General features: G+C 42.1%; 100 protein-coding genes, 6 long non-coding RNA genes and 3 other non-coding genes across 290 annotated transcripts; 55 read left to right on the top strand and 54 right to left on the bottom strand.

Moving 5' to 3' along the window:
- The first annotated feature begins 58,857 nt into the window (after positions 1-58,857).
- On the top strand, positions 58,858-72,732 carry LOC100120079. 4 transcript variants are annotated; one of them, XM_031921399.2, is made up of 4 exons: positions 58,858-59,218; positions 63,894-63,964; positions 64,231-68,856; positions 68,948-72,732. In XM_031921399.2, the coding sequence occupies exons 1-4, from the start codon at positions 59,200-59,202 to the stop codon at positions 69,497-69,499; spliced, it is 5,268 nt and encodes a 1,755-aa protein (XP_031777259.1). In that variant the 5' UTR covers positions 58,858-59,199; the 3' UTR covers positions 69,500-72,732. The 4 variants fall into 4 exon arrangements, with proteins under 4 accessions (XP_031777259.1, XP_031777260.1, XP_031777258.1 ...); XM_031921400.2 differs by having other exon boundaries at positions 58,869-59,226; XM_031921398.2 differs by having other exon boundaries at positions 58,869-59,226; positions 64,210-68,856.
- Positions 72,508-75,029, top strand: LOC100120046 (dual specificity protein phosphatase CDC14A-like). Of its 4 annotated transcripts, none has more exons than XM_001603678.5 (9): positions 72,508-72,732; positions 72,857-73,004; positions 73,086-73,296; positions 73,393-73,640; positions 73,710-73,971; positions 74,036-74,165; positions 74,246-74,424; positions 74,515-74,648; positions 74,712-75,029. In XM_001603678.5, exons 2-9 carry the CDS (start codon positions 72,935-72,937, stop codon positions 74,957-74,959), a joined length of 1,482 nt encoding a protein of 493 aa, XP_001603728.2. In that variant the 5' UTR covers positions 72,508-72,732; positions 72,857-72,934; the 3' UTR covers positions 74,960-75,029. The 4 variants fall into 4 exon arrangements, with proteins under 4 accessions (XP_001603728.2, XP_008215192.1, XP_032455248.1 ...); XM_008216970.3 differs by having other exon boundaries at positions 72,514-72,732; positions 72,878-73,004; XM_032599357.1 differs by having other exon boundaries at positions 72,522-72,732; positions 73,369-73,640.
- Positions 75,030-75,169: 140 nt separating this feature from the next.
- Positions 75,170-79,940, top strand: LOC100120014 (histone-lysine N-methyltransferase SETDB1). Its single transcript, XM_001603648.6, has 13 exons — positions 75,170-75,323; positions 75,410-75,660; positions 75,743-75,863; positions 75,942-76,085; positions 76,162-76,529; positions 76,598-76,827; positions 76,901-77,309; positions 77,391-77,657; positions 77,731-78,075; positions 78,158-78,465; positions 78,544-79,002; positions 79,197-79,464; positions 79,581-79,940. Exons 2-13 carry the CDS (start codon positions 75,421-75,423, stop codon positions 79,785-79,787), a joined length of 3,366 nt encoding a protein of 1,121 aa, XP_001603698.1. The 5' UTR covers positions 75,170-75,323; positions 75,410-75,420; the 3' UTR covers positions 79,788-79,940.
- Positions 79,941-79,947: 7 nt separating this feature from the next.
- Positions 79,948-82,171, bottom strand: LOC100119979 (myotrophin). Its single transcript, XM_001603617.6, has 3 exons — positions 81,828-82,171; positions 81,211-81,321; positions 79,948-81,139 (listed from the first exon to the last, which is right to left on the bottom strand). Exons 1-3 carry the CDS (start codon positions 81,903-81,905, stop codon positions 80,963-80,965), a joined length of 366 nt encoding a protein of 121 aa, XP_001603667.1. The 5' UTR covers positions 81,906-82,171; the 3' UTR covers positions 79,948-80,962.
- A 2,306-nt stretch (positions 82,172-84,477) lies between these two features.
- LOC100113619 lies at positions 84,478-89,567 on the bottom strand. The gene is made up of 2 exons (XM_001604021.4): positions 89,326-89,567; positions 84,478-85,495 (listed from the first exon to the last, which is right to left on the bottom strand). Exons 1-2 carry the CDS (start codon positions 89,450-89,452, stop codon positions 85,146-85,148), a joined length of 477 nt encoding a protein of 158 aa, XP_001604071.1. The 5' UTR covers positions 89,453-89,567; the 3' UTR covers positions 84,478-85,145.
- Positions 89,568-94,351: 4,784 nt separating this feature from the next.
- On the top strand, positions 94,352-96,665 carry LOC100113588 (serine--tRNA synthetase-like protein Slimp). The gene is made up of 3 exons (XM_003423849.5): positions 94,352-94,585; positions 94,673-94,773; positions 94,851-96,665. Exon 3 carries the CDS (start codon positions 95,140-95,142, stop codon positions 96,571-96,573), a length of 1,434 nt encoding a protein of 477 aa, XP_003423897.1. The 5' UTR covers positions 94,352-94,585; positions 94,673-94,773; positions 94,851-95,139; the 3' UTR covers positions 96,574-96,665.
- LOC103317865 (zinc finger protein 593 homolog) lies at positions 94,496-95,079 on the top strand. Its single transcript, XM_008217809.1, has 3 exons — positions 94,496-94,585; positions 94,673-94,773; positions 94,851-95,079. The coding sequence occupies exons 1-3, from the start codon at positions 94,496-94,498 to the stop codon at positions 95,077-95,079; spliced, it is 420 nt and encodes a 139-aa protein (XP_008216031.1).
- Positions 96,666-98,781: 2,116 nt separating the features above from the next.
- Positions 98,782-106,588, bottom strand: LOC100679548. Of its 2 annotated transcripts, none has more exons than XM_031933657.2 (5): positions 106,146-106,588; positions 103,466-103,737; positions 101,958-102,556; positions 100,985-101,877; positions 98,782-100,382 (listed from the first exon to the last, which is right to left on the bottom strand). In XM_031933657.2, exons 2-5 carry the CDS (start codon positions 103,657-103,659, stop codon positions 100,179-100,181), a joined length of 1,890 nt encoding a protein of 629 aa, XP_031789517.1. In that variant the 5' UTR covers positions 103,660-103,737; positions 106,146-106,588; the 3' UTR covers positions 98,782-100,178. The 2 variants fall into 2 exon arrangements, with proteins under 2 accessions (XP_031789517.1, XP_008215188.1); XM_008216966.3 differs by having other exon boundaries at positions 101,958-102,553; positions 106,146-106,579.
- Positions 106,589-110,862: 4,274 nt separating this feature from the next.
- On the bottom strand, positions 110,863-115,160 carry LOC100119887 (sorting and assembly machinery component 50 homolog). Of its 2 annotated transcripts, none has more exons than XM_001603541.6 (8): positions 115,017-115,160; positions 113,951-114,037; positions 113,793-113,870; positions 113,488-113,706; positions 113,184-113,398; positions 112,716-113,094; positions 112,277-112,571; positions 110,863-112,191 (listed from the first exon to the last, which is right to left on the bottom strand). In XM_001603541.6, exons 2-8 carry the CDS (start codon positions 113,987-113,989, stop codon positions 112,007-112,009), a joined length of 1,410 nt encoding a protein of 469 aa, XP_001603591.2. In that variant the 5' UTR covers positions 113,990-114,037; positions 115,017-115,160; the 3' UTR covers positions 110,863-112,006. The 2 variants fall into 2 exon arrangements, with proteins under 2 accessions (XP_001603591.2, XP_003423895.1); XM_003423847.5 differs by lacking the exon at positions 115,017-115,160 and adding an exon at positions 114,698-114,896.
- Positions 114,931-120,873, top strand: LOC100119855 (26S proteasome non-ATPase regulatory subunit 13). 2 transcript variants are annotated; one of them, XM_032599317.1, is made up of 6 exons: positions 114,931-115,184; positions 118,904-119,102; positions 119,189-119,302; positions 119,526-119,852; positions 119,929-120,261; positions 120,343-120,873. In XM_032599317.1, exons 2-6 carry the CDS (start codon positions 118,987-118,989, stop codon positions 120,608-120,610), a joined length of 1,158 nt encoding a protein of 385 aa, XP_032455208.1. In that variant the 5' UTR covers positions 114,931-115,184; positions 118,904-118,986; the 3' UTR covers positions 120,611-120,873. The 2 variants fall into 2 exon arrangements, with proteins under 2 accessions (XP_032455208.1, XP_031789529.1); XM_031933669.2 differs by lacking the exon at positions 114,931-115,184 and having other exon boundaries at positions 118,895-119,102.
- LOC116418379 lies at positions 116,278-116,994 on the bottom strand. Its single transcript, XM_031933675.1, has 3 exons — positions 116,878-116,994; positions 116,695-116,784; positions 116,278-116,606 (listed from the first exon to the last, which is right to left on the bottom strand). The coding sequence occupies exons 1-3, from the start codon at positions 116,923-116,925 to the stop codon at positions 116,412-116,414; spliced, it is 333 nt and encodes a 110-aa protein (XP_031789535.1). The 5' UTR covers positions 116,926-116,994; the 3' UTR covers positions 116,278-116,411.
- On the bottom strand, positions 120,652-124,521 carry LOC100119817 (zinc transporter ZIP9-B). Its single transcript, XM_001603483.6, has 5 exons — positions 123,925-124,521; positions 122,924-123,071; positions 122,561-122,787; positions 122,339-122,473; positions 120,652-122,247 (listed from the first exon to the last, which is right to left on the bottom strand). Exons 1-5 carry the CDS (start codon positions 124,018-124,020, stop codon positions 121,996-121,998), a joined length of 858 nt encoding a protein of 285 aa, XP_001603533.1. The 5' UTR covers positions 124,021-124,521; the 3' UTR covers positions 120,652-121,995.
- Positions 124,522-124,769: 248 nt separating this feature from the next.
- Positions 124,770-130,295, bottom strand: LOC100119779 (transcriptional repressor protein YY1). Of its 2 annotated transcripts, none has more exons than XM_031933663.2 (4): positions 129,525-130,295; positions 127,279-127,573; positions 126,932-127,195; positions 124,770-126,853 (listed from the first exon to the last, which is right to left on the bottom strand). In XM_031933663.2, exons 1-4 carry the CDS (start codon positions 130,090-130,092, stop codon positions 126,739-126,741), a joined length of 1,242 nt encoding a protein of 413 aa, XP_031789523.1. In that variant the 5' UTR covers positions 130,093-130,295; the 3' UTR covers positions 124,770-126,738. The 2 variants fall into 2 exon arrangements, with proteins under 2 accessions (XP_031789523.1, XP_031789522.1); XM_031933662.2 differs by having other exon boundaries at positions 127,279-127,612; positions 129,525-130,259.
- Positions 128,887-132,828, top strand: LOC103317864 (E3 ubiquitin-protein ligase FANCL). Of its 4 annotated transcripts, none has more exons than XM_031933666.2 (8): positions 128,887-129,237; positions 130,984-131,062; positions 131,144-131,274; positions 131,343-131,453; positions 131,522-131,775; positions 131,851-132,046; positions 132,132-132,359; positions 132,446-132,814. In XM_031933666.2, exons 1-8 carry the CDS (start codon positions 129,184-129,186, stop codon positions 132,545-132,547), a joined length of 1,155 nt encoding a protein of 384 aa, XP_031789526.1. In that variant the 5' UTR covers positions 128,887-129,183; the 3' UTR covers positions 132,548-132,814. The 4 variants fall into 4 exon arrangements, with proteins under 4 accessions (XP_031789526.1, XP_031789524.1, XP_031789525.1 ...); XM_031933668.2 differs by lacking the exon at positions 128,887-129,237 and adding an exon at positions 130,773-130,916 and having other exon boundaries at positions 132,446-132,828; XM_031933664.2 differs by having other exon boundaries at positions 130,984-131,274; positions 132,446-132,828.
- A 131-nt stretch (positions 132,829-132,959) lies between these two features.
- On the top strand, positions 132,960-136,623 carry LOC100119721 (proton-coupled folate transporter). Its single transcript, XM_031933661.2, has 6 exons — positions 132,960-133,639; positions 133,835-134,098; positions 134,170-134,519; positions 134,591-134,867; positions 135,112-135,294; positions 135,411-136,623. The coding sequence occupies exons 1-6, from the start codon at positions 133,555-133,557 to the stop codon at positions 135,629-135,631; spliced, it is 1,380 nt and encodes a 459-aa protein (XP_031789521.1). The 5' UTR covers positions 132,960-133,554; the 3' UTR covers positions 135,632-136,623.
- LOC100119658 (proton-coupled folate transporter-like) lies at positions 135,572-141,886 on the top strand. 2 transcript variants are annotated; one of them, XM_031933660.1, is made up of 6 exons: positions 135,572-135,681; positions 139,159-139,419; positions 139,489-139,838; positions 139,921-140,200; positions 140,274-140,456; positions 140,536-141,886. In XM_031933660.1, the coding sequence occupies exons 2-6, from the start codon at positions 139,167-139,169 to the stop codon at positions 140,760-140,762; spliced, it is 1,293 nt and encodes a 430-aa protein (XP_031789520.1). In that variant the 5' UTR covers positions 135,572-135,681; positions 139,159-139,166; the 3' UTR covers positions 140,763-141,886. The 2 variants fall into 2 exon arrangements, with proteins under 2 accessions (XP_031789520.1, XP_031789519.1); XM_031933659.2 differs by lacking the exon at positions 135,572-135,681 and adding an exon at positions 138,119-138,722.
- LOC100119693 (NADH-cytochrome b5 reductase-like) lies at positions 136,076-138,099 on the bottom strand. Of its 4 annotated transcripts, none has more exons than XM_001603373.6 (5): positions 137,916-138,099; positions 136,974-137,248; positions 136,660-136,885; positions 136,368-136,576; positions 136,076-136,298 (listed from the first exon to the last, which is right to left on the bottom strand). In XM_001603373.6, the coding sequence occupies exons 2-5, from the start codon at positions 137,236-137,238 to the stop codon at positions 136,111-136,113; spliced, it is 888 nt and encodes a 295-aa protein (XP_001603423.1). In that variant the 5' UTR covers positions 137,239-137,248; positions 137,916-138,099; the 3' UTR covers positions 136,076-136,110. The 4 variants fall into 4 exon arrangements, with proteins under 4 accessions (XP_001603423.1, XP_031789531.1, XP_016842523.1 ...); XM_031933671.2 differs by having other exon boundaries at positions 136,974-137,258; positions 137,916-138,027; XM_016987034.3 differs by lacking the exon at positions 137,916-138,099 and adding an exon at positions 137,789-137,889.
- On the bottom strand, positions 141,350-143,861 carry LOC100119578 (sepiapterin reductase). 2 transcript variants are annotated; one of them, XM_003423846.4, is made up of 5 exons: positions 143,498-143,861; positions 142,810-142,988; positions 142,321-142,720; positions 141,926-142,236; positions 141,350-141,663 (listed from the first exon to the last, which is right to left on the bottom strand). In XM_003423846.4, exons 3-5 carry the CDS (start codon positions 142,553-142,555, stop codon positions 141,421-141,423), a joined length of 789 nt encoding a protein of 262 aa, XP_003423894.1. In that variant the 5' UTR covers positions 142,556-142,720; positions 142,810-142,988; positions 143,498-143,861; the 3' UTR covers positions 141,350-141,420. The 2 variants fall into 2 exon arrangements, with proteins under 2 accessions (XP_003423894.1, XP_032455227.1); XM_032599336.1 differs by lacking the exon at positions 143,498-143,861 and adding an exon at positions 143,429-143,479.
- A 78-nt stretch (positions 143,862-143,939) lies between these two features.
- LOC100680145 (sepiapterin reductase) lies at positions 143,940-145,789 on the bottom strand. Of its 3 annotated transcripts, none has more exons than XM_031933673.2 (4): positions 145,424-145,789; positions 145,093-145,328; positions 144,370-144,677; positions 143,940-144,290 (listed from the first exon to the last, which is right to left on the bottom strand). In XM_031933673.2, the coding sequence occupies exons 2-4, from the start codon at positions 145,322-145,324 to the stop codon at positions 144,045-144,047; spliced, it is 786 nt and encodes a 261-aa protein (XP_031789533.1). In that variant the 5' UTR covers positions 145,325-145,328; positions 145,424-145,789; the 3' UTR covers positions 143,940-144,044. The 3 variants fall into 3 exon arrangements, with proteins under 3 accessions (XP_031789533.1, XP_031789534.1, XP_016836639.1); XM_031933674.2 differs by having other exon boundaries at positions 145,632-145,789; XM_016981150.2 differs by having other exon boundaries at positions 145,621-145,786.
- Positions 145,790-146,972: 1,183 nt separating this feature from the next.
- Positions 146,973-149,407, top strand: LOC100113560 (chromobox protein homolog 1). Of its 2 annotated transcripts, none has more exons than XM_001603242.6 (4): positions 146,973-147,286; positions 147,771-147,901; positions 148,112-148,346; positions 148,505-149,407. In XM_001603242.6, the coding sequence occupies exons 2-4, from the start codon at positions 147,806-147,808 to the stop codon at positions 148,729-148,731; spliced, it is 558 nt and encodes a 185-aa protein (XP_001603292.1). In that variant the 5' UTR covers positions 146,973-147,286; positions 147,771-147,805; the 3' UTR covers positions 148,732-149,407. The 2 variants fall into 2 exon arrangements, with proteins under 2 accessions (XP_001603292.1, XP_003423893.1); XM_003423845.5 differs by lacking the exon at positions 146,973-147,286 and adding an exon at positions 147,416-147,582.
- LOC100119480 (CCAAT/enhancer-binding protein zeta) lies at positions 149,392-153,225 on the bottom strand. The gene is made up of 5 exons (XM_001603201.6): positions 153,035-153,225; positions 151,618-152,748; positions 150,958-151,543; positions 150,424-150,873; positions 149,392-150,320 (listed from the first exon to the last, which is right to left on the bottom strand). The coding sequence occupies exons 2-5, from the start codon at positions 152,746-152,748 to the stop codon at positions 149,773-149,775; spliced, it is 2,715 nt and encodes a 904-aa protein (XP_001603251.1). The 5' UTR covers positions 153,035-153,225; the 3' UTR covers positions 149,392-149,772.
- A 330-nt stretch (positions 153,226-153,555) lies between these two features.
- LOC100119447 (myb-binding protein 1A) lies at positions 153,556-158,567 on the bottom strand. The gene is made up of 9 exons (XM_001603175.6): positions 158,178-158,567; positions 157,676-157,873; positions 157,197-157,595; positions 156,534-157,117; positions 156,342-156,454; positions 155,087-156,249; positions 154,746-154,994; positions 154,250-154,665; positions 153,556-154,164 (listed from the first exon to the last, which is right to left on the bottom strand). Exons 1-9 carry the CDS (start codon positions 158,283-158,285, stop codon positions 153,732-153,734), a joined length of 3,663 nt encoding a protein of 1,220 aa, XP_001603225.1. The 5' UTR covers positions 158,286-158,567; the 3' UTR covers positions 153,556-153,731.
- A 655-nt stretch (positions 158,568-159,222) lies between these two features.
- Positions 159,223-165,307, top strand: LOC100119408 (importin-13). Of its 2 annotated transcripts, none has more exons than XM_031933656.2 (11): positions 159,223-159,512; positions 159,660-159,863; positions 160,063-160,227; positions 160,311-160,457; positions 160,727-160,980; positions 161,043-161,612; positions 161,711-161,951; positions 162,027-162,527; positions 162,613-163,027; positions 164,475-164,621; positions 164,714-165,169. In XM_031933656.2, the coding sequence occupies exons 2-11, from the start codon at positions 159,723-159,725 to the stop codon at positions 164,965-164,967; spliced, it is 2,835 nt and encodes a 944-aa protein (XP_031789516.1). In that variant the 5' UTR covers positions 159,223-159,512; positions 159,660-159,722; the 3' UTR covers positions 164,968-165,169. The 2 variants fall into 2 exon arrangements, with proteins under 2 accessions (XP_031789516.1, XP_003423892.1); XM_003423844.5 differs by having other exon boundaries at positions 159,224-159,512; positions 160,311-160,484; positions 164,714-165,307.
- On the bottom strand, positions 165,304-175,072 carry LOC100119339 (5'-3' exoribonuclease 1). Of its 3 annotated transcripts, XM_016990060.3 has the most exons (20): positions 174,900-175,072; positions 174,605-174,777; positions 173,447-173,887; positions 172,919-173,366; positions 172,602-172,843; positions 172,403-172,527; positions 171,951-172,333; positions 171,587-171,879; positions 171,097-171,392; positions 170,604-170,880; positions 170,231-170,509; positions 169,982-170,151; positions 169,507-169,895; positions 168,823-169,388; positions 168,592-168,681; positions 168,291-168,314; positions 167,630-167,800; positions 167,017-167,244; positions 166,284-166,859; positions 165,304-166,207 (listed from the first exon to the last, which is right to left on the bottom strand). In XM_016990060.3, exons 2-20 carry the CDS (start codon positions 174,677-174,679, stop codon positions 166,037-166,039), a joined length of 5,244 nt encoding a protein of 1,747 aa, XP_016845549.1. In that variant the 5' UTR covers positions 174,680-174,777; positions 174,900-175,072; the 3' UTR covers positions 165,304-166,036. The 3 variants fall into 3 exon arrangements, with proteins under 3 accessions (XP_016845549.1, XP_003423891.1, XP_001603129.1); XM_001603079.6 differs by lacking the exons at positions 168,291-168,314; positions 174,900-175,072 and having other exon boundaries at positions 165,333-166,207; positions 174,605-174,679; XM_003423843.4 differs by lacking the exons at positions 167,630-167,800; positions 168,291-168,314; positions 174,900-175,072 and having other exon boundaries at positions 174,605-174,679.
- Positions 175,073-175,231: 159 nt separating this feature from the next.
- LOC103317789 lies at positions 175,232-178,403 on the top strand. The gene is made up of 8 exons (XR_004228392.2): positions 175,232-175,802; positions 176,416-176,612; positions 176,877-176,967; positions 177,164-177,283; positions 177,466-177,542; positions 177,740-177,797; positions 177,985-178,080; positions 178,245-178,403. It is a non-coding gene; the product is annotated as an uncharacterized LOC103317789 (long non-coding RNA).
- LOC116415875 lies at positions 176,744-176,811 on the top strand. Its single transcript, XR_004226428.1, has one exon. It is a non-coding gene; the product is annotated as a small nucleolar RNA SNORD31 (small nucleolar RNA).
- An 11,938-nt stretch (positions 178,404-190,341) lies between the features above and the next one.
- On the bottom strand, positions 190,342-201,862 carry LOC100116691 (carbohydrate sulfotransferase 4). 8 transcript variants are annotated; one of them, XM_031921272.2, is made up of 10 exons: positions 199,234-199,826; positions 198,267-198,572; positions 198,131-198,183; positions 197,590-197,718; positions 196,228-196,314; positions 194,423-194,565; positions 192,869-193,104; positions 192,490-192,691; positions 192,215-192,394; positions 190,342-191,851 (listed from the first exon to the last, which is right to left on the bottom strand). In XM_031921272.2, exons 4-10 carry the CDS (start codon positions 197,707-197,709, stop codon positions 191,521-191,523), a joined length of 1,299 nt encoding a protein of 432 aa, XP_031777132.1. In that variant the 5' UTR covers positions 197,710-197,718; positions 198,131-198,183; positions 198,267-198,572; positions 199,234-199,826; the 3' UTR covers positions 190,342-191,520. The 8 variants fall into 8 exon arrangements, with proteins under 8 accessions (XP_031777132.1, XP_032455152.1, XP_032455164.1 ...); XM_032599261.1 differs by having other exon boundaries at positions 199,714-199,795; XM_032599273.1 differs by lacking the exon at positions 196,228-196,314.
- Positions 201,863-202,454: 592 nt separating this feature from the next.
- LOC100119277 (beta-1,4-glucuronyltransferase 1) lies at positions 202,455-243,490 on the top strand. 2 transcript variants are annotated; one of them, XM_008216950.4, is made up of 8 exons: positions 202,455-203,166; positions 228,190-228,477; positions 229,382-229,848; positions 231,286-231,420; positions 231,782-232,018; positions 237,338-237,673; positions 238,589-238,831; positions 239,414-243,490. In XM_008216950.4, exons 3-8 carry the CDS (start codon positions 229,432-229,434, stop codon positions 239,609-239,611), a joined length of 1,566 nt encoding a protein of 521 aa, XP_008215172.1. In that variant the 5' UTR covers positions 202,455-203,166; positions 228,190-228,477; positions 229,382-229,431; the 3' UTR covers positions 239,612-243,490. The 2 variants fall into 2 exon arrangements, with proteins under 2 accessions (XP_008215172.1, XP_001603075.2); XM_001603025.6 differs by having other exon boundaries at positions 202,460-203,166; positions 231,283-231,420.
- A 360-nt stretch (positions 243,491-243,850) lies between these two features.
- Positions 243,851-250,975, bottom strand: LOC100119234 (apyrase). 7 transcript variants are annotated; one of them, XM_016990117.3, is made up of 12 exons: positions 247,018-247,337; positions 246,276-246,433; positions 245,979-246,201; positions 245,784-245,900; positions 245,620-245,703; positions 245,331-245,535; positions 245,147-245,252; positions 244,973-245,067; positions 244,745-244,899; positions 244,511-244,663; positions 244,212-244,345; positions 243,851-244,132 (listed from the first exon to the last, which is right to left on the bottom strand). In XM_016990117.3, the coding sequence occupies exons 2-12, from the start codon at positions 246,410-246,412 to the stop codon at positions 243,913-243,915; spliced, it is 1,629 nt and encodes a 542-aa protein (XP_016845606.1). In that variant the 5' UTR covers positions 246,413-246,433; positions 247,018-247,337; the 3' UTR covers positions 243,851-243,912. The 7 variants fall into 7 exon arrangements, with proteins under 7 accessions (XP_016845606.1, XP_001603046.2, XP_031777124.1 ...); XM_001602996.5 differs by having other exon boundaries at positions 247,099-247,337; XM_031921264.2 differs by lacking the exons at positions 245,784-245,900; positions 245,979-246,201; positions 246,276-246,433; positions 247,018-247,337 and adding exons at positions 249,762-249,878; positions 249,958-250,177; positions 250,252-250,951.
- A 30-nt stretch (positions 250,976-251,005) lies between these two features.
- Positions 251,006-251,839, top strand: LOC116415830. Its single transcript, XR_004226385.1, has 2 exons — positions 251,006-251,128; positions 251,278-251,839. It is a non-coding gene; the product is annotated as an uncharacterized LOC116415830 (long non-coding RNA).
- On the bottom strand, positions 251,602-258,813 carry LOC100119158 (mucin-17). The gene is made up of 7 exons (XM_008216945.4): positions 258,147-258,813; positions 257,057-257,407; positions 256,719-256,939; positions 256,465-256,608; positions 255,113-256,373; positions 254,247-254,771; positions 251,602-254,137 (listed from the first exon to the last, which is right to left on the bottom strand). Exons 1-7 carry the CDS (start codon positions 258,448-258,450, stop codon positions 253,884-253,886), a joined length of 3,060 nt encoding a protein of 1,019 aa, XP_008215167.1. The 5' UTR covers positions 258,451-258,813; the 3' UTR covers positions 251,602-253,883.
- Positions 258,814-258,943: 130 nt separating this feature from the next.
- Positions 258,944-290,398, top strand: LOC100119126 (cytospin-A). Of its 16 annotated transcripts, none has more exons than XM_016990137.2 (14): positions 258,944-259,025; positions 273,088-273,316; positions 273,863-274,326; positions 274,742-274,981; positions 282,180-282,539; positions 282,910-283,119; positions 283,202-283,657; positions 284,166-284,604; positions 284,884-286,156; positions 286,494-286,732; positions 287,599-287,790; positions 287,885-288,058; positions 288,142-288,527; positions 288,609-290,398. In XM_016990137.2, the coding sequence occupies exons 3-14, from the start codon at positions 274,051-274,053 to the stop codon at positions 288,696-288,698; spliced, it is 4,335 nt and encodes a 1,444-aa protein (XP_016845626.1). In that variant the 5' UTR covers positions 258,944-259,025; positions 273,088-273,316; positions 273,863-274,050; the 3' UTR covers positions 288,699-290,398. The 16 variants fall into 16 exon arrangements, with proteins under 16 accessions (XP_016845626.1, XP_008215161.1, XP_003423890.1 ...); XM_008216939.4 differs by lacking the exon at positions 258,944-259,025 and adding an exon at positions 268,039-268,444 and having other exon boundaries at positions 286,497-286,732; XM_003423842.5 differs by lacking the exon at positions 258,944-259,025 and adding an exon at positions 268,039-268,444.
- TRNAK-CUU lies at positions 262,927-262,999 on the top strand. The gene has a single exon. It is a non-coding gene; the product is annotated as a tRNA-Lys (tRNA).
- LOC100119089 (histone deacetylase 3) lies at positions 290,394-293,587 on the bottom strand. The gene is made up of 3 exons (XM_001602880.6): positions 293,315-293,587; positions 292,777-293,142; positions 290,394-292,475 (listed from the first exon to the last, which is right to left on the bottom strand). The coding sequence occupies exons 2-3, from the start codon at positions 293,123-293,125 to the stop codon at positions 291,520-291,522; spliced, it is 1,305 nt and encodes a 434-aa protein (XP_001602930.1). The 5' UTR covers positions 293,126-293,142; positions 293,315-293,587; the 3' UTR covers positions 290,394-291,519.
- LOC100113539 lies at positions 293,587-297,473 on the top strand. 5 transcript variants are annotated; one of them, XM_003423841.5, is made up of 3 exons: positions 293,587-294,200; positions 295,599-295,936; positions 296,339-297,473. In XM_003423841.5, exons 2-3 carry the CDS (start codon positions 295,634-295,636, stop codon positions 296,618-296,620), a joined length of 585 nt encoding a protein of 194 aa, XP_003423889.1. In that variant the 5' UTR covers positions 293,587-294,200; positions 295,599-295,633; the 3' UTR covers positions 296,621-297,473. The 5 variants fall into 5 exon arrangements, with proteins under 5 accessions (XP_003423889.1, XP_001602594.1, XP_003423888.1 ...); XM_001602544.6 differs by having other exon boundaries at positions 293,587-294,456; XM_003423840.5 differs by lacking the exon at positions 293,587-294,200 and adding an exon at positions 294,209-294,551.
- A 193-nt stretch (positions 297,474-297,666) lies between these two features.
- On the top strand, positions 297,667-311,730 carry LOC100119055 (sex-lethal homolog). Of its 12 annotated transcripts, none has more exons than XM_008216923.3 (7): positions 297,667-297,831; positions 302,874-303,204; positions 303,412-303,587; positions 303,673-303,786; positions 304,455-304,615; positions 310,494-310,890; positions 311,108-311,730. In XM_008216923.3, the coding sequence occupies exons 1-6, from the start codon at positions 297,803-297,805 to the stop codon at positions 310,817-310,819; spliced, it is 1,137 nt and encodes a 378-aa protein (XP_008215145.1). In that variant the 5' UTR covers positions 297,667-297,802; the 3' UTR covers positions 310,820-310,890; positions 311,108-311,730. The 12 variants fall into 12 exon arrangements, with proteins under 12 accessions (XP_008215145.1, XP_008215152.1, XP_016836643.1 ...); XM_008216930.3 differs by lacking the exon at positions 297,667-297,831 and adding an exon at positions 298,989-299,100; XM_016981154.2 differs by lacking the exon at positions 297,667-297,831 and adding an exon at positions 299,017-299,100 and having other exon boundaries at positions 302,691-303,204.
- Positions 311,731-319,556: 7,826 nt separating this feature from the next.
- LOC100119020 (cytosolic 10-formyltetrahydrofolate dehydrogenase) lies at positions 319,557-328,474 on the bottom strand. Of its 2 annotated transcripts, none has more exons than XM_001602821.6 (9): positions 328,101-328,474; positions 327,233-327,374; positions 326,635-326,869; positions 325,875-326,272; positions 325,194-325,481; positions 321,664-322,078; positions 321,208-321,596; positions 320,723-320,992; positions 319,557-320,634 (listed from the first exon to the last, which is right to left on the bottom strand). In XM_001602821.6, the coding sequence occupies exons 2-9, from the start codon at positions 327,366-327,368 to the stop codon at positions 320,057-320,059; spliced, it is 2,709 nt and encodes a 902-aa protein (XP_001602871.1). In that variant the 5' UTR covers positions 327,369-327,374; positions 328,101-328,474; the 3' UTR covers positions 319,557-320,056. The 2 variants fall into 2 exon arrangements, with proteins under 2 accessions (XP_001602871.1, XP_031777021.1); XM_031921161.2 differs by lacking the exon at positions 328,101-328,474 and adding an exon at positions 327,972-327,992.
- Positions 322,595-325,101, top strand: LOC100678772. Its single transcript, XM_003423836.5, has 3 exons — positions 322,595-323,011; positions 323,558-323,632; positions 323,719-325,101. The coding sequence occupies exons 1-3, from the start codon at positions 322,960-322,962 to the stop codon at positions 324,372-324,374; spliced, it is 783 nt and encodes a 260-aa protein (XP_003423884.1). The 5' UTR covers positions 322,595-322,959; the 3' UTR covers positions 324,375-325,101.
- Positions 328,475-329,342: 868 nt separating the features above from the next.
- On the top strand, positions 329,343-333,197 carry LOC100118983 (vanin-like protein 2). Its single transcript, XM_031921163.1, has 7 exons — positions 329,343-329,579; positions 331,099-331,164; positions 331,245-331,382; positions 331,453-331,617; positions 331,683-332,154; positions 332,254-332,611; positions 332,694-333,197. Exons 2-7 carry the CDS (start codon positions 331,105-331,107, stop codon positions 333,100-333,102), a joined length of 1,602 nt encoding a protein of 533 aa, XP_031777023.1. The 5' UTR covers positions 329,343-329,579; positions 331,099-331,104; the 3' UTR covers positions 333,103-333,197.
- A 3,025-nt stretch (positions 333,198-336,222) lies between these two features.
- LOC100118876 (kynurenine--oxoglutarate transaminase 3-like) lies at positions 336,223-340,268 on the top strand. Of its 2 annotated transcripts, XM_016990113.3 has the most exons (9): positions 336,223-337,756; positions 337,868-337,928; positions 338,008-338,087; positions 338,172-338,322; positions 338,392-338,628; positions 338,769-339,006; positions 339,245-339,411; positions 339,532-339,873; positions 339,958-340,268. In XM_016990113.3, exons 2-9 carry the CDS (start codon positions 337,881-337,883, stop codon positions 340,015-340,017), a joined length of 1,323 nt encoding a protein of 440 aa, XP_016845602.1. In that variant the 5' UTR covers positions 336,223-337,756; positions 337,868-337,880; the 3' UTR covers positions 340,018-340,268. The 2 variants fall into 2 exon arrangements, with proteins under 2 accessions (XP_016845602.1, XP_001602749.2); XM_001602699.6 differs by having other exon boundaries at positions 336,223-337,928.
- On the bottom strand, positions 338,998-344,654 carry LOC116738661. The gene is made up of 3 exons (XR_004345252.1): positions 344,428-344,654; positions 339,512-339,729; positions 338,998-339,420 (listed from the first exon to the last, which is right to left on the bottom strand). It is a non-coding gene; the product is annotated as an uncharacterized LOC116738661 (long non-coding RNA).
- LOC100118836 (splicing factor 3A subunit 2-like) lies at positions 340,912-342,675 on the bottom strand. The gene is made up of 2 exons (XM_031921164.2): positions 341,545-342,675; positions 340,912-341,454 (listed from the first exon to the last, which is right to left on the bottom strand). Exons 1-2 carry the CDS (start codon positions 342,598-342,600, stop codon positions 341,182-341,184), a joined length of 1,329 nt encoding a protein of 442 aa, XP_031777024.1. The 5' UTR covers positions 342,601-342,675; the 3' UTR covers positions 340,912-341,181.
- Positions 343,927-347,150, top strand: LOC100118805 (T-complex protein 1 subunit delta). The gene is made up of 7 exons (XM_001602641.4): positions 343,927-344,304; positions 344,896-345,038; positions 345,115-345,462; positions 345,546-345,707; positions 345,788-346,132; positions 346,209-346,460; positions 346,538-347,150. The coding sequence occupies exons 1-7, from the start codon at positions 344,208-344,210 to the stop codon at positions 346,781-346,783; spliced, it is 1,593 nt and encodes a 530-aa protein (XP_001602691.1). The 5' UTR covers positions 343,927-344,207; the 3' UTR covers positions 346,784-347,150.
- LOC100118765 (N-acetylgalactosaminyltransferase 7) lies at positions 347,143-351,268 on the bottom strand. The gene is made up of 11 exons (XM_001602609.6): positions 351,054-351,268; positions 350,577-350,756; positions 350,297-350,505; positions 350,058-350,224; positions 349,768-349,975; positions 349,502-349,678; positions 349,004-349,247; positions 348,705-348,926; positions 348,530-348,628; positions 348,333-348,458; positions 347,143-348,241 (listed from the first exon to the last, which is right to left on the bottom strand). Exons 2-11 carry the CDS (start codon positions 350,733-350,735, stop codon positions 348,101-348,103), a joined length of 1,752 nt encoding a protein of 583 aa, XP_001602659.1. The 5' UTR covers positions 350,736-350,756; positions 351,054-351,268; the 3' UTR covers positions 347,143-348,100.
- A 104-nt stretch (positions 351,269-351,372) lies between these two features.
- Positions 351,373-354,464, top strand: LOC100118730 (rRNA-processing protein FCF1 homolog). Of its 2 annotated transcripts, none has more exons than XM_032601825.1 (6): positions 351,373-351,473; positions 351,568-352,263; positions 352,373-352,455; positions 352,540-352,611; positions 352,686-352,995; positions 353,276-354,458. In XM_032601825.1, the coding sequence occupies exons 2-6, from the start codon at positions 352,261-352,263 to the stop codon at positions 353,417-353,419; spliced, it is 612 nt and encodes a 203-aa protein (XP_032457716.1). In that variant the 5' UTR covers positions 351,373-351,473; positions 351,568-352,260; the 3' UTR covers positions 353,420-354,458. The 2 variants fall into 2 exon arrangements, with proteins under 2 accessions (XP_032457716.1, XP_016837497.2); XM_016982008.3 differs by lacking the exon at positions 351,373-351,473 and having other exon boundaries at positions 351,685-351,797; positions 351,961-352,263; positions 353,276-354,464.
- Positions 354,465-359,982: 5,518 nt separating this feature from the next.
- On the top strand, positions 359,983-433,026 carry LOC100118688 (cadherin-related tumor suppressor). Its single transcript, XM_008216920.4, has 20 exons — positions 359,983-366,857; positions 406,556-406,767; positions 407,412-407,556; positions 411,020-411,256; positions 413,664-414,053; positions 415,324-415,743; positions 416,231-416,563; positions 416,696-416,873; positions 422,779-422,959; positions 423,253-423,506; positions 423,589-424,022; positions 424,115-424,459; positions 424,538-426,423; positions 426,506-427,181; positions 427,324-427,603; positions 428,056-428,642; positions 428,729-428,994; positions 429,075-429,518; positions 429,596-429,965; positions 430,055-433,026. Exons 1-20 carry the CDS (start codon positions 361,542-361,544, stop codon positions 432,302-432,304), a joined length of 15,204 nt encoding a protein of 5,067 aa, XP_008215142.2. The 5' UTR covers positions 359,983-361,541; the 3' UTR covers positions 432,305-433,026.
- Positions 433,027-433,174: 148 nt separating this feature from the next.
- LOC100118651 (uncharacterized protein C1orf198 homolog) lies at positions 433,175-435,434 on the bottom strand. The gene is made up of 2 exons (XM_001602517.6): positions 434,830-435,434; positions 433,175-434,757 (listed from the first exon to the last, which is right to left on the bottom strand). Exons 1-2 carry the CDS (start codon positions 435,121-435,123, stop codon positions 434,161-434,163), a joined length of 891 nt encoding a protein of 296 aa, XP_001602567.1. The 5' UTR covers positions 435,124-435,434; the 3' UTR covers positions 433,175-434,160.
- A 381-nt stretch (positions 435,435-435,815) lies between these two features.
- LOC100678529 (PE-PGRS family protein PE_PGRS18-like) lies at positions 435,816-437,127 on the bottom strand. Its single transcript, XM_003423835.5, has 2 exons — positions 436,868-437,127; positions 435,816-436,691 (listed from the first exon to the last, which is right to left on the bottom strand). The coding sequence occupies exons 1-2, from the start codon at positions 437,008-437,010 to the stop codon at positions 435,929-435,931; spliced, it is 906 nt and encodes a 301-aa protein (XP_003423883.1). The 5' UTR covers positions 437,011-437,127; the 3' UTR covers positions 435,816-435,928.
- A 2,916-nt stretch (positions 437,128-440,043) lies between these two features.
- On the top strand, positions 440,044-441,375 carry LOC116415816. The gene is made up of 2 exons (XM_031921177.2): positions 440,044-440,551; positions 440,692-441,375. The coding sequence occupies exons 1-2, from the start codon at positions 440,209-440,211 to the stop codon at positions 441,261-441,263; spliced, it is 915 nt and encodes a 304-aa protein (XP_031777037.1). The 5' UTR covers positions 440,044-440,208; the 3' UTR covers positions 441,264-441,375.
- Positions 441,376-441,663: 288 nt separating this feature from the next.
- Positions 441,664-445,372, top strand: LOC100678494 (facilitated trehalose transporter Tret1). Of its 4 annotated transcripts, none has more exons than XM_003423834.5 (4): positions 441,664-441,885; positions 443,031-443,230; positions 443,327-443,737; positions 443,833-445,359. In XM_003423834.5, exons 1-4 carry the CDS (start codon positions 441,851-441,853, stop codon positions 444,675-444,677), a joined length of 1,491 nt encoding a protein of 496 aa, XP_003423882.1. In that variant the 5' UTR covers positions 441,664-441,850; the 3' UTR covers positions 444,678-445,359. The 4 variants fall into 4 exon arrangements, with proteins under 4 accessions (XP_003423882.1, XP_032457690.1, XP_032457689.1 ...); XM_032601799.1 differs by lacking the exon at positions 441,664-441,885 and adding an exon at positions 441,973-442,190; XM_032601798.1 differs by lacking the exon at positions 441,664-441,885 and adding an exon at positions 442,261-442,423.
- A 169-nt stretch (positions 445,373-445,541) lies between these two features.
- Positions 445,542-448,877, top strand: LOC103317863 (probable inositol transporter 2). The gene is made up of 4 exons (XM_016981217.3): positions 445,542-446,018; positions 446,353-446,552; positions 446,645-447,055; positions 447,117-448,877. Exons 1-4 carry the CDS (start codon positions 445,984-445,986, stop codon positions 447,953-447,955), a joined length of 1,485 nt encoding a protein of 494 aa, XP_016836706.1. The 5' UTR covers positions 445,542-445,983; the 3' UTR covers positions 447,956-448,877.
- Positions 448,878-454,363: 5,486 nt separating this feature from the next.
- On the top strand, positions 454,364-456,207 carry LOC103317862 (probable inositol transporter 2). Its single transcript, XM_031921176.1, has 3 exons — positions 454,364-454,596; positions 454,689-455,099; positions 455,198-456,207. Exons 1-3 carry the CDS (start codon positions 454,434-454,436, stop codon positions 456,016-456,018), a joined length of 1,395 nt encoding a protein of 464 aa, XP_031777036.1. The 5' UTR covers positions 454,364-454,433; the 3' UTR covers positions 456,019-456,207.
- LOC100118544 (vanin-like protein 2) lies at positions 456,076-460,653 on the bottom strand. The gene is made up of 6 exons (XM_031921174.2): positions 460,312-460,653; positions 458,503-458,640; positions 458,240-458,416; positions 457,689-458,160; positions 457,182-457,551; positions 456,076-457,103 (listed from the first exon to the last, which is right to left on the bottom strand). Exons 1-6 carry the CDS (start codon positions 460,375-460,377, stop codon positions 456,587-456,589), a joined length of 1,740 nt encoding a protein of 579 aa, XP_031777034.1. The 5' UTR covers positions 460,378-460,653; the 3' UTR covers positions 456,076-456,586.
- On the top strand, positions 460,520-469,901 carry LOC100118508 (ATP-binding cassette sub-family G member 1). Of its 4 annotated transcripts, none has more exons than XM_032601785.1 (11): positions 460,520-460,628; positions 465,045-465,282; positions 465,914-466,251; positions 466,771-466,944; positions 467,175-467,385; positions 467,460-467,674; positions 467,858-468,026; positions 468,141-468,241; positions 468,318-468,473; positions 468,543-468,661; positions 468,722-469,877. In XM_032601785.1, exons 2-11 carry the CDS (start codon positions 465,126-465,128, stop codon positions 468,948-468,950), a joined length of 1,869 nt encoding a protein of 622 aa, XP_032457676.1. In that variant the 5' UTR covers positions 460,520-460,628; positions 465,045-465,125; the 3' UTR covers positions 468,951-469,877. The 4 variants fall into 4 exon arrangements, with proteins under 4 accessions (XP_032457676.1, XP_008215140.1, XP_001602459.1 ...); XM_008216918.4 differs by lacking the exon at positions 460,520-460,628 and adding an exon at positions 461,385-461,633 and having other exon boundaries at positions 468,722-469,901; XM_001602409.6 differs by lacking the exon at positions 460,520-460,628 and adding an exon at positions 461,669-463,410 and having other exon boundaries at positions 468,722-469,901.
- Positions 469,635-485,986, bottom strand: LOC100118468 (ATP-binding cassette sub-family G member 4). Of its 2 annotated transcripts, XM_016989823.3 has the most exons (13): positions 485,774-485,979; positions 475,575-475,906; positions 474,912-475,095; positions 474,454-474,577; positions 473,752-473,897; positions 473,092-473,215; positions 472,650-472,764; positions 472,439-472,567; positions 472,233-472,351; positions 471,972-472,140; positions 471,624-471,880; positions 471,219-471,352; positions 469,635-471,140 (listed from the first exon to the last, which is right to left on the bottom strand). In XM_016989823.3, exons 2-13 carry the CDS (start codon positions 475,837-475,839, stop codon positions 470,906-470,908), a joined length of 2,001 nt encoding a protein of 666 aa, XP_016845312.1. In that variant the 5' UTR covers positions 475,840-475,906; positions 485,774-485,979; the 3' UTR covers positions 469,635-470,905. The 2 variants fall into 2 exon arrangements, with proteins under 2 accessions (XP_016845312.1, XP_031777033.1); XM_031921173.2 differs by having other exon boundaries at positions 472,233-472,567; positions 485,774-485,986.
- On the top strand, positions 475,591-493,804 carry LOC116415817. 2 transcript variants are annotated; one of them, XR_004226374.2, is made up of 4 exons: positions 475,591-475,927; positions 476,020-476,210; positions 490,579-490,787; positions 493,147-493,804. It is a non-coding gene; the product is annotated as an uncharacterized LOC116415817 (long non-coding RNA). The 2 variants fall into 2 exon arrangements; XR_004226373.2 differs by lacking the exons at positions 475,591-475,927; positions 476,020-476,210 and having other exon boundaries at positions 488,149-490,787.
- Positions 492,722-496,418, bottom strand: LOC100118430 (tRNA pseudouridine(38/39) synthase). Its single transcript, XM_001602346.6, has 6 exons — positions 496,246-496,418; positions 496,031-496,164; positions 495,379-495,947; positions 495,011-495,302; positions 494,792-494,934; positions 492,722-494,432 (listed from the first exon to the last, which is right to left on the bottom strand). The coding sequence occupies exons 1-6, from the start codon at positions 496,309-496,311 to the stop codon at positions 494,371-494,373; spliced, it is 1,266 nt and encodes a 421-aa protein (XP_001602396.1). The 5' UTR covers positions 496,312-496,418; the 3' UTR covers positions 492,722-494,370.
- A 35-nt stretch (positions 496,419-496,453) lies between these two features.
- Positions 496,454-497,772, top strand: LOC100118393 (dnaJ homolog subfamily C member 24). Its single transcript, XM_016989844.3, has 3 exons — positions 496,454-496,620; positions 496,715-496,777; positions 496,855-497,772. Exons 2-3 carry the CDS (start codon positions 496,771-496,773, stop codon positions 497,283-497,285), a joined length of 438 nt encoding a protein of 145 aa, XP_016845333.1. The 5' UTR covers positions 496,454-496,620; positions 496,715-496,770; the 3' UTR covers positions 497,286-497,772.
- LOC100118356 (F-box/WD repeat-containing protein 7) lies at positions 497,435-505,846 on the bottom strand. 6 transcript variants are annotated; one of them, XM_031921168.2, is made up of 8 exons: positions 505,501-505,846; positions 503,822-504,034; positions 503,483-503,712; positions 503,161-503,263; positions 502,306-502,851; positions 501,579-501,986; positions 501,015-501,330; positions 497,435-500,607 (listed from the first exon to the last, which is right to left on the bottom strand). In XM_031921168.2, exons 2-8 carry the CDS (start codon positions 504,020-504,022, stop codon positions 500,444-500,446), a joined length of 1,968 nt encoding a protein of 655 aa, XP_031777028.1. In that variant the 5' UTR covers positions 504,023-504,034; positions 505,501-505,846; the 3' UTR covers positions 497,435-500,443. The 6 variants fall into 6 exon arrangements, with proteins under 6 accessions (XP_031777028.1, XP_031777026.1, XP_003423881.1 ...); XM_031921166.2 differs by lacking the exon at positions 505,501-505,846 and adding an exon at positions 504,841-505,032 and having other exon boundaries at positions 503,161-503,260; XM_003423833.5 differs by lacking the exon at positions 505,501-505,846 and adding an exon at positions 504,324-505,031.
- Positions 504,419-510,459, top strand: LOC100118321. 4 transcript variants are annotated; one of them, XM_031921171.1, is made up of 7 exons: positions 504,419-504,526; positions 506,601-506,829; positions 506,899-507,068; positions 507,160-507,408; positions 507,483-507,643; positions 507,726-507,815; positions 507,906-510,459. In XM_031921171.1, the coding sequence occupies exons 2-7, from the start codon at positions 506,612-506,614 to the stop codon at positions 508,884-508,886; spliced, it is 1,869 nt and encodes a 622-aa protein (XP_031777031.1). In that variant the 5' UTR covers positions 504,419-504,526; positions 506,601-506,611; the 3' UTR covers positions 508,887-510,459. The 4 variants fall into 4 exon arrangements, with proteins under 4 accessions (XP_031777031.1, XP_016845278.2, XP_031777032.1 ...); XM_016989789.2 differs by lacking the exon at positions 504,419-504,526 and adding an exon at positions 505,553-505,838; XM_031921172.2 differs by lacking the exon at positions 504,419-504,526 and adding an exon at positions 506,210-506,443 and having other exon boundaries at positions 506,598-506,829.
- A 1,221-nt stretch (positions 510,460-511,680) lies between these two features.
- Positions 511,681-543,040, top strand: LOC100118280 (chitin synthase chs-2). Of its 2 annotated transcripts, XM_031933531.1 has the most exons (20): positions 511,681-511,941; positions 531,174-531,310; positions 531,669-531,913; positions 532,759-533,052; positions 533,136-533,345; positions 533,421-533,765; positions 533,864-534,255; positions 534,550-534,817; positions 535,011-535,273; positions 535,354-535,812; positions 535,890-536,082; positions 536,162-536,316; positions 536,389-536,694; positions 536,859-537,106; positions 537,186-537,498; positions 538,700-538,876; positions 539,126-539,302; positions 540,798-540,959; positions 541,053-541,284; positions 541,464-543,040. In XM_031933531.1, the coding sequence occupies exons 2-20, from the start codon at positions 531,195-531,197 to the stop codon at positions 541,790-541,792; spliced, it is 4,884 nt and encodes a 1,627-aa protein (XP_031789391.1). In that variant the 5' UTR covers positions 511,681-511,941; positions 531,174-531,194; the 3' UTR covers positions 541,793-543,040. The 2 variants fall into 2 exon arrangements, with proteins under 2 accessions (XP_031789391.1, XP_008215129.1); XM_008216907.3 differs by lacking the exon at positions 539,126-539,302.
- On the bottom strand, positions 540,156-544,175 carry LOC100679889. 3 transcript variants are annotated; one of them, XR_512979.2, is made up of 7 exons: positions 543,816-544,171; positions 543,367-543,637; positions 543,092-543,283; positions 541,882-542,034; positions 541,364-541,800; positions 541,046-541,272; positions 540,156-540,966 (listed from the first exon to the last, which is right to left on the bottom strand). XR_512979.2 is itself a non-coding variant. In XM_008216910.1 (4 exons), exons 1-3 carry the CDS (start codon positions 544,018-544,020, stop codon positions 543,100-543,102), a joined length of 660 nt encoding a protein of 219 aa, XP_008215132.1. In that variant the 5' UTR covers positions 544,021-544,171; the 3' UTR covers positions 541,996-542,011; positions 543,092-543,099. The 3 variants fall into 3 exon arrangements, 2 of the variants coding, with proteins under 2 accessions (XP_008215132.1, XP_003423841.1); XM_008216910.1 differs by lacking the exons at positions 540,156-540,966; positions 541,046-541,272; positions 541,364-541,800 and having other exon boundaries at positions 541,996-542,011; XM_003423793.3 differs by lacking the exons at positions 540,156-540,966; positions 541,046-541,272; positions 541,364-541,800; positions 541,882-542,034 and having other exon boundaries at positions 543,012-543,283; positions 543,816-544,175.
- Positions 544,176-544,764: 589 nt separating this feature from the next.
- On the bottom strand, positions 544,765-546,904 carry LOC103317861 (ankyrin-3-like). The gene has a single exon (XM_008217800.4). It carries the CDS (start codon positions 545,959-545,961, stop codon positions 544,876-544,878), a length of 1,086 nt encoding a protein of 361 aa, XP_008216022.1. The 5' UTR covers positions 545,962-546,904; the 3' UTR covers positions 544,765-544,875.
- A 3,178-nt stretch (positions 546,905-550,082) lies between these two features.
- On the bottom strand, positions 550,083-555,757 carry LOC100678259 (putative ankyrin repeat protein RF_0381). Its single transcript, XM_008216901.4, has 3 exons — positions 555,399-555,757; positions 554,307-554,694; positions 550,083-554,205 (listed from the first exon to the last, which is right to left on the bottom strand). The coding sequence occupies exon 3, from the start codon at positions 551,501-551,503 to the stop codon at positions 550,568-550,570; it is 936 nt and encodes a 311-aa protein (XP_008215123.2). The 5' UTR covers positions 551,504-554,205; positions 554,307-554,694; positions 555,399-555,757; the 3' UTR covers positions 550,083-550,567.
- On the bottom strand, positions 553,775-554,475 carry LOC116738453. Its single transcript, XM_032602135.1, has 2 exons — positions 554,307-554,475; positions 553,775-554,205 (listed from the first exon to the last, which is right to left on the bottom strand). The coding sequence occupies exons 1-2, from the start codon at positions 554,473-554,475 to the stop codon at positions 553,775-553,777; spliced, it is 600 nt and encodes a 199-aa protein (XP_032458026.1).
- Positions 555,758-556,305: 548 nt separating the features above from the next.
- LOC100118176 (tRNA-dihydrouridine(20) synthase [NAD(P)+]-like) lies at positions 556,306-560,385 on the top strand. The gene is made up of 5 exons (XM_001602164.6): positions 556,306-556,605; positions 557,475-557,959; positions 558,081-558,355; positions 558,981-559,322; positions 559,606-560,385. Exons 1-5 carry the CDS (start codon positions 556,419-556,421, stop codon positions 559,712-559,714), a joined length of 1,398 nt encoding a protein of 465 aa, XP_001602214.2. The 5' UTR covers positions 556,306-556,418; the 3' UTR covers positions 559,715-560,385.
- A 183-nt stretch (positions 560,386-560,568) lies between these two features.
- Positions 560,569-569,777, top strand: LOC100118136 (chitin synthase chs-2). Its single transcript, XM_008216900.4, has 19 exons — positions 560,569-560,748; positions 562,519-562,754; positions 563,085-563,390; positions 563,458-563,679; positions 564,244-564,576; positions 564,750-565,147; positions 565,564-565,789; positions 565,871-566,145; positions 566,269-566,479; positions 566,555-566,802; positions 566,887-567,079; positions 567,147-567,301; positions 567,384-567,689; positions 567,780-567,979; positions 568,063-568,423; positions 568,488-568,664; positions 568,751-568,918; positions 569,007-569,235; positions 569,312-569,777. Exons 1-19 carry the CDS (start codon positions 560,639-560,641, stop codon positions 569,590-569,592), a joined length of 4,635 nt encoding a protein of 1,544 aa, XP_008215122.2. The 5' UTR covers positions 560,569-560,638; the 3' UTR covers positions 569,593-569,777.
- Positions 569,778-570,244: 467 nt separating this feature from the next.
- On the top strand, positions 570,245-582,067 carry LOC100678140 (rho guanine nucleotide exchange factor 7). 13 transcript variants are annotated; one of them, XR_004345225.1, is made up of 14 exons: positions 570,245-571,118; positions 571,266-571,500; positions 571,705-571,785; positions 572,545-572,707; positions 573,121-573,298; positions 573,368-573,583; positions 573,767-573,965; positions 574,039-574,266; positions 574,348-574,426; positions 574,742-576,145; positions 577,860-578,031; positions 578,228-578,317; positions 578,887-578,977; positions 579,991-582,067. XR_004345225.1 is itself a non-coding variant. In XM_031921308.2 (13 exons), exons 2-13 carry the CDS (start codon positions 571,717-571,719, stop codon positions 580,154-580,156), a joined length of 1,782 nt encoding a protein of 593 aa, XP_031777168.1. In that variant the 5' UTR covers positions 570,293-571,500; positions 571,705-571,716; the 3' UTR covers positions 580,157-582,067. The 13 variants fall into 13 exon arrangements, 8 of the variants coding, with proteins under 8 accessions (XP_031777172.1, XP_031777171.1, XP_032457612.1 ...); XR_004345229.1 differs by having other exon boundaries at positions 571,262-571,500; positions 572,545-572,671; XR_004345224.1 differs by having other exon boundaries at positions 571,262-571,500.
- Positions 579,417-583,791, bottom strand: LOC100118021 (mediator of RNA polymerase II transcription subunit 11). 14 transcript variants are annotated; one of them, XM_031921314.2, is made up of 5 exons: positions 583,311-583,791; positions 582,323-582,414; positions 582,087-582,227; positions 580,830-581,101; positions 579,417-580,112 (listed from the first exon to the last, which is right to left on the bottom strand). In XM_031921314.2, the coding sequence occupies exons 1-4, from the start codon at positions 583,466-583,468 to the stop codon at positions 580,839-580,841; spliced, it is 654 nt and encodes a 217-aa protein (XP_031777174.1). In that variant the 5' UTR covers positions 583,469-583,791; the 3' UTR covers positions 579,417-580,112; positions 580,830-580,838. The 14 variants fall into 14 exon arrangements, with proteins under 14 accessions (XP_031777174.1, XP_032457625.1, XP_016845859.1 ...); XM_032601734.1 differs by having other exon boundaries at positions 583,389-583,791; XM_016990370.3 differs by having other exon boundaries at positions 583,201-583,462.
- Positions 583,792-583,857: 66 nt separating this feature from the next.
- Positions 583,858-590,377, top strand: LOC100117985 (PC4 and SFRS1-interacting protein). Of its 3 annotated transcripts, none has more exons than XM_008216889.4 (12): positions 583,858-584,341; positions 584,556-584,626; positions 584,933-585,084; positions 585,162-585,340; positions 585,613-585,814; positions 586,545-586,643; positions 587,181-587,232; positions 587,315-587,489; positions 587,559-587,612; positions 587,708-587,773; positions 588,158-588,284; positions 588,371-590,377. In XM_008216889.4, the coding sequence occupies exons 1-12, from the start codon at positions 584,261-584,263 to the stop codon at positions 588,496-588,498; spliced, it is 1,386 nt and encodes a 461-aa protein (XP_008215111.1). In that variant the 5' UTR covers positions 583,858-584,260; the 3' UTR covers positions 588,499-590,377. The 3 variants fall into 3 exon arrangements, with proteins under 3 accessions (XP_008215111.1, XP_001602080.2, XP_032457614.1); XM_001602030.6 differs by having other exon boundaries at positions 587,178-587,232; XM_032601723.1 differs by having other exon boundaries at positions 586,884-587,232; positions 588,371-590,353.
- A 1,059-nt stretch (positions 590,378-591,436) lies between these two features.
- On the top strand, positions 591,437-593,176 carry LOC103317860 (putative ankyrin repeat protein RF_0381). The gene has a single exon (XM_031921000.1). The coding sequence runs from the start codon at positions 591,437-591,439 to the stop codon at positions 593,174-593,176; it is 1,740 nt and encodes a 579-aa protein (XP_031776860.1).
- Positions 593,177-594,317: 1,141 nt separating this feature from the next.
- On the bottom strand, positions 594,318-604,067 carry LOC100187598 (uncharacterized). 4 transcript variants are annotated; one of them, XM_031933499.2, is made up of 2 exons: positions 602,129-604,067; positions 594,318-595,013 (listed from the first exon to the last, which is right to left on the bottom strand). In XM_031933499.2, exon 2 carries the CDS (start codon positions 594,985-594,987, stop codon positions 594,715-594,717), a length of 273 nt encoding a protein of 90 aa, XP_031789359.1. In that variant the 5' UTR covers positions 594,988-595,013; positions 602,129-604,067; the 3' UTR covers positions 594,318-594,714. The 4 variants fall into 4 exon arrangements, with proteins under 4 accessions (XP_031789359.1, XP_031789358.1, XP_016844710.1 ...); XM_031933498.2 differs by lacking the exon at positions 602,129-604,067 and adding an exon at positions 595,779-598,061; XM_016989221.3 differs by lacking the exon at positions 602,129-604,067 and adding an exon at positions 595,526-595,733.
- On the top strand, positions 599,212-617,271 carry LOC100117874 (abhydrolase domain-containing protein 2). The gene is made up of 7 exons (XM_008216888.4): positions 599,212-599,988; positions 613,062-613,234; positions 613,398-613,565; positions 613,892-614,078; positions 614,172-614,370; positions 614,451-614,601; positions 614,686-617,271. The coding sequence occupies exons 1-7, from the start codon at positions 599,834-599,836 to the stop codon at positions 614,853-614,855; spliced, it is 1,203 nt and encodes a 400-aa protein (XP_008215110.1). The 5' UTR covers positions 599,212-599,833; the 3' UTR covers positions 614,856-617,271.
- A 317-nt stretch (positions 617,272-617,588) lies between these two features.
- Positions 617,589-621,682, top strand: LOC103317859 (adenosine deaminase 2-like). The gene is made up of 7 exons (XM_008217798.4): positions 617,589-618,234; positions 618,575-618,881; positions 618,968-619,075; positions 619,171-619,332; positions 619,590-619,910; positions 620,046-620,462; positions 621,580-621,682. Exons 1-7 carry the CDS (start codon positions 618,009-618,011, stop codon positions 621,587-621,589), a joined length of 1,551 nt encoding a protein of 516 aa, XP_008216020.3. The 5' UTR covers positions 617,589-618,008; the 3' UTR covers positions 621,590-621,682.
- On the top strand, positions 621,547-623,477 carry LOC100679821 (adenosine deaminase 2-like). The gene is made up of 5 exons (XM_003423792.5): positions 621,547-621,821; positions 621,902-622,310; positions 622,393-622,554; positions 622,636-622,956; positions 623,036-623,477. The coding sequence occupies exons 1-5, from the start codon at positions 621,602-621,604 to the stop codon at positions 623,421-623,423; spliced, it is 1,500 nt and encodes a 499-aa protein (XP_003423840.3). The 5' UTR covers positions 621,547-621,601; the 3' UTR covers positions 623,424-623,477.
- A 1,546-nt stretch (positions 623,478-625,023) lies between these two features.
- On the top strand, positions 625,024-627,659 carry LOC100117798 (adenosine deaminase 2-like). Its single transcript, XM_008217797.3, has 4 exons — positions 625,024-626,219; positions 626,285-626,446; positions 626,523-626,843; positions 627,127-627,659. Exons 1-4 carry the CDS (start codon positions 625,975-625,977, stop codon positions 627,431-627,433), a joined length of 1,035 nt encoding a protein of 344 aa, XP_008216019.1. The 5' UTR covers positions 625,024-625,974; the 3' UTR covers positions 627,434-627,659.
- Positions 627,660-628,004: 345 nt separating this feature from the next.
- Positions 628,005-631,286, top strand: LOC100117756 (adenosine deaminase 2-like). Its single transcript, XM_001601858.5, has 5 exons — positions 628,005-628,428; positions 628,788-629,223; positions 629,445-629,606; positions 629,776-630,096; positions 630,378-631,286. Exons 1-5 carry the CDS (start codon positions 628,215-628,217, stop codon positions 630,760-630,762), a joined length of 1,518 nt encoding a protein of 505 aa, XP_001601908.2. The 5' UTR covers positions 628,005-628,214; the 3' UTR covers positions 630,763-631,286.
- Positions 631,287-631,769: 483 nt separating this feature from the next.
- LOC116415729 lies at positions 631,770-632,406 on the bottom strand. Its single transcript, XR_004226310.1, has 2 exons — positions 632,304-632,406; positions 631,770-632,224 (listed from the first exon to the last, which is right to left on the bottom strand). It is a non-coding gene; the product is annotated as an uncharacterized LOC116415729 (long non-coding RNA).
- Positions 632,407-632,489: 83 nt separating this feature from the next.
- LOC100117722 (adenosine deaminase 2) lies at positions 632,490-636,573 on the top strand. The gene is made up of 5 exons (XM_016981990.3): positions 632,490-632,883; positions 634,608-635,034; positions 635,102-635,263; positions 635,328-635,648; positions 636,065-636,573. The coding sequence occupies exons 1-5, from the start codon at positions 632,667-632,669 to the stop codon at positions 636,447-636,449; spliced, it is 1,512 nt and encodes a 503-aa protein (XP_016837479.1). The 5' UTR covers positions 632,490-632,666; the 3' UTR covers positions 636,450-636,573.
- A 1,813-nt stretch (positions 636,574-638,386) lies between these two features.
- Positions 638,387-640,461, bottom strand: LOC100113512. Of its 3 annotated transcripts, none has more exons than XM_001600332.2 (4): positions 640,306-640,461; positions 638,962-639,098; positions 638,655-638,883; positions 638,387-638,570 (listed from the first exon to the last, which is right to left on the bottom strand). In XM_001600332.2, the coding sequence occupies exons 2-4, from the start codon at positions 639,041-639,043 to the stop codon at positions 638,519-638,521; spliced, it is 363 nt and encodes a 120-aa protein (XP_001600382.1). In that variant the 5' UTR covers positions 639,044-639,098; positions 640,306-640,461; the 3' UTR covers positions 638,387-638,518. The 3 variants fall into 3 exon arrangements, with proteins under 3 accessions (XP_001600382.1, XP_008215107.1, XP_016836856.1); XM_008216885.4 differs by lacking the exon at positions 640,306-640,461 and adding an exon at positions 639,186-639,949; XM_016981367.2 differs by lacking the exon at positions 640,306-640,461 and adding an exon at positions 639,182-639,311.
- A 3,016-nt stretch (positions 640,462-643,477) lies between these two features.
- LOC100679755 (cold shock protein 2-like) lies at positions 643,478-651,822 on the bottom strand. Its single transcript, XM_003423790.5, has 4 exons — positions 650,946-651,822; positions 649,665-649,947; positions 648,754-648,963; positions 643,478-644,017 (listed from the first exon to the last, which is right to left on the bottom strand). The coding sequence occupies exons 1-3, from the start codon at positions 651,121-651,123 to the stop codon at positions 648,771-648,773; spliced, it is 654 nt and encodes a 217-aa protein (XP_003423838.3). The 5' UTR covers positions 651,124-651,822; the 3' UTR covers positions 643,478-644,017; positions 648,754-648,770.
- A 1,124-nt stretch (positions 651,823-652,946) lies between these two features.
- LOC116418373 (ankyrin repeat, PH and SEC7 domain containing protein secG) lies at positions 652,947-656,669 on the bottom strand. 3 transcript variants are annotated; one of them, XR_004228386.2, is made up of 3 exons: positions 655,031-656,669; positions 653,567-654,629; positions 652,947-653,473 (listed from the first exon to the last, which is right to left on the bottom strand). XR_004228386.2 is itself a non-coding variant. In XM_031933572.2 (3 exons), the coding sequence occupies exon 3, from the start codon at positions 654,156-654,158 to the stop codon at positions 653,733-653,735; it is 426 nt and encodes a 141-aa protein (XP_031789432.1). In that variant the 5' UTR covers positions 654,159-654,629; positions 655,031-655,103; positions 655,475-656,669; the 3' UTR covers positions 652,947-653,732. The 3 variants fall into 3 exon arrangements, 2 of the variants coding, with proteins under 2 accessions (XP_031789432.1, XP_031789433.1); XM_031933572.2 differs by having other exon boundaries at positions 652,947-654,629; positions 655,031-655,103; positions 655,475-656,669; XM_031933573.2 differs by lacking the exon at positions 653,567-654,629 and having other exon boundaries at positions 655,031-655,103; positions 655,475-656,669.
- A 762-nt stretch (positions 656,670-657,431) lies between these two features.
- On the bottom strand, positions 657,432-662,135 carry LOC100117475 (fibroin heavy chain). Of its 2 annotated transcripts, XM_008216882.4 has the most exons (5): positions 661,960-662,135; positions 660,904-661,368; positions 659,776-660,234; positions 658,247-659,308; positions 657,432-658,166 (listed from the first exon to the last, which is right to left on the bottom strand). In XM_008216882.4, exons 1-5 carry the CDS (start codon positions 662,027-662,029, stop codon positions 657,913-657,915), a joined length of 2,310 nt encoding a protein of 769 aa, XP_008215104.2. In that variant the 5' UTR covers positions 662,030-662,135; the 3' UTR covers positions 657,432-657,912. The 2 variants fall into 2 exon arrangements, with proteins under 2 accessions (XP_008215104.2, XP_031789431.1); XM_031933571.2 differs by lacking the exon at positions 659,776-660,234.
- A 6,981-nt stretch (positions 662,136-669,116) lies between these two features.
- LOC100117430 (glutaminase kidney isoform, mitochondrial) lies at positions 669,117-678,949 on the bottom strand. 8 transcript variants are annotated; one of them, XM_016981320.3, is made up of 12 exons: positions 678,648-678,948; positions 676,752-676,849; positions 675,373-675,408; positions 674,880-674,979; positions 674,661-674,803; positions 674,224-674,597; positions 673,822-674,102; positions 673,566-673,742; positions 672,928-673,214; positions 672,680-672,700; positions 671,872-672,012; positions 669,117-671,100 (listed from the first exon to the last, which is right to left on the bottom strand). In XM_016981320.3, exons 1-12 carry the CDS (start codon positions 678,744-678,746, stop codon positions 670,854-670,856), a joined length of 2,004 nt encoding a protein of 667 aa, XP_016836809.1. In that variant the 5' UTR covers positions 678,747-678,948; the 3' UTR covers positions 669,117-670,853. The 8 variants fall into 8 exon arrangements, with proteins under 8 accessions (XP_016836809.1, XP_016836810.1, XP_001601673.2 ...); XM_016981321.3 differs by lacking the exon at positions 675,373-675,408 and having other exon boundaries at positions 678,648-678,949; XM_001601623.6 differs by lacking the exon at positions 672,680-672,700 and having other exon boundaries at positions 678,648-678,937.
- A 172-nt stretch (positions 678,950-679,121) lies between these two features.
- On the bottom strand, positions 679,122-691,716 carry LOC100117394. Its single transcript, XM_008216874.4, has 8 exons — positions 691,395-691,716; positions 689,640-689,777; positions 688,732-688,812; positions 688,190-688,390; positions 688,044-688,104; positions 685,774-686,678; positions 682,308-682,881; positions 679,122-682,179 (listed from the first exon to the last, which is right to left on the bottom strand). Exons 1-8 carry the CDS (start codon positions 691,446-691,448, stop codon positions 681,728-681,730), a joined length of 2,466 nt encoding a protein of 821 aa, XP_008215096.2. The 5' UTR covers positions 691,449-691,716; the 3' UTR covers positions 679,122-681,727.
- A 2,678-nt stretch (positions 691,717-694,394) lies between these two features.
- Positions 694,395-695,847, top strand: LOC116415698. The gene is made up of 3 exons (XM_031933553.1): positions 694,395-694,516; positions 694,970-695,151; positions 695,456-695,847. Exons 2-3 carry the CDS (start codon positions 694,993-694,995, stop codon positions 695,768-695,770), a joined length of 474 nt encoding a protein of 157 aa, XP_031789413.1. The 5' UTR covers positions 694,395-694,516; positions 694,970-694,992; the 3' UTR covers positions 695,771-695,847.
- Positions 695,848-695,888: 41 nt separating this feature from the next.
- LOC100117332 (retinol dehydrogenase 10) lies at positions 695,889-709,451 on the bottom strand. Its single transcript, XM_008216881.4, has 7 exons — positions 709,035-709,451; positions 697,375-697,569; positions 696,929-697,294; positions 696,660-696,774; positions 696,497-696,581; positions 696,311-696,421; positions 695,889-696,237 (listed from the first exon to the last, which is right to left on the bottom strand). The coding sequence occupies exons 2-7, from the start codon at positions 697,561-697,563 to the stop codon at positions 696,186-696,188; spliced, it is 918 nt and encodes a 305-aa protein (XP_008215103.1). The 5' UTR covers positions 697,564-697,569; positions 709,035-709,451; the 3' UTR covers positions 695,889-696,185.
- A 6,327-nt stretch (positions 709,452-715,778) lies between these two features.
- Positions 715,779-717,997, bottom strand: LOC100117288 (estradiol 17-beta-dehydrogenase 11-like). Its single transcript, XM_001601525.5, has 7 exons — positions 717,618-717,997; positions 717,113-717,250; positions 716,673-716,867; positions 716,462-716,591; positions 716,266-716,383; positions 716,062-716,187; positions 715,779-715,982 (listed from the first exon to the last, which is right to left on the bottom strand). Exons 1-7 carry the CDS (start codon positions 717,861-717,863, stop codon positions 715,922-715,924), a joined length of 1,014 nt encoding a protein of 337 aa, XP_001601575.1. The 5' UTR covers positions 717,864-717,997; the 3' UTR covers positions 715,779-715,921.
- Positions 717,998-719,574: 1,577 nt separating this feature from the next.
- On the top strand, positions 719,575-740,147 carry LOC100117251 (band 7 protein AGAP004871). Of its 5 annotated transcripts, none has more exons than XM_031921330.2 (10): positions 719,575-719,754; positions 722,608-722,734; positions 735,224-735,339; positions 735,602-735,674; positions 736,028-736,110; positions 736,220-736,423; positions 736,505-736,560; positions 736,627-736,705; positions 736,793-736,894; positions 737,186-740,147. In XM_031921330.2, the coding sequence occupies exons 2-10, from the start codon at positions 722,644-722,646 to the stop codon at positions 737,282-737,284; spliced, it is 903 nt and encodes a 300-aa protein (XP_031777190.1). In that variant the 5' UTR covers positions 719,575-719,754; positions 722,608-722,643; the 3' UTR covers positions 737,285-740,147. The 5 variants fall into 5 exon arrangements, with proteins under 5 accessions (XP_031777190.1, XP_016845599.1, XP_008215092.1 ...); XM_016990110.3 differs by having other exon boundaries at positions 722,599-722,734; XM_008216870.4 differs by having other exon boundaries at positions 719,576-719,992.
- Positions 739,362-751,326, bottom strand: LOC100117213 (cyclin-Q). 5 transcript variants are annotated; one of them, XM_032601675.1, is made up of 7 exons: positions 751,150-751,326; positions 741,904-742,126; positions 740,999-741,132; positions 740,813-740,910; positions 740,516-740,734; positions 740,207-740,437; positions 739,362-739,995 (listed from the first exon to the last, which is right to left on the bottom strand). In XM_032601675.1, exons 2-7 carry the CDS (start codon positions 741,912-741,914, stop codon positions 739,900-739,902), a joined length of 789 nt encoding a protein of 262 aa, XP_032457566.1. In that variant the 5' UTR covers positions 741,915-742,126; positions 751,150-751,326; the 3' UTR covers positions 739,362-739,899. The 5 variants fall into 5 exon arrangements, with proteins under 5 accessions (XP_032457566.1, XP_032457568.1, XP_001601517.1 ...); XM_032601677.1 differs by having other exon boundaries at positions 751,161-751,306; XM_001601467.6 differs by lacking the exon at positions 751,150-751,326 and adding an exon at positions 741,527-741,794 and having other exon boundaries at positions 739,709-739,995; positions 741,904-742,136.
- Positions 751,327-751,416: 90 nt separating this feature from the next.
- Positions 751,417-757,776, top strand: LOC100117139 (fizzy-related protein homolog). Of its 3 annotated transcripts, none has more exons than XM_001601413.6 (5): positions 751,417-751,839; positions 753,027-753,413; positions 753,539-754,014; positions 754,934-755,347; positions 755,666-757,776. In XM_001601413.6, the coding sequence occupies exons 2-5, from the start codon at positions 753,113-753,115 to the stop codon at positions 755,942-755,944; spliced, it is 1,470 nt and encodes a 489-aa protein (XP_001601463.1). In that variant the 5' UTR covers positions 751,417-751,839; positions 753,027-753,112; the 3' UTR covers positions 755,945-757,776. The 3 variants fall into 3 exon arrangements, with proteins under 3 accessions (XP_001601463.1, XP_008215090.1, XP_008215089.1); XM_008216868.4 differs by lacking the exon at positions 751,417-751,839 and adding an exon at positions 752,064-752,174; XM_008216867.4 differs by lacking the exon at positions 751,417-751,839 and adding an exon at positions 752,327-752,772.
- Positions 757,174-762,074, bottom strand: LOC100117102 (nucleolar protein 58). The gene is made up of 7 exons (XM_001601386.6): positions 761,869-762,074; positions 761,604-761,680; positions 761,061-761,495; positions 760,760-760,982; positions 760,407-760,673; positions 759,785-760,298; positions 757,174-759,523 (listed from the first exon to the last, which is right to left on the bottom strand). Exons 1-7 carry the CDS (start codon positions 761,911-761,913, stop codon positions 759,366-759,368), a joined length of 1,719 nt encoding a protein of 572 aa, XP_001601436.1. The 5' UTR covers positions 761,914-762,074; the 3' UTR covers positions 757,174-759,365.
- Positions 762,075-763,002: 928 nt separating this feature from the next.
- Positions 763,003-768,412, bottom strand: LOC100294644 (REC8 homolog). Its single transcript, XM_008216866.4, has 16 exons — positions 768,202-768,412; positions 767,453-767,595; positions 767,252-767,373; positions 767,132-767,183; positions 766,862-767,045; positions 766,722-766,768; positions 766,559-766,635; positions 766,249-766,460; positions 766,030-766,180; positions 765,718-765,964; positions 765,452-765,638; positions 765,197-765,374; positions 764,901-765,126; positions 764,317-764,661; positions 763,985-764,169; positions 763,003-763,871 (listed from the first exon to the last, which is right to left on the bottom strand). Exons 2-16 carry the CDS (start codon positions 767,593-767,595, stop codon positions 763,777-763,779), a joined length of 2,451 nt encoding a protein of 816 aa, XP_008215088.1. The 5' UTR covers positions 768,202-768,412; the 3' UTR covers positions 763,003-763,776.
- A 438-nt stretch (positions 768,413-768,850) lies between these two features.
- On the bottom strand, positions 768,851-794,183 carry LOC100117022 (uncharacterized protein). Of its 6 annotated transcripts, none has more exons than XR_001728858.3 (10): positions 793,662-794,183; positions 788,370-788,559; positions 775,909-776,157; positions 773,843-773,955; positions 773,167-773,276; positions 772,687-772,765; positions 772,473-772,612; positions 772,116-772,259; positions 771,182-771,504; positions 768,851-770,515 (listed from the first exon to the last, which is right to left on the bottom strand). XR_001728858.3 is itself a non-coding variant. In XM_008216805.4 (10 exons), the coding sequence occupies exons 2-10, from the start codon at positions 788,499-788,501 to the stop codon at positions 770,314-770,316; spliced, it is 1,392 nt and encodes a 463-aa protein (XP_008215027.1). In that variant the 5' UTR covers positions 788,502-788,559; positions 793,662-794,181; the 3' UTR covers positions 768,851-770,313. The 6 variants fall into 6 exon arrangements, 5 of the variants coding, with proteins under 5 accessions (XP_008215027.1, XP_016837890.1, NP_001153349.1 ...); XM_008216805.4 differs by having other exon boundaries at positions 771,282-771,504; positions 793,662-794,181; XM_016982401.3 differs by lacking the exon at positions 793,662-794,183 and adding an exon at positions 792,240-792,407 and having other exon boundaries at positions 771,282-771,504.
- On the top strand, positions 777,141-779,291 carry LOC100116986 (roadkill-like). 3 transcript variants are annotated; one of them, XM_031933485.2, is made up of 3 exons: positions 777,141-777,442; positions 777,542-777,862; positions 777,952-779,291. In XM_031933485.2, exon 3 carries the CDS (start codon positions 778,004-778,006, stop codon positions 779,021-779,023), a length of 1,020 nt encoding a protein of 339 aa, XP_031789345.1. In that variant the 5' UTR covers positions 777,141-777,442; positions 777,542-777,862; positions 777,952-778,003; the 3' UTR covers positions 779,024-779,291. The 3 variants fall into 3 exon arrangements, with proteins under 3 accessions (XP_031789345.1, XP_031789344.1, NP_001153347.1); XM_031933484.2 differs by having other exon boundaries at positions 777,141-777,465; NM_001159875.1 differs by lacking the exon at positions 777,141-777,442 and having other exon boundaries at positions 777,716-777,862; positions 777,952-779,290.
- On the top strand, positions 779,683-781,378 carry LOC100116949 (roadkill-like). The gene is given in 1 exon segment (NM_001159876.1): positions 779,683-781,378. A coding segment is annotated over 1 exon segment (1,005 nt). The 5' UTR covers positions 779,683-780,105; the 3' UTR covers positions 781,111-781,378.
- Positions 794,184-795,823: 1,640 nt separating the features above from the next.
- LOC100116906 (tRNA (adenine(58)-N(1))-methyltransferase non-catalytic subunit TRM6) lies at positions 795,824-797,814 on the top strand. The gene has a single exon (XM_008216861.4). It carries the CDS (start codon positions 796,127-796,129, stop codon positions 797,510-797,512), a length of 1,386 nt encoding a protein of 461 aa, XP_008215083.1. The 5' UTR covers positions 795,824-796,126; the 3' UTR covers positions 797,513-797,814.
- LOC100116870 (excitatory amino acid transporter 3) lies at positions 797,545-802,690 on the bottom strand. Of its 2 annotated transcripts, none has more exons than XM_032601645.1 (10): positions 801,780-802,690; positions 800,957-801,251; positions 800,389-800,575; positions 800,160-800,202; positions 800,022-800,079; positions 799,687-799,876; positions 798,953-799,192; positions 798,645-798,836; positions 798,074-798,208; positions 797,545-797,969 (listed from the first exon to the last, which is right to left on the bottom strand). In XM_032601645.1, the coding sequence occupies exons 2-10, from the start codon at positions 801,174-801,176 to the stop codon at positions 797,819-797,821; spliced, it is 1,416 nt and encodes a 471-aa protein (XP_032457536.1). In that variant the 5' UTR covers positions 801,177-801,251; positions 801,780-802,690; the 3' UTR covers positions 797,545-797,818. The 2 variants fall into 2 exon arrangements, with proteins under 2 accessions (XP_032457536.1, XP_032457530.1); XM_032601639.1 differs by having other exon boundaries at positions 800,957-801,218.
- Positions 802,691-802,859: 169 nt separating this feature from the next.
- On the bottom strand, positions 802,860-805,970 carry LOC100680313 (nucleoside diphosphate kinase). The gene is made up of 3 exons (XM_003423826.5): positions 804,374-805,970; positions 803,827-803,928; positions 802,860-803,293 (listed from the first exon to the last, which is right to left on the bottom strand). Exons 1-3 carry the CDS (start codon positions 804,740-804,742, stop codon positions 803,048-803,050), a joined length of 717 nt encoding a protein of 238 aa, XP_003423874.4. The 5' UTR covers positions 804,743-805,970; the 3' UTR covers positions 802,860-803,047.
- Positions 805,055-810,045, top strand: LOC100113486 (ribonucleoside-diphosphate reductase large subunit). The gene is made up of 9 exons (XM_031921038.2): positions 805,055-805,284; positions 806,682-806,770; positions 806,937-807,114; positions 807,200-807,563; positions 807,637-808,104; positions 808,179-808,567; positions 808,649-808,836; positions 808,912-809,409; positions 809,489-810,045. The coding sequence occupies exons 1-9, from the start codon at positions 805,248-805,250 to the stop codon at positions 809,696-809,698; spliced, it is 2,421 nt and encodes an 806-aa protein (XP_031776898.1). The 5' UTR covers positions 805,055-805,247; the 3' UTR covers positions 809,699-810,045.
- Positions 809,851-810,376, bottom strand: LOC116415800. The gene is made up of 2 exons (XR_004226359.2): positions 810,270-810,376; positions 809,851-810,211 (listed from the first exon to the last, which is right to left on the bottom strand). It is a non-coding gene; the product is annotated as an uncharacterized LOC116415800 (long non-coding RNA).
- Positions 810,377-811,068: 692 nt separating this feature from the next.
- Positions 811,069-864,856, top strand: Ogt (O-glycosyltransferase). 5 transcript variants are annotated; one of them, NM_001159869.1, is made up of 12 exons: positions 811,069-811,554; positions 822,747-822,897; positions 823,063-823,306; positions 823,610-823,678; positions 828,741-828,937; positions 859,049-859,138; positions 859,701-859,881; positions 860,322-860,924; positions 861,874-862,388; positions 862,509-862,968; positions 863,060-863,436; positions 863,708-864,856. In NM_001159869.1, exons 1-12 carry the CDS (start codon positions 811,446-811,448, stop codon positions 863,895-863,897), a joined length of 3,186 nt encoding a protein of 1,061 aa, NP_001153341.1. In that variant the 5' UTR covers positions 811,069-811,445; the 3' UTR covers positions 863,898-864,856. The 5 variants fall into 5 exon arrangements, with proteins under 5 accessions (NP_001153341.1, XP_016837679.1, XP_008215026.1 ...); XM_016982190.3 differs by lacking the exon at positions 811,069-811,554 and adding an exon at positions 811,896-812,517; XM_008216804.4 differs by lacking the exon at positions 811,069-811,554 and adding an exon at positions 818,004-822,002.
- A 33,060-nt stretch (positions 864,857-897,916) lies between these two features.
- On the bottom strand, positions 897,917-913,554 carry LOC107980539 (putative uncharacterized protein DDB_G0271982). Of its 5 annotated transcripts, none has more exons than XM_031920897.2 (2): positions 913,190-913,554; positions 897,917-898,969 (listed from the first exon to the last, which is right to left on the bottom strand). In XM_031920897.2, the coding sequence occupies exon 2, from the start codon at positions 898,897-898,899 to the stop codon at positions 898,465-898,467; it is 435 nt and encodes a 144-aa protein (XP_031776757.1). In that variant the 5' UTR covers positions 898,900-898,969; positions 913,190-913,554; the 3' UTR covers positions 897,917-898,464. The 5 variants fall into 5 exon arrangements, with proteins under 5 accessions (XP_031776757.1, XP_032457516.1, XP_031776756.1 ...); XM_032601625.1 differs by lacking the exon at positions 913,190-913,554 and adding an exon at positions 909,080-909,162; XM_031920896.2 differs by lacking the exon at positions 913,190-913,554 and adding an exon at positions 906,718-907,286.
- Positions 902,407-906,710, bottom strand: LOC116415753. The gene has a single exon (XM_031920894.2). It carries the CDS (start codon positions 904,099-904,101, stop codon positions 903,133-903,135), a length of 969 nt encoding a protein of 322 aa, XP_031776754.1. The 5' UTR covers positions 904,102-906,710; the 3' UTR covers positions 902,407-903,132.
- Positions 905,861-905,963, bottom strand: Mir14 (microRNA mir-14). The gene has a single exon (NR_038999.1). It is a non-coding gene; the product is annotated as a microRNA mir-14 (primary transcript).
- Positions 913,555-953,538: 39,984 nt separating the features above from the next.
- LOC100116702 (heat shock protein 83) lies at positions 953,539-957,236 on the bottom strand. The gene is made up of 3 exons (XM_016990284.3): positions 956,760-957,236; positions 956,207-956,325; positions 953,539-955,935 (listed from the first exon to the last, which is right to left on the bottom strand). Exons 1-3 carry the CDS (start codon positions 956,907-956,909, stop codon positions 954,039-954,041), a joined length of 2,166 nt encoding a protein of 721 aa, XP_016845773.1. The 5' UTR covers positions 956,910-957,236; the 3' UTR covers positions 953,539-954,038.
- A 13,011-nt stretch (positions 957,237-970,247) lies between these two features.
- LOC100116668 (GABA-gated chloride channel Rdl) lies at positions 970,248-1,124,367 on the bottom strand. Of its 24 annotated transcripts, none has more exons than XM_016990286.3 (13): positions 1,123,719-1,124,364; positions 1,122,512-1,123,228; positions 1,058,033-1,058,127; positions 1,039,760-1,039,827; positions 1,023,266-1,023,492; positions 1,014,284-1,014,366; positions 1,002,058-1,002,195; positions 999,661-999,798; positions 993,571-993,855; positions 980,540-980,688; positions 976,139-976,301; positions 973,435-973,497; positions 970,248-973,039 (listed from the first exon to the last, which is right to left on the bottom strand). In XM_016990286.3, the coding sequence occupies exons 2-13, from the start codon at positions 1,122,607-1,122,609 to the stop codon at positions 972,894-972,896; spliced, it is 1,653 nt and encodes a 550-aa protein (XP_016845775.2). In that variant the 5' UTR covers positions 1,122,610-1,123,228; positions 1,123,719-1,124,364; the 3' UTR covers positions 970,248-972,893. The 24 variants fall into 24 exon arrangements, with proteins under 24 accessions (XP_016845775.2, XP_016845774.2, XP_016845777.2 ...); XM_016990285.3 differs by lacking the exon at positions 1,039,760-1,039,827 and adding an exon at positions 1,047,325-1,047,392 and having other exon boundaries at positions 1,123,719-1,124,363; XM_016990288.3 differs by having other exon boundaries at positions 976,139-976,283; positions 1,123,719-1,124,363.
- On the top strand, positions 986,130-987,416 carry LOC107982221 (peptidoglycan-recognition protein LF). Its single transcript, XM_031921231.1, has 2 exons — positions 986,130-986,467; positions 986,542-987,416. The coding sequence occupies exons 1-2, from the start codon at positions 986,308-986,310 to the stop codon at positions 987,093-987,095; spliced, it is 714 nt and encodes a 237-aa protein (XP_031777091.1). The 5' UTR covers positions 986,130-986,307; the 3' UTR covers positions 987,096-987,416.
- Positions 1,062,974-1,064,785, top strand: LOC103317782. Its single transcript, XM_008216859.4, has 2 exons — positions 1,062,974-1,063,152; positions 1,063,246-1,064,785. The coding sequence occupies exon 2, from the start codon at positions 1,063,254-1,063,256 to the stop codon at positions 1,064,376-1,064,378; it is 1,125 nt and encodes a 374-aa protein (XP_008215081.1). The 5' UTR covers positions 1,062,974-1,063,152; positions 1,063,246-1,063,253; the 3' UTR covers positions 1,064,379-1,064,785.
- Positions 1,124,368-1,129,241: the final 4,874 nt, after the last annotated feature.

The following is a 1,129,241-nucleotide window of genomic DNA, read 5'->3' as shown; positions in this document are numbered from 1 at the left end:
GCAGACACAGACAGGGAGGGACGTCGGCGCAGTCGCATCAGCGACGGAGAGTAGGGAAACCGTAGAAGGTGGGAAACCTCAGCGAGTCCCGGCTAGGAATTACCACCGACTCTCTTCCTCTCCTCTTTGTCTCTCTGCTTCGGAGCGTTTTATCTCGTCGTCGTAACTTTTTCGGCTGATGTTTTTTTTTTATTATTTTTTTTTTTCCCCTCTATACGTGTGTTCCACCAAGACGGATGATGACGTTTTGAGGGGTATTAGAGCGCGAGCTGCCTCGGTTTTTAGGATGGGAATCTCATTGTTCGGCAGGATTGGGTCATTAGTGCTGGGATATTGCTTCGTTTTGTCGCTATACTCGCTGCGGATGTTGGCTTTATTGGCGATTACGTCCGACGCTTAGACGGCCGTGTGTGAAAGTGTTAACGTAATCGAGCTTACGTTATACATCGAAAATATATCTTCTAAATAGAAAATAAGGCGCCTCCGCATACACGTCCATCACAGAGCGATCTGCTCATCCGATTACACGGCGGCGCCGCGCCTTTTCCCTTCGATCTCCTTCGAGTCTCTCCATCTCTTCACCTCACGCATACTATGCAGTTCTGCAATTCTTTTCCCTCCCGGCCTTGTGCTTTTCTATATGTTCTTTACTTTATTCTTTCCTCCTCCTCCTCCTCCTGCTCTTCGCTCTCGCTATACCTATATATACTAGCTTTGCTTTCTAGGAGAACATGGAATAATGCACACAGGGAGTTTCACGCTGCAGACGAGGGGGAGAGTTAAACGATTCTCGCTGCTCTTGCAGACGTTCTCTGCTATTATGGCTCTGTATGCATATATAGAGAGAGAGAGAGAGCGATGCAGCGTCGTTGGTAAGAAATATACCGCCTTGGCGTGTGCACGGTTAAATAATTCATGCTGAACAAACTTTCGGAAACTATAAGCTCCGATGACGCTTATTATTCGAATTTCGAAGAATCACAAGCCCGATAAGTGTAAGTACTCGTTTCATCTCGTGAAAAAAATGTTAAACTCGTGCTCGACACTTGGACTGTACTCGCGCGCCCTCTACACCCGCCGCCGCTGTACTTTCGCATATTGTGTGCTGCGCATCGTCCGCCGCCGCCGCCGCCGCCGCCACAGCAGCGGGAGGAGTAATTGCGAACGGCGCCGCGCGCGTCCGCTATCGCCTCGTTCGGATCTTTACGCCGGGGCTTTGATTAATTTTTCATTCGCGCCGCGGAGAAAGAGAGAGAGAGAGAGAGAGCGTGCGCGCAGCCCTTGAATAGCTTTATTAATTTGCCGCGCTGTGTACGGCTTTACTGTTTTTTTTTTTTCTTCTCTTCATTTTTTGAGCGGGAGATACGTGTTATGCGTATGTGGTATGGGAGGAGAGGAGGTTTAATGCAAAGCAGCTGAGATAAGCTCGCGACAGTTGAGGAGCTTGCGAAACGCGCAGGATGTGTTGTGCGCGGGATTATTATGAGCGGAGGTGTTTGTTTATTAATTTTAATTGCGGAGTTAATTATGCCGCGATAACGCGTGTGCGCATAGGTGTTGGTGTTTGGAGATGGGTTGATAGTTTTTGAGGATATTTATGAAGGTGAGCTTGTATAGCCTCTGATGGAGAATAGATTCGAGGAAAAATTAGCGCTTGCAAAGCGAGTACTGGACGAATGTAGGGAAGAGAGTACTAATTTCGTGTTCTCACGCATCGACGCTTTAATATTTCCCTCGTCGTTATCTGCGAGCCCAGTGCATAAGTGGAAAAGACTCGCTTTACACTTATAGGCCGCTCGTGCTATATGAAATTCGCAGCTTTTTTTCGCAAAACATCAAAAGCCTACAAGAGAGTTCGCGATGATCGACGCCGCGCGAGAACAATAGGCAGCTCGCTTTTACGTAAACAAATTCTCGAGGACTCTTGTCGTCGTCGTCGTCGTCTGCCTCGATTAACGATAATTATTGCAGCTCACCTGCCGTACACAAACGCGCACGCAGTATAGCCGAGCTCACCTTTTTTTTTTTTTTTTCTTTATCAGCAGAAGCGACCAATTTTCCCGAGCAGCTCGCGCGAGCGCATTATAAATATTCAACGCGGCTGACCGCACGCGCGCGCGCAACAGCGGCGACGACGACACGCTGCTCTAAATTCTTATCAACCGGACTCTTCGAGGAAAACCGAATAATTAACGAGCGCTCGCACGGCTGTTATGCTTTTTTTTTCTCTTTCTGATCATTCGCTGTTTTTTAACGCGAAATTATTTTAGAGATGACTTGATGGTTAATTTTTTTTTGTTTTTTATGCAAAAGAACGTTATTATGAAATAACCCTTCACAAATCACGATAGACCATCGTCTTCCACTGCTTGTAGCCGGAAAATCCCGCCTCTCCATCCCAGGGGGTCTCTCTCTCTCTCCCACAATATAAACACGTTAACTTCTCCCATCCTCGCGATACGCAGCAGCAGCAGCAGCAGCAGCGCTTTGTACAACCGACACATGAAACACACCGGCAGATGAGAAATTTCCCGCCTTTTCGAGCCGCAACGTACGGCTGTCCCGCAGCAGGTGGTACACACCACTGCGGCACAGGTGATGTGTGATACCCCGAGAACTGCTCGGCTTATAATTACGTTACACGCTGTGCTGTACTGCCGGGCTTTTAATTCTCGGTTAGGAGGAAAAAAAAAAATAGTTTTCCGATTACGCTCAGAGTATAATACCATTCCGCGAAACTATTGCCCGAATCTTGAGCTCTGATAATTTGACTTTTCCTTAAAAGGAAGCGCACAGTGCAGTAATTGCGCGAAGGGGAATACGATATGAAGTTTTGAGCTGGCTCTATATCGCCGTTGTTGGATTCCAAGAGCTGCTGCTGTGAACGGGGCAAATGGGTAGAGAGAGAGAGAGAGAGAGAGAGAGAGAGAGGACTTAATAGCGAGCCAGATTTATTTAGCGTATAAGTACAGTCGCGGTGAACAAGCGTTGGACGAAATCGCGATTAATCAGCGATGCGTTATCCTTCGGGAAATCGCGAAGAGACGCTATTCTCCCGATACAGAAGTAAGCTCTCCACCATCGTCGTCCTCCTCCCAGGCGTAGATGGACGCGCGAAGGAAGAAAAAACGAAAATAAAAAAGATCCCTCAGGTAAAAGCCAGACACGCTTCCTCCGCCCCCTTTTTCTCTCTTTCTCGCTCGCCCTTTCGCCTATATGTATACTCTCCCAACGGCCGGCTATCTCTCGCTCTTTATCTCCCTCGCACCGTAATTCTCTCTCCCGCCCTCTCCTCTCTTTCTCTCCTACCCACACACGCATACACGTACGGACAGACGGCTACCTGTATATAGAACACAGACTATATACGAGGGGACAGACCGACAGAGATAAACAGCACTTCCGGACTTGGAGGGAGAGAACGAGGGGAAGAGCAGCAGCAGCAGCGCTACTCGCGAGTTGGTAATAATAAAAGAAACGCGCGCCGAGTGGGGAGCTAAAAAAATACAGAAAAAGAAGGAAGAGCCAAGCGAGGGAGAGAGAGAGAAACGCCGAGTTTCAGTGTCTGTGTGTGCGCGTGTATCTGCGAAGAGCAGAGAGCCCACAGGAGAGAGTCACACCCGAGCGCTCACGCTTCCTCTATATCTCGCTCTCGGTTGTACGGCCAGACGTGCGCGTTGTCTGGTATATACCTACACGTGTGGACGAGTATTGCCGAGAAAGAGGTGATGGACGGGCAACGCTTTTTTTCACGACCCGACGCCGAATGCAACCTTGGGAATTGCGTTTCGAAGGCCTGAGCTCGCTCTACCGACCCAGGTTATACCCTAGGTTTGGACCGCTGAAAAGTATACCGCATCTAATCTCTCCGGGCATAAAAATGCAACCAGAGTTACTTGAACGCGTCGAGCTGCGATTACGATCTCCCTATACAAGCCTAGAGAGAGAGAGAGAGAGACGTAGATTATAATGCGCCGCAAGAGAGAAAAAGTTCGTCCGCCTCTTTCTCTCCGCAGCGTAACTACTTGCACCAGATGCTGCGCTCGCGGCTCTGAAAGAAGCCAGCCGCCATTATAACGCGATTTATCCCACGCGACTTTGTAATCCGCGCGGTCATAAGAGAGAGAGAGAGAGATATGCTCGTTGTTGCCGCAACGTGCCGTGAGACGAGATTCGCTCCGCGGAGGAAGGGATGCTATTAAATGTGTATATGAAAATCCCTGCGGAGCTTTATACTCTTCTCTCCAGTGCGCGTCTTTTGTGCGATACTTTTCGAGGTCCCTCATTGTGTATACCTTGCGTCGTTGCACGCGAGCTTGTACAATGGGCGAATTTTTCTGCCGAGAATGTTATGCGTAAGGTTTGAATGTAGAAAACTTGTGTAACTGTTTCTACGCGTCTATTTGATAAGGTAATGGTCCTTCGCTTAACCGATCAAGGCATGTCATCGTCGCATAAGCAAGTATGAGAGCGATATGAATTTTACGCTCAAGTCGTCCCGGTAATAATGGTACCCAGAGGTCCTCTGAAAATCGTCTCGGCGTTACATTCCATAAACTCCGGGAGCGTTGAAGAAAGAAAAGAGGAAAAAAAAAAGAAAATAATAACCGAGCTGATGCTAAACGGAGCGTCGCATCTTCTCCGCGACGATACACGGCCTAGCGATAAATTCGTCTCTTTCTCTCTGCGCACGGGTATAGAGCAGTGTGTTCACTGGGAAAGTGGACCGGTAAAATTTCGAAATATCGTGTAACGGATCGAAACTACAGTGTAATTTGCTTCTATGTGATGATGTAGTTGCGCTGGAATGATAATATATCGAGCAATATTGAAACCTGGCAATCTTCAACTTGAAGAAGGATTTGAAGAATTTCAGTTGTAGTTATTTTTAATTTATTAATAAATTCACATCAACCAAAAAATAAAGATCTCAAGCACACGCCCCTCGCGATCTCTATAACGATTTCCTCCGCTCTCCAAGCTACCAATTAAAAGCCATCTCGTCCAGCGAAGCGCAGGAGCAATAATACACTATACCGAAAAAAAAAAAAAAATCTGGCCCAAGTGCACGCTTGGTCGCGGAAGAGGACGTCACTTCCTGCGAAGCACGTACTCCCTCCGGATTTTCGCCGATGCTCCACATATTTCGGAATCGCGTGCAGCGCGACTTGTTCCCTCCAGGAAGAATATACAGAGTTTTGTAAATCGATTAATATTAATGCCACCGGAGGATGCGCGCAGAGTTAACGGTGCTGCGATCTGGAAGATAGCGCGGATGCTGTGCGGAGATTAATAGACAGTTTTTTTTTCTATTAAGCGGGAGAAAATTAACCGATTGTTCTCGGGTTTCTTTTAATGAAAGTTTATCGCAAGAGGAGGCATGAATGAGGCAATTTAACGCGGTGGATTAATTGCCGGCGATTTTAATGATTCATTAAATCTCAGCGAGATTTGAATCTGGTATTTTCTTATATTTAAGAAAATTGAATTCGGCTCCCAGTTTAATTGCTCATTAACTATAGACTCGCGCAAAAACTGCTCGAGATAGCAATTCCAAATACAGACGGACACACACACACATCCGCAGATGAAGCGACAATTAACGAGAGCAGCGAGGTAAGGGATCAGCGTCTAAAGGAATAATCCCCTGTTCAGCCTAGCGTAGAGAGAGGAGAGAAAAATAGCAGCGGAAGAAGACGTATACGTACACAGACGCGTGTATGTGTGTGTGTGTATGCAGCAGTGTCTATACCTCTATATCCCTGCCCCTTATAGTCCGGAGGTAATTCTCTTTAATCTAAGGAGGATGTGGAGTCGGTTAAACCGAAGTCCAGTCAGTCAGTCTCGAGAGAGGGAGAGAGCGAGTGAGAGAGAACGTCAGCTGCCCGGATGTCTCCCCCATCTCTCAGCTCCCTTCCTTTTAGTACACAGCCCGTAAGTACGAGCTGCTGCTGTTGCTGCTGCTCAGACTCGTGTTGCGCGTATTATATGTATACGCAGAGCAGAGGCAGAGGAGGCAGCCATGTGAGACAGACTCTCCTCCTCCTTCTTTCTTACGGCTCGCCTTCGTGCGGCTCAGGTGGACCCGCACTACGTGTGTGTGTGTGTGTGTGTGTGTGTGTGTGTGTGTGTGTGTGTGGATGTACGCGAAGTGGGTGTATAAGGGCAGACACGGAGGGGATACGCGATGTAGCCCTTTCTCGGCTCTTCTCTACTTGGCGTTTCTCGCTTTTTCACCGACTTCGACCCAAGTTCGCTCAACTCTTTACTGTAAGAAGATCATCCGCAGATATCATCGAATCGAGGGAGAACAACGAGGTTTCCAGGAGCCTCTTACCTTATCCTTATACGTACGCAGTATACACAGGAGGAGGGAAGAGGACGATGATGATCTCGGAGAGTCGAGAGCGCGCAGGGTTTCAATTTTTCCCGCTCCGCGAGAGGATTCACGCTTCTCTTACCTTATATAGCCGCAAGGATGTATGCTGTATCCGGCGACTGATCTGATATTTTTTTTTTTTCTTTTTCACTTTGTCATCGTGATATCCTAGCATCATTTGAAAGTGTAATTTTTGCAGCGAGAGCTTGAGAAAAAATTTTTTTTCTTCCTCCTCTCGCGGCAAAAATTATACATGATCCTAAAGTGTGAAAATGGCTCAAGGCGACGGAGAGACGCGTAAAAACGCGGTGTAATAAGGCAGCGTCCTTCGGATCTCCCGATACAACAATTCACGACCGTATAGGCGATGTAAATACATACACTGTATGGCTATATTGAAGTTCGCATCTATGCGTGCCCTCGCATGTAATAACAATAAGTACACGCGCACGCGCGAGTTGAAAAGTGTGTATACCGATCGTACGAGTGTAATTTTGGAGTTATTAATGAAATCGTTATCGGATGCGCCCTTTATTCATCCGTGTACATGCGGTATTTATGTTTGGTTCGGCATTGTGTACGAGCAGGTATAGCTTCGGACCGATGTTTCCGACGATCGAATATAGGTGGCGCATATGCACTTTTCAACCTCCCCCATCAGAATCTGCGAGCCGAGTCTAGATAAAGCAGTGTGCCTTGTTGGCCCTTTATAACTTTGTAGCCGCTCATGCTGTAACTGCAATGATGCGCATTCGGAATCATCAACTTTACATGTCTGATCCATAGCTGATTCAGCTAAATTCTGATCGCTATTAATAAGGCTATCATAATCAAGAATAACATAATCCAGAACGCGACCTTATAAACCGCTCGTTCTCCGCAGTCCACGCGATGAGGGACGAACACATCGTATTTCACCTGTGCACATACGTGTGCGTCATTGTCCGCACGTAAGCTCTCGAGAGACTATATACACTGCTCTTCTTCATCGTCAAAGATCGAATTACACCTACTCGCGTATAAGCACCTCAATTCGGAGTTATTCGCGTATAACGCTGCAGTCGGTGACAAAAATCAAGGCGCACGCAGTCGAAAGTAAAAAAAAAAAATAAAAAAAGTATCTCTCAACTCTCTCGGTGCGCGGGGCATTCCTGGGCGTGCGACGCTCTCGATTGTTCTCGTGCCAAGGCGCAGGTATTACGGAGCGCTAGATCAGCAAAGAGAGAAAGAGAGGATCGTCCGGGCAAGATGATGAGGCAACCCGCGCCATTGCGTGCCGAGCATTTTAAAGTGTATATAATGCGAGTTTATAAGCGTATGTGGATATAGCTGTGGTTAGGAGAGGATCACGCGGGGACCGATGCGTATGCGGCTACCGGGCTTTTTTCGCTGCGGTCGGTCGTCGGAGAGGATCGGATATGTGAGCTCGATTTACCGATCGATACGAGCTGATGATTCGGGAGACGTTTTTGTGTTACATAAATGAAAAAATAACAAGTTTCGCAGCAGCGCGCAAATAAGTCGTCCGCATCAAGAGAGACAAAGGAGAAAGTGTCGCCATCAGCCAAGAAGAAAAGAGAGACGAAAGCAGATTATAATACATACGCACCGTTCATGCCGCATATATCCTGCCCGGAGTGTAATAATATACAGCCGCAGCAGCACTTTTCGAGTTCAACGATCTCGGATGCGGAACACACGACGACGACGTGTGTGTGTGCTCGCGCGCGATATGTCCCAACCGAGCCGAATTAGCGATTCGACCGAATGCTCTCTCCGTCGCGGGGAAAATTCCTGCTGATACGCCCGGCATTCGCTGACTCGCGATATTTCGTTTATCTGATGCTTCTTCGCCGGAGAGAATCATCGTTCCGAAGTAGCGACGAGTTAGAAACATAATATAATATTCTAAAAACGTCGTTGCTGAAATCGCGCAATAAAACGAGAAACAGACGTTTCCCATCATCAGCGGAGAGTAACGGATAACGATCGGCTCATTATCGTCGAACGACAAAAGTTCGACTCTGTGTTAAGCGAAGGGCAATTTGCATCGTCGTCGTCGTCTCAAATTGCCTCCATTAACGAGAATCATCGAGTATATCTCAAGGGGAATGCTAAACGCTCTCTCTCTCAACGTATCGGTTATTCCGCCGCAGAAGAAGAAGAAACCGATTTATCTCGCGACTTAACGATTTTACTTTCCGCGCGCAGGAGTAAGTCGCGGATGAGTAATAGCTTCTATGATACATACGCTGAAATTCCAAGCTCTCGGGAGAAAGTCGTCAGGAAAAGTCCCAACGACGACGACGATGATGATGCGGTGCAGCGTAGGATAATTGCCTGATGCCCCGAATAATTGATGCCGTTTTTCTGCCTCAAGAAAGTTCTCTCTCTCTCTCTCTCGCACGCGCGCGAGTATCGGCAGGAATTCATTACACCGGTGCTGAATATAACGATTTTCCGCGATATCAAATATACATCCGAGTCACGAGAGAGAGAGAGAGCTGAGTTTATTAATTATTGCAGAAACGTAAGCGCGTAATGATTATATCACGCGCTAAATAAAACTGGGTGTATTGCTGAATAATGCAGTGCGGATAGATAGCCTCAGCTCTCTCTCTTATCTGCGACGACACTTAATTCTCGGGACTTTATGTGCGAATAACCTAATTAGGTGGCATTATGCGTCGGACGCTTTTGAGTGACTGTATATAAAGTCGAGATGCTATTACACGTACCGAGGATTGATCGATTGCAAATTGCGGAGGGTGACATATCGCCGAGCCTGTATACGTGTACGTGTTTATTACGTTGAAAATAAAGACCGGTTGTCTAAGCTCGACGATTTAGTTGTCGGAATGGCTGCCGCCGAGTGATTTCAGCCGTTTACGAATCAATCCAAAGCGCGGAGATCATCTAGCTTTCAACGATTTTAATCGATTCTTATACGTTATACGGTGTTATTACATCTCTCTTTATCTCGACGCGAAATATTAAACGGCTACAAAAGAGCGCAGCCGTACGATGAACATCGGAGATACGGGCCTAATGGTGTATCCTGTTAGCTCGAGCAAGAAATAGAGAAATATTCAAATATTCCTCGTACGCACGAGAGAGGCTCGACGTCAGGTGAGAGCCGCCGACGTCGACGCCCGCGCGCGCGCGTGCGTGTGTGTGTGTAAAGGTGTACGTGTTGGGGGAAGGGAGAAGGAGACCAAGAGAGAAGCATAGGGGCTTTGGTGGAGAGCGAAAGAAGCGTGTATACGAGATAAAAAAAAAAAACAGTCGGAGAGGAAGGTAAAAGCCGCGGCGTTAACGACCAGTGGTATTCGGAGGGGAACGAGCTCGTATGAGCGAATTTCTAGTAGAATATCATCGATAGCTATAGTCATACATCTCAGCTCAGAAGCGAACCATAAAAATCATCGAAAACCGAACAAAAACTCGACGTACACGCGTCGTACGAGAAAAGATCCGGGTGGAAGGAGAAGTTCGAGCGAGAAGGGAGAGCGAACAAGGGGCGGGTGGAGTAAGAGAGACAAGTGGGGATCGGAGCGAGTCAGCGAAGCAGCCACCCCCGGGACACGTCAGGGGCGGCTCGAGCTTTCAGCCTCCATTTTGCTGAATCATCCATACTCTAGCTGCTGCTGCTGCTGCTGCTGCGGAGAAAAGCTCTTTTCGGCCTTTCATCGCATATATGGGAGGTGTTTTCTTCCGATTTGTATATAACGGGATGACGTGGTGCGCGCGAGCGAGATTTCATTGGCTTTTTATCGATTCAACTTTGGAGCTTGCGAGACTTTCATGTTGTCTGCTGAAAAAGATGAGGAGAGTAAAAAATAAGCGTCGCTCGGACGAGAGGAAAAAGAAAGCAGCGCCGGCTGGCTCTCTCCCCACAGAGTACACAGTGGGCTGTGGAGAGAGGAGAAGTCAATTTCCGCGCTCGCCAGGACTCACGCACGCACACACACACACACACAAACGTGTAACAGACTGCAGGAACCGTCGCCGTGTAAAGCTTCCGGCGGACATGTTCCCGAGCGAGCCCTCGTACTACTACGCGCGTTACCAGGAAACGCGTCCAGGGGAGCTATATATGCTACATACACGATGAAATGGAAGCGGGAGAACTATTGCTGCTGCTGGAGGCGAAAACGGCTCTCCGGACGAGTGGTTCCGCTAATGCGGCAGGGGTTGCGAGCCTCAGCTCTTACTCCCCCTGTTGTCTCTCCTCTGTTCCGGAGGTTTGCTATCGGGGGAGGCTTTTTTTATCGCGCTACTTTTCTCTCCAGATCGATGACTTCAGCCGTTCCAGTTTCATCCCGTCCAATGGGGGATCCACCCACCCACCCACCCACGCCTTATCGCTCCCCCGAAAAAGCAGCGTTATCTCTTCACCTCGTCTCCTCTGCGCACAAAAGCTTCAAGTCAGGGCTGCTGCTGCTGCTGCTGCTGCTGCTGGCGTCCGGAGTGAGAGAATCGAGGGGAAAGCCAGAGGAGGGGAAACGGAACGAGAGGAGAAAGAGAGAGAAGCTCAGCTCCGGTGACGACGAGAGAGGAGTAGCAGAGCAGCGCAGATATTGACCCGTCGAGCTGCGAGCGAGCTTCCCCGGGACTGTGTGCTCTGTTACCAGGCAACGCTTCGAAGCCCAACACACCTATATGTGGAACCTTGGAGATCTGACTTTAGCCGCCGCTGCTGCTGCTGCTACTCTCTCTCTCTCTCTCTCTCTCTCTCTTGATGCGCTTCGCTGATGACGAGGAGTTATATGTACAGTGTCGACTGCCCAGGCGAGACTCTACAGACATGCGAGATCTCTCCCCGAAAAAAAAAAACCATTAAGCTTTCCTCGTCGCTGATGCGCAGAGAGAGAGAGAGAGAGAGAGAGAGCGTCATCGATTTCACCTAAAAGCCCGTGTGCCATGATCTACGCCCTCAGATAGCATCTCCCGACTAACACGAAAAAAGAGAGCTCGAGCGTATATAGGTATAAACACACATCAGAGGAAGGAAGCGACGACGAAGAAAATTGTCGCGCACGCGTGCGCAGGTCGTTCGGGGGGGTGATTCGTCATCATTAAGCGCGGGAAACGTCGATTTTCACGCTGCTACGGCTTCCTCTTTCGAGTTTCGTGTGACACCTGCGCCTTGGGCGAGCTTTCGTCGACCTTATATAAGTTAGAGATAAAGACGATTTTTCTGTATAATCTTGAATAATTCCAAACTCCCATACCCGATCAATAAGAATCATCACGATTAACCCGAATCCCCACCCTCATTATCCACCCCAAGCCCGCACGCGTCACACTCGATATTCAATTAACCCAACGACGAGCATCTGAATTTTGCATCACATATCCGCGCGCACCTGTCCCCCAGCAGCTCTCAATCATCATCAGCAGAGCAGCCTTTGCCCAGCGGACGGTCGGAAAAAAAGCATGTCACCCATTTCCCCGCATGTACACCGCCGCGCGACCCAATCCAATCGAACAAAGAGGACTCCCAGACATCAGAGCGTGTGCACCCTTCCTCCTCCTCCTCCTCCTCCTCCGACCTCGCTCCGGGGCGATTATTATATGAATAATAAATCGGCATCCACACGTACACACACACACACACAGGTCCGCAGAGCACACAGGGTGCGGCGCGCCGGCATCGCGTTGCCCTGGACTACCACAGGCCTCCCTCCTCCACCTCCTCCTCATCCTATAGATAGGTGTATACCTGCGCAGCGGTCTGCTGCAGCGCATACGGTCCTCCTCTGTCGCGATCAATAACTCGGAACTGCCGCCGCTGTTCGCTTCGCCTCGTCTGTGCTCCTCCGTTCATCTCGCAGGGGCTTATCGGGTTATCGCAGCGACGTGTATATATATATATATATATATATATATATATAAACCCGTTTAGCGGTATAGTCCGTTGAAGATGAGACGGATAATTGCGACGGTAGTTACGGGATAAGTTGGGCTCGCGCAAAGGAGGCAAATGACGCCGGCTCGATAATGAGTTAGGCCGCAATCATTATCTCATTATTTCTATTCTAGTTCTCCGCGCGCGGCCGGTATGCGCATATATATATATATATATGCAGCGGACAATTTGCCTGCGCTAATCATAAGTGGGCTACGCGTATCTACACTCGTAAACGACTTGTTTACGCGCCGGCTCTTCTTTTCGGCGCCCGACAATAGCGCGCAAAATTACGCTCCGGCGAAATTCGGAATTTCCAAGCGCCGATCGATACTGCCAACCGTGGAAAAAAGGAAGCCCGGGGAATCCCCGAGTATACATGTAGTATACCTGTATAACGAATCCATCAAACTCCACGCCTCTGTATAACCGATAATACATACAGCCGCGTGCGGTTAATTCGCTTTCCTCGAAATCGTCGAGCAGGGATACCAACCGCGCGATCGTCTCCGGCGCCATCATGCCGCGCACATCCATCTCTCTCTCTCTCTCTCTCTCTGTCTCGGTACACACAAGAAGAGAAACGCGAAGGGGGCGGCGCTGCGAGAGGGAAAAAGAGAAGAAGAAGACGGAGCGAGAGAGCGGAGATTGCGAGAGCGTGGGTAGGTTGGTGGAAATGCTCTCCAGATGGGTGGGTCGTGTGCTGACTGGAGGGGAAGCGGGGAATTACCGAGGGGAATTTCTCTCTCTCTCTCTCTGCGGGGATTTCGTTCGAGCGTCTGATGCTTGAATTATTGAGGATTATATTACGGGTTGTAGTTGGAAAGTTGGAAAAGGGTCAATTCGGCAAATCACGCCATCTCGTGTCCCATTTCGCTGGGCCGAGCCGAGCATCGATGTGGGAGAGCGAAAATATAAAGAGAACAAGAGGAGAGAGAGAGAGAGAGAGAGAGAGAGAGAGAGAGAGAGACGTCTATTAGGGCCAGAAGCGGAAGTGCCGCTCACGCATGTGAGCTCGCGCCGCTGAATTATGATTATTGCTCGATGATAATGAGCCCGCGCGACGGCAATCTCCCGCGAGTATACGCGTATGTTTATTTTACAAACAGATGTCCCTGAATGCTTGGCTGCATTTTATTGGGCAGAGCCGAGTGTGTAATAATCGAAGGTGCGGGGAATCGTGGATCGAAGAGCCGGCTGATCCATTGTCCGCGTCATTTTTTTTGTTTTTGTTTTTTTGTTTTTCTTAAACAACTATACACCTCCAGTGCAGGTTACGCAACGGAAGAAAAAAAAACCTCGAGAGATGAGTTCCGCAACAAAAGCGAGCATAGTCTCTCGCGCTCAGCCTCGCGTCACGCACTGGAGCAAAGCGTCTCTCTGCCGGGGACAACACCTTAGCAACAACAACAGCAGCTTCTCGACGTCTCTCACCTTGAGAGATTCTCCCGCGGCGCGTATCTCCAGCCTTGCGGAACGCGAAACGCTGACAGTCCGCGGCATTGTTCTCCCCCCCCCCCCCCCCAGCGACTCGAGAGGATAAGTACTAATCCTGCTAACCCACGCTCTCACTCGCTCGCCGGTATATATATAGAGAGAGAGAGAGAGAAGTGCGTTGCCTCTGGTAGACCAGTTCCCACGCGTGCGGGATGGAAGCCGATGTACCGGTTTCGCGATTATTGCCGCCGCGAGTTTTCTCTCTCCTCTGCGTGTGGACGTTAGCGCAATCTTATCTCACTGCGATGATGTGCGCTAGCGAGGTCTCGATTCTCTTGTGCCCGAATGTATAGCAGTAGAGCGCGATGAGGTTACGTCGTGTGTGCTCGTTTAATGCGCGAGACAAGTTTCTCTTTCGAGGCTGCTTTTGGGAGTTTCCGGGGCGTATTTCGGTGATTCTTTTCTTTTCTTTTCGTTTGGAAAGTACTCTTGGCCGAGGTTGTAATTTTGGAAAAAAAAAAAATAATAATAATAATAAATTACCACTTTTCCAGCGTAATCTAAAAAAATCCTCAACGCTGAAACTCAATCGCGCACTTATTCGACTCGTTACTCCGCACATCTCCGCAGACTCAGCAGCAGCAGCCCCAGAGATATCCAATCTCTCCTCCGCAATGATTTAAGGAAGCGAATAGCAGCTCTCGACCTTGACTAAAAGCAGCGATGAAAAACGGCGATCCGTGCAGTATAGTAGCGCGCGCGGCTCACGTCTCAAATTATAGACCTCTTTCTCCGCACTCCGCAGCTCGAGCAAGACGATACATCACGTATATATACCTACGCGTATATATAACACAGCTACGAGTGTGAGGCCGGGCTGCGCGCGAAATTCGAATTGCGAGAACGAGAGCTACCGCGTCTCGCGTAACATACACTCCGGGAATCTACGTGGGGGGTTGTGTATTATGTACGCGCGTCACCGGCGAAGAATAGTTTTATCAATTATTTCGGACTCGCGGCGCGTACTCTGTAATCGTTCGTTTATTAATGTTTCTTCGATGCATTATGCATGGAAAGTGGAAAAACGTCGGTAAATATTTATCAGGCAGGTCTGCAAAGTTTTCTTGTTTACGTTCCCCGAACTAAATATATCCTTCGTAAGAAAGTTCCGGTCGATCGGAGAAACGTTGTGTGTGTGTGTGTGTGTGTGTGTGTGGGTAATTTTTCGAAAAGGAGAAGCTCTATGTATAGCTACTCTGGCTGCAGCGCAGTGTGCTGCACTGCTCGCGACTCATTAGCGACATTCCGGCATCGCTCGGCTGACTCATCACTCGCGTACCACCTCAGAACAGCAGCAGTAGCGGCTACTTCTCCTTCTATTCTTGTACTCTCGGCTTGCAGAACGATATATGCGCGGGTGCATACGTGCATGTATGTGTCTTATGTTCGGATTTCGATTCTGAGGTTCCATTTTTTTTTTTTTTTTTATAAGCTTTGTGTGAATTTTTGTTGCAAAAAAAAACCACAAATGCCGAATACGCGGTATCGGTATCGTGATATATATATATATATAGAACGAGCAGTATATATATAGCTGTTGATATACCTATAGAAAAAGACTGATGAGCGGTTTAGCTGTGCGTTCGGCGAGTCGGCTATATGGAACAAGAAGACTTGGATCGCTCTTATGGTCAAGATTAACTATTGAATAAACAGTGTCACGTATGGAACTGGGCTTATACGTAATACAAGAAACATTGTATATACCGACACGCATTATGAACTATTTTAGCTACGGTCTGAAGTTAATCGGCTGAAATTACAGACACGCGGGGCTTTTATTTATTTTTGGCTTATGGATTTTTCTCAAGGAGCCACTCTCGCGTGACTGCGAAATCTGAAAAATCTGAAAACTTGATTCTCTACAAATCCAAAGTTAATCTATCATCAAGTATACCTATATGTACTTTAAATTTTCAGGGACGGTATAAAATTTTTCAGAAAAAAATAATAACTATCTCGCACCAGCTCTCCCGCGTCAGCCTACACCTACGCACACGGCGCTCGATCGACCGCGAAAGAAAAGGCGGATGCGCTTTTCAAAACGAAAGCCGAGCGGCAGCGTCCACGCAACAGCGGAGAGAGACGCGCAGTTATCACATACGCCTATAGACCCGCAGGTTTGAAAAAAGGAAGCAGCCGTGCACTCTCTCGCTGTTATGATTTTCTTCGTCTGTGTCTCTCTTTCCAGGCCTGTTATTCGCTCGCTTGCTCTCTCTCTCTCTCTCTCTCTCTCTCTCCAGTAGGACGAATAACAGGATATACGGTGTCCGATGAGCATATCCCAGTCCGTCTGCGCACTTCTCTCTCTCTCTCTCAGTCCGTTATCGACCGACGCGCGCATGCATGTGTGTAAGTACACCGCTGTCCAGCAGTGTGTGTGTGTGTCTATGCGAACCGCAGAAGCGCGGAAGTCGCGACGACCGATACGTGTGTGTGGTGGAGGTGAGCGAGTTTGTATCCTCTAGCGGTGGGAACGCTTCCGAGAGAGGCTTTTCTGCGCAAGCTTGATTAGGATGATGAGAGCTGGCGCGTTTTTTTTTTTCGTTTATACCTTCAGATTCTCGGAAAATAATGTCCGGAATTCCAGCGAACCGCATCAATATTGAACAGTGTGCATCGATCTCCCCGTCGGTTCACTAGAAACTATATGCAGCATTAATGAGCAATCCCCCATAACCGCGTCCTTTTAATCTGAAATCGATAGGAAATAAACAAGCCGACCGCGCGCGCATCTCATTTACCCCATCTCTCTAGATCGCCTGAAAAAAAAAAAAAAAAAAAAACGAAGACAATAAAATTCCCGAGTTCATACACAATGCATATTCCGTATCCGCGATGCTTATCCGGCCTAATGACGCCCGTTTGGATTCACGGTGAATTTATAAAGGTCCCGCTCTCTCGTATAATTTAAAATGCGCGCGGGACTACGCGATTTCATTATAGTCGCCAAGTAAAATCACTTATATGAGAGAGCCGATCGTTAATCAGATCCTCGGGAGATAAAATTCGCGGGACGATTCCCGGGCGGGCGATAAAGGGACTTTGGGCGGGAAATTCGAAACCGATGGCGACGATTAGGAGGGCGTGATGATTCGAGGTAAATCACTTGGGAGAAGCGAGCCGAACGTTTAGCGCCAGTTGGATGCTGATGACGAGCCTAAACGATCTCTGCTCGGGGAAGAGAGTGGTGAGGATGACTGCTGTTATCCCTTGTGCGATGCCGAGTATATAGGTGTGTATACGCTTCTGTCGATGCGTTCGGAGCGTGACCGAATGTATTATTCGTTGGGGTGGCTGGATTGGATTGGGGTTACGCTTTGAAGGGGGGACTATATATACCGCGGCTGTAATGCTTTTCCTTCGGATTAAACTTTTGATAGGACTATTAGGAATTTTTTTATGGATTTTAGTTCTCAGAAGCGAGTTCGTGAAGATCGATAGACAAAAAAATATAAACCCGGCGATAAAAGTAAAAATAGAAGACGCACTCGTCAACAACGAGTTATCCAATTTTAAATTTGGCTACCCGAGATAAGATAATGAGAGTCTCCAGCGGATCTTTCCATCGACTCATCATCATCATCATCATCGTCATAATCGTTCAGAACAGCAAACCACCGAAAGATCGCACATCATCACTCAAGCTATAAACACACACCCCGATTCCCATCAGCCATACATACTCCCCTCGTCTCATCTCCTTTGCATCGGAGACATGCGCGTGTAACATCCCCGCCGTCAATTTCCGCAGCGGCTCTTTTACCAGCTCCGATCACAATAGCCCATACGAACACATCTCTCGCCTTTCCGGATGACATAATAGCCGAGAGGCTCGTGTCGCATCCCGCCCGAGGGTCTCTGTTAGCTCTTCCCACACTATATAAAAACGTGAGCTCGACTTCTCGACTCTCTCTCTCTCTCTCTCTCTCTCTCTCTCTTTGCGGGGGTGTAGTGTTGCAGCCCCCGTCTCTTTTTAGCGTCAATATTTGTCACGGGATATGTATAGGTGGATGATGTGGGAGAACATCGTGGAAATTGGTTGGATCGTTGCGACCGGTTCCACGATTAGCTGCTGCGATTCTGGAGTGCTCGTAGCTCGTGGTACATATCGGGGACGGAGGATTACACGTGTATCGAATTGTCGCTGTTTTTCTCGGCAAATTACTCGCGGCGTCGTTTCTCCAGTTGATCCATTACGTAAATTCCCGCGAAACGGTATAACAAAGGCCAGCATCCTCCCGCGTCATGTGCGCACCATCTCATTACTCCTAGCTCTCCCACAAAGGCACAAACAATAAAAGCGAGGAGCAACAACGGCCAGAGGGACACGCGCGCGCTTAAACATCTCCCATAATACCATAATCCTCGCGCGATAAAAAACTTTCGCTATGCGACTCGCGAAAATGTATAAAAATAAATATATACAACCAAGCGCATCTCTCGTCAGCTGTATAAGTATATAGGTATACGATACGTTCACCTCTAATAAATATCCATTAAATTCCTTGACCGCAGCGCACTGCAGCGCGTCGAGGAAAAAAGGTACAAGAGAGAGAGAGAGAGAGAGAGAGAGAAGAGGGGGATGTTTATCACGTCACGCACACGGCACGCGCCCAGAGCAGATGACTCGAAGGAGAAGGAGAGAGACGATCCAGCTGCCTTCGATGAGTCGACGATAGCGGAGGAAGTAGAGAGAGAAAGAGCTCGGACAGATCAGCCGCTACAGATGTTCGCGCGATGTCGGGAGAGGAATTAATTGAGCGGGCACGCGAGCCGCCGGCAATTAACTAATGGGGAGAGAAGCGAAGGTTGATGCTTGGAGAGGCTGATTAATTGGAGACTGACAAATGCACTGCATATGTCTTCGAGAATACGAAATTTAGGTCGATGATTCCGGTGTTCTCGAGATTTTCGATAAATCCATCTTCAATTATCGATACATCTTTATCCAATTGCACAACTACTATCCACCACACACGCACAAAGGAAACCTTTTAACAAAAACAACGACGATCCTCAGCGCGAGCAATGCTGTCGGTGAGTCGGTCGAGAGCAGCATCCTTTCGCTTTCATCTGCGCGTTTTAGCGGCGGAGTGTGTATACCGCGCTCTGTGCTCTTGCAAGTCGAGACGGTGGGCCCGTGCGAGGCTGTTTTACGCTTTTTTCGAGCGATGAATGATTATGTTGGGATTAACACTTAATTACTTGCTGCAGTTGACTCGTAGCATGAGCAGCCCAAGTAGAGCCAACAAATGGCAGTTTGGTCACGGGTGACAGACCGCTATATATCCACTTCGATTCGTTCCAAATATCGCGAAATCGTCGTTGCATCAAGCTTGGAAATCCAAACAACGAGCATTAAGCAGACCCAAGCGTAAAACAGCCTCACCGAAGCCGGCGAAACAACTCGGAAAGAGCATCAGGCCCCTCTTGTGTACCAAAAAAAAAAAAAAAAAATAAAGGAATTAACCCACACCAGCCGAGACATATTCCCTCTCGCTCGCTCTCCTCTCTTATATTCTTATATAGGTTCACCTCAACCCGCTGCGAGATCAGACACAGCAGCAGCCGCAGAAGCGAAGAGGGAGTGAGAGATGATCGGTTTGGCTCGTGCCGCCGGTTCGAGTTACGAGCTACGGTAGCAGGTGCCGCGTGTCCTGGCGTGTGCCGGGCCCCCTTTTTTTTCTTCCTTTAAATACTCTGCCGCTCTCTCTCTCTCTCTCTCTCTCTCTCGCGCGCGCGCGCGAGCTATATACGAGAAACAGGTATTTTTCAGGCGCCCCAAGAGAGAGAGAGAGAGAGAGCGATCGAGGCATTCGCAAGATGTTGCGCGGCTGCGCTGGGCCTTTTTTTGTTTTCTGGTCATCCGCTCGGTTATATCTAGCTGGTGCAGTGGAGTTCATCGCCGCGATTGAGTTTGGTTAAGTGGAAATTTGAGTTTTCCAAGGAAATTGACAAAAAAGACGCGCAACGATGCATCGATCAAGACGAGCCGCATTATACACGTCTCTCGAAAATTCCGAGTGACAGCGCACGCGACTTTCTGAAATATATGCTGTGCACAACAGCGGCAGTTCTCCTTCGAGAAATAAGTAAAAAAAAGGGAGGAGGAGGAGGAGGAGGAGGAGAAGGGAAGAGAGACGGTTGCGCTCGGGAATATTCATAACGACCAATTTCAGAGAGCCGGAGATTCAGCTCGATACGGCCTCTGCGTTATATATATATACATATACAGACACGCGCCAGCAGCAGCTCATCTGCGGCAAGGTGTTCCTCTCACTTACGTTGCGCCTCTCCTCTGTCTGTAGTCAGCACCTTTACGCTTTTCTCTCTCTCTCTCTCTCTCTGTCCCTTTTTTCCGAGACTGTCGGCTGACGGCCTTATCTGTTAATCGCCATCTACGTGGATTCTCTTAGTGGGATAGGTTGGGGGATATGGCTTTTTATGGATGTGATTATTTATCGCTGGCTTTTATGGAGCTGATTTAGGGGTTTATTAGGGTCTGCTTACGAGATCCCGTGTCGATGCGTCTGAATTATAATCGTTTAACATAAAAAAAAAAAAAGAAAAGAAAACACGTAAATTGCGGCATTCGTTTGAAAATATGAAATAAACAAGAGTAAATAGCGAAAAAAATAACGACCACGACGTCTCCCAACTTTCACCAACTCCTCTCCTCCCCTACGAGTATAATTTTCCTCGCAGTAGTCCGCACCACACCTTATCTCCTCTTTGTCTTCTCCCTCTTCCGTCGGCCCAGAGCACAGAAGAAGAAGACGGCGACTGACTCCTCGCCCTCTTCGCTTCCTCCCCTGCACGCACATCCCGCTCGCGCGCACCGGCACGCGTCCGTTTTCTCTCTGCGGCTAACTATCGAGCAGCTGTTGTCGGCGGCGCGTGCCACCAGGTTGCAGCCTCACTCTCTCTCTCTATATATATATATACACACACACACATATATATATATAGACTGCACACACAATAAAAAAAGCGGCAGGAGATAATGTCGGGGTAGAGAGAGAGAAGGTCGACGCTCTCCTCGGAAATAAGAGAGCAGCTATTGATCGCTGGACACTTATTTTGTTTTTTTCGAGAGGGGCCAGCTGACCGTCAGGCTGTATAATGGGACGAAAATTCGCGAGTGATTGCCGCCGGAGGATGCTGCGGTGGGACGGAGCTTTGATTTAATATTTTGTGCTGGAGGATTATGTTTGGAGAGTGTGTCTGTCTGTGTGTGTGTGTGTGTATATACGGAGCTGAGATTTAATCGAACCGACAGATGCGTCGAGGAGTCGATTGTGCGTATAACAGGGTCGGTGACCGGATTTCGCATTAGTAGAGGTGTTCTAATCAAAGCTATAACAAAGAGAATCTCCGGGATAAGCCAAAGGGCCAGTAGACTGCAGAAATTCAACGTCGTCCCATTGAAAAGTCACGAAGCAGTATATACACCCAACAGGCGGTAATTGGAGGCGAGCTATAGCTATAAGCTTTCCCTCTTCTCCTTCGGGGGCTGTATACGGCAGCAGCAGCGACATCGTAAAAAGTCGCTGCGCTATATTAGTATATAGCAGTAATAATCTCCGCCATTCGATCCATTCCTCACCCCCCCCCCCACCCCTGCGGCTCGACTCTACGGATTAATTATCTAATGCCGCGGCAACATCTGTCTGACCTTATACACACGGGGTAGATTATACGTACATCTCTCGCGCCTTATTGGATCGATTTTCTTGAATCTGTCATTTTTGCTATTCGAGTGTTCGACTCGTAATCGTATATTGATTCAGACTTACGAATATATTGACGATCTCGCATCGCTGCTTTTTCGGTGACACATCGTCGAGGATAATGTTCTTTTTCCACGAAAACACGTGCGCGACTGCGTCTGGTCCATATATACCTCCACCCGAAAGCAGTTGGAGTAAACGTTTTTCATGAATTTCGCAATGTAATTACATAAGAAAAGAGCTTGGAATAATCTCTAGACCGAAATTACGCAATGCGCACACAATCCGATCACATACCTATATATATATATATATATACATACGACTGTCAACAAACTCGCGCACACCCACAAAAGCGACGTCAAGGCACCGGTACAATGTCTCGTGTATGTATAAACAGTTGCTCTATCGCGACACTTAATCTATATTTTTCTCTCTCCTTTCTCTCGGCATCAGCCGCGCTCGAAAAGATAAGCCACCTACACACACGCTTTCGCACAATCGTCACGCGCATCCTGTGCATGTCTCTCGCCTCTTATTGTCGCTTACGTGTGCGTAGTATAGCTGCGCTTGGCTTCGTTTCCGGCACCTATATCGGCGACGAGGAAAATCTGAGTTCAATTAAAAAAAATCGTATATTCCGAATATCGGCTCTTGGGAGTCGGAGAGAAGAGACTCGGAAAAATGACTCGAACGAAATCGGCCTTTAAATCGGCCGTTAGCTTTTTCGTATAATAAACTCACTTTAGCCGGGACGGCGCACCGACTGCTAAAAGGACACGTGCCAAGCGTCTCTTATATGCGGGTACATAGGTGTATCCAGTGAATAGCAATAAGAGCGAATTTTCGTTTATACTCGCTTAGTTACGCGCGCATTTGCATCCGCACGCGATCGCCGAGAAGAGAAATCGAGAGTTTTTTTTTTTTTGTTTTTTTTCTCGACTTTCTTCCAACAACCTGCGCCTCTGAATCGAGCGTATAACGCACTGCCCTCTTACGATGCAATGAATTCGTCTGGAAACGAGAGCAGAGCAGAGCAGAGCAGAGGCTCGTGTACATAGGGTAGAGAGAAAGAGAGAAAACCGCCGTCGCCGTTACCGCGTCGAGGCATAAGGTGGTGCGAGGCAGGTGCGCTTCAAACAGCTGTCGCGAGACCAGCACGCGCCAACCGCACCCACATTTACGTTATATATACACGCGCCGGGCTGCAGCAAACTGAGTCGAGGAGCGCGCAGTCCTTTTTCTCTGTCTATGTGTGCGATCCTTGCGGAGTTGGGGCTCTTTATCGCGCGTTTTTTCAGGGATTTTGGGATTGCGGCTTGGTAGCGCGAGTTGCCTGTATGCAGCGTGTGCATATCGTGCTCCAAAAGGATCTCTAATACTTTAGTACGCTCAGCAACTTCAGTCCACCGCAGACTCGACTGATAATAATTCTGGACTCTCGTCAGTTTGTCATTTATAAAACAACAATATATACTCTGAAATAATCCCCGGTTATACCAAAATTGGGGAAATTGATTCCTCGCGCGCGCGCAAATGGTCAGCCCGCACAGGTCTACAGTTCTCTCTCTCTCTTTCACTCTCCTCACAGAGCGTCGTGTGTGTGTATGTGTGTGTGTTGTGCCAAGCGGATCGCGATGGCAACGGCGCTGGTGCCCATGGAAACACCTCCCTCGCAGCTTTCCCCGGGCAGCCGGCGCTGCCGCGACTACGTTTCTGTTTAATTCACCAGGTTGCCTCGGGATAGATACCACGCGTCCGTCTCTCTATCCAGTCCTCCGAACTTCCCCCCCCCCTCTATACTATGTATATATACATGCCTATCGCGTATGCTTTATACTCGGCAAGCTGTGCAGCGTATGGATAGACTGGCTCTCTCGCGACCGGTAAGCGAAAATCAGTCGCGCATATATCGCCGGAATAATCTCATCACCATCAGCGAGAGCCCGATAATTACAATGTTCCCGTAAGCCACGATAAAGCGGGGGTCTCCATAAAGCACTGTTCGGCCGAACTATCCGCGCGATAAGCAAAGCGTACGCACACGGTTTGTCGCCTCCGTATATACAGTTCGTTGTACCCACACGTGTGTACGGCTCTCCCCCGCAGGAAAACGAAAAGTATAAAGCCGAAGGGTGAACTGCACCGGCCAGGTGGACGCGTGGGAGATCGAGGGGGAGAGCTCGACTATGATAAAAAATGGAAGAGTTTTGCTCGACTCTTGAGAATTATACGCGCATTCGTGCGATTATTGAGCAATTTACCGGCGATCGGCTATAGCTAGCGCAGCGTTTTCTTTATAATTAGACACCCACGCGCACATCTATATATCTTCATTTATATATACAAGTGGAGCAAACTTTTCAACGATCGGCCCAATATATAGACTAAAAGGAAGAATAGCGTCGGCGCGTTTCGAGAAGCGAATAGCGAAAGAAACGCGACTATTACGCTTGATAAAATATTGACCAAGACATAGTGTCTAGAGCAAATCGGATTATAACATTACGTATTCATCGTTGCATCGGTGTACAACGCGGAAAGCGAGCAATAATAATAATTTCAATTACACAAATATCGATTTTCACTTATACACGATAACGCGGAGCCTCAGATCGATGCGCGCGTGTGTGTGTGTGTGTGACATACGCGCGTGAATGTTTATAGCTATATACACACGTGTGTGCATTAAAACAGTGTATATTATAAACACAGGCTGTGCGGCGGCGAGAAAATTGTGCGCTATATCCGGAAACAAAGTACGTCGATTAGTTCCCACCAGATAGTCTATTGAGATTGAAATAGCTCCTTTATTATATCGACGTTGCAATCAACGATACGTGTTCTCCACGCTCTGATGTGTATTTCGAACGAGTCCGCGCCGAGGTGACACGCAGAAACAGTCGTGGCACAGAGGAGATGGATAAAAAAAAAGTCTCTCACACTACTCTAGGGGGGAAGGGGTGGACACGACGTGTGTTTCTCCACGTGTCTCCATGGCGACTCGACCAACACACACACACACACACACACACAGAGAGTCCTCTCTCGCTCTCACGTATGCCGGACTCGACGTTCGTTACGGTAATGGGCGTCAGCGCAAACACACAGACGTACACGAGTCTCTCTCTCTCACCCACGTGCGTGTGTGTGTGTGTGTGTATATCGGGGACAGAACACCTGCGCGAGAGAAAGAGAGATGATGGACAGTCGCGAGCGACGTCACTCCCCCCCTGCGTGGGGGGTCTTCTCTTTTTTCATTTTTTACCACGAGCAGTTCGCTGATGTGTATCATACTGCGGCCGGAAATGAAGTTGCCGAGATCGATCGCGTCTCCTCGGCCTTGATGAGGAGACAGTTTTGACGGGAGCTTAGAGATATTAATTTTAATCGATATATGCGACTGCTATTTTTAGAAAAATACACGGAAAATTATTTTGTCCGAGGTAGATTTTTCTGCGGCGAGCAGAAGAGCAATCAATCGTTCGTGCGACGTTCGTAAATTATTACGAGGTGCTTGGGAATGTGGCACGTGGAGCAGCGAGTCCGTCTCTCTTTCTCTCGAGCGCACGCCGGACTCGATTCTCAAAGGTCACTTCTCTCTAACTCTGCCGGAGCTTATATGGCGGTGTTTTTGTTTTTTCGGCTTTTAACACTCGAACTTTGTATATAAACTAGCTCTTTTGGACATTTTCTATGTGCACCAGTTATATTATAGCCAGAAAGTGACAAATTCTCGCAGACACGTGCGAAGATCATCGGCATTCACTCGACGTTTACGAAACGTTCTATTTTCGGAACAATTGTTCCAAACTGATGATAAAAAAGCACTCGCTATACCAAAAAAAAAAAATAATAATAATAATAATCGTTCGTCGTTACATCGCACAGCTATACAGCCATCTTCCTCCGAGCCGATCTCAGAAAAAAATCATCGACGCCGATAACGAATACACTCCCTTATCGCTATTCGCGCACACGTCAGCGCGCGAAAAAGAATCTCGAAGAATCGCGTCATCTCACACCCACACCCACACCCACACACACGCGCGCGCGCATATAAGACATCGGAGAAAGAGGAAAACAAAACGTCTCTCGGAACTTGCTTTTCGTCGGCTGCATCTCGTATGCATGTATACGCGGCCTTTCCCACGTGGGGCCAATTGTTTGCAGTGACCTCTACGCGTATAGCGATCTGATGATCGCATCAGCGGCGCATCGAGAATAACATCAGCGCCGGCAGACGAGCAGAGAAGAACGTATTATCCCCTTGTCGTCGTTCGTTTGGTTTTTTTTTTGCGCTGCCCTCTGTGTGTATACGCTTGTATACCTGAGACTATCCGCGCGCTTTTTTCCACACGGGACTGCCCCGAGTCGTATGGATGAATATGGATACAAAGGCTGATGCTATATATATATATACATACATAGGGGTCATGAGGCTGATCGCGTGACCGCGCGGATGCGAGTCGGATGATGCGTTCTTTTTTTGGGGATTACGGGATTGTTTGAATTATTTTTGTTTATCAAGTTGCGAAACGCGATTTCGGAGCAGAAATTAGAAACGCGCCGATCTACTGGCAACTCGGCGCGTGAATGCGAGCTAGTTAGCAGCGCATATTGGCATCAATTTTTCCGACGTCCTGCTGACCTGAGGTGCAGACGTCTGCGCTTGATTTTCGATCCGAATACACACAAAGCGATATGAATTTCAAGGCTCGGAGAGGCTATTTTGTAATTCTCTTTCTCAAAAAATCATTCCATAAGCTCCAAACGGACAGTACAGAAATAACCGCAATGATAGACCATTCGTTTGCAGTACGGCGCGCATACAATCCCCCATATAACGCAATCAACATACAAATTACTCGTCGACGGCGGCCGGTTCATCGGCACCGAAAAATCCTTTCCTTCCGAGCACAATATCAACGTTCCACGATATATTCCGTCCGTGTCTGCGCGCGAAGATGACGGCGCCTCTTCCGCTCGCTGAGAAGCTCTTTTCCATTATCTCGCTTAGACACAAAACCACGTCGTCGTCGGCTTTTCAACGCCACTCGTCAATGGAGTTGAACGACCTTTTCTTCTTCTTCTTCTCTCTTTTTCACGATTATATACTTCGGTCTATGCTCTTGCGTCTTGTTGTCTCTTTCCTGAGGCGCCGCGAGTGTGTGTGTGTGTGTGTGTGTGTGGTTTTCGGGCTACGATATTTGATTTTGTTTTTTACGGATAAAGAGCCGATATGAATATGGAGAAGCCGCTGATGGCGATAGACGCTATAACGAAGGAAATTCGGAAGCGAGAGTCGTCGCGGGTTGGGTTTGAATTTTAAACGGTCTTCAACTTTTCGTAAATCGATTCCAGCGCCGACGACGAGATGTTATACGCCGTTTTGCATATCGCACGATAACAAACTTTGAATTACGTATACGCGTATAGGTGTATATAGGCGAGCATCGCGACAGGAAAAGGAAGTTTCGCCGAAATCTCCCGTGTTCTCGTTTTTTTCTCTTTTTTTTCGGCGAGAACGATAAGTTCGTCTCTGTCTGTCTCTCGTGTGTGGCGCGACGAAATCACGCGCTGCGGCTGTGTACGTCGACTCCCGGGGATCAAGCGTATAATGCTAATGAGCCGGAGGTTACGCACACCTGACGTCTCGCTAAATTTATGCTAAGCGAAATGTATCAGCTATATACAGCTTACGCCAGCCGCAGTCGAGCCGTTGACTCTCTTATACTTTTTTTCCGATTCGCACGCAGCTCTTTGCGAGGTGAAAACGATTTTTTGTTTTGTTTTGTTTTTTGACTGTTGGAAAGGAGCTTTGCAAGGCTTTGGAAGCAGTTGTATCAGTGGATGGCTTAAAAATGCTATAAATTTTCTATAAAGAAAAAACTCTCCACCGGCCGAAAGCCAATCGTTCGCGCGATGTATCAGTAAAAAGTGAGATACACGACAAAAGCCGGGAAACAGAAAACAAAACATACACAGACCGCAAAGGAGACGCTCCGCTGATTCCCCGCAGCGCATACCCACACAGTCGTACTTACGTGACTGACCGATAAGCCGCGACGAGAGGGGCATCAACAGCCGGAGTAGCAGAGCAGCAACAGCGTCCGCAGAGCCGAATCCGTGAGAAAGTGACTTATCGGCTCTCGTCGCGACGGGCTTATCGTAGTCGAGCGACTCGCTTTGAATTTTCGGACGCGATTGCGCGATGTATGGTAGTCGCGGGAAGCGGATCTTTGCTCCGAGGATTTTTCCAGGTTCGGATGGGTTCTTTTATCTTTGCTGGAATTAGGCCGTTTTCGCGATTATAGTCCGTCTATATTTTAGAGCGATAAGGCGCATTTGAATATCGAAAATATTTATCGGCTGGTTATCCGATCGAACCGTCGATCGCACTCGAAGATTCAGTTCAAAGTCTAATAATCGTTCATCGAGTCCGTGCAGAGGTGCAGAGATTAAATAACTGCAGCACGTATACCTAATCTAATAATTGCTCAATTAGCCAAGAATAATTATTTCGCAGCTGTCGCACATCGGCGGTCCACGTTCCCATGCACACTGTATGGCTGACCATCTCAAAGTCTCTCTCACTCTCTCTCTCTCTCTCTCTCTCTCTCTCTCTCTCTCTCTCTCTCTCTCTCTCTCTCTTCTCGCGGAACAATCGCGAAACCCTACGAGACCCCCCTATATCCTCTCGCGGCTCCGAAAAGGTCAGCCAAGTGAGATGCAGTCCTCCGACCCATACGGATACATATAGTAGCCAGCGGCCAGCCGGAAGACAATTTCCCATGGCCGAGCGCATTGTATACCTACCTGCGCGCGCGGACCGAGTTTTGCGCGATTTTTTTGCACCTTCGAGGAGCATTTTTACCTGGACACTGTCCGTCGCGTCCGGTCATTGCGGGACCTATTTAAATGAGGTCGGAAAAAATACGTTGCCCGCGCGAAGGTGGGAAAGGGCCGGAAGGTATATGTCTGCTGTGCGTTTTATCGGAGGTATTTTCGCGAGTTTGTTATAGTAGAGGCTGCTGACCGTTGATGGCTTTTGGGGTGTCTCATGGGAACGCGCTGGGGGTATACGTGTGTATACGCGGGTCTCTTGGGGTGCAGTGTATCTGGAGCGGATTTTTCGTTTATGGGATGCGGTGTAATCAGATGCGAGGATCGCGATTTTAGTGTAAATAAATTGCGGGCAAGGGAGTTTTTCATTTGGGTCTTGTTAGCCATGAAAATCGGATACTTTGAAGAAACGACGAAATTGAACGATCAACCCCCTCCTATCATCCATACGACCAACGGTATCATACACCTCACACAATCTCAAACATCACCTGGCCATTACTCACATGCACGATCGGCTTATAGCGCCGTAAAACGCCTGGACACACGAGGGACGACGCACGTACCTCTCCCTCGATCCCACTTCGCTGCCATTTTGTTTAAACTGGAGCAACGAATTTCCCCCCCCCCCCCCCACTACACGACTTACATACTCCCTTACCGAGAAGAGAAAGAAAAAATTAGAACCAGAGCAGCGACAGAAAACCGTTTTCTCGGACGAAGGGACTGCCCATTCGAGCGTCTCGACCAATGACTGACCCCGGCCCGAGACTACGACGTGGACTTTTTGGCCTGGCACGAGTTTCTCTCGGCCTTTTTCCAGAAAGCTTTCCGTTGGCGACGTACGCTTACGGCGAAAAAAAGGCAATCAGGTCCTGTGAACTACTGCTATAACGGTTATTTCTTTTTAAGCCGAGAGCCGATCCTCGTATGTGTGCGAGTGTGTGTGGGTATTTGCGTTGGACGTTATTATTTTTGATCTAGTTTCCTTTGGAGAGTCGTTGTGTCTTTCGCGGCCGTTGACAGAAAACGAACCTCCTTAGCTTTATCGGGTTACTGGTATTATTACTGGTTTCGGATCGTTTTATTCGAGGATTTCGCAGTTTTGCGTGATGAAATACTTACGGAAACGATTTTCCTTATGTATACAGTGTTTGAGTTGAATAACTCGACGCTTGCGATAGGCTAACGGAAGATGTGCAAAAAGTCACGTAAAAGCTTCCAAATTAGCTTGAACGAAAAGAAAAAAAAAACTAATACCCCATAAAACAATCCCCTTTGCAACAGTTTACCCGCTCCCTTATTTTATATTACTATCAAATTCGGCCAATAAAAACCGTAGCACGTCCTTCCGCAAAATTCCCTCTCCTCGTGCAAAATCCCCCACAAGGGCGTGTGCTGAGCGCAGCTCACCTTTTGGGAACGATACATCATATCCTTCGCTCCTAAGAAAACGGTCAACGGTCTCAGCGCAATAACGCGCATTATGTACTCGCAAAAAAAAAAGGTCAAAACGGATGACCGTAAAGAAAATGGTCAAAAGCGCGCATCTTATGCCTGCGCGCGTACGCGCACGGGCATTTAAATGGGCCGCGTATAGGTTCTACCTGCGAGAGACCCTTCGCACCTTGCGCCACGATTTTTTTTTTTTCCTTGAGCGCGTGTACGTGTCGAGGGTCGTATATGCGCTACTATAGATATAGAAGGGACGATGGTGTTAACGGGGGGAATCCGGTTTTTCGAATTTGCATAGCGTCAAATTTGCGGGGATGGACGCGAGCACGACGGGGTTAGGGTGAGGCTATATATGTGAGGAAGTAGGGGATTACACGCGTTTGCGCGTGCGTCGGGTTTCCGGAGTTTGAGCGACTTGTGACTGGGATTATTTTGTTCAGATATTATAACGCTTTGTTTTATGTGGAGATTGTTGTTGAGGGTGAGGAGTAACTGGATTTTCTGTGATCATGGTGCGTTGAAGGGGACAAGGTAATTCTAGAATATTTGGAAGAAAACAAGCGAATGACGAATTAGAGACCAATTCAAAACGTTAATTCGAAGCAATTCAATCGAGCCTACTTCTGGGCAGAATTTCTGGCCAACGCGAGGTTAACATCTGAAATTACCGAATAACTTCATAAATTGCTCCAATCATCCAATTACCTCCAGCAGCAGGCGGCAATCCAGTCCCCAGTCTCCTATGGCGAAGCCAAAAGCCAAACGAGATCAAAGAAATCGCAACCGCCTCAATCTCGCAATCCATATAACAGGTAGCACTACTTATCAACTCGACCGATCTAGATCCACCCCGCGATGTCCCTTGAAGCCGCGCTTACCGTGTCTGCCTCGTGACCATACACACACATAATATATGAGCCCAGTGCCGGAAAAACCGGACATCAGAGATCTGCGGGCGGTCAGTCAAAGGGACGAACTCACAGCACTCGTAGTGTCCAGTTTCGCAGGACCGGGTGTGGCGCTCTCAGGTAAAGGACCTCCGGAAAGGTTTGCGGGTAGAGAGAGATATGAGCTGCAGGTACCTGCGCGCGACGACCAGTCACCCCGCGAAAAGATGCGGAAGGATCTTTTGCTTCTCGGCACTATACTGTGGGAGCTGCGGAAGGATATGGGAGTGCGGTGTTACTTTTCGAGGGTTGATGCGGGTATGATTGGGATACAATGTTGCTGGATTAGGTGCGATTTGGAAATTAACATTTATCTTCGGGTTTTTCAAAATTGACAAGCTTACATGTAAACTCTGCTGATGAAATATCATATTTTTATCTCTCAAGCTCAACCTTTCTCAAAAAAACTCTTCCACCTCCGGACGCGCGGTCTATCCCGGTGTCCGGCCTCCTGCACCTTCTTTTCCCCTCTATCCCCCGTTTTTACACCGATTTCCGGACGCCTCTAACGCACACATACAATCACCACCTCGTCTACATCCTCTTCTCCCGAAGATGCGAACCGTCCCGATCATGAGACGTCGACTTTTTCGGGATGACGAGCTCTCGTTGTTTCCCGCTGAATCACCCGCAGACAATGGGATCCGCGTCTCTCTATACATACAACGGTTTTGCCTCCTCTTTTTTTCCTTCTTCCTCCTCCATACGCCTCTTTTTACTCTTTTCGCGGCCGTTTATCGCGCCGGGAGCAGCTCCGCGCAGTATAACGATTTAATTCGCGATCGTGTAATGAGATACTGGTCTGGATTAAGGTATTCGCGAGAGTTCGGCGCTTGATTAGCATGCCATTTGCATGGAATTAGATTAACGCCAGCGTGTGTGTGTGTTTGCGGTGATCTCTCGGAAAAATTTGAATTTTCAAAGAAGACGGCATATCCTGCTCGCTCGTTATTTTTCGGCTTGTAAATACAGGAGGGGAGTCTGATGACCTCACGTTTGCATTTGCATTTGCTTATCTCGACGAGGTGAAAATATATCGCTGGATCATTAATTATAGTTATATTCTTAATTTTAAAACTTTCGAAACGTTGACTAAAATTATTTCGTATTTAGCATTTCGTTAAAAACTGCGCACCCACCATAAATCCCCCCCCCAAAAAAAAACAAATCTCTTATCTTCAAAACTCGATCTCGTCTTCTCCGAGTGCTACGCTGCCAAGCGCGTAGACAGCATCGGAGGCTGCGCGCGTCCCCCATTGGTCGGCGTCGTCGAGCCAATCGCGGCGCTGCTTTCCCCCCACCACTTTCCCATTCATCTCCGGCTGGTCCAGCCTCTTCTCGCCTCTCGCTGATCCGCTCGACGCAGCATCGCGATCTCCCTGCCGAGTCATAACTCTTCGCTCGTCGCGAGAGCAGACAAGTGCCTCTGAACTGTTGATCCGTTGCCTGGAAACCAAACTTTTAATTACTCTTTATTTGCAAAGTTCAAAGTGTGTTAACGAACGAAGCTAGAACTTGAACGAAAAGTCAAATATTTGCCAAACAACTATATATATATATATATATATTAGCGTGTGCTTTTCTCGTCCGCGGCAAGAAAACACGATCAGCTAAATTTTTTTTATACTCGCGCCGCGATAGAGATAAAGGAGACGAGCCTTGAAGACTCGTCGCATTAAACGACACTCGCGCGCGGGGTAGATAAATGTAGGGCAGGGGCCTGTGTGTAGGATAAAGAAAAAAATTTATCTTCCGTCTTTTACGTAAAAGGCCGTCTCCGGTTGATGTGTGTGTGTGTGTGTGCGCGCGCGTGTGTACAATAATTGCGCCGCTCGAGTTGCTGCTGCGCGAAATAACGTTAATGGAGTCGTTCGGTTTATCGCTTCTCCGGCTCCGATGACGCGTTCGTACGTGTATTATATACGCGCGAATGTGCAATTTACTTTCCAGAGAGAAATGAACACCCGGAAAAGCGTCAGGTGAATAATTGGCGAGTATAGATAAGGTCTCATTGATTGATTCTCCGACGGTTCGGGACTTTTCGTTGGGAGATTCTATTATATCCGTTGCATCGCATAGTCTCCATAATAGATCGATAAACGCAATTTCTCCTTACCGACGCGAACTAGAAAGTGTAATTTCGCGTGAGAGATAACGGCCGAAAGACGGCGTCAAGAGCAGAACAGGTTGCGGATCGAGAAGGAAAAAAAAAATACGCGACTCTCCTTGGTCGGCGATAAATTGCATTAGCTCTGCGGCGGCGGTGGCAAAGCACTATTTTTAGCCGCATTATCGCTCGACTCGGCAAATACGTTTCTATTATCGGGACGACTCCGAGCTGCGCCGCTGACTGGCGAAAATCGCGAGCGAGAGATTTCGATTCACCGGATGTTCGGATTCCGATGTATCGGTGTGGATTGTTTTTCGTTTTTTCTTGTCTGGAGTGTCGTCGCAATATATCTCTTGTTTTCGTCCTGGTATTCGTTATGCTTACGCGTATAGGTTATGCTAAATCGGTTGGAGAACAAATTTGAATTTTTCGTTCACCCCTTCGCCAGTCCGTCATCCCTTAAATCCTTAGAGGAGAGGGTAGCGACTAGTCGAGCGAAGAAGAAAAGTAGTCCGCGAATTGGAAGGGTTGGGCCTTACCCGATTGGTCGATAAACTGGAGCGTTTGGCTACTCTCGGGCTCTGTCGGTTGAGCCGCGCGACTTCAGTCACGGAGAAGCCGTGGATGCAGCATCTCCCCGTCTTACATGGCTGATTGAGGATTGAGATTTCAGAGGATTTCTTTGGACGAGAGCGGAGCTCGAGGCGCTGATTACTACAGGCTGATGGGGTATTCGGCGAGTGCGAAGAGTGAGTATATTTAGATGGTTATAATTTTAAATATTTCGATTTGATTTCGTTACGGTTAAATTTATTGTTTATTATTCGCCTGACAATAAAAGCTGTCCATGCAACGTCACGCTTCGTTTCGATCGAATACGATTATTACATCCTCGCGAGAGGTTGTCCGGCCGAAGATTGACGTTGTGAAAGATAGGCATCAAGAAGAGATAAAGCAAGATATTCCTGGGGTCCCCCTATCCGCAACGTCTATTTAAGATCTTGCGCAAAACTTGAAGCATTCGGTCGAAGCTTTTAAGAGTAATCACATGAAAAAAGAAAGACTTTCCAGCTATTTACACTGCCTGTTGGCGCAGAAAATCAGAGAGAATCAAACGCCTCTATGGGTGTAGGCAGCGCACACACGTAGGCGCAGTAGGGTAACGTTAACAGTTTTATGGTATAATAGCCTAGCTAATTGAGATAAACGCGGAGCGAGCATCGAGTTTGATGCACGGTCAAGAATCGATTTACTCAGCCGCGCGCGTGCGCTTCTATATCCGAGTCAATAAAGGTATAGATGTATAGAAATATTGGTTTTTCTGTAATGCTCCAACCGCGATAATTCGGAACTGTTATACAAAGTGTAGAAGAGATACAAGTTATTACTTTTATTTTATAATTTGGAATTAGGTGCAACAGCGATATTCACATCCGAACTGACGGATAAAAGCCAAGCCGACTAATTCCCCATCGAAGCCCACGCCCAAATTTTCCAGCGACTCGCCCAAACTCTCAATTCTCTCTGTCTCCCTCGCAAAGGCGAAGGGTATAACCGAGCCCACCTCGCCGTAACATTACGCGAGCCTCTTTCTCTCTCTCTCTCGAATCGCCAGACAGAAGAGAGATTTCGTACCATCCCCCCCGTTCCATCAGCAGACACATTTGAAATTATGACCGATCGTGAGTCACGCATAGAGAGAGAGACTCTACCTATAGCTACACGTCTGCTGTTCCGCCGAGAGGAAGAGAGAGAGAAACGCGAGCTGCACCCACTATACACGTCGCCGTCGTCCAGGTACTGATGTGCGTGCGGACACGCAGTCCGGAAGGCGCACGTGATTCATCCGCCGCAGCACAGACGCCAGACGAGAGAAAGAGAGAGAGAGAGAGAGAGAGAGAGAGTTGCGTGCGCCGTGTACCGGCGGCGGCTTGTGCTCGTATGCTCGGATGCTTTTTGTGTTAATACGGCGCTATTTTCGGGGCTGGACGTTGTACGCTTTTTACACTACTCTTGTATAATTTCGCTTCGTGGAAAGTGTACGCGCGCATCTGCAGAGTCGATCGAGTGGAAATTCGAAAAATTCAAGATAAGCCTTCGACCATAAGCGAGTTATAAATCTCGAATTATCGGCCTTAGCAAACCGATGTCGTCGACGATTGTGTACGCATTTTCCTCGTTGTTTTCCAAAAAATACGAGCTCGCGAATTTGCTCAACTGCCGAGTCTCCTGACCCTCGCGCGCGCGCGCGCGCGCATAGAGCACACGTGACGCGAAGCTAAACACATATCGGGCCGAAATTTCGCTCGGATCATTAGAGCCTTATCTCTCCCGCGCATCTCTACTCGCTCGTGTCGCACATACCACGTGTAATATGTAGGTGTGTGTGTGTGTGTGACGCGATATTATTTCTCTCTCGGTACACCGCCCGGGACGGGCACGTGCCGCGCTGGTGTATGATGCTTGCTTTTCTCTCGCTACTCCTGTTTCCTCCCTATACTTTTTTTCGGGCTCTGGTTTCCTTAGGCCGACGGTCGGAGCTCAACGCGCCTGTCGAGAGTTTTTCACGCGGGTTCGACGTTAATGTTCATTTCCACTAAAGAAACGATTTTTATTTTCCCGCAAAAAGTCGCATGTCAGCTCCTCTCTCGTCGCTCGCTTAAGTTAAATGTTTATGCTTCTGCGCTTGTACCCGCGTGTTGTTTTCGTTCCGCTTATCTGTACCCCGTCTCCCTCTCTCTCTCTCTCTCTCTCTTTAAAAACTCGATGCAGTCGCAGTAGATTATACACACACATGTGTGTAGATGCAGCGTGTAATGTATCCACCGGAGAGATGATATTAATCCGTCGAACAATAAGCGCGCGCTGCACTTCTCGGATAGTCACGACGCGTCAACACGAGACTCCTTTATTTCCTTTCGCGTGTCTCTCCCCCGTTCCATTTAGTATATAATATACTCGCGACGCAAAAAGAAAAAATTCACCGCAAAGCATCGAAGCATCTCGACAAAAGAGCGACGGCTAATCTCCAGATCGTTACGCAAACCGCGATAATTACACAGCTCAGAGAGCTGAGCTGAGGAGGACAAAAAAAAAAGGAGAAGCGGCGGCTCGCGCTCTTGCACCGAATTAAAAAGGCAGACGCGTGCGCGCCGCGCTTATTCTGGGAAAAGGTAACGAAAAGTGCTACATGCGCCGAGCGAGAGGTAGAGACAATGCGCGATGGGGCAACAATCGCGCTCTTATTCTCTCTCTCTCTCTCTCTCTCTCTCTCTCTCTCTCTCTCTCTCTCTCTCTCTCTCTGTGGCAACGACGACGAGGACTCGTTTTAATGGGACTAGTCCCTTTTTTCGGATGACCAGCGGCGAGTTGCAGCTCAGCCTTTCGTAAGACGTCTTCGCGTGACGTGAGATTCGGTCGAGGATAAGCCGTTTGCTTTTAGGATTTCGGAACGCGTGTAATGTCCTGCGCGTGATTTTCGAATTTGAAGTAAACTCTCTGCTCATGATGGATCGCAACGGGACAGTACAAGATTCTCGGAAGATTCGTTCGCTATAGATAAGGATCGACTGTAGCGTGTGCAGTGTGTTTTGAAGGAGTTATAGTCACAATCCCTCACGGCCCGACTACTTGGCGAAATAAAATATCCTTCGACGTATTATGCACGTGTAGAATTTCCGAGGAGATCCTTAAGATTCGAACTCGCTGACTCATATGCCGGAGCTCTTTCGAAAGATTCCGAGAAATCCTCGCGAGAATCGCGTCGGCCCATCCAATCGTCGCGCATATTACATGCAGATGTAAAAAAAGAAACAAACTCCGCAATAATATCCGCTTATCAGAGAGAGAGAGAGAGAGAGAGAGAGCAAAGGAGCGAGTCTGATGTGCAAAACGACACGAGTAGTCACATGTCGATCGCAAGTCTAGACGCGAGCGAGGGCTTATCTCGAGCTCGCTATCTCCAACATCGCTGTAGACGCGCTTAAATTACCCCAGACGCAAAGCGATATCCCGAAAATTTCGGAACCGCTGACCTACCGTCTACCGACGCGGAAGAGATCTCGCCGTTCCTCATCTCCGGGTTGTTCCGGGTAATTGATACGTCCCTCTTATATATAGGGTTACAGCACGCGTCCAGACGCTCTGGTATGATGTGGAAATGAGAGTAAGCGTGTACGGTATTAGAATCTGCTGATTCCAAGTCTGGATGAGACACGCGGAAGCGAGATAAAGACTCCGAGGAGATATATAGAGGCTGATTCACCCGGCGAGAGTCCGCCAACGGTCTGAAATTTAGTCTACTAAGTCATCGTGAAACGACTCGATACTCGCTTTAATACACATCTGTCAAAGAGTAAAGATCCGGAGAATCCTCTGAAGCGCACAATGCCTCTTCCGAAAGGATGTGGTCGTCGCAGACCGGATGATCATTATGCTCAGCTTTTCGGCGCATATTCTCGCACCTCACACACACACGCGGATACGTGTATTGTAATACTCTGTGCGCTATACACTCGAGAGCCGAGATTAGATCGTATTATATGCGCGGCACGAGCCCGCGGCCGTTTAAAGAGCCGCTATACACGTCGGTTTAAATCAAGTGGAATAAAGCGCGCACTACTTTCGACGGGCGACAATGGGATTTTTTATTAAATATTTTTTGTGTTTCTCGATAAATCGATCGACAAACATTCCCGCAATAAGCAAAAAAAAGCTCCCAGATGCCCCGCCTGGTGGTTGAGAGAAAAAAAAACGAATCATCAGAAGAAAAGATCTCCGATAACACGCATACACCCGCGCACGGTCTCGTTCGCGTTATCTCGCTCTATACAGCTCTCCGCGCGCAGCTGATAAAATCGGCGAAAAAGTCGCTCGCGCGCACGCCTTCGATCGTCGCTGAAAACAGATCGAAGATCGGCAAGTTCGATCGCGAGTCACCGTGGAGCAGATGACACTGCTATACGCGAGAAGCAGCGATGTGACTACTGTTTGAAGAATTTCTCTTATCGATTCCCCGTATATAATACACACGGCGGATGTGCCTCTGTGAGTTATTCGCGCTACAGTGACCGCGGCGGCGAAATTAAATCGATTTTTCCGAGGAACTACGTCGATATTTGACTACTATACACGTCTGCGGCGAATCAGGAAAATCTCTGATGTCTGACCTTCGGGCGATAATGCAAATTTCTCGGGCTGTCTGCTCTTCGGAGGAAGTTTTTACATGACCGTCGATGATCGCGTATGCATAATCGCTTGGGTTAATTACTTATCGTTAATTTGCATCGAATCGTGCCGAGCAGCGGCGAATCGCGAGAGCGAGGCAAAGAAGAAGTCGTTTCAAACTTGCAAAAATTAAAAACTCCTCCCTTCCGCGTCCAGCTCTCGAATCTAAAATTGCACAACTCACACCTTCTCCGGAATCTAATCCAAGCTCGAGAGCATCCGCGTGCCAATCCGCGATAAAGCTCCTACGTGTGTTCACATATACGTGTCGAGAGCTGCGCGGCTCACGGAAACGTCTGCAAAATCAGCGGCGCGCAAGATGAGGCTGTAACGCGATCGCGAACGCGCAATCGACGTAATTCCAAGAGCTGCACCGTGTTCGTGTGCGCCTCACACACGGCTACGCTGATGATGATGATGTGGATGCAATAAATTAGAAAGCGAGGACTCTTTTGGTGCGGCTCGCGCGATGGAAATAATTTCTTAGATAAAAAACAGCGCCGCGGTTTCCCTTTCGCGTCTCTCTGCGCGCTCTGATTGCCGATGCACTTTCGATTGCGCGCGCGCGCGCGCTTGCACGATTTTTTTTCTTTTTTTTTTAGATACGGAGAATCTACAGCGACTAAATGACATTTAATACGCCGGAGATCCGAGTTTGATGCGTAAAACGCGTGAATATGTGTAGCAGACGTAATAGCGCTTGTTATTTCGTTCACGCGGGCATTTGCATATTGGCCGTCAGGCCGGTGTCCTCCATAATTTCACCAATGTTTACTGCACGGCTCGTTTAACGATATGGCTTAATGCCGTCGTAACTTTCGCTGCGTGTACACGCGCCAAATCGAGAACGAAGTCTTGTCAAAAACGTTCAAAAACCATAAGCATTGCATCATTAAAAACAAAAATTACGTCGTCCATGATCGCACTAAAAAAAAATCCAATCCAAACACCATCGAGAAAGCGTCCGCTCTGTAAATCTCGGTAATCCCAATTTCATCAGTACAGACACGAGGCCGCGCTGACGTTGCAGCTCGCTAATATACGACGTGCGCCGGGTAGCTAACAATGCGCGCGAAGGCGAAAAAAGAAATGCTCGCGCTGACCGGCTCTATGCGCGTTACGTAAAGCGCGAGAGTTGCACGAGAGAGACGTAGAGGAGAGCTTGGCTAATTAGCGCGAATATAACCGTCGGCGGAGAGAAAACGCGGATTTGTATCTGCGGACGGTCTCGAGCTTCTGGAGAGGAAAGCCGGAAGGAACTGGAGTAGAGATGAGCTTCTTTTTACTTTTGAGTGTATTGGAGATATTTTCGTCGATGCGAGATTAATCGCAGGCATAGCTCGATGTTGATTCTGGGATCGAATGCTCTAATTCCGTGCAAAGTTTCCCTGTACGATAAAACGCCAAATCTCAGGCCGTTTCAAAAACGCAACATTCCAGCATACGTAACCGGGGTCGAAAAATTAGAAAACTCGCCGCTCGTTACACATGTATGTGCAGGCCCAGCTGCGCTCACATCGGGAAAAAGTGAGAGGATCCACGCAGCGGCTCGTCGAAGCGTTAATATACACGCGGCTCCGCACGTCGTTGCTCAGGAAAGTCCGAGCATCTCGCGCTTGATAAGCCTCTGCTCGGATTTTCACGCTTCCTGACGAGCTGTTGTATTATTGTATGATACCTACACCTCGGAATCTAGAGATAGTTCGGGGAGTTTGTTTCCTTATTTACGCGCTTCTTGGAAACTGCTGTTTGACGATTACCGAACGTTCGATATGGTAATTCTTGGAATAATTTCTTTTCTCTCGCGTGTGAGCGTCGAGAGCAGAGTGAAAAAGAAAACAAGAAAAAAATGAAGGAAAGAGAATACGCGATTTTGATTTCCGCTGATGAACCGCCTTCGTCAAACAAAAGGCTCTCCGAGCCGCCTATAGCCGGTGTTTGCCGATCGATATGCCATGTACATCCCGATTATAAATGAGCTCGCGGGCGTAAGATTTCTCGTTAACCGAGCGACGCTGTGATGTGCGTTGAGTCTATTGTTATTAGTGTATTAATCAGTTTTGTTTAATTTACGATCGTTGCTGATGATGCCAGAATTAACAAAAAAAATAAAAAAAATTTACTCATATACGTAGATTGTTGCTACAGAGAATGAATTAAAAACCAATTAGATATACACTGCTCACCCAATAACCCAATACTCTAATGAACAGTGTCTACACGCGAGTCCGTGTTAACACACTCGATAACAGTTCAGCCATAGTTTTTATCTCGTCGGTCGCACACACCTCTATACTCTCTGCTCTCGATCGCGGAAGATTTGGCTGCAGATTCGCGCGATCGGAAATTTTTTCTCTCCCGCGCGCGTTTTAAAAACTCGGGGAAATTTTCAGCGATAAAATGTTAACGCTGCGCATCTTTTATTAATGAGCCGACACGTCGTGCCGCGACGGGGGTTGCACGTGTTTTCACTGTCTGTGTGTATGTTTGCGCTCGATTCGCTGCTGTTTGCTGGGGAGTATAATATGATGGGCGAGCTGAGCGTTACAGATTGGTTTATTTCGACGATGTGACATTGAATTATGGTTTACTCTTTGGGGTATCGAGTACTTTGAGTATTCATTTTTTGATAGATCTATGAGACTATTATATAGATGTAGAGCCGAGGATTTTGAGAATTTTAAATCTGCACCAGACGTGAATTTTGTTGTAATGAAATAACTAAATCCAAATCGATACACGCAGTTTCGCATTTATCAGCTGCAACAAAAGCCCTATTTCCGCTCTCATTACTTGACAAAGATCGTCCTCTCCTTTTACTTATATCGTTTAAACAGCTGCACTCGTACAAAAAAAAAAGCTCGACGCTTACGTGTCCCGGCTCTTCTTAAAAAATACACATTATTCGCAACCTACTCCGCAGATCAACATTAAAAATTTTCTCAAAACTCCTCCGAAACTTTCCTTCCTCGTCCGCGCGAGCACAATCTACTGCGAGCAAACAAAAGGCATAATTCCTTCCGAGAATCGTCTCTCTCTCTCTCTCTCTCTCTCTCTCTCTCTCTCTCTCTCTCTCTCTCTCTGCCGCCTGCGATTATATGGACCGCCGCGTGTGCAGCAGCTGATGCTATCGCTCGGCGTCGTCGGCGACAATCTCTCTCTCTCTCTCTCTCTCTCTCTCTCTCTCTCTCTCTCTCTCTCTCTCTCTCTCTCTCTCTCTCTCTCTCTCTCTCTCTCTCTCTCTCTCCTCTCTCTCTCTCTCTCTCTCTCTCTCTCTCTCTCTCTCCTCTCTCTCTCTCTCTCTCTCTCTCTCTCTCTCTCTCTCTCTCTCTCTCTCTCTCTCTCTCTCTCTCTCTCTCTCTCTCTCTCTCTCTCTCTCTCTCTCTCTCTCTCTCTCTCTCTCTCTCTCTCTCTCTCTCGATGTGGAGCGACGGGAGATTACACGCGAGCTTATCAGGTGCGAGAGCTTCGCTATCGATTTATCTCCGAGATGTCCCGCGTGTGGGGGTTTACGAGGACGAACACGATTTGGCTATTAGAGACGCTGTTTGGAATTGGATTTGGATCTTATTTTTGGAAAAATTTCGTAGTTTTTGCTGAAATTGGCAGAGTTTATCACGTGGATGAGATAAGGCGTACTAAAAATAGGGCAACGCGCGTCACCCTTGGATACTTTCCTCGAGAGACCAATAGATAAATGAGCGAACGAAAAACAGCGAGCATCGCGTCTGATCACACACGAGCGATCCGTCTTAATCGTTGATTTATACAGAAAGAGAATCCTTATCTCGACGAGTCACACATAGTCACATACTCGCAATCTTCGAGCGAGATCGAACGATTTCTTTTCGATGATTTATGTTTCCGCGGATCTTTCATCATTGCGTGTACTCTGTAACTTCTCTGTTTACTCAATTCGTCTATCATCCTCGTGTCCGCTCGAACCTACTTCTAGTACCCGCCGATTAAACAATTAACACCCGATCGATTACCCTCAAAATAATTCACTTTTCCGCGCGTAGACTCGGTTCCGTATCTCTTTTTTGTTTTCGCGCGCGAGCATTTACACGAGTACGTGAGCTCACACCGGCGCTCATTGTCCCACGCTCCAGAATTTGACACTGTATGCGCGCGGACAGAGCGAGACGAGACAGGTATAATAATAAGCGCAGATACGCCCTGCGAGATATGTTCGCGGCTTTTTTTCGGAGAGACAACGGTACGGGCTACTCGCGCGCGCGAGAGAGAGAGAGAGAGAGAGAGAGAGAGACTCTGCGCACTTGGATAAGGACGAGTTTGGTGTGAGAGCGATGCTATGCGAGTAGTTGATGTGTTTTTTGGGAAGATTTTTTAATAATATCGGCGCGTGATTCAATGAAAAAGAAATCATTTAACATTTAGTTGTGAGGGGGTTTGAATAATGCATCGGACCAGGTGCATTACGGTTTTATTAGCCGTCGATTAGAGGCCTGGACTAGTGCACCGAGTAATTGATGAGGGAAACAATGTTTCCATATACGCTGCAATTGCGGCGAAAAGAGCCTCGTGCCTTATTCACCGCAAGATAAATAAAAGTATAGTCGCAGAAAAGAAAACGCACGCGATTAATCATCTAGACCGCAAAGGATAAGCCAAATTATAAGGCGATTAACCATCTGCATATCCGAATCACCCAACAGAAGCGCATAATCCCGCAGCAATTACCCCTGCGAAAAAAAAGGTGTAATCCACGTCGCCACCGAATCCGCAATTAGTCGCGAACGAAATAATAAAGAAAAAAAAAACTCTCCGCAGTGCGAAACGAGCTGCGAAGAACGAGTATACTCTGTGCTCTCTCGGACACGTAATAAAAAAATTAAGCGAGAGATGACAGATGACGAGGATAAAATACAAGGAACGTGAGGTGCTACGTATACTCGCGACACACAGCAGCAGCTCGTTTTCGGCGACGATACACAGAAGCCGAGCGCTTCGAGGAAGTCAGATCCTATCGCACGTGTGTGCCACCTTCCTTTATATTTCATTTTTTTTTTGTCCTCTTCTTCTTCTTTTCTCGTCGTATTTGGAGACGCAGCAGCAGTGCAGGTTACGCAAGGAATGTGTCCTGCTACCGAGGATTGGCAGGGTCAATTAAACGCTTTTGCGAAGAAAAGAATCTTCTGCGCAGATTGCGGTTTTGCCGACAACGTCGCGTGTCACGAGCTCTCTATCTCTCTCTCTCTCTCTCTCTCGGGTTTCGTCACGCTGTACACGATGCATTTTCGAACTTGATCTTCTCATTCGTCATCTACGTTCTATATAAGATTGTGCTTTAGACTCGATTTAAAGATAATTCAAAACTGAGCCAAACGTCGCCAAACCAGAAACGGCTGTAAATGAGGGTCCCGAAAGACAGGCTCACTCCTCGCTGCACATTAGACGCGCACTTCGGAAAGAAGAAAGTCCGTGGAAAAAGGGTGTCCTGCAACGGTAATAGCGCCGCACGCGCCGACCAGTAGTGGACCATAGCTCGGCGCGTGCCCTTTATTCTTCGTAATGTGCCAGCCAAATCCAGTTTGTGATATATCACTTGATTCATTATACTCGTCGCTGCTTTTCCACGCGTCTCCGGTCCCGTTTCTATATATACTCTTCCGGAGACGTGAGACCACGTGGACGAGACGAAGCGGGAAGTGATAGGGGCTGAATAATAAGAAATTCATCGATATATTGTAAGATCGTCGAAAAAATCAACAGGTGCGACAACCTGCTGTAAGAGCTCCGAGTCGCTTTAAAAAAGACGTAAACAAAAACAAGCGCGTCGTAGTGAGTCGTCAACGACAACTAATTTCGATGAGCCACGCGAGCGAGTTTTATGAATGAAAGCGTTATCGTATGTAGCGCATTACTATTCCGGGAGCCCTTCTCGGATCGGTATTTTATTATAGCCGCACGTGTTTACGTTATGCAGAGAACATACATATATATACACACACACACATATAGTCGGCTCGAGGAAACGAGCTTTCGACACGTGTGTCTCTGGTTTTACTTCCGAGGATGAGTCGCTATCGGCTCGGGTGTCTTTCGCCGAGAGATTAAGCCAGCTTCATACAGGTGTACTCGACTCGTTTATCCGGAAGTATCGACGACTGTCCGTTTATGTAATCTCCTTTCGTAGGCGATAGTCGAACGTCGGGAAATTAAGCCTAATCATGCGTATCTAGAATCGCGTTAATCCAGACCGCGATAAAACACATCCGACCACCTTCGAAAGTGTGAACAACCCCTAAACGGAAGTACGTTACACCCACCACCGACGTACACCAGTCGTATACACACTCCCTTATCAGCAAGCCAACACCGGAGGCTCGTCATCTTCTCAGCGTCGTGTACAGCGAGTTTCGTCTGCCTACGACACTCGGCCACACGTAGGCGATCGCGAACTTCCGATCGCGCTTTTATCGCTCGCGATAACGTCGGGTCGCGTGTGTGTGTGTGTTGACGATCTTGCATTGTAATTCCTGCGGAGAAGGAGGAGGAGGAGGAGGAGGAGGAATGTACTCGATGATCTTGTAACCAAGAGGTGTATGCGTGGGGGGGGGGGGGGAGCGGGGATTTACAACTCTGATTTGATGATATTGTTGTGTAAATATTTTTCTTGGACAAAGTTCGCCGAGGAGAGCGGCTTTTGTACTATGCGCCGCCGTCGCGTACGAGAGTGAGAGAGAGAGAGATGATTGTTTGAGGAGAGATTAGCGCGTTGAGGTGGAAATTTATTGTATATAGATTATTCTTTTGGCTTGTTTTGTTTATCGAGTGTGCTGTAACTTGTTACTCAATAAGTTGTAAGCTTCAGACTCTCGCGTTCTCGAAACAAACGTCACTCATCTCTATAAGCCCATACAACAACAATCATACATTATTACAACAACAACAACAACAACAAAAAATCAACACTATGTAACACACGGCCAAGAGGAATAATAACGTCGACGGTTTCGCCTGCTGGCTTTCTGGTTTCCTCGTCTGCGGACTTTCCTCGCGCTCGAAAGTATTTCGAGATTGCGCAACAGTCCGGCGATTAAAGCGCGCGCTTCGACATCGGAATCGCTAATTTCGCTGCTTCTCCGTCCGCCTCTGTGCGTGTATATGCCGGGGAAAATGCATCCGTCGCGCGGCGTGAACGCCCGCGAGATTTTCCTTTTTTCTCCTTTACGTAACGCCGATGCATCGTTATGTACAAGCATGTGTGGGTGGATAGTTTACGCGAGCGACGCACGCGCGGCTGTTCTCGGGTGACTCTTTTGCTCGAATTTAGCGAAAATTTTGGATACTAGTCGGGAGGAAGGAAAGTCGCTTTTGTTTTCCGCAGCGACCGTTTAAAAGCGCGACTCGGAACTTAACGAACCGCGTCGCGCGCGACAATACAGCTATCTTGCTCTCCTGCGCCTTTCGAGCTGAAAGTGACATCCACTACTTTTATATATTCTCTTCTTCTTCTTCTTCTTCTTCTGTTAGAAATCTTATTCCTAATCGCGCTTATTTCCTCGGCCGGTCGAAAGAAAGACGCGCCGGAAGTAGCGTATAAAACGCGCGCACGAGGATATATCTCGGAAGAGCGCGTCGCTCGCTAATTCGCGGAAAGAATTACGCCGACGACCAAGGAGAGTACACACGTAAGTATACACGCCTCTACGGCGTTACGCGAGAGTGTGGGGGTAATTTATACGCTTAATGCGTGCGCCCGCGCAGATGGACTCTCGATTTTCATCCGCTTATACGGGCTTACGTAAATCGAGAGAACTTTTACTTCAAGTGTATAGAAACAAATATTATTATCGTTGTTAAACGCCAGATCTCTCTCGAATCTCGCTGTTATCAATTTTCCGCGAAAGAAAATTCAGGAAACACACTCCTCTGCCACATCTTCATGCTCAGCCGGACGAACTATGCTTCGGGAGAAATGTGTGTGTGTGTGTGTGTATTTCACTTTCAAATTCGCCCGAGGCTGGCGTAAATGCACACACACACACACACACACATAGAAGTCGAGCGCAAGATAAGCGGAACGCGAGGCTCACGCGCGCACGTAAGAAAGAATCGAGCAGTCATTAAGATAAGGAACTAAGGCGCGCGAACGAGAGAGCTGAATCGCCCGCGCGCTTGAAGATTCCCGGCTTAGTTTCGTGCGGCGTGAGCGAGAATATAGGGATTTGAAAAATCATAACATATATACAGCAGCCGCAACACATGAGGGATCACCTCGAAGAAGCAGGAAAAAAAAAGTATCTCTCCGGCACGCGGCCTTAGCAACATCCATAAAACTCGCTCTCCACGCACCTGAAAGATCAGAGCGAGCGACTATGCGCGGCGCGAAGGGGGGAAAAGGGAAGGGAGCAGCGCGTGGCGCAATTTCGAGGCTGCTGCAGCATCTGCGCTCGAGCAGCTGTGTACACGGACCACATTATCTCTCTTTCTCTCTCTCTCTCTCTGCCTCTCAGCTCTTTCTCTCCCTCGCCGCTTTGTCATCCGATCGACACACTTCCAGAGACAGAGAGGACGTGTAACTGATAATTCGTAATCTCTCGCGGCTCTCGATGGCGCGGTGACGAGAGCTATTCGGCTATAGCTAAGGAATTTTGAAATTTCGGTCGCTTGTCTTTCTCGTCCGTCAGGCATCTGCTCTTTGAAATCGTTCTTTGCGATCGTATACGTGTCTTATCTGCGTTTCCGATTCTCCGGCTTTATCTCCGGTGCCATTCTGATCCGGAGTCGAGCGAAAGTCGAAATACTCCCACCTTCTATACAGTCCCATGTATTATCTCGGATGATGCGCCCTTTTCTCCGAAGGAAAGAGAGTGGAGCATGTGTCGGCTGCGTGACTCTTCCCTCATCCGCGTATATAACACGATAATTCATCCAAGTTTATAATTGACTTAAATATTGAAAAAATTCAATACATACCGCGTCTCGGCTCAATTAACACGACACGCGATACATCACACGCGCAGAGCGACAGTCGAATAATAAAAAAAAAAATTATCGCTCTCTCGCATCGTCCGCAGAGAGAGAGGAGAGCACACTCCCACACGTCGCGCAAATATTTGCCGACGATATATTTATAGAAGCGCCGCGGCTTCATTATATGTGCCCGTCCTCGCTCGTGCGCGGAAAAGATCTCTATTTGTTTATCATCTCACGAGCGGCGAATTTTATCGGCCGCGAGAGATAGAGAAAAGAACGACGTCGTCGCGATCGAACTCTCTAATGTACTTTATTGTATCGCGCGCGCGTGTGTGTGTGTGTATATAGGTGCAAGAGAGAGAGAGAGAGAGAGAGAGAGAGAGAGAGAAAGGAGGAGAAGGTGTTTCTTCGGAGTAGGCACTTTTTTTCGCGACACGTGCACCCGCGGCAATATATATATGTATACATAGTGTATATATACACCTGAGGACTAGCTCGCGCTGATACGTGCGCGATTCGATGCAGTATGTGCCGCGTAATCATCAGCGACGACGAGGCCTGTATACGATGCGTGCGACGGCGAAAAATGAGATTTATTCTCTTCGCGCTCTCGAGTTTCGACATTTTTATATATATATATGTGTGCGATGGACTTTTTTTGTGAAATCGCCGCGCGCGCGCACGTGTGCTATAGGATTCGGCGACCCGAGAACGTAACGTATATACACAGACGTGGACTTCTCCGATCCATTAATATCTTTATAATTAAACGTAAAGCCGTTGCAATTGCCGTTCGAATAAGGAAGCCCGGCAGAATAAAAGAAAAAAAGCCAGAACCAATTAAAAGAGCGAATAGCAGCTGAAAAGCCGAGAAAATACTGAAGAAGCCTATACTCGGCTGACACAAAAGCCGAGACATATAGAGAGTGTGGCGGAGAAGAAACTGACACTGCAGCGCACCGCGGAGAGGAAGCAGGTGGTGCAGGATGCCCGCGTCTTGACTGCCGCAGGTTGCTTGCGCCTCTCTCTCTCTCTCTCTCTCTCTCTCTACATATATATATATATACATATAGCAGAGCGAGGTTCACGGCCTCCTCCGCGGCCGAGGGGAGAATTGTCGGAGCTGGAAAAGTTCTCCGAGAGAGATGTTGCCGGCAGATAAGCCGCGAGTTTTCTTTTCGAGTCTTATTTCGAATATAACTTTACGATATAAAAGCCAACGTTGCGTATGCTCTGCATATACCAAAATCTCTCGGAGCTTATCGGTGTTTATTTTCTCTTCAGCCTTTCTATACTCGCGAAACTGTTCTCGAGAGAAGATACAGCAGAGGAAGACCTTACGACCGGAATCCCCGCAAGTCTTGCCCTCATACCCGCGAAGAACCAATCGATAAGAGTATACAGGGTGTAAGCTGCTCTCATATTCGAGCGGATGCTGAGATTCGGCTGCTGCACTTCCGAGGCTTCGTCTTATCCTCTTCTCGGACGATGACATGCTACAGCAGACGCACAGGAAGAGTCGCGAGTTAAAGGGGGCCGCGACATATGTCGGATTCGTTCAACCTGCTCTCAGCGCGCATGTGTAATCGCTAGAGAGTCAGGTATTCCGGAGATGCGGAGGATACTCACAAAAGAGACGGCCGCCCTGTTCTCTTCTCTTCTCAAGCTCTCTTCCTTTATGTGGCTGCGCGGCTCAGCTTACGGGGTTGAGCGAAGGGACGGGATCGTATATATGAAGATGTAAATTCGCTCTGTATAACGTGGGTGGTTGATTTCGTATTCCGGGGACGTACAGTGGAGAATGAAGATTTTTATTCCAACGCTTATGCGTCTGTGTACAGCTCGTAATGGACTTTTCCTTCGTCGTCGCTGCTCCCATTCGAACACACATCGCTGGGGGAAAAGGGCTATTTGATTCCCAGACGCGCGTCTATATACGTATATAACTAACTCTCTCTCTCTCTCTCTTTCTCTCTCGTAACTGCACAAAAAGCCAAACATTTTCTCCTCTCTACATAACAATACGCGAGCGGCTCTCCGGCTCTCGTCATTCCGCAGCAGCAGCAGCAGCAGCAGCAATGACTGTACACACGAGCGCGAGTCGCCGCACAATGGAGGCCGGAAGCTCGAGCTACCTGTCTCCCACGATTGATGCAGCAGCAGCCTCATCCCAGCGCCGGCTATCCTCTCTCGCGTGTGCGCGAGCTGAGAGGGAGAGAGGCGAGAGAAAAAGTCAGCAGAGGATGCGTATGCGCGTTATGAGCGGATGAAACTATGCGATGAGAATGACGATGAGCTGTGTGGGCTGCGATGTTGTACAGAGTTGTCGCTGATATTTTTAATTCGATGGTTAGTCTGTATCGTGTTAATGACAGAGACAAAGAATAGCTCTCGGATCGCAGCAGGAATCCGGTGAATCGAGGAAAAGAGGCGCGGAGACAGGAGATTACAGATCGTCGTCGGTGTTTTTATGCGCAGCTTTCTATGCCCTTCGTGTCCTCTCGAGTCTGTCTCCCTTTCATCTCCGAACGCGCGGACGCGACGGAATTACGAATGAGCTCGAGAGACTCTGTATGGAAAACAGGTGGAGAATGGAGAGAGCCGATCGCGTGGACCAGAGAGAGCCGAGGAATCTTTCCTTTTTTTTTTTCGTTGGACCGCTGTATATAATAAGCGAGAATTTTTTGGGGTGGATGAAAGGATTTTTTCGGAATAAATCGGTGTGACCTGTACGACTTTCAAAGTTCGTCGACCCCTCATAGCTATAGAAAAATCTAATGTACATTATCAAAAAAGTTCCTGTCCTCGACGAACTAACACGATCGCCGCGGCGTTTTACGCTACTCCAACGTAAAAAACAAAAAAAAACAATCGGTTCCAGAGCGCAGCTGACCTCTCCGAATCGCTCTCTCTCTCTCTCTCTCTCTTCCACCGCAGCAGCAGCAGCAGCGCACCGGCCCTTTAAAAAACCTCTCTCACTCTGCCTGTGCACCTGATCTCCGCGGAACCGCAGCATCTGCATCTTGTCTCTCCCTCCCTAGAAATAACCTCTCGTCGCACTCGTAACGATCTTTTTTTTAAAAAAAAGTCGAACCTGCCGGAAAAGCCGTGCGGCAGCAGGTCCGCAACAACCTCCGGCTGGCGGCACGCGTCGCTATATGGAACTGGTCGAACGCTCGCTTATTACACACGACAGACGGAAAATCGCGTTATAATGGCAGAGGACATCACTAAAGTATATAAGGTAGCACACACACACACACACACACACAGGTATATTTACACGCGGCCGACAGCTGTCACGGGGCGAAAAGGTCTTTGCTACACTTGTCTCTCTCTCTCTCTGTCTCTATCCCTTGTATAACGTGTGTCGCCGCGACTTTACGTCCGTGTATACGTGTTTTCTTGTTCTCGCCCTGCGATGTGGGTATATGTATATTGTTAGAGTCGTTAGTGGAAATTGGGGGTCTCTGTTTATTCGCGCGTCTGCGACTCGTATATCTCGTTAGTGTGCGTTTGAATTTTTTCGATATACGGCTCGCGTTTGAAAAATTCGTATGAATATTGAAGGAAAAAAAATAATAATACGGCATTCTATTAACACAGCGATAATTGAAAGGTACATCCTCTCGCTCTCTCGAACAAACTTCCTCTCAACTAGAGCCGCGCGAGCCGCGTGAATAATTCAGCTCATCAATCGTGCAAGGCATCGATCTGCTCGTAAAAAAAATAATGGAAAACACTACTAGCTGGCATATAGTTCTCTCTCAAACTTTCAAAACTACCTCCGTCATTATCCGCACTGCTCTAAATTATCGATTTTCCAATCAGCCATGATAAAACACACGTTTATGACACACACGCGGCAATAAAACAAGCCCATTACCTACATACAGGCTCATCATCAGAACAAGAGTATATTACAGCGTAAGAAAAGACAAACACGAAAGTTCGGACGTCGCGGCTATTTTCCACGTGGACGGCGAAATTAGCGCCGAGTCTCGTGCGCTGCCTCGTGCCGCAATTCCGGCCTCGTCCTGCTCTGCTGTTTAGGTATATTAGTGTTTTCGAATCGACTGTGTAAAGGGGTTGGAGAAACGAGAATCTAACATTTTATACACAGGCTCAGTTTCGAATCGTAGTCGAGCGAGTTTTTGAATTACGAGCTAATGCGCGCTTCGAAAACGATCAAATCTCGCGACGGACGAAAATTCCCGGTGTAAGTGTACACAGCTCCGTATAATCGCTGAAAATTCCCCCGAAGCTCGTTTTTTTTTTCGAGGCTATCACACGCAGCGTCTTTCCTCCCTATTAACGGATAACCTACATTTCTACCCGGCCCGACGATAGCCACCTGAATTGCACGTGTCACGCGTTTACACACACACACACGCGCGCGCGGGCCTCATTGAGCATTCGAGACGACGTCGTGTCTTCCGAGTCCTTCCTCTGTGTTGTCGTTTTATGCGGCGATATGTGGCTCGAGGATAATTATATCTTGACTGAAAATTCACTGAAATCGATGCATCACAGCACAATGTATAAATATACACATTAGGACAGCGTGTGTTCTTTCGCCTACTTTTATGGATTAGACGAAAATACGACTATACGCGGCGAGGGAAGCATACGACTCGCTCGAGTATATGCATCGATGAATACTATAACGAGCGCGCAATGGAAAAGTTGATTGTTTGCTCGCATGAACTTTTCTCTGCATGTGCAGGCTTATAACTGTGTAACGTTTGTTGGTATTTCGTTGTTGTTCGACTGTAATTTTCTTTTTCGCGACGCTATTATTAGCCATATAAAAGCACACTTTTATTACTGCATTAAAAAAAAAAAAAAAAATTCAACCGCTCAGCGGGCATCAGCAAAGGTGATGCTGCGCGTCACGCGCACCCACGACGCGATTAGATTAGAGACTTATATGCGTCTCTCTCTCTCTCTCTTTCTCTCGGCATCGATGTGTTTGCTCGTGTCTCTCCTCTTCGCGTATACGTCCTCGCCTATGTGTTTGACGAGTGACTCGTCGCCTGTGGTCCATCCGGTGCATAAGATAAGCTCCTCTTCTTCTTCGGCTGATTTTTTTCCTCAGCTCCGCCATGTATATAGGGCTGTTGTTATTGCGCCCGATGACGATGAGTCAAGCGGCTGCTGCGTGTGCTCGAGAGAGTATGTATTACGAGATATATCATAGATTGCACGCGATTGCTCATACTCGCGCCTTATCTCGCGGACATTGATAAACAAAGGAGAGAGAAGGTATGTCGAGAATCAGGTGTATACTCGGAAATTCGAGCGCTCGCCGATGAGAGATTAAGCGTGAAAATATACAGAGGCTCGCGAAAAAAAAAAAAATTGTACACGTATGACGTGCAGGGCTTATCGAAATTTCGCTGATCGTCGAGCTTATCGATGACATATTTTTCCGATCTGCGTATGTGCAGTGCTGCGATAGATCTTAGCTCGAAAAATTCAATACAGTATCTCGAGATTTTGACACTCGTGTGTAGTCGAAAAATCGAAACGAAAAAAAAAAAAAGATCCACCGAATTCCATCATCCCGTATCTCGGCTCGGCACACACGCGTGTGCGTCGCGCAGGTATATGCATCACGTATGAGCAAACAACAGACGCTCGATTCCCCGAAGATTTTTTTTCTCCGCGCGCTCTGCGCTGCAGATAAGAATTTTTTTCCTCCTCCGTCGAATCGCCCTCGATAATCGAATCTCTCGCGACGCTCCGGCACACACGCACACACACGGCAGATCTGTTTGCTCGTCTCTTACGTAAGAGAGAGAGAGAGAGAGAGAGAGACGCGGCGGGGCTTTTTCGATCTCTTCCCCGTCTTTCTGTGCATAGGAGAGTGAGAGGAAAAGGTTAGTTTGTCATAAATTTTACAACTGCTAAAAGTTCGATAATATTTCATGAATATCTGGAAAATCCGGCGCGCGCAGGTATACGGTACTGCACGCGAAAATACTCGAATTCGCAGCATACGCTCTCGAAGACCAGAACATTTTTCCCCGAAACGGTCGAGCTGTATACTCGGCTATTAGACGCGCGCAAATTTATGGCTCTTCCAAGCCGAGAGATCATCGCGTAGCCCGGCGGTACCCGGTGTCCACGTTTACTCTCGCGCTTATACCCTATACGCACCCACCGCCATAAGCATTCCTTTGCGCTGTCCGATTCACTTCTAACGAGAAGGGCGGAGGGGAGGGGGGGGCAGTATCTCCGTACAAGCAAACATCAGACTCCCTGGCTTCGCTTCGTTCTACACCGTGTCTGTACTTTCACGGATTGCTCGAGGCTTTAAAAGCAGTAAAAGTGACATCCATCTCGCAGCTATAAGTGCGCCTCAAAGCTGGCAATTGTACCTCAGCTATTAGAAGCGCGTCTCGCCGTCGCCAAATTTTCTCGCTGCTCAGACACGCGCCGCGTGAGATCTGCGCGCATGCTCGAGATTTTACAGCCCCTGCCGTCTCAATATATTATGGTATACAGGCCGACTCTTGCGCCCGACGTCCTAATCTCTTTCGGTTTTATTGGGGCTTATTTGGAGAAGCGGTCTATTGTGCATACGGTAAAAGTGGGTGGGTACTTACTCTCGAGATGCTCGGGGGGGGGGAAAGGTCCAGTGCTTCGGGTTTCAGCTCCTCGTCGCTGAGAAGAGGACAATGAGAATCCGAGGAATTTTCGGCTCTGCGGATATGGATGAGCTAGTTTTACCTACCGTCTTCGCTCTATATTATATACGACGCTTGAGATGAGAAGGGGGAGGAGTTGTTTGTTCCCGAGAGGATCGGGAAAGTTCGCGCGTATAGCGTTTTTTTTTTTTGTCTTTTTGTTTTCATTTTGCGAATGGCATATACGATATATAGAGTGTAAAAACGAGCAACAATATTAACAAAGTCGATTCGGGGCACGCATATATAACACACGAGAGCTATACTGCACGTGTAAACTCAATAGCCTACATCAATTAGCCGCAGCTTAAATACACACAAACTGAGCAGTCCGATGAATCATTAGCTTTCCAGAGTTTTATGGGGCAACGCGCGCGACTGTAGGAAATTTTCTAAATAACGCTGCGCATCTCTCTCTCTCACGTATATGGATCTCGTACATTTCCGACGAGAAAAGCTATATCCTCCGCAATTAGGAGAAAGAAATCTCCGGCGCGTCTCGTCGACTCTTGCCTAATTACGAAGCGGCGCACCGCGAAAAGTCGAGACAGTAGCTGCGCTACGCGTCTATAGCCATAGGTTAATTGCCTGCCTCTAACGACGCCGCCGATCGATAGACAGAGTGAGAGAGAGAGAGAGAGCACTTAAGATCCGTCTCGACGATCGGTATGACGCGACTAGAAACATCTTAAATACGCGTCATACAGTCGTTTTCAGCATCAGCGCGAGATGCTATCGGCGCGCGGCGTTTTCTCGTTTTGCTTTCAATAACATGTAATGATTCTCGCTCGCTACCTCGAACTGTTTTCTAACGATTCTCCGAAGGAAGCCCGCAATAACGATCTCTCATCTCCTCTCGACAACAGAGCGAGGCATAAGGTTGAAAAGAACGTTTGCAAACTGTCCATTATTCGCGGAAGGGCGCGCGTATGTGACCCTCAGGAGACGTAGAGGAAAAAAGGGTTGACCTGTGCAGCGGTGCAGAGCGTCTTTTCGCGTGATTCATCTAAGCGTGCTGTGTACACACACACGCACACATTGTGCTGTAGGAAACCGTCGGACGGTCCATACCTGGCGAAAAACCCAAACACATTTTCGCCCCGCGTATACGCGAGGGACAATGGCCGAGTATAGCGAGAGGCTACGGCTGGTAATTGCAGAAATTGAATGACAAAACCTGTGCCCGCGTACATGTATATCGTATAGCCTGTGTGGATCATCCCTTTCGGGCTTTTTGTCCAGGCTATTGTGCTTAATGGGCTTTTGGCACTTCCTCTTTGGGACTGCGCTGTTTTACATTTTGTTATAGAGGAGATGCAGAGAGGCCGCGATGTGACTGACGGATATGGGTAGGGTACAGAGGCTCGCTGCGCCGATGCGCATTTCTCTTCGGCTTCTTAATTCGTCTATAGAAATTTTAAATTTTCATGGAGAATTTCTTTTATTCGTGCGCGCGTAGTATACATTTTTCAGGACGACAAACTTAAGAAAAAGAAGCGACTCAAACACTGCAGCACTGGCCCGTCATCGCGTCTCGTCTCAGTTTTGCGCACAACTGCACAACGATTATACAATTATACTTCCTCTGGACAATCGGCCACTATTCCCAAGCATCATCTCTTCCTCTCTCTGTCTTACTCGAAGACCCCTGTCCATCCTTCCTGCAATGACACCCCTCGGCTACTTTTAAAAAATCTACCTGCGACCCCCTCGTCCCTTTGGCCATTTATTTCCGCACCTTATTGTGCCTGTCCAACTGTATACCGGCATGTATAGGTGTATCGTATAATACGCACGAGTGTGTGTGTGTATCATACAATGCGCGGCAACCTGTGCGAAACGAAAGGGTGCATATACTTGATGCGCGATTCGTGCGATGCTGCTCATTGTGTGCGTTATGTAAGAGGACATCTGCCTCCCGCTGATTCGCCGGAATTCGCGAGGGAATTGGCTTGTATACATTGGATCGCGTTTATATGTGCAAATCCAGAAAACTTATTTTTTTGCCGTGCACTTTAAATTCTCTTATAGGAATTTGACATGGAGAAAATGAGCGAAAATAAGCCATGGTTCCAATTCATCTACTTAATATCCGAAGGCGCAATCCAAAAATGTGTATTACTAGGATCGAAGTATTAAGAGAGAGCTTCAACTTAAGAGCTGGTGAGTTAAAAATAATTGCCTAGGTAAAAAGTTGTCTAGGCTTGAAAATAGCGAAAAATCATGAAAACTTGGATTTTCTACAAAAATCAGCCATTTTTCTCACTTTTAAAATTCTTATAACTTTTGATCCTAGCGGTCAATTTTAACCACTCGGCCCTCAAATTAAAGCTCTTTTCTTCTAATTTCGCTTTCAAGAATCAGATTAAACATTTTACCGGTTTCATCAGCTATGTATATGACATCGAAAAATATCAAAAAATAGCTACAATTGATGGGCATATATATATATAACTGATCAAACAACTAAAAGGTTGATCTAAATTTCTAAAACAAAAGTAGAAGTAATAAGCTTCAATTTGAGCCCCGGATGGTTGATATTGACGGCTGGGATCAAAAGTTATAAGGATTTTAAAAATGGGAGTTTTTACGATTTTTCGCTATTTTCAAGCCTAGGCAATTTTTTATCCAGACAATTATTCTTAACTCACCAGGCCTTAAATTAAAGCTCTCTCTCTCTCTTAATACTTCGGTCCTATAGTAATACCCATTTTTTAATTGCGCCTTCGGACACTAAGTGGCTAAAGTTGAAACATGGCTAATTTGCGTTTATTTTTCCCATGTTAAATTCCCATAAGAGAATTTAAAGTGCCCGGCAAAAAAAATAAGTATTTCGTAATCGCGGGAACCCAAAGTTTTTCGGGTTCTGGGTGGCCTAAGGAACCCAAAAAAGTTGGTCTGAAAGGTGTGCCCTCAAATTTCAATTTCGTTCACTCAGACCCCGAAAAGTGTCCGTTTTTTTCTGGATTTGCACATATGCTTACTTCTGTATGTGTGTGTCTTTATTTGGCGCTGCGGGTGGCGATGTCGACGCCCATCAATTGGAGCGATTAAATGGGCAGATATACGAGGATTGGGAAGACTGTTTATGTTTGACGTGATTCTGCGGGGTTGTGTGCCGAGATTCATTTTTTTTTTTATGCATGTTATATACTGTGTTATTTTGAAAATTAATACTATCAAACATCGATCATTGTCGATGGCATCTCAACGTTCGTAAAAAAACTCAAAAATCGATATTCGAATCAACGCCGCACATCTCGACCAAAACGTCCCTCTCAGCTCGCTCTCAAGACGTCGCTCACACACATCAACCTCCCTCTATATCGATCCTCCTAAACTAAGCCACATATAGCACACACGTATCCGCAAACTCGTGCACTGCAGGTGTCCTGCAGAGTCTACGTATATAGGTATACATACGTACAAACACACACACACATGGAAAAAAGAGCAGCTAATACTCCTCTGCGACAAGGTGAGCTGAATCTCTCTTCTTGGCTCGGCGCACGACGACGCTCCGGCACACAGCTCACCTCGAGGCCTTGGCCCGCGTCGACGAGTCCGTGATGGCGAGCTCTTATCGATCGCCTCACTCGCGCGCGCGCGCGTCTCTCACTATATATATATATATATATATATATATATATATATACATAACACTGTCCATATCTCAGTGCGTCTCTCCCGATGCGAGTCTCGGAATAAGCAGCTAAAGTCAGCGCCGCAAAAAATTGGCGGGAAGGTCAAGTCGTCGCGGCTGGACCCTTTAATGTCCCGTTTTTTGCCGTAGTCGTAAACAGCGCACGCAGCGATCGACTTATCGCAGGTCAGCGAGCAACCGTCGAGAAGTCAACCGCACAGATAAAGCCCCGCGGACAATGAGATCTCGCGTAATGACGGCCAACAGAGAGCCCTCTAATCTTCCTCTCTCTCTCTCTCTCTGGAGAGCTATGTGGACAAAAAATATGGTCCATCTCGCATACAGTATATACCGCGTCTCAACCCTCGATCTTTTCTCTCTCGCAGGTATAGGCGCATCGGATTTGCATAAGGTCAGTCTCTGCAGTGAAAAAACACGAGAGAGAGAGAGAGAGAGAGAGAGAGAGAGAGAGAGAGAGAGAGAATGAACAACGGTCGCCGCGCTATTACAGATCGGATTCTCAGATTTTTCACGCGTGTACCTATAACGTAAATATCCACGAGCTTTTCTCGTGTACGACACAGCGCGCTGCTGCCACGAATGGTAAAATTCGAGAAAATATTAGACAAGAGCTCTCGCGGGAGATGTTTTTTCGGGCTATGGTAATTCACGGGGGCTGCGGGATACTGGCACTGGAATCGGATTAGCATACGCGATTGGCTGTGCAGCGCGTAAATATTTCCGAGCGCCGGCGATTATATGTTAATCGCGTGTATATAATGCATCGGTGGATAAACAATCGGTCGTAGAGAGAGAGAGAGAGAGAGAGAGTTTATAAATCGGCTATTATTCAAAGCGAGCGTGAAAATTCATTTCGAAAACAGAAGCATAAGTGTAGAGCAGATGCAGAGCGTCGGTATCATGGACGTGCGCGCCTCGGAGTCAGACGCCGGCGGCGGCGACGTCGATGCGGGTATGCAGCCGTCGACGCGACACTGTCCGGTGTTGGTTTCCGTTTTCGAAGATATGCCCACCGCACACACGTATACATACAAAGTTCTCCGCTCGTGCGGAATTCGAAGCTTAAGCAGAGAATAATTTCGAAGAAAAGCGCCAGGAAAAAAACTCTCTCGCGCGTACGTATATAAGTATGATGTGCGGGAGGACAGCGCAGTACCGTCCAGAGAGAGAGAGAGAGAGAGAGAGAGAGGCCAGCGCGGTGGGGGAAAGCTCGAGGGGAAACACGCTGTAGCCATCGGGGGCTGCTCTCTCTCTCTCCCCTCTCACCTTACACACTCACACGCGCGCAGGTAAAAGAAGAGCAGCCGCAGCAGCCGAGTAGAGTAGTGGGGGTTACAGGCGCTCCGCACAGCAGCCGCAGAAAGAGAGCCGAGAGAGAGAGAGAGAGAGAGAGGGGAGTGGGAGAAGATGTGCGCTGCTGCCGCCGCCGCCGCCGCCGCCGCTGCTGCTGCTGCCGGTCGAGCGCAGGAGAGAAATCGTCGGGATAGTCACTTCTCCTCGGCGAGTCGGCGCCGCCGGAGTGTTTGTCTTCTCTCGCGAGAGATAGAGAACGAGTCTCAGTCGCGCGCGCACCAAGTGCATCTTCTAGCTCAGTGAGGTGCGGTGAAGGACGGAGAGTGATTTTTTTTTCTGTGAAATATACTCGAGTATAACAACAAATAACAGAGAGAGAGAGAGAGAGAGAGAGGCAGTGAGATTCCGGCATGTTCGCGTGTGCATACCGCAGGACCGGGACATCGTCGGCGCAGTGCAGCTGAGAGTCTATCCGATACACACAGTCGTCCCAGTGCGGCATGGATTTCTCCGTGAAAGGTGAGCGAGTGCGTGCGTTTTTCTTATCTCGTACAAGTATTCGGGTAAATGTGTTACGCGGGAAGATGATGAATTTTTTTTTCGATTTTCCGCAAAAGCGTCCGTGTTCCGAAGCGTTACGTAAGTTTCTTTTGTTTTTGTAAGAGCTGCCGAGGAGATATTTGTGCGACAAAGAAGCTTACAACCTATTTTTTTCTCCTCTCGCTGCCGCGTCATAGAGCATCGAAAAATCGGCCGACTAATTCCACCTGTTAGGACGATGCAACACCGCGTACGTCTCATCTCCCCGCTTTTCCGTGACGCGGCATGCAAACTCTGAATTATCCGGTCCACCTCGTGTATACTCGATACGAAATATATCGCGTATAGAGAGCCTTGAGTCTCTCTCATCATCGTGTCGCAATGTGTCGCGCGCGCTAATCACAAGTCTCTCCAGCTCAGCGCTAATTTTTCTCCAACAATACACCTCCACCTCTCCGCTCTCTTCCATACGCGTATACACAGACACAGAAACGGAGAGGGACACTGCATACATATACAAGCTGCCTATGATTAACGGCCGGAAACTGCGACGCGCGAAGGCGAGACGCGCCGATGATAATCCAGATGAGGCGGCGGCGGTAGAGAGACAAAAGTCCGCGGAATGTTTTTTCACGCGCGGTTGAGGATGTGCGTAATGACAGATTTTTAGCTTTTTGTTGTGTCTCCCGAAAAGAAGAAAAATAAGAGATTCGAATGCCAGTGGCGGGAAAATGGCGCGACGTGCGGGGGAGTCGAGGGAGTCGAGGGCGTGGCAGAATCATCCCCCTCGGGAATTTCGGCAGCGCCGTCTGTTCTCGTCTCCCCTTTGAAAATCCAGCCGTACGATTGATCCAACCGCGCCCTGTATGATATACTCGGGGAGAGTAGCTCATCTCTAAGTATCCATATCTCTCTCTCTCTCTCTCTCTCTCTTGACAACAACACACGTCGGTGTGTACGACATCTCTTCCGAGAATCCTCTCGTCGTGTGCAGCTAGTCGGCCTTTCGTCAGATCTTTCTCTCTTTCGCTGTACAGCCTGTTTACAAACACACACGTCAGAGAGGCGATCGTGTCGGGGACACTCGAGAGATGAATGTGCTGATGGATGATGCGCGGCGATGATTTCGACACCTGCGCCTTTTGTCTCTCTCGATTCTTTTGCGAAATCGAGAAAAAGCTCGATCAACCTGTTGCGAGATAATGAAGCTTCTCCATATGGGTCGCGCCTATACACCCCCCCCCCTCCCCCCCCCCCGATGACGAAATTGCGCGTACGCGAATTATGTACGCGGAAAAGTTAAAAGCGTCCTAGAAAAAGAAAATACCGACCTCGATAAGACACTTATACTGCTAGCGCAAGCTCTAAGCTCTCTTACTCTCTGAGCGCGCGTCCGCCCCAAGCTCTAGAGCCTCTCGCTTATAAACGGCCGATGCGGACTCACTCGGTTGGGCCACGTAAGCTCGGGGTGAAAAGATAGTTTTTGTTAGAGAGGACACGAGCCCCCGCCGACGCGTATAAGTACAGCTCTGACGACGCGTCTTATAGCTTTATCGTATAGATTCTCGCTCTCGGTCTGACCTTTGTCGCGCATACTGCTCCATGTGTGTGTGTGTGTGTGTGTGTGTGTGTTTGTGACTTCTTCTGACATTAATTTTTCTTTTCCCGCACACTTACGTGCTTCTTCATAGACACTCACACGATGATGTGGCTCTTGCGGATTTGCCATTATGCATCTATATACATACAGTCGTGCAGCACGACGGCTCTTCGATCTTTTTACGAGTCGGCTTTTAACTCGGAAAATTTTCGCCGCGCGGGCGTCTAATAAACTCCTGAAAGATGCATACGGAGCTTCGACACGTGCCCTCCGAGCTTGTATACTGCATTACGTGTGTGTGTGTGTGGGTGTAGAGTTTGTTTTTCCCTCCTTTAGCCGCTTGATTGTCGGTTAGGGCGCGATTATGGCATTACACATCTATAAGAGCGCAGTTTAAATACTTAAAAGCCGATCGATGCGCACGCGCGATGTTATATACTCTCGCGTGCGCCTCTCGATGACCGTATTGAAAAGTCGCGCGTGTATACGTGAAAATTTAATCATCCCGGCGGAATTATTCCCAGTCGTGAGAGAGAGAGAGAGAGAGAGAGGGGGGGAGAGAGGAAAAATGCCGAAAGGAGGGTGTTCCGGCTGGCTGAAGCCCAAGGTTGTCAGGGTTACGGAGCTCTCGAAACATACTAACCGAGCGCCATCTTCTCTCTCTTACACTCTCTGGTGTGGGTGTGTTTCCGGTCGGTTTTATCCCTATACACACGCAACCCGAGGGGGATTACTCCCCGGCGTTGCCTCTGGCAACGTGTAATTGCGCTCCGCGCAACACATCAGGGTAAAAAACGAGGAGAGAAAGGTCACTCCTCTCGCTTGTAACGCAGAGCGCTGCAGGAGAACGAAGAGATAGAAGTAGAGAGAGAGAGAGAGAGAGAGAGGAGAAAGGGAAGAGACTGTGCGCCGGCGCTCGACGGAAGCTGATTGGTCGGGGCGGTGGATTCCTGCCAATGGCCGGCAGTCGAGGCTACGCCCCCGCTTCTCTCTCTCTCTGGGTATTGTACTAGCGGTTCTCCAAAGCGCAGCATCCGAGAGTCTGCGCAGACTCTCTCTCTCTCTCGCTGCTGTGTTTTCTCTCGCTCTTGCTCTGCTCCGCGCGGGGGTGGAGAGCTCAGCCAATGGCGGAGGCGCCATCTTGCGGGGTATTGATTTTTTTCTGCTCTCGCGGGTGTGGATTGGTTTTTTTTGGGGGGGGGGGGGGGAAGGGACCGAATTTAATTCGGAGTTGAAAGAGAGGAAACGCGTGGGCTTATGCAAATGTCTCTTTCTCTATATCCTTTGCATAAACATTACATGCGCGTCAGAGAAATCGGTAATCTGAAATGCGGATCTGGCGCGACATAAGTATACGTAAAACGATAATGAAGCAGGAGAGATGCTTTTGTTTACGCGGGGACAGATCGATAATGAGCGCGCGAACGGCCCGAGAACGTGGCCATTGTGTGTGTCTCTCTCTCAGCGCTATATAACACTCTCTCTCGCACAATACGTACTATACGAGCGCGCAGGAATCTGTAAGCGGAAATTTTCCGATTATTCGGGCGCGCGAGCTGAATTTCATTCGAGGAAGATCGTATCTGTGTGTGTGTGTGTGTGTGTGTGTGTCAGTGACCTCGAGAATCGGAATATTTTCTCTCGTATATACACTTTCTTCGTAATAATACCGATACCGATCGCTTACCGATCTTCCTATACCCACATCTCCCTCGACGCGAGGGAAAATAAGTGTAACGATCGAGTACAGAGCGTACAGGTATATACACACATATATAGAACACGAGATCGACCTGGAAACCCCGGCGCATCTCTGTTTCCCGGAAACTCGCTCGATCGATCTTTCCTTATCGAGGCGGCCGTGAACCGTCTGCGTCGGCGCGAAAACCGCGTTATAGCTGTATAATACGATGATAAAGCTGCCGTGCATACACACACACACACACACACACGCACACACACGCATAGGAGGGTGACACCGGGTTTCCGGCTTATGGTTTGGAAAAGTCGGCACTGCGGTTTTCCTCGATGTTTTTTTATTCGTTCTAGCTGTTATTGTTTTCATATACTATAGCTCCAAAATTTTCACAAGCTAGCCCGAAGGCCGTGTGCGCGGATGCGTCATCAGCGGGAGAGATTTCGCGCGTGTCAGCTCTCGCACAAAAGGGTTCCCTGCCCCCACCACTCGATGTGTATATAGGTACATATCCGCGCGAGGCTCAATGTTACATTACGACAGAGAGCTGCTGGCTTGGGCAATGTGTGTCGCGTGACGAGAGAGAGAGAGAGAGAGAGAGAGAGAGAGAGAGAGAGAGAGAGAGAGAGAGAGAGAGAGAGCCGTCGCTGGGACTTCCCCTGACGCGGAGAGAAATCACGATGTGGCGGATGGTAACGACGTATCGTATCGGCGAACGAGAAAAATCTCGCGTCTATACGAGCTGGAACAATACGCGAGAGGCTATAAATAGCTCGGAAAATAAGCGCAATCCGAGCGCAAGTTCAACACAGAGAGAAAGAGAGAGAGAGAGAGAGAGAAAAGAAAGCGTCATCCGCGCGAAGGCGATCGATACAAGAGTAGCGCTGAACATCCTATATACGTGTATTACTATACATTCCTCGTGTTTCTTCCTCCGATAACGCGCAGTTCGCGCGCAGCTCTCTCTCTCGCTTTCTTGTCTTATCGCGATGATTCGATACCTCTTTTTTTATATATATATATTTATATATATATATATATATATATATATATATATATATATATATATATGCACGCACATGAGTAGATACGACATACCCTCGTTTCCGCGATTTCTCGCTCTTTTGTGCAGCCCGAGAAACCCGAGGTGGCCGCAAACATCCGGGATCGGATGCTGGCTGCGGTGAGCTCTGCTCTGCTCTCTCGAATTTTTATCCCACACAGTAGCAGTACCGCGACGAGATCGTCGCTGGGATGTGCTCCGTTGGCGTTAATTATTTCACAGTATTAATTGTAATTTTGTGATCGATAAGTGTAAGATAAAATGTTTAACCGATCGCCTTTTCTTCTGCTTGCAGTGACAGCCGAGACTGGACCTGATCATCACCGCGACGGCGATAGGCAAACGGATGTTGCATCATCGGCACTGGTAAGTGTCAAGCGTCGTCATTTTTCCTTTACCTCGCTCCTCGAGAGCCTTGAGGATGATCTGCAGCTTGTTTGCTTCTTTGTCGTGCGGACATAGATATAATAACGCCAATCTCTCACAAGAGCGAGAGATAACGCATCTCTTGGGATCGCGCGTGCTTATCTCGCTAAAAATTCGCGTTTGCGCAATTTTCCTCAACACTGAGACAGGCGCATCTAAAGCTCAGCGCTTGCTCTCTTTTACAGTGCAACCTTTTCATTTCCAAGGTCGAGTCAGAGCAGCAGCAGCAGCAGCAGCAGCAGCAGCAGCAGCAGCAAAGCCCCACACAGCAGTCAGGAGCAGAAGGAAGCCACCCGTGTCCAGCCTGTCCGACGGTGCTGTCGAGTTCTCGGGAGCTGACGCACCACCTGCGCGGCCACAACTCGCCCCGAAGCACGACCGACTGCAGCGGCGAGGAGGTCGACTACGCCTGCGGCGTCTGCCACAAGGTCCTCAGCTCGGCCAGCTCCCTCGACCGACACGTACTCGTGCACTCCGGCGAGCGGCCCTTCAAGTGCAAGTACTGTGAAATGGCCTTCACGACCAACGGCAACATGAACAGGCACCTGAGGACGGCCCACAGGACGGCCTCGCCGTCCCACAGCTGCACCGACTCCGAGGCCAGCAGCGACTCCGAGCGACCGCTCAACAAGCGCAGACTCGTGCAGGACGAGTACAACAACAACGACGTCGCCAAGCGCAACTCGCCCGAGCTCCTCGTCTCCTCCCAGGCGAAGCGCCGCTGCCCGGACTACGCCGACGAGGCCGACAGCCAGCGCAGGCACAAGATCCTGCTGGGCAACGCCAGGAGCGAGATCCGCGGCGGCTACTCTGACTCTACCGCGCCGCCCGACGGGCTCCTCGGCTGCGCCGTCTGCGGCCTCCATGACTTCGCCGCGGCCGAACAGCTCGAGGCCCACATGGAGCGCCAGCACCCGGACGTGCCGGCCAGGTGCGAGAGCTGCAGCCTTGGCTTCAAGAACAATAGGGCGCTCATCCTCCACCGCTTCATGCTCCACTTGGGCGAGGGTGCCCGCAAGCGCCTGCGCAACTCCGTCGTCGGATTCAACGACCTCACATTCGTCGACTTCTCTTCCGATAAGTTCCCCACCATCGCCCGGGCCGTCTGCGAGCAGTCGCTGCACCGGCCAGCCACCGGCAAGGCCTACCAGTGCTCCAAGTGCCTGCGGGCCTTCCCCTGCCGCTCGGCCCTCGACGCCCACGAGACCGACTGCGGCAGGGCCGGCGAGCAGCAGCCGCTGCTGCAGGACCAGTCGGGCCGCGACGACTTCTTCGCCGGGCTGGACCTGCAGAACAATGCCATCCCCGAGACCAAGGAACAGGGCAAGGACCTCGCCGACATCCAGAGCATCATCAACAACACCGCCGGACCGATCCTCCAGACCCTCAACCGCGACGACGCCTGCACGCCCGACAACTGCAAGATCAAGCTGAGCTTCGGCTCGTCCGGCTCCTCGGGCACGCCCTGCTCCGAGTCCTACCACGAGGAGGAGGCCCAGGACGCATTTGCCGCCGAATTTCGCAAGATGAAGATGAAGGGCGAGTTCCCGTGCCGGCTCTGCAGCGCCGTGTTCCCCAATCTGCGCGCCCTCAAGGGCCACAACCGCGCCCACATGGGCGTGGGACCGGGCATGCCCTATCCCTGCAACATGTGTCCCTACAGCAGTACCGATAAGCAGACCCTTACAAGGCACCTCAGGTCGCACAACGGCGACCGGCCCTACGAATGCTCGCTCTGCAACTACGCCTTCACCACCAAGGCCAACTGCGAGCGGCACGTGAGGAACCGGCACGGCAAGCTCTCACGCGAGGAGATCAAGAGCGTGCTCATCTACCACCCCAGCGAGGACTCCACCAACGACGGCAGCCTCGAGCGAGCCTCGCCCCGGGGACCCTCGCACGTGCGCGACGAGGTGCGCAAGACCCTGGTCTACCCCAGCGAGCGAGACGAGCTGCCGATCAGCCAGTATCCCCAGGCCGGCGAGCTGAGGATCAAGGACGAGGCCAAGCTCAGGCAGCCAGGACTGCCGGGACTCCACGCCATCGGCAGCCACGAGCTCTTCCCCAGGCCACCCCAGCAGCCCCTCGAGCTGACCTACCGCGGCGACGAGCGGCAGCTAGCCGAGAGCGAGGTCAAGGAGGAGGACCTCGACTCGAGGTCGTCGGACGGCAGCGTGTCTCTAGTCAGCGAAGCCAAAACGGACGCCGCACACCAAAGAATTCAGGCCAGTCCCATGGACCTGAAGAAGTCGAGCAACCCTGTCTCCCAGGCCGAAGATGCGCCGCTCGACCTCAGCATGGACGTGCTGGACCTCAGCCGCAAGGCCAAGGCTGCCGCAGCCGCCGCCGCGGCTCTCAAGGCCGAAGGAGCCAACGGCGAGAATTTGAAAACGCAGGAGGGCAAGGACCTCTACAACACGACCAATCAGCTACTGCTGACCCAAGCTCTGCTCAAGGCCGGACAGACCCAGCAGCCCTCCTCGCTCGAAGCATTCTACGCCAATGCTCAAATGCTCTACCGGAACTTTGGAACGTTCCCCGCGGCGGCCGCCGGTATCCTCCAGCCGTACCTCTTCAACCCGCACCTCTTCGGCCAGGACTACGCCATGAAGGACAGGATGCAGAAGGAGCTGATCCGCGGACTCCAGACCAGCGGGGGTAGCCTCGTGGAGCCCCAGGCTCCGAGCTACGGCGCCGCTGCCTTCCCCCAGCAGAGCGGCCGTCAGCCGGACCAGAACAACTCCGGCTACGCCAATCTCATGTCCTCCGCCAAGCTCATCAGCAAGAGCTTGACGCCGTCGTCCAGGGACAAGAACCTGGACGGCAACTCGCAGTCGTCCAACTCCGTGAAGATGGTGATCAAGAACGGCGTGCTCATGCCCAAGCAGAAGCAGCGACGCTACAGAACCGAGCGTCCCTTCACCTGCGAGCACTGCTCGGCCAGGTTCACCCTGCGTAGCAACATGGAGCGACACATTAAGCAGCAGCACCCTCAGCACTGGAGCCAGAGACCCAGGGGCGGACACTCGACCCGAGGCAGACCGCCGGCGAATCCGCCGACGCTTCTACAGAACCTCCAGGGCAGCTCGCACCATCACGCCCAGCAGCAGTCCCAGTCCTACAGTGGACTAATGCCGAAGCTCGGACAGCAAGTCCCTCCCGGTGACTACGGCAAGCACGCCATATCCGACCAGGTCAAGTACGCCATCTTGGCCTCGCAGCTGAAGGGCGGCAGCAAGCCCGAGGAGAACGACTCCGACGAGGAGCTCGTCATCGATGAAGAGAATGAGAAGGAGCACAGAGAACCCACCGAGAGGACGCTCAGTCTGCTCCGGGGCAAACTCGAGGCCAACATCGAGAGCAAGGGCAGCGAGGACGTGGACACGAAGGAGGTCAGGGTCAAGGAGAAGATCAAGCAGGAGATCGACAGCCACATCGAGCACAAGAACGACGAGCACGACGTGCTCAACACCAAAGAGCGGGACGACGAGTCCGATGAGGAGGAGGATGACGACGAGGTCACCTCAATCGTACCCGAGGCCATGGTCAAGACCGAGCTGCGCGATCTCAAGGAGGACCAGGAGGATCTGGCCAGCGTGTCCGAGATCCTGGACAACGCTTCCCAGCACTACCAGCACTTCCAGTCGCAGTACATGAGCGACGAGGAGGGCCTGGTTGCCTCGACGAGCGACTGCAACCAGTCGGGCAGCGACGAGAAGTCCGACTCGGTCAACTCGGCCAACTCCGGACACTCGTCCTGCTCGAAGAAGAAGAAGAAGAAGATGAAGAAAAAGAAGAAGAAGAAGTCCGCTTACTCGATGGCCCCCAACCGAGTGATCTGCCCGTACTGCGAGCGTCCTTTCCCCTGGACCTCCTCGCTGCGCCGTCACATTCTCACGCATACGGGCCAGAAGCCCTTCCAGTGCATGCACTGTTCCCTTCTCTTTACCACTAAGTCCAACTGCGATCGTCACCTGCTGCGCAAGCACAAGAACAAGATCGAGAAGCTGCGCAGAACCCGCAGCACCTCGTCGCCGGAGCTCCAGGAGCCACCGAGCATCAACAACAACAGCAGCCAGTTCGCCATGAGGAACGTGCCCGAGCGGCCCTACAAGTGCAACCAGTGCCCCAGCTCGACCTTCTCAACCCTCGGCAATCTCAAGAAACACAAGTCCTCGAAGCACCAGTACCAGCAGCGCCATACAGGCCCGAAATCGCGTCCGGACTCGCCCTGCAGCGAACCCCAGCACAGTCCCCAGGACTGCAGTCCAGCTCAGAACGAGGCTCAAGTCCAGGACGAGTCCGTCCACCCGACCCAGCAGTGCAACGTCCAGGAGTGCGCCGAGCCTCAGGACTGCCATAAACAGCAGCAGCAAGGTACCGACCAGAGCGGCTACGAGAGCCAGTCGTCCGGGGTCTCTGATAACATGGCCGAGAACCTGGCCGACCGCCTCGAGGGTATGAGCTCCACGCCGATCGCCGATCCAGCCAAGAACGGCATCAACAACAACAACAACAACAACAACGCATCCAGGAAGAACTCGCCTACTTCGTCGCCGGGACCCAACAACAGCGGCAACAGCAGCGCCAACAACTCCGAAGCTGCGCCTTTCAAGTGCCACCTCTGCGACAGCGGCTTCTCCGAGAGGAACGACTGCCTCGAGCACATCAAGGACAACCACGAGCGCTCCTACGAGATGCTCGTCGCCAAGGGTGCCCTGGAAATGGACTTTGACGGTGCCGACGAGCCCATGCCACCGCAGCCACCACCGCCACCCCAGAACCCTAGCGATGGCGAGGGCAGGCGGTTCCCCGACTACAGCAACAGAAAGGTAATTTGAAACCTCCACAACGCGATCTAACAACTCTTTTTTTTCAAAATCGACAATCAAACTAACTCTCGACTCATTCGCTCGTTCACAGGTCGTCTGCGCCTTCTGCATGCGTCGCTTCTGGTCGGCCGAGGACCTCCGTCGCCACATGCGCACCCACACGGGCGAACGCCCGTTCTCATGCGACATCTGCTGCCGGCGCTTCACCCTGAAGCACAGCATGCTTCGCCACCGCAAGAAATGCGAGTCGTGCGTCGACTCCAGCATGTACGTGGGCACGAGCGGCGACGAGGACACGGGCATGAGCCAACCGCCCACGATAACGCCTCGCTCTCAGCAACACTCGTCCCAGATGGCGCAGCAACAGCAGCGCACCTCACTACCCCAGGTCGCGAGCGTCGCCACTGCCGACGCTGCGCCCAGTGGACTCATGCGCTTCAATCCTTACGAGAAGCTGACCACCCTCACGGGTAAACTCACCGCCGGTGTTTCTCCAAGCGTCGACGCCGGCGACAACAGCGACAACAGCGATCTCATCTCCAACCTACTCGGCATCGGGGACAAGAACTTGATCGACCGGGTACTTCAATCCTCGGTGGACGACGCCGCCAAGCTTCTGGGTGTCAAGGCACACCACGAATGAGGTCTGAGGAGTAGAGCTGGGCGCTCGAGGACTAAGCCCGCGGTGTAAGTGTCGTTGGCACGGCATTCGCTGATAAAATTATATAGGTAAAGCTTTTTGGAGATGATTGCATCGAGGCTGTATACTGATTTATACATATAACACTTGTACATAATAAATGAGGCTTCGATGCGATGTGCTATGAGACTCCAAAAGGCTTCGAATCGCGTGTTAAGTGCGTCGGGATAAGGCTGAATCGTGTATACTGACTGTAGAGTAATTTAATGCGATCGACGCGATGAGGTTCGACCTGGACTCGCCCTTTTGTTGTAACCGAGCGAGTCCACGTCGATGCCTGATATATATTAACATAAATATGCGTATTTGAGTTTAAAACGAGAGAGAAGGTAATAAGAGAGCGATGCCGTCCAATGATTTACATCACACGCGAAACTACTTTAACGATTGTATAAACTCGGTAGAGACACACAAAGGTGCACATTACGCATGTATCAGGTGCGAAACGAAGAAAGCATTCCTTGCTTTCTTTTTTTTAATTCTACTATTAGTGTAAACATAGTATCTCGTAAAGTAAACAATTTTCTCTCCAAATATTACGTATAGTATCTCATCGTGTGTGTGTGTGTGTGTAACCGAGTCGCTCGTATATCGGTTCTTCTCTTACTTTTGGTGCGCACCGCGGAGTCGCGATGTTTTTCCTCTTTCCTCGAGCACCGGAAGCGCGACGAAAAAAAAAAACAATTACAGTATAGAAAAAAATAAAATAAAAACAATGATGCTGAATTACGCTTGTCGACCGAGCGAAACTTGTACTCGCTCTATCGACAATGCAATTTCATATGTATAGATTGTGCCTACAACCTTATATGCATATAGGTATAGGGTGACTCTTTCTCTTACATATCTATGTGTGTCACGACGAATGCCGCGGAATGAATTTGCATGGAAGTGTATACGTGCGCGCGAGTGAGAGCAAAAAAGAGCTCACCCTATATAAGGTACTTGTAATGGCGATTCTACATAATTATTCTCTCTGTGAGTGTGTAATACTGCTGTGTTTACGTGTAAATACGAGACGACTGACTTCGTCTAGCGATGTTATACTGTACATCTACGACTTATAGCAATTATACATACATGCGCTCTCACTATGCTAGCTCGTTAAGTTGTAATTAAATAAGTAACAAAGAGTAAAAAGTAAAAACAAAAAATCTCGTCGAATCTGCGAAGGCGATTATGATTTAGAAAGAGAGAGTGTTATTATCAGCAGACGAGTATAGAGGCAGCCCAAAGGGGCCTTATTAATGTTTAGGTAAAAAATAAACAATGAAGATAAAACGAAAGATGTGTAATTTATATACGATACATAAATATATATATATATGATATGATAACGAGTAAAACGGCGATCGACGAGCTGTGCGTCGCGATTGACACGCGTACCAGGCTCGTCGCTCGTGTTCGAATCCAAAGAGAGGTTTTGCGCTCAGCAAACCCACACTTATTAATTATTGTAATTCTTTATTATGAGCATGATTTTTATTATTATTATTATTATCATTATTAGGAGAAAACTTTTAAGATGATCGATGCTGAGAGTGACAACGAATTAAGGATAGCCATATATAAATATATATATATTATGTATATCGACGAATTAGAGAAAGGAAAAATATAGAATTCTTATATATGTGTACATTATATATGCGAAGATGAACTTTTTAGGTTTCTTTATTATTTATTTCTATGATGTTGCATTGCGTCGATAACATTGATTATGAAAAAATACGAAAAGAAAATTATGCAAAAAAAAAAGCGAATTGAGGTGAACTATGCGTATAAGGATGTTAAATATAGCATTGTTTTCTCTTCTGTAAACTCTCTTCGCCTCGATTTTAAGTATACAAAAGGTCTATAATTTGTAAATTTGACATGTATAATGATGAGTCATTAATCGAATCGTACAAAGCGAAGTATCAATAAAAGTATGTCCCTCTATGAGAAATTTTGAGTTATTTTTTCTTGCGTCCAAAACTTTACTATACTTGTCTGTACACATATAGTCCGCAGTTGTATACTTATACGAGAGACCATAATGTCGCAATGCCACTTTGCGACGAAATATACGAAGAAATAAATATAATGAGCAATATATAAGCGAGAGAGAAAAAGTTTGAAGTGTATATCCATCACTTGTGTATGTATAGCTAGGACAATTAAAAGCGCGAATACTTATTCAAACGCTGCAAACTATGCCAAATGACGGCCAGGTGTGTTCGATCGGTTTGACGATCGGAATTATATAAAGCTATAATTACAAATATATTACATACAATATGTATCGTGTATTTTAGATAGAGATGTTCTCAGTAGCGCAGTGTTTGTCATTTAACTTTTTTCTTTTCTTCGAAAAAAATTAATAATAAACTCAATAATCGAAGCTTTGAAGAAAAAATCTATGGACTTGATATTTCTCTCTCTATTGTTCTTATACTATGTAGAAATATTTTTTTCGGTTGTTCTTCTTACATACGATATTATATTTACAAATTGTTTTTCTTATACTAGACGCGCACCGAAAGACGGCTATGAAGTTTTTTCATGTTTCTATAACGTTTTCGTTATTATATTTTTTTATGTTCAAAGTAATAGCGAATCGCATGACGAGAGCGTGCAAAACGATTTCTAGATATATTTATATGCAAGATTATTTTTTTAAGCGAAGCATGTAAAGCAGACAATTTTCGTTCCGATAATGTTCATCCTATCTCTACTATATTCTTCTGGTACTTGTGAATTTTTATAGAAAAAAAGAGATGCATTGTAATCGAATAAATATACCGACGACATTCTGTACTTGTATAGTGACTTGTATTGATAACACTTTGAGGTTACAAGTTTGAACTTTGAAAATTATAATATAACAATACATAATGTATTAACATGACATATACTGTGTTCTCTTTCACGAATACCCTACTCCTATTTATCAAATTTAGAATGTAAATAAAGCAAAAAATTCGCGCCGTAAAAAAATGAAGGCTGCACAAACGTATTAAAAATGTGACGCAAAAAATAAAAAAAAAATTAATCGAAATAACACAAAATTATAAGTAATACCTATAAACATTTAATATATTTGGCCATGAATTCAAAATTTTAAGTTCAAACCGATACCACCAGGCAAGTCCACGGACGAAACGCGCTGACCTTCTCAAGCTCAATGATTCGAGGTTATTTTTCCACTTCAAACATTTAACATAATTTTACTTACGAATATACGATTAGATAACGTTGCAGAAGCAAAATTCAACTAAAATGTCAAATTTTTATCCCAACATTATGTCACCACTCAAGACAATTTTCGTATTCGTTAAGAAAATTAAAAAATGCACGGAATATGACCTGAAGAAGAAGACGACCGCAAAATCAACTATGTCCGGACAGTCGCCAAAATCCTCATCGCGTTTCAGTGATTATCACAATCCGGTGTACAGCCAGCAAAGTATACATTCCCCTTTTTCTCATTTCGCGTAAAGTTAAAAAAAAAAATAAATAAATAAATAATTCTCGGATCGATTCGTAGATTCAAATACATCGATCAGTATTTTCGCGCATCCCGACCTCACGGCCGTTTCCGAGCTCATAAAAAACAAATTTTACTTCGCCACTTTGGCTCCTGGCAAGAGAGTACCAAAAACAGCACCGAACGTTTACTTGTTCGACGTCGACGAGGAACTGGTGTACAACAACTTTTACAGCGATTTCGGACCCCTCAATATTGCCTGCCTTCACAAGTTTGAACAATTCGATTTGTTAAATTTGATAAAAAAAAAAAAAAAAAAAAAAAAATGATCGTTATTTCAAAGCATCGGGCTTTTACACATCATAAGGTACTGTCACGGCGTCAACCAAATTTTGAATAACCCAGACTACAAGCTCGACAAAATCGTGCACTTCGCGTCCGCGAATGCAGAGAAACGAGCGAACGCCGCTTATCTCGCTGCCTCTTACTCGGTTCTCTACTTGGACAAGTCACCCGATGAAGCTTACGATTTGATCGCGTCGAAAGGCTCACCGCCTCTCAAGCCTTTTAGAGACGTGTCCATTGGCGTGGCCCACTACACTATCGATTTGATCGGTAAACGACAATAAATTTTCAAAAAGCAACACTTTTTAAAATCCATTAACTTAAGTTACTTTTCAACAGACTGCCTAAACGCCCTGAGCAAAGCGTCGTCCCTCGGCTTCTTTAATCTCGAAGATTTCGACGCGAGGGAGTACGAGAAGTACGAGCAGATAAAGAACGGCGACCTAAATTGGATAGTACCTCGTAAATTCCTAGCCTTCCTGGGTCCCAACACCGAACAGGGCACCACGTCGCACTACCCGGAAAAGTACCTGAACTACTTTATGAAAAATGAAGTCGCAGCTGTCGTCAGACTCAATCGCAAGACTTACGAGTCCTTCAGGCATGTACACGTGATATTTGCATTTTTTTTTCTAAGACTAAGCATCAAAATCATTCTCGCTCAGGTTTACGAACGCCGGTATACTGCACTACGACATCTTCTTCCCGGACGGTACGGTTCCGCCGAAAAAAGTCCTCAAGCAATTTTTACACATAGCCGAGAGCACAAGGGGCGCTATCGCCGTACACTGCAAAGTATAGAGCGTGTAGAAAATTTTATCATTTTAATCGTTAAATGCAAAATGGATGAGTAAAATAATCGATTTTGGGTACAGGCTGGTCTGGGGAGGACGGGGACGCTGATAGCCGCGTATGTCATGAAACATTATCGGATGACGGCCAGAGAGGCGATCGCTTGGCTGAGGATATGCAGGCCTGGGTCAATCATAGGACACCAGCAGTCCTGGCTCGAGGAGATGGAGTCAAGCCTGTGGCGCGAAGGCCGTCGGTACAGGTGCGACAATTTCATTTTTTTTTTATCATTATCAACCATCTCTTTCACTGTAATATTAAAAAATTAAATATTGCATCGTCCTAATTTCAGGATGAAGTACCACGGAGACGAGAACCTGATACTGCACCACAAGCGTGGAGTATACTCTGTGGCTGCCAAGTTCGACAGAAAAGTTCGTTTCAGAGAGTACTTGAGCAAGGAAACCTTGAACAGAACTAAAAGTGGTGAGCATATGCTAAAAAAACTTATAGAAAAACACGCGACAGAGAAAAAAATCGACCTTTCAGAGAAACTGAAGCTTCAAAAAGAAAGAATCGAACGTCCGGCAAATTTGAATCTCCGCTGCTCTTCCGCCCGAGAAAGTTCGGGAATCGGCACTCCTAAGCCCCAAAACACGGTGGACGAGGGGGAGAACAGTAGGGCGATGACACAAGGCGACAAGTTGAACGAGATAAAGATGAGGAGAACGAGGGCGAATAACGTCGAACAATTGTTCGATCCGAGAATACCGTTCGTTCGCCAGAATTTCCGTTAAAAACCAAGCACTGCTGTAATCCTGACGTACTGAAAATGTTAAAAAATAAAAAAAAAGTGTAAATCAATAATTGCGCGCTTTGGTTCGAATTTCGTAAACATTGCTACCAACCCATAGCTACGAAAATTGCGTTTTCAATTTTCGCGGTTAAATCAGTGCGACCAACCGTATAAGCCGTTTCGAGCCCCGACGCTCGACACTTCATAACCTACTCGCACTGCTAATGAAAAATACTTCAACAACAACAAACGCCGAGAATGAGTTTTTGGTCAGCTCGAGACGTTCGGTGTATAGTAATTTGTATAGTAATCAAACCATCCTTAGTGATTTAGTTTAATACTCGTTTAGTCACATTACAATACCTGTAAGTAAATTTGCATACATAAATCGTCAAACGTAGCATAGCGAGTATGTCGAAAATTGTTTTTACAACGATCATTTTGTCTGCAGAATTTTAAGCAATGGCGAAAGAAGCAGAAGTTATAGACTTGGACTCGGACGAAGATGTGAAAGACGTGAAAGACGTGAAGGAGAGGAGAAAACCGGGCAATGTCAATTGTATCAATTTTAAATGTACCTCGGGCGAGAGTATGAAACCCGCGCCGTCGTTTGCCTGTTCGTTTTATTCTGTTAACATGACGAAGAAGAAGAAACGTTTCATCTGTCAAGTTTGTCTGGACGATGCCTTGGATCACCAGGATGTAATTGAACGATCTCATATGTATACAATGTCTCTGCTACTTTTTTGCAGATGTTAATGTTTGCCTATTGTTTGAATTATAGATACTCGTTACCGCTGTGTTGGAGCACAAACCACTGCTCCAATGCGAATTTCCAGATCATACAATGGAAGTTGAGATTTCCGACAGCGATGAGTCTGATAATGAAACAAAGAACGACCAGGGTAGGTTTTTTAGAATCATTCGAACGCACGTGTGATCTATGAATCTTTATTGTCTAACTTACTTATTGATGCTTTTAGATAACTATGTATTAGAAGATGTCTTGGCTGAATTTGAGAGAAAAGTCGATATTTCCTTAGGAGATGTGATGAAAAAGTATGACATAAATTATCAGGTAGAAGAGGCTACTAAAGCACTGAAAGCTGAATGGGATGGTGTTGACGGTGAGAGTCATTTCACAAAATGAAATAATGCATTTCCCCTTTTCAACAGTAGGATTACATTTTCATATTTATACAGCAAGCCACAAAGAATTGGATGCAACCATCAATCAGACCATGCTTAAATTGGATAAAATACGTTCCACACTCTATTATGAATTCAAGCCAAATATCCAAATGCTTGAAGAATTGAAAATAGAAGATTCTATAGGGCATATCAACTATCCTGCAGTAGCAACAAAGAAAGTCACTCAAGTTCGACCACCAGTTAACAAAACACAGCCACAAGACAATCAACCAGAAATCTTGCAAGAAGTGGAAAGAGACAATCGTTTAATTCAATCTATGGACCTACCACCTTCAGGACATTTGATTAAACCAGTTCCAGAAGTAGATGACTATGTGTTCACAATGAAACATCCTCTGTTTCCATGGATCAAAGGAAAAGTAAGCCTTGCCCATTATTAAAATACATACTTTAGGATTTCTCTCACAGTGCATTTCTGTTCAAATAGGTTCAAAGTATCATTTCCAAAAATCCAATGCAATATCGTGTTAAACTATTGCAAAAGAAGTATGCTGGTCAGGTAAAAACACTGACCGGCAAACAAATGGCTTCCAGCACCCCCAGTCCAGTAATCATTCCAGTTACCACGCGAGTGGTTGCTATTTTCCAAGATAGCTATTCCAGCAACTACTACAGTGGTGTAATCGCTGAGCCTCCGAAATCCACAAACAAATATAGGTACAATTTAATTCAAACTTCTCTTTTCGACGAGTTCAAAACTGTGCAATTTGCCGATCTTGCATCTTTGCAGATATCTCGTTTTCTTCGACGACGGTTACGCGCAGTACGTCAAGCACAAGCACATATTCCTAGTCTGTGAAAGTTCACCCCGCGTGTGGGAGGACATACCCATGGAGTCTCGTGACTTTGTCAAAAAATACATGGATTCCTATCCAGAGAGACCTATGGTGAAGCTGCAACGTGGTCAGGTCGTCAAGACCGAGTGGAACGGAAAGTGGTGGATAGCGCGAGTCAGGGAAGTTGACGCCAGTTTAGTCCAGATGCATTTCGATGCGGATAACAGGACAGAGTGGATTTACAGAGGTTCAGCGAGGCTGGGTCCGCTGTACCTGGAGTTGATGAAAGCCAATTTGAGACAGCAAGGTTGTCATTCGTCTATCAATACGCCGAGTCGCCACCGTGGTGTTTCAGCGATGAACGTAAGCTTCTGTCATCCGAATACAACTTATTTTTTTTTAGTAACGGTAAAGTATATAATTAAGGAATATTTTGATTTCTAGAAAAATGGTCCATACGTCGAATACACGTCGACCGCCACAGACGAAAGAGATGCGATACTATCCAAGGACAAGCAGTCAGTCATAGTACCTGATACTCCTCAGACAGGAACTATAGCTCCTCCAACGCAAAGCAGAGCCGTAGCCAAAAAAAGTACTGTCAAGAGACCCGTTGTGCCCGAATCGTCGACGATACCGACGACGTCGACGACTTCCTCCTATCACGGCATGCCAACTGCTATGGAGACCAAGTCTTCCCACAGTATCGTCGTAAGTTTCGTACCTCTAAATATAACTCCACTAAATTACGCGACATTAACATTAATCGGCCAATTTTTTGCAGTACTACCAAACCCAAAACAAAATCCAGACAAAGAAGTTCGTGCCTCACAAATGTGGTCCCAAGTGCGTGGAAAGTATCTCCTTTACACCAGATGATCTTCGTGGCTACTCGCCGCTATCTATCCCGCTGCTCTGCGGGTGGAACCGGCAGCTTTGCAAATTTCCAAAAGCCAAGAAAGTCATCCTGTACCAGGCACCCTGTGGAGTGCGTCTTCGAAATATGGAGGAGCTGCATCGCTATCTTCGTATGACCAACTGTCCCATGTCTGTCGACCTCTTCGAGTTCGACTTCTGGGTCCATTGTCTGGCAGAGTTTGTCCTCGACAAGTGTTTTGTTAATATCAAGGTAGGATACTGACTTTTTAAATGCTACCGTTATTCGACCGTCACATTAAAAATTGCAATCATGTGAATTATTGCGATTTTAGGACTTGAGTTACGGAGTGGAGAACGTACCGATACCCTGCGTGAACGAAATAGATCACGCTTATCCAGATACCATAAAGTATACAACGCAACGCGAACCGACGGAGGACGTTTATATGAACTTGGATCCAGATTTCCTTTGCAGCTGTGATTGCGAAGATGACTGCCAAGACAAAAACAAATGTCAGTGTTGGCAGTTGACGATCCAAGGCGCGACTCTCGGTGGCCGAGTTCCAAATGCCGCTGTCGGATACGTGTACAAGAGATTGCCTGAGGCTGTGACCACTGGAATCTACGAGTGCAATTCCAGGTGGGTTTCTTTGATTTATCATTGATCAAAATTTTTTAATGCATCTTTTAAATAACAATAATTTAAATATTAATATAGGTGCAAGTGTTCGGTAAAGACATGTCTGAACCGAGTTGTACAACACCCCTTGAATCTCAAACTTCAAGTCTTCAAAACAGCCCCTCGAGGCTGGGGTATCAGGTGCCTGAACGATATTCCCCTAGGCTCGTTTATCTGCATCTATGCAGGTCGTCTTCTCACCGAACAAGGTGCCAACGAAGGTGGTAAAAACTACGGAGACGAGTACTTGGCAGAACTCGACTACGTCGAGGTCGTCGAGGGCATCAAAGAGGGCTACGAAAGTGACGTCCTCGAGCCCGAAATAGAACCACCAGAGGATGAGAACAACGAGAAGGAGAAATCCGACAAGAAATTGGAAGACAAGACGTATGTGCCCACACCTGGATCGAATGATTCCGATGACGATTATAACGTCAGTAAGAAGCTGCAGAAAAATTTGAATATTGAAGAGGATGAGGATTCTACGTCGTCTATAAGGTAATCTTTTTTTTTAATTATTGAGTTGGGTAGTTATTGTTGGGGGAACGACCGTTTGAGAGTTGCTAAATCACGGGACAACAATACAGTATTGTATGCGCTTTACGTCATAATAACTATTGCAAGAAAATGTAATGAGTATTACAGCTTGTTTCAAACTCTAAAGCTCGTTGTAATTATAATAATTATTGTAGGAGTCGGCTAAGAAAGCGAACCAAAGGAGGTGAAAATCAGGGCTCTGACAAAGGATCTGAGGACGGCAGCGTATCGAAAGACGGACAGGATAAGGCTGGCAGCGATGACGAGGAGGCAATACGCCAGCCACAAAAGTTCGATCTAACGGTTGATACAACGCAAATCGGAAGGGAGAAATTCAAATCCGTCAGAGACTTTTTCGGCGAAGATGAGGCGGTGTACATTATGGACGCCAAGACGACGGGAAATATCGGACGCTATCTGAATGTAATTATTTTCAATTTATACCGAATGTTCAGTTTTAATCTGTTTAATAATTCAAAAATGAAGCGCGCGTTAACATACATATCGAGCTTAAAAATACGAATCGACTTTCCTTTCAGCACTCCTGTGACCCGAATGTATTCGTCCAGAACGTATTTGTGGACACTCACGACGTTCGATTTCCCTGGGTGGCATTCTTTGCATTGAGCTATATTAGAGCGGGACAAGAATTAACTTGGAACTATAGCTACGACGTTGGAAGTATTCCCGGAAAGGTGATCATTTGCAAATGTGGAGCAAGTAACTGCAGAGGCCGTTTGTTGTAATGTTGGAAATATTTTTTAAATGTAATAGGCATATATACGATCAAGCGATTGAATTTAGTTATTTTTTAAATCGCCGACCAAAACTTGTTCGACTGTAAATATTTTTTTCAAAATAAAACGATAAGTGGAGAACGATGGTGTTTACAATTAAAACAAGAAGTTTCGATTTTACAAAAATTAGCAAATAATCCTTTATTCATGCTTCTAACAAATACGTTATCATATAATTTGTATACTCTGTTATTTTACAACTGTCTGTCATTCTTTTTTAAGTTAAATAATTTATTATTACTATAATTTAAATAATATATAGTAAAAAGTAAAGGGGACTTTTTCTCGAGAGTTGGTATAGTAGATGACATATTGCAATAAGTCGTACATTTTTCTTGCTCGTTTTTTTGCTTTTTGTTCCGTGCCGTTCGCATATCAATTAAATGCATACTTGCAAGCTGACTCGTTCATTTTGATTTCTTATCCTAATGTCGACAAAATGTGCGGACAACATCGCAATCACCGACATAGGTGCAACCTTTCACTGATGTGTACACATAAAAATATATAAGTTCACAACATATAACATATATGGATTACAAAAGAAACATTTAAAAAACGTTTGTAGAAATTTGGAGCAGTCTACAATAGTAATAGTAATAATAATAATAATAATAATAATGTATATGGAAGAGTAAAAGCAATGCTTATTAAGACATGGAAAGTACAAGTATTATATGTTATTTGAATCACATGTTATTTGTATGGTGCTTATGAGCACTCGATATTTCTCAGAAACCTTTGGAATTCTGACAAATAAGAGACCAGTAAATAAATCTTGACACATGATAAGAGATATTGCAGGTTACAAAATCTTTAAAAAATTATAATGCTAATATTTAAAAATGTCTAAAAAGATCTTTTTATCTCACTGCTATATAATATGAAAACCTTCTTTTGATCGTATACTCAATTGAAATTCTAGTTTCTCTTGATTTTCTCAATATTTTTTCTTACAAAACTACAATCAGCGCACTAGTCGTTATGTAAATGTACATAAGTCAAGTGGCTCTACTCATACACGCAGAAAATTAATAACGAAGCAGCTGCAAATATCCTATAAGGAACATGAAAGTTCTTAAATAACAAAATCAATATATCTCTTTGCGTCGTTTGGTTTAGTGCTAGTGAAGCTTTAGCAGCTCCTTGATTTCGTCCTTCTCGGCAGCATCTAAGTAGCTTTTGCCATCTGGAGTCAAGCCATTTGGTTTTGCTCCCTTTTCCAGTAATAGCTTTACACAGCTGGTGTGTCCCTCCCAGATAGCTGCCAGTAATGTTGTTATTCCGTGCTTATCGGTCGCCTGATAAAAGTTTCAGAGTAATATAAAAATCACTCAAACAAGATGCTTTTCTTGATTTCAGAACAACTTACATTAATATCCGCTCCCTTGTCCAGAAGGTACCTAACCACCTCGCACTGGCCATAATCCGCTGCGTAGTGCAGTGGCATCCTGCCGTCAATCATTTGATTGACATCCAAATTCTGGAAAATGTATGCAATACGTCATGATTTCTGCCTTAAACTCCAGCACTCAACATCCGTGTTAGCGTTAGTTTAGCATTCTCTCGCAAACAGTCTTCTCTTATCACAGCGCGCAAAAAAAAATTGATAAACTTCTCCAAAAAGTGCAAAAACAAATGATAACCAGTCTTGCAGAGAGAAAGGTGCACCACAGCAACAAAAACCAAAACAATGCAAACCCCATAACAGGGAATCATGGGAAATTAATCCAGGACCCCTCTCTCTCATACTCATCACATAATGCCTAAGCCGAGCCAATCACCCAAATAGTCACAAAGCAATCAGCTCGAATGACTCATACTCAGGAAGCAAAATCAGTCACGATAAACAAACGATAAACCACGAAGAACAAAGAAAAAACAAAATAATCCTTCGCATAAAGAGGTTATAAAACAGGGGGAGGCACACAGCGTAACGTTCGCGCAAAACGTCAATTCGAATATCGTACATACAGTAGAAGGACTCACCTTGTTCTCGAGGTGGTCGCGAACCTGGTCCAGGTCGCCGTTCTTGATCGACCAGACGAGCTTCTGATGTTCGCTCATCCTTGCAGCGGTTCTCGGTATATAAGCCGACGACGAGCCTCTGACAATACACGTAAGTATACTGTGCGAATTTTTTTTCACGACGCGGAGTGCGGACACGGCGACGGCGGCACTGCGACTGTCTCCGTCTCACTCTTGGACTAATCGTCGGGTTTCCCCCCTCTACTACAACTGTACAGCTATATCTCGTGTGCAGTGCGTCTACTGAATCGGATATTAGGACTGAAAATGGAAGTAGGGGATGCGCTAGACGTTGAGAAGAAGTGCAAAATGAGGAAGAAAGGATAAGTAAAGCTGCGGTGTGTGTGTGTGTGTGCGTAAGTCCGCGGTGATGATTCGAGTGGGTGAGTAGATCGATGTATTATAGGAGGAAGAATCCATGAGAGACGGCTTGATTGCTTTTCGTTATTGCGGCGTTGATTGGGAGCGGTATTCGTGAATGTGACTAATTGGAATTAAGCGAGACAAAGGATTTTAATTGGGAGAATAATGGGAAAAGAGTTTTTAACAGATATATATGGCCGGGGCGAGGCTGCTATGCGTGTCGTGACGCATGTTAAAAACAAACCGGTGTCGGAAGGGCGGGAAATTCGAATGCGATTTTTATTGCAGTGCGTGAAAGAATTATGTTTAAGTGTAGTAAACGATCTCAGCCCAAAAATATCCTTCTATTTTGATTGAATTAAATCTTTAATTTGCAACAAACGTCATCGTATAATTTTTGATACTCCTCTCATTCTCGATATAGTTCAATAGTATATACCCACTAGTCCGCAACGAATAACGTGCTAATTACTCGTCCCATACAAATTCACAGCCGATATTGTCTTCGCGTGGGAGGCATCTCCCTGCACAATAAGCGTACACCTTTAGCACATCCAATTTCGCGTAAGCGTTTCGCAGAAATAAACTCATATTATTACGTGCTTCAGAGGCATCATCACAATGGACGCATCTGCCTCTCATGGGAACTGAAAAAAAGTGTCAGTTCTATCGGTAACAAGGCTACGAAGCAAATTAAACGTGACTCACCTCGCGATAATCTTATGTGTTATTATTTGAAAAAAAAATGCTCCTGTCGAACACCAGAGAGAATATAAAAAGGAAAATAAAGGAAACGTGCTGTCCTTATTATAAAAGTGCATGTTATCGTGCGAATCTCTATTTCGCAATCGGTAAGAAATCGGCGAATAAACATTGTTATATATATATATGGGAGGCGCGTATAGCGTATCGGAAAAAGCTGTAAACGAATTAGGCGTTCCGGGTTGCAGAGAAGGGGCTGATTGGAATTAAGGAAAACGAGTGCGAGAATCAAATCACCTTGGCGCCACCAAATAAAGGATCGGCCTGATCGGCGTGGTTGACTGCATCGTTTATACAGCCGGTATATTATGTGTCTGCGGCTTTTTTTCGATCGAGGCGTGGCGCAAGTGATCAAGCGGTTCGAGAGACTTCTTTTCAGCTATACTACTATAACGGACTGTAAAAATAACGAGATACACTATTATCACGCGAATCAACGAAACGTATTATTTTTCAACAGATCTGAAAGTGGAAATCGGTTTACGCAACGCGCTTTGAATTGAGCTTGTGAAAATTTACAATTCGAGTCGAATTACAACAATAAAACGACAGCTCCTTTTATGCAACCCACACGCGACATCGCAGCTTTCCAGAGATTGTAAAAGCAGCTTTGCAAATTCGAAATAGTAAAAATGAATTTTACAGCGCAGCTCTCCAATACCAGTTTTGCATGTATCGCGGCCTACAGCTGCAATCGCGAAAGAAAGCGAAATGCATATGCACAATGTGGCACATGTAGAGGTATATACAGGTCATGAAATTAGCATAAGACGGTCTGTGAGTGTGTTTGAGAAGAAAAATCTCGCCCGATGGAATATTCCTTTTACACTTGATCGAAGGCGATTTCACTTGGATGTATAAGCGTCCATGGATCCGCTCTATATGCTTGAAGACAGTGACGGATGTATATAGTGAATGATTTCTCAAGAGCTTATCGCGTGAAACGTTTTGGAAACCTTTTGAAGTCGAGTGAAAGAGTATAGGTGATCTTTGGTTGGAAATTGATTTGGACCACATGTTCGATTGCTTGATGATAATTTCTCCTTGATACGTATAATCAATTTTCTAATCTTAATTAACTTTGTATGATTTTGTTACGATTGCAATATTTGCACGTTTGGTATACCAAAATCGTTGACCGATTTTACTGACAGTAAAGTTGAGCAATTTAAAAAGAGAAATGATGCAAGATAATGAATAAATTGACTTATTCGCAAACATACTGTAAAATATTTCATTTTGGAATGCGAGTATAAAAAGACCAAGTTCTTTTACATCGGACCGGAAGAAATGTGAATCCTTTGCTGCGCCAGAATAAAAAGGCGCCACATATGAACTTTTCTACTTATTATCCTTACGCGAATCATTTTGGTTGCACAAACAAGTTGAGAACAAAATATTCCCCCGTCACGAGACTTTGTTTTAATGAAAATGGATGATGGGATATTGGCGAGAAGTAGGTGCGTACGCGATAAGAACAACAAAATTTTTTAATGAAATTAAATACGTACTTTTAATTCAATCACATTAAAATTACAATCACACGTGGTTTTCCTTTTGTATAATAGGTGTACAATAATGCGTAGAAATTCTAACAAAAATTTCTTTCGTCATACACAGAATAAGCGCTTCGTATCGGACACAATTTATCAACGATTCATTTGTATAAAACATTACAAAGTGTGCGTGTGTGTGTGCATCGTGTACTTATTTCGGTATACAAACATTTATTATAGCTTCGCATTTTCGTCGTGTCCAAAACAGTGATGTTCACAGCTGAATATGATCATTTATACTCGCGGGTATAGTAATACACGTATAGTAAAACAATAATAAGTAATAAAAATAATAATAATAAAAAAAAAAGGTCGTCGCTCGCGCACGAGCGACCGAGGTTTTATTTTTTACTTCTTTTTTTTTTCGCACATAGCTTGTAAGAAAGTGTATATGCTTCGTTCCGCGGCCCTCTCTCACGAGGCCGGGATTAAGTATGCGTATTCATTTTTCCCTTCCATCCCGTCTTCCCTCCCGACTTATTCCCATCCCATCGTCTTTTCTCAGACTTGCCGTCGGGGCGTTACCACTCGATAAAGGATCACAGTTGCGTAATACGTAATCGAGAGGAAAGACAGGCCAAAGCCGAGATCAGCGATCTTAAGCGGCGGGTTTGCCGGCAGCGGCGGCCTTGGCGATAGCCTCGGCTTCCTCAGCGGTTGGTGGGGGGAGGGTTGGGATCTCGGGGTACTCGAGCTTGGCGCCGTCCTCGCACTCGAAGACTGGGCAGCAGTCGGGGAAGGGGGCGGTCTTGTTGGTCTTTTCGCTGAGCTTGCACTTGGGGTTGGCCTTGGGCAGGGGTCCGCAGTCCTCGACGAGCTCGAAGAGACGGCCGCTGTTGTCGTCGGCTGGGACACAGGTCGAACGACCGCAGAAGGGGGCCAGGTCCCAGGACTGCTTGGGCTCGATCGTCGCGCACTTGGTCGAGGCGAAGCACATGCCGGGGAAGTCTGGAATGGTAAAGTCGGACGTTAGTTTTGTTTTTAGTGAAATGGGCTTGAAACTACTGTTTTATCGACGAACCATGTTTTGTCGATAAAACAGTGTAGGGACCCCTTAACGGTAATTATAATGTTTAACTATTGAGTAAACAAACGAATATCCGGAAGACAGCGTGTAATTTCAAAAGTGAAAAGCGTACACAACAATCATCTCACAGTCGAGCGCAACTAGACTGGAAAGAAAGAACAATCCCCTTACATCCTATTTTTTTTTTCAATTTCGTCATCCGAGAGAAAGAAAAAAGAAGTTAAACGAACACTAGCCTCTTTTGTCGCGCAACGCACGCAGCCTGTCAACGAAGCACATAATTATACACAGTCATTAACCGCGTCCAACATCTAAGCGTGTATAACATAAAAAAAAAATCGAGAAACTCTTCGAACGCATTAAGGTATCCGTCATACTTTTACCTGACCATCAAACTCGGCGAGACCATTATTCAGATAAAGCGCGTCGAGCGTGTACAATTCAATTGTTCCATTGTCTCTCTCCGTCGGCGGAGATCCAGTGGAACGATCGTCAATATAGTCTGCGGCATGTGCGTATATTCGAGAGGGTACACTGACACGCGACGTGATTTGCTCTCTATTAACGCGAGCGTGTTTGGATTCCGCTCGTTATTCAGTGTCACGAGAGAAATTTTCGCGTGGACGGTTTCTGGAGGCGGTGAATGAATATCCGAGGGCACATTAGATACATGTCTATAGAAGTTCGCGTGACTTGTGATAAATTAATCATTTAAATTCAGAAGATAAAAAAATAGAAAACGGGTCGAAAGTCCAGTGTGCATTGTATAACGAGCGTTAAATAAAAAGCGTAAATCGAGATCGAAACAGGGTCTGCAGCGCGAGACGAGTCAAGGCAATCGACACTTTCACTGTCACGAGTCGAGCCTCCGCTACACGCTTGTGCAAGCCGATCTGCAGCGGATGGTTTTTCAAAACGAGAGAAAAAAATCGTTATCGTAGACGCATGCAGCACCTTGTATCCGTAAGCTAATTGTCCGAATCGGCTAATTGCAAAGAAGCGACACGACGGCGACGTTTCAAAAGCATTACCTTCGCTTATACGCAATGCAATAAGGCATCGTGATCGTTATGAAATAATATCGTTAATTTCATATGTCGTCGGTGTATAATCGTTACATCAACGACGACCTGATACAGCTTATAAGTATATACACATCGGCAGTTCATTCCACCTCAGCGTCGATTTAAAATTCAACGCGTGTCACGCTCGCCTCGCGATTTCATTAATCACCGATCATCCGTCGTGTCGCATGCCGATTTCGATCGATCGAAAAAAATAGCCGTAAACGGACACGAGCGATGCGTACCGTTAAAAAAGGGAGATCGGGTTATCGATCGGTATGTTTTTTTTTTTTTTTTGTGTCTCGACTTGATTTTAATTGTCCCGAATCGATGTTTACGCTTGAAAATTGAAAAGAAATTCACGCGCAGCGGAAGCACAGATATTTAGTCACGTTGAAAGAACGATAACATCGAGGAGAAACTCTCATCCTTGGAGACTTCAATGCAAACGTGTCGCTTGTATACGCGAGGTTGCTACGGTTTCACTCCCTCGCGATCGGCAGTATGAATAATCCGCGTGTGTCATTCGATTTTAATTTATTACCAAGTCTATTCTTGTATGAAAATCGATCGTCCACATCGCGCCTATTTCGCGCAAATTCCACGAATCCAGCGATCTAGATCGGTATATACATAAACACACTCCCTCCTCTCTCAGCTCATTACAAGTAGGCCAGGGCGATCGGTACGTGCCGAGGAGACGCCAAGAATGACAAGGATGTGTATAATACACCTCGAGTGCAGGTCTCGTTCCAATAGCTATACGTGTATTTTCGATACAAGCCCATAACGCCTTTTTTTACGATTCGCGACGCGAGAAAGCGCTCCGAGCTCAATGCTAAGCAGCCGTGAAGTCCAAGAGTGACATTGGCAGGAGTGGCCTGATTCTCTTTTTTTTTTTTTTTGGGACTAATGCTCGGCGGGGTTGTCTCTTTGTTGCTGCCGAGAATCGACCTTCGAAATCGGCGACGTGTGCCTTTTCTTATCCAAGATAACGACTTGATTTACGGAGTAGCTTTTATATGGATAATCCCGTGGTATAAAGTGCATAAAAACTGCGGAACTTTATTTTTTATTCTGTTACGAGATAATGTGTAGGCTCTCACTCCGTTAATGCACCGATGCGAATGAGTCGAGTTGTAATAACGATTCAAAGCGTGTGATCTAACGGTATAACGAGAATATATAGTTGATCGCGGCAGTGCGCGCGATGATAATGTTCATTAGAAATTCCGATTTCGAGCTGGATCGGTTTCAGCGCGCGTGAGATGAACATTGGTCTTAATTAATGGAATCGGTTCATTTTCATCGGCTGAATCGTCGTCGGAGGCTGCGTTGTAAAAGTGAAAAGGAGATTAACTTTACAAGCGAAGTTTCTCTCGTGTATATATAAATTCAATTACAGTTAGTACGATAGGATTATCCTATACACGTATCCATTAGCAGCTGTATAACAAATTGGCTCGAAAGTTTTCGATTTCACTGATATGACATAGAAACTGCAGCGCTGAAATCAAATTTCCCTCTTCTCGTGCTGCTATTCTCACACTGTGTATATTATCGCGTAATTGAATCAAACGGGATGGACGTGCATCGCAGGCAGAAAAACAAGAGCATAACGGCAAAAAAAACATCCTCCGCTGCGATCGCGATCTCTCCCTGCCCGTACCGCAATTACACGCTTGCATAATAGTGGTCCAAGGTGAGAACTCTGAATCATTGACTTGGAGCTAGGCGTTTCGTCGCTGGTTATTGACAGAAGGAGTTGCGCGGGTGAGACCCCGCTAATTGACCGGTATTGCGACGTTCGATCTTTTTTTTTTTTTTCGGTTAAAGCTATTGGTCAACCGGACTGGTGTGTTATAGTCGTTTGCTGCTTCGATGTTGCAAATTTATCGTTCAAAGTCTGCGCATATCGGTTTATGGTGTTGATACCGATCTTCGATCTTTATGATAATGAGGAAGCTTCCAGGGAACATTCGTCCGATTTGCACGATCGAATCATTACCGATATCACGTATATTCAATACTGACGAAGATTTATGCAAAATCATCGCGCAACTCGTCGAGGTTCATCAAACTCGACGACTGCGGCACTCCCCGCCCAGAATTATGCGATAATGTGCACAGACTCAGCGATTTTATGATTGATTCGTCTATCAATAGCTCGAAGCAGACCAGAAAAAATCGGCAAGCGAACAAAACCGAGGCTTTCGAACGGCCGATAGTACGAATCATCGAAAATCTCCGACGTCCCAATTCCTCGACTTTCCTGTCCAACTTTCCTACGGGGCCGAAGAAAACCGAGCCGTCGAACAGAATATTCTCGGGAATGGAAAGCGCTAAACAATATACAAAGCGTTATACATACATACGATGCATTAGTGTATACTCGTGTCGCGAAAATCTTCCGGCTCTTTGTCTTCCTCGTGATGTGTGTGTGTGTGCGTGTGTGTCTTGCCGGCGAAAGCGATCGACAGCGGCTTTTTTGCGGAAAGAACGCGGAATTACACGCGGCTTTCGATTTCTACATCCCGTTCTACCGATCGATTCTATTTGTCTCGCGTTTTTAATTCAGCAACAGACCGCGCGGAGGTGTTTGCTTTTTCGATGATGGGTTGGGTTTTAAAAAGTATCACTTGAAAAATTGGCGAAAAAAATATAAACCGCTAAAACTGAAATCTTACCCCTGAGCACATCAGCGGGGATGAGCCTTCGGTAAGTCTTGGGCCTGTCCTCGTCCTTCTTCTCCTCGGCCGCGTGTACGGCGACGACGGCGACGATCGCGACTAAAGCCAGGCTGAACTTCAACATCGTTATTCTTTATGTAAGTACTTTCACGTACTGTCTACAGGGAGAAGAATCAAGAGGGTCTGTCCGCGTGTGCGTCGGAAACACCGCTAATTTCAGGACTGTCTGGGCCCGAGTTACGGGCCCGGCTTTTATAGCCGCTACGAGGCTGCTGCTCTCCTCCCCACACGCGCGTCTCTCTCTCTCTCTCTCTCTCTCTCTCTCTCTTTGCAGTGCTTCTCCGCGATGTGGCGAGCGGTTTTTTCTTACTGCTGCGCGATGTGTGTATGGATTGTTGAGTGATTTTAGAGAGAATGATTTCGTCAACTTTTTGAAAATTCTCAACGATGTTGCTCATTTTATGGTCGATACTCTATATATATATGGATCAGTAGTAAGGTTCGTGCTCTAATCAGACGCGGCGAAACTTTTTATCGTTGCTTAAAAGTGGCCTATGAAATTAAGTATATCAATTTTAAATAAAACGACCGTTTATTGAGATCCATAAATCGTATGTCTATGTGCAAAAAAAAGAAATGATTGATTCATAAAATACGCTGAAATTCATTTGCATCGTACGAGTTTTCTGCATAGGAAAGACAATGCCTGCGGCATATGCATATGCGCTCATAGCTGATTTCCGTTTCGAGATAATACGTAGGCCTATTAACATTAAAAGATATAATGTATAGAGAAATCAAATACATATTGTTTTATTCTTGAATGCATAAGTGTGACAGTCGTGTCGCGCTATTGCGATGCGTCGTCATTGGAGCTACAATTATGGAATAAGGCAAAATTGTTGTGCGAAAACTATCTTTACATCCTTCTTTTTTTTTTTCAAGAAATCATTATGCTATCCGCATTAAAATATATACACATACGTCAGTGCTCAGATGACTTTCCCCCATACGTGTGATAAATATTACTAGTCTTTCAAGATTACTCCAACTTTTTCGTTCATAAGACATGTCACAAGCTGCTCCGCTCAAAATCTCAAGAGCACACCCACGGCTCAATCCTTTTGTTACTGAGCTCTGCTGCAATATACATACAATTTTTAAAATATTCAATACGCTCTCGACTCAACGGAAACCCACGATCCATCGCAGATCAACGGCAAACGTAAGCGCTGATGTGGAACGGAAAATCGTTGGCATAAAATCAGACACAAGGAAGACAGTATATATATATATATATAGTTTCTCCCGGCGTCAAGTACAACAACCACGTCCACACCCAGGCGAGATCTGTTTTATTTTACTGCGACGCGACCTTGAAGTACATTATCGGCTTATTCCTCACATTTGCAAAACCGTCGGTGGATTTCGCACTTCCAGCCTGTACATATTTATTTGTTGTTTTCGCGTGTACGCTTCCTTCCGCGTCTCGGGTGAACTTGGCGGAAGAGAATTTGTATTCCGAGAGGGAATCGAGGATAGGCGCGCTTTGAGTTTTAGTATTATACGAGCTCAAGGATTCGATTCCCTTGTGTGTAAGCGATGCAGGATTTTTGGGTGAAAATTACGAATAAAGGATGAATATATGGTTCGCCTCTACTCGAGCTAATTGCCTTGTTATTGTGCGTCAAGGTGATGGAGTAGGTCAGTGACTTATCGCGCATTTTGATTTTTGGTATGATCCTTTTATTCTTATTTCCATTTGGATAGTTTTGCGACTACGTCACTGTACGTGCGTTTTTATTTTAATTGGCAAATTTAATGCATGGCAGTAATTGAATGAAATAACACGCTGGAATTTCTTTTCGCGTGCAAACGATCTTCTTTCATTTTTCTCTGATTACTGAAAATCGTTTATCAACGAGAGCGAAATTTATGATAACTAATAAACGTCTAATCAGAATTTAATTTATATCCGAATTCGCAAAAATCGTTCCGACCGCGTCGGCTTCAAACGAAAGCGAACTGTTACAAGTAATAAGCCGCAATAAAAATTGCGATATACCTCTAGCGCATATTTATCGACTTGACCCTAAACTCGCGTGAAATTTATACGCGAAGCTTCTGTAGAAGAAAAATTTAATTTTCAATTATTTGGATCTCATATCGACAAATTGCACAAGAACTGCACCTAATACACTTGCTGCAAGGTTTGGCAACAACGAGAACAACTGCTTTCTCGAATCGATCCGTCTACTTTTGTCCCCACAACCCTTTTGCATAATCCTCGTAAAATGTCCAGTCATACAGACTCATTTCATAAACTGATCTCCACACGCATCCAAAATCGTCTCTCCATCACACGATATATAAATATCGCGCGAGATGATCATCATAATACGGTTCAAAAAATCAGGCCAATGATACATAGACAGAGTTGACCCGAAAACAAAGTATAGGATCCATACCGAGTCAGCAGCAGCTTTTGTGTCGAAACGATACGACGCCTTGGTACATATAGGAAGAAATTTATGCGAAACACACACACACACACACACAGAGAGAGAGACTAGACGGCAAGCGAGACGCGTTTTATGAAAGGGTCAGCCGGTGTAAATCGAGAAAGAGAAGAACGTTCGAGAAGCCGTCTCTCTCCAGCACGGAACTCAGCGTGGCAACGCACAAGCTGCTTTTGTTTTTTCTCCAACGCCACGCGAATGCGCGCGCGCGTGTGTGTATATTTTTATAGTCGCGTTTTCGCGCGCCTCGCTGTTTTCCGGTTCTCCTCGTTATTGCTTATATCGGCGCGGTGTGACTCACCGTCTTTGGTAGGATGAATGAACTTTTTCGCAAACGTCGCATACTTGGATCGGTTATTTTTTCAGCTCAGGATTTTCAAAAGATTCGGTATACGCTTATGCAGCATCGCCAAAACCGGCAAAGTCCTCCCCCCCCCCCCCCCCCCCCCCCGCGTGACGATACACCCACGCCTGCCCAGTCGAGGTGATCGAGAGACACTCTGTATACAGATATATCTGCCCTCTTTTTGTTCGTCTCCTCCTATATACACAAGGAGAAGCTTCGCGCTTTCGTCATCGCGCGAGAGAAACTGGTTCAGAGAGTAAAGAAAAAACGACGACGTTCAGATGTTACAGTAGCTTTTGATCTTTCAGCCCGAAGGTGAAAGCAGCGGCGCCGCGATCTTGATACTTACTTCACCTGGTCTCTCCTGTACATATAGGTACTGCGTTTCTGCGCGCTCTCGATCCGTTACTGCATGTATATATGCGTGTCTCTTCTCTTTGTTCGTAATTTTTCGTTTGTCTAAGACGGTATAGAGGATAATTGAGGGGGAAGAAAGCGTTTCGACGGTATAGCCGTGATTTTTATAATAAGATCGCGAGAGGATAACGCGTCGGCGTGAAATTATTTTTTCTATTTTTTTTTTTTTTTTTTCAGCTATATTATACCGAAAAACGCGAAAGAAAGCAAGTTATCTTCCACGGCTAGTTTGAGTGTTATGCTTGCTTCTAGGAATCGCGTTGCGGCACGGTTTTATGTAATTTTGGTTTATTTTATCGTTCTTACTCTGCAAAAATAATTTTGCGTCGGTTCCAAGTTATCTTTTGTTAATTAAAAAATCTTTTCGCATCCATCCGGATCGTTTATCTCTGGAGATGAAGAACGCGGATAGTCGTGTATATGATTGCATAAATCTCCTCCTTCATCTTTTTTCTACAAACTTGTATTTCTCTCTCAGAAATTTAAATGCCAGACGCCCGAAGTGAGGCAGTAAACTAGTGGAAAAAGCGTCTTTTTTATAGACGAGCGTAGAAAGCATAAGGAAAAAGAGAGCAGATGACGCACATTATCGGTCCTGAAGATCAAAGTCTGATGATCTTCCAAGTGTGTTTTTTTAGGTGAATTTAGAGTCTTTGTCTTATTCTGTCTCGCCGTTATCGTTTGGCATATAATATGTCACCTTTTTTCGGTACACGTTTATAAATAAACTAACTATATATATATATATATATATATATATATATATATATATATATATATATATATATATATATATATATATATATATATATAAGTTCATACTTTCAGACTCTTGAGACGAGCTACTCGTTATTATTCAAAGTCGATACAACGTCGCGTCAGTTCTGGATTTCAATAAAAGCGCGTATTATATTCTACGAACTTTTTTCGTCACGTGCGCAAACACATCTTGAGGCCACTTTCACTCAGCGTCGCGCTTCCAGAAACTCATCTTTGTTTGTTCTGCAACGTGCTTTTTAGCCTTTTCCCGCTAATTTCGATCCTGTAATAATATGCCACATACGATATCAGTATCGAGCAATAGCACTAGTAGCTACCATATTATATGAGCCGAAAGGTGTAAAGATCGAGACGTAATAATGTGAAAATAAAAAAAGGCTTATCATATTTTCTCACCATTCATACTGTGGTCTTGTGAAAAAAGAATATAATTTTGTTCGAATTTCAGAGTTAAATAACGATTCGACGAAAAAAAATAATGTCTATCTGACACATGACGAACATACAATAAATCATATGCTCACACGGCGTTAAAATCGCGAACCGCAGATGACGGGAATTCCCTGCACTTACAGTTTCAACAAAATGCGTCATTGTATGTTTTCGCTTACAAGGAACATCTCTGTTCTTTTAGTGAATATGTTATATATTTACTCGGAAGCCTGACCAAAAATGATTTTACGTTCAAGTATTATGCTTCGATATGTTTATAAAACCTCAAACTATACCTATAGCAGGTGTAACAAATATTGATCTTTAATAAAAAGTTGCTATTAATTTGGCTTTTAGTATGAATAAAAAACGCAAATTTTCATATTGGTACAGAGGCGTTGCAAAAATATAAAAAAAATAATATTTAAACGTTTACAGAAGACAAATAAATATCTACATTATTTTTAATTAAGTAGATTTAATTCATCTTGGCGTCTGCTGAGCTCTCGGCTGTAGCAGAACACAAAAATCACCTGGCACATGGCACGTCATATGGTCGTACATAACCTATTATCTCGCTCTCCCACGTCTCAATACACGCGTATATTTCGTCGTATACTTGTAGAACAATAACATTTATAGAATCGCTGCTTTCGATTGATGTGACAGTGAAATGGTTTACAGACGCAAGAAGCATCACAAAGAAAACCTACACATAAAGAAGGCTCACAGGACAAAAAGACGCACGAAGGATCTCGATGAGGTAAGCGATTTCTAACCTATATTACAAGCGCAGTTATACCGCGTGGTCGATTGTTGTTGAGTTAAACCGACTGTTTTTTGCCCCAAGATCGACGCGGATTTGAAGGAGGAAAATGCGATAAAGTTAATAAACCAAGAGGTGGACTTCGACAAGCCAGGAGCGGCCCAGAATTACTGCATTCATTGCGCGTAAGTGATACGCTTTTTTGACAATTGTAAGGCATTCCGTGAGAAAAGGTTTTAACGCGGTTATTGAATTGTTTTAGACGGTATTTCGTCGATCAAAAAGCTCTGCACGACCATTTTAAAACGAAAGTGCACAAGCGACGACTAAAAGCACTGGAGGAAGAGCCGTACACTGTCGAAGATTCAGAGAGAGCTGCGGGAAAAGGTAACTTTGTGCAACCGAAGAAACGCAAGATTGAAACCATAGCCAGTGAAGAGGACATCAACAAAGAAGCTAAAGTTATGAAAGTTGACGATGAGGCTGAATAGATGTTTATGAATATAAGTTATTGATAAATATATATTGTATTTATTTTTGATAAGTGCAAAATGGCAAGTTTTGCAGTGAAACACTTTTGGGCTAGAAATCAGTTGGGCTTGAAAGTATTGAAGCCTGTTATTTTGCCAAAGACTCTGGCAAATCAAAGATCTTACACGTCTGCCTTGTATGTTCCTGGCAACAAAGCTTACAAGAGTTTTGCGTACTTGTTGCCTGAAATAGACTTTGACAATCGTGTTGCTGATATAGAAAAACTTCAGAGGGAACTCAGTCTGCGAGGCTCAGCAATCGATGCAAAGGATTTGCAAAAATCATGGGAGTACTACCAATATGTTCATTCAAACAAGGAGACACTAGAGCAAAAGCACGCCGAACTAACTAATCGTATAAAAGAAATCTATCAAAAGAAAGATCTCTCTGCTGAAGATAAAAATGAAATAGAAGCTCTCATAACTAAAATTAGACTCATAAAGCAAGATATAAAGGTAGTTAGAGAAGCTATTTGGGATCTTCAGGAAACTGTCATCCCAGAGGTTTTAAAATTGCCTAATGAAATTGATCCGCACACTCCATCTGATGCTGCAATTGTTGTTAAAAGCATAGGTGAAAAACGAGATGTACCCGAGGACAAAAGACAGAGTCATCTAGACATTGGAAGACACTTAGGTTTATTGGAGTACAAGAATCCAATTCAATGTTATCTGTGCAACGAGGCAGTAGTCTTTGAACTAGGAGCCTCAGCTGTAGCAAGTAGAATCCTCAACGAAAGTGGTGCTACACGAGTAGCCGGTCCAGATTTTGCTAGGAGTCTCGTTGTTGAAGGAGCTGGCATGGATCACGAAAGTCCCATGGAAACTTTCATCCTGCAAAATATGGATGACATTGAGAAAGACTATTTAATAAACAGATTGCATTTGGTCGGTGGTGCAAGTCTTCCAGCACTGCTTGCCATGTACACAAAACAAGCCATAAAACTGAATAGCTTCCCACTTAAAGTTTTCACCACCGGAAGACAGTACACACCCTTTCCAAGCAGTCCAGCATCTTACGGACTGTTCTCAGTCTGTCAATCGTCAGCCATACAAGCGCTTACACTCGTTCCCAAAAAAGACAACGATAACCACAAAAGCGAGTTGGAAAACCTGGTGGAAACAGCTTCGAAGATTTACGACGAGCTAGACTGCCATTACAGAATCGTGCTCAGATCCGCCAAAGAACTGCGCACAGCGGAGAGCATGAGAGTTTCCTTCGAAATGTGGTCTGCCCACTCGAACCAGTACATAGAAGTTGGACACGTTTCAGCCTGCGGTGACTACTTCAGCAAGAGACTGTCGTTCGCTTATCAGACATCCAAAAGCCACGTGGGCTTCCCAGCCACCATCACGGGAACTCTGCTGTCGGTCCCAAGAGTACTGGGCTGCCTACTAGAGGAGAATCCAGATAAGTTCGTTCTACCAGACAAAGCTGCAGAGTTCTTACACTGAACGTAAAAAAAAATCTCTTTAGTTACATCGACAAAATGTAAATATACGCCACTGTTTTACAATAAAAGGAAAGAAAAATATCTCATACCAAACGCGCGCCAATTATGAATTCCAAGCTCATCGGCCGTATCACAACTATATAGAATATAATAAATCATCGCTATATATTAAGGTAACCGGCGTGCCTATATATTGGATATATTACATAAAAATGCTTTACATAACGTTTCGCCTCGCGCGAGCAAACAATGAACTTATTCCGAAACAACTCGGCGACTTGGCACAATGGGAAATATTCGAAACGCGCATTATAGACGCGCGGCCAAATGAAGGAAAGAGTGACGGATACACCGCAAAGGGGCCAATGAGCCAGTCAACGGCCCATAACGCGCGCCCTATAAACGGTCGTCAATTGCGACATCTGAGCCCATCCTCTTCCGCTGTCTTCACGCAGGTGCAAACGACCTTTTTTTCAATGAAGCGTTATACGCGCGCCTCCCCTTTTTTTACAGTCCTCCTTTGGGAAATACGCTGATTTTTCGGTTGCGCCTATATACTTTGTAGTAGAAAAAAAAAAAAAGAATTTTTTTCCAGGAACCAAAAGTTTCGATTTTACGTAACGATCGAAGTGTGTTGCGAAAATAAAGGCTCGTTAATAAACACACGCGCAGGGAAAAAAAATGATATGAGGCTCTCCCGCTTTCCAAGTTTTTCCCCACGCCTTCATCGCCCGGTATTAGCCTCGTCCTCGCTGGTGTATGCGTTTTCTTTTCTGCGTCGACGACCGTCATCGTCGTTGTCCTGGTTGCAATCGTTTCTTTTTTTCTTCTTTCTTTCATAATCACTTAATTTTCGAGACTTTCGCAAGCGAGACGCGTTGCAGCTTTTGTTAGATTGCGTGCGCTATACTCGCGGATCGAAAGTCTTCCTGTTAACTTCTACGTGACAAAGAGATTTAGAAAGAAAAAAAGGTATCCTCGGTGTAACGGTTATTCAGTGGGTAATCTTTTGTCCGTATCGACAGGATTTCGATTTGTGGAACGATCTTGATGCCATGACCCAATTTCCGTGTTCCTCGTGAGTAGCTGCTCTTTTGACAGGTCTCGCTTGTAATATCGAAAGTTCAACGCCTTCGATTATTTTTACCATTTAAGCTCGTCATACCGACGTTCGTACCCAATACTCACGGGGAATCCCCTAAATCGGTCGCGATTCCACATTCCTCCAAAAGCATAGCATACCGCATTAAAAGTAAGCCACAGAACCTCCTCCAGAATCGAAACTCACTCGAGCGGACGTTTACCTCGTCCCACCCGTGTAAACCGTGCAAAATCTCAGTCACGTAACGACGACGCACCGAGCATCCCGACCGACAACAATGAAAAAAAAGAGGCAGTCGCTCCGCAGCGCACCTATAACCGAAGAAAGAAAAAAAAAGGAGACGGCAGCGACGCCGATGCCCTTGACACGATTTCGAACACGTCATTAAGCGCATTGTCGGATTACGAAAATACGTGGTATATAGCCGCGATCGAGGCATAAGTAAGTAGGCAAGTACACGCGCGCGGGTATAAGTATGTGTAATATATAACGAGTAAAGGAGAGATGCGATGTAATTGCCCTGCAATTTTTTTCTTACGAGAGAGACGCATGACTCCGATATGGATGTTCCCACGCGAAAAGATGCATCGCACGCGTGAATGCACATTATACCAACTCTTCAGGTTTGTTACGTATTACGGGCGCATACGCGTATGAACGGGCGATGTTTTTATTGCTACCGATTACACAATAGATAAATTCGACTTGAAAAACGTTTCACTGATTTTACGCTGGTCGAGAAATTTAAGATAAAGCGAAAGTATGCATCGGTTATATCTTATGTCCTACTCTCCTTTCGATATGAGGACTCAACTTATAGATCGCCGAGTAAACTTATGCCAAGTTACTTTCTCGGTATCTTGGCAGCCACAAATCATCCGAGCGCAGACCTTGTCTTAGCCATCTCTCTAACGCATTCTACTGCAAGCAGATACTTGTACCCAAGACTGACCGGACATCGTATCTATGTGGAAGGAGAGAGAGAGAGAGAGAGAGAGAGAGGCATTGTACATAAGTAACGCAAACTTTGCTTCTGTGTGTTGTAGATAGTTCTTATCGTAAATATTACTGATATTTCAGGCATTGGGTGAATGAACAATCATTGAATTCATGTATAATTGCAATATTTATTCATTTTCTATAGACATAAACAGTATTTAATCAATACTTGACGTTAACTGAGAAACTCGCGCGAGAGCATGTAAAATTAAACAAAAAGATTATTCTTTACGAGTTCATTATAGATTGAAAAAACAAAAACTAAATCGAAATATATTCAGAATTTCAAATATTCTCTTACTTCAAATTTGTAAAACGATTAAAATCGCATCGTCGCGAGTTTCAAAATAGCCGTCGAAGTTATGTTTCATACGTAAATACATGGTATTAATTTGTTACTTATATACTTATATACATATAGTAATAGTCAATATTTCATTTTTTTTCTAAATTACAGCTGTATTTTTACATTATACAATGTGAAATGAAGCGTCGTTGAGACATCTTAAATCGCTGACGACGAACAGAAACAGATAGCTTATATGCTTTTCAGACAACAGACGCCGAAATATATATACTTTTTTTAATATTAAAAACTCACTTTTCCTTACTTTGCCTTATTCGTATATAGCAATGAGATTTAAAAATAATCATCCAGCACACAAAATTGCAACGCTGACAATATAATTGTTAATTTTCTTTAGATATATAAGACACTTTGGTCATTTCCTTTTGTTTTACAATCAAACGTAAAAATCTGTAGCAATTTACTAACTTTTCAATAATCTGCGATATTTCACATCTCTTATATATATGTACATGATCGATTATACTCGAATTTGAAGACACTAATAATTTTATTTCTCTGCTGTGAAACTATTGCGGCTTTGTGAATTTACAAGCAGTGGAAAAACAAAGCTGTGACTTTACATACCAACTTTTGGGAATGATATTCCACGCGTACAGCAATCGCGCGCGGTGAAAGAGGAAACGAAAATCAACCGCATAAAATATGCATAAAACAAAACAATGACGGTCGAGGGAACTTAAAAAAAGGAAAAATGATGCACACTACGCGTCGTTAAATAAGCACTTCGTGCAGAGAACGAGATAGGGGTGAGTTACAATAGAGGTGTCCTGGATCGTCTCCTTTCAAACAACCATGAAAATGTAAAAAAACCACGCTAGTGTCTAAAAAAGTGCTTACTTAAGGAACTGCTCATTTTCGCTTCTACAACAAACGTCGCCTCTACTTTAACTGCTTTTTTCCTTTTTATACATATTTATCGACATAACGCCTTTATATTACATCCTACCGTGTCTATTTCATTTTGCAGTCTTCTCTCTTGCAATTAATTATGCAACTCTCTGTGTACTTAAATTGTAATTTTGTCTCGTTCGATTTGTACTAAAGAAGCCAACAATGTTTAATTTTATAAAATCCATTATAACGCACTCATGATTCACAGCGTTGAAGATACGATTGATTTCTTTTTTCAATAAAATTACTCGGCGAATCTTTCATTATAAACAAGATCCCGATGATCCTTGGCAAGTACAGGATTGAGAACACGGCCTATGCATTTGATACGACTATTGAAACGCTCCCGATCACGCGCTATCTGTTCCCAGGGTCCAGGACGAGCTGCTCTGTATGCAAAGTTCCACTTAATCATCCGATGAACGGTAGGGTTCAGATCAAACTTCACCTGTAATAGACAAAATAAAAAAAGTTTTTATTAACAAATGATTCGAGCATCATAAGATACTTTATTTACCGCGTTAAAGGTTATTCTCGTCGTTTCAACAAAAGCATAGGTATTTAGGAGCGGAATTTAATAGTCTCACAGTGTCCGTTGATTTGATATGCGCAACGACGTGATAAACCCGCAGTATCTAAACAGTTTTATCGGAATTCTTTTTTTAGCATGCGATATTTACACAAATGCTACTGTTCACTGACTTGGGGGAATCACTGAAACGCGTCAATTATTTTCAGCGAATTGAATACATTGCACTGGTCAAACACATACAGGTGGCTCTTATTCGGCTGGCATATAGAATTCTTTGTAAGTAGCACGAAATTTCTTATCTCGAAAGCATGAAGTGTCTAACAGTTTTCAAGGAAAGCTCAAAGCTGTGATGATTCCTATCTTATCGACGTCAGATATAAGTATCGATTGCTGTCATAATCTACAAAGATTTGATATATACTGTGCTTCTCTTTTGACAGTGAAATACTGCATCGGAACAGTATGCAAGTCAATTTGTCGCGACTATTCGGCATGAATTTAAAAATGACGTTAATTACCTTTGTGGGCTGAATGGAATGCACCTCGATATCCGTATCATCTTCGTCTTCCGACTCGCTTTCGGTATCCGTAGCTGTACAACTTTCCTCATCAGTCTCCAAATCTGATTCCGTATTATCCCCATCGCCCTCGAAGACAATGCAGTAACTATCCTCCGAGTCGACAGAGCTCTCGGACATCAACCTAGGTCTGAAGCCTACATCGAAACTGGGATCAATCCCCCCATCTTCATCCAAACAAGGTACCGTAAAGGCAACGCTGACGTTCGTCCAGCCGTGTTTCTTCGAATTCTCAGGCTTCCTCTTCTTGGGCTTGATATCCGCCAAAGTAAAACTGTTCGACGTGCGTCTGTACTGTGTATCCTCGTCTGCGTTATCGAACTGCCCTGGTGAACCAGCAAAATCGCAGACGTCTTGGCCACCGTCGTCGTCGGTGCTCTGGGAGTACTCGAGCTCTTCCCAGTTGTCGATGTCATTCTTGATGTCCTCGCTGCAGTCGTATCTGCTACGCTCCTTTCGATGTCGCTTTTGGCTAACGCCTGAGCGACGCAGCTGCGACTTGGCTCGACCTCGACCTCGACCGTTCGAAACGATATGAACCCGTTTAGGTCGGGGTTTCGGCGAACAGGCGCGCTTCGTAAAAAGCGACGACGGCATCGACTCAGAGGAATCACCTAACTGCAGTATGTCCGTCATGCCGTTGACAACTTTGTTGTAGGCCTGGGTTAGCATCGTACCGACGACAGCTGATTGTTGCGAGCCAGGAGCCTCTTGGGATTGTGATTGTGGAATTTGCTGTTCAGTTTCTTCTGGCGTGGTTTCAGGCTTTTCTAACATGACCGGCTCATCGTCTACTTTTAGCGTGTTACCGAAATTTGTTGCTTTATCTAATTCTGAAAACGAAAGACAATATTACAAATTAGACTTTTTTCTTTGAACTCACTTACTAATGCACCAAGTCTGTGCAAAGTACCTTTTGTATCACTGATTACTGTATAAAAATGCGATTCTAAATCTTCGTCGTTGTAATCGCTCTTATTTACACTATTAACAATTTTTTCGTTCGTAACCGAGTCCGTTTCCACTTTATCAACTTTCTCCAATCCCATCACTTTTTCTTTCATCCCCTCTTTACCTTGAGTCTCATTACAATTCACATACATGCACTTGTACTGTTTCCACCTCTCGTCACTATCGCTGGGATCACTACAACTTAGCTTGACACTATCACCCAGGATTTCGTTAGCGTATAAAATATTTGGCATTGAAATCTCGTCGCTACTGTGCGGCGAGTCCTTGGTCCAGCCGCGGGTGTAGAAACCCAAGGAAGGATCGACCAGTTGGTGATCCTTGCTGCGCTGCCAGGATTTGTAGAAGTCGGTCGACACAACCGTCACAGACAGGGGTGTGTTCATGCTCGACCATTTAGTCAAAAAAGACAATGGGCCACGGTTCAGCAGATGATCGCTCACCAAGCTTGACATGCTGCGGAACATGCTCTGCCAGACCGTCTTTTTCGGTTGGTTTGCCATGTTGTCCACACTCAGCGACTGCTTCGTCGAGTACATTCTGCTATAATTACAAGAAACAATTACTTTTTTACTTTGGCTCTTGTCTTACTTTGACGTTTTAAGCTTCATTGCTTATTGTTCTTATAATAATTTCAAAAGATCAAGCTAACTTTTGCATTTAGTCAATTCTTAGAAGTTGGTAGAAAAAAAAGAAACTACAACTCAAAAAATGTTCTTAATTTCGGTATGTCTTTATCAAAAATTTGAAATTATGTTCATGTTTTTGCAATAAAATACTAAATTTTTCGCATAAAATTTTTATAGTGCAGTAAATCATGTAACAATGAAAAGCTATAAGTTTTGTGAAACAATTTCATATAAATATTCATACGTTTTGGTAAGCATTTGCTTAATCAATATTTTAACTGGTAATTCTGTTGTGTATTGATTTTTTTTTCCAAACAGTTATAGAATAAGAGTTGAAAATAAGTTAAAAATTTCAGTTTAAAAATTAGTCTGATATATTATCAATGAACTTTCACAAGAAAATACTGGCTCAGCAATAATGTTTCAGCAATTTCCTTCTAAATCTCATCATAATGATAATTGTATGTATCAATGTTTGAGACCGAAGACATCGTTATTCCTGGCCAATAAAAGTGTGATAATCTCTGCATGAATAAAGTGATAAATTGAATATTGCAATGGCAAGTTTGTTGAACTGTTTAGATTTAAGAGTATTTCTTATCAAAAGACATTGGTTGATATTTAAATTAGAAAATCATTTCAATATTTTACTCTCAATCTCACGACTTGATATAAAAAATGTGTTCTAGATATTACATCAGCTGCTTATATATGATTCATAACGATATTCCTTAGTTACGTTGTAGTAACTCTATAGCAGGATTGACTCATGATTCTGGTACTGACACAGAATTGAATCCAACAAAAAAATACCTCAACTCACCTATTGTTAAAATTGAAATTTTTTGTATTTTCGTTGAGACTCTCCTTCATGAGCTTGCTCGGAGAATTGAGGTTCTGTGCCGAATACATATTGTTGTACCAGTGAGCCTTAAAGTCTTGTTCACATTCAGGAGAACTGGCGTACATAGCCGTCGAGGACTCCGAGCTTGAACGTGCTGGATGCCTGAAGTCCATCTCTGGAGGACTATACTACTCAGCAGCTTGGTATACTCCCACCACCGTTTCGAAACTTGACTCCACTGCAGTGTGGCACTGCAAGATACAATACAAGTACTTATATTTTTTGCTTACTCAAGATCTTTCTGTCTTATGATAAGAATTTTGTAAGAATGCTGACTGTTCATAGCTAATTGCGATGTAATTTTGAGATTTTGTATAATAAGTCTTAAGTGGTTCCTCATAAATTCTAAATTCCTCATCTGTCAACCATATTTTACTATGATTACATAAATTTATGTGTCTTATCTTAAGTGGCAAACAGAAAATCCGTGCATCGATATTGTCGAATTTTACAAACATAAAGCCAACTGAAGTAAGACACGGTTTGAGGTAATTGTTTTAACTTGTCATGTGTTAAAAGTAAAAAAACTATCCGAATCCAAATGAAATTTATTAAAAAATCTCAACCGCCACCAATTAAAAAACAGTGCCATGACTAAGTATAAAGAAGCAAGTGCAAAGATAAAAAAAAAATGATCTAATGAAAAGTCAACTAATGCACTATCGGTCAACAAGAGCTTCCTCACCGCATCGAATCATGTTCTTTCAAAACAATGCATTCCACTCGTCACGACTTTCTATTGAAACTCCCCAGCAAGAGAGATAACAACGTATTTCCTCCCACTCGCGCTTATCGACTGCATAACCGATCACGTAGTTTAAAAATTAATTTAGATACACATCGAAGCGCTGCGGAGCCGCGTTATGTAACCCTTTCAGCGCGCAACAGCGGCAAAAATCAAAGCGCGTTCGAATTTTCAATTCGGCTGCAGTATATATAGCTATACAAGTCATAATCGAGAGGCGGCGCTGCTATAGGCGTGAAAAGCAATGTACAGCTTAAAATTTCCAGCGAAAATTTCCGTGATGATAAGTGGCGTCTCGGTGCATCTCATTATATGTGTCGAGCGTAAACTCGATCCGCGCGACCGTCTACTATTAATTAACTATCCTAAACGAGATAAGAAGAAGAAAAATGAAATTGAGAAGTTGAAACGTTGTTGGAGGAAAAATTAAAAGTGTACTTCGTGAACAAAAATTCTCGAAAAATAAAAAAATTCAAGTTTGAGTATCTGAATAAAAGAATTGCAAGAATGTGCATCATAATCAGGACGTGAGGCAAAGGACAGTCCGAATCGCGAAACAGAAAACCCCGCGTGAATCAGTGCAATGTTACAATACACGGCATACTCTGTAGTAAAGTGTACAACAGTATATGCGCTTCGGGCGTCTGCTATGGGTGGAGGTATATATACATACGTGCCTGCAAGCAGACGCAACACGTTGACCACCACCGCATCGTTTTCCAACGTCGCATCGTTTTGTTTTCGATCGCCGTTTCTCGCCGCGTCAGTAGCATTTAATATTTGCGTTCTATATAGGTATCAATTAGATGATAGAAGGAGACGATTGCTTGCGGTTAAGACATGTTGCCTGATGGAGCAGTCATACTGCGTTGTTTATGTTGAATGCAATCGGAGAACTGGCTTATTTTATAATGAAAACTCAGGTTTCATCGTTAGGCAATAGATTTAACCCTTTTTGTTTATTACTTGCGATTATAATAATATTGTTTGTTTTTAGAACGATATATTATTTTTAGTTTATTTATTATTGCCAGTTCCTTGCGAAATTAGTTCGGATGAGTTTTTCGAAAAAAAAGGTGATAACCTATTACGATTCGCATAGCTACGCCTGTTTAGAAAGTAAACTCTGATGTAACCAAATTATGAATTTTCGAACAGCTTGAAAATTTTGAAGCTACAAGGAAATCCAGAAGAAACTGCTTAATCACAAAGCAATTATATTCGTTCGCGCGACTCGCATATATAACAACGTCCGCTCATTTTCGTAAACTACACAAACGACGAATTCTCCCAAATCTAATCAACATTCCTCGAAACAAAACAAAAATCGAGCGAACTTGAATTCACAGCAGTTCCAAACAAAAGAAGAATGCGCAAGAGGCGCCAAGCACGTGCAAAAAAAATATCTCTCTTTTACGTAAACAAAGCAGCTATAGGTATACTCATGAGCTGTATAAGTACTAGGTAGCACACTTTCCAGCCGATCTGCCTTAAACCAGACCAGCCTATAAACCAAAAATCCCAACGAAACCAATGGATAATCTATGTTTACAGGACGTCCGCGTATCCTAGCAGAAGCGTCCGCTACTCGCACACCTGATCCGAGAGAAGCAAAAAAACCGTGGAGGGGAATTCCACGGCTCCATCATCTCTAAAACGTGCAACGTGATTCATTTTAGCGCGAAAACGAGCGTGCGAGCATGGCTGCTAGAGAGAGAGAGAGAGGGAGAGAGAGAGAGGGAGAGAGAGAGAGAGAGACAGAGAGACTCCCAGTGTTCAGCTGCTGTCTTACGAAAAGCCCCTCCACGCTCGATATCTATCTATACACAGGCACGAAAAAAGATAGAAACTTACGACAAGGACGGCCTTTGCGTGCGTGACGATGTCTTCTAAAACCGCAATGCTGCTGAGCTCTGGCTTGGATAAAGGCACGGGACAATTTGGCTGTAATTGTGCAGCTAGACTTTCTCGTCGTTGTCGAGGCGTTGTTCCAGCAGGCGAGCAAAATAACTTGGTTCTTGGATGAAATTTTCTTAGCTTCGTCGTTCAACAGAGCAATTGTAGATTTCTTATTTCCAGCTGATAATCCGTAAGATTCCATTGTAGCAGTGCGCATTATACTGAGTTAAACTTTCGGCGGTTAGCACGAGAAACAGACGTAACACTTTTGTGACTTCGTTGTTCTTTCAAGCGGCCATTTTCAGAGAATGAGGGGATCGTTCGCTCCACTCCGCAGTCCGCGCCACTGCTCTCCCCACCTCTGCTCTGCGCCAACGATACAATCTCTCCGTCTTTCTCGCACTATAGTGTCGACTGCGTCTGAGTGACGTCGTTCTCGATGAATCGAGAAATACAGCGTTGCCGGATCTACGGCATCGTTAGCGCGTTTGTTTACAGCTACGAAGGGGATCTATTTTTAAGCTCGATACTTTCGTCAATTTTCATTATTTTCACGCCTCGACGAGCTATTAGCGGCGATCGGCTCTGGCTTATATATATATATATTTAAATATATTTAATTTGCGGCCTAATTTTGGACGTGGGTGAGGGTATTTTTGAATTTGGCGCGCTTTGTTGCAGGGGCTCTTCGATTGAAGAAATAGGTACTTTCTTCTGGAAAATATGGGAAAATTTTGTAATAATGCGTCTATTGTTGATGGCTTATCGTGCAAACGTCATTTCCTTTGCAGATGCGTTCTGAATGGGAGCTTTGTGAATGCTTTGCTCGACTGAATAGAGCCAATTTTATCTGTAAAACAAGCATAAGAGATCATGGAATAGCTTGTACGAATTTCAGTAGGAATTTTAACGACTATATAAGTAATATGGGAGTAAAAACAAGTTAAAAAATCTTGATTCTGAGCTTGCAACCTACACATTATACGATCAACTTCACAAACTTGTGACACAGTTCCAAATGATACCTATATGTATTAATACAACCCTGACCTTACACTTATTGAAATTAGCGGTATTTACAGATAAAAAATTTCGCTCGAAATAAGCTATTTTTTATATTTCACGATGCGTTTCAAGTTTCAGCTCAATTTTACGTCACTTAACTTCCCATCACTGTATCTCTAATTGACATATGAGTCAGCAGAGATTATTGCTATTAATCATCACAAATTCGGAAGTAGCGTCATCGGCAGCTTGTTTTGAGAATCCTATAAGATACTATGATTATTATATTATTTCTTCAATTATTTTAACATGATTCCCATAATCTACAAAATATAATATAACTTTTTTTATGGTCAACCGGTTCAGCAAGGGTGTTATTTTGGGATGGGACATAAGTATATATATATATATGCGATAAGCTAAAATCATACGTTTTCTCAGGTATATAGACGTGCACGAATATGAGAATACGGAAAAGAAAAAATACCAAATGATAAGAAGCTTATGATAATCTTTAAAATACAATATATCATAGTTTCTTATCATATATAGGTAATGAGCACAATGATGACGATAAATTAAACTCTTACATTAAACAGTAAAATATAAAAAAACACAGTCCAGTGTCGTCTCTACTATGCGTTAGTAATTTACCTATAAGATACAAATCGCTAGCTGTCAATATTGTGATATCAAAAATAATATGAGTTATGAGCTGCAAAAATGTTTAACATATCGTAGGCGGAGAAAGCTGATGGTGCATTCGTGCCCGATAACGATACGATAAATCGCATTATAGACGAAGATAATGTTGTTTCGTAATTACTAAGTTGATAAGTAAACGTTTCCATGGCAAGTAAAACCATAAAGCATAAAAAAAATTCGACAAAAAATGTTAACTGCGTGTAACAAGTTTACCGGTTTCATTAGTATACAGATCAACCCGATCGAAGCATGTCAACGAGAAAAATTTATTTTAAATTAGCGCGCCACGCGCGGCCTTGCATCCCCAATAAACACTGGCGGATTTTTGGACATCTAAAAACTCATCTTTCTTGAGAGCTCTCTAAGAATTTCTAAAAGACATTAAAAAGATGCCTTTTAGTTAGCTCAATGAAATTTGGAATATCTTATTACCCATCTTTCGGAAGACTACTTTAAGATTTTCCAAAAGTTTTCAAATTGATAGCTTTTAGATAATATAAAAGTGTCAACGAGCTTTTTAGATATCTTATAAATTACCTTTTTAAAAATTACTTTGAGAATTTCTTAAAGTTATCAACTTGACGTCTTTTTTAAAGATACGTATTGCTGGACTAAAATAGTATTCATTAAAGATCACTTTTAGAATACTTTTTGACATTTATCGTTTAAGACTTCTTACGTAGAAAAAAATTTCAGAAATATCATAGTTTTCTAAACGTTGACTTCTAGTTGACTTCTTTTTTCTACCATGTTTCCTGTCTTAGAGACGACAAAGTTATTCTAAAAAATGATACCTTAAAGAGCGCCTAAACAAGATGACTGTAAGTCTCACGAAAAGCTGTCAAAAAGCTGTATGCTAATATACCTAAAATTTGTATACAAAATCTCTTCTGAAAGTGTACAAAAAGTGTGCAGAAAGATATCTCCGGGTGAAAAAAGTGACTATTGTAGACCTGCTGGTAAGAATCTAGTTAGTATATAAGACCGTACAAGTTATAATTTATTATAAAATACGTGTGCATGATAAGTATAGGCGTATGCGTTTAAGATTCGGCATTGCGAATGCGTAAAGTTATAAAGTGTAAATGTAAATTAAATAAATAATCCAGTAAATAACAAGTTTTCTAAAAGCGCCCTTAAAGTTAACTTTCTCTATAGGTAAACATATGCTTACAAGAAATTCTGAAAGGAATCGTTTAAGATGGCTTATAGGTTGCGGAGTGTCCAGCCGAAAGATTATCTTTATGCAGTCGCAAAGCTCTTAAAGTGATCTTTGCGATGGCTACAAGATTACATTTATAATTTTTGGAAGAGATCTTTGCCTGCACTGCATAAAGATACCTTTCGGCTGGACACTCCTCAATCTTTAGGTGTTTCAAAGGTTACCTTTTAGAATTTCTTTAAGTTCTCTCCTTACCTCCAGAAAGTCATACAAAAGAGCACTTTAAGAAAACTTATTGTTTATTGGGAAGGCACCGCACCGCTGACGCTCGCGCTTCGCGTTCGTAATGCCTGTCGGTGCTTATAGAGTATTATCCTGTTTTTTTTTCAATATTGTTGTAAAAGTTTTGATTGGTATTCTTCTGACGGTCATCAACACTATCATCAAAACTACTGGAAAATTAGTAACTTATTTGTATTTGTATCAATTATTTAATTTTGTTTGTAGATATTCTTAAAATATATCTTATTTTAATTTTATTTTATTGCAATTTCATATAAATAATACAACACTTTTTTATCGCAGCTTTCAAGAGGAAGTAAACAAAAGGATGATATTTCGTTTGTAGGATTTCAATTAAAATATTAGAAAATTGATTCTTTAGATATTTAGCATAGTTTAGAGGGATGTAGTAGGCTACTTAGAGCTTTTCTTCAATCTCAGTAATTTTCTTTATTGAGTTTAGATTTTTCTAGTTCAGTATATACACTTGAATTTTGAAAGTGAATTGTACTGATTCAGCTTAAAAGATTTAATTAATATAGCGTACGTCGTTATATGATGCCAAGTTACACGGATTGTATTCGATTACGTATTTCCTAAATTATGCATTTTTTATAATTTAATTAAAAGTTTGGTTTAATTTTGTATATATGTATGAGATAAAGGCCAAAATATAAATTTCAGCTTTTAATAATATAGGAAAATTGCTGAAAATAATTGGGTTGGATGGGGCATGTTACACCGAAGTTATTATTGAATTTATGTATCAAAAAATCGCTTTTAGGGTTGTGTATGTCAAAAAGTGTTTTAAAAAAATGTTTGCCACGGTAAAAAGTTGTATTTTGAAAATGTTTACAACTTTTACATTTAACATTTTCATGTAAAACGTAAATCCGCAATGTTTTATGGCAAATAATTGGTGTTTAGCTGTGAAAAGTCGATTTTGGGCTGTAAACTCGAGTTATAAGTATTTTCATGATTTGATGTCAATAGAAAAAAGTTGTATTGTTCAAAGATCTACAACTTTTCCCTTTAACTTTTTTTTGTAGAATGGTTGGATTTAAAGTTACAGCCCAAAAACCGTTTTTAGCGATTTTTGAAGGTGGCCGCATTTTGTATATATGTTAGGAATCAGGCCCAAAATAGGACCGTCAGCATACTATTATGAGACGAGTTGCCAAAAAAATTTTGAGCCCGATTGACTAAAGTATCTCAGAGATAATCGCATCACAGGAAAATTTTTATTAAAAAAACGTTTAAAAATCGAACAAATTGTGCCCGCATTTCAAAACGACGTAGAGTATCGGGATAAAAAAAATAGGTTTTTAGCTTTTGCAAAAGGAGACTTCTAAAATTTCAGCCTGATCGGTCGAAAATTGCGTGAGATATCGCATCTCACACATTTTTCGCACACGAAACTATAAGGCACTTCCGTGTCGCGGTCGTACCTAAAAAGCGGATAAAATTACTGAGAAGCTATGAACGAAAACAGTAAGCTCATTATCACAAGAAGCTTGGTTATATTTTGAACAATTTTTTATTCACAAATATATTATATTTTCTAGATAACAACTTCAGAAAATCAAATTTCCCGCTCTTTTTCATCTGACACACTATGGCGATTTGGCAACACTGTATAGAACACAAGCAGCTCGAAAAATTTGAAAACCTTGACGACTTTTCTCAAGGAAAGAGAAGCGAAAAATGTGAATGCCATTCTAGATGAATAAAGAAACAATTCAACAGATACCTATGAGCAGAAACGGGTTTGCTGCCCTCAACGACGGCGCGACATCCGAGACCCGCGAATATAAAATGTAGGAGAATGTAACAAGGTGTAATGCGCGCTCCGCATTGGACAATCGCTTTTTACAACTGAGCACGTCACGCTCGTATAGCTTACACGCGCCGTACTGCCGTACAGCATGATGCAATAGAGGCAGTCGAATTCGTGATGCGATTTTTTTTGTTTGTTGTATGTAAGCCGTTCCCGGAGAAAGATAATAACTAGAGAACTTTTAAAATATAGCATGTATTTTAAATTCTGTACACGTTATTTCTGTTCAACGGGCATTGCAATAAAACGCTTCATTGAAGTCGTCTATAATTGGAACACAATTTTCATATTCTAACAATGCATGTATCTCCATAGAACAGTAAATTTGTACTGCGACATTCACTGTTTTAACAGTTGTGCAACAACTTAAAATAAAATCATTTCTCGTTCAATTCGGCACCAGGAATTTTTCGTATAGCTTCTTTATACAGTATATAAGTATCAGCGTATATCCTCTCGAAATTCTTAGTGACCGGGCGCCATTGTTGATAATTCAATCACAAAAGCGATCTTTATGTCGTTGTGAATTATTTAGTACACAAGAACTTTTTAGGATGACCTCAATAGACTTATAAATAAATGCATATCTTGTAACACCATTAGTCAGATTTTTAAAACGAATGAAAGAAAAACCTCTAGGTCTACATAATCTAGTGACTATTGATGTTGAATTCTAACAAAAAAGATAGAAACTAAGACCGGATTTTGATGGTTTAACGAATAATCTGTTTTACTTAAATTTATCCTAGTTAACTCCTGTAAATTTGAGTCAAGTAGGAAACAAAATGCGACGAATCTTCGTTCCATTTAGGCGAGAGCTCCACTTTACAAGTATTGAACACCCAATCCTAATTGAATCTGTTGCTGTACATCAGATCGTAAGTACTTGAAAGGCAGGCAAAAGTTTAACTCTACTCTAGCTATGTTTCCTAGTTTCATTGCAATTCCACAACCAGCTGTACAACGAACGTTTTCCGTCAGAACCCTCAAATTTTCTTCATAGCTACCTCCTATTAAATGAATAAAATTATAAAATTATAATATGATTAATCAAGGCTTACTATGTCAAGAAAAACTAAATTCACAATAACTTACCTAATTTCAACGCGGCATTGTTCACATTACCCCCGTTTATAAAACCGTGCAACCTGAATAGATCACCGAAACTGTTTTTGCCGGGCCTGAATGGAAGCGGACTGTAAAAATGAAATGCAGCTGCCCAGTAGGTGTTTCCTCCTAGAGCATGACCTTCTTCTCTAGGTCCCACACCCCTCATTTCAAAACCTCTGAGATTTAGAGGACCGCCTAAGAAAAAGTTATCCGCAATACTGATCTGCATGTCGTTGTTGATTCCTCTCAGAAAACCGGTTTGAGCAGCTACTTGGAACGTCTGCAAAAATTTGTAGTTTTATTTATAATTACTTTTGCAAAGTCAAGATAATCTACTATTGTAAATAACGTCAAAAATTGAACATGCTTTATCTTTTCCGTATTCTTACTTAAAAGAAGTATATAATTTACGAAATAAACTTACAAGACATTCATGAGGTGACCAATTGCTTTGTATAGCTAATTCGTTTTTAATGAAGCCAATATTGCCTCCAAGACCTGCTATTTCAGTTGTGCACTGAACTAGAGTCCCAGAAGATGGGAAAATTTTTTCGTCTCTTTTGTCTACTTTGCAGATGTGCCTAAGAGAAGATTTAAGAGTCGGTCCACATTGTTCTCGAACGCGAAAAGTGGCCTGTTTCGTTGCTGTCAATTCTCTGACAACGGCTTCGTATTGAAGATGATGTTTGAATGTGCCAGATTCATTTGAATCAAATGCAAAATCTACTAAAAGACCTTTATCGTTTTCTTTATAACCAGACCATGGGAACTCTGATGTTGTAGTATAGACACTTGTTGTTAATCTACAACAAAATAAAATAAATTGAATTTTAAAATAATTTGAATTGTTTTCTCCTAGAGCTTTTTAATTCTTTAATATATTTCAACCTACACTTTACTTAGTCGACCAGTAAAAAAAGGCTTTATGGCAGCAATATTTATATTAGAAGAGTTTTTATGGCCATATGAATAGTCGACTTGAAGCTTCTCGCCTCTGCCAAATAAATTTGGAGTTTTAGCTCCAATGAGAAGGGATGCTTCATTATTTCCAACCATAGTATTTATATTGCCCATTATTCGCTTTAATTCATGAACTGTGAATGTGACCTGAGGATATAAATTGATTAATTTATTTTTGTCAGAATCAGCTACAGAAGTAAAACTTATCTTGAAAATAATCAATTTCAAAATTTTACCTCAACTCCCTCTGGTGTAGCACCAGGTCCATGACTAGTATCAATATACACTCCTATATTTTTGAAGCAGCCCAATGATTCCAATTTTCCTCTTACTGTGTAGGCATTTATTATAACATCTTGGAAATCTTTAGCTTTGAACAGTTCATTTACTTGTGCTTTAATAATATCATGCTTTGTACGACACAGTCCATCGATATGTATTTTATCAACTCTTGCCTGAAAGAGAAGTGATTATCATAGTATATTTGTAATTGCTTTACATGAACAAAAAAAGTATAAAGCAATCATATAGAAAAGCTTACCCTAACACTTTTCAAATCCAATGGTTTAGTTCTTTTATTTTGATCTCCCGTAAGTGTTCTGTCTTGGCCAAATGGAGACTGAAAATAATTTTGAATGTATGTTGAGGATTCTTAAAAGATAATCAGTCAATTTTTGTACAACTTGGAGTGTTTCTTACATGATCACCATCTTTTGGAAATTTTGTTTTGTCCCTCATTGTCTTATCTTGTTGTGCAACACCAAAATTGTTCAACGTTTCAGGCTCCTGAACATAATAATAAAGTATGAAATAGTAATGAATGAACATTTGGCTATACGCATAATATACAAAAATTGACGAAATATGAATAAAGGTCATTCAATAATTTAATTTATATAAAATAGAATAAACCTATTGTAAGATCTTTGACATACAAAAATAAAACGCATTCAACCTTGAAATGAATTACCAGAATTACAGGTGACTAATACTCTCTAAACTCCTAAACTCAACATTATACAATCTGAATAAAAAAGTACCCCTAAAGCTAACAAACTTAACTGAAAGGAATCTTATTACTAGATACGGAGCATACAAAAAAATCAATTTCTAACTAATCATCACATTTGTTTTCTGAAAAATTCTTTTGCATATCAGACTGGACACTCAAGTAAGATCTACTAGGTATCAGAGACACAAACTTCTGCTGAATGACGAAATAAACGAAACACAGAAATAAAAGCCAAAATGGCCCTCAATTCGCAAAAGCTAACGGCTTCCACGAAAACCGCACTAATATTAGGCGATTACGTTATTCACGTGCTAAATGCATAAGCGGGCCAAAGCATTGAACATAATCGCTTAGGTTATACAATACACTCCAGAACAAGAACAGCAGTACCACATCTGCACTGCTTATATACATGTATAGACAGACAGACACACCTTCGCGTGAACCGTCCCCATGCTCCCGTGTCAATCAAATTACACTCTCCAATAGTGTCTTCTTTCAAAACTCCGTAATTTATCACTTTATAACTCGAAAATGTATCACACGTCGTCCGAAAAAGAGCCGAATCAATGCCTCCACATGACTGCAGCTCCGAAAAGAAGAGACGACCGCCAGCGCGCGCGCGACTGACTGACACTGATCTCGAGAGTGCACATATATATATATATAAATATAACCCTCTTTAAACTGCACTGACCCTTTACAACTCAAGGATATAGATATCTATTATGAACTAGCACAAGTATTCTTTACCTGTCGTCGTCGCGACGCCGCCTATAATTATTCTAAACGTGATGTGAACTGCAAAAGTAAGTGGAGATCGGGCAGCACAGACACCGGCGCATGCTGTCGGAGACGTCGTCGACGGAGGGGCCTCAGCCCAGCAGCATCCAAGCCGGGAATATCAGAAGACGGGCATAGGTATATATATATCGAAAAAGTAACCTAACCTTACTTTACATTCGCGCGCGCGTGCAGCAAAATTTTGATATATACTAGAGTACATTTGATTTAATCAGTAAAACTGGTTGAGGATGCGATTTTATCGACTGAGTTGACATGTGCACCAAAACTGCTACTTAAGTGCAGGCTTTTTTCGTCCAACTCCTTAATGCTCTTTCTAATTGGAACTCAATATATAAATATCACAGAACATAGCACGTTTTCTTGGTATTCAAACCTTTATATGCACGAGGATAACAAAAAAAAATATGCAAAACAATATGAGTCCCATCGAAGCAGATCCTGCCGCTCATGCTATGTTGCTGCTAAGGTACGTAGCATCTGCTCGAACCAGAGGCTGTAAATCGGGTGTTTCTTGAGGTCCACTCATCGGTCTTTTACGATACCTTTGCACGTTTTTTCGCTAATCTAGTCTACATAGGCTTGAAGAAGACCGAAAAATACGCAAAATCAGCTAGGTCTGTACCACCGCCTGTAAATCGGGTGGTTTTGATCTTTTGTAAATCTAGCCTATACATAGGACATGAATACGCAAAAAAAGGTAGGGTAGATATTTGGCAGTGACTATGTAAATGGCGTATTTCTACCTTGGCACGTTTTTCTGCGAATTTAACCACCGTATAGATCCTTAAAGAGGATGAAAAAACACCAGGAAATACGCAGGTTTGGGCATCGTCTGCTATGAGATTTACGTATAGTCATGTAAATCTTGTATTATTGGACCTTTGAAAACAAGTAAGTAGTGGAGAAGTTCTTCATGAACACTTTGCTTTTTTACGAATAAGTCGCGAGTAATTAGAATGTTTGTTGATACTACTCCCGTTCCCTTGGCTAAAACAACCAATGCTACGACGACTGAGAATATAAGTTGATTTTTGGACATCTGACTGGTACAAATACTGTGTCCGCCGTATTAGTATGTACGCGTACATTTACTCTCACACTAAAGCCCTATCCAAATTTTTTCGGAAAGTATTTTCTAATGAATTTTTTAAATACCTTTCAATTTTTACGAACTAGCATGTAAAAAAATACTTTTAACACACATATATATTCTTCAAAAGCATTTGTTATATATTTCTTTATTATTATTGAATCAAACAAATCGAATTTTAAATTTTGCACGATTAAAATACGAGCCACAATATATTATTATAGGCTTTATAGGCTTTATAGGCTTTTTAATTAACAACTTAGTCTCATAACATTAGCGGACAACTGACGACTAACAATTTCGCAACGCTGGTTAGCATCACGTTCGTTGGCAGCCGATGCTATGGCCTGATCGAGTTCCTGGTTGAAAGTTCGCAGCAAGTTCGTGAGTTGAGAGTTCGACGAGTTGACGCAAGACGCAAGGCCCGGATTCATCATTGATTTGCTCTGAAAACAAAAATTCAGTTAAAGAATTCAGCAAACGTTATAATTGATCAAATATCAGCAACGGGTGAAAGAGATCGTTTATTTTTACCAGATTCGATTTTATCACTGTCGTGATCAAATTGGACCCACTCTTCCAGTGCGTATGTTTGACGTCGTTCTTCCAGTCTGCAGAGGCGTTCTGTTTTTTTTTTTTTTTTTTTTATAAAAATAAGACAATTTTAATAGGCTCTGTTATTTCTTGACGTGATAAATAAATCAGGCGATTACTTACATGCATTGCGACAAGCAAAAGCAGAGCAACGACGGCGTAGAACTTCATGACCCGTGTTTGATGAGTGAATAAGCCGTGCAGTAAACGGTTCTCTATTTATACGTATTTAGAGGTCTGTAAAAATCGAAAACTCCGCGGGGATTCCCATATCTTCCGTTATCGATTGAGAAAGTGATTTAACGCAACTGTGCTTGATAACGAAAGATATGTTGTATGAGCAATTTTATTATAAATATACACGCAAAATCAATAGGCGCACTTAGCATAGTCTATTTATTCGTTTATTCAATATTATTTATTTGTTTAATATATTTTATTTATTTATACAGCAAAATTTAAAAAGCCCTTTACGATATTGAAATTTGGTCAAAAGATAACGTAAAATTTTTACCTCGCTACCTAAGTGCCTTATAGTTTTGCCAGCGAAAACTATGCGTGAGATGCGATATCTCACGCAATTTTCGACTGGTCGGTCCGAAATTTTATGACTTTCCTTTCGCACAAACTGAAAAACTATTTTTGCATCCCGATCTTCTATGTTTTTTTTTAACATACGAGCACAATTTGTTTTGCGTGTATATTAGAATAAAAACATTGGTGTTATACGATCATCTCTGAGAGACTTAGAGTCGATCGGGCTAAAAATTTGTGTGCGAACTCCTCTCAGAATACTAAGCTGACAGATTCATTTTGTGCTTGATCCTGCACATATACGCAGAATGCGGTTACCTCCAAAAATCGCTAAAAATGTTTTTTTGTCTCTAAGTTGAATCCTACCCTGTTGAAAATAATAACGTCATTATATGACGTCATTTGACGCTACAAATTGCAACCTTTTATGACGTCATTACTTTCAACAGGTTGTACTTCTAAATAATGTCCAAAAAATTAATAATTTTTAATTATTTTATTAAACAAAAAATATTTTAAAAAACGATATCTCTTTGGCGTTAGCCCCCATTTTCCGTACTATCATTCGGATGGTAGCACCTATATATAGGCAACCATTTTAGCAATTTTGAAGTATTTAGAAGTACAACCTGTTGAAAATTGAAAATAATGACGTCATAAAAGGTTCCAATTTGTAGCGTCAAATGACGTCATTTAACGTTATTATTTTCAACAGGGTAAGCATTCTACAAAAAAAAAAGTTAAAGAAAGAAGTTGTAGATTTTTGAAAAATACAACTTTTTTCTGTTGACATGAACGAAGCGATGCAATAAATATAAGAGGACTAGTCTATATTCTAGAACATCCGCCGATTTGAATTCTTATTTTTCATATAAAGTTTTATTGACTCTTTGGTAAATCGTCTTTAATACATTGGTTCAAGATAGGTAAAAGTGGATAAAACGCTTTTAGAAGTTCGCTCATCCAAGTTGATAAGAAATCTTATCAGTCGAGTTTCATCGACTTGCATTGAATTTGTTTAGCATTAGAGTTATTATTAAATTTGCTTGACATTCGTGCAGAAGCGAGTAAAAATGAATAAATAGGATCTAGTATAATAAAAGTCCTTATGCGTTGGTTTGATAGAATCTGGCAATGCCATAGACAAATCTAGTCTAGCAGAACAATTAAACATGCTTCCATTTCCGGTTCTCCGGAACGAAGGGTTTGGGCTGACCAAGAAGTCTAAATCTATATAATATATAGTTGCAGCTAATTTATTCCATTTTATATTTGCGAACGACGAAGATAAACCGTTAGTTGCACATTTTTTTTTTCATTTTCATAATATTTTGGTATATTATGTTGGATTTTTTAAAATTTAATTCAAAACTTTGACAATTGTTTTTTTTTTTTTTAATTTAAAAACATTATTTCAATGATCCTGTGTACTATGAATCCATCACTACCGAATTCTTGTAAGTACAGAGCCTTAATATCCGTTTAATTTACAAAGCTGAAAGGGCACGTAAAGTACCACATAACACAACCCACAACCGCTGAAAAGAGGATCGTGTGACGTTACAATACTGTATAAAGCAGAGACTGTACAGTTTACTCATGCATATATACTTAGGTACCTAACTATACTGCTTCTCGGCACTCGCTGATCGCTCACATCGCTGCGTCGGCTGTTGTGTGTAGTTTATTCCCTAAAAAATGGCGACATCCAGCGCACCGAAGGACGTAAGCGCGTATCTCCTGCAAAAGCGCAACAATCCCGACCGGGCAATCGCTGAAGAATGGAGCAAACTCGACGAGCTTTACCAGAAAAAGTAAGTGGTGAAAAAAATCCAGCGAAAATCGCCTACGATTAGCTGTAAAACTTGAATTAACGATCTCATCACCCGGTGACTTGCAGACTTTGGCATCAACTCACCCTCAAATTGGAGACGTTCGTGCTGCATCCGGCACTGCAGAAGGACGAGAACTTGGTCGATCTGTACAACAACTTTCTGTCCACCTTCGAGAGCAAGTGAGTTGAAAATGCCAAGCTTTTGCTGAACAAACGTCAACATAACCTCACTCTCTGTATATGGAATGTTATTACATGCCAACATGTTTTGATTCTTACCTTCTTTGGCAGATACTTATTTTTTATTTTCGTAATATTCACTTTTACAAGTGTATTGAGATAGGAGGGATTATTAATGTTTTAAGCTAGTCAGCTATATTATTCAAATGAACCTTTGTCTTAGGATCAATCCATTGTCGTTAGTGGAAATCTTAGCTCACGTGATCAAGCAGTTCAAGGATAAGCGTGGTGCTATTAACTTCCTGGAAAAGACTGAGCCAAAGGTTAAGAGTAGCAAAGAAGCAGTTGCACTATGCAAAGTTCTTGCAGGACAGATACTGTTAGACGAACTGAATATCCAGGATGAGACTAAGAAAATTATAGAGGATGTAGAGTCTATGCTTGAAACCAGCGATGGCATTACTTCTGTACATGGCAGGTTTTACCTTTTGGCTAGTCGTTTGTATAGACTGCAAGGGAAACACGCTGATTATTACAGAACAGCACTCAGGTAAGCATTGATCCTTGTAAAATCAAAGACTTAATTCAAATAAGAAAAAACTAATTTTTCTGTTCAAATTCAACAGATACTTAGGTTGCATTGATATAGACACTTTATCAAAGGCTGAACAAGAACAGCATGCCTTTTTCTTGGGCTTGGCAGCCCTTTTGGGAGAAGGTGTGTACAACCTTGGAGAGCTTTTGGCTCACCCAGTCCTAGAATCACTCAAGGGTACGCCAAACTCTTGGCTGATTGATTTATTACAAGCATTCAATGCTGGTGATATAGCCAGTTTAGAGAAATTGAAGACACAGTGGAGCAAAGTAGCTGATCTGGCTGCCCAAGAGCTGAAACTCCGACAGAAAATTTCTCTCCTTTGCCTCATGGAGATGACTTTCAAACGTCAAGCAAATAACAGGTATATTTTTAGGAAACAAAAAGTTAAGTAAGTGTGACTTGTATTGTACCTATTATTTAATGTTACAATTTTTTACTGCAGACAACTGACGTTCGCCGAAATATCTCAAGAAACTCATTTACCAATCGGAGAAGTTGAACTTCTGGTAATGAAAGCTCTTGCTCAAGGTCTGGTGCGCGGAGCGATTGATCAAGTAGCGGGTACAGTTAACATGACGTGGGTACAACCACGAGTACTAGATCGCACACAAATCTCAGGAATGATTCAACGTCTGGAAGGCTGGTGCAAAGATGTCAATTCGATGGAGAGTCTTCTGGAAAATCGGGCTACAGAAATACTGACGCTTTAATCTGTTAAGTTATTTACAACGAGTGTGTTTCGTTTGAATCATTTATTATTTTTTTTCTTTAAATTTTCTTTATTTCCATGTACGAATACACGAGAAATTTCTATGGACAATTTTTAACAAATATGGTACAAAATTTGCAATAACTAAACGTATGTTTTCACTCACTCGTTGACTAAATTTCAAAATACAAAATACATTTTTTACTTATACATCTGTTAGTCATTAACTATTATTAATAAATTATCTCTATATAAATTCTTAAATATTGCTATATTTATTTCGAATATTGCAATTCAATCTTAATTTTTGTTAAAAATATAGAAACTAATCCATCAAACTAAATTACAATGAAGATGTGCTTGGCTATTGAAAATTATAAAGAGTAAATTAAAAGTTTTAAGATATCCGCTAATACAAACATCTGTGCCTGATTAAAAAGCTAAAATTTTCGAGAATGCTTATACACAGCTTCTTTAAAATTTGCTTATGCCCAACAGTGATCTAATCCACATACCTCTCTATATTTATAGAAAAGGGGTGATCCTATTGTGGTATTTGATCCAGCCCAAAATACAGAGAATTGCTAGAATACAATAATAACAGTACCATAACATTTCTTTACTTTTTGAGTGTAATCTGACTGGACACGGTACGCAAGGAAAGTTAAGTGAAAACTAAAATAATTCTTAAAAACAATGGTTTTATTATAAAAAAAAATTAGGTATATTTCCTTTCGAAAAAAATTTTAATTTTCAGATAATAAGCATTAAAAAATCATTATTACCCTGCATTCTTGGATAAAAGAAAATTTTTAAAGTTTAAAAAATGGCAATAAATTGCTGGACTAAACAAGAATAAAAATTCGTTGTAACAAAAAAAAACATGAATAATTATCAACATTTTCTCATAGAAATTTTTATAGACACACAATTATTATAAATTCTTACTTTTATACAAATAGGAGCACTATTGTACTGGTTTCGACGCATTTCTTGATCTAAAAAACGTACATTCATGATTTCTTAAAATTAAAAAAAAATCATCTTGAAATAACATTTTTGGATTTACAAATAGTACAATTTAGTTAGATCTATGTACAAATGCAAATATTATGCATTCAGTCCACCTCTTTTACAATGAACACTTAATTAATTATCTAATATAATCGCGTTATCCCGCAATTCCAAATGTGGAAAATACAATCTTTATGGAATAACGCATTTGATTAAAATCTAGCTACACAAATGGATTCTTCACCACAAATAAATTTTTAATGAGAGTTCACCAACCAATTCGCGTTCATTGCAAATGATAATTGGTAAATGAAAATAACGGAGATTAAACATTTTGAGCTTTACAAGAAAACCAAGTACAGATCCAAGAGATTAGTGATGATGCCCTGTCGTGAGAATGGCAGGTAAAAAGGAACCTATAACCAGAGCCACAATTTCTTTGAACTTCAAACCGAAAGAAGGCGCTGACGACACAGTATCAGTTGGTAAATGTGAGTAATTTGTACTATTCCTAGTCATCAGTTCGGGGAGAACGTGTACAGTTGCTACGTATAAAAATGTTCCAGCACTGAACAACATTGCTATGCCAGTCGCGTTCACATTATTAAGAGTCTCTTTACCTTCCTGAAATGAATATTCAATTTTAGTTTTCATTCATGTAGCTCATGCTATATCAATAAAGAATAAAACGAAACTAAACAAGAGCAGCACTTACTTTTCCAATTCCAAAGTATGTGATCAGAGCCAAACATGGGGCTGACAGTGAAAATATCAACAGGTGCCTCTGGATTCTCCTCCTTTCAACATTTTCGTGAAGCAGAAAGGACACAAGACCAAAAGCTGCTGGAGCCTAAAAATCATTTAAAGTTTTTCATTACAAAACATAATTTCAAAGAGTCGTCAAATTCAACGATCGATAACAAAATGAATATCTTACTTTGTGCAACATAATAGCCAGAAACACAATGGCTTCGACGTCAGCCTGCGACGTCGTCGCAGCAGCTCCAAGAGCCACTCCGTCGGCCGCGGCATGGACAACGAGGCCGAGTGTTGCGGTCATGCTTCGTTCTTTGCCTCCGCTTCTTTTCGTCGAGCACTGGTCAATAAGCAGCATGAACACAAAACCTAGTACCAGACTCAATCCTATCAAGCTGTGAAGATCAGCTGTAAAAGAAAATACGTGAAATGCGACGTACATTACTACAATAATTTTTTGGCTGAAATACTTAGTAAAAATCTTTTTAATGATTTATTTTTTTGTGCTGGGTTTCAAAGGTGAAAGTTTGAATTCTGTATTTACCATGATGAGCTTCACTAGCATCATGTGCAGTAGTTGCTGTGCTCGAAGCTCCATTAAAGAGGGCTCGAACTCCTTCAGGAATGATCACAGCCAATGCAGTTCCTACAAGTAGTCCAGCACCCAGAACTGATACTAATTGTAGTTTATCCTGTAAGGAAAAAAAAAATTTATTTTTAATATATTTTTTAACAGCTTTGAAAATTTTCTTCCAACTTGAAAAAAAAGCGTTATCTTTATTGTTAATGCTTGTTATCTAAATACGGGTAAAAAGACATTCAAATTAAAATCAAGGAAAGAAACTGTTACGAAAACTGGTTCTGATAATTTTTTTGTTACTCATTCGCAATACCATCAAAGCAGCTTGCATCACATGATTTTTACATGACTTTTATAATTATAGATACTAAACATTTATGACTGCTGTACAAATAATAGTAAATCATCACTTACAGTAAAGAAAGGAATTGATTGCATTATTCAAACAGTCATATTTCATGGATTTATAGTTTGACAGCTTATTGCTGTTATAACATATACAACGAATAATTTTCAATTATTAAATTTAAAAATGAAAAAATGGTAAATTGAAACAAAAGAAAATCTTTCTCCAAGTACAAGGTAAAACAACTGTTACGTTTATACGATTCACTGAATACAAGCAGCAAATCCGCGCAATATGATACATAAAGCCTATATTTCACTCGAGTAATAAACAAACAAAAATTTCAAAACCGCAACATCTGTACGCGAATTATGCAACGCCAATAGCATCAAAAAACCAGCTGAAAATATCAAACATTACCAAAATTCATTGTTTACATCGCGCCGATATCAACAAACCCGTTCGATATTATCTGGGTTGCACCTCTTCGCGCGAACACATGCACAAAACACAAGACACCCACGTCGAACAGGTTATGTCGATCAGCCACAACAATCGCGAATCGATCCAAGAAAAAGACATAAAAATAAGAGAAATCGTATAGAATAAAAAAAACCACCTCGGACAGATTCATCACTAGCGGTAGCGAGCCGGCCAGGTAGGACCCTCCCAGCATCACCAGAGACAGGACCCACAGTACCGTCGTCTCGTCCATGTTGATTACGATTTCAGCTCAATTCCCGGTGACAACTGGCCCCTGAATTTCTAATCACAGGCCGGAAGCGCGCAGCTCTCTCAGCGGGCGCACTTTCTCTCTTGGTGAGCGTCGAAAAAAAACTTTACGAGAGAGAGGCTACGACGTTTACACCACTACCTCGGCACGATCAGGGCCGCCCGGGATTGCCCGGACCTCCAGCTCATGTCCTCGAAAAACTGCTCCGAAAAGATATGTAAGTATTTATGGGTATTGAAGGGTCGCGACAACAACAGCTGTTCGCTCCGCGGACTGACACTGTTGCTCCCCGAGAGGAGCGCGAGACTGAATGCCAATGTGGCAGTTGAGGGACCTTTTACATGTGCACTTGCTGTTGCTGGTGCTCTCGGACGTATTGTATAGATATATATGTGAGAGTCTGGTCGACTTCGGCTCGCAGTTGTAGACTTGTAGTATACCTATATATAGCACAATTTCACGCGCAGGCTCGGTGGTCACTGCGAGGTATAAGTACGCGAAATATAATATATAATATTAGTTGTCCGGCAAATAGCGGGCTTTAATACAGCTGTCAATTTCTTTTTACTTACAGACTTTTAATTTGAAAAAGGATCTTTTTAAAAATTATTGAAACTCTATGACAAATTATGAGTATATATATGAACAATGTGTGTTATAACATAAAATTGGCAAGTAAAAAAATTAATAAATAAGTATACGGAGGGTATTTGAAGGAAAAATCACCGAAATATAGAATATTTGTATTTACTTCATCCTTCAGTTTTTTCTCTTATAAATTGACTAATTTAACTTTACCATTCAGCTTTGACAGTAGTATAAGTTCAATATACTAAATAATAAAAGGTCGTTCGCGCGACTTTTTTTCGTTACTTTTTCATCATTTTCTTCTCGTAAATGGTCGCAATTGGAGATGACAAGAGTGTTATAATTATGAGAAATCTTGAATTTGCCCATTCGCTCAATAGTTCAGCGATTCTTGTAGCCGATATTATATTAATGAAAAGTAATAAATGCAAGGCGAGGAGATACAATAATTAAGAATTATTATTAATTTATACTTCGTAAACGAGAATATAAATGATAAGAAATATCATGATGATGTACAAAAAGCGTCCTCCTATCAATTTATTAAGTTCTAGAAATATTCCGTACCGCTATAACAATAGGCCAAGTTTGCCACATACTTCCGACTTTTTTCACATTTTTTTTTTAAATAACCCCTCGACGCGTCAACAAAACCACTTTATCTTTGTAAGACATTTACTGCTCTTAAACGGGCGTAGTCGTCTTTAATTGTCGAAAAATTAATGACGTTCCAGACATCAGTCGTCTGAATATTCATTAATCGTAGTAAAAACTAAAAATTAAATTTATTATCCATTTATGTTAATTGTTGTTTCCCCAATATTTCTTTGCTATTTTTCATCTTTCAAACTCGAGCTTTAACTATTCTCTTTATCGGACGTAACGTGGTATTGCTTTGTGTGAGAAAGCTTTATTTTAAATCATTGGTCGGCTCTGACATATATCTTGAACGATTTTTATTTTTCGTTTTCTAAAGAAATATATATTCAATATTAAATCTAACGCGCTCTCCGATTGAAACTGATTAAAACCTACCTTAAACACAAAAGATCTCTATTACGATCATTAGGAAAATATGGCTTTAAGCAATTTTTTGGTGATACAAACTTCAGCATGTCTTGGTAATTTTTTGTTTTTCTTTTTATAATAAACTAGAAAAAAATTTCAATAAACACAGAAAGTATTGAAGATATGCACAAATTAAGATTAGTTAGTATGTGCATCTCTCAATTTACAATGAAACTCTTAATTAGTAAGAATCGAATTGTAAAACTTACAAAACAAAATACACAGTCGAGATCCTCACAATTTTTTCCTCGTAGGCTTGATACACTCAAGTTATAATAATCATCACTCATTTCTTTCCGCGATAGCGAACTCGAAGTCATCTAAGCAAATCGGTGGAAAACCGTAAAATATTGTACGATATCTTAGCTTTACGTACGTGTGTTTACGTGATACATGAGTGGAGTGTATGTGTGTTGTGTGTTTGTGTGGAGACAAAAAATGTATCCAAGTTCAAGTCATCATCTGAATTTCTCTCGAAAATATACCGTATACAATATTTTACTTCACTTATAAATATATACAGTCGTGAATAACGAATCACGCACTAGGACACATCTTAAAATTCGACATGAAAAACTGAGCAGTGCGCGAAAATGGTCTGCCATTGTTAATGGATAATAGATCTTCGGCGTTTAGATAAAAAGTTTAGTTTTAAAAATTCAACACTCCTAATAATCTAAATGTGAATTTTAAATATCAAATTTTTAAATCTTAACTTTTCACGTACATACATCCCATATTTTTTCTTTCTTTTATAACTCGCGCAAAGAAGTCCATTTGTTATTGGCGTCATGTTACGTGCAAATCTTTCAAGTCCGGTTTTCGCTGCCTTGATTCACTGTCCTGTATCCAAGCGTACAGAGATTGGTACCCGAGTAAACTAGCGAATCATTTCAAGTTACATCAAGTTTTTTTTCAATATTCTCCTGTCCTTATTTAGTCACTTGCTATCGTTTGTAAATATGTACACTGTTCGGGACGATAATCAAAGGTTTCCAAATTTGATGATGGGGCACATTAGGGAAATCGATCCGGCGATGGGGGCTAATCGGCGTAAACGATGAATTGCTGATTATCCACATCAGCCACTTCAACTTGGACAAATTGCGGCTGCTGCAGCTGTATCTGTTGTACTTGGCGGCCAATCGCGTTCCGTGTTCTGAAACGAACCATACAGATATTAGAATCATTATTTTAGTTACAAGAATTCACTAGGTTGAAACTAATCAAAACATACTTGGCCTTTGCATGTGTTAATATGTGTGATTTCAAATTTGTAGACTGAGCAAACTTTTTGCTGCATCCATCAAAAGGACAGACATAGGGCCTGTCACCAGTGTGAATCCTTACATGAGTACGTAAGTTGAAGTCCAAACTGAATCGTTTGCCACAACCCTCAAATGTGCACTGGAATGGTTTTTCTCCAGTGTGTACAAGCTGGTGCCTCTTCAATTTAGAACTTTCCACAAAAGCTTTACCACATTCAGCACATACGTGAACCCTAAATAAATATATTGTATTTAGACAACTATATATTTCGTTAAATTGGAATATAGTAACAATACAAATGTAAGAGCTACTAACCTTGGACCATGAGTGTGCAAGTGTTTGCGCATTGCACTATTGTCCCGGAACATTTTTGTACATCCTTTGTGTGGACAGGCAATAGTGCGCTCTACCCCATCAATGATGGGTGGTTTACGTACTTTCAGTTTGTGACCGGGTCTAGCGAATTCCGCCAGCTGTTTGGGATCAGACAGATCCAAGCCTGGCATGCCATCAGAGACTGAGCTGCCTGAATGATTCACCATTGAGACTGATGATTTAGTACTCATGTATTCTGCATAGTCTGGATCAGGCTCAGGATTAGAGCCCTCATCTGGAACATCCACCAGGTGAGACGCTAATAGGACACTCCCTTTAACAGCAACAAACAAGCAAACCAAAACAAATACTACCGCAGTTTCATTTGTTCAAACCTATTTTTGTAACTGTTAATGTTGATTACTTATGCATTCAAGCATTTTCTTTATTTTCTTGAATGATGAGCAAGCTTCTGTTTTAAGGTAGTTTGGTCCTTTGATTTTCCAAATGTATAAATGATTCGAATACTTGATCATGACTGAAAAATTATCGTGATTCTATCTCTACGAATGATCAATCTACCTTAACTTTTACTTATCATTGCATCTAAGTGTTAGTGGTTGAATCTTCTAAATCTTGAGTGTGGACAAGTTTTGAAAGTCCAAAATGCAAATAGTTGAAATAAAAAAATTTCACAGAATTTTAGTACAGAACATAAAATAATAAAAAGACATTTTGAATTTTCCAAACTTGAAATCACAAGTGCTTTGTTCCTTTTCCTTTTGGTCTCCTTTGCAATGTTGCCAAAATATGAGTGAAAAAAGGACACAGTGATTAAGTATACATTAGCATTGACGCATTATATGAAAATTGCTTATCTTTTAAACATTTATTTTCAAAAATCATAGCTGTATAATAAAGATGCATTCATTTACTTTTCAACTTTATTTCAAGGATATTTTTTAAACCATTCAACAATTTCCTTTTGAATTATTCTTTCTGCTTTCAACATCTTTGTTGCTTAACTTTACGTATACACGACAAAATACAAATCAGGTGAGCAAAAGGAGATAACAAAAGCTCTCGATATGTGCTAAACGTCAAATAAAGTGAGAAATAAAAATTTCGGAGCATTGGGAAACGGGAAAGGGAACCATCATAATATAACGGCAAAAGCAGCAGCCTCGGATATTAAAAATTCCAATGTAAATTCCACCCCATTCTAGGCTCAATATCTGTAGGTATACGAAAGCCGCAAATACTTTCGAAAGAAAGAAAAAACAAAATCTCCAATCTGACAACGTCGCATATATCTATATACTCGACTCGTCGCTGCAACAGTTCACGTGCCCCTTTTACACTAAATATAGTCATCGGAATGAAGCTCTTTTTTGACGCTGAAAATCCTGCAAATCATTTGAAATCGCTAATCATGGTTGAATCTCTAGCATTTCTCGATCAACGTCCCAATGACGTATCGCTAAAAAATAAATATTGAAACGACAAGCGTAAACCGGCCGTAAAACACATCGCTCGCAACGACGCCATGACAGCTCGGCTACCCCCTTTCGGCAGCTCTCCGCGGCGCCGAACCAAGATGGACACCACGGCGGCGAGGAGGCCATCTTCGTAACATGGCTGCCCCCGCGAGTGCCCTGGCTGCGCCGCGCGCGCGCCGATCAAAACAAACAAACCGCCGCCAACTGTCAAACTGCCATCCGGACGAGCTCGTCTGTCCCAGAGCCCAGGAACTCGTGCTGGCTCTGGACGACGGAGCCGTGTGTGTCCGATCGATGCCCTGCCCGGAAGTGCGCGATCGCGGTGGATTTCCGCCTCTCTACGCGTCGTGCTACTGCCTTTTGTATATTAGGATTGCTGCTACTGCTAGAAAATCTTGGGACGAGGATGCGAGGTGTAGCCTCGGAGAAGACGACAACGAGACTTTTGACAGACGCTAAAGTAGGTGTGGTGCACGACACGCACTCGGCGTATATAGGATTATTTCGAGGCGGGGGAGAGAAAATAAAAGAACGGAGAGACAAGCTGCGCTTTTGCACACGCATAGGCTCTCTCTCTCTCTCTCTCTCTCTCTCTCTCTCCCCGATGCAACAATGCGCGTAAACAGTGGCTGCTCTGAAATCGTATAGATCGTATACGTAGTACCGAGTAGAGATAGAGAGGAAATAAAAGACCAGAGGAGAAAGGAAATTTGAATTCTCTGTTGCCAAAGAGAGGGAGAGACTCACCATCGTCGGTGCCCGATGCCCACATGGTGACGGAGAATTCGCCTTCGAGCGTCTTAATCTGAACCTGCTTCTGCTCCCACTTTCTGGCTTTGCTCTCGCCTGGCATCTCGGTGTAGATCGCGTGTTCCTGCGGCCTGAATCGCTGCTGTCCTCCACCAGCAGCACTCTTTCTCGCCTTCTTCTTGCCGGTCGCAGGTCTGGAGGACGGCCCGGGACTGGCCTCGACGTAGATGTCGGCTGCGCCCTGCTCGGGCACGGGTATTTGGTCGTAGACGCTCAGCGGGTCCGTACCGCCGACGATCTCCTCCTGGGTCTGCAGGAGTATCTCCTCTTCGCGGCCCGTGTCCGGCAGGGACTGCAAAGTGATCATCTGCTGCTGGTGCTGATCGTCGACCTCTTCCTCCTCTTCCTCCTCCTCCTCGTCCGTGTCGACGATCGTTGTCTCGACTGTCTCGCAAGGCATGTCCACGGGGATGGACTCGATCTCTACCTCCTGGATGTCCGGCTGGATCTCGACCTCGGCAATCATGTCCGAGGACGCCATATTAATGTCGCCTGCCGACGCCATGTTTTTTCTCGACCGAAGGCGCGAGAGCCTCTCGCGGATAACTAATATGGCCGACGACTGGCTCTCTCTGATGCAGAGTTGCTGCTGCTCTCTCGGGCTTTCTCGCACTCGACGATGGATATAGATATACACTGAGCAGCAGCCTATCCAAAATAACACCGAGCTCTTTGTACGGGAATACAGGAGGGGGAGGCTCGGCGAGAGGGAGGGAGAAACACACGAACGATGCACTCGGCGCGTGCGCAGTTTGGACTGGATGACCGAGCGGATTAGCGGAAGGTTTTCTGACCGTCCTATGTACGTTTTATTTGCAGGTGGCTACTTGTTGCCGGTGTGGAAGATGATTTTGTTTTGTTATCTTTCGATGATCAAAATATACGTTTTCTGGGTGGACTTTTCGAGCTTCTACAGGTCATTCGGAAGCTGCTGGAGATTTGACGAAATTTTTAAATCCAACTAATTTCAGCAAGTCCAAAATAAAAGTTGTTTTTTGACATAGCGAGACGAAACTTAGAATATTACATGTGTCTTTTTAGTATTTACACACATGCAAATACACACGTCGGATGATTTTCGGATGATTTTCGTCATGCAAAATAGTTATCATTTTAAATTATAACCGCTGATTGGACGATCGTAGCGACATCTGTAGCAAATATTTTTTCAAATTCTGTCACTGTCTTGAACCCGCTGAAAAAAATGTCAGCTGTTACGGGAAATTTAGTGCACAGATAAACTGTCTTCATTTCCAATCTTGGCATGAGGCTGTGTTTACGTCCAGTATTTCATTTTGCTGCTTGAATAATTCTTTAACTTATGGGCTTGTACAGCATTTAATTTTTTTATTTAACAATATCTTGAGTATCATTCTTATTCGGTTAATTATTATAGATTATGGGGGACTTTGATGAAATGTTCCAACTTTTTCCCGAAATGGTCCTTCTTTCAAAATCTCCACCAACTTGGAAAGGTGTGATAACAGTTAGGAACTCCAACAATTGCAAAATAAAAGTCAAAGTCAAACTAACTGTTCCGTCTTTTCCACGATTAGATGATGCGATAGTACATTTTGGTAGCAGTATAGCATCTCTATTTGGAAACAGCTTTACAAAACAAATAAACTCAATACTAAAAAGATCAGAGTCAGTGCCTGCTCTTTTTGTGGATTTAATAAAGCTTATCGCAAGTAATTTTTTATTCAAAACTTTTATTTAAATTAAATTGTTACTTATTTTGAATTATATACACAGGAGACATTGTTGTCAGAAAATCAAGAACAAAAAATGGTTATTGATCCCGTGGAAACAAATGCCAGAGATAAACTGTTGAAAGAACTTGACAATGTTTTATCAGAAAATGCGGTACAAAACTTGAATCGGCATCTTAGTTTTTCATGTTATAATATATCTAACAATTTATTTTCTTTCAGGATGTAACATTTTCATCTACAAAAGATCTTAGTGCAATAAAGCTCACAATGAATGATATTTCAATAGTTGTGCAGCCAATACTTAATAACTCAGGGCAACATTCTTGGAAAATTATTAATACAGACTTACCTGATTTGCCAGGCTATACTGGCAATGAAAGAAAACCTTTTTCCTTGAAAGAAATTCGAAATATCTTTCAAAGGCAAGTTGACACCATGGAAGATGTATGGGACCAGTTAAGAAGAATCGATAAGTATGTTTTAGCAGTACATCTATGTAGATATATATAAAACTTATTATCATGCTAAATACAACTGCAATTTTCTAGTTTCTGTTGGGTAATAGATCCAATCCAACCAAAACCCTATCATCTGTATCGCAGGGTTTATCTATCTCCATTACTTTCCTTTTTGATCACGCTGAATCCCACGGATCCCACAGGATACCCGAAAATTAAATTCCTTGGCGCCAAGAATGAAGTTGAAAAGTATAGAGACATGATACAAGATGAAGATGCTATTGAAGTATGATCGTCAAATCAAAAAAAAAAAATAAAAAATCCAGTAGAAAGAAATTTAGTTCAAAACAAATTTGAATTTTATGTTTTAGAATTGGGATTTAGAATACTCTGTTTACGAAAATCTGCTAACATTACTGAATATCGACGAATTTCCTCAAGCACCAATAGTTGATGAACCAATGGAACAGGAAGGAATAGTTGGTGATGAAGAATGTTGCATTTGTTTTTCAATGGATGACGAAAGTGGTAATCTACCTGATGAAATATGTAACAATCAAAAATGCAAGCGACGTTTTCATTCCGCTTGTTTATTCCAAGTACATATATGTTTATACAACTTGTATATCATAATAATAGTTATACAAATTGACGATTAACAAGCAATTGTTTAAAACCTTTTTAGTGGCTGCAAGAGTTGGCAACAAATAAAATAGTCTTCAACAAAATTTTTGGACCATGTCCTAATTGTGGAGACGAGGTATCCTGTAATGTATCCTCTAGCTGATTTGGTGAGTCTTTATTAGTATCATGTAAATAACAATGATAAATGTCAAATGAAGTGAGCAACTTTTCCTGTTATGTATATAAATGACATGGTCGCAGGTACGACTGTTTTGTACTCAATCATTATTATTAAAAGATGTAAATTTGTTAGTTATTCAATCATCTAAAAAAGCGAATGACGTTGTAATAATTTGTTATAAAATCATCTGTTGTACAAATTATATTTTTATACCAGAAAAAAAACTTACTCAATAAATTTATTTCTTACAAAATAAAAGCATTTTTTGCATGTAAAGAAAAGAAAATTTTAAATATACCTTTTAAAATGTTCCGCGAGTTGCACAAACGCTTACCAACTTAAGAAATTAATTTAACGTTAGTAGAATGTACAGTAGGATGCCACGACAACACATACAAATATTTGAGATAAGTTGGCAATGGTATTGCAAAAGTCGTGTGGATTGATTAAATAAAAAGTGACACACACACACACAAGCATATGAGGCTTTATCGACATTTAAAAAAAATTGTATGACAATAGGCAAAACGTAACTATTAGAAAAGCAACGATAATCAATTATCTAGCTTCATCGATTCGAACATTATTTACAAATATTAGACCTCGGAACGTTATCTTTTATAAACACACTTAGCGCGCGAGTCAAGCGAGCGACTGGACTCGGCATTCGGAAAAGCCTCGCTAAAGTATGACGTTTCATCTATACGTGTGTAACAAATTTGTCATAACATCCACAGATTTCATAGAAAAATCGAGTTTTCTATTTTACTCCCATAATTGATAACTTTACCGAGAAGTGTCGACGAAAAGGAAACAGTAATGCACGCTTGAATCATCGTTATTTTATCAACATAGACAAAGCGTGCTTAACTTGTCAGTATCAAGTTGGAGTTCCCGCATTTCACTCTAGCCGATCTCGAGTTTTTATCAGGATTTCATTGAGTTGGTGCTTTGAAAACTTAGACATCGTCCAACAAATAACACGAAAAATGGATCCACCTATTCCCTCGTGGAGGCGATTGACCTTTATTGAGCCGGTAACGTTTTTCATCATGTTCTCGTTCAGTATTTCTGGTAAGTGTAATTTGATCGTCTATTTATTCAATATTTATTTAATATCTGTATTTTATAAGTAAATTACGTGCATCGACATTCCGTCTTGCGATACTTAGTGCCATTCAAATTTTATTTCGTTTGCGTTTTTTTGAAGTGTCACTTGACACCAGGTATATAATATTTCTGACAAAAGATCATCATTTTTTTTTTCAGACAGCGTCATTACGGACATGATAGTATTCAAGACGTGCAGAAAAATAATGCAAGGAGATGAGAAAAACAACTGTACCATCCTTTACGAGAACAGCAGCAGCGACGCGGCGAAAGCTCTGCAGGAAATCGTCCAGCCTCACACGGCTACGCTTTTGGTTTTGAAATCGTCAATAGAAACTTTATTTCCGACGATTCTTATTCTGTTTCTTGGGCCGTGGAGCGATACCAATGGTCGAAAACCGCTCCTCACGTTTCCATTCATAGGTAAGTACAGATATAACTCAGACAAAGTATATCATTATGTCTATATTTCTAATTAAAATAACGATTTTCAGGTTCTATAATCTACTATTCTCTGTTCGCCATTCAGAGCAGCTTTGAAATCGATACCTACTGGTTTCTCATACCATGTCTCATCTCGTCTCTCATGGGCGGCTTCCCTACGATTTTGCTGACCTGTTTCTGTTACATCACCGACGTGACCGATAGTCAGAACCGATCGTGGCGTCTGGGATTCCTGGACTTCGTCCTCTTCGGAGGACAGCTAGTTGGATATCTCGTCAGTCCTGTGCTGTTCAAGGAATTTGGCTATTGCGTGGTTTTTGCTGCATCGGCTGTTAGCTGCGCGTTAGGGTTTGCGTATTCGTACTTTTTTCTGAGGGAGACCATCTATACCGGTCTGGGGGTAAGTGTTTCTAGATTTTATTGATTAATAGATTGAGCAACGAATCTGATATTATTATTTCGATTGTGCAGAGATCTGTAAAAAGCGTCTTCGAACTCACGCAGATCAAGGATTTATTTGTGACTGCCACTAAAAAGCGCAGTGGTTTCGACAGGGGCATATTCTTGTGCTGTCTTCTGATGATCGCTTTCCACGACGACATGATGCAAGGAACGGCGACTATTGTTTATCTCTTCACGAAAAGATTCGGATGGAGTATCATGGACTTTTCGACTTATTCGGTCGTACATCTGTCTGTTAATATGATTGGAATGATGTTACTCATCAAAATTATCGCACCGTATTTAAGTAAGTATATAAGTCCTAATTATAAACGTCAGTTTTATTTAAGATAACTCTTATGATTTTTTAAAGGCAATGTGAAAGTATTGAAGTTAAATGAATTACCGATTGCGAAATCGGCTGTATGTATTTTTCACATTCATACGAATATTCTTCTTACACGCACTGTTTATGTACATATCTGCGTAGAATGCTCATTTTAATTTCAATTTTAAAGCAGTTATAGTTGAACAATTTCAATAATTTTCAGAACTTCCGGAAACCGTGAGCATTATCATTGCGAGTCTATCAAATAATGGAAACGCGCTGGCGAAAGCTTTCGCACGGCAATCTTGGCACATGTATCTGGCTACAGGGATCGGAATTTTCAGCTTGGCTCCTGCCTCCCTGGTTCGAAGTATCATCTCGAAAACTATCGCCAAACATGATGTTGGTTAGTTGAATTTTTAAAATAATTCTAACGTATAGTAGAATACTTTTCAAGCTCGTAAAGATCACGCGAATGTAAAAATGTTACTTTTGCTAAATACTTTTTTCTTACACAAATAGGTAAAGCTTTTGCAATAACAACGACGGTGGAAAAAATAGGACCCTTCATCACTACTCCACTGTTTGTCCTGTTGCACACAAACTTCATAAAGACGTATCCTTGTCCAGTATGGTTTTTACCAGCAGTATTGACTTGGGTCAATATAATACTTGCAATCATTGTTCATTACCGGTGGAGAAGACTGAGAATTAAGAGATTAACCCGCGAGACGGATGAATAACCTTGTATCCTGATTCCTACGATAAACGATTGACTGATAAGCAATTACAGGTAAAACGCAAACCAGTAATCAGTATTTTAAGAATAAAACATATCAGGAGATCCTGATCTGACTGTATAGACGCGTGCATGTTTTATTTTTTGAAAAGAGATTTTATTTGAATAGATTTTAATCAAGTTATGTTGAAAGTATTGTGAATTAAAGAGATTTGTGCAACAATAAGCTACTAGCATATAATACAAAACGTAAATGCATTTATGTAAACAACATTATACAATAATCATTGTCCACCTATAAAAATCGCGTAAATTATAAATTATCAATGCATAAAGTTCAACATAACAAATAATTTAAATATCGTGTTTTAAATAACTTACATTATTTTCGAAAGTTACAAGAAAGCCATTTTCTCAACTCAACAATGAATAATTAAAATCAGCAAAATTGAATAATAAAAATGATAAATATTTATTAAAGTGTCACCGAAATACATGGCAATGCGGAAATTCTTTCTCTTTTACGATTCGCTCCAAATTCTCATTAAATTCTGGAGTTCCACAAATTAATACAAGAGATGATTCAGGGGTATAAGTGCTGAATATTTTATCAATTAAGTCTTTGTTAATCCGGCTATTTACAACATTTACACCCGTAATGTTTGCAGTACCTAAAAGAATTAACATTAAATTTTCGTATGTATAATTTTAAAAGTGATCTAAAAATTCTTAAAAATTACTTTTATGGCACAAGCATAGTGTACACTCAAAATTCCAATAATCTGACAAACGCCTAAGTTCATTTTTCAATGGCACATGAGAGAAGGAGTGGAATCCCGAAATCATGTTGATTTTTGTATCTTCTAATTCGTTCTCTACTATAGAGACAGCTATTGGATAGATAGCGGCAATTCCAGAGCCAATGCTCAACATGATGATATTTTTGTAACTGAAAATTTTATGCAATAAAGCAATTTGTAATATTTTAAAATTTTACACATGATTTGCATACTTGTTAAACAAAAAAGATACCTGTTTGGCTGGTATTCAAAGTCTCCATATGGTCCTCTGATAAAGACTTGATCATCTTTCTTTAGCTGTCTTATACAACCACTAGCCTTACCACTGGGGTATAATTTGATCAGTAACTTCAAACTTTTTTGAGTCCAAGCTATAGGAGTGTATGGTTTTGATGCAGATGATAATTTTAATATGACATGTTGCCCAGGATTTAAAAAAAGAACACTATCTTTGCTTTCTAAAAAGAATTAGAGTAAAACTGATTGATGATAAGCAATTTTCAATACCATAGATTTTCTCGTGATAAGATAAAACAGTAATTATACCAGATACACAATGCAGGGAGATAAAAATACTGTCTTCTGATGACTCTGCTATATCCCTGATAATGAATTTACTATACTGAGTAAGATGTAGAAGATTCTTATGAGGAATTTCTTTTAATTTTTTAAGTTTTTTGTTTTCCCATTCTTTCAATAATTTCTTATGAACATCAAAAATGCATGGGTTACAAGCATTTCTACAACAATCCTCTTCTGTTGGTGTTGGGGGACGATCATTGTCTGTCTCTGTGTCATTTGATGAAGTCATAATTTGAGAGCTAAAAAAGTCTCAAATTAATTTTAAAATAAAAAATCTTATCTATCAACATTTTACAGAATTTTAGCTAACGAAACTATATTAGCATTAAAAACAACATCTGTAAGTTGATCTGTAGATTTTACTCCAAGATCAGGCTAGCATTAATTATATGTCTATAAAAAAATGATGTAACTAATTATCAATTACAAAGTTTTACGAAAATTACATAAGAAAAAGAAATCTTGATAAAATTTTGCATGTAATTTTGTTCATCAATTGTACACTTTTTGGAAAGTATATACAAATTTATCTTAAGAAATTTTCTTTCAATGGAAATTCACTTGAACATTTAAATGCATCATTGTTGAAACTGAGTCAAACTAATGTGTGATAAATTTTACTCATGACACAGCACTTATACAATCTATATTTCTTATAGCATAGAGATTAATTAATTTTTTTATTCTGTTAATACTACCAAAAAGGCCTTATATTTACTGTACCATTTCAATTAAAAATCTGTATGACTAGAGTTATTAAAGATCTTATAGTCTTATACCATCAACAATAATTTAATCTATGCTAGATTTTAATCTAACAGTGATACACATGCCCGCTTCAAAATTCTTTGAATTCCACTGTATAACCTACTACGACTAGACTTTTCACAAAAAAATTACACATACTTATATCACGTGTATGTTATTATTTACGATTATCCAGTAGCGTTTCTGCTGTAGTAACATGACAACGTTTAGACTGTTCTGCAAAGCACAGCATTACTTAGTAGAATAGCAGACAGTGTTGCACGCGCCGTTCTGTTTTTATTATGGCTTGATCTGATGCTTCTGATGCCCGCTTATAAGTATATCTATATCTATATTCACACAGTCATGTATATAGTACTATAAAACAGCTGGTCTGTCTGTCTGATGTCAGTGTAGCGCGCATCCGAAAGGAAAAGTGTAAACTTATAAGTAAAATCGGCTATCTAATCGCGGCTACACGTGAGTATTCATTACGATCGCAAGACAAATAAACAAAAAAGTGAAACATTCGCAAATTCTCGATGACGCAAGAGCCTCAAGCGAACAAAGCCGCCTCCGGCGCTGCAATTATGGCCAGAAAATTATTTCTCAGTTCCAAAGCGCCGCGTAAGGCTGTCTGACGATCGCGCGACAGGACGTCGCATTCGTGCGTGTATAAACTCTGATCGCGTGTGTTTTTTTTTATCGGTATCGAAAATGCGCAGCGACTGATAATTATAGCTGCCGCTGTCCCGATGATTTTCTCGCAGCTGGTGAACATTTTGCTTTTTAACACTGGCGGATCCGGATTGTTGAGGATTATTTTCATGGAGAACTGGCAGATGAAATAGTGGCGGTTCCTTTGTGCCTTACCTTCGACAATGGCTGATACTATCACAGGATGGAGACGCTTTGCAGCAATGGAGCCTTTGGCATTTGCCCTACTGTTTGCCTTCTCTGTGTCCGGTTTGTATACCTATACAGTTTTGTTTTAATTATTTTCGTTGAAACGTGGAAAAATACCAGCACACAAAGCATGTTGGTGAAACAATTATTCTAGCAAGTGTAAGTGTGCTAATTGCAATTGAATTGCGGTAAACTATTTACCCGTATTTTCCACATATTTCTGCAAAGTAATGCATGTTTAATATTGTCATTTCGTGTACTACATTTTCTTCTACACCCAAGCACTCTGAACAGTCAGTCAGAAATTATATAAATGTTAGAATGTCCAATCGTAGTTAATTATTTGCATATAATTTTGAGATACTAATAACTTGAGCATTTCGCCATTTTTTATATACAAGCATTTGATACATATAATTTTATGATAAAAAAATATTCAAATTAATGATTACAATCCAAACATTTTTCATTTTGTTAATATTTTTTTTCTTTGCAGACAATGTCATGTCAGACTTGTTTGTTTATCAGACATGCAAATCAACGGCAGCATTAAATATCAGTGATTGTGACATTTTACACACCAACAGCAGTAGTGATAGGGCTAAGGATATCGAAAAATTAGTCCAGCCACACACAACTATTGTTCTGATCTTCAAGTCATGTATTGACACAATATTCCCAACAATCATGTCACTCTTTCTTGGTCCTTGGAGTGACAAAAATGGAAGGAAGCCACTACTAGTTATCCCATTCACTGGTAAAATGTTTTTATCCAATTTAAAATTTGAAATAAATGTACGATGATATTAAAATTATTCTTTTTCAGGTTTTTTGCTCAGTTACTTCTCATTGGCGATTCTGAGCAATTTCAATGCCAACCCTTATTGGTTCCTGCTATCCTCTATACCTTCATCACTGCTGGGTGGATTTCCAGCAATATTATTGACATTTTTCTGCTACATCACTGATATAACAGACAATCAGAACAGAGCTTGGCACTTGGCATGCATCCAAACAATGATACTTATTGGAATGCTTTTGGGATTGTTTGTGGGGCCTGCTGTATTCAGCCACTTTGGATATGCTGCAGTTTTCTGCATATCCGGAATAACATGCTTGATTGCTGTATTGCATTCTATCTTCTTTGTAAAGGAAACAGTTCAATCTGACAGTCCAGTAAGTAAAACGTTTTATTGAAAAAATGCTGCTAATTTAATTTTATAATTTTATTTAATAACTCGTGAACTCTGTTTTTCAGCAAACATTAAAAAGCGTTTTTGACAAGACTTTGGTGAAAGAGCTATTTTGTGCTGTTACTAAAAAGAGAGAGGGTTTTGACAGATGTTTGGTATGGAGCTGTATTTTAGCTATTGCTTTGCATGTTGTTATATTGGAAGGAAATGGAGCAGTTGGATTCTATTTTGTAAGCTCAAAATTAGGGTGGAATGTTTCACAATATTCTGCATATTCTGCAGCCCAGATGGTTATGTCTATAGGTGGAATGCTACTAATTATCAGAGTTGTTGGATCACTCTTAAGTAATTGATTAAACTAATTCAATTTATTCTTTTGATTCTATTACTAGTCAAAATTAATTTATAACGTTTTCAGAACTCCCTGAGACTGTGATTATTATCTTATCATGTCTATCAACAAGTGTTACTGGACTCGCTAAAGCTTTTGTTTATAAACCATGGCACATGTATTTCTCTGCGAGTATTGGAATGTTTTCTTCATCTGCTACTCCAGTAATTAGATCAATTGTATCCAAGTCAGTTCCACCACAAGATTTAGGTAAATATTGCTGAAGATTACTTTTTTAAATGTTCAATTTTAACTTACGATGATTCAAAAATGATATTTTTAAATTAAGGTAAAACATTTTCACTGATAACAACAATGGAAATGACAATACCATTTGCAACGACTCCACTATACATATACGTTTATACACATACATTGAAATACTATCCATGTCCAGTTTGGTTTTTATCTGCGGCATTACCAGTATTTATTATAATACTTGCAGTTATTATTGATAGAAGATGGAGAAGACTTAAAGAGTCCCAGTACACACCTTTTGAAGCAGACATAAATTAATAAGTACTAAAATTATAATACTTTAATTATTAGTAATTATTTTATTATTTCAAAATTGCAATACTATAATTTACTAAAATTTTATATCAAGAATAATACATATCATTTGTAGATTTTTCTTTCACAAGTTTGCGTTTCGTTTAAGTTTTTATTTATAGCATAATAGTATAGTATAATCGCGCATAATTTTAGATTATAATATTTTGACTAAGTTATTAACTTAATTAACAGGAAATAAAATAATGTTGAGCGTAAATCTAGTTATGTAACGTTGAATAGATGGTTTTCGATGCTGATGGCGTAATATACGCTTTTAACGTCTTGTATACTGATTTCATGCCATTCAGCATCGGAAAAAACGTTCACACTTCGGGCATCGCAAAGTTTACACCCTTGTGTGTATAATATCTCAAAATGACGACGTCGACCCTCGGGTTCCAGGGTCATACGTGGGTATAAATATGTCGCAAGTACAAAAAGTACTATTTGTATTTACCAAGTCTGTGATAAAGACAAATCTAAAATTATATATAACTGTGATTCTGGAAATTTGGTGCTGATCTTTAAATATATTAAGTACACTAAAATGTATGCAAAGCGCAAAAGATGATTTATTGAGATATAAATTTTGGAATGCGTTAATTACAAATTAAAATTTTTACAGATTGTCGTAATAATCTACATGATCGCCTGATTTATACTTTCTTTTAGAAAGAACTTCAGAGAGACGCGTTACCGTTTGATCTGTAGTCAAAGCCTTTTTGTTTTGTCTCATATCCTGAAAACTAGCCTTAACTTCTTTATCACCAACGTTGTTAGATATTGTTTGTAACATTTCTGTCTCCACTGGTCCAGGTGAATAATTTAAGACATTAACATTAGGGTTTTCTTCTGCAAAGACCTATGAACACGAAGCAAAATTAGTACGTTTCAGAGGCAATAAAAGCAGTTAAAACGTGTTATTAATACTAAAAATAACTGCTTTCAAAGCAATAAAATGTTTGGTACTGGTATAAATTTATAAAAATTTACATAACATATTGTTGGTAGGTTACAATTTTTGCTATAATTGTTAAACTTATTTTTATAAGACACAAGAATTAATAAAAATATACTAAATAATATTTCATTATAAAAACTTTGTTTAAGTAAGTACAACCCACCTTGAAAAACATCTCCCTTGCTGCTTTTCCAGTACAATAATATCCAATAGATTTCATTGCCTGAATTCCACACAAAGAAGTAATATTTATCACGTGCTTCTTAATACTTGGATCCTTAAATAATTCCATAAAAACACCATTCAAAACAGCTGGGGAAAATACATTTAAATCATAATATTTTCTCCAAATGTCAAAGTCAATCATATTAACTGTGGGTTGTGATACATCTCCAACTGATCCTACATTATGTACAACTACCGCTTCATCAAATTGGCTTGTTCCATTTACACCGATAGATTTAATGATAATATCTAAAAAATTAAATTATTTACAAACAGATTAATTAATTTTCAAAGCACTTAATAATTATCATGTATGTTTATTTTTAAAATTACCTTTAAGTTCATCTGCTGTAGCTTTACTCAAGTCAACACTTTCATATTTTACAATTACGTGCTTTGGTAATTTGTCTGCAGTTCCTTTCAGATTTTCAGTGTTTCTAGCTAATAACAAAACCTGTGAGCCCTGCTGTAGGGATGAACCAAGGATTTCAGCAATTTTTCTACCAATGCCTTGGCTAGCTCCAGTTACTAGCAGAAAGACTTTTCCCGAAAATATTTTGTCAGTCATTTTGATGAATTACAAGCCGTTACAATCTTGATTTTGAATGTCTGGTTGACTGTCTGTTGATTTGCTTTCAGTGTCTTCGTTTTCAGACTGATTGTTCTGTTCGTCTACAACTTTTTGAAGTACATCAGCTTTCAGCAAATGTACTAGTTCATTTGCAGTAAGAGCCTGTAAAGACATTATCATAGTTTAATAAAGTACCAATATTGTCAGTATTAAAAAAAAGAAATCCCACAAAAAATATCAGAGTATCTTACTTGCAAATGCGGAGCAATATGCCTAATAACAGGATTAGCAGCAAGTTCTCTTTCTTCTGCAGTCTCTAGATTTTGACCAGCAGTGATTAATCTGGCGATGCAATCTTCCTTTGCTTCTGATAGTGAATTTATAAGGTCACGCTTAGAAGTTCCACCTTGTATAGCTTTTAGTCTTGACTCTGGAATAAATATGTTTAACCGCTATTATAAACTTGCTGTACCAACCTAGTAATACTGAATCAATCGAGTTCAATGCCAGCTTGAATTCCAGATTCAATGTTTCCAAGATCCTTTGAATAAATTACATACAACTTATGTGTGTTGCATGCAACAAGCTCAAAGACTATAGTTACTATTTACATTTTCATGTAAACTCTCATATAGTTGTTTTATTATTAGAACTTTCAGGGAATTCTTTGAGAAAACCTTTTCACTCTCATCATTAAAAAGAAAGTAAAATTTTGAATTGAACCACAGAATTGAAAAAAAAATTCAATACGATTTCATAATATCCACCAAGATATCAGATACAACATGTTACACGCCCACTATATGATCAAAAACCAGGCTACTCCCTTCAAATCTACATATAAAAACAAATCACTACATCATGACATACATCTCTTCTAATCCAAACTCTGGAATCACGTCTCATCAAAACCATAAACGAAAAAAAAAAAACACTCACGAAGTCGAGCCAAGTACTGCTCGGAATCGGGCAGTTTTTGCAGATCCTCACTGGCTGCCGCAGAAGAATCAACGAACGAGTCCTCGAAGCTCTTTTGTACAGTGGCTGCTGACGAACTAGCCTCGGATAAGTCGCTATTGCCAGCGTCGCCGTTCCCACACGAGTCAACGCTCGACCACGGATCGGCAGCGCTAGTCTTCATGTTTCCCCCGCAATCTCGGATTACCTAAGTACTTGCTTTCTATATACTTGCGAGCCGGTGAGCGAGGAATGATAATTTTTTTATTGCGCGCAAGCGACAGATGAGATGCTCGATGTTTTCTTTTTGCGAGAGACTGCGTCGTCGGCTCTCGAGGACACGCAAGTGTCAATATATATATACTATATATATATATATATATATATATATTGATGTAGAGTGGGGGAGTGATGTGGCGGGAGATTTGAATGTTTCTTTGGCCTTTACCAATTTGTATTCTTGACGAGATCAAGTTTTTTTCAATCACTTTTACATAATATAGTATAAACGATATCTATAAACTTATATCTAATTCTTCTTATTATAGTAGTCAACATGATCACCAGATTTGTACTCTTGTTTCTTCAGCACCTCGACGAGGTACTGGACAGTCTGCTCCGGAGTAACGAACGATTTGTCCGCCACCATTTGACTAATCTTCTTTTTCAGCTCCTCGTTCTTGCTCACTTTCAACACGTCGTGGAACATGTCCGTCCCAACAAATCCCGGCAAGTAGTTCAGCACTTGGACGTCGGGATTTTCCAGAGCGAACACCTAACAGACCAACGAATTTGTCATTGCAAAAATCGAGCTCAATGATATAATTAAAATATCTCGTATAAGTACTACGAACTTTGAAGAACATGTCCTTTGCAGCCTTGGCAGCGCAGTAAGAGCCAACGTAGACGTCAGGCTTCAGTCCCCAGTACGAGCTGATGTTGACGACGTACTTCTTGGTGGCCTGATTCTTGAAAACGTCCATGAAGATCCCGTTGAGTACTGCCGGCGAGAACATGTTCAGATTGAAGGACTTGTGCCACTCGTCCAAGTCGGTCATCTCGTTCGTCAGTTGGTTGAAATTGGCCATAGCCGCGCTGTGCACCACGATGGCCCTTTCGAAGCTCTCCGGCTTCTCATTCTTCAGGGAATCCAGTAGGACATCTGGGAAATATGAATTAATCTTATATTTATGCGATCGGATGAAATTTGGCGCTTCGAGATGGGCAAACTATCGCGAAGACAATTTTAATGTCAATTATATATAGAGACGATCGAGTGAAGAGTGCGAATTTCCTGCGCCGGTGGCGAGAAGAGCGCCACGTTACCTATGAAGGCCGACGCTCTTGTTATGCTCCATTTATCTCATTTGATCTTGCTGTGATAGAGTGAAATTACATTCTTAATAACTGAAGATGAGCTGCTGCATGCGAATGAAATTCGCACTCTGATGCTGCACTTATTTTATATACGCTGAACGAGTTTAAAGCTATGATCGTATAACATGCAGTAATAGTTGTGAAAAAACAATGTTTTTTTTTTCAACTTTACCACTTTATGAAATATAGTAAATACAAACCTTTCAATTCACGAGTAGAGGTTTGACTGAAATCGATGCTCTTGTATGACGCAACAACTCCCTCGGGCATGTCATCGACGCTTTTCTTCAGCAGCTCCGAATTCCTGGATAGAAGTAGGACGTGCGATTTGCCCTCCAGAAGTGCTCCAAATGTCTGGGCGATCTGTTTTCCGATTCCGCGACTCGCACCGGTCACCAGGAGGAAAACCTTTCCCGTGAATATGTTTGTCATATTTCTAAAATTTTTTTGAAAAAAAAAATCGATATTTCGGTACGATCTAATGTTACGAAGCTTTATGTCAAAGAGTGTATATATAAAGGCCGATCATACATTGCTTGGGAAGTGATTGATTTGTTGTGTACATTAGCTAAAGTAGATAACGCACTCTAGACAATATGTTGACTTTACGTGCGTTGTGTGAGTTTATAGTGTATAGCCGTTCAATTTTCATAAAAACGTCGTTTTACACAACTACTACAGTAAGTAAACCGAGTTTAATATTGTCAAATAAGAAAATAACAACGTACGGGTTATTCACCTCCGACCTGATCAGCAGTGTCCGAGTAATTAGCGCACGTTAGGCAAGCGAATCAACTCAACCAACTCGTCGATCGAGAGTCGAAAGTGAGAGCAGCATATGTAACGAACTGATAATCACGTGACCGACGAGATAAAATAGAAGAATGAAAAAGTACGTTCTTTCAGCATGTCAACATCAATACAACGTTTTTTTTTTTTCACCGGAGTGTAATATAAAAAGTTATCCCTAGGATCGTTATATTTGTACAAAGTAAATAGGGTTTATTATTGAAAGCATTTATCGCATGTGTGTATACCGCCGCATGTGTGCATTTTGCTGATACTGGGCCCCGCACGTGTGTAGTTTGGCTCCAGATAATGTTCAGTGGACTATACATCGATAAACGCCAATTTTTCGATCGATTTATTTAAATTTCTCCCGTATGCGTACAATTGTGTCGATTTGAGATAAAATACAACATATCCATATTATTCGGTTATTTTCAATTCCACCGAAAAAAAAGAAAACGTTAAAAAGAAAATTGGCGAAACATTTGCATCCACACCGCAAAACGCAATTCCCGCACCCTCCTGAAAATCGTATATGACATATCTCCCAAACAACCCGATCAATATCTCTCTCCGGTTGTATCCTTCGCCTTATTAACGACCCCCCCAAACAATAAGAGCAAGTGTATCCTCCTCCCGCGCGCTCGTAGCATCACCCGTATATATACATATATACATTATAAGTATATAGCCATATCCGCGCGCAAGCAAAAAGAAAACGCTCCTTCTCTCTCCAACTCCGCAACTGTCCGCATAAGTCTCTACTGTACTTTTCGCGGCATAATAATAATTTCGTCGCGTGCGCGCGCATACCGAGCGGAAATAACACAAAAAACGCGCGCGCACACATGGAAAGCAATATATGTAATCATCGCCGCATCTCATCTGTGTATATATATGTAAATCAACGGTCCTCTCATTCGTGGTTGCGAAAGCGACTCGCCTCGAGAGTTTTTCCGTTAAAATTGAAATTCCGTTGACATTCATATGGGACGCTGCGTTAAACTATTCCGACCCCCTATGCAATATAAAATTTTTTTCCCCGAAGAGTACAAGACGCGGGAGTCGGACAGCTCTCCCCGCGCGGACGGTAGGTATACTCGCTGGGTATCGGAAACAATGGAAGGTCGAAGTAAAAAAGGTCCACGCTATATACATATTCGTCGTAGGAGCGTATACCTATATGTATACAACACGTACACGAGGCTGACGAGGCCCATTAGCCCCGCTAGCTACACATACATTTCTGCATACATGAGGCGAACAGTCAGGGGAGAGCCGCATCTATACTAGTCCAATCGAAAAGGGAGGAAAGAGGTGGTGGGGGTAGAAGCGGCGGCGCTGGCGTATGGCAACACTGCATTTAGAGCGAAATTTTCGAGCGACCGGCGCGCGCGGGCAGTATTTTTCAGCAGCGACGCGCGCGCATTGTGTCTCTCGCGTCCGAGCTGACTGGAAGGTCTTCTCCTACCTCTCTCTCTCTCTCTCTCGCTCGCTTACTCGCTGATTTGGATGCAGCTGAATTACGCGATAAAAGTCTAGGCGACAACGCAGAGGAGATAAGCCCGCAACGTATCTCCAGCAGCAGTACTAGCTTACGTGGAGGTGAGTGTCTCTAAAAGCAACCTGGCGAATCGATTCTTCTCGCCGACGAGTTTTCCCTTACCGACGACAAGGATTACGGACCGAGCGAGAGAGAAGCCGGCGGCGCGAGCGGCTTTGCCGCCATTTTACCTCTCCCTATTGAAAGCACGCGCCGGCCGGGCCGTATAGCTGGGCAAGCGTGCACGACGGCGTCAGTCTTGTAAATTCGTTTGTCTCGCAAGTGCTCGCACAAGCTTCTCCTTCTTCTTGGCTTGCTCGTGTTCCGCTTCTATACGCTTGGAGTTCGGCTGTTGTGTGTGAGTGTGTGCATTTGTTCGTCGGTGGTCACGCGGCGTTTTCCCGCTCGCAAGCGGCTCCTCTTCCTTTTTGTTCCCCACGCCGCCGCGCCGTCCATGAGGCCGGAGACGCCGCCGTCGCCGCCGCCTCGATAAATTTGCTTCTTTGTTTTCTAACGGCTTTTTTCACCGCCACTCTCGTGTTGCAGTTTTCGCTTCTTGAGGATCTGAGCATCTGAGCATCATGAGCAAAAGCAAAGATTCGCCGTCGACCGAGGGAGAAACGGAGGAGGAATACTCGGTGGAGAAGGTGTTGGACAGGAGAGTCGTCAAGGGCAAGGTAATGTATTAATTACACTCTCAGCGCTTTCAATATAGTCGTGTGCATCGCTTTGACGTTTGCGTATTGCTTGTTCATTGAATTAGTCGGGCGGGAAGGGGGCCTTTGAGTCGGCTTCCTTTGAGCGATTAACATCGCAAGCTGAAACTTCAGTTTTCCGAGGCTGACTGTTCAATGAGAAGTGTGACTGATTCTTGTGTGGATTTGCAGGTTGAGTACTTCCTCAAGTGGAAGGGTTACTCCAACGAGGAGAACACTTGGGAGCCCGAGGAAAACCTCGATTGTCCAGACCTGATCGCCCAGTTCGAGGAGGCAAGGAAGAAGAAAGAGGCTGCTGCTGCCAGCAAGAGAACCGAAGAGAAGGAACAGAAAAAGAGGAAGAGCTCCAGCACGCCCACTCCTACCCAGTCCAAGAAAAAGGCAACAGAAGAGAAGAAAGCTGAAGGTAAATATTTGGATGCCGATGCACCAACAAACTGTTGATCATACTGGCTTTGAGAGAGAAAGCATTGGCTTGATCGTGACTGCACATAAGACTAGATTTTATTTGGAAAATAGTTAATGAAGTTTATTTTAACACCACAATGCTTTTGCGATTTTCAGGCTTTGACAGGAATTTGGATCCAGAGCGCATCATAGGTGCGACTGACTCCAGTGGAGAACTCATGTTCCTGATGAAGTGGAAGGGAACTGACGACGCGGACCTCGTGCCAGCTCGAATTGCCAACGAGAAGTGTCCGCAAATAGTCATAAGATTTTATGAGGAAAGATTAACGTGGCACAACCCCGTTCACGACGATGAAGGCGGTCACAAACCAGATCCAGAGTAGCCTCGTGTCCTTCGACATAACTACACAGTCTTTTTCACATTATGTCACGTTTAAAATTGTATTTTCGCGTACATATTTTTTTCCCTTCTACTATTAACATAACATAACTTGCTGTGCCACTGACCCAATATTTTTTTAATAAACGGTCTGAGAAAAACGAAAAAAATTATGCTAACCTACTTATACAAAACATAACTTCAGTGTCACTTGAGTTATGATAACGCAAGCTTTTTTGTTGAGAATTTTTCGGATGTGAAAGCATGTTTACATACACATCAAGTGTTTGAATGTATGGCATTTTTAGTTATGTTAGGTAAATAGGTAATTTGGTGGTAATATTTTAATGTAATGCAACATTTAATGTATAATGTAGTTTTTGAAGTAATTGTCGAAGATGCACAAGGGTACTTGGAAGAATGAACATGTGATCTGCAAGTGAAACTTTTTTCATTTACGGGACAAATATTTCTGGTGCATAAAAGTATTTTAATTTTGTAAGTTATGACTGCGATGAAACTCTGTGAAAGAATATGTGTAACTGCCAGCAATGTTGCAGCAAAAAAAGTGTAGATAAACATTGTTCGCTCCACTATTTAAGGTTCGATTATATAATGCACTGCACTGTAAAATGAACAGTAGTACATATATACTATTAAAGTGTCTCGTCGCCCTAAAACCGTTTATTTTTTTTTTCGTTCAAGACAACTTTAGTTCAGATTTTTTTTCAGCTTTGGCTTTATTCTAGTGTTTCCGTTCTAACGTTGTATATCTTATAATTATAACCTTTTTTTAAAAAAGAAAATGATCAAAAAATTTTTGATTGTATGAATATAAATTTAATATTTCTACACAAATCTCCTATTTTTTTTATAGAATGATTAGAAATAAAATAAATAAATAAAAAAAGTAAAACAGATTTGGCTTATTTGTCTACAGGAATTTATTCCAATAAAATAATCAACTTGTTTGTCAAATTATATTATATATATATATATATATTTATTTATTAAAAAAAAATCTTTATAAACTGTACAAAATTAATTACTTTCGTCGCTTCATCGGTTTCTGGTGTTTCGAGAAGTTCTTTTTATTCTTAAAGTTCTTGTTAAACGGCTTCTTGCCTTTCTTTCCACCTCGGAAACCGGAGATTCGTTGATTGCGCTCGGTCTCCCAATCTAATTGTTTCGCGTTCGCGCCGTCACGATCACTCATATTGCGACTCGCTCCGTGTTTGAATTTGTTTTGTCCCTGTTTCTCCAGCATTTCAGCAAATTCTTCCGCAGACACAAATGTATTTTCGTCAATGCCTTTGCTCTTTTTGGCTTTGCCGCCACCTGGTTTACTGTGTTTGCGTTTCTTGGATGAGTTACTTTCGAGTTCTTCATCGTCATCGTCGTCGTTGAATTCCATATCGCTCAGATCATCGTCGAGATCGTCCAAGTCCATGTCATCCAAATCTTCGAACTCTTCGTCATCACCTTCTCCGTCAAGCTCACCTGCTTCCATTTCACTATCTTCACCAACGTCAGAAATGTCATCGTCTTCATCATCCGCATCTTCATCTTCCTCTCCGAGGTCGTCTTGGTCGTCTATTAGAAAAGAGATAAAAGTTCATTGATTAAAATAATATTCTAGTAAACGATAGTGAACATATAATTGAATCTGTCCAAGACAGAAAAAGTTTATATTTACCTTCCGATTTGCCTTTCTTGGCCTTCTTCGACGCAGCACTAAAATCACCTGCTATGTCCAATTCTTCAATATCCTCCAAGTCTTTACCCTTACTCAACTGGTCCATCATCGCGTTGAAATCTTCACTATTGACACTTTCGTTATCGTCTTCGTCATCTGCATCGTCAGCATCTTTGACACCTCTGACTTCCTTACGCTTAGTTAAGTATTTGTAGAGGAAGAGCTCATCAACAGGTATTCTTTCTTCCCTTTCATTAAGATACGCTGAACTGTCGACTGGGATTGAGCGAATTCCTTTTGGAGTGTAAGCGGCTCTCTGAGCTAGTGGATCGTTCTTCTTAATGACACGTTTACTTTCGAGTTTCTTTGGATTTTTGAAGACATAACGATCCAGGAAACGAATTAGACTCAAGTCTTCAAGGGGGTCTCCAGTATAATCAATGGGTTTTCCTGTTCAAGAAAATTTCATTTTTTCTGTTATCTTGGACATCTTTAAAGTGATTATTTATGTTATAAAAGATAAAAAAAGCAAACCTTGTATAATATTATGAGCGAATAAAGAAACACTGGGATGGAAATGCCTTACAAGAGCTGCCAATTCAGAGTAGAAGCTCAGATTTGCTCCAGAGTGCAACGGGTTGCGGTGAAAAGGATCATAGAAGGTTGCTTTAAATTCATTTTTCACCTCAACTACTTCATCAGTTTCCCCTGCGTCTTTACTTTTATCTTCGGGATGATCAACCACAACATTAGACAGTACCATTGTGCTTTCTTTCTTTTTGGGCTTATCTTTCTGCTGAACACTTTCAACCACTTGATCATCCATGACATTTGGAGCAAATCGGGTCAAAGCTTTGTTGGTAAGCTTTTTGGATTGTAGTACTTGAGATATAACATACAACGTGGCACAAGCCATATTAGCAGGGTAATAACAGCAGACTTGTAGAATCCTCTTTATAAAAGCGTGCGTTCGCAGTATACTTTGGTCGTTGCGTAAAACTCTATACAGCAAGTTCAAGAAAATTGCCCTTTTGTTTGCAGTCCCAATTCGCGGATCAAACAGTTTGCGGTAAAAAGCGGAGTAAAATCTATTCGATTGCTTGGGATCCTTACCAACGACCTGAAAATGATTAAATACAATTAGAAATCAGTAAAAATTGCTTTGGAATTTAAAGAGTGTTCATTGGTACTTACTTGAAACAATAAGCTGAGAGCATTCAGAGAGACATTGAAAGATCCAATATGTACAACTTTATATACAGAGTCTATATGCTCATTTAATTTGATTGAACTTATATCTGAAAAGGGATAAGCTCTATTCACACCGGTCAATATTGCAGCCATCATTCTACTGTCTGGTTCTCCTTTTTTCAAACATGCTTTGAAGAATGCAAAATATACATCAATGAGAGTTGTGGCAACTTGAGTATCTTCCTTTGACAGAACAAACTGGGTTAATAAGCATATGGCAAAGTACTGGGCTCTCTGAGCAATATTTGTTCTGAACAATAATTTCTCCACTTCTTTTAAAACAATTATTTTCATATTGGGATGTTCGTGCAAAAGTTTAGTAAGTGAGAAAACAGCCTTTGAAGCTACTTTGCTGCCAGGATCACCAATTTTATTAACAAGAAAATCAAGAAGTTTGTGCTCTTGTTCAGCATTGCCCATAAGCAAGTCATTTATTACTGCTACAGCTTTTTCACGGTTGGTATCTACAGTGTCGTTAGCTATAGTTGACAGTGCAGTAACAAAGCGCTCATAAGTCTCTTTCAACTGATCTTCAAAATACCAGATAGCCAACAATTTGTTCCTCGACAAAGTTGGCCTTTTCTGTGCATTGAAATCATCATCTGGTTTAAAAGTTTGATTAAAACTGTCCAATTGATCGAGATTCTGCTCTTCAAACTTCAAAAGTTTGTATTCTGGGTGAAGGAGATCGTTCAAAAATAAATCTCTTATAGCAGTGATAACCATACCACATTGATTATGTTTGGCAACCTTAACTTGAGATACCAATGTGGTGAGGTGATTTAGGTTGTGTTTTGGACTATTCTGGACCAAAACTATACCAGCAGCTACCCTATCATCTAGCGTACCCTTTGATATAGCAGTTTTCAGCCAAGAATAATCAGAGCTCCTAGATTTTGACTGCCTGAGGTGATAAGCATTACTTTCTGAATCAAGACATTTCTTTGCTTCAGACTTCAATTCTATTACTTCCATTTCACTTTTGCCATGTTTGCTTGGTCCTTCTGCCTTTGGATACTCCTCATACCATTTTTTAACAACGGCAGACATGCCGTCATCAAGTCCTTTCCTCATCTGTAATGTTTGTTCATTAAGTTTAATACAATGTTGAACAATAAACTTGAATATCAAAGCATATTTTTATAAAATAATTTGAAGCAATAACACAAATGATTCAAATGTAAACGTAGTAAATCAAATTTGTTTACTTCTCAAAAAAGTAAATATCTTTAATATACAAAAATTATATCAGTATTTGTTAATTCTATATATTTTGATTACGATAATAACTGTTCTTATACAATGAACGTGTAAAATAATAAATATTTAACTAAAATGCTTGCTTAGGTTAGTTACTTACCGCTTCGAATTTCCTCGATTAAAAATCCCGAACTTGATGTATTAAGTTGAATAAACAAGTTTTATACAATATTAAACTAATTAGAAAATATTTCACTTGTAATTATCATTATCAAGTTATTTTACTTGATAATTGAAAATAACATGTTGGATAGTTTTTGTCAAGCAGAAATGGGAAATATATATATCATCACGTGGTCGCGCGGAAACATGCGTAGGAATATTGGGAATTGACTAGTAGCTCCATCTTTGTTGAATTTTTTTTTTATTAATGTATACCATATTTATCTATAAATAAGAAAAATTAAAAATAAACTAAAATATATACTTAATAGAGTAAAGAAATGTTTTTGAAAATTCAGATAAAACTTTAACAACTAACATGAAAAATATTTGATTGTATATTTGTATACGCAATTCAGTGGACATGTAAAACAAATCGAAAATCTTTTCCAAGATTCTTAACAGTAAGTATCTAATTTAATATTTTTCAAATAGAAAAACGTAAAAAAAACCATGTAATTTTCCAAGTGACACATTTCATTATATTACTAAATATAATAGCGATTGTTGTTTATTCGTATGTGTTATGTACAGATATACTTCATACATAAATGTATATAAAAAATAACAATCAAGGCTTTTTCACTTCCAGTTCGTCTGTATCAATATAAACTTTGTAAAAATTTTATATTGACCTAATCACCACTTTTCACAGCTTTTTTTTTCTTTTTGCTAGGAACATCCGACGTGTTCAAGTTGGGCCTCTTAGCTTTCTTAGCTTTATCGGGCGTCTTCTCTTCCTCCGCGACCTCTGCATTTCCGTTTTCCATCGGCTCGTCAGTTACACCGTTGGGTATACTGACAGTGCTGAAATCTATGGATTCTAAACCCTCTGACATGGCTTTCGCCCTTAATTCACGAGCTTCTTTCTTTAGTTTCTGTTTTTCCTTCTTCATGCTGCTATTCTTTTTCCTCTTCTTGTCATTTTTTTTTGATTTTTTGTCAGGCGATTCCGAGTCACCGTTTGTTGCTACCTCGTTTTCATCGTCTGAACTGTCTTCTTCCGATTCTGAGTCTAGATTTCCATTGCTCAGTCTAGTTTTCTCGACAGTCTGTTTCTTTTGAACTCTGTGGGATTGGAAAATGATTAAATATTTTAAATACTCTACTTCTGTTATTTGAAAAATGCAAAAATAATCAAATCGAAACTTACACAACAGGAGCACCGATTCGGTTAGCCAACCTATTATAAGCACTTTTGGCATCCTTAGCTAACGTGATTGTGGACCTGTAATTAGCCATACTTTCTCCTATTTTCTTCCAGTCCCATGCTTCAGGTATGTGGTGTGCATGTACCGTAAACAAAAGTGTAAAGAGGTGACAAACGTATTTTTGTTTAATTTCCTTTCCTACATTAGAAACCGTTTTCCCGTTTTCAGTTCCCTGTACAGCGCTTAACTCAAGAAGTACATTTATGCTCGATTTACACAGTTTCTTTTCCATTGTGAGCCTCTTGTCTTTGTGATCGTCGGAGGTGATCGTCCTGATGTTATTGTAAAAAACTTTGAGTAACTCCAAAGCTTGTCCTCTTCTGTAAGACCTGATGGATTCGTCAAAGGCAAAATTCACCTGCAGCAAAAAAATAAGAGTTACCAGAGATATATTAAATATTGTATCTACTACCTACAGATATCGTCGTTGAAACGTACCAAAAGAGGAGCAAGATGCCAATTTCCAACCCAACAAAGCTGTAATAAACTTTTGAATAAAATTGCCGGAAGGATGCAGTCGCGTTTTTTGAAAAATGCGGTCAAGTTTTCACCGAATATCTGAACAAACGCGTCAGTGGAAATATTCGTCTGCTGCGAGCACCTGACGAGGAATACGCAGCATTCGGCCAGTTTGTCGCCCATTTCTTGGCAGATTGATGCCGATCTCTCTCCTTTCTCAATTAGCGCCTGTTAAACACGCCACGGTATTAAAATAAAAATCACTGAATGATAAATAAATATTTCATTCGTCAAATATTAACTCTCAAAGCCTAGCCTACCTTAAGAACAGTAGTCAAAAGTTCCTCGTCAACATCCTCAACGCTCTTGAATTTCTTTACACCTGCCAGTTTCTTCAAACAGGTCCTCACCCTGTTCTCCAAAGGCTTCTGATGTGGATCTTTGATAGCAAACTCCAATAGCGAAAACAGTGGCACCAGCATATCCAATGCCAGAGCCATGGATGGTCCAGTCTCTATATAGGTCTCCAGCAGATCGATCGCCCTGACCCTGAAATGCGTGAGGGCTTGAGCACTCTTTTCTTGCTTCTTAGTCTGACTCTTACGGTTTTCCTTCAGAATTCTAAAAGCCGCGGCAAGAGACTCATCCAGACGTTTGCCTTCTTCCTCGTTGATGTTATCGACGTCAATGTCCTCGTCGTCAGTTTGCATTGTTGCGTTACCCAGAGCTTGTCTTACGGCGAGCCTCAACCTATCTGTGACAGTCTCGTCTTCTTCGAACTCCGACTCATCGACATCCGAATCGCTTTCTTCTTCGATTTCCTCAGCATTTTCTTCGTCGCTGTTCTCCTCATCCTCGTCCTCGTTCTCCTCATCGGCCGATTCATCATCCGATTCGGACTCATCGCCGTCCTTGGATGTGCTCAGCGGATTCTTGCCGCTCTTGACGTCTAGGATCGCAAGGATTTGATGGATAGCGCTGGGTGTTAGATGAGGACAGATGTGTGGGAACACACAGCCTACTAGCGAGCGAAGTAGATGACTCTTCCTCGAGAGGAGGGACAGAAGCAGATCTACTACAACTTCCACCCATTCGGGCTCATCATCCGACACGACGCTGTTATTTTTTTTCTGCGATTTCTTTTTGGCCTTGAGATGCTCGTGGCAACTGTGCAATTCGTTGACAGAGGAGACGGCCATCTCTGGGTCAGAGAAGAGCTGAAGACCCATGTGTAAGTTCATCGTGTGGAAGACAGCACTAATCTTGTTCGTATCAGAATCCTTTTCCAACTTTTTTACATGCTTCATCATCTTTTTCCACGCTTCCGTCGCTGCTTCGTCCAGGGGCGATCTCAATGTGAGAGAAGAGTTTTTGAATAGCGATTCGTCAATATGGACGATCAGTGAGCTAAGCACCATTCGCACATCGTCTAACTTTGGCAGCTTGTGGTCGAGGGCTCGGTAGAAACTTTCTCTTGCGTGAGCTAAAATGGCGAGGTTTTTTGTTACCGCGATTATTTTTATGGTAATAAGAAATTTATCTGATGAGAATTTTTTAAATTAATAATATACTCACGAGCCAATTCAACTCCAACATTGGATACTTCGCATAGACCAAGATTGAACAAGAATTTTAGCTGCTCAATTCTCCATTCGTGATCAGAAGCAATTTCTGAATGGCTCAAAAGTCTGTAAAAAGTTTTTGTAAATTAAAAAATACACGAAATATTTTGCAAAGTAAAGAATTTTTAAATTGATTCAAACTTACTTGACACTCAGCATTTGTATGGCATAAGTTCTTTCGGCATTCGTCCAAGGTTCAGGTTCAGAATTTGGCTTCTCTTTGAATTTCGTATTCGCCGCTATCTCTCGGTACAAATTGGACAGTTTTCTAACGCCGTCAGCGTTCAGGTTATTTGTTAACATTTGAAGGACTTTAGTGCTGGTTATTTTTTCAATTAACAAATCGCCAGGATAAAGGATTAATTTCTTAATGACTGATAGATGTAATTTTGCCTTAACATCTTTGCCAAGTACTGTTACCAATTGGGTGAGAGCTTTTCTGAATCCTACTGCAACCTCGTCAATTTTGTGTTTTGCATTATTTGAGAACCTCTTGAGCATGTACTTTAAAAAGTTTGGAGATAGCAAGACAGGAATAGTGGACTTATTTGTTATTACTTCAAGCAACAAGTTAAAAAGTTCTACACCTAGGTACTCGTCTGTTTTTGATGGTTTTATGAAACACTCATCAATACCATTCCAAAACTGTTCAACAAGTTCAGTTGCTATTAACTTCTCACAAAATATTTTGTAAACTGGATGCTTATAGCTAATAACTCTAGGTATATCCTGAAAAATAAATGATAAATTTTAAAGATCTCTGCATAATTGAAAAAAAAAAATCAACTTATTTTATTGTACTACATACTGTTAGTATTTTTAATATATCTTTCATGGACTCTTCATTTATAATATTTTCACTACCAAAGGTCTTCTTCAGAACCTTTTTAGAGAGGACTCCAGGAAACTTATCTTGCACTACCAGAAGTGCATAAAATGTATCCAAAGTTTGTTCTTTAAATGGTTTGCAAATTCCTTGCTCAAGAACTGGCCAAACTGCCTTCAGTGACTCATCATCTTCAAGTTGATTCAAAAATTCGATTATAAAAGATACAGACTCGAAACCCAAATAACTTCTCTGTTTTCCAGCATGTATCAGACATTCCAAGACTTTTTGCTGCTCTTCAACAGAGCATGTCTTGATCATTTTGGAGCGAATAATAGCTCCACAAGCTAAAATACGTCCATTGCTGATATCAGCAAATTCCTGGAAGAAAGCACAAAATATATAGCTGACAGTTTATACGTAATGAACAAAAATATAATTCCTGTATTAAATATTCTTACGCCTTTGCTGTTGCTGGAACTAGTTTTTAGTTCATTATCCATGATACCAAATATTCTTTCTAATGTTACATCAGGATTGAGAGCTAAGTAAACTGTCAGGGTCGAGTAAAATCCCTTTCTCGAAGAGACTTTGGAAGACCCGAGGCCTCTGACCAATCTGTTGAGCACATGATTGAGCTCTTTGCTCTCTCCATTTTCCTGAACATTGAGAACATCAAAATTAATATAAATAAAATTAATAATAAAACATTCTTTACAAATTAAGGCAATTATTCATAAGATTCTATTCATACGAGAATTCACGTCGTTTGCAAAATCTATCATAAAATCAATATTTATTTGTTTATTCGAACTCTATTCCTTGGAAACCCTGGGTCTGGCAATTTTGCGAAAAAAAATAAAATTATTCCAAAATAAACGAGCCGATAGACGAAAATAACCCCTCGCGTGCTGGTGAAAATGTGTTCTTTGGAGGTTAAACGTGTCCTACGAATATAATCACCTGGGCTTCTCGGGACAGATGCTGGATCAGCTTGAAAGCTCCGTCCAGTCGTTCGCCGGCGTTATCACGGAGCAGCTTCGGGAAGCACTCGAGCACCGTCGAGCCCATTTTTACGTAAATAAACAATGATTTTCACTAGTTTCAAGACACTTGGCCGTGTGTTTTTTTAAAAGCCACGCGAGTCCGGGCTCATGTGCTCACACAAGCGGCCGCCATGGGCCTGTCAATGAGGCGCTGCTTTGACTCTTTCCGTTCGATTGCTTATTTACTACGTTAGTCGGGCTGAAAGTTGGTTTCAAAGCACGTCGCGCACGTGAATAAGATTATTATATATACTTATATGTATATCTATAACGTAAAAATTATCAGCTGTTGGAATAATAAAATTGTAGTATGTATGGAATAGTATAGCCATCATCAGATCTGACCATCATAACCTTAAAAGCTGACAAAGCGCCCTCTGCGACAGCGAGTGCGGGAAACCGACAAAAATCAAAAACATATAAACCGCGAATTGTGCACGGCCTCTGTTAACTTGGCCTCCGAAGTATTTTTAATTTCAATGCAAGTACTTAAGTATTAGAATAATATTTCGGAGGCCAATTTCACGCTGGTGCCGTGCATATAGTGGCATAGCGGAGTAACCGAACTTGTGGGATTATTATCATAAGACTGCCACGTACATATATCTCTAAAATGAAATTCGAGAGGGTCATTCGGACTTGCACGCACTGTCAAATTGCTGCAATGCCGCGCTTATGCAAAATTCCAACTTCAAAGCCAAGTTTCGGCTATACGATCTCAACAGCTTTGTAACTACTAGACATTTTCCAAACATTCGAGCGTGTGAGAAATTATAATCTCGGGACGACCCGCCAAGGCTTCCTATTCTGGCCAAACCAGTCCGATTAATGAGTAGATTCGGTCAATCCACGATATTCGAAAAATTTCTGTCATCAATAAAGGTTCCCTATTCCAACCACTCAAAGATCCCGCTTCGTGTCGCCATATTTGCGTTCGCAAAGACGTCAACCTCTGTATATATATAGTACATTATGTGGAATCGGCGACATCGCTGTGTGGACAATTTATTTATAAATTTTTTTTTTAATTTTCTGTCTTCCGGCCGTAGTATTATTGCACTTTTGTGCCGGGAATCCGTCTATATACATTTCGAGCTTGGTGTGGGTGTTATTTAAAGGTTATGTGCTATGTTTTCGTAATTTTCCACAGATTTCATCCCTATACAGCTGTTCGAGGATATGTTCTCGACCTTGTAGTGCACAAAAATTGAAAATGCTCTACGAAAATCGCATAAAATTCGCCTAATTTCCGGTAATGTGTGTTATTTATCCACTCCAAATATATATAATCAGTTTATTGCTATTTTGTCGATTAGAATAATTACAAATTTTACTTTTATTGCTAAGTACTGTTTCCAATGTTCTAAAACTTATAATAAACATATATTTTGTATTTCAGATAATATAGGTAATTAGGGAAAGACAATAATTAAGTCTAAGAGGTTCAAAAGAACAACGGGGGATGGATCATGCAACAGCCGTTGAAAATGCAGTGAAAAGATTTTATGCCTCGGGTGACAATGATACTCATGCATGGCTTTTGCAAGCCCAGGCATCACCGGAAGCCTGGACTTTTGTATGGCAGTTATTGGACCCATCGAAGGTATAATTTTAAATGCAGTTAATAATTGAAGCTGCTTGTCTTGCATTTGAGTAGCTTTTATAATTTTTTTTTGTGACATCTAATGACAGCTATAAGATGTCATCAGAATAATTAATTTATAGTCTTTTAAAGAATTACAGAATGAGGTTTGATCTACAGGTATTGTTCCTTACATTCCTTTTTTGTGTATTTTTTTAAGCCGGGAGAAGTGCAATTCTTTGCTGCGACAACACTGCATGCAAAAATCTCAAAACAATGGGAAGAAGTGCCAAATTCAGAATACTTAGGTTTACAAGTGCGTGTACTCGAAGTCCTCAAGCATCCGGGAACTTCAAAGATTGTATTAACAAGGCTGTGCCAAGCGGTAAATAAAATTAACTGAAATTTAAAAGGCTTCTGGAATTTGAAATAAATTTTAAAATACAATTTTAATTTTCTGAATTTCAGTTAGCTGCTTTTATGGCTAATTCTAGTATGTCTCAGTTGGAAAATAGTGAAAAATGTATGGTAGAAGAATTGATAGAAATATTACCATACAACTCACCGGCAACAGTGGGTTTGTTTTTGAGAGTTCTTGAAGCAATTCCAAGAGAAGTAAATTTCCATATATTTCCGTTCCTAGTAACTAACTGAAAAATAGTATTTTTAATTTAAGTGTAAAAATTTTTTTTAAAGCATTCTCGTGCCAAGTAATTATTTGCATTTGCCTGTATTTTGATGATTTTGCCTTGAATACCAACTGCAAATTCTTTAGTTAAAACTGCATTATAATTATTGCGAGATTTTTTCTGAAAATCGACATTACACCTAAATTAAAATGTCCCTTGTGTTGAAATTTTATGATTAATCATTGATTTTCCCAGTTTGATAGGCGACAAGGTGTAAAGCAATTAAAACAACGAGAAAGCATTCTAAATAATTGGTGCAAGGCTGCATGGATTCTACAACAGATATTTTCCTCTTGCACCCAGACAAATGATAACAATAGTGATGCCTTATTTCTTTCGGGTATAGAATGCACACTTTCATGGTTGAAACTTGGTCAATTACCCCTAGACACAATAGGGCAGATATACCCTCACCTACTGCTTGCAGCAGCCCGTTACATACCCAACAGGTAATAAAATGTTAACTCGAATCTCAAAAAATTTTTTAATAATATTAAAATTATCACACAAGGGACAACGAGGAAGACGATAATGCGCGCGGCTGGGAAGTAGTCCAAGAGTGCCTAACGATGGTGGTGACCCACACAGAGCTGTACAAGCGGCCACAGCTCTTCTGGGAATGGGCCAAGAGCTTCATTTGCATGGTGAAGGAGCACGGTGCCAAGTACTACTATGAGATCCTGACGACTTTCGGCGAGGCCCACAGCCGCACTTTTCTCTTGTCTTTGGCGAACATTGGACCTAACACCGAGGGGCAGAAGTGGACAGCCGAGCAGATAAAGTGGACAAAGGATCAGCAAAAGTTGATAGCGGAGCAGCTGATCGAATTCTTACTCGAGTGTTCCGAACAAGAGGGTAGATATCCCGTCGACGAAAAACGTAGTTGTGTACCCTTTGGCTTCTGGTATGCACTGCAGGACGATTTAAACACGCTGGACGTGGCTCATGAACAGCAAGCCATCTTAGCTCTCAAGCCTATTTATTCGAGGTTGGCTAGGGCTCTGCTGAAAAAGACGACGCTTCCTGCATCTCCTAGCGAAGCAGGTACACCTGACGAGATAGAACTGCTCAGGTGTTATAGGTACGCAAAGTGAAATACTTTTGCACTTTTTCGATTATTTTAACGTAAGATATACAAGAAATTATGTTTAAATCCAAATACTTTTTTTTTATTAACAGACAAGATGCCGCAGATACCTTAATTTACTGTTATAACGTCATCGGGCATGATCTGCTTATACTGCTAGGTCAGAGACTGAGTCAATCGCACGATAACGTTTCTAAGTGGACAGAAGTTGAATCGACGATTCACGCTTTTAAAGCGTTATCTGATAATCTAAATCGTAAAGATTTTCATTATTTGACTGCGATAATGGATCTGATGCTGTCGCATATTCCTTATGGGATGTATCCCAGAGAAGTGAGTTTTCACTTGTGATAAATCTCTATCGTTAAATTCACATAAATTTCTTAATAAAAATGTATTTTCCTCCAGGTGCTTTGCTGTGCCTGCTCGGCCGTAGGTGCTTACGCTGAGTGGATCGGAGAATGTCCCGAGCCTTGGCTGGAGCGTTCTCTTCAGTTGGTGGTTCTCGGCCTAACTCATGGACCCATAACGTCGCCAGCGGCGAGTATGGCCCTGAAGGACATAGTTCGCGAATGCAGTGCACACCTGGCGCCCCTCGCGCCTTCGATTCTCGAAACCATCGGTCGAACTCTGCCTAATGTGACACCCGGCGGTGGCGAAGGACTCAGGCTTATGTACGCAGCGGGTGAGCTATTGAAATCGCTTAGGACAACCGAAGAACAAATGTCGCATCTCGAATCGACGTTGGGATTGTGTGTCATGAGACTGAGGGAGTTGCTGCAGCTCCCAGTAAACGAAGCTCGGGTTGCTGTGTCGAATCAACTGAAAATGATCTCAATGTTCTTCACAACTCTCGAGGGGGCTATTTGCAGTCCTGTGCTTGAAGCACTTTTGCCTATTTTCGAAGGGGTACGTAATCTTTGAGGATCGCTCTCGTCTGAATCCGACGTGTTTTTCAATTAATACTTTCAATTCTTTATGTCTACTATAATAGATAGTGAACCATCCCGACTGGAGCAGAGACGACTCAACACTAGATGCGATGTACAACTGTGCGCAAAAGTCTGTATCCTCGCTATTTTATCCAGAACGCGAGGCAGTATCTCTTCTCCATCTCCTGGACACCTCGTACAAGATTCGTCCTCACCCTGCAGCCTTAGTCTTCCTAAAACAGTTGGTGCTGGTGGGTGGTCGCAATCCTGCCATCAGCGACGAGCTCATCCGCGTTTTCGGCGAGATCAGCGGCCTGACGCTTGGTGGGATTGCCTCTTGTCGACAGGCAAACGGCAATTTATCTGAGTTGTCTGACCTGCTCGAAGCCTACCTACTGCTGCTCGCCCAGGTGTGCAAAAAGAACGCCAGGCTACTGTTGCAAATACCAGATCAAGTGCCTGAGATGCTGCGCTGTGGTGAGTGTGATGTTTATTCTTTATCAAGATTAAAATCGTACAATTCAAGTAGAAAACATTTTTGCTTTATTTTATTTTTCTTAAGTTTTCGTCTATCCTTCTGAAATTTCATTTATAAGAAGCAATATACTTGTCTGTAGATTGCTTCGAACTTTAATCGCCGGTTTCTCCCACCATATAACTGTTGTTCAGGGTATTCCAATAGAACTGGTAAATTTGTTGATTCTGTAACCAAGCAACTCCGCCGCGTGCTTTGTGCCGGTTGATGATTCGATAAATTAGTCGCATCAGTATAGCGTCAAAATCATAGTAACTCAGAAGTATAACTCTATCTGAAAGATAAAAAAAAAATCCAAAATGCCGAGCAAACCGGGAGGAAATGCGGGTAACTCGCAGAACATCATCGACATCTCAAAAATGAGTAAAGAGCAGTTAGAGGTCTACTCTGCAAAACTACTGGAGGAAATGGAACGAGAAAGAGAAGAAAGAAATTTCTTCCAAATTGAAAGAGACAACATTCAAACCTTCTGGGACATAACGAGGCAACAGCTACACGAATCTAGAACAACGAACCGAGTCCTGCGTAAAGAACAGCAGGATTTCGCCAAAAAGTCCGAGGAGGAAACCCTTCAGAGTCGTAAAAAGCTGACTCACCTGGTGCATACCTATCAAAATGAAGCAGCCAACATCAACATTGATCATCTGGTCGCTCTCAAGAAATTTCAGAACCAGTTTGTTCAGAAGAAAACCGAGATTATCACCAACAACAATAACAACTTGAAAATCGAAAACGAGGTAAACTTAGCGAATCTCAATCAGAGCCACGCGCTAAAATTAGAACACAGAAAGGTCGTAGAGAATATGAAGAACGAATTCAAGCAAGACTGCATCGAAATTCAGAACAAGTATGACGACAAGATCACGGTTTATCACAAGCAGTTCTCTTTAAAACACAACATCGAGATGATGGAAGTCGAGGAGAGAAAGAACGAGCATGCAAGCAAGTTGATAAAAGAACATGCTGAGGCCTTCGGAGAGCTCAAGTCATTTTATAACAATATTTTGTTGAATAACCTGTCGGTTATTGATAATCTAAAGAAAAAGTTTAGCCAAGTCAAGAAAAATGAGATGAAGATGATGGGTCAGCTTAAGGATTTGAAAATTGTTGAGAATAGTTAATTGCAGAAACAATAATAGAGTAGTTATGAACATGTACATATTTTTAATACTAGAGTAACGCATAATATAGGAATAAATAGTCAATAATTTATCAATTTATAATAAATAAGAATAATACAAACGATATCTATAAAAAATCAAAGGTAATCTCATAGCTACTTATGAACTGAGTCATCGTTATTGTAATTTATTATAGTGCACACACTATTTACTTAGCAGTATTCACCGGTTATTACAATTTTTAATATAATTGTGAATTTTGTTTTAGGAATCGCCTGCTTGCTTTTACCCGAAACTGCTACGGTGAAAGCAGCCGGATGTTTTTTAACTAACGCGATAAGACAAAGTCCACATATGCAAACGTTCATCCAACCTATCGGCCAAGAATTAGTCTGTGTTATTCTACAGTGTGTAGGTGAGTCAGTTGAAAATAATGTTAACTAAAGTCATTTTAAAGTTTGAAACAATATAATTTAGAAAACTAATTTTTTAAACGCGATTTTACAGGAGGAGTTGTGCCACGAAATAGTTTAGAACCTCACGCTGAAGTTTTACTGGTCCTGAACAAGGCCTGCCCGGAGTGGACGGCCCAATGGCTGAGACTAGCTCTGGCAGACAGAAGTGCTCCGGTTGTACCCCAGCCTCAAAAGGAGAGCTTTATACAAGCGGTGTTACGTGAGCGCACCAACAAGCGTCGGCTTTGTGACAAGCTCAGTGAGTTTAGTCTTTTGTGCCGGCAAACTGCGACAGTTGGCTTATAAATTAGCTTCCTCTCGATTACCAGCCCAGATTTGTACAGATATTATTATGATTATTATTATTATTATTGATATCATTATTATCATCATTAATTTTATGATTATGACAGAAGCGAGAATAAAATACATGCTACTTTTGAGATAAACAATTGTATGGAAAGCAATTATACAACATTTTAAATAGATCATTTTTACAAAAATAAAATTCGTTTTTTTCTCACTTTCTTTTTAGATCTTATTACGATTAAAAATGAAGGATGCGTACATTAGAATTGCCTTGCAAAATTAAAATTTTTCTGTAAGAACTACATGTAGATGGCAATAAATAAAAATGTGTGGTTTTTAATTATTTATTCGTATTTAAGAAATTTATCTTGCAAATTTACAGAAGCAATTTATTGTATTCATTTTTTGTCGTCATTCCTAAACATAGCTTCAAAACTGGCAATAATTCATGCCAAAGAGGCAACAACCATTTCAGATCGAAACTATCTAAAAATTACCTTGTATACAATACTTATATAAATTGAAAACATTGATATCCGAGTGCATTGTATAAACATTCTGCCATAAAAATTTGGTAAGTTTCCATCATAAAAGTATGCTTGTAAATCGTATGTGATCGAATTATTTAACAAAAAAAATTTTTACAGATCATATTAAAATTAATTAAACGTTATAAATTGAATATCTGCTGTACAAACGATCACTTTCACATTCTCTGTATAAAAAGCACTCAATGATTTACAATATTTTGAATAGATTATTCTTTACAAAAATAAAATTCATTTTTTCTCGCTTTTTTTCAAATCTTATTACATTCATTGAAAACACGTACGCTCTACTAAAATTATTAATCTCAGTTGACAGTTGCGTCGTACATTAAAAAAAAAGAAAAACTACCTAAATATTATTTATGCACTATCGAACTAAAGCGATATTAACAAATTTATCTTTCTCCTCGGAGGGGTTAAAAAGAAGATGTCTTTAATGTATCACTTTTGTTGGAAATACATCTTTCTTTCATGTAGGCTATGCACGAGCCGTTAATCCATTTTAAATGATTGATTGCTCACTGTCGGTCGCCGCCATTAGCCATTGGATCTGACTGAAATTTGGCGGCGACTCTCGATCGTCTCTGTTTTACGGATCTCTGTCCCTTTTGTGCATTTTGCCCTTGATTGTTTTGTACAGTATTTTCCGAAGTTTTATTATTACTGCAAACATTTTCCTGCTTAACATCCTGAAAGTAATCGTCATTTTAAATAATACTTTTATATTAATTTCCTCAAAAATAATGTCGTAAAACAAAACAATACCTCCGCACTATTTTCTTTAGGCTTCTGATCCACCTTATTTTCGTAGACTTCCTTCTTTTCTTTCTTATCGTGCTGCTGCTGTTGCTGTTTTTGCTGTTTATTATCTTCATTGCTCGGCTGTTTATTGACCACATTTCTCGTCTTCTTCTGTGCTTGCAACGGCACGAATGGAGTCACTTTCTTTTGCTGATCCTGTCTGTTTGACCGGCTATGGGCATTATCAACAAGCTGTGGTTGTGGAAATCTGCCCTGCTGATGATGTTGCTGTTGCTGCGGCCTATTGTGTTGTGGTGGTTGTTGAAGCTGTTGTTGCTGAATAGGATGAGGTTGACCAGGATGCATCATGTTCGCGAAGCCAGGATTCTGCTGAACCATCGGGTTCCACTTAGGCATCGGAAGCTGCATCATCGGTACCTGAGGGAAAGCTGCTGGTAGCATCGGTTTAACATTTGGCTGTGGAGGCATTGGTGGTCGCACATTGTTCATGCGGTTGTCAAACCATTGCTGCGGTGGAGGACGCAAGGGATTCGGCCGAGCGTTGCTGACTGCAGGTGGCATTTTGCTAAGTTTTAGTTCCTACAATTGCAAAATGAATTTAATAATTATATAACTTTTCCTTAAGATAGATTTGATGGTCTTTCGATTTTCTGATTGAATCAAAGTATGTTTCTAGCCTCGGAGAAATATCATTTAGATGAAACAATTTGCTTCGCGTGATATAAAACGGACATACCTCATAAACCTTCTTGGCAGTGTTCTCAGCAGCTTCAGATTCCGTGCGACAGAATTCACCGCAGAAAACCCTCATGTCTGGCAGCGTCACTTGGGCACATACCAGATTATCTTTGTTCTTGTGGTATGCATATCGAGGAAAGCCGGTACCAAGCAACTGGAAGTACGACAGCAGTTGCGCGCAGTACCAGATACTCTTGCCGCTTTTCATCTCCGTCTGTCGCGCGTGCTGCAATCGAAATTCAAAGTTAATTCCATCATTGATATTACTTTGTTCGGTGAAATCGAAATCTGGCTAACAAGCGGTAATGAATGAACATATAATTGCTAGAATCTTCGTAGTCACCTTAATAACAAATAGATTTACTATTTTTTTAACAACAATTATTAATTTTACCCGAAAATTTTAGCAGCATTATGTACAATGAAGCAAAAGCTAATGTTTCGGGGCGAAATTGATCTTTTAATACGATCAAGTATGCGAATCCCACATTAACAAAGCAAGAATAAAGTATAGGCGGACGAACGATTTCATAAAAGTCGTTGCTATAAACTACATAGAAAGATAAATGTGAAAAGTGCTTAGAAAGTCGAGAATGACATTTACAACGTACATCGAACAATTGCTGCACCAAAGCCGGAGTCTCGGTCGTTTTTGGCATTTGCGGAAATGCTAAAGGTTTGTTTGCCGGCGGCGCCGCAGTTGAGGAGGACGGTATCTGGCATTGCGTGTTTTCGTCGGAAATTTTCAACATTGCTTTCAAAAAAGCACTCGGGTCTTGAGGCTGCGAGAAGGTCAAATTTATGGTTTCTTTACGTTAAAAAATTCATATTCTAGTATATCAATTCTATAATAAATATCTAAGATCTACGTAAAAAGAAGAGAAAAAAATGAAGTAACCTCCAAGTTTGCTCTTTTAGATAGCAGTTTAGTAATGCTGAACAGATTGGAAATAGTGGATAAAAATTATGAAAAATAATTTGAAAAATACAATTATGTCGATCAGAGTTCTTAAAAAGTCTCTTGATCTCCAACATGCATAATCTTACTGAATATCATATTGTGGTATGTATGTACAACAACAACAGATTATACAATAAAAAAGCGCCTACTAATTACAGGGTAAATAAACAAATCATCTGATAAACCTACATAATATTAAAAAATTGCGGTATGGATCTAAATATCATGTAAACTCCAAATGATCAAAGGTAAAGGTACTAAATTACTACAGAAAAAGTCTACATGCTATACGTCAATCATTTTTCGTTTACCCAAGCTTGATTTTTCCATGATTGCTTAAATGAAAAAAGAAGTGATTTGTTAGTGTTACACGTTCGATCCAAATATTATATTTACGTGAAACATTTTTTGTCATATAATCTTCACGCATTAATGATGATTATTATCAAATAATATTGACGATTACTTATAATAGGTCTGTGCTGTATTTCTCGTACTGTCAATGATTAATATAAATTTTGTCTACGAAATACTCGAAAATCGATCGAATGTTAGATTAACCGACCTAATGTGATGTAAATGAAAATGACAAAAAACGCTTAAAAAACTTACCGATTCTGTAACGGCATTCATCGCTGGGCTTGGCTTCTCTTTCTCTGGAGCTGGGGCCGGTGCTTGTCTTTTCGGTGAATCCATAGGTTTCTGCAATAAAAGCAAAGCACATAAAGACTTTTACAAATTTGTTTGTAATTTGAATATTCTGCGTATCCACATCGCTGTATCTACACTGTTCGCCACTTTCATACACAAATAAATAAAAACCAAATAGATATAATAGTTAACCTGTATCTTATGCAATTCATTCCATAAAGCCTGAAACTCGGAAGGTCCTTGGCCTTTAGGATGCTGATGCTGTTGTGGCTGAATATTCTGTATTGGTGGTAGCGTCTTCTTTCCTGGTTCTTGGGAACGCTGTAGCAAAATCGGTGGCTGCGGGAACTGCGATTGCTGATCCAAATTCTGCTTTCTACCGTGACTCGGCGAGTCGTTGAAACCGGCCTTGTTACCACTTTGATGCCTTCCTTGACCCTGTTGTTTCTGCTGCTGAGAACCTTGCTGTCGTTTGTTATTGCTCTGACCATTTTTTGTAAATGCCGGGTAGAAACTGTTGAGGATGGTAGGGTCAGGCGGGTGAGGTGACTGATGCTGCTGAGGTTGGCTCTGACGCCAAGAATCTGGACCACGAGAAGAAGCATTTTGCTGCGACTGCTGTTGACGCCAATTCGACGTGGCTATGTTGACCTTTGAGTTTTTGTTCTCGATTTGTAGTCCGTAGCTTATGTTGATGAAGTCCGTAGCTGCCAGTCTGTAGCTTCGGTTTGAAGAACAACCATGCATTACAAGACCACCTAGAATTGGTCGATAATCAATTAAAAATTAAAATAACGTTCATACGAAGTCTTTATGAATCTAAGCAACACTCTTAATTACTGAACTGATTAACTAGAATTATAATAACTGACTTACCCGCAAAAGCTATGTCAAAGAGAACTTCGTACATGGTGAGTAACGGATTTTCATTTTTCTGCACTCCGATTATAGTACCCTTATATCCTAGCGGTACCGTAAAACTATCCCTGACACAGACAATGCGGTCAAAGAACCGATGTTGTGCCTTGGGATCGGGTGGCACGCTTCCCGAATTCAGACCTGGCTTGTAGAGCAAATGCGGCTTAACCTGCATAAGAACGCTTTTGCCAGCCTGACGCTGGGCCTCAAGACTTGCATCAACGTCTTTTTCGATGGCCTGAACAACTTCGGTCTCTAGTTCTTCAGTACCGCAAGTACGAGTCGTTGTGCCACGGGCTTTTTGCTGTTCTTTTAGCCAGGAAACCGTTGCGTCAACACCTTCAGCTCTAAAGAAAAAAACAATGATACGATTACTTTGACTTTCTATTCGAGTTTTAAAATTCAACAAGTTGTGTGCAGTAAAAATAATTACCCTGTATTTGGGAAAAGATGTTCCCTCAGGAACATATCGGACGATACGAGATTCATCTCCAAACGCTCAAATAGTTCGGGAAACTTTTGTATATAACTTTTTACAAAATCAACAGCTTTAACGCTGTATAGCCACGTTCCATTGATGTCCTTTTTCGTGTATCCAGGTACCTATGATATACAAATTTTTGAATGCCAAACTATTCAAAATTGCACCATATCTTGAACGTTTTCAAATTCGTTTACTTACTTCCTCGTTCTTTTTGTTGAACTTTAAATTCAATCCCAAGTTATACTTGCTAGCATGCGCGGGATCAACTCCTTCTCCATTTATCACAAAAACAGTTCCTGTTATCCGACTAAGAAGATGACTGCTTATACCTAGACGCTGGGCAGCTATATTGCCAGGCATGTATCTCATTCTTGTATCTGCTTGTAACTGTCTAACTCTATCAAAGTTGGGTTCTGATGTTACTCTCATTGCCACTTTGACTCTGCTTGATTTTAAATCTACTCCACCTTCTGTGACCTGTAATATAAAAGATAATATTGCATATCAAAACACTTTTGAAATGATATATAGTTTGAAATTCATGATAGTTTAAAAAGAAAAAACTACCAACCTCACCCATCGCACCATAATGCGGGTGGCCCAGCATGAAGCAGACGGATTTCGGTTTGAATACATCGGTTATCGATGTAAATTGAATAAAATCGTGGTTATGTATCGAAATGTCTTTAAGAACGACCTGATACGCATATGCTTGCGGTACGTCACTCCATTGTTTTTCGAGTGTCATTTTGCCTTGTGCACTGTACACATATTGCCTCCCCATGATCGGGGCAGCGTGAATTAGTATTTCAATATTGCCCACATCAATACCTAGCCGGGTTTTGTAGCTAAAAATAAAATAAAAGTTCAATGTTGTATATTTAAATTTTTATAAATTTTCATTCCTACAAAAATGTTTTAACCGATTTCAGGATCAAGAATATTTTTCTATTCAAACATAAATAGAAGAAAATTTGTTCAAATTTATTTGATGTACACGTTAAAAGCTTTTAAAGTAACGCGAAAACGTTTTAATAATATTTATTGAAAGCCAAATGCCTTACTTTTCTGTTATCGATTTTCTTTGTACGTTGAATGTCGATAGAAGCATGTCGTTCATTGATTCTGTGTTGAAATTATGGTTTCCATCAGTTGCATGTTTCGGTTGAGGATACGTGATGCTGATTTTGGTCTTTGAATTAGCTACTTCTACGACTAATGCTTCGACCAAATGCGGCCAAGCGATAAAAACTGTTTTGCCAAGCCACTTTCGAGCTAAATCGTCAATTGGCGGCAGTTCTTTTGGCAGTACAGTGAGAATCATGTTCTCGCGCCTTGAAGGCTGTTCAAACACTTTTACCTGCAAAGGAAAAATAATTAAATATATGATACTCGTGAACTAAGCAGCCCACCAGTGCACGGCGTTTTATCACCCTCGCTGCGCTCGGGCGCTAATACACGCCGTACAATAATCGGTTATTTAAGTCACGCGTATCGTAATATACTATTAATTGTCCTTTTAAATTAAAAACGGAATATATAAACAAAACTTACCTTGGCTTTTGCCAAACATGCTGTGTGTGGAATGTGTTGTAATGTGGGGAATCCAGGATAGTAAACGCTTAGTTGGACTCCTTTGCATAAACCTTTTACTAGTCTCTCTAGCGGCACTAAAATATCGTCTCGATTCACTAGCATCATTTGTGCATAACTTCGTATACTGGGGAAGTATTCGGGAGCCTCGTAAATTCCTTGCTCTTTTTCAATGAAAGTAAATATTGACATTGGTCCATGAGAATTCCGTTTTCTTTCCTCAGGTGTTAACTTTGCATTACATGGCTTCATAGCTTTAAGAGATAAAATTAATTTTAGATATGAATATTAACCAATGATGTAGTCTAGCTTCTGAACTACCAACCTTTTAAAAGACTTTTTTCGTCGATTAAAGGAATCAAAACAACTGCCTCCCACTCTTGCTTCTTTCCATTTAAGTCTGTTTTAAAATCTAAGGGATAATACTTAATAATTGGGGATTTTTCTTCAGTCATAAGTCCATGATAAGCTGTAGGTAACAAGCTTTTACTGGCTGCTGGAAGAACTGCTAACAATTGTTCAAATGGTTTGAAAGGTTCTCCCAAGTCAAATTCTAGTTTTAAGTCTTTGAAATTTTTTATGTCTGAGATGAAGGGCGCGTAATGGTGTGGATAGTACCAAGACCAACTACAACATCCATTGTAATAATAGTGCAGGTTCCATTGTATGGCTCTAATATAACCTTCTGCTTGTGAACGCATTGTTTCCCTGAAATATCAGAATATCATGTAAGATACATTTGTGTTCTTTTTAGGGAAAATTCGTTACCAAACTTACGCATCAACATTTGCATATTCCATTTTATTCATGTAATAATCACGCTTATGTTGTACAAATTCAAGCTGCATTTCAGTATCCGAATCACTCTCACCTTCGAGATCTTCATCAGAATCTGCTCCCAACTTAATATATAAAAAGTATATCAAAAAGTAATATTTTGCTAGAAGAATTGTTTTGAGAGTAAGCAGTTGTTTACCTCGTTTTCCGTTGCCATTATTAAAGCATTCAAAGCTTTATTAGTTTTCTTTGGAGATGCATTTTCATCTGGAGAATTTTTACTATTTCTTTCACTCTCATTTAGTCGTCGACCTGTTTTTGCTTCAAAAAATTTAAGGTCGGCGTAGATTTCATCAAACTGTTCCAAGTCATATTTACCCAATTTTTCCATAAATTTCTCAAAGCGTTCGAGATTCAAAGTACCAGCTTCGTTAATGTATCCTGTAACGAAATCGACATGAAATAAAAGCAGGTCTGATTAGGAATAAAAATTTGAAAAATATTTATTGTTTATACCATCTAAGGTCGGTAATACGTCCATATAAGCATTATATAAAAGTGGCAGTGCACCATTTTCAATGTGTAAATTTGGTAAATGTGGGATAAAATCGTTTCCTACTAGAAAACCCATTAAAACCCAGTCGTCGATTATTTTTTCAATATCAAACTTGAAAGTTAATTTGTCTTTAACAGGAGAAAACTCATGCTCCAGATATTCTCTCATCAGAGACAGATGTAAAAGACAAAAATTTGTCTCCTCAGGAGTCAAAATTTTCTTTTGAGTTTTACCAAACTTGACTTCTTCACGAAGTAAGGAAAAATGAGGTTCATGTGAACACAAACCCAGCATTATGAGATCTGCATCTAAACCATACAAACAATGGCGAGTATTTCCTTCATAGTCTGGCTGGGCTTTCATATACCTAATGTAATCCATTATTTTGTGTTCACCCTCACCAGGTACCTGCACAGACATTAAAGCATTTTAGTTTGTCATTTCACGATGATTTGTATAATATAAACTGATAGGATGCATATGCTTACCTCAGATCCACTAAGAATAATTTTACACTTTTGCCACAACTTATCAGTGGATATTTTATATGTAATAAAATACTTTAATTGTTCATTAAGTTTTGACATAAATACTGTTCCTGGTGTAATGCAATTAGAGTCAAATCTTGCTTCCTTAGGAATTTCTTGACCCTTAGCTCGTGCTTTTGCCTCTAGTACTTCAGCCTCTTTTGCAGCTCTGAAACGGCGTCCCCTCTGTTGATTAATTTTGGCACGTGGTGCCACACCATCCACAGCCATAAAAAACAGCTTCTGGGGCTGTATAATGCGGAACAATATTTCTATATAATGAAATATGTTTTTAAATATAGTTTCCTCTGTGATACGAAACGTAGCATCTGCATCGTTGGGATGAGAGCAGTTATGTATAATGCCATTCATATCCAAATACAAGTTATCAAACTCAGGAATCTGAAAACAATAATATTTTTGTTAAGTATTTTAGAAAACTGAGTGGAAGTACAATGTGGAGATAAAATACACTAATAACTCAAATCCAGATTATTTATACAAATATGAGCATAATGCAGATAAGATTATAAATTGACCTTGGACAATCATTGTTGCAATTTCAGCAAGAGGGTTTTGAAAAAAAAAGTATGGCAGAGTATAAAAAATATAAGATGTCTTCGGACATCCCCCTTTATGTAAGTAATTAATTAAGAGAATACAGGTGTCACTGAACAAGAGGTGTGTAAAAATATGTTTATCTCTCAATGAAAACTATTTCAAAATAAAATGCAGTTGATGAAAGTAGACAATAAAAGCAAGCATGAATGCCTCGATCCTCTGTTGATGTCTAAAGCCCTAGAGAACATCGGGCTCCATTGAGAGGAAAAGAAAGACGAGCATTAGAAGTAAAATATGTTGACTGAAAAGAAGGTATAAACAAGCATACAAACATAGTAGGTTATGTCATGACCTGAGTGATTAAAAAAAAACACAAGATTCAACCTTGGTCTCTCAAAGAACCAAAGCTGAACAAAGGACGAGTCCTGATTGTTCCGAAACCAAAAAAGCTGAATCAACGCGATCATATGATGCCGCTGTTCTTGCGTTTACCCCCTCAAACTCTTCTCCCGTCAAGATTATCAATCTCGTGGTAAAAAAAGAACAGCACAAGCTTACCTGATATTCTTTGAGTTTCTCGCTGAGGCATGGGTACCTTTCGCTAATGTATCTAAAAAACTTTGGTACTCCCATTGTGTCTCTATATTCCGTTTGCCTCGGTACACAAGTTATATATGTATATATGATACACTCGCTCGCAGCGGAGTCTCTCTTACCCTCGCTCGACTAAACTATAAAAGAAACGTATAAATAAAACTAGCTGCGGAATCGTCTGTTATTATTAAAATAAAAATTCCGCGGCATAACCACTTGCTCGGAATATAACAACGACGTCTGTCCGTATTGTACGCACTACTGGCTCTCCTTCGCAGCTGCTGCTGCTAATGCAGCCTGATGGGGATAAGTAGTAGGTTTGATTTGATCTCTGTTTAGCTGAGTCGTGATGTATGTACACGACTGCGTGAAAGATAGAGAGAGAGAGAGAGAGAGAGAGAAAGAGTTAAGTACTTATTCGCAATCGCGAAGTTGATAGCGGATTTGGTCGGGGGTTGATGATGCGTCAGCTGACTGTCGCGGAAGATTCGATTGCGGAGATTTTAAACGATCGGTGGATTTCTGACCGAGTTTTCTTACAGAAAAGTGACCGAGAATTCTCAACTGATTCGATTGCGATTTGCGCAGTTGTGCGGCAATGTCGCCATCCTGCTGTTACTTATTTTTTGAGGCCCCGTCCCCGAGGGTGAGTATTATAGGTATTTAATAGGTATGGTTAAATTTGGGTAGGTGGTTGTTTACAACAATCTACTGTAGTACATTCTACTATGTGTAACAGATGAATTTTCAGGATTATGTCTAATGCGCGATTAAGTACTGTTGTAACTGTAAGGCTGGCGTCATTTTGCTCTTTTTTTGCCTGAGTCGATTTAGCAGTTCACGAATGAAAGCATCTCACGTAAAAATCCCGTAAAACAATGGAAAATCTTATTTCAAATATAAGATTCTTCAATTTAATAAAACTATAATTCAAAAAATAAATAAATTAATACACAATTATCAAACAATGTGCATAAATTCAAAATTTAAATCGTGACAAGTGTTTTCCGGTTGTTGGCAGCAGTTACACCGATTGTAGCTCCACCTATACATTTAGTATGCTCTCTGAAATTCACCGACGCTCCTTCCATTTTCCTGCCGGCTCCCGAACAGACCAGACGTTCTTCAGCTGCGGTCCCGCAGCCCACTTGTATCAATTCCGGTAAGAGTTCGACACGTTATTTTTGTTAACGGAATCCGACTGCATCCGTTTGTTTAACATTTCCATACACTAGAGTTGCTTTGATTCTTGTTTATTAGAGTACAGAGAGTTAGTTGCTGCTTTTATTTTTCTAATATTCCGTTTTTGTAACATTCAATTTGTTCTTTGTTGCAAGTTGATCGCGTCCTTCGGCTATTAACGATTTTCTATATAATTAGCGTAGTTTTGCAATTTTATAATTGTTATAACGCGAAAGTATTTCCGTTCGTGCTTTATTCTTTAATAAAATATACATAGAGAGTATTTTTCGAAAAAGCGTAAGCACGTGTTTGGGACATCGAATATAATCGTGCGCACTACTGCGACAATCTTACTCTAATCTTCAATAAAACACATACATTCTTTGAAATTTGTCAATTGAAACGTCGATTAAACTAGTAAATGCTAAAATAAATATTTATGCGAAAAAAGAATTTCTAATGATGATACCAATAGTCTCGTTCGTATGACTTCATGATTATAACTATCAATACAACTGAATGTAGAACAATAATAAGATATTTGTTAATTTAGCTTGTGTATAAAAATTGCAAAATTTACGTTTCTGTTACAGAGAGGAAAATGGATTCAACAATAAATGTAAGATGCATGAGGCGTGACCTTTTGGAAAATGCATCTTCTAAACACGGATAAAACGTACTACTTCTAAGTACGTTATGAGTTGAACAATTTTTAAAACATGGTCCTATAAGACCATGATGGACCTACATGATTCAACACGACTACACTTGCTCTGAAGCGAGGAGTTAGGTAAATATCTTAAAATTTTATTTTTTTAAAACACGTGGCGCATTTCAAATTGAAATCTCACAATCTTTCTGCTCTACCCACGTGTTTTCGCGTGAAAATAATTTGGTGCGATACACCGCAACGTAAATTATATTTATAATGATGACATCCATACCGCCCCAGTCTGAGTTCTGTGACTGATTCGGATTACTGATAAAAAACGTTAAAAAAAGTATTTAATTCTAGTATTTTTGCAAGAACTTTACCAGAATTTTTTATTTACAGTTACCTCTGGAGTCTATACGGAATAATCTGCAGGAACCTGTTGATGCAGATTCATTAATTTGCTGTTAGCATTCTACCATCATCAACAAAAGTGAGTTTCATTCTATACAATTTTCTTGTTATAGTCATTAAAACATCATATAATCATTGCATGATGAGTACAATCAACGCTCCAGTCAAACAGAATGATCAGTGACGACTGTTGTTTCTGATAATGCTTATTTTATAGACCATTTATTACTTTACACTTTTTTTTATGTTTATTAATTTTATTGTTATTGTTTCAGTTGTTGACAATTGTGGCTCAAGGTCTAAAAGTTGAACTAAAAACTGCTTTCGACAATGTGATTCCTATGTGATCCAGGATTAATTAATGACCTAGATTCAGACTGCTGAAAACATAAAAGGTAATTTTTACATAGATTTATTATTAATAACTAGAAAAAAGAATATTTCAATGATGAGTTATTAGTTATCCCTGTCTTACAAAAACGTGGTGAGAACACTATGCTGAAAATTAGGAAAAAAAAACATAATTTCGAAAAGAAAATGTATTTTTGCTAAATTAAAATTTTTTTTATTGTTACAGAATATGTCTGGCAAGCTAACACACTTTGCACAAGGCATCTTTATCCTACTGATTATGGACTCGAAATTGTTCAAATGGTGAGTTATAAGTAAAATTAAATAATTAATAAATAGTTTAATGTTGTAAAATAAAAAATTTAATGATGCATTTAATTGACAAGCATATGACTGATTATTTTTGATGTCATTTTTTAACTGATTAAACAAAAAAAAAAATAGTGTGTGTCGAATTGTCTTCAATCATTTTCAATAATAAAAAATTAATTATTTTACAGATTTCGCAAAACATATCCTGACTCCGGTAGTGTGGGAGCAGTTGCAACTTACCAATATGTAAGTTTCTTTCTATTCAATAATCTTAATTAATTGATTGAATTTAACGATGATGATAAAAATATATACGCTATTATGATAAAATTTAAATGATTAGCACTTGCCCTCACTGAGAATATATTTCTAATTAAGAATTGAATCAAATTATTTAAAAACTATTATTCATAAATGACTTTTTATGTTTCAGATCAATCAACTATAAGAATTTTTTAAGGCCGAGAACAATTAATTCTGCTGAAAAAGTCTTGGATTGGCAAACTGGAATAAGGCTTTTCAATAAGATGTAAGTTTTTCATTAAGAATATTTAATTTTTGGAAGATACTGTAATGATGCCTTAATATACGCTACGATATACAATGAAATCAAACTATTACTGAACAGTATCTTTTAAATATATTTTAAGTCGTTATTTAAAATGTTATTTATAATGCATTGTTCCTTTTCAGATAACATTGGTTTTTGTCAAAACCATCAAAAAACAGTTCAAAGGACTTTACGCTTGATCAATTTCTCTACATTGTCAACATATTACTTTAAAATTTGTCTTCAACTATTTTTGAGTCAAACAAAAGAAAATAATGAAATAAAACATTCTTTAAACATAACTGATAATCTTCGCAATAATTTATTTCACGTTTCCCCACTAATAATTGTATTAACTGTAAAAGGCTTTAGGAAGTGTGATGCAAAGTAATTATAATATATTTTGCGTTAACTAGGAGTATAAATGAACATCGGGTTCCAGTCACACGAAAGCTCGTTAACTTGAACAAAGGATGAATCTTTTTTTACTGATTATTAAGTGTAACGGGATCAATAGTCTCTATTCAATTCAAATTTTAATAAAGTGGCGTAGATACCAAATTGAAGTTAATTACTGCATAATAAAGTTTCCATATCAATATATGATAGCACATATAAATGACAAAGTAAATTTTTATTCTATAATTGTAAAATTGAGACGGCCCCGGGATAAGAGAGCGACAACCGATAATTTACCGACAGCGGTCGGTTACCAAGCGAGCGATTAAGTAGTACAGCATTGACACAGATGGCGATCGCGCATAAAGCATTGCGTAGAGGGGCTGACCCAGGTATAAAAGGAGCTCCGCGAGCAGCAGCGAGATCACTTCTTCTCTAGTCGTCTCACTGGCTCTTACTCCATATCGTACCTGGCTTACTATATGACTTAGCCAAGCACGCCCGACTACCTTTGCATTTAGTATGAAATGAAATCAAATGAATCTACCTTGTTAATCTCTACCACTCCTCTCCATACTAGGGGTAACCTCTAGTAACACAGGCCAGCAGAATCCTGTAATACACTAAGGGAGCCCTCCATCCGGCCAACCACACGAAGGAACCCTAGTACACCTTCAGTATTCGCTGGGCTGCACGGCTCCTAGCGAGCCAAGTGTGCGGACAGTAGGGGAATATTCCTTCCCCACTGATAGTCCTGTGGGCACACTACGCAGCACACTTATCACGGATACATTGCTCTCGTAGTCGGGTAAGGGCAGGGAAATCCCAAATCAACGCAACTTGCTACACGTTGATAACGGATATAAAACCGACTACTGGTGCATACACCGACCTCGCGCATAACTCGTGTTCAATAATCTCACACGGTCTCACGGTTTCACCTGGAGTCACCTGGCACGTTTCATAATATATACAAAACTAAAATCTATTCGTTTGCTATTTTTAATACTGTTTCAGTCTTATTTCTTCTCTCCAAATTGATTAGGTCATCATCGTCGTTGCCATACCTGAAAAAAAAATTATTAACATTTTCATTGTCCATACCATGAAGTAAATTTGGATGATAGGAAAACTAGTAACAATCTTTAGGCCATTTTTCATTTTACGAAGGACCACTCTAATACCTGTAAACTTGCGGGTCTCGATATCCGCATTGACACATGAATATTCTGTGAAGGGATCCATGTCCCGTAGATCAAACTTATCTTTGGTCTTTAATTTTATTTTGCTATCGTTTTGGAAATTAACAACATCACCGTTTCGTTTAACGAAGTTGAAAAGTTTGTTCGATTCCTGATCAATCAAGCGCCGTGCCAGTTCCTTTTTGGAACGACGAGAGGTTTCGCGCTCCTTGATTCGGGATCTGAAGGCACCGCAGCAGGTTGTAGCAATGAATAGACTCGTGTCTAGGTTAAAATGCGATTTATTGAAGTATAAAATAGATTCTCTCTCTTCTCGAGCGTGTTGCGCGAACGAACGCTCGATGCTCTCTGTCTGTCTGATAACGATGGCGGGCCAGCTCGAGCGCGTCGCCGGATCGCCACGCATCGTGGTGGCTCGGAGGTGGCGCCGCGGGAAGCCGGTGGCCGGATGGTCAACTGAAGTCTGGTCGAGGGACGAGACGCTGCTTGCGTCTGTGACTCCGGGGGTGACCAGGATGGGTCCCCACAGCTACTCCCCCGCCAGTGACGAACGGCTTGAGGAGGAACGAGACTCGGGTAGGTTGCCTGTTGAGGGAGTTGTCTCGGCTCGCTCGTGCTAACGAAGGTGGCAGGCCCGGTGGTGTTGGAGAGGCCTGCGCCTGGAGCGGCTGCGAGGCGTGCTGGTGTGGAGACTGGGCCTCCGGAGCGGGCGCTGCCAGCTGTGCTGGTTCCGTCGAGGCCTGCGTCGGGGCAGGCTGGGGCGCTGGCTGTGAGTTGGAAGCTGCCGGGGCTGGCGCCTGTACAGGCCGCGCGCTCGGCGAAGCTGGCTGCGGAGAGGCCGACGGAGGGGGCCCTGGATCCGCCGACGCAGGTGCAGCCTGACTAGGAGAGGCCAACGGAGAGTCCTCTTGGTCCGTTGGCTTCGGCGAAGCGGCGCTCGGTGAGGCCGGCGGAGAGCGGACTCGGTCCGCCCGCGGCGGTAGTGGAGCGGGCAGCGGAGAGTCCTCTCGATCCGCCGACTCGATGAAGGCCGGCTTCAGCGAAGCCGTGGAGATGGCCTTGGACTGGCCGTTGATCTCGATGCGGTAGACCCTGTCGTTGAGGCGCTCCAGTACCTTGTAAGGGCCAGAGTACGGGGGCTCGAGAGTCCTCCTTACGGTCTCGACTCGCCTGAAAACATACTTGCAGGTACGTAGGTCTGGGTGGAAGAAGGGCGCTTGCGGTGCGGCGTGCCTGGAGCCGGGAACCGCGCGCAGCTTCTGCATTAGAGTCCTGAGCTCGACGACGAAGGCAGAAGCGTTGACTCCTGGATGTGATGACGGGACGAAGAAGTCGCCTGGCAGTCGCAGCGTCGTCCCGAACAGCATCTCTGCTGGCGAGGCCTGTAGATCCTCCTTGAAGGTGGAGCGCAAACCGAGCAGCACTGCTGGGAGCGCGGTGGGCCAAGGCGTCGGGGCGCAGCACATCAGGGCGCCTTTAAGCGTGCGGTGGAGCCTCTCGACCATGCCGTTTGATTGCGGGTGATGGGGGGTGGTGCGCACCCTGTCGGCTCCGATGATGCGCGCCAGCTCTGCGAAGAGCGCAGCCTCGAACTGCGCGCCCTGGTCTGTCGTGATGGTTAGCGGTGTGTCGTAGACGCTGATCCATCGGTCGAAAAAGGCTCGTGCGGTGGTAGAGGCCTGCTGATCTGGCATCGGGATGGCCTCTGGCCACCTGGAGAAACGATCGATGATCGTCAGGCAGTACTGCATGCCCGAGTGGAGAGGCAGTTTGACGATGTCCAGGTGGAGATGGTTGAAGCGCGCATCCGGGGCGTCGAAATCTCCCAGGGCTGCGCGGTTGTGGCGGCTCACCTTCGATTGTTGGCAAGGCACGCATGAGCGAGCCCAGCGCGCGATGTCCTTGCGCATGCTGGGCCAGACGTATTTGGCGCTGATCTGTAGGATGGTTGCCCGGATGCTCGGATGCGAAAGACCGTGCGTGACGTCGAACACGGTCTTCCGGAGCTTCCGGGGGATGTAAGGACGTACCAGATTGTTGTCGGTGGCGCAGTGCAGCACGTCGTTGCCGAAGGTGAGAGGCCGGAGCGTGAGCGATGGTGCTGGTGAGCCGAGGATGTGCGGGAGGTCCGCGTCTGTTGCCTGATGTTTCGCCAGGGTCGCCAGGTCCAGGCTGGCCGGCATGTCGATTGCTTCGACCCTGGAGAGCGCATCTGCTGCGACGTTGTCAGGGCCCTTGGTGTACGCCAATGAGACCTGGAATTGTAGAATGTAGTCGAGCTGTCGTGCTTGTCGTGGCGAGGCTCTTTCTGTCGGCTGCTGAGCTGCGTACGTGAGCGGCTTATGGTCGGTCAGAAGGGTGAAGGGTCCTCCCTCCAGGATGCCCTTGAAATGCTTTACTGCTGCGAAGGCTGCGAGGAGCTCCCGGTCGTAGGTGCTGTAGTTCCGTTCTGCGCTGGAGAGCTTCCTCGAGAAGAAGCCGAGGGGCCTCCAGGAGCCGTCGATTTCCTGCTGCTCGAGCGCTGCGCCTATGGCGTGATCCGAAGCGTCGGTGAGCAACCTCCTGGGTGCGTTGTCTCGCAGGAAAGTGGTTCTGGCTGCCTGGGCGAGCGCGCTCTTGCACGCGACGAAGGCGTCCTTTGCAGCTGGCGTCCAGGTAATCGGGTAGGCCTTTTTCTTCTTCGGTGGTAGGTGCTGCAGAAGGTCGTTGAGCGGTGCAAGGAGGCGCGCTGCGCCCGGAATGCACCGTCGGTAATAATTGATGAGCCCAAGAAACCGTCGGAGTTGCGAGGTGTTGCTGGGCTTCGGGAAAGCCTGGATGGCGTCGATTCGGTTTTGTGGCGGCCTGGAGCCCTCGGCGGAGACCTCGTATCCTAGGTACGTCACCTGCTTCTTTCCTAATATGCACTTGTCGGGGTTGACCTTCATACTGGCCGCTCGTAGTACGTCGAACAGTTTCTTGAGGTGCTCGGCGTGCTCTTCAGCGCTCGTCCGGGGGTGACCAGGATGGGTCCCCACACCTTCTCTGGATTGTCATTATCGTTCCCTACTGAAAAAGGTCGCGCGAGTAATCGCGCGAGATCTCACGCAATGCATCGCGCGAATAATCGCGGGAGCTTATCGATGTAGATACGACGCGATTACTCGCGCGATATATAAATTTTGTTTTTTTAATCAAATTATTATACTGAAATATATTTCGGTAGAAGGGAATCGTAAATAATTTGTATTTGAATGTACTTTTACTAATTTTTTTTTACTTCGCTTTTCTTATCACTGTCAATCTATATAATACCTCCTGAAAAGGAATCAATCGGAATGCATTTATATTGTGTGTTTTATTATTGTTTTTATTTATTTTATTTACATAAAAATATTAAACAAAATTATACATCACTTTATAAATAAAGAAATTGAATACGTATTGAAATATATATATATATATATATATATATATATATATATATATATATATATATATATATATATATATATATATATATATATATATGGTAATAATGAACGGGCTTTCTGCTATTTAATGATAACCAAAATCATTTATTTATTTTTTTATTAAGATTCACTAGTCAAAGATTAACTAGTAAATTTTATTCTTTATTTTAAAAATGCACTAGTCGAAGGAAAGCTAGTAAAATATTAATTTTTTTAAATAAAAATGCATTAGTCGAAGAAACGCTAGTACAAAAAAATGTTTTGTTTGACATTATAATAACATAATGTTTAAAGAATTTATGATTTAGTTGTATTGAATTAATAAAGTTGTATACGTTCTTTAAAATACATTCAAATATAATTTATTTATGATTCCCTTCTATTAAAATATATTTAATAAATAAATTTATAATATTTCAATATATTTATAAATTAAATTAAAAAGTATCCTAATTTAATTGTACAATTATTTTATTTTAAAAAAATCACAAAATTTATATATCGCGCGATCCATCGCCCGAGTAATCGCGCCGTACCTGCATCGATAAACTCCCTCAATTATTCGCGCGACTTTTTTCAGTAGGGTACTCACCCTCCCTCTCATCAGTTTATTGAGCGTTCGCATTGCACATTTCCGTCACTTAGTTAATCACTGCACTCGCGGCACTATAACAAGCGTCCGCGAATTTCACACACGCACAGAGACTATGCAGCGAGTGGACATGGAGATAGAAGACGGTATATCGGTTTTCCTCGGATCTCGGCGGTTCTTCCGGACGCGCGCGTCGAGAGGAATCGATTCCGTTACCCAGCGTTACCCACCGCCTGCGAGGTCATGTAACGAGTAATCGGTTAAAAGTGCTCTAAACCATCTAAAGCGGTTCTCCTCCGCGAGATTTAGCGTTTCAGCTACCCAGTTTTATGCGATATCGGTATATAACCCAAAATGGGTTATTGGGACATCGGGTAATTTACGTGCATGTGTGTGTGCAAACTAAACTTTATCGTCTACCTCTTCGGGTAGGATCATTTTTCCTCCTAAGGTAGCTCCCATATGCCGCATCATAAAAGGCTTGGGCTTCCCCTACAGACAGACCGTAGAGGGAAAACTTAAGAGCCCTCTATCTCGCAAACATGCTTATCTACGGTGTGTAGACACGCATGGTAGGATTTTTGGAAACGGTCTGTCCGACGAGGAAACCGCCCGCCCGTCAACCTGAAAAAATTGGCTGCTACATATAGTGCTTTACGCACATGTGTAGCAGTAAAAAATTTCAGGTTGCCAACCGGGTAGCCTTCCAGATCCGGCATCGGTTCTAGCTCCCTTATGAAGTCGCCATTGTGGGCGAACTTTCCCCTAGACCTCCTCTGCGGTCCATGAAAGCGATTCGCTACCGTGTACAATACAACATATTTTGTACATATTTTTATCACCGAATCCCATCTCTTCCTTCCGTGTTTCGATTTTAATTATAAAATGTTTGACGATAACTCGAAAGATCTCAACGATCTCAACAACTTAAAAGCAAACGGTCGATCATTAAACGTAGGATATCGCAATTAGAATCGGTGCTTGCGTCGGCAACCGCTGACGATTGTGATGACATTCAATTTAGGCTCAATTCCGTAAAGCCCATTTTAGATCAATTTGATGAAATTTACGTCGATATGCAAATCATAAAAAATACGCCGGATCTCACGGCTTGTCGGGATGATTTTCAGAAAAAATATTACTCGGCCGTAAAAAACGCGCGAAAATTTATAAAGGATAATAAACCTCCTAGAACTGACAGCGTTCCTCTTGCCAATCCAAATAGCTCAGAATCAAAACACGTAAAATGCCAATAATTAATTTGCCTTCATTCGCTGGGAATTATGAACGTGGAGAAACTTTCACGATTCTTTTAAGTCAATGGTGCATGAAAAAACATACATCGCAACGGTCGAAAAATTCCACTACTTAAAATCGTGTCTAAAGGAAGAGGCCGCAACCGTCATTGAGTCTTTGAAATTACAGAGGCCAACTATGATATCGTGTGGTCACTCTTGGTCGAGCGCTATGATAACAAAAGCGTCATCGCGTACAATCATCTAAAACATCTTTTAGAATTGCCAGCGTCCACTAGGGAAAATCATCTATACTTGAGGCAAATGTTGAATAATATCAACACTCACATGCGAGCGCTAAAATCATTAGGTCTTAAAGTCGATAGTTGGGACTCTATCATTATCTATAGCATGACGAGCAAGTTAGATAGAATAACTCAAGACTGGGATAAAAGCAACGCAGGCAGTGACTTGCCAACATTAGCGAGTTTCATTGAATTCTTGAAAAGTCGCTGTCAAATATTAGAAGCCACTAGCATGACACAAAGTCATTCGAGTCCGAATGCAAGCAATTCCAGAGACGTGATTAGCGCGTGATAAACGCAATGTCTTTGCGGTCACAACAAGATCCGATTATTGCCATTTTTGCAAGGGCGAGCATAGACTCTACACATGCGAGGACTTCGCTAAATTAACACAATCTGAAAAATACGAATTCGTCAAGAGAGAGCGACTATGCTTTAACTGTTTGCGAAAGAATCATATGACAGAAAACTGCACCTGCAGACCGTGCAAAAAATGCGACAAGAAACATCATACGATCTTACACTTTGAACGTCAAAGCCCTAATGATAGCATAACAAATCCTACCTCTATAAATCTTAACATGCAGATAAGTTCTCCAGCTTAAGTGCTGCTCGCAATAGCAAAAATTAATTTCCTTCATAGACATCACAACCAGCACACGGCGCGCGTTCTATTAGATAGCGGTGCCCAAGTCCACTTCATCACTGAGCGATTTGCTAATTTATTAAAGTTATCACGCAGCAAGGTGAATGTGCCAGTCAGCACATTGAATCAGTCACGAACGTCATCCACAGTGTCACAATCACAACTAAGATCTCATCTAGATTAAATAATTATGAAAAGGATATCTCACTATTAGTCGTGCCAAATATCACAAGTCAATTGCCATCACACACCATCAATATAATTGAGTTGGACATACCGCAAAACCTACCTCTTGATGACCCAACATTTCATCAATCTTCGGAGATCGAAGCTCTTATCGGTGCCGAGGTGTATTTTAAAATCGACTGCGTGGAAAAAATTAATATTTAATAATACTGACGCAGTTTTATTAAAAACTTGAATGGATGAAAATTTGAATGGATAGTAGGCGGTAGTATCAACAATCGCGAGCAACCGAGAGGTATTTCCTGCAATCATGCAATTAAAATTGATCCACAAGACATCTAAGTTCTGGGAACTCGAAGAGACTACTGAAGTCAAGATACTGTCGCAAGAAGAACTCGAAGTAGAAGAGCATTTCTTAAATAACTTCAGGCGCAACAGCAACGGCAGATGTATAGTCAAGATTCCATTCAACGACAAAATTTCTCAGCTCGAAAATAATTATTCGATGGCCCTAAAGCTATTTTACAATACCCAACGCAAGCATAGAAAAAATCCCAAACTTAAGGAGCAATACAGTGGTTTTATGAACGAGTATGAGAATCTTGGGCACATGTCCATTTCGACACACGAGGAAATCGAAAACTGCATCCCGCATCACGCAGTTTTCAAGGATGAGGACATTCGCGTAGTTTTTAACGCATCACTCGAAAAAAAACGGATTATCTTTCAATAAAGCTCAAAAGGTTGGCCCAACCTTGCAAGATGACATATTTTCCATTTTAACGAGATCCCGCATTCACAACTAGTCGCGGACGAAGAAAGAAATGAATATCCTATGGCAGCCGAAATCGATAGACGATAGACCCATTGCCATCCGAAATCACAAATGTGAAATTATTCAACGATCCTAGCAATTCTATAAAGACTTTGGGCATAAGATGGAATCCTACGCGCGACCAGTTATTCTATGCCGTAAAGCCCGATGCTAACACCAAAGAACGCGTAACGAACCGAATCATTCTTTCGAAAATAGCTCAATTATTTGACCCAGTTGGATTACTAGGCCCAGTCATTGTCAAGGCTAAACTTATCATGCAAGCAATATGGAAAAACCAACTTGATTGGGACGCGTCGGTCCCTCTTGAAATTTACACTCATTGACGAATCTTATGACGTGCAGTTGCATGGATTTTGTGACAGTAGCGAGGTCGCTTATGGAGCATGCATATACTTACGATCGACTGACAAGCATGATAATTGCAACGTCAGACCATTATGAGCAAAATCTAAAGTCGCTCCGCTTGCCTCTAAGCTAACCCCGGCTGAAAATAATCATATGATAATCATATGATACTTCCAACCGAATCCTCATATGAGAATCATATGAGTGTCGTATAATATATCGTAAATTCTCATAAAAATAAATAATTATTCTACCCCTATTCGATACTTATTAGTTATATCTTTCTTTGTACTGTTGATTTGTAAGTTGCATCGAGAATTTATTTTTTCATAGATATTACATTGAAAAAAATCCGGACTTGTAGAGAATTGAAGCCTGAACTTCAAGATTATGAAGTAATCGTTTTACCACCGAGCCATCGTGATCTTTGATGTCGATCACTTTAGTAAAATGAAATAGTCATTATATTATCTAACACGTCCTTGTATGCTTTATTTATTATTAATTAATTATAATGAGTTTATTTTATTAAAACACACTAATAGTAATTGAGTAATAATAAATAAACATACAAGGGCGCGTAAGTTATAATAACTATTTCATTCTACTAAAGTAATCGACAATATCAAAGATCACGATGGCTCGGTGGTAAAACGCTTGCTTCATAATCTTGAAGTTCAGGCTTCAATTCTCTACAAGTCCGGATTTTTTTCAATGTAATATCTATGAAAAAATAAATTCTCGATGCAACTTACAAATCAACAGTACAAAGAAAGATATAATTAATAAGTATCGAATAGGGGTAGAATAATTATTTATTTTTATGAGAATTTACGATATATTATACGATTCTCATATGAGGATTCGGTCGGAAGTATCATATGATTATCATATGATTATTTTCAGCCGGGACCATTCTCAAACTCGAACTCTGCTCTGCTGTAGTGTTAGCTAAGCTATATAAATGCATTTTAAAAATTTTACCTATAACATTTAACAATGCATATTTTTGGTCCGACTCGACAACTGCACTAAACTGGATAAATGCGCAACCTAGCATGTTAAAAACCTTCGTAGCCAATAGTGTCTCGGAGATTAGATATACCACCGAGCATACTCAATGGAGGCACGTTCCTACTGAAGACAATCCAGCGGATTGCATATCCAGAGGACAAACCGTTCACGATTTTATAAAAAATGAGGCCTGGAGATATAATGGCCCTTGCTGGTTATCCACCGATGACAAAAACTGGCCACTAGAAGTTCGAAAAACAGTTTGAAATTGATCCGCATAGTAGCTTATTGTATAGCGTACTGCAAATCCAAGCTTTCACACAAGATTATAATGATTTATACAAAAACAAAAATGTTTTCAATAAAAGTTCTCTTAAAACATTAAATCCTTTCATTGATGATAAAAAAAACTGATTAGAGTAGGCGGGCGCCTAAAAAACGCGCACCTAACCTACGACGAAAAATATTCAATCGTTCTGCCAAAGGGTAACTGGCTTACCAACCTAATTATAAGACACGCGCATGATACATCGAAGCACGCTGGCACTCAGGGCACACTTTATCAGCTCAGAACGCAGTATTGGCCGATAGACGGCAAAAACGCAACGAGACCAGTGATTCATGCGTGCATAAGATGCGCTCGATTCCGACCAGAAACTGCAACCTATTTAATGGGCGATCTGCCAGAAAATCGACTAATTCAAGCAAGACCGTTTCTGAATACCGGAGTAGACTACTGCGGCCCCTTCATTATCAAAGAAAAAAAAATTGAGGAATCGCAACAAGGTCAAGGTGTATGTCGCAATATTCGTATGCTTCTCCACCAAGGCAGTTCATTTGGAGGTAGTTAGTGATCTGACTACCGATGCCTTTTTAGCAAGCCTAAAGAGATTCTTCGCGCGCTGAGGCAAGAGTAAAAATATTTACTCGGACAATGGTACGAACTTTGTTGGCGCGAACAACGAATTAAAAAAGCTACGCTCATTCTTTCAAAACGATGATGCCAATCGCGCTATATTTGAAACATAAGCGAATGGCGCTATAAATTGGCACTATAGATCGCCTTATTTCGGCGGTTTATGGGAATCCGCCGTAAAATCTTTTAAATCGCATTTTTTGCGCACCGTCGGAAACGCATTGCTAACCTTCGAAGAGCTTAACACGCATGTAATCGAGATCGAAGCTATCTTAAACTCAAAAGACCTCTTACACCCATATCCTCAGATCGTAATGATCTCACCGTCCTGACTCCTGGCCATCGCTTGATCGGTGACAAATTGATGAGCATACCAGATGTAGATTTTACTTATAGTACTTCCACAAACAGGTTTTCTAATTGGCAGTACTTGCAACTGCTAAAACAGCATTTTTGGAGCCGATGGCACAAGGAGTACCTGAACCAATTGAATGTGCGCAACAAATGGACGGCAACTAGTACCGGTTATGCGAATAGCTGTAACGGATTAATTTTCGGTAAGAAACTTCGACGATTCGCCACTTACTAATATAGAACATTTTTTTAAACATGATTGATTGAAAACGAATTGCAATACCATGTAAATAGAGTTTAATGTAAACAAGTTTCATTGGCGAAAATTCACTGCGATGAAGGTTTGATATCTCGGATCTTCCGATCGGAAGGCAGAGATCTTATCCATTACGCTAACGTAGCTGTTAAAACGAGGCTCGTTCTTTGCGGGCATAAAAGTTGCATTGGCGCAGATTTATGCGCTTGCGGTTTTTCGAGGTCGACATGCAGCCTCCTAGAGTGCGATATATAAGATATACTAATCAACTGTCGATTGACGATAAAGTAGCAAACCGCTTTGTCGCTCCACTTTTACAAATGCTTTGAAGCTTTTATCATGAGTTTTCATGTCAGCAAAAATTGGACGATATGGTATAAATAAAAGTGCGAACTAGTTCTTATAATAATAACAAACGCTGCTAAGTTATAAATTTTCACATTAACTAGAAACTGAAAAGAATCTTGAGGCGTGTATGTAAAAATAAAAATGATATTGAGTTCAATATAGTATGTAAAATTTATTAATTAAGCTTTATATTACAACTTTTACTAAAACGTTTTAGAACTCATTTTTACACTGAATAAAAATTGAAACAGATATCCTTTCGAAATGTAAAAACGCACATATAAATATTAGAATTGTTTAAAATGAACATATTCATGCATTACAGGTTTTAAATAATGTGCATGACGGTCACTTACAATTTTGATTTTACAATGTACACTTCTCTTCTCAGTGTAATAATTGGATAAGTTTTTTATTTTGAAACTTTACGCTATATAAAATTTGAGAGAGCCTTGGGATGTAAAAGGGTGCTTGATCAAAATTTGATTTACATTTACATGCGCTTCGCTATATATGATAAAAATCTTGTGCCGAGTACATGTTCGTATGAGATTCGCATTTTTGCATAGAAACTGTGTTGTTTCCATCACAGGTAGTACGTAATAAAATTATCCTACAGTATATATTTACAAATACGTACGTGAGTCGACATTTATATAATATGCTTTTCTCCTAAAGCGCGTGTCCACACGTATACTTATATATTCAATTATCAGTTATTCCTTGCTTCCATAAATTACCACAAATCACGAATATACATCGATACAATAAAAAATATTCACGCGTCTGATACAGAAGCGTTATGATTCACCGTGATTCGTTCAATATTATATAGAAAAAATGCGCCTAAGAAATCGTCGTTCGTTCGTCCAGCTCGCGAGGCAATTCTTTAAAGTGCTATCTAAATTCTATGTACAATTTATTTATTAGCAGCGTCCATCCCTCTTCGGGAAAGTGAGGATATGAGGCCAGTTTCACCTTGAATCGCGAGCGGAGGCACGCGCGAGTCAGGTATAGTAAGTAATATGGCAGCTCAGAAGGTTTTTGTACTATACACAATTACAGAAAAGTATAATCTGATGAGTTCCGACCTGTATTATCAATAGCGTTGAGAGTGAATAAAGATTTACCTGACTAAAAGTCATGCGCGAGTAAAAGATTTTAATAAAAATCGGGCAATAAGAGATTCGTCGTTTTGATATGTGTTTATGTACAGTATCGGTTTAAAAGCAAGTATACGATATCGTATATATCATATTGTATGTAAATTACATACAGTCCAAAAAGCTCGATCCACGAAACAACAAGTAACCGGAGGACGAAAGCACCGGTCATAGCTCGTTGCTGCGCAGACTGTAATTCGTGACGGGATCAAAGTATCTCTGGTGGGTCGCGTTCGCAGCGAAATTGTAGCCCCAGAGGCGCATCGCGATATTGCACTCTTGCTGGATCTCATCGACCTCTTCGAAGTCGAGGTCGTTGCGCCAGTGAAACGGCGCTGCTTTGGAGTTGCGGAAAGTGCTCGACAAACCGCCGATGTCAGTCTTGGTGTGGGTGTCAAGGAAGCGCTGCACGTCCTCGTGGAAGTGTAGACCGTAGAATTTGAAGAGCTTTTCCGTGTGGCCGTACGGGTCGAGCGACAGGTCTTCGTAGCGAATTACTCTGCAAGAGGAAAGTTGAATTTTTAGCGCTAACTTTTAACGATTAAAGCACTCAAAGTGAAATACGTGACTCGAACTTGAAAATAAGAGGCTTTTCCTTTTTAATCCTTTCACCTTTTCCAGCTTTAAACGAGTTTGCGTGAAATAAGACCAAACCGTTTTTGTGAAATATATTCATACAGAAAATAAATATTGTTTATCTCGCAAAATTTCTGAACGATTGCATCGGCCTCTCGATAAATTTATCAAGATAATAAAATTCTTTCATATTTTTCCACACTTCACCGCAATGTTTCGTCACCGGCAAACATCACTCAACGAAAGAATTTTTATCATCAAGTATAGCTCCTTTATCGATACCTACTTGAAAGTGTTAGGATACCGCTTGGAAAATCTAACGGCGGCATTGTAATCCGAGATCATGTCGTTACACAGAGTAGTCGGATCGAAGCAGTCGGGTTCGCTGGGACACCACTCGCGGTGCTTACGCGATTGCAAAACTCCTCGTGGGTCTCGAATCAGCAGCACTATTCTTATGCCTAATCTGTTGGCAGACGATGATTATCTCATTATTTGGCATTAAAAAGTCCCGCAGTATTAATCGATAACGATAGGCAGATCGTGTTACGGGAAACGTACTCGTTCTGTTGCAAAAACTTCTCCATGGGCTGCAACCTAAGCCTGACGATTTTCATGGACTGAAAGGGGAACAGCTTGCAGAATTTAGTGACGAAGCGATGATCCCAGCATATCCTCTTGTGAAGCAGACACTGTTTCCACAGATGGGTGTTGTGATTGAACACCCAGGGATGCGCACTTTTTCCGAAGCTCAGGTACCGCTCTGCCGTATAAACAAGCGTATAAATCATCAATCGCGATAACGAAACTATGCATATACTACACGAGGATCATTGAATTATTCAATACCGTCTATAACCCGCACAAACGGATACGCTCGAATCGATACAGACACACTGCAGAGTATTAAGTGCAGATAAAATTTTAACGGGCGATATACCTAGGGTAGAGTAGTCGCACTTGAACATCGAGTCTAAATTTGCTAAGGCCTCGTCGGAAAGGGGCGGCTCACGGATCTGGACGATGCCGAAGTGCAGTAGCGGCTCGTAGTGGTAGAAGTTGGCTGGGTGTGAATTTAGAATGTCTCCGAGGAAGGTGCTCCCACTGCGCCACGTCGTCAGTATGACGCTTCGCACCGGGTTGCCCTCCTTCTCCATCACCAGCTCATCGAGTTTGCTATCGGAGAAAATTGTTCGATTAGTTGTTGAGGATATGCTTATTTTTTATAATCTCGTTTGATTCGCGATAAACATAACGGCGAACGAAGCTTTTTTTTTTTTTTTTTATTGACTGAAAGTTTTTTTACTTTTGCAAGCAATCGAAATGACGACATTGAATTTAATAACTGATTCGGAATAACGTGTGGTCTTGTAATACGTGTACCACATATTTATTAGTGCCAGGAAAAAAACGCGTAGTTTTTCTCGTTTATACTGGAATCTAATGAAAAGTTAACTTTTCGCTTCCAGCTACCGTTGATGGAATCTCATGATTTATTTAACTTTCTGATTCCTATCTATAAAGTATACTCACGTCAACCAAGTCTTTTTCTTTATAAATGGAAAGCGTCTCATTTCATACGATAAACATTCATTTTGTAGTATTTTAAAGTCGATTTCGCTTAACATACCGTTCGAAGAATCGATAAACAATTTTTTTAAACGTTAATTACTAGTTGCCGAACGTGTTATCAGTTCATAACTGTAAAAAATGCTTCTTTTACGCGATTCACGGTAATTTCGCATTTTTTCGCACGCGTGGAGCGCAAAAAAGCCTCATTGGATAATAGTCAACACTCCGTAAAGGTTCGAAATTCAAGTCACGGTTTCTCATGAATTTTTTCAGCTCAAGGCTGTTATTACGCTCCAAAAATTGTACAGTTTTGTTTTAATTCCAAAGAATATCAAATATATAAAATAAATAGCAAGCTTGAGTAGAAGACTACAAACTATTCTGCATAAACAGTTAAACGATACAGCTTTTTACCATCAAATTTTATTTTATTCAAATGCTAGATTGTTGAATCAATGATACATTCTCCAGGAAGTCGCCATGTAAAAAAATAATTCGAATGATTGATCACTTAATCATCGAAGCGAATGAGAAATAAGTTTTAAAAGTGAAGCTCATTCTTTCAAAATATACGACTATATTCCTGCTGTTTTTAAGCTTATAAGTAGATGCAAATTTTCGCCAATGCCGATATTACCAACCGTTCAAAGCTTCAATTTGAGGAGGAACCATCGCACTTGAAGGAAAAAAAAAACAATGAAAGTTGCTAGTTCGTCCTGATCTAAATTTTAAAAATCTGCAGTAAATTGTTCAAAACTGTTAAATCAATAAATTCCATTCGCATTCTACGAAACCCTCGCCGAACCCCGTCCACATCACCGCATCGCAAAACCTTTCCCCGCGCCAATAAAGCCCCAATACCCCCCCATTCATAAATCCGCGACGAAACCGCGAAACAAGCCAGCACAAAAGAGTCTCTCACTTGGCATAGACTCCGTACTTCCCGTCCGGATAGACGTAATCCTCCATTTCCTTGTCTATGATACGCCTCTGCAGCTCGACCACCTCGGCGATCTCCGTCAGCGTCAGATTCTCCAGGCTGTACATTCCGGCCCTCATGTAGTTCTGCAAGAAACGTCACTTCTGTTTTCTCAAGATTGTTCTCTATACTTGTGTGCTTATAAGACTTTCGATCGATGCGCGAAATACATATGTATATAGGCTCTCGAGTCGCGGCGTGACTCCCTTTTCAAACATTCATGCGGGGCTGTTGTTCTTTTTCTCTCTTTCCTCGCCTCGACGTTCCGCTGCTTGACATTGATTTCTTCGACTTGTGCCACATTCGCGCATCGGCGAAAGAGTATTATAAAGTATAGAGAGAATGGAAGAAATGAGCCGCGAGGGAGAGTCACGCGCGCGAGTTAGCAGTGGAAGAGATGCTATCGAGAATTATTTTCTTTTCTATTCGCCTCTGTTGTGTGTGTGTTTTTTTTTTAATATCAGAGAGTGATATTATAAAAATTTAATGGCAAAAACCGCACTGCAGATTTCATTACACGACCAATTATACTCGTTAATTTTATGCAAACATCTCTTGCACGTCAGCTCTCGTCAACCGTCATCAGAATACACAAGTATGACTACAATAAAAATTGTAAAAAAAAAAAAAAAAATTAATGCAAGCACCAACTCTACTTATAGCCTCCGCAGCAAAGTCTTGTCGCTGCTAGATCAAGATGCATCATGCAACGTGTTACATATATACACGAGTGACCGTCCATGATATAGCTCGCGTGTCCTCATCCTGCAGTCAATCCAAGCATTATCCGACCTCAAGATCGAAGCCAATCCTGAGACCGTTTTAGGAAGACGTGAAAATTAGTATACGCCTCTACTATATATGCACCTATGCGATCGAAGCCTATATACTTTGACGTATATGCATCAGCTTTGATGGAAGAGCTATAATTTGAGTGAATTTATTGGTGTATAGTGAGGAGATCAAGGCTTTTCAGAGATAGACGTCGTGTGCATAAATTACTTGTAAAGTAAAACACGAAGAAAATACCTCTCTCTCTCTCTCTCTCCGATGTAAACAAGCCTCGTCGATCTCAGAGAAAATAAATTGTATTAGAGTTTCCAACATTCATCATAAACAAGCCTCTCGAATCGCGGTCGTATTAAATGTGCAACGCAAGCGATTATAAATTATTTTGATTAATCGAGGCATTTCACAAAAGTTCATCGGAGAACTCGAGGAAAAGATATAAAATTATGATAATAACAGTAGTAGCCCGCGTACGTCCCTCCATCAAAATCTTGCGTTATCGCGATGTGATGCATGAAATCGGTTAATCGGAGATTTATTACACACTCGTATAGCGCAAGCATCATTACTTAAAACGAGCTATCGAAAGCTTTCTTTATGTACGAGACGCGTAAAATATAAATTTCGCTTTACTGCAAGCCGTACAAATGCAAAAGAAGCGAGTAATACATTGTGCATCTAATTCTACACAACAATATAGCTACTCTACAAAGCTCCAAACAGTGCTACCTTAAACCCTTGAAAAAAAAAAAAAAAAACAAGACAGGAAAAAAAATCGATCCGTCAAATTCAAAACCAACTCATCGCGCGATAAAACTCTCTCGAGCCGATTGCAATAAGCATGCGTTAAATATAACAAGTAAGAATTTCATCGAAGCATGCCACATATAAGAGCCGTCGAAGTAGCGACATATTGTATGCAAATAGCGACTCTCTGCACACGCGCACACACGACTTACCATGAAAGGATCGTCGTATTTGACCGTCGGTACCGCAAACGGCTCTGGAGCCTCTTGGTACTTCATTCGGGATCTTAATTCCGCTTCCTAATCGAGGAACACAAAATATGATGACAAACGAAACGTATAGATATTATTTGTAGAATCGCGGCCGTCACACAATATTTAGATCCTATAAATTAAATACAGAGCCGCATATATATTTTCGCCATTCGATCCGCGCAATATAAATTTCCCGATAGCGCGCGACCCGTTAAACGTTTACAGCCGGCGTCGCGTAATGGGCTGATTGCTTTTTTTATTAGCGGCCATTATCGCCGGGAGAGCGACTTGCACTTTAGCACCGTCTCGACTGACGCGTCACGAATTATTTTAAAATAGCTACTCCCGCCTTGCATATCGTTCTCCAAATCGATAACAAAGAGCGCACGAGTCTAGTTTAAAAGTTCCACGCGCATATATAGCATATACGTTGAAAACGAGCGGTCGTGGCTCGAAGGAAGAAAAAAAAATTCGCTCCAGCGATGCGGCTCGCTCGCTCATGTTATACACAGATATACTTTCTCTATGGAAATGTCCTATTTATGTCTATCTTCGCTGATAAAAAGAAACGGTACCCGCATATCTCTCTCTGTTCTCTTTTTTTTTTCTTTCGGTTTCCCCGTCGAAGGAGCTGTCACATCGGAATTGAATTTCGGGGGGGGGGGGTCAACGCTTTTTGCGGCATACACGCCGAATAAAATTTCAATTCCTGGTTTGTCATACTCATTGTGTTATAAACATTTTTGTGTCCGTCGCGAAAGGACAACAAAGCCGCGCGCGTGTAACGAGCTTTAAAACGTCGCGTTTACAGAACTCATCGGATTACACAACCTCGCGGACAATCCTTTTTACGCAATCGGGAATAAATGCGCCGCCGCTGGCTTTTTGTGCGAACAATCCACAGCTTGACTAAAAACTAGACAAAGAAAAATACATAAAGGAATAATCGACTCTGTTTCTCTTGTCTATATAGGTAATAGCGGTGCTCGTTTGCTCGCAATAATATACAGTACAAAATTGACCGCCTGTGCGGCGGCTGCATTGGGAGAAGCGTGTCTCTAGAGTCGAGTACGTCGAGCTACTGAATTCTCGTCTCTATACTTAACAGAGAAGCCACAGAGTGTACGCGCAGAGCGTGAGTATATGCGTATGGCTACATGCGAGACTGTGCGCGTTATGTGATCTCTTTTGGGGACGAATCTAATCGCGGCTAACGCAATTCGCGCTACCGATGCGCCCACGTACGGACGCGAGGGAGAGCAATTTTCCACTTTCTCCTATAGTGCTCTGCGCAAGCAAACTGCAGGCTTCTATACTGACCGAAATAATTGGCTGGAGACGATGCTCGATGTAGTTGCTGTAGCGCTGGTTCAACGCCAAGATGAATATGCAGATGGTCGCCAGCAGGATGAGACAGTAGAAGCTTAGTCTTCTCGACATTTTGGGGACCTGAAACGAGATAAACGAGGTTATTTCCGTTGCTTGCGCTCGCTCTGCTTATTTCGTTTTGATGTCGCGCTGATGAAAATATACCAACAGGATGACAGCCGCGAGTGAAACGTGATTTTACTCCGAATTATTATTCGTCACTTCGGGCAAGAGCAACGTTATACGCTGTATTCGAAAAGACTTATCGTGTCTGATGTGTACGCGTAGAACTGATAAGGAAGCCCAGTGCTCAACGGAACTAGAGAATTTGTGGAGAGAAAAAAGTGTAAATCAAGAAGCTGATATGCTAATTTAGCTGTTTGAATAGATAAGGAGGGTAAACAGCTGTCAAATTATGTGCGAGCATATCTTACTTTTTTTAGAGATTAAACTACACGTGAGAGCTGAGATAGGTAGGATGAAGAGTACTCACGGTTCTAGTCAAATATAGAGATTCGCACTTTTATAACACTGCCAGTCTGGCATCTGTATTGAGCAATGTTGAGAATGCATTGTTAATGAACGTTAACATGTTTTAATTTACCAATCATATCTAATTCATGTCTTACTTTAAAAACTACCATATGCTTATTGAAATTTTCCTCGAGATCTACTTCCACTTGAGTATACGTGAATCAGATCCATTATTTCAGATCTATAAATTGCTTATCGATTATTTTCTGTCTCTTTACATCCTTAAAATTGTAGTGCCATTGTCATGGTTGAACTCATTATTTAAAACAACTCAAGAGTATGTCAATTCACATTTGCCTTTTTATTTTCCAGTCATATTTCATTCGTCGCTACCAGTGAATTCTCTTCACGCAGTAATCTTTCCGGTGAGAACGCGCAGTGGAGTGCATTTTCACTGCAATCTGCACATAAATATGAAATAGCCCAATTACAATTAACTTATAACTAGTTTGAAATTATTATCTCCGGATAGTCTGCAGTAATTTTATAACATACGCAGGCAGCACAAGAAACATATTAAATTTAATGCGTTGCCAGTAAAGATAAGGCGAAATCTCGGGAATAAAATAAAAGCGAGCCGGCCAGTCACACACAGCGAAAATATAATTATTAAAAGTTTACAACCAATATGTATAGCTATGCGCAGAGAGTATCCAATTGACCCCCAAGACTAATGAACGAGAGGCTAATCAAAAGCAATGAATTCGCTCTCGTGTGGCCGTGAAAGAAAATCCCAGACGACGTTCATTATTCCGAGTCGTTAACAAAGGTTAATCCAATTACTCAGTCCGCGACTAAATAATCAACGGAAAACAGCTTGACTGTCAACAAACGCGTCTCTTTCCTCTCATACGACCCGGAAAGAAGTAAATATATCCGTATGAAGCATATCGCGACGGCATCTAGCAGACGAAAAAACGTCACACATACTCGTCGTCTGCAGTCCCGTTCCCACGCGCGCACACACATCAACAATGCGTTCAGCCCATATACATGTATAACACACCGCAAAAAAAAATTGCGTATATATGCCAGTCTACTTATAACTCGCGATCGACGAACCTTGCAGTACAAGCAGCAGCTTTAAGGTTAACCTCCAGCAATGCGGGCGGCTGATGGAGCACATGTGCGTGTCCGCACAAAACTCAATCGCTTCCCCGAATTCACGGAGATGGGCTGATTCGCGGAAGGGCCGGAAGGTCACCTCCGAGACTCGTAAAACATGCCACTTCCGTGCGTGCGACCACTGTGCTCTATTCGGCAGCAGCCGCTTTCTATATATACAGAGGGAAAGTAGAATCGCAGCTCTCTTCGATTTTTCTCGCGGCCGTGTTGATTATTGTATTCGAGGATGTGCAGCGAGCGCCCCGAAGGAAAATTTAGCCAGACGACACTCCCGCGGATCGATGTTACGATGATGCAGTGTGTAAGCGCAGGCAACTATCTGCGGAGAGATTCCCTATCGTTCGACTGTCAGAACGCAGCGGCCGTAAGCGTATTATTGTAAGCAATAGCACACCGCGTTTGTTGATACACACTCACGCATGCAGCCGCGACTTTTTCCGACCGTGGCATCAGTCCGAGCTCGATAGCGCGCACACATGGACTGCAGCTGGTCGACACTCAGTCACTGACTCGTGCGCGACGATGTGTAGAGCGGGAGTGGTGGGGGGGGGGGAAGGAGGGTGTGCTTTTCGACGTTGGTTCAGTGACGGACTTTCCGCGGATTTATTATAGTGGGGGAAGCGAGGAATGTATACCGTCAGCTTTCGGAGAGGAGATGTAGTTGCAGAGAGAGTGAGAGAGAAACGGGTTTTACGACGATAGGGGGAATGCCTACATTGTCGGCCTTCGCTGGTAATGTAAAGGACTGGTGGATAATTTGTTTATTATTGATCGTTTTCGATTGATTTGCTACTGCTTTATCCGTTGCGGAGTTGCAGGTAATTGAGAGATCCGATTGTCGGTTTATCATGCTTTTGTAATATTGTACTCATTAGTGCCATGATTCGAGAGAAAACTTGTTTGGGATAGAAAATAGTCTTCGAGGCATTTCGTCGCTGCGAGTTTTTTTAAAATTGTGTTTTAGAATTACTGAATGTTTTGATAGAAAAAACTGTGAGTTATAAAAATATGTAATTGATATACCCATATAGGTATATGCGCGAACTGACGCAACGAGTAGTTTTTTTTTGTACGCTTTAATCGTCGAGAGACTTGCGAAAAACAATTAGGTATTACATGCGCGTACGTGGCGGTGAAATCATCACCTTTTCACGCTCATAACGATTTATTTCAGATTGCATCGAGTTTAGTCTGTACCGATACGAGATTATAGATATACACACGCGTGTATATTATAAGTACCAATCGTTTATCAAATTCATCGGAGTGTATATAATTTTTAGCCGCGCGATCGATTCTAACAATAATAGGTAATTGATTAAGCTTCGAAAGGCTTTGAAAGTGTATATTTAGAACTCGAAATTATGGATTTTTCGAGTAATACGAAGAAAAAACTGCAGTTGTTGAACTTAGGTGTACCGCAAGTTATGACACCAGACCAATGTTGCGCATATAGAGTCTCCATATCGATCTCGTCATTATATATTTACCAACCAAGACGTGTATATAGCCAATTTGCGGAATCAATTTTCGCTCCGCATAAAAAAGAAAAACAAATTTTACATGTATTCTTATAGAGGATCGTTTTTTGTATTACTTACTTTCAAGAATCAAGCAGCCGCTTGAGAATAAGGCACATATTACAAACACATTGTACACAAGAGAGAAAAACGTCGACGATTGCAAAACGCGCATATGCAGGAGCAGTGTGAATCATAGGCCGGCGCTGCACATGTGTGCATAAGCTATTTTTTTCGTTCTTCTCATTTCTTCCAAGTATGTATAACTTTTTTACTGTACTCAACGCACAGGATCGTCAGACGTAATCTCGAACGATCGAATAGAACCTCCCGTTGAATTCCGATGGTGTCCGGCTCGCATATGCTACAATATTCCCTGAGCCTCGGCATCGGTGAATATTGTGTATCGTTGTCTTCTATATCGGCGATCAGTGGAATTTACTGAACTTCTTTATCTGCCCGCTCGGCTATATACTCGCGCACACGAAACTCTGATTAATATTCCTGACGATGATATGCACCGTTACGTGATTTCGATTGTATTTTATTAATGTAATATAATATTTATATAGACCGGGGAAACCCACATCGGCTGCATTTTCAAGTGGTCTGATTAACGATTTTTTTTTTTTTTTCACTGAATAACGGATGCTCAAAACTTGCAAATACGTAACGCAGTGCACGATTACGAGAACCTTCGATAATAACAAAAAGCACCAACAGCAGCGAATATGTTTATATTGTTTGCAGCAGCGCGCACGAACACGGCGCCCGGAAATTCGCGTCGATATAGCTATATACACATATAACACGAGCACAACAATACGCGGCTTATCCATCGCCGATGTCTACAGCATCGCGAAAAACTCACGCGCGCAAACTCAAACACACTAGCCACGCACACAGATATAAGAGCGCACGCATACATCAGCTGATGCTGCAGATGGGCCGCCGCGAGATGAGAACCGCTTTCGAGAGCTGCATCGGGGAATAGAACGATAAAGTCTCCTATGCGGGGATGTTTGACAATTGGAAAGCGCGGGAGTTGGATAAGTTAGCGCCGATGTGGCGGGATTGTTCGAACCGTCGATGTTTGCAGTAAACTATATAGCGGTAATTCGTTAGGGGTGGGGGGGGGGGTGTGTTTGAGTTCGAGGCTGAACTATCGTTAGTAGGGTTAGCGAGCTTATACGTAGGTACTCATTCTATATCAACCTGTACGTGTCTAATTTTGTAGGAGAAAAAAACGTAAAACACAGCGAGAAACCGGAATTCCCCGCTATGAAGCATACAGCCCCGAAAACTAATTAAAAAAGCCTTAATTACCCCGCAGGTCTATCCAGTATATAGTGTACGTATACACCGCGTGTGTCCTGCTGCTCACCAACACATCCGCGCAGCGAGACGCGCGCGCAGGCACGTCCAGAGCCCAACTATATACATATGTGTATATACTTTCAAGAATACCCACAGTTCGGTATATATATACACAGATATACACTTATACACTTACAGCAGAGCGGCAGCAGCAGCGAGAAACGAACCCGCGCACTGGCAGCAGGTATATACATATATATATATATATATATATGCATATATACATGCACACAGACAGCAAGGGAGGGAGAAGCAGAGCAGCAGGCCAGCAGCACTGAGCGCGAACGAACGAACGAACGCACTCGCGGCGGCCAGTCTCGCCGCTGACGGCAGCCGACCGAGATCTCGTGTCGCTCGCGCGCGATTTTATCCTCTACTAAGTACTGCTCCTGTATACAATTCCTCTTCGACGAACTCACTTACGCACAATCGCGTGTGCGCTCGTACACACTTGGCTGTGCTGTGTACGAGCTCTGCTATAACACATATAGGTATATAGGTTATAATCAACGCATGATCATCGCACTGCAGTGTGCAGAGGGAGAGGAGTGCGCGAGGAAGACAACATAACCGTGTTCTCCGAGCGAGAGCCGTATACGCATGTGTGTCGGAGGGACGGTATATAGTGGAACAACCGCCGCCGATACTGTAACCGCCCCCGGAGAGGATGTCCTCGAGGCCGTCGCCGCCGGTAGCAGTATCCCGGCCGAGCTAACGGGATACCGACGACATAGCGAGAGTGCGACTGTATACTCTGTCCGATAGTCGTGTTATATATATATATATATACATATATCTGTCCTCGGCGAATCATCCGGAGTGTCACGCAGTCAGCGGAAGAAGCTGTGAGGATCTGCAGAGCCAGCTGGTGCAGCCGGAGTAGACAGGAAAAGTGTCTTCAGCCACGAGGAAGGAGCGGCGCCGAGAGGCGGATCGATCCGACCCAGCATACTACTGTACTCAGCTCTCCGAGGTATGTACCACGAGTGGGAGGGAGACGGAGACAGAGCGAGAGAGGGTATAGATATGCAGCTCGTCTGGCTCTCTCTCTCTCTCTCTCTCTCTCTCTCTCTCTCTCTCTCTCTCTCTCTCTCTCTCTCTCTCTCTCTATCTCTATCTCTGTTCGTATGGCTCTGTGCGGTGTTTACACGCGGCCCTTTGACGCTGTTCACTGGAGTACCTCACAGCCCTTCGGACGATCGCAGCGGCTTCCGATTGAAAAAGTGCTGATTTTTATTTCAAGAAGAGAGAGGGTGCGGTGTGTGGGGTGTCGAATGAATTTGCCCAAGTCCACGGGGACAATTACTCTTCTCTCTCTCTCTCGTACGCGCTGTTTCGTTAGCTTGATTTTCCGGGTACTTAAGATATACGAGTGCGTGATCGCTAGAGATTAAACTGACTTACTGACGATGCAGGTATAGATATCGTTCCGGGAAGCGGCGTCGACGATGGAATCCCGCTGTTTATTAATTCGTGCGAAGCTTTCCATCGGAGCGAGCGTTGTATAAAAGTTGGCGTTTCCGAGCAGATTTTACTTCTCTTCGGAAATAAAGTCGCAGCGAGTTTGCCGATATCCAAACGTGCGGGACGCGGGTGTATGGGTATACGTGATCGATGCCGGAAAAACGCGGAATTTCAAAGGTTTAACTTTGTACACCGCTGATATGTGCTTCCAATTCAGAGAAAGAGAAAAATTCTCTCGCGCGTGGAATACGTTCGAATTTCGAGCCGCGCTGTATGAATGCCCAGCTGTATAGCTATATATACAGCTACACTACGACAGTTGATTGTTCCACTCGAATTTTCTTCCCTCGAGAGAATATAAAAACCCATCTCTCTAACACTCACGTGTCGGGGAGATGTATAAATGAATCAATTTCTCCGTCTCTTTCTCTCTTTTTGAATAGTATTCCCCTTTTCTCTCTCTTTCTCGGTCTCCTAAAATTACAATATTCCAATATCACCAAACTATACCCGCTGTTTCCGAAAATAACGTCGAATTTCACACGTAGCATCGTTATTTCGCTCGCCAATTTTCGCATTCTCTTTTTCATACGAGACATTTCTGAACGTCATGCACAGGATTACGCGCTGAAAACGCAATAATGTTTTTTTCAACAGTTCCCGAGCTTATATATACACGCTATTTTCCCCGGGATTTTCAAATATGACACACACACACACCGGTTCGGCTGTAGTCCCGCGTACAGATATAGAATGCATATCAATTTATGAATATACAGAGCCAATTTTTCCACCGCTATTTCGCGGGGAGGGGGGGGGGATTTCTCGTTCTTGCTTGCAGTTTTTCCATTTTACGCTTTTCAATCGAATTTCCCCTCCGATGTGGATGTATACGGGATAGGATGCAGGTGTATACTCGAGAAAACGCAAATCAAATTTGCCGCTGTTTTTTTTTAATGCACAGCAATTCGTTATACTTTGTATCAAATTACGCGCGAAAGAGAAAATACCATCGCGCTTCCGAGTCCACAGCGGCTCTTTTAATATCCGCTAGGAGCGTGAAATATTAGTTTTTCTCCCCGAGGGTCGGAGCAAAAAATTTATTAACCCCTTTTTTGCAATTTATTAAGCGGTGCCGACGTAACATCAGTTCAGCGCATGAATTGATTTACGTATATAATGCCTTTGGTAAAAACGCGCTCTTCTCTCCCTCTCTCTCTCTCTCTCTGTGTACAGCTTGTTTTAAATAAGGAGAAAAACTTCAAAGGCGTCTTCTTTAGCTTTCCTCAAAAGGGGGCCTTTGTTTCACTCTTCTAGCGAGATCAAGTGCTGGGCAGCCAAGATTACTTTGGTGAAAACCCCTGATGGCTCCCGATGGCTCCGAGGGTTTGCGCCGTGTTTTCGTAACGACTCTGATGTTTCCGAGGCAGAAAGCGCCGTTAATTTATTGTCTACAAGATCGTTGCGTCAAAGGACGATGATTATTGGAACGAGTGAAGTATGACGAGGGGAGAGAGAGAGAGAGAGAGAGAGAGAGAGAGAGAGAGAGAGAGAGAGAGAGAGAGAGAGAGAGAGAGAGAGAGAGAGAGGATTGTTGTACACGAAGCATCGCGAAACGAAATTGCCGTCTCGTATACGAATCCGTAACTTCGTTAGCCTTAGCCTATTTCAGAAGTGAAGTAAAAAAAACGCGTTACATTGAAATTAACGCGAGACATTGATCTATTGCACCAATTCTAGAGGAGGAAAAGTTATGAGGTTTTATACGAAGACATAAATATCTTCAATGTGAAAGGAAGACCTCTAAACGTGAGATGGTAGCTTCTATTTTTGTAAATAATGTACTAGCTTTCTGATAGTCGATCGAAAAAAAAACAAAGATTTGGCTGCTACTGTACTATCTCAATTCTGATTTAGAAGGTAACATTTCATTCGAGTCTCGGTGTACGTCATCGATCACTCATATGAGTTTCCACGAAACAATGACAGGTTTCGCATGAGAAAATACGGTACACGTTACTGTAAACGTGGTCAAGTCATATCTGCGTAAAAATGAAAAGAATTTCTTGATCGTTTAATCAGTACAATCTGACATTCCTATAATCTTCAAATACGATATATGTATGTGCTTTCTTTAATCGATCGCCCGATGCACCGCGTGATATACCATCATTATTATTATTATTTTCATAAAAGTGTCAAAAGCAATCTATTAAAATGCTCTCCTAATATATTATATTCACTAAATTTCAGAAATTCAGATCGTTACACGCATTGTATACGTTTAGACTCGAGTAGTGCTGCCTAAATTGGAAAAAACTCCTCCACAATTCGCAGTTGGCTTAATGCTGATTGCTCTGTTCGCGAGTCTAAATTGTTGTCTACACTTAGCATTTCCATTTTCAGTCAGAAATAAATGAATAAAGCCTGGGTAGAAGCATTCTTTTGGAATTTACAATTGCAAAGGGATTACAAAAATCCCGAGGAAGCGGCCGTGGTAAAAACGACGAATGTTTTATTCAACTTCTGTTTTTTTTTTCCCGCAACAATCGGTAATTCCCAGCGTAAACTTACAAAAACTTTTCCTTCAACAAAGATTTGCGCTGATGAATACATGAAATCTTAATGCCGAGCGCAAGGTACACAAGCGTATATACTCGACCTTCGTGCGTTCGAAGAAAAAGTGTATCTAATCAATTTTAAAATTTCATTAATATTTATAACAGGATTATGTGGATTAAAAAAAAATTGAATCATATTTAAGTTTTTAGCGAGAAATCAGATGCTTCGATCGTAACATGATTACATATTACCGAACTTACATGCGTATCTTAGAAGAGTGGTTCTCTAAGAAATTTTAAGTCCGTAAAAGCTGCGCGAGTATACGACCTTCACCTGAAAAAGTAAAAATCCTTTCGGTGAGCGAGCGTGTGGAATTAGCAGTAGTAGTGGTAAGCAAAGGTAGCCATATAAAACAAAACAGTTTTGGACTGGCCCTATATCTCGTGCCGCTTGAACTTTTCGGCTTCCTACTTTCTGCGAGCGAAGACAGGTGGCGCATAGGCACTTTTCTGTTTTCCCCATATCAATATATGCATCGAAACTAGATATAGGGTTGTGCCACCTATGCCAAAACTGCCTTGTTAAGCTCACTGCTTCAGTCGTTCATGCAGTAACTGCCTTTTTTTTTTAGTAAGTCATATTTCCAGGTTTATCTTAAATGAGTTGGTAATAGTGGGTACATATACATTCGTTTCTACGTGTTACAGCAGAGCTCAAACAATCTGCTTAAGTATATCAACGTAATTTATGCGGAAAAAGTATAGAATGCTCAAACGTCATCAATATGTTGTTAAATAAAAATTAGGTATAGAAACATGCAGTCGTTCAAACAGTCCGGCGAAGAAGCCATCTCTGTTTATTTGAAATCGAGCTAGATCGTGTTTATGAATGAGTGATTATTTTAGCTGCGGAATTCCTCCCTCACCCTGCGAAAATCAATATTGTACCAAAATGTTTGCTCGCGGAATTTCGCTTCCGGTGCTTCAATCAATTCCCCGATCAATTATGCGCCAAAGAAATTCTTACCTCCCTGAATTCGAAACTTAATTAAAATTTCCTAATAATTGGCAATAGAGAGAAATGGCTTTTTTCCGCCGCACAACGATGTAAAATTCGATACTCCGATATTTTTCATACCGAGAGTGACTCAGCGCGAAAGAATCGCCGAGTACGTATACCTCGTCGTAGCATCGACGAAAAGAAGGTAAAGAAGGTGGACCGCGTATACTCCCAAAATCTCCGGGAGAGAGAGTTCAGCAGCCTCGCTTCACCCGAACGAGCGCCGAGAGAGAAAAAAAGAGCAGAGCTGAAGGAAGAGAAAGAGAGAGAGAGAGAGAGAGAGAGAGAGAGAGAGAGAGAGAGAGAGAGAGAGAGAGAGAGACGCTTCCACAAAGGAGCATTTTTACAATATCTCTCTGCTCTGCTCTTCTGCTGCCAGTACACGTGGATGATATTAGGCGATTCGTCTGTCGGCTTCGAGGATTTTATCTTCCGAGTTTGGGATATGTAAGTGGCGTGGGTCTGTCGGAAATATATTTGAAGTGTAGGATTTTTTTTTATTTTCGGTTTGTTCGCGAGAATGTTCTGTGTTTCTGGTCTGCTTATGAATTTGTACGGATAAGCTTCGTTGAATTCGTGATGAACCAGCACTCGGTCTCTTCCTAATTCTTATCTCAATAATTCACCCTGAATACCTCTTTATTTAATTATAAATTACAATCTAAAGCAAACTGTATACAAAATATAGTTAAATGTATTTTTTATGTAGTTATTTTAACATCTTTTGTTATTTATTATTATACTTTAACACACACATATATATTATTAAAAATACAGTTAACCTAGATCACATTTTTTGGCTTGTCAAATATTTATGCATTGAAAAAATCTTCCCAAAATATTGTTCTAAAACTCAGCCCAATAACAATGTAGAGCCACAATCGAGCATAAACTAGAGCTACATTTTAAATACCACAAGTAATATATGCTTTTAGCCAATTTTTTTTTTTTCAAAATTTCAAATATAATCTCTTAACCATCGTAACGAAACGAAGCTTTCCCCTCAAAATAAAGACATCCTCGTGCTCTCCAGAAGAAGAAAATTAGAGCCGCATCGTCGATCAAAAACACGCGCTCGCGGAACTTGTAATTTCGAATTAGCGAGTATCCCCTAATTGAGGTGAAATTTCGCTAATTGATCTTTAGAGAGTGGAACGCGTATACAGCGATGCCACTCGGCGCATCGAAATTAGCGATGCTAATGCAGATCCAGCTCAGCGAGGCGAAAAAAATAACGATCAACCTTATTTTCGCAACGTTGCAGCCCATATTATCATCAGGCAGCAATTCCACCCAATTAGCCTCTGATCGACCGATGTGTATCCCAAAAAAACAGCTGAGAAAAATATGACACTCTTGTACAGCTTGTAAACTTGCGTGCGCATGTACTACCCGATCTTGATTTATTTTATACAAATTTGACTTTGCAACGACGATGCAGTGGAGCAGAAAACATCGTCACTGCTGCATGCAAACCCGTTTGAGCGCGCTTACGTTTTGTATAAGTATAACACATACACGGGTGTAGAAGAGAAAGAGGGAAAAAATGAGCGAAATCAGAGAGCGACTTCTGCATCGCGCGTTCGTCAAACGATTCCCAGCTTTATGGCCGGTTGATTTCGGCTTTTTGGTCTTTCCTTTTCAGTGTACGACAGGGATTTTCGGGCAAGAGGTTTATGCTGCCTTTTTTTCGAATGCTACGATCCTGAGGTTTTATTGCCGTGTACGTTTGTACAGTATTTTCTTTTTCTCGTCGCTTCGGCTTGCTGCAAATAAAGCTTTCAGTTTTCGCAACTCCTGATGGCGGAGATTTATCGGGCTTTTTCGAACGTGCGTTTGAGGCTTTCGGCGAACCTTTCGACAGAAACAAAAAAATCTCGCTTTCCACTCGTTTTCCTGTTTGCTCTTTCATCGCCAAAACACGCGTCGACGCGTGCCAGAAGAGAAAAATCGATGCGCGGAAGCGCATCTTCGCGTGCGCCAGCAGAGGATTCCTTATACCTAAGGAGTTCTATTTGTCGTCTGATTGGTTTGTTAAAAAAGGCTGCTCGTGCGCTATAACACTGCGGGTGACTCGTAATTCGCGTAAAATCGACGGAAACGTACAAAGAAAAACAGCCGCAAGCTGCGCACTTACGAAGATCGCGTGGTCGATGACAATGATGCGAAGAAATTCGATACCGCGTGTACGAGTGTGTGCTGGATATGATGATGGGAGGACGCCTGCGGCTCTGCGCGATGCTCTAAAGCATCAGGTTGGTTCTGCAATGGGTCTGATGGATTTGCGGAAATTTTTAAGGGGATTATTCCAGCGCGCGGAGCTTGAGGGATAGCCCGAGAGTTCTGTCTTTTATCTCTCTGTGGGATGAGACTTCTTCTGCGTCATCAATTATTTCGTGTGGGTAGGGGAATCGCGTTGTGGGCGTCTTACGTTAAGTGGTATACGGTTGTGTATTTTTCTTAGAAACTGGCGGGGATTAGTTTGTGGAGGAGCTTATTGTACCGATGCTGTAAATATAAGCGCCAGTTTTGCGTCTGCTTGTGTGTCTACGAGATTATAAGATGATGGAGTGCCTGATCACCGCTGGCTTAATTAATTTACTCTAACACACGGAATACCTTTTTATCGCCGTTATGAATATACTGATTCACCGAGTATACACACTCGGTTCTCATTATACTCCTTCTGCTGTGTACATTCTTTTACATCCGAGCACCTACTTAGTTCGCTTGTATAAATACGTAGCCTTCGTTAAGAATGAAAAAAGTCATAGCCCGAAAACCTTCAAACTCCAGAGCTCCGTTACCAGAGAGCCTTAGAACTTGGAAACTCGCGCTTTAAAATTCAAACTTCTTGCTGCCGTCCTTTGTTAAAAAATTAACCCATCAGAGCCCACCTGAGAACACACGGCTGTTCCCTCAAGACTCTCTGCTCTTGCACAAAAGCAGTGCGGTATATAGTAGCAGCAGCGACGTTTAGAGCAGCGTGTGTATAGCTAACGGCTTAAACCTCAAATATTTCACTTGGTCTAATTAAACAGTAGGCAGAGGGAGAGCGAACACTCCGACTTTGCTCGAATTTCCCTCTCTCCGCTTCCTCCTCCTCGAAAAAATACGCCTAATGGCTTCGCTTGAACTCGTTCTCATATTCCCGCTTCCGTCGGCTATATACTCCAGAACGAGCCACGCTATCATCTCTATATCCCTTTCTCTCTCACCCAGAGAGATATGACGCACACACGCGTGCGCACTTTCATTTTTGTTCGTAGAAGCGACGAGATGATGATGATGACGACGGGATTCCTCCTGTGCATAGGTCTAGCGCTTATGCCCGTGTGTGTGTGTGTGTGTACTGGGGAAAAAAGATTACAGGCTCCGCTTTCGCAGCTTCTATTATTATCGGATGAAGATTGTTTTAGATCGACGCGCACGAAGCACGCGTGTGTTCGTAGGACAATAATTTATGGGGATGTTGCTGCGCAACTGCGGAGAGATTTTCTTCGAGAAGAGAGGAGCTTTTTGCGCTGCCCTCGGTGGGGTTTATTTATGGAAATTGGAGGATGTTGCGAGTGAGAGAGAAAGAGAAGAGGAGGTATCTTGTAATCGGCTTCAATTACGCTTGATGTAAGCAGGTTTTCGTTGCGATGCTCTATTCATGCGGATTTATGAAAAGGCGCGCGGTATATAGAACCAGTGTCTGGTATTCGCATGATGTATGGCGATGTTTGTTGATTTGATTCCTCGTAATTTGTCAAATTTCAATGACGAAAATTTTTACTCTATCTTCTGAATCTTCGTAAAATTCTTATTGAATTTTCTTACAAAAGCACTCGAAAGTGCGAGGATATCACGTTATGCTCTCTTGGTCTCTGGGTTTTAACAATTCCATGTGTATATATTTATAGCTGTATATGTGCACGCGCGCAGTCTGGAAAGTATTAATGGGAGGTGTACGCGCTCTCGCGATTATAGGGTCTGTAATCTATATATGGGAAGCCCGTAGTTAGATATCCATTTTATGCGGCGTTAAAAACTTTTATGACACGCGCGCGTGCGCACCCCCTATACTCGGTATATATATATATATATATAACAACAAGAAAATCCGCGAACTGCACAGGGCCAAATCTATTCAGAATTTACGTCAGTATTTAAATTTTAACGAAAAAAGGGTAGACGTCGGTATATTATATAGCACCGGCTGAATGCATCGAGGCAAATGTGCGAGTGTGACAGGAATAACGCGCGAGACTTGGATATAATAAATATTTTAGTGCAATCCTTTTGTCATTCGCGTCGTAACAATAACATGCTAAAAGCATAAAAAAGCTCGTATAAAGCAAGCGGTGTGCTTACACGTGGAGAGCGGTTACAGCGGTGTGGCGGAATTAGTCGGATTAGCGAATCGTTTTCGCGACTGGCATCTCCTCCACCACCGTTTAAACTATCCAAGCTTCTTTATAGTCTCTGGCGGTGTTCGGCCTATGCTAAAACTGCCCTTTTAGGCCTGCAGTTTGGGCCGCTCACGCGCTATATAACCGCTCGAACTTTTCTCTCATAAGCATTAGCGAACTGCTTGGTAAATCATTTGGAAACGAGAAACAAAAAATACGAGCAAACAGCCAGCAGCAGATACGATATTTTAAAAGTGAAAATAACAAAAAGTGTACTCCGAAGCGGAAGCGAAGCCTCGCCGCTCTCTGGCTTCGATTTCCTGGGCGTCGCTACATGTATAACGCGCGCGCACACACACACAGACACAGACACAGACGCATACAATGCATCGTGTATTCGTGTGTCGCCCAGCCCAATACATTCACGTAACCGACTACTACACATTCATATAGCTATGACGTCTGGTCGTCTGCTGGTGAATCCGCACGAGGTGCAATGTCACTCGTCGTCCGCGACGGCCTATACGAGAGAGAGAGAGAGAGAGAGAGAGAGAGAGAGAGAGAGAGAGACTACTGTATAACTATAATACGTCCCTGAAAAGCCGGCGGCAGCAGCCTTTATCGCATTACGAATTCAAGACGCAAGAGCCACCCCGCAGCAGTATACGGCGCCGCTTAGCCCGACGCGTCCTTTATACGTATGCCTGTATTTAACGTGTGCTATATATCCACTCTCTCTCTCTCTCTCTCTCTCTCTCTCTCTCTCTCTCACACACAAACGTTTGTCTGCGTGTGCGTTGAGTTGGGTCGTATAGGCGCTTGCGAAAGAGATGATTTTCCGGTTACGGCGCCGAGATGCTCTTTTTCTTTTTGTCGTTGCCTGTATACGCGTCTTGAATGCCACGGGAACGTCGTTAATGCCGCGCGAGGTTGTCTCTCTCTCTCTCTCTCTCTCTCTTTCTCGACACTACGGGCTTCCGAGGTGTCGCGCGTTTATGCAAGCCTGTGCGCGAGCTGATAAGATTAGCCTTTACGGCTTTTGTGCGCATGGTTTAACCGCCTTTCGTGGATGTGTCTTATTTCATTCGCTTTTCTCTTCGAGGCTGTGTTTAATAATAGTTCGAGCTAAAAGTAGCGCAGCACGTCGGGCGAATCTTATCGAAAGTTAAAATAATACTCTCTTTATTAGCCGATCCTCTCGGGGACCACGATGGCCTATGCATATACCGTGACGACCAAAGTAAATTCCGCGAACCAACAGAGCTCGGTCCGCAAAAGTTCAAACCGACGCGAGAGAGGGGGCAGAGCGGTAGACTTCTCTTCTCTCTCGCATTTGCAATTCCCGGAGCTTTCAGGCTAATCAAACTGCCGCACACGACACGGCGCGTAATGATTCAAAGCGTTTTCCTTGTCGATATAAATGACTTATTCATTATGCTGCAGAGAGAGAGAGAGAGAGAGAGAGAGAGAGAGAGTACTAGTTTCTAGGTTACACTTGCTGTCAAACCTTCGGGGCGCCTATTTCGATCCCGGCACTTGTTAAAAGTCGCTATCTCGCTGCGGCGAGGCTACAAACGCGATGTACCAGTGAGTCATTTCGTATTCCATTTATGCCCTTGCGTTTACAAGGTGTACCTCTCAATTTTCCTCCCTCTCTCTCTCCTATACACCTGCGATGCATGTCGATTAAACGCTGTAGTAACGACCAGAGAGCTTTGCATATTTCCTCGTGACTATAGCGTATATACATTTTTTGTTCTTTCTAAAAGACATACAGAGTATCTCGTGTTCAATTTTTCATCACAGCCCTGCGTACGTACTATAGCTCTCCTACACAACGTTTACAGCTGTCAAAACATGGGCGGCGAAAAATTCAAAAGCTCATTCATGAGTCTGTGTGTTTGCGTGAGCTGCTGGCGCTGCGCGACTCGAAAGAGCCGCCTATACATAAAGCTGACAAATTTAACTTTACAATTGGGCAACGTGTCTCGCGCGGAGAAACCGAGAAACACAGCGAGAGAGTGAGAGAGATAGAGCCTATTGAATAAAATATTAAGAGACTATATTCCTACAGACCGCTGGCGTCGTAGTCGCGCTGCTGCAGGATCTCCATAAAATATGTAACAGTAGACCAGTGTGTCTCTGTCTCTCCTATTAAAATGGCTGTACACTTGGAGTTTTCCAGCGTACTCGCATCAATTTTATTTTCGCGCTCGATTCGGAATACCTTACACTATAGCTGAGAAAAAAGACATAATACACGCTTGATGCTCATCTCCCTCACTCGCTCCGCCGCAGGTGTGTGAGTCATTAATCGCGCGCGAATAGAGAGAGAGAGAGCGACGACGAGTGGATTTGTAAAAGCACGTGTTCTCTAAATAGCCTCTAATTATCGCGTCCAATTATAATAGCCAAGACTGGTATAAATATACCGGTTCTCATCGTCAAGCGCGCACGCGATCACCTCAGCTGCTATAAAGAGTTAACGAATAATTCGCGATGCAGCCTATAGCGAGTAGTAAGTATAGTATAGTAATCCTGAAGAAGCCGCGCGCGTTCGGCTTATATTATAACCGCGCGCGTAAATAAAGCAGCGTCTCTATGGAGACTAATACACTCGCGTGCATATGCACGGCCCTTAATTCGAGAGAGCTGGCTCACGAGGTGAGAGGCTCGCTGGGAGTATACTGTACATCGGCGGACCCATCGATTACATTGCGCTTCGCTTGGCACTTTGACCGGGGAGTCTAAATATATATGTGTGTGTGTGTGTGTGTGCGTATGTGCGTGTGTACGTGCATCTGCTGCTGCTGCTGCTGCTGCTGTTGCAGAGGTGCGAGAAGTTTTCGCGCGAGAGGGTGAGGTGTTCAAGTTGGCGAGAATATTGTCGTCGGACTTGAATAGTTTGGTTCGAGAGAGTGAGATGTGTGTGTACTTTCGACGGGACGGTGTTATGGAAAACGGAATCTTCGGGGGATGATGTTTACCACAGCTGCGGAGTTTGGATTGGAGTTTATGGGGATTTCCTTTTTAAAGTTTGACTTTATATTATAGAAGCTTCTTGGGGGGAGTTTGTGTGAGCTTTTGCGACATAGTCGCGCTCTTTATGCCTGCAGGCTTTCTTATGACGTTATGGTATAGTTTGGGGCTGGCCTTTCTGGCTTTCCTTCTTATCTGTGCCAAAACTGTCTCTTTTGTTGAGCCTCTTCAGTTACGTCATATTTTTTAATTTCGATATCGACGAATAGCAATTTAAAAGTTTGCGCAGTTCTTAATTCTACATCACGTTCACGCGATATGCAATGAATTAAAAAAAAAAATCACTAGTCGATTAAAAGCTTCGTAACAGAAACGACGTCGACCTACACACAGCAGCAGCAGCAGCAGCAATGATAAACGAAAACTAGAACTAATCCATCACTCAGCCCCGCAAACAACTTTTTTTTTTGCTCATCGCCCGCCAGTCGATTATCCCCCTATAACAAAGCTCAGAGCAAAAAAACTTTTCCCTGATGTAACCCACTCTTGTACCGGCTTCTCCCTATATCTATATACGTACATACATATAGCATGTATTTCAATTTGCGTCTTCGCGTCAGAGCGGACTATGCCGAAGCTTCGTAGCCGCGCGCGTCTCGGAGAGTTTTGTAGAGCGGATATGCAGCCCTGAATTGGCTGCCGAGCTTTTGAAAGGCGGATATGTTGAATGTGCGATGATGATCGATGCGCCCACGCTTCCTCCTCTCTCTCTCTCTCTCTCTCTCTCTGTGTGCGCGCACAGGTGAATGGAGTCGTATAGGTGAATAGAGTTGTTTTTGTTACGTTATATGTGTACACGTATATAGATGCGAGAGGAAATTGGGTTCGTCGAAATTACTGTTTCCAGCCCTCTGCGGAGATAGAGAGAAATTAATGGGAAACTCGCTGGTTTTTGCCTCTGACGCGGTATATGGCGTATAAACAGCCAAAGTTCGATGGGCAGATTTGAAATTCAGAGCCGGCTTTATTAATGCTGTTAAATATTAACAAACCGTGAGTAATCTCGTTAAAATCTCACAATTTGTTTTTCTCTCACACACATCCTCACAAAGTTCAATTCACTCGAGGAGATAAAGAGAAAACAACGCTCGCACACAAATCGCCACATGGTCGTACATGCGTCGTAAAGAGTCTTGCTCGGCAATTACACGAGCACGACACACACACACACACCAGCGCTCGATAATAATTCACGCGGATCATTCTCCTCGTCGTCGTTGCAATCTCCGTCGTAAAGCATTTTTTTTATTATGCCGCCGCAATCGTAAAAAACAATCCCTCTCTACGTACATACACACACACACACACGCGCCCGAAAGGCTTATCTCGATCGTAAATCCTCGATCTATCAGTTTTCGATGCCAAGAGGGCGCATGTGTGCGCGAGAGAGTCGCTCTCGGGCCTGTAATTCGATACACACACGACGTCACGTTCCCGTCAAAGATTTTCGTCGCTGCTGCTGACGCTGACGAGGAATTGATTGGTTACGTTTTCCTTTTCAAGCTGTTCGAACGTTCTGATTAAATAATGTAAATCTACAGGAGGAAGTTCCACACTTTCACGCGTTAATTATCCACGTAACTCTGTATTGGACGCTTCGCCAACGTCTTTATTACAGAAATTATACACCGGCTTTTGCTTCGCGCTTATAATTATTATTATTATTTCCACGTCTCTGCAGAGTCTCGTGCCACTAGACGCACGTGTGTCTTCCCCGCGGCGAAACTTTTTTAACGACACCAGCTCTCCCCGCGAGAACACAGTGTTTTCCATAAACATAATACTCGAAAAAGCGCGAGGCGTGTAATCCCAAAGACGCTCTTTTGCACCTTCCACTAAAAAAAAAACAAAAAAATTTGCTTAAAAAGTCGCGTAGCTGAGTATAACAATGTGTGCAGACTACTTCGCCCGCGTCTGCTTTCTAAAAAGAAAGAGAGAGGGAAAAAAATCGTTTTAGCTCTTCGCGCGCGCGCGCGCGCGCCGAGAGCAATTACGCTGATAGCCGTATACGCGACGACGACTTTATACATGCCACGGCAAAGGGACTTTTGGGAGAATCACTGTGTATATAGGCTCTTGTATGGCCGAGTTCGGGTTGAATAATTCTTTTTACAATAATGCTTAATTAGTTGGCCAAATCGCGTAATGGGCTTTGGGTAACTAGTTTTCTTTCACTGATGAATAATGCGGAGGAACGTATTGTACCGCTGCTGCTGCTGAGAGGAGGCTTTTGCGCGTTTTAATTGTTTCGCGGAGCCGGGATGATGCTGCTGTGCGCGCGGCGCACGTGACGAAAATTCAGCGCTCTTCTGCAGCGCCAGTTGAATTAACCTTCGCAGAGCGCGTTCTTCTCTGGGCTGTGCTAGATGTGCTAATGTGGTTTATTTTTTTTTGATGATTTTCTCTCTGGGCGCTTCGTTATTCTCATCCTGTTTGTGTCTCTTGAAGTTGATTTACTCGAATTTATTGTAAATTCCCAAATTTTATAAAGCTGATATGAACTAACGTCAAAAATACTTACAACCTATATACCCTTAATTAGGTGAAATTCAAATAACGGCTTATCAAGCATATTAACGTGAGCTCGATTCTATACCCATCCGTTTTATAATTTTAAACCTGACATTGAGTATTCATTTTAAAAATCTCCAGAATATCTGGAAAATTGACCAACCTCGCAAATTGAATTATCTCCACAGAAAATTGTCAATCTACTCGAATCCTCTCTATCTCTCTCGACGACGGCATTAGCGATTAATCTAGCGGCGAAGCAATTTGTCTAACTTAATTCAAACAATTCCGGCGCGACAACTTCGCTGCCGCCATCACAACAAACCATCCGCTTCCCCGCAAATGGCCCGCACTCCAATTGAGCTCCGAAATCATCAATCACCACGTATGCGCTCCCTACTTCCAAAAAAGAAACCCGACGCGCACAAAGCATTCTCTCCATATAACACAATCAACCGCACATCATCTTCAATGATATCCCCGTCCGTACATTCCAACCGCAGAATCCGTCTGATCAGCTATTTTCGAATGTAGGCCACGTACGAGAGAGTTCAAAATTTCTTCCGCAAATACACGCGCACACAAACCTCGCGCACGCGCAGCTCTATCGACGTCGCAAAAAAAACACAAGAATGAATACGTATATGGAAGGGATTAAGCGAAATTAGAACGCACACGATGTGCGTATGCGCTAAGACGCTTTGACCTCGCGTCTCGTTTTTTTTTATTTTTGCAATTTTTTTTTCACTTTTTTGGTTGCCTCAAGCGAAGCTGTATCTGACTGTTGCTTCCGTATTTTTTTTCAGTGGAACTTTGTTGGCGACCCCAGAGGGACTGAGACTTTTTTCCGGGCTATATTGTTAAAAGCTCTGTGCGTGGATTCGGATGATTTGGGTATTGTAATTTGGCAAATGCCTGGCGTGCGCGCGGTTCAATGGGTTTGGCGTTTTTTTTTTTTTGGTCGAGGCTTTGAGCTCGAGAGAGGTTTCTTTGGGTAGTTTGGGCTTTCAAAGCTATGGAAACAGTGTGGTGATCCAGGCGTGTAATTTCGTCGGTGCTCTCGTGGATTTTAATTTGTTCCTAAGTTCGTTGGATTTTTATTAATTAAAGTACAGTCAATACGGGTATTGATTGTAATAACTATCGCAAAATCAGGGTATGCCGTTTGAACATATTCTAAAAATAAGACACCTTTTTGATGACATTTCTCGTCTGCTTCGATTACACTCTACTCTTCCAAAACCACGGCAACTGCATACACAACATTAGAGTACAGCGCAGTTCCGCAAAAGTGTGACAGTCGAAAAAATTCTCACTTCCACTCGCGCACAAAAGGACGTACTCAGGGCAAACGAGTCCGGTGAGTGCGAACAAAAAATAGTCCGCAGCAAAAGACAAAAGCCAGCATTGTCCCCTCCACCCGCACTGTATGCTGCTCATCCAGCGCTTAATAGCCAGTCGTTGTCACAGCGATAGTCTCTCGCATTAAAATCAACAACGTACAACCACGCGAGCTCAGCTCAGCTCTGTCTCTCGCGTCAGAGAATTTTCGCGCTTTAGCTATAATGACTTTTGCAGCAACTACGACTTCTCACCTCAGAGAACCTCATTTGCGACGTGACTCACACACACACACGCACACTCGCGTGTATACATCATCGTATAAGTATCTCTCATCTCGTATAGTCGAGTAATAGCGACGGCGTTTTCTTTTTTAATCCGCTGAGTCTTAACGCGCCGCTGCTCTCGTCGTCGCGCTGTGGATAATAGGCTGCGCTTTGTTGTTTTTATCGCGCGAGATTGCGGGATTCGACCTGTCAATTTTTTTCTCCGCCTCTTCTTCTTCTTGATCAATTATCGACGCTTTAGGGGCGACTCTGGGAAAGGAGCGTCTTTCCTTTGTAAAAGGATGAGTTTTTCTTTTTTTGCTATAAAGTGTGTAATAGCGTGCGGTTTGCTCGATTAAGACGCTCGTTAGAAATGGTTGGGAAATTACGCGGTTTACTTTGAAGAGAAGCGAATGTCGTTGAAGGTGTTCAAGAGTATATACAGATAGTTAGTGCTACGGAGCTGATACTTCATATCCTCTGACGTTTGCCACTTTAATATGCAGTGATGTGCTAGTGTCAATGACAGAGATGGGGCTGTGAAAAATGTCTGGTCATTCGCTTCGAATACATTTCAATTGCGAAGAGCCGACTGTTTCTAGTATTCATATGCGGTTTTGGGTATCTCTTTATTTTCAAAAGTGATACCTGTAATATTACATTACTCGTTTATAACCAGATTGGAATAAGTTTTTTATGTCATGGAAGAATATTTTTGCGAATCATATGATACCTTTTTTTCCTACCCTCGTAAAAACAATATTTATCCAAGTTTTAGCTCGCGTAAGCTTCTTTTATAACATCATACTGTCTCCATAAAGTAGACTTCAAAGGCATGCATATAGAAGATCCGGCAAAAAGCCTCGCGCGCAATGTGATGTGTTTTTGTGACTGAAAATCGAGGCTACCTTTTATTTCGTTCCACATTACACGAATATAGAGCTTACAACCCTTGTGTCTGATCCATCCAATAAAAGTTAATTACCCCAGCTTTCGCATCGAATAAAGCTCCCCGCGCACTGACCATCGATACCTCTGTATCCAACCCTATCACATCTTATCAGTTCACTCACGCATCGAACGCACCATCATCAGCGACCCTCGCAACATAGCACGTCAAAGCCGATCCTCCTTATCTCCATCTCTGTCTCCCTCAATAGGCACGACACCTCCGCACACGTGCTCGTATACGTTTCATCAGCCCCGACACAAAACATCCGTCTTCTTCGTATCATCTCGGCCTTTTTCCGTGTCATACCTGCGACGGTCGATCATCAGCGAGAACAAATATACCAGCGCGTGTAATCATCGTGAACGTCAGTAGAACAAGAACAACGACGTCGCGCGGCTGCACCGAAACGGCAAACAGCACAATGCGCCGGCAAGTTTATCGTATACACGCCAGATTTTCGATCGCCGCATCCAGTGTAGGTGTATATGCGAGGCGTCCATTAACGTCAGCGATAAACGCGAGCTGCTGCACCTGCAGTAGCTCTTCGACTGGGGATATGCCATTGGAGCCGGGCGAGTGTGTTTGTATGGAAATAGCAGCGGTTCTCGTCGATGCTCTCTCAGTCCTTAGTGTATACGCTATACCTGTGCATCAACGCTGCGTACAGAGCTAACGCAAATGACGCTGTAGGCTTTGTGCCGAAAGCTCGCACGCGCTGTGCTTTGCCCCGTGTCATACGACGCTGCAGCTTTCTTTGCACATCAGAGGTATAGATTTGCATCGGGAGAGTATGTAGTATAGCCGCGTCGTCGCATCGATCGCCTTGTGGCTAGAACTTTTTTTTTCTCTTCCTTTGTATATATATATATACTCAAGAGCCGTTTCGCGATCTGACGGTTCCATCCCCTCGAGATGAGCTTGTTAACGAATCTAATGCAATCGGGAGAGGAAGGCTCTTGAACGAGGTTTTACGAGCGCGCGGAGCGGCGTTTCGTTTGACAATAATCGTCGGGCTTGTTTACTAACAGTCGAGGCGATAGCTGTTCGCTAATGGTTCTCCGCTGATTTCCAAGAGTAAGCCGTAAAACTGCGCGAGCTGTGAAAACACTTGCTTTTCATATCGCTTGTAGTTTGCACTGACGCGGCTAATTTGTTGAGATAAAGAGTGCCGGGGTGTGTGCGCGCGCGCGCGCGTGTGTGTGTGTGTATATATATATATATATTCGTTGATTGAAATAACACGCGTCTTCTGCTTTTTTCCGCAGTAGCGTGTTATCGAGCGTGTGTTAGGAGAGTATGTTGAGACTTTGTAATGGATGTTTGGAGAAGCTTTGACAAAAATTTGAAGATCGAGATAGCCATATAACGAGATGTAATCAATCTGTTTTCAATTACAGAGTGTTTATCGAAAGTTTTTATCGACTTTGTATATGATCCAAATTAAGTTTTGACTTGCATTCTGGTATCGACCAATCAGCTTTGGACTCTTCGAGTCTTCGGCCGCCGACGCTAGGTGGCGCATAGCCGCTTTTTCATTTCCCTCGTCTCGATCCGCGAAAGCAGGGCATAAGTAAGAGCTCGTCAGCCAACTTTTGTTAAGCCGCTCATGCTATAACTGCATTGAGTATTTTTCAATTTGTTTAGTGCCCATCTACGTAAAAACCGATACTGTAGCGATAGCGTTACTGTTATATTTGACCGATACGCACGATTCCGATTCACTTCTATACAGAGTCGTACTGCATACGATGAAATGCAGCATAGCACTCGTCATCCATTTGTCAAGTGCAGAATATAATACTCAAAAATAAAAACATTCCATTGCATCGTCCAGGACAGTTGAGCAGTAGCTTCGGATTCGATACAGCAGCTTTACAACACAATAAGGCTTTTGTTCCGGCATCCATGGCATATACGCTGAGTGAAAAGAGAACAACAGCGCTCAGAGCGTCGATGTAAAATCCGAAACACACTTCGCCACTTTCCACAAGAATCTCACCTCGTGCGCATGAACAAAAGGAGTGTATAGAGAGACGAGAACCAGCTCTCCGATATTCCTGGCGACCGTAAAACCTCCTCTCTCTCTCTCTCTCTCTCTCTTTTACTCTCGCAATCACAATCAGAGGATGATGAGCGTGTCTGCATCGGTCGTCATCTCCGATGATATCGACGGCGGTATGGCGCACGACGACACGAATCCATTTGCTTCGCCGCTTTAATTGACTCTCGTTCTTCTTATGCTGCGCGAGCGAGAGCTAGTCTAAGTCCTAACTACCTGTCGAGCGGCTCTTTACGACGGGATTTTCTCTTTCGCGAGAATAATCAAAGCCTTTTACTTCCTATTCTTTTTTTTTCGCTTCTCGCTTTATACACGACACGCGACGGCGACGAAAGCTTCCCGTGCTCTGTTCAATTAATTCTTGCGACGTCGCTGTCGCTGATGATGATGGCGGCGGCGCTGGCTCTCTTTCAGCTCTTGGGAAAATTGCGCTTTTCTCCCGCGCTATACCAGCGCTTCTGCTGGAAGGACGAGTGCACTGCTGTCGTATTGAATCTTTATGGTGGCAAGTGATAACTTTCCGGATGAGTTTCGCTCGGGATTTGGGGGGAGCTTGATGGGAAACAGGTCGCTGCAGTTGTGCACGAGTAACGTTTATTTAAAGCTGTCGTGCGAGTGAAACGTAGACTTATAGCAAACATTCTCGATGTCGTTATAGATCAAACTTGTCAGTTGTTCACTTTTCGAAACTTTCCAAACGAACTCTCGCGGCCGCCGATAATGGAATACAGTTCCCGATTTTTGAGCGCCGGCCAACTTCAAATTAAAGAGATTCTCTCCGCTATAGTCAAGAGAACTTCTTCGAGAAAGCAAATTTCTTCGATAAACAGAGTTCCAATTAAGCTGAAGCCTCTCCGTCCATCGCGACATGCAAATTCTCTTATCAATGCAACCGCTTCTCTGTCTCTTCCACACCGCGACAATAAAGGCCCGAGTGCGCGATTCTCCGATTCTTTAATTTCCTCCCCCCTTCTCGATGGGTATGTATACATAAAGCCATCGACAAATGCTACCGGTAGCCGCCGTCGACGTCATTTCATCTCTCTCTCGCACAATCAGAACCCTTTTCCTTCCTCCTTTTTTTTCCACGGCCGAATTGCCATTCGATTTAGCATCTATCGTGAGGCTGCTGCTGCTCTTTCACTATGATATTCCAGCGGCTCTTTAATTAACGTGAAAATCCCGGCTTGCCTTGAGTGCGTCTATTATGCTTCCCTTTTTCGAAGGGAAAATGCACTACTAGAGCGAGAGAGAGAGAGAGAGAGAGAGAGAGAGAGAGAGAGAGAGAGAGAGAGAGAGAGAGTCGATGTAAAACGGCGCGCGATGAAAGGCTATTGTTGATTAATGCGAGCGCGTTTTGATAATATTTTAGTCTCTGACCCAGTTACGCTCCGGGACATTTCGAGAACTTCACGTTCGTATAATAGTATATAGCCTTTTATTGTCTCCGCCGAAAACAGGCGAGAAAATTGAACGATAATATAACAATGGTATAACGCACCTGCTCTTCTGTTTTAGCAGATTCGCGTGTGTAACGCGTGTAATGTAGTATATGCAACGATTAAACGCGCTCCGATACATATAATAGACGCTGTACACACAACGGCCGCTTTCAATGAACGGTTTCATTAAACTCGCCAGACTGTTTCAAAACTGACAAATTTATTTCCCGTTATATAGACGCAGCGGCTCTTATCACACTCCGCGGGCAGTTAATATTTATATATAGTCGTAGGCGATCCAAGCGTATAAAAAACGAGAGAGAAAAAAGAAGAGAAAAAAAGGTAGCGAGTTGTTAATTCCGATGATATTTGACGAAGAAGAAAAAAAAGGGGCTCATCGTATCCCAAGAGAGCGGCGGAAGTATATACAGGGGATGTGCTGTCGGGGACGAGAGCACATACGTGACCGACTAACCGAAGCCTTATCCTTTTTTTTTCTGTCGAGCGCGACGCGCTATGTGTGTGAGTGATAAGGAGGATAAAAAGAACACCTCCCACGGTCAACGACCGTCGAATACACGAAGTATATATAGCCGGTGTGTCTCACGTGAGGACCACTACGCTCGCATTTGCATAGTTTCAGTAGGTTTTTTTTTGAGATAAAAGTACAGTCGAACGCGATGTAAACCAGATTCGTTCAAACACGCGGAGTAGCGTGTACAAACACTCGCGAGTATATGTGTAAGTGATCAAATATTGACTAATATGTCATCGGTCGCTGTGCTCTTCTCCGCGCGCGCATTGAGTAAAGCTTTGCTTCTTGGACGACCTATATCTCAAAAGGAGTGTGTAATTTGTACATTCAACAATACAATTCAAACACACGCAGCATCGATCCTCCCAAAGAACTAGTTCCCGGCCGCTAATTGTAACTTACGACGTCGGCCTCTAGCACACACACACACACACACACACACACACACACACACGTCCACTGAATAAAACGACAGCTCAGCCCAAACCCTGATTAACTCGCGCGCGATCCTGTGCCGCTTTGTATAACGGTATAACTTACTACCCGTCTTTGGTATAACACATAGAACCTGGAAAAACAGCTAAACTCCAAACTGTAATCCCTCCCTCCCGTCGCGAGCAGACATGCACGTGGTTAGCCTTTTCGTCGCAGGTGTGTGTGTGTGTACGCGAAAGAGACACGTGTATATACGTATACAGTAAACAGTAGTTCTATAGATAAACACACTGCGAGAGAGAAACGCAATTAAGAGCGTAGACGAGTCCGCACGAGCTGCTACTCGGATAAGGGAACCGAGTAGCCGCCTACGCTTCCGGACGCTATACGTACTGATTCCGTGCGGAAGTCGGCTGCTATTGCCGGAAGGACAGCCGCGTGTATCCGCTGCTCTCTCTCTCTCTCTCTCTCTCTCTCTCTCTCTGCGTGAGATGCTCTCCTGCTGGGCTACTACTGGAGAAGAGACTTTTTTCCATGCCAATTGATGGATCAGGGGTGTGAATTTGGGCCGAGGGGAGTTGATTGTTCTCGAGGATGTGGGAATTGTCTGCGTGTGTACTATTATTGTGTTTTATTTAATTTCGTTTATTTTTTTTCTTCTGTTTAGGGAGAATGAATTCTTTCAATTTCAGTCCTTTCAAAGCTTGCTCTAATTCCGCCAAAGCGATACGGCGGAAGATCAATTTCGAAATGGTTTGTCAATCCGTCAAAATCAATTCAACGCATATCAGTAGTGCCACACTGCACATACGTATATGTATATATATATCAATGCGCTAACTATCGATCGATTTTGGGATTTGGTAAGCTCGAGCGAGTATATCTATTTACCACAAAGGTATCGCTTGCTACTGTGTGTGCTTGTGTAGGAGGTTCGATATGTCTTGATTTACCGTTAATGGAATCCGATATACCCGCGTACGCGAATTTTTTCTCGATTATATTGTATACAGAGCCGTTTAATTTTGCAAACTCGTCTGATATTGCATATACAGTATATAGTGATGCTTCCATAACCGGCGTATAGAGCGACGTCCACTTCAGATAAAGAATGTAATCTAATCTCGTATATTGGGGACGTTGCAATATGATGTAATTTCTTTTCTCCACAACAGGTATAACATTTAAACGCTGCAGACTTATTATTATCGATAAAACTTTCCAAAGCCAGTAGTAGTTACACATACCTATAAAACGTCTAATAACACTACGTCAACACTTTCGTCGTATTCACTCATGGTGAAAGCGAAATTCCTCGTTATTATCGTCCAGAAGAAAATAGCCTCTTGCACTTCACCCCCCGCGTCCATATCTAAATTGAATAAACAGTCGTATAAACCCAGCAAAGAAGCCACTCGAGATATATCGGTAATTTGACCGTCGCCGACGACCATACACGATCGCGAATACATCGGGATACGAATCGACTCGATTCGATTTTATTATTTCACTGCAGGACGTGCTATATACACGTCGTTGTAGATCAGGCCGGCCTTTTTTTCTTCTCTCTCCGAGGGCTCGTATCGACGGGCTATTATTCGCCGAGGGTGAACACGACGTGTGTGTGTGTATTTGTTGTTATAGGTGGTATTATTGCTTGTTCCTTTGTCGTGCGCGCCGATTAGACAGATGTGGCGGATAGGTTAACTCTCTAGCAAATTCTTATACGTTCGAGACGTTCGAGAATCGATGAGGGGGCCGGGAGATATCGAGTGTGTTTGTGCTAACGATTCGTTTGAGCTGATTTTTTGTTCTCTCTTTCACATCAAATCTGATCAGTGTCTTCCTCTGTTTATTCTCTGTGCTGTATATGCGCACTCGTGAATATTTCATTTTAAAGAATCCAGGCTTCGATATACTGCCTGCTGCATAATGATCGATGCATAATAATACAGGAGCCAATATGCGAACGTGCGTTTTTCTTTTTCAAAATATTATCCGGATACAATATAGCCTATAACGAAATGAAAACGAAGAGTGGCTGAATGAATAATCATTCGAGAGAGCTGATCTAATCAACGAGTAAATCGATATGCGCACGCGAAAATCCGATAACGTTCGTGAAATGATTGAATAGCTGGTCTTCGAATATCAATGCATATTGTATACATCAGCAGCATAATAAGGATTATTAATCAGATTTATAACAGACTCGAGAGAATCGCTGCCGACACTTGTATACGAGAGAAGCTTTACGGGTGCAACCTGAGCTTTCGTGACGTCTGAGCTGCGCTTCTTTTTTTTCTTCTTCTACACTATAAAGTCGAGTTTCCATGTAATGCAGTAGTCTATTTATAAGTAGGCGAAGCGCTTATTGGTTTAAATTTTTTTTTGCAACGACGAAGGAAGTGACTTCATTACGGATGACGTGCGAGAGGAATTTAACGTTCTTTTTCTTCAACTTGGAGTCCTGGGAAAGGGTGTCGGTTGCATGCTGCACGACTCCTGAATCGCCTGATCGTTTTCTCTCGGTACAAAAGGCCGTACGAGAGCATGATATTTTTGAATAAATCAAGTTCTTATCGTGAATCTAGAAAACAGACTATGTAAAAGTCGAGCGTATATTAGTATAAATCGATCATTAAGTCGGCGCTAAAAAAGAATTGAATTAGTTAAAACTGATCGTCCTTGCGGTGCATCAGCAGTAGCAGCAAAAATATATGCCAGCAGACAACTCAGCTACCCTTAACTTGTGCTCCATTTCACTCCGCCGGGAATAGTCTTATACATACGCGCGGAGGTTTTTTCTTGAACCGGAGAGATATCGACGCGGCTATTATTTGCCGAGAGGGTTTTGGCTTAACGTCGGACTCTTGTATCGAAACATGTATACATTTATACATGTTTCCATACAAGAGTTTCGATAAAAAGTATATATTTATTAAATCGCCGGGAGCAAAGACTATATGCAAGCTCGAAAATAAACCCATAACATAAGATTTGTTATGGTATGGCGTGTAATTGCGTATACACACGCCCCGAAAATACATATCTTAATCAAGGGTGTGTGCCGGACACGAATTACCCTCCTCTCTGATATGCCGCACCTCGACAGCCGAGAGGAGAGCGCGCCGAAAAGGCCTTCGTAGGTCAATCGATATAGAGGCTAATGTGCGACTGACGCGCGATTAATTTTTTTTCCCCCTTTTCACACGCGGCTCGCCTTGTGCTTTTCGGTGACCTATGTACAACGAAACTCGTAGTTCGATCGCGACACTTTTAACGAGCTGTTTCCACATCCGAGTTTCGCAAATATTAGAGACTCTAATCGGACGAGGACAAGTTTATCGGAGTCGTAAAAGGCTGCAGTGTGTGCAGCAGATAATATTAATACCCGAGAGAGTGAGAGCTTCGCGGAAGAAACGACGCCGGTGTCTCTGCCGCGCGGTTTATTACGCTCTTTATGACTAAGCATTTAACTCTTCTTTGTGGGATTAGAAATTCTTCTGGTTCTTTTTTTGCCCGACGCGCCGATGGCGGGAGATTCGAGTGATCGGTCGTTGCGCAAGTGCGACAAGTCATGTAAGAGCTTCTCGAGGCGATGCTTCCGTGATGGAGAGAGGGAACAAGAGAAAAGGTCACATTATTTCTGCTTTTCGACGATGATGGTACTTTCGAATTCCTCCGACGGTTCTAGCCGCCGATGATTGCGGAAACGCGGCGAGTGGGATGGCTTTGAGAGGGGAAAAAAAAAATTGAAGATGCCTTCTCGATGAATGGGTTTTTCTAGCCTTAGCGCTGACGCAACGAGATAAAACCTCGACGATATAAATGGATAATTAATTTTAGATGGATTTATATAGCCTTATCTAAATTACGCTACTTATTACATAGTAGAAGTTGAACAAAAAAAAAAAACTTTTTCCCTGTGTTACAGATCTTGAGAAATCAAGAGATCGAGAAAACCTTTCGTCAACGCGGCGATGATCGACTCGTGATCGGGTCGATGAAAGGTGCCATCAGCATCGGCTTAAAGTAGAAGTGGCGAGAGGCGATTCGTAGGACGAAGGTGGAGGCCTGCGGGGCCGCGTCGACGAAGACGCAGGAGTCGTGGACAGCTTGGGGACCGGAGCCGTCGCCGCGAGGCCCCGGCGCACCGCCACCCCAAAGACCACGCGCTGGTGGCGGAGGAAACGACGGAGGCGACGCCTCGACAACGATTTCGGTTTGTGTATATATAATTTATAATAATCGCGAAGATAAAATTAACGAGTGTGCCGGATGAATTATATTAGCGAGTTGATAAAGTTAACCTTCGCTCTTATGTATAAAGACAGGGTGGAATGCACGATATACACGGGGATATAAATAGACGACGATACGCGATAGACCGGTTTTTATATCACGGCTCTCTCCTATCCGTGTATACTGTAAAGTATATGGCGATATATTCATTGGGATAAAGCGTACACTGTGCGTAAAAACTCGCTTTTCTTCTTTTGTCCATTATGTTTCAACTATACAGCGGGTCTAAATTTGAAATATAGTATTTCGAATTGTTGGGTCGAGTACATCAACATCGTGATACTGTTTTCAATTATAGTAACATTTTCGTTATTAACTTTTATGCTTCTGCGAATAATTATATTCCAAAGTTAAACTCGATAGGAATACAATATTTATTATAAAATATTTTGAAACGAAAGGCAAAATATATGCGTACAGTGGGTTTTGTTTACTCATTGCGTTATTCGATTCGAGTATAGAAAGAATCCGTACAACCCGAGAATTCTAATAACCAAGCAACAATGGATGTGCCACGCGCAGATGCACTTGGAAACCTCGAGAGCTCGCATTAGATCGGTAATAGAGTGGGAAATGAACAAAGGGCTATACGGAGAGAAGATGGTACATAAAGCCGCGACACAAGCTCTCGGCCGTCCAACTCGAACTAAGGACGACTGTACCTGGAATCGAGATTATAGATTCTCTCCGCTTTCCCGCTCTTCTCTCCCTATATTCTCTTCGGCAAGTCCTTTGATCTCGATCCCGCGTGTTTCGTCCTTGCTTCGACAGCCCTTTCCATAATTTTATCGTTATAGCCTTAACGTCATAATTCTCTCCAACAGGGCGGCGTTCGTGACGAGGAGGCGAGGTAGTGCGCGGCTGCAGCAGCAGGATGTTCGGCGTGATCTGCCGGCGCAACTGGGCCCTCAGGCTCTCGATCGTGCTGAACGTCTGCGTGCTGCTCTACGTGTGCGCGCACTTCGGGGCCGTCTCGGGGCCCTGGATCGAAGAGGGCGCCGCTGCCGGGGCGAGCAACTGGGCCGCCAATCCGAACTCCATCGGCGCTTCCTCGGTCCAGGATGCCCAGATATTGCAGCAGGAGGGCACCCAGCCGAGAGCCAATGCCACGGCAGCGTCGACCTCGACTGCCGCAGCTTCTGGAGAAGTCAAGACTGCGGCTGCTCAGCTCGATGGAAAGCTCGAGGCTGGGAAGCTCGAGAAGACGGGCAGCAACGCTGTTGACTTTAAGGGGAACGAGACGAAGCTCGTCGAGTCGAATGCCGTCGAGGAGAAGAAGGTCAATCAAACGGTTGGTGGATTTTGTCTCGCAGATAAAAATTGCTTGATGTAGGACTTACGAGTGTAATAAGTATAGCTGTTGGTATCGTTGGAGCACAGTTACAGGAAGAGATAATATAATTAGGTCGTACGTATGTCTTATCTTGCGTGAATTAGGGACACTTATACGTAAAAAGCAGAACTAGTTCTCTAAGCTTCGTTAACGACCGACAGAAATTACCAGTGTTCCGAACGAATTTGATCTGTAAAGCATTACTTCTGTGGAATAAATTAACTCGCGACAATATTGTACTCGCGCAACGATTAATCATCGGCCGGAATCAAAAATAATCCAGACGTATAAAGCACACAACTCGACTCTCCAGTAGTAGTATAGCATTTCCTCTGTGACAGAATTTCCTCCGACAGTCGAGAGAGAGAGAGCAAGCGGCAAACCGATAAATATTGAAAGTGCAATCAGCATCGCATAATTAGAACGTAACCGGCTAACACGTTTGGAATTGGCCTATATGCGTATATAGCAACGTGTGTTCGGGCTATCATTGCAAGTTGCTCGCATGAACGCCTGGATTTCCCTCTGGTATAGCGCGAAATTAAATTTTCCTCGCGCTGCTAAGTTGATAACACAACAGTTTAGTCACTGTCGGCTCTATTAGTTTGCTGATGCCGTTGCTGCTGCTGCTGCGGTAGGAAACTCAGTTATACCGAATTGCCTTGTTTTTGTTTATTTATTCAGTCCGCGGTTGCAGCCAAGGTCTGTACGTCGTAATTTTTAGCTCGTGGCAGATTCTGGCATTGAATTTTATACGACGAAATTTTCGCAATTGAGAGCAATTTGAAAAAAGTGCTCTCCTATAGTATAACTGATTTCCGCGGTGAAATCGGATCGGTGCGCGTTTATGAAATATATAGAAGTAAAAAGCCGGCGGCGATGTGTATAAAGTTAAAATTGAGTTTTCCGCACTGTGGCGCGGTTTAATCCCTTGATTATGTTGCGACGGAGAAATGAAAAGTCAATAAACGAAGGCAAAGCCATAGGGATCAAGCCGCGGATCAACTTGCAGCGTACACACACTTCGATATAACAATAAAAATTAAAGTGGACGTGCGTCGACGTCGGCAAATAAGCGTCGATCCCCCTCCCCCCCCCCCCTATCCCAAAAACAAACAGGTGCGTGCCCAAAACACACGCGCACAGTCGAATTCTCTCTAGTAAACACACGATAACGACGGAGGTTAGTGAACCGAGTCGTGTGTGTAGCGCGTGTATGCTCCCCCCCCCTCAGACAGCGGGTCATTCATTTTAATTGAACGGCTCATTCGCATATATTCAAATCGATGCTTTCGCGTATAAGGTTGCCGCGATGTATTATTAGAGTCTGACGGCGCTTCGACGCGCTAGCTGAGATTCCGATGAGAGGATTAATCGTACGTTTATTCACAGCAGGTGAATCAGAACAAGGCGAAGAAAGAACTGACGCTGCAGGAAGCGGTACTCTGCAACGACAAGTCCTCCGAGCCGAAAACTGCGCAACGCGGTGACTACTGGGTGCTTTATAATTACGTGCCGATGAGCATGAAGGTGAGTGAATTTTTTTCTTTGTTTGTTGTGCCGGCGTTTGGGAATGTTAATTTTAGCGGAATTCCAGAACGAGTTTTTTCAGCCGGCATACTTTGCTCGATTATGTAAGATCAGAGTGTGTATGCGATGAGGTCAAAAAAGTTGGTTATACTCGATGATTAAATACACTCTCGGTTACACATTTCTGTTTTACTTGCAAATAGTGCGGATTGTCGATCAAATAAATATCGCCGTTAAAAGCATTAGCGCAGTTAATCATTGAAACGATAAGTTGTTGATAAAATAAACGTCGCCATTAAAAGCATTAACACACAGTAATAAAAAATAACACTAACCAACCTCTAACGAACCGAACACACAGGTGCACTGTTGGGAGAGCGTGACGTACACGACGCACGCGGACTACACGTTCCTGGACAATCTGGAGCCGCTGCTGGACAGATGGAGGGCTCCGATATCAATAGCCCTGCACGCGCCCGGAGCCGATTTTCCGCCCACGATTGAAGCCATCAAGTACGCGCGTAGCTGTGGCAGTCCCCTAGTCGCCCAGCTCGTCACCTTCCACGTCTACTTCAGCAGCAAGCACGTGCCAAAAATGGTAGGTTTGCCTCATCTTCCAAGCCCTATTACAGTCTTTTGACTTACAGCTGTTATACACTTCATCAGTGAGATCGAGGCTCTTGTGCTCGAGCGGACATTGCTCGACGGGGGCTTTCGCTTTGGCTTGAGGTTAGAGAGAGAGAGAGATAGTGTTTTTTTTTCCTCGTTTCCACGAGCAACGAGATCGACTTTATACGCATCATTACGGGGTATAATTGCTCGTTAGCACTAGATTATGCGCGCGTGCAGGTGTGTATATGCGTGTGCATTGTGGTGGAAATCGTACAATGATTAATTAGAGACTCGCGCTCCGCACGCGCTTCTTCGAAGTAGAAATGAGCAGGCTCAAATCAGACGCCCACATCTGATCCGATATACGCCCACCATCTGACTTTCATTGAATTATGAATTTCCATCGCACTTCTGCAGCTTAATTAAGGGGCTTATTTAATCGACTTAACCTGTGCGCTTATATCCACCCCGGCGTTAAAGTCGTCACTCGCAAATTATATCAAGTATATTCGCGCGCATCCATACGAGAGCGATTACTTTGGGGGGGGGGATAGTGTTAAATTAATAACGAGAGAGAAAATTAGAGCCACAAGCCGCGCGTTCATTAAATTTTATACCCATTATATCCGGCAGCTTGGGTACACGATACTCGAGCTCTCTCTCTCTCTCTCTCTCTCTCTCTCTCTCTCTCTCTCACACCGTGGGATTTGATCCAGATATCAGTCGTCGACCGAGAAGTGGATGTCTGATTGCTCGCGATTAATGCGATCATCGCGTATATCTCTTAAACCGATGCATCAACCACAAAGCGGTGATCAGCCTCGCGTAATTCTGTTTTCTCGACGCGAAGGTACTTTGAGAGTATTACAAGAGAGATCGTTCGATGGAAGCGTTTAGCAGCGAGGATAGAGGAATAAAACAGGAGTCCTTTCTGACTTCCGTGTCTGAACGTCCGCGTAATTTTCAGCCGCGCGCGCGAGCGTATAATTTTTCGATTCAATCAGCGACGAGGACCTGCGCGCGCTCGTGACATCGCTGCTGTGGGAGAGAAAACGAGGGACCGGAGGTTTGCCTTTTTTGTGTGTTTAGAGAGAAAAATTGCGATGGGGTCGTTTGATACCTTTGAATTCAGACTTTATAAGAAAAGTAAAAGTGTATTGCGTTACATAAATCGATCAAAGAAAGTTACTCGCAAAACAAGATTTACACTTCCGACGACAGCGAAAAGCCATCATTCAAATTCATCTGATCGAATTCCAGCAAAGCAAGCATCCATTGAACAACGACGACGACGACGACGACGACACTTGGAATCCTATCGACGAATTCCACGAACGCCTCTGTACAATACACTCGCGCAAAACAAGAATCCTCCTTATTTCCAGTCGTCGCAGCCGCACATACACATACCTCTCTCGTCGACGATGTCAAGCCCGTAAGAGCGTGAAGAAGAAAAAAAAAGAAGACTCCGGTGCGCGCAAAATTTGTGCCGCGATTTCCATGACCTCGATCGATCACACACAGACAGAGAGGAGCTGCTGCAGCAGTCGGAGAAAGAGATGGAAAAACAGCATCAGCGACTTTTATCTCACGTGCGTGCGTCATCGTTTGCGCTGGGATAGCTCATCGTTTGCCGCGTGTACCTATACCTACTGCAGAGAAGATGATCTCGTTTCTCCATTCCCGATATGCGAGTGAGAGAGATCGTAATTAGGAGGGGCTTGGTTGCTTGGGACGATTGAGGTGTACGAGTTGTACGTTATAGGTAGTGGTCGTGCCTTTTAAAGGCTGAGCGATCGGGGTTTCGAGGATTGTACATTACGCGTTGGATAGTTGTTGTTCAAGTCAACGCTTGACAAATCTGAGGCGTAGAGCGAAGGAAAAAGACAAAATTGTATCGCCGGACTTAACCGACGAATTGATCGTCTCCGTGCGTCAATGCGCATTGTTCAAATACCTCCTGACAAGATTGTCCCATCCAACGCGACGATTAGCACGTGCGGCTATAAAACTGTTTCCACGAATGGCTAATTTTTTTCCAATTTCCTCGGCTCTCTTTCAACGCCTTAAGTGTGTCGCGCTCGATTGTTCCAAAGGCTTCTGGTGCGTGGAAATTACGCGATAACGAAAGCCTGTCATCTCGAGTGTGTATACGCCATATTCCAAAGTTAACTTTTGCTATGTATACGGAATGCGGCCGACAAGCGGATGTTGAAATGGAAGTTTTGGCTCATTGCTAATTACGCACGCAGCCGCGTCGCAGCGTTACTCTCACTTTTGCGAAATCCGCGCTTCTCTTATTGAAACTACCCGACGAGAGCGTGTAGTCATTTTTCTGCATACCGGAATAGCATTTTGTGCACTCTCTGGTGGAAAGTTGTCGAACCTGCTCGAAGATCTCGGCTAATGCTTCTTTTACCGCACTAATAGGATGTCACTAACCGTATTCATCAACGAATCGCTGAGAAAAGGTGCCGGAAGAAAGCGAATTTAATTTGCTTATTGGACGAGTGTACACTCATCGAAATTGGAAGAATATATCGTCGGAGAATTTCCGCAAAAATAAATAAAAGCTTGATCAATTATTCATATGAGCACTCACTTTTTCAGATTTTAAATGCACGCGAACTTTTCCACCATCAAACGAACTTGCAGAATTCATCAATATCAGAGCGAGCTATACATCGTATATCGACTGATCAAACAGAGTAATTAATACACAATTTCAATCTGCGATTCAACTAATCCAATTCACCTGCAGTCGCAAAATCGAATCTCTGCCTCCGCAGCGAAAGCTCATCAAAAAGAAAGATTAAACCTCATAGCTTTTCTCGTTCTCGTGCGGAACGTGAATACTTCGCGAACAACAGCGCATCTGTTTCCCAACCGAAGAAGTGTAATAATATACATACACAACAACTAGCGAAACAGAAGTAATAAAGTACGGCCCAGAGAGAGAGAGAGAGAGAGAGAGAGAGATAGAGATAGTCAATTATTAAATTGCATCAACGAAATCAGCCAACGAAACGCAAATGGTCTACAGTCGCTGCTGCTGCGGCAATTCTCTCGGCGAAAATCGACCTACTCCAGCTGCGTGTAGCAAACGACACAACGACGACGAGAACGGTTTCCGTATAGTCATTATTGTCCATTGAGAAACGTCGATAATAATGTAATAAATGAATGGACTTCAAATCAAAATGACGTTATTATATAACGCAATATCGCTATACCTGACAATCTCCGATACGTATACACCGCTCACGAAAGCTGTGCGCGCGCGTTATCTGTGCACGCATACTATAGCAAATGGAAATTATTCGTTTCTACTTCGCTTTTGCTGCAAAGGGAACTGCGCTACGCGCGCACTCGTCGAAATTAAATAAAATACAAGAGCGAGGCCATTATCTTTAATAATCGCTGGATTGATTCAACCTTAGGCTTTACGACTTCCTATTGTCATGTATAAAGCTCTGCGTAATCGACTATCAAACGGAATTATTACTGCTCCATGCCTTTAATATTAATAAAAGTTTAATACTCGCGCATGTACATGGCTTCGAGTTTTAAAAGCTCCCGCACCGATTTTTCATTCGAAAATAAAAGAAATGCGCAGTTCAGTCGGCTAACGTTTCTTGCATTCTACGCGCGCGCAGTCTTTTATCCAGTTTATTTTTAAAGGAGTAGGTGAAGCGCAGGTCAGAACTTATAGCTCGAGAAGGAACAGCGAATAACAAGTTTAAAAATTAAGTGATTGACGGACGTATGCGCGGCTTTGGCCTACACTGTATCCAGCGAAAACAATCGGTTTGAAAATCGACTGATTTGCGCGAGCGTATAATGGAAAACAGAGGGTCGTCTTATTGTTATCAGACCTTATCTGCTTAGTGGCGCTATGAGCTTCGAATGACGTCAAGTATAACGTTTATAAAAAATGCACGATGCCGCGGCTCGCCAGCATTGAGAATCGTGTCAATCGAAGCTATTTTCATACACCGTCGATTTAGCTGTGTACAAAAAGAGCTGTTTATTTTTGTCGCGGTTCGATTTAATAATGTGGTGCACTTTGCTCTAGTCGAAGCTCCGATGTGTTGTCGAGATTCGTTCGTCGATTATTGATGATTCTATGAGCTTATTTCGATGCGGGTGAAATTTAATAATGTAGCTTTCGAAAAAGCTCTTTGTCAACAGATCTCAGTTTCCAGCCATATGTCGTCAGTGTGCTCGACAGGCATAAAATTTTTGTTGCCGCGAGATAGCTCGATCCATTAGATTACATCCTAGTCGCTTGATTCATAAAATGTATCCTCGCTTTTATCTTGTTTAACCGAAATACAAGCGATAAAGACGTGAGTTTGTGGAAAATCTTTTAATCCTGGCGAAATACATCGATCAGCGAATTATGCGAGGATATGACACGTTTCGCTACACTATTGTACATTTCTAAGTTTTATATCTAAGAATAGCATATTCCTCATTTTGTGAAAAGTGGAGTAACGTTCGAAGAAAAAAGTAAAACAAGCTTCTATTTTTATTTTTGAACCTTTGCTTTTCAAGTCTTTTATTTTGGAAGTGCTTGATGTTTACTTCGTCTCGCGTATTTTTATAAAATTTCTCTGGATAACGCAAGCCTTCGAGCGAAAGAAAACATAGCAATACGTACGTGACGCAGTTGGATTGAAGGTGAAATAAAAACAAAATGGTCGAAAAGTTTTCCGACGCGCGATACAGAAAAGCTCGTATCCTTCAAAATACCTTGACAAAGAAAGGGCTAAACACATTGAAAGTTCTAAGCATTACTATAAAAGCCAAAATTAGCCGAGTTTTCGAAATAGTTGGGATAACGGCAATTTTCTCTTATCCTCTTCTTATTTCACGTCATTAAGGAAAGTTCAAGCTATCACAAAGTATCCTGTGCAGCTTTGAGAAACTTCTATTAATAAAAGAAAATTATTTTATCGATCGCTAGATGATCTTCTGTATCTTTGTTCATTTTCTTTTGTCAAGAACAGACTGTTCTGAAATACTTTTGCCGATGGAGACAATATTCGTATATAGATATATAATTTCTGATGCATCATGCTCCTCTAATTTGCAAATGAATGTTTGATAGTAATTTAGCATACTATGTTAGTAGATGAATAATTAGCTACATGTATTCGAAACGACACGATAATTTGATTCTGGAAATATTAGTTCGAACTTCTGATTTTAAAACACTATTAATAAGTTTTTAATTCGAACAAAAGTCAAAATATTTTATATATGTTTTAAAGAAAATCAATTCATTTTTAAAACTCCACAGATCCCATCGGGTGAAAAGGTTGCCTCGGAACGAGCAAACTGCAGCAAGCCAGCACCCTGGGTGAACGTCAACGCCGCCAGTATGTACAAAAACTACCGCAAGCTCCTGTACCCGGTGAACGTCGGACGCAATGTGGCTCGTGAGTCTGCACCTACGAGGTACGTTCTGGCCAGCGACATCGAGCTCTATCCCAGCCCTGATCTGCCGGCCAAGTTTCTCGAAATGATCCGGCGCAACGATCAGCCAGCTCTGCTCAAGCCTAATCCCAAGGTCTTCGTTCTGTCGATATTCGAGGTCGACGAGAAGAGTCAGCCGCCCGCCAATAAGACGAGACTGGTAAGTTGTTTATAATTTGTTATTTGATGAATTTGATACTGTGAAAACGGTTGTTACTACTATGTTTGATTTTATGCACACGTATCATTCAGTTGCTAGCACTTTCTGCCAATTTACTAACTGTATGAATGAGCATGACCTAATCGTTCATTAATTGAAAATAAATAACTAAAGATCGTAAAATTTAACTTCTGGTTCTATTAAATATATCGTTATTTGTCTGTACGTCTGTAATTTTTAATACCACAATTATAATAAGTAGTGCTGCAGTTAAAGTATTACTCAACACAACGGAACAAAACTATAGTTGAAATCTATAATTAACAAGGCATAGCTCATTTATACAATAATATAAATTCAGCTCCAATAACTCTTGTTTACTTTTAAAACTATATTGCATCATTCGAAGATTGCATGGCGAAGCTATGACTGAGGTATTAAATTATTACTCGCAACTTTTAATGGCTTCAACACTGCGGAGTGACAAAAGTTTTCGATGAAAAACGTACAAATTGCTGCAACTTTTTAGTGGCCGTAAACCCAAATTCGCTTTTTAACTAGTTTTAATGAACCGTTAAATGACTTTAAGGAATGTCCCATTGTATAAAGCCATTATATAAAGTAATGCTCGCGCAATGACAGCTCACAGTTGCTAAACTTGTCATTAGAATAATTTTCAAAATTTATGTACACCTCCTTTTTGTCATGCTGAAGTTAATATAGCGTGTAACTGTACAAATCTCCAGTAACAAACTTTTTCATAGATGACAAAAAGTGCTTTGAACGATAAATGACATAACGAATTACACCATCGTTTGTGCAAAGCTTGAGCAATCGAGTGACTCCAATACTTGAGTACTGGAAAAAAGGGAAATGTCATACTAGATCCTAATGTACCTAAATTCAAATTTCTAGATGCAAATGCTGAAGGCAGGAACAGCTATACCGTTCCACAAGAAGCTGTGCGCCGGTTGCCACAACGTGCCGCGTAGCAAGGAGTGGCAGGAAGCCCCAGAGACGTCGGGTTTACACATATTCCACACCGGCAAACGTACCGGCAGCTTTATACACTGGGAGCCGATCTACATCGGCACCAACGACGACCCGCTCTATGATGAGCGGCTAAGCTGGGAGGGCAAAAGCGACAAGATGACACAGGTATAATAGTGTACTTTCGCCGTTTCTTCGTATTCGTTCTCCTTTCGTTTATGGAATCGTAATAGGGTATTATTTGTTGAATGTAGGCGTATCGTCAAACTATGCGTGCACGCCGTATGATTAGAATAGAGAACGCTTATTAGAAATCGCTATAATTGTAGTTTCTTAAAAAATCCAGTCTTATGAACCGTTAGAGAAGGTGGATTCAAAGAGAGCAAAAAGTGTACTTTAGTTCGATTAGTGGAACTTGAGAGTATCTTGTCGAAAAACCCTACTTTTGAAACTCATTAATTAACAGAAGCACAAGATCAGAAGATCTTATACAGAACTTAACTGCAAAATCGATTTGAGTCATTCGTTTAACACGGCGAAATACGACCGCGTCCTTCTACCAGATTAGCATAACTGAATTAAGCATAAAGAGAAGGATGAAAACTTTACTTGATCGTTTTATGTAAAATATCTAGTATAATGTACACGTATTAAAAATGTTACAAACTTTGTCTTTACTAAACTTTAAGTATCAGTGGAATTCGCCATATTGCATAAATCTTCACATTCATCTTATTTTTCCTATTTCAGGGCTACGCGCTATGCGTGCTGGACTACGACTTCCTGATAGTGGACAACGCATTCTTGGTGCATCGGCCAGGAATCAAGGTCTTCAAAAAGGACAACTATCGAGATACGCTCACGGCCAAAACCAACGTTCTCATTAAGAAGATCATCGTTCCGGAGCTGAAAGTGCTCTACGGTACAAGGAAGGGTTGTGCCGTCTAGTGCTACGCGGCCGCGCCGGCCCGTCCGCCGCGGGGCCTCAAAGTGCCAAAAACCGTATCAACTCGTCGCTGTGTCTTTCTCTAACGACCAGCGGATTCTCCACCCGCGACGAAGAATAGTTATTTTTTAAGAAACCACACAGCGGTACAAGGTGCTTAATCGTTTGCGCGATGACGTGCGGTGGAGAGAGGACGATGAGTTCAGTGACTTAGACAGATGCTCTAATAGACGCCGGTGCGAGAAGAAAATATTTTTCTATCCACGACAGGTAGGAGAGGTTCGGTTGAACGAGCAGACGCTATGCATGATGCCATTCGATTCTCGTTTCGATGACGAGAGTCGCGCGCTGGCGCTGCGCATAGACAAAACTGTGTGTATGTGAGAGAGATGAAGAAAACGTGTGCGGCTTGCGGTACAGTGGGCCGAGCGCGAGTCAGACGAATTTTTCCCAGGAGACCGCTTCTCCTGACACTTTCCACTTTCAGCGTTATACATATATACATAGATAGAGATAGAGACGCATATACATATATTAAGTCGTCGCATTGTATACTACGTAGATTACAGTTAAGTAGCTCTATTACTCCTCTAGTTGGATTTATTCGATCACGCGCTGGCAATTTGACTTTCGCGTGAATCGCGTGATTTTCCGCAAAACCCTCGGGAAACATTGCGACTCTCAATATGTCGATATAGATAGTATATAAAGTAAAAACATTTGCTAGGGAATCTATATAGCGTGTCATTCCAACCGGTGAGAAAAGCTTACAGTCTTTCTCGAAGAATGTATACGTTGCCGTAGCATCGTAAGGCTTGTAATTCGCTTTATTTGACCCATCGACACTCACGTCGTTTCTTTTACGATCAACCAATTGCCAGAGCTATGTCGAATTATCAAAGTTCAGGACGTTTGCCTGCAGTATGAACAATAGGACACGTAGTCGTTCATTGTAAAAAAGTTTTTTAAAAAGTGATCAAGCATATACCGAACTCATGGTAGCAAACAAAGAGAAAAAAGTGATAAATAAAATTAAAAATCGCGCGCATTGAAAATGCGCTTCAGGTTGTAATTAACAAAAAAGTGCGCGTCCGTGACGCAGGAATAGTCATAGCATTGTATCATATAAACCTATAAATATTTTTTTATATCAGCGTGTGGCAAGGAAACTCAAAGTGGCGATGCGATTATTTAAAAAACAAAAATTAATTGTTGTACGTGGGAGAGAGTCTTGCAGAATCGTGCAGATTGCCAGAAGGAGGTCGCCTTTTCTCCTTTGGTGTGGTTTTTCATCATTGGATCTACCTGTGTTACTATGGTGGATAAGATTCAATTTTAATCACTGGTTATCTAAAAAAATCCGAGCGATTGACTTTTCTATGAATAAATTAAGCTCATTTGAGCTTTATGTTTTAATGGTGCGTTTGTTAGAAATTTTAATTTGACGAATTATAGTTTAATTTTTTTTTTTCTATGATAAAACTTATTCTTTGATCGCATTGTTACAAAACGTGTTGACCCGACGAGCAATGGTAGTTCATTAAGGTGGTTATGAACTCTAGTGGAGAAATATAATTAAAGTCGGCCAACTAAACTGTTACTTTCATCATCTAATTTGGTTATAAACTAAACAAAAATGACTAAACTTAGTATTCCTATGGTATTGGATGAAGTTTCGTTTGATATATTTTGCCACTAGAAAAATCTGAACGTTTCGTAACCATCGACGTGATTGCATTGCAAGTTCCTAGTGCATTTTCTTGTTTGTTAATTTACCAATGGGCTGTGCAATTATTTCGCGCGAGCTACATGAACTACAGCAGGTCTAAGAGACAGTTGTGTATAAATGCAGAAAGAGAAATAAGAGATAACACGAGCGACGTGTCTCATGTGTAAATACCCCGTGCCTTACAAGAGAACAAATTTCAGCTTCCGAGACATTTTCTACGTCGTGGAGACGCTCGAGGTAGTTGAAAGTATGTGTGTTGTCAATTTCTATTATTATTTTTAAACGGTTACTCGTATTTTGCAAATATTCAGGACAGATTTGATTTAGACAAGTTTTTAAAAATATCAAAGGAAATAAGAATTTTAATTAATGTGAATTTATTTGTCCTTTTAACTTTACACTTATATTTATAGATGTCGTATACACCTTCAAGAATAAATTTTAATCATTTTTAATGGATTATTATACATTCCTACTTTCTGAAATGTCTCTGTACGTCAATATTGGAGGCAAGACTATATTATCTTTGGATAAATCAAAGGTTTATCATAAAATTATTACCTTCGTTTAACTTGTCATTATATCAATAGCTAATTTTTATAGATACTTGTAGCCTTTCTTTATCATTATTGACATTTTATTGCAAAATTAAGTCAACAAATTCTAAAATTGTAGTAAAAAATGGTAAAGCTGGGGCGGTATTATTCTTAAAAAAAGAATTGAATGCATAATATTGTTATCTGTACTTCGGAAAAATATTATTTACGATAATATCAACAAAACTACATAAAAATCCCCCTTTTAATAAATACATATATTTTTCAGTATATATCTCTAAGTAAAGAAGTGCAGGAATCGCATTTATAATCGTATGACTTGAATTTCCCTTATAGAGCATTACTAGATTTGTAAGCAATACGAAATGTAAATATATAAATATATACAACTAATAATTACTTGCAAAACTCATTGCCGAAAAATGCGAACACATACGTTAACTTATATTTAAACAATGCTTTGAACATGTGTACGCATCGCGTTACTTAACTCAATTTGTTTACAATTTTCATTGTTTTTTATGATGCTTTTACTAAGGTCAACAAATTACAACTATACCGACGAAAGTTATTAATTTGATCTTATTTTACGTTGAAAGTTTTTTCAAGGAAACACTGATAATTTAAACAATCTTTTATTGTATATTTCACTCGTTAATTATTGCGTGATGTTAATAATTAGTTTTACAAGTGAAAATAATTTTTTTTTCTCTGTTATTTATATCAGTATATACCTATTTGTCAAGTATTTTTGCATAATTTGCCATTTACTATACCTCAAACAAAGATTTCTCCGAAAGTAAATTAAAAGATTTGTTAAAAATAATTGCAAAGGTTGGCGGGATAAATACACATTTGAAATGTTCTAACTATGAATCTTATTAATCAGATTTTCGAGAAATCTTTTTGCCAAAGTAGTCAACCATTCATTTTTTATGGTTTTAAGCTATGTAATAAAATATGAACTTAAGAGAAAACAATCAGGATGCAATAATTTTGCCAAACTACTGTTAAAATAAATCTAATATATATATATTTAAAGACCTAGTGTAATCGAAGTCCGAGTTGTTTCACTGTGTAATTTAGACTTCGATCATAGCGATTATTACTTATTGCAAAATGATCGAACAAGTTACAACTTTTTTCGATCATCATCGCGTAATTAAAACGCAGTCAAACAATAATGTTAAAATATTTGTATTAACACGTATGCCAAACAAAGTATAATTATTCTCAAGCAACTATTCTTAATAAAATGATTGAATCCTGACTGTTTTCATCGTCTACTGTAATATATACGTATGTAAGCTCTGTAAATGTCTATCGACTGACCAGTATATACATAAAAAAAGTAAAAGGAATACCGCGATGGAAGACGAGTAAAAAGCATATAGCATAGGGTTGAACTCACTGCGCGTTGTGGTAGACTTAATTTTTTTATTGTATACGTGCTCTTATCGATGTGCCACACACGAGAATCTCGTCGACACGGCAGAAACGATCCCCTTATGTATGAATACGCTTGTACAAATGTATAAGTATTTTCGAAAAAAGAAGAATGAATAAATAAAATAAAATAAAGAGTAAAAAGAAAACATTGTGTCACTGTCTTTTCTCTGATATGTACATACACTACATAAACAATAAATTTATTTATTACTTTTACAAATATGACACGGGCTTCGCAAGTATATAAACATATTTATGAGCAATGAATTTCGAGTGATTGCAATCCATTAAACATGAAAAATATAATGGTAAAATTTAACTTGTTCATTTGGTGTAGGCGTGCATGCTCAACGCGAATAACAAAAGCACAGTAGCCGTTATTAATGAGTTACTAAAGTAGTTTGTTAGTCAATAATCGACCATATGTATTAAAAACTCTAAGATTTGTTTGATGAATCAAACCATCAATTATGAGAAATAGGTGCGTGGCTTGCATAATCATGTAATAAGTACACAACTTGTTTTATTAGAATTATTATTCATCTGCAGTTTATAGAATAACACATGATTAAACGAAGGTCATCCTTCCTTCGGTTTTTATGGCGACAGTCTTAATTTTCTCAACGTAATTACTCAGAATATCGGCGATGTTGGTGTGCCCAGGAACATGATTTCGGTGCTTTTCTTTAATGATCTTAAAAGCACCTGAGATCAGATACGAATCGACGACGATACGGTACCATTTGTTGACATCTATATCTTCAAACTTGTCTTTGGACTCAAAGCATCTTGCGTAACATAAAAATGCAATAATATAAGTACGTCGTATAATTGACCGTTTATAGTCATACTCATTACAATACTTACCTGGCTTTAGCGCTGACGATCTTCGAGAGTGGACTGCTCAGATTATACGTGACTTTTAGACCAGACCATTGTAGCAACTTATTGTTTCTAAAACTTGAACTGCTTAAGTTAACAACTACGTTGTTTTCGAGTACCTAAAAATATATTCAGAGTTGATTTACGTTTAGCCAAGATCATTGGTACTAATCGATTATCTAAGATTTTTTAGGATGACATTTTTTACGAATATTGCTTTGAAAATTAAATATAATTGCAAACGAAATATGTTTTACATATTTCAATATAATAAAATAAAATACCTGTAGCAGATCCTTTCCTTGAAGTTCAATCAAATCCCCAGTGTTATTGTAAGGATATGTCATGTATAGATCTTCATATAAAATCCGACCAACGGGAATGCTATTCTGTATACTAATAGCAGAAACCATAGCGATTGTCGAGTTAGCGGCATACTATTGAAAAGAGTAAGAATATCGTTTTATACTTAAAAGCTTAAGAAATTTTCGTACAAAAAAATGATAAGTGAACAATACCATGTCAACATAGGCATCCGTAATTAAATTAGCTAGATTACATTCACCCGAGAAGCAACTGCCATTTAAAAATACCCTAGTTTTTCCTAAGTGTCTTTTACCAATTTTGTCAACCGCCACCGACCACGGTTGCAGTTCGTTGAGAATCGATTGATCTAAGGAAAAATTTGCTTTTAAATATTAACTTAAAACCGTCATTTATACAATTCCATGTAACGACGTATTTACCTTGTTTGATATATTTGTCCAAATAAATTGGATTTCCTTTCCAATATGCTACTTCGTCATTATGGTCAAAAACGATTCTGATGTCACCCATGTACCTAAAGATCATTAGGAATACAAATTTAATAAAATTCAGTTTTACCTCTGGTATATTTGTAAAGAGCCATATAATCTTACTTTGTGAATGCACTTGCATGCACAATCAGAACTTTTCTGTTGCTGCCTTTCTGAGATACCACTATTGGATAGTTATCGTAAACGATATCATTTGACGGTGCTACACCTGATATGTTATACATGAAAAAAAAAGTTATTGGACAAAGATACGTCAGAAAGTATTATCTATAATTAATATGCGTACCATTGTAAAGTAAAATGTGGGAATGTCCACCGACGATTACATCCACATCAGGACAATTGTTGGCTATGATTTTATCGTGATTAATACCACAGTGGCTCAAGACGATGATAATGTTGACACCTTTAGCTTTCAGTTTCTTGGCTTCCAAGTTTATGGTTTCGACTTCGTTCAAGAATTTGAGCTTTCCAGTAAACGGTGATATTTTCTAAATTTAAATTGGTGGTTTGCATTACCAAAATTCATATCGAAAGGTTACATTAAAATAAAGTTGTGTTTTTCCATATCTTACACGATCAGTTTCGGAGAAAATAGCACCGATGATACCGATATCTTTGTCGCCTTTTCGAATTATTGTACTATTAGTATATAGATTCTGGAATAACAAAAGTTTCAAATTCAGTCTGTTGGATTTCAATTGTAATGATTCAGTATTAATGATACAGATAGACCAACCCTTAATGAAGGCTCGGCGCCCTGATCAATATTGGTGACCACAACTGGAGCTTGCAGCTGTTTCACGTACGAAGTTAAACCAGATATCTCGTCATCAAAGTCATGATTTCCTATAGTCTAGAGAACAAAGTTTATTTTTATACTTATATAGTAGTTCGCGTTTAAAAATGCCGCAAATCACATATGGATACGTACGATTGCATCGTGCGGCAATTTATTCATAAAATAAGCAGTGATATTGCCGCGATGGACATCGTAGTACAGAGTCCCTTGGAAACAGTCTCCGGCGTTTAGAAATATTGCGTTTGGTCGAATCTGCTTGAGATGATTAACTATACTCGCAACTCTTGCAATGCCACCGACGCATTTCTCATTTTCGTAGCAAAGACCGCCGGAGGGAGGAGAAACTGGAAGGAATCTTAAGAAGTTCAATGTAGAAAATCAAAGATAATAAGTATATTAATGAAATTTACTAGCAATTATTCTCATCACCTTGCATGGAAATCGCTAAAATGAATGATCGAGAGTTCAAAGGTTTCACTGGCTTCTCTCAATGGCAACGAATTGCAGATAGAAGCATAAACCAAACATGTTAATGTTATCAAGTTTAGTTTGCTCAATGAGTCCATCTTTGCGTAACAGCTTTTCTCCTACCGAGAGACAAAACAACTCAAGAAAATGGAAATTTAGATGAGCGGCAAGCTCATTCGACGTTTAATAACGTTCGATTCTTTTGTAGATACGTAATTTCTGCCAAAATGAAGCAAATGATTAAAACTTAGGTTTCACTAACATCGAACTTAAAACAGCACTGTCAATTTTATGCGTTACGACTTAAAATTAAGACGATAACATATCGATAATATTAACTTTTAGACAGCTGTATACATACACTAGGTAAACTGATAGAAAAAGTTTTATTATCTTTAAGCAGCATAGATCACTCAAAAACCAATACTAGCTATCGTACTCGGTTTATAAGCTTATTATTATAGATACAACTAAGACCTAGCGGTCAAAATTTTTCTTGAGGAACACTACAAAATAATCTGTTTCGTTATAATTGTTGTTAACGTAGTCCAATAAGATATTGGCAACCGAGTACACAGTTCTATGCGCAGACACCTGAACGTCTGACGTGCCTTGATGATAACCCTAACAATTAAGCCTCTTTGAACATTTGAACAATTTGCCTTTGCCAGAAAAAAGTAGCAACAAGATAACGTATACTCACAATTTCAACACCAACAATGAGCTTGTTAACAAATCTTAATACCACTTATAAAAAGCAAATCGGAAGGTTTTTAATACACACATATGGAAGAACACTGCTGAGCATTCAATGATCAAGACGTTCGCTCGTAAAGAGAGGCCACGGGCAGCTGAGTAAATTTCTGTCGTTGTTTTAAAAAAACAAGGTAATTTAAAAATTTTAATATATTTTTTTTATGTCTTTCAGCAGTGATAACAGCGCAAATAAAAGAGGCTGACGTTCAAAACACGACTGCTTTTTTCAATTATTATGTTTCACTAAAATATGAACACTGCTCCATGGATACATACATATGTAGTGCAAATGATTCGTTATTAATTTCGGAAATTGTACGCTTATAGAAAAACACATATGATTAAACGAAGATCATCCTTCCTTCGGTTTTTATGTCGACGGTCTTAATTTTCTCAACGTAATTACTCAGATTATCGGCGCCGTAGGTGCGCCCAGGTACATGGTTTCGGTGTTTTTCTTTAATGATTTCAAAAGTATCTGTTACTAGATACGAATCGACGACGATACGGTACCACTTGTTGGCATCTATATCTTCAAAATTGTCTTTGGACTCGAAGCATCTTGCGTAACATAAAAATGCAATAATATAAGTACGTCGTATAATTGACCGTTTATAGTCATACTCATTACAATACTTACCTAGCTTTAGCGCTGACGATCTTCGAGAGTGGACTGCTCAGATTATACGTGACCTTTAGACCAGACCATTGTAGCAATTTTTGGTTTCTAAAACTTGAACTGCTTAAGTTAACAACTACGTTGTTTTCGAGTACCTGAAAATATATTCAGAGTTGATTTACGTTTGGCCGAGATCAAGTCCAGTTGATTCCATGCGAATTTGAATAGTGATGATATTATAATTCAATAGTCATAAACTCGGTCATAACTTTGTAGGTCTAGCCCATAGTCTCAACTAGTTTACCGTGAATATAAATTAATTTGTTTGTAATCCCGCATTCGGTTTTTCAAAAATTAAACATGAACGCCAACGAAATATGTTTTACATATTTAAATATAATAAAATAAAATACCTGTAGCAGATCCTTTCCTTGGAGTTCGATCAAATCCCAAGTGTTATTATAAGGCAATGTCATGTATAGATCTTCATATAAAATCCGACCAACAGGAATGCTATTCTGTATACTAATGGCAGCAGTCAAAGCGATTGTCGATTTAGCGGCGTACTTTTGAAATAGAGTAATTTTATTGTTTTACATACTCAAAAGCTTGAAAAAAAAATGTTCGTACAAAAAGAAAAAATGATAAGTGAACAATACCATGTCAACATAGGCATCCGTAATTAAATTAGCTAGATTACATTCACCCGAGAGGCAACTGCCATTTAAAAATACCCCAGTTTTTCCGATGAGTCTTTTACCAATTTTGTCAACCGCCACCGACCACGGTTGTAGTTCGTTGATAATCGATTGATCTGGAAAAAAAACTTGCTTTTAAATCGTCGGTTCCTACGAAGAGTAGTACGGTTCAGATTTGCTACGAAGACTAGTACGATTTAGATTTGCCGCAAAGACTAGTACATTTCAGATCGTTCCCACATGAAAAAATCTAATTGTTTTGGAGAAAAACAAATAGTTATTTTGGTTAAAACTAATAGAATTGCAATATTTTTAAAGTTGCCAAAAATTTCGAAATTTTTCAAAAGGTTTTTGGCAACTTTGAAAATATTGCAATTTTATTAATTTTAACCAAAATAACTATTTGTTTATCTCAATTATACAATTGAATTTTTCATGTGGGAAAGATCTGAAATGTACTAGTCTTCGCGGTAAATATGAACCGTACCACTCTTCGTAGGGACGGACGAAATATTAACTTAAAACCGTCATTTATACAATTCCATGTAACGACGTATTTACCTTGTTTGATATATTTGTCCAAATAAATTGGATTTCCCTTCCAATATGCTACTTCGTCATTATGGTCAAAAACGATTCTGATATCACCCATGTACCTAAAGATCATTAGGAATACAAATTTAATAAAATTCAGTTTTACTTCTGGTATATTTGTAAAGAGCCATATAATCTTACTTTGTGAATGCACTTGCATGCACAATCAGAACTTTTCTGTTGCTGCCTTTCTGAGATACCACTATTGGATACTTATCGTAAACGATATCATTTGACGGTGCTACACCTGATATGTTATACATGAAAAAAAAAGTTATTGGACAAAGATACGCCAGAAAGTATTATCTATAATTAATATGCGTACCATTGTAAAGTAAAATGTGGGAATGTCCACCGACGATTACATCCACGTCAGGACAATTGTAAGCTATGATTTTATCGTGATCAATCCCACAGTGGCTCAAGACGATGATAATGTTGACACCTTTAGCTTTCAGTTTCTTGGCTTCCAAGTTTATGGTTTCGACTTCGTTCAAGAATTTGAGCTTTCCAGTGTACGATGATATTTTCTAAAATTAATTGTTAGTTTGCATTACCAAAATTCATACCGAAAGGTGACATTAAAAAGTTGTGTTTTTCAATATCTTACATCAGTTTCGGAGAAAATAACGCCGATGATACCGATATCTTTGTCGCCTTTTCGAATTATTGTACTATTAGTGTATAGATTCTGGAATAACGGACGTTTCAAATTCAGTCTGTTGAATTTCAATTGTAAATGGAAGAATCATTATTAATGATATAAGATATAAGACCAACCCTTAATGAAGGCTCGTCGCTCTGATCAATATTGGTGACCACAACTGGAGCTTGCAGCTGTTTCACGTACGAAGCTAAACCTGGTATCTCGTCATCAAAGTCATGATTTCCTATGGTCTAGAGAACAAAGCTTATTTTTGTTATACTTATAGCAGTTCGCGTTTAAAAATGCCGCAAATCACATATGGATACGTACGATTGCATCGTGCGGCAATTTATTCATAAAATAAGCAGTGATATTGCCGCGATGGACATCGTAGTACAGAGTCCCTTGGAAACAGTCTCCGGCGTTTAGAAATATTGCGTTTGGTCGAATCTGCTTGAGACGATTAACTATACTCACTACTCTTGCAATGCCACCGACGCATTTCTCATGTTCATAGCAAAGACCGCCGGAGGGAGAAACTGGAAGGAATCTGAAGAAGTTCAATGTAGAAAATCAAAGATAATAAGTATATTAATGAAATTTACTAGCAATTATTCTCATCACCTCGCATGGAAATCGCTAAAATGAATTATCGAGAGTTCAAAGGCTCTACTAGCTTCATTCAATGGCAACGAATTGCAGATAGAAGCGTAAACCAAACATGTCAATGCTATCAAGCTCAATTTACTTATCGTGTCCATCTTCTCGTACCAACAGCTTGTCTCCTACCGAGAGACAAGACTACCCAAATAAAACAAATGATTAAAAATTATAGATTTCACATAAATCGAAATCAAAACTGCACTGTAAATTTTAAGTTACGACTCAGAATTAAGATGATAACATGTATAGATAAGATTAACTGAATACTAGATAAACTGATCGAAACAGTTTTATTATCTTCCAACAGCATAGATCACTTACAAACCAATAATACTAGCTATCGTACTCGGTTTATAAGTTTATTATATGTACAATACAACTAAGACCTAGCCGTCAAAATCTTTCTCGGGAAACACTACAAAATGATCCGTCTGACGTGCCTCGATGAAAACCCTAAAAATTATGCCTCTTTGAATAATTTGCCCTTGCCAAAAAAAAAACAGCAACAGGATAACGTATAATCACAATTCAAACACAAACAATGAGCTACTTAAGAAAGCTTAATATCACTTATAAACAGCAAATCGGAAGGTTTTTCATACACACATATGAAATAACGCTTCTGAGCATTCAACGCTCAAGCGTACACTGCTGACCGGTCATTCACTCGTAAACAGAGGCCACGGAGTGGTCAGAATATATATACCGTGTAGCGATAATCGATGGAATTCGGTGCGCCATCCACTCTTATATCGGGGCTCTATCTTATGCTTCAAGTTTGAGAAACTGTCGAATGGCAGCTGAGCGATTTTCTGCCGTTGTTTTGAAGAAAAACAATGTAAGTTAAATATTTTAGTTTTTTTATGTCGTTCAGCAATGAGACATAATAGTGCAAATTAAAGAAGCTGACTTATGAATACGACTACCTTTTTCAATTATTGTGTTCCACCGAAATATGACCACTGCTCCATATGGATACATACGTAGTGCAAATGGTTCGTTATTAAATCCAATGTCAGCAGAATAAAAGGATTAGAGAAGACTGCGTGATGGAAATTCTAGAAAACGCTGATTAAAAAAGTAAACTGAGGAAGTTTGACAGTTTCATTTTACAATATGGTTTTAAAATAGATTTTGTTTCTATATATGGAGAAATTATACGAAGGAAATGAACGTATGTTCATCTGTAAGTATCAACGAAAAAATTCAAGGAAAAAGAAAACTGACAACTGTAGTAATTAATCCAGTATTAACGAAATTAAAGAATTTAGAGAAACGATTATAAAAAATAATATAGGGTGAAAAAGTTCCTTTTCCTTGTTTCTCGATGTAGTTTATTATTTTTTATTAAAATATACAGTATGTAGGTTAAACAGTTGATCACACATTTTCATTTTGTGTTCGCCACTGCAAACCCATTCAATTTGTTGCTTTACTTTTTACCTATATAACACACTTCTCTCTCGCTTCTGTTTCTCGTAGCTATCGCTCTACTTATAATTACCATTATCTTTATATACGATCAATTCGCGCGGTTAAACTAAGCTTTCTTTAAAAAAATACTCTTATTACGACCCTTGCTTTAAATATAATGTTTTTTTTCCCCATGGCGATCGCCACTTACAATATTTCTTACTCCACGATTTTTTACAGGAATAAACTATATATGGAGCTTTGTTGCTCCTCACAATAAGAACTTCCAACAGCTCATTATATGTATTAATCAAGATTTAAGACATATGAAATTTTTATTTATCCTTAACTTAAGTCGCTATTATATAATATTTATATATATATAATATATCTTTTCTGTATTCCTTTGTTTTCATAATGCACGAAAAAACATTTTTTACGTACGCATCGGATATATATATCTTTGTAAGGAAATATTATGTGTATCACATGCTTGCGCGAAGGTTCACATGAGCTAAGATACAATCGTTTTATATCGAAATATAAATGCTCCTTTATTACTCAAATAGCTTTCGGCCTCGCTGGCGATCGCATTATTCACTTTTTCACCAAAAAGTACTGGTGTACCTTATCACACGGATAGAGAAGTTGTGTTTCTAGACTTCGCTGTCAGCTTTACTGGAAACAAAATTATAGAATACCTAAAATTAAAACTAGCGCTTAAAGTAAAGAAGATATCCCGTTTCTTTATTTTCTTCGCCACGCATGCATTAATAAGTATATGTATATATTTGTGCATATATACGTTAACATTTAAGTAAGAATATCGTGGCCCGTCTCAAGGTATTATAGATAGCTTCTTTACTTAGAAAATTGGTTATCGTTTTTAAGATACTTTTAGTGAGGCAGTCTTTTCAAACCTTAGAAAGTCATTTTCTTTTTTTTTCGAAGGTAAATTTGTCACTTACTTGATTTATAATTACAAAATGTCAGATATGTGAACTAAAAAATATAAGATTCTTTGTCAGTTTGAAAAGATTCACTTAAAAGTATACGCCAATCATTTTACTCTACTGGAAAATTAAAGTGACTCCAACTCATGAAGTTACTTTATTGACAAGTAAGTGTATCAGTTAATAGCGTTAAAAAATATAAAAATGTAAGTTCCTATAACTATAGCCGCATTAGCGTACATATTCAAATCAGATGAATTCGATAATGGTACAGAATTTAATTTTATCAAAAGTCGTATAAATCAAGTTTTCAAATAGTTAAAAAAGATTAGATTTTTCGTAAAGTCTCTAAAAGGTTTAGGTCTTTCACGTTAGATCTGTAAATTGTCAAAAGATTATTACAAACTTAATCGATAATAGTTTCATTGAAAAATATTTCAAAATTATAGGAATCATGTTTAACGACAAAACTTTATGAAATAATAGTGAAAGCATTGCTTTTACTCATATAAAAGATCTAGCAATGTAAATAATCTAAAAAATTTCTGAATGTTAGAGCTTTGATAGAAAATAAGTAATGTAAAAACGATATCAGTTCTAACGCGAAAGAGAATTTGGAAAACTTTACGAAATTTCCGAATCGACTAGTTGTTTATGAAATTTAAACTATTTAAAGGATATACAAAAATACACGACCACTAATAGAAAAAAGGCCATTGGACTCATATTGTTATACACTACAAAATCCTAATAAATCATTGAGATAGAATTCAAGAATTTAAAATCCTTTAAATAAGGATAAAACTGTCTGTCCGATGCGTACAAATCAAAGTGAGATAAGAAAGGAAAGCTAGCCGAGCGATCAATGGTGTGTTTCCGCGCGAAATGAAATAATATACTGAAAGGATAGCGTATTAAATTCAAATAAACATCAATTTCGATATTTTTGGACGCTTAATCAATTAAAAAGTAACGAACGCTCGTCGATTCAAGTCCATCAAAGTCAAATAAATAGTTACATTTCACACCCATTAACATACGTTATGACTTTCAAACAGATTTGTGACCAAAAATATTCTATGAAAATTGTACGTTCGAATTTAATACGCCATTTTTCAATGCGATACAATATAATCTGACTATAAACTCCGCAAATCCCTAATTAAGTTGTTCTATCTACAAAAGTATATGTCAGCCGACGCTTGCGTAGGAATCACTGAGCGTTATTCACTTGCTGAAACGCTTGATACGCGATCTTGTTGAAAGCGAAATTGCGCTTGGATTGTATGGCGTCTTAGCACGTTTCGATATTAGCACTGTGGATGTCGTCGCACTCGGCGTCGTAGAAGTGCCTCCTGTGCTTGCGCACGAGGTGGAAGTGCCTCCGACGGGCGATACACTACAGCTCTGTTTCGTCCTGTTAGGCGTAGCTATCGACACGGGCGTTGACGCGCAATTTGTAGACTTCACTTTTGCTACAGCTGTAACATAAAAAAAGATCAAATTAAATTTTAACAATCGTATAATAATGCGCATAATGGCCTAAAGCTTCAACTCTTCAAATTTTGTAGATATAAGAATAACACTGACCTGGAGTTTGTGGAGTCACCGGAGATCCTGCGGCGCCTGTCGTCGACGCTGGTGTTGTTGTCTGTTTTAATTTGGTCGCGTGTTCAATAATCCTGTTGGTCTTGACGGCACCATGCTGGTGAGCAACTTGGGCCGATACCGTATGACCTGCGATATCAACGTTTCTCGACCTGAGTGTCTTGATCGGCGTGGCGGCAATTGTATCCGACCTGAGCCAGCGTTTTGGCGCTGAGGAAGACGATGAGTTAGATGTCGAAGCAGATACGGATTCAGCAATCGAGCTAATTATGCCAACGACTGTCTGCCGACGATTCGACGAGCAGCTGGCTCCCGTGCGACTGGCACGTCCTTGCTGCTCCCAGAAGCTGTCCCGCATCTGGATACGATTCGTCGATCGGTTGATCGATGGCCTGCGGATTGTCTTTACCGGTGTCACTTTCTTTTCTAAATTCCGGCGCTTGAACGAGTTCGGCGAAGAAAGCCGCCTCTCTTGAATACTTCCCGTACTCGAGTTCAACACTCCATCTGCAAATTTTTATTACTTTTAGATAATAATTTAAAAATATAATTCGATTTCGTATGCTACGTAATATAATCATTCGGATAAATGCTTATTTATTTTTTATTTTGAACGAATTCACTTTTGCACACGTCTAGGGATCCGTACTAGTAGATTGAAAAATTGAAAATGTTTAGTGGTGAACTTTAAATTCCGATTCAATCGTCGGTTGATTTAGTACTTTATTTATTTTTCACGACTATTAATTGAACTGTACGTTTTTTCTTTTATACTGATACTTTTATGTTTTTCCATTCGATATTCAAGCTCATCAATTGAATTTTATAAAGTATAAATATAAACTTACTCGTTCTCGAAATCGACGACTCATTACCAGGCCATCTGAGCCTGCTGTGCTGTTGGTCGACCTTCTGGTTTGCTGGATCGTTTTCGTCTTGCATCTTTCTAACATCTTCCGATCTTGTTCTTCTTTTCAGGCACGGTTCCCCACTATCACTGTTACCACTGTTATCTTTGGCCTCATATTTGCACTCGGTAGTGTTCCTCGTACCGACACCAACTCTTGGTTCGTCGAATCCACTTTCACCAATCAATAGCACCTTTGAGCCTCTTTTTAGGCTGTTGCTGCTAGCACTGGCCGACGAGGCGAGATACGTCGTCGCTGCAGACGATGACTTTGGTGTCAGAGATCTCCTTTGCCTCTGCTGTTGCCGTTGATTGTTAGGTGGTGCACCTGTACTATGACGTCTCCTGCTGTTCAGCGTCTGGCGGATGACGATGCCACTAATCGGTGCTACACTTCCCATACGTCTCGTGGTCAGAGCAGGTCCATTCGTAGGTGTGGTGGCGGTGGTCGTGCTCTTGGTGCTATTACCACTGGGCTCGTGGACGCCTCGTCTGAGCCGCGGTCCTGACGGGGGCTCGCTAAATTTGATTGGCTGCAAGTCTGTGTTCTCAACCTCATCCGTGAACTTTTCAGCTTCAGGGACCTTTTGCAACCAGCTCTCTTTTTCGAGCAAAAACTTCGTCTCCGCCATCTCTAAGGTCACGTCAATATCTCCTGCAGCGACGGACTCCACTGTCGTTCGCGTTTCTTCCGTGCACAAAGTACTTTCCACAATCGTTCCTTCTGTCTCCGAAACTAACATGGTCGTTTCTTCTACACTGACGGTGACGGTTGTAGTAGTACTGTGCTCATCGGAAAAATTGCTGGAAGATATTTCAGCTACCTGGATGCTTTCTTCTAACTGCGGCGGCTCCACGAAGCTTTGGTTTGGAATAATGTTACTAGTGCTAGCCTCCTCTTTGGATAGATAGGCTGCATATTTACTGCAACCACTACTCGTGCTTTCGAGATTTGTGAGATTTGTGCTTGCAGTGCTGTTTTCAAACAAGTGATTCGAAGAGTCGGGGTGCTTCTGAAGCTCAGAGTAGCTTGGCAGCTTAGTCGCGGTCACGGGAGACCTTGGGAACGGATTATAGATCTCTGGTTCTGGTTTGGCAAAAGGTGGCCTGATCTGAGGCGACGGGAACGAGTTATGAACCATCTCAGGCTCTACTACCGGAGCCGGTGGTCGAACTCCATCGCGTTTTTGACTTAGGAGAATCTGGAAATAAATGAACAAGATAAAGAATCAATTATGATGAATTTAAATTCTGTGAGTAATTTAAATGAACAAAATTTTCGTAATACTTTACCTCACTGTGTGTAGGTCCAGGGGGATCAAGCATCAATGTCACTACACTGGTATTATCTGCTCTCAAACGTGTTGAAGACCACCTGTCGAGTGCTCGGTCAACTAAACTTTTTGAGGGGTTAATCCACATTTGTGCATCATTTTGCTGTAAATTAAATTATTTCATTAATTAGCAACTTACATATGTAATTTAAACGTGATGTAATTTTTTAGTCAAGAATAATTTTAACCAAAAAAGTCGCATAATCAACATACCCCATTTCCAGTTTGCTGCGAAGCAATCAGATGTTTTTCATTGTGCTTTTCAGCAGCTTGAACTATAGCTACTGCAGCTTGTGGACTAAGCATATTCCATAAACCATCAGTTCCAAAAATAAGACACCTATGTGATTTAACATCAATCTTTACTACTTTAACATCTGGTTCCGGTGACACAACAAATGTGTCCAACTCTGAATTGTAACTCCATAGATCACCTGATTAAAAAAACCATTAATTATTATACATAAAATTATAATCTTAGTAAGCCAGATACTCCATAATTATAAACATAAAATGAAAAAGTATGCATAGTTAAAAGCTGTTTTATTCACCTAGAGATCTAGCAACAGCCAAAAAGGGAATTTCATCTATGTGCGTTGACCTACGAACTGGACCCTTATGGCCTAATCTTGGCCTATTCCACACGACTCTAGGAACTCCGGATTTACTGACAACCTTACCACCTGATTCTTGAATTCTTGTCATCTCCGTACAACATTCGGGCTTATGATCTCTAGTCAAGGCCTTTGATTTCCATAAAGGATCTCCCTTCTCTTGATAACCCAAAATTATGCCGGAATCTCCAACATGACCAATATAAATCTTTCCCTTGCGAATAAAGGCAATACTAGCAGTTGTACCAGCTGTTGATGGTAAACCGGACGCTGTTCTAGGCCATTTATCTATACAAAATATAGAGAAAATTTTATTAGAATTATGAGAAATAATTCATCTATCATTTTTAAGTCAGCAGTTCAAGAACACTTTTACAATAGAAATGCTAGAAAGGCAGTATTAATAATAAATAGTGTTTTTAAATTTTGCTATCTCTATATAAAATTATAACAAGTCTATAATCTGCAAAGTTCGGCACCCATATCTCAAAACTATGCATCCCCACCATTGTCCAATAGAAACAAAAGATTTTTCTCACAAAAATCGCGATAAACAATCAAGTACAGCAAATCGAACATTCAAATCTCCCGCGCAGCTCAACGCGCGAGAGCGCCAGTAGAGATCCCGCTCGGTCATGTCGGGCGTTACATAACCTAAATATTCCTAACCTCGGCCTTTCTCTCTCTCTCTCCGTAGCTCCGCGCTTCCTGTCTCTCTCGCTCCTACTGGTCGCGTACAATAGCCCCAGTCAGCAACGAAGACAGAGCCACGCGCAACACGTTGACCAGACAGAGACAGAAACAGTCTCGCACCAACACACACACACACATACTCGTCATCCTCGCTGATGGTGGGGATGGAGAGAGAGAGGAGAAAATACGCGGGACCCGTCCGTTTTTCCCTCTAGCCCTTGCATTTTCGCGTCGAGACACAACAATAACATCAACAATGACACGAGAGAAACAAGGATGATCGAACGCACAGTGCTGAGACAGGTAGAGACCTAAAAGAAGGACGTCTACCCACCGAGTTCGCGCCACATCGCGTAATGCGTGTTGACGTATCCGTCGCGAATGGCTTTGAGCACGTCCTCGTCGTTGTCGCTCCAGAAGTTCTTCTGCTTGACGATAATGTCCATAAGGTTCTCCTTGGCGAAGGTCGCGGCTTCACCGCCTCCGTGACCGTCGAATATCCCGAAGAAGGCGTATTCCAATTCGCGATCGTTCGAGGACTGCTGGTACGCCACACTGAACATGTCCTCCATGTACTTGCGGCCGCCCTGGTTACAGTGGCCCGTAACCCGCAGGTTCACCCCGATGCTCAGCGGCATCTTCGATTCGTCTCTTGCTCTCTTGCTCGTCTAAATGTACACACGAACACACAGAGACGCACACGGCACACGAACGCACGCTAGACCGCGCAGAGAGCGATGTGTGTATCGCGCGCTCTAAAACCAGCAGCGATATCCGCTGTTGCTCGGCGTTGGATTATAAGACACAGACGACGAGAACTCGCCGTCCTCTGCTTCGCTATACTTGATCTCGCGAGTTTTTCCCTCCTGCTCCCGTCGACGTGCATAGATCGCGCAGCTCGCACACAGAGACATATGCAGCAGTAGCGCCAACGACGGCAGCACCAACGCCCTGTACGTATATACTCGACGGAAGCCTCGCGTTAACTGGCGCCGCGACGGCAGCAGCGCCCACTGAAAATCCGTATATTCTCCGCTCTCCTGTGCGCGCGCGCATCGCTGCGCGGCGCGGGGTGGATGGGGGGGGGGGAGAGGCCGTAAAGTGCGGGATCCTCGCTGATGCCGTCACGGCTTTTCATTGTTCTCCACCGAGTCGGACGGGGGCTTCGGATTTTGGCGATGATGAAGATTTACGACCCGGCGACGATTATCCGGTAAGTGTTGGCGCTACCATTGCGTAGGGCAGGTACTCGGCTCTCGTTCGAGTGTGAAATCACGGGGCGTTTCACAAAGAAATGGCGAGATAATTCGCGGCGAGCGCCGAAGGTGACGAGGCGCTCGGCGAGTGTGTGAGCGAGGCATAACGCGAGATTTGCTCTCGGGACAACATGGCGGATATCGCGAGTAAGAGGGAGCAAGGACAAAACGCGCGAGTTGGAAAGAGACGCATAGAGAGAATCCTGCTGCTATGCCTGGCGCTGCGTTTGAAAAGCCAACTCCCCCGCGAAGGTTTTCTCGGAAGCCCTTAATCGACACCCTCGGAAACTCCTCGCGCCTTCGGGGCTTTGTTTCGCGTGACAAAGGGACCGTTTTCTGGGTTTTCGAAAAATTCAAAAGCGAACGTTACGGGAGAGCGAGAGAGACGGCACTGCAGGAAGGAGGTCAGCGCCTCCGCTCTTCTTTTTACGACTTCTCTCTTTCTCTCTCTCTCTCTCTCGCTGACTTGCAGGCTCTGCGAATCTCGAGCTGGTGCCGCATTGTGTATATATTTTCGGCGGCGCGGAACAGGTGGATTTTCGGCGCGCAGCGCTCTCCCGCGCGTTTTGTGTTGTCTGCTCTTTTTCTCTCGGGGAAGGATTTCTTGTTGTCGCATCTCGCTCTTTTTTCAACCATGCGGTGAAACTTTGCCGATTTAGCGAAATACACTTGACGTGTTTGTATCCGAATAGTATAATATGAAGAGAGTTATTTGGTTTTCGGGTTTTGGCAATGCAACCGTAAAAAACACAAACATCGATTGACAAATCAAGTCACAGGTGTCACTCGCGCCATAATGCCTGTGCGATAATTTTTTTTTCGCTGATGGGTCATTTGGGAGAAAAGAAAAAGTTGGCGGATACGTTGCTCATCAGTACAAGTGCAGGACAATAGCGGGATCGTACGCCGATTACGGGTTGAATCCGCGTTTCGAACATGAATTTCCTTTCTCCCTTCTTATCACCAACCACGTGCTTCCTTTTCGCGCGCGCGCGCGAGATCTAATGTCACGCGGAGAGACAGCACCGTTGACCGCCTTTTTGTTGTGTATCGTTATTAACCGCATCGAGCGCGCGGGTGTTTCCCTTCTATCTTTCTTTTTACACGTCGTTCGCCAAAGGAAAGTACAGGAAATTCCAAGATCAATTGAACTCGGCATTAGTCACGCCGCGAAGCCGGAGAAAACAGCGTATGTATACAAAAACATGTCTCGAAAAAGGAGCAAGACGATGGGGCGTACCGGTAATCACGTCCGATAAACCAGAGAGTGGGAGGTCGAGAAAAAACGAGGGAATTTCGATTTGAAAATTTTACGGACGTTCTCAGTAGTCTGCTGACGCAGTATATGAAGACTCAGCAGTGTGTGTATGTCTATATAGATGAAATACGACTGGCTCGTGACGCAAAAGAGTGGGGAGAACTCTAGTGCGCAAGCGCAGTGCGAGTTGGCGCGCGCACAGCGTAGTCGAATATATATGTATAGCGTATACCGACCGCGGTAACGAGAAACGGTAACGTCCGCTGCTTTCCCCTCAGGGACCCCCCTACTGTTGACCCCCTTCTCATGCGCTCCCTCCCTCGATCGTGTGCGTTTCGCTTCTGCTGCTACAGCAGCGAGCTACGGCGGAAACTTTCACGAGAGCCTCGCGCTTGTGTAGGAATCCTCTCGTCAAAAAACCCCCGGAGTTATTCCTGGTTTTATTCGTTACGCAAACGCCGCTCTCGAAAGTCTTTCTCCTGGTGGATCCTTTTACCACAGTCGCCTACAGTCGCGATCTTGCAAATGTTATCAATTGTTTAATTTGTTATAAATGTGCTTGGATGTTATTCATAGGTTGTTTGTGATTATGTTGCATTGAGAAACGGTAAACAGAGAAATACATGGAATTAAAAAATAGTGGGATGCCATATCGTCGAATGTCAATGAACAACAATGTTATCCTGTGGATTAACAACAACTTGTCTGCTTTGAATCGCGAGTTATGCTTTCAATATTTCACAAAATCACTGATAAGCTATAAAAACTTTACAGCCGCTGTTATTAGAGGATGTTTATATTCGCGCGAATTTCCGTGGGAGAGGCATGGCGGGTTAAGGAAATCGTAAATGCGGTTTTCATTGGCGGAGACATGAAGTTGGACGGCTCTCCGTGTCGATTCAGGCGCTGCGCCGCCTGCGCTCGTGGAAAATTCCCAGCTCTTGATATATCTCGCGTTGTCCATATGGAACGAGGGAGCGGACGTTGGAGTGGGAGTAAATGCAGAAGAAATGCCGTTTCTCCACTTACGCCTTAGGGCGACTATCACAATGCTCGGAAAACATTAAAATGATGAGATTTATGTTTTTCTGACTTGGGATAATGGCAGGTTTCAAGCTAACGGTTTGCAGATGCATAAGTAAAATTTTAGCTATTAATACACTATTCAAAACAATGACTGCTATGGAAGGTAGAAATCGCACAAAAAATAATGTAGTCCCTGATAGGAATTGTGTATACAGCTTTACAGTTAGGTCGCATATACAACACATTATGAGCATGGCTGGTAAATTTGATTTCTCAAACTACAAATAAAGGGATGTTTTTTTTTAAATTATCTGTTATTATCATTGTAAATTCACCATATTTAGAATGATTTGAAAAAAACTTGCTTGCTCATTATGGTATACAGATACACAAAAGCGATTCGTGTTTTATTTATGTTTATTAGAGTTGAATATAACGTTCTTATTTAAATATAGTGAACTCAAAATTAGACCTCTCAATACAAAAAAGTCAAAGTCCAAAATTTGAAATAGCTAAAATAATTCACGAGAAAGAAAGTTTTTCGAACTAGAAAGCCGGGTTGGCTGAAAAATATTAAAGAAAAATGCATTAACTTGAAGCGACGCCATATTTGAAGCGTATAGACGAGGCAAAGAGAGAAGTGCATGACGTGGCAGCCATTTTGGAACATCCCGTTTCTCTTTCGCGTTTGCGCATTAGAGCCTGCGAGAAAAAACGAACGATCGATAAAGTCGGGCGTGCTATTTCTACGCAGTTAAGGATATTATTACCAAAATTCTATGAATTTTCTATAATGTAGATAAATAATTTATTAAGAATTGAACAAAAACGTATCATGTGTATAGCATGCGTATACATATATGTGACTATAATATATAATTTAAAAAATATACATATCAAGTATGCTCAAGCATGTATAGATGGCACTAGTTGCTTGACTGCGGAAGTAATACATGCTCTGCAGGTATTGGACTTAACATTTGAGGGAGCCGAGTTAAGAATAACTGAATATTTATAATGTATTGTACTCTAACGTTTTAATAATCTTTTATATTTTAAATCCAACACAAATTAAAATATTTTAAAATATAAGGTGGGTAAATGCATAAGCATTAAGTGAAATTCAGATTGCTTCAATTATGGAAACGCCCTATACCATTCGATCATTTATAACATTTTAAAAAACTGGTATTAAATTAGAGTTTAATACGGTTGAAACTTTGTAATTTGTTTGCTTCAAATATTTCTTTTACCATACAAATAGGTCATTTTATTAAAGGTCTCTTTACATTCACTCTTTCTGGTTCATGAACGTTCTTGATTTTTAAAACTCTTATCTAAAGCCCTATTTGTTTTGTGATGAGTTTTATTCAATGATTCAATTTAATTATAGTTAGACAGCTAGTCATAGTGTGTTTAAAGGCTGAGCCAAAACATTTCTTCTATTTATTTATTTATTGAATTTATTAAAAATATTGTAAAATTTTATATAATTTTTTTTTTCAATTTATTTGGTACTCTATTTTAGCGCAGCATAATAGAACGTGTTGGAGCTAAAATAAAAGTACTGCCATGCCCGGCTAGCTCAGTCGGTAGAGCATGAGACTCTTAATCTCAGGGTCGTGGGTTCGAGCCCCACGTTGGGCGTTTTTTTTATTTTTTTCCCAATTTTCAGTATTTTAACAATATAATGCTATATTTCTGGAATTTCCATTGATTTTTTTCAAAAAATTGAAATATTTTTCCATTAACAAAAAAGCATGAGATGTAGAAATTGATCCTTGAAACGAAATTATAACTTTATTAGTGAGTGAAACTAAATTAAATTCTAAGTATATCTTAGTCAAAAATAACATCAAATATTAAACTATCTTTTTCTTGAACTTACCAAATAACAGCACCTCAGAGACTAAGGCCATTAAAATTAATTGCAACAATAATAATAACCTTATAATTGTGAGTGTATATGCAGCTGGTCACAACAACATTAGCATAATAAACGATCTAAACAATCTCTTCACGCAGAACAACTGAAGGTAGTTAGTTAGGAAAAGAGTTAGTTTTAGAATTTGGAATTTTTAAATACTACATATTAGAAAAGTAACGTAAGAGCAAGAATATTTAAAAATTATCTAGAAAAGAAGAGTAACCATGTTTTCTCAAACAAACTCAAGTATTTATTGCTCCGATGTTAATTACGGAAAAAAGCATCAATAATTATTCTTTTTTATTTTTTGTCCGATCTTAACGAAACAAGGCTCATTTTGTTTGTTGAGAAATTTCAGGAGGAGTAACGGTACGAAAATTTATGATACGTTTTACCAGAACGGTGCTAGATCAATTTGTTAAAGAAAATCACTCAAATTCTTATGGACAAACTACATTATCAGCGATGAACCCACAATGCTCGATATCACTTCGAAAAAATGAACGCTAGAACCCCCGAAATCCCCAACTACAGACTCTCCGAACTTGCCAACAGAGAATACAAAATTCTCTCGGAGGAGATCAATATGAGAAAACAGCAAACTTTAACGCTAACCACGTACAAATCCCGTCAAGGAAAAAAACAATAAGTAGTAAGAACAGCTACATGAAGGCAATTGGAAAAATAACAATTTACCTAATGATTCTAAGAATCTGAAAAACAAATAAGAAAAGTAAGTTAAAGATATGGGTAATTGAAAATATCTAGTAATTTAAATCAAGTTTATAATCATATAAGCTTATTATTTTATAAGTATTCAATGTATAGTCACAAGTCACATAATACCAATGACATGAAACTAATATATCTCGCTATAAGCATTTAGTTTATTAGTAAATTAAACAATAATGTACAAAAATGCGAAACATTACTCAATAGACTACCAATCAATAATATTACGATCTACACTCAGTCTGTGTCCGAACGTCCAATCTAGACTATGTGACAACAAGCCCTTATTGTCGCAAAGGAGCACGACTCTCATCGTCATTTATAGGAGCCTTTTATACACAGACAAGTTTCTTTCTACCGAATTGTGATGAATTCCACCTCGTCGTCGTGTGTAAAGTGTGTCTCCGTGTCTACTAGGCCGCGCGCGGCGCGACAACGATGAGGATAAAACGGCCGCGTCTGTCTGCGCTCTCACCAACGCACGTCCCATCTACAGAGAAGAGGCTATACGCGAGATACATATAGAATGAGAAAGAAAGAGATGGATAAACGCTAATATGGAAGTAGCCTCATGTCAATGGGTCGACGACGAGCCTTCCTTCGTTCCTTTTCATTTGCTCTGTATAATAGCCTTACATAACCGAACGACGAAAGGGATTAACTTTTATTGTTTTTCCTTACAACGTTTACAGCTACAGAGTTTTATAATTATTTAAATTGCTATTTTTTTTTCAGAAAAAAATCGTTTTTTCAAAACACTCCTCTAAGGCCTTTCAATTTCATACTTTTCAACTCAATCCTTAACATCCAATATATCACGTCACACGCAGCTTTCCAGAGCGCAGTCCGCGGCCGTATATGCCCGCTATAAAGAAACGATTACACGGAAAGACCGTAAAAAAGCCCTCCTCTCTCTCTCTCTCTCTCTTTTTGTGTAATCGAAAAATGTTCGCTCGCCCCCTCTCATCTCAAGCCGGTCACCGGCGTGGCGGCAGCGTTTGCTCCCATAAAAACCATCGTAAAGAGAGTATCGGGATCTCGTGCTCGTCCCCCCCTTTTGGCCGAGTGCGCGGAGCTTCCTCGCAGCTCTCGTCTTTCAGTCTGATCCTCTTCGGTCTCTCGTGCGCTTATCCGATGGGCTTTTTTACACTCCTTGTTTTTGCGGACAACTTTTTATTTATTTATTTATTTATTTAACCAGAAAATTTACACTAGTGAATTACAATAGTGACTTACACTCCGCAATGCACCAGTAAATCCCGCAGAGGTACTCGCAGGTACCTGTTGGCAGGACTGGCCACTCTTATCTACTAAAACTTAATACTAATTACAATTCCTTTATTATAACACATTTCCCCTTACAAGAGATCCTCTTACAATTTAATTTTTAAATAGAACCTAAATATTCATCCCTAGTATTTTAGCATATCATACATTCATCCTAATCCATTCCTTTATTTTACTTTTCGCTGTTTCATATTTGTTTAAAGTCTTTAGCTCGTTCGGAAGATCATTGAATACACCAACAGCCTTTATATAGCTGTTTTTTTGGCTTACAGTTTTAGTTCTTTGTGGTATCTGTATCAACTTTTTCCTTGTTACGCTATTCGATGTCAAGAACCTGTTTTTCATATCATTATAGTGGAACACTATGGATTCAAACGCAAACAATTGTCTTAAGTTTAGAGGTTTGTTATGAGTCATGAATTTGTTGTTACTTATTATTTTTAGCAACTGTTGTGTAATGTTTAAAAGCTTTTAAATGGAAATGCTTAGAGCAAAAAATAGGGTTGATTTGACTTAATTTTCTGTCACTTATATAGGTGAATTAGAATTAATGTAGGATTTTTAGTATGTATATAATAGATCATCTGTAGTTTATTTATTATTGATAATCGTGAACAATGTATTCTCCTGCATCGTTAAAGTGACTTAAGAAGTTAACCTACTTAGTTATAAATAAATCGCGTGCACACAGAGACCTATTGTCTAATAGAATAGATATTGTAATCGTTTATTGCTCTTGGTGTGTGCTGAGTACTTATCACCGTCGATCTTTTCTCGCGTACGCGCTAATATAATGCGAAACATTGATACGCGAAGAATTCGGTTCACACCTCGGTACAATATTATTTCAACCTTCGCAGATTGATGCATTTTTACGTAGACGTAAGGCGCGCTTTGTGTTCGCAGGAAGTAGTTTGCAGTATAAGTTCAGTTGTAAAGTTTTTGTCCGACGAGCATAATAAAGTATAAGATAGCGTGTAATGAGTTGAGTCAGTTTGCTCTTCTACTCTGTCAAGGAACATGTTTTCTTGGGCCAACGCGTGTTGTCGTAACAAAAAGCTTGCTCGCACCGAAGGTTTTTACAATGCAGTTTGATAAATAAGTATCATAATTTTTCAGTTATATACAATGACTGATTTATCGATTACAAAATATATAACAACGTGTGTATTCCTTTTCGCTCTGCACTCATCTCGGTTACTCTAGATGGGACATACCGTATAGAATTACTTCTTACTCATCTAATTACACGCCTTTCTCCCTCTGTGTAAATTCGACACTTTTAGCATTTTTTTCGTCTTTCCGTGTTTCTTCAGCGCCTATATTATTATCTCTTCAATGCAAACTCTGTGGGCAATTTACTTTGAACATTTTTTGCAACGCTTCATCAGGCGCCAGTCTCAGCTCTTTATCTAAGATAACAATCTATACTGGCATGTGCATTTGTTCGCCTTCGAGTTTTATCAGTTCTTCGTTATCTTTTCAATTCTAAAATGCGGCAACATAACGCTTAGCGGGAACTCCGTGCTATTTAAAACGATGAAAAAGTCTCGCAAACTCCTTAAAAATGTCTACTTGTAGATTGACATTTTGTGACGGATCGTATTAGTATGTACTAAAAAAAAAAAATCCCACTCGTGGCTCAAGCTGAAATTACCTACTAAAAATACCCGGACACTTTTCTTCCACTAAAAATATATATTCCAAGACCCTTGAGCGAAGGCGCATTTGTCTTGTAGCTTCTTACGAAACCTGTGCGGAGAAAAATATCCGTCACCCCGTAAAGCCAACAGTTTTGAACTGGCTGACAATTGTCTGGCAAGGTAGGTGGCGCTTAGGCACTTTTTCTAGTCCCTCATCTAAATCTGCTCGACAACGAGTGCAGATATAGAGGTATGCGAGCTATGCCAAAACAGCCTTGACGAGCTTGCTATTACAGACTGTCCTGCTTAATAGTTTACATCGTAAATCGTAATTCGAAACACCAGTCTCGTGTTCTATTCGCGAAACTTTTGAAGAATTTTTATGTAACTAGACTGGCTAGCCATTACGTGGAGTGTTTGCGTTCCAACGGATGAACAATAGAGCGTTATCTTTTGTCATCGCAGCTCTTCTGATTCCAGCGCGTGTGTATGAAAAACAAGGCGTTCCGCGTTATAAGGCGTTAAAATTTCTTGTCAAAAAGAAAAAAAAATCATCATCGCCAGATCCAAAGCAGCAATAAAAATCGAACGTTCTACAAGTTGATTCCCCGAAGCAATCTCAATCAGACGGTTTCAAAAAGAATAAAGTGGCTGTTCGCGCGACTCTCTTCGAATCCAAAAACTCGATCAACGACCTCCTCGTCCACTCGAAAAAGCCAATCGGCTCGTCTCTGCGAGCAAACAATCCGTAAAAGCTACGAGAATTGCTAAATCATCGTCCCTCCTCGCACTCGTCATCCATCTCTCCCTCGCGGTGTACAGAGAGAGAGAGAGAGAGAGAGAGAGAGAGAGAGAGAGAGAGAGAGAGAGAGAGAGAGAGAGCCATATCGTGTCGCGTTGGTCTCTCCGATATAAGGGATAGCTCGGTCTCTTATGCTCGTATGTACGAGACTATAGCAGAGCCGCACGGGCGTGCAGGAGAAAGACACTACAGACACACGGAGTAGTCGCGAGAGGTGCCGTAGTAGGGGATTCCCGCGAGTACGAGCCTCGCCTCGACGGTCCTCCTTTCGCGCAGCGAGCATTTTCGGCGCTCAGTCGCCGATGCACCGTCGCGATAGTCGCCGTGGCCGATTATCGCGAGCTTCGTGTGCTCTCGTTTTTATCTGTCTCTCGCTCGCTTATACTCCTCGAGTGTATACCGTGGCATACGAGTACACGTATATACGTACACTCGTACATAACGCGCGCGCGCGTGTGTGCCTACGTGTCTTCGGAGGAGCTTAGAGACTGCGCCTTTCACTCCGTCGTTGCCGCGGCTGCTGCAGTCTCTCATAGAGCCTCTTCTGAGACGTACGTCTATGTATACCTACACTTGGATGTACACTCGATATTTCTCAGGCTCGAGTCTTCGGGGTGCGTGATTTCGTGTACAGTGCATTGTTGTGAGTCGCGCGGGTGCTGTGTTGCGGCATCACCAGGAGGCGATGCTCGACGAAGAAAGTGAGTGTCCTTACTCTCCTCTTCGGTATTTTTTATTTCATGCCTCTGCGGGGGAGGGCCGATTGCGAAACCAGACGTATAATACAACAACCCAGCCCGCGTTCTGACAAAGGTGTCCCTATTGGCTAATGGCAAAAATATATCCTAATGCTTTGTTAGGTAGGCGGGACGCGTTATTTGTGTACACAATGCAAGCGCTGCATCGCTATACCGCGAGAGAGACTTATTATAGAAGGATAATTACGCTGACTAATGCTCGCGGCGTCCGTGGAGGTGGAGAGACTGCATAGATCGCGACCATTTCGAGTACGTAGATCGGTTATACGTGCGCAGTGATCCAGAAAAGTTAATAGATCGATCGCCTCTGTGTCCTTATTCGTCGAATAGCTCGGAGGAAAATACGGAATCGGCGCATGCTTTTCTCGTCTCGCGAGAGGGATGAGCGCACGGGACGGAAATTCCTGCCCTGCCTGAATAATTCCACGGCATTGTTTGTAAATAAGCGCGGTGACATTGGGCGGTTGATACGTAAAAACGTACGCGCGCGGAAAATACAGAAAAGAAACTATATGAAATTGAGCGCGATTGTGCTGGAGCGAGAGCGCGCCAAAGTTGGGAAAGATCGTGGGAGAGAGGTCGTGCGCGAGATACGATCGGAAAACGCTATTAATAATGAAGAAACCCCAAGGAAAACTTATTATACACACACACACACACATATGTATAGGATCGGCGCAAAGCGAGCGCTCGTGACTCCGGCGTTTTCTCGCGTTGTGAAAGTCCCGCCGCGCGTGTTGTACACCGGCAGTATAAGAGGAATATATTTGGCGGGATTTTCCTTTGTCTACTTGGCTCCTCTCGATTTCAAGCATAATACACGATGTGTATAACGCAAGAAGTTGAAAACGCCGGTGAATTTTCCCGCGCGGAAAAAGTGACGACAATCGCTCGCTCTCACGACGATTCTCCTACGGATAAACCACGCGTATAAAAGTGCTGCTTCGCGGAGAGCTGAAAAATCGAAATCGCTACCTCGAAAAATTTATCGTTAACCATTACAAGCTTGCCCTTTGTGCCCTGGACTGAGAGAGAGTGAGAGAGAGAGAGAGAGAGAGAGCAGCACTCGGGAGAGCAAAAAGCGAAAGAGTACAAGAGGGAGAAGAGCTGTGTATACGTAAACGCGCAAAGAAGTGATTTTACACCGTGATTCTCGGGACTTTACGAGGGGCCGTTAAAGAGAGGAGAACGAGAAACGCCGCGTTAATTAAGCCCATACGGCCCGTATAGGGTCGAGAGATGCTGCGCGCACGCAGGGGGATAAATGCGCGGTGGTGCTAAAAGTCGAAAAATCGAGGAGGAAGAAGAAGAAGAACTACCTGACTGTTGCGCGCGAAGATAAGCGCGTGTGTTATCGCGGTCGAGTGTTGTATTTCGATGAGGCCGCGGCGCATCGATTTCGACACCGATATACAATGTGTTATCATCGATGAGACGTTTCCTGTGCAGAAGTTTTTGTTATTCCGGAGCTGAACGAAATTCGTTCGTTACTATTAGCTGGTGGATTAAGAAGAAGATATTTTGAAAATTTGGAGCAAGATCGTATACGCGCATACTATAAACGATAAGCGGCAGAGCGAGGCTCGCGAGTTGACACTTGCGTTACGTCAGCGCCTTGCGTTTTTTTTCGAGTAAATATAGCTTCCTTCAAGCATAAGAAGCAGGCGGAGGAGAAAAAAGAAAAATTACACGCCAGTCACATATTTTTAGATTCTTTCCGGCACACACACACACACACACACGCGCGAGAATATTTTATATTATACCCCTCGCTCTGTTTGACGAGCGTATAATATCTCTTTGCATCACGCGTGTGTGTCACGCCTGAAGAGCCGCTAAAACAGCGCAAACACATCACGCCTGATAATTATTCCAGTCCTTCTCTCGCATTAGCGCGGCTTATAATTAAAAGGCGAAAAGCTCGTTAAAATATCGACTTTCATCGCGTCATCTCCTCGCGTAAGGACACTCTTGCGGCCAAGTATACGGATATAAATTTTCTGCCCTTCAAGGCGACGACGATTTGAATACTCGATGTGTGTGTGTATATATATCGTCATTATGATGCTAATGACGCGCAGCGGCGTGCAACACATACGCGGCTATATAAAGAGCGCTTGCCCGCGAAAGGAGTTAGTGCAATTAGAAAATTACTCGTGCGACACGTAAGTCGGCGAATATTTTCTAATTGTTTGCGCAACGCTGTGAAGCTTCGCGGCGATTTATTGGCACAGTGGGTGTGTGTGTGTGTGTGTGTGTGTCTGAGGATAGGAGGAGGATTAATTTATGACGGTTGCACACAGTAGCTTTTGTCGAGTCTGATCACGGAGCGATGCGTCGCGTGTGCGGTAAAAGTGACTTTAAAGTGTGCGAAAGTTGCGGATTCTTCGGGATTTTGTGCATGCTGCTTGCGAAATCTTCATTAGCCTTTTTTTCTCTTGTCGCGTGGATGTAGGATTATGCGGAGGAATGGGATGAATTTTAGTTTGGTGTGCGCAGGGCGTTTTTTGCTAGCGTTTTATACTTGTTGCTTTTACTCTCATTTACTTGAAATTTCAAGCATTTTAGATGTAATGATTAATTAAATAATTCATTGTGTGAAATGTATAACTATAAAAATATTAAATACGATGCCATAATCGAATAGAACGAAATTTCACTATATAATTTAACGAATGATTCAGTTAGCTTATTCTATTACTGTCGACATTGGTCAGCGTTGCGTGTTCGAGCCGAGTCGTTACAAGTATTTTTCTCAGAAAATTCGTCGAGAATGTCCGCTCCTTCCTTGGGGCGTGGATAACCAGACTTTGTATTGTATATAACAAACAACGCTGCGGTTACGCTTGAAAAGGGCGTATTATGTAGCTTCATTTCTAAAGGCTGGAAAAGAAAACGTATTTTTTGATGGTATAAGACCGAGGCTGCTCAAATCTTTGAATTCCATTAGTATACGCGTTTTGTGCTTAAATATCTGCTTCTTACACAGGCTGCTCATGCTATAGTTTAAGATCTTTAGTTGTTTTGTTTGGAAACTCATCATCTCGAGAAACGTAACTTACAACGTTTTATCTTATACGATCCAACGCGTCTGCTTATTCGACAATGACAACTACAAGCCCCGACCGTTACAAAACTTCTCCAGACCGTATATACACATACACACCACCGCAAAAACCAAAGGGTCAATCCCCTCCCCCGAAACTTTCAACTGTCTCAATAAATTCTCTCTCTCTCTCTCTCTCCTCCTTTCGCATCAACCGAATCATTGTACCTCTAGCAACTCCTCCGGATCAGAAAGAACCAATCGAATCGAAGTAAAGCAACGTACAAAGCAACTCGGTGCTGCTCGATGCACTTCCTCGTCTCTCGAAGCAGCAGCAGCAGCAGCAGCAGCGGCAACAAGTGGCAACAGCAGCAACAGCCTCCGTCGCGCGAGTGGAGTATATAGCCTATACCTATACACACACTTTCGGAGCTCACTACACGCAGAGAGCGAAGAAGTAGGGGAGAGAGAGAGAGAGAGAGAGAGAGAAAGACCGCATTCGTATATATATATATATACCTATAGCGTTCACCTACAGAGGAGAGGCGACCGGTTGCACATGGGGCGCGCGCGCGCGCGCGAGACTTTCACGGCGGCGCAAAGTAACGGCGATGCTGCGCTGCTAAGCGTCGTCTTCTTCTTCTCTTCAGTCTGCTCTCGATCGCGCGCGGCGTTAAAAAGGCCACGTTTTTCGCACTGTGGACACCTATACCGCGGCTACTATATACTCGACTGTATCTCTATGCGGTATATGGACTCTTGTGACCGCGTCGTGGAGAAAAGTGCGCGTGTTCTATTTTTCTTCGTTTGAAAAGTGCGTCGAAGCACTGCGGTGTCGACGAATCGAGATAAGGATTGATCAGTGTGCTGAAAACCTGTGTGCACTGCTCAGGATGCGGGATATAGCTTCATAGTCTATGCGCATAACGGAAAAATCGCTCGGAGGATTTAACCTAGAAAGGGCCCCGAGAGTGCAGCAGCAGGTAAAACACACGCACACACTGCGCTCCTTTCTCCCGAATCGCAGCACGTCCTCGGCTCGTCGTCTCTTTGCGTACACAGCCCTCCTATGTTTGGTGTCATAAGTATGCGAGCGAGTGAAAGAAAAATCGAGTCCAACTGCTAAGTAGAGGAGCGAATTAAAGAAAGACTATGAATACCGTTACCGAACTATATTTTATAATTCACGGCGAAAATGTGCCAGGTCAGAGCGTCCGTTACGCCGCCGCCGCCGCTGTCGATCGCTCGATAATGCATCCCCTCGTACGATAAAAAAAAACAAACGCATACGTGGATATCTCGTGTACGAGTATCGTAATTTGCCGAGTTTTTCGTGTGTATAATACGTACAATGCGATTCCCCATTCTCGAATAATTTGGCAGACTTTAAACACGCGTTCGAATATTTATATACAGGCCGGAGTGTCGGTTGGAAAGAAAGAGGCTCTTTTTTGTATGTACACGCGAGGGGGGGCCTCGTTTCGCTCGCGCATATACTTCATAAGCATTACGCTACATGTATCGGTTCTTTTTTGTGCAGCGGCAGCAGCTGTGAGGGCAGCAACGCTTGGAGCAGTCCCGAGGGCGGCCAGATACCATGAACAGTTTTAATCGGGCCTCGATTCCAAGACGACGACAAGTAGCAATAAGGAGTAGTGCGGAGCTGCTGATCGATGGTTTTGGGACTCACGACGGCGTTGATGGAATGTGAACTTGACCCTGGAGCGATTGAACACGTTGTGCTATTTTTCGATTTTTCGGTGGACGAGGTACACTATAGTACTTAAGTTCTTTTTATTAAAAGATTTCCTTTGGTATACTCCGTTTGTAAATGTTATTAGGAGCAATTCTCTTAATTTATGCGTTTTTAGAATGAAAAAATTTGATCAACCGTTTGTGATATAAAATACTTAATTGTTACAAAAGAATAAGAAATTGCAATTTCACTTCATCATACTTATTTCTATAATCATATTTAGTAGAATGTGTTGTTCAAAACACAATTAAAGTATTTTTTACAAGTGACTGAATAGAGAGGCAGCGTGATTTGAATATGTAATTATCAGCTATAAAGCCATTCATTCGGTTTTCAAATCTATTGATTTTCTGAATGACGAGGCATAAGAAAAAATCATCACTTCTGATCATAAACTTACTTTGTATGTGCCATAAAAAATGATGCTTCACATCACTCACAATATTTGCTTGTCTTAATAGACTTATATTACAAAATATCATCCCTCGAGTAATAAAGAATCTCGTTAACAAATTGCATAAATGGTGGAGCAGATTTAACATTGCATTTCTATTTATAGAAGCAGCAGCAGTTGCGGCAAGCCATTGGAAGTAATCACCAAGCAAACGAGGATAAAAAGAAGCACAAGTCGTGGAGGCAGTGTGTGCATGTGTGTGAAGAGAGAAACAGAGAAAGATAGAAACTAACTCTTGGAGTTAATGAACTCATTGTCTGTTCGACGCAAGAATTACATCATCGTGAGTGACCATGATGAAGTTCAAATCCCTGTTCCGAAGAGGACAGCAGAGCCATTCGTCCCACCAGAAGCAGCATCGCCAGCGGACCAGTCAACAGCAGCAGCAGCAGCAACAGGTGGCAGCTCCTCAACATCAAAGCCAGCAGCAGGCTTCTGCCTCAGAAGGCAAGAATAGGAGATCTAGCAACGACTGGCTCACGTCCTCTTCCACTTCTCTGGGGTATTGTGATACCAAAAGCAACGGCCCACAAGGCCCAGTACCACATAAAAACAGGGAAAATATCCAGGTAATGAAAATACTTGTTTGCTTTAGTGTATAGACTTGTCAATTCGATAAGTTTTCTTACGTTGTTAAAACATGTGGCAAAATACCGTCTTATTAATAAACTTGAACAATTTCTTCATTATTTTATCAGCTTCAAACAACATTATCATACCAATTACTCTTCTTTCATTCTTGTACAAATATTTATGTTGCTCACAGAGGATTTACGTTTTTTATCCAGTCATATTAATGAGCACTGAATTCATTTATAAATCAATCAATAATAAAGTGACGAGAATTCTCACAAGCATAATTGGGTCTGTGATAAAAACGTTAAAGTTAATTAAATCTGTACATGTTTAATTAAGAATCAAGCGATACCAATCTAGCTAATAAATAACGAACCCAGAGAATTAAACCTTTATATCAATTTACAGAGTTTAAACTCGTCTGGCGCTGCAACGACTAACGCGACGACGACCTCGTCGTCCAGGGTCTCGACTGGTTCGAGACCGTCGGTAACGCCTGTGATACCGCCCGAGTGCATCGCCCGGATGCAGGAGCTCGAACGAGAGAACGAGATCCTCAGGATGGAACGAGTCCGACTCGAGGCTAGTTACAGGAACGCGGACAGCAGGCGCTACGACGAGCAACACGCGGAAATCGCTCATATCAAGGTAAGCCTTTTTTACCTACACGCTTTTTCCGCTCACTTTACTGTTATTTAATTACAGTTGTGCAGAGAGTTTTGTTGATTATAGCACGGAGAAGATACAAACTATAGCCCGTTCATATCGACACACGACTGTATGAATTTTAAGCAACTTAGCGATTTCGCTGTACACCTTTCGACATTACGATTATCATACTAATGTCCAGAAACGTGTTAAACATTGCTGTAGAGACTCGTTTTACAACAAGCTCATAACTCAATTATGCCGATTTTTTGCTCTCAAGCCGACGAAAAGATTTGAATATGCAAATGCACAGTTATATATACAGCCCTACAGTCGCTGTAAATCACGCACGTTTTACAATGATTCTGTTTGCATTCGTTCGGTGCGCAGCGTCTCGTAAAACCGCGAAATTCGCACAAAAAATACCGCCCTGGCAGCAACAAATCTTCGTTTCGACACACGACGTCTTTCGTGCAGCCTAAAACGAGCGGTGCACTTCCAGCCGGTTGTGCGCTTATATTCGACTCTCTACACTTTACGGGGCAATTTGAAAACAGCTCCGCGAAAAACGGTACCCTCACGCCGCTGCGGATAGAATCGTCCATTATCATCGCCAGCTTGTTTAACGACGTAATGACTATTTTCAAACGGCGCGACACGACACCTCGTGCAGCAGCGTCTATCTATAACTCGTCGCTCTGGCTGTTTATCTCCTCGTCGCCGAGCACTATAGGCTCGCTTATATTGTCCTTCTCTCCTTCTCTTCTCTTCCTGTGTGCAGCGAGCGTTATGATTGCGGTGCACGCGGCGGCGCATCGTGCAACGGGAAAAAAACGCGTGGAATACTTTTGGATTCGCGTGCAGCGCCGTAAGTACGTATCCGACTGTACGGTATAAACGGTTACTCAAATTATGGATGGGAGAGGCATCAATGAGGCCTATTTTTACGGTATTTAGCAAACATTTTAATTCCGCGATAACTGTACACCCGTGCCGCGTTCGAAATTCCTCGTAACTTTGTGATAAACGTTCGGTTAAAATATGCAAAATCGACGATTCGAAAATCGTAACGATCCGCTGTATTTTTCTCGGGTCAGCGTGTATAAAAAGCGCGCACTATAAACATGAGCAAGCTCAGCATCGTCGATCACGCCTCTATGCGTATACACACGCGATTTCCAAAAGCAAGATAAAGACAGAAGAGCTGTATATATACATGCATAGGGAAGGGGAGAAAGAGAGTCTATATCACGCGCGAAGCCGTAAAAAGGCGCGCTCGAGCACAAAGTCGAGTAGCTCGCGCGCGCACGCGAAACCTTACACATCGCAGCCGCGCGACCGGGAGAGTATAGTGCATAAGGAGGGGAAGCTCTCCTCTCGCTGTTATATATATGCATGTATAACGATAATCGGAGGGAAAACGGTTCTTCTGCCGGCGCAGTGCAGAGCCAAGCGCTTATTATTATTGTAACGTTCGTCGCGAGCGGCGGTGCGTGCGAATTCTGAAAAAGTGAAATCCATCGCCGCGCAGTGTATGCACATAACCGCGCGAGTGTGTGTACCGAAGCAAAGAGTGGGAGGAGGAAAATTGTTATTTATTGCCGGGATAACGAGCCGTTCGTTCGTTTGTTTTGTAAGCGACGCCTCTACTTCACTGACTGTATATGTGTACGTACGTATAAACGATTGTGTATGTGTATTTTTATATATAGAATAGCGAGCTTGTAATGTCGTAGATGTGCTGTGTGCCAGCGGAATTAGAAATCGCTAATTGCTTCTTGTGGTTGATTTTTCACTCGATGCGCCGTTCGAATTTTCGACGCTGATTGTATGCGCGGTGTATACGCGTGTGCGTATAGTTGCAGCAATTAACATACCGACCTTAACGTCCATAATATACGCAAATTGTAATAATCTTCTCCGACTGCACTGTAGTAAAATATATCGAGGCGGTTTTTTTTTCATCATCACCGCATATGAGCGATCACAGCGCGACTTTTTTCTTATTATTTCGAATTACACGCACGCACTATAATACGTATAGCTTTATTAAAAAGCCGTGTGTACAAAGTAAAAGTAGGTTAAATCTTCGTGTATCTCACAGAGGCATCGGCATATACCTCAATTTCCGCAAAGCTCGCGCCTATTACCGCGCGGCTACTAACAGGCTCAGTCGAGAGCCTGCTCCGAATCAATTTCATTCGATTACAACGCGAAATTCCATCAAAAGCCTATGTGCTACAACCGCAAGACAAGCTCTCGAGACAACGGCCGCGCAGCAAAAACAGCTGGATTTTTTCCCTGCTCCAATGTCCTCATCTCGATTTTTCCGCGCCGCAGCCTTTTCCCCTTTTTCATGTGTAAATACAGTACGCGTACTGCAGAGCTGCGTGTATGTGCATAGTATATAAGCGCGTCCGTCAGCCTCGTTACGCTCTCGCGTTCTCCTCCTTCTCGCTCTTATTAGCGCGAGCGAGCGAGCGTCGAAGAGAGCATAATATTCTAGAATGAGGTCGATTTTAAGCGCGACGTTTGTATTTGTAATGAGCGATTCGAAATTCGCGCGAGCTATGTGTGTCTGTGTGCGTGCGCTATGTAATGCCTGCCCGGAGAATCGCTGTACGGCTGTGTTATTTTAGTTGCGCCTCCCCGTCTAACTGTATTTTAGATTTTCGCTGTGCGTTTTGTTACATGCGCGTAAATGGAATTAGCTCCGACAATGTCGAACGGCATACCGATGCGCGAGATTTAAATATCCCCTTCGCCTTTAATTTTCGCATGTGGAGAACGTGAATGCAGTAGATAATTTAAGAAGCGATAAAAGTTATTACTCTTATCTCTCCGCCGTGTATCTTCGGATAATAACGAAACTGCATTATAACTCGTGCGCGCGCGAGAGAGAGAGAGATATGCGCTCTGAAAATAGCTTTGCGGCGAAATAACCCCGGAGGATTTTTTGCGCTCCACTCCGTCAAAACGTCAGCGCAGCGATCCACGATCAGCGGGACGACATCGCGCGCAAATTCTCACACCCCTACAGTCTCTGGGTAAAGAAAAAAAAAAGAGAAAAACAGTTACACCGCAGCAGGGCAAAACCAGCGTCAGCCGTTGTCTCTCTTCACGCACGTGCATTAGATTCGGAGCAGAAAAGAAAAAGCAGCAGCAGCCGCAGTCGAGCGCGAGAATCCGGGGAAAAACACGTGGCGCATCTGCTGCGCGAAAAAGCCCGCGCTCTTCTCTCCTCTCTCTCTCTCTCTCACACACACTCAGAGAGGGAGTAATGGGAGGCAGAGTAGTATAGAGCGCGAACGACTAGTGCGTGGCTGAAGCCGAGGGCCACTCGAGAGCAGCCTATGGCGTGGCTGTTGCTGCTGCTGCAGTAGCCGTCGTGCACTTGAGCTGCTACCTACACGTCGAGAGAGTGCGTGCAGCTCTCTGTGTATAACATCGCTCTTCTCGTTGTTGCTTGCTTTTATTGTGCGTCTATTGAGTTTCGAGTGTGCGGGCCTCGACGATCATGCGGGGGATACCGGCGTGACTCTCGCGAGGGTGTCGTTACTCTCCTGATGGATCGTACGGGGGATCATATTCTGTAGGCTTCGAGTGCGCGAGCGGTGTTTGATTATTTGTCGAAAAATTTTATCGAAAGCTCGAATTTTTAATAAACGGATGAAAGTCGCGAGTTAAAAGTGCGTTCAACGTGGATTGTTTTCAAGTCTATTTCTGATCAAAAGTGCTCCGGCTCTCCATCGCTATACTCAGAAGAGAAATAAACAGGTTTAAGAGCACTTTGAGGAGACTTTTACGGTGTATTCGCTTAGCGCTCGATGCTCTCTCTCTCTCTCTCCCGGTTTTATTAAAATTCTATTGTGGGAATCGCGACTCTTCGATTTTCGACTATTTTCAACGATCGTGCGAGAGACGGCTACTTATAGAGAAAAAATTCGCCGATTTCGCGACAAAAATTTGCTAGGTGAAAGTCGCGCGTAAAAATTAACTTTCTTCAGAAAATAGTTCCCAGCAGAAGAAGAAGAAGAAAAAACGTTCGCTAGAGGAAAAAAAATTTAATATACCGGACGATCGAGTGGGGGTGATCGCGAGATCCGCGGTTTTATTGACCGCGTGTATAAATAAGGCGTTAATTTGCAATTAAAAAAAAAATTAATCGTTCGCCGAACTAATAAATCCTTAATGGAAGCTAATTTCCAAGTGACTTTCAGCTGCTGCTGCTGCTATGCTGGCTCGTGAAATTATAATGCGACGAGTCTGTTACGATGGTAAATATTTTACTTGGCAAAATAATTATAATTAGTTCGCACTTAAAAAAAATGCACTGAAGAGATAGCATTTAGAAAACTTACATTTATTCTCGACGCAATTATTTAGTTCACTGGGCTAAGAAGCTCGCCTTTTTCCAATTACTTTCGTACACTAGTATACAACGCCGTCTACGGCAATTAGATTTTAACCTTGAAATTCTAATTCCTTAATTGCGAATAAATTGCGTGCTCGATATAATCAGGCGCTTTTATCTTTTGCATTAAGTTTCATGAGAGTGCATGTAAAATCTGGAGAGATTGGATTGAAAAAGAAAATAGCGTTATGCTCGTGGAAAAGATGTGTACGAGATACAAAAATCATTACTTTTCATCGATCGAGTCCGCACACGCGTCATTCAAAATCGCAAGGTTTTACCAGCGCCGCCCACAAAAATAAATTGACATTCAGCTCCAATAATCCTCTATAGCCGCGAGAGAAACAATAACAAGTCACGCGGCATCAATAATAATCGCATAATTAAGCGTAACTCAATTAAAACTCGCGCACGCGCGCGACGTGCGTTGCGCAAGATCGATCGTCAATAATAAAAGAAAAATTGCGCCTGGCGCCAACAATTACGCGCCGATAAGCGTCAATCAGTCCCCCTCCTCTCATAGATAAGCTCGTGCATACGCGGATATTTGTTTACGTTTATCCAAGCTTTCTTCGCACTCCTCGATCGAGTATATATACATATATGTGTGTATTCTAAAGAAAAACATCACCGAACTGAAAAAGCTCCCGATATGATTTATTTAAAGAGCAGCAGCGCTTTCGCAACGCCCGATTCCGTGGCGGGCTTTTTGAACAAATAGAGAAAACAGAGGGAGAAGTCCGGGAGCTCGTGCGCTCGAAGCTAATAGTGGACTAATAAAAGACAGGAAGGAAGAGCAAGAGTCGAAAATTCTAAAATAAAGGAGGACCTATAAATAGAGCCGCGAGTCGACCGCTCGTCCGTATGTCTCCGCAGTTTTGTTCTCCGACTGGAGTAGCGCGAGAGACATATAGCCGATAGGTATTCGACCTGTCTGCATAGCTCTCTTCCGATTATTTCGGGACCAAAGCGTTTCCTCCCCGATCGAACTCAAAATACACCATAGCGCAGGTGTCACTCGAGATCAGCGTCCGTCCGATACCCATATTTTCTCTCCAAGCACAACACCTGGGCATCGAAGCGAGCATATCGCATCTCTCCCGATGCGCTGCACACATAGCTCGCGCGCGTCCGGCTAATAAAAGACAGGAAGAAAAATAAAAGGCCGTCAGCTCGCGGCTGCAGCGGCAGAAGCAAATAGTGAAAATAAAAAAAGTGAGAGAGTGAGAGAGGGGGTGGGTGGGGGGAAAGAGACAGTCGTCGAGCTCGCTGCAACAGCGAGGAATGAAAGTAGAGAGAGAGAGAGAGAGAAAGACGACGATAGGCATCGAAGCGCCGCGGCGGCATGAAATTCCCCCGACGTGCACACATACATACACACACACACACAGCCCGAGAGAGTCGACGTATCCTATGCTATGCGTCTATATATATACCTACGCGCGCAGGACACGGCGGCGGCGGCGCGTAGAACGCCGCTTGCGCGCGTGCGAGAGAAATAGGAGAGAGAGAGAGAGAGAGAGAGAGAGAGAGAGATCAGTGCGAAGGAGAGGAGCGTCCCGATATGATTAAGCAACCTCTGCTGTCTCCGACAACGGTACATACTAACGCATACTTTACCTGCCTGTATACACGCGTATGTCCTTATCGGGGTGTATCGTAAGTAAATAAACAACGCGAGAGAGAGAGCTTCGGTTCGCGAAAAGCCAAGCGTGCTTGTTTACGCGCGCGGGGCGATATCTGCCTCCTCGCTTCTCTCCTCTCCCGTGTGTGTATATATGTATATAATAGCATCGTATACGCGGAATACCTGCCGTAGTACATATAGTAGAGTAGAGGGAGGGAAAGAGAGTGAGGGGGCCCTCTCGGCGTTACATAACCTTGAAGACGGTCGGCGGCGCGCGATACTCGCGCCTTGAACTAAACCCGCTTTTTTCTCCCCGTCGAAGTGCCTCCACGTATACACGCAGACGGAAAGAGAGAGAGAGAGAGAGAGTGAACGAAGGAGCGAGCATAGAGACTGCAGCGGAGTGTGTATACGGTAGTAGTGCGTGGCGGCTCGCCCCGGGCTCTCTCGCTATATTGATTTACATGGATAATTCCGAGGCCGCGGCTGCTGCTGCTGCAACGCTGCTGCAGCGACGCTCGCAGGAGAGCGTAATTATATAAGGATTCCGCGTGCCATTGGCTGCGCCGAGCGAGAGATTATTCGCTGCACTGCATCGCGGACGAGCGTCCGGACTCTCTCTCTCTCTCTCTCTCTCTCGGCGTAAACACGAGAGCGTTTTCTTCTCTCTACAGTGTGCGTGTGTAGGAGTGCTTTGCTGCTACCAAGTTCTTGGATACACAGAGGGTAATGCCAGTGGAGACGTTTGTTTTGGAGCTGGAGGTCGATGCCTGCTATACTCTCTAACTTTCTGTGGCTGTTGGAATGCAGGGTGTATGTGTCTGTGTGTGAACCGGTGCATTTTGGAGCAGCTTAGGTGTCGCAGGCTGTGGGAACTGAGAGTTTGGAGCAGCGCAGGACTCCAACTAACCTCTTTGCATTTTTTACATATTCATTGATCCTTGTACCAATGTGCTATTGCACTGTATTGATTCTTGTTGCGTCTGCCAAAGTGGACGAATGTTCCTTATCGTTTTCGGTTGCATAAATTTCATGGTGTTGCAACGCTCCTATGTCAGTGGATTTAAACAAGCATAGATTGCCAGTGAATGAATGTTCTTCTTTAGTATTACTTTCACACAAAGCTAACGCATCTCTTACTCTTCCTCTCATTGCAGGAACAGCATAGCTTAGAACTGGAGCGTCTTGCCAAAGAGAATGAGGCTCTGCGTAGCAGACTGCGCGATGTTGTCCACTCGCCGCTCTCGGACTCCGAAAAGCAGCAGCTCCTAGATGCATCACGACTGCACAATTCGGCGCCAGCTTCCATTGCAGTACTGCAAGAGGATAGCTGCGCCGGAACTGGTAATATGACACAAGAAAATGCTAGAAGCGCTACGCCTGAGTGGGACAAGCGATCCTCCAGTTCAGAAGTGTCAGTTGCCTGTTTGCAGGACAGAATTTTACAGATGGAGGAGACACATTACTCCACTAATGAAGAGCTGCAAGCCACTATACAAGAACTCAGTGACTTACAGGTGATTATCCAACTTTAAATTGATGGGATAATGTTTGCAAAAGCTTGAACTTACGTGTTTTTGCCAAGATCTAAATTTAGCTCGTTTTTTGCACTGCCTTTCTATCATATTAGGAAATTCAACTCTGGCTTATCTACTTGCAAAGTTAATTGTATATTTCGTGCATACGTAATTGCCAGCTATCCTCTCTTCATTATCAAGCTCATTATTCGAAAGGCTATTAAATATAATTATAGATTACATAGAAATAGATATAGGCAGAGCGTTTCCTTATTTGCTATAGTGAAACACGCACTGTGCGGAACAATGTTCTTTAAAAACAAAAACGGGATTAAACGTTAGGCACCAAGTAAATAAACGTTTTTTTTAGGCGCAACTTACAGAACTGCAAGCTGATAATGATAGGCTTGCAGAAGAAAAAGGAGTACTGCTAGAATCTCTTTGTAGGCAAACAGAAAAACTGGAAGACTCTAGATCTAAAGTTGATACTTTGCAAGGACTGCTTCTGAGAGACGAGCAACCGCAAGAATCGAAAGGTTACAATACCGAGAGAGAGCAGAAACTTGTCGATTTATTAAAGGTACGTTACGCACCCTTATATCGACCAATATAATAGCGATACTAATGTATGTGTAAATGAACGTAACCGATCTCTTTAAAAGAGCGCACAGGAAGAGCGCGAGAGCCTGCTCCAAAAGCAGGAAGAGTTGACCTCCGAGCTGAAATCGCTTCGCGCGACGGCGGATGCAAGCACAGCCGAGGTGGAGCGACTGACGAAACGCGTGCAATTCCTGGAGTCGACGATCGACACGGCCAATGTCGACCGCAAACTCCTTGATCTGGAGCTCACCGAGTCGAAGCAGGAAGGCGCGAACCGCAGTATCGAAATTAGCCGGCTGGCTACACTGCTGGATAACGCGCGCGCCAAAATCGAGGAGCTCGAGCAGTCCAGGCAGCTGGAAACCAAGAGCGAGGCCGACGAGATGCTCGACGCCGCGAGGCGTGAAAAGGACACCCTCGAGACACAAGCTGCCGCGCTTCAGGAGCAGTTAGCAAGGTCACACTGCGATCACGACCGGCTGAGGGATCAGTACTCGCAGCTCCAGGAAGAATTCAAGGTTGGCACCGTATTTTGAGTTATATTTACTTGCAATAAATTTCGTACATATTTTTAGTACGAATTCTTTTGCCAACTAGCTGTTATCGTTGTTTTATTTTGCAAAGAATGAATCCATATTTCATTATTCTGCCCTGGGTATTTTTAAGAGTGAATATTACATTTGGCAACGCTCTGGTTTTTTGCGACGTTGCGTTGCGCAGTAAACTTTTGATTCCATGCAGAAGGCAGTAGGATGATTCTGAGAATTGCCGATTGCTTCGCATGCCAAAAATCTAAATGCTGATTCTGCTAATTTGCTTTGAAACCAAACCTTTTACAAAGTCTGCGAACTAAAGAATACGCTCATATTTGTAAATCAAGTAGGTTTATATAAAGACGGTTATTTCCAAATGTTCTAAGAATAAAAACTATAGTTAGAAATGGTGAATAAATTTATTTTCAAAAGTATGCAAAGAGGTTTCATCATCTAATTTTAGTTTCTAAATTCATTATCCTTACGACTGCAGGTTGCTCGTAACAATGCGAAATCGGCGATAGAAGACCTGGAGTACCGGCTAGGCCAGCTGAAGGAGGAGCGCGTCTCGGTCAACGCGGAGCTTACTTTGGTGCGTGACTCGCTCTCCGAGTTACAGTCTCAGTGTCAGCGTCACCTCGAAGACAAGCGCGAAATGAAGGCCGTTTTAAGCGAGATGCAACGCCGTGAGCGCGAGGCCCAGAACCGCACGTACGAGCTCGAGTGCGCCTTAGCCGAAGAGCGCAAGCTCAGGCAAGAGGAAAGCGCCGAGTGGCAGCAGTTCCAGACGGATCTTCTCATGACTGTACGCGTCGCTAACGACTTCAAGACCGAGGCCCAGAGCGAACTCGAAAGGGTCGTACTCGAGAATAAGGCACAGCGCGACAAGCTCAGGGCGCTGGAGGCTCAGCTCGACAAGCTGAACAACATGAGTAAGTGCTTGTAAATTTTTTCTTTTAGTTAGCTGTTGTAGAATCGTAATTGTTGTCAATGTAGTTGGCTGATTACTTCGAAATATCGACGATTCCGTGTAAATCTTGTGTTTGCCTATAATGTCTTTTGTCTTTAAAAAAGTTATGCTGTTTATATATGAGATCTTCAATATTTCGAAAAGCTCTCGTATGTCGCAAGTAAATAATTTCTGTTGTAAAAATTATCATGTCGCATGGCAAATAATTTTTTTTATTTTGTTAATTTTAATTGCACATCAGGCGACGACGTCCATAAACCAAGGAGTACAATATTAAAGCGTGGTCGTACAATTATTAAGAAACGTTTTGAACCAAAGAAATCTATAGTGAAAAGTGACTTACCAAGGACAAAGGGTATATTAAAAAATCAAGTGCCTAGAATCAAAAGTATTCTAAAAACTCGTGTAAATAATGAACAAGGAAATAGTGTTTGGTTTGATTTGAGTGAACCTGTAGATTTTAGCTTTAAATCTATCTCCAAAGATAAAGTTGATCCCAAGCATAATATCAGTAAAGAATCGGAGTCTAGTAATGATTCTATCGACAATAAACGTTCAAGCATTACTTCTCATTCATCTAAAGAAGAACCTGTACCAATGATCATCGATTCAACTCCTAAACTCGATATTGATCAGGTAGATGCTGTAAATAATTCTAATCCGAATTCAACTTCTGATGAAATCTTAAATAAACGTTCAAACTCGAGTTCACTATCACCCAAAGAAAAACACGTACCAAAGATTATCGATTCAACGCTTAAAATTCATAATGGGCAAGCAGATAAATCATCAGTAAATAATCCATCAACCCCTAATTCGAAATTCCATGTTAGCAAAGAAGAAACGTGCAAGCCTATCAATTCAAATCTCAAAGAAATTTCACAAAACGATTTGTCAGAAAAGATTACGGGTATTCAAAGTGCCGGGCGAGATGTTTACAGCATCAATGTGTCAAACAGTCGATTTTTTGTGCCTAATAATTACGTTTACACAAACTATGAAAACTCTATGGACGACTTAAGTTTTAAAGTGGATCCCGAAATAACCAAAGCATTGCGCAAAAGTTTAGAAGAAAAGGCTAGAAGTACAACTGATATCAGTGAAGCTCTGAAAAAATCAGTGGCTAATGAAAATTTATCTAAATATGATAAAAAGTTAAATAAGAGTACAGATATTCCAAATGCAAAAGTAGAACCTAAAATTGTACAAGAAGTAGGAAAGAAAAACTTTCAGAATGAAGATAATCAGAATAAAGAATTTTGTACAGTTACATTAAGAAAACCTTTGCAAAGTGAAGTAGTTGTAAAAGACATACCATTGAAAGATAAAGTGGCTGATAGTTCATATGTTAGTAAAGTCGAATTAAGAAGACCTTTAAAAAATGAGCCACTAACAAAAGACACAACATCAAGTGGAATTAAAAGACCATTGACTGAGAACTTACAATTGTCAAGATCAAATTTCCTGAGAAATTCTATACATGAAACACAGTCAACAAGTTTATCATTTAAAAGGTATTAGAAACTTGTAACAATTGATTTTCAACAAATTTTATTTGATAATTTTTATGCTTTAAAATTTGGAAGATTCAAATTATGATTTGGTGTAATTTTTTATAGGCTTACTCTGTACTTGATTTTCGATTCATTATAATGTATACGCTCCTTTCTATGCAAATATCTTCAAACTTGAATGGATTCTCCTAATTCTTCATTTCTAATTTACAAAATCACACCAGTTCGCAATTTGTAATGTTTCATTTGCTATACAAACGAAAATATTGATGAAAAAGTAAAATAGCATAAAAATTTTCAAATAAAATTCGAGAATCAATAATAAATGCCAAAACAGTAGGAATACGTTTTCACGGAATTCGCTGGAGATCACTCCCACTGCCGCATCAAGATTTCCTACGGCGCCGAAATTGGTTTCCACGATACGTCAAAAGTTCGAAGATTTGCCATCTTTGAGGCTCAAAGACGAGAACACATTTTTGAGGCAAAATAGCGTCAATCGTCGACGATACGCCGGAAATTTTGAGGACGCCGTCAGCGTGAAACCCAAACCTCTGCCTCGACGCTTGATCGGCAGTAAGTCGCAACAGAATCAAAATAGACAAAAATGCATAAAATCAGCGTGGATTACCAAAACGGAATTTGTAACCTGTGACTGTCCATGCTACAAAGATCCTGAAATTGGGGCTTTTTGTGTGTTTTTTCTATTTCTGTGTTACCTTTTTTAATATTGGGTCACTAGTGAACTGGCATTTCAAAGTGGTGTGATGAACCCATGTAACTTGTGTGTGCCAATCCTGTTGTTATATATCTTTTGAATTTTACAATTAATCCAAATAATCAGTGTTCGACCTTTGAGTGAATTATCGCTATCAACTTTCCAGCTGAAATCAACTTATGAAGCTTACTCTTCTCATGTATTAAATGGGGAAATAATTGGCAGTATTTATTGTGGATCGCTTTATGTGTGTTACCTTAAATTTGGTACAGTGTGTATTTACCCTCAAACAGACATAGGCAGACAGGTTTTATATCATTCCATTTGTTGCTTTATCATATATTTCTCTAATATGAACTCCAATGAATGTTATCATGAAATCAGAAATAAATTTGTTATACAAACGTAGAAAAACATACGTTTTATGCCTATAGATATGATAAAGCAAATCGTAACGTCCATGTCTGGTTTAAGATTATTTCATTTTCATTAATTAAGCACCATTATACGTAAAAAAACAAAACCATAAAAACTTTTATAAAAATAAATTCAAAAAGCTAAAAATTTTATTACTTTAACAGTAGTTATTTTTATAAAGTTTTTTTTTAATCATTCTCTTTTTGTGTTTTATTTAATATATTTTTTGCTTTTTGCTTCTTTGAATTCTTTCTTTAAGAAATTATTAAACATTGCGGTAATGCTTTAAATTTGTTTTCCATTTCAGCAACGCAAAAAACTATGCCGCCAACGTCTAGGATAGCGACGACGCCGACAGAAACGCAACAGTCCGTTATAAACAGTGTTCAGAATGAGATGGCTGCACGGCGCAAAGCGAATATCACACGACAAGACTCGAGACTTTCCGTCAAATGTCTTATAGAGAGCATCGAAAACGCAACGAAACAGGCTAAAGCTGGTAAAATTTTGTTAATTTGTTTTTGTTTTTTTTTTCGTTGAAAAAAGACATCGAATTAATTAAATTTTTTACGATCAATTTTAATTTTTTGTAGGACCTGGAAGTCGCAGTAGCTCTACTTCATCTCTCAACTCTATTGGTACCAATGATGTGATTTCTCTGAAAGCCCCTCTCAGAGATCAGCAGATCAACAATCTTATATGTACGACGAATACCACCAACAATAACAACAAGACACAAACTGCTAATACGAAGAAAACTTACTCAGGTAAAAATTAACACTTCTTTTATTTATTTTATTATTTTTAGAACACTTGAAAATTTCTAATAACAATGATTGTTCATGTCTAGAAACTAAGAATACCGTCCCGAACGTGCTAAGCTCAGGCCAACTACTGGATACGGCAGCGCTAAATGCTAAAACCATCGACTTCGTGAGGCGCAACAGTGTAACCGATCTATCGGATCGCAAAGATCCGCTTTGTGGCCTAGTAAAGAACGGCGGCTCTCGTCGAAACGCCCTACTGAAGTGGTGCCAAAATAAAACAATTGGCTACCGAAATATCGACATCACAAACTTCAGCAGTTCATGGAACGATGGTCTGGCTTTATGCGCGATACTTCACACATACCTGCCTGATAAGATACCCTACGACTCGCTTACGCCCACGGAGAAAAGGCGCAACTTCTCGTTAGCTTTCTCTGCTGCTGAAAGCGTCGGCATACCGACGACTCTGGTAGGGATTTTTTTTATTGATTGTTTTATAAATTTGTATTAAAGAATGGATAATAATGAACCTTTCTCTCTTAACTTACAGAATATTGGCGATATGTGTCAGCTCGAGCGACCTGATTGGCAGCAAGTTATGACCTATGTGACGAGTATCTACAAGCACTTCGAGACCTGATTTGAAACATCCAAGAATACGAAAATTGATTTTGCTTACGAAGCTTGCTGTTTATCGTTACTTTACTTATCTTTCTTTTGTTCTAACAAACTTGACAACGAGGAAAAGCAACGTCATCTAGTCAACTAAATACCAGAGGGAGATAATCTTACTTCTGAGAGAAACTAAGAGCAGTTTCCTCGAAAGTCCTCGAAAAAAGAAAGTAGTACATAATAATTGTTTGCGCAGAGTAAAATAGACACAGGGCTCGTATATATTTATATTTTCATCCGACGGAAAAGAAATCTGGGAATATCGCCTACCGAGCCCTTTATTTTTTATAATATTTGCATTAGCAGAAAAAAAACTTCCCTTGATGCTTGAAGAAATATGTCAGTGAATTTAGGGCGTGGCGACGTATTATTCCTTCAATTAACATTATGAGACTGAAAAATATTCATACAGTATATGTTTTTATATATAAATGTTGTGAAGATTAAAAAAAGTAACTGCAAGATGTGTGACCGATTACATTAATGTAGTTAAGAGATTAAGCATAGTTTGCGCGTCATCGTATATATATATATATGAATTGAAAAAAGCTCTTTCTATAAAATTGCTGAACATAGCATTAACTGCTAGCAAATGAATTGATATGATGGTGAATCGTGAGTTGTGTCGCATGTTTCTCAGCATACCATAAGTATTTTCTTGTATTATTACTTTTTTTTTTTTGAAGTGTTTTTTTCTTTTATTTTTAAAGTTTCACTCACGCTATATTTGTACAGGCGAGAAAGGCGATTGCGTGAACCTGAGAGAATGTGTGAGAAGCGCATTTAATTGTAAGAAATCCTAATTTATTGTATTGATCGTGCAGATTATTCTAATAAGGAAAAGTAAGCAATGGCTTAAGCTAAGTTCTCTGTGATATAGCATTGATAGTCCCAAAAGCAGAGATACACGCGTTTACGATTATTATTCGCATTGATTAATTTTTTTCACTCACTGTACGTGCGTTTAGCATCTCTCACTCTTGTTGCTGCTTCGCCCTGGTGGCGTAGAAATAAAAAAAGTCCATCATGCTCTCCAAAATAAACTAAAATTTTTAACAATTAAATATATACCTCCGACTGATTGCACGGCAATGTACTGCTGTCAAAACGTTCCGTTTTTTGCTTTCAAAATATCACGCAAATATTTGTTTTCTTTTTAATTAGGACACTGTCGCCTTAAGATTTTGAAAAAGTAATTTTGTTTTATTGTAAAAAAAATGTTTCTAAAAAGTAGTAACTTTTAAATTTGAGTATAAGAATCGTTTGCGTAAGCACTTACTTTTTTTAGTTATTTGGCTAATCCCAACAATTGTTGAGTTTATATTACTCCGTATTTAAGAGAAATTAATTTTTTTAAATTTTAAGGTGCTGTTTTTATATGCATATCTGTTAATCACAGTATGTAACTCGCAAATAAATTTTTAACGATGCGAAGTTTTTTAAACAAGAATGTTTTATAACGTCAGATATTTTTTACGAAAGATCAATATAACAATTTTTACTACTTGTGACGTCTGAAAGTATGTTTTACCATTGGTTATATATTGATATTAAGAAGGCGAGAGTACGCTAGAAATGCGCTTTCATATATCTGTATTTTCATATAAATATCTACAAAGATCTATGTGGGAATCGTGACTTTGACAATGAATTGAAGTTGTAATAGAATGTGTACAAATCTTTATTTTACCACTTGCAAATATCTCTCCATTCCAGTTCCTATTTACAATTCATTAAGTTTTATTAACTTGCGCATTTATTATATAATCTATGTGAGGATCAAATTAAGTCAGTTCCTCGCGCCTTGGCATATTCACCATCATTGTGTTGTTAAATTTTTATCCATTTTCACAAATTTGTTAAATAAATAAAATTATAAGTCATAAATCAACTAAAAGGTAGTTCGTTCTACACTGAAAAAAAAACAGCCATTTTAACTGAACTCGCACCTGTAATCCGTCATTGTACGAAAACTCGCCAAGATTACCGTAGAGTTCAGCAGTTTTAAAGAATCAGTTTGGTTGTTTTTGCTGGTGTCCCGCGTAAGCGACCAATTTTACGAGTCGCGACTCGTTAAAACTACCAGTGGCACACCGTTGTTGTTACTGAACAGTAGTTACGGTGGCAGAACGGTTAAAACTACCGGACTTTACAGCAGAAACGACTGTTTTTTTTCAGTGTATACAATACACGTTGAATGCTTTAAAAACAAAATATAAACTAACTAAAATATGTATTTTTTAGATTTTTATGTACAGACTAATTCAAGGAAACCATCCAATTTATAAACTCAATTTTCTCGTCATAATTGCATGTATACCAATAGTTGGAGTAAAAAAGTAGTCGAAGATTTATACAGGAGATTTATAAACGTTCGGTAAAGACTAATTTGAAAAATAATTTTCATTTTTTGCGCGACCATTACTACGGTACTTTCACAAAAGAAAGTAAATTAAAAATTCTTACCAAAGCAAGTTTTAATATTTACTTGATTCGTAAGAAATGGTTTTTCAAAGTAAGTGAGACGTCAATTTGCACGGCCGACTTCAAAATTATCATCGTACATCCACAACTACGAAAATAAGTGTCAGATTCCAAATTGTTTCCTTGTTTAAGGAAATAAATCGAAACACAGTTTTTCAATGAAATAAAACCGAAATAGATAAAAATTTGTAACACAACGCTGCTGATACCTCGTTCAAATTCTCTTCAACGCTCTCACTCTGTTTAACGCTTAAAAAAAAATCATTTATACAACACTGAACGCACAGAAGGAAAGTTCCAGCAAGTTATGAATCTCCAGTGTCCATTTTGTCCTGGTCCTTGTCTCCCGAGTAGTACTCGTTGGCTGGCTCGACTATCTTGTCCATATCTTGAGGATTCTGCCTAGAGTCTGGGTCTGGGTCGGGATGCCTCTCATCTTCCGGAGGTAAAGCATCGCAGGGAACGTCGTGCATCTGCACGCTGGGCGAGCTTGCGATCATCTTTAGGTTGTCGTAGACATGTCGCGTTATGGTATCTAGGTACTGCTTACTATTGGCATTGTCCTGCCTGGTGACGACCTCCGGATGCAAGGTGAAGTCTGGCCCGAAGTATTCGATGTACTCGGTGAGAGGCAGTTCGTTGCTGATCGGTTCGTCGACGAGAAGCGAGGTCTCGTAGGTCCAACATCGCGCGACGTTTCGTAAGGTGTAACCGCCGCCGCCTACCGTAAGCAGCGGTATGTTCAGGTCGCGGACGTACTTGACACATTCACCGTGGCCCTTGGTACTGAGACTAAAGCAACCAAGTCTGTCGTTCGCAAGAGAGTCGGCACCACACTGCAAAACTATCGCCGTGGGCCGGAAGTACTCCATCACGTTGGAGATGCAGGGCTTGAATACCTGGACATAGGAGGCGTCGTCGATGCCTTCTTTGAGGGGAACGTTGACGGAGTAATACCTGCCACTCTCGGCGCCGATCTCGTACATGTCACCGGTGCCAGGGAAAAAGTAGTTGCCGTATTTGTGGAAAGAGACCGTCATCACACGATCAGTCAAGTAAAAAGCTTCCTGGACACCATCGCCGTGGTGCACGTCAATGTCGATGTAGAGCACGCGCGCGTGATATTTGAGTAGCTCTAGGATCGCGATAACAATGTCATTGATATAGCAGAAGCCAGAGGCCTCAAACTTCTTCGCGTGATGCAGACCACCACTCCAGTTTATCGCTATGTCGCAGCTTTTATTATTTAGCTTTGTAGCACCTTAAATTAATACATTTTTGATTAGATATTATTAAATAATAAAAACAATGATAATAGATAATATTATAATATAGACATGATGAATGGAATGAAAATGTCTAACATTTGCAGTAAATTATTATTTATGCATCTTTTGAAGAGAAGTATCAGAAATAATAAGAAATCAGTTAATTTTGATAAGTGTGATTATCAACGAATAATGTCTTTATTAGATGAGCGTTTTGTTAGTAATCTAGTGATATACTAGTGATGAAATAGCTAGATCCCTACTGCAAAAAAAACATTAAAGTGATGCTTATACCTTCCAATGATGCTCCCGTGTACATGGAACAAAAGTCAAAGAGGCCATCAAAAACTGGACAGTCATCACCCACATTGAAATGGCTCAAGTACTTTGTATAACCTTGCAAATTCTGTGGGGTCACCCTTTGCAAAAATTCAACATATTCATCAGAGTGGAAGCGACACATATCATGCCTACTCGCTCTGTACGGTCGATAGATTTGCATTTTCTTATGGAGTCCATAGTTCAGCACCAGACTGTGAATGACCGACAATCTGTGTGGTTTCATCGGGTGTCCAGGCCCATAATGAAAATTTCCCACATCAGGATTGTAAAAGTACGACACTTTTCTGTTGCTGCTAAGCATATTGACATCACCTTATTCTGAAAATAAATGAAACAATGCTGCAGATTTACTTTTAATTTGTTTAAGTAAGAACAGCCGCAAAGTATTAAATAAGGAGTTTTTTGTATAAAACAAATGTTTCAATTATCACTGACATTTATCCACTTAAAGCGAACAAGTAAAGGCCTGTAATAATAAAGCAGTACTTACCTCCTTTTATATTGAAATTAAAATTAAAAACAGTTCGTAGGGCCCAGTACAGTTTCAAAGTTCTTGCCTTAGTCGAGATTTCCAGCGAATCATGGCAATTTTCCGGATTCAAAAAAACAGTTTGTCAACATCTCGAACGGGTAAATGAGGTTATGGATTCTAGTTGATTCTAGGGACGATGCTCCTATGGATGATTCGAGCGACGTTGCCACGTTCCCTGTGACGCTCTGCAGGACGCGCTTTTTTCAAAAGCACGTGCCAATTGTTGAATTATTTTATTTATGCGTTTTTCCAAAATGCTAAATTAATCTTATTGAGAATATGTGAATTTAAAATAGTCAGTGAGTGAATGGATTAGTCAAAACTTCTTAATCGAAAATAAGCGTTTTAACACTTCAACTAATGGGCCGTGAAACAAGAAATAATACATTTATAAATATGAACTTGTTTAATCAAATCCGCGAGAAACAACAATCAATATAAGCAAACTTAATGGACACATGTTTACAATAAAACAATCGGCAACGTCGCAAACTCGCGGAAAAACGCCGCCGACGCGAGAAGAATATCCTCTACTCTATACACATGTGTATATTCCATGCCTACATCCATACATATATATACATATATATGTATAGAGCAAACAGACAGCAGCGCATACACCCCCTCTGACGTCAGACTGCCTAGAGCAAATGATCATCAATCAACGGTCGGTCGGTCGCGCGCGCGTAACGTTCATTCGTTTCGAAAAACCGCCTCGTCAAAAGCCGCAGCTGGAGAGAAAACGTATAAGTATCTCCGAAGGTAGTCCGTCCACCTTGAAAACCACCTACGTCAGCGAGTTTGAGAAAAGAGAGAGGCCGAGAGAGCAACTGCGTATATATAGGTATATATATATATATAAAACATCGGAAAAGAAAAAAGGAGAGGAGGAATTCGCCGGGACGCGAGCGGCAGGGGGGAAAGTCGTTGGAACTGCCGCCGCCGCCGCTGCAGAGGAGTTTGAAATTTCTCGAGAGTGCGCGGTCGTTGGCGCGAGACTGGGCGTCCCTCGCGCGGCGAGAAGCTATAGCTAGCTCTCCTGTACTTTTTCGGGGCGCTAAGAAGAAGAAAAGAGAGGAGAGAGACAGAGAGAAAGGCAGGTGCGTAGCCGTTGGCCTCTGGACGCCGCTATACTACAGTTGGCTCCGAAACACCTCTGACGGACGTTCGTTTTTCTCGGCGATATTATTCGGACGTGAGTATCGTCGCGTTTAATCGTGTGCCTATGTGTGCGTGTGTGGTGGCTATGGTATAATTTCGAGGGGTATAACTCGCGCCAACGGAATTTGGGTTAATCGATCCTCAAGGATTCCTCTCCGCAGCTTCTTCTCTTCCGCCTCGATTGCATGTATTTTACATTATACATATATGTGTTAACGAGGTCGCGCCGCCGCATCAGCAGCTCTTGGCTTTAATTTTTACTCGGAGGATATACATGTATAAGGGGACACATCCTGTTGCGTCGTGTATAGTCGAAGGCTTCATTCATTTGCCGCTGTTTGTAAATAAAGCGATTTAAATAGCTTGACGCAGAAGTATAGGTATATGTAGTTTTTGTGTACTGCGTGCGTGATTGTGTGGTGCTGAAGGGTTCACGTTATATTATGCTGAGGTAGCAGACTCGGGAAGTATGTGTACTTTAGAAGCGCGAGAAAGAATTGGGATTAACTCGTCGCGAAGTGCGGAATATATTGTGTAACATCGCGGGAGTCGCCGTTGTCTCGTAGCTTGCAGTTTCCGTTGCAGTATGGTTGTTTAGTAGGTTGACGCTTGATCTTCGACGATTGATTTTTTTTATTCACTTCTTTTGCGAATTAAACGGCGTCTTTTATACACATCTCATAAATTATTGACTTATTGATCCAACATCACTTCGTGGGCTCCTATTGCTAGCTTCAATTGTCAATCTAGTTTACAACTTTTATGCAAATAAAGTATTGAGATTAATTTCCACTATACTATACAATCAATTAGTGTAATGATAGATACTGTTTCATCGTGCTTTCCCTACATTAAATGATCAAGAAATTTTTTTAAGTTTACCAGCTGTTACTGCTCACCCTACTTTTCTTATTCATAAATCTTTTCTTTGCTCTCAAATTTCTCATGAATTTTTACTTCTTTCTTTTCATAAATCTGAAGATATAATACTTGTGTGCAATCTTCAAAGATATTATAGAATATTATAAATTCTCTACACAATTTGTAATTTGTGTAACATAAAATTTGTTTTGTTTATCAGGTAACACCAAAAAAGCAAACTAAAAGACTGACAACATGCCTCCAGATTCAAGAAGTGTATCGTTTGTCTTTCACCGAGACAGCATTAACGCAAGGAGTACCCCTGAAGATGGTAGAGGCTCCAAAAACTTTAGGCAAAGGTTACAGGACAAATTTGACAAGGAGCAAGTGAACAGATCTAGAGACAATCCTGGAAACAAGGAAGGCTCCGAAAGACCATGGCTCAATCTAAGTCTTGGGCAGGTTTCCACAGACTCCAAAAGGGCCTTGCGAAACGGAGCAGATAAAATCTCCAAAACCATCTCATCTGTTAGAACAACATTTGGCTCTATATCACAGGTAATATTAATTGCTCAATTTACTGCTTGTAAACACGCGTATCAAACTTAAAATAAGATGATAAATTGTCTGTTGCAAGTAGCACGATTTAATCTACTTCTTGGCTGACTTTGATATTTGCTTGCAACATCTTGTAATTAAAAGTTAATGTAAAGGAAACTAAATGTTTCAAGCAGTGTTGAAATTCGCCCTGTAAACATTTTATTCAAAAAGCCAAAGTTTCAGAGAGACAAGAAAGATAAATTGCAACTATTCAAACGCATTTGAAACCCCGACGTATAGTCGTTAACAAGTCACCACCTGCAATAAATGGCTTCAAAGTCCGCCTCTATTCCCCGGAAAAGCCACTATTTCAAATCCCGTCGCATTCTCTAACGCTATTGTCTTCGTCTCTAATTATAGAAATTCAAAAGCTCGACTCGGCGACGCCAGCGTCTCGAGGAGCAGCAGTCGCCTACGAGCAGTGCTTGTAAGACTCAAACGCCGCAATCGAGATCGCGCAACTTGCTCGGGCGTACGCCGACCAAGCTCTACAGTCCATTTGGTATTGAATCACCGAGGACCGCCTGGGACAAGGAGAACGAATTCACGCCCTCGAGCACTGCCTCCAAAGACATGTACGAGCAAAAGCGTCACCGTCTCTTTCGTTTCTCCAAAGTCAACGGATTCTGCGCTCTGAGATAGGCAGACTGATCCTTCTGTACTTTTTACTTACTCTTTATTTAATGTAATTATATGTAGAAATTGCGAATGGCTGCTTACTTAAGACGGGAGGCTCATTACGTTGATCGTCGAAATTCGAAGCGCCAATCAATTTGTAATTATGGAGCTTGAAATTTTTTTGCGCTACAGGGGAGTAATGATTGAGCTATTACGAGACTGTTTTAATCAAGTTTCCAGCTTCGATCATCGTTCAGGCAACGAATCTCATTAGAATTTAGACGGCTGATTTCTTATTTATTTTTTCCTCTTTTTCGTATTGACTCGCAGTCATATTCTAAGAGCTTATAAGACTGTTTTCTTTTGTTTTGATAGAATATTTATAAGATTTCTACTTAAGTTTTTTTTTTATGTTATCGTCTTCCCGCATGAGTTTTTTCATACCTTCGTTGTTCTTCGTCTATGTCGAACAAGAGATATCCCGCAAACATTTTGTCTATACGAAATACAAAGCATTCTATTGTGCTTTTCGAACAACGATGAAGCCATGTGCTAATCAAAATCTCATATCAATAAAACGTATTCTAAATATTATGTAGTGGTGCGAACGTGACACTACATATCAATGGATTTGAGAAATTAATATAAAGTAGTCAAATGAAAGATTTATAGCTACGTTATATCATATATAAAGAATCCCGATGGATCGGGTGATTCTAGCTTTTTATACCAGTGCGCGATTTTTCTTCGAACTTGCCTTTTCTACTTTTGTACTTTTATAGTATATAGCATGGTTTTTTGAGCGATATGTATCTGCACGAGTACTCTGAATAAAGTACTGAATAAATTGAAAATGTTGATTTCTCTTTTACAAATATACTATACCTTGGATTTTTCATAAACCTTAAAATATCCTTACTCCCCTTTATTATTCTAAACTTCAAAGTATTATATGATAAAATTATGTTTTATAATATTCCGTGCCACTTGGCGCGTTGGAGAAAAAAAACAAAGGAAACACTTAGCATAATCGTCATTTGTTTACTAACCAATTTTCGTTAGCAGGAAAAGTGTCAAAGTCATTCTGAGTCTTCTTGAAATTTTTTTACTTCGTAAACATAAGTATTTACATCAGTTCGAGGTTCTGCGAAAAGGTTGTTTTTCCTATGTGATTCGCAATTTCCGAGTGAACCGATTTCACGAATTATGTTTTTGGTTTGGAGTTCCGAGTGTAGGTATGTATATTACCTTGAATATTTTGATGTTCGACATTGATACGAATTCAAGGTTAAAAGGTCCGCATAATCAATGTCATTTTCAGTTCTTGTAGACGATGTGTGTCGTGAAAAAAATGATTCAGATATTTTATTAGAAGGCTGTAGATACAAACGCTAACGTAAGCAATAAAATAATAGAAGTTGATAATTATACGACTCGTATTATAAAAAAAAGCTTACAAATGAGCTCTTTTCGTGGTGAACAATTGTTCACTTCTTTTCACGTGAAACTCCACAATTACGCGGGCCACACAAAGTCAAACTTTTAGCATCTTTAATAAACTTTTTAATCAAGTGCCCCGTGAATCTTTCACCGAAACTTTCAGCAATTGCACAGCTTTCGTTCAAAGCACACAATACGAAAGCTCATTTTTTTTTTCAAATAACATCCAAACCGCACGAAAGCTCATATTGACACAGCTTTTAATGAACTTCGATATAAAACCGCAACCAATGGGAAGCGAGGGAAAAGGAAACCGCAAGAGAATTTATGAAGCTTCCGTGCTTTTGCGAAATTTTTCATTGATCTAGCGACGCTGTTCTAAAAGTTTTTTTTTCGCCCTCGCGTGATAATTGCAAAGCGAACAAAAGAATTCGCGTGAAATTCAGCCAAAAAGCCGGCCGAATTTTGCCTTTGTTTGCGACGCTTTCCCAGACTAGACTTTTCTCTGTAACGTCAAACGCTCGGCTAGACTTCTTATTTTAGATATAGAAGGTGGTCCGAGTGGAAAATATTTAAGAAAATTTGAATTTTCATTCTTGGACTTTTATACAAATAAATAAAAGTAGGTCCATATAATCTGAATATTCTGTTCGCGCCAAACGTGTGTTTTATGTTTTTGCACTCGCAGCAAAAAAAAAAAAAAATTTTAGTCAACATTCCTTATGTGCAACGGAGACCATTAATTTATCTAAAAAAACAATCCCTCATCAGTGATCCTTCTAAAAAACAAAGAAAACAAAGAAATTCAAAAATCCCGCTAAAAACGAGCGCATGCGCCCGAACAGTCTCATATTCATAGGGCAGGTCAGTAATCGCCAGAGTAGTGGGGGTATATATCGCAAACACACCGACTACACTACACAGGCAGCTAACACATAGCGACTGCGCGTTGCTGCACGAATACACCGCGAGAGGTACTTACTTCACTTTACGAGGGAAGCCGTCGCGCGCGCGCGCATAGCGTAGCCTCGACGCATTCCGTCATTGGCGCTCGTCGTGGCCAGGTACTTAGTTAACCGCTCTCCGTTTCGTTCATTTTCTTTAGAGACGCGTATATATACACGTAAAACAATACACGGCGTTGTGTGTATGGGTATACTTAAACCTAGACCTTCTCTACGTCTGATTATATATTCCCGCGAGTGTTTGTCCGATCGACAAGTGTGAGTGTGATATACTGTGCTCTAAGTATAACCAATAATAATAGGACCGTATAGGCATATAAAAACGTGCTGTGTGTGCTACGACCGGCAGCAGCGGCGGTGCGCGCTTTTTTTCTCTCACGAGCGTTCCCGTGTGCGTGCGTGCCTCTGTGCGTGTATACATGCGCGAAAAAACCAGCGCTGCCGTGGCTTTCCCTCCGCCTCGACTCCATCTTTCGTGTGCACTGTGCACATACACATGTATATATATATGTATATAGACACACATACACACACACACACACACATCCTCTCGTTTTCCAAGCAGGAGAGCGCGAAAAGCAGCGAACGGTGAGTGAGAGAGAGAGAGGGAGGGAGGGAAGGAGAAGGCTATAGCTGCATCAACGCGCAAGAGGGAAAAAATCTAAGCCACCGACGCCGTCGCGTCGTTCGGTATACTTATATATGCAGCGGCAACGCTGACTAATCGCTCGATCCACGCGAGTGTATGCCAGGTGCATGATATAGAATAAGAGAGGAGCTACGTAGATTCGCTCTTTCTCCCTCTCGGTGTGTGCCTTACATAACAACGCGCGCAGCTTTTGGCTGCACACACACACACACACACACACACATCGTGTGCCCAGCCACTGCAGCAGTAGCAGCTATCTCCCTCTCACTCTTTCCCTCTTGGCTGCTGCGTCTCCCCGCAGCCAGATCCGCTGCTATGCTCTCCGCAGTGTAGTGACGCGCGTGGGCTCTGCGAGAGAGCTGCCTACCTCTATCGCATATCGCGAAACTTTGTAGTTCTCTGACAGACTGGCGGTAATGAGGTATATTCCCGTTTTTTCTCTCTCTGTCTCTCTCTCTCTCTCTCTCTCTCTCTCTCTCTCTCTCTCTCTCTTTCTCTCTTTGAGCGATTTGTTGCAAATTTTTGTTTGTTGTCGTTCTGGTGGAGGTGTTCTTGAGAGGGTACCTCTGCGCGCAGGTTTTATACACTCGCCCGCAGGGGGACTTTATCGGCTTGCTGGAGCTGCTGTTGTAGGTATATTACTTTTTGCAAGGTTGTGGAAAGATAACGAAATTTTTTTTTCGTTATAAATTTTCATATTTTTTAGAGATCCAAGTTCGCGGTAATTTACTTTTTAAACTTCTGTGATTAATAGAATGTTTTGAATTGGTTGGTTTTAAGTCATGCATTTGATTATAGTTGACTTCTTCTGAAACAAAACATAGGAAACCACTCGTTAAAATACATTGTTCTAGTTGCATTGCTAATGCAAACAAATGTCTCTTGTGTTGTCACTTTGAACTTCTCTAATTTATGGTCCCTTGACCATTTTTTCCACAAGCTTTTGTTTTTTAAATTCAACAATAATCTCTTATTATTTCATCGATATATAGAATAAGCAATCTTGTTACGTCTTGTCTTGTATCTTTATCAAACTGGAATGCAATGTTTGCATACCAAAAGTATGCAAATCTATCATAGTATTCACCTATCATGATTCATTATTCTGTATATTTAGAACTGACTGCGCCAAAGTTGATTCATGCAAGAATGTCTTGACTTATTTTGAAAAAAAATTTGAAACTTTTATCCTTATAAAATAAGAAAAATCAAAATTTCTCCTGTTAAAGGTCAATGACGCTGTTGAACCTCTGAAGTATAGCTCGAATGCCCTCTAATTTAGAACAAACCGTTTATAGATTAGTCCATTATTCAAATACCTCAGAACAATGTAGCTTATAATAGAACGTACAATGTAGCTGCCCACACTGTATAAGTTTCATTAGTTAGTTTAGCAACATCCAACCATTTGGTACAGTGTATTTATAAACCATTACATCCAAGGTAAAAAAAATTCCTTTGTCCGGACAAGGAAAAAATTAATATCAGAGCTTTTGCACTCCACATTGAAATCAAAGCCAGGCACTCCAGCAGCCGCATAATTCCAGCTTCTGACATTCAGCCAACCGTTGGTTGCAATGCATTCTAAAGCAAAAAGAATTTCTAAAAGTATTCTATTCTACATTCCATTGTAGAGTCCAGAGCCAGCTTTCTTTTTTCATCGACACTTCACTCGCAGCTGCTTGAAAAAAAAAAGTAAAACAAACCCAAAGTAAGAGAGAACTAGTGTTAGATTCCTATTAAATGCCCTAAAATTAGCAAGATCCATTCGCGCGCGCGCAAGAGAGAAATGCTTACTCAGGCGCAAGTGTAAAAGCAGCCTTTCAATGCCCCTCCCTCTCTCTCCCATCCCTCTTCTTCTGTTTTTGCCTCTCTTCTATATAGCTCCGCTGTGCATCGCGTGCATACACCATCTCCCCCGGGCACTCGTATATAGGTATACATATGTGCATATACATATCGCAAAGTCTCTGCATCAGCGCCGCTTTCCCGGATTTTTCCCTTTCAAAAACTTGCCGCCCGTTCGTAGGTTGGCCCCGTTTTTCCTTCGTATATTGTGTACAGTGTGCACTTGGGTACGCTAAATTTCGTCTCTCAAGTGAGCCTCGCACATCTGGCACATAAGTATCAGGTGATCCTATTTGACCTTCCGCAGAGGCATTTGTTTTTATTTACTCAAAGAGTCGTATGAATTTTCTTTTCATTCATATATCCTTGGGTTCTCTTTGATTCTCTGTAGGTTACAACTCGTGTGTGTGTGTGTGTGCGCGATCGACTCCGATCCGATCATCGGTGCGTCCGTGCGAATTTGACGTGCAGCGGCGCTTGTGTTGTGAAGCACCCACTTCGGCTTTATTTTCTCCTGTTACTCGCTCCTAACCTAGTTTCTTTTTTTTCCCTCGCAAAAGCAGGTATTGTTATTACGTCGCTCGCGTGCTTTTTTTCTCTCTCTCTTTCGCGTAATATAACTTCGTCAGCGTTTTCGCGTTATCCGACTGCGTGCGCTTTTTTCGCGGTTCGCAGGCTTTATTGCGCGTTTATCTGCAGTGTGTAGTGCGACTTGATTGGCAAAAAAGTTAGCCGTACAGCATGTTCGCGATCCTTGACTTATCGCAACTTACGCGAGCGAATGAACCTCTTCGATCGGACTCCTGTAGGCTATAGTGTTAGTTTTGATAAGTCAAATATGCGAGCAGTCAGAGTATTGGAGACTTGCTGTGAAGCTAATTAGACGGTGCAATTGTTTGGCATTCAAGATGCAATTAGAACAAACCTATTGAAATCAAACTTGGCTCTCTCGCTCTCTGAAGTTTTGACTGTACGCATGCAGTAGTTTAACTGGATAAGTTTTATCCTATTAAGCTGCTGAGAGTTGGTACAATTTTGGCATGATAAGTTCTCGTTGATTTTCATGCAATTACATACATTTGTTTACATCTATGAGAAGTTGTACCAACGATTCATGTTTTATTATTACATGCAAATATTCTTACCCAGCTTGATCCTCACGCACTTTTGTTTGTTTGTTTCTGATAAACAGGTCTGACAACGCGTATTTTATTATCACATTTATTTTCTATTTTATTTTTTTTAATATTTCGTTTGATAAAACCAAACTAGAAAGAAAGCTGCCTGGATAATCATGGCCGTGTCCGTAGTAATGCATTTGTTTATATTTTTTGTATTTGCCGACCATACGGATGGTTATTGTCAATGGAAACAGTGGAAGCTCACAAGTTCACCAGACCTTGCCGGTGAATACATCAGAGAACGCCACTTCGACACCAAGTTTCCAACAAGACGAAGAAAAAAGTATCCAGGAAGATAGCAAAATGAACGACCAACAACAGCAGCAGCAGCAGCAGCAGCAGCAGCAACAACAACAGCAGCAGCAGCCGCAGCTGCAACAGCAGCAAGTGCAACAAAGTAGGAATGACGATCGAACAAATTTGATCATAAACTACTTGCCACAGAGTATGACTGAGAAGGAACTCTACAGTATGTTTGTGACAATTGGTCCAGTTGAGTCATGTCGAGTTATGAAGGATTATAAGGTAAGATTTATTTATCCTGAAGCTAGGTTTTGTATTAATCTCTATATATTATTTTATTTAATGTCAATATTTAAGTTAATGCTAATGTAAATTTGATCATGATATGTCGTGTTGAATATGGACACTATCAAACATGAACACTTCTGTCAAATTCCATTGTTAATGTGAATACTCTTTTTTACTAACAATTTTCTATTTCTATTGTAGACTGGTTACAGTTATGGATTTGGCTTTGTTAACTACACAAAAGCTGAAGATGCTTTAACGGCTATTAACACATTAAATGGTCTTCAAGTCCAAAATAAGAGATTAAAGGTTTCCTTTGCTCGACCCTCCGGAGAAGAGATCAAAGAAACAAATCTTTATGTCACAAATTTACCGAGGTCAGTGATTTTACTCCAATGTTTTCATTGAATTTCTTGAGTTATTGAACTTTTTATCAATATTAACACTATTTATAATTTTTAGAAATATTACGGAAAAACAGGTGGAGGAAATTTTCAGCAAATTTGGTCAGATCGTTCAGAAGAACATACTAAAGGACAAACTTACTGGATTGCCACGAGGAGTAGCCTTTGTGAGGTAATCTCGTTTTCCAGAGCTTCCTTATTTTAAGTAATGCAGCTGCTCAGTTCATTCAAACAATGCATGCTAATAATCGCTAGTTAGCGCGTTAAAATAACGAGCAAATTCCTGGATGCTCATTAAAATTTCAAATAACCACTTCATCTTTCACAAGCAGCATAAAGTTGGAACGTATTCAACCTGCAGCCGGCAGGTGTTAGGTGCAAGAATTGAAGAAAATATTATGCAACTACAATGTCGCGCTATTTCGCTTATATTTACGCATTTGCTAGCTGCCAGAGTGTATTTCTATCCTTTTACCAGGCGCTTTAATCTGGCCCGTTTTAAATATAAAATTTATAGCTCACCCTATAGATTTTGTATGCCATTTAATAGCTTCAAAAATGGTTTCGACCTTATTTTATAAATAACAGTTTATTCATTGCAGCTAACGTTCGATGTTTATAATATTTATATTAATAAATACAAGCGCGAACTGTGTATACATATTTTTATTAGTTGCACAAAGTATATTTTCAGATTTTTCGAGTCATTACAAAATCTTCTAAATTTTGCTTCGCGTCATTTATATATGCCATAAGGGCTCAGTAATTAATATTAATATTATAAATACAAGCATAAGACCCGTTTTTAGTTGGCGTACTAATGGTTGATATTCTCGTTAGGTACGACAAACGAGAAGAAGCTCAGGATGCAATAAACCAACTTCATGGTACGATACCGGAAGGAGGCTCTGAGCCTCTCAGTGTCAAAATTGCCGAGGAGCACGGCAAACAAAAGGCAGCTTACTATGCTGGATGGCAGGCCGGTTACAACCAGAGTCGTGGTAAGGAGCAATCTTTCCTCTATCGGTTAACCTAATCTCTTGATTCTCCCATAATTATTTGCATTTATTTGTATTTGAAGTTAAATTTTGACTTGTACCGATATCGATTAGAATGTGAATTGATTTCTCTTTTTACATGGCACATTCTGCTTTACGTTTTACTAGTCAAAGAACACGCACGAAAGCCTTCACTAAATTAAGTTGAATCTTTCGATTGAGAATTTTCTTTTCAACTTTCGTAGTTTAAACTTTTAGTAGATTTTAGTAGTTTTTCTTAATATTACTCATTTAATTGTTTAAGTTACTCTAATATAAATAATAGTGGGAAGGTCATAGTTTAAGAGCGACCAAAATTCATTAGTGTCTTCCAGTATATAATATAAACACATGCAATTTATACTTCGTAAGATAAATGAATTCTGGACGTTCTCAGATCGAGGCCTCCCCTGAAAAACATTTCTAGTCCAAACAAAATTTCCTATTCTTGTACTTCTGATTCATAATCTAAAATTCTTTCTTGCTTTGCTTTGCTAAACAAAATAAATGATAATACGCTGTGATCCAACGGCTAGCGTTGCTCGAAAAGAAAATTAACATAGCAATGCTCGAGGACGAGTTAGGAGATCTCAGGTTGTCCGAGCCGATGAAGCACCCTGTCAATAAACCGCATAGGAGGAGTAGTGAGTTCTTATTTTTTTGAACAGTAAAAAGATTGTTGATTAATATTTCTGACAATCTTTTTCACGACAGATCACTTTGCCGGCTCCTCCTCAAAGTCGTCGTTCCACGATATCTGGCACTGAGATTATCGCGCTAGCCCTATAAATCGCAAGGGTACACTCTTATATTATTGAACGATATTTTTGTAATTTTTTTTTATTCACAAAAACTTTCTAAAATTGTTTAAATTCGGTGCAAAATATATTTATTATGACCGCAGACTCTTTTCGCGACGAGCTTGCTTGTTAGGGATCAATGTAAATTGTTAATTTTTTTTTTTCATTATTCAGTTAGGTAGAGCATAGAGAATTGTTTGTGTTTTTTTTTCAGTGAAATCTATGTACAGTGTACTAAATTATTATATTTATAGATAACGTCTATTTATTGAAATCTAAAAGTATAGGATACGCGAGCTTAGATTTGTGAATCGATTTGTATACCAGTGAAAGAGAGTTAAGTCTAAAGTTTATTGTTTCTATCCGCGTTCGGCCGACACTGGTCGTTTTATTCTTCGCGGCGCGTTTCACATTTTTTGTACTAAGCTACGATTGAGAGAAAGAAGAATTTCATCAAGTTCAACGAATATTTTCGGTCGATCTGCCCAAAACAGCTGTCCATTGTCTCAAATATTCTTTTTCATTCTTCAATCGAGTTATTTTTTTTCTTTGAATTTTCTTTAAGTTTTTTCTACGTCAGTCAAAGCAAAAGCTTTTGCGCATATCGAAAAATATTTATTGGATTAGAAAAGGATTTTGCTCAACGTAGCGAGAATTTTTTTTTGCCGACCGACTGTAACTCTCCATGCGACGGTCTTGTATTTGTACCTTTTTGTACTATTTTTTTTCTCTGTAAACGATATTGTAGCGGAGAAATATAATTTCTACTTTCTTGTTTCTAATGCTTTACTTTCCTTTCGTTTCCTCTGAATTTATTTTTTTTTCCTTTATTTTCACACTTTAATTTTCTATTTTATTTTGCACTGCATTTTTTTCATTGCTTTTGCCTCCTACAGCGATTTGACTTTTATTTTATTTTTTAAAACTACGAGCAATATTTTCTCTTACATCTTGCAGGTAATTATTGCTACTACTTTTTTTTTTACTAATTTTTCTAACACTATACTTACATACTTGTATCGCAACTACTTAACAAGCTAATTTATGGTGATAACTCAAAAGCATAAATTAAAACACATTAGAACTGAAAGTTTAAACAATTCATATTAAGAAAATACGAAATAGAATATACTGTGTCTACCAGTCATCTAAAAATAAAATACATACAGTGAACTCGGTTGGAATAGCTTAAACGTGAGATAATTGACACGAGATGCGCATCAATTATGATTTTCTCCTTCGTTTATTTAAACCACATTGGCTGCGACTGCATAGTGCGATCCGCGCTTCGCTGATTGACAAATGCATGGCTGTGACGTTCTCTCCCGCAGATTTTCTTTTCTTGTTTTACTCTCGTTGTGTTTCTATTTCGTTGGTTGTTATAAAGCCGTATTCTCCGATTTCTGATACTTATTTTTAAATTCTACATTCTAGATTGCGCTTAGACTCGAGTTCGTCTGCTTTTAAAAAAGTAAAGCGTTAGATTAATTTTATCATTATTAATTTTATAACAACCAGCGATTAACATTTTCATACTCGTTTATATCTTTTTTCTTACTTTTTAAGGATTAAGGTAGTCCAAACGCGAAATTCGTAATGAGAAAAATCGACGTTACACAGCACAAAGTTAGCGAGAAATCGTAAATCTATTTTCAGAACAATAAATCTTTCTCAATATTCCTTAACAAGCAGTGTAACTCTTTCAATGACGCGTTGTCAAGTCCGCTTGAACTCAATTGTTGTTTTATTGCAAGATTCCTGTACAATAAACGTCTTAAGCAATTTAACGATACGCCTGTGGAGGATAAGTGTAAACTGCATATCCGAATAACATCGACCGTTAGGACTACCTTAAAGCCTTTCTCTCTCTCTTTCTCATTAGTGTTTCTAAAAAGCAAAATTCTCGAGTTTAACTGTCTCTTTCTCTTTCTGACTCTGTTAATGCCTACCAATCAACGAAGGAGAGTGTCTGTACGCGACCAGAAAAAAGTTCCATAACTACCCGGGTTTCACTAACCAATAAGCGAATACATTCTAGCAGACAGTGAGCAACTGAGCGAGTTTCAGTTACCTCCTTCTATATATATATATATATCGGAAAATGGACGAATGCGCATGTATACCAAGGAGATTTTCCCCGTTAATGAGACGTTGTAACACGTTCTAACAGGGCGCGGGTATACATAAATTGTATCTATACAGCTGAGGCGAACATCTTGCGGTCAATCCAATAATTCAATGGCTATTTGGATATGCATTTATTCCGTGCTCCGTATATCGATTTATTGCTTCGATGCGCTGATCGGCGCATCTATCAAGCTTATTTTAATATCGACATTTTACTGTGAATTTTGCAATTCGATTGGATATTAGTTTAACTAAACCTTTCGAGTTTAAGGGGTCAAGCCTGGGTTAAATCCTGCAAGAAAACAAAAAGATATTCTTCTTACCAAAAAATTTTTGATTTGATGTAATTTGAAAAAAAATTCTATTGAAAATATATAAAATATACACTATTTTTATCGAAAAAAAACATGTATATACCTTGTAAAATCATTGACCAAAATTCATGACATTACACTATATAAATAAGTGTTTTCAGTCACTTGCCACGGCTTTTTGAACGATCCGGACCGTCTTCTTTACTCTATCCGGGCTTAAAATGTACCTTAAACATGCCCCCTCGGACCGATCGAGAGACATTTCTAAAAAATATGAATTAAATATAGTTAGCAACAAATTTTGTTATCTAAAAAATATCAATTAAACATTGCTAGCAATTTTAATTGATAAATTACATCAAATCAAAAATTTTTTGGTAAGAATAATATCTTTTTGTTTTTTGCAGGATTTAACCCAGGCTTGACCCCTTAAGCTAGCGTAATATGACGATTGTTTTTCGAACGTTATTGATTAGTTTAAAAAAATATGATCAGGACAGATAGACCTATAAAGTTTCACTAGTTTAACTATGAGAAGATACAGATAAACGTTTCTTGAAAGTGTCCCGCGAAACTATTCTTGAGACACTTTTTTCTCTTAACTTGAAAATCTTCTTAATCGAATCATCGTGCTGATCGCGATATACAGTTGACAATCTCAGTCCGGAACAATTGACGCGAACTCGTCCCTCAATCCTGGACTTTAAAATCCATAGTCGAGTGTTATAGAGCCACGTAGCTGCGTTCATATTCGCCTTTCAAAGGCCTAATGTACCTTAATTCCTCGAATGAATCATTGCGTAAGGAAATAGTTAGTCGTCGATGTTGTAGCTAAATGTACACGTTGTATTTACGAAAATTTAATCAGGAAACTTTTGGTTTCGGATTATAACCGGGAAATTTATTCCGCAGAGATTATTTTGATATTGTGCCCTTGTTGAGGTTACCTCCGCCGATTTCTCAAAATTGACTTTGGTATTAGTGTACAAACGGACAATACTTGTACTTGTAGAAAGCTGTAGGCTTACTTTGAATTCACATAGTGCATTATTATGAATTTGCTAAAATGGCGTAAAAATAAGAACTTTGATTGCCCATTAAATCTCTTTGTTTTGAAAAAAGTATACCTGTTATGTGTCAAATTGTTCGTTAATATTAAGCTTGTAAAGCTTTCCTATTTAACATTTTTCAATCGATTGCATTTAACAATACCTTTATGTAAGAAACGTTAAGAAATTCAATCTGTGATTCAACGACTCCAATTTTACAAAGCAATATACGTATGTAAAATTATAGATATATTTATATGATCCGCTGATAGTCTAATCAAAAGCAATATCATCAAAATCTCTCTTATAAGTAACATAGATATAACAGCAATTGTTAAACTGTGCATCATTTATATATATATATATATATATATATATATATATATATATATATATATATATATATATATATATATATATATATATATATATATATATATATATATATATATATATATATATATATATATATATATATATATTTATAATTAACAAGTTTATCACTAGAAAGCCATTTGTTAAAATCATTTATTAAATCCAAGATTAGAACAATCGTGCATTTTAAACGTCTTATTAAGACACGAAAATTTTATAAATATAATAATAGATTTATCAAAGTTAACTACTTTTAGATAAACTATAAAATTAAGATATTTTAAATTTTGAATAAAATTAATAGTTATAATAATAGTGCAGTTTTTATTGTATGAGACGAAGTAAACTATATATTTGTTATACCGTTATGCAATTATGCCATATAATAACTATAAACGTGTCATCAATTAAAAAATGTCGAATGTTAAATTTCTTCCTCTGATGAATTTTTTTCGTCTTTACCGTCATAATCGTCAAACTGTTATTATATATAGCAGTAATTTCAAATGTAATTGTTAATCAGATATTTTCGAATCTAAATAATAATTATATATTTCCGATATACTAGATATTTAATTAAAGTGATAATAAAAGCAAAGCTTGAAAATGTCTTCTCAATTTCACTGCTCGCAGCCGTTGGTTCTAAAACTGATAATAACTTATTAAAATTTATTTTGTTTCCGAAGATTAAGCAAAGCGTTTGAGGTATGTCACCTTAAAAATCAGTTCAACATTCTGCGTAATATACTGAAAAGTATGCTCAAAAGGTCATATCAATGCCAAGGGTATTTCAATTTCAGTATCTTACGCAAGCTAATTTTCCATTGTTATCCTTGCTCTTATTCTCTTTCCAATACTCATATTTTAAACCAAATGCAAGTACATAAGACCCGTGAAAATTCGGAAAAAAATGTATTTTTAATTGCATTAGAGCACTGGTATTGTAAAACTAAGCAAACGATTTCTCTCTATATAGAGGAATCCATTTCTTTCTAAAAATGAATCAGACTCTATTGTTTTCTAAATCTCAATACTCTCCCAGCTTTCCCTCCAAATCCCAAAGCTATTCCTTACATAAACATGTACACCAGCGAGAGAGAGAGAGAGAGAGAGAGAGAGAGAGAGAGAGAGAGAGAAAAAGGACGTCGCGCTTGCACGTATCAAGGACGAGTTACAGGTGGCGGTGGCGGTGGAGTCGTTGGTCGCGGTCGAGGAGGCGGTGGCGGCGGCGGCGGCTACGGCGGAGTACCACCTCCTGGTGGACCTCTCGGCATGGGCTTGGGCGGCGTAGCCGCAGGTGGACCGATACTGGCAGGTCGGGGCGGCTTCGGTGGTCCCCGAGGCGGAGGCGCTGGTGCTGGACATCACGGATTCGGCGGCGGACCTGGTGCTGTGCGCATGGAGAAACTCCATCCGCATCGTTTCAATCCATTGGGCGCGACGGCGGGCGCTGCCGCGGGGGCGAACGCACCCGGTGGATACGCGCAACCACACTTCTGGTGACCGGCTGGCGGACTGCAGCAGCGGCAGCGGGCCTTTGCCGCTGTGCCGCTTTGAGATACTAATTTAGAGATGTGAGTATGTCAGATTTTGTATCGTTAAGGTGGAGTTTTAGGGTAATTTTAGCTCTGCGTTCCTAATTATTTTTGACGTATAGCTGTGTATTTTTTGTTTATAAACTTTGAATAATCAAGTTCTTTATCTGTACTTAATGGATTCTTGCGTTCGCGGTGAAACTCAAATTACGTTTTGCGTGGTCGATTCATAACTGGAGTATACATTGATTCACAGAAATTCCGAGAATGTGGCAATGAGGTCCGGTGCGAGCAGCGACGTGGAGGAGTCAGCGTGGATTCATCACACATCATCCTCACCCTTCGCGCCGTGACACTTTCGGCATTTTCCTCTTGGCTGCAGCCTGCGTCCGTCCGTCGAACCGTAAGGAATTTATCGCAAAGAGCAACAGAATCACCGGGAGGTGGATACGTATTTAGGATAATGTGCAAAATTTCAGCGACCATACCTTTCATTTCGCCCTAATATCTTTCTTTTTTTCAACTTTTTTTTTTTAATTTCATAGAGTTGTTCTACGCATTGTTGTACATTTATCCTCTTACTCTTAGTCGACTGAGCTTTGAATGATCGAGGCGCGCGATTCTCGTCTTCTATAGTGAAACTTTTTACCGTAAAATTAGGACGCTTGTTCTACTATGATCCCTTTTTTCTAATCTTTCTCAAGTTAAAAAATTGAAAAAAGAAGAGTTGGAAAAAAGCGATTGCGCGAGCTTGGAATATTCCGTAATGAAAGGCGATAAGATTTTGGCAATTTTTACTTTCTAGATTCTTACTGTATTTGTATATGATTGATTGATTGATATTTCATGTTGAATTTATCAACGTATTTAATAAGTAGAGTGTCGTTGAAAAGTTACTTTTTAACGTCAACAATATATTACGCGACGTCTGACAGTTTGTTGGACGTTTGAAAGTTTAAAATTAATTTTACTCTGTAAAAAATTTACTTGACATGAGGAAAATATCGTTAGCGTTATCTAAATGATAATAATTTCTTTTAATTTGAATTCTTACTATACCGACTTGCGATTTAAATAAGGCATACGTGCATACTGAGAGAAAATTTTATATATATATATATATATATATATATATATATATATATATATATATATATATAAATATATCTAAAAAGGCAGTACCATATTCTTTTTTTTGTTATTTTAATACTACGTTGCAATATCATAGATGTAATCACACTGTTTCAGAGCTATTGAATGTAATGTTTAGATTCTTTGTCGACCGACTTGGTGAAAAATGCGCATCAAGTATATTATACGCAGATTAATTTTGTCTCAGTGTGTCTTATAGTAGATGCACTAGCAGTTTTCCCACTAGTGGATAACAAGCATGAAATAAAAAAAGACGAACGCAAAAAATATAGTTTAGAAGAAATTCAAAATTGTTCCATTAAATAGCGTAATAATTTTATTCAATTGGCTTGAGAAACTTTGAGAATTCCTAAGTCGAAGCGAAGACGTGCTCCGCTCTTTTTTAAATATCGCGTCGTTATTTAGGAAACGTAAGACTGACTTTTTATATAAGAATTAAAGGTAAGTGACATTTGTATGCGTGCACCACTGCCTCGATTATTCGGAGATAAGCACTGCGTTAATCACTTCAAATAATTTTATATATGTATATCAGTCGCTGCGACTTTATATTGTAAATGAATGAATTAGCGAAAATTTAAAGACAATTTAAAAAGTAATTCAGCGAGTGTTCGGTACGAGACTTGCTTAGGTAGAAAGTGAACAAAAAAAACATGAAAATTACAAAGATTGTTATAAAGGCGCAATGCGGCGACTGTCAACGCCCTCTCGAAAAAGGAAAATTAGGTATTGTAATGCTACACTGTTGTTACTGTAGTATAGTTGAATATAATGGTATAAAGTCGGTATCACTTGGCAGTGTATCACTATAGTTTGAAATATAGTTTGAATTTTATATCTACAGTACTCTCGTCCGACTAATAGTACTTAAGTACTAAAAAATTGTACATTTCATATAATATGCTGCAAACTATAGTGCTACAGTACAGTTTCGTAAATACTGCTGTCTTTCTATGTCGCACTACAATGCTGCAATAACTTACATTAAAGTATTACTAGAGTGTAGTTAGTGCGGCAGCACCAAATTCTTTTTCGTTGGGGCCTTGACACATAGTCCCAAATAATTAAGAAGTGCCCATTCCTTGTTCTACTTTTGGTGAGTCATGTAAACGCTTTAATGTGTGCATATCGGGCGCAGCGTCGTGCAGAGTGTACTTTGTTTCATATATCCTTTGGAGCGAAGACATGGCATAGCATGCTTGATCCAAATAAATCATGAGTTTTAGCTACACGTTGGACATCTATAATTATTTGGACAAAGATCTTTGGTCGTTTGTTACTAAAATATAGTCCCGTTTTTAAAAGTGCAAAATATAACGTAAACGAATTTGTTCATTTCCAAATATTACTGCTATAAGAGTCAGTTTTCATTTTCCATAATTAACTAGATGCATGTTTGATTTATTAAAAGTTTTAGGAATGATGGATGAAAAAATCACTCAGTACTATTTAGTTTTGTGTATTTATTTATTTTACAAGTTCTCTTGTTTTTACAATGAATTATGATTGTCTATATAAGTGAGATTTTTAAAAAACTTGTTTGATTGTTCAAAATCTATAAATCATACATTTTTAAAGATACAGGCCAAGTAGTTAATAAATTTAATATATTTATTGGCAATCATCATGCTATATTATTGCATGTTGTTCAAATATGAATTAGTATTAGGTACACAGTTGCATGTGGCTAGTCCGTAAAACTGTTCAGCTTTATATTGTCATTGATCAAATAATTGACCGATGAGTGATTGAATTTTTAGAGCAAAAGTTTTTTTTTTAATTAATGGTTGACTTAATTCCATTTTTATTAAATACATTGACACACTTGCATTAATTTTGCATTTTAAATGTTAAAGAATCTAAAATTATCGAGTTTTCAAAGGCATCTTTCTGTCTAGTAGTAATATAAGTAAATGAGAATAAATTGTATGAAATTGATTAAACCAAAATTTAGAGCGTAAACGATCATTTTTTGAAATCAAATAAAAGCTGTTTAAAGTACAAGAGACTAGTCGATAATGAGTAATTAAAATTTTAGCACAGCAATTTACTGTGAAAAAGTAGTTTTATCCCCCAACATTGATTAATGCAAAAAAATGTTGATTGTATACAAAAAATTTATTACTGGATATCTTTCTCTAATAAATTTAAGATGTCCAACTGTAATTTAGTAATAGGAATTTAAGAAGTATCGTTAAATCTCAAATTTTCTCATCACGCTTTACCGTAGGAAATATTATCACACAGAGACACAAGGTAGCCGAATCATCCGTTCCTAGTTAAACCTTACTTCTTTCGAGACGCATATAACAATGTTATAGGTCCTTATTGTAATTCTCAACCGATGCAGCTTTTACTATTTGATGTACGAGCTTTATTATATTTCTACCGCAAGAGAAAAAAAGAAAAATTGATTGGGTTACCATTGCGAGAGTATCAACATCGTTATTGTAAATACCAAATAACGTAATCTGATGTCGTTCGTGTTCATTTTACGTTTCGAACATTTTTTACTCTAGGACACTAATTTTTCGATATCCTCACATCCGTTTTATCAACTTGTTTATTGATGAAATATGCGGCGAATCGTAGAGATTCTGCGAAATCGATCTCCGGTTTTGCAAAGTCGCTGCTATCGCTGCTATATTTTGTACATATAATGACAATTATTCTAATAACAATAATAACAACAATAAGAATAATGTCGAAGAATCGAAAATATTACTGCCCGAAAGATGGGAGAAACTTTTTTACCGACACGAGTACGAGACTACATTGCAAATTCTATTGATGAAAATAATTGCGTTAATTGCTTATGAAGTCTCTATACGTTTCTAACGATGTAATGAATGTTTGAATGCAGATGTTATAAATTATGACTTTAGAATAAAGAAGACATTACTATTGTTACATAAATTAAATTGATTAAGAATATGTGTAGATTAAAGCAAAAAAAAAAACATTTTATTAAGCATAAGAATGTAAAATTGATTATGGGTAAATTTTATAAAGTTCAATTTCAAACTAAATTATTGGCGTTTTGTTTATTTTTATTTTTTTTTATTATATACATAACTATATGAACATCTTATTAGTTTACATTTCTGGAGAAGGAAACAAAAATTCAATACAACGACGTTTGCATATATGTTGATAAAATAACTTTTTTTCTCATCTCGAAGGCTGTCAGTTGTCGGACCGTTGATTTATTTCGTTCACGGCGATGCCCATCAGGGGGCAGCTTGCAATTAGAATAAGGTAAGCAAAGTTGCCCTGTGACGAGCCGCGCCGTAACCGTATATAAATCTGCTGTCGCCTTTGTAAGTCTCTTGGAGAAAAATCGAATTCGTTAGTTTTAATTTAAAAACGAACGTGATTTTGGTTTAGCGACCTGAAAATCAAAAAGTGTTCAATGCAAAGCATAAGTGACATATAAGAGTATACGTAAGCTAGAGAGGCACAATCAAATGACTGTATATGGTGATGTTTCAAACGTTGGACAATATTTATTTAAACAATCGTGTAAATAACGAGTCATGAGGATATTCTGACTCAACATTTTTATTAATGTTGCATAGATGTTTGATATGTGGAAATACTGAATGCAGTCTAAAATTTTTACTGTAGTACGAGATAATGTACTAGGAAAAATAAATAAAAATTAGGATCTGTTAATTTTGAATGTGCTCATTCCTTTCTAAGCGACTCTTTTCACCTCCAAGCTTTTGTTTGCACAAATAAGCAAAGCAATTGCTGTCTATCGCACTTCAATCAACCAGCAAGTAAATAGAAACATCAGCCCTATGCTACGAGGGCGACAAACCTTTTTCCATCGAGCAGTGAACGACGTCGACGCAAACAGATGACAGGGTCAAGTTTGGAGCTAAAAATCAGTGGGAGAAATAAGAGAAAGAGAGATTGGTTTTCCGCTCTATCCACCCACAGGATACTGGCCCGCAGAGCGCCAGAGATTAGCCGAAGGAAACAGGAAAGGGGCTGGGCGTATACTAGCAGCCCGAGACCGGTAGAAATGGCTACGTCGGTGATGCTGCTGTTCATGTAGGCAACTATTATAATATATTTGAGAAAGTATATTTTTTTCTATCTCGATTTTAATTTGTTATTTACGAACTCTTGTTATATTTCAAGACGACTTTTTCTTTTTTTACGAATGCTATTCATTAAGTCAGAAATGAATAAAATTTTGTAGTCAGTTATTTCGACATATTTTTAATTTCCGCTTGTCAATTATTTACAGCACCAATTCGATGTAAACGACGTTCTCCGACTTTTTGAAAATTTCCAAGATGAGCAGTAACTCACTATATTCTACGAGTAGCACCGAATCATATTTATAAAGAAGACCGCACAAATTCACGAAATGAACACTCACGAGTGACACCGTCGACTTGCCGAACCAAACTGACCCGTCACGATTGCTATCCGACTCTTTCAGCATATTTTCTATCTCACTCTTTGCCTATCTATTTCCCTTTCGCGCTATCTCTGAATACTTTAGTTTCTGTGTCTCGCGTTCGTAGCATCCTTTTCGATTTATCTCGTTTCCAAAGTTTTTAGACAAATTTTTATGTCTAATACAGAATTTCTGAAAATTCACTGATTCACCTCCGAAAGTTAGAGTAGTGTTTCAGATTGTCATTTTCCATTATCTGACTCGCGAAAGAAAATCGAAACTCGAGCGAAAAACACTCACACGCTCAGCTCTCCATAGCATACATACGCAATTTATTTTCTTTCGCAGGCTCTTTTCTCTCAGTTTGTTACCCTCTCACTTACACGTACGCACATACGCCTATACATCATCCTTTTCTCACTGTGCCGCTGCCTGTTTACGAGGGTGAGGACGTTGGCAAACACACACGTGGTTCCCATACGACCGGTTCGCTCATGCTCCAACTACCCCCGACGCTGCAGTTCCGCTGCATCGGTTATGCACTTACCCTCTTCTGCTCTCTGTGTGTGTACAGTCTTTTCTTCTTCTTTTTCTGCATAGTTAGCTTCTCCGCTCTGTACACGGCTCGTTTTCTTTTCGAGAATGAGTGAGAGAGAGAGCGACGCATCGATTAGAGCTTAATCTCACTTTGAAATTTATACTCGGCGGCGACGTGACGCGCTCGCTCCGTTTTGAATAATGGAATCGCGCGCGCGAGCTGTTTTGCTCTCTCTCTCTCTCTGCAGCGCGCACGGATTGTGTGTTTTTCTTTTATTGTTCGCGCGTATACGGACGTTTCATTTTGAAATTTTATTACGCAAATGATTCTGTTTACTCGCGTACCTATACCGTAAAAACTTTGCAATATTAATAAATTACACAATACGATGCATCCATGGCAATAACATCGATGCGCACACTGTACGAAATATCCCTAAACTCTTGGGCTTCAGCCGGAAAACCACTCGAGAACTCAATTTTCATCTCGCGCGCGCGCGCGCGCGTTCCCACTGAAGTTTCGAGACCGACTCACGGATTTCCAAAGCGAAATGCAGCAGCAGCTCTGTATGCCACCACCGCCACTGCGTTTTTCGTCTCTGTGGTGTACATTACCCCCTCCTATCTCTCTCGCTCACTCGACGGCCCGCAAGATGCGATACGAAAAAGGCCGGCATCTGCAGCTTCTTCTTCCCTCCCTCTTCTCACACGTGTGTATGTGTGTGTGTGTGTCGCGAACCTTTGTTATCGACCTCCATCCCCGCACACGTATGCGTGTGTGTGCATAATAATACGCTATTTTACTTCCTCCCTCCTTACACACACACACACACACACTTATACGCGCATCGTTGTTTGCGACGGCGAAGTTGGCCGGGTGCATGAGCTTTATACTTCAAAAACCGCGTCGAGGTGCGAGAGGCAACGGAATTTTTCGGCCCTTGCGAGCACGTGAGAGGTATGTGGATATAATATACGTGAATTACGAGGCGGCTTTGTGCAGAGGCGCTGATCCTTTTTTATTGTGAAACGAGAGATCGCCTTTGAAAATCGACACTTGCGCGCGCGAGTAAACTACTCGCGTGAATCCTTTTAAAGATGCTGCAGGGGTGATTTTCTAGTGGTTCTGCGATCGTTATTATTGTAACGAAGAAGTGAGCTAAATTTTACTATAGACAATATGGAATGAATCGATGATTCGAATATGAAAATGTTGTAGGATGAGAGCCATACGCGCGCGAAACGGATTGTTTACGAGCTGAAGACGAAAGAGTCGAGAGTATGAATACAAGAGGCAGAACACGTGCGAACATCACCATGTGTGTGCGAAACGGCGCAGGAATGAATGATCGCGCGTTGCATATAGTACTCACTGTATGTATACTCTTCTGTTTTGAAGATTTCCTTTAATATTATAAAAAAAAAAGAATCATTCAAATTCAAATTTCAAATAGAAGAACAATAACAGACTCGGTACATACAACACGAAAACATCCAAACTGCAGCTATACTGTCTCGTTCCATCAGGCCCCGGTGTCTCCCCAATACACCTCGTATTTCTCGATGATACAGTGCAAGCATGTATACATATACATATACGAACGTCGAAGGGGTCAAAGGACAGTGCCCGAAAGCGGCGTACGTATGGTACATGCATATACGTGCGACGCGCCTCTATGCCAGGGCCAACCGCCGGTGAGATTTGCATTTCCACGCCGCCGTTGTGACGATAAATATGCTAAGTCGTCACAGTAGAGCTGCGCGTATAGGTTTGAATACATATGTATGCCGCGTGTGTGTATGAAAAGAATTTGTTTTCCTCGTACCAGCAGTAGTTGGCTACGTATATACGATTTTATTAAAGTTAGCGCGATAGATATAATGATTGATTATCGATACAAAATGAGAATCTTTGATGGGTGTGTGCTGTGGGAACATTAAATGGAAAAGTGAACGAGTTGAACTCGGTGAAAAGTACATATACGAGGAGCTATGCAGAATCGACTGTCGGTGTACACTACAGCATCTGGGCTGATGATGATGCTCTCTCTCTCTCTCTCTCTCTCTCTCTCTCTCTCTCGTTATTGCATCAAGTTCTGTGCAGCCAAGTGGCACACGTGCTTTAGATGTTTCAACTTTAATTTTGCGAATGCAGAAACAAGTTTTATTATATTTATATTTTCTTAAACGATTTTAATATCTATTGTGTTAAAAAAACATACATAGTATATTATATTGAATATTGATCGTACAAAAAAGTGTTTGAAGTGTCTTAATACAAATCATTGTGTCTATATTATATTACTATCAATATGCGATATTGAGTTAAGTTGTTTTTTAATGGTATGCTGTGCGTATTTTACTGTAAAATAAGCTACAATTTTCTAGGTTTAATGCGAAGTTTACGTTCAGCTGAGAATTTGTAAACCGCTATCAACGCTTTCGATAAAGTAGCTGAACGATTAAAATTTGCACATCCGGTCTTTCACAGACCAGCAAACTAAATGAGGACATTAATGGAGTCTTTATTAATCTTGAAGTGCGTTGCATAACAGTTTCTAGTTTCTAATAAAATATAATAATATATCCATAATAATTTTGCTTTATTATTAATAGAATTTTTCAGATCTTTATTTAATACGCTTTTACACTTTTAATATGGTAACGAAAATAATATGAATGAGTTCTCAACCAATTATCTATGATAACGTATAGATGAGATTTCGGTATAAACAACCGACCTATATTTCACATTTTTATATAAAAATTGACCGCTTTTCCTGCTGTATGTTTAATGAATATAGTACACGTGAATTTCAGCAACATACGAATTAACTACACGAACACTGAGGCATATATACAATACATAGAATGAAGAAATCCTATCTTCACCTTCTTTTACGATGATTTCGACTCTATTTTATGCCCGATTCTCCGCACATTTATAACATAATGATTGTAAGGTAAAATTTATTAATATAAAAATATACATTCCAATCAACTATTCAATAGCTGCCAGAACTTTTTTAAAAATATTAAATCCCACCAACAGACCGCTTTCCTCGAATAAATCTATCATCACGTTGTAAAACCCAATATCGTTCAGTACTCGATAGTGATAGTCTTGGTCTTCAGATACTCGTTAAGCGCCTCCTGTCCCAGATCCTTTCCGAATCCAGACCTCTTGAACCCTCCAAACGGCGCAGCCACGTCGGTCTTATTGTAAGTGTTAACGAACACCGTACCGGCGTCGATCTTCTCCGCGAACCTCAACGCTCGGCTGATGTCCTTGGTCAGAACTCCAGAAGCAAGTCCGTACTCGGTCGCGTTAGCCCTGGCGATTACCTTGTCCAGGTCGTTGGAGCTGAAGCTCGAGACGATCATGATGGGTCCGAAGGACTCCTCGGTCGCTAGGAAGCCGCCGTCGCGAACGTCGGCGAAGATCGTGGGCTCGAAGTAGAAACCGGGCCTGTCGAGTCTGCGGCCACCGTACACCAGACGCGCGCCTTCCTTCACTCCCTTCTCGACGAATTCCAGGAGTTTGTCGAGGTGGGCCTTGTGGTTCTGGGGTCCGTGGGAGGTGCCACGGTTCAAGGGGTCGCCGATCGCGATCTTCTTCGTCTCGGCGACCACGCGATCCAGGAACTCGTCGAGGATGCGCTCTTCCACGAAGATTCGACCTGTGTGAGAATGAGCGATTGATTAAGAGAGCTAATTTCAATCGGAGTCAGGTGTATATCGGTGATCGGTAGGGGAAGGGACTCTCACCGGCAGCAATGCAGTTCTCTCCTTTATTGAAGAAGACACTGCTCATTGCAAGTCTGACGGCTTGTTGCATGTCGGCGTCTTCGAATATCACCAGTGGACTCTTTCCGCCGAGTTCGAGCGAGACTTTCTTCAGATTACTGTCGGCGCACGATCGCATTATCATCTGGCCGATTTCCGTCGATCCTGTGAATCCGAGCTTTCTCACGAGGTGGTGATTGACGATGGCGTTCCCGGTGATCGAACCGCTTCCGGGAACGATGTTTATCACACCTGCAAAGGAATAACATTGTTTTTCAGCGATAATGATTACACAGACTATAATTAATTTTTTATCGGTTTAATCAACTCGAGCTATATATAAATCAGCCTCGAGTAATGTGGAACGAAGAGACAGTGGACAGGCTTCCACGTAATAATAATAAACAAGTTATGCTTCTATGCCTGCATGATAAAGCAGCCAATTTATCCAGTATATAGTACGATACCTGGTGGAATGCCGGCCTTGGCGGACAGCTCGGCAAACTTGAGCGCCGTCAGTGCTGAGGTCTGAGCAGGTTTCATGACAACAGTGTTTCCAGCCGCCAGACAAGCAGCCATCTTCCAGGAGAGCATCATCAGCGGGTAGTTCCAGGGCGTGACAAGGCCGCAGACTCCGATCGGTTCCTTCCGCGTCATCGTCAGGTTCCGATTCGGCCGGGCGTGAGAGATCGGTACGGTAGCCCCTTGAATCTTGTCGCACCAGCCGGCGAAGTAGCGCCATGTCTCGATCGACATGCCCACGTGGGTTTTCAAGGCCAGGGTGTACACCGCGCCGGAGTCGAGACTCTCCAGGGTGGCTAGCTCCTCCTTGTGCTGCTCCATCAGGTCGGCTAGCCTGGAGACAAGAAAGATCGTTGTTAAAAATCGGCGTAAAAATACATCTTGCCCAATTAGAAACTCACTTGAAAAGCAGAGCGCCTCGTTCTCTCGCGCTGATCTTGCTCCACTCTCCCTCCTCGAAAGCCTTCTTGGCCGCCTTGACCGCCTCGTCGACATCCTCGATCGAGGCGCTTTCCACCGAGCAGATGACGCTCTCGTCGTGCGGGTTAACCGAGACGATCGGCTTTCCACGACCGTTGACGAACTTGCCGTTGACGAACAGCTGTCTCGGGAAGCTCAGGTCCATGTTGTTCGCTTGGAGCACGACCGCCTCGTAGGCGATGTTCTGGCTGGCGCTTGCTCCGCGTTTGGCCAGTATCGCCGAGTTTACCAGTTCCATGAAAACCGGCGCCATGAACACGTCGGTGTTCTGCAAGTGAATGTCCAGGCTGTCCTTCATCTCCTCGACCAGACGGACGACGTCCATGCTGCCGGCACCTGTGGATTGTTATATCGATTCGATTTTGTTGATTTTGTAAAAATCTATATGTACAGAAAAGTAATGCGAGTAAAAAATGTGCCACAGTCATATTTCTCAGTTTTACGAGAATACCTCTATAGGAAGTTAAGTGCATCTCGTATTCGCTTAAAAATTATATACCGCGCGCAGTCGTCTCAACTGGGTCACGCGTCGGAGGAGCTAATAACGACAGAAAAAAAAAAAAAAAAAAAAAATAATCACGCCGAGTTCCATTTGAGAGTGCGCGCCGGTCACGCATGAGCTTATCGCTGATTAAAAAACCTCCTAATCGTAGTCGCGCATCGTAATATATAAAAGTCTACAGCCGAAAGAAGTTCAAGTTCGTTAACCTCCCACCTGCGCGATAATTTCACGAGCGCGATTCACGAAATCGGCCGATATAACCAAGCCCCCCCGCGATTCGCGTCACACGCAGACATCCTCATACATATACAGAACGTCGAGCTCATTAACGAACTCGCGCATGTATTACTAGTCCGAGCTTACGTGTGTGTATACACTCGCTATGTACACGATACGCCGAGAAAACACCGTCAGATAAGCGGGAAGCCCGCTATCTCCCTGTCGAAAAACTCAATTTTTTTTTACACCAGCCGCGCGTTGTTACATCGTCTCTTATACGCGAGAGAAGATTCCGTAACGCTGCTCGTCCGTACGTAGACGAGGAATAATACAAGTATAATGCGGTAAGCGAACGACAGGGGGGCTCGGCTTTCTTTCGAGCAACGCGACGAGTCAGTCAGTCGTGCGCCGACCTTCCGAGGGTGTGTACGTGTCGAAGAATCGTTTCCTATGACACACGCATAGGTGCGCGAACGATTGTTTTGTTGTTGACGGGATGAGGATGGTTGATAAATTGGGGGCGTTGGTCCAGTTGCTCTTCGAAGACGGTGAGTTTTTTTTTTTGAAATAGTTTTGGTACGGCTTGCGTAACTATGTATTATATGGACTGTGTGGTTTTATCGGTGGAGGTACGGAGATAATCCAGAGGATTTATCGCGTTTTTTTTTTTGGCCTAGACTCCAGTGAAATTGGACGATTGTGAAGTCAGTTAGGTCGTTGGTCTCACGCGGTAAAGCGTGCTGTTTTGTGGTTTTCCAGTGAAATGTGCAAGTATACGTGGAGTATATATTGTTTTGGGCGTTATGAATAAATTATAAATTAGCGTGATCTGATGGAAATAATTTCATCATAATTTTCTTTCTATACTAATGATTCGTGTGATTTACCGATGTGTTTTCGGCTGTATAATCATGAATTTTAATGACCTACATATGAATATTCAGAAATCTTACTTTTTCCCTGAAAGTTTCTGTTGCTCGTGTATAACGTCACAGACGGGCCCCCCTATTCATGCTTGGAAATTTCGATAGATAGATGTATAATTTGCTGTTGTACTGTTCAGTGGCATAAATAACTTGTTTCGTTTTTCGCAGATGAAAACTTGCTAGGAGAAGCCGAGGCCGAGTGCGAGAATTGGTTTCTTTCGGAAGGACTGACGTTCAATGATGGTAAATAATCACGAATTCACGATAATCCTTGCTTGATTCGACATCGCAAATTCATTCCTATCTTATACGAACACGCAATCTAATAGTGATTCTAGAAACGGAGCTTCCCGTCATCGATCTCCCAACGCTCGACGACTATCTACCGATCGACCAAAGCTGGTCATCCGATTCCCTGGAAACCGCGATCGCCGACAACGACGACGCTAACATCAACAAGTCATCGAGCGACGCGCCACTAGCTGGACGAAGAAAACGACGACCCAAGGCCGGTCTGACCTTGAAGAAGAAAGTCCACGCGGCGAAACAAGCCCGTAACCGCGGCGAAGCCTACAACACGTTCTCCGGTCGTTTGGTACCGGCTCGTACTCTGCGTCAACCCTGTACAGCGCTCTGTCGCCTCCAGTGCAGCGCGAGATTCTCCCCTCAAGAGCGAAAGTCCCTGTTCCAGGAGTTTTGGAGCATAGCCGATCACAAGGGCCAGTGGGAGTTCATCGCGAAGAATCTCGACATACTGCCCAAGGGCACGTGCACCAGTGACAAGGGCGACGAGTCGAGGAGATCGGCGAGTAGGAGGTATTACTTCTGGGTGGGCCAGGACAAGAGACAGGTCTGCAAGACCTATTTTTTGAACACGCTCGCGATATCCAACGCGTGGATCGGCACTGTGTGCAAGAAACTGGCGGATCACGGCTGTGTTAACGAGGATGGCAGGGGCAGGATCGGTAACAGGAAGAAGGCGTGAGTGCTGGTTTTTGCTTTTTAAGGATTTTGTTTGATACAGGACGCTTGTTTGGACGATGATTATCGAGATGTGTGTTGTTCGAGATTTCGTTTTAACACTCGTTATTTAAGCTGTTTTGTTAATAGTTAATGCCTAAATGCTTGTTCATTGAAATATTGCAACGACTATAAGTCTTGATGGTTGTAACTTCATTTTATGTCTCGTCCATCGGAAGATTTTCGATGTAATAAGTGTGGATCGAGTATGGAAGAATGAAAGTCGTGAAAATCGACGGTACTAATATAACGTCTGAAAACGAGAGAGAAAAAATTTGGAACAAAAAACTGTGCGTCCACGCATACACTAGCTATCGTAAAATGAAGTTCTGTAAATATTTATGTGAGCCTGCTTCATTGTAAAAACTGGCAAGACGTGCGAAAAACATGATGAAAATTCACAGTGGTTTGCAGAAATATGAATATAAAACATCATCTCTCAGAACCAACAACCGAACAAATCTTTCAATAGAACTTGAATATAGTTTGAACAGTTTTTTTTTTTCAAGTTAACAATTGATGAATTATCATAAATGTATGTTCTTATTTATACAAGTTGCATGTATTTTGTGAAAGATTAAATGTAACCTTGCAAAGTTTGGCAATTTTCCAATTATCGCAACCGATATATCGGTATAGGTTCACATAAAAAAAATCATTCAAGAAATAAATCATCGATATAAAAGTGAAAATTCTTCGTTAGAACAATACTTTTATCTATATCCTGTTTCCATTATTTCCCGGAATTAGCCCAACAGATAAAAGCAAAAACGCGAAAACTCACCACAAGCGAAGAAATCGGTATCGTCGTCGATATCCCGGCGCAGTATGCTTTGCCAGATTTTACGGATGGTCTCGACAGCTTGTCGCTCCTCCTCCGTGAACTCGAGACAGGTGCCGTTGCTCTGAGCCTGGCCGTACTTGCTTGCGCTTATCGTACGCGTACCGATTTTCAGAACCTCGACGTTCAGCCAGTTTCCGTCCTCTGCCTGCATCAGCAGACCCGTCTCGTGAACCACAGCTGGCCGGCCGTCGATGTCCACTGCTGTTCCCGAGGGTATTGTCTCGTTTCCTGCAAATGAGATATTTATTTAGTCAGGAGAATTATAGTTAGAAAGTTAAATTTTATTGAATTGTTTTACGTCAAAACGTTCAACTATTTATTTCAGAGGAATGCAACTTATAGCGTTCAGATTATCATATCATAAGGACGCATTATTAAAACAGCAAGCCAAGTACATATGCGGCAAAAGATTCAACTAGGGTAAGAGCTTCAGTGGGCTATCCTCTTGCACAAACTCTACGAGTAATTCTTCTACTGCCCAAAAGTGCTCGGCCATTATTTAAAATTTATGTTACAAATATGTTAGGATTCGTTTAAAAATCAAGAAAAAATTTCAATAATTTCAATCGACCTTTTCAGACTCGAATTATGAATATTCAAAAAATCTCCCCCTCGGCTGACCTTTCCACAAACTGCTGCCGTACAACCTCGCCTCCTCGCCGTCGATAAGCGTCCAAGCACCTGGTGTCGAGTCCAAAGCCCTGATAAAATCGTGCGCCTGCTTGGCACTTTTTCCCTTCCAGTCGAGCCTCTGCAGTTCCTTTTTGTTCAGCATAGCGTCGTAGGTCGCGCCTTCCTCGGTCTGAGGTACGCACGGCGCTGTACCCTTAGCCACGAGGTTCACTGCCTCGGCCATCGCCTTGATACCCTCCGGGTACATGAACCCGTTGTACAGACTGTCCAGAGTATCGTTGGGCTTCACGGGACAGCTGCGTTGGAGGAGGATCGGTCCGGTGTCCAGGCCGTCGTCAGCCCAGAAGACCGAGAAACCGGCCACCTCGTCGCCTTCGATCAGAGTCCTGGGAATAACGAAACGCTCGTTTAGAAATAATTTGCATTGTGGTTCGGTCAAATTACACGGAACCGGTAAGTAATTGCTTCTGTACGGAAAGAAAGTGGAACGTTATGCAATGAATTTTTATTTTTCTATAACGCCTGCGTCTTGTGGTTTTACCGGTTTCGAGCTATTTGAAAATTCTCAACTTTTAAGCCAGGTTCGAAGCGCATGTAAAAATTTTTAATCCAGTCGGAGAGTGAAGGTGATCTATTTTGAAAACTCGAGCGTCTCGTATTCACGTGCTGACGCTCGCTCGTCTCCGCTTTTTAATCGATTACGTAGTTTCGTATCAGCGCTGGCTATCACTTCTAATTCGTAACGTACCAGCTGATGGCACTCGCGCCACGATGCCTTGGCAGAATCGACGGATGGTAGCAGATGCTCCGATGCTTGGGATGGTTGATCACTTCCATGGGTATGAATTGGGTGCAAAAGGGCAACACGTTCAGGTCGACCTCGATGCTCTTGTAGAGGTCGAGGACCTCCGGCAGAGGTAGACCCTTGCTGCGCCAGGCCTTGATCTTGAAGACCGGAGTGCCATCGGCCTTCGCTGTTATCGCTGCAATTTGCGCGAGTCATCCTCGTCGTTATTAGAGATCATTGACGCTTCGGTATAATATCGAGTGATGCGGAAATGCAGTTTGATAATGTGATTGAATTTAGGATAGTTAGTGTTAGGTAGCATATTAGGACTTTTAATCAGGTTGCAGATGCTGATTGATTTTTACGATTTTTCCTAAATAAACCGTTAAGTTTCATAAAAGCGAGATAACGTTAAGTAGTAACAATAAGAGCGTAAAAAATCCTTATACACTCAGTCTTTTAAAGGAAAGCTCTTATCTTTATCAGAATATTATGCAAGTTACAACATAATTGTACAATGTTATTCAAAAAGTGCAAAATCACTGCCATCGCTACTCACCCAGTGGATCCTCGCGATTGACCTTGTCCGGTATCGTGAAAACTCCGGTGACCTCGTGTCCGTCCCTTTTCAATGACTTGTAGACCTCAGCCGCGAAGTTGCTTTGGCCGATAATGGCAACCTTTAACTTCCTCATTGTCGGCTGAAAGTTTCGATTTATCGATAACGCGCGGCGCTTATAAATCTGGTTACATATCGGGGAGAATGAATGCACTTGGCTGAGCGCCGAAGATAATTGTTTGGGCGATAATGACGCTGGTTATATCGGCTATCGGATGATGCAAAATTTGCTTTCTCGCGAAGGTTTAAAATAATTTTTATTATGCATAATGTTAATAATTAACGTTGAAAAAGTACTAAGCAATTTTTACACTTTGAAACTTTTACATACATATTCTATGATTAAAACTATTGTTGACCCAACCTTGCAATTACATTGCTTCTTCAATTCGGTAAAAATATAATATGATTCTCCTTTCACTAAAGTTCCAATAAAAAATTACTTTCACTCGAAGAAGTCGATCTCGACTTGAGAGTGTATCGAAAATTATTTTGTGCAGGCACTTATTCTGCATATAGGTAAACCTGATCGATTCCGTTATTTTGAACATTCTACGAATATCACAACTAACACGCGCTGCGCTTGCAAATAATAAATATTTACTCGAAATCTCGGGAAAGCGATTATCCCAAAAACTGTCTGTCATTTCGACAAATGCAGCAAACTCTTAGTCTATACCTTTACGCCGATTCCAATATGGGATCAGCTAAATGAACCCACACCGCTTCGCTCAACTCCATATTGCCAGGGCGCATTAGACGAGTTTCTAATCCAGCGAAAATTCCAATGGACCGCAAGTAAAATTACCTTTTCACAAGACGAATCCTCGAAGCTGGAAAATCCAAAAGATCAGCTCTCTCTCTCTCCCTGTGATCGGGGCAGAATATATACTTCCGGAGCTCCGTACGATAACCCGCGCAACGTCGCACTGGAGGAGAAACTCGCGTTTGAAGTTTGAAAGGAATTTGAGCGGCGCAGTGTGTGCATCGGGGGGCCGGCGAAAGCAGCGGTTGTCGGCGTCGTCGTCGTCGCCGCCGTTGAGAGCACTCTACTATCCGTTGTATGCGTTATATGCGCATGTATATATACATGTGTGTATACAAAACGGCAGCTGAGCGTATGATCGACGGGGAGAGAAGAAACCGGCTCTTCGGGTTTACTGACACTACTAGCCTTTCTTGCCAGCCCTCCTCGAGCTTATATAATGCCGCACGAATTATCGCACTTCTCTCTTTCCCTCGTGTATGTGTGTACAATGCGTGTGACGTTTATACATACGTCCAGGAGCATAGATGGACATCGACACACGCAGACGATCGGCTACCGATTTGATGCGGCGATCGGTATACTTACGCTCACGCGCGTGTGTGTGTGTGTGTGCGTCGAAACGATTTTTTGTTTTGGCGAGAATTGATGTATTCAGAATTGTGCTCTACTTTGTATATGAAAGTGCACGCGGAATCTGGAGAAATTGATGGATGGGATGTATTATGCGAGAGGGAACGTTCTATATTTGTATACCGATGTTACGCTATTGCGCTGTACGCGAGTTGCCGATTGATATTACATAGCTTCGAGGAATTTCATTCCGTGCTTTGTTTATAACTGCGAATAGCTGAATGAAAACTTGGCGCCGATTTATTTTACAAACGCGTTACCGGTCAATTTCATATAGAAGTCGTTCACAGATCGAGGAAAGTTTTGGATGGACCTTTTGACTAAACATCTCATCTTAATTAGTTAAATTAGTAGATATGATAAATCCCTAAAAGTACAGGAATACAGCTACAAGAAAATAAGTGTGATTCATGTTGCTGCTGCTTTGCAATATTTCACCATTAGTACAATTATCCTATGTACATGAAGTAAGATAAATTAGCATTCTTCATAGCACACGTTTCAGCACTCATTATTTTTACGTACAAAACTTAACGATCCCGACAGCGGTATATTCAGGTGCAGTATTGTCTCTGACTCATTCAAACAGTGAAATAAGTTTCAATTCGAAACACATAATCTGCACCTACCAAAGTCAAACATCAGGTAGGCATACAGGCGTATAGGTATCTTTCCTATCCTCAAACCAAAGCACCAACCTCCACGTTTATATTCGTCAGAGTCACTCGTACTGTTTGTTCAGTCCCTCTCTATCATCTAACGGTGTGCGCGGGGTATCACCTGCACGCGCCGCACGAATTTTTATCATCGAGTTTGCACGACGTCGACGAGAGCTTTGGCGTCAGTTTGTTTCGCGATTTCGTCTCGATCTTATCGATTTTCCTGACAGTAAGTGCAGATCGGCAGCTCTTTTCTCGCCAATCCTAACCGATTTTTTCGGACTACATTTTTTCTCGAGGTCGACTTTGCAAATAATTATTCCGATCGCGCGATCTGATACACTCCGTGTATTATGCAGACTAGACGCTTCTGTTGGGATTCGCAAGTCATTGCAGCGGAAGATGCGCTTTGAAATAGATAAGAATTGTCGTGGGAGTGTTAATGGACGCATGGAGGGATTTGCTTTGCTAAATGAATTGTACACTTTTGCATCATCCATTATAGCCGTACTCTTCGTCAAAATATCATAGACTCTATATCTGCATTATGCAGACTCGTAAGTATTCTCAGAATCGACTGCGTTTCTTGTCCTCTTTATAATCGAGAATTTTCGTAAACAAACATATACACAACCTGATGCAAGTCCGCGTAAGCAAAAGCATATTCATTCGCGCGCATGTAAAATCCCCAGAGAACGAGGATGTTCAGATGCAAGTAATAGCCAATGGACATTAGTAGAAGGGAAAATCATCCGATCCGCCGCTAACCGGCTCGAGAGACTTTTTATCTAAAACGACGATGTCTGACCCCGCGATAACCGCATCCAGGCGTACGCCTCGTGCTTGCATCTTCCGTTTCGTTCCGGTGCGGAGAAAAATTCGCGTCGCGTCCAATCATCAAAGGCGATAACTTATAGGCGCGAAACTGTGCGGATATATTATACGTATGCGTTCGATCTTGCGACTTTGTTTTGTGCGTATACGTCAGAGCCGCACGCGAACGCCGTATTTAGTTATGCGATTAATTAAGCTCGAGAAGAGCGGGAACGAGAGTTTGTTGTGACGCGTTGAGATTGCGGTATACGTCATATACGGTTAATACGCGTGGTCTAGCTATTTTACGTCTGTTAATAAAGTCGAGTTATGATAAATTTGACGTACTTTTTTTTATGAAAAAAAAAAAAATAATAATAATAATAATAATAATTAACAAAAAATGGTATTTTACTTTGATTTTATGAGCGCTCGTATCGCACGCCTCATACATGCCTTTCGTCCCTACGGTATAAGTAACTTTTTAATGCGTGTTTCTGACTCTAATACACGCAACAAAAATATTTTTACGGAATAATTTTAACTATATCGATTTCAAAAAGCGACTACAACTTATTAATTGTTAAATAATATTGATGTATTTATTACCTGTATCATTCATTCACAAATTGATTATAAAATATATTATGTAATAATAACTTGTACAAAGTCATCACTACTTGACCTGTATTACAAAGAACAACCACTTAGATAAGTAATAATATGTACATTCAAATTATGTTCGACGACTGTTTCACGTTTAATCGCTCACAAGGAAAATATAGTCGTGTCGCATTCTTGCGTAATTTTTCTCAAAACTTAATTTCGTTATTTAGAGGGTACTACAAAATGAGCAATGAACACTCATATCTGCCAAACTAAGTTAAGAAAACAAAAACGTTAAAGAATAATAACATACATTGTTCTGTTGACAGATACCTATGATAATGCAAGATTTATTACCTGGTATATTGCTGCTTTTTGCGCTTTTTATAATACACGTAAGTTGGTCAGTTTTGGATTACCTCTATTGTTATTGAAAAATTCTTCGTTGATAAACAAGAATCATTTCACACAAAAGTCATCGACTTCCTCATCCCCGAGTTACATCGGCGCAGTTGTGGAGTATCGTCCGGTGACGGAAGGCGAGGATGGTCGAAAGGTGGCCGAACTGAATGCCGCACACGTTAAGAGGATCGTCAAAAAAGCTTCCGAATACGTGAGCTTATACATTTAGCTAGATGACACGAGCCGATAACAAAAAATAAATGAATTTTACTTTGCTTCAGAATGTAGATATTATAGTGTTCCCTGAAATCGGTTTGACCAGTCTTCCGGAGAATCGAAGCTGGACTATTGACAAAATCAGAGCCCACCATCGTTTCGCCGCCTCGTACATACCGGAACCAGAAGAAAACGTCGTTCTTTGTCATTCGAGCGATCGGTACTCCAAGGTAAAAGTTTTCATCGCAATAATTATTTTGCGACCATAAGAACTAATCCAAAACTCATTCCGCAGTCCCTAAAAAGCGTCTCCTGCACAGCCAAAGAGCAGAGAATCTACGTCGTAGTGAACCACCACGAGAGGGTCGATTGCGACCCCGATTCAGCCGACTGCGCTTCCGACGACGCTTTCCTACTCTACAACACCAACGTCGTCTTCGATCGCGAAGGTCGTCTGATCGCTCGTTACCGCAAGTACAACCTGTTCAGCGAACCGGGCGTCAACATAACGAAGCGACCGGAAATTTCGATCTTCCACACGGACTTTGGGGTGAAGTTCGGTCAGATCATCTGCAACGATATTCTCTATGTTAACCCAGCGCGACAACTGCTACACCAGTACAACGTTACGGACGTCGTTTATTCGGCCGAGTGGTTCTCCGAACTTCCGTTTCTCACGTCTGTGCAGACGCACTCGGCCTGGGCTTTCGACAACGATGTCAACCTGCTCAGTTCTGGGTTCAACGAGCCGGCTATTACCAATGGGGGTGAGTTTGAAGATATAGTGCAATGAATTAAACATATATCTCATTATATATAAGCGGCGATATGATGTACGGAAAATCTGTCGAACGTTTAATTTTCAGGCAGTGGAATCTACTTGGGAAAGGATGGCATAGTCAAGTCCACAATCCCAAACGAGTCTGCGAACTTACTCGTCGTGGCAGAAATTCCGAAGATCGTTAACGGCCGTCGACAGCGGCTTGTTAACCCGGCTCCTCCGAAAGTTTACAGGTTTTCTCAAGCCGAAGTTCCCACGACGTGGGATACCACGGAACATTTCATGTACAAGGACGACTTTAGCGTTTACACCACGGAAATCGTCGATCCGAAACTCGGATCATACAGCAAAAAGCTCTGCAATCGTGGACTTTGTTGTGACTTTGAGCTTGAGATGGATTTCGATAAAAACGTCGCTCGAGGAACTGGAGTGGATTATTATAGGTATGTTGACGTTGCAAAATATATTTACAAAAATACGCAGACACACAATAATTATGTAGAAATTGTTTTAAAAAATTTGCAGATACAGAATAGGCGTTTTCAACGGCACGAGACTGTTCGCCGGTCTGTTCACGGTTGGAATCGAAGTGTGCGGCTTATTCTTCTGTAGCGACGACACCCTCGCAAGCTGTGGTAGTCGGTTTACCGGCAACAGTCGCATCGTTCAACCGACGACTTTCCGTTCAGTCGCCATCGAAAGAGAGATCGACCAGAATAAGCAAAAATTTTATCTGCCCATGACATTGACGCCGAGCTTGGTATCGATACGTGCTTCCAAAATTTCGTTCGAAACTTCTCCTAGTAGTAGAGATGAAACGTCGAAAAATTTGAAAATGAAACTGAAGAAGCCCGAAACGAATCTTATGACCTTTGCCATCTACGGCAGAGATTTGGCGAAGGATGGATCCGAATTGACCCGATCTTCTGAATAATGGAATAATGTTATATTGATTATCTACTTATTGAAAGACTTACACATTAAATACAAGATTATAGATAATAAATTTACCTTATGAAACTAGCAATACTCACTCAATTCGCTAAATTTTATTTTTTATAAATTTTGTAAAAGTTTTGCCTTACACAAACATCTTCAACTTTTTCAATAATAATTAATCCAATTGTTGCATGCGAACCACGAAGAAATTATTAAAGTAAAAGTAATAACCCTTGAGCAATATCGATCGTGATACAGTCGTTACGCTCGTTGGGCTTTTATTGGTTGAGATTGTTTATCCGCAAAGTAATTTTGTATTTCAATCAACGTTTTCCCTTCGGTCTCAGGCACTATAAGATAAAACGTCACAAGTGCGATGATACAGTTAATACCAAAAAACAAGAAAACTCCTTGTATTGTCATGGCATCGACCATGTATAGAAATACTTTATGCAACACCGCTTATAGTACAATTTCAGATAGTATTCCGCATATCCCCACGCCTACGTCTCGAAATCCGTTTGGCAATAATTCGCTGGTCAGCATATACGAAACCTTATCCGATACCCATCGAAAGTATAAAAGATGCAAATATTAGCATTACAGGAGGAATCCAATACAGGTATCCGGAAGTGTTGCCTATCTCGAGTTTGATCAAATGCACAACTATCGCGATTACTAGGTAAGCAGATCCAGCTCCGATGTGAGATGTGAACAGAAGCTTCCTTTTTCCAAGTGTGTTGATGCTGAACATGCAAGCGATCGCTCCAGCGATGCAGCCGATTTTACAAATTGCTCCGGCTATGTAAATATCAAACGGTGTCTCGTTCATTCGAAATATAACGACGTTATAAGTTTCGATGACTTCGCTGCCACTTAGCTTGAACATTATCGAGATGTAAAAGATGATACACATTGGTATCCACAACGATTTTTCCATGCAAGGTTTGAGTAAAGCTATCAGTGACTGCTTCTCACTTTTGTTATCTTTGCTCGTTTCCTTTGCATTCGCTTCTTTTAAAGTTAGAAATTCATGTCTTATACTTGCAAGCCAATACGGGCTATCAGACACAAAAAGCATTCCCAAAAATCCCATTGTGCAAAAAATTGCAATGATAAAAGCGATGATTTTCCACTTGCAAAATTGGCTCATCAACATTGTGGAGATCAGTGCTCCGAATGATATGCACAGATAGATACTAGTAGTGAGTGGACTTCTCAAATGTGGTTAAGCGATTTCTGTAATGTACATTGTGCCGTATAGAATAGTCGATGGTATCATGAAAACTATGAAAGCCTGAGCAACTAAAATCATCATGGCATTCGTTGCATAATAGAATATTATATGCACGAGGTACTATAGACAATGGAAGCGACCAATAATACCATTCGACTACCTATAATGTGGCTTAGTAAACTAATTAATAAAGTACCAACTGGATTTATGAAAATATAACTTGCTGCAAAGTAAATAATTCGGATTATTCACTCAACTTAATGATTTTTATTGATAACATTTTAAATACGATTGAAAATATACCAAACCATGACAGTTCATCTTTTGTTATCTCTATTTTTGATTTTTTTTTTGTGACAGTTCTGCAAGCAGTAGTGTAGTAAATCCAGTTAAACAACCATACGAGAACGCGATTAAATTGCTTAGTATAGTAACAGTTATTTAAGATCCTACATTTCGGATCTTCAAACTTTTCTTATTTGGTATGTATGAAACTTCATTGTTTCTGTAAATAAAGACATGTTATTTATTTTGTTATTTATTTACGACATGTAGGTGCATTTTATAATATATACAATATGTAAATTCAAAGCTTTTTTGAAAGTAGATGATAATATTTATCTATCTGCAAAATAACTTTTTAAAAAAGTTTAAGCTGCTTGAATTGAATAAAAAAATGGCTTTTCCTATGGATTTATTACAAGTTTAATATTAAAAGACAGCTTTGTACTCACCTTTTTTCTACTTGATTAACATTAGTACCTAATTGCATTGCTTCAAATTAACAAATGAAATAGTCTTTCCATTGTGTGTTTTTATTAATGTCATAATCACAGATTCGGCCATAATTATTTTTATTATTTATAGATTAGTAAATCGTAATGTCTCGCACGTTACGCGATAACAGTTATAAAAAATATTAGAATAAATTCTAAAAAGTATTAGTACTTTTTCCCGCTGCTCCTTTTTCTTATAAAGATGGAAAATATTTTGAAAATGATAGTTTTAAAAATTTTGAAGATAATTGAAAAATCTACTAAAAATGATTTTATATGTACAATATATACGATTGTTTATAAAATATATTTATAGATGATTACATATAATAGGGAGGTGGCAAGGAGGTCGTTGTGCTTATCGATTTTCGGTTCAACTTTTTGGTGGAAAAGGAGTTGTCCGCTCTTTTTTGCGGGCCTTCAGAATATATGATTGTAAAGGCAATCGATAAAAAAAATAACTCGGAAATATTGGAGTGGATTTTATCGATAACGAATCCAGTGCAACAAAAATCGTTAACCGAGAATACCTGAAATTGTCTAAGGATCCAAAATGACTGATCAATGCTATTTAATATTTTTTATTTTATTATTACATTAAAAATGCTCTACTGTGAAAGTTTAAGAGAATTTTAGTTACTCACTATAATGATTTCGTTATAAACTTTACAAATGATGGTTATATTTAAGTTACTTTTGGCAAATATGAACAAAACTATAATTCTTACTCTGGCAGTTAATTAGCTTGAAGTCTTTCCTTTTTACTGTATCTTATTGAAGTAGTCAGTTTTGTTTGGCTCATACACCATTTGTTATTTTATTAATACAAGCCTGCTAGTAATGATTTTCCAATTCTAACCTCGAATCGCCATTAACCACGTGCACCTGTGTCGTATTATTTCACCAACTATCTTCGGAAGAAAATAGTTAAGAATACTCAACCTAAAAACTGCCAAAGAACTAGGATAAAAAGCGTTACATCTTGTAACAAAAACTGACAAAGAAAACTACCAAGTTCTGAGATTGACAACCTCAGAACTTCCAAATAACTTGGATACCGTTTCTACCAGGGTGGGGACGACTGTTACACCTTCTATTCTAGACTTCGACGTACAGCTGTGGAAAGCCTCGAAAGGGATTCTCCAGAATGATAAGGTGCAAAATTTGATTGAGGAAAACGATGACGAATTAATCGTCGTGCGCTTGTGTGTGATAAGGAACTCGATATAGTGTCGTGCAATTTGTGACTGAGGCACGACAGCGAGAAGATGAATCAGGTTCGCGTTCGGTACTGTTTTTAAAATGCAGCATATAGAGCAGATAGATATTCGATAAAACGTTAAATGACATCATGTGCTTCTGATGATTTTAGAGAATTCGCAATTTCACCACAATTAAAACAAAAGAATATATCGATTCGAAATTCGAATGAAATAAAGTGATTTTGGTATTTTCAAAAAAGTGTTAGTGCAGTGTAAACAAATGGGCGTGTATGTGCATGCGTATACAGCGTGTGTCGTATGAGTGCATCTGTGCGCATGTGAAGAAGCCCAAGGTCAAAAAACGCACGACATTCTAGAAGCCCGCACCAGTGTTTTCAGTGTACCAGTTTTATAGTCTATTTAGAGACTTATCCAAAGTTGTTAGGAATTATTTATAAATAATAATCATTGATTTCAAGACAAAATTTATATTTATCTATAGCAAATATCTTTTACTTAAAGCATTCGACATTTTCTTGACTTATACGCGAGATTGGCGCTTTAACATACGAGACAAACAAAGATATTGTGAATCTTTGAACAAGAGATTTTCATCAAAATTTTTCCTCGAGTATTGAAAAAAGTAGGTGCTCGTGTTACTTTTTCGTATTTGCTAATCTGATTACACCACCAGCGAAGCCTATACATTATATTGTATAGTACCTACTTCCCCAAACGCTTATCTACCGAGAACAATACGTACGATAAGGGGATTCACACAAAACATATGTTTCTTTTTTTTCATACTTGGAAGAGGATAAAATCACATATTTGCAAATTACTATTTAGCATTTCGTTTATTCGTGTCAATCGTATTATTTAAAAATAAGTTTAAACATATGAATAGTCAAATTTTGAGGTTTATACTATAAATGCATCGCAATAAAATCGAATAAACAGAAAGATAATAGAAAAATACTCGGCATTATTATTACGAGTACCGTAAACTTCGTTGCTTAAATAATCATTTACACTTCGTGTACGACCTAAAGCTTCTTATTTTTTATTATTGGTCTTCATACTTAGAATCTCAGTTCTCTTCAATTTACTCCTTTTCAAAATATTGGATTTTGCTATCTAATGGTATAATTATTATTATTATAATTATACGTTTGACAGTTTTAATTGAACAACGTTTCGCACTGTAACTGCCGTAATACATGTATAGTTATATATACCCGGAAAAATGTAGGTGGTCGAGTCAAGGTGGAGCACAACAGCCGAGCAGCGGTATAGAAGCGCTCGGTATAAGTATAAAAGCTTCTGAGTTCGATCAGATCGATATCACTTGACGCTTAATCTCGTGCAGTCAACGGATGCGCGGCTGCCGTGAGAATCGGTGTAATAACAACAGACGAGTGATCGAGACTTGAGGTAATTAAAGCGAGCGCGCGTTATCGGGCAACGAACGATTTTTTTTCCGCGCATCGATTTGCACGGCATTTTCCTCTCGGTGAAATTCGAACGCGTGATTTATTGCTGCAGGTTTATTCCCGCGATGTGTCAGAAAACGGGTAGGATGCTAGCGTACGCCTTTTTAATATTGGTAAGTTGTGCAGAAGTTCAATCCTGCAGTATGATGGTTGAATATTTTTGAAATTAATGAAAGCTCGATCACCGTTTAGATGGTGACTTGGATCTCCGAGTCCCATGCCAACAAGTTTGACTTTCCCGCTCACCTCGTCGGTACGAACTCTTCTGTCACGTAAGTTTCTGATATTTCGTTTTCGACACAATCAACATTTTTCCGTAACAGCTTTAATGCTTAATTTAATCTTTTAAAATCAAGGGATGGCTTGGAGTCTTTCATCGAACAATACAACCCAGTCGATCTTGGAGTAGACATGCTGGACGAAGAGGCTCCGATGCACATAAAAGAAGCTCTGGTCAACGCGACGCTATCCCACGATCCTATTATCAATCAGATGATACCCTATAAGGTGAGTTGAAATTTTTAGCGAATTTTTTCAAAACCGCCGATATGACAATTTTAAAACTGTTGGGCACAGCCTCTGCCGAGATTCGCGAGAGCCTTAGCCAAGTTCTACTCGCCACTGCTTGGTCGCGAGGTGATAGCAGAGGAAGAGATGATCGCGACGGTAGGTGCGACCGGTGGAGTCTTCGACGCGATCCAAGGTCACACGTCGCCCGGAGACGAATGGATCATCATCCAGCCAGCCTACACCATGTACGTGCCCATGATTAAAATGGCTCACGGTGTGTCCAGGTACACCAACCTCATATTGGTGAGCATTTGAATCGCCCTACATTATCTATATCCATTAAAATTTCAAAAAATTAGAATTTTTTCAATGAGCCCGCATGTTTTCGAGTTTCCTCGTACAGTGATGACTTTTCACGTTGAAATTGCTGGATCTGCTTCTAGAGGAAAAAGAGCGGCAAGATCTCGAGTCAGGATTGGGTACTCGATCGAGAGCAAATGGAGAGTCTGTTCAACAACAAGACGAAGGGAATCATATTGAATAACCCTTTGAACCCTTTGGGTAAAGTCTACACGCTCGAAGAGCTTATGTTCATTGCAGGACTCGCCAAAAAGTACGACACCCTCGTCGTGTCCGACGAGGCACACGAGTTCATCACTCACAAGCCGCACATTAGAATTGGTAAGTTAATTTTTATTAAGTTCATCGAAACTTTCTAATTATATACACGCTCTCGCCTGATAACAGTTGGAGATTGAAATGGTTTAATTAATCGATTTAAATCAGTGATGTAATGCTTCGTTTCAATCATCGTAATCAGCTCTAATTTCCGAGTAGTGTAGCAAGGCTGATTTCACAAAATAGGTTGAAATTTTGGAAAATTTATCCGATTACTTGATCGACTATATTTTTATTGCAGCGTCTTTACCTGGAATGTGGGAGCGAACCATTGGTATCGGATCCTCGAGCAAATCCTTCAACGTAGCTGGTTTCAGAGTCGGTTGGGCCTACGGTTCGGCCAACATCCTCAATAATCTCAAGGCTGTTCACGCGAGAGCTGCCGACTGTGCTCCGTTCCCGCAACAGGTGTGTAAGCTGTTGAATATTAATTTGAAAATTAAAAATATCTCTTTTACCTGAGAATAAAAATATTAAATATTAAATAACTCATATTCAAGAGACTAACCAACGATTTACTAATTACAGCAAGCATTAGCCGTTGCTTTCGAGCAAGAATTACGTGACATCGGCAACCCCAACTCGTTCTTCGAAAATCACCGTCGCGACATTCTCATCAAGCGTAACATGATGGTTGAGGCTTTCGAGAAGGCTGGCATGAGACCGATCGTACCCGACGGCAGTTTCTGTCTCATCGCTGATTGGACCACGCTGAAAAGTAAACCGCTGTGGAAGACAAAAGACGCAGGGTTGGATTTCGTCAAGTGGCTCGTCAAGAACGTTGGGGTATTCGGCCTGCCTGTGTCGTCTTTCTATTCTGAGGGACACGAGTATCTCGGGGAGAACTTTGTAAGATACTGCTACCAAAAGGTACGAATTTTTTACCTTTCTCAAAGAGATACAAAAGTAATATTTATTTTTAAAAATGTATCCATGGCGCGTTTTACATTTCAGAGTTACAAAACGATCAATACTGCTGTGGAGAAGTTACGGAAATTGCAAAAGTACCGGTAAATCTTAGGATTCAATTAAATATAGAAAAATATTGAATGACTCGTTTCTATGCTGATGTTGATTTTACAATCGAGTACCTTTACGTTAACCTACCTTTGTAGTTAAGGAGTCATTCGGTTGTATATACGTATTTATTAATTCATGTTGAATATATATATGTAATGTATAAAATGTACCGAGGAAGAAAAAATATATAATAGATTAATTGTAAATAAATATAATAAAAATAAATACAAGATAAAGTAAAAAAATGGTTTTGACCCGAGTGCGGGATCTCTCACCAGCAGTGAAGCAGCCGACAATTCGCCACCCATCGATGCCGCTACCGCTCCTGGCTGCTGGTGGCGATGCCGAATAGCGGATTTTCGTTCCAAAAGACATATGAAGGAATCAGTTGACTTCTTCCTCGGCCCTCTTGAGCTTAGCGTATCCCAATTACACTGTTACATTAATCGCTCACGAAAACTTATCCTACAATCTGCATCTGCATTGATGCTTTCACGGCTTATACGGAACATACCGTTGTTTTATTATAGCTATTTTTGTACGCGTTGATTTGCCGACCCCGAGATCTGCAGCTATGCGTCTGGTCGGATTTTGTAAATCGTATTGTAAACGAAAGCACAAATTTGAATTTGTTTTTCTTCTGGCAATTGTTTTGTTGGAAACGAACACTTAGTATGACAGACAACAGCGAAATCAGTTTCTTAAATTTGCGGTCTATATTAAGTCTCCACAGAGCTGAAAACTTTCCTATGGAAGCTTACTTTTCAACGAGGATGCGAAATCCTCGTTTTTATATAGTATTTGTGAGTGATTGCGGTGAGAAGGAAAGGTGCGAGTGAAAGTGATCAATATTCGTTATTGCCATTCAGGAAATGAAGGTTCACAAAATAGAATTAAAATTGATTAATTTTATTCATAAGGCATGCGGTGATATAAAAAGTATAAAAAAAGAGGTTTGTAACACTAACAACAGTTGTACAAAAATCACTCAAGGACTGCCAGCCCTTGTCTTACTTCTCATCGAGTACGACGTTCTCGACATTCTTCTCCAATGCTCTAATTCTTCTCTTCATTGTTTCCCTCCTTGCTCTGTTTCTTCATGGCTTCGAAAAAGTCGCTCCTGGACAGAGGTCCCTCGTGGGGCTTTTCTTCAGCCGTCTACTCCGGTTGACCAGAAGCTTCGGCTTCCTGCTCGCGACTGAGCCTCAGACCCTGTGGCATAATCTGTGCCGAGTTACCGAAGCTGTCCTGCAGACAGTCGGCATTGCTGCGAAGCATACCAGGGTATATGCCTCTGTGCATCGGATAGCCGCGTATCGGGTAACCGTGCATACCACCCATTCCATGCATTCCCATCGCTTGTTGCTGGTAAATGACTTGATGGTGGTTGACGTTCGACAGCGGGCGAACAAGTGGCACGTAGCGCATATCCTGCAATCCAGGTGGGATCCAAGATTGTTTTAGTGTATTGTGTGAACTAGTAATGATTTATTAATAAACAAAATGTGATAATCATCTAACCATCGATTTGCCTGCCATGGATGGGCTGCCCGAGTCAGAGGATACCATCATCATTGGACTGCCTGGTTGTTCAGACATGATCATTGGGCTACTTGGCTGACCAGACATCGCGATCATCGGGCTCCCTGGTTGTTCGGGCTGGGCATTTCTCTGAGAGGATCCGTCGGTGGACTTGGCTAAACTGCTGGTGCACGTGCATTCAATTCCATTTAGGTGATGAGTTCCGTGGAGACCTTCAGGTCCGTAAAGTGGCACAGCTCCGTGATGGATTCCGTGATGCTGGAGTGGCGATGGACGAATGACGTGGACGAGGGACGGTGTGTGTGCTGGAGCGATCCCAGCTCCACTATTGGTGTGCAGTGGGATAACCGTTGGGTTGATGCCACCTGCCCCAGAAAACGGGCTGACGTGGACGGTGGGAGTGACTCCGTGTCCGGTGCTCGGAAGGGATCCACTAGGCAGGTGAAGAACGTTGATGGACGGGGCAGCAGAAGATTCAGCGTTCGTATGGACGGTGTAAATTGGGTTGCTGGATGGCACGTGGAGGAGTGCTGGCGCTTGTGGAGCACAGTTACCAGTCGGAACGTAGACGATCTCACGGGGTGGTTGAACGTAGAATGCAGCCATCTCAGGCTCGCATGGCACTTGGAACTTGTATTCCTCGGGCTGTTGCTGCGGGACAGGCGCTGGAGCTGGTGGTGGTGGTGGTGGTGGAACCGGCTCCTGAGGTTCCGATGGTATTGATGCCGGTGGTGGCAGCGGGATCGGCCTGTTGTTGAGCTCGTCGCAGTCTACCTGCGTCGGCTTGTCCTGGTGAAATTCTACGCAGAACTTCGTGGTTTGCTTCTTGGCCCGGTCAACACTTTCACCAGCTATCTCCGCTAAGGCCGCATCGCTGAGTTTGGTCGGTTCGTCGAGTCTCTGCTCGACGGGCTCGATGGCTTTAGGTGCCAGACTGTCGGAGATGGACTTCTTCTCAAGCTTCCTCTTGGCAGGGACCGCCAGGGCAACGCCCACGAGGACCAGGAGTAGCGTGGTTGAACTTAGCAGACGCATGGCGAACTGTGTGTCACTGATACCGGCTCTCGACGCTGCAGGAGAACACTGACAGACACCGTTTGCTACCGGACGCTATTTAAAGTTGTATCGAAAGCGAGCAGATTTTTCGGCTGACGCGGGCCAATTTGTTGCAATACATGTTCCTGGTAATCATCCAACGCATCATGAGCTTTGCTTATACGTCGATTGTTTTGGCGTGAGACGGTAGGGGACATCGGGTTACGCGAATTTCGCAAGTTACGCATCGTCGAGAGGGCAGGCTGTGTTTAGAAAAATTCGATTTCGAGAGCGATTTATTTGTTTTCCGATCTTGTTGTTTCTTTCGTAATCGAAAATACCTGCACGGTTTCTCAAGATGTTCGATCGTTTCAGATTGATTCAATTGGTTTCATCGCGTGATGACATAACTGCATTGTTCTAAAACTTGCGCTCAGCAAAATGGCTTCGGTTCTTGCATGAAATAATATGTGAAAATATATTTTTTGGGAAGTCATGATACTTGTATTGTTTGCGTTTGTAAGATGTATTCCAGTTTTAAAATAAAGTCCGTATCACCACTATAGCATAATTTTGAATAATTTTAACGCCATTGTTTTTTGAAATAATTTATCAAATTTTTGCTTGAGTCCCCATCACTAAAAGTTTGCAATGTTTCACTTACATAGTGACCCAGTAAACGCTAAAGCTAATTTCCTTCACCAATTAAATGCTGAGACATTGCATTCCAAAAATATTCGTGGTGTTGCGCAATTCACTATTTATACAGCTCTTAAGTTATTCCAATTGACTTATTTCTGCTTATTAATTTCTATGTTACATAAGAGTATTTTAAAATTTTGTTCTGATTCACATGAATACGAAACAAATAAATTATTCGGACAACGATTGTTATAGGAGAAATACATGTTAATGGTTTCATTTTTATATTTCCTATGTATTTTTATTGCCTGGAAGAACGTAAAAGTTTTTGTCATCCCTTACAATATCTAAAAATCGCGCATTGACATACAACAATAATAAAGCCCTACAATAAATCGCATGCGATCGCACGTCGATCGAAAGTCTATACTTATTTAGGAAAACCGGGTAATAATTCCGGAATTTTCACTGATCATCAAAATTGACGTAAGTCTCTCGAGTGCTTCATCCGAAGAGCTAAAATTCTATTCCATACTCCAAAATCAACATTTATACAAGCATAATCCATGACACACCCTAATGCAATCAAAATATTCGAATCTCCCGCGCTTTATAGAGATGTCGCGACTCTCGCCGTTCAAAATCCACACCAACCGCGACGACTCTCTAACATCTCGCTAGTCTACGTCAAAATACCCTGACTTTTTTCCAGCCTAGTTCCAGCACGACTTTTTCCCATCTACACCTATCGCGTGCACCGTGTTCCCCAAAAATACAGGAGAGAGAATCTACCTCGTGCTGCGCGCGTGTGTGATATCTGCAAGGAGAAACTCCCTTTTCGACGAATTTTCACAACGATTGCACGTCCCTTCCTCGAAAACAGCAAACTCAGCCGTTAAGTTCGTCGACTCGATCAACCGATAATCTCAACGCGAGAAAAATCAAGCTTCCAGAGCAGAGATAAAATGACGGGAATGGACGGAAGACGCGGCAATCGCCAAGCTTACAAGGATAAGAGCAAGCCCACGGATATTCGTTTCAGCAACATCAATGCGGCTAAAGGTTCGTATTTTCGTCTAGAATTTGTCTCTTCGTGGTTTATTTTATTCTCGCGTTAAACCTGGTGTCTTTCGCGAGACTGTCGGTTCAGCCGCGACGGCTTTCGGGGTGCGACCGTTTACTTACGATGTGTGTTTCCAAGAGAGCCAATGCCGGACCTTTTATGGGCATGAGAGTGTTGCCGGTGTGGGTGATGAAAAAAGATGCTGCGGATGAGTGTTTTAGTGTTTGGCTGGAGAAAATTGTTGATTTTCGTTCCCGAGGGAGGCTGATTCGAGCCGTACTCGCGCTTGTTTTGAAACTTGAAAAAGTAATTTTAGGTTATACAGAGTTGGTGATTCATAGGTTATTCTGCTGTGTTGGTTCATTAAACGCTTGTCAATTTGTTCTTTATCGATCGTCAAATCGTTGTAAAACTTCAAGTATCGTAACTTTTATGTTGTGCTTCAACACTAAGTTTCTCTGTGTTTAATGACATCCAAAATTTATGTACTTCGTACATCGCTTGTAAGTTGCACAAAGAAACTCTTTGATAAGTCAGTAAATGCTCGTTGATTTGATGTGCAACATTGAGTTTTTATTTTCATTTGTTAGCTGTCAGCTATGCCATCAGAACCAGTTTGGGACCCAGGGGAATGGACAAAATGATCCAGGCTGGCAATGGCGAGGTCACGATCACAAATGATGGAGCAACTATCCTGAAGGAGATGAATGTTATCCACCCAGCTGCAAAAATGGTATCATTCACTCTACTATTAGAAAATATTCTCAATCTCTGTATACTTCTGTGGCTAATTCAATTTTGTCTTTTAGTTGGTAGAGTTGTCCAGAGCACAGGATATTGAAGCTGGTGATGGAACCACTAGTGTTGTCGTTATTGCTGGAGCACTTTTGGAAGCCGTGGAACGTCTGCTCCAGAAGGATATCCATCCTACTTTGATCAGCGATGCTTTCCAGAAGGCCTCTGCAAAAGCTGTCGAAGTTTTGATTTCTATGTCCAAAGCTATTGACATGACAAACAGAAGTGTACTAGTCATGACAGCGGCCACTTCTCTCAATTCTAAGGTTGTCTCACAGCACTCCAGTCTTCTTGCTCCAATTGCTGTGGATGCTGTTCTGAAAGTGACTGAGCCTGGCAAAGAACAAGCTGTTGATCTGAAGGTTTGTACTTGTATAGTAAGATTTCTTAAGTATAATTTTATGAAAAAATAATTGTTAATCATATGCCTTTTCACTTATCATAGGACATCAAGGTAATCAGGAAGTTGGGTGGCACAGTCGAAGACACAGAACTTATTGATGGAATAGTATTCACACAGAAGTCCTGCAACATTAACGGACCAAAACGTATTGAGAAGGCGAAAATCGGTCTCATTCAGTTCTGCATTTCTCCGCCAAAAACTGACGTAAGTGACCAATGGTTTCCGAGTATAAAATGCAAATACTATTTTATGATATTTTAAACAATATTTCATCAATTTATCAGATGGACCACAATGTCATTGTCTCTGACTACGCGGCCATGGACCGTGTACTGAAAGAAGAGAGGGCCTACATCCTCAATATCGTGAAACAAATCAAAAAGGCTGGCTGCAACGTTCTCCTTGTGCAGAAGTCGATCCTCCGTGACGCTGTTAGTGATTTGGCAATTCATTTCCTAGACAAAATCAAGTGCATGGTCATCAAGGACATTGAGAGGGAAGATATCCCCTTTATCTGCAAATCTCTCGGCTGCCGTCCAATTGCTTCTCTAGATCACTTCGTGGCTGAAAATCTTGTCAATGCTGAACTTTGCGAAGAAATCCAAACCGGAAGCTCCAAATTCGTTAAGGTATAAAGGAAATCATTGAATTTTTAATAAGTTATTCATTGAAGATTACCGCTACGAATACTATTAAATCTTGTAGATCACGGGAGCGCAGAACCAAGGAAAGACAGTAACTATCGTTGTGCGTGGTAGCAACAAACTCGTCCTCGAAGAGGCTGAGAGATCTCTTCACGATGCGCTGTGCGTCATTCGTTGTCTGGTTAAACAAAATGCCATTCTGTCCGGTGGCGGTGCTCCGGAAATCCAGATGTCCATGCAGCTTGGAGCTTACTCGAGAACTTTGACGGGTGTAGACTCGTACTGTATGAGGGCGTATGCTAATGCTCTTGAGGTCAGTTTGATGAATATTTCTCAACAATTATAATTTTTGATAACAACTTATATTAAGCTAGACCATTTTTATTGTAGGTGATTCCATCTACGTTGGCTGAGAACGCAGGGCTGAACCCGATCGCCACGGTGACAGAGCTTAGGAAGCGTCACGCTAATGGTGAGACCGGTACCGGTATCAATGTACGTAAAGGTACGATCACACGGATGTTTGAGGAGGACGTCGTGCAACCGCTGCTAGTATCAGTGAGCGCGATTACTCTTGCCACTGAAACCGTGCGCAGTATCCTCAAAATCGACGACATCGTCAACACGATGCAGTAGACGAGCGGATACTCAATTTTTGTATGATGAGAGAAAACTGAGAAGTATTTACGACACATGCTTTTTCAAGTCAGACACATGTAACTTTTTTTAACGAGAAATCGCTTAAGAAATCCCAAGTCGGAGATGTTTAAAGAGCAGTCGAATTTGCTGAGAGTGAAGCAAAAGGTTTTCGTCAAATTTCATTTGGGATTTTTATAGATGCAGTACACATTACACACACATACGCGCCCGTCATTTTTTTAAAGAACAAAATATGTATGCCGCAGCAATGATGAGACCATTGAGGTGAGATCGTTGAATTTTTGTATTGAGCCTTGTACGGTGAGATTGAAGAATTAAATAATCGAAAATCTATATCACAAAACTGTTTTTTTATTTCGCTTTTCCTATTATAAAAAATATCTCTTGTTTACAATCTCTTTCGCTTTCGGTAATTCACAACGGGTATTCCTTTTTACATTCTCATACTATGTATAACACACACTGTGGGAGAAAAGAGGTTTTTTACTATTTAAATAATTATAAAAAAATAATAATCTTTTAAAGTTTTCATGCTTAAAAATTGAAAAGCTATTTTTTAAAGTACATAGTATGAAGTATAAGATTATGCACTATGAATCACTTGATTCTAACATTGTGTATTACAAACATTTTATCTTAGTAAGTACCTATGTGACTTCTTAACTATCAGTTTGTAAAAATGGTACATATTGGAATGGTAATAAATTATACTTCCAAGCATTATTTTCGCCGATGGTTTCATAATTTTACAATCACCGATAATCTAACAATAAATTTTGATCTTTGATTTCCTACTTCCCTATCTACTTATAATTTTCAATTGCTAATCACACGACATGTATCATTTTTAATGATATATCTCAAATGCACAAGAATTTTAGATTTACTGGAGCTACATCATCAGAAATTCGTGTAAACTGTGTTTCAAGTTGTAAGGAACGATTATTTAAATGCATTTGATGTGGGAAATGCTTTATAGCACGCATTCTGTATTAAAATGAAAAAAGTTTATCTACACACAGTCTGTAAAAACCTTATTATCGAACAATCACCTCAGTCATTAAGAAGTACTATAAAAACTTGGTGTTTTATCAAGTTTTAAATAGTTTCAATGGCCCAATTATTATAAATATCTTAGTATTGCGATTTGCAAATTTTAAATAACTTTAGTGCTGACTGTAATTTCTCACACCGTGACATCCGTGTTTTAAGTATAATCGTACATGCAATCGTAAATGTATCCAAAGTTCTTTTTCTTAGTTTGACTGAGAAAAAGCCGCCAATTTTCATAATTTACCAGTTTGGACTGATTTGAACAAAAGTCCATTGCTGATATGCATTATTCATGTCACAAGGCATCAATGACAAATGGTGTGTCTGCGGGTGAAGAGCCATACATTTTTTATGCACTCTATGCAGAAGTGTTTTTGATTTCTGAAAGATACAAAATGAATTTGTAAGTGTTGTTTGATTTACTTTTTATATATCTCTTTTTATCATACAAATAAAGGAAAAAGGTACTTACTTCGTCATACTGCCAGGGTCCATCTACAGTTCCTAATCTACAGAAAGCCAATTTGACGCCTTGGCCATCAGCTTCTACACATCGCTCACCAACTCCTAGTTGTCCTTTTGCGTTTAACCGGATCAACTATAAGCAAATATTATGAAATCAATATTATTCTAAAAAAGTAAGAAATCGTTAAAAAATGTTTACGTTACCTGATTATTTCCAAACCCATGGCAGTGAGATGTGGCCATAAGATTAGGTGGAGCATGTCCCATGGTATCAAGGCACATTTGCGTGGCTACATTTTTCATCTACAGAAAAACGATAAAGTGCTTAATTTAAAACTATTACTAAAAATCCATACCAAAGTATATCTTAAGATTTTACCTCGCCCCAATGAATATTTGGTGGTAACTCTGGGAATTTGTCAAGAACGTCGTATGCAATATTATCCATAAACCATTGGAAGCTTTTGCATCCTTTTCTTCTTTTGAATTCCAACTGTTCTGTTATGTCTCCATGGTCTAACAATCGAGCAAGAGGTTCTCTTGTATAAAAGAATTCTTTATGCTTCTCATCAAACCACGTTTCAATAACACGCTTGTAATTCTAAAATTCGGATTTTAAAAATGAACAGAATGCTAAAATATCTTATATAGAATAAAATATAGAAAATTGTATCTTACTATTGTTATTAGAGGTCCCTTTTTCTTTTGGGCGAGTTTTCCGAAGTTGTAAGGCATAAAACCACGGTAAACGTGTCCTACATGGGAACAGGGCACCCACAGAATGCTGCCTCCACATTGCCAAATTTTAAATGATAATTCGAAATTTTCACCACCCCAAACGAGCAAGCCTTCATCATATCCTCCGAGAGACAAGAAGTATTCTCGGTTTATAGCGAATAAACCACCGGCATGCGTTGGAGATCTAAAAAACGTAGAATTTTTATCAAGCAGGGACAATCTTATCAATAGACATACTTATATTTTTTATATAATCTGAAGAAATGAAGTCTTCAAAATTGTGTCTCGTTTTAATTATCATTATGAAATATTAGCGATAAGATAAGAAAATTTAGATTATGTAGATAACTTAACATGAATTTTGAAAAAAAGAAGAAAATTTGACTTTTTGCATCATGACTATCTTATTAGAATTTGTTATTTAATGCATATGCATACCTATATGGTTCGCTGTTATGTTTCCTCGTTTTGGCTTCTCTCTGTGGTAACTCATTTTCCTTGTAAAGCATACCCCATTCAAAAATACCTCGATATAAGTGACCTTCTTGATAAACTGGTCTATATTCAAAAGTTTTGTGATCAATTCCATCAATTATAGGAACTGTCATTACTTTGCTGTAGAAAATTATGAAATATTGGTATTAGTGTTTACTTTATTTCAATCTTAACATGACAATATTTATAAAATACAGTGAATGCCTTACTTGTCTTCAGCTATTGGAGAAAGTAATGGTGGAAGCCAGTTGACATTTACTTCACAGTGAGCATCTAAGAAGACAATAACTTCTCCCTTGGCTTCTCTAGCACCACGAGATCTTGTACGAATTAAGCCTTCTCTTTCTTTATTTCTCAATAATCTTACTTTTGGACCCCACTGTTCAATATAAGATTCCAACTCACCCTTTAAGTTTTCTGAAAGAAAAAAAAATTAATCTAGATTAGAAACATAATAGATTTATTTTAAATTATATTTAATATGCAAAATTCAACTGACCTTTATCCGAAAAATCATCAACCAAAAGAATCTCTTCAAGGTATTGCGGTGGAGTCCTGTTAAGAACACTGTGAACAGTTCTCATCAGAACCGACCAACCCTCATTGTGGAAAACTATGATTACACTTGTTTTGGGCAAATTTTTAGAGTAATTCCAATGCTTGCATCTGTAACAACATTAACGTAACAAGTTAGTTTATTATCTAAGAATCAACTAAACTGCACTTTAAAAAACTCACTCATCTGGCCGTGTATCCGGTACTGATCGATCTAAGGATATTTCATCAGAGCACACAATATTCATGCCATACGCTGTCTCTGATTCTTGCACATCATTCTGTTGATCATCCCGTAATATATGAGGTTTTCCCTCTTCTCCTGGACCAGTCCTATGCTGAATTTCTGGCTCAAAATTACCTAAACCGCTTGTAAACTCAGGAGCATGGACCTAAAACATTGATTTACAAGTTTAAATTTGATGTCAATCAAAATAAGTTTTTAAGATACACAAATACCAACCTTTTGTTCTTTTATAAAACCTTTTAAGTATGAATGTATACCACCGCTATCTCCTGATCCGCTACGATTTGCCAATAAAAGATAGAAAATGAAAATTGTAGCTACAGCAGCCAAAATAAACTGGGTCAATCGACTTCTTCTTAATTGTACAATCCGCATCTTGCTGCCTTTAAGTACAAACTGAAAGAAGCACATTTACAATTACTACCAGGAATATAGCAATCTAACACAGAGAACCTACGTAGTTCAATCAAGCCTTGATTAGCCAATTAAAACAAAACTAGACTTAAAAATCAATTGGCATTAATCAGCTATAATCGAATCTTCAAAGTACAATTAAGTTCCACTGAATACATATTCTAACAATTGCGCAGTTTTACAAGAAAAAAATAATACAATGCAGCAGCTCTTGAAACCCCTTCACTCGATAAAGTGCAGCAACAACAAGAAAGCTATAGGTAAATAAACCAGACTCACCCGATTCTAAAAATAATTTGACTCTACAGTAGGTTACAGCGAGCCACTTCACAGCATCATAGTCTTACAGGTGTTGGTCCAGTGCACCATACCGACACGGCGTCGCCGACCAGGTGCGCGCGAAGCTGCAGTGGGCCGATTATTTTTATCGGGAAAAGTCAACGTGTCGCTGTCGACTAGCGGGAATCTGCCTCTCGTCCGTTCGCTCTCTTTATGCTCTCTATCTCTCTCTTCTTAGTACATACACTATCGCCCTCTCACAGTCGCGCACCGAAAGTCGATGATGATGATGAGACGAGCTGATCCACAGGTGTTGTTGGCGAGGCTTTGCGTGTGGTTGTGAGAGAGAAAAGAAGCCATAGGTGACGGTAATGTCGGAGGTTTCGCTTTGCGTCATTCGCGGAGGGTTGTAGTAGAGAGGTAAGTGGTTTCCGCCACTTAGGTAAGTAGTAGATTAAAATTGAGGGGCTCGTTATCTAATGAAGGTTAATTTTGCGATTGATTTGTTGTGCAGGTGCTCCGCGAGTACCGATACAGTAAGTAATAGGGTTGGATGTTTTGCTTTTTCCGGTTGGATTTTTGAGGAGACATTGGAGGAGAACTTAGTTGTTGGCATCAGTGTTGTTGACGAGAAATATACAGTTGATAGCTTATTTGTAAAGACAAAACACGGACATTTTTAAAACAAAAGTAAATCAATAACAGTGATAAGTATGGCCTCTTCACCGGCACGGCATGGTCAAGGTAAGCTGCACAGATTAACCTATAAATATTTTTTATAAATTATACTGAGTGCATATTACACTCATAAATCGGCATAAAATACAATTTTTACGCAAATTATGATCCCGAAATGATAAACTTCAAACTTTTGCGCCCAACGTATTTACATTATTGACCGTCGCAGGACGATCGTAATGACCAAGTCCCTCTCCATTATGTCCATGTAGTAGTATACGGTGAGCCAACTGAATGTATAGATATACTCTTGACACTCGAGCAAAACAATTTACCGAGGCGGTCACGGAGTCTGCGCACTGAAGCGTTTCCACTCTCCAGTGCTTTGCTCCCTGAGCCATGTGCTTTACGCTTGTAGACCAAGCGTGACATTCGTTCGCTTCGTTGCTGTAAACAAATGGATTTACAGTGTTAAAAAGTGGACACTCGAATTTCTTATTTGAATAAGTAGAACGAGACAGGCAGCAAAATGGTAAGTTTTAAGAGATTTATTTCACTAAACACTCGTTTAAAATGCCAAAATTTAGGTTATGTCGTGGAATGTTTATTTTCTTACTTTATCGATGAAATATTGTTTATAGGGAAAAGGCAAGAAGACTAGGAAGGTGGTCCTCCAGAGGTTTGCACAGATGAAAAAGATGATCAGTCCGAGCGATCCTAGAATGTAAGTAGTCGCAGTATGCTTAGCATACGTTGATTATAGAAGTTGGATGAACAACACTAATTTGCAAATAATGTTTTTTTGCAGTAAGGATAGCAAACGAGCTCCTCCAAAAAAGAAGAAGCCAGAAGATCCAAATGAACTCAAAGTCAAGGAAGTGTAAGTACAACAATGAACTGAATATTTGTAATTTGGCCTTCATTAGCTAACAACGTTTCTTGTAATTTCCATAGACCTCAGCAGTCGTCTGCTCTGTTCTTCCAATACAACGAACAACTGGGTCCACCTTATCACATCATAGTAGATACCAATTTTATCAATTTTTCGATAAAAAACAAATTGGACGTCATACAGAACATGATGGAATGTCTTTACGCCAAGTGTATTCCCTATGTCACTGACTGCGTCATGGGTGAATTGGAAAAACTAGGTCAGAAATACAAGATAGCTTTAAAAATCGTCAAAGATCCGAGGTTCGAAAGAATACCTTGCATGCACAAAGGTACTTACGCTGATGACTGCATTGTAAACAGGGTAACACAGGTAAGACATGCATACTTTTTATCAATGGAGCTGGCAATAAACGAGTTTGAAAGGGATGTTCAACAGAAATTAAAAGCTAAAATCAAAAAAGTATTCCAAATATAAACAAGCCAATCAACGACTTGTTAAATTAAATGAAACAATTTCGCTGCCTTCTATCTCTTCTCACGGCGTGCAACCCTTATAAACTCAAAAACTTAAGCAGCTCCATCTCACTTCTCGTGAAGCACTGTCAGCCAACCGAGCGACTATTAACTTCCTGAAACTCTCGTCATTTCAGCACAAATGTTACATCGTGGCGACGAACGATAAGGATCTAAAGCGCAGGATCCGCAAGATACCAGGAGTGCCCATCATGTACGTGGCGCAACATCGCTACACCATCGAGCGGATGCCCGACGCATATGGTGCCCCGAAAACTTAAGACCAGCAACCATCGCGACAACCAGAAGAAGTCCTCCCTCTTTCTTTCTCTACTCTCAACCTCGATAATTAAACGTTTACTAAACGCACCGCTCGAAAAGTCCGCGGCGCGGAGAAAAACAAACGAACGGCAGCGGCGGCGGCGCATCCTGTAGTCGAGCATTAAAGAAACATTTTTATCATCGAAGAGCAGGAGCAGCGAGTGACTTTTGAGCGCGAGCGCTCTCGGGGAACAGGTTCGCGCGCACCTTTTCCCTCTCCTCTCTGCTTCTTCTCTCCTGAGTGTCTGCTGTCCCTGTGTGTATGTGTCTATATGCACGAGAGACATAAAGGAGAGGAGAGAGAGAGAGAGAGAGAGAGAGAGAGAGAGAGAGAGAGAGAGAGAGAGAGAGAGAGAGAGAGAGAGAGAGAGCGCGCAATTTCGCAGCGGGAGAAAAGGGCATTTAGGAAATTCCGAATAAAATTGTCCCGCGAGAGCGCGTATTATTTATTGTCGCGCTTGCGTTGTCGAGGCGAATAATCGCAGAGGAGAGAGAGAGAGAGAGAGAGAGAGAGGGAAGAGGAGGGAGAGGCGAGAGGAGAGGAGCGAATATAATCTCCTGACCCGCGGCGACATCGAAGACGGAAAGAGAGGAAGAGAGAGAGAAAGAGAGAAGCGCGAGCATATGCGTTGCTTTCTAGGAGGTCCGACGATCGTAACGAAGCCAAGAGTTTCTCGCCGGGCTTTTCTCCTCCGATCCTGATGCTGCTTCGGATTTTATTCAATGCGTTTCGCTGCAAATGTTATTATGGATTTTTTCGAGGAGGACGTATGTAATTGATGTCGATTCGTTACGTGTTTTAACGCGCTTAGCTCGCGCGAATTATAAATTTCGAAGGTGTTCGACGTAATCTCGCGGGATGAAAATTTTCTTTACACCGGCATTTCATTGCTTCGATCTTAATTGGTCAAACTGTAAAGAGAGGATTATGCTGCGCTGAACATTGTATTAGTGCCTACTTTGTACATGTTATAGATAATAAATATACTTTATACTAGACTTTTACTGCGGTTTACATATGTTTCGCGATTTTTTTTTATTTCTATATCTGACCATTCAATTCGTTGAACGCGCTTTTTACAACCCTGACGGAACATCGATTCCGCACAATACAACTATTCGCTAATCGCAAATCCTTCTAATTAGGCGAAAAAATTCCCATGCTGCATTAGCATTTTTTGCGCAGCGACAGCCGCGTCTTCATTAGAATATCACCGTAAAGCAGCGATGTAACGAGCGCTCGCTCGCGTGAGCGCGTAAGAAAATTAAGTCGACTCCCATTTGTTCGCTGATACGCATTAGAGTATCTGTAATCATCCTGCCGACGTGAAAATATCACCTCGACGGGCGTAACGACGTCCGGATTATTGCGTTATATAGTTTGAAAAAGAAAACTCTATATCTAAAATCGCATCGATAAAAAAAAAAAAAATGAATAATAAAGCATCGTCGACTCAACAACTTTGCGAAAAAAAGAGGATATCGCCACCCACTACCAGTCTTACAAGCCCGACGATAAACGAAGGAGAAACCGCAGACGTCGTTACACCTGACTTACGCCTCCCCGAATTCGCAGCCGCAAATCCTCGTAATGAAGTGAAAACGTTCGCGCCCCGTATATTTTCACTCAATTCCGTATAGGATTTCACTGCCGTGTATACTTATGTGTGTGCTCGCGCTGTCCGTCTACTCTCGCCGAAAAATATAAGTATAATCGTTCATCAGCTCTCGCGCCTCGCTTCCCATAAACCCGCGAAATTTAAAAGCGCTTTAAACGCTCGCACGCTTTACGCACACCCCGAAAAATCTCTCTCTAGCTTCACACGCAGCACAGCCTCGCTGCACATCATACGTGCGTATACATAAACATATTCTCCCCCCCCCCTCCTCGTCATATATTTCTCGCTCGGCTCTCTCGGCGTTCCGTTAATTCCGTTCTCTCTCTCTCTCTCTCTCTCTCTCTCTCTCTCTCTCTCTCTCTCTCTCTCATGGTGTAGTACGCCGCCGTCGAGCTCAGTAAATTATTTGATTCCGCTACAGAAGCGCCCGGGGCGAGTACGACAGGAGGAGGAGGTGGAGGAGAAGATAAAAACGGAGGAAGAGAGAGAGAGAGAGAGGATATACTCGCGAGCGCACGGTCTTTTGCGATTGGTATCGTCAGTGTCAGCTGCCCTTGCGCGCCGTTCTCTCGATGCGCTTCGGGCTCTGCATCTACTCTTTTCCTTGTCTCGCTTGCTCCGCACACTTTGTTCTACCCTTTTTACACACACACACACATATGCCGCCGCTGTTTTTGTTGTTATTACGATCGTTATTATTATTATTATCTCGTTTCGCAGATGTATTTTCTCGTTTTTTGCGCAGCGAGAGAGAGAGGGAGAGCAGTGCGCTGATCGATATGCAGAGTAGCGCCGTGGGGGGATCGCGAGAGTAATTCGGGAAATCGTCGAATATGACGGTAATTATGTATGCCGGACGCGTGTGTATACACCTATATGCATATTGCCCGTCGTGGTATGTTGTGTAGTCTGACGAGAGATCTCCTTCGAAAGGGGGTGAGAGAGGACGACGATAATGATGATGATAATGGCGAGATGGGCCCACCCGATGATCCTGATAATTTCATTACGACGACGACGAGAGCGAGCGATAGAACGTTTTTCGCGGCTGCGGCGTTTCTCTCTCGCCGGGAAGAGAGACAGAGATAGATATTTTTCGCGAGATTACGTACGAGGGAATTGACGGGTTTTGTGCGTATGGTTTTTCGGAAACTACAGGCTCGTCATGTAGTCTTTCGGCTGATGATAGGATGTGCAGTGTTATTATATTGCGATCGCGATTTCTTGATGATTGCGGCTAGCGAGATGACCCCCGTACATTTGAAAGTTGCCATATGGATGTATGAAGGTATTCCTGTAATATAAAGAGTGATCGAATCGTGGAGTGTATTGTTTCTTCTGGGAAATTAATGTGCAGACGTCTGATGCGTATGTATGTATGTCAAATTAATTATTATCATTACCCGCATGACACCGTGTTTTATGATTGCTATCGATAAGCTTTCAGTTGAGAACTGGACAATCTGTTATAGACGTTCGTTTTTAAACTTGCTGAATATAGGTATAAATGAATGTGCCGACGCGAATGACTCTCATTTACACGACTAATTGCGGGTATGAATTTATATAATTGCTGTACGATCGCGAATATATTTAAATCTGAATAATGCATTTTACACGACTTTTGAGGTGATATTTATTTTTATGAGATCCATCAATTTTGTTTGTTTATTGTGTATATTGTATAGTCGTCATCGAGCACTATCTGCTTTGTTCAGCCTGATATACTTGGGCCGCTCATGCTATAACTGTCTAAGTCTATACATATACTGATCCATGATTTTACTATAAGTGAGGCGACATGTGCCCATTATGGAACTTAATATATAACTTTCGATTAGCTTGCTGTTATAGGGGCTTTTGATGCTATGTACGGTGGTGTCCTTAATTTTACGAAATATCCAAATGAGAAGCATACTTGTAAAAGCCAATTTTTTTTTATATTGAAAAAGTGTCGCACAGCATGGAAACTATTACAATTGTTTGCTTTATGTGAAGAAATTTCGTTTGAGCCGTTTTACCCTTGTTTTTTTATCATTATTTCCAAAATGTATCGAAATCGATCGCAGTTTCTCTTCGACCTTCCCTCAAGGCATTTCCAGGCTAAACAAAGCTTTTATTAAAGCTATTGTAAGCGTTTAAAAGTCTTACATTAAAAAATGATACAATCACAATGGCAATCCTATGCTAAAACACGTTCGTAAAATACGGTTATACGACGGAACGGAGCAAGATTATAGGGCTAACTCTGAAATTTTTTGAAAGTTCAAACTGAAAATTAAACTTCTATGGAGGTGCGAAGCTGATTGAACTTGCCAAGAAGGAAAAAACCATACTTTCCAATCAACTTTTGTCTCAAAAATTCATAAACTACTAACCATACCGGGCATAAGAGCAGTAATCTCGCGTCAGAAGCTGGGCACTTATAGCTTCCTATGCTGTCGACTACTTATTTCGCGCTGGGCGCATCGTCCCTATCAATCTTATCATTCTTAAAAAAGACGTCTAAATTTTAAATTTTACTACAAAGAATCACACAGTAATAAACACTCAATAATAATCGATCGACCAATTACCTCCTCAGTTCCATATTATTCGCGAAACGAAGACGAACCTAATCCATCCAATCGTCGATTAATTAAATACACCCGAATTAATTACCGCGACACCGCAGTCCCGCAAGCTAGATCGCATTCGCACGAACTTCCTAAAACAAATCCATCGAAACCAGCCATCCCCTCAGGCGGAATCTCTCAGTAGATCTAACTCGACCAATCGTCCAGTTAAACAACCAATAACCCGTCTCAAAATTCCTGCCCTCGGCCGAAAACATCGGCTCGTCGTCCCCATCAGCGAGAGAAAAAAAAGTCAAACAACCATCAGCAGCGCAAAAACAAGAAGTAGCAGCAGCAGCAGCGGCAGAATCTCCCGATACATCCGACATACGTAAACGCGACTTGGTGCACGCTACTGCCTGCTCTCTTAAAACTTTCGGACGGCATTAATTACCCGTGGCGCGCTTACACACCGACACACACACGCACGCGGAGCATGCAGTACCCCTTACGCACGCAGGCGACTCACTCGCGTGTCCCAATGATCGCGTTCGTTCGCGTCTATAAGGCGAAAAACGCGGGCGCGCGAGCCGGGCACTCAATCACACGCAGCGATCATCCGCCGGTAGCGAGAATCCCCGAAAAAGGCCGGGCCCATTAATCAGGCGAAAACACCTAATAACCAGCCTTCCATTCCCGTAAACCTCAAGTACCTACGCTCGCTCTCCCTCTCTCTCTCCTCTTCCTCTCTGCTTCGTCCTCTGCTCCTTCCTCTCTCTCCCACCGCCCGGCTGCATTAAATCGCATATAAGTGCAGCAGCAGCGGGAAGGCTGGAAGAGAGAGAGAGAGAGAGAGAGAGAGAGAGAGTCGGCTGCTGCGCAGCGATCGGCAACGCGGATTAGCGCGCGGCGCAAAAGTGGCCGCGAGCTGTGCACGTTTCCCCCACTCCGCGGCAGCGCGAGGCCCGTAAGGCCCTTTTGCGCGCGCTGGACCCGCGGAGACGGAGAAATGAGCCGCGGAGCGAAAAGGTCGACATCGCCGGCGTATGGCTCTGTCTTCCCGGGAAGACGAAGAAGAGCTCCATACCCCGCGAATTTCCCGCACGCCGGCCCTTAGTTTCACTCCCATCGCGGCTCTCTCACGCATCATACATACTTCCATGCGTTCGTCTCTCTCTCTCTCTCTCTCTCTCTCTGTCTCTCTCTCTCTTTTTCTCGCTCTCCTTCCTTTCTTCGCCTTCCCCGAGCGCGCGAAGGCTCGGCATACACTAGCCCCAGCGAGTGCCGCTAAGGTGTACACACGTATATTGGTATACACTGGCATAGGCATTCGCATTTCTCTTTCTCGCTTCCTCTCCACTTCTTCTGCGCGCGCTCTCCTCTCCCTCGCGAGTTGCATTCTCCTTATTTGTTATTTCAGTCCGTCTCTCTTCGTCATCTCGCTTTCTTCCTCTAAGCGCGAGCTTTCGCACACACGCACAAGGCTCTTTGGGCCCGCGGGCCCCACTCGCGCACGCGGCGGGAGAGACAGAGGGAGAGCGCTTGGTATCTCGTGCAGCACACGTACGTAGGTGTAGTGGTACACACATACACACATACACCCATAGCTTCTCTATCCTTCCCTCCCGTTCATACAGTTCTCCTCTGCGCTCCGTGCGCCTGCAGCGGAGTAGAGGAAGAAAGAGAGGGAGAGACGGAGTGAAACGATCGGCTGCGGCCATCTTGCATACCTGAGCCGCGCGCTCGCGAGCGCGGCTGCATTGCTCGGTTCCTCGAGGGCAAAAGGTAGAATATCTCTGCAGGACGACGGCGCGGCGCAGGAATGAGCGTGGGGCTCCGACGAGCTCGCGCGCTAGAGAGAGAGAGAGAGAGAGAGAGAGAGAGAGAGAGAGAGAGAGAGAGGGAGCGAGCGGGAAGGATCGCGAGAGAGCCTGTCGCTCCTCTCTCTCTCTCTCGCTCTCGGGGCCCGGACCCGCCGTTGAACGGAGCGAGACAAAAAAGCTCCGCGTGGCGCGTACAAGTGGAGGAGAGAGCGAGAGAGAGAGAGAGAGAGAGAGAGAGACCGGGAGGGAGTAGGTCGGAAGGTGGGGGGAGAGAGGGCCGCAAGAAAGAACGAAGGAGCGATAAAGAGAGGCTCGGCGCGGCGGCGGCTGCTGCCGCTACACAGCGAGCGCGGCACAGGTGAGAGGGAGCGAGAGGGAGAGAACGCAATGCCCGTTGGGCCCGATAGATCGGAGAGGGATGGCGTCAGCCGGGCTAAAGAATGTCTTCTCTCTCGCTCGCTCCCTCTTCTCGCGGGCCCCGGAGAGAGAGAGAGAGAGAGAGAGAGAGAGAGAGAGAGAGAGAGAGAGAGAGAGCGCGCTGGTATGAGAAAGAGAGAGAGAGGGAGAGCGAGCGAGTTCTGGGACCGGTGTCTGCGCAGCAGTTTTCTCAGTCGAGTCGGGTCAGTCCTCGAAGAAAGGCTTCTCTCGCGCGAGGCCGTACGCGCGCCTACACGTACCGCTGCTGATCGACGAGTAGCAACACTGCCAGCCGTGTGTAGTGTCTAACTCTTCTGTCGGCGTTGTTATCGCGGTGCCCAGTACTCTCAGTGCGTACGAGCGCAAGGTCCCGCAAGGCCCAAAACGATCGGCGATCCGAGAGAAGTCACTGCCTGCTTCTGCCGCGTCCGCGATCTTCGAGGACTCTCGCGTGTGTGTATATGTATATACTACGAGCGTTTACCCGTGTGTTGAAGTGTGCGAGCCTCTCGCCCCGTGTGTATACGGACGTGGAATTTCCGCGCGCGAGACGGCGATCTGTACGTGTGTAGAGAGAAAGAGGAGGGGGTTGTTTTTTTCCTGGCCGCGTGCACGTCGATATATGCCAGAAAGAAAGAGGAAGAGAGAGAGAGAGAGAAAGAAAGAGGAGTTTGAGTAGTGCTGCCGGAGATATACAGTGCTGGTGCGAAGCAGCGATCTGGCTCGTTTGTGCTTAAAAAAGGGTGAAGATAAGAAATCTCGGCACGCCGTGTATTTATGGAAATTGTGCTTCTAAGTCGCTGCTGCCGAGGAAAAAAGGAGGCGACTGCTTGCGCGCGCCAGACCGCGTGTTCGCGGAATGCCGAATTTGCAAGTCGCTGCCCTCGAGAATTTTAAGTCTGGGAGTATATATTCGGCGCAGTTGATCGGCAGCAGCAGCAGCAGAGAGAGAGAGAGAGAGAGAGAGAGAGAGAGAGAGAGAGAGAGAGAGAGAGAGAGAGAGAGAGAGTCCGGCCAGTTAAATCGCCGAAGATTACCGGTGTTCTCCTCGCTTTTTTCCTTTTGAGCCCCTTTTAATATACACGCATACAAAACGAGCCGAGATCGTTCGAGAGCGAGCAAGCTGCAATTAAGGATCATCGACGAGCGGTAGAATTCGACAACGCTGCCGATACGTCTCTCTCACACATTGAAAAACTCTTTCCCGCACCTTCGTACAGCTCACAGTGGTGAGAGTGCAAGAGAGAGATTGGAAACGCGTCTCATGCGCGAGGCGAGGCGCGGCTGCTGCTGCTGCTGCTGTGCCGGTCAGTGCCCCCACTTCGGAGAAGAAGATTTCCATCTCGCGCGCCTGATTCCGATCTCTCGCGAAAAACCCGCTTTCTTTTTGCCAAAGCGGCGGCTCGGCGCTTACAGGCTCGATAATTAAAATGTCGCGACTGTCGCGAAAGCCGCTCTCGCTGCAGCTCGTCTAGAAGTGCACCGGACACCTCGGCAAGGAATAATGCCGCTGACATGAGGAATTACAGTTCCTTATCACCGGTTTAAAGGGAGCACGACCGAGAAGGATCGCGAGGATGAGGAAGCACTGCGATAGGTAGCAGACGCAAGTAGAGAGAGAGAGAGAGATAGAGAGAGAGAGAGAGAAGAGAATAAAAGAGTAGAGAAATGTTGCCGAGACTGTTATCGTTCGCCCTGCTGCTGACTCTGGCGAGTCTGAATGGCGGCACCCGGGCGAACGGCAGCCTCGCCGAGGCATCGGTGGCCCGCCTCGTGCCGCGGCGTTCGATCATGCTGCCGCAGGAGACGCCGCAGGTGGGCCTGACCATGCAGAGCCGGGCCGTCGACAAACGAGCCCAGCTCGAGATCAAAGAGGGCGAGCCCAGGGGGAGCCTGGTCGGCACGATACCGGTTCTCCAGGACTTCACCTACCGCTTCAACGAGCCGCCCAAGGAGTTCACTCTGGACCCGGTGTCCGGCGAGATCAGGACGGCCATGGTGCTGGACCGCGAGGCCCTGCCCAGCGATCGGTTCGATCTGGTCGTGCTGTCCAGCCAACCGACCTACCCGATCGAGGTGAGGATATTGGTGCTGGACATCAACGACAACGCGCCCCAGTTTCCCGAGTCGAGCATCTCGGTGACCTTCTCCGAGTCGGCGACTGCCGGTACCAAGCTACTGCTCGACGCGGCGACCGATAAAGACACGCCGGAGAACGGAGTTACCGATGACTATTTCATCGTTAACGGTAACACGGACGCCAAGTTCCGACTGTCCGTAACGGGAAACCCCATCGGGGAGACGTCCTACCTGCATCTGGAGACCACCGGCAAGCTGGACCGGGAGCAGGTCGAGTATTACCATCTGAACGTTTGCGCGCGCGACAAGGGCCGGCCGCCGAAATTGGGCTGTCTCATGGTGAACGTCACCGTCCTCGACGTCAACGACAATCCGCCGATCTTTCAGCAGAGCGACTACGTGGTCACGCTGAATGAGAGCGCCGCCGTAGGTACCCACGTGCTCACGGTACGCGCCGTCGACAAGGACACCGACGACAACGCCCAGTTGACTTACTACCTGCCGGACAACGAGAGGCAGTTCACGATCGATCCCGACACGGGAGCGATAGTCACGGCCGAGGTGCTGGACTGTCCTCAGCAGAGCTGCACGGTAGCGAGACCTGGTGGGGGTTGTCCAAAGAGCTGCGTCATCACCGTATTCGCGAGGGATCACGGTTCGCCGAGGCAGGACGGTCGGACGTACGTCACGGTGAATCTGCTGGACGCCAACGATCACGATCCGGAGATCAAGTTCACTTATTTCCCGCCGACGACCGGTTTCGCGACCGTCGACGAAAACGCTGCCAAGGACTCGATCGTAGCCGCCGTGGGAATCATCGACAACGACGAAGGCCTCAACGGCGAGACCACCGTGGAGATCAGAGCTGGCAACGAGCTGGGCCACTTTCAGTTGGGTCACAACACCCAGAACTTTCACATCGTACGGGTGAACGGCAAACTGGACCGAGAAGAGATCCCCATGTACAACTTGACGATCGTCGCGACCGACAAGGGATCACCTCCGAGATCGGCAACAGCCTACCTGGTCATCCACGTCAACGACGTCAACGATCACGAGCCCGTGTTCCAGCAGAGCGAGTACTCCGCCGTGCTGTCCGAACTCTCGCCGATCGGCAGCTTCGTCGCCAGTATATCGGCTACCGATGCGGATTCTGGATTGAACGCGAGGATCTACTATGACTTCGAGTCCGGTAACGAGCAGAATTGGTTCGCCATCGATCAGGACACCGGTCTGGTGACCACCGTCGCCACCTTGGACAGAGAGATACAGGGAAGCGTGGAGCTGAAGGTCTTGGCGAGAGATGGAGGACCTAATCCTAAGTATGTGTCGACTCATCTTCGCGTCACCATCCTGGACGAGAACGACGAGGCACCAAAATTCTCTCAGAATATCGTCGAGGTTACCTTGTCCGAGAACACACCAGCCAACAGTCTGGTAGCGACTCTCTCCGCCGTGGACAACGATCAAGGTACGAACGGTAGCGTGGCTTACAGCTTGCATCCCAACGTATTGAGAGACTATCCAAAGACCTTCGCACTGGACGCGCTGACAGGCCAACTGATGACGAAGATCACCTTGGACAGAGAAAGCGTCGAGGAGTATCGCGTACTAGTCATTGCAAGGGATCAGGGAACACCACCTCAGAGTTCGACGGCGACGGTCTTGCTGACGCTGGAGGACGTCAACGACAATCCACCGGTGTTCTACCCCACCAACTACTTTTTCACAGTGCCACAAGATGCCACACCTGGAACCCTGATAGGTAAAGTCTTCGCTACCGACGCGGACGCGAAAGAGAACGCACAGGTCAGGTACTCTCTGGAGTCTGGTGGCGACGGGTTCTTCAGCGTTGACGAGAGAACCGGCGATGTATTCCTCCAGGGTGCCTTGAGACAAGCCCACAAGATCTTGTTCGAACTGACGGTATCCGCTAAGGACACCGGCGACAGATCGGCCGTGAAGAACGCTGTGGTCGAAATCCTGCGCGAGGAGAACCTCGAGCAACTCGAGTTCGGAGCTTACAACGGCTACCAATTCAAAGTCACCGAGAACCGGGGCGATTGCTCGGAAAATCCATCCTTCGGCCGAGAAGTCGGCTCGGTGTCGGTACCGTCCCACAGCAGTGCCAAGATCTCCTACGCCATCGTTCTCGGCGATCCCGAGGGCAACTTCAAAATCAACGAGTTCACCGGCTCGATCAGCACCGCCGGTTGCCTCGATCGCGAGGAACAGGCTTACTACAGTCTGAAAGTGTCGGCAAGAGCGGGTCTCGCCTACGGAGTCACCACCGCGAACATCACCATCCTGGACATCAACGACAATCCGCCGAGATTCCCCACCGAAGAGCGGGAGGAAGAGGTGTTCCTGAAGGAGTGGGCTGCCGTGGGACAGGAGGTCTGTCTGGCTCGGGCGAGAGACAGGGACGCGGGAGCCAACGCGAGGATCAGCTACTCGCTCACCCGGAATCCGGGACAGCAGTTCAGGATCGCCGAGAACACGGGTATCATCTATCTGCACAAGCCCATCAAGTCAGCGCCGGGAACGGTTCTCCATCTCGAGGTAACTGCCATGGATTCGGGAGTCCAGTCGCTCTCGGCGACTCAGCAGATCCGCGTGATCATCGAGGACGTGAACGACCACACTCCGGTCTTCAAACTCACCAGCTACGAGTCCTCCTTGTCCGAGTCCACGCCCGTGAACGAGCGGTTCTTCGCTCTGCTCGCGTCTGACATCGATCTCGGTGCCAACGGGCGCATCTTCTACAGCGTGACCGACGGCAATCTGGAGAACCGCTTCGGCATCTTTCCGGACGGCCAGCTCTACGTGAAGAACGTGCTGGACCGCGAGGAGCAGGACTACTACGCGCTCGAGGTGACCGCGAGCGATCAGGGCAATCCAAAGCGCAGCTCGACCGTTCCCGTGGTCGTTCACATCATCGACGAGAACGACAACGCTCCGCAGTTCAGCAACTCGAGCTTCACGTTCCACTTGCGGGAGAACGAGCCCGCGGACACGTTCGTTGGCAAATTGCTGGCGAGCGATCGTGACGTTGGCCGCAACGCCGATCTGACCTTCTCGCTGCCCAGCAGCCAGCAGGACTTCGTCGTGGATCCGCGCAACGGTTTCATCAAATCGATGCACCCGTTCGATCGCGAGCAATTGGTCCTGAGTACCGGAAGCAACTTCATCAGCCTCGAGGCCAGCGTCATCGATAACGGAGTCAATCGGCTGAAGGATCGGGTTAAGGTGAGCGTCTACATAAGCGACGTGAACGACAACACGCCGCAGTTCAAGCGGCTGCCATACCGCGTCCAGGTGAGCGAGGCCGCGCTCGTGGGTACGCAATTGCTGCGGGTCTACACCTCGGACGCGGACGAGGGACTGAACGGCGATGTCTTCTACTCGCTGGAGAACGAGCAGCACGACGGCCAGTTCACGATCGACGAGGCGACCGGCCAGATATCGCTAGCCAGGGAACTCGATCGTGAGACGCGGGACAATTACCATCTCACGGTCGTAGCTCACGACGCGGGCATTGAGAGCAGGCTCTCTTCCAGCGCGACCGTGCACATCGAGGTGCTCGACGAGAACGACAACACGCCCCGCTTCGTCGACAACAAGCCGCGCATATCGGTACTCGAGACCGCGCCTGTGAACGTCGAGCTGCTCAGGTTCCGGGCGACCGACAGCGACCTGGGCGCCAACAGCGAGCTGACCTTCGCCATTTCGGCGGGAAATCGGCGAGACGCCTTCCACGTCGACCCGGCGACTGGCGCTCTGTATCTGAGAAAGCCGCTCGACTACGAGGACATCGAGGTGTACCACCTGAACGTCACCTGCAGCGATGCAGGTCACCCGAGGCTCAGCAGCGTGATAACCCTGCGCGTGGACGTGATCGACACCAACGACAACCCGCCGGTCTTTCCGAACACGGCGATCGTTCGACAGATCGTCGAGGGCATACCGGTCCACCGACCGGTCGTGACGGTCACGGCAGTCGACCCGGACTCTGGCGACAACGGGGTGCTGAGCTACAGCATAGCCAGTCAGGATCCGGAGGACCAGAAGCGCAGGTTCGGCATCAACCCGACGACCGGCGTCATCCACACGCTCCTGCCGATCGATCGCGAGGAGATCGACACTTTCAAACTGGTCGTGGTGGCGAGTGACATGGCCCAGCCCCGATCGGCGAGGCTCTCGGCCGAGAAGGTGGTCATCGTCATCGTGACCGACGTCAACGACAACGCGCCGATCTTCGTGAGCATGTCCGCTGCGGTCTTACCGATCAAGAGCAGCATCGCCTACCAGCCGGGTCGGGAGTTGCAGGTCGCCCAGCTGCAGGCCAGAGACCTGGACTCCAGCACGAACGGCCTGGTCAGCTACGAGCTCCTTCGCCTCGGAGCCAACTACTCGGACATGTTCCGCATCCATCGCAAAACTGGAGCCCTCACGATGCGACTTCCCCGCTCGCCCCTGGTCTTCGAGCGAATTTCGAAGCTCCAGGTCGGCGTGAGGGCCACCGACGAAGCAGGCCAGGCCGAGCGCAGGTCTTCCGAGACCTACCTGACCTTGATCCTCCCGGGCGAGGGCGACGACTCGCCGATCTGGGAACATGGCGGACAGCTCGAGGGAAGTGTCTACGAGAACGAGGCCGCGGGGGCGAGCATCCTGCGAGTGCACGCCAGGAGCAGGCGCTCGAACGAGGAACTGGAGTACTACGTGACGAACGTGACTGCCGGGGCGAAGGGACCCCAGGTCGACAGACTGTTCGACGTGGACGCGAAGACCGGAGTCCTGTCGACCGCCGCCGCTCTGGACAGGGAGGCCGGCGTCGAGTGGTACGAGGTCGAGATCTACGCCATCGTCAGCGGAGGCGGGAAACCCAGCACTTCGTCGACTAAGGTCAGTTTACACCTCTATATACACACTATTTATGCGTGAGAACGATTCGACAGTCGGTATAATAGCTACGATGCTCAATGGCTAATAAAGCTCAGTTTTCGCACATTACGTCTTATCGATAATTATGCAAATTTTCGTCAAACCCTATGAATAATCTCAATCGCCGTAATTGTCAGTCAGCGCCGGCTGATTTATCACCGATTCTAGCGCCCGTATAGTTAAACAAGCATGCGTATAATAACAGATTCCTATCTGCTCACACGCGCACAAGCCGTATCGAATATCTCAGCAAATCGTAACCATCAGGTAGATAGGCGACCGCAAGCCTTAAAATCATTTCCCCGGTTCCTCTCTGCCTCCCGACTGAAACAAAACGTATGCGCACCCACAGCGGCGGCTGACATTTGCATAATCGCCGGCGCGCGAATGAAAAAAAAACCGCGCGCTCGAATTAAGTCATCAGAGGGAGGGTCTCGCGGTGGCACTTCCCACGCAAGCTTCGCGCATCCTCCTTCCGGCCTCACTAAATCGAGCTCTCTCTCTCTCTCTCTCTCTATCTTTCTGTTCTCAACGGGGTAATGAACCGACTCGCGCGCAGGAAGGCAAACGCGTTGCATAATAACGCAGCGGCGGCAGCCGCGACAGAAAGTAACGAGCCGCGAGCGAGTTACTTACATGCCCCCGCGATAGGCGCACACCGCTCGCCGGGAGTCGATTAATCGCGCTTGCGCTTTCCTTCTATGCCTTCTTTTTTTCCGCTCGTAAAATCCCGGCCGATTGGAAGAGCGGAGGTGTAGGTACGATGACTATTAGAACTTCTCCGTGTGTGTGCACTTCTGGTCGTTGCCTTTTTTCCCTCTCGGCGTTCTCTTGTATCGCGTCCTTTTTTTGCCGGCGGCGGCGTGATTTGTTCGAGTTTACTCGAGTTTTAAGCCTTGATTGATGGTGATTGATTTTTTTTCCTTCCGCGTTTAGATATGCGGCCGCGCGAGTGCGTGTGCGAAAGAGCTTCTTATTTCGCGCGCGTGTGTACGATATCTCTCTCGATAAAAAATGCGTTTCACGAGTCAACAATATAGGCTAAATAATTCCGCCATTATTTAGCTCTCGCGAAAAGAGGAGCGGCGGCGGCTGGCCAGTGTAAAAAGCCTTAAAAAGGCCGGTACAAAAATTATAACTGACAGGAGGGGGTAAAAAGAAGTAGATCGCGAAGGCTCGCGCTTGACTCAGAAAAAGAGAGAGATATATAGAGGCTCTCGTTCCTCCGCGAGAGAGAGAGAGAGAGAGAGAGAGAGAGAGAGAGGAAAGAAAGAAAGAAGGACAGAAGGGTGTAGGACGACGAGCGTATAAGCGTGAGCGAGCTGCGCGCTGCGTGCTAGGAAGTCGCGGAGAGGAGCTCCGCGAGAGAGGGAATGAAAAACTTGATCCCGCTGCCTTATAGTTAATTCCTTCGCGAGAGACGACGACGACATTTCTGCTGCAGGCTCGTCGCGTTTCATCTCGAAAGATTCTCTGTTATTTTAAACTCCTTCTTTGTCGAGAGCGCTCTTGCTCTCTCTCTCTCTCTCTCGCGTGCTTTCGTAAACACGCATTTTTGCGCGGTTCTGATGCCAGAGAAAGAGAGGGGGAAAGTCGTATATGTATGTATGCGCTGTCTGTTGCTGATGTCCGAGTTTAATTCATTAACGATGACGGCGCTGACGAGGGAGGATGAACGCGAGCTACGCGCTTAATTGCCTAATCGTGCGCGGTATATGCACGTTTTTGGTTTCTTAAAAGCGAAGGGGGCACGCATTATTCGGGCTAATCAATAGCGCAGTTAAAACGTTCTAAATCATATCTGCATGGTGGAGTCATAGGAGGGGGGGGGGGGGGGGGGGAGCTAAAGAATCCGAGCCGATCGCTCCCGAGTGCGCGCATACGGTCCGCCGAAAAAAGACAGGAGGGAATACAAAGATCGGCTCTTTCTCTCTTCCCTCATCTTCGCAAATACGCAATAAATGCCATAAACAAATATACGCCTTTAAAAAGGCGGGGGACGCGCGCGCAGGACGATAATCACCGCATTCTTAATGACCCAAGAAATCTCCCCGACACATTTCTGAAACCATTCCTTTTTCTCTCTCTCTCCCTCCCAGTTATCTCGTCGTCGTCGTCGTCCGCAGCTTTATATACACGTCGGAGTCCATATCCGCGCTAATCATCGTCCTCCTTCTCTCTCTCTCTCTCTCTCTCTCGGGGCTCCTTTCGATCGCCGCGCTCTGCACTTCGGCGGTGTACACCAATTGAGAGAGAGAGAGAGACTCGCACACCAAGGGAATCGGATCTCACCGACGAAATCACCGACTATACCAGCAGCGGCACACATGGCCTATCTTTCTCTCTCTCTCTCTCTCTTGGCGGCGGCGCTCGTGGGATCCCGCAGCGGCGGCAGTCGCTCTCTGACGCTTTTTGCCGTTTGCTTCGATCGGAGGCTGAGAGAGAGAGAGAAAGATACAGCGGGAATGCCATTGCCGCCGCGCGCGCGAGAGAGAGATCGGCGGCGGCGTACGGTCGCGATGCTGCGCCATAAGTGGGCTTTTTGCGGGGGCACTGCAAGTAGAGAGAGAGAGAGAGAGAGAGAGAGAGAGAGAGAGAGAGAGAGAGAGAGAGAGAGAGAGAGACAGAGATGCTGATGCGCGAAGGACAGTGAAATATTTGGGGGATGATGTGGTGCTTTTTGCTCCGCCGAGAGGATGCGTATGTATGCATTCGGAGCTGCGGCGAAATCGAAACTTTTTGCCGTAGATGCACCGATTCCTGCATCGTTGGTGTAGGTGGACGAAACGTCGTTTGTGAATTCCAGCTCGATGTACGACGAGATTATTCTCGGCGTTATAAACGGACCCGTTATTAGGAACATAAAATTACTGCGGAAAGTTTGAAAAGCGCGCGCGCGCGCGCGGCTTCTTATATACAGACATAACTTTATAGATTTCTAGCGGGGAATGCGCCTGTGCCGGTAGCGGCTATCCGTATAAGTGCAGCGCGCGGCAGTGCTAGCCTGTGGTTGAGAGAGAGAGAGAGAGAGAGAGAGAGAGAGAGAGAGAGAGAGAGAGAAACTCGCTGCTGCATAGAATTGGCGGATCGGTGTGAAATTCTGCGACTGAGGAATCTCACGTGAATCTCTCTCTCTCTCTCTACCTCTCGTTATTGCTAATATACTCGCCTCTTGGATTAGCGAGTTTCGATCGACCTCTAATACGATTATACACCGCGCGTGCATAGTATGCAACGCAGCAGATGCTCGAGGACGTTGACGCATGACCGCGAGCGAATTTATTAATTTTCGCCCTCTCCCTCGCCGCCCGTCCGGCTCGCTTTTTTGCGCGTATTATATACGATTATAATTCGAGGCTCAATCAGCTCTTTCCTTTTTTTCTCTCCCTCTCTTTCTCTCTCGACTGCAGTCGCCGCCGACGATCCGATTTCCTACTCGCTTGAGACAGAGAGAGACAGAGAGAGAGAGAGAGAGAGAGAGAGAGAGAGAGAGAGAGAGAGAGAGAGCAAAGGGAATGCGCCCTTCGGGCTTCTTTTCTTGTTCTTATGCGCGTGCGCGCGGCTCCTCTTCTTCTTGCCCGCGAGTTCCGCAGCCGGAGAGAGCGAGGACGTTGAAAAATGAGCACGATGATGACGATCATTATCGTGATATCGCACTGACGACTTTGACAAGGGGATTCGTCGTCGTCGTCGTCGTCGTCATTGGCGTCGTTGGGAGAGGCCCCGATTTAGCTATGATTGCCATCTCGGGACTTTGGCGTGTATATCGCATAATCATCGTCGCGGACTCGCTTTTGCTGCTCGTTTTTTTTTCTTCGCTTCTCTCTCTCTCTCTCTCTCTCTCTCTCTCTTTGCTGCTGTTCTTCGGCTGTACACTTTGTTATTCCTGTATTATACTCCTCGGGCACGTGTATAGCCGGTGGATAAATGTAGTATCGGAGAGAGTGAAAGGGAAGCTACTTTGTTGATTAGAGGCCTTTGAAGTTGTCGAGGCTTCTCCTTTTGGCGCGCGGAGCTCGCCGATGACGAGTGTCGATATATTCGAATTGATTTATTCACCGGCTCTGAGAGAGAGAGAGAAAGAGAGAGAGAGAGAGAGAGAGAGAGAGAGAGAGAGAGAGAGAGCTGAGCGTGAATTTCGAGTCCGATGCTTTTTCTCTCGTCGGCCGACATTAATCACGCATTATGCGCGATTTTTGATTCATGCGCTCGCGCGAGCGACGCTATTAAGATTAAAGAGTTTCTAATTTTTTCCGCAAATTCTATATACAAATTAAGTTATAAGTGATTTCATTGATTAGATCCCGAGAAACAGATTAAATACTGAAAAAATACGCTATTCTGTGTTACAAATAATTTTATTAATTAAACAGAAAAGTACAAAAACTGTATAGAATTATGTATGGAGTAAAAACAATTTTGATATTAAAGCAATGTCGAAGGAAGCTACGTGCCAAAGAATTAACAGTCATGTTTTTTTTTTTCGTGACTTTTTTGCCACACACGCGTGCATAACTGTTATGAAATTAGCGACGCTCGCCGCCATAAATAAGCTGTTTAGAAAGCTTCGGATATGCGTGATTATAAGCGGATCGCGCTATTCGATCGCCGCAGATAAAGCCGTCCTTCTATATCTCCTCGGATAGCTGTGTGTGGCGCATAAATTTGAATCGAGTATAATGCTTAATTACACGTCCTTAGCGACGATTCCGCTGAACAATTTTTTTTTTTCGTCGCATTAAACATTCGAAAAATGCCGCCACAGTCTCGCCGCCGGAGGAGGTGGAAAAAAAGAAGCTCTCGAAAATTTCAGGCCGATGAATTATCCTCCGCTCGCGCGCAGCTTGCTGTCTGTCCCCTTGGGGATATCGCAGCGTCAATTGTGTTCCGCGCGGGCCAAAAGTGCCATCTCATCTCGGCGCGCATCACTCATGCGTCGTTAGTGCAGCAGCTCGAGTCTCGACTGAACTCTGCGGACGAGGCTATTCCCTTTTTCTTGCCTCTTGCGCATTTTTCGGCTTTACTCTCTGCCGGAGATCTAATTAGAGCTGGGATTGTTTAATCTCGAGAGTTTACGCTCCTCGCTGTCAGCTATCTCTTAGTTCGAAGGTTATTGGATAAATAATTCATAGAATATTCATTTAGGATCGGGTGAACAATTTTTTAAAAACCACACACTCGCTTTCGAACCTGCGATTATCCACTTAACGGCTAAACAAAGCTCGACTGATGCAAGATTATTTGCATAAAGAAATACCTCGCGACGCACACCGAGAGATTAACCCGTCAAGTGCGGCACGCGTGTACAACGAGGCGCTGGAAAAAAGAGAAGCCCGATGCCGAAATCGAATAATTCAATCGCAATTTTTCCTCTCTTCCTTCTTCGTCCTGACGTCGTTGCCTGCGCGAGAGGGAATTCCCCGAAATTTGCTATACACACACACTTACACGTACGGGTATATATCGACTCGTTCGGATCTTGTGTGAGAGAGAGAGACTTTTTGCTGTTCACGCTCGGAATTAGCGTTATTAAGGTGGCTTGTTAGGGATAATGAAGTTGTATAACGCGAGGGATGCAGTGTATTTCGATTTCTTATTTTTTTCTTCTTCCTCCTCTCCTTTTCATTTCGCGGTATCGGCTGACGCGCGAATTCGGAGACGGAAGTGCAGTTGCTAATGAGCTGTTGCCTGGTAATTTTACAAGCCGATCTCTCGGAGAGACTTTTTTCCAGCTGAACGACTGTATATTATCAACGACGCGCGCCTATAGCGATGAGGAATTAAAATTTACAAACGTCGCGAAATTTTGCACAGCGGGGGATGTATCGTATATAATGTAGTTTCTCAGGCCGAAAAATTGAAAAGCAAACAAGACGTCAGCGGCGCTCGATTCTCGATGGCTAATTTAATCAAGCGCCGCGTCCCCGCGTCTATTAAGTCGCGATAAATCCGGCGCGACAACAACAATTACACGCGCGCGCGCGCTCGAGAGAGAATTAGCATAGTCGCGATAGATCATCGGAATTTCTCGAAAAGTTTCGACGTTTTCCCATCAACGCGCCAACACGCCGGCGAGCTGTGCGCTCGCGCTTCTGAATTATTCATGCGAGCGAGCGAGCGAGCAGAAATCGAATGATTTACGCTCGGGTATGGTCCCGAAACGCAAACATACACTCGTAAAAGCGAGAAAGAAGTAAGGCTTTCGCGCGCTCTGCGGGCGAGCTTTTGTGATGCGCTCGTCCTCGACTCTCGGTTGGCATAACGAGCCGCGGGGGATACGCACGTCGAGAGGTGGTGACCGAGAGAGAGAGAGAGTATATTATATTCGTCCTCTCGATGGCTCGCGTCGGGACAGGATTGACTTTTATATCCGTAGGAAAGTGTAACGTGTATCAACATCCCTCGAAAAGCCAAAAGTCAGCTGGACAAAAGCATATAATATAGCTCGCACACGATCCCATCAGCGACAATATAAGCTCTCAAGGCTCGCCTACAAGGAATCCCGGAGTCTAGGGGGGCCGAACTAAGCGATTAACGAGGTCCTCCTTCATATTTCCTCGTGGGCGATCGCGAGAGAGTCTCGCAGCGGGAGAACCACATAGCATCTCTTCCCCCCATTGAATTCGGCTGCTGCTGCATCAGCGCCGTCGAGAGAGAGAGAGAGAGAGAGAGAGAGAGAGAGAGAGGACCGATGGAATTCCCTCTCGGCGCTGCTGCTGCTGCTACCTTAGCCGAATGTATACTGATTGCGACTGGCTTTTTTCGAGCAGGGCCGGCTTTTTCTCAATGGCTGCGCTCTATGCGGGCGGCTCGTCGATCTACTCGGTTTTATATTTTATACGACGTATAATTATACAAGCGCTCTCGAAATCTCAATTTGCAATAAAGCGCGGGCCGCGAAGCTACATTTAATCTCTTCTCCCCCGCTCGCTCTCCGTACCTCCAACAATGCCGTGTAAAGTAAACTCGAAAAAGCGCAATAATAACCGCGCAGTCGCGCACACTTATATATATATATATATATATATATATATATATATATATATATATATATATATATATATATATATATATATATATATATAAAATTTCACGCAGGAAAGAGAGCTACGCACACATTATCATTTCTCGAACGGTCGAGCGCGTAATGAAGAGTATAAACTACGCGGGGATAAAGAAAAAGGCCCGTATGCACATTCTCCCCCCCCCTCTCTCTTCTTAATAAGGCCTGCTGTGTTTATTTATGAACTATAACTTACGCGTTATGGTTATCTTTATTATATTCGGGGCCGCTATTCTTTCCCGTATGCAGCGCGTGTCCCGAAGCGCTAAAATACGATCTGTACATTTTTCGCGATATACTCCGGGGGAAATCGGCAGAGAGCTGGGACGATGCAGATATGCGATTCTCTTATAGCGAAAATCGGGGTTTCCGCGTGCGCACAGACACGAGAGGTGAAAGTTTTTCGGCTATTTTCACTCTCTTCTTGTGTGTTTAGACGGGATCAGAGGAAAAGAAAGAAGTCGCATCCCTTTCTAAAATACTTAACGCTCCATTGTGCTGCGCAGCCGGACTATTAATAGGTATCTCTCGAACGTGGTGTTGTATTCCCGAGAATGTGGAATCCTACAATGGTATTTTCGCAGCTCGAAATCGAGAGTCTTGCGCAACGATCGGAGAGGATCGTTTCTCTCTCTCTCTCTCTCTCTCTCTCTCTCTCTCTCAGCGAGAAAAAGCAAAGGAAAACAATACGCTTTACATATACATCGATCGGTTGCGCAGTCAGCCTGACAAATTAGCGAATCACCGTATTACCATTAATTCGGCCCGACAATCGCTCGCTCGGCTGTTCGGAGAGAAAAGAGAAGAATGCGCAGAGATTCCGCTAGATTACGCCGGCTGCACTTGTCGCTAACAATTATCGGAATTAAATGTCCCGAGCGAACGGCGCACGACAGGTATATAAAAAAACGAGAACGGGAAGGAGTTAGAGAGAGAAAAAGGAACGAAGAAGGGCAGGTTGTCTGAAAGTAGTCCAGGTAGAGAGAGAGAGAGAGGGGCAGAGGCAGGAAGAAAAATAATGAAAGCGATCGGCTCCGATCTCTCTCTCGACTCGGCGAGATATCGAGGGGGAGGGGGGCACACGATCGCGAGGATCATCGCGCATTGTGTTCCTCTTCGGAATACATTTTTCTCTCATGCGCTACTGCCGGCGAGCGAGCGAGAGATCTGATGAGGGATCGATAAGCCGCCGAATCTTAACTGTGCCAAGTCTCTCCCCGAGAGAGAGAGAGAGAGAGAGAGAGAGAGAGAGAGAGAGGCGGATGGTATTTTTAGATATGTGCGCTGTGAGAAAGTACATATCGCTTATCCCGAAAGAGGCACATTTTCGGTAATTAAAAACACGGAAAAGTATTACTTCGCGAAGAGACTCAAGCCGCTCTCTCCCTCGGAGCGAAAAAAAGCCTCTCTGTATCCGTCAGCGATCCTCCGACCCCGAGAAAAGAGCATCGCATCGGCGGCGGCGAGTCTCGAGCGTCACGTCCGCTGAAGCGTGTCGGCCGCGCGCGGATCGCCTTCTCCCTCCATCACACAACCCTGCACATACATACACATATAGCGGAGCATAGAGAGAGAGAGAGAGAGGCTCGGTCCCACGCCTTTAGAGAGAGAGAGAGAGAGAGAGAGAGAGAGAGAGAGAGAGGAGGATATTTATAATAGAGAGAGAGAGAGAGAGAAGAAGGCATTCCGCGAGCGATCAGCGGGGGTCCGGCAAAGGACATGCCTCGCTCGCTCCATAATGCCCGCTATTTTTGTCTATTTTCTCTCTCTCTCTCTCTCTCTCTCAGCGGCAGCGAATCTCTCTCTCTCTCTCTCTCTCTCTCTCTGTGCCTGTGTATATCTGTACGGTCGTGTCGCGAACGAGAGAGAGAGAGAGAGAGAGAAAGAGAGCGGCAGCCTCCTTTACTCGCCGATCTGTCGGCGGTGGCGGCGGCGATCGTTCCGCGGATATCTGAGTCATGAGAGAGAGAGAGAGAGAGAGAGAGAGAGCCGGCGAGGATTCCTCTGCACCGATCGTTCCTGCTAACTCGTTCCTTTTTTCTCCTCCTATCTGTATACTACTATAGAGGATTATAGCGGTGACGACCGCGTCGATTTTTCGGGGAAACCACAGCGCGTAATCGTCTTTTTTTTTTGTTCACATAGAGTTTTTTTCCGGCCTCCGAGAAGCGACGTGATTAATTAGCTCCGGCTCGTAGCGGTAACTCTATTAGCCCGCGTTGCTGCACAGTGTATACGCGAAGCCTTTATTCGTCGCAGCTCCAAGATGACCCACTTGGGGGAGGACGATCGCTAGAGCGGCTTCTCTTAACCAATTAACGTAGTCAGTCGAGCGCGGCGGCGCTTTATATTATTATTTATTAATAAGCGATATCGGTATCTCTCAGGCTTGACCTCCTGCGTGTATATGTATGTAGAGGAACAAGAATCTCGATTTACTCGAAAACGAGGCCCACTTCTCTCTCCCCGTCCATAAAACAATCGCCTGTGCACAGAGAGAAACGAGCCGCTCCTACATATACACGCAAGCGAGTTTATTATAACAGTATCGCAGCTAGACGCCGTAATACACCCCCGGAAAAATATCTACGCGTTGTATACAGTCAATATCAATCAGAAGCAAAGGGACCATCGCGATACACACACAAGACCGGCGCACACACTACTGTTCCAGCGATGCAATACGTCATTGTCGCGCCGAGAAAGAGAGAGACAACAAACGCACATGCACACGCACAAACACACACACACACAGACAGAGCGGAGAGATATTCCCTCTCGGCGCATTGTACCGAGCGAGTCTGAATAATTATGATGTCATAGCGCGCGCAAGGATCGATCGAGCCGGCCGATACGATTTATACGTACTATACATACATGCGCTCTTGCTCGCTCGCGGCCCCCGAGAAAGAGAGAGAGAGAGCTGAGGAAAAAGGAATTCTACGCATAAATCAGCGGCGTGTAGCTGCTGCCGCCTCTTTTTTTTTCTTTTTCTAAAAGATCGATCCTTTGCTCATTGGCGCCGAGAGACATATCGGATATGTAGAATCAATTATATATGCGCATATACGTGGGAATGGCGCTTTATGCGCGCGCGTCTGGCGCGGCGTTTCGAAGAAGTTGTTAAATTTTATTGTTATACGCCCGACTGCGCGAGTTATGCGTCGCTTCGCTCTGCGGTCGTTTTGCCTCTCTGTGCGTAAATATATATTGGCCGTTTCATTCTCTCGCGACGATCGTCCGATGATATTCCTTTCCGGATATTTTCGAGAGGTGTCTTTTAGTTTAATCGCCGCGCCGAGCGACATTCGGGCCGCGAGTTATCGTTATGATCTTTTATTCGACGCGACGATTATGACTATACGCGTGTCGATAAATAATTAACACGAGCTTCATCGTCCTGTATACATCCGATATCCTCCCGAGAAGGTATCTATAACAATTTCGAATTTACATACGACTCACCTTGAAGCTTCAGCTCCGGCGAAAAAATTCACAATCTACATCGCGCTCCCGCGGCTTGCAAAACGCGCACACGCCCCAGCGCTAATCTATAACATCGATAGAACGGCCCCGACGCTCACACACACACACACACACACACACACACATGCACGCCGCTCGCGCTTTCAATGCACAATTGATACATACCGATGTTTTCCCCCTCACACACACACACACACACACACACACACGCAGAGCCGCGCAGTATAAGAAAGGCGAAAACCGTTGCATAGGCTTGCGCGCGAAGTAAATCAAAAGTCGCGGCTTTCTCTTGCTTGGCTCCCACCCTTGGCTCTCTCTCTCTCTCGCGCGCGCGCGCTGACTATTAATAACGAAGGTAAACTCTTAATTTCGAAGGAGCGAGAGGGAGAGAGAGAAAGAGACAATAGGAAAGGTCCGCGCCCACGTGCCATTGTTGCGATTTTCTTGCGCCGCGGCGCGGCCTGTATTTATGGGCCGTAATGTGTGTACCGCTTCTGCGCGAGCGATATCGTGGGCTATACGGTATCATAAGTAAGCCGGGGTAGAAGGACTTTCTTCTTCGGGCAGGATTATCGCCGGAGCTTTTTCGTGCTCACTTTCGATTTTAGACTATATATGCTATGCGATAGACTAACCTTGCAGTTTACGTCGAAGTTTCAATTAGGAGGCATATACATAAATGACCGAGGCATGAGTAACGAGCACCGTTTGAATTTTACAGCTATATATATATATATATGCGAAAACAATTACATTATGGGAGTGCGTGCCGAGTGCATGCCGAGGAAAATTGCGTAACTTCCTTCAAGCGGAGAGAGGGAAAATGTACATGAAAATGAATTTGTTCGTTAAATCGCGGATTATGATCTCTCGGGGAAAGAGGGAGAGAGGAGCTGCCAGTCAAAATAATTTAATCGCTGTATACGAGCGAGAGCCGCCGACGAGGAGTTTGCTCAAGTGATTGTTATTGCATATTCAATCGTTATATTTTCCACGTTCATAATACTCTAGCTTTTACACAACTCAGTGTGATTCAAAAAGCCAAAATAGCGGCCTTTGAAAAACCGTAAAACCCACCGCGCTCCGAAAACATAAACAAACTCCCGAGAGTGCACCGAGCAATTAAAGCCGAAAACTCGCTCTTTCTCTCTGCACCAGCAGCAGTAGCTCACCGCGTGTCGCAATTAAAAAACGAAGGAGGAAAAAGGTCAAAATTACACAGGCGCGATCTTTCGCAAGCAGCTGCTCTCCCACAATTTCCTCGTCTCTCTCTCTCTCTCTCTCTCCGTCTCTCACTTTCGCCTAAGCGCTCTCGTACACATAATGACTCCGAGTGCAGAGAGCCACGCTTGGCGCCGAGAGTTTTCGCGCTGCAGTGCTGTGTCGCCTTGTGTATATAAATTTTCGCGGGGAGAACGCGTGGGTGTCGAGTCATGCATCTCTTTCGCAGCCGTGAAATTTCGAGGCTTGATTGATGTCGGCCGGTTTAATCTCGCGTTGCGCAAGCATCGGGATCGAGTTAATAATAAGCGAGATATAGCCGTTGGATTTTTGCGGAAGTGTGTATTTTCTTTTCAGAAGTTTCTTCTTGTTATTGTGTATTATACTATGACGGTTGATTTATCGCGCGATTTATTTTAATTTTAATGCGAGAGAACAATATAATTGGTCGCGTATACGTACGCCGAGGTTGTATAAACGACGATATCGTTTTTCATAAGTTAATATCTTTCGCGGCTCGCAAGGACGCTCTTGATTAGCGAATATGAAAATCATTACACGCATACGCACTCGACGGGCTTTTATTGTTTTCGATACATGCGAGAGAGGATAAAAGCTTATTTTTCGAAGAGAGATCGCCCGACGCGCACAAAGGCAGCTTTTCCATATCAGAAGGATATTAATCACTCCGTATAATTGTTTCGTGCGCGATGACTTCACAGAAGCAGCGCGAGATAATAAACAATTAAAAGCGAAAATAAATCGCCTGCGCGTCCGGTCACTTTCTCTCTCGTGTATGATAGCGCTTTTAGCAGAAAATCCGGCGGCGAGTCGTCGTCGTGTCCCTCAATTAAAATGAAAAAGGTCCTCTCGTTGCATAAGAGCAGCTCGACTCGGCGCTGCACACATCCCATTTATTTTCGCGCATAACGCAAACCCAAAGTCTCTGCATTCCAAGGCTGCGATTTCAATATTTACCCGATTTTTCTTCCCTGCATCGCCTGGCTACTTCCGCGACAAAATTCGGCGTCTCTCCTTATAAACACACGCGGTCGTTAATCAATCGAAGAAGCTTATTCGGCCGCGAAAAAAAGCGCAAAAAAGTCCCCGCCGCGAGCGAAGAGACATAAAAATGTCTCTCTCTCTCTCTCTCTCTCTCTTCGTTCGAAGCCTTTATGAGAAATATTCGCGTCGCGGAATTCTCGAATCGACGGATCTCCTTCTCGAGCCGTTAAAGGCCACATGCGGGCGCGTAGTTCCCCGAAATGCTTGCGCGGCATTTTTTTCGCTATCCGCGCGTGATCATCTCGCTCTATTATACCTTTTACGCGGCGGCGACGTCGAGTTTTTTCTTTTATACGTGTGAGAGAGAGAGAGAGAGAGAGAGAGAGAGAGAGAGAGAGAGAGAGAGCGACTAATTACTCGAGATTCTTGCGGCTTTATGGTCGCCGGTCTCGTTGTCCTCTCGACTCTTGTCTCTCGTTTTCTCGGCCAAAGTGCAGCCGATCGTTGCGCAAGACTGCAGCGTACGTGTGTTTGAATTGTAAATTATTCAATTAAAAAGTATACGTATCGTTACGGGGAGCTTTTACGCAAAGTTCGAGCCCGAAAATAGCCTCGGAAAAAAAGAAGACGATAAGAAGAAGAAGAAGAAGAAGAAGGAAAGCAATTACGAACTTTTGTCTGCGCGCGGCGCGCAAGACAAAACAGTCGCGAGAGCAGTCGATCACTCTCTCAATTTATATCTCTCACGATCCCCCCGAGCTGCTGCCGTCGTCGTCGTCTTCCCGGGGATAATCGGGCGACCTTCGCATTGTGGCCATTCCCCGGCCGACTTTCGAGAGCTGCATACATTATCCGCCGACCTCACCGCGAGGCATAAATTAGACGAGAGAGAGAGAGAGAGAGAGAGAGAGAGAGAGAGAGAGAGAGAGAATTATATATACGTATATATACACAGGTTCGACGTTACATTATCCGTCGCGGCTTTCTTCCGGCGATAGAAATTATTGTGTAAAATGTCTCGCCGCGCGAAATTATAAAAAACTGCTCGAGCGCGCTCTGCAGTAGCCGTCATTTGAATAAACGCCGCGCGATACAACTTCGCCGTCTGTGTATAATTATGCTAATAGAAGCTCGCTCTGTGTTTTGACAATCCAATATACATAGTCTAGACTCGCTACGCTTCTTTCCATCGCTATATGCCTCCTGAGTCTAGACGTAATTTAGAAAAGGTGGCTAATCTCTGCCCCGACACCCAATGAATATAGTAAGCGAGTGCGAGAAAGAGATCGGCAGCAGCTTTTCCGAATCTAATCGCGCAACAAGTCGGAGAGAGCCGGCGGGGCCAAGCCCAACACGACTTCGATCTTCTCTCCGTCCCACGTATAATCTCAAACTCCGTATACTATATATACGTCTATATATATACGTGTGTACAGCTTGGCGGAAGCTAAGAGCCCGCGGAGAGATACAGAGCGCCTTTGTTGCTGCGCAGCGGCAACAGCAGCGCAGCACAGAGGAGAGAAGAGATAGGAGAGAGAGAGAGAGAGAGGAATGCGCGTCCGCTGACTTGTCCCTCTATTTTCCGCCGGGAGAACGCACTCTCCCGTGTGTATACCTCGATACAAGCGCGATTTTCTCTCTTTCGAGGGAGCGATGACGTTTTTGCGCGAAATTCCTCATTTGTACCTATAGCGCTCATTTCCGTGTGTATGATATCTACTTATCGGAGTTGCGTATCTTAATGGTGTACTTTCGTCTCTGTGTGTGTGCGTGTGTGTGGGTAGACGGCGAGAAGAAGTACGTTTTTTCGCCGTTTGTGTAATTGCGGGTAAACGGCTGGATCGTAAAAATTAAACGGCCCTATATGCTGCGGGGTGATTACGCTTATTATAACGCAGTGTATACGCGCGATATGTATATGGAATAGGGGAATTGAAATTAGCTCGATGTCTGGAGATTAGAAGCTTGAATAACGATCTTTTTTTTTTCTCCCTCTATGTTACAGGTGAGTTACGCTGCTTGCACCACACACGCACCGAGACACAGCATCGTATTACACAGATTATCGTCGCACACGTAAGTCAGCCGAAAAAATCCACGATCAAGCGGTCAATCACCGAATCTCTCGTACGAAATCCCACAGCTGCCGCGCGTGTAAGGATACAGCCATATACAAAATTCCAGCGGATTCATTATCCATCGCGCGGGTTACGGCTCGATTAATCATATCGGCCTGTCTCTCTTGGGCCTATATAGCACGTGTAATATCGGACAAAAGAAATCACTCGTATATATGAAAGTGCTACTCAAACAAAGAGGACCAGCTCGTCGAGCGCTTAAAAAGCATCGCGGTCGCGCGAGAGCCGAGTTCGCTGGCCCCTTATCTCCCTTACCTATATAGACATATATACGCACAGCTCGGCCTCTCCGTTGTGTGCTGTATATATACGTATATATAAAACTTGTATGCACGAGAAAGAGGCTTCTCGCTCGCTCTCTGCCGACTGACATTAATTTTGAAATATTATTCCGGCCGCGCGAAAATGCGTTTCTCGCGGGGGCGCGGCGTTGTGTCCCGAGGATTCCTCTCCTCGCGTGTACGTATATGCATGTATGCGTGTCGGGCGAGAAAAAGACGAGTCGCGCGAGAAAGAGAATTAAAGGGAAGATAGAGGGAGAGAGAGACGCGGGATAAAGGTGGGGTTCTTTCTCTCTCTCTCTCTCTCTCTCTCTCTCTCTCTCTCTCTCTCTCTTTCTCTCTCTTCGTCTGCGAGTCGGAATTGTTGTCGAGAGCGAGGCATGAACTCTCGTCGGCGGGGAGTTAATGGATTGTCGGTGTTGAATAATTGAAAACTGCGCATAGACAGGCCGCGAGTAGCTTTTCCTCGCGCGTTTTTATATCGTTCGATTAGAGAAAGAGACGGGACGAGGAAGAAGTAAAACCGCTGCGGAGCGAGGAAGAGGTGCGAGAAAAAGGAGCGACCGAAAAAAGGAAGAGCAGGAGGAGGAGGTCGAACACAGGGCTGGCACATTGTAAAGATAAGAAGGACTCGAGCTCTCCGAAAAAAAGAGGGACAAACAGCGAGAGAGCTTAAAAGCAGCGAGATAGAGAGACAGAGATGTACAGTTATAGCAGTTACATCTTCTGACGAATGTGTGTGTGTGTGTGTGTGTGCTTTAATAATAATTCCGTATCAAAAAGCCAACATCCGTACGTATAAAGAAAAAGAGAAACAAGTCTTATACTTCTACGCGCTTCAAATTAATCGATCCTCGCGAAGGTAACACCGCTTCGGCTCTCCTCATCCGCGCTCGCGCACCACATACGCGTCCTTGGCGATTCTCACGATCTTCCGCCGCCGCGGCGCACAAAAGCGCGGCCTATAAATTTCTCCCGCACACACGCAAGGGAGAAGCCCGTGCATGCGCGCGCGCACGTATCAGCTTACACGCGCTCTTTTCCAAAATTTCTCTATAGGATGTTATATACTCTCTGTCTCTCTCTTGCGCGCCGGTCGAAGCGATATAAATTAAGCCACCGCAGTCTCGGGAGAGAATACTCGCGGCCGCGCATGCGCGCGCGTGAGATTGAGGGCGTGGGGCCCGAGGGGCCTCATTGCGCGGCTGCGTAGTGGGGATGCGCAGAGGCCGGCTTATCGGGCGTACATCCTCGCTCGCAGATTAGCATAATGTCTGCTGCAGTGCGTAGGTATTCTCTTCTTCTTCTTCTTCTTCTTCTTCTTCTTCTTCTTCTTCTTCGTTCGTTCGTTCGTTCGCTCCTCCTCGCGCGCACACCTTCTTCTTCCTCGTTTTTTTCTCTCTCGCTCGCTCAGCTCTCGGTCTGTGCGATGCTACTTTGCGAATAAGTATGTAACGCACATCCCCCTGCGTGCTGCTGCTGTTAGCTCGTCGTTTTTCCATGCGAGAGGGAGAGCTTTGGTTCGGAGGAATTTTTTCGATGTCGCGAGGAGATGCGCACTTAATCGGCCCGCGCGCGCGCGCACAGGCCTGTAGGCATAATTGATTGCTGCTTAGTTAATAGCGACGCTCTCCCCCTCCCCTACATCGTGTGTTTATTTTCCTGTCGCTTCGACGTTATATGCGTAAGTTCGCTCTTCAAACTTTCACGCTTCGAATCGATATACTTCTACCAGCCATCATATGTCGCGCGTAATTCATCCTAACACGATAAGTCGAATCATTAAATCAGAAGACTCTCGCGCATTAAAAATAGATCAGCGCGTGCATCGGAGATACGATCGGTATATAATATAATCCTCTCCTATACGAAATTACTGCACCGACCTCTCCCTCTTGCGCGCGCACGCTTCAGCAGTCTTGTAAATCCCCGTATATGTGTGTATACCATCTCTCTCTTTCTCTCTCTCTCTCTCTCTCTCTCTCTCTCTCTCTCTCTCTCTCTCTCTCTTTCCCAACCTGTAATCAAAGCTGGCAAGCGCGAGCGGCCAATCATCGGGCAACAATGTCGCGTGGATGCACACGTGCTCTCGCGATTTCTCGTGCCCTTCTATTTTCGCCAATCAACTCTGTATACTGCGCCCCTATGTGTATCCAGCTTGTCCACCTCGATCTTCATTTTCCTCTTTCCGGTTTTTCAACTCATCACCGCTCATATATACTACTACGTCGTCACGGACTTTTCCGCGTCGTGAGAGATGCGATGCGCACCGACGATGATCCACGTGGCTTTTGATTGACTCTCGTCGCGTGGGACGATCGTTTTTTTCTTATATTTTGTATTCGTGAAGGAAGATCGAGAAATCGAGAAGAAGAACTTCGCACATTCACGTGTATATGGGGAATTCTACGGGAAAAATGCCATTTTCTGGTTGGAGAAACCGAAAAAAAAAACAAATGTTGGGGCACACTCCGGTAACTTTTTTCTTCTTATGGTACATATTTAGAACCATGCAAAACCACGTTCCAACATCAAAAAAGTGTCTTGTGACACTGTTTTCTAGGCATTTTTCCCGTAGAATTCTTCATATAAGAGAAGAAATCTAGTTCACCCATTTCCCTGCTAGACCCATTCCGCAGTGGCGCTTCTTATTCAGTTGTCTGCTCTCTATACTGCCTGCTGCACGAACGTACATTCGCGAAGTCAGTCAGCAGACACCCAGACAGCTTATGGCTCGCACGAAAAGGACTCGGTCTCGGAGAGAGAAAAGGAGAAACGCGATGGTATACAGCTCTCGCGAAGGAGAAGAAGAAGAAGAAGAAGAGAAGGTTGCAGCAGCAGCAGCCGAAGCTCGCCGCGCGCGCTGCCACTGCTATTATGGCCAATAATTCATCGGAGAGCGCGACTGACATGTGTGTGTGTATGTGTGTGTGAGCGAGCAAAAGGCCCAGGGCCCTTTTCTCCTCTCTCGAAGCACTTGCCGCTCTCTCTCTCTCGTGGTCCCCTAAACGAGGCACTTTTATTATTCGCGTACGACGACGACGCTGCTGCTGCTGTCCTCCTCTTTCTTTTATCATATCCGCTCGCTGGCTCTCTCTGTGGCTTTTTTGACGATCGCGCAGCGAGAAAGTAGATGAATCTTCTTTATACTTCTCGTGAGAGAAGGTCGTTTTTAATTTCAGCCGCGTAGCACACAGCGTTATCGACTGAAAAATTGTCGCGACCCGCAGGATTTATCTCCTCTAACGCGCGCAAGTGTCTTTTTGAGGTTAGGGTCGTTTTCAAGAGTTAAGACTCCTCCTGCCGCTATCTCCGCACCGGTGTAGAGTGTCTCTGACTGGAGGTTGGGGAACAAAGCTGTCCTTATTTCACGCAGCGAGTCGAGACACACAACCGATCTCGATTCCGCATAATTCAATCACAACCTAACGGTCCTCCGTCGGTAACAAAAACCCAACTTCGACTCTTCGTCTAGAAACATTAATTATAAAAGCACTGCGCGTTCGCTGCCTTGTGTATATCTCGCTATAGAGATCTGTCAGCAGCTGCGCAAGTCGTAGCAGCTCGTCAGGAGAGTAGAGTGCACATACTCGGCGACAACGACGAGTTCTTGATGACAAGCAGCAACAGGTATATAGAGGAAGAAATGCTCGAGGAGCTTTTCGATGCATAATTAGCGCTGACGGTATGCGCCGCGTGCAAACTGCTGGTGTACTGCTAGTTTCATATAGGCTAATGCACATTGTCGTCCCGATGGATCTGCGATGCCTTTTTGATACTCCTCTCCGCCGGGCACAGCTAGCAGCCGCGTACACGTATGAATATTTTTTGATCGCGACTATAACGCGAAAAGCTCCGCATAAAGGACGTATACCGCGGAGAAAAAGCCGGCCGTTTATTCGCATACTGCAGCACACTTGCTCGACAACCGGCACACACAGACAGTGCAGCGAGGGCAGAGGGGGGGGGGGGGGATAATTGCAGAACGCGCTCGCTCGCGTTATACTACTACTACTACTACATACATACTGCGCACACTTTCGTCGCTCCGCGCCTCGCATTCCCGCATATCCAGAGAAGGAGTCTTTAAAGGAGAGCGAGAGATAAGGGCCTAACGATAACGATTTGGGCCCCGCGGGAACTCTTTCTTAGGCGCTACACGTCCCCGGCGCGCAGGACGTATGTATGCAGCGTATGTGCGCCGCGTGTAATACATGCGCGCTCGCGTTGCCCTGCGGTGGTAATGCGTCCTCGTCGTTCCTGCTTCTGAGCTCCTGCAGCCTATATCTATATACACACGAATATAGCCAAGGAAGGGGTGTGCGCGCGAATTAACGCGCGGCTCAAGCGTGGAAATTCTTCGGCTCTCGATACACAACACGCGTTTTACCTGCGCGAGTACACGCTTTCTTACATGTATATAGTCGATGGATGTTGTAATAAAGCGCGTTGCCGAAAATTCACGATTATTAATACGTAATAACGATATACCGCGCAGCCTCGTAAATTCGTAATACGCGCGGCGCGAAATTTATACGTCGCGGAGAGAGAAAGAGAGCCGATGGCTTATTTCGCGTGTATAAAACCTGCGTGTAAGAGAGAGAGAGAGAGAGAGAGAGAGAGAGAGAGAGAGAGAGAGAGCAGCGGCACGAAATTCCTAAAGCCTGGAGAAGCGAGTGTGTATAGGAAGCCGCGAAGATGCGGGGAGGGGGAAAAAGGAAGAGTAAAAAAAAAGAGGAGGAGGAGGAGGCGGATTAGCATAAGACGAACCTGATGCGCGGCCGTCAGGGTGTATCTAGCTTTCGAAGAGTCTGCTGCTGTTGCGTGTCTCGAAAATATTTGCATGCGCTGCAATTTTCGGATGATTCTAGGCTATATACACGCCCGAGAGATGGATTATATAGAGTGGATATATTCGTTGTTCAATAAACAATAATCCATCCGCGCGAGAGAGCGATGCAAATGCAAACCAAGGATGATACGTTTGCGGAATTTCCTCTCTCGGCCGAATTATCGACGTTATAACGTATTCCATTTAGCTTCGGTCTCTAGTCTCCTCCAAACACTCGGCCGCCGAGAGAAGAAGAAGTATATAGAAGAATTAAAAAAAAGAAAAGGCAACGACTCTCGAGCCCTCCTTCAAAAGCTTCTCCTCTCCGCCCGTCAGAGCCACTCGATTTCCCTCGCTCGTATATAGCCCGTGTAACAGCCATTCAGAGGCTTTTTAGCCGCCGCCGCACAGGAAATATTCGCGCGCTCGGCGCGAAATAAAAAAGAGCCATAGCTCGAGTCGTCGCGTTGCACGCATATCAATTCAAAATTCTCCGGCATTGTTATACGCCGCCGCCGCCGCTGCCGCCGCCGTCTCCTTTACACAAAGGGCTTTAATTGTTGCATCGGCGAGCGGCGTGCGAACGTAGACTCCGCACATTTGCAAAGTAGTTTGCGCGAAAGATGCTTCACGGATCGCAAAGCGCTATACATATAACGAGGAATTCCTGAACTACTCGCGAGACGAGGAGGAGGAGGACAAAACAAAAGAGAGAGAGAGAGAGAGAGAGAGGGAATCAGCCGGCAAAAACAGCTCAAGGGACACAAAACGAAGGAGCTCCCGCTCGCGCCTTCGTTCAATCTTGATTTCGTTACGCGCCCGGCAGCAGCAGCGACCTCAAAAGAGTCCCCGTGTGCCCGGGCTAATAATGCAATCTCCCGATTAAGCGAGACGCGGAGTAAGCGAAAAAAAAAGGAGAACTCGACGCGAGGAGGAATAAAAAGAGACGAGGGAGAGAAAGAGAGACAAAAGGGAGATAAAAGAGCTCGCACGAAGAGAGCGGGTGTAAAAGGATTCGGGAAAAGGTGTATATACAGGTATATATATATATACATATATAGATCTGCGCGGACAATTAACGAGCGGAGAGTCCATTCATTTCGCTTCCTTCGGTCAATTGCTGGTGGGGGGAGAGAAAGAGAGACGAGTCTGAATTTTTCAAAGCTTTCGGGGAATTGCTTTTACACCCGCCCGCCCGCGGAAGGAAGGAAGGTGTCGAGAGCAATAAAGGAGACCCTTTGAGCGACAGCCGTTCATTCTTCTCTCTCCTTGCGCGCTTTTCGCTTTTGCTTATTTTTCTCGAGGACGCGCGCCTCGAACCAGCTCGGGCTAATACCTGTATATAACGTGAGCGGGATAACGACTAGAGCTATAAGGGCTGTTTGTATTTACCGGGAAATCGCGTTTTCACCTGCTACCGTTGTGTTATGCTTTTTCTTTTAGGCAAGAGGATTTGAGCCGGAAGCGGATTTTCACTAAAGAGAAACTTTTTTTTTTTTTTTTTTTTTTTTTTTTTTTTTGTGCGCTTTCGAGGGAAAAAAATCCGCGTGTAATTATGTTATCCCCGGCCGTTTACAAATATTTCACATAACGCAGATTAACATACACACGTCGGGCAACAAAAAATCTCCTCTCCACCCAAACTCCTATTATTAACCATTACAACCGGCCGCTACGACACACTGTATAATGATCGTAAACCGCCTGGCGCTGGTTGAAAAAGTACACATACCCTTTTTCCCTCTCCTGCGCGCGGCCCAACTCGCACACACGTGTATATAACAAAGAAGATCGCAGCGGCTTGAAAAAAGTCGCGTCGAAACAGTTACCGCGAAGGCGAGTAGAACAAGAGCGAGCGAGGATTAATTCGAAAAAGCTGCATTATCCAATTACCCCGGTTTTCTCCGAAAGCTCTCTCTCTCTCTCTCTCTCTCCCACGGCTGCTTATCTCTCTCTCCCTCTCATTACGCCGCAGAAAACACGTGCGTGTAGAGAATAGCCGTAATCTCTCTCTCTCTCTCTCCTCTCTCTCTACAAGAAAGCCGGGCAACAAAACATCTCTCGCTCGCGCGCTTCAAGTTTTAGAAGTAGAAGAAACTTCGTGAGGTGTGTGCAGAGATACCTGGAAGTCTTTCGGAGAAGTTTTACACCTCTCGCGTGCGACGATTGAGTCGTTAATGCCGAAGCAGGTCGGCGGGGGGAAAGATTGTTTCTACTCGTTTTTGCGTTTGTTGTGCGGCTGTGTCGAACACTATATGCGGATATTCGATGATTTTGCAACGAGCGTATCTATACGATCTCCTACAGCGGAACTTGTGTCCGCTGCTATTGCAAACACGTGTTAACTCGCGAAGCTGAAACACGTGTGTGTGTGTGTATGACACATGTATCTATAATAGCTTCTCGCAATTATATATCCACCTCGCCTATACAGTCCGCAGCTCGCGCGCTCATTGTTCACCTTTGAAGCCTATGTACTATAATATTATATGCATAGCATTCAAAAACGCCATTTCCCATAGGCTAATAACACAATCGCGGACGTCCTTCCCCCTTTTATAACGTATACGGGCCAGCGTATAGAGCTGCAGCTTTTTGCAATAAAATATAAACATAGCACCTCTGGCGGGTAATTCAAAAGATCGCGACACATTATGTGTCCCGCCAGAAGCCGGAACACGCAGAACGAGCGACGGTTAACACACGCGTTATATACGCGCACACCTGTGTGTGTGTGTGTGTGTGTAAACGCACGACAGTCGTCCCCTTGCGCAGAAGGAGAGGAAAAAAAAGAAGGAATAAAGAGGAAAGAATTCGCGCGCGCGCATGGTCCCATAGCAGCGTTTATCTCGATCCCTTTATCTACTTCTCACTCGTTCGCGCAGCGGCTCTTCTCTTTTATTTCCTCTTCTTCTTTATTTCGGGGGACAGGGTCTTTCTTCCGCGGTCTAAGGTTAGGCCCTTTCGAGATACCCGCGTGCCGACGACCGAGGCTTTTGTGCGCGAGCTTCGATTCTTTAATTACGCTATACACTGCTGCTGCTGTACCCGGAGAATTGTTGTTATTATGCACATGTTCGTCGCGGTGTGCGTTTTTCCGAGATTAGATTCGTTAGATCGTCGGTGCTCTCTCCCCGGGCAGGAGTGAAAAATAATCGTGGAACTAGAGTGGAGTCTCGCGCTTAATTAAGTCGGGTTAAGCGCAATCTTGATTAATCAGCGATACGGGAGAAAGAGAGAGTCGTATCATCCGAGCGATTTATATGTATAAGTTCATCTTCCTGTACGCGTAAGCATATCTTATCCTATCCGCATATCCTAGAGAGAGATAGACAGGGACTTTTATGCATATGGGCGGGTATACACAGAGTCAGTCAGTTAGTTTTGTGAAAAAAAAAGAAGAGCACATCTGCGAGTACGCGGCTGGTAATTGTGGTTATCGAGTCCGGTTTTAGAATGCGTTATATATTATCTCGTATAGATAATCTTTCTCTTATACAGCGTGGAGTATTTCGGAGAAGCCTTACACTCGCGAAAACACGATTGTTGAATTACCCGCGCTCGGAAAAAAAGGACCAGCATAAAACAGAATTTCAATGCAATCCTCTCTCTCTCTCTCTCTCTCTCTCTCTCTCTGCCTCGCGATCGACCTTCTCTCTTATTTTCAAACGAACACACGTCGAATCATCAATCAAACGAGACGAAACGCTCGGCTCTGTGCGTGTATTGTGTATATAAAGGGAGCCGCGTTGCGGGGGCCAATCGAGGCGGATTTAAATTTTTTCCCGCGCAACGCGCTCCAGTGTCCCCCGGCGGCTCCGATCCGGTTGCGGAGAAATCGTAATTGCACCCTCTCGCGGAAAGATCTGGAATAAAGACGCGTATGTGAGTATACGTAAGCGAATGGAGGACGGCAGAAAGAGAAAGAGAGACAGAGATAAGAGAGCGATTGTGGAAGAAAGAAAAGGGCGCGAGAGAGGGAAGTCTGTGAGCGACAAGTTAAAGCGCGCTCCATTGTCACACTCGCTTCGGGCACTGCGCTGCACAGAGGAGAATTAAAACTCGAATGGTAGCCGCTGCTGCTGCAGCTTTCTTTTCTGTGCCGGTCCTTATTCCCTCGTTGCTTCTTTTTTTTTTTTTTGTTCTTACTTCGTCGAGGCTCTCGCGCCTGTGTTGTCGGGGCCTTTTCTTTCCGGACTATACTCTCCGCGTGTGTGACCCCGATACAACGGGTTGTGGACGAGAAGAGAGTGAGAGAGAGAGGTGTGTTAGGGTTATTTTTTTATTTTCGTCGTTGGTTTTTTTGGATATAGCGTAGTACGTTTTTTGGTGTAGCGGATTAGCGATACATGACTTTTTGTGCTGGATTCGGATTGTTTCTTTTTTTCTTCGTGTTTGGGCGACGTCGATGCGCCGACTCGATCGATCTGATCGGCTGTTCGTATTTTCGCGCTCGATCATCGCTATATAAGAATGCGTCGGTTCTTATAACTTCGAAAAGTACAAATTGAGGATCGTGGAATTTTCGAGCTTTTAAAGCCAGCATATTGTACGTTTATATTAAAAGCTTTTGAGAATCAATACACACAGAAGTTTCGGACTGGCCGCATTCATTCTTCTGTCACAGGTGCTTCAAAAGACTATCCAATGCACAAATTCAAACCTATAACGCTATGCACGTATAGATGACGCTGCAGAGCCGATCGTAATCGAGAACTTCCTCGATCGTTAGTTCCAAAAAAGCTAGCATCCGCGATACCAAGGAAACGGCAGCAGCTTCTGGTCTCGAATTTCCTAAAAGTCCCGGTCCCTCCACAACACACACACACATACGTTCGCCCGGTTTCGCATGAAGCAATTCGAGGCGCTTCCTGCGCATTCCCATGGCACTGCGCGCCGCGCAGGCTTAGCGCAACCTTACCTCCTCCTCCTCCTCTTCTTCTCTTCTTCTTCTTCTTCTACCTTCGTTCGTTCGTTCCTTCGCTCCAAAGTTGAGCGGTGGCCAATCACGCGAGTAACAGTCCGCCCCGGACGGGAGTCAATAACCTAAGAGCAGCGCTGTGCTCTCTCGCGCGGTATATCCTAGCTATACTGAGAGAGAGAGAGAGAGAGGAGAGCCGCTTTACGGGAAAATCACGTATAGTCCTGGGCCGATATCCTCTCCTCTCGCTGCACTACGTGATGCTGCGAGTGTTCAGTATATATATATATATATATATATACTCTCTCTCGCGCGCGCGCACAGGTATCCGCGACCTTATCCCCCTTTACTGTTTCTCGATGTTCTCCGCGGACACGCTGTCGTGCTCTCTCTCTCTCTCTCTCTCTCTCTCTCTCTCTCTCTCTCTCTCTCTCTCTCTCTCTCTCTCTCGTGGCGAGTATAGTCCACGAGCTGTAGCTCGTTTGCTTTGATTATTTTTCGTCACACACGCAGGTGCCGCGGGAGGCTCTGTATACAGAATTCTTTCTCCCGACGATAATTAGCCGCTTACGCATATACGACTCGTCCGACCATTCCGATTATATATGCCTTATATACACAGGAGATTTCGACTGGTTCATATTACAAGCTCATACACGCGCGCGCGCTATAAACAAACAGGTTCTTCCGCATAAACGGTCGCTCGCGCGCGCTTAATTTCGCGCTGAAAGGGAAACTCGCCCGCGCGAGATAAGCGATGCTTTACTAGTCGCTCTATTAATATATACACCGCGTGTATAACTGTACGTGCGGGATTCCTGGCAAAACTCGAAAATATGTGTACACCCATATACTCCGCGAGTCAGGATCAGAAAAAGCCCTCGATATCGAGCGGATTAATTGGCGCTGCGCGGAGCATCGAGCTCTCTCTCTCTCTCCCTCTCGCGATCTCTTAGCGGTTCTCTCTCGGCCGTTGTCCCTTTTTCCCTACTCCTCGCGGTGCAGTATACTCCGATGCACGTTTTCTGCGCCGGTCTCGAACGACCGATAAAGAGCCGAGGTTCGAATTCCCTCCCGCTTATCGCCGGCAGATTGCATTAGGCATTGTAAAATTAGAGACGCGGCGAAGTGTGCGACGCGCGGGCAAGAGAGCGCAAGAGTGTATAGCGGATTTCTCGCGGTAAGTGAGAGAGAAAGAGAGAACCAGCTTCCATTGCTTTTTATCTAGCTGTTGCTGCGTGTCTCTCCTTTTATTCCGCGCTGCAGTTCTCCTCTCTGAATCTCTATCTCTCGCTCGTAGAACAGCACGCATGCTCGCTTCTTTTTTCTCTCTCTCTTTCTCTCTTGTGTACTCCTCTTCCTCTTCTCGACTCTCTGTGTGTGTGTGCGTGTGTGTGCAGGTACGCGTCTACGTGGAAGAGTAAACGGTGTGATATAATGCGGCTCTGAATGTGGATCGCGCACTTGGTTTTCCGAGGGAGAGCGAGCGCAGGTTGCCGGTAGTTTATCACGGGCTCCCCAGCAGCCTCTAATGAAGACACGTCGTCCGACTGCTTTGGCTCAGCAGCAGCAACAGCTTCTAGTAGAGGGAGAAAGTGCTGATATGATAGTACTTTTCTTTTATTACACTGCAGCTGCGCCGGGAATGCCGTCGCCGGTGTGAACGTTCTATTTTTCGATATAAAGTATGCAGGAAGTCGGATTCCTTTCGCGCATTAATCATCGATCGAGAGAAATAATCGCGATATCAATTTCGAAGACGCGACGTATCTCGTGCTCTACTCGGATATAATACGTGTCCCTTGCATTCCATCCCTCGAGGGAGAGTTGAGAAAAGAGAGGGAGAGACAGCCCGCTAAATTATTCAATCATAAACTCAACTAAAAGCCGGCCGCGATAGCATCAGCGAGGAATAACTCATCCGCGAGCGCAGAGCCTCGTCGAATCTAACAAACCGATCGCTCTCAACAAACAACGGCGTCGTTCTCTCTCCTCAGTCAGAGTTCTATACCTTCTCTCTCTCTCTCGTCTTCATCCGTCGGTTCGAAAAATAAAATAACTCAGTCGCCACCGAGCCTCAAAAGCTGTCCCTGCGCGCGCGCACCATCAGCAGAGCGGCGGCTATTTTCCTTCGTGTGCAGCGCGAGCACACGTTGCTGCCGCTGCTGCTTCTTCTTCTTCTTCTTTTTCTTCGGAGCCGGTCTCATGCTGCGCGAGCGGGAGACTGAATTCCTTTGGAACTAGCTCCTTTTTTTCAGGAGTTATATGGCTACGCCTTTACTAGGCTGTATCGTGCTCTATATCTCCTGTGTGTGATTTCGCCTGACCCTATATGCGTTTGTTATTATTTTATTATTGCATCGGGAAAGTCAGATCACATCCTCGCACACAGCTGTTGCGCGCAACGCTTGGTATATTGTCAGCGGGGAACGTAATAGTTTGATGAAAATGATACACCGCCGCGGCTATTCAAATTCGGACGAGCGCAAATAATTCCCGTATATATGCAATGAAAGTCCACGTGTCATTATAATATATTCGGATTCGTTTCGCAGGAATTTTATCGCCGGGGAATATTATTATCGCCGGGCGAATCTCTATCCTATATACTAGTGCGCAGTCGTTCGCGGTTTATTACGCAAGCCGCGCAGCTCTCCGTGTGTACAACCATAAATATCGAATTTTATAATATGCATCGCGAAACCGTTGCTCATAGCTCCTCCTGATGGATCGAACTGCCCGATGAAGATATTAGCGCTGAATAAAATCTCCGCGCGTAGCACAATATCCCCGCGATATATCTCCCGGATTCGTTATATAAATTCAGGATATAGTGCAGCGTATGTGTGTGTAACGTAAAATTCAATATTCAAGGAATTTTTATTGGCCGCTATCCGGCCGCTCGATCTTGTCCCGTTTCAGTCGTTTCGGAATCCAAATTAGATCCGATTACACTTTTCCCTCGCCCCACACATGCCTTCCTGAGAGACTTTTGTTTCCAATATAGAGAGAGAACCTACTATACGGCGTCGAGTTTTTCTCCTTCCCATACGGCTCTCGCGCGAGCGTTTTTTTTTATCGGATCAAACGTCGGCTAACGAGCCCCGGGAAATCAGATTGAGGGAATGAAATTTCTTAGATAAACGTGTGTGTATGTGTGTGTGTGCGTGTGCGCCGGCGGTCGTCTGTGAAAAATGTGTGACGCTGTGGCATTATAGAGGTCATAGTATGTAGATATATAGAGTTCGATGATGTGTATCGAAGGTGGAGGGGACGAATTATTTCTCTCTAAAGAGATTTTAATCTTTTGATTCTTTACGACGATCCTCTCAAGGGATTGAAGTGCATGTGTGTGGGTATTTGGGAGCAGCTGATGCTTATACATATGAATTATAAGTTCGGGAACAGCGAGTTATATGTTATGACACTGCACAAAAGGCATTTTTACGAGGTCTCTCTCATCTCCGTGTAATACACGCATAAATTTGATGATCAGTCGCGTATATACCAAACGTAACTGTACACGCTCGACTCGAAACGCTTATTCCGCTTAAACGCTATGCTCTAGCGCTTAAAAATCGGCTGCAATCGCATAATAACCCGCGATTATTTATCGCTCACCCTTAATAAGTTCGACTTTACTGCTCCCGGCTAATTAAGATCCAAAGCGCAAACCATATCCACTGGTAAATCCCTCAGCGTTCCACTCCATCGTCGTATCAGCATAGACGCACCTCCGCCGAAAGTCCGAGGCTGCAGAGAAGAAGAAGAAAAAAAAAATCGCCACTGCAGCCTGTATATCTTTGAAAAAGGAGCAAAATAAAGAGGAAGCAGACGATTTCTAGAGCCGACGCATTCCTCGGCTTTAATTCGAATGCTCGAGCAGTCGGCCGATAATTAAGGTCGACCCACGCGCGCGATCGTCTTTCCTCTCCTGGAAACGGAAGATTAGATGAGAAATTTCGAGTTTAATTGCGAGAGGATACACCCTCGATAAAAAAAGAGTCTGTTTCGCTTTTCCTATATACACGATATTACCTCCTTCCTCTTCCTGAGATTTCAGCTGACGTAGAAAGAGAAAGTCGGTATATATAAAACACACGCGACATCATCGCAGGAATGTGTTCACCCCCGCCTATCCGTCAGCCAAGCGCCTTTTCCTCGAGAAACAAACCGATCTAAAATCTGACTGTAATGTGTCATAATGAATATCCTTGCGCGTTCAGCTCCACCGCGGGAAATTAATTAAGGCCGCGAAGCATCCCTCGGCCCGGCCATAAACTATACGCACGCGCTCGACTTCGTTTTTCGGAGTGAATTATAACTTCGAAAAGCGCAGTCGGAGACTCCCTCCCGTATTATACATATAACTTACGCGCGCATACGTCTCAAATGCTTTACATAACAGTATAAAGCGTGTATAAACACGCTTACGCGCGTCTTTTGATTTATCAACCTAATTACGGGCACTACTGTGCAATTTCGAATTTTACGCGCCGTGCGCCAAGTTAATCTTCGAACTTCGATTGAAAGACTCTCGCGAACTTGCCGCGGTCCTCGATTTTATTTATTGCGGGACATTAACGTGATTTATTTAATTAGCCTCGACCCGCACACAGGAGCGACTATTTACAAGCTGTGCGTTCGTTAATCTCTTCGCGGAGTCCAGGAGAGAAGCGCGCGTGATTTTGAAATTATACCTTAACAATGCAGCGCAAACACACAGTTATCTCCGGTCTATCCTCGAAAAATAATCCCGTACAAGCTGTCTATCGAGGCCCGTGTGTCGTAAAACGCTCGTAAATCAGAAAGAGAGAGAGAGCAGTGCCGGCAGCTTCGTGGCGGGAAAAAACTCCAGCTTCGGATTTCCGCAGCGGTGCAGAGAGAGAGAGAGAGAGAGAGAGAGAGAGAGAGAGAGAGAGAGAGAGAGAGAGAGAGAGAGAGAGAGAGAGAGAGAGAGAGAGAGAGAGAGAGAGACAACTAAAGAGCAAAACCGGAGCTTTTAAAGGCGACAAAAGAAATTCCGGGCCCCCGGAGTCAAGGAGATAAGGCCCGGGGATAAGGAGAGCAGCAGATGCATTTTCGGCGAAAGCGCCACTCGCTTTATCTTGCGGCTTCTGCTCTTCTATCTCTCTCTTTTGCGCTTCGCCTTCGTCCTCGTCGTCGACGACGAAGCTCGTTATGTATGTATACCGCCAGATAATTTTTATTTTGGAGATTTTACAAATTATTCTATTCGCTCTCTGACTGGCTATTCGTTATGTTATAATCGCGGGAATTTCAAAATTTGAAGCTTGCTTACACACCAAACATTTTTATTTTAAAATTTTACACTGGGCCTTTTGTGAACCCTCTCGTCACCGCAATGATTGATGTGAATTCACTTTTGCAAAAGTTATCAAACTTTTAATAGTCGCGTGATGTGCGTATCAGTTGCGCAATCTATGCGGCCCCTTATTCATTCACTATTCCGCACATCGCGATAAAATTGTTTTCGAAGATTTATCGCCGAGAGTTTCTATTTATACATTAATACGCACGCGAAACGAGGTTTAATTCAATAAAACGCAGCGAGCCGTGAATTCATTATGAACGTTATGAAAGTAGCGTTTATCAAATATATAATACCTGCAAACTATCTCCGTCAAAGTTATATATATATATATATATATATATATATATATATATATATATATATTCAACGTTCGAATATTATCCTTTCTAAAATTCTATAAACCCCATCATTGCACGCATCGCGTAGATTAAAAAAACGTTAAAACAAAAATCAGCGTTATATCTCGTCGTCGTAAATCAATTCAATTTCGCGCCGATGCTCTCGATGATTCACACACAGTGAGGGACAACTCTCCGTCGCACATTACTCTAAAAGAGGACGTATCCCACTTCCAGATCCTTATCCCCGATAATATAGGTATACCTAAAAGGTTTTTCCTGTCGCTCTGCCGACCAGTGAAAAGTCCTTGCCCGGCCAGAGTCACCGGATAAAAATCTTCCAATAAACATCCGTATTTCCGTTCGGTATACGTCTAATACACCGTTATTGAGCCGCACAATGCGGAACTGGCTCGGTGGCATATCGGCGAGTAACTTCAATTATACGCGCGAACTTTACGAAAACTACGGCTCCTTCTCTCTGCGCACATTCCTCCGGGAGAGTTCAAGCTCTCTTGGGTCGGAGATAAAGAGGGAGAGAGACTTGGGCTGCAGATAAGCGACCTCTCGGGGGACCAGTCCTCTCGCCCACGTTATTAGAGACGCTGCTGCAAAATCGGAGAATGCGATGCCATTACCGCGTGTGTGTTGCCGCGTAGAGGAAAGATGAGAAAGGAAATGCCGTGAGGATTTTCAGCTGGATTAGGAACGAGCCTGTGATGCATTAATGTCTGTGTGTGTGTGTGTGTGTGTGTGTGTGTGTGTGTGTGTGTGTGTGTGTGATTTATCGGCGTTAGGGGATCTGAAGAATTTTTTGTTTTTGTGGACCTATCGGTTGGATTATTTTTGTCTTGATTAGTGGAAAACGCCTCGGCGCTTGTTCTCCATTTGTCACCTGTATATTATATACTCTCGGGCTGAGTCCAATGAACGCGCATTTAAATACGAGTTTAACGATGGCTTGAACAATGATTAATACAATTATTAGCGCATCTCTTGCGAGAGTAGATGCATCTTGATTAATGACTGGATAAGTCCTCATGCTCAGCAGTGTATATTATTGGATGAACAACAATAATCTCGACGAGTTCGTATGACATAGCATGACGCATCTTCTGCAGCAACAAAATGACGCGGATGTAATTCGAGACTCGTGATTACGGCTCTTTCTCTTCTTTAACCCTTGATTGCTCGCTTCTCAGATCAAACGAGATAACGAGATGCGCGGGTGGACGTACAAATGTACATATCACTGAGGTGTAGCTTTATATTGTCGTTGCAACGCTCTGTGCGAATCAATTTTGAATTCTGGCTGTGTTATATAGGGTGACGAGGCTTCGATGAAAAATAGTTTTGGGTCTTTGTGTTTCTTCGCGTCTATATAACAGATATTATGGTTGATATTATATCGTTGAATTTGTTATCTCAAAAGCCTTTCCTCCTCATCGATTAATTTAAAAGAAAAATATGCCTCCCTCGCGCGTCACTTCCGCCAACCACAATTCCTACACTAGACACACGCATGACGCAGGGAGTATAATACACCTCCGGCGAATTTTGCAAGCGCGGCTGACTTTCTGGCATGCGCTCTTTCGGCGCGCGGCAGAAATGCAGCTCGCTCTCGCGCAAACCGGTGCGAACGCACGCATAAAGGAGAGAGAGAGAGAGAGAGAGAGAGAGAGAGAGAGAGAGTCTGTCCTATCGCTCGCGTGTGTGACGTCGGCTTGTTTGACCGGACCCGACGACCGGCTGCTTCGCCTTTCTCGCGCCGGCGACGGCGTCTATATAGTGTCGAGACGAGGCGTATTTTGCATACACTCTCTCTCTCTCTCTTGCTCCTTCTTGGCTATATTCTAGGCATAGCGAGGGTCGACTGTATACAGCTATATGCGCTCTTCATTTTTTGTCCTCGCGGTTCCGAGTGGATGGAGAGATTACGCGGAGATATATTGGGCTTTTTCTGCTGGTAACTAATAGGCTTTTGATGTATATTCCGGAGATCGATTCTGGAATTCCGCCGATTCTCTTAATTCGCGCCCGTTGATCGGACAATTCCAGAGCTGTGCGTCACGCGATTCTCTAAAACATAGTAAGAGAGAGAGAGAGAGAGAGAGAGAGAGAGAGAGAGAGAGAGAGAGAGAGAGAGAGAGAGAGAGAGGATGATGCAGACGTGCTTTTTTTTTCAAACGGATTTATTTAGTCACCGCAGCCAAAGGAACCAACACTCAGACTGCGCTAAAAACCGCCTCGTAATCGCGGCAAACCTCTTTATGCAAAAATTTCGCATAATAAAGCGCGCGTCATCCGCGCATACACAGACAGAAGAAAAAAAATGCCCTAACCATCACTCGTAGAGGAGCTCCCGAGCTTACACTGCCTACACACACGCGTCGAAGCAAACGTTTGCTCAGCTCAAGGCAAACATCGCTGCCGATCATCGAAACACAAATTCGTGCGCTGCTCCGCAAACAGCTCGTCGTCGCTTTCTAATCACCGAGAGATACGCTTCTGCTGCTGCTGCTACGCTGCAGGTAGATCAATATTTTCTCTCGATCTTCTTTATCGATTTTTTTTGTTCTCCCAAAGACACGGAGAGATACCAGAGGTCAAGGAACACAGTAGCGCTCGCGGTACGATATACCCATCGCGATTAAAATCCGATCAATTATACACGCGAAATATTTCTAGCTCTTTATACACACTCTGCCGAATCGGCACTAATTGGACAATTCCGCCTCTCCCTCTCCCTCTCTCTCTCTCTCTCTCTCTCTCTCTCTCTCTCTCTCTCTCTCTCTCTCTCTCTCTCTCTCTCTCTCGCGTAATTATATATTCTCGCGGCCGGCCGAAAACCCATCGATCGAATGCAAAAATCCGCGATAGCCGGCCACCCTGTGCTCTCCCCCCTCCTCCTCCTTCTCTCACTGTATATATATATATATATATATATATACGTTCGCTGCTCACGCATATGTATGCGGGAATCGCGTGACGCGTAAATCGGCGTGTTTTTCGGGGCACACACGCTGCTGCTGTTGCGCAGAAGCAGAAGAGGTATATACGGCAGCGGCGAGGAAAAAAGAAAGAAAGTATAGCTGCCAGAAGGAGCGAGAGCCGAGCGATAAGTATAGAAGAAAAAGAGAGCTCGGCCACAGAGCGCGCCATATGCGAGAATATATACGTACGAGAAAAAGCACTCGAGGAGGCTCGTTTATTATGCGCGCGGCGTAAGCTCCTCGATGATTGACACCTTCGAGCATCGTCTCGCGCGCGCGGGAAAGCAATGAAGAGGCAAAAGTTATAAGCCGCCTACGTGTGTGTGTGTGTGTATGTGTGAGAGAGAGAGAAAGAAAGATTGTTTTTAGGGGCTGAAGCAGATCGACGGATGTGACGTATAAATTCTTCCCTCGCGCGCTGGTGTAAACACTCGCTTATCATCGCGTGTATATCGGGACAATTTTTCTCGGCTATTGTACACACGCATACATACGCTCCGATAATTAACCGGCAGCGCAGCAACGGCCCTAAGCAAACAGAAAAAAGTACGAACCTTTTCCCATAGCGCTTTCAAATACCAGCAGGCGCGCAATAACATCGTTTCTTGTACTCACTACTGCTGCCGTTGCATCGCACAACGACTGTCATTGTTTCCCGCGCGCGTGTGCAGAGCCAAAGGCGATGAAGCCGACGAAGCAGAAGAAGAAAGCCCGTAGTGTATACTGTATACACAGGTATACGCGTGAGCCGAGTCATTGTACGTATAGACATCAGACCGCCCGAGTAGTTATATTCGCCGATATAGGATGATGAATACGCCGCGGGCAGCGCATCACGAATTTAATTATGATTTTTCGATATGTGCCCTGTGTGTGTGTGTGTGTGTGTCTGTACGCGAAACTAACGCCGCATATATTTAACGCCGGCGCGCGCATTGGTATTATTGAAACGGAACGCCGGCGAGGTGCGCGCGCAGTGATTTATCGTTTGCACGAATTCGAGCAAGCCTGACCTCTGCTCAGAGCTCGTGTGTAACTGTATATCGTATCGCGTATATAATTGCGTTCTATTCTTGTGTGCAGTGCCGATATGTTTATGGATATTTAGGCGTCCAAACGCGAGCCGAGGCTTTATATTAATCGTCGCGCTGTTTTCCCACACAGGCGTGAAATAAGCTATAGGCAGGTACACAATGCTACTCAAAACTCTCGCGACACACATCGAAGGCACTCGAATTTTCGGAAAATCCATTCATAAGTCCACAGCCGGAGAGAGAGAGAGAGAGAGAGAAAGAGGATCGCGAGGAAAAATGACGAAGATCCGAAGAAAAGTGAAAAGAGCTGTGATGCCTCTTGGAATTCCCTTTATGCGCAGTCTATACTCTCTCTCTCTCTCTCTCTTGGGGTGACGGCTTTTTACGTCTCGACGCTCGCGCGACGAGAAAACTTTTGCAGCCGTCGTAAATCCCTCTCCTCGAGCTGTGTGGCAGTCGCCTTCGTCTTTATTTCTCTTCGCTGGGACAGGCTATTGTTGTTATGCGAATGTCCAATTTAGCTACTTACACGCGTGCGCGAGCCAGGCTCCGGTGCAGTGTTCGACTGATGGCTATTAAAAGTCGGGACGGAATCTCATTTACGTGGAATAACGCGCGAGGATGGCTTGAATATGCGATTATCGCGCTACGGGTCAGGTGTTTTTTTTTGTGTCATTGTCATACATTAGTTTTTGAGGAAAAGGCCATCGCGAGTAAACGCAATAATTGATGTCGATGTCACACGACGAATCAAGAGCGCGTATTTCGTTCGATTAATTAGCGCAAATGTATGGGCGACTCGAACGCACTGTTGCAGCGCAGTGGAACGCGAGTTATGTAAAGTTTAATTGATCGCAGGAATTCCACCATTGCACCGGGACTTGTTAAATTAAACGTTCTCATATATTTATTTTACCCTCATTCGTCAACCATACCGAACACCCGGAATTCTTTTCCTGCGCGCAGCGAGAGATACCGATCTCGAGATCGATCGCTTTTTTCCCCCACGACACCCATCCATTTTCCCATTTCCTTCGCAACAATACACCCCGTGTGTAAAGCTCCTCTTCTGTGCACTCTCGTGTGTCCCTCACCTATACCTGAAATTTTGCCGGCGATACGATCCCTCTACCGCAGGAGCGAAGCGAAAAAATCGAGCGAGTGAGTGAGAGGGACACATCCTCTTGCTAGGACAAAAAAAAAGGACATCCGATCCCGACTCTGCGGTGAACCCCCGCGCGTACACATAATACATTTTCAGCGCAGATCCGCTGCAGCTTTCCTTTCGTGTAGCCGCTGCTCCTTCTTTTTTTTTCATCATATGGCGATACGTACTTGATTTTTTAAAGTATTTTGTATGTACAGCGGTGTTTAATTGTATACCCGTGGATCGGGTGGCGTTGAGGATACTTTCCTGTAATGCGCGATTTATAACCGGCAGCGGTGAGTTAATTCAATTGGTTAATACGTGTACAAGAAGCCGCAAGAGTTGAAGTTGCATATACGGGGATAATTGTCGAGATAACATCGCGAAGAGCGTACGCGCTTCTGTTCGAATTTTTTTTTTCCCAGAAGCCGAGCTTCCGAGTTAATGAATCGTTTGATTAGAATTATAGCACACAAACACGCACTACAAGTCCTATAACACATAACAACAAACTCGCGAATATGTCACGCTCGAGTGAACCATCTGCGCTGTAGAATTCAATATCCAAAACCGCAGGGCGAAAATAAGGTGCGATCGGACTTTTGCAACGGCAAACGATCCTACCCCTGCCCCCGATAAAGTCAGAAATGAAGTAACCGAGGAGCCCCATGCCTGTGCTGGTCTCGTATATGACAAAGTATCGCCATATCAAAGCGGGAGCCCGCGCGTAAAAGAGAGAGAGAAAGTGCGCAGAGAACCGCGAGAGGACTTGCAGGGCTTCGAAGAGGCGCAACCGATCTCTCGTCGATCGAAGCCGTTGCTTCTTTTTCCCCTTCTGATCGGTATGTGGGCTTTGAGGGTTACGTTATTGTTTTTCTACATATATATATATATATATATATATATATATATATATATATATATATATAATAATACACGAGCGAGTTAACGTTGCCGCGACTTGAAATTCATAATAGAATTATACCTCTCCACGCGAGAAAGCGTGTCAGCCGCCTAATCGTTATTACCGATCTATATCGGGACGCGATCGCGAGAAACAGCGCACTCGGATATTTCCGCGAGATTCATTGACCATCGCGAGTGCTAATCTCAGCAGTGAAATTTCTGGTCAAACTGGAGTAGCAACATCCTTATCTCAGCAGCAGCAGCAGCAGCAACAGTCGAGAGAAAATTCATCCGAAAAATATCGCGCGGAATCAGGTCCGGTCAGGATCGACCTATGCACACCGGTTATATCGCCCGCACCTAATTCCCATAGTTATATCACATGCACACAACTTTCGACACTGCAGCAGCGGCGGCATAATATATAGTAGCCAAACCACAAAAACAGAGCTACGCCGCACACAGCCTTTTGTCGTCTCATTCTCGCAGCGACGGTGGCGGCTGCAATAATTTGTCCGCGCACAATAAAATATTTACAGGCGGCCGCCCTCTCCCCCCCCTCTCTCTTTCGATATCTCTAGTAGCTCTTTTTGCGCGAGCTATATCCATTTGCGAGAGATACACACGTACAGGCGCGCCTTTCACTTTCCGCTCGTGCACACACGCACTATCGGGCTGCTATCGATATCACACACACACACACACACACACACGCGTACGGGCGAGAGCGTGTATAGGGCCGTGGCATGCATATATATCGGTATAAATCATCCGGCTTATCCGGCTGGATTTTCGATCGCGTTCGATTTGTGCGCAGTGACAAAAGAGAGAGAGAGAGAGAGAGAGAGAGAGAGAGAGAGAGAGAGGGAGAGAGAGAGAGAGAGAGAGAGAGAGAGAGAGAGGGATGCGCTGGGAGAGAGAGAGGACAAAAAGAGAAAGGGTCGAGAGAGAAGCGAACAATAACGACAATAAAAAATGATATAACAAGACAAATGCGCCCGTGGCGGGAGGGGACGGCAGAGCGAGCGAGAGAGAGAAAAAGGAGAGATATATTGCGATAATAAAAGAGCTGCTCGAAGAGAGAGAAAGTAATGAGGGAGGCCGCAGCCGCAGCCGAGTATAGAGAGGGAAAGATAACGTATAGGAAGATGTCACGTATACATACATACGTATGCGTACGCATAGACTCGTGTTAGCGCGCATAATGGCGTATAATTTGCCGATTTTTTCCGGCCGGCGGGTGGATAATGGGTGAAATTGCCGCGCGCGAGAGACCGAAGAATGCCGCACGTCCTCGAGTCCTCTCGCGCTGTATATGCGCGACGATTGTTGCACTGCTCCGAGGAGAAATCTCTCTCTCCTTTGACTCGTGTGTCGTAATAGAGGCGACGGATAGATATCCGCGTGAAATATACAATTTGATTTCCTCCGCCAAGGCAAAACTGTCCTCAAAAGCGACCACCGGTATAATAACCCTTACGCCCATGAGAATCTCTCCCACAGGGCCGCATCGGAACAGAGAAAAAAAGCAGAGCTAGAAGCAGCCAGAGGCGGCCCATAAGGATAAGCGCGTGTACAGAGCTCTCGAAAGGGCCCCCGAGAGGACCGCGTCGAGAGAGATGCTATCTGCGTCAGTGCTCGGTCGGGGATCAGAGAGAGAGAGAGAGAGAGAGAGAGAGAGAGAGAGAGAGAGAGAGAGAGCCCAGCGGGGGTTTTCTCTGGGTCATGCACACGCGAGAGAGCTGCACAGGGAAGACGGGTTTCGTGGCGGCCGCCGACGCTGCGGTGTATCCTCTGGCGCTGCGCTGCTGTCTATGTATTTATTTTATTTCGATATTATATATATAGGCGCGCGCGCGCAAGAGAGAGAGAGAGAGAGAGAGAGAGAGGCACGAGATGGGCAGAATAATGCGCTGCAGCGGACAGAGGATGTCAAAAATTTTTGTTGCCATCAGGAAGAGTTTTGTTGGCGATATCGGGAGATAGCATATAATACGCGGCTGTTCCAATTCGATACCCTCGATGATCGGTATATTGTACAGCTAGACTGCAAACACACGAGTGAGGGAGAGAGACAGGTGAAGCGGGGGGTGGGCTTCGCCTAAAAGCACATTATTTAGGTGAGATCGCCGACGATTACTCCGCGCGCGGCTACGATCGTCCACTCGCGTCTTCTTTCGCGTGTGTGCGTATATTCCTCTCTATACTCGTTCGGCGATCGGCCCCGACGTGTATTATGTCTCCCGCGGCTATACACACGATCGCGGTGATTTAGCTGCGCCTCGTTGTTTCCTCTCGCTCTTATGTGTGTGCGTGAGTGTGTGCTGCTCCTCCTCTTTCTATACTCTTCTTTTTTCCCCCCCCAACCCCGCAGCACACAACACGGCGTATGCATCTTCGGGAGCGCGGGATCATTGAGATATTGCACATGAAATATGGAAATTTCGAGAGATGACGATAATAAGAGAGGGAGAGTAGAGAGAGAGACAATGCTATAAATAATCGGCGATAAATTGAGCGGCGCGCGCGGGGCTAAATTATTTCAAAACTTGTCGTGACTCGAGAGCTCTCTCTCTCTCTCTCTCTCTCCTTTTTTACTCGCTCCGTTTCGTTTTTTCGACTGGTGCGCGCCGCGCAGAGGTGTGTGTCTTTTTTTATTAGAGGGAAAGACTCCTCAGCGGAGTAGGACTAAGCGATAGCGCTCAAAATTTTATTACCCAGCTCCGATTTGCACTCTAATTATTTTTTAGGATATACTATATACGTGTGCGGATAAAAGCTTTTGCGGGGCTCTCGAAGTTTTGCCGATATAATATGTAAATTGGTCTGAGTCGTAGCTGCGGACAAGGCTTGTTTTCTTGCGGACGATCTGGCAATTTAGCAACATTTTTATATCGTGCCTATCGCTTATTCATATAAAATGCCTGACGAAATAAAAACAAATCCGTTCTCGATTACAGGTGCGAGTAAGCGTGCTGGACAAGAACGACGTGGCTCCGAGCTGGGGTTCCGGGCCCTGGAAATTCGAGATTTCCGAAGAGGCGCCGCCCAACACGATAGTCACCCTCCTCAAGGCACACGACCCCGACAGCATCGGCACGCTCAAGTACAGCATCGTTACGCCGCCCAAGAATTCCCTCAACGACGAGGAGAACACCGTCCAAAACACGAGGTAATTTTTTTTTGTTTCCTTCGTTACACTATTTACATTATCTGATAATGATTGTTATTATGCGCACATCGGAATATCGCAATTGGCTCTTAAAAGCCAGTTAGCGTCTAAGTAATTGTTGTGTATTTACTCGTATATGCACTTATAATTAGACCATTTAAAGTAATACGGCGCAAGATCATGCGAGAAAATTAATTTACTCGACAGCCCTGCACTGTATATATGCATAACGAGTAAATATACGCGCGCGTCGTCGCGTACATCAATTAAATCACGGCCGCGCGCTGCGGTAATTATTGTTTCGCGAAATTCGGCGCAATATACTCGCGCGCAGCGAAAACTACAATATTCCACTAAAAACCAGTTTTCGCGTGTATTATTCTCCTCCGGTACATACCTATAGGCTTTTACAGCTTTCTCGCGCGTGCTGTGCGCATATTATTAAAACTACGCCGCGCGATAAATTCCCCTCGAATTATCCCGTTCATTAACGTTTAAGTGGACGGCTTCTCCGTCGCGGTGCGGTGATACATTCGACAAAAGTGACTCGGTGTATTATATTATGCATCGCGCATATATCGCATCGCGGAGGAATCGTATAAGAAGCATAATCGATAAATGCCGATGAACCGGTCGTTTTGCAGATTATCCAGTCCATTCAAGCTCGACTCGAGCACGGGTCAGCTGAGGCTAGCCGAGGCTCTCGATCGCGAGGCCAAGGAGAGCTACGTACTCAGGGTCAGAGCCGACGATGGTCTACAGCACACCGATGTCACGCTCAGCATTCTGGTGAGTCTGCGATGCATATCATGGGTTAATAATTCCACTTTATCATCTCGGCGTTCGATAGTAATAGAGAGGAGTTAATGTGATTTTTTGGCACAACCGAATTGCACGAGGCGCGGAAGCGACGAAGAATTATACGGGAACAAAAGCTCGAGAGAGAGAGAGAGAGAAAATTCGTCAATCTCTCTGGGTAAGAAAAGCAGAGGCGATTCCCAGGCGCGACAGCTAGGGGCCGACGACGAGCGCGACGAATCTCCGCGAGGGATAAGAAAGGGAATGATAAAGCCGGAGAATATCGCGAGGACATCAAAAAGCGCTGGCGCAGCATGAGAATCGCATTAAACAATCGAGAGGAGCTTCTCTCCCGCCTAAGGAAGTGTGCTGCAACGAGTACCTCGCTGTGGCTTGTACAGAGCCCCCCGACCCGACGAGCTGACCCCTCGACGATCGCCAGCAGCGAAGAAGCGGTGGAGGAGGTCTTGTAGGGCAGAGCGTCGTCGTTGCGCGCACGACTGTTATTGGGATATCGTTTTATTGCCGACACTTCCGGGGTTTTTGCGGGGTCGAATTCGGTAGTTTTCTACATACAATCTATAAGCTCGGGCTCTCCAATCAACTCCCGGAAAAATCTCGCTGTCGCGCTATACAGCAAATTTCCCCGCTCTCCCAGTTGGCTCTCGTACCGTTCGCTTCCTCCTCTCATCTCGTTCTCCGATCTCCAATCTCTCTCCTTATACATTGTCTGCCCCGAAGGAGGCTCTCTCCACTACATCAGCTGCGCTGTACACGGGGAGTTTCTCCCGTTTTCGTGCGCGCGTGCAGCTATATACTCTCTTTTCTGTCCGCGAGAGAAGATAGACGCTAATAGAAGAACCGGACCCCCTGGCGGTAATAAGGAAGAGCAGCTAGCCCGCGCGAATGTGTAATACGCCGCGAATGATTTGAGAGCGTGTGCGCTTTCTTTCTCTGCTTTACATTTTTTTTTCTCTTGCGTGCAGCGTACAGTATTGCCCTCGAGGTTTTACGGTGACACGCCGGGTGTTAACGGGGATAAACAAGCCTTTCTTACTGGCTCCGCTCGTTAGGGAAAGATACAAATTAACCCCGATCGATTGCCGCTAGCCGTAAATCTCGCGTTTTATCATCTCTCTCTTCTTGCCAAAATATTTCCGCGCGCTTTTTCGTCACGTTGCATGTGGTAGCTCCTTATTCTGCATATAAGGGAGAGAGAGAGAGAGAGACACACATGAGAGTCGCGTTAAACGCCGCTAAAGGGCTTAATAATAATCACGCGGGGCATAAATCGTGGCCGCGAGTTATTTTTCAGCGAAAGAAAAACAAGGAGAGAAGCTCCTCGTAAAACTCGTGATTTATCGCGTCTATCGCGCACAGCGCGATGCTGCAGCTCTATACTGTATGTATCCGAAATATCGCGTGCGATGATTCATTAGAGCCACGAGTGCCAGAGCGGAGGAGGTACGGTATCCTCGTCCCCGTCGTGATTTAACGAGGAAGCCGCACCACACGGACACGGGACTCTCTGTGTACCGTTTTGAAGCTTCGAGCTCTAGAGGGAAGAATTTTGGCGCGACGGCTTTTATTGTATACGCGTATGTACAAGACGGTGAAAGTTACGTATTAATATCTCCGGTGTCCATATAGCTCGACTGATTGATAGATCGTCTGCCGCGCGCGCGCGCGCGCTAAAATATGATATAATGTGACCTAAGCTCGGACGCTTGAGAGATTGCGCAAAGTAACGCGCGTATTATGTGAGTTACAGCCCGAGTGAATATTCAATTTTCCGTGCGCGCGCGCGCGCGCTACGTACGATGTCTTCGAGATCTCTCTTCGCATCCGTCAGCGGCCGCGAGACAATGTCCCTATGGCTCTTCAATCAGCCCGCCTCGCTGATTGGAATCTCTTCGGCGAGAGACGTTTTGCAAAATTTTCAAAGGCGGAGAGGAGGAAAAAAAATAAGTCAAAGAGCTTATGACTTATAATATACCTATACATAGCCCCCGATGCCTGAAATTCCTGCGCGCGCATTGTCGAGCTTCTCTCTGCTGCGCAGGAATGCCAGGCCGATCATAGTTCGCTTCGGCTCTCCTTCTCTCGTGTTCTTAGGTCCCCCTTTCGCCGCCGCCAGTCGCGGAATCCCTACTACTACAGCCGTCAACCCTTTTCGCTTAAAGGACTGCGCGCATTTTTTGTCTCCCACCTCGCTCTCACTCGGTTTTATAACTTTGCGCTGCGACGAACGTGGGAAGAGCCGCCTACGCGCGGGGGATTTTCGGAGGTGTTAACGACACCGCAGAAGCATCGTTCGTTCGAGCACAAAAGCGGACGACTTCATAATCGCCCGTGTATACATACACTCCCCGCGCTATCTGTAACTTATTTGTTCGGGCATAATGGAATTCATTAATGTATATATAGCGTTGCGCCTGATCCTCTTTTTGCTCGCGCTGTAAATGGCATCAATTAATTCGATGATAAACACGCCACTCGGGAATTTAATGTCCCACCGCGAGAAGTAAAACTTCGCGGCGGCGGTCGTTCCTTAGGCCTCCCGTCAATAATAACTTCGGCGGAATAAGAGAACCGGACCTTAAAAGCCGATAAGTTAAAGAAGCTGCAGCAGCGTCGATTCTTCAAATTTCGGGGATACTGCAGCGCGCAGATCGCTGAGAAAACGAGCGACGATCCACCGCGCAAAAAGAAGATACAAATTGCGAACACGCGTCGACAAGGATTTCAACGGCTTTTAATAACAGCTTCGCCCGAAGCTATTAGGACATACCTCCTCGCGGTTTCCCGAAACTTAACGATACCGTGCGCGCGCGCGCGCCTCTGTCTCTCAAGAAGTAGAGAGAGAGAGAGAGAGAGAGAGAGAGAGAGAGAGAGAGAGAGAGAGAGAGATACAGAAAAAAGGCTCATTTTCAAAGGCCATTAGCTTCGCGAAGACACACAGGCATATGTACACGTATAACTGAAGTCTCTCTTCGATTCGACCGCACTTCCTCGAGCGGCTGTTCCAGTTTTTGCGATTTCTCTCTTATTCCTCTTCTTCGTCGTCGAGGCTTTTAATTCGCGGCGAGAGAGAGATTTGAAGAGAGTCGAGTTTCGGGTCCGAGTATAAGGCTTTTATGGGATTGACGCACAGCCTTTTTGGAATTTCGCGGAGAGAGGATTGAATGTTAACGATGATGAGGCTTGTTAGGTCGCGGAATATTTCGTAATTGTTGCAGCCGAATGCGATATTTAGTTTTATACACGCTCGCTCGGCTTATGACCGAGTCCCTCGTGTCGAGTTCGGCTTTTTATCGACGGAATAAAATTGCCTGCTTTACAGGTGTAAAGCAATATTCACCCTTCGATAATTATACGCTCGCCGAAAGTATACATTTTTTAATATCTCCCTCTCGCGACGGTGCAACGACCCTAATCGTGAAACTTTTTCCAGGTCACCGACACCAACGACAACGCGCCGAGCTTCCAGGCGACTGCCTACTCCTTCGACGTCCTGGAGAACGTCCCACGAGGTAGTCGAGTCGGTCAGGTCGTCGCCAACGATGCAGACGCTCCTGGGCCCAACAGCCAGATCAGCTACGCCCTCATATCCGACTGGGCTAACGACGTCTTCTCACTGAACCCCAGCACCGGTGTCTTCACCCTCACGGCTAGTCTCGATTACGAACAGGTGAGAGCTTTGGTTATTTCTTTTATTTATACACATTAACGAGCGATATAGCTGCGGCGTTGAATAACTCGTTAGAAAGTCAATTCGCGCAGCTTCTGGAATTCCGACTGGAATCTAGACCGAACCCACACATAGTTACCGTGAAAGTTCGCAATTATGATTTTTCATACGTTTACAGATAACGATACGGCCATTTTTATTCCACACGATCGGCAAAAGTGCAAATAAAGAAATATATACCGTACGGACCGCGACGACGCCGCTCGAAAGAAGCAACATTCCGTAATTAATCCTCGCAGCGGCCTTAAGAAGCTACACGCGTACGCGCCTTGGTATCCGCAAAAAGCTGCGCCGCGCGTCGAAAACTTTTTCTCGGACCGACGATCGACGAACCGAAAAATCCGCTGTATCCAGCCGATAAAGTATATACGCCCCACCACCGCAGCTCAGCGGGATACACGAAATTCGTCGCTCCGCGGCATGCGTCGTGTGTACGTGGATTTCGAGAGAGAATCTGCGCAGCGCGCAAGAAAACTGGCCGCAGTTTTTATATTGCGTATAATGCGTGCTTATACAGCACCCAACAGCGAGCGATCGAAAGCTTGATTGATTTACGCTTCGGCGTGTACGATGACTTATGGGCCTGAAGTCTAAATCCTATTATATGTAACGGCCGTGCGCGGGCGGTAATTAATAACGTTTTTCAGCGGTGATTCGGCTTTGAAGCTCGTTTCCCTCGCACCTCCCGCACGGGTGTATCAAGAGGGTCGGCTCTTCTTACTTCTTTCCTAATTAACGAACGGTTATACACTTTAAATACCGCGCGCGTTTTTCCCGCCGGTATTACTGTCAGCGCGACGACGACGACGACGACGACGACGACGACGACGAGGGACGAAAGCTGGACGCGCAAAAAGCGAGCGGGACCGATTATTCATTCGGCTTCCGCCGCCGCGACGGGAATTTTTTCTCTTTTCACAGAGAGATTTATGGTTTAATTAAGCGACCGCGAGACTTTGACGAATTTCCGGCGAGATATGCTCGCATGCAAAAATCCCGGGATAAACAAAGAAATTATGCGGTGTATATTATCCTGCGCAGCGCACGCATACAGATCGACAGGTGCAGCAGCAGCGCCGGCGACTCAGAGGGCCTGGAATTAATCCTCGGCTGCAGCGAGCCAGGGCTTTTCTCTCGGAGGGAGAGCTGTAGGCTGAAAAAGAGAAGATGAAGGGAGAGAGAGAGAGAGAGAGAGAGAGAGAGAGAGAGAGAGAGAGAGAGAGAAAGAGAGAGAGAGAGAGAGAGAGAGAGAGAGAGAGAGAGAGAGAGAGAGAGAAAAGAGTGGCGGGTTAAAAGGCAGAAAGCCGTTTATAGAACCCCTCATCAGCCTAAATGCCTTAACTTCCACGGCAGTTCGGCTATACACACGTGTGTGCTGCAGCAGCTCGATTATTATATATACGCGTCCCTCTCTCGATGGATTATACCGGGTATGTGTGTATTTGAGAACACATTTGTGTATATATTTCTTGCTCCACTTTTATATCTCCGAAATTATTCAAGGACAGCGCACTCGCGACCGCGGCGAACGTTCTCGTTGTTAAACTCGCCGGTGAAGCGAGAACAATTTTTAAACCACGCGTTAAAACGCATAATTGCAGCGTTTTAGAGTCGCAAACGCACCGAGAGTATACGGAGACTGTAAAATTTGACTCGCAATGCACTTTCGGACCTTAACAACACCCGGTATACAAGAATCAGCTCTGGGCGATCGTTGACTTAGGCCGCCGCCGCCGAAATTTGCAGGAGAGAGAAAGAGAGAGAGAGAGAGAGAGAGAATCGAAACGCAGAAATAAATAACACGCTTCGGCTTGGAGAAAAAGAGCCCGGCGCTAAATACAGACCCGCGCGCAGCCCGCGAGACGACTGCAGCGATGCTCGAGAAAAAGTATAGACTATCAGCTCCGCTGCGTTATTGCAGCTCGTCTCGCTCTCTCTCTCTCTCTCTCTCTCTCTCTCTCTCTCTCTCTCTCTCTCTTAATTTATGCAAAATCGTAAATTAGAGAGGGTGGCGCGAGAGAGAGAAAGTTCGACGCTCGGCTATCAATTTTTTCCCCAAAACGCGCGCGTTTCCGGAGCAACTTATGCGATTATATCGGAAAATAATAAAAGATGGCGCGCGAGGTGTAAAAGTTTCGAAGTAGGAACTATTTTATTGTATTATATCTTCGATTGTACCTCAGCGGCGGCGGCGCGTAATTACTATGGCGGATTATATTGTGGGAAATGCGAAGAATGGCAGATAGATCATCGTGGATTAAAGCGCGGTTAACACGCGCTATCTATGCTCTATTAAATTACTCTCTATCAGAATCAACATATCTGACGATGAAATTACTGTTCTCAGGTACAGCACTACATCCTGGTGGTCCAAGCGACGGACGGCGGTCTGCCGGCGCTGTCGTCGACGGTGACGGTCTACTGCAACGTGGTCGACCTCAACGACAATACGCCGATTTTCGAGGCTGGACCGCGATCGGCTGAGCTCATGGAGAACGCAACGATCGGTAGCGTCGTCCTCTCGGCCAGTGCGAGCGATCTTGATTCCGGTGACAACGGACACGTCGTCTACTCGATCATCAGCGGCGACGAGGCCGAGGATTTTGGCATCGCTAACAACGGTACCCTGTACACCAGGAGGCTACTCGACAGGGAGAACAAGAGTGTTTACAATCTGGTACTCGAGGCTGCCGACAGTCCCAGACCACCGACCACTCCGCTCGCCAGTACTATTCAGGTATGTGCAGGCATAACGCGCTTAACGACTAGAAATTTTCCGATTCGCCCTATTAGCGCGAATTGGCGGTTTAATTGTATTTCATAAAAGACACCGAACGAGAGAAAGTTTTCGCGTCGATATCCTGTGTCGTTGATAATAAGGGCGATAAATTCGGGCTCGATACGGCCTCCGATAAGATCTGATTTTCCAGCGGATTAAAACATCGGAGTCGATACAATTGACGAGGTGGCGCAAAAGCTATCCTAATTAGTCCGTATAGCTTTGGAAAAAGAAGTCGAATAATGGGCGTCGATTTCCGCAAATCGTTTCCATCTAGCCGCCGAGCATCTTAATAAACGCCGCGAGATCGATTCTGAAATATTCGAAAAGCCACGAGAGATGTATGTAAACCGGTTTTCGTTCGCACATAAATAATGAATTCTGCATTTCTCCTGGATATACTAGTCTCTCTCCCTCAGAGTGAGAGAGACTAGAAAACGTTTCCACGGCGTCTCTGTCACTGAGTCGCGTGGGTAAAACAATTTTTGCAAACGATCCTGTGTGTACGCGTGCGATGCCTTTGAAATAAAACGTAATTGTCTTGCTGTAAAAATTGATTTACAGACGCAAGCAAACATTCGCATAGAAACGAAAAGTATGCAATCACTCGCCGCTGCAGTAGACAAAAAGGATTGTACAATAACTGCGCAGCGATTTGATACTCGTCATTATACAAAGGAGTAGCCAAGCTCGAGAGCTCTATGCACGCATAGATGTAACGGCGAATTACCGCGTGTAACGACAGACGAGGCAAAAAAAAAAATCCCGTATAGAAAAGCACGTGTGCACGCCGCGTATAATTGCACGGATTATTTTATTGTCGAGGGAGAGAGAGACAGACAGAGAGAGAGAGAGAGAGAGAGAGAGAGAGAGAGAGAGAGAGAGAGAGAGAGAGAGAGAGAGAGAGTTTAGCCCGTAACGTTTTTACACGAGCGTGCGCGCGTTCGTTTTTAGATCTCCGTTATATTGTTCTCTCGTATAACGCGGCGCGGGGAGACGGAAAAATTGCCGGCTTACGAATCGTGAGAATGAAAGAAAAAAAAATGACTCGACGTTGAATATGAAGCCGTATCTTTTTATATAAGACGTTATAGATGCCGAGTGAAATTAGCGGTTATTAGCGCGAGTTGGAAATTTTTTTTTTAGCACAGTAGAGAGAATTATCATTCGCTGAAGTTTGTGCCGATTAGAAAAGAAATGCCTCATCGCACCTTTCTTCTGCCACCAGGTAACCATAAGCCTCCTGGACGTGAACGACCAGTCGCCGGAGTTCGTGAGCAGCAACCAGACGTCGATTTTGGAGAACGCAGCGATCAACTCGGTGGTAATGGCCGTCAAAGCCGTGGACAAGGACGAGGGTCGCAACGGCTACGTGGAATACGCTCTGGAGTTCGGTCACGGATCTCTTCCCTTCTCCCTCGGCGCCGTGGACGGCGTTCTCCGGGTAGCCGGTCCTCTGGATCGCGAGCAACGGGCCAACTACACTCTTAGACTCATCGCCAAGGACAGAGGCGAACCAGCCAGGTCGACGCTGCAGACCGTCCAGCTTCTGGTCCTCGACGAGAACGACAACTCGCCGATCTTCGATCCGAGACAGTACAGCGCGAGCGTTGCCGAGAACGCGAGCATCGGGGCTAGCGTGCTGCAGGTACGGGAAAATCCCACTATGTATACGTGTTATACTCGCCCCCACTTAATAATTCAATCAGATCGGGGAGAGAGAGAGAGCCTCCGCGCACATAACTCGCAAAAATTCCCATCCTCTCTCTCGCCGGGCTGGACTCGATAAATCACCGAATAAAATGAAATCTCCGGCATTCCCAGAGACCGCGCGAGAATAAGCTCGCACGCGCGCGATAACCAGCTCCCCGGCAAGCCGAGAGGAAAAAAAAACGATGTTACTGCTCCTGCTGCTGCCGCTGCTGCTCATCCCCCTCGTGTAACAATCGTACAATCGCGTAAACCCACCGGCTAGCAACACCCATACCCCTGGGCGCGCGCGAGCGAAAAAACAAAGCAGAGGAGAAGTGCTGCTTAAGAGAGCGAGAAAGCTACTACCTACATCTCGATGTCCTCTCACATACTCTTATACTCACGCTCCTTCTTCTTCTTCTTGCTCTCGCGGCTGTTAATAGGTGTCGGCGCTGGACAGGGACGAGGGTGCGAACGGCCGAGTGCGCTACAGCATCGCGGCGGGCGACGACAATCGCGACTTCACCATCTCGGAGGACGCCGGTGTGATCAGGGTCGCCAAGAACCTGAACTTTGAGCGCAAGGCCCGCTACAGGCTGCAGGTGCAAGCCGAGGACTGCGCGCCCGAGCTGGGCGGCGAAGCTCTAGTCGACGCCGCCGAGGTCGTCATCAACCTCCTCGACATCAACGACAACGCGCCGGTCTTCCTCGACTCGCCTTACCTCGCTCACGTCATGGAGAACATGCTGCCGCCGGGCGGAGGCTTCGTCATGCAGGTTTGTGTCGGATTATCCTCATAGCGTATATACGAAGAAGACGTTTTCATGTATTATAATGCGCGAGCTGCGGTTGCCGTGTTGAACACGAGAGTAAAAAAGAATAACCGCTTGTGTGTGTTTGACAAACAGGTGAAGGCGTACGACGCGGACACGCCGCCTTACAACGATCAGGTCCGCTACTTCCTCAAGGAGGGTGACACCGACCTGTTTCGGATAAACGCCAGCACCGGTGACATCTTCCTCCTGAGGCCTCTCGACCGGGAACTCGTCTCCGAGTACGTCCTCACTCTTGTCGCCATGGACACAGGTAAGGCGCAGTTCTGCACACATTTATTCTCTAAATCAATCGAACAATAACCGGCAATAAATCTCGAGCAAGCAAGTCGCAGGAATATTTGCATGCCACCGAGGTTGCGGCTCGTGATTCGCTATTTCGTCACCGCCGGCGCGCTGCAGGGCCGAAAGAAGGTTGACGCAGCCCGACAACTGACAAGCGACAAGCGATCAAGAGCCGCTCTCCTTACAGCGATACTCAATAAAGCGAGATAAGAAGCGCCGATAAGAAAAGGCGCGGAGGAGTAAGCCGCACGTCTCGTTAGCCTTTTGTCCGCGTGTGTACGGCATCGGGAGTGCACGAGGCCTCAAAGCGATTTTCTTTTCGCTCGCGCTTTTTGTCAATCGATCGCGCGCGATTTATTTCGCCTCGGCCACCACCGCGGGAACGTGTTATAGAGGAGAGCGGCGCTTTCTAAATCCACGCTGCATTGTGCGCTCGGTTAATCGGATTTTTTTTCGGAAATATTTTGAATGTCACGCGGTTTTTTGTCACGAGCGCTTTGTAATGGTCAGTTAACGCGTTTCACGCTGTCGGGACACTTCCGTCGTGCGGTTCGGTGTAGAACTCAGTAGGTCGGGGTTAGGTCGGCTTTTTTTCCCTGTCGGATCCTCTTATGGACCGTCGGCGAAGTCGAGCTTGCAGACTGGATAGGAATCTGCTGGCGAGCCTAATTCGATGAATAATTTATCGACGATTACGCGGCAACGAGTTATACACCAGACGAGCGACCTGTTTGATGCCTCTTGTCGTCGCCGGCTTCTCCGCCTTGCTCTTCATTCGCTTCATCATCGCCCTATGCCTCTAGTTATATAGTCTGTCAATGACACGCGTTTAGAAATGCATATTCAGTGTGATTTCTGTGCGACGCTTTATTATGCTTGAAAAAAATGGCAAAACCAAGCGCGCATTCGTCTCCACGGCAGTAAATACTTCACACTTCAAATAACGCAATCCTTCAGCTCTCGCTGATAAATCGACTCCGAGAATCCTCCCACCAGTATGCGCGTGTGTGACTCTCCGCTCATACAAGCTCTTGTTCGTCTCTCTTTCTCGAGGTCCCAGCTCGTAAATCTCTCTCCCTCACAAAGTGTACGTCGCAGTAGAATCTCTCCTGAGCGCAGGATGTCGAACTTCAAGTTGAACACGTTGTCTCTCCCGCGAAGACGATCAGGACCCGGGTACGTATAAGCGTCGTACGTCGTTTCACAGGTGCGGGTGGGGAACCGAGTGACACCTGAACTCGGACAGCAGTTACACGTAGTACGACGGGGTTCCGCTAATTACTCGCGATGACTGGGAGGAATCCTCCGTTTCCTAATTGCTTGCTCGAACGTCTAGACGGGGAGAAGTCGTGCATGTGTATACTGCAGGTACACTTGATCGACGGAAAATATTCGTCGCGATACGGATCGAACTGAGCTCTTTGTTCTTTATTACTGGTAGCTCGATTCTATCGAGACTTCATAATGCACAACAGGTTCGCGCGTATGAAAGAGGCCGACCGCGAGATAAGATCGGTATGAAGCGCGCGACATTCCCTCTGCGCGTAACGTCCTAGCCGACGCTTCTTCGATATGAGTACTTATGCAAATTCGCTAATCTTGGCCGAATTTCACGAAAGCCTCACAATGGGGCGCGCTTGATTGGCAGCAGCACGTGTATAATATTCTCGCAATCAATCGGGGTAATCCTCGGGCGGCGGAATTCCTCGAAGAATAATACGAGAACACAGTACGTATCGGTCGCCGCCGCGAGGTTTGATGCACAGATAATCCTCCGCGTGTTCTCCTCCTTTTTCTCTCCCTCTCTCTCTCTCTCTCTCTTGCAGGGAGCAGCGCAGCTCACATGCAAGTCACTCGAGGGAGCCTTATTTCTCTCCCCGGCTTATATAAGCTTCCATCTCTTTCTCCGGTCTGCTATTCCACATTTATCCGGCGCAGCCCATGAGTGTGTGTGTGTGTGAGTATCTCCATCTCCCTTCTATCTCCGATCTTCGCGTATTCCCTCTCTCACACTTGTATCAGCCGCTCCTTCTTCTCTCTCTCTCTCTCTCTCTCTCTCTCTCTCTCTCTCTCTCTCTCTCTCGCTATCTCTCTCCTTCGTCCTGCTGTATAGCGCAGCTATATGTATATACCGACACGGCTGTCCCGTGTCTCATACTTTATGCCTCGCCCATACTTTATGGCCGAGGCTCGCCTCGGTATTTTGTAAAGAGAGAGAGAGAGAGAGAGAGAGAGAGAGAGAGAGAGAGGAAGCCCTTCGATCATGCGTGTGCTCTGCTGCCTCTTCGGTCCCCTTAATTTTTGGCGCCTCTCTTGCACCCGCACGCTCTCACGTGTGCGTGTGTCTTTCTGAGGGTGGCTATTATTTTTCGAGGATTTTCTGAATATTCATGCGGCGATCGGCGTAAAAATCGAATTTTATAATACGCGCACCGCCGAAAATCCGTAATTAAACGCTTAATTACCGACGCCGACGCCGAAAAGTCAATTCCACAGCGGCTCGAGCCAAAGGCTCTTTCTATACGCGCTTGAATGTGTGTATAGAAAAGAAGCAACGAAAGCAAAGCCATCCCTCAGCCGCTCAATAATCCCGTCTCTCCCGGTTCTCCCATACACAATATAACGCGAGAGAGATGCCTATATTACACACCGCGACTCTCCCTCTCTCTCTCTCTCTCTCTCTCTCTCTCTTTCTCTCTCTCGCGTGTGCACGCTTTAACCATTTCATTATTAACGCAATTCACGTTTGCGCAAATCATAAATCTCGCGCACTTAAAGCGAGAGACTCGCAGCCGCCGCCGCTGCTTTTCGCGTAATCGTCGCGATCCGTAGAGCAAAAAACGAGTCCGCAAAAAGAAGAAACTGCCGCCTCGGCTATACATATATATATATATATATATATATATATATATATATGCGTACGTGAGACGTAGGATGAAAGGACTCTATAGCCGTGTCTGTGCGTCTGAATATTCTCGCTGCAGCGAGAGACAAAGTGGACCCGCGGAGCGCACAGGACCGTCTAATGGGCCACTCGTGCGACAAATCTCTCGGCGAGCGCTTTTCAAAGCCGCGCAGCTATATATACTCCTTATTAATATCGTTATTGTTGTTGTTAATGCGAGGGACGGTGCATATCTACGCGCATATACACAGTCGTGCAGATTTATCGCGCACTCGAAAATCCTTCTTTTTTACCCTGTATACTTACGACTCACTCTCGGTTTTTAATCAAACGCGTTATGGAGACGCGTCGCGCAGGCTGCAGGCTTGTTATATATAGTTGAGACGTCGCCAGGATTTCCGCGCGGAAGAAAACGTTTTGATCGCGCGCCTTTGCTTATATTGATATTGTTAGTCCGAGTTATTAATGGCTCGAGCGCGGGGACACACCGGCGGCGGCTTATAATACATAAATCCCTGCGATTTATCGTCGACGATTCTGGTTCCGCGAGCGCGAGCTTTTTTCCCTCCCCGGATTATGCAATCGAAGCTCCTTCTGCGCACGCACTCGCGAGGTTTATACACAAAGAAAAGACGATCCATACTCGCGGCTCTCTGTCCGAGTCCGCAATTACAAGTGTATACCGAGTGATTAATGCGTGAGTTTTTTTTAAACGCTCTAAGCTCGCTTTCGAAAAAAAGAAACTTCTTCGATAAAAATCGAGAGAGGGGCGCGCTCCAATTTAAAGCATCGCACGATATTCAAATTCGCCACCGGCAGGGAGCTGTACGGATAAGACTGATCCGGATTTTTTCGGCTAATAAGTGCCCGCACGACGAGGAGATCGCCTCGAGGACATATCAAGAGCAGCAGCAGCAGCCGAGAATTACAAGCCAAGCGCGATTATGATAATCGGAGCGACTCGAGCTTATGCGATTATCCGCGCGCGGCATCGCCGCACGTATAATACGCGCATATTCGGAGGAATTTTTCTCGTGTGATAATTGTGGCGTTTTCATATAGTTTTAAATCGGAGCATTAGAAAAGAACGCGTCGTTTAATGCGAAAGTACGTTAACAAAGACGGATGATGATAATCCGATTATTCGTAGCTCCGAATATGCGCTGATTAAGTTGGAGATAGGGAGGGACAAACGCGGGGAAAAATCCTCGCGAATGACACAGCGCCTCGGATATAATCAATTCCAAAAGAGACTCTCCTTTCAATTCGTATCCTTCGCGCGCTTGCGCTGTGTGAGAGAGGGGGAGAGAAACAAATACCTCCGCGAGGCTCTCATAAGAACAGCTCGATTATTATTTCTTTTTTACCAACATTGTCGATAAGCTATTATATACAAAAACAGGACCGAAATTCAACGCACACGCACGTATATGGACAATGTCTCTCTAACGGACAAGTCTAAACAATTACTTTCGAAAACTGCTATAAACCCATAACGCAGTAAATATAGAGATCGAAGCTATGCGCGCTTTTTTCCATCGGGGCGCGCGCGCGCACAAAGGGATATGGAAATGCTCGTAAACGGTGCGAGTAAAGACGAGGAAATATGAAAAGTCGTATAAAGCGCGAGAGCCGTGCCGCGGCCGTAAAGAAAACGACAAAGACTCTCTCGGCTGTAACAACCCGGCCCCGCGAGGGAAATATTAAATATGGACGAGAGAATCGAGTCGCGCGGGACACAAGATGCTGCGGAGGAAGCTCGTTGTAATAATATGAATGAATTAGCGCTCGATAGCCCCGCTCGATCGCGATACAATCTAATAAAGTCAATCTGGTCTAGTGTATATATATATATATATATACGCATAGGCGGCGGATATGCGCTGCGGGAAAAAAGGAGACGCACGCTAGCGTGAGGAAGAGGAAACATTAAGCGCGCGCGAGAACACTGATCCGTGTGGAGTATGTGTGTGTGTATGTGTGTGTGTGTGTGTGTGGCACGAGAGAAAATATATCGAAGAAGCGAGTGTGTTGCTGCGGTAGTGTAGACTAGTAATAAGAGAGGGAGAGAGGGAGACAAATAGAAAGCGAAGGAAGGAGGAGGAGAAGAAGAAGACGGATAAAGGGCAGAGAGGAAGGCAGATAACTTTTAAACTCGCCAGTTCTCTCTCTCTCTCTCTCTCTCTCTCTCTCTCTCGGACACATCGGACAATGGCGACGCGAGCCTGACAGCACAAGGTCGAGAGTCTTACCCTATACTCGTCTCTCTCTCTCTCTCTCTCTCTCTCTCTCTCTCTCTCTCTCTCTCTCTTTCTCGAACGATTACGAGCGCTCTTTTCTGACCCCCGCCAGTTTGCATATTTCAATTCGCGGAATGCTGATTCCGATGCCTTCGGCGGCAACGGCGCGCGACGCGATGTTGATTGATTGCCGCGGAATGAGTGCGAGGGAAAAACGCCTTTTCTTTTCAACCATATAGCGAGACGGAGAGAGAGAGAGAAAGAGAGAGAAGTGTGCGGAGTTAGTTTATCCTTGCGACTTTTGTTGCACTCGGTGGGATGCATGCGGGAATGCGAGAGGGGGGGGAGGTCGCGCGGTTATTTTTGGATCGCGCGTTTATTCGCTCATGCGAAAAAGTCATTCTAATTTTAGACGCCTATAATTAGCCCGATGTACATCGTTTTAATCCTGCTGTATAATGTGTTCGCGGGGTATACCTGTTGTAGACAGTTATTTACGCTACGTGGACGCGCTTTATAGGAAAAATACGGGAGCCGTATATAACACATCCGTCAAGTTTTAAAAATAGCCGTAGAATAAGGCGCAACTGTGCGCTTGTCGAATGAAGACTTTAATGTCCGGCCGTTGTACGAGGTTTATCTGCTAATTACACACACGCACACACACATACACGCAAACGCGCAAGCCTGCAAGGATGATTGAGAATAAAAAGAAAATCTGTCAACAGGTTCGCCGCCGTTGACCGGCTCAGGAATCGTGCGCGTCGTCGTGCTGGACGTGAACGACCACAGTCCGGAGTTCAACCGTCAGGAGTACCGGGCTTCGGTCACCGAGAACCTGCCGGCCGGTGCCTGGGTCGCTAATCCTCTGGCCAGCGACAAGGACGAGGGACTCAACGCCAGAATCCGGTAAGACGATATTTTCTCCCTCGGCTCTAATTTTTTTTTTCTCTATCTTGCTTCGCTTTCTCTCGGAGATGAGCGGCTTAACGTCGCGGAATTCGATCTCGGGCATTTTCGGGGGATTATCGCTAGCGAGAGAGAGAGAGAGAGAGAGAGAGAGAGAGAGAGAGAGAGAGAGAGAGAGAGAGAGTAGCATAATCGATTTTTCACTCGGGGATGCGTGCGGCTTAATATGCAAATGTTGCGTAAACACACGCGTGTGACAATGACGACGACTGAGCTTTCAATCCGCTCAACAGATACAGTCTGCTCGGCGACAAGGCCGAGAGGTTCCACGTGAACTCGAGCACCGGTGAGATCGTCACTCTCGAGAGACTCGACCGCGAACAGACGGCCGTCTATCATCTGACCCTGGTAGCGCAGGATTCCAGTCCTACGGAGCCTAAGGCCGCCGCTGTCAACCTCACCATCACCGTTACCGATCTCAACGACAATGCGCCCAGGTTCGCCAGTCCGAGATACACCGCTTACGTGCCCGACTCGACCGGAAAAGGTAGGTGTTGCTTGTCTGCTGCTTTGGTCGTTTGAAATTTGAGCTTCATCCATTCAATCGTCCTGTATTATTACCTGTTCAGGCGACTTCGTCTTCGGAGCCAAGGCGACGGACGACGACGACGGCGACAACTCGCGCATCGTCTACCGGCTCCACGGTAAGGACTCGCATCGGTTCGCGGTTGATCCGCACAGCGGTGTGATCCGGGCCCTGGAGAAGCTCGCCAGTGGAGGCCGGAGTATGTACCAGCTGCAGATCGAAGCCTTCGACTCCGGCGTTGAACCCCGATCGGTTTCGGCCGACCTGGTCGTGCATCTCTGGGAACGTCAGCTGTTCCCCAGTTTCAGACCGACCACCGCCACGAGGTTCACTCTCGCAGAGGATGTGCCCGAGGGAAGGATTATCACGACCCTCAGTGCCACCACACCGAAAGAGGGACCGGCTAGTGATCTGGTTTTTGGAATGGCTGGGGGTAACGTCGGAGAGGCGCTGAGGATCGAACCGCATAGCGGAGAGGTGAGACTCATCGTTAAATTTGATATACGAAGCCGAGTATAGGTTTGCCGTTGAAGACAGAAATCTAATACCGCGGCTGATGATGTGTACAGGTCGTCATCGCGTCCGGATTCGACTACGAGACGGCGCCGCACTACGAGGCCTGGGTCGAGGTTCGCGATTCCGGTGAGCCATCGCTTCGCAGCGTCATTCAGCTTCTAGTCAACGTGACCGACGCCAACGACAACGCGCCCGTCATGGATTCCGCGGTGTACAATGCCTCCGTCCCCGAGGAGGAGTATCCTCCGCTGTTCGTCACCAAGATTTCGGCGAAGGATGCCGATTCCGGCAGTAATGGCGAGGTCACTTATCACCTGATGAACGACTTCGACGAGACCTTTGTCATCGACGAGGAAAGTGGGGAGATCAGTACCAATGCCAAATTGGATCGTGAAGAGGTGAGGTTTTGTAATATTAGATCTTGTGCGATTTGTAAAGTAGAGTATATTTCTTAACCTGCGATATCCTTTTTGCAGATATCTTCCTACGAGCTAATAGTGGAAGCCCGCGATCGGGGCACGCCGCAGCTGACAGGTACCGCGACGGTTCTGGTCACGGTTCTGGATAAGAACGACAACCCGCCACGTTTCACGCGTTTGTTTAGCGTCAACGTCACCGAGAACTCGGAGATCGGCGCGTTCGTCATCCGCATCACGAGCAGCGATCAGGACATCGGTGCCAACGCTAACGTCAGTTACAGCTTCACTGGTAACCCCAGCAACAAGTTCGCTATTGATCCTCTGAGTGGCAACGTAACGGTTGCTGGTCACCTGGACCGCGAAGTCCAGGACGAGTACCTGCTCAAGGTGACTGTGGGCGACGGCGCCTGGGGCGCGGAGACACCGCTAACCATCACCATCCAGGACCAGAACGACAATCCTCCTGAATTCGAGGAGGAAACTTACCACTTCCACTTCCCAGAGCTGCAGGGCAGAATGGCGCATGTTGGCCAGGTCGTCGCTACCGACCGCGACAAGCAGGGCCCGAACTCGGTCATCTCGTACAGTCTGCTACAGCCGTCCGATCTGTTCACCGTAGATCCCGCCTCGGGTGACATATTCAGCAAGAGGACCCTGCGCTACAAGCACACCAAGAGACCGACATCGCCCGAGAACGTGTACTCGCTGTACGTCGTGGCGACGGATAACGGCAGGCCACCGTTGTCCTCGAAGACGCTGGTCTACGTGAGCATCGTCGACTCCAACAACCACGCGCCCAGGTTCGAACAGCGTGCCTACCTCTACCCGGTACCCGAGGGCTATCCCACCAACAAGAAGATCGCCCAAGTACACGCCTCGGACGACGAGGACTTTGGTGTGAACGCGGAGATCGAGTACACGGTGGCAGCAGGAAACGGCAGCGAGTACTTCTTCGTCGAGCCCGAGTCCGGATGGCTGTACGTTAACAAGAGCCTGGTCGAGTTCCGTATCGGTAGTGCGTTCTCGCTCAAGATTCGAGCGACCGACAAGGGCGTGCCTCCGCAGAGCGACGAGGTCTGGGCCACTCTGGTCGTCACCGGAGAGAACCGTCACGCGCCGACTTTCGTGGCCGTGAGCTATCAGGTGAGAGTGCCGGAGAACGAACCTGTGAACACGACCATACTGACCGTCAATGCCGTGGACTCGGACGACGGGCCGAACGGTATGGTCAGGTACGAGATCTCGGCCGGCAACGAGCGTCACGAGTTCTCCATTCACCCGATCACCGGAGCAGTGACGATTCTCGATGCTCTGGACTACGACACCGTTCAGGAGTACAGGCTCAACATAACCGCGAGGGATCTCGGCTTCGAGTCAAAGCACGCGATCGCTACCCTCACCGTCAACGTGTCCGACATCAACGACAACCCACCGACGTTTAATCAGAGTTTGTACGAGGCCTACCTACCAGAGAATTCGCCTGCCCAGCACTTTGTCTTTAAGGTCCTGGCCAAGGATATCGATTCTCCCAAGTACGCCGTCATTCAGTACAGGATTCTGGGTGGAACCGGTAAGGAGCACTTCCAGATCGAGCAGAACACTGGCATCATCAAGTCCAAGATCAGCTTCGACTACGAGGAGGCCAACGAGTACACTCTGGACATCGTTGCCGCTAATCCCGACACGAATCCTCCCATGCTTGGCTTCACTACTGTCCTCGTGCACATCACAGGCGTCAACGAGTTCTATCCCAAATTCATTCAACCGGTCTTTCACATGGACGTCTCCGAGAGCGCGGAGGTCGGAACGTCCGTGGGACTGGTCCAAGCTACCGATCAGGACGCGGGCGTCGATGGAAAGGTGTTTTACCTCTTCGTCGGTTCTTCGAACGATCGAGGTTTCTCCATTGGGCCCGAGACCGGAATCATCAGTGTATCCAGGAGGTAAGTCCACCTTTATCCAGACTCTCAGAGCAAAATTTGTTGTTTTACAATCATCTGTAACGTACGTTCATTCATTCTCTAGGCTGGATCGAGAAACGCAAAACCGCGCCATCCTAACAGTAATGGCAAAGAACACGGGCGGCATCCGTGGCAACGACACCGACGAGGCTCAGGTCATCATCTCCATCCAGGATGGCAACGATCCGCCCGAGTTTCTGCAGACACTCTACGAAGCCAGCGTCTCGGAAGGCGAGAGCGTGGGCTCCCGAATCGTGACGGTCCGCGCGATCGACAAGGACGTACGTCCGCAGAACAACCAGTTCTCCTACTCGATAATCGGCGGTAACGTGGGTCAGGCCTTCAAGGTGGACCCGCAGTCCGGTGATATCGAGACAGCTAAGTTCCTCGACAGGGAGTCCGTTCCTAGCTACGAACTGATCATCGGCGCGATCGATACCGGCAGTCCACCTCAGACCGGAAGCGCCACTGTGAAGATCGAGCTGCTGGATGTCAACGACAACGGACCTGTCTTCGATCCTACCGACGTGATCGGTTACGTCAGCGAGAACGAACCTGCTGGCACGAGTATCATGACCCTCAGCGCTACCGATCCCGATCTGCCACCCAACGGAGCGCCGTTCTTCTACAGACTGATCGGCGGAAAGCAGATGGATCTCGTCAGCTTGGAGAAACACTCGGGAATACTGAAGACCACCAGGAGCTTGGACAGAGAAATCGCGCCTCAACTCGATCTCTTGGTGAGTCGTCTCGTGCACTTCGTCAAAGGAGACACCCTAATTTTTCCAAACCTTAGCATTAACGATATTAGAAAATAATACCCCACTCCCGTCATTGTCACGTCAACCCTTACTAACTAAAACGAATGAAAAAAAAATACAGGTCGAGGTAGAGGACTCAGGCTCGCCACGTCAGTCCAGCGAGCACGCGATCACGGTCTACGTGCTCGACCAGAACGACAGCCCATCGAGTCCACGCTCGGTCCACGTGATGGTGAACTCGTTCAACGGTCAGACGCCGCTGGGCAAGATCGCCGACGTCCACCCCAACGACCCCGACACCAGCGGAGACTACAGCTGCAGGATAATCCAGGCTGGCTCAGCTAGCGGCGTCCTCGGCATCCCTGCCGCTTGCGATTTGCATGCCGCCAGGATCATGCCAGGTTGGTATAGTACGACGATCGTAAATAACACGCCGAAAATTGCCGGAGAGAGAGAGAGAGAGAGAGAGAGAGAGAGAGAGAGAGAGAGAGAGAGAGAGAGAGAGAGATCGCTCCTATTAATTATTCATTCGCGTGCGCGTGTCTCGTATCGAGGGGGGAGTCTGCTGCTGCCCTTGATTTATCATAGTTGTTCCTCGAGGCGACGTGCGCGCGCGTGGTGGCTCCTCGTTTTTTGTCGGCGATTTTCGTGTTTTATGCGCCGGTTTGCATAATTCCATTTAATTCGCGCGCGCGCGCGCGAGCCTTCGGAAATTCAAATTCGTTTTTCACACTGAAATTCCCGATGCGAAAAATAAATGATTTATTCCTGCGCTCGTTATAAGCGTCTCGGCGCTCGGACAATATGTATATATGGAATAAGTGTATACAATTAATCCTCTTCTGGCCGACAGGTATCGGTTACTCTCTCAGCGTGTCTGGCAACGACGGCCGGCATCCGGACGTCGTGTCCAAGGTCACCGTTGAGTTCGCCACCTTCTCCAATGCCACGGTGGAGAACAGCATCACCGTGCAGATATTTCGAGTGAAGGCTGCCGATTTTCTGAGCAAGTACTATCGAGCTCTGTTGGAGCTGCTGCAAGAGGAGCTGGAGATCGGCGACACGCTGAGCATATTCAGCGTCGACGAGAAGGAGAATCACATCGAGGTGTACATGGTGATATCCTCGCCGCAGGGATACCGTACCAGGCAGGAGGTCAAGGATTTTCTGCAGAGAAGACGCAGTCAGATCGAGAATCTCATCGAAGGCTCACAGCTGACTATCGGTTATTCGCCGTGCAAGAACGACGCCTGCGATAATGGAGGCGTCTGCAGCGACCAGGTTGTGGTTTACGAGAACGCCAGGATCACCGACAGTCCGAGTCTGATTTTGACTTCGCCGAAGGTCGTGCACGAGATGGTCTGCAAGTGTCGCGACGGATTCACCGGAGAGCGATGCGAGAAGAAGCAGGACCCTTGCGCTCCCAATCCTTGTCAATCTGTAAGTCCAATTTGTTTGTTCGAATCTTTCGCCGGTTTGATTATTATTTTACTAGAACGTAGTAACTCGAATGTCGAAATTTTCAGGGTGGTCAGTGTCGCCGCATGGGCTTCGACTTCCACTGCAGCTGTCCAGCTGATCGCGAGGGTCGTCTCTGTGAACTGGAACGCGGCGACGCCTGCGCCAGCAGTCCGTGTCGCAACGGAGGCAGCTGCAAGGAGAGTCCAGACGGCTCGAGCTTCTTCTGCCTATGTCGCGCCGGATACCGAGGCAACCACTGCGAGGTGCTCACCGACTCCTGCAGACCCAATCCGTGCCTGCACGGTGGACTATGCGTGGGAGAGAAACCTGGGTAATTAACGTCACGATTAATGATGTATAATCTAATCTGAAAATAAATTAAATGAAAATAACGCTGATGTTTTTCTGCAGATACCGTTGCAGTTGTCCGGAGGGTCGTTACGGCCGACACTGCGAGCGCTCGACATTCGGATTCGACGAACTCTCTTACATGACCTTCCCTGCTCTCGACTCCAATACCAATGACATCACGATCATCTTCGCGACCACCAAACCCAACGCTCTGCTTCTGTACAACTACGGGCCTCAGAGCGGAGGACGCTCTGACTTTGTCGTTCTCGAACTCGTCGAGGGTAGACTGGTATTCTCGTGTGGTGGTGCCAGGAGTGCCATCACTTCTCTGACCATCAAATCCGAGAGGTCTCTGGCAGATGGAGGCTGGAGGAAGGTGACCGCGACGAGGAACGGAAGAGTGGTTTCGCTGAGCGTCTCGAGATGTAAAGAACACGGCGACGTGTGCGACGAGTGCAGGCCCGGCGATGCCACTTGCTACGTCGACGACGTCGGCCCTATCGGGTAAGTCGATTTGCCGGTGATTGATAAGTTTGACTACGTCAAGGTTTCATTTTAAAATAATTCGTCGTCTCTTTCAGAACACTGAATTTCAACAACAATCCTCTGATCCTCGGCGGTCTGCTAAACTCCGACCCTGTACTCGAGCGTCCCGGCCAGTTGCATTCGGACGACTTTGTCGGCTGCGTGCACTCTGTCTCTATAAACGGCCGAGGACTGAATCTTACCAGTCCCCTGTCATCTCGCGGAGTCAAGCCAACGTGTCCCAGGTCGGAGAACGGTCCCTGCTCCCGGTCCACCGCCAGGGAGAGAGACAACCTTTGCAGACACGGCACCTGCTACGACAAGTGGAACAAACCGGCCTGTCAATGTGGCAAAATCACCGCCCCCAACTGCCAGGGTGCACTCGAGTCGGTCAATCTCAGCGAGGGCGGTTATATCGAATACAAGGTAAGAATCGTTGGTCATTCCCTACAATTTTTTTTTCATCTCCTGCTAAAACTCGTTGATGTTAATTGATTTTAATTTGCTTCGCACAGATCTCCGAGAAGCACCGACGGATGCAGCTGCTGGAATACCTTTACGGCGGCACGACCCTCTGGCACGGTGGCCTCTCGTCCCACTACACCGAGGAGAACCTCGTGCCATTGATTCCAGCCGCGACCCCAGCCAAGAGCATCCACCTGATGTTCCGCACGGTTAAGCCCGACGGCGTGCTCGTTTACGCCGCCAGCAACAAGCACTTCACCTCCGTCGAGTTGCGCAACGGCCAGATCAGCTACTCGTCCCTGCTGAGCTCGCCCGTCAACATGAGCGGCTCGGTCGAGAACAGCCTGGCCGATGGTCGCTGGCACAACTTGACTCTTCACGCCCACGCCAGAGGTCTCAAGCTCTACATCGATGGTACTCTCGCCGGTGACGAGCTCGACTCCGCCGGTGTACACGACTTCCTCGACCCTTACCTCACGCTGCTCACCATCGGTGGAGTCAGGCGCGATCAGTATCTCGCCCACGATGGCCTCCCCAGAGCCTTCGAAGGCTGTATGGCCAACTTCACCATCAACGGCGAAGCCCAGCCCTTCAACGGCTCTGGTTCCATCTTCCGTGACGTCGTTTTTTACGGCAAGGTGCACCTCGGCTGCCGCGGTCCCATCGGCATCACCGCAGCCACGGCGGCCGACCCCCTCAGCGTTGGCATCACCCTCGTCATCGTCTTCTTCATCATCCTTCTGGTGGCGATCCTCGCCAGTTTCGTCATCTTCCGGCTGCGCAGGCAGAACAAGGAGAAGTCCGCCAGCACCGTAGTCAACAAGAACACCAACGCCATCATCACCGGCAACAGCCTGGTCGGCGGAGCCCAGTCCGACAACCTTATGTCCCGCCACGAGAACACCTACATCTCCGACGGCTCGGACCTGCGCAACATGGGCCACCTCGGTCCCGAGCTCATCTCCAAGAAGTACAAGGAGCGCGAGATGAACAGCAGCTCCGTCGCCGCGGCGGCCGCCGCCAACGAGCACCAGCGGCCCCAGAGGCCCGACATAATCGAGCGCGAGATCAGCAAGTCGCCGCCCATCCGGGACGAGCATCCGCCGCTGCCTCCGCCCAACCACTCGCACGAGCACAGCCAGGAGCCCGACATGCCCGAGCACTACGACCTCGAGAACGCCAGCTCCATCGCGCCCAGCGACATCGACATCGTCTACCACTACAAGGGCTACCGGGACGGCATGCGCAAGTACAAGGCCACCCCACCGCCCATCGCCGGCTACGGTAATCATCACAAGCACGCGAACCAGCAGCACCGACACGCCGCCGGTTTCCCTACCAGGGCTATGGCTCCGCCTTCGGTTGGCCAGCCCCAAGGCTCCGCGCCGAAGCTTCTGCAGAGCACACCGCTCGCCAGGCTCTCGCCCAGCAGCGAGCTCTCGGCCCAGCAGCCGCGAATCCTCACACTGCACGACATTAGCGGGAAGCCCCTGCAGAGCGCCCTCCTCGCCACGACCTCATCCTCGGGTGGCGTCGGCAAGGATGCCATGAACTCCAACAGCGAGCGTAGCCTCAACTCGCCTATCATGAGCCAGCTGTCCGGCTCCACGGCCAGCCGCAAGGTCCAGCAGTCGGCTGCCGAGGCCGCCGGTAACGGCGTGTCCTCCGGACCCATGGGCCTCACCGCCGAGGAGATCGAGCGACTCAACTCCCGACCGCGCACCTCCAGCCTCGTCTCGACCCTCGACGCCGTCAGCTCGTCCAGCGAAGCCCGCGGCCCTGGGCCACTCGCCCATCTTCACAGGCCACCAGCCGAGCGACTCAAGCGACGAAACTCCTCGACCACCGACGAGAGCGGAAACGACAGCTTCACCTGCTCCGAGATCGAGTACGACAGCAACTCGATGGTCGGCGACAAACGCTCGGACGACCACATCTACAGCAAACCCGAGAACGAGGTGGTGACTCGCAGCGGCGAGAGTCCCCAGTCGAGCAAGCCACCCTTGCCACCCAACATCAACTACGACGGCTTCGACAGTTCGTTCCGAGGCTCGCTTAGCACCCTTGTTGCATCGGACGACGACATGTCCACGCACATGGGCGGCCTGTACCGACCGAACGAGTCGTCGCCCAATACGGCCCTCAGCTGGGACTACCTGCTCAACTGGGGGCCCAATTTCGAGAGCCTCGTCGGCGTGTTCATCGACATCGCCGAGCTGCCCGATGGCACCAGTCGCGTGCCCAGTACTCTGAGGCTGCCCTGCAACAATCTCGCCAAACCCTCCGAGGAATACGTCTGAGCGATCTTGCCATTTTTCTTTTTTTTCTAACTTTACGAATGTATATGTAATCGAACCGCGGTAGTTTGAAAATTTCGCGGGACACCTTGTATCAGGGTGCGCCCGACGAACGTTGTACAGTCATTATCGATTTATCTATTTTCTTTCTATAACTGCAAAGCCATGGTGCAATGTTCTTGAAAAAATAAAAACGCAAGCGTACTTATCGATCGTTAGATTTTTAAGTTGTAGCATTTAAGAGCATCGTTGTAAATTATGCGGACCCGGTGCATTTCGAATGAATTTATATATTTATATGTGTAATTATATTCTATGATAAATACCGTGCCTTCCAGTGTAACGTTGAAAGTCTGTTTATAGTTTAGGGAAAAATCGAGAGCACAGCGTTTTTTAATTTTATGCCTGATTATTTATATGTACTATTGGAAATTCAAGCCATATTTTGTACTTGTTATATATAGACGTGTAGAGTATTGTAAAAGAACTTCCGTTCGAAATGCCAGACTGATCTTTTAAATGTATAACGACTAATATTGCCATTGATCGCGTCGATGGTTCCCTCTCTCGCGAGACGCCTTGTAAATTATTCTATTTGTTACATTTGTAAATAGCGAGTGCTCGCGAGAAAGAATGTTGTACAAAAGCAAGTGCGAGAGACGCAATCTAATGTTATAGGTTTACTATTTACTATATTTGTAATGAAGAATAAAGTGTAAAAATTATGCCATGCTTTTGTTTCTGTATCTCCTTTTTTATATTTTATCTGTATATTACTGCATGTCTTAAAATGTTTGAAAAGCGATTCACATTCCTACTGTTGCTCTTTATCAATCTTCACCACTCATCAATTTGAAAATTATTAGAAACTCGTTTTGTCAAAATTTATTTATTTGTTAGGTCTTAAATGAAGTCATCAAAAAGAGGTTTATTAAAATTTTATTTCATATAAATATATGAACGTAGCCGTGTTGGTTGGGTTATATAAATGCATAAAAAAAGTTTTTAAAAAATGGTTAATATAGTGTCTTTACAATTTGGTCTGTGACAAGGGATTACATGTATAAATTTGTACTATGCTTACAGAATTGTTCATATACAACTGACATAAGTCACATAGTTACAGTCTTAAATATAATGAGGATATATTGCAGTCTTTTGTATATATATTTTTTTTTAATTCACCAATAGTAACTAAACTTTTCTATACACATTAATGCGGGATAAAACTGACTGGCGGATTATAAAAAAAGTACCTAAAAGAACATAAGATCTAATATCCATATTGCTAGATAAAAAATTAGGACTCGCGATGCCCTATCTTATATGTCATGAAAGCATGTCTGTCATTAATTAAACCCTGTGAATAAACTCTTAAACTAATAACCAGCTAGTTTTTTGTTACAAATGTAAAGACTTTGATCAATCATTGTATACAAAGTAAATCTCAAGTTTCATAATTCTACTCTAAATTCATACGGTGCTCATATACTATTTCTAATACTATCAAGTTTTTAAATAATACAATAAGTAACTAAAACTGGTCATGATTATCTTTTGATACTTTGAAAATAGCCTCTACAATTATTGATGATGGATACATTTCAAGAAGATGAAATCTTTTAAAATTCATGATGTATACATAAACGTACGTATGTGCATAGTTTGTTTAAAAAATGTATAATTGTTGCTCATAATCAGTTTAAAGATAATCTTAATACACTGATGATGAACTTATTTAAAGAATACATTTCAATCGAACAAAGGATTTCTTATCCTGCTCTATTCTAACTAGTACTTCCTATACTTTAATACAAAACGGTATATAAAAATTATTACTTGTTTCCTTGTACACTAAGTTACCAGTTGTCCAAAAATTCAAATCCTGTCTTTGGAATTTCAGGATCATGATTTAGTTGCGATGACTGATAACTGCTGTAAGAACTAGGAGTGTCAAGTAGTGCAGCTGATTCAATATCACTGGACTTCAAGTGTCCACCAAAATTGATATTCATCTGATTTTTGTCATTGCCCATCTTGGCAGTCATTCTTAAGCTCTTCTGAGGCACCAGATGTTCCATATCATCATCGGAGCTGTTTTGCTGTATCTTCAAGAGAGAAGTCTTATTGATTAACTTGGCAAAGATACCCTCCGAAGCCTCACTGTCGATGCAGCTGCTCCGAAGGGTACTGCCGTCCTCGGTGGAAAATATTGTATCCGAGTAGTTCTCGGTCTGATAGAAACTAATCTGACTAGATGGTGGACTGTAGTTGTCCTCCAGAGAGTCGTCATGGTTTCTCATATTGCAAGAGTTTGCATAATGAGAGGTATCAGAGATGTAGCTAGTCATATTCTTAGTGCTACTGTCAACGGTTTGGTCCAGGCAGTTCAGATTCATCTGCGACTGTGTCATGAAGGAGAAGGGAGCCGAGTGCTCGTCTTTCCAGCGTAGAGTCTGCAAAGTCATCGAGCATTAAGATTTATAATCCTGAAGAAACTAGCACTCATACTAGATGAATCAACTCACCGATCCAGTCTCATCGATCATGTACTTCATGCCAGTCTGTATCCTGAGCTTAGGGTAGTAGTCGGGGAACTCTTTGGAGGAAGGGTCGAGTTTCTTGGAGGCGTATTTGAGCGCAACCTCGGGCTGGATGATGGTCTCGTCCAGAGCTTGATTACGTTCCCCGAGGCTGAGAGTGTTCCACAGACCCTCGTAGGCGTCCTTCGTCGCGGCAACATCCTCGCCTATTCTCTTGGCTAGTGGATTGATGCTGTAGAGGTAATCCTCGGCTATAGCGCTCAGTGTCTTCGTGCTCATCTTGTCTAATCGATCGCACTTCACGATATCAAATGACACTCATCTACTTGCTCGGAAAACCTTCATGACGTCGCGATCAAATGTTGTCGTTGGAAGTCAATGATGATTCTTGGCACGTGTTATTGTTTAGTACTAGTATGTGGTTTAATCGAATTATCGCTTTTCCGCGATGGCTGATGTATGCATGTAAATATATATATATCGCGACGAATGATTGTTGCCTGCGCTCGGACGCGCACAGCACATACAGTGCGTGACAACACCCTCTCCCTTCCTGCACGCTCAGATGACTCTCGACTGCAGCATCAATATATTTTTCTTTTTTTGGTCGCGAAAGAGCGGACGACGCGCGTTGCGTGGCGCCATTTGGTGGCTGAATGGAGAACTACTATTTTAAATACAGTATCTTTGTATATCTTTGATTTCGTTTTCGTTTAGTCTAACGCTTAGTTTATTCAAAATATGAGGTGAAAGATCTGAATGATAAGAATGATATTCTGCTATTTGAAAAGGTTAATTTTGAAGAAATTTCATCTCGAGACACAAAATGAAATTTCTGAATGTTCGTTAATATTTTGGAAGTACATTACATGCATATAAACGGCTGTGCAAAAAATTAATGTGTTCAGGAAATATCAATTTAAATAATAATTATTTGGTTGTATAGCCATAATAATATAAGAAGCCATAAATTTAAAATTCACATTTGCATCGTCTTTATTTCTTAAAAATCGTGAAAAAGTCATAGTACATAGTTTTATTTTTAGTCGAATAAGTTTCATCAAGCATAACAGCTATTAGAAGGTCAACCTTGATTTCCAGGGCAACAAGGTCCAGTGGGGCAGCACGGCGCGCCGATGGGCTTGTTCGCCGACAGAGCGATGAGTTTTCTGGACATTTTTTCGACGAGCAGTGCGTGTTTCCGCGCGAGCAAGGATTTCAGACCACCAGTCTGTCCGTGAAGTCCACCGTGACCGGCTAACAGTCCATGATGATGTCCAGCAGATTCAACGCCGACCTGGCCGTGATGAGCGATATTGAGAAGTCTCTGCTTCTTCAGCGCGTGTTTGTAGTGAATGAGTTGGGCCAGTCCGTGAAGAGGACTTTGTCCATTGTGGTGACCGGTCAACAGTCCGTGATGGCCGACTTGACCTCCTGTAACGATGTGACCGCCAGTGCCAACCTGACCTCCGATACCGATCTGAGCACCGGTGCCAACTTGGCCTCCGATTCCGATATGGACACCGGTGCCAATTTGACCGCCTACAGCAACATGGCCATTTCCACCGACTCCAGTGCCAACGTCAACATGGCTTCCAGTACCGATGTCTCCGCCAAAACCGGCACCTATATCTCCACCAACGCCGATTTGACCTCCAGTTCCGACGCCTACTTCGACACCACCGACGCCGTGATGGCGCTTGTTTTGCAACTGTTGGAGAACTCGAACTTTGTTGCTGCCAAGGCTGTCGATAAGCATCGGCAAATGGGCCACCGCACCACCGTCGTTGTAGCTAACGCTTTTCGATATCTTTATCGAAGTTCCTGCTTTGGTTTTGATTTCCACGCTGAAAATGGCAGTTATATCATTGTAGATTTTGTCATATGTTAATAACGATTTCAATTAACGATAAACGACGAAAATTTTAATATACGTAGAGTAAACAGAGATATTTCACGTCAACATATCGAGTCATCATCTGAACGAGCATTTATAAAAAACTAATTCAAGTATAGGACTTACTCCTTTTTGAAGCTTTCGTCGACTCCTAGGCTTCTCTTGTCTCTTGCGAGTGTGTCCAAAATCGTGGAGTCGTGTACGTTGTCGTTAGAAGCTGCGGCCAGGGCAGCAACGACGCCGAGTAGAAGTGCAGCCAAAAGCTTCATGTTGTCGAGAGGGTCCAACAGGTCGAGCAATACTGTTGCCGATTCTAATGGATTACCTTTGGCGAGTGAAGGTATACCTATGCTCGTCGAGGCTCACAGGACTGTGACTGGCTACACCGGCCTGTTCGGGCCCTTTTATAGGTCTGTTCTGAGCGGGATTTTGTTAGGGGGAGGTAGTGAAGCTTGTGGCGCCCCCACTGCTCGACAACTGCGTTGTTGATGAAAATATGCCAGATGCCCGTATAAATTTGTTTATTATTATATTACGATGTGCCTCCGTTTTTTTCGCGTTACACTTTAGTTCCTAGAGTGAAAATCGCATGAAAAAGCCGTGGCACGAAAAAGTATGGTATATACGATGATCGGTAACGAGAAGTGCGCAGCTACTTATATTTTTTACCTATACATCTGCCATAGAGACTTTTGAATACTTTTGAATGATAGTCCCAAAAAACTTATTACCAAAAATACGCATTTCATCAAAAATGTGTTATAACAAAATGTAAAATATTCGAATCTTATTAATTTAAATAATCTAAATACATATCGTCGCTCCCTACGAAGAGTAGCACTGCTTAAATTTCCCGTCATAAGTAGCACAACTCAAAAATTCCCGCGAAGACTAGCACAACTCAAACTTTCTCACAACTTAAACAACGAATTTCTATAAAAATTTCCCGATTTTTGCGAATCTGTCCCTAATGAACATTTTTAAATATTCACAATTTACAACTTTTTACCGAATTTAAAATTGTTTTCACAAATACAATAATTTTTTACAAACATTTTTTTTAATTATTCACTTTTTTTAGAAACCTTTTTAAACTTTGAGGTTTGTCTCTCTTTGTCCAAGGTTTTCATGAACTTAACCAACCAAATAACCCAATAAAAACGTAACATACTCACATTTTAAGTAATATAAAGTCGCGAGTTGTGCTACTCCTGACCGCATTTCTGAACTGCGCTACTCTGCACGTCCCAAATCCCTCTGGATGAATAGTACTTTTCATTTTTCGCCGCGAAGACTAGCACTTTTCACGAAAACACTTGCGGTTTCGGGGCTTTATGCTTAAAGAATGGATGATACTTATAAACGCCAAGTGTAGGTTGAGCCGTAAAATGTACTGTACTCTACGCGGCAAAAAATGAAAAGTGCTAGTCTTCGGTGCGAGATCTGAAATGTACGTAGGGACCGACGACATATGCACATATATATGTTAATTGTAAATAAAAGTGCACGCGGCAAAAGTTTTGGCAATGAATACTAAAAGGGAATTTTAAGGAAAAAAGAACACTCGAATATTTTCGTAAAGCGCACTGCCGTGGTATTTGCGCACGAAACTGCAGAATTCGGTGGCGTGCAATAAACGCGGCACTGTCAGTCTATCCCAGCAGTATGGATATAGCATTTTCGATTTTCTTTGGTACCTGAAATCAGCCTGCGTATACTCGGAGGTATAATAAATAGATCTGCTTCAGCTGCACGGGTATCTGTAATACCGCACGTCCCTACGTGCGGCTTGAAGCTTCCCCGCCCTATCCAGACCCATAGGATTTACCATCCAGCAATTTGCAGTTCTGTAAGTGTATTGTGCCCAGACGCATAGAACGGAAGAGGCAGAAGATGTAGTGTACAATTTCGATGTTCGAAAATCCGGATGACGCCGATTCCACCCCGGATCCGAAATCCGCCTGGAGCGGTCCGCATTTGGCCGATCTGTTTATTACCGCCAGGAAGGATCTCTCAGGTATACGAAAGACAATTGAAAATCCTGCACATTTACAGCATAAGGTTTACTTCGATGCTACATAGGCGGACTGGGAGAATTTACCGGACCTAAATTTATATTTGCGAATCTTCGCTTGTTGAAACTTATGATGCGCAGCGATCTATTGTCAGTTTGATAGGTACACGCGTAGTGCACGCGATATTGATGATATGTGAATTCCGGATTCTCGCACTAAACTATGTAGAGCGTGCGCGAAACTCTGAATTTCGCGCACGCTCTGTATTTAAGAATGTCACGCTTCGACCTGTGCGAAGCTCGATTTAGTACCTATACGCTTTTGGTACGTAGCGAGCAAAACATAATGTCAAATATACGATACACCTGCGCGTATAGGTGATCCTCGCTACGCTTGGACGACAAACTGAGCTCGAGCGAAAATCACCTATTTCGCGCACTTAAGTATTGTAGTATACTATTTCACTTCTATGTGCCCAACATAAATATTTCTATCGAGCATTATATACTTGAGCGTTATGAAGAGCTTGATAGTTCCAAACCTTTATAAATCTGCTTACGTTTTTTTCAATTTTATACAGCCACTCGTCTCCCTGACATCACAGAATCGTTTCAAAACGTTTTACTCTAAACCATTTTAAGGTTTTTAAATCTCGTTCGAAAAACGTTTTATTAACCTTTAATACCACCCGGATGGTACTTCCAATTCTGGCAACCAATTTTCATTTGAATGCTATCTAAACTTTTTATATAGATTGTTTAAAAACATTTTATTAAAATTTTTAAAAACGTTTTACAAACATTTATAGCACAGTGTGGATAAAATCCGCTGTTAAGTCACGAATAGGCGAGACTTGAGGACTTTAGCAGTCTGTGCTATAAAATTTTATACGATACTCTTGACTTAAATGGTTCAGTTTTACACGGTGCTTAGCGCCCTCGCTACGCTCGGGTGCTAACTGCGCCGTGTAAAAAGGAACCATTTAAGTCAGACGTATCGTAATGTACTATTTATGCACGTTTTTAAAACCATTATAAAATGTTAATAAGGGTTAGTTACTATATTAAAAATCGAAAAGCGGACATTTACAAACGTTAAAATAGTTTTTTTAACGTTTTAATGCGGTTCTGTGCTATCAGGGCTATTTATAATTTATACATTGTTATAAACACGCGAGTATAGAATATAAAGTAAATAGCTAACTATAATGACAAAAATCGCAACTCGAGTTGTCATCGGCAAAGTTCGGATGGTTTCCGAAAATTTCACCCCCGACCGTTGGGGGCGATTTCTCTCACGCAGGTAAATTTAGCGTCGCCCATAAGGAGGCATCTCTCTTCCGGTGTACAATGAACCGAATCCTCGTCCCAATCCTCGTCAGTCTCAGTCCGAGAACGGAACAGAGAAGTTTGTAGCTGTCTTGCAACTGTCGATCGTTCGTCCTCCGCCAAAATGTGTGTTTCGATGTTTTTGATTCTCTTTCTGATGGCCTCGAACATTGCGGGCCAGGATTTACCATACGTTTTGGATATGCCATCACAGTCGAGCGTCGCAACGAAGACTCCTGCAAGCAGCACGTTTACCGCGGAGGCTCTTTCTACGGACCAAACTGATGGTCAGACTGAAAAAGAGCAGATCATCCGCCGCGAGGATTCAAAGACAGATCCCTTGAGCGATGACGACTTCATCACTGTGGAGGACCTCAACGATATCGATGTACACGAAGTCGAACCAATCCTCGACCAGACAACCAAGGAGATTCGCGATAAATTCATCGAGACTCCTACTTTCGAAGGCAAGAATTTAATTCAATTCATAAAACTCCAATTAACAACTATTCTTTACTATGCTCGAATGAAATGTATCAATGACTTGGCATGCACGCACGTGAATTTTCAATCCTTTTATTAATTCAAATGGTATAAATTTTCACAGAGGAGTACAACGAAAATAACGCCAAAAAAGAAGAGCACTACTCGAGCACACCAGACGAAAATATGCCCCAGTCTTCTATTCCGATCGAAGCAACCAAAACTCCCCGGGTTGCGATGACGCTGGTCACGACTAATTGGTTAACGCTTCCGTCGGTCTATCTTTCCATCTACCGGAGCCAGGCGCAGACGTACAATACCAACATGCATTATTATTACGACTCGTCGACGGAAATCTTGGAAGAAGAAAATGAATCATTAGAGGCAGATCAAGAGAAACCAGTCGATCAGCAGACGACTGCAGAGATATCGAGCGACGATAGGGATCATATGATAGACGATACCATCACTGCTACCAAGAAGATAATGGAAGATGCGATGCTTCATAATCTCAACGCCACTGTCGTCGAGAATTTGATGGAGACAAGTTTATACATAATGCACGTGACAATGGATGTCCTTTTTAAGATGATGTATAACTTGATGGAAAGTATGATGTCGATGGACCATGGGAGAGAAGTCGATCGAACCAAATTCAATCGTACTGTAAAGGATCCGTTAGTCATACGTATGTAGGGATTTTCAGAATACTTATGCGACGTACGAGTGTATTTTTTTATTTTTCAAGCTTTAACAACGATATTGTCAACCGATAATTTTTATTTAATAAACCTATCTGTGAACATAACTAAAAACGCTTTTCAATTTATCATCTTTATCATCTTTGGAGTTGGTCACCGTTTAGAGCGTCAAGCCAGCGTAGTCTTCTGATTGACTGGATCGCTATTTTATCGTCAGTTTAGAATATGGAACATCAGCTAACTTTTTGAATATAACGCGCCGCAATATGGCGAGTTTGACTGGTAAACAACGAGCAAGATTAGGACGGTCAGAACGTCAGATATCTGTTTTCTGACAGCTATATACATATATATGCGCTCGGCTTCAAGGGGGGTCCAGCTAACACGAGATCTGCCGATTATGTTGCTCATTATTCGTTTCTCATTGGGCTATTTGGGGTTATCAATATTATCGCGGTTATGCACTTGAGATAAAATGTTCCACTAATCTTTGAGTAATAAATATGGGTATTGCTGGATCTGCGATTATCACATTAATAAAACTTACATTTGAAAGGTCTTTCCGTTTGCAAATTTGTCAACATGAAAGATGAAAGTGTTTTTCAAGTCGTGGAAAGGTTAGTACAAAATTGTGTTCAAATTATATCAAAAAGATGTGAGAAATTTCGTTCCCGTTTAAAAGAACCACGTGGTGAAGCCAAGTGGTTAGGTCGTGCTTACTAATACTCGTAGTAAAATCACATAAGTAGTTCACCATGCACGTGATTTTTGTGATGAAAAAAAAAAAAAAAAAACAGTTTGTGTGCTCGTTAGTCGTTGCGTTCAAGTTGTACAATCGCGCAAGCGCACACTACTGCTCAATTTTATCCTCGAGCGTTGTATATACTATTTTTTAATACCCGTGTTCACCACCGTCGAAGAGGTGTAAAAAAGCGCGTGCGACGCACCTACGCACATTCTTATATTTATACTCCATAACCTCACTCTAGTCTAAAGAACACATGCGCATAGGCGCTGTAGAGATTAGAGTGGGGGCAAGGAGTGAATTTTTTCCTCATTCAGTACGGGAAAATACAAACTTTAAGCTGGATTTGTTGATAAAAAATGAAACATGTGTTAAATAACACTATTTATACATATAAATTTGTTATACATGTAAGATTTCCTCATTTTTCTAGACCTATAAAAAAGTGGGCCTAAAGCGACGTTTTGTTGACCGGCCTGGTAAATGCGTACAAAAAATCCATTTACTCACACACAGACACATGTATATAGGTATCATTTATATAACTAAATAATATCAATATGAGATGCCGTGTCAAAAAAGTCATCTCTTACCGTTTATAGGTACAAAAATGCGGAAATCCATAAGTGTATTTCAAAAACTATGGTGTGTAGGTAGCAAGGGATGAACCTTGAACCGGCTTTTTTTACCGCACGTGGCAATCTCTGCACGGGGTAAAAAATTCCGCTCTTGGTACTAATATGCTATTTTGTTTTACCAATGAAAGTACTATGCGGATGTGATAATACCTAAAATAGTAAACTACTTTAAATTTTTGAAAGTTATTGCATAAGTAATCACGACCAAACCACTTGTTACTCAATCCTTACTGTATAGTAATTGTAATAATTGCACAAGACCATACATGGTTAAATTTAAGAAAATAGAGGATAGGATTTAGCTAAAAAGAAAAGAAATTTCAGTTGAAATAAATTCATCACAGAAAAACGTTTTATAATGATGTATCTTTGTTTATAGCGACAGTGACATTTCTCTCAATCAAAATAAAAAATGTTCAAAGGTTCGAAATGTAGCATCTCAAATAATCGCTACCATAGCATGCAATTTAGTGAAATTTTCACATGGTAATTTAACTGCACTGACTGTGTTGTTGATCGGAGAACTATCACAAGAAAATGCAGAAATAAAAGTAACGAAAGATCAACTGTCATGGTTTGGTATGTTTTTGATAGTATACAAAATCGTATAATATTTTAATATTAATGTTACATCATTGGGTTATATGAAAATTATCGAAATTATTCACTTCACAGGAAGTTATTTTTTTATGAGTCCAGTTGGTGCCATATTATTTGGTTTACTAAGTCACAAAATTGGCAGTCGTGCAATGTTATTGATCACGTCTGTTACCTACTGTATGGCAGGCATGATGTTTCATTTTGCAACAAACTCGACAATGATTTTAGTCCCTCAAGCATTCGTAGGTTTGATGATACCAGCAACTATATCTAGCGGCACAACATACATTACAGAAATTGCTCAACCACATTTGAGAAGTCCACTTACTACTAGTGGCTATCTGTGCATGTCGTTTGGAACACTTTTCACAATGTTGATGAGCCAATTTTTCAAGACAAAAACTATTGCTATTATTATAACAGTCTTTCCTGTGATAGGCTTCGTAGGAATTCTCTTTGTGCCCAATAGTCCTTTTTGGCTTGCAAGTAAGGCAATTTATATTGCTTATAAAGTTTTTTCATTTTTCATTTTATACAGATTCTGATAGAGTTAAAACAACTTTTGAAAATACCTTTTTTAGGGAAAGGAAGATTCAATGAAGCTGAAGTTTCTTTGGCATGGCTACGAGGTTGGACAACATTGTCCAATGTGAGGTCTGAATTTCTAACTTTAAAAGAAGCGAATACACATGAAGAGAACGAAGATATCCAAAACCAGAAGCGGCCATTAAGGGTTATAATAAAACCTTACATGGAAAAATCGTTATGGATACCAATGAGTATCGTCTTCTGTGTTTTGGCAATGTTTAAACTAACTGGCGGCGAAAGTATGAGGACTTACAATCTCCTTATATTTGAAAAGTATGAGACTCCATTCGATATCAAGGTAGCTAGTACAATTTATGATGGCGTAAGCATTTTTGGAGCAATTATCTGCATGTTTAGCATTAATACATTTGGAAAAAGAAAACTTCTCTTTACATCTCTCATCGGAGGTGGATCTGCTTACCTAGTTATCGCATTAGTACTGCTTTTGATTAAGCTCGAGATAGGGAACTCGTCTGGATACCTATATTGGGTTCCTCCTGTAATGCTAATATTTTCATCTTTTATATTTTCATTAGGTATTGACAAGGTTTCATACATGTTAAATAGCGAACTATTGCCAACCAGATTTCGTGAGATTGGCATGGGAATGGGTAGATTTATATCTACTCTTCTATTAGCGATGTTGCGTAAAGTACTCTTGTACATGATGGATGCTATGACATTACAAGGCGTTTTTCTGTTTTTCGGAACTATATGTTTTATCGCACTTGTTACATTTTATTTTATAGTGCCCGAGACTGAAGGGAAATCTTTGATTGAAATAGAAAACCATTTTGCCGGTAATCAATCAGAAACAGTCAAAACCCGAAAACTGTAACAACTATCTTTGGATGAAATATCTATTCAGAAAGTTCAAATTTTACATAGTTAGAAAAATAAACTTTTTTGAATTTTTTTTTTGAGGATTTACACAGGCTTGCTTCGATAAACTGCCTACAATTTGTTTGTATTTTTTTTTAGTAGAGACACTAGTGACCTGCATTTGTCAACTATGTTATCTAATACGTATTTTGGGATATCTGGCAATGTACTGTCAAAAAGATTTTTTTCGATTGTTTTGAAACTCTATAGAGATCTTATAGTGATTTTTTGGTTGGTAATTTCAATATGTTTATACATATCGTTACATATACATATCGTCAAATACAAATCCTGGTGTTCAATATCCTTCAGGCAATAATTATGTTTTTCGATTTTACTACATTGTTGATAACACATATGTAGTCGAATAGGTTTAGTCTGTAAACCTAAAATAAACTGTTGAAACTTCCTTTGTTAGGCTCCTGATTGTAGATGCCATTTTGTTGATTGAGAATTCACTTGTGGAACACAGCGTGAACATCTCTATATCCTCGCTTAGCGATCACAGATCGATGATTGTACACAGAACAGTTATTATTTAGAATTATAGAATTAATAGATACTACATTATTGAAATTGTTATTATAGTGAAATATAATATTTTTATACATTTCTACTGTTTAATAAAGTATACATATTTTATAAACCAAATGTTTCTACGAATTTTCTTCTCAAATGTACAGATGCCGGCCGACAGCTTTCGATTATATATGTACTCCCGCACACACATCATTGGACAAGCATAGAGACCTACGATCATTTTTCTCTCTTAACACGAAAAAAAAAACAGTTTTTGGGTGGCTTGCTTTCTTGATCTAAATTGAATTAATGATCTCATGTCCAAAATAGCGCGAGATTTAGTTTTCTGTTTACAGACAATATGCAGTTTTACGTGAAAAATTAGTTTTAGTAAAGATTGACACAGCATTTCCTTGATGAAATAATAATTAAAAAATGATCACTATATTGATATTATATTATCTTCATATCTTGTAATGAATCTCAGACGTTATGGATTATCAGAGATAGATAAGACTGATTGAACGTCTATTAAAAAGAAAAAAATTCCCATTATTAATTACCAGGTATTTAATTTTATAAGTTGGACGCTTGGAGAATTATCTTGTTTTTTTATTTTTTATCTGGTTATACATATGTCAATATGTGCACTCATATACAGACGGGGTTTTCCTAATCCACGTAATAAAGATGTGTGTTTCTGAATCTTTTAAATAAAATAAGGCATTTGTCGATTTATCATCATGAAAGATACAAATGGTTTTCAAGAATTAAAAAGGTTAGTAGAAAGCTATATATCGAGTTTAAAGCGATATCCCATTTATAATTATAAAAATGCTATAAAATTTTGTCTTTATGTTAAAATTTTGTTGACTCTAAAAAGATTGACCATTAAAAAGTTTTATTCCAAATCTAATCCATAAATTTTAGAAAGATCAGCTTAAGTAATAATAAAATTTAGAGCCATTTAAATTATATACGAACTCGTAATTCAAATGGCCCATTATATAAATATCGCCCTCGCTACTATCGTGCGCTAACCTACAGCTCATGCCGTGAGATAATGGGCCACTTAGGTCACGTATGATAATATACCATTCTTATATTTATAGCAACAGTGATATTTTTAATAAACCTGAGGAAAAAAGCTTACAAATTCGAAATGTAGCGTCTCAAGTAATCGCTACTGTGGTATGCAATTTTGTTAAATTCTCACATGGTAATTTAACTACATTCACTTCGTTACTACTTGCGGAATTATCTCGAGAAAATTCAGAAATAAAAATAACAAAGGACGAACAATCATGGTTTGGTATGTTCATAATAGCAGTATTCAATATTTTACTATTTAAACCATCTTTTCATCAAGCTCCAAGTGAAATTATCCATATTATCGATTTTCAGCAAGTTATTTTTTTATGAGCCCAGTTGGCGCTATTTTGTTTGGTCTACTCAGCCACAGAATTGGTAGTCGCGTGATGTTACTGGTTACCTCTTTTACCTACACTATGGCATGCATAGTGTTCCATTTTTCAACAAACTCGACGATGATTTTAGTCGCTCAAGCCTTCGTAGGTTTGATGATACCAGCAACTGTTTCATGTGGCACGATATACACTACAGAAATCGCTCAACCACATTTAAGAAGTCCACTTACCGCCAGTGGCTATCTGTGTGTATCATTTGGAGCACTTTTTGCAATGTTGATGGGCCAATTTTTTAAATGGAAAATTAACGCTATAATCATGACGATTTTTCCTGCAATAGGATTTTTAGGATTGCTTTTTTTGCCCGATAGTCCATATTGGCTTGCAAGTAAGTTTATCTTATAAATAATCACACGTAGTTGAAACAACGTTTGAAAATGCCATTTTAGGAAAGGGAAGATTAGATAAAGCCGAGGTTTCCTTAGCGTGGTTTCGAGGTTGGACATCATCGGACAATGTAGAAGATGAATTCCTCAGATTAAAAGAAGCCAATGCAAAAGAGAACGAAGATATCAAAAACCAGAAGCGGTCATTAAGGGTTTTAATAAAACCTTACATGGAAAAATCGTTATGGATACCAATGTGCATCGTCTTATATGTTTTGATAATGTTCAATTTAACTGGAGCCGAAAGTATCAAAACTTATAATGTTGTTATATTTCGAAAGATTGAGATACCATTTGATATATACTTAGCGGGCACAATTTATGACGGCGTAAGAATTATTGGTGGAACTATCTGTATGTTTAGTATTAATACACTTGGAAAAAGGAAACTTCTCTTTATATCTCTGATTGGAGCTGGATCTGCTTACCTAGTAGTCGCGATAGCACTGCTTTTGATGAATCTCGAGATAGGGAGCTTGACATACTTACGTTGGATTCCTCCTGTAATGATGATATTTGCAGCTTTCATATTTTCCGTGGGCATTGAAAAAATTATCTACATGCTGAATAGTGAACTATTGCCAACGAGATTTCGTGAGATTGGCATGGGAATGGGTAGATTTGTATCTACTCTTCTATTATCGTTGTTGCGTAAAGTATTTATGTATATGGTGGATACTATGACATTACAAGGAGTATTTTTGTTTTTTGGAATTAATAGTTTTATCGCAATTGTTACGTTTTATTTTATAATACCCGAGACTGAAGGGAAATCTTTGATTGAAATAGAAAATCATTTTGCCGGTAAACGATCTCAAACAGACAAAGCCCAAAAACCGTAACGATTTTTCTTGAACAAAATATCTATTTATAGTGGATTAATACTCTAAAGAAATCATATTTATGGACGTGACAGAAGTAAATACAAAAGAGTAGAACTTTGCGTGGTTAAAAAAATCAACTTTTTGGGAAAACAATTTTTTAATCAATCTGTAGACCCTAATGTTTTTCAACTATTCCGTATTTGATTCTCGGATAGATATCGACTTTTGAGATTTTTTAGGATTCTTGAAATTAATAATGTAGTTCAGTGTCAAGGTTTATTGGTGGGTTATTGAACTTGCTATTAGCGAGAAAAAAATTAAGAACTTTCGTGCTAGCATATGCAAAGAAATTAGTAATGTCTTATATTTTAAACGTAATTGAAATTTGTTCGCGTAGATAAAAGTGTGCAGTCTCTCTTGACAGATAGATTTTTCGATCGTTTAAATATTTCTTTAGTTGAGAATTCACTCGTGGAATCCAGTGGTGAGATCTCTATTCTCGCTTATCGATCATCGTTTGCGGACTATTCGCTGCGTGCGTAAACAAAAGTGGTACTATGTTGTATGTAATCAAAGGATATATGGGTCCATAGTTTTAATTTTGTCCGCTATAAGTCGTTGCCGCCCTCTCTTCTGCACACAGCGATATTTTATCACAACACACAAAATTATTTAGAAACATAGAATTTATAGATATAATAGATATAACTGAAAATGTTAACATGCTAAAATAACATATTTTCATACGTTTGTATTATTCAATAAAGTATACATATTATTTTATAAACCCAATACTTTTTAAAAACTATACCCTATGATGTGCTGGTGCCACTACGCGCCGTGTAATAAAGTGCCACTTAGGTCACACGTATCGTAATAAGTACTATGAGGTCATCATTATAATAAAGATTGCTATGACGTTTGCTTGATGAAATCATATTTCTAAAAAATAATATTGATATATTGTTTCTGCTATCGTGCAACATATTTTAAACGTTATTGATTATCAGAGATAGATATAATAATACTGATTAAACATTTATTCGAAATAAAATTTTCATATATGTTAAACATATTGGCTTGAAAAAATTATCTTGCTTATTCATTCTTGTTGGGTTATAAACACATCACGTAATGTACTTAAGACACAGTTTTACTAATCTAAGTATGGTCAAAATTTATACTTCTAAATCATTGGTTATCACATCCAAGCGCGTAAGAAAAAGGTAGTATGTATGTACATTTATAGATTGGTCGCCATGAAAGATACAAAAGATTTCCAAGAAGTGAAAAGGTATAAAGCTATATTACAAGTTTAAGTAGATCCAGTTCAAGCTCCTTTAGTCACTTCGAATAATTTAAACTTATTTTTTTTTTATAAATCGCCATCAACGATTCATAGTTATTCATTGTAAAAAAAATTTTGATATCTATATTTACAGCAACAGTGATATTTTTAATAAACCAGCGGAAAAAGCTTAAAAATTCTAAATGTAGCGTCTCAAGTAATCGCTACTATAATATGCAATTTTGTTAAATTTTCACATGGTAATTTAACTCCATTCACTGCATTACTGCTTGCAGAATTATCACAAGACAATTCAGAAATAAAAATAACAAAGGACGAACAATCATGGTTTGGTATGTTCATAATAGCAGTATTCAATATTTTACTATTTAAACCATCTTTTCATCAAGCTCCAAGTGAAATTATCCATATTATCGATTTTCAGCAAGTTATTTTTTTATGAGTCCAGTTGGCGCTATTTTGTTTTGCTTACTCAGCCACAGAATTGGTAGTCGCGTGATGCTACTGGTTACGTCTATTATCTACAGTATGGCAGGCATAATTTTCCATTTTGCCACAAACACGATGATGATTTTAGTTGCTCAGGCTTTCGTAGGTTTGATGATACCAGCATCTGTTTCATGTGGCACTGCATACATTACAGAAATCGCTCAACCACATTTAAGAAGTCCACTTACTACTAGTCGTTATTTATGTGTGTATCATTTGGATCACTTTTCACGATGTTGATGAGTCAGTTTTTTAAGTGGAAAACCGTTGCTATAATTGTTATAATTTTCCCTGTGATCGGATTTTTGGGACTGCTTTTTTGCCGGATAGTCCATACTGGCTTGCAAGTAAGTCAATGATGGATATCATTAAGTTTGGATTTTTATTTATGGAGATTTTCCGACACATTAAAACAATTTTTGAAAATTTCTTTTTTAGAAAAAGGAAGATTTGATGAAACCGAAGCTTCTTTGGCGTGGTTACGAGGTTGGACAACATTATCAAATGTAAAGTCGGAATTTCTGACTTTAAGAGAAGCGAATGCACAAGAAAAGAATGATGATATAAAAAATCGGAAGCGGTCATTAAGGATTTTGATAAAGCCTTACACGGAAAAATCGTTATGGATACCAATGACTGTCGTCTTTTATGTTTTGATAATTTTTAAGCTAACTGGAGGTGAAACTATCAAAACTTACAATGTCGTTATATTTCGAAATATTCAGACACCATTCAATATTTACCTAGCTGGCACAATTTATGACGGCGTAAGAATTATCAGAGGCATCATTTGCATGTTCAGCATTAATATACTTGGGAAAAGGAATAAACTTCCATTTATATCTCTCGGCGGGGCTGGGATTGCTTACCTACACTGAAAAAAACACAGCCATTTTAACTGAACTCACACCATTAATCCGTCATTGTACGAAGACTCGCCAAAATTACCGTAGAGTTCAGCAGTTTTTAAGAATCAGTTCGGTCGTTTCTGCTGGTGTCCCGCGTAAGCGACCAATTTTTCGAATCGCGACTCGCCAAAATTACACATTAGTGGCACACCGTTGTTCTTACTGAACAGCCGTTACGGTGGCAGAACGGTTAAAGCTACCGAACTTTACAGCAGAAACAACTGTGTTGTTTTCAGTGTAGTATTCGCGTTAGTAGTGCATTTGATTAAACGTGAGATATTTAACTCTTCTGGATACCTATATTGGATTCCTCCTGTAATGGTATAATATTTGCGTCTTTTATATTCTCAGTGGGTATTGACAAGGTTTCATATATGTTAAATAGCGAACTATTGCCAACCAGATTTCGTGAGATTGGCATGGGAATGGGTAGATTTATATCTACTCTTCTATTAGCGATGTTGCGTAAAGTACTCTTGTACATGGTGGATGCTATGACATTACAAGGAGTTTTTCTGTTTTTTGGAATTAATTGTATCATCGCACTTGTTACATTTTATTTTATAGTACCTGAGACTGAAGGGAAAACCTTGATAGAAATAGAAAAAATCACTTTGCGGATAAGCAATCGAAGCCAAACGATTGCAACGACTGACTTTTTTTGGATAATTGATGATTTTATGAGGTTACGAGGACCTATGGTATTTAAAATATTGTGGTTTAAATTTTTTTATCAAAATTATATGATTTGATATTGTGACGGGTGCTCTTTATGTAAAATAATCAAGATTGAAAGTATTTTAAAAATCATTAATATACTGTATATTTGAACAGTATTTTATCTATTTAAACTATAAATTTTGTTGGAGGAAGCCTACGTGCCAAATAATTGGCAGCAGTTTTTTTATTGTTAAATACAATTCTGCAAAATGTCACCTGCGCCCGGTACACACAGAATAAAGATCTAATATTTTCTGTATATAATTAATAATAAATGCCGCTTGAGGTGGAGTTCTTATAACAGAAGTCCATTATGATAATTATCCACGTGATAAAATTTTTGTATAACATATTCTGAATTGGCTCTAAAGCGTGAATTCTGAACAAATCATTGTCTCGCTTCTATATAAATAGAACATTATTGCTTATCAATGAATGATAGATAAGATCGATCGAACATTTATTTAAAAAGTATGTAAATACAACTCCAACTTATGTATATATACAATCAACATGCAACAGAATGAACAAATGTGAAAAGTATGGAAACGTTTACATAAAATATTATCTTGGCTTACTTATTTTTATTGGGTCATTAATTGTATTGCGCTATAAGACACAAGGCTATACTAATCTAAAAAATATTGATGGGGTTTTCTAAATCTATATGATTATCGCGTTTTAGTAAAAACATGTTCAGCGCGCGTTGATTTTATTGTGTCGAATTCTTTAAAATAAATGCTCCCTTCTTCCGCTGTATCCCCCAATGAAATTGTTTTGATAACGGTCTGATTTGGCTTCATAGCTTACATTTGATACTGATCGCTATCTTTTTATTTTTATACATATATATATAGAATGAAATGTACGATCTAGAAAGAGATATTTTCATTTGAAAATTTGCAACAATGCAAGATACAATAAACGTTTTTCAAGTAATTGAAAGGTTAGTACAAAGCTATACTTCATGCTTAAAGATGTAATAAATCCATGTAATAAAATTTTGCACATGCTTGACTTGCTTTCGGAACTTAAAAACTTGTTCCTTTATGATTTGCTAAGATTTGCTTTAATTCATAATTTTAATATCTTTCTTTGGATTTAGAACTATAATTGCGTATATATTTTGATTAAAGTAGTTGTAGAAAAGGCAAATTTTCGCTGGCAGCATTATATTATGTAATGAAATTGGAGCGTGAGCATCCTATAATCTCTTACATAAATTTTAACAACAGCTAGGAAGCAATATATAGGATTTAAAACTTTCGTATCACTTGAAATAATATAAACTTTTTTACATATACGAGAGAATTATACTTTGGAGAGAAATAGAAATCATCATCTAATTTCCCAACAGATTCATATTATTTTTTCGCTTATAATAGCTATTATACAGGGTTACCTAATTTAAACGGGCACCGGTGATAAATCGTTAGGGACAGCCCTAATCGAAGAAATGGTAGAGACAAAAGTTGTAGAATATCGAGGAGAAAGTCTGATGGTGACTTTGTATTTGACATTGAAATTGATTTTCAAGGTCACATCAAGGTCAACTTTGATTTTTTTAATAGAAACCCTATCTTTTTATTGCGGGAATGGAAAGAGCGAGAAATTTTACGTTCAGAGTGATACTTTTGTTTTGGGTAACGAAGGTCATCTCGAAGTCATGCAGCCAGTTCAACATGATCCACCTGTGTAATTTCTCTGGCAACGCCAGAATCGAAAAAATCGTAGATACAAGTTATACGATATCGAAGGGGTACGTAACGGTGACCTCAAATTTCACCTGCTCCCAAAGGTCATTTCAAGATTAAATTTTTTTTTTTTTTTCGTAGAGTACCCATATTTTCGACTCCGGATTCTGAAAGCGCGTAAAATTTTGCGTTTTAAACCAGATAGTCAACTTAAAATCGAAGAAAGGATTTTTAACATCTAGCGTACTATTTCCTGCGTTTCGACATCATCATAAAAGTTTTTTAAAAATCAAACAAGTTATAGTATATTACGATACTAGTGCGGTAAAGTCGTTTCACCCCCGCGGGGACAATATCGCCCGAGTGAAGCAAGGGTGATAAGTCCCCACAAGGGTGAAATGCTTTTACCCTCCTAGTATCTTACGATATTTTATGAAACAACGTGCATAAACCGAGATTTAGCGAGTGCATTTGTGCACAAGCGTGACTTAAATCGAGGTTTATGCCACGGCCTGTCATAAAAATAATTGAATGAAAGTTGAAACTTTGACTTGTTCAATTTTTTAAAAATATTCTGATCATTCAAATTAAATTTTTTTTATTCACATGAAAACTAATGATTTCTGAAGTATGTTAAAAAAAAAATTTAACCCGTTTCGTCCAGCCATTGTCCAGGAATCATGATGTGAGTCGGTCTAACCAAGTTCTCGTTGCGGGTCTTGGACATCAAGTTTTATAATGATATCGAAATGCAGGAAATGGTCCGCTAGATGTTAAAAATCCTTTCTTCGATTTTAAGTGACTACCTTGTTTCAAACGCAAAATTTTACGTGCTTTCAGAATCCGGAGTCGAAAATATGGGTACTCTATGAAAAAAAAATCAATTTGACCTTGAAATGACCTTTAAGAGCAGGTCAAATTTGAGGTCACCATTACGCACCCCCTCGATATCGTACAACTTATATCTACGAATTTTTCGATTCTGGCGTTGCCAGAGGAATTACGCAGGTGGATCTTGTTGAACTGGCTGCATGACTTCGAGATGACCTTCGCTGCCCAAAACAAAAATATCACTCTGAACGTAAAATTTCCCGCTCTTTCCATTCCCGCAATAAAAAGATAGGGTTTCTATTTAAAAATCAAAGTTGACCTTGATATGACCTTGAAAATCAAGCTCAAGGTCAAATCCAAGGTGACCATCAGACTTTCCCCTCGATATCCTACAACTTTTGTTTTTACCATTTTTTTATTAGGTCTCTCCCTAACGTGTTATCACCGATGCCCGTTTAAATTGGGTCACCCTGTATATTTAAAGAGTTAATTATATTGGATACATTATTTTCAGGAACAGTAAAATTTCCAATGAACAGAAAAGCATGAAGATTCGAAGTATAGCGTCGCAACTGATGGTCACTATGATAAGTAATTTAGTAAAATTCTCGGCGGGTAGTTTTATTGGATTTGCTGCGTTACTGCTTGCAGAACTATCGCAAGAGAATTCAGATGTTAAAATAACAAAAGGACAACTATCATGGTTCGGTATGTTTTTCAAAAGCATTTAGTTTTTTGAAAAATAAATAAAACATTAAATTATATACAAAAATCATTGATCTGAGTTATTTAATTTTTAGCAAGTTATTTTTTTATGGGCCCAGTTGGTGCTATATCCTTTGGTTTGCTCAGTCACACAATTGGTGGTCGTGTAATGCTATTGATCATCTCTATTACCTTGAGTATCTCAAGCATAATATTCTATTTTGCAACGAACTCAACGATGATTTTGGTCGCTCAGGCTTTTGTGGGTTTGATGCTACCACCAACTGCTTCATGTGGCACAACATACATTACAGAAATTGCTGATCCACATTTAAGAAGTTTGCTCATTACTAGTGGATATTTGTCTATGTCATTTGGAATGTTTTTTGTAATGTTGATGCGCCTATTTTTCAAGTGGAAAATCATCGCTGCCGTTCTTCTAATTTTTCCTGCAATGGGATTTTTTGGAATGCTGTTTGTTCCTAACAGTCCACATTGGCTTGCAAGTAAGCCAATTTTTAATGTTCAGAAAATTTCTAGATTTTTCTTTTATTGATATTATCACATAAGGTTGAAACAATATTCAAAAATTCCTTTTTTTCAGGAAACGGAAGATTTGAGGAAGCTGAAGTTGCTTTGGCTTGGTTACGAGGTTGGACGACATTAGATAACGTAAGAACTGAATTCCTGGCATTAAAAGAATCCAACATAAAAGTAAAAAGTGACGATACAAGGAGTCGAAAGCAATCAATAAGTGTTTTAATAAAATCTTGTACGCAAAGATCCTTATGGATACCACTGAGTATCACCTGCTATGTTTTGATAATGTTAGACTTAGTTGGATGCAACACTATAAAAACTTTTAACGTCGTGATATTTCGAAAGATTGAGACACCATTTGATATCTACCTAGCTGGCGCAATTTACGATGGTGTAAGAATTATTGGAGGAATAATTTGTATGTTTTGCATTAATACCCTTGGAAAAAGGAAGCTTCTCTTTATATCTCTCTTTGGAGCTGGAACCGCTCACATAGTGGTGGCAATAGTAGTGCACTTGATAAAACTCGAGATAGGAAACTTGACATACTTACTTTGGATACCTCCTGTAATGATAATATTTGCATCTTTTATACTTTCAATGGGCGTCGAAAAAGTTACGTATGTATTAAATAGCGAGATATTGCCAAACAGATTTCGTGAGATTGGCATGGGAATGGGTAGATGTTTATCTGGTCTTATATCAGCAATGTTCGGTCAGGTATTTCTTTACATGGTGGACGCAATGACAATAGAGGGAGTTTTTCTGTTTTTTGGAATTAATGGTTTTATCGCGCTTGTTACGTTGTATTTTATAGTGCCTGAAACTGAAGGTAAGACTTTGATCGAAATAGAAAATCACTTTGCGGGTAAACGGACAACGTAAGGACTAACTCTTCTTGGATCAAAAAATCCACTTAGTTACAATTGACATGACTCAAGATTCAGTTATGTTCTTTAGTTTAATTATTACTTCAAGACTGTACATCTTTATAAATTGTATGGCTTCATAAGTACTGACGCAGCAGTTACATAAGGCTCGAATGTTAGAAAAATAGACTGTATATTATATGTATTTTTTTGTTAATATCCCTGCTAAAAATAGTCCATAGAAATCAATAAGACCTCTTAGCAAATTGAATGGTAAGTCTTAATCACGATTTTTGCGATAACAATCGATTAAATTAGTTTGGGTCAATGGGAATCGATTAAAATCTATAGAGAAATCAATGGATTTTAATTGCTGTTTTCCATCTATTTATTTAAATTATTGTTTTTCATATAGAATTGAATCGACTTCTATTGACCCTATCGAATTTAATCTAGTTTTAATGTGAAAATGGCGATTAAGACTTACCATTCAATTCAATAAGATGTCTTATCGATTTCAATGTACTTCTATGAACTATTTTTAACAGGGAACGCATTTAATTTCATTTCTATCTTCTTGCACCTCACTCAGCCTTGTTCCTTATTACCATCGTCTTTCTAGGATAACCCCAGCAACCTACGACTACGAAAACCGCCAATAGTCCAATCAAGGCCATAAACGAGATGTTCAACTCGACCGCTTTGCTAGGCATCGTCAGCGGCTCTCCATCCCTATCGAACCTTCTGCCGTAGATGCCAAAAGTGGCCAGTCTAGTTTGTGGTTTGATCAAGTGCATCACCATCAGACTGGACTCGCTCGGCCCACTGGTCAGGTAGGCGAAGTCTGAGCTACCCAGTGGCTCGTAAGTTTGCAGCAGCAGTGTTGTCGGAAAGAAGAAAATTGGCTCGTCCAGGTTGACACGTCTTGTTATTATCACCGAATCCAACCTCGTTGGCATGACTACATTGGTGCTATCGTCGTAGTAATCACCGCAATTCTCAAAAGAGTCACCAGTACAAGTGACTAAGGCACAAACTTCCAGACCCGAGGTTGACATGTTGCCGTAGGAGGTCACGCCGTTGAATGCCACTATACGGTATCTGCAATCATGATTGTCATACAATACTTTAGTCTTACGATGACTGCGGTTCCTATAAAGTAGTGAAAAATGTTTATACCTGTACTGAACAGCGTCACGCTTGGCAGCTACTTTCTTGTCAAAGCTAGTCTCAATGTGAAAATCGCAACAAATGTCACGATCACAGAGGGTCGTTACGTGAACAGAGGACTTCTCAACGTCGAGCAGTTCACTCGTATAGAGTAGCAGACTGTCTTTGAAGTTTCGGGAAAGATTCACATGTGGGGGAATCCCCGTAATGGTTGGCACCTCTGCATGATTAAACTCGTAAACGATGGGCTTCTTCAAGTTTTCGACTTGTTTTTCTCGATGATGGTGCTTTAGGACCTCGCCTACCACTAAAGCGTTGCTCGTCTTCATCGGGTGGTATGTGACGATGGGGCCCATTTTGCCTCCATAGATTCCGCTACCTGCATCAAGTATAATTATTAATAAAACTTATTGATAAAGTATAGCACAGCATCGACTATTCCAGCTACATTCATAAAAAACCGTTTGAAAAATTAAAAAATACCCGATCGACTGCAGTTACAAAACTCTAATATACCTCCACTAACGGTGATGGCATCGCTGTATCCTGACGCAAGGAAATTGACGTCAGCTGCATAAGCCCAAGCGGCTTGTATTTCCGTAGCTTCAAGGAACGGCGGATAGTCGAACCAGTGCGTTGAGAAGATCACATCCTTAACATCAGGATTCTTCACGAAATACATCGACGGCTCTTGATGCAGCAAATCGAAGCAGATAAACTGGCCGAAGGTGACTCCGAAATCCGTCTGAAAGCTCGAGTGCTCAGGCTCGAGGGTGACGTTGGTTCCAAATTCATTGAAGGGGTTGTACTTGCGGTAGCGCGCGACGACTCGACCCTCGCGATCGAACGCGATGTTCGTATTGTAGAGTAGAAAACCGTCCGGAGCACAGTCGGCTGATAAGTTCGGCTCGCAGTCGACCTTCTCCTGGTGGTTCACCACGACGTAGAGCCTCGAGTCTCGAGCTGCACAGGAGATCTTCTGCAGCGACTGCCGAGCGCAAAAAAAAAATACTTTTTGAGTTAGTTGGAAATTTTCGAACAGACGGTATTGGGGTATTGGTGGTCACCTTTGCATATTTAGAACCGGCATTGCACAGTACAACGGCTTCGTCGGGATGAGGGACGTAAGAGGCTACGTCGCGATAATAATCTCGGTATCCAGTTGCGTTAAATAGTTTTTCTCTCTGACCGTCCTTCGGAAGACTTGACAAACCGAATTCTGGAAAAACGAGTATATCCACATTCTGCCGACGCGAAAGAAAAATTAAATAAAATTGAAAAAAAAATTAAAAATTATAGATGAACAAAATTTTGAAATTTGATGACTTACGTAGGTCGAAGCAGTTTTGATTATCGTCAGGTAATTATTGGAATTCGCCTCGGCTATTTCTTTGCCATCGATTCCAGCGACTATTGGAAAATATTCTACTACAGCTGCAGTATAAGTTGGAGAATCTATGGTTGAAGCCTATAAATATTTATACATTTAAAAAATCGATTGTCTCCAAAATAGCGACAAGGTAAATTTTAAGATAATATAAACGGTAAAAAAATATCAAAAATATTGTTTATGATAAATATCTAAATAATATTCGAGCTTCCGTTTAATCAATTTGTCGTCGGTACACCTACACAATTTTGAATTCCACAGAATACAAACGCATCCGCATGAATGCAAAATTCATCAGAGTTTTCATCAAAACGAATGCGCGCTTCGCGCGCTCTTGATTCTATCCCTGTCTAATAACACTGGTAGAAAATCCACTATAAGTTTTAAGCGGCACACTAACTTCTGTTAATATTTTATAAGCATGTAACATGATATGCCTCAAAAATATTTTTAAATAAATATATTTATGTCGTCGTCATTAAGAATTGAGTAGTGAATTTGAAGAAAGTTTAGTACTTATAAGAGTCAGTGGGTTTGTCTATCATTACAATGCCATCTATTAGCATTATAAAAAAGCTATACAACTGAAATTTTACACAGGTACTTGCTATGCTACCTAGAAACGTGTAACCTACATGATTATGATTTAACTGTTTTCATTCATATTTTCACGTCGAGGCCCATATGAATTTTTTAATTTAGTGTATCAAATTGTAGTAGTTTCTGCGTAACTGGCTATTAGTAAATTTTGACCTGCTCAATTGAAAAATCCACATGGGCCTTGATGTGAAAATATGAACGAAAACTGTTAAATCAGAATCATCTAGGTTACATGTTTCTAGGTAACATAGGAAGTGGCAGTGTCATATTTTAGTTGTCTAGTAGCTTTTTTACAATTCAAAGGGCATTGTAAGTATAATGATAGACTTAAACTTACTGACTTGGGTACTGAACTTTTCTTTAAATTCACCTCTCCAACCTCACCGAGGGCTACTTTAGGCACAGAGACACAGTACTTATATCCTCAAACTTTTTATTCTTTTAAGCTACCCGCGCTCGCTCTTGTGCGCATTTACGCAAATTCAAATGCGCACAAGAGCGAGCGCGAGTATAGCATCCACGCGTGGTCATGCCACATGATCAGGCGTGCGAGGCTCCCACTACCACACAACGCACAGCAAGGAGCTCCACAGGCTGGTATTTCGCTACGACCATTTTTTTTCTGTGCAGGGTTATGAGTTACGACTGTTTTGAGGGTTAGAAATTTGAGGCACGGTTCTGATCTCGTTGCCTAGGCAACCAACCAGCAACCAATCAGAATCACCTATTAAATGATTCACAACAAAGGCCATCACTTTTTTAAAAGAGGAAACGACTCTTGAGGGTTAGAAATTTGAGGCACGGTTCTGATCTCGTTGCCTAGGCAACCAACCAGCAACCAATCAGAATCACCTATTAAATGCTTCACAACAAAGGCCATCACTTTTTTAAAAGAGGAAGGAGAGGAGACGATGAACGTTTAATGAGATTAAAAATTTTGCTAGAAATAAATGTATGTAAAAATTTCATATATTTTTGGAACGAAAGTGAAAATTGAAAGGTCAATAAAGTAACGTGACCTTGTAAACAAATACACGTGCGGAAATCTCTTATTTTTAAAAATGAGGTTGCACTTTTTTTAAATCATTCAAAAATGCAAACGCGCGTAACATTAATGCATTTATCTTACACGTGAACAATTAAGCTTACCTGACTTGAATATTTACAAAACGCCAATATCACAATCGCAAAATAGTGAAATAGATTAGATAACATGACAATTCCGATAAGCAATTGCACTAACTTTCTAAGAAAATTATTAATGTTAATTTGTACAATTTTTTACGAAGCACACACGTTATAAAATGCAAGATTAATCACTCTTATTTTCAGTTTTGTTTTGAAGCCGATCTTTGGACTGCAGCTTATCTTTAGCTATTCCAGTGCTGTCAGTATAATTTTGCAAATCAGCTGGACCATCAGCGCTTGGCACAGATAATACGAATGCGTAGATTGTTTGATGGATGGTGTGTATAAGTGTGTTTCAACTGATAAAAAATACTTATATCTTTGTTCAAGTTTATTCGCTCTGCACTAGATGCCGCGACGAAGAGCGGTAATTTTAAATTCTCCAATTAAATATACAACATATATATTTATCATAGAATTTTATAAATTTAATAAATTAAAGCGTATAAAGTAACAAATTATATTTGTCTTATAAAATTGAGCAAACGCATATTCTAACTGATGCACAAATCGAATCCTGACGAACCGACTGAAAACGACTATTATCGATTTTTTTTTCAATGCACGAATAGATGCAGTAGGATATTATTTGACGTAATTCATTATTATAGGACAGAATCATATAGACTAACAGCACAAGGTCAATGTTTCGATACTTTAAAGATTAAGCTATATATGCTGCAAACTGCATTTTCTTTCTTTGAGCAATTCCTGATGCATGAATTTAAGTTTTTATTTGCTATAAAAAGTTATACAGGAAGACAACATATATGAAGATTCGTACAAAAACTATTGTAGATTACGTGTCGTTCAAAAGTATAATAAGAATTCGATCATGATCCGTTCCATAATAAAACTGAACTATATAAAAATCAAGTACACCAATAGCCATACAAGTTATTACAAAGTGAAAAACACGTCATGGTATCTTTGCTGTGCAATTGGGAACAGCTCTAGTTTTATTGAGGAAAAATATATATATAGCGATGAATATTCACCAGCTGCACTTGTCCCGATCTATCATCTTTATCAGTTATACTCATACAACGCAGCTCGGATACATGAGCTTTTGAGCTCGTTTGAGTTAATTGAGCGTCTTATTCGTGCAACCGTCATTCTTGCGAATTTAACCCTGAGAAATTTTTCTTTACTGACGAGACGACTAGCGCGTGTGAGACAACGAAATTGACGAAGAGGAGGTAAATGTTGACGCTTGCAGGGGTTCGATTATGATAAGGACTGTTTGAGAAACTATGGTGGATATTTGCTCGAGTTAAATATAGGTAGGTTTTTGAAAAATTGAGAATCTTACATTTTGGTGTCAGCTTTGTGTTATTATTGTCTGCAGTCAAAGATATTCTTGCATACAAAAAAAATTAACTTTTTGAGTGCGGTGAATTCTTTTCCGAGGTTTCATTCAATCCCAACATTTTAATTATGAAAAAACAGAAAATTTATCTATAAATCGATAGAGACTTATCATACACAATTCACACGTACAGGTGTGAAGTTTCAATAATTAATCCATGTACACGTGAACAAAATCGTGACAAAAAACAAGATAAGGAAACTAATCGTCTTGGTCGATTGATAGATACTCGCTAATGAATTCGCTTTTAAATTCCGAGACATGATCACATTAATTCTGAAACGGAAAATTTAGTCACGTTTCATCCTACGTCGCTCTTTATGAACTTGTAGTATACATTGTACGGTATGATACCATTCACGCATTTTTTTCAGATAAACTCGTACATATGTTTCGCGAATGTTATACATAACATAAACTCGGCATAGGTCAGTTACGTAATGCTCAGTTCTTGAGCTTGTCAAATACATTTTCTTAGCATACAGGCTTATAGCAGTCGTGAGAAGCACGCCATCGGCACATGGACGGTATATATAATAATAAACAATCTCGTCCAATTTTATACGATGTAAAAAGTTATTGCGATGAACGTATGCAAAAAAGCAGACGCGATTACGCGATTTCATGTTTTAAACGAGACGATTTCTGATAAGAGTGCAGCGTGTAGTTGTGTCTATTTCATGCGCTGTCAGATAAATGTGAGAATAGAGGCGTTGTTATAGTTCAGGCCTGGACAGTTTTTAGATAACGAGAAAATTGAATTAGATAATCCCGACAAGTATGCGAATAAATTATAGTTAATAGTTAATTTCTTTTTTTTTTGCAATACCAGTGCTTGCGAACGGGTAACAACGTTTATGTCTGCAAGGTACCGAGTATTTTCTATTATTAGTTATACTCTTTACTATTTCTGGAATAAATAAAAAAAAAATTAGTCAAAAAAAATCGAACATTAAAAATATGTACTTTTGTGGACATTTCAATTCAATCTTGCGCGAGTTCATACCGCATCATATCAGCTACTTATGCAATTACTATCGTTTGATTTCATTCTTTCACTTACAACAACAACTTCTTTTCTCACCCCCTCGTTTCATCTCCAGACTATACATATACATTCCAAAGGAAGAAAATAAAATAAAGTAGACCAAATTTCGCACTTTAATAACACGCAAAATGACAATTAATTACAATTTAACATATGTTAATACAAAGGCTGTACCTATAGCCCTGGTAGAAATCGACCCTATTTCTGGTCAGAATTTCTGGCCAACGCGTGTTAAAATGAGGTTCGTCTAAAATCACTGGAAACACTGAATGAATTCCTAATGGTACTTTATTTTAAAAAATGTTCCATCAGGGAGATACCACTATAGCAAAGCTTTTCAAACTTATAAATTCCTCCATCACCTTCACCTATTACGAATTTCCCATCTCTTCTCGCGACTCTCATCGACAGCCTCTCCCCTCTTCTCCCTCGATTAGAAAGTACGGCAGCAAGTGCGTATACACACAGAGCCGGTCGAACTGGCCTTCTTTGCGCGCCACAGTCCGCGCGAGACCGAGACGTCGAGTGCATCTCTACTTTATACACTCCTCCGCATTTTCGTGCAGTGCTGTATTGTGTGTCAGTTTTCGCTGTGGGACGCGAGATCAGTGAAAGTGTCACTCAAGCTTCTCACGCTCGTATGGTAATTGAACGTTTTATTGGATAAGCGTCGCTGCTGTTTTTTACTTTTCGGACTGTCATTGTGCGGAGATATAGATAAGTATAGGCGAGAGAGAGAGAGAGGAGATAGCGAGTGATTGCGCTCTCTGCAACCGCTGGCGCATTGTGCTGAAGTGTATTATACGACGACATTATTTTAATTTTTTTTTAAGCATCGGAAAAGTTCTCTTGTGTAAGCGTACAAGTGTACGAGTGAAAGTCGATTTTCTTGCCATCGGCGTTGGAAGTATTCCCGATCTCGAGTCACGCGCGTGCATCGCTTAGAGATTTTGCTCGGTCGCTGCGCTTTTCAGTAAAAATATTATATCACGTGTCGCGCATGCGGTTTCCCGATGTGTATACTATATAAATAACGACTTGACAGCGTTACGTTGGTACCATCAGCGATAAGTGTCGAGAGATTTTCCCAAAAGTTTAATCTTCCGAACACAGAAAAATAACACAAAATAATACAAAACAGCTATCAGCGAAGATAAACAAACGACCGGCTCGTTGTCGTCTGAAGAGAAACAAAAAACTTCGCGCACGAGAGTGCAGGCATTTAAAATAAACACGCGCGCACGTTTATGCGCACTTATGATATTCAAATCGCACCAACGGCCCCTTCCATACGCGCTGTAGCATTGACATTTTCGTGCTTAATCAATATAGACATACTATAGTGCAAAAGTTGCATGCGTATAGAATCGGCTATCGAGAGACGCGGACGATTATATGCGAGTATGTATTATATATGATTAATGTTTGGAGTCGCGGCGATTTGTCACTTGTCTGCTTAGCGCGTTTTCGCTTGGTGTATATTGTGCGACGCGTATAATATAGCTACCGTGGAGCGTGATCTGGCAGTTTGATTGCAGTTCCGATAAGTATAGTTGCGGCTTTGATTGGTGAAAATGCGGCTCGTAAAGTAATTGAAGTAATTTTAATTTGCGGATCTGCGAAGTTGGATGAATAATTTATATACGCTTATGCGTATCGCGCGTGTAGACAGTCGCATATCGGAGAATAATAATCTTTATGGCGCATCTCGTCGCACTTCAATGCGATCCTCTCAGCGATTCTTATTATCTTTTTTATTGGTTCATTACCTTGGGCTTGTTTCACAGCATTTTTTTTTCTTCTAATTTTCTAAGAATAGCTCTCGATACGCATAAATACCTGCACTGCGTTGATTATTCTGTTACGAAGATAGTCGATCTTAAATTAATTAACATAAACCGTCAATTATTCTGTGATGGTCAATCATCGTGCGCGCGACACTTTCCGCCTCTTATATATATACGTTTTATCTGCACGCGGCTACTTCCCTTTGTTCGCGATAATTTTTATCCTCTGGATGTTCGGTAGTATTATCATTCTCCTCAATATTTGCATAATGTATGCGCACGCGCCGCTATTTTTTTCCAACATTTAACATCTTCGACGCTGCATAAACAAAGAAATCGACTGAGAATCAATCAATTGGTCTACAAAAAATTCATGAATCTCCAGCAGCGTATAATATCAAACGCATACCAATCCACGAGAAAACCCAGACGCTATTAACTGAATCTTTTTCATAACTCGTCGCATCTATTCTTCAATCTTCGTTTTCAGCCTCAGTATTATAGCATCGGCTTAGTCTCGGCAGCTGGACGCATGTGCAGATAAGCATAAACTCGCATCCTCCGCAGTGAAATGGACGAAAAGGAGATGGAGGACTGCTCGGCGCCGCTGCAACCGAGTACCAATGGACGTAATAAGGTCATGGCCATCGCAGTCGCCACGACGGAACAGCCGCATCAGGTCGACGTCCAGTTCGCGGACGTTCATTACTCGGTGCCGCACAGAAAAGGCGAGTGTTTGAAAATTGTCTGGACTGTGTGTTGACAGTGCAGGGTACGACGAACTTGGAACGTTGCATCAGGGGCCAGAAATATGCGTTACGTTGCGTCGCCTGCATTTTAATTGCATGCGCGTGTTTTTGCTATATAAAGTGGATTTCGTCACGGCGAATGTTGCGGAAAGGCGGTTGAACTTATGTGGTGGGATTTGAATATATAGTCTGGTTACTGGTGAACCGCGCGGCGCTCGAGTCGGGTATGTTAATTTTAGTGTTGGAAATTTTTTGTCCTATTTTGCCTTTACTTTATCACGCATATTTGATTTCGCTATTTTTACGCTGTCTGCGTATAATGATCGCGAGGGTATAGTACGATCGTTCAATATCGATTCGATGTTAAGGAGGATTAATGGTATAGAGGGAAGGCTTCGCGCGAATTCCAATCAAGAGAACAAAATTTATATCGCGGCCATAAACGACATTCCAACGAGTTTTCATTCAATAAAATCGACCGACTGCAGTCAAGGTCGCGAGCATGGAAATTGCAAAAAAATGTAAAAATTTATTATAGTCATTATATAAGTTTCTACAGTTTCGAATCAACGAATGATTTTTTTATTGAATCAATAAATAAAATCCACAGAAAAATGGAAGAAAATCCTTCACGGAGTAACCGGCGAATTTCGCGCCGGTCGTCTGACGGCAATTCTCGGACCCTCGGGTGCCGGCAAGACGTCGCTGCTGAACCTTCTGGCGAGTCGTGGTTCGAATTGGTCCCAACGTCGAGCTGTCCGTGGCAGTTTGACGATCAACGGCGTCAGCTGTTGCGAGCATCCCGAGCTTTTTCGTAAACTCAAGGTCTGCTACATTCCCCAGGAGTTCGCCCTCATGCCCCTGCTCACCTGCAGGGAGACCATCTACATTGCTGCGAGACTTAAGCTGAAGGTCAAGGGACACGATGAAAATTCCAGGAATCACGTTGTGAGCTTTATGAAATTATTATTTATAGCGGCTAATTGGAGTTTGCGAATGATACTTTGTATATTCATCATCCGAAGTATTACATTATAATTGCAAATGGCATTGAGGGATTGCGATTGCATTTTTCGTATTTTTCAACACGGACCATTGTCGTACCTTCTTTTTTCACAACTTTTCTCAAGGCAAACGAATCGATCGTGAAATCGTGACATTATTATTTGGCTTTAGTATTATAATGATCGATGAATAGGCAGTACCATTAAGTCTGTGACATATTTATGCAAATTATGTGAATATTTTAGAGTCCATGCAAATAATAACCATTAACTTTTTTCCCTGTGATTCGCACTGTTATTTAACACCGTATGCTAGTTTTCTATACAACTCTCTATAACAATAAACTGCACAATATATGATATTTAGTCAAGTTTAGCCTAAAATTAATAAACTAATATCAATCAACAAAAAATAAAATAAAAAATAACAATCTGATTAAGTTTAAATCCTTTGTTTTAACAGATCCAGGATGTAGCAGACAGACTAGGCTTATTGAACTGCATGGACACGTTGACGAGTAAACTCAGCGGCGGTGAAAAGAAACGTCTATCCATCGCAGTAGAAATGATCACAAGCCCGTCTGTGATGCTTCTCGACGAGCCAACTAGTGGCCTCGACAGCACTTCATCCAATCAGGTACTAAAAACAGCTTTCACGTATTAGTAAAAACGCCTTTTCAATGTTTGCACCTTGATTAGCTATAGACGATGAAAATTAGCAACTACGAGCTTTGTGCTTTTGTCCTTGAAGATCATTTATTTACATTGAAAATAATACGTAATCGCTGAAAATGATCGAATTTGACGCGTTTGATACTATTTTTCACCACAATAAGAAAAGCCAGCTTACAATGATTCGCTTCGCAGGTGATAAATCTACTGTGCTCGATGGCGCATACCGGTTGCACAGTCGTGTGCGCGGTTCACCAGCCAAGCAGTCAGATCACCTGCCGCTTCGACGACCTGCTGATAATGAGCCAGGGCCGAAGTCGCTATTGTGGATCACGTGAACGCATCCTCGAGCACTTCAAGGACGCCGGCTACGCTTGTCCGCCGTTTTACAATCTCGCCGAATTCGGTAAATATATTGTATACTATATCGTATAGCGAGTTTTTCATCTAAAAAGAAAAAAAAATGATAAATTTTCTCAGTTCTCGAAGTGGTGACCGGCCAACGTGGCGGTAACTACGAGCGCATGTGCAGCAAAGACTCGATGGACGAGACGAGTCAAGTGGACTCCAATAAGTACACGACGTGTTCCACCCCCAGCCAGTGGAATTCAAGCGTCAGGCGATACGCTGTTTCGTACTGGGAGCAGATGAAAGTCCTGTTGCGTCGGGCTTTCATCTGCATATTACGAGATAACGTATGTTTACCGTCGATATGGATGGACCCTTTTCACCAAATGAAATTTTAAAAACTTATAATTTTCTTACTTTATGTATACAACTAAAATAAGATATAATCTACTACTTTGTTGGATAATATAGAATAATTATACTTCTATACTTGTTATAGTCTTAATTTTTGTCTCGATTTTGTTTTGTAGACATTGACCACTTTAAGGCTTTTGGCGCACGTGATCGTAGCCGTACTGTTAGGAGTAGTTTTTTACAATTTTGGACAAGACGCGAGTAGAGTGCAAAGCAACATCGCTTGCCTCTTCTTCTTTGTGATATTTCTCTTTTTCGCTAACTCCATGCCATCCGTCCAAATGTGTAATGCTCAGTTTTTTATTTTATTTTCACATAGCTCAATTACTTTTTTTTCACCTATATAGTTTCATAATGTAATAACTTTGTTACTGATGAAAATTTTACTCTTATCAACAGTTCCCACGGAAGCAACGGTCTTTCTCAGGGAAAATACGAACAACTGGTATTCGCTGGAGTCTTACTACATCACGAAAGTACTTTCCGACCTTCCGCTCCAGGTATTTCGAAAAGTTTCGATTTTTTACGTGCGATTTAAAAAGAAATTTATAATGATAATTCTTTTAATCATTTCAGATTATCTGTCCAACCGTTTTCTTGGCGATAGGTTACTACATAACGGGCCAGCCTCTCGAGATTTCAAGGTTTTTCCAGGCTTGGCTAATCTGCACGCTTTTCACGATGCTTGCGCAGTCATTTGGTATCGTTACCGGGGCAGCGTTTGACACACATGTAATAATCTTATAAAATATATTGTAAAACCGCCAAGAGAATCGATGATTCATATTTTAAAATTTTTAGGCCGGTATGTTCTTGGTTCCGGCGTTCAACATACCGATGTTCCTCTTTGCCGGTTTCTTCCTCAAACTCAACGAGATTCCATTTTATTTGAATTTCTTCAGCACAATCAGTTACTTTCGGTAAGCATGTTTAAGAATTTTTAAATCTTTATCAATCAGTACAATCAATAAAAATTTCAGATATGCATTCGAAGGTATGATGCAAGCCGTCTACTTAAACCGTCCAAAGATCGAATTTTGTCCAATAGAGTACTGCCACTTGCGCCTGTCCAAACAGATCCTCGGCGAGCTTGGTATGCCCTCTGTGGCTTATTCCACGACGGCTTTTGCACTTTTTGCCTGGATACTCGGACTTCACACGCTCACCTACATAGTATTGCGCTGCAGGCTCTATTTTGCTCAGAGATGACGACAAGGGCTTTTCGATTTTTTATACTTGTTTGAACGATTTGAAAATCGAGTATTTTATAAAGAGAATTCGATGTGATTTTTTAGCGCATTCCAGTTTTTGTACACCGTTGATGATTTTATGTATGTGTGCATACATAAAAAGACCAAATTACGAGTATTTCAAATTAAAAGGCAATTAATAATTTTTCAATATTTTTTATGGGACATTATTGAAAGTATTGTATATTTTTATAACGAAAAATTTGATTTTATTAGGATAAGAAAAGCGTAATGATTTATTTTTTAATCATACTTTTATTTTAGCGAAAATTAAATCATAGCAGAATTGTTGAAAGTCAATGCGATTATAAATTATGCATTATAATATGCCCATACAGATAAATGTGATCTTTTACTTTACCGCGATGCCACGCGAACTTTGAAAAAATATAAATGCGAAATATAATCAAAATCAAGTTATATGGGTGCTCTCTTATTACTTTTAATATGCTCTATCTTGCAAAGAAAAGGGGTTATTTAACGCATTTTCATACATTTGCATAATAATAAGATGCATAATTATGCAAAATCATATGCGAGGGCCTGATATTGTTAAGTTTTCATTGTAAACATACATTTTTATACTATATTTATACACGTTTTGTACACATGTATAGGGTTGACAGAAATAAAGCAACTACTGTTTCTAATAACACAAGTGTATTTATACTCTATCGCACATATATAATTGCATATTTTCACATGTTTTTTCTTATCTCGACAAGACAATTTTTTGTTCGGGTATATGCATATACATGTGTGTGTGTTTGCGCGTGTATTTATAAAAGGTACTGGTCGCCGAGACAAAGCCTATATATCATCATCGCGCGTAGATAATAAATAAGAACAAAAAAAAAAAAATTAACAATAAATCGCCTTAATTGCGCTTACAAGAAAATTTACAATCAGTCCTGATGATAAAAAGAAGAAAAAAACAGCGACGCGCGCTTGCATCAACATCGCCCCGCCGTCACTTTTTCCTCTCCCTCCGCGTCATTGACATCTTCACGAAAGTTATACATTTAAGTAATAATAATAATAATAATAATGAATAAGAAAATGGGTAAAGACTCGAGGTCGTTATACACAACAACCGCAACTGTGTCCATACAGACTACGATGATTTATAAAAAAAATATATATATATATATATATATATATATATATATATATATATAAACCTCTGCATTCAAAAGCTCGACGTGTGATCATCTTGAGTGAAATCATTCGCTCAATCATCTCTCTGTACAATGTCGTAAAACTACATGCAATTTATGTCCTTGCATTGCTCATATGAAGCTCATATCGCTTACGGACTAATTGGATTTTGTTTGTCGCTAATCAACAACAATGCTTATATTGCTACACTAGATTGTAAAAATGCTACACTGAGACAGAAGATTCTGAACGAAGTCCAATGAGTAATTTTATTTAAAACATCGTTCTTTTTTTTAGCACATTATTCTTATTTCGACATCAATAAGGTTGCTGACTAGTCTACTTTCTAGATGAAAAAAAAAACCAGTAATTTACGAATCGTTTCGACGAATCCCCGTATAAGTACAATAACGTTTTTTGCAAAGGACAACTGTAATTCAGAACGAAAAAGACTCGTGTATAGGACGAAAGCTCTGTGTGAATTCTCACTCGGCATTCACGTATTACACATATAGGAACTAAGACACTCGGGCTTTTCCGAGCTATTACTCCATATGCTGGCACTCGATTCAAAATTTCTCTCTCAGTATACGTATCTTTATAATTGCAAGCATACAAAATCTCTCCCTCCTCGACGCGCTACGGTTGCTTTTACTTGTTTCTTTTTTACAAGCAATTCCAGAGTAGCGACTTTTTCGGAAGACTCGGATCAAAAGTCAAGAAACGCGCGTTCTCCAAAAATAAAACAGCCTATGTTTATCTCGAGGACATGAGCCTCCAGCGAAGTAGGAAGTAGGCGAAGATCCTCATGAAGAAGACGATGAAGATGAGCGAGCCCAAGTCCCACCAGAATCGATCAACGTCCATGGCGATCACTTCCTTGACGAACTTGCTCGGGTTTTTGTAGTAACAGAAGTCCAGGGGCGGATCATCCATGTCGTTGTGGCACTCGAGCACAGGCCTGTTTAGTCCGTAGATTGCGTTCACGTAGCTGAAATGATGATTTCGATTTTTTAATTTGGGAAATCGATCGATATCTTTATGTGCTGACAGGGTCAAAAATACTCACCCTTCGAGGCCATATCTCAGGTAACTGATGTAAGTTCCCCATCGCAGGTAGCCGGGAAGATCGCGTAGGGAAACTCCGAAACCGGCGAACATCATCATCGGCACCGAGAGCGTAGGCGCCAGGAACGTTCCATTCTGGAATTCGAAAAAGCGCAAAAAACGAGCTTTAAATAACCAGCTGTGAATAAGCGTCAATAATTCTTTTCGATCAATAGTCCAACCTTGAGATAACAATAAAGCTCTCGATCGACACGCAATAATGCACACATATTTTTACGCTGTATCTCGTCGGGAAATAATTGCTTGTTAACATTAAAGTATATCGCTCACAGCTCTTGCGGGCATATACTTGAACTTGATAAACGCGATTGCGAAACAACATAACATCGAGACGTTTCATCCTTACCACGACGTTGAAGCAGGCGCCGATCATGAAGCCGAAGCTCTGAGCGACGAAGACCACCATGAGACTGATGCTGAAGAACATGGAGAACCTAACCAGCTCGAGGGGCTGCTCCGACATGAAGTAGACTATCGCCGTGAAGAGGAAACAGCAGAGGAACGTCACCGGTATGTCCACCAGCGTCACCGACGTATAGTACGCCTTCAAGCTGTACCACCTGTTGAAGTGCTCCTTCTGCAGGATGCTCATCTCTGCCGGGACTGAAATTCGTTCGTTTAGCGTTATAGTCGATCGTAAATTACTCCCAATCGCGAACTTATCGCCATAGTTTGTGTATATGTATATACTCACACGTCAAGACGGTCAACATCATGGTGGTCATCATGTGGTGAATGAGACAGGCAAACAAGAGATTGTAGTTTTCGATGATTCGGTCCGCGTCGTTTCCGGCGGCGATAAACAGCGAGCCCAGCATCAGTCCCGTGCATATGTTCACCATTATCCGGAGATGCGTCAGTGTCTGCGTAGTTGAACGAAATGAAACGTTATCAAATGAGGTCCATGACCTAGTGGATGTAGTACGGAAAATGTGTGACTGCATGATCAACTTACGGCGTCTCGTTTGACTTTGATCCAGCCCCGTTTCATTAGGATCTTTATTTGATGGCCCTGCGACGTGGCTTGGGCTCCTCTGGCGGATTTCTTTTTGGAAGCTTGCAGCGGATTCAACGCTGAAAAATTGAACGATGTATTTTTTTTTTGTAATCGATTCGCGTTGAAATAGTTATTTTTATTTGAAAAAGGGAGCGAAGACGTACCTCTAAGCGATTTCCCGTCCAAAAGCGCACTGGGAAGGTCGAACCACTTGAGGCTTCGGCCGTTTTCCGATCCCTGGATGAGGGTCTCGATTTTGTCATCGCCGTACTCGCCGCAAGCAAGTTCGATAACTGAGAAAGTCACGTCGGAATCAGTATTAAAATGAGTATGTATATGAAAGAATAAATAATATTATATGCAAATTGCACTCACTGTAATCAGCCGGGTTGTGGTACATGGGACACGGAAGCTTGACGTTCTCCAAATATGGCACGAGATTGCGCGTCGCTCCTTGATAAAGGCATTCGCCTTTCGCCAGCACGTACACCTGCGCCAACAAAAAGATCAGATAGGTCAGCCAAAACGCAAATTTTTCTCAGCCTCTTATCGACTAGTTGAATGTGCAAGATTTTTCTCTCACGTTTCTCATCGCATACCGATTTCCGAACACCAATACGGCACGTACTTGCGCGAGTCACATGGACGCGATATTGTATGTGATTTAATTAAATTGTGCCATCTTATCAACAACGCCACCGCGCACGCGTGCATTTATCGTTGTTTTCGAAATGCTCGGCACGAGAGCTTCGACTATATACGACGCACTCACGTACGTCCAAGAGAGAATGTAGTATAGTGTTATTGATATACTTGCCTGGTCGAAAAGCTGGAAGATCGTGGCACTGGGCTGATGGATGGTACAGATTATCGTCCTTCCCTGATGCGCCAGAAGCTTCAACAGGTTGCAGACCTGCATACACGATGAGCTGTCGAGTCCGCTGTAAATGTTTTCACAGTCTTTTAGTTGGGTTTCATGTTTAATTTGGCATTGAGTAATTATTTTAGCAATCGCACGATACTTGCTTTCCCTGTTTACAATAAACGCATGTTTTCCTCGTTCGCTATAATATAAAGCATCTATAGAGTTGACAGTTCAACAAACTTCCAGATTACGGTGTAAGTATAATAATTATTTGCGATAAAGTTCTAATATAAGATATAATATAATTGCAGTTTTTCGCCATCGCCGTCGAATCAAAAATTCATCGCGAACACGTTGCGTGATAAAAAAAAACAGTATGGATAGTCGATTATTCTTCCGGCTAGACAGAAGCAGCGGAAAAGTCTGCGATCATCAGCATTACGATGCTCGATTATCCGGATGCAGTATAATACCCTCATCGTTATGTTCATACGCAGCATCGAGATTAGCAAACTCATCAGGCAATGCATCATCGCGTAGATCAGAAATCGATAACTCATCGTCGCGTGCGACGAAAAAAAAAGAAAAGAAAAATACAAAACAAGCACTTACGTCGTAGGCTCGTCGAGGAAGAGGACCGTCGGATGGTTGACGAGTTCCAGGGCTATACTGAGACGCTTCTTTTGGCCTCCACTTAGTCGACCCGCCGACGTGTTCATGTGCTCGTACAGCCCGAGGGTCGACAGGATCTCCTCGATCTGAAAGAGGTCGATTGTAATTTATGTCGTACAACGTTTTCTTGTTAATTAAGTATAACGGAGCACAAAAGCTGGCGATTTTGTTTAACGATCCGGCACTTATCAAGGCTTTGAGCAATTATTTAGTTAGCTATAGGCGTGATAATAAGAAGAAGCTAATTGTGTAAAGAAATATGTATTCGCACACGCGCTAATTGCATTGTTAAAAGGATATTCATACATGCGGCCGAGCTGCTCATATCGCTCATATTTTTCTTCGCCTCTCTCACGCACACATGCAGCACAATCTCTCCGATTCCCCTTAAACTTCGCTTCGCGGAAAGTGCACAATGACAATTTATTCAATTATCGAGATTACACACGCTTTTCCTGTCAACAATAACAACAACAATAAAATAAACTCAAGCGCGGTCTTAAAAATTCACGCGGTCGATTAAACACGCAACTTTTAATCCGCCTATTCGCACAAGGACACACCGTTAATTTATCTTCGAGACTGCGTGATTATACCGATCCTAAAAAAATCTGTACATGCGTCAAGAACGTAAATACTCACGATCGTCTCCTTCTGGTGTCTCGGTGTTTCGGTACCGAGTTTCAAATCGGCAGCGACGCGCATGTTCTCCATGACGGTCAGCAACGGCTGCAGTCGGTCGTCCTGTGTAATGTAAGCACTGGACCTGCAAAGGATCGGCAAAAAATCGTTACAAACATACGCACGTGTTTGACACGTTGCCTCTATATCGGTGCACAGAGAGACGGGAGAAAAAAAATGATATACTGCTTCGTAACGGTTCATCGACTCGCGCGTGTAATACGATTCCACGCGAATTTCCAGGATATACGCGTATAGCGATGAATAATTATGACGCGAGAAAAAATTCGCGCGTCACGCAAAAACTTTTCCACTGTTCTTCGGCGTCATTTCTATTATACACAGATTTCACCTAGAGCGCGGTGTAGATGGTAAAGGCAAAAAACGAGAGTAGAGGCAAAAAAATTCGACTGACTCACCTTCGGAAGGAGTCCAAGTCACGGACTCGGCCGTTTACGTAGACGTTGCCTTGGACGCCGGTGATGCGAAAGCCCGAAAGCACGTCCAGGAGGGTGGATTTACCGGCGCCCGACGGGCCCATCAGGGCGACCAGTTGTTTGGCTGGAAGACGACCGTTGAGGCCGTGGAGAATCTCCTTGGTACCTGAAAGTCGTTGATTAGTTTTTTAAGATCGGCTTATATTGCGTAGTTCCATGGTATTGACGCAGTTTTGCATTTTCATGGAAGATATGCGGTTCGCATTGGATTAAACTCGATCGACAGTCGTATATTATAGGCTGAAAACAACTTTTTGCGGCGTTGTTTACTTACTGTAGAAAAGTATAGCGGTGGTATGTCATCGAAATTTTCGTAGTCTATAGACATAAATATAATAGAGAGACTCTTTCGATCGCGTGTCCGACAAGCAATTAAAATCTCGTTGATCAGATCGGTATATAATCACCGCGAATTAGTCGATCGTACCGATTTTGTAATTAATACCTCTGAAAGCTCAAGTTTGCTCAGTTAATCATCGATGCATGCATACCGATCACAAGTTTATTTTGCAATTTCCACAAATCATCCGGCCGCGTGCCTACGCGATCATTAATTTCTCACTATACGACGAAAATATAACTCACCTTTTCTCATTCCCAGGTAAACCGTGTACGTAATATTCTCGAAGGAGACGTCCATGGTCTCTTCGTTCTTGCTCTTCGTGAAGCTCGCGCCGTTTTTCTCGCTGACGATCTGCTGCTCGAAACCGATCGTCGTGAGCTGCACACCCGGTCTAGGGGCGCAACATGTTGGCAGATGTTGCTGGGGCTGTTGTTGCTGCGCTTTTGGGACAGGAACGACCACCGAGGTGCCGCTCTGGCTGCTGGCCTCGTGCATGAGGACCTCCATTCTGGGCTGCTCGGACTCGGGATCACCGGTTGACTGATCGACTCCTACACGCCAGGTTATTCGCTGCCTGTTTCTCAAGAATAAATGAGTAATTAATATTTTGTTTGGTTTTTATATTTATGTATGTAGTGCGATGTTTGACTATTTGAAAATTGTAATATATTTTTTATTTTTAATAAGTTGGAACAAACGATCACGTACGTGAAATGTAAGAACGACTGCACGAGTTCTAAAGGCCTCATTTTGACTCGAAAATTGCGGATCTCCAAAAATTACAGATAGAAGGACTAATGCTGAGCCGAGCTGAACTACGAATGAAGGGTGCGACAAGGGACAACCGAGCTTGCGCCGTACGACTCTTATTCTGCCAGGTATGCACCTGTAAGGCCGCAGTACCTGTTAGACGCTCGACCGACGGTGGGGGTTTAATGGTGGGCCGTAATTGCAAGGATGCTAACATCCCGTTTTTTCTTAAGAAATACCATGGCGTACGTGACGAAAAGTGAACATGCTATGGGGCGACGATTGCAGGCAAGAAAATGGAATTTCGTTAATTTTTAATTCTAATTCAACATAATTAAAATCCTTCGCAACCATGACTAATCGACTAATCGTTTTAATTATATTTACAATTTTTACCAACACCAAACTCATCGTGATCTAACGCGTTTGCCGCTTACGCACCCGATCACCAATCTCATAAGGAAAAATAGAGAAGACCTCGTTTTTGATTCGACCAGTTTACCACATAAATAGCGATTTCCACGTGAAAAATATCGCAAATGAACTTTTTTCACGCGTGTACTTCAGCGACGACTCACCGGGTTCACGGCGAACCGAATAGAGATTTGCGCTGATTATTTAAAAATCATCGTATAATATCTTATCTGTATAATAGGCACGTTCAAATATCGACAGACTTTAAATGTCCTTTTGAAAAAAAAAAAAACTCGCGCTACTTGCAATAATCCTTTCGAATAACAAACTCCATCGCGTCAAACCACACCTATACATCATATATCTATATAATGAAATTCTACACGGAAAAAAATGGTTTGTTACTGTTACCAACCATTTTTTTCCTTGTATAAATCCCGCATATAGTAGCAACGGCCGTGTAATATACAAAGAAGACGAAAATAATCTTAAGCCTCCAAAAAACACCGACGAATGCATAAATAAGTGAGTTAAATAAACTAGTCGCTGATCCTCGATCTCCCCGATAAGATAAGCCCGACGATATAACATTCGATCGTATCACGGGTCCAAGGGTCCGAATTCGCCGAAAGTGTATGCACGGAAATACGATTACCGCGGTGTATATGCCGCACACCCGGTTGACCACCGAAATTGGACTTTGGATCTCGGCCTTGACCTATGACGCGCGATTTTTCCTTTCGAAGGTTTTTATTTTACTCCGATTCTGCCTCGAGTTATTGTTTTCGTTGCGTAAGCGCTGCACTAGACGCTATTCTGCCGATGATTATACGATAGGCTAATTGTTTTATTGGAGACGCCACGAAGCTTTTCCCTCCAGAATCAGATTTGCGTGCGCATCTGTTTTTACGCCGTTCATCGGATAATAATTCGAACGGACGTGCGTAAGCGGTTTTTCGCCTCGGTCATAATCGTCTAATCAATCAACGTCTTTTTTTGCAATTAGTCTCCGATTGTACGACCCGATACATCGCTCTAAAATTGAATGACATTACACCGCACAGTAGGCTGTAATCGGAAGGTCGAATAGTAGCAGATTCGCCTGTAATAACGCACTATTAAAAAAAAAAAAAAAAACGCTCATAGTAGGTATAGACCTACGGACAAACGGAAGTCATTCATTCTCTCATGGGGAACAGCGGCGTGTGCGCGGCTATATCAATTAAGAGGTATACGAGGACATAAAATAGAAAAAAATCGCGATGAGGATGACGGAAGGCAAAAATTTGGAGTCAGCAGTTCCGGGACTGTATGATACACAGGATCATTTTAGAGATATAGAGTATAAAAATCGAGTATATATTCGCAAAATATACCAGCTACGTCTCAATTGCGTAACTTCATTTGAATATCATCGCGCGAAAGAAAATCAAAATAGTTTTAATAGCCCCATAAAGTTTACCCGGTACTCTACATCATCCTCGCGCGTCCTTCAACGAATATTAAAATCATTCACGTAATAAAGCCTCGATCTTCAGTCGCTTTATAGTCGTTAAATACGCCATATAAAGATGACCACGCGCGAAAAACGCTCATATCGAGGCGCATTACACATTAAAATTTAGTCATCGATTCCAGTTCCAAAAACACCAGCGAACATCTCCCGCATATACTTATTGACACATACACTCGCGCATAAATTCGCGATAACGATACGACTTTCTAGCAACAAAAGCTTCGAATCGCGAACGAAAAACTATATACTGCAACAAAAGCCCGCATTTCACTGTATCGCACTTCCTCGTCGTGTGCGCGAAATCTCCGCTTGACCCCCAGATGCGCGAATAAGTCACGACCAGTAATTGGGTCATCGCACTATTTCGAAAGCGCGCGGCGAGGTTCGCTTAATCTGTGCGAAAATCCCTGTAAAAGCCATCGGTTACTCACCGGTATAACGTTGATCTCTACATTCGACCACGTGCCAGCACCCGATAATAAAATGTGTATATGTAATTGTGACGCGAGCGATGCAAGTGTATAATTATACTCTATATATAATCTCGCGTATTAGCGCGGGTCGGTCAAAGTCCGTGAGTGAGTCATGTTCGCTTGAAAAGAGACGCTCTCGGAATTACGTATCGTGTATATATCTGTATATATATATATTATACCGACGCGCGCGTATGTATTGCTTGTTTTTGTTTTATGCCTTTATTCTTCTTCGTCTCTCGCGCTTCCGTGAGAGACTCGCTCGGCATATACGCGTATGTATACGATTGAAAAGTATTATTCATTTTCGCATTGTCGTGGACAGCGTGTATGATTTACATTCACGGTCGGAGATTACTTTTTTAATGCCGATGGCTCGCTCATATCCATGTGTAATTTTCTCGCGGAATTGCAGGTCCCCAGAGAGAGAGAGAGAGAGAGAGAGAGAGAGAGATTAGAATTTTGTAATTTTTGGATGAAATTCGCTCGACAAAAGATCATTCCTCCTCAAAATCCTTCAACCGTATCGCCTTGACTTTATATATACCATCGCAGCTTTGTTCATTTTCGCGCGACTGCTCGTCACGTTTCCCGTTTGCATTGTGATGAGCGGCGAAAACAAAAAAAAACATAATACACGCAGTGCACCGGCATTATCTTCTCTTAGCTTCGCTTTTCACTCTATTTGTATAACTAATGCGTCGTCATTAATTTCTCTCTCGCGAGTCGTCAGATGGAGACAATGCCGAGGAATCCGTATGGACATGACGCGGCTCTCTGTGGAAGAACTATTGCGAGATATAATAGCGAGTGAGCTGGGATAGACGGGATGCAAATTTCGAGTGATAAATTCGTCGGTATAATTTATCGACGTTGGACTGTGTCGTTGTTTGCTTGCGCATATGACGGATTGATAGATTTTTTAAACTTTATTCTTTCTTTTTGATTCCAGTTGTAAACAGCCAGAGAACAACGACAGGTTTACAGAATTTCGTATATGTTAAAGAACGATTTTGAATTGCGCAGACGTATGGCTCATTGTAATAACCTGCATGAAATCCGCATTAAAAAATGATTTACGCATTTTTAAAGGCACCATTATACAAGAATCGCAAAAAAAGCGTCTCTATCATCCACGTGCTTTATACCTAGTTGTTATTATTCATATACTTTACGTGAATATATAACTTCGACGTGAGCTCGAGGCGCGTTTCGCATATTGTGAAAGACGCGCCAGGAATGAATAAAAGAAATTTCGTCCAATCCGTTCTACGTACACGAGTATGTACGCGCACTTGCGCGTAATCGTATCTCTTTTTCGTCGTTAAAAGTAACGCGAATCTTGTATTCTCTGCGACAAAGTCGCCTCGTGCACGTGTTTGTACGCACGGAAAGATTTTTTTCACGACGAGGAGAAAAATAGTTAATGAAAAAAGAGGGTATAATGCCGAGAGGAGCCTTTGTTTTGTTTAAAATATACATATACGTCAAGATAAATCTTATCGACGCGAAGATTATCCGCTTCGCGAATAATTGTTTGCACAAACGGTATGTGTAATCGTTAATAAAACTTCTACAGTATTTACAAACAATATTACACTCGACATTTCACTTCCTCCTCGAATGTCTTGCTGCAGAGATCGCGCGCGAAATTTAAACAAAATATGTTCGAAAGCTAATGTTTGTTTTAAAAAATCGCTTGCGCTCGGGCGCAATGGCGACTTGATAATAAAATCGCTTCGCTCGTTGTGCAACACACCGCATTTAACGTATACAGATATAATAACTGTCAAAATTGACCCTCTCGCCGCGCGCTTTCACCGAAACGATGCAGTTGTATATCGGTTATTATCTCCCGGGGAAATTCGCGAACTGTATATTATTATACTGTAATATAGTTGCTTTCGTTTCTTACGTGTGCTTTAATTCGCGAACACGTGTAATTACGCTTTGAGGTCGAAAATTCCATTGTGTCATATGTATACGCGACCTTCACTCTGTGCGAGATTTCGGTCTACGCCGACAAAAAGTCGCTTTTTCCTGGTCAACGTATCATGGTCCCTGACATGATCTCTCTCTCTCTCTCTCTCTCTCTCTCTCTCTCTCTCTCTCTCTCTCTCGCAGTATAATCACCTTTTCGCTCTCGGTACAAGCAAACATTTGCTCGGCTCAATCGCACGGAAAAAGAAGAATAAGAGACGGAGACACCGACGGCCGTCCACTGACATGTATATACACAATGAGAGAAGTGTAATGCAGGAGAGACGAGCCATCATCGAATTCAATCCCACTGCGCTTCTGCCGATCTTATATGTGGATCATCAGTGCATTATGATGCTGCGAGAGCGTCGCTTTCGATTTCGCGCTCTTGCGAAATTTCGGACGCTCGCGAGCACACGAGACCGTTATGTTATACACTCGAGAAGTGTGAGCAACGATCGCTTTTTCATGAAGCTTCGAGAAATTTCGCATACCGCGGTGCAAGTGGTTTTTTGCACGCGTTTGTATTATTATGTGTAATGAGAGTGAAATGATTGCTGAAGGGAGAGCTTAAACGGTTCTGAGAAATTCGAAATAATATACATGCCGTGAGAGCTGTGTTATTATCGGTAATTTTTGTGGCGCACTTTTTTTTTGAAAATGGATCGATTTCTTTTTTGGTGGGTTATTTTCGTAAGCGTAACGGCGGTGAGGAAATTGATGAAATATAGAGTTCTGCATTGTGATGGTCGACTTGACTATCGTGCTGTATTGTTATGTCAAAATTATAGTATAGCTTCACGCTCGCCAATCGTACACACATATAATCTCGTCATGCATGAGGTGCACCGCTGTAAACAGATAATTTGTATCAAGCACTTATTATAAAGCCATTTTTCACGCTTGAAGTCTTTTCTTTAGAAAAGCTGAATATGACTACAAGGCGTTTTAATGCTAGGAATTAAAAGATTCCAAATAATTAGTTCACCACAGAAATAGACACAAGCTTGTATCAATAAATACAGTAATACCTCCCACGGACACATCGATTTAAAAATTCCCAAGTACACCATTGATACATCAGGCTCTCATTGAAAATGTGTAATCGCCATCGGCGCAGCAAAACAAGTTTTCCAACTCCGAGTTCGCTGAAATTCCCGACGAAGTATGTATTGCGAAAAGTCGAGCAAAAGGCTACGCACTCGACGGAAGGGAAGTGGTACACACAATTTGGAAATCGGAAAAATGTATCGATATGCAGGAACTACGATTAGACGCGATTCGACATCTCAGCACGATATAGCGTTTGGTTTACGGAAATGCGCGTATCACGATGTAGCAGATGACGGCGAGCTTCGTGATAAGTACGTGGTAACGTAGTGCTGATAAGATGGTTTCGGAAGAGATGGGAAGGAATCGTTCGAAATTCGGCGAAAATCACTATCGGCAGGGATTGATTACGAATTGTCGCGAAGGTCAAGTTCTGGATCAGATATTTTCGATATTTCTATCGGCTATTGTAATACTGTGTCCCAATACTGATAGTCATGTACGAGTATTAATCAGTTGATCGTTAATTCATAAAAAAAAAAAAAAAAAAAAAAAAAAAACAACTATACACCTACGTATATGATGAATTTTTTTACGACAGTTAACGATTCCATAAACATGTAACGAGAATTTTACAATGATTTTTTGTGCTATAATATACTATACTAGCTAAAAAATGCAAGTAAGAAAAGCGAGACGAAAAATTGCACTAAATCACGCAGCAATTCTACCAAATATATCCATGACAATAATGCAAGTTTTTCTTCGCACAGCAAAACCAAGCAGCGAATCCGCATCACTCAAAAAACCTCATAATAGACGTAGATTGCATAATTGAAATGCAGAGATCTACCAGAACAATATATATATATATATATATATATATATATATATATATATATATTGCCCACAACTCTGCATAAATTTTTCACCGAAACATCGATTTATCCGCATTATACGATTTTTGCAACGATAAGCGATGCAAAATTAAAAAATTTTTTTCTCGACACTCGTCAAGGAAATCAAATCAATCTGCGCACGCGTCGCCGATAAAACTTTAGGAAATCTATTAGAATATCACGACGATACAATATCGTACATCAAGTCAATCACTTCAATTCTTCGGTTCAATGCATTTTTATCTCGCGACGATTACACATTAATCCACTTCTCCGCTTCTCGTTTTTTTTTTATTTTCTCTCTATACATATACATACATATATATATATATATATATATATATATATATCGAGATGAATAAAGCAGATAGGAGGGAATCTAATCGGTCGGCGATAAAGCGAAACAAAGGAAGGTTTACTGGATTTTAACGAAATTGGGCCTCCGACAACTCGCGCCGCGCACATGTATCGTGCGGTGGCTATATGTCATATATATATATATATATATATATATACCGATATAGATTGCGAAAGGCTTCGATTATACAAGTGATCGAATCGAGGCGACGTCGTCGGTTTCACTTGTAAAATGCGCGAAGTTAATAATAACTTCTGTTGTTATGTGCGCGTGCCTTTATGCACTTCAGTATAGCGAAGCGAATCTGTTGATTGAATTATTAGACCGATTTCTATGACTAAAGAATTTTCGTCATTTCGTAAGAAGTTAAACTCGCTTCTTAATATTATAAGGATATCTTTTATCGCGAATTAAGATCGTGTCGCGATAAGATCGAAATTCTTCTGTCCGTCTCGATATCTCGTAAATCCCACACGCGACACACGTATTTGAAAAAAGTTCAAACCTCGTATCGTCAAGTATTATCCAACCGATCGCATACCGGTCAAAATCGAGCCTAATTCTAAAGTGACACTGTTCCAATGGCATTTCGCCGCTACATATACTTGTATATACCTCTCGGGGCCAATCTTGCCGGTACTTCTTAGAATGAAAACAAAATTGTCGCGCGAATAAAGGCGCGCAGATAAAACGCGCTCGTGTATACGCGCAAAAGGAGGATCGAGGCCGTGTCGAGTCCAAGTGACTATATACGCGATTGATTCGCGCGATGCTTATTAGATTTTGGAAGCGTTCGATGCTTGGAGGTTTTGACTAAGACAAGCGATTCCTCAATGATTGCCTCGCTCGCAATAATTCAGCGCTGGATAAAATCGCCGAAGCGAATTCAATCTTGATAAAAAGATCGTTTCTAGATGAGAGCCTTGACTCCTATAGACTATAGAGCCAGAAAAGAAACTGACAATACGAATGCACTTGAAAGCGCTGATTAAAATTAATTATCATAACAACGAAAACACAGTACTCGAATTCCTAATGCATACCAGCGATAAAGTTTAATCTCGAAAGGAAACATTCGAATTGCAAAACTTGTGCGTATACGCGCGCATAAGCCTCCATTATACAGATTACGTTCGTCTCTGTAATGTGCGCGAGTACGAATTCAATCCTCTCGCTCACTTCCTGCTGACTAATGCACACTCCTGTGTACCAAGGTGCGGGAGAGATAATCGCCGGGAGGTATATATTCGAAAGAAAATAATACCGGTTCGCTAGTCTAAGTGTGTGTGTGTGTGTGACTTTCGGAAAAACATCGTCGCTTTCGCGTTTTCTCTCCGGCGAGTCTCCGCGCTGCTGTTTTCGTCTTGATGACAATGCGAGCCCGATGATCTGATTATAATTCAAAGGCATTGTGTTCGATATAAGACTGTGCCGATAACGTCGATGATTGACACGTTTTCGAGACGTGGAAAAAATATGTTTTTTTTTTCGAAAGTGTATATAAAAATAGACGATCGCAAAGATACATTGCAATAACGATTATTCGACCTCGTAAACAAAACTCATCGGTTGTATGCTAATTTCTCGCCGACGATAGTCTCTCGGTCAATTCGAATGCCGGGCGTTCTCGCAAAAACCTGATCGCTGTGGCGAGAAACGGTATAAACAACGCCGGCACACGAGACTTTCTCCTATTCCTGCCCTATTACACACACTGTAGTCCACCGAGAGCCGCGCACGAGTTGACCGGCTTATATTGAGAGGAATCGCGCTTGCGCTGATTCTTTGTCTCTGTATCGGATCGAGTCGCAGCGGAGAAGTATTATTATCAGTTTTGAATCGAATTCGCGATGTTGTAAGCGATCGCGTCGATTTTAATCGCGAATATGCCGCAAAAAATAAAAATTCTGCGAGGCTATATTATAAAAGGTCTTCGGCTGAGAGAAGCTGTATATTATGAATATCCGTGCAGGGTTCGAGATCTATGCAAATTCTCATGAAGTCACAGAAATAAACGTTCGATTTTTCGCTGCAAGGCTGCCGCCGCGATTAAAGCTGAGAAAAACGTCGTCGGTGAGCTTTTTTATACCGATTGTGACGATGTCTGGTTAGAATCGGTATTGAAAAATTACACCGCGGACGGATCGACATACGTCTGTTTGTTATTATATATTCCTCTCGTTTATTTCCCTCGATAACATTAAATACGCATAAATCGCCAGACGACCATTTCCGTAACCCAAAGACACACTTTACAGCGACTGCAGCGAAAACTAACGCTTCTGATGGTTACATCAACGTTTCATACATACATGCACATAGAGAGAGAGAGAGAGAGAGTGAGAGCATATCGCTTTGTTAGCACAGTCGTGTTGAAAGCCATCTCTCGCTTTTGCTCATCTACTATCTACTGTATACTCCAAATCGTCGAGCGATTTTCCTCTAAAAATCGCGATTTGTCACTCGATCGCAAAAGAAGAAAAAAAAAAACAACAATCAACTCGTGTGTTTATACTCGTCGATGAATTGCGTTACCCGCGAATTTTCGATCAGCCGGTCTCCATTGTGACGCAGAAAGTCGCACGCGCATCGCGAACCAGTCGTATAACGAGCTCATCGCGCTCATCGAGTTAATGCGAGCGAAGTGCATCTCGATAATCCGCGGAGGCGAAAATTAATCGCGCTTGCCAGAGAGATAAAAATTAACTTCTCGTTATAATGCATACCCCACTGCGGGAGCGACTATACTCTCGCAGCAACAAAGCTCGCATCAGGGAGCTTTCGCTCGCTGCTGGTTACTTTGGACAAAGTCCAGAGATGCTGACAGAAAGAAAAATACGGAAATCGCGATTCCGCGTGAAATTCCGCTGTTATATCGTTAAAACCGATTCCGGAGTCGGACTCGCGGGGGTTATGCAATAGTTTCTTCTTTTTCTTTTTTTTTTTTTAAACGCGTCGCGACAAAAACAATCGAAAAATCCAAAGATCTCACTCTACTCACCGGCAGTGTTGCGCATGTGTCGTGGGAAACTGCACTGAATTCGAATCCACTGGTCCTGCAGCCGAGCGACACTCGATTGTATATACGATTTATAGGGGAGGAAAATTGATCACTCGAAGAGAGAAAGAAAGGCGGCTCGCGATCTAAGGCGGCGCGTCTGACCGATTCCGCCTGCCGAGTAGAACTGCGCTGGCGACTGGCAGCTACTCTCCGATGAGCCTTTGTCGCTCGCGCTGCTCTCTCTCTCTCTCTCTCTCGCTCGTCGCACAAACGCCGCACTTACACCACGCACTTACTCACTCTCCCGACGCTCTCCTTTCTTTCCTTTATTTTATATACATGCAGCGCGCTCTCTACTCGCGAGCTTTGTGTGCGGAGGAGCTTTTTTTCTCGCCAGAAGGGGTATGTTACGCACACACACACGTGTACTACCATGGATTCGAAGCGTGATGCTGAGGAGAGGAGAAGAGATTAAAGGAGCTGACGATGATAAGAAGAGAGATTATACTCGTGTTTATTACACGATTTTTTTTCAGGGGATCGGTGATCATCGAGGGTGGATGATTTATCGTGCGCTTGAGTAGGTTTGGATTTTTAACCTCGGCGAAGGTTTCCGCTGCGTAGAATCTGTGTGGAAGGCGATTTGGTTTGGTAAAGGTCAACGTCTTTCTAGTATGAGCGATTTGACTGTTTTAAATTTATCTATTGTACCTTAGGATTCTCGTACGCACTTTTTTGGTCACTACTTTTCTCTTATCGCTGACTTACTTGCAGATCTCTTGTTATTGTGGATAGAAAAAAAATGAGGCGATGTTTGGAACTATCGAAATTTAAGTTTGCGATTGCAGTAGCTGTGTCGACTCGATTGTAGAAGCGATTTGTAGATCAGTGTGCGTTGGCTAATATGGCATATAGTTTCTGTGTTTATACTTCGTCTACGATTACCGTTATCGCCTCTATTTTTTGTGGTCAACAATTCGGAATGGAACGTAAAAAGTTGGAACAAAAAGCCTCGATTATAAAGCTGGCCATCATTTCTTCGACACGTGCTCGAGATACAGTTATAGTGATAATCAGTAATAATTCGAATGTCCATAGGAATCACTATAATTATTCATTAAAATTACGTAAAATATTAAAGAATCACACTGTATACTCAACTGTACTATCGAAAAAATACGGAAAATGTAATCCATATTTCCACTTCGGGAATACCTACATTTCCTTCTTTCTTATATACACACGATGCGCTATCTCCTAGCAGTTTTTCACGCATATCGTTTTTTGTTTCGCCGATACATCGTCCAAGTTCTTGTCACTTTTATCTCGTTTCTTTCTCTTCCACCTTTGCGTGTGATCTACCCTTTCGCCACACACATGCAACGCTTCGTGTTTATTTACTTTTTGCTCGACAGTCGCGTTTCATTCCGAATGGACTTTGTCCCCCGTTACAATTTCTTATACTTTATCGAAAACTTTTTAAAATTCATTCGTTTAGTCTATTTTAAATGCTGCACTTCGCTATTTTTCCGCGAATATCAGTCAACATCGTCGTTAAGGGTTCATATCTATTCCATATGACATCAAATACAGTGCAGTAAACAAACGTAAAGTAACTGCGACATTCACTAAGATGTCAATATTTATACCTGCTTATTCTACGGTGAAAGTTTTTCATTGAACATATTTTGTAAATGAAAAAGATCGTTTCATAATTATTGGAATAATAGAGGGATTTCACAGATACACAATTTGTTATTGGAATCAATGAAATTCAAAATTGAATCAATATTCGCTTGCGGCTGTAGATAATTATTTTTCAATAACGTTTCACTTAAATATTCCCTATTACGTAGGATAAAAGATAGGGAGTTATCTCGATGTTTAGCTGTTATTGACTGTAAAATTAAAAAAGCTCGATTGGCTAATCAAAGCTTCTCATCAGTAGTAGTTTATAAGTACCTTACTTTGTATAGCAAAACATAACAACTCGAAACTTTCCCGCTATGACTATATCTAAAGACGTCGCATATTGTCCTCCAAAAACCTATGTCGAAATTCATCTATATACCAGCCAAACTCTATCTATACATCCATACAACGAAAAATCGAGCAATTTCCTTATTGAAAATCAAACAAACACAGCGCAAGTTCCATCGATACATCGTGACCCACTTCGCTATATGCGGCTAATCAATTTTCGCGCAGCGACTTCACGTTATATATTATCATTATCATATATATATATAATATCGCACACTCGTCCTTGAAATCGGCAGGACATTAGATTGCAAAAAAAAAGCCCGTGACCTAGACACTGAAAGCTTGCGTATGAAAATTCGACAAAAAGTGTCCCCGGAATTTTTTCCCTCGATTTTCCTCGTAGTATATAGAAATTGTGTAATTTCACCGATCTGTTATAGAAATCGGTATGTACGTAAATGCACATTATTATACTGGTATAGTATCAGCGTAACGATCGCGTAATACGCACTTCGAGAGCGCCTTTTTCAAATGTGCCTGCATTTTATGAATACATTGACTCTTGCGACTTGATTACACGCTACGTTATATACACAAGCGCTGCGTTGACACTAACACGTCCCTCTCTCTTTCATCGATATCTCGCGTACAAGCGCAGCGTTGACAAAGTTCAAGGGAAGAGGGAGAGAGCTCGAACGAGAGACGCGATGAGAGCGTGTGTGTGTGAAATATTCGTTTGTATTCGATCTAGTTTCATTCTTATTCGCGGTTAAGGTATCGGTGCATGTATAGTTTGTTTTTAATTGCCGGTCAAAGTTTACGTAACTTTTTGAGTGCGAAAGGTTGTTTTTTAGAGGAAATATCAACGACCTGAACCGAGAATTCTTGAGATGGTCAGCCTCGGAATGAATGGGAAGAGAATTTGAAGATAGGAGCCGGACGTATGAGGAAATCGTTTTAAAATTAGCTGTTATGTAAGGGTTAGAAAATGGAAAATTTTTGAAAGGTTTAACGGCATTTAGAGAATGTAATATTTACAATTTACAAAATTTTACAATTTGAAAAAATCTTTATGAAAATGATTATCATGATTGAAACTGCGATGTTTTCAAATCGATTGTTTTGTACCTTTGCCTTTGAACAACGGCAACCGAAAAAAGTGTCGCAAAGCACATATTCGTCATATTCGCACATAGTCGCAAAGTACCCGCGACATAGGATTCGGAAAAAAGCTCCAGTGACGAATCGAATTTTAGATCGAAAATATGACCGATCACGGGCACAGCGCATCATCATGAAACGGAACTGAGTTGCGTGCCTCGAGAAGCTTCTATAGATCATCGTTTACGGAGAAACGTGTGAATGTACCGAAAAAAGGCGAAACGAAAGATTATACCACCACACGTGAATAAATTTAAATCAACGGAACAAACATACTAACCGATTTTTTGCTGCATTCGAATGACTGTCTTAAAATTTTATTTTCCATATATCTATATCAGCCATCAGCGGGTCATGTTTTTTTTTTGCGCGCGCGCATGTTTTACGACGATTTTGAAGACAGTCAGGTGTAGGTAGGGTATATCGGTTGAAGCATCATAGAATGCACTCACTCAATAAGTTCGGTAAAGTTATAATAATTATTACAAGATCGCGGTAAACACGAAAAGTATATTCATGGTCTTCAATTAGCGCGAGATACATCTGACCGTCGGCGGAATTCAATCGTAAAAAGAGCCGCCGTCGTTATATGAGTATATGATTGCGCATTAAAGCAATAAATCTTAGTTCCCGAAACTATTCGAAATTCGCATTTACGTATTGTACTGAAAGGAAGATGACCGATGACAGGTGACGCAGCGTTAAACCTGCTCAAGTTCAATTTTTTTTTTCACGGAAGTGATCTGTACGGTATCGTCTAGGAATGAAAGTCGTATAGTCATTGTACGTCATTTGCATACAGGAATCCTTACGTATTCTACGTCTGTATATCTGCGGCGAGAAGACTGAATTAGTCAGGTTTTGACAGGCAGCGAGAAATACGTGTAAAGTGCATGAATTTCGTGAAAAAAATATTTTTTTTCACGAATTTCTGCATAAACGCTTATTGACAATAGCAGTCGGTGATCGGAGTGCTGATTTTCGCGATGAATTGTTTTCTTTTTAAAACGATCTCCGCCCATCAATTCTAAGAGCCATTAAGATTAGCTCCACATTTAAATACATGTATACCGGCTCTCTCGAGATACATAATACTCGGAAACTTTCGGAATATCAAAATACATCTGCAGCGCACGAGTGTAGCGCAAAGTCGCATTACCCGTCGAAACGTGCGTATCCTTCGGTGACCTCTTCCTCCTCATGTTTTTCATTTTCGTCGCGTGCTCTAATGTGCGTGTTAGCCGAACAAAGAAAAAATTGCGATGCCGACCTCCAGCCAAACGATTGCAAAATTGCCGCGAAACTCGCGTTACCTAGTGTTCGAATTAACAGTATATGGCTCAGCTTCAAAACGAGGTATTGTAAAATTAAGAGACGATCAATCGATGTTGCTATGCATGTCATTTGCGTCTGACTTTACCCATCTGTGTCTACTGCGATCGTAATCGCTGATAGGCGGAAGCGACGTCCAGAAATAACCAAACAGCAACAGAGAGAGAGAGAGAGAGAGAGAGAGAGAGAGAGAGAGAGAGAGAGAGAGAGAGAGAGAGAGAGAGAGAGAGAGAGAGAGAGCAAAAACAAACAAACGATTGGACGAAGTTTACATTTTAAATTAAGTGTATCAGATCACATTTATCTTGGTCGGACGTGTACTGTTCCAGATCTACAGACATCCGGAAAAATAAAGAATTAGCAAGCAAGTTGCGTATATGATGGAACTACGAGTATACGCGAAGGAGACAACTTCGCTGCCGTTGAGTCATGGATTCGCACAAGACGCTAAAGAGTGGCTTATGTGGTGGTGGACCGCAAAAGAAACAGCGAAGCGAGCAAAGCAGCAGCATTTCGTGAATTTCCACTACTATGGATCGTGAGTAGCGCATCTCTCCGTCGTCGCTCTTAGAAGAGGCCATCAGTTTTGGATGCTTCTTGCGAGGGTTAACTGGTGGGATAGAGTGCGGGTCTTGATTTTTAAATAGTTTATTATTTTTATGCACTCGCGGACATGCTTTAGATTTAGAGAACCTTTTTTCTAATTATATAATTGAATTATGAAAACAATTATTGCACAGTACGATTTATACACTAATATCAACTGATCATAATATAACGTACAATCGCAGATTTATTTATTCCATCTATAATTTCACAGCTCGAAAACTATGCCATTTATAGATATCGAGAGTAGATCATTCTCCATAACGCTTGCTCCACATCCTCATGCGAGCCATATAATGATTCAACGTTATGTCCTCGCCGTGTGTGAAACAAGTTTTCGTGATTCGGTTTCTCCCGCAAATTGCACCTTGGAACTCTCTCGCACGATATTCGCGAACTATCGGAGAAAAAATGAAGCTGGAAAAATCCCAAACGCTATAGATCCTGTTAGACGGTGCATTCGATCAGCCGTTTACGTCACTCCTATAAAGCTCTAATTGATACTCTCGCGGAGAGCCACACAGGGTTTTTAGGAAGCCGCAGACGAAATAAGGCCTTTTTGTGGTTCGCGATGTATAAATAAAGTTGACGCGTGTGACGACGTGCAGGCATTTCTCGTGCGTGAAATATTGCTAATTTGAACTTAACGTTTAATTATAATTCGTGTAAATTGAAGGTGTTTAGTATTTAAAATACAAGAAAGAACGAAAAAGTAAACGAGTAAATTACATTAAATTCGTGAGATAACGAAAGTACAAAATAAATATGCGCCGATCATCGCTCTGTGTTGGACATCTTTTTGTCGTTTCGAAAACATAAAAAAAATAAATAAAAATAACTCGCTACTAAAAGCCTCTGCTGATCATTCGAAGAAAAGAAATAACCGTCGCGTCCATTACACCGGAGCAGGATTTGCCCTTCAAAAAATTCCACGCAGCTATATAATTCTAGCCAAATTACCGGAATCACATAAAAATACAGCACATTGTATAACGATTCCGAAAAAAAGAAAAACCAAATTTTATCTGAAACCGCAATAAACATCGACGACGTTCTCCCACAGCGCATATAACAAGCGTCACCGCGATTGCCTGGTGTATACAAAGAAACTTCGCCCCATCAACAAAGAAACTACGAAGCGTCAGTCTGTCATTCCCACTCGATGATCCGCAATGAAAAATGATTTTCGCGATGCACAAATCGAAACGCAGCGCGTCGTATCAATCATCCGCAAAATTTTTCGTCGCTCGTGAACTTTGATTCGCTCTCTTCTCGCACACGCATACAAAGATACAAGTATACGCACACATTTTCCACGGCTTATCGCCGCGCAGTAGCGGCCACGAGGCTCGTGCTCGCATTGTTTTTCCCGCATCAAAGCAAATACACACGCGGAGAATACGAGTCGCGGCAGATTACTGCGCGGGGGAATCATGTGTGTGTATGCATGTACGTTTTAGTTTTGTATGAAATTTTCGGTGAGATTTGGAGAGAGAAGAATCTTTACTAGGATGATTTCAAACCGATGCAACAATCTAATGAATCGCCTGAAAAAAATGAATCTGCATATATATATATATATTAAGATTTTCACGTACACTGCTATGTACGGCATTTTCAAGTGCTGTTTGAAATCGACGCTATTTTTTTATCAGGCCGTTTGACTTGACAATTATCTGATATACTGAAAGTATCAAAAAATGTCATTATCGGGAGATTATGTCGCGCTGAACAAAGTATGAAGTGACGTGTTACAATACGAGCCCGCAACGAAAATCAATATTATTCAAGAAATCAAATATCGATGTGTAAATGTTTTTGCCTCGAAGTTATACTTTAATTCGGTTTCCCGCGATTTTAAGAAACTTTTTACATCCGAGTTTATACATCTTTGTTAGTAGCGAATTTTTTTATCGAAACCACATATTTATAATTAATCCACGTTTAAATTTGCATATTATCATGAAAATCCTGTACTCGAGTCTCATTCGCTCGTGAAATAATAATCAAAGCGTGGAAAATCTGGCATACTGATAATTCCTTCGATTATTATGCGTTGACGCATCGTACTTGCGCCAAATGAACCACGGATAAAAATTAAAATAAATGCACAAACACGACTTTTACAAGCGAATGCGCGTTTGCGCATCGTAAAAGATTAATTAAGCTTTCGCTTTCGCTTCGAATACACATTACTTTGATTCACTTGTAATGTAATGTGGATCGTGCATGGTTAACAGGAAGTACGCGATAACTTATTTGTTAGAGAATAAAAAAATTGATCTGCGCAGTTACAGCGTGAGCAGCCCAAGCAGCAGGGCCAACAAGGCTGATTTGGCATAGGCAGCACACCACTATATCTAGACTCGAAGCGCAAACTCTGATAAGAGAAAGGAAAAAGTGCCTATACGACACCTAGCGTCGCTCGTCAGAAAGTTAAAGATGAGTAAGAAGTAGACTATATTATAAAGCCAGTCCAAAACTGTTCTCCATATACTTAACGATCACTAAAAGCTCGATAAATTCCTATACATGTCTATTTTTAAATTATCGACTATCATAGATTCATACTTGTCAATGTGCATTGTGCAGATTGAGCGGATGTCTAGATAGTTTGGGATACCTATATGACACTTTGGGCGGTCTGCAAGGAAAAATTATTTCAAAATTTTGAAAAAAAAAAACTTGAATTAGAACAAAATGCAATTTTGATCCAAGTGCAAATCGAATAATTTGCATTTTTTCCAAGTGCACCATACAATAACATGTATTTCATCTTCGCAACCCGTTTGGAGAGAGTCGTCCCCGCGTGTCTACATGTTTTGAAAAATAATCGGCCTTAAGTGGTTTCAAATGTATATGTTAATGAAATCTGCCAAACAATTGTAGAATATGTACAATAACATTTAATAAACTAAAATAGAAATGACAATATATTATAAACCAATATACAACATTGTCTTACAGTTAAAAAAAGGCATAGTTATATGCTGCCATGTCAATAAAATCCTCAATTTTATCATAGCAACCTTGTGCGGAATTTGTGAAATGCAAAATATAATTTATATATCACTCTCGAGAATATGAAAATCTCAATCCGCTTCGAAGAGATTCCCAATCCTCTCTCCCTCTCTTACGAAAGACCTATGAAGAAAGTCACCTTTGAGCGGCTGCAGTCGATCAGAGCTGTCCCCGAGCAAAAACGTCTTCCAAACTGCCGCCTTTCGCAACTTCTCCTCATAAGCACACTTGAAAGCTCTTGAACTCCGCCGCGCAGATAATAACGTCTCGCCAACGTGAGTCGCGGGAATTTTCGCAACACACACCTAACTCTTTGTGTCTATACACATATAGAGGAGGAGAATGTTTGCATCGGAGCCGATAAAGCCGGTACAAAGTTGAGGAAGCGCAGCTTTTTGCGCGCTCATTTCGAAACAAAAGCTTCGAATGTCTTTTTTGCTGAATTGTCTGGCGCGTGTATTATGCCGGATATTGAAAGAAAGGCTTTTCGATTATCAGCTCATTTTTTCCAGTCTGCGCTTTTTTGTGTAGTGTTCGATGCGGTCTTCGAGACTCTCTGTAAAAAATCGTTTGTGCAATTAATTATCTGCTGTTGTTTGTTTTTTGCTTTTTTGGGAGGAATTGCGGCTTGATAAGGAGTAGTGGGCTATCAAGAATGTTATATAACTTTCTTGTTTATAAATATAACCATTTAGTGGTCGAAAGTTTTTCTAGGGGCCAGTGAATACTTTAATTGTTTACAAATTATAGTTTAGTTCAAATTGTAGTGATAATGTAATTGTAATTGACTATGAGCTCTCCTACTTTGTTTCCTGTCACACAATAAATTAAAGTATACAAACAGACTTTTTTGGTGAAGGGAATGATAAATATTTGAATTGAGTCTATTTAATTCATAATCAATAATTTGCTTACCACACGTGTCTCGTTGCATCAGGGGTTTGTAAACTTTGGCCTCAACTCCTTGCAACAGACAATCGCTTTGTTGATTCAAATGACTAGTTTCATCATCAAAGAATGCCTCCAAATCTTTTAACATATTTCTTGTCATGCTGCATCTGAAAAAAAAATCGTAAGTAAGTGTCTTTTATTCAGACCAAAACGCGTTTTACTGATAAATCTTCATGTCCTCACTTGATTGCAGCATAAGTCCACTCTTCTTGCAGATCTTTGATTACCCTCTGCAGCTCTTCTTTGTCTGTGTACCAATTCGTACCATCGTACTCACAATAAAAAAGATTCAATGGAATGTAGTGTCCCAAATTATATTGAGGTTTTCTAGGGCACTTTTCAACATCTAAAAGATCAGTAATGACTTCTGGTTTTTCTTGCTCCCGACCAACAAGTAGTAAGATTCCCATAATGCAACGAATCTGATGCCAAAGGAAAGCATTACTCTTTATGCTTAATTCACACATATCATATCCTAAAACAAGCAAATAAGTAGATCAACAAAATCTGGATACCATCTAATATTTTGAAAATAGCTTTATAATTAGTACCTGATATTTTTTCTGGATCCTCTCTTTTTATGCAAGTAACTTGTGCGTTAACAATATTCCTAAAAAAATTGACCACACCATTCGCCACATCCATTTTACATAAGTTCCTAAAGTCATGACTGCCTACTGTTAATTTTGCAGCCTTGTCCATAGCTTCAATATTTAAGTTTCCTCTTGGAAAAAAGTACTTGTAACTCCTGAATTTGCAGTCGAACCTGGCGGACATCTCAGGATGAGCAGGAGACCAAGAGAAGCATCGAATATTCTTTGGAAGAAGTCTATTCAACATTTTACAGTAGTGCAATTCATCTGAGAGGTTGTCCTGCTTTTCTGGTTCAAGTCGACTTCTAATGTCCAGAGAAATCACTTGTGAAAATGCACTCACACCTTTGTCAGTTCTACCACAGCGATGATAATTCGATGTCTCCCTGCTTTCTATTAAACAGCTCTTAGTTAATGCTGCAAATAGATAATATTCTATGGTACTTGTTGTGTCTTCCTGTGCAGCAAACCCTTGATAATCCCATCCCAAGTAGTAAAACTTTAGAAAAATATGCCTCTTATGACATCTATAATTCAAAAATTAATGCATTAGTTATATCATGTATACAAATAGTGTACTGAATTGTCTTTAAAAAATAATTTATCTTACTTTGCAAAGTCAAATTTTTTATTTGTCGAACTAACTTTTTCTTTTTTTTTTTCTGCAGTGCCCAATCTTTTTTCAATAATTTGTTTTAACTGCAAGTTATGAGCTTCGAGTTGCAATATTCTATCGATCAGTTCCTACCAAAACAAACAAAATATAAAATAAAAGTATAACTATCAAGCATATCATTATCAAAATTATATTGCTAATTGACTTACAGTTTTATCAAGTTGTTCTAATTCCTCCCTCGTTAAAATTTTCTTTTTCTTGACGACTTTTGCCATAGTTATTTTGCTGTTCCGATTTTTAAAATATATAACCCATGCCGTGTATAAACAGTCGAGTCATTAAGGTTAGGTGCATCGATACATTCGCCGAGCCGACCATGTGGTAATTTGACAGAGGCACGTGCCTGTATTTTGTATATCTGTATATATATCTACACCTGGCATGTGCTCCAAAACGAACTTCGGAGTTGTTCGGCAGTTCCTATTCAACATTGAGATAAAAAGAATTTGTATATAAATAATAAAGGAACAAATTAATGTCTTTAGTACTTGTTAAATAGAAAATCGGCTGATTGTTTTTAGTTGGTATGAATTAACACAGTTATTTAATATTGACAGGTTATTGTTATGTATCTTTATAAATATTGTTGCTATCCTATGATTGATACTGTAATTTTAGTTCAAATAATCGGAGATATAATTTTATAACAGTATTTTTCTACTGGAGCATGTAAAATGTCAGGTTTGTACTGGATTTCTATGGTGATAACTAAAAAATTAAATTACAAGAACAATATTTTAATAATCTTATTTTGTTAGGCATTACTGATGTATCAAATAAGGATCTGTACAAAATTCTAGACTGTACGGTGGAGTCTTCGCCAGAAGAATTGAAACAAGCGTACCACAGAAAAATTTTAGAATCTCATCCAGACAAAAGTACAGATCCACCTAAAAGTACAGAAACATTTCACGATGTCAAGCTAGCCTGGAAAATTTTAGGAAATCCAGTCTTGAAAAAAGAATATGATATAAAGTGCAGACAAGCTGATCTAGAAGCTCAAGGAGCACTTATCTATGCCAGAGTCAGTCCTGCAGAATTGGAGGAAACAGAGGATGGAGATATCTTATCCTATCAATGTAGATGTGGTAATAGTTACTTAGTGCAAAAGTCTGATCTGGAAGAAAAGAACTGTGTTATACACGTGCCTTGTCAAGACTGTACATTTTCCATAGCTATAGAAACGTGACAGTGAAATAAATTAATATTACCTTAAATAGACTCCATATATTATGTATTTTTATTTATAAAAACCCCATGATCTTAAAATAAAAAGATGTACGTTCAATAAGGATACTGAATACAGGTGGACATGTTTTATGAAAATAATAAAATATGTTTAAAATGCAGCAACATTTTCTATTTCTTTAATTTCTTATAAAAAATGATACAACAGATAACACATTCTTATAATATAAACTATTGAGCAATATACAAATAAAATACGGCCTGCAAGATCTGGGCCCAATAACAGTCAACGCTCTCAAAGTAGGTACTACAACATCCCTTCAAGAATTTACATGTTAACAAGTTCGTTTTTATGTTTTGTCTTATGATAAAAGTAAAGTTTGATATCAAGCTCATAAGGTATCTTATACTAAAAAAAACTTCGTCCGTTAATCAGAGGAAGCAATGAGTATATTCGTACAGTTAAAGTCTTGCTACTTCATCCAGTATTGTATTGCACAAAATAAATAAGCCTTTGCGTTCACTATTACTGGACTATGGCAAACCAGATCTCTACAGATGTTTTAAAAATCGATGATAATCGCTTCGATACGCAACGTTTACATTGCTGATATTAACTCAACAGTTCATTCGGTGTGTTTATTATGTTTTTTCGTATTCGTCTTTCGTATCCTTCCTGTTGACATAACTTTTTTTCTTGATTGTGGATATTTACTGCATACGGCGTGAATATAAATCATTGAAAATGGTTTATAAATTAAAGAAAATTCATTACATTACACAGTTGCTACGTGTCACAATTGTGGGAGATATTGAGAAAATTTCTCATTTCCTCTCCAATTTAGCAATTTTTTTTTGTTTCGTTTAAATGCAAGTTAAGTATGACAAAGTCTTTTGCTTACGTACTAAAATACCGAATTATTTAGCTTACAGAAAAATTTCTATCAAATTTATTACGAGAAAATTCGATTATTTACAAAAAGAACATCGACTTTTTTCCTACTGATATTTTTACATATTAAAAGTTTCATTTTCTCAACGACTTTAAATATACAGATGATTACAAATGATAACAATTTTCACGGAGAAACTAAACGCACGATAATTTTTGTCTAAACTAGCGCAATAATCGAGATACTTTAAACAGAAATGATACTTTTTTTGTTAAACTCAAATTATAAATTGGCTCGTATAACGTTACACATGTGTGACACGTCTCTAACGTGTTTCAGGTATCGTAAAACAAATTTTTTTCAATTAACACAATCTAAATTTGATAATAAACATCACAATATACCCATCCAATCTAATTTCATATTTTTCAGACTCAATGCTCTCAAGTATGATACAATATCTTGGTAAATATAGCTCATCATTCAAGTATAATTCCTACAAGTAACGTTATACACACATTTTTTGAAAGACGTTACCAACGTTCAGGAGATCGGATTTTACATAAATTATTATTATTATTTTTTTTAATTATTATATACCAAACATTTCAACATTTTTTTCACGCGTTTAGTTCCAAGATACCTGCATGAATTATCAAGAATGAGAACTGCTCGGCACATTGTAGGAAAAAATTTGCCCTCTATATACCAATACATCAGTCCACAAAACGTCAGAGAGCTTCATTACCCCCAACGGTTCTTCAATTTTTCAGCACAAAGTAAAAAATAAGTTCTTAATTTTCAAAGATCTCTTCCTTCAATCGTATTAGCATTTTTTGTATATTTATATATTAAGACTGTCCAACACCCAGAATGATTTGCCATGCTTAGTTTAAGCCATTTGATAATGTAACAAAAAGAAAAATATAGTAAAACTTTTCCAAGTGTTTAACAGTCTTCGAAAATTTTCCAAAGTTATTCAAACGAATTTAAAACAGATTTGAAAAGTCTAAGCAACGACCTCAAAAATAAGTTAATGAAGCTTTGCCGCGTGTACTTTTACGTTAAAAAGTACATATTATAGATATAAATTCGCACGAGAGCTAACGAAATATGTTCAAGTCGTTAGATTTGATAAAGTAACACAAATTAATTTATAATTTACTTTGTACAAATTATGCTATGGAAATTCACTACTTAAAGGAAAAAGGAGTTCGTCGTTGAATCGCTATGTATAAATACAAAGCTCGAAACACGAAGCTTTTAAAAGTTTCATGGGGTTATTAATTAGCAATTACTTATCATAGGACTTTTCGAACACATTCGAGTAACTCAAGATCAAATGGTAAATACAGAAACCTGATACGCAACTTGTTATGGGAACAAGAAAATAGAAGTATTTCATGACTTGCTGTTTCAATAATCCCAATTATTGGCATCTTGCGCCATTTTGAGACAAACACCTTTTTAATACATCATTAAATTTCAGTGTTAAAGTAAAATACAATGTACAAAGTAAGAGAGTTACTTTTATCAATACTTTAACTCTTTTTCACTATTTTGCAATAAACATTTACAACACTATATAAAATTGTGTAACAAAAACTAAAATTACTAAAGTTAAATACACATGAAATTCGACTGCCAAAATAATAGAGCTCCAAAAAAAAAAAATAATAATAATATGTATGTAAAAAAGATCTTTTCTCAAAATGACAGAAGCTGCGACTACCTGTCTGCACCACTCGTGTCTCGGGTTTGTGACACTTTACTTCTCCCACATTCCTACTGTCGTTCGTTTTAATATTGTTTACATTCCGTTGTATTGTGTTTGCCACTATTCTTGCGATGTCTGCTGTTCAGCTCTCGGCCTCCCTTTCTCACGGTCTCGCACAAGCAGTCTTAATTCACAATCACATGCACGACGCCATACACGAAAAATTGTACAGTAGATTAGTTATACTATCTAAGTTAAAGTATTTACAGAAGTCACATGAGGGAAATCGCTCTTCTTTCTTCTCTTCCCCTGCGTTCTCTCACCTTCCGTTCCATTTTGATTCGAGTCTGGCGAGCAGCAGCGATTTATCACACACATTCACTCATCCTCTCCTCAATTTTAATCGACTCATTTTTTTCCTTTTAGTTTTTCTTTTCCTTTTTATAATTAATTAATAATCGTTAGCGTTCAAATGTTTTGTATTTTTTTGTTTCAGTTTGCTTATGTTTATATGCCTGGTTTCTTTTACTCTGTTTAACCATCTCATATTTACTTGACTTCCACGTCAAAGTCGAGGACAAGGAGCTTCGTCTCCTCAGTGCCATTACGACTGCCCACCGCGCAGACGAGCTTCGTGTCGCTGGCCCGAATACGCCAGACAACGCCTCCACTTCCTCCACTCTCCAATGCTACGAGGTTTCGTATGAAATCACCTGCGAACACACGCGAGAATTTAGCAAATCAGTACATTTAAATCTAAGTAACCTATTCTATAAGCTTTTGCACTTGATTATTTCATGACTGATTAGACTTTTGACAGTTATTGAAACACGAGATTCATTGCATAACTTGCGCATCAATGTTTGTCTCGTCTAAGATTTCACCATAGCGTTATTTTACTAATAAACTATCGATGCATTGTGATTAAATTCTATGATGTTATGACGTTGCAAATTTCATCATGTTAATTACTTCGATTGATATCAACTAATGACGTGTGTGAAGCTAATTAATATTTATAATCTTTCACTACGGTTTACTCTAGGAAACCTTTTCATGCATAAAATCATAATAAACGCAGCGATAGCTAAAATTGCAATGGAAAAAGTACGATACATACCATTCTTAACGTCCCACAATTTGACGGTGCCGTCGTCAGACGAGGTAATAACAAAGTGGCTATTGAACTGGAGGCAGGTGACGGCCGACTGGTGCTTGTTGGGCCCGGACAGAGTCTGAAGACAGTGTCCACTGACGATGTCCCAGACCTTGACCGTGGAGTCAGCGTTGCCCGAAACAAGTATGTTGTTACGCAACTCCATCCCCGAGGTCAGGCTCTGATGGCCCATTAGTGTGTGACGGCAGGCACCTGTCTCCACATCCCACACACGAATGCTGGTATCCAGTGAACCACTTACCACGTGAACACCATCAAACTAAAATTATGCGAAAGTAAAGTTTAGCATACTCCTCTCGTATAATACGTCGAATCAATTTAGAATTGCAGTGTGAAATGTTTATAGATAGCAAAGAACGCACCGCAAAATCAAAGTAAATCAAACATAAAAGAGCACGCATCACGCGCGCCTCGAGTGCAACCAGTCATCGACACTCGTGCGGTAAATATTCAAATATATTCCCAAAATGAAAACAAGCGCAGAACCAGTTCCGCGAGTCCACTGACCTGTAGCGAGTAAACCCTGTTAGTGTGACCCTGCAGTGTGTGTAGGCACTCCTCCCTCTCAGGATTCCAAACTTTGACCATGTAGTCATATGCGCCGCTGACGACCAGTTTACCATCATACTGGACACATCTGACTGCCGCCAAATGGCCGACAAGCACGTGCAAACACTCGCCGGTGTCTATCCTCCAAACCCTAAGGGTCGCGTCTCTGCTTCCACTGACCACTTTGTTACCGTGCAGATGCATGCATCGCACCGTTGACGTGTGGCCAATCATTGTGTGTATGCACTCGCCTGTCTCCACGTTCCAAACCTTGAGAGTTCGGTCGGTGCTGCCGCTTATCACTGTAGTGCCCGACATCTGTGACGACCAGACGCCACCTGTGTGGCCGCACAACGTTCGCAAACACTGTAAAAGAAATGTTAAAGAACGTTATAGACACGTTAATAAGGATATATATTAATATTGTTTTTATTTAGTGCTATATAATGAATATATGAATCATAGTTTTTTTTTAAATCAATATTAATCAAAGTTGTACTTTGCTGGAAATGGGAAATAAAATACCAAAATACAGTATTTCAACAAATGAAGTAATTTTAACAAGTTTAAGATTGAGCCTGATAAACTTTACAATCTCGTTTACAACACTACAGACCCTCTTGTAAAATCGTACGGTAAACTTAGATTATTTGATAAGGAGAAGAAATTAAATATCTATACTCACTTTACCAGTCACCGCCGACCAGACCTTGAGCGTATTATCATCCGAACCACTGACGATTCTATTTCCTGAGAACTGCAGACACGTGATAACGTGATCATCGTGTCCCTTGAGCACTTTAGGTGGTCGTATAGGCTTCGTCCTCCAGTTCATCTTAATGTTGTGTTGCCTCATGTATGCCTGCTTCCAGGGTGACACACTATTCATAGTCGCAGCACTAGATACCGTACAGTTAGCTGCACCGCACTTGGAGTTCTTGCGTCGGGGCAAATCCTTAAGGTTATCGATCCCAGCTGCCCGACACTTCTCTTTCCAGAGTAGATTGTCGTCGGCAAGGAAGCGCCAAGAACGGCAGGTTTGAGCGGCGCGAAGAAGGTCACGAGGTTCGAGGAACGTTAGCACCGAGAGCGCCAGCTCCTTTGGCAAAAGGGAGATAAAGTCACGCTGGAATTGCGGCTTTATCACCTGCATCATGTGCCGGACCTGGGTTGGTTCGCTTCGCTCAACCAGCACGTCGATTGCTAGCATACGCTCGGCGTTTGACCACCTCTGCGAATTTCAAGAAAACGTATTTGGTTGATTTATGTATTGGAAAAAATAGAGTCTGTGTAGATTCATGCTAGATATAGTGGTTTACAGAATTTTGTTATAACGTGATGTTATTAAAATACGTAGTAAGCGTTAATTTGCTGCATTGACATGTTTATGATTTTTCTGTTTACATTGAATAATCTGTTTTGAATTCTCAAATGCTTAAAGTATGTTAAGTAAACAATAAATGTGTAGCTTTGCAAATTAAGAACTTTAATAACTATAAATAATTATTGCAACAATCGCATTAAATAATGAGTTACATACGTGGTATTGCAAAATCCAATCATTCATTTCTGGAGGAGGATTGTCCTTTGTTGGTATGACTGGTCGGCCATGTTTCACTTTCTCATCGAGCCTCTTGAGACTTCTGAAACAAAAATAGTCCAAAATTTTCAAACCACAATCATTTCACGGCTCAGTACAAGATTAGTTTCTTTTCAAAAACATTATGAATGATTGATGTATTACTCTTCATACGCTGTATACAATTTTGAGGTTAACATCCCTTTTATATTTTAATTAAGAAAAAATGAATCCAGTAGTGCTGGATTAGTAAATGTGAAAGAAAATAGAAAATGAGTCTTACACAGTAGATTTGTCTTCGGGGTTGGGCTTTTTACAAGGTAAGCTGGATTCAGTCTCACTTTTACGTTTCCTTGGAGGTAATACGACATCCAAGGGCACACAAGTTTCCAAATTTGGACTTTGGATACGCTGTGGCAGTTGTGGCTGCCTCTGCAGAGCCAGTGATTGGCAATCGGACTCGTCAATGTCCTCATCACCCTCTCCATTGCAAAACAGTCCGGAATCGCTGATCTGTATAGACATAAGAGGTTATGTTACACCACATGTCCAAAAATTTCATGCCACACTAGGCAATCTTGTAACGATCAGCATTGTGCAATCATAAATTACTAATAATCACCTCGCAATCCTCCTCGGTGCTTTCTTCCTCCTCCTCGTCAGCCGTTTCTCCATAATCATCCAGCTCTTCATTTTGTGGCAATGGGATCTGGTCTAGTGTGCTTGGGCCTGGAACACCTTCAACACCTTCTATTGGGCTAGGACTTGTACCACCTGGTTTTTCACTGGCTGTACCCTTAGAGGACGATGGAGGGACAGACATTACTGGCGAGTACTGGAAAAAAAGTTCAAAAACACGTTCACATATATGTTGACTTGTCAAAAATTCTCTGCTACTCTTCAGTCTTATTGCAAGATGGAAAAGATTTCCATCAAGATGTATTTTCCAGAGAAAAATTGAATCATTGTCTACCCAGGCTTGAAACCTGTTTCCAAGCAACAAATAAGATCCTCACAACACACTCATCCAGAAGCATTCCCACACACATACACACACGCGCGCACACGTACTTAGATCCAGCAACAAAAACAAGCAAGACGTCGCGCGCGACAATTGTGTATACCTCTCCCCGCATGACGACCTCCAAATCGGAGCAGAACGGTTGTATTCAAAAATCACTCCCTAGGTATAACAATCCGTAGAGCGAAAAATCTTGAATCCCTGGAAATCCGTTGGAAATCTCTCGGTCGACCGCGTGCAGCGGTGAAAAAGCAGGCTCAACGAAAATCAGCCGTTCTAACCTTGATACAGCTCGCACGGCTACTAGTAAGTATATATCTATACCCTGCTCTGTACACGGTGTGTGTGTGTGTATTAAATTTCGCGCATTCGATCAGAAAGCCGAAAAACTGGGAGTATACAGAGAACAATGTAGGAGCCGGTTATAGGCCCGTTATTACAGGAGACGATGCGCGCCACACCCGCAGTCCGAATTTCCTCTCGTCTCGCGGACGGAAGTGGTCAGCAACAACCCCGAGAAGAGAGAACTCCACACACGATTACTTATGATACAGCCAACACACGGCCTATACACGCACGCACGGGATGAATTTCCTTCATACTAATAATTATAAAATGACCCTTGAATCACGTTGCTCCGAAAACAGCAGCAGCACGGTGTGGGCCGATTTTCCAGCAGCTCCGCCACTGAGCCAGCATGTGATTGGCAACAACAGCGAGATCGTATAAATAACAATGTGCGGGCGCTTACAAAATGAGAGCTTTTGTATACTAGAGAGATGCGCGGTGCTGCAGGGCTGGCGTGCTACTACTCGCTGTATACTGTATAGAGCCTCTCCTCCACTCCGCCCCTCACTCGCGAAGCCTGCAGAAAGAGAGAAAGAGAGAGAGAGAGAGAGAGAGAGAGAGAGAGAGAGAGAGAGAGAGAGAGAGAGAGAGAGAGAGAGAGAGAGAGAGAGAGACTTTTCCCAGGGACCGTGGGAGAGAGAGAGGAGAGCAGAGAATATAAGCGTGCGTGTATACGTGCACACGTATGTACACCTGCGCATAGAGCCCGCTGCACAGGCGGGCATCTCTGCACCCTCTCTTCTCTCTTCTCTGGGTAATATAACCTTAACGGATGCGCTCGTCCTTGCGGAGCGCGAGGGTGTAACCGCGAGATGAGCGGATTCGACTGTCTCTAACGTGGACAATCCACGTATATACTCCGGGAGACGAAGTATAGACAGTCGAAAATGCATTTTAGGCGGAGAGAAATGAGGAATAAATTCGACACGTACCTAACCTCGTGGCGGCTTTTGCTCTGGTCCAGCCTCTCGTCCTTGGCTATAATAGGTATCTGGCAGGTCCCTCTCTCCCCCGGATTTGATGCTGTCTTGGCTGAGGCTGCGATTATTGTCTGTACTCGATGCTACTCCGCTCCTGCCACTGATGTGTGCTGATGATGGTCGTCGGCACGATTTTCGCGAAGAGGAGGAGAGGAAACGCGAAACTCGCCAGCATCAGGCGATAAGACAACGACAAGCTACACACAGCCTAGCCTGGGCCCTGGACTGGACTGGACTCAAAAGTAGCGGCTTGAACGTAACTCGAGCGGCGCGAGTTTTCCTCTCAGCTGGTAAATTCGCACTAAAAAAACGCCCGTGTGGCAGAGCAAATAAATCCGTCAGAGGGCGTATTGCAATTCGAACTGCAGAAAGAATTATGAAATATAAGTCGTGTAAAAATTGTTCATATACTTTACGCTAGGTTATGTCTTATTTTTGAATCTTGACGATAACTTTTTGACGTTTCACGTTATAGCGCACTTTATTCCATCATAAATACTTATAGTCAGATCAAATAACTTTTGTTTTCATTTTTTTTTAAGTTTAATCCATTATTATTTTACTTATACGTAAAATAATAATGGATACGAGAAAGTTTAGAAATATTTAAAACTTCGGCGTTATTTACCATCGGTCGGTGAGCTGTTTATCTACGTAATAATGCAGGTATATAAATAGAAAAGCGGAACAGCCGGAATCTGACACCCGCACCCGAAGCACTGAGAGCCTATACAGCTGTGTGGGCTTGTAGGAACTGGGAGCTCGCGAGTTATTATAGTAGTAGTAGCGTCGCCGCTGTCACTATCCGTCGTATGCGAATAATTAGATTTCCAAGTGAAGTTTTTTCAATGAAATTGTACTGATTTATTCGTGATCATACTATAAATAAAATATTGTAAGTGTTGAGTAATTCGTAAAAAACGTTAGTTATTGTTTCTTGCCCTGACTTACTTCTTTCGATAAACTTTTCATTCAATAATTTTCGCTCGTTGTACTGCGATTGACAGGCGTGAGTTCTGTTTTTTAAGTTTTCTTGTTTTGTTTTTGAGCAGAACAGGTAATCATGGATAAGGAAGTGGTGGAGATCAGTAGCGAGACTACTGCTACTACCGCTACTGCTCCTACAACTCCCACAGCTACTTCTACTAGTAATACCTCCACAAATACTATGGCAAACGAAGAAGTTCTAGAATGTAAAAAGGAACCTGTTTATCAGAATACCCTTCAAGTTGTTCGGGTACCAGTGAAACATGCCAATTTAGGAATAAGGAGTCCAGCTATGTATGTGAATAAAAAAAACTGATCTTTGACAATACAAGCAAAAATCATCATACTTCTTATGCTTTTTAGGGATATGAGCACCATGGTGGAGTTGACTTCATTCAGTACCTTAGGCAAGATTCAACCTTTCCTTGTGACTATTTCTGCCACTGCTGCTCTTCTCGTTGATCTGCATTGTCACCTCACTGACAAAGAAGTTTGTGGATATTTGGGAGGTCACTGGGATATAAATGCACACAGTAAGATACAGGAATACTTGTATCTATATTTTTTCTCGCTGGACCTTTCTTGAGCTCTCCAATTGTAACATAAATATGTATTTTCAAATAGATTTATCAATACTTGGAGCATATCCTTGTCGCTATGCTGGAAAGGACAAAACTGCAGCTGCAGCTGTGGAGGCTGAGATCTCTCGCGCCATGGAGTGGAAGAGGATGACTCTGGTTGGCTGGTATCACTCTCACCCCCGTTCTCATGCTTCCCCATCACTGAGAGATGTTGATGCACAATTAGATTATGAAATTAAAATGAAAGGACCCAGTGATAATGGTTACACACCCTGTGTAGGATTAATTTGCTGTAAGTAAAAGAATATGATGTAAATTAAAACATCACAGTAAAGACTAGCATTAATATGTTTCATTTATATTCAGCTCCATACAACACAGATGCTAATTGTTATGAGTCAAATTTCAACGTCTTCTGGTCAATGCCACCACCTGAAAATAGACCTCATGAATATCCCAGGCCAATGCTCCTTAGCTATACATTGTCACAGGAGCAGTACATTTCACAAGATGCTCTAGAAGAAATTGTAAGTTATATAACCGTTTTTTTTTTATCGTTTTGAAGGGTTTATACTTCTTGCAATGCATAACTTTTATTCTAATTTCCAGAAAAAATGCATAGAGTACTACAAATTTGAAGGAGGTATTGACTTTACCTCGAAATTGCATGGTAACACGACTTACTTAGAAAGACTCAAGGTACCCCACTCGACATAGATTTTAAAAAGAATTTATTCACGTTTTGTATAATTATCAGATTGCATTTTCACTAATCTTGACGAATTTCAGAATTCCCTGGCGTCAAAGCTTCCGGGTCGAAACAATCGAACAAACAGTTCCTATTGGGACCTGATCAAAGAGATGATCGCTCCGGGCTACGACGACGGCTCAGAATCTCCCTTCGCCAACATGAAGTTCCCTCTGATGAACGATCCGATCGCCCAAGCCACCGGAATAACTCCAGCAGCCAACGTCTTCCTGACCCCAGTGGGCTTTAAACCAGAAAACTCCATCTCCGCCGTGCAAAAGGCCTACGCGATGCAACAGCGCTCGGAGAGCACCTCCGAGAGCAACAATCACAAGGACTCGAGCCCATCGAAACACTCGCCTCATATTATCACTACTCCAGACGGTATTCCCACGTTCCGGACGGGTGAGCTGACGGTTTCTGTGAAGAACGCGAAAAATTCTAAGAGCGAGTACGATCACGGGCCGACCGACCTTGCCAAGATGGACTTCAAGGATCGACTCGACTGGATGGAACTTGCGAGACTCAACGAGTTGCAAGACCTCTCCAAGGTCCCTAACTACATATCCGAAGAATTCGCCAAACTGACTGGTGTTTCATTCTCAGAACTCGCCAAACCCATGTCCTCCTCGGCTTACAGCCGTACCATCGCCAGTATGCTGGCCAATATTCCTCCGGGTAAAAACCTCCCGTCCGAACAGTCCGAGAGCAACGACAGGAGATCTGGAGACTTCCCGGACATCTCAATTCCGTTCAAGCCTCCAACTTCCTCGTCACCTGCGCCCAAAGCAGAGTCGAATCGATCAAACACGAGTGCAGAAGATTATTCGACGACGAGCGAGAAGAAGAAGCCGCCACCGGCTGAGCCAATGGACACTTCAGGAAGCTTCTCCGGAACAGAGGATCTGTCTATGTCTAGTTCGAAACCCGATTTCGGGACGACAATCGACATGAGCACGAAGAAGCAGCAGCATTCGATCGACTCCGGAGACTCTCTGAATCTTTCCAAGGATCGTCAATAGCAGAGCTAAGTGAATGCCAAAGTCCGATTTTACCGACCCTTCGATTTGTAAGGCACGCTGCGTAATTTTGTGTTATTCTGAAAAGAGATTTAAGATTATTTTACGATGTGGATCATCACTTTCAATGTTTTAGAATTTTAAAACTGATCTTGCTGATAGCTGCTTTCCGAGCTATTTCAAATTTCATCATGATCATGTACTTTGGATTTGCAATGTAAAATCGTTGCCAATAAGAAAACAAAAAAGACAACAACAGTCATAGGATTTCAGAATAGCAGCAGTAAATTACGCATAATAGTTGCGAAAATCGAAGTCTCGGTAAAATAGGTAACGGATACCACTCCAGGAACATCGAAATAACGCCTGAAGTGACTTTAAACTTTGACAATGACACGAACTCTCACGTGTGAACAATTTTTTATTCCCGGATGTGCGAGATGCGTCGTCGTCGCCTTGATCTTTTTATAAAAGACTTCATCTATTCAAAGTATTTTAAGGAAACGGGGTGAGAACAAGCTACATAGATTTTTTGGTACTTAATATTTATGTTAAAAATTGTAACATAGGTATCTTCATTAGCTGATTTTTTTCTCAACGCATTTTTAAAATCTCATTTTCGAAGTATTATTTTTTATTCCGTTAAGGTAATCGTAGTATTAAAGCTTTTTAACTTCATGATATTACAATTGTGATAAAAATCACAGGGATCTCGTCTTTTCCATGAAAGGATAAATACGTTACTAATTTTTATTTTAGCGTTTTTTATGTGTTGTGCAGCCAGGCTAATCAATTTTAGAAAATGAATTTTTGTCTAAAAACTAATTCTGTTACTATTGCGTGTTTTGTTTATTTATGTCATCTGCCAATCGTTATCAATTGTAGATACAAATATTTAAAAAACTGCTAAATATCGAGTGACAATTAATGAAATCGTCCATTTTAGAACAGTCAACTGATATTATCGTACATAACAAATAATCTTGAAATTCCATGCTAGAACTTTTATTGATATTGTGAAACTGCTGTTATCAGTAGTTGAACCGTGTGTAAAGAGATTTAATGGCGATTAAAACTGTTTAACTCATCCTAACAGGTTTAGTACTAGTGATAGTTGTCTCATAAATTGTTTTTAAGGCGATTTAATTCGTTCATCACTGAACCTGTTAATTTACTTAATTCCGAATAAGTAGCACAGCTTTTTGAATACTCTATAAAAAACAATTTGTAAAACAAATACTTAAATGTGATTGTACATACAAGTAGCTCTATGATCAATATAATAGTTCTCGTTCAAAACACACTGACAAATTTTTCTATTTTATGGAAAAACAAACCAATTACTACTAGTGACATAAATAAACGAAAAAAAAAATGTAACTGCTCAGCGGTAAAATCAACTCAGACTACAAAATCGTATTCTTATGAACAGCGTAAATCGGTCTGAAATGCCCGAGGATCTTTGAACAAGATTCTATGTAATATGCAATAAGAATAAAAATGACTTTAACAGGTTTATCGCAATGAACAAACCGACTGTGTACTGTATTATGTATAATAAACATTTAAAAAAGAAGCAGATTCGATCTTTGCGATAAAAAAGTTTAAAAGCTTCTCTTCCTCTTAATAATCTTGACACCTCGTCTCGTTTAAAACTACCTAAAAGCCGTTTCTTCGCGTGTCCGTACAAAGCCCAACGATCTCGTAAAACCACCCGCTGGAATTCCAGGAACCTCGAAAATAACTCGCGATAAAAACGTGCCGATGGTGCATCTCGACGAGAAAAAAAAGTGTTTAACGTTACCTCCTTGTCGATTCAGAGGGTGTCGCGCCGTAGGTCCTTATAGCTCGGATTCGTTTGCGTAAATACAAAAGCTCGTATCCACAGCTTTCCGACGAATATAACGTTGGCGCATGACTAATGTCGACGGGTCAACGACTCGACGCGGAACTTGCTTTTCTCCTCTGACGTTGGGTTTGTTTAGGATTCAGCGAGTGCGCTACCAAAGGGTTTTTTTTTATTTTTACTTCGAGCAGTCGTGACAGAAAGTACTGTTGAAGCGATTGGGAGACGGCGAAAGCTCGAGGATTTACAAATTTGCAATTTTCGTCCGTCTTCGAAGGGTAATAATGAGAACCATATTTTACTTAGAGTAGAAAAAGTTCCAAATTTGACTATGGGATAATAATTTTGTTAATCACGCGATCTCTCTCTCTCTCTCTCTCTCTCTCTCTCTCTCTCTCATTGAATTAGTTGCAATTATGAATGATCTTTTTACTACGATATCTCTGTTAATTTACAATACGTTCGATCGTCGATCCACTAACTCATAATCACAGATACAGTTATACTTAAATATACTTTAATCGTCAACTTTCTCTCCCAAATTCCGATTAATTAATATAAAACATCTCCGAGTAAACCTTCTCGCATCCGAAGCTCTCAGCTGGTCCATAACCGCGACTGTCAGCACATAAGCGCGCATTAAAGTCCTCCGATCCCTACTCCCTCGCTTCTATACCCGCAGCGTACCCCATACACGCGTTCTCCATGCAGTCGCGTTTTCTCGATCTCCTCACTATATATACTTACACACACACACACACACACACACACACACACTAAAGGCTCTCTCGCGTCGCCGCGCGGTGAAAGTCAACTCACAGAGCGGACAAGCCGGCGCGAAAGAGAGACAGACACGAAAGAACCATACCTCCTCCTCCTCCTCCTCCTCCTTTTTCTCGGTCTCCTCGGGGCCGTTCTCCTCGAGCATACAGCGATCCTCAGTCGTTCTCCTCGGCTTTCACCTGGCCGATCGGCGCGAGCGTGCGCGTCCGTGCCTCATATACACTGTATACATCGTTATACACTCTGTGCTACTCTTCTCGCTTATCCTTCTTCCTTTAGCATCGTTGCTGGTATCGTCCTGAAAGATACGAGAGAGGACGGAAGGACCACCATGAGATCGGTTCGCTGACGGCGTCTGCTGCGCCTGCGAGAAAGAGAGAGAGAGAGAGAGTACGAAATACAGGATCGACGAGCGCCGGAGACCAGCTGGTGAGTTGCGAGGCTTCTGCTGCTCTTCTTCTTCTTCTTCCCCTGTACCGTGCGCTGCTTACTTATGTGTGTATTTTCTGCTCCGGTTATAAGTGCGCGGAGAGGCACGCGCGTGCGAAAGTGCGAAAAGCTGTGGGAAAATCGGTTGGCGCTGCGGTGATAAAGAGATCGGTATGCCGATTGCGCAAGGGAGAGACTTTTCAATTTCGCCCGCGGGAACGCGAGACGTCTATATAGTCGTATAGTGGCTGTGGAAATTCGACACACGTTCGATCTCGGATGTGTGCTCGCGAGAACGACAACTCGACAATGCATAGGTTCGAAGTATAGTTTTACCTCGTAGACGATTTTCACGCGTGTGCTGGTGCGAATATGTGAATGGAAAAGTGGTATGGTAATACCGCGACTAAAATTCGCGTAACGATCGCTTTCATGCGCGAAATTGAATATAATAAAGCGCGCAGCTCTCGCTCTGACGTAAACAGTGTGTAAAAACGAGAGCCCGATGCAAATGAGAGAAACTGCAAAAAAAAAAAAAAAAATAACTGAGGGGTAATCGCGCGTGAAAAAAGGGAAACCGAGAATTTCCTCCACTCTCTGATGTGCCATTTACTCACTCGCTGACTATGTAGTCTCGAAGGTGTATATACATAAGGAGGACGTCGGAGATTTCACCGTTAGGCCGTTTGCGCATGCACACGTCGCGCCTTTTTTAAGGCGCCTATACACTTATACATATACACTCGTGAACGGCCGGACAATTGGACACACATACACAGTATACAAATACACACATGTGAGAAAGAGACGAGGATAGAAAGTGATTTCCGGCGGTGTGCTTTTGATTCGGCGCGTCAGGTGCTGTATGGGCTTTGGGATTTCGAGGAATGACGGATTTCGGGAGACTTTCACTGATTCCGATTTTTGACCTTTCGTAAAAGTTGTGCGACTGTCGTTATAGAAGCGGTATTGCTTTTTTTATGAAATGTATGTACGTCTGTCCGAAAATAAGTTCAGTAGGAAGGAGTATGTGATCGTTTGTTTATAATCGTCTGGTTAGTGCATTAACTCATTTCGTCTATTAGATCGGGTATGGTTAAAAGTAGTCGATTATTCCTCTGATATCTTCTTTCGATAATAAACTACGTCTGCGAGTCAATTAAAAAATAATACGCGGAACGGATACACCATCGACGATCCACATGTCACTCATTCGTGCAAATCCACGTTTACATACGGCAGTAAAAAGGAAACGGAAAGAAAACTGCTGCATATAGGAACAGGTGCGTGTAGCTCGTAATAGAGCGCGAAATTCAACGATATATCGGTGTGAATTTAAGCGGAATTACGCGTAGAAAGTTCGCGGCGGAAATAATAAAGGAACGCGATGTAAAATGTAAAGTATCGAGCTTATTATGCGGTCACCATATAAACTTATGGACGTAGTTCGTATAATGGACAAGTACAACATTTCAAACGCAGTAACCGATTTATTCGAAACCGTAAAAATTTCAAATTCAACCGTACAAGTAAAATTGAGGAAAATAATTTTACGGCATCACATCGCGTGTTATAACCGATCGATTTCGAGATCACCGATCGGTCCTCCAAAACCACATCCTAACAAAGGCCAGGCTCTCCCACGTGCGTAATCGCAACTAATGACTATATATACAACGAAAATTTGTCCAAAACCACGTGAGCTGCTAATACGACCCCATAATAGACATTCAGCTCAGTCACACACAGACACATACGCATCAGGCTATTATATACGTTTATAAGTATACCCCACGTGCAGTAGGGTATAGAGCAGCCCAGAAACGGGCGTCAGCCGCGCTAGCTGCGCGCACGAAGTGAAAGCGCGAAACTCACAAAACCCGATCCTTACGCCAGCTGCCGCAGTCGACGACGTCGATTCACGTAAGACCAAGAGCGAACGCATTATATGTGTGTGTGTGTGTGTATATATATAAACAACGTATAGTAGTTAGTGTGTGATACAGACTTGGTTTTTCTATTCAAGAAAATTTTGGAGACTCGATTTTGTAAGGTGATTATAGTAGTCGACTCGTTATGCACTGAGATTTTATTTTTGGAAAGGGATGCGCTTAATGTCCTTTTGTGTATAGTGACGTTTATGAAAATTATGTTGAAATTAAATGTGTCGCGTTAATGCTTTTTATAATCGATTTTCCGAGCGTTTCAAAACTTGTCGTTTGAAGTGATTTCGAACTTTTTGAAAATCATTCGAAAATGTAAGCTCTATTTGAAATATCGTCATTATTACTTTACCGTTTAATAAAACGTCATCAACCACACACACACACACCTCCGAACAAAACACCTCGCACTGGACACACAATAACGCCTCTCATCCTCAACTAAGCGTCAAATTCAATTAAGCCCTCTCCTCTTCCCTCCTCCGCGTAAAGGCGGACGGAAGAGGCGGCATCGCGACGTGGAGAAAAAAAGCTGCTTTGGTATACAATCCACCTAATACACACGTACTCGAGGATCTTACACACATTACGGTAGCGGAACATCGAGGAATTACGAAAGAAAGTGTCGATTTTCTGCCGGATCATCGGGAGCACTATCCGGATTCCCAGTTTTTTTTGTTCCTCTCCACGCGTTATATATACATATCGAAAAGTCATTCCGTGATTACACGCTTCGTGAAGCTCGACGCGACGCGCGTTTTTCAAAGTGAATTTTTCGGCGGGATCGTGTTGGTTTACACACAGCGATAATCGTCGCCTTTTTTCCGCTGTCACTCGCTGCGCTTTCTCTGCATGGGAAACTTTTCGGCTGGCCTTTATTATGGCAGAATGATTTTTGAACGCTTTGCAAATTCTTTCGTATAGAAACGCCAGTTTGGCGTGTGTATTGACACACTTTTGCGATACTTCGTACCTATTTTTTCGAAAAGAATGCGAACTCGACTATTCTCACGGGTCTTGCGAGCTGCTGCACTGGTAAATTGCAGATTTTCGCAACGCTATGATTTTTCTTCTCACTCGCAAGCATGGCAGCCGCGACAGAACGTGGAATTTCGCATACCGATTTCTCGAAAAAGAATTACGTTAAAAATCGACGATTCGTCACATCGTTACATACCCGCGAACGTTATGCGACACGTCATCGGAGAACGACGAAGAAGCGGAACAGCCCGTCTGTTTCGTTTGCGCAAGCCGACAAATCCTTATGATTAAGGGCGGCCTTCGGACGGGCAAAAAATACACTCGAGAGAGCTATACCACTAGCGCTATTGCCGTATCACCTCTATGGGCGTTTCGCTGTGCTACTGCAGCGGTCGATTAGAGAACCACGTCGCCTACTACTGTTATGTTCTCTAGGCTCTAATACACTATAGCTGCTGATGTGATCCGAGGAGATCGTTAGGAGATTTTTTGAGAGACTTCCGTGGGAAAGACTTTGGATTCTTTTTCTTTTTTTTTGTCACTGATGAGAGAAGTGTGTATCGATGATTGTGTATATCGTCGCTAATTGTGTCTTTATAAGGTGATTCGCCGTCGCCGACGTATGATGGGTTCGCCGATTGTTGGGAATCGGTAACGCGTCGTACTCGAATTTCTTCTCGCAACAATCGAATGACCTATTTTCGTTTGTACGAGTGTTCTGTACCGGCGATAGGATCTCTCGCTCGCCGATCATCAAACAGATCGACCCATTAATCCTCTTGAAACGTCCATAAATCTCTCGAGTGCGTATAATATCTGCGCGGCGCTTAGAGAGTTTAATGAGTAATTATTCCAAGCTAATCGTTACTCCTCACGCAGTAAAGATTTATCTCCGAGCTGTGTAATTAAATTATAATGCATAAGCAATTGTGAAAAGGAATTGTGCACTTTTCCGAGCGATTATTCTCGTCTCTGCGCGCGGAGGAGGAAAAGAAAATTGGTTTTGAAATCGATTCAATTGAAAAAGTCGTTTTTAACGGTATCGGGAAGTATGGCTGTAGACGATCGTTTCATTTCGAAAGAATCTTAATCGATTTATCTTGAGGACACGTACGCATAATCACAGAAATTCTGTCGAGTATACCAATTACATTCTTCGGAAATGTGTGCGATCCATTTCCTCACATCCTGTAAACGCATTCGTCGACGATGACTCACGGACTGCAAGAACATTTGATCAAAAACTGTTAAAAATAAATCGTTGACATACTCATCGCATCTTCTCCGAACTTCATTCTTCTCCGTCGATTGCACGATATTTTTCACCAACCGTTTAACCGCAGATAGTAATTACGGCAGACACAGTATGTATACCGATCAGAACAATAAAGCTATCAAACGATCCCGATGTAATTAAACGACTCGATACAACGAAGCTGCGCATACAATAGTAGCTACACGGGGGACGTCACTTTATTTTCCCCTTGGCGAATCGAGAAATGAATGCGGAAAAAATGAGACAATGCGTCGTAGTCCCGCGCGCGAAAGTACACAATGCTATCGCGGACTGCGTATGTATATAGGTATGTATAGGCGTGTGTTATTGTAGGAAAGCTCGAAAAAAATCGGCGAAAAGGAGGTATGATAGGATAGAGTTGCTGTCGTTACCGGTTACCTTGTTTGGAGCTAATCGACGTGGAGGAGTTTGATTGTCGAGTGTGTATACGTGTGCTTCGTTAAAGACATTATGTAACTGTAGAAGCTGTGGTATAATAGACATAATTTATAACTTTTAAGAAAATCGTTATATTCGAATTCAGCAGCAGCGCATATGTCCCATGGGAAATTATCATACAATATCATACAAGGGGAGTATTGCGCGTGTATAAAATATCGAAACGGAAATTTAAAGTACTCGAGGCTCCTTATTTGGCAAACGTGCGGTATGCACTGCACTGCAGCATCTGTCTATACGTATACAATGCACATAACGATTTTCATCGATCCGCCGAGGTTGCATAAAAGTTTATGCAATTCGCATGCGCATATAGCGAGAGAGTTGGATGTGCGGCGCGGCGACGCGTTAATTGGCGCACTTGCGCTAGAAAAAGACGGGCCATTACTCGTTAAGCTGGGCCGATTTTTGCTTTAACGAGCTGCGCGCTATGTAGACGAGAAAGCGGTATCAATTGTGTTCTGGCGTTATCTCTTTCTCTCTCTCTCTTTTTGTCGTCGCTCTCCCGATGTGGTAAATTGGTTCGTAACGTCGTTAGCAGACAGTTTATCGTGGTATGATAATGTAAAGCAAGAATTGAGTTTCTATTATGGATATCATCAGCAAAGTATCCATCGTCGCTTCATTTCCGTAAAACAATCGGTTCCTGCACTTTGCAGTTTTTTTTCTTTTGCGGGTAAAAAGGAAATGGTAGAAAGTTCAAATCTACGGCACAACGCTTTTCTTACACAACTGCGACGGTAGCTTCTGTTCTAATAATATAGCGCAAACAAGAAAAATAATGTATAAGTATACTGCTTAAAAACACAGTAAACCGCCGTTTTACCGAGCATCTTACGATTTTCAGCAACGAAAACCAATACCTCGTTCGAACTTTTACTCCCGATTATCGAGTACACTTGTACACCCATTTCCTCGATCGCAAAATCAAACAACTTCCGAATCCAGGCAAAAAGCATTATATCTCAGCGGCAAATTGAAGAGAAATCGCTCGCGAATCCTCCGTCCCTATTATCTCCAATCAAACTCTCCTCTGAATAAGCTCGCGTACTTACACACACATACACACAATGCATGCATGCCTATCCATTACTTACCCACAATTATTCTCCGGTGTCTCGGTTCGTCGTCGTCGTCGTCGTCTCAAACTTTCACTAACCGCGAGGAAGCTCGAGTCGTCCTTTAATAATAATATCGCCGGCGAATGATTAAAGTGTGCGAGGCTCTCTCACGCTTTTTCCACGCGAGAGACTATAATATGCTTCCTTTTTTTCTCATTCTATAGCGCGTCTGCGGTGCGGAGCTGCTGTTTTTCGTTGGAGGTGTGTACGCGGTTGAGAATAGACTTTGTATTTATTTTTTACGATCGTTTGAGAGATCAACGCATCGATTGTACATAGTTGCGGTACATTCCGACGAGGCGAAGTATATAGAAGCTGATGCGCCAGCGCGGTGTATAATATATAATCTCTTGCCCAATTCGCGCGACAATAAGCGGCGCATCACGATCGACTGCTGCATTCTTTATCTCTTCTCGTCGGTGTGTGTATTATCTATAGATATATACGTAGTCGGGGTGTATATAACACAGATGCGATGATTTATTCGCAGTAATTTCGTTGCAGCTTCGCGTTACACTTTGCGCAACTTGCCGCTCTTTATGAGGTACGCCATAGGTATATGTATCATAGAGAGATGCATTCGTATTATTATTCTTTTAAGCACGAATGCTTCAGAGATGTATATATTTGTATAGATATACCTACGTATTATAAGGAATTAAAATTAACATATATATACAGGAATCGTTAAATATGAGGGTTACAAGTTATTCATAAGTAAATCGTATGGAAGTGAACAGTTCAAACAGGTGACCAAAAAGGCATCTTTGGCGTAGGTCGGACATCTCTATATGTAAACCCGGTGTGAGGATTGAAGTATAAGGGAAAACGGGAAAGTGACTGTGCGCCACCTATCGTCGTTTACACCAGAGACTAGCAAGAGCCGGGAACGCAGAAAATAAATCCTGCGTCGCAAGTATTTAGCAATCATAGATCTCAGTGCGTATAAAATTGAATAATTAGCGGTCGCAATATAAATTTCGTAAACTTTCTTACTATAAGGCTCACACATATTACTTTATAATAAAGCTATTCTCTGAGTCATCGCGTCATTCTGCTGATTCACGTCGTTAAAGCTCCTCACGCGCGTTATTATATTATTAGAATGAAAAAACCCCACAGGAAATAAGTTTCCCAATATATCCCGTGTCGATGTGCCATATTACCCTATACATTTATATTCCGCGAATTCGAACACACGCACTATATTACTTTGTGTATACCAGCAATTCAGTTTGCCGACGTAAAGGAAATTATTCATGCAGTTATACGGGTATAAGGAATCGATGCAGATCATAGCATACAGTCATGCATAATGCACGCATTATTGACAAATATCAATAAACTTGGATCATGAGCGCCACGCGCGAAAGCAATTACTTTGCACGTTCTCTCTATCATTTTCATGATTTCATACAACGTATACCTACGTGTATTCGTTAGGTGAAGGTTAAATTACGACCTGACGAAACAGCTGGACGAAATCGTATACGCGGAATTCCTGCGAGAACACATATAACAATAGGCGAACAGTATAAAAATCGGCTCTGCGCGCGCGGTGTGATTTGATAAATTTGAATGAATTTACAGGCTCTGCGGTATATCAACGGACGTTTGTATATTCGTATCCATTAGTGAAAGGAGTCGTAGCGGCCTGAACTGTTTATGACTGTATTATACGTCCTGCATTCCTCGTTGGATAATTGTTCGGTGAATAATAAAATGCAAGTATAGGCTAAAAAGGGAAATTTGCCCGATATACATTTGCAATTGTTGGACGCGGCTATGAATGATGAAGGAGTGTATTAAGTGTTTATTCCGATTCCGGATCGGAAAAGTGAAGCGCATTGCGCAATCGCATTTATATACTTTCCTCTTCCCCTCGTATAATACTCGAGTGCAGCCTCCTAAAAGAGAGTCATACGCGGCCGAAAACGAAAGTGAAATTCTGGACCACAACAAAAATACACTCTCCGCAGTGCACGTGAGTCACGCCCCTCCTTATATTCCGCAACGTTATATTACACACGCATTGTCCAGCCCGCTCTACTCACACATGCTCGCGTAAAGCGCTGTGTGCCTGTATATTGCTCTAGTAGGAGAGACCTAAAAGTGAGTGTCGACCGTGTGGAAACATTTAAATATCGAATAAGAAAACGAGTCTAGAGATTATTGCGCAAGTATACAGCGCATATATATATATATATATATATATATATATATATATAAGTGTATAACGGGCCTCTCGAGCGAGTCTCTTGGCAACGCGACGACGACTGTTTTCTATGCTCACCAGCTGATTTCTCTCCGCGCGAAAAGCCGGAAGAGATCGGATTTTTGAAAAAATGTGGCGATAGGATGACGCTTCGAAAAGTATTTTCTTTTTTCTCTCTTGTGAAATCGTGTACCTGAAGAAAATTATAATTGTAACAGCGTTGAGCTTTTGTAACTGTACGCAAATCGGCGGGAGCGATTAGTTCGATTGGCGCGCATACAGCGAATATTTTTCAATTAAACTATATACACAAGCCACAATTATACGGTCTACCCGCAGCCCACCTAAAATAGACGTATACTACGTATAAGAAACGGGAGCAATTAAACGGAAGCGAAAATTGAATAGCTCAATTTTACGCCGCTGCCTAGAAAAAAAAGGGTAATTACAATATCTCTTTAGGCTAATCACCGGTTCTCCGCTGTGTGTGTAGAGGTATATGCTGATATACTTTTAACGCTGAAATTAAGTTATACATGCGCAACGAGCTCTAGCCGATCGATTCGCGGTGCCGAATGGCATAGGCGATTTAATGCCCATCAAACTCTGAGCTTGTGTATGTGTGCTTGCCTAACGCCCTGAAGCCAAAGGATACACGTACTACAATTAACTTTTTTTTCGGGGCGCGCTGAATTTCTCCGCGCGCGGATTTAGGTCGCTTTTGTTTTATGCCTCCGATCAAAATTGCTCCGTAATTATCAATTTTAACACTTATCGTTTCGTTCTCTATTTTGACGATGTAAATCTTAAAGAAGCTTGAAGAATATGAAGGCCGACCGGTGTGCGTGTGTGTGCATCGAGGATCAAAAATTCCTTTGAAGGACGAACCACTTGAAAATAAGCATCAGCGACGTGAAAACAAAAAGAGCTAATAATCGAAGCTCCTCGTCGAGCAGGAAGAAAAAAGTAAACTCGATTTCAAGCTCGGAAAATCGGCTGCATAAACTCGTTCCGGCGAGATGATCCACTTTCGGATTATATATACCCACGAGACTATGCTCTGATAATCCTGGCACAATTCCGAACGACTCAAATGAAGCTCACTACGCACATTATGGAAAATTCAAAACATCCGCGATCGGTATTACAGGGAAATCGGGCTAAAGACACATGGCAAATCAGAACAGCAGCAGCAGCAGCAAATTACGTCGCGGCATAGTTTCGCGCACTTCGAAGTAAGTAGCATAAAAGCGAACAGCTCGACTTGTGAAAGTTATTCGCAACGCGGCGGCGCACGAGGCCACAGCGTGCAATTTCTTTTTTCTCCCCTTCGCGTCTCAACAATAATCGCGATGGCAAAGTTGAAAATTTTCGATTCCGCTCTCTCTCTCTCTCTCTCTCTCTCTCTCTCTCTCTCTCTCTCTCTCTCTCTCTCTCTCGGGTGTAATCGATCATTCGCCGCGGTAATGGTCGACGGTTATAATTGCGTTCGCCGCAGATATCGGTTTATCGTTGTCGTATAGTGATCGGTATTATAAGCGGCCGATTTATATATAGCCGCAAAGATCGAGTTGTTTGAATTTTTTCAACGCGGATCGAACATTGAATTCCTGTGATACGTACGTACATAACAAGCTTTCAGGTTTCCAAGATTTATTGGGTCGAGAGTAATGAATATAGCTATGCAAATTGCGGTACTCGATCTGCAGTTCACTGACATTCCCGCTGTGTGACTGTATGAAAATACGAAACTGGACACGGGATATATAAACAAAAATTGTCGGAGTAGCTTAACTCTTGAACCTCTTGAATCTATAAGCGAGTTCAGCGCGATAAGCAGCTGACGTCGCGCGTCTCTAGAAAGTAGTATGGTATACCGACTAACGCGCGAGCGATATTTAAAATACCGATCGGCAATAGATCGAGTCGCGATAAGGATAAGTGACCAGTAGGCGAGAGATTCCTACGTTCGACTTGCTAAAAAATCGGTACTCGAGACGTAAGTAGGGCGTTTTCTCGGTTATTCCAAATCACAGTATAACGAGAGCTTACCGATCGTTACGATAAATCGTTACGCCACGACAATGGAAAAAAGCACCGACAATCGAACTTTCTTCCATCTCGGAGAGTGACTAATAGAGCGATATTCGAACTGCCAATTCTTGAAGCCAACCTCTAAAGATCATACCGATAACAGCAGCTGTACAAGCCGAGAAACGCACACCCACACATCATGACGTATTGTACAGCCTGACACTCGTGTCGGTCGTAAGCGATGACTGGTTATTTTCATCGATGTCCCTTTCTCCTTACAGCTGGTATATACGTATAATATCGCTGATAAAATAAAGGCCGCGAGTGTCGGTGTCGTAACGCCGCAGCGAGAAACGATCTCGTTCGCGATCGACGTTTGAAAAATGCGCGCGCATATTGTGTCTATTTACAGCCGGACATCGTTATGTATCTCGTAGGTATTTTTGTATAAATGTACGTGTAGTATCGAGCGGAAGCTACAAAGGATATTTTCTCGGAGCGAAGGATGTGTGTGTGTGTGTGTGTGCTCTATTGCGCGGTATGAGATTTCGTGCTGCTTTCGAAATGACGGAATGTTGTGGACGTCATGCTGAGGAATTTTCGTTGTTCTTATAGGGGAGTCGAGAGAGAGAGAGAGAGAGAGAGAGAGAGAGAGAGAGAGAGAGAGAGAGAGAGAGAGAGAGAGAGAGAGAGAAACGATATTGTTAGAGTAACATTCATCGTTTGGTTTTTAAAATAGGTCGACGAGAATCTTTAAAAACCAAGCCTCCGAAAACCGAAATTTTCTTCCCAAAGTCATTAAAACGTCGTCTACGGTTATAGCAGCGTTTCGACAAAAGACCTCGAGTGAACCCACTCATTAACTGTAAAGCAAACGCACCGAAATACATCAGACATATCACTACAAGTTCAGGGTCGCAACTCTTCAATCGCAAAATATAAAGCGGCGACCTGTCGCAACGGATGTAGGTATATCACTCTCGAGGATGAGAAAAATCGACACCAGTACGTACAAGTGTACACGCAAAGCTGACATACATCACTCCCGCGTGTCTAAGCATTGTACCTTCGTTGTGTGTTTCCAAGTGTCCATACATATATCTCTCTCTCTAGTCGCATTGTAAGTCTCTCGCAAACACAAAAGAGAGAGAGAGAGAAATAATAAAATATGGCCTTGTGCGGGGTGTACAGTATATATATAGTATAGGGGGCCGTATACACGCTCACGTTGTGACACGCGGCTCTGTGTGTTCCAGTCTATTTTCTAACCGGGGCTATATTTCGCGAGGCGGCGGCGTTTTGAAACGTTACTTATAGTCGCGCACTCGGCGTGTGCGGAATGCGCGATAGTGCGTGTACGTACTTTTAGAAGCCGATAAACAATCGAACGCGGTGTATCAAAAACTATAAATTTTGGTCCCCGTGCGACGATGGATTTACGATATACGTCGTGATTTTTTTCTTAATACACGGTTTCAAACTAGAAAACCATACAGATATAACGCAAAAAAAAGATCATGACCGTCTCACCTCTTTTAATTCAAGGTGCGCCTCTGCGGCGTTGCGAAAGTTAACGATCGCACATCCTGCAGTACATACAGTCTCGCGTGTGTGCAGCGTCCACTCCATGGAAGATCGTCCGAAGTATTACACACGCACACGTGCGCCGCGGGATGACTATCTGGCTTCCGTTTTTCGCAACGGCTGCAGCTCCTCTCTGGTACCATACACATACTCTTTCTCTCTCGATCGCTGGTATAGTACAGCCGCTTACTTTTCTCTTTCACGGCGCTGCGCGAGAGAGGATCGCGGATGTTCGACGCAAGGCCGTTTCGCGCCTGCTGATGCTATGTGGCTCTCTCGCACGAGTGAGTTTTTTTCGTGGGATTATTTACTGGAGAGGAGTATAGTCTGTGAGAAATTTACAAATTTAATTTATCAAGTCCAAGGTTTTTCTTCTTTTCTATCCTGATGGGCTCATTTTTCCCACAGGCGAGTGAAAAATCTTCAAACGAACAGCTCCGCCTATGTACATTTGAATACACGTCCGGTGACTTGAACGCCTGGACAAGGAAGTCGCTGTTTCGTCGTCTATCCACTCGTTGGGCTCTCTCTCTCGCCCACATCGTGTGCCCGTCAAGCGCAACGGGTATATAAAACTGGGCATCTCGCGAAAACCTTCGAGATGTTATCTCGTGTTTATACATCGCTAGAGAAGCTTTTGTGCGGCTGCGGCGGCGATATTCTTTTATTTTTCCGCGGCAGAAGGAATGTCTTTGAAAGCGAACGCGCCGAGGGAAGAATTCGAATAATTGAAGGGACGCTATTTTTATTCCATGAACGGATAAACGAAGCTTTGTTCGAGAGGTATGTTGTCGATTGAATCTATTGATACTATTTTGGTTTTGAAAGAAGTCATAAAGTCCTGTTTTCGCGCATAGTACATAGAATTATTCACATACTTCCAACCCGATCATGCGGATCGAGTGTGAAGCAATTTCTAATTTTAACGCGCGTTTATCGGTATAACTCGATACCATTTAAAGCTACGCTTATAATATCAAAGGTTCACATTCACATTTTACGGCGTATTTCATCAGAAAAGCTCGAAAGCCTTCACCAAATTCCCGACTACAAGAAAATAAACAAAATTTAAATTAAATTCATAAATCCGTCCCATAAATCAACTCTCGATTACCCTCATACCCTCGTACACGTTTCCTCCTCGTTTCATTGCACTTCGAATAAAGTCACAATGGGCCCCGCGTGTAATATAAGCGAAACCCCGCGGCGTCTCGAGAACCCGATCAGCGCTGTACAAAAAGCTGGCGCGCAGCCCTCCCTAGTCGTAAATATCGTACAAAACGAGCGCGCGCCCTTAAATCTCAATTACTCCCCGGCATGTGGCGCGACCTTCGTTACGCTCTTTACACACACACACACACACACGTATAGCACCAGGGCTTCGGCTCGTCGGATTTTTTCGCGCTTAAAATAATAACCCGAGCTTTTAACGCTGGTTATATGGATGTGGGAGAGAGAGAGAGAGAAGGCTATCTCGGCATTGTCGGATAAATCAGCGCTGCGGGTATAGTGAGTTGAAAAAGGAGGAGAATTAATGGTTGCGCGTGTGGGTATGTAGGTATAGGTAGACGTTGTGAGAGATTGAGAGAGAGAGAGAGAGAGAGAGAGAGAGAGAGAGAGAGAGCTTGTTGGAATTACTTCTAGGACGAGGATGATGAAGGGTGAAATATGTATGCGATGCTGCGAAAAATTTGCCGAGCGAAGATCGTTTTTAGCTCGGATGCTCGCAGGGCAAACAAAGGGTTGAGGTTGTTTGTACTTTGTAAATTGAAGTTTTCGTAAGAAATTCTCAATTTTACTAACGCGTCCGTACGGTCGTGATCGAAGATCTGCGTCGAGATAACGTAAAGTCCGCGCAAGTAGATTAGTACCAAGTCAGGTCAGACAAAATATCGAATTTCCTTCGGCGAAGAAATTTCGCCCCCTAATTATCGTAACTCACCGGCCTCTCTGCGGAGTATTTCCTTAAAAAATCCTCAAATTTTTACCTCCCGTAAAGTCAGCGTCGTAAAACCTCAGGCTCCTTCCAACAAATTACCAGTCCCTTAATTACCTCCTCCTCCTCCTTCAGGTACGTTATACGTATGCACTACGTGCTCGTCGGCGGATGTAAATTTCGCCAAGACGCCCACATCGCGAGAGCAAATAGAATAGCGTCTCTTTCTCGGGGTAAGATGAGAGTCAAGCGCGCAGGTGATGACCTCAGCGGGACAACGTCCTCGCAGGAGTCAAGGGACTTGAGAGAGAGAGAGAGAGAGAGAGAGAGAGAAATTCCCGATCGTTTTGCATTCCTCGCTGCGCGCGTGTATACCGCGACACTACTCGCGGTTTTCGTTTGTTTTTTCTTCAGAGGCGACAAGGTACAGTTGGCGAGGGAAGGTGTTGAGGGATTTTTTGATGGACGAGGGTGAGAGATTATCCGATCGTTGCTGATGATTGAGTGCATGCGCGGTATATTGGAGTTGTGCGAAAGAAAATTGTTGATTTTTTTTCATACGTACAGATAAGAAAGACTCGCAAGCCTGATGATTTATGAGTATAGCACGAGGGATCGGTCGTTAGTAGCCGGCGAACAGGATATAGTTTTGTACTGGCCTTTTCCCCGCACAACTTTAGCTTCTCGACTGAAGTTTTCGGCGAACGACGCTAGGTGGCGCATAAGCACTTTCGCGTTTTCCTCCAACGGTATCTGCGTGTACACTGCATATATATTATACCCGTGTGCTTGCAGGCCATCCCCAAACTGCCTTGCTGAGTCTAATGTTGGTGCCGCTCATGCTATATCGCCATTAACCTATGTTAATGCAGAATTATATTTTAGGGGTGAAGATTAATATCATCATTCAAGTATTGAATGCTCATATGGTTGAATTTATATAGCTGTCATATAAATGTACCTATATATGCGATTCCCGTTCAATACTTATCACACTTACGAAACTGCAACACTCACGATTCCTTTTTCATTTCAAATAAAATGAAAACGCCACGTAAATAAGGGAATAAACCAACGAAAATCCAACGCTGAAGAGTGTCGAAATCTCTCAAGCGGCCTGCAATAGAAAACTCCAAAAGAGAAAGATCTGCCACCAGTATACACACTTAGAAGCATTCAGCCAGTACAGAATCGGTATCAGTCTATATACCGATCACGCGCGCGCGTGTGTGTGCGTTTCTTGCTCCATTTGCGCCCGTGGGCATCTCGAGCGCGCGTGCAAGCACTAACGAGCGCCGGCAACTCGGCTCGTCGATTTCGGAAACGAGCGGCATTCTTTTTTTGTCGAATTCCCTGCTGTGTGTGTCTCAGTGATCTGCGTGTCTCGTTCTTCTCTTCGATATCCTCTCCTTGAACGATACTGCTGGCGATACGAGAATCTCGCGAACAAGTCCTTCGAAAGAACGTTTCGATACAGATGCAGTAAATACGTCGCTTTCGACATCCGTTTCCGGCGAAGCGTCTGCTCGATATAATGCGGAAACTCGCGGGATCGATTTTTTTTCAAGCGAATTCGCTAAAATCACATATAGATGAATCACGAAGAATCTGTGATTCACGAGGAGAATCTACTGTTGTAACGAATCTCGTTTACGCACGTCTTCTGTTTCGAGAGAGCCGTTTCACGCAGGTGTCAAGCACCGCGAGAGAAAGAGGCCGAAAAGACGCGAAGGCGAACAGACGTCCTCGAACTCCGTAACAAAACGAGGACTACTAAGCGAGGCGCCGAAAAGAGAACGGTGTCATCGTATATATATATAGCTGTGGATGAAAAGGAAGAGTTGTAAAAAGTTTACTTTTTTTCGAAAAATTGCGTATTTGGATTCCTTATAATTTTTTTTTTCAACTCACACCTAAACACGTCAGAATAATTTTCCATAGCATCAGATGTAGGAATGCGACGAGAGAAAAAATCGACATTTCAAAGCGACTTTCTAAGAAGCCCCGCGTGTATACGTTATATTCTCGCCCTATTGGCGACGAACCTGACAAAAACTCTGAAAGAGTCAGTGAACGAATTAAATCTCTCGCGAGCAGCATAATTCTGCTATCTCGAATGCAAATTTCTCGCAGCTTTGATCATATTGTTTCTCGTTTTCTTTTCACGCGTGTTTTTCTGTATACACCATTCGAATGACGCTCGGACTTCTCTTTTTAAATTCTTCGAGGTTCGGACAATCGATTTGAATGTCGAGCGAATTTTGGAAGAAATTTTATTTTCCCGAAGTGCCTAATCACACGCCTTTCTCCCCCGCCGAACAAAACGTTCTCCACAAAAAATCACGAAATTCGAAGTACAAAGCCCAAGTGCAACTGCCCCCGGTGAAAAAAAATGTCCCAAGCATCAATATCGCGAGGGCGGTAACCATCGACACGGCCGGTCGCGCTTACTGGACGTCCTTGCTACGTTATCTTTCTCTCTCTCTCTCTCTCTCTCTCTCTCTCTCTCTCTCTCTCTCTCTCTGCTCACGGCGCACGTAAAGCAACTCGGGCGACGCGACACGCTCCTTTCACTTTCCACTCGCAGAACTGCGAGAGAGAAAGAGAGAGAGAGATATGTATACAACTTCAGCGTCCAGGAACCAACAACGAGACTGAGCCCCGGATCTACGGTCGAACAAAAGACAGAGCAGCACGGCTTCTTTTTTTCGAAGGAACGCGTTCGCCTTGCACTTTTGTCGTGCGGCTGATGCGAGTGAGTTTTTGCTATGTATGTGATGATGGGTTAATTTGAGGACTTGCTGGATTCAGTGACTGGAAGAGATGAGTGTATAGGTATTAGTTTTTGACGAATCGAAAGTTTGCCGACGAGCGTCACTGTGGGGAGATCGGTCGAGGATCGGATGAAACATACGGTGGTTGTATTCGAAGAAGTGGCGCGAAAATGTAAGAAGAATCCTTGGGTGAAAATGACCCTGAAAGTCAGCATAAAAATTAAAAGTAAATCACACCCGACGATATGCTCAATCTTGACCACTACGCGTACGTCAATTTAAATATGTGCAGTATCCCGCTCCAAACTACGACAGCTTCTATCAGCCTATAACATTCCACGTGTCGTCGAACCATCGCAGCCTTCGTTAACGGACTGATAATTCCTTGATCCGTTACATTATCCCGTTGAAAAATAAAAACGTCCGATTCGTTCCGACATTTTCCCGATTCAAAACTCACTCTACTCCATACCGATCTCTCCCCACCCCGGAATCTTTCACTTTTTCTCTCAACAGAGCGAGAGAGAGAGAGAGAGAGAGAGCCGTACGCGCTCCCATAATATAGTCGCCGGGTTTTCAGTCTAGTGCATGGGCGCGAATCTCTCGCGCTCACACGCATAGTCCGGACATTTTCGTGCGTGTATTAGAGTGAGATATTTTATCTTACCGATCGTTAGTGCAAATGTGAACCAGTGCGATCCTTTCGCCGAAGGGAGAGCAACATGGAACGATAATCGAGGTTCGTAAAAGTCGACGCCACCAAGGCCGTCGGCTGTATACATCCTTTTTTTTTACACAAAGAGGAAGACGTTATACCGATCTTATGCATATCGCATCAAGGCCCCTCGCGAGGCGATTTTCGCTAAGTGGGCCTTAAAAATTCCAACCGATCGTAAAGCCGCCACCAGATGTGCGTGCGCTAAAAGTAAAAACCAGTTGAAATTCACGCGCACAGCGCGCTGCTATTGTTCAGCCGCTATCATTAGCCGCGTATTAATTAAGACACTATAAGAGAGCAACAGCTAAGCGTTCGCGCGCGCGGAGAGCTTGCAATTATACCGTATACTACTCGCACGCAACATAACGATCTTTCTCTCTCTCTCTCTCCCTCGATTTGCGAAACGAGCTCCCGAGATGCGGCTGTATGCGTTTTCCGGAGCTCCGTACACGTTATACATGGCGATAATTTGGAAATTTCTAATTTTTTGCCATCTGCCGCCGGGAGAAGAAAAATACTTTACTTGCAAAATAATAATTATGCAACGCGCCGTTATGCTCGCGAACGAAAAAATATCCCGCGAGGCAGTTGAGCTTACGTAATTCCGTCTTAATATATCGTAAAGCTGAGATTATCGGGTATCGGCAGAGCTGTGCAAAAAACCGAGCTTACATCTTTTTCCAAAAAAAACGAAAAAATCGAGCCAGACTAAAAATTGCTCAATCGGACAGCACACATGCCGCAGCGTAGAAAAAACTCGCGTAAATAATTAGCATAAATCGCGCGTCTCGATTTCGCCAATAGCAAGCGGCGATTTACATATAACGCCGCCACGAGAGATCGAGAAGAGGCAGCAGAGAATAGAAGAGAAGAAGAGGCGTGTAAAAGACGTGTTGCACTGCGGTGCAAGGGGGTTACGCAAGGAGTAGTAGCGCATCGCGCGGAATTGCAGATTGCGCCGTGCGCTACTTCGTGCCGCCGCCGCCGCCGCTGCTGCTAGTTTTCTTTCTTTTTTTCTCTCACGCGTGCAATGCACACGCGAGCGATGCTTTTCCGCATATAAGGTCTATATTGTACCTAACGCTTGCGTGTATGTGTTGGAGAGGAGGTGGTGTGTTTACTAACAGAGCGTTCACACGTGCTATCGATGAGGTTTTGACTTTTTGATTTCTAAAAAATTGTTAGTATTACTATATGGTATATGTAACGTGTATTATAGTATGAAACGCTTTCCAACGATAAAAAGCGCGTTTGTAGGCTAATAAGCGAATCTTATTAGCGGTAAACGCTCTTCCACCGACGATTATATATCTGCAAACCGCATGCGAACCGTCTACTACGTGATGTTAGCTGCATGGTTTTTTAATATCTCGAGATTTCAAAATGAAAAATTTCCCACAGAGATCTCGTACGCTCGCCGCGTGGATATATAGGTGTCGCTTAAAAGTGCAAATTTTACGACGGCTATAGAGACGAAAATGCCTGCGTTACGCGAAAGTTTTTACGCTTACTTGTGCCGATTGCTGTACAGTGAAATTTATCGACTCGTCGACTTTTAAGTTCACCGATTATCTAATAATAGTTTGAGTATTGAAAAAAGCAGGAAGATGTGTAACGAATTACTATACTCGAACCGCTATTCATCAGAATCGAATATTTAAATACACCCAATCGTAAAGCCCGCGCAAGTATCTATAAATTCTTGAAACTCTTTCTTCCTCTGCGTTCCATCAACGGACAATATGTCCATCATTAAAAATAGGCGGTGAGTTTATTTTCACGGAACAAGGAAAAATTCAACGGTCGAGAGTCTAAAACTCGAGCTCGCTGCACACTTTCACCGGATATATAATGAATCAAGGGATTGCCTTAATCTGACCCCTTTATATTATTTCTCACGATTTTATATAGAGCTACGCAAGCCATCGTTCTGCAACATTTATTCGTCTCGCTTCATATTTGTCGGTCAGAATAGAAGATCGTACAGGTATATTTACGCGCGCTCTGCGAATTTTCAAATTTAGCGCCATTAATCAAAGTCAACCTACATCGCTTTTTCATGAGAAAAGGAAAGTCTCGCAAAATTTGTTTTTCCTCTAATAAACGTAGCTATGCATAAATCACATACGCAGCTTTCTAAAAAGAAAAAGATGGTCCGGCTAAATTTAAAATTTGATTTTTCTCATTTCAGCGGTGAAGAGAAACAGCGAGAATGTCGAAGAATCATTTACATCAGCAAAATGGCTCGGTGCCCGGGGGCGGCGGTGGCCCCGATGACTTTTCGGACGACGACGACAGCACACCTCTCACCCAGGACTACATGGGCAGGTCAGTGGACTTTCTCTGTGTATAGTATGTCTAATCGCGTGCCACAGTCTTTGCTTCATTTTTCACTCGAGTTGGTTAATAAGTTAATGAAGCCGTTAACCGCGAGGGATCGAATATATATATATATATATATATATATATATATATATATATATATATATATATATATATATATATATATATTCGAAATAAGGATGACTTTTAGTGATGACCGTAATTAATAAGCTAATTTTATAATGCGTTCTTTCGAGATTATATTATATATTAGTTGATGCTTCAAAGTTGTGACACCTCTGATATTTTCTAATGGTTTATAGTTTATATAATTATAATTAATATACCTTGGAACAATCCATAGTCAAAGAACCGTGGTGGAGACAAAAGGATGGGACGTGTTCCGGGACCCACCGCCGAAGATCGACTCTGGCTCGATGGCGAATCAGAGATGCCTCGAGATCAGCGTCCAGATAACAAAAGCCGTGGTCTATCTTCTAGTCTTCGTAATAGTCCTGGGCAGCGGTATCGTCGCCAAGGGGACCATCCTCTTCATGACCTCGCAGCTCAAGGCCGGCCGCACCGTCTTCTACTGCAACCGGCAGTTGGGTAAGCGCTGCATTATTATCGCTTTCTATTCTAAACCATGGACTCATAGCGCTGCTGCAGTTATTGCGGTTTTTTGCATCGCTGAGCGCGACGAGGCTCAAGTTCGATCGGGAGATTATTATTATTTTTTAAAGCGAATTATTTTTTCGCATCGAAGTTCAAAGCTTTCTGTAATCGCTTTTTTTCTCCTAATGATCGGTAATTCAAGCAGATCGCTAATGCTCGATAAAGACACTCGTTTGACACAATCGTTAACCAATCGATCGATTATAAATCATTAAGCGCCGCGTAATTGCGCCTATCGCTTGTGTCAGGTAATAAAAGCCGAAGAAGCGCCAGCCCGACTCTTTATTATCCTAAAGCAATTTTCTCGCGATTGCAGCTCTCTCGACATCTTTTATATGTGTATTATATACACCTCCGTACGAAGCTCCGTCGTGCATTTGGAATCGAGATGAAATTAGTAGGCAGGCACGTGTATATATAGAAAAACGCTGCGGTAACGTAATTTATGCGAGAGCTATATATATACACACGATGTGCTCTCTTCTTTTGTTCGATTCGGCGTAGGCGCAGCTGTATGTACACACACCATCGCATCGCAGCTGAAAATGATTAACATCCGTTCAGAATGTTCGCGTTTACGAGCTTGTAATATTATTCGTGATTAGCTCGATTGCGAGATGGTTTTCGTTTTCTATTCTTATACGAAATGAAATATGCATAATCGAAGAATATAAGTCAATCTGAAGTTACGACTACAATTGAATTGGATATATAGTATATAAAACAAAGTCACGAGAAATCTCAAGGTTGCATAAAAAAGCCCGTCTTTTCCCTCTCAGGTCGTGACAGACAGTTCGTGGTGACGTTACCGGAGGAGGAGCGGATAGCCTGGTTCTGGTGCATCGTGATAACGTTCGCCGTGCCGGAGATCGGCACGCTCTTCCGCAGCATACGTATGTGCGTCTTCAAGTCGTGGAAAAAGCCCCTGTCCTCGCACTTCATGCTCGTCTTTGTCATGGAGACGTTCCACGTTGTGGGTCTGGCGATGATGTTCATAGCGGTGCTGCCTGATCTCGATGTTATCAAGGGAGCCATGATCACCAATTGCGTATGCTTCGTTCCTGGATTGTTAGGTATGACGACTTACTCTTTAAAGTACTCGATTATTCTCGAACCTAGTTGGAACTAGTATGAATATATCGTTTGAAAATTCTAGGTATGATGTCGAGAAACAAGAACAAGGACGAGTCACGTCGTTTTGTGCTAGTCCTGGTGGATCTGGCAGCCCTGGCAGCTCAGGCGACAGGTTTCGTCGTGTGGCCTTTACTCGACAGAAAGAACCCGTCTCTCTGGCTCATACCACCCGCGCTTATACTCGTTTCCTGCAGATGGTGGGAGAACTACGTGTCGATCCAGAGTCCAATTGGTACGATGGTTTCTGCATTTTAATAAAGGGAATACTGAATTGAATATTAAATAATAACCATTTAACTGCTTCCAGGTATCATAAAGTCTCTCAGCCGCGTGAAAAGAGACCTGATCCAGACGCGCTACTTCACCTACATCTTCATCTCGGTCTGGAAGATCATCGCGTTCGTGATAAGTAGCCTGGTGATCATACACATGAAGGGTGAAAACGTTGGCCATTTCTTTACCATGCTGGGCACTGCATTCAGCGAGCACAAGATCACTGTTCAGACCGTTAAAACCGACGGCGGCGGAGCCATACCTGATCTGCTCGAGATCCTGCCGAACGGCGAGACCGAGATCGTCGATGCCGATTTCCACACGCCCATATATTTAATGCTGCTGTGCATCTTCTGCGCTTACTTCATGTACATCTTCGGTAAGAATCTAACGTGTTTGGTTTCAGGTTTACGTATAACCTAGGTTGAAACATGAATAATGCGACGATTTTAACGTTTTTATTTTTGTTCTCTCCAGGTAAATTCGCTTGCAAGATCCTGATACAGGGCTTCAGCTACGCCTTCCCGGTAAACCTAACTATCCCCGTATCGGTGTCTCTGCTGATCGCGGCCTGCGGTCTACGCAACGGAGACCCCTGTTTCTTCCACGGCACGATTCCCGACTATCTGTTCTTCGAGTCGCCTCCGCCTTACTTCCTCAATGACTTCGTGTCCAAACAATATGCTTGGGTATGGCTGTTGTGGCTCCTGTCCCAAACCTGGTTCACCATTCACATATGGACCCCTAAGTGCGAGAGGTTGGCTGCCACCGAGAAGCTCTTCGTCGTACCCATGTATGATGCTCTGCTTGTGGACCAGTCAATGGGACTCAACAGAAAGAGGGACGATCAGCCGGAAGTAAAAGTTGAGGTAAGCAATCAAAATCAAGCTTGAAATTAATAATTCAATCGACGTTGATCAATCGCGACAATTAAAAATTCCCAATAGAATAGTTTATAAAATGTTGATTTATACAGTCGCACTTTCGATTGAATATCATTATAAAAGCCGGAAGCTTTCACCATTGACTAGCACGTCCTTTTAGAATAATTATCAAGATAAAAATATTGTCAAAAAAAAAAACGCACGAGAAAACAAAAGACATGAAGGGAGCGATACAGCAGGTATTGTTATACTGACGGGGGGTCGACCTCGATTTCGCAGGACCTAGCGGAGATCGAGAAAGAGAAAGGTGACGGCGATTACGAGACGATCTATGAACAGACGGACGGCACGAGTACGCCACCCTCGGCGATTAAAAGCAGCGATCACGTGACGCGCATCTATGCATGCGCGACCATGTGGCACGAGAACAAGGAGGAGATGATCGAGTTCTTGAAGAGTATCCTCAGGCTCGACGAGGACCAGTGCGCCAGGAGAGTCGCCCAGAAGTACCTCAAAGTCGTCGATCCCGATTACTACGAGTTCGAAAGTAAGCGTCTCTCGTTATCTTTATTACGCAAAGTTGCTTCCATAAGCGATAAACGTTCAGCTGTTAAGAAAAATTATTACAGTTTTTACGGAGAGCCAAGAGATCGTAAAAACTTTTTTTCCTTTGGTGATACAAGATGAAACGTTTGCGCTCTTTGGAATTAAAAACTAAAATTAAAATACCCACTTTACAGCTCACATATTCTTCGACGACGCGTTCGAATTGTCGGATCACGACGAGAACGAGTCACAGGTGAATCGTTTCGTGAAGCTGCTGGTCAACACTCTGGACGAGGCTGCCTCGGACGTGCACCAGACCCGGATGTACGTGAGGCCACCGAAAAAGTACCCGACACCCTATGGTGGTAGACTCGCCTGGACACTGCCCGGAAAGACCAAGATGATCGCGCATCTGAAGGACAAGAGTAAGATTCGTCACAGGAAAAGATGGAGCCAGGTGTGTTTGAATTTCACAGGCTTATATTCTACTTTTCTTACTTCCTCAAATCGTCATACGGACAATTTTTCGCTTCACAGGTGATGTACATGTACTACCTTCTCGGTCACCGTCTTATGGAGTTGCCGATCAGCGTCGATCGTAAGGAAGTGATAGCTGAGAACACCTTCCTCCTGACCCTCGACGGTGACATCGACTTCCAACCGTTAGCCGTGAAGCTTCTGGTCGATCTCATGAAGAAGAACAAGAATCTTGGTGCAGCTTGTGGTCGTATCCATCCGGTTGGCTCAGGTCCTATGGTCTGGTACCAGATGTTCGAGTACGCCATTGGTCATTGGCTGCAAAAGGCTACCGAGCACATGATCGGTTGTGTACTTTGTAGTCCTGGCTGCTTCTCCCTGTTCAGAGGCAAAGCTCTCATGGACGACAACGTCATGAAGAAGTACACCACGAGGTCCGACGAAGCTAGACATTACGTGCAGTACGATCAGGGCGAGGATAGATGGCTTTGCACGCTTTTGCTTCAGAGAGGCTATCGGGTTAGTAGAAGGAATTTTTTGATTTATGCTTTGAAATAGGCGTATTCGCCCGATATTTATTTGTATAATGAATTCAGGTCGAGTATTCAGCTGCTAGTGATGCTTATACTCACGCGCCCGAAGGTTTCAACGAATTCTACAACCAACGTCGTCGATGGGTGCCTTCTACAATCGCCAACATTATGGACCTGCTGATGGACGCGAAGCGAACTATCAAGATCAACGACAACATTTCCATGCCCTACATCTCTTACCAAATACTCCTCATGGGTACGCGATGTTGCATTTGTGTAAAATTCTTTAATTGTGTATATTACAGTATTTACAACGTATATTTGTGTCGCTAAAGGTGGTACCATCTTGGGCCCTGGTACGATCTTCCTTATGTTGGTGGGAGCTTTCGTCGCAGCCTTCAAGATCGACAACTGGACCAGTTTCTACTACAACATTATTCCTATCCTACTGTTCATGCTCATCTGTTTCACCTGCAAAGCTAGCATACAGGTATAACATTTACGCCTTCTCAAAATAACTTATGATATAGTATATTATTAATGGCAAATTAAAACGTTCCAGCTACTATGCGCGCAAATACTCTCGACGGCATACGCGATGATAATGATGGCGGTGATAGTCGGTACAGCGTTACAGTTGGGGGAGGACGGTATAGGTTCGCCCTCGGCGATATTCTTGATATCACTGTCGAGTTCGTTCTTCATAGCAGCCTGTCTACATCCGCAAGAATTTTGGTGTATAGTACCGGGTATAATATATCTGCTCTCGATACCCTCGATGTACCTGTTGCTGATCCTGTACTCCATCATCAATCTTAACGTTGTCACCTGGGGTACGCGCGAGGTTCAGGTCAAGAAAACGAAGAAGGTGAGAGTGATGCTATCAAGATTTTCAACTTGTTTTGCTTATTTTATTAGGGTTTGATTAATGCAGTGAAGCATTGAGTTGTAGTCTGCTTATCTGACGGTAGCATGACATGTGAATGAATGAAATGTACAGGATTAAATTTTAAATAATAAAATTTTAACCAGGAACTCGAGCAAGAGAAGAAGGAAGCCGAAGAAGCCAGGAAGAAAGCCAAGCAGAAGTCTTTGCTCGGTTTCCTGCAAAACGGCGTCGGTAACAACGACGACGATCAAGGCTCCATCGAAATCTCTCTGGCCGGTCTTTTCAAGTGTATGCTCTGTACCCACGGTAAACCGTCCGACGAGAAGCAGCAGCTCGTCGCCATCGCCGAATCTCTGGAGCAACTTGGAAGAAGACTCGATACTATCGAGAAGTACGTCTGTCTTCTTCACTTTTAATTTAGACATCGGGAAAAAAAGGCATTTCTAATCACAAATTAAAAAAAATCACAGAGCCGTGGACCCACATGGTCACTCAGGCCGCAGACGCGCCTCATCGGTAGGTTCGCGATCGGCGGACCATCTCGGAGCGATCGGTGAAGATCCTGCCGAGGAAGACGGCCGTGACAGCGAGACTGAGACGATAGCCAGTCAGAACACGGAGAACAATCGTGGGGAACTTGGATTCCCTTCGAGGCCTTACTGGCTCGAAGACGAGTGTTTCAAGAAGGGCGAGGTCGAGGCGCTATCGATGCAAGAGGAGATGTTCTGGAAAGATCTGCTCGACAAGTATCTTTATCCTATTGATGAAGACAAGGCCGAGAAGGTATGTGCTCGGATTTTTGGATGGGGGTGATTAGGGAAGCGTGTGCGATTCGATTTTTTTTATTTCTTGCTAATTTTATTGTGCTAGTCTTAAAGTTTATAGTTATAACTAATATATAGACTTTCAATGATTGTTAATTACATGAAGCAAAATTTCTTTATAGTTCTTATTAAAAAAAAAAGTTTTCAAAATACTACTCTGATTTTTGCGATCTAAAGAAAAACAGAAAAATCTAAATCTTTTATTAAAATCATTTTCAATATAAATAGTAGTTTAAAAATTAAAAAAAAAGAATAGATATGTATAAATAAATAGTTTCAACTTTTATAGTTCAAAAATCGAATCGATATACGCACATCATCTTGCTCGGAATCCAAAGAAAACCCTACTTACCCCACACCTTATGCACCTAAAATTCACGTTGCTTCATTATATATTTAACTAGCCAAAAAATTTAATTCAATAGTATATTTTTAAACTTTACCTGAAGTTATGACGTATATAATGATCCAACTATTACGTAAACCCTTATGAAAAAAGCTGTAGAAAATTTTGCTGGTTAGTCTTTTAGAACGGCTTTTAGAACGGACTTAAAAGATCGAAATTCTTATTAAAAAATGTTAAAGTTGAAATACTAGCAGATAAGCATATTTTTGGAATTTTAAAGTATTGGATAAAGTACATAAGAATTTAGATCCTGAATCCATTTATAAAAGTGTCGAAGGATAATGTGAAAAGTCTGAACAATTGGCTGCGAGTGATTATGCAGAGTATGCGAAAATATGCATACATTGTTGTACTGAAATCCCTTGTACAGACTTTATACAGCTTTTTTCGCAAGGAAAAAATTGTCTAACTTTGAAAACGCCAAACCGTAAGTAAAAAAATCTTTCATGTCACTTCTTTGTTTTTTAAAATCATTTCATTCACTTTTCATTTGAAATCACAGAAATTTTATTATTTTTTTTCATCCATGTCAACTAGTTTAGTAGACTGTTAAAAAGCTATTGTTAAACATATCATTTTAAATACTTTAGAGTTACTTTTCTCCTAATCATCATTTGTATATAACTATAACAAGTTAAACTCTCCATAATAAACTGCATCGCTTTTCATCAAAAATCAGAAAAATATATATGAATTAAAAAAAATAATGCTAAACTCGCCCTTGCCCCTCTGTTGCGCCATTGAAAACTCGCAGGCGCGAATTGCCAAAGATTTGAAGGACCTGCGCGACAGCAGCGTTTTCGCGTTCTTTATGATCAACGCCCTCTTCGTCCTGATCGTCTTTCTGCTTCAACTTAACAAAGACCAATTGCACGTGAAATGGCCCTTCGGTATCAAGACCAACATCACCTATGACGAATCCACCCAAGAGGTAAAAATGCGCTCCGCTGCGCGATCCGTGCTTCCCTGGTACCAGCCACTCTTGTGTCGCCTCTACAATATCTGTGCAAAAATATTTTATTTTTTAACTAATAATTTTTTTTCAAATCGAGCCAAAAATGAGCAAGATGGAAAATAAAAAGCGGAGCACGGCGTCGCGAGCGGGGCTTAAGATTACTTTACTAATGATGCACGTTTTCTTGTTTTCTTTTTTTTTCGCGGCAAAAAAAAACAAACACAGGCAAGGATAGCAGCGGACCTGATCGAGCTGAGGAACAAAAGCGTGTTCGCCTTTTTAATGTTCAATGCCTTGTTTGTATTGATCGTATTCTTACTCCAGCTGAACAAAGATCAACTGCACGTCGTTTGGCCTTTGGGCGTCAAGACGAACATCACGTACATTGAGGAGACTTCGGAGGTACTGGCTTTCGCCTGATGTGTGGAAGCCTCGACACAAAGCATTTTAAAAAAGCAATAAAGTGTTCTCGAGAGTGACTAACCTAGTGGCTATAGGAGTGTCTCGTTTGTTGATTTGATAAATTTTTTTCATAATGTATATAATAATAATTCTACGAGACATTCCGTTAGAACTGCACTCACTCTTCTGGTTCACGAAATCTGTGGTGTGTCTTATACTTGTGTCAATAACAAAAGAAAAAGGTTCGACGATGAGGTTCACTAAAACAGGCTAGCTTCTAGCAGGACATGTCGGTGACTCACCTTATACCCTCGGGGTCGCGGGTGTTTTTACCGGATAGCAGCACTTTTATATTCGTTTCGTTTCTATATACTCTATTGTGTGTACATATCAAAATTTTCTATTCATTTATCATTTTCATCATTGAAGCGTACAGTCTTTATAATGGATTCGATAATGAAATTTTTTTCTATAAATATTTCATTCAGACTCTTCGCTTCGATCTCTATCACGTGCACATACAATCTATCACTCCATATTCTGTTTCACAAAATCGATCGATCCAGGAATACAATGCATTATTCGATTCTTCGTACAATAGGATATGAAACGATTTTCTAATATAGCAGCACAAACGAACCGAACGTATATACCCAAATACACACTAATTGGGTTTTGCCTGGCAGCTGGATGGATTCTTTACACACCTGGGACCCTCCTAATGTGTATACTGTGTCTAACTCTAATTAGACCTCTCGTGAATAATTGTTAATGTTAATTGTTACGGAGGATGCACTGGGATGGCGAACTCACTACTACTGCGGTTCCCCCCTGGAGACTTGTGTGTCCATAATAACTTGATGATTGTTTTTATTTATAAATATTTATATCCATAAGTGTAATATCTATATTTAACAACACCCTTTTGTGGTGGGCTTACAGGTGTCTTCGTTTGTAAATATTATGTATATGTGTTTTAACACAGCACCATATATATTAGGCTAATCGTGAGCTCCTTGTCCTTGTCACGAGATTTTTCTTAATTGATTGAATTTCGATTTTTTATTATTGGCTATTGAGATTTTAATACGTTAAGCGCTTCTGAACCATCCGAACTTTTTTCAATTTATATTCAAAATTATTAAAAACTGATATCATGCTCAAAATTTTCAAATAAAGAGACTTGTACACTTGTTGTGTGCAAAAAAGGCATAAAAAGTTGACGACGGCAAGGATTCCTCGCGAACTAATAAATCAATAATAAACAATTAGAGATAGCTAAAATCCGATCGAAATATCGTACCTCCATACACTAGAGCTTAAAAACGCTTACACCTAACAGAATATATATCTGTACAGCAGTAATATACAAACTGCGCGTCTCGCGAATGTAAAAAAGTGCGATACTTCGATTGGACGCAGTAACGTTACACTAAAACCGGGAACCAAGAAATTTGAGCATGCTGGACCTGACAATTTCTCTTTTCCATTCTAGGTGCACATTTCCAAGGAGTACTTGCAACTCGAGCCAATCGGTCTCGTGTTCGTGTTCTTCTTCGCTCTGATTCTCTTGATACAGTTCAGTGCCATGTTGTTCCATCGCTTCGGAACGTTGTCCCACATCTTGGCCAGTACCGCTCTTAACTGTTTCAAGAAGGTACATACTTTTTTTGTTTGATAAAAAATTATTTCTCTTTCACTTTCCTGAGTATTTTCATAATATATAATTAATGTTTTTATTACTTTTCAGCCCACAAACGACTTGTCAGAGGACGCGTTGTTAACAAAACATGCGGTGGATATAGTGAGGGATTTGCAGAGGCTAGACGGTATGGAGGGCGACTATGACGAGGGTAGTGGAAGTGGTCCTGGTAGACGAAAGACGATTCGAAACCTGGAGAAGAGCAGAAAGAAAACGCAGGCGATCAACACGCTCGACGTCGCTTTCCGTCAACGTTTCTTCAGTATGGCTGAGGGACAAGGTAATGATCGTATGATTTAGAATTTTCAAAAGACTGCATCAAAGCTTTCGAAAATCTCCAAAAATGTTTATATACTTACAATAATTATGTACAAATCATCCAGCTTTTAGAAGATGTCAACTCATAGTTTTTCAATGAAATATATCAACGAATGCAAACACTTTCATAACTCATTACAGGCCTTCCACGCAACATGTCAACTCGTCGCTCGACGAAAGCTTTCAAAGCTTTCGAAGGTCGTCGCAACAGCATAATGGCAGCGCAGCGCCGCAAGTCCCAGATGCAGACCCTAGGTGCGAACAATATTTACGGGGTCGCCGGTAACCCTCTGGGCATCCAACCTCGACCCACGAGAAGCAGTCAGATATCGGTGAAGGACGTGTTCGAGAATCACGGAGCACACACCAATGCCGGTTACGAGGCCGACGAGAGTCCCCAAAACAGTCTGAGGTTGCGGCCACTGGAGAACCATCAGATCGCCTGGCGCGAACCGAACTCAAACCTGTGAGCATAAGACTTTGATACGAAGGCTTTGTGTTGAAAGGATTTTCGAGAAGTGAAAGTTGTGCTTCGAAAAAGCTCGAGAACCAGACTTACTGAATTTATGTTTGCTTTTGAAATGCTGACAATTCTAAAGACAGCAAAGAGCGAATCCGGGTGAACTGCTTATAGAAGAAAAAACTTCTTGATCAAGCTGCATCACTTTTTTTCTTCTTATGAAGGTAGTCTATAGTAAGCGTACAGAAAGATCTAAACGAATTTTTAAGTTAGTGTTGCATACGTATGTATGTATGCACATGCCTTCACTTCATTTTTAAACTTTTTTATCTGATAAAATTGTTTAAAAACTGTCTTGATAAGATTTAAGCACTGATGACTATATTTTTAGGATGAGAAATCGCATTTGAAAATGCATTTGATAATATTAGTCGACTACCATATAGTTGTTCGAGATACTAGATTGAATTTTAGGTAAAATGAAGGAATACTCAATCAAAACAATGCTTAGATTGCTTAAAATTGAATAGCATTTTCACACGAAAAAAGCTGACATGACAATACTCAATTATTTTTTACCATGACAAACATAAGAATTACTTTAATGATTACCATTCGAAGTGATATTAATTGAATAAACATTGTACATGTTTAGTGTTAATGAAAATGTGAAAATTTTTATGAAGAAATTTTCATTAATTTAATAAAAAATTAGTTTTGATACGTTGAATTGTTATCAAGATTAACGAGGAGATTATAGGACATAAGTTTTTTTTTTAATTCATAGAAAAAAATCAATTAATATAAGAAACAGCAAGTTACAAAAAAAATTAACTCAAACCGTCGAATTTAGTGTAACTCTAATCGAGGTGGTTCATGATAAAATCGCTAGCATGGTTGTGCTCACTTTGTTTTAAAAACAGTGTGTATAATGAAGTAAAGAGCAAAATACATGCTTATAATATGTATTTGCATATAATTAAGGATTTTTTTAATCAACACCATTTTCTGCAACGTTTTTACCGGATAATCTCGTTTATCCTACTTTTTAATATTTTTGTATATGTGATCGAATGAGAATGTGTTATTTAAATTATGTGCGTGTCTGGTAGACGAATGTCAAAGGTGTATCTTATTTTCTGTTGCCAGAGTGCTTGTATGAAAACTGAGAGATTATTAGTTTTGTAATAGAAAAAATTGTATGATTGTTTGTAATTCATGATCATTAATGATTATAAATACAATTTCTTTATATTAGATGACTGTTCGAGGTTTTATTTTTCCAAAAAATTTAATTACTCGCGACAACCTTTCGAGTCAAGCTTGGAGACTACGACCTTCTCGGACTGCTTCCAGCATTAAAAACACGTGAGCCATCATCATGTAATTGTTGACTACTCGCCTTACAGACCAGGCCAAGTCTTTTTCCGGTGCCAATAACAGAAAAGAGATCAGGTAAGGCAAATAAGCCCAGAAACAGTATTTGTTGCCTTTGATCCATCTATAGGGAATTTACAAAATCAGTAATAAATTATATAATTTATGAAAATGGAAAAATTCCAAATTCAAGTAAACGCTTTTCACCCGAATGATCCTCCGGCCAGTATCCACAAAAAATGATACCATTTGTTTTCTTGATATCTAGGATAACCTCCGCACAAAGCATGGCGCAATTCAAGTGCTGATAGTAATGATACTATAAATATACCCGTTTTGCGATTCTCATGCGATTCGCAGACGGCGTAAATTAATCCTGACATGCTAATGACTCGACAGAGCTTTTCGTGCAGAGGTCCAATTCGTAGTACCGCTTTGTCTTCATCTTCACGAGCTGATGTCTCTGTTCGATTGATGGCTAAAATATACCGTAATTCGGTTTTTGATTTAATGTACTTACGCATGTAAGCATAATTTATTTGAAAATATAAACAGATAAACTGTGTATGTGCTAAGGAGAGATAATAAAATGAAATTGGAAAAAAATAGCCTAAAAAAGTTGGAAAGAAATGTAAACTATAGTCATTTTCACTTACAACGGGAAGCACATAAAATCAAAGGTGATAAGAAATTAAATATAGATCTGAAATTTATCGCTAATACTCCTACTGTAGCAGCTGTTAAGTCTGGTTCAAAGTTAAGAATGGTAGTCGATAATTTTTTCTGCGTATGATAGATGCAAGATGCGGTTGCCAAAATGAGTAAACCATTAGATAATGCTATGTCATAGATCGAAAACATGTAGAAACTTTGATTTTAATAAGCTGTCTTTATAACTTTTGTGGAATTTAGTGAAGTGAACGCGAATTTAGTACAGTAAGAGTATGTATATTATCCAGATGATAGCCCGATCATTTTGTGCAGGTTGACTGATTTTTTAACCTTACCTTTTCATTGAAAGTATATATAGGTATAAGTGAAAAAATAAGTTCGAGTTTGTTTTAATCAGAATAAATAAGTATGAGAAAAAATAGGTTTATATAGGTATAAATAAACAATTAGATTTTATAATCATCAATATAAAATATTTATTTATTATTTAATTCTATGATTATTATACAAATGAATCGAATCCTAGTGAAAAATTCATTTTAATATAAAGGTACAAAAAACATGTTGCATATAATTATATAGTAGCAGGTATACTAAAATCGCAGTATATAGTTGAAGATTATTTTAGAGACGCATATAATATGAACGCTATTAACGCAAACGAACAAATTACAATTCTGAAATAATGATCGGATATCAGAATAATATATAATGAAAATTGATACTAATCTAATGCAATATATAACGCCATTGCATGTACATAAGCTTCTAACATTCCCAGTCACATTTTGTAAAATAAAAATACATCGCTATATTTAAGTGTCAAATATTACGCAAAGTTAAATGCACGAATATCATAAATAAATAGCAAAAATAAAAAAATTGAATCATGTTGTTAAATAATCCATACGCATCGGCAAATCAAGTTCGTCATTTTTTTTTCTTTTCCATAAAAAAAAAAATCGGTTCAGTGAGGCAAAGAATCGGCAAAATCTGCACTGGAACCATACTCGCATCCGCACTCCAGCAGCTCGTTACATATCTCTAGTTCAAGATGCACTTCTTTCCGGCAATATGTTTCCAAAACTTCTTGATCAGCCGGCTGTAGTAGCCGCCGGTGTTGCTCTTGACGACGTACCTGTTGAGTATCTCGGTGATCTTCTTCCTCTCGCTCTCGGTGACCCAGAGCAGCGGAGTGACGTCGATCTCGCCCTTCTTCATGATGACGCTCACGTCGCCCCCGTAGCTGAGGATCATCTCGGTGATTTCCTTCTGGCCTTTGACGGCTGCGCAGTGCAGCGGCGTCACTCCGGTCCTGGTTCTGGCGTTGACGTCGCTGCCGTTCTTCAGCAGCAGCTCGGCGACGTCCTGAAGTTTCCTCTCGACGGCGATGTGCAACGCCGTGACACCGTGTTCGGTGCGGGACTTGACGTCGGCGCCGTTGCGCAGCAGCAGCTGCACCATCTCGATCTGTTTGCTCTTGACGGCGAAGTGCAGCGGCGTCTTGCCGCTCCGGCCTCTGTAGTTGACGTTGGCGCCCTGCTCGATGAGCAGCTCAGCGATGTCGAAGTGTCGCCGCAGGATGGCGATGCTCAGGGCTGTGTAATCGCCCTCCATGTCGAGGTTCACGTCACCGCCGTGATTCAGGAGGAGCTCGAGGATGCCGCGATTGCCGTTCGCCGCGGTCACGTGCACCGGCGTGGGGTTGTGATTTTTGCTGTCCCTCTGGAGGGATCGGTACTTCTCGCTGAGGTTCGAGACGCTCTTGTTCCTTTGGCCGGTGTAGGGGTTGAGCGTGTACGAGGTGCCTACGCTGAGGTTGAGCGAGCTGTAGCCGGTGGAGTTGATCGAGGCGCTGCGGTATCGGTAGAAGATCTCGCGCATCTCCGGATTGGGATCGGCACTGAGACTCTGCATCGGCTCCTTACCGAAGCGCATACGCGCGTTCGCGTCCGCCCCGTGTTTCAGCAGGAACTTCACGACCTTCTCGTTCTGCTTGAGCACCGCCGAGTGCAGCAGTGTGTCCTGGTTCACCGCTGGAGCTACCTGCTGTTGATGCTCTAGGAATTCGGACGATTTTTTTATCTGGGGCACGCGTGCCGGCTGAGCGATCGGCTGTTGACGATCCATGACTTATCGGACACTTTTTTTTCGATTTTCGATTTTTGTCACCTCTGTGATTTACGAATTTGCGATCGCTTTTACGCACCGACTGACGCGCTTTCGACTGAGAGTATTTCCAGAGTATGTAACAGGTAACAGATGTAAGGACCGCACGACTCGAGCTTCGTCAGGCGACTGACCTGAAGAAGCCGGTCTGTCGCAGATCGGCGGTAGCTCCTCTCGACCCCTGGAGTCGGGAAGGAGGAGTAGAGGTGCGAATTTTTCCAATTGGCCGTGGGCTCGGCGGACGTTCGTTGGGGGTAGCTGTATATGCGATGCGACCCTCTCGAGAATGTTCGTAGGGCGAGGAGATAGCGTTATAAAAGTAGCCGATATTACAGCCGGACGGCGACATTGAAACGCGCAGGTATAGGGTCAGGAAGAGGACGAGGGATCCCTTTGTTTGAAATCGGTTGGACGCTCTGCGGGGGGTAGGATATTTATTGGAGCGCTGGATTATGCTTAGCGCAGAGGCGAAGAGCTGCGCACATTAAAAACAGCTTTAGTTACAGCTTAAGTTTGGCCGATGAGAGGAATAGTTTCGCCGATCTTTCTTTTTGGGAAGTTTGGAGGATTTTTGACAGATGTGGAATGTAAATTTCGCATACGAGCTATTGAACTGACGTGGATCGTTGTCTTGTTGTATCTACGCTTTGATTTTTGTTTTCTAATTGATGGAAAGATGATGTACATGAAGCAGGAAAGGCTGAAGGAGATGACGCTGAAACGTTTGTGTAGGAACAGTTGGAAATGATCTATTAGCACGTTAATTATATATCGACGCTCCTAACGAAGACTGGCACCACTCAGCTAACTACGAACTCTAGTTCATTTCACGACTGTAACGAATAATCGCACGAAAACCAAGATTGCCGCGACGACTAGCTCGCTAAGAAACCTTTGCATCGAATAGTAGTACGTGTTGCGAGCTCGCAACGAAAACGATAATATTTATATGTATATTTGACAAGTATACAAGTATATCTATATACATTGATCGGTGCGTAAAATTACCATCACAATAACTAAATTTCGTCCGATTTTTACCATTCGAATTTCATTTAAATCGGTATTTTGTGCATAATAAAAAGTGTTCTACAAAGTTTTGTGTATAATGCGGCATTTGCAATGTGAAAATAGGGAAGACCCTTTGAGTCTCGTAGCGACCCTCGTAAATGTGGCTCATGTGTTTAGGATTACGGGCGAGCGTACTAGAATTCGGCGCGACTGGGTTCACGCGCTAGTTTTCGCCGCAGAGACGACAGAGCGTGCTTCTCTTCGTCTGAAACGTGGTTTTGGAGTTAGTTTTCGCCGCATGGAAGACAGAGAGTTTTCTTTTTCGTTGCGAGCTCGCAACACGTACTACTATTCGATGCAAAGGTTTCTTAGCGAGCTAGTCATCGCGGCAATCTCGGTTTTCGTGCGATCCTTCGTTACAAGCCCTCATTTCAGTCTTGTTTTCGTCACAAAATAACTGTCGGTGCTGGCGTTCGCGGTTGTCCCGAAACGCGTGCGAGTCTTCGTTAGGAGCGTCGATATAATATATTAGCACGATTTTGCCTCTCAGTGTCCTTTCGTAGAATTTCGTGGTTCTTACGAAAAAGATTATATCTCCCTAACACGCGTATCTTCTCATTAAAACAAGTAGCATATAATATAGAAAAAAATCTCTCAAAAAATAGCAACGAATCAATTGTGGGTATAAGACTGCAGCATATTAGCGTTTACGTATTATAAATCATACAAAATTTCTTTTTACAAGACAAATACATAATTTCAGGTAAATTTGACTTCCCGACCCTAGCTATAGGGTACATTAGCAACAGCATCCCAGGTATAGGTTAGCTGATGTTTTTTCAAAACACAATTAGAGAAGCTCTTTCATCGCTCCTACGAGGATAATATACAGTGTTTTTCAAATTGAGCCAAGAATAAAGTAATGGAAAACTAAGAGCGTTTTTTAGGCACGACTACGATACGAAACTGTCTGTGTACAGTTTTGTTAGCAAAAAATGTGTGAGATGCAAGATGTGAACTACAAAAACATTTTTCTTATCCCGATCCTCTATGTTGTTTTGAAATGCGAGCACAATTTGTTTGAGTTTTATATGTCATTTTTAATAAAAAATTTGTTTGCGATGCAATTATCAATCAGACTTCAGCCTCAATTGATTCAGGCGCGAGTTAGCACGAACGATGGTATTTAGGATAAAATAGTAGAATTTCAGAAAAAAAGCACCTAATTTTTATTTTAGTTTTTCTAGTACCACATAGCACATGCAGTATTTTCAGAAATAAAACTCGCGTAAATATTTAAATAAATTAAAATTTTTTATTCATTAAATAAAATTATGTAAAATTCGTCTAAAATAAAAAAAAAATAAAACTACATCATATCTGAAACGTATGCATTATTATATGTTATACACGTGTTAGAGGCCGGTAATATAAATAATACCATCATTGACTTATTTACACAAAATACAAATGTATAATAGATTCTATATAAATATTAATGTATAATGATTTTGCCTCATCTGACATTTATTAACGACAATTTTTTAAATTTCATTCACATTAAAATTTTTATTATTTGTATAACACATAAGGCATTGTACATACGTAGAAAATTTCAACATGTATTACTTTTTTCACGTGCAGATAAATCAACCGAATTTTAATGAAAGTATATTTTAATTAAGTCTATATATTTATAAATATTAGATAATATATCTTATTGAAACGAATTTATTATAACGAAAGTAATCAGATGTCAAACTCTCCACTGCGTATCTAAATTACTACAAACTGTACTAGTTTGTAGTAATTCTAGTAATATAGCTATATTGCCTTAATTTCCTTTAAAAAAATTAATAAAAAATAGATAAAAAAGCTACCATCTATAATCGCTTTGCTTCCATCTTCTCTATATTTTGACTTATATAATAATATGTAAATCGAATATTAACATATTAGTTAAAATTTCGATATAGTTTTAAAAAATATACCTTTAAATATTTGTATTTTTATAAACTATAAGATTTGTTTATAGAATATTCTCATTTAAACTACCAAAGTTATATAATTTTATATAGCAACTATTTTAAAATTTTTTAAAATAAAACCAATTTACATAATTTATTGGATTTAATTAACATATCTGTCATGTGTGTGATTTTATCCAGGCCTGTATGAATACTTACATATAACATATAGTATTTAAATATAATAGAAATAGGCTAATTCGTATATATTCAAAAATAATAATTTATTCCGTAAATGCAATATAGATTTTTACAAAATATATGGTTATTATATAAAAACTTATTCAAAACAATTCATCTTAACGATATAATGCTGTATACATAAGATGATAATCGAATTGTTCGAATTCTAGATTCTATTTTTTAATTCATGCACGTGGTCTATGAAATTATGTTTATTTTAAAAAATCGTAATAAATAATTTAAGCTAATCTTTTTCATCTTTGTCTAAAATTAAGCCTTTTTATGTATACACAATTTTAGTCACATTGTATTTTTACGGAGTCATGAGAATATAGTGTCAATGTACTGTAAAAAATCTATGAATGTATTCTATTACAGTTTACTTATTTTTCGTTGTCTATTTAATCTTGAAAAATACCCTAATTTTCAGTTCTATCATTTGCTTATCTGCATATAAGTAACTACAGGTGAATTTTTGAAATCTCCAACGAACTATTTGATTCCACGTAAAAGAAATCATTGGTTTCATTATAACGCTCTTATGACTCTCATATTTTATAGGAAAAGCTTAGTTGTGCGACACATGGAATATAGCTTTACTTTATTTAACGTTGAAATATTTACAAGAAAAAATATTTTTTCCGTCCCTCGTGTAAGCTTGAAAATCTTTTTTCAAAGGTATTAAAAATAGCTTCTAAACTATATTGCGTATACTAATCTATTTTATTTATTGTAATATATCTATGAAAGACGTATAATTTTGATTGCAATGTTTCAGTATACTATTCATTTGAAGTATTTATCAATTGAGATATAATTGGTTTTGGTAAAAAGGGTTAATCAAGGTAAAAAGTCATCGTATGTGTATTTTTACAAATATAATTTTGTTTTATTCGCATTATCATTATCGCTATAAGTGTGAACATGTACAAAAAATTATCGTTTTTTTTGCTTTTGTGGATACATTTTCGTTCGCTATGTAAGTACCAAAATTTCACAAAAATCTTTAAAGCATATAAGGACGCATTTTTAATAAAAATAAACGCAACATTCATCCATATTCGTACGAAAACTTATAATACTATCGCGCGCTCGCATATCGCATACAACATAATTTGAAGAAAAAAAAACACTCGCACAATCTCACTCGCTCGCCCGTGACAATAATGAAAGTCAATAATATAACCAGCCATAAAAAAATTCACTTAATCATGCAGATCGTCCGGCACTTGAATTTGTCACCCCACAAGAGCAGACACTCATTTCTCTGCGCGATTTTCCGAAACATCGCGGGTCTCTTCTGCGCTATTCCAATCAGGTCTTTGAGGTTTCCGCTCTCGCATTGACTACTTTTTCTCCTGCAAGGACTCGGTTGATCGAAAAACACTCCTCCTGTCCTTATTGTTGCGACGGTACAGCTTGGTCACCATGGTGTTGTACCAGTTGACGATGCTCATCTTGGGCGTGTACTGGGCGACGAGTTCCCAGGCCCTCTTCTCCTCGTTCTCGGTGATCCAGCTGAAGGGCGACAAGTCCAGGGCGCCCTGTTTCATGAGGACGTTGATGTCGGCGCCGCTGCCGACGAGCAGCTCGACGACCTCCTTGTGGCCCATGACCACGGCGAAGTGAAGAGCCGTAGCGCCGCTCTTGCTCTTGATGTTTATGTCGGCGCCGTTTTTCAGAAGCACAGCGACGAGCTCCTTGTGACCGGCCTCGGCTGCGATGTGCATCGGAGTCAGGCCCTCGAGGTTGGCGGCGTTCACGTGGCCGCCGTGTTTCAGCAGGTACTCGAGCGTGCTCTTCTGCCCGGTCTGAGCAGCGTAGTGCAGAGCGGACTTTCCCCAGGCGGTGCTGGCGTTCACGTCGGCGCCGCATTGGACTAGGAGCTCGACGATCTCCTGCTTCATGAAGATCACGGCGATTATCAGCGGCGTCTCTCCGCCCTCCATCTCGGAGTTTATCTCTGCGCCGTGCTGGAGTAGAAGCTCGGCGATTTGCTTGCTCTTGTTGCGGCTGGCCAGGTGAAGGGCCGTCGTGGTCTTGGTGATGTTGAACTCCAGGTCATGGTCGTCGAGCTCTTCTTTGCCTTGGATCGAGTTGACGTACTTCTGGTGCTCCGTGTCGGTGACAAACTCGAGGGACAGCTGCTTGTTCACGGCACGACTGTTCACCGGGACAGCGTGTTTCAGGAGAAACTTCACCACGTCCTCGTTCTCCTCGATCACCGCCAGATGCAAGAGGATGGCGTCGTCCTGAGCGGCGTTGTGGTTTACGTCAGACATATTCTCACTGCGGGATGTAACTTTCAAACTTTCACAAACTCGAACTTAGTAATCGGCGAGACTCAGCTGAATAATCTCGGCAGAATCAAGAGCGTTGGATGCGTTAGGTTCTGTGCTTTCTGGAGTACTGATGACAAGACCGTGCCAACGGGATCATTTGTAGCCCATCCGACGAGCACTTGGTGGTAGGGATGAAGCCGGCATTACTTTGGGCCGATCGCCAATGACAGTCCAGGGAAAATTTGCAGGACCCACTTCTAAGGCATAACGGCGCAGCGCTTGGGGGTGTTGTCCTGTGGTTTATGAGGTGCAATCAAGCTATATGGGCTGGGAAATTCCGTTTACCGGCGTACGATGCGGGCATTCTTGTACGTGCCTTTGGAAGAATTTCGACCATCGAAAGTTTGCGGATATCGAACGATTCGTTTTTTAAGTAAACAAAAATAAGGTTTTTAAGCAAATCTTCTAAGTAATTCAAGCTCTTATCACAGTTTTGTATTGAATCGTCTGTAAACCAATTTTTTCCTAAATTTATCGCACTATATATACACACATATTATATATTTATAGTTCGTAAAGAACGTTGGTCGTACTGTAAGCGGCGACTGACATTTCAACAAAATTATACGTCTTTTCATACTCATTATGCCATGTTTCTATAAAGTAAATCAAAAATTATACTGATTTATATAGAGTATATAAAAGCAAAAAATTGTATAAAAAAAATAGATAAAACATTTAACTGTATAATATACGTATGTATACGATCTGCTATGTAATTGCCGTATATATAATAATTGGGGGGAGAGCTCCTGTATATGTCAATGATTCATAGAGTCTTATACAATTTGTATAGATACAAAAGTACGAATATAATAAATATCTGCAAACATGGTAACAGTATATTATTTCTCTTGGTTAGTCGTATTGATAATAATTATCCGATAGACTAATAATTATAGTACATTGTTCTAAGTAGGAAATTTCATTGAAAACTGCAATTAAAAAATTATTATGTATTAGGCTTCTCTTTACAACTATTATTTCCTTATTATTGTTTATTCTTTTTTTAATTCGCTAATTAAAATGCTCGTGACAGTACGTGAACGAACGACTATCAGAGTAAAATAATTGCTTCAAACGTTTTAATCAGAAACTCCTACTTAAAAAACGTATCCCGGTAATAAGTCGTATAGCTAATAAAGCCAGTTATGTACTTTGTAAAAGGTACGGAAATGCAGCGATGTATCTATATATTCTAGATGTATAAAGTTTCTCTGGCCTCTTAAAATCTTTCTCCGTTTTTCATCTCGAATAACGCTACTGATAGAAAAAACTAAACCAATAATAAACTTTTCCCTACATCGGCCGATCAAAACTTCTACAACTGCCATGTTTTTATATCGGACTTTGGTTTTCGTGAAAGATCTATGGGCGTACTCTATTTCCTCAACTATTCGACGGGGTTTCTCTAATTGTTCATCTAATTCATTTTCATTAACTTGTTTGAAATTGACTCAAGGAAGTATCTCGCATCGTTTTCCTAATATATAAATCTTATTCTCGGACCTATCGTAGGTTCTATATATGGCAACGCAGAGAAAAGTCGGTACAAATGGAAGATTATCGAACTTCTTTCGTTATAGGTCTGAACTTTTTACTACAAAGCTACAGTTTCTCCCTCATGTTACTATATATATATATGATTCTTGCGTTAACTCGCTACTTTTTTTCCCTTTTCTTTTAAGTAACCCGTGATCACCGGTTTTTGCTTATGTTCTCATCTACCCATAAGTCTCTTTGGTCTTTGATAAAATTGTCTGAAAGTCAAAAACCTTGAAAAATCAAACGCACATCGATATTATGCATACTTTTATACCAAATTTCGACATATATATATATATATATATATATACACGGTAAAGTTGAAGTAACAAATAACGGCTCTCTCGCGCTATCGAAAATTTAGCAGTAGAGTTGGTACATTCATCAGAACTTTTAAGTATTATGCAGAGCAACAAATTTTGTAGTTTTTGCGCGCAAGTATTTAAGTACGTCTTATCCAATACGTAGGCCTTTGAAAAAAAAAAATCATTAAAAAACGCCAAACGTCTTTAAAAACTACAACATTTTTCTCCGGCCGTCGACGCGACAGCCCCTCCCCACGAAACTTCATAAACATTGATTTTTCAAGCTTGTAAGGCGACTCCGTTTCCCTTATTTCGTATATCTCCGTCTAAAATCTACAGCAATCGAATCGAGATCATGACCTTAGATATCCTTGAGCGTAGCGAGGGCGAAGATCTCGACGAAGCCCAGACTGTACTGGGACAGATCAGCGTAGGGCACTTCGTAGTGGTCGCAGAAGTCCTCGGAGAAGTACCGGGAAACGGCGAACGATGCAGCGAGACTGAGTCCCCCATAATTTTCGTTGAGTAGGCAGACGATTATCAGCGCGGCCGACTGCAGCCCGAAGATAATGTTGGTAAATTTAGAGAGCTTCGAGCGGTCTTTGATTCGGGACGAGCTGAGCTCAATCACGCTCGGGGACAAGGCCAAGGCGAGAAGGAGGAAGCGCAACTCCTCGCGTACGCGATACTTCAGCAGCACCTCCGTGGTGAAGAAGGCAAAAGGCACGACCTCTATGATGCTCGTAAACAGCTCGTAAAAGTTTCTGAAGCGCTTTGTGGTGCTCGAGCCGCCTGTAAAAATATTTTATTTTTGAGTCGGAAGACACTTGAAAGCATTACTCACTGAGTTACTAATATTAAAAAAAAAATTTTGATAAATGTCAAAAACTAACCATATCTGAAGATGCCCAGAATGGAGTGCACAAGGAGAATCTGAAGGGCACGAACAGCCCAGCTTTGTTCGGTCACTCGAAGGGAAAAGGAATCCTTGAAGAATTTCATACAAGCTATGGTAATAACTAGCTTAGCTACGTGTGCTACAACCGTGCCTGGATTAGCCATTGTGTTGAATCTTGGAAGAGCTCCGTTACTATTTCAGACTCTTGAGTTTATGTATATAAGGAAGTTTTGGTCAAAGTATTCTTGCAGGATTTATGCTTTCAGTTTTTCAGCAATGACAAAAGATATGATAAAAATTTTAAATGCAATTCACAAGCCATTTAACAAATGACTTGGATTGTATAATTATCTTTGCAGCAGGTTCCTGTAACTACGTTGAAGCTGTAATAAAATAAAAATGTATTATTAGCATCACCCACTGACAGTTACGTAACAAAGTAGTTTGCATGAAAGGTTGTGCTGGCATTCATGACTTTAAAAAAATATGCCTAACAACAGGAAATATTAATAATTAAATAAGTGAAATTCTTATCTATTTTTTCTAGTATAACTTTGACAGTGTGATGATTATAACTCTAAAGTAAAATGACAGAGAGGATACTTTGATGCACTTAAAATCATATTAAATAGTTGCCTTATCATTGCTTAGCAACAATTTTATAAAAAAAAGCTAGCATTCTCATATTGTAAAATAAATGTTTACTTCCAATTCAAGTAGATCTACAAGTATTCAAATAAATTTTAATGGATAGCAAAAGACACTTAAACGCAACAGTGAAAAAATAATTGAGCAATAATTAGCACTTAGAGACTAATTGATGCAGTAAATCATCGAGCTGAGAACGATAGCTAATTTAAAGCCACCGATCCTTACGATATCATCCAACACTTGCTGTGCAACATTGTAAGCCTCACGTGCCACTAAAACCTCATCAAAAGAGATAAAAATAAACAATTACATAAGACATACGCACACATACTGACCCAAATACCTAAACACTAGAACAAAACCGATCGACCCTCCAATCAATCAATCACTGATAAACAGACCATAAAACCCACACCACGATCGAATTTATACTCACTGGCCTTTTGCGCGCGTCACCAAACTCCAGAGCACAAGCAGCAACGGATGAGCGGCACTGTCTCATCGCCAAAATCGTTCCGACGACGACGACGGCGACAATACAACGAGATCAGCTCGCGACAATAGCTCCTTCTTCTCCGCGACTCACTCCCTACTACTTCGTCCACTTAGCCGCTGCCGATGCGCTCTGATGTTATTGTATTGGAGAGAGACGTGAAAACTAACAAAGGAAGGAGGAAAAAAGAAAGAAATATACGATGATAAGTGGACGCGCGCGCGGAACTAGAAGTCTAGAACTAAACGCGAGCGCGACAACAACACGCCTGCAGCAGCTGTCGCGACGCCATGACTCGCGGTGGACGCGAGGGCCGAGTATATATGCATATATAGGTATAGATGGATGATATCACATAACCTAGTTTTTCAACTCAAGCAAAACAGAGTCTTCACTCGTTGCGTGGGTGCATGTGTGTATGTATAGTGGGTAATCGTATAATGCGGTGTGTATACATCGTAAGGCTTTTTATTGCCGCCGTGGGAAAACAAACGGATCAAGAGATGCGCGAGTTAATTTAGATGGATAATCGCTTTTGCGAAAGTATAAATATTTATTTGTCTATAGATTTAGTGAAGAGTAGCCGTATTATCGTTTTGCTCTCGCCAATAATTATAATGATCACAAGCAAACGCGAAAGTATAAGAAGACAAATGGATAGTAAAGATAATTTAACGCTGAAATAACTAACGAACGAGCATAAATTTACTTTTAGAATTTATCCGATAAAAAAAACAATAATTATACGAAAAAACGAATTCCCGCGTCAATTCAAAAACACTCGCGCTCACTGCGAACGAAACTCGCGCGCGCAGGCGTACTCGCGGGGAACGGTTCATTGACTGCTCGCGATCAGCTGTTCGTCAGCTGCCATCCGCGATTTCGACAGTACCACGCGGTCGGTCAGCGTGCATCTGTTTACTTTACATTCTCGCGAAAAAGTACAGTTAGTTATAAGTGAAAATGACGAACGAAGAAACGGAGGCATCGCGGCCGCGACTGACCTACGCGGACAAGCTGATCATGGCACCGATGGTGAGGATAGGGACGTTGCCGATGAGGTTACTCGCCCTGGAGTACGGCGCCGACATCGTCTATACCGAGGAGCTCATCGACTGGAAATTGCTGAGATCTGTGCGGCGGGTCAATGGTGAGGAGTTTTATTCTTTTTTCTTTTATTCGGTGAGGTATTTGTTTTGGATGAGGTATTGGCGAATCTTGCAGGGGGAGATATGTGGTAGGGAGAATCGTTTGTTTACATTGCTCGCAAGAGCTTCTGGAAGGAAAGTATTGGAGATTTGCATTGAAGCTTGTTTTGTACAGGGAATACCTATGCTCTTTTTTAATAAAAAGTCATTTCTCGGCTATCAATACGATTGTTATTGGTTTTTAAAAAATCTTGACATTGCATGCAATAATTTAAGGTTAGGTTTACATGTGACCCTTTTTTTAAAAAGAAAGAATATATGACAGGTAAACATCACGAAGGTTTTAGAAATTTTTTAATATTTACTTGTTGTATTTACTGATTCCATATTTTTCGTCGTATGCTTTCAATGCTATTTATGTAAAATAATTCGCGATCGAATATATGTGTTGACATTTTAAAAAATATTATCTTTATATGCAGGTAATTAATAAATAATAAATAAATTTCTACGTATCCCTGATTCGAATCGAGAATCGTAGATTATCTACTTATTATATCAAAGCCGGCATTGACCTACAGAATTATTATTTGCAGTAGAGATAAAATAATAAAAAAACTCTTGCTCAAACTTTACCCTGAACTTAACTTTCGTTTACTCTGCGATTGCGAGAAATTTATACACGCGACAATGTACCGTGTTTGTCTTGACGACAGTTCTTGATGGACAAACTTATTATCAATGCATATTTCCGTAAAATCGTATTTCATTTTGTAATTTGTATTCAATTTATAAATAAATGTATTCGTTTACTTATTAATAAATTTATTTACTGCATAATAATTCTTATAAACAAAAATTCGTCCCACAGAGGTTCTGGGCACAGTGGACTACATCGATCGAACGGACGGCACAATAGTCTTCCGTACAAGTCCGATCGAACGCGACCGAGTCGTTCTCCAACTGGGCACCTGCGACGCGAACCGAGCACTCAAGGTCGCCAAACTCGTGGAGCAGGACGTCGCGGGAATCGACGTCAACATGGGCTGTCCCAAGCGATTCTCAATTCTCGGAGGTATGGGGGCAGCTCTGCTAAAACAGCCGGAAAAAGCCAGTGAGATTCTCAGGACGCTAGTCGGAGGATTGAGTATACCGGTCACCTGCAAGATCAGAGTGTTGGGTAACGTCGAGGATACGCTCAAGTTGGTGGACACACTCGTCGATACGGGGATATCCGCGATTACCGTGCACGGAAGGACTGTCGACGAGAGGCCACAGCATCCGAACAGAAGCGAGTTTATCAAGAGAGTCGCCGAGCATGCGAAGATTCCGGTTATTGCTAACGGAGGCTCTAAGGTGGGTGATTATTATTTATTTTTTCTTTTTTTTTTTAATAAAAATTTGTATAATTTAAGTTCTCATATTATAATTACTATATGATGGAAAAAAATCGATGAAAATTTTATTAATATCCTAGGAAATAGAGAAGCGAGCAGACATATTTAAGTTCAAAAAGGAAACAGGCTGCAGTAGCGTGATGATCGCTCGCGCCGCCGAGTGGAACTGCTCGATATTTCGCGAGGCGGGTATGCTGCCTATGGAAGACGTGATAAGAAGCTACCTCAAACTCGCCGTCGATTACGACAACTCGCCCAGCAATACCAAGTACTGCGTGCAAAATATACTTAGGGAGCTGCAGGAGTCGCCGCTCGGCAAGCGTTTTTTGGATACGCAGACCCTCGAGCAGATATGGTGAGCCTTGATTTGACTGCTTAAAACGTTGAAAAAGAATTTTCGCGTAATACTTTATTCAATTGTTGCTACATACGTATAGTTAGTCAGGGTTGATAAATTTACAGTATAAAATAGGACTGCTCTTTTAACAACAAGTATATCTTGCGTCTCGATTGCAGTGAAGAATTCGCGCTATTATAAATCAATCTGTTTGATGATCCGCGATAAATCATAACTACATCTCTCTATTTTTACGCTGGCAATAGCAAATAATTACTTTTTCAAGGATGAAATGATTCACTTCGCTGTCGCGGCTTGTAAATTCGCATATTTTTCACTCTCATGTTGCATAATTATAAGCGTCTAACGTAAACAAAAATATTTTACTACAAAAAAAAACAGTTGACGATATTAGTTGGATTGATAGTACAGAGAGATGGAAATTTTCCGAAAATCCGGACATAGCGTACTTTCCTCCCCACCCCGTATACAACTGTCCGACGATTTGAAAGGTCCGTGAAGCTCGACACGCATTTAAGTATAGACTTTTATGACCCTATTCAAATCCACTTCAAATCCCTACACCCCCCAACCCACAGGGCCATGGCGTACGTGCCGTTTTAAACGCATATTTCTCTTACAGTGAAGTCTGGGGCCTGGACGAGTACTGCCGTACGAAACAAAAGGAGCATCGCGATCGTGGCTTCGGAGGCCGATTCGAGGTGGTGCCCGAACGCCTGAGTCTCATCGACGGCAACGGCGGCGCCGGTAAACGGAAACTCGACGAGGAGGAGGACGTGCTGCTGATGCGCTGCGCGTTCCTCAGAAATAATTACGCCGACGACACGAGCCTGCCGAAAAGCCGACTGGCTAAATGGACGAGGGACAATCGTAAGAAGCTACCGATCTACGTTACTCATCACGAGGACAAGCTCTTCAGGTCCGTCGTACAGGTCGACGGGAGGAAATACGGATCGTCGTTTTGGTAAGTGCATTATTGGGGTTTCGGCGGTTTATGGCGGTATGGGCTTAGATTATATTGACGGGGCGGGGACGCGCCCAGTTTTGGGAGAACTTTTGCGCAGATGCGCGCGGCTCGTTTTCAATGCTTGCTAACGGTGATTTCGCTCGCCGCGTGGGATGCGCTTTTGTATTTTAAGGCTCGTGAGATTATACACGAGGTGTAGTGATTTTAACACATTCATTTTATATGTCTCTTTACTCAATCTATAGCCTGGCTTACATGAAAATAATTTTTTTTTTTTCAGGGAGAAAAGCAAAAAATGGGCCGAGCAAGGAGCAGCCCTGGCATGTCTCTGCGCGCTAGGGGTGATCGACACTGAAACTCTCATTAAAAGTGGCAGCCTCGTGGCGTGACACCGAGCTACACATGCTCTCGCGGTGTTACTTATCATACTTATAAGTTACTGATGTGTGCTGTACAGCTCGGACAACCTTTTATACCTGCCGCGTTGATAAGCGGCGACAACGTTGTATCAAATAGTTGTATTTATATATAGTTTTTATATATACTATGTATGATAAAGATTGGACTTATTTTTTCAAAGCATATGTGTCACATACGCAATGTTGTACAGAATGGAAGAAAATATACTCATGATTTAATTGACTTTGCTCGAAGCAAGAGTTGTAATGGATAGCATTGCGCTTATCGCGGGTTGAATTCACTTCCAGAAGAACACAATAGAAATTTAACAAAGACCTTTTCTAATCTACTTCGAGCGCAATATCGGGATTACTTAATCCTCGCGTTTCCTCTTAACATTTTTCTTCAATTTATTGTGACGATGTTTTTCAAAAGATGATCTCTATGCAGTGCATATATTTTTCACTTCCTTATCTATACTCGATTTTTCACTCGATCTGCATCGATAAACGATGAAACATCAACATTACAGACTACCAATAGTTGAATTTATGCCGTTTGTAACGATATGTCATATTGTACAAACGACTTCCAGCGAATGCTCACCACGAAATATAAAAAATCTGATTATTTCCGTTGAAAAAAAATCAATAAAAAAAAATTAACTGGATTTGTAAAGCTCACGCCTCAAAATCAATCGCCCAAATGTTCGTCTCTCACCTACTGACCAAATCGCCGAGCAATCATCATCATATCTCCCACCACAGATCCGTCCGAGCCTTATCGATCCGCTCGACTCGCAGCCGATAAGATTAAGCTTGGGATCGGTAATCTGCATCGGTATAGTGCTCTAGGAGCAGCGAGCGAGGATCGCACGCGCGTGTCTATCTCGGTGCGCGTCCATCGATGCAGCTATGGACAAAAGTACGCAGGAGCTCGGCCCCGCGAGATTCGCCGAGTTCGGCGACCCTGATTACGGATATGGAGACAGCGTGTCGACGGATAACGAGATTCCAGATGAGCGGTGAGTTTTCGCGCGTGCCATCGATTTTTCAGTTGAAAGTGCGCGTTTTTGTGAAAATATTGAGCGAGAAGAGACTCGTTATTTGTTTTTTATGTGCGTGTGCAGCGTGTTTTCTATGCTACGACTTGAAGTATGGTTACAACTTAATTCCTTCTAACGAAATTGAAAATTGCTTGAATAGATTGAATTGTATTAGTATAATATTTTTCCTTTGAAAAAAATTTTATCACAATAATCCATATAAATACCTAATTAAAGTGCGTTTCGGATTTAGCTAATCAAGATAACTCAGAGAATTCAATGTGACTTTTCGTTATTAAAAGGATTATTCAATTTGTATGAATTTTTAATCAATTCAGTTACACACAAGTAATATTGACCTTCGGTTTAAAAAAAAATGACAATAAAAGTCTGATGATAGTCAATGATTCTTGTTTGCGATTTGTTGTACAACCTTGATTTTTAATTCTGAGAAGGGTTGATTGATTTTCAAAGATCGAGATGATCCTGATGCTATTTTAATGTTTTATTGATATGGTATATCTTGTATAAAGTAATTCTTTTTAAAAATGAAAATGATTATCTTCCTTTCTGTCCTGAGATGAGTACAATTGTTACAGCATTACTCATATCTTATTTATGGACTTTCATTTTAAGATTCAAATCTGATCTAATCTTACTGACGCCTTATTCCAAACTTATCGAGTCTCATGTTTGAACATATTTTTTAAATTGTGAGAATTTCAAGTAATTAATAAGTTTACTCTTTTATATTAAAAATATCTTGGATCATAAAAAAATGTAATCGGCAAACACAAGTTTTACGGCACAATAATGATCGTCGGCAATAAAAAAAGGTATTAAATATATTTTTCTGAGAAATAAGAGAAATACGGTTTTTTCTTTGTATGTGACAATCTTGGTATGAGGCAAAAGCGGTGAAGATCAAAAGATTGCCTATCATAGATAAAGCTACAATACGCGACTTATTCGCTGTTTAAAAATCCAATTTTTAATTAAACTCTATTATATTTACTATTATCTTTTTTTCAACGCTCGGTTTTCTCACACTATAATTATGGTAATAGAAACACACATAAATATTTTAAATATACGACACAACCTTGGTAGAAAATTGACCCTGTTTCTGGTCAAAATTTTTTAAAATAAAGTACTATCAGAAATTCGTTTCAGAGTACTTCCAGTAATATCAGATAAACCTCATTTTAACACTCGTTGGCCAGAAATTCTGCCCAGAAACAGGATCAATTTTCTACCCGGGAAATCACTGGTTAATTTAAACGCAATGAAAAGAATATCAGAAATCTCTGATCCTCGTCGTCAGACTCAAGCAGTTATATAGCACGCGCGGTCGAGTTGCCTGCAATAAGACAGTTTTCAGAACCCAATGAGGGAAACATATACTTTGGAAAAAGTGCCTACGCGACACCTGTCGTTGAGCGAGACAGAGAACCGCGGCTGTACAGGCTCTCGTGAGGGAAAAAGACCAAAGGCCAGTCCCAAACTGAACAAAAAAATTATTACACACACAATGCGAATAACCATAGAAAAATTCGGAACATTAACTCCGCAACAACAAAGAAAAGCCCGCGTCATCTCGGGAATACCCTTTCAAAATCTCAGCATTATCTTATCGCCTCCATCGAACACGATATCGGCGAGCTTGCAAAACTACTCGATTTCTCGCAATCGAGGCATCACAACCATAAGCTCTAAAAAATCCATCGAAAACCTGACAACGTGTTTCAGAGTCGACGACGAGATCCTGCTATGGGATTCCTTCAAGTGCACAGAGCCGGAGCCTCGCTCGGGCTCGATGGTGGAGAAGCGCTGGTACGAGATCATGCTGCGCTTCATCAAGGCTTTCCTCTACGGTTTTCTACTCCTCGCCATCCTCATCGGCAGCCTCGTCTCCAAGGTCACGGCTCTGTTCGCCGCTTCCCAGATAGCCGGCAATCCTGTGCCCTACTGCCGAGATTATCCCGGTAAATCGGCTTGATAAGTATATTATGGGACATAATGGACGAAGCAATTACGTTTAATGTATACACAAAAATATAATATATCACTACCGTAGAGACTGCGGAAGAATTATATTATACGTTCGGAGTTTATATCGCGGTGGAGGATGTTGGGTGATTGACGATTATAATTATATGAACGTGACCTTGTATAGGATATTTACTTTAATTATATTGTAAATTTAATTTGTCTGCTATATTAGTTTGATAATTTAAAAAAACGTAATTTATTTTTCAATATTATATTCGTTAATAAAATAATTAAAACAATATACAACTCGCTCAAATCCACAGGCTACAGCAACCGCGAGCAGTACAGGCACGTCTCGATCCTCCCAACGGAGGCTCGCATGTCGTGGGTCTGGTGCGTGATTTTCGCATTCTCGATCCCGGAGTGCCTGGACTTTGTCCGCTTCCTCTGGAACTGCTTCTTCGTCGATTTCAAGTTCCCGAAAGCTCGTCACTTAGCTCTGCTCAGCTGCATCGAGATTCTACAGGTAGCCGGAGTCGCTCACCTTTTCATCGGTGTCTTGCCGAATTTGGACGTCGTCCAAGCCGCCGCTTCGCTCTCCTGCGTTTGCATAGTGCCCAGCGTCCTCGGTAAGCATATTTTTCTCATATAGTAAAAATTGATGGAAAAAAAAAATTAAAAAATTTAATTTCGCAGGTTTCATTTCAAAATTCAAGCGGAAGCAGAGCACGGAAGAGTCTCGTTTCTACTTCTACGGCGACGTTCTAGCGTTTCTCGGACAGATAGGCGGACTGGCGTCGTTCACCTACATAGCTTGCCAAAGTCGCAATTCCTTCGTACCCGCGACACTGCCCGTCGCCTTTTTTCTCGTCTCTCTGCGATGGTGGAGCAATTACGTGGCGAGCGACTGTCGATTCGGTAAATAATTTTCAAAAGTAAAAAATTATTATAAGCACAATTCTCTCGCGCAGCTTATTGCACCTGCGTGACATGTGCGCGCGCGCGCGCGCGCGTGCCGGGGTCCCCTTTTCCGAATAAGATGGTCAGGTATAGACACGCCGTCTAAATCGCTGTTGTCTCTAGATCTCGCTCGGGTAAGTATATGGTGCAAGTGCGCTTTCCCGAAAGTTTTATGACGGTTCGAGAATCGGGGTTGCGGTGTGGGCTGCAGGAAAATATTCTCGGAGGCAGCACGGAAAAATAGCTAGAAACTAATCCGCTGTCGAGGGGACACTTCGCGCGATCGTCTTATGTATGTACTTTGGGAGAGCCTTGTAATAAAGGCAGCTTTACGACGGGCAAGTTTTGTGCCGTTTCACGTCTTTTCAGGAATTATATCTCTCGCTGTAGGGCTATTGTGAGCAATAAACACGGGATATATAATATAGTTTATGAAGTAGGTGTCCGCTCTCGGTATGAAATAAATTTTTTCTTATAATACTGCAGCTATTTTTGTAAAAAAAATTGTGAATATTTTCGCAGGCTTCATCCAATATCTCGCCGAAGCAAGAGCCAATCTGCAGGCGTTTCGACCGGTGTTGATAGGCTACACGTCGCTGCTACGAATAACGACGTTTTTGTTGAGCGCCTTGGTGATCACCTGCTGGCAGGGTGTGGAACCCGAGGTTTTCTTCAAAGGTTTTTGGATGAACAATTACACTTACACCATCAAATTGGTTAACAAATCGAACACCTTGGCCGGATCAGAGGTGCTGATAGACACGGAACCGGTTAGCGAAATGTTTGGAGACGGCTATACGCCGCTTTACGTGCTTTTGATACAGGCATTGAGCGGTGTGTTTGTTTACAATTGCGGTGAGTGTATTTTTACATACATTTTTTTTACATATAATTTTCGATGAAATTCGTTTATACGATTAGAATTATTTATTTAGATAACATCAATAAAGTTTCTAAATTTTAATAATTTGCAAATGAAACATTATAATCAAGATAAAATTCAAGTCTAAAAAATTTTTCTTTCACAGCCAAGTTCGCTTGCAGGACGATAATGCAAGGCTTCGGCTTCGCTTTGCCCTTGAACCTGGCGGTTCCCACGACTGTGGTATCCGTCTGGGGGCTGTGCACCTTGCGCACTTGGAACGTTTGTGTGTACCACAGCGACGGCGTTTTCCGTTTCCTGGACCACATGTTCTTCAATTCTCCGTCGATGCACGACTACGTGGCCCAGTGGTACGCCTGGATCTGGCTTATCTGGTTCTTCTCTCTACTCTGGATCACTATGCACGTGTGGAGCACAACAAACGAGAGACTCGCGACCACCGACAGGATTTTTGCCATTTGGTCCTATGAATCGCTGATGCTCGATCAATCGCTGGCACTCAGTAGGTGGAGAGATGAGCCAGACGACGATTACGTGGAGAAGGTTACATTTCGTTTTTAATTATTTATTCAAGCGAGTTGATTTAATATTTTGTCACTTCGAACGAAAAATTTTCAAATTATTTAACAAATTTTTTAAAATTCTTTAAAAATTTTACAAAATTTCAAAAGTTTTACTATTTTCCAAAAAAGTCAGTTCTTTCATTTTTAAAATTTTGATGATATTGAACAATTTTTTAAAATTTCGTAATTATTTAAGATGCCGCAAAACCATAAAGACGTATTAGCTTTTGTCGCAGGAATGCGAAATTTACTAGTTTTAGCTGCAAAAGTGTGAAATATACTTAAGTAGTCTTTGTCACAAAAGAGCGTAATTGTACTAATCTTTGACGCGAGAAATGCAAAACTGTACTAGTCTTCGTTAGGAGCGACGATTTAACTTTGAATTTTTTTTTAAAGCGAGACGACGCTGAGGAGCCGATGAAGCTTCCCAAAAACTTCACTTCGGTGAGAAAAGAAGACCACGTTACGAGAATTTACGCTTGCGCGACCATGTGGCACGAGACCCCGGAAGAGATGAGGGACTTCCTTAACAGTATTCTTCGTATGGATCGTGATCAATGCATCACGAGGATACTTCAGAAACGATATCACATAACGTCACCCGATTACTACGAGCTCGAAGGTACAATAACTATATAAGCCTATATACTGCATATACAAAAAAAGTTTGTGCAGACAAACTAATATTTTTTCGCATTTAAAGTCCACATCTTCTTCGACGACGCTCTGAAGTGCGTTCACGGCTGCAACGGCCGATGTACCCACGACGAGAACAAGACGCAGGTGAACGACTGGGTGGTGAGCTTCGTCAAGACCGTCGCGGACATCATTCGCTCTCGTAATCTCAAACCTTCTCTACCCATCAAGTATCCAACGCCTTATGGCGGTAGACTTGTTTGGACTTTGCCCGAAAATACCAAGATGTACGTGCATCTCAAAGATAAGAACAGGATTCGGACGAGAAAGCGCTGGAGTCAGGTGATTTTGATTATATGATTAATTTGAAATAATAGTTTACGCCCAAAGTAATTGAAAAATCTCTAATATGATGAGCGATAACTTGCGTTTAAAAATTTGTAAGATAAGCGTCTCGGTATTCAGGTCATGTACATGTACTACTTGCTGGGTTATCGACTGATGCAGTTGCCAATCGAAGTAGAGCGAAAGGAGGTAAGAGCCGAAAATACGTACATTCTCACGCTCGACGGAGATATTGACTTCCGGCCAAGTGCAGTCAAAGTACTCGTCGACAGAATGAGAGTAAACAAAGACTTGGGCTCGGTTTGCGGAAGGATTCATCCCTTAGGCACAGGTACTTTTTATTTCATACGAAAACAAAAATGCTTTTCTGCGCAAAAAGTAAAAATACCAAAAATTTGTATTCAAGGTCCGCTGGTCTGGTTCCAAAAATTCGAATACGCTATCGGTCACTGGCTGCAGAAGTCAACGGAGCACACGATCGGCTGCGTACTTTGCAGTCCCGGCTGTTTCGCGCTTTTCCGAGCTAAAGCTCTAATGGACTACAACGTCATGAGAAAGTACGCGACGGTACCCAAGGAGGCGCGACACTTTATCCAGTACGATCAGGGCGAGGATAGATGGCTGTGTACCCTTATTTTGCAAATGGGTTACAAGGTATTTTGATTATTTGAAAAATAAATTCTTGATTAATTGTTTTTTTTTTTTTATTATATTGCAACGATGACGATTTATTTTCAGGTTGAATACTCGGCGGCAAGTGATGCTTACACGCACGCGCCCGAGTCGTTCAACGAATTTTTCATTCAGAGGAGACGCTGGATTCCATCGACTGTGGCTAACATCTTCGACTTGCTGGACACAGCCAAGGAAACGAAAAAGGCCAATCGAGACATTTCTTGGGTTTACATATTCTATCAATGGATATTGATGGGTAATGCGTAATAAATATTTAATACATATATGATAATAATAATTAACGGTGATTGTTCTTCTCAAAGGCAGTACAATTTTGGGACCTGGTACGATATTCCTCATGTTGGTCGGAGCTTTCGTCGCTGCTTTCCAAATCGGCAATTGGTCCAGTTTCGGCTACAATCTCATTCCAATTTTCATCTTCTGCGTGACTTGTTACTTCTGCAAAGAGAAAACCCAGGTAAATGATTCATTCGCATTCTTCTTCCAAATTAATTATCGAGCGAACGCTTCGACTATGAAAAATAAAAATCAATTTCAAGCTGCTGATGGCCGGCGTAATCACAGCGATCTACGGCCTCGTGATGATAGTCGTGCTGGTAGGCATAATGATCCAGATAGCCGAGGACGGTTGGCTGGCCCCGAGTACACTACTCTTCTTCGTCGTCGCTGGCGAGCTGGTGATCACGGGATTACTTCATCCGCTGGAATGGACTTGTCTGCTTTACGGTGTCATCTATTACGTTACCGTGCCTTCCATGTACATGCTGCTCATCATATTCTCGCTCTTCAACATGAACAACATCAGCTGGGGAACGAGAGATGTGCCCAAACCGTCGCTCAATACCGTAGGTTTATACTGTTTACCCACGTTTGTGGCTATATCAGTTTCTGAATTGATAATATCGTATTATCATTTTTTTTTTTTTTGCTCAAAGGAAGAACAGCAGAATAAGTCGATGCTCAATCCGCCTGCTGTATCCAACAAACGCGAAAAAGCGCCAGTAGAATTCTCGCTGGCGGGCTTATTCAAATGCATGCTGTGCGCGCAAGAGCAGCCCCCGGAAAACGAGCCGCAGCTCAAAGAAATAGGTTCGTCCTTGACGAGAATCGAAGGACGATTGGACGATATCGAGAGGTAAACGTGTCTAGAGTCAATTTAGTTTCAATGCTTCGAAAGTTTAGAGTTTCGTTTCATTCATAAAGTCGCTATTCTCGCAGAGTCGTTGACGCTGGACCACGAGCAGCTCGCGATCACCCAAATGACGTCAACGATCCAACATCCGAAGACGTTCACCCTGTGGGCAATCCAGTTGCAAACCGTGGCGTAAGCTTCAGCGACGAGCTGGACGATGTTGCCAGTATAGCCAGTTCGGATCTAGGCAGTGGCGATGACGGTATGGATAGCGCCGACGCGAATTCCTTGCAGGGAAGCGATAACTTCCTGGTTTCGCCAAACTGGCTGCACGGAAAGGATCTGGGCAAGGGTGAAGTGGAGTATCTCAAGTCCGAGGAGGAGATCTTCTGGAAGCAGTTCATCAGCTCTTATCTTTATCCGATTGATAAGGACGAGAAGCGAGAGGTGCGTATAATGGCGAGTAAGTGTATACTATTGATAACTGAAATACGTGGCTTTTACGTCTCAGGCCGAAATAGCTCGAAGTATCCTGGATTTGAGGGACCAGTACGTATTCAAATTCTTCATGATCAACGCGCTGTTTGTGCTCATCGTCTTCTTGATGCAGCTGAACAAGGATTTGCTACACTTTCAATGGCCACTCGGAGTGAAGTACAACGTCACCTACGACAGCGATAAAACTGAAGTAAAGTTTACTTATTCTATTGAGCAATAGAAATATCAGTTATTTTCTTGTAATTAAAACACGATCAATGTTCTCGTGTCACACAGGTAGTCATTTCCGAAGAATACCTGCAATTAGAGCCGATCGGCTGTCTCTTCATCATCGGTTTCATCAGTGTCTTATTCATTCAATTCGTGGCGATGTTGTTCCATCGGTTCGACACCTTCTCTCACATCATGGCTAAAGTTTCCTTGGACCTGTACTGCTGCGATAAGGTCGGTCTTTTTTCAAATCAACAAATATCTGCTCTTTCTTTCTTTTTTCTTTTCAAATTCCACTTTCATTCGTCACACGAAATTCCAGGCGTCGGACTTGTCGGAGGAAGCGACGATCGAACGTCACGCCGAGAAGATCATAAAGCAGCTGCAACGTCAAGTCGACGGGGACACCAAGTCAGACCACAACAGCACGGTACCACCGAGAAAGCGCATGACGATTCACCAAACGATCAAAGGCAACGATCGCAGACAGCCTTTCGCCAGTAACTTCACCAACGCGCTTGAGAGGAATCTGGAGGACAATGGGCAAAACGGTAAGTTGTAAACGGATTAGATATAACGATTTTTTGTTGTTGTTGTTTAATCATCCGATTTTTTCGTCCGCCACAGGCAGCGGAGGCTTCATATCGAAGCGGCTGTCCCAAACGGCTCTGCGAGCTCTGCAAAGGCGGCGCACGACGATCCTGGCCGCCGAGAAGAGGCAGTCGCAGATGCGAAAACCAGAACCCGACAACATTTACGCTACCGCCAACAATCCGGTCAACAACGAGAGGGCGGGAGCATCGGTACCTCTGGCTCAGCGCAGACCTACCGGAATACTCGCGAGCTACGAAAATCCCGCTTTCGAGCACGAGGAGGACGGGATTATCGAGGAGAGCGATCGGATGTGATTGTGTGTGCGTGTGCTTGAGACTATTTTGCGGATGTTGTGGATGTTTTAGAGTTGACGTGTTTGCTTGTTCCTTATTTATATAATATTTAAGTGGAATAACTACAGCATACGAGAATGTTTTTATATAAGAGAGCGTATTATATTATTTAAGCGTGAAATTAATAAATTTATTATAAAATTGTAGTATTTTTATTTTTAATGATTCCTGTCCCATCCATGTGAGCACTCGATATATCTGTGGTCGTCAGTCCGAGTTGATTCGAACCGCGAAATTATGGCCTAATAATAATTAAGCTTTCCAGTACCAAACGCTGACCAGGACGGCCATTATCGTGTCCTCGGCTACGACGACCTCCGAGTACTGGATCAGCTTGTCGCTCATATCGAGACCCTCAGAGGCGGCCGCAGGAGCTGTATTTATAATTTGTTCAAAGTTAGGATTTTAGTGAGAACAGGCTCACGGTTAATGAAGTTTTCACTTATTCATGATAATCATTTCGCCTAATACAATATCCCATTCCATACTTCGGTGACTTTATTTCAAAACGCTGCGTTTTTCGCGCCACAGCGCGCGAGTGCTGCCACCTTACGGCCAAGTGTTTTTTTCATCGGCGCCGCCCCAGATATAACAGCACGTGCTGTCTCCACCGAGACTTGTTGTGCCGCACGGCGTGCTGTCCGTGTGCCGTCTCTGTGCTATCAAGCGGGGACATCTGGCGGGCGTATTTTGCAGAGCATGCTCTTGACGTGCCGCACGTCGTGCTGTCACTGTGCCGTCCAGTTGCTGTCTCGACCTAGGGCGTCTGTACGCGACGGCACAGAGACTGCACAGCGACAGCACGCGTGCCGCGTGCTCAGAATGTTGCATTATTAATAATTATGGACTTTAATTAGTAAAGAGCATACATTTATTACTTTTTTTATTCTCTCCAAACCGAATTACATTTAAACATTATTTTATTACATAATTCTAATTATTAGCGATGATTATTAGGTGCAATTGTGCATCAAATTGTAAGAAGAGTTGTGGCTCAGAGGCTAGAGCTTCGGACTTCTGATCCAAAGATCGTGAGTTCCAGCCCTACACCCGGCAGATTTTTTTTTCTTACATAAAATTTTTTTTATACTATATAACAAAATTTATTAATTATTTATGATGTAGATGCTTAGTTATGCGTTCTAACTAATTTTTATTTAGCGTTATTTTTATATGCGATAAAATCGCTCCCCGCCGGTAGCGTTTTCTGCTGGCACAGAGACGGCACAGAGACGGCACGTCGTGCTGTCTCGCCGTGCCGTCACGTGCCGTCTCTGTGCTGCGGCAGCTGGACGTCGCGTGCTGTCGTGGATGCCGCCATCTCGTGCCGTCACGGGGACGTCTCTGTGCCGACACGTTGTTATCTGGGGCGCCGCCCGCGACACTCAGAAAAATTTCGATGTTTCTTCCGAGTTTCGCGACACGATTCGTCGTCTGACAGCTCTACACACTTACTCCGAACTCCGAAACTCCGATAAACTCACCAAGTATATATATATATATATATATAAAATTGTGTGTATTCATATGCACACGCGACCTACCCGCTAGTGTAGGCGCCGCCGTGTGCGCGTTTATTTATAGCCGCAGTTCTGCCAAAACGCGAGCGTACAATTTTATATATTATTAGCTAGTTTTAGCGAGAGAGAGAGAGAGAGAGATCTCAAAGCGGAACAACAGCAGCCAGCACGGAATCTCCGAGATCTCGGAGAGGGAAATTCATCGGTGGAATTTCGCCTGGTGTGTCATCACGTGCGCTTATCTATTCTGCTACACACTTACTGCATCCCACCCGCAGCCCTGGGGGAGGAGTGCATCATCTGTTCAGCGCTCGGCCAGAAGCCTTGATGCTTTTCGACGATTCTCAAGGTAAAGTACACACACTCGCGGCGTAAGTGTACGTACGCGACGTATACTTACTCTGCAGCTAGTCAGAGCCAAAACCCCACTCCGTTTTGGCCTGATGCGCTTTTTCGCCTACTGCTACTGCTGATGCTGCTGCAGTCGTCTGTCTCGCCTTGAGGGACACTTAGTCTTCGTGCTGCTTTCTCTGACGATGCGTTCTGTTTTTAGATAGCCAGCAAGATGTCCAAGTCCGATGGGCCCAAACTCGTCACAGCCCTCTTCTCCTTCAAGGGAAAGAACAACGATGAGGTGGGTTTGTAGCGCATATACCTATTGCTCTCTGTGCTGCGCTGCACTTGGCACAGATTTGCCCTATCCTCTCTTTTTTTGATCCACTTTGGTGATCTTTAGTGCCTCTTGTTTGCTCGCTCTTTCACTCCAATTATTGCTCTTGGATATCGTGCTTGATTGTTTCAAGAGCTGTAGAGTTCTTTCTTTTTTTTTGTTGTTGCCATTGAACTTGTTAACATTCCAATCTACAAAAGTATGTTGAGTGGGTATTTTTAATTTGTACATCACCTTGATACTCGTTGCGGATCATTGGAATACTTTGGTTTTTTAATATAGCTTCCTATTTACATTTTTTGGAACAAAAGTTATGTACTTGCCTTGAGCCATTCCTCAACTATTGACGTAATTCTGAAAATAGTGAATTTTCTCTCTTCAAGAATAATTGGAAATGGAAATTATATGTATTATATATGAGCGTGACAACTGTACACTTTTTAACCTTAGAGTATATATACTTTTAGAACTAAAATAGAACCTCTTATCTCAATCTGAGCAGTGTATCTAGAAAGTTCAATATGTAGTTTGCAAATGTTTGTCAATTAAAATCACGCAGATATCAGTCATTATTTCTATTGAATAGAGTGTCGTGTTAATTATAGTCTTATTATTGATCCAAAATCCTATATTCTTATTAACAGTAGTCTCTATTGACTTTGTTCTATTTTAGTTCTAATTTACTTAACCGTATTATAATTCTTGTTTCTTAAAATTTTGCAGCTATGCTTCAAAAAAGGTGACATTATTACAATAACACAGACAGATGATGGCGGCTGGTGGGAAGGAACACTTAATGAGAAAACTGGCTGGTTTCCGTCCAATTATGTCAAGGAGTATAAAGCTCCAGGTACATCTTTGCAAAGTTTCAGCTTTAGCGATTCAGGTACTGACATTTCTAACATTTCATAAGGATGATAAAGATGTTGTACGTGATGTAAGATTTTCAATTGATAACAGAATAGAACATTTTACTCGATATGACCAACCTCAATACTCACATGCTACAGTTTTGCTGTAGTATGAAGATTGAAATCTCATTTTCATAAATTATAACATGTCATTTAATGTTAATACAGTGTTAACCTCATTATACTAATGCACATTGCTAACATAACACGTTTTTGCTTTGCTTATAATGAATGACATCAATAATCAATAACTTACACTGCAAGCTTATAGTTTCATAATTCTATAATACATCAGCTACAATAATCATCTGCTTTGAAACATCAGCAAATACTAACTTTTTTTATGAACATTGAAATAAAAAGATTTTCATCTTCTAATAATTTGCAGATTCAGGTTCGACATCAGCTAAAATGTCGCCTGAAAAGAGTTCACCTGATTCCCCAATCCATCAAACACTGAACAGGGATATTGTCTTAAAAGACATAGTTGATTCCGAACGTGCAAACGTTGCAGAACTGCAGGGATTAGTTAATAATTTTCTTCAACCTCTAGAAGCAGCCAATGTGTAAGTAAACATTCTCCCAAGTTTTTTCATGTAAATAGCAGAATCTAATTTCTGTTCTTGCTTTTGCAGTATTAAAAAAGAAGAGTACAAACAGTTGATTGGAAACTTCCATGAAGTCTTAGAGACTCATCAACGTCTTTTAGCAAATTTAGATAGTGCATTATCTCAAGGGCCAGAGGCTAGAGTAGGAAATATTTTCCTAACATTAGCTCCTAAACTGAAGTCCATTCACACAACTTATTGCAATTGTCATCCGCAAGCAGTTTGCATTCTAGATAGATACAGGTATGTTGTATTTTTTTTTTTTTTTTTAATAGAAATTGATTTTATTTTAAAATTATGAGTGGGATGCACAGTGCGCCGTTGCATGTGCATCAAAATTTCACTGACTACTCATTGGCAAAATTTGGAACAGTGACATCATCCTGGTATTTGTGCTATATTTAAATATTCTCGAATATGTTACAGGGATGAATTAAACGATTTTATGGAAAGGAGTGGTGCGATATCCCCGGGTATATTAGTATTAACTACTGGACTTAGTAAACCCTTTAGAAGACTGGACAAGTATTCGGCTATGCTACAAGAGTTAGAAAGGCACACAGAGAAAAATAATCCAGACAGAGGGGATACTCAGCGTAGCGTTAGTGTATATAGAGATATTGCTGTAAGTGAAAAACCATTTGAGCAGCTTTGAAAAAATCGTGCAAATTTTCATTTTGTTTTCTCATTGTGTTTAGGATCGTTGCGCAGCAATAAGAAAACAGCGAGAGCTTGCGTTGCAAATTTTAACCAGTGGCATCAAAGGTTGGGAAGGCGAGGAATTAAACGTTTTAGGTGATATTATTCACGTTGGCCCTGTCATTCTTGTGTCAGGGGTTGAAAGAAGAGACAGATATTTTGTATTATTTCCGACGACTTTACTCGTATTAAGTATAAGCGCCAGAATGAGTTCATTTGTATATGAGGTAAAAGTGACTGTCCTGCTATTTTTATTAGTTGATTTCTTAAAAACAGTTCGTAACGCTTAATGTTTCCTTTCTATACAGGGAAAACTTCCCTTGACTGGAATAAATGTTGTAGCGTTAGAACAATCAGAAGAGATCAAGAATGCCTTCGAAATTTCTGGTGAGTGCTGCATCTTTAAATTTTATTTCTGGATTCATGAAGTAAAGTAATAAACAAGAGGAATCCAGCGTATGTACCAGCATCTTTACCAGATGGCGGTAGACGTTAGCATAGTATTGAAATGATGAAGCATATGTTCCCTTGTTTATTCAGTCTCCCAAGCGGGCTATAGTACTAAATCCAAATTTAGATCAGGCTCCCAACAGTCAGAAAATTTAAGAGCTCTGGTGTTTACATGCATTTATTCTGACGCTCTCGTCAAGAGAACTAATAACTATTTTAATTAAAAATTATTGAATCAATTGATCTGTACAGGTCCGATGATCGAGAGCATAACGGTGGTGTGTCCCAGCCGTGAGGAGCGTCAGCACTGGATCGAGTTGCTGTCGCAGGAGCAGATAGCCATCCGTGCCTCGAACCTGAGTCGCTCGCCCACCAGCATATCTCACGTGAGTTGTTGCACTCATCCGCCGTATACGCGACTGTCGCGTTTCTTCGCCCGGCTGGTGCGCAAGCGGGTCATCCACCCGGAGCTGCTCAAGCGGCTCCTCTACTTTCAGTACATATTCAGGCCCGATCTGTCCTCCGTGAAAATGCGCAAGTGTTGCCTCGTCACCTATACCCTCTTCCCCAGCAATCGCTCCGTAGCCGTCGACGCTTCTCCCCGTCCCTCGAAAGCATCCCTCGCGGCGTCGATGGCAGCGGCCACGGCCCGACCCGTCCGCAAGTCCTCGACCCTCAAGCTCGACGTGCGATATGTTATGGACACTAGCCAGGATGCCTCAACGAACTGCGCCTCGATGGCCGTGTTCGGCAGCGAACCTCCGACGTTAATGCCTGAACCCACGAGCCGCAGTCTTCCGCCCAAGGTCAGCAGTGGTGACGGCAGCTGCTGCATCGTGCCCAACTTTGACTCGGTGCCGTATCGCGAGCTCCGTTCCACGGAGAATCCTCTGGGCCGCCTTGATCTCTCCAACCTCTGCGACTGCTCGGACGACTCCAAGAACTGGAGATCGATCGGCAAACGCCTACAGCCCAGTCCCAAGCACCAGCAATCAACCGGCAGTGGCTTTGGTCTAAGGAGAGCCGAATTCGAGGCCAGCTTGGGCCCAAGTGCAAGTCCTCGCTCGTCGGACTCTGGCATGGCCGACAGCTTTCAGTATCACTCGACGGAGCTGGGCTCCTGCTACGACGCTGGAAAGTTCTGCCAGAGCGCAGGGCTGCACAGCGAGAGCGAGAACGACGAGAACAAATTCGAAAATCAGTGCATATGCACCTCGCCTTTCGGCTCTACTCCGAGACAAAGCGGCAACTCTTCGTCCGAAGAGGATGAGCAATCCTCGCCAAGTGCCTGCAAGAGTCTTCTATCATCTCGGCTGGGACCCTCAGGGAAGAACGACGACAGCAGCGAACAAGACGATGACAGTGAAAACGAGGATCTGGAGCACTGCACCTGTCGGCATGAAGTAGAGGAGCCTGAGGCGAGGTTCGCGAAATTAACGCTCACACAGCAGAAGCATCTGACCCAGCCTCTTGGGCAGCTGTCGCCTAAACCCAGGCAACGACGTCGGCCGTTGGGACATCACAGAATCCCGATACAGCAGTCCCAGGAGGAAAGGATCGACGACGCGGGAGGAGGAGAGGGAGGACAGGTCTTTACCTCGGGCCTGTACGCACACTGGTGGCTGAAGAAAACGATCCCGATGACGAACGACCAAGGCAAGCTCTTCCATGGCATGGCTGCGTTTTATGATATTCGATTCTTTTAACTCGTTTCGATTATTTCATTTTTTTTTGTTTCTGTTGGAAAGATACACTGTTAACGTTTTTTCTTGGTATTATATCGTCACTTTTATATTACACACGGAGTTTTATGTTTATTTTAGTTTTTTTCGTTGTTAATCGTTACTGGGTTTTGTTTTTCATTCTTTACTTTGATTTACTGTTTGATAACCACGCCGAGGCAGATTTGAGTTTGCCGAAGAACGGCGAACGAAGAAGAATTAAAGATTGTCATCGGGAAATCTAAGATTGTTGTTGAATAATCGTAGTCTAAGAGTTATTTTACTGTAAAGTAGCGGCTTTTCGAACGCAGGTTTTAATTCTTATTCGTTTGTCGAGATGCTACTAATTCGTTGACAATTAAAATCACCACATATCACCACAAATTACAAAGAGACCAAGTTTTACGCCGCTGCTCAACTTTTTTTGTCTTTCACACAGCCATGTTGTGAGAAGTATGCTTTTGCTTTGTCTTATTTTTTGGTATACTATACTAACCATCGAAAGCAGCAATTTATGATGAAGCAACGAACGGACGGATCTTGCAATTTTTCTTTTATTTCGACGAACTGCATCCGGATGTCTCGAAACTTGACAGATCTGTTCGAGCTTAGAGAAATCATATAGGAGCGAATGGAAATATTAGAGCGCTGCCGTCAAAATACTGTTGCCATACACCTTACGCAGCATTGTTATTTTGCTCAAGCCGATGATTTTTTTTATACTGTACATTATTCGTTTGTTATGATTCTTTACTTCAATTTTTTGTATTAGTCCTCTGCGCAGGAAATTTTAGACGCCTTGCTGTAGAATTTTCTTACAACTAAAACAAAGGCATGATTACGCCGCACTAAAAATGAATCACAGAGGTTGTTCTGATTATCGATCATGTCTTTATACCAATGTGTAAATGTGAAACATGTATATACGACGAGTTGACAAGATATGTTACTAAAAGTACCTATTCCGAGCCTGTAATTAACATGAGTGCTGCATCCTGATTGAAATTGGTTACCATTGAAATTATTAGCATTTTAGTGACTGCACAGAGCTTTGTCATAATTCATGAAACCATCATTGCATTTTTTGATTTTTAATGTATATATTATTATTATACTACCAAGTGCACTGAATCTTAATAATTACTAAAATCATTATGTCAGGGTGTAGCACTTAAACCGTTTCATCCCTTCTAATCATACATGATTCGCATAGTTAATACTGCATAATATTCTTGTATATAAAACAATCCACTAACAGTATTGTAAAAGCGTTTGTCTCCTCAACTAAAACGCACAGTTTGAAGAAAAAAAAACAAGGTCGACTGGTCGATAATCAGGACGACCGCTTGAACGTTCTGTTTTCTTATACATGTTTATGTTTCGAGTGTAATTCGACAATCACTTAAGCATAATTTTTACAAGCATCCCCTTATGCATATATACGAGGTGACTTTGTCCTATGACCATAATATACGTATACATATGTATTTTTCTTTACGATTGCGAAACTTTTGCGATGCTCTCTTATCTCTCGCACACTGACTTGTGTTTATTTACGTCATGTCTCTCTTGCGAAAGCAACGAATAATATACCCAGAGTAGTATAGAGGTATGAATATTAACGCTTTTTCGCTTGATTTTCCCTGCAGTCGAGCAGCCAGAACTCGAAGCTTCAAGCAGCAGGAGCGGAGCACTCATCGTCCCCAGGGAATAAGGCGCCTTGGAGCCTTGCTTCATTTAGACCAGCACCACCGATTTATGCGCTAAAGACTTTTGGAAAGCCAGATGCTGTGGACAGTTGCCGGTCGACTAAAACGTGCAGTGAGTATCGAGCGCACTTGATAGCTCACTGTAATAGTTAGAAGTTTTCTTTAACGCCTTTGAAGCTTAGCTCTAAGAGTTGCATAGAGTATATTTTTAAAAAGCTACATTATAAACAGACTTTTTATAGAAAACGTAAATGCCTACTCACTTGTAAAAATGTATTGTACAAGAAATATTTTTTATTTTTTTTTAGATGAACGACAGTTTGAGGACGATGCGATAATTTTGAGAGTAATCGAAGGATATTGTTTGTCGGCTAACGCGAGGTTTACCGTACACTCTGGTAAGTACAAAAGCGTGATGTATGGCTTTTGCGTGAGAATTCTTGCTTGGTTTTTCACTACACAGAGTTTTTGTCGCTTTATTTTTTTAACACAGAGCTACTAATAGTTCAGTGAAGTTTAACGCTATATCATCAAGCATCAATGCAGTGCATAATGCATATATACATATATCACATTTCTGAATGTGGCTCTAACGTACATTCATAACGATTTCACTGAATTAAACGAATTGAAGCGCGCGTGTGTGTGTGTTTGCTTTTTTCGTCGTAACATATGCCAATATAAATACTTAGATTGCTCGACTTAACGACACTAATTTGATGTGGTGTTTTTGGTAGCGATAGAACGTTTTATATGATTAGAATTTAGAGTTAGAGCTGGGAGGCAAATCCCATTTTTCAGCGTTCGACAAAGTATAACGAAAAAGCAAAAGCGAAAAGAGCAATGAAAAAAGGAACACAACCAAAACTATGAAAATATTCCCATCGCAATACATCAATAATTGTGTGCTGACGCAGCTAAATCACGCAAATTGCCATAATGCCATAATGATGATGTACAATTTCAGCTATGTTGGATTTCGACCCCCTTCATAAGGTAAACGATAGAGCGTCGTTTATGCATAGTAGAGTCGGAAATTGGGAAACGTGCGAAGACAGGTATGTAGTACGATTAACTCCCAGGGCCGTCGAAATTTAATATTATTTTGTTTGCTATTGTGGAATGTTCATTTGAAAGTCTGACATTGTGTTTGTTATTGTTTGCACATTGATTTTTAGTCATTATTATAGTTGTTTTTTTCTAAGTTTTTTACTTGACATTGTTTCATGCCTGTAAATAGATTGCCATTTCAAATAGATAGATTTACTGAATATTACATATATACTAAGTTTTTGTTTTATTCATTCGATACATACAAAAAGCATGTGAAAAGGTTAGTCCAATAAGTTACAAGCTTATAATAACTATGTTATTAAAAAATTTAACATGAATAACAAACGTTTATATTAAAAAAGGGGGATAATCCTAACTTAAATGATATACATGTATAAATTGTCATAATTTTAACTAACACGCAGAATAATCAAACAACAAGCATATGGTTAAATTAATAAACTTTTATTAAATATTATAAATTCACCATTTACATTGCTAACTTTGAGGAAAATATTTCCTTATAAATTACAATACATTTTGTATAATACATTTAAAAAGAGGTTTTCCCACAATAAAAAGTCCACTTTATTTATAAAAATACTTGAATACCAATATGGAGAAAACTATTAAATGTTATCATTGAAAAAAATCATCATTAATTCATAAGTTCGATTACACAGTATCTTGGTTCATTTTTCGTACTAAAGCTACATTCATGATTTGATAAAATTATTGTAATTTTGTTTCTTTTCAATTTATTCATATTTATATATTAAATATAACCGTTTCAGACATTGCTTTGCCCAACAATTTTATCAAACCCATTAAAAAGCAATATCTTTTATGAAAATGAAGGACAATCGTCTTCGTTAATGTTATTAACAGTCACAGATTATTTTTTCAACGGTAAATTTCAATAGCTGTATCTTCTCCTCTGTTAGGAATACATTTCAATCCTAAATAAGCCTACACGACAAATCCAACTTCCAATGACAAAACATCTTGTCTCTGTTAGCAGGTGGCTGTCGGAAACTGTTAAAGCCTTGAAGAGCCAAATGACGGATCTGCAGTCGCAGGTATCGCAGTTGTGCAAGCAGCTGGAGGAAGAGCGAAAGTCTCGTCTGTCGTTGGCTGCAACTGTCAAACGTAGCATGGCCGTCATTGACGGCGCCGTGCCTTAGTCATTTGCGATGACGACGATGAAAGATTATTAAAACTGTTTTTTTAGCAATATTTTTTCTCCCAATTTGAGAGGAAGAGCGTGCGTTTTTTTTTATACGAAAACGCATTCAATGAATGCCGATTTATGATTCATAGTTAAAAGATAAACAAAAAAATGTATGCCTTAGGACGCTTGTCTAAGGAGCTATAGAATCATTTCTCGTTTTGGAACTTTTTAACATTCAAGATTCATTTACTTTTTGACTTAACAAGAATATATAACAACGGTGTCAAGGAATCTTAACTTATCGTTTTATGAGATTAGATTTAATATATAATAATAGTTCAAAGAATCTTCTTCAAAATATTCAAAATACTAAAATCAAAAGTTAAATAAAAACGTAAGTGTATTGCACAGTTCAATAGAGTTCACACGAGCATAAGGAGTTGAATTTACCACAACAAAATAGAAAAAAACAAAACAATAGTTTAAGACTTCCAAGAATCACCGATAAATGAATCTACTAACCCGTAAAGTATTTTGATGACTTCATCAAGAGGTCTTTTATACCTTTAAGATTTTACAAAAGTATAAGAAGAAAAAAAAGAAAGCAAAAAATTTAAATAAACTAAGATAATAAGAGATTGCGCCATCGGTGAAGTTCAGTCTGCATTCCAAAATTATTGTCTTACAAGCACAAACTACGAGGTCGTAGAGTTAGTCTGAGGCTGTTGTGCAGATACGTTGTTTGAGGCCATCTGCTGCTGTTGCTGTTGCTGCTGCTGTTGTTGCTGCTGCTGCTGCGGCTGCTGAGGCCGTCCTAGAGCCGCGAGGCTGCGCGAATGCATATGCTTGTTCTTAAGACGCTCCAGCTCGTCAACTCTACTCCGTACGTGCTGTAATCTGTGCCAAGCCATTTGCAAGACCTTTTGACTTTCGTAGCCAGAGCCTTCATGGGGTTGACCTAGAAAAACAAAATTTCATGTTTAAGTGCAATTGTAAAAGGGAAACCGCGCAAAGTATTTTCGACGATACCGTTAAATTGTAATTGAAGTAAGTTTGTATATTTTTAAATGTTTTTTTGAACAATTAGAACATTTTTGCGTTTATTGTGTAAATACGGAGAATTCGCTTTATTATTTATTTTATAAGTTTTGTAACGTGTTTTGAATAAAAAAATTATAAGAATCTTGACAAATGGTTCTTAAAGAAAATAAAATATTGAAAAATAACATTATTGCGCATAAAGTAGATTTGTCTTAGAATAATAATATTTCATTTTAAATATTATTGTGATGAATGAAGCTATAAAAGTTTTCAAAATAAACAATAATGTTTGATTAATTTGCAAAAAAGGCAACCTGATCACAAGTGATAAGATAAATAATCAAGTTTTATCCATTAATACAAGAGTGCTTATTGTCAGTATTTTAAATGACCTATAGGTACGTAACGTTGAATTTCAAAAAAATAATTGATAAATAATCTTTCTACTCTGTTTTATAAATAAAAAAACTATTGTCTTGACCTACTTGTTGAATGATATAAAAAATTTGCACTTTTAGATATCACTCAATTTTATCTTCTATTAGGAAATGAAAAATGTTTGTAATACTTGGAATGTCTTTATATTTACCACACAAAACATAAAATGACAAAACATTATGGCAAAAAGTAGAATCTAACTAACAACATAATTTTGTTATGAACTTTAGTAGATTTTTTCTCTGGTTTGTGAGAATTACATAAATCAAATTTTTTTACAAAGCCTAGTAAGAATATCAATACGCCGATTAAACGCTTTTAATTATTTGTATGGCAACTAATTTTTTTATAAAAGCATTTGAATGCAAAAATTAATCTGTTTTGTTAATGATTTCATACATTGAGAAAAATAAAAACAATGATTTTTAATAAAAGTTAACAATAATATGGTGGTTGATATTTACCTGTTGATACCTGTGTCAAGTAATTAATTTGATCACTCAATTTGGATTCAACAAGCCCCAATGTCTTAATGAACTGATGCGTCTGACCTTCTGCTTGCTTTGAGTTAGGTTTGTCTTTGCTCAATTCCATAAAAGCTTGGCCTATTAGGAGTAGATAAAATGAAATAAATCATATTAGTAGGTAGTAAAACTATTACAAATTATTTATAGACATTATTTTAAGCAATCTTAATTACCTGCGCTTTGCAGACAGGTAATAATGTCTTTTTCAATCGCTTCCAAGATTTGGATCCTTTCCATTGGAGGGGACATCTTTGTGGAAGTAGTTCTAGAAGAAAAAAGCAACAAATTAATAGTTCCATTACATTTGGAAGTAGCTCATCTAAAAAGTTATATGTATTATTTTTCATCAGAAGACATGTGACTATTTACAATAACATCAATGTTCTAGCACAGCTGTTGTCAAAGTAAAGAAAGTCTCAAACAATCGCAAAGATTGTAAATAAAAAATATTTTGTTTGTTCAATTACTATGGAATAATCACACTTTAAACTATTAAAACCACTACTGCAATGTCAATTTTATTACACTAACTCAAAGATGTACTGAGCAAGATGTACTTTTGAAAACAACTGTCAGCCGATCCAGGTGAGAATCAAGCTATTATTTTCACGTCAAAGTGAAGTGATTGAGCTCAGCACACAACAAAACTGCGTTTCAAATATTCTGCGCAAACAAATATTATTGAGCAAGCACGATATTTTTTTCAACAAACTCAACACTTTTGAAGGTTATGTTCCTAGTATGTGTCAATATATTCGTTGGTGTCACTGTCAAATCCCGATCTCTAATTCTCTACAGGTAAAGCTGTATGTGTAATGGTGGAGAGAGATCTTATCTTGAAAAATTAAAAAGATAACAAGTACATTAAACAGATAAAGAGTATCTTTATTTACATATCCATATTATCGCGTATACTCGACAAAAAACAAAGATTAAAACTGCGAATCGTCGAGGTTTAGAAAAAAAAATTAGTCACGCGTTTTCCTTCTAGTAAATTTCCCGACATCGGTATAAAATTCAACACATGTGCCAGATCGAAAACACGACATACCTTGAAATGTATTTTTCAATACGGAAAATTACTCAAAAAACCACTCTGTTTACACTTTGGCAAATGAAAATCCCAAAAATCGTATCCTTCGAACGGACAGCTGTATTCACCTCTCGAGAACTTGCGAACAGCGCACGACTTTTACAGTTCTATATACATTCACACGCGTTACACACGCGCACACATACCTTCGATGCAAATGCGTGGAATAAGTTCGCAGTTTCGAAGAGCTCTGCGCGAAGAGCAACAACATCCAATCAAACTTCATTTTTGATGCACGCGCCGCTAAGTGCCGTATCGCGACGGTCACGGCTCGTCTGACCGTCGGTAACGTTTATCCGAAGTAGCGATGTTTTTCCGGTTATCATCTATAAAAGCTATTATCCGAAAGTTTCGACTTCGATCAAAATTACACAGAGAAAATAGTCGAGTTCGAACTTTACGATGAAAATTCGCAGCTAAAGAATTTAGGAAGGAAAACGCCAGAAACTGGTACAGCGTCAAACCGGTTTTTCGAACCGTCAGTAAAGATCCCCAGCGATTGGCCTGCGCTCGACTTCATTCTTCGTTTGGACCAATCCGTGGTCATATCAGCGCGCGACGCCGCTCTCTCTCTCTGAAATTCTCTCCGAGAAAAAAAAGAGCACATCACAGAGAGAGAGAGAGAGAGAGAGAGAGAGAGAGAGAGAGAGAGATCAGGCGAAAAAGTGTCGCACGCCAGGGGAGGCAATTCACAATAGTCGAGGAGACGTGCGCTCTTGTGTGGTAGCTCGCTATATTTTTCTCTCGTACACATAAAAGTGGAGGTTATTCCCTTCTCCGAGTTTCTCGTGCGATATTGCAGAGCAATATACGTGCACTGAAGTATAGTAGACCTACGAGTCGATTATCATATATTAGAAGAACATACAAATGGTCGTCCATTGATTGGCGCGTCGAGAGAGAGAGAGAGATATAGGAAGAAAAACACGCCGAGAGAAGCAGCGTTGCTTGGATTGTTGTGTGATAGATCTGGTGCGTGATAATAGCATCGGAGGAAGGAAGTAATCGCTTGGCAAAGATGGTCAAGCTACCCAAGAGATTCAGCGTCGGCGAGCGGGTCTTCGCCAAGGTTCGAGGTTACCCGCCTTGGCCGGCCAAAGTAAGTATAATCTTGTTTCTTTTCTCGGCTTCTCCTGGTCTGAGAATGTGCGCCGATTTGGTTCTCTGACCTGTTGTAAGAGTATTTTGGTATCGGTACCAGGTTTATTTTTTTTCATTTTGGTTAGTTGCAGTGGAGAGATATAGCCGGAGGCATTGGGTTATGAGACCATTAGTTTGTGGATGATTTGTACGACTGCTATTTTCTGTTACAGATAGAGAGCATTACGGACCCTACTTCTAAACAAGCCAAGTACCATGTTTCGTTCTTCGGAACCAAAGAGATGTAAGAGTTTCATTTTATTATTATATGTAGGCGCGAGTGCTCTTCTTGGTTCGCGTGTATCTTTCGAGTTGAGGCATGTGTCTGTGACCTAATTCAAGGCAATGGAGAATATTAAATGGAGATAAACTTTCAATTGTTTCGTTAGATTTTATAATCTGGTTCTTTTTGGTTGTGCTATCTGAAGTTATATAAAGAAATTTTCTTCCTGACAGTGAAGCGTTAACTATATTGCGAATAATTTGTGTCTATGAAATACTTCATCGATTGTCTATTTAAACACGAAATAATACTATTTATAAATTTTAGTGGTACATGCAAAATAGAAGATCTATTAGTATACGCAGACAACAAAGATAAATTAAGTAAGTCTGTGAGGAGGAAATATTTTCATGAAGGAATCCAGGAACTCGAAGAAGATTTAAAGAAGAATCCCAACCCAGTGTCTGACTCTTCAAAAGGTGCTGTTCTTTGTAAATGTTGAATTATTTATTTACCTTTGATCAAGTACTTATGCATTTGATCGTTTGAATTGCAGATTCAGAAACTTCAGAAAATGTACCCGAAAATGTTGGAGAAGACATCTCTGATAAGGATAATGAAATAGCGGCTCCAGCTTCTACAGACGGTGAAGCCGATACAGGAAATCTGGTCATAGATGAAGGTGATAAGAAGAAAGCAATGAAAAGAAAATCATATATTCCACCAGGCACGCCAGTAAGTTTAATTTGTATTAAGGGCATGCCTTTAAATGGGACTTTTCATGAATCTAGAATTTTCTGAAAATACTAGACACAGCATCTTTTAAGTAAAATTTGTTGTTCATGCCATCCCAATATAAATGTAGAAGTTGCCGACAGGTCATTATCAAGCTCAAGTGACTTGTGCGATTACTTCTTACACCTCTTCATAAAAATCATACAGATAAATAATTTTCATTAAGCAACATGGCTTCTTCAATTTTTATTAATTTTGACTGTTTGTTGAAGGATGTTTCTGATGCAAAGAAGAAACGTGGTCGAAAGAGCATGGCAACGATTCTTGCAGAAAACACACCAAAACAAGATACAGCTCATGATTCACAGGATGAAGATTCTGAAAAGAAAAACGTCAGCCGCAGTGGTCGAAAAATCAAACCCAAAAGATTCCATGATTCTGATGCAGAAGTTACAATAGAATCGTCGAAGATTGGTGAGTAATAAATTTGTATAAGTAACGTTCAGCTGTCGAAATGTTCCGGAAGACTTGTTTTAAGGATTTTCGTAGTTTCATCCATTCGTGAAAACTTTGAAAAATCCTAATCAAATTCAAACTTCTTGACCTTTGAAGGTTCTGCCGGAACTCGTGTTAAGTCTTCTGACGTGCGATTAAGAACGAAGAGTAACGGAAAAAAAGGAAGTAACGGAAATAATCGAAGAAATTCGGAAAGCATTGAAACCCGGAATTTAACGGTGGACCAGTTGCAGAGATTAGTGCTTTTAGAACAACTGCGTCTGATTCAGTTGCAAGCGAAAAGCTATCTCGATACCGTGTCGATTAGAGAACCCTTAACAGACGTTGCATCTACTTCTTTAACTGAACGTGTTTCTTAGTAGATATTTACCAATTTTTTGCCAACTTTTGCTACACAATTATTTTTCATAACCGAGTGGTGACTTTTTCATAGTTTTAATATCATTTAATTTATACACGAGAACCTTTTTTATATTAATTTTACACGTCTCGCAAGAAAATTAATTTAATAACTAAAACTAAAACGATCAATTTAATCAAGAAAACTATTAATAAACTATGTTCTTAATGCAAAAATAAAGAAAGGTTGTCTCATTTCTAAATAGAGTTGCATTTACTCATTTTATTTAATTACTCACAAATAAAAAAAGGCACTTGAATTTTCATTCATTGACAATATTTGTTTTAGAACCGACTGATCGTAGAAGGACGAAAATCAAGGTAGAAGAATCCAACGAGAATCAAGAATCGCCGATTACGCCTATCAAGAAGAGGATGAGTGTCGAAAGTAAGTCAATTGTTTTTTATTTTTGTGCAATTCAAAATTGGTTGTATTCGTTAAGTAAGATTTGCGTTTCTTCGCATAAAAGAGAAATCGAATACTAGTTTTGAAAAAACAGCTAAAAAAGTAGTATTAGTTGCTGTAGTAGTAGTCGTCGTCCTCGTCCTCGTCGTCCTCGCCGTCGCTTCCAGTGTTAGTGCTGATGGGTTTGTGTGTCCCGATGAAATTCGGATTTTCGCTTTGCAGGCACCAAAGTCGATGAGCAGGATGACGACATGCTGCTCAGCGAGAGCATCGTCGACGCGAGGGCGAGCCCCGGCTACTCTGGGCGGCTGCTCGTGGCGCACACGCTCGACGGCTTGCCTGTAGGCATTAAGCTAGATGTTAATAGACCAGATAGGTTCGAAAGCGAGGCGGAACGGGCCCGCTGGGACCTGTCCGTCGCTCGCAATGCCATGCGTTTGAAAGAGCAGCTAGAAAGCGGCGATATCGCCATTGACTTAATCAAAGATTCTTTAGACTTCAATGTACATGTTCCAGAAGACGAGAAGAAAGCCAAAGACGAAGCCGAGATCCAGAAAGAGTTGAAGTTGAAGTGAGTATATCTCGGAAAACATTTGAATTCTCAAATGGGTTTTTAGCTTTGCTAATAAAATCATATTTTTGGATTGTTAAAGGACGTTGCGTACGGAGGCACACATAACGTTTTTGGACACCCAAATAAGATCGAGTCTTGGTCTAGAACAAGCAAATGTCGAAGAATGCCTAGAAGCGATGGATCAGATGTTGGAACTTCAGATCACACCATTAATGCTTAAGAAACATTCACACATCGTTGAAGCTATCAAGAGGGTAGATAACATTACTTTTTTCTAATTCGGTTATTTTTCATATTTACTGATTAATTCGAATATTTTTCAGTTGAGACGTTACGTTGGGAATCTCACCGATTGGAATTATACAGAGGAAGAAACGGTGAGTGTTTTGCATTTGTACAATAAAAAAAAATAGTTTTCAATGTATCTGCTAACCAGACTTCATATTCAAATTTAATTATTCATCCATTACAGGCGGCTTTCAAACAAAAAGCTGATGAAATAAAAAAGAAAGCTGAAAAAATTTATATTAAATTCAAAGTAAGATTTTTTGTTATATATTTATTATATGATACCTTTTAAGAATGTAAATTTATAGCACAGTGTGGCTGAAATCCGCTGTTAAGTCACGCCTATCTGTGACTAAAGTAGTCCTTTTTTGCACTGTGTTTATTACACTCGCTACGCTCGTAACCTCACGGTGCAAATAAGGACTACTTTAGTCACGAATAGGCGAGACTTGCGGATTTTAGCAGTCTGTGCTATAAAATTTTATACGATACTCTTGACTTAAATGGTTCAGTTTTACACGACGCTTAGCGCCCTCGCTACGCTCGAGTGCTAACTGTGCCGTGTATAAAAGAACCATTTAAGTCACACGTATCGTAATGTACCATTAATAACTATAATTTTTGTTGCTTGTAGTCACTTTTTACTATTCCTGAAGGCCAAACTTTCTGGAACACCTTTGTTGAACAATTAGAACAGTTCAGAAAAATCACAAAGGATATGACGCAAGAAGAAGTTTTTGCTCTTATAGATGACCCAACAGGTATGAAATTGTTAATTGGAAATATTATTGCTGATATATACTTCTTATATAAGCAAATATTAAAATATTTACTTCTTTTCTTTTAGATTCATTCAAACCTACTAAAAGCAACGAAGAAAGCAGTGCAGGGGCTGCAAGTACCGATAAGAGTGAGGCCCCTTCAGATTCAATATCGAATAAAAACGAATCAGTGATAGAGCCTGAAAATAAGTAACATTCGTAAAATTTTGTATTTGATAATTGGACATTTTTCTTATATGCGGAAAGCTTACGCTAAGAAGCAAAAGCACCTTATTAATGTTCACACTGGCGGTTTTTACGACCGAAATGAATTTATTCGCTAGAATAAATGAATTTTGCAATTCACGTACAAACAAGAATGGTGCAAACAAGAACCGCTCTTCTTCGACCATTATATTCATGTCGATCGTACTGTCAGGTATAGGATTAGAATAATTTAAATTAAAAATTAATTTTATTAAAGATTTAGGAAATAAATTTTGATTTGCAATTTTTTTCTTTTTATTTAAAAATAATTTTGGAAAAACGGCGATTAAAGATTCAGATCTTTTCCTTTTTTTCCCAAGCGCACACATAAACTTTTGGTAAAAAGTTCACCACTTTACAAATTGATTAACATTTCTAAAATTAAAAAAAAACAATGATTAACCGCGTATGTAAAAATTCTCATAAAAATTGAAAAATGGTATTTATTGATTGAAAAGTAAATATACATAGTTGTTTACAAATTAATTTTGTAGTTTTGAATATAATCATGTGTACATGCATACTTAATTTCGATTTCGTATATTTACATAAAAATAAAAGTAGTTCATAATTTCTAATGATGAAATTAGAATATTTATTTAAATCATTACATCAATCTAATCGATACCAATGAACTGATTACGTTTTTCTTTCGCCTGAAACCAATTGCGAATCAAAAGATACCTTTTTAATTTTTTATTTAAATTGTAACCTATTCCTGAAAAGATGTTATTTTTTAAAGACTTGTTTAAACGACATATCCATCAAAGGTTAAGGAAATGTTTTCTTTTTTATATATTTTTGTCATTTTATCTTAGAGTTTAAAAATCTCTTAGGCAAAAGTTTAAAACAGTTGCTCTTCATAGGATTTTTCAATACGCTAAACATTTTTAATGGCTTAGATATTACGATTCTGTAAAAAATTGCTTGGCTATTCATTCTATCCGACTAATAAGCAATAATTTTTAAGACCTTACTCATTGTTTTCAATAACTTTGAAAATCTATCAATTAGAACTCGAACTATGAAGACTTATAAAAAGGAATGAATTCTAATGTGGGTCTCAATTTTAACATATTTTAAACGCGAAACAAGAAATCCTGGCAGCACTGCTTTAAATATGCCAAAGAGCGTTATGCTAAGTATGCATCCAACAACTTTGATTGTAAACTTTGTCAAACGTATAGTATAGTAAAGACGTCGTGATATATATTTACATTTACACTTGATCGTTTGTATTATAAGAATAATGCAAGTATGGTAATCGTACATTTTTTTCATAAACTTTGTAATCGATAGATAATGATCGCATATTAAGGTCAATACTTTTATTTGAATTAATATTATGATTGTGGTATTGTATCACCAACATTGTCATGTATAAATGAGTAAGACAGCCCTAGAAAGCAAATATTTTTTGCACACTCAAATATATTTGAGCACCTATGAAAATGTTGTTAAAGTAAAATTTTTTGTAAATCAAGTCTTGGAACAAAAAGTCAGATCATTATCTTGATTAGCAAAAATTGAACGGTTTTTATAATCGTTTGCTACACCCACCAGTACGTATAGATTCGTCTTTCATAAATCGGCGATTCATATGAATTCTACTGACAAAAGGAGAAGAAATATAAAATGTTTAAAACTGTTGACTCTCTATTGAGTTTTGATACAACAAAACCAAAAGAGAAGGAAAAAAGTAATAGTTTTAGATAAAATGATAATGAAAATTCAAACATCATATTCCCTTCGGATAGAACCTGTATACTAAAGATATTTTGAATAAAAACTGTTACGAGAGAGTTGTGATGTATTTTGCACGCGTATAAATGATGTTTGATTATCATTTATTGCCATGCCAATTCCATGTCGTACGTACAAAATTTGATAAGTAATTAGAAATAAAGATAATTTTATTCTTTATTTTTTATCTTCATATTCATTTGTACGATAGTGGTACCTCAATTCTTTATATACTATTGTTTGTACAAAAAACATTCTTCGTACACCATTTTTCTTTCCCTTTTTCTTCTTTTTTTTTGTACCTCAAACTAGAGAAAAAACCTTAGATCAGAGTTGTTCAAAAATTATAAAAATTCGCCATTATAGGAACAAGCGCGATATCAAATAAGTTGTCGAATAGAATTGTAGCGAGCTTTTTGTCAGCTCCGAATATTCAGATTTTTTTGAAAACTCAATTCCAGCTATCAGAGGTATTTTAAATCAACTTTCATCAAGTCGACGGACTGGAAAATGCTTAGTGAAAAACATCTGCAAGTTGCTAAAAGCACACCTAGAGGGTGGTCAAGAATTCTCGAGTTCAGAGCCCATATGGATGAATTGCATCTAGAATGCCCAGTTTCTCACCGACACGCAGGGGTTTTAGAGCTATTTCGGATGATTCTACCTGAAGTACTTACACCGGTCTCGGCCAATTTGACCGGCCAGCTTTGTCTCTCGGGCTTCGAGCGTAGCGTCTTCCTTCTCGTTCGGCTTGGGTCTAGGTATAAAAGCATAGGCGTTGGGCACATTGGCCGCCGAGCGGAGCGTTTACCCCGACAGATGTGCATTTATTGCTCTAAACAGTCTGCGCCAACGAGGAGTGTCACCATAAGCCTATCGTAAAGTTTTTTCTCTCGTGGTGCGTATACTATTTTTCGGCAAGCCAAGCGTAAGTGCGCACCTTAGCGCTCGCTATAATAGCTTGGGCTAGAGCGAAACCTGCAGTTGCGAGTTCTTCATCCGATTCGAGCTGCCGCACCGCCCCCTGAAAACGTAAAAGTAGGCGTATTTCTTCCCTCAAGCAGAAGAACTTTGGAGGGGATGCTGTAGGTGCTAATGTCTTCGGGCTATTGCAGTCTCGCGAGGGCGTCGCATCAGAGAGCATGTCGTCGGAAGCGAGCAACAGTTCTGTTTCAGCGTCATTCGTACAGCTCGATGATGCGAATCGCCAAACGGTGTACACCGGCATATTTTTGCGTCATGCCATCCAAACGCACCAATTCGATTTAGCGAAAAAACTCATCGCGTACGGTGCCGATGTGCGCGAGAAGACCACTTTAAACCAGACGGCATTGCATCTCGCCGTAACGAACACGAGCGATGTCGAAAAAACCGGCATCATACCCAACTACTTCGTTTACCTCGAAGAAAAGTTCGACAAGTTCATCGACTCTTTTAACTACGCCACTACGGCTAGGTGGGAGGAAGCGATCAGTCTAGCGTCTGACCAGCGGAAGACCTCTGATTTCGACAGTGCCGGCAGACTCAGCCTCGTGGAAATGCTGCTGACTTTTGGGGCCGACGTGAACAGCAAGGACCACAACGGCTGCTCGCCCATCCAGTGCGCCGTCTACACGGGCGACCTCGAGCTCGTGCAAACTCTGATCAAAGCCGGTGCCGACATCGAAAATCGCAACAGGATGGGCGTAACGCCGCTGTTCGACTCTATCTTGTACTGCAATATTGACATGGTCCGACTTCTGCTGAGCTACGGGGCCCGCGTCAACGCCGAAAGAATAGACGGCGAAACGCCCCTGCTCTGGGCCACTTTGCTCAACAGAAACAACAGCCACGCAGTCATCATCAGAGAGTTACTGAAGCATCCCGTGGATGTGAACAGCGAGTGCTTTGGCGTGACACCTTTTCATTGCATTCTCGCCTACGCCAACCTCGATTTGACGAGACAGTTCGTCGAGCTAAAAGCGGATGCGACGATAGTTGACGTATATCGAAGGACCTCTCTCTACTTCGCGGCTCCGAACGCAGACAAGGACGTTTTGAATTTAGTGCTGCAGATGAGCGACACAGAGATCGATCAGAAGTGCAACGTCTTGGGCTGCGCACCGCTGCACATAGCCGGCGGAACCTGCAGACCGGATAACGTTCAACTTCTCATCGAGTGGGGTGCCGACGTCAACGCTAAGGACGATGACTACTGGACGCCGTTATTTTTATGCGTCAACGATTCGCAATCGTCGATACTCCGGCCCGACTTCGCAGAGGACAGAAGGAAGACGATAAGTCTGCTGCTCGAGGGTGGTAGCGACGTTAACGCGAAGGCCATTGTGTATTGGGGGCAGTTGATGTTCGAGTCAACCGTTCTCGAGGAGGCGATCAGACGGGAAGATCTCGAAGCCAGCAAAATGATCGTCGAGCACGTCGCCGCGATCGAGGCTTCGACGAGCAAGCCAGTGTTCGGCGATTACAATCTAGCAGTGATCGATAAAAATTACGAGCTTAAGGGCTACTACAAGAAGTGCCAGGCCGAGCTGACGCTGATGAAAAATAGTAAAATTCAGAATACTTTAGTTACTTATTTCACTATTTTGACGACAAAATCGACTGATGTGCTCGCTCGGTATGCGAGAAATGACGATGTGGTAATAGCTTTAAAAAACAGCGAACGGATTAACGCGGCTTATCCGATTTACAGTTCGCGGTTGAGGGCGAAATTCGACGCGGGTGTGGTTCAGTGCAAGTTGTGCGAAGATGTATGCGCCGTTTTGAGTACGCTGTTTCAGTTCGTCGATCCGAGCAACCTGTGTTGTAGTTTTATTTCCAAATATTTAAGCACAGCTGATGCCAACTTTCTTGTCAAGAGTTTTAATGAGATTGGAAATTGACGATTTTTCTTGATAACCGAATGAGTTTTTTTTTATTGTAAATTGTGCGATGTACACATATATCATGTAAATTCAAGATAAAAATTTGTTTAATCTTAATTTTTTTAATTAGATTGGAAATTGATGATTTTTTTTATTAACCGAATGAGTTTTTTTTATTGTAAATTGGACGATGTACACACATATATTATGTAATTTCAAGATAAAAATTTGTTTAATCTTAATTTTTTTAATTAGATTGGAAATTGACGATTTTTTTTATTAATCGAATGAGTTTTTTTTATTGTAAATTGTACGATGTACACATATATTATGTAATTTCAAGATAAACATTTGTTTAATCTTAATTTTTTTAATTAGATTGGAAATTGACGATTTTTTTTATTAACCGAATGAGTTTTTTTTTATTGTAAATTGTGCGATGTACACATATATCATGTAAATTCAAGATAAAAATTTGTTTAATCTTAATTTTTTTAATTAGATTGGAAATTGACGATTTTTTTTATTAACCGAATGAGTTTTTTTTATTGTAAATTGTACTATGTACACATATATTATGTAATTTCAAGATACAAATTTGTTTAATCTTAATTTTTTTAATTATATTGGAAATTGACGATTTTTTTTATTAACCGAATGAGTTTTTTTTTATTGTAAATTGTACGATGTACACATATATTATGTAATTTCAAGATAAACATTTGTTTAATCTTATTTTTTTTAATTAGATTGGAAATTGACGATTTTTTTTATTAACCGAATGAGTTTTTTTTGTTGTAAATTGTACTATGTACACATATATTATGTAATTTCAGGATACAAATTTGTTTAATCTTAATTTTTTTAATTAGATTGGAAATTGACGATTTTTTTATTAACCGAATGAGTTTTTTTTGTTGTAAATTGTACTATGTACACATATATTATGTAATTTCAGGATACAAATTTGTTTAATCTTAATTTTTTTAATTAGATTGGAAATTGACGATTTTTTTATTAACCGAATGAGTTTTTTTTGTTGTAAATTGTACTATGTACACATATATTATGTAATTTCAGGATACAAATTTGTTTAATCTTATTTTTTTTTAATTAGATTGGAAATTGACGATTTTTTTTATTAACCGAATGAGTTTTTTTTATTGTAAATTGTACTATGTACACATATATTATGTAATTTCAAAATAAAAATTAGTTTAATCTTAATTTTTCATTTTGTGTAGTTTTATTCATTGTATAAAATTTTACCCTCTACTGTTGTTACAAAAAAACACTTCTATTTAACAATTGTTATTAACGTTGCATAACAATACTCGAATCCATAAACCAACTTAATCATCGATGAGTTAGAGTACATTATGCGTAACAGCAACAATGCTGAATAAAAATTAACAATGTTTTATAATTTTCGATCTAACTAGAGCCACTCATCAGTGGCGCTCATCAGCAATTCATTCTCTGTTCTCAATCATGAAATTTCTTAATACTCTATAATACACCTACAATTTAAAATGTATAGATACTCAAAACAGTCCTTATTTCTTTCCCTTCTTCTTCTTTTTCTGGGCCTCGGGCCAGGGAAAGCCTCTGCAGAACAGCACGTCCATGATGTTGTGGCAGGTATAGTAAGCGTTTTCCATTGCTTCCTCGTTGAACACGTCCATGGCGAACTTGGCCTTTCCTCCACTGCGTTTCGAGCCTTTTTTCGAGCCCTTGGACTTGCCCTTGCCACCGCTACCACCTCCGTTGCCATTGCCGTTTTTTCCGTTCTTCTTGCCGGTCGATTTTTTCCGGCCCTTGTCTGGCATTGTGATCTTTGGTATGTTTGGTTAGTCTGGAAAATTTAAAAAAAGAAAATTTTCGTTTAGCTGAAAATTATTTTTCGTGTAGTTTTTTTTTTTATATGTAAATTTAGGATCATAAATATATTGATGATTTATGAATAGTATATAGTAAACAGTGCAAAAAAATTTCGATTAATTTTTAAAGCAGAATTATGCCATTGATAACTTTCGCCACTCTTTACTTTAACGCTATCTTATCTATTTTTCTATACATAGTCCGCGACTCTGCGCTTCGTCTAGCACACTTGGCGTATTTCGTATCAATTTCAGCGATATAAAATTGCACTCTATTCACTACGCGTTATTAATACTTTCCTCTACTGTATCAAAGCATTATTTACTACTGAGCTTAATTCAAGGAAAAGAAAGAAAGATATTCTACTTTGAAATACTACTATTCTGCTCTAAACCCCGACCACAAAAAAACAATACTATATAACAAAACGTCGAGATAGTGCAACGTCAGGCACGAATAGAAAAAAATATCGTCTCTGGTATATACCTCGGTAAAATGCGGCAAACTTTCACGCGACTCTCTGGGATATAGCACGAGCACTTTCTTCGCAATAAATAATGGGAACTAACAAAATAGAGCCAAACGTACGCCCGGCCGACGACGCATATGCATAAAGCTCAAGGGGTACACATCGCAAGGGCGGCGCGTACGTCGCGAGGCACGAGTTGTTGAATCGATTAATGCCGCTTTTTCCCCTATTGTTGTGGATTTGAGTATAATATATGCTTCTTATGCTCACCGGTATGTGCGAGCGAAGTTTTGATGATGAATTGGCACGATTTGCACTGTCAAAACTTCATCGGCTTTTTCTCCTCAGCACCGGAATTAACGAGCTGTCCAAGGTATCCTCTTCTCCCCTTCTCCCTCTGCACTAGCAAAAACAACCGATCTTCGTTCTTCGTCAAAAAATCCAAAGCCGAAACGTGAGCGATATCGAACAAGTCGTCGAGTTTGTTCTTAAACTCGTACTCCCTGACCTCTTGCACAGGTAAGCGACTCCTCGATCTTTTGAGTTTCCTCTATCCTCGCGATGACAATTTGCCGATTTTGAATTCTCAAATCCGCAGCGTTCCAGAAAAGCGTGATTTTGTCGAAAACGCGATTCCAGCTCTGGGAGGCGGCTTTTTCTAGAATTCTCCGGTGGTGGAAAAAACACTGCAGCACTTGCCGGTTGGAAGGTAACTTTCGCCCGCGAATCTCGGGCTTCGTTATCGAGCCTATCAGTCACATCGAGGTGTCCGATAATCCTAGCTCGAAAGCTCTGCCGATATTTCGGTCTTTCAGCGGACCGTGTCTCAAACGCATTTTTGGAGGAACCGATGACAAGGGAGACTGACACGTGATGGCAGAGTCTAGGCTGGGGTAAAGAATAGTTCCGGGTACATACCGATCGTCGCCGAATTATATGATTTTGGAAAATCCCTGCCTCGCTCCAATACGCGCTGGGGACAATGTGACTGCTTGTTCGTCGCAGCTTTACGACTGTTTTATGGTTGTGTCTCTTGTAGATCTTTCTTCGGGGGCCCGTCGATCGGTTATGTTTGTCGGGAAAGAGGGTGTGTCTGTAGGGCAGAGTAAAACAATGTTCTCATTGGTGGGATTAGGCGAACCTTAAAAAAAAAATCGGCTATTTGAATGCGATCCCAAGCAATATAATATGGTACTGTACGTCGTCGAAAGATCAGGGTCGTTGGGCTCTTTTTGTGGGAGTTTGACGGTCGAGACGTAATAGTTACAGGCAGTTATTTATATATGGCAGAAATTAGGACGAATGCTTAGCCTTAAATTGGATAATATACCTATAACATTAGGATTTTTTAAAATTTGTATACTGAACACATTGAATTCACCTTAGTAACGAACAAAGATAGTAAAAATAAATTCTTCACTTTGATGTATGGACACCAGATTATTCCCTTAGTCTAGAAAAAAAACTGATAAGCCGCGTCGAAACATTGCTCAATAGTTCTGATAAATTAATTTCGCATCCGCCAAGGAAGAAAGTTCCCGAATAGCTCGTCTAACACTCGGTGGCTTCAGAATATGTATAGTCAGTTTTAGGTCGGCCGTTATTTTTAGGGCTACTCGAAACTTCGTGAACTTTTCCATTGTGCATGCGCGACGAGCGTTTTTCATGCAAGAATCGATTTTAAACTCGCGACAGAGAGAGAGAGAGAGAGAGAGAGTATATAATAAAATTTTCTTCTTCTCCCGGCTTCTATATACCTTTTGAAAAATTCCAGCCTCGTTTATTTCCCGAGCGACGGAAAATTCCGAAAAGTCAACCAATATAAAACGTTTCACGACGTCGAGTGTAATCGGGCTTGACTTATTCCTAAAAACATATGCATCCAGGGTAACGTCCCGTCCATCAAGCGCGCGAACTTTCAAAAGCGCTTAAACGCTGAAAGGCCTATATAACTTTATGTGAACGCGAACAATATAAAAGTGCATCTTAAAAGTATTCCCGAGAGAGTAAAAGCGTTCAATCGCGCGCTCCGAATCCCTAACCCGCGACGTCGTAATTTGCAACGCAAAGCGATGCTAATGCATGCATATCGCGTCGATCGCCAATTTGTCAAACGGAAACAATTTGCGAGTTTCACCTTTGTGCGATGTATACAAGTATACCGTGTGTGTGTGTGTTCCGGCAATATATGTGCGCGGCTTTCGAGCGTTTACGCGAATGCAGCTACTGTGCTTTTTACAGCTTTGCGCGCGTTAAATCTCGCGGGTTTATGAGAGGATGAGTTCAGGTACACAGGGATATCACGTACGAGAAGTGAAGCAGGTCAGTCGAGCGGAGGATCTAAAAATTTAAAATATACGCGAGACGTTGATGTTTATTGTTGTGGTTGAGATATTTTAATTGGAGGCGAGCTATAGCGTACTGTGTGTTATGGTTGCGTTTGCTACTGTTTTTTAAAAAATTTTACTGCACTCTCGTTTTGCTTTGTAAATATAACTGCGATGTGCGCTTTACAAAATGTTTTGAATTTTTATCGGGGTACTGAATCTATTTGTTATCGCCAATTTGCAGAAATTCAATTGTATTTGAAAAATGTAAAAATGCAATTTTTGGTTTGAACATCAATACAGGCTTTTATTTATTTATCAAAATTTTAATCCTTGATATTTATTCGTTACTTCAATTCGTATGTATTTTTGTCAATAAATTTTCATAAACATCGTTTTTGGTTTATGTTCAATAGCTTACGAATGATCTTGACTATAATACGGAAAAAACCGCCGCCAAGTCATAGGCACTCCCATAGCTTCCTGAAATCGGTTTCTGTAAATGTTTACGGAAATATAAAAAACTACTATCACAAAGTTTTTCCTAAGAGAAAACAAAATGCATTTTGGAAATATACAACAAATGATTATCCAATAAATTTTTTGAACACTGAAAAAGTTGTCATCAAAGAACGCCTACACCTGCCACGCTTTTTGTTATTAATGGAGCTTTACCTAAGAGTTCAAAAACAAAACTTTGGGAAGTCCGAGCGAAAGTACGCCCGGTGAATATAAATTCCCCTAAGGATCTGGGCTTTGCCGGACTTGTTTAGAACCGTGTTTACCGTAGTACACTTATAAAAACATGTTTATTTGCAAACTGAGTGCATAATTTTATTTTACTATTTTATTATTAATTATAAATACATCCATTTTTATCATATAATTATAATAGTAGCTTTTGTTATAAATATTGTTGTAATTTTAAAAAACAATATGCAAAGAGATTTATTGTATTTTCGCACTGTATCATATTTAATATTATTTACTACTATACAAGTGTTGCAAGTCACATCAATCGTAACAAAACGATGTTTCTCTAATCTGTAAACCACTTCCTATTCGATCCTAATCTCTAAGCGCAATTAAACAAGCATCAACATTATACAAACTATCGTCCCGTTCGATAAATCAACACTCAGAAAACGAATTATCGATGAACAACGCAAAATATAGTGTACAAACTGCAACCCTTTGCACAAAAAAAAAAATTTTTTTTTCTAAAACACTTTCCCAAAATTAAGTGCTCACCCAATCCAATAACCCTTCCGCGCAGCCCTATAATACTTCCCAAAAAGCCTGCAGTCCACCCGAGCGAAACTTTCGCGAAGCGCCCGCACCTATTTCGCTCGCGCTTGCGTCCTAGCCTCTAGCATACACGTACACTACCACCGCAATATAATACACACTCTACATTCACCGACGCTCGCGCATCGACTGTAAAAAGCGAGCGGAGTGGAGTCTGGGATCAGTCAGTCGAGCGACGAGCGCCGAGGAGCGAGCTTCGTAAAAGTGCGGCTCTCGACGCTACGTCTCACCGTTCGATTATACATTGTTCGCGAAAAAAAAAAACGAACTGTTCGTCTCGACAGTCAATGATTTCGTAGTAAACCATATTTGTCGAAGGTATATACGGAGAAGTAGATCATCTGTGTTCATCGTGAGGACAACGACGCGGCGAATCATAACCTCAAAACCAACGTCTCTCTATCCCTGGAGCAAGTGTGATATATAGAGGAGAAATTCTCCAGCATCCGCAACTACTAGTCATCTCCCGACTGCGATAGTCCGTAGGAGTATACAACGCGTCGGAAGAGGAGGAAGGACGAAGCCAATTGTGTGTATAATACCGCCGCGCCCTTGCGACCGCGCGGGGGAGGCTCTATGGGGCGAGACGAGAAATCGTCGGCTTGAGAGCTAGCGAGAGAGAGAGAGAGAAAGAGAGAGGTAGATACAGAAAACTCGTCGGTGCATCAGAGAACTCGAAAACAAGCCAAGATGTCGACTGCACTGCTGGCCCTCTTCGCCGTGATCCTCTGCATCCTCTTCAGGATCCTGAACGTCAACAGTGCGCCGCAGAAGCCGGTGCTCATCTGCAAGGACCAAAACTTCCTCACCACCGTTCTCAAGATCGCACCCGTCATCTCGGAGCCGTAAGTTTTATTTTTTTCAAATAGCTCTCTGGTTCTTTGGATCAATAATCCAGTACGAAAAAGATCGAACATTTCGGAGGCAAAACAACGACTGTCGAGAGGTTAGGGTAAATATAGTCTGTAAACTTTCACTGTGGTACATAGAGCCGTGTGTGTACACCTATATGTGTAGCGTGTGTAGGCTTCGATCGATGCGAGAGCTCTCCTCGCGCGTCTCGAAGTTTCTCAAAGGCCTTTTCAACGACTGAGCCGTTGAAAATAGATTCTTTTTTCCGAGTGCGAACAAAAGTGCGCGATTTATTATATTCGTACGAGAGCCGACCGCGTAGTGTTTTTTTTCAAACGTCCGATTAGTCTAGCCCTATGCAAAAAATACAGAACGCGCGGAATGGAGAGCTATGAGTATGCGCAGCGGTTCTTGGAAAAAGTGCAAAACAAACATTATACTTACGGGCTCGCGCGCGATTTTAATTAAAGAAATTACTTAACTTTCCCCTATCTTTGCGGCTTCGAGACTGTTCTCGCTCTTGAGATAGTACGTATCCTGTATAACGTGTGCATTGTGCTCGTGTAATATTTACGATTTTGGTTTTTTCTCTCTTACTCTCTCTTTCGAATTTTTTACAGTCATTTTTTAGCGAGAATTTATTTTTTGAAGCGATGCGATCTAATTTTGCGGATTTCTCGGTATACACAGACGCGCCGATGACTCAAAACGTTAACAGCTTGAAATTATCTCCATTGTTATTATTTCTCTGCATATTATCGATCGATGTTATTAGTCATACTTTGGAATACAGCTAGAGGAAGGTTTCCACTTGTATAAATACACGCTTTTAGATTCAAATCAAATTATCTGAATAGTTTATTTTTGCATTGGTCGTAATTTTACACAAGCTTATCCGATAAAACACAGCGGTGGGAAAATCGAGATAACCCGCCGCGAAATCAATAACGCACATACTATTGCGCACAAGACATAGATGACATTATTGACAATCAATACGTAATAGCAACAATGTCGGGTGTATTCATTAGTCAACATATTCCGGTGCATTTGATGAATATTTAAATATCGTCTCGAAGATTCTCGGAATTTCACTACATGTATGTACCTATAGTATATACCTATATGCGATACGCGAGGAGGAGGAAGTATCCTTGACACGTTCGGATGTGCAGCGCATCCGTCGTAACGCGTGGGTACTTTATTCTCGAGCGTTATGTCGACGCGTTACGAAGTATACCTAATAATATTATCTCACGACTTTTTCCCTTTTAATCAGATTTGCTATAACCGCACACTTGATATTCATAATGACGCAGTAAAACGAGAGCGAGTGCTATGCATATGTGTACTCTGTGCACACAAGCGTCTGAGAGCTTCGTAATTCAATTAACGCACTACGATACAGCCGATTCTATTTTAAAACACCAAAACAACTAGGCGAGCCGAGAGTGCTAAAGTTCCGATTGGAGGAAAAATGTCACTCTTTGTCGCTATAATATTGCGATGAAAAATTGCTCGTTTATACCGTTGTAAAGACGGTAGTTAGACAGAGCAAAGCCTCGGGTCTATACAATCGATACGTTTGCCTTTCTAATTTGAGGCAGTAATTTTGTGAATGAGATCGACTTAATTCTTCCTTTCACTAATACCGAGAGTGCTCGAAGACATTAACCTTTGCAATTAAAGAAACGTCCACTGCTTGAATGAATGATCCTCGAACACAGCACTGATGCGGGCCTCGTTGGAGTCGGGGTGGAAAAAGAATTTGCTATTATTTTTTTGTTCTCATGAATAATTTGCAACGTCGTTTTTCATAATTGTTTGTGTTCGATATAATTTCTTAACTAAAGTATCAATGATTGAATTTTTTAAGATAAGTTTCTTTGGTACATTCAGTCATTCAAAGCTTTCAGAGGGTTGTCAGCTCGGAAAACTCTCGAAACGCACTTATCTCGCACAAAATCAGCAAAAATCAGCCTCTCGAGACACATCAGCCATTATCTTTTCAGTGTCCGATATCCACTCCCCGCAAATACCTGCCCTTGGAAAAGTCTTCCGCGTAACGATCGATGTCTGCATAGAAATCATTCTGATGGAGAAAAAAAATTGCGTGGGCGCGAACATGCATACCTGTAGTCTATATATTCCTCTCGGCGGTTAATTTCCTCTCGAGTTGCCATCCGTTGACGAAAGGAAAGTTCGATCGGAGAGTATGTGTCGCACGTATAGGCACGTTCTGTGTATACAGTGTATAATATAACGGTTCAATGCACTGCTCACCGTAGAAATTTTGCGAAAGAAGCAGCCGATGCTTTGAGGTTAGGTTAGCCACTTGGAAGTGGGATGGGATCGTACGATCGCATAGCTCTCTCTGGCTTTTTACGGATGTTTTGCTGAAAAATTAACGGGACTGCTGACTTGTCGCTGTTTAGTCGCGTGGATTTCTGCGAGTCTTCGTGCCGAGGCTTGTTATTCTTATGATTATGCAAAAAATGTGTTTTTTTCGCCGGAGAATTCTATAAAATTAATAACTTTAATCAGGTAAATTCAATACTTGGCTTTTGTGTCTGTGTGCTACGTTTCGTTATTGAAGAATTTAATTAAAACAGCTTTCGTTATTAAATTTGCATACAATATACGAACCTTTATTATTAATTGCTTTATTAAAAGCAGCAGCCGGAAGTTTGCAAACGACGTAATAAACATAACGAGCTTTATATCGCATTCCTTTTGCATTTTCACGAATTGATTTTTACATTTTACATGCACACGTCATACACTATAAAAGAATGCAAATTAATGCGCCAATCATTCTCCCCGTATCTCGTCTAACACTATAACGAACGATGAATACAGCCCATTATAAAGTTATACTCTGACAAAAATAATAGCATACGCGAATCGTTAAGCAAAAAAAAAAAAAATCCGATCGATATTCCGCGCGTTTGGCTCAGTTATCTTGGAATGTTAGATAACCATTAAAATTCGCCTTAGTCAACAAACAGAAATTTGCGTATGTTGAAAGGAGGTTAACGCTTCGAGACGTCGGGGTCGTTTTTTTGTATAACGATTGTTTTGACTGTGAGTCTTGAGAGAAGAGATATCGTTGCGCTCGACGACGATAATGCGATGATTAAATAACATTTATATGCATTAGACACAATCGATCAATTGTGCGCGGCTCTTGTTCCGTGTTACGAGGACAAGCCCTAATTATCAAACTTGTTCTTTCTCTCTTTGCAAATGTCGATGTAATTGCAGCTTCACGTGTCTAATACGCAAATGTCGACTGTGCGAAGACACACATAACTTGCATGAGCATATGGAAATTATTGTGGCTGCGCTCGAAGAGCCTTTCTTTTATTTGCAATAACGAGTTTACCGTGTTTCTTGCCTTTAAAATTGACTTTACGAATAACCACTACTTTTTAAGCAAAGTTAGGTAACTCGCCACTTGAAAGTAAATGTGCTCGTAATGAAGTGTTATATTACTCATTGATTAGCCAATACCTTAATTAATCGCCGATTCTCACGATACAAGCGAGTCAAGCAACAATAGATTACACACATGGTAATTCCAGCGAATTTTCGTAGTATGTTAATATACTTTGACAAATTTCTTCGATGCAAATTCGCATCCATCAATTATTGGCTCAAAAGAAGAAGACATACGCCATATTCGTGATTTATTTCCGCCGGTATACACACACACAATAATACACTTGTTCATATATATCGTTTGTAAAGCTCGTATAATGTATTTTGTCTCACGTTCCGCTGTCAATACAATCGATAAAACGATACTGTCACTCTACAACACACTCGATATTTCACAAGACAGTACATGCAGCGATATACTCGGCTTAAGTGTCCAACGCAATTCCAAGCGGTCAATAAAAAAAATTGGCATGATTTTCGTTGACGCATGGCGTGTTTCCCAGTGCAACACTTCCTAGACGCGTTTCTAATATTTCCGAATCGCAATCTGAGCTTAACCAATTTAAATTCGTGTTGCAAAACCGCGAATTCCGGCAACTCCTCCACGCGCGAAAAATTCCGCCGACCAAAACAAAAACATGCGCAGGGGGGGGGGGAGGCCACCACATCAGGCGATAATAAAAATTCGGCAGGCGTGCCGAGAAGAGCTCAGCTTGGCCCGTGCTCCGACTGTATATATTACATTAGATCATCAACCCGAATCCCACAACGGCTTCCTCTCTCAAGGCGAGAATTCGCTCGACTCTATATGTCACGCGATTGGCCGCGTGCTTGTCGCTTCTTAATTGCATGTGAGTCACGCGTGATGTCTGCTCTGTTTGAACGAGAAAGGAACGCGCGCATTTTTTTTTGTTCTCGAAACGTTCTCGAAAGAGTTTTTTTTCTGTATACGACTAACAGGTGGATTCTTATCGGCTGAGAGAGAGAGAGAGAGAGAGAGAGAGAGAGAGAGAGAGAGAAGATAAGGGAAGTGTTTGGATAGTCGACGATGTTTTTGGCCACGTGGAGGAAGTGCTTTGGACGGAGGGAGTTTTTTGATTTATGTGGGTTTAAGGATTACTTATTGTAGGACTTTTCAAGTGCTTAATCTTCTCGACTTGCATGTGTCAGAAAAAACATCTTGCTAGAAATAGGTATAGCTTTCGATATGGCAATAACTTTTCATTTATCGGAAAAAAATTCATCATATTATACTTCTTTCGAAAGAATATCAAAAGTTCTCGAAAAGTTTTATAACGTCGTAATCGCATTCCATTTCGCGACAAGCTTGAAACTCTAATTTTAACTTTGAAAAAACTTTTGCTACAGATCTAATAACTGTCTTCTGGAGTATTATCAAAGCTGCATACATTATTCAATTTAACGCAAGTAAACATGTTGGCTGTACTAACACACTATACCCGATGAGCAGCCGGTAATATAAGTTTTTGGAAAGCCCCAAAAAAATAAACTAGTTGCCAACACGCCTTAGTGAGTCACAAAGCCAGTGAGTTCTCGGTATTTTCTACATACAACCTTAAACTCTTCTGCTTTGAGAACAAACTCGCGGCCGGAGAATGCATGACACGTATGCGAAACGTGCTGCGAGCTTTTTCTATTTATACTTTGTGTCCGCATCGCATCAGGATCGTCTCTTTATCAATTTTTCTGCGGTCGCTGTTATGCCTCGTAAAAATGTTATATCAATTTCAAACCTATCAGAAAAAAAATCCACTATATCGTCCAGAGTAAAGTTCAACCCTCAATAAACCAGCGAGCGAATAGAAGTTCCTTCCCGAGAACTGTATAATATAAGCGAAGGTCTCGCAATTAAAGCATCGACCCGTAAGAAAAAGGACTTTTCCGAGTAATCTCTGGCGTAGGCGGTCGAGTAAGCAGAAAACTCCCGATCGTGGGCGTGCGAAGACGACACGCTGCGCAGATTTCGACCGCACTGCCTATATCACTATATACGAGGCATAAAATCGTTGGAAAGAAAGCAGGGAAACGAATGCATGCACTTCCTAGCTCTTAGAGGACGATGAAAGCTCTTCGCGCGCGACACAATCGACGGAAGAGAGGCCGTTCGACGTGTGTGCATGCGTGACAAATCGCTGTTAAGTGTATACACTATACATATACGTACGAGACTGTAATCGATCCGTTCCTTGGAATCCTTTCGTTTTTTTTTTCGTGGGATCGTTTCCGTGACGCATCAGGTGTTCCGCGTGCATAATTCTGGACGATGCGTTATGCAGATTTGCTTGTACTTTTAGAGAGGAAGTCGTTTTGCTGAAGAGTCCGGTGAAATGGTTGCGCTGATGATTGACGAGTTCATTGCGAAAATATAAATTTATATGCATTTTATTTTAAACGAAAAAAAAGAGAATACGAGAAAAAATGTAAGGCTGATAATGTATTATATACAGAGCTGCAAAAATGACATGCGTGTTTGGCTCAACGAGGGAAATATAGATTTTTACATGACTCACTGATAACGTGACGTAATGCGCTTCACAGAGGTGACAAAATAATCTTTTCAGTATGTACAGTTCTTTGTTTTTTTTTAATATACGCACGACTTGTGCAATTTTAGAAATAAATTGGTAATAGTAAGCATTGCCATTTCGACGAACTTAAATTGGAAGTCTGCAAGTATTCTCATATGGAAACATAGTATTTTGTATCGAGGTCGTATGCTTGTACTGTAACGAATTTTCCAAAATTCTTATGCAACGCTGTACCCTTATCTTGTTTTACAGAAATCTGGTCGCATTCGTAATTTAGCTACTGTTTCATGAGCATTGTATAAGATCCGGTCACATAAATAAATTAATCTTCAAAATAATTATAGCAATACATTTGCGGTAAAAGTTTTAGAATTTATGTTTGTTCAATCGTGAGTCGTATACAAATAATCGATATACTTTCGATGCGATGACTAATATCTGTAGTGAGATCTTTATTTCTGTCGTAGAGATGTCATGCATTAGTCATCATATTGTTCTAAAGGATGCTAGTTACCAATCGCGTAGTTGCTTTCCGTTAAATTCATATTGAAAGCTTAGTAGCTCAAATTCAAAATAAAACATGCCTGTTTGATATTAAAGTGTCTTCTGAGTATATGAAATCATTTGACGATCTTGAACTTGTTCGTTATGATAGCATGCAAGCTTCATTCAAATCTAATATTAACGATGGCTACGCAATCAAGTACTTGAAAGAAAACACACGTAACTACCTAATAGGTGTGCGTTTTCGAGCATTCATCCTACTAGTGTGTACATTATACTGATACCAGCGGGATCATCAGTGATCAATTTTTTTCAAAATAATAGTCGGATAACGAGAAGATCATGCGATGCATTATACACGAAGCTCGCTGAAAGTCGTTCTCAAAGCAGAAGTTCAGCTTCGGAGAGTTATAAACTCGATGATTGTAGATAATCTAGTTCTAATTGGTTCTCATCATAACAAACTTCAAATGTATCGGCTCAAATACACAAAGTATTTTGATTTTAGAACACAACTGCAACAGTAGTCCAGATTTTTATTTTATTCTACGCCAAAAACGATCAAAATTTAATGGTAACTTTTCGATCGAGCATCTAAAACTGCAAGCTAGAAAATTCCTTAGGGAATTGCTGACAGGTTTAGGTCACGGAATAATCGGCGCGTTAACGAGATTTCTAGAGTACTGTCATACCCACCTTCAAAAGACCTCGGGCGACGTTTCCTTCCTCCTCCGCCCAGATGACAATCTCTTCTCTACCCTATATAGATACAGTCACTCTCAGAACGACGCAATCGATTCACCTATACAGTAGCGGACATCGTGTCCTACGCGTAAGGAACTTTCCATCTCCGTATAATCGCGCTGAATACAGATCTTCCGATTTTTTGGCAAATACGTAGTTGCTAATCTTGACGCAGTTTGCAATATCTTACGGATTAGCATTTTTCTGCCGTTTCGGTGCATAACCTGGTGTTCTTATGAAGGATCATTTTTCTTCATCGACTTTTACGAGCAGTAACTCGATGTACATATGTATATCGAGATCGATCGGGGGTTGAAGAGACACGGAGAGATGCTCGAAGGAGATTTGAAAGGGGTTCTAAATTTATCCGGTTGCGCGATATTCGTGGACGAAAATCCGATCGTTGCTCGGGATGGATCGCTATTTCTGCACCACAGTGATGACCTAAATTTTCCCTTTAAATTATTCCTAACTTTTTATTCTTGGAGCACGTTTGTAAACGTCGGCAAACGTCAAGGATGTATGTTGTTTTCTACTTTTGCGAATTATTTTATCGCTAATAGGCACCTGATTATTTAACCAGTATACAACTTCGTAGAAACTATTGAACTTAATGACACGAAGTATCAAGATAAATAATATTTTGTCATTAAACAAAGTTAAGAGAATTTGCACACTGATAACAAAAATTCTTCGATTTATACGAAAAAAAAAACAGAAAGAAAGTGGATCAGCGACAAAAGCGAATTGTTCCGAGAGCTTTCGCGCAGAGAGCTCTCCGTCAATAAAAAAAAAATTCCTCTTCAAAACAATATTTTCCTATGGACTTTCTCTCGATTCAATAGAGCCATCAAAACAACGTCGAAGAGCCCTGTCTGTGATTTTTTCGCGTGAATAACGCGTAGTACGCGTCTTTTGCGTATACCTGTGGTCACAGTTAGGGTCAGTGGAGCAGACTGCACATTGTAACGAAATTTTATTAAAAGTCGTAGAAATATCTCAATTGACATTTTACAAGAGACAGATAGAACGTGGTCATGCCGTAATTGCTTCAACCGTACATCTCTGTGTACCACGCGAATTTTCACTTGCGCATGACTCGACGGCTACCACTGAAACGTTAGAGTATAACTGTGGACCACTTCGATGGCAAAGTCCTTGGTTCAGAGTCGTACACTAGTTTAACTTTAGCGGTAACTATAAACTCGCTGGAACTTTCTTGTAAAATATAAAGTTTTGATAGCTCTGCTCTCTGGTAATAAAATTTGACTATTTCAAAATTCGAACGCTAACTGTTATACGTTAGGATATTTTCGTATATTTGGATGGGATGTTTTTCACCGCAGGAATAACGTCTAAATAGCCTATTTCGATTTAAATGCCAACGAAATGAGGAGCTAATAATAAACACGCAAGGCAGTCCTTGAGGGAGATGGTTTCTGGATCAGGTATTTTTGATAAAAGATCCTGATTACAGAGCGACTCATTAGCTAGCTTGGACGGTCTAATTTTAGACTACCTTGCAAATTATTCCGTTGAAAATAGAATTAGCTGCTGATACGAGCAGCTGTTTTGCATAACGATAACAAGTGGCCATTTTTCCAGGATCATGCAGTACTCTTAATTGGATTGTTATGTGCGGTTAACAAGCAAATAATTAAGTTACTTTGATGAAAAGCTTCTGCATAGTTGGTGGATAAACAATTATATCACACTTTGTTCGACTATAATACATGGAAGCTTTGAAAAATGTCCGATGTTATTTTCTGATCTGGACATGGAAAGTGTAGAGACGCGCGAGGTCGCGCATCAAGGATAATGCTCATTGTTCCGGCTTTTTACGTAAAGCCGATAGTTTTTCTTTGCCGAAACTGAGGACAATTTAAGCGTGATTTATGATGTCAAACTAAATGAAGGTTTTAATTGCGTGTTCGAAAAGTGAAAATTAGAGACCACTGTGACGTCTCTCGGGGTTTTCTGACGATTCAATAAAATGCATTATATTATGAAAACATAACAATATTCAATTTTATCATTAAATTATTAAAATCGGCTATTAATACAACGACACGCTACTCGCAACGACGAAATTCGAGGAACGCTGGGTTTCGTAAAAATAATAATCGAGCGCATAATTCGAATAACTTTCAGCGATTTATAACTGCGCGACGCGAGCGCGGAAGGAACAGAATCTGTGTCACTCGGAGTCACTGCCCTCACATGACAATTTAATTTAGCGCTAATCCCCCTCCTCTCACCACGTACCGAGAAAATGCACCGAGTTGGCGAAAAATGTGCTGCTATGCTCTATAAAGCTGCGATCGGATGGATTAGGACATTTTAACCGAGAGAGCATTTTTGGAATTGCTTTTTTAGCGGTCAGCTTCTGAAGACCGGAAGTCAGGCAAATGTCAGCGCCGTTGGCACTTTAAAAACTCGATTTTATAATTTTGATGTATAAGACTTTACATTCTTCACGAGTATATTATTTGCGCATTATTCTGTGTAAAACAATGATTACACAGCGTTGCCCGAAATAATTGTCATTCAAATGATAATGTGCTCTCATTATACAATAAGCACATCCGGAAGCCTATGTATAACATACTTGTACGTGCATTGTTCACGCCAATCTTCACAACGCGATTATCATACGTTACATTATTGCAAACAACAAAGTGTGTCCAAAAAAATAATTTCTCTATACTTCAATCAACCGCTGATGAAACTTTCTCATGCAGCTTCGAGAAAACCCATAGCAATTACGCTCGACACATTCCTCATATCCGCACGCGAAATCGGGAAAGCGATGATCAATCTCGTCCCAGAATTTTTAGCATCGGTCCACAGCATACTCCTCTATGATGTATACTACACACTAGAAAGGCTCGTCTCTCGGCTCTACGCGAGGTACCGTTAACCCGAAAATTTCATCTCGTCCCGATGTAACCTGCTACAGCCTTGATCTGTCGGAGAAAGAAACGCTCTTGCAGTTCCAGATTTTCTAACGGCCGTGTTGTACAGTCGACACGGTCACATACTCGCCTGAATATCAGGTGATCGGTTCGTCGACCCGGCCGTCTCGACGAAAAAAAAAGTAAAATTTACTCGGTGAAAGTAAAAATCTTCGCGATCGTCCCGTTTTTACAAGGTGCTATGACGCGTGTTTTAAAATTTGTATACTGAGAGAAAAGAAACATTGCAACAAACATATTTGTGTTAACATAGGCATGTTTGATTTGATCCAATAATACGTATGTTAATAGTTAACATATGGCTGCCCTTTACGATTTTTCATAGACTTTATGAAGTAATCAGATAAAATTAATCAGATAAAAATTATTAGAAAACACACTTGTATGAATTTTATTAATGCTGAGTAATTTTACAGTGATATAATATAAAAATTCTGCACGCAACACTACGCACGATAGCCATGAAATTCATATGTTAACTATTAACATACAGATATTTCCTGCAATATTTTGTATGTATACTATAGAAATCTATAGCATATATACAAACTGTTTTTGTTTCGTATAGAATATTTGTAAGATGTACACGAATATATTAGCAATCATTGCTCCTAACGTGTGTACATGTTTACGGCAATGATATCTTTCTCTCAGTGTATCTGATTCTCCGAGTCAGCCGCCGCGTGTGCGAGGTTTCATTTTGTTTGGCGAGAGGAGGATTTTTTCTGCGTGCGGTGGAAGGAATTGATTGAACGACGGCTTAGTGTTTAGTTGAGATGTGATTGATGCTTGGGTGATGGATGTACTCCTGAGATTACCGTTATGTGCGTAGCTGAGGACTCTATTTGTAATTGTATACTGTCTCTGTGAATTATAATGTTTGGCGCTGAAATAGGATCCTCTTGATTCAAGGAATCGTGCGATTTATGTGCAAATTTAAAACAAGTTACATTACCAATAGAATATAAATGAAACTCAATCATATAAAAACCTCTAGTATACCACACTGCGCATTACAATTCATATGAAAGACCCCGCGAAATCATTAATTATGCCATCCAGCAAATTCGCTTTCTATAAGGGGATGTATAAACCACGTGATTGATGTTATGGTGATGCGAATGCCTAACGCTCGAATGAAAGCGAGAATCCTCCTTTTTCATATTCGGCACTTTCTCCCTCCATTCCGCAAAAAAATTTGTCGTTTTCGTTCTCTACTCTCGTACTTTTTTCTGGCGTATGCTGTTCCACAATAACTTTCAGCGCGTGATCTCTTTCTACAAAAAAAATTATGGATTTGCGTGGATTCGGCATGAATATGCGAACCTGTTCTTGTTGATGTATGCGAGTACAAGTTCAATGATGATGAGATTTACGTTGTCGATTGATATAAATACTCAATTGAGATCTTGTGCCTATTAAATAAAAAATATATATATTCGTCTGTATAATTCATTCATTCACTGCAGCTAGAAGCTGCTTAACATCTCTCTCACTGAGTACGATCGTGCCATTTTTAGATCGGAAAAGTTTCCTTCCAAGAGCGCAGCAAGTAAAACAAAGGGTCCTCATCGGAAATTTCCCCGAAACTCCTGACGTACTTACCCTTCACCGACATGCAAAAAACCGGACGACCCCTTCTTCGCCCACGACCTACTCTCCTCTCCTCCAGTAGTCTATTCAACGCAACCACCGCCCATGACTCCAAAATCACCCCTCATTAGTCGGAATACCGTCTTCTCGCTGTTTAGAAAAAAAGAAGCACATCGAGTAAATTCTACACGCCGGCACTTGTGTATTCCTATGTTTAATGCAAAAGCGTATACACACCTTATAGGTATGCGTCGTATGTATAGGTACGTCGATACAGAAGCCGTGGCGCCGGGCGTATACACAGCGAGATCGATCCAGCCGACCTAGACCTTGAACGCGTATATGTATGCATGCGCGTGCGGCATTCGAATTTTTATTTATTTATTTTTTTTTTTCGATTACGGCGATGGTGATTGAGTTTTGCTGTAATTGTCGTATAGGTATGGGGTGCGACGATATATCCGAGTGATAAGGCTTTTTATTTTTATGTCTGCTGATATTTTATTGAAAGATTAATTGAACTATGATTCAAACTTTGATTGACGTACGCACATGAATATCGAATGATTATAATTCACATAAAATATATTGTGTCTTATCATTTGAATTTACTCCCCGCTCATAACGCGTGATTCAATATAATCAACTTTTCATTATGATGGACAGTTTGCACGTGTGCTTTCATTTATGGTTTCGCGGTCGTCGTATAAAAGTCATAAATTCCTCTTGCTGGCATAAATAAACATTTCAGGATTTTATCGCGAAATGGAACATCGTTTTCACATATCAGCCTTGAACTGCATCGCGTGATTAAAATAATATGGATTCTAATTCAATGTGTATAATATGTGGATTAATTAAAATTGACTCGTTTTTCTCACGGCTGTTTTCAACTGGAGATCGTTATCTGCTGCCTGGAAAGGGGTGCGCTATAATGTCATCTGAAACTTTCTGGAGATCCGAAGAAATCAAGTGTAGAATGCAAAAAAGCAAGCGAAGAGACTAGGACACCGTTTGCGTCAGAACTGCACATTTCACGTGTCTTTTTCTCTCCTACTCGTTTTACTCCTTTCAAGTAGATTATACATTCTAGACGCATATATAGTGATACGAATATTCTGAGAAACCCAGTATCATCGATATTTTTTTCTCAGATAACGCCTTTTTTTAGCCAGATTAGCCTGCCAATATATCTATATTCGTTATTGCTATGTATAAAAATAAAAATCAAATTATACAAGTATAAATTGTTCGTTTCAGATACAAACCGACGAGATTATGGGGATTCAGCGGACACGTGCAGACAATTGTCCACAGTATAATTGGCAGAGTGCGATGCCCATGGCCTATCGGCGAGCGCGTCTACATCGGACTTCCCGACGACACGACGCTCACCTACGATCTCTACCAGCCGTTGACCAACGGACATGAAGGTAATTGCCTCGAATCGTATAAGAAAAAAAAGTAACACAATCCGTTAGATCTCCACATCAGACATCGCAGTGGAAAGTTACTCTCCGCAATTTTCATAACAAATGTGGGCCACGATGCATCGTTATTTTATTCCACTAACCAGCGGCCTGTTTAAAATTTCAGATGACGTGACGATAGCCATTTGTCCCGGAATCGGAAACAGCTCGGAGAGCGTCTACATCAGGACGTTCGTGCACTTCGTTCAATGCCACGGATACAGGTGCGCCGTACTCAATCACGTGGGCGCCTTGTCCAGCGTCCAAGTTACCTCGCCCAGGATCTTCACGTATGGTCAGTAAATTTCGACTTCGTATATTTGACCTTTTTTCGGGTCTCCCTCGAGCGACTTCCTTATTACGCTATACACACACATACACACCAGTGGTGTGACGGTTTTGTAAATATCAGGTGCGAGGCGGTAGCCGTACGTGACTAATTTTTAATCAGCTGCTTATGCGCAGAATTAATTATTATTAGTCGAATTTCCTTTCCCGAAACGCGTCCTCGAGATAAGGTCACGTAATTCGCGTTTGTTTGAGGAAGTGGAGAGACATATTAGGGTGATGATGAATATTTTGCGCTTGCGGAATTAATAATTTTTATAAACTTTGTTCCAGGCCACACCGACGACTACCACACGATGCTGAAAAATTTACTGGAAAAACACCCGAGCACAAAGATAGTCTGCATTGGGTTCAGCCTTGGCGGTAATTTAGTGACCAAATACATGGGCGAACAGGGAACCAATAAGCTGTCCAACATTATTGGAGGCATCTCCATCTGCCAAGGCTACAATGCTATTGAGTAAGTCGATCGATCTCCTCGAGTATTTGTCTTCTAAATTGCAATTCTAGTTGCATTTGCGCGATTACTTATTCTAAAACTTGATTCTTGCAGAGGCACAAATTTTCTGCTCAACTGGACGAACTTCCGCCGGTTCTACCTCTACGTCATGACGGAATCTGTGAAGAACATTATTTTGAGGCACAAAAACGTATTGCTGTCGGAGGAGGTGAAGCAACGGCACAATCTTAACGAGAAGGACATCGTGTCCGCGGCTACTTTGCCCGAATTGGACGAAGCCTATACGAGAAGGGTAAATGTGACTTTTTTTCTCAGTCAGTGCGTATGATACTCATTGTTCTATTTTCGCTAACGATTCGTTTGCCTGTGCAGGTACACAACTTTAGATCCGTAAAGGAGCTCTACAAGTGGAGTAGCTCCGCATATTATCTGGATAACATCTCGACGCCTATGGTCTTTGTCAACGCACTGGACGATCCTATTGTTCCTGAATCGCTGCTAAAGCCTATCAAGGAATTTGCTGGTAAATACTTCATGAAAATTGATTCGTCCTTCGCTACATTGCGCATCGAGAGATCAGTGTATTAATTGAAATTCTCTGTTTCAGCTAACAAACCGCACAGTTTGTACATCGAGTTGGCTCACGGCGGCCACCTGGGCTTCTACGAGGGCGGCCTCCTCTACCCCAACCCGATAACTTGGCTAGATCGCACTCTTGTCTCTCTCGTCGGTTCTCTGACGCTCGCCGCGTCCGACCGCGCTCTCAAGGCCTTCTAGACACGACGTCGAAGTCAACTTCATAGTTATCTGCGGTGGACTGGTCAAGGCTACACGATGAGGGAGAAAACGAAGGAGCCACGCAAAAGTCTCACTTTGAAGCGAATGTGTGGAAAGAACCGAGTGTACAAAGCCTTTGAATTGAGAATTGAGTATTTGCCATGTTTTTGTACGTTTTATGCGTGGTCAGATTTTTAGAGTAATTTTCTGGATCGGCGCAAGATGAGCGTGGAGGGAGGGAGAGTCTGATATGCATATATACGATAGTATAATAAGTAAGAGTTTGCGCTAGCTCGCTCTATGTAAATCGTGTGTGTTTTCTCAGTGTTTTAACGAAGTTCGGAAGAGACGGCGCCGAGAAAAGGAAAAATCAGATGAGAGGGGGCTTTCTTTCGAGTTCGAGTGCTTGACGTCGCGTTAAAAGTTGTAGTACGTCAATTATTTCGTTAGCGTAACGCTGTAACGGACGTTTGTACTTTGTCACGGTTGAATTTTATAGAGATTGTGACAGGTTTTTAACGTGACTGTATCAAATTGAGAATTTTATTCAAGGCATATAATAACGATGCTTTATCCACCCGGAAGAAAATTATGCATAATTGTAGATCGTAGTGGGATCGAGAAGCAATACAAAGTGCATTTGATTCCCTCGTTCCTGAAGAAAATTTTTAAACGATTTGTCAACCACTTGAGGAGAATGTTGTGCATCGACGATATATGATTATGAGTAATTTTCGTCGATCTGGGAAAGATTATTTTTGAATTTACTGATGTGATTGCGATCCCGTTCGCGCACTAATAAGAGCACTGGATAATGTCTCCGACGCAATGTTATAATACCATGTGTGTTTACACGTGCAGTTTCCTCGATGTTGAATTGTAGTCATATAAGCCGATGGATTATTCCTGAACCATTCCCCGTGGTGCTTCTCTGATTATTAGATTTTAGGATGACCGAGTGATCCATCGATAATTATTAATAAATTTAGGCGGATCGAAAAAAGATCAAAATTTTACGATTCATCATCATCGTTAACTGAAATCTGATTGGTATTTAATAGAAGTCTGATGTAAAAGTGCTACAAATTATACAAAATTGAATATGCTTTTAAACATTTATGGTACGTTTGATAGAGTTCAGGTTCGTGAGAAAAGTTACGGTGAAAAAGTTATTTTAAATCTGAATTTTCTTTCAGAGTCACTTGTCAAATAATGCTTTACAATTGAGAGTGCCTACAGCAGTATGAAAATCACAAATTTTTGCTATAATTTTACTCACGCACCAAGAAAAAGTCATCCTGAAGATTTTTCGTCGTTCCGTCGAGAAACAAAAAAAGTTCACTCAGGGTACTTTGTAACTATATCGATTAAATTATTTGTTGACTAGAAGTATATATTTTTCCACGCTGCGAGAAGTAATATTAAGGAGTGGAGTGAAGCCTGTGGCTAAACGTACACTTTTTAAATGTACTTATATTGCTCATACGCGATGGACAGTATTAAGAAAGCAGAGTCTGGAGTAGAATACATTCATTAATAACATATTTATATTCATAAATCACTATTTATATGACGTTGTTAAAAATTATTATATTCAAAATTTATTTAATAACGCGTTTTATTTATGCAAAGGAATCGTATGAGATAAAAATATTCTCTCTATAGCTAACAAAGTCATTATGAATCGATCGCTGTCCGACTCTGTTTTCTTAAGTACTATGTAGCACAACAAAGAACCTTATTTTTTGCAAAGGTTTTTTTAATTTCGCAGCGATGGTAACGCAGTTTTATGCGTGCAAGAGAGTATAACTCGTTGTTGATCGCTCAGATTTGCACTTTATTACACGAGAGCACAGATACTTTTCGTGATTTTTTCTTTGTAAATCGATAATAGTGAGAATCTGAAGATTTTCACGTTCGCGGTAGCATTTTTTTTGTCAATGAAAGAGAAAAGTGGAACCAAAGGTTTTATAAAAGCCCTATATTCTGAACACTAAATATTATTTATATATAAATATATATTTATACGTTTATTGTAAAAAGTTAGATAAATTTTATATTGTTTAATCTTTTCGATAAGAAAAATTTTAGATAGACACGACGGCGAATTTTATTTGATTTGTAAGCATCAGCTACATGAACTAAACATGTGAAAATTTCAACGATCAACTGTGTTACACGAACGTACAAACAAAAGTTGATACATACATAAAATGTCAATTAAGTTTGTCGACTCTTACAACTCTTAGCAACATATACACCGTGTTTTGGATTGGAGTTTAAATTTGGATTTTGACTCACGGTTCGATTCGTTAAGACGTTCGAAGTTTCATACGTAGCAAAACAGTGTTGTTTGTATTATCAGTCATTCACAAATATTTTTACGCAAATAAAAAAGAAACGATGGTGAAGAAAATGTATTATTTGTCATTGTCTAATCCTTGTAATTCATATATTATACAATATATTCCTTTATTGGAACGACAACACTTGAATATAAAACAGCTATTCATTGAACTGAATACAAATATTTTCTTATACTTGATACTTTTAAAATTGAAATTAACGTCGCTAGAAAGTCATTTTAGAGATAGTGATAGTGAAAGTCGTTGGAAATGAAAGATATCGATGTTTCACCGATATACACAAGACGTCATTTTTTATCGCTTGTACTAAATTCTTTTGTTTTGATTCTTGATGTTTACTCAGTGATAGTTGGTCTAAGGTATGCTTTCTTTGAATTTTTGTTCCAATCAATTATGCATTACTCGACTCTTCATTTCAATACGAGCATAAATGCATCTCGTGTAGCTGCAACAATTTCAGTGCAAAAGCTGAACTGCAAAAAGGAAGATTGTCATTGCTTGAAATTCTTAATTTTGTAACTAGTTTTCCGATAAGCTATACCTCGTCTAGTAATTATCTTTTGTACATTAAGAATGGATAAAGTGTTGTTCTGGGTTTTCCTCCAAATGAAATATAGGGGGAAAACTGATTAATTGAATGGTGACACGATTGATATGACTATCCAGCAGTAGTTTGAGATATAATTGGTTAATATTTCGGTGGCCACATTCTCTCGTATTAGCTTTATTTTTTATCGAACCTTTGTCGAATCAACTGCTTGATACCTCGTGCAGTATTAATTTCAAAATGAAGTTATATTTATTAATATTTTTAATAGCTAATTGTAGTATAGTATCAAAGTTGAATTATTGCAATGCACTGCATTTGCCCGAAAAAAGTTTTTTCCAATTACGGGAAGAGATCATTCGCGAGGAAAGAATGATGTCCTTTGGATCAAGTTTGAAACTGCAAGGTGACGAGATTCTCGCTAATGAATGTTTGATGGCTACGAAACGCAAGGAACTTGACGAAGGTAAGTGAAGTGAATTGACTGTGAATGAACACATTGATGTGTTCTTACTCGTATGTTCTGAAGTTTTACTGTAAAACAATAATTGTACAACGTTTTTCGAGACGTTTTTGCAACTTTGTCTATAACGGGAAGTGTTATATCCTTAAACGTATTTAAAATGTGACATTTTTACTCGCATTTCTACGTTCCTAAAACGTTTTCCGCTTTTTGGGAAAACACGATTTCATATCCAAAAAAAAAAAAAATGTTCCATGCTATGGTGGATAGAGTATATTATCACACTATAAAAGAAGTTATTAGCAGTACGATTAATTTAATTATTTCATTTTCAACGATCAAGGTTTCGAGCGACCAGAACATTTTTTGCCATCGCAAAACTTTCTCGACGTTCACAGCGAGATCGAAAAGTCCGAAGTCTTCAAAATAATTCGTCTAATGCCTAAGGGAGCTGTTTTTCACGCTCATCTTGCATCACTAGTTTCGCTGGACTTCATCATCAACAACGTGACGTACATTCCAAATCTCCACATTTGCTACAACGGCACCAAAATGCGATTTCGGTTTCTCGAGACGCCGTCGTCGGATTGCGATTGGCAACTCCTGAAAGATCTGCGGGAGAAGAACCCTGGGATCAATATTAAAATTCAGTATGCGACGATTTGTTGTTAATTCTCATTTTCGAGAAAAAAAGCTTGTCATGCTGTGATTTTTTAACGTGCGCTGTTTTTTTTAGGAAACACCTCACTATGCTCAGAATAAGTCCAGCCGAGTATAATATCGACGTCGTTTGGAACAAATTTCAAGAAATTTTCGCAGTTATCAAGGGATTGGTGACTTACAGGTAAATGTTACGCTATCATACGATTCGTTGGAAAATTCTTGAGTAGATTATTTTTTAACTATTATTTTTTAACTACTCATTTTTACGACTTTTAGACCTGCATTTGAAATATACTTTTATCAAGCTTTGCAAGAATTATACGACGACAATGTCATGTACTTCGAATTTCGCGCATCTTTATCGAAGCTGTACGAACTCAATGGAACGACGTACAATCCGATCAATGTTGCTAGAATCTATCAAGAAATGATAAATAGGTGAGCTTATTTTTAGTTATTAGTTATCGCGCAAGCATTTTCATGCGAAAAACGTGTAGAATATAATATGCTATGCGTGGAAAAATAATTATAGGTTCGAAAGTCTTGATACGCCTATAAAACTTATGATTGCGTTTGCACGACGTTTAAGACGTCAATTTCTAGAAAGCTATTACAAAAATATTTGTGGCACGTTTACGGTCAATATATTTTGCCGGACATATAATGAAATTCATGAGAAAAAAAAATCATTGCAGATTCACAACCAATAATCCAGACTTCCTGGGCGCGAAAGTAATTTTTTCACCTCAACGAGGAATTACGCAATCGATTTTCGATAACTACGTTAAAACATACAAGGAAGTCAAACAAGCCTATCCTGACTTTATTATCGGCTTCGACTTGGTGGGTCAAGAAGACAGGGGCAATACCCTTCTGAACTTTGCGGAAAAATTGATAGAATTGGGTAAAGACACACCCTTTTTCTTCCACGCCGGGGAGACCAATTGGTATGGACATGCCACAGATGAGAATCTGGTCGATGCGGTTCTTTTGAATACCAAACGAATCGGACATGGGTAATAAAATCTTAAGAATCTCTTAGATGAAATTTCCGATTGTAATCAATTTTTTAATCTAACCTGTCTATTATTATAATTTCTTATCAAATTGTTGTCATTGTTAAAGTAGAAAATCTTTAAATTTCTGTGCAGTTTTGCTCTGCTGAAGCATCCAAAGCTAATGCAAATGGTCAAAGAGAAGAATATAGTAATCGAGCTTAATCCGATCTCCAATCAAGTATTAGACCTAGTCAAAGATATGCGTAATCATCCGGCCAGTCACTTCTTCGCAGAGAACTATCCTATAGTCGTTTCGAACGATGATCCAAGCTTTTGGGGAGCAAGTGGCCTGAGCTACGATTTCTACGAAGCTTTTATCGGTATTATGTCTCGTGAAGCAGATCTGAGAGCTTTGAAACAATTGGCCATTAATTCGATCAAATACAGTGGAATGAAGCCAGGAGAACAGAAAAAGGCTTTTAAGATCTGGCAAGAAGCTTGGAATCGATTTACTAGATATCTGGCTTACAGTCACAAATGTGTTAATAATAATCAATATTTCGATACGCGGTAGTTATTACTTTTTTTTTGTAAATAAAACGATTTAATATAAATATACGTCTATGTTCATAACAAAATTTCGTCACGAAGTTAAATTTAAAAATGCTGAATAATATAGATATAAAGTTTATTGGTACATAACAAAACATATTACAATATACATAAACCAGAGTTCACTAGTTTACAAAGTTCAACACTCCTACTTTTTAAAAAAAGCTTTTGAGCATTTTTGACATCGAAAAAATCAGTTTTTCCTATGGCAAAAATGCTCAAAAGCTTTTTTTAAAAGTCAAAGTATGGAACTTTGTTCATCTTTAATTTTTTGTCTTTAGCCGACACCTATACTAGTGCACAAGAGACTTTTGCAAGTAACCCCATTATTTAACGGTTTTTTGCAATATTTCGTTTAAAAATTTAAGATATGATAATTACTCAAAATTTATGTATCTTCCTCTATTTTTATACCAATAATCAGTGTAAAATTTGAGAAAATATTACAATTACATAAAAAAGTTAAAATATTTGGTAAACCCCACCTTAATTGATGCCTTTCAATAGTTAAAAAAATGGATACAGATGTCACAATAATAGGAACTAAGACTTAATAGTTGGAATTAGTTTTGTTCTGTGCTTGCTTAGTGTATTAAAACAGCAAACATCACATATAGCGTTATCAAAAAACCGGCATGAAATTTTCATTGTTCTATACAATGTCGTGTTAAGCGAAACGTATATATATATATATATATATATATATATAATATATATTATATATATATATATTATATATATATAATATATATATATATATATATATATATATATATATATATAATATATATATATATATATATATATATATATATATATATATATATATATATATATATATATATATATATATATATATATATATATATATATATATATAATATATATATATATATATATATATATATATATATATATATATATATATATATATATATATATATATATATATATTATATATATATATATATATATATATATATTATATATATATATATATATATATATATATATATATATATATAGCCAGTCGCCAAAGTCAAATAGCTCATTGTACGTCTCAACATTTAAACAGATGGCTATAGCATTTTGCAACCATGTTGTTCTCTGTGGGCAAATCTTTAAAAGTCTTGCTTTGTATTTTGATGATCTTCAATCATTCTGACGCGCTTCCTTCGAGCAATTATACAGCATTACGGAACAGCCTTATCGAAGAAGAGAAGAGCGTCGCTTTTGGCGCCAAAATAAAACTAACTGGATATGAAATACGTGCCAACGAATGTTTGATGGCTGCCAAATGGAAAGAAGTCGACGATGGTACGTTCTCAATCCATAGAATATTAACAATATTAAAAAAACAGAAATGATATTGTGTTTTTTGTATTTTTGAATTCAAGGTTTTGACAATCCAACAAAATTCCTACCTACTAAGAACTTTCTCAGTGCTCGCGCGGACATCGAAAAATCGAAGGTATTCAAGATCCTTCGAGAGATGCCCAAAGGTGTGGTATTCCATGCTCACGCCTCAGCCATAACTTCTCTCGACTTTATTATGAACAATATGACCAACATGCCAAATCTCCACATTTGCCGTGATAAGGGCACTCTACGGTTCCGGTTTTTCGAGAAACCCGACAGTTCTTGTAACTGGGAGCTGCTCCAGAATGTCCGAAGGGCTGAACCAAACATAGATGAGGCAATAAGGAGTAGGCTTGAACTCAGGGATGAAAATAACAACGAAGTCAATGCTGTTTGGAAGAAGTTCGAGAGTATATTGGATATTATGAGTGGGTTGGTAAATTATAGGTACGTACGATTTGATTCGAATTGGCGCAAAAAATGAAGTAAAGTATTTTTTAACCATGAGCCTATATTATAAAATTTACAGACCTCTTTTCGAGAAATTCCTTTACGCGGGTATGCAAGAACTCTACGACGACAACGTTATGCTCATGGAAATACGCTCGGGAAAATCTGCTTTGTACGAACTCAATGGGACTACATACGATTATATGTATGTTCTTCAGGTCTACAAAGACGTATCAGACAGGTATATAGCGCGGTTCATTTTTTATGAATTTTTCAAATTTTGTCTCTAAATATTATGAATCATTTGTATATCTCATTGCAGATTTGTCAAAGAACATCCAGGTTTCTTGGGGTTGAAAGTGATTTACGCCCCTTATAGAAAAGTGTCTCAGGAAAAGTTCGATGATTACGTGAAAATCTTCAGACAAATGAAAGCTGCCTATCCAGACTTCGTCATCGGCTTTGATTTGGTGGGACAAGAGGATAAAGGACATCCACTGATCGATTTCGCTGATAAATTGCAGGAATTGGGCAAGGAAACCCCGTTCTTTTTCCATGCTGGAGAAACTAACTGGTACGGTCATACCACCGACGAGAATCTTTATGACGTTGTTTTGCTGAATACAAAGAGAATCGGACATGGGTAATTAGAGTTTTGATGAATTCTAATATTATCCATAGTAGATCAACCAAGTTTTTTAACTTTTTTTTCGTTCTCACAGATTCGCTCTGCTAAAACATCCAAAGCTCATGGAAATTGTAAAGGAAAAGAAAATTTGCATTGAACTCAACCCCATTTCCAATCAAGTACTGGCTTTGGTTCAGGATATGAGAAACCATCCAGCGAGTTATTTCTTCGCGAGAAATTTCCCCGTAGTCGTATCCAATGATGATCCCAATCTTTGGGGATCCAAGGGCCTGAGCTACGATTTTTATGAGACGTTTATCGGCATTATGTCTCGCAATGCCGATTTAAAAGCCCTTAAGCAGTTGGCGAAAAACTCGATTACTTACAGTGGGATGACCGAACAAGAGCAGGATAATGCCATGAAAATTTGGAATGAAGCATGGGCCAAGTTCGTTAAATCTCTTGCTGAGAGGTGTAAATAATGTTATATGTTCGCTTGTATAAAAAATAATAACTTACTGATACTGTTGGCTATACGTCTGTTTTAGCTTTAATTTTTTAATTTAATGAGAAGAGCGTGTATTTATAATTATTGAATTAAAACTATTTATTCATTAATAAACTCGTTTTAGAATTCCATCGAAGATTTTATCAATTCCTTTGGTTTATTCAATAATTTTTTTTTTTTTTACAATAAAATTCTTATTAAGTAGTTCTTTAGCACTATATTAATCAGATGTGCCACATATATTGTGCATTAGCAAAGTGGAATTAATTTTTAATGTTAGCATAATGTGGAACCGGTCTATACCAAGAACTTGTCTGCAAATCTTGAAGTATAGGCGATAAATAATACTTAGTTTGATAATTTATTCAAGCGGATATGCTTGAGAGCAGTACTTATCAATATTTGAGTAACCCCCGCGTGATTCTAATGAAATTCGTCAGTTTTCAGACCTACCGTAACGTTCTTACTTGAGCTTGGTATAAAAGTTGGCTAATTGTTGACGAAATTTTATTTTTACATAGTATTGAAACCTTTTAACTATACGAATATCGTTGATGGTTTTCAAAAAGATAACACGTATATAGACGATTTTCATAGAAAGAATAACAAAAGTTGCTAAAATTCATATTATGTATCCGTGTAAAGATTTTTCTAATATTATAATATTATCTGCTTATGTTTGTTCTTTTAATTTATGATTCGATCTTTTTCATAATTCGAATGTCCGCCTTTAATTTTAGTCGTATAGTTTTAGAAATATGACAGTATACACACTCAGCTATATCAGCACGGACATCTTCTATAGACACATGATTCGAACTCCAAACACCCTAAAATACGTTTCTATGAAAATTGAGCGAAACTGAAAATTTTAATATTCGATGCATTCTCTAGAAGGAAGCAAAATCAATATTTGATATTAATTTGGAAATATTTGTACTGTGGCAGTGCATATATGCCCTCACAACGGCTCGGCATAAGGCTTACACACAATCGCACGTAGTGCATATTGTCATTTTGAGTGAATAAATGTTCTGAGGGCAGATGAAGCCCGAAGGTTCTCTTAGTATAAATTATTAGAGTGTCATTATTGTGCATGCTGAAACCCATGCTTCCATTCATAAATAAGCCGAGGACAGAAGGACTCCGCCACTCTCCGCGGTCCGTCAAGACGGAGATGCTGAGCAGCCGAGTTCCTGGTCGTCACCCGACGATCCTTTTGTTAATGTAGTAGCCTTGCTCGTCGGTCCCTAAGCTCGGTGGGACACATTTATCCAATTTCGCGCTAGCAAGGCCACAACGTTACAGTACGAAATGTATGTACATACGATTCAGGATAATATTCTTTCGCTAATATGATTTTTTATTTTCATTATAACGTTTCTTATCGTCGACACAACTGCTTCTAACAGCTTGTTTAATATTTGTCTACGAAATTTCAAAATTTAAGTGATTACTTGAACCACGAATCAATCAAGTATTAAATTAAATATTCATAGCTTATTATACTTGTATATGTATACCAATTTATTATGATCAAAGCAATCTCAATACGCATTAAAATATAATGAAATGTATATATTCGTGAATAACGGATTTTATTTTTGAATGACAACAAGATTTATGTTTAGAATACTTTCTCTGAGCAGACGTTTTGTAAAAGAGAAAGATAAATCACGATGCACAATCACGTCATTTTTCTGAGTTAGTTTTGTTTGAATAGACATCATCAATTGTTGTTGAATTCAACATCGTTACTGTATCGGGGTGAGGTCTAAAATCGTACATGTGTATTCAACCTAATGTCTACTTAATTTCTAATTATGTAAATTTCAAAATCCTATTTGCGTAAACTTGGCGTCATATTTAGAAATAACATACTTCAATGCACACATTGCATAATTGTACGTCTGAAATCATGAGCGATAAGACAGTCATGCTTTTAATGTAACGTGTAACAATTTATAAGCCATGTGAAAAGATTAATAAGTTAACTTTTCTTTCGGTTATGAATTAGTAAGCATAGTTTTACCTTTCAGTCAAAGCTCCCAGTCATGTCGTTTTCGGGGCAATTGTATCTAAAATTCTCAATATGCATTTTGCTGGTTATCAATTTCACTCAAGCCGTTCCGGTCAGTAATTACACAAAAATACGAAACTTGCTTATTCAAGAAGAAAAAAACATTGCCTTCGGTGGTCAAATACATTTGACTGGAGATGAAATACCAGCCAATGTTTGATGGCTGCAAAATGGAAGGAAGTTGACGATGGTGCGTTTTTTCATTATTTTTTATCTTCATTAACAAAGTTTACATACCATAAGACTCGATATTGAACATTGAAAATGATTTCATTTATAGGTTTTAAAAATCCGACTAAGTTCTTACCGGCGAAAAACTTCCTCAACGCTCGCGATGACATAGAAAAGTCTTCAAAGTTTTCAAAATCCTTCGTGAAATGCCAAAAGGTGCCGTTTTCCAGCTCACAGTTCAGCTATAACTTCGCTCGATTTCATCGTTAAGAACATGACCTACGAACCCAATCTCTACATATGCCGTGAAGGCAACTCGATGCAGTTCCGATTCTTCCAACAGCCCAAAGACAAGTCTCATTGGAAATTGCTCCAGGATATTCGCAAAGCTGAGCCTAATATCGACAAAGATATAAAGCATAGTTTGGAACTTATCGAGGGAGAGTACAACGATGTAAATGCTCTCTGGGATAAATTCGAGGGGACCATTACTGTGCTCAAGGGATTGGTAACATATCGGTAAGTGAAATTCGCAGGCTAGAATGAAAATATTATTTTTGATTGTGGCCTTTTTTGCTTGGTAGGCCTCTTTTTGAGAGATCCTTTTATGTAGCCATGCAAGAGCTCTACGATGACAACGTGATGCTAATGGAACTTTGTTCGTCGATGTCAGCTTTGTACGAAATCGATGGATCATTACATGACGTAGTGAGCGTTACCAAAATTTACAAAGCAGTTTCCGATAGGTTTGTGAACGTAGAATACATTTTGGAATTTTCAATTTCTAAGATATCATCGCTATAACTACTCTTCAATTTACAGATTCGTCCACGATCATCCAGGATTTTTGGGCGCAAAGGTCATTTTTGCCTCTTACAGAAAAGTATCCCCGCAGACTTTTAACAATTACGTGGAGACGTTCAGAAAAATGAAAGCCGCCTATCCCGATTTTATCATCGGTTTTGATCTGGTGGGTCAGGAAGATTTGGGTCATCCGCTTTTAAACTTTGCCGATAAACTTCAGGAGTTTGGCAAGGAAACGCTGTTCTTTTTCCATGCTGGCGAGACCAATTGGTACGGACATGCTACGAACGAGAATCTCTACGACGCCGTTTTGCTCAACACGAAGAGGATTGGTCACGGGTAATTATTATTTTTATTGTGCGTAAAACCTTATTGGAGGTGTTTAGAGTCTCAATCTTATATTTTAAGAGAGATAATTTATTATAATTTGATTTCGTGATCGTATTTTTGTAGTATGCTTGCAATATATTTAGAAATAAAAAACTCCGGTTTTACAAATACGCAATTCACGTAGTTAGACCTGCAATAACAATTTTTACATTACGCTTCTCTTGAATAGTTCAAGTATAACAAATTAAAATAGGTGCAGGAAATTTTGTGAAACTACAATGTATTGTTACAGATTCGCTTTATTGAAGCATCCAAAGCTGATGGAACTAGTAATGCAGAAAAAGATCGCAATCGAACTCAATCTGATTTCGAACCAAGTTCTGGAACTCGTCAAAGACATGAGGAATCACCCGGCCAGTTACTTCTTCGCAAAAAATTTCCCTGTAGTCGTGTCGAATGATGACCCCAACTTTTGGGGCTCCCAGGGCTTGAGCTACGACTTCTATGAGGCATTCGTTGGAATAATGTCACGAGATGCCGATCTCAAAGCACTCAAGCAGTTGGCGATGAATTCGATTACCTACAGCGGATTGAACTAGCAGGAGCAGACCAACGCTTTCAATATTTGGAACAGAGCCTGGAACACGTTCGTTACATCGCTTGCTCGAAGGTGCCAGCACAATTAGATATAGTTAATATGCGAAATGTATTATTTGTTAAACGTTATAGACTTCTGTAAATAAATTTCATTTCTTCTAGATAAGTATCAATTTTTGCACAAACGATGTTTCAAATATTTTATTAGGATCTCATAGTGTATTTCTATTTCGCAATAAATAAATTCTTTATAACACGTTTTATTTTCATTTATTGCTGCAATTTGGAGTTAAATTTTAAATTTTCCATGGCAGTTGGTAAAGTGAACTTCTGTTTAATTTTGGTATAAGGGCACAAATAAACAATACAAATTAAAAAGTATTTTATTATTTTGAATTCAAGAAGATTAACGTACTAGTGGTAGTATGAATAAAGAAATAATAGTACCTTATAAGCCATGACCTCTAAATTTTAGATTTAAACTAAACTTATGAAATTAAATTTCATTGAAAGAACGAAAGATAGCAGCACTAGACATTTATTTAATGAGATAGAATGTAGGTATGACGTATAGAGCAATGGTTATATTGTAAACAGTCGCTATTATGTGTGTTTGATTTCGTGTTACGTGAAATCTTAATTTTAATATTTGACAATAATTGATTGTTAGTGTAAATGTCTGTTGTTTTTTAATACTGTTGCAGATTAAAAATTTTTCTGTCAATTATCTTAAGTTTGATTTTATCGCTGGTCTATATAAAATTAAAATTTTAAATCGTTATAATGTTTGGCTTCAAAATCTTAATGTTTTCATTGATGTTTTTTAATGAACAAGTGTTAAGCATCGAAAATAGTTATGCCTATTATTTAACGCAACGTGAAAAACTGATTACCGAAGAACAGTTAGTATCATTCGGTGCTAATATTACGTTAAATGAGGAAGAACAGCGAGCAAACGATATTCTAATGAAATATAAACACGAGGAATTAAAGACAGGTGTGCTTCTGTTTATCAAAAGGGGCGTGCGGTAATGTCGTAATAATAAGTTTTCGAAAGTGCAAATGTTTAAAGAAATTTTTCCTCCAAAATAGTATCATGGATTTGGAAATCAAATATTGATTTATTAACCTACAATCTGTTTGTATAGCAATTTTTGCTTTACGGTTCAATTTCATTCTACTGGGTATTCATGTGTGATGCATTCCAAATTTAAAAAATAGAATAATCGAGTATATTTAAATAGTCTTGCTGTAAATACGATTGTCCTATTATTCCTATAATAAAAATTTCTACGTAATTCAATCACATGATTTCCCTCTATATCATCGTTACAGATATATTCAATCCTCTTTCAGCTTTCAGGGACCCAAAGTCCTTTCTACCCTCGAAAAGCTTTCTCCGAGTCTCGGAGTCGATTTCTCGCTCGAAAGTCTTCCGCTTTATTCGACAAATGCCAAAAGGCGGTGTCCTCCACGCTCACCTCTCTGCTGTGAATTCCCGTAATTTCATCCTGGGCAATATCACACGTCGACCAAATCTCTACGTCTGCCGCAAGCTCGATCTTTCGCTCAAGCTCAAGTTCCTCGACGAGTCTTCGTTGCAGAGAACAAAGGAATGCAACTGGGAATTGTTGGCCGAGGCAAGGGTCAGGGATAAAACGATCGATGAGGAGATCGCTGAAGCGTTGAGTATGTTCGCGGACAATCCGTACGGATGCGGTAAGGGGATCGATGAGGCGTGGAAGAAATTTTTGAGTATTTTCAAGTTCATCAAGTCTCTGGTTACTTATAGGTGTGTGCTTTTATTTGTAGAAAGAAGATCTAAAGTAAATCACCTCAGCTTAAATTTGAATAACTATATTTTTTCATTATATAAAAACGATAAAATATTTGTTCAATAAGCGTGTTCTGTATTTTAGATTTTGTTTTTGTACTATAGGTGTAATTGGTTTTTAGAAACTAAAAGTTATGCTTGTAATTTACGAAGGAAATTTATTTTGCGCGTATTTTCAGACCTGTTTACGAAGATTTTCTATACCACATAATGGAGGAGCTTTACGAAGATAACGTACAGTTCATCGAAGTGCGAACACCGTTCTCAGCGCTGTACGAATTGAATGGTTACCAGTACACACACCTCCAGGTGCTTCAGATCTACCAGAAAATCGTCGACCGGTAAGTTAACACTTTTATGCAATGTTTACTCCAAAATCTGCCTTTCTTTTTAGCATACAATATCTAGCACTCACTGATGTATAACTATCGATTGCACAAGTTATTTTCCTGAATCAGTAGTAACTCATGTTATCAAAGAACTAACTTTCGAACATACATTTTCCGTTAGATTTGTCAAGGATTATCCTGACTTTGCTGGTGTGAAATGGATCTACTCTCCCCAGAGAAACGTGCCTCTGTCGACTTTCATGGAATACGTCAATACGTTCCGAGCTTTAAAGGATGTACAGCCAGATCACGTTGTCGGTTTTGATCTCGTTGGTCAGGAGGACAAGGGTCGACCACTTAAGGACTTTGCTAAGGAGCTGCTGGCTCTCGGAAAGGAGACAAGCTTCTTCTTTCATGCTGGAGAGACTAACTGGAACGGAATGCAGACTGATGAGAATTTGATTGATGCTGTTTTGTTGAACACCAAGAGGATCGGACATGGGTATTGAGAGATTGTTTTTGATGCACTCTTGGATCGGTATCACTTTATTGGTTGAAAACGATTTTTTTTACGAGACCATAAAGTTTGAGAGTTTGTAAAGCTGGTCATATTTAGAAGATAACGGATTATAGTAGACGTTTGCCACCGCCAAACAATACGTTGATAATTTCCACTCCATTGAACAAAAAAATGGCAGGATTACGTAACCGCGAGTCATTGTTCTTTTCAAAGAGAAATTTCAATATTCAGCGAATAAAATAAAAAAATTCTCACTTTTACAGATACGCTCTAGCAAAGCACCCAAAGTTAATGCAGCTAGTCAAGGAGAAGAAGATAGCGATCGAAGTGAGCCCGATTTCAAATCAAGTTCTGAAACTTGTGAAGGATCTCAGAAATCATCCTGCGAGTTATTTCTTCGCGTTAGATCTGCCGGTAGTGGTGTCGAACGACGATCCAGGCTTCTGGGGTGCCAGAGCACTGAGCTACGACTTCTACGAGGCCTTTGTTGGTATCATGTCGAGCAGAGCTGATTTGAGGGCTCTGAAACAGCTGGCACTGAATTCCATCGTCTACAGTAGTATGAACGATACGGAGAAAAAAAGTGTGATGGAGATATGGGAAAAACGGTGGGCGAGTTTTATTTCGAAAATCGTTCGTAATTTTTAAAGGGGGGTTTATGGTGCTTGTTTTTATGTTAGATAAAGTAATGGAACAATGGGTCTGAATAATTTATTTGTAAGATATAATTAAGAGGCTAAAAAATTGTGATAGAATAATTGTGTATCAACGTAAATTTATATTTTTGTACTGCTCGTTTTTATTCTGTTTACGTTATCATTTATTGGTTTTGTATTTGTACGTATTAAAAACGGTGGTCGAGTTTTATTTCGAAAATCGTTCGTAATTTTTAAAGGAGGGTTTGCGGTGCTTGTTTTTATGTTAGATAAAGTAATGGAACAATGGGTCTGAATAATTTATTTGTAAGATATAATTAAGAGGCTAAAAAATTGTGATAGAATAATTGTGTATCAATGTAAATTTTTATTTATATTTATTACAAACTCGATATAATATGCAATGTATCTGTAGAAATTGTTAAATGATTATTTGCAGTTTGAGTACATGAACGTCGTATAGGTATACCTCTTGTGATAACGACGTGATGTTATTAAATATAATCTTAGCAGAGATTACATCAATTATTATTCATCTCACGCATGCACGGTTTAATACGTTTACTTTGAAAATCACATTTGTTTGCTAACAGTTATTGATCAGAGTTATATAAATTTATGTATTATTTATCGATTATATAACTCATGATCTCAGCGTCCCAGATGAATGGTTTATTACTATCACGAACATTTTTTAGTAAATTTTGTTGATATATATATATATATATATATATATTATTTATTCATCAACAAATTTAGAATATACTGTACACGATTTAGGCATAAGAAATATTTTTACTCTATTCTCTACAAAAGTACCATTTTCAGTTCGAAATTAAAATCGTCTCTATATACTTATATATTTTATAGAATTTTAACCTTTTGCTCTTTCGCTTTCCTTTGTAAATATTCAGGTAGCAGACACGTTTACATCTGTATAAAAGCACGTGGATCCCCGTTGTACAGCCATGAAGTTGGCCATAAAGTATACTAAATCTATACCTAAAATAAACAAAATAACCTTTCGGAAAAGCGAATGGATCATGTCCTTGTCTTTTACTGCACTAATATAAGCAATAACAGTGAGAAAGAAAAAGAGAGCTCGACTAAGCAACGGTCCCTTTCACTGGCCATGTTTGACATCATAAACTAACGCAGGTCTTTTATACTAATCGGAGGATATGTGTGATATTATTGTAAAAAAAAAATGGTTATAAGTTCACCGTGGTAAGTCCTAGCTCCTCGAAACTGCAACTTCCCGCCTTATAGTATTTAGCAAACGTAACACCTGTAAAGCGCAATATAGTTCGTTATTGCAGTAGCTTCTGCGATATACATACTTTGCTTGTAACTATTACACTTTATATTCTGAACATGTAATCGTTACACAACTAATCCGATTGAAGAGTCTGATGATATTCTTCACCATAGTTGGGATTCAGTATTTCATCCATCTATTATACACAAAAAGTTAAAAAAAAGATCCGCCAAAAGCCCTTATAGCAAACATTAAATATCCCATAACAGGCAAACCTCTGCAACGAAATCCCCACACCAGCCGCAAGTCCATCAATTAAAATTCTCCACGTACTCTCTTGTATATACCTCACACACGTAAACGTTCGAGCTGCTCGCGGTCAGCTCACATATACATGTATCTATACACAGCAAGCAATTCTCGGACGAGTATCGAGTCTAAACGGCCGCGGGACTCGGGAGTGAGTATAAGCATGAGCAGCAGAGTCGGAGAGATTATACTTACTCGCGCCGGCGTCCGTTTCCCTCAGTCGACGTCGAGGTGCCGTCGAAGCTGCAGCGACCCGCATCATCGCATAGATCTTATTTATAAACAAGCTACAGCCTTTTACGCGCCAGTGAAAAGTTGAGAATAGAATCATGGAAAAAATACTGCTGCTGCTGCTGCTTACTGCGGGAGGATTGAGCTGCTTTCGAATCGTGGAGAACCCCAGGGCAAATGATTACTGGGCCGAGAGGGCGAGGATTCTGATGGAGGAGGAGAACTCGATGCTCGGGGGCGATCTGAAGTTCGAGGGAAAGGAGAGACTAGCCAATGAGGTGCTCATGAGCGCTAAACGCAAGGAGATCGACGATGGTTCGTTGATTTTTGAATTATGATGATGTTGAAATATTTTGTTGGGTTCGTATTACTTGCAGCGTGAAGAGAGCACTTGCGGTAGTAATGAAATCATGAATGATTTTTTAATCGTATCGAAGAGTTCTCACGTGCCGCTTGATACGCGATTAACACTGTCTTGGGAGAGAGCGTTTGCATTGCTTTCTGCGCGAGGTAGTAATTCTCAGGATTCGCGTGATTTCGTGAAACAAAGAAAAGTTTATTAGTTAATGTCATGTTGGTGCTTGCAATAGTAGCACTTGACTTTAATCTAAAATTGCCAAGAGTAATGATCTACTGTAAAGAAGCGATAGTATCGGTTTGAATAGGCAGTAATATCAATAATCGCAATTAATATAATTAAGAAGTCGTTAAAAAATTTGATCAATATAACATCTGTCAAGTGGTCAACCATTATTTTTACTCATATTAACTGAACGATGACTATCGATTCGATTTGATGATCGATAAGGTATTTATCCTGATGGTAGTATTCCGTTTCAATTACTATTTAATTCGTATACATGTTGTCAAATATAAAATTTCTTTGAATTTTTGACATTATTCATTATCATTTTTTTGTGTGTTAAAAGTCAATGTCTGATTAATAAAATTACATCGCTAACGTAATGACGTCAAGTATAAAATGATAATAGTGTGAAAATTGTAAATATTTCTCTTTAGTTTTAACTTGACTCCTTATATTTGATAATATAATCACGTTTTAATAAACGTTAATGCACTGCAATTTTAAACTAAAATCATAAGAATGATATAGCAGTAAATGCTTCGAACAATAACTCTCACTTTCAAGCGTATACTTAATGGTATAATCTTCGATCATCGATTTCTCAACTTGAAAGATTATTTTGTAAAAAAATATTTATCTGAAAAAATTGATCAAATTAGCTACTCAAGCATTATGTGAGCGCACCTTTTTCACTTTCATCTCTTTGAAACAGATATTATTTTCTCTACGTCACGCTCTTATATTGAAACTGACGACGCGATGCTATGAAATTATTCTTTTGCAACTTGAAATTATTACTCTAAAATGTAGTCAATTTCAAGTTTATAATACAACAATACCTACGTGAACGTGTTTGATTACAGTGGAATTCCTCTGAATAAAATCAATGCACAAATTGCTTTGTCTTATCATTTGTATAGTCCGATGACTTTTGTGACGCACACGATAGCACCTGTGCATATTACAATACTGTACATTTCATTGATTTCCGAAAAATTTCTTTTTTAAAAGCAATTGTTTTTGCGACTTTGAATTCTTATCGAATCTCAATTTCCAGCTCGTGCGATACCAGACTAATTTTCTAAAGACAGAGTCACAGTCGATATACAACTATAAGGAACTACACATATACTGATAAAGAAAATATTGATGTCGTCTTGAGTATTCCATTGACCAGTGCGCAGTTTCAAGTCTCATTGTGTCAATATTGTTTTGTGCATTTTGTAGAGATACATAGTTTTGTGGATGATACCATTCTTATCTCTGTAAACTTAACTAAAGCTTAAATACAGACATTTACTAAAAATAAATTGCTATATGATTTTTGTGACAAGAAAAAAAATCGATCAAATTACTTTGATGTTCAGATGAATGCGATGCTCTTTAATTTTTATCTAAGACAACATGTAAATTCAAGAATGTCACTATTAAAACAACCACGTCTACTTTCCAGGAATCAACGATCCATCCTCGTTCCTACCATCGAAGAACTTCCTGACAGTAGTTAACCAGATCCGTGAGTCTCCTGTCTTCAAAATCATCGAGGAACTTCCAAAGGGCGCAGTTTTACACGCCCACGACACAGCCATCACCTCAGCCGAGTACATCTTCTGGAACATCACTTTCCGACCAAATCTCTACGCCTGCGAAGTCGACGGTCTGCTCAAGTTCCACTTCTTTGACAAACCCAACAAGGAGTGTGATTGGAAGCTTTTGGAGACCCTTAGAAAAAATGACCCCGATAGAGTTATCGACACCAGAATCGCCAGGCAACTGTCAATGATCACGAGGTTCCCAGAACAGTTATATCCTGATGGTGACAAGGCCTGGGAGAAGTTCGTTCAGATCTTCCTTTTCATCACGCCTATGTTGACTTACAGGTGATTAAGCGAAGATTGACGAGTTAATTAGCAATTCAATTACAATAAAATCGTCTTTCGATTGTAGACCAGTTTACGAAGATCACTTCTATCGGGGACTGCAGGAGCTTTACTACGACAACGTTCTCTACCTGGAACTGCGCTCGACACTGCCGCCCTTGTACGACCTTGACGGAAAACAATACAGTGCTGTCGACCTTGCTCACATTTACAAAGAAGTGTCTGACAAGTAAGAACATACAGATAAACTATACACAATCAGAACTGGTTATTATATAATGAAAATTTTGCAGATTCGTTAAGAAACATCCAGACTTCGTGGGTATGAAGCTGATCTACGCACCGCATCGAAAATGCAGCCAGCAGGAGCTTGACCAGTTTCTGATTACGGCTCGTCAGCTGAAGAAGGAGCTCCCCGACTTTGTCGTGGGTTTCGATCTCGTCGGTCAAGAGGACAAGGGTTACCCGCTCATAGAATTCGCTGACAAACTCAGAGCTATCAGTGACGACGTGCATCTGTTCTTCCATGCCGGAGAGACTAACTGGTATGGGACCAGTATCGACAAGAACCTCATCGATGCTGTGATGCTTAACACCAAGAGAATTGGTCATGGGTAGGTATTTTGTGGGATTTTCCGGTGATTCGTGTATGCGGCCTTTCCACTTATGGCTTACGAGTTTATTTTTTCTTTTTTTTTTATAGTAGATAGTGGAATTTTCGTTAGGTTTCATAATGATGTACGCGGAAGTAGAAATAATGATGAAATAAGTCGGTTTCGTGCTAGCGCAGTTTCATGCTATATAAACTATTTTTGCCAGCATCAATATGCTCTTTATCACTGCCTATTGATAAAGATTGCTGCATTTAAGATTGGCTACTGAAAATACAAATTTAACAAACGTGACAATACGTACGTTTCAAATTCGTGACACATAGAAATACGCAAGGATATATCGGATAATATCTGCATCACAAAAAGAATTCGTACAATTTCCAAAACAAAATTCCAATAAAAAATTCCTTTTTCAGTTACGCCTTGGTAAAACACCCGAAGGTCCTCGAGCTTGCCCGCCAGAAGAAAATCGCGATCGAGATCGCGCCGATCTCCAACCAAGTTCTCGATCTCGTGAAAGACCTTCGCAATCATCCCGCCAGTGCTCTCTTCGCCCAAGATTACCCCGTCGTTATCTCGAACGACGACCCTGGCCTCTGGGGAGCTCAGGGTCTGAGCTATGACTTCTACGAGGCTTTCGTTGGTATCATGTCTCGTGACGCCGATCTCAGATCGCTGAAGAAACTGGCGCTCAACTCCATTGAATACTCGAGCCTTACCGAACAGGAGAAGAAGAAGGCCCTCGACATCTGGAGGCAAAGCTGGGATGAGTTTATCGATTATGTGATCACTGGTCAGTGAGTCGAGGAAAGCTGGATTTTTGTTGTGAATGACTTAGGATTTTGATATAGTGTTGAGAAAATATGCTTTGATATAGTTTTACGTGACAATAAATAGACACTTTTCATCCGTGTATAACGCTATAGGTTATGCAGCAAATTTTTTCATGTGTATAGAAAATTTCATATATATATATATATATATATATATATATATATATATATATATATATATATATATATATATATATATATATATATATATATATATATATATATATATATATATATATATATATGTATAGAACACTTGCAGATTACTCATACAAAATAGAATATGTAAGGCTACGATTTTCTAGTCGACAGAGTATTTTGTACTAATTTAATTTTGTATGTAAACACATAGTCAGAGTTAATGACCTTACCACATTGCATACACGTAACAAAAATAACAACTGATATCTTAATTATAAGTATACGATTACGATGTTGATTTAAGGAAGGAAATATTTTGCGCAATGGAAGCTCGATGATTCATAATAGACTTGTATAAACTGTACTTCGATAGTGAGATATGAATATTCATATATTTTGGTTTCGATAAGGAACATTTGATTAGAGCAAAATTAAATGCCCTAGTTTTATACGTGTGGTAAATGACTTCAGCATAAGCAATGCTGCAATGCCAATGTCATTACGATATTCTAAGAGTTTGCTCTAATTTATCGCACAATACAAAAATTTATCTTGTGTATGAACGTATACGTATAACAAAGGAATCAAATGGCTGTTTTGAATACACGAATGAATTTCGATAGGTGCGAATGTATTTATACACGCATACGTCGTGCGGTTAAAGATAGCTCAAACAAATTGCTTCGCTCCGATTGACAAATTATACAATTGTACATATAATGGCCGCTCTTTGTACGCAGTTTTTAAATCGTCATCTCTCGTTTGAAATAAATTGTCTCTGTGTGTCTATTTTAAGTCGACGAAGCATTATTTTAATCACCCCTTTCTCCGCTAATAAAAATAATTTTTTTTTAAAATTGAACGTGGAGGCTTAAGGAATTTCAAAATCAGTTATTCCTAAACGTATAAGCCTATAAGAACGTGACAAGTTGTGCACCACAGGTGTGCGAATTTCAAATCGATGTAAATCCCGCTAATAAGAGCGATTGACGACTTCCTACTGCGTCACGAAAAGAAAATAAACAACGGATCGTACGTACATTTCCATTTTCGTTAAAAGCTTATCGAGCAAATGTCGCAAGGAACAGAACTACGCGTCAATGACTTCATCGTTGAAAGTCCCGGATAAAAACAGATGACTTTACATTTACGACTCTTGCATTCTAGCTTTTGAAAAACATGACTATCTGTCTATTGGTTCAAATTTTATTTTATTTTGATCATACAGCCGTTCGCACCGAATAAAAAAAGGCTATAAGTGAATTATTTTATGACTTTAGCTATATTAATTATAATCTGGAATCTCACAAGTCGTTTGAAATATTAATGTTTTCTACCTTTAATTTATTCAAATTCATGTTAAAAAGCGCGACCGAAGTGAAATCGACCGCTGCTTTTGTCGGGCAAAAATGAAGGCAATTAGATTAGCGATAATGATTGAGAGTGCAGTGCTAATGGTCATAAAGCATTCTCTCTTACAGGTCGCTTTAACATAGCATTGATTTTGATTTGCATATAAATTGGAATGAAAATGTGAAATAATATCAACATCAGTTCTGATAAATATCATTCTGCATTTAAAAAAAATCAATAGCCATCGATAAAGTTTTTACAAATTCAAAATTTTACTAAAAAAATTCATTTACTACTACAACTTGTATAAAGTGAGCTATCTTCGTTTCATATATCTTACATGGGGATAGGACGGACTCGAGGTTGAGGTCGGAGGCGGTAGGGGGTTGACGAAAGAAAAACACATGAGAATTATTGTTATGACACAGAAAAATTTTATTCCACTTTTTGTTACCAGCCGAAGTCCAAAGGTCAGTCGAAACGTGTGATCACAGATGAGGATGAGGGGTCGTGCGGTTGTCCTCGTTACGTGCTAATTTCGTATCAAAGCTGTCGAGATCTCAGCAAGTATTTCATTAGTCCTAGTTCCGAGAGTCTGCAACATTTGCGACAGAATTCATGAATTCGAATTTTAGTCTTAAACATATGTCATAAAACGAAGCGAATCCTATAGCTATACCTTCGATTCGCCATGTTGGCAGCCCGTCTTTTTCTTCTCTCCGATGTAACGCTGCTTCCGTCACTCAATACTAGCCTCGATGCAAGAGCTGTTGATTTTCCGGGCGGACTGGTGGTTCCTGACGGCACGTTCGTCAATAATTGCTTGCCCTGACGATTCTCTTTTGCTTTCCGCCGGACATTTAGATCTGACGTTACCACGATTTCGTCGAATGTCTGACCGTTGAATTCTGCAAAAATATCCAATTATAAGCATTCCATATCTCATATGCGCAATACAAACACAAAATTCACCTCGTCATACTTACGATTTCGATTAGTGGCTTGACTTTGGGCATTGACGGTTACAGAAGCCAAAACGAGAACAAAGAAAGCGATGAATTTCGTCATTTTAGCGGCCTAATTGAAATTTTGCGTTTTGCTTTCCTGAACCAAACAATAATTTCTGCAACAAAGAAAGCGAGAATCCATATAAGTATACAGGCGGCCTGCACACGTTTGCACACAACTAAAAAACAAAAAAAATACTCGCGTAATTGGGCGTATCGTTACGAGTCCCGAGTCGTAAAGCGCGACGCCGCGCGGCTCGCGTAATTGCAGAGCAGAGCAGCTCTGTATACGTGTATACTTGGCAGAGATCAGCAGCGCAGTGAGACAGAGAGAGCGCTTGTGCAGCGCGATAATCGCCTCGAATTTCTCGTTGCGCAATTATCTCGTGCGCGAAAGGAGAGAAACATTTCTCACGATCGGTATATAGTGCGTTTGCGAGGCTTATAGAAATCGGTTGGAAGTGAAGCGAGTTTTTAGATAGGAGAACTTTTTTTGTAAAAGTATATCGCCTTTATCGAGTTGCTCGTGTATGATTCTGATGACACAAAACGCAGATCTATTATCTGCTTTTTCTCGATGCCTTCGACAACGAAAGACTTATTGCGTGTGTACCCGCGAGACTTGTCGAAGCCATGATTTTCGCGAGTCGAGACGTTGCTTCGCCGTAATCACTGAATTATTCATCGTCGAGAAAGATCGGGTTACTGTCGCGTGCGTATAATGTATAAAAGATTCGCCACCGCAACCGCGCTGCGTAATTGAGGCTAAAGTCAACTCGACTATATATTCAGGACAAAGACTGCGCGGCGGTTTTCGCGAGAGTATAGGATATATGGCTCTTAGGAAGAGCTAAGAGTCTTTATACTTCGAGGAAAGATGAGTTACTTTGAAGTCGTAACGAGAGTTTGTAGAAAAAGCAACGCACTCGCACGAGAGTAGTTCTTTTTTATATCTAAAATACGAAAAAAAAATATATATCTTTGACCTGACGACCAAACGGCTACTCGGACAAAACAACGATAATCCTTTCGCACTTGAAATAAAAAAAAGATAAAAAAAAGTTACAAACAACTTGCTATGATAGCCTCGAATCAGGGGCAGCGACCCGCCGCGCGCACAAAGGATCGTCGACGCTTGTTACAACTTACGTATTCAAAAACCGCGCGAAAATTCGAATCCGCGCACGAAACTGACCGTACCAAAACCATCGACCCTCTTCTACCAAAAATAGTAAAAAATAAAAAAACTATCTACAAAAGTACAAGACTATACAACAGACAAACAGTCTCTCTCACTCTCTGATCGGCAGCAGCAGCACTTACCGAGAATATCCTGAGGATACTTTCCGAGTCGACAACCGCACGAGAAATGCGAGCATACATTGGCCCGACGGGCCAGCTCGAGTAAGTCTCTCGCCCCCTCCTCGCATCCGCCGAGCCGACCAGCGAGAGAAGAGAATAAGAAGCGAAACTGGCGGGGGATCGCGAGAGCGTATATGTGCTCTGTGCGCTGTCAGGAGCGTGTGCCGACGGGGCCTTACGGGCCCCGATGGAAGTGGAAGATTCTCCCCATGGTGGGGGTACACTCAGCTCTACACTGGACGAACGGGTTATTGGCCGATGGACTATTGTTTGGGATTTCATTGTTTATTGAATTCGCTGCTTTAGCAGTGTCGAGTAGACGTAATTTTTGGGATTTGGGAATCAAGGTGTGGTTTTCGAGTTTTTTGAAAAAAAGAAACGCTGATGCTTCTAAGAAAGCGGCTCCAAATGGGAAATGTTACAATCGGCTTGTTTATGCAAAGGGTGTGTATATTTAAGGATGATTGCGAGATCAGGCTTTTTGTTTGCATTTTAATATCAATACCGCATTGCAAACTAATTCTCGTTTGGAGCTTTAATCCTAAACCGGTAGCAGGAGGGTTCCCCCGGAGAGTCTTACGAGATTTCGGGTATTATGTTAGGCTTTATAATACCCTTTGTTTTGCAACTAAACGCAACTCTCGAGGAAATTAGAGTTGAACTCGTTTAAAACTATTTTCCTTAAAAACAAAGTTATCCAGAAAGCTGCCGCATTAGATTGAAATTTTCGAGAAAGCATAATCTCACGGAGAATCAAGGCAATGGAACCTTAGCTAATTCAAAAAACATTAAAAAATTCAACATTCCCGAGAAAAATTTTAAAAACAAATCCAGCCGAGCATACGGAGCCCCCTCACAGGAGAAGAGCCACCTTAAAGGGTTCAGTTCAGTCTGGCAGAGTCTCCCTCCATATCTCTGTGCCAACACGCAAACACACTCGTCTCTCCTTCTCCGCGGCACTTGCCGGACCGCTTTCTATTTCATCCTTTTTCCACCTTCTCGGCTCTCTCTCTCTCTCTCTCTCTCTCTCTCTCTCACACACACACACACACACGTACACGCACACATACAGCCAACTCGAGGGACTGGTTTTCTCCCGGGCCAAGAGAGTAACGAGACGCCGCCGCCGCTCTCTAGCAAAAATTGTTTTGCATTATGCTAATGCCCGGACAAAGGAACGAGTCGAGGAAAAACAATCAGCCCTTTTTTCGCAACGTGTGAAAGATCTCCTCGCTCTTGTCCTCGGCGCTGCGCTTCACCGGACAAGAGAGAGAAGATCCTATGTTGATTTATCGGGAGGGAAAGGGGCGACGGGTGCAGTATATAGGAGCTTTTCTTCGGCGCGAAAAGCAAGCATTCCGCGTTATTTCGTATTCATATAGCCGGGCGCACACACTGCCAGTGGCTTCTTTTCAATTTCGACGGATTTATTGTCCGATGTTGTGAGCCAGAGGAGATTAGACTTTTTTTCATGACGACGATCACGACGACGAGGAACAATCGCTCTATAAAATTGCAGGTGTCGAAAGGAGATGTTAGCGCGCGAGAGTTTATTTTTCCCGCGTGTGTTTGGGTAGAGGGTCGCTTGAATGAGTGGCGCTTTTTACGAGAGTTATACTATATAGTTTTTATTGCTACTTATGTACCCGCGAGGACCTGATTTTAACGCGTGCGTTTAACGATATTTTATTGTAAGTTTTGATGCTGATCGAAGGTACGAGAGAGTGCTGTACCGGGCTGCTCGAGACGCAGAAAAAAGAGAGCGTACGGTCCCATTCAATGAATCGAGATTTATTTGCTCAGCTCAGCTATTGTGCGCGAGGAGGAGAGAGTCGCAAACGTGTTTCAGAAATTCAAATTAAATCGTACTTAGCCAAGTCCCCAGAGGAGACTCATATTTTTGCTATTAAATGCCGCTACAAGTGTTTGCTGAATAAATATAACTGTCCAACGACGCGTATATACGTATTATATACTTTTTCAAACGATCGACTCGAGAATGCTAATGACTAAAAGACGATCATTTAGAATGTGTCTCTTTCCGAATCGTCGCGCGAATAAGAACTTTTCGTTAGACGAACTTTCTTGATAGAAAAAAATTAAAAATCGATTCGCAGCATATCTTGTATATACAAGAAGAGAGAAAGGGAATCGCGTGCCGGTCATTGCACGCGTTTGGATCTCGCGTTTAGAGCTTTTTTTTCTTCAGCTGGATCCCTCCGCTCTTCCTTTGTGCTCCTTAATCTCCGACCTCCACCTCCTTCGCCAGCTCTCCTTTCATTCCTCTTGCAGCTTCTCTCGGCCGTTCGCCTTTTTATCCTTTAGTATATAGCTTTCTCTCTCTCTCTCTCTCTCGTCCCTTTTTGCGTTCGCAGTGTCTTCGGTGCTTGGGGTTTTTGTGCTTTTGCGGTAGTTTTGTGAGTCGATATTTATTAGGGGGAAGAGCGCAGGACTTATGAATAGTAAGAGGCTTGGCTTGGCTTGTGGTGTGTAGGGTTTTATTAAATTTTGGATTATTATTTCGGGAGTGTAAAGCCGTTCTTTGATGGATAAATTTAGATTAGTACATGCAGTTTTACGTGCAGGCGATGCAGTTTGAATTTGAAATTCTTGAACGAAAACAGCAACCAGTTGTACGAGATTCTAAGAAAAATTAATCCGATCTGAAGGAATTCTTTGTTTCTTTTCAGAGAGTAATAAAAAAATATTAGGTTCATTCAATATTGATATCTGTTTGATGTATGCAGTCTGATCTCGTAATTGGAATCATACGACATTTCACAAAATTATGAACAAAACGTTTTAATAACATTTTTTATTGTACAGCTGATTGTAATATAAATACTGCAGTATATAAGAAACATATAAAAAATTATAATACACAAAGTATAGAAACTTAGATCTAAATAATTGTTCACTATCCTAATCTAATTGCTTTTGTACAGTTGATTTTAACAATCGTGAGCTCGGTCGCAGTAAACACGTTGAAGCTAATATTACAATACAAAATGAATTTGAAATTTCTCTCAATTTTTTCTAAAAAAACAGTACCGATCATACGATTGGCTCTCATCGATAACCCGCGCCAAAATCAAAATTCTTTCAAACCCCGCAGTCATCTCCTCAATTCTCTTCTCGTTCTCATAAACACGTATATAGGTACGTACAGACAGGCATCTCTCCCGCACCCTCCTCGACTCCCTTTAATTCTCCCTTTGTTTTTCTCTCGCACTTCTTCTTCTTCTCCTGGCCACTGCTGCTGCTGCTGCTTCTTCTTCGGCCGGTTCGCGAATTTTTACCGGTTTTGCCCTTTGAGGAACATCTGGTGGCTGGCATACAGACAAAGAAGAAGCGGAGAGTAAGTATAAGAGAGAAGGACGAGACTCAAGGGAATCTCGAGGAAGGAGGCCTGCCAGCTCGGGGGTGGCTCGTTCTTACTTCTTCTGCTTTGCTTTTGCTTCGTTCTCGGGTTTTTTAATTTTATTTTCTGCTGGGTTCAATCTTGTAGGAGCAGGGTCTTTATTTACAAACATCGTGAGGGCGCGTCTATTTTTAATCGGGCTGGCCACGTCGTGATCGTCGAGGTTCTGGAGTTTTATGGTTGGAAGATGGGGAATGATGAAATCGGTATTTACAGTCGGATGCTGATGAAACGTATGGTGGTTGGCGTTTTCTGAAATTAATTAAACGGATAAATCAGTATCGTATATTATGCGAATACGGCTAAATATAAATAAAGGAGCGCGGTGCACATCGATATTATAAAGTGCAACATTTCTACTGCATCGGGAAATAAATCAGAAACTAGTTTATTTCGACAAAAAAGTATAAGAGTTGAAATCAGTTGTCTGTCATAAGTTTGATAAACCTGTATATAATAACAAGCAATCGAAATGTCATAAAATATATTTTAACATTTTAGTACCATACTCGCATACAAAATTGAAAGTATTTTATATCGACGTTATTCCAAAGAATTAGTTATTGAAATCTTATTTAGCGCGCAACTCAAAAAATATAAACGAATTCGTACGAAACCATACTCGCAGATTTCAAATTATGAGCGCACTCGAAATAAGGTACAAAAGATAACAGAAAAAATGAGCCAAGAGAGAGCGAGGCGGTGAACGAGAGCAAAAGTGCAACCGGTTTATCTTTTCGCCGCAGATTAACTCCCTTCAATTTCGTTTCTCCAGTCGAGGAATAACAGATAATTAGATCAGAATGAGAACCCAGAGTCGTAGTTCTGAAACTTCTGAAATTGCTCGTCATACTCGAGCTTATAACCCCTAACGTGTTCTCGGAGAAACAGAGAACAAGCGAAAAAAATCATGCAATGATTTTCAAACTTTTATAATTCCTGACATCATTACGCAACAAAATCGGGCGTTGCAACAGTCACACGCACAGATTTTGCAACAGTCAGTCTAAATTTTTTTTCTTCGCACAGACCATACCGCAGCAGTGAAGCGCGCACGAAGCGGATAATTCGCATTACCGACTAGTCCAAATAAATTAAACGTTCAGACGACTCTCATCACGGGGCCATCGGCCGCCGTCTCCTTCTCTCTCTCTCTCTCTCTCTCTCTCTCTCTCTCTCTCTCTCTCTCTCTCTCTCTCTCGTTGTCCTCAACGCACAAGCAGCGCTAATTTATTCGAACTCGGACTTGTCACCTGGGCCGCGACGCATCACTCCTGGCTCCCCGCATTTGCATTCTCGCGATGCACACAACGAGGAGCAAGCGAGAGCATAGCAGAGCCAGTCATGCGTTTTCCCACCATCATCTGCATATGCCTATATACAAAGTATATATACATATATATGTTTGGCGCGATTAGCCGCTTCGGAAGTCCCGGCGATGCGGATAATGAAATTAGACGTTTGCACGTCACAATTTCGTCACGCTTGCTTGCGGATGCGCTCACTTGTACAGGAGGAAACGTGTTCGTGTGTCTCCGCGCGTCTTTGATTATCGCTTGAGCGTATAAGTGCTAATGCGTGCATTATACTGTTTCTTCGCGATGATTCTTCTGAAGCTATGCGCGTATTTGGGGAGGGCTTAGAATAAGTGTTGTATTAGGACACGACCGCGAGTCACATTGTGCCACAGGTCGGGAGCTCCTATATATACTTGAAACCTGCTGTTTGAAGTTTATGAAGAATGGATTGAAGTTAGGCTTGTGCGGTTTCATTGTGCCGCGAGAGAGAACTGGAATCTCGTAGCTTCGTACAGCCTGCGATGTTGAAGGAATGAATTTTTTATATAGGTCAAAGCATCGAGGCTGAATCATTCTACTTCGGAAGTTTCTTCGTATACAGCCACAATGGATTCGGCCGACCTCGAAGCTATCAATTTTCAGCGATATGTTTCCAGAGCAAAGAAGCAAATTCATCCCTCGAGTGCGTTGACCGCGTGGACGCTCGTTACGAGTCGCACCGACAATCGAACATATCCCTCACGGTAATTGCTCTCGCTTCCTCCATATGCATAACGCCTGTAATGTATGCGCGCAAATACGCTATACAGTATAATAATACAGAAGCCGCGGCAGGAGAGAAAAAGAATGAAAAGGAAAGAAAAAAAAATTCAGCGCCAAGACAGAGAGAGCAACGGCTGCGGTGCAGGGCACACAAAGCTGCACATACACACGATCACTTCCGTTTCTCTCTTTCTGCGCGCTGCAGCGTCGCGTCGGCGGGCCGGTCCTCATCTCTCTTCCCACCACGCGTCCTCCACGTATATATTCGCGATCTCGCGTCTCCGCTCGCCGGACTTAGGGTGCAATGCACCTAAATTATTATAACGAGGCTGCTGCAGCTCTCTCCCTCTCTCTCTTTCTCTCTCTCTCTCTCTCTTATGTTTATTTAAAATCGCGTCGCGAAGAAGAACCTGCCGCAGATTCGAAAGGGTTGCCTCTGTGTGTATGTGTGTGCGATGGCGAAAGGGCCATTGTACCGAGGGCTGCAGAGGTGAATGCCTCGATCTCGGGAAGGGGGAGAACGTGTGAAAAGGAAGGGACAAAGGAGAGAGAGAGAGAGAGAGAGAGAGAGAGAGAGAGAGAGAGAAACGGAAAGAATCTTCCTCTCGTGGGTTCTCATAGGCGGGAGAGAAAGAGAGAGAGAGAGAGAGAGAGAGAGCTTCAGACGGTCGGGCGTAGAGAGTGTATTTTCGAAGGATCCCTTTTCGGGGCCCGCCGCAGGTTTTAAAGGGACCCAGCCGACTGTGTTATTTTGCAGGGTCGAGGATCGCGAGAAAGAGAGCCCGATTCGCGGAGACGAAAGCACCTATACAGGGTGGGTGCGTCTTTTCGGAGCGAGAGAAATCGCTTTGAGAAGAAGGCGATTTCCGCAGGTGCAGGATGTTTCTCCGCGAAGATACTCGGTCACTCCTTGCCTATACCGTTATATTTACAAAGGTATTTCTCAGCGCGACGCAGATACTCGAGATTCGATTTGCGAAATCCCGCGCAGCAGTGTATATACTGCAATCCCGCGAAATCACCCAATATACACAGGATATAGCAACGCATTATCCCAGAGCCTTCTCGAACCTCCTCTCACGCAAGTCTTTCTCTCTCTCTCTCTCTCTCTCTCTCTCTCTCTCTCTCTCTCTCTCTCTCTCTCTCTCTCTCTCTCTCTCTCTCCCTCTCGCTGATTTTATGCACCGACATCTGCAACTCTTTTTTCTCTGCTCCTTCTTCCGCTTTGTTTCGAGAGAACGAGAGAGTTTCACTGCGAGCTGAGTCTCGACCAGGTGAGGCGGAAAAGGGAGAACCAGAGGGATACGGGGGTGTTTGGTGAAAGTTCGAGAAACCTAACGGTTTTGTTACTGCAGCACTGCTGCTGCTGCTGCTGGGAGTATTGTGTGCGTGTACCAGGTTATCTTGCGAATGAATATTGAGCGAGTTGCGTAAGAACGAGGTTTACTGATCTGTGCAGCATGCAGTATGGGAATTATTTTTTTAGCGCCGATCGCTCGAGGTGCTGTGGCTGATGCAATTCTAGAGATTTATGGACTGGATGTCGCTGTGAGCGCATGCGGCTATTGTTATATTTTTCTTTGGATTCGTGCGATGTTGGCATAATCCGTGTCATTGATTAACATTATTCAAAATCGAATTTAAATACGAGGCTTTAGTATGTACATAAATAAAAAGACGAAAATTGTTAACAAACTACATCAGACTCATAAACTTACAGCTTTTCGAAGCAATCAAGCTATAAATGAAATCGCTAATCGCCGCAGCCATCAGAAGCGGACGAAAATAATATTCCTTGTATACTTGTCCACGGCATCCCGGGAGAGAGAAGCTGCAGCGAAAACACCCTGTATAAGCGTTCTCGCTTAAAAATCGGCGAGCAAACCGGTCGCGCCGGGATGCAGCGCTACACCGACTACGCATACGCACACACGAAACCATAACCCTTGCTCTCGTATCCATACACACACACACACACACACGACACAAGGCTCGAAGAGAAACTCAGATCCCAGTGTGAGTGTGTGTGTCGGGATCGACGGCCAGACTGCATTATATATACATAGCTATGAGTGCGAATCGCGTCTGTTTTGGTTTTGATTCCACACCGCGGAAGCTTGTCTGTCTCTTTCGCATATGTCTAGTTTCTCCCCCCTCTATATACGTGTGCGTACATATTATATTATACGCGAAGGTGCAAAATGCGCCGTGTAATGCCATGTAAATCGGGGGCCGAGAGACGCGTAAAAATCATTGCGTCACTGGTGCAGCTTATGAACCGGTGCGAGAGATGATGACGAGAAGAGGGAAAGCAGGGTTTTAGGTGTCGCGTTCGGTGTATTCGACCGTGTGTGTGTGTGTGGACGTTGGGAAATGCTGTTGGGTATCGTCTTATCGGACGCTCAGCTGCCTTGCGTGAAGGATGGAGAGGAGAGAGAGAGAGAGAGAGAGAGAGAGAGAGAGAGAGAGTCGGTTATATTATTCGTGCGTTTATGTGCATGAGGCGATGCAGTTTCGGCTGATTGATGACTTTTGAGGGGATTTATGTTGGATTTATAGCGTGCCTTGCGAAATATCGCATGATGTTTCTGACTGGGCAATAATTTATATGCGAATGTATATTTGGACATTTTTCCTGATGAAACTATTCAGTTTAGCGTAGAAATTATAAGTCTAAAATCAATAAAATCAACGTTTTGATGTTAGTGTTATGAACTTTTTCAATAAATATTTGTCGAAAATGATACGAAAAGTGGGATATGGAGAAATCGCGTAATTTTATTCAGCGAGTCATGTTTCGCATTTCATAATGAGACAGCAATAACTAATCCTGATTCAACCATGCCAAGAATCAATCTCGTAAGAAATTAATACAATTTCCTTAAGGGTATTAACTTTAAAAAAATAAAATTCAATAATAATCATTACCACAATAGCATCGTTAATCATCCCTGAGCTTGGGCAAGTCCGAAAGTGGCCTGGAACGGTCCGAAATTCCAGCTGGCGACTTGCGATTGAGCATGCTGAGGTCGACCACCATAGCCTCCTCCATATCCTGGATTCCAGCCTCCGTAGCCAGGATTCGGGCCCGCGAATGCTGCGGCGATGGGTCCACCTCCGTAAGACGGCTGCTGCCATCTTTCGTAGAGTAGATAAGGCCATTCGTTATTATTTTAAAAGATCAGTTATTTTGGAATTAAAATTACTTTGGGCTGAAGAAATAAAAAATAGTATACTAGCTTCATAATATTCATAAAGAGTCTGTTACTGAATTGTACATTTTGCAATTGTAATGAGCTGTAAAGGGCTAACTTTATCATGGCTACGTGAAAAGAATCAGGTTCTACGCTATACCATTCGCGTTTGAATATCTGATATGATCATTTCCTGCATCGCTGGTGTACGAATTCAAAACGACGCTACGATAAAACTATTATACGTATGTAACTTCGTTTATTACTGAAATTTCGAACGTTACGTTTTTTGTATTCAAAATTCATCCAGCTTAATTTTAATACGATTCTAACAAAATATCGATGATACAAGCACATTATGCTTTCGTTATTCGAAACGCATAAAGGAAAGCAAGTAAAGATCTAGTTTGACTACTTCCACGAGTCTTATCGCGTGCAATCAAGCTATGTAGCTTGCAGACAATGGACCGGCACAAAAGTGACCAACTGACTGCATTGTTAAATTACCATCAAACGCGTACTGTGCCCCACCCCTTACAGCGTTATCATTCTTTTAATCTGAATAAGTCGCCAAAGCATTTATCCTCCTTTGACTATACATAATTTAATGTTATTATACTCGATGTTTCATTTTCAAGCTCTTACCCTCCATATCCACCGCCGCAGCCATGGAGCTTGCGACATCCATACCCCCCGTGTCCTCCGTGTCCATGTCCACCGTGACCATGTCCTCCATGACCGTGTCCCCCGTGTCCACCGTATCCTCCATATCCACCCAACAGCCCATCGAGGAGTCCTCCTCCGTGGCCGTATTTGTGAGGCTTGAACTTGCGCTTGAGCTTTTTCTTCAGATGCCTTCCCTCCGGACCGTCCTCCTCGACCTCCTCGTAGTCATCGCCGTCCGGAGATCGCTGCTCTCGTTCAAGGCCTATATAAAACACGAGCCATCAGCGATATAACCAACCTTTCATTCGTATACGGGCTTTGTGAGCAAGTCTCTTTCTCGGTATGGAAAGGAGAGGCGATTCTTTCTTTTGCAGCGAGCGACGATGGCGTTTATGCCTCTTTCTTCGCTGCACGCGCTCCGAGAGAACCTCTTATTCAATAATCACGCAACGCTTGCGACATCGCTGCAGCCGATTTTTTTCGTCGCTCGACTTTCAGCTATACATGCGTATTTATAATCTTCCAAGTATTACGGTTGCCGTAATGGCGAGAAAAGGTCAAGAACGTTGAGATGTGAGGAAAATCGTATTTAGCCCAGTATCGGAAAGTGATATGTAAATGCGGTTGCGAGAGTGGAGTCTTGACGGGAAAACGTTTTCTTTGTAGCTACACTTTCTTTCTCCAAACATTTTTAGTTGCCGGTGTTAGGTAGCTAATTGCACACGATTCACGCAATACTTTTGCAACGATTGTTCGACTGCAGGATAAGGAAAGTGCATTGGAAGAATTTAACGAGCCGATTTTATCGGCACGTTTACGTCGGGATAATTTGGTGTAGAATAAAATGCTTCGCGCCTGGACACGTGATTCGGTGAAACGTCTAGTGTTGTTATATGCGAGTGAAAAATAAGGCACGCCCTAAAGTTATGCACTCGATTATTCACGATTTCGTTTGCATTTTACGCTAACAAAATCCTGTGTTCGAAATGTAGGTCATTCGACGATACACTTTGTAACACTTCTCTTGTATAAGTTATGTAACTCGTTCGGAGTAAGAATGATGGTATGCCACGAGAGTGCTCACGTTTTTACGGGGGGCTTACACTGTGGTCAAAATTTATAGGTTTGCTGTCAGACTTTCTACGAGTATAAATGCAAAATACAAAATTGTATTTTAATCAATGCTTTTGAAACAAAAATCTGACCTACTAACCCAAAAATTCAACAACACTGCAAAGATTAAAAAATTCAAAAACTCACCATCATTGACCGCAGCTTCGCTCAAAATCGGTTCCTCATCCTCCAGCCGAGCTGCAGTCTCCCTCGGAAAACTGACGGCACTGGTGGCGCGCTCGATTCGAATTTCTGCGGGCTTCGCAAGCACGGAAGCTCCCAACGTAAGAACCGCGCACAGCAGCAGACAACTCAGTCTCGACATCTCGAATTTTCCAAGCTGACTCTACGAAGTCTCGTGGCCCATTCACTCCCTCGTCCCTTCCTTTCTTTCTTTTATAACCGCAAGTCTCTCTCTCTCTCTCTCTCTCTCTCTCTCTCTCTCTCTCTCTCTCTCTCTCTTTCCCGCGAAAAGTTCAATTAGGCGGCTTAGGTATTGCAGCCGCGCGGGTTTTTCCCGCGACTCTTTTTTCTCCAGCGGCGGTCGGTGATGGAATCGCGCGCGAGGACGTGGTGCCGAACTCTCTTATACTGCTGCACACTCGACGCGATCGTTGCCGAGACTTTTTCCTTCTCTCTCGCTCTCCCTTCACCGAAGCTGCGAGATGTGTGTATTTCGAAAACTCAGCCGGTGATATTTATTATTATGTGCGTTTCGATGATTCGCGCGGCATAGTTTAGAGAGAATAGAGGCATAGGTGTGTGTAGGTTTATTGAGATTCGCGGGACCGGGTGACCTTCCGCTGATTTTCAGGGACGTCGCCGGAAGTGTAATGGCGCGAATAGCTCTTTGCGCTTTCTAGGAGTGCGAGGACTTGTAGAAGAGAGCGTTTGTGTGGGTGTGAATTCGAGGTCTGAGTCGGTCAATGGGATGGAACCATTTTTTTTCTTGTAGTTGTTGTCAAGAGATACATGGATGACACTTTTCGTTGTAACGTCAATTGATATATTCGTTGTTATATTGAAGTATTCTTTATTAGTCGAAAAAATAAATAGTTTTAGACTGATCTTCCCCCACTTTCATCGCTAGAGAACGCTTCGGCGGCGTAGTTCCTGACCAGCGACGATAGGTGGCGTATATGCATTTTTTGATAACCCTCATCTAAATCTGAATCGCGAAGTGTATATAATATCGGCGTGTCACCAACCTTAAAACTGCCTTTTTGTATCTAATGTTTGGACCGCTAATGCTATAACTGCACCTGAAAAAAGTGAGTCATAACTAGATTTTCCTTGAGCCGGAACATTTTTTACTACAACGATTTCAATATAAGTCATTCATCAGTGAATGGCAAACGCTATATACACTTCAAAAACCAATAGGTTGCCGTATCACGCCAGAGCCTATTATACATCTCAATACGAATTTCACCGTGAGACTTACTTAATTGTGTTGGTACCAGAACTTGCGCGTGTCGTTCAGCGCTGAATCATGAATATTCACAAGAATACGACAGCCTCCTCCGCTTTGTGCGACGTGTTAGCAAGGTCGGCGACTCTTCTGAGGATCGAAGGTTGTACCGCGACCGACTTTGTGCACGCGGGTAATGATCTTGGATCGGCAAAGTGGGCTACTTTTTCACGGATCTTTCAGGGATGGGCACACTATTTCTTAGAATATTAATAAGGAATTCATTCATTCATTGATATAAAGTCTATAGGACCAGTGAAATAATTTAATGTATAAAATAAAAATAGTATTCTTAATTCGTGTCTTTCTGAAAAAGATCAATTGGAAACTGAGTTTGACTTACGCCGACATACCTTATATTTATTACTCAGTTTCATCAAGCCGCTTTGATTTAGTTTTTCACTCTTTGTAGTCATTTGAAATCGAGAAAGTCAAACAATGTGGGATATTATTTGAAGTCAAATCCAGTATTAAAGTTTTCTACATACACAGTCTGACTATTTACACAAAATTTATAAGCTGGAAGCCATCTGATTGTTTTACCCATTGTATATTGATTAACACAATTTAAAATTCCTTAACGAGGGATCTCTCTATTAAAAAAAAATGAAAAATCATATTAACAAAACCATGCTTAGGATAAGGAAAATGTAAGAATCATTTGGAACATAATCATATATTTTTTAATTTTCATTTATTATATCTGAATAACAATATTCTTACAATCTATTACAAAATAATTTATGTATTTAAAATATGCAATTTCACTACAGATTTTAACACAGCTATTATAAACTATAATCTACGCACATCAAGGTTTCTTTGAAACGTTTTTTCTATTTTAAGACATTCTAATACCTATAACACGTGCATACAGCAGAACAACTCTTATTATGCAGATCACACAAAAATTTCAACTGTTTATTGCTGAAATATTCTGGTATCATCTCAATTATGGGAGACCGGCAAATTTCAGCACGTCGCTTAACAAAACACTAGCTTCCTCGGTGAGCCTAGCCGCATTAAGCCCCGTTCGAGGTTCGCCTTTAGCAAACCCTTGTACATTGGGAATCGCTCAACTTTGTTTACAAGCAAATTCGTTACGTTTATGTAATATTATAACACTTACGTTTTTTGTGTAAGTTTTCAGCGAGTCCTATAGTTCGTTTATTTGTGAGCATCTCCTGAATCTCATAATTGGGGCCTGTAAAAAAAGATTAATCGTTAAATGCCGTTTACTATGATAAACACAAATGTCGTTTAAAATTTGTGTTTGTAAAACGCGCGTAAACTTTACACTTTCGTGCGATGACGAATCGCTCAATGGTCCCGCTCAGTATGCTCGTCTTCATCATACTCATCTCGCTGGTGGAAAGAATCGCAGATGTTTCGAAGTGCTCTATGTGCATATATCTAAAGTAGTTGTAGTACGTAAGACGAAACTCGTACGACACGTCCGGCAGTCATACGAGAAGTTTCGCCGCGTACTCCAAAAAGATCTTGAAAATCTCGTCCCTTCTCGAGTCCCTCAACCTGAACGCCAGGGTGACGAGTGGATTCTCCACGCTGTAATCACACTCGGAAAAGTTCTGGTTGATGTCAGCACCTTGATCCAGTAATAGTCTCACAATCCGTGTTCTTTTCTCGTCCAAGGGTCTGATACTCTGCGATACCACCACGTAGTACAGAGGTGTCCTGCCGAACTTATCCTTCTCGTCGACTTTCTCACCTTCCTTTACCAACTCCTTGACGGTTCTCAACTGGTGAAATATACAGGCTTCGTGCATCGGGCTCAGGCCGTGTCTATCAGCGGGTAAGAGAAGCCTCAGCAGTGTCTGATCAACACCGTATCTGCTCTCTTGGGCAAAAATGTATTCGTAAAATGGCATCTAACTTTCGTTGTTCTTCCTAGCGTTATCGGCTCTGTATTTCAAGAGAAGCACAATGATCTTCGCGTGACAAGTATTGCTCATAGCCATCACGTGAAGTGGTGTGTCGTCATAGAAATTGGTGGCGTTGACGTTGCTGCCGTAGTTCAGCAAACTTTGGACAATATCTACACGATCAGTCAGCGTAATCAGACAGCAGCTCGTGCTTAGCTGCGTGTAGGCCCTTCGATCCTCCTTGATGACCGAAAATGCTATTACCAGGATTGACGTTGATCTGACCTCCAACCGAGACGTGGCCACTGACTTGACCAACCTCGGGATAGCGATCATTCTGCCATTTTTGGAGAACTCGATATTTGTTTATGCTGAGGCTGTCGATGATAGCCGGCAGATGGGCTATGGCACCTCCGTCGTTGAAGCCGAAGTTTTTGGAGACCTTGATCGAGGCTCCTGATTTTGTTTTTATTTCCACTTTGAAAATCAACAGTTATCATTGTAAATTATACGACAAAATTTGGTTAACATTCTTAAATAAACTCTGAAGATTTTGTATAACAGATTTATATCTATATTGTTTTTAATTTAACAAGAAAGATTTCGTTGCATTAATTATGAAATTCTATAACAGTTGCTAAATATTAAGGAATGTTCTTTAGATTCCTTGAATCAAGGTTTCAACTTTCCACGAGAGTAAATGAATAGACGAGCGAGTCAAAAGGAAAATTCATGTCTCGTAGTAAACAGAGAGCGACTTCGTTTCGAAATAAGTGCGAGCACATGTTGCAGATGCTCGAGGCGTTTTTCCTAATCTGTGTCGCGCAACTTTGTTTACAAGCAAATTCGTTATGTTTATGTAATATTATAACACTTACTTTTTCGTGAAGTTTTCAGTGAGTCCTATAGTTCGTTTATTTGTGAGCATCTCCTTAATCTCATCATTGGGGCCTGTAAAAAATTGTAAATTTGTGTTTGTAAAACGCGCGTAAACTTTACACTTTTGTGCGATGCCGAATCGCTCAATGATCACACATTATAGTATAAACTTTTTGTTACAAAATATACTGTACTTCAATTGTAAATTAATTATCGTCAAAGTAACGATTGGTTTTTAAACAAATTTTAACTGTGAATAACAGATCACACAGAATCCAGCAGGATTTAAAGCGGATTAATTATGCCGAAAAGCTATGGTAATCTAAACGAAAATTATATTAGAATAATACCGCATTATCATAAAAATGTTCTATAACAAACAATTTTGTACGAAACGTTTACTTTTGAAAATAATACAAAATTCATCACAATAAAAATATTACCTATTTTATTACAGCCATCTGTATAAGCCGCAGCCATGGCTACGAGGAGACAAACCGCAGCTGCAGAGAAGAGCTTCATTTTCATAGGACGACAGATCTTCTGAGGCTGATGCCGATTTCTACAAGCTACCCTCCTTGCTAGCCCTCGAAGCGGTGTTGCCAAAAATAGACCTACAAGGGGCGACTAGTGGGAGGTAAGATTCAACGAAACTATACCTACCCAAAGTACTGCCCATGCGGCATCCTATTATTGTGGGAACATCTGACCCAGCTTGAATTGCGCTTTTTCGAAACAGAGGAGAAGCCGAGAGACTAATCCGAGGATTCTAGGAGGGATGAGCGAGCTAGGGTCATTTGTGTACGTAGGTACGCTTATAAATGTTCGAAGGTGTACAAGCGGTTTGAGAAAGCGTGGCTAATACCCCCCAGCGATCGGTTTATTACCCTCCAGATAGCGGAGTACGTGAGGGATTTCAGGCGCTCGAGGAAAACTGAAACTGTTATATTTGAAAGTTTGCACAAAGTTTGAGTCTCCTTTTATTTCTTCGAATCATTGCCGCATATACGCTGATGAAAAATTTTCGTTTAATACAAAACAGCTGATCTATTATGCAGTTTCATTCGCAAAGATAAAATGTTCAAAAAATGCCTATTGATTTGTATTGAAAGTAAAACCATAATGGTATTCCACCGTGATCTTGTATCATGATGATTACAATTTATAAACAAATTAATATTGTAATGCAATTATACAATAATTGAGAGTTGAGAAGAGCGCCTGTATATCATTAACCCGGCTTACTCGAAAGCAATGCGTCGCGTGTTCTCAGTGATACTGCAGTTAGAATTTATTTTAGAATTGCATTTTAAACATTAAATATTTATTATTACTACACCTTACACGATTTATTTGTTTTTAACAGTAAATAACGCCAGGTTGTTAGGCCTACAAATGGTAAAGATATTAAATTATTTTAACTTAAAAAAGAACAATACCATCACTAATTTATCAATCCAATACAAATGGAATTTATTTTATATTTACACTTACAGTACATAAAGATCAATGCTGAATGGCGAAAATAACATAGACTGCGCAATTATGGAAAAAAGTAATAAACTTTATTGCTTATCTCATAACGATGCACACTGTTTACATCACTATATACTAATAATAGTACATATATATATATATATATATATATATATATATATATATATATATATATATATATATATATATATATATATATATATATATATATATATATATATATATATATATATATATATATATATATATATATATATATACTAATAAGAATTACGTAAATAATCGAAGACAGTCGTAAATGACGACTGCGTCGCAGAAAAAAGTCAAGAGTAGTGAAAAGGATGATCGAACACGAAAACAGTCGCCTTATGTCGCGCATACGTACATACACACATACGCATGTATAATGTACCGCTGATCAGACGCGAGATCGATGGTACAGGCGTACAGTTTACGGAAATCCCGAGAAAAGCGCGAACGCGCGAACGGAATGACGAAATTAAAAGTCATTATACCGTCGACTGTTCGATCGGCGCAGTCGCTCACGCTGACCTTGCCAAGTTCTCTTAGCGATTACTTGTAGGAAAACAGCGCGTCAAAATGAAGAATTGTGATTTTTTTATATCTATAAATGTACGTTGTGTGTCGAATAACAAAAGAAATCCGTCGGCGCGTGCAGCTCGGATTTCGTAGATTTGCGTCTTTTTCTACGAAGAGAAAAAGATGAAATCCGACGATAAATCCGAATTTAATCATCGCTCATCGACTTCTCCTTATGTATGTGTAGAATGTTCAATCAATACTCGGCAATTTATAGCTGTGAGTCAAGAGTAAAATATCCAACAAATAAAATTTTAAAGCTGAGTCTTAAATAATCGTAAATAATCAAGAATTCAAATGTAGTTGTATGTTTAACAAGAAAATTCAGTTTATTATGATTTATCGTAACATACACAAGGAGAGCTAACGAGAGCATTCTGTCTTACTATTAGAAAATCCAACGAGTTGAAATATCGTACGGCTTGTGAAAAAAGTCTATAACATTATGAAAAAAAAGCCTCGATACTTCGACCCATGGGAGATAAGCGTCATCTTCCACAGTTTCGAATCTCGCGTTTAAAAGTAACGAGAGTCCATTTACTATATTTACACATCTACGCATTAAGTACGCTAATTATCGCTGTCGTTATAAAAAAAAAATAATAATGAAAACATACAAACATCAGCTCCACGATCCTCTACACACGGAGTATTTTATATCGTGACGTCGTCGTCGTCGAGTTAGAAGTAAAAATTAAGCGTATACGCGAGAGATCGGAAAAATTCCGCTCTCCGCGCGCGTCTATCACACACAAAGTTCTCTAGTTGAAATTAAAGTGAAATCTCAGTTGGTAAAGATGAGCATGTCGCGCGTGTCGACGCTGGCCGAGGCCGAAGCATCAGCCGAGCTCTTGGATGCGAAGCCACCACCGAGACCGAAACCGCCACCGCTTCCAGCTGATGCGTTGGCCGTCGCGGAAGCAGAGGCGTTAGCGCCACCGAATCCCTTGGACGAGGCGTTGGCGTTGGCGTTAGCACTGGCGGAACCGCTCGCGAAACCATTGGCGTTGGCGTTGCTGTTGGCGTTGGCAGAGGAACCTGGTGGACAAAAGGTGGTTGTTGATTTTCAAAAATGAATAACTTATTCTTGAAAAATTAATCTACGAGAGGAAACTTACCACCATATCCACCGCTGGGCACAGCTGGCACGACGTTGAAGCCTCCGGTGCTGCCTCCGGCATTGGCGTTAGCGTTAGCGTTGGCATTAGCACTGGCGCCGGAACCTGCGGAACCGTAACCAGCAGCAGGACCCTGGTTCAGAATGATGCCGTTCTGAGAGTCGTCGACCTCGTAGAGTCCGCTGGATCCACCCTGGCCGTATGAACCTGTGTTAGCTGCAGCGTTGGCGTTGGCGTTAGCAGCGGCATTGGCCTTGGCACCACTGTTTCCGTAGGATCCACCGCTGGGCACTTGGTAACCACCGATGGGTGCCTGGGTCTTGATTGGCTGAGTGTAGCCACCGGCTCCAGAGTTAGCTCCGGCATTGGCGTTGGCGTTAGCGTTAGCACCGGCTTGACCGCCGGCTCCTCCATAGTTCACTTGGGGAACTTGAACGACTGGGGCCGGTACTGGCGCAGGTTGGACTGGCTGATAGACCTGGTAGCCGGAACCACCGTTGGCTCCAGCGTTAGCGTTAGCGTTGGCATTAGCAGCGGCTTGACCGTTGGCACCTCCGTAGTTTACTTGGGGAATGACGGGAGCGGGTTGGACTGGCTGAACTGGCTGGATCGGTTGCACTGGTTGGTAGACCTGGTGACCGGCACCGCTGTTGGCTCCGGCGTTGGCATTGGCGTTGGCATTAGCAGCGGCTTGACTGTTAGCACCTCCGTAGTTCACTTGGGGGATGACAGGAGCGGGTTGAACTGGCCGTACGGGTTGCACTGGCTGTACTGGTTGGTAAACCTGGTGACCGACACCACTGTTGGCCCCAGCGTTGACGTTGGCATTAGCACTGGCTCCAGCGTTGGCACCAGCGTTACCGCTGCCTTGGTTGTAACCCGGTTGGTACTGGGGAGCACCACCCTGGTAGTAGTTGTTGCCACCGGCTCCAGCATTGGCACCAGCGTTGGCGTTAGCGTTTGCTCCGGCGTTGGCATGACCACCACCGCTGAGGAACGGGTTCGAGCCGTAGTTGGGAGTGGGTTTGTACTGGCCGCAACCTTGCAGGCTGCATCCGTTACCTGAAAATCATTGATAGCAATTCATAAGCATTTCATTTCGTAGACAAATGAGATATGCAAGTGCTGTCATCGTCACACATTTCGTTTGCACATGCAAAATAAGGAAAACTTTGTACGTAACAAGTATCAGCGTCGTTTTAACCAAAGTTTTTCTTTCCGAATACTCGTGCAGTGTAAGAAAAAACAACCGTTCGACTAGTGTATAAGTGTAGAAAGATTAATGACCGAAGACAGTTCATTAATGACCTCTCGAATCAACAATACTTTTTTCCAACCATCGATACAAAAACAAAACGTGCATGTAAAACGAAAAATAAATCCCTATCCCGAGACGCCTGCATCCCTGCAAAAACGGTCTCGAACGCATTTGCACGGCGTAGATCGATCATCAGCTCGGAGGAGAAGGAAAAAAATCTACGACTACGAAAAAAACACAACTATTTCTACGACAGAGTCGTGAGTCTCACCTCTAACAGGTCTGGTCTCCTCGATAACGATGATCTCGACCGGGCTGGTCTGAGGAGGCGGCGGTGGCCTTTGTGGTGGAGGTGGTGGAGGGTATACAGCGGGACGCGGAGGAGGAGGTGGTGGTGGATTCCTGTGGTGGTGATGGTGATGGTGGTGTTGTCTGTGTGGCTTCTGAGGCACTTCCACGACGGCGATCGGTATGACGAGGGTACCGCCGCCGATCGGCCTCGATTGTTGCTGAACGTAGCCGCTTCCGCCAGCGTTAGCTTGCGCATTGGCGTTAGCTTGCGCATTGGCGTTAGCTTGCGCATTGGCGTTAGCTTGCGTGTTCGCGTAACCGGAGGACTGCTGTTGCAGGTTGTTGTTGTCGACAAAGTTCGGCTGTTGCTGGGCGTAATTGTAGTCGCCACCGGCATTTTGATAGTAACCGGAAGTTGGCCCGTACGCGTAAGTATTGCCTGCGTTGTTACAGAGAATTGTTTTCTTTTTGTGTGTGCTTTGCTCGACTTGCAGGTTTGCTCGACTTTGTGGGAGGGATTTTTCGAGAATGATGAGAGCGAGAGAGAGAGAGAGATAGAGAGAAAATTTTCAGGAATGGAGAGACGACGATGAGTTTAAGCGACGACTGTGTGTCCTTGATGCGATTCGCAGTGTACTTGATGCCAGCTGTGCTCTTCAATGATCGAAGACAGAGAGTGCAAACGAAAAGTGCTCGAATGGTCGATTTTGAGATTTGGAGTTTCCTCATTTTTTTTCTCATCTACCTTGTGCGTATAACGGTACGATCGGCGTTACGGGGATAAAATTTATATACATAAGTCTGCGACGATAATAAAAAAAAAAAACTAATGACCAAACACGACCGCGATAAAAACGGCTTCAGTCTTTTCCTCGCAAAGGAATCTTCATGGTATAAAAAGTCTCGAATCGCTTCAGTCGAGCCGAATCACACCGAAATCTTCCGTACCGAAAAAAAAGTTAATTCACCAATCAATATTCAACACATAACATAAAATACCCGTCCCACCGATCCAGTATCATACGCACACCGAAACTCCGAGCTAACTTCACGAGATCCTCCACTCACTAGTACTGCGGGTAGTAGTTTCCCTGTCCGTAATAGCTACCTTGAGTATTAGCATTAGCATTGGCATTAGCCTGGGCGTTGGCGTTGGCGTTGGACTGTCCACCGTTGTATCCACCCTGTCCGTATCCGGGACCGTAGTTCTGACCGTATCCGCCGTTACCGTAGCTTCCGGCATTGGCGTTGGCATCGGCGTTAGCACTGACACTAGCACCACCGTAGGCGTTGGCGTTCGCGTTGGCATTGGCTTGAGCATTCGCAGAGCCGCGACCGCCACCGTAGCCGTTGGCACCGGCGTTGGCGTTGGCTTGGGCGTTGGCGTTGCTGATGCTGCCCTGAAAACCTATGAGACCCAGGTTCAGACCACCCTGGATGTTGGTAGCGCTAGAACTGGCACTGGCGTCGGCCTTCGAGGAGGCACCGCTGCCCTTGTGGAACAGGCCAAGGGGGTCCAGGAGACTGGGTTGATGGTGCTGGTGGTGGTGGTTAATCAACTCGCCGAGAATGCCTGTGTGTGAGGACGGTGAGAGTTAGTGGTGCTTCGATGGTTTTGTACAGGTGAGTTGTTGATTTATGCGTTACACAGAGTATATGGGTCGCGAGAATGATTGCTTGGAAAACGATAAAAATAATTTTGTTGACCAATTAATAGTATATTACGATACAAGTGGCATAAATAGTCCATTACGGTACGGCATGTATAATGCCTAACTGCCTGCTAAACGCCTTGCCGTATCGGACTATTTATGCCACGAGTATCGTACGCTATTTTATAGTACTGACTAGCATAAATCCGCTGTCACGCCTATCCGTGGCCTAAACAATCCATTTTTGCACCGTGCAGTTAGCGCCCGAGCGTAGTGAGGGCGATCAGCACGGTGCAATAATGGACTATTTATGCCACGGATAGGCGTGCTACAGATGCGGATTTATGCCACCCAGTTCTACAAAAGTACTATAAGATATGGAACGAGTCTATTTACAGTTGAAAGCTAACATTTGACAGTTTCTACTATTTACACACTGACATAAAATTTGCTAAAACAGTCAAAACAAATTTATATAAACAGTTTAAAATCGGATCGAAGAAAAAACTTACCGGGCTTGGCAGACGCGCTACCCAGCAACACTAGGAGCACTAGGGGCACTAAGCACTTGAGGTAACTCATGTTGACGTTTCTTCTGATCACAGTCTATGTAAACCCAAACTCCGAGACTTCTCGCTCGATTGTCCGCGATCGAACACTTAAGCTAGACTGATACTTCCCGGCCGGTCAACATCTTTATATAGGAAACGAGCGTGACGCGATCGCCGTGCGGCAAGTAATGACCTAGACGTTCTCGCGCGGGCTCTTTCGCATCCCTCCTCCTCCTCTTCCTCTTCTGTATACACACACGTATACCGGCTCACGTAAAAATCGGCAACTCCTGGAAAATCGGTTGGAGGCCTCTGGCCATCAGCCATTAAGCTGTATAATGCGGACGATTTCATAAAAGTCGTTTGCTAATTGCATTTCGAAAACGAGCGCAATATAAGCGGACGATCGGACTGGCGCCTCGGCGGCGATCGGTATTTATGCCTGTGCCATGACGACCGTTTAATAATGCATGCGCGAATTTTCGAAAAAATGCAGCAGGCTGCTTGAATTTTGAGATTCGCTTGCGCTAGCGTAAACAAGGAAACAATGCTCGATAGCGCTTATGTGAGAGAGAGAGAGAGAGAGAGAGAGAGAGAGAATTTATCGGTGAGGCATCGGCGAACATTTTTAGACGCTTCGAGAGGAGTTCAAGAATATTCTCCGGCTCTTTTTGTACGACGCCAGTGCGATCCCGGTAGAGAAATTGGTAGCGAATCGATCTATCTGTTGTTTTATTTTCATTTGGCTCGCGCATCATAAATCTAAGAAAAACAACGTAATCATAGCAATCGTGAGAAAAAAAAATTATTTTCGCTGTTCGAGATCAGAGCCTTTACCTGCGTTCATGCTTATACTATAACAACATTTGTTATAGTCAAGGTGATCAAAAAAGCGCCAACTCGGATTCGCAATTAGCCTCTTGATCCATTAGATGCGAGGATGTATCATTTTTCAGCCTAAAGTTTTGATATATCCCGCACGTCGTTGAATAATGGATTACGCCTGTGTTCGCTCTGTGTTTTTTCCGCTCAATCTGTAATTTACGTTAGTCGCGCTTTGCGAGCGCGTATTAGCCTCTTCGCTCGGCTGATGCGTGGAAAACGCTAATGGAAGAGAGATGATGCTCGAGCACAGCTTATCAGGAAAATCCCTGCTGCGCGCGCGAGTGGCATATCTGAAAATAGACTTTTTTCAAATTTCGCCACTTCCAGAGAACGCACACGCAGAAAGATGAGAAAATACGCGGCGGGTTATTCACTGCAGTGCTTTTTTTTTAATTTTTTGCTAACGTTATGTTGTTGCATAAGCGATTTGAGGATGAGTGGAACTTTTTACTGCTCGAGTACAATAATTTTATGTATACTCGAAAACGATAATTTCATCAATTCGATCTGACAGTAAAAAATAGAGCAAATCACTGCATTTGACAACCAAGAAAAGAATCCGTCATGACCACGAATCACATCTGACCGCGCGAAACATTGTAAAAACAAACACAATCGTTATCAAGCCTATAAATATAGTCCATATTTTCATCGACGTGCTCCAGTTCATCCCGAATGAGAACAAGAAGTTCCGGAAAAGCATGCGATGATCGATGATTCAAAAAAACCAGCATTATTATTACACTCTCGCGGCCTCGATATTTGGGTGAAGGTTCACCGGCTCCTCGATTTCGGCGAACTTACAGCTTGCATGAAAGGTCGCGGCTCTTATGTACATCGATCTTCAGAAATCAAGTCGTCGTTCTCCAGTTCTCCGGAGACGCAGTACGGGTAAACCCGAAGGATACAATGATAATTCAAAGTTCGCCAGTTTACGTCCGCTTTCGTGGAATCGAGTCGCTCTACACCTTGTTTAAGTTCAATTCTATCACGTCAAAACGTTCCACTAAAAAAATATCACAATCGTCTTTCGTGGATTTTTTTCTCGTCGTGGGCCGTATCTTCCTCTCTCTTATTCTCTCTTATGTGTCGCTTTTTTTCTCACTGCCGATGTCTTCGATGTGCTCCAGACGCCGCCGCCGGCCGGTTTCGCCCAAGGTCAGGTTCAACGACTGCCCGGTGTATCTGCCGATCGCTCGCGCGTGTGTGGATTAGAGCGAGAGATGCCGATTTTATGTGGGTAATTACTGTAGCGGTAAAAAAATCGGATGAAAAAAATCGAATATCGGTAGTTTTGAACGCGTAATCCGTGTGTAGCGCCCGAAGGGGCTTGGTCTATACGCGAGTCCCTTTTTTTTCGTCGTTTTATTATTAGATAATTTATGTGTTTGCGAGAGGGAACGAGTTTGAAAAAATGGTGCTGTTGTGTAGATTTATAGAGAATGATAAGAATGCAGATGGTTTTACTTTTGAGGCGGTTCTGGACCCCAACGGTTTCTGCGCGCGAATTCTTTTCCTCGTTATTAGTCAGAAATGCATTGCGAAAAAAAATTGTTTCATTGGTGACGCGCGCGATTTTTTTCTTCGTTTTTGTATTATTTCTGCAAGATCGTATTGCAGACGTTGTGTATCTCGGCAGACGTATTTTTTGCGATAGAATTACTCGTTGTTGTAAGAGTTATTCGGATGACTATAGAAGAGAGTATCGAATAACTCGAATGATAAATTATCTCACAAAAAGATTGGAAAATTACAAGAAATGATTAGTTTTTCTTATAAATATACACTGCAGTAATAAAGCTTCGTGTAAAAACTTGATTTGAAACATATGAAAAATTCATATTTTTTCACTTCGAAGTTGTGTACGTAAAAGATTAACAGTAATATGTTAATGCTACGGTGGCAGCTCCTGCGTATGAATAACGCTCGAAGCGATATATCGGGGAATCCCTTCGCTCTACGAGAATTAACGATCGAAATATTAAAAATTTGCAGTTTGCAATTTGAACACTTAAAAACTAGTCCAACCGGTCGGGCATCGTCTTATAGTTTATTTTGATACCAGCCCAGAAGCGTAACTATACAGGCCTTATTAGCTGCACGCAAAGTGAATGTTCCTTTCGTTTTTTTTTGCATTTAAATAAAATTGCTCCTCGTTATATGAATTTTTAAAGAGCGCACTATGACGCCAAAATGTATTACTTTTGCTTAAATTTTAATTAGAAATTCCATTACTTCTTCTCTCCGATAAACAACAGCAATTATAACATATCTCGTAAAATAAAAGAGAACATGTTGGAAAAATTAAAATTAAAATGCTCTTGTATCAAAATTTCCACTCAAACGCACGATCCAACTCGGAAACTCCAGGCTTAACCAGAATCAAACTCTTCGCAATCCATTTCTACGAATATATGCCTGTCGGCAGATTCGCGTCCGATAGCATTAGCGAAACACATAATATGTATATAAAATCTCAATCTCATTCGGATTCTCGCGCGCGTGCGGCACAAAATAACAAAATAGAGAATCCCAAGGGGGAATCCCCGGGTTCCGTATCCATCGCACGGCACACGCCGTCCTGGAAAAACCCCTGTACAAGCATTGTAACGTGAAAATGCGAGGCGCGACGTCGTCGCTGATGTTATCCACGCGAATGCGATTCTTGACCTTATTCGTGACGATAGTTTATCAAATCCATCGATCGCTTTCACGGACATGTGCGCTGTTGCGAATGATCTAACGATTTTATTTTTCGATCGATCGACGATAGGCTAATTTTTCCTATACATCCAAAGCTTACAATGGGCTATTATTTTCGCATTGTTAGCTGGAGGTGAGAGACTTTGGCTTCTTGGAATTCGTGGATTTTGTTTTGCTGCGTATTACACACATGTGTGTGTTTTTTTCTCGTCACTTATATTGAAAGTGTGGTTAAACGCGCGTAAATTTTTCACTGTCAAGGCGAAGGATGCCGATTATAATGTTCGGCTATTATCGTCTCGTTGACGTGTACGCGTCGGTGCGTGGGTACGTTGTACACATTTTTTACGAATATTAATTAATCTTTGGAGTACATTATACAGCGTGAAATATTCATAAGCGATAAAGTTGGAATAGCTTTAGAGAGTAATAAAAACGAATTGAATAAACTTCATCGGCTGCTTCAATAACATCGTGTATGTACACGCTTGGAGAGAGATTAGCGGTGATTGATAACTCATCTTTTAAATTTATTTCCTGATAAACATAATATGATTTCTTCCATGCAAATTGAGGAAAAATCTCCTTCCTAGTCTGCTTACATATGCTAATCTCCATGAACTAATATATTTTGATAGTCGATTTTTATAGCTTAAAAAATAATTTGTATCATACATTTCAAATAACAATGTAACGCAGTCAATTTTTATATTTATAGACTGAGGAGAGGCGTCAGAGTGTCGCAAAAAAAAAATCCCTCGATCCTCGAGTGACGACACGAGGTCCATTTCTCCAGCGTCAACCGAAATCCATAATAAACGGCATCACGCGCGCGATCGAAGCGACCGGTTGGGCAACGAGCGCACACACGCGCGTCAATGGGGCCGATTATACGCGGAAACGAGGCTCGATCTCCCAAGCGCGTAAAATTTTCTCTGACTCACGCGCGTCAGCCGCGCAGGTGTTTGTACAGCTTAGATTCCCATCGGCGCTTCTTCCTTTTTTTATACGATTCAATAATGCGCGCTTTATAACGTATATAGAAGCTGAACGCGCTTACGTAGCTGACAGGGTTTGTTTTGGTTTAACGCGGGATATGCGTTTTTCGTCGTGCGAATCGCTTGTTTACAAATCCGATAATCGCGGATCGGTTCATCCGATTTTCGAGCCGTGTAACAATGTAATTATGACGTCGTTTTCCGAGCGATCGTCAAGCGCGGGATTACCTTGTCATGTCATAATGCGTATGCATATGCGACGATGCATAAACTACAGGATTAACAGTTTTGCCGTTCCGTGAAAAGCGAGTCAGGAGGCGTGTTATGAGACATCAGGGTTTTTCGTTATTCCAGTATACGAAATCACGCGCACACACACACACACACACGCACAGAACGAGCAGTTTTACGGCTCTCGGCAATTAGGAATAGACCGCAGAGACCGATGGCAATTATTCAAACTCGACCGTCGTTTTCGAGAGAATCTATCCGCTCATCTTTGAACTGCTGCGGGAACATAAAACGATTGCGCTAACGATCGTTGCTAATTTGTTCCCCTTAACGATGGGACCACTCTATAATGTGCGATAACGATGCGTATACAAGATCTATACGGATTTTAGATACCCGAAATTTCGTGGAAGACGAGGAGATGTTAGAACTTGGTCTTTTGTGTTGCAAATCGTTCGAGAGAAACGTATACATTCGAGGCCGATCCACGTCAAGGCTAATTTGTACTGTGGATTTTCATACACATGGCAGAGTGCTGCTGTTCGCAAATGTATTCAATTCACACACATCAGGCGTTTTACAATGACGGGAAATGAAAAAGTAAGGAGCATTAATACGAAACTATTTTCAGGCTCTACTGGGATAAACCGACTATAAATGGATAATTTTTAATTGCTCGTGGATTTTAAGTGCCTCAAAAATCCCGCTTTACTGCGGTAATTACGCACGTTAAGACTGTTTTGCTTTTGCTGTGCGGCTCAGTGCATTTTATAACAGTAGTGTTGGAATACATTGCTTCCCTTTGAATGGCATAGTGTGGACTTGGTGAAAAAAAAAACAATGAAAAATTGAATTTATCATAATCCTATCGAATGTGTGTTACCTTGCAAACTCGCCGGGAAACTCCGCAACGTTTATGATGTATACTTATTATGTTCGCGATCAACCTTCGTTTGTGGTCAAATCAAAATGCATTCAGTTATTAATGCGATGATTATCTTTAAATTCTTATTTTAGCTGTGATGCAGTCTTGAAATTTTTATACGTAAGCATCGACGTCGGCTATACTTTATCTATTTTTTTTTATTAAATTAAAAGAATAGCTGGTCTTATTCGGTGGTGAAAAAGATACCTAAATTATTTTTATGAGCATTATTATAATTGAAGAAAAATTAAACCAAAGAATATAAATTTTTAAAGAAATCGTCATTGAATTATATTGTTTTAACAATATAAAAAAAAATGTTCTTCGACAGTTTATAAAACTAAAGTTCAGCGGCAGTCAATGCCAATTAAATGCAAAGGATGTGTTAAGGACGTTAAGATCCTTCGTTACTTCCCCCTTTTCTGCAAAGCCATGAACAGTACGAACACGCTTTTGTCTCGTGCCATAGGGCCATGTGTGATTCTTCCCCTTTTGTTAAGAGCAGCGATTTCCTGTATAGGCAGAACTCTCGAACACGTTTACGAGCACTTCACGAAATTGCTCGAACCGTCCTCGAAGTCTACAAAGTAGTTACCGTATGCAAATCGCAATCTATATTTATATTTGAAACATTCTCGTGCAAGTTCCTTTTCCGGACCACACGTTGGAGCTGGAAAGTTGGAATATTTTTAAAATATTTTAAATTCAATGAGTAATGGCTTGAAACAGGAACTTTTTTTTTAATGAGGTGGTATCATTTATTTTTTTTTTTTTCAAACATTTATTTTAACTTTATTTATATACGTTTAGATAGAATAACACAGATGGACGCGTTATAATAATCTTACATCGAGACGATCATTACGCACTCAATTTTACCTTTGACTTTCATGTTTCACATATAATTAGATAATATCGAATGAAAGATAAGTATTGTTCGTGAAGTGTTGGCGAGCGCGATTTTAAAAATACTGACAACTTCTTAAAAACACGATTCTGAATTTATAAACGTTAGTGTGATTGTTTATACTTTCGGACAGACCAGATTTAATTAGCAAAAAGCATTTAGCTCAAGCAAATCATTATTATCAGCGTGGAAGCTCATATATGTGTAGAAGGAATGTATAATAGTAATCATAAATTATGTTACTCACTTTGCAATAAAGCTGTTTAAAAATTATGGAAGCTATAGAGAGCATTATGAGTAAAATAGCACGTTTTTTTGATGTATGCAATCAAGTTTTCACTTATATTGAAAACTTTGTTATTGTCTTTTCACTTTTTTATATAATGAAATAATGTAGGAGTAAATTTACATGTATAAACTAATTTAATACAACTAAAATGAGAGTAAAGTACTAATTGACTAAAAGAAATTCATTTCCGCCAAACCTCATCGCAATATAACCGTAGCTTTATTTACATTTATTAACGCGCCCTATATATAATAACTATAGAATTTTATGTGTATATCATCATCATCATACGCAACATTTCCTTTTTTTATATTGACTATCTCTTCACGTGTCGCAAAGGCAACGCTCTATGTATATGTCTCGTATGCTGATAAAATTAGCTCAAGTTAAATTTATAAGTCGCAAACGACCTAATACCAATTCAGTGGTGTACCACCTCCTCCGATAATTAACTATTAATTTATGAGAATAAAAGTATGAAATTGCTCTACTGTGCATCTTATGTAACTTGTGCTAATTTTATTATAAAATCTTCTCGTCGTCGTGATTTACAAGCGACCAATCAATGGTTACGCTTTATTATTCTATATGTTTCATTATATCGACGAAAGAAACAACCGTAGATTAGGAAAATTATACTTAGATCATAATATATACGTATGTTCAAAACAACGTTGCTATAATAACGAAAGTGTTTTTGCTTTGCAATAATTTCTCTGCGAGCATCATCAACATTCATGGTTTTAGACCGAAAACGTTTGTACTCAGATTTCATTGATTGTGTTTATAGTTAAACGAACATCCACTTGTTACCGTTTTAGTTTTAATAGACTTTCTAGGATAGTTTCTTGAGTTCATTGAATTGAAAATTCTTTGATAATGTTAAATCATATTTGCTATTTTTATAGCATATGATCTACATGTTTGAATAAATTAAAAATATATTATAGCTTTCAACTGCGCCGCTATGTGATATAGGAATCGCTTAAATTAGTCAACATTAAATAGTCATAAGACACCCAAAAAGTCGTTTCATTGAACAAGCCTTCGATTATACCTTTATATTATATCTTCAAATTCAAACAACTATACACAGAAAACTAATAACAATGGTAACTTATACATTCTCACTCTTTCGATAACATTAAAAACTTCAACACTTACATTCAACGAAATCCCAAAATTTTCAGCCGTTTACAATAATTATAGTAATAATGATAACAAATAATTAAGTAGAGATAGTCTTCGAAGAATTATTGTCTCTTTATCCAAGCGCAATAAGAGTATTATTGCCTTATTCGTATCGCAATATAATAAGTATTTTCACAGCTCAGTGTAACTAGCATATAATATCATCGCGGCCTGCAGCTATTTTCTGTACGTGTATAAGGACGGTCTAAAGTAAGCTTTTTGGCAAGAACGCAGAGATATACGCGAGCTGCATCGAGAGATTAGGCGAAATTTACGATTTATTATTATCGCCGCAGCGAATCGCAGCTTCTTTAACAAACGAACAGTGTGTGCATATGTACATATTATAAACGCAATGTTTCAAAATCATAAAGTATGTATTGTACACGCAATTCGCTCTAGTGGAACCTCTATATCAAGCTATATCAGATCAATTGACGTCGTACCTGCACATCCTTCGTCTATGTAGGAATATACATCGTCCGATGAAAATCAACGTGAAACGATGGAAATGTACACATGAAAAGAAAAGATCACAGGCTTCTATATTGCGGGGACGATAAACTCGTTAACAAGGCCCAGTCTTTCGAGGATAAATCAACGTTAGATCGACTTTTTAAAAAATGACCGAAATGAAAAGAAGTGTGCGCCTCGTTAGCGCCTACAAATATAATAACGGCTAGATTTTAGAAAAAAAAATCGCAAATCTAAAGTAAAATTACAAACTTAAGGTAAGGGCGATTGCCCGCTAGTGGGCGCCGGGTCGATTATCGAATCCGGCGAGCTTTTGTTGCTCTGCGTCGGCTCTTTCGAATTATTGCTGCCCGACTCGGAACTTTCGCCGTTTCCGTTACCGTTGGCGGCGGCTTTTTCCTTCAATTCGGCCTGACGCACCATCTCGTAGTTCTTCAGGTACTCGACCACTTGCGCGTGTCCGAATGTCTCCGCCTCGTCGATCGGTCGATTGCCCCATCTAAAATTAGATTTTTTTTTTGTTGAATGAACGGTCAGATTAACAGATTACATCAAGAGTGTTGCAAAAAATAGCATATTGCCCTCGGAAGCTAAGACGACGGAACTAAATTAATACCGAACATACCGTACGCAAACTTATTTTCCTACACGGAAAAATTCTGCAAAACTCTATACACAAGTTTCTAAGCATCGTTGTAACAATGGTATAACAGCAACTCGTATGCTTGTGAAAAGTTTTTCAGTGGCATAAAATTAATTCTTAGAACATTTATCCTTGTAGGAAAATAATTGGGACATACAGGGGCCATTGCGGTGTCAATAATTATGCGTGGCTGAAAAAATATACGCATGAACAAATTCATGCATCTTCACGACAGTAGTACAGCACGATAGGACCTATACAGTATAGACCGAAGAAAAGGCAATTTCAGAAATTTCAGCATATAGGTATAATAGCACACCGCTAATACGCGCATTGTACGCGCTAATCGTGACACGGGTAACGAAACAGTGCCTTTGCGACACCTATCATCGAAAGCCAGAGACTAGATAGCCGAAAAATTTTAAAACGCTGCGGGTTAAAGATACACTGTCATATCCGATGCCGCTTGCTCATCTCTCCCCCCCCCCCCCTCTCTCACTCTCTCCACCGTGATAAATTGCAACCCATTGATCGCACGCGGCTCGTCCATTGAATTACGCTCACTGAATGGAGCGAAAATACATCAGTGCGCAATTTTACGCATAACGGAACGACTCATTCGCTCACCTGTCCTTGGGATCGTGGGGAACACCGCATTGCTCGATGAGAAATTCGACGCAGTCCAGATGGCCCTCGCTCGCGGCCAGATGTAAAGCCGTGCGGCCGTCGTAGTCCGAGAGGGTCATGTCCATGCCGCTCAGCCGATGCCTGTAACCAAGACCAAGAGATGCGTGGGTGTACTTATTTACTCGACACGATTGTGTCCTCCTTTCGAGAGGATATATGCTTCAGCGATGAATCGAGGACTCGTTGTTGCGCAAGGGGATATGTGGGTAATGAGCCTCGGAGGTGCACGTTTATGTATCAGGGGTGCTTATATGCGTTTGTTGTTTCAGGGAAAATTTTTTTTACGATGAACCACCGAGGCTTGATTATTATCGAAGATGCGAACGCAAGAGAAGTGGAAGTACTGATTTATGCTTTTTTGCCTGAATTTTAAAGCTGCTTTTATGAACAATCGAATCTGTCACTTTACTTGTATATTTACGAGGAAAAAGCTTTGAGTATCGAAGGAGGAAAATCGTAATTCTAATGTAAATGACAGTTACGATACCATTACAACATCGATAAATAACGCATTAAAAGAGCAATAATAATAATAATAGTAACAACCGCGTACAAAGCTGTGAAAAAGAAAGATAACATCGAACTCGATTCGATGTGTTTTCCTCCGATGCTTATTGTGAGTGTGTGTATAGGAAGCGGTGAATGAATGCAGAAGCTGAGAGTACATGTAACGCGCGCGCGCGCGCGCATCGTTTGATTAGCTTTTACCTCGAGAGCGCAAAAGCTTTACTTGTTCTTGGCGACTCACCACTCCAGACAATCTCGTAAACTGATGCGGTATAGATGCGTGTTCGGATCGTCATTATACAGTGTGCGTAGATTGTGTGTTTGCGTGGGTTGGTATAACATGGCGTTTTAACGTGTTAGTATTTTACATTTCACTATACTTTCGTAATATTGGTTTGTAGCTTAATTTTCGGTTAATTTAACTCTCCATTTTTACGATATAAAAATTTTAATTAAATTTTTTTTCTTTCGAAAATAAACATCGCTCACCTGCGCATCGCTGTGACATCGCCACTGGCAGCACTGAACAGCAGATTAACGATGGACAGGCCCTTGGTCTCGTACTTGTGTCTTCGCGGGTCCTTCTTGTTCGTCGCGTGCTTGAGATTGTCGTACCTGTGGAAGTTGAACTCGGAGACCAGCTCTTCGCAGAATTGAACGCCACGACAGGAGTTGCCCAATGGATCCAGAGGTGGCGACCACGTACAGATGCCCATTACGTTGGGGATGACCACGAGGAGGCTACCCGAGACACCGGATTTCGCTGGTATCCCCACCTTAAAGTGCGAAAAGCTTTATCTTTTATTTCAAGGATAACGGTATGGACGTAGGCAGTTGTAGCATTAATGGACTGATGAGGCAGTTTTGATATAGGTGGCAAGCCACCACTTATTTATAGACTCGGCGCGCAAATTTGCAGTTTTAACTTCAAAAGGAAAACTCCTATATATGAGCATTAAAAATCTAGAACTTCAAAATCTTCTAATTCTAATGCTACTTCTGAAAATATCGATTTAAAATTTGAATTCGCACGTCAGATATTAAGAACAATTTATTACACAGCGATATCATCGGTACTCTGCTTGCGTGAAAAGTACCAGGTGGCATAAGATTTTATATCCGTTTACCTTGAAGGCAAATTGACCACTGTAATCGTACATCCCGCAGCTGTGCATCAGACTGAGAACATCTCGGACGCTATCGGGTTTCAGCACCTTCTCCTCCGTTATTGGACAGATTCCACCGTTCGCCAAAGTGGCTGCCATTACCGCCATCGATTCGCAATTCGCCTCCATTGCGCAACACTGTAACCCGAGATTCACACATTATGCATACATTGTATTTTGAAATCTTGTTATAAAAAAAAAGGTTTAGAAAACGAACCTGAAAATAGAAATCCATGCACTCTCGCAAATTTGTTTTCTCGGGGTAGCAGCCGTGCTCGCGCATGTAAAATCCAAGCGCGTAATTTCTGTCAGCGGCCTCTCGTTCCGACAGGAAGACGGCGTTGTTGAAGCCAAGATTCTCGCCTCCCGCGAGCCTCTTGAAGTAGTTCATCGTGAAATCGAACTTCTCAGCGAGCGTCATTTCCGGCTTTATCAGGACCTTCAACAGCGAGCAGACCAGGATCGCGCCGGCGTTGATCATGGGATTGTGCGGTTTTTCTGGAAAGTTAAAAATAAGACTATTATGACAACGTATGGTTTCGCTATTCTGTAGGCGCTACCAATTCACGATCGCAAAAATAGAAAATCTAATGAAAAGCTAATCGACATGTCAACTCACTGTTGTGATCGAGCACGAGCTCGTTGAAATTCCTTCCCGACGGTTCCTGCCCGACGTACTTGTGCACGACCTCCTGGCCTAGTCTCTCGAGGGCTATCGCGTAGGTCAGAGGTTTGCTGCAGCTCTGAAGAGTGAATGGTATTGTGGTGTCGCCGATGCTGAAACGCTGGCCGTCTATCGTGCAGACCGAGACGCCCCAGTACTCGGGATTCATTCGAGCCAACTGGGGAATGTACGAGGCGACCTTGCCCTCGGTGTTGGACTTGCACTTCCAGTAGAAGTCCTCGATGTGCTTGGTGAAGCCCGGGAAGTCCGGGATGATGAACTGGTGGCGGAAGGCTCGCGAGATCAGGACTATGTTCGGCGTGATTATTCTGCGGGGGGAGATCTCGATTTTATAGGAATAGCATTGACAATGATTTTGTGAATTTTTTTACCTTCGGAACTGTTCTCGATCGAGCTTCTGAGTCTCGTGCGATATTCCTTCGTGGCCGCCGGATTTGATATGTTCCTTCTTCAGATTGTCGGTGAGCTCCTGTAGTCGCGGGTCGTTCTTTCGCAGACCGGTCGTTCTCAATGCCTGTACGTTTTCGTATGGGTTATTATTTCGGATAATTACGTGTTGATTATTATTGCAAATTTTTTCATGCACTCACAGCTAGGAATTTTCCAACGTGGAGCAGTCCGGTCTCTTCGTTTTTGAACATGTCGAACATGACATCCTCTGCGTTGGTTGCTTGATCCTGGTCTCTTGTACTGCAATTTTTCAAACGCTTATTTAATCGTAGCTGAATAAACGTGCGTATGTACTCGGTCGTGGATGTGGATGTTGCGTATGAAAGTCTAAGACTACTTGATAATGAGTCAAGCGCAGTAAGTACTTTTAGTTGCATCATTATATTATAGCAAATTCAAATTTACTTCAAACGTGCAATCTACTTTTCTAGCTACGATTATAAAGCAGGCGAAGAAACTTTTTTAACGGCGTCGTTTTTAACAAATTTTGAAATTTATTTAATTTTTTCTATACGTTGACGCGAAAAACTTTCGGACAATAATTTTGAAAAAAAAAAAGATCAGAAATAAATCATATGGAAAAATTTAATATAACTGACTGTTTCCATGCCAGAGAATATGCATGGTACTCACTACATGTAATGGCTGTCATGAATGAAGCTGTAATCGCTGCAAAGAACAGAAGAAATTAGTTGATTAGTATAGAGCTCCTCTGAAAGTGTGAAATTATTATAACCCATAGGAACGGGTGTCGTGCGAGCACACTATAATGCTGATATTGTTATTTAAATTATTTAAAAGTTCCAAAAAAAAAAAAATAGAACGTAAATTGACTACCAATCGAAATCCTCATTTCACACAGCAATTTCTCGCGCCAAAGCAATTTGCAGTAGACCTGATCGTTCGAAAATCGATTTGCCGATAACAAAGCTATTGCAAAATAGTATACCGTATCGTCTGCACCTGATCCTTATTGTCACCGGACGCCTGCAAATTCTCGAGCTTGTGAGGACGGTAGTATCGACACAACAAGTCGAAGTCGTCCATGCTGTTCATCTAACGTTTACCGACTAGTCTCATACGCTTTTATATAATATGCGCGAATCGTATACGAGGCAATCGTGTCTCTATATTTGCATTTTCGAATATTGACATCAATACGACCGAATAATAATCCTCAATCAGTATAGCGATGTTCGGATCGATTTTTATTGAGGCTTGTTAACTGCGGCTGTCTGTTTTAAAGGCGGTTTTATATTGACGCGTCCCTCTATGATTACGCTCGGATTATTTCGATCTTTTTTCATTCCATATCTGATAAATATATCAGACCGTCAAGATGACGAAAGAAGCATAAAAGTGAGAAATTGAATAGAGCATGATCGCAGTTCAAAGGCATAAAAATGGCACAAACGCGCAAACTGAAATCCACTTGAATTACACGTCAAGTTCTCGAAAGGAGTCTTTGGGCCGTATTGCTTATGTGTGCAAATTATCCTATATTATTATTTATTTTTTACACAAAGTGCTCGTTTCGTAAAAAATAAATCCGAGAAGCAGAGAAATCTGCTCTTCTCATTACAAAGGCAGACGGGGTGAAAAAAGAGAAAGCTGCACCTCAGGCCACACTTCGCGCCAGATGTTTTTTTAACAGCCATCACCTCCGCACTACCGTCTAGAGGGATTTATTTTACAAACAAAATATACCTGTATAATATGACTGTATAAATGCATCATGCGGGTGTTCGGACAAGTTCGTGACCGTCTGCAATTTCTCTGTTTACTCCTCAAAACCTACTTAAAAAGTATATGGATATACCTACAATAAGTGCGACAATTATACAAGGGGATGAATTAAATTTTAACTGCATTATATACCTGTGCAGTGTATCTCTTGTTATGATGCAGTGCTGCTGATTAATATTTGTGAGAGATATAAGTTTCTAGCTATATCAAACTCTCGATAAAATAAAAAAGAAATAAGAAAGTGAAATTTTGATGGCTCGACTCACCGTCGCTGCACATTTTCGAGCTCCAAGGCACTTCCGTAAGAGGCATCTAAGTATCTCGCCGAGCCGAGTTTCGTGGACTTTGGCACCGCCGCTAGTCTCTGTGAATCAAACGATGTTTTATGGGTGAAACATTTGCGGTCCGTAATTTTCGAGTGCAAACGCGAAGTTATTCGTTTGCTGAAAATGTCATCGAAATGTAACAATGTAATTTTTTTTATTTTCTATTTTTAGAATGTATAGGCTACATTTAAATTTTATACTCTTGGAAACGCTGTACAGAAAAGCAATAATTTATGCTCTACGCACAATTTGGCTGCAGTGCTATTGTTCATCGACGACAGCTCTTAGCTACAAAATTTTAACATTGTCGCAGAAAATGAGAACTATTTCGATACATTTTACAATATTAATTGTGAGGAGTTTTCTCAAAAAACAGATCAAAAGCAGGTTCGGTAGAAGAATTATCTCAAGATTCACAAAGTACCAACACGCCGTATCCTCGAGTCTAGGGGTTGCTACCCTCGCGGATTCCTCAACAGCAGCTGCAGGGTAGCAGCTATACGAAGTCGTATATTTATTGATCTCGCAGTGATTCAACTACCCCCAACCGGACTAAACGGAAACCTCGCACGTGTAGCAAATGCGGATGGGCGGTGACACGTGCTTTCATTTTTTGTGCATAACTGCAAAAACTTCACATTTTTTTAGTGTAATATATGTGACTTTTTGAGGGAAATGATATTTTTTTTTGTTTTTTAACAAATGGACAAAATTATTTTGCAAAAAAAATATATTTGCTGATTATAATCGGATATGCATAAACCGGACCGAATGAAAACAGCCTCGTATATAATCGTCAACCAAGATGCCGGTGCCAATAAACGAGCAAACAAGCAAGTGACTTTTGTATGCACAATTCTTTGCATCTGCATCCAAAAATAATAGTATATTGTGTACCAAGTGCGTGAAGTGGGCTTTTTTAGTTAGTTACTTTAATCCCGCTATATAGGTCAGAAAAACGCGAGAATCGTGCTTGTGTTACAAAAACCTACTATCGTTACGTTATAAGTATATTATTTTGAAAGATATTTTCAAATAACCCCCCAATAAAGCTCTACTCCAAAAACAAGCAAACAATTAAAGCTCCCGTCATAAGCGACTCTCCGGATGAATGACTTTTCGGTCGACGAGTCACAATCGCGAGTTTAAACCTTACTCGCCGCGATTCTCGATGTATTTTCGTCCCGCGAAATACGGCCACTGTCATCACACACGTGGGCCGCAAGTTCTGCTCTCTTGTGTCTCTCCCTACAGCTGTCTATCGATCACTGTCTTCAGCTCTTCTCCTATTTTTTTTTTCGGCAACTCACGAACTTATGTAAAATTTTGACGAGTGCGTATTTTCAGAGGCTTTCCCTCTGTCGTTTTTAAAAGTCGAGTTTACAATGCTTCATTAAAATATCGCATGTACGTGACAAAAACGTCGTATGTCATGAGGGAAAAATATTTGTCGACTGTAAAATCATGCTTTACCTATAATTGGATCGTTTGCCTGCCACTATTATAAATAATTTAGTGTCATTATAACTGTTATAAATACCTATACTTCTTGTGTCAAAGCTTGTTTGTTGTTTTTAACTTAACCTCCGTCTCTGTACGAGGCAAAGTTAATTCACGTTTAAAATAAGTGAAAAATCCATTGAATTTTTTCTATAGCATAAACGCAAAATCAATCGTAACCACAGTCTCCCCAGAATCCACCGCTGAAATCGTGACCCAAAAAGCTCGCACCCCTGACTCAAACTCTCAGTCTTGCACAAAACTCCCCGCACGTTATAATCCTGAAAGCTCCTATATGCCCTAGCTAGCCTTTGGCGCGAAGGGAAAAATCAATACCTGGAGGCGCGTGTGAAAGCGCCGGAGTCCGGCGGTCGTTCCCGGCTTCGACGTCGTCTTCAGGATCCTGACGGCGTGCAAAATCGCGTCTCTGTACATCTCTCCTCTCTGCGCAAGCTTTTTATCTCCTCAAGTCCACGATCGCACAATGTAACAACTCGAGTCTCTCTGATGATTACAACAAACGTCGAAGCGATATGTGACAAGAGAGGGATAGTGTGTGTGTGTGTGTGTGTGAGAGAGAGAGAGAGCGACGCAATGCGTCCCGACGACGACTAGGTGCCTACTACTGTGGGCTCTGCTCTTGCAGGTGGACGTGTACGACGAACCGACGGCTAAATTGGGGACATGCGCTCTTCGCCGCGCGGCTAGTGCTTGCGGCAGTTTTCGTGCGCGCGACGATTATATATACAATGTGATGATTTAAACAACAAATGAAAATGAAGAATTGCGTAGGCGTAATAAACGAATCGCTTCGAATGTCAATATGAGATTTTTATTATTGTCTTGTGATTATTACTGGATCGTTATACATTTACAAAAAATATAAAATGTGCGAAGAAATCCGATAATCTCAGCGTGAACTTTAACGGAGTTCATTTTCGAAAAAGAAATAATTTTGAGATCTTTATACGAATTACACTTAATAATTACATCTTTGATTTGTTTTGATTTGAATTTCTGCCTTAATAGATAACGTTACATTCTTTTTCGAAAATAACATTGAAAAATATACCCTGCAAAATTAGGACTAATCAACTAAATTTTAAATTAAATAATTACATAATTATTAGCTTCTTGATATCGGCGACTACCACATTTTTTCAATGACGGAAAAAAAATTACATACTAGTAAATACACAAAATTTAAGTACAAGGCAGTTTTTGTTAGAATAATAAAATTGATTATTTTAAAAGTGCCAATACTTTAATTCTAAATTGTACAATTGCGTGTAGAATATTTATCGAGGCAGTTTTTTTTTTAATTTTTTAACTACGTCTAAACAGAACAGGCTAGAAAATACATCACTATAATATAAGTTATAATATATTTCGATTTACTGATACTCATAATACTTTGGTTAGCATTTCTCGACGCCTACACATAAATATATATGCCACATTCTTTAAATTGTCTCTGTTGTGTTACGCGTAGCTTACGCTCAGCCACACTTGCAGATTTTCTTTTCTTGCTTTCTTTTGATTACGCCAGGATATGCATGATTCGGAAGACCTTAAAAGCGGAGCACAACAGTAATCTTATCTCGCGAAATCTTGTTAGTTACTCTTAAAGACAAAAATTACTAGAAAGCACAGAATAAACAAAGCGCAATGATAGGCGTCTATGAAACTTCCATTTCAAGCAAATTATAACAGTACTAGTGATGGCACATAGCCCAGGTTTAAACAATGCTGTAATGAGTATTATTTAATCCCGTTAAAAATAAGCATGTAGACTGTACAAATATAAAAATTATGTTTTATAAAATATAGTATAAATGTAGAAGGCATAAATGGCTTTGATCTTAAAGTCTTGAATGAGACATAATAAAAAGTCTTTACTAAAAGTATAAAAAGCATTCAAAATTGTAAAAATTTTGCCCATTAAAAGCGCTTGCTGTAGATTCACGCTTCGAAATTAATCAGTACATATTTTTTCAACGACCTGTTGTGCTTCTGCTATACATATATTGCAATGTGTCCGCGTATTGCAGATTCGAACAATTGCGAGAAACTGTAAATTGCATCTTAAATTTCTCGTGAGCAAGTGCTTAACGTAATGCAATCGATTTGAAATAAGAAATAGCTTCGTGTTAAAAAATGGCAAAAGAGTGCACAGTAGCAACAGCATATTCCAAGTATAATACATAAAAGAACTTGATTCTCTATTTGTACAGAACATATCGGCGCACTGCTATGAGCTTTCTTGCATTGGATCTTATTTATATTTACAAATTAAAATATCATATTCTACGCTAACACTTTTGATCGAAACGCTACGTACTAGGATACGTAAGTTGGCTTTAATCGAATAAAATTCTAGACTCATGTGTCTGTGGAGCGAGAAAAAGTGGAACTTGTATCGTGAATGTGAAAAACCGCATCTTTGCAAAAAGGCAATTTCATTGAACATTCCTGAGATCAGAGTTAAGGCATTAGTTTGGTTTAGAGGTGGTCCACTTTTGTAGTAAGAATATTTTTAGCAACAATTACAGTCTATTTTCGTAAAAGACTGTCTAAAGATCTATTCATATCTATCTTACGTTACGCTAAAGAAAACTATCTACAACTCGTCTATGTATTACATATTTCAAAAGTTAGAGAAGAACTCCCGACGAATCTACTGTCTATCTCAAAGCTACAAATCACATCTAATTAGAAAAATTTCGTATAATTTTTATAAAGTCATTACAAACATTCATAGTTAAAAGTTTTTAAGTTTGCATTTCGGAGTCCAAAATCTGGTACCTCTCGTGACTTGTTTCTATACAGTAAACATTTGGCTTTTACCAATTTCACAATAGTATTCATTATAATATAAAGCGTACAATTCACAACATCCTTCTAGATAGAAAAAATTTGTTAATACTTGTTTTAAATTACGACGAACCTTTTCGCTAGTCCCTTTCGAATCAAACAAAGTATGCGCATTCTAAGTAGCATTAGAAATCCTTAAGAACGCAATCGACGACAGTTCTAGAGGATCACAGAGAATGAGATTACATCAAATGATCCATCAGAAGATAGGATCAAAAATCATAGCATAATTCTTTAACATTCAAAAGTTAAGATAAACGTGTAAAAATAATATACACGTTATTAAATATGAACTACATACAGTGATCAGTCAAAAAGAATTACAAATGCTGCCAATACACGATCGATCTTTGAAAATGATAGCAAAGCAGAGTAGACATCGATACTTTGAACGTTCCTTTCCGTTCTTTCAGTAAATGCAGCGAGTTGTACTGAACAGTAAACTCTTAATTAAAGCTCAACACACCCTCGTCCCAACACAACAATTACACAAGGAACATCGAGTCTCAAAGTACCGACACCAGCTCGGCGGCCTCCTTATCTCAGATAACCGTGTCCTGATAAGCCGGCGGCCCACTGAGAACAAACTGCCTCTGACTCTGCCGGACGATGTCCGTCCTACTGGGCACCTGTGGCGTAGCCCTGACTCCGTGGTAATTACTGTAACTCGACCTGGCACTCGCAGGTCTGTTACCATACAAGTCATCCAAATCCTCTCCGTTTAAGCTCTGAGTGCTTGTCTGCTGAAAGCTCGGGTTGCTCTGACCCTGCCACTGCATGGGACTGACGATCTCGGTGCTAGGAATGACAGGCAACTGAGGAGGTGGTTGCTGCCAGGATTCGGCCAAGTTACGAGTCGAACTGGCACTTTCCCAATTGGTCGAGGCGCCGAGGTTGCCAGAGATAACGGCTGGGTAGGCGTTCGGGTCGCCGCTCCAGATGTTGGGAGATGAGGCCGCGAGGTTCATCGTGTCAGGCTGCCAGTTTGGAGGTGCTGGAAGAAGAAATATACGATAAGTTATGTCTCATAAAAATTTTGAACACATGATACGAGCTCTCATTTTCGTAGAAGTAAAAAAACAAACAAAACTATTAATCAGTAAAATCGTTTAAAAAACATACCCGGATTTCCTCGGTCCCAGTGCCCGGATATCCTATCATAGTTGAGCGTCCCATGCGACAGCGAGTTGACGTTCTGGTTCGTCAAGTTCCCAACGATCGGCGGTGTATTAGCATAAAGGCTCTCTTGATGTTCCATGATTCTGTTGACGGGATTCTTCCTCCTACTCTGTCTCACGGAACTTCGTCGACTGTTGGTGGATCTCCTGGTGCCGTCGCGTGAAATGACTGATCTTCTCTTGACTCGTCTCGGTGTCATCGGCTTCGGCGACACGCTTTCATCCTGGACAACTGGTGGCTCCGGCTGCGAGTACTCGATGCTGTACAAGGGCCGCGGTTGCTTCTTCTTCTTTTTTCTAATTTGCTCTGCTGCTCCAAAGGGAATATTCCATGAGTCTTTGTCGACCAGATGTGAGGTGGTGGTTTTTGGGATACGTGCGGGATTCGTGGATAAGACATAGGAATGATTTTTACAGTTTGGATTTTGTGGATTGCTGATTGTTCGAATTCTTTTACGTTCATGTTCAATATCGATGTTATTAACGATGACATGCTCGTTAGAAATGATTTCGCTGTACTTTCACTGGACAACATTTATAATGGAAATTAGTTCACTACATTATACGAACAATCAATAATCTTACGTAAATTCGACTATCGTAGGAAGAAAATTTAAAATAATATGAAAAATCTACTTTAACATATTAGAATTACAATATTATTTTTACTGATACGGTGTTTGTTGGAAAGGAAACCGATGAATAAATTTAATAAATAAGATTTATCTACGTCTAAGTATAAACTACTGTAATTAAATAAATATGATTACCCACCAAGTGACCCGGAGATTAAAGAGTGTTCCCAGGAAACCAGTGTTATACAACAAGATATATGAAGAAAATAAAGTGAAGGGTTAATAAATAAAAAAAGCAAGCATGATGTGTATTTTGTATATTGCACTTTTATTTTTCACCATAAAGCAAATCTTTTTTTTTAAGTTTATATATTATATTATATTGTGTGTGTTTTTATTACAGAAACGTTACAAAGAAATGGAATCGACTTTAAGTTGCATATAAATATATATTATCTATTCAATAAAAAAGATGATGAGATTATGAATCGAACGTAACTATACGAACTGAAGAACACATACATGAGACTAAGAAATAAATTAAATTTTACGAAAAAATCTAGGGATGAACATTGAAAAGTAATCGCGAACATCTACTACTGTAGTCTTGCACGATGAGTCTTAAACAATAAAGTTGTAAACTTATGACTGACAAGATATGAAACTCATTCCTTTCTTTTCTTCGCGGAACCAAGTCTATGAATTCTCTACGTTGATCGACAATTAAAAAAAACAAAAACAATCCGTAGCGCCTCTTACAATGCAGCACGAAAAAGATTTAAAAAAAAACATGCGGTTCCGCGAAAAGAAAGAAATTCTTTAACATTAACGCAAATGCAATTAACGACAGTCTAAGAAAGTGATGTTTCAGAGCAAGGAACGCACGACTGCACTGAAATTAATCTCCTCGAACTCTACTTTTTTTTTAATGTTCAAACGACATTTGGTATAAAACTTCTTAAACTTTTAAGTTACTTTCTAGTCAGTTATTATTAAGATAAACAATTGTGAATTTATCAAAGATAAAAAATTTATGCTTTAGCTTCATCTTTCATCAAATAACTATTACTACAGCGCTTACTCTCTATACGTAATTATTCTTTACTCAATCCGTACTCATGTTACACCCAAGAGTACAATCCAACTACTGCATTAGTTAAAACTAATTTCATTGCAGTTTTCTCACAAACAAATCCTAAAAAAGGGGCATGAATATAGCACGTCAACTCGACAGGCAGTAAATATATCCAAATCGGAAAATTCGCGACGGAGAAGCACGCGTCGTGAAATCTTCGTAAAAGTGCACCTTTGTTTCTTTTGCTGAGAACGAAAAATATTTCTCTCGACGTGACTACACGATACCTTTAAGTCGTTTGATATTACGCTACATTAAGTCGTTTGACAATTCGTTATTTTCTTCGAAAAAAAAAATTTGTCGCCGTGGCGAATGAAAATTCCGTTTGACGCGCGCAAACGAAACGCATTCGACGCGACTCCTCTCGTAGTTTATCTACGTATCACAGTCTATCAGTGCGTTATCGTTTTTTTTTCTTTTTAAGTCTATTCGTGCGACGAACGCGTCATATTGTGTCCTCTACAACGCTATTTTAGAAATGTCTTTCACTAGATAGATCATCGTTGTATATTTTTTGTCACGCGCAGGATGTTCGCTTTTTTATGTAATCGCCCTTTTGTAGAAAAATCTTGTTAATCTCGTTTTGGTTCGGATGAATAATCTTATTATAAACGCGATCGATTTTTCGATCTTGGCAGACGTGTTATGTCTTTTATGCTTTAGAAAGATATTTTTGTACTTTATACATTTTCCAAAAATACATTTTTTTTCAATTCAAAGCTTTTAGAAATGTTTTAGATTTCGGCGAATCACGGAAAAGGCACTATTCAATTTCTATATACCCGCAGTGTGAATATTATTTGTCGTTGTTCTATAACCATTCAAGTATAAATAGGCTCTTTTAAAAAAATTTGATTACATGTGTTTGGAGAATACATATATCATCTATTTGGCAAATTCAGGAATATGCGGTTTGACTTGACACGAGTACTCTACATTTAATTTGATTTTCCTCTATAACGAACATATAATTCATTGTTCCTTTGACACCGGTTGGGATGAAAGAAATACTGTTCTAAATTGACTCGATTGTCGCGGTTGTCTTAACTTGCAATAGCAAGAAATTCGTTTCACGTGAACACAATGCCTTGTTCACTGCGTTGTGTGTGGCACGATATTTATCAAAATTAAGTAACGTAACTTAAGAAAACGAGAAACAAATTCTGAAATTCACCTAAGAAACTAGTAAGAACAACGTTATAAAAATTACGTAAAATATAAAAAAAAATCGTATAACTCGTTGTAAGTTACAAAAAATAAAATCAACTAATTAAGACTAAATTTTTTGTTACATTAAGTGTAGAACCAATATTAAGAATCGAAATTCTTTGGGGAACACAAAAGTAAAACCATTCAGAAACTTATTTTCAGAATCTACAATTTTTGCGTATACTTATAATAAGAACATAGCAAAGAAATCCACCGATTTGAGTTTCTGAATAGTTCGGCTATACTTGTTCTGTCCACACCGACCACCAGTAAAAAAATGGTGCGTAAAAAAGTACTTCCTCACATCAGTGCGATAAATCGGTTACACATCAAGATTCTTCAAAGCTCAAATCCAGACTAACATAAAGATTGCGAAGGCCTATCGTTGCGAACCTCCGCAAAAAATCCAAACAATTCTATCACATCAAAACCTATCTACCAACTCTTAAACAAACAAACAAAATCGACCGACTACACCGCAACGCGCCTCAGTAATTGTTAACGAACATCGATAGCGGTCTCCCGTCGCCGCGTCTCCGGGCCTGATCGTCCCTCTGCCCGGCGTTAGCAGCGTTGAGCTCTTGTTCCTCGACCGAGAGTCGCGGGTCCGAGTGGAAAGACCGGAGCCTAGGTTCGGGCAGCGGCGGCGGCTGCTGCTCCCTGATGTGATCCGCGTAGACCCTGGGCCTGTACGAGTTCCTATTCTGTCTGCCACTACTCCCGGTGCCCGTGTTGCCCGAGCCGGCGCGATTAATCTGCCTGGAGCGCATGAGCGGACTGTAGGTCACGGGTGGTGTCTGTCTCGCGCCGGAGGCATTCCTCTGGTACCTCTGCTGCCGATTGAAGCTCAGATTCGGGCTGTGGCTCTCGAGGGTGTCGTAGTCGAGCGGACGACGCTGGTGGTAGATCGGTTCGACGGTTGGCAATTGGTCTATAGGATTCGAGTAGTCGGCGTAATCGATCGTCTGTCGCTGGAGGCTCGAGTTAAGGCTGTTGAGAGGATTCTCGAGGACGCGGGCGCGGGGGTCCGGTGGCGCGGTGATGAGCATCGAGGCTCGACCTGGCGGCGGGGCCGGGGGCTTCTGCACTTTCTTAGACGGCGGCAATGGTGGTGGCAGCTCGCTGTGCTGGTGCTGGTGGTGCTGATGATTGTTGCTGAAAGCGTCCGTGGTCTTAGGCGGCAGTCGCGGTGGCAGCGGTGATATTAGCGTGTTGGAGGAAGAGCGATGCGAGCCCGAGGTCGTGGCCGTGTTGGTGGGATAGTAGTAGCTATCACTGCCGGCGGAATGTTTGTTAGGCGTGTAGGCGGGCGGCGGTAGAGCCGAGTAGCTAACGTACATGGGATGCAGCGGCGTGTGGCCTGCCATGCCGAAGTCACCACCTCCGACAAAGTCAACTGCAAAAGGTTTAGTCCTGCTTTTAGTTTTCCGCTTTGTCCCTCTGCATGAGAGAGAGCTAGAGCTTTTTTCTCGTCGTTCTTCTTTTGCAGGGAGGCTGAGTTTTTTTGTCTATTTGTTCATGGAAAAGCTCGAGGATTCAGTGCCCTTTTTTTTGTCAAACGATCGTCGCGATTCACGCGGATTGCTTCTCTAAGATTCTCTGAGTTTTTACATTTGAAAAGGCGCGGCGATTCTTTTACTAACGAAGTCGGTCATATTTTGTAGCGGTCTTCAATGTTATTCACTGCTGTGTGCCTTTTATTATGTTTCATGAGTGCCGACTAAACTCGAGTGTAGTTAAAAGACAGTAATGTTTATTTTTTAGTGTGCTTTCATTAGTCAACCTATAAACATGTACCCTATCTTGTTCCTTGGCGGTAAAATTCTTTGGCCAGTAATTGTAAATGCATACAAGTTGCAGAATAAGACAAACTTTTCCTTAAAAAAAAAATTTGTAGTGTCTCTGCGAACTTGTAAGCAAAATGATTAAAACTGAACGTCATGCTCCAAAATATGATCACTTGAACGTAAAGTAAGAAATAAGTTTTATGGCGATTCAAGTACCTATATTGGTCTAAATAAAGGCAAGCTAACAAGAAGCGAAAGAGATCTACTAGTGCTATGCTACTAAACTGCGTGCATGCAGAGTATTGATTCCTTAAAGTTTTCCATGAATTTACTCACGCTCTGAGCTATTTAATTTATTTCATCACTGAATTCAAATAAAAACGATAACATTCAATTATTGAACATCTGCAAAGTTGTTCTCTATTTAAATTTTACAAGTTATGACATCTTTACACAAAGCAACATAGAAACGACATCGATATAAATTACTTTCAGAACGTTATTCATTTCACTAAGAATTTACGACGATATTGTTAATAATATTCAAAATTTTCTATATGATTTATTAATTTCAGGAACGACATCGAGACAGACAACAATCATTCATACAATTGCGACTATACCATGCATATGACACTCTGTAGTGCAAAGCACTTACCAGAAGGGAGGGTCAAATCCACCAATGAAATCAACTGTAACCGATAATAACCAACCCTCTTTTCAAGTTATATACCACAAGTTAATCAAAGTGTTAGTTTCCGCTATCACCAGCGTTCGTTAATACAAAGTATGTCAAGTTTCAATAACTAAGTAGATGTGTGTCTCTCGTGGCTCATTCATAAGCGCCATTCACTCGTTAGTCAAAGTTCGTGAAACTCTAGCAAAAAAGGTGTGAATCTCGTGTGGTACAATAGCCTATCCAGTGAATAAAAAGTTAGGTGTCTGTGTATACGGAATTAAAACGGTTTACTTACAGCTGTCATCTTCTTCCATGAAAACTCGACTCAGGCAAATTCCACCGATGACCGCCATGACCTGCAGAGCATCGTTTATTATTAACCCACGCTATCTTGAGCGAACATTATTTTCCGAGATAATGGCAATAACAATGAAATCTTACCGCCAGCAGGCATTGGGTCGACGAATGTAAAATTTCAATGACTTCGTAATCTAAGACGCAGCCGGTCACTCGATCCGGGCGAACAGGCCTGTAGACATCCAGCTGGTCTGGTCCAGTCTTATTGTGGTCGGGCTTGCATCCTGGTCCGTTGACGTGCCACCAGGAGAAACTGCCAGTTCCCAGATTCAGCAGGTCGCTATTCTGCAATTCGAGAACGGACAAGAAAGTTAATGAAAAAAATCTTCTCCGGATAAAGTCACGTCTATAAATAACTCTCCAACGAAAAAAATCAACGCTCGCGAGCACGCGTATCAGTCGAACGACTCGTAAAACCGATTCTTCGCCGTCGTTTTTAGTCCAAACAAGCCTATTACAGCGCAGCAACCGCTTATGCAACTCAATCGTCTTGGTCAACTCAATTTCACGCAGCGAGTCGAGAAAAAAAATTGGAGCAACCGGCAATTTACATTTGTGCAGATGAGTTCGCTGCTCAAAACAAGTCGTCGTTGGGTCAAGTACGTTTAGTCCAACGGATGACTCACCTTGTCCAAGACTCCAGCGCTGAGATAGAAGCACGTCAGGAATATGTTCCAACCAAGCCAGAGGACGTTCCACACGCAGTACTGAAACAGAGAGAAAGAGATGAGACTGATGAAAAAGAAATCGTGCGTGCGAGACTTGATTGGGCTCATTGACAATTAGAACGCATGTGGTAGTCGTGTGTCTGTCTGTGTGTAACACACTGCATCGTGGGCCTAATGCCGGACAGTGTATATGTATATATACACTATAGTCCGCGAGAGACTCGCGTCCGTTTGCTTAAGTGAAATGTGACTAACTCTCTAAGAATGCCCCCAAAGCGGGTCAACGGACTGCAACCAGAAGTCTGGATGGGGCTTATGGTGCGCGAATGCGCGCGACGCGATTTCTCACGGTTTTTATTGGTCGTTTTGACGTTTCACTGAGGTAGTTGACTGATTTACGATAAGAATTGTTGCAGTGAAAAAATACGCGTTCTTTGTCATGTAAAAGGAATAATATTTTGCGATGTTACCAATAAAATTAGATACTAATTGTTTAAACAACGTTAAAATTTGGGTGGTAAATTACTATAATTATCCATGACCAAGACATATTTGAATGTCTTCCAAGAAGTCACTTATGACAACAAAAACAATAATATTTACTTCTAGAAGATGCATAATCAGCCAATTATTCAATTTTCTCTCATGACTCGTGAAATTCGGCTTTGTAACACCTGCTAATGTAGGCTGTTATTACAAGTATTCAATGCAATCAGTATCACACTTGCAAATAAGGTGAACTGGATCTGGTTGGCTGCTTTGAAAGGTATCTTAATTGAAAGAAAGTAGCATCACTCTAAATCTTTTTACTCAAGTTTTCACTTGGCTACTGCAATCATTCTCTTGCTCATGTGTGAAACACTTACCGATATGATGTATTTAGGTCGATACTGGAAGGCTCCAAAAAATCCAAGAATAACAAAGATTATGTTGAAAAAGTTGACCAGTATCGGCACCCACATAAACCCCAGGAAGTCAAAGACTTGTCGCTCTATGGTTGTTATCTGTGAACAATAAGAAAAAGATGTCATTGTAAAACACGAAATAATGTACTGCAAAACAGTTGTTGCTGTAAGAAACAATGTGATTCAAAGAAATTCACAAGAAAAGTTTTTGTTGTAAATGAGACATTCTTCAGTATTTAGTGGTTCAATTTATTAAGCAGGCTTAATTCACAGCAATTGTTCTGTGTTTTACTCATTCTTTCAATTGTCATAAAAATTAAAAAGTAGCTTAATAACTGCAATGAAAGCCTTCAATCATCAATTTAACATAACAAAGTGTGTCACATGGTTTAATAAATTTTCAGATCTAATTCTGAAACTGCAAGTCTATTAATTTCACCTAAAAACAGAATCAAAGCATTTGCTGCACTCTAATGGTAGAAGTTATATAAAGTGAATAAAGTTTCACACTCGAGTATTTTTAAATTCCGAGCTGATGAAAGAACCTGCTACTTTAATGCAGGAGTATTTATTGGCTTCTGTATTTATAGAAATAAAGGGAATGCATCTTTATTGCCCACACACACTGCAGTGCTTTTAAAAGTGTCTCAAATAGAAACATCAAACAAAATTCAAAAGTAGGACATCTGTAAATACAGCTCTATCTGTATAAACAATTGGGTACATAAAGTGAAAAAAATAAAGTTTGAAATGATTTACTGCGTAAGACATATTTTGAGGCGAACACTCATTCATCTAAAAAAGAATTATTATCAATATCTTATTATCAGCATGCCCATTTGCAGATTGCATGAATCATTATGAATCAGATACTAATGAGAAATAATAAAATTCATTGCACAAATAAAAAATAATTCCTTTTTGTGGTTAGTCACAAAAACTAGAATAAAATTCCACCAAGTATAAAAGCTGCTCATGTTTATTCATAATCAGTTACATCACATTAGCACCGTGTTACATCCTCAAATTGTAAAATTCAACGCGAATGCATTACAGCAACAATATTGCATATGAAATACATGCAAAGCAAGATCGATTTAGAAACTCTATGCGCGATGAGATCCTCCAAGTTAACAAGATCCAAACACCTGCAGCCACGATAGTACAAAAAAGCTCAAAACCTGTTCTGAATTGATTAAAGATTGCCATGCAGGAGTGTGTATGAATCAGGATGAATCAGATGCTGAATTCCAGGAAGCGCAAAATGCTAGGCCGTGAAAACTGCAGCTGGTGTAGCAGCGAGATATTTTTACACACTGGTAATAGGACACAGCGAGCTCTCGACTATTATTAATCTTTTTAGCAAAAGGCAACAAAAAAATAAAGGGAACTATAATGAGCCAAGATCTCAATCTGGTGCTAATGCCATGTCTCGCTGATGAACACTCCGCTTAATTATATACAGTAGGCAGCTTTCTGGGAAGCACTGAGCCCTCCACCCATTAAAAAGAACTATTTCGTATAAGGGCATGCGTTTCATTCAGCAACTTTCTCACATACATTTGCAGAGTAAGTGCGTAAGTAGCGAAGCTGTTCCTGCTGCGTTATACTGCTTCCCTTCGCGCACGATATCACGCGAGCTAACTAGAGAGTCGAAGAAAAAAAACCTTTTGCCAGCTGCATAGGTATGGAAAAATACACATCAGGTATACTCACGAGCTGTAGGGTGCATATCGTCAGCAGAAAATGCCTCTTGCTGCAGAACCCCATGGCGACGCTCTTGGCCTGCCTGCTGATGTTCAACTCTTCTCTCTCAGATCCTCCACCTCCTCGGGATGACAGCGACGGGGCCTCGGCTCGGCATCACAGAACTGATCCGCACGAGTATATCGCACTGCACACGCACACAACAGCTGAAAGGAGACGGGGAGAGAAAACACAACTGACTGCGGATGGCTCTTATTTATCTCTGTCTCTTTCCCTCAGCAGCGCCGATGTCCGTTACGACCGATACCTCGTCGCCATTTTCTACACCTCCACTTGTACGTATATACGTTACGCCGATGTAAAAGTATACTCATAAGGTGCGCGTGTATATAGGTATATTGCGTGTATGTATATAGCTGGCTACTGCAGGCTGCAGCAGCTCTCTCACGACGACGACTGCCGAGTGAGCGACACACGCCGACACGCGTTCCCCAGTTCCCCTGCAGCGGAATTTCTTCTCTCCGCTCGACGGCTGTGAGTGTGTATACTTACTATAGTGTATCGTGTGGAGGTGGAGGGAAGTGAGCTGTATATATAGATAGATAGATATACGTGTATATGCCGATGGTCTGCCTGACTGTAGACTGTATATAGGTATAGGCAACGCGGGGACGGTTGGAGAGAGAGAGAGAGAGACAAGTGCAAGCCTGCAACCTGCTGCTTGTTTTCTTTTGTTCGCCGTCTTTGTTGCGCTGGAGATTCGCGCGTACACCTACTCCCACGCTTTGAGGGGGAGATATAGGGCTGCCAACATTACCGCGAATTCACGAGGATTTTGAATTGGGTGAGTTGGAAACGTATTTATTGTGTATTGATATCAGTGCGGAGAACATTTATTATTGTGGTCGTTCGGGTTGTGAGGTTAATAGTTGTGCGTAGAATCAAGTAAGTATATAGGTATATCTGTGTTTTTGGGAGGCCAGTTATACACGTTTTTCACAGAGGTTTTTTTTCTGATCGCCTTATCTCTCGGCGTGAAGCAGGAAGAGATATTATTTAACTACGGTCATTCTAGTTTCTGAGCCGTAGCGATCGTTAGTCATAGCTATTTCAGAGCTCTCTGCGGGACTTCTTTTCATAAAATCAATTTTAATATTTTATGCTACTTATGCGTTCTATGTCGTTTGAATTTAAACTAAATATTTTTTTTTATAGTGCTCGACGATCAAAATTTTCGTCCAGCGATTATTGCATTATATATTGTCATCGATGAAGGCCGAACCAATACTCGGCCGCGGATATTAACATTGAAAGAACAGCAATAATAACAATGATTCACGTGTCTGAAAAAAAACGTGCGACACGATTTGAACCGACTGCGCGCGTAAAAACAGCTTTACGAGCTGCAAAAGCGAGAATAAAAAAGAGCTCACTCGAGTCCCAAGTTTCATTAGTACATACGTCTTTGGCATTTGCAGGAGCTCTCGAGGGAAAATGTATCCGAGATTTATCCTCCTTTTCGTTATCGTCTGCTGCTGCATTGTTTTCGCCGTGTCGGACGAAAAAGGTATGCAAATGAGTTGATCGATCTGGACTATACTTTGAGAATTTTTTTTTATCTTACGTTTGGAATATTTGAATAACGCAAATTTCGAATTGATTTTTATAGAAGAGCCTCTGGCTAAATGCAGAGCTCGGTGCAACCGTGAGTATAATATATTGGCGCATGAATATTGACGGTGAAAACTGTATACGTTTTTGTGCCTATAATAGTGAAAATTGTAAATTGCAGGGCTTTACGTGAAGCATCGCACGGATCAGAAAGGAAAACAAACTTGTTACGACAAATGCACAGGTATTGTAGACAGCATGACATCATAATTCTATTATAAAATCAGATAATTCTATTTTTAATTTTCTTTTTTAACGTTCATCTCGATTCCTACAGACGATCCGAAATTCTACGATAAATTGCAGTGAATCCCTAACGTCTTCAAGTTGTCTGGTTTCTAAAGTCGCTAATGGAAAACTCTCCAAAGAGAAAAGCATTTTAAAAAGCGTGATTGACACAAGTGAAAGCATCGAATGCTCAAATGCGTCATGAATATATAAACAATATCGATTCATTTGTTAATTTATAAATTAAGGTTAAAAACATACCGAGAATCAACAAGCAGGTACGCAAAATGTTGCTCTCGAAGCTCTTGTATCAATTATAGACGCATTTCAATAAAAATTTTATAAAAACAGAAAATAGCATTCGAAACTGTATTGTGCGACTAGTTATACAGCCGTGAATTTGCACGAAAAGCGTTTCTGAAAAACTCGTAGGATTCTTTTGAAATCATTCTGCCTACCATGTTTCTGGTGCTTCGATTTTTACGGCGATACTTTGGATTTTAAAAGTGAGTAATTCCCTTAACCTCATCCGTTAAAAACTCGGATAATTTTTCCCAGCAGCTTACACACTTTAGAAAAAAAAATCATCCACAATAAGTGAATAACATCATTCATCAATCGAAAAATACATTAATGCAGAGCACAGCCCTCCTTGCGACCGTTAACCGTAACAGTTACACACAATCCCCGAAAACCCCATTATAATACGCCTAACCAACGATCCTCATCCGGCCACTGAAAATTCACCGAACGCTGACTCGATTCAATTTCTCAACACGTTTTCCTTTTCCTCCTCATATACATAGATTCCCGCGTTAAAAAGAAGCAGCAGCAGCAGCCGCAGCCGCGAAGGTGCGACAATGCAGTCCGCATCGGCGTCGCTGCCCGAAGTAGCTGCGGATGTTTGCTGACGACGAATAGTACAAGGAAGGAAACATCGTCGCTCGAAGTCGTAAAGCCAGTCGCGACGACGAATAATCGGGAGCTCGAATGCAGCGGCCGAAAACAGAATAGCGGCTGTCGATGCGGCGGCGGCGCGAGTAAGAAGTCGTCGTCGGCGGGCAAGAGGTCACGTGCGGGAAATTCGAGAGAAGGTTTTTCGATTCGATATGCGCGTGAGGTTTTTGGACGTTTGTATGTGATGTGATATTTGTGGGGGAGAGGTGGTGCGGTTTGACTCTTTGATGGGATTAGGGTTGGATTATTGAAGGCGTCGTTGATGAGATCTTTGGGTATGTATGTGAAAAGTGAATTTTTCCATTTATACGATCGCTTATGCTATTATAATACCGTTGATGGAATGACCTTGTGATAAGAAATTTCGAATTGTAATATTTTAAATCCGAAAACTTGCTACTGTAGTTCAAATTATGCATCACTGTTTTGATGTAATCAGGAAGTAATCAGTAAACAGCGATTATTAATTTAAATTTTGAAAATTTTGTTCACACTTGAATAATGCAAAAAACAAATATTGTAGAATAATAGAAATATATTATACGATGTATGCACGTATGAGAACAATATTGCAAACTAGCTCAAAGTCATCCCAGTTGATGGAAATGAAACTTTTCGCAATTACAGTATATACCTATTTATAAACTCTCTATATTTGTACTTCGTTTGTATGTATCAATCGACGTCCTCGCGAGTATACGACTGAAGTGAAAGTTAAGTTTGCACAGTTTTCAGTTAATTGCTCGCTATAATGAGTTTCGTGTTTGGCAAAGGATCGATACGGATCTTCAAGACAACGGATGAGGAATTTCGCTTGCGCGAAATCTACGGCGACGGAAATTGTATGTTTCGCGCCATCAGCTTCATCCTTTGGGGAACGGAAAATCGTCACAGGCAACTGCGCTCTTTGGTTAGCTAATGTCTTCTAAATTCGTTTTATTTTGAATAATTGCACGTAGTTATAACCGTTAGTATGATGATGAATAATTCTTAATCATTTTTAGACTACTTTCTTTTTGATTTTGAACAGAGACTCGTTCTTTATGCATTTGACAACGATTCATTTCATTCACAAAATTCAACATGAATATCATCATCATAGCTGTATCATCTTGACTATCACTTAAAAAGACAACCTTTTACCGATCAACAGGCGAACCTTCACGAATCTTCCGCCATAAATTTCTACATTATACAAAACAAAACTCTCACAGGTCGTAAACCACATCGAGGACACCTGGCGTGAGTTACGTCCCTACGTCCTAGCCGAATGGAACGTCTCGAGTCCTTCGGTCTACGCGAACTTCATGGGCGCCGACGGAACTTTCGCCAGCGAGCTCGAGTGCGTCGTCGCAACGAAACTCAAACGATTGAACCTCGCGATTTATCGACGCGCCGACACGACCGGCAACCTCAGATGCATCTTGGAGAGCCGTCAGTTCAGCAACAGGCGCGTCAAGACGGCCAATCTCCTGTTCAGCGGGAAAAACGAATATGGACATTACGACGTTCTGCTGCCGAAGAGATGATGAGCTGAACGATTTTTTATGTTTTTTGTAAAGAAACTGCGGCGTGATCTTTAAATATATTTACGTGAAATTATTAACGATCGGTTGCTGAATTTAAAGTAAGAGACGAGCGTTCGAATTGGATGCTTTGTTATGATATATTCTATTCTTTGATTATTAAAAACGCTTACAGTTCTTTCGTTTTGACGACGTATGTACAGGTAGTCTTAGACAATATTAATATTAATGAAATACTTCTATCGGATTATGCTTAATTAATACTACATTATATTGATATCGTTGAATGACGAGTGTAGGATGATACAAAATTCGCTGACAGTTCGATGTTATGCGGTATTACAATTTTGGAAAGTAATGTTCATGACTATTATGAGAATTTTTATACAATTCGTATGACAGTTACTACGTTTAATCTTCACGTGTCGAGCCACCTCGTGACAGTCGTGATCCCGTCGTACAGTCTACAACTGAAAGTAAAAGACATTCGTTGGCTTCGTTCAAAAAGCTTCGACGTGATTATTATTAAAACTCATATAGTACCTGTATCGATAGAACAGTTTCGAACCCCAACTCATGCTCAGACAGGGCAGATCTCTCTGAACAGCTCGAACCACTTCTCTGGCGATTTCCTCCTCGCTCTGCCGAAGTAAACTATAAAAAGAGCACATTCCTCGATAAACACTCAGTATCAATTATACAATTCAAATGTTCAATCCACAACAATACCTCGGCTCAGCCTTAGGCGCAACAGTCATGAAAGTCAGTCTATTGTTCCGCCCGCTAAATTGCTGTCCCAGGCTCTCGATCAGACCTATAGAAACAAATCCGACGATAAAGTTCGCTATTGAGCCGCATATCAATCGAAGAAGTGTATCAATATAATACAAACCTGCGACCGCAGCTTTCGAGCTCATGTAAGCGTCCTTTGTCGAGACGGTTGGCGTAATTCCAATAACGTGAGCTCTTTCTCGATGCAGCATGGACGGCAGGAATGCCAGCACCGTCTGTAAAAATAACATCGCACACATGCGAGGCTCTGTTTACTTTGAATTCTTGCAGTTGGATGACAGAGGCTGTGGGATTTTATGGATTTTTATAACGGACGCATTGGAAAAATGTGATGGATTTGAACAATTATAATTATTTGAAAAAACCAACCCAATAGTGGCTCATCAGCGTGCGACTGACGGTGTCGAAGATCCCTTGCTCGGAGTTTCCCGCACAGGTGACGAGCACGTCGACCCTACCGATGTCCTGCTTGACCCTCTTGGCAAGAGCCTTGATCTGTTCTCGGTCCCACAAGTCGCAGCTGTAGGCAAGACTCGTGGCTCTGGGAGGTCGATCCTCGTCCTGATGTTTGCGGTACTGAGGTCCGACCCTCTCGATACCTGGATACCTGGAGCGCAGTCTCGTGGCCGTCGCCTCGACGTCGCTTCCAGCATCGTCGACGCAGATGACCGAACAACCGCCGCGTGCGAATTCCTCGGCGAGGTGACTGCCCAGATTCGAAGCGGCGCCGGTGACCTGTGGGTTGGAAAGATTTTTTTTTTTTTTAATTTCAATCGTTGTGCATATTGATAACGTTTTTTTCAAAGAATACGTACCAATACGACATCCCCGGTGAGATCGCGCGGAGGCTTCGGCAGAAAGGACTTGACGACGCTGAGAAAGAGGAGGAATCCGGAAATGCCGAGGCCCAGGAGAAATTCGACGCTCAGGTAGAACCAGGCAGCAGACGAGGGACTGCTGATCGTTGCTCCCGATATCACCGACTCGTCTCTTACGGTCAGCATCGTTTTCTGTAACAATACAAGCGGTGCACGGGTGTTCTCAGTATATACGTCAGTGCTCGCGTGTGATTGTAATCTTCATTGCTTGAATATTTAATTTACGACTGATTTGTTGGATCTTGATCGTTTCAGTTAGGAAAATTTGATACAATATAATCGAAGAATAATATAAGAACAGAGTGCAAACACTGTCTCCATTAAAATCTCCCAAATCACAAGCCCATAAATCGCGTTTATCAATCGAATCGCCACAAAATACACCGTCAGCCTATAAATCCAGCAGTTCGCGCTCGTGTACACAACCGTCCACAGTAATTTGTCGCAACTTTCCTCCAAAACAAAAACACAATCCGCTCTCGAAAAGGGAAGCCTGAACTGTCCTTCCGCGCCATTTTAAGAGTGAAAAATCATTCATACGCGTTACTACAGAATTCCCACGCTCTATATCTGATGACAGACAATTATGTGATCGAGTGACATTTGCGCGCGCTAATGGTTGAGGTGTGATATGCCCAATCGAATTAGGCGTAAATCACGTGTCCGGTATAATGTGCTTCGAGTGGACGGATTGAGATTTGTCAATTAACTAGATATCGTGTTTTTTGTTTAAATGGAATGTGATTTGCATAAATATGTGGGTGAGTTCGAAAGTGTTCAATATTTGAATTTCGCTACAGTCATACATACACCTGTGCTGCAGTTATACAGAAAGAAAATTTACAGTTCGACTTGACAATGCTTATAAATAAACATTATTCACTTGTGTGCAAATCAGTTCCAAATTCGTCGCTCGTAAATAAAATATCCCGTCGTTTTATACAGGATTTGAATAAATAAAAAGTCGAATATCTCTAATATATAACAAGCAAAGCCGATAATTGGCACGACCGAAATGCGTTATTGACAAACCCCTGCACTTCGTACATATAAATGTCTGCGACATGTGTGTGTGTGTGTGTGTGCCGAACAATAAAAATACCGCCCAAAGCAGCTTTCCGCCTGCAATGGTCGCTGATGAAAGAAAGTTCCGACGCAGTTTGCATACGGCCGATTTATAAACGCAAGTGGTATAGCGACACTCGTTATAATAGAGCAGCTTTTATGAATTACACCATCAGGTTTTCTATAAGCGCACCAACAGGCGACGCGCCCGATCTATCAATTAAATCGGAAAATTGAATTTACTCGGTGAACTCAATGAGACAAAACTAGTAGACATAACAGGAAGCGGTTATGGAAAAGCTTCGCGCGCTTGTCATTAATTTTGAAAAATCGCGCCAAAAGCTGTCCCCTATAAGAATCGGCGGGAAATTCTAACGATGCGAGTATAGATCGAGAGAGCTATTGACACAATCTTTCGATAAAATCAAGACCAGCTTTGTACGTTACGTAAAATTTAGGCTAGAAAAATCGAGAGCTGGCGCAGAAAATTTGGAATTTACGACGTTCATTATAAGCAACCGTCCAATTTCCCGGTGATTATAAAATCGTTAATGACGCGGAATTCGCGAAAAGAAAAAAAAATGGAAAGTCGAGTGTAGCGAGCTACTTTATCCAAAGATTCAATCAACCGGCGACGATTCGAACGCTGATAACGTTGCAAAATTGGCCCATTACATCCCGGGATTAGAAAGAGGCGTATAAGCCGTCGCTCTTACATAAGAAACATTATATGCGCTTCTGAATCGGCGCATTTTGCAACCGACACGCTCGCACTTTTCTCCGCCAAAATACGAGAAACCCGAGCGAATAGCGGATTCTGAGGAGATTTGAAGAAAAGCGCGAACGATCGAGTTTGAAAATTTACGAGCGGCAAGTGCGGAAAAGCACGTGCGAAGCAGACTTGTATAAGTATATACGTAGCAAAACATTGCATCACGGGTATATTACAGCTGATATTATATAAGTCGCGAGTGTGAGCCGAAAATACTGACTTCGAGGGCTCATTACAGATACTTATCGTTTCTTGATTAATTCCGACGTGGTCATTTCGCCGGATGAATTACACTCCTGCATGGGATAATTAATGGCTTGAAATTATCCGTTTTGACTTCTACAAGTGTATATCTTTCGGCGAAAACATGAATTTTGATTTCATTAGAACGACGCGACTTACTGTGTCGACACTGCATTAAAAAACAATTCGCTTACTGTCAAAATGTTTGAAACAACCAAAAAAAATCATTACACGTCTGTGCAATGCTCAGTTGCAGTTACAGTATGAGCAGCCCAAGCAACAGACTGAACGAGGCAGTTTTGGCATAGCTGGCACGCCAGCGAGAATGTTATAATAGACTTAGAGCGCAGAATTCTGATGAGGGAAGCGTAAGAGTGTCTATGCGCCATCTATATCGAATCTTCGCAGGTCAGATCGAGACAGCGGATAGTTTAAGCGGTGAGGGACAGGCCAGTCCAACATGTAATCACAAATCGAAGTTCAGATCAGAGTCACACGAATTTTCCTTCATTTCTCCGAATAAATTTTGAAATAATGTCGCGGACTTTCAATATACCAAGTATAACAGTACACGCACAAAAAAAGTGATACACAACTCTTGGGGCAATAGAAAGCCGCAATTAAATTCAGCGAAACTGATATATTGCACTGCCGCTTATAGCGAACCATCCGCGCGCGAAACAAATTGCCCATTAAGAGCTTGATTACAATCCCCTAATGCCGCGCAAACCGGCCGTACGTACAACGCGATCGCATTGATCTATAACAACAATTAAAAAATAAAATCACAAGCTCGCCGCGAACCAGCGCATTCCCGAGATACCGCCGGAAAAGTATCTGTCGGCCGAGACAAAACGCCTTCGTCAACCCGAAAAAAAAACATTTCATATCGTCTATTTTGCAAGCGAGTGTGCCGGTATCTCGGGCATTATTTTCACGCGCAGACAGCCTGACAAATTAGAAGGATTTCGCGCGCGCCAGCCGTTTCTATACTGCGACCTTTCTTCGGGGGAAATGTTTCGCTTCGCCGATTTCGAACGCAATACACCGGCGAATATAACAAATGCGGTTGTTATATAACTCGATCGTTTTTTTTTTTTTTTGGATGTGTGATTTTTTCGCGTGCATTTATTGATGCAGTTTATGCCTATATTGGACGGTGTCGAATAAGTAGCGTAAGAAATGCAAGATATCCAAGTCTCTGTAATTTTTTTAATTGTCAAAATGTACTTTGTCGTCTAATTTAGCGTCATCGGCATAATAAGGTAGTTTGGTACATGTTGCAAGAAGTAGCTACTTGGACGGAAGTATTTTCATAGCTAGAATCGTTAAACGTGCATAGCTTTTAAAAATTCCAACTCGATTAGAGAGGGAAATGATGAACCATTAGACGCACGTGCATAGTTTTCGAAAATCCTATTATACTTATTACTTCAAAGGATATGATAATTAGACACTATAACTGATACGAATTTTAATTGAGATGCCAAAACACGATTATTCGAAAGAAATTAACAGACACGTGCGAAAACTTGGACACACATAGCTGTGCGTCAATCCAATCGCAGATAACGAGGTGATAACGGCGATACATTAGAAAAACGTATGTAATACCAATAAAAAGGAAAATCTCACAGATAGATAATCGTAACGTCATTTGTTAAACAAGCCTGTTAGATTACGTAAATGATTAATAAGAGCGATCGCAATCGACGTGTAACGTAGTTATTAAAAGTCTGCAGCAGTGTATATGCAGCATTATAAACTACACGAATTTACTTACTCGCAGTGCGCTGTAGTATAAAAATTTAATCAATTTACTACTCGTTTGCCGTAAATCCCGCAATTCTCGAAATAACTTTTACTCGGTGCGTTGCTATCGCACAAAATTATCATATACACGCAATACGACCGAATCTGTCTCGGAAAAATGAGGCGGTATATCTCAGGCGCGAAGCAACGCACTTTCTTCCAAAATTACGCCATTGGCATGCGAAATCTACTTAATAACAAACAAAATGAACAAAAAAGTATGGCGATATAGGCGATCGCGAATCGACTGTCATTCCTATGGGGGCTTATTGTTTGGGAGGAGAGATAACGGCGCACGTGAGCTTCTGGTGTATATGAATGATTCGAGGAGAATAACGAGACGAACGTATGCTCGTTATATTGTTCGAGGCTATCGTTTATAGCTGATATTTTTTTTTATGTGAGAGAACGATCATGTTTATAGATACTCTCTTGGAAGTCGTATTTGCGGCAATTAGGAGTATTTTTCTTCGATCGCGTATCAGATGAGATGATAAAATGGCAAACTAGTTTATTATTCATGATTATTATTGCTTAACGCATTTTGGCGAAAGTTCCACTCGATTAACAGTTTATCTCAAACTAGTATTTATAATCAGATATCGTATACATATACTCTTTCAAAGATATAACGATATTGTAATTGTAAGAAAAAATTTCTGAATATAGTTTTTGATCTGACTTCGAAGAACCGTATGAAAAAACAATAGCACTCACAAATCCTCGACGTTCTATCCATCAACACAATCACTTCTCGTTGAAATTTCGCGCAGTACATTATCTCGAGCGAGTCGATAGCCCGCGGAGATAAGAGCTGCAATGGATTTATAACTGGCCCATAGACTGATGTAAGAGTTACACGCCCTGATGAGCAAGCATAATGCACCGCACGAATTGCTGCATAACTATTGAAAGAAATAGTCTTTCATCGCGGTGGACTACGTTTCGATTGTTGCAGAAGTTGTTTTGCGGTGGATTGTATTTTAATTTTTTCTCGCTTCTTTTCACTCTAGGTTTGTCTGTTCGAATGGGATGAAATGTTCGTTTTGTTTGCGCAATTTTAGCGAATTTGCAAATATCTCGATATACGTTCCAACTTTTATGAGACATAACTCAAGTCAAGCGTTACAAGCTCGCACACAAGAAAAGAGCCGAAAAAGCCCAATGGTATGGGTATGTAGCGTACAATTTTCCTCGTTTTCCGCAACGTCAACCAAAAACTGACCGACTTTCCGGACGTGTAATCCAGAACTCCTGACTACTATTTACGAGGATTGATTGTTGGTTGCATGCGACGTAACAATTTCATAACTTGTTTAGCTGAATATGCATATACAGAGTCTCGTCGTATACTTCTCTATTATAATTGAGACATACGTATAACGTCTACACGTGCATTTTAGTGCGATAGTGTGGGTTTACTGCTTATTGAGTTGGAGATGATGGTTTTTTGCTTGCGCAAAGAGGCTTTTAGTGGCGTTTCGCGTGATTTTTATGCTAAACAATTATTGGATAATTTAACCGTGCAACCGCGTGAGAAATTTATTGTTTATTAAAGATTAATATGATATCAATATAATTTGACGTAAATACGCTTGTATTGAATCGACGATCCTTGAACATCACTTTTCAAAACGTCATTGGTTACATTATAATAGGACTTCAAATCGGCTTTCATGACAGTCTCGATAAAAAGTCGATTGAACTACAGGCCTTGGAAAATCGTTCTGGAATCTCCAATTACGTTATATAACATAGCCGACTTCTCTTACAAAATTCAAATCCGGATATGTCAGTCTCCGAATTCCTAGACAGTGATGACACTGTTTATTTCCTGCCTCTATTATATTCAAAATCTCATTTTCTTTAATTAGTCAGGCGTATTCTTGGACAAATGATCCTAACGACTCTTACACACTTTGAACATGAATAAAAAAATTCAGTTCATAAAAATTCGCCAACACACGGAAGTCCTGCGAGAAGCCCGTGCGTTCTTCTTTATTACAAATCAGACAGTAGTTAATGACTTGACGTCACTACTACACAATAACACTGAGATCATTCTATTTCGGCCTGTGAACATGTCGATCGAATGTAGCTATACGAACCAGTTACGTCTGATGGGATTTCGAAGGTCGATAGGCCCTCGGGCGACGGATTCTTTGAGAAGAGATTTATTAAGAGGTTCGTCGAGGCCTCGTTCGGGTGCAATGACTTCTTACGGATGGATGCGGTAAGAGATGGACTCGATGGTTCTTCAAATCGTTGTAGGTAACAAGATACTCGTTTAGGTGTGATGGGATTTTACGTCTCCTTATGACAGGTATTATACATCTTGTATATATAATTCAATTAAAATAGTTGTAAGTGCAATAGCTATACACGTTACTATTTTTCGTCTTAGTAAAATTATTTTACACGAAACATCGTATGCATCCCGATCGTTTATCGACACGCGCACGGCGAAAGCGAAGCATCGTCGAGCGACGCCTGAAGAAAATGAGTGATTATTATTTGCGCTGACGCAATTCACGCAGGTCTGTTTTTTACGACGAATCGCGTACATAATTACTCGCCATAATTGACCGAAGCGTGATTAGCTCTTTCCACTACATATATGCGCTACGTATATAATAATAACGAAAGTGCAGAGGTCCGGCCTAATTAATCGTCGAGCTTTTTACCGTCGACTCGGAACTGAAGTACGTTATATTCAGGAGTTCGGTCTACTTTCTTTGCTTAAAATGAAAAGCCATGATTTATCGTCGTGACTCTCTGAGTTCATTCTTTTATGGCTATATTTCAGGAAATTTAGCAAGAATCGCTGCGGTAAATCACGTTTCATATCTGTATAACTAAACTTATACGGCTACTAAAATATCCAGATATACTTAAAATTAAACAATCATAAACTGCAATCTAGCGTTCAGTCAGCTTGATTTAGTGGATCGAGGAGACATTCAACTTTTGCTTTACTATAACTAGATCTAACGTATAGCGTGTCTAGTTTATTTTCTGCGTCTCAATAAAATACCAACCGTATATGGAAAACACACCCAATCTCCAGAAGTATCAACAGAGATAACAAAACCTCATATAGTGTCCATAACAAACAAAATTTTCGTTGTCACACACGCACGCACGCAGACCAGAAGTGAAAGTCCAACTCGAAAAAGGTCCACACTTTCGAGGTGCAACGCCGAGATTAGATAAGAGAAAACCAACAGACCACTGCCGGGCTTAGATAAACTCATCAGCGAAGAAAAAGCCGGTGTCGAGTTGACCAAGCTAGGATTAATCATCAGCCGGATTTTTCTCTCTCGTGTGAATGCATTTCCCTGGGAAATACGTGTACACTCGCGACGCGAACGTCGACGCTTGGCCGAACGAAATTGAGAGCTATACTGTCGGCGTAAATATGCGAATCGAATCGAAATGGAACAGTTTTTTTGTTTGGCTGATTTGAGTCAGGTTATATTAGAGCTATAAGTTAACGAGCTTAGGTGTTAATATATTCGAGATCACCTCGTTTCAAGTGAATGAGTGCAGTGACATATATAATTATAATAATTACGTAAAAACAGGAATGTATAAAGTCCACGTAAAAAAGAGTCACACTAATTGATTTCTCAGGCGAACTCTCTGTTTACAAAATTCGGCAGTCTCATATTAAATTATATACGAGGTTCTCGACTCGAATATTCTATCGAGCCCACACAGGATCAGTAGGGTCGGACCAGCTTCCATCCGGTCCTTGAATCTAATTCCGACCTCGGCTTCGTTTAGAAAGTCGGCGACGCGCGCATCTTCACGTCGCAAGGGCTGATTAGATCACATCGCGCGGGAAGTGGAAAAATTTCGTACCTTGGGAAGTTTTTGTCTGATATACATACACTGACCGTGAATTCAGATGAAATGACGACGATGAATTTAAGAAGCCCGGAAAGTACTTCCGCGGTTTCTTCGAGATCGTAACTTTTGATTTCGAGAGCAGCGGAGATTAGAGGATGCGGAAGATAGGCATCGTACAATGGGGTACTTTGGCTTTTCGCTTGAATGTTAGATGTTCTATTATTATAATATATAGAGATGAAGCCGAGATAACGATACAACAATTATACGTTTATTTCTAAGCCATATGTTTTTTTTTTACTTCTCAAGCATGACCATTTCACGATAGCTTATCAGGCAATCTTGGACGATTAGCATGCGAAAATGTATATAAGATAATTCCTGGTCGGACTAGATAAAAGTAACGTCATTTTCTATAATATCTTCCAATTAAAATTTTTTGTGTTTGTATACTTGTCAGGTTTCCTTTGAAAATTGTGTTTGAATTTAGTCCGGCGATAATCCAGATTTTCAAGAGCATACACTGGACAAGTTCTATACCCTTCACTGACCTTCACTATAAGGGAAACTTTCATCTCACAAAGAGCTGACCATGAACTTGCCGTCCTGCACAGCCCAAGGTGAACCTGTATCTATATATCTTACAATCTGCAGTCGCAAAATCAAACGACTGTGCGTTCAGCGCAGGACCATTGAATTGTGTGTGTGCGTGTGCGTGTGTGTGTGTGTGTTCGTGTAGGCTGCTGATTGTAAACGTGTGGTCAACAGAATGTGAGATTGATCGATTCGTCGGCTCCAAAACCAGATTTTGACTACGGATGAAAAAGGCTAATTAAAAATTCGAACGGGACTGATTAGTTTTATAGGTTATCAGAGGTGCAGCCTTATATGGATAGGATCTAGATCTTACCAAGGACTGGACTGAATGTCCTGAGAGTTATTGGAATTTTCGCTAACGGATTGTCAAAAGCGGTCAAATTCAATAAATATTTTGCGAGAGTTCAGTTTATTTTGGAAATAATTATTAATTATATTCGAGTATAACATTTTTTTTTAATACCAAGATAATATGCTGTACTGATTAATTGTCGCGAATTTTATTCAAATCACTAGAATTGAAAGTTAATGGAGCGTGAACGTTACAATAATAAGCATATGTCATTGTATAGCCCATTGTATAGCCTTTTTAAAAAAGGTAGTTTTACCATTGCTGAAAACAATAAAGATACACTGCATAAAACTAACGCAATATACGAATCGAATTCATGTACGGATATTATTCAATAATCGATATATAAGTTGCGTAATGTATTGCACGTTAAATCATAAAATTATGGTCTCGAAAACTATGTCACCAAGCTTCAACAAGATTTCAATACTGCGCATATATTTAGATAGTTTATTGAAATATATGGCATTTTATAAATTCTAAATCGAAATACTATTAACGAAATTTTTCTAGGATCACTCCCAAACTCGTAAACGCAATAAATTCATTCCAAAATAACAGCCGCTCCTTACATAAACAAACAGTCCTCCATCGTTATATGCACTGCAACAACACCGGTCAAAAAAATTAAAAAAAATCAAGGCTCTATATCTCAGCAAAACCTCTTCTCGATCATCAACCCAATCCTCGCATCAAAACCGACATATATCAGTCATCGCATTGATCAAAGCAAATACTACAGTATATAGGGATATACAGGCATACGTTTGGAGCCACTGCATTTTCGTTGATTACATTGACGCAACGACGATGCGCCGTCTCTTCTTGTTTTGACTGCCTCTTTTTGTACACTTCCCCTTGCACATCTGGCTAACGAGCCTTTGCTGTTTTAGCGCGACTTACGTCATATAGAAATGACCCGTCAGTGTTATATATATATAGTCAACCTGCTTATCAATCCTAATCCTGATGCAATTCGCGTGACGCAGATGTCTGTGAACGAAATTCCCCTCATCGTTTTTTTTTTAAATTTACGAGCGATTATGCCTCTTGATTATACATTTTTAGCAATTTTCAACGAGCCTGATGTGGCGGGATATTTCGGTCCGCGTAAGAATATTTTACGGAAACTAGTATAGAAGAATTTTATATGGCACGTGCGGCTATGAATTTCTTATTCCATGAAAAGCTTATCGTGGTATATTCGGGATGTCGATGAGGAGTCCGAATGAGGAAAGATTTGGAAATCTTTATACATATAGGTGAAACCGGCGGAAGTCGCGTGGACAGACTCATTGTTAGATCAGTGAAATTACAGAGACGAATAAAGGAGAGCGACGGGCACGTGCGTTTCTCTAATTAGCGGTACTTTTTTCGGGTCAAAAAGACGAAATTTGTCGCTTCACGCTTGTTGCCACGTGTAAGTACCTGTGCGATGGTACAATGTAACGCTGACATACATTCCCGGCTAGGAACAGTAAATTATTCAAATTTGATAAACCATCGAGTGTTATGCTGTACTCGTATTTTGTACAAAAATACAGCTCCTCCGTTATTTATTACGCGAATAAGGTATGTCAAAATTAATGCGAGAAATCGCATTTTTGCTTAAAATAATTATCTTTATGGTAATTGAACGCTTTAATAATGGTCGTTAACGTGTTACGCCAGCTCGAAGTAAGCGAGCACGGCACACGTGAATCGCGAATTATGAAAAGCGCGCGGGCTATCCAAGGAATGAAACAATGTGTTATAGCGTATACATACCGAAGAAAGTTCCTACAGCGTAACTCGAGCAAAAAGTTCTTCCTATATAGACTGTACGATCGATCGACGTTGTTCCGTTGCCGATAACCGTATGGATTAAAACGTTCGAAAAAGTCGCCGTAGTTAATATGCAAAATCTTTAATACGTTTCTTATTTTTTTCACTGCAAAAAGTGCAGCTTCATACGCAAGCCGTTTCAAAACAAAAATAAATCATCCTCAATAGCCAAATTGGTCAGCTAAAATTAAACGCTGCCAAAGGGTCGTAAATCCAAAACGACCGTACTTATTTAACGTCACACTACATACGAAAAAAAAACAACGAACCTCCGATTGCCCAACGTCACGTTTGTTCGGTCGAACCGCAAAGTGACGCACTCGGACAATATAAGTATATACCTATGAACAAAGATGCGGCTAATAAGCACTTCCAAAAGATCGTGGAAAATTGTGATTTACGTATGGCTCGGCGAACTTCTTGGAGGCGCACACGCCTTCCTCCTTTTTTGCTCCTATACGCGCGAACATTTCATTACTCGCGACTCTGTTGACTTTTGACGAATCTGTACGCGCATTGTTCAAATCTCGCGCGCAAACGCGAAATCCGAGCTATCTCGCGCATTAAGCTAGACTTGGAAGGATATGGGGTGTGTGTGTAGATAAATACCTCATCGAGGCATAGCGGTGCTCGTCGCTTATATTGTCTCAGCGTTATGTAAATTGCATAGCTATAGGTTCAGGCAACGAGGAGGTTTGCGCAGAACTCTCGAGCGGCGAGTTTTTGTTTACTCTTGGTCGGAGTGAGAAGAAGCGAAGAGATCTTTTTCCGGCCGAGTGTTTGCGATTCTCGTGCTTTTTCTTTCATCTCGAGGGCTATAGCATCCATGAGTAGATCATCGCCCGTGAGACATGAATTTCTCAAGCATGTGTTATCTATAATATTCTTAATTTCTTCTTCATTTTTTATACGATTACGACGAAATTCGTTCTAGATTCTATTGCAATATACAAAATAAAACGTTGAATGCATAAGAATATAAAAATTGAATTGAGATTTCTAAGACTTTAAAAATTCAAACTTTTACTTATAATAAAAATAAACTACTTCTAAGAGCTACTCCAAAATTCAAATATTCACCTCGTTTACTCGTAATCCAGCGCAGCTCAGAACTATCCCGCACAAATCGTCACAGCGTCAACCTGAGCTGATAATCACTACGACGTTCCCCACAACGAACTCTTCCACCAAAACATCACCCTCGACCTCGAAATTAAAAGAAAAAGTCCCAGTCCACACCCTCAGCCAGTTTAACAATTTCCAAAGCACCCTGAACAACTTCACCAACTCGAGCCTCACTTCCGCGCAAAATCTCGCCGGTTACAAGGAAACGTCCGCTTTGGCGCGCGAGGTACGCGCGAGTGGCTCTTTCGTTTCGCTCCGACCGGCTTGCTGTCTCTCGCTCTGGACTCATTGGTTTCTCCGCCTAAGTCTACAGCGCGTATAACGCCGGGAAAGAGAAAGAGAGAGAGAGAGAGAGAGAGAGAGAGAGAGAGAGAGAGAGAGAGAGAGAGAGAAGAGCGACGCAGAGGCGATGTGTTTTGCGGATGGGCCCGCGAGCGACTGCTGAACTTGACTCGGGAGAGACGCTACGGTTATTATACTCGCAAGGATGATAATGATGGCTTGACGCGTGTTTGTATCATATATCTCTTAATTCGATCCGAGAGCTGGGAATGGATTATTCGGACGTTCAGATACGCGGGTATAACGAATTGTATACGTGATGTTTATCGCGTATACAGATGTAGCGCGCGTCACAGCCGAGATTTTAACGTTTTCTTTATTTTTGTGAGAAAAATTACAAGTTTTTATTCGTCGTTGAGTATTTCCCTGTTCAATGTGATATAATAGTTTAAGGAATTTGAATTCATATATTATAGCGGATTTGATTTTGGAGCACGTTTATCGCAAAGCAGGCTATTCACTTCGAGTGCACGAGAAAATTGTTTATTGCAAAATAGATCTCTAGCGTGACACGCAAAAATAGTGAGTCCCGAAAAGTCTATATACACCCAAAAGGAGCGCCTTGATTTTTGTTGACTCTACACTTGACTCATGTTCCTAAATATATTACTAAGACCTGTTTGGTTTAGAATAACATAATGTATCTCCTGAGGCTTTATTCATAGAACTCATAGGTTATTTTTACACTCTTAAAAGTTCCATTGTAAAAATCTTAATACACTATTGTTAACTTGAAACTCGCCAGACCAACCGTTACACCCATATAGTAGTGCAACTTATTAAAAAAATTGCCTACTCCCAGCACACAATTGTCGCATGCAAATGTTCCAACTCGTTAAAAAACTCGAAGCTGCACCGCAAAAGTGATTCATTCTAGTCTACGTAGCGTCAACTAACAAAGTGCCGTTCGCATAAGCTCCGACGCAAACCAAAACTTTACTCCTATATACGTGAATTTATACTAAAATCACTGCCTCATCCAAGGTCGGATAAAACCGCGTTGTAATATCTCGGCAACTTTCGCAGAAGCTGCCTATGCCGCAGGATGCATACAAATCAGGCTGCTGCAGCGATGCACTTATCCAGTGGATGAACCGTGCGGATACGAGAAGCTATACACCAGTCTAGATAAGTGCTGGACTTTTTACGTTGCAACAAGAGGAGAACCGGTTTCGAGCTACTAAGGGCGTCGCACATCGCGGAATCAAATTTTACCGACGACACAGCGCCGCAGGACTGGAAAGAGGGAGATTTTAATTATGCGGAGACGAAAATATTATTAGCGTGTTATTTTTAAACTGATTTGATGAAGTCCATGCGTATAACCATACTTGACTATGAAATCATGTATGAAATCCTGTATCGAGAGAATGATTCATTCGAAAGTAGTAAACAAATTTTCGGCTTATTGCTATATATCTATAGTATAGAATGGACGTCTGATGAAAGAAAAAGAAATAATATAGATGGTAATACCGCTAATTCTTCCGCTTGATAAATCATCCTGAAACGATCTTAAATGCGTAATCACTACACTTGCATGAAAGAAGTAGTTTTCCAAAGCATTTTAATATTAATACAGTTCCTGTTATAGTCTTTTGAAAAATCCTGTTCTATTAATTCATTAAAATAGATAAGGATGACAAACGACCGCGATTGCCTCAACTTGAGTTTACGTTTACGTAAGAAAACCGCTGCCAATTCATTGGCACGTAGCTTCCTCCAACGAAATTTATTGTTTTAAAATACAGTATGTGAATGCTATTTTAAATATTTCAAAGCTTAATTATTTTGCTGTAGGAGCAATTTTCTTATAGCAAAAGATATATAATAATCAGAAAAATCCGATCAAAATCTCTCAAAATCGTGAAAAATAAGAGATCGATGAAAGGATAACTCTGTAAAAATAAAGTTATCGTATTAAGAGAATAAGATTATAATCTAAAAAAACTTGCGAATAATTTTACTATAAAAAAAATTAATATATATTGTGCCGTATAATTATACTCTCATAACATGTTGCATAGGGACAATTCATAGAGAGGGACTTTAACGACGCGCAACGACACCCCTATAAGAGGAAGAAAAAGTTTTGCGAAAAATCAGTTTTTACATTTTAGCTCTTTACTTGAGAGCCGCTCGACGAAATCGTTTAAAATTTTAGCAGATAATAGCTTTTTTATGGTGAATCCGCAAATAAAATTTTGAAGCATTTGACTGCATTGTTTTAGAGATATAAGGAATCAAAAAATTTTCAAAAAAAAATTGAAACCTTGATATCTTAAGAACCATAGGGGTTTGAAAGTTGCGCAATGAACTTAGCCAAGACACATAAAATATCTACTTTTTCCCAAAATCTCAAGTGCAATAAAGCCTTTTTAGTTCCGTAATCGAGGCACAAAAAAACTCATTTTTTCCTGAAAAAATAAGTAGTCAAATAACTTGAAATTTTAATGGGATATAGTTTGACACGTGATCCATCGACATGATTTTTTTCGTGAAGTCATGATGTTTAGTTTCAGAGATATGAATTTAAAAAAAAAATCACCTTTTTCATTTTATCTGCCGAACAAAGCGGTCGATCCCGAGGACCAATACGGGGAAAAGTAGGTAATTTTATTCTCTTTCAAATGCATATTAGCTGAATTATTTGTAACGATGGGATGATTGAAAAAAACGCAAAATAGTGTTTTTCAAAAATAAAAAATTGGCCATAAAAAATAGTTAGAAAAATAAAAAATAAATGTTTTTCCCGTATTCAGAATCCAAAATATACATGCATGTCAAATTTTAATGATATTGACGGAGTAGTTCCAGAAATATTACGGTATACATACACACACACACACATCCATACGGATATTTTCTAAAAACATGTGATTTGAACTTCTAACACACCAAAAAGTATTTTCTAGAAGTTTTGACGAAACTCAAAATTTTACTATCACAAAGCAAAATTTTACTATCAGGAAGCAAAAAAAATAGATTAAATTCAAAGTAGCATCGCCTCAGTATGCAAACGTCGTAACGCGTGTAATGTAATTCCCTGGAAAACTTGCTCGGTGCGTTACATATGCTTGAAAACTCGGTGCAGTGAACCCAAGCATCAGCGGCAGACGATTCAGGTTCAAGGACAACCTGCAAAAGTTGGCCTAGACTTTTGATTAACACACTCCTCTATAGCCTATTGTTTTCCTTTCTTTCAAAACAACCATCATATAGACGAGACAGGTCGCCTCTTGCTTTGTATAGTTTAGCCGCGCATATGGGTCTCGATTATACTGAGAAACGTTTATAGATTCGAATTTTGGGAACAGGTATTAGTTCAAAGTCTAAAAATAGATACGAATAAAATTGATACCTATCCTTTTTCATGGGAATGAAAAAAAGTGTCTAGGAGAAAAAAGCTTATGCAGATTTTTATATCCTGTCGTCCGGTTTGCCTTTATGTAGACGTGTCTTTCGACACGAAGAGAGAAGATCCGTCAAGCCGATGGTGTGCAAGCCTCAGCTGTATAACTCCAAGCCGTATAATAACCGTAAAACGAAAACAGTTTTGGACTAGTCTTTCCTTCGCTGCTTAAACTCTTGAAATGAGCAGCTTCCTTTGTTTTTTTGCCTGGCGCACAGGCACTTTTTCTATGGAAAAAATTTGATATGCAATTATACTTATTGTGGAAATATTTTTTATACTTGTATCCATTAATCGCATGCGTGTACAGATGAACGCAGTGGAAAAAAATCCTTCGAATGCTTGATGAATCTTTCACCATGAAAGTAATCACCAGCAATAGTATTAAATCTTTCGGAGATGCCCAAACATATAAACTCAAAGGCCGAGGTGCTATAAAGCGGCTATGGAAAAGTTTCATTAGATCATTCGACTTGTAACTGAGATGAGAAGGTATATAAAGTTATTAATACTTTTTGAAATTTCTAAGAATTTCATTGATACTTTATTGTCACAAATTAAATTTTGTTTTTTCGAGTCTAAAGACAATTTATTCTATATTAACTTTAACGATAAAATTTGATAAAATATAGCGACAAGTGAATATATTTTTTCAATCTCGAAATAGCCTGAAATTAGCAAATAGGTATTTACCTACAATTTAAGTACATTTTATTGAGACAGTTAATTATTTCAGATATAACATTCTGGATAAGAATTTGATGAATCAGTTTTTTGTGTATGTTCAGTAAGCCTAACGAGACAATTTCTTTTTTTTTTTTTAGGTATTATAAAAAAATTCTAAAATGTAGTTTGAAAAATCTCTTCGTAGACTATATAATATGATATATAAGTTTGTTATTTAATGGTAAAGTGTATACAATTTTTTGTAAAAATGCTAAACATCAAGAAAAAGTATGGAGTAATGAACTCATTCACAAATACCGTGAGAACCTCGTATTAATGGAATACCCTATGAAACACGTAATATCAGTATTGAATTACTAAAAGCAATGCGACTGCACTAACGTGCCTCCTTTTTCTTGAGCTTTTTGTCATTTACATTGCTATTGTGTCAAGACTTCCTGTTGACCCGTTCTATGCCGAAATCACTATATCTAACCCGGTAGCGCAGCACAACAGCACGTGCTACACTTAAGCAGTCGCTTTTTCGTTAAGTCACATGCGCAGATAGTCAACGCTGCAAGACGAGAAAATCTATCGCCGGAAACAGCAAAGGTAGTTTATAGCCTCGACTAAACATCGCCATCAAGGACGAAGCCGGAAACTGTCACAACTGCGCTTAATACATAGGATTTTCGGTTCTCGAAAAATTCAGTTACTCCATACTGTATAACGTGTTTATATATGTTTTCTCCTTTGTTTTTTTTTTTGAATAATTATTTAAAATGTTAAACTCTGAGTAATATGCAATGTACACTTCTTAAATTTAATATGTAGAATGCAAATATATAATTTAACAAAATTTGTCCTTGCGTTCAACTATAAGAATAAATTTTGCAGTGTTTTGCTTTAATAAAAAAGTTTGTCGTTTGAATTATACGTTCGGATCGAAATGCCTTGACCTCGAAAATCGCGTATTTCTGGGGTTGACTTATCGGGCGTTTTCGGTACCTTTGCATGTTTTCTCGTTAATCTAACTTACATGGGCTTAAAGAGCACGAAAAAACACGTAAAATCATGTAGATCTCTACTACCGCCAGTTCCTGCTAAGGGACGAAGTATCGCCTCGGATCAGACCTCGAAAAATTCTCCAAAAATTCTTTTAAGCATACGAATAAATGACAAAATGTTTAACTCTGAGTAATATGCAGTGGACACTTCTTAATTTTAATATATTGAATGCAAATATATGATTTAAATGTTTTATGTAATGCATATAACGTTTGTCCTTGCGTTCAACTATGAGAATGAATTTTGCAGTGTTCTGCTTGAATAAAAAATTTCGTAATTTAAATTACGTTTGGACCGAAATGCCTTTGTCTCCATCATCAGATCCGGTTGAGTCCTAAAGTATTCACACTTTGGGAACTCCAGCAGAGATTGCGCAGAGACGGCAATGCATCCAAATGAGCGTATTAATGCCTGAGTGTCTTTAAAGTCTGCACATAACAATTCAGTATTGTCATCTATACGAAATGTCAATCTCAAGTTGCGTCGCTCGAATTTTTTACTTGACTAAAAAATTTTCTTTTTAAATTTTAGAGATACCTACTTATAACTTTTATTCAACCATATCGATTATCATTATTCACCAACTCCGCCCAAAACTCGGTGCACTTTCCGCTAATTCCCGTCTTCCCTCAAGCATCCAGCAATTTCATTGTCCCATACCGTCATGTAACCAGAATCCCGCCCGAAACAGCTCCAGCTCGGATAATTGCATATTGGCCCTCTCTCTCTCTCTCTCTCTCTCTCTCTCTCTCTCTCTCTCTCTCTCTCTCTCTCTCTCTCTCTCTCTTTCGTCTAGCTCTATATAGGTAGATCATTCGCCTGTTAATCAACCGCCACGGGTAATCACGCACACCGCGTCTGGTCGATTGCCTTACGCTACACTCGATCCATCGAGGCGTATTAACTCCGCGCTTTCTAGGAAGTCATCGATCAAGCATTGCCGAGTCCCTTCCGGATCAATCAAATCATCTCTTGAGACATGTGTGTAAGCTCTTTCGTTTTGTGCGCCGGTTCACGGAGTTTGTTTGGACTGAGAGCGGATAGTGCGTCATTTGCATTTTTTGCGGGTGTGAAGTCATAGAGACGTAAAGTTTTTTATTTCGGTAGAGTTAAAAACGATCGCGTTGTATGATTGAAAAGTTACTGAAAAAAGGATAGCTATTGCAGGCACGATCTGATTTTGCTTCTGAATGAAAACCATTACAAGCGTCTTCTTTTGATCAATTTTATATTTCGTATTTCAGCGCTATAAAATATGCCGATTCCTATAAAATATTCTACGTATGAAAAATACATGCATCATCAAACGTCTTAAAGTCTATATCAAAGATCATCATCTGTATAACGTATCATTCTATCGCTTGACATTAGCTAAAAAGTCAATTATCAGTCGCATCGCTCGTTTCGGTAAAACTCTGCATTAAAGAAACAAAAGCAAATATCAATCTTTCAGTCGTAAAAATATCTCTACTAGTAAAAATAAAATTAACATACCTATTGATAACATCCAAGTATAGGAGACATCGAGGAATAGAACATTCTTCGTAATTTCGTTGAATAGCACGAATCACTTCACCCGCAGCGTATTTTGGGGATACTGCGCCGAATATGTACGGAAATCTATATCATTGCAATAAGAATGAGCGATAAACTCAACAATAAAAGTATGCACGAAGAATAGCGAAGGTAAAGTTTTACCTATATTTAGGATCCTTCGCCAGCCCGGTATCCGCGTAAAAAGGGTAGACCGTTGTGAAATTGATGTTTGAACTATCGGCAGCTAACCTAAGCTCTTCGTGCAGTCCTTCCACGAGCCCTAGCGTAGTACGACAATTTTTAAATTGCCAAAAGAACTTAACTTTAATAAACCCATGAAAATATGAACAATTCAAACCTCTAATCGCGAACTTGGACGAGCAGTAAGGAACTTTGTTCAGTACTCCATAAAAACCGCACATACTGCACATGGATACTATGTGTCCTTTCTTGTTCTGTAACATGGCTGGCAAAAATGCCTGCAGTGTCTGAAATCAAAGAGATAATTTCTCGTTTATTCGTACAACGAATGACAAAGTTTGTTAAATAAATTTGCTGAGTGCCGATACCCAAAACTGCGACAAAACATTGACATCGAATATTTTCTGAATGTCTTCGTCCTTGTGTTCAAGAAAGGGTTGGTGCATCAAAATAGCCGCATTGTTGACGAGAATACTGACATCCGGTATTCCAGCTTTCCTCATAAGCTTGGCTGCCTCTCGTACCTCCACCCTTTTCGACACGTCCACTACGAAGCCGTGAACCTTTCGTGGATCGAGAATAGCGAGATAGACGTTTTATCGATGTATTGACTTTTTTCAGATGGAAATATACTGGAAACTCGTAAAAGTTTTATCGAAATTGTGATAAAAGCTTCCTTGTCAAAAGCTTCACACAATTATGCTGAATAAAAAAAAAGATATTAAATTTTACGAACTGTGATATATTTTTCCCATATTCGACCCTAAAGCTATATGCAACTAACAACAAATATCAAATGCATAGTTACTTCGCCGCCGTCTTTAGAGATGATGCTCATAGTGTCACGATTAGCCTCGACATCGGTGTCCCAGCAGACGACGACGCAGCCGAGAGCTGCCAATTGCATGGCCAGTTCCCGTCCTATTCCGTGACCTGCTCCTGTAATCTGCAGGGGATATCGAGCTCTCGTTAAATTAACATTGAACGTCTCTGTGATCTCTTTGATGCGCAAACTCATTTCGCGAACGAGAATCATCTCCAATATTCTATCTTGTGATAAGGAGAAAATAGAAGTCTCTTTGAAATTTTTATGAGACTCGCAGCTCAAACGGTATTTTTATACTCGTAAAAATCAGCTGGATTGTCAGATATGACAGGTTAATTTTATCTACATAGACCGGAATTATTGCTTTTTTTTTAACATTTTAGTGCACTGCGCTAACAAACTTTAATCTTCAAAGTATTTAAAAATTAAAATTCAACAACATTTCAGAAACGATTACTGTCAGAGCTAATTCCCTGGTCTCAATTACCAAAACAGTTTCTCCGAGCAAGCTTTTCTTAGACGGCGGTACAACTAATCTCGCAGTGGACAGCAGAATAACCAGTGCGATCCTCACGGATAAGAGGAACAAGTCGCAGGCCAGTTTTGGAAGAGGCGTTAATGGGGCGAATAACCTGCTACCGCCGAATCCGCGTCTCAAAATCTTGCCTTTCACGGACGATGACTGCGGTTTCGATGATACGCTCGTTTTGCGGCGAAACAAGGAGATGACCATTGTTCTGATCTTTCGGTATAGTGTCCGGCTCAAACTTGTCGCGCGACAAAGCTTATAAGATAATACGGGATCGGTTATATTGGTGTTGTTTATCTTTTAGGTTTGGGTGTTGAAATAAAAATCGACGATCGTCAGCGAAGTATTTGGAATGTTTTGTATGTTTAGAACTTACTCGTGTTTCGATTAAACAATAATAATAATAATGATATCAACATTTCAAATTATACGCTGTATCTGCTTGAGAAAAAATAAAAGAGAATTTTCTACTATATGTGTGGTTTCAAGGAAAAAAATTCCCCTGAAAACTCGTTCTCTGTATGTCGCGTACAGCTTTCGTGTATATGTTTCTAATCCGTGAAGGCAGATATATATGTTTGTGGATGAGTGATGGCAATTTTTGCTGCGGGATCTCTCGAAAAGTTGTTGGTCTAACGGCAAGCGGAGCTCAAAACGCTAATCTCCATGACGTCAGACTTTTACGTTGTATTTCGTTATATCTGCTGGAAAAAAAAACCAGTACATATACATGCTGAGTTGATGTTTCTAAGGTTCATTTGTAAAAATGTATTTTATCCCTAATTTTTTATCAAGTAGAATAAGGTTTAAACGTTTTGAATGTGCAATAATAATTACACTATCTAAAATTATTTGAATTAACTGAGAATTTTATCCATTACAAAATATTGTTTAAAAAATCGGGAACAAAATGGTTATGCAAAAAATAATGCATCAATATTTTTTGCATAACCATCAACACTTTATGCTTTAGAAGTATAGAACATTCACAATAGAATGTAAAAATAAACTTTAGTAAGTGGACTGTGAAACAGATGCCGCTGATAAGCTTGAGTATATCCTTACTGTAGTATAGTATAAGCAAGAGTTGGTAACTTAGAGACCATTTTTATCATGCATATTTTTCGATATTTATAATATCAATTCGTCAATATAAAAAAAAATAAGAATAAAACAAAGTTAAAATATTCAAATGATGACGCAAAAAAATTATATGATTGAAAAAATCAATTACAAAACTCATAAGTATTATAATTCAAAGCCTATAATAAACAGAATAAATTTGAAGGTATCCTTAATCTTTGTTCAATACACCAGTGACGTTGATCTAATTAGTGAGGTAATTAGTAAATAAATTCCACACTATGTAAAAGTCAATAATCATTCATAATACCTTTGGACTAATTATAAAGGAAGATCAACGTAATTAATAGCACAGTAAGGTCAACAGTATAAGACTTTTTTATTATAAAGAATATAGGTTGTTTTACACTAAAAGTCTTGTAATTGTAATTATTTTAAGATAAAAATCAGCAAACCCTCCCCTTGAACTCTAAACAAAGGTTCACAATAATAGCGAGCCAATTCAAAGAAGAACAAGAGCTCATAGCACCTAGCGTTTTCATTCCTTATTCAAAAATGAAAGCCTCGATGAAAATACTCGTCCTTCCCGCCGTCGATATCGCGATTAGTAGAGCAGGCCGTCGCAACTGAAACATTAAGGCAAACTCAATAAGAGTATATAACTCAACGAAGCTTCTTCATAAAGCACACATCAAACCGAAAAGCTACGCACGCTTTAACACATTATACCCCACCGCTTCCTTCCCTTCTTCCACCCAGCGAACCATCCCCCCACGCAACGTAACCCTTGGAAAAAGGCGACAATGAAGCCCAGCTCGGCGGGCATTAGTATAGCCACTGAGCTCTGGGAACGTATACGTGCAACTGTGTATAGGAGCTATAAGCATAGTCGACCGTGGCCGGCTCTATAGCAGTTTAGCGCCGCGTGCAGCAAGTCTCATCGTCGTTTTTACTCCCTCTTTCTAATACTTACTGCACCGTTGGCCGTCGTCGGCGACACGTCTCTGACAAGGTGACGATCGCGCTGCTGTTGGATTTTTTGTCTGCTGTCTCTCTCCATCTCTCTCTCTCTCTCTCTCTCTCTCTCTCTGTTTTATACATAGTTCTGTGTATCTATCTGTATCGTAAATTTTCATCTTTTACTCGTGGCTTGTGTGAGTGTTAGACATATACGTGTATATTTGTAAAAAAAGAACCTCGAGAGAGGACTGCGTCGCTGAGGAGCTGCAGTGCGAGGAGGCAGCCGGCCGGTGAGTATTTTGGGGGCGAGGAATCGCTTGGGATCTGTGCTGCTCTTTTTTTTTCTTTTGCTTGATGTGACCGTACAAGAAGACACCAAATACTTAGGGTGACCAATTTTGCTCGAATTATTTTGGCAATTTATACTACATGTGTAACATATATAAAAAGTATACTTAGTTGTGTGTCGAAAGAAGCCTCCTGAAAAATTTGAGGAAGCTCTGGTGTCTTCTTGGTAGAGGGATGAGCTGTGTGGTATAATAAAGTAATGACCGCTTGCTGTTATCGCGATTATTGGATTTCCAGAATAAAAATCATTTTTCTATTAGCGCGATTATATAAGCTAGAAACTTGTATTGAAATTGAATTTTTTTATAATATCGGTGTTTCATACATGTTTCCTTTTGATGGAAATCGCTATTTTAACGATCGAACCTTCGTATATAGGCGCATTAGAAAAAAAGCGGTATCAGTCACTGCTCTTAATACGCGGCAATAAAGATTACAATTCGACAACAACCGATCTGGAAAACAATCGATCGAGAATTACCATCCAGAATTTGAAGAAAAAAAAAGATTTTGCTATTTGAAGCGAATGACTTAATATACATCTCTTAAAAATAACGCATATTTTCCATTCGTCACATAGGCGCCTAGTAAAAAGAAGAGAAAAACCTTCTAAATGAGTCATTTATTTTCCAACTTATTCACCGCCGGCGACACAAAAACACGCTTTGTTCAAAATCGTTTCCTTTACACCGCTGCATAACGATACTCTCTATTTCGAGCTACGCGAAATCCCCAGCAATAATTGTATGCGCGTAGCACCACATTCTCGTAAGTGCGCACTACATTAGGTACAAGGCTGCAAAGCTCGCACACACTCGTACGTGATTCCTGGGTAAACATTGTGCACGCGTTACTTGCGCGACTTATCAAACTGCATCGAAGAAATATGCACCTTATGGATATAGAGAGTACGAGTAATTGTGAGGCATAGAGTCAAAATTTTATATGGTTTGCATCGATTCAGCGCTTGCGAGTCTTTAGACTGTTTGTTACACAAGTAGAAATATCCGAGATGGGCGAGATGCGTAAACCGGTATTTTGTAACTAGTCGATGAATGTGTACTTTGCTCTAATTCATCCTCGTATACTCTCAGCTGTTGACAACGACTCGTGGTAATCTCTCTCTCTCTCTCTCTCTCTCTCTCTCTCTCTCTCTCTCTCTCTCTCTCTCTCTCTCTCTCTCTCTCTCTCTCTCTATCCTGCGGGATTTGCTGTTTAGAGAGAGATACAGGGTTTATCGCGGAGAGTATAATTTGATTGTACCGAGTTTCTCGATGTGTTTGCTTACTTAGTGGAATTACATGTTAGTTTCGTGGAAAATATTATCGTTCAAGCTCGAGGAAAAAATTCGTTGGAACAGGGATCGATGAAGTAGTTTACTTCGATTAGCCAGGCACTTGCGTTTGCTTCAAACCTTTGCCACTTATTTGCTACAACGTCAAACGATACTTGGCACAATCATCTATCGACAATAATTTATTTGGGACACGTACCAACGCGGAGTCTGAAATCCATCAGATAGAACAATCAATTTCGAAACGCGATGACGTTTGTCAAACCAATACAATCTCTTCACGGCAAACACACAAACAATGTATACACGTACGGCAACAACGGCATCGATGCACACAAAGCCATTTAAAACCTCGATAATTGGAAACCGGTAGAATCGGAGCCACGACGCAATTACTCGGTATTTCGGATCGCACACATACACACATACACAACGCACTGAGCTGCACTGCTGATGTGTATGTATACAGCTTCGAATGAAAGTGTCACAAACACTGGCGCTTTTTTCGATCACCCCTGACGGCTGCTGTCTATATACTTGTTGAATTCGAGCACTGGGTACGCGTATTGTAAGGGAGAAACGTTTCCCTGCAGCGCATATTCAGAAATTCGATGAAAGGATCGTCGTGATTGTCAATTTGGCTTTTATCGCTTTAAATTGCTTCTATATAGGGTTGTTTTTCGCAGAGAAAGAATCGTTTATTTTTTATCTTCGTTTCGCATAGCGTTCGCAAAAGTTTCTAAAAGAAATTACAAGTTGTACGGTAAATCGGCTTTTCAGACCGGTAAATTTTTTAAAGCGCTCGTGACCGTCGCGAATGTGGGTCAAACAGTTAATATCGTTGAAGACTGTTTGAGCAGGTAAAACCATTACAATCGCATAACGACATCTGGGTAAATTGTATGTGCCGAAGAAACGTCGATCGTTGCAGGCTTTCAAGCTGGAAACGGGCATTCGATATAGATCCTTGAAATGGGCCTATAAATAGAAGCAAAGTATTGTTTTACTTGTGTGAAATTGTTTTTGATTCCCATCGGCGGTGTATAACTTTTGAAACTTCATCCTGTGTGAGAGTTAAGGGCACTGATTGTTTGTTCGACATGAATGTTACAGTTGAAGGACTTTATGAATAATTGATATCGATTATGCAAATTGAAATCGATTCGATGCAGTGTTTAAAAATAAATAAATATATGGCTCAGCTGATGTAGCTGACAAAGTGTTAAATTAAGATGACAAGTAGATTGTTTTAAGTTGTAACAGCTGGCAGGATTCGAGGCGCGTGTCAGTCCTGTGAGGATGTCAGTTCCCATGACAAATATGAATGGGAACGGTGCAACAATCCAAATCAACTCGCGGCCAGACGACATCCGAAACCGGATAATCAAAGGTTCGTTCATTTAAAAAATATACTATTTTTATTTTCCAAATACTACGACTACCCATCAAAGCTTATAATCCACGAAAAAAGCTGAAATTCCATAGGTACCGATCGTTTTACTAGTTTGCTTTTAGAATTTGCAGTCCAGGTTACGCCATACCGCGCAGAAAACACGAAACAATGCCGGTAATTACTTTTCTACACCAGCAGTATAAAGCGACTTTACATTAATTCAATATTCATAGCCGTATGGACGAGCAGTCTCCTTTCACCCATACATCTTTTTTGATAATCAAACGAGTACACGTTTGTTCGGGTAATTCAAAGGTCAGAAAATCTTATTATAGAAAGACGATTATAGTCAGTTATAGTAAGTCTTTGTTCGAATTAATCGTTTTTTGATGATCGAACTTCGAGAATAAATCGACCGAAGTACACAAGTTTGGATAGCGGCATGCGAGAGTTATATATAAGTACGGATTATTAAAAACGAGGCTTGTGTAAATTTTCCAATACACGTGCGCGCAGATTAAATATTACTTGCATGTATACGTTATGATTTATACAAAGGAGAGTTGGACAATATGGTTACCCACAGTTGTTGCGTGGGATTTTCTATTTTTTGTTTTATCAGCTCGATAAATTTCAAATTCATAAAAAAGCATCATCAGTCCGACGGTGTGAGCATAGGCATTAGTCTTATACCACTATACCTAATAGTATAGTAACCATTGAACAAAACGGTTTTAGACTGACCTTTTCTACTGGAACTTATCGGTTCTGCTAAAGTATGCGACTAGCGACGATAGGTGGCGCATAAGCGCTTTACCATTTCCCTTGTAACGTTCCGCGCGCAGAATGTATAAATTGAGGTTCGCTGCTTCTGCCAAAACTGCCTTCTTAGACCTAATGCTCGCGAGCCGCTCATGCTGTGATCCTACATGACTATCTCAGTACTCTCAGTAATTTGTTGCAACTTTTCTCTTTTATTTGAAAAGTTTTGTCTTTCAGTGGAACACAACAAAATTTTATTTCCTGCAAGTGCATATAAAACGGCTTCTATCACGATTAACCCATCGAAAATCCAACGCAAAAATGGCAAACCCCTATACAGCCTGCATATACCATAGCGCGACAGAACGGTATAAGTTTGCTCGTAAATCGCATCGATCGGCCACCTGTATGAGCATACACGCGAGTCTGACCCGCGACGTCCGGCCGATCGAATCGAGCCATATTCGCCGGGCGCATTTGCCCTGACATGTCATCGATTAATTATTCATTATCCCCCCCCCCCCCCTCGTCGTGGTTGGAGTAAAAAGAAGTGGGGGTGGCCAGAACTTAAGGGACGGGGGGAAGGTCGTACCGTGCGCGTGACGCACTTGCCACTTCCGATCCGGCTCGCGCGTCGTTTTTCTTTTTTTTCCCCGCCGCGCTGCGCACGACAATCGATTGTCTCGCGCACGAGCTTTAGCCAAGGGGTTAATATGTATATTGAGGCACTTTTGCTTTCTATGCGACGATTTACGCGTATTTCTGGAGTGAAGGGGTATATTTAGTTTTGCTCTATGGGAAGGTTGAGCTCTGCCGATTGAATAGTAAAGCTCTATTCTTCTTTTATTTTGTAATTTTTTATGGTTAATATTTTTGCCGCAAGATTTTAAACCATGTGTGTGCCAATTTTTACCACGATTTCAACCCGATCAATTGCGATCGTTGGAATAATCAAGCGATAACGTGTATGCCCCGTGATAATTGCGCAGATACTTATCGTAGAAAATTGACGAGCCGAGAATAGCGTGCGTGCAACACGTTTTACGGTCAAAGACAATGAATCTGCTGGCTTCGGATCTCTAATTCGCTTTAGAATATCAATCGGAGAATCGTTACCAGAATAGATGACCGAATTGAATCGAACTTTATCAACAGTGAATTCAATTAACCGATTGCTTAAATAATCACTAAATAATTACAGCGTAGCCAAATTCAAAATCTTCTTTCAGATATGCGCTGCCACGATTTTCTTAATTGAAGCTTCCAATAAAGTAATCTCGGTGGAGGGCAATTTCCGATTCAAGCTCTATCGAATATTCATGAAACTACAGCCAGCGCCGCCAGCAATTAAAAATTTTTTTAAATAATTCACCGAGCAAACCTGACGAACGTATAACGCTGACATAGAAAATTCGATCGATGTACCCATTTAGCCAATATCCGCATCCGTATAATTCCGGAGCTCCACAGATCAAAAGTAAATCAGCAAAGCAGCTCATTAAAAAGCTTCACCCCCGCCGCACGTCGCATCCATTTTTCTCCGCTGAGCAACAACATCTGCCGCGACGCCCACAAGTGTGCCGGAACGTTGAACCGTCGGGGGCTCGAAAACTGATCGATTCGCGCTCTTATAATACACCTCGCGGAATATTGTGCTCGTCGGAGGCGTAATAACCGTATGGCAGCGCGAGCAGGTATGAAGAATCGGTCGAGCGAACAATTATCGAGCTTTCGTACGCCTAGAGCCTCGGTACACGTAGTCGCAATAGCTCTAAAGTGCAAGCATTTGGCTGTTGGCGGTTAGCTATTGTGGTGTAATAATGGAATTTCTCGCTTTTCCTCGATTGAATGATTCAGTTGTTTTTTAGGAATTATAGGTGGGGAAGAATGACTTTTAGGGTAAAATAATGACGTCTCAGAAATGCGTTGAGTGTGCTTTTAAACTGTAGTGTAATAGCGTTATGAAAAATTCATAGAATAAAATAAGTATGCAACAAAAAGCGTAAAAGTTATGCTGTCATCAAGAACTTCGTATTCAGCGCGAACAAAAAGCAAAACTTAGGGAGGCTACCTTTTTTCACCGTTGAATGAAATAGCGGAAGGATATGAGCTTTAAAAGCTTAGAACCGTTGTAAATTCGCTCGAAAAGGCTTTCAATCGATTGATGCTCGGGACGAAAGTTTGCAAACAATGCTTTAGAAAGCTTTGCTTCCCTCTGAAATTGTTTATTCGGAGGATTGAAGATTATTTAAATGATGCATGAAAACTCGTTAAAAATCAATTACTTAAAATAACTGCGTGTACCATAAATTACGGTTAATTCCATACTGAATATCAGATTTGTCAATTAACCAGACTATCTTTTGCGCAGCTATAGTTGAGCACTGAATCGATAAAGCTTAAAAAATTGACGAGAGTTTATCATTGGCCTAACAAGACAGCTCTAGTCATCAAAACACAGGTTTACCAGATTCGAACTACTACACATTACTTTCAGGGTTTGCTGAAATCTCTCATCTAATGCAGTGTAATAGCGAGGAATCTGTGCGGATTTCTGTATTATTTTCTCTTATTTTTGAAGATTCAGTACTTGCATGTCATAGAACAATAACATATGATGCAGCTGTTATTATTGTTTTGACTTTTTTAAATGGGCTTATTTAGAAGCTGATCGTTAAATTCGCGTCATCAGACTCTGCATCAAACCTCTACATATACCGAAGTGGTGTATTCGAAACGTTTCTAAAAGAATAACTATTATTTAATAAAAAATTTGGTTCGTTCTCGAATATCACATCTATCAGGTATAAAGCATGAAATCTCCATGATCTTCTCGACGAATAAAATTTCCCAGTCTTCGAGACCGAAAATAACGAAAATAGACGGCTTTTTGCGTCGGGAAATCCCCAAGACGACAGCTAACTCGGAAAAAGATGTCGTTATAAAAATTGACATCGTGCATATAGGTCCACAAATATTTTCATAAACAGATTGGCCTCCTTTTCCACAAACATAATATATGCAGAGCTATCTTGCGAAGGAATATATACGAGTAAATATTTCCTCGGTTTTTCGCGTAGATTAAATTACGCCAATCTCATAAGAAGGTCGTTTTAAAGGAGAATTCAAACTTTTCATTTTCTTCATAATACACGAGAATATTTCTATCAAATTGGACATTGCGTCATTGCACGGAAGTGAGCGTTTATTCATAGCTGCTTTTAAAACAAGTGTATCAAATCGATCGAAAATATCTCAATTCACAAGAATATTCCCACGTTGCATAGCCTCAAAAGCTTCAGACATTTTCCAGACACATTCGATGATCCTCCAAAAATCAATCGAGACATCACGAATCGCGTATACAATAATGGAAACTAATTTCGCACCCCACACCCCTCGACATCCACACACAAATCCATTATTATTCCATCCGATGCCAGAATAACAAAAGCTCCGCAACTTGCATCGTGACATAATCCAAGCGCAGCTTCCAAAACTGCGATCTAATGAATCTCGGCTCTTTATTATCCCGACTCATTGAGCGTTACACACACCTCCCATGCATGAACACCCCCGAGGCGCCGAAATCAGTGAGCATTTCCCTCCCGGATTTTCCGAGCCATTGGAAAGTGTGTGTATGTATTATACGTCACGGGCTATATAACACTTGGAGAGAGTTGAAGCGCTGCGCGTGGAGGTAACAAAAGACCGAAGCCGGAAGCACTCGATCTGGTGTATATATATATATATGTATATATATATATGTACATGCACGAGAGAGAGAGAGAGAGAGAGAGAGAGAGAGAGAGAGAGAGAGAGAGAGAGAGAGAGAGAGTGTTATGTAACACGTTGCCGTTCGAGAGGAAGACTCGAGAAAGGGAAAACTCGTTGGGGATGAATACACACGAAGGGAGAGCGGAGGATGGCTCGTATGTATGTGTAAGAGCCGAGTAAACTGTGCGGCAGTCGAAGGAGGGAGGGAGGGAGGGGATGGAGTGAAAAAAAACGGAGGATGTAATGAAAAGCGATGGAATAACACGGGAAAGTCAGGTGCGGGTGATTGTTTTTTTTTTTTGTCAATTATTTCGGTAGAACGATCAATCGTGATTATTGCGCGATGGGATTCGGTGATCAGTCAGGCGGCTCGTTGCTATTTTGTGCGATGGTTTTCGGGGTTGGGATGAAGGAGAGAGAGAGTAACGCTGAAGAATGACATTTTTAGAAATTTTCAATTACTGAATTACTAATAACTCGATCTTGCTCGTCTCTTTTCGAATTACGATTGAAATTGATCGCTATTTATTGATCTTCTCGCTCAACGTTGTTCACGAATATTGCGGTATGCTATACATATATTTATGTCAGTATTAGGTGTATGATTAGTAAAGGTACAAGGTGGCACACGGCAAAGTGGCTCAACTCGAAATACTACAATTTGCGCTTAAACAAATACAGCTGCAATAAAATTTTAGTTATCCCTTTCATAGCAACAGTAAATCCAGTTCGAAGAAACTTAAGAACCAGCGATTGGCAAAGTTGAAACTTACCAGACAAGCATAACTTTCGTAAGCTCGCAAACCTGCGCGCAAAAAAAAAAAATTTTCAAATAAAGCTCACAACACAAGGTTGCTTACGGCGTATAATCCTCTCGAATTTCATTCCACGTTCTGTTGCAAAATATTTTCCGAGTATACCCGATCGATTCCTATTGTTTATATGACGTCAAACAATGATAATCGAACGGATACTCTGCAAATATTTTTGTTATGCAAAATCTATGAGCAACGGAGGGATAAATAATTTCTCCTCGCTCCATCCCGCATTTCTATTCCAAGTCCACAATTACATCGACCATATTTTTAGAATGATAATTAGCAAAGTTATCAAAGCATACTTAAATAGTAACACGTGTATGTCAGCTTGTCAATCGATGGCAGATACACCGAGCTTGTAAACAATTGAATTTGCATGAGGAAATATCGGTTCCAGCTTTTCCGCACTAAAAGCTTCGACATTTACTATTTTCTCTTTCGAACGCGCAGCATCGCCTCCTCCGAACGCACGTCTGACCGGATCCGGTTACCTTCTACTTGACTGCTGCCTTAAATTCCCAGTGCATGAAAAAGGCGGTTTTGCGACGCAAAAAAAAACGAACGACGTTGGCTTTACTCTTGAAAATTGTATAGCTTTGCATCGCATCACGCTGGACAAACTATGCTAAATTTTAAAATAATAATGAACACAATATTATAAGACTGTAAATAAAGTAGCCGTACCGATCGCTGCGAAAAACTTTGCATAAATAAACACACGTAAAACAACGAGCTCCGCACATCAGCCTATTATTAACGCGCGCATATAGTGTTGAATCGATACTCGATTTTTCATACAACATCGAAAAAAAAAAGTTTTCCCATCCAACTGAATCCTCTACATTCTCAAGCTCAAAGGCAGCGCGCAGTGCCTACATCTCGCCTAATTACGATTCCTCGAGCGTAAAAAAAGCGGAAAGAAAAAAGAAAGCTTCCATCATCCCCGCAGAATCCGGACCAGCCTCGGCGCTATACACACATCGAGAAGCAAAGAAACTTGCACGCACGCAGGACGAAAGCTCTCCGAGCTTTGCGCATGTCGATAAGGCTGGCTGAGCAACATGGCGGGGGGAAAAGCGGCGGCGGCAGCAGCCCTCTCTCTCTCTCTCTCTCCCATGGGGCTTCTATACGCTGTAGGGAGGAACGAACGGTAGGATAAACAAGCGGTGGGAGAGGTAGAGAGAGCTTTTATGAGCTTGCGGGAGAGAGAGAGAGGACGAAGGGGAGGACGACTCTCCCACGCGCTTCATTGGCCTGTACGGCGTCGGAGGGGAGTATAGGAGTCGCGCACACAGCAGGACGACAGCGCGAGAGAGGTGAACGTGCCTCGCGACGCTGCACGAGTGCATTTCTTGAGGGACAGTGGCCCGCTCGAGACGCTGAGAGTAGTGTGCTTGCATAGCGTGCGCGCGAGCGTGTCGTGTGCTTTTGGAAGCTCGGGAAGAACACGCGGGAGGGGTCAGGGTCGCTGCTGCTGCTTCTTCTTCTTCTGCTGCTGCTGCTGCCCGAAGCCTCGAAGATGAACAAAGGTGAGCTTGAGTCAATCATGGGGTTTTTGGCTTTGCGTCCGGTGCACGTGTACTTGAATGTATAGGCTGCGGGGAGTTGCTGCTGCGCGTTATTTCGAATGACGGGGGATTTGATTAAGGATACTTTGACGAAAATCGACGTGGAAAATGAAAACTTGTAGCGGAAGCTTATCTCATTTCAAGCTCGAGGCTCGATTGATTTCCTTGGAACGCGTGTACTAATACGGGATATATCGACGAAATAAATGCTTGAAAAATCGATGCACACGCGTCGGCTGTGAAATACTGAATCGAGTTTTTCAATATCGAAATTATTGAAATCGTATACACGGTTTAATATCCGCGAGAGATCAATTACCGATTTGCATTTCAAATTATACATGGCCGATATAATTCTGTATAGATGATGAAACACTGCACAGCACAGTATAGATTGTAGTCGAGCGAACTTACACCGACAGTCGGCTTATTTAAATGTAAACAAGATATACACATCAGAATGTATAATCAGCGATGTGTATCGCGTACTAAGAGCTTTATTGAATATTAAATTCCGCAAGTAAACGAGCTTCGTCCGTCAAAGTATGACGTAACAAAAGGAAGCTTTGAATTTTTCGTGGCTAATATCCCGCGCGAAAAAGAATGGATCCTAACGATTGACGATAAAAGCCCATCAGGGGACTAGATAGTTCCAACTATTATTACACTCGGTGCGTGTAACGATTGCTTTCGAGTTTATTGGAAATACATTAAATTAAATACGGGAAAGAATACGAGCGTGTATTTTACGTTGAAAAAAGTGCAAAAGTTTCGTAAAATTCGCATAAGAATTTCAAGGTGCACAGGCACGACTTACTTTTTCAAATCGACTCGCGGTGACGTTGGTAAATAGTTGATTTGCGATTGAAAATTTGAGAAAGTCGTTTGCTCCGATAGCAACGTTTCCAATTAGACAACACACTTTCCTGCAAAACGAACTTATTGATTTATCTCGGAGCTGAATGATTCATTTATGGTTTAATAAAATTATATTAATTTACACAACTGACCCATTGACAGCCACGTCGCATCCATGTTATAATTATTATTTTGCGGCTGTACATCGTTAGCGCGAATCATACAGTGTCTTCTAATGAATCCACATATTAGCGCAGATGTGACGTTTAAAAGCTATCAAAATTTAATGCATATATCCCGTATAGTTATCCTTCGCGCGTATGAATTTCTTACGATAATTAGCCCTGAGAACCCGGAGCAAGAATAACGTTATTAATAGACGAGCATGTATAACTAGCGTTCGCGCATTCGGAGCACGTTTAATAATTCCAAATTACGATCGCCTCTCTGTGTTTATTCGACAGTCGGTCCCAGTCTCGTTAACGACATTTCTCTGCTATAGTTCAACGCTGTGTTCATATGCGGTAATTTCCCAAAGCAACCGTTGCTGCCCTCCTGTATATCCTAAGTAGATTCCGTAATCGTTGTTTATACTATACGCCCTACTACTGGCTTATTTGTCTATGATTTCGCGAGGAAAATACGACTCGGCAAAAATGTGTAATTTTATATGATTGAAAATACAGCTGTTTTGAATTCCACGCGAATTTGCTTCAAGTAAAAACGAAAAGCCTCAGCTTCCGAGTGCATATAAGAAAAAAAATGTACGATAGTAGAATCGCAGTCGGTAAAAACGAGAAAATAACATTAATTAAGTGAAGCTGACTAAATTAGCAGCGACAGTAATGAAATTCGACCCGTTATATATTCAGGACAGGAATTCCTATTCCTGATGGACATTATTGATGCCGCATAACCGATACAAGTGAAATTTCTTTATTGATGCAAAATATTTGTTCAAAATAATCACCATTAAATTTCACGATAAAGTTGAGGGTGCGATTTTTGAAAAGATGCAAGGATCTCGAAGCCAATCACGAGAAATCCTAAAAAGAATGTAAATCACATTGAGGGCTACTCCAGACATAAGTATATGTCTATATACGCGCGGATCGTGCATTTGCATATTTGTCCAACTTAATCGAATATCGATTGTTCGATGAGTTCAATACGAAGGTTGCGAATACGGTATTCCAGAGTAGAACGCGGCACTTATTGCTCTCGAGCTTTCTCGTTCATGTACCTTTGCTCCAAAATGTGAAACTTATCATTTCGGTACTATTAATTATTCATCCAAGTCGACCGTAAAATAGCGCACGCCGTATACTTTTTCTATACCTGTATACACGGCCTCTTGTACGACACATTAAATTCTGAACGCGAATCATTAGGCCAACGTCAACGTCATGCTGAACTGTCACTCGAAGCGCGTATACATTCCTCTATTTTTCGGAAATTCAACCCTAATGTGACGTGCGTCGTGTATGCAGCGAGAAACAGGAGCTCTCAGAGAAAATTTCCTGAGAGCACTTTACTTTAATTGTTTCGACTCTCACGCGCTCCATATATCTTTCTACTCTTTCGGGGCATTGACACCGTGTTGTACAGTCGGTGTAATGTACACAATAGTATACAGGACACATGTGGGTTAATTCTTGTTATATGCGTATAGATCGTTAGCTTTTATTATATGTCCATGTATATAGTCATATAGGGTAGGTAGACTAATCGTTCTATTTTATATCGGCCACAAATGATTCCGGTGCTCGGAATCACTTAACGACGGACGTATTATAGAGGCAATTTCGCTCTCTATAAGCGATTTTTGCGCAGTTTATAGAAACTAAACGTTAAAGTATGTCGCGTATGGTATAAAATCTGGAAATCAGGTTTACGATTGATGTGTTATCATCAAAAGTTATTCCTTTCTGATGTGCGAAATATTATATTATCGCAAATGCAAACATAATATGCGCAGTGCGACGCGTGTCTCGCTTTATACGTACGTTAATTGTTAGATAAACAAAAGCACGTCATCGTGTGTACTGAACGTCAACCGCGGCGATGTTGACTCGAGGGTTGTAAATGTAAACCTGTCGATAAATGACATTAACGACACGACAAAGCTGCTCGTTCGTGTTTTACATCTTCGCTGTATCGCGATGCGGAGATTTTCCCTTCTATGCTATACAATAACTTACTATCATCATAATAACCAACAATATATCACTATAATATTATGGTCTCGCATACGAATCAACCTAATCTAATAAAAAAATTCCTAAACGCATTAACGTTCCCCCGGGCAAACTGCTTATACTTGCGCGACCTAATCTTTGCCGCGAAATTACCAAAGTTCTCGCCGTCGTTGTGCTATAACTACAGAATATTGTCTCCGGGCTCGCGCGTCTGAATAGACAACCGACGCTGAACCACTGCGGCAACTCTATCTCTCTTCCATCCGGACGGGATTGTTTGAAATTATTTATAAGTGCCGCAGTCGGAAATTTCGAAAAATCGTTAATTTCAAATCGAATAACTATAACTACTTTGTTTTGATGTTGTATCGCTGTCGGTTCACAAACTGGCTTACACAAAAACAATATTTCATAGACGGCTTATTTGCGAGCAAAAATTAACTAAGCCAGTATTATAATCCATTCAATTTTCCTCTGCCTCAATTTAAAATTCTTTTGATCCCCGCGCAAAGCACAGTCTTTAGCCCAAAAAAGCGCATTTCCGTATAGAGCTCGTTGTAAGCTCTCGGAAAAACGCAGCTAAACAGAACTTTGGGCCTGTTGAAAATCCGGTAAAATAAAGCGCAGTTATAGCGTCGATGCACAACTGGGAAATATCCTCCCAAGAAAAAGCACACAGCTACTCTTTCAAACAGCAATAACCGTCGCCTCGGGCGAGCAAAGCTCCGCCTGAAAATCAACAAACAGAGGACGATAAAATCTCGCGGTATACAGTCGACTCGTTCCTCGAGGCGACAATAGAAGAAAGAAATCCAGTAGTGCATATATATATAGGTGTTGTTGTGTCGTCGCTCCGCCGCTGTTGTCCGCGTCTATATCGATCGGAGCTTCAGCCGGCGTTCATTATTTATGGCGAATAATATACGACGCGTATACAGGTTGACTTTGCGCCTCTCGCAAGATAAATAAGTATATGCGGGTGTACATGTACTTGTTTTGCAGCCACGTGGGCGAACGTGTTTTCGGGGCTGCGATCACTTTTGCGCGTGCGGTCGGGTTGACTGTTTGCATTTTTATAGGATGAGGGTGTTTATTGCTTGTTTATCGCTTTTACTTTTTGCGTACACTGATGAGCGAGAGAATTTGTTGTAAATTTATTTAAATGCTTTTCGCTCATTTATACGATTGTTCATAATTAATGAAATTTATACACCACAAAATATTAATTAAGTTCTACACAATTTAATATCACACAGTATATAGCTGTATCGAATTTCAGCGTATCTAATAACTTTGAATGCGCACAACTGCGCGGAGCATACGTATATATGCTATAAATTACTCTCGGCTTCTCCGCTTCCTGATCTGTTTTAATCAAACTTGGATATCTCAAAGGCGATATTTGTTCGCGTATAATACACAGACCTTTGTTGGGAATTAATATGTAATATGAGTATACATCTGCCCGCAATGCAATCCCGAGTTGAATTAATTCTTAGAGTACGTCGAGTAAGAGATCCTCTCTTCGGATCTGCCGTGTTTTATACGTGGTTCTATGCGCAAAGTGCAAAAAAATAAATAAATAAAAGCTCGGATGAATAAGGAAAGCGCTGTTTCAGCAATAACAATAATATTCATCAGTGCAGGGGTATGGCGTAAGCGGGGAAGCGAAAAGTATATATATACATTATTCGCAACGAAAATCAAAGCACTTACAGCAAATCACTTAACTATTAACGAATAGCCGACTTTATTGTGCCTCGTCAATAATTAACGAACGAATAAATAAACAATCACGCGAAATGGAGAAGAATAAGAAGAAGAGATTCGCGCCGCAGCGTCACACACGACCTCAGGTTTATGGAACAATCCATATAGCGTGTTATCTATAGGCGTTGTTTTCTAATTATGTTAAGGTGAGGCTTATTTTTAGCCGAGAAAACGCCGCAGAAAGTGCTGCTGCTGCATTCGCTATGTCGTTCTCTATTTTTATCTGTCTCGCGTGTATAAACGTGTGGGTCAGCTGCCGCCGCGCTATGTAATAAGCCGTTTACGCGCCATAGCTCGCGGTTATTCAAGAGCAATCGATATAGCCGGGTTTTTTTTCTCTCTCTCTCTCTCTCTCTCTCTCTCGATGCTATTCTCTGGAAGTCGTGATCTGGGAATCGCGCACGCGATTATTGCGTTTGTTAACTCAAGTGGAGTGAACAAGTCGTTTGTGAAAAATGATTCATTCTCTCTACTGCATAATGCGATGTGCAGTATTGTATTGTGGAATAAAAACGAATCGATTTTTTTCTTCTAAAATATAAAGAAAACTTCGATACAAACTCGTGCCTTGCAATATCGATACGAGCTCGACTCGAAGTAGCCGAAAGTATAGGAAAGAGAGGATTTGTCGAAGATGAGAAATACATTTCTCGTATAATACCCCTATAACTTGTTTTCTCGCGTGCAATCTTCCGAGGCACATCTTGTAAATGGAAAAACTTTGTCTGCTTTCAGCCGAGGATGGCAACAGTAAGGACAGCGATGAGGGAACGTGTGGAAAGGTCCTTATCATACTCTCCTGGGCGCTGGTCATCATGACGATGCCGTTCTCCCTCTTCGTGTGCTTTAAGGTAAACAAACTGGCTGTTATATATCAGAGAATTTTTACGACAAAGTTAATTGTTCAGCTAGTAAAAATGTCTGAGTATAATTCGTGGTTAACTGAGTTATTTGGAACATCGATCTGTTACATTAAAGTCATAGTACGCAGTATGAATGTTTTGCAAAATCGACTTTTTCACTCAATTTTCACGTAAATAACATGTATAACTCTTCGAATAATAAATATACGTACTGAATTTCTAACACACGACTTATTATTCATGTGTGCAGGTGGTGCAAGAATACGAAAGGGCAGTTATATTCCGCCTCGGTAGACTTCTCTCCGGTGGTGCTAAGGGACCAGGTAAAAAACAATTACAACAGAGAAAAGTGCGTTTCTTTGAAAAATATGTGAAAAGTCTAGCAAAATTGCGTTTCGAAAAATGTAAACTCAACAAACACCATACACTCTTCGCGAGTGTCTGCTCTTGATGAATTCAAAACTTGGCCTACAAATTCAGCCGTGCATAGTGCTTCTCGAGATAAACTTCACTGCACTTGCGCTTTCGTGCGTGCTTAAGAGCCCTTCACAAACATCTCCGTGCGTTGAAGTTGGATTTGTTAATTTTCAAAATTCACTAAAGCGCTGTAATGTTACAACAACAACAAAAAAATGCAAAGTATAAACATGCACCCATTTTCATGCATTCTTCACAGGGATATTCTTCATCCTGCCTTGCGTCGACAGCTATGCCCGAGTCGACCTGCGCACGCGAACGTACGACGTACCGCCGCAGGAGGTTCGTACATGAAAATTTAAATTTGAAATTCAAAAATTAAACATAATAAACATTTTGGAAATAATATAATTAATAATATTAACGCAAAGCGATTAAATCGGTGTAACAGGTGCTGACAAAGGACAGCGTGACGGTGTCGGTGGACGCAGTGGTCTACTACCGGGTGAACAACGCGACGATCTCGATCGCGAACGTGGAAAACGCCCACCACAGCACCAGGCTCCTGGCCCAGACGACTCTGCGAAACACGATGGGCACGCGACCGCTTCACGAGATCCTCAGCGAGCGCGAGACCATCTCCGGTAATATGCAGGTCAGTCTCATCTGGTTTTACTTGGTGACATTAACAATTGTCAGCGAACAATTTCACGTTTTTCATCGCTGATCCTTTCAGATCTCGCTCGACGAAGCCACCGACTCATGGGGCATCAAGGTAGAACGAGTTGAAATGTGAGTACATCGGATCGATGGAATCTTTGATTTTTTCATTAAAAAATTATTATTCGACTATTACAGCAAAGACGTACGACTGCCAGTCCAGCTGCAGCGAGCCATGGCAGCCGAGGCCGAAGCTGCTCGCGAGGCGCGCGCTAAGGTATAATATAACGTCGAGGATCATATATTTATAGAGAAAATCATGGGTTTGGGGGTGGAACTGTAATAACGTCGCTCTGAATTGCAGGTCATCGCTGCCGAGGGCGAGCAGAAGGCCAGCAGGGCTCTACGAGAGGCCTCCGAAGTCATTGGAGATTCACCCGCTGCCCTTCAGCTCCGATACCTCCAGGTAGCTACATACGTATATTTTTATGAACAGATAATAATATATAGTTTCAATTTTTTACAAGTCCGCCTATTTAATTATATAATATCGACTTATTAAACTTTTTATAATCGGTCATACGGCCTCATCGCCACGCCGGCTGACGGAAGGCGGGTTTTCTTTTTACATTAATATTTATAGTTTATTAATATACGCGCTCATTCAGAGTACACACACGCACGCTCGATAAAACTGCTTGAAAAGTTATTCCTCGTAAATAAAACAGTATTTAACGATGGAAATTATCCTTTTCAGACGCTCAACACAATCTCAGCCGAGAAGAATTCGACGATCGTGTTCCCGCTGCCGATCGACATGCTGACTTACTTCATGAAGGCGAAAGAGGCGGCCTAAGCTTATAACTCTCTAGAACAGGTCGATCCTACTGGCCACCCATACACGAGCACGCGTTTTTTCTTTTCCTCAATCAAAACAAATGACAACTCGAGAACTGCAAGCGACAAACTCTGCCGACTCTAATGATACACGAAATCAAACCCTTTTACGAACTATGTATGCTATTATACATAGTACGTATACAAAAAAAAAATAACAATGAATACAACGATCGGCGATGAACAAAGCAAAAAAGGCCGTCGTACCAAAGTAATAATAATAATAATAATTTACGACAATGAACAAATCCAGTAGGTAAACGCGCAATTCTGAATTATAAGGTATACACTGTAATGTATGTCGATCAATGTATGACGATTGCAGCCGTATACGACAGTATATCGCTATTCGATTGTTTGTCCACTGTATGCTCCTCGTATGTACCCGACGTTGAAAAAGAAAGGAAAGATATAATAACGAGCGAGCGTCAGAGAGAATTTGCAGGTTGCGACTGCAATTTACATTATACTATTCCGTTGTATTATTGATGTTGCAAAAGATATACAAGAGAGCAAATTCTGGCTGACGACGATTTTAACAAATCTATATAATAATATTCTCCCGACTATACTAGTGTGTAAGATTTGCACGGAGTCCATTGTTACAATGAAAAATGCGTTAAATATATTGATGAGAGACTCTATTCTACACTTTCTGTTTGAGACAATCGAGATTGTGGAAGTGCAGTCTGGCGCACAGACGAATGATTTGTTGTTTTATTTTTCAGGCGAAACTGAAGCATTGTATTATCATTGAGGATAATCTTTACGCGTTTTTTACATTTATTGTAGGATGAGACTTTATTATCCCTTCTATATGTTATAGTTCTTTTGTTTTTATTTAGAATTATTGTTGCAAATTTGCTCATTTCTTGCTTTCGTTAGATACGTATATGAATCTCGTTCTAGAGGGTGTACCTTGATTCTTTCTTTTCTACAAATTATTATATATACGATGTAAGAAGGACGATTATTTTGATAGCCTGATATAAATATTGTTGAGAAAAAAAATACTTTACATAATTGCTTGAAACATTGCAGTGCGATTGTTATTTATGTGAGTTCAAAATGTATATAATAACTTGTAAAAATTAACAAAGTCGATTCTACGAAGATACTATATATATTATTCAGTCGGTAAAAATCGTACCAACTTCGGATCATCAAAAAAAAGTTTTAAGTAAATAGCGTATAATTAGTCGGTAATTATCGCGATAATGGTTAAACTTTGACCAATTATGGATTTAACAATAATTTTTATACAAAGAGTCAAAAGCGTTTAATGAGCTGAGAGAAATGCCTCTGAAAGACATTAAAACGAACATTATTTTTAATTACTCGAGAAATTATAACGAGCGAGCAAACTAATTTTGTGATATTTTCCTAATTGGTTACAATTAACTGACGTGGCAACGGAAATTAGCACGAAAATTGCACAATATACAGATCGATGTGTGAATATTTTTCATCAACGTACCACGATTATTCATATTATACGATTGCAATAAAAAAAAAATAATGCACCATAATTTACAAGTTGACGAAATTCATATTGATTCAAATATTTCAAACGTTTTTCAATCAAATATACACTTTTAATTCAAGATATTATAGTTTTAAGGACTTTAAAGAAAGTATTTTTCAAACGACGTTTTTTGTACGATTGCCTACGATGAATTTTTCTGTCGAACAATTTTATACGACGTTCTCAGATCTTTGTAGATTCATAGAATTATTGGGACCCAGTCATCAAAATACTGAAGGTGCTTTCATAGGCAAAATTATTGTGCAAATAGTTTGAACTTAGATTATAAGTACGTATTATTGTTCTTAGATAATGTTTAATCTTAAGTTTTCGTGCAAAGATGTAAGTTTACGCAAATCAAACAGAGCGAAGAATTTGTATCAGCCACTCTTACAGCAGAATCGGCGAAAAACTCTTTTGAAAAAAAAACGTTTGTTCTGAGTAACCACCTCTTATTGCTCAGCGTTAATTACCATGTGGATTTTTGTAAATATAATTTTTGTCACCAACGTTTTTTTCTTGTGCAAATCCTTTTACTGAGAAAATACATACAAATATATATACAACATACGACTGAATTTGCTTGATGATTTTCAAGATGGTTTTTCTGCCAAAAAAAGATTTAGATTTGATATTATGACACCTAACGAATATGTAACCAAAAATTGAAATATTACTACACTAGATTTGTGATTCTAAGACTATTCCATATATTTTTGAACTTAATTTTAAACTACGTTTTACCCTAAAGTACTGAAGCATCGACCAATACAAACGAGACTGCGCTGAGCAAATTCTCAAAGTAAAACGTGACAATGATAGGAAAAGTTATGCGTTCAATAGAGAATTAACTCGAAATTTAGTCGATTGAATAATTTTTTTACTAATTCTATATTTACACGTACATATAAAAAATGAAAAATGTGAGGGTGTTCAAATCACAAATAAAGTCTTGGAATTGACAATTGGGCTCAAACAATCATCAAAAATCAAACAAAATATTTTAAAAGTTTCGGTATGAAGAGACACAAATTTATAAACTAACGTAATCAACGATCTCTCGTCTCAGGCTCTTCTTCATACGCAGACATGACTTTTTCCATTATTTCCCACAGCTTATCTCTGGTCAAATCTCTACAGAAAACCTGTAAAAAAATGTTATCCGAGTAAAAAAGCTATTCATGAATGTTAAACTGCATATCATATAAAATCCATGTTGTCTTGAAAAATTTTAAAATGTGATTCACTCAATGGAATAGCAAAACTCTATTACAATAAAGTATATCAATAAAGAATATGTAAAGATGTTACTTTCAATTTTCATCGAAAACAAGTCTACAATTGTTGTTTACTCACGTTGAACCATGGTTGTTGGTCACACTCATCCATCAAAGGCACTACTACTCCATAAATTTGAAAAGATAAATTAATGCAAGCTATGGCAACTAAATTTGGCGGATAGTCGAGAACTGCTGGAATATGATGAAAATCTTGCAGTAGTGCGTAGCTGGCTCTTGTCACGGGATACTTTTGCCACTCTTCTTCACCAAACCACGCTTGCAGGGATCGCAAGTAATGCAGCAGGTACTGCAGAAAGCATAATTTTTTAATTATTATTATAATATAATTAAGATTTTAGCCGTGCATAACGGAAACAATAATTACCTTATGAGGGTGTTCTGGTACAACTTGGAACTTTAGCATTCGCATTATTAATAATTCCGCCTGTACAATGGCGTCGCGCATAGCCCAGTATTGATCACCTAACTCTAGGGGTGCTGAGCCTCTGTGCAATGTACTGTAAGATACATTCATAATATCTCTGATCTTCATATTATTGTCTTTTACTTTTCCTGCTAGATATAAACATGTTGCTCCAATTAACTGTAAAAGAAAATATTACGTCTATTAAAAATCTCTTTTATTTTTCATTCATCTAATTCAATAATATGCAATGCTTACGTATGGGTCATAGCCTTGTGGAGTTGATTCCCTCATGAACCTGTGATACAAAGTTGCTGCTGTAGATATTGTCAGTGGGTGGGCTTCTAATTTGTTACCTTCAAGTATTATAAGATTGTAAAATAATTGTTTTATTCACTGATTTGTTTTAATTGATGTTTAAAAATAAGAAAATTAAATACTCACCGCATTCAAATATGAAACGAGCTACTGTAAAACTGTCAGTTCCTTTGCTATAGTCAATAGTAATACTTTTTTGTAAAGTAAGCCTTTTTTCTCTCTGCATAGCGAGAACGTCAATGACGCCCTTCATTTTCGAGCTGAAAAGAACACAATTACTTGAGTACTATACAAAAAAAAATAACGCACCTAACATTCAAACACAATGACATAACCGTTTGCTAATGAAAAGCTTAAAATGAATGAGGGAAGCATAACATTTGTTACATTTTCTGCGATTAAGCAATTATTGTGAATAAAAAAAGTGATTCACGGATCCAAAAACGCGAAATCCAAAGGAGTACTTGGTAGGTGAACATTCAGGTTTCGTAATTCGCAAGAGTAGAATAGTTGTGACAAAGGAACTCCTTGCAATACATTAAAATCCTATAAGGTATAGAATAATGTGCGGCATACAGGTGGACCACATAACCACGAGCTTGGCTGGTGAATTATAATTGTGAATTATTAGAAACACAGCGAAGACTCGCTTACCTCAGGATTTCGCCTGTACTTGGCTCCAAGTGAATCATGTTTTGCGACACTTCTAATACAAAACACGCATACCAAAAATGCTCATACTTATTTATAACCACGCCAAGGTAGCAGAGAGAGAGAAGAAGTTTTGTTATTTGATTTTCAATTGTTTGCAAACAACAGGATGAATTTTTGTTCAGACTAGTGTATACTTATATAGCTACTTGGCTTTTTTTGTAGGAGAAAAAGTGTGGTATATTATCAGGGAAATCAAACTATTGAACAGCTTCTCGTCCAACGCAGGTTATATATATGTGTAACAGATACAGTAAATCATTTTATGGCAAATAAAAAATCCTCAATAGAGAGATGCTAGAATTGTTTAAAAACCGTACCTTTTCATCATCGTGAGATTAACGCTGTGAGAGAAAAACGACCACTGACGAGGGTAGATAAGGGAAAAGCCGCTTCGACCGCTGTTTAGACATCCACAACAGAGGCGAAACTTTGTCGACTACGGGAAATTCGACTCCGAAGCCACGCTGCGCATCACTGTCCCGATAGTCGCTAGATACGGCGACGGCGATGTAAAAGTGAGGTTATGTTCGACGAGTCGGGCTGAAAAACAATAATATGCAAGATGAAGGCGCATCGGGCTATAATCTGATTGGATACTGGGGACCTTTAAGAGTGCTCCACACTTATGCTAGAAGTTCGAATTTTTAGCAGCGCCCACACGTTACGTCTGAATAACCATTAATAATTTAAACAAACTTAAAGGTTGAAAAGTGGGTATTAGTGAGTTTCAGCAAGTGTAGTGTGTATCAAGGAATATTACAAAATTAAGTTTATTAGGTAAAAGTTTAAATTCACATTTTATTCCGTCGGACAAATTTTAAGAAGCAGTGGTCATTTTGCTAACTACAATTTGACTTTTTCCGACGAAATAAGCCGTTATTATTTAATTTTAATTGCTTAATTTTTTTTTCAAACATTCCTTAATACTTATTGCACGTGCTGAAACTCGATTTATGATGATAAAGTTAGTCAATTAATTATAATAAACAAAAAACGTTTTCTTCGCTAGGTGGCGGGTCACTCAAGGTGTGGAGCACTCTTAACGCGTTTCCAAGAATCTAAATTTGGACTAAGGTTTGTTTACAGATTTCGGCGGGAAATTCAACTGCCGCAACAATTCTGTAAGAAAATTTCGCGAAAGCTTGCCGACTTTCTGTAAAATAACTAATCCGGAGCATCATTAGAAATTGATCTCGGCCTGATAAGTGTATCATCTAAAAGAAAAATTCAAAGTTGGTGTTTATGTGGAAACAGAAATTTATTCATATTAAAACATAAGGTCAACAAAAAGTCCAATCCTATTCAATTTAGCTGTATTCTCTAAAACTTATCATTTTTTTACAAATTCTCGATTCGTTGTAACCTCAGTTCAAATATAGAATTATGTAACAAATAAGCATAAAATCTAAGAAAGTCTACTCCAACGATTTAACCAGATCAGGATAGCTTATCGCCACTTATTGCGAAACAACAAGTACAAATTCAATCGAAGCAATAGTGTTTCGCTCTCGAGGTACATACATAGCGTGTGCGCGTTAGAAGAAAAAGGAACAAAACTCGGAGCCGAGAAACACATAGCATTCGACTCGGCGTTTCTTTTTTTTTTTTTTTTACGACGAGCGAGCCAGTGTTCATTCACCGGCACAGTCACCCCATTTATATATTCCGTTCACAGGCTCTTGATCGTAGTCGTAGTACTACGACTCCGAACGCCATGGACTAATCAAAATGCCTCGCTTGATCTTCCACAGCCCTACCTACTTTTTCACTACTCCCCATACAGTCAGCCGGCATTGAAGATCTAAATCACGTTTCTATCCCGAACGCGCCAGCGAAAACAATTGTCTCGTTCAGGATCACTCGCTAGCCGTCGGGATTGAGGAGAAGAATAAATTTTAAAAGTTATTGAAGTTTTCCTTTTAATACGAGTGAACGTATGAGAGAAGTGGTCGAGGCTATAGGCGGCGTACAGCTGTTTTTAAAACACAATGTAGAGATTAGACGGCGGTTAACGAGGATAATGAAATGGATGCGGGTTTGATAAAATGCCGAGCGAGGGGATTTCTTGCGTCTGCAGGGCACAAAAGGCCGGAACTCGCCCGGTTCTGCTGGTTGATCGGTTTTTCAAAAATACGATATGGTTTTTTATTCATAATTAATTATTTAATTAATCAAAAGGAAAAGTTTTAACAAATATATGTTATGTCCACGTTAAACAATCTACAAAAATGATGACTTGGCAACATCCCGTGGAATAACTTGTCGCAAAAGTGTACAGCTATGACGTTTCGTCATCTAATTAAAAATGCGAATTCGACGCTCAACTTGACCTTGGTTTCAACACCAGCTCGCTTTTGCAGGCTTCTGCAGGCTTGGTTTATCGCGTATAAGGAAGTGCGAAACTCTCGGCGTCAGCGCGAGGAGAGAAAGGTGACAAAATTCAGCGCTTTTTATAAGCATCTTCTCTTTTAATGTCTCGATTAATGCGACTTGGAATATTTTAAAACTGCTCATTTCCATAAAATCCAGCTGAGGCATATATTTGTATAACATTACTTAGCGAGTCTCGATCTATAAATTTCCTTTGATTCGCGCTCGCAGTTATATAGCCGTATACATAGGCATTTTTGATAAAGATTTATTGCTCAATTTTTTTTTTTTTTTCGAACATATTTAGTAGACAGCGAGTTGCGAAGTGGTAGGATTGAATTAAAAAAAAAAGAATTAGAGGAGAAAAGTTGAACGCGCGCGATATTCAAGAATAAGTGTAATGATAAGGACAGTATAGAGTCCGGTTTGAAATTGGGCAAAGTGCTATAAGCTTGCGAAAGTTTATATACCCGTATGCGCGTGCGTAATTTCTCTCAGAAGTAGTTCACGAACGTTATACGTTATGTAGACGACAAAATCCAAAAGTGAACGTATACCGCAAACTTTTTCCCAAAAATGCAAACATAAAATCAGTATAAATGTATATCTCACACAGGCTGCACAAACTGATAAAAATCGTTCGCCGACTAATAAACCCGAGGCGCGAAAAAAATTTATAGGGGACCATATATAATTAATGGCTGCGCGAAGAGATCGTAATATTATGCTAATTTTTCGCTACCGTTCACGCGCTCGCATTATCGCACGTCCATATGTACAGCTGAGCCTGACCTTCAAAAAATTAGCGACTCTTCCTACATATAGGCTTCTTCTCGCGGTTAAAGTCCAGACCGAGTATATAATATAAGCATATACAGGAAGGAGGTCAATTTCTCACACACATACGCACATATTACGTACAGAACGAGATTTTATCGCGCGCTTCGAGCCTCTCGCGAGAGTATATATATATAGGCGTAGTTTTCCTTTTGCATATATATTTTTAAGCGAAAGAAACCGGTATATAGGTGCACAGCCCGCGAGTTTTATAATGCCGAGACGGGAGTTTTTCTCCAGCTCTGGTTATGTATTTTTCGAGCTTTTTTATAGAATCAAAGACACTGCGGGGAAAACCGGGACTATAAGGCGAGCGATCGAGGAATTCCTGTGAGTATGTATATATATAGCTATAAGCAGTAGCGCATAATGGCTTTTTTATCCTCCGTCGTGTATCGTAATGGTCCTAGAAAACTTCTAACGCGCTCTGCGCGTCCTCCTTAGAACCAGTTTCGTGCATAGCCAGAGAGATTATTTGGAGAAAATTTCAAATTTAAACTTTCTAAAATTTTCAGGCATTTGTAACAAGCTCGAGAGATGTGTGTGTGTGTCACTCGCTCGGCGTATAATCGACGAATACATTATACATATATATATCTACTTATCCCTCGTCGCCGGGACGCTTCGTTCATTCTCGTAAAATGACAAATTCGTCGACCGAACTAACAGCCTCGTATAGTAATTTACAGTATCGATGTATCAATAAATAAGAATTGTACAGTTAAGTATATGTATACACTCGAGGCTCGCAGAAATGTTGAGAACTGGAGGTACAACAAACTGGTCCCAAGCAGCGAGAGAGAGAGAGAGAGAGCTCGATAATGTCATTCGCTCGCGAGTATATACATGTACGCGTATGCACATTAAAAAAAAGAAGAAGAAGAAGAAGAAGAAGAAAAAACCTCGTTTCACCAGTCGTCAAACGCGAAATCTCGGTTGCTTGCGCAACGGCCCCCTTTTAATTGAGCTTTTTAAATTAAAAAAAAGAAAATATCGAAGAGGCCGCGCTTATAAGTATACGTGGAGATTTATCGAAGTATTGACTTATTGACTCTCTGGAAAGGCGGCGGTTCTCTCCTCTCTATGTTTGTCCTTCCGTGAGAGAGATACGCGCAGCGAAGAGCGAGAGGAGTGATGCAGTGATTTTTCACGGCCGTGAGCTGTATATAGCTATGGTGTACGGGAAAAACCTGAAAAAAAAAACCGGCGGCTATATAACGCCAGTAATGGGGCTGGATGAGGAGGCTGAAAAAGGCTTTGCTATTGTGTTCCGGAGGTCCCTTCACCTGTTATACCTATACTATTATAACTCGGTCCGTAGGAGAGCCGAGAGAGGAGGGGGAGAGAAAAGTCGGAGGTCCTAGGGTACAAGATTCACCTGTGACTTTTTCATCAGGTGCTATTGAGGCACTTTTTTCTACGCGGTGCGGTCTTGCGCGTGATTGGCTTTTTATATATAGACAGATAGACGAGCTGCGTTGCGTAAAATAAAATCGATTTTGTTGGTAAGTATCCGATGTGCAATATAATCGTTTTCTCTTTAGAACACCGCATACAGTACAAAAGCAGAGCGATAACTTTGTAAAAGCTCTCCCTTTAAACGTTATGTTAATGGATATCCTTTGGAAAGTCAAGAGCGTGTATAATTAGAGGCCATCGCAGTTCCATTAGGCTAAATTTTCGGCGACGATATATACTGCCTCCCCTGATGATGCGCTGCTGCACACAAATGCAAAGCAAACGAGATATACAATATGCGCCACTCTCTCTCTGTCTCTCTCTCTTTCTCTCTCTCTCGTGCGTGAAAGTTACGGTACCGCACGATTTTATCGCCTCTTCATTCTCCCCTCGTCCGAAGATATCCGCAGCCATTGAAACATAAGCGACGGCCGCGAAATTTCAAAGTAAAATCATCCCCGTTTTCCCTCTCGACATTCTCGAAAGAGAGGATCCTCCGTTCTGCAATTAGCATATCTCAATTCTGTCTCCGGACTATTCAATATACCTAAGCATTGCATTATCGAGGGTCAACAAAAGTACAGCCTATTATACAGCTCGGCCGATATGAATAATGCTAATCTCGCTGCAGTTTGTCCCACGAAGCTCATCCTCGCATCTCTCCTCTCTTATTATATATATATATATATATATATATATATATATATATATATATATATATATTATATCTTATCGAGAAAGAGAGAGTATGAGTAGCCGCGTAAGAAGCTTTCGTTTCTCAGCGTCGAAGGATATCGCGTCATATCCTGACGACGACAAGATTTCCGAGCAGCGCGAGCAAACACCGAAAATTTTTCCACGCACGTCCAAAGGTATGTCTGTACATAATGAATCCTTGCGCGCAGTGAGAGAACACGTCGTCGCGAGAGGGGAAGAAAAAAGCGCTATCTTATCTTTACCGACGATTCTTCTTCTTTACTTCGTGTCTGTGTGTGTGTATACAGTGGAACCGACGCGTCACGCATGTGACTCCACGCGCGGAAGGTAGGTCAACGATCTAAAAATGGTCAGAGAACGACGAGGGGCCCCCCATCGCAGAGAGTCAGAGACGCATGTATATATGCGCGGGTACTCCCGTCGAGCGAGTTATCCTGTGTTGTAAGACGCGCTCGGGGGGTATAAGAGAGACGACGAAAGTCAAGTTTTCTTCGACACTGCGGCCGACTCCCACGTTCGGCCCCGCTGGTATGTAGTACGAGTTTTACTAGGATGATGCGTGCCGCTAGCTTCTATGCTATATAGGGCTTGGAATATAATGTGGTATTCCTATTGTGACTCCGAGGCTTGAGCTGAGTGCGCAAGGCGCTGCGGAGACAAATTATACCAGAGGACGATCGTGTAGATGTAGTGGAAATCGAGATTATACGAGAGAGAGAGGGAGACTCGTCGCTTTTGTTTTTCTATGATTTACGTCGAAAGTTAGATACAGGACGTATTGTTTTTTAAGCTGCAATTATGAGAGAGCGTTTCGAAATAAAAATCTTCCGAGAATACGCGAAACCCGCTCGAGCGAGTGTGCATAGCGTTCTTTTTATAAAATTCGCCGTGGAAGCATCGCGGAATTTAAATTTTAAAAGCCGCAGCATATCTTGTAGCTTTTAAGAGAAGCGTTATATACTGGGATTCCTCGCGCAAACTGTCTCGAGTGTATATTCGAATCTCCAATCGAATATAAGCGTGTTCCACTACAGGGCGAACAGTTTTTGACACATTTTAAATTTCACCAAAATTATCCAACACATATCAGCTCAGCTGACGAATTCTTTTGAAATAGAAACGAGCTGTCGACTCGAAGCTATGTTGCAAAAAAAAACCAGTCCCCGTTGATTTAGAGGTGAACGTCAAATTCGATCGATCATCAAATTCGCTAAGTAGCAGCTCTCGCGCTTTTTTTCTTTTGCCTAAACGCGCGCATACATTAGCGTCACCGCTATATAAGTAGCTCCGCGATCGCACAGCCAATAATACACGTGTTACACGCACAGTGAGATTTCATCTCATCTCTAAACCTGCTTTTTTTTACTTCCCTCGAATAATCCCGGTATATTATCAGTCGCGGCTAAAAAGCAAACAAACACGTATACCGATAACGCGCCACTACGTCGCATATCTTCCGGTGTCATGGTATGGCCGTTTTGTTTATATACAGGTAGATTACAATACGCGAGGACTCGTAGTATCAGTAGCTTCGCGTTACATATCCGCAATGAAAAAAAAATAAACGCGAAATGAGCTTATACATTCGTACACAGCCGATATAGCGCACAGTCACGCCTGTGTGTGTGTGTGTGTCCCGCGCACAATCTCTCTGACCGCGAGAGCCTCTAAAAATACGCTTTACTACGATCATATGGCCGGCCTTACTACGCGCGTACGCACGACGATCGCCGCGTAGTAATACGCGCGCACACGAGGCGCTTCCCGCAGATGTCCGAGAGTAAATACACACACACACACACACACACACACACACACACACACACATATATATATATATATATATATATATATATATATATATAGCGTATGTAGAGTAGGAAAGTTTTTTCACTCATACTCTACACTCCTTCCGACGTTACGCGCGCACATGTGAATATTGGCTCGCGAGAATCGTCTCAAGGAGGCCCTCGTGAGAGACGCGTCTCCGAAGTTGTATCGCAGGAATATATACTTACGCGCGCTCTCGGTACGTCGTCGCGGCCAGACGTAAAAAGTCCTCTTTACGGCCTTGAATGAAATCGCGACGCCGAGATTGCCGTGATAATATGCATACAGTCGCGTATTCCAGTTTTCAAGCGCGAGACACTGACCGATGCTTGCAATAAAGTATACACGACGTTGGGATTTTCAGTCACTAACAACAATAATAATAATGATACAGCGTACAGCGTTCGCAGAATAACGCGTATGCGTGTAAGTACAATAAAAAAGCTGTAAGACGCATCTCTCTCTCTCTCTCTCTCTTTCTCTCGAGTCGGGAGGGAATTAGCGGAGAGTCGAGATTTCGGCCCAAGCGCGTCCGGTTTCGCGTTTCGAAAGCTCTCTCTCTCTCTCTCTCTTATTCATTCGCGCCGGGAGTCACGCGGGCGCGATAAATTTTTCGGATGAGTTTATGTGAAGCGCGAGAGGCGTTTTCTTGTCGCCGAGGATAATTAAAAGTGTCGTATAGGAGGGAGTTATTAGAGGTGGTTAATGGAATTTTAGGAACTCTTTACGAGGGTTATTGCTATGGTTTTTTAATTCTGATCCCGGTCTTATATACCAGTTTTGATTTATTTTATATTGGATATAAGTGTTGAGCTGTTATTTTATTGTTCGCTGAATATGGCGCGTTCGAATTCAAAACAATTCTGTTTTCAACTAAAAGTACACGCGTTGAATCTAAAATCGTTCACTTTTCAAGAATTATTCGCGCCGAGTAAAGAACAAAACGTCGATGATAAAAAAAACGACCCAAAAAAAAAAAAATAATACCCTTAACCGCACAATCCCGTGCAATCAGCGCGCTACTCCCACGGCTGAGCCACTACTCGCTTTTTTTATCGCTCCATAAAAAGTAACGCTTCCTCCACTCTCTCTCTCTCTCTCTCTCGTGCGCGCGAGCTCGGCTGATAATCGCAAATCACGTCCAGAAAATAAACAACTCCAGTTGCATCCGTGTTCTTACTCGGCCGCGAGCTTGTTCACGCTCGAATGCAGCTCTCTCGCTCCGATCCGCGCGCCGGCTACCTGTAACGTACGGATTCAAAAAGCCCGATATAGATATATATACTCGGCCACCGATGCAGCGCGATGTGTGTAAGCCTTTTGATTTAACGCTGCACGTATGTGTATAATGCGACAGCGCATCGCGCCTACGTATATATGTATATATACATACATGGAGATAGCGCGAGAGTGTGTAACGGGCGGACACACAGCTAAGCTATTCAAGAATTCGAGGCATTTATATACGAGAGGAAATATATCTGACGCATGCATACGTATGCTAGAATGTTTAAATGGCCAAGCGCACTGCGCGAGAGAGACGCGGCGGGGGCTTATCTGCGAGCGGAGATGGGTCTTATCCTGTCTGTATACCTATATATGTATATAAGCTACCGTATTATAGTGTTAAAAACCAGCCTCTCGCGTACTCGTGAGAGTTGTAAGCATGTATTATATAGTGTGCAGTGTGTAGTGGGAGATCGAAGGCTGCGTCTGCAATCGGGGGAGTATACGCACGTGCGTATAGTGCATTTACGAGAGCTTTGTTCGCGGGGGGACTGATATTCGGGGGGTATTGATTTTCCGAGAGGGGAACGAGGGGTAGGAGTTTTGATGAATTTAAATGCCACATATGGGACGTGTGCACGCGTTGGGCGAGGGGAGAATGTTTTTTTTTTCTAAGAACCGCGTTTTGTACTGACAATTTGTTGTTATGAAGATATTGTTGAATTGGAAAACGTCAGTGTTTTATGGATGCATAATGTTCGATGAGCATAATTGTATTGGCCGGTATGAGTTATGCAGTAATGGTTTTTAATTGTGTATTGGGTGATAGTTGTAGTATTTAGCGATTCATAAAACAACTTGTTTAAAATTTTTACAACTAAGATATTGTGTTTTAATGTAAACTCTCAAATCGAAACGTTGAGGTTAATTTTTCACACAAGCCTTTTCCACCTCCCGATAAATGAAACAACATAGCCATCGTCGCGCAAAATCCTTAACAAAAAAGCCATCTCTCAACCTCCTACACACATCCTACAGCGAACTCGAGATCTCGACTCCATCGCAAAACCCATAAAGACACGCGAGCGCAAAGTGCGTTAATCAGTGTTAAATAGAAAACTCACATATATCTGACCTCTCTCTTCGCATCGGCGCATACAACACATGCAGCAGTCGAGTCAGAGCTGGTCAGAGTCGTAAATTAAAAACCTCCTCTTGTGTATAATGTATATATAGGGAGAAGCAGCAACGCCGTCGTCGAAGTAGGGGAAAACAGCGTTCGATCCGAGAGAGTCGCCTAACCTCACTTGCAGCGTCGGCCTAATAATACGCCTCTCTATACATACCCCCTCCAGTCGGTCAGAGAGCATAGCCAGCCACAGCAAAGTTCCAACCGCCTCGGCATTCACAGTCGCGCTTCTGAGCAGACTGCGTGAGGTTGGCTTGTGGGAATCGTCGTCGAGAAAGCCAGACCCCCAAGCTCGTACCCGCACATATATATACAACCTACGAGAACGAGTCTCGTATTATTATTATAAGTATACACGCATATTTTTATTGTTATATACGCAGACATCGTGCGCTCGACGCTGGTCGTTTCTTCCGAGCTGTTGTTATTCTGCGGATCTTACATACTTGCCTGCCATTGTGTCCGCGCCGACGAAGGAAAAGCGAGCAATTTTTCCTAAGAACAAGAGTGTGTGTGTTGCTACATATATATACCTATAGATTAACGTTGAACTAGTGCACTGCGACTGGCGAGGACGCCGTCGTTGACGACATGCCTGGCACCAAGACTGCAGCTCTAACAAGGGGTGAGTTTTCGGCCTTTAAATTCTCTCGACTTTGCATCGATTATTTCACTCTATACGCGAGATACGTTATACTCGGTTGATCGAGCTCGAGGACGCGCCATGCGTGGGGAGGGAGTCTGGGAGAAAGAGAGAGAGAGAGAGATATATATATATATATATATATATATATATATATATATATATATATATATAGGGTATGTAGCGTAAGTTCTGCGTTTCTCTCTTTTGTCGTCTATACGTCACGACGACATTAATATTCGCGTGAGAATAAGCTCCTCTCCGCGGATTTTCCTCCGCGGATGTGGGAGACACGAGGTTAGGAAGTCGAGCTTGAGGTCTGCGGTTCTTTTTGGCTACAGTATACTTATTATAAGACCAAACTCGGTCCGCGTTTGTACGTCTGTGCGTATTATTATACATAGTCGAAAGGGGCGGGGGCAGCTTTTATTTTTGGAAAATAGTGTTGTGTCGATGCTCTTGAACTTAACGCGTAGCTTTTGGATATACGCATAAACGGGTCGATAGTCCCGAGCTTCATTGCATGCTTGTATAATGGGAGGTCAATGTGACTTTGTTTTTTTTTATTATGGAGAGAGACTAGTTCGTATATGCGTAGATAAGGATCGTTTTAATTTTAGAGAGAGAGAGAGGATGTTTTTTTCTGAGGTTTTGATTGCACAGTGGGATGTGGGTGATTCGAGGAAGCTTTTTTGATTCCTTGAGAGAAATTCTGGGGGTGGGAAGGTTTTCTGATTTATATAAATGGCTTCGGTAAGGCATATTTGCTGGTTGTCTTATCAGGCGGTGATAATCGTTTTTCAAATATACAATATTCACGCCTTATCTGCAGAAATGTGGTAACACATGTGTATCTTGCCTCTATATACGTCTAACTTCAAGATAGTGACACATTTCTTTGGGCAAAATCTTGAGGTGAAGTAGCTTGTTCTAAAAATTCATATTAGGTGTAATGGGATTTTTATATAATATTCATTTGCTCGCTCGAATTTTTTTTATGGGAACAGTGATTAATAATAATTAAAAAATTCAATAAATGAAAAGAATACATTGGAACATTCTTTTTTTGGCCCAATGAGTTCTCTTTCAAATGAGTTCAAAATGGTTTTATTTCGAAATTAAATTGTAGGGCCATATAGTGAAGATAACCTTTATTCTTTTGTTTTCAGTACCTTTAAACTAACTATGTGATTGGACCTCACCCGAGGAAAGTACAAGATTAGAAAAAACCAAAGTATAATTATTAATATTAAAAATGGATGAATGCTATGAGAAAAGACTGCTAAAGCAAGCGAACAGTGAGCCGCCTCAAGCTATGGAGAGCTGTTCGCTGCCGACACCACCTACCCCTATCTTCTATTCTCCCACAAAGATGTCAAACAACAGTTTTGACCGATTCATCCCAACAAGACTGGGCAACAACTGGCAAACAACTTTCTCCATGATTTCTGAGAGTAATCGAACCGGAGTTGTAAACAAAAAGACCAGAGAAAATAATGGTGAAGGGAGTCGCGATGGAATAGCTTACTCCTGCCTGTTGAAGAATGAATTGTTAGGTAATTCAACTTTTTGCATTCAACCAATGATTTGATAAAGGAGCTTTTAAAAAATTAAGCTAAATTTCAATTAGTTATAAAAAACATTAAATTATCTTAATCAATATGATTTTCAAAACCATCAGGTGCCAGCATAGAGGACGTAAAAGGCCAGTGTGAAGAGCGTAGAATATTGTCTCCCCTGGCAGGCAAAAATCTCTTCAAGTTCACAACACCAACAAAAGATAAGGCACTGCTCGATCAGACCTCACCTTACTCGCTCTCGCCGCTCAGTGCCAAGAGTCAGAAGCTTCTACGATCGCCCAGGAAAGCCACGCGAAAGATCTCCAGGATCCCGTTCAAAGTGCTGGACGCCCCTGAACTACAGGACGATTTCTATCTGAACTTAGTGGACTGGTCGTCACAGAACGTGCTTAGTGTAGGACTGGGCAGCTGCGTGTATCTATGGTCGGCTTGTACGAGTCAAGTAACGCGATTGTGCGATTTGTCTGGAGACGGAAACAGCGTCACCTCGGTAGCCTGGAACGAGAGGGGAAACCTCGTCGCAGTCGGTACGAATCTCGGCTACATTCAAGTCTGGGATGTCGCGGTGAACAAGCAGGTATGTACAGCTATATATACACGTCTTTTCGCTCGTTTCCTCGAGTTTAATTACGCGCGGACCCTTTTATTGCGCAACGCCGTGGGAGACTTTTTTTTCTTCTTTCCGCTCGCCATTACGCGGAGCCTCGCTCTTGATGGTTTCTGTGAATCTATTTTCAGAGGTGAAAAATCTCAATTAAAGCAGTACCCTTGGGTACTTTAGATCTCGAAGATTTGAGGGTATTAGATATGCTTGAGAAATTTCGACTTGAAGATTGCGCATCAAAAAGTTTTTTGTTTTAAATTTTTTTACTGTAACACTAAAACATCGAGGACTAGAAAATTAAAAAAATATTTTTTAAACATTAATTTAGTTGTGTTCCTATGACATTAACTTTAATATTAAAAGTCGTTTAAAACTAAATAACTATCTCCTCGAACGGGAATTAGACCACGACGGATATTGAACTGAAGACTGAGAATAATTACCGTCTGAAGACGATCGTCCTAGATATCTGAGCCGTATTTCCGCGCTGTGAACAGCACGTGGCCATATTATCTCTATGTATCTCATTACTTGTGTAGTTCTCTTGCTACATGTTGGTTCGCTTTTCTCATTTCAAACACTTTTTCTCGCACAGATATGACGAAAATATTATAAATCGCGTCTAATTGAAATTCATGCGCGACTCTGAAAACAGAAATAATCTATCTCTATTGAATCGAATAATCGCCAATTTGAAATCAAATCATAAAAACACGTGCGCTAATCAGCCAAAAGCAATCTTTACCTGGTCTCGACTCCATTCATCGCCTACATCTCTTCCAAACTTCTATCATGCAGACACACGTGGGCGCGCGATTCGATTAAAAACGAGTTTCTCCGAATCCACTGAATCAAAAGACTAAACGACTCTCTTTCTTTTCTCTGCCCACAGGTGAATAAGTTGCAGGGGCACAGCGCGCGCGTAGGCGCGTTGGCTTGGAACGGCGAGGTGCTATCGTCGGGCTCGAGGGATCGGCTGATCTTGTTACGCGACGTGCGTACGCCCTGTCTCGTGAGCGAACGTAAGCTCGGAGCTCATCGGCAGGAAGTCTGCGGTCTCAAGTGGTCCCCCGACAACCAGTACCTCGCCAGTGGTGGAAACGACAACCGCCTCTACGTCTGGAACTTGCACTCGCTATCGCCAGTTCAGACCTACACCGAGCATCTCGCTGCCGTCAAGGCTATCGCCTGGTCGCCACATCATCACGGATTATTGGCTTCCGGTGGTGGAACCGCCGATAGGTGCATAAGGTTCTGGAACACGCTTACGGGCCAGCCCATGCAGTGCGTCGACACGGGATCGCAGGTGAGAGATTGTTCTAATGCGCGGCACGTGTGGAGGAGCTGCTTGCGTCACGCTGTCATTTTTGGCATGAAAGTTTGAAGCTCGCGTAGCGGGACTTTTTATCGAGTGTTTGTGCGTTTCACCTTGCTATTGGCAAATGTGTTCTTGAGAGCGCTGAAGCGCTTCTGGAGTGCTTGAAACTAACGTTTGTCTGTAATTGGCTTTCTATTGCTACTGAAAAACGCGATAGATGACACATTTATGGAGTATTATTTAAGGTCGCGTGTTTAAGTCAAAATGACTCACTTCTATAAATGCATTTTCACATTTCTGTTGCAGGTGTGTAATTTGGCGTGGAGCAAACACAGTTCGGAGTTAGTCAGCACGCATGGTTACTCGCAAAATCAAATTCTCGTTTGGAAGTATCCAAGCCTTACGCAAGTAGCTAAATTAACTGGACATTCGTATAGAGTTTTGTACTTAGCGATGTCGCCCGACGGTGAGGCAATCGTTACTGGAGCCGGCGACGAAACTCTGCGCTTCTGGAATGTGTTCAGCAAGGCACGCAGTCAGAAGGAGAACAAGTCTGTACTCAATCTTTTCACCAGCATTCGATAAGGAACGCAATCAAGCACCTTCGTTATTTCGTGTGTTGTATATAATTCAAGAAGTCAGAATCTTGATGTGAAAATTATTCACAGCAAAGTATTTCAGTACAATTTGGTCATTAGGAAAATTAGTTTTTTGGGGTACCTTTCGCGTCGCGCCTATATAAGAATGACATTTTTACGACACTTTTATTCGTATAATATTTACATTTTTTTGTACCTTTTTGACAACTTTTTCTTTTAACGCGCGCGAAGTGAAAAAGATTTACTACTGTATAGCAGCTATTGGAAATGTTTTCTTAATATGAGAAAAAATTGTTTTCTCGGAATTAGAGACCAAAGAAATAATATTATTAAGAGAAAATTTTAATTTTCATATGTAGTAGATTTTTTATCATCTTATTTACACAAGCAAGTATTTTGTAGGAAAATTTAATTTTTAGAAATTTTTCTTATACTATTTTGATTTAGATTTCTTATAAGTTATTTATTATTCGAGAGTCGGTACTTAAAAAAAGCTCATCAGCATGACTTCCAGAAAACTAATTGTTCCAAAATATGACCAAATCTAGGTTGAAATTACTTCGATTTATATATATATATATATATATATATATATATATATATATATACAAATCATATATTATAAATATATATAAAGAAAACTATATTAGAACGAGTACAGAATCGTGGTAGGTAAATAATTCGCGCTACGTGATTTTTTTAAGTTCCCTAATGCACAGTCCGCAGCATACCGAGTCATCTGTGCAATATTTTTCTTGTATGGAGCTTTCCTTTATTTTTTTAAGATCAAAAATATATTACATGCATTCGTCTGTGCATTGTACAGGTGTAATGAAATGTGGTAATCGATTAACCTTATTATTAACTAATACTAGTTAGACAAATTTTCAAAGTAACAAATTTATTTTGGTTTTTACCAACAGGATTCAGTAAAACTATTAAACGTAAACTTTTTGAACCATCTTTAGGGTGTGATTTTTTTCAAATTGAATGCTATAATGCTGGTAATCCCTTTTCTAATTTGTATTGCTTATGATCATACAAAAATTACTAGTTAATGCATACAAGTTAAAAATAAACAAAGGTTTGTTTTTAACTTTTATGTAGCTTTTGAAAAATAAAGTTTATAATGTGATAACACAATTAACAAAAAATATACATTGTTACATCAGATTCAAAAAGTTAACTTTTAAGCATAGTTTTTTCAATCTATTCGAGTGAGCATTAATAAAATCAGAAAAATATGTCGTTTCATTTGAAAAAAAGAATTGTCACCTTAATTCAGGCTTAGACAAGTTATTCTTTAGACGGTATTGTGTTTCATTAAAAACGGCAGAGGCTGCAGAAAAATTATGTGCTGTGTCTGCTCAGGTATTCGCAAAAGCTGGTTAAGCAAGCGCTAAAAATTTATAATACGTACGCGTAACTTTTTTATACGCAAGAACTCGTGTGTTAATTAAAATATGAATTTTTTCATTTCGGAATTTGTAGGACAAAAATCCGCGCGAACTTATACCATGCGAAATTAGTCATTTTTACAAATCTAAGTTAAAGGGACACAGTTTCTTTATAAAGCAAATTTATGTATGTAAAATATATAATTAATCTAATTTAATGGACTTAACAAAGTGCAGATAATTAACATACGGATTGAGTTAATGAGTACATATACATATATGACAATCCGATTCACGAAAATTTGGAAAATATAACGAATTATAAGAATGATTCTGCGGTTGTACAGTACCGTCTTGACATGGTTTTGAAGAAAATGTATTACAACGCTCGAAAAATATACATAAACTTTTGATTAATGAAGTCAAGTGGAAGTAATATGCATCCTACCTACACTTAAACTAATTAATAAATTAAGGTCCAAGTTCTATTATTACACAAACTCCAAGCTGCAACGAGACTGTTTTTTGAATAGTCAACCTCCTTAAAATGCCCACAAAGTTAATGTGTTGGTTCCGTTAACAGCAGCGGATTATGTGTTTATTATGTGTTTTGCATGTGAGTAAATCTGTGATTGTGTCTTCAAGTATCGTTTCGTTATGTGTAATCATAGTATCAAAATTGCAAGAGGTGTTGATAGCCAAAAATAAAAAAATCTATATTTTTTTTAAATTATATATGCATGGCGTTTTTAAAATATAAAAATATATAAGTATCCAAGTAAAACTATAAATTTAAAAAATATAGATTTGAGAAAATTTACGTAAACGATATTTCGACTGTCGACTCCTCTTTCAAAGAGTATCGGAACTTATCTGTAATCATTACTTTATTTAGGTCATTAGTCAACCAGAACCACCACCACCAGCGAATTAAATTTGTTGTATGCGTTCGTCGAATCGATGTTTAGCTTTAAATTAGACGTTACTCTTATCATACATTTAGTTGAAGTAATTGGTGAATGCTTCCATTACGTTATGATTTGTTCGTTTGTAATCTTTTTTCTTCAAACCGTAGGGAAAGAAACTTAGTTTCTTGTGCAATGATGTTTCATCAGTAGCTTTTAGTTCATATATATACGTGCACCGATCACACTACATTTTACCATTTACTTTTTTAAACATCTATATCTCAAGGATTAAGATTTTATATGTAGAAAGGGCAACTTTGTGCTGTTTTTTACTTGCTGTAGTGTTTCGTCGAATCCGCAAGACTGTCGATTTATTTCTCCATAGAATTTAGATGATGAATTTATCTTTTCATCTCAGAAGCTGTGACGTTAATGTTGAATTGTACAAACGATGACAAGCGACGAATAGACGAATCTTGTCAAAGCTAAAGCTTTTTTCCAGATACTGGCGACGGAGTGTCTACCAAATTTAATTAAACTATGGTATGAAAGTCTGTTTGAGCGTATCACACAACAGACTATAAAAATTATCTGATGAAAATTATAATATATTTTACGTCATAGCGGGATACAATCTGTCAAAAAATATTTTATGTGCATTTCATTTGTATAAATTTATTCATGTATAATAATTTCTCTTTATGCCTAATAAATCTGATCACCAGACAAGAGAAACAATAATAATACTTGTGTTTACTTTTCTTAACTGACTTTATTAATCTTTCTAAAAATATAATGGCTTAGAAAATCATGATAGAGTTACAAAAAGATAATATATTTGTGGGGAATGTATTCCCTTCTATTTTTTCTCAAAAAAGTAGATAGAACATTATTTACATAGAGTGTGTTCATTGTGGATATAAAATACATATAATAATATAAGACTCAATACTTTCTTGAAAAATGTTCTAAAGGTCGCAGATAGACATTTTTCACCGAGACAAAACTTTGTAAAGAATAACAATCACTGTTATATCGGCGCTCTTTTGTTTATATATGAGTTCATATACATAAAAATTAATTACATAAGTATGTATGTAAATTAATCATTCGACTGAGATTTCTTCTTTTTCTTTTTCTTCTTTTCACCCGTGACTGTCTCCTCTGCGACTGTGGTGTCCATCTCTTCTTCAGCTGCTTGGCTGGTGTCTGCCTCTTCTGTATGGTCCTTCTTCTTCTTTTTCTTCTTCTTTTTCGGTTCTAAAAGCAAATAAATATTCATTTATTTATAAGACTTGCATATTACACTTGATGAATTATATAAAATAGGAATTTAACACTTGAATAACACCTGTGAGTTTGGCCTTATTTTATACTACTTATAGCTTATATGATATTTTTACATTTTAAGTCATATACTCTTTTCAACTTATTTAAACACTTAGCATATCATTTTAATTTCTACGCGTTTTAATAAAATAAAAAATAAAATAAAATAAAATATAGTAAAATTGTACAAACCTTCTTCAGCCTCTGCGGCCTCGACAGGCTCCTCCTTCACTTCTTCGACCTCCTGCTTCTTCTTCTTTTTCTTTTTCTTGCCCTCGCCTTCTTGGGCTTCTTCTTCAACCTCCTGTTTTATTTCTACGTGAGCGTCATCTTCTGTCTTCTTCTTTTTCTTTTTGGGTTTCTCGGGGCTTTCGCTGCTCTCACCGATTACTTCGATCAGAGGCTTTTTTTCCTCGATCTCGGAGTGTCGCCTTTTCTGGCTCTGAAGAGTAGAGTCTGCCGCTGTCGGGTATTCCAAGACTTCACTCTTGGTGTGGAACTTCTCGAACTTAGCCTTAGCCTTAGCAGTACCACTAAGCCTCCTGATGTTGCCCTCTTCGAGAATTCTAAGTCTAGATTCCAATTTAACCTTATGTTCAGCACCAAGCTCGAAGCTCGATTCTTCACCCAGAGCGTCTACCCTTGTACAGAGTGATGCCTTGGCTGCCAACATACGCGACATCTTACCCTTGTTTTTTGTGGTAGCCTGCAAAACCGATTGAATTATTTATTAGAAAAAAGTTTATTTAATTTCTACAGAGTAATTTATACTTTCTCAAAGAACTCATAAAAACCAAATGCGAAATTATTTTACCTGTCCAACAAGCTGTGAGTGGTAAATAAGACCATACTTTGGTGTGTCTTTCTTTGTTTTAAGAGCACGGAAGAGGGCTTTCTCAGCACCAAGAATTTGAAGGGTGGAGGCTGGGTGTTTGGCGAGATTGATGAGAGATCCGGCGTGAGAAACGAGACGAGCACCAACCAAATCACCAACCAGGACTGTGAGGTTTGGGGCCACCGCCATCATTCGGGTTTTGAGGTAGTCATACAGCTGTGACCTGTAGGAGGAGATTTCTATCACCTGCAATATAAAAGTTATCAATTAGCAACACAACAATTTTTTTTTAGCATTGATTGTTATTTTTTGTTAATAAAACTATTGTTTACCTGATCACATAAATGCACAATATTAAGAATATCATCCTGCGATATTTCTGTTCCCATGGAAATTTCTGCAGCTTCCTTAACTTTCTCTTCTACCTCTTCAGGTAAAATGTCTGATAAGTCTGACTGAATTGCATTTTCTCGTGTACCAATAATTTTAACTGTTTTCACAAAAGCAATGTTATCTGTGATAATTTTTCCCAATTCTGGGAAATGCCAACCATACCTGCAATAAACATTATTGTAATTAAAATGATAAAGATTTTTAAATACGTAATAAACAGCAAAAAAAATCAGATCATACCATTCTCTACACCTCATGACATAGTTATTCAATTCTTTGTCGAGATCATCCAGAAGGCATACAGCCTGAATGATCATAGTGTCGATTTTGTCAGGTGAGAACTTCAACTTGTACCTAGAAAGACTGTGGGCTAAACCTAGAGCCATAGCAGTGATTTCCTTCTTTGGCAAACCAGCCAATAAACTGTCCATTTGACTGCGGATGCATCTCATCAACTCTTGAACAGCAGTGTTGCTAACGCACGGCAAGCTCAATTTGTCCTTAATGGCATTTCCAAGTTTGGCATCTGCAACTGCAAGCTGCTCCTGTACTTCGGAGCAGTGCTTCTTCAACATCTTTTTCAGGGACTTGCATAGTTTTCCCTCTACGGCTGCTGTTGTGGCAGCAAGGGCTTCTGTTGTGTCCGCAAACTTTTCAAAGTGCTTAAGTTTGAGACTGTAAATAAAATAAATTTTTTAATAGGAATTATTGTTTTACATTGAACAGTATTTAATAATAAAAGACAGTAATATTGAGTAAAAGAATTGTTATAAATCGACTTACACTTTGCTGGCTCCCTCAGGCGTCTCAAAGTCAAGGTATAGGTTATCTGTTTTGGCGAGTTTGTTTTCATCCAACAGCTGTAATTACAAATCGTCAAGGGGGTTAATTTTACATCACGAAAATTCAGCAAATTTATGTAATACATATCGACAAAATAACGCGTTTCGGGTGCAGAATTAAAATTCAAGTTTTATGAGCGAGCACGTGCACGACGCGTCTAGGTTATGTAAGAGAACGCTATGACAAAAATAAAACACAAACAAACCTTGAAAACGGCATATCCAGCCGGGGTCTCGAAAAGAACCAACATCTTGATGGTTTGCTCGGTCGAACTGTTAACTTTTTATTTAACTACAGGTAAACAATTAAAAACAAACACGCAATGCGCTGCCAATCATGCCTACTGTGCGCCACGCGGTACTGTAAGAAACTGTAGCTGAGTAGCCATGCGCTATATGCCCACAGCCCAAATGGCCGCTCAGCCAACCAGCCAACTTCACTTGTCAAAGCATGTATTATATTTTTCTTTGGTTGGTATTAAGACCACAAGTGGTATCGGCTATCGCAAAATATACACAATACCTAAATTATTAAATTAATTAACTATAAGGCGGTCAAAATCAAAACTATTCTATTGGTGGCAATGTGGACACATGACAAATGCATTTGGTTTATATCCCCCCCCCCTACCCCAGCCTATAAAAGGGTTTATATGCAGGGAACTGTGTGATGTCACGCTACAAGGATCGAACATCAGAACAAGTGGTGGTACCGCCGAAGTTTCGACCAATCGCATCAAAGCATTTGAATTAGAAAGCTTCTGAAAAAGATTTATTTAGATAAATATTTTTCAGAATACCTAAAAAAATATTATTGTTAGTAGTTAGTGTAAAACAAACATCGGCCATAGTTTTACATCAGAGATTCACTTATGAACTGTCAATGCGGAATCGTCGGTGATAAACGTACACTCGACAGACATTGATGCTGAGGTAACGGAAACCGTCACCATGACATACAAATCGCGATTTCCCCTTTATCGACAATGGCGATGTTGACGATCAAGTTAGTCACGTTACCTCAGAATCAATGTCCGTCGAGTGTACAACCAGCTCCTATATACATATATACATCTCAAGTACAATATCCTAAGGCTACGAACATAGGTTTTTGAAAAATCCACCAAAGTTCCAGAACGTGCAAAAGATTATTACTCCCAAAGATTACATTTTGTAGTTTATCATCTTATGATTGACTAGATCATAAAAATATCTCATAAAAATTGGTTTTCTCTACACTACGACAAATATGTATTTTAATCAAAATTTTTTATTTATTAATTGACGTTTGACATAAACATTAAAGTTCATTAAAATTATTATTGTTCAACAATATGATTGTAATTATCAAATATTAATCATACACTATTTTTATTACAATTATTTGACGATCTTATTACAATGGATTAACCAAATATACGATATCTATTGCATACAAATGCATAAAAACAAAATTTATCAATTTAAAAACAAAACAGAACGTAGAGTTCATTTCATGAAGTGATTAAAATATGCTTTCAATGATTTATAACACATAGCATAGTGCATTATATGTAAATAAAAACTGTAATTCTAAACCTATGACATCACAAGATTTTACACGAACAATCGACAACATCGAGAAATCATACATACGATGTAATTTAATATCACAAGAATCTTTCATATACGCTTACAATATCGCATCTGCAACTTGTACTTGTTCTCGCTTTTTGGTTTTGTTTTTATTCATGTGCAATTAAGTAAAACATGCAAAATTTCATCATTATATACACTACGTTGCATGTATGTACACTTTTATATTTTAAAAAATTGATCGTTTTTTAATTTCATTCATAAATGGATGTAAAATATTACATCAATAAAATATTAATTTTTGTAACCGTATAAAAAATTAGTTTAAAAAGTGAATTTGCATAAAATCGCAAATTCATTGATCAACAATAAAATAATATAGCCGCTAAATATTAAATAAATAAAATGTAGACCTTGTAAAAATTAAAAAAATTAGTTCGAAAAATTAATTTGCATAAAAAGCACACAAATTGATCAAAAATTAAATAAAATGGACGCTAAAATTAATTAATTATGCATACATAACAATGGTTGAGGTATCAATTCTCGTCTACTTCTATTTCTTCTAATTTACAAATGTAGTTCTCGAAAAGAGATACTTCTTCAATACGCAGTATCTGCTTCTGCTCAAATTCTATAATAAATAAAAATGTTATATTATACTGTGTTTAAGTTAAACATATTATAAAATGTTACATTATTTATTACAAATGTTAGCATATATGTATATAAAAGAGTAATACTCACCGAACAAATATTTAAAATATCTTAAAACTTCAAGTACTGAAATTTCTCCTTTAATGAATACATCATCAAAAGACAGCCTAGGTGGTTCCCCAAACTCCATCATAACTTCCCACAATTTTCGCAAAAGCTCATGGAATTCATCCGGTGTTATAAATAATTCAGGCGTAGATTGCAAAAGAGTATCCCTATATAAAAAAAAAATTATTTTCTGTATTTATTTAAATTAAATAAGTAGTCTTAAATATTTCGAAAGATACTAGTATGAAACAAAAATTACTGTTGAATATTCTAATTTAAAAAAGAAGTATTACTGTTATTTTTAAAAAACTTACTCTGTTTCATTTTGCGCTGATTTGGTTAGCCGCTGCCAACGAACACCAGCAAGAAAACTTTCTTCTGACATTGCTGCAACTGTATTTGGTGGTTTAGTTTGTACTTCAACCACGCCGGCTTCAGGAGGCTCTACGACTGGCTCATTTATTGGCATCGGCATGTCACCATATGGTGCTTCAGCTTCGACACCGGCTTGGTCCGCTTCGGGAGGTATCACCGACTCATCCGTGGGCAGTGCCGCATTTGTCTGCGGCACGTCGGGTTCGATAGCCGATGGCTGGCTGCGTTGCCTAACCTGTCTTGGTGATACTGCCAATGTTGGTTCCATCGACTCAGGAAATCCCCTATTTCACAGTCAAGAAAAACGAATATGCATTTATGTATACATGTATGAAGTAAACTACATAGTTGTTAAAAACTTTTTACATCAACTTGAATTATAAATATAACATTCATGTGAAACAACACTTTTTTTAACGAACACACAAAATATTTTTGATTAAATATTACAACGACATCATCTAGCCTAGTTATAATAACATGTTTAATATTTAAGGCGTTGCAAAAATAAAATGTATAAAACCTTGGTGGTCGGGGTGAAGAATATTCATGGCTGTGTACTAATGAGGCAGGCGCCAATGGAGGTGGCATAAGTTGCTGATCGATTTGCCTCTGCGAGTGCGACGGACTACATGGGCCAAGTACCGGTGTTTTCGATCTCGGTTCGACAGTACTTTCCATGCCCTGAATTCCAGAACCTCGTGGCCTTTTATTGATAAAATTATCTCTGTGAGGTAGTTGCTCGAAATCTAAATAAAATGTTGCGTTATAACTAATAAGGGAAATCCATAATGATAAATGGAATAAAAATTAACTTACCAAGTTCATTGGTACAAGGTTTTTCTATGTTATTAAGAAAAAGTTCAAGAATTGTTGCCAACCAAGAACAGGAGGCTCTATTCCCTCGCGATCCAATTTTCAGTCCAACTGATGGCAGTAACAATAATGAATTCGCTGGTATTTTGCCACAAGTATCGGGTCGGGAAGATTCTTTCGTCTGGAATAAGCATAAATCGTAAAATATAGAAACATTGATGAAATTTTGTTATATAACAAATTAATCTGAAAACTTACCCTTGTATAAATGTTATCCAATGCATTGGAGTCAGATACGTATCTAATTTTAATTTGTTTGTTTTCGTCCCGAACTATCTTTCGTCTTCTTCTGGATGCTGATGGAGTTGCTGAAGTACTGTTAAGTTCTGGTAAAATAAATTCAGACTCTTGATCTATGGTTGGTTGTTGAATTTGCGGTCTGTCTCTAAATTGTGAATTTATCAATTGACATTTCAAACATCAACATTGCTAATAATGAATTTGAAACGCGCTTAAGAACTTACGTTACTTGTTCATTATCTTGCACTTGATTCTCAGGGGCACTAGATGCAGCTCTGATTATCGGCTGTTCGGGTCTCAGAAGACCGCTTGGTTCAACAAAGTTCGTAGTCTCGTCAGCTACAATCGTCGAAACTTCTGATATTTCAATAATTGGGTTTACCAGAACTCCACCCATATTTTCTCTGTTTGCCATTTGTTGAGTTCCCGTGCTCTCTGTCGGGGGTGAGAATCTCTGGTCGTTTTCAGGCACTAAAAAATATATAAATTTTAGAAAATATAGTTATTTGCGAAATCGGTAGTATGAATGTACGTACTTTGTACTTCTTGAGAGCTCTCATCCATAGGTAGATCTAAATTGCCTGTTTGAGCTGTATTTGCTTGAATAGACTCAGTTTCTATCATGTTTACGAGTGACCGGCGCACAGAACGATGTGAGGGACTCCTTACTGTCTCTGTTGTTGAAATCTGAGAAATTTAAAAATGATTTATTGAATAATTTAAATTATAAAATTCGATAAACACGTGAACGTTACTCGTTTTCTTTTTTTTGGAGTTTCATCATGTTGCTGATAAGATTTTCTTTTTGGCGTGGCTGGAGTATCGTCATCTTCGACTACAGATGCGGCAGGAGTTCTTAGTTTTATATTATCGGCTGCTTCCTGAGATGTCCTTTTTGGCGTGGCTGGAGGATCATTATCTTCGACTACAGATTCAGTAGGAGCTCTTTGGTCCATATCACCTTCTGCTTCAATTTTATCATACATAAAATATTGTGATATTATTTATTATTATTATTATAAAATAAATGATATTATATATTATAAATTTTGAAAGTATCTATACCAGTCTGTGACTGCTGCACTGTTGGAAAATTCTTAATAAACTCTCCTATATCTGTTTCATGTGGAATGCTTGAGAAGCTGTAAAAAAATAATACTAAGTAGTAATAGTCTAATGAATATAATCCATCTATAACAAATAAATTAATACAATGCATAATACTCACTGGATAATTGTACCCAAAGATGGTAATCTCAATGGCTCATCTATTACCTAAATTATGAAATTCATGTTGTACATACATAAAAAGTTAGTTTTTTTTTCAAAAACGAATAATTGTTATATGTTTTTTAATTGAACCCTCACCTCAGATTCATCTACTTCCATGAGTTGGTGTCGGTCTGTTTGATCAAACCCTTCAAATGTTTTTTCGATGTCCACTCCTGATAATTCATTATACAAAATGTGCGGAGATTCATCTTTAGGTAGATTAATAGCTGAGTTTTCAACTTCCTTATCTTTTGTTTCATCAACAGCTTTGGTTTTTTTGCTACAGACATTATACAACAATCAATTATTGTTTATTTAAATTAACACTGATTAGATTTTACAAATATCATAAATGTGATCATAGACCTTTTTTTCTTCTTTGGAAGGCTTGGCAAGCTTAACAACTTCAAACATTCCTCTGGCCAAAATAAAAATCACTTTGCTAGTTTGATATTAATTAAAAAAAAATTAATTAAATTTTAATACCAAATAAGTAGTTCACTTGATCTCGAAAAATTGTTATAGCCCCATAAGATAGTTGGGCTGCCAGGTATAGGCTCAACCGTATTACACCCTCATGTCCTGTCACACCTTCTATGATATCTTCACTGCAATATAAGTTTATAAAAAATTTTAGAATGTTTATAATAGTGTGAATATTCTAAATTCTGAATATAAAAATCTCACCATGCACAATCAACTTGCACACTGATTATCTCTTCTTTGGACATTTTGCGGTAATTTTTCATCACTGTTGCTGCTATCCAACATCGTGGCAGTCGACCCTTTTTGTTTTTTCGCAGAGACAATAGATCCACAGTATAAAACATCTGAAGAACAATTATATTTACGTTATAAAAAACATTAACATATAGTGAAAACTAAAATTCCAAAATACTGTGATGTATGTACATATTTTGACTAAAATTTCGTGTTAAAAAGAAACAATAAAAACTTGACAGAGCTATTTTAAATATGCCAAAAAGATATTTAGAACGAAAAGTCAGATCATTATCTCTCATTTGCAACATAATTAAACGGCTTTTACGATCTTTCATTGACATACTACCACAAAGATTCATCTTGATTTAACTGTTGAAAAAAAGAGGAAAAATCTAAAAGTTTTCAGACACAGGCCTTATAAGTACAAGCTCAGCTTTATTATCTTATAAACGCCGGGTACTTTTTGGGGTCTACAAATCAAAACAAAGCAATAACCGCTGCAACAGGTTCCTCAAAACAAAGCTCTCCCTATTATAAGTATAGTCTACTTATGATTTCCCATAGAGCCGGCGTTGGACGGGATGACGATTTTCACGAAAAAACCGCCAACTGCAGGCAACGCGTGCGAGTAAAATAAACAAGGCGCAGCATCGATGGAAAAAAACCTTTTGTGGATGCGCGTCTAAGTACTTGAACATTATTCGTGCACTTACCTTGTTTCCAGAGCGTCTGGAATCACGAAGATACGGGCGACGAAGACGAAAAAATCCGCACTATACTGTCGACGAAGATAGATGAAACCGCAACGCTTCAAAACGACATTCGCTCTCTATGATGTCCTCAGCTGACAGCTCTTTTTCTCAGAACTCAGAGCCCTCGAAAAACTGATGGTAGGTGTAGGTATTTTTTTGCTAAAAAGAAGCCAACGACTGCATAGGTGGCGCGCGGGCGCCTAATTATAAGTACCCATCGATTTGGTGGAACGATTTTTAAAGATGCTCTTCGATTGGTTAACTCTTTTGAATGAGACAACCTAATTGGGTTGGAGTTGTATTTCGTATGATATAGGTATATGGTTAAAATAACAAAAATCTAATTTCATTTGATCTCTATAAACTTTTAAAAAAATTGCTTCAAAAAGAATATAATATAACAGTTAACATTGTCAGAAGGCTCTTTATTTGTTATGTTTATTTTTCCAGAATCAATAAAAAAGAATACTTTTTTGGGAAATCGAATAGAACGTCTTAGCAGCAAAGCAATATAGTTCATGATGCTAGATAAAAATTAAGACTTTAGAAGCGATCCTTGAATAATTTCTTATGGACGTAAGGCACATGATGACAATAAATAACTCTTGGCTAGATATCTAAAAATTTATATTTTAATATAATCGTAAGACTGTTACATATATAATTATTTGTCAGAACGCGAATGTACAAGGATTTGTTTTAATATTTTATACAAGAATTTTCGCAAAATTCAGTCTATTATTTACTAAAGTGTTACATTGTTACACTTCTTGCTTTATTCAACAATGCAAACGACCACGTGAATAGCGGGAATTCCCATTGCTTAATATAATGCTATACGTTACAACAATACTTATATAAAAAAGAGGTTCTTCGACGCGTTCCATTGGAAAACTTGGTTTTCTCAATGCAGCACTTTTATTTCATGCTCTTTCAAGAGTTTCTCTGTATACAAAATATACGAAAGTCGTAACTCTTACAAACGATCGACTTATTAAGTAGTTTCTTTTTACAATAAAAAAACCTTATACAAAGAAAAGAAGTATGCAAATAATTAACGACATATCTCTCGGACTGGGAAACGTATAATAACGCAAGGAAGTAATATAATATACTGTGGGTAGCACAATATTATTAAGTGTTAAGAAATTGTTGCGTCGAGTTATTCCTTTTCTTCTTTTTTTTTTATGTCGCAGTACGCATCTAATCGTCAGGGTAGGATAAAAATAGTTATGCGTAAGCACATAACTTTTTAACGTGATAGCGACGCAAAAGCTTGTTCGATAATTGTTTAGTTAATATTGCATGTGAGAGCGTCGACGCGTCTGACGCTCGAGACACGGTATTGCACACTAAGGCTTACATGTTTTCATGTCGCTAGAAGTACATAATATATTGTCTGTTTTTCCTTTGTAGGAACGATGCACATTGAGGATCGTTATGTATAAAAGCTTTCTTATAGTTTTTTTAAGTACAGTAATACATTATTGTAGATGAATATTTATTGATTTATTTTACGCGTAGGCACTGGAAAATTAATACGCGTTGCGTGATAAATAAATAAGTATTTCACATTCGTTCGATGGGAACAAAATAATCATTGAACAAAAGCGAAATTTGATGTAAGGCTTATTTGTATTGTTTCTACGTTGCAGGAAGTTTTTCATTCTAAAACAGTGTTAATCTGAACGAATGCGAAAGCTTTATTCGTTTCTTTTGATAAGTAAAAGAGTAAAACGTGAATCGTGCACATTCTTTCTGTAAAAATGTACATTTACATTAGTTACAATTTTTGTCAGTGCAAAAAAATCGATAAAGCTAAATAGCGACGTGCACGATTCACTCGTCTGCGTATACCCTTTTATATAGAGCGCGGTACACTCGACTCTTGGCAGTTACAGGCTACAGTCAAAAACTGGCGCAAAACTTAGCCTATCCTCTCCACACATAGTTCCATCGAAACTTTTACCCTGATCATATCAAAATCCAATAAAGATTTTCCAACGAAATTTCACGCCAACTATTCTTATACACTCGACTTGCACAGAATGTGAATAACTACAGTCACTGGTGTCACTTGGCGGAGTAGTGCGATCCGATGTTGGAGGGTGGACCTCGATGATGGTGATGGTGTTGCTTGTGGGCGGGTCCAGAGTATCGACTACCCGGTCGTGAATGGACGATCGCGTAATGATCGCTGTTGGTGGATATCGAGCGCGTCGAGTTCATCGTCGAGCCTCCGGACGTGTAGCCGGGTTTGCCGTTGAGAGAGTACCTGGAAACGAGATTGGAGCTTACGTTAATGGGCTCGTGAGGGATATAGTGTTTGATCCAACTCAGAAGGCGGCATTTCGACGAGGAAAATTTGGAAAAATTTCAGAATTTGAAATGCTGCCAGGATTTTCGTATGAAATAATTGTAAATTGATTAGAGATATTCCGAACCAAATCGAAAAATACACCTTTGATTGAGAGACGATATGGATTATGCGATATATGCGATGATGATTTTATGTTCTAAAAGCCGCTGTCTATTCTAATTGCAGTTAGCGTTAATTCGCTCGTTTCGATTTAAAAATTTTAATTTATATATGTTTATTAATAAATATAGATACCGCTGAATAAGGTATCTTATTTGCTATTCTTGAATGCATCGATATACTAAATGAAACGTCGTCAATGATAAAAATTGTTACATGAGAGTGAAATATCGTAACAGTTAATAAATTAATTCACATAAAAACTATTTTAAGAGACTTGTACATTTTAAATAACAAACAATATTTTTGACTCTGATATAAACCAAAAAATAAACATTCAGAAGCATTGCAAATAAAAGTCTCTTGAAAACGTCGTCGACAAAAAGACATTAGGCACAGTAAAAAAAGTTTTAAAAACACATACACAAATAATCAAAGTATATATAACAAACACAATCCTACCGTGCTATGCGCACGCAATCGCTGATCGTCAAATACGGGTATAGCATAATCGAAGAAGCTTTTGTGTTTTTGTAAATCAAGAGGAGATCAAGAGTCAAACCTCGAGCCGTACTGGGAGCCATGCCAACTGCGGTAAGGGTCGTAGTCTTCGATGATCGAGGGTTCTTTCTCGATGATTTCGGTTCGCGCGCAGCTGCATGTCATCGCCGAGCAGAGGAACACGTTGATTATAAACATTATCAGCAGCAGAATACCCAAGGCTATCGCAAGCCAGAGCAACCAGCCCGGGTGCACTGCCCCGTCGTCGCACAATGGTTGCAACACTGCGAAAAAAAAAATTATTTTTCATACGCTTATATGACAAATTAGTCAAATATATTATATAAGACCGTCACGCTATTGACCCCGAGCTTTCACCAAAGTTTATCCAACTTTCGAAATGAACTTGTGTAATAAAGTCGACTTTGTAAATTCGAGTTGTACAGTTTTAGATAAGTTTCAAAACCAAAGAGATTGGCGTGTGACTAAACGACTAAAGGTTTACGTAGGTCATTGACTCCTGCAGGAAACTTAAATAACTTATCTCAGCTATTTCAGAATTTTTATCTACACCTCTCACTAATGCGTACGCGTCGTGCAATTTTAAAAATAGTTATCCCATATGTAACCATACTGTTGTATCAGGAAATTCCATTAGAATGATGCCAGCATTCGAAATGATTTTTGACGTTGCGTGAAATATTATATTTCCATTATTAAAATTAATTTTCATCATTGAATTGCCGAAACAAAAAATTAGCTTTGCAATAAGCCCATTCTTTACGAACAATCGCTATTCGCAAGAATCCCAATCGTTTTCTAAAAGCCACGTGCCGACTACATCGCGGTTACAAAATCATCGCCGCCGACGTATTTCGTCGTGAAATATACTCACAGGGAGTGTCGCCGGGACTAAGAACAAACACGCTCGTTCCTGCGTGCAAGACCGCCTCTTCCTCTCGAGGTATTATCTGTCCTTTGCTCACGGCGAAATTGCTGGAGGCATCGTCGCCATAGCAGACCGGCTCGCCGCAGCTCTCTGCGCATGTTTCAAACAAAACGAAACGATGAATCATTTATGTCTGTGTGACGGGGCTCCGGGAAATCATTTGAATACAAGCGGTGCATTTATACACACTGGCTCTCTGTCATCGATGAGACAGGCGACTTGGTATATAAATGCATCATGAATCGAATTGAGATCGATGAATAAGTATATACTTGACGGGATAATTTCGAGGGGAAAGTTTACCTTTGCAGAGGACTATTTCGCACTGTAGATGCAACTGCTTTTGGGTATCGGAGAATCGGAATGCCGAGAGTGTTGCCTCGGCTGTTCCTGCGTTTCGGTTGTACACGAATTTCGTGATGAATTTCGCTTTGTCGGGGCACCTACAAATTTAAAAAAGTTTATTTGCAAATTGTCTGTTCTTCTACAAAGAGTTTCAAGGTGGATTCGGACTTACCCTCGTTCGTCGATTATGGTGACGTTGTGGTTGTCGGTATCGAAGCCAAGACAAGATTTCACTCGGAAGCCGTAAGCACCTGTAATGCGTTTTATTTTAGATATAGGAGTTTCACTAGTAGATACAGACCTCTTTTCATTTCACGCAAACGAGTATATAAACAGATATAACATTCAAAACAAGTCAAACTCGACCTTCTTACTGAGATCTACTTGCAGCTCTCCTATAATTCTTACGCAACGGAGTAAAAGACATGATCGAGTTCAACGTTAACATAGCGAGTAAAACCATTTAAATAAAAAAAAACCACTGCGAAACCCAAAATCCCACGGGTATATCATCATCCTCATTCGGTCAATTACGGCCAGAGCAGCGACCGACGCTGTCTCCTCACTCGTTGAGCTCTCCACGCGTCAGTTTCGCAAAAGCTTGAACTGAAAGCTCTGCGCGCGGTGATGCAACGCATAAAAACACACTCACCGTCAACCGGTGAGATCTCGGCGCGCAGCGTGTAGTTATGCCCGAAAATGGCCTCTTGCACTCGCCTCGTACCATCCAGCAGCCGCAAGGACACCAAGGACGTCTCGTTTCTGTAGAGAGACAGAGAGAAAGAGCTGTATGTACTCGATGTATTATGGATTATACGTATACATGCCAGTGCATCGAGAGCGTGGAGATTCATTGGGTTGCGCAATGCCCGACGCGTGATCGTCCTCGTTTTATGATTCATTGGCTCTTTTCATTACGCTATTCCGGTTATCTATGTTCGTTCTCGTTTCGTTCGATTTCACGGGAGAAAATCCGCGGACTCGAACGGAATCGACTGAAGCACGCAGAGAGGGAGAGAGAGAGAGAGATAAACATTTCTATCCGCGAATAATGCGAAAAAAGGAGACAATGCAACGCCTCTTTGTGATAATTCAATGCCCATCGCTAAATAATCGTCCATCGCAAGCGCATTTCAACGGACGCTCTCTCACTTTCTCCTCTCTCTGTGTAACCATACGCTGCTTAGCAAGCGTGAATTTATACATACGGACAAAAAAAATGTACAAACGCAGATAGATCGGCGCACGGCTTATTCGGCATACAGAACATTGATAATCGTTATTAATTTTCCAACGCGTACAATAAAGCCGAGAAAGTGCGTGTGTACCTGGCGTTCCTGTACTTGGTGTTGCCACACGTGATTACGTAAAACTTGTCGTCAGCCAGTTCGAGAGTTTTGTGTATCCTCACGGCTATCGAGAGCGATCGCTCGTCGGTGCGCTGCAACAGAGAGAAATAAAGAACAAGGTTATTGATGGACGTGTCGAGATCGGACGTGCGAGAAATTCAGCCGTCGATATTATCTGTATTATACATCTATATTATCTTGAATATATTATACTATTATACTATGTGAATTCGATGGGTATATGTATACGAGGAAAAATTTTACGCGCGAAAGTGAAAGCACTGCGTGTAATGAGCATAAGGTTTTATTGTGCACGTGCGCACTAAGGTGTAATATAAATGAAGGAAGACACGGATTAGCGTATGTGCAGTTGGTTACGAACTTTTTCTAATTTATATTGCGGAATCGCGCATACTTTCTAAATACGAATCCCGACGCGTTATGCCCGGATGAACTCGGGGGAATTTTCATTGCTCTGATTTTATATACTCCGATGTATGCTTGAAACTTGAAAAGAACGTAGTGTATAAGTTTTAATCGGAGGAAAATCCTCATATCGCAATTTCCTGCTTAAATACTTTCAGCCTTACACAAAAAAAAGACCATCGCCTATACATAATACTTCATTCTTTTATTCCCCGTTATAACACATTCGCTCCTCTCCGATCCACATGCCCGTCAAGTTCGCGCCTTAACAAACTACAAGCGCTCGTTAATTAAGTATAAAAATCTGCATCGCGCAAATATCTAATGGGAAAGTTCAGTGGAACGCGATGCAGTGTATAGGAAAAAAAAATTGCCTCCGTGTACCGTTTCGTCGTTGGCATGACGAAACGCATATATAATGCACCGCAATTTTTTCATTCCCCCTATACGTGCACTAACGGAATGCGAGCGTTTTCTCTCCGATTAGCATGAAAATCCGCTAATTGAGCGATTGAAAGGAGCGCGATGATTCTCGTTGACACAGAATCGCGTCGAGCTTTGTCTCTGCGCGCTGGATCGCGCGTAATTAACGAGAAAGTGTTCGTACACACAGTGCGGTGCGTCGAAAGCCTGATTGGATCTTCAATCGGATGTGATGTTTTGATTTCGGTTGTGTAATAATGTACAGCTGTGCAGACAAAAAATCGGATCGAGAGAGAGAGTGAAAAGAGCGGCGACCGTTATAATCTGATTTGAATAGTTTTCGTAACTGCTATAATCTCGCTCTGACGAGCAACATTTTTTTCGGATGCTCGCATAATACCTACGTATTCAATTTTTTTGCCGTAATTACCAACCGACTTACTTCTTTTAACTCGAAAATCGCCGATGCGAATGTTTATGTTAATCGCTCCTCGGCTCTATTATATGCGCGAGAAAACAAACAGCACGCGTATGAAATAGCCTCGGGGCGTAATTTTCAAAGGCCGCGACGAAATAAGTTGACGTTCACAGAGTGGGTTCGGAAGAGAGTCACATATATCGGGGAGCAATTTCATGCATTGATATTGCGCCCCGAGCGCTTTTCAATTATCTCATTTTGCATCTCAAAACTTGTAGCAATTTAGAGGCAAACGTGTTTTTCTCTGTACGTACACGCGCTTTTTCAGTCAGGATACGACGCGCGCGCGCGCGCACGCGGGGAAAGAAATTGTAAGCAAAAAGCCACGAAACCTGTTTCTTGCGCGCTTCGCGGACCTTCGCTTTCTTGCTGTCTGCGCAGATACATATATAGCTATGCGTGCGTGTGCATTGGCTGAAGATGCCGAATCTGCATGTGAAACCCGTGATTAAAACGCACGCGCGAAAGGCTATGGTTTCGAACAATAAAGGTATAGGCCGTGTGTAATTCCTGATGTATCGGCGGCTCCGCCTCGTTAGTGCTTTCAGAGCTTTTGCAAAAGTAAAAGTTCGATTGCATGGGGGAAATCAACCATTCTGTTAAAACCTTGATGTTTGCTTATTCAAATATGCATCGGCTGTGTAGAAGAAAATTATAGGTGGTACATCAGTAATTGAAAATTGTTAATTATATTAAAATGGAGCAATGTACAACTCACGTTATTGACGACGATCCCACAGAAATCGTGCGAATCGGGCATAGCGAACAGATCGACGCTGAGAGTGATGTTGTTGGAGCCATCGCCAGCGATCATACACGGCGGCCTCCTGTAGTCCTTATTGTGTCCTCGCGCGTGGACTGCACCGACGAAGCTCTGGTTGAAGTTGACGCGTATGTTCATGCGTCCGGTCTGGCACATCGCCGTCACCGTCGGCTGGAACTCTGTGTCCAACAGCTGTGACCGCGCCTGAAACGATTAATAACGAGATTAGTTTTTTTTCTAATTAATTGATTTAAAAAGTATATTCAACAGTTTATTCGAAAATTCTCTCAACGAGTCGATGAGCATAAAAGAGCCCGTAAATATGCACTTGCTCCACTTAAGAGAGTTTCGACCGAACACAATAAGTGCTCTACTGTGAAAATTCCTATACAATCACACAATGAACTTGGGAGCGCGCGTAAAGAGGTGAAATTTTCCTCGCGCGACTCGTCATCGCAACACTGCAACCGACTCTTCAATCTAAAGAGCCAAAAAACTGTTTTTCGCGAAATTACCCTCGAAAAAAATCCCCCCAGCACACACACACACGAACCCGATAATCACGTGAAAGTCTCTCGCTCGTAAAATACTCGTCCAAAGCATTGCCGGACGTTAACCTGTGAGCGCACGAATTAGCGAGAGCTCTCTCTCTCTCTCTCTCTCTTCTTTTTTTCCCTCTATAAACGAAAATTTCGTCTGCATTATATCTGGCTTTCCACTACACACACACACACACACACACACACACAGGCGGGCGATCGATGCCCAGTAGATATACTGCGAAGGAGATGCTCGGGAGAGATACGGGATTTTTGACCCCGTCCGCACACTATATACTGCAGGAAGCGCGCACCGTCTCGTGCGCGTCTTCGGAGCGTGAAATCGCGCGCGCGAGAGAGAGAGAGAGAGAGTTTTGAGGGGAATTTCGAGTTTGAGTTCTGTGAGAAGATCGTGGTGTTGATTGATGTGGGAAAGAATTCTTTTTTTTACGTTGAAACAAATCGGTTTGATGGCTTCATTTCAACGCGATCTGAGGTTGAGTGAAAAAATCCCGATAGTAGCTGTAATCGCCGTGCATAACACACGTGAAACAGTCCAGTAGACTTGTGAGCATTATTATGCGTTATTAGTAGCTATATACCGTTGATGAACTTTGATGGAAACGCGCGTGTGTAATCAGCTACTATAGTATAGAATATAAGCCAACAGTTAGCCGGGGGCTAATTGAATTCATAATTTCAATCAACGTCATCGCACACATCGAGTGTTGACGTATGCACGCACGTATACCGTGTGTGTAACTGTTCTGCAGATGCGGAGGGCTCTGTAATTACGAAATTAGGATGATCAATTTTGATGCGACTTTTTCACTTTCCTCTCTGCTGTGCCGGTGCTTATAATATTCCAAGCTCACGAGAGTGAAAGCGACAGGTGGTAATTTCCAGAGATCGCGGAAGTTCCGATGTAGTGCTGATCTGCGATGCTCGTGGTATTTAAATCATGTCTAATGTTGTATGGCTTGAAATAATTGCATATTTACCTCTCAACGATCGATGTTAGCGTTATTTATGGTTATACATACTTGCAGGTTTAGTTAAATACACTTAAATGTTTTGGCGGCTCGAGCTCACTGCTCGCAAAAACATAACCTTGCACGTTACCGCCGGCACGCCGCTGATAGGCCATCGCGTCGAGACTCGAGCGCAGCAGCACCAAAACGAGCCAACAGTTGCTGAGTTGCCCACGATGACAAATCTGACATAAGGATAGGTCACGCAACGATAAGTATATTCTTCACAAGTTCCGACCTGTCGATTCTTGATTTATCAGAACGTTATTGAAACAATTTGTCCAGCGAGTATTTAGCTATTTACGCAGGCATAGGATTCTCTAACCGGAACTATACAGTGTAAGAACCAATTCAAGTTATTACTGATCTTTTTTGCTTTAAATTGCATACATTACGTAACCTCTGTTTCGTTTTGTTCATACACATAGATATCTACTAGTTTACTGCCGATCAATTGATCGATATAAATATAAATTTACCATGGCTAAAAATGTTACCGGACGAATAAATGCTAAGCCATCAGTTGTTAGCTATACACAAGAATACGAATGGATTATTGATTACGATCGCACTACTGACATAAATTCGGAAGAATGTATACGATCCCCAGTATTTACAACAGCCAACATTTATAAGTGGCAAATTTTGCTGTACCCGAAAGGATACGATGAAAAGTATCAAAACTTTTATTCAATTTTCCTTAATCTTTTAAGCAATGTCGAATTGAAAATAAAAGCGTCGTTTGAAATTCGTATCAACAAAGGAGAACCATTAATGACAAGACTTTTTGAAGAAACCATGACTTGTTACTTGAGTTCACAAGGATATGAGAAATTTATGAATCGTTGTATGATAGAAAAATCATCAAGCTTACCTCAAGGCAGTACCATAAGGATTGCTTGCAAAATAAATTTGGCGGATGAGAATGTAAAAGAAAACAATCTAGAAATGATAAATGCCAACAGAGAGCTACAACAATTGAGTACTGATTTTGAACAATTAATAGACGACAAAGAGCTCAACGACGTTGAGTTTACGATCAATGGTAAGGAGCTTCGGGCCAACAGAAGTATACTAGGCAAAAGAAGCAGTGTTTTTTCCGCCATGTTTGATAATGTGATTGAAGTAAAGCATGCAAAAAAAGTAGAAATCATAGACATCAGGCATGAAGTTTTTCTGGAAGTGCTGCGCTACATTTATTCTGGAAAAGTGAACGGGATTGACACAATAGTTGACGAACTTTTAGCTGCAGCTGATAAGTACTCGCTTGATGGCCTCAAGCTGATGTGTGAAAGAAGTCTCAGTTCTAACACAAATGCTGATAACGTCTTGAATAATCTTCGTCTAGCTAATCAATATAGCTTTAACAGTTTAAAAGAAAAAGCCATTAAATTTATTATTACACAAGCAGTTGACATCGTTGACAAGCCAGAGTTTCGACAATTACCTTATAATATTGTGTGCGATATCTGTTCAGCTATAGTTCCGAAAAAAAAATAAGCATAGTAAAGTATATATCCTATATGTATACTTTAATTGTGGATGTAAATAAAATTTTATCTTTTGTAAGTAGGCGCATCAATCATTTGACTTAACTTTGCTCCTTGATAAAGTTTATGTTTTATTTTATACTTGATATGACTGTAGCTTTGATTCATAACATTTTGATATACATGTATAAGGATTGTAAGAAAAATTTTCTTACAATCATTGACAATCAAAAGGAGTGAGAACTTGCATTTAATAAAAATAAATTTATATATCTATGTATCTTGCCATTTTCATTTCAAAATACTTTGATGAAAAGGACGCGAAATCTCGTGGTAATCTTCAACTATAAATTAAGCAAGTTAGCAGGGATGATTAAATTTACAATTTGTTTTGCTGGTGATTTTACGTTTTTTTGTTTGACATTTCATAAAAATTCAAACTGCTATTTTCATCAATGTATAATCCAATATTAATTTTGTATCATCAAGATTACTTGTAAATTTTTTACATTTAAACAATTGACATAAATTGTTCTATTGATATATACTTAGCACGTTACTCTATACTAAAGTACTAACTCGTGTTATGTATATTACCTATGCTCGTACCAGTCGTACCTATATCAGAGCGATGGCAGCGCCTTTAGGTATAAAAACATATAATAGCGCAGGACTAAGTATATATACGGGCCGAGAAGGGAGTAGATTGCGATTCACGGATACTTACTAATACTTGTAAAAGTATAATAAAGTTTACTGGTGTTGATTTATTCTGCCGTTTTGGCGCAAACTGCAGAGCTCATCAGTCATCAGTCATCACTGCTCGTAATAAAAGCTAGGTTATACAATACCGGCTTACAATTCGTATCGCTATCTTACCTCGCTGCGTTAATAAATGTATAGTTAAATCACAAATGCAATTTTTAAACGACGAAATGCTTCAAGTATATGGGATCGTAATGTGAGAAATCAACGCTTCTTCCTCGATCTTTAGTGCATACCCAACCTCTGTTACGTTGTATACACACATATGCAAATTGTAGTACCTACTGACCCCGCAATTTAATTTGTCAAGATATCAACAAAGAAACAATGTCTACAGGACAAGTAAAAGGTGCTTTTGCTTGGGATTTTGAATGGACGATTAATTACGAGTGCCTTTCTGATAAAAATGTGGGAGATATGTTGAAATCTCCAGTGTTCACAACATCAGATTTGCGTGATTCTTACAAGTGGCAGCTTTGCCTGTATCCAAAAAGTGACTGCGAAAAAAACAAAGACTTTTTTTCGCTTTATCTGACACTTCTAAGCAATGTCCCATTCAAAATAAAAGCATCATTGTCAATTGTCACTAAAAGGGATAGAAAAGTAGAAAAATCATTTGAACGTGTTATGAATAACTCTGATGTATCAGATTCTCGGGAATATAAAAAGTTTGTGAAACGTAATTTGATTGAAAAATCATCAAAGACACTTCATGACAACACCATAAAGATTGGTTGTAAAATTGTTGTATATCGTAACGGGGAAGCAAATAATATCCAAACGACGAATGTCCTTAAAGAGCTTCAACGATTGAGTACTGATTTTGAGCAGTTAATAGACAACGAAGAGTTAAACAATATTGAGTTTACAATAGAAGGTAAAAAGTTGCGTGCCAACAGAAGCATACTTGGTAAAAGAAGCCGCACTTTTGCTGCCTTGTTCAATAATGAGATAAGCCAAAAGCGAGAAAGAGAGATAGAAATTACAGACATTAGATACGAGGTTTTTTTGAAAATGATGCACTACATTTATACCGGAAAAATGAACGGCATTGAAAATATAGCCAGTGAGCTTCTCACTGCAGCTGATAAATATTGTCTGGATGGACTCAAGCTGATGTGTGAAAAAAGTCTTTGTCATGATGTGAAAACTGAAAATGTCTTAGATAATCTTCAACTGGCTGTTCAACATGGCTTAGAAAGTTTAAAAGCAAAAACCCTGGAATTTATTGTTACTCAAGCAGTTGACGTTGTCACCAGGTCAGAATTTCGACAATTACCTTACGATATTGTATGCGATGTTTGTTTTGCTCTGGCTTGCAAGAAAAAATAGTTTTACATCGAGATGCATGAAAACACTACGAATCCTAGTTTCAAAAACTATAAAAATATACTTTATAATTGCTTTATATTCAAGAACAATTGTAACTACTGTTTTTAGTAATGTGTATGTTTACAAGTTATAAGTTAACAAGATCTTTTACACACAGATACAGAAGATTTACTGATAGTAAAAACAACTTCTTTTGTAATCAGTGATAGTTATAAGCATTGAAGCCTTGTGTTTTAAGAAGAATAAATTTCTTTTTAATTTTCATTAATTTGTTTGTTTTTTTTTTTGTAATATTCCTTTTGATACAAAGATTTCACATGTGTATCAAGAAAAATACATGGATAATTCATATGTAGCCTTTAAAGTGTAAATACCTTTAAAGTGTAAGAACCTGTAAAGTAATAGCTATAGTTGCCAGTGGTCCTATAGTCATTAATATTCTCACGATTGGAAAATACGTAGTTTTAATTGTTCCAATAACGTGAACAATAAACTACTCACTAGAAAACATCTCCATTGTAAGAGGACACGGACAAAGTACAGAGAGTATAGGTGAGTCATTAAAACTCATACAGAGATATCTAATTTATATTCAACTTAAAAAAATGTCCATAAACCAAAACGCAGTCAATCCACCAAATGCTTTACTCCAATCCAACCCATCATCCTGCTCGAAGATGTAAATATCCTTTTACGAGCTCCAGCCTCTCGCATATAATTTCCCGTAATGCAGCCGCGAGTCTTCGCAAGTCCGTAAAGCGGAGTCCAATTTTCGCAGGCTTTACTCTCCTTCCCGCGAGTCCAAAAAAGCGGCCGACGCGAGAGCGATATAACCGGCTCTGGTGTGAACTTTCTCTCTCACTTCTCTCTGGCAACGAAAGCGACAGACCATCAGGTATATGTGACGGGAGTATATATATATATATATATATATATATATATATATATATATATATATATATATATATATATATATATATATATATATATATATATATATATATATATATATATATATATATATATATATATATATATATATATATATAATATATATATATATATATATATATATATATATATATATATATATATATATATATATATATATATATATATATATAATATATATATATATAGCTCGAGGAAAAATGTACGTTTTCAATTTCGTTGCTCTGATTGGGGGGGATGTTGAAAGTGAGGTTTGGGGGGAAACGTTATTGCATATTATATATAGGTGCGGACGCGCGGTATCATTATTTTCTGGGGTTTCGAGCTCGAGATGTGGTGAGCTTGTGGGATACTTTGCGACACACAAAGGAAATCGTTTTGAATTTTGGGTGTAAACTCGCGCTTATTTCCTTAAGTGTTTTCTCGCAGTTTTGGTGTGAATTTCTTTTTTTATAATATATTTTTAGTTTTGATTGAGAATATCATACCGGTTTTTAATCCATTCGATCCCCCGTCTGCAATATGCATATTTTAATCGGTCCCAATATAAGATCACCTCGTCCACGCAATAAATCGTCTCTTCCACAAAAGCTGATCGATCGACTCCTAAAATAATCTCATTATGCAAACTATATAGCATATCGTTTCGTTTCTACGAATTGCGTTTTCCCGCATTCCGTTCGCTCCTGACGAATAGATCAGGTTGTCGATCCGAGAAAAATCGGCGAGTATATGTCTGCGCAATAACAGTACCTATATACCGCAGAAGAAAAATTAAGGGTTGGAATGAGAAATCCAAGCCGATCTCGCGCGCAGATATATATATATATATGTACACACATCATATACCAGCTTTATGTGTACCGCGTACCAACGGAACAGGTTCGGCCGAACAGCTGCGTTGCTGAATCACTCTCTCGCGCGTTGTATGAAAAATCGTTAAAAATATGTCGTGTGTATACGCGTGGGCTCTGCGCGATTGCTCCGTAACAGTTTTGTTGTTGTGACTTGACGATTATCGCTGTACCTCTTTAACCCAGTCTCTCGAATCCTTTGTCATCGCGTTTCCTGATTGCGATGGATAGTGAAAAGGCATCCATCTTCGGCTCTGATTAGATTGAATATAACGCGGGAGAGATAATATACGTTCTCCCAGAAATTACAGGCCACGAGCGAGCGACGGGACGTGAAAAAGGTGTCTAAACAGCGGAAAATCCATAATTACACTCGTCTCCGATCAAGCGTCCACACTATATTATATACAACACACCCAGGGAAAATCAGATATAATGCACACACACAGCTCCCTCATTACGTAGAAACTCTATAAGTACACCGTTCCATTATAACTCCATCGAAAAGCCGGTCCCCTATACGTAAACTCCCAATACGTATATCGATAAATTCTCCTCCTCAACTATAATACAGCCCGATGTATATCCCAGATCAAGTATATAGAGACAATGTCAGTTCCGCCCACGCATTTTCCTTCCAGAAAACACACGCGCATTCGAACAACAGCAGCAGCGGAGTGAACTAACCGCGGCGGCAACTATAACAGCCTACGCGTCTCTACGTGGGACTTTCGATTTCAGCCGCGAATTCGTGCGTCCCTCGAACGGCTCCGGAGACAGAGAGATTGGAGAGGCTGGAATGCGCCGTAAATTGTCCGGCACACGCCTCACGCGCGCGCGAGCCGTAAATCCCTCGACAGACCGGTCTCTCTCTCTCTCTCTCTCTCTCTCTCTCTCTCTCTCTCTCCCTCTGCAGAGGCTGCGTCTTATATATATATATATATATATATATATATATATATACATAGATAGATATACCTGGACACAATGAAAATACCCTTTTGTCTCTCTTTACGACTGCAGCGGTGTGTAACGGGCTGATTCTTTTTTTTCGCGGGTTTCAAGTTGGGCAAGAGTCCGCACGCGCATTGCACTATAATACACTCGTAGTGTAATAATCGCACGAGTGCAGCAGGATTGGAGAGAAGAGCTGCCGCGCGATATGATGATTGAGTGGAAATCGCAGCGGTTGCAGTCGGCGATGACGAGAGACGATTTGGATCGTGTTCCGCGACGACGGCTATGTATGCAGTATAACGACGCGTGAATATTGAGATTTTCAGGCATATGTAAATCGCTTGCGCAAACTATTCCGATTCTACAATATGTGTGCCGTACGCGCAGCCTGTATTATAAAAGGTAGGCTCTCTCGCGGCGAGATGAATGTATATTAATATTAATGGCATCTCACAAGGCTTATTGTCCCTCTGTTTCTCGAAGACTATACACGAAGCTCTTGAAATTTATAGTTTTATGATACATCCAAACGCCAAGGTCTTTTCGATTCTTTATTCATCGACTTTTGGGGAGCCGGTGTAGCTCTGGGGCGAAAAAAGCGCCTCGTGCCGAAAGTTCCCACATTCTACAGCGACGCTATACTTATGTTGCTCTCTTAACGAAACGAGCTGCAGCGCAGACCTGGTGCTTCTGTAAAGCCGGTGATTGTGGTTCTCGGAATCGCGCGACCGAGGAAAGTACTGGGTTATTCGACGCTGTGCAACTCACGCCGTCGGCAAATGAGACACGAGGTGTGTCGTTTGCTTCGCTGAAGAGTTTCTTGAAAAGTACAGTGTCGAAATGCACATAGTGCCGTATGGAAGATCGGTAAGAACGGTATCAGATCGATGCACTGAGAGAAATAGTGCGTAAATTTTTCTATATGTTCATGACAATTTACTGGAAAGTTTGGTAATCTCGTCACAGACTGACAAAACCGACCTTTTTACTAGATTTATATCAATTTTTACTAAACTTCCATATAAAATTTATCATACTCAATAGGAAAAATTAACAGAAACTATAGTGAAAATCACCAATGTATGGATTTTTACCTGACAGTATAGTAATTTTTAATAGAACGTATAGTACTTTTCATCTGAAAATCGGAACTGATGCGTATTGACGCGTTATGCGCATGCGCATTTAGCAAACATGGCTGTTTCGTGTGCTGCCGCTAGGGAGTGCACGGGAAATAAAACCCGCAAGCGGTAAGAATTTAGCTCAGTTAGTATATAAGTCCGTTTAGCAAGCCTGTTGTAACAATTGCGAGCGTATAAGCATATGTACTGCGAATTGCGAATATGTATAATAATTAAGCGTTTAGTTGTAGGAAATGTATCTAGGTTAGTTTAATGTCTCTAAAAATCAACTGCGGCGAGTGAATCGATAATGTTCTCTGAATGAAGTGCGTTAGAAGAGCAACCCTCCATAACCATAAAAATTTAGAGCCATATAATAATTGAAAATAATTTTTCCACTATGTGCATTTTTATATTTAATTTAGTCAGGGTAAAAATTACTACTCAGTATAGTAAAATTTATAGTTTTATAAAATTTACTATACAGTTTAGTAAAAATTACTAGACTGTTAGTCTGTGAGTGGATTACCAAACTTTTTATTAAAATTTCCTATCCAGTATAGTAAAATTTACTATAAATTTCTCTCAGTGTGATAAATCGATAATTATAATGAAGACTAAATGGACAGAGCACTAACGATGAAAATCGAAACATCGCCGAGAACATCAATTCATAATAAAACACCCAGCGCATCCAAGAAAATAACGGCCCGTCTCTCTCTCTCTCTCTCTCTCTCGCGAGAATACCAATGCAAATCTCAAGTGCAAACAAGACCTAGATTTTCTCCATTCCAAACATCACGCGCGTCACACAATCAAGCGCGCGAGGCGCCTCCTTAAAGAAAAACAAAGCAGGTCCACGGTCAACCTCGTTCCGTTACCGATCACGTAGGCGCTCTTTCTCGTCGGCACTTACGCAAACGCGTATAACGATAATTATGATCACCCGCAAGCGGGCGTGGGTGCAGCTACGAGCTCGAAAAGGAGCCCAACGCGTGAAGCGATCGTTGCGGCTGGCTGGATTTATATACGCGAGAGGGACACGCGATATTACATTTTCGACTATATACTCGATGCCGGATTGCGTGGATGCGATTTGTGGGATTCGAGATTTCGAGGCGCGCGGATTTATAACTATATGGTCGGGTGTGGGCGACGATCGATGGACGATCGGCTCGGCATTTGTATATACTGTATTATTATATCGTTTTATTTCGTTTTAATACGAGAAGAGAGATAATGGATTGCTTTTGCCCAGCAGTGTTTGCTCGCGCGAAACGAACGATCGGCGTTTTGTGGTTTTGATTGATAAACACATCGTTTCCCGCGCACGCGTGTACAGAGGCTATAATTTGCCGCGCGATTGCAATGCCCGCCTGATGGAGTAATCGCGTATTGATTTACCTTGACACTTCAATCAGCGAGTGTACACCGCGCGCGCGAGTTATATGGGGAAACGTCGGAATGTATTGGAAAAAGTTATGCCTACAATAATATATATCCTCCCGCGATTCTGAAAACCTTTAGCTTCTATTTCGTCGCTACCTACGAAGACTAGCACCGTTCAAATTTTCCAACGAAAACTAGCACAACTCGCGACTTTATATTACTTAAAATGTGAGTATTTTACGTTTTTATTGGCTTATTGGGTTGGTTGAAATCGGAAAATTTTTACAGAAATTGGTTGTTCAAAGTTTGAGATGTGCTACTTATGAGGGGACATTTCAACAGTGCTACTCTCTTCGAAGGGAGCGACGATTTGTGTTGTTCACGCGCAAATTCTTTCATCTCGATCGCCATCGACACTTAACGCGATGTTTACGGCTTGGTTTTACAGTTTCGTGCGTGTAGCCGAGCTGTTTAAAAATCCTAAAAGCTGCGACTTTTTCAAACGCTCAGCTCTTTCGCAGATTTAACGGTAAATCAAAGACTTTAGCGCGACCCTTCCCTGCGCAGTTAGTGAAAAAACTTTACTGCCAATGTTTACGCGGCAAAAAGGACTGCGCCGCGTCTTTACGGCCTCAAATTACGAAATAACATTCGAAGACCGCGCGCGAGAGCGCACACACGTATATAGTATTACGTACACTTTCTACGATCTCCGCCACAGCAGCTTCTCTCTTTTGCGTGTGTGTGTGTGCGAATGTAGCGTTTGTTTAAAGTCCCTTAAAATATGGCCAAGAGCAGGAAATAATTGCCGGCAGTTCGGGGAGAGACAAGAGAGTATAAAACATAAGTACGTCGAAAAGTCGAGTTCGGCCGTTTTACCGTAGGCTTTATTGCCGATCTCTAGCGGGCAGGTAGTCATTACGACAGTTGCAGTGCAGGGGCTCGGCCTTCTCTCTTCTCTTCGGCGGCCGCGGTAGCTTCTTCGCTCGAAATCGGCCAGTGGGGTATAGGAGAGCATTTTTTTCGAGCTAATTTCCGTTCGTCCTGGATATGGACCCAAAATCAGCGTCGTCGATTTTTCTTTCGTCGGATCCAATCTCGAGAATAAGACGCTCGGCTAATGAGATCACAATTCACGTCCTTCCCCTATGCGCGCGAACGTCAATTAGAGCCGACTTTTCCGCGCGCGATTTATTCACGCTTGTGCGACTTGATCTGTAGCTATACACGAAATATCCATCAGCGCTTGCTCCAGATATCGCGATGCAGATGCGGAATTCAAATGCGAGCCCGAAGCTAGCTCCGATGGCATAAAAAGCCATTTCCTGACGCAATTATCACGTGCACGCGGCCAGAGAACCGGTACATCGACTTTATCTCTCGGCTCATATTCGATTTCTCCCGCAGCACTTGCGTGTGTGCAGTGCAGCACACGCGGCGATCCAGAGCAGAAGATACCGGCTGTCTCTGTATACTAAATGAATTAATTGTCCGATCGAATTAGAGATGTGATCGGGATCTATATGTGGTATGAGGAATAAAGAGGCGGAGGCTCCTCTCTTGTGCCGTTACTTTGTTCCCATCAGCCGAGCGCGAGAGCTAGGCGCGTGCGTGTTTGTAAACAGCGAAAAAACGTAGTCGAATTTTAATGACCACCTGTCGATAAATCCAATCGATATCTATCAAATTGGAAATCGAAAGTGAGATTGGCTCTGTAATTGAAAGCTATTCCGGGAGATGAGCTGTGTTATACCTTATTCATACGTTCGAGTTATATAAACCGCGCGTAAGGATGTTTCACATCGCCGAGATCTAGGAAAATACCGATCGCCGATCTCTATCCCCCCTGAGATTGATAAATCAAGCCTACACTCATAAATGCGTTCCCCACTAAAGCACCCGAGTCGCGAGGTATGACAAAAAGCCCAGCTCTTAATTGCAAAAAACAAGCCTCACTCCCCCGTAACTGTACCTCCCGACGACTCACCTCGTGAAATCCAAGGACGAGCAGCAGACAGCAGACCTTCCAAAAGCTCGTCGGCTGCATGACACCTCCCCGTAACCTCCACCTCCTCGTCGTCGTCGTCGTCGTCGTCGTCGTCGTCCTCGCCATCGCCATCGGCTCTTCGCACTCGTTCAATTACGGTAGCCCGCCGGCTCTCTCGGGGGCATAAAACCTGCAAGAATTATGCGAATCCATCACTTTTCTTTCTTATTACTTTCGCTGCGCGCTTATTGTCAGTGCCGTCGTAAATGTCTCGCTTTCGGCTCTCGTACGCGCGCGTGTGTGGATGTAACTTTGGGTTTTATGGAGCTTCTCGCAGCCCTTTGTTCGACCCGAGAAAGAAAGAAAGAGAGAGAGAGAGAGAGATGGAACAAGTGCTGCTACGCAGAGGAATATTACACGCTGCGGAGTTTGCTTTGCAGAGATTGTGAAATCGCGGATAGAGGCGCTGTGCTATTGTCGAAAGTATAAATCGGCTGTCGATCGGGAAGGCGGAAGAAAGCGCATAATAAAAGTGAAAACTCGGTATATCGGACGCGGAAATGATGGCTGCTGCTGCAGTAAGGATTAATTACGCGCGCGGGAGAGGAGAAAAATCTCTCATCATTTTTCGCCGGCGCGCGACGGATCCCGTCGTTAACTCTCGAGTTTCCAATGCGGTTTTACGGTAATATTATACGCGATTCAGTGGGGTCTGAGAGTATATATATACGCAGGAGGGAAGAACTCTTCATCATTCGTAGAATCAGGAAAGTAAATCACTCTCGGAAATGACGTGAATTGCAGAATCGTCGGACGAGGCACCGCTAAGTGCGAGAGGCCAGTCTAACTGCTCTCTCACGCGCACTAACTCAATTTAGAAATTAATTCTGTGTCCTTACGGCTGTATATGTAATATACACGGGGGAGTATGCTTATATCGCTGGATCGCAACGTCCGTAAATCGTCGGATGATTTACGTGCGGTTTTGTGGTGTATGTTTCGTTGTAACGATTAGTGGAATCATATTCTAAGGGATTTATAGATTGAAAGCGATAGCAAGTGCATATATATATATTATAATCACACGAATTTTTCAATCATCAAAATCGCCAAAGAGACCGGATCATCCTGAAAAATAGCGAAAATTTATGCGCATTTATCTTGGAGAATTAGTAGGCCCTCGTACTTTTATATTATACGCGCGTATACGAATCGACAAAGGAAAATATGGAGCACCAAACAAAAAGAATGAAAGAAACGCTCTGTGTGAGACAATAAATGTTCACGGACCACGACTTTACACACACATACGCATCGCATATAGCGGTACATCATTTTCGCGGGATCCGGAAGAGACGATCTATCTCGCCCTGGCTACTCTACACTGCTATGGACATTCAATGAAAACGCATCCGATTGTTTTCCCGGGCGTAAAATTCAGAGCACTGACACGCCCCTCGATCCGAATCATATTTGCATATACATACACGCCTGACCCTTTCCGCGACCGGAGTTTCGCGATAAGCGTATATAGGTTTTGTTAACCGCTTCTACGTGGAAATGCCGTAAAGTTCAACTGTATACGGGTATGCGTATAGTTCGAGCATATTAACACGTGCGTTTTGTCGTTCTCGGCAGCGGTATCGGTATATAGAATCTTCGGTGTGTGTGTATTATTTAAAGGATTCCCAAGCGCTTTGTAATTTTGTAAGCGGTTTATTCGTTGCCTATATGCGGGCTACGGAACAATTACGCACGATAGTTTATCCTCGTTGCAGCAACATCGGCGTTTATAGCAATTTTTCCATTCTGTATACAACGACGAGATAATATTACAGTCCCTTGAATATACACTCGACGAACAAAAAGACACACAGCAGCAGACAATAACGAGTAAAAAAAATCCGAACAGGATCCAAGCGGAATAAGTTATCCACGCGGAAATTCAAATTCGCGAGCGGCGGACCATTGTGCCAGCTGGCTAAATCACGAAAACGAGAGAGAGAGAGTAACGGAAAAAAAGTTGTGCAAAGGCCCGCGTTTTATAACAAAAGTCACAGCCGAACGAGCACACGGAGCTAACGCACGAGTAGAGGCTCTCTGTGTGTGCCCGGAATGCTCCAATACACATTCATAGAGAAAGAGGAGGGAGTAGAGATAGATCGCGTACACCGCGCGTTTATATCGGGAGAGCTATGTATATTTCCGCGAGGAGAGGATCAGTTAGGTGCTCCTCCATGCATACAAGCGACCTTACGTGCAGTTAGACCGCGCGAAAATACCTGTGGGGTTTGCCGTAGCCGATTTAGTTATTAATAAACTTTAAGTTTTTTTTTTCCACGAGTTCGATCCAACGGTATATCTCGATCTCTCCAGCCACACCTGAGAAAAATCGTTAAGCGATCGGTATTCTACAACAGCTCGCGCTTGGTGTGTAATCTATCGACTCGCCGAATCTCTCGCGTGTTTCGCAAATGACCAACCGTGCGAAATTCAAACGATTCCACGGTACACAGTCCAGAAAACAAAACAACTCGGAATATTCTCCACACTCGAGTATAGTATACGCGTATCGGCATTATAGGCTTGGCACGCCGCAAGCTATACAGAGAGAAAGATTCACGTTTACGGTGCCCGAATTCCATTCGTGCACGCGTGCGCTCGTGAATATGCATTTTCGATCCCCGATGCTATGTATGTACGTCTGTGCAGCTAATTGTTGCGTGCCGATTTTTTTTTTCGAGCGGAATTTCCTGCTTGTGTGCTGTGTCTGTCCTCTCTATAACGACGTTTTTCCCCCTAAAAGCCTTTCGCTGTTTCGTCGATGACTGTGCTGTGCTTGGGTTATGACTGTATTCAGGAGATGAAAAATCCCGAGGAGATTTCCGGTGACGCGGAGTTCGGAGCCTTGCGGTGTGTTACGAATGCTATATAGTCACGTGATTCGCCGAGAGAGAGAGAGAGAGAGAGAGAGAGAGAGAGAGAGAGAGAGAGAGAGAGAGAGAGAGATCGGTATGGGTATTAGATATCGTAAGAAAGGAATGAAAGGCTGATGCGGCTGGACTTTCGTCTAATGCACGACTGTCCGTGTGCTGGGTTGATAAGCAAAGTGCATTTGTTTCTGCGTGAGGCTGGAATTTAGGCTTGAGTTTGCATGTATTTTATTGTGCCCGGAGAAACGCTCGTTTATTCTTCCTTATCGGTACTACTGCTCTTGCGCTGCAGGTATACTTATTTTCTCTGCAGAGATATTACTTTCTGATATATAATAAGTAGTAAGTATGGAACAGAGGGAATTTTTATACGTGAGAAAAAATCCAGCTTTGTACTCTGCTGATGTGCATGAATTATTTATTGCTTTTAACGCGCGGAATAAGTTATACTATATACCTATATACGTAAACGCGCATGTGAAAGCAACAACAATTAGAAACAATCAACTAACGTATACTATAATACCGGTGTCTTTAATGAATTCACCGCCGTACGTTTTTGTTTCCGTAATGTACAGTCGCTTTTATAGAACGGTTACGTAAAAAGAAACATCTGCGGGTGTGCCCCCGCAAACGAACTTTTCGCGCATGAATTAGTTTGCCAGTGACTAAATCCGTGAATCACTCACATATTAAATACTCTTATGCGTATAATACACACACACACACACACACACATCAGCGATATATCGGTATGCAAATCTCGTGTAACGCACGATGACGAGCTACAGCTCCGAGAATCCCGAGGCCTTTTTTGGCCGAACGCCTCGTCGCGCGCGCGTACGCCCGCGTCTCGGAAAAAGAGTAAATAGGCGCAGCTATACGTGCAGTGCTGCGCACTCGCAAATGTAAAAATATGAATTCTGGCACGGCTTACAGTTACGCGTGCGGCTCTCCTCATCAGGCCCCCCGTTGATTATGCTTTTCGTTCAATTTAATGCTTGATCGAGCTTCCCGCAAAACACACACGTCTCCTCTCTGATGATGCACATAACAAATCGACGAACGTAAACAAGATCGGATGATCTATTATGCTGAACACACGTATAGAGCGCGAGAGAGACGATCGTGAGAATATAAGCTTCTGAGGGAAAAAGAAGTATATATACGCGCATATCTCCTCGATCGGTCCCCCCCCCCCCCCACACACACACACAGTCATGCACACTTAATTGCAGTAAAAAGGCGAATCGCTACTGCGCACGACGCGGCAAAAACGCCCGGCACGCACGCGCGCTATTCCCGAATCCAGAAGAAACGAGACTTCAAAGGCAGAGATGCCGAAATATCGTCTCTCGCGCTGGAATGGCGCAGCGAGCGAGCCAACGGTTTAATTGTCAGGGGTGTGGAGTTGTTGTTGTCGCTGCAGTTATGTATAGTATCTATAGTATATAGCTTGAGTTTCAGAGCTGATGCTGCGGTGTGAAATGTTAGTATAGAGCTGGAGGTTATAGTTAGAGACGAGCTGCAAATTTTATATATATATATATATATATATGTATGATGCAGTTGTCGCATGCCTTGAACTGTGACTGAAATAACAATGACGGAGAGCTGGCGAGGATATAAGTGTGCAGCGCATTGTCGTGTTTACTTTCGCGGAGATCACAGCGGAGATGCGATTTTTAAGGACGGAGAGAGTGAAGGTCCCTTTTCTTTCTTCTGCTACGGGGGATGTGAATCAAACACGTAAGTACGTAGAAGACGAAAATATCATCGTACATGACGTGCCACTCGACGCGAAAAACACATCCGAGCAGTGAAATACAATTAGCGTGACGTAATCGAGCGAAAAACGTACAGAAGATAACAGTTTCCATTATTTTTCCGCTGCGATTCGACTTCCTCCTAATTCTCACATTCGAGTATGCGTGTCTATAGCTATAGGAGCTGAATCTCCAGTCACGATCACCTCCAGCGTGCAAGGATGCAAGGACGATCTCTCTTGGCGCTCTATACACGGCAGCATCGAGCCAAGTTCAAGTCCAAGCTGACTAACTACCCGCAACAAAACACATCCTCACAGCACCGAATCCCCTCGAAGCTTAGTCATTACGCCAGCTAACTGTGTATGAACAACGCGACGAAGCGAAGAAAAATCAACGATAAGTAGGTATACCTCGAGATCGAATAATAACCACAGCGGCGACATCGATAAGAAGAATAAAAAAAAATAGGAATAACTTTGGCTCGTATACCTATACTCGTATCTATATCGTATACTCGTCCAGCGCGGCGCAACTGTCCATAAAACCTTACGGTAAACCGCGACTGCAGCGCGCGCGCGCAAAACACTTACCGTGAAAAAAAGCCGAGAATACTATCCCCACAGCAGCGACGTTGACCGCCCAGCAAACGACGATGATCCACAGAGCGACGAGGTGTGTGCGATACTATACTGCGACGTAGGTGTGCTCGTCTGCATATATGTACATCACATTTTGGCCGGCGACACTGTATTATACGCAGCTACTCTCCGACTCGTCGAACAAGCCTCAGCACACACTGTTTTACGTTTACGCTTCTCTATACTCGACCTCCGCGTGCGGGTATACGACGATATTATAGTATAGGTATACTCGCGACACGAGTAGATATATACGAGTCGTGGGTGTATACTCGCGTTTGGCAAACGTGCTCCAAAATGTCCGGGGAAAGTGCGAGTAGCTAGTCTCGCGCACGCGTGCTCTCGACTGACTGACTACACTACTCGCGGCGGCTGCAGTCCGCACTCCGCACGCGAAGTGAGCGACGACGGATACGCTGCTGGCTTCGGTGGAGAGGGGCCCAACGACGGCGAGGAGGACGAGCCGTGCGTGCCCGCCATAACGGCGATCTCCTGCTGCTGCCCGCGAGTATGTACACCGCACCTATACACGCGTTCGACTCTCTAGAGACCATGTGTGTGTGTGTGTGTAGCTTCTCTCCGTCCCTCTCGCACCTGCTGTCTCCTCGGTGTGCTCTAGGGACTTTTGCTCAGCGATGCGTAGTGACTTTTCTTTCCGTCATTCCAGAATTTTCATCGGGCTTCCCTCGGGCCCATCCCTACGAACGAGCGACGGGGCCTGATCGCGTATTCTCATACCTATCTCTCCGGCTGGCCTTGTCGCCGAGCTCCTTTTCTCTCTTCGTCGTGTGTGGACGTACATTGTTGTGCACATAGCTCGTTTTCACGGATTATAACCGCGACGTGGTGGGGGTATGGAACGGGCCTTGCACGGACTAGTGGAGGGGGTAGAGCTGGGCCTTGATGCGCGAGCGAGTATAGGACGGAGTGGTATGCGGCGCGGAGAAACCCGCGAGGATGCAACTCTCTTATATACTCTGCGCGGAGAGAATGAAGATGATCGGGGAAGGACGACGGGGAAAAATTGAGATTTAAACGTGACGAGCGCAGATAAGCCGCTGCGGATTAATGCATCGTAGGAATTCACTTGTGCGTACGTGTCTATGTCTGGAGTTTCAACTCTCTTTTTCTTAGCTCACTTATACTGCGAGGGTCCGCTTATTGTATTGATGGAGATATGCAGAGCTTTATCTGGTTGTTTTTTATGGTTTTAAACCATTGTTCGCATTTGGTTGTTTTTTAGAAAAAGAAAGGTGTATACTTATGGCTTAACTTTAAAAGTAATGGGACGAGTATAGACACTTTACTTTTTTTAGCCGAGAGAGAGAGAGAATTAAGAGAGAAAAAAGAGATGAAACATGCCGTTGGGCCATAATCGAGCGACAGCATGAGATAAAGAAGACGAAAAGCTGAGTTTAGCGATGTGTGTGAGAGATTAGAGAGCGAAGAACGCAAAAAGAGAAACAGCAGACGGTTGCGTGTTCAGAACAAGGAGTGGAGGGCAGGAGTAAAAAAGCGTTTGTTGCAATGTTCGAGGAGTGAATTATAAGGAATTTCAAAGAGCTGGGATTTTTTTCTCGAGCATAGTCAGTGCAATAAACTTTAAACTTAATAAGTGAATGAATACATATTTCGTATAATATATAGTTCACGGTCGAATTCGGTTCGATACTATATACACTATACACGCCTCAGCGCGCGACCGATTTCGTCGTCGCAATAAATATGTGTATCGGGAGCGACGAGGTGTTCGACCGGCGCAGTTTTTTGCTTGTGAACGCGGTACAAAAGACGCAAAATTATGAAATGCTGCGTTGGAGAAAAATCCATGGTATTTGTTATTACAGAGAGTACAGTGAATAAATTGTATGAGTTAGTGGTAAAACTTTTTGTCTTCGTATACGTCTGTCCCGCGTACACCGGCGTTTTCTACTTATCGTGCGCAGACGTTTATATATGCGTTTTACTGATGTGCGAAATTAATGAGAACTATTAAACATTTCTTACGCATCTTGAGTATTCTGCAGGAATTTAGTAGCCGTTATAATAGATAAGAAGTACTCTTGATGGTGTTATTACGTTTCGTATTTTATTTACACATACTCGAGCTTTTTCATTTTTATGCTTGAATTAATTAGATATTCATAACCTTACATTGAAAGTGTGTCATTAAAAAATATTTCTATCTATAATATATGTAATTTTGGTTGAAATCTTATTATCTTACCAAAACTCCAAACAAGATTTTTCTCACGAGCAAGTACAGTAGAGAAGCGCCTGCACAGCTGCAACTGCGCCGGCGTGATTAGCCGCACGTGTTTACACGATCACATAACCTCGAACACATACCGACACACAGCACCTTGGCTCTAGCAGCTTTGTTGTTTTCTTTTAAATTTCCCTTTAAAAAAGCCATAATGAAAGTAACCGAAAGGGAAGAAGTGGTGACCGTCGGTAGCCACGTTATAATTCAAAAATTGGATTACACGAAAGTGTACAGAGTTTCTGAGACTGGCTCACTTGCTTTGGGCAAGGAAGAAATCAAAATGAGTGCAATCATAGGACAGCCCTTCTGGACTACCTTCAAAGTGATTCCTCCCGAAGGGAAACGTGACAATAAAAACTACAGAAAAGGTCCACCTTCGACTCTGGTTGTAGCTGAAAAATCTGATACTCTGGAAGACTTGAAGAAGGCTGTGGCAAGTGGATGTGACAATCGGTCTATCAACGACGATGGAAAGTCACAGAAACTCTCCAAGGATGATATTCTGGGTCTTCGGGATGCTGGCAAATCAGGACGAGAGATCGTAAGTAGTCTCATTGAGAACAATGCATCTTTTTCCGAGAAAACTGAGTACTCGCAAGAAAAGTACATTCGTAAGAAGGAGAAAAAGTACTGTCAGTTTTTGTCGGTGCACAAGCCGACTCTCTCTTCACTGCAAAAGATTTACTTGAGACAAGATCCAGCAAAAATTTACTTTTTGAGAATGGACACTTTGGCTCAACTATTTAGTTATAGCGACGTTAAATCTGAGGGTACATTTATACTGTACGACAGTGGGACAAATGGACTTGGTGCTGCGGGAATGTTGTCCAGAATAGGCTCCAAAACTAGTGGTAATTTACTCTATCTCCATCCTGGAGATCATCTGCCACAAATGCCTATTTTGCGAGCCATGAACTTCCCTCAAGATCAATTAGATAGATTAACTGTTGTCAGTATTTTTGACTTCTTTAGGAATAGAAATAAAGCTGAAAGTGATAGTGCAATTAAAGCAGACAGAATAGACGTCGAAGTAGAAAGTGTAGTTATGGAAGATAAGAAAGTCCAGGAAACTGAGGGAGTAAAAGACTCTGTAGATAGTAATAAAGATGATTGCGAAGAAAACAAATGTGATATTGCTAATTCTAATGAATTGAAAAGAAAAAATTCCGAAGATCAAGGGGAGGGTGAACCGATTCTCAAAAAGTCAAGAAAAGTTCAGGATATCGAACGAGCCGCTGAACTCTTGTCAAGTTCAAAGGCTGATGGTTTAGCCATCATTGCAAAAGAGCATCCTTTGAATATAGTGAAAGCTCTTTTACCACTTGTCAAATCATCTAGGCCATTTGTCATCTACCACGCTCATCGAGAACCACTTCAAGAGACTTACGTTGCACTGAAACAGCAAAGTGACGTGATCAACCTTAGACTTTTTTCAAATTTCTTGCGTTCCTACCAAGTTCTACCCGACAGAACTCATCCGGATATTCTCACAAATGACTGCGGTGGTTACTTGCTGTCCGGATATTTAGTTAGCTAAGGAAAGGACGTGTACAAACTTAGATATCTCAATTGAACGGACATGTAATTTTATATACAAAAACATTGACCTTTACAAAATAATAATTGTAAATACAAAAATTACTTGTATTTAATCTTATCATCACATGAACTTATCGTGTAAATACTATTATATATACAATGTACCGACTTATTTTACACAAATGGAAGACAAATATATTTGACATTTGTACATATTGTCTTCGAGAAAGTTGAATACTGCATTATTAACATATTTTAACGAATTAAATTAACAACTTTGTATCAAAAGTAAAAAAAAAATTGGCTAATCAGTATCCCTCTGCCTGTACGTTATATCCACCATTTCGTAGATTTTATTGTTGTCGCTTTGCTTTCTTTCATTCTTAACTAATACGCTAATGAGTCCGGCTCCCAGAGTGTCGGCCACGATGTTCACCATTGTTCTGAACCGATCGCTAAAAAATAAAAAATAAAATCCAATAACGCAGTAAGCAAATATACAAAAAATACCTGCAAGTTTTCAGACAGTCATAATGTGTACTAAGATATCGATACTTACACGAAAGTGTCGACCGCGATAATGAGCGTTACATCCTCGGCGGGGATTCCCAGAGAGTTCAGTACCATTATCAGCATGGCATAGCCGCCGCTCGGCATACCAGCAGCGCCGATGCACGACAGAGTGCAAGTGATGCTGAAATTAATTAGATAAAACTACAAATTATTATTTTTCATCGATTACAATCGCACCTGCAAACGCGCATCCGTTCCAAGAATATATACTTTTATATCATCGCTTCAGCCCCGAGAGTATCGCCAATTTATCACTCGACCTGTATAGTGCCTTGTACATCGAAATCGCAAGATCGGCAAAAAGGAGTCTCACCGCGTGCGCGAGAACCGGATCCATTTCGAATCGCGGCATAACAATTAATCTCTCGGAAACGCAAACAAAAGCCCTGATGTACGAAATATACGAATCAATCAGTTTTATCGGATCGCCGATGTATAATTGCGCAATTATTCAAGATATCTCCTTTTCGCCTGCGTATAGAGGTAATAACAGGTATACATATTCGCGAATCATTAATCCCGAGACTGATTCGCTCCTTATCGTCCAGAGCACATACCTAATGGCTATGGTTTGAACGAGAGATAAGTCGAGTCCCCTCATTTGCATAATGAAGAGCGCTCCTATGGTCTCGTAGAGGGCGATCCCGTCCATGTTTATCGTCGCCCCGATTGGCACTATGAATCTCGAGACCTGCCGATCGACGCCCAGCTTGTCCAGGCATCTTATCGTCGTCGGCACCGTCGCTGTACTGAAAATGGGATGAACAAAAATGCAAGATTTAATCACTCCACCCTGTGTCATTTTCGGACATCGATCGCCCGGGAATTCCCAGAAAATGTTAATCAATAAATGAGAATCTCTTACCTGGAAGACGTGCCGAAGGCAGTGACGAGGGCCGGGCCGATTTTCACGAGGACCTTGTAGGGCGATCGTCGGCCGCTACAGACGAAGTAGATGATCGGTAGGACGAAGAACGCCTGGATGAGCAGACCCGCGAAGACCGTTAACACGAAGATTCCCAATCGAGCGGCTTCCAGTCCACCGGATTCTTGGCTGCGCAGAATCTTGCTCGATATCAGGAAGGTCACGGCGATCGGCGCTGCCCTGTCGGCCGTAAAACGAAAAAATTTATATTGGACGATTCTTTTTTCTCTTCATTTTTATGACGTGTAGGTAAGGTATGGTTGATCGGACGCTCGATGCTTGTTATGTGAATTCTTGTGCGTGTACGTTTTTTTGACTCGTTTGACTTTTTTTTAAAGGTTCAATTTTCAATTGATACTGCGCTCTATGAAAAAAAAAAAAAAAAAAAAAAGTTGAAAATCGTATATTCATCGCATAACGCTGCATCCTTTCTAAATCTATTCTTCGAACGCAATAAAAGAAAGGTATACCATTGAATCGAAACGAGCGCAACGCATAATGGCTTATAACCGTTTAGACTCATTCCTCTTTCGAATCCGATAATTCTCTTTCAACTCCGCGGCGTCCCTAGAAAATAGAGAAAAAAGATATCGCCGACATGCGGTACGCACACACGCGCGCGCGCGCGCGCACAAAGTGTGCAAAAGCTGTAAACAAGTTTGAACGGTGCATACTTTATCACCCAATCTATGACGTTGGCGGTGGCCGCGGCAAGGCTGTGGAAGAAGGCCTGTAACGGCTGTTTCTGCTCGTCGGGCATCGTCCCGAGCGTCAGACCGAATACCAAACCGAAGAACACCAAACCGAGGACGTTCGTCCCCTGCCTGTACTCGTGCGATATTTCCATGTCATAGACCGAGATATCTGTACGGAATGACAATCGACGTGTGGTTATAACAGTATATCCTCTACTTTGACTGTCTTATACGTTTACACTTTTGATGCGAAATTGTAGTGCACGCGCAGTTTCGCATCAGAAGCACTGATTTATAGTAGTAATCTCACGCACCCATTTTTTCGACCGTTGACACGTTCTTCAGCTGCGGCTTAACTAAAACAGTTTGATACTGGAATTTACAAAAAGAGTTGTAAGGACGAGATATGTTATTTTAATAATCGTATATTGTCAATGAAAATTCAAGCTTACCTGCGACAAGCAAGCCTGGACCAAATTTTCCGGTAGCAAATTTCTGAAGAAAAAAAACAAACAAACAAACACATAATAAATCGATTCGCTCCTATTATAAGCATTTAATTGTTCCGTTAGTAGGACAAACGCGCGTCGAAAACCGGGAGGTCCAAAAACGGTATACCGATTCCGTGCTCGGACTGGAAAATCCGGTGAAAATTCCCCGTAATCGAGTTTGGCACGTTACCTAATCAAGTCCAAAATCGTGTCCACCGTCACGAAGTTCACTTGCATTTCCGGCGAGACGTCCGTTCCGTTGGCCTCTTTGGCTCCCCATTCGCCTGGACGAATAGTCTGAGACAGAAGGACGCTGAGAATTATGCCGAGCGTCGTCGTCGTGATGTAATAGCATAACGCTTTTCTCCCGATGCTTCCTGTAAAATAAGACACGTTACATTATATAGTGGAAAATTAAACTTTCATTGCAAATACACGTGGCGAAGATCAAGTCGGAAGATTTATCCGAGAAGATCTGCGTGGTATACACTTCGATTAGATTAAAATCTAGCCTTATTATTATTGCCTCGACTTGTTTTATTTAAATCCACGATCACGATACGCGCACTTTCGGACGTCATAAGGCTTTATCTTCAGGATAAAAACGAAGAATTCGTAGAAACGCTGACGCAGGGCAAACGTCGACCCTATCGATAATCAGAAACGCAATAAGTATAACAAAAACACAACGTCGAATTACAATAATTTTGTTCACGCGTGTAGAAAATTCAATTGTAGAATTGCAAACTCGTACCTACCGGACTTGCCAAGGCTGGAACTCGAGCTCACGATGCTCGTCATGACGAGAGGCAGGATGAGACAGTTGACGGTGCGCAGGAAAAGTTCTCCGGGAAATTGGAGGTACATCAGCTGTCGATCGGTCCATGGCTGGTCTGTGCCGAACTTGAGGCTCAGGCCCAGAACGATTCCGCTGAGGATACCCAGAAATATCTGGATTGTGGGCCCGGGTCGCCACATGGCTTGTGTGTCGTATTTTGTTTTTTTTTTCTTCCAATTTTCCTGGAAACGATGAAATATTTTCGTGATGAGAATCTGTTGGAAAAACTCAATATTTATTAGGTCGCTTTAAGGCACGAGTGCTATGAAGCTCTGATGAAGAATTAAATTACTATTCTTTTTTATTATTCGCGGATAAATGTTTTTGATAGGTTACGGCAACTTTTTCAAATTTTTCGAATAACGCGGTATAAACGTTACAAGCTTCACATATATCCTTATCACCCGAATCTTCAATACTTTTTTACAGCTAAATGAATGAATAAACTAACATTTTGTACTTTTTTAACATTAAACAAACGATAAACTTGAATAATATTATTTTTCAAAAACTTTTGAAAAGTTAATTCAGCTCGAGCTCGTTTATAAACACAATATGAGCTTTGTATTTATACGTAAAACAAATGATATCTTTTATAAGTATAAACAAAAAGACATCCTCGCGTTATGACTTTTTTTCGATCAATAATTATTTCTCGAAAGCCTCGACCGCTCAAATCCGTATACAAAACAAATTTTCTTCCTATTATTCTTACATGAATAGGTAATAAATATGATGATTACCAAGCCTCTATTCTTCACTATTTTCTACAGCACAGCGTCTACCAGTCAAAGCCACTGATCATTAACACACACTACTGGTAACCGTAGATTCGTCATGCAGCACTTCCTAGACCTCGATGCAAAACGTGCGCGCAGCAAGGTCGCACTCGTAAGTGATCCAAGCGCGCAGGATGCAAGATCACTTTTTTGCAGAGTCGTTTTTTTGCTCTTCCAAATCCGGATCTCGTTTGGCGCGACAACGCGAGACTCGTGCGCTAAGCTCGCTATTGTTGTGCGTGCGCGCTCGTGAAGACCGGCTGTGCTACTGTCTGCTCATTATCAGCGGCGTGACAGATTTTCTGATAAAAGGTGAGAAAGATGTAGATTGTTGTTGTGGGTATAGGTATGCCTAATATCATTGGTCTGACAGCTGATGGTTTGCAAATATGTTAAATGCTTATAGTGACGTTGGCTTTCATTTTTACAATTCTGAAGAAATATTGCCAATTAGCTACTGGAATTTCTAGTCATACCTTCAGAAAGAGCTGCACTGGTTCTGTTGCAGATGCTCTACTTATAAAAAATCGATGCATTATTATGTTGACAACAATTTATTCTATTGATTTTTTTTCAATGCTTAAAATATTCACGATTAAAATTTCAATTATTCAAAATTAATTCTAATCATCTTTGAAATTATAGCAGTTTTGCATACAGCTTTAGTAGATACGTTCGCAGCACGGCGAGACCGTGTCGAGCCGTACTCGTACTGAGACTAGAATAAAATTAAATGAACTTCAAACAAGTATGGCAATAATTAGATGATTTCTTTAAAACTAAATTCCAGTATCTCCTATTCGTTTATTTCCATAATTTTAACTATTTTGTTTGGAGTTAATTTCTTCAAATTTGTAAGATAAATTAAAATAATTAAATTAGCCAAATGATCACAAAATCATACAAGTTAGAAAAATTAATTTTTATTCTAAAGCGATATTTCTTTTGAAGTTAAACTTCTTTTCAAACACATTTGGTAAATAAAACAATAAAATTTTCGCACATTTTGAGTAAAAGTCGCATTAAATAATTCTTAAAATCAACTTCAGATCGAACAGATATTTATTTTCCAGGCAGCTTCGGTATGTACATTAGTTATCACTAGCCACACATCAGGCAGTATATTTCCAATGGTTCTCTGGAGCAGTGTTATTGCATAACAAGTGTCCACAACTATCCTGGATAGATTGTAGATTAATTAGCGGAATGAAAAATTTGAGCGAGTTATCCATTTATTCGTAGATCCATTTCTCAGCCCAGGAAGCCCAGTCGATAACTCCGTCCTTCTTCGCCTTGTCGTCGCCGAACCACAGTTTGATTTCCTTGTTGGCGGACTCGACTGAGTCTGAGCCGTGGATGATGTTGCGACCGACCTGGATGCAGAAATCGCCACGGATGGTGCCAGGAGCAGAGTCCTTGGGGTTGGTCTCACCAAGCATAACACGGCCGGTCTTGACGGCGTTAAGACCTTCCCAGACCTATAAAGATAAGATTATCAATGAACAATTCACGTTTACTTGATCATACGTTTTATTTTTCAAATTTTTAATACGAAATATTAAATTAAGTCTAGCTTTAGGAAATACCAATTTCATTTTGAAATATCTAGTTGCATACGGGTAAATGAAATAGTTAACTTTTTTTAATTGTATACTTAGGATATAAACATCTATGATCAACTGCTGTATTGAGAAGGGATAAATTAAATTAAATCTAAAAACATGAAACTTTTCAATTTATATAAATGAATCAAAAAATGATGTCCAAATAAAATTTTCTTGACAAGTAGGAGAAAATAAGCAACTCCTAAAGTGTCTCTCATATCTGAGTATTCAAAGGTCTTCTTATATCATTAGTTCATTATATACATCCCCTTTTTTGTCATTTTGTTACATAATCAAGGTCAGCTGTTTTCTAAAGGCTTCTCTAGAGACAGTATCACTGTGTGCAAATCTTTCTTCACTATACAATCAGTGAATTGTCATTAGGAGTGAAACAAACGCATGCTTACCATGGGTACAACGGGTCCAGAGCTCATGTATTTGACTAGACCAGGGAAGAATGGCCTGCCGGCAAGATCGGCATAGTGTTCCTTGAGGTGAGCCTCGGTGGGCTGAAAGAAATACAAATATCATTAGTCAATCGATACAACAAAGATATTGAAACAAATCACCCTATAAAAACAGATGGATGTTAGAACCATCATAAACACAAGTGAATCTACTATATCTGTATACAGCTGCATCGAGAAATATTCAAAACCAATGTTTCCAGCTGCCCTTAAGAACAATAAACCTCAAGGTCAAACACTAGAACAGCGTCGATTATCAGTTACCAACGGCGATTTATCTCCTTCTAATCCCACTTACACGAGAAAACCCATCCCTCAATTGCACGCCCATAAATACTCCTCGTACACGGCATTATACAGACATAAAGCGGAGCTTTAAAAAAGCAGTTCTTATCGCGAATTTTTTGCAAACCACGTGTCAACTGCACAATAAGAGCGAGTCGGCCGATGGCGGCATAGCGGCTGGGAGAGATATGACTGTACTTACCCAGACCATCTTCATGGCGACGAGCTTGAAGCCCTTGTCCTCGAAACGCTGGATGATCTTGCCGACGAGTCCACGCTGGACACCATCGGGCTTGACCATGATGAAGGTACGCTCCTTGTTGTCGGTCATGATTGTGGATGGAGATGTGGCGGCGTCTGTACGATCTGAAGAGGAGACGACGAGTGGATCGTGTGGCCTGCGAGAAACACCGGCGAAACGCGTGCGGGAAGCGGAAGACGGTTCGCGCCGCGAGTTGCGCGGAGACTCGCGGTGTGATAATGCAGTGGGAGGGATTCTGTGATACCGACTGCGCGGGGCGCCGAAAGAGAGAGAGAGAGAGAGCGCGGGATTTGAATTCTTTTCAGACATTCATGGTAAAGCCTTTACAAGTTTTGTTGCTGATATATAAGAGGGTATGATAATTTTACTGGAGTGTTTAGTTGAATTTTAGATTTTATTCTCCGAAAACCGGGAATCGTTGGGCTCAAAATAATGTTAAGGCAACTTGCACTATTCTAAGGATTAACGCACGTAGGAATCATCCTTCTACGCTATTTACGTATTTTGAAATTTCCACAAAAGTTTCTGTAGCAAATATTGCAATATTGAACATGCGCAGTGTACGGTTACCGCATTCGTTACAGGTACGCTCGTGCGATATATAGTTCCTTCCACATTTGAACAGATGGCGGTGAACGGTACGGAGTAGTTTGCCGCTAAAAATTCCAGACTTTCTGCGTTTTGGCGGGCGAACGTAGGCTCAGACGCTGAGCATCAGCCGCGCATATAGAAGGATACCGGAACGTTACAAGATCGGCCTAGCTGACTTAAAATTGCATTTTCGCGAGTATTTCCTTAGATTAAACGAAGAAAAATGGTAGCCAAGGGGAAGATGTACGTGCTGAAGCGCAGTAAGTTATAGAAGATTTTTTCACTCGTTTTTAGTGCCTAAAATTCGCCTAACTCATCTTGACTTTTCCGCGAGTTGATTCTAGTGTCAATAACGCTCACCTGATTCTATATAAAATATCAAATTTTCGATTTGTTTTTTGTGAGGCGTGTTGCTTCAAATATCGCAACGTTATATCTAAAACGTTGTAATCATTAGAATACGGTAGGCATAGACAATTTTGATAGATTTGCGATAAATAACTGTTAGAAGTTCAAAAAATCAAAACAAAAGGACGACGGCGAAAGGAAAGGTTCGGGTGCAACACGTTTTTGCCTAGAGTTTTCGGAGGTCACGCTTCTCGCGCCTTTCAACGAAAACGTAAACGCGTGCTCACCAAAATCACGTATACTTGATTCTCCGACAATGACAGATGCTAATTTCTTTCTAAAATCGCTCTAAAAGCGTCAAATTTAGGTTATGTCAAGAGTATATAACGTGCGATCGATTCTTCAAGCCCCGTTTATACCTGACTCCACAAGTCTGCGCTTTATATATCGTGCGAAGAAAGTCCGTTTGTATTTTCTGCGAAAATTCAAACCTACGACTCCGGTTTTAAAAACACGCTGATTTTACACATGGTTTTAACGTAAAAAGAACTATTATGGAGATATTTCATAAGTATAATCGTTCGCTCATCGGCAATGCGGCTTTGTGCTTCGCACACTTCCTGACTCCCCCACCAATTTCCACTCGTACGTTATAAATATAAGTCGGTATATACATGCGAGAACTGATGAAACCATCGCGATTAGATAGCAAGTAAACAAGCACGCCTGTTTCGCGATATTAACCAGTTACTTGGTATCAAAATAATCATTCATCGATGTTCACCCTTATAGGGTTTCGTCTGTTTGTTTACTGGATGTCCCTTAAAATGTAACTTTTGCTAACTCACGATGAACGTTAAATTTAAGAACACAGCAAGATGTCGGCCCCTGTATCGTATTTTTTTTTCTCTCTAACGGACACCGGAACCGCCTTCATTATACCTATCCTCGTATGCTGCTGAAGTAGACAGCTGCGCGCATCTATATATACGGCATCCGCATGTGCTCCGGAACTTTTCAAAGGAAGCTAAACTTGTTGAGACCGCTTCGGTACAAACGGTTGGAGAAAATGCGACGGTACCGCCATGATTATTCTGTTTTTTAATTTCCCGCCTTTTTTGTTACATTCTTTTTTTATATATTTTTTTTTAATTAATTAAAATACCTTTCGATTGTTAAATTATTGTAATTTGTTCATTTATTTATTTAATTATTTTTTTTTTACAAATCAAACATTTACATATTTCTTCAGTTGAGAAGATATTTATTATTTTATTCTTAATTGTTGATTAGTACCTTTTTGTTTAAGATGGACGCAAGGAGGAGGTTCATTTCGACAAAATTACTTCCAGAATTCAAAAGTTATGCTATGGCTTGGACATGGAATATGTCGATCCAGTATGTATATTTTTATTACTGCATTTTGTATTTGAGCAAATATAAAATGAGCTGTTTTTTAATTTTTTTTCAAAGAATTAATAAGAGATTATTGAAAAGATATTTGATTGCCTTATAAGTACTCACTATCAAGACCAGGTAATCATATGATACTTCTTTTTTACAGACTGCCATTACATTCCGAGTTATCAATGGTTTGTATTCCGGTGTCACAACAGTGGAACTTGATAACCTGGCTGCAGAGACTGCTGCCACGATGACAACCAAGCATGCGGATTATGCCATTCTAGCAGCCAGAATAGCAGTATCCAATTTACACAAAGAAACCAAGAAAGTATTCAGCGGTAAATATATTTAATTGAAAACTTTAAAATATGTTTTAGTAATTAATTAGCTGAAGCTTATGTTTGCTTATGATATTCTGTACAGATGTGATGTCAGATCTACACTTTGTGATTGATCCCATCACCAAAGAGCAAAGACCTATGATAAGTGAGGAATACCACAGCATCATTCAGACACACAAGGATAAGCTGAATTCTGCCATCATCTATGATAGAGATTTTGGATACAATTACTTTGGATTTAAGACTTTGGAAAGAAGTTATTTGATGAAGATCAATAAAAAGGTAGTTGAACGTCCACAGCACATGCTCATGAGAGTTGCTGTAGCTATTCACAAAGATGATCTCGAGAAAGTTATTGAGACTTACAACTATATGTCTGAGCGTTATTTTACCCACGCATCGCCAACGCTTTTTTCGGCTTGTACTTTACGTCAGCAAATGTCGAGGTACGTTTCTTTGCTAACAATCTTTGGATAATAATAATTTAGCAAATAATTTTTATGTACTTTCTTATTTCAGTTGTTTCCTTCTTACAATGACTGAAGACAGTATTGAAGGAATTTATGATACACTGAAGAGATGTGCTTTAGTCAGCAAATCTGCTGGTGGCATTGGTTTGAGTGTTCACACTATAAGAGCCACTGGTACTCGAATTTCTGGCACAAACGGTGTATCTAATGGTTTAGTTCCTATGATTAGAGTATACAATAACACTGCGCGTTACGTCGATCAAGGTGGAAACAAGAGACCTGGAGCGTTTGCCATGTATTTGGAACCGTGGCATGCTGACATCTTCGAATTTCTCGATCTCAAAAAGAACACAGGTAAAGAAGAAAACAGAGCGAGAGACCTTTTCTATGCTTTATGGATCCCGGACTTGTTCATGAAGAGAGTTCTTGAGGACACAAAGTGGAGTTTAATGTGTCCACATGAATGTCCTGGATTACCTGATGTTTGGGGAGAGGAATTTGATAAATTATACATAAAGTATGATTTCTTTGCTGCAAATTTAGTTGTAAATAAAATAGTGTGAGCATTTTTAAAAATAATTTACTTTCTAGGTATGAGGAAGAGAAACGCTACAAGCGACAAATTGATGCCCGAGAATTGTGGACTGCGATTTTAATGTCTCAAGTTGAAACTGGAACCCCTTACATGTTATACAAAGATCACTGTAATCGCAAATCCAATCAACAAAACCTTGGTACTATCAGAAGCAGTAATTTATGCACGGAAGTTGTGCAGTATTCTTCTCCAGACGAAGTAGCCGTGTGCAATTTAGCATCTATTGCCGTTAATATGTTTGTAAATACCAGTAAAAAAACGTACGATTTTGCAAAACTTAAGGAAGTCGCAAAAGTCACAACAAGAAATTTGGATAAAATTATTGACCTAAATTACTACCCCATCCCAGAAGCAGAAAGGTCCAACACGAGGCACAGGCCCATTGGTATGTACTGTTACTAAAATAAATCTCAAAATAATAACTTCCATTATATAAAAAAAATTTCGATGATTTGTTTTTTTATAGGCATTGGTATTCAGGGTTTGGCTGATGCCTTTTTATTAATGCGCTATCCATTTGAAAGTGAAGAGGCTCAATTACTGAACACCCAAATTTTCGAGACTTTGTATTATGGTGCTTTAGAAGCTAGTTGCGAAATAGCTAAAGAAAAGGGGCCATACTCGACGTATGCAGGTTCACCAGTTAGCAAAGGCGTAAGTTGCTATTTATATTTTATTTTCAATAATTCAGATACCAGATTACTCTAATTTTATAATGTCAATTGTTAGATTTTACAATACGACATGTGGAATGTAACACCAACCAGTCTCTGGGACTGGACTGCCCTGAAAGCTAAAATTGCAGAACATGGTGTTCGCAATTCTTTGTTACTTGCGCCAATGCCAACAGCTTCGACCGCACAAATTTTGGGCAACAACGAATCGATAGAGCCCTACACAAGCAACATTTACACCAGGCGTGTTCTTTCTGGAGAATTCCAGGTCGTCAATCCTCATTTGTTGAAAGACTTGACAGACAGGGATCTGTGGGACGAGGAGATGAAGAATGAAATAATCGCAAACAACGGTTCGGTTCAGAACGTTGCAAGGATTCCTGATGAATTGAAGAAACTGTACAAAACAGTCTGGGAGATTTCGCAAAAGACCATTTTGAAAATGGCTGCGGATCGAGGTGCCTTCATTGATCAGTCTCAGTCTCTAAATGTACACATAGCTCAGCCAACAACGGAAAAGCTCACGTCGATGCACTTCTACGGCTGGCGAGCGGTTAGTATTTTGACTTTTTTAAAACCAAGTACTCAGCAATATGATCAATAATTAATAAGCATTTTTCGTTATATTTTAGGGTCTAAAAACCGGTATGTACTATTTAAGAACGAAGCCTGCCGCAAACGCACTGCAGTTCACCGTCGATAAATCGAAACTTAAAATTCAAACGCCTTTGAAGAATGGTAGCGCGGACAAGAACGGTTCAATGACACAAGAAGAGGAAGAAGAGGCAATGTTGGTCTGCTCGCGGGAAAATGGTGATGCTTGCATGATGTGCAGTGCGTAAATTCTATCATTATTTTACATTTTGCAATTAAATCGTGAAGCTTCATACTTTTTTAGTTTTTAAGTCAAAAGGAATATAAAATTTATTTGTAAACGTCTAGAATATCTGAAATTAATTTATATTGTTTATGTGCAACATTAACAAATTTTAACGTGTAGCCTGTAAGTTAGATTATTATGAGACTGCCAGTAACTGGCTTGTGGTTCATTTTTATTGTATCCACATATTCCCAACTTCATTTTGCTGAATCAAAGACAAAAAGTGAATTTTGTACATAATTATAGAGATAAATAATACAAAACTGTTTTTAAGATTTTTTAAAACGAATAAAAGACATTGACAAAATAGCCAATCTTGTTTGTTAACACACATATCGTTGGTCGATATCATTCACTAGCTCGAAAAACTCCTTTGACAGATGACGCCTCCATCAGCAGTTGCCGTTGCGCCACACGACCAATATACGAAATTCCTTGGCGTGAAATGCCTGTACCTACATTGCGACCGTCTTATCTGCACATTATAATCTCGTCATCCAATATCTTACTTACGTCACCTGTGCATAACTTACGAGTCAAGATTTAGAAAAATTTCGCGAACTAAAGCCTGGAAATTCGTGTTCTTTTTTCAAAGCCACTCGGCTTTCTAATAAGTCTCTCCGTGACTTGGCGAAAAAAGAACGAGCGCTGAAAAGCCAGCGGAGAAAAGAGAGAGAGAGAGAGACGAAGGAACTTGTCTTGCGGTAAAAAGGAGAAGCAGAATAAGTGGGAGTGTATAGGTAGCGCAAGCGCGTAGCGTAGTGTCAAGCCACTTCTACACAGACGTGCGTTTCGGAGCAATACACCGAAATGTGTCGATGTCGATCAACGTGAAATTTTCCAGTGGTTTGAAAATCACGCTTTGATCGACTTGAAACGAATCTTTCACATTAATTAATCAATAAACATTTATCTTATCTCATAATATGGAAAAAGCTTCTTGTAGATACTTGTTGTTTTTTACTACTCATGCTTTATTATTCTTTATTAATTCATCCCACCGCAATCATATTAAAGCTCTAAATCGAACGTCCGTAGAACCGAACTCACAAACACTACTCGAAAAGGAACAAAATACGAACGGAAGCTCCATGAAAGCTCACTCTCCAGCATAAACCGCACAAAAAGCTCGGAAGTCGATGGCAACGAAACCTGCCTTACCGCCCCCACCTCCTCCCGCATATGTAGAACCAGCCTCAGTTCACTCTACTCCAACTCCTCTCCTCTTTCTACCCCCCCCCCCACACACACACATACACATGTACTCACGCACACACATATCGTCATCCGTGTGCTGTCCGTCGTCGCTTGTTGGCGGCGCCGTCCCTCCTCGGACTGCTCGGCGGGATTTCCATGATGGCGGACGTAGTGCTGCAGTCGAACCGATAATAGTGATATATATTCTCGCAGTACAGAACCGTGTGCCTTCCTATTATACACAGAGACGAAATTTCGATAGACGTTCGCGAGGAGCTCGCACTTCGCGCGTGTTCGTATCTAACTGTGTGTGCGTGTGATCGTTTTGTAGTAATACCAGGTGCAGCACACGCGTTCTCAGGTGGATGAGAATTCGCGAGTTCGCTATAGATGTATAAGTATATATCTGTATAGAATATAAGCAAGTAGGCAAGCAGTACCTATAGTAGCCCTGCAGAAACACGAGTGCGACGACGAGCGAGAGAGAGAGAGAGAGAGATAGAGAGAAGCGCATGATGCAGACGCAACAGCCTCAGCAGCATAACCACCAGCAGATCGTCGCCGGATCGAGCGTGATCCTGAAGATGAACGAGACCGTCGTGCAGCAGCTGTCCACCGTCGGTGAGTATTATATACATGGATATACCTATATGTGCGCGTACATACATAACCGCGTGTGCGCGCGCTGCCGATCGCGTGGGATCGGAAAGATATTCTCTTGATCTCTCATACTACTTATACTCTTGATTCACTCTCGTGTGTTGTGACATTGAGCGCGTGGTATTTTTCCGGTCAAGACTGCGCGATATGCCTATCTTTTTTCTTCTCCTTTTTATCTCTCTCTCTCTCTCTCTCTCTCTCCTCGCGGGTCGATAGGAGAGTTCGTTTATTATTCAAAATTACGGCGAACTGGCTTTAGAATCGATATATAGCGCACATAACACACGAGAGGGAAATGAACTACAGTATGCCTACTTAGACTAAGTATATAAGTGGAAAATGACGAGTATGCCAGACGCGAGTTGCGCAACTAGATCGAAATTCGCGCAGCTCTCTTTTTCGTCGAGCTCGAAAAGCTGAGCGCACGGAGAATAAGGTTAGGAAGTCGACTCCGTTGTCTCTCCTCGCAAAACTATATATATATACACACACACACACACACACACACACACACACACGTTACGGCTCTCCGTGCACACGATCCTTTCGAATTTCCACGAGACGAGTGCACGCCGTCAGTCTTTCTCTCTCACTGCTACATAGTACATACCTATATAGGTATACAATACATGCAACTAGAAAGTCAGTCACTCTTTGGTCTATATAACATATACGAGACGATATAAAAAATGCAAATAGAGGAGGAGGAGACAGGGCAGTAGCAGCACGTTTTCATTGATCGGTGTGCGCAAGTTTTCGCGAGATTGTGCGCGCGTGCCACTTTCGATCTGCAGCAGCAGCAGAGCAGCAGCATTGTGTGTTGTCGTGCGCGTCGTGGATTATCCAAAACGACGAGTGACAGCTGCTTATGTGGTGCAGACGAGGGCGGAGCTGTTGCCCCCATGGCCGAGAAGCCTCCTCGTGGTATGGATAATACTCGTCAATAGTCAGTCTCGCTTTCGATTGTTTTTGTCTTTGTTTTTTATATATGGCTTTTGGAAGAGACAACCTGACAACTTTGCTGCTGCTGCTTTGCTATTACGTTAGGGGCTGATCCTGTCCGTACGTTTCTACTGAAGGGATATGGCTCATTGTGTGTATCTGTCGTGACCTTGAGCTTGGCTTTTTTTATGTTGACTCTCATTGTAGTCTTCGTCGTCGTCGTTGTTGTCAGTCTGTGCTGATATCTGCTTGTTTATGTAAATTCATTCGCGTCGCATGATGTGTCGGATTTACGCAATTCGAGGCTTTAGCTGAATCGTCTTGGAAAAAGGCAATCGATGCAGCTATACTTTTCTGAGATATGCGCGAGAAGGCGATTAACCTAACCTCAAAACTCCGCGTGTGAATCAGCCGTTTCACGGCTCGCTGTAAGTAAGTATTAAGGGTGCGATTATTCTGTCATTCTTCGTCGAATCTGGCCTGATTCGCTGCTGTCTCTCGGTGCTGTTTCGAAAAACATTGATCTTTTAAGCGCTCGACAGTAACGTCCGCGAAAATACACGTATATTGAAATATACATATATACTGTGCATCGTCGATTGCATTATATACATGCATATGAGCAATGGACTTTTCCGAGTGCAGGACAAATTTTCCACCTCGCGCTCTCTCTTCGAAGTATTTTAAAATAGACGAGAAATTGGAATCGTCGTTTGGCAAAACGTTAAAAATGTAATAAGCGCGTTTTGCGCTGTCAGTTATGTATGTATATGTACACATAAGTGCGGAAACGACGAACGATATACACACTCGCTGTGTATATATACGGACACGTGCTCGCGGCGACTGCTCTTTTTCCTCGCGACGAGAGTAATATATATATAGGTATACACGACGTATTTATGTACCATAGCGCGTATTTTCGTAACGTGGAAAGTTTTTCGTCTTTTTCGAACACGAGCTTTTATAAATATAAAACATCGTTTGACTCGACGCATGACGAATTCGCGAATATGTTATCGACGACGCTGTGTGTTCTAGTCATTGATAATTATAGCTAGAAAAAGTTCTCGCTGCTAAAAAATTAGCATCGACTCTTAATTATTCGATATTATTCCGATAAGGATTTTTTTGCCGATTGGGGAAAACAATCGTTATAAAAAATAAGCAATAACATTTTCAAAGATATATACACTATACCGAGCGACAACAAAACAAGACATCGATTACGATAAAAGTCGACGAGGCTATATACACAGGCGTTATACACTTTTCAGTATAATATACACGCAGATATCGCGCGAAAAAATTCTAGAATAATAATCGAGTCGTATATACTCAAGCATCAGCAATCGCTCACCGAAAATATGAGGAAAACGCGGCAGCACATGCTTCCTCTCCGCGATAAAAAAAGAGCGCTTCCCGAAGGTCACATTATAGCTCGAGAGATTGCCTCTCCGATGCTCGATGTGTATAGCTCCGATTTCGAGCGAAATTTTCGCCGAGATTTACGGACTGTTATTCCTGGGCTTGGATTATACACCATTGTTCTGTAGCTTCGAATTCGAAAATCATTAGCGCGATAAATCCGATACGCTCGTTTCGCGCTCTCGAGGTCTGGTACTTATATATTTATAGAAAATATTTCGCGCTGATTCATGCGCCGTCTCGCGCGCGCGCGCGACAGCGATTCATTCGACGTCCGAAGATTTTCACTATAGCCTTTAATGTATATATAGAAACAACAAATTCGTTGTGATTTTTGAACAATATGTAAGTATAACATCATCGTCGAAATTTGTTGTTGTTGCGACAGTGACTATAATTATAATATCTGACGAGACGATCGTACAAGCTCTTGGAGGATGAGTTTAATTAATACGATCAAGACGTAATGGAGAAGCCGCTGTAATACTCGAGTCGATATAATCGGAGAACGATAAAGGCGGAATATCGTATGCCGAATTCGCTGCGGCGCAAAAAGATTGAATGGAGAAAAAATGAAGGATACGAGCTGATGAATCAAAGGCGTGTATCATTGAGTATAGTGTAAAACTTTCCAGCGAAACTTTCCGGGCCAATTGATGCTTGCATAATAACGTCGTTGGCTATACCTATATTTGCACTTTCGAAACATTGTAGGCGTACCAAGAGGTGAACGTGGGAGTGAGTATTATTAATCCATAGTTCGAGGGGTTGCACCTGCGTATAGCAAAGAAAAGAAGTGTATTTTTTGCATGCCATACATACTTTTCCAACGTTCTGGGAAAAATAATTAATATATGCAAAATTAGCCGAATTACATAAAGTATACACTTATTGCGAATTATTTACATGGCAATAAAGCTTCTAATACAACCAAATACAAAAGGATCGCGTGTGGATAATCGAGGGAGTATAGTGTAGAAAATAAATATTGGAAAATGCAAAACCGAAGCGTCTATTTATGTATATCGTGAACAAATATTGGCACATTGTATGCAAATTGTTTTGGCCAGCAGCTCGAGAAACTTTTTAATTATTAAGATGACAAGTCAGAAAACGTCTCGAGAAATTATATACTTCATTTTCGGAGCACAGCAGCAGCGACAGTAGTTCGTATACTTAAACTTCAAGCGGAAACAATTAGAATAATGAAACTTGAAAAACAACTTCGGCAAAATATAACTAATTACGAAACAAACTCGAGAGGCTGACTAGGAAAAATAGGAAATTGCGATTGTCAAAAGTTAAAGCCTCCGCATAGCGTGTCAAGTGTATTTGGAGTGGAGAGCACAGATCAGAGTTCACGCAACGACGCTCGGATGACGTCATGCGGAAATGGCGCGCAAACAAGTGATTTTCAAACGCTTCTGCACACTTCGAGCGGAGATTGCAGATGAATGTGAAAATTATTAATTAAAAATGGACGAGGATAGATCCCATAAAAATAGTTATTATTAAGTTATCGGTGTATGGATTGTTAGTCGAATAACGACTTTTTTCAAGATTTTAATGAAAATCCTATCAGCCGCAATAAAAAGTATAAGCTTTTATTACGCGTTCAATTTCGAAGCTTCTGATTGCGCTGCAGTAAAACTTTTCTTACCTATATACTACACACACACATATAGCATTGTATAAAGGATGCGGCAATTTGAATATTACATAAATCCGAGTCACATTTGCGGACTATATCTAGCCGTGACGTCAGGAAAGAACTATTTATACCTAATTAGCCGCAGCACTGAAACTCTTTCAAACCAGACTAATCCCCTTCGAAAGTTTTTCAAGAGCTTCGTCCACAGAAAATTCTGCCGCAGAGACTACATATACTGAAACACCGCTCGTCGGATGGAAGCGCGCCGGACAGCAAAGACAAATAAATTTTCTATTATTGTACCCATAGTTCGAAGGGAGGGAGACCCATCGAGCGAGTGTCTAGACGCGAAGGACGAGCATAGCTTATTGTCTAATTTTTTATTAAAACCAATAGCTCAGCTCGGAAAAATTCAAAGGGATCAAGTTCCTCCGGTGAATTTCTAGCCGTATAATACTGGTCCTCCTCTTTGTGTATCCAGCCGTCGTGTTCGGGGTCGCTTCCTTCTCGCTTCTCTCTCTCTCTCTCTCTCTCTCTCTCTCTCTCTCTCTCTCTCTCTCTCTCTCTCTCTTTTAAAAAGCGCGTTGTGAGCGCACCTTTCCCCGCATCGTGTATCTGCGACGTCTATTCTATGCTGTGTGCGGCTCTTCTCTCCTCTGCTGCTGCTGCTGCTGCTGCTGCTGTATAAGGCCGTTTTACGCTGCGACGTGTATAGCATTGATTTTGTTGCTCGCTCGGTGCGGCTTTATCTGTTGTAATTGTGTTGATTAGGATCGTTTGGTATTTAAATTGATGGATTGCTCGAATAATTGGGAAGTTTTTTTTTCAATCGCTGGTGATGATGGTTCAGTGATAAAAGTTTGCCGTGATCAGATAAGGATATCGATACGCGGCAACGTAATGGGCATAACATATTGTGTTATAGTTATGCGAAGGTGTTTTAAAATTCGTTCGAGCGTCGAGCGATTCAAAACGAAAAGGCATACGGTCGTGCGCTTCGGAAAAAATCAAAACATTCGGTCAGCGGCGGCTCTTCATAGATATAGCCGTCTAGAAAGTTCTACGTGTGTATTGGGCAAATCGTATACTAACTGTATTTTGAAAACAGCAGCGAAGTTCGCACACTGACTCGGTTCATGGATCGTCGATGCGACAATTTTTCCGCTGCCAATCATCCGCATACAAGTGCCTAATAATCAAAATAAAACCAATAACTATATACCAGAATATACAATTATACTTATCTCAACACAAAAAGTCTTTCGCCAAAAAAATTTTTGGTTAAAAAAATCCACGCCGGCCGTAATACATATCCGCATAGCCTCCGCAAAGCGTAACCGGGGCTTCTCGGCGCGACGGTCTGTCTCCGTCGCACTCGCACGGCGCCGCGACACCAGAGCCGATGGAATATTCCACTGACTCTCCATCTGCGCCCGGCCCGGCAGTGCGACGGAGAAAGAAAATGAACGCGAGAGAGCCCCGAGCAGAAGTTAAAGCGAGTGGGGCAGCCCTTCGTTTTGTGTCCTGCTGCTGCTGCTGCTGCTAAGCCAGTGCCGTAAGATCGTGGGAGTGTCGCCCCTCTCGCTTTGGGATTAAATTTTCGAGGGGATAGCAATAATGGCTCTGGAGGAATTTTCGGGATAGAGATAAATGGGAGTTTTTGTCTGCTGAGGAAGGGAGTTGCGAAAAAATTGAAGTGGTAGCCTTCGGGTTTTAATTAAATTTGTTGGAAGTTGGTGGGAGGGCTAATTGAGGTTTTTTTAAAAAAAGCCTTTCTGGAAAATTCCCATGTGCGTGTTCGAACACACACCAGAGTAGCTAGTACATCAAAGCTCTGGATCAGCGCCCCCAGAACGCGTATTTTTTAGCAGGCCATCAGAAGATCAAAGATAGCGGTTTTAGGGCTTAAAAAATTATTTTCACTTTCAGTAATACGCAATTTTGCATCGAAATTCAATCGGCAAATGCGTCGAGCAGATATATAACAATCATCTAGCACAGCGCCGACTCGTAAAATATTGACGAGACTCGAATCGAGACTCGCAGCATAAGCACTGAAACTGACGCGAAATCAAAATAATCATCGATCCCCTGTAATACGAAAGCACAGTGACCCTCCCGCATGCATCATTCAAATACGATCGATCGCTCGTTTCTACCACGTTTCTCGAATAAAATACAGTATCACTCATGCGCCGTTAAAATATTTAACATATAAGTGTCTTCCCACAGGCTGCATTATCGACTCGAGTAAATAGTTTCCCCGACACGAGAGAGACGACGACGGCGAAGAAAGAAAGAGAGCGGAAATTTTTCTATAGCCTCCTCTGCCGTACTATATACGCTTGTCTGCATGGGGGGAATGAAGTAAAGGCCGCGTCTATGGGTTCTCCCTTTTCGCTATGCAGCGCGTGGAAAAAACCCAGTGCTATCGGTACAGTACACTCGCATATATAGCTAAGAGAGTTTTCAAGGGAAGACACTATGCGCGAAATTATGTCACGTCGCCGCAGTGAATTTTCCTCGAATATGCGAGAGAGAGAGAGGGAGAGAGACGACTGATGTATGTTTTTGTTTTCGGAATATATAGTTCGTGCATTAGGGACGCTAGAGGACATAGCGTCGCGGGCGTTGCGAAAATTACTGTTGTTGATTAATCGAGGTCGATAAGGACGATCTCGCGTGTAACTCGGGGGTTTCGTTATTTTTAGCGGATGGATTTGTTTCCCGGCGTATAATTAGCCTTGTATTTTTCGTGCAAAGGTTTTTACCTGATTGTTTTTGTTCCGAGAGCGTTTTCTCCTCGTTACATTTACTCGTTTATTTCGCTGCGGCGTTTGTTGGAAAATATTTTGTTTCAAATAAGTTCGCGATTTGTACGATGAAGCGTATCGCAATGTCGGCGCGTTTTTTTCCTACATATGAGCGACGCTTCAAGCGTAAATAGCAGGAGAATTCGAAAGTAGAAATTGTTCCTAAAACCGCGTCTTAGTTATCGCTCATTATACTTTCCAAGCGCATACGCGATGTTTTCGTCGATTCACTTGCGCCGGAAGTGTATAGCTCTCTTGTCGTCGTGCTGAAGGAAAAATTTTCCAAACCAGACTTCATTATAAGCTGCGCTAATTTTCAAACAGGAAGAACTCGATACGTTGATTCACCTATTTAACGCCTTTATCAGTAACAGTCAGACCACAGCTGATAACCTAGTATAAAAAAGTTAATATACACATAAACATAGTGCGTAACAGCGCGCGGAAAAATTGTCGTTTGCGTCAGTGTACCTATACAACGATGAAAAAGATTCTCATCGACGATCTCGCGCTTTTCGCTCCAACTTGTTCGCGCTATCTTACGCAATGAAATTGCGACTCGCAGCTGACAAATTGAAATTCAAATCGAGCCCGTCGTCGGACGAGAGGGACTAATTTTGATGATTCAATTAAGAGTAAGTATATGCATTGCACTCACCATCTCGACAAAAACTATAGCCCCTAAAACCATCCGCGCGTAAATCCACAACTCACGCGCGTGTGTGTGTGTGCGTGTGTGTGTGTGTAAATGCTATACTATACATACACAAGCGTGAGGCAGGAGATGTGCGCGCAAGAAAATCAAATTAGCCGCACGTATAGAGACTCGGCCAAGGTTTTTAGCTTTTCAGCCTCGCTCGCGGTCAATCAATAGGTCGCCGTCGTCGTCGCAATTTTCGTACAATACGCCTTAGAGTCTACACAGGAGGAAAATTTTTTTTTGCCCGAGTTTCGCGCGACACGTGTTATGACGAAGGAGGAGCTGCTGGTTCGTGGAGTGGCTACGAGAATAGAGCCGAGAATGTTGATCGGATTAATTATCTCGTGGCTCGTTTATCGGGGAGGAGATGCACTGATCGGAGATACGAAGGCGGGTGTCGCGTTGGATTATATATGCTTGTCACGTTTTCAATTTCGTTCGGGTGATACTGTACTAACGTTGAACAAAGAAAATTGTAGAGAATTTGTTTTGAAAACAACCCAATATTGAAGTATATGGAAGTGCTTTCCATATAATTCACATAATAATAGGCATACTTCCAAGCGACCATACAACAATTGCGTAAAAAGCTTGCGGGTCAAAGTGACATACACACACAATTATCCACCGGTTAATTGTGTCGTCGACTAGTTTATAACTTTGATCGCTAATTCGGTCGTGTCTTCGCGCCACGGCGACGACGATTCATCGATCTATACACCCCTTTATTTTTGGGCTCGAACATAGTCAATCAGACGATCTTCTGAATTATACACTGAATCCTCGCGATAAAACCGATAGGTTCGTGATAAATTCACGCGGAATTGTTTTTATTCACGTCGATGCGACAGTTATTTAGTCACTGACTCGTGTGGTTATTTCGGGGCGAGACACGTCGAGTTTTTACGGAAACGTTTCAAAAGTGTGCAGTGTCAACAACAATATTTTTCTTCGTGTTCTATAAATGTTTTCGTTATCCGCGCGCGCGCGAGAGAGAGGGAGAGAGAGAGAGGGGGAGAGAGCATTAGATAACGAAATCGTTATTGGAGGTGGCCGGTGTACCGTATACATTTTACTGAGACTTGCAAAAATGTTCTTTGAATCGAGACTTCAGTTTCGTATTTGAAATGCAGTTTGACCGAGTGTCAGCTGGCGTATGAACACAATAGAAAGAAGACTGCTGAGGTCCGAAATGCTATGATCGTCGAACCCTTGCAGCGTTTGTATAATATCCTATATAGTCCTTTTGCCCACCCCGAGTAGTAACGATTCGCGTGAAAAAGTGGTCATACTTCCGGACATCTATAGTCTACTAGACCCTCCTTTGCATATTATGAAACTTTGTTGAAGTGTCGTAATTAATATAAACTTTGAAAATTAGCATTCGAAATCGAAATTATATCGAGTACTTGGCTCATCCCTTCATTTCAACTTCATATTTAATTGCCATACTTTTAAAATAAAAAAAAAAAAAGAAACAACTGGAATCGTTAGAAAACTGAGAATTGTAACGATAGTCCAAAGCCTCCACAGCGATCAACCCGATCACTTCTAATTCTCACCGCTGCCACCGTCATCAGCTGCCTCTCGCCACACGCGCAACCCCCTGCTTCATCTGAGAAGCGCAAAACTTCGCGAGCTCGACCCTCTCTCTTTCTCTCTCAGTATTCGCGAATCAATTAAAAGCCCAGCTCTCTCTCCCTCCCCCCTCGAGGAAAAAACGACCCTATACCCACCATATACCGGCGGTATACAGGCACTAGGCAGAGAGCTAGCTACAAGGGGGTACCAGTTTCCGCAACCTCCGTTCCTGCTCTTTTTCCCCTCTAAACTCGCCACACCACACATCGCAGGCCTTCTCTTTCTCTCTCTCTCTCTCTCACTCGCTCTCTCGCGCCGTCGGCGCTTTCTCTGATCTGTGCGTTCTATAGCTATATGTATATCCACAGAGCATAGCAGCCTAGCCGCTCCCCTCCGCGCCTTTTCGCTCCCTCTTGCCGAATATCCGCGCGCGCGGCGCCGCCGATACACACCGCATCCAGGCTCTCTCTGCTCCTGCGGGACCTTCTCGTTAGTGTGAGACTCGCCGCCGTCGACTGTCTGCAGTCGAAGCTGTTCTCTTTTATATACCTGCTCTCTTCCTTCTGCGACCGAGACTCGCTGTGTTTGTTTGTTTGCTTGTCGTTTGTTGCTGTCATCGACGATATATACCAGTGCACTTGAAAAAAAAAAAAAATAAACAACTTAGTCCCCTGACAGACGGTGTGTGGAAAAGCTGTGCAGCACTCGAGAGCGTGCGCGCGCGTGCTGCGTGTGTGTGTGAGCGCGCTGCGGCGTTTTTCTTTGTTCTCGCGCTCGCGCGTGGGAAAAACGCGTCTCTCTCACTTAGGCAGTGTGTACAGGAGCGGCTTGGAGCTATGGACGACGTCGAGGCTGCCTGAAGAGGATCGTCCGAGTCACCGGCACTGACAGCTATACACACAGCGTATCCGCGTAGTATACGTATATATACGCGGACAGGCCATAGTGCGAAAGCGCGAGAGAGACGGAAAGTGAGGTTAGGTGTCTTCTCGTCCGCGCATATACTCCGATCACAGACAGAGAGAGCAAGCGAGGGAGTGCGTATATATAATAATACATGCACGGCGAGTTGCCGAGGACATCATGAGCGCACGCGTGATGGACAAGAACGGCGGGGGTGGCCTGATGAAGACGACCGCCGGCGTCGTCAATCGCGTCGTCGAGGCTACGGCCAACAGCCTCCAGCAGCAGCAGCAACACGCCGACTGGCAGTCGAATCCGTCGCCGCTCAATCAGCCGGGACAACCGGGACAGAACGGCCAGAATCTCCTGGTCGTATCGCAGGACACACAAGGCAAGGAGCTCATCGCGGTAGCCGACGAGCAGACCGTCAATGGCGTCAACGTCGTCCTCGACTCGTACTGTTCGTGTACTTATTGCTTTTTCACACTTCATGTATTCTTTCTCTTTTCCTTCTAATCTTTGTCCTTGCTGCGTTTTTTTGGAGAAGTTTGCCCTAGGGTGGGGTGGGCTGCTGGCTACTGGATTATTGATCGATGCCATCGGGATGATTCCAATGACTGTTGCTCCAGAGCCATGTTGGGAGGCGAACAAAGAATGACAGGCTGGCTTATTGATTAGGAGGGTTGTTTATGCCACTGTGATTTAGGCTTTTTTCACTGTGTTGTTTGCTCAGTAGGATTGTCTTTCCATTGTCTTCTTTGTAGAGACTCCTATTTCCATTTCATTGACAGAACTCTTTTTTTGCAAATCGAATCACAAATGCTTTGTGAGTGACTTACAAATGCCTTATGAAAACCAAGCTTCTAAAGCTCTTAGCTTCTCCACATGCACACACACATATATAGGTTGTATTGAAATTGAGATAGGATTGGATGAGTCATTAATCAAGGAAACAAGAAGCTAAGAGAGAATTTTTTTCCAAGTGATTTCCTTGTTTATGAGTACACTGTAGATTCTTTGGTAGCACAGTTTTACAAATGTCGATTGAAATAAAATTGAAGAAATCTTAGTTCTTAGTTGATAAAAAAGGATCCATTGTCAAACAATATGACTAATTGAATTATGTGGCTTTCAGGGTTACTGGAACTCGCACACCGAGAGTACCAAGCTGGGGACTATGAAAATGCAGAAAGGCACTGCATGCAGCTGTGGAGACAAGAAACAAACAACACAGGAGTCCTACTACTCCTCTCCTCCATACACTTTCAATGCCGCAGACTAGAAAAGTGAGTCTAATTGCATATGAACATTTTCAAACATTAATCCACTTTTTTGAAAATCTTTTTAAATGTCAAACAAAAAAGTAAACTCATTTTTTACAGCTGATTTCTATGTCAGAGCATAAGCCGAGTATGAAAATAATATTTTCTAATCCCTGCAATTTTCAACAGGTCAGCCCACTACAGCACATTAGCTATCAAGCAGAATCCATTATTGGCTGAAGCATACAGCAATTTAGGAAATGTTTACAAAGAGCGAGGACAGCTCCAAGAAGCATTGGAAAATTACAGACACGCAGTTCGGTTGAAACCGGACTTCATAGACGGTTACATTAATTTAGCAGCCGCACTGGTAGCAGCGGGAGACATGGAACAAGCTGTGCAAGCATACGTGACTGCTCTGCAGTACAATCCAGTGCGTAGATTTTACATTTTGAGTTTATCAATTTTGGGACATCGTAATGTTCATTGAAATATCAAAGTGTTCAGCAGTTTTAACTAAAAGCAAGTTTACAAGTTTGCTTATCTTTTCCATTGTATATTAAGCAATGGATAAGAAAAAACTGTTATTTATTGAAAGTAATTACACAATTCGTTGTTGAATAACAAGTTATGCAACCACTTCAATTAGCATTGCCAAATCCCATATTCTAATGTTATAGTTAATCTCTGTAAATAAGCGATTGTCATTCTTACTAATTTATTTCGTTCTTTTTAGGATTTATATTGCGTAAGGAGTGATCTTGGTAATCTATTGAAAGCATTAGCAAGACTCGACGAAGCCAAGGTATGTTAAATTTGATGCAGTCACGCAAATTTCGAGAATTCTCACATGAAACATTCTATGCATTTATGCCGGAAGTCAGCATTCCATCAGTTATATTCGCTAGAATCAAATTTACTGTCATAAAAATGTGTGACTAATCGAAAACGAACGGTAGCCAAAAACAATGACTGTGGATTGACGAAAAGGTGTTAATGCGTATTATGCATGTGTATCGGCTAGCGTAGTTCTGAGGAATGTTTAGAGTACATGTTTGTTTTGACATAAGCACATGCAGAAAGCTGCCTTTGTATACTACAAATGCGCGCGATGCGAGCAATCATCTGTCATTGAATTTCGTAATTTTATGCCATATCTACCCATAATTTTTTTCCTTGCAGCATTGACTTTCTGATTACAGAAAAATTATTCACTATGGGTACTCTTCAACGTATTGCATTCGATACATTTACATTCAGAGTTTTTTTCGCTGTAAAAATAGTGCCATGCTTATGAGTGTTTTAAATTTCAGTTTAACCTAACTTCGCATGCAATACGTTTTTCAAGGGAATGTCGCCGCTTTAACGGATCATTAGAGTCGACAAATTTTGAATCCGAATGCATAGAATTAGATGAATTGTGGTCAACGTAATAGCATCGTAGTTTCGCTTTTAGAAGTCGCTGATTCGTTTATGATTTGAAAGAATTATATTTTTTATTTTCCAGATTTCACAATCATAGTGTAATTTTTTTTTCTGAAAAAAGTATACGTTTTCATTGAACAATCAAACTTTAAAACTCATAGAATTTTCAGCAAAAGCAAAACATTTACTGATCACAGCGTAGATAACAGAACAATTTGTTAAACTCTGCTTGACCACGACAGTCGCGACATCCCCTTGAGGTTTTGAAGCTGTCAAGAGCAAACAGCGGACAAACCACAAATGGCATTGCGGGCAGCTTGCAGCAACGCTTCGCTTATCAAATGATACGTTTGCTTTGCTGCAAGTTTTTCGAATTGTGACTCCGCCGATTCTATTTGCTAGCATAATTAACCTCGCCTCACATTGCATTTTATATTGTTACGCAAATATTGAGAATTTTGTTACTCGCATGTTACACAGAGATAAATAGGATCGGCCGCGCGCAACTAGCTTTTAAGTTCACTTTTAAAACCCTATCATTTCTCATTAACTTTTTTTTACAGCACCTTTTCTTTTACTCCTCCTTTAATCCTATGGTGTAGTTTTCTCTTTATCACATGCAAAATACAATGCGCTAAAAAGCAAGATTGGCGCAAGACTGCTTGGCTATTGTAAATTTTGATGTCAAAGATTGTTGAATATTTTCTATATTTCATGTCATTTTTCAGAAACCTTACTTTTCAAATTGTTTTGATCTAATGTAGTAAAAAGATTTTTTACGCAAAAATGCACAGCTGTTGAAGTTCACTGATGTTTGAACAGAAATGTGACGTTCTTAAGAGTGTACAATTACATTTGAATTAAAGATTTTCACTGGTTCAAAAAGATGTGTTTCCTCGAGTCTTTAGAGTAAATTGAAGAAGTGGAAACCATGCAATTTCTTAGGCAATTAGATTACGTTTAGTCAAGAAGTCTGCTTTAGCGCGGAGTTGGCGATTCGGATGCTCTCACGACATTGTGTCTCATCGTGAATTTCAATTAGAAATAGTTTAAACATGTTTTTCTTTTGCATCGGCAATGAAGGATGCACTTGACTTAACTTAACACGAGACTTGTTCGTCAATATTCATGAAATGTTTCTAAAAGCAATTCGTGAGCGCATCGCTTTTTCGACTTTACTTAGGATAAACGGTGACGAGGGAAGTTTTCTGCAATACTCTATAAGTCATTCCTGAGAACTAGCTGGCCCCTAATAACTGCCAAGTTTTTTTCTTCTATTTTTTTTTTAAACTCGTCCAGCCACTATAGCTTTTCATTGAGTTAGAGTCTTTTCTTTTTTTTGAGGAAACTCGCGTTGTTAATTAAATTTGAGCCATAACTAGCAAGTGATTCGAAGTTTTCATTTTATCGCTCTGTTTGAATGCTGCACATGAAACTCGGAGATCGTAGTACATTAAAATTAAACTTTTCAACTTTTAATTTGAAAAATTTTTACGGTCGAACTTAACGACTTTAGACATACTTCGGCTCGGGATGGATTTTGGGAGTAGATTACACTGGAGAAATTTCATCATTCAAAGTCGCACGTTTCTTTAGCCAAAAAAATTCACGTTCATATTATATTTTGAAAATTCAAATCTCCTCATGAAACTGTGACATCAAAAGGATTCTTCGTCAGTATACAACCGTATAACTATAAAGTCAGTGTAATGTATTTCTCTGAAATTGTTTTGACGAATCGAAGCTCCGAGCTGGAAAAGCGATGACGCTTATAAACTCGGAGCGCGACGAGAGAGGAGATGTAAATTTCAAAGCAACGAAACATTTTAACGCAAAAATTTAAATCTTGTTCTAGTACTTCAAAAAAGCTCGAAGCTTTAAGCGAACACGAAAGAGAGCAGTGCATAAAACGAAACAGATATTTAATTGTCAACGAGTCCTCTGGCTGTCGTGTGTCCATATGATATAGGTATTTGCAATTTAATAAAGATCTCTAAAACTTTTGAAAGCAAAAAGAACGTATATGTATAGTATATGAAAAAATATAGCATTGAAAAAAGAGACTTATGAGAAAAAAAGAAAAGATGAAGTTGATAAATGCAAAGACAGTGGAGTGGTAGTGTTGTTGAGAGAGAAAAAAAAGAAAAGAAAAGAGATTAACGCAGCTGTCTTATTGTCTGTGGACGGGATTGATCGACTCTAGGAGAGCGGGGCAAGTGCGGACACAGACACACGGTCGCTTTCTCCAACCGGTTGAACACGAACGAACGCTGCGATCAGAGGTTATTCAATATGAGCACTGTGTCTCTCAGATCATAAAGATATATTATCGAGAGCTTACGAGCCGTACCTACTGTCAACCTACCAAAGGGTACTCTGAAGGTAAAGTAGTTCCCGAGGCCGGTCTCTATGTCTTTTCTCTCGCCTACCGCAACACAATCCGCTCACACAAAGCCCTCATCCTATACCTCCGCATCGTGTTTTTAATTGTAAAATTGCAAAGCTCGATGAAATCGTACGAATTTACTGATGTGCATACGCGTAGAGACCGGCCGACCGCAAATGCCCTTTTTATCTCTATGTTTTAGGTACGGATTATACACTGAAATTTTACATATTGCAGCCCACCTCTCAGTATTACAAACTCACGCAATCGTCTCCCGAGGATCGTCACCGTTTCTCCTCAGTTTCTTCTCTTTCAGACGCTTTCGACGACGTTCGTGTGCCTATGCATACACACACGCTGCATATAGATTCTAACGATTAACGCACTTTTCGCATCGCTCACGAGAAGACTATTGACGAGAGAAACAGCAGCGGATAATTGATAAACGCGCTGGAGAGTCCGGACCGTCGCATTGCATTAATCCTTTGGCTTGGAGTCTGCAGCGCGTCGCTCGGTGACGTTTCTCGGCAGCGAGGCTGTGTCCCCAGGATCATAGCTGAGTTGAGAAAACACTGAGACAGAGCTAAGAATTGTGTTATTTTCCGACGTAGAGAATTTCGACTGTCTCTGTTTTCCACTCACGGCGAAAGACAGAGAGAGTTTGTGTCAACGGGAGGATTACTTTTTCAGAATAACGACTCGCAATTGCAAAACTACACGCTTCCAGGATGAGAGAGGAAAAGATTATGTTTTTGTGTCTTTTTTAAGAATTCTGAGCCTGGATCAGTCGACGTTTATCACGAGTACACTTCGCGCGCCCAGTCGCCAGGACTTTTTTTCAAGTGCTTTGATTTTTGACAGTTTTTTTTTTTGTTTACAGCAATCTTTTCTCGCTGTACTGCACGAGAGTTTGTTTTTGTTTGATTTTATCTCGTTGTTTTGTTCAAAGCTAAATTGTCACCAACGATTTTTCTCAGTTTGAAAGTTTGGACACGCTTTGGATTTTGTCCGGCAGCCTTAGCAAAAACGATCAAAGGCAGAGACGTCGTTTTATTTTTAAATTCCGTTAATTGGCGCGAATCTAATCGACCGATAGACGGACGGGAAAAGGCGTGGCGACTGCGAGCGCGCGAGGAATCGATGAAAGCTGGGCTTCTTCGATAAACTTCGTGACAACGACTACAGCAAAAAACGACTGTGCATTTTTTCTCTACGATATATACTCTTTTTAACTATCAAAAGGTCTGATTCTTTTTCACTTTCCCTTCTCTCTCTTTCTCTCTGTCTGTCTCTCTTTTATTCTCATTTCGCTACGTCCTCGCGAAAGCAAAGCGTTGATTGTGTTAACCGCGAGATGCGCATAATGAATCAAACTGGGATTTTCAATTCTTGTTGCGGCAGTAAGTTTTTTTTATCGGTGCACTTTTTTACTTGTTTGAATAGACTGTAATATCGAAAATACGCATTAATTTTCGTTTTTAATTTTTAGACGTGCATGAATAGAGTTACATAGTTACCCAACAATCAACATTTTATTTTCGTGAGGACAACACGAACTCGCCCAGATTGCCTCGAATCCCAAAAGGCTTTTTCAGAGCAAATTCGCTCACGTTATCGTGGTCGATTACAGCTTTATGTACAAACAAACACCGCAGCATGAATCTTTTGCAAACAGAAGAAAACAAATATACAATGAACTATGTGTCTCTCGCGTATCACCACGAGCACGTCAGCGAATCCGCGCTTGAACAGTTGGGACAAGGAGTCGAGCTTGGCGCTTCTCTTTTTGTTTATCGCATAAAAATATGAATCCAAGAAAAAAGAACATTAATGAATAATAATAACACAATTACAACAAGCGAATGTGATATATGATGGTATGCGAGCGATGTGACGATACGCATACGTCCGAAGAGTGATTTATGCGCATCGTCCGGAGTCACGTCGTATTGGCTCGAAGGGAGGTTTTGAAGGAACACTCATTTACCTGCTCGATTTTGCTTTTTTTGTCTCTCTCTTTGATAACTCGTGCAATCGCGCGACACACAAACACTAGGCATGCTACCTCAAGGCTATCGAGACGCGGCCGGACTTTGCCGTGGCCTGGAGCAACCTGGGCTGTGTTTTCAACGCACAGGGGGAGATCTGGCTGGCCATCCATCACTTCGAGAAGGCCGTCGCACTGGACCCCAATTTCTTGGACGCGTATATAAATCTAGGGAATGTTCTCAAGGAAGCACGCATCTTCGACAGGTGAGTTTTTGTCGTTGTTTAATTTCATGGTTTTTTTTTGTCGGATGGAGTTTACGTACTGAGAAGCATCGTATATTAGGTATCTCTGCGTAAGTATACTTTGCAGTGTACAGAGCGAGTCACCAAAGTTTTAATTCAATTGCAGATGAACTCGTCCGAGGCGCTACTTTGGGCTAAACTCAACTGATTTTAATACCTTTACGTTAATAGGGTCGGAATAATGCAGAGCTATACGTCCAAGCTAACTTTTCATACGGAGAAGGTTTTTTCCCTCGAAGTTAGCCGTCGTGCAAAAAGCGCAGAGTGCGCCATTCTTTCAGCAAGTTTAAACTCGCTGCGCTAAATTGCTCGACATGGATTATAACATTCTTTCACTCTGCGCAGAAAAGAAAGCCGCATTAGAGTTGCGAACTGCATTAAACTTTGTCATTCCGTGTACTGTATACACTGCGACCCCTGTTACACGGTACTTTGAGTTATTAATAAATGTCCCGCTGACTGTAATTATAAGGACTGCCAGTCTCGATTAAGCCGGCACTCTGTACCCAGTTACATCAAGGCGACTTGTTTTGCCTTTGATCGCGGCGAATCCGTGTAAATTGTGCATGATTATACAGAGAATCTCTAATAGCTTTGCACTTAGTGCGTATCTCCATAGTTGACTAATTATGTTTTATAATTGTGCATATATATTATTTATATTCTATATAATGCGAGAACATTTTTCGCATCATTATTGAATATCGGAAATCGAATACATTACGCTACCCAACTGAAACCAAACCGATGCGTTCGATAAGGAAATCGAGCTTTATCGAAACCACAGAACAATTTTCATACATATACATATACTTATATAAATCCTGCGGATACTACGGTATCCAGCACAAAAGATACGCGAGAGAGCGTAATATAACCGCAGCGCTGCAGCAGCCGTTAAAAGCGCGTGGTGTCGGTTACGTGGAATCGAGGGCGTTGGAGAATATTTTGCGCGATATTTTTCAACGTTCTCTCTCTCTCTCTCTCTCCCTCTGTGTAATAAAATTCCGCAGATTTCCAGAGAAAAAAAGTGGCGCGTGTGCGGACGAGAGAAACTTTTATTACCTGCATTGGGAATACACCGCGAGAAACACTCGTCGCAGTAACTTTTCACAGCTATACAACGTGCGCCACTGTATCCTCTGTATTTTTATTTGCGTTGCGCGTTTATTGATGAGTTGCATTACGCTTCGATGATGTCGAAGGTGAAAACATAGGAGAATTTTTCAATTCCGACGATGAGTGACAATTTTCAGCGAAACGTCGAAGCTTATGTCGTTATGTCGTTGATTAAACTTCGACGACGTACAGTGTATAAATGCGTTTATCGCATAAATTTACAACGATGTAATCAACTCGATACGTGAATCGGCGAATCGTACGATAAACTTGTGGTAATGCAGTGCACAACGGACTAACCTTATACAGCGTAAAATCTATAACGGGATAAAAGCCATCTCTTTTCCAAACCAAAACACCACTGAGCAACCCTTCAGCGATGCATTTTTCGAAGCCAATGAAGCGTACACTCGGCTTCCTCACTTCTACCATAAATATTTATTAATCGCGCGAAGCCCGTCGATGCGCTTACACTTTTTCAGCGATGATTTAGCGGCCGCGAGCATCCGTCGTGTTTATTATACATATAGCGACTGCTTTTTGCAGCAATTTTTCTTCTTCTTCTCCTGGTTGACCCAGTTTTTATGTGTATCGCGTTTGCCGAGGAGAGATGAGAATTTTCCACTTTTTTTTTGTTCTTTTTCCCGGGCTTTTTGGTGATTGCCGCGATGCAGGCCTGCTTGCGCAGTTTCGGCCGGTGTCATCATAGCGCGCATTAGAGTTTTTTTTTTAACTCGTCGATGATCGATTTCACGAAGATTTCACAATTCTAAAATACCGAAAGTCACCCAAACGAGAGAGCGTCTCTCATTCACCCTCCCATCACGCGAGAACGACTTCAATTAGACCTAACCGGATTTTCGTCTGCGACAAAAGCATTCCCACTTTATTCCCCCCAAAGGATTCCTATTAGCTCGTGTCGAGAAGCCTTCAAAGCAAAACGTTTCGAGAATTTCCACCGCTTCGCTGCAGCCTCTTCAATTAAACCTCGCGTCGTCGTCGTTCAGCTTCAAAAAAAAAAAAAAAAAAAAATTGAACAAAGAACAAGAGCAGCTCGGCGAATTACACGGGAGAGGGAGAAACAAAAATACGGGGGAAATATGTCTGTATGCGCGCGCGCGAGCATACGAGAGCGCAAAAAATGGGTCACCTAAGCGCGTGCTCGGAATATCTCAACGTGCCGGTAAAATCAAACCCTTGTATAAAAAGCTTGCGGATCTCGGCGTGCGTGCGTGTGTGTGGTATAGCGCCGTATGCTGTTGTTGTTCCGATCTTTTTTTATCTTGCTTTATCGCGCGTTCGTACTACCGCGTACTTATTAGCTTCGTAATTTCTCGATGGCTGCGGGGGATTTACCCGCGGCGGTTTGGAATTAGCGCTGATGGTGTAATTTATTCGCTAATGCCGATGATGTTGCGTATACTGTGTCGGGTAATTACTTTATTCGTTACGCGGATAGATAAGGCTTATCAAAACTGACGGTGATGCGCGAGCTTGCGAAATTAAGAATACAAAATAATTTTGGACTTCATCAGAACTTGCGCTGAAAATCCATCCATCCATAGCGGTGGGTCAGCTAACTGCATTGTAGCTGCCTGCTTGGATCGCTCATGCTATAACTGTCTAAGTCTATATATTCTTACATTCGGTAGCTATGAAATTTGCTCCTTGCTACATTATTTATATGTATGAAAGTACAGAAAATCACAAGATCGATACGACGTTACAGAGGGTGTACATAAGAATATCCCAAGTCAAAGTTCCTCACAGTTCAACATCCTCTTAATGCCCCGTCGTCTCCTTTCGGCAAGGCAGAAAACAGACAGGAGCGCGCAGATATAGTCGCTCTCCGAAGCGCTGTTTTTCCATCGCGTCGCATGTCGCCGTCGTGACTGTTGCCGAGCGTATAAACAGCAAGATGGAACAGGGCGAAAACAAGTCTGATGGTCCTCTGGCGAACCACAGAGGAATATAAATTTCCCCGCACTGGTGTAAACAACCTCTTTCTCCTCGAGCCGCCCGCCGTCGTGTCGTATACACACGAAGTGTGTATTATCCGATACTGGCGTCAGTGTCGTCGTTGAGTTTAGTACGTGCGAACGATTAGTTTTTGAATTTAATTGCCAAGTACAGCGATAAATCTTAACTTTACGTGGGACGCAGTGTACGTGTTTGAACTCGCACCTATGAGCTTGGAATCTCCGCGTATAGCTATATACGTATATCAGGGTTACGTCTTGTTTATGGCTGGAACAGCGCGCACATTATATGCTTCTGGAGGCGTCGTTGTACCAACGCTTTTTCCTTTATTACCATCTTCACAAATCATAAACTTCCGTGAGTGAGTTGTTAAACACTCTCGTGCAGGAGGCGCGCAATAAAGTAAATTGAGAGCTTACTCCACGTTCATGCAATTTTGTCTGTAAGTTGTCCAAAAAAGTTACAATTGGATATTCCGCTTAACAATCGAATGTAACGATTTGCCTAATGTCTCTTATCTCTCAACCTAATACTCTCCAACTCGTCGTCCGTTGCACAGCTACTCGACAAGGGCTGTACATCAGTTGGCAGCAAAGTGTTCCAAAGCTCTCTAAAAGCCTTCGTACTCCCTGTACCTTTGATCGAATTCACAAGACGACTCGTCGAGAAAGAGGAGTTTCAACCCGTTTAAAACTACCCGCCAACTACCGCATCTCTCGTGAACTCTCTGGGGAATTTTAAAGGTTTTTCGCGCCTTCTTGTGTGCGACTCGTTTCTCTTTCCTCCCTGAAGCTTTCATTCGATTCCGCGCCGCTATCTCGATCCCTTTTAAGGGGAAGTCGTCGCGATAGCGGAACATAAAAGAAAGTCCTCGCTGAGGGATAATTAAATTTTCGTCGTTGCTACTGCTGGTGGTGCAGATGAAAGAGCTAGGAATCGGCTGAGAGATAAGGCTGCGACTTTAGCCGAGTGAAGGATGTGTTTTCTTTTAATGGATTCTAACTGCGCTGAGGATCTTGATTCTGAAACAGCCCAGAGTTACGAGAGGCAATGAAGAGATTTATTAAAGAGGAATTTATTAAATTTCGGTTCACAAATTGGATTGAATCCGAAGCAGAATATTCAATCGGGCTGAAGCAGTCGAATCCAGTGGAGAAATCCTCGCACTAGCGGCAATACTTTCATCCCTTCCGAAGCTCTGGATACAAATTTATTTGACTCAGCTCGAGTCCTAGCCTTAAAACGATGCAATTCCCATTGTAATCAATAGTCTCGGGACGTCACTGCTGCTGCTCGCCATTCGATCGAGGTTATGTCTATAGTGCAGGACGTTTATGAAGCTTCTTTAATTATCTCGAGCCTCGCGGCAAATCTATTTTGTTCCCGACTATATTTTTATCTCCTCGACGAAGTATAGCTGCCCGTCGCACTGTAACTAGCTCAAAACGGCTGGAAAAATTCATTTAAAAGCTATACTCTCGTTCGCTTACCTGCGGGCTTTAATTTTCCACGCGAGATCAGTGCCACGGGTAAATATCGATGCCAGAGTTCGCATGATTTGAAATTGTGGAAAAACCGGACGTTTAATTACAGTTTACACGTAGCTCTGTCACAGAAGTTTTCCCGAATGAAAACTGCGTAGTTTTTCTGCTATTCGCACAGCCCTGGAACTGATGGAGATCCAAATAGAATTCTCTTTCATCATCGCTTTCTACTGTAAAGCGGAATTGCCGTGAAATTAATCAATGTTCCCGTGAAGCGTAGTTACAAAATCTTGCCGGATTTCGACTCGTCAATCACGCTGATTAAAGCTTCCAGTTTTAGCCTACTGATTAGAAGAGGTCGCCAGTGTGCGTCAGCGAATAGTCGTCTATTAGTGTTTAGTTCTGGTCTGTGATCGAACGAATCTTCTTTTTTTTCGAATGAACTGACTCGTGAAATTTCACGCATTAACAGGAATCGGCGCGAAGCTACTGTGCTGCGCAGAATCGATCAAATCCGCGCCAAAGCCTTCGAAGCTCGCGGAGGATGTATAATCCGTCGAATTTTGATTTCCGCGAAGGATTTTTCCCTTTTCCGCACAAGCGCGGCTGGAAAAGCGGATAACCCGGAAAATCCGACATCAGATTTCGTACGTCTTGAATGACAGTAATTGATTTTTTCTCTACAGTTTCGCTTTTGATTTATGAAGTTTCTACATATATTTATACAGAATTTCAACAAAAGATATTTTTGCTGAATCTGAGGTCTCAAATTTTTACGACGTTTTTTTTTATTTCTTTTCTCCACGCGGACGCATCCATGAACGATGGATCCATCAAAGTATTCGCTGACACATCAGCCTTTCAATTTGTAAAACGAACACTTTTAATACACCGTTCTCTCCATCAATGCTATTATTGGCGCGGTTCCTCCCGGCGTGGAAAAGAACATCAGCAGCAGGCTTTGTCTCGCGGGCGAACTTTATATTCGGACCCTTATAAAAAGCGTCCTGCACCTAATGGATACCCCGATTTTTATGGACGCTATCGATTTTCGGCGTCAGCTGCAGCCAGTGAGATCCAGTTTTCGCGCAAACGCACAGCTACAGCAAGTATAAATTTTGATATTTTCAAGCACTTTCAAAAGATTTCATTAATTATAAGGCAGCGCGCGGGGATAATACCTTTTATGGAAGCATCATTTTTAGTACTTGATAAAATACCGTGAATAATTCATCAGCTACTTCGAGTCGCTTTATGTTTCCCCTTTGTCCGTTTCAATAGTGCTCCATCCGTTCACTCTGGGCTGTATTCCGAAATAATGCTTTTGCCATGTCCATTTGCGCCTACATACAGTTGTTATAGCGCTCCTTTTATCTCTGACCTTAAGAACTATTTCTATCAGCATCTCTACTATAGGTATCGCTTCGATCTTCTGTCTATTCACGACGACATCCGCTCTATTTTTGAAAACGACAAACTTGTCGCTGAAATTCATTTTCGCGGTGTTTTGATACAGCGAGTAGCTTCAAAATAATCGTTGTTCCAAACTAGGTCATCCAAAATTTGATAAACCAGGAGCACGCGCGTGAGTTTGAATCAAAATTAGGCGATCTGCATTAGGTTAGTCGAGAGGTAGGTAAATTTCTCGACTCAAGACGCTGCATATACAAGCTACAGAGTAGCGGATTCTTCGCTCATAACCTGATTGACTTTGCTTCTCGAGCAATTTCACGCGAACGGCGACGAATAATAAAAGTCAAAAGAGTTATGTTTTCTTTCAGTCGTTCGCCCGTGGCGCAGAAATTGAATTTTCGATCGCGGGCGCGGAAGTCTTTCGTAGTGTTTGCAAGGGCTGCGTAATACAGAGTAACAATCGCGAGATCCGTACACGGCGCTCGGAAATACATCGAAACAAATGCGCGACTTCCGGATCCAATATCCTTCCGTAGATTTCCTCGGCAAACAGCCGGTGTTTGTTTTCGCCGTTGGTTGCTCGGTACAATCAAGCCATATTACCGTGACACCGTATTATTATCCGCGTTTAATGCCGAGAGCAACTCGAGACCTTCGCTATAATTAATACTAATCCCTCTATACACGGCGTGTACCGGATCCTTTATCCAATATAATCCAGATTTCCGTTATATCTACTACACGTGCCGATCTCCGTGTCTCTTCCAAAAAGCTCTTTCTTTCTCGCGCAACCATATATGGATTTCTCTAAAAGTAGGAGCTACACACACGACTCGTTCCTCGCTGTTCAGTCGCATAAATCTCGTTCTCTCCGGTTACGAAACGATGTAATACACCCAGTGGTATATCCTCCCTATCCTGGAAGCTCCACATCTCTCCTCTTTCTCTGTGCAGCTGCGGTAGCTTTCCCGGCGGCACTTATTGATTCGCCGCGGATTCCCACCTACGCCTCTCTCTCTCGCACTGTGTGCGCCCCACGTTTTCGCTGATTCTCGTACTGGATCTCTAGAAGCCGTTACTTTTGCATACATAGGCGAAGTTGTTGACTTTTGGCTTTTTCCCACGCTCTCGATTTTTTCTCTCCCCCTCTTGGCTTCCTGATGCTTTTATTTGCTTGTGCTTTTTATCGCTTGCCGAGGGCGGCGCACTGGAGATAAAAGTGGATGAAGATTTCCAGAGTGTTTTCTTTGGGTGACGATTGGAATTCTGTGAATTTATGACTTCGTGATTGGGGTCGAGCCGAGTGGACGAATTTAAAGCGTTATTATCGAGGTGTAACTGTGGGCGAGAGATTTCTTGTGCGAATGCTAGATTGCTTCATTTTTTCTCGTCGAAATTCCTGCCCTGGGGAATCCTTCGATCATCGGATTTGACTCGCGTCTATTTGGCAAATCCTCAACTCTCGGGTCGAGCACGAGAGAAAGGCTCTATATTCTTTCGGTCCTTTCTATCCTCGTTTTATTGCATCTCATGACGAGACGTGATGCAGAGGATGTTCGAGCTTGTAATGCATACAGATTTGACGAGTAGAACGATTTTTTCTTTTTCGAAGGTATAGAAGAGTGGAATATCCGATTGCGGAAATGGGGAGTTTCTAAATTTGGAATTTTACATTTTTGTTTTTCTGGATATTACCACCGGAATTATGTTCGGTGGTATAACAAAGTTCAGCAGTTGAATAGTATTTTATGCAATGCTTTCGTTTGTTTTACTCAACTTCGAATGGAGTGGCGAAGATTTGAGATAACAAAATTTGGCGCTTGTTTGCCCGAAAGTTCTGAATGCTGTACAAAAAAGTTTGCCGAGAGGCGCCTACGTGTAGAAAGTTTCCAGCGAAACTTTTGCCTCTCTGCATGATGTATTGTAGCGACGGTAATTATATGAATAAATAAACCAACTTTTGTTTCTACTTATGGACTTTGGAATCCAAAGTTTTGATTTATTATTGTTTGATCACTATTCTTTTGTCAAGACTCAATTAGGCTTATTATCATTGCTGTCGAGTTATTGTTACTTTTTGAAAAGTATAATTGACGCTATTATGTACTAACAGCGAACACATCAGGCATTCTAACTTATCTATTTACGGTTTCATTAAGCAAACTATCTATCAAGGTACGAAGCAGGAATTACACTCGCTGGATCCATTAATGGACTCAGGAAGAGCTTTCCTGTAAATCAGGCTGGTATAAAGTACGTTTAATTTAACTGCCCTTACTTCTAAAAAAAAGAACAACTATTTATTATTTTGACTGTTTTGGGTACGCATCCATTATCTAATGGAGTCATTTAGCTCTTTCAGCATAACAGACTACTGTAAAGCTGCTCAGCTGGACGTTTCATTAGGAGAGCCATTCTTCACGATGCGAAATAAGAACTGCACTTAAAAGCTATTACTAAAGTCCAGGCTAAGATGCTTAACTCGCTTTTTTTTCTACGTGCGCAAAAATAGAATCTCTTTTAGAATTTCGCAGCTCTTCGATGCAGGCGAGGGATAAAAAGAATCAGCACGCCTTCCATTATCGTAAAATCTGAATATCCCACCGCGGCGATGGTGCAACGATGAGCGCGTAATCGATTGGGAGCCGCGAATAAAGGACAACGGTAGCGTATATTGATCGAGCCAGTACCGGAAGACGACGTAATCACGGAGCGTATAAGCTAGCCTCGTGCGACGTATCAGTCTGTGCCTTTTGCCAAATGGGATTTGCCGTGGATTTCGTGGGGTTTACGCAATCGAGGCGATTAATCGACCAGAGTCCAATGTCGTGGCTCGATTGAGAGCAATCGACTCGACGCGACGTCCCTGCGTCCTGCAGTACAGACTCTCTTTGTGACTTTATGAGAAGTAGATTTTCTGTTTAAATAAAAAAGTTGGTCTTCTTGGTTCTATAATACAATTTAGACTTTTTAACATATTACACCACGACCCCATAGAGGTGTAATATACGAGCCGAAGAACGTTTTCGCTTCCAAATTTGGCTACAGTCTTTGCAGTAGTCTATTCAGGAAGCACTTGGCTTCTTTTTCGCAAAAACTTGTGGTATAGTACACTCGAGTGTGCTTGCGCCTCTATCTTCCGTTTTTCAGCAAGCGCAAGACTCGGGAAAACGTTTTACGTCGTTGCGTATAATAGGCCAGCAATCTCGCATAATAAGGCCGTTCGAGAGGACGATGACGACGACACAGAGTCTCTCATCCTCGCATACAAACATCCGCGGATTTGGCTCTGTTTACCATAATATACCTACATTCTCCTCCGAGCTTTCCGCTGCAGCTGTTTTGAAAGGGATATTGGCGTATCACAAAGGAGGTGGATCGCAAGACTTCGCGCTTCATGGTTCCATTAGCGGATCGTTATTGAATTAGCCGAGCGAGGCCAGTGCGTATGATGTTTACTCCGGGATGAAAACGTTTGCTCTGAGAAATTGATTGTCCTGCGTTTACTTTGGGGGGAGATGGACGAAAGCAATAATCCATATCGGCCACGTGATCAAACGAAGAACAATGTTTTCGTTTGATCCTATAATGCGATGTATTATACATTTTTTCAAGGGTATCTTCTAATGACTCAGCGACTTTTTTGCCACATCGACGCGTCAAAGTTTAATTTACGACTTGGCATTAAAGACGGGAAATTGGATTCCGAAAAGATCTTCGTCCCGAGCTGGGGATGGAATTTAAATAAATAAGTTTTCGGGGCTGCACGCGCCGGTAGAGCTGGCATCTCCTCGGCTATAAGCTGCGACGTATCAAATGTATTTTTCAAGCTCCGGGATACCTCGAGACCCTTATAAATTTTCTTTCTGCGACCAGAAGGAGAAGAAAAATCTAGCAAGTGTGTGAGTTAAGGATGTATCGGACGAACAAAGGACGCTGCTTGTTCTGGGGAATATTGTAAATTTTGGCGGGGAATATACGAATCTCTGGGGGAGGTCGAAATTATGCCGGGTGTTTTCATAAATTTTGCAAATCCCTACAAACTCAGGGATTTGTTATTTTGTTCACGGAATTATGTATTGTTTGCGTTGCGATGGAATTCTTGAAACGTGCAAATATGCAGGTTGATTATCAGATAAATAGAATAATCGCGACGTTATAATCAAAATGAAAATACTCGAAATTGCCGTAGCAAAGATAATTTAATGCGCGACCCATATAAGCCCTAGCATAAAAGCAGCCTCTGCCAATCACGAGGCATAACTCGCCGGAAATATGCAAAACTACACGCGCAAGACGACGTGCCAGAGGAAGCGTCTCTCCCATAAATTCCGCGGAAAAATACCGCTACATCTTCAAAGTCGTTTGGCAAGATTCTTCTCTCTCTCGGCTCGAAAAGCTCTTTATCGCGGCAGTTTGGCGCGTTTTTCCGTGGCGATATGGCTCCTCTCGCTGCGGCCACACCCAAGGACGTGGCGCGATGGGAATTAGCCTCTTATCCCGATTTCTTATTTCTTATCGCCTTGTGTCCACGTCGCTCGACGATGTTACAAGAGAATACCGAGACTATGTTCTGGACCTTTTGGATCGATTTCGATGAATTCTTATGTATGAAGTCGTATCACGCCTAAATGGATTTCGACGAGGAGATAAATACGACTGGAGAAAGCTCCGGGGAACGAGTATAGGAAATTCCAAAAAAGCTTATTCGAGCAGAAGTCATGAAATCCTAGTGTATATAGACGCGAGGAGAACTAATTTAAATTTCAAGGAGTCTGGATGTTTGCCGAGCTTTCAGGATAAGTTAAAGTTCAAGTTTCTTATCTGCTTCTTTTCGAGTCCGAGAAAGGGAGAGTAGTTTTTACCCTATTTAAAAAGTCATACTTTTCTTGATTCCCAGCCAAGAACCTAAAAGTCGAAAAATGCCAAAATTCTTCCGGATAAAACAGGATGCAGCACTCCGCGCTGTGCTTTCCGTTCAATAAATAAACTCCACTGTAGTATAGAAAGATTTATCCCAAGAAAATACACACTCGAAAAATGAATTATCCTAGATCAAAGATAGCCAGCCCGGGGATCAAGTCGTTCGGGTCGAGTAATCACCTGTCGATCGTCGATAAACGATCCTTGACTCCACGGCTGTTGCTTTCCCACGAAAAGAGCAGACCCTTCTTCTCTCCCCACACGTAATTGTCCTCGTGAGAAGGGTTTATTGATATATTTTCCGGAGGGTCGGGCATCTCGACTCTACTATGTACGACGTGGGAGTCTTTCTTCTTTTTTACGATAGTAATTGTGTTAAGGGAAAGAGAGCGGATCGTTTGGGCGGGAAAAATTCCCGACCGACGTGACGACACGCAGTCCTGCGCTATAGCTCTCGTAAATGAGTTCTGCGGGGAGTACGGCCGAATATTTTTGTATTTATTCACGACCTATGGTGATATCCCCAAAGTAAAATACATATAGAATATTCATCGCTCGTATTTTCACTCAACGTAGGTAATTATTACCGACTATTTCAGTGAGACTTTCGGACGCCAGAGGCGCTGACGTAGCTCTCAAAGCAAACAGCTTCTCTTGCGCGTGAAGCATACAGAACACGCTGTGAGCGGTGGTGTAGTCGTTAGCGCGGCCGCCTTTGGTTCTCGGGGCTCCGGGTTCGAATCCTACTCGCCGCGGATAAACACGAGTCGCGTCGTATGTATGTTATTTATTGACGGGTAGATATTGATCACATATATAGGCACAGTTTGATCAATTGCTGTCTGATTTCCTTTGACATGCAGTTTTAAAGTCTGTGCCAGATAAACATTGACTCAAGTTATTTCGCCGCAACGCTTCTTGAGTTATTGGCGATAGTCATGAGTCTGACATTTTTTTCGTTTCGAGTCTCCCGACAGTTTATTATCTCGTGTGAAATTTATCGAAAGAAAAAATGACGATCGTTAATTGGAAATGTAATTATGCCGGTGTTGGGATTTTATGCTGCTCTCGAAGTATAAAGGTAAAGCTGCATAATCAGAGTTAATTACCGTTCGTCGAAGCTCGTATCGGAAAAGATATCGGAAGCGCGGTACAATGCTATCCTCGACAAAGTTGTATAAAATACTGTTATAAAATAATGTAACGGTTAATGAAGACCAATATCTTGCAAAAGAAAGTCACGAACAAAAGCTCTCAAACTTAAAAATTCTTCTCGCTACTGTGCCCGCATACATCATAGAACCATATAGAGGCCACACGACTCCCACGTAGACTCTCGACTATTCCTCCAGTCGTACAATCACAGACGCACATCTCACGTGTACAGTAGTTTATAGCCAGGAAAAGCCCCCGGGAAATTTCAAAGAACATAGGGTCGCGACTAAATATCGCCCCGAGGCCTCTCACGGTAATTTTTCTGTGCCGCAGTACGTCCCTCTTCGTTAAAGAGAGTCGGCGGTGACCTTTGATGGGTATCGTGTCGTCGGGAAAGAAAAGCAGCAGTCATGCATCGCGTGCAAATTCAAAGTCGATCTGCGCACGTGTGTATTATATGGTCCTTATTCGTATTCTGGGATTGTTTTTGTTTTCGCGTCCGTATAATGTATGCTAGCACGTAATCGTTTCCAGATTTAGAGATCTCGAGAGCTGGCGATTCCGAATGCTCGCTGGCGTTTCCTGAAATGCAAAAATGGTAGATAATTATTATATTTTACGGCTGAGTGGATGCTCAAAAGCGCATAATTGAATTACATCCTGATTAACTTTAGATGTATAATGTGTATTCCGGGTTGCTTATTATTATGAATATTTTACAAGAGTTTTGCCAGAATCGGCTTTCGCATATATTTTCCAAAATAAGCCACTTTTTCAAAGTTTCCGTACACTTCAAAGGCTCCCATGGCAACGGGATGACGTCATGAAAATTTTTTTTCCGCCTTCGAGGACTTGAAACGGACTGTGAACGTATTTTGCGAAAATTACAAACTGCATACACAGACGTCGCCTCATTAGAGCGGGTGATATATTTTTATCGCAGCCAAGGAATCCGGTTCATTAAATTCCAGGAGTAGACGTAAATCAGCCTCCGAATGTATTTTTAAGAAAAATGCCTGTTTCCTAGCTTCCCATATTTTCGCAAGACGCGTCATGACAGCCGTGCTTTCCCGAACTTTGATTTTCACTTATCCCGTACGTCCGGGCCGGACAAAAAACAGAGAGCGAAACGTGATAAAAGGAGATCTTACTCATCGGTCAGGAAGACAAATAGAAAAATACACGACGGCCAGTCATAATACGTGCGGGCACACGGCTGTCGTTTCGTTTTTGTCGTTCTCCTTCTCGTGAATACGTTCGATTTTCCAGGAGTAAACAACGCCGAGGAAATTAATTCCAATAAGTTGTCGTGGAATTTTAAAAGAAACAACTTTTCACCCGATACCCCCGACTTGAAATTCCGCTGCAGGAACACTTTGGCGTAAGCGAAAACATCGAATTTGCATAAACGCTGGAAGTTTTATACCTTAACGTATATCTACTTGAATATGTAAAGAATATACACGGCGGCGTTTCGTTCAGTCGATATTTAATAAGCAAAGTCTACCTCGCGCGGTGAAAAGTGATCAGCTTCTACCAGAACGAGCTTCAAGGCTGGCATGGAGATTTCATTTTACGAAACCCTGTAGCTCGTGGAATTAATTAACGATACGGGAGAGATATACGCAAGCTCTCTCGCAAATTTCTTAGATATAAAACAAAAACGCCCTCAGCTCTTACGCATTACATCCCAAGTGCACGTGTCGTCACTTTCTTACGTATACCTTATCCCTAAAAGCTCCGCTAATTTTTAACGAAGAACCCGCCGCATACTCATCTGTTCGCGCGCGCGCACGTAAGCTCTACGTCTCATTTGCATCAAGCCGTCACCTATGCAGCCTCGTAAAAGCCGGCTATATATAGGTCGACTCGTAAAAAGAAGGAAGCGCTGATGTACATGTGGGAGCACGGCCTTCCGCGGGAATCAAGATCGAGGCCGCGCCCGGAAATTCGCACATGAGGTAGAGAAGCTCTTGCTTTCTCGCGCTGTATAATGACGAAGACGTCGCCGCGTCAAGCGGTTCGACCGTAATAGATTGGACAGGGTCGGGAGGGAAGTTGATGAGATGGCTGTTGTTTCTCTGGAATCTGGTGTCTCGAGGAAGATGTTCGCTGATACGAAATTTAGGAGGAAAAGAAAACAATTTTTTACGTGATATCTTAAGATAACTCGGTGGTTCGGCTTTATATGAATGATATTCCACAGCTCGTAAAGGCTATTAATTTTGTTCCCAGAGAAAGCAGTTGTGAAACAGCGTTTAATAACTGACGAAATGCCTCTCTCGGACATAGTTGCGAGGGGTACGATAAGCGTTAAGCGCGCACTGCTTCACGCGAACTAAAACAGTATAAACTTTTACGACTGATTGTAAGTGCACGAAACACTGTATATATGTATACACGTATAAAGGAGAGCAGGAGGTATACGATGCCGAGAATGAAGCGCGACGCTCGCAAGTAGTATAACCAGCGTATATAGTCAGGCGCACATAGTCTGAATAGCCGAGACCAAGAATCACGGAGTGATATAGTTGCGTGCGTGAAATGACAATTTCGTAGAAACGAAATAAAAAAATGTTGCTCACAGTGTCTTGAGCCTTGCCGATGGAAGAAAGAAGGTATATATTATAAGCCTGCGGAAGGCTCGGTTCCTATTTTCCGACGCGGAATCTCCGGCATTGGCGACAGGGCGTCTCTCTTCTCTTCCTTTTAAGCCCATTATCGAGCGAGCACTCGCGCGCGCGGGCTTCCTTGTTAGCGACGCCTTTTCAACGATTTCTTTGGCGCTTCCCTTATTTTTCTCCTCGAGCTCTCTCGCTCCAATCTCCGTTTGGTGATTAGCTTCTTTGCGAGATAAAAGTCCCCCTCGGTTTCCCGGGCAATGAATTTTTCTAATTAATGTAACGACCTTCGATTTCGCGGAACGAGAGACTGTCCTTCTGAAATAGTTTGTTCTTCGTTATAAGGCGAAACTAAAGATATATATCGTTAGTTCGAGGAACACGGACGCGGAGGAAGTAATAAATAGAGTTACAAATTGGACTATGTTCGCTAAGCATAACTGAGTCATTAAAAAATCGCCGAAAATAGTTGCTCGCTCGTTCGTTGTATATACGTGAATCACTCGAGAGCTGATCGTCTCTCGTAAATTTAAAAATACCCTAATGTACGTCAAAAGCCGTACTCGGCTTCAAACGAAAATACGCATGAGACGTGTAGATATCGCACGTGAGCACACAGTGCGCAGAAGGAATAGTTTATACACGGAAAAATGAAGGAGTTTTCTCAAAAGTTGCTGCCTCCGTTGCGATAAATTTCTGCAACCCGGAGGCGAGAAAACGAGTCGTACTTCGTACTGTGTATAGGGCATTCCCGTCGCGAGCTTTTTCTTTATTGCTCCGAAACTCTCCTAGCACACATCGGCAAGTTTCGCAAGACAGCGTCGTTTTCTACCCTCGAACAAGCGTTTATTCAGCTGTCCCTGCGTCAGCGTTTTTCGATCGTTCTCCAAAAGAATAAACTTTACAATTATATATCGAGCATAAAAAGCACATTAGGGTTTCAAAAGCATGGCCCGGTGCTAAATCACTCGCTGCGGCGTATATTTCCTTCGAAATCCAACAGACGCGCACATAAACATACTCGCGGACCAGATTGGGAACGATCCGGAAACGGTGAGCTTGGACGCATATCGGGGCAATCATCGCAGAGCTCTGGCGTTTACGGCCAGAGGAACAGCAGGGCTTCTGAACTGTGGATGGCATCACACGAGCCATCGTCTGATTTACACGATTTCGGTGCCGCTGCCGCTTGTTATGGTTCTGCCATTTGAAATTCGAAGTCGCGATTGAGAGAGTTACACATCAGAGCTTTTTATATGTTAAACATGTTTTTACAGCTGCGAAATCGGTTCGTATTACAAGCTTGCGTAATGGACTGTTGATTATTGACGCAGTTTGAAACTATTCAGACTAAATTACGCTTCGTATCCTTGTAATATAATGATTTAACTTTATATACCGAACATACTAATCAGAAACTTATCTAATCGATCGACTCCTGTCTGGTTAGTAATTTCGACGATGTTAACTATCTACCGACATCCACGCAACTTTTTGAACTAATTCACTCAGACATTTGGCATTCAATTCCACATTAGACTGTGATCGTTTGATTTGATAAATCATTGAACTTTCTCGGTATATTCCCCATAAATCGCTTCGCTTCGTGTGCTGTATTTCCGGGAGGCGATATATATTTTCAAATTGCTGAACATGAAGTATGAAGTATTTCAATTTCAGATTTTCTCGAATACGCCCTCGTTGTAACACGTTTAAATTGTTCACGTTGTTACGTAAAATCTCTCGTTTGAATAGTCGTCTATTGTTGCAGAACTTTTTTGTCGATTTCGAGAAAAGTTACGTAAAACCAGAGCGAATCCGAAATACGGTATAGAAGTGAATAGATTGCGTTATTTCTAGTAATAAAGTCGAACATGCATGTCGTCCTTTTTTCTACTTTATTTTCCAACCGCTGCAATTTCATCGTATTACAGTATCAAACATCATCTCGTTCGTTCTGAACTAACGAGGCCGCTTCTTTTCTTCGCTTACGGCGACGGATAATGAACGTATATCGAACAAAATTGCAGCCAATCGTAGAATTTCATTTTTTCATGTAACCATTTCAAGAATTACTCCTAATCCAACGCAGTATTACCATTCAAGCCTAAAACAAGCATTTCAACAAATTTCATTCCCACGAGAATTTTTCGAGTTTGAAAATTCATCCGAATTTCGCGAATTTCGCTCATATGGACGCGACATCACTTTCCCGCAGTCCCTCTGCGGTATACTCTGCGCTTGACTCGGAAAAACCGTGCGGTCGCGTCCGAGAGGCGCACTGTACGCGCGAAAATACGTCCAAGCCACGCTGCATTTATTCTCCAGAGATGGGATGGATGATGAGAGTCGAAGGGCGTTAATAATTTCAGAGGTGTGTATTATATCATTACCGCTATTATAGCACGATGATGGAACAAGGCTCCAATTACAGGGCGTATATAAAATTAATGTACACGGGAATGAATTATACTAGTAAAAAAAACGCTTGTTAACTTCGCTGTTTGAACGATCGCAGTGAAAATTTCGATTCTAGAAAAACTCGCGGTGTTTCGCCAACTTGGAATTACAGTTGAAAAAGTAAACGTTTAGTCTGGCGATCCGCACGTGCTACACAAGCAGACAGCTCTGGAATTGATTAAAAGTTTGTTAACGGGTAATGGATCTAATACGCTATAGTGGGAACCTCTATATATCCCTGCAGTGACTGTTTAATGAAAACTCGCCGAGTCTCTGAAAGAAAGAGAAGAAATTTAATTAGCAGAGGACACGGGAAAAAAAGTCCACATACACCCGGAGGAATCGAGTTGGCGCTACTTTTATAATCCGCTCACTCTCGCGATGTAGTCTCAAAAGTCGAGAATACGGCTTACCGCGCGTTCGAACTTTTTCGAATTATAAGTTTTCCAATAAAATTAAACATCGTCGGACTACAATTTATCCTTCAACTTCGCTCGGCGTTCTTTTCCCCATAAAGCGCAGGAATAATCCGATGAAAAACTCGCGCACAAAGTATATGCGCGGCGACTTGTTTTTGAATAAATCTTTCTCAGGCCGCTTACAGAGAGTCGTTAAAACTCATTTTGCTTGATCGAGAGGAACAACGAGTTTAAACAGGACGCAGCGCGAAGAAGCTCGTCGCCCGACTGCAGCGACTCCGTAACTACTTAAGAGGTCTCGCATCAGAGCGTAATTTAAAATTTTCTTTGAGTCTATTTCCGTCCGTTAATACTCTTTCGGCGTTTTCTCTTGCTCTAGGCGATGCATCCGACTGTACAAGACTCGTTGAATATTTCATAATCCCCGGGATCAACCTTCACCCCGTTACGTTGTAATTTTGCGTCTTGTTCAACTTTAACGCCGAAGCTCCCGATTTCGAGCCCCTGCTAAAGTCGGCGTCGTCACGGCTAATTCAAATTCCACGCGTTCTTCCATCGAATCGCAGCGAATAACGTATGGGCAAAGTCGGAGAAAAGGGAGTAAAAAATAAATCGGCGGAATCTCTCTAGCTTACGAACCGTATAAGAAGTATGTGGTACATAGTCTCGGCGTGGACATGGAAGCCTCTACCCAACGCGTCGGTTGCCAGGGCGACGGAGGATCAAGCCTTTATTAAATTTCGTCCGGCGAGTGTAAGGCGCCGCAGCCAGCTGAATAGTACCGTGGGTGTGCGTCTCACTTTCCAGCGAGCAATATCGATTTCGGGTTGTACGCCTAATTTTGCTCGGACTTTATTTATGGGGCTATACACGGGATCTTCTGGTGTAGTGCACAGGCGGGAAAAGCTTTCCGGAGCAGCAGCAGCTGGAATCGTCGCGGAGTTTTCGCACACACAGAAGAAAGTTGGGCGTCAGGAGGCACGACATTGCCGGAGATTAAATTTTTGAAGGCTGCACAGCCGACTTTGGTAATTCGCGCAGTTGTCGAAAGTAGTGCTTCCCTCGAAGTATCCTGTTTTCCTATTTTCAGTCCCTTCGAATTCGCGCGAGTCGCAAAACTTCGTCTCCGGCTCTACTCAGCCCAAAACTTCAATTCCGCGGTATAATCCGTCTTTTTGAATTAGTCACACTGCGCGGAAAATCAACTTTTTCCGCGACGAGTCTCGTTGAATTTTGCAGTGCGGCGGCGTCGAGTCGACGAGTGTGCCTATACACGGCTGCGACGTGGAGAGTTTCATGCTGTATGTGCGTTGGAGAGTGGATGAGAAGAGATAGAGGAAAAGCGCGGAATTATTTACTCGGGATTCCGAAGGGACGTGAACGAGTTCTTCTTCGGCATATATGGACTGACATTACTGGGTCGGTATTGACGGATCGGTCGAAGTACTTGTGAAGTATTGAATATCGTGAGCGAGTACATTGTGGTGTTCGTTATAACGTCGGTTATAACAGCTTTTCACCTATCATAGCTTGTTTTTGTGTTATTTAATAAGAGATAGAAAATTGAGTTTTTTATTTATTCGAAGCGCAATCGTCAAAGTCCGAGATTGCGTTGGACGAACTTATTGTTGCAACTTGTACAGCGAGCCTTCGGGAGCTTACGCGCCACAAAGTGGCGAACTTGCACAATTAGTTTGTAATGGTTCCTCGGGGTAACTGGAAATGTTGGTAACCGAGTAAAGGCCCGGTCTATATGCCCTCGAAATATGGGTCATCATCGCTTCATTTGCTGGCGAGCGTCAACTGCATCCTCTGCTAAATTTAGATTCTCGAAAAACCACAATTCACCTTAAAGTTTGTTTTAACAACAATGGCCGAGAGAAAGAGTGATAAAAATTGTCAGAACAAACCTTTCATTTCTCATGGTAAATAAGACGAAGAATAATAACGATGACGCATCAGCGTATAACGGATTACTGTCGCGCGACGCAGCTCTTTGAAAATTAAAACTCATTTGTCATCCGGACATGTTTTCATTCAGCATTTAATCAGTCGTGTATAATATATATTATCGTTGAATATAATTGGTAGTCTGTAATGACCAAGTGAACCTCTTCGAGGCTCTAGACTCCGAAATCAAGATTAACAGCACGGGTTCGATAAACGACCATTTCCCCGTACACAATAATACGCGCGATGGCAATCTCTCAAGGTCGCGAAGCACACAAAGTGTGTCGGCGTCATCAACCGCGAGATCCTATCACACCTGTATAAAACGTCGTGCGTTCGTGTTTAACAAGCTAATCCTCCCACCCCATCTATACATAGATGCTCAACCGTTTACGTTTAATTTTGCACTACGAGCGTCTTATCGACGCTGCTGAATAATGTAACACACATACACACGCTCCGGAAGTCATTATGCATATACCTCGCTTTCCGTAAAATTAAAAAAAAAAAAATACTACGCGTGCATTATCGAGGGTACACAAAAGACTGCTCGTTAAATTAAACTCGCGGCTCCTTTTTCTATCTGAAACTCGGACTCGGCTGTCACTTTTTTTGCGCTTCCCCCATTGTTTCGACTGATTCACGACCTTTCGCGGTTGGATGTTTCGCGGAAGATGGAGCTGCGAGTTTATTTATACACTGTGAATGCGCTTCAGTTAGCGTCACTTTTTCGAGGACGTCGAATTGCCCCGAGAGTTCGAAACGAATTTAGCGCGCGAGTACGAAAAAAAAAAAACGACGGGTAATTAAGCTTCCGTGCGTTTTTTCATTTTTAATAAACCAGCTTTTCGTAGCCATAACTTTAAAGATAGTTTCTAAATATACCCCGCGCACATCAGAATGTAGCCGGGTACGAGCTTCCATTATTAATCTCCGGGAAATTCCTCTATAATAAAAACCCGACTTCACGACACGGCGATATCCTCGAGAGCGACGTCGTCCCTGTGCCGAAGGGAGACAGAAAAATCACATCAAGAAGCTGAGCAGCAACTTTCCGGGAAACTACTCCGAAAATTCTCTTCTTTTCAATTACATCATCTGATCCAGCTGTAATTAAAAATTAAAAGACCTGCACTCGTTAACCCGCCCCTCCCTCTCGAGGGTTGCCCATTCGGTTGTAATCCCTCGACTCGATTTTTATTCAATACTTATAAAAATTCTAGTAGCATCGAAGCCCACGATGAGGGAATAAAACTGCGGGAATCAACCGAGTGAATTTCTCGCTTCGCGCCCCCGCGCTAATCAAGCTCGTTTATCACGGAGGCGCTGCCCGAGGGTGAGAGAAACTCGAACAAAGCCTGCAGATCTCGCGGCTGAAGCGTTTTCGAGCTTTGATTTCGATATAGTCGCTTTTCACGCAGATTTGGGCTCTTTCGCGAATTTTATTTTTATTTTTACGGTTTTAAAGAAATGATACGAATCGTATGTTCCGAGAATTTAAATTAAAAAAAAAAAAAAAAAAAAATAGCCGGAATTGAAAGGCACATCAGAACAGTTTTTGAAGAGCAGCGACGCGGAGGAAGAGAGTAAAAGAAGCGGAGCGCGTATGCTTGCATGTTTAATGCGCGCGAAGTTGAGCCGTTTGAATGCTGATTTTCGCTTCAAATCGACCTGAAACAAGCTCATTCATTCGCCTTCCGCGCAGTTTCCAGTAACGTTTCTCCGCTCCCTTCACTCTCTCGCTCAGAAGCTCGTCTCGGGTCGTTTCTACCCCACAATGGTTACGAGCGCGATAAGACGCCGATAATTGTAAAAAAAGCCGAGATTGCGATATAGCTCCGACGGTTAAGGTTTTATCGATAAAATTTGACTTTTACGCTTCGAAAAGTTGATCGCTTAATTTTTGCAAAAAAAAAAGAACGCATCGTTTTATTCCCGCGCGCGTATGTGCGGAATTCGAAAACGCTGGATAGATTTCATCGAGCGGAATCGAAGCAGCTCAAAATATTGGACTGTAAATATTCGCGAATAAACAGGGCTCGCGCATCGGCCGGGCGAATAAATTCCTCTTGGCTTTATTGTTTTCCATACACCAAGCACACACATCCCTGTATACGCCGTATATTTATTATTATCGCAGCTGCGCAGGCGTTATTATTCTCTCGGCATATCGCAAATTCGATATATATCGGCCATGATAATAAAAATCGTTTTCGAAATCAGCCGTATACACTACGCGTCGATTACTATACGCGGTGTACACTGAATTGATGCATTAGCCTATACCGCATTTCGACGTATTCGGCTTTAATGTTATGAATTTGTGCTGCAGAGACGCCGGATATTAATTACACCGCGATACTAATTGCGCGCGTGTTTCGAACTTCCGTATAGATATATCAATAGTGGGAAATTTACAATATGGAATTGTATTAATCAATCAGGCGCGTATGAGTTATAATCGATCACCGAATTCAGTTATTTTCGTCGTATATGAAAGGATCATCATTTTTCGGCAGCAGCGTAACTTTCGCCCATAAGTCGAGAGTCCAGATGACAGCTACATGCACTGCTACACTACGGATATCTCGAAATGGTAAACAGACGAAGCGAGAGATAGAGATATGTATGAATGTCCGCATCTCGATTAGCGAGTGTATCATGATGATTTTCTCAGCGGCTCCCATATTTCAACGTCCGATACAGGCAATTAAGCTTTCGGGGGGGAGCAAATATATTCACCCTGACATCGTTCTCGCGTGAAACGACGAGAATATGCGGCTAAAAATATCGCACTTTTTTTCACCGGCCGTATCGTTAAAAATGACGAGTGATTTTGCCCTGTACAGAGAAAGCGATAGCACTCGTCGGTGAGAGATACAGCGAATAGCTCGTGGATGATTTTCGCGCGAATACACGAGTGCGCGGGAGAACCGCGACGACTCAATGTTTCATCGAGTGAGAAAGTGGAGCTTCAACACAATATGCCCTCGCAGTCTGTCTGTCTCTCGTGTCTCTCGGCATCGACACTCCGAATGACACTCGCTTTGCTTTTTAACGCTGACGATGCGCGCTGCGTCGTCGAGAGAGCTTGCGTTGGTCATACTTTTTTTACGGTTTTTTTTCCCCCGGAAGAGGGAAATGTGGGTCAAATTGTTAATTGTCTCTTTATATGCGCTGTTATGCTAGCGAAATTATGATGAAAAGCTGTGTTTACGTTGAGCTAATTGTTGTCCTCCTTGATGTACTCTTGTTGGATGACTGCAACTCACTGCGGTAGGGCTATTTAAAATTCATCCAAAATGTGGGTTATCATTGCAATTAATTTGGCTCACTGCGCGTACATAAAATATTCCAACGCGTGTAATGAGCGAGTAAAATTCGTTCACACACAACCCCACATTAAATTAAAAACGAGAAAAACCACCCAATCCAGCCAAAGCTCTCTTTGGAAAAAGCTCAACTCTCGAATATCCTTTGCGCAGCATTTCTCACGCATCGCGGCGGGAATCGCCTAGCAACCGTCGTCATCCTCGTCGGCGGCGCAGCCCCCGCCGGCTCGACTACACGTTTATACCTATACATACACCTAGCCCGGTCGACGTCGTCGTCGTCGTCGTAGTAGTAGTCGCCGTAGTAGCCGGTCGCCGCCGCGGCAGCAGCGCTCTATACGCTCTCTCCGCTCGGCGAGCTAACTGCTCCGCTGCTGCTGGTGCCGCTCCCGCGCGCTTCGACCACCGCCAGTAGTTTAGCTCGTAGTCTGGCGTGCGCCACACGTCCTAGCCACTCTTCTTCTTCTTCTTCTCCTCTTTCCTATATTCCTGTCTCTTCCCTCTTCATCTCCCTTATTTCTTTTCTCCCTTCGATCTCGCTTCGTCTTTCGTTGCTTCTCACGAGCTGGGCTTGGCGAACGCTTCGAGGGGTGCTTTTGTACGCGGTGCAAGTGTGGATCTCGTAGTGGGTTCTTTTTTTTTTAATACACTCTATTACGATAAGTGGCAAAACTTTTCGTCCGAGCTGTGCGAAGATTGTGTGACAAGTGCGTTATGATCGAGTAAATAAAAAAGGAAAAAAACGTCACGTGACTGGTGCTTATACAGAATGGCTCTCGAGTGTTCATTGACTGATGCATTTAGCCCAGTTTCCAGGTAGCTCCGCGCTGGGCGGATCGTCGCTGGAATTCGAAAGCATATGTGATATCACTCGCGATGTGAACACCCACGAAAACTTTTGCCGACGCGACGACGAGGACGAATTTCTCGATTGTTGGAGTTGTATAATGTATAATTCACCCCCCCCCTGCCCCACCCGACAATTTGCATTTGAATAATCGCTGTTCTTACTTGTCGCTGACGCGTTTGTGCGTTCATAATGCGAGCGCGTGGCATAGAGGCTTAGTTATCGTTAAGTAGGTCAGCGCGTCATTAGTTATTTAATCCCTCCAGGAACTACATAAAAATTACGTCGTAAATAATCGATTGCTGCAATAGACGCGGCCAAGCTCATGCGTCCAGCGCTATATTAATTAACAATTCGAATTTCAATGCCGTCGCTCGCGCAGCTGTGCGTCCGCGCTCGAATCGAAGCTTCCGAGCGAACATAACCTCGAATCTCCCTTTGTGTAAACACACAGCTCGTTTGCGTCCGAGCATCAGTTTAGAAAAACACGCGATTGAGCCTTTCGCGTGCTTGGCGCCACTTTTACGATGTCAGCCTCTTTATAAACTGCCCTCGAGCCTCTCGCCTCGGCTCTTCTCCTCGTCTTCGTGACGATGTATAACACACACGTGTATATAGACCGATACGTTATCGAGAACAAGTATGCGCAGAGGTATATATAACGCTTGGGATAGAGGAAGGAAAAAAGTTGGCGGGAAGTTTGCTTCATAACGTTTAAAAGTGCGCGAAACTCCGCCGGTCGTGCTTTTTCGCGGAGAAAAAGTTTCGGCGGACTACTGCTGTATATAGATAGCCTTCTGCTGCTGGGATTCGTTTTAGTTTTTCGACGACTGCAGACTTTCTTGGAAAATTAAGTTGGCACTTTCTCCCTATACCTATAGCTAGATGCGGACGAAAAATTGATTTCGGAGAGAGGAGGGAGGATTTACAAAGTTTTAATTGCGCTTTTCTTCGTGCGCGGTGAAATTGTTTCTCGAGAAATCGTCGGGCATTTCTCGTTCATTTTTTCTGATTTGCTGTTGCGGAGGCGAATAAACAGGTCGCTTTATCTATGCTGAACTGTGAACTACACGGCAGGAGCTCTTATCGCGTTACGGGAGAGAGAAAGGGAGTACATATTGACGCTTATCAAAAGTGCAAGTTTGCGCGGCTCGCGAGATCTCGACGATACTCCGCGCGTGTGTGTACACGAGAGACGCTCCAAATTTGAAGAAACCATTTTTTCACACTTCGCTACGATAACCTTATGAAAGTGACATTGATATCGCGTTTCTTTGTGCACTAATGAAACGGATAGACGCGACGAGTAACCGTGCTCGTAAACAAAGCTCTATTCACCATTACTTATTTACGTGACATCACAAAACAATAGACGTTATAATGTGCACTAAATAAAATGATAATGTAGACGTAGTCGCACTTTATTATGCCATCTCCTTTGGTGCAAAAAGACAGTTGTAGATACAACAGTCTTACTCAACAAAGTGTAATTAAAAAATACACGATATCTCAAACAGTATATGAACAGTTCGATTGTAAATCCTCTCACGATCCGTCTAACAAAGTTAAGACGAATGAAACAAGTTCTCGGCCGCCTTATATCACACTGCAGCTAGCGGCCGCCGAATAAACTTTCATCGCGCGCACGGAGGAGCTGTTTTGACGCTTATCGAATTTTTCCGACTTTAATTACGACCGCGCCTCGGAAAAACACCCTCCGAACTTCCGAACGCGCAAACACACCCCCTTCCCTCTCTCTCTCTATATATATAAATAAATGGGAAAAGACTGCGGAAGCGTCGACCCCGTTCGTTTTTCCTCGCTCGCGCGGGAAAAATCGGCTCGTCAGCAATTTGCACCCTAACGAAGTCCAATTTTATGCGGCGCGCAGCTCTTCGGTCTGATTTACATTTATTCGTCGTATATCGTGTAACGGCTGGACCATCTCTCGCTCTAATTTCGAGGATGAAAATTCATGGATGTGAGGCGTCGCGGTCGTCGCGCAATTTACGTTAAAGTCATCCGCGGTCGGGAGGAGATTCCAAATGCGGTGGTAATACGATGCCGGTTTCGAAGTGTATGCGCCAGTTTTGAGAGGAAATGAAGGAGGAGTGTTTGCGAATGAATAATTAGCCGTGTATACGCTGTTTTGCTGCGTGCGGCCTTTTCGCGAGTAGGGTCTCTGAATAGCTCAGCCTATTGAGGCGTGAAATTGGCTTTTTGTTGGGATAGAGATTAAAATGAATCTCGCATCGCCGGAGGGTGTGTACGCTTGGAATTATGCGAAGTTTGTCATTTTGCGGGATAATTTTTCATGCCTGAAATTTTTCAGTCTGAAAGTAGCTTGAAAGTTCGAGTTTTGTAAAGTCGAGAAAGTAATTAGCCGAGGCTTTGATGGAAAAATCAAAAATTGATAAAAGAGACGAGCAAAGCGAATAACCCAATTCGATCAAGCTGAATTCCTCGGCCGTCACACCCGTCGTCGATAATTCGCCAGATTCAATAAAAGCTCGCAGAAGCTTAAGCAAACGCAATTTCTCTGGTATATCAACCGCAATCGTAAAATGAATCGGACCAATCGTCATCAGGCCTGCTGCTGGGCAATAAAACACTTGAAAAACGTACGAGCGCCTCGGGCTCTGACCGATATCAGTATTTCTCCTTTACGCTACTGCGCTATAACCTCGTCCTCGCAAATTCTAATCTCGATTCACGCACCGATGCATCCGCCTGGGGGCAGCTATACGGCCGGATATCAATTTCGTATATATTTCGTACCTCTTTAGAGCCACTCGATTCCAAACTGTGTATAGCTCTCGTGTCGCTTCCGGCTCGCTTCGACGGCGCTCGATTTTTCCGCTCGACACGTTATTGACGAGCGTGGATGATTGATTTTCCGAGATTTTTATTATATAGGATCGGGAGTGTGCGAGAGGCTATATTCTTTTTGTCTCTGACATTATTTTATTTTGAAAAAAATGATCGGATCGCACTTTCGAGAGTGTTCTCGATACGGATGAAAAAATAATCTGGGCGTATTTTCCATCAAAAAAGCGCTGAGAAAAAAAATCGACACGATTGCCTAACGACGCGAAAAGCTCGGATATGAACCCCCCCCCCCCCCTTCAAATTCAGCGCCATCAACGGCACTTCTCTCGTATCGCGTCCCAAACTCCAACAATTGAAACATCGTCCCCGCGTCACGAGTCGCTCGCTCGTCACGAAGATCGAACTGTTTGTACAACTTGCAGAGAGAAGCAGAAGCTCGATGAGTGAACATCAGTCCCGAAGTTTCCTACTCGACCGGAAGCCGCCACTGCCTCGTCACAGAAAAGAAGAATTTTCCGCGTGATTTGATTTTTCCGCGTGATATGTCAGGTGTCGCGCGTTAAAAAGCTCTCTTGAGAGGATCCTCGGAAAAAAGGCTGTGGCTTAATGAAAATATAAAACGAGCGGCTGACAAAGGGAGAACGAAGTTTTTTCGCTTCGAAAAAAAGACGTTTCTTTTTCACTCGAGGAGGAGGAGAAGGATAAAAAGGACGAGGGAGGGAATAGAATCCGGAAGCAGGACGAAATTCGGTTCGGAACGCCGAAAACCTTTTAGCCTCTTATTCTCGGACCAAGAAGAGAGTAAGCGCAGGTTCCGAGAGAAGATACGCGCGAGGTACATCTCGGGAAGAGAGAGAGAGAGAGAGAGAGAGAGAGAGAGAGAGAGAGAGAGAGAGAGAGAGAGACTGATCGATTTAAAGAAGTTCGTTACCTCAGGCGAGCGACGAAGGCTATATTTGACTTACGACTATCTCGATCTCGTCTGTGCATAGTTGCTCGTAGACCAGACACGTTTTGTACTTATTTTTTTATAATAAAACACGTAAACGACCACGACGAGGCTATGGAGTTTTTTTACCATTACGATTTTTCATCGTTCGAAGAGAGGTAGAATATCTTGACTTCGAGTGAATAGTGAAAATACCAGAAGAAAATCTTACGCACTAGAACAAAGTTTTAGGTAAGAGTTCTGCCGAAATTATCACGAACTATATGAGCACACGCGTGTAAAAGACGTTTCCTTAGCCCAGCTATTCCATTTTTTCGCGCGAAAGCTCGTGAAAGTCCTTTTTAATAAATAACTCGAACGGCGTCGGAGGAAATTCCGTTGTTCCGGCTAATTTCATTATTCAAAACACGATTAGCGCCCATTAAGCACAGACTGTTATATCACACTGAAGGACGCGGCAAATGAAATGGTCAAAAAAAAAAAAAAAAAAAAAATGAGGCGCAGAGGGAAATTAAATTTTACGTCGAAAGAAAAATGGGTCACCTTTCTACACACACCGCGTAATAATTATCGATCCATTAAGTCGTCGGCTCTCGCTTTTTTCAACGATTTTTCTTATCTACCGCAGCTAATCGCACATGTTTTTCCTAACTCAACCTCCAAGAACGCGTGAACGCGACGTTTCATTCGTGGAAGCTCGAATTACGTGTAATTCCTGTATTTTCTAATATTTATAGCCCGTTACTTCTCGGATATTCGCGGCGAATCTCATTAAGCTGCAGCGGCGCATCCGCAGAATAAAACCGCGAACAGAAACCGCGGAATCTGCCAAGGGGCGTCTTTTGCACGCGCGAATTCGTGTATAATCCCCAGCCCCTCTGACCGTCTGAATAATTCCCTCAGTGGGCTGGCTAGTTCGAGCGAAAAAAAAGAGAGGGGGAAAATAACAAGAATCAGCAGGCGCGTTTCAGCGATGGAGGGATGGAGTACCAGTGCGTCATCGTGTACACGGTGATCTCGCCCTCGACGAGCCTAGCGCCGACTCTGCGACTCCAGCTCGAGAGTACGATCAGCACACAGCCACCCGCTGGATGCATCGCTTGGATCAAGTCCTGGATTAAGAGGTAGAGGGATGATGGAGTCGGTCAGTTTGGTCGTTTTTCGCTCTGTGTTTCACGCTACCTATATAAAAGGAAAAATGCAGGCGTAACCTTATTCGGAGCAATCGGAATATAATGTTTATCCACTCGATAGTCACAGCAGCCTCAATCGCTCACTTTTTCCCAGAGGATGCTCATTATATACGGCGCGTTTACCCGTTGCCGCAGCGCTGGGATTGCGTTTATCTCTCTTTTCGCGTATCTTTATTTTCGCTTGTTTTCATCGGGACAGATCGAGCGCGACTCGCTCGCGTTTCTCTCGCTTTTCTTTGCTCGGCGTTGCCTTTCTCGTTTCGCTTCTTTTTCCGCAGCTGGCACTCGCGTGTGTGTCAGAGGGACGGACTCTGTAGAGCTTCTATTTGTTACATTTTCGGATAAACTTCGAAGCTTGTTTGTAACGGAGTTTCACATAGGGCTTTTTGTAAAAACCGACGAGACACGAATCGATCGGAAAGAGACGTGAAGTAAACAATACGAATGGGTTTGACCACATCGTGGCTATACTACTTTCCGCGATTGTTATCATGAATTATTTCCGCGTGAATTTCGACGGAAGGTAAATTTCACTTCGCCAGTTGAATATCTACCTTCACTTCTGACATTTGCATTCGTTCGAGTACTTTCCCATGGGTCCCTGTCGACCATGACGATTCCCAAGGCAAAAATGTAGCATTACTCCGAGTGAAATATTTCTGCGTCCATATACACCCACAGGATGTTTGAAATTGTATAGCAGATTATCGGATCAAAGAAGATAAGATTTGATCAGTACGCTGCATAGCATCTCAAACATCCGGAGACACGTGCGAGAGCTTTTGTGCTTATCTATGTGCTTCGCGTGGGGATTGATATATTTTTTGAGCGAGTATAGAATTCATCCGAGAAAATACCGTAAAGTTAACATGATTGAACAATGACTGAACTCTTGTTACGCTGTACAGCGAAGATTTTACTGGTCTTTCGTTGACTCTAGAAAGACCAATAAAGTTCTTCTAACTTCCTGAATAGACGATTCATTCGCAAGCTCTATTGTAAGCTCTACCCTCCGAACTCTAATAAATATCGATTTTCCTCTTCCATGTAATTAAAAGTTGTTACGCAGCCAAGTGGATAAGTTGAAAAGCTGCTTTAGTTAGAACTCCGTAAACTGCGTAATTTGCAACGGCAAAAAACAGAATTACCGTTAGACAAAAAATATTTACAAAACCATCTTAGAAATAAAAACCTTCTCGTCAATGATACCTGGTACGGGAAATTTTCCTCGGACAAAAAAATAATATATGCACAATTATGAACTTTATCATCTCTGGATTACAGCGTCGATGCTGCAAGGGAATTTTTCCCTTAACATCGCACGCGCTATAGTCTCCAGCACTGAACTGTCGCTAATGAATATTTAACGCTAACGCTTCTTTTTTATTGCCATTACAGAGCTGTTGCCGCTTATCTCCGTGCTCTGAATCTCAGCCCCAACAATGCAGTCGTCCACGGTAACTTGGCCTGTGTCTACTACGAGCAGGGGTAAGAGTTTTGTTTCGATTTTCATTCACATATACTTTCACGCGTTTTTCCTTGTTTGTGTTATCGTTGCCCCGCCGGAAGGCCGAGGCGATGAACGCCGGACTCGGTTTTTTTTTCCCCAACCCACGCAAGCGTTTTTATATTTTTCCGTAGGACGTGCAGTCGAGGGAATGAAAATAAAGTGGTCTGTTTATACGCGTATACTTTTCTTCATTATTTGAAATGAGATGCAACGCGATGCACTTACGTCCGCTGGTTTCTATTGGACTGTCGGAGCTCGACTGTAATGACTCTTTTCCATTAATTTTGTATAGATCGTGACGTAACTAATTGTGTTCAGTTGACAAAGTCGACGAAAGATATTAAATGCACATTCGAACGTAATATCAAATCCTAGAGTAACTTGCATCGATCGAGACGATAAGCGATCGGTATACGAGAATCGAGAATCCCATCATGCACTGCCCACCTCATCACTAAGACTAAGCCGAGCAAACAGAATCTCGAGGCATACATCCATGAGATATGAGGAGCGTAACACTGAAAATTGACATGCTTGCAGGCTCATCGATTTGGCGATCGACACATACCGTCGCGCGATCGAGCTACAGCCGAATTTCCCGGATGCCTACTGCAATCTGGCGAACGCGCTCAAGGAAAAGGGTCAGGTGGTCGAGGCCGAGGAGTGCTACAACACGGCACTCCGCCTCTGCCCGACGCACGCTGACTCCCTCAACAATCTGGTACGATCAACAACTGCTCATCTCCCCTTGTGTATATACATATAGTTCTGACTACATGCAGTTGGGCGTTTGTTTACGACGGGTCGTATAATGCTCGTATGTGCAAAGGCGACGAAGGACGTGTTCCTTTTTTACTCGTTGTATCGAACTTGACAGGGAATACTTTTCGGATTCTGCATTGCAAAGTCGACAATTTGTTAGCTCTTTGACTTTTGTGCAGGCTTTCGCTCGAGTGATTCTTTTGGATGATTGAACTACTCGAGGCAAGAGCACGTCCTCGACAAATTCGATGTTGTTGCCGGTTGATTTTATTCAGAGTCGTCTGACTAAAGATCTACAATATTTAATGAAGCCTATGTAGAATAGAATAGCTTAATCACTTTGTACAAGATTATATCTTATCACTCGTATATCAACTAATTCCCGACGTTCTTCTCCAGGCCAACATAAAACGCGAGCAGGGATACATCGAGGAGGCGACGCGCCTGTACCTGAAGGCCCTCGAGGTGTTCCCCGAGTTTGCAGCAGCCCACAGCAACCTGGCATCCGTCCTCCAACAACAGGGCAAACTCAACGAAGCCCTGATGCATTACAAGGAAGCCATCCGCATCCAGCCAACTTTCGCTGATGCCTACTCAAACATGGGCAACACCCTCAAGGAGATGCAGGATGTGCAGGGTGCACTTCAGTGCTACACCCGGGCCATTCAGATCAATCCGGCTTTCGCGGACGCTCACTCGAATCTCGCCAGCATACACAAGGATTCGGGCAACATTCCCGAGGCCATTCAGAGCTACAGAACAGCATTGAAGCTGAAGCCCGATTTCCCGGACGCCTACTGCAATCTGGCTCACTGCCTGCAGATCGTATGCGACTGGACGGATTACGAGGCAAGAATGAAGAAGTTGGTGTCGATTGTCGCTGAACAGTTGGATAAGAACAGGCTGCCCAGCGTGCACCCACATCATTCCATGCTGTATCCACTGTCGCACGATTTCAGAAAGGCCATCGCTGCGAGACACGCCAATCTGTGCATTGAGAAGGTTATTTGACGATTTTTATTTTGGGCGTTTATACAAATAGAGTCGAAAGTATTTTTCTCTCAATTTCTACAATCAACGGATAGAATAATTCGGTTGCGCACGTCATTTAATAAAGTTTAAAAGTTGTGAAAAATAGGCTGTCTCGTATATATATTCCTCGAGTGCCGTTTGTAACCATGAGCAGAATCAGAAACCAGCTGCCTCACCAATCATAGTGAAGAGGTGAAGGATACGCAATAGAGCAATTGCACTCCGAAACTACCGGACTGTCATTAATCACTATACAGTATACTGTAATAGACGGTACACCGCTCGCAGCATCAGAATTACAATTTTTCGTGCGCATTCGTGCTCAGTCATGGACAAAAATACCGCACTGCGAGATACGAATTTATCGTTTTTTGCGAATTTACGATAAAAATTTGATGGTCGTGCTATACGGCCAATTAATACATTTAAGAATAGGAGATAATTTCATGAAATTCGACATGTTTATATTGAAATTTAGTAGTCTATTTATTAAAAACATAAATTTTATCTAAATTTTAAAGGCGAGTAGACTTTCCATTTTCGTATTTTGCATTTTATGGTCGATAATAATGCAGTATAATACTCAACATTATTCAAGCTCCATTCTAAATGCTTTTATACTTTAATATTGTCGTAACTTTTTATAGTATTTCTTATAAAAAACATGAAGCTTTTTATTGCAAATATGAACAACGGTCTTTAGAGTACAAAATGTTATGAAAAAGTGTTAAATTACATTATTTGATCATAATGGAATAATAATTTTTGATAAAAATTCATGGCGGGATCATAAAAGACGTTTACAGTTTTCAGATCAGTGATATTTGAACAGAAAAATACTATGAAATTCTTTTTTCTTTTTTTAAATACTTTTAGAAAATATAAACCTCATTTATTCATAGATTTATTTTCTTTGCAGATCCATGTACTGCACAAACAGCCCTTCAAGTATCCACGAGAAGCAGGAATGCGTCTCAAAATTGGTTACGTATCTTCAGATTTCGGTAACCACCCGACATCACATTTGATGCAATCGATTCCCGGACTGCACGATCGCAACAACGTCGAGATTTTCTGCTATGCCTTGAGCTCAGATGACGGCACGACTTTCCGCGGCAAAATTGCTCGCGAGTCTGAGCACTTCGTCGATCTGTCGCAGGTGCCCTGCAACGGCAAAGCTGCCGATCGCATCAATTCCGATGGTATTCACATTTTGGTTAACATGAACGGATACACCAAAGGCGCGAGAAATGAAATCTTCGCGCTGAGACCAGCTCCCATACAAGTTATGTGGCTGGGATACCCTGGAACCTCAGGAGCTAGCTTCATGGATTACTTGATCACAGATGAGGTCACCTCGCCTCTTGAACTTGCCAGTCAGTACAGCGAGAAACTTGCCTACATGCCGCACACTTACTTTATTGGAGATCACAGGTAAGCTTCTTTTTGAATTTTACTATTCAAAGTACAGTGTATTCTTGATAATAGCGAAAACAAAAAATTATCATTTTTTAAATAAATAACGTCATTTAATTTCATATTTTTGTTTTCTAGACAAATGTTCCCTCATCTGAAAGAGCGTCTTATCTTGACCGACAAGCTCAACAAGGGCAACAAACTAGCAGACAACGTAGCAGTAATCAACGCCACAGATCTGTCTCCAATGATCGAGAATACCCTCGTCAAGGAGATCAAAGAAGTCATCGTGCCAGAGGGTCAGTCCAAGAGCAAAGCAGTTGAGATCTCCATGAAAGTTGCCGAGTTACCAACTACTACACCTATCGAGACCATGATCGCAAGCGGTCAATGCCAGATGTCTGTTAATGGAGTTGTAGTTCAAAATGGCATGGCCACTACGCAAGTTAATAACAAAACCGCCACTGGCGAGGAAGTACCACAGAATATTGTTATTACAACGAGACAACAGTACGGTCTGCCCGAGGATGCGGTTGTTTACTGCAATTTCAACCAACTGTACAAGATTGATCCTCTTACACTTCACATGTGGGCATATGTAAGTAAAATACAACTTTGATTGTATGACTTAATAAATATTTCGATTTCTACTTTTCATCATGTTTAAAAATTATCTTTTACTTTTGTAGATTCTGAAAAACGTGCCGAACAGCGTTCTCTGGCTGCTGCGTTTCCCCGCTGTTGGCGAGCAGAACCTTCAGACAACAGCACAACAACTTGGCCTGGCTCCCGGTCGAATTCTGTTCAGTAACGTCGCAGCTAAGGAAGAGCACGTGCGTCGTGGCCAACTGGCTGATGTCTGCCTTGACACGCCACTGTGCAATGGACATACCACTAGCATGGATGTGCTGTGGACGGGAACACCTGTGGTTACGCTGCCTGGCGAAACACTGGCCTCAAGAGTAGCTGCCAGTCAATTGAACACACTGGGCTGCCCAGAATTGGTGGCACGCACGAGGCAAGAGTATCAAGAGATCGCCGTCAGGCTAGGAACAGACAGAGAATTGTAAGTATCTGTCAAAAGTGGTAGTGGTATTTCGTTCGAAAATGTTTAATAAGAATTTATTTTAGTAAGATTTTAACGGTGCCTGCAATACCGACTTTAGGTACTTCGCGTTTTTCTCTTTTATTTTATTAGATAGAACTAAATATTTTCGGATTTACTTCAGTCAACACTAATTCGTCGTTATTTGAAATATTCATTTGAAAATTGGATAATTAAACTCGTAATAATAGCTTTATCGTTGATCAATACTTATAAGAACTTACTCTTTCAGCTTGAAAGCCATACGCGCAAAGGTCTGGGAGGCACGATCAAATAGCCCACTATTCAACTGTAAAATGTATGCTGCTGGCATGGAAATGCTCTACAAGAAGATGTGGGAGCGTTACGCGCGAGGCGAGAAGCCTGATCACATAGCCGCAATCGACAAAGCGGACAACCAGAATGAGACGACCATTTCATAATTTACACGCTAAAATGCATCAAAGAAAAAAAATGATTAAAAAATGCAAGTTGGCACTGGTGGCCATTTGATCTCCAGAGCTCGTACAATTTTCTCTCTGTATTAGCTGCAAACAGAAAAATGAAGAAGGGAAGTTTAATTTTCGTGAACCTATAGCATTTACAAAATAAACAAAGAAGCGAGGTTGGCGAGCTCGCCATCGCTTTTCAACTTACTATCGACTACGAGAAAGACTTTGCTAGCTGAGCGAGCTTAATTGTTCGCTAATTTTGTTGTTGTTCCAACAAGACTCGTTTAAGGGTTTTAAGGCACTCGTTTCGACAATCGACGAGCTGACGTCTTTAGGAGAAATCTTTGAAACATTTAAATGATATATAGTTCTTTTCGGTATGACTATGCGCGTTATATGCTATTTATTTGATGACATATTGATGAATAGGTACATTCTGTACGGGGGTCGTTGATATAAAAAGTAATTTTCTTTGATTTTTCTAACGAACACAGTAATCAACACTGATATTGTCTCTTTCTCACGCATTATGACAAGCTACGAACCTTTATTTTACATATATTTTTACCCCCATGATCGAGTTTGTATTCGCAACTTTTAATTTTTCTTGATAAAGCCAATGAATACAAGCCCTTTTGTGAAAGAATATCGAAGAAACTATTAAATGTGACATCGCACCGAATAAGACAAAAAAACATTGAATGTCTAATGATTTAATAATACATGGTGTGAACGTGATTGATGATGGAGTCACTTTTATGATTGTATAAATTGCCGAACGTTTATCAATACACCTGTAAATAATTAAAAAAGATGCTAATTACGAACAGTTACTTTAACCTCGTTTATAGTTATTAGCTTAAGGTAAGCTCGAGAGATGTGTGGAACGTTACGTATAAATCGTATAGTGAGTATGTACATTTAGGAAATAAAAATAATACATATTTAAAGTTTTTGTAGTTCTCAATCAAACCATGACGTTGCCGTTCCCGAATACTCTACTACATTTTATTTAAGAGCTATTATCAACACTATCGGCATTACATGCTTCTTAGTTAGATCGTATTCTTTAAAATTCGCACATCACCTATCATAGCTTCAGTCAGTCAGACAAAATTTAGTTTGGAAAACCTAGATGTGTTAAATATGAAATCTTGTACTTTGATTAGAAAAGAGAGTTGAAACAATTATGTGTTAAACTATCTTTATTATCAAACGATCCGCTATTGTAAACCATTGTATCATGGGCAGGTACTCGTGGAGAGCAAGCGAACACTTACCGACACTGTATGCCACATAGCTCCTCAGCTTCAGAATCAGATGCCGCCACTAAGCTACGATCAGCCCGCGTCGTCCGAATTCCCACGAGTTCTAAATTCGGGCGCACACGCTACCGCTGTAAAACTTCTCCTGGGAGGCTTTGCGCAAGAGCAATAGACGAGCGCACGAATGAGGTCGAAAAGAAGAAAAACGTAAATATTTAGGGTCAACGCGGCAGAGCGACGAGAGCCCGCACGAGCCCGTGTATGTACACACACGAGAAAGCGTTATTTTCGTATTATTTATCCGTGCGGCTGCGTGCGTGTGCCTTGCGCAAGCGACGAGAAAAGCGCCGAGGAAATCTCTACGCGGCGAGAGAGTAGCGATCGAAAGTTTTCACTTGGCTGCAGCGACTCGAGAGAGAGAGAGAGAGAGAGAGAGAGAGAGAGAGAGAGAGAGAGAGAGAGAGAGAGAGAGAGAGAGAGAGAGAGAGAGAGAGTATATGCTATAGGATAATTCTGGCACTGCTGCCGCTGCTGCTGAGTTTCGATCTTTCGACGGGAAATGTTCCCGACAGCTTGAGCTTTTTCGAGCCGGCGCGGGGAAATTGAATTTTCTGGCGAATGGCTCGCCAGATTATACGGAGCGGAAGGAATGCCGCTTTTAATTTAATTAGGTATCGGGGGCAAGTGGAAATTGATGAAAATGAAAATCGTGCTCGCTCGTTCGAAAATAGATTTGCATAATTCTGTCTAGCGTTTGTTACTGCATCTATTCCGAAAATTCGAGCATAAATTACACAATAACCGCTTCTAAATAACAGGCATTACGTAACAAACAAAGCGTGCACGCAACACATAACAGCGTCAACGGATCTCCAGCTCGGAGAGGGAAAAACAACAAGAGTAGAAAATAGAAGCCAAAGCAGCAGCGGAACACATGACGCATCTCGCAGCCGCAGCAGAGGCTCGCACACAAAAAGCCCAAAATAAGAACAAGGCCTGCGCGTAGAGCAGCAGCAGCAGCGACGCTGGTCCCGCTCGATTCACTGCATTATACGTAGAGGCTACTGCTGCTGCTGCATCCAATTGAAATGAATTGATGTGTGCTCTGCTTCTGGTGTATAGACGAGCGTCATGGTCTCAATTCTCTCCTCTATGTTGCGATGCGTAGACGAGGCTATGGCAGAGGAGGAAAATTCTGTTCGGTGCGTTGGATGTTTTCGTTTTTCTTGTCGTCGTTGTAACGTTCGGTTTGTACCTACCGCGTAAAGTGTGTTGTGGAGCTGCTGTAAGTGGAGGGAAAGTGTGATGTAGGTGATTTACTCGTCTAATGGGTATAATAATTTAGTCGGAAAAGGATCGTCAGCGCTTTCGCTCTATTTTAGATTCGTGAAATTTTCTCAAATTGTAGGTACTCCACTGCGCTCGCATAATGATTCTCTGGAATTATTCTAAAAAAAAGCGTAATGCATCACAAGAACGTTATAAACGAAAGTAGACGAGGCGCAGATACAGCGAGACATTAGTACTGCGAATCAAACTAGTCGACTTTTCATCATTACGACTACATCATGCGTACACCAACGTTAAAGCTCGATCTCAATCGTCGCGATACTGCATCGAATTTTGAGCTCCAGTGAAAATCTAATGCAACTGTTTATTCAAACATCCAATATCTGTAACTAGGTCTGGCCACTCGTACACACCCACATGCACACATGTCTGTATAGAGCGCTATCAAGCCGAGCGAGCCAGCAGATTGACCTGTTCGCCTGATGCAGAAGTGGGCGGCGCTGCAGCGAGGGATAGAGAGTGAGAGAGAGAGAGAGAGAGAGAGAGAGAGAGAGAGAGAGAGAGAGAGAGAGAGAGAGAGAGAGAGAGAGAGAGAGAGAGAGAGAGAGAGAGAGAGAGAGAGAGTGACAAATTGACAGTGTTGGAGAACCGCGTGGCTATGTAGTATGCAAAATGCATAAGGCTAAATTCGCGCGCTGTGCTGAGGATAGCGGGTATTATGCATATGCAAGTCCGCGACGGCGGACGTGTAAAGTGGCGTGGAGGATTAGCCTTTTTTTCGTTGGCTCAAGCTCTGGAGCTTTTTTGCGGTCGTGTGATGCATTGGCTGGCCTAGTTTCGGCGGTGACTCTGGCGGTTTTTGATTTATCTCTCGCGGCTCTCTAACGAAGACGGGTCAAATGGATGAAAAATAAAAAAGTCTCTTCGTTGATCGCTCCGTCTCCACAATCGCCGATTTAAACTGATGGATAACTGAGACAATCCGTAGAAAGTTCCTTCAAACTTTAAGTAGAAGCGTCGAAAGATAAAGAAAACCGTATAGCCACACCTATATGAGTCATTCTACGAGCAGTTGGACTTTTGTAGTTTTGAGGGCACACGCAGCAGACCGAGTCTGATGCAACTTCAAAACAACAGCTTATGAACGGAAAACAAAACATCGCGTGTCCAAACGCATGTAAAAAACATGGTCTGGCCTGTGTGCCCCCAAAATTACGTAAAGTGTCCGACTTCTCGTAGAACGACCCATACACGCACCGATACGGAACACAGCAGCCCAGCTCGCGCGGCCCATTAAAATGTAAACCAAATCCGCGGTACTATACGAAAGCAATTTCCAGTATAGTAGCGCGGAACGAAAAAAAAATTTCTTTCATCCCGCGCAGCACTTGCCAACTTTTCTCCAGCGCAACGCCTGCTAATATAAATATAACGAAACTCTGCCGACCGATGCAAATGCATCGGAAATGCATAAAACATCGGGCTCGAAACAATAAGAGAGGAAGCTGGAGACGTATAATAAAAAGTAAGAGAGAGAGAGAGATGATTCATCTTTCTCTCTCTCTCTCTCTCTCTGTCTTTCTACTGCAGTGGGTGAACTTTTCTCGAAAAGCGCGCTCAGCTCTGATTATGAGTACAATTCATTGTAATCGATTACGCAGAAACTCAATTTTCCCAGAATCAAGCGCACTTCGCCACAAGCACACAACGCACGCAGGTATACAGTACATATACAGCCAGCCATAATAGCGTATAGCCGTCCGGTAATCGCTCATCAAGCTCGACAGCACGAAGCGCTGATCGATTAAGAGTCAAGCGGCGGTTCGGCCTGTGCCGTGCGGCATAAAATTTTCTTCACGCACACACACACACACGCGCGCGCATTGCGTATGGGCGTTTCCACGCGTGCGTGCGTGCTCGAGGGACATAATGCGTGCCAGGGCCGTGTCAGCGCCGCATCGAGTTAACATAACTTTTCCGTTTGCTCTCTCTCTCTCTTCGGTCTTTCTTCATTCGCTGCGTATATAGTACAGTCACATTGTTCGAGCGTGAGCTGGACGAGTGAAAAGTCCCGGGAGAATTATATATTTTTCTTTATTCTCGTATTCGTGCGCGCGAGCGCTGCAGGTTAATGAGGAGTGCCTTTCCCATTCGTCGCTTTCGACGGTATAAGCTTCGTACAGCGAGTATTATAGAAAACGTACATTCTCATTTTTTTTTTAAACAAAACGCACGCTATATAGCACGAGCAGGACCGTATCGCCGGAATAATCCGGATATCCTCGCGAAAACTCCGGCAGCTCTAGAACAATACGCCGATAAACCCACTTTTTATATCCATCGCAATTAAAGCTCTCGACGAAAAAGAAGAACTGAACGAGCGGATAGAATAACCTATACGCGAAATGGCAATTCCCTTTAAACGCGAGAGCGAGCATAGAGCTGTCCTACATTCGGGCCGCGCGCGCTGCACTGCTGCAATGCGCAGAAATCGAGCGCTCTCGCGATTTACTTTGTGCTCCGCTGCTGCTTCTTTTCCTCGTCGCTTTGTTTTGCTTCGCTCGTTTTCGGGCTGCGGGGAAAGGTTCCGTTTGATACGCTTGGTGTTGGGGCGAGATGGTGACGATTGAATTTTTGAATTTCGCGCCGTGAGATGGATCATTTTGAGCGAGAAGCATTTGGTATAGAACAAACGATCATTTTGCGTGTAGGTCTCGAACGGGGACATTGGAAAGTAAAAATTCGGTATCCCCTTATGGCTATACAGGCATATTCGCCGATTTGCCGACGATCGCCGCGATAGCCTCGGCATAGAAATAAATAATTATACAAGGGCGTATGCACGCACTCGTTCGGTTACGCCGCGGTAAAGGCTATCGAAACCATCGTCATCGTTGGCATCGCCAAAATGCTTCACACCGCTGATCTGGAGCTGAGGAAAAGTGGCCACCTTGGCCTCTCCACGTGTGCGACCTCGCTGTCCTGTCCTGTCCTGTGTGCGTTCGTGTGTGTGTGTGCGTAGAAAAGTCGCGCGCCGACATAAAGGAGCACCTCGCGAAAGTATTGTACCTTTTATACGAAGCGCTACTCTCTCGACCTTTTCAGAACTCCTATATATACACCGCCACTGCTCCGGATTCACTCTGCTCATTGTGACAGCTCTTCTGCGCGATAAGTACTACATTTTTTCCTCCGAGCTTTTTTTAGCGAACGGGTTGTATATGAATTTTTTTTAAAAAAAGCGTGTACTTAATCGAGATTAAATTTTCATATCGACGGGTACATAAAACGAGGAGCGGCGCGAGCTTGTTAATTCTTTATACGCGCTGGAAAACATTCATGAGCAGCTTTTAGGGTGAATTTTTAAGCGCGGTTTCGGCCACATCCGATTATAACCGCCTGTGCTTTATTAATGCGGAAATTAAGCGACTTTATATCATTTAATACCTTCTTCTGCGAATATCGCGTGGTATAGAGAAGAATTATAAAATTTATCAAAAACCTTGTGCGAGGATTGTAACGAGTATAAAGTTGAAATCGCACAACCGCAGGATTTAAAAAGAAAGCCCCTTGCAAAGCTCGGAAAACGCCGCCTGAAGCTTTCGAAAGCCGCAGCAGCTCACTTTTCAAACGGAAACCCTCGGGACATTTTCCATCGCCTCGAGTAGAGAACCGCCGAAACTCTCTTTCTCTCTCGACTGTTGTAAACGTAAACACACGAACGCTTATACGTGCGCTCGTAAAATTAGTGGCGGCATCGCGTTTATTTCGAAAGAAAAAGACTCGACGCCGATGCAAAGCGTGTCTTTGTGCTTTGTACGTAGTAGTAGCTGCTGCTGTTTGTGTGAACTGAAAGGCAGAGTCGATGTTTATCTTGAGCGGGTTGATGATCGTGTTAAAATTCAGCAATACATTCCACCCGAATTAAGGCTCGCCTCTTATCACCGTAACACATGTCAAAGCAACGAAAACTCGTTCGAAAAATCTCCTCAACCTCTCGCGGACTCCTTTTCAGAAAAGCGACCGCCGAGCTATCGGCCGAACGCCATCTGCATACGTTACAAACACGTGGCTCTCGCGAAGAGCCATTTTCCCAGAAAGTCATTTCTCCGTCGTTAAACGGCTCTGCTGTAGGGCGAGCGAGCTGTATAGGAGGTCAATCGAGGTTTCCAGGCCGCGCACCTGTGTACGTTTAGCCACACACACGAGTCGTGTATGTACCTTCGATTTTCGCGACCGCAATAAAACGCCGTGACGAGAGAATTAGCGAAGGTGTCCGATGGACTATTGTATGTGCAGGAAAGCCGAGAGTCGTAATTTTGTGAAATAGTCGGGAAAAAAAGCGAACATCGAGAATGTAGAGGCGCGAGGGAGTTTTAGCCGCAGTGCAGAGCTAGCTACAGCGCTCGTTATTCGGCGTTTCTCGCTTTTGGCCTCGGGAATTTTCATCGCGTGCGGCTCGTTAAATACGGCGTGTGCGCAGCCCTGGAATTCGAACGAATTTTTTTTTACGCCTCTTACGGCCTGAAAATTGGCTCCGCGTTTTTTTCGTTTCTCAATAGTACAGACTCGGCTACTTTCGTCGTCTCGGAGATATCGAATATATGAGGCGGGAAATTAGGATAACGAGGCGGTGCTGCAGTGAAATGCGCAGAGCTGTCAAACTTTTGCAAATTCATCGTCGTTCATCTCGACGAAATCCTCTCCAAACACACATTTCCCCTTACACATACACTCGATCCTCATTTCTGCTCTTGACCGGTCATAAATCTTCGGCGCCTCTGGCAGTTCCTCTGGCCTCCAAACTCAGCCACACAAACACATTCATTCGACGGCGAAATTACCTGGAAAACGAGGAGGAAATCGGTATCAACCTGCAGCGATCGCCAAAACTCACAAGAGAAACCAAATTAATATCCTTTCCTCGAATCTCCGGCTCGTAAATCCAGGCTCAATGAAATCCCACGCCCTCTGCGATCGAGTACGTATGTACAAGAGTTCCCCGCAGCATTAGCATACGCAGCACGACTGCAGGACAAAATTTCAGACTCCGACAAAAGGCAATTCCGTAGCTCAGCGCCGATAAAATAACGAGCGAGGAAGCACAGCCCCGAGGGCCTCGAAGGGCGTATACTTCGAGGAGGATTTCGGAGCGATTCCGATGAGCCAATCGCCCGCGGCTCTCACACCGGAGAGAACAGTTTCGAGCGAGTTTTTATTCCACAATGGCATCTTTATCCGGGTATTATTTCTAAGAAATCACTATGTTTCCAAATATCCCTGTTAACGTCAACGCATCAAGGCGCTGCTGATAGGCATACGTTACCGGAATACCGACATTCGATCAATTCCCAAACCAAACAATGGCTAAATGGCTACATTCACCTCGATTTCGCACGTAGTACAATATCGCTGCACGCGAAGCCGCTGTAAATTACGATACAGCTTATTCCGTACACCGGGTCACCTAATCATTCACATCAGCGTTGATGAGATTTCCGCAGCGCAGAGCTGCCGATGAATTAAAAAAGCTCACGTATATACGCGATTCCCTCGCTGACTTAATTACCGCTGAAAACTTTCCTATACGCATATACCAACAGGGGCTCGTTCCACGAAGCCGCTTTGTTCGAGCTGTATGTATATTTAAACTCGCGCGCACCACCCCATTACGCCACCGACGTATACAGTACGTTGATGCAGAGAGAGAGAGATAGAGAGAGAGAGAGAGAGAGAGAGAGAGAGAGAGAGAGAGAGAGAGAGAGAGCCGTGTGCTCTTCCACGTGGCAACTATACCGCTACGAGAATAACCGCGGCGACGTTTCGGAAACAGCGTTAACTTAGATTAGAGGCAAGTGTTTCGTTCGGAGCGACTTGTATCGATTTACCTTAGCATACCATTCTTTTTTAACTGTGCGTTATGTTAAGCTTAATGTAAAATCCAAAACTACCGGCGAAAAACAACGCCGCGGGCACACAGGAATAGCCCTCGAGAGAGAAACTATATATCCCGCCGACTACAACGGGGGTAAAAAAAGAAAGCATCGCATCGGCGCCCGTGGAGGGGGGGGGGGGAAGCTCGCTCGTGGCGTGGCGTGAGTATTGATTGCGCGAGACGAGGCCAGTGCGCGCGGGGTGAAACTGGGTCGAAACCCCTCGCGCCTATACCTATATGCACACCCTTCTATCCGTGTGTCCGTGCGCGCAGGGGCTGAGTTGTGTACGAAAAGAGGCCAAGTTTTTTTATTACTCGTCGGACGATCGATCGGTTTTCTCTGGTGTAATTTTTTCAATTCGCAACCTCCCACTCGACGCACCTCGTAAGGAAAGCAAGTGCGCGCTCATTAAAAATACGATGAGGAGAAAAAGGGGCTCACGTCAACCCCCGCCCAATTAAACAATCCTCCGCACCGCATGGCAACGCTCGGGACAAAGACGCTGTGTAGGTACCCACTGCACACACGTATAGAGAGAGAGAGAGAGAGAGAGAGAGAGAGAGAGAGAGAGAGAGAGAGAGAGAGAAGCATCGCTGGGTATAATAACCCGCCTGAGAGGGAAAGAAAGAAAAGCTGCAGGCAACCTCACCAAGACAGAGAGAGAGAGAGAGAGAGAGAGGGATAGCAACGCCGGCAGCCCGGGCTTCGAAGGGATCCTTGACATAAATAATCAGCAGTGGAGCACAGAGGGAAAGAGCAGTGCGCCTGTGTGTGTGTGTGTGTGTGTGTGTAAGGGTAGGAGGCGGCCCGGTAACTATGGAGACGACATCGATCGCTTCGAGCTTACACGTCGCTGTCTGTGTGGGGGTGTACCACCACCCTCCTCTACGTATCCCTGTACGTGTGCACACTTGCGCGGGAGGGAGAGACGCTGCTCCAGTTCCGCGGCCGAATTTCCCCGGCTGTTTTACGCTCCTCGACTTCTACTTCACTTCCTGGCGTGACTGGACTACTCGGAGAGCTTTGCTGCTGCTGCCGTTAGGCGCGATGGTTTTCTTCTTTTTTTTACTTTTAGAAGCTTGATTGAGGAAAAAATGATGCTTATCGAAATCCATATAGCGCATGAATATTGGAACGTTATCGACTGCATCGAGGGGTCTGGGTAATATTTTCGGACATTACTGACCGAAGAGCAGCAATTCCAGCGGTGAATCGAGCGCTCATAAGCGGATGAACTTAATTCGGAGTTATCGAGCGATATCGCTACGTTCAATTTTAAGCTCGTTGGAATTACCCAAATCGCGGGTGGAGGGAGTTTTTAATAATTCGACGGACGATTCAATTTCGGGCAAAGCCAGCGGCGCAAGCTCGACTTTTTACGACGATGTAAAGCGTTCGCGTAACAGCGTGTTCTTTACGCGATTTCCATGTCGGCCATCCCGTCTTTATAGGAAAAGTCCGCCGAGCCGCGGGGAACATTATACTGTTCGAGTTCTGAAAACGACTACCGGTTCATTAGCAACTTATGCGCGAGCAAGTTTTAAGAGCTTTTTTAAAGTAGCCGTCATAGCGCCGAGGATTCGCAACTCGAAACTATTGTTCACATGCATTTCTTCGGAGAAGCAATTAGAGTCATTAGCCTGGACTGCATTTAACTATTTTTTATCTGATTTTTCTTTGGAACAAACTCGCGGAGCGTTTACTAGATTGCTTCATTTTTTTTTTGAAATCGCTTTCTTTGAAGTCTCGCACTTGCAACTTTACCAATTAAAATAATAGCTCAGAAAAGCTTCTTATCTCGACAGCTTACCCTGATATTTCTAACGCTTTCCCGGAATAAAAGCTCTATCACAGCCGATTCGCGTAAAAAGAATTGAAAATCGAAAACCGCTGGCAGAACGAAGCCAACCAGCCCGAAAACTTCTTGGCACCCCACACACACACACACACAGTGCAAGCGCGCATGTGTGTCGCGGCCCTTTCCTCGAGAGCTTCTCTCTCTCTCTCTCTCTCTCTCTCTCTCTCTCTCTCTCTCTCTCTCTCTCCATCCCATTCGAGCTGGCGCGCGCGCGCGGGTGGAATCGACGTGGCCCGGCCTCGCCCCAGTTCTCTCTCTCTCTCTCTCTCTCTCTCTCTCTCTCTCTCTCTCTCTCTCCCTCGTGCCACCCCTTTACCCCGCGCGAGGTCGAGCGCCGCGGAGGCTAGCTTTTTCGCGTCTTTCGAGAATTTCTCCACTGGACTCATTAAATACACCTACTACTACTGGCTTCTTTCTTCGAGGGCTTTTTCGGCGGAGAGGCTGAATTTTTTAAGGTCGAGCATTCGGGGCTGTGTACGCGTGGTTCTATTGGGGAAGGTCTCGCGCGCGGAGGAATTTATCCGTGTGCGGTACGCGAGAGCGATAAATCATGCGACGCGAGAGAGATTTTTCTCGAGCTTTTGGCCAAGTTGCGAGAAAAGTAGGTTAGGCATTTTTCATTTTTTGAAAGTAGCAAGGTTTTACTTTTCCGTAAGTGATTTTTCACGACACTCTAGTGGCGTGGAGAGAAGAAGGAGTGGGATAACTTTTTTATTTTTTTTTTTAATAAACACGTGTCTCGTCTAGCTATTTAATGATTTTTTTTCTGACGGAATAGTGAGGTCGCGGCCTCACCTTCCATACGCGCTTTTTGTCGCAATTCGCACGTAGCGTTGCTTATTCTGTTGTTCCAAGAAGTCGTCACCTGATAGCGTGACGTCGCTTGCAAATAAGCCGAGACGATCGATCATTTTTCAGCAAACGAATGCACATAATGAAAATCTCTCTTCAGTTTCCATAGTACTACATTTGCTTCGAGTGCGTTTAAAAAAAAATCCACCCACAAACTCAGTTTCGTCTCTAAAAGACTTTCGATCCTCCTTCACGGCATAAAACGAAAAATACAGCCAACGCCTCACGCGACGACTTCGACAATGGGATTCATCGGCTTGCCCGGAGCTTTTGTATACCCGCGGAGGCCGTTTACGTAACGGCGGCTTGACGCTTCGCTGCATCGGAAAGAGAAGAAGAGGAAAAAAAAGAGAATAGTATAGCAGAGTGAAACCTCGGCGAAAACGGTATGTAACACTGCGAAACACATGCTAGCAATAATTATGCGCTTCTTTTCTGAATGAGCGCGTGTATATTTACGCGCGTATAACACATCGGCTGACCTTATACGTATATCTCTCTTTGCACAGCCGCCCATTGTCTTCTCCTTGGCTGTCTTTTTTTTGTTCTTGCATCGGCTGCGCGATGGACTTGGAGAAGCAATTATCGCACGATTATCTAGTTTCACGCGGCGCGCGGTGTCGCTTTTCACACGCGGGTACGTAATGAGCTGCGCTGAAGGAAAAACGGACGCGGGCAAATTGGGTCAGCGTGATGTTATACGCTCCGTTGAAACGCTAGACTATGGTTGTGTTAGGGCTTATGTGTGGTGAAGGGATTTTAGTTTATAATTAGTTTAAAAAAAAATCCGAGCCATTTTTCGCAATCTCCGGCCGAGAAATATCGCGTCAGCCATATCCTAGCCTCCGCTGTAACAGCGGGTATTCCATCTTCATCCCGTGTTCTCCGGTTATATTCTCTAGGTCGGTCGCGCATTGCTCATCCTTTCAAGCCCTTTGTGTGTGCATATTTTACGCGCGGACCTCGTTATTCTCCGCTCGATCTAAATTCCTCTACTTCATCATTGTTACCTTCGAAGCCACTTTTTTTCCCTGTATTCTAATTCGTGGCATTGTTGCTTTTTTGTTGTTGAATCTGGCGCCATTCTTTTCAGTGGGTCGACTCGAAAAAAAGCTTCGTGAAATGAGCTTGTGTGCGAGCCGCGCGTAAATCTGGTTATTCTAAGCGATTAGTGGATATTAGCGAGGAGATAGCCTATCTTATCCCGATAGTGATATTGCCTGTGGTTTATCCACGAAGCTATCTATAATGAGTATATAGCCTATTATTGAGTTCGGTGAATAATAGTACGCTATTAAAGACAAAGAACGATTTTAATTATGTAGCACAGCGTAGCGTTTGAAATTGCTCGATTCGTAGTAAGAAGCAAAAATGCATTGCCAATCTTTTTGATGAAAAATATTATATATTATTTATAACATAAGACAAAAGTCAATACAGCAGAAAATAAGATTGTATAACCTCCCCGAGTTTCATGATAGCAAAGATAGGTAGCGCATAGACCTTTTCTTATTTCTCTTATCACACTTTGTTCTCGGAATGCATGCATGGTAGCTTGTATCACGTATGTCAAAACTATCTCTTATTTGACCTGCTTGGGTCGTTCACGTTATAACTCTCTTTTATTTTGGAACATTCGGTTCAGTTTTCGCAACTTTAATCACTTCGATCTACAATAATTTTTCTAATTATTCCTCTCACGATTACACAAATAACGATTTACTTAATTCTCAATGATTAAGAAGCCAAAATAAAGCGGACACTGCCTCCTCAATTCTCTCTAATATCAAAGCACATCGGCTGCACCGCATCAACTCGGCCATTGGAAACTCGCGCGCTTTATCTGGCGCTCGGAATCTGCAGCTCTACACGTAACTTACGTTACGTTAGTTAGCCAAACGCGAGTCCACACGTTATATACCATACATACGAGGCCGAGCTAATCTAGGGAAACCTTGGGAGCCAGCTCGCACGCCCACACTCTGCTTTATCGCCGCTGTACGCGAGCTTATTTGTATGTGTCTGTGTGCGGAGCTTAATTGCGTGTACTTAATTTGCTTCGCTCGATGATGTAAGAGAAAAATCTTCAGAGAGAGAGAGGGGGATCGGCGATGATGGCGTGCTGCGCCGTTATGTAGATTGAATTTTCATCGGTTGGAATGAAACTGATCCTTCTTCGGAATATGCAAATGGTAGAGAGAGAGAGAGAGAGAGAGAGAGAGAGAGAGAGAGAGAGAGAGAGAGAGAGAGAGAGAGAGAGAGAGAGAGACTGAGGATGATGCAGAGTTGAGGTAAGAGAGAGCTTTTCATCGGCTAGAGTTTGTAATTGGATGTTAGTTGCGATGTGGACTTTGAGTTAATATAGCGATTGATGTTTGGAGCTGCTGTCGGGGGAAATTGATCCTTGAATTTGATGGAAATTGTTAGGGGATTATTTTACATGGTTACTCAAATAAATCCACACAGCGTATAATTTTCACCTCCATCTTGCAAGAGAGCAGAAGAATCGTTCTTCTCTCCCTCCCGACGTCTACATCATCGATCTCCTCCTCGAACTTCGCTCTCCGCAAAGCCAAGCCTTCGAAAAACTACGTTTTTTATTTTTTACAATCACCAACGCAAACAACATCATTCACGATGACGGAGTACCTCTATGCCATATACATATACCTACATCGTCGTCATCTCGATATAGGTAGAGCTATATAGACGGCAGGTTTTTCGATTCCGCGAAAGAGAGGCGTGTGCAGTAGTTATAAAGCCGCTCGTTACAGGTGTCTCCGGCGGCGCACGGCTGGTATATACATATAATGCAAGTGCAGCCGCGCGCGATATATAGCCGCTTGCGTAACCGCCCACAGTGACGATGCAAGCGTACGTGTGCAGAGCGAATAGCTGCAGCCGCGAGCGCGAGTCGTTATGTAAAGCGAAGAAATTGTTCTCTAGGTGTGTGACTGCTCACGTGCGCAAGCTTCGAAAAGTGTGTTTTTTTTTCGGGTTATGACTATTCGAACGCGTATTGCCAATCAAGTTTGCGCCTAATCGGCTTATGCGAATTCAAATATTCCCGCCATAAATTCAATTTCAACGAAAATCAGCAACTGGCCCGCGGCGAGAAAATTAAAATCTCCTCACCTTTGCGCATCAATCCATCATAGCTGATGCCGGTGCTGCACAAAAGCTAAAGTAAATACACGCATTACACACTCCTCCTATATATAATACAGCGAGTCGAGCGAACGGCTGCAATATTAGAAGCGAGCGAGCGCGCGTTTTATTCGTGCTTACGCAAACGTAAACGCGACCTTCGGCGCGCCTATATAGCGCGCTCGCGAAAAGTGCACTTGGCGGATATATATATATATATATATATATATATATGTGTGTGTGTGTGTGTGTGTGTGTTTGTAACCGCACGGAGCAGAGGCTCGCGGGAGAGCTGAGCTGGCCGTTCATAAGCGACGCGCGGCGGATATTTTCGCTATTGCGAGGAAATGCGCGAATAGTTTTTTGAGGAATCGAGAGGTGGGCTTCTGTTTTTTGGGTTGGGGGATGCGAGCGCGTTGGGGCATATTTCAACGGTGAGTTATCCGATGAATATTCACGAGGGTAGCTTATGCGTTATTCATTCGCTAATGGCGAAAAATAGAAGCGTTGGTAGATGCATTTATGAAAGTTTGGAATTATTCGCGGATTACATGCAGGTGCGCAGAGGCCGATTTTCTGGAATATTGATGAGCGCAGCTCCATTTGCATGACATGGTCGCCCGAAATAATTGGATAGTATAAGAATACATCAACCAGTGAAAATACAACTGTAGAAGCATAGTTTTCGTTAGAGCTTTTTCACAACGATCGAAAAAAAAAATTAAAATTAAAATTATTTAGGACATGACGCGAGCTGTATGTACATTCGTCTCGCTCCAGAATATACACGCTTGTACTGCAATACGACGAAATCGAAAAACGATGAAACCCACCGTTCGCCCTATCTACGGCCGACTAAATCACGAAAAGTGTCCTATCCTCACTGAATACTACTGCTTTACACGTGAAGTTTATTATTCGACAGCTTCATTCAGCCATACACTCATTATACACAACGAAACTATACAATCCAATTTTCAAACGAAATACTTCTCCATTTCACACTGCGGCATCTGAGCAGTTAAACAGCAGTAGCAGCAGCACAAAGCGCGGAGGAAGACGCGGATGATTAATGGGGACAATGCGGAGAGCTGCTGCTGCTGCAGCAGCGGAGCTTTTTCGCGGCGGCGGTGCTATCTCTTCCAGGCTGCACAGCCCCGGATAACCGCTATAGTTCGCGCGAACAAGAGCCGACTGCGGCTTCTTCTGCTTCCTTTTCCTGGTGCATTCGCTGAACGAGATGTGTGTGTGTCGGGCACACACTGGCCGGATATTACACGTCGCTTATTGTGGCTTGCTTTTCTCGGCCGGATTTTGTTGGAAGCTGGTGTGCTTTCGCGGTTGTTTTTTGCTGCAGAGAGATTGTTTTGTTGTATCGGATTGTGGGGTGTATATATAGAGTTCTTTATTACAGTATACAGAAAAGACACGATAATGCGTTTTAATGGTATCAGTTAAGTTTGCGCCTCGTGAAATATTGTTTCAATTTAACGTTTCAGGCGCAGTGACAACCAAACGATGCAATGACTTTAAAAAAAAAAGCAGCTCTACCCACGAAAATCTCGAAGCATCATCTCATGTCTCTTTCAGAAATAACAATGACTCGATGCAGTAGTATCTGCAGTCGAGCTCGAGGTGAGCCATATAACACCGAGTCGGAATGCTCGCTCGAAACGAGGAAAAGCAGCGGATGATTAATGCTCTCCTCCTCCTCCTCCTTCCTCTTCTTCTTGGTTTCATCCTCGAGAAGATCTTCCGAGCTGCCGCTGCAGTAGCGGCAATAACAATCTCGAGCTCGCTCGCGCGCGCCTGGCGCCGTTGCGCTGCGCCAAATTGGATAATAATCCTTTAAAGGCTGATGCGTAAAAAATGGCGCGTCTTATGAGAACTGCTTCCGACGCGTTTTATTCCTTCTCCTTTTTTCTGACCGTGGGCTGAGACGCTTTATCGCGAGAGGCAGAGGAACGATCGCGTAATTTCTGTCCCGGAGCTTTTTGGCTTGGATTTGAAAGATTGACATATAATCTGGAAGGTATAATATGATCTTTCTAACAATAGCCACAACGGCGAGACAATTAGGCATCGATGAGTGCGAAATCTGTTTGCTGTACCGTACGGGAGTGGCCAGAGGCTAAAGAAAAGAATTGGCGCGAGAACGAGGATCTTCTGGCTCTCGGCTGGCCTTTAGTCCAGGCTCGAGAGGGGGATATTTGTATGGGGAGCTGCTCGAAGAGCCTATAATTCGTCGATGCCAAGTTTGCTGAAGAGGATGAGGGAAAGTGGACTTTAGCAGGGGGAAGGAATTTTATTTTTTTCTGGAAAACAGAACTTGTATATTTCTCTACTACTGACTAATTGAGAAAGAGGAGCAGGCGTGTGTCGGTAGGGCGAAAAAAGAAATCGCTATTAAATTCACCGCTACTGATTTCTCCTCCTCTCATATACATACACGTACACACATATAGCCACTGGAAATCGCGTTTACATTTTTTAGCCGTTTTTCACTCTCGGCGCGGGCTCCTCCTCTCTGTACACGATTAATCCACGTCAGGGAGCGCGATCTTTTTACGAGCCTGAATTTTTTGCCTCTCGGACACTTTTTCAGCCGTAGATCCAGAGAGAGGGAAAGAGGGACAGCGAGTATATGGGCTTTCAGAGAGTTTTGTACGCTTGCCAGTCGCAATCGCGTCTGCAGCGATGTCTCTGAGAGATTCTTTTGACTGTGATGAGATTTATGGGGACAAAGTCGCTGTACGCGGGGAACTAAATGAAGCTGTGCTGCCACGTTTTTTTCGCCGAGCTGAACGCGTTTGGAAATCGAGCTCATTTTTCTCCACTTTACTCTTCCGTTTATACACGAGATATCGCGTCGTCATTTTACGAAGAGCGTCGAAAGGCCTACTATGGATTACGTTCTCTCCTCGGCGGAGTAATTGTCCAATAAAAGCGAAATTTACGAGGGAAGCGCATACGGAAGAGATTTTCCGCGAGTCAGATGCTCCCGGGTAATGAGGGGCTTGTTTCGAACTGTTGCGTTTTTCAATATTACGGCGTGGAATGCTTTTATAGCGGGAGAAAACAAAAATTGTGAAGAAGAAGAGCCGATACAAAAGCGTCTATGAATTACGACACGGAGTTCGTTGAAACCGTACGGAGAACCTGTCACCCTGGATCACCATAAACGTGAAGACTTTATTGAAGTGTTCGGCCGAATTCGAAACCCTGTAACTCTCAAGGAATAATAGTTCTGTCCATAAATTAACAGCCGCGGCAGACCCTTTTTGGCTATAGTTCTTAGTGTTAATACCTAAACCTATTCTTCCTTGTATGCACCGGCTCGTATACAGGCGTAATTAGCAGCTCAGAGTCAATAGTGTGTAATTTTGAAATTTTAATGCTTATCACGGAGCCCTGATTATCGGCCTTTTCGGCGCTAAAAAGAAAAATACCGAGCTGCAAATTACGGTGCAGAAGCTGAGTATTTACGAGGCTCTTAAAAGAGAGCGTGTAAGAGGAGCTTCGCCTATTCAATCTTTTTCATCAAAGAATGCTTTTCTCAGTGCAAATATTCAAACAGCGATCACAGACGCGCAGAAAACGTTTTTGTCGATCCGGAAAGGAAAACCGGTCGTACCGTCATGCACACAATGAACGTGTGCCCCTTCCCTCTCGAACCAGTTCCTTCCTCCGCCAGGAAAAAAAATCCTCGGAATACAAGAATATCACAAGCAGCAGAAGAAGACGTAATTAGGCTACACGTGCGCCTCTATAAAACAGTTGATATTCCCAATACAACACATGCTGCGCGGCTGTGTGTTGATGAAATATTAAAGCCGACTTCCGCGTGCGGACAGCGAATACAAAGAATGCTATTATCATACATTTCGGAAGCGGGCCGCGCGAGATTTACGGGCTTCCGGTCAATCCCGCTCTGATAAATTCAATTTTGACGCGCGAGCTTTTTGTTTTTTTGCTCCGCTGGCGGATATAAAACTTTTTTTTTTTCATAAGAGCGTGCGCGGAGCTCGACTTTAGAGTCAGCGTGCGTGGGGATACCTACCCTGTCGCTGTCATTTGTTTTACATATGTATGATTGCGAAATTGTGTATCATTAGTGCAAGACGTCTTGTTTATAACCTATTGGTACCTAACGGAAAAGTAAACATGAGTGATAACAGTTCTTGTACAGACAATATATCCGATTATGCAAATGAAATTCCACCCGAAATTGCATACCGCAGTGTGACAATCAAGTAGCATCTACTTCTGGAGCAGAAATTACAGTTGATCAACCCAAAAAATCTGTAACAGTTTCGTTAAAAAGAACCAGATTTGATTCAGAAGCTCGAGATGATGATAACGAACCACACGCTGAGGATGAATTTTATCGTTTAACCGACACACAGCAAGCTACATGTGGTTCACCGTTGAAAAAACGTAGACAAAACAGTGATGAAAAAAGCGAACAATCATTTACTACTGAAAGCATCGACAAAAATATTTCTTTTGATTTTAATAATTCTAATGTTACAATTAATGTAAATAATCATCATAATTAACTACAATGTACGATACACTATATTTGTGTTTTAGTTTAATATTTTTTGATAAAAGATGTGATAATTTTCTATTAAAAATAATTCATTTTTAATAGAATGTGTGATTTAACGAACTTTTTGTACGAATAAGCTTTCACAGGAGCGTGGCCTATTTCGCATTATGAAATAAATTTAATTTGTATAATATACTAATTTAGTATAATGTCGAGCTCCGCGACACTTGTTATGAAAAATAGTATACGCAACTCGTGCGAGGGAAACACGACTTACGCACTCGTGGTACGTACCACGCGTGCGTAAATCGTGTTCCCCTCGCACTAGTTGCGTAATGTACTATTTTGGCGGGAAGGTGCTGGTTTTTGTTGTTTATTGAGGAAATTGTACGTCGACACAAACGCAGCGTTGGGAAAAAGTGACGCTAGCTTTTCATTGTTGTATAGAGAGAGATTTTAGAGCAGAAAAATGGCACACGAATTGGAAGAGTTATCAGGGCTCGTTTCGAGCTAAAGCATGCGGGTGTCGCGTGCGTGTAAAATGTTCCATGAAAAATCGAGACTCGTCACCTATGTACGAGAGTTTAAAAAAAAATACTTCTCTTCTCGGCAAACACGTCACCAGGAAGCAGTACTATGACTCCCACATTTTTTTCCTCCACACGAGAATACACACGTTGGTTGGTGGCAGCCTCAGCTCGTTATACCGAGCGGCTCTTTCATCCGATTCTCTCTTTCCCATGGCGCACTGTGTGCGAGAAAGCCAAAAGTGAACGACGCGTAACCCCATGAGTTGGCAGTACGATTATTTTTTTCCTCAACGTAATATTTCATGAATTTTTTCATGAATGAAACAATCGTCACACTCCGTAAACGTAGCCGTACATATCCAGTACAATCACCTCTATAGCGCCGAAACGAATCGTCTGCAGACAGGGTATACACGCGACGATCGCCAACAGCCGAGAGGAGCCGGGAGCGAAAAAAGACCTACTGCAGTCAACTTTTCCAGCTGAAATACAGCTTTTTAAAGAGAGACGTATCGATAGACATCCTGTCGAAGAGCAGATATCGCTATTTTTTAACGATCACTTCGAGCGCGGAGTCGATTTTAGAATGTTGCGCGCGAGTGTTTTACGACGGCATTTGCGGCAAAATAAAATTGCAATAGATAGCGGCGAGATATGGCTGCATCTACGGAAGAACGCTATTAAATACGGTAATTTGACTTTATGCCTCTCGCGCGCGGTGTATAATCACTCGCTCTCTAGCCAGAGAGATACCGAGTAATTTTTTTCATACATCCAGCTGCAGCGAACGTAAAGGTACATGCGTCCCATCGGATTACTAAAAATTAAAAAGATAAAGCGCATTTTCGTTCAACACAGTAGTATAGCATCAAACGTCGAGACTTGGTTGAGAAATTCACTTGTTCCCCGTCGAGGTTCTCTCCCGTTCTTTTTCTAAGCCTCGTCTAACCGCGCGACGATCTCGGAGCCGTTCAAGGCTGTAAAAGCTCTCGTGTGGGTGTGTGATGCGTGTGTGAGAGAGTTACGCAACGCAAAATTGTGCGAGAAGGAGAGAGAGAGAGAGAGGGAGAGGGAGAGAGAGAGAGAGAGAGAGAGAGAGAGAGAGAGAGAGAGAGAGAGAGAAGAGCCTCGCACACGCACACGTGCTGCACGAGGTCGTATACTATACTACTGTGCGTATAGCTATGTAGACACTGTATACCGCCAGAGAGTATAATTCTGATCTGCCGCGCAGTGCTGTACTATGCTTCTATTCATGCCTGCGACTCTCGAGATCTTTTGGCTCCAGCACGTGATGCTGACCGATTTTTCTTCGAGTTTAATTTGTGAGAAAGGTTGATGGCTGTGTGTACACGCGTAATGATTACGGTGGAAATGTGGATGGGTTTTTTTCTTCGAAGCTTTCGCAAGGATTGGAGATTTTTGATTTTCACTTTTGAAATATCACCAGCTTTGAAAAATATATAAATCACAAATTTTCTATTCAGATCGCCTAGTCGTCAAAAGAAAAACGCCACGTTTAAACCAACCTATATGCCAACATTCTCACACTACCTCACCGATTCGCCCATCATCAGTTACAGCGAAAACATTTACGCACGCCTCTCTCTCTCTCTCTCTCTCTCTCTCTCTCTCTCTCTCTCTCTCTCTCTTTTCTCGTCAACAGGAAAAAATTCCAACGCGTACAGCTCTGGTAAACAAAAGGGAATCTGCCGATACATCCACGCGCGGCTCTTTCCGATTTTTTCCCCCATAGAGAAGTCCGCGCAACTATACAGCCTCGAGGCATAAAACTATGCATTCGCGATGACAAAGGTATAATAAATGACGATCGTAAACAATGAGGGACTGAGCGAGAGAGAGAAAAAAAACAAGGAAGCGGAGCAACACAGCAGAAAATATCCGTGTTTGCCGCACACAGCACGGCTGACGGAACGCGCGCGCGAGGTTTATGCGCTTCGCTGTTTTGTTAGCGCGCGAGATGAAGTATAATTGTTATTACGCGAGCTATAGCGAGGAAAAAGAAAAAAAGATAATCGCCGGACGATCGATATATAACGTGCCGTCGTGATTTAATGCGGCTTTCCGTGATTAGCCGTTATATTAATTCCCCGAAACTCGCGTTTTTCGCTGTGTCACTCTATCATCGTATATTCTTCTTTTTTCGCGGGTATTTAATATTTCCATCCGTCGAATTCCAAGTGCACTTGGTTAAATACCCACAAAGAGCTGATTTCGAAAGGAATATAACGATCCTCGCTACTTACGCAGCCGCGTGTGTATGCGCGATATAATAGGAGCCTGGGATGAAGTATGCCTGTGTGTGTGTATCCTACTCTCTTTAAATCCCGGAGGAGAGAGAGAGAGAAAAGCTCGCAGCGGCGATACTCGAGCGAGCAGCAATTTTTCCAGCCTCCTGCATATGCTTATTATATAGGTACAGCTCTGAAGTGGCGCACGCACTGATTCGCGAGGTGAAAGCCCGCGCGACTCACCCCCTCCGGCTCTATATCTGCTTTCCATACTGGGACGCTGAGGTGTTGTGCTGTTTGCGCTTGGCAAGTTCCGACACGATCATATTTGTGAAAAATTTGAGGGTTCTGAAGTAAAATTTTTGGACTGGCCTTCCTCCCGCACCGCCGAAGCTCTTCGACTCACGCAAAGCGACGCTAGGTGGCGCACAGGCGCTCTCCCGTTTCCCTCATCAGAGGCGTGCACCCCATGCCGATACTGCCTTGTTAGATCTACTGCTTGGACCGCTGACGCTATATAACTGCATAGCTCTTAGTCCCTTGATATAATTTGCCGTTGGCTGTGGCAAGTTTGCGGTGCGTTGTTGAAATTAATTAACTCGTCGAAACTCCACAGAGAAGAGTATCTCCGCTATTCGTACGTGTAATGTAAAAATCGCATCACGCACTTAACCGATCCGTGTGCATTCACGATCGGGTTTTTGTTCGACGTGTAGCCTCACGTTTCGCGAACGCTCGGGACGTTGATGTGCGAGCGGCCGAAAAAGACGGACGACTTGTACGGACGTGTACTTTATACTGCGGTGCAGAGAGGAGGGAAAAAAGTGGCGCGTACGCGCGACTCGAATACTCGAGGAGTAAGCGAGCGAGTGAGCTTGCCTGTTTTGGAAGGAAAAAATATATTGTGGGTGTGTATAGGTGGGCTATGAGGACGATACGAATTAGTGGCCTGCGGCGCTTGATTCGTATGGTGATCGGTCAGTGGATTTTTTCTCTCTGAAGCTTTTTGCAAATTTATCATGGTTATTTTTATTCCGCATCGAAAAAATTCAATGTAGATACGTTTCGAGCGATTTATAGTTGATTGAGCAATAACTTTTTCCTTTTTCCTTCGGATACCTAATCCACTTTGTACATTCTTTCCGTTCTCGTCATCGCAACGTTCTATCCAATTAAAAAGGTTCATCGAGCCAACAAAAAGTACCATCCACTAATTATACAACAAATCACCTAGCCCATCGCCACCAACCGAACCCTCTTCCCTATACCAAAACTGCACCTACATGCACAGCACACATAGAATCTGCCTTGCATCACGCAGTCCCACTCCAGTAGCGGCAGCAGCAGCAGCAGCAGCTCTGGCCTAGATTCCGCTCTCGGCAAAGACACGGCTGCCCGCGGAAGTAGGTCAGTGCACAGAGGCCACCGCCGCCGCAGGCGTTAGATAAATTGCGATCAATAAGACGCGCCGCTCGCGCGGCATTGTTCGGCTCTCTCCATAGACTCTCGCATAGTACACACATATATATATATATATCTAGTGGGAGGAATGTGTTATACGGCTGCAGCAGCTGCCATTGTTATTATACCACTGCTGCTGTGGATTTCGGCTCGTTATGGGACACACACTGCAACGTCTGTGTACGAATATCATTTCGGCGTGGATTTATCGCGCCGATATTGCACGGGCGCTTGTGTAGCGCCGTTGCTGCTCTGGAATTCACAAGAGTGTTGCCGAGATGCGTTATTGCGCTTTTGTTTTTAGCCGCTTGGAAAGCTCGATTCTCGAATAGCTTTTTCGGTGCAAAAGTACAAGGTTGATATATGCGCTGAGATCGAATATACTGTTTATAATATCAATTTCATAGCAGAGGGCTTATTAAACTTCATACACGACTACGTTGCAATTCTATACCCGAAGCTGTATAACTAGCTCTCGAAATTATACTCGATTCCTCTCGATATAATTTCGCTCGCCTCCGCAAGACGGTACTTTTCCAGCGATTTTCCCCGAAGCACCGAAGAAGTTATACCACCAGAGGACTCGACGGGAGAAACGCTGCAACTGCAGCGCAGCTGAACTTTGCCTCCGTCCGCGATAACTTTCGCGCGGCGAGAGTATATATACGGACGTTCCATTAACTTCAGCGCCGCAACGCTAGCCTTTTCTTTTCGCTGTTTTCCGCCTCGGAACTTTCGTGCGCGGCATAATTGTAATAGTGGATTCCCCCCGAGCTCTGGAATTTCAGCGCCGATGGTTCCGATATTGAAATCGAAGATATTTGACTGGCGCTTCGAACAAAAAATGATATTTCCAGCAGGTCACACGTCGGACACTTTCAAACGAAGAAAAAAGGAATACACCACGCGATTTCCACTCGCCTAAGTGGATTATACGGCTCTCGTGCGTGTACTCGCGGCGGAGGGTTAATTTCCAGAAATGTAATTTTCTTAATAGGCTCCGCCGCGAGAACAAAGGGAGAGAGAGAGAGCGACATATTTTCTCTCTCGAGGACGACGACGCAGTCCGCCCCTCGAGCGCGAATGATAAGACTCGTATGGATGCAGTCGAGTAATTTTTTTTCTCCTTTTTACGCGATGAGCCGCGGATGCGAGTGAAAGTTGCGCCGATGTCGAGTTTTTCTTCTGCGTGGAGAGGCATTGGATTTGGATTATATTCGCTCCCGAAAGTTCGGGGATCGGAGCTTAATTGACAAAGCCGCTGCGACTATATGGATCGTATGACTTTGATCATTTGGGTTGGAAATTAATCCGGGTTCGAGAAATTTCTCATTTATAAGCTTATGATTTCAAGGAAAAAAAAGTCGATCCACACCCAGCAACGATCTAAATCGAGCTTTTACATTACTCACGAGTCACTTGTCGCCATGTTCGCGATAGCTCGAACGTGTCTCTCGCTCCAACTCACCGGAGTCTAATTGGCACCTGGTGCACACGAGAGAAAATGCTCGTTCACTCGCTGTATCCACACGAGGTGCGACGTGTGTCGTTAAATATTAATTGTGAGCAAGGCGGTACAGGAGATCTGAAAGGAGAGACGTAGCAACTGCGGAGAGTCCAAATGCCGATGATTTTGCGAGTCGTGAAAATCGTTAATGAAAAATTCAGTGGAGTAGAAAAGCAGCGCTGGGAAAGTATCTCTTCGATTTACTCGCTGGGAGGAGAGCAGCCGAGTGTATCGTCCATCCTAGCATGTAATTTTCAGTGCTTGATTTCTGTGAAAGCGTGTATAAGGTGTGGTCTTGTATGGAATTCATCGGCGATCGATGATTTGTTGATCTTTTGTTAGTACCTCTGGAAATTCAATCGTCCGATCACCACCAGCTCACTGTTCTACTGAAATTCCAAGTCGATCCTCAATCCTATATACAGCAGCCTCGAGCTCTCGGCACCGCCAACCCTTTCAACGATCCTCCATTAAACTCTCTCCTCGTTCCCACACCGAGCCATCCAATATTCAAAATCTTCGATTCAAACCCAGTGCAAACTGACCCAGATGCTCGTTAATTAGGCTGCTGATCAACAACGCACCTATGTCCATGGATTATTATGTACACTACCTATACTATATTGCGGTATACATGTATACGTGGGTGGGAAAGAGAGGACGGGAGAAAAAGAGAGAGAGAGAGAGAGAGAGAGAGAGAGAGAGAGAGAGAGAGAGAGAGAGAGAGAGCAGAGAGTGACACGGATCCGCCCTCCGCTCGCTGCAGCCCTCCGAGTGCGGCTGTGCCGAGAAACTAGGACGCTGGAGCTGCAGCGCGATTATACTGCGAACTGGATTCCAGTCGCATGCAGAATGTGCGCGAGCTTGTTTTCACCGATAACCGCGAGTATATTATACAAGCGAGGTTGGATTGTTTGGATTATTTTATGGAATTTAATTTTGAGAATGCTATTCATGTAAGTGCGCGCGCGCGCGCGTTTTTCATAAATTTTTGATGAAAATAGTTTGGCAGCTGTGGTATTTCTTTATTTTCGCGTAAAAGTTCAATTTTGTTTGAGTAAAAATAAAACGTGTAATTGCAGCCGTGTACACCGCTGCATCACCCGATCTTAAAACCCAAATTCAAAAATCTCCATCCGCAACCTATATGTATACAACTCTGACGATAAATTAGCCCTTTTTGTCAATTCAACATTCCAGCCGCGCGATTCTCTCTCCCTCGCTCTTTTGCTCTCCACACTCGAAAAATACAGGCCAAGCCAAGTGTGCAGTAGAACCACTGACCGGATTCTCGTTTTTGTCCTCTCGGCTCGCTGTGTATGTGTGTGTGTGTGCGATGTACACCCTCGGGAAGCTGCAAAACGGAAACGCGGCGAAAATAGAACGGATAAAGCGCGGGATTGAAACGGACGAAGCGGCAGGAGGAGGAGGAGGGGGAGATGCGCGACGATAACAATTTTATCGAATATGGTGATACGCGTATCATATCGACGGTGTAATGTGGTTTGGTTATTTATAGGGAGTTTTAATGGGGTGTAGCTTTTTTTGAGAACTTATTTTTATTACTTCGGCGGTAAATTTGAAAAATAGGAACGACAAAATCCATACACATCACCAAGATATAAACCGAGGGAAGCACGTACTCAAGACACGTAATAAAATTTTAGACGAGTGCAAAATAAGAGAGAGAGAGAGAGAGAGAGAACTCGCTCTACACGATCCACGAAATTAGGCCGAGCGTGGCGTCGCTTCGGCAATTGAATTCGCCCTCGCGGCTAAATCTGCCGACCCAGTAGCACGTACAGCGATGTGTTATGATGGCCAATGACTGAAATTGGCCGATGTACAGCGCTCTCGGTATTGTTGCTGTTATCGCTCCACGAACTACTACGTCTAATCATCAGCTGCAGCTACATCGAATCCCCTGTACTGTATGAAAGCTATTTTGGATTTATCAATATTAAAGCTCCTCCGAGTCGAAATACTATCTCTCCTAAAATTCAACGAAATCCAGCCGGCAACGCGGGAAAGCTCATATCGTACTGTCTCGCGTGTAAACGCTCGGCCCTGAGTAAATAAAGACGCCGCATCTGACTTTATTTCCCTCTTTATCTCGTTTCGCGCGGGTATGTACCCGTACGCGCGCACATACAGCCACCGAAAATAACGACGTTTGTATTTTTAAAAGCGGCCGCCGCAGCTCTTCCGGAACCGGTAATGCGAGCAGCGCGTATAGCTTAACGGCCTGTGAAAAAATGACGATGGAACGCTTTCGCGAAGCTGGAATTCGATTGTTATATAGGTGCGGGATTAATCGTTGGTAATCGATTCAAAATAAGAATCGTGCATCGTTCGCAAACAAAGAAAAAACACGTGGATGCATGTCAAAGGGTGAGCTGTAGATATAGTATACACAGCGCGGACGAGTTAAAAACGAGAATGCGCGGATAGGTAGAGAGCTGTATATACGGTTGCACATAGCGCGGCCCGTAGAGCTGTTGCCATGCCGACCGCGCGCGATCCCAAAATCTTTTCTGACTCATCCGCGCTTCTTCCTCCTCCTCCTCCTTCTCCTGTGCTGGTTATATTGTGGATGTGTGTGAGTGTATTTTGGCGATAGAGGCTCCGCGCTTTGACTATAGTTGGCCTGTGCTGGCATGCGTTTGCGATTGCTGATTGACGATGAAAGTGTATAAATCGAGCGAAAAATCCCCATAATAGGTCCACTACGTCTCCGTGGTGGAGCGTGGCGCTCATTTCGGTAGTCCGGTTTTGATCTGATCCTTATTATACGCGGAACGTGCGGAGAGCTAACCGCAGGCCTTATACGAGAGCTGGAATCAAGTCGAGCGTGCAAACTTCATTTTTTTTCTTCTTCTACTTCTCTTCGTTCTTCTCTGCCTCCGCTGCGCACACCAGCCGATTATTAGTTTTCGCCAGCTTAAAAGCGCATATTATACTGCATTACGGCATAGCTCATTTCGCTATTAAAATTCGCTATTTCCGCTAAAGCTCTTCAACCATCGATTCTATACAAGCGTTCAAAAAGTGGTGTTTCTCCGCACACGACGATCCAAGGGCCGTACACATGTATATAGATGGATAAAAAACTCTCCTCCTCGACCAGTTGCTAAGTCGTCCTCGTCTCGCTATACACACGTATACCTACGTATAAGCGCGCCAAGAGAAGACCCTCGACACACGGGCTTATTATGTGTGCTCTCGTGACGTAGCACACACACACACACGCGCGCGCGGGACACGAACCCGTCGTCTCGTTTTCACGTGGACTGCGTGTGGGAAAGAGAGAGACGGAGAGAAGGAAAAAAGAAAGGGAATAATAGGAAAGGTTCGAAGAAAGGATTTCGCGCAGGTCGGCTGTTCTCCGCGCGGCTCTCGGTCGAAGGTTATACAGAGCTGCTACTGCTCCTCTTGTGGATATAATGTTACTGTATGGGAATGTGCTCAACTTTTCACGAGGGTTTTGGGATCGAATTTTTCTCTTCTGTTATTTTTTGGAATATAGCGATGATGGTACACAGGTGCAGCATGAGAAATAGGTCTGTTTAACAATGGCTAATAATTCAGTTACAATGCTTGGCTATTTTCTGTCATACTCTCGGGCGCGGATCGTTTATACCCTTCTGGAGCTTCGAACGAATCGATACTCCCGATGCACGTACAGCAATAACCCAATTTCCATATTTAAAACTCGACTGCTCATCTCGCCGACGATAATACTCTCCGCGAAATTTTCCAATCACGCTTCGATCTCATTTTTCCCTGCATGATGAATGGGCAATAATGTAAATCGCGATAAAGTTACGATTGGTACATCTCGAAATACGCGATTGTTCTCATTAGCGGTGAATCTGAGTTAAATTTAACTGAGCGATTCGATCGATCGCAAAGTGATTGATCAATGGAATTTAAAGTTTTTCACAGCTACATTCGCGTAGTCAGTGCACCGCGCTTGTAGTTCCGTAATCGTTTCAGCTATCTGACGTAGCAGTAATCCGTATAATCCGATTATTTCTCGACTTTGAAGTCAAACTAAACATTGAGCGAACGTTAAATTCAAGTACAATTCAGAACAAGACCAAAAATTCGATGTTACTTCCACCTCCGTAAAGCGCCATCGCCAACCAAAAAACAGCCGAACGCACCTGCTACCGATATCCAGCACAATCCACCAATCCATCAACCCCCTGACCATCGTCCAAACTTTTCCTCCTCCAAAAAAAGAAAAATCCCTCTACACACCCAATACACGTCTCTTCCAACGAGCCGCACGTGCATAGTGCGAATCTCGCGCAAGATGACAAGTCGTTTCTCTCCTCCTTCTCGTCGTGAATCGAGTCGTCGTCGTCGGCAGCAGCAGCGGCTATACTTACAGCTTAGAGCCGGCTTACGTAACGATCATCTCTCGCTCTCTCTCTCTCTCACTCGCTGATGTGTGCGTATATATGTATACCGGCTTCCCTCAAAGCAAGGGATCAAGGCGAACCGGTAGCCATATACCGGCTGCCGCTCCGATGCAGCGCGTCTGTGTGAATCTGTGTGAAAGTGGCCGGGGGGGGGGGGCAGTGTATGTGTGTGTGTGTGTGTGTATCGCGGCTTAGAAAAAAGCCAAGAGAGTAAAAACTTTATAGGCGGAGCGTAATGTTACCGCGCGGAGAAAGATGGAATGCGTGTGTACGAGTGGTTGGGCTCAACCGATTTTGAAGAATCGGTTGCTATTTAGGCGGATAAAAATCGAAGAAGAAAACCGGCAATTTTCGCCTATATCCACGACGTAGCACCGGTCAATAGCGATACGTGCAAAATAGCCGGTGCCAGAGAGAGAGAGAGAGAGAGAGGCCGGAAACGCCACGACTGCCTCTCGAAAACGGTACGCAGCGCACGCATCATCGCTATTTCCGTCTCTTTCTCGTTCGCGCATTCTAGAAAGACAGAGAGAGAGAGAGAGAGAGAGAGAGAGAGAGAGCCTGAAAAACGCGGACCGAAAAAAAGGGATCCCCCACACCGTGTGATGTGTACTGCTGCAGTTCTCCTCCTACGACTCTCTCTCTCTCTCTCTCTCTCTCTCTCTCTCTCTCTCTCACTCTCTCTGTCATTACACGCTGTTCTCACGTTCCCCGTCTAAGTATTTCGCGCTTGTAAACGGCGCACGTGCCGTTCGCGAACGTCGCGACGTTTCTGGTTTTTGAACGCTCGCGTATTATGCAAGAAATATACACTTTGTATGATTAAAAAGTTGCGTAGGTCGTTCGAACGTTCGGTTTGCATTTGTGAAAAATGCGCGCGCGCTTCTCTGAAAGCGCGTAAAAAGTCGCTCATTTCGTGTATACTCTACTCTAAAAATATAATTTCGAGTGAGAGAGCTACGCGATGCGCCGGTTTTTACTACGGCGTAATTACACCTCATAGGTATAACGTTCCATTATATAAAGCGACGCCTGCTATCCCCGACGAATAAACATTCGTATGCGGTTGTGTATAGAATATAATATAGAATAGATAAATATACTCCCAATCATAATAACAGCGAACGGATTCCGGAAGGCAGAAAAAGAATGCAAATAGCCCGCGCTTGATGGGAGAAAAATTACACAGAGTATCCTATGTCCAGGAGTTGTATACCGACGATGCAGAAAAGGAGAAATCGATGGATCGCTCTCTTCTATATTATACACTATACACATGTATACATAGACCGCTACACGTAGGAAAGACTGGCATTTTAAGTGCAGTAGCCTCTAAGTATTATGGCCCTGTATGGATCCTATTCCCGCGGAAGCGTAGGTTATGGTATCCGCGTGCATGGACGACTAAAAAGGGAGTGTGTATATAGCACTGACGCTGCAGAAATGCGTATACGTGAAAAATACCGTTACGCGATACACAAGGCGAAAATCGCGCGTATGGAAGAATTTTACGAGCTGACGACGATGCGCGTTTCGTAATTCGACTCGATTTTCTATATATATATAGTAATTCTCGCGGAGGAATAATCCAGATGCGTTTATATATCCCATGTACTAATTAACGAGTAGGGAATATCGCTGTAAGCACACTTGATTGGCGAAATTTATTCTATCTCTCAAAAGGACCTGTCGCCGATCGAAGCAATTACCGAATCGGATCCGCGACGAGGGGGTAAAAATACGCCGAGAGCGCGCGATTATTAACCTTTTTATAAATAGGTCAGAAGCTACGCGTGTATATGATGGAGAGCGCACCGAGCTGTCTAGCGCGCTTGGCGCGAGAGAGCTCTAATTATATGAAATCGCGGTCGAATCGCGCGCTTCGAGGCTATATACTTATGCTGTATAAAAAATTCTTCAAACGCTGCCTGCACGCGCCTCGTTGGAAAGAAGAATGAGCTGTATGAAAAATCGTTTCCGCCCCCGCGTATCGCGCCCTTCGAGTCCCCGCTTATAATACACATACACACAGCAAGAAGCATCAGCATAGTAGCGGCAGAAGCATCGCGACTAGAAAAAGAGAAGACGAGCACACAAAACGACAGCAGCATCTCTCTCTCTCTCTCTCTCTCTCTCTCTGCGTCTCTGTTCTTTTCAAACCGTCGCGTCGTCGTCCTTGATGCGCCCTTGGCGCGTTGCAGTGCCGTTCTAACATTAGCACACGCGCGCCTGCACACACACACACACACGCGCGAGATTTTCGCTGCCGCTGTCTACTCTCCCTCTTCTATATACTTCAAATTTCCCCCTTCTTCGCGTCTTCAATTCTCGATGCCATGGGCTTTGTCGCTTGCGCGCGCGCGAGTATCTCTCCGGATTGGATTATTGGGGAGAAAGGCTGTAGCTGTGTGTATAGGAAATGAGCGACGGCTTTATCGCGGAATTCGTGAATAATTTGCGGCTCTTCCTCTCGATTTTCATTCGAGAGAGAGAGAGAGAGAGAGAGAGAGAGAGAGAGAGAGAGAGAGAGAGAGAGAGAGAGAGATGTATATACATCGGTGGGGGTTGTATGTAAGCATAGAGAGGTAACGAAAATCTCGGCCGTGCGCGTCCCCTCATCAATTAGCCGTATCTATCGTTCCACTTATATCGGTGGACTGTAATGCAGTGAGTATGAGAGAGGAAGCATTTCCCGAGAGAAAAATTGCAGCCCGCGCGGAGAGATAGCCGCAGTCGTCAGGGCGTGGCCTGCAACACGCACCCCCGCATCTTCCTCTCAATCTCTCTCTCTATCTCTCTCGCGACGCCATCTTGAATATCTGGGCCGAACGAGGGTGAAAGTTAGGGTTGCGCGCGCTCTCTCCCATATATACGTGTAGAGAGGAAGGCAAAACCTACTCCCCTGGATTCCCGAGAGCTCTCGGGATATGTATAAATGTGCGCTTTTTATACGCGCGAGTCGATACGGAAGCGAGGATTAATCCGCTTTTTCAATTTTATTTGGGGGTAGTGCAACGATGGGTTCGATCGGCTTATTCGCTGCGTGAATTATTTCATGTGGTTGTGGATTGTTTTTTTGTTTTTAATAATGAGCTTCGATCGTTGGTAAATTCTGTGGTGGCTCGGAGTCATGAGATTTTCATATAGCCTCGATGTTCGTCCTGAACGAACGGATAAATTTTGATACTTAATTGCATAGTATACCATCACACCAGAAGGAAAAGAATCCCTTCTCACGCGAAAAAATAAGAAAATCCAGCACCACGCAGTCGCAAACTTTCCCAATCAGCGAAAGCCTTCCCCCTAAATCTTGCAAAGTCGCTCTCTCGCGCATCACCAATTTATACCCCGAGCTCGTACCACCGCTTTTTCCGCGCAAAAATCGAGGCAATAAGTAACGCTTGCTCGAAAAAAAAGAAGATCGCGCGGTGTCAGAAAAATACGAGCGAATTTCACTCGCGGCGTAATCGAAATTACATTTCACACACCGACGCTGCCTTCGCCGAGCTTAGAACGGTGCAGAATTTAAGAGCCGACGCATACACACACACACACACACACACACTCGCGTTATGATATACCTGTTTTCTGCGACCCTACCTTCTTTCTCTCGATCTTCTTTTTTAAGCGCTCTATTATATATATATACCGTGCGCTGATGAATCATCGTCTATTTGAGGAAGTCGTGCGCTGCAGCTCGAAAACTCGCTACGTACACGTGTTACGTGCAGCATATGTATGTGTGTGTATTGCGCTCTTGAAAATTACACTTTCAAATGGGCTGCAATTAAAACGCATAAATAATCTGGACTCGCTGCGCGCTTAAACGACGCGTTTGAGAGAAATCAGTGGCTAATGAGGCGGCTTTGTGTCTCTGGATTTTCGTGTTTGGATGGACGTGTTTTAGGATTCAGTTAATTTTTAAAACGGATGATAATAATGCATATAGTCAGAACGCTAGAGAAAACATGACAACACTTCCTATATCCGCGCGCACGAAAAAAAAAGAGCAGCAGCAGCTCGTCATACGGCTGCATAAACGTTCTGGAAACATAAAATTGAATCCTCCTGAGGCGCGATTCCGCGAAAATCGCACAATTCAATCCTTCCACGAAGAGGCATCTCTCGTACGTTGTATCGTTCCTCTCTCTCTCTCTCTCTCTCTCTCTCTTGCCACCATCATCCGAGCATCGGAGAGAACAGCCACCTAAGCGAATATACCGGTACAGGTGTGTGCGTCTCTCTTACCCTTTCTTCTCCTCGAGTGGCACATATACATCGATCCCGGCAAAATTAGCCGTATAACGACGTAAGGCGGGTGTATGCGATTACCGCTGATTTTTGCGAATAGCTGGTGTTTATTGTTTTTTTTAGATGATGAACGAATTTTATTCTGATGGGTATTGGATGACTTTGTGCTTAATGAACGGAACGGAGAGAGAGAGAGAGAGAGAGAGAGAGAGAGAGAGAGAGAGAGAGAGAGAGAGAGAGAGAGAGAGAAGAGGCGAGAACGAGTGCAACGACGGAATGATGCAACACTAGACCGAGTTTCGTAATGACAAATTAAAGGTTCCGTGAACTTTTGAACCTCGACGTATGGCTCGTCCGAGTAGATACCACACCAGGATCCGGATATAGATCGACTCCGAATACCCTAATCGACAGTATAATCCATCAATAATTTATTCGCATAGACGTATGGAAAACTTTCCAGAATCGCTTCAGCTCGGCTTATTATATTATTATACTGCTTATCAAACAAAGCAAGGATACCTCCTCGGGCTAATAATCAGCGCAACGGCGAATCCGTTCCGCGCGAAGCGTTAGGATCTCACCGGCACACTTTCACACTCGCGCAGCCGTTACGAGGAATCGGGAGAGAGAGGATCACGCCTTTTTTGCCGCGGATACGAGAGAGTGATAGCGGTTCAGCTTCGGTTTTTCTTCTCTGTTTTCAAACTTTTATTCGGCCTGCTGTGTGTATACAGTTTTTATAAAAGGTTATTATATATAATTAATCGTTAGTATAATATACATGAGTATATAATTTACAGGTTCATTAGTCTTTCGTATACGAGTCTTTTTGATACGAGTTTATTAGGGAGAATCGAACGCAAACAACTTGACACGGAAAAGCGGCAGTTTTTCTTTTTGTGCATAATCGTCTAATATAGCTTGTTGACCATCCGAAGCCTTTACACTTGCGATTAAGTGCCCGATAGTCCCAACGTCGCTGCAAAATTCGAAAGTATTTCGTCATTTCGTTTTGTTATGTACAAATTGGCTAGAATCGATATGCGATACAATTTCTAATACAACCAAGTCCACCTCGACGTCTCAGTCCAATCAAACTGTTCAATGACGCTTTTTCCCATATACGAATTCGCGCGCCTAGAATCTTCCAGTCACATACATCGAGACGGACAGCTCTCCTCCGTATGAAGTTGCTCAAGGCTCCGCATATGCTCAGCATGCGACGACTCACTTCTTCTTCTCCTGCTTCTTCTCCACGGTGGTGATGGACACGCTCACCGAGTCCTTAGTCATCGCCTTCTTCTCGAGCTCCTTCTGCTTCTGCTTCTCCAGCTTCTTCTGTCTCTCCAGCTCCTTCAGCTTCTCCTTCTCCCTCTGCTTCTCCTCCTGCTTTTGTTTCTGCTTCTCTCGCTCCTTGAGCTTTTCCTCCTCTTTCTGCTTCTGCTTCAGCTTCTTCAGCTCCAGCTCCTTCTGCTTGTCCTGCTCCAGCTGCATCTCCTTCTTGCGCAGTCTCTCCAGCTCCTTCTGAAGCTCCTTCTCGCGTTGCTCCTGTTTGGCCTTGAGACGCTGAAGCTCCTTTTGGAGTTCCTTCTCCCGATCGCGCTCCTTCTTCTTCAGCATCTCCAGCTCCTTCTGCAGGTCCTTCTCCTTCTCCGACGACATGGCTTGCGCTTCCTATATCGCCGGACGTTTTAACCGATCCTCTGTTTTCGTCGACGCGAGGTCGTTTTATCTGGAAGAGTAACGAGAAAGAAACAGGGCTTGTGAAAAAAAATTTTTTAATTAAACCGGACGCGGATGGTAAAAGTATGCGCTCGAATTGTGCAGCGGTTTGCTTTTAATTTCTCCTCGGGGGTCCTCGTGTGTGTATATATATATATATATATTACCGGAGAATCGCTTGCAAAGTGCTGTCGCGTTTTTTTACTTACAACGTATATAATATAAAGCGCGATAGCGCGCGTAATGTTATATCTATACGACGAAAAATTCGAAAACGTGCGTTTGGCCGGATTTCAATGGCTGATGACGAGTTTTTAATTGTGCGGTGCAGCTCTGTGTCTTTTTAGCTCACATCGTTATTGTAGCTTCGGCTATTAATAAAATAATGTTTGTTTGCGAAGCGATGTTGATAGAGTGACAGAGGATATGAATTCTTGACGAAAGGCAATGACAGCCTACTGTGCAGCGCACAACGTGATTCTTTTGTAAATGGAAAAATGCATTAGTTAATCAAATGACTTCACGCCTCAGCTATGTTAGCACCTATATAGCAAACGTCACAAAGGAGACGTCGCGCATCGACTGAGCCAACACCATGAAGAACTATGATTCTCTGAAAATTAACAGCCAATTCCCCCGGCAAAAGCTGTTTTACTTTCGAAAATCGATTCCTGCGTCGTATAGCAGCCACAACCAAAAAAAAAAAAAAAAGCATCCGAGATGCCTCCCAAGACTCTCACATCCAGCAGAGTAGAGTAAAAGTGTACACAACTGTCGCAACGACGTCACGTACGACAACTTTCGCTCGAGTCGATTTTCGTCGTCAGTGTATACACAGTATAGTAACCGCCTCAGCACATAGCAGTACAGCACAAGCGGTCATCGTCCGTTCAATCGTTTTTCTCGCGCGACGCGCAAGGGCTTCCTGAACTAGTTCCCTTAATTCCTTATACTCTCCCCCAACGTGTGTTATATATGTGTATCGTATATATAGTATATGTAACGTACCAGCTCGAGGCGAATTCCAAGAGTAGCTATCCGCGCGAGAGCTAATTGAGTGCGATGCAGTGCGTGTGCAGGAGCTGCGCCGCCGGCGCGGTCCGTTTTCCTTCTTCCGAGTGCGTAGGCACTACTAGCCGCGGGAGCGTAAAAAACGCGTATATACATTATAAGCCGTGCGGCGAGCGCTTTACGGGGGACGCGCGATGCGCCGAGGTTACGGCTTTCGCGAGGTTGTTATCGCGGAGGGATCGCTTATTATCGACTGTGTCTTTTGTGCCTTTTTTTGTATTGTTCTTTTTATTATTGATGAGTCAGTTTTGTTTGTTTGAGTAAACGAGGAGAAGTTTTGTGTAAAGGATTAAGTATGAGGAATATAGAATCGAATCGAGTAGGATTATAAAATCGCGGAGCTGCTACGTAGGCAGCGACGTCTCTCCGGCTTTTTGCTGATTCTCGCGGTTCTGGTTATGATAAGTAACGCGCGAGAGAGTTGGAAATACTTAATTTATATGACTCTAACCAGCAGACGATTTCACTCAGTAATGATTAGCGCCGATTATTGCATAATGGAAAATCGATGAGCAACGATTTTCCGTCGGCGATAATACATAAACCGAGAGTTTAAAGAAAGTCGTCTCTCAGGGCATATATAATAACACGAGACAGAAGATAAGCGCTCAACAATGGATGATACATCGGGTTTTTATGCGAAATATCGTCTGTATACAAGCCGATGTCTCCGAGAGCGTGTATTATAATATAATACATATTCTCGCTCGCAAACGAAGCCAATTTATCGGCGACTCTGATAAATAATAATCGCGCGCGCGCGCGTGTGCTCCGCGTCGTCTCTCTCTCTCTCTCTCTCTCTCTCTCTCTCTCTCTCTCCTCGCTGTTATAGTACGTCTGATGCTGATGTATGACTCAGCGCTATCGACGATTAATCTTTGAACTTTTTTTGCATATTCCGACGAAATATGACCACCTTTTTATAATTTCCAAAGCTGCGTATACGCCTTTATTAAATTAATCAATACGAATATTCGTTCGTAATAAACATTCAATGACCAAAAGAGAAGGAAAAATTTTCTTCCACAACCTATACCAGAAAAAAGCTGCAAAAATATCCGAGCGCAGCAAAAGAGCGAGTATTACAGCGAATCGACATTGTCTCGAGAGCGGCTCCGATTTCGTTGATAACAAAAAAAAGCGCCTCGCGACCACGTACACGTATACATGTATCTTATCGCGGGCCACGGCAACAATTTATTCGCCGACCGGAAGTCGTAATATTTACGTGAGCGCATTTTCCCCCGACTCGAGGCTCTTTTTCTCTTTCTTCTAGTCTTGCGCTGCAGCCGTTTCGCGAGAGGAACAGAGATTAGATCTGCGCGAGAGTGTGTGTGTGAGAGAGAGAGAGAGAGAGAGAGAGAGAAAGAGAGAGAGAGAGAGAGAGAGAAAGAGAGAGAGAGAGGCGAATAAACGTCGTTATCGCGCAGAATGAGGAAATTCCTCGTTATACCGCGACGGCACGTGCATATTGTCGTGTGTAATCGGCGGCGCGGCGAGATCGTCGTCGTCGTTGCTGTGGTACACGTTTAGCTGAGGAGATTCTACGTATGGCTGCGTTTCCACGAGTTGCGGTGGTTTTTTTTTTTTCTGGAGAAGGAAAAAGTTTCTTCCTCGCGATGATGCGCTTCGACGTGTCGAGTGTGAAGTAGAAGCGTATGGAACGTGCGCTATATCTTTGTATAGGTACTTCTGAAGCTTATTTATGTACCAAATTTTAAGCCGTAACGTTGTTTTTAAAATGATTGCAAAACGATTGTAAATTTTCCAAATTAAAAAATTGTATATTCGTCGGTATATTACACCGGAGAAAACGGCCGCGCATACCACGCAAGGCAGCCGCGCGCAGCACTATTAGAGATAAAACTAGAGGCGGAAAATTCTTTCGTGATAATACACTCCGGGCTCTCTCGTATCAAGCTCCACACACTCGCACGCAGCAACAGCCCAATATAGTCGTTTATATAGGTATGCGTACACACACACGCACACACAATGCGGCAGTACATACCGCTTGAAATTTAACAGCCGAAAGAATCCAACGACACGTGCGCGGAGAGACCAGGCTGTTGAACAAGTACAGGTACACGTACATAGCTATATACCCGTTTCCCCGCTTATCGGCAGATCTTTGATTTACACTTTGATTAGGCGCGCGACTCTCGGGCTTTATTTCTTCGCGGGAGACTCGTCGTCGTCCTCGACTTCGGCTCGTTAGCGCTTGCGTTAATTATCGCCGTACTATAGTGGGTCCCGAAGACTTATTTATTGTGCAATCAACGCTGGAACACGTTTTCAGTATGAGGAGTGTGTGTAAGTATGCGAGGAAAAACAAAATTCTTTCGGCTGCGGTTAGGACGTTGTGATGCTCGCTCGTGACTTTCGAAGGCGTTGATTTGAAAGTGACCTCTTTTCTTTTTTTTTTAATATATGGCCATACTGTTATACGCTTTATGTGAATGTATAATTATGGAGATAAATCGCCCGACGTCTAGCAAGTGTGTATCCTTATCTATATACATACTCATACGCGAGCCTTTCGCAACACACCAATGGCGTATTCGGTAATACTCGCTAATACACAAGCGTCTGCACAGTGGAGATTATTCCGTATACCAGTAAACTGTTTGTAAAATTCGATCGAAGATAAATTTGACATTTGAATTTCCCTCACGAGCGCGGCGGCACTTTGCGCGAAAATTTCTGCCAACTCGAGCACGAAAGGAGAGAAGAACAAAAAAAAATCGAAGGTCTCCTATGCTTCCTCCGCGACAGTCTGGAAAATACGACAAACTCCGCATCGGCTCCTATATACACTACTACCGTAGCATCGTTCTCGAATTTGCATGAATCTTGCGTGATCGGGCTACAAGGCTAAAGCGTGAGAAAAATATACACGTACGCGGAAATTCAGTATTCAAGGCGAGCCTGCATCTCGGCGGCGCATATCAGATATAAAGTCGGAGCTCTTCGAAATTCGGCGCTGCATATCGCGAAGTAAGCATCATTTCAAAAGTCTCGTTTCCAACAATTTTGGCGGGAAATTCGAATTTCGAAAAAGACAACGTAAAGCTCTGCCGCTTGAAATTCGCTTGGTATATCTCATCGCGAGATTACCACGCGGTAATATTCGGTCGCGTTACGTGACCGAGATGCAAAAAGATGCTTATTTACATGTACGCACTGCACAGTCACATCAGAGAGAGAGAGAGAGAGAGAGAGAGAGAGAGAGTAGCGAGCGCGTCCTCGAAAGAAAATGGCTTCCGTCATTTGCGCTCTCCGCACACGTGTTCCGCAGAGCCGGGGCGTATGTACACAGCGCACGCAGCAGCAGCAGCAGCGGCGAAAAGGACGAGCGAGCGTAAATATAAACGCGGGAGAAGGCCTCTGGGAATTTGCGCGGGCTTCTTCTGCTTCTTCATATAACGCGGACGTGTGCAAATGTCGCGGAGATAAAGAGAGACGGCCTGATGTGCATGGAGTGTGTGGCGCGTGCTGCGGAGAATCGAGGATGCTATACGATGGGGTTGATGCGGTCTTTTCGAATCCGGCCGTTTTCACTGGATTTTGATAAATGGTCTCTACTTGGATAAAGTTCGAGAGCAGTAATTTAATACGCCGTAAAAAAAGAAACCTCTCTTTTTTTAAATAAAAGTTTAAAAAAGAAAAAGCCGAGTGCAAGCTATCAGGGACATGCACACATAAGCTAAGTGCACATCTACACACGCTATACATGCACGACTCGTTTACTTTTCGTTGCGTGTCCGCCTCGCCGAGTTTGGAATAATCGGCGTCGTTAGATGCTCTCGCTCCCTCTGGAGTATACGTGAGCGACGTTTTTTTCTCTCTCTCTCTCTCTCTCTCTCTCTCGCTATAGCTTGGAAAAAGTATTCCGACGTCGTAATACCCTCGTCGCACTTTTACGAAATGCACGCGGGAAAAGAAGTGGTCTGAGAGACTCGACGACGAAAAATCCGTCATCTCGGAGAAAACATACCGCGCAGAAGGAGTGAAAACTCGACTCACGTGCGGAGACAATGGAAAAACCAAAAGGGAGAGACGAACGCGCATGAAAAAGGGGCTTGTGTAACGCGCGGCTCGTCTTTTACATAAATTAACATCGCGCCGAACTGACAATCGCTCTCCGAGAGAGCTGTACAATAGGAGGCTTTTTTCCGTGCGGCTTCGAGCTATTCCACAATGCCGCGTGCGCGGGGCTCTCTCGTTACATCTATCGCGCGCTCTAGAAAAATGCACGAGTGTGTGTTGCGCTGCGCGGAGTATAATGCGTGTATGCGATATCTCAAAGCTCGTTCGTATGCGTGTCGATGAACCTTTTTGGCTCTGAAATTTGTTCTTCTCTTGCGATGGTGGCAAATATTTCTGTGCGTTTACGTTGGGCTTTCCTCGAAATTATCCTCGTTGGATTCCTCAAACCGACGGTCTCTTAAAAATTATCTGAAAATAGTCGTCTCAAAATACAGCGCGCTCATTTCCAAACCGAAAAAATAGAAAGCTCCTATATCGAAAACAGAGAAACATCAGGCGTCGCGAGCGCTCATTGAGCCGTAGGCAGGTGTGTATACACGCACCGATATCCTCCTCGCACGCGCGACTATATCCCCTTCATCTATACACACTTCTATACACACAGAAACCAGTCAGCACCGGCCTATACCATACCTCGCTGCGCGCGTGACACAAAACGCGCGCAGTCTCTTTCTCGTCGATATTACGAAAGTAAGCGGATTTAGAAAGTGTAAGCGGCGAACGGTGAACGGCGGCTCGCGCGTGTCCCTTCGTTTCGTTCGATGGGCTTTCCTCCTCAGGAGAGCGAGTTGTACTAGTGTACGTATACACGAGAGCTCTCGCGACAATGAGCGTGTGCGCGCGAGGCCGAATGAAAGGCGAAAAGAAACGCAGCGCGCGCGGCTCGGCTCTAGAATTAACCTACATTTTTCTATACTTCCATCGCATGGAGCAGCTCGCTATCGTTAACGCGGCCGCTCTCGCGTTACGATCGACACGAGCCGAGGGAGAGAGAGAGAGAGAGAGAGAGAGAGAGAGAGAGAGCTGCTGCTGTGTACACGGCTCTTTTTAAGCTTTTTCTCGCGCTAACGGTCGTTATTTCGAAATTTTTTTTTCGAACCGACAGCGCGGCGGTTTCTTCATTTTTTTCGTCGTTGTTGTTGTTGTTGTTGGGACTATTTTTATAAAATCGAAGCTAGTCGGGAATTTATAGTTCCTCGCTCGACGATGAAATTTACAGAATCTCGTTAAAAATCACGCGGGATTAGATAAAGACCGAGAACTCGATTCATATACGTTCGGAAACGTACGGAACGACGCACTTCGCGTGTGGCTCGCAGACTTCGTACACAGAAAATGGTTGCTCACATATAGCATTAATGTATAGAAATATAGGTATTGAAAAAAACAAGTATAATTACAGAGTCGTGGAGAAGAAAAAGATTATATATACAACATCGACACTTTGAAACATAGAGAAGCAAACATCGAGAAATATAGAACAATGATATCAAGTATAGTATAAAAAACGTGCTCTTTATAAGCGATATAGCTTATACGAAGATAGCGGCGCGTGTTATCGGGAAAAGTCGCATACAGTAGACTAGCCAGAAAACTCGCCGCAGTGTCTCCCGTGAACCCAAAGCCTCGTTTCGTCATGAAAATTCAATCTCATATACGGTCTGAGGGCACACGATTTTCACTGCTGAGCCTGTGCTTGTAACACGACTTTTCACCTATCTTTAAAGAGAGTGTGTGTGTCTTCGACCGTCGATTCTTCCAGTGCTGCATACACGATGATATTCTCGCCGGGCCAATAGGAGAGAGAAAAAGACTGACTGTCCACAATGGGGAGTACATAGCCAAGCCAGTTTCTCACCCCCACTGACCGAGCGAATAAAAAGCGAAGACAATGAGAACTCTTCCTCGAAATTCTTCGGGGCTCGGAGAGAGAGAGAGAGAGAGAGAAAAAACTCGCCGAGCGCCGCGCGCTGAGCCACCGCTGCCGTCGTCGTCTCGTAATAAAACGTGATCACACACTGCGGGGCCCGCGCCAGCGAGGCAGCGGCGCGGCGCACGATCAGGTCACGTGATGGTTGCGTCACAGTTGCCCCACACCAAGTTGCGCGCGCTCTCGCCGTCGCCATCTTGGAAACCCAGTGAGAAAGAGAGAGAGAGAGAGCACACACTTCCGTTTCTTTTTTTCTCTCTCTCTCTCTCTCTTTCTCTTTCGCTTCAGCTATGTTCGATCTCTCCCTTTGTCCGACGACGTGGATGTGGGTTTTTCCAGTAGCTGTCTTCCTCTTCCACGAAGGCACTGTGTATTTGCGGTCTTCTCTTCGTGGCATTCGAATCGCGAGAGAAACCGTTAGACTCGCGGAGCACATGCTCCGCCTCGTGTCACGAATAAGTCGATTTTCTAACGAACACGAGAATTTTTCACGAGAACGCGTAATTTCAGGATCGAGAATTTTCGAAGTCGCTGTCCCCGTAAAGTTTTGGCGAAATCACGACGAATCTAGCGAGAACACAGAGAAAACTCGTTGACCCAGTTGCGCGCCGTGAGAAGTATTCAACATGGCCGTTCGCGAGCAAAAGAGAAAGAGGAGCACGCGCTGCAATGCGGAAGCGGCCGCTATCTCCACGATGATATACTACCTTCAATAAACCTCGTGTCTCTTGCGTCCCTCTTCTTCGATCCCTCGCTGACACAAAACCGAGAGCGTAGTGCAATTCGCGGCGGTATAATTCAAATTCGAAAAAATTCGATGCAGCAGAACGTCGCGTTCGAAAACTGAGTCCCGCGGTGAAATTTGGAAAACTGTGCTACTTGCCTTCCCGAACAAAGACGACGAAGACGGTCGGCGATGAGAGCGAGTGAGACAGACTTGAAGCGAAAGAGAGAGAGAGAGAAAGAGAGAGAAGGCTGCTGGCTGCTGAGCTGAGAGGCACAACCGACTGCGGCGGCGGTCGGCGACAGACGAGGCCTGGCTCGGGTGCGCTCGCGGCCTCGCGCTCTCCGTCGCGCCCTTCCCCCGTCTTGTCAAGCCGCGCGCCGATTGGCCGGGCCGACGCGCACGCGCGCACCACGTTGGCAGCACTCGAGAGTATACGTCGCTGTGTAGAGCAGTAGTGTACTATATAGTACTGCAGCGCAGTATAGCGGTGTAGTAGAGAGGCGGGGCAGCCGCGGGAGCCGAGACGCGCACTAACCAAGGGACACGAATGCACTGACCGTGCTGAGCGCAGGAACGCGCTACTTATGCCCTGCGTCGTAGCGGGAACTCCCCTCCCCTCTCGCAGTCTTTCCGCGCGCGCAAGCGGAGAGAGGCTACGAGCAGGAAAATGTGCCGCCGAGTTTTCCGAATTTTTCTGGCCGCGCCTTGGGGGGAAATCGTCGAGGAGGAGCTTGGTTTTTCGGCGGAGACGCTACTGCTGACCGAAGTGGGGGGGGGGGGGGCGAAGAAAAGCTCGGTTTTCTAATGCTTCTCTCGCACTGTGGATAAAGAAAGGAAGGGCGTGCAGTGAGCGCGCTGCGGGAAAACGAGATTAGAAAGATGCGCTCTCCCCCCCTCGCGCCGCGGTTTTTTATCGCCCGCACCGCGCCCCACTGCCGCGCTCTACGCTTTTTTTCTCTCTCTCTCTCTCTCTCTCTCTCTCTCGCTGCCTCCTACACGCGCGCGCGTTCTACTCTCGAGGCCACGAGATTCTACTATGTGAGTACGTGTGTGTGTGTGTGTGTGTGCACGGCTCTTTATTCAAACAGCGCGTGTGCGGGCCGCCCTGCAACCTTTGACCCATTTTTCTATCGATTTTCTCGCTCGCGCGCTCAACTAGGACACGAGAAAGGGACAAAGGCGCCGATTTCCGGCGCGGACCCCAGGAAGGGCGAGCGAGAGAGTGAGAGAACAAAGCCAGCCTTGGGAACGATGCTAGTAGTGGTATAGTAGTAGTGGAATTATTGTGTGATACTCGGAGGAGAGGGAGTCTAGTAGAGCGGGTTATGTGTGCGTGTATGAGAGCCTTTTTTGGAGTGGGAATATGCCCTTTTGAATTTTTGAGGTTAGGGAGGGAGAGCCAGAGTAGACGCATGGGAATGAGGATTTTATGGACGCCCGAGTGGATAAGGGCCGGAGATGTCTTAACGGTTTTTAAGTAGTTACGGACGATGGGAGTGAAAAAGCCGGGAGAAAAATCGAGAGAGAGATTTTTCGAGTGTCAGGTGAGATGGGCGGATTTGAGGATGAGTAATTTAAGAGAGTGTCGAAATAGTACGCGCAACGGTTTTTACTGTTAAAAATGCTGTGATTTTGTTACATGTAAAAAGCAACGCACTCCGTAAACTCTGAATAACCGTTGATATTTGTCTCGACGAACACGTGCGCAATAGATCGAACTATTTAAATTATTCGAATCGAATGAATTGAAATCTACTAATTTTGTGAATACCTATGAAAAAAAAGCTTGAAATAAAACGGTTTCTATTAATAAACTGCTATCGAATTTTACATTATTTTCGAAACTAGACTGTACAAAAGTAAACGTTAAAACTCTCACGCCCAGAGCGTAAGCACGTGCTCTACATCTGCTCGAGCAGTTTCACCGAAAATGACGCGGTGGAAATAATCTTTCGAAAATGAAAAACTTTAAACAAACGATTCGAAGTATGCTCCGAAGCTTTAACGATTTGCAATGCGTCGCGAGGATAATGCAAACAAACGTGTGTTGCGGCAATATTTCCACCTCGTGGCACGTCGTTTTGTCACGTGTGCTCGAAAAAAGTTGTGCGCAAAGAATGTTTTATTTATAACCGAGAAGTCGAGTAAATCAAAAGCGAATGAGCAAATCGATTGCATATTTTTTCAAGCTTGCTCATTCATTCGCTAAGTCTACACACGTTTCGCAAACGAAGCCACTACTTTTTTCTCGATAACTCGAATCGCAAGTCATATTACAAACATCAACAAACATGAAACTCAAGATCGAAAGGGAAATATTCAACAAAAAGGAAAAACCATACCATAGCACCTCCATAGTAACTGTCCCATCACCTTCGTATAAATGTGGCTTCTCCGAAATTCGCAGCCGCAGCCTCCACTTCCACACCCAATAAGACGAGTCACGGAAGCCAAAGTGGTAGGTCAATCAGAAAACCCGGAACCGGAAGCCAACAGCTCGTTCGGCGCGCGAACCGAGTCTTCGAGATCGTAGCGATACACGCCCGATGCCCATAATGTATTATATATATATATATATATATATATATATATATAACAGATACTCCGAAGCCCGCGACGACTAAGCACACTCCTCGCGCCATCGACTCCTGAGAGAGAAAGAGCCGAGAGAGAACAGAAGGGAGCAGCGCAGCAGCAGCAGCCGTCGTCCCATTTCTGGCGTTCGGGAAAGTTCGGCTCGCCGAAGCGAGAACACGACTCGACGAGAGAGTAGCGGGGATTCGGCGCGCGCAGGAAATAAGTATGTAGGTCGCTCGGAGCCGCACGTGTCGTCCTTGACTCACATAGCGGGCCTCGTCGCGCTTGCGCAGTGCTGCCGCATTGCTGCTCTCTCTCTCTCTCTCTCTCTCTCTCTCACTCGGCCGTCTTTCTTTCTCTCCTATGGCTCTTCTCCGAGCGATAATGCGCTAGTGTGTGTGTCTTTGTCCGCTTGTCGTGGCGGCATTTTTTCTATGGAGAGAGCTCTTTGTTCTTCTATCGGGGAGGAGCACATGTGCTCTCTCTCTCTCTCTCTCTCTCTCTCTTACTGGGGCGCCTTTGTCGATGTAGCCTACTGGGGTTTTCGGTTGGCTCTCCGAGGAATTTTTCAGCGATTTGAAAAAACGCGCGAAAAGCCACGCCGAAGTAGAAAATTCCGGGGCTGATCAGACCGCGGAATTTCCAAGTCCGAAAAGAAAAAAATGGAGGAACTGAATCATCGCTGCGCCGCGACGCAGACACACGAGAGAGAGAGAGAGCGAGAGAGAGAGAGAGAGAGAGAGAGAGAGAGAGAGAGAGAGAGAGAGAGAGAGAGGTCCCACAGTCGAAACACACAGAAACGTCGTCGGTATAAATTTGAATGCATAAATATACAAGCGCTAACGTCCCTCTCTCTCGGATTAAAATATTCCAATCGCAGCGCCGGGATCGTTGAAAGAAAATTCACACCTGTCGAGAGGGAGTTTCAAAACAGGATTCTACGCGCGTAGAGAAGTATATGGTCTTGCGTCCCTTTTTCATTCGATGAAAAATAGAAAATTACGCAAGCCATTCAACGACGACCAAGGCCCCTTTAGACCACGCGCGCGCGCGCTCGCGCGAGGCCTCTCGATGCTAATGAAGGGACTCTTTTGCTTTTTATTGCCGATCGCGTCTCTCTATACGTGATTCTCGTATTTTCCTCACGCAGATCACGCTTCTCCGTCGAGATACAACGCCCCAGGCTGTTTTTGCAACTTGGAAGGGCCTGCATATGCACACTTAAATATAAATTATTCCACTTTAACCGTCTGCTCGCCCAAAGCCACAATCAAACACTCAGCATGACAAACGCGCTCTTATCTGAATTTCGCCTAATATTCGCGCGCGTCTCTCGCTCTTCCCGCAGATTCATCATCGGAGAAATATACGTTATACACGCGACTCTGCTGCACAGCCGCAAAAGGAGCAGAAGCGTATACTACGTCCTCGGGACGCTTCCCTTTCCTCCCTCCCTCTGTCGTAGCTATATATATATATATATATATATACACGTGTGTGTGTGTGTAGAGTTGGAGCGCGTTATCCGAAGGCTACAGGGCTATACAGTGTATAGGCGTGACGTAACGCGACGTTGCGCTGATGCTATATTACGAGTGTAGTATACTACAGACAGACGCTCACATAGCGGAAGCGGAGATGCTACGGGAGCGAAGGCTCTTTGAAGAAGAGGTGACGCGATGGGAAAAGCGCGTGCGCTTTTGTGTTTAGAACCGTGACTTCTTCGAGATTAGGACAATAATTACTGTGTGTGTAGGTGTGTGAGTTTTTTACGTAGATAAATAAATTTTCATTTCCCGGCAATTCTCGCGGAGATATGCAGCTTTTACAACATCGAGAATAGCGACGCGTGTGCAATTACTCACAGGGACTACTCTTTTCAATTAACAAATAACCCATAACGCCGCACATTACATCCCGGCGTAATCACGCGATGATCATCGCGCGCGCGCGCGCGCACACACGTGTGCAATATCCCATCGCGAAGATAGCAGCTAGAAAATTAATTTCCGCCGTGACCTCGCCTTGATAAAACCGACGTCTCTCCATCTGACGTAACGCCCAGGTATATATATATATATATACATAACTTGGGCTTAATAATTTCCACGGATATGTGTATACAGTCACTCGCGTGGAAATGAGATTGCGATTAACGAAACGACAACTGCCGCGTATGTGAGAGAGAGAGAGAGAGAGAGAGAGAGAAACTACCACTGCTCAGCTCCGGAGGAACGTATGTTACTCGTTTCAAAGCGATGACTATGAATTTTCCAGAGATATGCGGGGTGGAAAAGCCTTGACCGTAATTATTCTCCGACGATAACGCGCGAGTTCTCTTGAATGATATTTTCGAAAAGTCGCAGTGCCAAAAAACGTGTGATTCACGAGAGTGTGCTCTGCACCGAAATAATCCGCGGATTTTTATAAATAGCTCATAGACACTTCCGTCGGGATCGTTATTTATGTAATGTGTCATGAGAGAGAGAGAGAGAGCGGCGAATCGAAAAGTTAACGACTGCGACGCGAACCTATGTTTATCCATTATACACATAACGGTAATACACAAAATAACAATCGCTCGACTACACCTATTGCAGTTTCATTATTCAACGAGTTTTTCTAACCTCCACGTACATATCGTTATGTGCGCGTATACTGCCGATAGCACAGCGTACAAAAATACATGTCCGGTATACGCGATAGCTCAATAATTGATCGGTCCGAAGTTAGATCGACCGAGTGACGCTGCCGCTGTATATCGTTTATAAATAAAACCAGCCCGACTGTCGTACATATGTGTGTGTGTGTGTGTGTGTGTGTGTGGGTAGAATCACGGTCGCAGTCTGCGCCGCGCTTCACAGGTCGTGAGAATAATCGATTATCATACCGCGGCTGGTCTGCGCATGTGGATACAAACTCGTCGCGTGATGCGAACTGTGGATATAATATACAGACAATGAACGATTTTTTATACAGAGGGAATAATCGCGAGCTTGCGCGCTGTCGAACGACGAGCGGAATATCGAACGTGTGCACCAAATGCCAAGGAACCACGAAAATTCAACGGGAAAGCACCACCTCGTGCAGGCTTTACAATACATATAGACAAGGCTGTTACAGAGCGGGGCAGATTAACGCGGCGGTTATTAGCGGGGCGCGTGATTGCCTCAATGACCGACGTCGCCGCCGTAGATAAGCACCGCGCGAGCGTTATCTCCTACAACCCGACGTGTATACAGCCTTACGCAACCGTCTGCGCCTATACGTTTATGGGGCGACGCGGTATGTAGGTCTTTATAGTTTTTTCTCTCTTTTTTTTGCTGGACGGAAATTAATTTTTTTGTGTAGCTATAGATTCGTCGTTTTCGCGATCATAAAGTTTATTTTCTTCACATTCATCGAGCCAACGAGGAAATTGCAAAACTCGGCGTTGGAAATCAAGATACACGAGCGCTGCCGGAGAGAGAGAGAGAAAAAAAAACGCATTATCCGTCAGATTATCAAGGCGAGCCTGGGAGTGTAATTTTTCCCGCCGACGTGCATCTAATGGACATTACGAAACTCTACTACAGCGAAGGAAAAAAACGCGCGGCATTTTCCGTTCTCCGCGATACAGAGAGAGACAACTACAAGTACACACGAAACGTTACTCTTTTACAATATTTTTCCAAAGCCGAAAACGACGATCCCGATTGTTGCAGAAAGAAAACATCACAGCGACGAGAGCAGCAGTCAGGCCATAATTTCCGCCAACGATAAAAGCGACGATATCTATCCTCGTTTTTTTTCTTTTTTTACGTAACTCGCGTGACTCGGCCTTACGTACACCAGCACCGCAGCATTAGAAATAAAGAAAGAAACAACGCGCTTACCTTACACATGCGCGTGTGTGCAATAACGAGCGAAATGGGCGAATTCGTCTCGCTGATGGTATCGTCTTCGGTGCTGGCAGTCGTCCAGCTAATCGCGTTATCTAGTATCGCGCGTTGATTTTGCAATTTTCAAAATGTAAATCCATCCCTTACATACGATTCTACGCTAACCCCGAGCTTACATGCACCCGAGGCAGCGTTACGTAAACGGCGTAGTGTCTTTCCTCCCATCCTTTCTGTCTCTTTCTCTCTTATTCTCTGCAGCTGCGAACGATACGGTCTTCAGCAGCAGCAGCAGCAGCAGTGGTGGCAGCAACGATACCAGTCACGAGAGAACCGTTCGACTAAGTAACCGACTCATAACTGGCCGAGGCGCTTGCCGAGCTATACTCCTGGCCTATAATACCTATATACATGTATATTCCGTCTCTCTATAGCACCACGCGAGCGCGCGAGGAGCAACGGTTCTGCGCAATCGTAGAGGGAGAGAGAGAGAGAGAGAGAGAGAGAGACTGCGCACTGATCCGGGTAAGCCGCAAGTTTTTGATTCGCGAGAGGGTTTTTTTTTTGAAAATAGGGAGGGGAGATGCACAGGTGCTTTTTGCGGGCTTTTGTTTTCAATATGCGTTGTCTCTCTGTGTGTGTTAGAAGTGCGCTGTAAACATTTTACTGTGTTGTTCAAATCAGTCGATAAAAGAGAGTCTTTGGAACACCGCGAGCCGTGTTTCCAATATTTAATACGGCGGTTGCTTTTGCACGGCTGCGTTGCATCTCGATGTGGTGCGCGCGTCTCGTAAAATTTTTATTATGCTTCGCTACAATGGTACATCGACGTGTATACACGCTTCTTTATCGTGACATAAGTTTTTATTCGACTTGGTTATTGCGTACGCTTCTTGTTGTTTACTACAAGAAGCGCACTATATACACGTAATACACTGTCACGCGAAACTATTATCGTGTTAACAATGCCTATTATCATAATTTTCCTGAATATAGAGTTTCAGCCGAGCAAATAATCAATGGAAGACAATGACTTCAATTTAACTAGTTATTAGATCGCAGATACAGCGCAGTGCAAGCGCGCGAGCGGCGAGCCCATATAGATAAAACCGTTTATTCAATAGATTATATCTCCCAGCATAAAATACAGTAGAGCGCCGGACAAGCGTAGAAAAACTATTTATATATATATATATATATATAACGTCGCGAGAATAGCTTTACACACACGGCTCTAATAAGCCCGACCTAGAAAAGCGCGTAAACGTCGCGTTCTTGCAAACATCAACAAATGAAACAGTCGATCGCAGGTATCGACAGAAGCAATTTTCACGCTTTACTAAGAAAAATTCCACCAATAACTTTCTAATATTCTCTTCGAGGCGTGTGCGCGCGCGTGTGTGTGTGTATGTATATAATATACGGAGCCGCAAAAGCGTCGTAAAGCTCTCGTGCGGTTAACCCTTGTAGCTAGTCCAATATAACGTGCATATACAGAGCCAACGTAGCAGAGAGGACGAGCTTAGGTGCGCATACAAGTGGAAGTTGATAGCGGCTAGACGTGGGAATTCGCTTGGCTATTATACCAAATGTCGCGCGTCTCGTGAATTTGCGTCTTTGATCTGCATCTGCTTCTACATCTGTCGGAGAGTTTTTCTGCCTGAAATGAAAAGTAGTTTTCCGTTTGCGAGTGTTATTGCGGTGATTAGTACTTCTCTTTCGTCATTGGAAATTCGAGCAAACTGAAACGATTCGAACGAAATTTAACGAAATAAATTATTAACTGCAAACCAACGAATCGGCTTTCTACACTTTAAAATAGTCTTATATATCATTGATGTTAATGAAATGCGACCGACAAAGAGAGTGAGAGAGAGAGGCGCATATAGCTCAGAGAAAGACAGAGAAAAACGCTACATGGAAGCTCCGAAGTTTCGTGTTCGGCACACAAAGAAAGTCTTACGAGCACGTCGCGTGACGCCTATGTGCATACACCTTTTCCTCTCTCTTTTTTCCTGCAGATTTATTTGAATAGTCAGTCAAATATTTGCCAACACGCAAACGCGATGCTATCCCATGTAACGGATAGATTAGCTCTCTATACGCATATATATAGCTGACGTGGCTATATAGATATCTCACCGCACGTCCGACGAAACTTTCAACTCCAGCAGTGTAGCACCTTCACAATGCACTGCACGGGAAAGTCCAGACAAAATTAAAACCGATTCCAACGAACCCTGCGGCGCAAGCCTCCTCGCTAATGCCCGAGTTTCTCATGGCACACCCCCGGCTATACGTATATATGCTATACTCTTCGCAAATCCCCCGGTAATTCCCAAACTTCTCACCCCTTTCCTCACACTCTCCCTCGTCGCGCATGAAAAGCTTTTTTCCCCGCGCAGCTCTCTCGAAGAACGAGCTGTATACAGCGAGGAAATTAAGAAAGAGAAGCCTTGCAATTACCAAGGCCGAGAAGAGAGAGAAAGAGTATCTTCCTTATTCCCTATCTCTCTCCTGTGTCCGCAATGAATTTGCAAATCGACTGCACGCTCAGCTCGGTATGCGCCTCGCGCGCAAGCGGCGCAGCCATTGTGTCAAGTTCAGGGCCAGAAACCAGTCTGACTCACGCACACTCACACACGTCGTGTGTCTCGCTCTTTTTCGCAGTCGTTACGCGAGACGTTCTCGCTTCTTTTTTTTTCGCAAGCGCGGCTGTAAGGAGGGGCAAGCAAAGCGCTCTTTTCTTTTCTTCTTCGCGGCCTTTTGCTCTCCGACCCCTTCGACGCTGCACGTGGAGAACGATTTCTTGCGCGACATGTGTGTGTATAGTGTGCTACCGAGGGACGCTTTCTTGGCTGGATGATGCGTGTAATTTTTGCTGCCGCTGCAGTTGGGAATTGTTTTTCGCGACGAGCTGGAGACGAGTTTTATCGATAACGTTTGCGGCGTTCTCGAAGCTGACGCGTTACTTTTTGCTCGCGGTTGTGACTTCTTTTTCTTTTTTCTTTTGACTTGCTTTGAAAAATATGAGAATTTTGATGAGCAGGCTATTCTTAGCGCAGGAGAAGGCATTGTCGCGGTGGATGGATTGGATTTAGACAAAAAAAGTAATTCAAGGCCGAGATCTCCTTGTGCATGCTTTTTTTCTGTATATAAGAGCTAATTAGAGCCTCGATGATTGCATTAATATCAAGTGGCGCGACAGCGCCGCGCTGGCAAGAAAAAGTACGATTTGTCGACAGCGCAACCCTATATACTTTGAAATTCGGTTTTCTTAACCTTAAAAAAAATCGCGAGAGCATTTAAATGTCATTACTATTGCGCGTATGCGCAATCTGTTGGTATCTACTTGAATATATTAACCTAATCTTTCATGATTAAAAAGATTCATCCAAAAATATTAAGTTATTAACTTAATATTGCAAGTTGAAAATTTGCTCGGTATATTTCTTTTCGTTCAGAGTTTCCATCCTCTCCCGATTTTTTCGTCTCCTCCGGTCACGTGACTTCCGGTGAGGTTAGGTATTATACACCAGTGGTTAAAGTGGTTCATCTACTTTACCGATATTCGTCCGCTACTCGGCGACACACGCGATTATATGCATATAATAATGCTATAAGATTATATGCGCGATGCGATCAATGTCTAAAGCAATAGTAGCTTATTGTCTATCGAATAGATCAAGATTTCATGAAGTGCAATAGCAAGGGGCATATGATTTGTAAAAGATCTGGAATCTCCCAAAAAAACTTTTTTCAAAAGTGAAAACCTTGGCAAGAAAAAGACTAATAAACGTAGTGAAATCTCTAAATATTAAAATGTCAAGTAAATGTTTTTTGCTATACGCATTAAGATATAAAATTAAAGTTAAAATTAGTTTTCCCAAAAAATGATATCTTAATGCGTATAGCAAAAAACATTTACTTGACATTTTAATATTTAGAGATTTCACTACGTTTATTAGTCTTTTTCTTGCCAAGGTTTTCACTTTTGAAAAAAGTTTTTTGGGACATCAATGGCACTTCTATATATATATGCTCGTAAAATTACCGCCGCATTATACTATGCGCTGATCTAATGATGCCGACGACGATCGTGTGTCCAGCAACTGGACGAGTGAGCCAATTTTTTACGCGACTACGCATCTTGGAGCCTGTATGTCTTTTTTCTCGGTTTCTATTTATAAACCGACGAGATATGAATAATTCATAAACACAACTTCGTTAGACGCGGCGACTATAAATAATGGCAAATATTTTCCTCGCTCAATAAGTTCTTGTACACGCGAACACAATGTTATTCTCGATATAGTTCTAAAATTACCCGCGTATAGTTTCATGTCATACCCTCGTTGCTGTTGGATTTCGCCCTAATTCCTCTATTTGACGTTGCTTTCGACCAGCTCTTGAATGCCTTCTTTGTGCGAAATTTCGGCAAATTCATAATTCTAACAGTAACACGAGCCGCGCCGCCATATGTGCGAAGGGCCATTATTTCGCTGCTGCACCCTCGTAATAGCGCTTATTACGCGCTTATATACCCTTCGGTCCTAAAATCGTCAGCTTTCGCAGTTTCCCAATGTGGTGTGTTGGGCGTCGTTGAGTAATCTGAAAGAACAATTCTGTTTTCACGCTCGTGTATAATAAATTATGATCAATGGCGTTTCTGTTTTCCCAAAGCTACATTCGCTTTTCCATTTTTCTCCCTCAAACACACGGTCGATCTTCCCCAAGCTTCAATAAACATACTAAACCCATCAAACGCAAAAATTCACGTGCCATCCATCTTCTCTCCTCAATCTCACAGCCATCATCGGCATCCACTCGCCTGGTAATCGAAAGAAAAAGAGCCTCAAGAAAGAAGAAGAAGAAGAAGAATACACGCGTGCGTTTATACGTCAGGACGGGGTGTACAGCCTAATGTATTATATCCTTTGTGCGACGGCTAGAGTAGTCCTGTACATATATATATATATAGCAGTAGTTCTACGGTGGCGCAGTGTATACAGCAGCAGCAGCAGAGCCCGTACACAGTTATCGACCCCCAAAAAGACAGAAGGAGAGATAAACCGAGACAGAGCAAGCGAATTTGGGGCGATGGTGGGGGGCCACGTGCTGCTACTACCCTCGAAAAATCCGGGCTCGACCTCGAGGGGTTGCAGGAGAGCCTCTGCAGAGGGGCCAAGGCAGGGAAAGATCTCTCTTTCTCTCTCTCCCTCTCTTTCTGCAGGATACGCGTATAAGGGAAGGGACGGCGGGCCGCGCGTGTACGACGTGGCCCGATTAACGGGGTCTCTCTCTCTCTCTCTCTCTTTCTCTCTCTCTTTCTGCATATAAGGGGTGGCTTCGTTTTCGGTTTCCTTCTCCTCTTTTTTTAGGGTGGCCCATGGGGAGGAGAGCAGATATTGCGCGAAGGGAGTTTCGGGCGGTGCGATGTAGTTTTGCTGAAGTCTTTGGCCGAGTGGTGTTGTGCAGGAATGATATTTTTTTGGATTACACGAAAAATGATGGTTTTACGTTGGATTGTGTTTTGAGATATTGTTCTTGTTTTAAAAAAGACATTATCTAATGAATTAATTTTTCAAAAATATTTCATCGAAACACATCTCTAAAGCTGTGTGAATATCAAAAATAAATTTTGTCATTCTAATAATAAAGTAACATACGAGAGATTACGTGTAAAATGAAACTGTGTCATTAATATCTTCATTCGAAAATAGAAGACATTGCTATTTGTATTTCAAGAAACAATGTTTCGTATCCGAGTAGTTCATTTTTATCGAGCCACCCTATAGAATATCGAAAAGGGAGCCGCTTCAAGCGTTTTGTGTGCACGTGCATTACTCACAAAGGGACGCAAACATGACACGGGAACATCGTAAATTTTCATGCGCACTCGATACACCTATATGTACGGATATTTCTAGTACGTAGTTCGACTTCGTCAGAATTGAAGTTTACATTTCAAAACGTTCCTATACGTTTTTACGACTGCGATTTCTCGAGCGTTAAAACAATTATTGACAAGAAAATAAGGGGAAAAAGGGAGGTGATTCATCCTGGAAAATATAGCTTTAATAGAAGAAGTTGAATTTAATCATACTTTTATCTCGATGCTCATGTATTGACCCAAAACTGTCTGCCCAACTCATTTCCTGGAGTCAAAAATAAAGAATCTGCAACGAAAGCAAATGTGAAGGAGATTAACGACTTCATTCGATTTTTGAACAAGGGTTTTCCAAATAAAGCATTTTAATTTTTTAAATCACGCTTCAATAGACACGTTTGGCAGTTGTTTGCACTCGCTCGTATGCAACTGTCAAAATATACATGCACTTCTCGCGAGACTGATGCAACGGGCAAAGAATAACCGAGTACAAGAAATCCTTCTTTTCTTTTTGCCGATGTGCATTCAAGGGATTTCCTGTGCGGCGCGCTCGTAATAGTTATATCTATATTGTATACATACTTGTAAGTGTGTATAAGATCGTTTAAAAAGCGAGGGATCCGTCCATTGTCTCTGACGAACACGAGGTCTATTGTTTCGAAGAAGTGTATTTTTATTTTTATAAAATCTGTACGGATCTTTTGTTTCCAAAGATCAGACCGGATTACACGGCATCGCACAATGCGGATTCCTTTACGCGTTCGTAATATAATTTTTGCAAGTGAGTTAATTTATACAACCTTTTTTTGCGCTACTTTGCTGTCCTCCAAGTGTAAAGCATTGCAAGTTTGCCAACAGTTGGGCTCTAATTAATGAAATAAACGCATGATAAAAACTAATTGCAGCTGTATAGAAGTCGATTGCCTATGGGAATGGAATTTTGATACCTCGTCAAAGCATATACCTATATACCTATGTCAAAATAAATTCCCCGAATCAATGAACTGCATACCCATATAACCACTTCGTTGATACAAGATTTCCCCCATAATAAAAAGCCAGAAAAATTCAACAAAAATACCTCGAGCTATTACGCAATACCGACCAACATAGCGGTAAATTAATAATCCCAACAATCCGCGCACACACAGCTCACGCGTCAATTTATCAAAGGAAAAAGGCGTGTAAAGAAAACGCGCGCAGCGCTGAAAAAAAGGTCAAGATAGGAGGAACGTGTTCGCCGCCGACAATGTATATATACACGACGTCGTCGACGTCGACGAGGCTAATAAGCCATTTTCTTGTTTCTCAATTGCCGCATACAGCCTTTTCTCGAAGGACAGCCACGCGCGAGGGAGATTGCACTGTAGCGCGCACCGTGTGTTTCCCAATGCCCTCGCGGTGCTATGGTGTGGTGCAACTCGAATTGTGTTGTACAGCTTAGCGGCGCAATGAGCTCTCGTGTATATATATATATATATATATATATATATATATATATATATATATATATATATATATATATACCTAAGTCTCTTTCTCGGTTGTATACACACTTGCGTGTGTGTAACGACGTCGGTCGTTATAACGCCTACCTTCGGACTTTTTACTTTGCGCAAGTCGTGCGGACTCGTTGCTTATGCGCTTCGTTCTGGTATTCCTTTTTCGAGTGCTCTGTCATTTTTCATAATTAATAAAAATAATAAAAAAAAAACCACGAGCGCAGCCTTCGTCGGATATCTCGCATCGACGTAACTTCTACGCTGCGCGCTGATAACAATGAAGCCTGAAATATAACACGCGGCTACTTCAAGCTAAATATACTCAAAAATACAAACGATTTATTTTTGAAATTGCCTTTTAACGATTTTACAAAAAGCGTCGACCTATAATTATACCCTGCTCTACTGCACCAGCGCGAAACCTCGCAACGTTTCGCGCATCAAAGCCGCTTTTCCGAGAGAACACAGCCTATACCTATATCCACACCCATCGCACACACGCAGGCGTATAGCTTCTCTCCCGTCATTTTCACTGCCAACTTGGCATCGCCTCCGAGTCTAGCAGCACCGCGTCGTTGCTGCCTCTCACGCGCCTCGATTTTGGGAAATTTCCCGGAGAGCCGCCTCGGCCCCGATTTCCTCATCAGCTTCTCTGGCACAGACACACACACGCGCACGTCCCACGCCGACATCGGAGGCGTGTCAGCCATTTTTAGATTAAATTAAACCGGTCCAAATTATGTGCGCTTCTCATAGAGCCTCTTCTCTATTCTACGAAACGAACGAAAAGCTCTTCTCTCTCTCTCACTCTCTCTCTCTCTCTCTCTCTCTCTCTCTCTCTCTCTCTCTCTCTCACTGATGAGTTTTATTGAGCAAGAAGCGCGCGTGTAACCTCGATCTATACACACACACACACGCACACAGCTCTTGGCTCCCGATTAGACGGATAAATAGACACGACGCACACGCGAGAGCTGTATAGAGAGAAGCACAGCCGAGCCATAGTCGTTACTATTAATAGGCTCGACTCTCTCGCTATACGTCGACGTCTGTACACGACGGTTCTTTAACTCTCTCATCCCCACCTCTCTATCGAGAGAGTATAGTTCATTCTATTTCATTACTGTTATTGCTTGTAATTGCAGGTATCGTTCTTGATTCGCTGATCGTCTTGCGAGAGTCGCTTTGCTGTTCTCTGCGATGTATGGCTGATGCTTTTAATGTGTGGACTCGTGGTAGGTTACGTTGTGTGCCTTTTTAGAGTCGGGTTTCGCTTGGAAAAGCGTTGAATGGTCTTTGTTCTCATGCATTAGAGGAGCGTATATGGAAAATTGCCTCATATTTAAGCGATTGTAACTTCGAGGGTATTGTGCGTTACTTTTCTTCGGCGTCTTGTGTGCCGTTATGTTCCTGAAATGTATTATGGACTTGAATGTATACTGATGACTGTAAACTCTCAATTCTCATTTCGTGTCTTTGGAGTAAGAAAACGGCCCTATATGTCCTGTACATCTCGTACCTTTGGAACATTTCGATAGGTGGCGCTCAGGCATTTTCCTATTCTCTTTATCAGAATCTGCGCTTAGAGTGTACATGTAAAAGTGTATTTTACCTATTTCACAACAGCCTTGTTGGGCTTACTGCATCTTGGGCCGCCCATGCTATAACTGTCTAGTGTCTGTACTAGTAAATTAAGTAAGTTCACTGTACATGTTTAATCGCAATCCTTTTCTATTTTCAAAATTTCGTTTTATTTTTAAAAATTAGAACGCAGATTGAATAAACAATCATTATCTAAAAAGATGAATTATTTCGAACATTATATAAAATTCGTCTAAATAAAAGCTTCAAAAGTTTAGAAACACTCCAGGCTGTAGATTTCATCTAAAAATTAGTGTACCGTCACGATTAATGGAAAACCCGTTTCCCTTTCAGATTTACGTTCTCCCCGTCGATACAGCTTTAACGAGCACGTACAATATATACACCGAGGCAGTTATTTCCATTCTTTCTTCACTGCGGCTCTCTCGTAGTCCGGGAAAACGTCTTGCCCGCAAGGGAAATTCGAGAACCGTGAAAGTTCGGGACTATTTCCTTCTCGGATTACCGGTACATCTTGATTGAATGCAGCGGTTTTATCGGGATTTCAAGGATTCCATTGTCTTTCGTCGGGATGATTCACGTTTTTCTCTTCGCTTTCGTGTCGAGGTTTCTCGTTTCCATTTTTGCAACGTAATTACGCTAACTTCACTTTTATCCTGGGATATAATACAGGCGCGAGATAGTAGAATGAGTTCATGAGAGTAGTTCTGATGCTTTTTTTTTTTTAATGGAACTTCGATAAGCTTGGATTGCTATACTTAACAGGCAGCTATTCGTGTTGCAAATATGCCATCTTTGTTTATAACTATCTTAAAATGATGAAAAAATACGTAAGATTTATCCTGTGTTCCATACGTTTTTTCTGATAATAAAATTTTTATCATCATACGTTCTTATCAAGGGTGTATATAGATAACTGCACATTAACTAGATAATGCTTACATAGTAGTATGTACACAGCGCGTAAAATATAGTGTATCTAAATGCAGTTATAAAATTCGAGATTAAAACGTCGTACACTGATTGCTCTACCTGATATTCGTACACCTATATACAATATCGCAACACAAAATCTTCAGTTATACTCTAAATTTAAAAAAGTCAAATCAAGCATTTTGCTGTAAACCAAACCGAATTCCCTGCAAAACCATGCAACGCAATCACCGCTCGTCATAACCCACATACACATAGATCTTATCGAACTTACTCGCGCGTGCCCTTGCGTGGTCGTCTCATTACAGTTGCACACACCTCCTCGATAATTTCACTTTACGACGTCCTTATTCGTAAATCGCTGAAAGAGAGATAGAGAAAGAGAGAGAGAGAGAGAGAGAGAGAGAGAGAGAGAGAGAGAGAGAGAGAGAGAGGGAGAGACAGAGTAAGTGCTTACGCTCCTTACGGTATACATGACGAAGGAAAACAACCGGTTCTATCTGTATGTGTTTGTGTGTATATACCTGTGCAGCAACGGTGCGGTTGCTGCAACCTTCGCTCCGTTAAAGCCGGAATGAGGAACGCGTGCGATGAGCTCCAGTTCGATGACCCGGTGACACTTTCGACGAGAGAGAGCTTCTTGCTCGTTCGTCTCTTTTTCGTTTCTCGACTCGAGATTTCTCCTTCCGACAGCGTGGGTGTTTTGGATTTTTTTTTGACGGCTGGTGGGCGTCCTTTGAATTGTTTCGAATTGTATGTGACTTGTTGGGCTCGGTGACGTGTATATGAGTCATTCTACGAAAAGTCGGACATTTTGCAGTTGAAAAATCGAGCTCTTGCAATTTTGAGGACACACGCACCAGGCCAAGTCTTTTACATGTGTTTGGACATACAATATGGTAAAAACATGGGTAGCACCTCCAAACCATATGCCAACAAAAAGTTACGGGGGCAAATTACTAACTGACGGTTGGCGAAAAAGCTGTGATCATGAATTTTTAAAATACATTATTATACTTATAAAATAAACTTGTTCATTGAAGAATTTTAAGACACTCGAAATGTAATTCTTCTTAATGCCATAGATTTTTATAGCAATGTTCAATAAAAATGCTTGTACGAATAAAAGTAATCAAAGAGTACTAGAACCCAGTGTTTTCGCAAGCAGTTTTAGCGAAACTGAAAATTTGAATATTACAAAGCTTTCTCTAGGACGAAGCAAAACTTGGTCTGGTCTATGTGACTTCTCGTAGAAAGACTCATATGCATATATTACAATGAGTTGAATACGATGATGGGGAAAACTGTACAACTGTTGTATGCGGAGAGAACGAGGTACCATTTTTAGGAAGCCCCGAGAAACCGACTCAACTGGTTGAAAAAAAAAGCTTTGATAGAGGTCCTATTTCACTCGAGTGTATCAGAAAGTAGCTACTTTTAAAAAAAAATCGAGACCGTCTATAACGGTGTTTTTATAATTCGACGAGCTACCAATGACAATTTCGAAAATATCCATCCAATTCGTCCAGATTAGAAAAACGTCACACGCGTACACCAAACCATCAATATTTCTCAGGCTGACGAGCTTTTCCGAAAGGACCATAATTTTTCCAACGTCAAAACACGACCTCTATATCAGTTCCAATCCACGCCTCGCTTATCCCTCGGCTCGTATCCGCAAATTTCCGACAGTCGCGCGCACTGCACACCGGGCTCTCGATCGATTAATCCTCCGCACCTTCTCCTTCGCAGGTGTGTATGTACGTGTATACATACCGCCAGCCGGCAATAAAAACACGGAAGAAGGAAAAGAAAAGCCGCATCGCACCTGTCTCCTGCGCACATGAATTTCAAATGCCGAGAGGAAGATGTGCGTGCTCGAGAATCGAGAGAAATTAAACATTGCTACAGCTCTGGCAAGCATATAGGTACACCTGACGCTTGGACGTGTGTACATGGACTTTCTCCCCACGCTGCGTTTGTTTAAAAAGCTCTCTTGCATGCGCACCTTGACGCGTGTGTATAGGTACCGTCGTTGCAGAGGAGGCAGTATATACAGTCAATGAACCTCGAGAGCGTCAGGGAGAGAGAGTGAGAGAGAGAGAGAGAGAGAGAGAGAGAGAGAGAGAGAGAGAGAGAGAGGAGGATGTGGACTCCTTTGGGGGGATGTGGCCTGTAGTGTTGGAGTCGACGAACTTTGTAGTGGTGCGCTGCGACGTTAGTTTTTAATGAAATATCTCGTTACGTTGATTTTTTTCAGAGGGAGGGATGTAATATAGAGATGTTGGAGTATGAAATAAAAAATGTGTTGAAACTGATCTCCTGAAAAATTAGCATAAAATTATGCCTCGGCCTGTAACACGATCCAAATAGACCCTAATCTCACGCATTTCCGTACATGGCTCTCGTCACTCGACCTATTATACCAAACAAGCTGTCGCTTAAGGAACAATATCTCGTCCCCTGCGTGTAAAGCCCTATGCGCAAACTTTCTTGGCTGTCGAATATCGCCGGCATAGAACTGGAAAGCTCGCATAGGACGCTGAGAAACACAGCGCCTCTCGTCTGCTTCTATCGATACGTACCGTACACCCAAAGGGTCGGAAACTCCGTTGATTTGTCTGAGACTCTCTCTCTCGCCATCTCTCTCTTTCTATCCTGACACAAAGTCAGGATGATTCTCCGTCGCCTCGAGACGTAAATACATGGGGGGTCGACAGTGTGTAGGTCGATGCCGCGCAGTTGCCCATGGCAACCTTGTGCCACGACGCTATTACTACAGGAATCTTGGAGGAGAGTAGGTGGAAGCTACTGTACCATGGAGTTCGTTCCGATACTGCCGCTTTATTGGCTATGCTGCTAGGATGATGTTTGAAAGGATGATGTGAGCCCGATTACTATACCGCATGGCTTCGAATTTTTGAAAATTTCGAGATTTATTGATCAGCTGAGACTCTCTACTTTGGTAATATATTTATTTGGAATTTAGGTTTCTTCTGACAATATTAAAAACAGTTATCGCATTTATTCACACTTTTTTCAAAGGACTCTACTTGTAGATACTACTATTGCTTTGCGGCTTTTGTGAATAGAACATGCAAGTTAAATAAGTTGACTGTAAGTTCATTCAGGGAGCAAAACTGTGCTATTATGTCGCATAGTGTGAATATGTGTTATTATCTGACCTGCAATAAAAACACTTAAGTTCAAAAACTGAAATTATAGTTTTATTTACATTCGTTAAAGATTCTTCGATTGGTATTATACTGAATACGAAGCCGACTAAAGACTAGTGCAAAGAAAGTTATTTCACTACACATACATACACATATACATGGTATACAAACTCCAACCGTATGCAAAATCGAAATATAAACGTTGCTGCTGTTAGTTAATATCTACGTTAATTCTAGCTAAGAATGTTTACTTGTTTGCATAAATCAATAAATACATTACCTCGGCAGTTATACAGAAAAAATTGATTATATTTAATAGTTAGTGAATTCTCTGTACCAGTGAATTATTGGAGAAATCGAATATATTCAATCGGGTGATAGAAAACTTTCGAACATTTTAAAGACATTTGTTAGAGTAAACTAACTCTTTATTTCTTTTGTCCATAGGTCTGAAAACAGTTTGAGTAAAAATGTAAAATGTTACAAAAATATGGTGAGGACTAGGAAGTAAAGTAAGCTCTTTTACCTCGTAGAATTACAATATATTCATCTACGACTTCGACTCGCAAAGACGAGTGCTGTCTGCTCGTGCTAATTCAGTTTTTATTAGTACTGCAAATTTCACTCTTGGTCCAAAAAGCCTACTTTACGCCCTCTGTGTAGAATACTATGCTTATTATCATTTAATGTCATTGTGACCGTGTACATTTTGTATGACACTTTTGCAGCCTTTATTTATACATTGGCTTGCAGATTTCGCTAAAGCTAAATTGAATTGAAATGTAATATTATTGCAAATTATGCAATTCAAAATATTGGAAGTACGCATGAATAATATATTTCATACATTAGCTACGATTAAAAAAAACAAAAGACTCAAAGCTCAACTATACTTATTAGTAGAAAGCAGAAGTAGTTTGTCGCAATTAGTCTAATTCGTTTGAAATGTATACTTAAAGATTAAAATTATTTCCATGTAAAACTGTTCTTCATCTTTTAATAAGCTCAGTTAGTAATTGTAGCTCTAGGTTATCACACGAACTGAAGTATGAAACATTTTTTTTCGCTTTTTCAAAACCAAAAATAAAATTTAAAACTTGACGAATCCTTTTATTTCAAGAATTATAAAAATGTTGATAAATAAATCCGTGTACTATATTTATATCTTAGAAATATGCATGTTCTACACTAAGGTTGAATCAAGGAACAAAATTATATTAAAGAAGAATAATGAAGTGTCATTTTTTGTAAGTATTTATGTTTTATCCATAAAATATCTTAAATCTTGAATATAATTAAAAATGATGTTCGCATTTAAAGGGGAATTATTTTAAGTGTTACGCACAGCTGAAAAATCAGATAAACATTTTGCTTATTGACAAACATGACATGAACGTTCGTATTTTAAAATCATGTTATGATAATTATAATCCTTTACATTCATTTGAAAATAAAGGAAGTATTTCCAATATAGAAAATAACATAAGGTCCAAAGACGTTTATACTATCAACGAAACTCTTGTTAGAAAAAAGCAGTATCCTATTTCGAATGCTGTCATTGATTCATCGAATTCAACGATATTTTTAAAAGTATTAAATGATCTCAGAAATTCAGTTTGGTGGAATCACAAAGGAAATTTTTTTATTATTAATATCAATTCTTATGACAGTTGTCGAATGGCGAAAAAGTTCTTAAATATTGCATGGAGTTTTAAAATTCTGTCAGCTGTATATTTGTGTCAACATTCAAACAATCAATTTCAATGGTATACTTTCAATCCTTATACGAATTTCGCTCCAAATGTATGGATTAAAGTAGAAACAGATAACATTATGAATGAGCCGGGGACTTTGTTTCGACTTCCTTTTGAGCGGGACTATGTAATTCTAAACTTTGGTTAGTATGCATAACTAGAATAATTATTATTTTATTATACATATGTATCCTGTTTATTGTCATAGATAACAAAAATATGTGCGATGATTTGTTTTATGACAAAACGAAAAATTTGAATGGTTATAATCTAAAGGTCGCTTTGATACCCGATGAAAAAATAAGTCGTTGGGACAAAACAAAAAGAGGTTATGATAGATGTAGTGGGCTTGATTCTCGAATAATGTGCACTGCTTTGAAAACAATAAATGCAACGATCACAGTAAAGAACTTTGCTGTTCACGGCTATCTAGATCAGAATCAAAGACCTGCTACTACATTAAAAGATGTAATATCCGGAACAACGCATATTTTAATGCAATCGTATTTCTTACGCGACTATTGGCGACTGCAAGCACATTCGTTTCGCTCAAACTCATTGAAAATCGTAACATTGAAAATACCTGTGGGAAATGACGTCAAATTAAAAAGTATCTTGGCAAACAAATATAATTACATAGTAATCATACATTTCTTTTTTCTTGTTATCGCTTTGAAATACATTTTAAATCTAACAACTTCTTCAGCTTTTTCAGAATTAATTCGGTTAATCGTAGGTCATAATACTCTAAGAGAGCCTAAAAGCCTCATTAGAAGAGTATTTTTCATATGTTTCGGGATTCAAGCCCTTTTATTAAGTTTGTCTATCCAAACTTACTTCAAGGTAATTGATATTGTACAAGATAACTATCCATTGATCGATACCGTTAACGATCTAATATCATCTGGTTTACCCATTTATGGTTTTCGGACTTACAAAGACATGATACCGCAAGCCGAGATTAAAGAACGCTATAAATCGATAAAAACGTTATCAGATTGTTTGGCGCCTCTTTTAAAAGAGAATCGTCAAGTAGCTTGCATAGCTTCGAATGTCAATTACGAATATTTTGTACAAGAAAGTCCTGAGATACATGTATCAAAAGATAATTTTTTGGAAAGAAGCGATTCCTTCATATTCGAAGAAGACTCGCCGTTACTTACGATAGTACAGTCAATATTGCTGAAGATGAATGAAGCTGGTTTGGTGAATTTATTCATTGATCACGAGAAGCTTCGATATAAATACAATATAACATCGGACGAGGCTTCACCTAGAGGACTCACAGTGAAGCAGGTCACGCCTATATTTTTCGTTCTCGTTGGAGGTTGGATGATTTGCATTGTCGTACTGTGCGTCGAAAACGCTATCTTCAGAATCAAGTCCCGCTATTACAGTACAGTTCGTCGTTCACAACACGATTAGCTTAGGTGTTTCAATAAGAATAGAATGCAGCAAATTATAGTGAAAGCTTTAAAAAATGTATTTCTTTGTGTGTAATAAATAAAATTTACAGCCAAACAAAAACAACCGCATTCTTTCCCCTTAAAACTAGGGCTCTCGCTACGCCCTGCGACATTAATTTTACATCAGTAGGCAGCGGCTTCTCGCGCCGACGTCGCTGTTTAATCCCGTTTAATCGTCTCGGCACCTCGTGCGCGCAGCTCAGATCGTAAACCCAGTGCTTTCGCGACAAAGGGAAAACGCGCTCCTGAGGGCGTTTGTATAGACATACTTCGACGCGCTGCTTTCTTCTCACACCCCGTCTTCCTGTGTCTGTCGTCTTATGTACTCCGCGGCCCTTGTTAAAATCGTTATGTTGCGCGAGGCGGCTGTCGCAGCCGAGTTATGTTTCCTCGGTCTTAATGCTGGAACGTTGAGTTTTCGATGATGATGACGATGCGGTCGATAATACGTGACTCTGCAGCTGGCTGTCTTTGAAATCGAGGTGAGAGACGAGGCTGTAAAAGATACGATGACGGGCAGGTGTGCTGTATACACGGATGATCGTGTTTAATTTTATTCAGCTGAATAAGTAAAGGCGCTTCTGATGATGAAGACGTAGAAATATCGTTATGAAAATATCTCGACGATCAACGCGCTGTAAACCGCGAACAAACGTTATGCTGTCTCCGCTTGAAAAATAAAAATGTACAAATGTATAAAGCGTGTACGCGTTTTACTGTCGTGGCAGGCATGACAAAGCTCGCGCGACTTTTCCGCTTGCCCTCCATCCTCCTCGTTCTTTTCCTTTATTCTCGCTCGGCGCACATTGTTTCGAAATATATAAATATATAAGTCAGCGGCGCACGTGCGTCGACTGCGGGAGAAATCGATTCTCTGTAGAGCTGCGTGGCGTGTGTAACGCCGTGAAAATCGAGGGTATGTTGGTTTTGTACGTTGATGCTTTTCTAAGAGTTCTTCCATCGCATTATATATACGTGTAACACGTGAAATTCGTACGTTTTCATCGAACCCATAGCGACTGTAAAGCCGAGTATAATAATAACGATCTTTCGATCCTCACCGGCGTATAATTAATTACGCTTGGAAACGATTTCGTCAACGTCGTTATTGAATTTACCAACGAAAGCATCAATCACCCACGTGGAGACATTTCGATCGGTTGGTTTTTTCCGTTTTACAAATCTGTATTATGCACATCCTATCCTGCACAAGTGCGGCAGCGACACGTACTTATAGCTAGTGACTTAAATTTTTCCCGGCATATGACGCATTGTTTTTCTTTTCCCGACGACGCGGCCAAACGAGAGCCACCCTTTGCTGTGTACATCGGTTATGTATATCGGTATAGCACGAGTACGTAGGTATAGTCGAACAGAGGGAAATGCAGACGTTGAAACAAGTGTTCCGCCGCGAGGGAAATCAATACTCGGATTTAAACGACTCGCGTGTGTCTTCGACGGATTATATACGTGTGTGTATGCACAGGGCTTGGGGGTAATCGATACGCTGTGTGGCCAGGAGGAATTTATTTCCCTTCGAGTGCGGAAAACTGACGAGAGAAAAATAAATAGAAAATTGACGAGTCGTTAGTACGACTGCATTTGCAAACTTTCCTCCCTGCATATTGTAGGTAACTGGTAAATTTTCGATAACCAATCGCTCGGTTGAAACTATTTCCTATGAGAGAAAGCTGCGGCAGAAGAAACTTTCAATTCAATTACCCCAAAAGCGCTGAAAACTCCTCCTTCTCTCGGCTTTTCATCAAACAATCACCCCGCGAGTGCCGACGTATATCGCGTCTGAGCCAGCAAACCGGGTCGCTCCTGAGGAGATAAAAAGACGAGCGGATCCACCACTACACGCGCGAGAGCCTCGAGAAGAAGAATAGAAGGAGAAAAACCTACAAAGTATATCCAGTCCACTGTTCGCGTATCTCCTTTCGATGTCTCTCGCTCTATTCGTCGCTCTCTGTTATATACATTCGATCGGTACCTATATAGATATATATCCGTGAATGTATCTGGCATAGTCTGCTCCTCCAGCTTTTCCTGTCTGGAATCGAACTGCATCGGACGAGAGATGAATGCATGGTTGCACGATGTGTGCGTGTGTATACACGAGATGTGGATCGGTGATGCTGCTCTAGTTCTGTCCGTCGAGGGACGGAATAATCCGGCGCTTCCGCAGCTGCTGTTGCCGAGAGAGAGAGAGGGAGAGAGCTGCGCATCTCGATGGATATCGAGCTGAGCTTTTTGGGATCTTTGTACGTGTGTATGGGTATGGAGTTTGGACTGTTGTGGGTGAAGTGCTCCTTGGGAATTTTCTCGAGGGGGTTTGTCCTGGGGTTCGTGTGTCGATGCGGATCGGATGTTGTTCCGATTAGGTGAGCATAGCCTGCGTGTAATGCATCGCAGGTTTGATGATCTTGTTCTGGCTGGTTTGAAACACGTCGATGATAAAACTTTCAGGAGCTCCTACTACTTTTTGTATCAACATTAACTTATTTATTCATTTTATTCAAATAATATATATATATATATATATATATATATATATATATATATATATATAGAATATAAGAATACACTTTGACGAATAAATAAAACATCGATACATCTGCTGCAAAATATTACATCAGCTGCGTTAACAATTAAACTAAGTGATAACGCTTCTATTTCCCACATGCGACCTCCCAAATCATTTCAGCTTCGATTACGCGTCATATATCGATCCGTCGAAAGAAGCCGAGAGGAAAACTCATCATCGGCCACGCCGGCATCAACGAAGCTTTCGAGCAGCGAATAGCCCGCCGGTCTACGAGCCTACGCAGAAACCGCGAATCAGAGACCGTATGGATTTCAACCGCGAAAGAATTTCGCCCATGTATAAGCCGTCGAATCTCTAGCTGTATTTGCACGTTCCGCAGCGACTACATCTGGCGCAGCGTGTCTGGCATCCGAGGAATACATATGCGCGCGTGTCCGATGGACATATACGCATGCACGAATGCGTATTGATTTTAGGGTGCTGCTCGCTGGATGAATCAGCTATTTCGGGAATTCCGTTTATCGAATCTTTTACGTTTGTATGGGAATGGACTACTCTGGTAATTTATTGGGGACAATGTGATGGGGCAGATGTGGAGTTTGATAAGCTTTTGAAAAATTGTATTGTTTGAAGTGATATGTACACAGAACTTTAACGATTTGGTGGATAGTTGTTGATCGATTTTAGGATTAGAATGAAGTATCGATAGGTGTATTTATTCAGTCAGGGTATCAGAACAGATATTACTTAACAGTTGCACAACAATGCAGTTCATTGATAAAAGTTTCCTCTGCAATGTTAATAAATAAAACGTGACATTTTGATAAATAATAATTTGAAAATTTCAAGAATCGCAAACGCCATATCCCATAAAATATACTTATGGCAAATTTCCCCCAAACTCCAAGCTTTACGATCTCAGGTGCTTATTAAACCCATCGGAAGTTGGCGTATACATCTGCCCGACATATACGAGAGAGTTTCACTGCGAGGATTAAATCTTTTCGTCGCGCGCTCGCTGCGAGATATATCGTTATAAGAGTCCCGGGAAATTTCGCTTCGCTTAAAAGCCCATACTGATCGAGAAAACGACTCGCGTCACGAACTTTGAAAGCCGGTGTAAAAAGTCCATCGAACGGGCTTAGAAAGTGTTTTTGGAGCGGTATTGAGGATATAACGTCGATTGCACAATTGATTAATTGTTCGATCGCGGCAAGATTATAAATACCTTACGACGGCTGCGACTTCTGCTCGACTTTTCCTTTCATCCTATATACGACATCTCACAATTGTCATTCCTACAGCGAATCTCGCCGGAACCGCGTGTATACGAAGAAAGCTCGCAAGCTCTCCCCAACAAATCGTCGCCGCCGCTCGTAAAACCGTCTCCCGTGGAAAGCAGCCGCACGGTTTTACTACACGTACGCGTATAGCGTAACCCGGTCAAAGTGCGCACGTGTATGTATAGCATACGCAGCGGCGAAATTCACCATAAACCCCAAGCCTCATCATCCTCGCCGCCCCTACTACTACTCTGCAAGTGAAATCGTCGCTCTGAATTATCGCACACACAGGTGTACGTGACGTCGTCGTTCTTGCCTGCGTCATAAATTTGTGCACGTGTGTGTGTGTGTATAGGAAACCGGTATTGTACCTGTGGAGTATTTCGTGCGGTGTCCGGAAATGGACCGGTGCAGTACTGGTTTCTGCGCGCGGACGGAGCTTTCGGTCAGCGTTGCGGGAAGGGGGGGGGGGATTAATGGTCGGTGATCGATTGCTGCCGCTGCGTTGCGTAAAGATTATGTGCGCGAATTGATCGGCTGTAATTAGCGATGCTCGATGGAGGCATTAAATACGCTCGGCCGACGCCGTTTGTGGTTGGGTAAGCGATCTTAGATAATGTTCGCGTTATGGTCCGAAAGGTTATTGGGTTATTCTGGGCAGTTTTTGGAAAATTAACGCGGGAGTATTAATATAACAGAGTTTACTAGTGCCGAGTGATTGTTTATAATAGCAGTAGTTTAAGTTCATTAAAGTTTCCGTGCCGAGCTGCGTCGTCGAGCGTATTAATCAGAAATACTTAGCGGACAACGATGCAGCGTATATTGATGAAAACCAGTTTTCAACTATTCCAGTCGCAATGAAAATGACTCTTTGACGAAGTCGCGCATTCGCCGACAACTGCGCTTTGAAATATGTCGAATGCATAATTCATGAAATAAATCATCAGCGCCAGTACAGAGAAACCAGTTTAAGACCTGCGTGTTTATATTACGTGTGGAAATCGGGCTATACGATAAGGGCTAATCAGGAGCGTAGGGTGCAGTTTCGTTTGTGTGTAGTCCGCTGCATTAAATGACGAATCGAGGGCTTGCTTTTTAATCCTGCTTTTGTCACTAAATATTTTATAAAAATTGTTGCGAGTCCAACATTTAAAGAAATTTTGATTTCGGCGCTCGTAGACCAAGATAGGCGCTCATGTAAAACAGAGTGGTTTTGGACTGGACCTGTCCCCGCACGGTTCAAACTCTCCAAGTCTATAGCGACGATATAGGTGGCGCATGGGCGTTTTTCCGTTTCCTTTATCAATATCTGCGAACCTTGGGCATAATTAAATATGTAACCTATAGCAAAAGTTACCTTTCGTCGAGTCTGCTGCTTGGGCCGTTCGTGCTGTAACTGCAGCCCCTTACTTGAGACGAGATATGGGTATCAAGTGACCCAGATGTATCACTATGTATTTATTCAAATACCAAACAATGATATAACATCTACGAATATAATAATTGTAAAAATTTATCTCTCTACTGACGCATAAAAAGAGCCTGAATCCTATATTCCACAATATTTTTCGTTACCATTTCAACGATAATCACGCTTAAAATCTAAAAAAAAAATCTAATAGAAAAACTAATTTATAAAGCTAATGGCAAAACGTCTCTCAATCCCCTTACCTCGATTCCCGCGCGGCAGCGCAGCGGCTATTTTCGCGAGGACTTTCTAATTAGCTCGGCCATAAAGCGAGTAAAATTATTGGGTACAAATTGAGTTAGGCTCGCAAGGCGCGAAGGCTCCGCGGAAAAGGCCGCGCGTGTGTGCAGCGCGTGCCAACTTATGTACACGCGCGTCACTCGCTCTGGTCATTAGGGTTACGCGCTGGACACGCGAAATTGCGTAAGCTCGGCTTTTGCTTTTGGCAGAGCTGCAACTGGGACGCCTTGATTCGCGGGCTTGTTTTTTTTTTTCATTCGTTAGTTCGTTCCTCCCTTTTCCCCCCTCGTTTTGATGTCTGACAGTTGATCGATGGCTGCGCGTTATTGTTATCGGAGAGAGGGTGAAAAATTGCGATAGCTATTAATGAAGCGCTTGCGCAGCTCTCGCGGGGAATTGAGTCGTTTGTCGAGGAAACGGGGTTGCGATGAATGGACTTTCTTTTCGATCGAGAATATTTTATTGTTGTTTTACGCGGAAATAGGACTTTTTATGAATATTCACTCTTGACGCCATGAATAATCGCGTGTGTTTCTTCTATTTTTAACGCAGTGCGGTGCGATGTTGGTTTTAAAAATAACGTGTACTCGGGGAGTGTGTAGGCTTGAAAAGGCAAGATTTACGCTCGCTGCCCATCGAATCTCCCGCGCAAAGTTTCGCCACAGTGAATTGAGCTATTTTATCGACCATTATTTCAAAACTCGAGAGGGCTGTATACTAGCACACTAAAAATACATATAAAGCACGCTGCAATAAAACGATACACTCCATTCGACGATTTTCCTGGAGTGCATTGCACCGCGTATACGTGTCTTTGCGTTGTAAACGAAAACAGCAAAAAGCTCCGTCATCCCTCAAACGCGCGCGGCGCGAAAAATCCAGAGAAGCTCGTTGCCCCGGAATAATCCGCTCAAACGACAGGTCGCTGGCGCGCGCGCGTGTCAGGTGTTCTCGGTACTAGCCCTGTAGTTGCCTAGTTAGGCACAAAAGGGGCTGAGAAGAGAGTAGCGCACCTTCATATACATCTGCACCCACACTCTGTCGGTTGCCCACACGCATACACACGTCCATCAAGTCAGAGTCACCCTCTCCCCAGAGCAGATATGTAGGCCTCCGTTTTGCCTCTGTTACCATGCAGTGCCTTGCTCGGGGCGGTGACAGCAGCAGCAGCGCCGGAGCGAGTATTGATCAAACTGGCCTGCCCTCTCGTGCAGCTCTCGGCTCTCCCTCCCCACTGCTGCCACTGTGTAGTGTGTACTACTACTACTACTACTGTATCCTTCGTCCGGTATGCTGCTCCGATGCAAGAAAGCTCACAGAGAGAAAAGAAGAAGAGAGCTTGCGGAGTAGTCGAGAGGACCAATACTCTCTGTACGCACACACACACACACACACACACACCTACGCACGTCTCTCATAGGAAATTATATATAGGTGTATTCCGGAGGAAGAGAGAGAGAGAGAGAGAGAGGGGGGAATACCCAGCTAGCTCTGACCCATTTGGCAGCATTCCCACGGCTGCTGCATGGAGCTTGCAGCGCTGGCGGAGCCTCCCGCGAAAACGATAATCATTGCACTGCGGTGTGCGGCTGCAGCCGCTGCTGTGTGTGTGTGTTTGTGTGTCTAGAGCCGCATGGAAATGCAAGCTCGAGGTCTCTGCGGGTTATTGCTTTTCGGCTACGCGCCATGGATGCTTTCCTGGGTTCTGTGGGCGTCTTTTTTTTTGACGTAGTTGTTGCTATAGGCGTAATTAGTAAACTGTTAAGCTCGTATGGATACTGCGTTGACAAATCACCTTTTCCTGAATTTACTGTTATCAGGTATACTGGCTTATATCTCGCTGTATCTAAAATCTAAATTGATGCATGTAGTGGCCTTAATGACGTTGTGCGCTCGTGCGGAGAAAAGAATGAGGCATTCGGAGGAAAAGCTAGCTGTATAATTTGGAAAGTCATTCTAGGGCTTTTAATATGTGCTCCCGTATAATCAAGCTCGACGCGTTTGTAATCTTTATTATTAACCGCCGTCGTAGGCATGAGACCACATGTACTATAAACTTCAGTCAGTCTGTGATTGAGTAATATAGTTTGTTTTATTACGAGCTTCATCGAGCTTTGTAAATATAGTCTCAGAATACGCAAAGCTTAAGTATATTCTGTGATCAACGAATACCGTATAAACGTTCACTTTGAAACTCAAGATTAATTTTATTCTTTGACTAGTGGGTATGGGAGTGCGTAAGATACAACATCGTTGTTTCGTGCATTTTACTGCTCGAGTATATAACGCTGAGTTATTTATACACCGTACGAGCTTATGCGTGGACCGCAGTTTTCGAACGGTCTACGCGCGTGTTTCGGAAGCTTTCGTTAATTCGAGATATACAAGTTGAATTGAACATAATATAGGCTAGACATTCATATTCCTAAAATAAAAGCAGTGGTTTCTGGGGTCACGGCTTGTCGAGGAATTTTTAATAAGGTCCTGAAGCATTTAGCGAAACGACATTGTCGTTCGCGCTTTAATGAAACGGCCAGTAATTTTTTTTTGTCGGCTCGTTGTAATATCCCATATGAGCTTTTATTGCATTTTCTTTTATGCACCTACAGATTCGAGTATCTCGCAATATTACATTGTGCAAGAACCTCGCACTAAAATCTGAATACTCTCGAACACGATTCCAGAAATCCCGTTTATTTTCACCCACGCATCTTGGCCCAAATTCCCCCACGACACACCCCGCGACGCCTCGACGTCTTCTTTCTCTCTCTCTCTCTCTCTCTCTCTCTCTCTCTCTCTCTCTCTCTCTCTCTCTCTCTCTCTCTCTCTTCCTCTCAAACAAAGCTCACACTCGAGAAAATCAATCATCCGAATTTCTCGGACAAACAAGCTTCTCGAAAGAAAAGCTCACTACACACACACACATAGTGCGAGCGAAAACGCTGGTATACACTAGGCTCTTTTTTCGCACTTATTCATTTCGCTCGTTCGAACGAAAGTGGAGCAGAGCTTGCAAGCTCGCTTTTGGTAAATGTGTCACACAGGCCAGCGCGAGCGCGCGGGATCAATACTCGCGCCCCCGTTGCTGCTACTCTGCTGCTGCTGCTTCTCGGCCCCTCCCCTGTGCGCCGGGCTGAGGGATCATCCTTCTCTTTCTTCTCCGCGGGCTTCGCAGCTTTTTTTCCTCAAGGTGCAGTTTCTTAAAATTATGTGTACAGTGGCAAAAGGATGAAAGAAACAGGAGTTTTGAAAGCTCGCACGGGAGGGAAGAAGAACTTTAATTTTGTTTGAGCTGATGCGAGCTTGCGATGAGCTTTTGAATCGAACGAAACTTTACGCGGGTTGTTTATTAGTTGAACGAGATAGAGAGTGAGAGAGATGGTTGCTGCGCGGATGATGATGATGATGCGCGAGGGGAATTTGCGGCCGCTGGGGAATTATACGAGAGCTTTCGCGGCGCTGCATTAACCTACTATTGAATATTGCGAGCTTTGTCGGGTGATAAATTAGTCAGATTTTCGTACGTATACACACTGTTCATTACTTTTTTTTTGTCTTTTTTAATTAATCCAGTCATCGAACGCGAATATATTTCCACTTTCGCGTTGATGAACTCTCGACGAGTAATAAATTAACCACTGGATAATTACGGCTCTTCAGCGGATGCCACTCAGCTGATCGATATACGCCTCTTCCCACGTTTACCGAAATTGTTGCCATTGACAAATTATTCAATCCCGTCTCTGCTAATTATTCGCTCATCTCGAGCATCGTTAAATATTAATTTTCAAGCTGCACATACACATAGGCATTCTTTCGAGCTTAATACAAATAACAGTCCATATTCCCTACAGAATAATCGACATTTTTAAAATTGTTTTATTATCGGAAATGGAAAAAGCTCTCCTTCCCTGGTGTATAAACACACAGTTGAAAAGTCGGCCACAGCCGGGCCGAATGGCTAAATAGTAAATTAACTATGACCTAAAATCCTGAGCGCGGCCCTTTCGTATATAGATCGTTGCTCGTTGGGTTGGAGGGGAGAGGGAGAGTTCCGGACTCGGTTGAATCGGATTATTCTGGCTTGGCACGGATATTGGTGCGCATGCGTTTTACTCCAATTCCCTCCCCTTATTGTACACGTGTGTGTGTGTGTGTGTGTGTGTGTGTGTGAGAGAGAGAGAGAAAGAGAGAGAGAGAGAGAGAGAGAGAGAGAGAGAGTGAGAGAGAAATCGAGGTAATGAGAGAGGGCCGACGAGGGATTGAATAAAACCGACGACCCCGCTGCTGCGGCTGTTATGCTGTGGCCAGACGAAAAATATTGTCTGCTCAGGAGCGATTGTTGTTCCGCTGATGTTTTGATGTATCTGCGCTATAAATTTTTAAAATATCCTTTCCATCTTGTTTCGAATCGGTCTATTTACGATTAAAAACTCCACGTTGTACAGAATTATTAAATAAACACTTAATTCTCAATTCGCAGCGTCAAAAAAGGGTCATTAAGAAGAAAACTCTCGCTCCTTCCAAGTTTCGCGCCCTTATCCAGCAGCAAAACACGAACGACACCGCTGCTGCAGCAGCAGCAGCAGCGGCTCTGTATCCTCGCGCTGAAAAACCAAAAGCTCCTTAATTAAAACGATAACTCAGCGCGCGAAGAAGTAGCGCCAGTAGAAAGCTCCTGGTGGACTAATTTCGCGTATACAGACGTATATACACTGAACGTCTACAAAAAGTGCGCGCTGCAGCGGGCCGTAAATGAGCGGAGAAGACACCGAGCGACGCAGCCCGATTGTCGTCGGAGAAACCGGGTTACGACACGGTTGAGGCCGCCTTTTTCTCTCTCTTATCCATTACCCTCCGAGAGAGAGAGAGAGAGAGAGAGAGAGAGAGAGAGAGAGAGAGAGAGAGAGCTTTTGTACGGAAGTCGTGCTTGATTGACAGTCTGCTGCTCTGCAGCTATATATCCGGCCCTAAGTTAAGCCATTGTAAGCTGATGACTGTTCTGAGAGAGATTGAGTAAGCTGATGACTGTTCTGAGAGAGATTGAGTAAGGCGATGGGATGCAGCGAGAGGCTTCGCAAATGGAATATTATGCATTGTGCGCGTTGTATTAGGTTGGAAACTGTTTTAAAAGCTTTTATGATATATTTTATGCGTAAAATACAGAAAATGAAAAAATTTAATTATTTGAGGTTGATCCAAACAAAAAGTCAGTCATAAACCACAGAGCAGAATAGTTTTGGACTGGCCCGCTCTCTCACACCGTTCGAGAACTCTCTGGCTCTATGGTTTCGACCTAGCGACGATAGGTGGCGCATAGGCACTTTCCCACAACCCTCGTCACTTTGAGGCGCGCACAGTGTAGATATAGCGGCGCGCTGCTGTATCAAAACTGCCTTTTTGCAGGGCTGCTTATACTATAACTGCAATTGAGTCTAAACTGATTTACGTCATTAGTTAACGAGTTTAATGAATTTCATTGACTCATCTATTGATTTATTGTGTGGCCGGTGAACGCATTGATGCCTTATGATTCTGTGCCGGTCTCTCCATGTGCTGCTTTGCGGACAGCCCAGTGCCGTGTACTTTTTTTCTTGGTGTGATTTGATTCCTCCCAAGTCTTCTCTCGTCTCGAAATGCGACTCAGGATCGCGAGTAAACAATTAACGCGCGGATCAATTTGAATCTCGAAAAGCTCTGAAATTATTCGAGCAACCCTTTAATTCACGCAATCTGTTTACATTTGCTTGAATTCATTAAGCGAGGCTTCTCTCTATGCCGGCAAGTAATTAAATGTTTTTTTTTTAATTAGAGTTTCCTTCGTGACCCATTTGAGGCAAGGCTGACTAAGAGCGGAATAAGGTCAGTTTCGCAGCTGTACCGAATCTTGAGTTTAATTCGTTTCGGATTTTAAATTGCTACTTTTGGTGTATCACGATTCTTTTTGATACGAATTTGCTGTATACTGAAGATGATTATTTTGATATTAACATAAAAAATTAAGGGAATAAAAAGACAATTTATATTATTTATCAATTTTCACAGCGGAAACACTTGTATAAAAAGCGACTCAAAATAGAAAAGCGAGAGCATAGTATATGAAAAATCGCTAAAGCAGCGGCTTCGAAGAAAACTGTGCAAAAAGCGCTCTCCTTTCGAAATATGCATAAATAATGCGGACGATTTCATAAGCCCGAGGATGCACGTTAGTATACAAATGGAAGAATAACTTTTGCTCCAGTTCTGCTGGTGCTTTTATTTAATATTACCAGGGACGGAATTGCGCGGCTTCTGTGTAATGAGAAACTCTATGTAGAGGGTAGACGGTACGTATAAAGCGCTTTTAATGGATAATCAGGTGCAGTGATATTCTTCTTTTTTTTTTATTGAATACACGCAGTGAATAACACGCGATGGTAACTACGTGAGTGGGTATGTACCTCGAGTGTAAAATTTAATTAAAAATCCATGTTTACGGATGTCACGTTCGGTACACGTTGGGATATTGATTTCGCGATGTGTATCAGCCTCGACCGCACTATGATACACATCAGGTCAATTTTAGCTTTGAACTTTGGGATGCTGCCGGTGCAGCGATGATTTGGGGTCGGCGCGAAACGAGACAGAAGTAGGTCGCGGCCTATCGGCTATAATTCATCGGGACACGCGGAGTATATAGTTTGATATACTCCACAGTTATGGAATATAAGTTGAATTATGAATAAGCGTCGGCGCATTAAATTCATCCGCGAGTAGGGAATATCGATCCTCTCGATGTTTAATAGCGAGTATACGTATTTTATACTACTGTATCGATTCTGGATGGTAAAAAGCCGAAAGACGAGTATAATATTTATCGCGATTCCGATATTTAGCTGCAAGCTCAAATTTTTAATGTTGTAGTTTTCAGTCAAGCTGATGGATTTTCGCTTCCGCATTCAAATATCCCAATTTCGTGGCAACGGTATTTACGCAATCGAGCTCATCGGAGTTGTCGCCAGAAATGTTGAAGCCATTGCAAATCGAAGCCTTGTGAATGCATACGTCTAGGTATTTGCACTTTACTTTGGAGAGTGACTCGTAACGCTCCTCCTTGCCGAATCGATCTCATCGGAGCCGTCTTTATCTTTATTTTTATCTGTGTATTCGAATCTAATGTCAACGGATTATTCACCGTAAGCATCGAAATAATATATTAAACTTTCGTGAGACTGTTAATGATTTATCTATGATATTTTATTACGGGTGTACAGACCTGTAATGTTAAAGGTATACTTAGGATTCAAAAAAATAATTGTTAATAGCGAGAAATTCAAAATCGAAACGCTCTAATCATTTTTGTCTAAAAATTAATTATGCAACTGAGAAAAATAACTGCATAAATTTAAAAACAACTTCTGGAAAAAATTGTATCGGTAGTAATTTTATCACGACAGGAAGTTCGACGGAGATAATAACGTTAGAATACTTGGTTTACTTAAAATTTAATCAATTTTAATTAACAATTAGCTTCATGCTATGAAATATAGCCTTTATTTTAACAAAAAATCAGGAGTTTTTTTCTGCATAACTATTCTGTTAACAATAGCTACAGTGAGTTTGAGAACTATAACAGTAGATAATTTATATGGTTATTGATTGGCTCGCAGCGCCCTTCAAGCTCATTTGTTTTTCCAATTAGAAATATATAGTTTAGATATCCTTATTCCTATCCTTCAGAAATTGTTAGGTGTGAGTAAGAAAATGTATATAATATCACAAGAAAATATAAGGAAATGTATTATCATCATTTTAGGATTTTTCATGTCTAAATATGATATGCAGAATTAAATTAATGATAACGAACTGCTCAGTAGCTGCAAAGAGAACAAACATAAGCATACACAAGCAACGAACGAAACGAAGCGAGAAAAATAAAGTTCAATTGCGAGGCGTCGTCGCGTGCTGTTGCGGAAGGTTCCAGAAAATTTTTCGGTGCGGGAGCGGTGGGCGGAGTGTTTGGTCGATAATAGGAGCCCCGACCTACTGGCCTAGAAAGCGCGCGGTCTCTAAATTTTCCAGATAAGGCTGCCACCGAGCACACGTATGCACACGAAAAATTCAACGCCCTGGGAAATTCTCGAAACTACTTCGTCTGCTGCTCTTCACTGAGAAAACTAGATATTAAAATTTACTACATATGCAGGAAAAATTACTATATTATATAGTAACGGACGGTTATACTTGCTTTGTATTAAATTTTACTATCTCAGATAGTAATTTCTATACTGAAATGAATTTTTTTTGCTGGCCACTTTTACGCGCTTATTCGAATATTATTATTATTATTATTATTATTATTTAATGGTGTTAAGTGTAAGAAATAAACGAAAGAAAGAAATTTTTCTGCGGCGACGGGAATCGAACCTGGACCCCTGGAAGTAAATAGTAATTTCTAATAAATACGTAACAAATTTTAATATAAGTCTAACAATTTTTACTATGAATATAGTAAAAATCGTCATGGAGCGAGTATGACCTGCCGTTACTATCTAATATAGTAATTTTTCCTACATATGTAGTAAATTTTAACATATAGTTCTTTCAGTGTTGGTTTATTTATTGATGTGAGAGACCTTTTTGGGGCTGTATAATGTCTAGAAGGAAAGTTTCTTTTTTATTTCCGCACCGAAAGATATAGATAGTGTATAATAATAAAAAACAAAGTAGTTTTGGACTGGCCCAGTTACATTCGCTCGAACTTTCGAGCTTTCTGATTAGAAACGGCAGGTGGCGTACAGGCTCTTTCTCGTAACCCTCGTCGAAATCTTTGTCAAAATTGTCATCTTTGAACTGTTTGGGCTGCTCAAGCTTTCTGTCTGCAGTGATAAATATGACGAAATTAATTTAATAAGTAATTGCCAAAGCTTATTTTCAGAATTGCGGAAATATGAAGGTTATATAACTCTTAAAGCTAAGCTTTCTAATTTAAAAGTCACACTCGAGCTCACCGCGTTTCAACCGACCGAGTCTTAAGAGATGAAAAAGTGTCGTACACCCGAGGACAATTAGAAGTACGCGTATGTGCAGCGACTAGTTTCCCCCGCACAGAGTGTACCATCTCCCCAAAAGCTCGGGAGCCCACACGTCAAGCTGCGCGCATCAGCAGCTCCTGCAGCCGGGCTTATAATTTATAGTACACTCGTCCACTAATCAGCCTCGGCGAGAACGAGGTCGCGCCGGGGTCGGGCTGAGCGAAATATTCGAGGCACATACATATATAGACGCAGAGCGGATCCGGGGAATAATTTTCGCAGCCGCGGGGGTAGCTACTGGATCGATGAAAGGATTGACCTAGTGACCTGGACCTCATACTCTACTGCTACGCTGCTGCTGTCTTGGTCTCTGCAAGTAGGTAGATGTGTATAGGTACTGCAGATCGTCCGCCGGGTCAGGCGATCCATCGTAGCGTCGGCTCATTTCGAGGAGCCATAGCACTGGGAAGTTTATTTATGCTTGGGGACGAGAAAAATAGCGCAGTGCATTGACGGGATTCCACGAGGATTTATTACTCACACATTTTTATGGCTCGCGGTTGTGAGCGCTCGATGCGGGAGACGTGAATTTTGGAAAAATTCGGGTTGATTTTGGGATGTGAAAATTTTATGACTCGTGTTGAGAAATGGAAAGATTGTGTACCTATGCATTTATAATTGTGATCTATATCAAATTGCTTTATCAATACACGATATACTCTTATCGAATAATCAAATTTCTATAACAAACAAACTATAACCTAATTCAACATTAACTGAAAACTTAATTTCAAAGTTTCTCACCATCGAAACTGCTCTTTTTCACATTCCGCAAAGTTTACAATTAATCAACTTATGCAAATCAAGTTTCAGTTTATGCTAAACGACTTCCAGAACAAGGATTTCCTCGCGCGTGCAAATTAAAACAGCCGAAAGATCCGCAAACTTTGCCTTCCTCTTATCTGGCAATTAAACTAGAAACACATTCAAGCCGCGACAGCAATGAGAAACTAGCAAAAAGAGATTTAGGCGCGAGAGAGAAGAGCAGCGAAGTACATCGTATCAGGGGAGCGAGAGTATAGAAGCCGCAACGAGGCTCATTGGGCCCCACGGCTAATTAGCTTCAGTTTGACGCATCGCACGCTAAGTTCGACTAAGACGCATAAAGTCCTTATACCCCAGGAAGTTTCAGCCTGTCTGACTTTCGGCGGAGCAGCCTTGGCCTGACGAGACCCGATGTTTTAGGATCGACGTCGCGGGATTTGACAAAGTGCTCGGCCAAGTCCTTTACATGACGATTTTGTGCGGATATTATTAGCTTAATATTTATGATTGCTGTTCGAAAGAAATGGAAAGATGAATTCTGTCACGCATCGGGGAGCTAGAAAGAAAAATGGTAAAAAAGAAAGCAGTCTGGTATCCTGTCGGGAGAGAAAAGCTAGAATCCGGAAGTACAAGGATTTTACCTCTTCCCGCGCGCGACAGGCTTTTGTTTTTCACTGCACAGCCTCGACCGTATACGTCCGCCAACTTCTTTACTGGCAGTTAAACGTGCTGTAACTCGGGTAAAAGGTACCAGAAATAAAATTAAGCTTACTGCTATTCTACTCACTGTTCGCGCACATTTCTAATAGTCCGATAGAGTTGAGAAATAAAAGAACGTTTTTGTCTCGAAATCAGGGATTCAAACAATTTTATACGTTCGTTTCAATCGAAGCATATACGAAGGGCGCAGTATAGAACATAAAAAACGCTTCTATAAATTCGACGCATATATAAATCATACAAAGATACATCTATTCGACTCAGCCTGCGTTCCCAGATTAAAATATTCACGGCACCCCTCTAAGAAATCTCGAAGCCGCGGCGGTGAAAAAAATTTTCTGGTCAATTGCCTCGAGCTTGTAGGTATACCTGCGCTCGATCGCCACCGCATCTATCCCGCCCCGCGGGATTCGTCGAATACACATCCAATATCCCTCCCGAGACTTTCTAATATTGCCACACAAGCATACGTATATAGGTAGTCTCTCGCTCTCGGCTCCTAATATATCCCTAAGGTTATAACGGCTTCTCTCTCTCTCTCTCTCTCCAACATCAGACTCTGCATTATTATACGCGCCCTTGACGTCGTCGCGACCGTTAGTGCAGCTGGGAATACCTGTATATAAGGCGACGCGAGAGAAATGTATAATTAAAATCCGACGACTACGACGACGAGGAGGATCGGCTCGCGACGTTATCGCGTGACTCGAACGAGCCGATGGTTCTCCGTCACGAGAGAATTCTCCATTTATAGGGAAAAAGTGTGCAGGCTCCTATTTTTTCTTCCTGCTGATAAGGGGACTCGATGTAAGGGAGAGTGTGTAGTTACTTTTGTGTTTGGAACTGGGACGTTACAGAGTGTTGTGTCATCGTTTGAATTTTTAACGATTTATCTATTTTTATTACGAATTTTTCCCATCAAGGCATTCGCGCGTCGCAGTATAAACAGTGCCACCTTTCATCATTACCATCGCACGTGTATCCACTGTACGCAGCGTATATTCATTGAATATCTCTATGCACCGCGCAGCATATAACATCGTTGCTCTCATACACGATGAAGCCACTCGGCTGTGTACACAGGCGGAAAGTAATCAGATTATTTATGTCCACATCGTACATGCGCGCGGGAAGATGGAAAGCCTATAATATATACTACTATGAATATAAGTATACATATGGGGTCGCTCTCTCGGCCCATGTCTGTGAGTGTGTGATTATCGTTATGCTGCCGCACAATCCTAGGGGATTCTTGGGATAGTTATACTACATGGCAAACGACACGAAATTATGTCGTTACTATACGTGTATATTACATTAGCCGCTTGATTGAGCAATTACTGGGCGTATAACTCGCATGCCTTTGAGAAATATATTCGTAAACCGCAGTTTCGACGAGTCACGCATCGATTAATCGACGTGGACAGCTATAATTACTCGGATTATATCCAATCGATTAATTTTCTCCTGAGATGCGACCCCACGACGCTATTCGTGTATATCCAACTTAACCCTTTGGCGATGCACTTGAGCGCGAAATTAATTTCGCGTTGAGCAAGATAGAGACTAAGAGAGCGAGTCGGGTCAGATGTTGCCTTGCGGTGTCTTGCGGACGAATTTAGTCCCACGGATGGTTCGGTGCGAGCTAAGAGGCTCGAGCTGTGTCTACATCTCGAGGGCGAGAAGCTATAGTTTTGACGCAATTCGCACTACAGAGTTGACGCAGAAACGTGCCGAGAGCGGTAGATTAGACGCGTACCGGATTTTACCTTGGATCAGCCGAGTGCTATACAATCTGCGTGGCTTTTTTTTTAGCGGTGTTAAGCCTTTTCCAAAAGGATTTGCTGTTTGTTTGTTTTGAATTACACCGAATGATTACCATACGTGATTGTAGCTCACGAACTGAAATAAGTCACTGGAAAACCAAATGGAAAAGCAAGTAAAATAAAAGAAAAAAACGAGGCAATAACTCATTCAAATAAAGATCCATTCATGCAAGCAACCGCATTGCAGTACACAGTGTACAGCTCTGCGATAGCGTATCTTCCTCGGCAAAGCTCAGAGAGAAGCTCTACCGCGCGCACACCATAAGCATCCGAGCGGTGTAGCAGAGCCCACTAGTATACACATACAGCACAGCAGAACGCAAAGTGAGCAGAGAGAGACTCTAGCGAGGGGCTCTTCTAATCAACTGGACAAACCGCACCGGGATAGCGTCGAGCGAGAGTCTATTCTAGGCACTTCCAAACAAACTTTCAGCTCTCTCTCTCTCTCTCTCTCTCTCTCTCTCTCTCTCTCTCTCTCTCTCTCTCTCTAGTACATACTCACCGCGATGCTCTTGTGCAACGCTGCGTGTGTACTTTATAATGGTTAGAGTAAATACCTTTGCTTTTTACACCGAATAACGCGAGAGAGTCGCGAGCTGTGCAGAAGTAAAGGGAAATCGAAAGCTGTTTATATGAGATATTAAAAGAAGATTGGATTCGAAGGTGAAAATTCCGTAGCTCTCGGCTACGAAAAAGTATTATAGGCTGTATAGCGACTTCTCTCAGCAGCTCTCTTATCGAGAGTCGAGAAAAATCGTCGTAGTCGTCTCGGTGATAAGAAGGCTGTTCTCCCGGAACACGATAGAAAGAAAGCCGAGGGCCATAGAGATCGAGAATATATATAAGACCTTCTGTGTGTCTGTGCGCGACGGCGCTAGAATCCCCCTGTGTTTGTTTTTTTTTTCGAGAGACTCGCACAGATTAGATTAAAAGGCTTTCGAATACGACGATCGAGTGCCACAGTTATGCGGCTCTTCCGAAACTTACGAATCTATATGAGTCGGATTGTTTTTTTGTGCGGGTATGTTGTACGTGTTTGCTGGATCGGTTATTGGGTCTGACTAATTTTCTCCGTTTGTATAGTGGAATAATAAAAATTGATTGTATGAAAAAAGACTTTTCAAAATTCCGTTCTTATCACGTTACAGCATACAAACAGCGATTCTTGAATACGTAAACAATCGTAAACGAATTCGCAAACGACAACAGCACGCAGTATCCACGTTCAGCGCGAACAATCCAACTCGGAATAAGTCTGGCTCGTGCTTCAAAATTTCGCCTTAATTGCGCGCGTGTTTTGCACCTTTGCAGCTCGTAATGCGTAGTATTGTTGCTATATTGGCCAACTGAAATCCCGAAGAAACGACAGCTTCGAGTTCCACATCTCTTTTATTATCCTCCGAGCGGATGGAAAGTCAAACATTTGTCGACCAAGTTAATTTTCCACGGCCGGTTCTCTCCCACTTGACGAAAAATAACTCTAATGTACACACGCATCTGTATGCTTCGGTTTTATAGATATAATCATGGTTACAAACCCACCGCGGTTCCTCGGCTTATCTACACTTTTGTTTCTGTATTTTTCAAGCGAGCGTCTAGAGTTCGTTTACCTGTGGAGGGTGTAATATCTCTTGGAGGGTCATGACCCTTCGTCTATGGGAATCTAGACTCTTGGAGTTTTTACGAGAATACTTTACGAGAACGTCTGCGTGTTCTCCGTTTTTTACTGATTTAAATTGGAGGCGCGTTTTTTTTTCTCTCTCTCTTTCTATGGGGTCTTTGTATTTTCGGTGTAGGTATAGATGAAGAAACGACTCCGTATAGTGGGCGCGTGTGTAGAAAGTCGCTTTTATATTATAGAGGAGCGTCGAAACGGCCGAGGGAATGGAATTTTAATTCCATGTCTCTCTCCAGGCTTTTGGACGACCCGCGAGTATTTTTAATTATTTACCTCGTTATATCCTACGCTTTCGAATGGAGGAAACGCAGAGGTCTGTGGAGTTATTTCATGAATTTTTTATAACAAAAAAAGGTTTATACGCACACGCGGTCCGTGATAATTTTATGTAATCAAGCTACTCAAGCTTTTACATTGTTAAGGCACGCTGCAACGTGCTAGCTGATGACATTAGGAACATTAACTGCTGTATACTCTTCTGTCGGCTTTTTATTCTCGCCAAAGGAGCATAACGAGCTCTAATTATGACTGCACGATGAAAATCTTAGAAAAAGTAAATTCGTAATTTTTTTGAATGAAAAAATAGCGAGAAGAAAAAGAGGGAAGAAAATCGGAAGAGAGCCGCACCGTTGGTGTATACACACGACAGGAAAGAAAAGAAAAAACGCGAGTCAATGGTTTAAGAAAACTCGGAAGAAAATTATGCAAACGACGAAAGACTCGGCTCTCCCTCGTTGAGAAATACACTGCATACACACGGGATTTTTTTCTCTCTCGTCTCTTATAATGAAAGGGCCGCGCAGCGTGTTGAACTTCTCCTCATACTCTACTCTCATAAATATAGTTGGACGTACGGTATACGCTACGAAAAAATAAGGTAGAATTTCCATTTTCGAAAACTCCTCTATACAAGTGCACCATCGAATCGATAAATCTCCCTCCACAAAGCAGCGTCAGACTCGTTTTCCAACCGATTCACTTGCCGCAGAAGCCTATCCCTGCACACACACACACACACACACCATCAAGGAGGGCGAAGCGAGTGTACGTATACGAGTGAGAGAATTCCTCGGAGTAAAAATTTCCGGGCGAGCTTCTGTACTAGCCCTAATATATATAATACTCTTCTCTTTGTGGGCAGTAGTAGGTATAGCTATACGCAGAGCATATAGCAGCGCGCGTGCGTTATATATATACACACACACATATATATATATATATATATATATATATATATATATATATATATTGTCGGCTCGACGGCGGCGGCCCCTCGCTCGTTTGTCGAAAAACGAGCGTATAGAGCCGGGGGATAGGCAAAAGGGGGACTGTAGTACCAATACCACTGTGCGCTAGGCTCGAGTATAGAGAGAGGGAGGGAGGGAGAGAGAGAGAGAGAGAGAGAGAAGTGACGCGAGGTCATCGACCCGTGCACGTGGAGTGCCGAGGCAAAGTAGGCCACGGCGTGACATCACGCGGAATCAAAATGGCCGCGGCGGTGCCTAGCTAGCTTAGCTCGCTTCGCGCGGGCCACGCAGGGAAGAGCGCCTGCGTTTACTCATGCTCGTTCCCCAACGGCCGATTCTTCCTTTTCTCGGAGCCGCCGCTGCGATGGGTTTAGTACCTGTACTTCGTTCTTTTGGGTTTTGGGAGCTGGATGTTCTATTTTTTCGTTGTTTTTTTTTTTTTTTTTTTTAGGGGAAGCCGTGGGATACTCTGCATCAATTTTGAACTGGCTGCGAGCGCTTTTATCGAATTATTAAACTCATATTTTTAATTCTCGCTTTGATTATAAACGATCTATCTTTTTCTATAAATTATATTTTAAAACGTATTTTTTCAATAGCCGTGTAGCAATTTAAATTTCAATCGATCAAATTCAATCAATGAAACTCCAGTATATAGAGAAAAGAGAAATAGGCGTGATACATACACGTAATCCATGTTTGGATACTTTTATATACTCGATAGATATAAAATATGACGAATAATAAAAATCGCAATCGCGCGTTTATATACCCGACCAGTTTGTAACTCATACTAAGCAGATTTATTTCGATTTTCAAAACCGAATTTAATCGTGCCCACGCAGCCGATTATCTATATATTGTACAAAACACTTTCAATTTTCAGGGTTATAAGTGTACATGTCAGCGGCGGCACACATATAGACACTTGCAACAGCAGTCCACGTCGCTGCGTGGAAGTATCGAAGTGGAAAATTTTATGATAACGCGACGCTTGGTAAATACACGTACACACACACACACACACTGCCTTGGGCACACGTATATATCTTTTTCCGATTCATGATCTACCTCCTCCTGTATAATGTATGTACGATTATCAGCATCGCATCGCGATCATTAACGGCGAATCTGTGACGACGATGCGCGAGAAATTTCGACGGAAGTGAAAGCTGTCTCGAGGATGATGATATTTTGTCAGAACGACGTTTATTTCGCTGTTTACAAACCGACGATCAGCTGTCGAGCTTTTTTCGATCGACATTAATTTACGATCGCACCGCCCCTTTATCTGCCAATCATTCGTAATTTATGCATTAGTTTTTTAGTTTTCCTCGCGGTTGTGTGCTACACCGCGCGATAGCTTTATGAATGTTAAATAAGAATCTTTCGCAACGCGTCGACTGGATGTGTGCGAGTGTTAGGAAATCCCGTATTTGCCAGACATGTTTAAAAATCGAATATTTTTATTGTGTTGTAAATTCGAAATTTTTCGAAAAAAACCGCGCGCCTTTCACTCGTCAGTCTTATAAGCGAACCAGCTCGTAGTTTGCGAGAACGGGTATATTCTTGCAAAAATATTCTCCAAAGTCCATATGGCAAAAAGTTATAAACAAACATTTAAATATATGAACGCACAGACTCACAAAGAATATTGTATATTTTATAAAAAATAAAAATATACAGGTGTATATAGCTAAAAATAAGAACGCGAAAAGCTCCCGCGTTATATTAATTCCAAAGCGTCATATCCACGTCGAAAAAGCTCTCTCGCGTGGCCTCGCGGCGAGGCTCGCCGATGAAAAGTGGTTCATTTAGAGTCGGATAAACTCGCTCTCGCCCGCTGAATTTCATCATCGCGCACAGTCCAGCGGCGCGGATTTAATAAATTATGGGAAAAATCAGCGGCAGCTTTCCTCGCGGCTGACGTTACGAGGCCGCGGCGCCAATGCGACGATAAATGGCGAGAGAGAGAGAGAGAGAGAGAGAGAGAGAGAGAGAGAGAGAGAGAGAGAGAGAGAGAGAGCTACCGTAGTATTATAACTATTCGCCCCGTTATACAATGCAGCTATAGCTATATAGCTGTGTGGTATAATAGAGTTGCTGCTGCTTCGATGGTCTGCTCGTTTTCTTTTGTGCGAGGAATGCACAATGGGATGATTTATTCCAGTTCGATCCGTTCGGTTCATCAGAAATGTGCTGTAGGTTTTGACGACGAGCGACAATTGCTGGGTATAAGGAATGGAGAAAAGTTTTTTTGAGGTGAGGATGGATTTTTAACTTTTTTGAATTTGGCGCGTCAGCGATTCGGGACTTGCAAGTTTGTAGGACACGCAGGCGGTGACGGGCTGCATCGAGCGACCTATAAACTTGGTAGCTACGTTTTTGTTAGAAAAGAAGAGAACTCGTGTCAAGTTTTGGAGTTTTGTCTAACATTATACTTTTTTTTTTAATAAATCATTTCTTGATTTTATACTGTAAAGTTTAGATGTGAAGAATAGTATGATTTTGAGAATTTCCATGTGATTTTGAAATTATTTTTTTAATTGATCGATTGGAAAATATAATACATGAAATGATTTGCCTGATCTATTTTACATTCAAAGTATTTTGTATCACATTGTAGTAGTAATTAAATATATCGATCATTTTTCGGATCACGAGGCGCCATCTATATAAAAATCTACTGTAACGTTTGCTCAAAGCATATCGTACGAATCTATTCTAATTGAATACGTGTTTTCCTTCTTATCGAGCGATGGTAAGTCGACAACATTACGATTTGCAGTTTTCTAACTTATCGACGAAATTTTATTTAAATTTGTATTCTATTACATGTAATCTCAGCACATATTATATTATTAACTCAAGCATATAAGTATAAGAGGAAAGCATATTCATTGATAAAACAATTTGTCCACTTATTAATTTATAGTGTATTTTCGAAATAATTGATCGTGAAAAAAAATTAAACCACTTTCAATAAAAATTAAAAACTTTTTGACTTTCAAACATTGCCTTCTATTATTCAAGCATCTAGTTTTGAACAATTTCAATTCAATCTTGAAATGAATCAAACGTATTTCTCAATATATAAGTACTAGAGGCCAACTGATTTGATTCATAAAATATAGGAAAAGGAATATAAAGGGTTTACAATGAATAGAGTTGAAATACATTCGTAACTTCAATTTTATTGGGCACGAATTCGTCGATTCTTACAACAATCTTATTCTTAATCAAGTATCGAGCATCCCTTAAAATTATAGCTTAATCTCGGAATGATGAAAAAGTGAAATGAAAACTGTACTATAACGTTGTACAAGTATAAAAAAGATGTGTCGTGTAATGACGAAAAAAAATCAAACGTATAAACAAAAGTATGATAAAAGAAAGAAAAAAATCGCGTCGATGTTCTTAAAAAACTAAGAGTATAATGCAAAGGCACAATTGAACGACGAGCTGTGCGAAACGATTGTAGACACGCAGTAGACATATTTATATAAAATAAATATTTTTCGCAGAAATTCGTACTAATTCTCTACATACACGCTCGTCGTTCAACCGTGTCACGTTAAGAACTTAATACTCTCACGATTTAACAACAGTCTTTCTAAATTCCTAGTAAAAAGTCTTTGGGTCTTAAGTAGTCGCAGGTTGTCAGCGCGCGCGTATTAATCGACTTCCTCCATCCTGGAAGCCTCTTCCGTGTCGCCTTCTAGTGGAGGAACTTCGTTGTCGGCCTTCTCTTCTTCCACGGTCATCTCGTCGTCGTCAAAGCCAAGACCAAGCTTGATCATCCTGTAGATCCTTGCGGCATGGACCTGTGGGTCTTCCAGGCCAAAGCCAGACGACAGCAGGGCGGTCTCGAACAGCAGCATGACCAAGTCCTTGACGGATTTGTCATGCTTGTCGGTCTCGGCCTTCTGTCGGAGGTTCTCCATGATCGGGTGGTCGGGGTTGATCTCAAGATGTTTCTTTGCAGCCATGTAGCCCATGGTCGAGGTGTCGCGAAGAGCCTGGGCCTTCATGATCCTTTCCATGTTGGCGGTCCAGCCGTACTGCGAGGTGACGATGCAGCATGGCGAGTCGACCAGCCTGTTGGATACCACGACCTTCTCCACCTTCTTGTCGAGGATGTCCTTCATGACTTTGCAGAGGTTCTCGAACTTGGCCTTGTCCTCCTCGCGCTTCTTCTTCTCCTCCTCGTCCTCGGGCAGCTCGAGGCCTTCCTTCGTGACAGAGACCAGCTGCTTGCCGTCGAACTCCTTCAGCTGTTGGACGACGTACTCGTCGATCGGCTCAGTCATGTAGACAACCTCGAAGCCACGCTTCTTTACTCTTTCGACGAACGAGCTGTTGGCCACCTGGTCTTTGCTCTCGCCGGTGATGTAGTAGATGTGTTTCTGGTTCTCCTTCATACGGCCGATGTAGTCCTTCAACGAGCACTGCTCATCTCCAGAGGCGGAGGTGTGGTAGCGCAGAAGCTCCGACAGCTTCTTCCTGTTCTGGCTGTCCTCGTGGATACCCAGCTTCAGGTTCTTACTGAACTGCTCGTAACACTTCTTGTAGTTCTCCTTGTCTTCGGCGAGCTCCTCGAAGAGTTCCAAGCATTTCTTTACAAGATTCTTTCTGATGACTTTGAGAATCTTGTTCTGCTGGAGCATTTCACGAGAGATGTTCAATGGAAGATCTTCGCTGTCCACCACACCGCGGATGAAGTTAAGGTACTCTGGGATGAGGTCCTCGCAGTTGTCCATGATGAATACCCTCCTCACGTACAACTTGATGTTATTCTTCTTCTTCTTGTTTTCAAAGAGATCGAAGGGTGCGCGACGAGGAGCGAAGAGGAGGGCCCGGAACTCAAGCTGACCCTCAACTGAGAAGTGTTTGACAGCAAGATGGTCCTCCCAGTCGTTGGTCAAGCTCTTGTAGAATTCACCATACTCTTCCTGAGTGATGTCATCAGGATTTCTGGTCCAGATGGGCTTGGTCTTGTTGAGTTCCTCCTCATCTGTGTACTTCTCCTTCACAGTCTTCTTCTTCTTCTTTTTCTCGTCCTTGGGCTTGTCCTCGTCTTCATCCTCGCCAACGTCCTCGATCTTGGGTTTCTCATCTTTCTCCTCCTCGTCTTTCTTCTCTTCCTCATCTTCGTCTTCGCTCAGTTCCTTGTCACGCTCCTTCTCGACGAGCAGTTTGATGGGATAGCCAATGAACTGAGAGTGCTTCTTGACAATCTCCTTGATCTTGGATTCTTCCAAGTACTCGGTCTGATCTTCCTTGATGTGCAGGATGATCTTGGTTCCTCTGCCAATGGGTTCGCCATTGTCAGAACGAACTGTGAAGGAACCACCAGCCGAAGACTCCCAGATGTACTGCTCGTCATCATTGTGTTTGGAGATGACAGTTACTTTGTCGGCAACAAGGTAAGCTGAGTAGAAACCAACACCAAACTGACCAATCATCGAAATGTCAGCTCCAGCCTGCAGAGCTTCCATGAACGCCTTTGTGCCAGATTTTGCGATAGTACCAAGGTTGTTTACCAAGTCAGCCTTTGTCATACCAATTCCACTGCAAGGAAAAAGAACAAAATTTTAGTATCACGAATGCTATTTTACATTTATAGATTGACAAATTAAAGATTGAATCGAACAATTAAAAAAATTTACAAGAGACAAGAGCTGAATCAAACTTTGTTTATTTAAATTTTTCAGTTGAAATGCGAATCATCAGAATCATACAAGTTTAATTTAGAAATATCAGTAGTAGTAGTAGTAGTAGTAGTAGTAGTAGTAATAGTATTTTTCAAGTTTAAATTAGAGAAAAGTACTAAGATACTTACGAGTCAATGATGGTGAGTGTGCGATCGTTCTTGTTAGGGATGATCTTGATGAATAGCTCCTTGCACGAGTCGAGCTTGGATGGATCTGTGAGCGACTCATAGCGAATCTTATCCAAGGCCTGAAAAATTTAACAGTGAATCAGTATTTTTGTTTCCAATCATATCACTATTTAGAATGTAAATTTCTTTTCATTCGACATTATACTTTGGATGAAAAGTGAGGTTATTTTAAAAATACTAAATAAATTTGAAAACCATCTACATTTACATTCTTAAGCGTATCTCTTTTTGAAACGGAAAATTCAATTTTCAAATTTGAAAACGCCAACAAAAATTTGAAAAATAAAACAAAAGCGCGAACGCAAAAACGACAAATCCCGATTCTCCGAAAATGTAAAATGCATTCACGTATCAAAACCAAACGACAAATTGCATCATTCAATCGTCGAAATAAAAAAACCGCGATCCCATCCCGACTAAAATTGCAAGAACCCGAGTAAACAAATCGACCGTTGACCTCTCTCAAACGTGAAAAAAAATTCATTTTACTTACATCAGACGAGTTGGAAATCAATTCTCGAATGAAGATCTCCTTGTTCGAGTAGAAGGTGTTGATGATCAGGCTCATAAGCTGGGCGATTTCGGCCTGGAAGGCGAAGGTCTCCACCTCGCCGCTTTGTTCCATTGCGACGTCCTCCGGCATCTTGTGTCTCTCGGTAAGTCTTCTTTATATCCAAACGAAAAGTAATTTGCTTCACGTACAGGTTAAAATCACTCGTAGCACTTCTGCTTTCCCCTTCGGTAAACGTTTATCCTCGTTGAAAATCTCTTCAGTAATGACAGCGGTTGTCGAAAATCACTTGAGAGAAGAAATAAAAGTCGCTTTGTAGTGTGTATCTCGCTTGAGATGCTTCTCGCTCTGTGTCGAGTATCGTAATATTGAATCCGCGCGCGCTCGCGTCGCTTTTATCGAGCCGCCGCGAGTCTAGAAAATTCTGCCCGGATACTACGCTCGCTTCTCGAACTTTCCCTCAGTTGAGCGACTGTTTTTCACGTTCGAATCGTCGATTCGACGCCAAGTTCGCGGAAGTGTCGTTACGAAAAATTATTTTCGAATTTTTCAGGAGGTTTCGAGGTGAAAGCAAGAGTCGAGAGGACGTATCGACGCTTTTTGCTCGGAGGTTAGAGGAGGCTGCTTGACTAGTTGGGTAGTGCCGTAGTGCGCCGGAAGCTTCGCGGGGAGCGCGCCGCGGTCTAGAAACGTCTCGAGCGCGGCCGTTCTGGCCAGGTGGGGGCTGAAGGGGCGGTGAGTTTGTGCCTGCAGCAGATACGCGTTGCCACGGGTTTGCGAACTTTCGGGAAACTCTGCATTCTTTGGGATCCCTTTTTGCTGATGTAATTCGTTCTTTTTTTGTGAATACTGAAGCGAGTGTTAATTTTGAATCTATTTATCTCAAACTGTCGTCCCGGACTAATTGTTCGCTATTTAGTTATGGGAATTTTCAGTTTGTTTTTACTTTTTGCTCAAGTGTAATTTATACGGTTATAAATTAGATTTTCTTGGGATTCTGATGTGTCTAGGCTTGTTTTATATTAAGGGCATTTGACAGCGTTACTCAATAATTTCTCTAATAAACTGAAATGTTATCGTAATATTTTGTGTAAACGCAGATAAAAAATCTCATTTCCAAATTCGGTAATCAGTGAAAAAGTCAATAGCTGACAGTCCGTTAACTGCAAAAATATAAAAATCTAGAGCAATTCATTTGTTTACGACTGACTCTTAAATACACTATAGTTTTCATATTCTCGCATCTTCCGCGAGCGCCGCGCATATCAGTTTTCGAAAATTTCTCTATTTCCGTTAAACTCCTCGCCAATAAGACATTCCAAAAATCCTGAATAACATAAAAGGCAACAACCGCAATTTTGCAAAAGCAAAGCACCCGCACGAGCTATAGGTGCGGCGAGAACATTCGCGAGTGTTTACCTATCGAGCAAAGGAGATCACCGCATCGCAGCGTCTCTCGGACATCGACCGTCATCATTCTAGACGCGAAAATAGCCGCCGCCGCAGCGTCGCGCGCATTCTCTCAGCCGAATATTTGTCGAATCCATTTATACATTTTTTTCTCGCAGCTTCCTGATGTGCAGGATATCGTAAATCATTATTCCGTGAACGTCGGTTACTCGGATTTATACACACGGCCATGCGCATTCGGGCGTCTAGAAGCTTCGTCGAAAATTCGCTGTATGGATAGAGGTATGCCTGCAGCAGGCCGTGTTTACGCCGGTTTGCGCCGGCTAAAAATACAGCGAGACGCGTGGGTGGTTTAATTATAAGAACGAGTGGCATAAATAGCAGGATGTCATTTGCAATGTTTACCTTTTAGCTCGTTTATTATATTTTTGCTCTCTTATCTAGGAATAATTTTAAGTTCGGGATACGGTCGTCGGCGCGTTGAAAATGTTGCTTGCGATTTTACCGACGGACTGTATTCTATAGTACCGAAGGTTCGCCCTTTTACGCGAGAGGCCGCGAATATGAGTTTGAATTAGTCATGGCTGTTATCTGAAACTCTGAAAGGAAGCTTGATTAAATTTAACGGTTGATTGCTTTGAGCTTGCTGTCGATGATTTTAAAATTTTATCTGCTATTCGCTCACTTGGAACAGTTTGTTGTAGTTTTTACAAGAAATTTCGGTAACGTACACCTGCATAGGAATTTGTTATCTATAATACCTTGTTTTATGTGCATGCAAAGTGCAAGCTAGTAATTTTAAATTTTTGACATTTGAAAGTTCACGGAATAATAGTAAATTAGAATGAAAACTGTTGGCCTGTAGCTTTTCACAAATACTTTTTTTTTATTGATCGAATCATTTAATAAACAATATTTTGCTCAATTAAAACGGTAACTAAATAAAGAAATTGTGTAAGCAAACTTGGAGCTAATGAATATTCGAACGAGGACTTACCTGTATACGCAAAGACCGCATCAGAGGAGTCGAGGATGTAATTCGTCGTATAGGTGCGTGTGGAGAGTATACCAATTAAAGATATGTTACTCAAAGCTTCTTATAGATTAATTTTATTTATTCACTTATTTATTTTTGCATATATGTATATATAAACTTATAAGTTACGCCTAATCGTGTCGTATCTAAACTTTATTTTTCATTTTTTTTACGAGTATCATTTAGAATATTTTATTTCAATGAGCAAGTGACTAGTGTGCAGCCGTTGCTCCGTTTTCCGTCTCCTCGTTAGCTACATTATCTTTCTTTCTCTCGCACTTTTACAGATCACCCCGAAACAGCTCCCTGGGACATTGTATATTCGTTCACTTAATATTTTTCGCTCTTTTTTTCTCTCCTATAACGTCGTCTCGCATATCCATATAGATATGTATATACCTCGTTGCAATCAAGTCACGCAGCTCGTATACACATTTATACGTCTACGCGAGAGAACCCTTTACGCATCACCGCCTTTTTTGTTTATATACACACATGCTTAAATGTATATGTATATGTACTTTTTATTCTGCTTAATTTCTACGTCATCGTGGAGCGTCGCTCTAGCGTTCGTTTCGTGCCTTCGTCCTTTCTTTTTTATTTCTAAATCTGACTCGACCTCCGTTTCGCCCCCCCCCCCTTTTTGTTCTTAATCATCCCTCTAACGAGAGCTAACCTATGATTTTTTATTTTATTTATTTTTTGTTCATATAATCATACTTCTGATAATAACGCTATATGAAACTTTAAATGAGACTCCGGAATTATTTACAAGGTTACGGTTTGGTATCTGTTTATATTTTCGTCGGGTTATTGTTAGTTCTTCGGTTTATCTCTCTTTTTTTTGTTGTTCTTTTCGCATTTTTCGTTCATTATCGCGAATGGTCCATCCCTATGTAACGTCAACGCGTGTATCTCGTTAATTTTATTACTATTATTATTTTTTTTTTTCAATAACACGCCAGTCCCGTGGTGCGATTTTTTTTTCTGTTCATTTTCTTCTCTTATACCGTATTATATAGAAAAACGTTTGATTCGGTGTGTAGACGAGAAGGAGCAAGTGGTGTGTCGTATTTTATCATTATTTTTTTTGTCTGAATTTGTGACATATATGACGAATTGAAATGTAAAATTATCTCGCGTTTGTCTTTTAAGTGTTAATAACAATTTTTTTAGTACAAAAACGATCACAGAAACGTGGCACTTTCCGTTTGCCTACGGATCTACTTTTTATCCTTAATTAGCTTTTGTCTATATATGTTCGCTGATATAATTTCTCTCGTTATTTCTTTCTCTCTCGTTCTCTCGCTTTGTATTTTTAGGTTCAACTTTTTTTTTCTCGTTTTATATCATTGTAACGGAAGAAAGGGTACGTGTCTGCGGATTTTCGAACGCGCCGTACACGAAGTGCCTTTAATCACTTTTTGCTACTTTTGTATGTACTTAAATGAGGTAATAATAAATATACATGAAAAATCATATACCGACGATTTTTATTCCTTAATATATATTTTTAGTTTATTATTCTCGAAATTATCGAAAGTGCGCACTGATCGATAAATAAGCATGTGCATCCGAGCAGAGTATTATTAGCTCAACAATCTAGAGTCATCGCTTTATATTATATATGGATTGGCAAATAAGACTAAAAAAAAATTCATCCGAAATTTTCTCAAACCATCCAAAAGAAACGCGGAGTTGGAGAGAATAATATATTCTTGGTGCGTACGCGGCGTATTATATATCTGTCCTCTATTATTATATCTACTTCTATAAACGTGTGAAGTGGTGAGTATTTATCGTATAATAGAATTGTGCGCGATTTTCATCCTTCGATTAACAATAGCACCGTTTGTGTATATCTCGCGCATTATATATTTTAGGACGATTTTTTTTTAATTATATAATAAGCAACGTCATTGGCATCTTCTGTAGGAGGCCTCGCGTCTCTTTGTTTTTATTTGCTTATTCGAATGTGCATTGAGTATGGTAGTTTTTGGAATCTACCTGCTGAATCCGACGTCGGAGCTTTGAAATGAAAAGCAAGCGAAGATTGAGGAACTACATAGTAGGAGAATTTTCCCGTAAGTACTTTCATGGTGAGACGTCATGAATACTTATACAACAGAATCGGAAAATAATATTTTTTATTTTTACTAAAAGATTAATCAGAAAGACAAATCGTCGGATTCCATGGATCTCACGTATAACAGGGGCAGGATTTGTAGATGGGTAAACTGCATCTCAAGGTATTTCGCATGTATGGCTTATAAAGAGTAATAGGTGTGCTGTGTGTGCATCGTATATGTATATAATAATATATTAACGAAGAAAAACAGCTCATCCCTCTCAAAGTCATCGTGACCGTCAGAATCGCGCGCTATTGTGTGAGTTAATGCATGCAGTCGTCAGGTCACGAGTATTATATAGGTACCACGTTTTTTTTCTACTCTCGATCTCCTTCATTATTAATTATTATTATACATTATAGGTAACGTGCATTTTTAATATATTTATATATGTACGCGAATCGTCGTCATAGAGACTCATTGTTAATTTTTCACCGCTTCTTTTCGTTCTTCATAGCGTCGTCGGGTATGTGTATTTATCAAATTGTTAGGGTATCACGGAACGCTGGTGTACATTTTTTTCTCTCCTTCTCGCGACTCTATCGGATATTATACAAAAAACGATTCTTTACATACTCGGTTATTTTGTTATTAATATTTTTTTCTGAAATTTTCTGTCAAACGTTTCGTGTCAAGGGCCTCGCTAGATTTCGACGACGACGTATTGTTTTGTATTTCCCGCGTATAATGCGCGCGTTCATTATTATATCGTTCTTTTTCACGCATATTACAACGAAGCTTTAACCGCGCCGGTTTCGAAGTATAATAAAGACTGATGTATTTTACTGCATATTAGCTTTTTATTATGGTTAGTTAGTAGGTATGTGTGTGTGGTTCCTTTATACTTTAGTAATTAATATATTCCTTCCATTATTGAGATGAGAAAAAGGTGCAAAACATCGACGGAAATCTCGAGAGACTCTCATAGAAGAGCTGCGGCTATATATATAAGTCTACAAAATCTCGGTCAGTTATTCTCGTGTCTTACATGTATGCGTGTGTATTATAATGTGTATGTGTGTAACGTTTATTATGTACGTGTTTATTTTTAATAATATCTCCTTGAGGTTGAGGAACTTCCATAACATACACAGACTCGCACTCGCAGTTCGCAGTTTGTTAATTACGTAACAATAATACCCCTAGAGTTATATAATTCGCGCGCGCGCGCGCGTGTGTGTGTGTGTGTGTACGTCTATCTCCCCGTCTGTCCGTCGAACCCCGCAGTGCACTCGACTGCATGAATACAGCGCCGTATATATAGTTACAACAAAGTTCGTCGTTCGATTGTACAGTGATAGATGGCAGTCGAACTAAACAGAATAGTATATACTAATCTACAAGTATGTATATATATATATATATATATATAGGTATCGTTGTCAGCAAAAAATCTATTTAGGATCAGTATGAAAACATTTCAACAACACATATCGAGTGTATACATATAATAAGTATATCTCTCCCGATCCGAAATAGATGATCAGTCGGCGTAATAAGTATATATAGTTTTATAATAAACTTTCGCACGATCACACACGCACGTCGTCGCTCGGCGCGGCGTATATCGTCGACGCAACGTTTAAGGCGCGACTATCATCGAAAAGTCTGGCATGATTGCAAAATGAAGAAAGGAAATCGCGCGCCTGGCGTTTCTTGTATTGGCGCTGCCGTGATAATAAAAAGAAAAAATTAATTAATAATTCGATAACCAAAGTGTTGTACTTCAACTCTATATTCGAAAATCGTCGTGATATAACAATATGGAACGAGGGAATATATCGTTTTGGAAGCCCTGCGGTAAGAATAGTGCGTCTTTCTGCTGCCGTAAGCGCAAGCGTCGCTGCAACTGCATTTATATTTGTCATATATATGTACAAAATATACAGAAATGTACAGCGGATCGAGATTATATATTTGTCGTATTGTGTGAACGAAGGGATATATCGTCGGTATTCAAGCGAGAAAATGAAAGGAATTTTTTTTCTTAATGTGAAATCGAAATCATATAATAAAGATATATAAGGAAAATTAAAGTGACTTCCTTTCGGCGCCTTGGCAATTGACATGCCCTCGCTTTTCGAGACGCCGCGCGAAGCGCGTGCGTTTCTCTCTCTCTCTCTCTCTCTCTCTCTCTCTCTCTCTCTCTCTCTTTCATCAGTCGTACTTATACTTTTTTTACATCGCTCGGATTGTTTTGTTTTCTCTTCACTATATAAGATTCACATTCGCACGCTTTTTTTACACATTTATACATGTACGACGCAGTACACGGAATTGGCGTTTTCCCTACGTTTATATAGTGGGTTTTTTGGTTTACTTTACATATGGTTTATATATGCATCGAGTGAGATCACTTCGAGAGCTTCAATTCTCCGTAATACCCCTTTCTATATATTTGTCTGCGGATCTGTACGAGCGTATTTATATCATAACCCTTTTATCATGGTTTATATAGGTATATATATATATATAATTTGTATTTATAGGGTTATTGGTAAACGTTATACTTACAATACTTACATTATATTATCGTACGTTTATATTGCGGTTTTCATTTTTCATTAGTCGATAATAATGGTTTTACGCGAATGTTGCGACTCACTCTCTTTCTCTGAACTATGTATAATCTGTGTTTATTTTTTGCCCTCAATTAACGCTTTTGTTTGTAGATTATATTTATGTACGAGTATTGATAGAATCATTTTAGGGATATCATGGCATATCATTTTTGCATATACATATAGTATAATTTTCTCATTTTTTGTCTCTCTTTTAATACGCATTTCACACATTTATTATATCGCTATCAATAATAGTGAGATAATATATTAACTCATTTTTATACAACTTAATTTATTTAATTAATCTTATTCAATTCATGGAATGACTTTGAAGTCTGGAGCTTCTCGCACGGTCTTCGATATTTCGTCTCGCGCGTGCTTTTGTTAGCGACAATAATAATAATGGTAATGGTGAGTATATTGTATCTTTTGCATCATCGGTTTTCGTTAGTTACTAATAATTATTTCTAATTTTAAGTTAATTTTTTGTAAGTTACTTCAAGCTTCTTCGAATCATCGTTTTTATCGGTATCAACTCGTCGAGGTTCAAAAAACGCTTTGCTACTTTCGTGGATGGTTGAGCTTGTATATTAATATAATAATATATTGTATCGTTTAACACGTTTATATCCTTATATTTATCACGATTATATCGGTGATTAGTTTTTATTGAACGGTTAGATTTTTAATTAATAGTTTTTTCTCTGTTCTTCTTATATTTCTTTGTTATAGGAGTATGAGGGGTAATTTTTGCTGTCCTGAGACGTCGTGCCGCGCGAGAATATTTTTACTTGCGGTTATAATTAATTTAATATACTTCGTTATATTGCATACTGTTGTGTAAGTATATATTTCTTTGCTTTTTGGAAGAGTAGGAACGCGAGAATATATTGCCGCGGGGAGACTCGAGGGACCGAAGGATCGGAAAAGATCGCCGGTTGTTTCGCCGCATACAATATACATAAGTAAAGCTGCTTTGCGCTCGTCAATCCTTGCGTTGGTTTGAAGAAGCAAAATTCTTGCAAGCACAACAAAGAAAAATGACAAAATAAAAGAGAGAAATCAACTTATTTAAGAAATTATTTTTCATAATATTTGAGAGAATTGATATAACTAATTAAAAATTAACGTATAAATATAATATAGTGAACATATAATATTTTTCTTGAACGTATAGCGACGAATACAACGAAAATACATCATCACAAGACAAAGATAATTTTAAATCGTACAAAATAATATGTAATAATAAATGAAAGAAACTAAAGCAAAACTTGAGAACAAGGTATTTGGATAGAAAATAAAAATGCACTTGTTTGTTTATATTTTATGAAAACGGAAAAATCGACGTTTCCTTCCAACTTTTATTTTCTATATAATAATAAATATCAATTGTCAATGCAAAAGAAAAAGAAAAAGAAAGCCGTCGATCAGTCGATCAGTTCTCGTCGCTCGCTACTTCGAGCTCCCCGCTAATGGAGCAGAAAAACGTGTGCATAATGATTATAATTAATTAATGAGGTTGGCAGTTTGTTCTTTTTTTCTCTCCCTCCGTGTAACCTTTTCTTTCTTTCTCTCTGCACAGCGCTTTCGAATTGCTTGCATATTATACGCGCAGAGCTAGTTGCCCAAGTCGAAGCGAGTCGGCCGAACGAGTTGCTTTAATACTTCTTTTTTCTTATTCAAAAATTCACATTTTTGGCAGTCGACCGTTCGAGTTGACACCGATAAACTTACAGTGTTAAACCAACGTGAATTTTCGCTGTGATATATACAGTTAAAATAACGAAGACTATATCGGTAAGTGTAAAGAAGGTATACCTTGTCCGCGAACTTGTTGGTCGACTCGCTGCCACTGAGCAACTGAGCATAGGTTTTCTTGAAAACTCTATGAATCAACCGATCGATTGCCCTTATACGAGTTTTTTTCACATTCGATTTTTTTCTGGGTTCACATTTCTCACGCTTGACTCTCAACGTCATATCGTCCGCTATTATATAATATGTATAATGAATCTCCGGCGCTAAGGAGAGTTTAATCTGCTCGTTTCTTTTTTTCTTTTTTTGTTAATTATAATCGCGGTGTGAGTGTGTGGGTGTAGGGATGTGTAGGTGTTTTCGTGTTTAAATCCTTAATGAGCCTAAAGTGATCTTTCTCTCTTAAGTCTAAGTGTACCTTGTGTGTATGTGCGGAACAATCATGTGTTGCGTGCACTACATCATCGATATATGCATTGTGTAACGGGGAAAAGTCGAGCTTCGGCTCAGTTGGCGAAATTTATACCATCGTGAACTTATTATGTTTGTATACGCCTAGAAATCTAATTAATAGTTGGAAACCAAATTGTGACATTATAAGACTGATTATTTTACAGCTGCATTGAAACAATCGGAATTTCGTCAGACACGATTCATATCGTCGTTTAAAATATTGATTGGAGCGTCGCAATTTGGTTTTCCTATATCAAAAGCACAGTTCAAAATCCAAAGTTAACGCGGTATCTTCGATTATTCTATAATATATTATGAGCGTTTCGATAAATTACATATCATTATACATTTAACGTATTATGCAGTATCATTTATCTTACAACTTTCGTGTAATATAAAAATTATCCTTTATGAACGTTAGACTAATATCGAATGGTTTCTTTCTTTTGAAATTTTTTTACAGGATAAGAGACGTTTCCGTGCGTAAAAAAACAAAACTAGCCTCTTTCGCTAATTCAAAATTGTACTTCCGTAATCAGATGCTAGAACATACAATATTTGCCAATAATATCGAAGCACTAACATCGTCTCAAATTTTAAAATACTTATTTTTTCTCGTATAACACGCTACACACGTCTTGCTTTTTTAAAATACTTAAAGTACAACAATATTACACCAGTGCGAACAATAAACATCAAATTCGATTGACACACCTATGGCTTTGGATTTTGCTGGTCTTGACAATGAAAAAAGTGTAAGGATAAAAATGAAATGCAAAAATTTGTATGATACAAAGGCTGGGGATGTCTTCACCAACTGATGAGACCGAGGGGCGCTTTTCCCTCTATTATATATATTTATATTATGTATATATTTATATATATATATATATATATATATATATATATATATATAAGTACGCTACCCTTAATGCTTAACGTAGTTTACATATCACTTATTACGCGTAGATCCTATATTTATATAATTTATGAATATATTCACTTTATTCATTTTTCCTTCTTTTCTTTTATATTAATTCACGATACTTTTTAATGAGTACAATATATAGGTTCTGTATAAAACTCGTATGTACAGGATGATCGTTTTTGTTTTTTTTCTCTATTTCTCGCTCTCGATTTTCTCCTCGTAAGTATATTAGTTTATAATCCCTTTCCCTCGTGTGTGTATTCAAAATTCGCTCGTCTACGGCTTAGCCATTATTTTTTGTTTGTTTTTGTATAATATAATATTTATATGTTAATAGATGCGCCAGCGACTTAGCTGAGATATATAGTGCGATCCCTTTTTTCGTATTTTTTTTCTTCATCTTATTTAATTCATTAAACGGTACAATATACTTACGTGCGTGTATTCTTCTTTACGCACACTTACGCATTATTACAATAATAATAATAATAATTCATCTATTCATGTAATCGATACAATGATAAGAATCAATAATGTAAGTGATATCTTTCGGTAATAATATTATATATAACATAATGCAACATTACTGAGAGGAGATTCGATAACAAAAGTTCTCTCGACTTTCTCTCGAAAATTTACACGTATAATAATATCAACGTTTTTTTTTTTGGTTATTTATTTTACCATCTCGGGAGCTTATTTTTTTTCTCATAAAAATAAAAACGCAAATCCTACCAGAGGACGTGTCTGTGTGTGTCTTTTGTATGGAGATCTTTTTATGTCATTATTTTTTTCTCGAGCGCATATAGCTATCGTTATTATTATTATTCCATAAATTAAATCATTTAAACATATCTCTTATCTTCGTCGCGTACGTTCTCTCAGCTTTCTCGCATTTATAATACACACACACACGCACCGTACGACCGCCGTATAACGAATCGACGATACTTGTTTATATAATAGTTACTTTTTTCTTCTTAATAATTCACCTCTCGAACCTTCGCCGTCTATATATTATACGCACACGTAATATATCATATAGAAATTCATCGCACATATATACGTTAACGTATTATAATAAAAAATATATCATATTAGAAGTTATATTTATCCATTTGGAGAGGGATATAGAGACACGGCGATCGCGCGGCGTTCATGCGTTATATCATTGTGTCTTTCTCATTATTTTCTCTTCTCTTTTGCATACAAACCTAAATGTGTGTGTGTGTGTATATATATATATATATATATATATATATATATATATATATATATATATATACATATATATATATATGTGTGTATAATCACGGATACACAGAAAATATTTTGTCAAACGCCTGCGTATGCCCGCGTGAATCTTCTCGACTTTGTTATATGTATATCAATACATGTCAACTTTTTCGAAACAAAAGGTAATATACAAAGTATATAAAACTGACAATTCGCGCAAGCATGTGTGTGTGTGTGTGTAAGGTTTAATAAGACATTTTTCTGGGTGCACGTGTTATCGTATAGAATTATAATAATAATAATAATTAATACATAGTAAATTACGTGTATATGCACGATATTTACTCAGGTATATATATATATATATATATATATATATATATATATATATATAACAGATATATATATATATATATATATATATATATATATATATATATATATATATATATATATATATATATATATATATATATATATATATATATATATATATATATATATATATATATATATATATATATAACAGATATATATATATATATATATATATATATATTGTGATATATATATATCACAACGATAAAATACTAGATTCTCATTCGCAGGTTTGTTATTTTCATAATCCTAATCTTCCACCGTCTATACTGATACTTCGCCACGATATCGTCATCGGATATACAAAGACACACGTTATACGCATTCTATAGTTATGTGTCTTCGTGTATCGAATGACGCCTTTTGCCTTTCCTCACTTTCTTTCCACGTGTGCGACTCTTACAACCTATCCGTTACTTGTATTTAGAGACATCTGTAGACCAGACAGTTCCGAGAAATGTGACCCTCCGCGAATCAATCGATCTCTCAATAAACCAATAATCAGATCTCAACTTTATTCCTATAGTTTTAACTTGAGAAAAAAAAAGCACTCGAACCGTCCACATTGCCCGGACACCGCCATGACTGACGAATCTATATAATAACCGCACTATCGTCCCGCTCAAATCCGCGTCGGCCCTCGTGTGTAAGTAAACCGATTCCGTCCATTAACAAATCCAGCTACTTTTCCCCGCCCCCCTCCCCCGGCATGTACAGCCGTCTTTCTCACCACCAGCGCGCACACACACACACACAACGCAATCCATACAGGGTCGGCGAAGCTTGCGCAGCAATTACAGTCCACTCTCGCAGCCCCGCGCGACGATCGATCGTCAGGAATATTCTTCAGTGTTTGTGCATCGCGTGGGAGGATGCAAATATACTTTGTTTGTAGGTGGGACGCGATCAAAGACGAGCCGCCGGCGTGTCCGGTAATCGAGGCGTTTGCTTGTGGACCGTCCGTATGGATTACTTGCGGACTGTCCGGAAAAACGCTCGCCCCTCTCTTTTGGCACCGCCGCACTCCGGTTCTACATTTTCAATTCGATAAAGAAATTGCCTTCTCTCTCCGCATCGGCGTCGAAATTTTTCCAAACAGTCCGCGTCAAACACGTCGGATCGCGTGATCGGCTTCATATCCCCAGCACACCGGTGACAGACGGACAGACGGCGGAAGGGCTCGCGTGCAGCGCTGCACACGTTCTACCTATACATGTATAATATGCGTGTAATAACTCGGGCAACTTCGAGGCGGACTTTGGCGATTATAGAGAGTTTTCGCGAAGGAAGCGGGAAGAAGGAAGAAGGAAGGAACAAAAAAATCAGCGTGATAGCAGCGGAAATCCGCGGGAGCTTTATCCGTCGGGGTAAAAATCCGTCAGCCGCTTAACTTTTTAACGCCCGATTAAGCACGGCTCCCGGAAAAACAAGGCGGCTCCTTTGTCTTTTCTATCTCTCTTTTCTCCTTCCAAGATCCCCCCCCCCCCCCCCCCCGGAGAGGAGAGGTCGGACTGGGCGTGAGCTTGCGGTCGATAACCTGGATATATACTTTTCTCTCTCGCTCTCTCTCCCTCTCTCTCTCTCTCTCTCTCTCTCTCTCTCTCTCTCTCTCTCTCTCTGTTATTTTTCAGTTTCGCAGGAAGCACGGCTCTTTTTGTTTGTTCGGTTTACGTTTTTCCGCGGTGCAAAATAAAAAATTTCCCGGTACTTTTCCTCTCGCTCGTTTTCCCCGGAATTTTCCCTGTTGTTCGTTTGCAATTTTTTTTTTGTTACTTCATACGCGTGCGCGTATCTTTAATATTCCGCAGTGGTTTTGTCTCGGCTCGTTAACTTTGTTTTGTCGGCTGTACGCAGTAGTGTCGTGACGTCGCGTCGTGTATACACTGTTCATTACATCTTTCGTATTCCGTCTGCGGCTTGTCGGAGTCTTTCATCTGTGCTTTTACTTCGGTTTCGTTTCATGTCTCTCACTCTCTGCGTCGTTGCAACGCGCGCGTCCGTCTTGTTCTCATCAGCGCACTGACGACTTTCACGTAGACTCGTTGCAGCACACGTGTCACGGAGTTAAAAGGTGGGTAAGATCTAAGTGTATTAAGAAAAATCGATATTCGCAAGCTGCTCGAAAAATATTTCCGCAAGCTCGCGCGCGAAAAGTTATTCGAGCCGAAGGAAAAACAAGCTTGCACACGGAACTTGGATTTGGAATGAGTGGCTATAGTGGCGCTCGCGATTTTTCTTCATTTTTCGGCGCTGTATACACTCGCTGCAGCGCAAGCAAGAAAAGCAGCAGCGGCAGCACAGCGGAATAAAGAGAAATCTCTCTCTCCTCGGCTTGTTGAACTTGAATTTGCATTTTCCTTGCGCGTCACTCCCACGCGGGCGAAATTTATGATAGCTCATCGACTCTACTTTACTCTCGCTGCTTTATGCATCTCCCCGCGCGCTTTGTTTTCGGCGTCGAAAAGTGTATGCCCGAGTTCTATACCTTATATTAGACGCATATCGAGTGCAGCTGCAGCCGATATTAGTCTCTCACGTGCTTTGAGAATTCGACAGAAGAACCGAAAAGCTCACAGTATAAAATTTATAACGTACATACAAGTGCCAGCCTCAACATTAGAACGATATAATGTTATATGATGTACGCCCCGTTATTACGTACGCTATATGTATGTAATATTACGTATCGTTATGATATAAGAACCGAAAAGCCATCTCGCGACGTTACGTTATACATCATCGTGTGTATATAAAATAACGAAACACTTGTATCAAGAGAAATGTATATATACTTTCATTCGTGCGCCTCTAATATAGTTCGTAAAAAACTCAGTATTGCTTTCGCACAACCGCGTCGCATCCAATGTATATACTCACTCTCTGCGTTCACTCTTAGAAAAAGGGGTATATGGTGCGTCTTAGCTATCCTTTCGGAAATCCCTCTCGCGTATCATCATATATAAAACAAATGTAAAATCGTCTCGCGCGAGCGCGCGCGAACCCTCGCGCCGTCTGTCGAAAAAGAGCCCGATTTTCGTGTTCTCTCTGTCGCGTCGTTAATTTTTTTTCTTTGTGTTCGCGCGCGAACGTCTCTTCCGTTTGTTAAAAAGTCGGTGTAAAAACGCTCTGAAGCACTTAGGATCGTCGTTTATTTGTTTTGTTAAACGTTTTTTTTGTTTTTTTTTGTTTTGTTCGTCGAACTCTCTTCCCTATACTTTATATATTATACTCACTCGCGCGCACGGCAATCCCTCAATATTGTAACCTCGCAACCTATTTATTATATTTTTATTTTAACTCATTGTTATACATTTTGGATTTACTTTTTATCGTTTACTTATTCCGTTTATTTTTTTTTCGTCTTATAATTCTGCGCTTGCTTTGGGTATTAATTCATTAGTAATGTTTTTTTTTGTTATTTTTGTTACTCTCTGCTTTATCCTCGACGAGCTTATTTAACTAGTGTGGCTAAATTGACGTGTTTTTTTTTATATAATACCGAAGATGGCTCCTCTTCGATCATCAACCTCTATATCGGTCGCTTTCCTCTTTTTTTTTCGTTTCGCCTCCCCTCACTCATCATTCTCTGGCTTATGAACTAAGAGATATTTTTCTCAACGTCACGCGGCATGCATCTCCATTATAATATATATGTATATACTACTCGAACTCCCGTTTACACATATCGCTCAGCTTCGGAGAGAGACAGAGTATAGAAACGCTTCACGGCGCTCTTTCCCTCTCCACGTCGTCGTCGTCTCGATTTTGTTTGTTGGTTTGTTATTTTGTTTTTGCGGGCACTGCAGTACATACTGATTCGCGGATTTTTCCTTCATCGGGCGTAACATAACGATCCTCCTCTCGCTCAGCGCGTTTCCGCCTCGATGCACACTGTTCAGTCTTTGATGCGGGCGCTCGGGCGTTTGTTTGTTTTTTCTTTCTGTGTATCGCAAGTTTCATCCCTCTGCCGCTCGCTCGCTCGCAGATGAATATTTTTTTTCTCGGTTTTGTTATGTAACATCCTCGAGGGCGGTGGCGGAGGGAGCCGGGCTCCGCTTCGCTCGACTTCTCGCGAAGGACAAGAGTAGAGTCTTCTTTCTCGAGTTGTATGTGTGTGTGTGTGTGTGTGTGTGTGTAACGCGCGTGCGAGAGCGCGAATATGCGGAGCAGCGTCGCTCTCCGTCGACGTCGTCTGCGTCGTTGGCACGACGCCTCTTTAGTCCCTTACTTGGCTTCCTCGAGCAGGACGAGGTCGTCGGCTACGACGTCGCTGATGTGCAAGTAGATGATCCAGTACATCAGGTTGAAGCAAACGAAGCAGACCGGAAAGACGATGCGAGAGTACTTGTCGATATCCGACGGCGTTATGCCTGCAAATTAGAGGGTGTCTTTGTAGATGAATTTGTCAAGAGGCTGTGAAAGCTATATGTATGTGGTATTTATGCGGAAAGGTATTTCAAAAGGGCATTCCCAGAATCAGAGCCTAGAATCTTGCGCCGATTCTTTTATTTTATGCGACTACTGCAGATTCGAATCGCTGAGTGTTGGCCGTTTGGCTTACATTCTCACCTCGAGCGCGAGGCTCTGGACTCTGATTGTCTTTCTCTAAGGATTTATATGGCAATGAAGCATCGACACAAAAGAAATAGTGATGTATAAATCTATGTCTAACATATTGATGAGCAGTGAAGGAAGATTATTTGAGCCAAACTTAGGTAATACGTCTGATATTAACAGATTTGTTAGCTACAAATAAATCGTTTACCCAGTATAGTATGTTTTGTTGGCTTTGGAAAAGTCTGAAGTGCAGAATGGGCTTCCTCTTGAGCTAAGAGAAAAAATTCCAGAAACAGGCTTATTGTACAAATATAACCCCTTCAATTGGTGGATATGTGTAAGTGTGTCTATTATTTTGACACGCATGTATACATTTAATAAAATTGATAATTTTAGAAAGGTATATAACTTGGATTATTATTGAGAAATTCAAAATTGGTAATTCATTACATTAAATATAAAAGGTTTCCAGAAGTATATATTCATGCATGAATTGATGATAACACCAAAACATAATTTTGATATAACATATTTTATTTAAAAAAGTAATTGTAGAGGTTATTTGAAGGTTACATCCAGTATACTGGATGTCGTATCGGAAAAATGTTGCTTTTTCGGTGAATCAAATCATTTATCTCAACTCAATCATGCTCACTGGAGTTGTTCAAATTTCGAGACTATTTTTCAAAATAAGCTCCACAAAGAATTCAAATGACAAAACACATATTTTCTACTTTTTTTAAAATGAGTATTATATGGATTTGATGAATTCTATATTGCTTAACATTTTTGACGTCTAATAAATAGCGATGATGATATACTCGGTTTCCAATTATTGCTAAGAAGCTATCGGCACATTTTTTTTTCATCTAACATTATGCAGCCCAAAAGTATTTAAAATTACCAGAAAAAAGGCGTAAATAAAAGTTCAAAATTAAAAAAAAAACTTAATTTTGTATTACTATAAGGATGAATGATTGTATAAATTTTGACAATCGTCAGTATGATTGAATACATATATGGATTATATCTAATTGAATGAAGTTCATGCAGTAGACTGTATTTATGTGTACAACATTTATCCTTCGATAAATAAAAGTTCATTTGTCATTTGATATTTTATGGGAGATCACATTTGAGAAAACCGCACACACTTTGAAATTTCTAAACACTCGAATGCTCACCATGTTGAGTAAGAACTAAGATATGTAAGTAAACCATAAAGTTTTATAGAATACAATCTTCAAAAAAGGACTGAAAATATATTTTCTGAAAATTTTTCAAAAAGCGCAAAATTTGCAAATAAAAGAGCTTAGAATATTCCTCGATACTCTACGGTTCGATTAAAAGCGTTTTTTATATTTCTAAGTTGACTAGATCTACAAATTATTTTGCAGTGAAATCGCGTGCTAAATTGTAGGTTAAGCAATTTAACCACACAAAATTTTCAATGAGTTTAAATTACTTCAAACATTGACATCAGAGATTAGGATTCATTGAATCAGGTCAGAAACCTTTTAGTTTGTAAAATAATCCTATTCCTTGAATTAATTTCTCTCAGACAAAATAAAAAAAAATAGCCACATAATGTACAACAAACTATTAATAATTTTATAAACATTCCTTATATTTTCAAATAATATTCCAAAAAGTTGAATATTGTTTTAAAAATCTAAAAAATACTTAATGTCACAAAAAACCCATAAAAAATTGTTATGTGGCTAAACCAAAAAATAAATTCAATTTTTTACTTATAAATTGTATATATGCATTTTAAGCGAAAAATACGACATTGCGTCAACTTTATAAAGCACAAAAAATGAAACAATAGGCATAACTCGTGCACAAAAAAAAGGTTCTCACAGAGATTACCTTGTTTACTATTAAATAAAGTGTATAACAATCAATGCATTATGACCATGATTTAACGGCAAACACACGTAGTATAACATTTATGCACATACACACAGAGAATGAAATCTGACATTTTTTATTACAAACATAAAATACATGAAATAAACAAATCAATCATGTACGTATTAAAATATAAAAAATAGAATAAAACTATAAAAAAGTTTATCTACATGAAATTTGCAAATCATATGAGTATAATATGTTATAATAGAAAAGTTAATATTTAATTAATATTGACATTTTAAACCAAAAGTTGATGTTATCAACAAACTACGAAAGTATTTACAAGTATTTTTTTGCAACAGATTGATTTGCCGAAAAAATTTGGCTAGTTACTATGATAATAGTTAAATAAATCAGATGAATTGTAATCATCTGATATAATATGTTCACCAGCCTTTGAGTTAAAAAAATATTTTAATTAAAATTTTTTTTCAACCCTCTCAATATATAACGGGCTGATAATTCAAGGATGATAAAATAATAATCTATATATAATTACTCAGTTTTGATATTAGAATAATGTGCATAGACATATAATCAATCATAAATGTATGTCTTATGGAATAATTATCTGTACAGCAACATCAATACACTTAGCTTACGAATAAAATAATTATGTAAAATTTTAAGTTTTAGGCGAATTTTGAAATTGTGTATTGTACTGCCATAAAGCATGTACGTGTCTCAGTACATTATTTATACAGGGTATAGGATGTACACTGTTTTCACCCTTTAAAGCTATAACCTCCAGGATTTTTAAGTGACCTTTATTCAAATAAATATATTCTATTAATCAACAAGTCGGGTGCGATTTTGGTTAATGCGCATCGAAGTGCAAGTACAGACAGGATTTCTAAAATCATTACATGATATAGTTTTTTCTCAGAAAACAACAATGATCATTCGGATGTATAGGACATCCAAAATCGTTCCCAACATCTTAAATCTTAAAGATGAATTAAGCACAACGTTTACAGAATTCGTCAAAAGCTCACCATATAGTTTGCTTATATCCTTGCCAGGATGGATGAGGTGCTGCGGCGGGGGCGGCGCCTCCTCGTCGGCCCTGCCGTTGATGGTGTTCTCGAGGGTGCCACCCTTGCTGTGTGCTTTGGGGTCGTGGACCTTGAAGCGCACCTCCTGGACAACACGGGACCACTTACAAGAGACACGGCAGCTCGTCATGGGTCTGCCGACATGCGTCGGCTTACCCTTACTCAAATTGGCGGTGCATGCAAAACATCCACGGGACAAGATTCGGGGACTCTACTCGTCTTGTTGAGGGAGTCTTTGGTCGAGGCTTGCAGCAATCAAATATATTCGTATTATTTATATTTGATTGCTGTGCGAAGCCTTTGAAAAATTGTCGCTTATATGTATAAGTAACCGAAATAATTTTCACAAATTAATAAATCTGAACTGTTTGAACTTGAATGCAGGAACGTCAGAAATGCAGCGCAATATAAGTTTGATTGCTCCAAAAGTCCAATTTATCGCGTTATATGGTGCGAAGGATAGAGTGGCACTTTCACACCCTTTAAATAATTAAGCTTGGGAATGAAATTTAGTTGGATGGGTTCTTATAGAGGACAATAAAATTCGTGCTTAAAATGTTTCACCACTTATGCGCGTAATTTTGACGTTTCAAGTGCCCTTTCACTAAACGTAACGCGGGCGCGCGCAAGAACCTGCTTTATTGAATTCAATTGAATTAATTAAACGATGAAATTTCAAGTTTGAATAAGTTTCCTTCAGCAGTATAAGCGACAATTTTGCACTACAGAACTTTCTTATTCTATATTTAAAAGAATTTTATGCACTTCAGTTTAGCGTCCATTCCAAAGCTCGTCTAAAGCAGTCAGTCTATGCATTGAAACTCTCTTTCCAGCAGATGATTAATACGCATGCGTCACCCGATTTTTCGCACAATCGCGGTTATTATTTCCAATTTCCTCTCCGCGTCAACCGGATCGCTTTCTTCTCAATAAATCCAAATCGGCGAACGCAGCCGTTATTTTAATTTTCCCTCGCACAATAGAATCAACGCCGGGAACATTCAAAGCGCAAACTACACACACGCACACGCCCGAGCGCGCATTTCGAGGTAGTTCCGTGTTTGTTCTACTCTTTGTACTGTATATATATATGTATACGCGAAGTTATTTGATATCAAAGTAAAGCCTCCTGCTCAAATCTACTGGGGCATTTCATTGATATAATACTCTAGCTTTGAGTAGCAAGTTTATACACTCACGATTGAAACAGCTAAACATTTTGCCCCGCGCGTGTGTGTAATATTAGCCAGAGCACGTATACGCATCGCCTATATTAAATTGTATAATTAGAAGCACTGTGCGCCACTCAGCAATGTCACAAAGTAAGCGCACTGCTCCTGCACTGTGTTATTTGTTTAACTAAGCTGGCGTATACTGTACACCGAAACAAAGCTCTTACAAAAAGAATGTTATCAATGAAACGCTTCCAGCTCTAAGAATTTTTTTCACACTCTAGGCCGATACAGCCACGGCATTGCGGTGGCGTGAATGATATGCAACCCAAGTATGGGCCGCTGGAAAAAAATTTTCCCGCGAAAATCTTTGGCCGCAACGCTCTCCGCTCGAATATATAAAGCATTTAATTAACGAATGAATTAATTAAGTATAATACCCGGCGGAGTCTCTAATTGGAACGAGCTTCGCTCTCCTGCGAGTTTTATTCATCCACGCGCTTTTGCGCTGCACCACCTATACTCTGCCGCCGGATTCGCAGCGAGTATATGTTTGTACGGTTTTTGCAATATTCGCCAGGAGGATTTTGCGTTAAATTGTCTGCGCATTGTCGAGCCTCGCGTCGGATTGAATCCACGTTCTGGTATGTGTGTGTGTTTCGATTGTCTTTTTTTTTTTGAAAAAGCGGTAAATTTTGAGGCTGGCGGTGTTCGGCTGAATTATGGAGCGTTTTTGCGACTCGACAATTTTTAATCTCCGACGCGCGCACATAGCGTACATATTTCTCTTTGCCTATTTCGGGAGCTGCGAGATGCGCATCAGCCGCGAGGGAGACACGCGCGCGCGAGAATCAGTTTCAGCCCGAGCGCGAGATTAAAAGAATATTTATGGTTCGCCGTGTGTACTGTGTATATAGGCGATTGAGAATTCATTTCGACTCGTGTGTGGCGCGACGTTCGTGCAAGCATTGGATTGATTTTTTTTCTGTATACACAGCTCTGGTTCGTTTAAAAGGATGCATCTTTGTGTGTTATGGACGAAACGAAGCAAAAATCGGAGCTTTTTAGATGAAACGCGATAGAGTCGAACTACGTTCCTGTCCCTGCATATACGCCATTGTAATTTGGCGGGCTCTTATCTCGCTCCTTTCCGCAAATACTGCGGGCCGAGTTTGCAGTGGCGGCGGTTAATGTCGACGGCGCGCGCAGCTCCTCAGCCAAATTATTTAAACTTAATTAACCAATTTCTCAGCGCGTGCAGCGCCGCCGCCAGCAGCCTTCTCCGAGGCTGTGCCCCGCGCGAGCAGCCAATGTTTTGCGATCGTAAATTAAGCTCGTGCGCCTCTCTGGCTTCTTCTTCTTCTTCTTCTTCTTTGCATTCGGTTATATATAGTGCGACGCTCCTGCTAAGTGCGGCTCCTTAGACTTTTAAGCTCCGAGCTTTTTGCCTCTGTATACTTATGTGGCTCCCTGTATATACGCGAGAGTGCGGTTATATCTTTCTGAAGCTTCGGTTTTTACTTCTTGATTTTAGCGGTAAATTTATTCCCGTTTTTTTTTCTCAATAAATGTAACGTGTATATTTTTGAATAATTATCAACGGTTGATTAAATTCACGTGTATTCTTCTCGGCGTAAAAGTGTTTTAAAATGCATTTCGGTAATATGCGCGCGCGGTGCAAGCTGAAATTTTCGGACGATATGGAACGAAATTTCCGAATGCATATTATTAATCAGAGTATGTAGTTCAATTTTAATGAATTTTAACGATGCGCTCGTTGGAAATAATAATTGAAAGGGCCGTTGTTGACGCTGGAATATCGAGCAATTTTTGCGCATAATACTCATAATGAGAAAAGTTTAGATTACAGCGTCAAAGATGAGCGCAGTTATAGTGTTTATGCTTATTCGAGAATTAAATTTTAATTCCTCGCGCGCCGCGCGTCCAACTTTTTCATCATACCATCATTCAGCCCATCAACGTACTTTTCAAAATAATAAATTCGCGAGCAGTTCGCCCTCCCTCTCCCTCTACGGCGAGCGAGCAATTTCGACAAGCCATTTTAATAATTCCCTCAGCAGCATGAAGATCAGCGGCGGGGCGGTGACAAAAAAACATTGATACATCATTTAAAAATTTCATTTTCTAATCGAGAGCCGTCGCAGAGGCGCATGCAGGTGCAAAAAAGGATATCATCCAGCGGCCCATCTCGTGATTAAAAAAATAAGAGTAGCGAACTCGGGTAAAATTAAAAAAGCCATCTCGACGCGTGTTCTCTCTCTCTCTCTCTCTCTCTCGGGCGCGCGTAGGGCTGCATCTAATTTCAATTTTGTTCTCCAAGAGAGAAGGAGAGAGAGAGAGAGAGAGAGAGAGAGAGAGAGAGAGAGAGAGAGAGAGAGAGAGAGAGAGAATCATGCGCGTAGACAACCTCTTCGCGTCCTCAATTCTTGTAAAAGCTCGTCGCGCGATCGCGCGTATGGCGTCGAGCTTTGACGGTTTTTGGAATAAAAAAAAAAACGCGCGCGAGAGAGAGGCTTCTCTTTGCCGAAGTTCGCGCAGGGGGAGAAAGAGAGTTTCAAAATAATGTTCGGGGGGGAAGCCGTACGTGTATACACATAGCTAGCTGCGCAGTGAAAAATGTGCTCACTTTGCCGGTGCAGCTCTCATACGCGCGCCTGGGATTCGTTTGTAAACCAGGCTCGAATTTGTGTAGTTTCGAGAGGGAGAGCTGCGCATTTTGTTTTACTTTGAAGTTTTGATTAATCCTTCAATGATTATTTTTTTCGAGCGAACTTCATTGTGAATTTATGAATGCCGGTGTGTAGCTTCGTGGATTACTCGAATTAATTATATACGTTAGTTTTTCGTAAAAATTATTTATTATTCGAAATGCGTTAACGTAATATTTCAGTTTCAAAAGTATTATACTTCAATAAATTGACTTATTTCATCAAATGACACTTCAATCATCCGAAAGATACGATTACAATTCGAGCAAACCAAAGAGAAACATCCTCACAGAATTCAAATTCGAGCCGAATTTTCGTCAACTGGGCAGCTCGCTATAGGTACAGGGCAAGCGGTACACAGGTGCGGACAAAGACGGGGGCGAGCCATAGCTTTGGCAGCGACGTCTCGCCTCGCTGTACTCCTGACGCCGTTTACTCACGGTTTGCTTGGGCGCGTGGTCCCCGTGGTCGCCGGGAACACCAGGTGGTCCCGGATTTTCCCTGGCCGCCTTCATGCTTTCCGCTATCTTAGCGAAGCGGTTCTTCCTCATCTGGATCCTTTTCGCCATGTAGCCGACCGTTGCGTACTCTGAAAGTGTCAAGTGTAAGGTTATATAGTTTATGCTACATTCGCATTCGGTCGAAGGCTCCAAATTTTCATCCGAAAACAATCGATACAGAGCAAAACGCATTATACAGCTTTTTCCGCAGCGCAAATTACGAGCTTGCATACGCTGGATATTTCACTCTCTCGCAGCGATAAATATCCCTTAAATTTCGCCGTCTAATTAGCTTAATTCGCAATTTGCATCGGTGAATGTATACAGGCGTAGGATATCCTCTCGCGAAAATAAAACCAAATCAATCATTTACGTAACGCGCGCGAACGTAGTGTGCTTTAACAAATTTATCGCTCGGGCCGCTCGCGCGCGCGCAAGCTCTGTCATGTCGCAAATTGTTTCGGTTTATTGATGACGTTAATGTAGCAGAGCTTATACGCACATCCATATACGTACTCGCAAGCAGATGCATATATAGCCGATATGAATAAAGCAATATTTACTCGCTAATATTGTTTGCCCGCGCACGCTGTCACGCTGCACTGGGTCAAATAGATGTAAATTGCCCGGCGTGTCATCGAAAATTCAAGATGCGCATCCGCGGTGTGTGTTTGTGTAAAAAATAAAAGAGAGCATAATACATAATCGCTATAGGCGCTGGAAAGACCGCGCCGGTGCTTTAAAAGGCCGAAGCATCGAACAAATTAGTTTTCCAATTGGATCGAGCGGGCGCTTATAGGCTAGGAATGAGCTGAGACGCGGCCCCGAATTTAGTGTAATCCACTTATACACGGCGAGCAGCGTGCATGCCTCTGTAGAAAAATTAATAGGCTTTGTTGTTTCGTGCAGTTTATGGGTGCAGTGCGGGTGAGCGCGCGAAAATTCGCTCTAAATGTAAAACAAATCGTCGAGCGTGTGCACACGCGCTGACGTTTGTTCCGGCGCTAGGATAGTGGATGGGCTGTAATTCGACGTTGCGACAAATTTGAAAAATGGAATTCGCCAGCGTACGAAGCTTTATCCCGAATAAAAGCGAGCTATACCAACCATGAATTCTATTCCGCGCCTGATGATGAATTCGGTTGAAATGCGTTCTGCCTGAAGCATCTCGTTGAGTTTATGAGATGGCATTATTCTTTTTGGCTTGTGCTTCGTTTATGTATCGATTTATTTAGCACTGTACTTATGGGGTTTATTAGGGCTCGTTTGAATTATGATTCGGATTTCGCCGTTGATGAATTTAAAACATTTAAAATTTGATAGGTAATGAATGCCTAAATCACTTTTGTATACTGTCCTCTCCCTTCACCGCTTGAATCTTCAGCTCTCCATAGTGTCTGGCTAGCTACAATAGGTGGCGCGTAAACTCTTTCTTGTTTCTCTCATCTTCATCTACGCACTAGAGTCTAGATATAGCGGTCTACCACCTATTCCGAAACAGCCTTATTGGGCCCGCTGCTTGGGATACTTATGCTGTAACTGTCTGAGATATGATGGTATAAAAAGTTAACTAGTAATTTATTGCTGAAAATATCTTACGAAGCTCTTTCCTCTTTAATAACCTACTTGTTTTATACTTGATTGCACTTGTACAAATTAATATTCAATCAATGCGCTTCTTCAAAATTTTTCGTTCGCCAACAGCTCCACCATAGCAATCATCATCAATGAATACTCGAAATCCTCTCCCAGAGAGACTATCTCACGGCGCATAACATCCATCTCGCGATTTAAGCCGAAGGACAACACGGGGCAGACAGACGGACAAGCTGTGCACAGCTATGGAGCAGTCGCGTATATCCATATAGCGTCGCTCCGAATTCCAAACACCCTGGCACTTGCTCGGCTCCAAACGAGTCGACTTTTATAAACTGCAGTCGGCAGAAAGCTCGCTACTTGCGCTCGCGCGGCAAAAAAGAGGGATAAACGCGCTTGACGTTGTGACGCGCTAAAACGAAGAAAAATTTTAATCTCCCCGCGGGCGAAGTTTGCGAGAGAAAGGCGAGGGATATAGCTGAAAAAGAGACACAACAGAGAGAAAGAGAGGCCACCGCTTTCTCTCTTGCGCTCTCGCTTCCTCTCTGGCTCCGAAATTTACGCTGGGGGAGATTCGATCTTTAGAGAGAGAGAGAGAGAGAGAGAGAGAGAGAGAGAGAGAGGGCAGCCGAAACCTCAAGAAAGTTTAATACGACTCGAGTGTTCCGGTTCGATTACGAATATCTCGCTGCTCTCTCTCTCTCTCGGTTCGAAGTTGGATAAAGTTCGCCGCGGCTGCTAAATTGTTGCCGGCATTATCCATCGACCGCGAGGAGCTTCTTCGCCTCGAACCGAAGCGAAACGACGACGACGTCGTCCTCTCCTCTTCCTATCTTTCCATTTCACCTCGCTTTATACTTTTTCTCATCTCTCTCTCTCTCTCTCTCTCTCTCTCTCTCTCTCTCTCTCTCTCTCGCTTCCTCTCGGCTGTTTCTTTTTCGTCATTAGGTCTCTTTCCGCGAAGAGAAGGAGAAGTATTGGATTCTTTACCCGCTCGGGGTTGAGTGAATCTTTAGACCGTATTGATGAATTGCATTTCGTGCAGCGCTCTCTGCGGCGGATTCGAATAAATGCGCGATTAGAGGTGAGGAAGTTTTGAGCGAGCGCGCTTTTAAATGCTCATTTGGAAACTGATGCATCGAACTGATTGTCATTTGTTTGACGAGCGATTAATTAATTTTAAAAGTAATGAAATACGTTCACGAAACCTAAAAAGCGCTGTACCAAATCATCAACTTCAGCAGTGTACACCATCCAGAATAAAACACATAGCGTCAGAATAATAGATATAATCGAGCAGCAGTGTTTCCTCACAGCATACAATGCATTAGCCTAAACCGCCCGCCACAGCTAAAAAACCACGACACTCGCAGCAGCAGCGAAAATATTTTCTTTTCATCCATCCGCCCCTCCAGTCGCCCACGCTCACAACCCGTCCACTTCCATCAAGCCAAAGGCGCATCGAACTCATTAGGATAACACCTTGAGTGCGCGCGGCAACTATTCGCAAACTAGCTCGGCGAATTGGCCGGATTGGAAACCACAGTGTGAGTGAGAGAGTCGGCGCGTAGCGCATTCCGCACGTCGGTTTCGATCAAAGTTTCCCCACGCCTAGGCTCTTTTTGTCTCTAAGGAAGCGCCGCCGCCGCTGCTCTCATTTGGCCGCGCCGCGACTAATGGCCCCCCGCCGGTATTACGTTTCGGAGGAGGAGCTGTGTAGATCGAGATGTAGGTCAGAGAGTAAGTGCTGCACACGAGCGTGTGCTCTCTCTCTCTCTCTCTCTCTCTCTTTTGGAAATGAAATTTTTGGCGGCGATGCAGGGGGAGACTGCGAGTAGGATGTTGGCGGAATGTTGATTCGGGAGGGTTATTTATGGCTGGCTAAAGGGGAGGTTTGTCATTGCGTATTATCACGGATATGCCGCGCTCTGGCTGTTAATTTATGATTTTCATCTTTTGTTTCGGAGGAATGTTTATTGCGATTTACATCTGCGTCTTACTTTTTGACTATTGGGAACGGTGTGTATAATATTAGGATTCGAAATACCGCGAATATATCGAATTCGGTCAAAGTTCCCGGGATGATTTATACGCGTATATTGCGATTCAGAGCTTCTCGCGCTGTAATAAATAACCGACGAAAATTCACTCATTTCCGTCATATTTATTGATAACCAAGGAGCGAAGCAAAAGTATATCTTCATCCCCGCACGCGATACCTTCATATTCCTCCGAAAATCCGCGCGCCATTCATCACCTCGCTGAGCTTGCGCGAAGACAGCGCCGATAAATAACGCGTGACGACGTTTCGGGAGTGAGCTTCTCTTCCGGATCAAAATCTATCTCCCTCTCCAGCGCGCTAATTGTTTACGTATACACAACGAAACGCGCGAGCTTTCGTCTTTGGTAATCCAACTGCTGCTGCTGCGACACGCCCATGATTCTCTTCGGCCTTGCTTCATTGATTGTTCGTGCGCCGGCGAGTGTTTGCAGTATTGACGTAGGTTTCTGATTTACCGACTTGTCCCACGACCGATTTTCACTGCACGGTTTGCATTTGGAAACTTGCGGCGGAGCTTTGATCACGAGCTTGCGAGATGATTTGATTTTGTCCGGTTTACATACGTATAAGGATTGGTTTGAGGTATAGTTTATCGGCGTATTTTGTACATTTTAAAATAAGCGTCGCATGTACGGCCTTGTCCCGCTGGTGCGCTAATTCTCGCGACGACACGACGTCGTATATTACTCTCCTGCAGTCGACTGCTCCGGAATCCACTTTGTACGACGTCACGAGGAGAGGAAAGGCGCGAGAGGAGGGAGGCGGAAAGGGAGATAAATCGTTGGATTGATGCGGCGGTCGGATAAATAAATAGATGTGCAACGAACGACGGGCCGAATGATAAGTCGAGAGAGAAACGCCGCTGTAAGCAATGATTTCCTTGTCGTCGAATTACCGCGACGTGATCCTGGATGAGTTATATCGTCGCCGCTGCTATGCGAAATTTTTACAGGTGAACGTATAGCATTTTTCTCTTCGTAACCTGATTAGGCGTTGTTATATGCACAACATCGACGTCACTTCACCTTCAGCGAAAACCTCGACGAAGCTAAATATAGCGCATGTGTCGCATCTGCACTACAATCCACCTGCGAAGTTCTATAAGACGAAGCTCCGGCGCAGTACGTCTTCGATACCCATTGTGGGCCGTCCCTCAAGCTTCTGCATATACACTCGAGTCTCGCTGCTCTCTCCTGTCGAGCGATTACACTCAAGGACGATTAATTTAATCTTGACGCTCTCTCGCGCGCGTGTACGTGTGTCGGGAGCCGGTACACGAGGGCACATACGAGCCGACTAATTACCGCTGGAGGCTGCAGCGAGCAATTTCGAGAATTTAGCCCCGATATAGCGGAGAGGAGAGATCTTGCAGGGGGCGATGATCCGTGAAACCGCGCCGCCATCAGGCTAGGCGGATAGTTTCTTTGGAAATTCGTTAATTGCGCGATCGGCTCGTTTACGAGAACGCGTCGAAGCTTGAGTGATTTAGGCGGCGACCTGAAGCCTCTGGAATCTCGATTTTGGGCTGGAGGGAAATCAGATTTTTTTTCATCGGCTTGATACCAAGGAATTTTCTTCGCGGTCGCGATGAAGAGTAAACAGCCGCGTGTTACATTCAGTCGCATCGTCCAATGAAGGACTAACAGTAGCCGCGAGCGCGAGAACAAAATAAGCGCTGTGTTATTGAAACGTTTTACTTCAATCAATCGCGGACGATCTCCACTCGCTTGAAAATGGCTCAATTTGAGTACCGAAAGACCAGCGCGGTATAAAGGGATAATCGCCGAGGTTGTCGCTACTGTAGCGTAGAATCGAGAGCCATAGAGAGCAGCGCGACTAGTACGTTGACCTAAAGGAAGTGGCGCAAGATACAATTTCCTCTACTGGCATCAGTCATTCGCTGCTCTCCGCTCGGCGCACTACGCGGGGACCCTTTCAAGCAGTTCGAGCTTTCAAGATCGAGCACATTCGATCGGACTTTGCCGTGGGATTCTGGATTGAACACAAGGCATTTTGGAGGCTTATTTTTGCTGTGCGTGTGCGGAAAGAGATGGGGACGGTGACAATGTCGTTGGGATGTTTGCTGGCTGTTTTGGTGTTCGGAGTCGCTTTGGCCAGTGCTAACGACAAGCGAGGAAAGGAGATGATTCTGAAGAACTGCCACTGCACCTGCTTCGACGAGGACATCCCGCATCCTGACGTCTGCAACGGTATGGTTATTCACTTCTCGCTTCTTCTTCTTAAGTTAAAAATTCAAAGTCACACAACAACGTCACCCTTCCAGCAACGACACCAGGCGCTTGCAACGCCTACGCCGACGCCGAGGTCGTCTTCGTCAGTCGCTCCGAGTGGCACGCTCGTCCCCCAATCAAGCCTCTCCTGGACCTGGAGACCATCCCAGCGCCTTACGTCGTCATCAGCCACACGGCGACCAAGAGCTGCTTCACCAAGGACCAGTGCCTCCCCCACATCCGTTCGATACAAGCCTTCCACATCGAGTCTCACGGTTGGTTGGACATCGGGTACAACTTCCTGGTCGGCGGCGACGGGCTTGTCTACATAGGCCGCGGCTGGGACAAACAGGGCGCCTACACTCACAAGTACCACCAGAACAGCATCGAGATCTCGTTTATCGGGACGTTCAGGGAGGAGACACCCTCGGCCGCTCAGATAGCCACGACGAAGAAGCTCCTGCAGATCGGCTTGAGGGAGAACAAACTCGCCAAGGATTACAAGCTCCTCGAGCACAAGCAGGTCGGAGTTCCGCATACTCAGAGACCGGGGGATCATTTGTACGATATTATCAAGACGTGGGAGCACTGGGATCCCAATCATTAGGAGGTTATTTTATAGTCTTTCGAATGATGATTTAATAACTGCCGTATTTAACTGAGATTCTTTGTTAACGATAACTGCCAGATTTGTGATCTTGATTTTAATGATGTTTCGCATTTGATTGGGAATATTTGAATTCGTCACATTGGGTCATAACTGTGGCCTGTGATTTGTGATACTGTATTTACTTTTAGTAAGAGCGATGAAATTTGTCTTCGTGTTGAAATTTAGTAAATATGCATATAGTCACATAAGCGTATCCATGTACGAAACTTTTAGATACATCTCGCGTCAAATATACAACGTGAGTATCAAAGTTTAAAACTGTTCCTGTAACATCATCATTTTCCCAGACTGCATCCACAGACTTGTTAACTCAGACCCTTCGAGGAAACGACTTCCCGAATATATTTGTAATTCCTTCATTAGAAGGCAAAATTTATCACTCTTCCAAACTTGTTATACACGTCCTAAATTAACTACTTCGCGCTTAATACAACATTTCGTCGGCTAATACGCAGACTACTTTTCCTGTACCTCGATATCTCTCGCGCTTTATACAACGTAAACCGACTGCATTAGCATAAGAAATTTCCAGTCTCGCGCGTTAAAAACTATGAAATTTCAGTACACACATAGCACCGGGAGGCCGGATAAAAATCTCACAAGACCGCGTCGTCGTCGCCTCGGCGAAACAATTTTCCCAGGCGCGCTCGTGCGAGCTAAACATTTTTTCTTCCACGAATATACAGCTACACTGTACGAGTTCGAGGCCGCGTCCAATTTCCACACACGAAACCGCGCACTCTTCGAGGTCTCTCGTGAATATTTCCTCCTCGATATACCCATCGAGAGAAAAAAAAACAGTGCCGCGCCGTCATCGTTCGTTCGTACTCCATCAAGCTCACGCAAGCTTCTCTCCGCGCGCGGTAATAAAGCATTTCGCGCGCGGGAAAATTCGAATTTATCGTCGCCGCAGCGGCTGATGTGTATATAAACTAACGTAAAAATAGCCATTTTTTCGCGAATAATTTCTAATTTATTCGCCGCAAGGCTATATAGCCCGGCGTTCTATAAATTCTTATAAAGGTCGCCGTTCGATCGGCCTCTTTCTCTTCTGTCTCTCTAGCTAGCTGCTAACAGCAAAGGAAAGCCGCTCGCGATATGAAAAGTCTATTTCAGGTGCGCGCGACGGTTAACTCGATAATAAAGATGTCGCCCGGATATCTGTTGCTACAAGCTGTGTGTGTGTGTGTGTGTGTGTATGTGTCGAAGGCACATGCGCATATACTGTGTTGGCGACGGATTTTTCACGGCCGGCCGCTCGCCGCAAATAACCCAAGCGTCCCCTATACATACTGGCTACGTAGACTCTCTCTCTCTCTCTCTCTCTTCCATCCGATTCTCTCGACGCGATCTCGACCTCTTTTATTATATTATCGCAAGCGAGGAGTTAGTTACGAGTTTTTAAGTTTTTCTATAACTGGTGTATCGGGCTGATATCTTATTCGTTATATTTTCAACCCGTAGAGAATTTCCAAATTGAATAATGTCTATAAAGTTCATCATAAAGGAGCTTTCAGCGTTTGCATTATACGACCGAATTCGCCTCGTTCACTTCGCTCCTCGCATTCATAATGAATGATTACGTGTATAAAATCGCATACTCTCGGGTAATTCGATTAAATTTTTTCCTCATTTTTCGAGAGAGATACGTCGCACACAGTATATACATCTAGTTGCGCTCACACGAATGTACGAAAATTTGCAAGCGCAGGCGGTTCCCGGAAATTTAATTGCGCAAAAAGGACATTCGTCCGAATGAATATTCACGCAATTCAATAGCGCGTTCGCGTACATGCCTTCGTATATAGGTAGGTATGAATATTTTGCGTGAAAATTCCAGTTAATTCGGACAATATCCAGTGTCTCGTAGGTTTTATCGCTGTTAAATAATGGAGCCACACGCCGAATATGCTTCATGAATAGAAAACGCTGGCGAATTAGCTAATTTCGGCCGCGCACATGCTTCTGGGCTATTATTCGCCTCGTCAAAAGCCGCGTACGAATTATTGTTAACGAAAACCTGAAACTTTTTACACACGACCGAGCACCACGCTTTGATCGAGTTCCGCGCAAGAAGCCGAAAATAATAAAAATTCGTATATTCATTACAGCGGAAAAATTAATGGCTAATTCATTTAATACAGCGGCGCACTGCGCGCTTGAGTAGTTTTACGTGGCTGTAATACGGAAGCGTTTTCGGGACTTTGTCGGCGCGGCTGAATTTTAAACGAAACCGTTTCCCTCTCCCTCTCGGCAGTAGTGTGAATCGGAAAACTCGCACCGCTAAAATGTTCACATATATACCTTGGCCCGACTCTCTTTGCTTGATTTCACTTGAATTTTTAAAAGTACCCTTCGCGCTCGCTTTTGTATCGCGGGTTTAATTTAATTCCGTTGAGCTTTTTGAAAGCGAATAACCTAAAACGCGAGCCGTGGTGAAATAATGCAGACTGGCTCTTCATTTTTTATCGGTGGGTTCTTTCGACGTGTGGTATCTTATACACATCTCCCGCTTTGATTTTACGGCGAGAGGATATTTTTTCACTTTTCTAAAAATAAGGATTTGATGAATAGCGTGAAGGAGTGGATATCGGAGGCATTATCGATTATTAATAGATTGAATTTGCTTTTAAGCTCCATAATGGTGTGCTATGAAAAGATAAGAGAGTGATGTTTATTTTGTGGGGTACACACGTGGCAGTTTAATTTCACGATGTACCCGCAGAATTGTTCTAACGATACATAAATCATTTTCAACTTAAATACTCTAAATAAAAGTTGTAACCATCATAATACTCGCAAGCCGAATGCGACATCCTTTGCAAAAAACTGAACCCATGCACTAAACGCAAGGATGCGTGCAAAATCCTCCCACACTATATACACCGCGCATACGAGTCATCGTCAGAACGTCAGTTCACCGCCACAGCGGCCAGTAGTCGGAAAAAAACGACGAAGAAGCTGCGCGAAATTGCGCGTTTCCGCTCGGCGGTTTCAATCGACGCAAAAAATGCCGCTTCTGTCTTAAAGCCTAACTCCCTCTCCTTTTTTCGGTTTTTTTCGGGGTGCCGAATCCGCGCGCTCGAAAAATAATAATGAAGGCTCAGCCAGTTGGAGAATCGAATCCCGTGCATCAGGCCGCGTTTGATAGGACGCGACAGCCTGCGCTTAATGCGACACGCGCATATTTATTTCGACGTGCTTTGCTGCGGCAAATATTTGGATTATTTCGGGCATGTTTGATTCTTTTGTCCCGTATACTCTGCGGCTCGTTGTTATTGCGTGGTTGAGCTCGTCGTGTTGGATGCGTGTGTAGTTCGCAGGCTTTTATGTGCGGCACATTTTTATATGACCGATTTATTTTTTATTTTATTTTCGGCGCTGGAAAATCGCCCTGCCGAGCGATGTAAAAAAATAATGGATGTCGAATTTGGTTAAAATCAAATGCTGTTAATTTATTGTATACCGTACTACGTACGTCGTTTTATTTTTCCTCGTATTTCAATATCGAGCCGCGTTTGTTTACGGATATAAAATCGACGCGGGAAATATCTTTTGATCTATGCAATTCAATTTCCTCACACACGCCGTGTATTTAGTACAGTCACTTTTGAATCCAATACATTTTTATCCGAACAACGGACGAAGCTCTCGATGTGCGTGAATTTCCATTAAACGTCTTCTTCTCTATTAAACGCACAAACGATTTTTGTATACCGTATCCTCATCTGGAATACGACACATAAAAGCGTAAACATCCACGCATTCATCGCCGCGAGCTTTCATATTTTGAAACGTCGCTATACATACGCACAGAGAGACACCTCCGCATATCGGCGAAATATTCGAGATACGTGTAACGGCCAAAAAAAAAGCCAAAAAAAAGCTTACACCACTAGCCATCGAGATGTGGATTCGAATGGGTCCTTGCGGGGGAAAAAGCGCAGCGCGAGGTGTTCGAAAAATAACGGACATTGCGCGAGCTTTTTTCCCTCATCCTGAAAGCTCGCGTCCGCTGAAAAAGTTCGTATTCATTCGCGAGAAAATTGCGCTTCGACGGTGGACGGAGAGGATTTTTTTTTCAAAAATATTCCAGCTCCGATGCCAATTAGATAGTGTTATCGCGTTTGTTTTCCTTCCGCTGTTCGGAACGGCTGCAATGCATTTTTTAGATTTGAAAATATCCAATCAGATTAAAAGAGCGCGAAAAAATTTGGTTGGAAAAAAAGAGAGAGGAGAGTACAACGGGAGTGTTCTGGAAACGAGACATGTGTAAAATAAATAATTCATGGAAAAAATACTGCAAACTGCGTTTTTGTCGTTTCTCTTTACACAGACACGCGTATACCTCCCACAAATCACGGCCTCCTATAAACGAGCGCGGTTCTGCAGGGAATAACGAGACTCTTGTGTGTAAGATGTAAACAAATACACGTGGAAAAAATTCATTTACGAATATATTAAAAGCCGCAGTTTTACTGTTTAATCTAGTATTTTTTCGAATCAAGCACATATAGAACCACGAAAAAGAAAATGAAATCGATTCGCTTCCGGGGTGAGAATTTTACGAGTCTGCGGTGCGACGTAATTGGAAGCTCGTCGGTATATGAGACCACCGCGAAATTTACTCGGACGTTCGCACCGGGAGGACTGTAATTTTCAAGCGAGAGATGAAGACTCGCATCTATTAGGCTTTCTCGGGAATTTATGCGCCAGTTCGTTTTCCGAGTTTGCATATACATCTTGATTTATATTCGTAAGTTTCTTTCATTACTTTTCCTCCGTATCAGTACAGAGTCACACTTATACATATTTTATCCAACTCAAAGTTTCAACGATTAGACGCGCGCTATCGCTTGTATTAACGACGAAACTTTGTATTAAAGGCGCACTATAAAAAACCCGTATAACCTTATACAACCATATAACGACATACGGTCTCTCGGCGTTTAACCTTCCCGTGTGCGCACTTATCAGCCGCGGCTCATCTAATTTAGCCAATAATCGTCCTTAAAATCTCCCGGGGCCATATACATACATACCGCACCTATGCAAAACTTTATACAGTAGCGCGGCTCCGGATTATCGAGGCATCGATCGGCCACTATTCGTTATCAGTTCTCGATGATTGCGTTGGTTAGTCCATGCGAGAGAGGGAGATAGAGAGAGAGAGAGAGAGAGAAGAGATAGAGAGGGAGAGAGAGAGAGAGAGAGAGAGAGAGAGAGAGAGAGAGAGAGAGAGAAGAGATAGAGAGGGAGAGAGAGAGAGAGAGAGAGAGAGAGAGAGAGAGAGAGAGAGAGAGAGAGAGAGAGAGAGAGAGAGAGAGGACGAGGTGAAATTACACTGCGCGCGCGACTAAGACTTCCTCCGGAAGGCCGGCGTAATTCGAATCGAGCGCCGCCGAACTCGAGGCCGATTATTCAGACTTCATCGCGGGATAAGGCGCTTTCGTGCGGCTCACCCGCTGCGTTGCCGACCCCCCTCGATAAAATGATCCCGAAGTGCGGAGGCGAAAAATCGCCTGTGTGTGTGTGTGGGCTGTGCGCGAGTCTCCTGCTAGGCCTTATCGCGATTCGGGAGCGAGGTTTACGTCGTTAACACGGTAATAATATGGTGAAATATAATTAAGTTTCGCGAAGGAGAGAGAGAGAGAGAGAGAGAGAGAGAGAGAGAGAGAGAGAGAGAGAGAGAGAGAGAGAGAGAGAGGGAGAGAATTATTGCTGCGCGGTTTGCAATGATTTTGTGTAGGTTGATTTTAGAATGATACGGTTATAGAGGAACCTTTTTTTTACAGAATTTGAAAATGCATTAAAGTTCACTAATACATTATTTTGAATAACGCATTGTTCATCGGTTAAAAAAATAAGTTGCGATGCCAAATGAAATAAAAAACAACGCTTCTTTCTTCACGTTCAGAGCGCAAACAGCAGCTCAAATAAGCAGCTAACCGTGCAATCCGGCGGTTCCCTAAACATTCCTCTGAAACCTCAAACACAGCCTCGTCATCTCTCTCTCTCTCTCTCTCTCACTCTCTCTCTCTCTCACTCCCGTAATCACAGCCCATAGCCAACACTCCCAAAACCCAGAAACTATCCCAGCCCGTCTCCTCCCTGCACACTTCTGCGCAACTTCGCCCAACAGCGGCGGCAGCAGCAGGTCTCTCCCAATAATCTCGAAAGTATAGCGTACACCCGGACAAGTTTCCGGCATATCGGACGCTCGTTCGGATTAACGACTTTCCGCGCGACGCCTAATGCGTCAGCTGGCTTATTTTGCAAGTTTTATTAAACAGCTCGACTTTTACGAGTCGTAATATAATGTACATGCAAAGTTCGCGGCTGGAAAATTTGGAGCCTTTTTGTTTATAATATATATGTTAAATAGTAGTATTTAAAGAGAGAACAAACTCACCGAGCAGCGAAGCGAAGACCATGACGAAACAGGTGCCCAGGTAGACGTCGATGGACTTGACGTAGGAGATCTTGGGCAGTGCCGCGTTGGTCGAGGACATGAGTGTCGTCATGGTGAGCACAGTGGTTACTCCGAGGGCGACCCGAGCGGGGGTTGCGTTTCGGTTTAGCCAAAAGCTCACCCACGAGATTATGACGATCAGCCCCGATGGTATGTAGATCTGAATCAGGTAGTAGCCCATCGACCGGACGAACTGGATCTCGCAGGCCAGACGCGAGTAATTACCTGCGAATTACACAACAGAGCCACGTGTTCGAGTTCCCCGTCGCAACCCAGTTTTCGCAGTCGCAATTCTTCTCCGCCGCGTCATCTTTCCTTTTTTCTTTCTTTTCTGTTTCTCATTCTTTTCTCTCTCTATGGTCTTCGTTCCACGTTTCGTTTACAGCGAACCACTTTTCGCAGCTCTTCCGCCTCCTTCGACACTTTTTCCATTTCCTTCTCAATCATCCGCGCGCCGCCTTGTCTATATATACTTTCGACTCGGGACCCGTCTACTCCGTATACACTCCTCGTTGCCCCTTGTCCTTGTCCGACTATCGAATCTGCTCTCGCGAAATTTTTTTCCATCTTTTTTCAAACCAAAGCTTCGTAAACGTTTCGAGCGATCCCAGAAGAAAATAAACACCCTTAGATTTACTCCCCTCTCGCAGCGCTTCTCATCGATCACTCGGCTGTATACCACCTTTATCGGAAGAGAGAGAGAGAGAGAGAGAGAGAGAGAGAGAGAGAGAGAGAGAGAGAGAGAGAGAACGACGCTAATGAAAAAAAGGGAAGAGACCAGGGAAGAAACGCACACCTATACAAGCGAATGCGCTGCAAAAAGCGCGTGACCCAATTTCGCCGCGCGCGCGCGTTATAGCGCCGGATCAACCGATTAAGCCGAGGGAAAAAATAGAAGCTTGCGACGAAGGAGCCGCTAATTATCCATCGATGTATTTTTCATGTTCGGCTTAATTGCCTACGCGCGCGACGAGAGAGGGAAAGAAACCAGGCTCGTTTCAGTTTTATTCTTTTAAAATTCTCCCGCAAATACGATGACGATAAAGATTTCGATGATATAAAAGCTCGCGTGAAAAAGATTTCACGCACACGTGCGATGTTAGATTCTTTATATGCAGCGCGCGCAAAAGGGAAGCCCGCGTGTATATCTTTGTTACGGGATTTCAATCAGTCGGCGATAAATTTGATAAACAGAAATATAGGTCGCGGCAGGGAGAGAATATCCCGTTGTCGAGGCTGCATTTTTGCTTGATTGTTAGCTCGATGAATAAAGAACAGTCCGGATTCATAAATTGAGAGACCACTGCACACGTACGCGCGTATACAGTTGCCGGATAAACTTATTTTTCGCGGAAAAACGCAATTTACGAGTATACGCGCCTATACGAAGATTCGTGTTTTCGGCGAATCGTTTGTAGAAATAGAAAGAAGCGCGAAATGTGAACTAAAACTGTTTCACCGGAATAATCCATTATAGTCCCGCATTGAACAATAACGCCACTTTATTTCATTGTGCCTCGTTCGAGTTTGCAAGAAAGGTGATTTATTCCGCCAGTTTCCGCTTCATTCGCGGTCCTAAATTCGCGCAAAAATCAATTCGCCCGAAAATTTTGCGCGCTTCACTTCCGCTCGAGTCAAGGCTCGTTACGCGCATGCGTGTATACTCGTGAAGTTCGATTGTGCACGAGAATGAGGAGGAGAAATCGCTCTCGGGATTTATTATTAGAGCATCTGAATCGGAAAGTTTCCGTTTTTACTACAAAGCTTCAGTCATAAGACAGCGACACCCTAATTACCCTGTTTTATCCCAGCCCCGTAACTCATGAAAATTCAGCCAGGCAAATCCCGGGCGAAGAAAAAAAAGCGGGTCACAGAGGCTGCCGCGAAAACCCAAACACAGCTCCTCGCACCGTATACAAGCATACATCCCCCTACATCCGAGCCATAAAGCTAAATTAAGCTCCGACCGAAATCGCCCCGATAAGAATCAGTCAGCCGAGTAAGCTTCCCTCCGCGAAAAGAAGAGCAACTCCTCCCGGTGCGTCATTGTCATTCTCCGACGGCGATGCAGCCGTAGCGCGCTCGAGTCACGTAGTATAACTTGCTCTACGGGTGATGTATATTCAGACGGCGTTTCTCCGGCAGCGAAACCGTTGCGCTAAAATCCCGGACACGCCCGCGAGGGCATAGCACAAGACGTGTTAAGACGGGGAGGGGCGATGGAATCGCTTATTTATGCGTGGCTGACGCGCCCGAGAGGCGAACTAGACACGCTCTGCAAGAAACGCTTTGGGGTGTGTTTTTTTTTATTCCGAAGGAAGTTTGTTTTTTCTTCGATCTTCTTTCTCGATTTTAGACGGTCGGATCTATCGATTGAATTGTATGCCCACTATTTTAAAGAGGACGGTCAGTCCATGGAGGGATAAATTTAAAATCTCTGAATATGGAAGTAGTATAGAGGAGAGAAGCGCAGTCCATATTTAAGGCAATATGCGAAAAGAGCTTAAAAGAAGATAAGAAGGCGAGCGAGTCTGAAAGTTTTTTCCCTCCGGTGCGCCCTCGAGGTTGAAGTAATCGGATTAGCCAAGAGAGAAAGAAGGAGAGCTTTTTCCGCTGCGGGGGAGACTTGCGAGATTCAAAAGTATATACTCGAAGGCAAACTGTCTCTCGATGATCGAATTCGAGATAATCGACGCGCGCGCAAAGAAAAGTCTCGTTGCGACGACGCTAAAAGATTGATGGCGGAAGTCGTTTGAGGCGGCGAGGTATAAAAGTCTAATTCTTCGTACATTCGCAGCGTATATATATATTTGCGCCGATTATATAACGAGGATTTAATTGTGATTAATTTCGGGGAGAGCGTTCAGTTGCGATTCTCGTAATTGAGGAAATAATTTCGCGGTGGAGAGAGTGAGGCTGATTATTCAAGCCGTGGGGATGACGAAGTGTATAAATCGAATCGTTCCTGCGTTAGCGGATATAAGATTTTATAAAATCAATTCGTTTAGCTGAAACTTCACTTATACCGTTTTCAAGTAAATATCTATCAGCGCACTGAAAAGCTCGCGAAATAAACGGTAAATCACAAGCAGAAAATGCCGAAGAGCACTCGAATCGTTTAAGGGATGATTAAAGCCCCGACACTTTCTTCATTTCCCTGGCTTTCTTCCGGAAACTTTTCTAGTATACACTGGCAAGCGTTCTATCTTCCTCCAACATCTCTCCGATAGATCGAACCGGTGGCGGCGACGGCTCTCTTTGTCGAGTCCTCGCACTTTGGAAAATCGCGCGGAAATCGCGCTCCGAGAGATGCAGAACAAGAGGACGACGGCGTCTGTGTATTTTTCTCTCTTTTCTGCGTGGAGTTTCTCTTTTAAATCGAGATTCGAACGTAGTGTTACTCGGACGAGTAGAGATCCCGTTTAACCATGGATAAGGACTTTGCTAATGTTTCTAATTGTTTGGATTCGGATTTAAAAATGTAGTAAATTTATCGCAAAATGGAAAAATCGTATGTTCGCTCTCGATCTCTCAAATTGATAAACATATTCGCGAGAATCTTGACCTTTCAAAATCAAATTTACCGTGATTCATCAGAACAAAGCAGTTTTGGACTGGACTACATTGTCTCTCCGAGTCTCTGGGCAGCGACGATAGGTGGCTATCAGCGCGTTCAGAGTACATGCATAGAGTTGCGTCTCTTACATTCTGAAACGGTCTTGTTGGGTCTGATGCTTGGGCCACTCAAGCTGTAACTGCCTGAGCTTGAACCATTGTTCTTAAATTGATCGCAGCTCTTAACGCGGCTGTATGTGTGTATATATACGTGAACTCGAAAGATTTTCGAGAATCTTAGCCGATTGGAAAGTATAAACACGTGTGTATATAGGTATATACGGCGTGCATTTGGAAAATGAGATTTTATACCGGCGCTATTCTTTATATTGATGTTTACCCGGATTCGTTGAGATTCGTATAAGGTGAAGTGCATACCGCGGCTACCGGCCGGCAGTAAAATAATATTGCAGCGTTTTACGAGCGCGCTTTGTACGAATCAATATATATTTCGCTTGGGTATTAATTTATCGCGCGTAATTTGCTTTTGGACTTGGATAGTGATTTTTGTGCAAGACGTTGCGTTCTTGCGGATTCTGCTATTTTCACGTGATAGCTTTTACGAAGTCCGTAAATAGCGAAAGGTCTTGGTAAGAAAACTTGGATGAATCGCACTTTGCGATATCCATAGAACCGAAGTTACCGGGAAAATTTATCCCCATTCACGCGATGCCCGAATCCTAAATGAAAAGAACTATCTCAACTCTTCGCTTCAAACTTCAAAATCAACGCACCTATAGACCCGCACCTTAACCAAGCCGTTCTAAAAATACTCGCAACCCTTTCATCTTACCGTCAGCATCGCGCGCGCGAAAGAGAGAGAGGGAAGACTGCTCGTTACAGAAGTTCATTTACATCCGCGCGCATAAGAAAGCTCTGCTCCGGCGCCATTCGCTCTTCTATATATACGTGGGAGCAGGTCACATTGTGCGAGTCGACGACACGATCCTATTGAATACCAGCACGGGCAACTAATGATAGGCGGCGCGGCTCGCACTATATATATATATATATATATATATATATATATATATATATATATATATATATATACACACACATACACTGTCAATAGACGCCGGTAGCAAAGGAGTGAGACTGAGCCGAGGGAGAGAGGGAACGTCTCTGCACACGCGTGAGCTTTCTCTATTATGCAAGCGTTTGCATTTACAAATACGGGAATATATCGAGCTGCGCGATCAGTCGAGGCTGGGGTGAAATCGAGTTGGGAGAGGCTTGGATATTACGTATAGGTGTGAATTTGGTGCATTGGCTTTTGGTTAGCTGAATTTATTTAATCGAAGGGCTGGAGTGCGATGCGCGCGTGGAATACATCGGGATTTTCGAAAATGCGTACGGTTTTTATCTCGGAAATGCAGCGATCATGCCTACGAGGTCGTAAAGCCTGTGTAGAGGCCGATTCTGGGGGATGTATACAACCGGTCAAACAACCGCACTTTGACGTCGTTATACTTAGAGCACAGGCTGCAATTTCGAACCCGCGAGCGTCGACCTGGATTTCCAAAATTGGAGAGCCTGCGGTGACACCTATAGTGTGATAGCTCATAGTATGAACGAAAAATAACGCAAAATTACAGCAGACTTCATCAGAGTCTATGCTCAACGAAAAAACGTTTGAAAAGAAAGAGAACGCGGAAACGCCTCTTGGATCTAAAATAAGGTAAACGCGGGGTCACATGGCACAGGCGAAAATAAATCAGAGCCTTGCTCTCCTTCATCTCAACTGCAACGTGTACACGCACGTAGAGCCGTTTGTACTCGTCGCACGTCTGTAATACCCCCGCCGATCCAATCTTTTCGCGAGCTCCGAAAATTCGCCCTCGTGCGCATACGTAAATATTCTTTACTCCCAGCCGTTCTTACCATACTCTTTTCGACGGTCTCCCTAGGACGTTTTCCTCATATTGGTTCGCAAAGTAACGGAGGCTAAATTCGCGCGATTTTCCATTCCGTGCGCATTAGACCGAGAGAAAGTGGAGCAAGTCTATTAATGATAATAACACAGAGAGAAGTAGAGAGTTCTTAAGTCCAACTCGTTTTGAATCTTGATAAACGCGCGCGCGCGCTGCCGACAATTATTCCCGTCCTTGCGCGCTACGCAATTCCGTTGCATGTCGGGTGCCACTAAAATTAACCGCTTCATCGTCGTCGTCCCTAATTTCATTACCGCGATACAGCCCCGTTAAAAAAGCGAAAAAGTAGCAGATTCGAAAGTCGCTGCAAAGACTCGGGGCAACGATACCCCCCCCCCCTTTATCAGAAAAAAAGCTCGACCCGAAGAAGAGAGAAAAAGTCGTGTCTCTCGACAAGGTAAAGAGAGAGTGTATCAGATATTCGTTTTTTTTCGTTAAATTTTTTTGTTTAACAACGGAGTAGGGGGGACGGATACGTTACCGGTGGTGAGACTAATCTCCATGGCGCGCTGCCGATGGCCGAGGACCTTGAACTGCGGCAGACTGACGTCGTTGCTGACGCCGACACTGGCCAGGCCCTCGTTCCACTTGTAGCGGATGTCCCTCATGGTGTAGCCGACTGGAAAACGAAAAAGAGACCCCCGCTTGCGGTTTGGTATACGTACCTTCATCGGCTCTTTTTTCGCTTTTCTCATCAACGCGCGCTTTTTTTTCAACTTTCTATACTTTTGCACGAGACGGGGGGGCCTCAACTCTCACTTACCTTACCTCGACTTTAGACATCATTATTATTACTTATCATCATCATTTTGCATTTTCGCTATTCTTTATATCTCTCGTTTATTCGTGTACGATCGACACAATGCTGTTCATTCGAATACGCGCGGCTATATACCTCTCGCTCTTTTATCGAAAATTTCGTGCGAATCTCTCAATCGCACACGCGACTGTGCGGCGGAGCTTCTCTTTCTTTCTTTTTTTGTTCGAGTGTGCACACATTTCAGTTGCTTTCTCTCTTTATGCGATGCTGCTGCGCCGCTGCTTGCTGCGCAGTATATGTATTTTATAAAGGTCTGCTTTTCTCTATATAAAACACAAGCGGCTCGCTCTCTTCCGGTTCGATGGACTTTCGTGCGAGAAAGAAAGAGACGGAATGAAAACTAAACTGGAGAAAAAAAGAGCTTAATGTCGCGTATGGACGAGGAGAAGTGTATAGTAGTTACTCCTTGCGTCCTTTTTTCCATAGCGTGTGATGAAGTAGAGAGAAGTGTATACAAGAAAGGGCCATTAGCGTCTCTGCCTTGGTGTGTGTGTGTGTGTGTTAGCGTCAGAGTTAAGTACAGTCGAAAGAGAGAGAGTGAGAGAGAGAGAGAGAGGGAGATAAGAAAAATTTACATTCGAGAGACGTCTTAATGCCATGCGGTAATGAGACTTCTACAACGATGTTAACGCCGCCATCGGGACATTAAGCGCTCGTCCCGGTTTCAAGGGGGAACAACGTTGAGAGACTTGATTTACGTTGTGGATCGGGTTAGCCGTCGAATGTTACAAAGTTACATACGACGCATCGATAATGTAATGAAGTCGTTGAAACAACCGAAAAAATAACAACGCATTCTTTACAAAGCGCCGACGTGTTCATCCATCTCTGCGAGTGACAGATTAATTAATATTTCCACTGATTTCTCCCGTTGCATACGTTGAATTGTCGGTCCGAATGAAATTAAAATTTCCAACAATCGGACGTTAATCAAAAACTCATCGCGTCGCGCGTGCTGAACCGTGGGTTGAAAAATTAACGAACTGCCAGATAAAAACGAGCATACGGACGAAACAAAGAAGTTTCCATGTATACTGTACGATCGAATTGAAAAGCATTTTCTCGCGTAGCTAGAATCCATCAAGATCTTCTTCGAGAAGCCGGCAAAAAGAGCCGTGGAGCTTTCTTGATTGGAATTAATAGTATCTTTTCAGCAATTGCAAGCCGAGAACAAGGCTTAACAATCGTTGATAAGATATTTACACCAAAAGATAAATTCCACCACGCAGTACGTTAACCCGTCTCAAAGTCTGTATACGCAGTCGTCATCGTCGAGTATTCGTAAAAGAGAGAAAGAAAAGGAAACGCAGGAGAGCTCGGCAGCGGGCTCGCTAGTACATCGGAGTCTCGTATCGAGCTTGCAGAGAGGAGAAAAAAACAAAGAGACGCCGGAATCGATAATCGATATCGTATGCAGCGTGACTATGTGTGTCCATACACAGGTATAGTGCCGAGATTGTGTTAGAGTGTGTGTGTATATTCATACACATAATCATTCAGTGAGAACGGATAGTGTTCCGTGTGAGTGTGGCGCAATTCACAGTAGAGGTGAGCCGAAGACACTTGAAATGAAGGGAGAGACGTCGGCGAACGTGTGTGAGTGGTGAGTACAGAGTATAGCGTAGATATAGAGAGATAGAGAGAGAAATCGCGAAGCCTTGGACTGGCGATGTTCACGGCCAGTAGTAAAAGTCAGGCTCTGGGCGGACATCGCCATCCATCACGCTCTGCGTACGTAGACAGTATACAGCGTACACAGCGCGCTATACGGGTCTGTCTGCGTGTCGTTACATGCGTGTGTGCACGAATCGTAAATACTCTCGAACGAAACGACACTATATTATACGCATGTCCGCACAGCCCGAGAAAGAAAGAGCTGCACTGGCATCAGAGAGAGAGAGAGAGAGAGAGAGAGAGAAATATATGCGAATGACGAAACGAGAGAGAGAGAGAGAGAGAGAGATAGTGTGAGCAGCGATAGATATAAACAGTGAAGTAGAGAAGAGAGAGAGAGAGAGAGAGAGAGAGAGAGAGAAGAGAGAGTTTATAAATATCTACCTGTAGAGAGGTGTATGGTTGTCTGTCGCTGCCTGTGCCCGAGCACGCGAAACTGCGGCAGTTCCACCTCGCTCGAGATGCCGACCGACTGTAGGCCGGAATTCCATTTGTACCGAATATCGCGCATTGTGTATCCAACTTGTGTGTGTGGGGGGCCGCACACGCACGCAGAGATGCATTCGGAAGGAGAGTAGGAGGAGATCACAAGAACACAGAAAACAAAAAGAAAATTCGCTGCTCTAACATTACATTCGCTTCGACAGCCCATTGAGAGACACTCGCTTCGCTAAGAGATATACTTATAAATTACAATAATGATACAGATTTACTTTTTTTTATAATATAAATTGTATAATAGATATAGACAAAGAGAAATAGACAGAGATGGAAAAGAACGAAGGACACTTCCGATTCGACCATAACGTTAAGTACATACGAATTCCTCCCGACGAGGAGCAGAAGAAAAAGAAAACATCAACGTCGCGTGCAGCGGAAGTCGGAGCGGTTTGTAATCGCAGCCGTGTATACAGTGCAGCTATACGTACCGCGCTATGGTCGAATCAGTAGAGGAGGCGAGGAGAGCGAAAGAGAAAAAAACGCAAGAATCGGCCACGACGACTACTCGAGATTAAGTGGACTGATTAAAGGCTTTTTCTCTTTGCTTCCGCGGAAAGAGGGGCTTCGTGGAGAGCAGAAAAGAGAGAGAGAGAGAGAGAGAGAGAGAAACTTTGTACAAGAGGCGAGGTCCTTCGTATACAGGAGACAGAGATAGAGAGATAATATAGTGAAAGAGAAAAATAAATAAGAGGCCTTACGTATAAGTATCTACAACGTCAATTAAAAGCTCGGGTGCGAAGGAACCGCGCGCCAGTAGAGCCTCGAAAGGCCGTTCGCGACAAAGTTTTAATTAAGGACGCTCTCCTCCTTTACATAATCGTCATCGAGAGATCAAGGCCGCGCGCGCGCGAGCATAGGAAAAGTCGCCGCGAGTTAACCACGACGATTAACTAATCATCCCCCCTCCCCCTCACAGGCCTCGGGGGGTAAATTAGCCCGTAAATCGACGTTCACCTCGTACACACATATAACCCGGTTATACAGTCGGCGGGAGTAGATCGATTCTCAAAAATTCCTCGCTCGCGGCCCCCGACAAACCGTATACGCGCGCCTGACCTTGACCCCGCTGATATGCCGCTGATGTACCGCAGTGTATGTGTCTGTATCAGCGGCCCTGGCGGCGAGTTCGGTCTTTGGAAATTCGCGACCGGTGAGTCGAAGGACGAGTTAATTTTTTTTTCTTTTATAATGGACGCGAATTACCTTTTTTTCACACTCTCGAACCGTATCGAACCAGTCCATCGCGTGTTTACATTCTAAAGACCGCATTACGATAATCTCCCCCTCTTATATATAATATCATATAGTAGCTAAATTAATTACTCGCACGCGAGCTATATACGAGAGGAGTAGAGAAAAAAAACGTGCGCCGACCTTGAACACATCCTCTCTCGAATCGAGAACGTCTTGGAATATCGCGTACGTTCGCCAACTTTCAAGGACCACGACGTAATCGGCGAATCTTATACGACACGCCGGCCTTTCGAGTATATAAGGGCGCAACATTCCTTCGCACCCTCGTTATGTATACGCATGTAATATATATATATATATATATATATATATATATATATATATATATATATATATATATATATATATATATATATATATATATATATATATATATATATATGTATGTATAATAGAGTTGGAGCTCGTCGGGTTAAGTACAATGGGTCACGCCGCATCGCATTCCTTCGGAAAAGGGGTGGGGTATACATATGTATAGGCAAAGGGCCCGGCACACATTGTCGGCATCGCGCGGATACTCGCGTTGGAGACTCATTCCTATGGATCTGTTCTCTGTACAATGCGGTATTCCGATCGGACTCTCTCGAAGGGTTATATCTATGTATAGAAGTGCCGGGCCTTTTGCCGTACGTGGTATATATATATATATATATATATATATATATATATATATATATATATATATATATATATACACACATATATATAGTTTCTATATGAGGCTGGACGAAATTTGCTTTATGTGATTGTGTATATGTAAACACACTGCAAAAAGCACATTTCGCTACGGTATATGTATATACACATCGATGTACTTTATATCTCCAAAACGTTCATACACCGATCGAGAGTAAACAGAATGATATTCAGAATTTCCCTCGACTCTTCCCGAGTTTGCCTTTTCACGGCGAAACTCGGAAAGTAGTTCTGGTGTATGTGTACTGGGGAATCGGAAAGTTTTCTTTTTTTTTTTGTTCTTCGGTATACACAGCGGATATATACACATGCTTGGGATCAGTTCGACGGCGACGTCGAGGAGAGAGAGAGAGAGAGAGAGAGAGAGAGAGAGAGAGAGAGAGAGAGAGAGAGAGAGAGAGAGAGAGAGAGAGAAAGAGGACTATGGCGGAAAGAGAGAGGAAAACTTCGGAGATTGCGGGAAAGACACTTAGAGATAAAAAAACATACAAGACACAGAGATTAAGACACATATTATACAGAGAGAAAAAATCGTGTGGTGCAAGCGTGCGTGCAGAAAATCTACAGTGCTGTATTATACACACATAAATACATCTATATGTACATATAGTTATCATCTTCGTCGGACAGAAGCTGCGAGAGGCATCGGAGTCGCGGTTCGAGTTTATATTCATGAGCGTAAAATAGCGTCGATTTTTCAGGTCGTTAACCCCTCGAGTCGTAAAGCATTAACGGATCTGTCGAAAAAAAAGCTTCTTGCAACAATAGCACGGGTAAAACACACAACGATGCCTCTCGGAAAAGCTCGCGCGCGCGGCTATGTGTACACGTATACATACACACGCAAACACACACGTATAGAGAGAGAGAGAGAGAGAGAGAGAGAGAGAGAGAGAAACCGGCGGTCGTTCTCTCGGGTCAAGCTTATCGGAGCTCTCGCATCGCCAGGGCGACCGAATCGCGTAATTGCAGTCGGCCAGGTGCCTTTTAATGAGCCTTGGACTCTCCTCTCTCTCTCTTCTCTGTATACAGCTGTGTGCTTGTGCTGTATTTCCATCTTCGACCGAGTTTCGCTCGCCCTGCATTTCGATGCACATACAGCCTGCGCTGAAGGGATTTCTCTCGTCGATAAATATTTGCCTATCGTCGATGTGTAATATTTATCAGCGAATTTTTCCTCACAGCGCATGCGTTGATAATATTATACTCCCGTAATACATACTACTGTAATTTTGCATGCTCGTACATTGTACGACTACTATTTTGCTTCTGTTATATATACGCATAGCAACTTCGCTACTGTACTGCACTAATTCCATGGGCGCAGCTCTTCTACATGTACATAGCATATACGTACGTAATTAGGAGGGTAAAAAGTACGAGTGAAAGAGAGAGAGAGAGAGAGAGAGAGAGAGTGTGTTTTACTTTTTCTCGTTTGCTTTCTCAGCAGTACGACTACTTGCCCGTTTTTTGCCTTGTCGTACATACCAGTCGTCGTTGTTTAAGGAGCTCGTACTCCTTCTCATGCAACTCGCTCGATAGTGCACTGCGGTCTTTTTTATTATTTCGCGAATGGGAGCGATGCGACGATTAGGGCGCAATGTTTCGAGTTGTTACCGAGTGTTTTGCTAATTCGCGGTAATTTATACTCGCGCTGATGCAGTATCGAGCAGATCGGAGAATCCGAAAAGGTTTGTACTTGTCTCTCTCTCTCTCTCTCTCTCTCTCTTTCTCGTTGCTTACGTTATATGTTTCTCTCGTCCATCCCAGAGTCAAAATCGAGTATGAAACCTACTTTTTACAGCTACTGTATATAATATATACGCAATATATGTACATTATACGTTTATACATAAGATACAACCAAAGGGAGCAATAAAAAAACGATAAGAAGAGAGAAGAGAAAACGATACGCATGCGCTGATGGCCAGATGCACAATGCGTCAGATTTCGGTCTGAAATTACACAATTCGCCGAGTATGTAGTAATTACGCGGTAATACAGGCGGCATGTCTCAGCCTGGGCTCTCCTCAGGGCTCGCTCGGGCCGTCCCTCGGCCTTATATCGAGTTCCCGGACACGAGGCTCGGTGCTGTATGTCGGAGGCTGATCATGTCTATAAACGTATATGCAGCTGCCACCGTCCCGTTGCTCGAGCGGCTGATTATACCGTCTTTCTCCCCTCTACCACTACTATATATAGTGGATATCGAGTAGAGAGCGTTTTCGTTTTTTTTTGAGAGATAGATGATATACATGCGTTTGGTATATAGATGTCATTGAAGTTTCGTGTACCTCCGCAGATCTGGATGGAAAATTTTGTCGCCACGAAAATCCAATAAAGGAGCTTAATGCCGATGAGCAAAGGCGCGCGCAGCATGTGCACGTATGGCAAACCAAAAAAATAGATGACGTAACGTCGAGCTCGGATGACTCTGATGTTAGAGTATACAGAGTATGTAGCATCGATCAACCCAATTCGAGCGAGAATCACAGCCAGAAAGAAAAAAGAGAGCTTTACGTAAGTATGCACAAGAAAAAGTAGTAGTAGTAGAGCAAAAAAAGTATAATAGAGAAAGAGAGCGAGTCACGTGACGCCGGACCTAATCGGCTCTCGTGCCACGCGAGCATAGGATACAGTGTGACGCTGCCATTTCTCGCGCACATCTCGTATTCTGTAATGTAATTCTCTGGTCGGAAAGAGAGAAAAGCAGACTTGACATTTGAAATTCATGCGCGGCGCAGTTAATTAGACGCGCGAATTGACATAAATTGTCCTCGAAATCACAGCGTCACTCTGCCCAGCAGTAACGCATACGTGTGTTACACTGTCGTGACGTAATGTAGAAACACAGATAGTATAGTATATTATATAGCAGCCTCGCAGTAAGTAGATAAAACAACATCGCAGTGACAATCCAGTTGTTTTCTATGACCGGCATCGTGCGGCATATGCATCATTGTAGAATAATAATAATGATGATTCAAAAACTAGGCATAATACGCAGTAAGTCACTACGTATAGGCAATAAGTAGTATACAGATAAACATTAGAGAGATAATAGTAGTATGGAGGCCCCGTCGTCTACGTACGGCCGTACGTATATCGGCACCTACACCCACACATACGTCCTATGTCGAGTGTGCATGTGTGTGCATGTATGCATAGGGCTAGGTGCACGCTGGCGATGGGCCAGAAACAATCGACGCGCCAGCGCAGCGCACACAGGTATACGGCTCAAGTGGCGAAATAATGTTTCCTTCCTCTCTGGCTATATAACGACGAGGATGTTTCTTTCCTCCTTTTTCTTTTTTTTTTTTTGTATCTGTTGCATCGTTGCGCGGGCGCGCGATTTCGATGCTTCTGCTGCGTCTTCCTGGTCGAGATTGATCGCTATTGTACGCGTTTTGGCCGGAGATCGCGTTGGTATTTTAGAGAATATATAGGCGTATCCTTCGTTTTCTTTGTACAGGAGATGACGAGAAATCGTTTAAAAGCCGAGGTTTCTCGTTTCATCTCGACCACAAGGACGCAGAGAGATTACTTATATACTATGCTTTCGTATAGAGTAGAGCTTTCTTGAGAAACGATCTAAATTCTTAAACTACGCTCGCGCACACATAGAAGATCGAAGTATATGAGCTTGTACTTATATAAATATATACCTCCTCGCACTTTGTACTGCGTGAGTGGAGGAGATGAAATATTCAGAGGCGCAGGTATAGGATGTATATGAGGTATTTTATGCAACAAAGTATAAGGTCTCTTTCAAGATTATATACGTTTTCACGTCATCTTCGATCGGCAAGAAGTTCGTTCGTTATGTATAATTCGCTTACACACGTTATACGTCACTGTATATACACAGTCGAACCTCTTGATTTCATTCCAGTCCAATTCGAAAACCCGAACTCCAATCACACAATCAACGACACAACAAACAACGGTTGCTCCGGTCTCGGACGACTTACTCCTCTCTACGGATCGATTGGTTCGCGACCGGTATAACGACGTCGTCACGATGCAGTTGTTCCCGCTGGTCGTTTGCTCATACGAATGTACACCGATTCGCCGGAAGCGAGAGAGAGAGAGAGGGAACTGAAAGATGAAGGGTAATTACGGTTGGGGTTTAAATCGGGCACACACGTGTGTGGGTAGGAATTTCAGGGACAGAGATTGATTGATTGATTGATTGATTGATCGGAGGCCTTAGTTTTGCTCACATGTGCGAACGATTGGCAGAAGTGGAAATGGAACTCTCTCTCTCTCTCTCTCTCTCTCTCTCTCTCTCTCTCTCTAAAGTTTTTTTATCGGCTGGGGATATTCTACTCACTATAGCACTCGGTTTCGGCTTCGAGTTTCAGAGTGATTTGTTCGTGTTTCCCCGTATCCCGACGTATATGTATCGATTTGAAAAAAAAAACAACGTTATTTTCACCGTTTATTCGTTTCGGCTCTGGTACAGCACGAAAGGTTATTATTATTAGATTAAATGAACGTCAAACGATCACGCGCGAAATATGAGTCCGGTGTGTATATGCAGTGCGCGAAGCAAAGTTTAACGGACGAACTATATACGTGCGGAATATGAGTGATGAATATAATTAATAATGAGAATGGATTAGCCTGCACTCGCTCGCGTCGGAAAATAATAAAAACGTCCACGCGGACGTTGATTTATTAATCATGAACGAACGCCCGATGGGTATACGGATACCGATCTTTTTGTATAATTGAACGCGTTCGGAGCTGCTCACTTCGCGTGACGCGATTTTAAACGCGGGATTTCATGAATTAGGCTCTAATTACCGAGTGAGTCGTCGTGACAGGTGCATTTTATTGTAGCTTTATAATATAGTACACGTCAGAGAAGTATAAAAAGTAATTCCAACTGATTAAACACCCTCACATCCTCACGACAAAACTATCCGCGGCCGAACAAGCCGCAAGTGACAGCACCGCAAATTGAGATTCGCGACTTGCGGCGGCTCGCGACAAACGAACTTCTTACCGCACCAAAAAGCCAGAGAGAGAGAGAGAGAGAGAGAGAGAGAGAGAGAGAGAGAGAGAGAGAGAGAGAGAGAGAGAGAGAGAGAGAGAGAGAGAGAGAGAGAGAGAGAGAGAGAGAGCTGCGCGCTCTCCGATTAAGGCGTTAAGTCGCAGTTTTTGTAGCGCCGAGACCGCAATCGGCCCCGCCGCTGTTTCCGGTTAGAGTCGGAGAAAGTCGGCGCACCGCTGCTTTTTGTCCTTCTATACGTATACTCTTCAACCTGCAGCTACCACTTGTCGACCAATTCCGTCGCGGTTTTCGAATCACGCGACTTTTCATCGCAAAAATCATCACCCAAATAATACCAAACTAACGTCACACCTTCCCGCAAGTCGCGCGCGAAGTCTCGCGAAACTCTGTCCTCTTTCCCTTATTCTGGCACATGGTCACACACGCGACGCAAACACACGCAGTATAGTATAAGTTTGCTTCTCTAAGAGAGACAGCTTTCGCGTCCGAGTTCGGTGACGGCTGATGACTCGGGCGTAACTTTTCACCCTTCTTCCCTCTGTGTGTGTGTGTGTAGATATATATAAGTCACATAGAGGGAGGACTTACGTCGCGACGTCTTTCCCTCCTCCTGTACACGCTGTTCTCTCGACTCGTTTGCTCTCACGCAAACTTTCGCGGATTCGCAGCCGCGTGATAATAGCTTCGAAAAAGGCCTATACTCGCGCTCTGCGGATTTCGTTGTTAAAGTCGAGATATACTATATATCAAGAGAACTTTATGTAAAATTCGAGTTAATTTTCTCCGCGGCCACTTGGCTTATTTCAGATTATACGAGGCTGTATAAGTTCGCCCGGTGTTGTCCTTTCAATTATTAACAGAGACGAAGTTCGCGGATTATATACGTATAGTCTTGAGGAGCGCGAAGCTTCAAAGGGTGAGAGAAAGTGTGTTCTCGTTTAATATTTACACTTCATAAATTCACTTACGGATGGCGGATCTTTTAGAATCGGACTCTCGTGTGCAGCGATTTTCAAAAAGCTCCAGCGAGCGAATTATATAATTACAACAAAAAGCACCCACTTCGCGTTGGCGAAACTTTTCCTCGTGTTGTACACTTGTATAATATACGTATACCTGTGCGGATACGCCGGAAAGATACTTCGTCGAGTTAAAAAGGGAGAGTCTATACCGAGCGAATCTCATTATAGCGAGAAAATTAAGGAAAAAAATAAAGTTGTAAAAGTCAGTGGCTGCTGCAGGCAAATGCGCATCGAAGTCACTGCAAAGCGCTTCTGTACTATATACACGGAGCTTTTTTCTCCCTCCACGCTTAACTTTCTTAAAAGCTCGAAGAGAAGAAAAGACGGAGGAGGACGAAGTGGGCCGTATACACAATGCTCGAGAGGGAGAAAAGGAGAATCTTAACGATTAATTTTGCGAAATTTCCTTCATAAGGAGCTTGCAGAGCGCGCGTGGATAATTCTTTCCGATATCCGTGCGGCGATTACTTTTTGCATTGGGAGGACTTTTCTCCGGGCGAGCTTTTATGCGGGACGACGATAAAAGAGGCGATGCGAGAGGCAATTCTGGATTTATAGGTATAATAATTTGAATTACAGCGATTTGCAGTGACGACGAGGATTGTTCTCCAGCTTGGCTCGGCTTTCTCAGTGGAACGAGTCGACGTGTAGTCGGACGGGGGAACTATTCGTTTCGTCGATTTTTCCCGAGTGAAGCAAGTGCGTATACGTATGTTAAGCAGCAGTAATAAACTTTAGATAAACTCATAATCAGGCCGAATATATCCGGTGTATAGGATTGAAATTCCATTCAATTAACAAGCCGCCGAAACAGTAGTATTCACAGCTAGTACATGGGAGAAAAATCGACGTTTCCCAGCGATGCGCAACGACTTTCTCGCTTAGCTCTATGTAGGTATATGTCAGCTCGAATAAAATAAACGCACTCACGCAGCCACGCGCTCTCCCGCACGTGTATTATATACACACAGTATCGTTATCGTGTATACGTAATATAATGCAGGCCGCGAGAAAAAGCTTGTTATTTGGTGCTTTGGCTCTGCACACTGTGCGATTCAGAGTTGGTATTTGGTATACAGAATCGTTCGTTGCGCTGCTCTGATGCGATTGTACGCTTATTGTAGATATAATATAATATATATGATAAAGACAGAGACTGACAAAGAGTTGTAATCGTGAGTGAGAGAGAAGAGAAGAATTTTCAGTTGAGGGAACAGTGTGTACATGTGAGTGTGATGAGAGATGGAGGTCAAGGGGACGACGACACGGGTGCGTGTATGTGCGTGACGTGTGTGGGAGGGGTCGTGAGTCGAGCAGATGCACCTGAGAGAGGAGTGTGTGTGAATGTGATGACATTCTTTTTGCAGAGTCTGTGATTTTTCGTGACGCATGTATAGTATATTCCACCGTAACCGATCGTGTGTTTCCGTTTCCGAGCTAAAACTACGCGTACACCCGCACTCGTTCGATTAAATATGCCTCGTGTGCAGGCCGTTACTCCCCGCTGAGTCATGACCCGTACGTATACAATACAGCCCAAACGAAATGTTTATCTTTATTCATCCGCGGACAGGTGTAGTCAAACAAACGAATAGCAGCAGCGCGCGTTGTATTTCCCTAAAATCGCGAGTAATTCACCTGTGTCCCCCGTGTGTTTGCGTACGTCTATTTTCGGAGCGGACGAAAATTCCGCCGCCAAACACGTATTATACATATATGTGTCAACGCGAGCAAGTACGCGATCAATGTACGCAAACGTGTGTGCGTATGTGTGTGTGTGTGTGAGTGCAGGGGGTGTGCACATATGCGAGAGAGAGAAAGAGCGTGAGTCTCACGGCACATCTGTGCGAGGGGCGTCTTTTTTCTTCCGCTGACCTGAAAAAGCCAGCGGGAGATACATACACATGTGTGTGATGCTGTCGAGCTGTGAGTAGAGTGAGAAAGAGAGAATATTAGGTAGGGAAGGACCGAAAGGTATATAAGTATGTGTGTAAGTGTGTGGGCGACGAGGGGGATGAGGTGGAAGAGGAGAAGGAGGGGGGGACGTGTGTATGTGTGTGTATAAAGAGAAACGGCGGAAATAGAGGCAAAGTGTATGCATTAAATTACACCGGTGATAGCCTTAATGAATCTCTCTCAGCGCCGTTTCTTTTTCTGGCAGCGTTTGTTACTCGCTGCTGTTTGTTTCTTTTTTTCTCTTTTATTTTTATATTCCCGTCGAATGTAGCAACCTCGCGGCGACGGCTCTTTTTTCGAGCTGCAGCTGATTAAGAGAGAACGCAGTCGTCGACGCGTCTGTGTCTGGTTATCTCTTTGATTGTACACTCGGGGGACGATACTTGACTTTATTTTAGCTTTTTGGATTAGAAATACCTCAAACGAACGATTCCCGCCTTTCCACCTATGCGTTTTTATAGCGTTGAACTGGCGCATCTCTTATAATTTAGAGATAGATAGAAGGAGAAAAGGCCGAGTGGATAGTGCGTCGACGGCTGCGTTTCCGGTTTACACTTACGCTGTAGCGCTTTCCTGTTAGTGCGCGAGTGCCATTGTTTATCGAGAGCTACGAAGGCCACTTTATGATCCGCATGTACGCAAAAATCGAAGTCGAGTCATTTTTATAATGAAACTAGGAAAGAAGGCGCGTTTCGCGCGCTCTCGATTCTATCTCTGTCTAATAACACTGGTAGAAAATCTATTATAAGTGTTGGTGGCACACTAACGTCTGCTAATATTTTATAAGCATGTAACATGTTACTAAATCCCTCAAAACTATTTTTAAATAAATATATTAATAATGCTCAATGTCGTCATCATTGTTCAGTATAAGAGTCAGTGGGTTTGTCTATTATTACAATGCCATTTATTTGCATTATAAAAAAGCTATACAAATGAAATTTTACACAGATACTTACTATGCTACCTAGAAAACATGTAACCGACATGATGATGATTTAACTGTTTTCATTCATATTTTCACATCGAGGCCCATATGAATTTTTTAATTTAGCATATCAAATTTTGCTTGTAGACAGTTACACAGAAACTACCATCTCTAGCACATTGTATTTCTGCTTTCCAGTGTATTTTTACATGAAAAAAGCTCATATTTTGCATGTACATTTCTTTTGTGATTGTGAAAAAATATTTAAAGTTGAATCGACCTTAACAGAAAAACTTTTGATTTCGACTCCGACACTGATGTGAATGCAAACTCATGCTATACGACTAAATAATTATCATGGGTGTTGTAGTCGAACACACTACAACTGTAAAACAGTTTAAAAATCAGAATCATCTAGGTTACATATTTCTAGGTAACATCGGAAGTGGCAGTGTCATATTTTAGTTGTCTAGTAGCCTTTTTACAATTCAAAGGGTATTGTATAATGATAGACTTAAACTTGCTGACTCGGATACTGAACTTTTCTTTAAATTCACCTCTCAAACCTCACCGAGAGCGACTTTGGGCACAGAGACACAGTATATCTTCAAACTCTTCATTCTTTTAATTGAACTTTTCACTGACATTTAAAAAAAAACTAAATAATATTCACACACTTTATTACTACTTCAAATAGGGTTCCACTTTTCAATACAAATGTTGTAATACTACACACTCTTGGTAATGATTAATTTTTACTAAAATTTCTTCCTAGTTATATTACATATATTTTATCTGTTATCAAGGTTTCCACATTTCATTTTAAACACCTTAAATATTTCTACCAGGGTTATGAGTTATGACTGTTTTGAGGGTTATTAATTTAAAGTGCGGTTCTGATCTCGTTGTCTAGGCAACTAACCAGCAACTAATCAGAATCACGTATTAAATGCTTCACAACAAAGGCCATCATTTTTTTAAGAGAGAGAGAGAGAGAATATTTGGTGACAAATTTCGATTTAAATAATTGCAAGAAACACGCCTGAAGCACCTGCATTGCGAAAGCGGCGAAGATTCGACGAACAATGGCACTCGACGGTCAAAAATTGTTATTTAGTGTGAAGGCTATAGAACACGACTTATATGGTTAGTTAATAGTGTGCGTGAGTTATGAGAAATATTATATGCGTGTCAGTATTGTTTAGTAGAGTTAGTCGCGTGTTGGATACTTACAACTCTCGATTTCTATATTACACAATTGTCGGTCCATTGGGAAGTATTGCAGGTTCATTGGACACGACGCTGTGATCGTTAATCTGAAAGAATAAAACAGCTTATCAAAGATTGTAACATTTATCGCTATCGATATTTCACATGACTTTTAAGAAAAAAGTATGAGAAGCGATTGCTAAAGGTTGAAACTTGAAACGTTCCGAAGGATTTTTTTTCCTGGTCAAAGAGTGAAAAATCAGAAATCTAATAGCTACCATTTGTACAGTTGAAAATCGCTGTAATAGTCCACATCTAATTTTCCAAAAAATCCAAGTATATTCCAATCTCACTCGAAGCAAACTACCGAACGCTCAGCTCATTATTTTCGCGGCAGCCAAGTAAATTCAGTGGTGGTTGTTATGCCGCATCGATTTAATTAAGGCGCAGAGCTTGCATGCAAATGACCGAATTTATCGCTCTTTTTCGCTCTTGCCTTGTTCCGGGCGTTCTTATGCCGCGCTGTACTGTCACTGATCTCTGGAACTGCTATAGCTTTTTTGAGGTGGGCTTGCGATGAATTGATATGTAAAAGCTTCTTTTTAATTAGAAATAACTCTTTTCATAGTTTTTCGATTCAGCTTACTTTAACTGGAAATATACTTCACGAAGCAAATATTTTCAAAACGGAAACTTTCCGCAGGAATGAAAAAGGGGTTAGTTTTAATCAAAAGGGTCAATTAGCACGTTTTCATTACGACAGGATTCAAAGGATCACGAACGCTTGGACATTAATTGCTTGCATCTAGAAAATTCTCGAGCACGGAATGAAAAAAACGGCAAAGCTTGTAAAAACAAATCATCAATTAGCCGCAGCTATCTCCATCCACTTTCATCCTGGAAAATTTTTGAAAAATTTTCGTACTCGATACCCAAACTCCATTCACTACAACCACCTCACCAGCGTCAAGGCTGTAAAATCGATGCTCTCGCAAACTATATACACGCAGCAGCATCGAGAGACACAATCCAATTTCAACTGCATTCTTGATTCCAGTGCAGCTCGCGCGCGCAATTTCCATCCGACCGCCGTCATAATATCGTCGGCAATTACAGAGTAGCTCTCTGCCTCGGCTGCAAATATTCCGTGGCGCCCGCTAATATTATCAGAATCCTAATAGGCCCTCGATGGAGTAAGGTGACGTGCCGTGTGCGGAGGAGAATACTGCACGCGTGACGTTGTAAACGGCGAAGGTCCGATTAGATTTTCAGAAAATTTCGTTACGAGTTCAGTTGTCGAGCGATGTTAATGTCGTTGCTGCGTTGTTGGGGAGAGTTTCTAAGCGCGAGTGTATGCGCGGTGCTTGGATGGATTTTAAGGGAGGAGATTGCGTTGTTATCGAATCTGCTGTTTATACGCGCCAGTAGGATTGATTTATTGACGAGAGATTCATTCTGGATATACAGAGTTTGTAATTGGCTGATAGTGGATCTCGCGATCGCAATGGAAGTTTGTATATGATTTTACAGCTGTATTTATGCATAGCCGAAGAGAAGCATAGGTATCGAACTCGCGGTAAGAGTTACAGGGAGGGAAACTAGCTTAAGGGAAAAAGTGCAAAGTCGGCCAATGGAGTTGATGAAAGGTTAATAGAGGCGAGTTTTCCTCTACGAAATTTGCATTGTGTTTCCTTATTTCTCGCGCAGGTAACTTTATTTCAGGGCATTTGCAACTTCACAATGCGCCTCAAATTAATGTATAACTTTTCCTTGCATAATTCATCCCGCGCCGAGTCAAGGGAGAAACGAGGGATATCCCCGAGGAGGAGCAGCATTGCAGCAAATCACGCGCTATTTTGCCTCTTTTTTAGAAGCTCTCTCTCTCTCTCTCTCTCGTGAATCGCCGATAGCGCGGAGTCAGTTATTACGTAAAGACTGCGCAAAAGGGGGTGAAAATTGCGGGAGTTGAAAGTTCTCCGTTTTGTTAGGAGCAATTTCGAGATTTGGGAGTAGCGATGTTTGCTTGTTTTATTAATACACTATTTCACTTTTAAATGATAATTTTGATTTTACTTTATGCAGCAGACATTTTTATTTAATTCCTAAAACAATAAATCAGTTATAGACTGGCCCTTTCTATAACCAAAAAAGTCCAAGTTTCGAAACTCCAGAAGCAAACAAATATTCCGACCTTCCGCACTTCGGGCAATTTTGACCGACAGTCAAAAATCACGTCCAAACGATCGGCGCAAATAATAGCTCAAAAATGTCAAAACCTTCGCTCGAGGAGGCCGAAAAAAAGAATGCATAGCGTGCGACGTACAGAGAGAACGACGAGTAGCCTAGAGGGAGAGAGCAATCAAGATTGAGTTCGGGTGCGTGGTGCGCAAAAGTGGGCTTCATTCGTCGCGTGTGCCAGACCGCTGCCGGCGGCCAGTTATATCGGGTGTTTCCGGTCAATACCGAAATCAGTAACGAACTGCGAGTGTCGATTGGGAACGCTCCAATCAACTGATTTGTGGCTGTTTCCGTCGCCTGCTCTCTCTCTCTCTCTCTCTCTCTCTCTCTCTCTCTCTCTCTCTCTCTCTCTCTCTCTCTCCCTCTTTCACGCTTTGGCTCTTCTCCTTTCAATTACGGCTTTCCTCTCTCCGACTCCTTTTTCCGAACAATTGAATGCCGCGACTTTTTCTGAAAATTTATTTTCTTTCTTCGTTTTCTCATCGCGAGGGAAATAATCTCGATATCGCGTACACACTCCTTGTCAGGCCATCGCCTCGCTCCTCTCCTTACTCTCTTCCGAACAGCGGCACTCGAGCTGCAGACGCGTCATATCCTCGGCTGTGAGTATAGCATCGAGAGAAGCCGCGCACTTGAAGCTTCGAGCGCACGCGGGGGCGAATCTTGTTTCCGGGACTGCTGCCGACTGTTCTCGACTTTCGTCGTCGTCGATGCCACTCGAGAGAACGTGATTGTAGGAGCGAGAGCGTCGCTTATTGTTGAGTTTCGTTTATACTCTCGACTGTCCGACTTTCTTTTGTGTACATGGCCGGGCTGAGATTGAGAGAGAAAAGGGAGAGGAAAAACGCTGGGGGAGAATGCGGTGTCGCTGATTTGTGTGGAGGAACGAGCTTGGTGATACTGAGTTATTGTGCGAGCTTTTGGCAAGAAGTAAATTAACTTTTCACTAATGTCTCGAATAAAGAGATTATAATCGAAGAAACCATCCGCTTCGAACGCCCGACTCAGCAAAAGTTTCGCAAGCCACTAATAATCACGCGAAACGAACGCTTTTTTCCCTCTATAATCTTCCTTCGTTCCCTCTCTTGGTCATGATCGATTCATTTGCGAGTTTTTTAGCGCGGGAAAATTAAAAGTGGATGAGAGCCTCTCCCCCGCTAACCTCCGCGATAAAAAGATGAATCGAAAGCAGGAAAAAGACGTCGAGATTAAATAAAGTTCCCTTCCCCTTTCCACATCTCTCGAACACCTTATCCACAAATAAAACGTCTCATCGGTAGTGGACGATGGAACATTTCAGCGCGAAAAACTGACTATCCCCCGATAAATCACTTCGGAGGATTTGCGCAGAAAAGAAGAATCGACGCGCGCGAGAGAGATTAAAAGGGCTGCAAGAGAGGGAGAAATAACGAGCGGCATAATAATCCCATAACGGCCGCACGAGAGAAATGCGGTTGTATGATAATGCCCTCCCCCCGTATAATAGGTATGAGCGCGAATATACGTTTCGGGATCACCTTCTCGTGAGACGTGTGGAATCGAATATGGGAAGAAGGATCATTTTATTCCCGTTGAATGTATACGATTACATCAGTCTATTTTCGATTTAGGTATACGATCAATCGACGAACGGCCAGAGCGTGTAATACAATAAATATCCATCGAAAGAACGACGTCGTTAAAGCCGTTTAAAGCTCGCTCGACGCTTATCGTTATCCCGAGGAATCCGATAATCTCGTTACCTGCTTTCTACCCTCTCATCTCCGTACATACTTTCTACAATTGCATTTTCTCCTGATTTTCCGGCTCTTCTTTCGTTGCAGAATGTACTCCGAAGAGATTCCTCAATGTTCATCTCTCTATACGCATATAGAATAGCAGACAGAGAGGATAAGGGTGAAGGACTCTGCGGCCCGTGGAAAAAATTGCAGGAAATAACGTAAAGGGGGATAATGCCGAAGGGGGTTAAGTGCTGCTCGCGTATGAGATCTCCATTTCAGATGCTTTTTTCACGCTAGGACAAACATAATTCCGCGCCTCTTTGCGATTTGCGCGATGTGAGTACGGGGTCACTCGAGCCGCGCATTACAATGGTCGTGTACAAGATGCTTTTCTAAGGGAATCACTCAGGCCTCGGTAAAAAATATCGAAAGCTCCGATGACCCAACAAGTGCTCGCGGCGCGTTTGAAACTCGGGACCTAACGTCGCATCGGGAAGAAATGAGAGAGCAGTTATACGCAGGCAATATACTCCAATTAAGCGATTACACGAGTGCGTCGTCTGTGTGCGGCTTCGGATTTAACGAGCCAGCAGCGACGTGTGCACATACGAGCTGCTTTCAGCGGCGACAGTAAGTAGTCCACTTCTGCCGTATTTATTTCCACGGGAAAAGCTTCTAATTACTCGAGTCCGGGCTCGCTCTGTCTCTCGTTCCAAGGGATCTCTTGGGAGAGCGAGCTGTAGCCGCAGGCGACGCACTCGAACGAGATAATTTCGGACGCGTGCGGCTTCGTGGCTGTGGTGTACCGTTTTTGAACTGAGTCGTAAAATGAGTTCCACTGCGTGAAACGCGATGTTTGTCACTGACAAGCGAATTACGTTAATTGCACGCGATTTCGATTAGAATATAACAGAGCTTCTTTTCGAAATCCTCGAAAATCAGACATCAAAGCGAGCGAGCGTCGACACGGGCCAACACAATGCATCAATCAATGCTCCGCTGCGGTATAAGAGAGCCGTCGATTCGATCGATGGGTAATAGCGCTAGTGCCGGCCAGTTGTAGCGTTCGGATCAATTATCTTACACGGAAGAGCGGACAATAGCGCCGCGTCGTCGTATGCCGCGCACGTAAGAGCGGAACTGCCGGACGGATGCGAGCGTGATGTTGCGCAGTTGAAAAGCGGAGATTTCAGGACGCAAGTTTTTTTTTCTTGCTGCGGCGAATTTTCCGAGCTTCTTCTTGCAGTATACTTTGAATTTTCGCTTTGAGATGTGAGCGGCGAGTGGTCATCGTTTTGGAAAGAGGGACGTGATTGGATTGCGTTAGGAAGAGAGAGAAGAGGAGGAAAATGGAAGAGCTCTTGTTCTGTTGAGCGTTGAAAGGCTGTGGAATAATATTAGTGTCGGGATGGATTATGTAACGCGGGTAAGAATAAAGTGTGATGATTTTTAAATTGGATTGAGCGTGATTACATTTCGAATCGGTATTTTTATCCACTACCGTGTAAATACTTGATAAGTAGGTCGACACACTTCAACTGGTTATTTCTTGCGTTTTTTTAATGGAATAAATTTTTCCGACATTTAATCATAATATATTCTTCTGTTTATTTTTAAAGTCGAGATTAATTAAATTACCTGCGAGGAGCGCATAATATTTTTGCCACATCAAATAAACCTCAAAAATCATACGCTAACATGCGCCTCAGGTATAGCTCAGTATAAATATACTCCAGAGCACGCGAAATACCTCGCGGTTCGAGCCTTCTGTACACAGGATAGCGGGTATATAAGTGTGTCCTCTCAACGCAGCCGCGGCGAATATGAGCGTGTGCACAATGCTCGAGACGTATGCGCGAGATTCTCGTGGCGGAAAAAATCTCTTTAAAGGGCCGCAAGATACGAGAGGGCTCGACGCTTTTGCTGCGCGCGCGACACGTCGTCGCGGAAGGAGATTACGGTTTTTCGATGCGGCGGATGCTACACCACGGATATTTCGGCCTCTGCGACGTTTATTGCGCTGGTTGAGCTTTCGAGGCGCTGTGCGTGCGTGAGAGCTTTTTTCTCGGTTGGCCGCGGAGCTTTCATTTGACGCGATGCGATGTGCATTGGAAGAGGAAAGTGGCAGGAAAATATTCGGTGATCTTACGGTATTTTTTTGGAATATTTGGTATTGATACCTGATGCACATGAAGTATGTTCGGTTATTTTTTTATTGTGAAATTCAAACTTATACTATTTCGAAATTTTCATCGAAAGCTGCTGATAGTCTAACCTAAACTTAATTCACTTGTATAAGTGCGGACCGCGACTGTTGATCTCCTATACCACTTGAAGCCTCTGAGCTTCCGGTCCGTGAAGATAAGTGGCGCATTGGCGATTTCTAATTTCCCTTCATAATAATCTGGGTTCGGAAAGCATATACAGCGGTATGTGCCCGACACTTTCACTAAACTGCTCTAGTGGGTCTGTTGCTTGGGCCACTCATGCAGTACGTAAAATATCATTACATTAATTTCTAGATTCTGGGAATAGAATAATCACTGATGTTTCTTTATTGTGCCGACGTTTCAAAGGAGTATATCCTTCCTCTTTAGGGCATCGATAAAAACACACGAAGTACTTTGTTGTCACATAACCATTACAAGCACAATTGTAGAGGGGTTGTAAATAGAATTGATTAAACTTAATATTAAGGTTTTAGCTTCTTCAAGGGGCCCAAAATAAATATAAAATATGATACATTTGCAGTATTTTTTGACATTTGAACTGTCAAACACGATTGTTTTAATACGTAAAATATTATTAGCGTTTGAAATACGATGTACTACTTTCGAGTACAACCTTACACTATTTGAATACTTCGATATCATTACTGAGAAACTCTCTAAATCTGAAATACTGAAAAATTACTCCTGTAAGGTCGAGATTGAGTCACTCTTTGCAAAGCGAGGTTTTCCTTTTAACGATGCACAAATCGTTCAGTTTCGAGACTGTCAGAGCAATGACAGAAAATACACCCCGAATCAAAGAACAAAGCGACAGATAAATAAAACCTCTGATAAAAAATCCAGAAGCTAAAGCACCACCACCTCCTTCTCGTCGCGTTATACGTACACCGCAGACATCCGTCGGAATTCGTTACTCCGGTATGCAGCTATACATACATACACTGCACACTCGCTGCTGTACATGTACTATATATATATATATATATATATATATACATCCAGGCGACGAGAGAAGGCAACTTACGTATGCATGGCTTCTGAATATAGTCGGAGCGTTAATACGGGAATACTCAGGAGAGAGGCTCCGAGCGGAAAGGTGCAGTACACAGGCTGTTGGTTCCTTGTTGTACCTGCGATATAGCCGCAGGTTGCGGGCGCCGGAATCGCAGGTGAAATTGAAAATCGTATATCGCATCGTGAAATTAATTGCACCTCTGAATAATGCCGGATGCTGTGCAGCTTTTAATTCGTGATGAGAATATACGTGTGCGGTGTATTTGAGCTATAGAGCTCGTGCGTTTTACTCGGGAAAATAAATAAGAAAAGAGCGGAGATTTTTTGCTTTTCTCGTCACTTGCTATACACACAGCTATAATATTTATTTTCGTGCGAGGTAGCCGGGGAAATTTACGGCTTTAGTGTGGCCTTGATTGGTCCCCGAAGATCGCTGAACGACAAGGCCACGTAATTTCTAAATCCAATCAAGCTTTTTTTATCACGGTCAAAAATCCGTCATGCATTGCACTTTATCCAATTCATTCCGCGAGCGCGAACCGTCAAAATTCGTTGGAGCAACGATTTCACGCCAATTTCGCTGCATCGCGTACGATTTTTATCAAAGATAAAAAGTCCTGTCTCTGTATATACTGCCGAACCGACATTTTTCGACATCACTATGAAATTTCTCCTTTTTTCCTCTTCACCCTTCGAATAAATCCGCAGATGATTGGAGTTTACACGATGACGGACAGACCGATATCTTATCAATTTTTCATTAATATTTCCCGAATCGACGCTATCGCCGACGTCGACGATATTCGTTACGCTCGTCGTCCTACATGCGAAACTGGACAGATAAAAAGCGCTGCTTTCAGGCTATAGATACAGAGACACGCGGTCACGGCAATGAGTGTCGCATGATCGATGAAGGGATATATCTTTCTTCGCGCGCAGCGAATAAACGAATACATCTTTCTGCTCAATTATCTCCGAATGAGAGCAGGATCGCCTCGACGTACATGTCATAAACGCGAATTCTGACGTATATTCAAGCGTTCTTTCTTTGCGAAATAGACACTCGATTCAAACGTCCAATTTCACTCCGCGGGTTCATCGCTTCCGATTTGTTTTTCTTCCTCCCGTTCTTATGGCCCTCATCGTTTTATTCGTCCGGCTTCCTCTCTCTCTATTTCTCATCCGCCTTCGTACAAGCGCAGCTTTATATACCTATTCCTCGTCCGCAATTTGCTGCAGTTTCGTGACAGCCGTTCGATAGCAGTTAGAGAGATCGATTGGTTCGGTTATCTCTCGGCGGGGCGCTATCCCAGAAAAATAGAGAGCATTAGGTAAACGACGAACGAGTCTGCCGCTCGAGAGTAACGAACGGATACGAGATCGCGAACGCTTTCGTCGGCTCGTCGACGAGGAATTGCCGAAAAATGGTCGCCACTGCTGGAAAAAAAAGAGAGAAGAGGGAGCGAGAGCTTGCAGCGATAGGAGAGGGAAAAAGCTCTCTTATTGCCGGCTGGTTTGCGTAGGTACTTTTGCGCGCGTTGCAGACGGTGTAAACGGCATTGCAGATGGAATGCGGAAAAGAGCAGCAGCGAGCCTCTCTCGTGCGTCGATTACCCTGTTTAGCTTACACACTACGTTTTGGCGATGTAGAGTGGATTGGAAAGCTTTTTCGATTTTTTTTCGGGATTGAATAATAATATTGCGCCTCGGATTCTTTAACGATCACTTCTTTGTTCAAACAATCGGTATGAATAAATATTCGTCGAAAGTGTAAAAAATGAAAAGCTTGGATTAACACTGACCGTATGCTCCGGGTGATACTGCCGGTGTGATGTATGCGAATGAACTCATTACTGGTGGTGGCGACGTGAAAGTACGACTGCTTCTCGTTGACGAAGAACGTGTCCGGCACCCAGATGTTCTTGATGAACTCCGAGCCGACGCTGAGTATCTCGACGCCGGCTCGCTTTTTGAAAGCCAGTCGCGGATCCGTCCAGAATTGCCGGAAGTAAAAATCCAGCGTGAAGTCCTGTTGCCGTGATCGCCGTAGAGATTTGCAAAAACAAAGGAACTGGCATTAGTTCAACGGTCTAGAGTGCCGAGCTTTTTCTAGAAACGGCTCTTCGAGACATCGCGCGAGCTTTCGAATTCGAAAATTTTCAAGTCTACCAACTAGCCTGCGTGTCTCGAAGCGCTCGCCTCTCGATTCTACGAATTTACACCAGTCTCTCCCTCGCATTCGCTTATTCAGACAACTTTCAATCGTTCTCCAGTCACATCTACACCACAGCGCGTTATGTGTATCGTCGATGCCGAGTCGAAGGCCAAGTGGTTACGAACGAGCACGGTCAGACCACTCGACGGTTGCATCGAGTGGCTGTTGTCATCGCGGCTGTCGAGCATCGTACAACTCTTTTCTTTTTCAGCTCACTCTGCCGTTTCTTGTCTCTTACACAAAGCCACGGAGTCGACGATACACGTACACGCCGGTGTATGCAGTTGTTATTTTATATGTATATACACTCAAGTTTATAGGAATTGTTACAGGAATTCCTTTAATGTCACTATGGGTCGTTACATTTGCTTGCTTTTGTTTGTCTTTGAAGCTAACGTTCTCTCATTGCAGGGAGAGTTTATCTGTTCTCTTTTGCGAGACAGTCGAGAGAAGAAGGATAGAAAATCAAGACAAAGCGTCCGATCGCGTTATAAGTGGACGATTATACGAGGCACAGTAACCGGAGATAACGAGGATTTCGGTACAAGTATGACAAAAAAAGATAGAATGCTTGGATTTGAAGCACTCGGCGATGCGATTGACCCGCGTGAGATAAGCCGCCGTAAATATTTGGAAAAGCTCAAAAATCCCTTCTTGATCCCGCGCGTCTCGGCGAAAAACCCCCGACAAACTTAATTGGAAATAAAAGCTCGCAGCGCAAAATTTGCGACCAGAGCAGAGAGCCTCTTAAACGCGCAAGTAAAGCCGATTTTACGTTCCTCCCCCGGAGAGATTTGTTATTATAGCGCGCGTGCGCACGCGGAGAAAGCTCTTAGAGCTTGCATAATGCACGTAAAGCGAAGCCGTTCGATACTAATTCTTACGATTTCCTTTTCCGCGAGCCTCGGGGTAATTTTTACGAAACGACAGAAGAGTAATTTTGGTCGTCTAAAAAATATTGACGCCCTGAGAAAAAAAATGATCACGGCTGGTCGAAAGGTTAGATTGAATACCTGAAAAGGCCTGGAAAGAACCTCGCGCGTAAAGCTCGTCGATGGAGCTGCACATAAGAGAGGGTATATAGCAAAGAGGCAAGAGGAAAGTCGGAGAGAGCGAGAGAAGGCCTTGGAAGGCAAGACGACAATTATAAAGAGGCCGAGAGACGACGAGACTCAAAGGGGGAAAATAAAGCTCACCGTTACGAGCTCTACGTGCTCGCTTAAGGCGTTTCGAGCTTATCGGTACGATGCGCTCCGCGCAGTGATTTGCAAGCTACGCAAACTTAAATTTTTTAAAAATCTTTCCCCCTTTCCTTGCTTGTATGTCCGTGACCCGACCGCCTTTTTCGTCAAGTCTATGGTTTTATTTTTACCCCGGAAGCTTGCGCTCCTCTTCTCCAAGGGGATTTCTCGAACCGTCCTTTTTCCCTCTTCTCTCGGAGATTTTATCGCGCTGGCCAGAGATAAATTTTGCGTTCGCCTCACGGAGCTTGCGATTAAAAAATTAAAAGCTCCGCTCGAGATTCGAAAATAAAAGCTCGCCCAACGGAAAAAGCTCTCGAAACACGTAACTCGAACGAGAAGAGTAGCGCACGCGGCGGACCCTACATACTCGCGAGCTTATAAGTTGCCAGTCGCGGGGGCGTGTGTATAAAAAATGACCCCATCAATCTCCCTCGGTCTCGGGCGCGAGCCAACGAACTTTGCGAATCAATCGTCCCGAATCGAGTGCTGCAGTCCAAGTTTTTCCACGTGCAACCCGCGCGTACATGTATACGTAAAAGTGCGCGGGTAATGTATGCACAAAGGCGTATACATAGTTATACGTAACACACGAAGATATAAAAACGAAACAAACAGAGGTACAAGTGTACGATATATATATATATATATATATATATATATATATATATATATATATATATATATAGAGAGAGAGAGAAAGAGATAAATAAAAATAGAATAGTATGAGAGAATCAAAGCTCGACTAACGCATTTAGCGAGTGTACAGACGTATAGCACGTCTATACTTGTGGCCGTAAAGTTATCGTCTATGGTTTTTGTCGGCCGAAGCTCAGAGTAAATAATATAAATACAGCGTAAGCGAAGCAATTATACACAATATCAATTCGACTCTCGTCGGAGCTTGAGCTCGTGTAACATTGAATTCGAAATCATAACGATACAATAAAGTAGCTTCTCTCGTGATCACAATTAGCGAGAGCTTTCGTCCCCCAAAATCACGTGCGCGTATTTATATACATCTCGCTGTATACTTGCTTCACTCCACGGCGAAAAACAGGGCGTATCCCGCGTGTAGCATATTTTTCCTTCCCTCTCAAACCTCATACAAGGGGTGTTCGAGCCGTCTCTGAAGCTCGGAGTAGGTAACCTGATGGTAATGTGTGTGTGTGTGTGCGCGCGTGTGTGTGTGTGCACGAGAAGGAGAAGGATGACGAGCAAGGGCGAGAAAAAAATATATACATACACGGGGAGGAAATGCGAAAAACTCGCGTATAATGCTCGGGTTTCTTATCCCAAAGTCGCCTTTGTGTGTCGTGATGGGGAGATATAGATGTACATACAATCGTATGTGGAGATGTGTCGTGAGTTTATAGATAGACGTGGTTGTATTCACTATATATGTTTTGATCCCGTTATTTTCCTTTTCTTCTGCGTTGTTGCGTTTGGGGATCGTCGATGAGGGTCATGTGTGTGTGTGTGTGTGATTTCACGTGTATCTACGTGTGAGGGTTCTCCGCAGTGTGTATCGTATGAAATATTCATGCAGCATGCTCCGGCAAACAGACAGACTGACTCGTGCGCCATGCCTCCAGGGTAAGTGTACCATGCGTGTGTATGTGTATGTGTGTGTGTGTGTGTTTTGAGAGGAATGTAAGTAACATTGTCTGCGAGTATACGGAGATGGACACGTTTAATGTGTGCGTAACACGCAAAATTGTCATTTGTACAAAATGGATACATCTTCTTGCTAAGATTTCTGCCGGAGGAATCTTTCTTCGCTATATGTGAGGGAATACTCTGCGACCGGACAGAAGACCATACGCTCAGAAAATCATCGTTCGTGTTGTATTTCTCAGAAACGCTGTTTTCTGGATCCGTATAAGCTTGCGTTCGGAATTTCACAGAATTACATATGTAGTAGTAAAGAGACACAAGTGAAAACGAAATAATTAATAACATACTAAATATAAATAAATCATCTCTTAGCGAACCACAAACGATCGTCTCATAACACTAAAATGCAGCTAATCGCGAGGCAGACTGCGCCGGTGGCACAGTTGCACATCAGGCTTGATATACGTGACTAGTCATCCCCTTCGAGGCCGATGGCGTACATACACACACTGTCTTTCTCGCCTCAGCTCGTCACGCATACACGTGCATATCAAGCTGAGCATATGCGCGCAGCGGACTTTGCCACAGAGAGAGGGGGGGGGGAGTTTCGGGACTTTAATGCGCGCTTTAATATGTGTGGATATGTACGCCGGATGTCAACAGCTGTAGGTGCCTGGCGCTGCGAGCGTTAGTCTTGCTCCGATGTGGCTGCAGACAGCGATATGTTTCGCAAACTGCAGCGCGTGTACGCGCGCGAACGCGGCTTTCTGAGAGAGCAGAGAATGAACCCGTTAATCCGTGCAGTCGAGATGCAAGTTTTCGAGGGAAGAAACAGCTACAGCCGTCGACATCTGCAAATTTGTTCAATCTAACACACAAGATTTCTCGACTATCGCGTAATATGCTAATCGTCCGACTATAATATCGTAAAGTAAAGTATATAGTATATGTATGTAGGTATGAGTATAAAAGCACACATCTATATATTATACAAGAGCTGCGCATGCGGTGAAATCCTAATACGACGCCTCTGCTCTTTTATACGATCCCGCGGAAGTCGCGCTGCAGTCGACGTCCGGGAGATTCATCCCCTGAATAAAGCATTCGACCGCAGCGACGCGGATGATAAAGTCGCGGCGATGCAGCCGAGAAGACTTATAGGTGAAAAATCTCTGAGAAGTCTCGAGCCCGAATCGCTTTCGGTTTGTTAGCTCGAGTACACGTTATATTCCTGGCATATATCAATTCGATTTTTCCACGCATCCTCGCTCCAAAAAGCTTTACGCAGAGAGCGAACGTTATGATGATTCATCATCCCACACCCACACAAATCAAGCCTCCTACTTCTTCGATAATCTCGTTGTGCCTCAAAAGAACATCATCGCGCACGCGAAAAAGAAACCGTGTATATCACGAAATTCCGAGAGAGGGAGAGCTTTCGCTGCACTGCGGCTCGAGCGGAAAATCGCGTGTGCATACGTATCGGAGCTTGCTGCGGCGCTTCGTCAACGTCAGGTTATATGTGGTACGTAAAAAGAGAGAGGCAGTCTCTCTCGCGTGTTTACGCGTGTATTTCCTCGAGGAAGCCGGATACTTCTCGTTTTTCCCAAGGGAGAGAGGAACGTTTATTTGACGGCTGCTGATGGAGCTTTTCGTCGGCTGCACTGCGAGACGAACTTTTTGCGTGCTGCGCTTTATACGCGTGTTGTTCCTTCGCAGAGAATGAACGGTAAAGTAAATTGAGTAGGTCAGACGTTCCCAAAATCTAAAAAGTATACAGCGCTGGCAAAAAAAGGGAACGAAGACGAAGCTTCGAAATCTGGCGGTCGATGCTACCGTGCACAGATACACGTGTACGGGGAGAACAAAACCCTCTTATAGTCGTCTCATGTCTTCCCCTCTCTCCGAGCTCCCTCTTCCTTTTTGTCACTCCACATCCTCGAGGTCCGTCCCCGGCGACCTTTTTGTCCAGGACTTGAGCCGAAGACGCGACGGAGAGAGAGAGAGAGAGAGAGAGAGAGAGAGAGAGAGAGAGAGAGAGAGAGAGAGAGAGAGAGAGAGAGAAAGAGAGTTAAATGTCTCGCGCGTGCATCCCACTTATCGCTCTCACGTGTCCTTGCTCTTGGATGAAGAATCTCTTGTGTCTGCAAGCTCGGGCCTACTTGTGTTCCGGCCTCTTGGTTCATTGTTATCTTCGTGGCTTTTTTCGATACAGGAGTTAGTTATATCAGATTTTGAAAGACTGCCTGTCGATAAAAAAATCACCGCTTTCGGCTAATTCCACAATGAACGAAAGACGATTACGAAAAGCTCCATCGTGTGTTTCGCTGCACCTGCGTTTCTGTTTTTTTTCGTTCTCCTCTGTATTCCCATCCCGTATCGCAGAGGGTTTCATCCTCCGGCTTCGAAACACAAAGGGAGACGCGACGAGCTTATATACGTGTCCTTGAGCTACGATCTCCCGCGATTAAGCTCACGCATGTTTTCTTTTTGCTCACCTACTTTCTCCCGTACGTTTGCTGCATCAAGACGCGCGAGCTTCTTGGATTTCGAGAGCATTTTTCGCCGAGTTTACCGAGCGATACAGAACGAGCTCTCGAAGTATGTTTGACGTTGTTTTTTCTCTCTGTTGATGTTTGTTGAGATTTTGATAGATCGTGTATGAATATGCTTCTAATTTGGATATTCCGTTATCCGGAAACGATTAGTTAGCGACGAATTGGAATAATCAAACGTTGCAGAAGGAACATTTTTTAAAGCCCTCGAGGTGCACTCAAAGACTGCGTGATTTTTATACGAGGGCGCAGCTGCGCTCATTGTCCGAGTGAATTAATAATTCGCGGCTGGGGTTGAAAAAAAAAACAAGGTTTCATTGCCTTTCACTTATTCATCAACCCTAGAGGAAGAGCTTCAAGAGGTCGACCGGTCGAAAAGAGCTATGCGTTGCCACGATTATTCTAAATTTTCCTTTTGCAGCTGATACATTGATTCTCGAAGCTACAACCAATTTGTTTGTTCAACGTCTATAAATTATTCCAAATCCAACTCGGCAAAAAAAGCACACTCCCTATTCGAACTCTCCCGCGCTCGCGTCCGCACGTTTAATTCATCGACTATACCGTGCAGCCCAGAGTAAAAAAGAAACTACTCGACGTTTCCCTTTGACGTCAGCGCAGCGAGACTCTTATACACGTATACCCTTTACGAACGAACCATCAACGTGAAAATAACATGTGAGTTTGCTCAGCGATACACACACACACGTACGCAGCCCGCATCGAGAGAGAGAGAGAGAGAGAGAGAGAGAGAGAGAGAGACGCGAAATTCAAAGACCGAGACAAGCGGGGACACGTACACAACATAACTTGCGCTCGCGCGCGACCCTCGACATCCGAAGCAGACGTTCCCACACACACACACATACGACGTTTGTTGTCCGCGACAGAGAGACGCTCTGGAGGTCCTGCAAGTAATGTCGCTCTTCGCAACGATACTTCAGCCGCTGCGAAGTTACGGGCTGCGACGAGTGTATAAAGCTGCGCGGCGTGCTCGAGTCTAAGCTATTGTCGAAGAATTTTCGGGCGGAAAAGCGCACGCGAGTGTGTGCAGTAGAGCGAGAGAGCTGTTTCGCGATTTCCTGTATATACACGTGTGTGTGTGTGTGTACTTTTTGTAAACAATCCGGGCTGTTATACTCTGTAGAAGAGGTCTGACAAAAGTATCCCAATTTGCGCATCGCATAAGCCGCGTTGAAATCCCCGTCGCTGCAGCAAAGAGCCTCGACGATTACGGTATAACTACGCACACACATACACACAGCCCCGAGGAAACTAGCGTCTCCGGCGCGTCTCCGGGCGACTAACGAGCGCGAAATTTTCTCTGTTTAGCGACTAATGAGTTATAGCGTTAACGAGTTCGCGAAAATTGCATCGCGTTCCTCAACATACTCGCGTACGTGTGTATATGCAGATGTAGCTATAAAGCTGCTCTCTCTCTCTCTCTCTCTCTCTCTCTCTCTCTCTTTCGCTATATATACACAGATGTGTCTATATGCAGCTATACGTAGGGGCGTGTGTTTGCATACATGAGGTACGTCCTCGCGAACTTTTTTTTCTCTCTGTGTCTTTTTTTTCTGAAGAGCAGCTCTGCAGAGAGATGGATTGGAGGTCAAGGATTGTTTGCGTCTGCCGTAGTACTGCTCCTGCTATAGGAGTGTGCGTAATTAGAATGTGGAGAGAGCATTGAATGCCCAAGTTTCAGGCGATGGCAGTCATTGTGCGCATGCGACGTTTTCTTTTTTTTTAACGACGTAATTAGAAATGTTACGTTATATTTCTTGGCAAGAGACTTCGGTCAGTTTTCTTCGAATTTACAGCTTCGACGTTGCGGTGGGGTATAACTCTTCCCTCGCGCGCCTCTCCCATAAAACCAGAGCGCAATTATTAAAGCGAAGGCCGCGTATCAGCCGTAAATCAGGCTTCCTGCGGCGATCCCGTGGTACATTGTGTGTCGGTTGAAAAATTCTCGCTGCGAAAAATTCATCTATATCACACGCTTTAGCCTTAAATCAGGCGCGTGTACACGTAGAAGACGCTTAATGGCTCTAAAAACGCCACGAGGTAGTCTTCGACGATTAAATATTCACTGTACAGAGGCATCCTTCGCGAAAAGCCGATTTTAGAGACGAAGCAAAAGGAAAAGGGAAGATAGCGGAATCACGCTTAACAGTCCTCTCCCCTGAGAAAGCCGTTGAGCCCTTTCACCGTTTCTCTCTCTCTCTCTCGCTCGCTCGGCCTATTGCTGCAGGCATGTCTGAGCCATAACTCAGGCTGCGCGCGTCCTCATCCCCGTCGTCGAGCTGCGGAGCATATAGGGGTCTAGGGGGGTCATCGCTTGGCCCGCTTGGCGCCACTCCAGCTGCGCACTGCGGCCCTGTCGCGGGCGCGAGAGAGAGAGAGAGAGAGAGAGAGAGAGAGAGAGAGAGAGAGAGAGAGCTGCTGGGAAAGCTCGAGAGAAGAGTAAGAGCAAAGGAGAGGCCGTGTATTATCATATTCCCTTGGATGGTCCGCGCGTTTTCCTTATTCTTCTTCTTCTTCTTCTCCTCTGGAAAGGGGTTTTTCTTTTTCTCTTGCACTTTGCAGCTTCCTCGTGTCTGTGCGACGAGAGCTATGATACCGCAGTTGATTCGATCTCGCGAGAGCAGCGTTTTTGTTTCGAGAGCTTGCGGACGTGAGCTTTTTTTGAATACTGCATTTCCGCGTATTTTTCGCGCTGCTTTAAAGCTTCTTCAACTGTTTCTTATGTACATCAGGCATCACTCGATAACTCCACTCATCAAGCCATCTCGAGCTTTCGCTATCCAGTCCCTCTTAGCGAATCTTGTGATCCCTGTCGTCATCCCTGCATACATTAACTCCCAAAGCTCTCAGCCACGTGCTGTGTCCCAGTATATATGGTCAGTTATCGCCGAAACGTGCCGTAGGTATATAGTCGCCTTCGGCTTCGCATCTCGTCAAGGTGAAGTGGACCCTCTCGTCGAAGGTGACCGGTGTGCGAATAAATTTCGTTCCAGGATGACAGAATTTTTTTTCTACTCGTTCTCTTCTACCTCATCTGAATACACGAGATTTGTTCGTGTACCTGGATACGTGTTTCGACCCGGTAAATCCAGCCGCTTCTGCATACCAATTGCATATACGCGCAAAAGCCACAAAACGGGGCTGAATGTATGGAGATATATACAACGAGAGAGAGAGAGAGAGAGAGAGAGAGAGAGAGAGAGAGAGAGAGAGAGAGAGAGAGAGAGAGAGAGAGCGATTTCCATGCGTCAGCGCTGCGGACTGGACCGACGAGCGCGTGTGTCAGCGCTTTTTGCCTCCGCCCCTCGTAGCAGTGCATCCTGCGAGTCGATGACCTCACGCGTGTCGATCGTGAATAAGTTATAGCTTGCTCTTAGCGGAGGGTAATCTTCTTGTGAGGATTATCGATTTCCCAACGAAAAAAAAGCTTCGATTACACAGATTTTAGAAATTTGCGCGCAATTTTCATTCATCCACAAGACGCGACGGTAAATGCCGGGTATTAAGAAGATGACGACGGTGAGGGTGAAGTATCGCTCCAGTCTCTCTCTCTTCTCTTTTTTCGGAAGAAGAATCGCGTGAAAGCATCTCCCGCGCGTGAAGAAGAAGAAGAAGAAGAAGGCCGAGGATCGTTAAGTCGGTTTAAAGAGCGTTGTTCAAAAGGAAGACGCCCCTTAATGGCCTTCCTGCCACTACACACAGTCTTTTCTCTTACGAATGTGTGTATAGCGGAATATATAAAGACATCAAAGGTGGAGAACTTTTGCACGAGAAATGTGCGTATAATATAAGTCCCTGCATAATACTCGTCGGAGATTCCAAGGGAAGAACGTGTTACCGGAGCGAGATTTTTTTATTTTTTTTCTTGCTGAAAGCGAGAAATTTTCGAAATAAAAAGAAAGAGTGAGAGTTTTTACGAGCACTGACGCGCTATTTTCCGCGAATGAAGAAAGCCGAAATAAAGAGAGGGAGGGCTTATAGAAAGGCGAGAAAAAGAAAATGACCGAGTGACTGATGGCTCTTGGAAGACTTTCGGGGAAAAGTTTCTGCGCCTCGCGTATCGCCACGATTAATCCCCCCGGAATGGATGTACACTAGGTGTACACTTCGCGGATTCTTTTTCTCGCGGTAATCGGGCTTAGGCGCGATAATTATTCCGAAATCGAGTTTCCGATTCGCTTCTTGCGTCGCTGCTTTGTGTATGAAAATTGCCGGGATGTAGGTCAATCGAGTTTTGGTCGAAGTTTGTTGTGTGTTTAGGGGGACCGGGATTTCGTCAGCTTTATGCTCCAAGATAATCATCCAGATACGCCGTCGTTGCTCACCGAGTGCAGTCTTCTTCTTGAAACTTCGTGTTTCGATAAAATTGTGCAGGATACGATGTATATGCATATCGAGATAAATTATCGTAATGCGCATCAGTAAAAGTTTGTATTTCTTCATTTTATGTAAAAGTGTTTTCGTTGCCTCTTCAAGGCGCGCAGCTTTAATGTTGATGAATATTAAGGCAAAGTAGAGTGGAAATTCGTGCTTAATGGATTGGAAATTCCGGGGGCTATACATCTTCGGCTTGCAAGATGCACTGGATTGCGAATATAGAAACTTCTTCTTGGGACGTATATAAAAAAACCTGGGCTGGTTCTTCATATCGCAAAATTATCGGGAATCGCGCAGGAACCTTATAAATTTTCAATGAAAAGCATTCACTTTACAATACATTCGCAGAACTATAAGTGCTAGAGAAGTTGTAAACACGTGGAAAAATCGAATTGTTATATAACCCTCCTTCGTTCTAATTCACGTATAAAGCCCCCTTTTTACAGCCCATTTTTTTCACTACTACAAATCCTCCGATAATCCCATCAGCCTGAAATCTAATTAAATTCACGTGCAGACCGCGAATTCAACCGTAGTCCCGAGCCGTATACTCAAGAGAGCCTCAGAGACTGCAGAGTCCGCGGCGTTTCAAGAAAGTGATTCGGGCTGGCTACGCGCACGTACCTCGTAAAAATAAAGAAGTTACCTCTTCCACGGCGTACATACGTACTTACGTACATAATACATAGGTACCTATGTACGTCCGACGTTCGAACCTTTTCACGAGAAAGACTAGATATGCATCCTCGAGAGATCGCGTCTGAGGGTCATAATATTTACATTATGCGCGCGCAAACGGTTCTCGCTGTTTTTCCGTTCAGGCATTACACCTAAAAAGCGTCTCAAGCAGATAAAAGCGGGCAGGCATCATGTATGCGTTCAAGATATATATATATATATATATATATATATATATATATATATATATATATATATATATATATATATATATATGAAGTGTATTTCTTGCGTATATTATATAATATATATATATATATATATATATATATATATATATATATATATATATATCATCGGTATATAACACAGCGCTTGCGGATATAATAGTAATGTACAAAAACAATACGTATTATTGTTAATCTTGGTTGGCAGTATGTGGCTCGTTTTCCCAAGATAAAATAGAAGCAATGCCAGTAGCACACGCACACACCTATAGGATAAAGATACGTAAAAAAAGGAATAATAATGAAAATATGTATATCAAAAAAAAGGTCACACACAAGATAAAAAAAAGGTATATGTATATTATGATCACATTCTGCGAAGCACACGCACATGACATATGACGTGACACACATGAGAAAGAGACAATTAACGAGGCGCAGCTGAGCGCACTGCACACACTGACAATGATATCGACAATGGCTTTCATTTTGCACATTTTTTTGTTTTCGTTGCAATATTCTCTTTGACAATTTTTAACAATATGACAACGACAAATTTTAGCTTTTAGTTATTTATTAATTTTTTTATAATATACCAATTTCTCCTTCAGACAACGTTTATTATACTTCTTCGACTTTTTGTTTGTTTTGCTTTGTTATCTTTGTTTGCTACTCTTTGCCAATCTTCGGAAAAACGTGTATAGCTTTCTCGTCCCGTAAAATTTCAACTCCTTTGCCTTTGTTTCCTTTCTCCAATCTTGAGGATCGTTTCGAGGATCGGGACGAGGATTCGGTTTCTGACGGCAGACAGTCACGATTGTCTCTATTGTATTTATGTCTACTGTCTCGATGTGTCGTCCACATGCAGATATAATTCTGTACAATATTCAGAGATATATTGATGAGAAGAATAACTATGATATTGCTCGTAATTTTCTTAAAGCTAAAATCGGTATGTACAATTTCCTGAGATTAAATTCCTGACTTTCCTGTTCTGTGCAAGCTTGGCGAAGCTACACGAGTGAAAGCTCTCAAACACAGAATTGCGACTGCCTGCGATCGTCGTTCCGAAGCGGAGGTACGTTATTTATAGTACAGGAAGAGATCACAAGGGGGGAGTTTTTGAATAAAAAAAAAAATTACAACATATGCGTATCGCGCGAGTCACGTTCCAGGTGACAGTGTCGACTTGATTTGGTTTCCGCACAGGGCTCAACACCTGGGGTCCAGTCTCGTACATTCAGCTTTAAAATACTTGTCGTATTTTTATCGAAAAGGGCATACGAATATAACATATCGAGAGAGAGAGAGAGAGAGAGAGAGAGAGAGAGAGAGAGAGAGAGAGAGAAAAAGTATCGACGCAGAGAGAACGTATAGCCAAGAGTTCCAGCCATGATATAAGGAATAAGCGAGAGACGAAGCGATGTAATATTGATCCCGCTTGAGGTTACACAGAAAAAAGTAGGATTATTACTATACGCGGTGGTTCTTCAGTGCAGCCACACTTCAACTTCGCTCGGCACGAAAGTTGAATAATGAAATAGTTCTAAAGAATGGCGAGAATAAATAAGAAAGATTCAATATACAGCACCGGCGCAGCTGAGTTACGGTAAATAAAGACACTCGAAATCATCGTCCTTCGCTCTCGCCTTAATTAATCATGCCTCGGACTCTTTTGTTCCCAGGCCAAGTGTATTAAATATTTATAAGGCGACGGGATGAGGAAAGAAGAGAAAAGCTCCTCTCGTATTTTAAGCACATCACGCGAACTCGGCAAAATACATAGACAACTCCTTGATTCTTCTTCTTTTTCTCTCTCTCCGTCTCTTTTTTTCTTTCGTGTACAAGTATATGCATATGCGGCATAAAAAGCTCGTCGCAGTTAGTAGTGCTGGTGGTCCTCCTGCTGCTGCTGCTGCGGCACGAAAATGCAGCAGCGGCAGTCGATGCTTATACACACAGTCACACGTTGTATTATACGCTTTGGCTCGTTCGATTTATTTAAACCTGAATGTACCAGCCGGAACGATATTCAATATTAATATACATATGTATACATAGTCAAATAACTACTGGAGATACAAGTGTGTAAACAACGTCGTATATATCGATAAATATATAGATTGTGAAAATTTGTTCTTGAGACGTGTTCCAAGAGTATATTTCATAATATATAAAACAGCATTACGTGTATATAGATAATAATGTGACGTCTTTGCGTATACGTTTTATATATATATATAGATGATAGAAACAGTATTATGTTTATTCATCTTGGCCTGCGAAGCTCGTCTCTTGCCCATACAAAAAGGCCCTTGACGCATCGAGCAACTTTTATCAGGATGAAAAGTTTCTGGTGTAAGGTATATATGATTGAATCTTATGAAAAGTATTGCCCTGATGCACGAGTTAAACGCTTCCCGACAATAAATCGGAAGTATAAAAAACAGGCTTGACAATTTGCCATACTAAAGTTTATCTTATATACATTCGTCAATATATATAAATTTATAGGTCATTCAAAACGGATCCCTTGTAAAATCGCGCTAAAAACATAAATGGCTTCAGCGAATTTGAAACTCCCCCGCGACGTCCGGTTTTTTTAAAAGTTCCAATGGCCGTCGCTGCAGGATTGCGTTTGCTAAAATCGATTTCCGGATCCTACGCGCGTATACCTACATTCACAGAGAACCTAGTCGAGTATAAGCGACTAACTCGATTTGAATTTGCCGCGCTTTTTGCATAGGGCGCAAGTCAAGCCTCGCCGGTTGGGGCCATGCACTGCACGAGAATGCAACTAAAACATGTCGAAAGAAGAAGAATAAAGTAAAAAAGAAACAAAATCATAAGGGTGTTATGAAGTATAGAGAGAAGCGATATAACAGTGAGACACATCGCAGTATAACGCTTGTATCAAAAAGAATAAACATAACGATATAATAACAATGTCCAACACCATAACCGTTGTCAACGTATCGTAACAACAAAACTCGTATGTATGTATGTTTGTATTACGTAATGATAAAACGACAAGTGAAGGCAAAATACGGTGGTATACAATAGATATAATAATAATAATAATAAACGTTTCTTGCATCAGCGACGACTGCGGAACGTAGCAAGGTTCCCTTGTATACAGTTCAGCCAACCAAACAGCTGTGAGAGACGAGCTAAAAAAACATAGTTAGTATACTCTCGCAATATATATATATACACATATATCTATAAAGTAGCTGCACGCCGCCAGTGTACATGTGATATATCTATAGATAATATCCTCCTATCGTATTTGGTATATATATGTAGTTGTTGCAGGGCTTGTTCTCTACGCATATCTACACTTGTTCTCCTTCCTTTCCTGTTTTTCTCTCGTTTTTTATTCACTTTTTTTTATCCGTCTCATCAATGTACATGTGTGTAAATGTGTATATGAAAAACACTCCTCGTTTTTTTGCCCGACTCCAGAGAGGTGCAGTAGGATATGTGTGTAGAGCTTATATAGCTTTGCCTTTTTTCGGCCGGTTTCTCTCGAGCGGCGGCCCGGCCGCTGCAGCGAACCTACACATTTACATACGGTTAGCGTTGGAATAAGTGGAGGGGGGGGGGAGGGGAAGGGAGAGGGCTGCGAGTCGAGAACTGGACGGAAAAATGGCGAACGCGGCGCGGACTCGTTTTTCGCAGCCGAGCAATTTGCGAGTCTGCTATATATACGTGTGGCTATATACAGCTATATGTACGTCCTATCCAATAAGGAAACGGAGAGGTGGAAACGAGCTTGGCACGGCTTTTCGTGCGCGGACACTTTGTCAGCGCGGCTTCGAGCGTTTGAAAAAATAAAACAGAGAAAAAAGCCAACGAAACTCGGCGCAGCGACGAAACTTTTCGAGTGTCGTTTCTCTCGTCAAGATGTATATAAAGAGAGCAATAAATAAAAATAAACAAATTTCGACACATCACACATCTGGCTGCGCATGCGACACGTGACAAGTTTACAACAATGTACTTACGCCTTGTAACACAATACATTATCTTATCATTATTGATATACCGTTGAAGAATCAAACATTATCACAGAGAGATATAATAGAGACAATAGATGTAGAGAGACAAAGGTATACACACATTGAATTCGTCAACCGACAAGCGCGCGCGATTAAACCCCGCCGACCGAATTCACGCTTATATAGTCGTATAACAAGCGGAGCTGTGCATATCAGTCGTGTTGGGTCGTCCCGGAAAGAGGCCGTTCCGGCCGGAAGTCGATGTCGCGCGGATGACGAATACATCAGAGAGCTTGCGCGCAAGCTCAATCGTCCAACGCGACGCGATGATAATCGGCGTTGATTCTCGCGGTGTAGCTCAGCTATACTGATGAATTGCTCGCGACGACCCGAAAAAGTCGTCGAGTATAAACCCGGCGACATAAGTCAAAAGAGAAGCTATCGGACACACTTCTCCCCCAAGAGATGAAGAAGAAGAAGAAGAAGAGGCTAACTCCGCGATCGCGATGGATCCGGCCTTTATCGTTTGTCATCTCATCGTGGCTAGCAGGAGAAACTATACGTAATTCCGGCGCTGCTCTTCTTTTGGGAGATTTCGGTGTGTTATAAGTGTGACTTTTTTTATCCGCAGGGAGTATCAGGGGGGACGGGGGACGAATGATCTTCTGTAGTCTGTATGCGAGTGTATACGAAAGGCTGTTTTACGTGTGGGATATTAGACACTCTTAATTCCTTCGAGTGTTTAGGCTGGATTCAGCTGGTATTTGTATTTATAAGCTGCTTGATTTATCGTGTACTATTAAGTATGCGTCGCACAGCGGCTGTACTTTGGCCGAGTGTCGAGCGATTAAAATACGTGTGACTTACGATGGAATCTTTTGAAGATTCAACGAAAAACAAAATATCACAGTGTGATTATACTCGGTGGAAGCAGATTTCCATCGAACGCAATGTATCCTGGCCGGTTGCCAGGTCGAGAAATCTGCTTCCATCGCATAATGAATCAATGTATCTGTGTGTGTGTGTGTGTGTGTGTGTGTAAATGCGTGTATATTATAAATCAGCGTCGCACGCAAAAGGAAAATGCGGCTCTGGTGCGGTTCTACCACACGAACACACGGCACACAACAGAGAACAGATGCGAAATCGGCGAGCCCAGATGAATATCGATGGATAGCCCACACAGCGCGGAAAACCAAAAATTAAAATATATGAGAAAAGAGAGAGAATGTAACACGGAGAAAGAAATCGGTCGAAATGAAAAACAGCGGTACGTGAGATAGAGACAGAGATATAGATAGAGAGATAATAACATAACGAGTATATGACTTTCGTGTAATGAATTATAGTGGACACTGTACCATCAAGACCTCGGACACGGAACTGATGCTGAGGACATACATGGTGACGCCGACCTCCACGGGCGGACCTGAAATCAGGAAAAAAACCAAAGCCCCTTGGTTGGTCGAGCTCTCTTTCTGATAGTACATCCAGTAGCCGCGTGTAGTTGCACCAGCACATTATATATCATTAAAATTACATATATCGACCCCCGCACACACCTCTCTCGATATAACAATAAACGCACACATCTATATAGATATTATTTTCTCTTTTTTTTTCTTTCGTTCCTCGCATCCATAATATACACGCTCGTATCAATCTGACCTAAGCTATTATTCTTATATTGTTCTCTGGATGATCACTCTCAACATGTGTCTTATATATACATATAAATAACACATATAAGTGCGCAAGTGCGTTCACTCGCGCGTGCGCGACGATCGCGAGCGGTCACGTATCAACAACCAGCAGCAGCAGCCGAAAAAAAGGAACCCGAGGTATATACAAGCGCGCGCGTGTTTTTCGTGTAACGGGCTGCATTCACGCGAATCTCGTATATGATTGTTATATACTCGGGCGCGCACGCACGGGCGAGCGAACGCGGTATATATGTATATAGATAGATAGATAGATATATATACATACACACAGGCTGATACACCTGTTTTTCTACTACATGTTGTATTGTTTCTTTCTTTCTACGATTCTCTCTTTCTTTCTTCGAGCTCTCTGCATGGTAATGTGTTTTTATGCTCAAGAGACTATAGCTCGCGGGAAAGATTGTATATATACAGATATAGTGGCAGAGAGAGAGAGAGAGAGAGAGAGAGACAGAGAGAGAGAAATACATCGAAAGAGAGAAAGAGCCTTGCACTGCACACCCTGCACGGAACCAAATCAACAGGACGTTCGTTGGCGGCCATTCGCAGATGTGTCTCTGACACGCGTGTGAAAAACACTAATACTGCGGCGCTCTCGTCCAGATTCTGTTTCGACATATATGCACGTGTATAGTATATACACGTGCGTCAGCCCACTTCTCTGTGGCTATATGCGTATTTCGTATTGCTTTCTTCTTCTCTCGCTTTCATTTTTTTGTTTTTCTCAGCTGTTTCTCTGACGACCAATTGGTACGCGCGTTTTATATTGCGTTCGCTTCGATCGTGTGTGCGCCTTCTCGCCGATATTACACGTTTGGCGGATGGGAAGTGTATTCCAGGTGTGTCTGCGATGCGTCATTCGGTCGGAAAAAGCCTCGAGAAGGCCAAACGAGAAGCGAAGGTATATATAGACATGTCGCATAAGCTTCATATCTATACACCGCTATATCTCCGTGCGTACGACCCTCGTCGAATTCTTTCCGCACCGAATAAGCCGTGTGTCTGTGTGTCGGCAGGGGTTCGTTTCTCAGATTGAGTGAGACAGAGAGAGAGAGAGAGAGAGAGAGAGAGAGAGAGAGAGAGAGAGAGAGAGAGAGAGAGAGTGAAAGAGAGAAAAGGCTGTGGTTGGTGGGGAGTTGACACAGGAGGACCTTTCGATTTCCTTTGACGCAACAAGTCCGTACGCTAAGCAAGTGCTCGTATACATACCACGTGTTATATATATATATATATATATATATTGATATATATATCATATTAATTCGTCACTTGCTGATCGCGCACAGCGACTCGAGCCTCAACGTTGCGTCCATCTCCTCACTCGTCACACACGAAACTCGCTGTTCGATACTATATAGTAGTATATACATTCTGCGTCGATCTCTTCCGTCGTTATATATGTTTCTCTCCGATGTTGTTGACGATACACAACGTTACAATTACATAGTTTCTCGCGCGTAGCGTCAGAAATCAAATTATCAGTGATAGCAGCGAGCAGCCCATTTCAGCAGCTGCGGCATTTTACAGCAGCTAGCATCTAATGGGGAACTTGCATAATATAGTATGTAATAATACATAATATGTACTAATAATGATGATAGTAATAATAATGATAATAGTAATAATAATAATAATCGTGTACAATTCAATATACCAATATGTAATATGTGTAACACAATATATCGTGTATGTATAGTATAATCATAATTATAACCGCGAGAGGATACGTATCGAATAATAATAGTAATAATAATAATAGATAATAGATATACAGCTAATAAATCTCTGAACAAAGGAGAAAAGAAAAGATAATTCTCTATCTAGGTATGATGCGCTCTTACCTTTCAATCGGATATATCGACGCCCTGATTGCCGTGCACTAAAGCGATGACGGAGTTGAAAATTCCGGCTATTGTGTGTTGGTTTGAGAATGCATTAGAGCCTCGCCATACATATACTGGTTCGCGCGCGTGTGTATAAAGTGTAATAGACTCGTCGTTTTAGTCCACGGCAAGCAAGAACGATTAGGGCTAACCTAACTGTGGTGAGTATCTGAGTATTATAGTGACCCCCTGTGTGTCGTGAATGAAGGCTTCATATACAGCATTTTTCGCATAGTCACGATGTAAATATGTTCCTCTTCTCTCTCTCTCTCTCTCTCTCTCACTCTCTCAACAGGTGGATTTGAATATAGGTACAAGTCGTCGGTGTATAGCGTAAGAGACTTATTTGATAAGTTGAAGGGATTCTCTAATGAAAACACGTCACGGGCAATTTGAGTCTGTGTACACGAGAATCGGAAGCCTGCATTCACTGGGGTGAAAAGATCTAATATTCGACCGTTTGATATTTATGAGAATGCCTGGAGATATATAGAGACAATCTATTTAAGCAGTGTGTATTAGATCTTTTCCTATGCGTTTAGTTTCGGGGAGATGAACTCATTACGTATGTGTATAATGTATGTATGTGCGAATCCATCAGGGTCAAAGCAGGAAAGAACTGGATATGGCTAAAAGTTGAATTTTTTCTAGGCTCACTTACCGCACGATACACTTCAGGTTTGTTAAGTCGGGTAGAACAAGAAAAAATGTGTACATGAGAAATCGCCTGTCAAACTTTTTTTGGGTAGCTGTTAATCAGTTGAAAGGGTTCATTGATAAAACTGAACAGTTTGTGTATCAGCAATTTTTTTGAATAATCATTAATCACTCGTAAGTGTCATGCCTTTATAAACAAAATTGGTCTGTGTCTAGAGGGTATACCAATTCTTTCCAGTTGGCCTCGGATTTGCACATATCACCGAAATACCTGTCATCAAAGATCAGCTCATAATCGAAAACAATATTACAATAATATATATCCAATCCAATACTGTGACTTAGTATACGTGTGTTAAATATGTGTCTAATGCATATATAAATAACCAGAGAAGAGTATACACATGACCTACAAGGGATATATATATATATATATATATATATATATATATATATATATATATATATATATATATACACGATGATAAGTGGTGTGTGTCTGTTTGTGTGTGTGTGTGTGTGTGTGTGTGAGAGAGAGAGAGAGAGAGAGAGAGAGAGAGAGAGAGAGTGTATACACGCTCGGTTTATACTCGGTGGATTCGTGCAAACGCATGACGAGATGGTAACGGCTCTGACAAGTTTCGCAGCTCGAACTCTACTCTCCCTCTCTCTTCGACTAATATACGTTATATACACTACTAGTGCAGTGCACGCGCGAACTAATATTGAAGTTAACGTATGCGCGCGCGCGCGCGACAGAGAGAGAGAGAGGGAGAGTTGTGTTCGGGGAATTTTCTCGTGCGCGAATCAGCAGTCGATTACCGTCGGCGCATATTAATGTCAATAGACGACGGCGATGTGTATAATGCGAGCGCGAGCGCATGGAAAATGAGCCCTGCACTCTGCGCGAGTGTTATATTTACATTGAGTTTGTATACACACTTTGTCGAGTCGTTGAACGAATAATTAGCGGGGCTTTGATGAGACGGTAATTATTCGGGCGTTTTTTATTTTTTATTCGCAAATTCACTGCACTGATGCCTGTATAGGTGGCATGTACCGGCACGACGATTTCCATTCAAATTTCCCGCGCGATTAAAACGTGAGACGTGAATTTATACTCCTTATAATCTCACTTGGACATACAGAGAGTGAAACTTTACTCATAATTCACGTGGAATAACATCAGGCTCATTATGCGTGCGGGAGAGAGAAAATTTCTCCCCGATCAAATTTAAATTGTAAATTTGCATAGTCTATGTATATAACTCTCGTATAATATACTATTGTATCAGACCGGGAGGTATTATTTACAGAGGAGTATAAAAATTGATATCTATGCATAATTTGTGCTCTCTCAAAATATCACATCGAGTGCAGATCGTTTCGGCTACTATACGTAAACTCGGTGCGAAAATCACACACACACACATACACACACACACACACACAGTATTGAATAACATCGATTACACGTAATACACGCGTATATCACGCATCAGAGCCTACCGCTATATGTGTATGTACACAGGATGAAAATACGCGATTGTTTTGACAGTAACGAGTACAGCGCGCTTCGTGGAAATTTGCGTGTTTTACTTTCACACACCCACCTATATAGTCAGACTGCAGCGCTTGAACACACGATATTATATACAGAACATAACGGCGGATGGCTTGTCAGAACAGCAGCGTCTGCGCACGTTTGCACTGACTCTTTCGCGCTTTGTATCTATATATGCGACATGGTGGAAAATATGCTGCGGATGTACATAATAGTGGTGTGTGTGTGTGAGAGAGGGAGAAAGATATAGAGAGACATATTGTAAAACAGGATAGATATTACGGTGAGTAAATGCATACATATCGTATATATAGTATATATGTATATAGCGATAAAACGCATGCCGGTGGCAAAAAACTCAATGATATATATATATATATATATATATATATATATATACCCCTATAGCAATATATAGATATGTATATAGAACTGCGGCTAAGGACGTTCCACTAGAAGAGTGTGTATATAAAAAGAGAGTTTTGCATTACGCATACATGAAACACACTGCCGGCGAAGGGGAAAAGAGATGAAATACGCGGGACTAGGAAGTATAAACTAGGGAGTACAAACGTCGTGTTTCTCTTTTCTTCTCTTCGTACTTTATTTGTCCTCTCTTTTTGCTGGTGTGGAGTGTATGTATATGCGTGCGTTGAAGGTATTCGTGTGTGTTTTTGCATGTCGTCGTCGTGATTACGCCGTGGCATCATATGTTGTTCGTTGTAGTGCGAATTTCGGGATTCAGTGTTATATATTATGATCGTAATTTACATGGGGTGATATAGACCGGGCCGTAGTAAAATCAAAGCACTCGAAATATACCAGGGATTAGATTGTGAATGCTTGAACGGCAAAAATTTCGCGGTCGGTCGAGCTGGATCTTTAAATACAAGATTTATTTAACGAGTTTACAGAAGGATTTATACAACCGTAATTTAATCGATATCGAAGATTCGATTATAAACGGGCTAGATTTCGCGTATGCGAAGTTAAAGTTCTCCGCTATACCGCGTTGGGTGATTAAGTCAAAAATTTAAATTTTTAATCCCGCCGACCAGCCGTAAATTACCCCGTCTACTTTCAATTCGATCTCGACGTTCGAGTTGTTTACAACCGGCCGCAGTACCTTATCTCAGAAAAGATACAAACACACAGAGCAGTAGCGTATCTCACTATATGTATAGAAATAAAGTCCTTGTTTTCCCGGAAGATCGTCAAAGCGAGACATTAGCCGGGAATCCGGACGTATAGTCGCATCTAATTCCGCATCGGCAGTCACGCTCGGCAACATCGCTCGTATATACATAGACACATAGACACAACGAGGGGTCGAGCTGCTGCAATTTCAGAGCGAGGACGTATCAGAATCTCTCGGGGGACGAATTTTCCCTTTCGCCGCAGCAGCAGCGCGAAGGGTCCGAGTAATTAACCGCGTCCTATATCCTGAGAGACAAAACGTCGGGGCGTCCGCAATTCCTCCGCGCGCGTCGTTTCTTCGTTATACCGCTCTTTTTCCCCGCTTTATTTCTTACGTTATTTTCACCGGCAACGCCCCTTCGATCTATCTACTGTTTTTCGCGCGAGAGAGCTTTTTTTTTCGTTCATCGTCGCGGAGGCCTGATTGATTACTCGGCGAATCGAGGAAACGAAGCGCGAGTTGCCTTTTTTCCGCTGCCTCTCTTTGAGAGGGGGATTTAATTCGGCGATTTATTGCGCGCCGCGAGAGGGAAATTTTGTATCGTAAAAAATTGCCTCGTAACGAGCTTTCTCTCGGTCTGTGTGCGGGGATGTATGTATGGACCGGTTGTGATTTTGGACTAATGGTGGGTTTAATTCATTTTTCGTCGAACGGTTTTTACTTCGGCCGGAGTGAGTGATATCGGACTATAGTTTCGTGAGTATGTATATTTTGGCGAAATTCATTATGTGCAATATTGTGATTCTCGGAATCACTAAATGTAATATACTAAATCTTTACTTTTAATCCGATTTATTAATAATTTACAGTGTATACGTATTATATTTTGTTTGGAATTTGTATATTTTCACAAACTTCTCTTATAATACGCTCCTGTTCGTTTAATTACCTTAGTTATACGATTTGATTTTACTACGGACTGTAACGGGGGGGGGGGGGGGAGACATAAACGTTGATACTACAACGTTGCGCGTGTGTGTGTGTTTGTGTGAAAGTTTTGATATTATACTGAAAGTACATATCTGAGAGTCTAATTCTAAATAAAAGTATGAGAAAAGGCATGATATCAATTACAAGCTTAACAATAAGTACAGTAAATGTATTCTATCGAGATGGATTTTTTTTTTTGTTAGAGAAAACTCTTTCTATGTGGCATACCAATCCCCAGATCTCGAATTTCAGATGCTAGACAAACACAATGGATTCGTGTGAGATTTGCTTAGTATAATATAAAGGGAAATATAAAAACGTCCAAGAGAAAGAGGAGAGATAAAAAACTTTTTAGTCTAATAAAAGAAAAGGAGAAAGAGACTGTCGGGTGTGTCTGTGTAAATATGGGAATCAAGTTGCAAAAAAAACTTTCTAATGTCCCCTACCCCTGATAATATTCCCTCGACTTAATGCACATATCGTTACAGAGGATATCGTGTTTTATCAGTAACAAGGGGTCGAGAGCAAAGTAAAAGATACTTTGTTCATTGATGAACGATATCTTGACTCTACTTGCATTTGCTATCATATAACACTGTTTATTTTAATTATTCAATAAAAGACAAACGTATCTAGTGCATTTTTCGACTGGAGACAAATAAGACCACTTTATATTCAGGAGAAAGACTAATCATTGTTTGTTGGAATCCTGAGACTAATCGCTGTGTGTATAGTGCTCACACATAATAATCTGGGAAAGATACAAAAAAGTTTGTTTGGCCAACGTCGATTCAACGATCGAGCAAAGTTGTAACAAAGGAATCACACACTGAGTATTTCATATTTATCATATGTGTCGTTTAGACAATAAAAAAAAAAACAGTCAGTATATCAATTAAATGTAGGTTTGATAAAAAATATAATATAATATTTTGAGCGGAATAACTTCGTAAGACCTAAGTAATAGTACCATTTTGACTTCTGATAGCGAGCTGATACTCAAGACGTACATGGTGACGCCCACCTCGACGGGAGGACCTGAAATTGAAGGTTTTAAGTTCACTGAGTCGGCCGTGACGGCCGATAATTTTTTTGTTTTTTTTTTTTCATATATTTTATTATGTTTTGTTTTGTTCAGACAGCGTGATTTCGACGATGAGGCTGTTATATGGTAATTATATTATTCAACTGTTAGTTTTCATTATTATTATTATTATATAGTATATAATCTAAATGTATGTATATATGCTAAGAAGCTTTTCAACAGCTCTATATCACCTACTGCGTTCATTGCTCGACGTATCTTTCCATTCATCGAGTTGCAAAGCCACGCCAGTGTCGAATTATTTTTACGAATAAAAATCTTGCCTATCTCGCAAGTGCAAAAGTAAATCGCTAACCATACCACTCGCGGTCGAGCCGTACAAATGCAATAGTTGTAAAATCCAAGTATACGACACACGTATACGCCAAAGTCGCGCGCCAGACACCCGATATCCCGGAATTCCGAAAAAAAGCTCGGAACAAAAGTCAGCCACTTTCGCATACTTCTCCGCGCCTGTTTCTTTTTTTTCCTCACTCGCAGGGCCGCACACGTATCCATCCTGTTTCTCTTTCCAGCTGGCGCAAAACTAAATAGCGCATTCCGCTTCGAGAGGAATCCGCTCGCACATTGCTCGAAAGTATTTTGCCTATAAGCCGAAAGCGTACACGCTATAGCGCCGCGGCGCAGTGGAAACCACAGGAGAGAAAGAGAGAGAGAGAGAGAGGGAGAGAGTTCCAGTAGTAGTAGTAGTTCAACTCATTGTAGACGTTAAAGCGGCTCATTGAGCGATACCTTCCGAATGTTCAAGTTTCCATTGTCTAACTGAAAGCGCGGGGTTAGAGAGAGAGAGCGAGAGAGAGAGAGAGAGAGAGAGAGAGAGAGAGAGAGAGAGAGGGAATTGCGGACCGGAGTACGAGAGGCTGGGGGATTCTAGTCGCTATAAAGGGAGAGAGAGCGGGAGAGAGAGTTAGAGTTGAACAAAGTACGGAGACCGCGGGAGAGAGTTGCGCCGCAGCGAAATTGGATTAAATTTTGTTTATATTAATACAGAGCGCTTTGTCAGGGGATTATATTTTGATACTCGAGCCGCGACGAGAGAGACCCGCGGATGAATTAATTGATTCGGAGAATCGCCGATCGATCGTCGAGTTTAAAAGCATCTCGTAAACGCCGTGGAAAATCATTCGCCCCGTGCGATCAATCCAAAAAGCAGCGCAGCTCCCGAGCGATAAAAAAAAGAAGACGCAAAGAAGATAAACGCCGAGCGAAAGATATAGAGAAAGCCGCACAGCAGTCCGTCCGGAGGACAAAGAGAGTCCGCGCTTTCCGCCGCATCTACACACACACGGATACGAGCCCGCGTGTATAATATACAGACATATAGACGCAGACGGAACTCGCCGCGCGGCTGCGGCTGGCGATAAACTTGAGCCATAAACAACATTCCAACGCTGCTATACTCTCCTTCGCCCGCCGATGTATATACGTATATATAATGTATACGCGCGTCGATCTATCTCTATTTCTAGGGGGGACGAAGGCGCGAGTGTGTGCAGCGACGATCGGGAGGGTATCTCGCATCCGCGCCTCGCGTATTTATATTAATCTTTATGCCACCGCGAAGGGTAGTTTTACGCTCTCGTAAAGGCCTCCGAGTTTAAGCTTCTCTTTTTTTTTGCACCGCTATGCAGCGTTCTGTGTGCGATGTGTAATGAGAATTTACGAGGCGGAGAGCTGCGTGACGTGCAGATTTCGTAATTTTCCGCAGCTTGTTTGCAGCCGAGTGTACGCGATGACGAGATGCAAGGGGGGGTTGTATTTTAGACGGCTTTCTCTCTCGGTTCCTATTTTCCAGGTGGGAAGAGGAAGTGTTTCTGTTGGGATTGAACATTTTCACCGGTTGGACTTTACTTACGCGAAAGCTCGTTTTGGAGATTGGATCATCCTTCCGGAACGTCGCGGATCGAATAAAAACACAGAGACGTGTATTTTTCGCCGCATCATCGTAACTTCTTGCTACTCCAACGAGAAAAAAACAAAACAACAGCGTCGCAATCAAGCTCTGGACCAAGAAACTCCATCTCGTAAGTAGTATGAGTCGCCGTGTGCTCAGCCGGCGCTGATTCGCGCTTGTCCGAAATAGAAGCATCACCGGGTGAGCGAATTGCATTACCACTTTGTAATCGACGGCATCTCTCTTTTCCTCTCGCTTCGTCGGTAGTGAAAGAGCCCTCCGAGATTAAAAGCTCGAATGCTTTCCCTCCCCCTCCTGCCTATCCGAACATCGACGCACATGCTCCGAAAGCATCTTCGTGAATCGCATTAACTTTTATTACGCGAGTGCGTGCCACAGAGGCTTTTGCACGGCTCGTTGTTCTTTGCGGGATGCATTTATGTGGGATAATCTTGCTTTTGCGTTTTTCTCCGCATCTAGCTCCGGAGTATAAGCTTCTCAGGACTGTGTGCCGCGGATTATCTTTTCTTTTATTTCCGCAGTTCGCGCCTGCGGGATTTGAATCCGGTGTGGTAGCGTTTAGCTGCCTTCGTTTTTCTCGAGAATAAAAAGTATATGGTTTCTCGCGCGCAAGCTCGTTAGAATTCTCGAGCTAGGAATTCCGCGAAATCTGTTAATTACGCGGAGGAGACTCGCGCAAGGAACGCATACGCGCCTGGTTGCAGGCGGATTTAGCAAGCGACATAAAAGGAATTTCGCGAGTTGCGGGATTTTCATATACACTACCGAGATTTTGCGGCTGTGTACAGCGTATTTTTCCCGGGAATTTTCCGCTTTTAGTACGCACCTTGTTCTCGCGGCTTCTCGTTTTGACTCTCGCTGTTCAGCTTTGTTTGTTAAACATTTTGGTTGATCCGTGGAAAAGGCTGCGAGAATTTAACGCGGCTTCGAGCTTTTTCGCGGATCAGCGTGTATACGGGTGTTTCGGGGAAATTTTCAGTTGAGAGAGGGGTGTACTCATATTTGACACGTAGTGACATTGACGTAATGTAATTAACGATGAATTTTCGAGACGAAACCTTTCAGCTTTTCATTTATGAATCACGTTACAGCATATTCATATTAAAATAAAAGAGGATTCAACTTAAATCAAATTAGCCCGTTCCTAAGATCAAAGTATAGGTGACCACAGAAAATTCAAACCTCGGGAAATATAAAGGCCAGTCCATAAACCATAATTTCGCATTTTCGCATAGCACTAAAACAACAAATCTTTCTCCTCCTCTTATACTCCACGATAAAACCATTTCTTCGACGAATCTCAAACAACATCGCGATAAATCTCAACGGCTTATTAGCGTCGAGCTACACCGGGGTATATTCCCCAAGCCTCTATCGATCTCCTCATTCTCTCCGAAAAAATTACATCCAAGCTGCGAATCCACCTCCTCCTTTTTTTCAAATCTCACCAACAGCAGCAGCACCAACAAAAACGAAGACCCTCCAAAAGTGGGCGCATGATTCCGGAACGAGCCACGTGCTGCTCACCGACGCGCCCTTTTGTCCCCTCTCCCCGTCCGCCTCGCTCTTATACATCCCAATTTCTCCGGCTGCTCGGTTTCACCCTCCCAGGAATTTTCTTTGTCGGTTAGGAGGTCCCGGGCGTAGTTTTCGGTTACCTCCTACCCCTTCGGCAACCGCCGGCGGCGTGTGTGCGAAAGGGAACTTTCGCTATCGATCGGCCTTCGAGGGGGGAAGCTGCTGCTCCAGTCCGGCGAGCTTTAAGGGAGCTTGCGATCGAGCGCCAATTTTCGGCAGCACAGGAGCTTGTATAACGGACGGGATGTTGCTCTTTTATTGTGCGTTTACTTTGAAGTGCAGCCACGGGGGTGCCGTGATATGGATAATTCGATAGGCATCAGTCGCGCTTTTCGGGAAGAGATTGAGCAAAGGGAATAATTTGTAGAATCGATGATTTTTCATTAAGCCGGATACCTTATAACGCAGTTTTATAAGGCAGACGAACTCGTCGCACTGATTGTGATGTGGGAAACGGAAAAACGCCTATGCGCCACCTACCGTCGCTAACCAGAGACTATAGAGAACTGGTTGGATCATGTGATGGGGAAAAGGCTGGTGCAAAACTGTTTTGTTTCACGGAGATTATTATAGCTCGACAGCTGCAGAATAGAGGTTTTAATACACTCGAGGAAGAGCTTTTTGCGAGGCTTCTCAAACTTTTTTTTTTAAATTTCTCTCGTTCCATCCGAGAACAACGCCGACAATAAAGCGGAATCCATTAAACTTTCCCGCAATTTTGCGAAAAGCAGTAAAAAAAGAAGATTATAGCAACAAAAGTCATACCTCGTAAACAAACTTATTATATACGGACGAAGATAAACACAGTCGTCGCGTGAAAATAAAGACGAGGTAGTGGCGAGAGACTTCCGGAGAGCAACTCGCTTCAACTTCTGCTGTCATATGCTTGTATATTATCTATGGACGAGGAAAGACGAACAAAGCGGCCAGCGCATCAGATAATTCGGGGATTATCGCAAATTCGCGGAATAGAACGTAGTTGTATGTCTATATATTTTTATTTTTGCAAAGAGTCTGCACAATTAAAAACTACGGCATACGAGCTTGAGTATATACGAAAAGAAGATAACCGATTCAAGCATAACAACAACAATACCGCCATAATCCGCACACAACACATTATGCGCGTATACTATACGCAGAGAAGCGAAAACCCACAAGTATATCGTGTGCGCGTCATAAACCAGTCGTCCGTGCGTCCGCGTAATCAGTTCTTAAATTTATTCCCCCCCTCCCCCCCGCACTGCACACCCACGCGCGCATCGACTTTATTCATCCCGGTGCGCATATAATTACAAAAGTCCTGCATCGATACACACACTTCATCCCCCGCTATACAGTATATTCGAGATATCGCTGTACTCGCCTTAATTAACCCCTCGCGCGCGCGCGCATCACCGTCGCGGTATAATTATAGAAGGTACCGAACAAAAACTCAATCCCTCGCGCGCACATGTGCATAAAACGCCGGCATAGACACCCCTCGCGCGTCGCGAATATAAACCTATATACGATACCCTTTTATATTTATACACGTACGCGTGAGTGTCGTAAAGGTTGGCAAAGAGCGGCCGGAAATATAATGTGTATAAACGCCGGGGCCCAGGGATGCCGTTAACGGTAACCCCTGGCAACGGGCGTCCCAGCATCGATCCGAGTTTTACCAAACCCCAGCCCCGCCCTGCCACGCTACTACCGGCGCGCGCCGATACAGTGCGCCGAGAGAGCTCCATCTCGTGCGCCGGTGTGTAAGAGCTCTGTATACACGTATAACCTACGAGCGCGCGCGCGCGCGCGCGTGTGTGTGTGTGTGTGTGTGTGTGTACAAGTATGTATATAAAGCGGGGAATCCCGAAAATTTGACTTTCACAAGGCGGAGGTGTTCCGGGGAATAACACACCTGTGGCGGTCGAGGGGATATTTTTCGAGAAAAATACAACGCACTCTAGTCTCTAATAGGTATACGACGAATATAACGCGTCGAGGAGCGCGAATAATTCGGAGTAATTAAATTGATTAGTCCATTACGCGTAGAGAGGAGAGCTTCGACGTCATTACTGGCGAATGACATTATATCGGGCTACTGCATCAATGCCGTCGATTACTTAACAATGTTGTAATGCACTCGACGCTGTGCGCGATTCGTGTGTGTGTGTACTGCATAGAAGGACTGTGTCACTGAATCGGTAAACAGCTCGCGACTGTGAGGGATGGAGATGCAAAGGGTTTCCGGGACGTATAGTTAGCGGTCGAAGGGAGTCAAAGGAGGGAGTTAAGGGCCTTGTTAGTGATTATCGGTGCTTTGGAACGAAGCCTGCGCGTTTAGTAAGTTTAATAGAGACGACTAATTGGATGCCTGCTTCCCTGGTAGAAAATTGAGCAGCGAAACTGGTGAGCAGACTAGTAACTGGCCAGTACTACTGGACAGTATGAAGTACATGTCACTGGCTAAGAACTGCCAAGTATAATTTATACAAATCTATTATACGAATAAACAGGTATAATAAGAACAATCAAAACATATTTAATAACGATAATTATTTTTAATTGCAAGTCTATTTAAATCTACCGTTTACCAAATAATTGTGATAATTTTTCAAATATACGTGTTAAAGAGGCAAAAAGGAACAACCTAACCTACTATACTACGTAGTGTATACTATAGGTGGTACAGGCTGTCTGCTTATATCTTACTTATATTCATATAGCAGCACAATCAGTACCTAACCATACACACATACATATAAGAGTATATACCACATATAGTATACAGGTTGTATATATATGTTGTCTGCTATGCTATACAGCAGAATAACAGATAACACCACACACAGTTCTCACATTCTCAGTCAATATTAAAAATTATGTATAAATGATGAAGTGTAAATTATAAAAAAGTGCCATCTATGTGCCCACAGTCACCAATGATGAGGTCTGCAAAGTGAATTGCACATATATTTTTATCTTATCAGTATGCCAGCCAGTTACTGTGAATGTCCAAATATGTCATTATCATGCTAAATCCATGATATTAAAGTTGGATGTCTGTTCTTTTGTGTAAAGACTTGTTAAATTATTTAAAAACTGACTGCCATGTCAGTTTTAATTAAACATCTTGGTTCGGCTTTTGATCTTGAACCCTATGGCTTTGGCGGCAAAATATACAGGTGGGTCTATACATGAAAGACGAATTCTTATCAACTAGAATCGATTCAACTAAATATATTGTTTCAACATGCCAATACAAATTAAGATGCAAATTTTTAGTCCTCTAGTTATGATAATTTACAAATTAGAGCAAAATTACATTTTAATTGGTTTCGATTACTTGTTTCACAGTTTAATTTTTGCTCTTATTTGAAAACTATCATACCTAGAGCATTGGAATTTTGCAACTTAATTTGTATTGGCATGTTGAAACAATATATTGAGTTGAATTCATTCTATAGCTGATATGAATTCGACTTTCATGTATGAGCCCACCTGTATGTTTTGACGCCGAAGCCATAAGGTTCAAAGTGAAAAGCCGAACTAAGACAGTCAAGTGAAAACTGACATGGCAGCCAGTTTTTAAATAATTTAACAAGTCTTCACACAAAAGAACAGACATTCAACTTTAATATCATCGATTTAGCATGATACTGGTAGTACTTGGACATTGACAGAAACTGGCTCGCATACTGATGAGGTTGAAATATCTGTTCAAACCTCATTATTGGTTACTTTGAGCACATCGATGACACTTTTTACACAGTACTTGCACTTACACAACACAAAGTCAGTCAGTACCGCATACTTGTACTTACTTTCATATATGAGTGTATGCATCTGTAGGATTAGGTTGACCCTTTTAACACATACCTTTTATACTAAAAGTTTACATTGAAACATTGTCAAAAAACATATTTTTGATTATTTCTTTTGATTCTAAGTCATTTTTATTAATTTCCAATGCTAAAAATAGTAAGAAACGCACAATTGTCATTAGTTCTATTTTCAAGTCTGATTCCCCAGTCCTTGGCCAGTAACTGTGTCAAAAATCTGACGAAATAGGCACAGCGACTGGCGAGTGCTAATAAACTGCTGAACATTTCTACCAGGGTTTCTGTTTAGCCCTTCTGCTCGCTCGCTCGCTGCAGTATAGTATGTCACTCGATATATCGGCGCTTCTGAGCTCGCGTGAAATCGTCGAGAATAGTATGTCGATCTCTATACTCGAGTGGAAATTATATCTCGTTATACTTAACTTTTACATTTGCACGGCTCGTTAGCCTAATTAGATGAATTGGCTAACAATGAGAAAACACATATTTCCATAAAAGGGTTTTCGCTTGAGGCAAAATTGAATCCAGCGCCGATATAAAACCCATAAATTTCCTGTCCCTTCAGCTCTTCTGCACTTGCGAGCGCATCGTCTTACATATAATGCGCCGATGCGTGATCCAGCAACAAAAGCCGCGTCCAATTTCAATAACAATCCCGCGTCAGCTTGATTAACGACTCGCCGGCTCATCAGAAGGCCTGGCTTTGCGGACTCGCGCTTCATTTTTTAACCTTATTTGCATGATATGACACACGCACGCGTGTCCTCCTCGCCGAGCGAAGCGAGAGCCTTGTGTATTTTTTTTTATTTGTTATTTGTATGCATGTATTATCATTATGCTACTTATCTATGGACTATCATTCATGTATGGATGTATGGGGAATCATCGAAAGGATATACTTAGTTAGAGCGATCAAAGGTAAAATTTCGTGTTATGATCTCATGGGCGACTTTTTTCATTGCGTGTTTTTCAAATATCGAAAATTTTTTACCGTAATAATATAGTGATACAATTTTTTCACAAAGTAGATATTGGGAACACCATTTTCTCTACGTGCTAAATCTTCCATAGAATAAGAAAAAAGTTTCCTATGAAATATCGCATGAAATTTTTAAGTTTTTAAACATTCTAACTAAATGTATCTTTTTGAAATACCCCGCATACACCATATTGTACGCCGAATCATTTTTCGTCGTGTCTCTTGCATTGCGCCTGCAATATTACAGATGTCGCGTGATTATATCTAATTTCAATTATTTTCTCGTCGTCCGTAATATTGCAATGAATCTACTGGACTTGCATTATATAGACGAAAAAAAAAATAATTAGTCTCTTGCGACGGAAGATTATTATACATAGAAGCAAGAGAAAAGCAGCTTTTTCAAGATTTATAAGTATGATTTATGATGTAAGTATCAGAAATTGAATATTTCATCTCTGCTGCTTCTTTCTTACGCTCTCATATATAATATACTCTGGTTTCTTTTGCATACTGCGGTTATGCAATGTTTATACAGAATTAAGATAATCTACGTGACTTGCATGCTGATATATATATATATATATATATATATATATATATATATATATATTATATGTAATTATGTATACTAAAATAATTATTATATGTTGGAAATCGTAATCGGTTACCTGCGTTGTGAAAGGCTAAGTGACAAAAACGCAGTTTTTCTACACAGACTCGTCGCATAATTAGTAGCGTTTATATACTCTTATTCCATTTTCTTGATTTTACTTCATTGTGTGTATATCATATATATACATTGAAAAATATTGTATAGGCTTATTGTCATATATCAATAATTTTACAGAGAGAGTATAGAGACAAAATGAAAGTAATGTACACACGATATCGAGATTATATAAAAATCGTCGAGTATGGCGGGGGTGTGTATATTCGTTTATATATTATATACAAAACACAACGCGTCTCCCTCACCCCCTTGAAATCCAAAAGGATTATACTGTATACATACATACGTCTATAGACGATTTCAAGGAGGCCAGGTGAGCGACGCTTATATACTTCTCCCGGAGAATTTCGAAATTTCGCATGGTAATTTTGCCGCCCGGTCCTAATATATATATATATATATATATATATATATATATATATATATATATATATATATATATATATATATATATATATATATATATATATATATATATATATATATATATATATATATATATATATATATATATATATATATATACAGCTCGCTGCTGTGCATTTTCCGAAAATCGTTCCCCTATTTACGTATGTATATGCAAATGCTATCTCCGTCTCTCCGCGGGCCAACGCATATATGTGCTTATGTATATTCATATACGCGTGTGCACGGCCGACGAGCATAAAGTGTTCATAATTGTCTTTAAGCCGCGCAGTCGCGGTCCCATATACTGCGAATACATATGTATAGGCATATCTATATATAATTATATGATATCATATACACACACGTTATATATTATATAATGGAGTAACGTGTTCGAGGGGGTAGTTGGAGAGTTTACGAGAAGTGATAATTAATCTTAATTGTTCGAGAGAGCACTTTCTAGTTTGATAATCCGCGGGCGTTGAATTATTGAATAACGAAGCTTATCTCGTTCTTGCGCGCGGCTATGCTGAATTTGATTTTAACAGCAATTGTACCGAACAACTTGTCAGCTCCTGCGCTTCCGACTCGATATTGTTTACAATTCGTCGGGTCGATGAAACGGAAAAATATCGACATATGCATTGCAATAGGCGGAAGGATTTTCGGTGCTTGATTATAATATACTTATGTAAAACCAATCGTTTATAAAATTTCGTCGTGTATCCAATTAGGCCAGATTGTGAAGCTCGTCGTCCTGATAGCGCACAGTAATTTATCTATAAGTATATCGCAGGACGACGAGCTAGTTCGTTTACTTTTCGTTTGTTCTCATCTCGCACCCCGACACCAACGTCGCTATTTACACAAAAGTGCGCGCGTGTTTTACATTCTCTCGACTCGTCGATTTTTTTTTGCTCTGTTAAATGTGCGGCGCAAAAAAAAATATGTAAAGAAAAGGTACACACACATATATGATGTATAAGAGAGCGATGAATCTATATCTGCGGCTGTTTGGTCTGCGAGATCGGAGGTTGAATAATAGTAGTAAGGTTCAAAGAGAGAGAGAGAGAGAGAGAAAGATAATAGAAAAAGAGAGACGAGGATGGCATAAAGGCAGCCCGGTTGGTACTCACCTCCGTAGTTCGGCCTTACTCTTTTATCGTAGCTCACGGAGAAGGAGTCCAGGATCGCCGAGATGTTGACGTCGCCCAACATGCTGCCGCCTCCGCTGTGGAAGAGAGAAAAAGGTTAGTTCGGTGTCGAACGATCGTTTTTTGTCATTACGTACTACGGATGGATCTGTCACGGATTTTTATAAATAAGAGATGATTAATATTCATTTTTCGGTGATTACACCCATTTCCAGAGTTATTAACACCGAATTCCACCAACTCTTATCAAGCAAATTGTCCGCTATCTTCAGACTAAGGGAATTCGTGTTAAACGCAATTGCGTCTTCCTTTGCGCTGCTCAAGTTTCAATTGTTCTTGCTACTGGGAATTTACACAACTCAGCCGCCTCTACGCGTCGTATTCGCCGGTGTCTTGCGCAGCCATTGTTACAGCGATATTACAGTTTCAACTTCAGTTCTTATACAACATTACATTCTCCAGCAATTCCGAAAGCCGTAACGCTTATTATTACCCGCGATCCATTCAAAAACAAACGTCGCGAGACTTTTTGCGCGTTATCCACTTCTTATGTCTCCGCGGTAAAACCGCTTCGACTATCTCGAAACCAAGTCGGCAACGAGATCGCGAGCTTTATAGTATAGAAAGAGGAAAGAATCTCGGTAGACGCAAAAATTCCCGATTAAATACTGCGTCGATGCATTAAGAAAGTTGGCGAAGATCGCGCGCATGCTAATGAGACTTTGCCGTGCAGCTTGCGTCGGCCGCTCTCTAATGCACATCCCGGCTATAATTCAAGGGCCAGTATAGCGCGTGTATCGTAAATAAGGGTTAAGTTAATTAAGCCGAGCCATCGCGCGTTGAGAGGATGAAGCGCGGGAAAAAGGAAGTAGGTATACACAGGCGAAGGGTTATACATAATGAGCGAAGTGGTATAGGACAAGCGAGAGAGGAGTTGAAAAATCGTTTAATGAATTGGCGGCTTTTAACGCTATACTTTGGTAGAGGAGTAAAAGAGTTGGTATACGCATGATAGTTTATCAAGTACTCTCGAGCTAGCTGCCGATGTGTTTTTAAAAACGAATCAGGAAAATGTAGGGCGTCGAATATAAAACCCAAACGACAGACTTGGCAAGCCGAAGCTTTTAGCCGCGAGCTTTAACCCAAGTCGCCCTATACCTCTCGCGGTATAAATTATCGTCGCAAGTATTACACCGCGATATTTCAATTTTCCAGTGGTCGAAGGAAAAAAATAAAATTAATTCGCCGCCCGGAACTTGATCGTCATTGAAAAACTGTTGGTGCGCTAGCGCGACGAGCATAGCTACTGAGTTATATATACATGTAGGTAGGGAAGCGCGGCGAGCTTGCGGGATGAGGCTAAAGAGGCAGCGCGCGCGCGCGGTTTGTCTTCTTAGCTTTCTCGCGTCTCTGCTGCTCTCAAGCTTGTCCTTTTTGCGGGAGATTAATTAAGAGTTTTATGGGCCGGAGTTTTCACGTGACTGAGGAGAGCTTGCAGAGCTTCGCATAAGTTTGCGAGAGCAGTTTCGGATTATCACGTTATTTATGAGAGGTTGTATATACTGAAGACTTTTTTTGGGAAATTTTTAACGATCAACTGTATATAAGCAATGGTATTATCCGCGACGCAAAACAGTTTTGGCCTGGCCTTTCCCCCAGCCGATCGAACTTTCTGGCTCTCCAGTTTCTGAATAGTAAATCCAGGTGAGGCATAGGTACTCGTCGAAATCTGGAGAAGGCACTGCTTATATAGAGCTTGTGTCTCCAACACTAAAAACTAGTTTTTTGGGCCTACTGCTTATTACGGGTCGCTCATGCTGTAACTGCCTACGACTACTATAATATACTATAACGTTCTAAGACGTATTCTAACAGTACTTTATTTTTAAATGTTTTTACCAGAAATTTAGCCCAGAAATATGGTCATTTTTCTGACAGGGTTTAGTCGATCGCAAAATAAAGTGGTGAAAATATTATAAGCGACTCAGACCTGATTGATGCATGAAAGAACATATACAAATTTCTACACATTTTTAACAATAAAAAATCACGTGTGCGCTTAATATATTCCTACATAAATATCATACTATACAACCATAGTCCACACGCTTCGTCAAACAATCGAAGGAGAAAATTAGCCATGTACGAAGTTTTAGTTTCAACTATAATAGAGCTTAACTCGTTGAGATGCAACCATCATCGATTCGCAGCCAGCCTATCTACCACCTCTGCACATACACATACACATCATCTTTGACTGCGAGAGTAGCGGAAACGTGGCCGGCGCTTCATTATGCAAATCTCGAGTGTTTGCACGTCTTCGCACGGACAGACTCACCGAGTGCTTCTCTAGCACTCCCTTCTTCTCTCCCTCTCTTCTCATATATTGGCCCTGGTTAAGAGCGGCGTAAGAGCGAGTATATATATAGTCGCTCGAGTGGTCGCTTGATCCAAGCGCTGCTATATACTTCGGATGAAGTGGTCTGATAATGCGGTTAATATACTGGTTGGTCTAAGCTCTATCTCTCCCTCTGCTCGCTTCCGGCGAATTTTCCCCGCGAATTAGCGCCGGCGCGAGTATATACGTGTACAAAAGGAGGTGATTAATAGTTGGAGTTTGAATTTGTTGTTGGGACAGAGCTATAGCACAGGGGAGAAGCTTGCAGAGAGAGAGAGAGAGAGAGAGAGAGAGAGAATGAGTTCTTGCGGTCGCGGTAATTATGAGCAACGAGAAAGAGAAATTAAGAAGAATCGATGCGGGCCGTTTGTTCCCGATAAATGAACGAGTTTTCATTTTACTTTCCGACTGTATACGGGAGATCCTCAAAGATATCGTACAAACAGACACTATCAACGCCTGCACTGATTAGAAAAGTTATCGCTGCGCAAACCTCTTCCACGTGTACCTATATAATATTATATATCCATCTATCTCTCTATACTACTGACAACTTTTTCACCAGCGCAGCGAGCAGTATGTATGTACATGTATATGTATAACTTTGGCAGTTTAGTTTAATACCGAAAACGCCGCGCTCGCGAACCTGTACTCGACCGTGTCGGCAGCTTCTGATTTTAAGCTAAAGAGAGTTCAGCGAGCCGGAGCTTTTGATGGGAGAAAGCGAGGCGCTGCGTAGTGCTGCAGCGATAGCCCTCGGGCCTCTTTTCGCTCTCTCTCTCTCTCTCTCTCTCTCTCTCTCTCTCTCTCTCTCTCTCTCTCTCGATGCGTTATATGCTGCAACTTTCCTCATCTACTCGTGATGGAGACAATTTCGCTTTGTGTTATATGTGCGCAGGTATTTTGCGACATATAGCTATATGACGACGAATCTCATTAGAAGCGTCGACTCGTCGCTCTTAATATACGCATCGATGCGGCGATCGATGGATTTTTAACGCTTATCGGTACTTATGCATATTACAGGTTTTGTGAGAGCGACAAGCTATAGTTATAACGAAGTTACGTCGAGTTGCCGATGGCGTGTAACCTATAACAACATCGTTATTATTTTTCACTGGAATAACTATTTTTCAGAATTTTTATACAACACTCATCGTCTCTCTAAATGTACAAGAGTGAAAAATCACTCTAATAGAGTCAAATATTAATCTTTTGGGAACATAAAACAGAGCCAGTCGGAATAGGGCTATCACACGTAAAAAGATACACCGAGGAACAGCAGCTGACAGCCAATCAGAAGCAATCTTTAAAGAGTGATAATTCTACTAATACTACAAACCTAACCTAAAAATAATTAAATATGTATGTTTATCATCACGCTGCGAGTAAGTTTGAAAAAAGATAAATTATCAAGAATTTAATTATTCTTACTATTATATTTTAGATTAATTATTTATTAACTCATTATTTAATTTATTGTTCGTATTATTATTAATTTATTATTTATGTATTTATATTATTATTACCTAATGATTTAGGTATAGAGAATTAAGGAAATTAAAATTTTTTGACGACGACGGGATTTGAACCTGGACCCCCGGCTTGACAGTCGAGTACACTAACCACTCATCCAAACAGGACTCATGTGGGCAGACTTTCGGATCGAATATATCAACTACTTTACATATTAACTAAAGTTAATAATATATGAACAATTATTAATAAATAAAACCAGCAATACATCGAGTGATTCAGAGCAGGAAAATTTTATCACTCGATTACTTTGAGTCATTTTTATGACTCTATAGCTAGAGTGATAGAAAATCACCTATAAGAGTGATTTGAATCATGTTATGACTCAAACTTGAGTGATCTTACTGACCACTTCTTTTTAGAGTGAAAAAATCACTCATGGAAATTTAGAGAGGTTATTTTCAAAAATTCGCTGTTGACTATAATATTACGACTTTGATTTTGGCGGATCCGCATACGTCCGGTATGGCGATTATGATTGGCTACGTGGAACTAAGGTCAATTAATCCACCGAGGTTTGATCACTGCTCCTCTATGCTCTCTGCTTCGGTTTTTCGTTTTTTATTTCAGGGATATCGTGTTTGAAACTTCAGCGAGTTGGAATATTGAGCTCCGCAACTCTGTGCATGTGTGTGTCGTCTGATATTTGTTTTTTTTTATTAGTTGATGAAAGAGAGGGAGCGGGAGATGAGTTTTTTCTTGTAAGCATAGTCGTGGGTTTTGATTAATTTATTTCAATCGGACTGTTTTAATGAAATATTGGATTATCCTGTTGTTGAATAAAATTACTTTATCAGTCTAATTGCTTCTGTGTTTCCTGATATTTTAATCAATGTTTTTTTGCTTATATTCTATAGATGTGTATTACAATTATTTGCTTTTATACCTATATCACAGTTACAGATTTGAATATGTAAGAATTTCGCGCCAAGCTTTGAATATTAGAAATGGCGGAACGCGAGTGGACCGTTTGACAGATGATGGAAGACGGAATCAGCAGGTGCAAAACTGGAACAATACAAAGAGGGATGGCAAACGAGTACTAGAAGTTTTTTCAGGCGTTCTAACGAGAATTCGAACATTTTTACTTTTTCAAGTACTTAATACGTTGATCTATAAGAATATAAGGTATCTTCTAATTATTTCACATCGGATTTCAGTACAGAAGGTAATGTGTAATCGCAATCATGTAACGATGGCTGAGAACGTTTGTCCATGTTGTTCGACGTTGTAAAAAAGAATTTTCTTGTTTACTTTTCAGAAGATAAAATGTATAATAATAACAACAATAACTTCAACATTCTTCAAAATACTTTTCATAAAGCATATCAAATCTACGCCAGTGCACTGCAGTATGAGATGACTCGAGAAATACACATCAATAAAACCATGAATAAAATGGAGAGTGAGGTTAAATTAAGACTTCAAAATCTTGACAAAATTTTGGTAGACTACTATCAACTGTACAGTGAAATTGAAAAGGAAACAGCTGTATATCTTAATTGCAAAGCTAAACAGGAGAAGAGAATTGCCAGAATAGAAGAAGAGGTCAAGAAAATAAAGATCTTATTGGAATACAATGCTTGTCAGGATAACAAAATTAGAGAGTTAGAAGAAGAAGTAAAGAAACTGAGGATTTGGCAGGAAGCAAACAAAAGTCAAATTCTTGCTGTGGAACCGTCAAAAGCTGAGAATAAAGAGAAAACTATGTTATTGATGCAGACTCAGAACATTATCAATGATGAATATGTTAATGATTTTATAAATGATAAACTATCAACTAAGCCTATAGCCAAAAGTGCATTTACAACATTGACACAGGCTCAGAAGACTAGTGACAATGCAAATGATTTTATCATCAGACAAAAATCGACCGAAGCTAAAGCTGAAAATGCAACTAAATCAGCTGCTCGAGCTGAGAAGACTAACGATGGCAAGTTAAATGGTCGCACCCATGGTAAAGAACGAACAAAAACTAAAACTAAAGTTGGAACTAGATTATTGAACCAATCCCAGAAGAATAATGATGTAAATATGAATAGTTTATGTAATACCAAGGAGAAGAAGAAACATGAAATTGAGAGTTCAACTGGGTCCTCGACGCAAGCTGAAAAGACTAGTAGCAGCAATGATTTTTCTAAAAGTGAATGCGAAAACTGCAGACCACATGATAAGAATTTAGTTGCTACAAAAGGAAAAAAATGGAATAATCACAACATCAACACTTGGCTAGAGCAGAAGTTGAAACTGAATGTTAACGTTAAAGCTTGGAAGCTGACAGTTTTTGGAGAATACAATCACTTAGAATTTGAAGCTCTCGAACACAAGCAGTTCTTGTGGCAAAACAGGGACAAATGGGAAGAAGAAGGAGTATGGTCATGGTTTGAATGTTGAACACAGCACTTTTTAAACTAATTTTATGAAAACAAGTATACATAAAATAATTTTATCTAAAATATTGTTTGTGACTCAATCAACACTTTATGATTACTTTTTAAATTTTGATTCATGCAGACACTTATTGTGATATTGATCACAGTGTAATCAACATTTTTAAAAAGCTTTTTTTTTAATTTCTTCACAATTATTTTAAGATAATGAGTTTGTAAAGTTCATTAATTTCTTTTTATTTAGAGGAATTATTTTTTTATAAAATTTTGTACTGCAAACAGGTTGCTAATACGCAATGAAGTACCTTTAGACTAATGCGAATCATTCTCCAAAGTCTGATACATGTATGTATGTAGTGAAAAGACATAGGACACCTGCATTTTTATAATAAATTGACTTTATTATCACATTGCACGACTTCCATTGTGATTCACCAACCATATCTGTTTCAGCGTCAGAAAGTTCAACTGTAAATGCATGTCCGAGCCGTCACAGCAGCAAACCACAAAGTATCCAAGAAAAGACCAGCTGGAAAGTTTTAACCGAGGGCGAATAGGAATCCCTTTATCGCTGCGCATTAAAGTCCACGCGCGCACAGCAGCTGCAAAGTAACGAGCTTATCGAAATTTAAAAATTCCCCGCCGGATGATTGAGTTCGAGCTACTGCGGCAGAGCAATTCGAAGCAGCTTTCCGCCGACGCCACTGCGCAGCTATAAAGGGCTTTAATAGCGCGGCCGATTGGTCGATTGGAAAATCGCGTAATTACCTCTTTCCTCTGCTTTCTCCGCTTACTAATGAGAAAAATGGCGCAAAGCTTTCGTTACACTTTCGCGTGTATATAGCTTCAAAGTTCGCGAATTTCCAGAACTGTTCCTATTCTTCGAATATATTTTTTACTTCGCTTCGGTATAGTACTGCGTACGCGCGTGTGTCTAGATTTTATAATTCCCTCTTGATTTTATCGCCTATACGTTTGAGTAATACGAGAGACACGATCGAAAAGGGGAATCGAAGCGTATGGCAGTGGGCGAATATTGTGGAGCTACGTAGCTGTTGTGATTGCGGAGCTTTAAAGCCTGTAAATTGAATTTGCAATTAAGTGCCGATTAATTAGTTTTGTATTCTCATTTGCTTTCAACGCAGCTTTTTTTAACTATGAAATCCCGTCGGAATTTTCAAAAATTATCTCGTTCGAAGGTCCGTAAACTTCTTAAGTATAACAAGCAGAATGTAGTTTGCGCTGTACTTGCGAACACAGGATGTAAATAGTGTTTCATAAACTTGATTATATTTTTATTGGCGTTTTAAAAATAGCTCACTTCAAAGCAGTATTTTTTAAAGTTCACTTTGTGCTTTATAGCGTATAGCGGTATATTAAAGAGGCTTACATAAAAGAGACGAGTGTGTATAATATCCCACGCGATTTTTTTACGCACTATAAATTGGCCCTCGAGATAATAAAACAATTTTTAAAAGCATCGTAAACGCTTTTCGGTCGCGTGATTTTCCACTGCTGTACTGCGAGTGTGCGCATATCGCGTAAACATTGCGAAGCATAGTTTCACGCGAAGAATCGAGTAATTCTGTATATTTTTAACGTTGCTGCGTGTTTCGAATGTACACTCCGTGTTTCCGTTGATAAATGCCGCGCGATTAATAGGTAAAATTTTCCAACGACGCCCGGGAGAAGATTCCGAAAGTTTTTTGATTTCCTAAATGTTGCCGAGCTACCGGCATAAAGACAGTTTCTCATCAACGTAATGCAAGAAGTTTATAAGTTATAGCCTCGGAGCATAAAAATTTTATGCGCTTAAATTCTGCTCAACATCTTAGAGGGGAGTTAAGTATCGAGTCTCACATGATCAATAATTCACTGATGTGCCTGCAGCGGCTCTTCTCGCGTATCGCTGTGGGTATAACGCATGGCGACGGAACTGTTTTCGAAAATTAAATGCCTTTGCGTGTGATAATAACGAAGAACTCATACGTGCGCCTGTGATAACGTTGCTCTTTGACATTTTCGCTTTTATTCGCGTAATTGCCGGATAGTTGATAAAAAAAAAAAAAAAAATTACACCAGTTCGTAGTGAATCGTTGAGCTAAATGGAATAAATCGTTATGAAGCTAACTTTCCGATCTAATTTCCCGAAGTCCACTTTACATCATTACGTGCTTCATCGTTGCTTGTTAAACATAATTCAATCGTGCTCAAAGGGAGCTTAATTGAAGCTGGGTTGATTTGCGAGCTATTTTGATAAACTATTCCGAATTATCATAATAATGTTTCAACAATGCAGCGCAACACAGTCACTTGTGAAAAAAGCAATTATATCGCTAATTCCACGTGTATACAATACCGTACGATTACTAGGCAACAATTCGAAATGCGCAAACCCTCGCAAGCTCGCTCAATCAATTCGAAACGAGCTTCGCGAGATCAAAATACAATAGCGGGTAGATATTCCTCCCTCACCGGTAAAACGCGAACAGCGGCAAAGAAGAAAACAAAATACCAGCGCAGAGAATAGATCGTCGTAAAGCGATGGGTGCATAAAAACACTCAGCTCTCGGGGCATTTTCATTAACAACGTCTTTAGCAGAACAGAAGCAGAGCGGGAGCGCGCGCGTCGCTCGTCGCGTTCAGGTATCGAGTCGCGACGTGAATCGATACTCCCCGGCTCTCATATTTTTTCTCTCTCTCTCTCTCTCTCTCTACTACAGCTTCCCAGAGCTGTAACGGTTATCCGGGCGCCGGGGGTATCGCTTTCTCTCCGCGCCAAGTGCCGTGGAAGTTTTAGCGTTGCTCTATACGCTCTTTCTTTCTTCCTGCCTTCCTTTCTTTCTTTCTTTCTCTTGTGTATAGGCAGTAGGTAGAGGAGTATACGCGTTCTTTCTTCGCGGGCTTCGAGCTTTATGGCTTTCTCTCTCTCCCGCGTGTCTTTCTTTCTCTATAAGACGACGAGGCTTTTCTCGTTTTTCGCGCATGTGTGTATACCGCACTACTGCGCCGCTGCGGGATAAATGCAGCGCGCTGTGTATAAGGGTGTGTACGGTCGATTAGGAGAACTTTTCCTAGAATTTTCCGAGCTTTATTTTAAAAAAGCTTTCTTTTTTATCAGTATTAAAGTAACATGAATTTAAAATTCAATAAAACTCGCGCTGTACGATGAAAAAAATAGCAAACCTGCGGAGGAAGCGATCAAAGCTCTCCGGAAGTTTCCCTCGAATAGAATTAATCGATCACGTTTTACAGCAGCGGCAAAGAAACCGACCCCAATTCCCGCGGCCCGCGTGTGTAGCATCATCCGTTCTTTTTCTCACCTTCCAGCTAAACTCCACGCTATCTCTCGTGCGGAGCATCTGGCAAGTTGTTGCCGTAATCAGATCCGTAGAGCTTCTTACGAAATCGAAGCGGTAATCCGCCGGCTTCTTAATCTCCAGGGAGTAACTCCTTCGTTGCTGCCGCTACTGCTGCTGCTCTCCCACAGGACTTGCTGTACTGCTCTCTCTCTCCTCGGTGTACGTGTGTATACGTGTATGTTCGCGGCAATGGCTCTCGTATCTCGATTTTACGCCGTAGTACTGTGTGTGCGATCGCGTTGACCCCGAGGATATGGCACACGTGTGTATACGCGGATGCGTCAGGGCTTTATATATACGGCGGGCGATGAAATTGCACTGTTGGTTGGCGAGGTGAGGAGGAGTTGAAAGGGGAGAGGGTTTAGCTCGGCCGGAGTGCTCGTTGTCGGTTTTTTGGTTTAATGCGTGCGGTTATTGCGATATGAGGGTATTCGTTGTTGGTGAATTAATTTCCTTGATTTGAGCAGGAGGGGCTTGGTTTATGATTCGTAAATTTTGTAGTCATTGGTGTATTCCTATAGTTCTTTTCATTGATGTGAGCCTATTCTGGCTATTATATTCATTTGAAACTTTGAAAAACACCTTACAAACCCAGGAATTTCACTGGCGACGGAGAGCTTGCAACTTTGGACAATATCGATTTTCTCACAGGGGCTGATTTAATTAAATATCCTATGTCAAAGAAAGGCGAGCAAGTTCTCGGCGTAGTCTCAAGACGCGAGAGCTTAGATATACGAGGACGGACCCGAAGGTTCGAAATTTCCATTTCCCGAATTTTTCGAGTGGACACTCGACCCTTATACTCGGCCGTATATCTAAAACTCTTTCTTAGCGCTGCTCCCCTTTTCCTATCTCTTTAAGAAAAAAAACTACCCGGAATTTCTTAAACGCAAACAAGATTTATTATATTTTTGGCAAAAATCGAAAATTTTCCCAAGCTGAATACCTGGCGCGAAATCCAATAAGTATCGTCCTGACGTTAGAAAAGGGAAAGAAATCCACGAGTAGCGTATTTTTCGCTTTGTGTCACGAAAACGTCAGACTTGTTGGATTTCTGGCTATGTACACGCCGACAAAGTGAACAGCGCATTGGTTATATAGTACATAGCCTTAGGTGCAATCGAGGAACTTGGCTGGCGGTACAAATGAAATTGTCTAGCTTTTTTGCCGCCACGGCTCTAAGGACACATGTGTGTGCGAAGGAGCTAGACAGGGCCGAGTCGAAATCCAAATAGATAGACGACGAGCGCAAATATAGAGACGACCTGCGACGAGGTCGTCTCTATATTTGCGTCGTCTCTGTGTGTTTGTTGGAAAAGGATCAAGAGATATCGTCCTCATTTCCTCCGGAAAGGTGTGTGTGTGTCGAAGGTGTGACTTTATTTATTCAAGCCATTTGGAAAATCGAATGATTTTTTCGCTTCAGAAAGTCAGCGGGAAGTTACAAATTGAAATTCCTTTTATAGCTACCCGAGATAGCTACCATCGACCGAATTTCACGCTAATTAAGTTCCGCAGAATCATCTCCACCGAGAGCACTTTAATTCTAGCTGGCACTTTAGCCGCAGAGTAAACTTTTTCCCTCCAGCAACTCGCGTCCCCTCAGAATGAAAGCAAAACAATGCGCTTGGTTTGAAAAAAATGCCCGAAAGCACAGCAGATAATTTTTCACTCGTGTATATAGGTATAATGCTCACCACACACGCGTAAAAATCTCCTTTCGTGTGATTTACGCTAATTTCACCGGTGTGCCCGCGGACGGTGTATAAAAGGACGAAGGAAGTCATAAATCGGCTCCGGGGAGACTTCCGGTCAGCGCTGAAAGTACTGCATGTATACATATAGGTATACGACGGAGAGAAAGGAGATTCTGAGAGGAAGAGCTTTCGAGGGATATTGCGCCTCAAGCGAGAGAGAAGCGCCGTGCCAGGCCAGCTTCTTATTATTTTTCTCGAGAGAGAGAGAGAGAGAGAGAGAGAGAGAGAGAGAGAGAGAGAGAGAGAGAAAGAGAGTGTGAGTAGGCCGCTTATCGAGAGGAAATTGCGCACGCGCGCCGCTGGAGCTTATTTCGGCGCGGGTTAATTGATTTATACCCGGGATCGAGCTTTTTTTCACCCGATGGTGAAATATCTCGGGGTGAATATTTTCGTTCGTCGGTATTCTACGACGCAGTATAATAATCTAATGTAATTATACACGAGCGCGCCCACGAAGCACATGCGCCACGAGGCACACGCGTCGAGTTTGGAGAAACGTATATAAAATCGAGCTCTGGCCTACCACGTCCTCCTCCGCATTCTGTCTCCCGCGCCGGAGGAGCTTTCGATCTATATCGCCCTCTCGAACTTGCCTCCCACGCCCTTAGCTCCCATTTTCCCTACAAGGTGACTCTCTATCTTGTTTCCTCTCTCTCTCTCTCTCTCTCTCTCTCTCTCTCTCTCTCTCTCTTTCTCTCTTCCAACCTCAGCGAGATTAAGGACGATTTAAAGCTGCGTCGATTTTCCGGCATTTATTTCTCGCTGCGACTTTGGAAAATTATCGCCGGAGAGTACAGAGCTTGCAGGATGACTTTTGCCTCTATACACGCAGCGAACACAGCGCGGGCTATCATGACGGACTCGGGGAAGCCTATCCGTTACAAGCTGGGTGAAAAAGACGAAACGAAGCAGAAAATTCGAGGAGTGTTTGTTTTTCTTTGGGTATCCTCGTGCGTCTTAGTGGAGTAAAAAAAAAAGAAAGGGGAAGACGCAGCTGAGGCGAGCGATGGCTTCGTATAGGCGTGGCGGGTATACCCAGCTCTCTCGAGCTGAATAGAAAATTCGCTCTTATAGATTCTCAGTCGGCTCGTGTCTTTTTTGCTCTCTCTCTCGCTCTCGGTTGTTAGCCGCTTGGAAAGCGGATCCTCTCTCGCGCAGCAGTAGAATGGCCCGCTTGATTCGCTTTTTTGAATAAGAATGATAATATGGGGTATCGCGGAGTTATTCACGTCGGAAATCATATTCGGAATATCTGGATTGCTTTGTCGTCGACGCGGAATTCCAATCGATGCGACGATCGAGAGACGCTGCCTGTTTGCGTTAAAAAGAGAATCGTCACGTCTGACCGTATCCAGGGCGGAACTACTGCCGAAATAAGTGGGTACACCAAAACAAGCCCTGCACGAGAGAGCTTCGTTGTCGTTGTATACAAGACACAAAAGCAAAAAATAACCGCCTCGCCAGTCTTGAAAGTCCTTCTCAAACTCAGGAATAACACACGGGGTACTCTCTCAGCCGGCAGCCTTATATACAGGCGCGCATATATATATATATATATATATATATATATATATATAGCTGCTGGAGAAAATCGAAGCACTCTCTCGCGTAGCGCCTTGTGTGCTCTTCTGCCGCCGCGCGAGCAGCATCCGCTTCGGCGCCTGCGCTAAACTCGAGCCGTGACGTCACGTGTGCCGAGTTGTGGTATATGTAGGTGAGAGCGTGCGATGCCGGGGATATGACGCGGCGGCGGGCGGAGGCTGCGGCTGACGCAGGTGTGCTCCGCCGCCGCCTTGACGCTTGCTCCACTCTGCGAGAGCTAGGCAGGCTATGCTCCGCGTTTGCGATGCTCTTTAAGCTGGGTTTTGTTGTGGAATTATCCATGGATATATAGGTGAAGTTTTTTTTACTCGATTCGATGTGGACTTGTTGTTGGCGATGCGTGAATTTGTTATTGGTTTTGTATTATTATCGTCTGGGATAGTAACAAGTGTTTAGACGCAGTAAGGCGATATTAGTATCTATTTATTGTGTGACGGGTGATGTCATATTTTATGCTTACGATCAGTTACTGGCGTCAGTAGTAAAGCTCCGTCTATAGTCGGCCGAGAATCCTGTCGAATCACTTCATGCCTCCCGATAAACAAACACTAGCAACGAGAAACCGAACAATTTCAAAAAGAAAGAATAAAAGCGCGATAAATCGAACAACTCGCCTTACCTCTAAAACTACACCTATATGTATCCGCAGTTCGGAAGAAAAATCATCGAGCAAACTCGGTCGAGCAGTACCTACACAGTCCTGCGGTCACGTCCTCCATGTCGCCATCAGCGTCGTCGTCGTCGTCGTCGTCGTCGTCGTCGCGGACGTGCCCGACGGACAAGCAAGAGGACGAACCACAGCTGTTTACACGCCGGCGTTGTTACTCGAATTTTTGAGCCTCTCGCTTACATATGAATGTGCAGCTCGCGGTGTTCGTTAATGCGCGTGCGCGTGAGCTTGACAGGGATTTCACGTTATAAAGACCGGCTGCAGAGCGAGAGAGAGAGAGAGAGAGAGAGAGAGAGAGAGAGAGAGAGAGAGAGAGAGAGAGAGAGAGATGAAAAATGGCTCGAGCCTCGTTGTACACCGTGATTCCGAGAGCGCGCGAAGACAAAGTATGGCTGTGTGCACACTCTACACGCGCCCGCGGCTCTTTGTTTGTCCGCGTTGGACGGAATTTATTGGACGGACGGTTTTGCTTCCCCTATTTTTTTTTTCTCGACGTTGTGTGTTCATACGCGGGAGATTTTTTTTCGTCGAGAGATCGCGAAATCGAATCGTCGGGGAGAAGAGCATAGGCGTTGAAGACTCGTGTCGACGAAGCCAATAAGAAACTATGTGAAGCGCGTTGACACTGTGTCCGACTTCCGAAGCTATATAGAAGCCGTGGCTGGAAGAGAGGAGATTTTTAGACGCGGGAAAGGAAAGAGAAAAACGATGAAAGGAGAAACTCGCGCTCGGGGAGTCGGCAGAAAGAGAGAGAGGGGGATATAGAAAGAAGCTGTGGCCGAAGATAAAGTGTGACGTATGTGCGAGATAGAAGGCGGAGGTCAAGTTGTATAAAAGTGTTCCCGAGTATATAGTTACTGTGTATGTACGTCGACGTGTACTTACGCGAAAGCTTTGTATTCGCTCGAGTTACATTTTGTCATTTCAGTCTTTGGTTTTATTGAAAAATTAAACACGAAGGATCGCGCGCTCTTGCCGCTGGCCTACTTTATCAGTTGGATTTAATTGATCGATGGAAACGCTGTTTTTTAACACCTTATTGATTTGATTATTCAATCGATCAAATTTGTCGACATGTTAGGGTGTACGTTGACGTATCGCAAATAATTTATTGACTCGGAAGTTTAAGCTAATTCCATGCCGTGATATTTAAGCTTTTATTGGCTATAGATATTATCTTCCCAGAGCTGCAGAACCACCAAATGTATCCGACTTATTTATCCTCGTCGCAGCTTTCATACATCGATGTTCATCCCTTATACAGAATCAGTGCCGCAAGCGCAGAAAATCTCGTCGTCTCGGTGGTTGTTTTAATATCCCAAGACAATAACCCGCGATATCACGGAAAGAACAACGGGCTAGAGAGGGAGGAGAAAAAAATTCACTTTTTCAATTTCGCGCAACGAAGCCAAGCCGTAAACACGCCGCGCTCCGCATTGTATAGGTATACCAAGAGGGGAAAAAAAAGACGATGGCGACGGCACGGCAAAATTAAAAATTCGCCGAGAGTCGGCTTATATTGCGCGCCATCGCGTCGAGTCCTTAACCTCCGATATTACCAACCCCCGAGAGCGAGCAAGAGAGAGAAAGAGACGCGGAAAGCCGTATAAGAACAGCTCGAGTGAGAGAAATACAGGCCGGAGTCGAGAGCGTGCTGAGGAGAATGGACTTGTGTAAATAGATGACGTAAATAGCGGCATTATAATGGAAGCTTATTTTTCAAAACCGTTTCATTTCGTAAAAACGAAGCAAGGAAAAGAAAAAAATTAAAGTTTCCCCTCAATTCTCCGGCAAACACTACTACTGCACTCGCGCGCACGCGGGGGCGTCTCTCTCTCTCTCTCTCTCTCTCTCTCTCTCTCTCTCTCTCTGTCTGTTTGTTTTGCTTGAAAAAAGTTAATAGGTTTCTGGGTCAAAAGTGCTGAGCAAGCTTTTTCAGCTTATAAAATCCTAAAGGATGCCTCCTTGGAAGGATAGGGGTGTGGCTTTTCTTTTTCGAAAAGAATTTCAAAGATAAACCCAATTACGGGATGATTTCGAAAAAATATTAAAGTTTCAATTTCGCGAAGTATATAAGTTCCGGGGGATGTATACTCCACTTCGACGCTGTTAATTCTGAGTATTATACGTAAGTCGGCGTATCGTCCTTTCCTTAAACCAACAAATACGTTAATTCTGATGTAAGAGCAGGCAATCACATTATCTTTCTCGCGATACAGCAAAAAAAAAACGCACCACACCGACTGCTTCTAAATCTTCCCATCCGCACAGCCCGAAAAACGAGCGAAAGACCCCCCTGTGCCAGTATATAGCGAAAGCTAATAATGAGACTCGGCCGGGAGAGAAAGAGATCCCGGACACAATATTGAGGCGATAAATGCGCGTGACGACGACGATCCCCGGAAAAGCTAGAGACTATATAAGACCGTCGCGTCGGCTCCCGGATTATGTAGGCTATCGGGAATATAAAGACTATACACATATAGCTACACGCGCGCGAGACAAAATTTAGCGGGAAATTCGCGCGCATTATGGGTGAGAAATTTTTAACGTCCCTCTTCGATATTGCCGCCGGATTATCCTCTCTTTGTAGCTCGCGCGAGCGCGAGGTGTCGGCGTATAACGTACATCCTTCGCGAAAATTCACGCGTAACAAGCGATAGTCCAATTACGCCTGCATCTGCGGGGGCGGCGTTATCCGATCATCATTCCATTTTGCAAAGTGTGAGCTTCGCCGCCTGTATTTAATTATGTTTTACAGCTGTTTGCGCGCTGCCAGGCGGATATTGCGCTCTTTGGAAATTGGCGTGTAAAAGTTCGGTGTAATTTAATTTTGCATTGTTCAAATATATGCTGCCGCGGAGGCAAAAGAAAGCTTCGAGTCAAAGGAAAGCTCCTTGCGGTGGAACTTTCGAGGATTACATTATACTCGGAAAGTTTTGTTCGGCGAACTTTAATTTCAGATCAAGCGCTGAAAATTTCTGAAGAGATGCACGAGTTTTCCGAGAAAATTAGCATATGGAAGCAATTATTTTTTTTATTTTTTTCCACAAATACACAGCGTACGCTAACTTCATAGAAATCCCTACTCCAACTTGCGCAACAGTTCGATTCAGCCTCTCGACGCGTTTCCACGTCTAAGCGCAACCACGAACAGCGGAAACTAAATAATCTATCTGTTTTGCATTTGCCTCGCGGCGCGCACACCTGCGGGATAAGCATATAGCACGCCAGCGACTCAGGCATTCGAGCGGTTCGTCGAATAAGACCGCGGGATTTTCGAGCAAAGTCGCGCGAGGGTGGAAAAAGAAGTCGAGAGAGCGCCGGACTAGGAAGTTACAAAGTGGGCGACAGATCCGGGGGTTGAAGAAGTTTCCGCGAGAGAATTTCCGAGTCGGGGATTTTCTTTGGGATCACTCTCATTCCCTCTCGCGGCTATTGTATCGCGCGCGTCGGGATTAGTGCTGATTGTGAATTTTCAGAACGCGTGTCAAAGAAGCTGCTCACCCAGCGCTACAGGGACACGTTAAGTCGTGTGAAGAAGTCAAAGTTCAAAGCGTCGTCTGTAAAGAGAGAAATTTCCGAGGCGAGCGTCATTACTCGGGAACAAAGGAACGCAATGATAGGCGAAGGAAATAACGGCTCTCGCGAGAAAGATGAAAAAAGGAAGAAGTAGCGCGGAAGGCGTACGCGAGCATGGGAAAATAAAAATAAAAGAGGAAGAGTCGTTGAAAAAAAAGATACGAGTGAGGAGCGCACGTAAGAAAAAGATTACAAAGTAAAGTAGATCAGAAGGAGATAAAACCTTTTGCGCGTGTAGGTGTGTGAGGTATATAAGTCGCGAAAGAAGCGTAAAAGATTTTAAGAGGCCGCGAGAGAGTAAGAAATAGAAAAATGACCGCCGAGGAGCTTCGGCGGTGGAGCGACGAGAGCATAGCGAATGGATTAGAGAATATAAGGAGGGATAAAAAGGGGAAGATATGTAGCGCAACGTTCCCGAGAAGAGCACTTCCGGTACTTAGACGGCCCGGAGCCAGAAGCTTCCGAGAAAGGGAGAGACTATACACGCGGCGACACGACGCCGAGGAGAACGATGGCAATTACCTTTTGGCAAAGCCCTGCGCCGCATCCACTTTGGATATATCCGCGAGCCGCGCGACTTAATTGCGCGTGAAATCGCTCCGTCAACTCGCGGATGTACATAGCTTTTTGTTCGCGGTTCCGCTGTTATTTCGCCGCGAAAAACACGACGGCACGCCGAGAAAGAGGAATATAGAACCGAGAAGGCACCTGGGACGATGTTATCTCTGCTGAGGAGATCAATCATCGTATACGCGAAAAGCTCTCGGATTTTAATTAAAGTTTCGAGAGAAGCTGCAAAGGGACAGCGAGTTGAAAAAGTCATATTTTCGGATAGGCCATATATGCGGCCGTCGAGAGAAAAATATCGAAAATCGCGTAATTTACGAAGTTGTAAACGTCGCTTACACACGGTGTACACACAGCGGAAGTTATGAAAAATTTTCAAACTTCCCGGTTATTAATTTTCCGAAAAAAATAGAGCCTTATATATACCCAGGTAAAAATTAATACACACGTTCCGATGCTACGAGCAATTAAAGTAAGCCCCGCGTTAAACCCAGGCTTACCTAATCTCTTGCCTCTATTGAAAGACCGAGATATAGAACGTGCGGCGAGTGTTGAGAAAGGAAAAAAAGAACGAACGACGCGGAGCGGAGCCGAATTTATTGTCAACGCCGAGCTTGAAAAGAAGAGATAGGGAAGGTCGTTCTCGTCCACGTCTACGAGCGGCTTCTTTATTGCTGAAAATTATACAGCGTGTTTTCCATGTTTTACTAATAAATCGATGGCCCACGGCGTGCAGCGAGATAAAGCCGCAGAAGTTAAAGCCTTTCTGCACGAAACGCGACGCGTCTTTGTGTAAAAGCTTCCTTTTGGCTCACGTCACTAAAACGTGACTCCTTCTCCTGTATACTCCCCGGCGAATTTCATCTCTTCAGTCCTGGCTATTTATAGACGTAGAGACGCGCGAGTTTATATATACATGACACCGTGTATGCAGGGATAAATTGGAACGCATGCGTCGTCTCATCGGTTTTCGGAGTGCATAGATTATACGTACACACGGCATTGCGTCAATGGGGTTCGTCAATTTTAAGCTCGTTTCGTCAGTGTTTTTATTTCGGGCACAGTACCTTTACAATGTGCTTTATTAATACACTTTCCGTAATTTTACACGCTATCCAAGTCGCTAAAAATATTTCCAACCCTATAAATTTACACTTCCACCCCCGGAATAATCTCAGGAAGTTTAAAGCTCCGGTCGAAGACTTATACGCCATAAAGCATCGGTTTATCCGCAGCCATCTCTAAACTGCATTTCTCGGGAAAGACCCGAGCCTGGCACGCATCGGTACCTACTGCTTTCCCCCTTCGATCGGCGTATATATCCGCAAAAAACTCTACCCTTTCCACCTCTCTGTTTCCCCTCGAAAAAAAAGCTCCGCGAATTGGAAAACAGAGTAGTAGGATAGCCCGTTAAGGGAATACTGAAGCGGATGGTATATACAGCTAGTGCACAAAGAGAGGGAGAAGTAGCTCGTTAATCGTCGCATGGAATATTATGCGAGTCGCGCGCGCCGAGGAATACACCGGAGTATAGCGCTGGGGAAATATTGTTGTGCAAATACGGAAACAGCATAAGCCGTCGTTCAGCGCCGGCCATTTATTATTCAATAAGGCTCAGCTGCTGCTGCTACTGCTGTGTATACGTGTGTGTGTGTGTGTGGGGGGGGGGTGTATACTGAATACGTGTGTTTATGGGCTTAGCCTGAATCGCCGAGGGGCTGTTCTCCCTCCCTGTGTGTGTGTGTGTGTGGGTATGTGAAGATGGCTGTATACTCTTGCACGCGCTTGTGTGTGTACGTGAGCGAGCGGCTGTTACGGTGAATGCGTTTACGCGCGATCGGAGGGCCGATAAAATTTTCAGACGCGCCCCGTCGAAAAGTGCGCGCTCGTATTATTTGTCGTCGCGATGCTTTATCTCGTTTTCTTACCGGGAAAACATCGATCGGCAATGACACCGCGGTTCCGCTGAATTTTCTCCGATTCATTGTACAGATAAGAAAAAATGAAATAATAATAATAACGTAACGCTGTAATAAGAGCGAATACACAGCTCTGTTGTACAAGGAGAAAAATACGCAGTAGTCATATCGGCGCTCGCGCGCGCGTTCTTAATCCTGGCATTAAAATTCAAACGGCCCGCGCGGACACTCTCGGGCGCTTATTCCCCGTTTCCGTATAAAAGCCGGTGTAAAAGTGAATATTGCGTGACTGCCTGCATGCGCGCGCGCGTCAAAGTACACAAGCGCGTCGCTAGGGGCGCTAAGAAAAAAAAGTCGAGCAAAGAGATGCGCATATTTTCGAGGAAATCTCCTACACTTTTCTTATACACACATACAGAGCGAGGGGGAAATTTTTCCTCGCGAGAAGGAGACTCGCGCGCACTGCATTGTGCGGAACGGCCAGAAATTACGCGCTTTAAGATCCGTAAGAGTGAAACGACTCTCTTTTTGTGCAATGTTTATTCCACGTGTGTGCGGACCGCGTATACTCTCACGACGACGATTATATATGTTTTTTTTTGCAAAAATGTACGCGGTGAGAGCGTCTTTTGAAAGGGTCTTCTTCCTCTCTTCTACTTTTCTTTTTTCATGAGAAATTTGAATAACGCGCGAGACGCGCGACGTTTGAAAGCGAGGCTTTCTCTGAAAGACTACTGCGCTTCTTATTATTAAGAGCCAAGCCAAGAGGAAGGGAATTGTATCTTATTTAAAGTGCGTGTGTGGTATTTATTTTTTAAAAAAAGCTCTCGAACGCTCGACGCGATCGTTTGCGTCAAAACTAACAAACGTTCGACACACGTTTAATCCTGTTTGCGAGTTCCTTTGATCAGCGGCAGGAACGAGCCAAAAAAAGCTCCCTCTCTCTCGCGCGCGCGCCACCGGCTAAAGAGATTCGGTAAATAGAGATCTATATGTACGGGGGAAAACGAACGGCTTGTCTCCGGCGTCCGGCTTAGCGTCCGGCAAAAAAAGAAGAAGCGGATATATTTCCATGCTATATATACAGCGGAAAGTTCGACAGGAGGAAATTTCCATAAGTTACGGCGACTTTGCTATTCGCCTCTATGTTCTCTCTTCCGCATCGTACGAAAGACCCCTTGATCTCTTTCATTCGCGCCGAGAGATCGTTTTTCTCGCTGTGCAGCGTCCGGAGCGTATGTGTAATAGTCTCCAATGTCGTTGGCTCTTTTGAGAGAAATTTAGAATGGGGAGTGTATTCGTTTTTTGGATTTTCTTATACGAGACGGTTTAGTGCTTGAAATAAATACACTGCTTTATAAGCGCTTGAAATTCAGCTGAAACCCTCTTCTTCTTGCTCGGATTATTACATCCAACTTCTTCGACGGAGGTGCCTCCCGACTCGCGCGTCTGACTTCTCTCTCTCTCTCTCTCTCTCTCTCTCTCTCTCTCTCTCTCTCTCTCTCTCTCGGCGTTAGCGTGCTTGATTTCTATCTCGGAGATATTCGCCCCACCGGGTTCTCTTATTTGCCGCTGCTGCAGCGTCTGAATGTTCGACAATCAAGAAAGGCTACGCGGGAAGGGTATTTGATTTGGAGCGCGGGAATTCGCCGCTGTGGCAGTGAGTCGATCGTGGGCTGAGGATATGATGTAGAGAGATGCGTTTCTGCAGCGATGCATCAAAAGCTTTGATTGTGGACTCTTATCGGATTGGAGATATGTATATGCGCAGGGATTCTTTGCGGATCTTGCTTTATCCTATTGTCATACTTGTGAGAAATTTTGCTTTTCAACAAAACTCAACCTTCAGGAAGCTTATCTCAGGAATAATTTACAACGACTCCAGACACAATAAAGACATAATAATACTCGTCCGCTCTGAATCGCCCGTCATTCATCGTCGGCTTTCGATCGACGCGTAATTGCCCCTCACGCAAATAAGAAGTTACTCTCGAACGAGGTTGCGCCTCGACTTCGTCTCTACAGATGCGCATAGAAATGCAAAGATCCTTTGACTTAACGCCATCGACGTTGCGAAAGAAAAGCGACGCGGCTGAATGGCCTTCACGAATTATACGCATCTCCAGTATGAATGTGGATCGTTATTATAAGAAGCTGGTGTGTGTGTAAAGGTATTATATAGTGAGACTATGATGCAAAAAATCGTAGCTAAAGTCCGTAATTTGACCTATGGCTGTATAAAGTGTATAATTATAATCGTACAACTATACGACACTCAGTTCAATTTTTAAACGAGACAAGTATACGAGTGAATTACTTTGAATTCAAGCGCAGCTCTCTCTCTCTCTCTCTCTCTCTCTCTCTCTCTCTCTCTCTCTCTCGGTTGACGACTGTATCCAAACTTTATAATTATGAGTGTGTACAGACAAGTTCCGCGCGCGGGCGTATAGCGTGTGGAATTAATTGAAATTCTTAAGTCACAACGATTCATGCCAACTCCCGAATAAGTTGTACGTTCGCGCAGTTATTTTCAATTAAACTTCGCGCGCGAGTATTCCATATCGTATGCGACATCAGTCATCAGTTACGAGTTTTCGCCAAAATCCCAAAAGCGTATATACTACTACAGCCTCTGGCGACAATTAAAATTGCAGGCCCTCCCCTCAGTCGGAGTTTACAACACACATCCGATCACTTTGTCCCGTAAGCTGGCTCGTGTTACGCTCGAAAAAGCTCCGATAAAGCCCTAATACTGACGATGCGCGCTCATTGTCCATTCACGTTGATACCGCTTAAACTCGCTCATCCGCGCGCGCGTACTGCGCACACAATGAAAAACTTATTCACACAGAGACATGTGTGCGAAATCGCGGTCATCAAACGTTCGCTCGCTGCTGCGCGGAGTGGAATCTCATACGAGCAGTATAGTATAGTAGCGAGAGCTATCATTTTTATGGCGAGTGTTACTCCGCGGCGTCGAGCTGTATATACACACTACGGGGCCACTTCCCTCTCGCTCAGATGTATGTGTGTCTTTCGCGCGTGGGTGTAGCGGACTTTATGATCCGTGTCCTCCTTTATTAACGTTTTCCGCGCGTGCGCGCCCGCCGCGTCCCAGGAGAGAGTCGCCTAGCTGGCTTAATCGCTCGCCGTGATTGGCCCGTTTCTGAGAGCTTCTCGTGAGCTTTTCTCTCTGTCTCTCGTCGGCCGTATATATCTACACAGCACGTCTCGCTTTGCGCGGGCTTTTTAACAATTTGTTTTCTAGCCGCGAGCGATGCTACTGTACGTTTGCGCTTATTGTGCTTTACAAGAGATTTCTTTTTCTCTCTGTCTCTATCTACGCCGTGAAACTGTAGAGTATGTGTGTGTGTGTATACTGACGAGGCGCTTAGCTCCTCTATTTTTCCTGCCGTGATGACGTTTAGTCGGCTGATTATACAGAGCGCGAGGGCGGGAAATCGAAAAAAGAAGAGGCTTTGTGAACGGAAGAAAGTAAAAATCACACCGCGATTATTCGCAAACCGATGCGAACACATCACCGAATAAGGAATAGTGCAAGCAATATAGCCACATCACTCTACGCGAGAGAAGCCCACGATAAATCAATAGGCTCGTATAGCTAAGTGCGGCATCGAATGGAATAATTCGATCGTGAACGATCCCAATCCTCGGTACAAATGTAACGAGCCGGGATCCCGATAGTAGCAGTGCATCATCACATAAATATCGTATCCTCTCCCGGGACTCGTCCCTCTCTCACTAGCTCTCGGATCGTCGCATTGTTCTTAGTTCAATCAGACATATCGCTTCCCCCGCACACATTATCCCGCAGAGCTGTATCTATGTATACACGCGTCCGAGCTGCCGCTATACCGTCCTCAGCATCGTGATGCAGGAGCGCTTTATCCGACGCGCGCTTCAAAACATCGCCGAGATCCGGACTAATTGCGCTTTGAGAGAGTGAGAGCGAGAGAAATGGGAAGCGCTGCTTTGAGAGCAGCAGCATCGCACCATTCAGCTTTTCATTTCGCGCGCGAAACGCAGCTTCTATCCCCCCCCCCGCCATTCGCCCGTGATAAAGGATAATACCGCGGGGATTGCGTATTAGGCGTGTACATGTTGCCTGAATACCGAAGTTATGGATACTGCTTGCTGCGCTGCTGCTGGAATTTTGAATTTTCGTTATATTAGAATCGCGAGGCTCTTTTGTTTGCACGTTTATACGTCCGCGTGCGGTTTAGTCGTGCTTGTGATTTATTAATTTCGTAATTGACGATTCTTCGATTACAGGAGCCGAGCGTCTCCGCAGAAATTGACGATTAACGCAAGGGAATTCGACGGACGAAGAAAAGGGCAGATAGTATCCCACAGCGGCGCGCACGTGCACCGCGGCCCAAAGAGACTCGATGAATACAAATGACTCCGGGCGATAGTATTCCGCGCTGCACGCGAGCCAATCGCTACACCCTATGTATACATATATACATACATTGGCGGGTGGTATAAGTTGGAGTTCGATTCCGCGGCTGACTTAACGCGGAGCGGCACTACTGAGACCTTATCCGCTGCAGATCTCACTTCCGACAAAGGGGGAAATCGTCACAAAGGTTCATCGGAAATCGAGTGCTGCCGCGCAGCTCTTCCGTGTTAATTTTGACTCGCTCTGTGCCAATTACATGCGGTATTCTTTTATCGGGATGGAGGATCTCTCAGATCCTGATGGCGCGCGCGCATGAGTGAATCTTTTTCGTTGATTGAAGAGAAATTGGTAAAGTTTCAGCTCGACTGTGCTTCGAATCAACGGCCGCTAAAGTGTAACGAGGTTGGTTGAGAGATCGAATTAGAATTTCGAAAGTGAATTTCCGTATACTTTTATATATACGTCATTCGTCTCTATGATATCTTGAAAACAAGGCAGCGGTACACACAAGCGTCTCAGTTCCACGCAAAACGCGGGACAGTTCGCGCAAGAGAATAGCACGAAACTCATACAACTTCCATTCGAGCGAAAAACAGATCTAAAGAGAGACATCGAGGCAGGAGAGAAAGTGCATAAGGGAGAGCTATAGGACGAGGAATTCGCAATGTTTCCAGCCACGTGGAATCGCATCTCGCGCGCACTTGGGCCGCGAGCATTTCACCTTTGAACGGCAAAGCTAAATGGATCACTTCGTTGAATGCGCGCCCCAGCGACGTCAAGTTCTGCGCGCAGCGGAGTAGCTGCGGGCTCGTTAATTAAAATCGAGAAACTCCCGTGTTGTACTGCAGCTTCGCGGCAACGTATATATAGCTATATGTACGTATACACTAATACGCCCCCGCGCGAACGACGTTTATCGTGATCGTCATTATGCAATCTCGGGCACCTCTTTAGACATGCACTGTGGGGCCTGTATGTTCGCTTGGAAACGCACTTGATGGGAAGAAAGGAGGGACGACAGTCGCGGTGGCTTTTTGTGTAAAAAATATTTATCGAAAATCGTAATCCATAGAATCAATTTTTATCTTCGATCACCATCGATGAGATCGCACGCGGATAAAGCTTATTTCATGCAAAGGGAAACGGGATCTCGATAGGTAAAATTACTGGGAAGAAAAGCTATAAGTGGAAAAAATAGAGACGATAAGTCGTACGGATCGGGATTTTCGAGATGTAGGAAGTGGAGGAGAGAGGCGAACCTTATTGCTACTATCGACGCTGAGAAAGGAGGAATTATAGACTTTTACCGTGCGGCACACGGACGAGTATCGGAATTCGCTGCAGCTCGCGATGAGCTCGAGAGAAATCAGAATGAAATATAGTAGAGCTGTACCGAGAGACAAGATCGTTAACGTCGTAATCTCGATTCTATAGAGGTAATATCAAAGCGCGATCGCACCTTCGATTCTCAATGTTCGAAATTAACGTTGCACTCGTTACTTACAGCAATCTCGTTAAAGTACATACAACTAGGTCATCGAGTACTCACCTGAAATCAGAAAAAGAAATAAGGTAAAGATTAAACGATGTGCATATTTTCACAATAAACAGAGTATATATTTAGAACAATTTGTTTTCGAACGACCGTCCACGTATAATATCGATTTTCCAAATTTTCAACTCTCCCCACCGCGAGAGAAAAATAGCGCATTCATTAAATCGTTCCCGAGAATCGCGAGCACGCCGTCTAATAGCTCAGCCGCGTTGCTGCAGTTCGAATGATTATTCCGCGGTAATATAAGCCTCGTTATAAAGCAGTCACGGTTAACCCGTAATATACGCTGCTTCTGCAACTGCTGTTCGAGAGCGAGAGAGGAATCGTTCGCCGCATTGATCGCTCGCCATAATCTGACTTAATAAATTCCGGTGTCGGCTCGATCGAGCTCAAACATAGAAAATTGTTTAACCTGCACCAGAAACACACACACACACACACACACACAGAGCGAAAGAGAGATTCGAACAAGTCTTGTGTACGCGGGAGAAAGAGCGAGCGCCGATGATTTAGCGGAAATTACGAGAGATCGCGGCTGCAGAGCCGGGCAATAAGCGGTAAATCAAAAGCGCGCTTCTCGCCATCGTATGCAAATAACGCGCTCTATCGCGGTTATATTCCGCGGAAAGAGTCTAACTCGCGAGAGGGAGAACGAGAAAAAAGCTTGGACGGACGAGAAACGAGAGTGTGGAGAGGGAGGTGCGTCGTGAAGAAGACGATGTGTAATGTATGCGAAGAAAGCTTCTGGGAGTAATAAATTGAGAAAATTGAGAAAAATCCCCGTGTGTGACAGTGGGAGAAAAGGGATGAAGTTTTTGAGGTTTCGCATAACGCGAAAGTTTTTGCGTAGAATTGAAAATTTAATTTTTGACACTTCGATTTTGTTCCGTATCAAGCGCGGTGTTATCTCACTGCGCTATATGTATAATAGATATGTCACGGCGTTATACATTTACACTTTGAACTTTTGCCGATAGCCTATATCGAGCAGCCAATTTCGCATAGCGAATCGCGAAACATCCGTTAAAAATTTTCATACACGTTTTAAACGATTATCTCGTGCATTAAATATTCCGTCCGAATAATAAGTTTTCAAAAAGATAACAAAAAATACCTGCACCCTCGCAATTAATTCGATATTCGCCGAGCTTCTCCTCAACAGCCGATATCATAAACTTCAATTTTATCGCGACAGATACGCGACGCGCACCGCGTTCGATATCAATTGCAGCGCCTGCAGTCAGTTTTAATTTATAGACTCGGCCATCAAAGATATCAATACTATACGTGAATTCGAATTTTTTATCGTCGAACTTTCCCACTCTAAGTATTTATAAAAAAAGGAGAAGATTCGAAGGAAATTCATATCCGCTCGTGAGAATACTCATTTCGCGTTGTTCCAGACCCTCTTTTCCCATTTACGAGATAACGGCTACTTCTTTCTATCGCGTCAACTTGTCGCTCACGCGTATAACGGCGAATGAAACGGAGTTGAATATTCAAACGGAAGCGTCAAGAGCCGTGGCGCGTCTCGAAGGAGCAGCTTCGCCTCGATAATAACGCGACGAGACAGCAGTGCAGACATCTTTCGATTTCTTCCTTTTTTACTTTCGCTCTGTGTGTTTCTACTACTCGGGTTATGCTCGATACGTCTTAGAGCGCATCCCGAGAGACTACGGAGAAGCATGCGCGTGACAAAGTAATCTCGAGATGGAAACGAAGCGCGCATTATTTATCCCAATCATTTTACGAGGTAACCGTCTGCTGGAAAAAAACTGAGAATCGCCAGATCTGTCGCGTCCAAACGTCGAGTAAAGGGGGGATAAAAGAAGCTTCGAAACCCTAAACCAAATAAACGCGAGCATCAGCATCCCCGAGCTTATACGGTCCCGCAATTTCCCTCCACGTTGTTACCTCGTCGCCCAGACGACAGCAGCTCGCCTTTTACAGCGAAATTTTCGCCCTGCAGTAGCGAGCGACTAGAGAGGGAGAGGGATGCACTTTGGACTCCGTCGTAAAGTCCCGCTCGCGCGCGCTTTATCGTCGGTAGCGCAAGTGCGCGCTCGTAGTTATAACCGGCTGCTGACTCCGATCTGCCAATCGGGCGTGGGCTTAACACCTGCGGTCGAGTAGCGCGATTTTACACCCTGGGAAATGTAGCGCGGCTTTGATGTCGAGGCTTGGGCCAATTTTTTTAACAGTTATCGAACTGCCTGTTGTGTGCGTTACGGCGCCCGAAGCTCTTAGATGCGGGATCGTCAAGACGATATGGGGGAACGTGTACGGAGGTGGTGTAGTGTCTGAGAGGATAAGGGCGAGGGTGTAATTTACGAAATTTTATACCGGCTGGGTATTAGAATTTTTAAGGGAACCATGATGTGTGGAGTGGATTAGAACGAGCTCGTCTGGCCAAAGTTCGTCTTTTAATACTCGAAGCTACAGCTCACTCTCTCTCTCTCTCTCTCTCTCTCTCTCTCTCTCTCTCTCTCTCTCATGTCGTGAATTTCAAGTAGAGCTTCTTTGAGTTTATATTTGTTGTAAAAGGAACGAGCTCTATAACGAAGACGAATTTTATCAGCGACGTCAAGAAACGTTCGGAAGGACTCTGTGTCACCGGCGGGGAAAATTAACTTCTCAGCGAACATAGTGCACGCGTTTTTCAATTAAAAAACCCTTTAAACGAGTGCGCGGCATTCGCGCCGTTAGATTCGAAAGCTTAATCCAGGTACAGTCCTTGTAATCACAGGTGGCGCGCTGGATAGCTCGATCTCCCGCGGTGAGCCAAGAAAAGATCGAATTGCAGGAGGTAACCAAGCACGTTCGATCAACTCTCCGCGGACGAGTCGATCGCTGATAGCGTACTACTGCACCTCCTCTGTTTGCGTGTGCTTTGCAAGCTCGTGGCTACGGCCTTGGTTGGATTAAAATTCGGATGTGCGTTGGTTGATGAAACTTTAGTTTGGTAGTATCGAGTGTTTTTATTTTAGGATGAATGAGGAGTCCGTCGATGTGTTTTTGTCGAGGCGAAACTTCTTGCGGACTCAGGTGAATCGATGCGGAATATATACTTTTACGCAAATTCGACGAGGTGGAAACGTCCGGCGATGGATTAACTCGTGGGACGATTAATTGACTGTCGCTTGCATTTGGAGTAATTGAAATGAGACTCGCCTGTAGGAGTTGGGCAAAGCATTTCCCGGAATTATTAACGCCGAGCACACTGGGATTAGGCGCGATTCGGTTATTATTGCTGGAAATATGACGATCATGTTCGAACTAATGAGATTAAACGAGTCAATTTAAGTACACTGTGTTCAAAAATAAAATAGTACGAAATTTCCGATAGCAAAGAGCCAGAACAACGATCGAGCATCAGTGCGACGACTATTAAACGAACGCCGGGTTATTTTGAGGAATTCCTTGGTGGCACTAGTCGTGTATAGAGTACACGCATCCCAGTAAAGCATCGAAACCTACTCCAGGTCACTTCGAGCCCAACGCGAATGTATACTTGCTCGTCTCTGTGCCAGTCCGTACGTATACCTATACATTCACACCCGCATAGGTATAAGCTATCGCTGGTTGTCCGTGCAGTGTTGTAGTGTGTGAGCGTGTAACGCAAGAAAGGGCATGCGTTATGTAACCCCGGTAATTCCCAATGGCGAGCCGTACTGTTCGCCCAGCGTAACCAGGAACTATCGCTGCTGAACCAAACTTGTATATTAGGCGAGAATCTATTCGGCTTTTTGTTTCATCTCATGAAAGCTTTTTGTTGTATAGATCGGAGCAATTTGTGTAGAGTAGAGGAATTTTCCTTTGATGAATCGGAGCCGGGACGCGATGAAGTTTGAAGTTAAGTTTTCAGTCCTCTGTTTACCTATAGCCCGAAGGGGTTGGGACTTGTTCAGAAACACTATAATGGTCCGGAATCCCCTGGAACTTTCCATAGCAGTTTGCTATCCCTAGCGCGGATCAGTCCTGTTATGTCCCTATTGCACCGAAGAAGGGTACAAGACTTTCCTAAGAGTAGCACTATAAGGATTTACAGCTGGGAATTCCAGTGGGCTGCGTGCGAATCAGTCTCGGTTTTTAATGCTGCGTTGAGGGGTTTGAGACTTCCCCAGAAACACCATGGAAGCCAGGCTTCCATAAAGATCTATTACCGGGATTTCCAATGCATTTTTTGATCATCAGACTTTTACAACGTCAAATAGCAAAAAAATTATTGGAACGACGTGATTTGTCACGTACTCGCTCAAAAATTCTACGGGACACTTTTAGGAAGATACATGAATACCACTTACGGAAGAATGCTAATGGACGTCTCTCTCCCTTCTGGGTCACGTATGCGTGAGCGGGTAGTTTTGAGTCCGCTGTAGATAGCGTCGAAAGATGCATGGTTGTATTTATGTAGCTGCATACAACGGATATGCAGATGGATAGGCGAGCGTCGTTAGGAAATTTATGCGGAGGAAGGCGATTAGCGCGCTGAAACGTCAGGAATTCGCGCGTGTTGGTCGTCTCAGCGGGCGAGGAATTCCCGGGGATGAGAGGAGAAGAGCTGGTATTTGCATGGATTCTTCAATTGGATTTGAGTAATTTGAAAGTTTGCTCGGGACAAATAGTCCACGGCGTTATTTCAGGGCGTTTGTGTTGCGCGACTGTTCGGCTTTAGCTTCGAGTTGGCTCTAACTCAAGCACTTTACTCGACGAACCTGTATATATCGAGAAAGACTCGTTCGATCGCTTTCTTTTCCTCGACTGCAAGTATTACGCATCGGAAAGTTACTCGCGGATAAAAACGTTTACCGAATCAGCGGAATTCCCCCGAATCAATTCCGCCCAATCGCTCCCTATACACTGTGCCGATATATTATAATAAACAATCGAATAAACAGCGCTTGCGAGCGTCCGAATTTTCTCTCTTGCATACCTAGAAATTTCGAAATCTCCACCAACAGAGCAGCGGCGTTTCTGAAAAGAGCTCGTTCGAACGCCAGCAAGCTCTCTCCCTCTTTCTCTCCAGCAGCAGAGCAGTGGCAGCAGAGAGAGGAGCGCGCGCGCGTTTTCGAAATCAATACCCGAGCAGCAGCAGCAGCAGCGGTATACATATCGCGCTGGCGCACACACGACGACGCTCTATTTAACTTGCTTGCCGCCCAGCTGCAGCCGCAGCTCTGGCTTTTCGAATTATCAATTCTCCCGGATTATCAATTCGCGCCGATTTGTTGAACTTTGCCGCTGACTCTGATTCCCGTGTTAATATTGGGACTTTTAACAAGGAGAGGACTGGAAGGGAGGGTAAGCTTGCAAGCTCGTTATTGCGGATCGACGAGGGAGGGAGAAACGACGACGCGACGAGTTTCGCGCTGAAGCTTTGAGGTCGTGCGTTTGTAATGCGAGGACATATGCGATGGTAAATAAGAGATGTTTGCCCGGAGATTCAACGTTGGCTCGTATAATTAAAAAGTTTTCCTAAAACTCGCCTGCACCACGTGCACCTCGAGAATCGGGATGTCCCTTGATGTATGCCGTTGGTTATTTTTTGCACACTTCGTATACATGCATGCATCAGAGCTTGACCTGGCCCGGAGCTCGGTGTAACGTATGGTATAAAATAATTCGCAGAGGGGGATATACACAGTTTTGCAGATTTTCGAATCGGTGCATCTTTATTTCAAGTCGCGAGCCTTGGAGTCTGTATAAGCGACGGCGCGCGAGTGCGCTGCATCGATCTTCTATATCCGTCGGCTAAAATTGTCTTCTGAAACTTCATCTCGGATATCCCGACAAACTCGATTCCCGATTCTCTTCGTTAAATATTCGAATAAAATGCCATTACTCAACGAAGCCGCCGTTCCTTCGACTCCGCGGTGTGTATTTCCGTAGCGCTGTCGACGAGCTGCGAAGTTTATTCAATAAAGCATCGTCGTCGTCGTTCGCGAGAGCTTCTATTTCTCGCGAGGTAAATGAGGCGCCACTTTCAGCACAAAAATAAAACATCCCCCTTCTCGCATACATATCACACGTATACATACGTAAAGAGTCAGCGACACTGGAATTAATTAATTGATCGTAGCTCCCTGAATATTAATCGCTAATAGCTTTCCCGCACATTCCAGAAGGGTGATTATATATTATACACGAAAATCAACAACCTCGCGTCCGCCGTAAATAATTACCCTCGCACACATACACTGGATAAAAAGCTCGCGACCGTTTGAAGAATCAAGCTCTCCGCACGGGAGATACCGGCAGCAAAGAGAGTAGAGAGAAACGCCGTCGGTGGCATTATCGTTCGGCTGCAGCGCGAGGACGCGATTACGAATTTAACGACGGGCCGCATTACGCGCTCGTCCTCGCAAATTAGCCGCAAACCCGGCGGCTGCCGGCCGTGATGAACAGTCCGCCCGCGCGCCGGACTCATCGATTACTACTGCAGCGGCGGCGGCGGCGGTGCTCTACGGATGCTGCTGGCTGAAATGGGGCTTGGTTTATCTATGTGCACTCTCTGCTTCCGCCCGCATCTGCAATATGCTACTGAACTACGCGACGAGTGAGTGAGAGAGAGAGAAAGAGAGAGAGAGAGAGAGAGAGAGAGAGAGAGAGAGAGAGAGAGGCTGGAAGGTCTGCAGCTGCAGCTTTTGGTAAATGCATGAGCTGCGGAGGGATAGCAAATGTCGAGTTTTATTTTTTCTTTCTTAAGGGAAGCATTGGGAAGGCTCTTTCGAGCTTTAAAGCTTTGGTTGCCTGCTTGGGTCATGTTCATGTGGTTTTCGAGTTGTGTGTAAGGTCGCCTCTCTTGTAGGATTAATTTATGAAGTTCTAAGCGGAGAATAAGCTTTCTATGCATTCTATTAATTTTTTAGTCACTGAAGTATCAGAATTATGTTTCTAATAAATGGATTATACTTTTATTCGCTGATGCACGCATAGTTAAACAACGTGATTAATTCACATGAAACGTTCAAAGCTAATAAAATTCTATTTTAATCACTATCTCATACAAAACTTCAAACAGAGTAAACAATCGAAACAACACTATACTCTCTCCTTATCAGCCGGGTTCGCGACACAACATTCCCTTTACTCATCCATCCGCGGCGTCGTTCAACCCTATACCAGTATAGCTACGCCGTACTACAGTAGCGGCACCTCAGCTACAACTCTACTACACAGTATAGCAGCTCAACTCGGCTGTCGGCCATCTTGGCGATTATGTGTTTTGCGGTCGGTATAGCGGCGGCGCGCCTGAGTTTACGTCTACGAGACCGAGAGCGAGAGAGACCTTAATTGCGACGACGGCGGCAGCCCCACTGGCAAAACACTGACGCTGCGCGAACTTTCGCGAACTTTGGCAGCGAGATGTGTGCCGCCTCGTGTGTTGATCTATCTTTTGTCGTCCCGCGAGCTGTCTCGTATAACTCGCCCTGTATTTTTGTCCCTTAGTTTCTCTCTAACTCCATCCTCGATGAGAGAACGCTGCCACAGCCTCGGAGTTTCGTCTGCCCTTTGACTATTTTTGATTTTATGCGAGCGCAGGGCTGCACGCGGCGCTGTTTATTTTGAGAAGTGGATTGGACGATGTGTGGGTGCAGTGTTTTAAGAGAGGAGTTGCTCTGTATAGAGGAAAGTTGCGGATGAAGGATAATCGTTAAAGATGTACGATTTATGATTGACCCAGTTAACGCTGTGGAGAGAGGGGGGATTTCTATATTTGTAGCTTTACCGAGTATGCTCTGCCATATACGAGATCGAACTCGGAAAACAGTATAATAGGATTAGGAGCCAGTTGCGAACGTTGACTTTGTTCATGCTGTTTTCTTTTGTTCGTTTATGCAGCGGTTCTAGTCGTCGTCCTATTAAAATTTTCGGAATCCGACAACGCAAGGTAATCGGAAAATAATTGACGTTGGAAAGAAATTGAAACGGGGTGGAAGATTTGAAATTTTAATGAACATAATTTTGCTTCGAAAGCTCTTTGCATAATGTTGGAATAATGAAAATATCTCGATATGCCCAGCATCCCTTACACAGTGTGCGTTCTCACGTAAAAAATGTACTGATTTATAAAGCGTGTTGAGCTTGATTAATTATGCTAGTATATTTATGTAGATGCGACAGCTAGAAAGCCGAAGCTTGTAACGTTCTGATTTTTAAAATTCATTCGCCCGACATCTCATGGATTTTTTCTAAAGATTCATTTTCTGAAGTATTATACATTGATCCGTTTGAGACGCTTGAGCGCAAAAATAAACAGTTAGTTAGAGAACGAATATTTTTTTATAAACTAGGAAGATTCTTTTCCACGTGAAGAGTTTCGCAGAATTTTTAATTATTTTTTAAATTATTTTAAATAATTTTTAATTCAGTTTTGAGCAAAAATTCAACCCAGATAAACAACAATATTTAATTTTTCCATATTAAATTCTTTGCCGACTAGAATTTTCGTTCAAACAAATGCCGAAATTACTTCCCTTAACCTATAAAACATTCATTTTTGAGTATCGCATAAACACTTATAGACTTGGACATGCTCCAAATTTTTCGAAAAAACAACAATCTAGCCACCTCTTTAGAACATCATTTTCTTCCACACTCAAAAATGGTACGGCCTAAAATCCTTGCCTGACTACATCCCGTCATACCTGCCAAATGTTAAAAAATAAAATAAACCAAGCCAATTCTATTTACAAAGCCTCTCCCTCTACCACAACCGACAAATCAAACAAATCCTTCCCTAAAAGGCTGCACGCATCATTCGCTTCGCCAACCCCGCTTCCCTCGAACTTCAAAACTCTCCCGATCGCAAAGCAGATCTCTTGCGCAGCGAAAAAAAAACAGGGAAACATCAACTTCCAAACGCTCACCCCTCAAGAATAGCAGAGTTGCTGCTCACAAAGCTTTGGCAGGCACTAGAGAAAAACTAAACTCAGATACAAAAAAAAAACGAGAGAGAGAGAGAGAGAGAGAGAGAGAGAGAGAGAGAGAGAGAGAGAGAGAGAGAGAGAGAGAGAGAGAGAAGGAGCAGCGATGTTCGACGTTTCCAAACGAGTGCACCTGGTGCAGACGATATTTCCCGAGGAAATACTTCCGCTTCCGCCATAAATCTTTGAATGCGCGAGAGAGCGCCGAGTTTCCACACGCCGCCGTGAACCCCCGGTCGCGCGAGCCCCAATTTCTCCTCTCTCTCTCTCTCTCTCTCTCGGGCGCGCGCGCTCGCGGCCCGCCGCCACGGCGTATACGCGTTACTGTCGGATGCATTCGCAGCTGCACCGAATGCCCCTAAGTGCAGTTTAAAATACGACGAGCCAGCCCGACAGAGGCTCCGTTAGTGGCTGGGAGGTGTGACGAACTTTTCAAATTTTTTCTGTTTTTTTTTCAGAATTGATAGCGGTCTTGTACGATGATCTTTACAGCGTGCTTCTAATGGTAGCTATGCATTGTTTTTTAACTTACGAAAGACGCTCGTTGAGATAAAGTGCAATGTACTCACCTGGGACAGAAAAAGAGACAAATTATTAATTTTGAGTTTTCGAAAGACCGAACGCTTTAAATATTCATTGATTTAGCAAACTACACCCCCCAAAACTTTGAAAAAAAGAAGCCTCCTCGAAACGACTATTTTTTCCTCCATAAAAAGCTCTCTTTCCCAAAATCCTTGTCTCAAAGGGGTGAGCTCGCCATTAATAATCGATATCTCGTGTGGACGCGCTTCTGTACGCCGCGATGGTCGAACGAAAAAGGGGAACCTGCAGGCTTGATTGGTTGCGAAAGAGAGGAATAGAGGAAGTTCGATAGCGCGCGAGAGCGGCGCCTTTTCAACTTACCGGGAGGGGGTCGTTGCGGATTTTCTTTCTGCTTCCTCCGCCGGATTCGGAGCCGCTCGCGAGATTTCATAATTTATGGCACGCGCCGGCAGCACTGAATTGCACTGTCCGTGCGATTTGAAAAATTACTCCAAACTCAAATGGGAATCTCGAGCTGGAATAGAGGAAGTCCGGATAATGGATGAAACACAACAACTGCCCATCCGAGCAGAGCTTGCGGGAAGCTCATCGATGTACGTGCACGTTTGTGTTTCGCGGTTGCGGTTCATTGCTGTTATACTTTTCTCTCTAACTTCTGCTGTAATCTTGAGGAAGCGAAAGATATTTTTCTCGGATGTAGCCGACTGTAAGAGTGTATATGGTCATTTGTAGGACGCACGAATTTTATATAGTACTGCGATTCGTGCATGTAGTAAAGGTCGCGCTTTGTTCGTACGCGACTGAATTACGTGCTCATTTCCCCAAAGCCAACTTTTGGTCATATCCAGCGGAACAATCGACAATGCGGTGTGCATGTTTCTCAAAACTGCAGTAAATACCTTTAACCCCTGCCCAGAGCATTACATAATTCAGATCTCGCCGTACAAATCAAATCGTCCCTGAAGATCGTTACACCGCAAACCTGCGGACTCTCGAAATTCCCGGGGATGCAGTCGTCCGCAGGATTATCAGTTGCGGCTGCTGTGCGTTTGTGGAAGCCGAAGCAAGGGAGTGTCCATTAAGCGATGAAGAGCGAACTTCGGACTCTGCCAGGCTGCAATGGTAATACGTAACTTTCCGTGGCCGAGGATGCGGGAGAGAACGTGTCCGAGAGGCTACGTGCGGGTTGGGAGATGATGGTTGGTAGTGTGTGTACATGTATACCGAATATGTGCGTGAAACTAGGTACTAGCTTTGTGGTTATGGCGAGAGGGGATTCGATTCTTTCGAGAAGTTTAGTTTACTGTGCGTCAGAGTTGAAGTTATACGTGTTATGATTCGCGAAATTATTATTATCAGCTATGATGTGTTTTGCTAAATGGAATCTCCGGCGAACTGCAAATATATACCCTATTTAAATAGCAAATCAAGAAGAACGCAAAAACGTTCTTGACCAGATCCATACTCAGCGATCGCGTGTAATTAAGTCCTTGCGGTAGACGCTCGCTCTCCGGTGACAAGGAGAGGAGCAGAGCAGAGAAGCTATACGTATAGCTGAATACAGGAGAGAGAGAGAGAGAGAGAGAGAGAGAGAGAGAGAGAGAGAGAGAGAGAGAGAGAGAGAGAGAGAGAGAGAGCAGCGGAAAATCCAAGCACGAGAGGTGAATTCGGACTCGGATAACTATTACGTATGCGAGTTTAATGCGGATACCTGGAGGTAGAACTCCAGCCCGCTCGAAATAGTGATTAGGTGTGGTTTTAATTTAAGGGCGGGCTAAGCTCTGCCGAGTGAGGGAGAGGGAAAACCGAGCTGCTGTAGGTTGTAGATGCTAATATCGCTCGTGAAATGCAGTGAAGCGGATTAAACGGGAAAGTTGTTTGTACTATCAGAAAATTAAGGTAGGATAGCGGTCTGTTGTTACTTTGGAATTTCAGAATAGAAGCTCGAATTATTTTAACTCGTAATTGTACCAGAAAAATAGAACAGCAAAATTTTCTTCGAATTGAGTTTTGCTTACTCCTTTTTCGAATCGAGTATAAAGCTCGTAATTACAATACTACTTCCACGAAGAAGTCGCTCGCTCGAAACTCGCGGAGATTATCGCACGACGAGAATCTTAATTCAAATCTAAAACGCTGGCTGCACGACATCTCAGCGAACTTTTCCGATTACTCGCAGCTCTCGCGATATTATTTTTCCAATTTATAAGAAAGATATAATCGAAATACTTAATAAAATTGCTCCCCTCTCTTTCAGCGCATTGGAAAGCTGCTCAGCTGCAGAGAAAGCGATTTCGAAACTTTTCGAATCCCGCATAAATCTTGTGATTCCCCGTAAATCCGGATGTAATTACTCGCTGAAAGATTCATGCCGTTTATCCCTTCGCGCGCGCGAGCGCGATTTCGAAAAGTCGAAAAAATGTCAACGACACCTCTCTACTTCGGGTGTACCGAAAGCCGCATTAAATTTCAACTCACTTACGGGATTAAGATTCTCGATGTATGACGAGTGCGGAGAAATATCGATGTCTGTGACCTCTCGAGTAATCAGCGCAAGCTTATACGTTCCATAGTAGCTTCTAAGTATTTCTCGAAACCTTCTTCTAGGTCTCTGCTGATATAGAGCTATTTTTAGCTAAGCGCCGATCAATTATTTCTCTGAATCGGTATGGACATGTCAATGATCTCTCGTAAAGTCAATATCCATGCGACTATTGAAGATACGCTCGATGAAGTATACACTGTGTGCCCGGTTCGAGTTAAAACTAAAACTCAATTATCGCGCGAAAAAACAATGTTCCTTCGTTAAAAAAAAAAAAAAAAATAGCGAATTAAAACAAAAGAAAAATTCTATTTCTGCGCTCAATTCCCCGGCTTAATTCCGACGAAACAAAACGAAAAAGCAGCAGAAGCCTATCTCTCTCCTTCCCTTGAGCCCTCCACTCACAAACATACACGGCTCCCTGGCCTCGGCGAGCCAAGGCCGCGAGAAATCGAAATCGAAAGAGCGAGCATGTGCCCTCTGTCTCGCAGAAGAGACTAGCGCACTGCAAGTGCTCGGCTCTCTCTCTCTCTCTCTCTCTGTCTCTCTCCTGCGAATCGTTAGCACAGTGAGAGAGAGAGAGAGAGAGAGAGCGGCGCACTTATACTCCTCCCTCCTACGTCACGTTCATTCAGGTCATCACTCGAAGTAAACCAGAGCTGCTTAACCTAGACCCGCGAGCTAGAGAGAGGCACTGCGTGCGACGCGGATATATTTCACGCGGCCAACGCCAATTGCTCCGGCGTCCTGTCGTTCGGACGTGTCGTTGGCTCGGCGACTACTGCGATTAACGGATGGACAACGACGCCAGACTGATAAGCTGCTAAAAAGCGTCGAGGGCTATTTCTTTCCGGAGGGTGTATTACGCTTCGTGCGTAATTTCGGGGGTGTTTAGGGACAGCGTTTTTTCAGCTGATTATTCTCTGATTAAACACGGGACAGTATAGTCGTTAGAGTGTAACGAGGTCGGTGGATAAATGCTCGATAATGAACGGGGGTATATAATTAAGTGTAATATACGAATGCTTGTTATGTCTTTTAGATACTATACGCGCTGCTGCTGATGGCTTATCGGGAGGGAATGTTGCGTGATTTCAATAAGATTAATTATAGATGCATTGCACACACGAACTCGAATTTTCCTCGGTTAATATTCATGAGATAGCGGAGAGAGAGCTAGATTAGAGTTAAATCGTGCTTTAACGTTCCGTTTGCGTACCATACCGTCTCTCTATATTATAATGTAATAGGGACTTTCGAAAAAGGCCTTATACTCCGAATTATCAACGTCATCGCGGTTATAAATACCGGCGTAATCGCTCGCTCGACAGAAAAAAAATCACACGTTATACACGCGTGAATTATTTATTCCTCGTCGTCGCGCGAGATGCAATTTGCCATTCAAAAATAACGCTCGAATATTTCCCCACGACAAGCTCGCTCACGCATCGGTGTACAGTATAGCACAGCGTTTACGGAATTGTTAGCGGAATTACGACGTTGCGTTCGAAAAGAAACACGATAGCGGCTATACACAATACCGATACTGCTTCAACGCGCGCCGATAACGCGCACGTAATTGTATCGAGCTTTATTAGCATGCGGCTTTCTTTCTCTCTACCGTCAGCAGCATCCGCTCGTAAATCTCCGGCGTTCCTTTCTCGCGTTTCTCTACGAAGGTTTACGACTGTTTAATTTGCGCTTTGGTACTTTACGTTTAATGGCTCTCAGCTCGCAGGGTTAATACGCGGATGTGAATAAAAATGCGCCGCTGCATTTTAATCTCGAGTGACGGAGCAGGCGAGCTACTGGTCTCTCTCGAGGTAAAGGTCAAACGATTTCTTCCTTTTTTTCTTCTTCTTCTTTTTCTCAGCCGCGCGCCAATGAATTGATGGTTTTTAAATTCAAATCGCTTTTGCGAAGAGATGCTGGTGCGATAATCGAATATACTTCAGCATATGCAGAGCTGTGAGCGCGATTTTGAAAAATAATATTTAGCGCGAGCCTAACGAGCTTTTAAGTAACAAATCATCTCGTCGCTATATAAATATTCATCATTAATTACCGCGCGAGTGAGATTAAATTGTAAACACACACACACACACCCTCGTTGATAAATTCGCCCCACTCGCAGCTGTCACGGCAAACGAGGAGTCGCGCTATCGGTCCGATCTCGCGCGGCGGTGCATTTAAATATAGATAAATGGTAATTATTTTATTAATGGAATTTGCGGATTATCGGCAATCAACTCTTCCAGATTAGCCGCATGCTCGCGCGAGTGTATGGGACTTTATCTAGATCGTTCCGAGAAAGCAACAGTAGCAGCAGCTAGAATTTTATAACTTCACACAGTAGGCGCGCGCGCGCATCGATTTTCGCACCTATAACTGCAGCGCGGTGAGCGCGCGACCTCGAAGATTATCAATAACGCGCCGAGCGCGCGAGAGCCCTTCGCTTATATATAAAAATACACGTTCTACACTAGAGCAAGAGAGAGAGCTTTGTTGAATTACCATAATTATATTCGAAAAATTATTATACACACACACACACACCGCCGCAATTAAAAAGAGGGTCGCAGTGGAAAATTCGAAATGAAAAATAAAGAGCTTGCGGATATCTTTGTGATAAACGGCTGCAAAATTAAAAGCTCTTGCTGCTGTTGTGCTCGAGAGCTGCTCAATTATAAGTTGACGCGGGGTCTCCAGAATTTTCTTTTTTCTCGCGTGGTACACGTAAATACGCAAGTGGACTGATATCACGCGACACCGTGAGATTTTAGCATCGATCGCCGGCGTGTAATGATCCCCTCTTGCGGCGAGAAAAAAGCTCTTCGGCCAGAAGCCGACATCAAAATTGGACTATTATATAATAAAGGAAAAATTGTTTCTCGATTGTACGTGTCGCGTTATTATGGCTTTAAATCCGTGTAGAACAAGCAGCGTATTTGCATAATTTGCCGACGACGTACAGCCGCGGGAAATTTGAATTATACGCTTCTTCCAAAGGATAATCCTTTTTTTTGCAAACCATATCGTATAATACCTCTAGATTTACGCTTCAGCGCATGAATAAGTGCATCGGAGTAACAGATTTCCAAAGGCTAGTGCAGGCGCGCCATAATTCGCCAAATAAATTTAATTTGTATCTCGTTAAAAGCGGCTCGTAAAACACGCGCCGCTCGAGTACTCATTTTTTTTACGTACTTCGAAGTTTTTAAAGCGCCTGTTCGCCTTGAAATTTCATCGGTGATGTTAATTGCGGGCGAACTGTCGGTGAAGTTCGGTCGGAAGATTTGTGTGCGCTAAAGACGAGTATACGGTATAGGTATATATAGGTAAATCGAGAGGCCTGCGCTACATTTTATTACACAGGAAGGCGATTTACATTCTGGGATTTAGTAACCCTTCCGCGATAAATCACTCGCGCCACTAAAATTCATCCTGCGGGGTCGAGTCTTATACCTATACCGAAACACGACTTTTTACGATTGGATTAAGATGAATTATATACCGGTGCACGATTAAATAAAAAGGGTTTCTTCAATTTCGAAATTGCCTCGTTGAAAGAGCGAAGACATCCGCTGACACTTGTCCTTCCGCAAAGTCAAAGAAAACCGCGACTCCTGCAAAAGCAGGAAAAGACAGCGCGATGATCCGTCTTCGCGCGAAATTCCTGTATTCCCTTTCATCTCTTACCGCCACTGCTGTATACAAACATAACTCTCTCCTTCACGTCGCCGCAAATCGCGATGCATCAGAGACAGCAACGTCTCGTCGCTCGGGACCAGCGAAGGCATTGCCTTAATGCAACGCCGTGAGAAAGCCCTTTTATTATACATTATACTACCTGCAACTCTGTTCGCGTATTTCTCGCACTTCCTGATGGGATCTCTGGGCTGAGAAGTTCAATATATTTGTCGCCTTGCGGCCAGACGCGAGAGCTAGCTGTTGGGGATATGTTTCCAGAGGCAGTATCTGGCTCCAGCTGATTCTTTATGCGGAATCTGATGAATGATTGATAAGGCTTGTTTGGAATAAGGGTATGGAGGGTTTATCTCAGTGCACGTGTTGACCCGATGCTATGGAGAGGATCTGGAATAGCTAATTTCGGCTGATTTAAATATTGAGGAATCTCGAGCGAGAGAGCTTGAGCTTGCGGATCTAGTTTTTCAGCTCGTACACGCAAGCCTGAGAGAGGAAAGTGGATTTAATTCTAAATCGGGTTGAACGTTTTAAATAAATCGCGGCGTTTCGCGCGTGAATTATTCACGAGCTCGCGCATTAATGATTGAGATTATAATGCAGCTGCGCGACGCTCGACGCAACAACGCGTCGACGTGTGTCTTTTTCCGATGTATGCGTGTGCGCGTCGAGAGTAATGTTTAAAATATACGCACGCACACAGTCGAACAAATAAAATATCGACAATGACCCAGTTCAGAGCAGTGGCAGCGACAGCAGGCTTTTCTGAGAAAAATAATATCCTTGAACTTTAACGGTAAGGCAGCTGCTGCGAGTGTATTTCCTGGGGATAAAAATATCGACGTGTCGGTTAAAAATAATTGGCCAGTCTCGCGTCCGAATTCGGAGCACCGCAGCGAGATCCGCCAGTAATTTTTCGCGATTCCAAGTTGCTTATACACTTGTCGCGCATCAGCTGTTCGAAGCTTTTCTCATACACGTATATAAAAGAGACGACGAGCATAAAACGCAGACGACGACTCGCGCACACGCATCAGCGGCATTGAGACGGTTGAAAGTTTCATGCGCGAGCTCGCATATGTAGGTAGGCTGCAGCAATGATCGGCGGAGAGGGTGACGGCCTCGGCGTTGATCGATAGGCAGCCGCCGACGCCGCGTGTCAAGGTTTTCCACGCCGCCGAGCTTTGATTATTGTGCGCCGCCGCCGGGATGTATGCATCTGTGTGCATAGACTACTGTGCGCGCACGTGTGTGTGCATAGACTACTGTGCGCGCACGTGTGTGTTCATATACGTGGACGAGTGACTCGAGTTATAGACGCTTGCGATCTCGCTCGAGGAGTGTGAGCGGAGTATTTATAGAAGTGCTGGCTCAATCTTATTTCCAGATGCTTTGTCAGGACGTTCCAGACGATTCTCTTCGCGTTGACTGCTCGAGCTTTTTTACTCATGATATTCATCCTTTTTTTCGTGTGTTAGAGGTTCGAGTGTCTTGAAAACGTTCTGAGAAAAAGACGATGAATAGATGCGATAACGAGCGTTGTTGAAAAAGTTTCAGTCCGAGTGCTGATTACAGACATTTTTTTTTGTTCGAGTAAAAAATGTAATACACACACAGTGGCCGCTAATATCTCTGAGATCAAGTGCTACACTGCGGAGGATTTCCACGCACACAAGCACGTATAAATAGAAAGCAAAACTTTCGAACGCGAGGTCAAACAAGTTAGCGCGTCAATTTAGGTTTCTTTTAATCATGCTTGTTAAAAAGTTACGTGTTGTGCTAAAATCTCGGTATATGTAGTTTCCGACAAGCTCCGAGTTCTGCTAATTGTTTATATATTTTTAAAAAACTTTCGCTACTTCCTACTCACCGAATTTATACCCAGCTTTTTTTACAGTTTCGCGAGCACTCTTATGAAGCTGATAAAAAAAAGCGCTATTTCGAAAAAGCCACGCATCCATCCATCTTAGTAGCCTATCGCAAAAAGCTCGAACTCGACGTGCCGAGAACGTCGCTCTTGCGACGCATCGAGCGGAACGAGTATACACAGGTGTAGTGCATATGAGTCTCGCGTGGAAGAGCGAAGCTCGCGAGTTTAGAGCTTGAAGTTCTTTGGCGTGTGCCGGGGACTTCGCGTGCGCAGCCTTGACATGGGCCTGGGAAATCAATGGGACCTCCGCAAGCACAACTTTACGACCCCGCGGGAGACGCCAAGGGGATCGATTCAGCTTTTCTTCACACTCGGCTCTTGCGGTTTTCGTTGTTTTTAGAGAGAAGCCGCTTTGTTTTGCGCTTTTGTTGTCTACTTCTTTTACTGAAAAGCTCGCGATGTTTATATACTGTCGTCGAAATTTTTTTTTTTTTATAATCGATAATATTTTTACTCTGCGTTGTCACGTTTTCAGGGTAGAATTCTGAGGCTAGAGCTGTTTTGTCGATAGATTTCAATTCCGAATAGCCCGAGAGGACGGAAGTTCGGCGCGCGTCCGCGCAACACGAGACTTTTCCACTGAAATTCCTTGCCGGGAGCCCGTATGAATCTTTCATCGGCGGCGTGAAATTGCAAAACTAGAAAGAAAATTAAAACACGAATCGCGAGCGAGCGAGAAATCTGACCCACTTCATTCGCTTGGAACTTATCAAAGATTAAGTAGAAACTACCGAATGTAGTCGGACACGGCCAAGTGGATGTACGGGGCTGATCGATCAGACATCGGCCGAATAAAAGAGAGAGAGATCCTCTTCAAAGGTATGTATATAACGTGAAAGACGTCGGAAATGAGCAAGACTCGCGTACTATCGAAAAACATCTCGGCTTCCTTGAATCATTTAAATTATACCGACCCTCACTTGCTCTCTCGTGGCCCTTTGTTGGGGCTATGCATACGGAAGTTCGTATGTCAAGTGATTCGGAGACAAAAATAGAGAGAGAGAGAGAGAGAGAGAGAGAGAGAGAGAGAGAGAGAGAGACAGAGAGAGAGAGATCCTCCGGATAGAATATCTCGTGAAAAAGACGTGAAAGCTCGCTTTTATTAGTTCTCCAAAGAAATCTAATTTGCCCAACCACCGCGTGCTCCACATCTCAAAAACATCGTCCTAAAAGAATTACACCCACGAGTCGGCATTGTGCGTCCAACCCTAATGAAAATCTGCGACCTACTTAAAACCCGAGTCCCTCCTTGATAAGATCAATGTCCCAAAAACGTCGTTACACACGCGCGCGCGCGCCCGGGGGCTGATAGCCGAAAAGCGTCATCTCTATCGCGCGCTCGAAAACAATTAACGCGACCGAAATTCCGAATGTGTAAGCTCTCATGCATTCGCATCGTCTCGCGTATGTGTCCCCCTTCTATATAATCACCTCGCGGAAAATCCTGGACATCCTTGTTAATTAACACACACGCCTTCCTAATAGCCGTCGTCTTACACGCACGGGAATCAATGGGTGCGACAACACGCGATACCACGATCGAAGGGCCGCGATTGTCCTGGAGGACGCAGTGTCCCACAGGGAAATGACGCTGCGGAATTTTAAGGCTCGACGACCACACTTCTCGCTGCTCTGTGTGTGTATGTGTGTAGACACGGCTCTATTTGTAGTCGAGGGGGGAGCTGTACTGTGTGCAAGCTCTTGGGCGCGAAATTGATTCCGAGAGACACTTGCTCTACCGCTTGGCACTTGCGCTGCATCGGGAACGCGCTCTGGGTTCGCGAAAGCAATTTTCGTTTTTGCTGAGCCTCCGAGGAAATGAGAGTGCACACTTGTTGGTCGAGGGGGGAGATTGTTTGTTTCGTTGCCTATTGTTCAGGAATAGGAGCTTTTGACGGGATGCTTGCGCGAAATTAAAATAATATCGCGCTCGAATTGCTCGTACATTACAAAATATAGTTTTCCATTATCAACAGAATTTTAAAGCGAATTTAGTCCAAAGTCCGAGATAGAGCCAAGGTCGAACCTTTAGCTTGGAAGAAAAAATCTATTAAGCTCGTTATAATTTACCCGAGTAATGAAAAATGCAAGCACAACACGTGAGAAAAAATTTTAATCCGCCGCCGCTGCAATCGTTCGACTCGATCAGCGGACTAAGTACACTCTCGCGAGCGCACAAAAAAGTCGCGCCTCTTATAAGAGTACAACGCAACCTTCGCTGAAAGCTTTACTTAAAATCAACTCTCGGCCAGGGACAGCTGCCGCGAAAATCCCTCATAATAAGTAAATCTTGAGCCCATAAGCAACACGCATCGACTCTCTCTCTCTCTCACCCGCCAATAAAAATTAGCATTTTAATTGGACATCGGTTCTATTTACATTTTAATGAAAAAAAAGCTCTGCGCAGGAGGGATAAGGAAGGCGCCGCTGCAGTGGCAGCGAAAAGCATATTCAGATCCACACACACATACACGCGCAGCGAGGATGAGGGAGAAGGAAAAAAAAGGGTATAATGCGCAGAGCGAAGGAAACGGTTATCGAACGCGCGCGGTGTTTATCGTGTCCGTCGTGCGCGAGAGTTCGAGCTTTTATCGGTGTAGCCTTAGAGCTTGCAGCGCGCCTAAAAGCATAAAGGCCGAGAGGAAGGGAGAAATCGAGTACCAGGAACAGACGCCGAGGCAAATGAGCTCGCATCGCGTGACCACTTGGCGAAACAAGACTGAGAAGATCTTTCTTTTTTTCCCTCCCCACCTGCTACTTCCGTTGTTTCTGTCTTTCTCTCGCTTTCTGCTTCTTGTCCTCCCTCCGCGTCCGCCGCTTTCCATCCCGTCATGTTTATTTACCCGTTCCACTGCTTACGCGTGCAGTTCGCTCTTTTTACGCTCTTCGCTCTCGCTGTGTTATACCGTAATTGCTTCTCTGTGTCCGCTTCCGCACCAGCGACGGATTTACGTTCCGCTCAGAAAGTGCACGAAAACGTTAAAAAGGCAAATGAATCAACTCCTACCCGGTGTCTTAAATTGACCGGTAATCAACGTCACCCCTTTCTTCCTCCGCTGCGGCTCTTATCAATCTTATCCTTCTTAGGCCTCTCTCGCGCCCCTAAAATTCCGAGGGAGAGCCAAAGCTCGCATGTTAACGCGTTAACGCCTGCCGCGTTCGCGATTCCCCCGACAGCTATACGCTCGGCCAGAAACGACAGCCGCGGCCCGGGCTAATTGAACCGTGGCGGTAGCGGCGCAGTTCTACCCTTTTAATTAATGGACGACGTTTATACGCTCGCGCCCCTCTAATTCCGCTGGCCTCTCGGGGGTGGAGCAGCTGCTGCGCACTTTTATCAATATGTTGCGCTTTCTTTGCGGGGGAAGAGAGAGGGCGAGAGAGCTTGCGGGTGGTGGCTTGAGATTTCTGGAAGCTTTTTTTGGTCGATCGGAGAGCTTTGTTTATTTGTTCAATCTGTTCTCGCCCGTTAGGTAAGAATTTTTAGGCTGCTTTTAAGATGATTTTTTAATTAAAAAACTTCGATGCTTCGATTGTGAAGTGCAGCTAATGACCAAATGTCGGTATAAAAAGAGTCATTTCTTAAATTCATGGCATTTTCATCAAGAAAAAACCAAGAAGAATTTCGACTATTCCAGGCTAAATCGGACTGACCGCGATATAACGTTTCAACTAGACGAAATTGATCACTCTGACGAAAGGATATCTGGCATTTTTGCATGAAGTAGCTAATGCGATCGGGATTAATTGGCGCGCATTGGAACATAGGTCACGGAACTTCGCTCGCTAATGAAGCGTATACACAATCGCGAGCAGCGAAAAATTATGACAAGCAAATAAGCCTGTTCCGGACGTAACCGAGGACTACTAGGGATAAGAGTAAGTGCGGCGTATTTATTCTTTATTAATAATATATTCTACCTATTAGTAGTTTTAGCGAACGTTTTTCCGTCATTTGGCTCTCATATGCGCGAATCGACAAGGCGATTCGTGGTTTCAGGCCAATACGGTTAGGAGTGATTTTATAATAATTGTTAGACTGCCACGACCTCAGTAGGGAGTTTAGTCCACGGATTTTGAAGGTCACTTTCAGCGCGGAGAGGCTAAAGGGCCGATCTGTGACTGACAGGCCAGAGAGTCGAGTGGCGAGAGGCGTTCGCGCGGGCACATGACTGGGTGTGTATAGCTATAGATATAGAGGAGCGCGCGCACTGCTTCGAGTCCCTTCGGTAGTCCTCGGGAAAGCGTCTTTGTTCTAGCGGGGCCGAGTTTTCGGGGCGTTTAATGAGTAGAGCGTCAGTTCTCGGCGACAACTTGTGAGAGAAGGTTACCCCAGGACCTGATCGTTAGGAGATTTCAATAAAGTCATAATATCTGATCAACAATGATTTCATAGTTTATTTTTGAACCTTAATGTAGTCTTGTCCCATACAAAGCCGGAATCGGAAAACAATAAATTACGCAGCGCTGGCTTTGGTCTAAAATTATATTTGGCACGTTCCGAAATAATGCTATCCGTATTCAATGAGATAGGGGGAGCAGTCGATTTTATCGATTCGCTCATCAGGCGAATTTAATACTCTCCCGCTGATTATTTGCACGAAGCGATTGATTAAAAGATAAAGCAGCTATGAATAAAGTAAAAAAAAAACAACACTTGAAAATTCCAACGCGCACCGCGAAACCGGATATCACCTTGACTCTGCACCACGCAATCGACATTTCCATCCGCAATTTCCGAGTGTATCAATTGACAAGCCGAGAAGCCGAGAGCACAGTTGACTCCAAAGGGTGAAAAGTTCGAGTTTCAAAGAACTAAAAAAGGTGGAACGGTCGACGATTACAGGGAAAGAAGCCGCAGATCACTGGCTGCCTTCGCACAGAGATAATAAAAGGCCAGATACGCGGTGACGAGGGGGGAGAGACGAAACTTTTACAAACTCTTCACCGCGAGATCGAGTGACGCGTTCGGAAATCATCGATTTCATACTCCGCAGAAAAAAAGCGCAAGCCTCCATAAACAACAATTACCGAGCTTCCATTTTCCCGCTGAAACACAGCTAGAAAAGCAACGCCGGCGTTCCCCGGAGAAAAGGCATAAATCATTCGGCTCCGCTCAGCGTTTGAGTCGACGGATAATGGCTGGATTGTGTACAGAACCGTGCCGGGGAGCTTTCTTCCAGGCAGGAGGAAATAAGCCGAAAAAACCCTTCGCGGCAAGGCGAAAGAAGAATTTTAATTACGAAGAATCGACAAAGCCGGCCGACGTCCACTTTATCATCAAACGAGGAGAGAGAGAGAGAGAGAGGGAGAGAGAGAGAGAGAGAGAGAGAGAGAGAGAGAGAGAGAGAGAGAGAGAGAGAGAGAGAGAGAGAGAGAGCGCGCGAGAAGAAGGCTACAAGGGGGTGATAAGGAAGAGACAGCACCGGGATTGAATGAGCTTTTCTTTTTCTCTCGAGCGACAATGATAGAGTCGACCGTGTTACCATTGATTTAATTCGTTAGATACGGAGACGCGTCCATTGAAATGTTGAACAAACACAAAAAGCTTCAAATTCACCGCAAAACCAACCGAAGCTCGCGTCGACTACATAGTACACAGCCGGTCACGGCGATGTCCACTTGGCCTCGGTCTCGCCGACGAGCGGACGTCCTCTAATCAAACGGCGCACACAACTCCCACCGCCGGACTCATCAGCGTAATCCACGGACAAACGCGGCCGACTCGGCGAGAGCAGGTGCTACTACGCTCTCGAATTGTCGCGCCGAATCGGTAAATTGAACCAGCATTGATTGGCGCGATGGAGAGAGAGTAACTTCACTGCAGTCGCGGCCTGTGTAGGTATATAGGCGGAGGTGAAACGTAACGAAGCCGCAGGTAGACCACCGACGACGCCCGGATATTACTGCTAGCGAAGAGACTCGTCATTCGATTTGCTCAGGTGAGCTGCAGAAGATGAAGGGGAAACGAAGCTTCCTGAGTCGATCAATTTGGACTGTTTCCTCTGTATCGGTGTACGTATGGTTCTCTTTTATTTTCCACTTTGAGTAGCTAGTCTTTGCTTGCGTGTGTGTGCCGGAATAGCTTGACGTGGGGCGCGTTCGCTGGAGGATATACGAGGTGTATTTTTATTGATTCGATTGCCGTGTGTCGCTTGTTAGTGGCTGTCTATTTTTGATACCCATCGGAAACTTACCTATACTACGCTTCTTTCGACAATTCATCGCGGCATTTTTAACTGCGTTAATTTCGAACCGATTGTACAATAATTAATCGGCGTGAAACGTCATAAGCACGTTAACAATGCGCGAATTCAAACATCCCATAGCCCAGGGCAGCTCGTTATCTATATATACGTTCGTTTATTCCTCCCGTCACACACGGAGTTATTAATTAAATTTCGTGCTATCCGATAAATTTCATTATTTTCAATTTTATCGCGAAGCTGAGATAATGTAATACGCGTGCGCTAATCGATGCCCGTGATTTAATGGATGTCATATCGCGAAAACAATATCGCTCGTTCCATACACACGTGTAAACAATTGCGTTTTGCTATTAAGAGCGTCAACTGTTTTTATGAACTCGTATACGGGTATACCAGCGGATATTTTGATGTTTCATTAAGCGCTCGCGTGCGTTTATGAATTAACTTACGATTGATACGTTTTGCGTATATTATTATCGGAGATCGTTTTGTTTCGCTTGTGCTGCTCGATATTCCCCGAATGTATATTATTATCTTTCGATTAAAAACTCCTAATTGAAATAAGAAGCACGTTATCGATTTAACCTAATTTGCAGCGTCGAATAAACAAACAAAATAACAAACGTCCCGAATTCCACTAATTACGCACAGAGCCGTACACACAGTCAGCCGAAGAAATAATACGCGCGAGTGACTAAACCGCGCGCATCTGCTTCTCTTTGTCGCCTGGCTTGATCCTCCGCATTAATAATCCTCAGCCATTGCTTACGAGCCTCCTCCCATCATCCCAGCCGTTTATTTCTACTTTTGCGCTCGGCGCGTGTATGTGTGTATTGAGGCGCGTTTTCGCACCCCCGTGACGATCATTAATCGTCTGGGTTCACACGGCAGCTGCGGTTGTGTCTGCGCGACTTTTGCAATCGCGCTGGTTTCGTCGCCCGCGCCTCACTGATTCGATGCTATTCATTCCGCTGAGTCATGTGTGCGTGGGGGGATGAGTGCTTTTTTTCTCTACTCCCTTCTCTCATTTCGGACGGATCAGACGGCCGTGTTTATTCGTTATTTTTCTGCTGGTATTTTGTTTTTGTGTGCAAATGCGCACGATAAATATATGTGCTGTATATTCTTATTGAGAGAGTAGGATACGAGTGTAAGCAGCTTATTCGTTGTGGAACTTTGGGAGAAAAAATGATTGTAAAAACACGATTCAAATTATACGGGATAAACAGAGGCCATTATCGTTACGAAGTACGCATTATTTGCTTTCATTTGAGGAAGCTATAAAGTTTTTCAGTTCTTGGGCTTTTTATTTTTGCAGTACCCAATTAATAACAATAAATATTTTTACTGTTTATGCTCGAGATAAACACGACTAGTGAGCTTTCAACGAGTAGGAGTGAGTTTCTCAATAGTATAATTATTTCTTATTTGTTTGTACCTAAGACAGACGTAATACATTGCGGACGTTTCCGAATCAACTTTTATCGGCACTTTGATGGGCGTGTATTAAAACGTTACAAAAAACCGATTAGGAGGAAGCTAAGTGCCAACAACTTGGTAGCGTTTTTTTTTTACAACCGATCGTCAAATTTACTACAGCTCTCCCCGGACAAAACCTCTATCCGGCCGTGTAGCAATAAAAATGACGAGGCCAACAATTAAAAACCCCCCGAGCGCATCAAACATCCCCCCATACATCCTCGTTAAACCGTCGACAGTCTTACACACACACACACGCGCGCGAGAGAGAAGCATCACATAAAGAATCAAGCCAAACAGCGTAAACCAGGGGTCCATAAAAACCTCCCGCCGCTATCTTGCCACCGAAATTAACGGGAGCCAGCCAAGCGCTGACCCGAAGTAACAGTCCAGCAAATATCCCCACCCCCTCAGACCTCGCCCAAGATAGAACAGTCTCCGTCTTCGCCTCTTTCTCTCCCGGATAAACACAGAGAGCCAGCCAGCCAGCGAGAGAGAGAGAGGGACACAATGCGGAAAACGAGTGCACGCGCCTCCTCCAATTGACCGCAGCGGCAACGATTTTCGACGCCTCAGCTGCCCTCGGGGACGCAGACTCGCACGTATAGAGCCTCAGCAGTAGCAGTACTGCACGAGGCTCCGTAGAGGGAGAAGTTGTGCGCGAGCAGGCCACTGCGCCGCCGATCGAAGCGCCGAGTGGTTTGTCGAGTCTCGTGTGCAAACAGCCGAGATACAACCGCGAGGTAAACAACGTTCTATTCGATTGCTGCACGCGTCCATGTGTGCATGTGTGGGGGAGGTGGGGTACATGGCACCCCCCCCCCCTCGCCGCTTCGTCGTCCCCTGTCTTTCGCGGCCTGAAGTGGGTCAGAGAGAAAGAGAGAAGGAGAGGATTGAAATCCGACGGCGGGAAAATTAAAGAGTTCGCGAGACGCCGCGCACTGCGCCGTATACTCCCCAGGGGGGTTAGAGAGAGAGAGAGAGAGAGAGAGAGAGAGAGAGAGAGAGAGAGAGATGTCTCGCTGCCAAGGATGTGTGTATCCTCTGCAGAGAGAAAAAAACTTCCCGAAGGCGTCTATTCGATTTGTGTCTTATTCGCATCTTTTTATGTGCCGCGGGCGTATGTATGTATACCTGTGTGTCGATGTGTTTTTGTTTTGCGCGGCGGGAGGGGCGAAATTGAACGGATGAAATTTCGTCGGAAAATAAAACGAGAGGGCGGCTCACTCGCAAGCTATTCCAAACCGACAAAAAGCCTGAATATATGTACATATTCCCGAGAGCGATCGGAATAACAGACGGACGCGTTTATCCGACTGTTTACCAAGCGAGAGACAGACAGACGGAAAGAGCGAAGCTGGCACCTGTGAGTGTATGTGTGTGTGTATGCACGTGTACGTGTACATACACAGGTGGCATAATGAACGCTCCGCCGACTTTTGGCGCGGAGGGGAAAATATTTTCCCGAGGCAAACAGCGCGCGAGTCTCTGCTGCTTCTGTCGGCGCAGCTCAACACGACGAACATTCCAGTAGAGAGTACACACACACACAGCCGCTGAGCGAGCTAAACTAATTCACAGCACAAGTTCCGCGGAGCGACTCAAGAGCAAGAGAGAGGATTCTTCCCGGAATCGTGGCATTAGTATGTAAGTATTTCGCTGTTTGTCTGACGCAGATTCTCTAGAGTTCGACGGACTCGGTAAATATTTCCAGCTTTGGTTATGCGCGAATCGAATTTGTAACGCGAGACGCGTCTGGACAAACTCGGCCCTTTACTACTCGCCCGAGACTAACAATCCTGTTTGTTGACGAAAGAGAATATAAACACAAGGAAAATATTAAAAGAAGATGATATTGCAGCCAGCCAGCAAAGCCCCGACGTCGTTTGTCTTTCCACCCTCGCAATTAAAACGTTACAGCACTCTTAATTTACAGTGCACAGCCCTCCAGCACGTATTACACGAGCAAGAGAGAAAAAGGCCGCCCCGTACGGTAGCTACCTCTATTTATATCCGCAACATTTCCAGCGAGAAAATCCCTCTCAAACTCGAGAAGCTACACTGAGATCCACGTACACACGCAGAGTTCAAAAGAGTCGGAACACTGACGAGAAGGTGCGATCGTATCAGAGCCGAGGGGACGCGAGATGAATGAATGCAATCGCATGATTAACTTGTGGAAGGAGAGCCTCTGCTCCGATGTATACGTCGATGCGTCGGGGAGATAGCAAGCGCAAACGAGTTTTTCCTCCGACTTTGGTTATTAATTAAGTGTGATGCTGATAGTTTTATTAATGAAGTTGGTTGTTTTTGGGTGGCTGTGAGTGTGTATCTTGTTAGCGAGTGCGGTGCGTTCTATTTGCAGTGATGAAATGAGATGTCGAGTAAAAATTGCATTTTGCAAAAGTTACGAGAAAGCTTTTGGGGTCCGACGACGACGACTGCGGAAAAACACAAAATGGTCGAAAGAAGAAATGACCTCTTCTTCGCACAAATAAAAAACGCATATCTGTATCCGTTTCTGTCGGCGTTATAACGCTGTATATTAATCCGAAGATATATCGCTGAATTAATGAAGACAAAGGGTCACGTTTAGACGCAATTCCGATGCTATCGCATAACTCAACGCGCACTAACCAAATAGTCCTTTTTCCCCCGTTCAACCGTAAGACTGATCGCTCAAAGCGGCGACACATCTGATAAGCCATTTCGCCACGTCCACATCAGCCGCGTACAAACGAGACTCACCGTCTCCGCCAAAATAAAAAAAAATCCATCTCGATAAAATAACGAAGTATAAGAAACACAGCGGAAACGAAGCCCCGATACCCAGTTCTGCGAGGGGGAGGGGTACTAAGAGGTCGGTTTTGGAGCTCTGCCACGCCGGGAGTGCCCTCCTGTCTCGAGAGCTCTACTGCGATCAGTGATACCACAGACTGCAGCGATGACGCCGAGGTTGGTACTTGTGCAGCCTCCCCCGGAAGACGAGAGAAAGAGAGAGAGGGAAGAAGATGAAACAGGTGGAGGCTGTGGAGGGGAAAGAGTTAATATTGATAATCGCCGGCTGGAGTGGGGGGGAACTGAAGGCTCGAGGGCGTCGCGGATTTTTTAATTAACGGTGAGTCCCACCGAGATTGTTTGCACTCTCGGCTGCAAGTGCAGCTCGAGTGTGGAACATTATTGTGGCGCGGTTAGTTTGTTAACTGTTTTTGATATTGCGAAGTCGAGGCGAATATTCGTCAGTTTCGGAAGGTGTAATAATCGCGAGTCTTTCCATAGATTTCGCTTAATGAGTTGGACACTTTTAACTAGGAGGGATTCAAGAAATTCCTCGACGTTGTTGGCAAAGTTTCTAGTACATCTCGTACCAGGCGTTGGCCTTTTCTACACACAGCTATATACTCGTCATTTCTCGTTTACCAGATTCCTCCATGCATCCGCGATATCGAGTTAAGCAAGTTGGATATTTGTTGATCGTCGCGAAATCGCTTTGTTTACGTAAATGTAAGAGTGACGGCGAACGAGTCGAGCCGTAAAGTAGTTTGTAACCCAACTCATTAAGCAAAATGCATCAGGCTGCTTCTGGAGCGCGTTCGCTGCTTAAAATGCTCCGGAGCATCGTCAAAGCATTGTATAATTAATGACGGCAAAGTATCAAGTTTCGCAGTGGCGTTTTGTGCAAAGTTTAGTGGCAAGTTTTTCCGCACTAAAATATCTCTCCGCCAAGCGCTCCACAGGCTGTGCGCATGCGTGTGTTGCTAAATTTTATTGCCGAAACTTAGCCCTAGACCAGCTCTTTCTCTCGCAAGACTTAGGTAAACTTGGAGCAATAAAACACTTTAGTTGCACTACTAAAATTCATCTCGGAGTGAAGTCCTCTTACGCACTAAAGCCTGCTTTCTTATGACTGCTTTCAAGATCGGCTGCCATTAACTCTTAATCGTAAAAATTCCAGCCTGCATCTCCTTAATCAATAAACTTTTTTCTCCTCGAGCTTGTGTCTTCCGTACGATATTTACACAGCCAAACGGCATTTCGTCATCGTAAAAGCTCGCGAGCAGAAAAATACACGCATCAGTTATCAATGCGCACGAGGCTAATTCAGCGGCGAAGCTTTGATTAAAAACAAACAGCGTCGGTGAAATCGCTCCCCCCATTAAATCCGCGTCCTCTAAGCGAGCTTGCAATCTCTTACAATTGCACCCCGGCGCTTAATCGAAACGCAAGCTGAAACACACGGACGCTCGATCGTTACATCCTATTTGAAAATTGCATAAATGCAGAGGGAGAGAGAGAGAGCGCGCGCAACTCCCAGCGGCATTTCCTGCCTCGCCCCTTTTGATCTCGTGTAGTAGCAGCAGTAGCAGCAGCGGCGGTGCAGTTAACTCCGACATCGCCTCGGTAACGGCGAGGCGCATAATTGCACGCATCCGCGTCGCGCCGCACGCTTATGCACTTAAGCGAACGCCACCCGCCGTCTCGTGGCGGCGCATTTATGCGCAGATACGCTTGTGCCTGAGTGCACGTGCACTCGCTCGGACTGGTTCGCGTGTTGCTACTCCGCTGATGGTGAGACAGCTTTTCTCGAGCGTCGGTCAATGCGACGAGGTGTGAGAAAGTGAGAGAGAGAGAGAGAGAGAGAGAGAGAGAGAGAGAGAGAGAGAGAGAGAGAGAGAGAGAGAGAGACGAGATCGGAGAGTGCTGACATTGAAAGCGACGTTTGGAGGACTCTTTTTTCGAGGGCCTGCGGCTAATTGAATATTGAATTTTTGGAGAAGGAGTTTTTTTTCGAGGTCGAGAGCGCGAATTTTCAGCGATAGGTGAGGTGACTGATTTCGTAAGTGGATTATAAAAAACGCATGCGTCGGACGTTCGCTCTTGAATTAGTGGAAAAATCGAATTAATTATAATAGCACAAAGCGGCAAACATCCCGAAAGCCTCTGTTTGCACGAAATTCTATTACCCGTAGAGCTACTATATAAAGCGGCTTTTCCCATTTCGCGCGCGGCTCTCGCGAATTCCGCATAACGCAATGCGCGAAATAAAATAATTTTCCTAACGCGATGCTGCCTGAAAGCTTCGCTCAAAGAAAGAGCTTGCGCTGGGTAAGCAAGTCTAAGGTGAATGACACGGAGCGACCGCGAGTTCCAGGCTTGCATTTCTCGCGTATAGAACAACGAGCCAGAGAGACTTGTGTGCTGGAAGACGTGGGCGTATAAGAGAGAATGAGGCGAGTCGGGCGAAATTAATATGAGACTACAGTGCAGTAGCTGAAGGAAAATTAACGGAATTTCAAGTCTATGTGCTTGCTCGACGTCGCGGCGGCTCCGTCTGTCGAGTGGAGTTTCGAAAGCACTGTTTGCTGATAGAGTGTTGTAGTTCGGTTAGAATTAATACTGGATTACGGGAAAAAGACTGAGGGAAAGAGCTTTGTGTTCGTGCTTTACGTATAATTAGAAGGCTTGCACGCGTGCGCCTTTTGCAGCTCTGTTTTCTTTCCTGTATTTTTATTTTTCGACCGCCTGCTCGAGGCAGAAGTGCCTAAGCTTCCGCGTTTGCTCTTTCTCTCGCCGAGTACTGGAGGATTGTTAATGGAATACACTATTGCGAGCGAGCGTTGTGAGGATTGAATTATTCATCGCAGAACGTGAAGGATTATTAATTTCGTATATCCATCGAGCTTTCGCGAGAACTCGGTTGATAAAAATTAGCAAAGGGCACACTTTACGCGACTATAATATAAAGCAATTGTCAGTATATGCAAGGCACACGTTTCCGAGTGGCCAAAAATAGCGATATTTCAAAAAACCGCGCTCATCCAAACCGTAAACGTTAATTGCTTCATAAATCCAATAGATCGGTTCGCAGCAGCAGCGGCTGTGCTATTTTCGGGAAAAAGCCTATACCAGCCGCTCAGTACATCGATCCGATAAGTTCGGGCATAGCGTAGTGTGTGCGAGGCTCTATCTCGTGAAATACGGAAGCTTTGAAATAGCATGAACACCGATAACGAACGGAAGATTATTAAGTCATATCGAAAACAACAAACGAATTTTCCCCCGAATATATTATCTATGACACATACACCGACCCCTGTATAAACACGAAAAAACCCACGTTTTTTCATTGCGAAGAGCTGGCTTGATTACCTAGCGATCAACTGTCCGGCGCATCAATAGAATCCGGTCGCAGTGAAAAAATCAGAGTTTGGTCAGACAGTGACTCGACAGCTCGCTTTCGAGATTACGTATACCGACTGCCTTACACGCAGTCACGCTGCTAAAGTCTCTTTTACCCAGACTCTCTTTCTCTCTCTCTCTCTCTCTATCTCTCTCTTTCTCTCTCTCGCGTCTCCTAGCGAAAATCAGATAGGGCGTCGTCGAGCAAGCTGCGCTTACAGAGTCTGGCTGCGAATTTCCACAAGGGATGAAATGGACGAACGAAGGGCGCTGAAAAGACGCTTTGCAAGAGCGAGAGGGGAGACGGCAGCGCATATACGCCGGAGTGAGAGAGAGAGAGAGAGAGAGAGAGAGAGAGAGAGAGAGAGAGAGAGAGAGAGAGAGAGAGCGAGAGAAAGTAGGTCGATGTCCGTCAAAGGCCGCCAGCAGCGTAGTTTCTTTCATTCGAATGCCTTTTCCGGAAGCCCCCCAGAAGCCATCAAACTCTCACCGTGGGAGATAGAGAGAGAGAGAGAGAGAGAGAGAGAGCTTGTACACTTTTGGCGGGCGAGAGATTCGTTGCTGCTGCTGCTGCGCGAACTTGTGAAAAGTCGATGAGATTTTCGCGGCGCGGACTTGACAGTCGACTCGTGCAGCGGAGCTTTTTCTTCCGGGCCTTTATTCGACGCTAGCTTTTATCCGCTGACACGCTACCGAGTCTCAACTCGCGAGAGTGAGCTTGTAATTTTATGGAGTTTTAGAAGTCTGGTTTTCGTTTCGCTGTGACACACCGATCGAGAGATATTTCTGCGGTTTATGGCTTTTGGGTAATTAGTTTTATACCTTGGATTTTGGCTGTTCCTACATAAATTATCAACGTATAAGATAAACGAAATTTCTATTCATACGTTTCGGACAAATCGTTAATTTACGTATTAACTCGCTGACGATACCTATTCGAATTTTGTAAGTCAAACTTCGTATACCCGCGTGTTTACTGATGCGAAATTCGGAATCGATTTTCAATATCAGGGTTGCTGCTAACTCTGGCAATATTTTCCTGGTCGCGCTTGTTTACTCTCCTGGAATCTTCGATCACTTACTCGAAAGCTCGTGCGCGTTATGTTAATAAAAATCGCGAAATTAATATTTTTAACCCGTATGAGCTTCGGTATCTGTTACAATGCCGCTACCCTAAGCGGGTCTTGGGCGTTGTCGTCCAGATCGGACGGGTGGGTGCCTATCACCACTACACAGCGCGTCCTTAGGTTGCGGATAGAGGAACAGCCCCTGAGAAACAGGTTAGCTGCGAATAAATTGAATAAGCAGCCGCGGACAGCCGATAGGAACAGGCGTGGGTGTGATGAGCCCACACTGTCGAACGCATTCATCTAGAAACACTACGCAAGCACCACAACAACAAAAACACTTCACATTATCTCTTATCTCTCAATCTATCTCTTTCATCACACATTACAAAAATGGGCCAAAATCCTGCTGCCGAGGAGGATGCGGGAGCGATGATAACTGCCCCGAAAGGGGATGTGTAGAATGATTCGTCACCTGGTCTTACGCGGTAACGATGCCAGCGAAGGCGCGCTGCCTTGCAGGGGGGCGTTAGGATGCGAGAATGAAACCGTAGTGTGTCTGACGACGAATTGACACTGTCCTCGTCAAAGTCGGAAAGCTCTCATACTTAGTTCTAGAGAGGTATGGGGGTTATCACCTCTAGAACGGTGGACTCACCTGCGATCGGAACAGGATCCGAAGCGCGCGGGTTTAACATAACATCATGGCTCAAAAAAATCAAATCCGAACCAAAAGGGACTTAAGGGTCGGAACTTGGAATGTTCGCAGTCTATACAGAGCAGGTGCGTTTAAAGAACTCGTAAAGGAAGCTGATAGGTACAATCTAGATTTGGTAGCAATACAGGAATCGCGGTGGCCAGATGGCGGAGTACTAGCATCGGGTAACTTCACGTACCTATATGGGGCCGGGAGTGGGGGATCTCTAGGCACCGGATTTCTCGTAAGCAAAAGCATCATACATTCGGTTAAAAGTTTCAAATCCGTCAATGATAGGCTCTCGTACATCATTATCGAAGGTGAATGGTATAGATATGTATTTATTAATGTACACTGTCCTACGGAGGACAAAGAAGAAGAAGCTAAGGATCTCTATTACGAAACTTTAGAGCAGGTAATCGACCAGTTCGCGTCTTACGACACAAGAATAGTATTAGGCGATTTCAATGCTAAAATAGGTAGGGAGGAAATGTTTAGGCCTACTATAGGTAAGGAAAGCCTGCACGAAGCCAGCAATGATAACGGTATTAGGGTCATAAATTTCGCGGCGGCAAAAGATCTTATAATCAAAACTACGTGTTTTAAGCACAAGAACATACACAAGGCAACGTGGACATCGCCGGACGGGGCCACACAGAACCAAATTGATCATTTCCTCATTGAAAAAAGACGTCATACTAATGTTCTTGACGTAAGGGCTTACAGAGGGGCAGATAGCGACTCGGACCACTTCCTAGTAGTAGCCAAATTAAGAGCTAGACTAGTAGCGAATCAAAATAGTAAGCGAGCAAACAAGGTAGAAAGCTTCGATATTGAGAAACTACGAGATAGAACAGAGCGAATTAGGTACCAGATAGAAATTAATAACAGGTTTCAGGCACTTGAAGCAAACACATCGCCGGAGGGGAATGACGAACCGAATAGCTTATGGGGGGACATCGAAAAAACGATAAAAGAGGCCGCGAACAAAGTACTGGGTAAAAAGAAAAGGCCAAAGAGCAAACCATGGTTTGACGAAGAGTGCGAACTCTGGTTTGAAAGGCGCAAAAAGGCTAAATTAGATAGCTTACAAAATAGAAGCGATAGGACCGTAGAAGAGTATTCTAACGTAAGGAAACGGACGAGCGCGATCTACAGAAATAAGAAGGGGAGTATCAAAAGAATCTTATTAGGAGAATAGAAACTAACAGTAAGGAAAATAACCCCCGCGAAATGTACAGAGGGATTAACGCCATCAGAAAGGGTTTTAGGAGTAGAGCGCAATTGATGAAGGACGAAAACGGGGACCTCGTAACAAATGACAACGAATTACTGTCGCTGTGGAAAAATTATTTCGATAAATTATTAAACGTGCACGAAAATAGCGAAGAATTAGGGGACGAAATTCACACTGCTGAACCCCACGTGGAGGAACCGAGCTACCAAGAAGTAGAGGCCGCGATTAAAAAACTAAAAAACAACAAAGCCGCGGGAAATGACTCTATACCAGCTGAGTTACTCAAATATGGGGGCGTCGAGCTCACTTTCAAAATCTATAAACTAGTATGTGCCATCTGGAAAAATGAAACAATACCCGAAAATTGGAAGGAATCTATCATTATACCGATTTTTAAAAAGGGGGATAAGACAGACTGCAATAACTAGGGGTATTTCACTTTTAGCAACGTGCTACAAAGTTCTGTCAAACGTAATACAAGCTAGACTCACTCCATTCGCGGAAGATATAGTAGGAGATTATCAGTGCGGATTTCGGCGCAACAGATCGACGAGCGATCAAATGTTTACCATAAGACAGTTGTTAGAGAAAAAGTGGGAATTTTGCGAAACCATACACCAACTATTTATAGATTTTAAAAAAGCGTACGACTCTATTAAGCGAAGCAAAATGTATCAAATTCTAGTACTTCTCGGTGTACCGAAAAAACTCGTGAGATTAATTCAAATATGTCTGAACGGAAGCACGGGAAAGGTCCGAGTAGGCGGTAATTTATCAGAACCCTTCATGATACGCGATGGTTTAAAACAAGGGGATGGACTCTCTACGGTGCTGTTCAACTTAACGTTAGAATATGCCGTTAGAAAAATGCAGGTTAGCCAGATGGGCGCAACGCTTAATGGAACAACGCAGATACTAGGCTACGCAGATGATTTGGATATACTGGGGGATTGTAGGGAAACGGTAGCAAGAAACGCGGAAATCCTCATAAAAGCGGTGGAGTATACAGGGTTAGAAGTGAGTGAATCAAAAACAAAGTACATGATTGTGGATAAGCTAAGGATCTGCAGAGGGGAGGAAGATCTCAGAGTTGGGAATTTTACTTTTGAAAAGGTTAGCGAATTCAGGTATCTGGGTACGACCATAAATGATAGAAACGAGATTAATGTCGAAATAAATAAGAGACTCCATTCGGGTAATGCTTGCTTCTACGCCGTGAGTAATTTACTTAAGTCGAGGCTGTTGTCTAAAAACGTTAAAATAAGAATATACAGGACAATAATACTGCCGGTGGTTCTGTACGGGTGCGAAACGTGGGCCCTCACTAAGCAGGCGGACAACCGTTTTAGGGTATTTGAAAATAAAGTCTTGCGAAAAATATACGGGCTGCAGAAAGATGAGGAAACCGGGGAATGGAGGAGACTACACAATGATGAGCTACACAATCTGTACGCGTCACCAAATATTAACAGAATAATAAAATCGCGCAGATTGGGATGGGCAGGGCACGTAGCGAGAATGGGAGACGACCGTACGGCAGCGCGTGTCATGAAGGGCAGGCCGATGGTAACGCGACCTCTAGGTAGACCTAGACGTAGATGGGAGGACAACGTAAAAGCGGATCTAGTAGAAATAGGACGGGTGGGTGTCGATCGGAGAGGTGCATCTTGGGTGGGGTTGACACAAGATAGGGCAGCGTGGAAGGCTTGCGTAGATGAGGCGATGAACTTTCGAGTTCCAAATGCCATGTAAAAAAAAAAATGAGCTTCGGTATAGCGGAACGAGGATTTTACGTTTCAGAAGCTAATGAACTCGGTCGCCGTTTCAGTTCGCATATTACTAAGGGCTAGACCATTTGGCTAAAAACCAATTGCAATTATACTTAGGAAAACAGAAAGCTAATTGAGTCGAGCTTGTATACTCGGTGAAATTATACGTAACCGAACATTATACGATTCCGTTGTTTCGTTAACAAGAATTTTCAATGCTAAAAGCAGCCCCTTTGCAATATAAACAAGATATAAGCTTAACCGAAATTTCCGAAAATTAATAGTTTATACCTGGAATCATTAGCTGGAAAAAGTCGACTTTGCAACCGAATTAATTCAATCCGCTCTCTCTCTCTCTCTCTCTCTCTCTCTCTCTCCCTCTCTCTCTCTCTCTCTCTCTCTCTCTCTCTCCATTAAGCAAATTAGCTAGACAAAAAAGCTCGGTTTTCCGGTAAAAATAGAATAAAAATTCATTGATATCCAAACGAGAAGGATCATACAGCAGTAGGAGAGAGAGAAAGCGGCGAAAATAATCTCCGTTGACGAGCGAAAAGCTGCATGTAAGTACCGCAAAGTTGAGGGAACTTTTCGGCTCTATCTGGCACGTACATTAATCACCTTTGCCACACCGCCTAATCGCGAGATTGACTTTGGCCGATCGTTAACACCGCTCGCGATTGACCTACTTTACACACCTCTCTCTCTCTCTCCCTCTTCCTCTTCCCCTTCGTCATTCGTGCGAGATTAATTCCTACGGGACTAAATTAATAATGCGGGGGCTCTAATTTTAGAGTCGCTCATAACCTCAAAAAGAACAACCCCGAGGGGTCCGCCGCCGTTGCGGCTCTCGTGAATACTTGCGGATATAGTACCTGGCGTGCGGCGTGACGTCAAGTGTGCGATGGTTTACACATGAGATGAAGAAATACGAGTTGGGCGTAATGCTGGATTCCGAGTGAGATAATATTTTGATAGACACGCGTGTTCTGGATCGTTATTTAGAAAAGTATCGGTGAATCCAAATGACGATCAGACCTTGTTTACCAACTCTGTCTATCGAGCCTCTATATAATAGAGCACATAACGCAACGTCATTCTAGCTCCGCAAGCTTCTCTTCTTTCTCTATATATCTATATAAACGTAGTAGGAAAATTCACGCGTGTCTTTCTGTCTCTCTAAAAGCATATCAGCGAAAAAAAAACTCCCGACGTCGTACATATTCCCAGCCGCTCTTTTTTTGCAGTCATGCTTCATTAGTCACAGCGCGCAACTCGCCATCTGATGGACCAAAACATTTTTCATACAGTCACGTGAGGGGCGAAAGAGCAACGCGTATTTTCGCCGCTGGAAGATTTATTCGTTCGTCCAGCGCCACGCGCCAAAAAAAAAATGTATTCCGCGCCGTAATCCTTCTTTGTAACCCATCGTGAATTCTGTATCGCCAAGGCGCGCGATTAATTATTCACGCGAATATATAGAATCTAACCGAGGCACGATTACAGCCGGCGGCTCGGCTATAATCCTTCGAACATTAAATTTCGTCTTAGAAGCGCGGGATTTTTAAATCGCATAATTGCGGGGGAGGATTATTTCGAGTACGTGGGAAAATTTCTGAACGGGGCTGAGTATGCGTGTAAGTGAGTGTGTGTGTGTGTGTGTGTGAGAGAGAGAGAGAGAGAGAGAGAGAGAGTTTCGAGGGGGAGGAAAAAGTGGCATTCATGTATAACCTATTTAGCGATAAGATAACGTTTCTGGCGATGAAATATTATTCGTACTATGGCGCGCACGCAACTCAAGTGTATGTATACATGTAGCGTACGTATAGAGTAGTGGTATGTATAGCTAGTCGTCGGCGTGATTTTTATTTTTAATGACCACTCGCGCGAGACCTTCATAATTCAATATTACTGATGTTCCAGTTACGTATACGCGAACTAACTGCTCGTTTATGTATTGCTTGGATTAACACAGTGTAATAATTTGTCGGCTCTTGTATAATTCGCCCGCACGAGTTAAAGAACTCGCTGAATTATGCTTTCGGTCGGCTAATAAGATTGATGCGTGCCGCTGCGGATGGCCGCGAATGCGAAAGGCTTTTAAAATTGTAAATGCATTTTGCATTATGCATTATTATTATTATTATTATTATAACTTCTATTAATACGCGTTATTGGAATAAATAACCTTGGGGATGATCTATTTTAAAAGCTTGTTTATCAATACTTTGCGAACTTTCGATAAGTAACAACGACAATAATGATAAAGAAATCGAAAATGCGACTCCTGCACGAACCACCCTCATTTTTCAGGTGTATAGGAATCGCAGTGCGTCACACCGATACATAGTCCCCATCACGTCGCAATATTAAGGTCACGAAAAATACAGCACAGAATAAAGAGAAAAATCAACTTACGCGGCATGTGCGAAGGGCATCCGATGTGTAGCAGGCATGAGGACGGCGGTGGCCGCGAGGAGGGCCACGCTCCAGGAGATGGCATGCGGGGACCTCATCTCGCCGGCTGGCTGCCGCTGCAGGATAAATCTTCCTCGCCGCAGTCTCTACCTCTCTCTCCCTCGGCGACCTTAGCTCGCTGCTGCTGCTGACTCCCTCTTCTCCGCACCCCACGCCTCGCGCACGAAATAATTGCACACTCTCGTTTTTTTTCCTTTCTCCTTCCCTCTCTCTCCCTCTTTCTCTTGCACGGCCTTCTTACGTGCGTATCATTCGCCGAAAAGCCAGAAAGAGAGAGACTTGCAGCCGGTTCGTTCACCTCGATCGCGCACTCGTGTGTGTGTGTATATATGTGTGTGATTGTGTGATTGTGTGTGTATCGGATGGTGTGTGTGACACACGTATTCCGGCACTGCTTGGCTCTACTCGTGTGAGTTTCTGGGCGTGGGTATCGCGCCAATCATGTGTGCGACTCTTCTTCTCTCCTCGCCGGTGCGGGAGGATCCACACACTCGCGGCGAGCTACGCCGGTTCGCCGCGCGGAGGTCGACGTTTTCCGCTTTGGCAGTGCTCCTTCTTCTTCTTCTTCTGCTTCTGCTCCTTCAGTGTCTCTCAGCTCCTCGCCTCCCTGGCTCTGTCTCTCGCAGCGGGGGAAGAGGGGTCGAGAAGAAGCGTCTCCTGGGACAGTCACAGAGGAAAGTGGGTATGATGCGCACGAAGATGCACGAGTATAACAAACACACGTAGACAGAGAGAGAGAGAGAGAGAGAGAGAGAGAGAGAGAGAGAGAGAGAGAGAGAGAGAGAGAGAGAAAGAGAGAAAGAATGAGTGAGAGAAGGTTAGAAAGGCTACGGTGATACTGGGCGAGGAGGAGGGAGGAACAAGATTACAGAGGGCGCAGAGAGATAGATAGCGAGCGAGACGGGATGAAAAAAGCAACGCGAGTAACGATCTACGCCGGAGAGGTGTGAGAGTCGGGAAACAGGTGATACGAGGTGGGGTTGGGTGTCAATTATACACGAGGGCGAGAAGGGCAAATACAGAGTAAGAGAGAGAGAGAGAGAGAGAGAGAGAGAGAGAGAGAGGGAGAGAGAGAGAGAGAGAGAGAGAGAGAGAGTGAGAGAGAGAGAGAGAGAGAGAGAGAGTAGAGTAGAAGTCGAGGAGGGACCTTGGAACTCGTCGTCGTCGTAGTCGTTGATTCCTCACGAGTGTCCTTCTCCTTATCTATATCACCGCGAATACAACACTCTCGCTCCTGCTGCTCGTAACCTCCTCTCTTCGTCGTCCTCGTCGTTCTCGTCCCTTCGAACTGTATCACACCGCGCACGGACAAAGAGACAGAGATAGAGAGTGAGAGACAAGAGAGAGAGAGAGAGAGAGAGAGAGAGAGCAGAATCGCACTAGCAGTCGGGGGCGGCACTCTCCTACGAGTCGCAACAGAGGACACGGCGCAGCTGGGACTGCTGCGTAACTCCTGGCCGAGGAAGGCTCTTGAGGATGGCGCAGCGGCTGCTGCTCCTGCTCTCGCGCTGCGCGCTGCTGCCGCCGAGGAGGCTGTCGCAGCCGGGCGACGACGTCATTCTCGCTGCTGCCGCCGCTTCCAGAATCAGCACACTGATGTAGCAGCGGTACAAGTCGTAGCAGTAGTCGTGAAAGTAGCTGCTGCTGCTGCTGTAGGAGCACGTAGAGGAGGAGGAGGCACGAGGAGTAGTCGTCGCGGCGTTGATGCAGGCGTCCGCCGCCTCACTGGACATCTCAGCCTCACGAGACGCTCGCAGCCGCGCAAATCCGCGCTCGGGAGTGGCGGTAGCGGCGCTGCTGCTAGCTCGAGCTACCCCCGGAACGGAACGACCCGCGCACGCGCCACCCTACCCCACCCGATCGACGGCTCCGCTGCTGCTCGCGCAGAGCGAGAGACAGAAAGCTCTCTCTCTCTCTTCTCTCTGTATGTGTGCAAGTGTATCACTGCCGCTGCTGGCGTGTGCGGCGCACTGGGCTCCCGATATCGCTACTGCGTAGGATCCGGCGCGTCGATGCCCGAGTCGCACTACTGACCCGGAGGCTGCCGCTTGCGCGCACACGCACTCTGCTTCTCGCGCGCGGCTATTTTCTTGGGGGATGAAGTGTTTACGGGTCTGCAAGAGAGAGAGAGAGAGAGAGAGAGAGAGAGAGAGAGAGAGAGAGAGAGAGAGGGGAGCCACGATTATTGCGATTGATTTCGAGGATAGAATGTGGATGTGTGGGGCTGGGCTGCTGCGTGCTATGCTGCGGGTTATTCAATATTTTGAGAGAGAAAGTGGTGGGATTCCCTAATGAGCGCTGTGTTTGCGCGGCTTTTCATTTGCGCGAGGTTCGGGGCTGGTTTGTATTTTATTAGACGGTATTAGGAGAAATGTTCGAGTAGACGAAGGTCGAGTTTGGCCAGACGCGCTGCGAACGTTACTCGTTAAACGTTGTTACGAACAATCGCGCTGGTGACGATGGAACTGCGTATAATTGCTCCATTCCGGGGCCAGAGAAAACAGTGTAATCAGTTAAATAACACACGGTGAGAGCTCTTACCGAGTTTAGGAATTTCAGCGCCTGCAGTTCCGCTGAAACTTTATGCATATAAAATACAATTGACCCTGTTGCGGTCGGCCGCAGCTACAGCCTATGCAATTCTTTTTTTTGTCCCAACTTCGCGCATAAACATACCAGGTGTACGAATTCGGACGTTGGTTATGCGATACCGAAGAGACGTACGGGAAGTTCGTAACGTTATAATCTGTATTTATTATGATTAGCCAATTAACAATTATTTTCAGCCGAATTAACGACGAAGAAGCTTCGAATCATAGAATCCATTACCCAAACTCGTATTAAAAGCGTATCATTCAATTTTTAATAATAAACCAGTCGTCGGCGGTATAGCTAATCAAAGTTTCACCAACAGAGTAACAACACAATTACGGTAATTGTCAAGCTCGAGCTCACGAATAGCAGCGGCAACTGAGCAGCAGAGGCAGCGAACTATTACTTATTATGATAACCTGATAAAAGATGAACGCCTCGGCAGTCATTACCTCTTACATTAACAATAAACATCCTTCCATCCAAGAGAGTGAGGTCAACAAAGGCATCTTCTCTCTTGCATTATTAAATATTTAATGCGCTCGCGTGTATCTCTCGCGTCTTTATCTCCCTGCGCACCGCACGTACACGCTTTTGCATCTTTTCTGCGCGCGAGCCTTATGTGACTCGTTAAAAAACGGCGCTGCAGTCCTGCACGGAGCGAGGGCTAACGAGATTTCTAGTAAATTCTATACCAAGCCTTGTTTCCTCGTGTTTATCTTTCCCAAGAGAGAAAGAGAGACAGCGAGGCAGACGCTGGAAGAAAAAAAAGAGTGCTACACACACACACACGCGGAGGAAGAGAACTCGGCAGTGCCTTCTTGGCTGCCGTTCCTCCTCTATTTTTCCAAGGCGGCAGTGCGCCACGACCATGGTGCTGCTCTTGAGTGCGATGATGACGACGCTATGCAGCAGTATATAGTGTAGCTAGTTCTGCATTTCACTCTCGAGATTCTCTCTTTCTTCCGCTGAATGACGGGGTTTTATAAAGGTCGGACAGTGGCGCGCGCGCGGGATAAGGCCGAGCGCTGAAAAGCTGGCGACGCGCTTAATTAGGGGAGCAGTCGGTTTCGCCCTATCAATTTTAGAGACACTGGATGACTGGATGACGCGCTGCAGGCGGCTAGGAGGAAGAGTTCGCGAAAGTGTGTAATTATGCATGGACGGGAAGAACTAGCCCTGGGAATTAGCGAGCCATAGCTAGCGCGAGAAAAGTTGATGTTTAATTATTTCCGTTGGAAATAATCGCGCGGCTGAGAATGAGGCTGTGTCGACAGTTTTACGGGCTTCGCGACCCGCAACTCACTGCCGGAAGCTTCAAGAGCGAGCTTTTATTATGTAGCATAGATAGATCATAGATAGAGCCGAGCGCTTGATCGCTGAATTAGTAAGTTTTATTATAAGCCACCTCTAGAAGTATATATCGGGCGGTTAAAGTGTTTCGAATTCATTTATTTAGTTGCGCCAAGTTAGAATGCTTTTCATAATTTATCTTAAAAAGCCCCCCAGGTTCGTTAAGCATCGGCGGCGAACTTTGACCAAGGAAGAGAGAGAGAGGAGAAGTGCGCGATAGAAATTAAGTTTGTCGCGGGTGACGGTATTTTCGCTCGGCCGTTACCCATCAGACTAGACTTTGCGCCAAAGATGTTTGATTAGAAGTTTGGATATATGCTTTTGGGGGAGACTGCAGCTAAATAACGATATTCATACAATGTGCCTGCTCTGATACTACCGAAATCTACTTGGTTTTTGGTTTATTCAGTAAATTTTTTCAAGATAGTATATTAAAAAACAAAATTTTTTCGAGTTTTGTGATGTTTCGACTTAAAATCTTTAATGTTTTCAGCAAATGTCGTTACTTGTGTGAGCTGACGAATACTCGTTACAGCCGAAAAACTATATTTACTCCGGTAATTTCGGTTTCGTTCTATTTCTATTTCTGACACGAGGAGCAATTCCTTTTTCCATTCACTGTTTCGCGTTTTAATGTCACGACTGAACTTATACGATTTATGAAGCAGTTTTTGTTTTATCCTAGTCAGAAACAGCCGTCTGCTCAAGTTAGACTAAAATCACAACCTGGCACCTCCGTTACAAATTCGATCGTCAAAGAGAGAGATTTTCGGGAGTTCTTACGAAGCATCTAAATTATAATACTGTCAAATCTGAGCGTTGTTGTAGCATGAGCGATCCAAGTAGCAGACCCGACTAAACTACTCCAACAGTGGTGGAACACTGCCATATATACACTCTACGTGCAGATTATAATAAGGAAGACAGAGAAGTGTCTATGCGCCACCTATCTTCGCTGACGTGAAACTTGAAGAGTCAAAGTGTCACACGGCTAAGTACTCGGATTTGGATTTTGGCACTAAATACTATTAAAACTGATAGATATTCGGCTGAAAGATCAGTCATACATTTTTTTATTACGAAATTCTTCACCGCGATACCCACAAATACTTCGACCATCGTCTAGACCGGTTTTCTGTGATCAGAATATAACGCGTTGGGTTTTCCCAATCCTATTGAAATCGCAAGAGGGAAGAAAGAATAAAATAAATTAGCAGCGGAGTTGCAAAGGGTGGCGGCTCGGTGAGCATTGTTTTTGTGCACCTTGCACCCCCGTATTTATCTGGGATTTTCCAGATCGTTTTGGGGAAAACCCAAGTCGCTAGATACGAGGGGTGCAGTATCCCTTATACGACTATGGAGCTGTTTTCGTTGTAGCGTGCGTTGCCTACAAAACTTCAATTTTGCTTGCTGGGACAGTATACCTTACAATACTCTTCGTTGCAAACAATACTGTTATGTAGCCATATAGAGGTACGTGATATCGACAACCGGTTCGTCTTTTCTTGATTTTTACTAAAATTGTATGGCATATGAATACGAGCGTAAAAGAACATATAAAATACACCGAAGTAAAATGAACGTGAATGACAGCGACACTGTGGGCTATAAAGTCTGTTATAGTTTATAACTAAAATACGTTTTTCAACTTGAAACGAAATACACGTTCACATTATTTTTACAGCAACGCTCATAAAATTGCCTTATTTGCAAAAAAAGAAACGTTATACGATTTTAATGTGAAATACGTATTTCATTCGCAATGCGGTTTATATGTGAAACAAAAAATAAATACTAAAAAAGTCGTAATTCTAATTTTCATGTACCAACAGCCTACCTCACTGGACCTGAAAAGGAGAAGTTAAAAAACGAAGTTGCCCATACTTGCTCAACAAAAATCAACAATGACAATTTTACGACTGTTTATCGAAAAATACCGCGCAGATAATCTCCTCTCCGTTGACGAAACATCATCAAGGCTCCTCTCACTCAATACTAAAATCCAACGGCAGCGCGTAGCGCTGGTACAAAGCATTTTTCAATAAAAATTTTTATTCAATCCCTCGTCGAACTAAAAATATCACTCGCAGACAGAGATTCGTCATTGCTACCGCCAGCAGCCGCGTCGAAACAGAATATCAAGTAGTGAAACGCTCGTCGCGGGCGAAAATCGATGCCTGCCTCCCGCGCTTGATCGATGAACAACCGGCGCAGAGTCAAATAATAAAACAAAAAAAGAGAAAGAGAGAGAGAGAGAGAGAGAGAGAGAGAGAGAGAGAGAGAGAGAGAGAGAGAGAGCGAGAGAGAGAGGGCCGGTAAAACGTACAGGTTTAAAAGTTTAAGCGATCGTTAACCTTGCCTTTGCACGTTTTCTTGATAATCTAACCTACGAAGGCTACAAGAGAACAGAATTATACGCAAAAGCATGATGCCGAGATCGTTGGGCAGCTCCTGCTAAGGGTCGAAGCATTACCTCGAATCCGACCACAAAAATCGCTGATTTTTGGGTCTCACTTATCTGGTATTTCAGATACCTTGGCACCTTTTCTTGTTAATCTAATCTACGTAGGCTAAAAGGTGACAAAATTATACGCAAAACCATGTTGGCCAGATCATCGGGCAGCTGCTGCTAAGCGTCGAAGCATCACCTCGAATCCGACAAAAAAATTTTCGGATTTCTAGGTCTCACTTATCTGGCATTTTAGATGCCATGGCACGTTTTCTT

The sequence above is a fragment of the Nasonia vitripennis genome, chromosome 1, assembly GCF_009193385.2.
Source record: "Nasonia vitripennis strain AsymCx chromosome 1, Nvit_psr_1.1, whole genome shotgun sequence".
Classification (NCBI taxonomy): Eukaryota; Metazoa; Arthropoda; class Insecta; order Hymenoptera; family Pteromalidae; genus Nasonia; species Nasonia vitripennis.
The sequence above is the reverse complement of the archived record's forward strand: the minus strand, read 5'-3'. Positions and strand labels throughout refer to the sequence as shown.

Bases quoted from the DNA above. Each gene is read 5' to 3' on its own strand.
- LOC100120079 (XM_031921397.2), top strand. The intron at 63,965-64,209 runs GTAAGTGTCAAG...TCTCTTTTACAG, and splicing joins ATGTTGCATCATCGGCACTG to TGCAACCTTTTCATTTCCAA. The intron at 68,857-68,947 runs GTAATTTGAAAC...GCTCGTTCACAG, and splicing joins CCGACTACAGCAACAGAAAG to GTCGTCTGCGCCTTCTGCAT.
- LOC100120046 (XM_032599357.1), top strand. From the start codon at position 72,935: ATGTCCGGACAGTCGCCAAAATCCTCATCGCGTTTCAGTGATTATCAC. The intron at 73,641-73,709 runs GTAAACGACAAT...ACTTTTCAACAG, and splicing joins CTACACTATCGATTTGATCG to ACTGCCTAAACGCCCTGAGC. The intron at 74,166-74,245 runs GTATAGAGCGTG...TTTTGGGTACAG, and splicing joins CTATCGCCGTACACTGCAAA to GCTGGTCTGGGGAGGACGGG.
- LOC100120014 (XM_001603648.6), top strand. From the start codon at position 75,421: ATGGCGAAAGAAGCAGAAGTTATAGACTTGGACTCGGACGAAGATGTG. The intron at 76,828-76,900 runs GTACAATTTAAT...GCATCTTTGCAG, and splicing joins AAATCCACAAACAAATATAG to ATATCTCGTTTTCTTCGACG. The intron at 77,310-77,390 runs GTAAGCTTCTGT...TTTGATTTCTAG, and splicing joins GTGGTGTTTCAGCGATGAAC to AAAAATGGTCCATACGTCGA.
- LOC100119979 (XM_001603617.6), bottom strand. From the start codon at position 81,905: ATGAGCGAACATCAGAAGCTCGTCTGGTCGATCAAGAACGGCGACCTG. The intron at 81,322-81,827 runs GTGAGTCCTTCT...TACATTTTCCAG, and splicing joins GCGACCACCTCGAGAACAAG to AATTTGGATGTCAATCAAAT. The intron at 81,140-81,210 runs GTAAGTTGTTCT...AACTTTTATCAG, and splicing joins ACAAGGGAGCGGATATTAAT to GCGACCGATAAGCACGGAAT.
- LOC100113619 (XM_001604021.4), bottom strand. From the start codon at position 89,452: ATGTTGAAGTTCAGCCTGGCTTTAGTCGCGATCGTCGCCGTCGTCGCC. The intron at 85,496-89,325 runs GTAAGATTTCAG...TTACCATTCCAG, and splicing joins CCCCGCTGATGTGCTCAGGG to ACTTCCCCGGCATGTGCTTC.
- LOC103317865 (XM_008217809.1), top strand. From the start codon at position 94,496: ATGGTTTACAGACGCAAGAAGCATCACAAAGAAAACCTACACATAAAG. The intron at 94,586-94,672 runs GTAAGCGATTTC...TTTTGCCCCAAG, and splicing joins GCACGAAGGATCTCGATGAG to ATCGACGCGGATTTGAAGGA. The intron at 94,774-94,850 runs GTAAGTGATACG...GAATTGTTTTAG, and splicing joins AATTACTGCATTCATTGCGC to ACGGTATTTCGTCGATCAAA.
- LOC100113588 (XM_003423849.5), top strand. From the start codon at position 95,140: ATGGCAAGTTTTGCAGTGAAACACTTTTGGGCTAGAAATCAGTTGGGC.
- LOC100679548 (XM_031933657.2), bottom strand. From the start codon at position 103,659: ATGGACTTCAGGCATCCAGCACGTTCAAGCTCGGAGTCCTCGACGGCT. The intron at 102,557-103,465 runs GTGAGTTGAGGT...TTGTAATTATAG, and splicing joins AATTTCAATTTTAACAATAG to CAGAATGTACTCGACGAAGC. The intron at 100,383-100,984 runs GTAATTAACGTC...TGTCTATTACAG, and splicing joins ATTCCATTCAGCCCACAAAG to GTGAAGTTTGATCTGAACCC.
- LOC100119887 (XM_003423847.5), bottom strand. From the start codon at position 114,718: ATGGGGACGGTTCACGCGAAG. The intron at 114,038-114,697 runs GTGTGTCTGTCT...TATTATGTTCAG, and splicing joins TGGGGACGGTTCACGCGAAG to GAGCCTGAAACGTTGAACAA. The intron at 113,095-113,183 runs GTAGGTTGAAAT...ATTTTGTTGTAG, and splicing joins ACTGGTCGACTAAGTAAAGT to ATTAACAACAAGTGTCTATA.
- LOC116418379 (XM_031933675.1), bottom strand. From the start codon at position 116,925: ATGAAGTTCTACGCCGTCGTTGCTCTGCTTTTGCTTGTCGCAATGCAT. The intron at 116,785-116,877 runs GTAAGTAATCGC...AAAAAAAAACAG, and splicing joins TTTTGCTTGTCGCAATGCAT to AACGCCTCTGCAGACTGGAA. The intron at 116,607-116,694 runs GTAAAAATAAAC...TTTTGTTTTCAG, and splicing joins CAGTGATAAAATCGAATCTG to AGCAAATCAATGATGAATCC.
- LOC100119855 (XM_032599317.1), top strand. From the start codon at position 118,987: ATGGCGACATCCAGCGCACCGAAGGACGTAAGCGCGTATCTCCTGCAA. The intron at 119,103-119,188 runs GTAAGTGGTGAA...GGTGACTTGCAG, and splicing joins GACGAGCTTTACCAGAAAAA to ACTTTGGCATCAACTCACCC. The intron at 119,303-119,525 runs GTGAGTTGAAAA...CCTTTGTCTTAG, and splicing joins CTGTCCACCTTCGAGAGCAA to GATCAATCCATTGTCGTTAG.
- LOC100119817 (XM_001603483.6), bottom strand. From the start codon at position 124,020: ATGGACGAGACGACGGTACTGTGGGTCCTGTCTCTGGTGATGCTGGGA. The intron at 122,788-122,923 runs GTAAATACAGAA...TTTCTTTTACAG, and splicing joins TGCTAGTGAAGCTCATCATG to CTGATCTTCACAGCTTGATA. The intron at 122,474-122,560 runs GTAAGATATTCA...AATGATTTTTAG, and splicing joins TGGCTATTATGTTGCACAAA to GCTCCAGCAGCTTTTGGTCT.
- LOC103317864 (XM_031933664.2), top strand. From the start codon at position 129,184: ATGCGAGGTGTAGCCTCGGAGAAGACGACAACGAGACTTTTGACAGAC. The intron at 132,047-132,131 runs GTATGATCGTCA...TTTATGTTTTAG, and splicing joins AAGATGAAGATGCTATTGAA to AATTGGGATTTAGAATACTC. The intron at 132,360-132,445 runs GTACATATATGT...AAACCTTTTTAG, and splicing joins ATTCCGCTTGTTTATTCCAA to TGGCTGCAAGAGTTGGCAAC.
- LOC100119779 (XM_031933662.2), bottom strand. From the start codon at position 130,092: ATGGCGTCGGCAGGCGACATTAATATGGCGTCCTCGGACATGATTGCC. The intron at 127,196-127,278 runs GTTAGTAGCTCT...ATATTTATTTAG, and splicing joins TTGCACACTCATGGTCCAAG to GGTTCACGTATGTGCTGAAT. The intron at 126,854-126,931 runs GTATGTTTTGAT...GGTTCGTTTCAG, and splicing joins TTAACACATGCAAAGGCCAA to AACACGGAACGCGATTGGCC.
- LOC100119721 (XM_031933661.2), top strand. From the start codon at position 133,555: ATGGATCCACCTATTCCCTCGTGGAGGCGATTGACCTTTATTGAGCCG. The intron at 134,099-134,169 runs GTAAGTACAGAT...AACGATTTTCAG, and splicing joins CCTCACGTTTCCATTCATAG to GTTCTATAATCTACTATTCT. The intron at 134,868-135,111 runs GTAAGTATATAA...AATAATTTTCAG, and splicing joins AATTATCGCACCGTATTTAA to AACTTCCGGAAACCGTGAGC.
- LOC100119693 (XM_001603373.6), bottom strand. From the start codon at position 137,238: ATGACTTCATCAAATGACACAGAGACAGACAATGATCGTCCCCCAACA. The intron at 136,886-136,973 runs GTATAATTACTG...AATTCTTTTTAG, and splicing joins CTCCCTGCATTGTGTATCTG to AAAGCAAAGATAGTGTTCTT. The intron at 136,577-136,659 runs GTATCTTTTTTG...TAAAATTTTCAG, and splicing joins TTTGAATACCAGCCAAACAG to TTACAAAAATATCATCATGT.
- LOC100119658 (XM_031933659.2), top strand. From the start codon at position 138,638: ATGGCTGATACTATCACAGGATGGAGACGCTTTGCAGCAATGGAGCCT. The intron at 138,723-139,158 runs GTTTGTATACCT...TTTTCTTTGCAG, and splicing joins GTTTGCCTTCTCTGTGTCCG to ACAATGTCATGTCAGACTTG. The intron at 139,420-139,488 runs GTAAAATGTTTT...ATTCTTTTTCAG, and splicing joins ACTAGTTATCCCATTCACTG to GTTTTTTGCTCAGTTACTTC.
- LOC100119578 (XM_003423846.4), bottom strand. From the start codon at position 142,555: ATGACTGACAAAATATTTTCGGGAAAAGTCTTTCTGCTAGTAACTGGA. The intron at 142,237-142,320 runs GTAATTTTAAAA...TTAATTTTTTAG, and splicing joins TACAGCAGATGAACTTAAAG to ATATTATCATTAAATCTATC. The intron at 141,664-141,925 runs GTGGGTTGTACT...TCGTGTTCATAG, and splicing joins CAAGGGAGATGTTTTTCAAG to GTCTTTGCAGAAGAAAACCC.
- LOC100680145 (XM_031933673.2), bottom strand. From the start codon at position 145,324: ATGACAAACATATTCACGGGAAAGGTTTTCCTCCTGGTGACCGGTGCG. The intron at 144,678-145,092 runs GTTTGTATTTAC...CATATTTCCCAG, and splicing joins CTCTACTCGTGAATTGAAAG to ATGTCCTACTGGATTCCCTG. The intron at 144,291-144,369 runs GTTCGTAGTACT...TTGGTCTGTTAG, and splicing joins CAAAGGACATGTTCTTCAAA to GTGTTCGCTCTGGAAAATCC.
- LOC100113560 (XM_001603242.6), top strand. From the start codon at position 147,806: ATGAGCAAAAGCAAAGATTCGCCGTCGACCGAGGGAGAAACGGAGGAG. The intron at 147,902-148,111 runs GTAATGTATTAA...GTGGATTTGCAG, and splicing joins GGAGAGTCGTCAAGGGCAAG to GTTGAGTACTTCCTCAAGTG. The intron at 148,347-148,504 runs GTAAATATTTGG...TGCGATTTTCAG, and splicing joins AGAAGAGAAGAAAGCTGAAG to GCTTTGACAGGAATTTGGAT.
- LOC100119480 (XM_001603201.6), bottom strand. From the start codon at position 152,748: ATGAGGAAAGGACTTGATGACGGCATGTCTGCCGTTGTTAAAAAATGG. The intron at 151,544-151,617 runs GTAAGTACCAAT...AATCATTTTCAG, and splicing joins CTCTCAGCTTATTGTTTCAA to GTCGTTGGTAAGGATCCCAA. The intron at 150,321-150,423 runs GTAAATATAAAC...CTTTTCTAATAG, and splicing joins CAAGAAAGGCAAATCGGAAG to ACGACCAAGACGACCTCGGA.
- LOC100119447 (XM_001603175.6), bottom strand. From the start codon at position 158,285: ATGGGCTCGACGGTGCTCGAGTGCTTCCCGAAGCTGCTCCGTGATAAC. The intron at 156,250-156,341 runs GTGAGTATATTA...TCGCCATTTTAG, and splicing joins TGTTGGAGTTGAATTGGCTC to CTCACGCAAGAGAAAGTTTC. The intron at 154,995-155,086 runs GTAGGCTAGGCT...CGTGTTTAACAG, and splicing joins TTTTGACTACTGTTCTTAAG to GCGCTAATTGAGAAAGGAGA.
- LOC100119408 (XM_003423844.5), top strand. From the start codon at position 159,723: ATGGATCATGCAACAGCCGTTGAAAATGCAGTGAAAAGATTTTATGCC. The intron at 160,485-160,726 runs GTAACTAACTGA...TGATTTTCCCAG, and splicing joins TCCATATATTTCCGTTCCTA to TTTGATAGGCGACAAGGTGT. The intron at 161,952-162,026 runs GTGAGTTTTCAC...ATTTTCCTCCAG, and splicing joins ATGGGATGTATCCCAGAGAA to GTGCTTTGCTGTGCCTGCTC.
- LOC100119339 (XM_016990060.3), bottom strand. From the start codon at position 174,679: ATGGGAGTACCAAAGTTTTTTAGATACATTAGCGAAAGGTACCCATGC. The intron at 172,844-172,918 runs GTATAAACAATA...ATTTCGTTACAG, and splicing joins CGTATTACCGACCTTAGATG to GATACATTAACGAAGCTGGT. The intron at 170,881-171,096 runs GTAAGGCATTTG...TTTTATTTTTAG, and splicing joins AGAAAATCGATAACAGAAAA to CTACAAAACCCGGCTAGGTA.
- LOC100116691 (XM_031921270.2), bottom strand. The intron at 196,315-197,589 runs GTCAGTATAGAA...TTCCTCGATTAG, and splicing joins GTCTCCAGCCAATTATTTCG to GAAGCGGAATTAAGATCCCG. The intron at 193,105-194,422 runs GTGAGAGACTCT...TTTCTCCGATAG, and splicing joins AAGTACGGAGTCTATGCCAA to CAAACTCGATGAGCTGGTGA.
- LOC100119277 (XM_001603025.6), top strand. From the start codon at position 229,432: ATGTTCGGCGTGATCTGCCGGCGCAACTGGGCCCTCAGGCTCTCGATC. The intron at 231,421-231,781 runs GTGAGTGAATTT...CCGAACACACAG, and splicing joins ACGTGCCGATGAGCATGAAG to GTGCACTGTTGGGAGAGCGT. The intron at 237,674-238,588 runs GTAAGTTGTTTA...TCAAATTTCTAG, and splicing joins CCGCCAATAAGACGAGACTG to ATGCAAATGCTGAAGGCAGG.
- LOC100119234 (XM_001602996.5), bottom strand. From the start codon at position 247,122: ATGCTCAGCAGTGTTCTTCCATAT. The intron at 245,901-245,978 runs GTACGTATCCAT...TTTGTTCTCTAG, and splicing joins AATTGCCGCACGATGCAATC to ACTATAGGAAATCATGACTT. The intron at 244,664-244,744 runs GTATTGTTCACT...TCTTTTCAATAG, and splicing joins CGGATGCCTATGTTGACATG to TATGCCGCTAACTCGACAAT.
- LOC100119158 (XM_008216945.4), bottom strand. From the start codon at position 258,450: ATGCCGCTGAGCATCGGGGTGAACCTGCGGGTTACGGGCCACTGTAAC. The intron at 257,408-258,146 runs GTGGGTAGACGT...TATTTTGTATAG, and splicing joins CGCGATGTGGCGCGAACTCG to ATAAATGGCCTAGAACAGCG. The intron at 256,374-256,464 runs GTAAAGTATTAC...ATTTATTTCCAG, and splicing joins CTGGACCTACACACAGTGAG to ATTCTCCTAAGTCAAAAACG.
- LOC100119126 (XM_016990137.2), top strand. From the start codon at position 274,051: ATGATGAAGTTCAAATCCCTGTTCCGAAGAGGACAGCAGAGCCATTCG. The intron at 274,327-274,741 runs GTAATGAAAATA...ATCAATTTACAG, and splicing joins AAAACAGGGAAAATATCCAG to AGTTTAAACTCGTCTGGCGC. The intron at 288,059-288,141 runs GTAAAAATTAAC...GTTCATGTCTAG, and splicing joins TACGAAGAAAACTTACTCAG to AAACTAAGAATACCGTCCCG.
- LOC100119089 (XM_001602880.6), bottom strand. From the start codon at position 293,125: ATGCTTAGCAGCAACAGAAAAGTGTCGTACTTTTACAATCCTGATGTG. The intron at 292,476-292,776 runs GTATAAGCATCA...TATTAATTTAAG, and splicing joins CACGGGAGCATCATTGGAAG to GTGCTACAAAGCTAAATAAT.
- LOC100113539 (XM_003423841.5), top strand. From the start codon at position 295,634: ATGCCTCCAGATTCAAGAAGTGTATCGTTTGTCTTTCACCGAGACAGC. The intron at 295,937-296,338 runs GTAATATTAATT...CTCTAATTATAG, and splicing joins CATTTGGCTCTATATCACAG to AAATTCAAAAGCTCGACTCG.
- LOC100119055 (XM_003423838.5), top strand. From the start codon at position 299,186: ATGGGTATACTTAAACCTAGACCTTCTCTACGTCTGATTATATATTCC. The intron at 303,588-303,672 runs GTCAGTGATTTT...TATAATTTTTAG, and splicing joins TATGTCACAAATTTACCGAG to AAATATTACGGAAAAACAGG. The intron at 303,787-304,454 runs GTAATCTCGTTT...TATTCTCGTTAG, and splicing joins CGAGGAGTAGCCTTTGTGAG to GTACGACAAACGAGAAGAAG.
- LOC100678772 (XM_003423836.5), top strand. From the start codon at position 322,960: ATGAGGATGGTTGATAAATTGGGGGCGTTGGTCCAGTTGCTCTTCGAA. The intron at 323,012-323,557 runs GTGAGTTTTTTT...CGTTTTTCGCAG, and splicing joins CCAGTTGCTCTTCGAAGACG to ATGAAAACTTGCTAGGAGAA. The intron at 323,633-323,718 runs GTAAATAATCAC...GCAATCTAATAG, and splicing joins AGGACTGACGTTCAATGATG to TGATTCTAGAAACGGAGCTT.
- LOC100119020 (XM_001602821.6), bottom strand. From the start codon at position 327,368: ATGAGGAAGTTAAAGGTTGCCATTATCGGCCAAAGCAACTTCGCGGCT. The intron at 326,870-327,232 runs GTGAGTAGCGAT...CGCAAATTGCAG, and splicing joins CAATCGCGAGGATCCACTGG to CGATAACAGCGAAGGCCGAT. The intron at 326,273-326,634 runs GTACGTTACGAA...CGTTATTCCCAG, and splicing joins GGCGCGAGTGCCATCAGCTG to GACTCTGATCGAAGGCGACG.
- LOC100118983 (XM_031921163.1), top strand. From the start codon at position 331,105: ATGATAATGCAAGATTTATTACCTGGTATATTGCTGCTTTTTGCGCTT. The intron at 331,165-331,244 runs GTAAGTTGGTCA...TTCACACAAAAG, and splicing joins TTGCGCTTTTTATAATACAC to TCATCGACTTCCTCATCCCC. The intron at 331,618-331,682 runs GTAAAAGTTTTC...CTCATTCCGCAG, and splicing joins CGAGCGATCGGTACTCCAAG to TCCCTAAAAAGCGTCTCCTG.
- LOC100118876 (XM_016990113.3), top strand. From the start codon at position 337,881: ATGTGTCAGAAAACGGGTAGGATGCTAGCGTACGCCTTTTTAATATTG. The intron at 339,007-339,244 runs GTAAGTTAATTT...TTTTTATTGCAG, and splicing joins CAAGCCGCACATTAGAATTG to CGTCTTTACCTGGAATGTGG. The intron at 339,412-339,531 runs GTGTGTAAGCTG...TACTAATTACAG, and splicing joins GTGCTCCGTTCCCGCAACAG to CAAGCATTAGCCGTTGCTTT.
- LOC100118836 (XM_031921164.2), bottom strand. From the start codon at position 342,600: ATGCGTCTGCTAAGTTCAACCACGCTACTCCTGGTCCTCGTGGGCGTT. The intron at 341,455-341,544 runs GTTAGATGATTA...CCTGGATTGCAG, and splicing joins CCATGGCAGGCAAATCGATG to GATATGCGCTACGTGCCACT.
- LOC100118805 (XM_001602641.4), top strand. From the start codon at position 344,208: ATGACGGGAATGGACGGAAGACGCGGCAATCGCCAAGCTTACAAGGAT. The intron at 345,463-345,545 runs GTTTGTACTTGT...CACTTATCATAG, and splicing joins AACAAGCTGTTGATCTGAAG to GACATCAAGGTAATCAGGAA. The intron at 345,708-345,787 runs GTAAGTGACCAA...TCAATTTATCAG, and splicing joins TTTCTCCGCCAAAAACTGAC to ATGGACCACAATGTCATTGT.
- LOC100118765 (XM_001602609.6), bottom strand. From the start codon at position 350,735: ATGCGGATTGTACAATTAAGAAGAAGTCGATTGACCCAGTTTATTTTG. The intron at 350,225-350,296 runs GTGAGTTTTTTA...ATGTTGTTACAG, and splicing joins CCGGATACACGGCCAGATGA to ATGCAAGCATTGGAATTACT. The intron at 349,976-350,057 runs GTCAGTTGAATT...TTTTTCTTTCAG, and splicing joins TGATGATTTTTCGGATAAAG to AAAACTTAAAGGGTGAGTTG.
- LOC100118730 (XM_016982008.3), top strand. The intron at 352,612-352,685 runs GTAAGTACAACA...TAATTTCCATAG, and splicing joins GAACTCAAAGTCAAGGAAGT to ACCTCAGCAGTCGTCTGCTC. The intron at 352,996-353,275 runs GTAAGACATGCA...TCGTCATTTCAG, and splicing joins TTGTAAACAGGGTAACACAG to CACAAATGTTACATCGTGGC.
- LOC100118688 (XM_008216920.4), top strand. From the start codon at position 361,542: ATGTTGCCGAGACTGTTATCGTTCGCCCTGCTGCTGACTCTGGCGAGT. The intron at 424,460-424,537 runs GTGAGGTTTTGT...TCCTTTTTGCAG, and splicing joins CCAAATTGGATCGTGAAGAG to ATATCTTCCTACGAGCTAAT. The intron at 427,182-427,323 runs GTGAGTCGTCTC...AAAAAAATACAG, and splicing joins CGCCTCAACTCGATCTCTTG to GTCGAGGTAGAGGACTCAGG.
- LOC100118651 (XM_001602517.6), bottom strand. From the start codon at position 435,123: ATGAGCACGAAGACACTGAGCGCTATAGCCGAGGATTACCTCTACAGC. The intron at 434,758-434,829 runs GTGAGTTGATTC...ATGACTTTGCAG, and splicing joins TGATCGATGAGACTGGATCG to ACTCTACGCTGGAAAGACGA.
- LOC100678529 (XM_003423835.5), bottom strand. From the start codon at position 437,010: ATGAAGCTTTTGGCTGCACTTCTACTCGGCGTCGTTGCTGCCCTGGCC. The intron at 436,692-436,867 runs GTAAGTCCTATA...TGCCATTTTCAG, and splicing joins GACGAAAGCTTCAAAAAGGA to CGTGGAAATCAAAACCAAAG.
- LOC116415816 (XM_031921177.2), top strand. From the start codon at position 440,209: ATGTGTGTTTCGATGTTTTTGATTCTCTTTCTGATGGCCTCGAACATT. The intron at 440,552-440,691 runs GCAAGAATTTAA...AAATTTTCACAG, and splicing joins CGAGACTCCTACTTTCGAAG to AGGAGTACAACGAAAATAAC.
- LOC100678494 (XM_016981216.3), top strand. From the start codon at position 442,497: ATGCGTACAAAAAATCCATTTACTCACACACAGACACATGTATATAG. The intron at 443,231-443,326 runs GTATGTTTTTGA...TTCACTTCACAG, and splicing joins AGATCAACTGTCATGGTTTG to GAAGTTATTTTTTTATGAGT. The intron at 443,738-443,832 runs GTAAGGCAATTT...TACCTTTTTTAG, and splicing joins TAGTCCTTTTTGGCTTGCAA to GGAAAGGAAGATTCAATGAA.
- LOC103317863 (XM_016981217.3), top strand. From the start codon at position 445,984: ATGAAAGATACAAATGGTTTTCAAGAATTAAAAAG. The intron at 446,553-446,644 runs GTATGTTCATAA...ATCGATTTTCAG, and splicing joins GGACGAACAATCATGGTTTG to CAAGTTATTTTTTTATGAGC. The intron at 447,056-447,116 runs GTAAGTTTATCT...ATGCCATTTTAG, and splicing joins TAGTCCATATTGGCTTGCAA to GAAAGGGAAGATTAGATAAA.
- LOC103317862 (XM_031921176.1), top strand. From the start codon at position 454,434: ATGAAGATTCGAAGTATAGCGTCGCAACTGATGGTCACTATGATAAGT. The intron at 454,597-454,688 runs GTATGTTTTTCA...TTTAATTTTTAG, and splicing joins AGGACAACTATCATGGTTCG to CAAGTTATTTTTTTATGGGC. The intron at 455,100-455,197 runs GTAAGCCAATTT...CCTTTTTTTCAG, and splicing joins CAGTCCACATTGGCTTGCAA to GAAACGGAAGATTTGAGGAA.
- LOC100118544 (XM_031921174.2), bottom strand. From the start codon at position 460,377: ATGTTATCTAATCTATTTCACTATTTTGCGATTGTGATATTGGCGTTT. The intron at 458,417-458,502 runs GTAAGTCATCAA...TCGCGTCGGCAG, and splicing joins TCAAAACTGCTTCGACCTAC to AATGTGGATATACTCGTTTT. The intron at 457,104-457,181 runs GTATAAACATTT...TCATGATTGCAG, and splicing joins CGTGACGCTGTTCAGTACAG to ATACCGTATAGTGGCATTCA.
- LOC100118508 (XM_008216918.4), top strand. From the start codon at position 465,126: ATGGACGAAAAGGAGATGGAGGACTGCTCGGCGCCGCTGCAACCGAGT. The intron at 465,283-465,913 runs GCGAGTGTTTGA...TAAAATCCACAG, and splicing joins CTCGGTGCCGCACAGAAAAG to AAAAATGGAAGAAAATCCTT. The intron at 468,662-468,721 runs GTAAGCATGTTT...TAAAAATTTCAG, and splicing joins AGCACAATCAGTTACTTTCG to ATATGCATTCGAAGGTATGA.
- LOC100118468 (XM_031921173.2), bottom strand. From the start codon at position 475,839: ATGGAGGTCCTCATGCACGAGGCCAGCAGCCAGAGCGGCACCTCGGTG. The intron at 472,765-473,091 runs GCAAGTATATCA...TTGTTGGCGCAG, and splicing joins TCTTCCAGCTTTTCGACCAG to GTGTACGTGCTGGCGAAAGG. The intron at 471,141-471,218 runs GTGAGTATTTTT...TCATCATTTCAG, and splicing joins CTGAGATATGGCCTCGAAGG to CTACGTGAACGCAATCTACG.
- LOC100118430 (XM_001602346.6), bottom strand. From the start codon at position 496,311: ATGGCAAAAGTCGTCAAGAAAAAGAAAATTTTAACGAGGGAGGAATTA. The intron at 495,948-496,030 runs GTAAGATAAATT...TTTGAATTATAG, and splicing joins AAAAAATTTGACTTTGCAAA to ATGTCATAAGAGGCATATTT. The intron at 494,433-494,791 runs GTAAGCAAATTA...GATTTTTTACAG, and splicing joins GATGCAACGAGACACGTGTG to AGAGTCTCGAAGACCGCATC.
- LOC100118356 (XM_003423833.5), bottom strand. The intron at 503,264-503,482 runs GTAAGACTCATT...TTTTTGTTTCAG, and splicing joins CCCGAAGACAAATCTACTGT to AAGTCTCAAGAGGCTCGATG. The intron at 501,987-502,305 runs GTGAGTATAGAT...TTTCTTTTACAG, and splicing joins GGTCGGCGGTGACTGGTAAA to TGTTTGCGAACGTTGTGCGG.
- LOC100118321 (XM_016989789.2), top strand. From the start codon at position 505,589: ATGCTGTCTTGGCTGAGGCTGCGATTATTGTCTGTACTCGATGCTACT. The intron at 506,830-506,898 runs GTATGTGAATAA...TATGCTTTTTAG, and splicing joins GGAATAAGGAGTCCAGCTAT to GGATATGAGCACCATGGTGG. The intron at 507,409-507,482 runs GTAAGTAAAAGA...ATTTATATTCAG, and splicing joins CTGTGTAGGATTAATTTGCT to CTCCATACAACACAGATGCT.
- LOC100118280 (XM_031933531.1), top strand. From the start codon at position 531,195: ATGTCGAAGAATCATTTACATCAGCAAAATGGCTCGGTGCCCGGGGGC. The intron at 533,346-533,420 runs GTACGATGGTTT...AACTGCTTCCAG, and splicing joins GTCGATCCAGAGTCCAATTG to GTATCATAAAGTCTCTCAGC. The intron at 541,285-541,463 runs GTAATGATCGTA...AACTCATTACAG, and splicing joins CAGTATGGCTGAGGGACAAG to GCCTTCCACGCAACATGTCA.
- LOC100679889 (XM_003423793.3), bottom strand. From the start codon at position 544,020: ATGTTTTCGATCTATGACATAGCATTATCTAATGGTTTACTCATTTTG. The intron at 543,638-543,815 runs GTAAGTGAAAAT...GGTATATTTTAG, and splicing joins GATTTTATGTGCTTCCCGTT to CCATCAATCGAACAGAGACA. The intron at 543,284-543,366 runs GTGAAAAGCGTT...AATTCCCTATAG, and splicing joins CTGGCCGGAGGATCATTCGG to ATGGATCAAAGGCAACAAAT.
- LOC103317861 (XM_008217800.4), bottom strand. From the start codon at position 545,961: ATGGATCGTCAACAGCCGATCGCTCAGCCGGCACGCGTGCCCCAGATA.
- LOC100678259 (XM_008216901.4), bottom strand. From the start codon at position 551,503: ATGTCTGACGTAAACCACAACGCCGCTCAGGACGACGCCATCCTCTTG.
- LOC116738453 (XM_032602135.1), bottom strand. From the start codon at position 554,475: ATGGCTAATCCAGGCACGGTTGTAGCACACGTAGCTAAGCTAGTTATT. The intron at 554,206-554,306 runs GTTAGTTTTTGA...ATATTTTTACAG, and splicing joins TCTGGGCATCTTCAGATATG to GCGGCTCGAGCACCACAAAG.
- LOC100118176 (XM_001602164.6), top strand. From the start codon at position 556,419: ATGACGAACGAAGAAACGGAGGCATCGCGGCCGCGACTGACCTACGCG. The intron at 556,606-557,474 runs GTGAGGAGTTTT...TTCGTCCCACAG, and splicing joins ATCTGTGCGGCGGGTCAATG to AGGTTCTGGGCACAGTGGAC. The intron at 558,356-558,980 runs GTGAGCCTTGAT...TTTCTCTTACAG, and splicing joins CAGACCCTCGAGCAGATATG to TGAAGTCTGGGGCCTGGACG.
- LOC100118136 (XM_008216900.4), top strand. From the start codon at position 560,639: ATGGACAAAAGTACGCAGGAGCTCGGCCCCGCGAGATTCGCCGAGTTC. The intron at 567,690-567,779 runs GTAGGTTTATAC...TTTTGCTCAAAG, and splicing joins CCAAACCGTCGCTCAATACC to GAAGAACAGCAGAATAAGTC. The intron at 568,665-568,750 runs GTAAAGTTTACT...CGTGTCACACAG, and splicing joins ACGACAGCGATAAAACTGAA to GTAGTCATTTCCGAAGAATA.
- LOC100678140 (XM_031921305.2), top strand. From the start codon at position 571,717: ATGTCCAAGTCCGATGGGCCCAAACTCGTCACAGCCCTCTTCTCCTTC. The intron at 578,032-578,227 runs GTGAGTATCGAG...ATTTTTTTTTAG, and splicing joins CCGGTCGACTAAAACGTGCA to ATGAACGACAGTTTGAGGAC. The intron at 578,318-578,886 runs GTAAGTACAAAA...GTACAATTTCAG, and splicing joins GAGGTTTACCGTACACTCTG to CTATGTTGGATTTCGACCCC.
- LOC100118021 (XM_031921314.2), bottom strand. From the start codon at position 583,468: ATGAAGTTTGATTGGATGTTGTTGCTCTTCGCGCAGAGCTCTTCGAAA. The intron at 582,415-583,310 runs GTGAATACAGCT...TTTTTCTTCTAG, and splicing joins TGTTCGCAAGTTCTCGAGAG to AACTACTTCCACAAAGATGT. The intron at 581,102-582,086 runs GTAAATATCAAC...TTGTTTTTCTAG, and splicing joins CTTGACACAGGTATCAACAG to GTCAACCCCATGAAGGCTCT.
- LOC100117985 (XM_032601723.1), top strand. From the start codon at position 584,261: ATGGTCAAGCTACCCAAGAGATTCAGCGTCGGCGAGCGGGTCTTCGCC. The intron at 585,815-586,544 runs GTGAGTAATAAA...TATTTGTTTTAG, and splicing joins AATAGAATCGTCGAAGATTG to AACCGACTGATCGTAGAAGG. The intron at 587,774-588,157 runs GTAAGATTTTTT...TGTTGCTTGTAG, and splicing joins AAATTTATATTAAATTCAAA to TCACTTTTTACTATTCCTGA.
- LOC103317860 (XM_031921000.1), top strand. From the start codon at position 591,437: ATGTCGTCGGAAGCGAGCAACAGTTCTGTTTCAGCGTCATTCGTACAG.
- LOC100187598 (XM_031933499.2), bottom strand. From the start codon at position 594,987: ATGCCAGACAAGGGCCGGAAAAAATCGACCGGCAAGAAGAACGGAAAA.
- LOC100117874 (XM_008216888.4), top strand. From the start codon at position 599,834: ATGTCGACTGCACTGCTGGCCCTCTTCGCCGTGATCCTCTGCATCCTC. The intron at 599,989-613,061 runs GTAAGTTTTATT...TGTTCGTTTCAG, and splicing joins GCACCCGTCATCTCGGAGCC to ATACAAACCGACGAGATTAT. The intron at 613,566-613,891 runs GTCAGTAAATTT...ACTTTGTTCCAG, and splicing joins GCCCAGGATCTTCACGTATG to GCCACACCGACGACTACCAC.
- LOC103317859 (XM_008217798.4), top strand. From the start codon at position 618,009: ATGAAGTTATATTTATTAATATTTTTAATAGCTAATTGTAGTATAGTA. The intron at 618,235-618,574 runs GTAAGTGAAGTG...TCAACGATCAAG, and splicing joins ACGCAAGGAACTTGACGAAG to GTTTCGAGCGACCAGAACAT. The intron at 619,911-620,045 runs GTAATAAAATCT...ATTTCTGTGCAG, and splicing joins ACCAAACGAATCGGACATGG to TTTTGCTCTGCTGAAGCATC.
- LOC100679821 (XM_003423792.5), top strand. From the start codon at position 621,602: ATGTTGTTCTCTGTGGGCAAATCTTTAAAAGTCTTGCTTTGTATTTTG. The intron at 622,311-622,392 runs GTACGTACGATT...TAAAATTTACAG, and splicing joins AGTGGGTTGGTAAATTATAG to ACCTCTTTTCGAGAAATTCC. The intron at 622,957-623,035 runs GTAATTAGAGTT...TCGTTCTCACAG, and splicing joins ACAAAGAGAATCGGACATGG to ATTCGCTCTGCTAAAACATC.
- LOC100117798 (XM_008217797.3), top strand. From the start codon at position 625,975: ATGACCTACGAACCCAATCTCTACATATGCCGTGAAGGCAACTCGATG. The intron at 626,220-626,284 runs GTAAGTGAAATT...TTTGCTTGGTAG, and splicing joins AAGGGATTGGTAACATATCG to GCCTCTTTTTGAGAGATCCT. The intron at 626,844-627,126 runs GTAATTATTATT...GTATTGTTACAG, and splicing joins ACGAAGAGGATTGGTCACGG to ATTCGCTTTATTGAAGCATC.
- LOC100117756 (XM_001601858.5), top strand. From the start codon at position 628,215: ATGTTTGGCTTCAAAATCTTAATGTTTTCATTGATGTTTTTTAATGAA. The intron at 628,429-628,787 runs GTGTGCTTCTGT...ATCCTCTTTCAG, and splicing joins ACACGAGGAATTAAAGACAG to CTTTCAGGGACCCAAAGTCC. The intron at 629,607-629,775 runs GTAAGTTAACAC...ATTTTCCGTTAG, and splicing joins TACCAGAAAATCGTCGACCG to ATTTGTCAAGGATTATCCTG.
- LOC100117722 (XM_016981990.3), top strand. From the start codon at position 632,667: ATGGAAAAAATACTGCTGCTGCTGCTGCTTACTGCGGGAGGATTGAGC. The intron at 632,884-634,607 runs GTTCGTTGATTT...TCTACTTTCCAG, and splicing joins ACGCAAGGAGATCGACGATG to GAATCAACGATCCATCCTCG. The intron at 635,649-636,064 runs GTAGGTATTTTG...TTCCTTTTTCAG, and splicing joins ACCAAGAGAATTGGTCATGG to TTACGCCTTGGTAAAACACC.
- LOC100113512 (XM_001600332.2), bottom strand. From the start codon at position 639,043: ATGACGAAATTCATCGCTTTCTTTGTTCTCGTTTTGGCTTCTGTAACC. The intron at 638,884-638,961 runs GTAAGTATGACG...ATATTTTTGCAG, and splicing joins TCAAGCCACTAATCGAAATC to AATTCAACGGTCAGACATTC. The intron at 638,571-638,654 runs GTATAGCTATAG...CAAATGTTGCAG, and splicing joins GCCAACATGGCGAATCGAAG to ACTCTCGGAACTAGGACTAA.
- LOC100679755 (XM_003423790.5), bottom strand. From the start codon at position 651,123: ATGTCGAGACTGAGTTGTCTGCTGCTGTGCGCGGTTCTTACGTTGGGA. The intron at 649,948-650,945 runs GTGAGTTTTTGA...TGTTTTATATAG, and splicing joins CGAAGCTGCGGTCAATGATG to GCCTTGAACGAGAGCAGCGA. The intron at 648,964-649,664 runs GTAAGAGCTTGA...ACTCTACGAAAG, and splicing joins TGCGGCGGTGGATATGGAGG to ATGGCAGCAGCCGTCTTACG.
- LOC116418373 (XM_031933572.2), bottom strand. From the start codon at position 654,158: ATGCCATTTTACGAATACATTTTTGCCCAAGAGAGCAGATACGGTGTT.
- LOC100117475 (XM_008216882.4), bottom strand. From the start codon at position 662,029: ATGAGTTACCTCAAGTGCTTAGTGCCCCTAGTGCTCCTAGTGTTGCTG. The intron at 660,235-660,903 runs GTAGCTATTACG...GTAACAACGCAG, and splicing joins TGCTAATGCTAATACTCAAG to GCAATACTTACGCGTACGGG. The intron at 659,309-659,775 runs GTGAGACTCACG...AATGATTTTCAG, and splicing joins GGAGACCAGACCTGTTAGAG to GTAACGGATGCAGCCTGCAA.
- LOC100117430 (XM_016981320.3), bottom strand. From the start codon at position 678,746: ATGTACAGAGACGCGATTTTGCACGCCGTCAGGATCCTGAAGACGACG. The intron at 674,598-674,660 runs GTAAAAAAATTC...CTCCCCCCGCAG, and splicing joins GATCGAGAACAGTTCCGAAG to AATAATCACGCCGAACATAG. The intron at 673,215-673,565 runs GTAAACGGATAT...TCGCACTTTAAG, and splicing joins GTGGTCAATTTGCCTTCAAG to GTGGGGATACCAGCGAAATC.
- LOC100117394 (XM_008216874.4), bottom strand. From the start codon at position 691,448: ATGGGGTTCTGCAGCAAGAGGCATTTTCTGCTGACGATATGCACCCTA. The intron at 688,391-688,731 runs GTGAGTCATCCG...CTCGAATTGCAG, and splicing joins GCGCTGGAGTCTTGGACAAG to AATAGCGACCTGCTGAATCT. The intron at 682,180-682,307 runs GTATGTTTTTTA...TTCTTCTTCCAG, and splicing joins CTGGGACCGAGGAAATCCGG to CACCTCCAAACTGGCAGCCT.
- LOC116415698 (XM_031933553.1), top strand. From the start codon at position 694,993: ATGAGTTTCGTGTTTGGCAAAGGATCGATACGGATCTTCAAGACAACG. The intron at 695,152-695,455 runs GTTAGCTAATGT...AAACTCTCACAG, and splicing joins ACAGGCAACTGCGCTCTTTG to GTCGTAAACCACATCGAGGA.
- LOC100117332 (XM_008216881.4), bottom strand. From the start codon at position 697,563: ATGCTGACCGTAAGAGACGAGTCGGTGATATCGGGAGCAACGATCAGC. The intron at 697,295-697,374 runs GTACGTATTCTT...TCCAACCCACAG, and splicing joins TCACCGGGGATGTCGTATTG to GTCACCGGCGCCGCTTCGAA. The intron at 696,422-696,496 runs GTATTGTTGTGG...CTCTTTTTATAG, and splicing joins GCGCCTAAGGCTGAGCCGAG to TTTACTTCGGCAGAGCGAGG.
- LOC100117288 (XM_001601525.5), bottom strand. From the start codon at position 717,863: ATGGTCATCTCCTTGTTTCGCCGCAAAACGAGCGTATCATCGAAACCG. The intron at 716,868-717,112 runs GTAACTATGCAT...GATCCACGAAAG, and splicing joins TCTCTAAAGACGGCGGCGAA to GTTCACGGCTTCGTAGTGGA. The intron at 715,983-716,061 runs GTATGTTAATTT...TCTTTAATGCAG, and splicing joins TACTTGGATGTTATCAATAG to AGTTTTACCGAAACGAGCGA.
- LOC100117251 (XM_031921330.2), top strand. From the start codon at position 722,644: ATGTCAGTTCCCATGACAAATATGAATGGGAACGGTGCAACAATCCAA. The intron at 736,424-736,504 runs GTCAGTCTCATC...TGATCCTTTCAG, and splicing joins CCATCTCCGGTAATATGCAG to ATCTCGCTCGACGAAGCCAC. The intron at 736,561-736,626 runs GTGAGTACATCG...CGACTATTACAG, and splicing joins AAGGTAGAACGAGTTGAAAT to CAAAGACGTACGACTGCCAG.
- LOC100117213 (XM_001601467.6), bottom strand. From the start codon at position 741,564: ATGATTCACTTGGAGCCAAGTACAGGCGAAATCCTGAG. The intron at 741,133-741,526 runs GTAAGCGAGTCT...TGTTCTTTTCAG, and splicing joins AGTACAGGCGAAATCCTGAG to CTCGAAAATGAAGGGCGTCA. The intron at 740,735-740,812 runs GTAAGCATTGCA...TTTCTTTTACAG, and splicing joins CACAAGGCTATGACCCATAC to TTAATTGGAGCAACATGTTT.
- LOC100117139 (XM_001601413.6), top strand. From the start codon at position 753,113: ATGGATGAATGCTATGAGAAAAGACTGCTAAAGCAAGCGAACAGTGAG. The intron at 753,414-753,538 runs GTAATTCAACTT...CAAAACCATCAG, and splicing joins GTTGAAGAATGAATTGTTAG to GTGCCAGCATAGAGGACGTA. The intron at 754,015-754,933 runs GTATGTACAGCT...CTCTGCCCACAG, and splicing joins ATGTCGCGGTGAACAAGCAG to GTGAATAAGTTGCAGGGGCA.
- LOC100117102 (XM_001601386.6), bottom strand. From the start codon at position 761,913: ATGTTGGTTCTTTTCGAGACCCCGGCTGGATATGCCGTTTTCAAG. The intron at 760,674-760,759 runs GTAAACAATAGT...TTTATATTGCAG, and splicing joins TTGTGCATTTATGTGATCAG to GTGATAGAAATCTCCTCCTA. The intron at 759,524-759,784 runs GTTTGTACAATT...ATTTGCTTTTAG, and splicing joins GGCCGCAGAGGCTGAAGAAG to AACCGAAAAAGAAGAAGAAA.
- LOC100294644 (XM_008216866.4), bottom strand. From the start codon at position 767,595: ATGTTTTATACTGTGGATCTATTGTCTCTGCGAAAAAACAAAAAGGGT. The intron at 766,181-766,248 runs GTAACGTTCACG...TAAATTTCTCAG, and splicing joins CTCCAAAAAAAAGAAAACGA to ATTTCAACAACAGAGACAGT. The intron at 764,170-764,316 runs GTAAGTTTTTTA...TTTTTTATATAG, and splicing joins TCAGCGCAAAATGAAACAGA to GGATACTCTTTTGCAATCTA.
- LOC100116986 (XM_031933485.2), top strand. From the start codon at position 778,004: ATGGCTAAAAATGTTACCGGACGAATAAATGCTAAGCCATCAGTTGTT.
- LOC100117022 (XM_008216805.4), bottom strand. From the start codon at position 788,501: ATGGCGATGGCGAGGACGACGACGACGACGACGACGACGACGACGAGG. The intron at 773,277-773,842 runs GTACACACGCAC...GTCTCTCTACAG, and splicing joins ACCAAGTACAGGAACGCCAG to AAACGAGACGTCCTTGGTGT. The intron at 772,260-772,472 runs GTAAACTTTCCC...AAACATGCGCAG, and splicing joins CGAAATAGTCCTCTGCAAAG to AGAGCTGCGGCGAGCCGGTC.
- LOC100116906 (XM_008216861.4), top strand. From the start codon at position 796,127: ATGAAAGTAACCGAAAGGGAAGAAGTGGTGACCGTCGGTAGCCACGTT.
- LOC100116870 (XM_032601645.1), bottom strand. From the start codon at position 801,176: ATGTGGCGACCCGGGCCCACAATCCAGATATTTCTGGGTATCCTCAGC. The intron at 800,576-800,956 runs GTAGGTACGAGT...CTTATTTTACAG, and splicing joins TTCCAGCCTTGGCAAGTCCG to GAAGCATCGGGAGAAAAGCG. The intron at 799,877-800,021 runs GTGCGTGAGATT...CATTCCGTACAG, and splicing joins GTCAACGGTCGAAAAAATGG to ATATCTCGGTCTATGACATG.
- LOC100680313 (XM_003423826.5), bottom strand. From the start codon at position 804,742: ATGTCTGAAAAGAATTCAAATCCCGCGCTCTCTCTCTCTCTCTCTTTC. The intron at 803,929-804,373 runs GTAAGTACAGTC...TATTTCTTTCAG, and splicing joins TCGCCATGAAGATGGTCTGG to CCCACCGAGGCTCACCTCAA. The intron at 803,294-803,826 runs GTAAGCATGCGT...TTATCTTTATAG, and splicing joins CTGGACCCGTTGTACCCATG to GTCTGGGAAGGTCTTAACGC.
- LOC100113486 (XM_031921038.2), top strand. From the start codon at position 805,248: ATGGTAGCCAAGGGGAAGATGTACGTGCTGAAGCGCA. The intron at 807,564-807,636 runs GTACGTTTCTTT...TTCTTATTTCAG, and splicing joins TTACGTCAGCAAATGTCGAG to TTGTTTCCTTCTTACAATGA. The intron at 808,568-808,648 runs GTATGTACTGTT...GTTTTTTTATAG, and splicing joins CACGAGGCACAGGCCCATTG to GCATTGGTATTCAGGGTTTG.
- Ogt (XM_008216802.4), top strand. From the start codon at position 821,792: ATGAGCGCACGCGTGATGGACAAGAACGGCGGGGGTGGCCTGATGAAG. The intron at 822,078-822,746 runs GTACTTATTGCT...TGTGGCTTTCAG, and splicing joins CCTCGACTCGTACTGTTCGT to GGTTACTGGAACTCGCACAC. The intron at 859,139-859,700 runs GTAAGAGTTTTG...ACATGCTTGCAG, and splicing joins TGTGTCTACTACGAGCAGGG to GCTCATCGATTTGGCGATCG.
- LOC107980539 (XM_031920897.2), bottom strand. From the start codon at position 898,899: ATGTCGTCGGAGAAGGAGAAGGACCTGCAGAAGGAGCTGGAGATGCTG.
- LOC116415753 (XM_031920894.2), bottom strand. From the start codon at position 904,101: ATGCGCGTTCGTCTCTCCCTTTTGGTTTTTCCATTGTCTCCGCACGTG.
- LOC100116702 (XM_016990284.3), bottom strand. From the start codon at position 956,909: ATGCCGGAGGACGTCGCAATGGAACAAAGCGGCGAGGTGGAGACCTTC. The intron at 956,326-956,759 runs GTAAGTAAAATG...TAAATTTTTCAG, and splicing joins TGATTTCCAACTCGTCTGAT to GCCTTGGATAAGATTCGCTA. The intron at 955,936-956,206 runs GTAAGTATCTTA...TTTTCCTTGCAG, and splicing joins ACACTCACCATCATTGACTC to TGGAATTGGTATGACAAAGG.
- LOC107982221 (XM_031921231.1), top strand. From the start codon at position 986,308: ATGGGGACGGTGACAATGTCGTTGGGATGTTTGCTGGCTGTTTTGGTG. The intron at 986,468-986,541 runs GTATGGTTATTC...TCACCCTTCCAG, and splicing joins GCATCCTGACGTCTGCAACG to CAACGACACCAGGCGCTTGC.
- LOC103317782 (XM_008216859.4), top strand. From the start codon at position 1,063,254: ATGTATAATAATAACAACAATAACTTCAACATTCTTCAAAATACTTTT.
- LOC100116668 (XM_016990286.3), bottom strand. From the start codon at position 1,122,609: ATGAGGTCCCCGCATGCCATCTCCTGGAGCGTGGCCCTCCTCGCGGCC. The intron at 1,058,128-1,122,511 runs GTAAGTTGATTT...TCTCTTCCACAG, and splicing joins ATGCCCTTCGCACATGCCGC to CGGAGGCGGCAGCATGTTGG. The intron at 980,689-993,570 runs GTGAGTTTGTTC...TGACACTTTCAG, and splicing joins GGTCTTCGCTTCGCTGCTCG to AGTACGCAACGGTCGGCTAC.